At 36.8% G+C, this 1,153,433-nt stretch overlaps 1 protein-coding gene, 3 long non-coding RNA genes and 9 pseudogenes across 69 annotated transcripts, besides 25 other annotated features; 7 read left to right on the forward strand and 6 right to left on the reverse strand.

The window, feature by feature from the left end:
- Positions 31,766 to 32,164, forward strand: MTND2P30 (MT-ND2 pseudogene 30; annotated as a pseudogene).
- Positions 49,183 to 50,014, reverse strand: RPL7P10 (ribosomal protein L7 pseudogene 10; annotated as a pseudogene).
- On the reverse strand, positions 109,392 to 128,835 carry LOC105378813 (uncharacterized). 2 transcript variants are annotated; one of them, XR_947531.2, is made up of 2 exons: positions 128,735 to 128,835; positions 109,392 to 109,936 (listed from the first exon to the last, which is right to left on the reverse strand). It is a non-coding gene; the product is annotated as an uncharacterized LOC105378813 (long non-coding RNA). The 2 variants fall into 2 exon arrangements; XR_001738114.1 differs by having other exon boundaries at positions 128,429 to 128,835.
- RPL10AP4 (ribosomal protein L10a pseudogene 4) lies at positions 159,523 to 160,237 on the forward strand (annotated as a pseudogene).
- Positions 164,197 to 164,765: an enhancer, noted in NCBI's record as "OCT4-NANOG hESC enhancer chr1:81678894-81679462 (GRCh37/hg19 assembly coordinates)". NCBI's record gives its function as "activates a minimal SCP1, AML or CMV promoter by ChIP-STARR-seq in primed H9 embryonic stem cells {active_cell/tissue: H9 hESC(primed)}" and the evidence as "EXISTENCE:reporter gene assay evidence [ECO:0000049][PMID:30033119]".
- Positions 195,430 to 196,335: an enhancer, noted in NCBI's record as "OCT4-NANOG-H3K27ac hESC enhancer chr1:81710127-81711032 (GRCh37/hg19 assembly coordinates)". NCBI's record gives its function as "activates a minimal SCP1, AML or CMV promoter by ChIP-STARR-seq in naive and primed H9 embryonic stem cells {active_cell/tissue: H9 hESC(naive and primed)}" and the evidence as "EXISTENCE:reporter gene assay evidence [ECO:0000049][PMID:30033119]".
- Positions 196,336 to 197,239: an enhancer, noted in NCBI's record as "OCT4-NANOG-H3K27ac-H3K4me1 hESC enhancer chr1:81711033-81711936 (GRCh37/hg19 assembly coordinates)". NCBI's record gives its function as "activates a minimal SCP1, AML or CMV promoter by ChIP-STARR-seq in naive and primed H9 embryonic stem cells {active_cell/tissue: H9 hESC(naive and primed)}" and the evidence as "EXISTENCE:reporter gene assay evidence [ECO:0000049][PMID:30033119]".
- Positions 200,857 to 201,761: an enhancer, noted in NCBI's record as "OCT4-NANOG-H3K27ac hESC enhancer chr1:81715554-81716458 (GRCh37/hg19 assembly coordinates)". NCBI's record gives its function as "activates a minimal SCP1, AML or CMV promoter by ChIP-STARR-seq in naive H9 embryonic stem cells {active_cell/tissue: H9 hESC(naive)}" and the evidence as "EXISTENCE:reporter gene assay evidence [ECO:0000049][PMID:30033119]".
- Positions 201,762 to 202,664: an enhancer, noted in NCBI's record as "OCT4-NANOG-H3K27ac hESC enhancer chr1:81716459-81717361 (GRCh37/hg19 assembly coordinates)". NCBI's record gives its function as "activates a minimal SCP1, AML or CMV promoter by ChIP-STARR-seq in naive and primed H9 embryonic stem cells {active_cell/tissue: H9 hESC(naive and primed)}" and the evidence as "EXISTENCE:reporter gene assay evidence [ECO:0000049][PMID:30033119]".
- RN7SKP247 (RN7SK pseudogene 247) lies at positions 202,777 to 203,084 on the forward strand (annotated as a pseudogene).
- LOC107985018 (uncharacterized) lies at positions 219,195 to 249,758 on the reverse strand. Its single transcript, XR_001738115.2, has 4 exons — positions 249,591 to 249,758; positions 230,062 to 230,259; positions 228,963 to 229,102; positions 219,195 to 219,971 (listed from the first exon to the last, which is right to left on the reverse strand). It is a non-coding gene; the product is annotated as an uncharacterized LOC107985018 (long non-coding RNA).
- Positions 249,759 to 257,119: 7,361 nt separating this feature from the next.
- ADGRL2 (adhesion G protein-coupled receptor L2) lies at positions 257,120 to 944,920 on the forward strand. Of its 64 annotated transcripts, XM_047416152.1 has the most exons (29): positions 257,120 to 257,497; positions 277,705 to 277,763; positions 365,159 to 365,339; positions 396,009 to 396,077; positions 531,864 to 531,968; positions 641,728 to 641,816; positions 650,735 to 650,796; positions 712,799 to 712,840; positions 787,873 to 788,045; positions 858,005 to 858,218; positions 887,716 to 887,825; positions 893,957 to 894,757; positions 901,177 to 901,470; positions 902,006 to 902,109; positions 902,945 to 903,130; positions 903,975 to 904,013; positions 906,865 to 907,048; positions 917,046 to 917,171; positions 917,392 to 917,597; positions 919,014 to 919,187; positions 920,166 to 920,375; positions 921,302 to 921,522; positions 922,840 to 922,906; positions 930,857 to 930,948; positions 932,796 to 932,964; positions 935,571 to 935,699; positions 936,247 to 936,343; positions 938,277 to 938,329; positions 941,379 to 944,920. In XM_047416152.1, exons 9-29 carry the CDS (start codon positions 787,973 to 787,975, stop codon positions 941,388 to 941,390), a joined length of 3,561 nt encoding a protein of 1,186 aa, XP_047272108.1. In that variant the 5' UTR covers positions 257,120 to 257,497; positions 277,705 to 277,763; positions 365,159 to 365,339; positions 396,009 to 396,077; positions 531,864 to 531,968; positions 641,728 to 641,816; positions 650,735 to 650,796; positions 712,799 to 712,840; positions 787,873 to 787,972; the 3' UTR covers positions 941,391 to 944,920. The 64 variants fall into 64 exon arrangements, 63 of the variants coding, with proteins under 63 accessions (XP_047272108.1, XP_047272074.1, XP_047272115.1 ...); XM_047416118.1 differs by lacking the exons at positions 903,975 to 904,013; positions 938,277 to 938,329 and adding an exon at positions 937,889 to 938,017; XM_047416159.1 differs by lacking the exon at positions 903,975 to 904,013.
- Positions 257,297 to 257,889: an enhancer, noted in NCBI's record as "NANOG hESC enhancer chr1:81771994-81772586 (GRCh37/hg19 assembly coordinates)". NCBI's record gives its function as "activates a minimal SCP1, AML or CMV promoter by ChIP-STARR-seq in primed H9 embryonic stem cells {active_cell/tissue: H9 hESC(primed)}" and the evidence as "EXISTENCE:reporter gene assay evidence [ECO:0000049][PMID:30033119]".
- Positions 262,944 to 263,445: an enhancer, noted in NCBI's record as "OCT4-NANOG-H3K27ac hESC enhancer chr1:81777641-81778142 (GRCh37/hg19 assembly coordinates)". NCBI's record gives its function as "activates a minimal SCP1, AML or CMV promoter by ChIP-STARR-seq in naive H9 embryonic stem cells {active_cell/tissue: H9 hESC(naive)}" and the evidence as "EXISTENCE:reporter gene assay evidence [ECO:0000049][PMID:30033119]".
- Positions 263,446 to 263,945: an enhancer, noted in NCBI's record as "OCT4-NANOG-H3K27ac hESC enhancer chr1:81778143-81778642 (GRCh37/hg19 assembly coordinates)". NCBI's record gives its function as "activates a minimal SCP1, AML or CMV promoter by ChIP-STARR-seq in naive H9 embryonic stem cells {active_cell/tissue: H9 hESC(naive)}" and the evidence as "EXISTENCE:reporter gene assay evidence [ECO:0000049][PMID:30033119]".
- Positions 365,472 to 365,766: an enhancer, noted in NCBI's record as "tiled region #14351; K562 Activating non-DNase unmatched - State 13:Ctcf". NCBI's record gives its function as "activates a minimal TATA promoter and a strong SV40 promoter by Sharpr-MPRA in K562 cells {active_cell/tissue: K562}" and the evidence as "EXISTENCE:reporter gene assay evidence [ECO:0000049][PMID:27701403]".
- HNRNPA3P14 (heterogeneous nuclear ribonucleoprotein A3 pseudogene 14) lies at positions 377,405 to 378,596 on the forward strand (annotated as a pseudogene).
- Positions 390,550 to 390,619: an enhancer, noted in NCBI's record as "active region_1240". NCBI's record gives its function as "activates an Ori minimal core promoter by ATAC-STARR-seq in GM12878 lymphoblastoid cells {active_cell/tissue: GM12878}" and the evidence as "EXISTENCE:reporter gene assay evidence [ECO:0000049][PMID:35858748]".
- Positions 409,179 to 409,679: an enhancer, noted in NCBI's record as "H3K27ac hESC enhancer chr1:81923876-81924376 (GRCh37/hg19 assembly coordinates)". NCBI's record gives its function as "activates a minimal SCP1, AML or CMV promoter by ChIP-STARR-seq in primed H9 embryonic stem cells {active_cell/tissue: H9 hESC(primed)}" and the evidence as "EXISTENCE:reporter gene assay evidence [ECO:0000049][PMID:30033119]".
- Positions 420,858 to 421,365: an enhancer, noted in NCBI's record as "H3K27ac-H3K4me1 hESC enhancer chr1:81935555-81936062 (GRCh37/hg19 assembly coordinates)". NCBI's record gives its function as "activates a minimal SCP1, AML or CMV promoter by ChIP-STARR-seq in primed H9 embryonic stem cells {active_cell/tissue: H9 hESC(primed)}" and the evidence as "EXISTENCE:reporter gene assay evidence [ECO:0000049][PMID:30033119]".
- Positions 421,366 to 421,873: an enhancer, noted in NCBI's record as "H3K27ac-H3K4me1 hESC enhancer chr1:81936063-81936570 (GRCh37/hg19 assembly coordinates)". NCBI's record gives its function as "activates a minimal SCP1, AML or CMV promoter by ChIP-STARR-seq in primed H9 embryonic stem cells {active_cell/tissue: H9 hESC(primed)}" and the evidence as "EXISTENCE:reporter gene assay evidence [ECO:0000049][PMID:30033119]".
- Positions 452,573 to 456,729, forward strand: ARID3BP1 (ARID3B pseudogene 1; annotated as a pseudogene).
- Positions 460,652 to 460,946: a silencer, noted in NCBI's record as "tiled region #8606; K562 Repressive non-DNase unmatched - State 24:Quies". NCBI's record gives its function as "represses a minimal TATA promoter and a strong SV40 promoter by Sharpr-MPRA in K562 cells {active_cell/tissue: K562}" and the evidence as "EXISTENCE:reporter gene assay evidence [ECO:0000049][PMID:27701403]".
- Positions 460,652 to 460,946: an enhancer, noted in NCBI's record as "tiled region #8606; HepG2 Activating non-DNase unmatched - State 24:Quies". NCBI's record gives its function as "activates a minimal TATA promoter and a strong SV40 promoter by Sharpr-MPRA in HepG2 cells {active_cell/tissue: HepG2}" and the evidence as "EXISTENCE:reporter gene assay evidence [ECO:0000049][PMID:27701403]".
- LOC101927434 (uncharacterized) lies at positions 464,868 to 508,690 on the reverse strand. The gene is made up of 4 exons (NR_125943.1): positions 508,652 to 508,690; positions 465,823 to 466,183; positions 465,618 to 465,694; positions 464,868 to 465,033 (listed from the first exon to the last, which is right to left on the reverse strand). It is a non-coding gene; the product is annotated as an uncharacterized LOC101927434 (long non-coding RNA).
- Positions 494,701 to 495,308: an enhancer, noted in NCBI's record as "OCT4-NANOG hESC enhancer chr1:82009398-82010005 (GRCh37/hg19 assembly coordinates)". NCBI's record gives its function as "activates a minimal SCP1, AML or CMV promoter by ChIP-STARR-seq in primed H9 embryonic stem cells {active_cell/tissue: H9 hESC(primed)}" and the evidence as "EXISTENCE:reporter gene assay evidence [ECO:0000049][PMID:30033119]".
- Positions 498,322 to 499,101: an enhancer, noted in NCBI's record as "OCT4-NANOG-H3K27ac hESC enhancer chr1:82013019-82013798 (GRCh37/hg19 assembly coordinates)". NCBI's record gives its function as "activates a minimal SCP1, AML or CMV promoter by ChIP-STARR-seq in naive H9 embryonic stem cells {active_cell/tissue: H9 hESC(naive)}" and the evidence as "EXISTENCE:reporter gene assay evidence [ECO:0000049][PMID:30033119]".
- Positions 500,645 to 500,804: a silencer, noted in NCBI's record as "silent region_1007". NCBI's record gives its function as "represses an Ori minimal core promoter by ATAC-STARR-seq in GM12878 lymphoblastoid cells {active_cell/tissue: GM12878}" and the evidence as "EXISTENCE:reporter gene assay evidence [ECO:0000049][PMID:35858748]".
- Positions 505,471 to 508,832, reverse strand: MED28P8 (mediator complex subunit 28 pseudogene 8; annotated as a pseudogene). Its single transcript, NR_189272.1, has one exon. The product of NR_189272.1 is annotated as a mediator complex subunit 28 pseudogene 8 (transcript).
- Positions 547,103 to 547,614, reverse strand: RPS20P7 (ribosomal protein S20 pseudogene 7; annotated as a pseudogene).
- Positions 633,269 to 633,837: an enhancer, noted in NCBI's record as "OCT4-NANOG-H3K4me1 hESC enhancer chr1:82147966-82148534 (GRCh37/hg19 assembly coordinates)". NCBI's record gives its function as "activates a minimal SCP1, AML or CMV promoter by ChIP-STARR-seq in primed H9 embryonic stem cells {active_cell/tissue: H9 hESC(primed)}" and the evidence as "EXISTENCE:reporter gene assay evidence [ECO:0000049][PMID:30033119]".
- ST13P20 (ST13, Hsp70 interacting protein pseudogene 20) lies at positions 672,600 to 674,246 on the forward strand (annotated as a pseudogene).
- Positions 755,046 to 755,688: an enhancer, noted in NCBI's record as "NANOG-H3K27ac hESC enhancer chr1:82269743-82270385 (GRCh37/hg19 assembly coordinates)". NCBI's record gives its function as "activates a minimal SCP1, AML or CMV promoter by ChIP-STARR-seq in primed H9 embryonic stem cells {active_cell/tissue: H9 hESC(primed)}" and the evidence as "EXISTENCE:reporter gene assay evidence [ECO:0000049][PMID:30033119]".
- Positions 799,656 to 800,438: an enhancer, noted in NCBI's record as "OCT4-NANOG hESC enhancer chr1:82314353-82315135 (GRCh37/hg19 assembly coordinates)". NCBI's record gives its function as "activates a minimal SCP1, AML or CMV promoter by ChIP-STARR-seq in naive H9 embryonic stem cells {active_cell/tissue: H9 hESC(naive)}" and the evidence as "EXISTENCE:reporter gene assay evidence [ECO:0000049][PMID:30033119]".
- Positions 1,018,563 to 1,019,126: an enhancer, noted in NCBI's record as "NANOG-H3K27ac hESC enhancer chr1:82533259-82533822 (GRCh37/hg19 assembly coordinates)". NCBI's record gives its function as "activates a minimal SCP1, AML or CMV promoter by ChIP-STARR-seq in naive H9 embryonic stem cells {active_cell/tissue: H9 hESC(naive)}" and the evidence as "EXISTENCE:reporter gene assay evidence [ECO:0000049][PMID:30033119]".
- Positions 1,075,262 to 1,075,431: an enhancer, noted in NCBI's record as "experimental_9174 CRE fragment used in MPRA reporter constructs". NCBI's record gives its function as "activates a minimal promoter by MPRAs in K562 erythroleukemia cells, with activity observed for both the introgressed and non-introgressed 1:82590043 variant alleles {active_cell/tissue: K562}" and the evidence as "EXISTENCE:reporter gene assay evidence [ECO:0000049][PMID:34662402]".
- Positions 1,087,236 to 1,087,750: an enhancer, noted in NCBI's record as "OCT4-NANOG-H3K27ac-H3K4me1 hESC enhancer chr1:82601932-82602446 (GRCh37/hg19 assembly coordinates)". NCBI's record gives its function as "activates a minimal SCP1, AML or CMV promoter by ChIP-STARR-seq in naive and primed H9 embryonic stem cells {active_cell/tissue: H9 hESC(naive and primed)}" and the evidence as "EXISTENCE:reporter gene assay evidence [ECO:0000049][PMID:30033119]".
- Positions 1,087,751 to 1,088,264: an enhancer, noted in NCBI's record as "OCT4-NANOG-H3K27ac-H3K4me1 hESC enhancer chr1:82602447-82602960 (GRCh37/hg19 assembly coordinates)". NCBI's record gives its function as "activates a minimal SCP1, AML or CMV promoter by ChIP-STARR-seq in primed H9 embryonic stem cells {active_cell/tissue: H9 hESC(primed)}" and the evidence as "EXISTENCE:reporter gene assay evidence [ECO:0000049][PMID:30033119]".

Here is a 1,153,433-nt window from a genome sequence, read left to right on the forward strand (position 1 = left end):
TTATTTATATATTTATTATTTAATTATTAATGTAGCCATTCATTATTATTTTTTTTTTTGTATAGGCAAATTAGAGAGTATTCTGACCCAAGGCTAGAAATCTTTTACTGCCCTCCATACTGAGATCTCAAAAGTTAAAAGTCACACTGATCTCCCAGACAATTGAATCAGAAGAATCTTCTGCTTCTTCCAAGGAAAATAAATGACAGAATCTCTAATTCAGGTAACAAATTTGAAAAATCAACAGGATCTCTCTCTCTTTCTCTCTCTCTCTCTGTCTCTCTCGCTCTTTCTCTTGCTTGCTCATTCTATCTCATGATTCTTACTATGTAAGAAAAATTTTATCCATATCTCCCTTGCTATCCCCAAGCTTGGACTTGTTTTGATAATGACCTTAATTTTTTATCCGACATCTATACTTGCATCTACAACTTATGGAATGATCTTCCCAAACATTTGCAGAAAAATGAATTGAGCAGCTACAACTCTCAGACACAGGGAAAACCTATGAAGTGTATGAGACAGAGAGACCTGGCTTCACATTTCAACATCACTAATTTAATTGACCTTAAACAATTTACTTAATTTTTCTGAATTTCAGAGCAAAGATAATTAGATCTAACAATAACATATAGTGTCTATCGAATATTGAATAAACAAACAACATTTATTACTACTTTTTCAATCAACTTCAATTTTAATGGAGCCTATTTTTACTAAAAGTTAATCTTAATGAAAACAATTTTTTTTTTACATTTTAAAATATTTCCCAGAGCATGTTTCTTGAGCCATTAGGCCCATGTGATGCTACTGGAGGAGAAAAGAAAAACAATAGTAAATGACAAAACAAAGTACACTGAACAGTGCCAGAAGAGTCACAATGAGAATTATCATAATAAAGGCTCTGACATGTCCCACATAAATAAAAATGCTTACTATTTTTCTAAAATTTTCTAAAATTACATTGGATAAGCTGAGGGAAATGTGGTTTTAACACTTTTAATACCTAAAGCCTAATAGAAATTGCTTGTAATCAGCAGAACTAAGAAGAGAGACATAAGAAATCTACGAGGAAGAATACTATCACTACAACCAAAAACAAAAAAGAAGTAGCTTTGATTTGCTCTCATGGTAGCAGATGATCACTGTTACTGCCATTCAGCAATATTATTAATAATATCACAGATGACATTGATTAATATATTACTGAAGAAAAACTGAATTGTGGTTGCTGTTATTTAAACTAGGTGATACATTGCAACACATTATGGCCCAATCTTACTATAGAAAATGTCTTGAGAATCAGGCCCTATGGAGTAAACAAGGGAGGGCAAAGATCTCTACCTCCAACAGTGAAACGAAGAAGAAAATTCTAAAGATATTTTTGACTATGTTATCATCATGCTTTAGAGATTAATGGAGAAGAATGCTAGCAGAAATATAGAAAAATAAAATCTCAATTCCATAATAGAAGAGCAAGGCTGGTGAACACTTTCAAGAGTGGTCAGAAGGAGTTGAAAGGTAACATTAAGAAAAAAAAAATAGACCTTGTTTATGATTGTCCTCTGGGGTACAATCAATCAATGTGTCAGTCTTCAACCACTTGAAATTGGCATGACACATGAATGTAGAAAGTTAAACAAAAAGCACTGACTTAGCTTATGCTAGAATAAATTTAATTCCTATCACTTTCCCTGTGATGCCCCCGAAAAAAATGGTGAGACACTGCTTCTCTCTTCATTCACACTTTGGCTTCTTGTTGCCTGATGGGAAGTGGCAAGGTAAAGTAAAATTAGCAATAAGCAGTAATCATTGGAGTGATTGTCCAGAGCTTTTTAACTTTCTAGAGCCATGGCTTTCCATCTGGCAAAAGAGTATTAAATGTTTCTTTTAAGGAATTTGTAAACTCAAATGTACAAAACATATGGCATTATTCCAAGTTTGACATATTTCAATGTTTGACTTAACTAGTCCCACCCACTGATTTGGGCTTTCTTCGGAAATTGCTTACATCTTTGGTCAAACCAATCTGCTAAGACCTAAGACAAAATGTGCTGGATGGATGATTGCCCCCAGTAAATAACATACAATGTAGTTTTTTTGTTTGAAGAAACTGAGCTTTAGAGAGACGAAGTATCATTCCCAACTCAGCGGTCCATCTAGTACATGATGACTTGAAGTCTTCCAATGAAGTAGCTTATGTGCTTTCCATTCTAAGTAGGAGTCAATATTGATAAACACCAATAAGTTAGGTGAAGACCTTTGGACAGCATGTTACAGAAAAGATAGGTTAGTATGTTAGTGTAGACCTGAAGGAAATGAAAATGAAGCTGGGCCTGCAAGAATTATATGCCACAGGAAAGAGAAAAGAAGATATTTATTGAAATTAATAGACCTTTACCATAGGAATGTTTTAAGAGATTATCTTCACAGGATTTGTCTTAAGAAGTGGTAGAAAATCATGTTAAAGAATTAGGAGTATTAATAGTTAGTCCTTGCTATATGTCAAGTGTTATATATGTATTATTTCATTTAATCCTCTCAATAACCCTTGAGGGAAGAATTATATTTTGATCTTACTTGCAAGGAAACAGATTCAGAGAGGCTCAATATCATACCGGGAAAGACTTTCCTGAAACAAATACATAACACTACTATACACTTGAAGCTATTCTAAGCTGTTTGCAAATACCAATTTAAGCTTTGTAGTAGAGTTATGAGGTAAGTACTATTATTTTCAGTTTACAGTGGCATTTCTATCAGGTGGCAAAGTAGGCATCTAGGTGCCTAGCCACTATGCCATGCTGCCCTGTAAGTAGTGGAGCTGGCATTCACATTGGCCTCAGTATGATCCCAGTGCAGGTGCTCCTAAGAACTAAGCATTTTTTCTTCTTCAGCTTCAACAGTCTTTATTGACAATGAAATCTAGTCAAAGAAGAGGAAGGCACCTGACTTTGATGGTGCATGATTGGAAGATGCAGTAGGCAAACAACAAAATATTTTTGTGATGCTACTGGAAACAGAAATTAAATTATCACAAATGGACTCCATCTAGTCCTGCCACTTTGGTCTTCATGCCATAATAGGAGTAAAAATAATAACGAACCATTATTGTATGCTTACAGGGTTTTAGGTAACATAAAAGTATTTTTGTGTTTTTCTTCAATTAATTCACGCAACCTACAATCAGCACAACTCTCACCATTTTCTGGGTGAGGAAACTAAGATAAAGGGAGATTAAGTAACTTGCTCAAGGTCAAGCAGTTATTATCCTCTAGATTTACATTTAAACCCAGGCAGGGTGACTCCAAAACCTGGATCCCTAATCCCTAACTTAGATTACAACCCCCAAGGCTTCAGCTTCTTGTCTGTATGCATTGCAGCCCCGAAAGTGTCTTTTGTTTCCTCTCACCCTAGTACACACAGACTTTCCTTTAATTAGTGTGGTTTTTTTTCTGCAAATGACTCCTCATGATTTTTTTATTCAAAGTACATGAAAACACCTCAACCAGCAGGAACAAATGAAAAGTTTTATATACAATGTGAATGAAACTGTGGACATTTTCTGGCTTAGAATTGAACTTCCAGAAAACAATCGTAAAGAAGGCAATGTTTTGCAATTCAAGTACTAATTAGCACAGCATTATATCTTTTCTGAGTCTTAAAGGAATGTAGAATCATAGTCCTTTTGTATTAGAATGTATTTTTGAAAGTGTTAGCCAGGCCAGTGGTATAAATTGGCTATATGTTTTTTCTAGTATAGTTATTCTGGAGCATTTTTCTAATTTATATGTCCAGATAGTGACCAAACCTAATACTGCTAAAGATCGTAAGAGCAAAGAAAAAGTTATAATTAATCAAGCTTTGTTAAAGGTAAAGTGCAAATTCTCCATTTCTACTCACATATGCCTCTTTTTCTGAGTATGAATGTATGCTGTTTTGAACACTCAATCAATGCAACTTTTATTTTAGGTCTAACAATAGCTCTATATGCTACTTTGCCAGGTTAGCTCAGAGTACATACATAAGGAGAGCATTAGCTTCTCTTGGCTTCCTAAATCAACTATTGCAATGGTCAAGGGAACTGATCACTCTTCCAATAGATGGCTCCCTTGTATGCCCCCCATTGTCTCTAATACATGTTAACTTCTAGAAATTCTATTCCATATGAAGAAGGAAAGTTAGGGAGTTGTTAGGGAAGAGACTGAGAAAAGAAACTGAAGGTTAAGAAGATGATGAGAGCTGATGAATGGAGAGACCAGGTAATCAACTCTGCAATTCAAGAGCACAGAACACTCTGGTAGCAGAGAAAATCACAAGAACATGGAATGAAAATAAGGTTAAATAAAATACGGTTTTTTCCAGAGCAGGAACTGTTTTAAAAGAAAATCCATCGCCTTGGAAGTTTGGGTGGGAAAGTTAAAGATTTATTTTAAAAAATACCTTCTCTATACTCTTGCTTATTTCCACTTTCTTCTGTACATCAGGCTCAACAAACTTTTTACAGACTAAGTTTTTTTCTAATATAAAAATACAATAATCCAGCAACACAACAAGACTGATGAGCTGTCACCAGACAGGAGTCTCTCCTCCTTGCTCCTGGGCTTTAAACCTATTAGACGCCTCCAGTGACCAGTCCTGCCTAGCAATCAGGTTCCATCCTGGTGTGGAATCTGATACCTTAGTATATTAAAAAGTCAATTCCTTCCACTAACATGTCTTCTTAATTGGTAATGTGTCTTATGTGGCATAAATTATCAGTGCTTATCATGAATTCCTAGCCTAGAAAGAAAAATTAACAAGTTTTTCATTTCTTTTCATCAAATTTTATCTTGATAGATTCAGACACTTTGGGTAAAGTAATTTCCATTATCAGATCACTAGAACATTTATTTTTATTAAAAACAAACAAATTGATAGTCCAGGGTTTCATGTATTTCCAGAGCTGAGGTCTTGCGCACGTTCTGAGACTGTGTGCACGACACGGGCTGGGGACCCGGGCAGCTGTTGCATTCTATCAGCAAAGCAATCTCACTGCCTCGGTTTCTGTAACTTGAAAGTATGGCCCTTGTGAGACATTCTGACACCGTGAATTTGAAGTCTTCTTGTACTGTGACTGCCAGAAAGTTTAAAATGTTAAATAATCTCTCCAACTTGCCCTAGAAACTGAAGTTGGCTTATTAAAGATTTTTTTTCCCCCTGTTTGAAAAACTTCTTTGTTTCACTAACGGCAGGTCTCCTGTGTTTTGTAATGTTGTTATTGAACAAGTTTAATGATTTGCTGAGGACCTCATCTAGAGGCATTACCAAGCAACTCGAGATTAGAAACGTATGGTGGTGGAGGCTCTCCTAGAATAAATGAAAATATTTTATTCAGCTACCGAGAAAGGTCTCCAGAGATCAAATTAGAAGCTAGCTGTGAAGGGAGATGTTTAGGCATGCTCTGGAATTATTTATCAGCATTTTCTGCTTGTGTGAGAATAAGCAGACATTAAGTTTAAATTAAACAAAGGGGGAAAGAAAACAAGTTTTTTTCAGTAATTTGTCTGCTAATGATATTTCTGAATTATTCTTAGCTTAATAGTTTAAGTAATTTGCAATGATAATAATTGTTCCTGCTAAAGCTCCAATAGCGTCGATTTTTTTTCTTTTTGCCAAGATTAACCCCCTTTAAAACCTTTAATGGACATGTAATTGCAAATTTATTGTGGGCTTTGTTAATTTTTAAATTTGTTTTCTTCTTGACACTTCTTTTAATTTAATTTTATTTTATTACATTCATCAATAATTTGAGAAACTCTCTTAAAAGTCCATTAAAAATGAATAAATGTTCTTTATGTTGCACTTGTTTGTCTTTATTTATAATGAGGCTAAGCTTGTAGATAGAACAAAGGCCATTTAATTATTACTTTGAACATTAATATGCTTTTCTCATGTACGCATCCAAAATAAGTATGCTTTTAGGGTTTGTTGGAAAGAAGTAAACTGTTAACATGGGGTTGCAGTTGGCCCTTAAATAATTAAATAAAAGACCAGACCACATTCAAAATTAACACACAAATCTGTATTTTAAATAATATCTAGGTGGTGAAGTTGTGCTAAAAGCCATTAAATTTTGTTCTTAAAGGCACATTGCATGTTATCACAAATGATTAGTAATTTAAAACATTTTTGTGTGAAATTCAGCAGGTTAATAAACTAGAAACTAAAACCCTAAGTGGTATAGCTGCTTTTCATATTGAGGAAATGTAAATATATAACTTGACATTTTGTCAGCCAGTAAATCATCTTTCAAGTCACTGTATTAATCATGCACAAAGAAAGGACCAAGATGGCTAAAACTTCCCTTGACACTCACTGTTTCAAAGGTGAAATACTTGATGGAAATAATATTGTTCTTAGAAATTCATGTTGCGTATTTGAATATTCTTGATTCATATTAACTATTTTTAAAAGGACTTGGCTATCTGTTCTCAAATAATTTCCATTAACTTATTCCATTGTGATTTAGAATTAAATTGTACCTTAGATTTTTAAAAGGAGTGAAAATAAAAGGGAAAAGAAAAAAGTGAGATGAGGTGAACTGAGGACTCAATAAAAGCATAATCCTTATAATCCTTTTCTGGCCAGAGGAAAAATAATGCTTTTTAAAAATTGAATAAATTTATGTGTGTGTATATATATATATATATATATATATATATATATATATATATAAAATACATATACATACATAAAAATTTTCAGTTTGTGTGATTTGAGAAGAGGGTTAATTTGCTGTGTTTTTTTCTCTTAATCTGAAATAACACAAATGTGAATGATTTTCAAACACTTTGCAGTGACATTGTCAACCTTCTGCTAATACTCTTTCAGTGCTTGGGAACCAAATAATTACAAGATGAGGCATTTAAAAAGTCAAGAAGGTGATACAATGCTGTGAATTAAAATGAGAAAAAGAACTCAGTTACCTGTATAAAAGAAGAGAACAATTCAAATAGATATTTTAGTAGAAATATAGCAAATGCCTTAATATTAGTTTCTTTAAAAGTATTCTTAGGTATTGTTTACATTTATATCTGCTTGATTTTTTTCCAAATTGCTTAATTTTCTGAAATGCCAGATGTTGATTTTTTCATGTTTTGTCTCGTAGTGACAGAAGTGTCTCAGATTCCCCTCCCCCCAGCAAAATACCTATTTGTGATATATTGGATAACTTTTCCATAACTAAGTAGTTAGTGTGCTATCTCTTTCAAATGTATAAAGTAAAAGTATAGTAAAAGGCAGTTGCTTTTCAGTATTCTCACAGGTAGTGACAACTGCTTTCAAATATTTCTTGTCTATTTCTTCCATAAGCATTGAGTGGCTTTCTCTTTGTCTCTTTCCTTATCATGAGTCCTGCTACTCCAATAAGGATACAGAAATTCCAACAAGAGTACGTTCTCATCATTCATGATATCATTGATGAACCAGTGTGTGTAACCACCATTAACTGCTTTGTGACTGCCTTGTTCTAACCACTTAACTAAGTCTTTTAGTAAATACTCAAGTTCTCCTTCAATGCAAGTAATTGATGTCTTTCTGAGGAATTACTTTTAGATAGCCCACATGGTACACTCAAAAAGAAAATAAAAATGTCAAGCTTGAAACTTGACATCAACAAATCCAAATATTAACATCACATTTGGATATAATAATTAAAACTGATGATCAGATACTAAAAATGAAAAATTTTCTAGAAGAAAGTCCTTTCAATATGACTCAGCCTTTTTAGGAGGAAATTTTAAAGAAAGAAAAGATAACTCCTTTTATACTGTGGTGCAGTATAATTATGTCTAGAGGTGGTTGCATATTATAGTAGATTTTTAAGTTCTACTAGAATAAGAACTTGTGTTATTTACTTCAGTTCTCTCTCACTTAGCCTAGTTCCTAATGCATCATGAGCATTTCAGAAATAAAAAACCTGTAACTCAATTAATATATAGAGAGACATTGCCCTTATTGAAAATATGCATATATTACATATTATATACATTAACATAATTGTATGCATTAACATATATTATATACATTATAAAAGTGTGCATCACTTTGATGTAAAATTGAGAACGTAATTATTTTCACATTATATGATGAAAAGTATGAGTTATAATATTTACTTCCAGGGACATCAAAGATGGACAGTACTGTTGAAGGATGGGCTTGAAAACCCATTGCAGATAAGGTAATTTTCTACATGAAAAACATCCTAATACACATGTCAGTGTGTCTAATACATGAACTGCCAATCCTCTCTTCTTCCCTCTCTGTATTCTCTGTTCCACATCTTCAACCATCTCTTGCCAATACCTTTAATTCCTTTCATCCTGCCTGCCTGGTGAAAGCCCTCCCTGTCCCAGTCCAGCTATTCATTTCATACCTATCTGCACCTGTGATGCTGAGGATTACAGGGGAAAACATAACCACACAATCCAGCTGATTGGCCATTCTGAATTATATTGTCCTCAGACTCTAATAGGCCTTTCTTTCATGTTTTCTTGCTTCAATTTAAATCTTCTCCGCTGTCTTCAAGTATCTGGGCCCATGACTTCTCCCCTTATTTTGTCAGATGAATAGATTCCTACTCCATAGAAATTTTCCCTAAGGAATGTTCTCTACATCTCATTACTAAATAGCCAGATTTCCTTTTTTCTTCCTTCCTATAACAAATGAGGATGTGTCTTCCCTTGAGTTGATGCTAATCTCTCTGTATCTGCTCCAGATACCACCTTTCCTGTCTGCTCAGAAAACTGAATCTTTTCTCCAGTTCTATTGGCTCCTGCTCTTTAGTATTTAAATATACTGAGGAATCTTTCATATTACAAAACATACAGAAAAGAAAACAAATTAAAATCTTTCTCTACCTCAAGTTTCCCCAGCTACAATTTATCTTTTCTCCTGGAAATATCTTCATATAGTTCTCTTTTACAAACTGCTTTCACTTCCTCCCCTTCCATTCACTCCTCCAGATGCTGCAACACTCCCAATGCTTCTGAAAATATCCCCTCACCCTAATCCCCAGTGCACGCTTTGTGCTAAATTTTATGAATACTTGTCAGTCCTCATCGAACTTTATCCTTTGACACCACTTAACAGCCTTGACTACTTTCACCTTAATCAAACAACCTCTTCTCTTTGTCTTCCTGGTACTGTGTTTCAGAGGTTGGCAAATTATAGCCCACAGGCCAAATCTAGTTCATTCCCCATGTTTGTAAATACAGTTTTATTGGGACACAAGCACACATATTCATTTATGCATTGTCTATGGTTGCTTTTGGAGTCTATGACAGAATTGTGTAGTTGGGACAGAGATCATTTGACCCACAAAACCTAAAATATTCACTATCTTGCCTTCTACAGAAAAAGTTTGTCAATCCTTCTTAGATTTTGTGATACCTTTTTTAAAAAAATGTCTCTTTAGCTACTGCAAATCAGTCTCCTTACTAGGACCTTCTCACCGAATCATTTCAATGTTCATGTTTATCCAAGTTACACCCTAACATATTTCCTTTTTTCAACCCATACAGTCTCTCTGAAAGTTTCTTTGGGTATATATGACATCTTCACATACTATAACTCCCCAGTATATTTTTCCAGCCCAGATATCTGTTCTGAGCTTCTGCTAGTGTCCTTTTACTTAGATAGCTCCTCAACTTCTAAAATTCAACAAATCCAAAACTGAACATACCATTTCACCCACTCTACAATTTGCTCTTCCTTTGTTTTCTGTCTCACTGATTGGCCCCACTCAGTTATCTGCACCATCCACCACATTTTTATAGCGACTCCCTCTTGCCTTTCACATGTCATCCACAGAATATGTTTCTAGTTGTCACCATACCCCAGGTCATCATCAATATCTCTAACCTGGATTACTTCAAATGCCAACCAATGTTCTCTTTGTCCAATCTTACCAGTCTCAGCTATGTTCATGACTCAGCCTACACTCTCCTTTTTCTCCACTCCTACCCACATCCCCCTACCCTAAACACAAACACACACACACACACACACACTCACACACACACACTTCAGTTGGCTAATTTGTGATACAGGCTTCCATTTTTCCCCCTCAAAGGTTTTACTGTCCCCACAAGTCCCTCTAGACTAGGTTACTGGTTTTTTTTTCTCAATATTACCCAACTTCCCCATGCTTTCCTTTCTCAGTATTTCCACAATTTATTCCCTTCACTGTAATGAAAGTTCAAAACAGATAGAGATTGTGTTTACCTTCTTCAACAAGATCTACTCAGCAAGTTGCAGAGTATCCGGCTCAAGGTAAACACACAATAATCTAAACCGTATGAATGAATTGCAAAGTTTTGCCAGTTTGAAAAATCATTCATCTTAAAATGCTTTCTGAAATAGCTAATAAATTTTTAAATAATTTGACATCATGAATAGCCTTCATTTTAATTCTTGCCTTTTGTTTTAAAAATACATAAGCCTGTGTGTCATCTGGTTCCACTATTAAAATGGCCAATATTAAACATAAGCAATGCTAATCTGTGTCTCTTACAAAAGACATAACTTTATCGATGGATCCTTTTCTTTTTGTAAGGGCTTCCTTATGGGCTGTAGATGGACAATATGATGCTGTGTCAAAAAAAAAAAAAAGTTAGCAACTGTAAATTTGAAGGCATTAAATCTCCAGTTTCCAAATGTAGCTTGTATATGTGTGTAATCACCATGTTTTCTATATTTAAATATTGTTGCCTTTAATTAATATACATTTGATTAATGAAACATTATTTTATGAATCGTACAAGCATAATCAACCAATTATCTTACAGTACCTAAAGTGATGAGAAATATTTAATTAAAAATAATTTACTTTAAAGTTATTATTTTGTAAGTACTTTAAAAATATTTTTAATCAATCATAATGGCAAACAGAAATGGATTTTTTTCTCCACATAGAAAACCTATATTGTCATATTATGACTTGTCTGCTGAGTGTATTTCTTTAAAGCAGAAAGTATTCTAGGCCATAAAAGCCTTTGCTTTTCACTGAAAAATGCAGGCCATTTCAAGGTACAGAAACATAAGACAAAAACATCTTCATTTTTCCAATTTTTATAGTTTATTCAATGTTCATGTCTAAATTTAAAACCTGAAGAAAGAAGGACATATAATAAAAATTGGGCAGACTCCTAACAGTAACCAAGCAAATAGATCTCCTGTACAGCTTCCTATTGATAATGAATTCTCCATTTACTAAGGGAGACAGAGTGAAGCAATGCTTGGCAAATTATATTCTCTTCTGTGCTGCTGCCAAATGAACTACTTGAACAAGTGTAATTCTGCATCCTACACTTGATGCGAGTCTAATGTCACTATATTTGGAATGAAACATTGCGAAAAGTTGGTAGCATAAATGTTTTTGTTTTTGACAGATCTTAAGTGATTCTCTTCTCCCTCATTTTTTGAAATAATATGCATCAGTTTCTTATAGAAAGTGTTTCTCTTCTCCCTCGTTTTTTTGAAATAATAAGCACTAGTTTCTTATAGGAACAATCTGAGGAGAATTATTTATGATTTCTCTGTCATCTTTGTGAGCAACCAGATTAGAAAGGTATCTACTCACAAAATGCCCATGCCCGGAAACATATTTTGTTATCATTTTCATTCATAAAATACATCTTCAAAAATGTTTTCTATCCTAATGACAAAGAAAAGGAAATAAAAATTCATCGTATTAATCTCTTATTTTGCTAAGCAGAATCCTTTACAGCTTTGAGGCTATCTCTTGGCACAGCCACTGAATCGGGAAGCAGTCACAAATGCTTAGAGGAGTCCAGATTCTGTGGATGTGCCAAGAGATAGTCCCAAAGAAGTGATGTTCACGTATTTATGACCACACGCAAACTCTTGCCTAACTTTTCTTGCACACTGATTTTATCATACAGTCTTCACTTCAGAAAACAGCATCTCTTCTTCATTCCTGTTACAGAAAAAAAATTCTCCTGCTTACTTTTCGGAGCTCCTGTGATCCTACCTAATGTACCCCTTTCTTCAGCCCCATGGACCTCCTCAGTGTCCCAAGAACTCGTTATGCATTTGTGGCAGAGGAGGCCAATGTAAAAGGGAGATATGAAATAAAGTAAATGTGGTACCTAACCATAATAGGAAAAGCATGCATGTAGGAAACAGAGAAAGCTGAGTTTAATCCTAGCCAAACCATTTAGTAGGATTAACTTTTGCTTAAGTAGGCAGCGTAACTTTGGAGATGACAATACTTAGCTGAGGTAGATGATATTTCAAAATAAGTAAACACCCTTCCCAATTCCTTTACTTACAGGATTTACTATAGGATGCTACAGGCACTAAACACTCCCTTTTCCAGATGCCTTTGTAGGGAGAGATGGCTATGCAAACAGAGCTGGCCAATAAACTATAAATAGGCTGGGTGTGGTGGCTCACACCTGTAATCCCAGCACTTTGGTAGGCTGAGGAGGGCAGATCACGAGGCCAAGAGATCGAGACTATCCTGACCAACATGGTGAAACCCCGTCTCTACTAAAAATACAAAAATTAGCTGGGTGTGGTGGTGCATGCCTGTAGTCCCAGCTACTCTGGAGGCTGAGGCAGGAGAATCGCTTGAACCTGGGAGGCGGAGGTTGCAGTGAGCTGAGATTACACCACTGCACTCCAGCCTCCAGCCTGGCGACAGAGTGAGACTTCATCTCAAAAAAAAAAAAAAAAAGAAAAGAAAAAAAGCTATAAATGGAAATCTGCTGGGCAGCCAATGGCAAAGCCTTTGTTTTCTTTATCATAGAGACAGATGTCATCGGCCTTTCCTTTTCTCCCTACTCTTGCTTTGAACATGGATATAATACCAAGAGCAGAAGCAGTCATATTTTGACAGTGAAATCATGAGACAGCATGCTAAGCATGGGGTTAAACAGAGACAACATTTAATATCTTATTGAACTGCTGCAACAGCACTGAACTGCTTACCTCCAGACTTCAAGATACGTGAAAAAATAATCGCTTTTGTTTAATTCCCACAATTTAGAAAGTTACTTGTAGCCAAAGAATTACTACTAACTGACATACTAACACAAATATTCTCCATTGAAGGCATTTAGTGTTTGTCACAGCACTCCTAGACCAAAAGTAATATTTAATACATTCCATTTATTAACTAGTTAATCCAAAACTTAATACATACTTAGATCCTAACAACTTAGTGGCCTGTTGGACATGGCACAACTTCTCAAATCTTAGAATCAAACAGGACACCGCCACCATCATTTCCTGTTCCATATGGATTTTTGTGTGGCATTTTGTTTTTATTATAGTAATTGCAGAAAATCCAGCTTCCCAAAGATATGATGTTATTGTAGCACTCTGATGTCAAAACTGTGAACTACCTTGAGATACAGGTTTGTGCTTTGACATTCCCTGAAGAATATTCCTTCACCTTTTTGATTTTGCCTTGATGCAACATTTGAAAACAACAGCCTTAACTTTCAGAAACACTATGATAATAAAGAGACAATAAATGTAAATAATAAATGCCAGTAGCTGGTATATAACAGATGATCAATAAATTATAGATGTTATTAGAAGTATAGTTTTGTGAATTTTTGAAAACACTTCAAAGAATATCTCCCTATAAACAATTTCTGTCTCTGAAAACATGAAATAAGTGTATTTCCTATTTATTTCCTCTTATTCTTATGTGTCATAAACAATATATAGCATCACATTAGAAGCACCATATTTAATGGATTCCACTGCACACACATACACATATATGTACATTAATGTAAAACTGAAAGCAGGTACTGGGATCAGATGCTCAGTATGGCAAACAAAAATACAATGCTACAAAGACACTGTTACCCCAAGCTAACTTGCCACTTAATTTTAAGGGGCTTTAGATAGAGAAATGTATAAATGTATGGAACATTCCTTGCTTCTAACTCATGGTCGGACTTGCCATTGTGCAATTATTATTTCATTTTTCTTTCTTTTCTTCTTAATCTTCCTCTTAGATTACTCTCCCATTAGAAACACTCTCCTAATAGAATGTTTTAATTCTTACCTACCCTGTAAGGATTTGCCCTGTAAATCTGAGCAAAGATTACTCCCAGTACTGTAAAACTCTAAAGGTCCTATCCACTCTCCATTTAGTGTGAATAGTGTTCCCTTCAATTTGTTTGCCCCACTTCAGTTTGATGAACAATCACTTTCTCAGAAGATGGGTATTTTCTAACATCAGGAACTGGAATACAAGCCCTTGTTTTCCCAAGCTAAATTTTTGGTGCTGTCAGTTGGGCAAGATGTACCAGTCACCCACATACCTCAAGCTTAATGACTCCAGAAAATAGCAGTCTGTCTCACCCAAAAGGGCTTAAAATCACTGAATACTTAATGTGAACTGGTCAATTTCTTTGGAGGCATGAGATGCAGGAAAAAAATAAATCTCTATTTGCTATGGTTTCTGTTTGCATGGAGAACTTTAAGACTTTTTGGATGTAATGGGAAAAAAGTTAGACCATTTCTCAAAACACACTCCAGAACCACTGCTTTGAAGACTGGCTAAAAAGATCACGACAGGCAACAAAGTCATTTGCTTTTGGAAAGTAAAAGCATCAGAAAGTCCAATGGGATACATAGCAATGAGCGAAAGATCGCTCTTGTTTATGAGAAAGTATTGGGTAAGCTATGAAGCCCAAAATAGGGACCAACAATCCAGGGTGATTGTAAACTACAAACATGCTCTTAACCACATAGGAAACATACATAGCCTATGTAGGAAGTACCGTAGAAATCAGAGACACATTCAGGCCCACAAAATGCGATCACCTTTGCAGCATTTTCAAATGTAAATAATAATAGCTCTATATTAACTGATCATCTTCAGTTGTCAATTTCCTCAGACAGGTAAATTAGTTCCCTACCTGAGATTAATAGGTTAAATGGGCGAAGCAAGTAATTTAAGCAGGGTAAAAATAGATGTCATTCAATTCTTCCTTCTTTAATCTTTTAGTTTTTTTCTTTACCCCCATTTACTCTTTCTTTAATATTATTCATTCCCCATAACTTAGGAATAAAAATGCTGAAAATGGGAGTATTAAAATATATCACTTAATTTGTTGTGTGCAGTTTGTAAATCCTACCATTTCAAAAGGAAAATCACACATAACTCTTTGCACAACAAAGTTTCTCAAGGTAATTGTCTCAATGGCTTGAATACTGCAAGGGGTGAGATTTTTATTTTTCAATTTATGATCTTAAATTTTAAAACTACATTATTTGATACTGGGCCAAATAACACATTGACTATGTTTTTTTAAAATTCCTACAATTAGAAGTGTAATTAGTTCATTAAAATTCACACAAAGAAGAGTTAGTGAACACACCAAACCATATCAGTAGCTTAGAAACCCTGGACATCCATATGTTTTAAACTCATCCTATGATTGGACTGACCCTGTGTCTTCTATTTCTTCCTCTGTGAGCTAGCAAAATAACCCCGTTCACTTACCTGCTTTAAAGTGAGGAGTAATGAGACAAAATTTGTAGTCGGATCAAAGTGTACTAAATAAGTACTCTAATTCTCAGGGAAAACATTATGGGTATTTATATCATATACAGTAATGAAAATGGAAATTATTTACTCTGGGGACTATGGCCACATTATCGTTAAATTATTTGCATCTTAATAAATGATTTGCATGCTAATGAGAAGGCATTCTCAGAACAGCCTTTCCAAATGTTTCTCTATAGTTCTACTATCAAGTATGTATGATACCATGTGATACAAAGATATAAAACCTCAAAAGGTCTGTGAAGTAAATTATCCTTTTTTTCCTTTGTAATATGCTTTTGGGGGATTACTGAATGTTTTATTTTAAATTTGCCAGCTTATTGCTAATGAGTTTTTCTTAATTCTATGGGATTTTATCCCCTGTTTATGTATTTATTTATTTTATTGCTTCCAAGATTACACCACAGTCATGTTCCTTAGTGTGAGTCAAAGGTCCTTTCTATTGTTGCTAGAATGGATAAAGATTCAGTCTCCTGACAGACGGTAAAAAAAAAAAAAAAAAATACTCTAAATCAGAATTCTTTTCCCAATCTAATGTTTTGCATTTGACTTTTATCCATATGCAACCAAAAAGGAAAAAAGAAAAGAAAACTCTTCTTTAGATTGCAAATAAGGTTTTGTCTATTTGAGTGAATTTAATTGATCTGCTCTTGTCTCAAGTAACACTCATTATTCTGATCTCCCTAGAGATGATATTCCCAGTGTCTACCTAGATTCGGCTACTGCAGTGAGAGCACACATTTGATCTGAGATTCTGTACATATATATTGCAAATAAAAATAAGTTGATCCTCTCAAGGGTGTTCTTACACTAGCTAAAATATAACTTGAAAGGTTAGTGGGGAAGAGGTTAGTTCCCAAAGGGAAAGGCTGTTTCCCCACATTTGCTTGTTGGAGGATGAATACGCTAATTGGAAAACTGGAAGTTCTGGGGATTTGCAAGTGGAACAGGTGAAAATGTAACTGGTGATAATTAAAGGCTAATTATCTTCAACCCACAATTGGCCACAGGAGGTTCTTCTGAGCCACATAAAAAGAGAGCCTCGGGGTGGGGGGGAAAGACATACAGAAGAACCTACAATTCTTTTATACACCTGTGCTATTAACTATAGCCAGGAATTGAACCTGTGTACACTGATAGCTGATATCTGCCTTCCCCTGCTATCACCTTCCCTCCCAAATCTGACTGAAGGATTTCTACATGTAACTCATATCATCGGCATTAGGATTTGTCCACTTTAAAGTCTTTCTGGTGATTAGAAAGTAGATATTCCTCTGAAATCCCAAAGAAGACAATTTCTGACAGGTGGAGTCATTGTATTAACTGTTGCAGAAAGTTTAGGGATGGAAACTGTTTCTATGGATTTCCTCTTTAACAATGGTTATGTGGCATGAAGGGCAGAAAAACAGGCCCTTTTCACATTTCAGGCTGTATCTGGTTTTATTTGGACCAGGGAGAGATTCCAGGAAACTTTCTCCTAGAGGTTTCATAGTTGCGCTGGGAGGAATAAGAGGACCATAGGCCAAGAGAAATGTATTGGCAGAATCATCATTCAAGGAGCGATGGCCTAGTAAGTATTTTTCTGGGAAAGTGGGGGTACGTGATGTATCTTACACTATAGCTTACACTGCTACTTCCTCATCAGCATCTAAATGTGCCAAGTAGCCTGCCCATCCTCTTTTTTGGAACCTCTCCCTCCATACATATGGCCTCTCAAAGCTAACAAGTTCATGCCTAACTCCACTCCTAATCTAACTGGAGCTGAGTGATCCAGAAATAAGCACTGACACAAGCCAGTGATATCAGGGAAATTCCCTAGGATTTTATACATGAATCTGAGTGACAGAGGTGATCTCTCTCTGGTGACAGGATTTTATGGCATAAAACTGAGAACCTGCCAGCCACTGTGTTTTCCATCATGTGGAGAAAGCTGGTCTACAGTGAAAGAGCATCATGTGGAAAGTAGCAAGGACTGGAGAAGAAAACGCCTTGCTACCTTTTCAGCCCCTAATATTTTTGGTTCCAAATGCAGCTATCCTCCTGTGATTTCGTCATTCAACCCTTCTTTGGATAGTGGGCCAAAAACTTCCCTTTTTAACTGAAATAATTTGTGTTAGGATTTTGACATTTAGAACTGAAAGACTTCCAAATGAAGGAACACATCATGGGATACAATTTTTTAGTGTTGTCATTACCAGTCCTCAGGCCTCTCATCATCAACAGAGAGCACAGCATCCTCCCTTTTGGCTGAGCCCACGTTTAGAGAAAAGGGAACAAACAACAAACAGATTTGGAGAGGTCCAAGAACAATGGGGGCTTATTTCTTGCCACCTGGTCATGTCTGAGATGGCACCAGGACTTACAAAGGAGGCCCCGGGTAGAGTAGACATTCAGAAAACAGTGTGGCCATTCTTTGTGAAATTTAATGAACATACACTCCACTACCCAGCAATCTCATTCCTGAGCATAATATATAAACCACATACACAAGCATGCTAATAGATACATTGCCGTGGTTGCAAAAAATTGGCCAGTCTATTTTTCTGTCACTAGGGAAATGAATGAGTTTAAGTTGGACCATATGAAATTGTGAATTTTTGACCTTTTTTCTACAAAAAGGTCAATTTCATATAGTTCAACCTAATGCAATGTGGTAGATATATACTATGTAGCAGAAACAAAAAAAAAATCAAGATCTTCCTACAGCAACATGGACATATCTTAAAACTTAAGGTAAAAAAAAAAAAAATATATATATATATATATATATATGTTTCATTTAAATAAAGTAAAAACATACACAAAAATATACTGCATATCTTACCAGGATAGATGCATATATAAGGATATGTGTCAAACACAGTTAATGGGACAACTATTAAAAGAAGGAAAAATGGAGTAGGAATCAAGGTAAAAGAGAAAAATCAACTATCCAATAGAGATGCTTTGCATGGCCTGATGATGATAATATGTCATAAGCTTGGGAGCAATAAACCCATTTTTTTGCACCTGAGGGGTAAGAAGAGTGGCACAGCCAGAAAGCCAAAGAGAGAGGAAGAGGAAAGCTTCCTGTACCAGCATGAGTCCTCAACAGAAGGCAGAAACAAGAGGGAATGTATTTAGAAGAGAGGATCTGAAACAATTCCCCAAATTTTCCATAGCTCTAGACAAATGGCCATCATTTGTCGGAATTTTTCCAGGCCTTCTAGAGGTCTAGAAGGAACTACAATTAGCTAAGAGAGAGGGTTGCCACACAAGACAAAGGTCTCTTTGTGGTGACTGAGGGACATTGTTAGTGTATGTGGCATGGACCATATAAGTTAGAGCTATGGTCTACTGGGAATGGAGGTAACTGATGCTGTAGGAAATGAAACTCATAATCAAACACCTGACATCATGATTTATATCTCTGCAGAGTCTTGAAGAGGCCAGTGGGTGCTCATGGTCAAGACTGCATTATTGCCTTTCATGGCCCATCTAAGACATGTGGTTTGCACCTAGACCTACTTAAGTGCAATCTGGGGTTAAGAGATGGATGTCCTTTGAGTAAAAACCAGAAATTACTAAGTAACGCTAATTCAACTGGGTTTACATGATAGAAACTTAAGTGAGTTGAAAATACAGACTCAAGTTATAAATTATGTTTAGTAACAGAAAAACAATGAAAGTTCAATTTGTACTTACATGTTTCTGACTAAAATTTGTATTCTCTCTCTGTCTATATGTGTGTGTGTATATATATATATATATATATATATATATATATATATATATATATATGAACACCACTTACTTGCTGCCTGTAACTCATTTCAACTATTCAAAATTATCTGTCTATAAGTTCATGTTCAATATAGCATGTAATTCTCAGCTTTGAATACCATGTTTTTTACACGGAGAGATATGGGTATGCTAGAAACAGAGTTGGAGGTTTTAGTTTAATAGTCTATTGGTATTTTAAAATAAATAACACATTCGTTAGAAACAATATGTCAAAAAGCTAATTACTATTCTTGGCTCATTCTTCACACAGGCAGATTTTTGTTTTGTTTTGTTTTTGGAGTGTGCTTTGTTGTTGGAGACCAGTAGCTTTGCAATTGTGGGTAATACATTAAAGACGAAAGGAGCCTTCTTTTAATTAACGGCACAGTTCTAACTTGATCTAACCAGAGCAGTATCAGGAAGAGCCAGCAATGTCACCCCTCCTTATATTCGACAGCATTTGTCTACCTCTTACAATATTTTCTCAGGAGAATTCATCCTGGAGGATAGGGATTCTGAGCCAAATGCAGACACTTAAAGCCTTGAACTAAGGAAAAATTCAGAGCCAAGTGGAAAGTTTGGCTCATCAAGTGTAGTATTTGAAAAAGTAGATTTGAATAGAAAAACAAAGTGGTATCCCTAGAGCTACGTTATTGGTTGATAAAATTATATTCAGCAGTAGAATCCATTTCAATCAAAATTCAAAACTACTGAACTCTAGTAAAGAGAACAGATAACTTCAAAGATTTCCTTTTTTTTTTTTTTTTTCGAGATGGAGTTTCACTCTTGTCCCTCAGGCTGGAGTGCAGTGGCTCTATCTCGGCTCACTGCAACCTCTGCCTCCCGAGTTCAAGTGATTCTCCTGCCTCAGTCTCCCTAGTAGCTGGGATTACAGGCATTTGCCACCACTGCCCAGCTAATTTTATATATATATATATATCTTTTTAGTAGGGACGGGGTTTCTCCATGTTGGTCAGGCTGGTCTTGAACTCCTAACCTCAGGTGATCTGCCCACCTCGGCCTCCCAAAGTGTGGGATTACAGGCGTGAGCCACCGTGCCCGGCCAACATCAGAGTTTTTCTAGCCGAAGTTATTTTAGAGGGTAATCAGGAACTGTAGCTTTCAGACTCAAAGGCAGAGGAAGCCCCCAAAGCTTTGTGACACACTAGGACTTTCCCAAGCACACTTTAAGATGACTGAGTAGTGGTAGCTATAAAAATATAATAATAAAAGGAAAACTAATACCAAAAACTAATTTTTATTTACACCTTACTATGTACTAAACCCTAAAATCCTATCACCATCATTCTAGCAGCTAAATCCCCAAGTTACAGCTAAGCAAATTATGGTTGCAGTAGGTTAAATCAGTTGCCAATATTACTAAGCTAATTATTGACAAAGTTGGGATAGAAACACAGGCTGTCTGAGTCTAGAAATCTGAACTATTAATCACTTAACACTATAGACATTTACATTGGTTGACTTCTTGATCAGTGTCAAGATGCTGATAGAAAGGAAAAGAAACTAAGGAAAGCAAAGATTTCTTTGGAAGGGAAGTGGAGGTTAATAGTGCTTTAATTCAGGACACATTACGTATGAAGTAACTGTGGGATTTCCAGATGGACTTGAGTAAGCACTCGGAAACATGAAACTGGTATACAAGAGAAAAGTGGAAGATACAGATTTTAAAGCAACATATAGGAGACAGTTGAAGGCAAGAATGATATACACAAATACAGTACGTAGGGAGAAAAATGTTAATAAAACCTCAGAGAACATTAGCATTTAAAGAATGTTGGCAGGAAGGAGAGTAACTGAAGGAAATCAGGAGAATAATTTTCAGAAATCTAGGAAGAAGAACATGTAAGCACCATAAAGTAAGTGATTTTTTCTTTTTTCTTTTTTTTGTTCATTAATACATCTCAAGGACCAGAAATAATATCTAGTATATAGTAGAGATTCAAAAATAGTTGTATGTATCAAGTACTAAATAGAGGAAATTTGTTTTTGCAGTTGAAATGCTCAGGGTCCACATCTGGATAGGGTCCCTCAAATATCCTTTTTTATTTATTTATTTAGTTTGAGACAGAGTTTCACGCTTGTTGCCCAGGCTGGAGTGCAATGGCGTGATCTCAGCTCACTGCAACCTTCGCCTCACAGATTGAAGCAATTTTCCTGCCTCAGTCTCCCAAGTAGCTGGGATTACAGGCATGTGCCACCACGCTCGACCAATTTTTGTATTTTTAGTAGAGATGGGGTTTCACCATGTTGACAAGGCTGGTCTCAAACTCCTGGCCTAAAGTGATCTGCCGGCCATGACCTCCCAAAGTGCTGGGATTACAGGCATGAGTCACCCTGCCCAGCCTCAAATATCCTTAAAACACTCATTTCCCAAACCTATATTGAACATTATCTATATGCTTAAAAATTTTTAACTGGTTTTAAAAAGAGAGAGAGGGTTAATTATACAATTTTCTTTGATTAAAAAATGCTAAATATTTCTTCATGCTTAAATATTTTCAAACTAGTTTTTTTAATTAGATAGTTATATAACTTCCTATGACCTCAATTTCTTAACTAAAAATTTACTTCCCAGTGAAACCAGTGGTGGAGTTAACTAATTTCTGAAGAAATAAAAGGCTTGAGAGTTGTATTTGTTTTTAGCCTTAGATTTGCCTGTTTTTATACACACCTACATGTGAGAATGTTCTCATAAATTTTTCAGTTGGTCTATAATTTATGAAGCAGTTAATATGAATTTAGGAATTATCTTCCAAAAATGCATCATAATTTGTGTCTAAGTAACAACTGTTTCAAAAAAGAAAGCCACAGTCATCACTTGGTTGTGTTGGCTGACAAACCTGGAGTAATTAATCTTTGTTTTCAGTGAATATTTTATTAAATTAATTTTCAAAAATATGTGCATATTACCATTTTAAGAAAAGCTTTTATGTGTGACAGTCAAATGTAATGAAATGACTCAGGCCCAGACATAAGCTCCTGCCAAGATTTGAAAAATGATATGCTTTATATATATAAATTTTTTAACCCAAAGAAATCCAGGGGACTAGGAATTTACCAAATGAATAGACATAGGCACATGTTTGTTATTATATACCTGAGCATGTATTCACTTTTCAACTGAATTTGCTGATGGCATAAGATACCCAGGCTTTGAAGAGAGACAGACCTAGGTTTGGATCCTATCTTTGCCATTTCCTGACAATACGACATTGAACTAATTATTTCACTTCTCTGAGCTCTTATTCATCCTAAATTAGGGCAACTTAGATACCCATTGCAAGGTGATTGTAAGTTCCAGGATAGTATAAACTAAATCTTTCCTGTCCATTATCATATATCTGACTCCTGGCACAGTAAGAATTTGAAAAATACTTGTCTTGTTAGGTGAATGTGCAGGATAACATTTGCACTGCCTGGCACACAGGGAGTACTCAACAAATGCTACTTCACTTTCCTTTTTCCACCTACACAATTATTTGCATCAGCCCATCTCTCCCCAAATATTTCTGTTATTGGAACAAATGTGCATTCTAAGCTTGGATTGTCAGAATAATCATGTCAATCCTCTCGTGGCTCTTTCCCTTTGGAGGTACCAGATCTGCTACACTGAAAATATTATCATTAGTCACAATTTAATGCACTAACATATGCTACCAAATTCTGTCCCCAACTCCTCCATACTAGCAGGAATTACTTTCTTCATTTTAATTCATTTACATGATATTCATAAATTCAGAGTTTAATTATCATAATAGAGTTGAGTTTTACCAGCATTTTGGTTAAATAAATGACAAGACATGTCAAGCATCCTGCTTTTGGTTGACATGCAAACATATGCCTCCTACACTGTAAATTCTATTGATGGTTCTGGTGTCAACAGCAAGTGGTGTAATGAAATACGCACTTATTGTTATTGAAATTAGGACAACCAACAAGAAAGATTCCAAAGCAAGTTTATTATTTATTGTACATTACAACTATTATAAAATTGAAGCAGTGACATGATTCAATTTAACTTTGCATAGAACCATTGATCTTGATTTTTGCACAAAGAAGTCCTTTTGGGCTAAAGCTCTACACAGAAAATCAATTTGCTTAAAATGCTTCCCTTTTATACATAATAGCTTACTCATCGAGGACTGAAATTCTGCATGTGAATAACACTGCAGTCTCCTTCTTGCCAATCACTGAAGCACTATGTAAATTATAATTGGAATATTATGGCAAAAACCTAGAGGCCACAAGCTTTCCACGAGATAATTGAATGTCAATAATGATCCAGAAAAACATTTAAAGCTGCACCTCAGCATGAGTACAAATGTCCTCAAATTTAACTTTAAAAAAGTGTTTCTGTTCATTGTGCACTGAACATATGTCCAAGTATGGAGAAATACAAGCAAGCAACTACCCCCTGGAAACATTTTGGTCCATGTTCAGGGTAGAGACAAGGTTAGAAGTAAAATTCTAGTTCCAAAGGTGTCACTAACAATTAGATATTTTTATGTGGCTAGTTATTTAACCTCCCTGAATCTGAGGTTTTTTTATTTATGGAAATTACTCCAAAATCTAAAGTGTTTCAACTCCATCAATAATTACATAAACATTTTTTACTTTGAAACTATATTACTTAAATGTTGTTAGAAATGAATAAAATAAAAAAGTGTTGTACTAGAACTTCCAAAACAAGGCAGTAAAACAAGAATTAGGGGGTCTACATAGATAGGATTACCTCAAACTTTTTCGAAATGTATCTTGTTTCATGTGAATTCATAACAATTTTTCTAAATTGAAACAGAAAGTGATATAAGATCTTATATAATATTTCCTTGTGATTTAATAAACAACGTATTAATTAAATAAATGTCAGATTTCCAGAATCTAACAAAGAAGATTTTTTTCTGTATTAGTCTGTGTCTGTCTCATATGAACTTAGGCTATTAACATACATTCATTATTTTCTCTTTTAAGGTTTATATATAAATCTGATAATTAAAGGTAAGGCATTACTGCTATAAAAAAACTTCCTATTGTGATGAAAATATGTTTCCATGATTTTTTTAGTTCATCTGGCATAGACCTAACTTTGCCAAACATGTCGCACAAATTATATTCTAACTCTAAGTAAGACAACTCAGATTCCATGAATAGATATAAAATATGCTTGTTAATACTATGCTGGAGTGTTACAATTTGCCTCTGATCTGCTTCCATTCAATTTTCTTAAAGCTAATTTCAAAATCATTTTCCCATAAAGATTTAATTGGGAGTGTCTCTCCACTACATATCTAATTATTTCCTACTATACCATGAACACGACACACTTCTGGCCTCATATACCCTAAAGGATTTCAATTAATTCCAGTTATTGTGAAACATTAGGAAAGTAATTCCTAGACATTGTGCAATATGCCTAATTTGTATATAACTAAAGAAATGTGATCTAATATAATAATATTTTACTGGAGGCCAAATAAAGGACATAAATGTGTTATTGAAAGGCAAATCTTATATGATTGAAATTTGTTTTTCCTCCAGAAAATTGTCAGAAACAAGGATTATTCCATTTTCTTATGCATAAGGGGGAGCAACTAATCTTTTTAACTCTAGCAAATAATGATGCATTTTAATAAGCCTTTAAAAAATCTGCAATTAGCATAACATCAAAAAGAAATTAGACATTTTTCATTAACTACATGTAATAACTTATTAATGAGAAAGTACATTTTTCTAAACATTTATAATTTTCTAAATAAATAACTTGGTAAACAAATTAATATAGTCTAATAGTTTAGCTCATACTTAACAATATCTGCTGAATTTTCAAAATACAATTGAATCAGTGTGTAGAATATCGACTGAGAATATGGTCTCTAGAGTGACCTGCTTACTTGCTATGAGGATTTGGGTAAAATTTTGATCTCCAAAATCTTAATATCTTCAACTGTAAAGTGCCAATTGAAGTAATACCTTCTTCATCTTCCTTCCTAGATTTCTTATAATGATTAAATAAGATAATGCATGTGATATTGTTTAAAAAGCACTTAGACTTACTCTGTAACACCGAGGTCAACAATGAATAACTCTTATTCCACACTCAGCTATCCTAGAAGCCTTCCTGGTTTGCAGAGAAATTTGTACAAAGTGAGCATAATAGCATTAGCCCTTGACTGGTTCAAGTTAGTCTCTTGTGGGCTTGAAAGGTTTGAGGCAATCCCAAAACTAAATTCATCTCATGGCCATAATACGACTAGGCCCCACACTCTCATTTGCTCTCCATTCCAGTGGACTGGGGTTTTAACCAGATTCCCAGGGCACACCTGGCTCACAAGCTCAACAATGAAATTTCTGCTTAATCATCGTTTCACTGTATCTTGTACCCTTGGGTTCTATCCAGTATTACTTTGTCCCATAAAATTTTATTTTGATGCTTAACATTCCTCTCCAGCAGGAAATTCTTCTCTATAATTAACCCCACTCTCCTGATGCAATTATTTGCTCTCGTCTTTAAAATTGATGTGGATAAACTGGTCAGTATCCTTGGTTATACATAAACACTAACATTAAGGATGCAACAGCAAACTTTCACAGAGTTCAACCTTATGTAATTTGGGCATAGCTAAAAACACAATGGGAGTCTTATTCTACACTTAATAATTTTCCAAACAAAGCCAAAAAAAGATATCCAACAAGTATCTCTAAATTCTCTTCGTTAGAAAGTTTTAACTTGCATACAATTTAAATCTTTGTCTACAATGTAAGCCTATTTTCTCTTGTTTTGTTCTCAATAGATATGGAGAACAGCTACTTATTGTTTTGCCAGTAGTTTTTATCCTTCTGTAAGTTATTCCTCTTTTATCAAAATCCCTTTTATCCTCATCTTCTAAAAGTGCTATTTGCCTCCTTTAAATTTGTCTAGCTTTATAAAAGCTCCAAAAATACGCATGTAAGTCTGGATGCACATTTTTAAATCTAATAAAAACACTGCAAGCAGATAATACCTGTGTTATTTCTCATTGCATATAGCTAGTTGCTATTATACATCAAGAATTATATGTATACATATTCTTGCTTAGTATTATGTTAAACAGTTCATTTTGAGTTTATGATAATAACAAATTCACTTTATTTTTAGGTTCCTCAACTGTTTCCTGAAATCATTTCTATTTTATAACATATTATTAGCTTGATCAATTTTATTCTTATAGCTTAAAAATATTTCCTGGCATGTGATATATATCCTTTAGAATATACTTTTTACTTTAGCAAAGAAAAAAGGATGTCATTTGTTTTTCTTAAGACAAAGTTAAGTCCCCTTGTACCTCCAGTCTCCTCCTGTTTTTCAGAAATAGAAGAATCAGGACTCAGTTCCACCTAATTAGCCTTCCTTCACCCCCGACACCTGTTAACTCTACCCACACCTACCACACACCCCATTTTCCTTCATTTTCTGTAGTTGTCTCCATTTTGCGGAGATTCATCTACACTGTTTCTTTCTACAAGTAAAGAGAAGACAAAGCTGATCAATATCTGTCCCTTGAGTGTGTACTTTCAATTGAGTATTATACTCTTGCTCTCAGTCACTTTGAATTGGAATTCACATAGCCAGTAGCCCAGGTGATAATCAACCAAATCAACAGCAAGGTAGAAAATCAGAAATATTCACTTTTCCTTTCATTTATCCTTTTATGCTAATCTTCCTTAATTCAAAAAGCATCCTCATTCTTTTATCAACCTTCCAAGAAAAGCCTTGAAAATTATTTTCTCTCCCTTACTATGCTTTACCACTAAATCCACTTAGATGCCAAATGCTGTTTTATTGTTGTTGTTATCTATTCTAAATACTTGTATTGTTTTTCTCCTTTCTTTCAATTTCGGCATTTCTAGTGTTCATATAGGCTTTGATCTTCCATCTAAGTAAGCATACAATGAATATTGAAATGTTAATTAATATAAAGCCCTCCCCTGAATATATTAACTTTCCAATGGTTTATTTTTCCACCATTTAATGTACTTATAGTTTTTTAAACAAAATTACTTACCTTGAAATTATGTCCTTCAGCTGAGCTTTTCAAATAATGTCATCAATGCAACTATTATTTTTTCTACCTTTTTTCACTAATGTTTAGTTTTTTGTGCTATATTTCTATATTGAAAGAATATAAAACTTATCAAAGACAAAATTATCAAAAAATTGATTTTCAAAGATCTAGTTGACTTTTATTAGTGATCCATGAACTGAACAGCATCCAATTTATGAAATAGGAAGGAACTCCAATTAGTGGGTGAGTTTTATAAGAAGAAAAAAATGGAGAAAAGCAGGAACAAGGAAAAAAAATAGCAGTTTGATAATTTCGAAGCTACTGTCCTTATTGGAATATAAGTAAAATTTTGTTAGCTTAATAGAATTTGCCTATCATTTCTCTCCTGATTTCTGGGATGTTCAGATCTTGTAAGTAAACAACTACGGTATCAGTTTGGTAATGTGGAAATTTACCATGAGTGACTCTATTTAGATCTCTCTTTCTTTTTTAAAACAAAATTTTCCTTTCTTTTTCATTCTAATGTCTACATTTGCTTTAATCCAGTTCCACAGTTAAATATAGTCTGTGCTCACCACCCATCATTTTTCTATCTACTCACAGTCATTTATTGATTGACAGTGGTTAATACATTGATTGATTCTTTATGATACTGTGGTGAAACAATATTTTCTGAATTCTTATATATTTAATATTGGCATTTTTATAATTTATACACTTGAAGGCAGCTTGACAGGTTAAAAATTCTTGGCTTTACTTTGTTTGCTAGGATGTCTTGAGTATTTTATTCTATTTTTACTCAAATGAGGGTTCCTTTGTAGAAATCTTAGACTAACATAACTTTTTATTCTTAAAAGTGACAACCTGTAATCCCAGCACTTTCGGAGGCCGAGGCGAGTGGATTATGAGGTCAGGAGTTCAAGACCAGCATGGCCAAGATGGTGAAACCCCATCTCTACTAAAAAACAAAAACAAACAAACAAAAAAAAACAAAATTGGCCAGGCATGGTGGCAGGTGCCTGTAATCCCAGCCACTCGGGAGGCTGAGACAGAGAATTGCTCGAACCCAAGAGGCAGAGGTTGCAGTGAGCCGAGATCATGCCACTGCACTCCAGCCTAGGCGACAGAGCAACACTCGTCTCAAAAAAAAAAAAAAAAAAAAAAAAAGTGACAACAAATATTTTCAAATCATGTATCTGATAATAGGTTTATATCCCTATTATATAAAGCACTTCTATAAGCAATAACAGAAACTTGATTTTAAATGAGCAAGAAATTTGAATAAATATTTCTCCAAAAAATACACAAATGGCCAATAAGTACATAAAACAATGTACAACATCACTATCATGAAGGCAATACCAATGAAAACTATAATAAGATACCACTTCAGACCATTTGTGCACCTATGTTCATAGCAGTATTATTACAATAGCCAAAAGGTAGAATCAACCCAAGTGTCTATCAGTGAATGACATACAGCGGAATATTATTCAGTCTTAAAAAGAATATTCTGGGCCGGGCGTGGTGGCTTACGCTTGTAATCCCAGCACTTTGGGAGGCCGATGCGGGCAGATCACGAGGTCAGGAGATCGACACCATCCTGGCTAACACGGTGAAACCCCGTCTCTAGTAAAAATACAAAAAAATTAGCTGGGCATGGTGGCGGGCGCCTGTAGTCCCAGCTACTCGGGAGGCTGAGGCAGGAGAATGGCGTGAACCCGGGAGGCGGAGCTTGCAGTGAGCCGAGATCGCGCCACTGCACTCCAGCCTGGGCGACAGAGCGAGACTCTGTCTCAAAAAAAAAAAAAAAAAAAAAAAGAATATTCTGACACATGCTACAGCATGCATAAACCTTGAAGACATCACTGTAAATGAAATAATCCAGTCACAAAAGGATAATTTCCGTATGATTCCATTTATATGAGATATCTATTTTAGTCAAAGTCATAAAAACAGAAAGTAGACCAATGATCGATCTCCAGGGGCTGGATGGAGGGAGGAATGGGGAGTTTTGGTTTAATGGGTACAGAGTTTCAGTTTGCAGGATAAAAAAAAATCCTGGATATGGATGGTGGTAATGGTTGCACAACAGTGTGAATATACTTAATGCCACTGAATTGAAAAGTTAAAAGTAGTTAAAATGTCAATTTTTATTTAAAATTTTATAAAACATTATTTTTTAAAACTATGCTGATGTTTTAAATTTGCACTTAATATTTTCTAATTAAGTAATACACTTCTAGTAACTGACAATAAAAATATCGACTCTAGAAAAAAAGAGGAAAGGGACTCGACACACCCATTAGAATGCTAAAAATTAAAAAGACTGACCATATACCAAATGATGTCAAGATGTGATTCAGTTGGTACTTTTTCATATCCCCACCATGCTGGTGGGAGGTTAAAATAGCAGCCACTTTGGGAAAGGGGTGACACTATCTTAAAGTTAAACGTGTACATACCCTGTGACCCATCAATTCCATTCCTAAGTCTTCACCTAAGAACAAGAAAGAGATGTACAAGAATACTCATGGAAGCTTTATTCATATTAGCCAAAATCTAAAAGCAATATAATGTCCATCAACAGGGGAACTAATAAACTAATTTGATATCTTTATACAATGGAATGCCACTTAGCAATGCCACAACATGGATAAACCTCCAATATAACATGTTGAGTAAAAAATATCTGCCACAAAATAGTACGTGCTGTATAAATACATTCTATGAAGTGCTATATGGTGATTAAAAATAAAAAACAGTAATTGTTGTGGATGGTATTGACTAGAAAGAGGCTTGAGAAAATTTTAGGTTCTAATATTCTGTGTCTTGATTGGGGTAGTGATTGCATGTGTATGAACTTGTCAAACATTATCAGATGGTACACATAAATTATCTGCATTTTATAGTGTATGAGTTTTACTTCGATTACAAGGTTAGGCACAAAACAAGAGATGATGATCTTTTGCCATGTTTGCTTAAATGACTCTTTTAATTTTAGAAATACAGTTACTATTTTAAAGTATATTTGTATTGAGCCAATATCAAACGTGTTCCTCAGAATGTGATGTGCTCATTTATTATGTAGTTGCAATTAATTTCTAATTTTAGAAAGATTTCATGAATTGCATATTTAAATATGTGATCTATTTCTTTTTGTTGGGTTTCTTCTTCAGAGACTTTGAATATGACTATGCTGTTCTTTCTTCTAACTTAAAAAATTATGTTCTTTTTAAATTCTTTTGAACACACAACTCCGTCAATCAGCCATACACAATTATTCCACTGAGATAGCTTTAAATAAGATCACAATAACTTTAAAATCACCAGATCTAATGGATAATATTTGGTTCTTATCTAAATTGATATGATTTTTACTTCATTTTGGAATTAGTATCTTCCTCTTAGCTTCTTGAATAATGCACACTTTTAGCTGCTGTCTGAACTTTTTGGCTTGTTTATATCTGGATCTTTTCAGGCTGATCATTCTCTAGCCAATGATGAAATACAGAGCAAACTGAAGACTTTTCCTTAGTCCTATTCTTTCCTCATTCCATATCCTCTTCCTAGATGATCTCATCGATACACAACTTTATTTACCACTTATATTCAGACAACTCCAAAATTTATACCGCTAATCCAGACCTCCCCTCTAAATTGTGGACCTCAACTGCATTATTGTAATCTCCATTTGGGAAAAATGAAAGGTAACTGAGAATTCATATTTCCAAAACCAAACCAGAGATGGACTTTCTTCCCCAGTATTTATTATGGCAATGAATGACTCCATCTTCCGTCAAATTAAATAAGCCAAAACCCTAGGAAACATCCTTGATTTTACATAATCCATCCATCATAACAAATCTAGTAAAAAGATTTGTTAGTTTTACCTACACATTTCTCAGGTTTATTTTTTCGTCTTTAAAACCATAGCAACTACATAACCGTAGTAACTATTCTAGTGTACACTCATTGTCTCTAGCCTGAGCTACAACTGCACTATACATATCCATTCTTGTTTATCTACTCTATTTTTATAGAAGTCATAGTCATGTTAACACACACACACACACACACACACACACACACACACATATATTAGACAGAGTCTCACTCTGTCACCCATTCTGTAGTGCAGTGGCACAATCACAGCTCATTGCAGCTCATTGAACTCCTGCGCTCAAGCAATTCTTCCACCTCAGCCTCCTGAGTAGCTGGGCCTACAGGCACATGCCACCACACCCAGCTATTTTTTTTTTAATGTTTTGTAGAGATGAAGTCTTGCTACATTATCCAGGCTTGTCTTGAACTCCTGGCCTCAAGTGATCCTCTTGCCTTGGCCTCCCAAAGTGCTGGGATTACAGGCGGACTTAACCAAACACAACTACGTAAAATCCTAGCATACTCCTCAATCACCCATATAGGCTGAATAATAGCAGTACAAATATATAACTGAAATATCACCATCTTTAACCTAATTATTTATTTTATCCTAACAACTACTGCATTCCTGGCACTCAACCTGGATTCAAGCACCAAAACCCTATTACTATCCCATGCCTGAAACAAATGAACATGACTAACATCCCTAATCTTATCAATTTTATTATCCCTAGGTAGCCTACCCCCATTAACAGTCTTCCTGCCTAAATGAATTATTATCCAAGAATTTCCAAAAAATAATAACCTTATCATTCCAACCGTCATAACTATCATAACTCTACTCAACCTATATTTGAGCCACCACTGCAACCAGCTCATACTTTTGATCATATCACACCTCTACTCAAAAATCTTCAATGAATTTCCACTGACCTTGAAGTAAAATCTGAAATCCTACAGGACACTGCATACCTTGTTTTCAATCTCTGTATGTAACTTTATCTCAGAATTGGATACCTTCATTCTCTGCATTCAAGTGAGATTGTTTTTAGTTCCTTACGTGATTCACCCTACATTTTGCCACAGAGATTTTGAAAGTGGTGTGCTTTTTTTGCACGAAATTCTTCCTCCTTTTTTCATTTAGTTCACTTGATGCTCATTTTTATTTCTCAACATGAATCATTACTTTGCATAGGAGAATTTTCAACCCTACTAATCTGGTCAGAATCTACTGATATGTTATTTTATTGCACCATGAAAGTCTGTGCTAAAATTGCAGTTGTAATTTTATGATTTTTTTTTTACTGTGATCATTATATTAATGCATGGTTTAACCACCAGAGTTTATGTCATTTTTGAGGAGAGTCTACTTCTTAATCCATTCATGATGCTATAACAAAAATATTACAAACTTGGTGACTTATAAATAACAAACATTTATTTTTCATAGTTCTTGAGGCTAAGAATGCCAAGATCAAGGGTCTGGAAGATTTCATGTCTGGTGAGGGACCATTCCTCAAAGAGGGCACTTTCTCACTGCGTCCTCACGTGGTGGAAGCGATAGGGCAGATCACTGAAACCCCTTTTATAAGGACACTGACACCATCTATGAAAGCTTTCTCTGCATGACCTAGTCACCCCACCCGCAAGAGCCCCAACTCCTAATACCATTGCCTTTCGTGTTAGGATCTTAACATATTAATTTTGGTGGAACACAATTATTCAGACCATGGTGTCTATTTGTTGTTGTTTATTATTTGCTCCTCAGCGCCTAGCAGTGTTTGATAAATGTATGTTGAAGGAGGGGAGCAAGATGGTCTGACCTGAATAGCCAGTTCTCAAAAGAAGACATACCAATGGCAAACAGGCTTATGAAAAGGTGCTCAGCATCACTGATCATCAAAGAAAATGCAAGTCAAAAACTACAATGAGATATCATCTTACCCCAGTTAAAATGGCTTTTATCCAAAAGACAGGCAATAATAACAAATGCTGGCAAGGACACAGGGAAATGGGAACCCTTGTAGACTGTTGCTGGGAATGTCAATCGGTACAACCACTATAAAGAACAGTTTGGAGGTTCCCCAGAAGACTAAAAATAGAGCTACCATATGATCTGGAAATTCCATTTCTAGGTATATACTCAAAAGAGAGGAAAGCAATATATCAAAGAGATATCTTCACTTCCATGTTTATTGCAGAACTCTTTCACCATAGCCAATATTTGGAGGCAATGCAAGTGTCTGCCAAGCAATGAATGGATAAAGAAAATGTGGTACATATAGGCATTGGAGTACTATTCAGCCATACAAATGAGATTCTGTCATTTGCATATATGGATATAACTGAAGGTCATTATGTTATGTTAAATAAACCAGGCACAGAAAGACAAACTTCTCATGTTCTCACTTATTGGTGGGAGATAAAAATTAAAGTAATTGAACTCATGGAGATAGAGAGTAGAAGAATGGTTACCAGAGGCTGGGATGGGTAGTGGTGGGGGTGGGTAGGAAGTGAGGAGCACTAAGGGGTACAAAAAATACTTAGAAAGAATGAATAAGGCCTACTATTTGCTAGCACAACAGGATGACTATAGTAAAAAATAATTTCATTGTACATTTTAAAATAACTAAAAGAGTATAATTGGATTGTTTGTAACACAAAAGATAAATGCTTGAGGTGACAGATTTACCCTGATGTGATTATTATGCATAGTATGCCTGTATAAAAATGTCCCATGTAACCCATAAATATATATACCTACTATGTAACCACAAATTAAAATAAATAAATATATGCTGAACAAATAAATAAACAATAGGAGATGATCTAGAAAACTATAAATTGGGACCAAATTGTGAAGGATGTTCAATACAAGTCAACAGAGCTGATAAATAATTAGGTGGGCAATAGAAAATCACTGTCAGTTTCTGGGCAAGGGAAAAGAGTGATGTGAACAATGCATCAGAAAATAAGGTATTAATATTTGCACAGTTGGTGAATTAATATCAGTTAGAAGTTAATTTTTATGGTTCAGATAAAGATAGAAGATATACAGAAAACAGAAGGGCAGTGAGACTAGATAGAGATTTCTTTTCATTGTAGCATTATACGTGTCATAAGACAGAAGGAAGAATCAGTATACTTGAAGACAGGTCAAAAGTTACCCATAGTGAAGCCAGAAAGAAAAAGAATACAAAAAATAAAAAGAACAATATATGAGAATTGTGGTAATATGAAATGATCTAGCATTCATTTAATTTGTTTAACTTTTATGATCATGGGTACATGAGCAGGTTTGCTATAAAGGTAAACTTGTGTCACAAGGGTTTGCTGTACAGATTATTTTGTCACCCAGGTATTAAGCCAAGTACTCAGTTGTTTTCCTGATACTCTCCCTCCTGCCACCCTTCACCCTCAGATAGGTCCCAGTGTCTGTTTTTCCCTTGTGTGTGTCCATGTGTTCCCATCATTTAGCTCCCACTTTTAAGTGAGAACATGCAGTATTAGATTTTCTGTTCCCACGTCAGTTTGTTAAGGCTAATGCAAAGAATGTGAGCTCATTCTTTTTATAGCTGCATAGTATTCCATGGTATATATTTACATTTTCTTTATTCAGTCTACCACTGATGGACATTTTGGTTGATTCCATGTCTGCTATTGTGAACAGTGCTGCAAGGAACATATGCATGCATGTGTCTTATGGTAGAACGATTTATATTCCATTGGGTACATACCCAGTAATGGGATGGCTGAGTAGAAAGGTAATTTTGTTTTTAGCTTTTGAGCAATCACAACACGGCTTTCCATAATGGTTGAACTAATTTACACTCCCACCAACAGTATATAAGCATATCATTTTCTCCACAACCTGTTATAGTCAGCATTTTTTGTTTTTTCTTGACTTTTTAATAACAGTCATTCTGACTGGTGTGAGATGGTATCTCATGGTAGCTTTTATTTGTATTCTGTAATAATCAGTAATGTTGAGCTTCTTTCCATATGCTTGTTGGCCACATGTATGTCTTCTTTTAAAAAGTGTCCTTCATGTCATTTGCCCACTTTTTAATGGGATTGTTTTTTTCTTGTAAATTTTTTTAACTTCCTTTTAGATGCTGGATATTAGACCTTTGTCAGATACATAGTTTGCAAAAAAAAAATTCTCCCATTCTGTAGGTCCTCTATTTATTTGGTTGATAGTTTATTTTGTTGTGCAGAAGCTTTTTAGTTTAACTAGATTCCATTTGTCAATTTTTGCTTTTGTTGCAATTGCTTTTGGCATCTTCATCATGAAATATTTGTCTGTTCCTATGTTCAGAATGGTATTGCCTATGTTGTCTTCCAGGGTTTTTATAGTTTTGGTTTTTACATTTAAGTATTTAGTCCATCTTAAGTTGATTTTCATATATGGTATAAGGAAGGTGCCAAATTTCAATCTTCGGCATATGGCTAGCCAGTTATCTCAGCACCATTTGCAGAATAGGGAGTCCTTTCCTCATTGCTTGTTTCTGTCAGCTTTGTCAAAGCTCAGATGGTTGTAGCTGTGTGGCCTTATTTCTGAACTCTCTACTATGTTCCATTGGTCTATGTGTCTGTTTTTGTAACAGTACAATATTGTTTTGGTTTCTGTAGCCCTGAAGTATAGTTTGAAGTAGGGCAGTGTGATGCCTCCAGCTGTGTTCTTTTGCTTAGGATTGCCTTATTCAGACTCTTTTTTGTTTCTATATGAATTTTAATATAGTTTTTTTTCTAGTTCTGTAAAGAATTTCATTGGTAGTTTGATATTTTCAGAGGAAAGAAAGAAGAAAGCAAAACCCATAGAACCAAACATAAAAGCATTATGTAAGGTGATAGAACAAAGTGACCAAAGTTAATTTATATAGATTAAATGTATACATTAAAATTTAGACGTTTGAGGTGTGTGTGTTTGTGTGTGTGTTGTGTGTGTGTGTGTTTACTCAAGTTATGTCCTACATCCTACATCATAGCAAAACAAAAAATAGAGGGATGGAAAAATTTTCAATGGGTATATTATTCAAAAAAAAAACCAGCCTACACTACAGTGTTAATTTTAGACATAACATACTCTAACAGTGAATGCAATGATGGAAATAAAGTGGATGTTAATATTGAAAACTGCAATAATACATCAGGAAAAAATAATAAGCATGAATTTGAATATTCATAAAGGATATTCAAAAGGATATATAAAACTTAGTGATTTGAAAATGAATATTGACAAATATACGATTATACTTGTAGATTTTAATAAACCTGTATCAAAAACTAATACATCAAGCAGAATGTTAAGCACTAACAAAATATTTGCAAAATTTATGGACGGGCCGTGGCTCAGGCCTGTAATCCCAGCAATCTGGGAGGCCGAGGCGTGTGGATCATTTGAGGTCAAGAGTTCAAGACCAGCCTGGGCAACACGGTGAAACCCTGTCTCTACTGAAAACAAAAATTAGCTGGGTGTGGTTGTGCTTGCCTGTAATCCCAGCTATGTGGGAGGCTGAGGCAGGAGAATCGCTGAAACCCGGGAGGCAGAGGTTGCAGTGAGCTAAGATGATGTCACTGCATACCAGACTGGGTGACAGAGTGTGACTCTGGTTAAAATATATATATGTGTATATATATATGTGTGTATATATATATATATATATATACACACACACATATATATACACATATATGTATACATATATATATTTGCAAAAAGATGGACCAGTTAGCTGTTTACAAAAGAAATCTCAAAAATTGTTAGAATCGATATTACAGTCACCACCTTTTCTGACCACAATAAAATTTCACTTGAAATCAATTAATTAGAAGATCAATAAACCATATGTCTAAAAAGTATAAAATATTTAGACTTAAACAACACAAAATTCACTATATGGTAAAGTTGTAGGATGAAGCTAAGGTGATATAAGAAAACTGGAGCTTTAGTTTGTTATGTCCCACTCCCCAAAAAGATCCTAAAACCAAATAAGCTAAATATTAAACTTCAAAATCCAGAAAAAAAGTGCAATAAAGCAGACTTATGAAAAGGTGATAAAAGAAGGTAATAAAGGTAATGCCAGAAATTAAATAAAATACAAAAAAAATGCTCCATTAACTTAAATGTTGATTCCCAGAAGGATTATAAAATAAATGAGCCTCAGGCAAAACTAATTTTATAAAATAGAAAGAAGGTATAAATATTGCTATCGAAAACATAGAAAGAAACATAACTAGGAACATAGAAGAAAACTGCATATAAATATTTGCTAGAAAATGAAAATAAGAATTGGACAATTTTGTAGAAAATATGAATTTGAAAATTGACAGGTAATAAATAGAAAACTGGTATAAATTAGTAACTATTAAAGATATTATACTAGCAATCCAACATCACTAATCTAACTCCCAACAACGAACACAAAGAGCTTAAATTGCTTTGAAAAAAAGATTTGTCAAATTCTAAGGAGCAAATTTTCTTAACATATAGTAGTGTTCCAAAAGAAAAAATATATTAAAAACATCAACCAATTTCTTTAATGAAATGAAATTAACTTGAAATTAAACTGAAAAATTATATTAAAGTTAGTAATCAATTTTACTTATATAGGTCAAAAATCCCAAATAAAATTTAACACATGAAATAATACATTGAAAAAGAATAATAACAATAACACTGAATTTTAATCAGTAAGTTTTATCTCAGAAATGAAAGAATATTTAAACCTCATAAATGTATTACTGCAATTCATCCTAAAGAATAGAACATACCGGCTGGGAGCGGTGGCTCACGCCTGTAATTCCAGGACTTTGGGCGGCGGAGGCGGGCGGATCACCTGAGGTCAGGAGTTCCAGGCAAGCCTGGCCAACGTGGCGAAACCCCGTCTCTACTAAAAATACAAAAATTAGCCAGGCATAGTGGCACGCACATCTAATCCTAGCTAGTCGGGAGGCTGAGGCAGGAGAATTGCTTGAACCGGGGAGGCAGAGGTTGCAGTGAGCTGAGATCATGCCACTGCACTCCAGCCCGGGCAACAGAGCAAGACTCCCTCTCAAAGAAAAAAAAAGAATAGAACATGCCATTTTGCTAACATTTAAAAAAATTAACTAATTAATGGGGGGAAAATAACTCTTAGAAGCCCAGGAATAAAAGATTAATTTAACAACAAAATCAGACAATACCAAATTTAATAATAAACTCTACATTGGAACAAGAGAAAGATTCCAGATATTAATTATAATGTTTAATACATTTCTGGAATTTTTAGCCAGTGTATTGAGACAAGAAAAATCAATACAAGTTATAAAAATTGGAAGTGATGATATTATTATTTTTATGAACAAAAATAAAAATAAAGTAATTTTCTATATATCAAATCCAACAGAATCTATAGGCATATTTTATGACCAATAAGAGAGTTCCACCCTAGTTTTCAGAAAGAAAATCAATGCAGAAATATTAGAGCATTCCTATTTACCCATATTAACTATGTGAAAATATAGTGGAAAACATGCTATTTAAATAACAGCAAAAGTTTTATAGTACTTCAGTATAAATTTAATGAAAGATGTATAAAACTTTAAAAAAATCATATGTAATATTTCTGAAGGATGCAAAGGAAGATTTGAATAAATAGAAAAGTTTATCATATTTATGACAGGGAAGGCATAATATCAAAGACATGTCAAATTTTACAAAATTAATCTATAAATTTCTTGCAGTTCCAATAGAAATCCACTAAAAATTGATTCTAAAAATCATATATAAAAGCAAAGTGTCAAAATAACAATAAAAGATATGCAATACCAATACAAGAAAGATAATTTTCACTACTTGATATGAAGATTTGTATAAAGTTATAATAATTAAGACAATTTTATATTTGCACGGAGACGGAAAAATGAAAAATGGGACAAAATCAAGAATCAAGAAACAGAGCAAAATATGTATGGGACTTTGGCAGACCACTGAAAATCTTTAGGAAAAATATAGCTGAGCAATTTGTTTACATAAGAAAATATTAAATTATACTTTTCAAAACAGAAGCAAAAACAACTCCAGATAAGTTAAAGTATTAAATGAGAAAAAGAAACATTAAACACATTAAGAGAAATACAGAATATCTTTGTGCCATGAATGCATAGAATTACTTCAACACAAAAACACACAAAATTATAAGACTAATAAAATGAGTAAAATTAGTTTTTGGAAAAGTAAAACAAATAAAAATAGTAGCTTTGACTATGTTTTCTAAAGAAATATTTGGATTCTGTCAAATAAATAGCTTATTACTCAAAATAATTTTTTTAACTCCTAAATACTTGTGAGAAAAAGGCAAATGGCTCATTTGAAAAAAATAGTTGCAAACTGTGAACAGGCAATTCACAGAAACAGAAATGTAATGGTCAATAAACAGGGTGTTAATCCTACTAATTAACAATATGTAAAGTAAAATAATAAATATTATCTTCTATCAAATTGGCAAATATTTTATAATCTGATGATAGGGAGGGTTTATGAAGATGTAAAAAAATGATAACCTTTTGTATTGTTAAACCAACAAAAGGTATTTAGTCCACCAAACATAAACTATGTATATTAAGCAACAACATAAAGTGCAGTCACTTATTTTAACTCCTGTAAACTCTGTGATCAATTATGCGCCTCCATAGATCTTCATTGTGTCCCTTTATCTTTCTTGTCTCTACCAGATCAGGGCCACCCTATGGTCCCTCCTCTTCATGATTCATCTCCCACCATTATATCCAGCCTAAGACAGCCTCCAAAAGCCTATAGAGGATAGCGGTGTTGTCTTCTCCAGGGCCTTTCTTTATTATTATTATTGTTATTATTATTCTTTAAGTATACTTTAAGTTCTGGGGTACATGTGCAGAACATGCAGGTTTGTTACATAGGTACACACGTGCCACGGTGGTTTCCTGCACTCATCAACCCTTCAACTACATTAGGTATTTCTCCTAATGCTATCCCCCCACCACCCCCACAACCCCCGGCAGGCTCTGGTGTGTGATGCTCCCCTCCCTGTGTCCATGTGTTCTCATTGTTCAACTCCCACTTATGAGTAAGAACATGCAGTGTTTCATTTTCTGTTCCTGTGTTAGTTTGCTGAGAATGATGGCTTCCAGCTTCATCCGTGTCCCTGCAAAGGACATGAACTCATCCTTGTTTATGGCTGCATATGTATATGTGCCACATTTTCTTTATCCAGTCTATCATTGATGGACATATGGGTTGGTTCCAAGTCTTTGCTATTGTGAACAGTGCTGCAATAAATATACGTGTGCATGTGTCTTTAGAGTAGAATGATTTATAATCCTTTGGGCATATACCCAGTAATGGGATTGCTGGGTCAAATTATTCCTGCTTGATCCTTGAGGAATTGCCACATTGTCTTCCACAATGGTTAAACTAATTTACACTCCTACCAACAGTGTAAAAGCATTCCTATTTCTCCACATCCTCTCCAGTATCTGTTGCTTCCTGACTTTTTAATGATTGCCATCACTGGTCATTAGATAAATGCAAATCAAAACCACAATGAGATACCATCTCACACCAGTTAGAATGGCAATCCAAGGCCTTTAGTAAAACCTTTGGAGAGGAAATGTTCTCTGGGACATCCTAGGAAAATGTGATTTGGGGTAGATGAAAATAAAATGTTTCCCTCCAAAATTCATATCCCCCAAAGCTTTCAGGCTTTTCCTTCTACAACAAGGGTAGGAAACCATTTTCTGTAAATGGTCAGAGAGTAAATATTTTAGGTTTTGCTGACCACACACAGCCTCTTTCCCATCTAGTCTGTTTTTTCGTTTGTTAATATCCTCTAAACACAGAACAACCATTCTGTTTTATGGCTGTAAAATACACATACAAACAAAACCAAGCTGTGGGCTAAAGATTGACTCATTGGCCATAGTTTGCTGACCCTGCTCTATGGCAGAAGAAGGAAATTCTAGCAACTCAGCCCCAATTTGTGTATTTCTAGGAATTTGCCCATTTCATCTAGGTTATCTAATTTGTTGGGGTACAATTGTTCATAGCATTTTCTTATAATCCTTTTTATTTCTTCAGTGTCTATAGTAATGTTCCCAAATTCATTTATTTTAGTTATTTGTTTCTTCTCTATTTTTCTTCATCAGTCTAGCTAAAGGTTTCTAAATGTCACTGATTCAAAAAGACCAACTTTTGGTTTCATTAATTTATTGCTATTACTTTTCTAGTCTCTATTGTGTTTATCTCCACTCTAAATTTATTGTTCTTTTCTTTCTACTAGCTTTGGGTTTAGTTAGCTCTTTTTCTATTTCCCTGAGGTACAAATTTAGCTTACTGAATTGAGATTTTTCTTCCTATTTTTAATGTTGGCATTTATTGATATAAAATTTTCTCTAAGCACTACCTTTGCTACATTCCATAAGCTTTAATATGTTGTGCTTTTGTTTTCTTTCATCTGTATCTCCTAATTTTCTTTGTATTTTTTCTTTGAGACTTTGATTGTTTGAGTGTCTTGTTTAATTTCTTCATATTAATTTTCCAGTTTCCCTTCTTTTATAAATTTTCAGCTTCATTTCATTGTGATTAGAGAAGATATTCTTTCTGTATGATTTCAATCTTTAAAAAATGTATATGGCTTTATTTTAGACAGATCAACTATATAATATCGAGAATTTTCTAGCAAGCTTTAGTAAACCATAGTCTATGGAATCAGAAACAGAAGAACAAAAATATGGTAATAGAATTTTTCTCTTATTAGAGATTAGCTAAACTGATATCCAGGGAGAATTAGGAAGAATACAGAAATGAAAGGATACTAACAGACTGGGTTATCAGAGGGAGTCAAGAGATCACAGGTCATAAATGCGTAAGATTGAAAGAGAAGAAAAACTGATAAGTAAAGAAATTGGGGTAAAGAAGGGGTAGAATATGGGATGACATAAAAGTGCTAGTATGATTTCAAGTGAGATTAAGTTCCTTCCAGCTCTGAATAGAGTAGCATAGTTAGATCGCTTTGGATTTTAAACCTTTGGATTTGAGGACATTAAAAAAATTCTATAGAAGTCTTCCATTGTCAGTCAAGATGGGATGATTGTAACCAGATTTATCCTATGACCTAAATTTTTAAAAAACTGGACAGAATATATGAAGTGACAGTTTTCAGATATTAGACAGTAGAGAGTGCAGAACAACAATTTCTAAGAGAAAGAACACCATTGAGAAGAGTTCTGTGATTGTCATTAGAAAGAGCATCTAGGTTGCAGCAAAGAGAGGAATAACCCAGGTGTAGCTGGCCATCATCCTGTGTTGAGGAGAGAGAACAAGGAGGCTGAGAGTCCAAAGAAACTGGAGTTGTGAAGCAGGGTACCAGAGAGGAGGTTACTGAATACACAGAGAGAAAAACTCTAGAAATCTGCGGATGCTCCAACTTGAGTCTTCAGCTGACTCAACACATGTATATGAGGACACTACCTATGCTCAGGAGAACTACCCCAAAAGAAGAGAGGAAAAATGTATAGATCTATAGGGGTGTGAACAGTCTGTGTGCTCACTAATCACAGTAGGAAACATACTAATTCACAGGGTGTAGGGTGGCATAGTCAGGAGATTGCCTCAGAAATCTGCCAAAAAACAACAGCCATACATTAAAGTTTACTGTGTTCTAAACATTTTAAACAAAACAAAACAAAACAAAAAGCCTCAAAAGGATCAGTTTCCAAAGTTGGAGGACAGGCAGTATCTGATTTTGAGATCTTTTAAAACTCTACAGTAATCAAGACATTTTAGTATTGGCATAAAACTAGATAAATAAGTCAATAAACAGAAAAGACAGTCCAGAAATAGACCCACACGTATATATGCAATTGATTTTTGACAAAAATGTCAAGGCAATTCAATGGAAAAAGATAATCTTTTCAAGAAATGATGCAGGAAAATTTGAGTTACAAAAAACAAAAAACATTGACCCTGGCCTCCTACCATATACAAAATATTAACTTGGAACAGTCATAGACAGGATGTAAGAGCTGTAACTATAAAACTTCTAGAAGGAAACGTAGGAGCAAATCTTATTGACCTCAGATTTCGCAAAGATTTCCTAAATATATCAAAATACTTACTATAAAAGAAAAAACTTGATAAATAGGACTGTATCAAAATGAAACACTTTTGCCACTCAAAAGACACTGTTAAGATATTGTTATGAAAAGGAATAAAGCCAAAGATAAAAATATTTGCAAAACATCACATATATCCAACATAAGATATGCAGCTAGAATATAAAAGAACACATATTTCAGTTACAAGACAGCACAATGAAAAAATGAGCAAAATTACTGAGCAGCAACTTCACCAAAAACTGTGTAAATGTCAGTGAGCACATGAAAATATGTTCAATACCATTGTCATCAGGGAAGTATAAATTTAAACCACTGTTGGATGTCGCTATGCATACGCCAACATAGCTGAAGTTAAAAGTATGACCATACAAAGTGTTGCAGCTGGAACTCTCATGAACGGCTCATAGAACTGTAAAATGCCACAAACATTTTGAAAAGAGTTAAGCAATTTCTTAAAATATTAAATATACCCAATCCTATAACTCAGGCTATGTATTTACCCAATAAAATGAAAGCATATGTCTATACAAACACTTATATGTGAATATTCATAGTAGTTTCGTTTGTAGTGGACAAAAATTGGAAACAACCAAATGTCCATCAGCAGATAAATGGAAAACAAATTGTCATCTATCCATACAATGAAATAATACTAAGCAATAGAATGAAGTAAACTATTGTTACATGCCACAATATAGATGAATCTCAAAGTTATTATGTGGAGTGAAAAGAAGCAGGCAAAAAAAGAGAGAGAAAAAGAGAATGCATACTGCCTGACTTAATTTTGTAAGGTTCTAGAAAATGCAAATTGATCTATAGTCACAGATCAGTGGTTGCCTTGGGTGATGGGAGGAATGAAGGGGAGAATAGTATTCCAAAGAGACACAAGGAGACTTTTGGGCTTGATGAATGCAATATATTCATTATCTTGATTGTGATAGTTTCACAAATATGTACATGTCAACATTCATCAAATAATACACTTTATATATGTGCATTTTAATGTGCATCAATTGTACTTCAATAAAGATATAATAAAAAGGAAACTGTATTTTGATGATAATCACTAATTTAAGTGCTGTAGTTGTACAGAGTATGACAAGATCTGGACTGGAAAAAAATATATACATTTGTGTCCTATGAAGACTAAAGTCATCCATTAAAGTGGGATTACATCTGAGAGATCATCAGAAAATATTGAAAATAAAAATAAAAGGTCGGGCGCGGTGGCTCACGCCTGTAATCCCAACAATTTGGGAGGCCGACGCAGGCGGATCACAAGGTCTTGGAGATCAAAACCATCCTGGCTAACATGGTGAAATCCCGTCTCTACTAAAAATACAAAAAAATTGGCCGGGTGTGGTGGCGGGCGCCTGTAGTCCCAGCTACGCGAGAGGCTGAGGCAGGAGAATGGCGTGAACCCAGGAGGCGGACCTTGCAGTGAGACGAGATCGCGCCACTGCACTCCGGCCTCGGAGACAGAGTGAGCCTCCATCTCAAAAAAATAAAAAATAAGAAAAAGAAAGAAAGAAAGAAAGAGAGAGAGACGGAGGGAAGGAGGGAGGGAGGGAAGGAGGGAGGGAGGGACGAAGGAAGGAAGAAGGAAGGAAGGAAGGAAGGAAGGAAAGAAGGGAGGAGGGGAGGGAGGAGGGGAGGGATTATTTCATCAAAGGAACGTATGGAAGATGGTTTTTGAAATATATTGGCAAATTTGAAAGAAAGAAGGGGCAATAAAAGGCATACAGATTTCACTAGTTCATTACTTAGGAAATTGACAGAAATCTTTCATTTTTCTTACCTGAAAATGGATTAATAGCTACACTATACCTTTTGTTAAAATTAGTTAACATGAATATTTAACATCTCATTACATTATAATCACGAAAGGCAAACGTTGTCACCATCTAACATGATTGTGCCCTTTATATAAAAATATTTGCTGTATTTGTGATTTTACGCATTTGTTCAGTTGTTTATACAGGTTAACTGTTATAAATACTTACTTTGTTTAGGGTCAGATTTACCAACCAAAATAATCTTAGTAGTAAACAATTTATTTTTGTAATCAACCATGTTTTTGAAGATTTCTTGTCATTCAAAAAAGTGAATTAAAAACAATGTCAGTAATTCCTGCCTGATTAGTTAACCTTAAAAGCAGATTCTTTCAATGAAGTGCTAAGAACCTAGTATCTCATTTTATCAGTTAGACAGTCATTATATCAAGAAACACATTGCTGTCAAAACTATTTTTAGAGCATATTCAAAGATTATCTTTGCCTCAACAATGATGTCCCTCTGACTCTCCTAACATATGTATTCTTTATTATGAAGCAAAGATATAGTCCGTGTGGTTGCATAAATATACAAGTCCCACAAGACAGCTTGCATTAAAATAAAATACAGCTACAAAATACGGTAGGAATTACACCTTAATAAAATAAAATAAAACAAAATACAGGCATATACAAAATAAGATAGGAATTACACCTTAATTAAAAACATACTCAAACTAAAAATAATACAGAAAAGAGCAACTTTAAGACAATGAAGAGAATATAATTAATGCATCATTTAGCAAAAATGTTTCAGGCACTTTACTTGACAATTGGGACAAATCAGCAGGAAAGAAAGGGGACAGATTCCTGCTTTGGAGGAGTTATATTTTAACAGGCTGTAGCTGACCCAAAAAACAATAATTATATTAATAAGCAAAATATAAAATATACTAGAAGTTTATAAGTTCTGTAGGAAAAAAATGGAGCAGGAAAAGGGGAACCACGAAGACAAGGAAGGATATGGAGACTGACATTTTGAATAGGATGGGTAAGGTAAGCCCTTTGAGAAGGTGACATTTGAGTAAAATCTTCAGTGGAGTGAGGGATTTAGCCATACAGATCTTCAGACAGAGTGCAAAGACTCTAAAGCACCTGCAATATTCACTCAGAGAATGGAGGCAGGATGGCTGAAGAAGAGGGAGCCATGAAGAGAATAGTAGGTGGAAAGGTCAGAGAGGTTATGGGCAAGATAAGGTAGACCTTTGTGTGCCATTGGCTTTTTACGCTGCGAGAAATAGAAGCTGTTAATGGTTTTGAAAAAGGCACAATGTGATCTAATTTCCATTTCAAGAGAATAATTCTGGCTGCATTATTGAGAATAGAGAGTAGAGGGACAGAGATAGAAGTAGGAAGACAGGGGACCATTGTATAGTAGTAATACAAGTGAGATTTTATGAGGTTGAGACTAAAGTGAATGTCATGAGAAGTTGGATTCTGAATGTAATGAGGAGTTGAGTGTAAAGGAGTTGTGTGTAGAGTTGAGTATTTTATAATAGAAAGGTTGTGGGGTGTGAGGGAAAGATGGTAGTTAAGGATAAAGCCACAAGTTTTGCCTAAGTTTCTATAGAAGGATGGAGTTGCTATTAATTGAGATATGGAAGACTGGATGGAGCAGGTTTTGATGGACATACATTAGGAAGGCCAGCACATGAAAATTTCCACTCTATAAAGTGGGTACTATATGCCTTGCACAATTCCAATTGATAGGTGCATAAGCGTGAACAAAGTATAGTTCCAGTCCCCCAGGGAGTTAACCGTTAGGTGGGCCAATTAATAAACCAGGCTGGGGATGCTCCAGACCTAAAGGAATTGTGTAGGAGGGGTTTATGCCTAACTTCGAGAACATCATCAAATCTTGGAATACTAAAATGTAGAGAGTAAACTACAGAGTTAAATCTCAAACTAACTAAACCTCTTGACCCAATTGGTAGCATACTGATGAAGCTAATAGAATCATAGCTAATATTAAATAACAAGAAAGTATAACATGAAACTATGTACTAAATATTCCCAAGTGTTTTATATCTTTATTTTATATATTTAAGTATTAGTGCAAGCTAAAACGATCATTTCCCAAAATGTTTAAATAAATGCACCATGCAAAAGAAACGTAAGTAAAATTAATAATTTGAGAAAATATTACATTCTTTTAATGTTGATTGAGCTCAGCAGCCACATCCATGTTTTCTGAGGATGTTAGATTGAATGAAATATTGGTTTGATAACAATTACTGTCTTCTAAAACAAAATATTTTCTTTTGATTATGGAAGAAATTGAATGTTATAAACATTTCAGAATATAAAGAAAAACACAAAGAATAGCAAAATAGTAAAAAAAAATAATAATAATGCCCTTTTTCAGGGTTAAACACTGTTAACTGCTAACATTTTGGTATTTGCCCTAAGACTACATTTAGAAAAATGCATATTTTAAAATAAATGTAAACATACACATTTACATTAACATTTACCAATCTCCCTCAGAAAGGATTTGGAAGAAAAGAAAGATTTATCTGTTTGCAGCATATAATAACAAGTGTTAGTTAAGGCAAAAATAAACATTCTAAAATAAAAGAATGTTATTGTCAAAAACACATTTTAGGGGAGAGCATATCTCTAAAATCAAAAGCTGATAATTCAGTGAAAATAAGATTCACTCTGGTAATTTTTTTTTTCTACAAATTTTGGGCACACCTACATCAAGTGAAATAAAATTCAGTGTTTTATATAGGTCTTATCAGCATTGACTTTTCACATTGCAAGATCTTAAGATGTATCCTTTACATTGATAACAGCCATTTTCATCTAATTAAATTGTCATGATTTTATATATGTATATATGCATATGTGTGTTTATATATTAGGTATATATTCATATATTCACGTGTTGACTACTTTATTCAGTCACTGGTTAATAGTAAGCAAAGGGTGACATAAGAAAATACTTATTACAGTGAACATTATATAAAGCTTAACATGTGCCTAGCACTCTTCTAAGTGCTTCCTTACTGATCAACTAGTATCAACCTCACAACACCTCAATGAGCTAAGTATTATTCAGGTCTGAGCTAAGTACAAAAGTACTAAGTACTATTGTTCCACCACTTTACTGATGAGGAGAAACAAGTAAGAGAGAGGTAGAATACCCTATCTTTGCTTACTCTAAGTAACACTGATGTGAAGTGGCACTGGGTTACCCACCCTGGCTATTGAGCTCAAAATTTGTGCCCTTAACGGCTATACTCTGCAGCTTTATGAACAATCATCCAGTCAATTTCTGCTTTTCTAGATGTATAGCTATTTTAAAAATTATTTTGGATAAATATATACAGTTATGAATAATCACTATTACTTTTAACTTAAAAATTTAGATGTTTAGCCTGAATGTTCTCTGTGAACTTTTTCTCAGGCAATTTATATTTACCAATTGCATTTTACAATTATTCAACCAATTTACATTTCTAACTTTTTTCCTAAGATCACAGAAACTTTTCTTAGATTCAGCACCTCCTGTTATTTTCCAGTATTTTTATATATATATGATTTTTCTCCCCAGGCTTGAAAAAATAGTTTATTTGTAATTCAGCTTTTCTGGTAGCAATTAACAAGTCACTACACTAGCTGGCCTGGTTCTATTGTTTCTTAGGCGACTAAGTATGTGCCTACACTGTACTTGGTATTTAAATAAATCAATGATAAGGATCTTTCCCTGGAAGAATTTATAGTCTAATTGAAAAGTAGACACTCTACCCTTCACAAACAAAACTGCCCTATCAGCGTTTCTTGGCTTTTTATCACCATGAAAATCATAGGAATTTCGCCTGGCCATACACTCCAATGAATAAACACTGTGGGTGATGTACAACTCCTGTTTATTCACTAAAAAACATTGCACTCTCTTTTTTTTCAATTTGAGAGCAGGTACTGTTTATTATATGACCAGCTTAGAAAAATAATCATGGTAGACACCTTAGTTCATTCTTCTAAAAAACCTGTTGATCTGGTCCTGTCTGTTGCCAGCATCTCCACCTTCTACAAAATGGGTGGTCTTTTTCTTCATTCCGCCTCGTGGAGAAGATAATTCAAAGGGCCACAGGAAGTTATTTGCTTCTTTGAAGTGTTTTCCAACAGTATAGATCTCATTAATCATATCCTCCATGCAGATGATGCCATATTTACCAAGAGATGGAGCAATCAAAGCGTTGTCTGTCAAAGCAATTATTTTCTTATTGATTTTGCCATAACCACACTTGTAGATTAGTTCATTTACTGACTTCAGATTTGGGTACCCCCATACAATATATGGATCTACAATCCTCAGCATGTTAATTGAAGCCTTGTTAAGCTTCACAAAAGTTCCACTGAAGATTTGACGAAGGTGAAGAAGCCGCAACACCTTTCGGACCTTTTGGCCACACCATTGATACCCCTGATCCTGATGACAAATACCGATCTGTGTTCTGCAGGTACATAGAAGTTGCCAGCTTTTCTTGCCTTCCTCACCATTCGAATTTCAGTTCTGTACATCTGCCTATATTCCTTGTGATAGTGCTTTGCTTTTTCACAGATAAGCTTCCTCCTTGCCTTTCAAAGCATCTTTTGGACAAACTTCTTTCTTAGGTGCTTGATCTTCAGCTCTGCGAAATTCTTTCGCTTTTTCTTAAGGGTTTCTGGCACAGCAGGAACCTTCTTTTTCTTCTCTTCAACACCTTCTATGGTTCCAGCCAGAAAAGAGGCTTTTTTTTTTCCTTTTTTGACATGGAGTCTCGCTCAGCCTCCCAGGCTGGAGTGCAGTGGCGCCATCTTGGCTCACTGCCACCACCATCTCCCGGATTCAAGTGATTCTCCCGTCTCAACCTCCCAGGTAGCTGGGATTACGGGCACCGGTCATGCCCGGCTAATTTTTGTATTTTAGTAGAGACGGGGTTTCACCATGTTGGCCAGGCTGGTCTTGAACTCCTGACCTTAGGTGATCCACCCGCTTTGGCCTCCCAAAGTGCTAGGATTACAGAGATGAGCCACCCGGCCCGACCTTTTTTTTTTAATAATAAAGTTATCATGTGAGCAAATGGGAGCATTGTCAGTACAGAAATAGATTCAGATCTCCCATAGTTTTTTTTCTTCTTCAAGTGTATCATGTTAAGGTTTCTTGATTTTTGTCATTAGTAACAAATTATTTACAACTATTGACATTTAAATTTAAACTAACATTTTGCATCTTATATAGTTTTTGAGGGCTTGTGTAGTCATGGAAGGATTTATCGAGAAGACGAACCTTGAAGGATGTGTATTATTGACTGAAGAGATACCTTTAAGTTACTATGGCTTACCTTTTACTTAAATTATTCTTCTTGAAATCTGTTGTTTTCTTAAGCAACAACAAAACAAAACAAACTGCATTCAATTTCACTGACAGGATCCATTGAACTGGTTGTGTAGCTCCATAGCCAAAATTGTATTGTATTAAATTTGTGTTTTACAGTTTAATTGGAATGCCTAGAATCAAATTTAGTTCTTCTAATGAGGTCTCATATCTAATTGAACAATATATTGGTCTTTATTTTTGTTACAAAATAATGGAAAAATATATGTCCCCTATTCCACTTCCCGTATCTTATCTATCAGCATCTACAAAGGCTCTCACTCTCTATTGACAAGCAATTACTGGCCACCAAAAAACAATTTTAGGATAGTTTTCATGAAGAAACGCTCATTTTAAAAAGAGGTAAACAGTTAAAACATTTTATCAATTCTAACTATCCTGGTTTTTAACCAAGACATTTATTTACATTACAAAACAAGCATTTGCAAATTACAAATTTCTAGAAAAAAATTATCTTTTCTAATGAAAGAAAATATTTTGAATGATGAAAATAGCAAGTAGAGAAGTGTATCTACAGATTTCGTATCTATACTGTGGTTTTCTTATTTTGCAATGTACGGTCAAAGACAAATTAGAAAACCGACTAGATATGGTCCACAGATTCCTTTTTCTGCAACAACCTAAAATCTGATTATGAAGTCTTTCACTGATAATTACATTTGTGTTTAAGGCAATGTTTCCCTGTTGTTTGATGATATGGTTTGGCTGTGTCCCCACCCAAATCTCATTTTGAATTGTAGTTCCCATAATCCCCTTGAGGTCTGGGAGGGACCCAGTGGGAGGTAATTGAATCGTGGAGGCAGTTACCTGTATGCTGCTATTCTCATAATAGTGAGTAAGTTCTCAGAAGATCTGATGGTTTTATAAGGAGATTTTCCCTCTTTTGCTTGGCACTTCTTGCTGCCACCATGTGAGGAAGAACATGTTTGTTTCCCCTTTCCCCATGATTGTAAATTTTCTGAGGCCTTCCCAGCCATGCTGAACTGTGAGTCAATTAAACCTCCTTCCTTTATAAATTTCCCAGTTTTGGGTACGTCTTTATTAGCAGTGTGAGAATGGACTAATACATTTGGTCCTCATGGCATATTTTTTAATCTAGAATTTTCCATGGACTTCAAAGAATGCTAACCAAGCTAGCAATGTTGCATACAGTACATTCATCACAATGGCTGAACAGTACTGTACTCTGTACTGTCTCATCCAGGGCACCATTCACTAGGTTGAACTTCAGCTCAAAGACCTTGTTTGAATTGTTACTAACTTGTGTGGCCCTTAGGAGGCAATCATCGAAGCTTTATCTTTCTTCCTATGGGGGCTCAATTTATATAACCCTCTCATCTTTTATTCTCAATTGATTGTACCTTTCTTCTCAGCAATTCTTATGACCTGTTTGGCCCAATACCATAATATTCTGATTTTTTCTGCAGCTGTAGAAAAAGTACATTCTAAACATTGATCAATTTGGCAGCATATTTATTAAATATTATAGCCTTTAAAAGGGGTAGCATAGGGAATATGATGTTTCCTTAAACAGTTAGTTTTGTGGACAATTACAGTTCACCCTATAAACATATCCAGTCTAAATTTATTTTGAATGTCCCTCATAGATCTATTTTTTAATATCCTAATTAAGTTTCCATTTTATCCAGTTTACATTTTACCCAGTGTTGAAATGTAAAGACCAGATGACAGATTATTTTGTGGCTAATACTACCATACATTTATAAATTTGTGATACAAAGATCTGAATTCTAATTTAATAGAAAATAAGCCCTTGATCTTGGTGCTATGCTAGGCAAGTTTCCAGTACCAAAATTTATGTAGGCCTGAATAAATGATTTGAGGATAATAAAACACAGTTTCAAATTTTCATGAGAGTCATAGGAAAACAACAAGAACAAAAGATATCTATAATGTTTAATGGTCCTCCTTATATGATGATATCCAAAATCAATATTATCTTTTCATTATTAATGCAGAATATATATCATTGAACTAATGAAATAATGCAATTATTGAGGAATGTTTTATTCCTCCAAGTCTCTGACCTTATGTTTTCATTGGCAGTGAGTAACATAGCAGTTTCAAGTATCTCCACGATTATGAGAAACTATACTACAATTGTTGATTAATGTACTTTAATTCATCTCAATAAATAGTTTTCAAGTATCTCTCACATACAATCTAGGTATGTTAGATTACATAGAATAAAATGCTGGATAAAAACAAGCTTTCCCCTCTAGGATCTAGCACTATTCTGTAGGCTGTAGGCCTAGGTAGTAGTACAAAGTTAGAATGTATCCTGTCTGTATTTATAACTAAATTTCACATGCTTAATCTAAAATTAAACTTCTTCTTATACATCAATCATGATTATGTAAGATAATATAAATTTTGACTGTATCAATGATGATATATGAAGATACAAATCTTTCATGATTTTATGAAGATAATAATCTGCCTGAGAGAAGCAGGGTTGCCTTCATGAAGGTGAAGGCATTTAGGATAGATGTTTAAAAAGGATTTCCCATTATGGAAAAAATATAGCAAGAACAAAAGAAATAGAAGTGGGAAAGTATGGGATCTTACCGTATAAGTAGTTCTATTTTCCTGGAGATGATAGTACATAAACAGAGCAATGAAACAAAAAGAGAGAGTTTAAAGTTATGTGAAATAAATATTGCTTTATTATTGAATTAAAACTTGGAAACAAAATTGGTATTTAATTCCACAGAATATAGACACCTAATTAGGTTTGAAAAGGGAAATAGTAGAATTAGAGTTGGGTTTAGAAACAAAATTAGTCTTGTAATAGTAACTATGCTCTTCTAGAGTGAGGCAGTATAGTCATGGAGGAGAACTGCCAAGGGATTATTTTAATGATCCAGAAGATAAATAATGAAGGCTTGAACTAGCCTTATGTCGGTAGGATTGAAAAGAAAGGAATAGATTTTTATAAATAAAGATAGAATCTACAGACATGTATCTAAATATTATTAAGGCAGGATAGAATGAAGACTTAAAGATAACCCCGAGGCACTTAATCGTATGTAACTGAGAGAATTCTGCTACTATTACAGAACCTAGGAAGTCAGGTGCAGAAACAGGCTGTAGGAACAAGATTGGCCCAGTTGATTTTAAGGGCTGACAAGGTATCCAGGAAGATTGCAGTGGAAACTTTTAGAAATGCAGACGCTAATGCTATGGGGAGAGATAAGTGCAAGCGGTTGGATTCAGGAGTCATCTCCACAAGGGTCTCCTGTTGAGCATCTACGTACTTACTGCCAAGCCTAGATTCAGTATTCTAAAAGAGACTCCCTCTGTCAGAAAAATTTATTACAGAGCGCCCCACTTATTTTCTTAGTGAGGTTTTAGCTATGATTTAAAACAGAAATTCCAAAATCTCTGTTAGTTTGGTGAATATTGCAGTATCTTTGTCTGCAGTCTTAAAATAGGGAAAACACAATCCTTTCCTCAAATCGTTTGAAGCTCAGGAGATTACATGATTCTCAGGAACATGTTTTCAGCCCCTGTGCTCACCCCACTAGCACAAGTAGCATGATTCTGAGTAGGTTGTTTAAGCTCTCTTTTAATTTATAAAATTGAGTAGTAGAGTAATAATCCCTACCTTGCCTACCTCATAAATGTGCATTATTATGAAATAAGACAAGATTAAAGCAATATTCAAATGTAAGGAGTGATTACTGCGTTCTTCCTTCACATCTTCCTTGCATTCCCATATGAAAAATTCAGCCAACTGGATGGTAAGGACATTGTATGTCAGCTTCCAGGCCGTAAATAGGCTATGTCAGAGTTTGGCAAATCAGGAAATAGAAATCAAGTCTAGATATAAGGTATGGTGATGTGTCTGTGGGCATGGGCTATGAGACTTAGTGTAAGGTAACACTCACAATGCACCTCAGTTTACCCTTCCGTAAAATTGACATGGTAAGAGAAACTCTTAGATTAGATTGTTGTTAGTACTAAGTGCTTAGACATGTTAGCAATAAGCTATTATTGTAATAGGTACAAATTCTCAGTCTCAAGCTTGGATTTACAAAAATGTAATGTTTGCTTGCTTTTAAGTATTAATTAAAAAGAAATACAGATAGGATCTTGCTATTTTGCCCAGGCTGGTCTCCAACTCCTGGCCTCGAGTGATCCTCCCAAGTTGGCTTCCCAAGTAGCTGTGATTACAGGCATGAGCCCCTGCACCTGGCCCTAAAAATTAAAGTTAACATAACTCTAAAGTTTCTATTTCAGCTATAGGCAAATGGCTCATCAATTCAATTGTCATTTCTGGTTTTACTGAGTTCAATTCAGGATTTTGACTCAGTTCGTTAAGGTTTTCACTCCCCTTCCTTTTGCATACCCTCATCTCTAGTGCTTAATTATAGTCCTGGCATCAGGTGAGAGGAGTCTGGTCCACATGACGATATCCTCTAACCTTGCTGCTCTCCACTGTTGTCAACATGCTAATCCTGGCATGCATCATCATGCTCTGGCAATTGCTGCTGACATCCATGATCTTTGTGGCCTGTGACCAAGAAGTTCACAGTGTGCTTTTGTTGCACACATCTCTATTAATCAGCTAAGTTATGCTACACTAACAACACCCAACTCATACTTGTTTATAACAACAAATATTTACTTCTTGTTCTTGCTGCATGTTCATTGAAGGTCAAAAGCAGTTCTATTCAACATCAACCTTTTCAAAACCTTTTAAAAAATAATTTCAATATTATCTTAGATACAGGGGTATGTACAGGTTTGTTACATGGGTATATTGCATGAAACTTAGGTATGGGGTACAGATTCTGTCAGCGAGCTAGTGAGCATAGTAGGCAATAGGTCGTTTTTCCACCTACAACTCTCTTCCTTCCTTCCCCATCTAGTAATCTGCCGTATCTATTGTTCCCATCTTTATGCTCATGTGTACTCAATGTTTAGCTCTCACCTATAAGCCAGAACATGCAGTATTTATTTTTCTGTTCCTGCATTATTTCACTTACCATTATGTCCAGTTGCATCCATGTTGCTGCACAGGACAAGATTCAATTCCTTTTATGGCTGTATCGTATTCCATGGTGTGTCTGTACTGTTTGCTTTATCCAGTCAACCACTGATGAGCACCTAGGTTGAGTCCATGTCTTTGCTATTGTGAATAGTGCTGAAATGAACATACGAGTGAGTGCACGTGTCTTTTTGCTAGGATAATTTGTTTTCTTTTGGGTATATACTCAGTAATGTAATTCCTGGGGTGAATGGTAGTTCTATTTTAAGTTCTTTGAGAAATCTCCAAACTGCTTTCTATAGCAGTTGAACTAATTTACATTCCCACCAGCAGTGTATAAGTGTTCCCTTTTCTCCACAGCTCCGCCAGCATCTGCTGTTTTTGACTTTTTAATAGCCATTCTGACTGACGTGAGATGGCATCTTATTGTGGTTCTGATTTGCATTTCTCTAATGATTAGTGATGTTAAGCATTTTCTTATATGCTTGTTGGTGGCATGTATGTCTTCTTTTGAAAAATGTCTATTCATATACTTTGCCCACTTTTAAATGGAGTTGTCTTGTTTTTGCTTGTTAATTTAAGTTCCTTATAAATTTTGGATATTATACCTTTGTCAGTTGCATACTTTGCAAATATCTTCTCTCATTATGTAGGATGTCTGTTTACTCTGTTGATGGTTTCTTTTTCTGTGCAGAAGCTCTTTAGTTTAATTAGGTCGCATTTGTCAATTTTTGTCTTGTTGCAGTTGTTTTTGATGTCTTCATCATAAAATCTTTGCCAGGTCCTATGTACAGAATCGTATTGCCTAGGTTTTCTTCAAGGATTTTTATAGTTTTAGGTTTTACATTTAAGTGTTTAATGCTTCTTTAGTTGTTTTTTGTATATGGTGTAAGGAAGGGTTCCAGTTTCAATCTTCTGCATATGGCCAGGCTGTTATCCAGGTACCATTTATTGAATAGAAAGTCCTTTACCTGTTGCTTGTTTTTGTCAACTTTGTTGAAGATCAGATGGTTGTAGGTGTGCAGCTTTATTTCTGAGCTCTCTATTCTGTTTCATTGGTCTATGTGCCTGTTTTTGTATGAGTACCATGCTGTTTTGGTTAATGTAGCCCTGTAGTGTAGTTTGAAGTCAGGTAGTATGATGCCTCCTGCTTTGTACTTTTTGTTTAAAATCTTTGGCTATTCAGACTCTTTTTTGGTTAAATGTGAATTTTACAATAGTTTTTTTCTAATTCTGTGAAAAATAATGTTGGTAGTTTGAAGGAAATAACACTAAATCTGTAAATTGTTTTGGGCAGTATGGCCATTTTAATGATATTGATTATTCCAGTTCGTGAGAATGAAATGTTTTTCCACTTATTTGTGTCATCTCTGATTTCTTTCAGCAGAGTTTTGTATTTGTTCTTGTAGAGATCTTTCACCTCCTTGATTACCTGTATTATTAGTTATTTCATTTTTGTGGCTATTGTAAATGGAATTGTGTTCTTGATTTGAGTCTCAGCTTCAATGTTATTGATATATAGAAATGCTACCATCTTTTGCATTAATACATTTATTTTAAACCCTGAAACTTTACTAAAGTTATTTACCATTTCTAGAAACATCTTGCCTGAGTCTTTAGGATTTTTTAGATATAGAATCATATAATCAAGAAAGAGAGATAGTTTCACTTCTTCTTTTCCTATTTGGATATCTTTCATATCTTTCTCTTGCCTGATTGCCTGGCTAGGACTTCCAGTACTATATTGAACAGGAGTGGTGAGTGTGGGGCCTCCTTGTTTTATTCCAGTTCTCAATGGGAATGGTTCTAGCTTTTGACCATTCAGTATTATGTTGGCTTTGGGTTTGCCATAGATGGTTTTTATTATTTTGAGATCTGTTCCTTTGAGGTCTAGTCTAGTCTGTTAAGGTATTTATCATGAAGGGATGTTGGATTTTATTGAAAACTTTTTCTGCATCTATTGAGATAATCATATGGGTTTTTTTTTGCCATTCGCCGTTGCTTATGTGGTAAATCGAGTTTGATTTGAATATACTGAATCAGTCTTGCACCCCAGGAATGTGGTGTATTTGCTTTTTATTATTATTATTATTTTTTTTTTTTTTGAGACAGGGTCTCTCTCTGTCACCCAGGCTGGAGTGTCATGGCATGAACATGGCTCACTACAGCCTCAACCTCCTGGGCTCAAATGATCCTCTTATCTAAGCCTCCTGAGTAGCTGGTACTACAGGCACACCCCACCATGGTCAGCTAATTTTTTAAATTTTAGTAGAGACAAGGTCTCACTACATTGCCCAAGCCAGTCTTGAACTCATGGGTTCAAGTGATCCTCCTAGCATTCACCTCCCAAAGTGCTGGGATTGTAGGTGTGAGTCACTGCATCCAGCCTGTATTAACTTTTTAACATGCTGTGGATTCAGTTTGCCAGTATTTTGTTGAGGATTTTTACATCTATGTCGGCTGGGAATATGGGCCTGAAGTTTTCTTCTTTCCCAGTGTCTCTGCCAGATTTTGGTATCAGGCTGGTGCTGGCTTCACAGAATAAGTTAGAGAGGAGCCCATCCTCCTCAATTTTTTGGAATAGTTTCATTAGGGCTTGTACCTGTTCTTCTTTATGTGTCTGGTAAAATTTGGTTGTGAATCTATCTGTTCCAGGCCTTTTTTGACTGGTAGATATTTTATTACTGATTCCATTGCAGGACTTGTTTTTCACCTGTTCAAGTTTTTGCTTTCTTCATGGTTCAATCATGGGAGATTGTGTGTTTCCTAGAATTTATCCATTTCCCCTAGATTTTCTAATATGTGTACATAGAGTTATTCACAATAGTCTCTGTGGATTTTTTTGTATTTCTGTGGGATTGGTTACAATGTCATCTTTGTCATTTCTGATTATACGTATTTGGATCCTTATTTTTCTTTATTAATCTAACTAGCAGTCTCTGAATCATATTTATTCCCTCAAAAAAGCCACTTTTAGTTGATTTTTTGTATGAATTTTTGCATCTTACTTTAATTTCATTTGTCTGTAATTTTAGTTATTTTCTTCTGCTAGCTTGGAGGTTGGTTTGTTCTTTTTTTTTACCCTCACTTCCCCAGATTTTTCTAACTTCTTGATGAAGGTATTTGGAGCTATAAACTTTCCTTTTAATACTACCTTGGCTGTATCCCAAAACGTTGGTAAGTTGTGTCCCTATTTTCATTAATTTCAAATTTTTTTATTTCTGTCTCAATTCCATTGCACACCAGGAGTTATTCAGGAGCAAGTTATTTAATTTTCATCTATAATTTTAAGAGATCTTCTTGATACTGATTTCTGTTTTTAATATACTGTGGTCCAAGAGTGTACTTGGTATGATGTCAACTTTTTTAAGTTTGTGATTCAGCATGTCATTTCATTATGCTTAAGAACCATTGCTGGGGAGCTAGTGGGTTTGTTTGGAGGTTAGGGGACATTCTGGCTTTATTGCCAGTGTTCTTGCATTAATCCTCTCTCATCTGAAAGGGATGGTATTCCTTTAGTGTAACAAAAGTTGACAATAATCAGTTGGCTTCATTTCTGGATGTTTTCAGAGGGTTAAAGTTATGTACATAATCTGGATTTGTGGCTAGTTCTTGTCTGTGGTTCCACGGTAGTGTATATTAGCAGAATATTTTTTGGTGATGTAGTTTGGGCTGCAATCCAGTAAATGATGCTTAAGAGTAATGGCTAGCAGATAGGTTCTTAGCCATGCAGCTCTTTTGTATTTCCTCACATTCACAGGCGTGCTCTGCAGTGTAAGAGAACGAGATGACCACCTCACCAAGTTCATTCCTGGGCTTCAGGTGAGCTCCCTCCAATCACTGCTGGTGTGCCCACATTTCTTTTTTCTTTTTTTCCAAGAAGAAGTCTCACTCTCTCACCCAGGCTGGAGTGCAGTGGTGTGATCTTGGCTCACTGCAACCTCTGCCTCCCAGGTTCAAACAATTCTCCTGCCTCAGCCTCCCGAGTAGCTGGGATTACTGGCGCCCGCCACCACACCTGGCTAATTTTTGTATTTTTTTAGTTGAGACGGGGTTTCACCATGTTAGCCAGACTGGTCTTGAACTCCTGACCTCGTGATCCACCTGCCTCAGCCTCCCAAAGTGCTGGGATTACAGATGTGAGCCACCGTGCCCGGCAGGTGTGCCCACATTTCTTTGGTAGGTGTTCCAGGATATGGGGCTTCCTTGGGAAGAGTCCCCCGCAGGGAAACAAGCCACATCCTTTCCAGACCAGCCCTTCAGAGAGAAGTACGTTCCACTTCCATGCCAGCCCATGAACCCCTGTGTTTCACCCCTCTCAGTGCCCTGAGAGTGCGGGACTCTACCCTGCTTAAGTGCTGAGTACAGATCTTGGCTTGGCATTCCCAAGCTGTGTGCCATAGCCCTGGGGCACAGGGATCAGCCGGCAGCTTGGGGTAGAGCTCCAGCTGCACTGGGGTATCCTAAGTGCTCCCAGGTTTTTGGGAAACTACTCAGGTGGAGCAAAGCACCCAGGCTGGACAGTGGAGGCTGCACTGTGCACCACTCCTACAGGACAGCTAGGCAGGGGCCCTGAAGGGCTGGCAGGCAGAGGGCCTATAGAACAAATATACCCCGCCCCGCAGAGCAGCCAGGCCCACTGTCTCCGAGTCCAGCAGTCAGCTGGGAGCTAGAGCTTCTCAGAAGGAAATGTGGAGCCATGGAGGGTGAGTGCCCATGGCTGCATCCCACCAGAGCTGTCTACACACAAAAGCCCCTGGGCGTGATCCACATTGGAGGAAACCTGTCTCTGCCTACTCTCTGGGTAGAGCCCCCTACTAGCTCAAATGTCCATGGGGAATGTGGAGTCCCCTGTAGCGAGGATCCCAGAAGTACATGGTAAGAGTGAGCTGTGACTCAATCCCTTCATTCACCCCTTCCCCAGGAGCCGTTTGGGGTTGGGAACTAGTCTTAGCATTCAAATACTCCATTCAGTGTTTCCAGCTTCCTCCCTCTTCAGCTCCAGAGTCTGCATTGCCTCTCCATCCACTCTCAGTGTTTTCTCTCCGAATACCTGCTCAAATTATGTTGGTTTACTCAATATTTTTGTCTCCCTCAGTGAGAGCAGCACTTCCTGGCTGCCTCTAGTCAGCCATCTTGTCCCCTTCCCCTCAACATTGATTTTTATTCAAGGTTAGAATCTGAAGGAGAGCCTCCTATCAAGGATTGGCCAACTCATAGTAGAAGAAAAAGAGAGATGATGGAGCCACATAACGGATCTTAAAGTTTCTGCTAGAAAGTGCTTATGTCCCTTTAATTTACATCTCATTGACAGAAGTCACATGAACTTCCAAGTCTAATTTCAATGAGGTGAAATAGTATAATCTTTTCCCAAAGAGGAACAGCAAATATTTTTAATAATGTAATCTACAGCCCCGCAACATACCAGGCTTCTCTGGGTCCCCCAGATCACTCTCTGGCAGCAACATGCACATTTCACATACACCACCTCATCAAGGTATGGTGAGCAGACACAGTAGAGAGTTCCAGATTGGTGGAAAGACATATAGCTTCCTAATGACATATCTCCAAACACATTTCAAGCTCAATTCTTACAGTTCTAAGAGACCTCCCCCTAACATTTGCAAGGCTAAGTCAAGAATAAAATGGAGGCTCACATATTATAAATTTAAATATTTAAAAGTTATAAGACATGCTACCAAATGATTACATAAAATATGCTCTAACTTATGCCCTAACAAATAAGTCTTCATTAAGACTTGAAAGTTTAGTTCCTCATCAGAACATGACAGAGCAGAGAGAGCTTCCCCAGGCCCAGGTCTCAGGCCAACTTTGATGGGTATTATCTTCCCACTGCTATCTTTCTGACACACTCAAAAATGCCTCATGCTCATACATTAGGACATTCTAGCCAGCCTTCTCATGTTTTATCCACATCTCCCACATCTAAGGCTGCACTCACCAGCAATAGCCCATAGTGTGGGAAAAGGCGCACACAGTATTTGGGGACGAGTTCAAAAACACATGGGTTGGAAACTCAGGAGCTGTGGACCCTGTAGCATGGTTTAGAAGGGTACACGTAGGCTGGGTGAGCAGATCTCTTTGGACCCAGGACCCCTCACCAATGGGGAAGGTAACCCAAATAAATGCCAAAATGGAATGGGGGAGGGGGACCCTCAACTATGATCTAAGAGTACTAAGTCAAAATAAACTTTAGAGGATATACACCTAAGTTACATATACATCAAAGTATAATTTCACATGTTTGTGTATGTCAGTAATAGAACCTAGTCATAAAATGATTCTACAGGAGGCCGGGTGTGGTGGCTCAAGCCTACAATCCTAGCACTTTGGGAGGCCAAGGCAGGCGGATAACTTGAAGTCGGGAGTTTCAAACCAGCCTGACCAGCATGGTGAAACCCTGTCTCTACTAAAAATAGAAAAAATTAGCCAGACATGGTGGCACATGCCTGTAATCCCAGATAGTTGGGAGGCTGATGCAGGAGAATTGCTTGAACCCGGGAAGTGGAGGTTGCAGTGAGCCGAGATCACACTGCTGCACTCCAGCCTGGGCGACAGAGCAAGACTGCCTAAAAAAAAAAAAAAAAAAAAAAAAGATTCTACAGGTACAAATTTATAGTTAGATCAGAGGAATAATTTCTGGTGTTCTATCACACAGTAGGATGACTATGGATAACAATATTGTTTTGTATATTTCAGAATAGCTAGAAGGGAGGATTTTGAGTGTTCTCAACATAAAGAATTGATAAATATGAGGTGACAGATATGCTAAATACCCTGGTTTAAATATTACACAATGTATACTTATATCAAAATATACATTGTACCCCATGAACTGTACCCCATAAATATGTGCAGTTATATGTCAATTAAAAACATTTTTAAATAAAAATCATCGTAAAGATACTAAAATATGTTTTAAGGCTATCTTCCTTCTCACTTCTGTTCGACTGCATATACTAACTTCATCCATTATGATTGGTCTCACCTTTGCTTACCTTTGAGCAAAACTGACCCACTCAGGGGGTGCTTTAAGCAACTCCTGTCCATTTTACAGAATATCTATTTCTTTGGGAAAGAATTCCTTGAAATTTTCATATAAATAATTATCTTTAATATTTTTTAAAAAGCTTTATTAACAAAAGTGTGCATTCTTTTAAGACCTCTATATCTACTACTTAAAGTAATGTCTATTTGTCTTTGCAAATAACTCAACACAAATTCTGACTTTTGTCTAAGAATATCCTAACAGATCAGGATGTCCATGTCAGCGTGGTGAGTCACTAGTGATTTTTCTTCCTTCTTTGGCATGATAACCACCCTGTGATCAGGGAGTTGTTTTTTGTACATAACTGTCCAAGCTTGCTTTCTTATTAGCAAGACTCTGCCTATGGCTAATATAAAAATGTTTTTCCCTGGGTGAAATTAAATGAGACTCCATCTGTGGCCTCACTAGTACCCAAACCTCAATTTCTCTTCCGCCAACATCACCTCCATAGAACATGTGCATAAATGAATAAGTACTATATCTGGTGAGGCTGGCAAGTCCTCTTTAGAAAAACAAAGGAATTACTTTACAAATCTGAGTTATGACATGTGAGTTAGAAATTTGCCTGGTATGAGAATATCCAATTTTAAGTTTCTTGTCCCTCACTAGCCAGGCAGTTTTTAAGAAAACTGCCAATTTGCTTTATTTCATATGTACTTAATTTCTTGATTCTCAAACAGGGAAAACGTGAAACAGAAAACCTCACATGTAACCAAGCTGAAACAAGAAAGACAATTACTTTTCCCTAATGAAATGTTCTATTTCCTTACTTTGCTGTTTCATTAATTTCCCAACTTCATTTTATGCTGATCTAGATTTTAGTAGATTTCCCGGAACACAACTTGAGCAAAAGACATTTGAATTAATTCAAAAAAAATTATGTATCTGTGGCGCTTGAGGTATTTTTCATGAGCTGGGTAATGGTAAAAGGCAATATCCACGTTTCTCTGCCACAGAACTTGTCATTTTAGAGCTGAGGTGGTGTGGGCAGATTAAAATAGGCAAAAGAATAAGAATTAAATATAGTTATAATTATGACAAATAAAAAGATAGAATGACTGAGGGGCACATAACTTTTCAGAAGCCCTCTCTGAAGACGTGAGATGTGAGCTAAGAACTTACAAAAAAGATGAAGCAACACATGTGGATATTTGGAGGGAGTCTCAGCCCCCAAAGTCAACATCAAGCACAAATGCTCAAGAAAAGAACAAGTTTGGTGTGTTCCAAGACTGGAAGAAAGTCATTGTGATGGGAGCATAATGAACAAAGGAAGAGTGGTAGGAAATGAGGAGGGTTGATTACCCAGGGGTTGAATTAACTAGGCAAATACAAGGAGAGTTCCATGTTATTTTTAGCAGGAAGTCACCGGTGGAATTTCAGCTGAGAAGCAATGTGATCCAATATATACTTTTAGGAAATGGCTTTGGTTGCTGAGTGTAGAATATATCTTGAGCTAGGTTATGAAGGAATGGGTGATAGGGTAGGAGGGAGTGAAACCAGGGAACCAGTTAAAACACTGATATTTCTGACTTCAAGTCTTCACATATAGAACAATAAAACAGCATCCATACTCTATGTTCACTGACTTTTCTTCTTGGCCTTTGATCTGGGTTCATAGTTTGTGCTCCCCTTATATCATGAAGTCCCTTACATTTGCTGCATTTGCTCAGAGCTCATCCTCTCAACCCTTGTGCAGAAGAATTTGCAGAATTTTCCTCTGATAAAGGCACAGAGCAGTCACCTGGAATTACCAGACTCCTTTGTCCAGAGGGATGACAGTATTCAAAGAAGCTATGCACTGTTTTCCAGAACTTGCTAAATATTATCTATAAGTCAGTAATTTTAGATAATAGGAAGATATAATTTATTTTTACCTCTTTCTGGATTAGTCATTTTAAGTTCTTAAATTGTAATTGATGAGAAAACCAACTTCATGGACATGGAAATTCCTTCAGGCTGTGAAAGAGCAAAAAAGCCAGAAAAAAATCTGATTTTTTAATTGAAATTATTGGATACTGGCAGCTGGGTAGCATTAAGAGGATTAGAAACATGCCTGGTCTTCTATTTAGTTTTCTGTCCTTATCATACATGTCCAGTCCAATTTCTGGAACATTACTTTTGTTGTCAGTTATTAATCTTTCTGAGGTGGAACAGTTTGTGGTTTTGGTTCAGTCAATAACTTCTTTGGTAGTAAAATCCTCTCTAAAATGCAGTGACTCATGTGTGTTTTTTAATTTTATTTCTGGCTGGGTATTGCAAGCTTCCACTTTGGTAAAGCTGTGGTAGGGACCAAATCCATGCTGTTTATGAAAAAAAAAAAAATCTCTCATTTTAGTAGATAGAGGAAGGTGTTTCCCATTGCTGGGAGGTGTTGGGTGATATTTACATTTCTTTTCTTCAAAAATCTCATCATTGTGTTTTCTGTGCTTTCAAGGGATAGGTTTAACAACAGAAACGAGATAGTGGTTTAGACTGAAAAGAATCGTAAGCAGGAAGAATATTACCATGTTTTCTAACAGACACTTTCTCTGCATCAAAGCTTGAGTCTACCAAATTATTGAAAGGAGCATTTGCAACACCAAGCCTCAATAAAGAATAGAGAAAAAAAAAAAAAAAAAACTCAGGGCAATGTTACCAGTGGAGGGCGTCCAAGTTCCTGGCGGCTTGAACAAAGAATTGGAAAAAACACACAAAGAAAGAAAGAATGAAGCAGCAAAAGCAGAGATTTATTGAAAATGAAAGTACACTCCACAAGGTGGGAGCGGGCCTGAGAGTATGGGCTCAAGAGCCTCATTACAGAGTTTTCTGGGGTTTAAATATCCTCTAGAAATTTCCATTGGTTACTTGGTATGCGCCCTATGTAAATGAAGAGGCTGAAGTAAAGTTACAAAGTCATTTACTCGGTTTGCGCCCTCTGTAAATGGAGAGGATATTTGCTATCATAGCTGAAGTGTTTCCATTTGATTTACTTCTAGGAAGTCAACGTGAATTGGCCTTATGTTTCCTGCCTCCAGACCCCATTCTCCTGCCTTAGTATCTTTTTGAAAGATTTTGTAAATTTCGTTAACTACTACAATTAGGTGGACAATACCATTACAAGGAAAATTTTTAAAGTGTGTAAAGATTTGCTTGGATCTCTGTCATAGTCGTCTTCTTCCTTTCTTAAGACAGCTCCCTTATTCTTGAGTCCAGATAGCCAAGCACTCACTTATCTTCTCTAGGAGCTACTATCCTTGCTTTCAATTTAGCCACAGGTAATTTGATATATGTCAGTTTATGTATTAGATGCAAACTATGAATGTTTAATCCTAAGCAGCCAATATCATCTTTGTGCTTACAAGTTTCTTGACCAAATCTTAGGTCTAGAACAATGCAATCTATGGCTTCTATGGCTGAAGATGTAGAATTTAATGCAAACATTGTAATGGGACAATTGTTGACTACACCCCGTATTAATAATATTTTTTCCCATGTTCCAAACTAATTAATGCAGTGAAAAATTCTAGATGCTGACTGTGGACTCTGGATCAATTTGCTTCTATCAATCAGTACCTCTAATTCAGTCCATGTTCAAATGACCTTAAGAAAAGAATATCAGTACCTATATCTTGTCAAATGCAGGGTTTTTTTTGTAATGAACCAGGATAGGCTAGGACTGTTCTGCAGTAACAAATAACCCTAAAATGTTAATGTCATCAAACAAGAAGAGCTTCTTTCTTGTTCAGGCTACATGTCATTGAAAGCAGGCAAGGGGTGTCTTGCTCATTAAACACAATATGGGATTCAGGCTGAATGACGAGCCACTATTTCCAGCAGTGCCACTTCCTGAGTCCATGGAAAAAGAGCTTCAGGGAGCAATTAAAATGTTCTAGCCTAGATGTGACATACTCGGAGCTCATTGGCCAAAAGTAGTCACATGGCCTCAAGGGGCAGGGGGAGGGGGCTATGTAGATTGCATGCCAATTGCAGGAAGTACAATTCTACATATGTCCTAGAGGAGGGAGAAGCAGAAATATTTTGATGAACACCTTATTGATTACCACAGCACTTCACTACTGGCCTGCCTGAAGGCTTTCTGTGGACTGCTTCATTGAGTTCCAAATACCTGATTCCTTTCTAGCAACTTAGCCTAAGGAATCAGTCCTTCCTGGAAGACTATCCTATAAAGGTTGCTGATCCAAGGAAGGAGAAGGTAGCACATCACGTTGGCTTTTTTACCTGAAATTCTGATTAGTTAGGACATATAGGCTGGTATTGGTATCAGTCTCCTTCCTGACACTTGCACAATAGCAACTCCATGAACTGACCTGCCAGCATATATCCTAACGCTGGTAGAGACAGCACTTTGTTGTCCTATGTCTCTGAGATTTCCCACAGGGAAACTGAGTGTTCCTGGTACTTTCCTGGCATCCTGGAACTTCCGCTTCTCTGCGAAATACTTCCACACCAGGAAATAAAACACCATTAATAATCACTCATTTGGAAGGTGAACCAGCTAGAAAACATTTTCTGAGTTGTGCCCTAGTTTTGCTCAAGGGGATTCTATTGATCCATTCCCAGATATTCTGTTAGGTTCCTCAGTTTTCACTTCAAAAAATGTAAACCTTAATCCCAACTTCACTGTCTAGTGGGTAGATATGTATAAATTGCTGCAGTCCAGACATTCACCAGAGATAGAAGCTTGCATTATTTGCTACCTAAAATGATTAGGAACTCAGCTAAGCCTTTTTCTTTCTGCCTTCATTTGTTTTAAAAGCCTTTTGAGGTGTAATTTACATTCTATAAACTACACATATTTAAAATGTACAATTTTATGTGATTTGACTTATATAAACACCAGTGAAATCATCAATACAATCACAGAATGAACACATCCATCATTCTCAAAAGTTTCCTGGTGCCCCTTTTTTTTGTTCCTTTCTCTGGTCCTCATCTTCACCTGTCCCCAGGTAATGCATGATGTGCTTTCTGTCACTATAGATTAATGTTCATTTTCTAGAATTTTATATAAAGAGAATCACAGTGTATGTACTTTCTTGTATGGCTTCTTTCACTCAGCATAACTATTTTGAGGTTTATCCATGTTGTTACACATACCAGGGATCAACTTCTTTTTACTGCTGAATAGTATTCCATTGAATAAATATATCACAATGTGTTTATCCATTTACTTGTTAATAGACATGCATGTTGTTTCCAGTTTTTTAATACTACATATGATTCTGCTATGGACATTTGTATACTGATCTTTGTATGGACATATGCTTTCATTTTCCTGAATAAATACCTACAAGTAAAATGACTAGGTCATTTGGTGGAAGTATATTTTTTAAAACTGCCAAGCTGTTTTCCAAAGTGCCGTATTATACCATATTCTCAAAAGCACTGTGTGAAAGTTCCAGTTTCTATAATTTATCTTCCAACACTTGACATTGACAATCTTTTCCATTTGATAACATTACAATACATGTGTAGTCATATTTCCATCTGGTTGTGATTCGCATTTCTCTAATGACTAATGAGGTCATCTTTTCATATGCTTATTTGCCACTCAGATATCACTTTTGGTCAAGTATCTGTTCAAATCTTTTACCCATTTCCTTTAATTATTTTCTTTTCTTATAGAGACTCTATTTTTTGTTTAAAATATTTAAATTTTGGGACAATGACAAACTTATACAATGCTTTGTAGAAGTATACAAAGACACAGTTGTCCTCACCCATTGAAGAATAGTCAACCTGATGCTGCATCACCTCTTAATACATTAATATGTATTTCCTGCAGAAGAGATTATCACACATAACCACAGCACATCCATCAAATCCAGGAAATTAACATTTGTGCATTATTACCGTCTACTATTCAGAACTTACCCAAGTAAGTTTGGCCAATTATTCCAATAATGTCTTATAAAGCATAAAAATTCAGTTCAGAATCACGTATAGCCAGGTATTATGTAATAGCCATGTATTTTTAGTTTCCTTAAATCTACAACATTTCTTCATTCTTTTTCAGCCTTTTAGGACTTTAAAACTTTTAAAGAAACCAGATCATTCATTTTGTAGAATGTCCTTCAGTTTAGGTTTCAATCCTGGTTGCATGTTTTTGACAAGAATATCACAAAAATAATGGTGAACTTTCATGTTTGTACATTATTTTTTTTTCAAAACACCTTTATTGAGGTATAACTGACAAACAATAAACTGCTCATACTTAAAGTATTCAGTAAGCTTTAACCTATGTATACATTGTTACCAAAATCACGATAATAAACACACCCTTAACTTTCCCAAAATGATCCTGGAGCCCTTTGTTATACCTCTGCTTCAGGCCTTCTCTCCCAACCTCAGACAACAAATGATCTGCTGTCACTGTATATTTGTTTGCATTTTCTATATAAATGAAATTATATAGTATGCACTATTCTTTGTCTGAATTCTTTCACTTGACATACTTATTTTGAGATTCATTCATGTTGTAACGTGTGTCAACATTTATTCCTCTTTATTTATAAGAGAATATTCTATTGCATGGTATAACACAGTTGTTGGCACCTGTTGATGGACATTTGGGTGGTTTCCACATTTTTACTATTAAAATAAAGCTGCTATGAACATTCATGCATAAGATTTTGTGTGGACATATGCTTTTATTTTTCCTGGGAAAATACCTTGGCATGAAATAGATGAATCATATGGTAAGTGTATGTTTTACATTTTAAGAAATTGCCAAATATTTTTCCAAAGTAGTTGTGCCATTTTACACCACCAGCTGGGTGAGAGATCCAGTTTCTCCACTTCTTCACCAGCACTTGGGAGGGTCAGACTTTTAAATTTTAGCCATTCTAAAAGGTGAGCAGTGGATCCCTTCATGGTTCAGTTTGCATTTCCACAATGACTAACAGTGTTGAGAATTTTTCTGTGTTTATTTGTCATCCATATATCATGAGCTGTTAACAAATCACTCAAAATATGCTTGTTAGCAAAATTTTAATGTTATATTCATAATGAAAATCTGTGGTTCTGTATGACAATTCCCTAGGGCTTTTTTTTCTTTAGAGGTCAGGGGAGTTCAAAATGTGTTTTTTTTTTTAATTCCTTATCATCAGTGGTACATGCCTCTGCACTGAATAGTTGAAAACCTAGTGCCCCTTTCTGTTGGAGCTCTTCAAAATTACAATTATTAAAATACAAAAAGACCTAGGTATCTCCCTCAAAGTATTTTTTATGGATGCTATAATTTGTTGCTATTTATTTATTTACTTCAGTATTCAAAGCTTATGATTAAAAGCAGAGTATGGTTATCAGACATACAAAAGTAAAGACATTTCCCACATATTCTGTTGGCTTTCTTTCTCAAATAGCAGTTTTTTTTTTTTTTTTTCAGTCAAGGCTATCTTAATGTCCTCAGAGGCATTGAATTTCATGATGCTACGTGCTAGGAGGTGATTCTGGAAATAAAATATCTAACCAATGTTTTAGGTACTTTGGGATACAAAAATATGAACAAACCTGTTTCCTCTTTCTCTTTTGCACACAGCTAAACTACAATCCCAATTGCCCTTTGTAGTTGGGAATGGTCAGGTGATTAGATTAAGTTTTGGCCAATTGAATAAAAATAGACATAATATGTGCCTCTTCCAGATCTGCTCATAAAAATTCATCCCATGTGATCCTCAGCATTCTTTTACCTTCCAGGATGATCTTGTTAAAAGCATTAAAAATTATAGGTCAGCAAGATGGAACAAGACTGAGCACCTGAATCATCATTTGGAGGCAAACCACACATGGATCGGGAATACCAATTTGGTAGATTATGTGAATAATTTCCATTGCCTTAAACCACTGAAATTTGGGAACTTGTTTGCACAGCAACTAGAGTTATCCTTACTAATGCAGAAGTCACTAAGGTCAGAAAGATACATCAGTAATAAAGTTTCTACATTTTTCTACTGGTACTTCTTTCTCCATTTTCGGACTTCAGGCTTCAAGCCCCTGATGGAATGCTGAAGCCCACTGAGACAACAGTGCTTAGAGTTTAATTGAAAGGCGTAACTACTGTGCAACAGTCCTTTTAATCAAGATGTTAAAAGGAAATTTTATTAAACTGTGATTGAATATATAAAATTAAGATGTAATGCATTTTAAATATATTAGCTCAAATTGTAAAATATTAAATTAAGATTTAATATATTAAATTAAACACAGATTAAACTAAATTGAAAAAAATGCTTTTAAAATCTCAAATACACCAGAGAAATTATTAACCATTTTATTTAAAAGTGAAAATCTAGCAAGTACCAAGTGATAAAAGGGGGAGTTTTCAAGGGAAACTAGTTGCACTGGGGACATAGCAGTTGCTCCCTGAGGTAAATGAGACTATTGAAAGACTAAAGCTGACATTTGATTCTGGATTAAAGAGAATAAAAGCAAAATGTAATGACACGTTGAATTCCACCAGAGCCCATGAGATACCAGTGGCAGTGCCAAACCTGACTTTGAGCACATGGCTCATCTATTTAGAGTTATTCTCTTTTCCCACACCCAACATAAAAACCCCTTGAAAATGATTTTGTTGTTTGTGCTTATATTTTTGTGAGACAAGCTGGCTCTCTGCTGACACCAACCCTTAAGTCTAGCAGGAAACTTTTCACAGGAGGAAAAGAAAATAGAAAGAATGGTATTTAAAACTAAAAAATGACATTATTGCATTTTTCCTGTTTAACCCTGAAGATAAATAAATGCAAATGTACTTTTTTACTAAACTTAATAAGTGCTGGTGCAACCCTTTAAATAGATGTTGCTTCATCCAATTTTTACAATGGTCCTATAAGAAAATTATTATTTTTACACATGAGGAAATTACAAATCAGAGAGGATAAGACATTTTCCAAGAATAAAGCAGCTAGAAAGTGGTGTAACCTCACCCAAGGCTTTATTTTATTCCAAATTCCATGCTCTTTCCTCTTCCCATTAATGCAACACTGTGTGTGTGTGTCTGTGTGTGTGTGTGTGGTGTCTATGCTGGACTATGACAGTGGTATCTACGCTAGGCTACAACAGTGGTCTATATTATGGCTGAATTACATCTGTGAAGGAAGTAAGAAAATTTTCTCAGAGGGACAAGTCATAATCTGTGCATAATCACAGATGATAATAGTAAATAATAATTATAGCAGTTACCATTTATTAAGCACTAAATGGTGTGAGACACAATGATAAATACTTTGCAATACTTCATTCGATTATCTGAACAATTTATAAAATCAGAGAACAGCATGGGGGAAACTGCTCCCATGCTCAAATTACCTCCACCTGGTCCTTCCCTTGACAATTGGGGATTATTATAATTCAAGGTGAGATTTGGGTGGGGAGACAGAGCCAAATCATATTGGCATCTATCTTATAAAAATGGCTTAAAAGTATTTGTTGAATAAATTAGAAAACCAAATAATTATCAAATGTCACATTTGTACTGAACATATATTCGTGCTAAAAAAAAATGCCTAAAAAATAGAAGACATGGTGTCTATTTCAAGTAGCTGACAATCATCCAATTTGGTAGTAATATAGAATAGTATAAAGACATAGAAATAGATTCGAATTTGAAATTCCACCTTTGCCAATACCAGAATTGAGAAAGTCATAATTTTTTTGGTATATGTCTTCACGGCTTCCCAAAGCCAAAAGGTTAGATTATGTAATAAAAAGCTAACTTCCCACTCTTACAATCTGTCACTGCCCTCAAAGCAAGTCAGTTCGTGATAGCACTATGCGGTTTATATGTGTAAATTACTGGCATTTAGCAAGAATTGGTTTAAAGGATTTGCAAATTACAACAGATTCCGCTTCAGGAAACAGGCTTATGAATCTGTTATTTTTGAATGGTTATAAATAGCAGAAAGGTTGATCTAGGCATTTTACTTTTGTGATTTTATTTCATCTTAAACCCTGAGTTTCAATCTTCTCATCTTTATAATGGAGATTCTGTGAAGAAATAAAAAATCTTAACCAGAAATAATCACATAGTAGATGCTAGGCAAATGTAATTTTCCTTTTCCTTTCTGCCTCCAATTGTTTTCTTGTGCCATCTAAAGACATCTAAAAGTAATCTTTGTCCCTCTAATTCATTACATACAGACTGATGTTCAAAACATTTAACAGCTAATAGAGCATCAAAACTGACCAATCAAAACAGGACCCTGCCTTCTTATCAGACATTCAGCTCCAATCAGTCTTCAGGGGCTGGACAGCTGTGTTCATTCACTTACCTCGCTGTGACTGAGCAATGGTATGGTATGGTAGCAAAGCTTTAATATTCCATCCGAAAGTCCAATTTTAAAATTCAGCATTATCCTTGAGCTTCACACTTTTCTCAACACCAACTTTTACCCTACTTATTTTCATTAGAAAATTGAAAAATAAAAAAAGAATATTTTCTCTTCATTGCAATCATGAAGATTCAGCCCAGCAACAAATACTGATCAAGTGCCTATATTGTACAAAGCAGTATACAACTGACTGCTGGTAGAAATGAGAACAACTGGCAAAAACGAATGCTCAGAATCTGTAGCTTGATTCCACTATAGTAAAATAAGAAATTTCAGCATCTATAAATTATGATAGAAATGTAATTTCATGAAATTTTAGGTAGCGGTCAATGGTTCTCAATAATTTATCAGTATAGATTATTTAAGTTTTGGCCAACAGCTCTAAAATCTGAAGTATGATTCAATTAAATTATTTAAATAAAAATGATTTAGCCATAAAATGATCAAAAACAGTCTTAAACATTGTGGGATATAATCTTCTTGATTGACGGTTGTATGTGTGTGACCCCTCAGGTTTTATTGTCGTCCCACCAAATATTGTTACACAAATATTTAGACCAATTTATCGAGGATATTTTTGTCCTGCTCCTCTATTGAATAACGTAAGACAAAAGTGTTGCTAAAGAAGTTAACAAAAGACCATTGCTGATTATGACACAAAGGCATTTCACATTTCTTAAGGAACGGGATAATAAAGGAAATAAGTTGCTAATTGATCATAACTTGGCAGAAAATTGCTAAGAATACAAAAACTACTTAAGAACAGAGAAAAAAACCTTATTAATGAAATGTCACAAAATATCACAGTTCATTAGTCCTAACTTCCTGATGTCTGCTGAGCTAACTATAGAATTTAAAATAATTTCTTTTATGCATATGTATTTTAAAATACCAAAAAATCTTAATCATCAAATTCACTAAATATGAAAATTAATAATTATTGAAAAATCAATTTCACTATATCTTAAAGCTTCTTACTTGAAGATTATAATGTGCAAAATATCTAAATTCAACCAAATTAATTATTATGAAGCAGCTTTAATTTTCATTCTTGGATTTACTGAACTCAAGAAAGTATTTGGCAACCTGTTTATGAGTTATGTATATTGTAATTAAAGCTGTAAATGTATTAATAAGCACATTTATAAAAATTATAATGGTGTGTGTTTAGAATCTTTGATTTTGTTAACCTTAAAGTTGCAAGAAGAGTAAAAACCTCTTGAAAGTACCATAACTTTATAACTTCATTTTATTCTTTATTTCTTTGTAGTACTTAAGTAATGATTTTCTTGGTCGGTGGTAGCAGGATTTTTCTTATTGCACAAGCTTTCATGTAGATGAGACCCTTTTTATTCCTTAAGTGTCTTATTCTTTTTGAACTATTATAATTCTGAGATAGGCATTAAAATTAAATAAAACAATGGAAATTGTGTGTGGAAATATCGACGTTTGGTCTCACCAACACTATTTTCTTATTTTTGCTTAGAAACAAAGGGAGAATAACGTGTTAGATTCACTTACTTTCTATGTCTCTTTCTAAATCCTGGATCTCTAAGTCATCTGAAATGAAATCAAATAACAAATAACATGGTTTGACTCTGTGTCCCCACTCAAATCTCATCTGGAATTGTAATCCCCATGTGTCAGGGGCGCCTGGTGGGAAGTGATTGCATAATAAGGGCGAATTTCTCCCTTGCTGTTCTAGTGATAGTGGGTAAGCTCTCATGAGATCTGATGGTTTAAAAGTGTGCAGCATTTTCCCTGATTTCTCTCTCTCTCCTTCCACCATGCCTTGTTTCCCCTTCATCTTCTGCCATGATTGTAAGTTTCCTGAGGCCTCCCCAGCCAAGCAGAACTGAGTCAATTAAACCTCTTTTCTTTATAAATTACATAGTCTCTGGTAGTTCCTTATGGCAGTGTGAAAACAGATTAACACAACCAATAAATATTCCTCTAACTATAAAATCAAACTAAAATTCTGATCTTATAAATTATTTTGAATTCTACCCCAGCAATATTATTTTCATTTTAACATATGTTAGAGAACTAAAATACGTCATGAATAATATTTCCCTTGAGGATCTTTCTGCATCTACTTTCCATAATTATTTTCTTGCATTCACCTCTGGGGATCACCTTGCTCATAAGGTTTATAATTGTGAGCATCTTACTTATAAATATTATATTTAAAAGATTTAAGCCCTGTCTGTATCCCTTCTTACACCATGCAAATGTGCATGTATTTGAATATGAATATCACAGTTCGCTAGTTGCTCACTTAACTAAAATATTTCTGTTTAAAACAACATAAAATCATATATTCAGAATTTAAGCCTAGAGTTCTATAACCCAATGTACAATTTAAGTAATAGAAATCAAACTTTTCACTTGGCTTTAATAGGAATGCTATTTTCAGTTGATGGCACAGCATTTGCTTAGCAACAACACTAGCTTCCATTTCATTTTAGAAGACTTGATCTAGTTTGAACATTATGCATGTATTTTGGCTGAAAGAAAATTTATCACAGGTGTATGCCTTCAATTTGCAAGAGTGCTTGCAAAAGCAATCTGTCTGAACTGAGACCGCCATATCAGATAGTGAAGATATCATTAAAATGTTTCCTTTGTGTTATGTTCAGACGAAAATCATTCTACCTACTGAGCATAAGAACTGGAATCTTCAGCAAAAGTTAAAGGGGTTTTCAGGAAAAGAGCCTTCTGATATTCAGGTTTGGCTTGTGGGATTAAGAAAGTAACTGAGGCTCAACTAAATAATAAATTACTAATTCAAATGTCAGGCATCAATGGTCTGAAATAAACAGTGTTTACCAAGAAATTCCAAGGGAGAGGCTGACTTCAGTAGATGTTCAATAAAAAGTTTGTTGAATAAATGGGTAAATAAATACTCAAGGTCACAGGAGACAAAGATTTATTTTCACAGGATATTTGTCACTGCCCTCTTTTCACATCCTCACTGTTGGAACTACACAGCACCTATTGATGGATAGGCTTACCAAGGAGGAGAGAAACCACAGGCTCACAAAGCTCCCAGTTACATACAGGCAGAAGTGCTAAAAATGATCAGAGATTTTTATGTACACCTTTGCACTTTCTTCTTTTGTAAAAGCAAAGGGAAGTTGTTCAATGATTGTCAATGGAATTTTGAGATGCAAAAATTAAAATATTGTGAAAGAATACTGTGAAGTATGCAGAATAAACATTGCCAGCTATCGTCTTGCCCCTTCGAAGTTTGACGTTCGCCATTGAAACCAAAAAAAAAAAAAAAAGAAAAGGTGGAGGCATTGTACATAACTTTGAACAACCAGTTTAGAGATAGCTGACACAGAATTAAAATGAAGAATAACTGCATTTTTAAAAAATAACAGGAGTTTTTTTCACAGTTGGGAATTTGGTGTGGAGTTGAATAATGAATAAGATAATATTTCAGAAAGTGAGTTTGCAAGAAGGTGAAAATAAAAAGATTAGGAAATATTTGTAAATATATGTTTGGTGCATGAAATCTGTACAAGAATGACAAGTAGTACTGGTTGAGTCTATTTTTTAAGTCCAAATTGTTATACATTTTAAAAAGCAGGTATTTTAATTATTTTGACCAAAAAAAAAGCCACATAAAAATTGTTACCAAACACTGTGAAGCAACACTGCGCAAGAGTTTGAGACACAAAGAGAAGAGGAATATATCCGTTGAAACTGAAGAAGGAACTGAGATGACAGAAAAATAATTATTCAAATTGGAGTCTGTCCAGGATACCGAAACTAGAACAAGAGCCATGTGGAACTCATCACATAAAGTTTGGAGAAATTGTATACAGAGGCTTTGTATGGAATAACAGAGTCATATACACATGTATAAGTGCTATGGAACGCTAACACACTTGTGTAATTCCATACAAGGAGGAGGAGATTCTGGAGTCTATTTTGACTCAGAAACTAAATGATAGACTATTATAGTCCCAATCACTATTCAGTAACTAAGAGCCATCTGATAGTGATTCCCACTCATAAAACAAAGCCACTAGATATTTTTTGAGAGACTGAATTTTCTTACTGAATATCAAGTCCTGCCCCAAGCTGATCTCTTCTTGAGTAACCAAGTATACCATATAAGGGGAGGGAAAAGAAAAGGAGAACTAAAATAAAATGTTCTCAAAAAAGCAGCGTTTTTTTTCTATTTTGAATTATTAAGTAAAAAGGAGATATGCCAAAAATAAGATTTGTATATGTTTTTCAATATTTCAACTTATTTAGCAATTTTATGATCACAAAAGTTTTGTAATTCATCATCTTCAGTTTCCAGAAGATCCTTTGATGCATATGGTTCATGTTCTAATGGTCTCATTATAATATCCAGTCTATTAAGCCTCTTTAATATAAGATGGAAGGAAAAATGCTGAGGAATTTGGAGGCAGGCATTCTGAGTTTTCATTCCAGCTTTGCCCACCATAGACATGCAATCTAACCTCTTTGACCTTCAGTTTCATCATGAAGAATATTGGAATAATAATATTTAGCCCCATAGGGTTGTTTTAAAAATAAATCAGCTTACGGCAGGTGCTCAATAAGTGCTATATTGTGTATTCAGTTGGCAAATTGTTATTGGCGATGGGAACAAAAAATAGAAATGCATCATGTTCCTGTCCTTGAGTGAAAAAAACAAACAGACTGGCAATTACAACACAATGTGATAAATTCACCAATGCAGCCTTGCCCCTGGTGCTTAAGGGGCTTGGATTCCATATGGAAAAAAAATTCCCAAAACCTCTTCCCACCATTGAATATTCCACTCTTCCACTTTCTTGTCTAAAGTAGTGAAGTGATCACTGTAGCAATGAGACTATGTAAAAGTCAAATGAGCTAAAGGAAATCATAGCTCCTTTGGAGGCATGAGGACATGGAAAATCTCCATTCCCAAGAAGCTGTGAGATCATGTCTGATTTAAATCCCAATCCTAAACAAACCAGGCCTCACACTGGGTTTCATGTGTAGAATTTCATGTCCTATCCCTGTAATGAGGTGATAAGGCCTGTGTCACAGTAAGTCAGTAGCAGGTGATGGCAATTAACAGGATTGCACTAACCTGGAGATGTGCCAAGCTGTCAAAAAAAGGATTAGAAAGTAAATGAAGTGAACAACCACGAACCAGCAAATAGGGCTTAATGGACAGTACAAGTCAGTGAGGCAAAAATGGGCCAATTTGCTCTCATTGATTTTCACTGCCCATTGAGCTGCATTCCTTTTTTGCTTTCTAATGCATTTATCTTGGCCTAGGCACGTTCTCTGGCTGTCATCCTGAGGACAATTCCATTGACCGCAACAAATCCATGAATGACTGGAGGGGACCAAAGTATGACTTGACCTCCAGAGCTCTCTTTCAGGCATCATGATGCAATGTTGTGATGACTTGGAGAGTCAGAGACAGAAATTCCAATGGGGCCTCATATTAGACCAAGAAAATCATATGGTTGAGGAGACTTTTATGAGAGGAATGTAAGTACAAATAACAGAGTTTCATTCAACTTGTGTGTTCTACTTGCTTTATAAATAACTCACAAAGTAATGAAAACACTCTAACCTGTCATTTTCAATGGTTCTAAGTAATCTCCAATGGAAGCGCCAAATGACTTCTGCTATCCAGAATAACTAAATGTTGGTGACAATTTGTTGTTCACTAATTATGATAAGAGGAAAGCCATGCAGCTATTTAAACTCTAAGAATAAAGAAATTTTAAGTGCCAGCTTAGTTGGGATACTGAGAGTATTTCAGTATTTCAGTATCCCCTGTAATAAACCCTTATTCTCCTCTCTTATATTCATATTATTTTCTCATCTCCTCTTGTCTCCTGGCCATTTTGCTCTTTACTTATTTTTCTTTTGCTGTCTCTTCTCTCTCTCTTCTTCCTCCCTACTGGATGCTTTTTTATTTTTAATTCCCTTACTTTAAATGGAAATGTACTCCAAAGGTAAATAAGCTATCCACTACATTGCAAGCCAATCAGGAAAATTTGCATCTGTACACTGGATTATTCAAGAATTATGTTCACAGTAATTTCCCCATACCCTGCCATTTGTGCTTACTCTCAGAATACAGTGGCTTCTGAGATTTTGAAATTTCATCAGTTGCTTATGGAAGAAAACAATCTCTATCCAAGTTGTAGTGAAACTGGCTTACTTGTGAACCTGAATCAAGTTTCATGTCTTTAACAGACAAGACAGAAAACATGTGTCTACCCATAATAAGTGCTTTTCTTGTGTTAAGAATTAGAAGACTGAGCACAGATAACTGTGATTTGTATTTACCTCAGTATGAATTTACCTGCGAAAGAGGTCACATTTGTACCTTCAGCAATTCAGATTCTTTCATTATTACAGAGAGATTTAGTATCCTCCAATGCTGCTTAAGGAAGCTTCTGAGTTTCTCCAGGATGTGCTGAAAGGTCAGACCTTACTTAGCTGGTCAGAGTTAAGGAGATTCCAACCTGACAAGGAATGGCTGCAGGCCTGAAAAAGTCTTTCTTTTTCAAGCTAATTAACAGGTATTTTTTATAAGTCCAGTAAAATAATTTATTTCTGTAGTCACCTTTGTAAATAATGCCTTATTTGGCACTAGGACACACCAAGAAATGATTAGAGATAGCTAATAAATCTACTATTTGGCCATAAATATGGTATACCTTTGTTTTTTGTTTCATTTTGTTTTAAGCATTTAACTAACAGAGTTCGGTGGACAGGGGTATGGAGAGGACGATCTGGGTAAATCTTGAATGTTACAGGTTGATATGATTTGAATTTGTGTCCCTGCTCAAATCTCATGGGTAATTGTAATCCCCAAAGTTGGAGGAGGCACCTGGTGGGAGGGGATTGAATCATGGGGGCAGATTTCCCCCTTGCTGTTCTCGTGATAGTGAGTGCGTTTTCTTGAGATCTGGTTGTTTAAAATTGTGTGGCACCTTCCCTTTCTCGCTCTTCCTCCTGCTTGGGCCATGTAAGACGTGCGTGCTTCCCCTTCGCCTTCCGCCACGACTGAAAGTTTTCTGAGGCCTTCCCAGCCATGCTTCCTGTACAGAGCCTATTAAACCTTTTTTCTTTATAAATTACCCAGTCTCAGGTATTTCTTTGTAGCAGTGCGAGAACAAACGCATACACACATCATATTGCATTTGGATATTAGTTTTCTCCTCACTTATGCTTTGCCTCCCAGTGGACCACTTTTCTCCCTTCCATAAAGTAGCTTTGCATTCCTTAAATGCACACTGGGAATTACATGGCCGACTGCTATGGTGTTTCTCTGGGGCTGCTGTTACTGCACCCAGTAGAAGAGATACTGGGGACATATCAAACTTCACAAAAGTGTTAACTGCAGCTGCTTAAGCAAGAAAAAAAAAGCTGTCTTAATCTAAGTTATGCATTGCATGGCACGTGCATTTGATGTTTCCTTATATGTTTCCAAAGCAGCATGTGCAAGATATCACACTCAAACTGTCACTATCTGAAACACAGAGCAGCACACAGGCAAACGTTCCAATAAGACTATTGCACATATACGCCCCACCTGAGGCACCTGGAAATAACTAAACTTCTGAACATACTGTAGTTTGTAGTTTTCTTTAACAAAATAGAAAGCTTCTGTATTTAAATCAATTTAATTTTAACTGGGATTAATTTATTCTGGTATGTACTTCTAATTATTTTATATTTCCCTTGGATTACTTCCAATATTCTCTGAATGGTTCTTCAATTCTCTGTTTCCTCCCTATCTCTTATTCATTCTATCAGATTTTCTTCCTAAAAACGCACATTTTTTCCATACATCACTCTTCTACTTAAAAACTGTCAGTGGTTTCTCTATGCCAAAAATAAAGCTCAAATGCCTTAGCTTGACATTTAAAGTTCTCTGCCGTCTGGCCTCAACTTGCTTATGGTTGTTGCCTAGTTCCCTGTACCTCTAAACATAAATCCTCTGTTTCAAAGTGATCTAATTACTGGCTACCCCCTCACTCTATTTCCATGGCCCCCAGTAAAAAATTCCATGAGTTTTCTGAATGCTGATGATCATTCTCCGTGCTTGAAATGACCACGACCCACCTTTCCCTTTCTGTCACCCTTTATTCTGTCAACCTTCCAGATTCAATTTGCTGTGGAAGGATTTCTCCACATCTGCATAGCTTCTGGAATTAATGGAGCCCCCCATCCGGGAAGTGTAGTTCTGGAGAGGAAAACAGGTAAAGTCTAGAAACTAGAAAGAAAGACTGTGTTTTTGTTCCAGCACTCTTACATAGCTATAACATGACCTTGAATGAGTCACTTGACCCTCTGATCCTCCATTTCCTCGTTATTAAAATGAGATTAATAACTGCTTTCCATAATAATTTCAAAGTAATATGTCTAAAAAGGTACTTTGAAAATAATAAAGTTTATTTGAATGTAACATATGATAATTTTCTTCTGAACTAGCATTTCCCATGCAATTATAATATGCCAGGACTATTCTGTCTAATTCATAATAATATTATGGTTGTTAACCACATTTTTTCCATACATCACTCCTCTACTTAAAATCTCTCTCTCTACTGGGCTAGAAATACCTTGAAGGCAGAAAACATGAACTCCATTTTTGAATTCTCACTGTCTAGGATGTAGTTACTACTCATACTCTTGTACATATTTTATAGATAATAGAGCAGAAAGGTTAAGTTAATTGTCTGTGCTAAAACAATGGGCAAGAGGAACTGGGATTCAAACCAAGATAAGTGGACACCAGAGCCTGCTTTTATCACACTACGTAATACTGCCTCTTATGCTATCTTGTAATTAATTATTAGAATGTATTTAGTCTTATACACTTCTAGAGGACAATCACCACTACTCATCTTCTTTGTATATTTTATATGACCTCCACTGTCCAGAATGCTTGTCACACAGTTCATTTCCTCATCTCCTTCAGGTGTTTGCTCAAATGACACCTTCTCCATGAGATTTTCCGACACCTACCCATATTTAAAATTTAAAATACATGAAATTATAACCCTTAGCCTTTCCTGCTTACTTTATCCTCTTTATTTTCTCCATACCACTCATCATTTGACAACATCCATGTTTTACATATTTATTTGTTTTTATTGTCTTGTTCTACTAGAATGTAAGCTCCATGAAGTCATCAATTTTTGTCTGTTTCATTTACTACTGTAACCCCACTGCCTAAAACAGTGCCTTTCACATATTATAAACTCAATAAATATCTGATAATACATTAATAATTCAGCTTAGTATGTGATTGATCAAGTGAAGTGATTTGGGAGTTTTCTCAACTAAAGGCTGCTGACCTTTGTATTCAGTTGTGTAGAATAAGAATACACACAGTATCCACAATTGTGACATTCTCTTTAGATGAATCCTTGGACAATGCCAATTGTATTAAGAGGTGCAATAGGCCGGGCGCAGGGGCTCACGCCTGTAATCCCAGCACTTTTGGAGTTCCAGACAGGTGGATCACAAGGTCAAGAGATAGAGACCATCCTGGCCAACATGGTGAAACCTCGACTCTACAAAAAATACAAAAATTAGCTGGGCGTGGTGGTGGGCGCCTGTAGTCCCAGCTACTTGGGAGGCAAAGGCAGGAGAATCGCTTGAAACCGGGAGGCAGAGGTTGCAGTGAGCCCAGATCATGCCACTGCACTCCAGCCTGGCGACAGAGTGAGACTCCGTCTCAAAAAAAAAAAGAAAAGAGGTGCAGTAAATGCACTGTGATTCAGATAGGCATGTTGGAATTGTGCTTTTCTAAAACTGGAAATGTGTTTCTGTTTTTTTTTTTAATTTATAAATTTATGAATGAGTATTTTATAAGAGAAAAGCATCACTATAGGATAAGCTTCTATATTCTATGAAGATTTTGTCCATCATAATATAAATATATCCATGTTGATCACAGGATAAAATGTAAATTCCTAATCATCAGCTATAAGTCATTTTAGGATGTAGTCTCCACCCGCATGTCTACTTTCACCCCTTATCAGTCCCATTTCAGAGGCAAAATAGCACAGCAGCTATACCACAAACTTTGGAGGCAAGCTACCTGAAATTGCATCCCAGGCTTATCATCAACCTTCTTCAAGCCTCATATTCCTCCAGTAAAATTAAGATAGTTACATTCACTAATTCACAGGGCTGTTATGGGGAGAAATGAAATGATCCACACAAAACACTTAGAAAACTTTCTAACACAAAGTAAGTTTGGGGTTATTGCTATTTTTATTAATGTCATTTTACAATCCAGCCACTTGAAGTTCCCCAGCCTTTCTCAAGCATCTATGTCCCTGAACATCAGGCTTTTCTTCAGGTTAGAGAAAATATTTATCCCTAACTTATCCAACTGGCAAATTTCTTCTTACCTTTGAGGTCTCAACTCAAATGCTGCTTTCTATGAGAAGTCTTTCCTGACTTTGCCATTCAGACTCAGGGATTACCCCTCGAAAGTTCAATATCATATTGTGCATAATTTGATTTTGACAGTTAACATCATGCTTTATTGGTGTGTTTGAAATTCTCTCTACTGGACTAGAAATACCTTGAAGGCAGAAAACAATAATTCCATTTTTGAATTCCCAATGCCTAGCATGTAGTTAACACTCAATGAATATGAATTGACTACATAAATTAATGATTTGAGTTGTTTGTATTTTTATATGTATATTTATTTAGAAATACATGTATTTGTACTCTGCCTAGTTTAAGATTAAATTATTACTTAGATTTTGGGCATAAAATGTGAGCAGTATCCATTTTGGGGAAGAAACATTTTTCCCTCATCATGATGTTTTTCTTCTATGTGAAGAAAGCTCTATTTATGCAAATTATTGGCCCCTCCCCCCCCATTTATTCCTCCTCACCTGTGAGTTCTTAATTAGACTGAAGAGTTTGAAATGAAAACTGATCCTCCTAGGCCAAGCCCCTTCTTCTCTCTTTCAAGAATGGACTACCCACAAAGTGTATGGGTTCTTGGTTGCTATGGTCAGATAGTCAGCTTGGCCATGAAAACCCAGTCCTCATGGTATAAATTGTATCTTGTGCAGAAAATTATTCCCAATTTTGAATTTTGATATCAAGAAGCTGGTTTATCTTTAGATATAATTCACATTGGCAACTGAGAGCAATATTCACAATTAGGCAGATATTTTTTCTTCCAATTGCCTTTCCCTTTGGTCTTATTTCTCAAGTGATTTAGAATTCAGGCATGGAACAATGAGGCTCTTTACTGAACCCTTGAAACTATAAACATCTTTCATAATTTAACTCTGTTTGCACTATGACATAAATGAAAATGTATTACTCAACACTCTTATCGTGTCTACAATATTGCATCCATGTATCTCAAGCAATGTTGGTGGGTATAAGGGTATGTACAAGGAAGATTCTCACTGTGATTATGAAAAAAAAATGAAATAAACCTTTTCAATCTACTATGACACCAAAAGTAACATGATCTTTTTTACCAATAAAAAATCACTCCTCTGAAGCTCAAAAAATTTCTAGGAGAAAGGAAGCAGGAAATTCATTCATCTGACTGGTACTGTCTTAGAATCTTCAGATACTCCAGGCAACCTCTTGCTTACAAACTTCATTTTCACAGATCCTAACATGCCACTTATCTAGCATGAATTTCATATCTATGCATGTTTTATGATTCACTTATTTCACTTTCCATTGAAAATAAGCCTCTAATGAATAAAATGGTTTTTTCCACTTTATTAGGTAAAACATTTAATATAATGAAAAACAATTTTAAGTTGAAGTATCATATTAGGTTCTGTTGATTTGTTAATCAAACATGATGATAGGTGACAGAAGTGGTTTGCATTTGCATTTCATAACAGTTTAATACTATAAAATATAAGAATAAGAAACTAAACAAATTACAGTTATATTCAAATGTATTTTCAGGGAGAGTGGGGAAAATAGTTTCTTATCATTATATAAATTACAGTTCTAAGATTTCACTAAAGAACTATCCCAGAGTTTCAACTTTTATTTGGCAGATTTCATTTTCTTATTCATTTTTATATAGATTTTCTATATTTCAGTCACATTTCAGCTTATTTTATCTGGAAAAATATGAGTCAGTCATAAATGGCACATTATTACTCATTTCTTTAGTCATTTCTTTACATTTAACTAAAATATTTTTTGCTAATGTAGGCTATGGTTTCAAATTTTGACAGACATTCATAAATACTTTATATAAAAATTATATTTTTCTTCTTTAAACCTAGAGGAGGTAATATAATTGATGAAATATTTGTAAATGTAGAGCTTATAACATTATCCAAATATATATTGGATAACTTATCTTTAGAAGACATTGTCCTGCATCTGTGAAATTACATGAGCCATAGGCCAAATGCTTAGCTTTCATGAAATTTTCTCAATACCTTCAAAAACTTTATTAATTCATCCAGTTAACTAAGATACTATAGTGGCCCCTTTATATTAATCAGTATTTTGCCCCAGTATAGATTAATGATATCTGTCCATGATATGTATGTATTAGAAAATCTTTCTAATCAAATGTCTTGAACATCTCTGTCCTGTTCACACTCTTTTTTCTATGTATATTTTTATCTATAAAATATATGTAGCAGCTATTTTGTTGTACTAAAAAAAAAGTTCAGTACAAATCTTATTACACCTACCTTTGCATGCTCAATTTAATGATACTAGAAGTACAACAACAAACATGTGGGAGTCTGAAATTGTTTTAATGTTTAAGGGTGTTATATTAGAAAAGATATGATATAAATGGTATAAACTAATCAACACTTATTAAAATGATATTTAATATTTAACTTACACTTTTCCTGCCTTGGGAGACTTGGTAAGAAACCTGGGAATTTTGAAAAATCTGTACATTTATAACTGGATGAAAAGAAGATGTCATTGAAAGAAACAAGATAATCCTCATTCATTGAAAAGTCTCAACAAATATTTAGCCAAGGGCTTATGATGTACTTCATATTGTATTTTAGGAAATTGACCCCAGATAATTCCTGATTCTTTTTCTATTTTGTAGAAGTGTTTGCACTAAGTTACAATGTTTGAGATTCCATCATTTAGAAATTCACCTAAGTTAAGCCAGAGACGTCTGTATCAAGAATCTTTTGACTTCAAGTTAATGAAATCTTTCTCAAACTCTCTGAGATAAATTGGCACTCACTTTCCATTCCCACTTCTTTCTTAGTGCATTTTCTTCTACAGTAATGACTGAAATGCTAAAAACTACATTTCCCAGACTTCCTTCCACCTTAGCGTCTCTATGAGAAAAAGAGATTCTTCCAATTAGTGGTACTGAAAAGCTGCGGAGAAGATGGAAAGGAGAAAAAAAAATCGATGTGTCTATTAACATTTGCCATTTTTGCTGGCCAGCAAGGTCACGAAGAAGAACTTTTCTGCCTCAGCATTCCACTGTGTCACTGCTAGCGATGTGGGTGTTAGGAGGCAGTCGGATTGTGGCAGAATGAACAGCCTGACTCCACTGTGCAGACTCCAGCTTTGATGATGTCAAAAGAAGATTCTGGAGTAAGAAGCTTCCTGATCCGGATTCCTATTCCTGGATTTGTAGTTTTTGCATTGTGTTGCTGAACACAATTCCTCCCTACGCCACACTTTCCTCCTTACGCCACACTTTCTGATGTACCCAAGGTTATAGCTTCCCTGGCAGGACAATTCTGTAGTGTTCTGGAAGTCAATTCTAGAAGCCCAGTCCTCCAGGATTTCCAATCATTTGGTAAATATTTAATTCACTCTTTTAAATTTTCTTCTGTTTAAAATACCTTGTGATTTTTCTTTCATACAATGAACCCTAATATATTGACATAAACTATACCGAGTTATAAAGAGAATTTACTGGCTAACATAATTGAAACACCCTTGTGTAAATGTGACTCCAGACAGAATGAGTCCAGAAACTCATAGACTTCAACAACATAGCCCAATGCAACTCTCTGCTTTGTCATTTATTATCTTGGCTGAATCCTCAAGTATGGTGGAAGATGGCTGTGGCAGCCCGGCTTCTCACATTCCCAGGCTCCAGTCCTGTGGTGAAGACCAGCTGCCCCTCCTCGGCAATCCCAGCAAAAGCTTCAGTGAATCCTATTGGCTCTGATTAGGTAACATGCCCATCTCTGATGTAGTCATTAAGGCCAAAGCAATTTAAAAGTCCCATTTACCAAATTTGCACACTGTATGTTACTCTTAGAATTGAAGCAGTAAGAATGAACTCTATCCAAAACATAATCTAGGAGAACTGGGACTTCTTCAAGGAAATTTAGGTGCCATTACCACAACAAGAAGCACACGATTCAAAGCCAGACAACAAATGTTGCTTATATTTTCCTTAAAATATAAGCACTTCCTGAAGGATTATAATTTTATCATTTACATATTAGTAAAAATTTATTCAATCAGATTACTTACCTTTCCATTTTGATAAAGAATTGTTAAATAGAAAACATTAATTTTAAAATACCAAATTTCTACTATGATGTAGTCTCTAATCTCTGCCGTTATGAATCTTACAAAGCAATAATAAGGCAATTGCATAATTCATTACAAGTAGAAAAAACAAAGCTACCAGAAGACAAGTAGAGATAAAATGCTATCGACACTCAGAAGAAGGATGAATTATTTCAGTTGGGAAAATTGAGAAAAGCTTCATGGAACTCACAGAGATGAGAAGAGGTCAGTACAGGTAAATGATAAACGGGGAGAGCATAAGAATTTATTGAGAAGTTTATTGAAAGCAGTGTAAGAAAGAATTTTCTAAGAACTGTAATAATCTTTTCATAATTACCTTTTTTCTTTTTTTTTGCAAAGTTCATATAATGATAATGCCAGAGGAATAGGCAGAAAAAGATGTCTTCACAATTGTTGGAGAGGATGATTCTACAGCACTTGTGATTGGATATTGTCTGTTTCGTAATTTATTTTTACTTAATCTTTTTTTTTTTTTTTTGAGACCGAGTTTCACTCTTGTTGCCCAGGCTAGAGCACAATGGTGCAATCTCAGCTCACTGCAACCTCCACCTCCCAAGTTCAAGCAATTCTCCTGCCTCAGCCCCCCTAGTAGCTGGGATTACAGGCATGCACCACCACATCAGGCTAATTTTGTATTTTTAGTAGAGACGGAGTTTCACTATGTTGGTCAGGCTGGTCTCGAACTCCTGACCTCAGATGGTCTGCCCGCCTCAGCCTCCCACAGCGCTGGGATTACAGGCATGAGCCACTACGCCTGGCCTTAACCTTGTTTTAAAAAGGATTTGAGATGGCTGACCTAGCAATTAATTGGATATGCGGGCCAGTGAGGGAGAAAAGATAAAGATGACATTCGATAAATATATGTTGAAAAATGAGTTAATTTACTGAGCCTTGGTGACTCGAAGATGGAAATGTCACTACGAGAGTTGAGCAAGTCAGGAAGGAGTTGATTTGTAGAGATAATGGGAATTGACAGCAAATATATTACAGCAGACACTTCTTGTGTTTTTAACTACATGGATTGGTTGTACCAAAAAAAAAAAAGAAGAGGAAGAAGAAGAAGAAAGAAGACAATTTAGTTGCCTTGTGGCAGTCTTTACAAGCTGTGAAAAATGCCCCCCCTGAACTTCAGTTGTGGTCAGAAAGCGTAGTATCGTGAGTCTCTCCCTAAGTAGACAGACAGCAGGTGGAACTGACTTTGCTTGTGATATCATGGGACTCCCAAATACTCCATCTTCTGCAGCAATTGGAAAATTGCAGCAATTGCAGTAATCGGAACTTTACTTAGAGCTACTTGGAGTCAGGGGGCTTACACTGCATTCTATAAAAAGTATCACAGTATCCTTCCTTTTATCTTCTCTCAAAAGGTGCATGAATGGCCACTTTTCATGACTCTGGCCACCCTAATAATATCACTGCAAAGATTATCCAGAGAGGAGAATTGGACTCCCTATTTCAGAAACAGCTGTTTCAAAATAGTCAAAGCAATGAATTCATATGTTGTTTAAGTGCAATAAATATTTCCAATATTCTTGTAGCATATATGGAAGATAGATATCATCTTGACTCTGCAGATTAAAAACAAATGAGGGAAGGAAAAAGATTTGCTCACACTAGCAGACTACTGTAATTAGAGGCATAAACCAGAACTGGATGCTGCCTAAAATCAATGCTTTCAGCTTTCCCCAGCATACTTCGTGACTGTGCCATTCCCATAAGCAGCAATGGAGAAAAGATATACCCTTCCTGCCCTCCTACAAACAAAACACTTGCTCAACTGTAATTCTGTTTCACCAGCTTAATATAGACATTACATATCTAAACTCAAGTCTATAGGATTCAGACAGTTCTGGCTGTACACTTGGATAGGTGACCTAAGCCTTAGTTTTCTCATCTGCAAAATAGAGACAGCAATAATACTTTCTTCATATCATAACTACTGTTTTCAGAGTACATGCTGGGTTAGGTGTTTAGTACAGACTTTCAACCCCGTATGTCCTCTGAAACCAATACTTTTTATTCTTAACAAGTTCCTTTTGCTGATAAAAGACATTTCTTTTCTCCTGAGAGATAAATTTCCACTTATAAATGCATTGTTTGCTTGAAAATAATTAGTATATTTGCAGTGTTCAGTTGTTCATTTTAAAAGGTGTAGAAACAAGAGACTTTTTAGCCCTATGAAACTATTTCAAGAGTAATCTCTTTAATAAAAACAACACTCTGTGTTTTAAATCTTTCATTATTCACTTGTGTATGGTGAACTGAGATGGATACTGCATCCTCCTTGGATCTGAAGACTAAAATGTGCTCAGCTGCAGACCAATTATGATATTCAAGTATTTTCAAGACTGCTGAATGGGATATGTTGAGCTGTGCTTGTGTGATTAGCTTCATTGATTTCTATAGAAAATGCAGTACTTAACTTCAATCATTATAGTAGTTGAGTAGTTCAAGGAAGTTTACACTTCCTTTGAAATTCACAAGGAACATACAGTACAAAGCCAGCCATGTAAGGGTCACAATGACAATTTACCAAAATTAGAGGTCTCAGGATCATCTATAATCTGTCCATTTGAACAGATTAGACCATGTGATTACTCAGATGTGTGTTTTCAGTCTTACCTTACTTACAGATTACACGGTGCAATTACTTGCAAACAACTATCGATTACTTTAAAAATAAATAGGAACCCATTACATGGGAGTCTCCACTCTTTCTTTTGTTCAGAAATATTTTACTGTCTTCTAGTGGAAATAGTGATGTCTTGTGCCTGGAAAATGATCAGGCATTCACTAAAAAATATGGAGGCTTTTATCACAATGAAAACACTTCACGTGGAAAACTGGTGGTTAATGGATCCTCAATAATAACAGACATAAAACTTGGTGGGCTCTTAATCTATCTTTCCACCTATCCAACTAATTATTTCTATGACACCTATGATCAAAGTTACTTAGTTGAGCTGAGAGAGATATTAGAATTTCAACATAATGCATGATGAAGATTTTCTCCTGTCTTTACTCGGCCGGAGCCATATTGGGATGTATTAGGATTAGTGATACAATGTCTATAACGTACCCTGAGCTCCTTGGAAGGGAGTCACTACAGAATTTGAAAGCTTAAAATGTTATGCTTATCTCACCCACACATCGGAGGGAGTCTTTCCTTGGCAGCTTGGGTGATATTTGGCCTATCAGTTGCTGTCAACAATTTATTTGCCATAATGTTCAAGGCCTGGCAGATATTTCTATTATACAGAAGACCAGCAACTTGAGGACTGTTCTGCAGTCTTCCAGAGTCAAAGCAAAGATCTTCATGAAGATAATAAAAGAAGCAAATTACATGATTCTACTTCTACTTCGACTTCTCACGAAGACCCTTATCTAAAGCAGAATCACATGAAAAATAGCCTGCTCATCCTTTCTGCCAAGTCAAAAATCAGAGGTCCATGATCAATAGTGCAGTGAGTAATTAACAGTTCTGATATATTTTGAAGCACTGTTTTCAAACATTTGCACAGAGCAGTGTTGAAAATGTAGTATTCCTTATTCTCAAAACTCTTCTGATAAAATGTGGATTTAGTTTTGTTATAGTGTCAGCAATACCAGAATTCGAAAGTGAAACTCCCAACTACCTCTTCCATTTTTATCTCTTGTGTTATACATTCTCCACTTTGGTTTTTGTAAGATGATACTTATTAAACGTATCCAAGATATTGTCCTAGCTGCCAGTTGTTGTTTCTTTTGCTTTTTGCCCTGTGAACTCACTGAAAGCTTTTTTTCTTTAAGGACCTGCAGATAATTGAGCTATGCGTGCAAGGATGATGGTTAAATGGCAGGTCAAATGTATAGCCTATGAAAGGGTTGGTAGCTTCCAGTGTTCAATATCACCAGGTCGTTGTTACAGAAGTAGTAAAAAATATTCTTCAAATATAATCCTTTCACACCACTCAAATTGAGTCAGGAAACCTTTCTCAGGCTTTTGCAAGGTTTCATCAAGTAAAATAAACATAATATTATATACATAGCCATTGCATAAGGGTTTAGCTGCATGAACTTTGAAGGCAACATTGTTCCAATGTTCCATTTGAGAATAAAAGAACATACTTGATTGAATACTGCAGATGATGTCCATAGGAACACGTTAAGTTATCTCATTCATTCATTGAATCACTCGTGCACTCAATGAACACATACTTGCATTCAACAAATACATTGCATATTCATCTATTCTGGTAACAAGGAAACTTTTGTTCCAACAGGAGATTGAGTTTTTGTGAAAAGTTTAATTTCTTCTTTTGTCCAATTCTTTAGATCTAGACAATCAGAGCTGACATATAAAAAATTGTAATTTTAATAATTTTTATAATTTTGTAAGTATCTGGCAGTCCCAAATCTTATTTCCATCAAAGGATTGCTTTCAATTTGATTTCACTGGTGCTTTTCTTTTCTTTCTTTTAACTTGTCATCATAATGACATATTGGAAGACTATCGTAAGTGGATACCACTAAAAACACACTATTTCACTTTTGAGTTCACCAGTGTTTTTCAGGTCAAAAAATTATTGGTAGTAGTTTTTAGTAATGTATTCATTGAAATAACAGTAGTCCCCAACCTTTTGGCACCAGGGACTGGTTTCATGGAAGACAGTTTTTCCATGGAAGTTGGGGAACCATTCCACCTCAGATCATCAGGCATTAGATTCTCATAAGGAGCATGCAACCCAGATCCCTCACATGTGCAGTTCAAAACAGGGCTTGGGCTCCAATGAGAATTTAATGCCATCGCTGACCTGCCAGGAGGCAGAGCTCAGGTGGCAATGCTCACCTGCCAGCCACTGCTACTGGTCTGTGGCCCAGAGGTTGGAGACTCCTGCATAGGATATTAAACCCTTTTATGGCTAGTGTTCCATTATTGGAACGCTAAGCATGTGGGAGTTGTCTATAGCCTACTGCTCAAGGTTATTGCCAAGGTCTGATGGCAAAAATTCAAAAAATTGCAACTTCAGGCATAAATGGGTTAACTGTACCCAAGGAGGAGTTAGATGCTTTGGTTTAGGGTCTTGTCCAATCTGCTTTAACTGTTATTTGAATGGTAGAAGTGAACGTTTCTCCAAATTATCTTGTGTCAAGCGACGGCCAAATATCAAACGTCAGAGCATCAATATAAACATACTTCACACATTGACTATGAGAGTAATACCTGTTTTGATATGAGATTATATTTCCAAGTCTGTTGACCTGGGCAATTCTCTTGTGTATAATATCAGGCAATCCTCAAGGTCTACCTCAAAGTGTCCCTCTGTTATTTCTGGAATCTGTGAGAAATGGTCATATACATTGTAAAGTTGCCCATTGCACTCTTAAGTCCCTCAGGTGTCACTTGTAAAGCTGCTTTTTAATCATATTCTGTTCTCTTTGGTCATTAATTGTTACTATCCATTTGTCACAGATGAAAATATTTCCATTGTATAAACTCAAGGAGGTTAAAATATTAGCTTTCTGCCCTCAAAAAAAAATTAATTAAAGAAATGTAATCTAGTTTAATAAAAAAAAATGTCAAGAAGGCATTGCAGAATGTTAGAGGAAAGATTGCTCATGAACTTCAGCTTAGCAATTGGTCTGTTGAATCTATTTGAAAGAAAAATGTGAACAGAGAATTGCCCAGGCTAACAGGCCTGAGTGGGGATGGCTACAAATCCTTATTTTTCTCTGACACACACACACACAAAAAATGGAACTTGATGTTCAGAAAGCATTGCCCTTCCATGAAAAAAATAATTAATAAAAATCATTTTATTATATGCAGCATGCTTTAGGGGCTACAATCTAGGTGAAGTTAAAAGTGAACCTTTTTTTGTTTTGTTTTGGTTTTTTTAATTGTAGAGGACACTAAGAAGCAAAGTTTATCCCATTCTTTAGTCAGGAGGTGAGGCAGAACTCTGGAATGTAAGATTGCTCAAAAACATCTGCACTTGCCAACAGTTAACTTATGGGAATAAAACCTTTTCTGTATAAGTGATTAGATTCTCTGAGCTTCAAAGAGAGTTGCGGCATCTTAATTACATGGAATATAACTACTCCAGTTAAAAACAAAATATTCAAGGTGAAAACACAGTAGAATTAAGCAGTATTATTTCAACCTTGAAACTGAAGCTATATCTTATCACTCTATTGCCCCATAATGGAAAACTGAACTTGAGTTAATCAGTATTCCTGATTACAAATAGGAAAATTGTGGGGATTTTTCAGAACCTTCTTTTCATTGTAAAGGAAATGTCATGACCGTGATTTAGATAGAAATATTTTGCAGAGGATAAAAGGTTTTTAAAATTCTGATAAATACAGGCTAACTTCTGAGATTTATAACTTATTGAACTTTTTATGCATAAAACATTTAGATTAATTCATTTAAATAAATGATTGGATTGTTCTCCTGTCACTGCCTCAGATGTACCTACTTGGTCTTTCTTTTCCATAAAGTACATTTAGTGATTAGCTGAGTACATTTAAATGCAATTTGTCTTGAATAAGAAAAATGTGAAGATAAACTAGCTGTAAACAACTAACTAAATAATGCTATAACAATGCAGAGAAGAGACACAAAGCTGAATAGATGAGAGAGTTGCAAGCATTGAATATGGATTGAGACTGTAGTTCACAGTAAGTGTATCTGCCTATCTTACTTGTTTGTTTCATATTTTTAACTAGGCTGGGGAAAAAAACAAGACTACATGAATACTTTATCATTTTACTGTATACTTGCTTCTGTGTCATTCTAGCCAACCCTGTTGCATGATAATGACAACCCAAGCTCGGAGCAATAGAGACACAGAGTTTATTCACCAATTCAGTACACACCAAGTAAAATGGGGTCCATATAACTAAATGCTAGGTTAATTTTATAGCTTGTATGACCCCAGTGTACACCAGAGTTCTTCCATATTACTCAGAGGCAGAAAACATTCATAGTTCAGGGCAGTTGCAGACCACTCTAGGAATCCCACATCCTAGGAATTCCATGTCAAGGCAAATCATCGCTCTGATTTAACTCAAATAAGTAAAACAAGAAATGAAATCTTTGCTCAAAATAATCATGTTTTCCAAAATTTCTTCAAAATAAGAATTTATTAGGTTTGACCCAGAATGGGACCCATTTCCTCTCTGTGTGCTCCGAGCTACCCATTTCACTGAGAGCTCCAGAAACAAAAAAAACAGAGTATGTCCTGACAGTTTGCACTAAAGGCCATAAGAAAGCCCTGTACTCATAGTTACTCCTGTGGGATTTTTCCTCTTATAACCTCTTATAACAGTCATTCATGTCTTCTGGCTGAATATTCAGCATTTATAAATATCAACATATTTCATCATTTTCAATTGAATTAGAGAAAGATTTACACAAACTGAAGAGAAACTACAGCATGAGAATTACAAGAATAGTGCACTATGTAGCAAAGTTCCTGAGAATTAAAAATAGAATTATTGTAAATCTATGTATGTAGAAGACCAAAGAAAACAGGTTTAAACCAACTCATGACCTGCATTAGCCTTTCGTTTTTACCATTTTTCTCCAGTATATTAATTGTTTCCAAAAGTAAAAATAATTTTTACATATTGGAATAGTGTTGGAAAAGCATTAAGATGTTCCATTCTCTTTTTGTTTATAGACAAAATGCGTAAAGTGCTAAAGCGCTGACAAAGGGATTGGATGGGGCTCAATCCTCTGAATTAGATTCTATTCAAAAGCAGTCTTTTCTTTTGGCAGGAGCCCTACTTACTTCCAAAGACAAAAAGGGTCACACTTTTTTTTCTTCTGGAGATTCTTTACTCCTTTCTGACGTTTTATCCTGTTGTCCCTCTCTGTTGCTGCTATTTTTTGAGTTAGTTATGCAGCTTAATTTGATCATGCTTAGCACAGTGAGAGATCAGACTAATCTTCTGTTCTCCTTTTGGATCATTTACTGCAAAATGTTCTAGGTCTTACGAAATTGCAGGATTCCTCTGTCAACTGCACACATAAAACCATCCTCCATATGTCTTTGTCTTTAAACTCTCTTCTAAATATTTGAGAGTGAAAACACATGGACTGGGAGATCAAATGCTCTCTATGAAATATAATTTCATAGCTATCTGTCATAATTAATTCCAAGTCTTGTGACACAATGTTAAATATACTTTGGATAACTCATAAATCACCTAAAGATATACATATACATATATATACACACACATATATACAGAGAAGAATCTCTTCTATTAAAAAAATCTTTTAAGACTAACAATATAATATTTTTTAATGTTCTGTGTTTTCATCTGTTAGATGACTCAATTTGCTTTGAAAATTTGTTCTGCAATTCTATATAATTGACAAGATATATTCATGTAAGTTGTTTATTTCTCAAAAGCCTGGGTAATTGAGTTTGTTGAATTTTTGTTTTTTATTTGTAGTATGTTTGATGCTTGTGGTGTGTGTGTGTCTGTGTGTGTGTTCTGTCTTCCCAGTGAATATGCATCTTAGAATTCTTGAGAGTTATGTCTATTTGATGTATAACATCATTTTTATGCAGTTTATGCCAGTGTAATTCCTCAAAACCATCACTAACTCAACATAGACCAAGATAAACATAACTTCTTAAGCTGAAATGTTTCAAACTTATTCTGGCCAATTTAAGTAGGGTAGAAAGTTCAGTATTACCATATTTTTAAAACACAAATTTCTTTTATTATGGACTAATACCTATATCACAAAAGAAAAATATGGAGAAGAGATAAGAAATAAAAATAGCTAAAATCCTTTGCTCATCACTGTCGGCATTTTTTGATGTCTTTTTTCCCACCACTGCATTTGAAAGTAGCTTTTCTGGATGTCTTTATTTACAACTATTCTGGGCACATAATGGATAGAAGAGTAATAATGCTCATTTTCATAAGGAAACTCAGGCCTCTCAGCATGAGTTTTGGTGCCCATATGTAAGATGGCACATGACACCATGTTACATGTATTTCCTAGTCTTGCTCTGTTAAGTCATCTTTCTATGCCTTTCCAATTTGCCTAAATTAACAAGCAATTCAACTGGCAGACACTTTAGGGCATGATAGTTATGAGAGAAGACTAACAATGAAGGCTTATGTGTCTCATCCTCCCAGGTAAAGATGTGTATTTTAAAGGAGGTCTTCTAGTGTTAGTGTCTTTTCTAATGCCACCTGGAGCTAGGATTCCCTGCAGAATATCTCTGATCACATTAGCAGTGTTTATTGAACTCCCACAGGGTGTAAAACCCTGTGCTAGGATCCGCACTTACGAGAAATATTCATAGTCCCAGATTTTTCCCAGATGGCAATTTAGTAATAAAATATTGTGTGTAGAAGTCAGTAAAAAGACAAAGGTTGGAAGGGGCAGGCTGTAGTATGAAAAGCTGCAGAATCAAAGTCAAACATACTTGCATTTGAATTCAGCTTTATGACATTGCTACTCTGGGACTATAGGAGGGCTACTGAGATTTTCAGAGACTTGGGTTCCCATGTATGAAAAGCAGAAGCAGCAGCATCATTATCATGATGGATAATACTTATCGAATGATTATCATGTTCCAGGCATGCTCTGTAGTACTTTGCATATTTTAACTCAGTTATTCCTTATAACAAACCTGAGAGGCAAGCATTATCTCCCCATTTACAAATGATAAAATTGAGGCATAGAGGATTAAATAGCTTGCCCAAGGTCACATTGCTAGGAGATGAAGGAGCCAGGATTTGATACTGGGCAGTCTGAATCTAATATCTGAATTTTTAACCACTATTCTACACTGCCTAATGAGACTTTTGTAAGAATTAAATAAAATAATAGATATCCTCTATTAGCAATGTGCAAAGCCATAACTTGTAATAGCCTCTGATTCCCAGATGACCTGAGAAGTTTCTCAAAGAGAAAGGTTTACTTGAAAGTACAACTTGACTTGTGACTTAACAGAGGAAAAGGTAATGAAAAGTTGCTCTATTTTTTTTTTTGAGATGCAAAGAACATTTACTTGAACTTTACTGCACTTCTCTGAGTGTGAAATTCTTCCCTCTCAGAAAACCTTAATTCTTTCCCCAAAAAGGTTCATGTTAGCCTCCAAATTTTCTGCTGAGAGTTTCAAAGGTAAAATCAGAAGTAAGGTCATTCCTTAGAAATAGTATAGCTGTCATACCTGGATTTCAACACAGATTTCAGAATACAGAGTTTTCTACAAAATATACAATGACAAAAGTTATTATGCCCTTTTTAAGTTTATATTCATCAGAAATGTTTACTCATTCAATAAATGCATTTTCATTAAGGCAATCAGCATAAGAATCTACTGTATATCAGACACAGTACAAGACCCTGAGATTACAAAGGCAATTTGTTTGCATTGCATCACCATTGGTAGATTCACAGTTCTTACTACTTTGTATCCTCTTCCTTCTTAGTGCAACATTACCCCAGTTCAGTGTGGGGAAACCAAGTCCTACTCCCAACTTAGTGTATGATCTTTGGCAGAATCTGGTATCACCTCCTGGGTTCAATTACATGGAGTCCTGGCCAAAATAGTTTGTTCAACTACTCTTATCCAATCTGATGGAACCTTGAGAGTTTGCTGAGAATTTTGAGACAAAGACATTGGTTCTTCACACTCAGCAGCATCATGTGACTATGAAGTCCTTGGAGCTTCCAGCAGACATATTTCCATCTTGAGGACAGCTAGTCTTAAGGTGAAGCGAACCCCACAGATGCCGGAGTGTTCAGATGGGAAAAAATTACAATAAAAACAGGTTCTTGATGCTATCATTAAATTGCTGTATTAAGCCACCCCTGAAATTTGACTCCTCCAGTTGTTTCAGTTATATGTGAACCAATAAATTCCCTTTATTAGTTAAGCCAATTGAATGTGGATTTTATGTTCTTAGAAGTAACAGACTTGTGATTATTATAAATTCCTAGAGTCAATACAATCTAAAGTTCTATTTTTCACAACCCTGACAATCATAGCCCTGAGATGCACTAGTAAAATGAATTGCCTCTCGTACCAAGTGTACCTGGCATACATTTTGAGCTCCCTGGATCTTACAGGTACTCAGCTACAGAGCCACAAAGGATCAAATAGTTTGTTGATTTGCCAAAGTTTTTAGCTTGTTTTGTTTTGTTTTGTTTGGTGTGATTGCCTAAAAGAAATCCAACAATTGGACAAATATCAGAGCATCTTTATAACTTGTTGCAATTGTTCAAACATAGCCATGAGATGCACTAGCAAAATGAGTTGCCCTTAGTACCAAGTGTATCTGGCATACATTTTGAGCTCCCTGGATCTTACTGGTACTCAGCTACTGAGCCACAAAGGATTAAATCGTTTGTTGATTTGCCAAAGTTTTCAGCTTGTTTTGTTTTGTTTGGTTTGGTTTGGTGTGATTGTCTAAAAGAAATCCAACAATATGACAAATATCAGAGCATCTTTATAACTTGTTGCAACGGTTCAACCAGATTTAGCACTTTTGATAACCAGTGACTGAATAATAAGAAATTCCTGGACTAATGTCTTTGAAAATATCTTTAAAGACATTGCACTAAATCTAATATTGTCAAAATGACCTATAAAACACTGCATAAATTAGGAAGAATGGTAAACATAGAGGTGCAAACAGGTATTATTTATTATTTTTTCCATCTTCTTTAAATTTTCTAATTTGCTCTACCCCACCCAACTAAACATACCGCTCGTCTCCAAATATGCCAGGCACATTCCCACCTCTGAGCTTTTGTGTTGGCTTTTGCTTCTATCTAGTAAAAATTAGGTTGATATTCTCTCAGTTTGTTTCTCTGAAAATCAACATAATTCTCTTCTTTACCTTCCTAAAGTCTTTATTCAAATATCTCTTTTCTATGAAGTTTTCCCTGCCCACTCCACTTAAAATTATAAATACTTCCCTACAAACCAGCAATTTCTACCCCTTTCCTGCCTTGTATTCTCTGTAGCACTTATCACCATTTAACATCCTAGGTGCTATATTTTTTGTTTCCTGACTGTCTCCATCACTAGAATGTACCCTTCATGAGGGCAGGTTTTTGTCTAATTTCTACAAGAGTCCCTGACACTCTTTAGCTAATAAATACATGTTTGCTAAACAGAGGAGTCTGACCTTTTACCAAAGTAAAATTATATTGGTATTCCCAGATGTCACATTCAAGGAAGTCTCTAAGAAGAGAAACAATTAAGGTAGATATAATTACAAATGAGAAAAGATGAAAATATGTAAGGCTGTGAGGGGTTATGATTAAAAAATAAAACACTAAGGAAATACACCTTGATGTTTGGAAAAAAATAACATGCGTTATTTGGTGTGGATAAGAAATCAAGACTTTAGACAGCAGAGTTTAACATTGTGAAGAAGTGTCTGAAAGGTGTAATTCCTTTGTGAATAGAGAATAGTTTAAGGGGAGAGAGCCTGAAAATTTGCATCTGCCTTAAACCTTTCCAATGGTGAGCCAGGAGACTTCAAGGAGAAAAATTGCATACCACCTACTCCGTAGATGGCTCAGAGGAGAAGTGACATTGGATTAGCCCCAGTCTTAAAAATAAAATTACAGGACAAGATTCAAAGGGAAGTTTCCAATTCCTATCTTCAGAAAAGAGTCATGAACCATCAACAAGGGAATAAGACTGTAAGAACTTTGTAAGCATCTGTAACTTTCATCACTTTCCCACGTTTATTATTTTTATCTCTTCAGTATTTTCCCCAAAGGAATTAGCAGTGAAACCCTTAAAACAAAAGAGGTCTGTGCGATTCTGTCAGAGGTAGGTAAATAAAAGGTCAAACTGGCAAGACTTCACAAGCTTCTGCCTTCCTTTCTGGTGGATAATGAAACCCCAAAAGATAGAATGGGCGGCAGTGGCTATCAAAAAGAGAGGAAAACTGAACTGACTGAGTCTTGCCAGCCTACAGTGAGAAAGAAGTGAAGAAGAATCCAGTACAAGACGGGCCCTGTGGCTGGGTTGCAGAAATGCCTTCCAGCTTCCCAAAATTTAGAAATTTACCTCCTCTAAAATATAAAGAGTTCATGTACAAGTGGGTTCAAAAACAGTTTTAAATACATTTGTGGTGCAACTATTTTAAAATGGATGTTTTAATCAAATGAGAGATGCTTGGGATTCCTTTGGAATGTGATGTTATGCAAAGCATTTTTAAAAGCTTCAAAATATATCTAGGTGAGCGTCAGAGGCCAAATCATAGACTGGCTAGATGATTAACCAGTTTGACTTATCATGGCACATATGACCTTCTAAGATTATGTTGAATAACTGCTTTTAAATGAATGTGCCATGGAAATCTAGGCTAGTATATCCCTTGGTAGTAGAAACTGTTTCTAAATAGGGCAAAATATCAAATGCATTTGATAATGAACCAAAATTCTACAGCTTGCCTCTGAAAATGTTCAAAAGGATGTGACACATTAAAACGTCTACAATGTTATCACTACATCTTGCCAAATATACTGAGTGTGTTAATGATGATACATCCCTACATAATACTGATAGAACAATGGTTCTCAATTTGGAGCAACTTTACCTTCTTGGGGATACTTGGCAATGTCTGGAACATTTTGTCTTTCAAGACTGGAGCAGGTGTTACTAGAATCTAGAGAGTAGAGGCCAGGTTGTGCTGCTAAACATCCTACAATTGCACAAAAATGTACAATGTTGTGGGAGTAGTCTCCACAACAAAGAAATATGAAATTCGAAATGTCAATAGTGCTAAGCTGGGTACGGTGGCATGCATCTCTAGTCCCACCACTCTGGAGGCTGAAGTGGGAGGTTCGCTTAAACTCGCTTGAGCCCAGGAGTTTAAGTCCAACCTGGGCAATACAGTGAAGCCCCATCTTTTATATAAAAAAATGTCAATAGTGCAATAGTGCTGCAGTTGAGAAACACTGCTCATAAAACATTAGGCAGTGAACTTGGCAAAAAGAGGTCAAAACAAAACAAAAATCCTACGTATAAATGTTATGTTTCTATTTTAATTTTTATTGTAATTTTTACCATCTAGAGTATTTTTCATAGGATCACACCAGGAAAAGAATGCAGTTGCTGTCAACCTGTGACCTAATATTTAACAATTGTACTGGACTTAAGCATATGATACACCTCAAAAACACCATAACTACATTTTCATTTTTCTCCCCATTAATAGACAAATGATTCCGATTCACTTGATAGCATTCAATTGTGGTCTATCTCTTGGCATTCATATTATGATAACACACTGTAGATGACCAAGAGTCTGTAGGTCAAAACGTTGCTCTCCTGTAAGCTTATCAGCAAAGAATTTTGTCTACTGACTTCTTAGATGAAAAGTATCCCCCTCCCCACTCCAAAAAAAGACAGATAGCAAGAAGTAAAATGAATAAGCAAGGCCTCACTCGGACCTGGTTCTTCGTTTTGGAATAAGTCTTCCATAAAGTGATGAGATGTCCCGTATGGCCAGCCAGACACATTCCTTGAATGATGAGACAGGTCTCCAACAATAGTGAAGTGTTCTATCAATCCCTGAGTGATGTTACCATGTACACATGCAAACATTCCATCCCCAGGAGAGGATTTCTGGTAAAACAATTTGGCCCACTCTCCCAATTTAAACAACTGCAGATACATTCCAATGTGTCATTTTCAGTAAAGACAGGTGGCCTGCTGGTTCTTCATACTGGAACTCTACTCTGTGCTGTGAATGATATGTAAGCTGCAATTTAACCATACATGTGTATAAAGTATTTGTGATGACATAAATCAGAGGCTCTTCAACTGGCTTTACATCAAGCATTCCTATTCCCTGCACATTTCATAGAGTGATAAGGTAGCACCTCTTTTTTTCCCTAGAGTATCAAGTATTGAAATATGAGTCAGCTACTGGCAAGAACGTTATGAACTTCCTCACTAGCAACTGAATTAAGTGGCAGCATTAACACACAGATAAGCTATCCTGTCTTCCATTCCAAGCCTGAATGATTCTTTTAATGTTTGTCATTTAATGTGGCACCACTTGTGCACCCATTGTCATCTTCTTGCAGTAATAATTCTATGCTAGTGGAAAGCTTCTAGAAATCCAAACAGCAGTAGTCAATGTATAGAGGAGTTGTGTAAGAGGCATTCAAAATGTATAGTTCTGTAGTTGTGTGGTATCCTCACTTCTGGATATTAAAAAGCTATTGGTGCAAAGTTCTCTTCAGTGTAGTTTATTTTATTTTATTTTATTTTATTTTATTTTATTTTATTTTATTTATTTTTGGGACAGGCTCTCACTCTGTTGCCCAGGCTGGAGTGCAGTGGTGCACTCTCGACTCACTGCAACCTCTGCCTCCCGGGCTCAAGTGATTCTCCTGCTTCAACCTCCCAAGTACCTGGGACTATAGGCACACACCACTACACCCAGTTAATTCTTGTACATTTTGTACGGATGGGTTTTGCCGTTTTGCCCAGGCTGGTCTTGAACTCCTGGACACAAGGGATCTGCCCACTTTGGCTTCCCAAAGTGCTGGGATTACAAGCGTGAGCCACCATGCCGAGCCAAGGTTAATTTTAAATTAATCTTGCCAGTAGATAAAGATGAAATACTTACTAGTCTATACAACCCAAAAAGAATTAAAATTTTATGGCCTTGACAGTGGCTTGATTATAAAAAGCTTTTTGCTGAAGCAAATATAACAAGATTCCAAGAGAGAGGCTTTGCTTCCAGGACCCATCTCCTGAGATGAACAGTTATTTGCAAGCTTATATGTTTGTGATAGCAGAGGACTGGCATCAAAATAAATGGAATTAAAAAAAATAAATTTTGTTCCAATTTTAAAGAAAATTCCAGTCCCTTCAGATTCTTCCCACCATTATATGTTCACATTTATGCTTGAGCTCTCTGACCTGCATTCTATTAGGCTGGTGCAAATGTAATTGCAGTTTTTGCACTGTTTGAATTTGACGTTTGATATTGGAATACAATTTTAAACAAATGTGGTTACATTATGCATCATTTTAATGGACATTTCTCACTTTATGTTTTTCTGCTAATGACTTATTACTTGCTGTTTATATTATGTTTATTTTAGACCACGGGAATGATGTTAGACAAAAAGCAAACTCCAGCAATTTTCTTATTCAAGTTCAAAATGGGTCGTAAAGCAGTGGAGGCAACTTGCAACATCAACAGCACATATGGGTTAGGAGCTGCTAATGAATGTACAGTGCAGTGCTGGTTCAAGAAGTTTTGCAAAGAAGAAGAGAGCCTTGAAGATAAGGGACATAGCAGCCGGCCATCGGATGCTGACAACGACCAATAGAGAGCATTCATTGAAGCTGATCCTCTTACAACTACACATGAAGTGGCCAAAGACCACTGTACCATCGTTCAGCATTTGAAGCAAATTGGAAAGGTGAAAAAACTCTATAAGTGGGTGCCTCATGAGTTGACCAACCATAAATCAAAATAATCATCGTTTTGAAGTGTTGTTTTCTCTTAAGAAGACACAACAACAATGAACCATTTCTCAATCGGATTGTGACATGGGACAAAAAGTGGATTCTTATACGACAACCAGCAACGACCAGCTCAGTGGCTGGACCAAAAAGAAGCTTCAAAGCACTTTCCAAAGCCAAACTTGCACCAAAATAAAAGGCCACTGGTCTGCTGCCAGTCTGATCCGCTAAAGCTTTCTGACTTCCAGTAAAACCATCACATCTGAGAAGTATGCTCAGCAAATCGATGCGATGCACCTAAAACTGCAACACCTTCAGCCAGCCTTGGTCAACAGACAGGGCCCAATTCTTCTCCAACAAAGCCCAGCTGCATGTCACACAACAAATGCTTCAAAAGTTGAACAAACTGGGCTATGAAGTTTGGCCTCATCTGCCGTATTGACCTGACCTCTCGCCAACAGACTACCACTTCTTCAAGCATTTCGACAACTTTTTGCAGGGAAAATGCTTCCACAACCAGTAGCATGCAAAAAATGCTTTCCAAGAGTTCATCGAATCCAGAAACACAAGAGTTTTATGCTACAGGAATAAACAAACTTATTTCTCATTGGCAAAAATATGTTGATTGTAATAGTTCCTATTTTGATTAATAAAGATGTCCTTGAGCCTAGTTATAATGGTTTAAAATTCACGGTCTAAAACCGCAACTACTTTTGCACTAGCCTAATAACCTTTAGGAAATATCTAGAGGTTCTTACAGGATGTCAGTTCTATATGGACTGCTTTGTATGAACTCTCAATATAAACTTTGGGGATTGTAATAAAGAATCCTACTCAAAACATGTAATTTTCATGAACAGCTTATCAAGAAGTCAATCAGGGAGGGGGATATAAATATGTTTTTCTAAATTATTGCTATGAGCCATGCTGTATTAAATTTTGAAGCTTCAACCCTTAAAAAGGGGAAGATATTCCCCAAATCTCTGGGCACTCTAACAATTATAACTCCATTTGAGCTGATTTAAAACTTTGGTCATATATCTGTTTCACAGATCTCTTCTTCTTCCAACAGAGGCTGAGCTTCTGGGCTTGAGGAGTAAGAGTGGAGATAGACACATTCTTTGTACTTTACATGCCTCTTCCCACCTCCATTTGTGATGCTGGGTTAGGGAAAAGAGACAAGGGAGAGAGGACAAGCATCTTGGTATATAGAAGAGCAGAATGTTGCTATTTCTTTGGCCAGTGTTGACTAGCAATATCTTCTTTGCCATAACTGTCCCTATAACTGACTCTCACAGGTTACAAGTGTGTCTTTTAGGCAGCCTGGTACAGCTTCCTCAGTACTGAACCCTGACTCAGCTTTGAGTTCAAAATTTCAGCTCCAGAATAAAAGCTAGTGGGCTGTCTACACCCAGCATGGGAGGTAGCCTGCCTTAGGTGGAGGAACAGCAAAGCAGCCTTAGCTAGGTTACTGTCTGCGATGCCCTAGACTAAAAGGGAATTCAAGTGCCAGTGCCCTTGCCATGTCAGACAGGGTTTGGTCTGGAATGAGAGAGTACCTAGCACCTTTTCTTTTCAGCTTTGACTCTAACCTAGGTACAAGAGTCAACATTCTCTAAAATTTAAGTAGAAAAATGCAGAAGACACTGCGTAAAGCTGCATCAAGTTGCCTGGGATGCTCCAGTTTACTTTCTGTGAGACCTTGACTAAGTCACTTAACATTTCTGAGCCTAGGTTTCCTCAATTGCAGAATGGGATAATGAGAGTCCCAACTTCAAGATTAGCTTATCTATATGGCTATGTCAGCTATATGAATTTTTAAAATTATCTTTTAAAATGTAGATATCTGTTTACGTGTTAAGACTGAAACATCAGCAACATTTTTTAAAAGAGAAAAGTTTTCTTTATTTCAGAAATGATTTCACATCTAGATATTTTCTACCAAAGCTATTTGTTCCTCTCTGAATGCCTTTCTAGTAGGCTCTTTAAAATACTTCTCCTTTTCTTGGAAAAATTATAGTTTTGAAGATGATGTAAGGACATCAACATTTTCTATATCTGTTAGTCTCAAATTTTACTGTACCTACGTATTACTCATAATTGTATTAAAATAAATTTTGCAAGGCAGAACCCTCAGATATCTGACTTAATAGAACTATGGTGGGGTCCAGGAATGAACATTTTTACCCAACACTCTCTGCTTCCCAAGAAATCTGACATAGGTGATCCACAGACCACACATAGAGAAACATTGTTTTAAGATGAATGTGAAAATCTTTTGCAATGACCAATTCCTGGGACTGTTTGCAGCTATGTGCACTGTAGCTTACAAGGAATGCCTTACACTAGACAAACAGAAAAAACACAAGGACAATTTGTCTAACTTTAAGTTTTGATTTGAGCATTTATTCTATACTTACAGAAATTAAGTTTTATTTTGAAATAACTATAGTATTGTATACTTTTTATGCATGGGTGACTCTATTACCAAAAAAATTGCTTTTTAGAAGCATGGAAGAGGAAACTGACCTTGAAAGAATGCAGCACAGAATTATAACTATATCTATGGGGGAAATGGCAAATCTCTATTTTTGTTGCACAAATAATGAATGTAATAAAAGAAGCAAAGTCTAAAAAAGCAAGTGATTTTTCCTAAGCAATCTCTTTCTTAGAATTTTCATTACATTTTACTTCTTTATATAAAAGAAGATGGCATAGTTAAAATCATGTAATAACAGGTGCTATGATAAGTATTTGCCTGAAAATATTTTAGACCCCTGATTTAAATTTGCAAGTTTCTTCCTCTGTCTCTGGCTACTGTTCTCTTATTCAGAGCATTTTCCTTATTACCAAGAGCTTCTGGAAAAATTTCTTTAGCCTTTTGATGCAAATGATTTATTTTTCTTTTTGCTCCTACCCCACCCTTCACTGTCACCCACAGCATTGTCATTCCCCAACAGGTGCAAAGAATGCAATATCCCTGCTTTCATGCAAGAAATATATACGAATAGTAAGTGGCAATAAACACACCAGTGATCATAATATTGGAATTTTTAAATAAAATGATAGATCTAACCACTTTTTATGCAGCAAAGGAATGATACCACAAATGAGTAGGCACTTTTTTAAAAAAGTAAACATCTCCTGTCTCTAATTCAGGAGAGATCACTTCATCATCTGGACTCCTCTGTAGGGGACAAATGTGTAAGTGAAATTTTGTTGGAGGAATCTTCTTTGCTTATTCGGGTGCCTGCGACAATCCATGATTTTGCAACGAGGCTTGTTCTCATTTAAATTTCTCATTTTAGATCTAAACTAGAAAAATTTTGCTGTCTAGACTCAGTATGAATTCCCATAGTACCTCAAATCTGTATTAGGGGCATTATATAAAAGACAAGTTTGTTCTCATGTCTCTTCATGTACAAAGCATAACTCGGTCCTATAGTGAGCTGATCGCATTCAGACAACCATGTGTGAACCTTATGTTATTCTGCCCTTTTCCAATATTTAAAAACTGATATCTATCTTTTTAGGAGGATAAGTGTTTTCCTAAGTCGAAAAAATTTAGTTCAGGCTTGGCCTGCATTAACTCTATTGAATTCTTCAAATGCATACCAGGTTAATGAAGGCTAAACCACGGTGGGCTAAATTTTTTGATAAATATCGAAGTTTTCTTTGATCCTGATAACCCACAAATGTTCAGCATGAGTGAGTTTTCACGGTCAGCATGCAGTGGTTTTGATATTTAACTTAAGCTCTAGCCCAATATGGTTTATTTTACTTATGTGTATGGTATGCTTAGAACTAAGGAGCAGGAAAAATTAGAAACAGCACAGGGGTACATGACATATAAGGCACTTTTCCCCATTTGGCTAAGAGTCTGCATCATTTACTTGTGGCTTCAAGGGCTCTCTCTTTGTGTGTGAGTTTGTTTGAAGTAAAACAAACAAAAGCTTAGGGAATGCTTCTTTGCTTTATTTGACCAGCCCCTAGCTGCTTTCTTATATGAATTCAGGTCTCCTTTTCCCATCATGACAAAGCCTCTGACCCTGAACAGAGGCTAGGTGTCTTTCCATCACCTGGCAACAGGAGGTCTGAGAAGGATGAAATAACAATTAAGTAACAGCAAGATCAAGAAAAACGGTGCTTTCAAGGATAGACAACAATCTTCATAAAATGCACTGTAGACTCAAAGTTCTTCAATTTTCCATGAGTCAGATAAGTCGTATCTCCAACTTGTAGGATTCAATAAAAGTTAGGATTCAAATGGAAAGAGAGAAGTGTCTATACAAATTACGTGTAACATATATGCAACTTACTTTGTGATTCCATTTAGATGCCCTAAGAAATGAGGATCACGGTTACCTTGTGGGGATAGTGGGTGGAGAGGAGATTGGGAGGTGGGGGGCTTCCAAGGTATTGATCATCTTGTTTTTCTTGATCTTGCTGTTACTTACACAGATGTATTCTCTTTTTGAAATGTGTTTAATCTGTACATTAATGTATTAATGTATGTAGCCCAGGATTCATCAACCAGCCCTAGGGACATTTTGGATTACATGATTCTTTGTTATGGGCATTTTCCTGTGCATTGTAGGATGTTCAGACATATTCCTGACCTCTACCCACTAGTTGTCAGACGTATCTCTCCTCTCTAGTTATAATAATCAAAAATGTCTCCCAAATTGCTAAATGTCTCCAGGAAACAAAATCTCCTGAGAACCTCTAAAGTAACCTACCATTGTTAAAGACTATAAGTCAGATGTCTAGAGGAAATAATTCTTTAAGATAGGATTATTGCATCATAACAATGAGTAATATTACCAGACTTGGAGAAAATTATGTGGGCTGGCATTACTTGAAATTCACACTGTCTTCAAAATCATTAAAGTTTATTATAATTTGGATACACCATATTTCCCACTGCTTAACTTTCATGTGTAGCTTCTATAAATCAAACACTGCCAACTCAGAAATGCTTTTGACAACTAATTGATGGATTAATCTCAGTTTTGAGCAGAATAATTGGCAAGAAAAGGGAACCCATTATAGGGCTACATTATTTATATAAAAAAGGGGGCTCAGAATTACCTGCAAGACAAATATATGAGACTATTCTCAGTCCTAACAACAAAACCTGACTTTACAAATGGCTGTTGAGGCAGACAGGTAAGTAATTGAAAGGAATGGAAGTTGCCAGGTCTCTAGGCATGAATAACTACTAATGTAAGTTCAGATTTTTCACAACTGATAAAATTAGTAGTATCTGAGTTATTACAGAGACAAGACAAACAAGAAACCATAAGATAAAGTACTGTGGATAAAGAGTCAAACAAAAAGATGTTTAAAAAATGAACATTCACATTCTAGGCAAACACTTTAAAAGGCACCAGATACACAAATACCAGCAAATCCTGATAACTCTTTCTAGCAGGACAAAATGCTTTCTGTTTAAAGGGCATCCAACGTGTTTTTGTTTGGCTTTTGTTTTGGTTTTGGTTTTTTTGCTACGTGTATTTTTTCACAATGACTTATGACTTGAAAAGAAAAATAATGCCATGTGATTCAATGTTTTACCAAGAACTGTTTATCAGTGTTTCATTCTGTGCACTCAGAGCATAAACACTTTCTTTTTTCCTGAAGCCAGATTTGGATCACTCACTTGAGCTGGGCCTGGGGGAGAAACATAGCGTGTATGAGGAGCTGATTAATTACCAGAAATCAAATGCCTTGCAGTCCAGAGCTCTGTGTTGAAAGCAAGCACCAGGACTAGAGGAATGGTGAGATCCACATGCAGGCATGGAGAGACAGTAACACCTCGGGGATTAAGTTTCACTGTGGACTGAAACAAAGGATTTAAGAATGATTGTTTATCCTTGACAATGTCACCTGTGCCAATCTTTTTTTAACAAGAGCTTTCAGCATATGACTTTTAAAGTCAAAGAAATCCTGTTAACCTCAATAGTTTGTCATCTTTAAAAAATCATTGCTTTTCCACCCTTTATATACTCCTTGAAACTTAGGCAGTAACTCATAATTAAAGGTTAGAATATGTCTTATTTCAAGCCTTGTACACATAAATAGAATCTTTTGAGGCTATCTCTCTGGAAGGGCTTCTTATTTAAAGTGGTGCATATGTCTACAAGGGAGATATAAACAGAGACAAAATAATATGAAATGTTGGGAACAATATACTGGCAAGCTCAGAAATCTTGAAAGGTATTAATAATCATAGGTGGGCAAGATCAGCTAGTTGACAGACTTTTCATTTCTTCAAAGAGCATATAAATATGGAACTTCTTCCTTCAATTCACACTGGAGGTTGGTTTCTTTTCCATGCCTCATAGCCATAAAATCCCCATTACCATTGCAGATCCATTTGTATCAGTAGACTAAGGTCAAAGGGCCCAGTATTAAATTCCTCCACAGGCAAGTTTGCTTTAAAAAAAAAAAAAAAATTTGTTGGTGGGGGCCATTTTTTCCCCAGAAATTGCTTGTGCAATTTACCCTTTTCCTCCAAGAGGCACCCAGCGATGGGATCCAGAGCTGTGATGCTGTGGCGCTACTTTACTTGAAGGGCTATGTCTCAGAAATGTGTGTTGTACACTTAGAAGCTGTGGCTCCAGCTTTGCCACTTCAAATCACTGAAACACCTTAGCCCTTCTTTAAAACAGGTAGATTTAAAAAAAAAAAATCAAAGCTATTAATTAAAAAGAACACTAGGCCAAACTCTTATTTTTTTTTTTTATTTTTTATTCAGATGGGGTCTCACTCTGTCACCCAGGCTGGAGTGTAGTGGTGCAATCTCAGCTTACTGTAACCTTCCCCTTTTGGGCTCAAGCAATCCTCCTACCTCAGCTTCTTGAGTAGCTGGGATCACAGGTGTGTGCTACCACACCTGGTTAATTTTTGTACCTTTTTTGTAGAGACAGGATTTCATTATGTTGCCCAGACTGGTCTCGAACTCCAGGGCTCAAGGGATCCACCAGCCTCAGCCTCCCAAAGTGCTGGGATTACAGGCATGAGACACCATGCCCCAAGGCCAAACTCTTTATAAACCACCCAAGTTTGTCTATCCCAGAAAACAAATGGATTGTGAGCTCTAATAGTAAAACATAAAGTTAGTCTTTAGTATTGACTTTCTTCTCAGGTTGCCTCAGAAAGCCATGTGGTTTTATATTAGCAGAGAAAGTGAGACGAGAGTTATTGAGGAAAGGGGAACAAGTCAACTCTGTAACTATAAATATTTTAAGATTAACCAATGGCATTTAGTGGAATTCATGTTTAAAACTAGTTACACCAAGAGAAAATCAACACCAATAGGGGAAAATGTGGGATAGAAAAGTTTAAAATGTTTAAAATTTGTGGAATTTATCTACCCTTGTCCAGTGAGCATTTTGTGCTTTGGAATTACCATCTTCTTTTGGCCCAGGAGGCTAGCATCCTCTGGCTTAGCAGGGCATTGGGCAGAGGTGGGCACGTCAGCCCAGAGGTTACAAATGGAATCACTCTTACTTGGCAAGGCACTTACTGAGATTCCAACTGCCCATGAGCAGAGCAAGGTGGCTGAATAGAGGCCTCCACTGATTATCTTCCCCACAGGGACACCAAATTTTAACAAAAAACTACACACAAAAAGCACCATCATAAGAACCAATAATAAGGTGAGCAATCAAACTACCTGGTTTTAACTTCACATCACTGAAAGAGGAACTGAAGAGGGTAAGAAAGACAGTCTTGAATTGCTGACACCACCCCTCCCCATCCCCCAGCAGTGGCCACATGGCACATAGAATCTGTGCACCTGGGGGAAGGAGAGCACAGCGACGGGCACTTGGCATTGAACTCAGTGCTGCCCTGTCACAGCGGAGAAAAAAGCCATACTGGGCTCAGCTAGCACCAACCCACAGAATGAGCATTAGGACCAGCCCTAGGCAGAGGGAAATCACTCATCCCAGATGTTGGAAATTGAGTTTCTCAGCAAGCCTCACCACCATGGGCTAAAGTGTTCTGGAGTCCCAGGTAAACTTGAGAGGCAGTCTAGGACACAAGGACTATAATTCCCAGGAAAGTCCTAGTGCTAGGTTGGACTTAGAGCCAGTAGACGAGGGTGGCACATGACCTAGGAAGACACAAGCCAGGGCAGCTAAAGGAGAGTTTGTACCATTCCTTCCCCAACCCCAGGCAGCATAGCTGACAGCAATTAAAGTGACTCCTTCCTTCTGCTTGAGAAGAGGAGAGCAAAGAGTAAAGATGACTTTGTCTTGCATTTTAGATACCAGCTCAGCCATAACAGGATGGGGCACTGGGAAGAGTCAGGGGCCCTCATTCCAGGCACTAGCTCTTAAACATTTCTAGACGCACCCTGGACAAGAAGGGAACCTGCTGCCTTGAAGGGAAGGATCCAGTCCTAATAGGATCTATTACCTGCTGACTAAAGAGTGCTTGGGCCCCGAATAATCAACCGTGATACCCAGGTAGTATGTCATGGACCTTGGGTAAGATTCCGAGAAGTGCTGGCTTCACTTGATACCCAGCACATGCCCAGGTGTTGTGGCTATGGTGAAAGATTTCTCCTGTTTGAGAAAAGCAGAGGGAAATGTAAAGGGGATTTTGTATTGCACCTAGGTACAGCTCAGCCACGGTTGGGAAGAGCACCTGGGAGGTTGAGGCTGCAGTGTGCTGGGATCGCACCACTGCACTCCAGCCTAGGTGAGAGAGTGAGACCCTGTCTCAAAAATAAATAAATAATAAATAACTAAAATGCTGAAGTAAAACATCCTTTACCCTAAAATAGTATATTCAGTGAAAATATCCTTCAAGCATAAAGGAGAAATAGTTTTTCAGACAAACAAAACCTAAGGCATTTCATCAACACCAGGTATGTCCTACAAAAAATGTCAACGGGACTTTGTCAATTTGAAAGAAAAGGAGATTAATGAGCAATAAAACAATTTTCTGAAAGCACAAAGCTCACTGGTAATAGTAAGTATACAGAAAAACACAGAATATCATATAACACTGTGTGGTATGTAAACTACTCTTATGTTAAGTAGAAAGACTAAATAATGAACCGATCAAAAATAATAACTACAACTTTTCAAGATATAGACTACAATAAGACATAAAAAGAAACAACAAAAACTTAAAAAGCAAAAAGTTAAAGCATAGAGCTTTTTTAGTTTTCTTTTTGCATATTTGTTTGTTTGTGTGATCAGTGTTAAGTTGTCATCAGTTTAAAATAATAGATTATAAGAGAGTATTTACAAGACTCATGACAACCTGAAATTGAATAATAGATACAAAAAAGCGAAAAATTACCTCATATTACCAGGGAAAATTACTCTCACTAAAAGAAAGATAGGAAGGAAGGAAAGAAGAGAAGACTAGAAAACAAATAACAAAATGGAAAAAGTAAGTTCTTACTTATCAGTAATAATCTAATCAGAAGACATAAATTGACTTAATGGATTTAAAAAACAAGACCCAAGATCTGTTGCAGAAACACAGTTCATCTATAAAGACATACATAGAATGAAAACAAAGGGATGGAAAAAGATATTCCATGCCAACAGAAACCTAAAAAGATCAGGAGTAGCTAAATTTATATCAGACAAAATAAATTTCAAGACAAGAACAGTAAGAAGAGAAAAATAGGTTGTTATATAATGACAAAGGGGTCAATTCAGCAAGATGATATAACAATTGTAAACATATGCACCCAACACTGGTGCATATTATTATTTTAATAATATCATTATTAATAATATCTGGAGATTTTATACCCCATTTTAAACATTGGACAGATCTTCCAGGCAGAAAATTAATGATGAAATATTGAATTCAATTAGCACTATAAAATAAATGGACCTAATAGATATTTACAGAAAATTTAATCCAACAGCTGCAGAATGCACATTCTTCTCTTCAGCACATAGATCACTCTCAAGGAGAGATCATATGTTAGGTAGCAAAACAAGTGTTAAAACATTCCAAAAAAAAATTGAGTTAATATCAACCATCTTCTCTTACCACAATGGAATAAAACCAAAAACCAATAACAGGAAGAATTTCAGAAACTATACAAACCATGGAAATTAAAAAACATGCTCCTAGATGACCATTGGGTCAATGAAAAAATTAAAAAGAAAATTGATAAAATTTTTGAAACAAATGATAATGGAAACATAACATACCAAAACCTATGGGATACAGCAAAAGCAGTGCTAAGAGGGAAATTTAGACCTATTACTGCCTATATCAAAAAAGAAGGAAAACTTAAAAGAAATAACCGAATGATGCATCTTAATGAACTAGTGAAGCAAGAGCAAACCAAACTCAAAATTAGTAGAAGAAAAGAAAATAAAGATTAGAGGAGAAATAATTGAAATTGAAGAAAGAAAAAAATACAAAAGATCAATGAAATGAACAGTTAACTTTTGAGAAAAGATAAATTAAATTGAAAAACCACTAGCCAGAATAAGAAAAAAACAGAAGACCCAAATAAATAAAATCAGAAGTGATAATGGAGACATTATAACTGACACTGCAGAAATTCAAAGGATCATTAGTGTTTACTGTCAGCAACTATATGCCAGTAATCTGAAAAATCTAGAGGAAATGGAGAAACTTCTAGACACAAACAACTTACCAAGACTGAAACATGAAGAAATCCAAAACCTAAGCAGACCAGTAATAAGTAATAAGATCAAAGCCATAATAAAACTCTCCCAGTCAAGAAAAGCCTGGGACCTGGTGGCTTTACTGCTGAAATCTACCACACATTTAAAGAACTAATACCAATCCTACTCAGATTATTTCAAACAATGGAAGGGAGAATATACTTCCAAATTCGTTCTATAAGGCCAGTATTACCCTAATACCAGAATCAGACAAAGACATGTCAAAAAAATAAAAATAAATAAATTACATGCCAAAATCTCTGGTGAATATTGATTCAAAAATCCTCAACTAATTACTAGCAAACCAAATTCAACAACATATTAAAAAGATCCTTCATCATAACCAAGTGAGATTTATCCCAGCAATGTAAGGATGTTTCAACATATGCAAATCAATCAGTGTGATACATCATATCGGCAGAATGAAGAATAAAAATCATATGATATTTTCAATTGATGCTGAAAAAATTATTTGATGAAATTCAGCATTCCTTCATGAAACTGGGTATAAAAGGAACATACTTCAACATAATAAAAGTCATATATGACAGACTCACAGGTAGTATTGTACCAAATGGGGGAAAACTGAAAGCCTTTCCTCTTAGCTCTGGAACACTACAAGTACTTCAATATAGTACTAGAAGTTCTAGCTAGAGCAATCGCACAAGAGAAAGAAATAAAGGGCATCCAAATTGAAAAAGAAGAAGACATATTATCCTTGTTTGCACATAATATAATCTTGTATTTGGAAAAACCTGATGGCTTCAACAAAAAACTATTTGAACCAGCAAACAAATTCAGTAAAGTTGCAGGACACAAAGTCAACATACAATAATCAGTAGCATTTCTTATGCCAACAGTCAACAATCTGAAAAAGAAATCAAAATGTAATCCCATTTACAATAGCCACAAGTAAAATTAAATACCTAGGAATTAACTTGACCGAAGCAGTGAAAAATCTCTATAAGGACAACTGTAAAACACTAATGAAAGAAATTGAAGAGGACATAAAACATTGAAAAGATATTCCATGTTCATTCATTGAATGAGTCAATATTGTTAAAATGTTCATACTACCCAGAGCAACCTACAGATTCAGGGCAATCCCTATCAAAACGTCAGGGACATTCTTCACGGAAACAGGGAAAACAATCCTAAAATGTATATGGAACCACAAAAGACACAGACTAGATAAAGCTATCCTGAGCAAAAAAGAACAAAACTGGAGGAATCGCATTACCTGACTTCAAATTATACTACAGCACTATAGTAACCAAAACAGTATGGTACTGGCATAAAAACAGACTCACAGACCAATGGAACAGACAACCCAGAAACAAATGCATACATCTACAGTGAACTTATTTTCAACACAAGTGCCAAGAACATACACTGGGGAAAAGACAGTCTCTTCAATAAATGGTGCTGAGAAAACTGGATATTCATATGCAGAAGAACAAAAGTAGACCCCATCAATTGCCATATACAAAATCAAATCAAAATAGATTAAAGACTTAAACCTAAGACCTCTAACTATGAAACTACTACAAGAAAACATGTGTGAAATCCTCCAGGACATTATTCTGGGCAAAAAAATTTTTTAAGAATACCCCAAGAGCACAAGCAACCAAAGTAAAAATGGACAAATGGAATCACATCAAGTTAGAAAGCTTCTGCACAGCAAAGGAAACAATCAACAAAGTGATGAGACAACCCACAGAGTGGGAGAAAATACTTGCAAATTACCCATCTGACAAGGGATTTGTAATCAGAATATATAAGGAGTTCCTAACAATTATATAGGAAAAAATCTAATAATCCAATTAAAAATAGGCAAAAGATCTGAATAGACATTGCTCAAAAGAATACGTACAAACAGCAAACAGGCATATGAATAAGTGCTCAACATAATTGATCATCAGAGAAATGCAAATCAAAACTACGAGATACCATCTCACCCCAATTAAATGGCTTATATTCAAAAGACAGGCAATAACAAATGCTGGCAAGGAGGTAGAGAAAAGAGAATGCTTCTACACTGTTGGTGGGAATGTAAATTAGTACAACCACTATAGATAACAGTTTGGAGGTTCCTCAAAAAACTAAAAACAGAGGTAGCTTATGATCCAGCAATCCCACTGCCGGTTATATACCCCAGAAAGGAAAGCAGTATAGCAAAGGAATACCTGCACTCCCATGTTTGTTGCCCCACTGTTCACAATAGCCAAGATTTAGAAGCAATCTAAATGTCCATCAACATATGAATAGATAAAGAAAATGTGATATATATATAGATACATATACACACGCACACACACAATGAAGTACTGTTCAGCCATTAAAAAACAATGAATGCTGCAGAGGATGGATACCCTATTTGTCATGTTGTGGTTATTACTCGTTTCCTGCCTGTATCAAAATGTCTCATGTATCCCATAAATATAAGCATCTACCATGTACCTACAAAAATTAAAAAATAAAATATATTTTTAAAATCCCAACTGTCATCTAGATTGGTAATCCTTTTGTTGCTAATCAGAAAATCATCATTCATCTCTCCTAGGCTTAAGCTTCAGGACTAAGAATATATACAAGTATATGAATTAGAGACACAGCAGATAGAAACTAGTTTGACTAGAAAATAGAAAAAAGCAGAAAATAACCAAGAAAATCCCAAGGGCCTGAAAGTTACAGGATTTTTTTTAAAATTCAGCCTTTTACAAAATTAAATAACATTGGTTTTCAGTACTCATCCACCTGCACCTTTTTCTTTCTTCCATTCCTTTTTATTTTTTCTTGTACTATAGTACTGATTTCAGCCTTGTATTAGTTCTTGCCTATCCTATCCTACCCTCCATTCTACAGTGATTTTAATGAGCCTTTCTCCATTTGTTAAGTGAATATAATGATAAAAAAGGCAAACAGTTTTCGTCCTCAAGTAGCTCATGCCTACACTTCCGATGCCCAATTTTCTATCCCTATTCATTAAATCATCCCACTGTTAAATTATAATTATTCTCCCTATTTGCCTTTTCTACATTTTTTTTCTGATTTTTATCTTATAGATACGGAGTATTTATAGAGTTCTATATATTTATCTATGGTTTTGCAACTCACTGGTAAGTTGAAGGGGTTTGTTGAATATTTTACAAGAAAGTACTGTTTGGGGAAACTTAAAAATTTTTCTTCAAAGCTACTCTACTCACTAGACAAATGATTATGGTTTATGGGTGATACCTAACCCTGGGCTTCTTTGAGTTGATAATATTTTGGAGAAGTATAAGGCATATTTTTTTTACAAAAATTACATTTGATTTTAAAGTGCGTTTTGTAAGTTCCTCTCTTTTGGCAGAAAATTTGCCCTCCTAATTATGTTTACCTTAGGCTAATATTAAAATTGGTTTGCATTCCTTGGCATAAAAACTGCCTCAGGGAGAGGGCACAGAAAGAGGGACTTGACCCAGAAACATGCAGACAAGGGAGATATCTGCCCAGGGGTGCAGATTTAACCTAGATAGTACAGCAAGTGGATAAGCCACAAACACGTAACCAAGAACTTGTCTCTAAAAAGTGAACTAGAAATCTTATTAAAACTTTTCATTCTTGCCAATTTTTCCTATTATTTTATTGTTTATACTTTTTCAGATAAAAATAACAAAAACTATTTCTTATTCTCAACTTTTTTATGTTATCATTTTCTCTTTGCTGCTTTAGAAAAAAAAAAATATTAGTTTTTGGTAATTCCAAAGCAGAAATAATTTAGTTTGCTTTATTTTAGTAGGAATTTTAGTTTTATTCTCTTTTTCTCATTTTGCTTGTGTGTTTTGATTCTAGCCTAGATGCATTTATACATATCTTGGATGGCATATTTTCCTCCTCTCATCATCATTAACTCTCTCTAAAAAGTAATAACAATTGTAATTAAACGGCGCTTTATTCCAATGAGCTTCAAATGACTTCTAGCCATTATGTTAGGTGTGGAAATACTATCTCTGTGAAGTAGGTAGGAGGCAAGTGGCAGTATTCTCATTTCACAAAAGGGAAAGTTATCTCATAGCGAGATTAAATAAATTGCTCAAGGTCACATAGAAAGCTATTGAAAAAGGAAATTACTGTACATTCAAGCTACACAGCACATCTTCAGTTGGAAACTATTTCTTGAGTGTAAGCCATGTTGTATCTTATTAGCAATATACTTCATTGTTAATGGAAGTTTGATAAAGACTTCCATGGAACAGGCTTCCAAATATGTGGAAGTCAATAGTTACATAAAAAGATATACAAAGAAAGAAAATGTATTCTTCCTAGAATTTGAAAGATAATAGCAAGGACTTCATTGAGCTCCTATTATGTGTCAGTTGCTACATTCATAGTGAGATATAACTGTAAAGATTCAGACCCTGCCTCAAAGGACTTAAAATTTTTAAAATATAACTGATTTTTAAAGAGATAATTACATTTATGTATAAGAAAAGAAATAAATAAGGCTGTGTGATCATGCACTAAAAGGGTTCAAAATACCATGCTCTTTGAGTTCCCTGGTATATATTTCAGAGCTTTCTGATTTTCCCCTTATTACCCAGATCACATGGTTCACTAGTCATTGAAGTTACCTCTAACCCCTTTTTTGGGTGGCTACTTTTAATCCTCTAAAATATTATATTAAATGAGAACTAAATGGTAAAGACTGTCCAAATTACATATTTTTATTTAAAAAAGATTTTGTAACTCCTATGTAATATAATGGACATTTTTCATGGTAGATGAATAAGCTTTAGAGTTCAGATCTTTTTGACATCCAGTTTATAGATTTCAAGATGTTTCCACTTGACTGTACTTCTGTCAACATCAAGAATATAGGCTGAGTGTCCTCTCAACAATTATATTTTTATTGTCATATTCTAATACATTTATCACTTAACATAAAGTGAGTATCTTCATCAATCTTAGCAATGTTACTTAAGTCTTTTGAAACATTCTTCGTTTCCCTAGTCACCACCCAACCACAGAGTAGCTTTCAGAAATCACTCACCTACCTCTTCATTGGTACTGCAGCTCACCATTTGGAGACACTGTCCCATATACTTTAGGCACAAGAGTGGGAATATTGCATGTGGAAATCATTAAAGATATTTTAGGCTGGGCATGGTGGCTCCTGCCTATAATCCCAACACTTTGGATGATGGTCAAGATGGGAAAATCACTTGAGCCCAGGAGTTTAAGACCAGCCTGGATAACAAAACAAGACCCCATCTCTATAAAAAAAAAAAGTTTTCAAAAATAGCTGGATGTGGTGGTGCATACTTCTATTCCTAGCTACTTGGGAGGCTGAGCTAAGAGGACTGTGCTGAGTCTAGGAGGTTGAGGCTGCAGTAAGCTATGGTTGTGCCATTTCACTCCAGCCTTGGCAACAGAGAGAGACCCTGTCTCAAATATACATAGTTTAGGTGGCTAGAAAATCAGCACATTCCCAGGGCCTAAAAGACATCAAGCGTTTGAATATAAATCAAAATTTTAAAATATCTCTTCACTCTTCCATTGCTTTATAGTCATATGATTAGGAAGTGTACATTGGTTAGTGTGGATTTGTTTAGGGTTTTTTTCTATTTTTAAACAAATTTTATTGTGTACACTTGAGGTGTACAACTTGATACTAAAGGATACATATAAATAGTAAAATTGTTACTATAGTGAGGCAAATGAACATATCCATCTGCCCACATGGTTATCCATTTTATGGTTTCTTGTTGTAAAGTTAAAATCTAGTCTTTTGTAGGAATCTCAATACAGTCATTGCCTATAGTCCTCATATTGTACATTAGCACTATGTTCATTCTATATATCTTCTACTTTGTATCCTCTTGCCCAAACCAGTGTCCTGGAGAGTATCTCTGATGCTGTCTTGTAGTAGTTTCATAGTCTTAGATTTAAGTCTTTAATCCATACCAATTTGATTTTTGTGTATGGTGGGAGATAAGAGCCTACTTTTGTTCTTCTACATACGAATATCCAGTTTTCTCTGCACCACTTATTGAAGAGACTGTCTTTTCCAGAGTGTACGTTCTCAGCACTTGTGTTGCAAATAAATTCACTGTAGATATATGTATTTATTTCTGGGTTGTCTGCTCCATTGGTCCGTGAGTCTGTTTTTATGCCAGTACCATGCTGTTTTAGTTACTATAGTGCTGTCATATAATTTGAAGTCAGGTAATGCGATTCCTCCAATTTTGTTCTTTTTTCTCAGGATAGCTTTGGCTATTCTGGGTCCTTTGTGGATCCATATACATTTTAGCATTGTTTTTCCTGTTTCTGTAAAGAATGTCATTGGCATTTTGATAGGGATAACAATATTAATTTTTTCAGTGAAAGAATGTGGAGTATCTTTCAAATATTTTGTGTCCTCTTCAGTTTCTTTCATTAGTATTTTATAGTTTTCATTATGGAGATCTTTCACTTCTTTGGCTACGTTAATTCCTAAGTATTTAATTTTACTTGCAGCTACTGTAAATGGGATTATTTTCTTTTCTTTTACTTGTGTGTGTGTGTGTGTGTGTGTCTGTGTGTGTGAGACAGGGTCTCACTTTGTCGCCCAGGCTGAAGTGCAGTGGTGTGTTCTCGGCTCACTGCTGCAACCTCTACCTTCCTGGTTCAAGGGATTCTCCTGCCTCAGCCTCCTGAGTAGCTGAGAGTACAGGCCCACACCACCATACTCAGCTAACTTTTGTATTTTTTGGTAGAGATAGGGTTTCACCATGTTGGCCAGACTGGTCTTGAACTCTTGACCTCAAGTGATCCACACTCCTTAGCCTCCCAACATGCTGGGATTCCAGGCATGGGCTACCACGCCTGGCCTGGGAATACTTTTTTAATTTATTTTTTTAGATTGTTCGCTGTTGGCATATAGAAATGCCGCTGATTATTGTATGTTGATTTTGTGTCCTGCAACTTTACTAAATTTGTTTGCCAATTCAAAAAGTTTTTGTTGAAGTCTTCAGGTTTCTCCAAATATAAGACCATATCATGTGCAAACAAGGATAATTTGTCTTCTTCCTTTCCAATTTGGATGACCTTCATTTCTTTCTCTTGTGCAATTGCTCTAGCTAGGACTTTTAGTACTATGTTGAATAACAGTGGTGAAAGCGGGCATCCTTGTTGCATTCCAGAGCTAAGAGGAAAGGCTTTCAGTTTTTTGGCATTTGGTAAAACACTAACTGTGAGTCTGTCATATATGGCTTTTATTATGTTGAAGTATATTTATTCTACACCCAGTTTTTTGAGGGTTTTTATCATGGAGGGATGCTGAATTTTACGAGATGATTTTTCAGCATCAATTGAAATGATCACATGGTTTTTTCCCTTCATTCTGTTGATATGATGTACCATATTGATTTCTTCTTTAACCCATTGGTTGTTCACAGAAGCATGTTACTGAATTTCCACATATTTGTGAATTTTCTCCAACTCTTCCTGTTATTGATTTTGAGTTTCATAACACTGTGGCCTGAATCGATATGATTTCAATCTTCTTAAATTTATTGACTTGTTTTGTGGCCTAACAGTTGGTTTATCCTGGAGAATGTTCCATATGTACTAGAGAAAAATGTGCATTCTGCTGCTTTGGGATGAAAAATTCTGTATATGTCTGTTTAGGTCAATTTGGTCTAAAGTGCAATACAAGTTCTGTATTTTCTTATTAATTTTTCTGTCTGATTGGTCTTTTAATTGTTGAAAGTAGAGTACTTAATTCCCCTTACTATTATTATATTGCTATCTATTTCTCATGTCCACTAATATTTGCTTTATGTATTTAGGTGCTCCCACGTAGGCTACAGATATATTTACAATTGTTATGTACTCTTGATGAATTGACCCCTTTATCATTAAATAAAACTTTTTTTGTCTCTTCTAACAGTTTTTGACTTAAAGTCTGTTTTATCAGATGTAAGTCGAGCTACCCTGATCTCTTTTGGTTACCAAATGCATGGAATATCTTCTTCTATTCAGCCTGTATCCTTAAAGGTAGGCTGGGTCTCTTATAGTCAGTATATAGTTGAACCTTGTTTTTGTATCCATTCTGTCACTCAGTGTCTTTTAGCTGAAAAATTTAATCCAATTATATTTAAGGTTATTATCAATACATAAGGAGGACTTACTGCTGCCATGTTGTTATTTGTTTTCTGGTTGTTTTGATATTCCTTTGTTCCTTTCTTTTTCTCTTGTTTTCTGCCTTTGTGACTTGATAATATTCTGTAGTGCTAAGCTTTGATACCTTGTTTTATTATTTGTATATCTGCTGTAGTTTTTTGTTTTGTTGCTACCATTTGGCTCACGTAAAACATCTTATACTTATAATCAACTACTTGATGCTGATACCAGCTTAACTTCTGTTCCATACAAAAACTCTAGGCTTTTATTCACCCCTCCCCATTTATGTTTTTGATATCACGATTTACATCTTATAGTGTGTATTCCTTAAAAACTTATTATGACTTTCATCATTTTTGACCATTTAACTTACAAGTCTTCCATACTGGAAGTATGTATGATTTAAACACTGCTATTACAATATTGGAGTATGCTAGATATGACTTTGTATTTACCTCTACCAGTGCATTTTGCACTTTCATATTAATTCAGAGTAATAATTCTTATCCTTTCATTTCTGCTCAAAGAACTCCCTTAAGTAGTTCATGTAAGGTAGACCTAGTGGTGATGAATTCCCTCAGCTTTTTGCTTGTCTCAAAAAGACTTTATTTCTTCTTCATTTCCGAAGAACAGTTTTGCTAAGTATATTATTATTGACTAGCAATATTTTTCTTTCAGCACTTTGAATGTATCATCCCATTCTCTCCTGGTTTGCAAGGTTTCTGCTGAGAAATCTGCTAATAGTCTAATAAGAATTCCCTTATATGTGACCTGACATTTCTCTCTTGCTGATTTAAAATTATTTCTCTGACTTTAACTTTTTACGGTTTGATTATAATGTGCCTTGGAGAATTTTTCTTGGGTTGAATCTCTTTGGGGACCTTTAAACTTCATGGATTTTGATGTCCATATATCTTCCAATACATGGGAATTTTTTCAAAAATTATTTCATTATATATGTTTATGTCCCTTTCAGTGTCTTTTCTCCTTTTGGAACTCCAATAATACAAATATTTGTTTGCTTAATGGTGTCTCATAAGCTGCATAGGTTGTCTTTACTCTTTTTCCTTCTTTTTTTTTCCTCCAACTGAGTCATTTAAAAAGACCTGCCTTTGGGCACAGTAGTTCATGCCTGTAATCTCAGCACTTTGGGAGGCCAAAGCAAGCAGATCACTTGAGGCCAGGAGTTCGAGACCAGCCTGGCCTATATGGTGAAACCCCCTCTCTATTAGAAATAGAAAAATTAGCCATGCGTAGTGGTACATGCCTGTAATCCCAGCTACTCGGGTGCTGAGGCAGGAGAATCACTTGAACCTGGGAGGCAGAGGTTGCAGTGAGCCAAGAGTAAGAAACACTACACTCCAGCCTATGCAATAGAGCAAGATTTAAAAACAAACAAACAAACAAAAAAACCCTGTCTTCAAGTTCACTGATTCTTACTTCTGCTTAATCTGGTCAGCTGTTGAAGCTCTCCATTGCATTTTTTTAGCTTATTGATTGACCTATTCAAATGCAAGATTTCTGTCATATTCTTTTTTATATCTATCTGTTCTCCGAATTTCTCATTTAGATTATAAATTATTTTTCTAATTTCATTGAAATGTCTCTCTGTATTCTCCTATATCACACTGAGTTTCCTTAAGATCATTATTTTCAGTTTTCTTCAGACAATTCATAGATTTCTGTTTCTTTGGGATCAATTACTGGAAAATTATTGTGTTCCTTCAGTGGTGTCATGTTTTCTGACTTTTTCATGTTTTTGTGTGTGTCCCTATATTGATTGCGCATCTGGTGGAGCAGGCACAACTTCGAAACTGTACAGAATAGCTTTTGTAGGGGAAGATTTTCACCTGCAGATGTGACTAAAGCTGCTAGCTGAAGAGGGTACGTGGCCTTTGGTTTGGGAATGAGCACAATGGTATAGTCTCCATGCAGCTTTTTTGGTTGTGACCAATGTCAGCAATAACTGCAGGTGCCTCAGTGGTCTAGACTGTATGAGTTTGTGAAAGTAGTGATGGCAGTATAGGTTATTAGGTTTCTGGTGGCAAGGGATTTAGGGACCCTCCTTTTCTTGTCTTCCCAACATTGAGGAGTCTTATCTGAGAGAATCACTCTAGATGTTGGGTCCGACATGTCCCACCAGCAGCTGCAGCAGTTCTGGGATCCAGGGCACAAGTGCTCAGAGCAGTTGTGGAGTCATGGTCCCGGGCTCAGAGTCTTGCAAAACTACTATAGCACCTGGGACTTGAGGTTCATGTTTACTCTTCATGGCATAATTGGATTCATTTATCCCACAAACCTCTGTTGCTCAACAGCTCAGGCCCAGGGAGCAGGGATTTAGCTGTGGCTCTGACTCTGTGGGCCAGGACACTGGCATGGCTCCAAGAAGGGGTGCTCTGAAAGCTCAGGGCCTGGGGAGCATGGCACATGTCTTAGTTCATTTTGTGTTGCTATAACCTAAAACCACAGACAGTACAAAAATTTATTCTCTCACAGTTCTGGAAGCTGGGAAGTTTAAGATCAAGACACTAGCATCTGATGTGGACCTTCTTACTATGTCCTCTCGTGGCAAAAGACAGAAAGGGAAGAAAGGATGAAGCTGAGTCCTCAGGTGTCAGAAGGGCAGAAAAGAGAGAACCCACTCCCACAAGTTCTTTTTATATCTGTATGAATAATCTAATTATAACCTAAACACCTTCCATTAGACCCTGACCTCTAAACACTGTTGTATCAGGATTTAAGTTTCTACCACATGAATTTAGAGGGGATGCATTTAAACCGTAACAGTGCAGCTGCAATGTAGGACCCAGAATCAACAGGGTATAGCATCAGTTCAGGCCCCGGCAGATAAATTATCATGCAACTGTGACTCTGGCCCTGGGATGATGGGGCAGGGCAGTAGCCCAGGATTTGTGAGGCCTGAACAGCAGCAACAAGAACTCAGGAATGGCAAGCTGCATGTGTGGCTTGCACCTTGGGGGACAGGGAGCCACACAGAGATGACTCTACTTCCCAGGAATGTGAAGCACCTCATCAGCTCAGACTCTGTGCAGGGCTGGTCCAGTTCCAGGAAGGTGAGTAACTTTGACTGATCAGCCTGGAGGGCAGAATGGCTCAGCTCAGCCAAGGCTTTCATTCCCTTTGACATCAGGTGCCACATCTGCTCAGCCCCAGAAAGCACGGCTACACAGGTCAGTTGAGGCTCCAATTCCACAGGAGGTAGTGTGCCATGATGACTTGAGCACCAGGAGTGTGACTATTCTGGTGTACCAGGGGTGTGAGGTAATAGAGGATGAGACACCATGTTGGCTGTGATAACAAGGGGATGACTGTTCCCATGTTCCAAGGTCTAGAGTCTCCCAAGGGACAGAGTGCTGGGTCAACTCAAGCACTAGAGGGCATGACTGCTCTGGTGTGCCAGAAGCCTGAAGTCCCTGGGGGGTGTGACACTGTGTTGGTTTCAGCACCCGGGACACAACTGTTCCAATGTTGTCAAGGCTCAGGACCCCAAGGAGGCAGGTTGCCAATTCAGCTTGAACCCCAGGGGGCAGGGCACATCAGCAAGGAATAGGAAGATGGAACGCTTTGCAGTGCTTGGACCCAGAGAGTAGGGCATAGCCTCAGCATGGCTCAGGGATGGCACACTACCAGGGGGGCATGGTGCCATGGTGACAAAGCCTCAGGGGTGCACCCTTAGAGGTGTAAAATCTACTTTACCCCAGAGCAGGACATGCTCTAGCAATGGTTCCAGCTCCAGGACAGCATCTCAGGCCATAGGTTGATGGGGTATAGCGTAAGCTACTTCTCTGGGGATAGCACAATGTGTGGACTCTCGGGAAGTCCTTCAGCTGGGCTCAGAGCCTGTGAGGACTGCAGAAGTCTCCTATAGTGAAGTATAGTGAGGTGAAGATAGCAAGTGTCCACAGTAGTGATGGAGGCTGCTGGGTTCCTCTTATTTATCTTTTCCCATAGGGAGAAATTTCTCCTAGTTCCAAGCTGATCCCAACTGGGGGAAGGGGTGGCAGAGGCAAAGTGGATTTTTCCCCTTTCCTATACAGCCATCCTGGATTTCTGTGCTCGGCAGGCTTTCTGCTACTCCTTTGCTGTTCCCCTGTGCTCTCCTTTAGTTATTTTGGACAAAATGTTGTTCTCTATTTGTTGTTTGGGGATTTGTGTGTGTGTGTGTGACAGGGAAGATAGGTAGGAACTTCCAGCTTTTGTGTTGCTCTAAAATTAAGAACATTTATCTATGTGCATATTCTGATACATAAGTAAAAATTCACACATTTACAAATATGTATAAAGAGGCAGATTTTCAAGCATGGCTTTTCTTTAAAATCCATGTAACGTCTACTTCACCTTTAGTTAATAAATGAATTCATCACCTGCCTCCACTTTTGCATTTTTTTTTTCAGTTTTGTTCTATAAATCTTTTTATCTATTTTTCTTTTGTTACTCCAAAGTTATACAAATATACTACCTTCTAAATAGATCAAAATTATATTTATTATTTTATTATTGTCATTTTGGAAACAAGGAATATAGCAAAGAGATTTGAAAATTTGCTTTAGAATAAATCAAATGTTCTAAGGTAAACTGCAATGTCCGTATTGACTGCATTCATTAGTCAGTATCAATTTTGGACTCTATTTTGTCTATCCAAACCTAAACTTTGATATTTACAAAAGTTAAGGGTCATATTTGTATGCACTCTTTAGTCTTATTTGTGATCAATAATGTCCTTGCTCCTCAGCTATTCAAAAATGAATGTTTCAGGACACTGGGGACAATGTACCTTGAAGTGAGATTTAACTATATGCCATTGTTCACAGTACCTCCACTGACAAGCGGTAACTTACTTCTCTAAGATGAATACAAAAATATTTAGTCGTAGTAACATAGAATAATTATTTCAACTGTTTTCTCTCCTTGGGGGGAAAAATATACCTAAACTATTATAACCAAACAATCTTCCTTCATTGGGCTTATAAAGTAATTAATTTGGCATGCAAATCTTAAAGAGAGAAAATGGAGATTAGAAAAGAATCCATGATTGTATTTACTAATCATACCCATTTTCACTTTTTTTTTTTTTTTTTTTTTTTTTTTTTTTGAGACGGAGTCTCCCTCTGTGGCCCAGGCGGGAGTGCAGTGGCGCAATCTCGGCTCACTGCAAGCTCCGCCTCCCGGGTTCACGCCATTCTCCTGCCTCAGCCTCCCGAGTAGCTGGGACTACAGGCGCCCACCATCACGCCCGGCTAATTTTTTTTGTATTTTTAGTAGAGACGGGGTTTCACCGTGTTAGCCAGGATGGTCTCGATCTCCTGACCTCGTGATCCGCCCGCCTCGGCCTCCCAAAGTGCTGGGATTACAGGCGTAAGCCACCGCGCCCGGCCTCACATTTTTTAATTATTAAATCTCCCTTAAGAATTTGTTCTCCAATGAAGAGAAACATAAATTATCAACAATTCTAAAAACAGGTTTGTTAAATGTCAAAGTATTCTTACCATTTTTTTCTTAGTTGTTGCTCTTGTAGCTAACTGTTCTCTTATTAAGTACACAGATATGCTGGAAACATAATGAAGGCTGACCTTTCAGTTGTAAGTGCGCCTTAAAAAGATCAGTTCTACAGGGCCTGCCATCCATTTTTTGCATGGTTGTTGAAAAGGTGGCAAAAGTCTTATGCAGAACAAACTTCTTTTTAGGCTTTCTTTTTCATATTGCTTCTTGCATGAAATAGCAAGGCAAAGAAGTGCAGACTTACAAATCTCATTCATTGAGTATGAAGTATACAATATATATTATGCTCTTACCATATGCCTTCACTGTTTTACACACTGTGGATACTATTGTGTCTGGAATTGGTGGGTTCTTGCTCTCACTGACTTCAAGAATGAAGCCGCAGACCCTCGCGGTGAGTGTTACAGCTCTTAAGGTGGCGCGTCTGGAGTCTGTCCCTTCTGATGTTCAGATGTGTTCGGAGTTGCTTCCTTCTGGTGGGTTCGTGGTCTCGCTGGCTCAGGAGTGAAGCTGCAGACTTTCGCGGTGAGTGTTACAGCTCTTAAGGCAGCGCGTCTGGACTTGTTCATTCCTCCCCGTGGGCTCGTGGTCTCGCTGGGCTCAGGAGTGAAGCTGCAGATCTTCGCGGTGAGTGTTACAGCTCATAAAAGTAGCATGGACCCAAAGAGTGAGCAGTAGCAAGATTTATTGCTAAGAGCGAAAGAACAAAGCTTCCACAGTGTGGAAGGGGACCCGAGGGGATTGCCAATGCTGGCTCGGGCAGCCTGCTTTTATTCTCTTATCTGGCCCCACCCACATCCTGCTGATTGGTAGAGCCGAGTGGCCTGTTTTTTCAGGGCGCTGATGGGTGCGTTTACAATCCCTGAGCTAGATACAAAGGTTCTCCACGTCCCCATCAGATTAGTTAGATACAGAGTTTCAACACACAGGTTCTCCAAGGCCCCAGCAGAGCAGCTAGATACAGAGTGTCGACTGGTGCATTCACAAACCTTGAGCTAAACACAGGGTGCTGATTGGTGTATTTACAATCCCTGAGCTAGACATAAAGACTCTCCACGTCCCCACCAGACTCAGGTGCCCAGCTGGCTTCACCTAGTGGATCCGGCACCGGGGCTGCAGGTGGAGCTGCCTGCCAGTCCTGCACCGTGCACTCACATTCCTCAGCCCTTGGGTGGTCAATGGGACTGGGCGCCGTGGAGCAGGGGGTGGTGCTCGTCAGGGAGGCTTGGGCCGCACAGGAGCCCATGGAGTGGGTGGGAGGCTCAGGCATGGCGGGCTGCAGGTCCCGAGCCCTGCCCCGCGGGAAGGCAGCTAAGGCCCGGCGAGAAATCGAGCACAGCGCTGGTGGGCCGGCACTGCTGGGGGACCCAGTACACCCTCCGCAGCCACTGGCCCGGGTGCTAAGTCCCTCATTGCCCAGGGCCAGCAGGGCTGGCTGGCTGGCTGCTCTGAGTGCGGGGCCCGCCAAGCCCACGCCCACCCGGAACTCCAGCTGGCCCGCAAGCTCGGCACGCAGCCCCGGTTCCCGCTCGCGCCTCTCCCTCCACACCTCCCTGCAAGCTGAGGGAGTGGGCTCCAGCCTTGGCCAGCCCAGAAAGGGGCTCCCACAGTGCAGTGGGGGGCTGAAGGGCTCCTCAAATGCTGCCAAAGTGGGAGCCCAGGCAGGGGAGGTGCCGAGAGCAAGTGAGGGCTGTGAGGACTGCCAGCACGCTGTCACCTCTCACTATGGGAAATGAGGATTCTTGATATAATAGAGTGTATATTTTGGGGAAAAGCAGAAGTGAGATGGAAAATATAAGGATTTCAGATAAAGGCATACCTCAGAGATAATGTGGGTTTGGTTTCAAACCACTGCAATAAACTGAATATCACAGTAAAGTGAGTAACACAATTGTTTTGGTTTCCCAGTGCATATTGAAGTTGTGTTTACACTACACCATAGTCTATTACATGTGTAGTAATAGCACTTTGCCTATGAGGTAAACATGTACAAAGGTCAGGGTGGAGGCATGACTAACACAAGATGTTAAGAATGATATGAACGTGTCTTTGCTATTTCTGCCTAATGACTCAGTCTGATATAAAACCCTTTCTTCTGGTAAATGGTGGCATAGAGTATGGGATAGTGTGATAGCAAATTTGACCTTTTATTAATCACAAAATAAAAAACCTCTAGCTTAAGTTTGGAGATTTCTCAAAGAACTTAAACAGAACTGTCATTTGATGCAACAAACCCATTACTGCTTATATACCCAAGGGAATATAAATTATTCTGCTGTAGAAACTCATGCACGTGTAAGTTTGTCACAGCCCTTTTCACAATAACCAAATCATGGATTCAACCTAGATGCCCATCAACAGCAAGGACTTAAATGAGGCAAGAGGGTGCTAAACATTGAATACACATGGATACAAACAGGGGAATCATAAACACGAGGACTTACTTGAAGGTGGAAGGTAGGAGGAGAGTGAGGATCAAAAAACTACCTTCAGGTACCATGCTCACAAACTGGGTGATGAAATCATTTGTACACCAAACCCCAGTGACACACAAGTTACCCATGTAACAAACCTGCACATGTACCCCCAGATTCTAAAATAAAAGTTGGAAGAAAAGAAATTAAAATTAAAAATCTCTAGCTTAAAAAATTCTGATTATAATTTTAAAATATAGTGCACCAATTTTATAGCTGATACTTGGCTTTGCATTTGCTATTTTGATTTGAGTTTCTCTGATTATTAGTAAGTATGGACATTTATTTACAGAGTAATTAGCTACTTCTATTTTCTTTTGTGAATTATATGCAAGCATACCTAAGAGATATTGTGGGGTTGGTTCCAGACCACTGCAATATAGCAAATATTGCAATAAAGAAAGTCACATCTTCTTTTGGTTTCTCAGTACATATAAGCTATGTTTAAACTATACTGTAATCTATTAAGTGTGCAATAGCATTGTGTCTAAAAAATGTATATACCTTAATTTAGCACATTTTATTGCTCAAAAATGCTAATAATCACCTGAGCCTTCAGCTCAGCCTTTTGCTGGTAGAAGGTCTTGCCTTGATGTTGATAGCTGTTGATTGATCAGAGTGATGGCTTTTGAAGGCTGAGGTGGCTTTTCAATTTCTTAAAATAAGACAAAAGTGAAGTTTGTCATATGAAGTGACTCTTCCTTTCACAAAAGAGAGTCTCAACATGCAGTGCTGTTTGGTAACATTTTATTCACAGTATAACTTTTTTCAAAATTGGAATAAATCCTCTCAAACTTTGTTGCTGTTTCATCAACTAAGTTTATATAACATTCTAAGTTCTTTATTGTAATTTCTACAATGTTCACAATATCTCCATCAGGAGTAGGTTTTATCTTTAGAAACTACTTCCTTTGCTTATCCATAAGAAGCAACTACTCATCCATTCAAGTTTTATCATGAGATTATAGCAATTCAGTCACCTCTTCAGGCTCCACTTCTAACTCTAGTTCTCTTGCTTGTTACTACCATATCTGCAGTTACTACCTTCACTAAAGTCTTGAACCCCCTCAAAGTCATTTATGAGGGCTAGCCTTAACTTATTCCAAATTCTTGTTAGTGTTGTTTTTTTACTTCCATAAATCACAAATGTTCTCAATGACATCTAGAATGGGAAATCCTTTCCATAATGTTTTTAATTTCTTTTGCCCAAATCCAACAGAGGAATTACCATCTACAACAGCTATAGCCTTACGAAACATATTTCTTAGATAATAAGACTTGAAAGTCAAAATTACTCCTGATCTATGAACTGCAAAATAGATATCATGTTAGCAGACATGAAAATAACATTAATTCCTTGTACATCTAGATCAGAGGTCTTTTATGACTAGGTGCCTTTTCATTGACCAGTAACACTTTGAAAAAAAAAATCTTTTTTCTGATTTGTAGGTCTCAACAGTGGGCTTAAAACATTCAGCAAACCATGCTGTAAACAGATGTGCTGTCATCTAGGCTCTGTTGTTCCATTTATAGAATACAGGAGCACAGGCAGACAGGATTTAGCGTGTTCTTAAGAGCCTTGGGATTTCAGAATGACAAATGATCATTAGCTTCAACTTAAAGTCACCAGTTGAATTAGCCCCTAACAGAGAGCGAGAGTCAACCTGTTCTATGAAGCCTGGCATTGACTTCTCCATGCTACCCATGAAAGAACTAGCTGGCGTCTTCTTCTAATACAATACTGTTTTGTCTACATCGAAGATCCGTTTTTTATTGTAGCCACCTTCATCAATTATCTTTGCTAGATCTTCTACAGAACTTGCTACAGTTCACCTTGGAGAAGTTGAGGGAGACATCAACACTTGCTGCTTTACCTTGCACTTTTATGTTAGAAAGACAGTTTCTTTCCTTAAATCTCGTGAAGCAAACTCTGCTAGTTTTAAACTTTCCATTTGCAGCTTCTTTACCTCTCTCAGCATTCATAGAATTGAAGAGCGTTAAGGCCTTGCTCTAAATTAGACTTTGACTTAAGGGAATTTTTTGACTAGTTTAATCTTCTATCTGCAACACTAAAACTTTCTCCATATCAGCAATAAGGCTGTTTTGTTTTCATTCATGCATTCACTGGAGTAGCACTTTTAATTTTCTCCAAGAGCTTTTTCTTTGCATTCACACCTTGGCTGTTTGGCACTTGAAACCTAACCGTTGGCTTGTCTCAGCTTTCAACATGCCATCATCAGTAAGCTTAACCATTTCTAGTGGTTGATTTAAAGTGAGAGACATAAGGTTATTAACTGGCCTAATTTCAATATTGTGTGTCCAGGAATAGGGAGGCCTGAGGAAAGGAAGAAAAATGCTGGAATCACCATAGCAGATATAATAATAATAATAAAGTTTAAAATATCGTGAGAATTACCAAAACGTGACACAGAGACACAACGTAAGTACATGCTATCGGAAAAATGACGCCAATAGACTTACTCAGCTCAGGGTTGCCGCAAACCTTCAATTCATTAAAAAAAAAAAAAGTTATTTGCAAAGCACAATAAAGTGCAATAAAGTGACTTATGCCTATAGTGACCATTGCTATGAAGAAAATTGATAATAAAAATAGGATAGTGCTAGGCATGGTGGCTCATGCCTATAATCTCAGCACTTTGAGAGGCTGAGCAGGGCAGAATGCTTGAGCCCAGGAGTTTGAGAGCAGCCTGAGCATCGTGGCGAAACCCTGTCTCTACAAAAAAATACAAAATTTAGCTGGGCATGGGTGGCACACACCTGTAGTCCCAGCTGCTCAGGAGGCTGAGGAGGGAGAATCACCTGAGCCTGGGAGGTGGAGGCCTGCAGTGAGCCATGATCAGACCACTGCGCTCCAGCCTGGGTGGTGGAGTAAGACCCTTTCTCAAAACATTTAATAATTAATTAGTTAATTAATAATAATAATACGATGCAGCTTGATTGGGTAGGAGGGGAATCCTACTTTAAAAAGGGAAGGTAACTGAAGATGTAACATTGAGGCTGTCATCTGAATAATGAGAATGAGTTAGCCAGGCAAAGCTCTAGCAAAAGAGTTTTCCAGACCTAGGGAACCAAATGCAAAGGCTCAGAGGTAATAACAAGCTTAACATATGTGAAGAAAAGAGAGATGGGGAGAAAACTGACAAATTGCAAGACATGGAGAAAATGAAGCCAAAGAGTTCGTTGGAAGCCAGATTAGAAGAGCTTGAAAACCTAAATTGGAAGATGGGATTTTATTCAATCCAAAAGTTTTTGTATGGTTTTAAGCCAAAAAAAAAATGCTATGGTAGGGTTTGTATATTTAAAATATCCGTTTGTTGATATGTTAAAGCGGGACCCTAGGGAAATGAAACTAAAAGAGAGATCAAAAAGCTACAGAAATAGTCCAAAAAAGAGATGACAGTAACTTTAAGTTTCGTTGTTAAGAATGAAAATCATGAGAAGTAGCGTGTTCAGGAAGTGCTTGAGATAGAGTCCAAAAAACATGCTGATGTATCGTGTGTTAGGAGAGAGGGAAATAGAGGAATCAAATATAGCTCCTGAGATTAGTATACAAGCAATTTGTTAGATGATAGACCCATTAACTGAAGTAGAAAACAGTGGGGGAGGAGACGTTTAGAAAGATGTGAAAAACAAGAATTCTGCCTGTTGAAATGGGGTTGCCCTCTCCAACTTGAGGATGATGTAGACATAAAACTCTAGCCATGCTTGATCAACTTTAGGGAAAAAAAAATTGCTACCTTTAAAGGAGTACTAAGCACACTATATGCCTAATCACAATTAATTCTCACAACATTGCTATGAGAAAACTGCTGACATCATATTCTTTATACAGATGAGAAAATTAAGATTTAGAGAGGTTACATGCATTGTGAAAAAAAAAAAAAAAAAAAAAACCCAGCAGTGGGCATTGAAAATCTACATCCAAATTTGGCTGACCCCAGAGCCCAAGCTCTGAAATACTATGTGTCAAGAAAAGGACCCCTAGTACAGATAAAGTTTACCAAAATTCCAAGGAAGAAAGCCATTTCCAAGTCTCTGGGGAATGGATCTGGATTCAGGAGGTTTTCGTCATAAGAATAAAAATGGGATCTAGAAAGTCAATCCTATATCAAAGGCGGAGTAGTAACAAATTGTCTTTTGGCTCATTCCAATAGCCATAGCAGACTAAAGAAGATAAATTTCCTTTCCCTGTGAAGACTGTTCCAAGAACAAGAGATAGCACGTAATTTGCCACTTGGCTGTTAAGTGGTTCTGGTTGCGTGGATTGGAAAGATGCTAGTTCCAGGATCATTCAGTCAGTCTGAAGGCAATTTCCTCCTTTATACTAGTCATCACTGATTGGGCAGAACATAAATAAGTTGCCCAAGCAGTTGCTTCCATCAGACCCTCACCAGCTCTAATGCTGGAGAGGATATTGAGAAAGAAATAGTTAAACCAGCTGGGCATGGTGGCTCATGCCTGTAATCCCAACACTTTGGGAGGCCGAGGCGGGCAGATCACCTGAGGTTGAGAGTTCGAGACTAGCCTGACCAACATGAAGAAACCCTGTCTCTACTAAAAATGAAGAATTCCCCAGGCGTGGTGGCGCAAGCCTGTAATCACAGCTACTCGAGAGGCAGGAGATTCGCTTGAACCCGGGAGGCGGAGGTTGAGGGAGAGCTGAGATCGCGCCACTGCACTCCAGCCTGGGCAACAAGAGCGAAACACAGTCTCAAAAAAAGAATGAATAGATAAAAATAAAAAAGAAAAGAAACAGTTAAACCAAGTTATCTTAAGAGTTGTGGTTGAAGGAACACATGTTTAGTATTTTTATATTGAAAATAGCCTTTCCATATTTCTCACCAATTGGTAGATTATTTCCTCTTTGGATAACCTTTAGAAAGAGATTTCCTTCTAAAAGGAGTCTTAAATATATCCCTTAGGCTGGGCGCAGTGGCTCATGCCTGTAATCCCAGCACTTTGGGAGGCCAAGGCGGGTGGATCACCTGAGGTCAGGAGTTTGAGACCAGCCTGACCAGCATGGTAAAACCCTGTCTCTACTAAAAATACAAAAATTAGCTGGGCATGGTGGCACACGCCTATAATCCTGGCTACTCGGGAGTCTGAGGCACGAGAATCACTTGAACCTGTGAGGCAGATGTTGCAATGAGCTGAGATCACGCCACTGCACTCCAGCCTGGGTGACAGAGTGAGACTTTACCTCAAAAAAAAAAAAAAAAAAAAAATCCCTTAAATTATGATAAAGTGGAGACTGGTAATCACTACATGAGGCTAGACAGAGCACTAGATTTGAAAGATAAAAAATCAATTTTAGGACTAATAAATAAGGCCACAAGACATTTCATAATACTTGGAAGAGTAATCTCAGCTACACCATAAAAGTACTTAAGGTCCTATTCCAATTCCTTAAGTGAAGAGACTTAAAAATTTATATCTGGACTACATACTATAATCTATCAATATGGCATAATCAATTAATTACATTGTTTATTAATCTGATACTAATTAGATAATTCATTCGACAGATAATACCTAATAAGACTCAGACACTGTGCTGGGTGTTGGATACAATGCTGAAGAAGATTTTGACCTCTTGAAGTACACAGTTTGATGAAGGAGGCAAATAAACAATGTGTAATTGCAAATACTGATAACTGGGAAGAAGAAAAGAATAAAACTCAGTGGGAGAGAATAATGAGGAAGACTTAGTTTAGATTGGTTAATCTAGGCAGGTTTCTTTGCAAAGGACCCAGTTGGGGAAGAAGGAATGAAATGCAGGCAGTTAGAACAGCTCATGCAAAAATCAAGAACCTGGTGAAATTCAAGGAACTGAAAATCATGGGTGTGGCTGGAGAGAAGTGAAGGTAGAAGGAGATGGATTTGGAGAATAGGAAGCAAGCAGATCATGAAAGGTCTCATTAAAACATGTGGGCATTTTAATTGCTTGTTTCTAAATGCAAGAAAAATCAAGAACGCAGCACAACCTGATAGAGGTTCTTAAAAGACCATGCTGGATCTTATGTCAATAGTGGATTAACAGAGAGCAAGATTAAAGCTAGAGAGACATACTCTTAGGCTATATTTTATATGGGGAATCTTGATGGTGGCTTAGCCTAAGAGGTACAGTTGCAGTAGAGATGGGGAGAAAGGTGTGGATTAGACATTCATTTTGAAGGTAAAATAAACAAAGCTCGGTGATGTATCACAGCTAAAGAGGAAGAAGTGGGTAAAAAAGAGCAATTTCCAATTTTTAGCCCTGAATCCATGGGTAGATAGAATTAATACAAAGAAAACTGACATTGTTTTAATTCTATTATTCAAATTCAGTTATTCTTATTAAAATTTTTATTGTTTTGCCAAATAAAATGGGAAAAATTATTGATTTCATTTTTGGCTGAGAGAATGAAAGGCACTTTCTGCGGTGACCTCAGATAAAGACAGCAGCCAAGCTTTCTGTCTTGGAAGACTTTCCTCTTTGTCTTCCTGGGGAATTAGTAATAGAATTCTTGTCCAATTCCTCAAGCCCAGGCCTGCAGGGTGAGCCTGCTCACAAAAGAATATTCTGGGAGGATGGAGTGCAGAGGCATAGGGGACTGCCCTGAGCTAGGAGAAGTGGAATTGGATTCCTCAGGAGTTAAAGGGGTTCTTTTGACAATAGTGACAGACTCCCATTCACCCAGTTCCAAAAACAAACAGAAACTTACTGCGGGTTCTTAACATCTATCCTTCCATTCATTGAGACAGCAAGTCCTAGAGAGCAGTCTTCAAATTAAAATTTTAGCATAAATTTAAGTAAGTTTATTTCTGATAATAAGGAATAGAAAATATAAGATCCTTAAGAGATAAAAGAAAAGGTAGTGTTTTGTCAAAATAAAAAATAACTCAGGCAGGGCGTGGTGGCTTATGCCTATAATCCAGCACTTTGGGAGGCCGAGGCAGGCAAATCACCTGAGGTCAGGAGTTTTCGAGACCAGACTGACCAGCATGGTAAAACCTTGTCTCCATTAAAAATACAAAATCAGTCGGGCATGATGGTGCATTCCTGTAATCCCAGCTACTCTGGAGGCTGAGGCAGAAGAATCGCTTGAACCCGGGAGGCGGAAGTTGTGGTGGGCCAAGATCGCGCCATTGCACTGAAGCCTGGACAACAAGAGTGAAACTCCATCTCAAAAAAAATAAATAAATAATAACTCATGTTTGATAAAATTAGTTTTAAAAGCCACTGAATCTGAAAAAAAGGCACAAACATTTATTAATAAACTTTTTTGATGTATCTTGATAATTTTGATAGTCCCACAGAAGATTCCAGTTACAGTGAAAATAATTGACTCTAATCTCTGCAGCTTTGGCTGTTACAAATTCAGAACATTCCCAAATGGGCCCTGAGATCCCAGTGCTAACATCAAGCTTAACTCTGAACAGAAATATTTTTAAGGTTGAGAAAAGTAGGAAGTCTTACAGTTTAAAATGCCTTGAATATTCACTAGATGTTTCACTGAAATACCTGAGGTCTTTATATTGCAGGGTAAGGCATAATAGCAAATCACGGTAAGGGACATGGGTTTCTCTTATAAAGTGAAAAAACCACTGTGTATTCAGGTTTCTTCTCTGGATAATCAGTTCTAAAAAAGGATGTGTATGGAAGTTGAGGTTCTGAAAACTGACTCCCTTAAAAATATCTATGCATGCAGATCTCTTAGAAAGTTTATAATTTCCACCAGTTTGAAGACTTTTCCTGAAGACCACACTGTCTCTAGTACACAATCTTCATTATTACATTCCCAAAGATTGAGAATTTGATGAACTTGAGCCTTAGTGGTACTGTATTATTATTGTGCTATCTCTCAAGCTGGTGTCTACCTTTGAAGGTAGACATATTGAGTAATATTGAGTAATTGAGTAATATTGAATAAATATTGAGACATATTGAGTAATAATTTGTGTGAAAATACTTTAAAGTTTTGGTGTGAAAGATAATATGCGTGATACAGTACATGGTGTATGAATACAGTTGAGACAATAAATAAGTTGGATAAATACAACAATGTACATAAATCTAATCTACATAAAGTCCTCCTCAGCATTTTTGCATATAAAAATATACCTGTAAAATATTAACAAAAACAGTTCTCTGCAGTTTCAGTGTTATGCATTTTATGAGTTTTCTCAGGTTTCATGATCCTGTGGACATTTCTGATATAATACTTGCATTTTCAAGTAAGATAAATAGCATTCTTTCTTTCTTTATCTTCCTATCTTTCTTTTTGTGTGTGTGTGTGTAACTTAACAAGGCTATCTTTCTTAGAGCTACCCAATTACCAAAAGAAGAAAGAAAGAAAAAGAAGAAAAAAAAGAAGATATTTTTAGTGTAGTTATTAAGAGAATGCCAAAAAAAATCTGTTTTTTGTTTAACAAGTTTTAGATTCTTCAAGAGCAGAATATATTAGAGACACTAACATGATATGTGTGTATACACATATACATATATATTATACATATATATAATATTTTAGTTTTGCATTTTTTATGCTCTTTTAGAAATGAGAAATTGAGCTTGGGTCCTATGAGGTAGATTATGGTTATTAAAATATGCCCCTAGGCTTAACTTCTCAGTTTTTCTCTCTTGTATTAACCTGGTGTGTGTGAGTGTGTGTGTGTGTAACTGTGAATCCTTACACATGCACTTAGGCTAATTAGAGCAGAGACATTTTTATGCTCTACATTCTGCCAATTTGAAACTAATTCTGAAGCTGTTCCTAAATGCAATATATCTGATCTAAGTGTTCCATACATATACTTATCAACTAGATATAGATACTGAACTCAGATATAAGATACTTAAGTTCAGTAGGTTGTTTTGCATAATGACTTCAAAGAATCTTCCTTCCACCCCTGAGTATCTGACTTGAATTGAAATTCAAATTTAGCTTTATTAGAAAGGTTTTATAGGAAGGTTAATTAAGTTTTGACCCTCTTGAACCCTGATTCTGGGAAGATTCTATAAAATATTACACTTATGAACAGTTGGTCAGCATATCAGCAGCATTTATTGAACATATTTATGAACGGAACACTAAGGGCTATAGATAATTGTGAATAAAATGAAGAATTTAATTCCTTTCCATAAGAAAGTTATTATCTAATGAAAAAAAAGTAGAGTATATATTCAACTAAATGTCTCCCACTTATATAACAATAACCAGAAACCATACACACAAACTCAACATAATAAGAAATCAAGAAAAGTAGAAATTTAAAGGATTAAAAAAAAAGACAAGAGAAAGTGCCCACAGCAGGGCGATAAATGTTCTTCGTGGCTGGGCGCCGTGGCTTACACCTGTAATCCCAGCACTTTGGGAGGCCTAGGCAGGCGGATCACGAGGTCAGGAGTTAGAGACCAGCCTGGCCAACATGGTGAAATCCCGTCTCTACTAAAAATACAAAAATTAGCCGGGATAATGGCAGGCGCCTGTAATCCCAGCTACTCAGGAGGCTGAGGCAGGAGAATCTCTTGAAACCAGAAGGTGGAGGTTGCAGTGAGCCGAGATCATGCCACTGCACTCCATCCTGGGCGAAAGAGTGAAACTCCGTCTCATCAAAGGAAAAAAAAAATGTTGTTCACTCTCTGCTTGGTTAAACCTGGCTTATTGGATCAGTGGAGTTGAAATTGGAAGAAATTAGTCATAGAGCATGAAATGCCTTGGCAGGTCTGTTTTACACTAAGGGTGTTAGAAGACATTTTTCCCAAATCATTTTCCCAAATTAGAAATATAGCTGTTTAAGATTTCTAGGTAAAATGCAGAAATAGTTTTCATAAAGTTCAGAGTACTTCTCAAGTTTTTATGGTAAAAGCTGTTCATGGCGGTATTTAATTATAAGAGCCCAAAACAATTGTTTTCAGAATTATTAGATTTTTAAAAATATTTCCCCAGCAATGACCATTACCACCCACTCTCACTCCTAGACACACAAACTTACCCACATTCTTCAGCCTTATTTATCTAAATTCTTGGAGTTCATTTTAACCATCCACTGTAGTCCGATCATCTAATTTCCATATTCATTGCTCAGTAAGGAGTCTAATCACATTAGATGTTATACAACCCTCTTGAGCATGGAAAAAATAACTTTTTGTGTCATGACGCCTACTTGAACTTGACTTAAAAACACTGTGGGAGACACTCAATAAGCATCCACTTATTTGACTGGTGGAAGGAGAATCTGGAGCTGTATCTGGAGGCAAAATTGCATATTCATCACTTTTCCAAATTTGGATATATAGATGAATTTCTCAGTGTTTAATTGCTCAGTGAAGCCTTCCCCCAAGATTCCTGTGGAGTGTAAATGATAGAAAGAGAATTAAAAGATATCTTACGGCTGTAAGCTTCCCTTATCTGGTCCTTCACTTTAGCCGAAACTCTGTTATACTCAGAAGACCCTCTTACCACTAAGTAGAAATGCTGGGAAATGTGGGTGAGTATGGAGCAGCAAGCCTCTCCTTTGCATAATTTGAGGTATATATAAAAGACATTTCTATGCCAGAATCACCCTCCAATAAAAAAAAAATACTAAAAAACAATGATAAAGTTCTTGTGCATGACCTTTTAATAGGTCTGGAGGTAAACTTAGTAGTTTCTGATTGGTGTTTTAAGAAAATGAAGTCAAATATAATGTTGCACTGCATTATTGATGGTGTCATATTTGATATTAACTAGGTGATTCTTTGTTGCTTTTCTTTTTTTTTTTTGAGACAAAGTCTAGCTTTTGTCCCCCAGGCTGAAGTGCAATGGCCTGATCTCAGCTCACTGCAACCTCCACCTCCCAGGTTCAAGTGATACTCCTGCCTCAGCCTCCCAAGTAGCTGGGATTACAGGCGCCTGCCACCACGCCTGGCTGATTTTTGTATTTTTGGTAGAGATGAGGTTTCATCATGTTGGCCAGGCTGGTCTCAAACTCCTGACCTCAGGTGATCCACCCGCCTCGGCCTCTCAAGCTGCTGGGATTACAGGTGTGAGCCACCATGCCCAGCCTCTTTGTTGCACTTTGAAGGGTAAGTACTCTTTCATGAAACCCTAATTTTGGAAAAACACAGGTACTTATTACCTCACAATGTAAAATATATTTTTACTCTGAGCAGAGACACTTACACTTTAAAAACCTTATTAGAATAAAGTATCATATCTTTGGAATTTTCTTGTGAAAAAAAACATGTTGCCTAAGCTCGAACCAAGAAGAATAATTGTGGAGCACTTCCTAGTGAGAGAATGCCAAGGCGTGGAGATACATCATGGAGGTAGTTCTGTCAGGACACAGCACTGGCGGCCTATGAAGTGATTTTGTCACAATGAGAGGGGTGAAAAGATTGATGAAGATTCTCAGTCTTTTGGCAAAGTACTGCTCAGGGGTGTCCAATCTTTTGGATTCCCTAGGCCACATTAGAGGAAGAAGAATTGTCTTAGGTCACACATAAAGTACACTAACACTAACAATAGCTGAAGAGCAAAAAAAAAAAAAAGGAAAAAAATCAGAAAGTTTACAAATTTGTGTTGGGCCACATTCAAAGCCGCACTGGGCCACCTTCAGAATGTGAGACTCAGGTTGGACAAGCTTGGTCTACATGATAATTTTGCTCTGGGCCAAGCCTGGAATGATGACACAAAGTAGTTGCTCAACAAATCTTTCTTGAACAAATGAATGGCTAAAACCCTGGAAGGTTGTATTTTGCCCAAAATCTCTAGTGTTACTTCAAATCAAACTCAGAACTAAACCTAAGTAAACATTAGAATAAATATAACCTAATCACTTGGATTGTGAGGCAATTTTCCCTAGTGCTCTATATCTCTACATTTTTAGTCTTTACCAGTTCTCAGGTAGGACTAACAATATTGGCCAATAAAAAATAATTTCCAGAAATTGAGTTGGGGAAATAAGACCAAATTATTTGAAATAGCTTTTTTCCTTTTTTTTTTTTTTTTTTTTTGAGATGGAGTCTGGCTCTGTCGCCCAGGCTGGAGTGCAGTGGCGTGATCTCGGCTCACTGCAAGCTCCGCCTCCCAGGTTCATGCCATTCTCCTGCCTCAGCCTCCTGAGTAGCTGGGACTACAGGTGCCCGCCACCACGTCCGGCTAATTTTTTGTATTTTTAGTAGAGACGGGGTTTCACCGTGTTAGCCAGGATGGTGTTGATCTCCTGACCTCGTGATCTGCCCGCCTCAGCCTCCCAATGTGCTGGAATTACAGGTGTGAGCCACTGCACCCGGCCTGAAATAGCTTTTAAAAAATTAGTTAGAAAATATATGTTAATCTAGCAAAATAACATATATAAAAATAAATGAAAATAATGAAACAAAAAAATTTTAGTTGTTTATATTTTTATTGGGTACAGAGTTGGTATATATATTTATGGAGTATATGAGATGTTTGATACAGGCATGCAGTGTGAAATAAGCACATCATGGAAAATTGCTTATAATTTTTAAGAGGATTTGGTCTAGGGTTCCAGATTAGATCATGACTCCAGTGTTACATGTATAATTGATACATTTTTGTGTTTTACATTATAATCCCAAGTTAAAATTTTACTGTTTATAATCAGCATTAGAACATTTAAGAAAACTTAATACTTTACTTGTTCATAAGTTAACTCAATTTGCAAGAATAACCTAAATAGTTAAGGTGTGTTTCTTAGTCAGACACTGAAATATTAATCAAAAGCCAACATTTACCTGGAAATAGATGGGGCTAGCGAAGTGAAAGGAAAAGCCTTTATTCATCAGGCATTGAAATTCTGTACTAATTCCTATAAAGAAATTAAAAAGTGATGCAAAACAAAATGAAAACCTAACTTTAAAATATCTCTACTTTCCCCTCAGCCCAGCAGCCTCCACTTTCTGTTTCAGTTGTGCTTTTTGGATCTTTTTTCTTTCTTTCAGTCAACAGGTACATTAATCAGTGTACAAAATTGCCACAGTTGTGGCTGGAACACAAATATAAATACATAGATTGTGATCTCAAGAAGCCTACGTATTGATTAATTGACCTAGTTGAGGAGAAAAGACATGAAGTACTAATAAAAAATAAAAATAAAAATGCAAGAGAGAATCTGATAAAGTGCAGGCATATGATAAGACAAGCTCTGTAGGAGGTCAGAGGTGGAGGCAGGTTTGGAAGGCACTACACAGCTGGGGCCTTGAAACACTGATAATAATCAGAAGGGTTGAATCATAAGGACAGATAAATTCCAGGCCAGAAAAATAGAGGGAGTAAAAACACTGACGTAGAAATGCATTCAACATATTCAGAGACTAATGAATGTATCTGTATGAAAACTGCAAAGGATTTGTAGAACAGGTATAAAAAAAGGATAGAAAAGTAGGTGAAGGAAGATGCTAGCCATTGCATCTAGCATATTGCACCTTCTCAATCTATTCTACCTATGTCTTTGTTAAAGGGATAGCTCTCGCCGACCTTGTTTGCGGGTGACCCAAACCTGCCCTTCTCCCTTTCTCCACCTCCCTCATCTGATTGGATCAGGAGTGGACACCTCAAAAAACGTGAATGAATCAGATTATCTGCTCCAGAAACTTGGAACAGGAACATTGTGAAACTGAGCCACTTATCTCTGGGAAGCAAAACAGCAAGAACATGGAGCCAAAGTCAGTGCTGTGGCAAACTAAAGGCAGGTGTAAACTGTAGTTATTATGGGAAAGCAGAAGGAAGTGTCCTGCAGAGGAAATCTAAATGAAATGGGAAATGGAGCCAAACATACAGAGAAATACATGGTAGAATGTCTAAACGGGTAGTCTCTGGGACTAAGCCACCAGGAATCAATCCTAGCTCTTCCTTTAACAAGAAAGGTAATATTGAGAAAGTTACTAAACCTCCACGTACAATAGAAGATAAAATACAAACAGTAATTACCTTTGCATTGTTGTGAGAACTAAATGATATAATGTGTAGAAAGCATTTAGAACTATGCCAGGCTCATGGTAAGCAATGTCGCATGTTATTATCATTAAACCATCACTTTCCAGTTCCACCTATATTGCTTACATGGAGTCCTTCTGGTCTTAAAAATTAATTCTCCCCTCCAAAAAAATCTTGTTTGTTTGTTGAGCTAGTTTGATCAGTCCTATTTGCCTTACAACAAAATACTTTCTAACCTGAATGACTTAAAAAATAAACTTGGATCAGACTAGGAAGACCTTGAGTATTAAAGAAGTTTGAATCCAGAATACTGAAATTTTCTTCTTTGATACCTTTTTTCCTCAATCAACCCATTTCCCAGAATTTATCCAAGTACACTGAATCTCCCACTTACCCCAAACTTCCAATTTGGTGAAATATGATAAAATAGAGAAAATTTACTTTTAAAAATTTCATCAATTCCTTGTATTAATACATGTTTGCTCTTGAAAAATGCAGCTTAAATTTGAGAATTTTGGTAAGCTTTTCCTGTAATTTTCAATGTGCTTAAAAATAGAAGAACTTAAACTAGGAACACACTCATCCTTTTCTATGGGATCATTGTCAAACCCCCACTATTCAAGAAACCCAGCATAAATTATCATTTCTAAAAACTGCTAAGAAACTCAAGTTTTCTGAAGTGGTCTGTTCGGAGGTTTGTGCATTTTTCAGTGATCTGTAACAATGTATTTTTCTTCCCACCATCTACTGCAGGTGGGTTCACAGGTGGGACCTGAGGAGCATTTGGGGATTTTACCACGCGATTTTAAATTATTTTATTAAAACAATCAGTTTTCACTAGCTGTAAAAAGATATCCCACTGTAAGTAGATACGTTTGCAGTTATTTTGGAGGGAAAACTTCAAGACTAAATTAGTTTTTGAAACCCATCTTAGATTTTCATGTGAATTATATTCAGGAAAGAAAACAGTGACTTTTACATGACCATCTGTAACAGTTTGTGGGTAGAACCGAAGTCTACAAAGTTGATTGTTTTTGAAGAATGAAAAAATAGTAAGTTACCATATTTCTAGTATTACAGCTTGATCTGAATATGATAATCCTAATTGGAATGTTTTCTCATACGTATTTGAATTGAAGAACAGTTTTTAGCAAGGTACTTTAAATTTATTTCATAATACTAAAACAGAGAATTCTTGTTTCAAAAAAGCAAATGATAAAAATAAAACTGTGTTTACATTCTATTCTCTTTTTCTAAATCTAAGTCAAACTATAAGTTAGTAAATTGATATTTTTAATACAACTTTCTTAACTTTTAATTTTGAAATAAGTTTAGATTCATGGAAAAGCTGCAAAGATAGCAAAATGAAGTCCCCATATACCTTTCACCCAGATTTCTTAATGTTAACATCTTACATAACCATGTAGCATTTTTTGAAACTAAGAATTAACAATGGTACAATACTATTAGCTGAGTTAGACACTTCACCAAGTTTTCCACTCATGTCCTTTTCTGCTCATAGATCCAGTCCAGTATGCTGTATTGTATTTAGCTATCATGTCTCTTTAAATACCTCAAAACAGTGATGGCTTCTTGGTCTTTTGTCATTTTTCATTACCTTGACACTTTTGAAGAGTACAGGTCAAATATTTTGTAGAATTTTACTGTATTGTCTGATGTTTTCTCATGATTAGACTGAGCTTATGAATTTGGAGAACAATGCACCATAACATGATGTACATGATAGCAAAATGACTTCTTTCTGGTAAATATTAACTTTTATCACTTGGTTAAGGTAGTGTCTACCAGGTCTCTCCACGATTTTTCCCTTTCCATTTGCTAATCTTTGGAAGCAAGTCACTAAATTCAGTACATACTCAAGGAATGAGGAAGCAAGCTCCCCCCTCCTGGAGGAAGGAGTATCAAATATCTTGTAATAATTAATAAATATTTGAAGGTAGACATTTTGAGGCTATGCCAATATCCTGTTTTTCTTTAAAGTTCTACCCACTAACTTTGGCATACATCAGTCAATTTGCCTCCTCTAAGTTATTGCCTGCTCTATGGTACTGTAATTGTGATATTCTATTTTCCTAATTTACTGTACATTTATTACTTGGAATTCTTCTGTGCAGAAGATGTATCCTTCTCCACCATATATTTGTTTATTACTCATTTATATCAGTATAAATTTGTGAGTTCCAGCATCATAATCTATTTTAGTCTATTTTATGCTGCTCTAACAAAATACTGTAGACTAAGTAGTTCATAAAAAAAGAGAAATTTATTTTCTCACAGTTCTGGAGGCTGGGAAGTCCAAGATCAAGGCACTGGAAAGTTTGGTTGTCTGGTGAAGGGTACTCTTTGCTTCCAAAAGAGTGCCTTGTTGCTGCATCTTCCAGAGAGGAGAAATGCTGTGTCTTCACATGGAGAAAGATGAAAGGACCAAAGGGCCGAATAATGCATGAAGACTCTTTTATAAAAGTATTGATCTCATTTATGAGGGAGGAGCCTTCATGGCCTAATCACCTTTAAAAGGTCCCCTCTTAATACTATCATATTAGTCATTAAGTTTCAACACCTGAATTTTGAAGGGAATCCATTCAAACCCTAGCATATAATCCAATACTATCATTATTTGTTTATTGCCCACGATGTTGCAGCTTTGGCCATTGGTGTCTCTTTCCGTTTGGCTCGAATGTCCTTTTGACATTACCCTATTCTTTTTTTCTTCTTATGTACTTCCTTACTGCACCAGGCTCATCTTGTATATTCCCTGCCCCATCCCTAGAATCAGTCATTTCTCTAAGAAATTTTATCTCTTTTATTAGAAAATGGTGTTTTGAAACAAAGATTAGGGTGCTAGGTGTGCTTATTGCTACTGGGGTGTCACTGCTTTTAGTACGTCTCAGTGGACAGACCTAGAAAATATATGTGTGAATATTAACCTGTGTCTGAAGTTATTTCTGTATTTACCTGCCTTTATATATTTAAAATAAACATGAGATCAGTGTGATATCTCTAATTCTGACAACATTTCCACATGCAAATTTTAAGTCAGCACAGATTTCATTCTAATATTTGTACACTTAGACTTGAAGGGTTTTTTGTTTGTTTTAACTTTTAATTTTTCATATATATTTCATATATATTTAAAGAGAACAACATGATGTTTTGATATGCATCCTTTGATTCACTAAGAGTTTCAATCGAGTTCATTATTTAAAATATCTTAAATTTTACATTACATTCAGCTTATTTAACATGATTAGCAAATGTTATATGGTACCCAGATAATTACATTAACTATACATTCTTTCCACAAGCATTTACTGAACACTTATTTAGCACCGAGAGAAGCAGCAATAGTAAGACTTACAAGCCCTCTTCCCTCATAGAACTTTTACTTACAGAGTAAATGCATTATGTGCATTATTTTAATTGCCTGTAATTTATTGAGTTTTGTTGTATGCTTTATCATAAATGTACCCTCAAAGTTCTTGCTCTCAGAATAGTTATGTTCTAAGGGGGCAATACAAAGGTATTATAAAAGTTTTGCCTTCATCACATGAACATATAGCATATCCATGTAAAATCCAACTTTTTAGGCTTAGTTTTTTTTTTAATATTTGTTTTTCCAGTTTTATTTTCCACTTTTCTTGTTAAGTCCTCAATAACTAATCAAATAAAGTACTGAAATGTTTATTACGATAAGTATTTGTCATTTATGCCTTTAAAAACTGATCACAACTGTCATGGCAACTTACATGATAATAGGACAAACAGACTTCTCAGCAATCTCAGTTGGAAATGAAGTCATGATACCTATATTTGCTGTATATACTTGGCCCCTTGGCTGCCAAACCCATACCCATCTGTTTAGATGGCAGATTGCCTACTCATATGTTGGCTGCTCTCTTGTACTATGACATGAGTTCCCACCAATGACAGCTAACAAAATACTTCAGGAGGCAGCTCTTCTTACAGGAGGTCCTTTCCCATGCCAGAGTTAGAGAAGCAGTTGGCATCCCGCATCCATTTAAACTTTGTTACACCTGTTGACACTTCCGTGCCAAAAGCAGACAATGCGACAAATGAACAACAGAAAGCACAAAGAATTTAATGAAACTAAAAAATAACCCTTCTTACAAATAGATGCTCAATTTCACTGCTGATTACTTGCACAGTTGACATTTAATTAATGGTAAATAAGGATTGCCTACTAAGTGACCAGAAAACAGTGTGCACTAAGGTATCCCACATCGCTGGGATTTTGGCCTTTATCACTCCATATTGTAAAAGGCAATGAAAGTCAATAATTACACTGAATACCTCTTTTGTCTATCCTTTAAAAAAATGCAGACACATGTCAATCAAAGAAGGTCCTTTTTAAGATAGCTTTCTTTTAAAGGAGAATTAAGGTAATTATTCCAATGATTCAGACTCCCAAAAGCACTGAATTACTTAGATTGTCTCTTTCCTAGAACAGGTGAAAGCTATGGGTGGAAGATGAGGGAGAAACATTGTAATACTGTCCCAGAACTTCATTTTAACAAACATCATGTGACCATTAGAAACATATATATTCCAATAAAATATATGTTCAAATATAATTTAAAATGTTTATTTATGATTATATGCTTTGTCTTATTTTCATTGCTCATCATTTTTTAAATTTGTTGTATATTGTATCATAAGTATACCCCTAAAATATGTCTCTGTAGATAAAATGAATTGTGTTTTCAAAAAGTGCTTTAGTTATAACAGTGCACAATTCTCCTCTTCCTTCCTTGATCCCCAACTCTTCCTTAAACTGACATGAGGCCAGTACATCAATTTTCTATTCAATACCCTGAATATGATTCTGGGAAACAAAAAAAGAATTCATTTGTAATAATAATGATAGGAAAATAATTAAACTAGCAATAATAATGTCTCAAAGGCTGCCAGGAGTGGATGGGGTATCTAGTTCCCTGACATGCCTGCAAGAATCATAATGATCTCTTCCCTGTTTATTTCACAAGTCAAACAGCAACCACAACTAGTATTTATTGAGGACTTATTGTTTATCAGACCCTATACCAATTTCTTTTAATTCATACCTTATTGAATATTCAAAACACCAAGTCAGGAAGCCTTATCTAGATTTCACAGATAAGTAAACTGAAGCACAGAGAGATTACACAGCACACCCCAGTACAGGGATGAGCAAATGGCACAGTGAGGCTTCAAATTCAAGCAGTCTGTCATTTGAGTCCCTAACCTTAACTTATATATAACTCCATCTCTTCTCTCACTACTTTTATTTTATACCTCACATCACACTGTATACTGAATTTTTAAAGGTCTTCCAGCATACCATTACTTGACCCACTGCTTTTGCCTGGACAAATGCCCTCTCCCCATCCCATTCACCTCTCAAGGATAACTTCCACTCAAAGTTCCAAGATGACTATCACGCTCTTTCTTGGTTTGATATCACTGTCCTCCTTGATCCCTCAAATTTAGGTTCACTGTTTCTTCTGAATGTTCCTATTATACACTACTTCTAACAGCATTTTTCATGTTGTATAGAAATTGAGAGAATTAATGTCTTTCTTCTGATCTAGATCCCAAATATTTTGAAAGGGAAGGCTCCATCTGTCTTGTTCACTTTGTACCCATAGCACCTATCAAGGTGAATAGCACCCAATATATTCTCAACAAGCATCTGTTCATTCATTCAGTCATTCAACACATACTGTATAACCTGAAATGTTCTAGGTCCTGGGAATACAACAATGAACATGACAGATAAAATGCTTGTCCCATGACACTTACTTTCTTATTGAGTATTAGGCTAGGTAGTAAATAAATAGAATAAACTACGCTGTAGATGGTGATAAATGTGATGGAGAAAAATGAGACATTGAAGAGGGTTAGAAATTATAGCAGGGCTAAGGACTTTACGTGTGGTGGTTAAGGAAAGCTTCACAGGGAAGGTGACATTGGATAAAAGACTGAAGGGAGTGTAATTATATCTGAGGAAAGAACTGTTCAAAGCAGAAAGAAATTGAAGGCAAACATCCTAAGGCAGAAGCATAAAGTGACTCTTGGATTTAGTGATATGGCGTTCATTAGCAACCTTCACAAGAGCAACTTTGGGGGATTGATAGGAGTACCCTGACTGGAATGGAGACATGAAACAGAGATAACAAGGACTTTATCCATAAAGAGCATCACAGAAAGGGTAGTTGGAGGAGGAAGTGGGTTTGTGAGAAGATTTTTTTTTTAAGATAGTAGGAATAACAGCATGTTTGTATGACGGAGAAATTCTAGTTGAGAGCGAAACCCTGATGATACAGAAAAGACAATAGGATTACCACAGGTATGAACTTGAATAGGTGAAATAAAAGGATAGCTTTAGATAAGAAGACCCCAATTAGCAGTTACTTTATGAAGATATTATAGAAGTGTATTTCTCTTTAATGTAACTGTCCAGATGGAACAGATCAGATCTATGATGTTGGGACCACAGGGTCAGGATCACTGGCTCGCACTGGTTTCTTTTTTAACCACCATTAAGCTTGTTCTGTTCTACTTTGTACAAAATGGCTCCTAACCACATTCTAGCAAGTGGGAAATGAAAAAAATGGGTGGAATGGTGTATATGTGCATGCTTTTTCTCTTCAAGGTCAAGACCCAGAAGTGGCATACATTACATTCCATGATCCTATGGCAAAACTGAAATGCAAGCCCATGTCTAATTCAAAGGCCATTGGAAAATGTAATTCTTATTCTGGCCTATGTGAGTTACTTAAAATTTGTAATTTTTTTTCCCATAGCAGAGGACAGTAGGGATTTGGCAGGTGAGAAATGAGACTAACGATTGTCTCCACTTCATGAAGGAAAAGTGTAGTTTGTGTGCCCAGAGAAAGGAGACTTTTCGATGCCTCAGGAGGGAAAAAATTAATAGGGAAATGATACCAAGTCTATGTTAACCCCCAAACCAATAAATCCCTAATTTTGTCAAAAATATGTTTAGCTCTCTTTCATGTCAAAATGAAATTGGTTAAATTATTTTGATTGTGGGATAACTAAAACATAGGTAAACAGATCCAGGTTGGACCCCAACTCCTGTACTTATTATGTGTGTGACCTTAAACAAGTTACCTTATTGATTTAAGCTTTAGTTTCCTCCTGTAAGAAATAGGGTTAACAATATTACTGGCCTCATCCTGTTGTTAGAAGGACTGAATATAAAGTAGTTGGGGTGGCCATAGTAAGTACACGGAAATCATAGCTATTATTTCCTTAACCTGACAAAAATTTCTTATGCAAAATTGGAATCAGTGGTTTTTATTTTATTTGTTTGACTATCTACATAACAATGAAAATATTGAGTCTATCATGTACTTTCATTCCAAAATTAGAATAAAGATATGTAAGTTATAAAGAAATTCTAAGATGTGACAGTAATAAGAGTTGCCCAATCATTCTTCTACGAAAGCTTTCTGACTTTTCAAGCCCACTTAGTAGCTCCTTCCTGAACCCCTAAATCCATCTTCTTTGAGTTTTTTATACTTTATTAATGCAACAATTATTAATTTCATGGTGATTTTTCTGTTTACCTGTGTTTTCCCTTTAAAGGCAAAGAAATATTCTTGAAAAATATTGACAAAAAAGATAGCTAGATAGGCAGACAGACAGACAGACAGACAGATAAACAGTATAGTCTGTAGCATTGTATAAAATTCAGTTTAAATTCTGGCTCTATTTTACACAGATTCGTGACAAAGTCCCTCTGAGTCTCATTTTATCTGTTTGTAAAATGGGAATGTTGATACCATCTTGTAACTGTGTTGTCATTTAATTAAATAGCAAATAATAATTTCTTTATTAGAATCCTAACATAATGAATTTTTGTTTAACCTATATCTCCTTCCACATGATTATTGTATTACTCACCACTGCATTCCCAATGTACATCCCACTGCACAGTACCTAGAATCCTAGGTATAAATAAATATCTGTGAATGAAGGCATAACGCCACTGATATGGTTTGGCTCTGTGTCCCCACCCAAATCTAATCTCAAATTGTAATCCCCAAAATCCCCATGTATCAAGGGAAGAACCCAGTGGTAGGGGATTGGATCATGAGGGCAGTTTCCGCTATGCTGTTCTCATGATAGTGAGTGAGTTCTCACAAGATGTGATGGTTTTATAAGGGGCTCTTCCCCCTTTGCTCCTCACTCTTCTCTTTCCTGATGCCTTGTGAAGAAGGTGACTGCTTCCCCTTCTGCCATGATTGTGAGTTTCCTGAGTCCTCCTTAGCCATATGGAACCATGAGTCAATTAAACTTCTTTCTTTATAAATTACCCAGTCTTGGGTGATATCTTTAAGCAGTGTGAAAATGGACTAATACAGCCATCGATGACAGTCTGACTTTTTTTTTTTCAAATAGTGTTAAAACAAGACACACAGCCTGAAATCTTTTTACTTTCTATAATTCTGTTATGGGGTAGCATCTGCCATGATGCACACCCTCCACTTCATTATTTTGTGCTGAAAACGGGTGATCCCCTATCTTTGTTTATTTTATGTCAGGGTGACCTAACATATCCTTTACAGGCCATTTGTATTGATGCCACAGGGCTTAAAGGGGTGCTGTGCAAAATTCTTGTATGCCTTCTGCCCATTGTGCTTGAATAACTCAGCAATTATTCTTACTGCACAATAGCCAGCCCAATGTATCTGTTTTAATCCGAATTGTAGGGTGTATTGGTTAAAGAGGAAGCCTGGTCAAGCACCACCTGCTTCATGCTGAGAAGCTTTTACAATGAAGAAGAAAGATTCTGTGATGCTGGTAAAAATAACAGAAACACTGAGTGTTTTTGTCTATGACTCCACCAATAGACCAGCAGCACTGAAGGATGGAAACTACTACTTCTCAGTGCACTATACACTTAACTTTTTATAAATGTTCTATTAAGGAATGAGAAATGAATTATTTTATATTTAGCCTTCATTCCCTTTGCTTAATCAAGATACTACATTCCATTTTGTGAAACAATATCTGATTGGTAGTATTTCTGAAGTGATTTGAGGCATTAATCCAGTGGACTGAGAAGGTTTCAATTTTTCTTGCAAACTACTTTTAAAATGTATCTTCCATTATAAATCCCTATCTCTATTCCTTTTACAGCTCTATTTGAAAATTAACACTAATTTCTTAAATGGTATCATAAAAAGAGCATATTTTACCTCCAAAAGAAAAATAAGATATAAAATGATTTTCAGGGAATCTTTCAGAAAAGTATTACAAAAGTTTTTTTTTTTTTGTTAATTCTCAGCAGTTATAAAATACCGGTACTACATTATGGTTTGGTCTGCTGTAAAAGAAAGGAGGGAACAATAGAAATTGTTTATGATTTATGCTTAGGTTAGGAAAGAAACTATATTTTAAAAGTGTGTGCATTCCACAAATTTCACTCTCCCTAAACCCTTTCCTCCCTTTATGAATCAAGATAAATCTCACTTTTACCCTGAAGGGAAGATTTACATGTCACAAAAAAAGAAACTCGCTGAAAACAAGTGTTCTCTACAGCAACAAAGTAGTCTATATGTCTGAGGGCTTTTAGTTTTTTCAACAACTTTTTTTTTTAAGATGGGAAAATTTACTGTCTTGGTGGAGGTTTTGTAGTTATTTTTTAGTTCATATTTTGTTACACTTTTGTTAGCCTTGAAAATAGTTACCATGGTAATAGTTCCATATATATCTAATCTTAGAGCTGAATTACAGAAAACCTTCCCACAGGGTTGCATACAATGCCATTGATGGGTTTCATCTAGCCTATTATTTAAAGTAGGAATTATTTTAAATAATATCAAATTGTTACATTCAGTTCATGACTTTCTTTTGTAACTCTCAAGTTGGTGAAATCCTTTGGTGTGTAATTTTGGAAGAACTGTGTTTAATTTCAGTTTGTATTTGTAATCACTTTTAACTGCTTTTCCTTTAATGAATGCTATATAAGCTTAGATATAGAAGATAGTTTATTTTCTTTTATAACTAAATGCTCCTAAGGATTTATCAAAAATAATTATTTTAATATAAAATCTGTAGTAGATCATAATATTGGCAACTTCTAAGAACCCTTAGATATAAGAAACTCATTTTTTTCTAAAAGGTACTCATAATATATGAACAAGAGTTATAAATAAATGAAACATGACCCTAGATCCACGGGCTTTAAAGGAACTTTGATAAGCCATCCAATTTAGTCTCCCAACTCCAGTCTTAACAGAAATTAAATCACCCTATATAGCAGTTTTCTAGAGAACATTCTGTAAAGATGACTCCTCTGCCCTCCACAATGCTATACTTCAATGTTTTGCAGCTCTTATTTTTCAGAAGGCCTTCCCAGTATTTAACCACTTTGTATCTGGCTGCATTTTAACTACCCCTCCTCCGGGTCTTTGCCATATTTGCTCACTAACATCTATAAGATACTCCTTAGCTGTGGAAAGAACTCAGAACTCAGGAAGTCTCTAATATGTCTTAAATTAAAATTTTGTTAACAATAGCAACCTGAATATGAAGAAATGTAAAAATAACATGCATTGACAATTTGAGATTACTAAGAACACAAGGATAAGTCTACCTACTGAATACTTATTAAAAAGGTTGGTTTAAAAGACTATTTACAAATGTTGAAAAGCCTTTTGTACACTGTGAAATAAAAGAAAGAGACAATGAAGTTGCAATATTGTAACATAGTGTGATTATAACCAGATCTAAAAACATGTGACTATAGAGGCTTAGAATGAAATACACCCATTAATTACTATGTTATGGTATTAAAATGTGAGTTTTTTATTCCATTTGCCAATTTGGGGCAGTTTCTTATTATTTTATAATTTTTTTAAGGGAAGAAAAATAAAATACATGCATCAAGTCGTACACGAAGCTAAGCCTACACCCATTTTCAATTTTTTCTCTCTTGCTTGCCTTCACCTTGGAGACTGAGGGAGCTCAACACAATTTAGAGCCTTTCCCTCTCAATCTCCAAAGCAGGAAGCAATGACCATGCAATAGAGCTCTGGAAAATGAGACATATGCAGACATCTGCTGGGATATATCTGAGAAAACATGCTTTTCTTCTGAAAAGAAAGACTGATAACTGTTGGTAGTCTTTATCTTCTATTCACCTATCTATTTTTCCAGCCTTGAATGGAAACTTCATTCCTAAACTGGAACTTTTATCTAAGAACCATGAGAGAAAGTCTAATGCTGGCCTTGATATAATTTAGCTACTCAGCCAACACCAGCAATTTTGAGACTTCTGTAATAAAAGTAAAATAAATCTCTATTTGTTTCAACCACTACTGCCCAAGTAATCTGATTATTATAGCCAGAATATTTTCTTTTTTATTCAATAAAGACAATATTATTGTGAGTCTGGTATCTTTATGTCACTATGATAAACCGTTTCACAAATTTAGTCTCATTCCTCAAATTGTTGGATTGTCAAGTAACTTGAAAACTTTTGTTTTTCAATATATTATAGATATGTTATTTGCTATATTTACTATAAAAACTTAAGGAAAAGGAAAGTTTTTCAGCTGAAAAGATTTGTGTTGTAATTAGATGTGAATTAACATGAAGATTTTGATGCTGAACAAATAAATGAATCCCGTCAATGATTATGTTTCCCCTATTATACCACTTTGTTTTACATATTCAGAGAAATAGTCTTGGCAAAATACAATTGTAATTTACAAAGAAAGTCACCAGCAGTTGAGTTTTTCTTGTTTTTGATTAACATTTAATAAGATTCCAAGTCTGAAATCATCAGCAAGTCTGCTTTTTAAAAGAAATTTTAAGTGACTGCATAGCTATTGTAACTGGCATTTTCATGGATACTATTCATCCTGATTCTGTGTGTGTTTTATATATTACTGGCCCATGTTACCAAGTTAGCTAATGCTGACTTCAAGAATAAAATAATTAAGGTATTTTGTGCATTCATAGGTGGATCAAAAGCAGAAAGAACATAAGCCAAGGAAATGTCCTCATCTTTATATAGTCCCTTTGAACTATATTAAAATTTAGGATCACTATTTTTATTTTAACAAGTAAAAGGAGATGCTGTCAGAATGAAGATAAGATTAGGATTCTATACCAAATGAAGTATTTCTGACTCCTAGTTCCTGTTCCATTCTTTATGCCAGAAAAGCAGCAAAGATACCACCCACATTGCTGCCTTACTGTTTTTCTGAAGGTCGTTCAGGCAAAGGACTTCCAGTGGAATTCTCTCTAATATAAATCTATCTATGATCACATTGTTTTTCTTGGTGAAACCAAGGGTTGCGTTTCTTCATTAGAAAATGGTCGCTTTTCCACTTTTGCACGTCACAGAAGCAATATCTTACTCTCCTTTTGCATGTGACACCCATGGAAACACTGAAATCCACAATCTCTGGAAACGTACGGAAGTTAGATCCAAATGCTTCAAAATAAAGAATCTAAGTTAAAAAGTCCATTGGCACAGGATGTATTTCCACTAATAATTTTGAAAACTATATTAATACTCCTCCGATGCTATCTTTTTTCTTCACAAAAGAATCCATTTTTCTTTTCACTTGCCTCTGGTGGGGGGAGTTTACCATTGAAAAGTGATTTCTTAGCCAGGGTGTAATAAGCTTAACACAAAGGAGAAGAAAAGGGAACTATTGGATGGGTTTTGAATTTATGCTTGTGGTTAACACTATGCAGTATTTAAAATAGTTTCATTTAAAATATCATCTTTTAAAAATATTACTTTATAATTATATGTTTATAATCTTATTTTTATTAAAATAAACAAGTTTAGCAACTAAGATCCATTAAAATCACCTTGGACTCAAATATAATTCTCAACATTTCTCACATGTTGAGAAAATAAATTAAAATAAAACTAACCAAAAAAAGTAGCACTGCACAGGCAACTAAAGCAAAAATAAACAAATGGGATTACATCAAACTAAAAAGCTTCTGCACAGCAAAGGAAACAATCACCAGGGTGAAGAGATAACTTACAGAATAGGGAAAAACCAATTTGCAAACCACATATTTGGTAAGAAGTTAATATCCAAAATATATAAGGAACTCAAACAACTCAATAGCAAGAAAACAACTGAATTAAACATGGGGAAAGGACCTAAATGGACATTTCTCAAAATAAGGCATGAAAATGGTCAACAGGTATATGAAAAATGCATAACATCACTAGTCAGCAGGGAAGTGCAAATTAAAACCGCAATGAGATACCTCCTCATACCTGTTAGAATGGCAATTGTCTAAAAGACAAAAGATAAAAAGTTTTGGAGAAGAAGTAGAGAAAAGGGAACCCTTTCACACTATTGACAGGAATGTAAATTGGTACAATCATTAAGGAGAACAGTATGGACATTCCTCAAAAAATTAAAAATATAGCTGGCATATGATCCAGTAATTCCATTTCTGAGTATATATTCAAAAGAAATGAAATCAGTATGTTAGAAGGATACCTGCTCCCCTTATTGCAGCATTATACACAGTAGCCAAGATATGGAAGATATACAAACAAACTAAGTGTCCATCAACAGATGAGTGGATAAAGAAAATGAAGTATACATACACAACAGAATACTATTCAGCTTTAAAAAAGAAGGAAATCCTGTAGGTGAGTTAGCCAACCACAAAAGACAAATACCACATGATCTCTTCACATATGGAATCTAAAAACCTGAATTCATAGAAACAGATACTACAATGGTGGTTACCAAAAGCTGGAAGGTGGGAAATTGGGGAGTTGTTGGTTAAAAGATAAAAAATTTCAATTAGACAGGAGAAATAAGGTCAAGTTATCTATTGTACAATATAGTTATTACAGTAAATAACAATGTATTCTATTTTGAAAATTACTAAGAGAGTAGATTTTAAGTGTTCTCACCACAAAAGATAGTATGTAAGTAATGCATATGTTAATTAGCTGGATTGAACCATTCCACAATGTACACATATTTCAAAGCATCATGTTGTACATGATAAATATATGCAATTTTTATTTGTCAATTTTTTTAAAGCAGCAACATTAAGGAAAGTGAGCAGAAAAGGCCTCATATTTTAATATTACCTATTTAGGAATCAAAATTTTCCTTACAACTGCAATAAATTTCACCAGCAGCATCTTCAAAGATGTTTGTTAAGTAGCTCATATATTATTTGAAACTGTCGTTTTCTTCTTAGTCCTTGCTACAGAAAATTTCCCCAATACAATCTAATCAAGTGAAATAGTTATGCCTTAGTAGGGATAAATAAGCTCACATATGTATGTTTGTGTTTCAGTAGGGATTAATAAACTAAACTGATTCATTCTCTCTGTAAGGTAGAAATTCTTTCTTAGAAACAATTGAGTAAGGAAATATTTGATCAATTTGGCACAGGTAATTCCAGACAAATAAGAAAATAAATAATCTTATATGTTCTTGTGAACAGATAGTGATAGTTCCAAGAAATGAATTAAGTAAATTTTAACAAGCAGTATAATTATTTCTGTTAGATAATCCTTAATCTCATCTACGAAACGGAAAGGAAATAAATGCCTTCCTGTAACAGGAAGAGTGAGAGAGTAAGAGGTATAAAAGATTGAGATGTGTCACTTTTCCGGTTAGCTCAGTGTGAGAAGCCATGAGCAGCAAAGTCTCTTGCGACACCGTGTACGAGGTGATGCAGGAAGTCCTGCAAGGGAACCAGCACAAGGGCCCCAAGTCTGGAGACAGTGGAGTTGCAGATTAGTTTGAGGAACTGTGACTCCCAGAAGGACAAGCACCTCTCGGACACCGTCAGGCTTAAGTCCACTCCCCACCCCAAGTTCTCCGTGTGTGTCCCGGGGTACCAGCAACACTGTGACGAGGCCAAGGTCATGGATATCCCCCACATGGACATCGAGGCGCTGAAAAAACTCAACAAAAATAAGAAACTGGTCAAGAAGCTAGCCAAGAAGTATGATGCATTTTTGGCCTCAGAGCCTCTGATCAAGTGGATCCCACAAATCCTGGGCCCAGGCCTAAATAAGGCAGGAAAGTTCCCTTCCCTGCTCACACACAATGAAAACATGGCGGCCAAAGCGGATGAGGTGAAGTCCACCTTCAAGTTCCAAATGAAGAAGGTGTTATGTCTGGCTGTGGCTGTTGGCCACGTGAAGATGACAGAAGATGAGCTTGTGTAGAACATTCACCTGGCTGTCAAATTCTTGCTGTCATTGCTCAAGAAAAACTGGCAGAATGTCCTGGCCTTATATATCAAGAGCACCATGGGCAAGCCTCAGCACCTATATTAAGGCACATTTGAATAAATTCTACTGCTACCAAAAAAAAAATTGTGATGTCTTTCAGCAGAATAATTTTAGCACCTGTGTCATCTCTGGCATTTTTTCTACATACTAGCCACTGAGATAAATTGGAGAGTAGGGTGTGATAGAAGGAAGAACAACTTAAATATTTCTAAATTTTAATTATTCTGATTTAAAAGATTACAAAGTTGAAATAGGTCAAAATTAAAACTCTGGGGAAGAGTTCCCTTTTTTTTTTTCATGTATGGGAAATGAAACAGCATCAGGTAAAATGGGGTTTACTATGTTTGCAAACTTTATTAGAAATTAGCTGTTTCTAGGGAGCTAAAACATTTCAACCGGTGCCAAGAGAGAAGGAAGGAGCCTTTGTATTTTGAAAGAATAATGAAACTAAAGAGTTGCAGCCAAATTTTGAAGGGGAATCCAAATGCTGTTTGGGGAAAAGATGACTAAATGAATTACCAGTGGCTGTTTGTCACCTCCCAAAGCTCTGTTGCAGAAAGACATTACTGAATAGCTTTTATAATCCTTTTTTCTTATCCTTTTCTTTCAAATCAAGTCAAGCAGAATATAGTTAAAGGCTTAATTTTCACTGAAATGTTCTGTGTGAAATTAGACCTTCTGAATCCAACTTTTCCCAGCCACCTTTTTTTTTTTAAGCAGTAAGTAATCAGTGTTTAATTACTTGACTTTTACATGGTACAACCTTTGAGACCTTGCTGACTTACTGAGGCATCGAGGTGTATTGTTCAGAATGTTCAAAGACCCTGTATGTCTTGTTAGCATTAACAATGGTAAGGTTAGAAATGGAGAAAGTGGACTGTAACATGCTCTTTGGGTACACCATTGCACACATGATAAAAGCCTCAAATTATTTAACTTCTGATGTTACCAGGCACAAGGTAGAAAAGGAAACATAATTCTGTGCTTTTTTTTTTTTTTTACTTACGATTGCAATTTTGTTACTAACTACTGGAGCTTGAGGCCCTCAGAGGAAAGATATGTCTTTGTGACTGTAAAACAGAAAATGAAGGCAAGAGTTGGCAGAAATTTTTATTCTATAAGAACAAACAAATATATAATTCAGAACCATAATATGTGCTTTAGTGATTATTTATAAGCTATATATATGTGAAGTGTATTCCCTCTTTTAAGGTTTTGCGGATGGAGTCCATAAGTGAGAGACTTCACACTAACCCAAATTAAAACTCATACTACTTTAAAATTGTTTTACAGACTCGATCTATGTAAAAATTATCATATTAATAAGGTTTATTTATTAATTTTTAGTCAAATGTCAAGACACCAAATACATTAATATAAGGAAGAGAATTATAGAGTGCTCCGTTTATACCAGTAATACATCAAAGACGTCAGTGTGATACATGGAAAAAATTAATCCAATGACCTTGTGTCCTTTTAAACATACGTCGTTTCTACCCTGCCTACACCAAAAAAAAATTTAAAAGAATTTGAGATTCATTCCTGTTTAGTTTGTTTGCTTGTGCTGCTATGACAAAACACCACAGACTAGGTAATTTATAAATAATGGAAATTTATTTCTGTTTTAGAGACTGGGAAGTCCAAGATCAAGGCACCAGCAGGTTTAGTGTCTGGCAAAGACCTGTTCCTCAAAAATGGCACAGTCTAGGTGTCATGACATGGCAGAAGAGCAGAAAAGAACAGACTCACTTCCTTAAGACCTTTTATAAGAGCCCTAATCCCATCCATGAGGGTTCTTCTCTCATTAATCAATTCTTAAAACCTATTTATGCCTAGTGTTCCATTATTGAAACTCTAAGCATGTGGGAGTTATTTATATCCTACTGCTCAAGGTCATCACTGAGGTCTGATTACAAAAATTCAAAAAATTGCAACCTCAGGCATAAATGGGCTAAAGCCTCCCGCCTCTAAATACTATCACATGGGCAATTAAGTTGCAGCATATGAATTTTGGGGAACACAGTCAGATCACTCCAATTGCCCACAAGCACAAATACATGTATAATAAAAGATCAAATAGAAATTTAAATTAAAAATTCTCAGAAATAATGACTGTCTTGGCACAGGCTTGCAAATATGGAGTTATTGGTCACTTATTTTGATCTTTCATGTTTGATTATTACTTGTGATAAGTTATGATCTCTTTCTGGTGTTTCCTTTTTCAAAAAAATTTTTAGCCTCTAGGGGAACATGGTAGTAGCCCATCCTACCACAGGGACTAACCACATTCATAGTAAGTAGACAGTGTTGCTTCTTTTTTGTTTAAAGATAAACTGCTAATTTCCTTGTTATTCCTCATCTATACCAACAAAGAAAACTAATGTATATTAGATATATTTGGGTGTTGTCATAATTTTATTCCATTTTGCTTTCCTATATTTTCTGATTTTTTGCAATAATTATGTATTTCCTCATCATCAGAAAAAGCAATAAATGTGGTTCAAATAATTGTTAAAACTATTTAAAGAGGAACAATCCAGAGAAACTACATTTGTTTTCGCCTAGAATTAGGTTAATTTATGTGGATTGAGAAACTTTGAAAGAAAAAAGTGCAAATCGACTAAAAATGAGGGTTTGAGCATGCATATTCCTTTTTTAGTGTGCTTTTTATAGCACAACCAGTGATACAATGATAGCCAATACCATAGAGTTGCCATGAGGTTCAAGTGAGATAAAATGAATGCACTAGCACTGAGATTGATGGGATTAAGCATCTGAAAGGAGGAACAGGAGGCAAAGGAAGAGCAGATGGAGGTGAAGACAGAGACAGAGTCAGAGACTGTGAAGGAGACAAAGATGAAGACACAGGCCCAGACCACCCAGACCAACCCTAAACTGTACTGTATCACATATTGCTGCTTTTCTTTCCCCTTGCAGCTGTAAGTTACATATCTGAATGACATGTGCAATTTTGAGTGTTCTTTACTTTTTATATACTACTACTGCTGCTATTTATAGATGTCTTTGCCAATTTAGGCCTTTTTCACAAAGAGAATCTCATGTAATCATTACAGGTGCCATGTGAGATGGACACTTTCTCCATTTTAAAGATGAAGAAGTTGAGATTCACAGAGCTTAACTAATTTGCCAGAATTCACACAAAACTAGAAGAGGTTCAGATAATTTAATCTCCAGTCTCTTTGTTTATATAGGACTTTTAAAATCTTAAGATAATTTCTATTTTTCCTTAAAAATTTCTCTTATTGTTCTCAGGGTTAAAGTAAAAATTTTAAAAACATATATATGAGGAAGTAATATGCACAGCAGCAAAAATCTTCATCTGAAACTCTAGTCTTTTTTTCAGGTTACAGTACAAATGATTGCATAAGTTTAATAGGGGCAATGAATTTCTTTTGTAATGATTTCAACTAAAATGAACAATTTTATTTTAGCTATACTCACTTCAAATATGGAAATTCTGGTCCCACTAAAACCATTCTTTCTATTCTTTTCAAGAAGGATACTCTAGAATTATTTCATTGTTGTTGATTTTGAAATGTAAATAAAATTAGGAAAATAATGAGCAAAGCAATCTACATTTTTATTCAGAATTTGTTAATTTGATTAAATTTATATCAGATATATTCTTTTTTCATGACATTGGAAAAAATATTTCTTCTTTTCTGCATCCTTTTTTTTGTACCCAAAATAAACTTTTTGGCTGCCTAGTTTATCTGCACTTGATGGATAAAAGAAAAAAAAAACGAATTTGCTGTTTAACAAAGGGAATAAAGCACCACTTTGCCAGTAAAACTCTTTAAATTTATTGAACAATTCTTCCACACTTTATAAATTATTTTTGTCTAATTGTAGCTACATTTAAGTTAATTTAAAGCATTTTCTCAATAAAAATATAATGTTTATATTTTTCTATTATTTCCAAATGTTTTGTATCAATTTGATAATTGATTAATCACCAAATTGGAAAATTGTCATTTTCTCTGGCAATTTTCTGAAAAAAAAAGTCAGTTTTTTTTCCTTTTTTAAACAAACAAATGCAACTGGTTTACTTTAGTTTGAAGCTTGACCTAACTTGGAAATAAACAACTGGCCTAATCATGTATACAGTGGAGATATTTAATGAACACCACGTAAAGTTTGCCTTGATGGACTATGACATAGAAAAACCCAGACGTGTTCATGTGTTCATGTAAGAAGTCACTGAGGCAACAGCACTTTACATTAACCATCCGCCTAACACTAGTCGATCCTTACGTCACAATCCAAATTGGTGATAGAGGTTGTGCAATGTGGGAAGTAAATTAAAACGTTCGAAAGCTCTCCTTAGTTTGCATTTCCTTTTTGGCTGCTTCCTGTTGTTTTTGTTTTTCTGCAGGGTCTAAGAATTTCCCCTGGAGATGGGGAGAGAGTGGTTGGGGAAAGCAAGGGAGGGTATATATTTACATTAAGAACAAAAATGAAGACAGATAATCTTTCCTTTCTAAACTACAATAGAGAAATAGATATATATATATCAATGACTTGGAGTGCCCTACCTGAATGACCAGAAACAAAAGTTACCTGTATTTTTGGGCTGACAGGCTGTGATAAACTATAAAGGGTTTCTGTTCAAAGATGATTTAATACTGTTAACAGGGAAAGAAGTCAGCAGGGCATATCCTTTGGAGACTAATATTCTTCATATCTGAAATGCAGTTTTGGTTAAGGTCTCCAAAAGAGACTTTTAGAGATTGGGAACCTACATGTTTTTGCAATGGAATTTGACAAGCGTGGCATTTCTTACATAGCAAGCATCCTAGGTAGCATTCATCAGAGAATCTTAGTTGCTTGTGGTTTTTGCTAAATTATAAGTTATTTGAAATACATAATTGTTTTTAAATTTTAAGTTAATACATATTTTAAAGTATACGTACGTGTGTGTGTGTGTGTGTGTGTGTGTGTGTTGGAGAGAGGGAGGTTGACTTAGAAATTGAACGCTTAGAAAATAGAAAGCAGTAAGACCTTTCTCTTTTTTTCCCAAAGCAGATTTTTAAAGTTAGTTGAAATATTCTAAATCCTCTTACTGTTACCAATAAATTCTGAGTATATGTCACATAAATGAGAGTTTCTTTCTCCTCAGGATAAATTTCCAAAAAAAATTTTTTGATATATACTATTTTGAGTTTCCTAATTTGCTTCTGACTGGATAATTTATAAATTTGAACCCAGAGCTGCTCAATTTTAATAGAAACTATTAACATTTGTCTTAATCTAGAAATAACATTATTAACATTTTACATGTAATATATATAAGTATGTATATATGCAATGCCAATCTTAATTTGTGAAGAATGTCTTTTCCTATGTGTATAGGAAAGGAAAATAATATATTTTTTCAAAGTTTGGAAAACTTTGAAAAATTTGATATTGTGGTGATAAAAAATGAGACTGTGCTCGATCAAAAGATGACTTCCTAAACAAGTTTTATAGCTAAAATAAAAACATTACTTAATTTTGCCCCAATTAGATTTATGTAAAGAAAAAGATCACTTCTCTTGTGAATAGGCAAATGCAATTGTATCAAGGATAATTTAAAATATATTTTTTATCCAAATCTTTTTTAAACTTTTTCTTCTTTTCCAGAGGTGAAATAAATGTTACAAGACATACATGAAATAAAATGTTGTACTGAAATATCTATTAACAGATTACTTAAATTGTCTGCATGCCAGCAAAGAAAGATCTTGTCTTAAAACTTCTTTTGGATAGGAAGAAATTTGATTCAGAAATAACTTAACAGAAAATTACATTTGGCTAATCATGTTCTAACATAAAACAATGCCATTCACATCAGAATTTATTTTGTAATTTTGTAAAATATATTTTGCTTTTCCAGCCAGTTTTGTTTGTTGGTCAAGTTTTCTGCCATAAAGGCATAGAGCATTGTCTTTGGAGGCATCAAATGGTCAATGTCTATGCCTGGAATCTCCTGCGTCTAAACTGAGGAAACTCAGACTCAAACTAACAAGTTCAGTTATTAGTTTGCCGAGGACATAGTAAACGCTATATAAATATTAACTCTTTTTTTTATATTATACTTTAAGTTCCAGGGTACATGCGTACAATGTATGGGTTTGTTACATATGTATACATGTGCCATGTTGGTGTGCTGCACCCATTAACTCGTCATTTATATGAGGTATATCTCCTAATGCTATCCCTCCCCCCTTCCCCCACCCCATGACAGGCCCCAGTGTGTGATAGTTTGCTCAGAATGATGGTTTCGAGCTTTATTCATGTCCCTACAAAGGACATGAACTCATCCTTTTTTTATGGCTGCAGAGTATTCCATGGTGTATATGTGCCACATTTTCTTAATCCAGTCTAGTATTGATGGACATTTGGGTTGGTTCCAAGTCTTTGCTATTGTGCGTAGTGCCGCAATAAACATACGTGTGCATGTGTCTTTATAGCAGCATGATTTATAATCCTATGGGTATATACCCAGTATTAACTCTTTTATCTGGAGGTATTGGTTTTATAAATGGGAAATACTACATCTAAATTCAGTTTGTTTTTGTAAAGTCCTATTATTTCTGCTTCTTAGTTGAAACATGACCCATTAATTTATGTTTGCCTTATTAAATGTATTAATTCTACATATAAAAAAAATTTGTTGATGATTATTTATTATATAAGTATTAATGAATATAAGAAAAGGCTCAAGAGTTAAATGTTTGACTAGTTTTTGTTCCATTCCCCATTCATCTTTCCTGCTAATTTTCTAGTCCCTTTTAACTTTGGAAGGAACTAGTCGATGGCTTTTACCATCTCTCTATCTGTCCATCTATTATTTATCAGTCTATATTCAGGGTGCCTATTGTTGCTGCACTGATATTCTGTCTAGTGCATATTGCAAACTTCAGAGAAACAGGCCCAAAGAGCAAACTAGCAGAAGGCCTTGATTTAGCAGATCGAAAGGGAAAAAATTCTCAGGCATGAGGGGCTTTGTTGTCTAGTGAGATAACAGAACAAAGAAAACACAGATGAGCCACAAAAGTTCTGAGAAATAGGAAAAAAAAATAGGATACCTAAGTAGTATTGTCAAATTTCTGAGTGTAGAAAGAAAATTGATGTCACCTCTACAAACCAAGTAGTTTCCCAAAGAAGTTGCTTCTAATCAAATCTTCACTGCATTCAAAAATGTCTTTCGAAGTAACATTTTGCATTGGTAGAGGCATTTTATACTACATGTTTGTAAAATACTTATTTTGGAAGTCTCACATTTGGGGAATTTCATAAAGATCCTTTCTAACTGAGCATTTTCTATAGGAGGATATAGGTTTATTGGATTAATAAAAGTATTTTAAAGCAAAGTTGTAACCCTCATAAATTAACAAATATTTTACCTACTTATTGATCAAATCATTGACAAAAAATTGTGTGAGTTAATTACAATTATAATGAATAATGAATTCCAGGTAACAGAGGCTTATGAAGCATAAATAACTATACTGACAATCACAGCTAATACATGTGCCATGGGTAAGATTCAAGTGCAGATCTAAGGAGATAAGTAAAGAACAAGTTACAAAATGTGTGTGTGTGTGTGTGTGTGTGTGTGTGCACGCACAAACATGCAGGGTTGCAGGAGAGGGAGGTTGGAGGAAGATCCAAACAGGCAGACATAACCCCAGGTAAAAAGAAGGTGGTGAACTTTTGAACCCTACTGGCATACAGAGCGTACAATATTACCCACCCACCCAATTCTGCAGGTAATACAATCACAGTTTGCAGTGTAAATGTTTAATCCCATTGGTGTGCACTTCAAGTAAGAATTTTATTTCATTGGTATTAGTTCCTTATTTTTTCAGTTGTTTCTAAGTTGTTAGAATATTTGTTATCAACAATATTACTTTGGGCTTCTATGCTTTTAAAGCATAAGGACCAATAGTTTAATTTTGCAATGAAAAACCCCTACTAATATATCAAGAATACAGAGTTGCCTAACATATGTTTTTTAATTATAATGGCATTTTCTGCTTCTATTTCCCAAATGTAAATAAAATGCTTGGTTATTTAATTTAATGTGAATTAAGTAGTTTGTGTCATCCGTTAATGATATAAAATTGAATAAAGTAATTCTTTTTAGAGATAAAAAGTCTCTAAAGATAAATCATTCTTTTTAGAGATAAAATGTTACTTTGTTACACCTTTTACTTCATAGGGCACAACTAAAAGAGAAAAGCAAATCATGCATTGTTCTTCTGATATTCTTTGTTCTCTCTAGGATAATCTGCATGTTCATTGTATTTTATCATTTTTTAAAAATCTTTAATACCAGTCAAACTTGGCAACCTATACCAAAAAGTAAGGTAATCATCTTCAGAGAAATTTTGGGTTAAAGAACATCTACTTTTTCTCCTTGTCTTTGTCAATAATATTAGCAGAGTGGAGGGAAAGAGTGCTGATTTAAAACATGTTAAGTACACTGGTAAAGAGTAACACCCACTAATAATACTAGTGTTTGTTAGTAATAATTATTAATTTTAATAACAATTGCTTCTGACTTTCCAGAATTTGCTGTGGATTATTTCATTTCTCTTCTGTTTACCCTCCCATTTTACAACTGAGAAGACAGGCAGAAAGAAGCCATCCAGCCAAGATAACAAAACTAGTAATTGTCAGAGATACAAGCCTTATACGAGGCCACATGACTTGACATTGCCTTCCTCTGTGGAATGTAATTCTTTGTGATTTAAACCAATAACAATTGCATTTCCTATCAGTGTTCTTTGTTTTCTGCTTAAATAATTTAAAAATCAGAAATAATAATAAACAAAACTATTAAAATTATGAAGTAAATTGAAGGGTTTCCCCGTAATGCGTGGCATTCATTTTTTTGTCACCCAACCTCAGATTTATATATATTTATAGATTTAATTGAGACCACACTGTACAATACAAAGTTGAAAATAGAAACTTAGAGGTGAAACAGTCACACATGAGTTGTGGTACAAGATACTATGCTCTATGTAGCTAAAAAATATTAAAATTTAACACATTAGTATCCCTATATCGAACACATTTTGTGTTACATTTAAGAATATTGAAGAATATTCAGAAAGCACAGTGGAAGATTCTTATAAAATACATTCATGCTTCTGGAGAACTAGGGTAAATTAGTTATGCAACTTACACACCAGTGTGAAGCAATCTGTGACAGCATTTAAGTTATATTTCTGGAAAATGTGTGGCTGCTTTCATACACACACACAGACACAACACACACATACACACAGTATTTAATCCTACATAATACGTATTATTTATATAGAGTACAAGCACACAATCCTTTGTATAAATATATTATCACTATATAGTTAGATTTATAGAATATATTTTAAATATGATAAATGCATATACTATAAAACATATTACATATTTTGTTTAATTGTGAGTTGCTTTGTTTTTTAATTTACATGTGATACATATACATGTCGTAATTCAATGTTGTATATAATAATTGTAATTAAATACATTTTTGTAACTGATCATTTTTTAAATTACAATAAATAATTGTCCCAGTTCAGCATTTTTACTAGGAATATTTGTTATCTCTAAGTATCTGAAAAAGATTTTTAAATATTCTAAAAGCCAATCAAAATACATTTGGGGTTTTCTTCAATCTAGTAGGGAAAGAGAAAGATTTGCTTTATAACATTGCAAATTTAATCCTTGTAGAATGACTTTTGGTAACCCTTTTGTCACTGTGTTAGTTTGCAGAATTAGCTTGAGTTTGTTCAGCTAATTCCTAGCCATTATAAAATGTTCCAGCTCTTTCTGATTTCCATATAACTTCCTAATTTAGTGACCTTCACTGAAGAATTCCAAAGATTGAATTATAGCATAAGCGAAGTTTTTTATTTTGAATTCTACTAAGCACAATACATATTTGTGCCATATTAGAAAATAAATGAAAATTTTAAAAAATTAACAGCTTTTCATTTGGTTATCACCAGTAGCATTTTAAAAGTCTTTATCAAGTATAAACCTTTATTTTTGCATACTTGTACCTAGTACAGTACCTTGCTTGTAGTAAATACATAATAAATATGTATTGAATAATTTATGTGGATATTAATTTTATTGGAACCCAGATACACAGAAAAGTCTGTAGATAGAATGTCATTTTTGCTCCTAATGTAAATCTAAATATGATTTGAAAAAGAAAAGGCAAAATTTTTTAAGTAAATCAAATTACATTTCTTAATAAGCTTCTCCTTTACAAACTTCTAAAATAATTAATAAAGCAATTATGAATAATGTTAAATTTTTCAAGAAGTTCAGACCCTTTGCAGCTAAGTTTAAACCAAATTACTTCCCATGAAAGACATTAAAGAATCATTTCCAAGCTAATCACTATCCATGAAAAATAAAATCATAATTGAGTAATATAGTCCATTAACACAGGAATTTTCCTTTCTTAACTACAAAATGCTATTTACTATTACTTTGTCGTATATAATATTTTGTCAGGAAATGCCAAATGTCAATTCTGCATCTATATAACCTCTCCTTTTATTCCATAATAAAATTAAATATACATTTTGAGTCAATATAATCCTTATAGTCAAATGTCTGCAACCATCAAACATTTGTAACCTGAATGTGTTTACTTACATATGTCCCATTGCTAAATAAGACACTATATTTTTTTATATTCCAAAAGACATGAAAGCCAGAAGCAATTATCTAGGTTTTATGTTAAGCCTTTGGCTTAATCCAGACATTATGTACTATTGGTAAAAATCAAAAAGGGACTGATGTTTTGAGTAGGGGAAAATTAATACACTTAAACGGAATTATTTGTATTACAAACTCTATTTCCCTCTTTTTATTTTTCTTCTTCACTGTGGGCAAACATATTAATCTCTTTTTTTAATTTTTAATTTTTGTGGGTACATAGAAGGTGTATATATTATGTGTTACGTGAGAGACTTTGATACGGGCATGCAATGTACAATAATCACATTAGCATAAATGGGGTATCCATCACCTCAAGCACTTATTCTCTTCATACATGTTAGAATAAATTACAATATTTTACACAAACCAAAACTGTATGTTTAAATTTTGCCCATCTCACATTTTGCAGTTGGGGTCCAGATTCTATCCATAAATTTCTAATAACAAGCCCACAAATTACTATCACAAAAATAGAATCCTAATTAATGCATCAGTTAATAGTCCTTCCTTCATAAAAATGACTGAGTTTGCTTTAATCTCCTTTTCCTGTATTATTTCTCAAAGATAATGATGGCAGCAGTGGCCCCTCTGGAGTGGCCACTGCGAAGACACTCGCTGCAGAAGGAGAGGTGCAGCGAGGGTTACACACTCCATGGGGCCCATGGGAGCCAGGAGCAGGCAGGAGCTCTGCCCCTTTCTGGGAGCAGCTACAGCCACCCAGCCATGGCTCCAGACCCAGGCATCCCTGCACTCTCAGGGGCACGGGAAGCTCATGCCCTTGCAGTATCCAAAGTGCCTGCTCCTGCAGTCTCGCCTCTCCCGACTCCCGGTACCCGCTCCAGTGCAGAGCAAAGTTATGGCTGAGCCTGGGCACTGTTGTGACTCGGCTGGGTGTATGCATGCTTGAGGTGGCACTGACACTCCAGCCCCCTGACTCCCAGGGGCACTCCCTCTGGACTTCAGGTGCTGACAAGTGTGGGAGGGAGGCCAGGGGTGGCTGAGGGTGGCTTGGCGCAGGACTGCAGGCGCCTCTCGGCACCAACAGCCTGGGCTCCGTGGACAGCATGTTGATGGTTGGGGTCAGATAGGTGCCTGGGCAGAAAGGGGCGGGTCCCTGGTAAAACCCCACCTTCAAGTTAGGAAGCCTGGGGGCCAGGCTGCCAGTTCCAGGTGGAGTCCACTGCCCAGAATGAGAACTTATAGTGCTTTTTCCAGGTCTGCCCACGGCCACCCATGGACCAATCAGCATGCACTTCCTCCCTTCTGAGCCCATAAAAAACCCAGACTCAGCCAGACTTACACAGATGTCAGGACTACCAGCTGCCAGGAAGGAAGGAGCTACCCACTTCAGGTGTCCTCAACTCATTGGGACAACCCACCTGCAGAAAGGAGCTATCCACTACGGGTCTCCTCAGGGCTGTTCTGTTGCTTAATGAAGCTCCTCTCCACCTTGTTCTCCCGCCAGTAATCTGCATACCTGATTCTTCCTAGATGTGGGACGAGAACTTGGGAGCCACCAAATGGCAGAACTAAAACAGCTGTAACACAAACAGGTCTGAAACATGACCATGCTTGCCTCATTGCCAGCAATGCGAAAGAGAGAAGAGAGAAGGAGCGAAGAACTGTGGCCCTTCAGAGAGCCCAAACCCAGGAGCTCCCCAAGGCAGGCCTATGACACCCTCTTTGGGGCTCTGCAGTTCCTGGCATTGCCAGGCTTCTGGACACCACCAGGTTCCCAGTGCTCACAGTGGAAACACAGTGCTCACAGTATGCCTGGTCCAGCCACAGCCTCACAGGCAGTCAGCGCCTATGCTGGTGCTGCCACAGCCAGTACACCTGGCTATGCACAGTGGCCAGACCCTGTGCTCACTCAGACACCCCTTGCCACTCCACGCCTCGCTTATCCTTCACAGACGTGGGATCCAGGCCAGTAGCATGAGCCAAGCACAGCCTGATGGGCTGAGTGGGCAGAATGAGCCCAGCAGCCCAAGCAAAACTCAGGCAAAGGTGCCACTGGACACAGGGGATTCTGGCTGGAGAAGGAATACCCTAAGGATCCCGTGACAATAATATTTTATGTTCTTTCTTAGAGTCTCTTAGAAAATATTATCTTGTATTCAGGCACTATTTTACAATGTTTTAAAAGTTCCAATATTTAATACTTCATTGAACTTTTAAAAATGTGTTAGGGCCGGGCGCGGTGGCTCACGCCTGTAATCCCAGCACTTTGGGAGGCCGAGGCGGGTGGATCATGAGGTCAGGAGATCGAGACCATCCTGGCTAACAAGGTGAAACCCCGTCTCTACTAAAAATACAAAAAATTAGCCGGGCGCGGTGGCGGGCGCCTGTAGTCCCAGCTACTCGGGAGGCTGAGGCAGGAGAATGGCGTGAACCCGGGAAGCGGAGCTTGCAGTGAGCCGAGATTGCGCCACTGCAGTCCGCAGTCCGACCTGGGCGACAGAGCGAGACTCCGTCTCAAAAAAAAAAAAAAAAAAAAAAAAAAAAAAAAATGTGTTAAAATAACTCATTTAGCACTTTTCTATGTGGCTATATCCTACATTGTCAAAGTAGACATAATAATAATTTGAACAATGTTATGATTATGCAACTGTATGCTACTTCTTTCAAGAGAAGTAAAATGACAGAAGTTCTCTAACGATATATTTAAAATCACATTATTATTGACATTTGGTGGGTGGTTTATATTTTCAAATGGAAGAGATATCCACTCAATGTAAAGATAGATCATTACTTTTCAGAAGAAAAAGTAAATCAAGGTGATCCTTTTAGAGTCATATTTCTGCAATCATCAGGTATTTATGAACCGAAATGTCTATACTTGTGTCTGTCTCATTTTTGAACAGGATGTTATTCAGATCCCATTACTGAATAGGATTTCTTATTGCAAAAGACGTTAAACATATTAAAAGTTACTAAGTTTTTAAGTTGTCTTTAATTCAGACATTAGATTTCTTCTCTTAGATTTCTTCTCTTAACTGCTTAATAAATTTATAAAGCAATACTTTCTCAAATACTTTGTTACCTTTTAGAAATTGTTAAGGTCATTTTCTAAAGCATTTTGTACTGACAGAACGTAAATATCTTAGAGACAAGAATAGTTTATGCAAATTTACTTCTCTCGGTGTCTGAATATTTTTCACAACTTTTGGCAGTTAAACTATAAAGTGTAATCATAAAGCTAGTGCTTTTAAAGGATGCTCAGAAGGATTGTCATTGTCATTGTGTGGACTAAACATTTTTGTAGATTTGGGGTTTTGGAATGTTAATACAACTTAGAGGAAATAAAATAATCAATACAATGCAGCATTGACTGGTAGAAACAACTACAAATAAAATTTTGAAAAGTTGAAAGACTCTACATATTAAATGTTGGTCGCCTTCCTAAGTAAACATTCCTTTTATCTTGTTCTTTCATGATTGCTTTGCTTAATGTCTAGCATAAACTCAAGCTATGAAGACCATTGAATAGTTGGTTGTCTCTGGCTGTGGTTGTCTCTAAAGGAGACTGCTCCGGAATAGACCCTTCCACTTGGTTTATGTGGCCTTTCACATATCTGGCAAACTGGCTGTTTCAATCAGCATTCATGGCACCTTTACACTCTGATAAATCTTCATGAGATGTGACTTTATAATGTCCTATAATCTCTACTAAATTAAGTGTTAAATGTTGGCTTTAAAAGTATATATTTAGGGCCAGGGACGGTGGCTCACGTCTGTAATCCCAGCACTTTTGGAGGCTTAGGTGGGTGGATTGCTTGAGTTTAGGAGTTCGAGACCATTCTGAGCAACATGGTGAAACACCATCTCTACCAAAAATACAAAAAATTAGACAGGCATGGTGGCATGTACCTGTGGTCCCAGCTACTCAGGAGGCTGAGGTGCAAGGATTGCTTGAGACCAGGAGGTGGAGGTTGCAGTGAGCTGAGATTGTGCCACTGCACTCCAGTTTGGGTGACAGAGTGAGACTCTGTCTCAACAACAACAACAAAAAAAGTATATATTTAGGAAGACCAGATTAAACTATTTCTCTAGCTTTCTCATAAAGTGTCTTTAACTTTTTGTATCATGTTTTCCAAAGTCTCTAAAGTTTTGTTTTGTTTTTGTTTTCAGAAACATCATTCCCAAAGTACTGATTTAACTCCTTGAAAATGCTGTTGTTACTGTAGAAGTACATATATTTTATAACATATGATGTTTTACTAACTTTGGTCTTAGACAAGACAAGGTATTTTCAGAATAAAGTTAAAGCTTAATAACATGATTTGAAACCTTTAGTGATTTAGATTTTGCTTTAGGCTCATTTCTCATGACTTCATCTGGAATTATATTCTGTTCATTGCTTGGAAGGTGTCATGTGCCTCCTAACTTTCAGTGACTGAGAATGCTGTTGTCTCTGCTTGAGACATTAACACCCCTCCCACCCCACTCATATCCTCACACATGCTTTCACTTGGCAAATTCCAACTTAGCCTGAGCTGATAAGGTACTTCTCCACAAAGAGTTCATTGACCTTAAAAAAGCATGGGTTTAGTTCCCACCAAATATATCAAAATAGAACAGTACAATGAGCTCCCATGTAACTGCCAACTAGATATACAGTTATCATTCTGCCATTCTTCATCTCAGTTTCATTACAATACATTTGAATTTACTATATATTGCCTGTATTACCCCTGGACTCTAACTTCAATGTTGTATGGGACCAAGTCAGTCTAAGTCACTATTTACACCTATTGCCTAGCCAACACAGTGCCTGGCACAAGGCGAATTCTTTCAATATTTTATGAGCTTCACATTTTCAATAGGAACAGACTTTAAAATATATTGATGTAATTAGTATTTGAGACTGGAGGTGTCTCAAAAATATATTTTTTATTTTTATTTTTTTGAAATCACTTAATACATACCTAAAATAATTGAAGTTCATGAATCAAGAAAGAAAGCAATATGCTAAGGATGCAACTAATATAGATATTTTGAATGAACACCAATGTTAGCTCTGAGCTTCTTGATAAGCACAGCACAAAGGAGTTCCACGTGGTATATAATTCTAATTATCAGGAAGAAATATTCCAGTTTTTCAAGAAACACAATTTATTTGAAAGAGGGAAAGAGTCCTAAACTATAAATGTGATTTAGCTCACAAACTTGATGCAAAAGGTATTTGAAAGTATCACTAATGATATTTTCAAAAACATATATTATGATTTGTTATTGCCTATCAAAATCAACCATATATATGGAGTATACCCATATATACATGATATGAACATTTTCTGTTTTATAATAAGAATAAAGAACATTCTTTATTCTCTATTATGCTAGATGATAGAGATTTTACTTTTAAATAAATTAATGGACATATATTAATTTAAATACATGGACAATCCCACATGATTTCTAATAGTATTGGACAGTTCCATAAGCCACACGTCTTAGCTTTTGATCTCTCTGATTAACTTGTCTATACAAGTCACTCTAATTACCCAAGACTATAATTGGCATTCAATAAGGTAGCAGAATGCACCTGCCACTCTGACCACTGCCGACCTTCACCATGAATTAGCTAAAAAATCCATGTCAGGCAGCTAATTGAATGAAGCTGTAGACTTGTAAGCCATAATGGTTATGATTAGTGTGTAACATACCACATAACGGTAATGATGTAATCTAGGTCTTGATAGGCTTCAAACCGAAGTCTAAGGAGTCATATTCTAAATGAAGAAGAGAATAAATGACAATAAGAAAACTTTAAATAGACAGACAGAGCGCCCTTGCCTCTGTCTCCAAAAAGAGAAATATTCAATTGGATTTTAAAGGTTGGTGCGGGTTATGTGGCATCCTTGTACTTGATAGCTCGTTAAGGTAGATAGGCCTGTCAGCATTTCTTTCATTTAGGCCTGAGGAGTTATTCTTCATTTGCAGCAGGGAGTGAGGAGTCAGATTGGAACTGCTGACTGCTGCCTTTCTTAGCAGCCGGTGAACTGCACATTTCAATGAGGTACATGCTGAGCATGGCACGCGTATGTGGAGGGGCTTACCAGTTACTTATTTGTTGCATGTTTTCAGAGCCATTACAGTAATGAGATTAGTGATGCACAAGCTGATCATGCTTTCTTTACACATTACACTTTGTATACAAGTGACAAATATGAAGTGAGCAGCCAGAAAATGTCATTTGGTGAGAGAAAGCATGATGTGTTGGTGTTCTGGCTTAAGCACACACTGTGTGCAGGGTGGAAGAGCTTTTGTGGACTAGATGAATCCTGCTGGGCTCTCAGCCCTAGTGCTCACAGATAAAAAAAGAAAGCTTGTCCTGTGTGAAATTTGCTCCTGACTCTGGAGCCTATCCCATGCTTGTTAGGATATATGACATCTTATAAATATCCTCAGCAAGACACGTTACTGAACCTCTAAATGAGAAAAATGAAGCCTTTCATAGCAAATGCATCAGCCCAGTGACCAGCTTACTCATGAGCAGAAATTGAACATGTGTCCAGAAATGCAAAGTGAGGTTTCAGAATGTGCTGTCAGTCCAGGATACTCTAAATGCGGTTGGTGCTTCTGTGATTCAACAGTATCCTGTGGTGTGTAAATGGGTTACACTTCTGGTATTTGTTTCCATAGATTCATATATTTTCTGTGTAAATGATACTCGAAGTTAATGGTGACTAGAAAACTGCTTAATGGAACTCAGGAGCAGATCTGAGAAATGGCATAGGTCTACCAATAGAGCTATTAGAATGGTCGCAGATTTGCATCACAGATGCTACATTAACCTTGCAAGTGCATAAAGCCTGGTGTGTTTATACTGTATCCTGTCAGTAGGTTTGCAAGCTGTCTGCCATAAAACCGAAGTCATGGTATGGGACTATTAGGGGTGTAGCATATGTCTACTATGTGTAATCAGCATGAAGGGTAGATGGAATGTTCTTTTACTTTGGTAGATACAAGTTAGGCTAAGAAATATGTTTTCAGTTTGAGCATAGATATTGATAAACAAGGGAATTCAAGATCTTGCATTAGAGGATTAGGAGTATGCACAATAAGCAAAAACCGGAAAAGAGCATTATGATTAAGGAAAATATTGTGAGATCAATGGTAATCTCATTAAGTCACAATGCCAAAGTTTGTTTCCAATATATGAGTTTGAATTTGTATTAAATGCTTTTGAATTTAATAACTGGAAGCCAATTCAAATTACAGATTTACCCAGTATCTGGAATTTTAAAAGAAAAGAAAAGGTCATGGCCTGAAAATGATTTTTAAATATTTCCTGAAAATAGCTTCCTGGAATTTATAGTTGGTATTGTAATTACTGATTCCAATCCAAGGAATCGAACACATTTTTAAAATAAGAGCCTACTCTATTTCCTTAATTACGGTATTAGAGTGAGGTTTACATGGAAACTTGTGTGTATACAAAATTTCTCCTCTAGCACAGTGTTTTTTTAATTATCTATTACTCATTTGATCAAAAACACTGAGAAATAAGATTTTTCCACTAAAAAAGAAAAAGTCTTACCAGCATTTTACGTTCCAAAATTTTAAAATCAGAATTTACAGGAGTATCCTCAGATATTATTTACACTGATTTTACCTCACTATATTTTTTTCTCTGTTTTGAATTCATATAACACATTCCTATACTCTGGCATATGCATATGCATATATGTACATGTATAAATATACATATATGTGTAATGTCATTAGTCTTTAAGATAAAATTGTGACAGTAAATGCGAACCAAAATTGGATAAGTATTGCAACCTAATATTTCCAAAAACAATCAGCTTTGGCATTATAGCAGATATTTGTCAGTGTTTCCAAACAATTCATAGGAGAGTCAGTTTGGCCATCTTTATTCATAAGACAGTATTCAAAGTTTTAAAATGCTTGCAATATTATAGATAAATGCGAATACTGATCTAGATGCTTAAGCAGAAAATATTATTAACTATTTGTGGCTTTAGATCCTTCCAATCAACTTTTCACCTCATGGGCCACAAATGTAGTTTGAAAACTGCCAAAATATATCTACTATTGCATTTAACACATAAAATTAGCATCCTTTGAAGCTCCAATTATTATAACACACCTAAAGAAGGCTAATATTTAATCCTAAAATTTAATTCCATGATTGACTCCACTTCACCTATAAATTTCAGAAACCTACATATGCATACTGGGATAATATTCACACTAGTTGAGCTGCAATGTATCTTATACAGAATGGTGCAGTAAGAATGAAAGAATTGTCAGCTATCATTCTAATTTGCTTATTTCTTTGCAATTTGTTACATTCTTAACGGGTTTGATGAAGGGGAAAAATGCACATATGAAAACTCACCAAAAAAAAAGTATTCTAAAGATGGGTGAGGATGGGGTAGAAGAGTTAAAAATCCAAAAGAGTTGTTTAATAAAACATGGTATTATAAAGTTTGTGTAAATTTAAATCACCTATGTTAAAACAGAAAGAAACCTAATTCTTTAAAGGTATAGCTACAATCAGTATTAAATCTAATAGGGGTAAGAAAACAATAAATACTAAAAATTTGAAAATGTCCCCATCCAAATACACTTATCTTCTTATACCAACTCTATTTCCCTCATCAGGTTAATTCAAATTTAAGTTCTATCGAGAGAGTAAGAAGTTTTATATTAAAGGTGAAGGGAGAAAAGCAAAACCTTCTTTTTCGTAAAGATTGTTTCAGGAAAACACTTTATTTCTAAAAAATAATGGATAGAAGCTACTGGTATAAATTAATATTTCAAAGGGTAATAAATGCCCACCACATTAGGAATGGTTTAAAAAGTCATACCAGGGCTTTGCGAATATGTTTCCATAACCTGGACATAAATCTGATTTTTAAAATATTTCCCATCATATTTGTTTGAAAGCTTTTTTAAAAGTTGAGTGGATAAAAAAAAGTTTGTCCTTAAGCAAAAGTTTTGTATATTCACAGATGCTTGCATTATTAATTTGATTTTGTTAGCATTTCATGCACAAAGGATGAAACCATCGGCCATTCTTCAGAGCACATTGACATAAAACATTAGGAAACACAAGGAAGTCATAGAAAAGACTCCACTTAAGTTATCACCGTGCACCTAATCAAAAAAACAAGGAACCACAATCACATCATGGAGCCTGGTTGATCACAATCGCATCTGCATGAGAGAGATAGTGGCACTGACGTACTTTAGTGACCAAATGGTTAGATGAGACAAATCTGGCCTATGTCAAATTGCGTTCCATTTCATATTATGCATGACAAAGGCAGCGATGCTAATAAAAGATTTTTCCATGGACAGGCTCAGTGTCTACCACAGCATCACTGCTTTACTGTTATAATCAATTTAAATGCAATTACATTCATAAATTTAATGATCTATTGTTTTTAGAAACATGTCTTCTAAGAGCTTTAAAAAACATAAAAATCATAATTTTAAAGTGGGTAGGTATTAACTTTGAAAAACCATGAAGTTAAATGTTTGCACTTTAAATTTTGAGTAAAGAAACTAGAAATTTTGTGGGAAAGTATTTTAATTCAATATACTTTAAAGTTCTTAAGGATCTTAATAATTTTGGCAATCAATCTGTGTCTACTTGAAACCAAAGAAACTGATTATTCATTGAAGTAACCAGTTAAGCTGATTATCTTCTAGGTAATTAAAAAAATAGTTGTTTCATTTTATTATCCAAAACCAGAGAAATAATATGACTATGCCTACTTGCTGCTGACCATAGGTAAAAATAGAAAAATATATATAGGTAGTTGCCTATATATTGGGAATGCCTAAATTTCTCACAAGAATAGTTAGTTCTTATTTCTAAATAAAATGTCTTTATTAAAAAGATATGCTAAGGATTGGATTTTTCCTTATTTTCTTAACAAATTAAAATCTATTTAAACTACATTAAACAATTTGAAAACAAACATTACAATTTCTATCCTTTTGATGGCAGCTTACTTTTAAAAGGTTTCTTTTTAAAAGAATAGAATGCATTGGATGGGATTTCAGACTCCTTAACTAAGACTTCTTGTTAAGATTATTTTAAACTGTCTTGAATTTAAGCTTTTATGTTTCCTGTATTTTCATTTAATCTCATCTATATTTTATATTTACAATTTTTTCATTGTGAATATATAACCATACTGTAGATAGCAAGTTCAGGGAAAATTATCTGTTAATTGCAATTACAGTGTGTATATTTAACGTTCAATGTGTGATCATAAAAAAATAAGAATCATTCTGATTTTACTGCTACTAATGTATAAATATATTACAATTGTTGTATACGATTAGTCTAAATTGTTGAAGTAAAACACATTCATCTAGGCTGAGCGCAGTGGCTCATGCCTGTAATCTCAGCACTTTGGGAGGCTAAGGTGAGCGGATCACGAGGTCAGGAGATGGAGACCATCCTGGCCAACAAGGTGAAACCCCGTCTCTGCTAAAAATACAAAAATTAGCTGGGTGTGGTGGCGCGCGCCTGTAAGCCCAGCTACTTGGGAGGCTGAGGCAGGTGAATTGCTTGAACCTGGGATGCAGAGGTTGCAGTGAGCTGAGATCACGCCACTGAACTCCAGCCTGGTGACAGAGCTAGTCTCCATCTAAAATATATATATTCATCTAATCTGCTCACCTGTATTTTTGTTTTTTATTATTTGTTGTTGTTAGCCTATGAAGACACTGTATGCTGTTTATTTTTTTAAGTTTTCTGTAAATTTTACTCAGTACTTATCTCAACGGGTCTCTTTATTAAAACTGGCAAAGCTTTTCCTTTTGGTTTTCTGAATGCAGATGTATGTCCACCATTGAATTCACAAATTTAGGAAAATATATATTTCATATATTTATTCAAAGTGTCTAAAACTGAAAAAGTACATGTCATTTATATTATTCCCAGCTCTTTTTGGTTTGAGCCATAGACTGCAAATTAGTTTTTCATAGTAAAACTGTAACATAGACATCTCTTCATGCTTACCTGCTAACTATTCCCTGACTTACATCTTCAGCGTGCCATTGAGGTAAACACGATGATTTATTCTTAAATACTTATGTGGATGGTAACAAAAATGAAATAGGACATTGCTCAAAAAAGAGGGGAGGGAAGAGAAAGAAAAGGAAACTTCCCTACAATGCTGCTAGCCAGGCTTTATCTTTATGACACTAACGATAATCCCCTGTGTAATTAACTGTAGAGTGGTTATGCATGCAGCATGCAGCCCATGACAAGCCTCATAGAAAAATACATCAGTATTAGCCACAGGTGAATTCGTTTAGAAAGATTAATGACTGCACCTGAATTTTAATGTCTGAAAAGGGATGGAACACTGAATCCTTAATTAAAAAGGTGAATGACTGGTATGGTTTGTTTAACATCACAAATTTCAACAGGAGGGTTTTGTATTCAAATGAAGTATGCAAAAGGAAACTTTCCTTAGAAACTGGTGAAGTAGAGGTGAAGAGCAAAAATGTTTTATGTGCTTTACTTTATGTAAATCGATACATGGATCAGTTGCTTTGATATGGATCAAATGTGGTGTAATTATGGCTCTTTTCTGTTTACAGTGAATGTGAAGCAAAGAATTCTTACAGAATATGAGCCAGAATTACCCTCAAACCGAAAGAAAGTCAGAGTAGGGAAGCTGTAAAACCAACAAGTGATCTTATTCTTTCCTTAATGGGAAGCAGTTTCTTCTTCATTATTATTTTACAGAGTTTTTTAATGAACAGAAAGTAACCTTGAAAAACAAGTTGGCAACGCCATTCCCAGAAGAGTTTAACTCCGCTTTGCAAACTCTTTTACTGAGTGTGTTAAAGCTTATCACAGACAGATTTTTCAATGACAATTTTAATCTCCTCTTTTAGGACTTAGATGCAGACAAGGGGAAGGATGACTTGGGCATGCTTCTATCTGGAATAGGAGGAAACAATTGAGATTAATCATCTGCCCTTGGGGTAAGAATAGCAAAAAGCAGATGTCCTAAGCAAGAATGACCTAGAATATTACTTTAGCCACTGTGTTTACAACTTCTACTATTTTTAAATTATTTTTCTATTAATCAGAAACAGTTCATATGTTCTGGATCTTTAACAATACCTCATTTGACAAAAAAAAAAAAAAAAGAAAAGAACATACAAATAAAAAGCTGGCATAATATCATTAATCTATCCAGAGCCTATTGACATATTCAGTGTAAATGTACACCCCAATTACTTTTTTAAAAAACAACAAAAATAACATGTTTTATTGTTATAATGTGGGATTTCAGAAAAATGAAAGCAAGAATGTATCTGGCAGTTTTGTTCTAACCATAGTTTATATACAATTGTCTGCATTTTCTGTTTGGTCTTTGCTTCAAAATGGAAATTCCACTGAAATTTTAGTTTAGAAGAAATCAAAGCACATGAAAATTCCTTTGCCTTTTTATTTTCTAGGTCAGAATGCTGCTCACATCCATGGCAAAGTAGATTTTGATGCTTCTTAGCTTCACACATTGCCTGCTGTACCACCTTTTCTGCCAAGTAAAAGCATGGCTTTTAGTTCTGTCCGCTTTCCAAGGGAACACATTTTTAATGAAATGTCATTTAGAAGTATTTGTTACTTCCTGTAAAAGCTTCTTTCATGGTTTTGTGTGCATGTGTGAAGAAAAAAAAAATTAGCCTCTTAAAATGTTGTAGTTGTAACTGTTCCCAGTACTTAGAACACTAGCGAGGGGGGGAAGGAAACTCTCCAGTTCTCACAGATGTATCAGATGTTTTTAATAATGAATTGAAAAACCGTGTGTTCCATGTACTGTTATTGTCACTGAGCTATATTATTGAGTGAGTCGATTAGTGCCGATTTCCATTAGTTATAATTACCTGTGCTACAGTGCTAGACAAAGTTATTGGCACATGAAGTGTAAACATTTTTCAAAGATTGGATTTAGTTTTAAAGTAAACATTGATATCTTAGCATTAAGCCAATACTGAAATGTAAAGAAATGGTAAAGCTTTGGCAGCTCTCATCTCCTGAATTCAGTTAATCCATTAGAAGTCAATCTGTAGGATACTGTTTGAAGGGGCTTAAGAATTGTTATTGTTAATACCAGTTAAAATAATTTACAAAGGTGTCCATTAAACTAGTCAGCCAGGTGTTGACAGACAAAAATAGGGCTGGCTCTGGATCCGCCCAGAGCTATTCACATTAAATGTCAGTTAATAATGTCTGTTATAATTTTAGTAAATAAATGTCTGAAAGTTCAATATTAAAGCTTTCTCCCAGTTATGTACCTAAATCTTTTACCACACCTATTTAAATCCTCATCGCTAAGTTAAGCATATTCTCAATGGGTTCATAAGCTTTGCTGGAAGAGTACTTGTAATTTTCTGAAACTTTAGGGGGTCATGTTCACTCTTCATCCATTAAATCAGAAAGAATAAGAAAAGTTCAAGCTAAAAAAAAAATTAAAGGATTAAAACCAGGAAATGTTTAAAAGTGCCTCTTAAATATTGTATTGCCATTACTTTAAAACAATCATTCAGAGTGATTGTAAAGGGTAAATTATTTTTTAAAAAAATTTATGCCATTCACTGAAAGACTGTATTTGGATCATATTGTAAAATAGGACTAAAGCTTATATTCACGAGTAGGACTTTGTAATACACACACACACACACACACACACATATATATGTACACACACACATACATATATAATCTCCTAAATTCAGCAGGTCCTGATAACTCCAAAAGGTAGAGTACAACCTCCATGGTACATAGTAAATTCTCGCATCTTTGACATCTTACCTTGTTCATAAACCTGTCATATCCAGTGCCTTGATAGATAGAATTTGAATCACTTTCCTTGCTGAATGAAAGGATAATATGTTTGCATGTGAATTTCCCTCCCTCTCTCTCTCCAAAGTGTAAGGATGATTTTTGACATTGCATCCTCACATATAGACTGATTCTCAACATAGTTTAGAGCTCTTATAATATTTATGATCAGAAAATATACCTATATATTTAGGTTAAATAATTTAAACATATTTATATATGTATATACAATCCATGTAGTTATTTATTTTGTAGAAATGCAATATAAATACAGCAAATTGTCATTTTAACCCTTTCTGAAAAATGAAGAGAATGGTACTAGGAAGACAGTACTAATATTTATTGATTATTTATTACATGCCAGTCACTATAATGGAGGCTTTAAATGTTTTATTTTATTTCAAGGTGAAAATACGCTTTTGATGGAAATTTTGTTATCACTATTTTGCAGATAAGAAGTCTGAGGTTTAGTGACCATTTTGGTTTTAAAGTGCTATGCTGTGCTAAACTCACAATCAAAGAACTTTTTATTATTTGCCATTTCTCTGCCTACTCTATTTAACTATCTCTCATTGGTTAAATTCAAAGCTATTAAGTCTTCACTCTAGAGTTCTAGAATGTTTGTCCTGGATTTAATTTGGAGATTTGTTATGCAACTTGTAGACAAATCTGCGGCAGCAAAGTCATAAATAAGCAATTGTAGAACATCGTAACTGCTTTCTGTACCTGATTGTGATAGAACTGGATGTAATGTTTGCAGCACTTACAAGCCACCCTTTCAGGGCTGCACCTAGAGGATAACAGAAGGTTTTGGCGACATTTATGGAAACAAAACTAGACAGTAAATTAATCAACAAATGTCTATTTTATTTAAGAACACATAAAAAGCATTGCCGTTTGCTTGATTTTGGTTTGGGTTGCTGTAAACAGACAGGACAGGGATTTCACTTTCTGTCAAGACTTCATTCTCTCTCACGCCAAGCTTTTATTTCACTCCATATCTGAAGTCCTCAGAGAATCAGGAAAAGTATAAATGATACTTTTCTTCCTGTGGAAGGATTCATTTTCATCACATAGTCTTCATGTTTGTGAAATAAAGGTACTTTAAAGATTAAAAAATAACAAGCATGCTTTTTTTTTTTTTACATTTAGAAAGCTTAAGATACAAAATTGGAAAATTTAAGTTAGAATATCAGTAGTGGGCATATGAGTGTTTATTGTATAATACTTTCAACTTTTCTACATATTTGAAAATTTTTGCCAAATGCAGCGGTTCATACTTAAAATCTCAGCACTTTGGGAGGCCAAAGTGGGTATCCCAGGAGTTTGAGACTAACCTAGGCAACATAGCAAGAACCTGTCTCTAAAAAACGTTAAAAAAAGAAAAATGAAAAATTAGTCAGGCATGGCGGCATGTACCTATGGTCCCAGCTACTCCAAGCCTGAGGTAAGAAGATCACCTGAGCCCAGGAGGTCCAGGCTATGGTAAGCCATGATCACACCACTGCACTCTAGCCCCTGGGTGACAGATGGAGACACTGTCTTAGAAAAAAGAAAGAAAGAAAGAAAGAGAACATTTTTATAATAAAATGTTGAGGGGAGCTTTAAATACAATGAAGTACAGTCTAGTAATCACACACCAACTACTATTTATTGCTGCCAAGGGTAGGAATTATAGGGAAATTTTACTTTCTCAGATTTATTTATATTTTATGAAAAAGCTTGTGTTATCTGGTAGGAAAAATTACTTCCACTTTCTATATGAAAGAGTATTTGTAGAAAACTTTACCAGTAAAACAGAAAATGGATCACTGAACTGCTTTGAAATTCTGGATCCTTTTGACGAAGAATGAAAAGGAAAATTATGCCCATCATGTTGGTGAGGTTCTTTCTCTCCCTGGGTTGTCCTAGAGCAATGACTTTTTAAATTTCATTAGGATCCAAAAAATAGGAAATGTAAACAACAATCACAGATAGGGTATATTGAAACTCTATTGGCCGGGCCCAGTGGCTCACACCTGTAATCCCAGCACTTTGGGAGGCCAAGGCTGGTGGATCACAAGGTCAGGAGATCGAGACCACCCTGGCTAACACAGTGAAACCCCGTCTCTACTAAAAATACAAAAATTAGCCGGGCCTGGTGGTGGGCGCCTGTAGTCCCAGCTGCTGGGGAGGCTGAGGCAGGAGAATGGCGTGAACCCGGGAGGCGGAGCTTGCAGTGAGCCGAGATGGCGCCACTGCACTCCAGCCTGGGCGACAGAGCGAGACTCCTTCTCAAAAAAAAAAAAAAAAAAAAAAAAGAGAGAAACTCTATTATGTGCAGTACACTGTTGGAAACATAGGAAGAATATATATATATATATATATATATATATATATATACTCATGTAACTTTTCACTATCTTCAATTTACAGGTGACTCAGTCAGACAGACAAAACTAACATAACGAAAGAAGAGACAATTTAAAACCAAACCCTCACTAAACAAAAATTGAGAGAAGGGGACTTGAGTGATCAGACAGAATTAATATATTTAAAGAAAACTGCAGGGAATGGCCTGAGAATTAAGAAATCCTCAAAAACATTTAAACAGTCACAACCAATGTTAATTAAGATCAAGATCGTATTGCGTAAGTGATTTTGAATCCATTTTATAAATATTATATTACATTAGAACTTATTAAGTAATTTTCAAGCTATGACTTTTAATTGCTACCAGGAATTCCATCATATGGGCATATCTTATTTTTTCAATCCTTTCTTGTGGACAGTCATGTTTGATCAGCATTTAACTAGCATTCACATAATGTTGATGAATAATTCTTATATTGAATATTATGATATTTTTATATAGCCAAATAAATCACTCTTTTCTTTAATTGTGGGTTCTTCCTTTGCTTTTATCTTTGAGGTCTGGAATAATGGATGATTTTTAGATCATAGATGAGGATGATAACAGGTGTTCTGATTTAAGGAAAAATCACATATGAAAATCAATTTCTACAAGAGATTAAACTGAACAAATTCTTCATTTTATATAACTGATTTCCCACAATATCTCTAACTACAGATGTGCTGAAGATATAATTCCATTTTTAACAATTTGTTATATACATTTTAGTGGATAAACTTGGGTTGATAGGTACATTGAATTTATTTCACCTTAAATTAGATACATTTTCTAAAGGTAAAATTAATTATCACAGATACTGTAAATATTTGAGTATTTTAAGTGGATTTTATTAATATGCTGCAGAGTATTCTACATCAACATTATGTTTAAAAACTATTTTAAGAATTTCCACACTGGCATCCACAGACCAAATGATTTGTATCCAGCATATCAGAAATTCAGATGATAAGGTTTTATTGAAATATAAATTATTCTTGTAAATAGAGAGATTAAGTATTTCCAGGGTGAAAATGGATTGCTGCCACGCTTTCTCTGGTATTGTAAGTATTCTGTTTCCTTTAAAGATTTAATATTTTTCCAAGTGCAGCTGTATGAAAAAGCTGAAGTGCAGCATTTCCTGAGGAACCATTTGTCACTTACCTACATTTACCGTGTTTACTGTCCTCTGTGTATTGCTAAACTTCACTTTTAATAGGAGAAAATTGGCCTTAAACGGGGAGCAGTATTTTACTGCTGAGCAAGAAACTATTTGTATTCCTCTTTCAAACCCTGCCTTAGAAGCATGTAGAATGCTTCTTGACCAAAGGAGATGGTATGAATATTCATGTGTTTTATGAATCACAGAGTTGAGTCCGTATGGTTTTCCCATTTATCAATTACCGGTTTAGGATTATCCAGCTGAAGAGTTGAACTGATTAACAACGCTCTTTTTGTTTGCTCGGTGTTGAGGTGAAACAGCCCAGTGACAACTGTATTATTTCTTGCCTCTTCAGCTGTCCACACTTGTGCAAGAAGCTTAACATCCTGTCAGGTTTCATCATGTATCCTCTTTATTACCACGTTGTGAGAATTTGTATAGTTGTAAATCAGAATGACTTTTTAAAGTTTAATTTCTCATTGCAGAAAAGACCCCATGGTTACTATGCCTAACAAGCATGGCTAATCATGCCCATCATAAATGATCTCAGGTATGCTTGGCATCTGACTGGAAAATTAAAGTTTTAAAAGTTAATGCTACAAGCAGTTGAGAATAGCAGCTGCAGTGAGAACTCGGCTGTTACAGAGAAGGTGGAATTAATCAGACAAACACAAACTCACCTTGATTGACGAAGCTAGCATATTTAGTTTGGTTTCGTTTTACATTTGTTTTTGTTTTTCTTTCATTTTTCCTCTAACAGCCTATCTGAATTCTTATTTAAAATGTCACTGGGAGATTTCTTCTGGGACTGCTACTACTGATACTAAAATTAAAAAACAAAACAACAACAACAACGAAACCAGCAAACGCAGAATCTTTTTGTGGTTTGAGAACTCTGCTTTGCAGAAACTCAAAATTCTAAACTCTCTTTGAAAAAAGAAAAAAATGTACTAACAGGATTGATCTCTCTCTCTCTCTCTCCCCCTCTCTCTCTAACTTTCTCCCCCACTCCCTCCTTCAGCTCCCCCATTTCCCCTTCCTTCATGTTTACTTTCATTAGTATGCAATGGTACCTTTTAATGGGATAGCGTGGAAATAAGCAAAGCTTGAAAGGGCTTTCTTAAGTATATTTTCACTTTAAATGCTTAAGTGGCAATCTTTTTCCAGTGAACAATGAGCCTGCTGGTCTGCTATTTAGCAGCTTAGATTTAGATCCAAACTTTTCTTTTGCACTGTTACATATTGATTCTCCCTTTATCCCTTTTTCTGTTTCTCTGTGGTTTAGTTTTCTGTCTTTGAGTTCTTCTATTTCAGTTTGTGTGTATATAAACATGCTCATGCTTTGTTCTCTTTTTCAGTGATGGGCAGCCAGCTTCAAAGCCATAGAATGCTACATTTTGAAGAATATTTCAGTTATTGCTACATTTTTCTTTTATTGTGAATACAAAGGGTATCAAGCTGCCCCTACGATTTGCTAAATATCTCAGTGCAGTCTCAATTTGCTGTCATTTAGTTCTTTCTTCACTGAATCCAACTTTTACTATTAACCTATTTGGAAAAGAGCCAGAAAGGAGAGAAAGAGGGACTGCCCTGCACTTCAGTTGTTTAAAACTAACACCTCTGCCCTAGTGTGGAAGAATCTAATTTTCTCTGTGAATCTCAACTACACAAGAGGCAAGTTAGCACCTTTAACACTAAGGAATCGCTCAAACTGCTTTTGCTGACAGTCTGAGTGATTGAATCATTTACCCTACAAAACAAAACTGATAAACAAATCTACATATTTTAAGTGGGTGTAAAAGAAGTCTATAGTTTGGGAAAACAAACTGAACTTTTGGGGGTGGGGAAGTTAATTTGCCATGTAGGATGCTATCACATCAAAACAGACTATGCTTTTAAATTTTTTCTCTCAGATCCAAGCCTATCATTCCATGCAGAGAGCGTGGCTTTGGCTGTCTGAGATTCTGAAAATTCTGTTTGTGAAGCAATGAACAGTGTCAAATTCTTTGTTCAACATTCTGAACAGCAAGTCTCACACTGTAAATTCTGTTTTTCTGGTTTCTAAATCCTGAGTGGTTGCATGCAATATACATGTGGATGGAGATTAGAAAGATTCCGTCTGCATAAGTTCTTACTCTTTGTAAGGCGTGTGCTTTTTTCAGTGAGTGTGACCCAAGTATATCCATGCTCATTTTTTTTTTCTGATGAGTGAGTTAAATTGTTTGATTTACATTTTATCAAATACACTTTCAACATGTACCTTCTCCAAAACTCTAACACTGCATCTCATTCTGCTTTAGATTTGGTATATTCTAGATCACAATATAGCCAAAAAAAGATTATGTATTCATTACCAAAATAAACTGAACAAAAGACAAGAATAGATAAATGAATGTGTAAGAGAGAAAAATAACGCATTTTATCTTTCAATTTTATGTCTTCACTGCTAAGGTTGTTTTCCAATAAGGTGGATCTCTCACTTATTCTATCATCCTCCTTTCTCATACACTTTAGTCTTCAGTTCATTTTCTTTCCATATTCCAGCTCATATGCAAAAATATCGATGGCAAGAATTCTATATAGCTATACTGCCATATTTATAATTCAAAATCTTGTCAATTCTAGTCACTGATTCAGCTGCTTAGGCTGAAAAATAATGTATAATATTCTTAAAATTTTCTGCATGGTGATTGCAACTTTAGAGAAAGCTGCATTCAGCAGACAACCAACAGAAAAAGTTGGCTTAAGATTTTTAAATTCACTAAGTTATAAATGCACAATCATAAACAGGTAAGTCAGGACAAATATAAAATCAACCTGAAGTATGAAACCAAATATCTAAAAATAATATAAATATTTTGTCTCTATTTGTACAAATTATTTACTCAGTCCCTTTTTAAGTAGACTTTATTTTTTAAAGCAATTTTATGTTTACAGCAAAATTGAACAGAAAGTGCAGAAAGTTTCCATATGCCTCACTGTCCACAAACATCAACAGCCTGCACTGAAGTGGCACCTTTGTTACAACATACCTTTTTATTTGTTAGTGAAAAGAGATGACTCTCAAGTGTTGAATCCTTTAACACTATGGGTCAAAAATCCCATTTTTAGCTTAAGTCTCAAGTCTTGCTAGAATGCATTATTTCAAGAGACAAGTCATCTTTCAGTGCTGCTAAATACATAATACTAAATTAGTTACCGAAAACATACTGTGTTCAGTGTATAACACAGAAGGGATGCTAAAAGTAACAACTCAGAGAAGGTGTCAACAGAAGCACTAGTTGATTTGTAGATGTAAATTGGCAAATGCCTCACCAGGGGTAAATGCTGGAGATACAGTACAGCCATCATTGAGACTTCTCCTCCCTCTACTCTTGGCAGTAGTTCCTACTTACAGGTAGACAAAATTCCAGACGTACTCATTTCAACATTCAAGCCCTGCTTCCTCAATCTGCTTCCTAGTGAGACTATTGAAATTGAAGCGCTACAGAGAAAATAGAACTTGTCATTTCAAAAGTCTTATAATGAATTAAACTGTTTTTTAAGCCAAACAAATCCTAATATTCTAGTGCAAGAAAATACAAAGAGACTTAAGAGCAGACTAAATTATCTAAAAGAGATGCTAATTAGGAATAATAAATGCTTGAATAGCCTAGGCTTTTTTGGGCTATCATAAGATTATAAACATGCGATTCTGTAAAGTCAAATGATGGATCTTTCTAGTAGTAATTCCATTATGAATACCAATTCTGAGTATTAAATGCAGCGTGCTGCAGGCGCTTGCTAAGCTCATGAATCAGTAAGATTTCTTTCCTATTTGGCCATCCAGCTCTTGAATAGTAAATACAAAAGCCTTAAAAACCTGGGTTCCACAAGACTTCATTGTATTGGAGACAGATGTATTTCTTTTAATGAATCAGGACTACGAGTATTGATTCTATCAAAGAGTTCTGGGAACATTAACAGAAAAGAGATTTCTTATGACATCATGTCCCTCAACATAATATTTATGTATAATCCATGTGGACCATGTATATTTTATACAATTATTGATGAGAAAAGGGACCCCTTTAAGCCTTTACTCATTAAATGATGTTTCTCCACCATCCTCTTATCTTGCTGCTCTGAGGCTTCTCTAAGTGGTTGCTGGTGGTGATCTACTCTGCCTTTCTCTGCAAGCAACTTCTCTGCTTCAAGAATTCTTCCCAAAGCCAGTTCTTATTGTGATTGCCTCGTTGCTTTTGCCCGTATAGCCCTCGGCATCCTACCCCCACAAACTATTTACAAATAATTGTTCTTTAAGAGTCAGTTAAGCATTCACCATGCTCCTGCTTTGCAGGAAAATTGGCAGTAAAGTAGAAAAGCTGATGCCATCATCAAATATTATAACACACTTCTGAATGGAGTTTTCAATTTCAAGGCCAACAATATATAGCTAAGAATAAGTTGTTACTTTTTGTACTTCTTGAAACTACTTTATCATTGCTCAATATTTATTGAGCACTAGTGTTATTGGAGTCAATTTTATAACAATTTATTTCTATCCATTTTTCTCTTAATCATTTTTTTAATTTTGGATAGGAACATTTACATTTCAACCCTGACACACAAAAATTACTTTATAAATATTTGGTGTGTGGGTGCATGAGGAAAAGGTTTCCTTTCGGCATTTGTGGTTTTCTCTTCACAAATAAAATATTTAATGAAATAAGGGTGGAGCAGCATGACCAAATTCATATGCACAACATATTTGCGTGTTGCTATTCCTTTAAGCATTGAATAATTTTTTTTCTTCCAGTGTTTACAAAACAGTAACAGGTTTTTTTTTTATCTTGGCATAATGTTGTCAAACAATAAAAGAGTGTGGAAAAGAAAAGGGGAGCCTTTTTTCATAGTGGTGATCTGACAGAAGAAGGGATTGGTGGTTTCAATCTGTGTGCTACTCGATTGAAGGCAGACAGTTACTTAGGGAACATTACGTGTGGTTTGAATGGCTAAGAATAGATGTGTTCAAAGCACAGATATCAATGTCTTAAAAGCCACTCCTGGGATAGACAACAGCTTCTTCTTTAAGCCACTTAATTTTTTGTCTGGAAATTAATATTTCATTATTCCTTGGAGCACTTGACATGGTCTTTATGGTTTGAAGATGTGCAGCAACCACCATGCAACCTAATATTAAGTTGTGTCTTCAAAACCCATAGAGAGAAGGTGCTGGAACTAAATGCTTTGGCACATGACTAAAGTAATTAACTATGGTAGACAGATTTAATGCTATAATGGTTTATTTTAACCAAGAGCAAAAGTAGGGAGGGACAGGGCAGGAGAAAGGATGGCTGCAGTCAGAAAGTTAAAAATTAAATAAATAAATGTCAGTGTTGCCTATGTCAGGAACAGCGGCTCCCTGCTACTTTCTGAACTATCATGTTCAAAGATGTTGATTTAGGCTCCTGCTGGTAAACATGCTTTTTTATAACCTCAACTCATCCATATTTCACACAAGAGACTTCATAAAAGAGACAGATTTATAATTTTCTGTCACTGAATTCAAGATTACCAATTATTTCTTTATTGAAATTTTTGCATCCTTTACTAGAACAGGTATTCATAGCTTTATAGACCTTTTCTTTTTTTCTCAGTCACTCAATTTAGATTTATGAAGCCTAAGAGTTTTCTCCTGCAGCAACTCGCAAAAACATTCTACTTCAAATACGCAGTGCCTCAATCAATGTAATTATTTCCAGGAACAAGCCACAAGTTTTAGAATTTATATGCTTTAATAATTCTATATTCTTGGAATGTGTAATGATTATGCATGAATGAAAAATAAGGATTTTTGAGGACAAAATATATGGGAATATTTAAAGTTCACTTTGTAGATTAATTGGACATTCCTATTTAAAATTTTAACTTTTCTCTGTGTACCATTCAAGATTTAAAACTTTCCAAATTATTTCAATAGCATGCTTTCAGAACACTAATTATATTGAAGCATGAAGAAATGGCAGAGAATTTCAACCCAAATATTACGCAGTAGAACTGCAAAAATTAGGATAGGAAAGTCTAGGAAATGTGTGTTATCTTTTGACCCCAAGAGCTTAGGGACAGGGACTTCAAAGGTATAAATGACATGTCATATTATCTATAGGTGCTACACTCTATCATGTTGATGTAGTTTAATTTCTATGGTAGTTCTTATATGGTGGAATTTGTAGCGGTGTTAGAAAAATATGATCAGACAAATTTCCTGTATAATAGTCTGAGAAATGGCTAGAACATAGAGAAAAACGACTTAACATATGACCTGAAGAAGCTGGCGTTTCTTAGAAGGTTAAGAATGATCCTCTTCAGCCTGAAGAGATAAGTAGGGATCCCAAAGGAAGAGAGACACAGGGTTAACCCAAACTTTGACTTTTGAAGATTGCAAAAGAGAGTAATTAGTTCCAAGTAGACACAGCACCTCTCTCAGCAGGGCACATGGGCCAACAAGCAGAGTGGAGGCTGGATGTCATCCCTCCAGCCACCAGGAGCACTGTGCCAGCACCCCCATGTGGAGCCATTTCATGCCACTCCTGCCTAGGTCTCAAGAAGCTCAGTAGGAAGGGCAGGTATAGAAAGTGAGACCCATACTCCTCCTTTTTTCAAACACTACTCCTGTTTCCCTACACACACCTTGACTATGAACTCATCACTCAGAATGGTAATATTCAAAATTTGCTGAATAAATAAATAAAATAGGAACAGGTCACTATAAAAGCTAAAGAGGCACATGTAACTCTCAGAATGGAGGAATATTCAGATTTAATTCTATCTGTCTAGCTAAAGATTGCTTGCATAGTGTCTGTTCATATCCTTCACCTACTTTTTGATGGGGTTGTTCGTTTTTTCTTGTAAATTTAAGTTCCTTGTAGATTCTGGATATTAGCTCTTTGTCAGATGGATAGATTGGAAAAAATTTCTCCCATTCTGTAGGTTGCCTGTTCACTCTGATAATAGTTTCTTTTGCTGTGCAGAAGCTCTTTAGTTTAATTAGATCCCATTTATGTGGCCAACAAACATATGAAAAACAGCTCATCATCACTGGTCATTAGAGAAATGCAAATCAAAACCACAATGAGATACCATCCCATACCAGTTAGAATAGTGATCATTAAAAAGTCAGAAAACAACAGATGCTGGAAGGGATGTGGAGAAATAGGAATGCTTTTACACTATTGGTGGGAGTGTAAATTAGTTCAACCTTTGTGGAAGACAGTATGGCAATTCCTCAAGGATCTACAACCAGGAATACCATTTGACCCAGTAATCCCATTACTGGGTACATACCCAAAGGATTATAAATCACTCTACTATAAAGACACATGCCACGTATGTTTATTGCAGCACTATTCACAATAGCAAAGACTTGGAACCAACCCAAATGCCCATCAATGATAGACTGGATAAAGAAAATGTGGCACATATACACCATGGAATAATATGCAGCCATAAAAAAGGATGAGTTCACGTCCTTTGCAGGGACATGGATGAAGCTGAAAACCATCATTCTCAGAAACTAACACAGGAACAGAAAACCAAACACTGCATGTTCTCACTCATAAGTGGGCATTGAACAATGAGAAAACATGGACACAGGGAGAGGAACGTCACACACTGGGGCCTGCTGGAGGGTAGGAGGCTAGGGGAGGGATAGCATTAGGATAAATACCTAATGTAGATGACGGGTTGATGGATGCACCAACCACCATGGCACATGTATACATATATAACAAACCTGCACATTCTGCACATGAATCCCAGAACTTAGAGTATAATAATAAAAAAAAGATTGTATATACTAAACATAAATGTTTATAGTTTATGTCAATAGCACTTGACACTTTCACTTTCAAGATTTTCATGTTGATCCTCACTACAGCCCAGTATGATAGACCAAGCCAGATATTTTCATACTGTCAGGCCTCTGAGCCCAAGCCAAGCCATCGCATCCCCTGTGACTTGCAGGTATACACCCAGATGGCCTGAAGTAACTGAAGAATCACAAAAGAAGTGAAAAGGCCCTGCCCCACCTTAACTGATGACATTCCACCACAAAAGAAGTGTAAATGGCCGGTCCTTGCCTTAAGTGCTGACATTACCTTGTGAAAGTCCTTTTCCTGGCTCATCCTGGCTCAAAAAGCACCCCCACTGAGCACTTTGTGACCCCCACTCCTGCCCGCCAGAGAACAAACGTCCTTTGACTGTAATTTTCCTTTACCTACCCAAATCCTATAAAGTGGCCCCACCCTTATCTCCCTTCACTGACTCTCTTTTCGGACTCAGCCCGCCTGCACCCAGGTGAAATAAATAGCCATGTTGTTCACACAAAGCCTGTTTGGTGGTCTCTTCACACGGGCGTGCATGAAATTTGGTGCCATGACTTGGCTCCGGGGACCTCCCTTGGGAGATCAATCCCCTGTCCTCCTGTTCTTTGCTCCATGAGAAAGATCCACCTACAACCTCAGGTCCTCAGACCGACCAGCCAAAGAAACATCTCACCAATTTCAAATCTGGTAAGCAGCCTCTTTTTACTCTCTTCAACCTCCCTCATTATCCCTCAACCTCTTTCTCCTTTCAATCTTGGTGCCACACTTCAATCTCTCCCTTCTCTTAATTTCAATTCATTTCATTTTATGGTAGAGACAAAGGAGACACGTTTTATCCATGGACCCAAATCTCCGGTGCCAGTCACGGACTGGGAAGGCAGCCTTCCCTTGGTGTTAATCATTGCAGGGATGCCTCTCTGATTATTCCCCCACATTTCAAGGTGTCAGACCACGCAGGGACTCCTGCCTTGGTCCTTCACCCTTAGCGGCAAGTCCCACTTTTCTGGGGAAGGGGCAAGTACCCCAACCCCTTCTCTCCTTGTCTCTACCCCTTCTCTGCTTTTCTGGGGGAGGGGCAAGTACCCCTCAACCCCTGCTCCTTCACCCTTTGCGGCAAGTCCTGCTTTTCTATGGGGCAAGAACCCCCAATCCCTTATTTCTGCACCTCAACCTCTTATCTCTGCACCCCAATCCCTTATTTCCACACCCCAACCTCGTATCTCTGTGCCCCAATCCCTTATTTCCACGCCCCAAACTCTTATATCTCTGAGCCCCAATCCCTTATTTCTGTGCCGCAACCTCTTATATCTCTGTGCCCCAATCCCTTATTTCTGTGCCCCGACCTCTTATTTCTGTGCCCCATCCCTTATTTCCATGCCCCGACCTCTTATCTCTGTGCCCCAACCCCTTTTACCACTTTTCTGGAAGGTAAGAACCCCCGAACCCCTTCCCTCCATTTCTCTACTCTCTTTTCTCTAGGCTTGCTTCCTTCACTATGGGCAACCTTCCACCCTCCATTCCTCCTTCTACTCCCTTGGCCTGTGTTCTCAAAAACTTAAAACCTCTTCAACTCACACCTGACCTAAAACCTAAATGCCTTATTTTCTACTGCAATGCCGCTTGATTCCAATACAAACTCCACAGTAGTTCCAAATAGCCAGAAAATGGCACTTTGAATTTTTCCATCCTGCAAGATCTAAATAATTCTGGTCGTAAAATAGGCAAACGGTCTGAGGTGCCTGACGTCCAGGCATTCTTTTACACATCAGTCTCCCTTCCTAGTCTCTGTGCCCCGTGCAACTCGTCCCACATCTTCCTTCTTTCCCTCCCACCTGTCCTCTTAGTACCAACCACAAGCGTCGCTGAGTCTTTCTAATCTTCCTTTTCTACAGACCCATCTGACCTCTCCCCTCCTCCCCAGGCTGCTCCTCGCCAGGCCAAGCTATGTCCCAATTCTTCCTCAGCCTCTGCTCCTCCACCCTGTAATCTTTTTATCACCTCCCCTCCTCACACCTGGTCTGGCTTACAGTTTCGTTCCGTGACCAGCCCTCCCCCTCCTGCCCAGCAATTTACTCTTAAAAAGGTGGCTGGAGCTAAAGGCATAGTCAAGGTTAATGCTCCTTTTTCTTTATCCCAAATCAGATAGCGTTTAGGCTCTTTTTCATCAAATATAAAAACCCAGCCCAGTTCATGGCTCGTTCGGCAGCAACCCTGAGACACTTTACAGCCCTAGTCCCTAAAAGGTCAAAAGGCCGTCTTATTCTTAAAATACATTTTATTACCCAATCTGCTCCTGACATTAAATAGAACTCCAAAAATTAAATTCCAGCCCTCAAACCCCACAACAGAATTTAATTAACCTCGCCTTCAAGGTGTACAATAATAGAAAAATGTTGCAATTCCTTGCCTCCACTGTGAGACAAACCCCAGCCACATCTCCAGCACACAAGAACTTCCAAACGCCTGAACCGCAGCGGCCAGGAGTTCCTCCAGAACCTCCTCCCACAGGAGCTTGCTACACATGCCGGAAATCTGGCCACTGGGCCAAGGAATGCCCGCAGCCCAGGATTCCTCCTAAGCCACGTCCCATCTGTGTGGGACCCCACTGAAAATCGGACTGTTCAACTCACCTGGCAGCCATTCCCAGAGCCCCTGGAACTCTGGCCCAAGGCTCTCTGACTGACTCCTTCCCAGATCTTCTCGGCTTAGCGGCTGAAGACTGACACTGCCCGATCGCCTCGGAAGCCCCGTAGACCATCACGGACGCCGAGCTTCGGGTAACTCTCACAGTGGAAGGTAAACCCGTCCCCTTCTTAATCAATACGGAGCCTACCCACTCCACATTACCTTCTTTTCAAGGGCCTGTTTCCCTTGCCTCGATAACTATTGTAGGTATTGACGGCCAGGCTTCTAAACCTCTTAAAACTCCCCAACTCTGGTTCCAACTTACACAATACTCTTTTAAGCACTCCTTTTAGTTACCCCCACCTGCCCAGTTCCCTTATTAGGCTGAGACACTTTAACTAAATTATCTGCTTCCCTGACTGTTCCTGTATTACAGCCACATCTCATTGCCGCCCTTCTCCCCAACCCAAAGCCTCCTTCGCGTCTTCCTCTCCTATCCCCCGACCTTAACCCACAAGTATGGGACATCTCTACTCCTTCCCTGGCAACCGATCACATGCCCATTACCATCCCATTAAAACCTAATCACCCTTACCCCGCTCAGTGCCAATGTCCCATCCCACAGCATGCTTTAAAAGGATTAAAGCCTGTTATCACTCGCCTGCTACAGCATGGGCTTCTAAAACCTATAGACTCTCCTTACAATTCCCCCATTTTACCTGTCCAAAAACCGGACAAGTCTTACAGATTAGTTCAGGATCTGCATCTTATCAACCAAATTGTTTTGCCTATCCACCCCGTGGTGCCAAACCCATATACTCTCCTATCCTCAATACCTGCCTCTGCAACCCATTATTCTGTTCTAGATCTCAAACATGCTTTCTTTCCTATTCGTTTGCACCCTTCATCCCAGCCTCTCTTCGCTTTCACTTGGACTGACCCTGACACCCATCAAGCTCAGCAAATTACCTAGGCTGTACTGCTGCAAAGCTTCACAGACAGCCCCCATTACTTCAATCAAGCCCAAATTTCATCCTCATCTGTTACCTATCTCGGCATAATTCTCATAAAAACACACGTGCTCTCCCTGCCAATCGTGTCCGACTGATCTCTCAAACCCCAGCACCTTCTACAAAACAACAACTCCTTTCCTTCCTAGGCATGGTTAGCACGGTCAGAATTCTTACTGAAGAGCCAGGACCACACCCTGTAGCCTTTCTGTCCAAACAACTTGACCTTACTGTTTTAGCCTAGCCCTCATGTCTGCATGCAGCTGCTGCTGCTGCTTTAATACTTTTAGAGGCCCTCAAAATCACAAACTATGCTCAACTTACTCTCTACAGTTCTCATAACTTCCAAAATCTATTTTCTTCCTCATACCTGACGCATATACTTTCGGCTTCCTGGCTCCTTCAGCTATACTCACTCTTTGTTGAGTCTCCCACAATTACCATTGTTCCTAGCCCAGACTTCAATCCGGCCTCCCACATTATTCCTGATACCACACGTGACCCCCATGACTGTATCTCTCTGATCCACCTGAGATTCACCCCATTTCCCCAAATTTCCTTCTTTCCTGATCCTCACCCTGATCACTCTTGATTTATTGATGGCGGTTCCACCAGGCCTAATCGCCACACACCAGCAAAGGCAGGCTATGCTATAGTACAAGCCACTAGCCCGCCTCTCAGAACCTCTCATTTCCTTTCCATCGTGGAAATCTATCCTCAAAGAAATAACTTCTCAGTGTTCCATCTGCTATTCTATCTGCTATTCTACTACTCCTCAGGGATTATTCAGGCCCCCTCCCTTCCCTACACATCAAGCTTGAGGATTTGCCCCCACCCAGGACTGGCAAATTAGCTTTACTCAGCATGCCCTGAGTCAGATAACTAAAATACCTCTTAGTCTAGGTAGATACTTTCACTGGATAGGTAGAGGCCTTTCCTACAGGGTCTGAGAAGGCCACCGAAGTCATTTCTTCCCTTCTGTCAGACATAATTCCTCAGTTTAGCCTTCCCACCTCAATACAGTCTGATAACAGACGAGCCTTTATTAGTCAAATCAGCCAAGCAGTTTTTCAGGCTCTTAGTATTCAGTGAAACCTTTATAACCCTTACGGTCCTCCGTCTTCAAGAAAAGTAGAATGGACTAAAGGTCTTTTAAAAACATACCTCACCAAGCTCAGCTACCAACTTAAAAAGGACTGGACAATACTTTTACCACTTTCCTTTCTCAGAATTCAGGCCTGTCCTTGGAATGCTACAAGGTACAGCCCATTTACGCTCCTGTGTAGACATTCCTTTTTATTAGGCCCCAGTCTCATTCCAGACACCAGATCAACTTAGATTGTGCCCCCAAAAAACTTGTCATCCCTACTATCTTCTGTCTAGTCATACTCCTATTCACCATTCTCAACTACTCATACATGCCCTGCTCTTGTTTACACTGCCGGTTTACACTGTTTCTCCAAGCCATCACAGCTGATATCTCCTGGTGCTATCCCCAAACTGCCACTCTTAACTCTTGAAATAAATAAATAATCTTTGCTGGCAGGACTATGCTGAATCTCCTTAGGCACTCTCTAATCAGATATCCTGAGTCGTCTCAATTCTTAGACTTTTTATACCTGTTTTTCTCCTTCTGTTATTCCATTTAGTTTCTCAATTCATCCAAAACTGTATCCAGGCCATCACCAATCATTCTATACGACAAATGTTTCTTCTAACATCCCCAGAATATCACCCCTTTCCACAAGACCTCCCTTCAGCTTAATCTCTCCCACTCTAGGTTCCCACGCTGCCCCTAATCCCGCTTGAAGCAGCCCTGAGAAACATCACCCATTCTCTCTCCATACCACCCCTCAAAAATTTTCGCCACCCCAACACTTCAACACTATTTTGTTTTATTTTTCTTATTAATATAAGAAGGCAGGCATGTCAGGCCTCTGAGCCCAAGCCAAGCCATCGCATCCCCTGTGACTTGCAGGTATACGCCCAGATGGCCTGAAGTAACTGAAGAATCACAAAAGAAGTGAAAAGGCCCTGCCCCACCTTAACTGATGACATTCCACCACAAAAGAAGTGTAAATGGCCGGTCCTTGCCTTAAGTGCTGACATTACCTTGTGAAAGTCCTTTTCCTGGCTCATCCTGGCTCAAAAAGCACCCCCACTGAGCACTTTGTGACCTCCACTCCTGCCCGCCAGAGAACAAACGTCCTTTGACTGTAATTTTCCTTTACCTACCCAAATCCTATAAAGTGGCCCCACCCTTATCTCCCTTCACTGAATCTCTTTTTGGACTCAGCCCGCCTGCACCCAGGTGAAATAAACAGCCATGTTGTTCACACAAAGCCTGTTTGGTGGTCTCTTCACACAGACGTGCATGAAAATACAAATTTTAGAAATTAACGAACAATAGTTCAGAGAGGTTAAGTGGCTTGTTTAAAATTACACAGGTAGTTACATAGGACCATAAGCAGAACTCACCTTCTGAGTGCAAAAGGGAGACAGAAAGTACTGTTGAGACTCAAATGAGAGAAATGACATATCTGGGATATGGAGATTGTATTAAATGATTGTTTTTCTTTGAGAAGATTTTTTGGGATGATTATTTCCAACTTTTGCTGAATATTGATGGATAGCAGAACTCATGGAAAATATGGAGAGGTTTTCCATAGCTGGGTGAAATTTTTTTCTGGTTTTCTTTATCTTTCAGGTATTTTCAGAAAATGCAGCAACTCAGATTAATTTTCTCATGTTTTTCAGTTAGTGCTGTTTGTGAGTGTGTGTGTATGTATGTGTGTGAGGGTGTATGAGTCATTTGATATTGGATGCAAGAGTTACGGCAACCCATTCAAGGAGGTCCAGAAGGGTATACAAGGACAATGATTTAAAAATTGATTTTTTGTATGTGAAAATCGAGGATAGGTAAGTATTCATTGAGCACTCTTCAAAAAATCAAAAACCAGAAGTGAAGGTGATCTGGCTGCGACATGTCAACCCATTGATCACCAAGTTTGATTCGGATTGATGTGGCTGGCTAGGCGGGCATCCCTTTCCTCCCTACCACTTCCCATGCATCCCTCCTGAAGCTGCATGTTTGGTCAAAGAGGATGACCTCCCCTGATAGAGGAAGACCATTATTCCTGTCAAGAGTAGCTTTGCTCCCCTGCAAGAACCTGCAAACAGCTCAAAAAAAAAAAAAAAAAAAAAAACCCAAAACCAATAAAAGTCTATAATGTAAAGGACTCCAGGTTAAGTAATTTCATTTCTCTTGTCTTTGTCTAAAATTGTAAAAATTACCTGAAAATCCTAGGTTAGCTGAGGTGGTCATTAAGACTCCATATTTTGTTAAGATGTCATGAAATGCAAATGGTACGCATTTTTGAGATTTTTCAAGTAGTATAAGAATTGTAAACATTCTGTTTTATGAGTGATGTAAGTGTATTATATGTAATGTTGAACAGGTCACATTGCCAATGAGTTGAAATTGTGCAATTCTGAGTTTCTATTTATCGTCAAGAGTATATTGTTTTTATATTTTAAAAATATAAATATAACAAAGTACAGTATCAGAGGCCCTTTATAGTCAGATTTAATGGTGCAAACACTGAGTTGCTACAATGCCAAAAATACAGTATAATATAAAGGTAACAATATAGAAAACCAGAGCAAGAAAGTACATTTTATGTAAAATATTTTGACTCACAGTATCCTAAAGAGGGTAAAAATAAATGCTAGACTGTAACCTTCACCTGCTTGTGTTTATAAACATACCAACAGTAAGATCTGGGATTCACAAAGCCCATCTTCATCCATTTATTTTCCATCAATGTGTCTGTCCTTTAAATGATACATTGAAAAGAAGAGAGTCATACAATCAGTGAAGTTTTCAGGATTGATTTAGATAGAAACAAAATGAAGTAAACTCATATTTTCTAATTGTGAGCCACACCATATTGTATTCTAGTTTCTCTTGATGCATTGATTTGTATCCCTTGTTAGTATGGGATCCATTTCTAAAAAACAGTTTTGCAACTACTTTTAAAGCCCAGAAATCCCACATCTCAATTTGCATCTGTTTTAGTGGCTTAAGAATATGCAGCAATTTTTAAGCACTGTTGAAATGAAGCTCATAAGAATGTAAAATGAACAATGAATGAGAAATCTGGGTAGTAAGAGTTTAAAATGTCAATAGATTAAGCCCTTCTTGGTTTCTAATGCTACATTTTCAGATTTCTTTTTGAGAAGAAATCTCCTTTTACTTTATTTGTTTCCCTTTTTTCATAAGATTGAAGAAATCCTCCCAAGATTTTCCAAGCTCTTTTTGGGGGCTTTCCATAATGACAGCTGCAGGCTGTTGCTTCAGGTGACTGTGAAATCTTCTTCATAGAAGTCAGTTGAAATTATGCTCGTAGTAATCGTATTGAATTTACCCTGAAAATAGAACAAATAAATATGGATAGGATCAATTTTTACATTCAATTAAATATTTGCATTTTATTCAAGTAATTAACATGAGGATGAAAATTATCTTGTGAAGCACATTATACACATTTCTATAGCATGCGTTACTTTACCGGAGTTAAAATATTACCATTATGCCTGATAGCACATGTGGAAGCAAATCCTAGGAATGAAGCATTTATAGTAAACATCCATATGTTTTAGTAAACACAATTGCAGGCTTTCCAGAGTAAGCAAATGTGTGAATTCTTTAAATGATACTAAAGAATTAAAATAGTCCCACTTTTCATATGCCAAAAGGAAAAAAAAAATAACACTATGTCACATACTTTGAGATTGTAACAAAATCATAACGATGAAAATAGTAACAAGCACTTTTTGGGTTTGATACATATATTTCATATGTAACCATGATACTAAGCTTACGATTGAAGCTCTATTTTCCTCTTATTTTATAGAAGGCTTGCCTTAGACAAGTAGGCAATTCAGCAATTTGGGGGCGATAGATGTGGTAGAACTTAAGATGCAGTCTTAAAGACCTGGTCAATTCTAGTAATAGCTAACCCTCACATAGTATGTACCATGTTGAGGCACTGGGCACTTTTCTAAGTACTTTCCATATACTAACTCTTATAATCTACCTCATTTGGTTGATTCCATTATTGTCTTCATTTTACTGATGAGGAAACTGAGACACAGAGTGATAAAATAAGTTGCCAAAGGTCACACGGCTAGTAGAGAGCAGCAGAGATTCAAATGCAGACATTCTAGCTCTGCAGTCTGCTTAATGAGCCTTCATCTTAGATGAAAGTTCCGCAGCTTAAATGGCTCAAAGCTGACCTGACTGATCTAATTAAATGATTCTGATAATTCTGATTCTCAAAGCCTTAACTTGTAAATAGTCAAACAAATTAGATGTCACATGAATCTTTTTGCTTTGCCTCCCTTTCTGCAGTACCTGTAGTACACTGGGATTTCTAGTGGCGCTAACAGTGGTGGCACTGCACCCCTCTCTGATATAGGGACTTCATTGTCCTGAGACCATTTACATTTTCAGAACTTCATGATCACATGACTTTGGAGAAAAATTTTTAGCCTTTATTAAAAAAAGTTTTCTTTGGGTGTAGCTGCCCCCTAGGTAAAGTATATACATTTATGATACCTGTTATGTTGTCTTTTAAAAGAGACATTGTTGTGGGGGAAAAGCGGTATATGAAAACATTACTATAAATAGTAATGCAAATACTTCCATGAAAAAGTCATAGGAATGATCTCTGATTAATCAAATAAAGTGAACTATACAGACTTGACTGCTTCCTAATATCCTCCCAGAGTCCTTCAAGACAGCAGCATTCCCAGGCTACAAATCAGGAGGCTCAGGAATCAGGCAGCAATTCAGGAACATACCAGCAGGGCTCCAGCAATGCCTGTTCCAACCACATGACCAACACAGTTAGGACATGGACTATTTCCTAACCCTCAACCCGATAAGACCCAGGCTCGTGGAGCATCACAAAACCAACCAATTCTGGTATTGTTGCACTTCATTTTACATAAGTGTGGCTACATTTATTCACAGTTGTGTGAAGAGAACCTCCTAGGTTTCTTGCAAGTCTTAGATAAAGTAAGGGGCCAAAAGAAAGAAAATGGCCTTTTTAATATGAATGACCAGGTGTCCTAAAACTTACCAACAGAGCCCAATCCTTTTGTCCCTGGGCTGGGTTTCACCTATAACATTCAACTTATGATTTCAGAAATGCATTTTACAACTAGCCTCACATCTCCTAGCACTGGTTCCTAACATAATTGCTTCTAAGAACCTCAAAATTTATCTTTTTCATTGAAGTTCTGTAATACCTTGAGCACTTTTTAGACTTATTAAAATATGATACTAACTTTAGAAAAAAACTACCCAATTTTTACCACAAAGAGCGATGTTTCACCAACAAATATGTGAGCCCCACATTAGAATAACACTAAGTGACATATTTAATTCTGTATCACTTTACAACTATTGACTCATGCACCAAGCTGAGTTAACATTGTGTGCCCTGTTTAAAACCTTGCCCACATTTTGGGGGATTTCTAGTTAATGAAACCACTGCTTAGAGATAAACATTGGGATTTCCTATCAGCATCCCTTTCTACCCTTATACTGACATTAGTGACCAAGCCGGTTGTCAGGGGTAGGAGGGGAAGAGGGCAAGCACTGTATTTGACAATCCAGGGGAGCAGAGAATAAGGAGAAATAATTGTAGGCAAAAATCATGGTCCAGTTTCCTTTCCAAGAGGACTTAGGAGAGCTGTGGGAGTTAGAGGAAAAACTGGGCTTGGCAATAAGAAGAGTCAAGGCAATCTGGAACCCTCTTTGCCATCTTGGACCTTTTCCCTCATCTCTACCCTCCTGGTCCCATTTTGAAATTCATTGTTATATCGTAAGTGCCTAATAAAAAGTGAAAGTATTGTGGAAATGTTAATAATAATGTCTTTATGTACTAGGACTCAGGGATAAACAATCTCTGTTTCCATTTCTTTGTTTTCTTTCCCTCCTTCTTTGCACTTTCCCAGACTCTCCTTACCTTGCCTGGCATTTTTTCATCTTGGCACTGCATTTCTTCACAGATAGTTGTTCACAATCCTTCCATTCTTAGGGCAAATATGGTTCCCAGATTAGCATCACAATCTCCTGAGTACTTGATGTATGTTTTTTTTTCAGACAAGACTTCTGATCATCAAAAATAATCTTGCTATTGGGTAGTGTATTTGTCCGTTCTCATCCTGCTAATAAAGACATACCTGAGACTGCGTAATTTATAAAGAAAAAAGGTTTAATGGACTCACAGTTTCACATGGCTGGTGAAGCCTCACAGTCATGGCGGAAAGTGAAAGAGGAGCAAAGTCATGTCTAACATGGTGGCAGGCAAAGGAGGGTGTGCAGGGGAACTGCCCTTTATAAAACGGTCAGGTCTTGTGAGATTTATTCACTGTCACAAGAACAGCACAGGAAAACCCACTCCCATGATTCAGTTACCTCACACCTGGTCCCACCCACAACACATGGGGATTATGGGAGCTACATTTCAAGATGAGATTTGGGTGGGGACACAGCCAAACCACATCAGGTAATTTGTATGAAAATAAGCTGGCAGTTATCAGATAATTGCCACATCTGTCAAAATTAATTGTAGTCTCTTTTGCTTAAACAGGGAGAAAATAACCTTTCAAGTCAGTGTGTAACTAGGATATACTTAAAGATTCATTTAGCCTTAACCATTTATATCTCTAGAAGTAAATGGCTTTTACTCCACTTAAAAAGATAAATTCTTAATGCAAAGTTTCATCTTTGGTCATTAGCACAGTCTCTCATATGAAAGAAGTCTCTGTAATTAGTCTTATTGCATATAATGGAAAGACACTCTACAATTCATGTTTTTCTACACCAGATCAATTCTTTATTCTTTACATCCAAAAGTGATACTTTTGATAACAAGGTTCAACCTGTCAGTCTCACTAAAATTATTCTATTAGCATTGACAAGAATGATTTTTTTGGGGGGTGACAAAGTCAGGAAGGCTGGAGTGCAGTGGCACCATCCCAGGTCACTGCAATCCCCTTCTGGACCCAGGCCATTCTCCCACCTCAGCCTCCCCAGGAGCTGGGACTACAGGTGCATGGCACCATGCCTGGCTCATTTTTGTATTTTCTGTAGAGATGAGGTTTGAGCATGTTGCCCAGTCTGTTCTTGTACTCCTGGGCTCAAGAAATCTACCCGCCTCTGTCTCCCGAAGTGCTGGTATTACAGGCATGAGCTGCTGTGTCCAGCCCAACAAGAATGATTTTTAAATCATCTATTATTCCAATCTTTCCACCATAAATACTGGCTAATATTTTTATTATCATCTTCTCATTGATATGTTTGTAAGGTACTTTAAACAGTCCCTGACTTGTCATAAAGTTCATTTATTCCATCACTGCTATCATCATCTGATTCAAGCATCACAATAGACGAATAAATTAGAAAATATTATGATCCCAATTTACAAATGAAAAAATTGAGGCTATGAAGTTAGGTAACTTGTCAATGATTAAACAGCTTGGGGCAGTCAAAACTTAATTGCAAACCTAGTTGACTCTAAATGAAGGAAATGGACGATTCCCCAAATTTTGAATGTCTTTCTATTATGCTGCCTGTACATCTGGTTAATTGCAGAAGAAAAAAAAAAAAATGAAAACTTATCAGTAATGTGCCTCCTGACAATGAGGAAAAATTAGAAGAAATGAATATTTGAATGTATACCAATAGCTTTTCAATTATTTGATCATATTATAGCAAAGACTCCATAATCTACCTATTCTACTTGATCACTTCTTCCAGTGGAAAAGGAATTCAGCAATAATGATAAAGTGTCACTGCTTAAGCAAGTTGAGGAATGAAGGAAGGAAATTATTTAGACATCTGTTTTAGCAATAGGGGGGATGGATAATTCATATTCAAATTTAGTACACTGGGATTCAATGCTTTGGGGATATTACAATCCAGAAATAATATTGGACCAAATATACATGGCTACAAACTGTAAGCTTAGTGATACATCCCATAAGAAAATAAAATGGTAATAATTAAGCTAAACTAAATTTATAATTAACAAGCAAGAATAACAGCAATTAAAATTCCTGGCCAACACAGACGTTTCTGATTCACTAGTAACAAATTGTCCTCCCCTAAAACTGAAGGAATATTGTCAAGCTTTGTCAAATACTTCTAGGTGCGAAACTGAATTAGTCTTCAGTATGCTCTAGCAGCTTGTTAATTTGGGTATATAAATAACAAATGTTAATATCCTAGGTTAATAGTAAAACAAAACAAAACGCTCTTAGTAGTTGGATGTGGTGGAGTGCCCCTGCAGCGCCATTTTCTAGGAAGACTGAGGCAGGGGAGGATCGCTTGAAGCCAGAAGTTCAAAGCTGTAATGCCCTATGATGGGTGCCTGTGAATAGCTACCACGCTCCAGCCTGGGCAACATACAAGACCCCATCTCTGAAGAAAAAAAAAAATGAAATCTTCGTTATAGATAAAGATAAGAATAAGATAAGTCAATGGAATAAAACCCAACTTTTCCTTAAGAATAAAGGGGAACGCCTGTACATTTGAATCAATTTGAGATTCTTCAGGGGATTGCTTAAAGCCCATTAACAGGCCACAGAACAATTTTTGAGAATCACTGCTATAGAAAATATCATGCTCATCTCAAAGGGAATAAAATCTATCTTAAGTATGTTGTTTACAATCAAAATTGTTTTTAATTTCTCAGAACTTGCAGACTTTATGGGGAACTCGAGAAGACAACATCTCTTTCTTACTCTGAGAAAATCTTCCCTGCACTGCAACTTCTTTCTTTCAACTTGGCATTCCTCATTTGGTAAAATGTCATCACCATTTACACAGCTAGTTATGCACCAATCCTCTCTCTCTCTCTTTTAATCCCACATCTCACATCCAATTCAAACACTGTCACCTATACCTACAAAAATACACCTCAAAGTCAGTCACTGGGAAGTTAGTCCACGTCCTTGTCTCCCCTGGGTTTATGCAATGGCTACCTGATTGGGCTTTCTATTTCCTCTTGTGCTTCCCTCCCCTCACTACTCTGCAGCATAATCTTTCCAGAATGAAAATCAGATCATAACACTTTGAATGTCTCAGCTGTCACTGGCTTCCCATGACACAGAAACTCAACATTCTTCACAGCCTGTCCACTAACTGCCTCTCAGCCTCCTCTCCCTCCCGTGCTCTCCTCCCGCCCTCAGGGTAGTCACCTGGCCTTCTTTGCTCTTTTGAGAACACATCAGAAATGTTCCCACCTCAAGGACTTTACACTTGGAATTTTCTTCCCCTGGAATGCTTTCCCCAGGAATATATACATGGCGGCTTGCATCTTTGCTGCATTTACGTCTTGTTCTTATGCCAGTTCCTCAGAGATCTCATCCCTAAACAGCGTATCCAAAATGCACATTCTGTCACTCTGCATTCCTCTACCCTTTGTGTTTTTCTGCCTCACACTTATCACTGTGTAGCACTATATTATAAGTTCAGTTGCTTAAATGTTTATTGGCTGTCTTCACCACTGCAATGTAAGTTCTATGAGACAGGAACTTTTATTTATTTCTGAATCCCCAGTCCCTATCAGAACTCCCAGCATGTAGATCATGTTCATAAATATTTCCTAAGTGAATGCATGTCTACATTTGCATCTACACTTAGGTCGTCATTGGGATCCATTTAGAGGACTGCCTAATGCTACAACGAGGTGGTCAGTTACTGGAGGGTATCTCTGGAATTCTTCTTACTCATTCGAAGTACACTTGATGCTTTCGTAGGCTTCCTAAGACTCAGTGACAGTATTCTGGTTTAGGCAAAAGCAGAAGAATGACAGGGTTGATCTCAATTTCTCCCACTCACAGCTGGCTGAACATTTAACATTCCATATTTAATCTCGTGTTCCTAAAAAAGAGTTATCTTCTCACAGTCTTCCCACCCTAGTCCCACTTTCAGAGAGATCTGAACCTTCAACCAAAGTGCCTGCTATTCATCATTCTACAACTATTGTAACCACACTCCGCCTCCTAATTTTGCACTCCCAGGGAAAAGAAAAAATGTTTAAGAGCTCAAAACTTTAACCAGCCTCTCCCTTTATTTCATACAACAGACTTCCTAGTTAGAAGGATTGCAAACTGGAACCTAATTATATTTTAAATGAACTAAATATATTGCCATAAGTTGAAAATTATTTAGAAGATATATCCTGGCAACGTCATGAAAATCTAATCACAATAAGAACTCTTTTAACTTTTCAAAATAGAAGAAGTTGAATTTTTTAGAAGGCGTAACTCAGTTATAATTTCAGTGAACATAGTGAATAATTAACATCAGACTATGATGTCATAATTGTGGGAAACATGAGGTAGAAAAAAAGAATATTTTGTATTTTTTATATTAGTGATAAAAATAATTATTATTATAATACTATGTGACAGGCAATGTTACAAGCACTTCATATGTAGAAATTGCTGCCTTCAACCCTAATCCAAGCAACATAAAATCTTACCTGGATTATTATAGTACTTCCTACCTGGTCTATCTGTTTCTGCCCTTCACCCCTTACAACCTATTTTCAGTACAACTGCTCAATTATGGTTAAAAAGATAGGATATGTCCTATCACTTTCTTGATCAACACCTTTGGATAGCTTTCCCTCTGTCTTACAATAAACTGCAAAGATCTAACCATGTCCTACCAGGCCCTCCATAAAGAAGCCCCGATGACCTCTCTCATAACACCTCCAACTTGCTCACACTGGTTTCCCTGCTGTTCTTTATACCTTACAGGCAGGCACAGTTCTTCTGCTGGGCCTTTGCACCTGATTTTTTTTTTTTTTTTTTTTTTTTTTTTTTTATACGGAGTCTCACTCTTTCGCCCAGGCTGTAGTGCAATGGCGCAATCTTGACTCACCGCAACCTCCGCCTCCCAGGTTCAAGAGATTCCCCTGCCTCAGCCTCCTCCCAAGTAGCTGGGATTACAGGTGCCCCCCAACACGCCAGGCTAATTTTTGTATTTTTAGTAGAGACGGAGTTTCGCCATGTTAGCCAGGCAGGTCTTGAACTCCCGACCTCAGGTGACCCACCTGCCTCGGCCTCCCAAAGTGCTGGGATTACCTGAGTGAGCCACCGCGCCCGGCCGGCACCTGATATTTCCTCTACCTGCAACACTTCCATCACATGTTTTCATGACTTCTTTCTTTCTTCCTTCAACCTCTCCTCAGATGTTGTCTTCTCAATGAAGCTTCTCTGACTACAAAATTTAAAATCGTAGCCCCCACCCCAACAGTCTGCTTTCCTCCATTTTCTTCCATAATAACACTTATCACCATCTGATAGATTATATATATTTACTCACCTCATTAGAATACAAGCTTCATGGAAGGCATTTTTGACTGTTTTGTTCACTGTTGCAATCCTAGTCCTCAGAACGTTGCCTGGTACATAAAAGCTGGTAAATATTTGTTTATTAAACAAGATACCAATCAAGCAGTGAGATAACATTACATATCTATCAGAATGACTAAAATCAAAAACACTGTCAACACCCAATACTGGTGAGAATGTGGAGCAACAGGAACTCTCATTCACAGCTATGGGAATGCAAACAGTACAGCCACTTTGGAAGACACTTCGGCACTTTCTTACAAAGCTACACATAATCCTACCATATGATCCAGCTATTACACTCCAAGAAATTTGCCCAAATGAGTTGAAAACTTATGTCCACACAAAACCCTGCACATAAATGTTTATAGCAGCTTTATTCATAATTGCTAAAAATTGGATGCAACCAAGATGTCCTTCAATAGGTGAGTGGACAAACAAATTGTAGGATATCTATGCAATGGAATACTATTCAGTGATAAAAAGAAATGAGCTAACAAGCCATGAAAAGACATAGAGGAAACTTAATATATATATATATATATATACACATATATATACACACACACATATATATACACATATACATATATTGCTAACTGAAAAAAAAAAGCCAGTCTGAAAAGGCTAAAAACTATATGATTCCAACTATGTGACGTGCTGAAAAAGATAAAATTATGGAGAGAGTAAAAACATCAGTGCTTGCCAGGAGTTTGCAGGGGAAGAGAAAGGGATGAATAGATGGAGCACAGAGGATTTTAGGCAGTGAAACTATTCTGTGTGATAATATACTAGGGAATACATGACATTGTCCATTTATCAAAACCCATAGAACTGTGCAACACAAAAGATGAACCTTAATATAACCTTAATTGTTGACTTTAGTCAACAATTATGTATCAATATTGGTTTGTCAATTTTAATAAATGTGCCATACTAGATGTTAATAATGAGAGAAATTATGTGTCTGTTTGGGGCAGGTGGGTGTAACATAAAAACTGTACTTTTGAAGCAAATTTTCTGTAATTTACAACTGCTCAAAAAAGTAATCTATTAATTTAAATAAGTAAATATATGTAGCTACTAATTTGGAACTAGCTAAAATATTAGCCTTTTAATCCCATAAAAGAACGTTGATGTAATTTCTATCATTATCTTCATTTTGGAGATGAGGAAACTGACCCATCCATGTTGGGTGACTTTCCTAAGCTCACACAGCTACTACTTGAGAGTTGCAGGTGTGGAACCCAGAATGGATCATCTCCAGAAGCAGCACTCCCAATTATTATGCCATGTTACACACTCTAAAGACATTAAATGTACAAGGGATATAGGTTGATAAAACAAGAGCTTCTGACGGGACACGGTGGCTCGTGCCTGTAATCCCAGCACTTTGGGAAGCCAAGGCAGGCAGATCACCTGAGGTCAGGAGTTCGAGACCTGCCTGGCCAACATGGTGAAACCTCATCTCTACTAAATATACAAAAATTAGCCAGGTATGGTGGCACATGCCTGTAATCCCAGCTACTTGGGAGGCTTAGGCAGGAGAATCGCTTGAACCTAGGGGGCAGAGGTTGCAGTGAGCCGAGATCAGGCCACTGCATGCCAGCCTGGACTGAGCAAGACTCTGTCTCCAAAAAAATAAAATAATAAAATAAAATAAAAATAAGAAGAGAGCTTCTTTTTATGATATATGGTGAGAGAGTGAATGCATCTATATGAGTAGTTGTGCTAAAAAGAAAATTATCATTCAAGAATGAAGTTTGACAGTCCCAGGGTTTGGTTTGTTGTCATTGTTTACTATTTTTGTTGTTCCCTTTGAGAATAACTTAATCGCTCTTGACATACATGGTCTTTTGGTGACAAACAAGAACTTTTAAAAATGCTGCACAGATTTCAATATGGATAGGTACAAAAGCATATCTTTTTTATTTCACTTTTTAGTCTATTTGTAAGGCTAATATATGTCTGCTGTAGAGGGAAGAATTGATTGTCTAATTTCTGTAAAGGATTTCAAAATATACCTGAAGTGCCATTTATGTAAAATTAGAGATATGGCAGGACAAGCCATTGAGTGTGAAACAGAAAATTCCAGTCAACTGATGAGCCCCCCAGGCACAACACAGAGGGCTTTATAATTTTCTTCTTTAAAGTAGTTTCTAGATATTCCATTATCATGACAATCTTTCCAAGTCTAGATCCTCAAAGTGACCTTTTCCCTGCACTACCCAAAATAGAAATTTCAGTTCATCCCTGCCTGCCTGTGGCAGGAATAAAGCAAACCCAATATTCAGCCTCTTCCCAGATTACACAGTCCATAATAGAATATCATCATAACTTCTTTCCAAAGCAGAATATTCATCCAATTAAACTTGAATTTTTTTAAGAATGCTCACAATAAAAAAGATAATTGCATGGTTGTCAAAAATTATGACTAATAAGGTACGGTAGAGCCTCATAAAATAATTCTTATAAAAAGATTAACATTTACCATGTACTACTAAAGAAACATAATTGTAAGAGATTTAAAAATAAATAACTGGAAAAATAATAAACATTCATTGCACATAAAATATACAACCAAAATGAAGTTCAAAATGGTAGAAAAATACATTAACACAATAAATTTGCTTATTCAACATAGGGATATGGCCTACTATACAGAAATTAGTTTCTTTAAATACTTGTTTTAAAAAAAGAGGTGTTTTTCTTTGAACTCTGTTGTGTCATGAGGTTATTCTATAAACAGGTTTCTATTGTAGACCCTCACTAAAAGTCAAAACCTTTAAGGTACAGTCCTCACAAAAAAAAAAAAAAAAAAAAGTCAGGGAAAACCTTTCACACATACACAAATGGAGAAAATTGCTAAAGAAAGGAAAAAAAGTCCGCTTGACAGATAAGCAATAGCTCTGCTTACACAGTAATTTATGGTAATATCAGAAAGCTTTTGATAAATTTCACACATATTGCAGCGTAGGACATTGGAAAAGATAAAAAAAAAAAAACCTCAAAGAGATAGGGGAAATTAAACTATTTATAGAGGGGGAAGTATTTTGTAAAAGAAAATTTGGCAATTGGTTTTGATAGTCATAACAATTTATGTAATTTCTATGTTCTTTGGGGACTTGCTGTCTGAAAAAGTGGCAAGCTAACATTTTCTCCATTACTACAAAAAGTCATTTTTGAGAACAATAAATATGAGAAGGTTTAATATATATATATATATATATATACATATATTTTGTGTGTGTGTGTGTGTGTGTGTGTGTGTGTGTGTTATACGCTACATACATAGTAAGACATCTGGTAATGTTTGTGAGCCAAATAATTTTCTATCATTTGTTTAGTTTAGATCTTTTAAACTCTTATTTTTATTTTATTTGATAGCAAATCAATTTTCCAATAAAATAATTTTGCCTTTGGGGTATTATAATGAAAAAGCAATTTAAAACATATTTCTATAACTACTGAAAAGTACTTTCACACTAGATATGCAGTAACTAAATGAAGAAATATTCACACGAGTTGCACTTCCTTTCTTGTTATCAAAAAAACAATGAGCCTTAATTTACATATTTCTCCATCAACCCCTTAAGCCCTTATTAAGGTCAAAGCTTGAATATAATATATTTGTTATTCTACAGAATTTTATATTTTGAATTTTAAAGTACTATTTAGTGCTCCGATTTCACTTTCTATATTAAAAAAATATAAATGACATCAATGAAGACTTTTTAAATGAATTTCCTTATATTCTTCAGTGACCTTTTTAAATAAACTGTCCCTGCTTTCCTCTGAACTTCAATACATCTTTGGCCTGTCATTGTCATTCTTAATCATTGATGTCTCAATTCAATCTCTGACAACAACCACGATGAAGCTCTTCATTTCAGGAAACTGGAAACATTTTGTCATGCAAAAAGAGCGTATTATGGGAACTCTAGTTACTTGTTTTTAAAGAAGACTGACAGGAAAATTTGGATAAAGAAATGCAAGTCTGTCTCTGCTCTCCCTAACAAATCTCGCTTGAGGCAGAGCTTTAATGAGTAGTTCTGGAAACTTCTTAAACAATATATATATATCTCTGACCTGGATGGTCAACCCTTTCAAGCTGGCCAATGCTTTTCAATAAAGATAATATCAGAATCTGAAGGAACTGGTTTGAGTTTCTAAAGCATTTTGAGGAAATATTTTGTGAGAATGGGAAGCATATTTTAATGCCATTCCCATGTTTCCCTGACAATGAAAGCTGATCTGCAAGGGCGTTGAAAGCATTACAGGCTAATTTCATTGCAATGTCGGGATCTGAGAGGGAGGTGAGGAGAACCAGGAGTTGGGTGGGGGTTCAAGAGCATCGAGGTGAACACGGTTGACCCATTGGAAAATCACTAAGTGCTGGAACCCACTCTAGAAGGTTCATGTTTTGAGCCTTTATGGTGATTGTGCAGCTCTCTTGAAAATTTACACTGTCATTTTATTTATAGCAGATGTCTCTTAAAGCAAACATTTTTACTTCATACTATACAAATATTACGGAAAATTGCAAACATAATGTGGAGTTTTGGTCATGCTGTAGAAATCTACAGTATTTTCTATAATGGATTATGAGCAAGGGGAAAAAAACTGATACTGATCTAAGGCTGAAGGATAAGGGGTAATCAAAACAAGACTTCTGCAGATACTTTTATGAAACTTGTTTTCAAAGAAAAGGCAAAAGTTGAAACTGTGGATTAAACCAACTAAATTAAACTGTCGTGTATTCAAAATACATTCCGCACTTTAGAATAAAATGACCAGAAGCCAGTGTGAGGCAACTCCACTGTCTGAGCTATTCAAACAAAATAGTGTTTATTTGGATTTTCCTAAACAAAACTTGTATTCGATTCTGGTGCACACCCAGTGGGAAAAAAAATCTAAATACATATTTCATTTTTCTACCAGTTCTGAATTGTAGTTCTCTTGTGAATTAATTTTGAGTATAGTGACTTAAATGTACGCTCTGTGGCTGCTCAGCAATTGCTGAACTGCCTGATGGAAAAGTTTTAGCATCTGAAATTTAGCTCTTAATATAAAATAATATAAAACTATAATGTGCAATTAAAGGAGAAAGTAAATTCTGTTTGGAAACAGAATTCAAAAATAGAAAATTATATAAACTTTGGAAATTAAAATCCATATAAGTAAAACCTATATTTCTGAGAATTCGCTGTTTCTTATGCATGATTTATAACAATACACATTTCAAAAAGGAAGTCATTAAAATAATGTGGCCGTTATGTTTTCACATGCCTTTTTGAGAGTTTAACCAGTACAACAGAACAATCTCCCTGGACTCTAAAAACACAAATCCGTGACAAGGACATAAGATTGATGGAATTTGTAATCATATATTTTTACTTATGTAATAAATTTGTAATTTCAAGGGCATTATTCAAAATGACCACACTGCATTATAATGTGTGGATTCCTACGCTGTTTTGCATTAATGTCTGCAGAGAAATTTTACACTCTTAATCTGCCATTGGTGCTTCAGTGGGTTGCTTACCGTTATAATTCTGGTCACAGATGAGGGTTAAAATGTCTCTAACCTTTACAAATGTATTATGTGGCACCACTGACATAGCTTTTATTGCAGATAAAACCTATGACAAATTTTCTGTATGATAAAAGAAGAACATGATTTCATATTAAATTCTGATGATAGAGACATATTTCTCTGCTTGTACTTCTGAAATGTTTTGGGTATAGTAACAATGGACAACACTTCCTCTTCGATTACATCAATAAAATCTCAAAATCCCCTTCGTTTTTATGGGTCCAGAGCTTCAGTAAATATTTCTTAAGCAGAACTAAAAAACAGTGTGAAAAATCTTCAGAATTCAGTTCACTGCTAACCTTGCTGATCAAAACAGACAAAACATTCAGCTGGTTCAACATAATGAGAAGCAGAAAGAGGGAGCCACAAAAGAGCCTGGAAATTGAGTGTTGCCATGAAGGTGTATAAGAGCTCGAGCAAAATTTTCTCAAATATAAGCATCAAGATAACAGTAGGTCCCTCTGACAGTCATTTAAAAGAAAGAATAATGCCTATTATAGTAACTTCAAGGAGTTATAAAAGCACTTGAGTTTTCAGGGAGTCATAGACTTGTGAAATGTTTCTGACATTCCATCAAAAAATTGGTGTTGTGACATCATTATAATACATAATCATACAGTCAAGGAATGATTAGAAGTAAATCCTTAATAGCATTTTTTTAAACAAATTCCACATTGCATTCCAGACATCTTCTTTTTTCCTTCTTCCGTTAGATTGAATGATCAAGAGAAAGGTGGATAGAATTGTCTCCTGATGCGTTTTCTGGACAATTTCTTAACAAATGAGAATTCTATTGGTCTGCATTTTTTTTCATGTTTTGTGATTGTCAAGAACCTTACATAAATCTATGTCTGATGATACAAACTGTCTAATATTGTACTGAACACCTCTTCAAAATTACCTATTCAGGGGAAAGTATCCCTTTAAACTGCCAGGATGCCTCACAGCTATCAAGGGCTGTGTGGACTGTGTTCAAGATTCTAGGGACTTAAAGTATAATAATAATAATAAAAAAGACGCAAAATAAAAATAAAAACTTTTTAACAGAAAAAAAAAAAGATTCTTGGGGATCTGCCGAAGTTGAGTCTTCATTTATTTCTTTCTCTGCATGCCACTAGGGACTTCCCTAGACTATTTGAGGAATAGGCCTTTAATTGCAAGATTACCTGAAACCAGACCCAACAAGCTTGGAGTAGCAAACAGTCAAATTGCAACCCCCTACCAAAAAAAAAAAAAAAGCGACATGTGGCTTTAATTTTATTTCATTTATTTATTCTTTCAATTTATTTTTAAAAATTCTTGCCCATTGCTTCAGCCTTTGGGCCCATGTGCATAATAAAAAACATTGCTGGGAATAAATAATACGTATTAACTGTGTCTATTAGGATTCCCCCCTAAAAAGTTCATCAAAATGACTTATTTTATAGTAAGGAGTCTCAATTGCAAGTCTATTAGTAAAATAATTCTATTAAATTGTATGATATTTCTAACTTCAATTAATTACATTTATATCTAGCTCTATAGTGTAATGACTTATAATATTAATTGTGATTTTAATTTAGAAACAGAACTTGTAAAGTTTGCCTCGAGTTTTAGTGTTTAATGATTTTTCCACATTTAGACTGTGTCTACAAATTGAGACTTTTCCATTTTTCTAGTTAAACAACTGGTCATTTCAAACCTTCGTGTTGATGATTTTTCTCCACTGAATTGACCAATTTAATTTTCTCTAGGGCAATAAAGAAACACAGTATAATAGACAAACTAAAAGTGACTACAAAATAATGTTTCACTTTGGCTATGTACTGTTCACTTTTGGCCATATGACCAGAATTTTATTTTCACAAATATTAGAATCAGAGTTTCCAGTGGCTGAAGCCAGAGAAGTCCAAGAATCTGATTTGAAAATAGAATATTGTCATGCTTGACATTAGTTAATAAAACCAACTAAGATGTCTGTGCTGGATCAGCAATAAGTTGATTCTTTCCCACAATCAACAAGTTTTACATTCGGTCATTGCACCCCAGAAAGCAAACTGGCTGCAAGGTGACCTTGGCCTGGATCTCAGTGCCTCCATAGGCAAGTCTCATACTTCTTTGTAACTCCATTTCCTCATCTGTAAGACAAAGATTGATGATGAAATGAGGTAGTAGATATAAAGTGCTTAGAACAGAATCTTTCTCAAGTAATCAATAAATGTTTGCTATTATTATTATTGTCATTCAACCTAATATTGATATTCAAATTTTTCACTTTTAACATGTTATGCCACTCGCCTGAAATAACCTTCTCTTTCTGTCTCGCCTTTGTAAATTCAATACTTTCTTCATAGTTCAGTTGAACACCAGCCCAAGGTGATTTCTCTTTTCTCTCAACTCATATTGACCTTTTATCCCAAATCACAGTTTAAGACGTGTATATTCTCCAAAGATTTCTTACTTCCACACACACAAAAAAGTACAAGTTTCTGGAAGAAGGGGACAGCTTGCTACATTTCTTGTGCCTAGATTTGGCATCTGATGCATGCTGTATCCACGTCACAATTAACGCACAGAATCCGAAGAGTTAATGAGCCACAGCTTATGACATCCTTTATTTTTCCTGGTCAAGTTAGAGAACCACATTGTTTCAACAGAAACCTACTTTGTTTTTTTGAATTTTTGTTTGTCTTTTTGTTATTTTTTCTTAAACACAACAATTGATGTTCCTTTAATGGTGACTTTATATAATTTGGCCTTTGGATTACAAAATACATTTTTACACACTAAAATTCTTTGGATTGAGTCCAACAAGCTCCAGGATTATATAGTGTTTTCCTCTATACTGCAGCCTTTCCAAAACAGGTTTTATATCTTAATGTCGCATTGCAGAATATACATACAGATTCTTGAAAATGTCAGGCTCCTTCAATTCCCTGAAGCCAAAACAAATATGTCTACTATTATTGGCACAATTAAGAGTTACAATTATTAGGCATGGCGTTTATATACATGCAAATCTTATTGTTAACAATGGGAATTTCAAATATTTAATATTTGTATATGGATTTCATTTGAGCTCATTAAGTAAGTGGCTTGGAAAAAGAGAAGTAGTTGAATTATTACATGTCTAGAAAATGGTATTTAAATTTTTTAATTGCCTCATATTAGTAAAAAAAATCTGCATATTAAAATGATACCTCAAAGAGTCTGATTTCATTGCTTATTTCATTTTGTTACTTTGCTAAAAACATAGCTCTTATCTAGTTATCATTCATTTCTTCTCATCATAAACCAGAGTCCTTTAATTCTTTCACTGTGTCATAAAAGATTCAATAAATTCTGATTTGCATTTCAAATTCAGCTCTTTTTACAGAAGGACATCAGATTCAATGACAATTACATCACTAATCTCTTCAGCACTGACAGTGGGAAGCCAAGCTCAAGCTCCTTCCGACTGAAGTCCTAAAGATGGAAGGTCATGTAATGTTCCTTCTCAGCAAGAGTGAATTTTTATTTTGGTAAAATCTTCATTTTATTTTCATTAACGAATATGTGCTCATTTAACCCATTTGTTGTTTAAGCATTTCATACTATTTGTCTCTTTCTCCTTTCATTAAGAAATGAGCATCTTATTATTTTTGCTAAAAAAAGAGGAAACTTACAGTGTTGATTAAGCACAGTAATCTGTTGTTCTTATTATTGGTGTTATTTTGGAAATATTGAGGAAATTATATTCATATAATTTGGGGAGGTATTTTTCCATTTTGTTGTTGTTTAACCAATTGTAATGACCAAAAATGTAAGCACTCATGTATGTATAAGTATGGGTGTGTATATGTATGTGTGTGTAAATAACATCTACAAATATTTTAACACCTAGTGTCAGAGACAAAGATAAATCTACCTCTTGAATAAATGTATTGTGAATTAATTATTGCTCTTCTAGATTCTATATACAATTTCCTCTATCTTCAAAGACTTGTCACAATTGGAGCCAATAATACTGCACAAATTACACACAGTTGAAGCAATTATATTTTTGGTACTTTATAAATGTTGCTATCTCTGTAAAGGAAGGAACAATATAAAGTAAATAAACATGGAAGTCATTATAACAATTTAGTATAGACTAAATTTAATGAAGTAGTTATCAATATTCTGATATGCACATAACATGGGCAATGAATAGAAACTAAAGAGAATTTTTGAAAAGAATATCAACTTCCAAACTATTTTGCTATGTTATACTGAATTAAAATAATTTTCTTTTATTTGTACAGTATTTTCTGGCTTTTAGTATATCAACTTATTTTAAATCCTAATTATTTTACTTATATCACAATTTTAAGCTGTATGTTATTCAGATAATAGCTACTCACCAATAACTATTTTTAAGTTATTTTTTACGAGTAAGACTTTTTGCATTAAAAGTGAATTTTAGAAAGCATAGGGGTAATGATGGGTGACAAAGTACAAGATCACAAAAACCGAAAGAATACATGTTATTTCTGTATTTTTTAAATTAATAGGTCTGTTTTGACTACACTGAACCTAGTTCAGTCAACCAACTATTACAAGCATATGTCTTTTCAAGTATAAAACAGATACTGAATGAACACTTGTTAAATTAAGGAGAAAAAGAGTCAATAAGTGATTCAACCTGTGGTGACCAAGAAATTCCATAACTATGACAGGATAAGCTGCTCAATTAACCAAATGAATTGTTTGATTCCATCATTATTTTTTAATTCAAACATAATGGAGTTATATAATATAATGGATTTATAATGGAAAATTTTAGAAAACTTAGTATCAAAAATACATTGAAATATAAAATAAAATCTACAACAAAATACGGATATATTTTCAGGTTAATTTAGTGTAATTAATTTCCAGGTTAATTTAGTGCAAAATGCCCAGTCAAGTTAAGGACTTGGAAGTATGTGTGGGCCAAAGCATTCAAATTTATTTAAGGCATATACATGTTGTACTGGGGAGCCTTCAGAATGAAGCCTCCCTAGGTGGAAAGAAGGAAGAAAGAAGTGAAGAAAGGAATTTAAAAATTGATAAAACAAATAAATAAGTATTCATTTGTCAAAAATAATGTGTTGGCTGAGCTTGGTGGCTCACGTCTGTAATCGAAGCACTTTGGGAGGCTGAGGCAGGTGGATCGTTTGAGCTCAGGAGTCCGAGACCAGTCTAGGCAACATGGTGAAACCTCATCTCTACTAAAAACACAAAAATTATCCAGCCATGGTGGCCCATGCCTGTGGACCCAGCTACTCGCGAGGCTGAGGTGGAAGGATCACTTGAACCCAGGAGGCAGAGGTTACAGTGAGCCAAGATGGCACCACTGCACTCCAGCCTGGGTGACCCTGTCTCAAAAAAACAAAAACAAAAGTGTGTTGATACTAATCATGTAATAAATGGTAACTTTTCAAGTATAAGTTAGGTAAATATTTCTTTTTCCTCTCCCCTTTCCTGTCTAAATCCATTACTTTGCACATTTTTGAGAGAATAAAACATGAGTTTTTTAGTTACTATCTTGGTCTATTACTGCATAATAAAATAAATTTTTCTTAATTTGTAAAAACTGAATCATGTGAATTATCCATATAACTTTATATATACAGTATGTGTGCACATATACACACATATTTAAATGTTTGTTAATTCTGGGAAACTATAAAAATGAATTTGTGTGCTAAACTGAAACTAACATTTTTATTTTCTATAATCTGATCATAGAAAAAAGTATCCGTAATGAGCTTACAGTACATAAATTATTGTCTGGGTGTTAATTGCACTCAAAAAGCTACGTCTGCTGAAACCACAATTGCTAAATGGAAAAAAAAGATATATATATTATTATCCAAACAATGCCCATTTATACAGATATTAAGAAACAGTTGTTTGTTATCTTCCAATCAAACATATCTAAATGTTTTGTGTCATAACAACCAAACAACTGAATGATTGACTAAATTCTCTAGCAGGATGTTTGTGCATTATGTAGACATAACCAATGAATTACTGTACTTTTAAAGGCCTGGATAAATTCTCAGAAGTTTTTTATGTGCACAAAGACAATGCAGTTGTATATGACCTTGTTATTACATGTGAAGAACGTTAAGTCTAGGAGAGATGAAACGTTTTCTGATTTTCAGGAGATAAATGCATAAATACATTTTTGTTCAAAATGGTCTCCTTTTTTTCAATATACACAGTCACTGAGAGAGACCAGAAAATGTCTCCTAGTGGAAAAATAGACCAATGGGAGGACATAGTTGGCAAGCAAGAGAGGAGATGGTTGACGGGGCATAAACAGAAAAGATCCCAGAGGCAAAAATTGTATCGGAACAGCTAGTCATGGATGAAGGGGCATATGGGGAGTATACAAACTTGGAGAAGACAAACTTGTGCTGAGACTGACCACTTCTAGTTCCCAAATCTAAAATCCACACAGTCACCTGTCCTGATGCCCTGGAATTTCAATACTCTAGACATAGCTGTTACCATGCTGCTTTAAAAAAGTGCAGCAAGGTAATGCAGAGTGTGAGTTATCATTCACTGAATTAATCAAAAGCTTTTTCCTAAACAACTGCCATTAAGAGTTTAAGAAAACATCATTTCAGATGCACACGTTAGGTGGAGGCTAAAATGAAAAGGTAAGGTTTTGAATAAGATACTGCAGGGTCAAAAAACTATTTTAATACAACCTTAGTTATTCACCCTGTAATTTTTATACATGTGTAGATTTCCACAGAAAAATAAATAACTAGAGAAGAAGAAATGCCTTAGTTGTGTCTTTAAGAGAATTTAAGAAATCAGATTCAGAAATAGATTGTATACACAGACCACCCTGGCAATTCCTGTTTTTTTCAAGGAAGAGTGTTGCCATTATATATGTCACTGTCCACATTGTCAGTTTCACTCTGAAGAAATCTTTTAAAAGCCAGCGTTGCTGCAAATCCTGGCACAACTAACCATTAAGCTTTTTTTCAAAAGTATTGCCATCGATTTGTACTTACCAAAGTCTATTATATATCTCATGGGTAAGGCCTTTAATTGTTTGCAAATAATAAAGAAACACATTGGAAATATGAATGAAATAAAATATGACAAAGTTCTATTACGCTGCCCATAACCCTCAGTAGCTTTCTCTAAAACAATAACAACAACAAAAAAAAACAAAAACAAAAAACAACACTTAAGCTTTTCCCTTATTGTCTTAAAATCATATTTTCGTACTTACACACCTAGAGGAATTAGTAGAGTAGACAACTGAAGGCCTTAAATAACCCAGAGAGCAGAAAATGCATGGGACCATTCTTGAAAACACTAGAAAAAATTCTGAGAGGTGTGGTTTATTATAGTGCTCAATAGTATTAAAATAAATAACTTAGTTGTAAAAATAATAATAATATCGAACATACTGAACTGATTTTAGAATAACAGTTTCAAATGATTTTAGCCAGGGACTTCTCTGACATTCAACTAAATTTGATAGACTTGGATTTTTGTTTCTTTTGCCTTTCATAACCCAAGGCCAATGCTTAAAATAACTCCAGATTCAGGTCCTCTATATCATCCTCATCTGTGTTCCCCAGGATATTCCTTCTAGCCCTTTTTCTGCCTACATTTCTCATCCATCAAAAGAACTATCCATCTCGTTTTTCATTTGCACTACATTCTCACCATGCTATCCTTGAAATCCATTCTATGGGACCATGTTCTATGTGAAAGTGCTATAATTAGATCCTTCTGGGTCATTTGGTAATGAACCCATCTGGATTTCATCCAACATACACTAGTTTTATACCAAATCTGACCTATTATGGCTAGAATTACATTAAGGTTCCATTCTAAGTCCTTTCTTATTAAAATTGTGAGCTGTCATCCTGGGATTTTACGCAACAAACTATGAAAACTAAGCTTATATAAGGATAATTAAGTTAAAGTACACACTTTTAGGTGTGACTTTCTTAAGACTGAGCCAGAGACAAAGACAAATAGCCAGATTTTGGACCTCCTGCTAATTAGAATGGTAGTTCTCAAACTATTTTAACCAATATCCATTTAAACATGGCAAATAACCCTAAAAATCACCTGGACTATTCTCAATTTCCATTGGAAACATTATTTCATAATAGCAATGAAACATTACCTATTGTACAAATAAATTTGGGGGAGGAGGTTAGAGATAAATGATATAGATGATGCTCATATGATTCACAATACACATCTGAGATACACTAATTATAAGATTAGAGGGTGGACCAGGCACGGTGGTATACGCCTGTAATCCCAACACTAGTGAGGCTGAAGCAGAGGGTCGCTTGAGCCCAACTGTTTGAGACCAGCCTAGGCAACATAGTGAGACCTCCATCTCCACAAAAAAAGAAAAACAATTTTTGTTTTGAATTAGCTGAATGTGCTGGCACACACCGGTAATCCCAGCTACCTGGGAGGCTGAGGTGAAAGGATCACTTGAGCCCAGTAAGTTGATTGTGCAGTGATCTATGATTGTGCCACTGCATCCAGCCTGAGTGACAGAGGGAGACACTGTCTTAAAAAAAAAAAAAAAAAAAAGGATTTAAAGACAAAATTAGTGGTAAAATTAAGCACTGGTACCCACTATAGAGTTAACACAAGACAAAATGGATTATGGGGAGACTAAATGAGAAGAAAATTATAAATAAAAGCCAAGGACAGTAACAATTGAAAATCAGCAACAGCATAAGAAAAGTTTCACAACATTCTAGCAGCCTTCCTGAGGAGGGTGGAAGTGCCACTCACGTCTGCAAGCTTCTCAGCATCACCAGGCACCCTGTGGGAGCCAGTGTAAAGAAAGGAAGAAAGAAAATCCTACAAACCTAGGATTAACAAAATTTGCCTTATAAACATTAAATCATTGTAACTCTGAATAAATTACATAGTATTTTACTAGTAACCAGACTTTAATTGTATACGAGGAAAATATCCTGTGGAATGACATGTCATTGCTCCTAAAGAACCAAAGAAAGAATTTAGCACCACTGCAAGAGTTCACAGCCTATCGCTGGGCCAAGGGACAATTTTTCAAACATCTGCTTCAGTACTGAGCTCTTAAAAAATTAGATGTATGTTGGTAGCCTAAAAGTTTGTCAATAATCATACCGCAGGTTATCTGGATAACAACGCATGGACCAAATACTATATATAACTCACTTCTGGCTCACAATACACATCTAGGTTCAGGTTATCACTGGATCAAGCTGTACCCCTTTATTGTCTAAGGCTAATGAGAAGTGTATTTCTTAGATAAATGCAGTGTACCTGCTAAGTAAAGGGTAACCAATATCATTTGAAATCCTGATGAAGATTTCTCTATAGTTTGACTGTAGAAAATTCTGAGAGAATTGTCACAGCAAGTGAGAAAACAGCTCTGGTGTAAAAACTGAAAACAGCCTGATTGTCATTTATGTGGTGAACAGTAATTTGATTTCAACAAAACAACTTCATCTGTCCATCAAATTAATGATCCTAATTTAAATTTTATTAGTTTTGTAGTTTTTGTTGACTTGAACTTGTAAAATGGTTTTTCTTATACATAATTATATAAAGCCAATAAGCACACAGTTTATACCTATTATGTTTAAACGTGTTTAAGTAATACTATAATAAGAATAATTAAGTCAAAGCTTAGGGTCATTAAGAAACTTTGCTCTTAAACGGAACCTATATAATGAGTGCCCTAGTTTGTGGCATTGAGAAGCACCTCTTTGGCCTAGTTAATCCCCAAGAGAACAAAACCATAAATGAACGGGACAGGATGAATCTGAGGAGAAAATGGGTACACAGTGATCGGGAAAGAGATTAGGAGACATTTCTGCAGTCAGCTGAAAAGATTATAATAAGAAACTGCTTACCAAAAAGCTTCCTCCTGCCTTTTGAAGATTTCTAGAATAATACCTCCTGGGAAACCCAGGCAACAGGAACTTTCTGGTTCCTCTAAAGAATTCTGTAATGGCCACAAAATATCTCCCTCAAACTTCCAGAAATTTTGCTAATTTGTTTTGTGTGTGTGTGTGTGTGTGTGTGTGTGTGTGTGTGTGTGTGTGTGTGTTTGACCTCTATACTCTTCTTGACTCAGAACTCTTCTTACCCTTTCCATCATTGCCACTGTTGCCAGAAACAATATGATTCCTCCATTAGGAAATTTGAGGTAATTCTTCCCGTGGTTCTTCAATGTGAACTCTTTCCATTTCAGTGCATTTTACACATTGTTCAATATTCCTACAGGAAAGTTCGGATCATTTTTGTTGCCTACTCTAAAAGCCATGAAGGTTCGACATTGCCTATAAATCAGGTATTCGAGGCAATCATCATGACATTAATGATGTTTTCTTATCTGGCTTCAATCATTCTTCCGAGCATGTTCCCCAATACTTCCTAAACTTCAACAATGTTACTAGATGTTCGTACCTATCACTTTCTGCCTCTGTGACTTTACACAAGCTGTTTTCTTAACAGAAAATATATGTTCCTCCTACTCAGGTGTCATACAACAGGTTTCCTAAGACTCCTAGACTCTGAAGCCTGTACACAGGGTTTAACCAGGGAGTGCTCTCTAGAGTGGAACTAAGAGAGTGTATTAGTCTGCTCAGGCTGCTATAACAAAATATTAAAATCTGGATAGCTTTTATAAACAACAGAAATTTATTTCTCACAGTCCTGGAAACTGAAAAGGTTAAGATCAAGGTGCCAGCAGGCACAGTGTCTGGTGAGGGCCCGTTTCCCGGTTTGTAGATGAAGCCTTCTAGCTGTATCCTCACTTGGTACGAAGGGCAGAGTGGATCTGCCTTCATGATCTAATCACGCCTAAAAGACCCTACCTCCTAATACCCTCACCTTGGGGGTTAGGATTTCAACACATGAATCTGGAGGGGACACAAACTTTCACACCATAAGAGACAGTAAGCCCAAAAGACTAAACAAAACAGGATTGTTTGGGAAGACGTTGAAGTTGCGCTCAGAAAAAATTGCAACAGTGGACTCTACTGATTCTGTTGAGAGTCTGAAGCTCAGAAAACTTTTCAGAGATGCCTCCAATCCAGGTAAAGCAGTCAGACAGGTCTGCGTACCTCTGTATTGACCAGTCATTGGAGGCTGGCTGCCCTGGAAATGGGATATAACTTTTAGCAAGCCATCTTTCTTCAACTGGAGGTAGGAGAGAGATGAAGAAAGCTATGAACAGTCACAAGTAGCTCAAATCAGGCAGGTTCTGAAAGCAGATAATAAAGAAGCTGTTTATTTCAATAGTGTATAACTCTGTGCTGCCAAGGGCATGATAGGCTCCATATGTATGTTGCAAATACTCTTTTTAGGGTTTTACCCACCATAGATACCTGTAATACCATATTGTATAGCCCAAGTGGCAAGGTGCCTTGAATTGTACCCTGGATTATACAAGAACACATTTCTTAAAGGTGGCAGACTTCTGCTCTATGCCAGTCAAGAAATGGGTTGGAGCAATAATTCTTTTCCTTTTTTCTTTTTGAGACGGAGTCTCACTCTTGTTGCCCAGGGTGGAGTGCAATGTCACGATCTTGGCTCACCGCAACCTCTGCCTCCCAGGTTCAAGCGATTCTACTGCCTCAGCCTCCCAAGTAGCTAGGATTACAGGCATGGGTCACCTCACCCGGCTAATTCTGTATTGTTAGTAGAGACGGGGTTTCTCCATGTTGGTCAGGCTGGTCTCAGGTGATCCGCCTGCCTCGGCCTCCCAACGTGCTGGGATTACAGGCATGAGCCACCATGCCCAGCCATAACAATAATTCTTAATGTGGAATATGATGCCTCCAGAACCTGAAGAAGCCTACTAAACATGATATTTACTTCTTAGTTGTAGAAGCATAAGTTGCAATGATTTGTTTACTTTACTTTGGAAGTGATGTTCTGGCATGCACTAGACTCCTAAAAATGTCACTGATTAGTCAGGTCCTTGAATCTTTGAAGATTTTTATCTTCAACCCTTTGAAGTACACATACATACTAAGGCCTTCAGTGTACAGGCTACTTTCTGCTCATCTGGTCTGATTAACAACATCATCAATATAGTAGTCCAATGAGATATATGTGGCATGTATATAAGGTCCAGATACCTTCTGATTATCTTTTGATAGCACAAGATATGGAGCAAGACAATAAATGTACACTCTTTTCTACCTTATAATAACTCACTTTTTTAGAGTCCTCCTTCTTGATGAAGATGGAAAAGCCTGCATGCTTCAACTCAGTGGTAACCATGTGCTTGAAGCCTCATTAATCTTTTAAGCGAAGACAGCATGTTCGGCATTACAGCTTCAACTGGTGCTACTCGTTGGTTGAGTCAGCAGAAGTCGGCTGTAATCATCTAGGCACCGTCTGTGTTTCTATAGGCTGGTGAATTAAACAGGAGATATTATGGGGACCATCTTTCCTGCATCCTTCCAGTATTTAATAATGGTACTAACATCTGTCATTTTTTTTTCTGGATGAAGTATTGTTCTTGATTAACTATCTTGACTGAATTTTGAGGGGAGCACTTTCGAAGGCTGCTGCTCGGCTTTCCCTGAGATAGCTCTTTCTCGTTGGGTGAAGAAACCAATGTAAGGATTTTACCAGATACCAAATATGTCTCTTCTTGGACTGTATACATGTCCACTCTAATGCTCTACCCTTCATATCAAGATCAACTGAAACCCTGTATCCAACAGTCCTCAAAAATGTCTGAGCGATCCCCTTTTCCCAATTTAGAATGGCCCAGAAGTACCTTAGCAGGAAGAATGAGGGTTAACAGTTGGTGTATTTTCTTGCTGTAATGTTGCAAGGTCTTAAGTCTTGGAACTTATTCTTTAGTCAATAATGATTTCAGATATGAAAATAGTCTCAGTTATAGAAATACGAATATTATTTATTTAAGGCCGTCACCCTTGGCCTCCTGTATTTTAAAAAGCTATATAGACAAGCAATACACTTGATGGTTCCCCATTTACCTAGAAATAAGATATTCTATTAATTATCTCCATTGCTCTCAGCAGATCAACATTTCCCTGCATCCTGGTTGTCACTCCAAACTCGCCTTCATCACATCTTACCTTGCTTCCAAAGTGCCTATTATCTTGGGATCCTCCTATTCCAACTGTTGGTAGGGCACAGTTATTTCCCCCTCTTAGTAGGTTTGGCACTTATCTGCCTGATTTCTTGTTGTGATTTAACCTATTTTGTCATCTGGTTATGAGGAGGGAAGGTAGGATTAAATACAGATGTTCTGTATTTAATAGTAAATACAGATGTTCTGTATGTTCTCTGGCAAAACAGAGACCTCTGCATCATCTTTAAGCAGTAGCCTTTAACCAGGAAGGGTAGGCCACTTCTGCAATCGCAGCAAATTCAGAGTATCTAAAGATTTGAGAATTTTAACACATAAACTTAGATGTGCTTAACCCATTTCTCACCTGGACGTGGCAGGCTTGCTAAGATGGAAAATGCAACTTCCTCTGGAGATTTGTTATGCAGATGATTAAGCACTGGGTTGACATCTGCTTTCCAACCATAGAAGACAAAAATCCTTTCTATGTTATCCAGTAGGTCCTCTGGCTTTCACACGTAGCTTGTAATTGGTAATTAATCTCAGCCTTCCATTGACTTTCTCCAGTGTATATAGGTTCCCCCTCAGCAATAGCCATCCAATGACATGACTTTTTTTTTTTGAGACAGGGTCTCACTCTGTCACCTAGGCTGTAATACGATGGTGCAATCTCAGCTCTAATCACCTCCTAAGGTCAAGCGATTCTCCCACCTCAGCCTCCTGAGTAGTTGGGATTACAGGTGGGCACCACCATGTCCAGCTAATTTTTGTATTTTTTTGGTAGAGAGGGGGTTTCAACATGTTGCCCAGGCTGGTCTCAAACTCCTGACCTCAAGTGATCCTCCCACCTTGGCCTCCCCAAGTGCTGGGATTACAGGCATGAGCCACTACACCTGGCACACCGTGACTCTTATAATTACAATTTTCCTCAAACATCTCAAACACCTGAGACACTGCTCCCAGCAGTACATTCCTTCCATCAGCATCCTATTCTAAGTCCAATTCCCCACTGGTGGAAGTTTTATCATTGCCTTGCTATGGCATGTCAAGAGCTAGCCACACTCCAACCACTAACAGTGATGGTTATAGTCAGCTGATTTGTCCAGCTCCAAAATTCTATTTTATGGTCTTCCTCCTAACACCACTCCCAGTACCAACTAGTTCAAGTTGGGCTCTCCCAGTAAACAGATACTGAGATTGAGATTTGTGTGCAGAGGTTTATTGGGCAGTGCTGTTAGGAACAACTCTGAGTAAAGCAAGGGGAGGGAGAAGGATTGGAGGAAATTAAAATGTGATATCATTGTGAGTGTAGCCTTAGCTCATCCCATTGGAACCTCTGAAGCTGAGATGATCCTTCGGAGGTAACCTAAATAAAGACCAAGGGCCAGATCTTTGTATTACCACATTAACTACTCACTGGATGAGGGCTACCTCTGGGGGGTGGCATAAACTTGGAGGTGGCATGTTCCTTTACGTCAAAAAAGCCGTTATGGAGCCCTTAACCATCTTATGCTCATGGGATCTCAGAGAATGAATATCTCAATCATACTCAAAGAGAGTACTTCAAAGGGAGATTTGTGTGGTACAACACAGTATCCACTACACTATCACTTAAAGCCTACATCAAATTCCACCTTTGTACTTCCAAGCTGAAAATATCTTCATTTTCCCTCTGAATTCCCATAAAACTTTGTTATACTTTTCTCATAATACCATCTTCAACTACATTTATAGATAAATCTAATCTTTCCTTTTATATTTAAAATTCCTTGGGTTCAGACTTTGTGTGCAATTTATCTTCAAGTTTCTTACTAAGTCTATTTCTGTACTTTCTCATTGTGTAATCAATAACTGTTTTATCTTACAAATTTCTATTCATCTTCAAATCTCAGCTTACAAATCATTTCTTCAAGAAACCTTCTCTAAACCCCCAGACTCAGGAAGATTATACATGTTCATAACACCTTGTACTTGTCTATCATCACATTAATTACAATTATATTTAATTTGTCACAAAAGTAGTTATTTAATAGGCTTCCACTGCTAGAATAAAAGTTCACGAAGTCAAGATCCAGGTCTCCCCTGTTCACTACTTTACCTACAGAAATTAGCACAATGCCTGGCGCATAATTGGCTGCTAAATAAATAGTTATTGAGCAAAAGAATGGATGAACTAATGAATGAAGAGGAGAGTCTCCTTCAATATGAAAGTAAAGAATAAAAATTAACAGTCACTCAACTAGTGGCCTGAATTTTTTCATGAGCTTGCTTTCCTCCAAAGATCTTTCTGGGATTGCACCAAGGGGCTGCTTTCTTGAGGTGATAAAAGGATCAAAGTATTTCAGGCATTTGGATTGCAGGACAGAGCCTAGTGAGACTCCAAAGGGGTTGGCCTTCTGGAAGACAACATGAGGAACTTGAGATTCTGAGATTTAAGACAGGATACAGAGGTACTTCTATACGAATGATGAATTTGGATAGTAAATATTAGTGTTGAAGCCAAACTCTGTCTTGTTTGCTATCTGACCCCATCCATCACCAATGATCAGAGGACTGCATTTGAGTCATCTCAAGACGTTTATAACTAAGCCACCTCACTGTGCTATTAGAAAACAAGAGAAGTAATTACTGCACAGGGCTTTTCTGTCAAGTTCCTTGAACAGATAACACTGAAGCCAGAAAGGATCACAAGCACTCTCTTTCCTAGCCTCATCATGAATTTTCTGTCAGGATTGGTTCATTTTATACTCGGTTTTATATATGGGTAAACATATTTATTCTATGTGTTCATGCACCAATATTTGTTATTTCATTTTAGTATTTTTTAACTTCTTGTTAAAGAGTTTGTGTTTTGGCATGAGGTTATATAAGTTCAAATCCTGTCCAATTAGCTATCTTCAAAAAACCACTTGGCCTCAGTTTCCCCATCTTTAAAACAAAAGATAACAGAAAAAGCTACCTCAGGGTTATTGTAAAGAACAAATTAAGAAGTCAGTACAAAAGCGCTTTGTATGTGGTAAATCCCCACCTCCATGATTAGCTGTGATAGTGACAGGCCATTCTCAATACAGGACATTGTTAGGTATTTATGCTACGGTGGTGGGCTTCCTTCTGTTGACAGTTTATTTGAGGCAGGTAAAAATACCATCATAACCTAAATGATTACTTTGTTCAACAAACGTGCTTCAGAAGGAAGCACCTAGTATTAGCATGTGCTAGCAAAGGCACTCAATAATTGACTGCTAACTGGTTGATGTTCATGAAAATCAGGCAAAAATTTAGGAGGAATTTTCAGTTGTTATAAAGCTGGGTCATTATCAAATGTTACTTATCATGCCTCATTTTTACACTGTGTATCGAGATTTAGGAAAATAACTGGCTAGCTTTTCTCAAACTACATATTCAGACGTAGTTTTAGTTTTTGTTTTTATTTTTTTTTTTAATTTCTTAATTTTTTTTTTCTGTTTTGTTTTGTTTAGAGACAGGGTCTTGTTAGGTTTTCCAGGCTGGTCTTGAACTCCTGGCCTTAAGTGATCCCCCTAAGGCACAGGAATCACAAGCATGAGACACTGCACCTGGCCTGGTTTGAGTTTTCTCATAGTCATATTATCTATGTTTTCATGTCATTTATTTATGAAGAAATTCTTACGGCCCACAGGTCTGATTAAGTTCCTGCTAAGGGAATCTTCTGAGTAACTTTGCCACTATAGGGAGCCCTTTGGCTTTCTGACAGAAGAACTGAGAGTAACTCACAGGCCAGGCCTTGGCAAAGCTACTTCCTAGCCCAGCTTTTCTAGGTGGTGTTATGAGTCTGGGCATACCACATCTTAACAATCTGTGCCTGCGTCCTCATTTATAAAGTTAGGAATTTCAATTAACATTTATTGAGCACTCACTACAATTAAGGAATTATGCAGGGGAGAGACAGTGATTCCAGATGGATTTTGATGGTAGCACAGATGTAAACACCTATACCAGTGTTCCATTTTCAGAAACTTGGGGATGATCCTTTCCACTCTCAACCCATGTTCTGCAGGTTTCTCCTCCTTGCATTTACTCTCTTGTAATATATGTGTACATGCCTCATCTCTCATCCAAGTAAAAGCTCCTTGGAATGCAGGGACTCCATCATAACCTTATTCTTCTTTTAACCTCCTGTTCTTACCCTTAGCATTTGAGAAAGCAGTTACACATAATAGGTGCTAGATGAAATTTTAAGTACATGAAAATATTAACACCTATTATCAAAGGAGGGATTGGGTAAATGTCATCACAAAATTTTAAAGAATTTACTCTGGATAGTGTTTATTTAGCTTCCAATGTATCCCAGAAGGCAACCTCATAAGGTAACAAAATGTCTCCATTTCGCATATAAAGAACTCAGACTCAGAGTAACCTAATAATTTGTAGAAGACTAGATTCAAACACAAGCCCATCCAATTCCAAATGCTATATTTCTACATAGTCATTTCACCCAAGCTATCACACATGAGAAAGAATGCATCCGAGACAAAAGGATTGGAAAAGATTTCCTAAAAGTGGTGATGTTTGAGATGGATCTTGAGACTGAATAGAACTCTGACAAAGAGAAATGACAGAAACATGTCCTGCAAAGAGAACATTAATAGGAGCCAGAGACTGAGGATCCTGGAACATGATTGGGTTAGTAATCCAGATCAGCTCTAGGTTATGGTATGTGGCTAATAATTAAAAATATTATGATAATAATATGATGCAAAATTATGTATATACTTCTGCTATTTTAAAAATATATGTATCAGGCTGGGTGCAGTGTCTCATGCCTGTAATCCCAACACTTTGGGAGGCCAACGTGGGAGGATCACTTGAGGTCAGGAGTTTGAGACCAGCCTGGCCAACACGGTGAAACCTCACCTCTCCTAAAAATACAAAAATTAGCTGGGTGTGGTGGCACACGCCTGTAATCCCAGCTACTCATGAGGCTGAGGCAGGAGAATAACTTGAACCTGGGAGGTGGAGGTTGCAGTGAACCAAGCTAACATGACTGCATTCCAGCCTGGGTGACAGAGTGACGCTGTCTCAAAAAATAAGTAAATATATATATACACACACACACACATTTATATACATATATATCCACACATATATATAGTGTGTTATATATATGTATATATATGTATGTGTGTGTGTGTGTATATATGTGTCCATATAAGTGTATATATATGTATATATATGTGTATGTGTGTGTGTGTGTGTATGTGTGTGTGTGTGTGTGTGTATATATATATATATACAGGCATGATAGCTCATCCCTGTAATCCCAGTAATTTGGTGGCAGAGACTGGGGATCACTTGAGCCCAGGAGTTCAAGACTAGCCTGTGCAACATAGCGAAAGCTTGTCTCTGCAAAAAATAAAAAATAAGTAAATTAGCTGAGCATGGTGGCACATGTCTGTGGTCACAGCTACTCAGGAGACTGAGATAGGAGGATCGCTTGAGCCCAGGAGGTCAAGGCTGTGGTTAGCTATGAACCCACCACTGCACTACAGCCAGGGCACAGAGTGAGACCCTATCTCAAAAAACAAAGAAGACAAATAAACAAACAAAACATATATATGAATCTCCTCAAAATGCTCCAAGGACTTTCCATTACATTCAGAATAAAACCAAAGACCTTTTCCACATGATCCCCATGACTGCCACTCTGACCTCAGTATCTATCACTCTTTCTGACAGCCACTTAATTACATCCATAGTAGCTTTCTTACTATACTTACTAAACCCACCAGAGCCCCACTTCAGGCCCTCTTTATTGGTGTTTCCTGGGCCAAGAAATTTCTTTTCGTAGATAGTTTCCTGGCTTGATCTCTCAGTACATTCCAGTACTAGTTCAAATGCTGTCTCCTCAAAAAATGACTTGCTTAGTCATCACATCTGAAAGAGCAGCCCCCTTTCCTCTCTCTCTTTTTATCCAGGCTTCTTTTCCTTCTTTTTATTTGTCTCCACCAGGTATTAAATTAACTATCAAGGTTATCAAAAACAAAGAACTTCTGAGAAACTGTCAGAGCCAAGCGTATTCTAAGGAGACACAAAGACTGGATGGAATGTGGTATCCTGGATAGAAAAAGACATTCAGTAAAAAATAATGAAAACTGAATAAACTACAAACTTTAATTCACAGTCATGTATCACAGTAAGATGTTAATAATAGGAAAAACTGGACGTAAGGAAATTCTCTGTACTGTCTTCATAGTTTTTCTGTAAAAATGAAACTAATCTGAAATTTAAAATTTACTTTAAAAAAATATGTATGTGTAGCTGCCTGTGGTGATTCACGCCTGTAATCCCAACTCTTTGGCAGGTTGAGGCAGGAGGATCACTTGAACACAGAAGTTCGAGACCATCCTGGGCAACAAAGTGAAATCCCATTTCTACAAAAAATTAAAATTAAAATTAAAATTAAAAAATAGCCAGGCATGGTGGCATGCGTATGTAGTCCCAGCTACGTGGGAGGCTGAGGCAGGAGGATTGCCTGAGCCTGGGAGGTCGAGGCTGCAGTGAGCCATGACAGCACCACTGCACTCCAGCCTGGGCAACAGAGTGAGACCCTGTCTCAAAAAATAAATAAATAAAATGAAGAATGGATTAAGAATGACAGAAACAGTGGTGGGAAGGCCAATTGGAGGATTAGGACAATGATACAAATTTCTTAAAAGTGAGACCTAAGCCAAGTAGTAGGCAAATAGAAAGACAGGTGCAAGAGATATTTTGATCTAGAAATATATGAGACTGAAAATTGATTTCAAGGCAGTGAGCAAGGAGGTATAAGTAGATTAAACTGAGGTTATGAATCTAGATGACTAGAAGAATGTTAATATCATCAATTAAAATGAGGAATAGTAATTCTTCTCTGAACTTCCTATACAGAGGTCCTCAATTTAGGATCAATCCACTATGACTTTACAATGAGTTTGCTGGGACATAATCCTGTTGTAAGTCAAGAAGCATCTGTATATTCACATATTTCATTTGGTTGTCATAAGTAGCAAATGATAAATAAATATAGAAAATCCTTTGAAAAAGTTAAAAATGCTCAACAAAATGTAAATTATTCTCAAATTTTTATTTATAAAATTTCTGAGTGCAAAGCTAGAACAGGAGGGTACACTATGGTGTCTCAGCGAATGCTTAGCTTTAGGACAGCATTATAAAAGTTTTCATTTTTTCATGTCTCAGGTGCAAAACTTTAATAATAATAAAAAAAAATTTCTTTAGAAAGTATACTGAGACCTCTGCTCTCCACATCAGTCTTGGGGTTATTAAATGATCATTATTACTATTAGTATCTAGCTGACACTAACATGCGTGCAATCTACAGAACAAATGAAAGGTATTATCCTGGAGCAAAGTAATTTTTTATGATCAATAGTCTATCATTAGTATAATGTTTATTTTATGCATTCACAGACTTTTTATCACCTCAATTGTGGTTTATAAATATTAACCTATTGATCTTTGCTGCTCTTCCATCTGCTACAGAAGTTTCTGATAAACATCATCACTTCCTTCTTTTTATAGGTGAAGGACAAGAAATAAAGGAAATCTCTAGTTATTTGATGACTGGACATGGTTGTAGAAAGATTCAGAATCCAAGGTTGTCTAACCACATAAATTCCTCAAGCTTCCCTAGAGGCTAACATTCTAGCCTACCCATAAAATCTGAACTGATATGTTTCCTTTTAAATTAAAATGTAGAATGAATACAATAACACCATATACATAATTTACCCAGCATTGTGACTTGTGACTTACATATGCTTTTTAAATTATCAAATAAAATACTGAAAATTCAGTACTTGGTTTGTTTCACAAAAATCTACTGCCATTTATTTTCTTTTCCGTTTTCTTTTTCAAGTTTTGGCAGCAGAAATTTGTTAAGCAAGAGTTCTTGAATTCTTCCCAAGAAATGTGTCTTTTCTTTCTTTTGGGAGTCCGTTACACCAAATACCAATATGATTTCATTTAGGTAGTGAAGATCAGCTCTTTGGACAACCAAAATAATATACCCATAAAAATTATAAAAGAATACATTTAAAGGAGTCTAAGAAATCCATTACTTTTCTTAAACTTTTTTTTTTACTCAGTTTATATAGGTTTCCTGATGGGAAGCTTTATTGAGTCCATTATATCTTTAATTCATTTTGCTAAAGTAAACTCGATACAAGACTGGGGCCTAGGATGAGCATTAGAGTTACATTTAATGAAAATTTAAAACACAAAAGCACTTCAATTATTCATCTTTCCTGATTTATGTGGAAAAATGGGTGCACATATGTGTGTTCCTTTGATAGGGTTCATATTAATAGTGAGCTTTTAAAAATATGGTCCTTAGTAACTTCAACAAATGTCCTTTTACCAGCTTATCTTGAGCAAAACAGAGACTTCCAAATCAAACTTCTATTTCATCTATTTCTTTCTTTATTACTGAAATGAATAAAGTAATTTTTCATGGAAACGTAAATGCTTATCAAAATTGGAAAGTAACAAGTGCAACAATAAAACCATTTGTTAGAAGCTTCATATGTTATTATATTTTATTATTACGACTGGAGTGATACATTTGTCTTTTCATAGGGAGTTACATGAACTTCTTAAGCTGCAAACCCAGACATAAGTCATGTGTGTGCAAGGCAAAGGAGCAAAAATTATGTCCAGTTAAATCCACAGGCATTTGTTTATGCAAAGAAGCTTTAGAAATGGAAACCAAGAGCCCCCATTTTCCCACTTGCAACACAGAAAAGACTCTCAGTAACAGGTTTGACAAATCCACATTTAGTTCCATATGGTCATTTATCCTCCCTATGTCTTTGAAAGTAAAATACTGTGAAGGCGGCATTTGAGTTTTTGGTGACAAATTACTTTTCTCAGTAGAGTCAAAGGCTGTGGCCATCTGCAATAAAATAGATGAGCCACAGCTGGCTTTCATAATAATCAATCCCGATTGTAGAAGGATCATGGCACTTCTGGATTGATTGTGAGGACCTGCCATGACAAACAATACTGACCAATTCAGTCATGTTGACAACCAGTTATTTCTCATATTTAGATACAGACTCTACCTCATATCATCAGAAGGAAGGAAGGGGAGAGTTGAAAATTATCCGATATATTTGGACAATAGTAGAAAACTCTGAAAATTCAGAAAATCCTTAAACTAGATTTGGAGATCTAAATCACTTACATATGTCAATACTGACTGAGACTACATCTATATTATATCAGTAAAACAGGAAATCTGTTTACTAGGAATTTTTATCATTGCCTCCTCTACCTACACATACATCCTAAAGGAAACTGCCTTTCCACAACTCCTGCTATGTGAACTGTGGACCACTTGATTCCAAATTTCCTCTTACGTTCCCCCAGGTGTAACTCTTTCTGCCAGGGATGGATACCTGATGAAAAGGCAGTCACTCCATGGACATGGTAGTGGCTTAGGACTTGTGGTGTAACCCCCAAAAACATCCTTCTTTGGGAATTTGGAATTGAGCAACTAAATTACTGAGTTAGTTAGCTATAGAGAACTAAGCCTAAAAGTTATATAATTTTCATGGCTGGGTAAGCCATTATAGACCAAACATGAGTGGCATAAAAGAAAAAACAACAATGGCTAACATATGGTGAATACTTACTCAACGTCAAACTATCCACTATGTATTTTAAATGTCATGTCATTAACAGTGTTGGTAGATACTGTTATTATTCAGATAAAATTGATGAAAAAAATCTGAAATTTGGAAAGATAAATTAAATTCCCCCCATCATATAGATGTGAAATGAAGACAGAACTGAAGCTCAATTCTGCTGGACTCCTCTTGACTACTTAGCTATAAAACTGGGAATCTATTGCGGGAATTGGAGGAGAGAGAAAAAGACAGAGAAGCAGATAGAAATAGAGATGACCTTGCCTCATCATGTATGCAGCCCTAAGCACATAGCCTTCTCTCCTTAAAGCTTCTGAGCTACAGTTCCCATAGGTCTAAATATTCAATAATCTCTGTCCTCGGGGTCTCATGAGCTCCCACAGTGTCTCCAGGTTGGTGTAGAGTACACAATACTGTCTGTGGTTAGAGCTATTGAGATAACTAAAGCAAAGGTAATATTTATCTTCATTTCTTCATGCATTTCTTTAAATGTTCTATAATTCACTTTGATTTCAGAGATTTGATGTTAGTATTGCGTTTTTCTGGGTATGGGATATATAAACATCTAGTAACTATGAGTAAATATGAAATTCATTTTTTTCAGCCAATTTCCTAATTTTAAATTTGTAAGGACCATCCAAGAAAAAAACAAAAAATATGTATTTATTTATTATTACTGGCCGTGATATTTGAATATGCGTGTGCTTCTTCCCTCTAGAATCACTTCATATTCTGAGATTAAAATCTGTTTCAAATAATTAAGTCGCTAATGGCTTCAGCCCATTATAATGCCTCAATCTCATAAACAAAACCCTGGATGGCAAAGCTGGCCCTCTGCCCCACTCTTCCAGCAGCTAGGTAAACAATTATTCAAAAAATGAGGTGTTGTGGGATTTATACCGGTATTAGTCCATTTTTGCACTGCTGATAAAGACATACCAGAGACTGGGCAATTTACAAAAGAAAGAGGTTTAATGGACTTACAGTTCAGTTCCACATGGGTGGGGAGGACTCACAATCATGGTGGAAGGTAAAAGGCACGTGTCACGTGGCAGCAAACAAGAGCATTTGTGCAGGGAGACTCCCATTTTTAAAACCATCAGATCTCATGAGACTTATTCACTATCATGAGAACGGCACAAGAAAGACCCGCCCCCATGATTCAATTACCTCCCACCAGGTTCCTCCCATGACACGTGGGAATTGTGAGAGTCACATTCAAGGTGAGGTTTGGGTGGGGACACAGCCAAACCATGTCAATACCCAACATTCTCTTCTAAAAACCCAAATAGAAGTGGAAAAGATGAAGAAGGCCTGGATGATTCAGATAGCCCCACATTTCTGAACAATGCTACTTTCTTATGTAGAAGTGACATTCAAAGGATAATAAAAATTCTATATTATCTTACAGCTTACATTATTTGTGCATTTCAGTGCCCTGATTTTCTTTGTCCTAGGCTTTGTGTAAAGCTGGCAGTTTAACTCCATTGCCAAGTTTGGCAAATTCAAACTTCAACTGTCCACAGTCCTGATTCTCCAGTGGCCCCATCCCTAGGCATGTGGCTCAGTCTGGACAGGGCCTCCATGTTGTTTGGGCATCCATCAGCATTGGTTTGTTCCATGTTCCAAAAGCAGACAGTAAAATCAGTTTTTTCTTTTTCAGAGAGTCAACTACTGCTATGTTTGGCAGTAGTTAACTGTTTAAGCAAAGCTAGGATACTGGAACAGCAATTTAAGATGTATAATGAGGCACAGAAATAGCTCCTTCGCATTTTCCATTACTTTCGTAATGCTTCACCAACATTCTCCCTAAAATTGTTTCTCTTTGTTTTTAAAGGGAGGTGTGAATAAAAGGTTATTTATTGCAAAAATATAAAGGCTTCTTTATTCTCTTTGATATTGTTCACAAATTCTGTGTCATTGCAGACAAATTGTTGAAAAGATATGCAGATAATCTTGTCTGAATTGCCTTAAACTCATTCCACTGTATTTTTCCCTTAGAATAATGCCCTCACTCTAATGGAATTTCAAATATATTAGCAGATATTGCCATTGATATTTCTTCATGTTAAATAACTATTACATCTATGTGTTGCATTTGTATAAATAAAATATATGAACACCATTACAATATATATACATTTATATTTCACAGGATTCTACTCATTTCTATGGGATATTTTTAAGGATTAATGATCTTTTTTGCATTTCTTTGAGTTGTGGGGCTTTTGCCATGCCATAAAAAAGGCCTACCTTTTTAATGTGATGCAAATATAATATATAAATTATGCATTTAATATATGTGCAGTGGATTATTAAGTATGACATTCTCTTTTCTTCTAGAGTTTTGTTCAGTGGCCCAAAGGCTAAGATTAGCAGATGCTAGAACATCTATGAAGGATATTTTAAAATGGTTTAGTGACTATACCTTGAGGGCAGATATAAGTAAGTCAAGAGATTTATAGGGAAAGGATTTCTTTGAAGATTGTTGCAGATGGGCCAAATGAAGGAAGCTCTCAATAGCTATCCAAAACACCTGGCATGTTTCTTCTCGAGATTGAGAACAGGCTTGAGGAAAAGTCTAAAAGGAAGAGGTTGGCTTAGCAGAGCAGGAAGAGTAGTAGTGCCTTCGGAGAGGGATGGCTGCTCTTCCACCGAAGGAGTGGGGGAAATGGATGGGTGTAGGGCAAGAATAAAGACATGTTCTTCTGGGCCAAGTAGACCCACAGAGGAAAGCTGGTCTTGAGTCAATTTAAGGACCTAAAGGGAAATCCAGAGAGAAAGTACCACTGTATGCAGAAGCTAATGAGGCATTTTAGGCATTCAGTCAGAGCTAAGGAATAACCCAGTAGGAAACCCTCAGATGGAGCATTTCTGAAGAATCTACAAAAGTTCTCTGTGAAATAGTTAATACGTGGGCATCTGCCACACCAAGAGGGCACCTCTTTCAGTTTACAGTGGCACCTGAAGAGCCAGGACAGAATGCTGCTGGGGAAGCAAACAAGAGGTAGAATGGTAAGACAGAGAAAGCATGAAGAAGCCAGCCATAACCCTTTCCACATTGCCATTGACTCAGCCGAGTCAGCCCCAAACTGGTGGTTCAGAAGAAGGTTTAAGATAGAGCAGTAAATGAAACTTTGAGAGCATGCTAAATTAGACTTTAAAACCTGGAAAATAATTGTGTTATTTAAAGAGAGTGACCTGGAATATAAGGAGATATATCCAAGAGTTTGTACAGTGGGAGGGAAAAGCAATTCAAAAGAGGCTATTTAAAAGAAAATTGAGGAAAAGAATAAAATTGTGACTTAAAACCCCACAATGTCCATCTTTTTCAGTGTAACATACATTGAAATATCTAATCAGGAAAAAAACCAAGGTACACTGGTAAAATACACACACACAAACACGAACTCATATTTAAGAAAATGTGGCTATGGAAATAATACTGTATATTCACTTCAAATGTTTTCAGAAATATAAAATGTCTGATTGTGATAAATATAATAAAAATAATACAGAGTAACAGAGCTTGAGAGTGATGAAGGCATATTGCTATCAGGGACAGCGTCTATAACAAGGCACCATTTTGGTAGACACTTGGCAAAACTGATGGAATGTATGTTCAGTTTGGAGGAAGATTATTCCAGGCAGAGGATGCAAGAAGCAGAGAAGCCTGAGACCAGGACATGTTGATTGCATTCAAGAAGCAGTGAGGAGGCCAAGGGGCTGGAATGGCTTGAAGCCGAAAAGGGTAGTAAGAGGTATGATCAGAGAAGTGCCAGTCCAAGTAGGGCCTCCAAGGCAATGGAAGAGCCTTACATTCTACTCTGGGAGATACGGGAGGGCACTGAAGGGTTGTAAGCAGAAGAGTAGCATGACCTAAAGTATATGCCTAAAGGCTCACTCTCTCATGTTTTTTATTTGTTTGTTTTGTTGTGTTTTAATTACTGTGTCTATTTTCGGTTCGAGCAGGGCAGGCATGCACTTTGCAGTTGGCCATGGTTCACTATGCTGGCTCCATTGTCTGATACCAGGCCTGCTTCACTCTTGCACTTTGCTTTCTTGGCTTCTGATGGCACTTGAATTTACAAATTTTTATTCCAGGCTCTTACAGTTTCTGTCTCTTGCCACACAACAGGAAAACCCTCTTAAAATATAAGCTCAAGCTGCCACCTTCACATTTCCTTTTTTCTTTTGATGCACAGGTCTTCCTGGACATTGCCTTGTTCACGTTCTGAATTATGAAGCAGTTCTAAAACTTCCAAGTTTTCTGGGGCTTACTATACCTTTCAAAATAGGTTAGACCTAAGAAACTAGATGCTGCAGAGTTCTTGAGCTTGTTGCCAACTAAAGACCACATTGGTTGTGAAGATCTTTTTAATTTCTCCTGAAGAAGAGCCAGGCTGTACTGGAAGAGTACTCATGGCTAGGCCAGATCAACCCTAGAGAATGAGGAGCCCAGCCACAACATGTCATAAAATGTACTCTTTGGCTCCAAAGTGTATTGTTATAGAAATAGAATCAGTTGAAAATTCACTTCCAAGACAGACTTGAAGAGGGAAAGAAATCTCTGAGGAGCAGCCTAAATATGTTTAGAAGTGGAAAGAAAATAGCATCTCTTTGTTCTATTAATAGTGGCATTGTGAGGGTTAAGTTACAAGTGGGAGAAAAGGACATTGGGTTTCTTTTCCTTATAACATCTCCTCCCTTCAGTTGCCCCCTTGAGTACCAAGCATGGCGGGAGAGTTTAAAACTATCACTACCAAACACAAGACCTACTACATACCCCCATTTAACACTGCACAGAAGATCAAGTATGTCATATCTGGGCAGATAATTTACTCTCTTAAGGAATTCCCAGCCCCCAATCAACAGTACTCCAGAATTGAGCTCAGAGACTATAACACTCCCCAAGCACATTTAATTATTATTTGCTCTGTTTAATATGCATTACCAGTTAGATTTATTAAACATGTACTATGTGTCAAGCACTTTGGGCCCTGAGTATTAGGCCTTGAGTATAATGAGATTAATAAGAACTATTTTGTCCTTGATGAATGCACTTTCCAGTAGAGTAGACAAAACTATAAATAGATAAATGGTGTTGTCATCTATTAAGTGTTATTACTGAGGTAAAAACAAAGTGTGAATACACAGGGGACACTATCATGTAGAAGGGAGAGGGTCATATGCAGAACTGAGCATCTTGCTTTTTGTCACTTTACATTTTAACTTGTACTAGAATCCAGAAGAAAATTGTATGTATAACAAATCACATAAGTTTATAAAGGTAAGATGGTAGAAGGGCTTCAATAACAATTTTAAGACCTTGAACTGCATGCTGTAGCAGTGGGAATCCACTGAGTGTGTTTAAGCAGGGAGGGTACTTCATTATAACCACATTTCTTCATTTATATTGCTAGGCCAGGCTGCTCTAAGCACCTGATTCCCATATCCAACCACTTACGTTCCTTACATCTCCCCTTGGAGGTACCATGAGTCTCACAAGCATAACGTGTACAAAATTTCTCATTTCCTTCCAATCTAGTTCTTCGCCTATCCTTTCCCATCTCTGAAAGTTATATCATTTACCCATTGCTAAAGCCAGAAACTTAGAAGTCATTCTTGAGTCTTTCTTTTTCCTCATGGCCCATCACCATGTCCTTTTATTTTTCTACCTTCTACCACTCCTGTTTGTTTCCCTTACTACCCCGCTTTGTACTCCATCTTTCTGATGGTGGTGACCTCCTCGTTGGTTTCCCCACTCTCACTAGTGCCTCGGTCCAGGCCATCCTCCACAATAGCTGAGAGCAATCTAAAAACGGAAACGCGACAAAGTTGTGGCACCCTACACCTGCCCCATCCTGGAGCAATATGCAAACCCCTCTACAGTCTTTATATTCTATTTAGAACAAAGGTCAGAATCTTTACTGTGCCTCTGGATGCTTGAGTGCTCCCACAGTCTTGCCTCTCCAACTACACTTCCTGCCATTTCCTTCCTCCCTCTCTAAGTTCCAACCTCAACCCTCTTTTTGTTCCTAAGTATGCCAAATATTTTCCCATACCAAGGATCACACATGATGTTTCCCCTTCCTGCAATGTTCTCTTCCTCATACCTCATACGGTGACTTTTTCTTACTCTTCTGTTTTCTGCTTAAATCTTAAATCTTCCTTGGCCACTCTCTGTATGCTCTCCAGCCCCCAACTCATTTATATCAGAGTACTCAAGTTGAATTCATCATAAAACATATTGCAGACTATAATTAAATAGATGGTAATGATAGATAGATGATAGATAGATAGATAGATGATAGATAGATAGATACATACGTAGATACATAGATATGCAGACAGATGGCTGTTTTCCATTTTAATGCCTGCATCCCCTATTAGACCATTTCACTGCAACCTCCCTGGTGTTTGTTTTGTCCATTGTATTTTCAAAATCAAAGTGCTCAATACAGTTTTATTGAATGATGTATACTTTTCTCTTTTTGTCACAACATTTCCTTGAAATTATGTAACAAATTTGCATATATTTCCAAGTCATTTTACTTAAAAGTCTAAAATCCTCCTGCCCAGACCACTTTCTACTAGGTGAGAAAAGCGTGGAAGAGACATTTCAACCACTTTTTTTCACTACAAAGCACTAAGAGAACAATACTGCAGGAAATTTTTTAATGCTATAATGTGTTTTTTAATTCTCATTGAATTCCTCATATTCTCATGTATGACCAATTTCCAGATTTACTGAAATTTTTATTTAAATGCTTATCCATTTATTACATTTTGTCATCAAACTGAAGCATATAGTTAAGTCTGCTTTTCTGTAGTATGTGTCTTGAGAAAATAAAAAAAAAAATTCACTTGAACTTTGTTTTAATACATAAACTAGTGTAGGTAACTTTTATTGCAAGTACACATAAACATTTTATGTTATTTCACTCCCAGCTTCTAGCCAAAACATTAAAAAAAAAAAAAAAGGCGGTGGGGGGTGGGGGGTTTCTTGCAATCTTTGCAGAATTCCAAGCCTTAGTCAAAAAAGAAAGTCCCAAGAATCTTTTCAGAAATCCTGTTTGGGCACTATTCCCAGCATAATTTTGCAAACCAAGATGTTTGGGCAGTGCTGGTATGCCAGGGATAAGAAGTTGAGGATTTTTATCTGAATCTAACCCAAACTCCAGCCCTAATTAAAATACCACAACATTGTAAACTCCTTTACTATGTTAGACTTTAGTTGAACTAATTCCACTTCTGGAATACAGCTTCTCATTTATGTTCCTGCTGATTGCTTATAATTTTATTTCAGCTCTCCTCTTGCTTTTCAAAGGATAGAAGTATTGTCCCAGTTTTTGTTGCTATGCAGACATCTCTGAAGTTGCATACTAAAGCCAAATAGCCTGGATATGGTGACAGGAGCTTCTGAAGCTTTCTGTTTTATCCATTTTCCTTTTCTGATGACTGAGCATGGTGCAAAAGATGCCTTATAATGCTTTATTTATATAGTCTCATCTATTTTGGAGAAATAAGTACATATATATGCATATTATCTATCTATCTATCTATCATCTATCTATCTACCTATATACTCATTTTAATTGCCAAATACATTTGATGTTGGGCTTTTAGTCCCCTATACAGAAAGCATGAACTGTAAAGGTTAGTACAAACTCTGTGTGTTTATACTCCACACATATATGTAATGGAGGCTTAGAAGCTATCAATCTCTAAGCATATGCCCTACATTCTTTGAAATCCCATCAAAGAAAATCAGCAAAGGACACAGGTTCTCTGTCCCTCATCCCAAGACCACTTTACATGCGTATCCACCTTTTCATCCTTTTCCCTTCGAACCTTCTAAAAAGCCCCTAAATTTCAAGTTGCATTACCTGTTGCTAGGGCTGCTGCTATTCCCTCATTACTATTTCACTCAGAGTTCTAGAGCCTAGCATGAAGTCAAATGTAAAGTGACAAGTTAAAACCAAGGGGCTTCAAAGTACAAATTGTATATGATCCTCTTGCCATAACAGAATAGTGACATTGTCCTGTAAAATTAGAACATCTGTGCTCTTTTACTCCAGAGAATTAGCAGCATGAGTTCGATTCAGTCGTTAACAGGAATTCTAGAGAGATTTGGAACTGTTTCTCAGAAGAAGTAGAGAAAGTCAACAGTTTCCAGATTCTCCATATAAATAATTTCCTTACATTGTAAACATATTATTTATTAAAATGAACAGTTATTCACTGGGCATCTATCCTAAATACTGCACATAAAGCAGTGAGGAAAAGTCAAAGATATCTCTCTCATGGAGCTCAGATTTTAGTTTGGAAGACACTAAACAAACAAATGAATAAATAGAACATATATGGGGTCAAAGATGATGAGGTTTGTAGAGAGAAGTAAGGCAGAGAAGATGGAGAGGACTGGGCAAAGGATGGAAATTAGTGGGCAATGGATGGAATTTTAATAGGGTGTTCAGGGAGGTCTTCACTACATGAAAGACATTTTTGGGGAAAATTCTGAAAGAGTCAGACAAGTAGAATATCCAAGGGAAGACCATGCTAGGCAGAAGGAACAATAAATACAAAGGCTCTGAGAAGGCAGTATACTTTGTGTGATGGAGGAACAGTAAGATCAGAGAGGCTCACATGCTGAGAGTAGGGAGAGGGCGCCATATGGTACCAGAGAGGTCAGATGTAGGGGCAGGGAGTCCAGGCATGGCCTTGTGAACCAATGTTAGGACTTCAGCGGTTATATTTTACTCTGAAAGAGATAAGAAAGCTTTGGAAGATGTGTTAGTTTCCTGGGGCTGCCATAACAGATTCTTATAAACTAAGTAGCTTAAAACCACAGAAATGTATTCTCCCATAGTTCTTCTGGAGGGCAGAAGTCCAAACTCACAGTGTTAGTAGATCCTTGCTCCCTCCGAGGGCTCTAAGGGAGAATTCCTCCTTACCTCAATTGTCTTCCCATGGCTCCAGGCATTTCTTGGCTTGGGACTATGTCACTCCAATATATTTGCCTCTGTGTTCTGGTGGCCTTCTCCTCAGTGTCACTGCATCCTCTCCTTCTGTATCTTATAAGGACACTTGTCACTGGATTTAGAGCCCATCTGTATAATACAAGATGATCTCATATTAAGATCCTTAATTACATCTTCAAAGATTTTTTTTTTTTTCAAATAAGGTCACATTCACAGATTCCAGGGGTTAGAATATGAACATACCTTCTGGGGTGGTAGGGACAATTCATCTCACTACAGAGGGTTTTCAGCAGAGGAATGACAACATCTAACTTGTGGTTTAGCTGACTTTTTCTAGTTTCTGTGGTGGATGTAGAATACAGGGAAGCAGGAAGTCTTTCCTATCTCAGAGACCATAGGACATAAGGAGCTAATTCAGGTGAGTATGTGTTCTGTATCTGAAGAATAGTAGTGGGGATGGTGAAAAATGGCTGGATCCTAGATATATTTGTAGGTAAAAATGACAGAATTTGCAGAGGATTTTATGTGAGAAGTAAAAGTAGAATCAAGGGCAATTTCAAGGTGTTTGACTTGAATATCTGCAGTTATTTCTGATGTATATGGTAGGAATACCTTCTTTCCTATAAAGCTTTTACATCACTGAGGTCAAGGTCATTAGCTAGCTGCCACTCTGGCTCCATCCATCTCAGGTTGAATGTCATTTCCTTCTGGTAAACTTCCCTGACATCAATAGATTGGATTAACATATCTCTGTGCTCTGTGCCCTGAGTTTATTCCTATCATAGCTCTTTTTGTCATTTGTGTTAGTCTGCTTTTGTCGAAGCCCCCAAAAGTTAGTGACTTAAAACCAAACCAAACCAGAAAATAAAAAAACAAAAAACATGTATTTAGTTCATGATTTTGCAGATTGATGACAGGTTTTGACTGGCCACTAGGCTAGACAAGCTCACGCATCTGCAATTTGCTAGGGGGTCAGCAGGAACTGAATAATTTATGATGCCCTAACCTGAGATTTCTGAGATGACTGGGGTCTTTCACCATATTGTCTCTCATCCTCCACAGGCTGGCCTGGGATTGTTTACGTAGCAGCCAAAGCATTCCAAGGGAGTGAGCAGAGGCTACAAGATCCCTGGAAGACAGGTACAGTTTAACTTCTGTCAACTTCTTTTGGTCAAAGTAAGTCACAAAACCAGTCCAGAATCAAGAGATGAGAAAATAGACTCCACTCATCTATAGAAGTTACCAATTATTGTTGCAGGTTTTGCAATCTAGGATATCATTTAATATAGTTACTTATTCCTTGCTAGCTAATAAACCCCACAAGGAAAGGAAACAAGTCTCTCTGTTCACCACTGTATCCCTAGACAGTAGACATTGAATACATATTTACTAAAGAAATAAATGAATGAAAGAATGACTGAAAGAATTGATTGGAAGAGAAATGAAAATACAGCTCAGTCAGCAAATGCCATGATCTCTTGGTCTTCCTCCATTCTCTTAACATACGCATCAGAATCCTTATACACTTAGTATCTGTAACCTGTATTTGCATGTGGGGCAAACTATTGCTTCGAATCAAAGATCAGAATTAGGATGGGTGCATGCAAGAAATTGTCAAAATAAGCATTATTTTTTAAATTTTTTAAACATTATAAATATTTGGGATAACTTTTTAAGGGTGTTGGATTCTTACTTACTTAACCTGGAACAACAAATTATTGCGGTTTTCCTTGGAATAGTTGTATCTGTATACACAAGTTAATAATATACTTACTTCTTGAGTGATAGCAGGTATTATGTAGACCCATTTTTTTAGGGTTCAGAGTTCAGGTAGATACCTTCTTTTTTTTTTTTTTTTTTTTTTTTTGAGACGGAGTCTCGCTCTGTCGCCCAGGCTGGAGTGCAGTGGCGCGATCTCGGCTCACTGCAAGCTCCGCCTCCCGGGTTCACGCCATTCTCCTGCCTCAGCCTCCCGAGTAGCTGGGACTACAGGCGCCCGCCACTACGCCCGGCTAATTTTTTTGTATTTTTAGTAGAGACGGGGTTTCACCTTGTTAGCCAGGATGGTCTCGATCTCCTGACCTCGTGATCCGCCCGCCTCGGCCTCCCAAAGTGCTGGGATTACAGGCGTGAGCCACCGCGCCCGGCCAAGGTAGATACCTTCTTCGCATAAGTCAGTTGGCTTTCTTGCTTTCTTTAGGAATGTCTTGCAGGCGCCAAAGTTTTTCAAAAGGATTCTTTTCCTCCTTATTGATGTTCATCTTAGAATCTAAAATGCAAAGGATTCTATAATAGTGATATGCCTTTATTGTTAAGCAATGTCATTGTCTGAGAAACAGGTAGTGTTTTACAAATGGAATACAACGGCAAGTTTTTATCCTTTTTGCAATGGAAACATATAAGTACCTTGGTAGTAGAGCTAGGAATTGAATTTAAAATCCCAGTGCCCAATCATTTTCACTAACGACTTCATTCCTAAAGCTTCATCCATTTTTCTCTGTCACTCTTTATATCACAAATAATTCACACTACCTACCAGCAAGATCCTTTTAGATTCTCTTACATCTTTCAAACCCTCCTTAATGTGAACTTCTTTCAGCACTGAGCCTGAATGTCTTCCAGAGCCTTATTGATCTAAGTACATCAACCTGTTGTTTGTGCTGCCTGTCTGTCTGTTGCAGTTAGTCTAATAAGTCTGTTGGGCTATTCAATTCTGTGTTTGGTAGAGTGCTTATGTTTTGTACTCAGTACACCAGAGGTGTGGAAACAAAGCAGTAATCTGAGAACCAATTCAGTGGGAGCAAGTCCTGGAGAACCTTTACCTCTGCAAAGAATATTTTTCCAAAAATAAGAATATCTGGGAAGTAGAAATGGCTGTGGAGCTGTCTAGGAGTCCTATGGATACATGAGAGCCAGACCAGTTCTGTGAACATTGAAGTGAAGGAATGAGAAAAAAGGGTTGGTTCTGCATCACGTAAAAATTGTTAATTGTTAGGAACTTGTGTCTGCTGGGAAACAAACACTGAGAGGGAACAGGGATGTAAGAGTCTTAAGAGTTTGATCAGGGACCCAAACCTCTGAAAATCAAAAGAGGAAAAAGTCGGGGTTGAGCAGGTAAGCCTCAGACCACAGTGAAAATCTGACAGTCTTGACCAACCCAAAGGGAACTAGGAATAAAAGCTGCCCATGAGAGGAATCCTGCACTGGGCGGAAAGAGACAGGCCTAAAGAAACCCACTAAGCTTGGTCATTCTCTAAGAACTACCTGATAAGGTGAATTCTGAAGGTGGAGTCTGTTAGCTAACTTCATTCCTTGCCGCAGAACCACAAGGTTTTTATTGAAGGGAAACTCAAATAGCATACCTCCCTGGCTACTATGGAACATTAAATAGTTTTTAAATCTTTGGGAAAAGAGTGGAATGTTGAATGAAACCACTCTTTCAACCTCCATTGTAGCCAGTGGGGGTGAGGAGGGAGGGCTACAATCGAAAGATAATTTAAAATAATCCTAATATAGTCAGTCATTCTGTTAATCAGCATAATTTTTTAATCATTTGTGGTTTAGGTGCCCTTTCTGGAGGTTTTACTTGTCATTGTGTTTATGGGAAATTGACAGTTATTAATTGTTTTTAAGCTTGAACCAGTCCTTATTAGAATTCAAATGTATTTCCCACTACTGGGTCCAATATCTATGTAATCATTTATCTTATAGTGAATTTTACTGTAAGCGTAATATTTACAAGAAGCAATTTGTCATTCCTGGGTTAAGTATAGAAACTTCAATATTTTCTGGATAAATATGTCAAAAAAACTAAAATTCAAGCAATAGAAGAGAATGGGAAGCTTATAGTGTCTTATATTAGACTTGGGAGGTTTGCTATTTGGTTTGACTCGATTATCATTATTGTTTTATAAATATAATTTTCTAATTATTACCCATCATTAACATTAATGGCATTAATGCTGGTAATCCATCTCCCTAAGGATTTCAAAGTGCGATATTTTTTCTAAGCTAAATGATTTCCAGGACTCCAGCAGCAATTCCCACCTTGATTTGCTGCACCCGAAGTCTCCAAATACAATTAATTTTAATTCATATAAGAATATACCCATTTTGGGTTAGGAAATGGGGTGGCAGATACTCACAAACAATTTTGGAACATTTCCACTCCCTAAATATTTAGATCTCTAATCTAATTGGCACTATATCCCCCTTTTTGTCACGGTAGACAGCACTCCTTGTCATTTAAACTTTTCTCTATGTGTGTGTTCCCAGGTCTGGGGAGCCTGGAAGAACGCATGTGCAAGCAGAAGGCTGAGGCCCAGGAGGTACAAATGACCCATCATGCTTATGCCCAGTGTTTCTCCTTTCTGTGACCTGCTCCCCAGTCGTGCCCTAACATTCCAGTTGGTCTGTCTCCAGTTCCCACTGATCCTCTACTCTATGCTCTGAGCATATGCCACTGATTGCCCCGGCTCGTGGCGCTCTCTCCTGCTGTCCTGCCCTCCGTCCTCGTGTTCATTCACCCCGGCCTTCTCCTCCTGCATCCCTTACTTGCCCAAACAGCTCCTACTCTGTCGTCAAGAGTCACATGAAGCATCATCTAGTCTACAGAGAACTCCTTAATTACCCCCAACTGTGTTTTGCCTTCTTTACTTTCTTTCCTCTGAATGTTTTTTCTTTGTACAGTTGTCCAATATTAGTATCAATCTGTTTACCTACCTGTTTCCATCACTTCCGCTAAAAACTGAAGGCAAGGACGATACATTTTCATATATATACCCTAGGTTCTTGTGACAAAACACTGCGTTTTTATTGAATAAATGAATGAATGAATCCCTCCTCATCATTCTGGTGAACCAGGAGGCCAGCACCTCCACAGTCACTCTCTGAGTTGCTGCTGCAAGGTCCCTCCCACACTAGCAGCACAGGTAGGGCGCCATCCTCATTACCCCCACACAGCGCCACATACGCCAAAGGAGCTTTCTCTCTACCTTAACTGAAATCTGACCTTTCCTTGGCATGCTTATCTTCAACCAGTTACTAGAAAAAAGTATCTCTGATACAATAATTAAAACTACTGTGAATTCATGTGTCACTCTAAGTGTAAATTGTTCACGTGTTAATTTTGCCAGTAGTGAGTGAATTGAAAAAGAGACTGGGAAGCCAGTAAAACATAGAAATGAACCCCTAATGGTGGCATTTCAGGAAATAGGAGAAGACAGATGGGAAGATATTTCTGGACCAGAGTGCTTCTGGGTGCCCTTCACATTGTACCACACAAGCCATTTCCATTCCTGTACAGAAGGTTGGATCTGCTGCTACAACACTCTCTGGCTCTCCTGAGAACAGTATTTCTATTTTTGTCTTTTATAAAAAGGTAAAAGCACCCTTCTTTCTGGTTGTCAGGGAACAGGAAGGAGCCCCCTCTCATACAATGACCAGAAAAAGCCAATAACAAACTCATCTTTTTTCTACATTCAGTAGACACCATAGTAACACTTCCCAGTTTACAGATAGGCAATGAAGTTCAATGGAAACAGATTTTTAATAATTATAATTATACCTTACACTGATTAAGTGTTTACCCAGGTGCTATGCTAATCCTTTTCCTTTATTTCTTACACCAACCATAAAAGTAAGGTTATTTTATTATCCACATTTTATAAGAAAGTTAGCTAACTTGCCCATGGTCAGACAGATAAATGTCTGAGTCACAAAACTGGTGTCCAGAAAGTTATGACTCAGACCCCTAAATATGCCATCTGGAAGGCATCCCTGGTTTCAATAAGGGGCACCTAATTGTGGTTACATGTCAATATACAATCTAGCACTACTGGTACTATTATCACTCTTCTTTATATGACAAGACATTTATATTTACCTTTCCTTTTCTATTCATGAGAGTACAGAATACATCATAATTTCTGCATCCAATTTTTATATTAAATGACTGGTAAAGGAAATATAAACACTTTGCTGTGATTTTCAATATTTTTTCTGCAAAAATTTATGAAACATCTACAATATGTAAAAGACATTTTCAAAATATTTGGGGAGATATTTTAGAGGAAATCGTATGGTCCCTGATTCAAAAGAGTTTACAACCTGAAAAGTAATATTAACACCTCAGTAACATTACAAGTCCAACCTGTGTACAAGCTGTGTCCAAATAGAAAAAAACCTGAGAAGTCACCCAACCACTTAGAGAGCAATCAGACTATTGGATGTCAGAGACATAAAATAACTATTGTCTTCACCCTTTTACTTTCAGGCAATTGTCTCCTAAACACTGTTATAGTCACTAAGTCTGCATACTTTAGAAACTCCAGATCGTCACTAAATCTCATGGAAATGTGTATTGGCATTTTCCTTGAGATTTCTTTTAAAGTATCACTTCTGTCCATCAAGTCAGAGTCCTTATAAGTGTAGTGTGTTTAAATTCTTTATCTTTCCTGACAGTCTATAGAGTCCCAATAGCAGCAAAAATCTAACTGAACTCCCTACTACTCCCTGCAAATATGCTCATATGTTTATGTTGAGAGTTTTAATGCCATTTGTTGAAATATATTTAACCTATATCACTTGGTTCACACCAAGTTAATGCTAGCTCCTACAAGGCTATGATCAATTCAGTCAACTAGTTGGTTTGACTGATTTTTCCTTTGAATTCACCTAATTGCTGGGCTGTTTAAGTATCTGCAGATACCTTTACACAAAAGAAGGCAGGCTTCACATTAGCTTGCTAAAAGAGGGTTATTATTTTCTTCTGAGATCTGCTATGGACTTATTGAGTGGCTGTTGGCAAGAGTAATGATCATATTTGCCCTCTCCTCTTTCTCATTTTTAAAACAAGAATATGAATATAAAACAACCCAGAAAAACTCCAAAGATGCTAAATGAATAAGTTAATAATCATTGTTTATTTAAAGATACAACTGTATTGTACAAAGAGAGGGATTTCTTTTACCCTGAAATGCCAATAAGAAGCCATATGAAAAACAAAAATAACAATTTAAAGAGATTTTTAAAAAGCTCCCATTCAGTAGTACAATTGGGTTCTTTTCAGATAATTAATCATTAAGAAATATTTAAGTACTATTTTCTATTTACATTGCAGTATATATCACTGGCTCTTTGAAAGTTAACAGGGATTAATTTTCTTTCAAAATAAATATTCCACTTAACTAATTGTCTGTGTTCTTTCACTGCTGTCTACGCCATTCAAGCCAAAACACCGATCTCATTCAAAACTCAGAATTTCATCCAAATTTGTGTACCTGGCCACTAATAAAAGATTTTTGGTATGCTGTCTAAAATCCTAATGACAAAATAGGGAGAATCATAAAATGTTCATAAAAATCGGATGGGATCAAACATCAGCTAATCTGAGTATATTTTTCTCTATGATTAACCAGTTCTTAATGACAACATTTCTTATCTTACAACTGTGACATGAAGAGGGAGCTGTAGCTCTTCTGAGACACAGTTCTGCAAGAACCAGCTTATCCACGCTCTCCGATCTCGTGTCTGTTTCTCTTTCTCTCTCCCTCTCTTGCGCTGTCCCTCATTCATGCACTCTTCCATCTTTTTGCCATTGTGCCAGCTCAATTTAAATGTATCTGCTCTGTATCTGTTCAAGTGGAGATAATCCATGCAAATCAGGAGCCGTGGCTCTCAATGCCTGGTTCACAGAGAGGACTCAGCTTGAGGAGGTCACTCGTTCACAGCCGCTCCTCCCATTATATTTTTCCCCTTATTGCAGAACTGCTGTATGTATACAGTGACTGAAAGGACTCAATTTACTGCAACTGCTGCCTGGCTTTACTTACAACTTTTTTTTTTTTATAAAGGAACTTACCTCCATCTGTCTTTTCAAGGTAGGAAGTCTGATTCTTCTAAAGACGTGTGTAATGCCTCCACTGTCTGCTCATTATCAAATGTCACTTGAATGCTTTATATTGTTGCTGGCATTAGGTACAAATACTGTGATTCCAGGTGCCTCACGCTTTTGTTACTTAACCATATAGGTACAATTGTTTAAGTGCTGGGTATTATAATGTTTATTTTCCCTGCAGCAAGCTTCAGTTTTACAATGCCAGAAAGATTAGAGTATCCACTCTCTAATGTAGAAATATAATCCTCTATCAAGTTTTCCCTCTTAGAAAAACATTAATTTCTCAGTATGTTTTAACTTATTATGTATGCTGGCCAATAATAGCCAAGTGTAAAATTCAACCGTAACAAATTTTTTTTTTAACCTGGAGCCCTCCTGCAGCATTTTCTGTGAAAAATAACTAACTGTTGAAATGTTTTTAACAACAGCAACAAAATAATAGATTTTACTTTATTTTGCTGCAAAGCAAAAAGCTGAAGGCCTTATTGCTAACAGGCCTGTCAGATAGATTTATTCTTCACCATTTTAAAATTGTTACTAGGCTATGCAGAAGTATTACAAATAGTTAGGATTCAGTTACTGTCATTATCCATGTGATTATTTATTGTTTTGAGATTGAAATTGTATTACAGAAAAGTTTAATGTAGCAAGGCTTTAAAAAACCTGAATGTTTGTATAACACTGTTTGAGATCAATTTTTGAGAATGATTTCAATAGCCAAATGATTAGGTTTGGATTAAAAATGCATGTAAGAGTCTAGCAGATTTGACAATACACATGGTGATTTATGTAAGCAATTCCTGGGCTTACGTTACTTCATATGTGTCTCCTTGAAGTTACTTATAATATTTTAATCACTCCTTAGTCATATCAATTTTAAAACATACTGAAATGTCATAACATTATAGACTTTAAAATCTCTTTTTGACTAGTACAAATATAATTAGAACATTCCAGTTACAATTTAGATTTCAATAAATGCAATATGTCTTTGAAAGTACTCCTTATTAATATAATTTTGCATTTATTACCTTATTTTTCTAAGAAGGATTTGACATGTGGCTATGACAAGGCTAGTTAATCTCTTATATAAGATAGAATTGAACATAAGCAGTAAACAAAGTTGACAGTCCTGAAAAGAAGAAAAAATTATCCTCTGGTATACTGAATAGTTCTGATGACATAAATCTTACATTTCATCTTCTAGGTAGATACTTGTAGTTAGTGAAGTTCGAAGGAAAAAAAATTTATTATCCACATAAAATATCTCAATGCCAAAAATGTGCAGTTCTTTTTCTTTTTGATAGAGTCTTCTATTGTAAAAAAAAATGCGCCTTGATTTTTGAGTACAGTACAAGGCATGAAGCCCTGTCATTGTTAGCATAAAGAAGACATCTACACAAGTATTACTGTGCAGAGGGCAATCTTTCTGTCTCTGGCATTTGTTAGGTTACTGCACGTAGAATTTAACAGATAAATATGTTCTGCTTCGTGGCATTTTAGTGATCCTACTGGTATGCAAGCTACTCGGCTAGGATAGCAACCGAAAAAAAAAAGGTATATGTTTTATAGCAGTGGGTAATAAAAGACCTTCACAGTGAGAGAAGAGGAATTTGACTTATTTATTACACAGTAATTAGAATTTCTTTAAAATTCTTTGAAATGCCGAGTTGTAAAGTAAACTGAGGCTTTCCAGGAAGGGCTAATTGAATTTATCTATTTGAGCCATGTAGTTGTCCGTGAATATCTTCTTCACAGACACTGTCGCTGGAGAATTCCATTCACACCTTCAGCATTACAGGGAAAGAAAAGGATTTGTCACTAACAGTAAAGGATGACAATTTCATATTTAAAACGAGTTTGAGAACAGCACCCTACACAGGAAAACCTTAACAGATGGAAAGGTGCGTGGGATTGCCTGATTATGTGAACTTGAGACTAGTGTGAAACTAAAGGATGCCCTTTCAGAACAAAGGAACGCCATGTAATACTCTGTCAGCAGTCAAGCTGAGGATAGATATAAAAAGTGGCCAAGGAGATCTTTTGGGGACAGAGAAAATGCAAACAATGAGACATTCTCTTTTCAACCAAATTACCAGGGTTTGACAGGTATAAAGGCACTCCCCATGGAATGTCACACCATCATTTCACAGAGACTTATTTCAAAAGCACATATTTTATAGACTTTCGCATTTGTTTGCAAACCTCTGAGAAAACTCTCCAAAGACCTAACTTGTATGCCTTAAGTTAGGTTTTACAACTATGCATCCAAAATAAAATGGTCACAGCCTTCAACTCCCTTGGGTTTCTTTTGCCTCATCTGTAAACTTGCCATTCCTCTAGTAACTCATTCAAGCAACTGTTCAAGACAAGTTACATTTTACTCCATTTTAGTGTGCCTTGCAGCAGAATCTATAGAACTGGTAAACTTTATGGCTATATATAATACCATGTTGTTATTCCCACCTGGCTCTTTGCTGCTGCTTTTACTGAGTACAGTTAAAAAGATAAATTATCATCTTAAAAGGATGCTATGGAAGGTGTTAATAAGTTTTATCTAACTTCAGGAGTGTTCACTGGGGCTGTAGAAACTTGCGACCCTGCTTAAGGGGAAATGATGTGCGTCATCAGCAGACATTCACTGCCTATATCTTCTGTAAATATTTCAAATTTCAAGAAGGATTCTGTAATACCGTATATATTTCCTAAATCATGGAAGTTATTGCTGCATATGGATTGATTATGATATTGAGTGAAAACCCAATGGATTTTGCTTTATAGGTAATAACTTAAATTTGTACACCACCACTATGGGGTCAGTGAAACCATCATCCCCATTTCAAAGATAAAGAGAGGTACAGAGAGGTTTAAGTAACTTAGCCAAGGCCACACAGTTGGGACAGAACTGGGATGTGAACCCATTTATTCTGTTCCTGGCTTTGAAAACTCACACAATAATGCCTTCCTAATTATCTCTGATGACTAGTAGTAGGGACATTCCACCCCCCACAAATAGCAAAAGTGCTCCGATTTACCCATTTGTCATCTGGATTCAAATATCTGATTCTGATTTTCCAACTCTTTTCAAAGTTCTTCATCTCAATCTGTATTATCATTATCACACAGGTTTTAGAAGTTGTTTCATTTAACGTATGTCAGGAATGGTTACTCTTACAGAACATTTGTCTTTTACCTCAAGGAGTTAAGAACTAAATCAGATCTGTAATTGACTGACTTGTCTACTGACAGCCTTTGAAGAGCCACCACTCCCCACCTTGTTTTTCTGTCTAAAGAGCAAGATTGACATCTCTTTATATGTTTAAAATTTGTCAGTGGTGTAAAGTGCTCAGTAATGATGGAAATTAACCTGAGGCTTTATCTAACTACCTTTCCTAGCAACTCCATTGAAGTTCTGATAACAATTAAAATTTTGATGCAAACAACTGTTCACATCAGAAAAAATACTTTTTTCTGTCTTGTCATACCTTTCTTCAAAATATTCTGGGTAGTAGTGGCTCTTTTCCTTACCTTTCACTGCACTGGATGCATCTGAATGAAAATTTCCCCAGCCAAAATACACCAGCACATTAGAAAAGCAGATAAAGAAAAGAAATGAAGTAGCAATGCATGTTTAAACGGTCTGACGGTGAAACATTGAATATAATTATCTGTTCTTGTGTCAGTAATTGTTATCTCCTTAAGGAGAACTGAGTAAGAACAGGTCTATACAGGGCAGCATTTGTGGCCTTATTTCTGTCTATTTGGGATAGCCTTTGAATTGTCTCCCACTTTCTTTCCTCCCAATGTGAAAAGATGAACTATTACGCATGTAACTCATAGGTATCTGATTCAAAGACTGTGTTTATTTGACCTGTGGATATCAGATATCTAATATAAACAAAAACCCAAACATCATCAACACATAATCAAGTGGCAGAAGTTTGCAGAACATGGGTCAGTAGCAATTGAGCAAGCTACACATTTCTCAAGTAACAAATGAAAAACAATTTTGATTGTATTCTGTGATACCAGCATTCTTTTTAGATCTTTGAAGTATCAGGCAGATGGACTGCCCTGTATATCCACAACCTCTATCTGCTGGCAGGCAGAAAGCCCAAGAACCTATCTTTAAAGTTATTTTAATATATCAGTTTTGCCCAGATTAGCCAAGTTAGATGTCGACCATTGGTATGGGAAAGGTTGGGAATTAATTTAAATTTGAGCTAACCCTGCCATCATCTCTTGCTGAGTGAGTCCCTTAGCCTGTGAGACATTCTTTTCAGATTTGATTTCTCTGTTACTTGGTTGTTCTCTCCTTGAAAGAAAAAAAAAAAAAAAGGGAGGAGTGGTGAGAAGAGAACAGAGGATGGTGATTTTGAGTCTGTGTTGATAGAAACATTCAATGGAGTTAAAACTGACCTACAACCATTTGAAGAACGTGTCCCTCATTACTAAATTCTTTGGCTGTAATACTGAGCTCCCTATCTAAAAAGATGTCAATTTCCTGAAATTAAATATAAAACCAAGGGATTTTTCTCACTGAGGAAGGTGTGCAAAAATATTTAAACAACTTAACTCTGAAATGTATTAGCAATCAGTTTAGACTGGACAGTTAACATATACAAGCTCAAAACTAAAACTTCATTAGATAAGACGTACATTTTGGTAAGCAAAACTTCATTAGATAAGATGTACCAGGATTAGAAAGTCTGTTTGTTACTGTTGTTGTTGTTTTATGATTGTTGTTATACATAGTTCCTTCTATCTTCTCCCGGAAAAATTAATCAAGTGCCCTTTCTGTAATTGAGACCTCTTTTCTGTCTATTCTCAATGCCTGCAGTTTATATCACACAAGTCAGCCTCTAATTACGTTCTTTTTTCATATTTCCCAGGTTGTTTCATGGGTCATATTCTTGTATTCCCAGTAGTTTGTAAACTACTTGAGGGTGAAAATCATATTTAATCTGTGTCCTTCACAGTCCTAGCCTCAGCACTAAGACTAAAGCCTACTCTTGATTAATATTTGAATGGTTGATTGAATTTTGTAAAAATCGAGTTAGCTTATGTTATATATTTTTTAAAATTTGTTTCAGGAGGAAACAAATTTGAGAGGAACATCTATCCATCCAACACATTTCTTAAGACTTAGCTATATTCCAAATACTGAGCCTACGCTCTCTGACAGCATATTAAAATTTACACATGCTTAATTTTAAAAATTGCAACAAGAAAGGAAATTATTCCAATGGATAAAAAATATATACTATGATTTCTCTTTTTGGAAGTTAAAAGGAGAGGCAACTGGTAAAAGAACCAAGGTGAAAAGTTAAGAAAAGAAGGAGACTGAAAGACAAAGAGTAAAATACAGAAATATAGAAGACAGTGGGGGAATGGGGAAGAGATGAGGAGAGGAGGGTTTAGGAGATTTTAAACAATTCAGACTTTGGCATTTTTTAGTAACTTCAGTTTTCAGCTTTTAAACCTCTGTCACTAAATCTTCAGACACTATAAATGAAATGGAAATAATAATTAATCTTAAAGGAAATTATTCTTTGTCCTGAAACTTTGGCTCTCCAGGAATGAATACGTTAAGAGGAGTTAGGGTCCTAAGCAACGATGGAAGCAAAGAGAATGTAAGGTGGCTTTTAAGGCAAACTATGGAATAGTCAATCCAATAAGAAATCTACAGAAAGAGTTTACAACCATAAATCAGGTTCTAAAAGGAATTTTGCAAATCCAGTTTTACCCGGGCGGACGCCATCACCCAACCAATGTGGAGGTAGAGCCTGTCAGAGAAGTGGGTTTCAGGGCAGCTTCCAAGTTACAATGATCGCCAGCCAGCATGCTCCTGGAACAATGAGACGTGGACCTCAGGAGGCAGTGCTGGCAGGAGCAAAACAGAAAAAGGAGTTTGGGGTTCACAAACGTGGATAGAAAGCAGAACTTTCTTTCCCCTTCTGGGTGCCAGGGCCCAGGGGAAAGGTCCCAGTTCCTCCAAATATTCGGGGTAGGTAAAGGAACTAAACATATGGATTTTCTACCCATTGAGGTACTCTAACCACATGCTAGAGGCATTTTGTTTCTCAGCTCTTAGTCATTTCATTTTTTCAGCCTTTAGCCATTGAGATGTTAAGAGTATTTGTGAAATCCTTTTGATTAGCAAGTGAAAAGCCATTGTATACTGGCTTCTGGGGTGTTATCGGATTCAGAGAGGGATGGAGCAGTTTACAGGTGACTGTGGATATGTATTTCTAATTGATGAGAGGGATGTAGGACCTTGGTTTAAAGTTCTGCATTCTTCACTGGAAAACAAAAACCAAAGACATTTAAAAATCATGTAAACTGAATTTACAGAGAAAACATAATGAAACAGAAAGAGTACTAGTTTCAGACAGACAGACCTAAGTTGGAATACAATATACGGAGAGTATTATTGAATCTCTCTGAGCTTCAGCTTCCTTAAATGGAAAAAATACCCATTTCTCAGCTTTATAGTAAAGAAATAAAATAATGTCTGCTACATGCCCAAAACAATACTAAGTTCACTGAAGACATTTGAAGTACCTCTCTATCCTCATTTTGTTTTCTGTTCAAAATCAAATTTATAGTACCCTGGATCCCACTCACAGACATAAGTATTTAAATGTTTCATGACTTCATTTTATTTTGTAGCTAAGAAAAGAAAAGAGATTTATGGGACATCAAAGCGCTGATCCTAACCTGTTACTAACAAAGTGAGGCTTAAAATTCTTAGGTCTTCTCACAGTCAGTGAGCAGACCACAGGTGTAAATTAGCATATCCTTAAAGAAAGATGCTTCCTATGCTGGGGGTCACATTTATAATGTTGATTTAAATTAACATTTTCACCCAATTCTGCTTCTCAGGTCTTGATTTAATATCCTTAAGGCCTGATGCCTATGGACCAGCACGTGTTAATTTCTACGGCTCTTAAAATGGCATGCCTGTCTGCTCTTAGCCACTCGGGTGATAGGTGCTAATTCAGAGCTTGCTGAATTTCCTTCTGAAAGTGGTATCTGTGCAGGCCACTATGAGTTTCCAGTACCAAAGTTCGAAAGGCAGATTGCAAACTTTTGAAAGAGTTGACTATGGATCAGACAAATATAAAATTCATTCTAAGAGGACTCTCCTTCTTAGCTTTTTCTGTGTGAGAGGAGAGCACAGAGCACATGTCAGAAGAAAAGAAGCATCAGGACATGAAAAAATCAAGAGGGTATTTCACAGCTTGTAGGATTTTTCTGATTTCTTTGGAAACTATGTAAATGAATTCCTTAAACACAGACTGCCATTGATTTTTTTCTGGTGTTCATTGATTCCCTCATCATTGCTTCATGTATGTGTTCTCCCAAAACATCTAGTATTGATATTTCTCTCCTTCATACTCTGTCCCCAATCCATTATAAGTATATCATTCAAACCTGTTTAATTTCCTATGAAAGATGATATTAAGTGCACTGTTAGTGTAATTACGTCGATAGTGAAAGATAAACATGTATTAGGCAGTGCAAAATGCTGATTATCTGTCAGGGTAAATCTGTTTATTTCAGATATAGCAATCTGACAACCCCCTGGTGTTAATCATGAAAGTACATGCTTGTGCCAGGTACTGTTTGGTGCGGTTCTGACAGTGAAATGCACTCAATGGCTTACTGCTGTGACGTAATCTTCATCATATATAAACCCATATACATGTGTATCTATGTCATAAAGTGCAGACTGTGGATTATGTGTTTTAAGCATGTGTGATGTACTTATATTTCGGTATTTTTGTGTGTGTATGGAAGACAAAGTATAATTTGAGAAGCAACAATGTCCAGTTTGCATTAACAGCACTGTGTAAAATGGAATGGCTTGAGAAAGGAGAGAGTGGATTATAGGATTAGGCCGCATTTTAGTTTGTACCCAGAGCAGGGTTTGCCCTCAGTAATATCAGCTCAGAACCATTTGTATTAATCCACAGAAAAAAAGAAAGAGCCAGTAGAAAAAAGGAGAATCAGGAGGTAGGTCTGGAACAGGATATTCATCCAATTCTCAACACAAACATGCTTCCTTTATTCTTTAACTTTTTTCCTTGAGATAGTAGTTTCTAAATATATCCTAGAAACACTACTGACTGCCAGATGCTATTGGACATAAAGTTCCTCTTTAATGAGATAAAATAGTGTCAGGAAGTCAACATGTTACACATGCTGTGGCAGAATTTCACCAGGCTTTTGTGCAGCAGAAAATGAATAGAAATGACAATGAATTGAATATTCAGGCACAGTTTGCCAACTCCTCTGAAAAATAATCTTGTCTGACTTTATAACATTGTGATCATTTCCTGAATGCCATAAAATGCTGAGTAAAATAATAAAAATTGATACATATATTGACATTTCAGTTTTCTAAATAGAAGCTGAGAAAATATAAACAGCATTTGGTCTTTGCAACTCTTCCAACCAACCATTTGTATGCTGACTAATTCACTTACACTCAGATACCTCATTCAGCCTTAATATAAATGTCTTCTGAAATAATTTCTCACCAGTAGATTATGCACATCTTTAGTTTGATTCAGAATTTACATGTGTAGTTTGCATAATTTTGCATCAGAGTGTCTGCTTTAAATTACGTAAAGGTCACTGTCATTCATAATCAAAAAAGAAGGTGCATTAAAGGTCACAATTCGATAAAAAAATTGATTAGAGGTAGAGATTTGTTCATGTGATACAATATCATTGGATAAGTGGAAATATGAGTCAACAAATTAACCTCAGTATAAGGGGTGACCTGATTCTTTGCCATAAAAAAAAAATCACATCCAGATTGCTTTTTTCCCAATGTTTAACTTGTTTTACTCTATGTAGCAGTGACAGTTACTTCAGTTAATACCTCTTACCACTGGGGGTCTTTTATAATGTCATTTGGTTTAGAAATGACATAATGACAATTTTATCTCCAAAATAAAATAGTAAATTATAATGAATTAATAATAGACAGATATGGATTAGAAAGTCCCTCAGGGCTTATGGTTACTTCTACCATTTTTCCCCTGAGGTAGCTCCTAGTTCTTCCACTCTTTTTAAAAGATAGAGCTGTCACAGCACATTTCTTCTCTTACGTCACTATTTTCTACCTCTCACAGACACTAAGAGCCCATGCAAACCCTTTGGAATTTTGACATCTACTCAGTATTAGAATAGATAAGTTCAAAATAAATGTAGCTAGTGATCGGCAATTAGTTTTTTTTTTTGATTTGTTGAACTTTTTAAAATATGTCTGTCTGAAAGTAACTTGAATAAATGGAAAGCAATTGAAAATAAACAAATGCTAAGTTGCAGTATATATTTTGTCCATAAGTCAACTTGAATATCTGAAGGAAGATAATTGATACACATTTCACTTGGAAGTTTGGCATAAGTTCTGAGACATTGACATGAATACTTACTGTAACAGAACTCATATTTATTTCCTCATCTTATAATATTTTCCTTCTCATGTGTGCCCTTGACTTAAAGGGAAATCTTCCTTTCTTCCCTTAGCTGTTTGTCTACTCTATTTGTTGTATTGGCATCTTAGCATAGGATCATCTACCAAAAAAACAAAAAAAAAAAAGAAAAAAGAAGAAAGGTAGACAAGGAGACACCACCTTTTTAAAGTACATTGTTTATTTTTCAAAGAAAATCAAACACTTTTAAAGGAACCATAAAGGTTAAATGGTTTAAGCAGATTATAATTAGTTAATTTTGTTAAACCTATACTGGATCAATTTTACATTATTTTAATTACCTTTTGGAATAAATGGTTTGGTGAACAAATTCACTTGATGTTCAGGATCAAACAAAATTACCTTTCCTCTGGGTAGGCTTAAGTTTCACAAAATTATTTGAAAATGACCTCCTTTGCTTTCATCTAAAAATATCTTTGGATTTAGAAAATGATTAAAGTTGGATATATTGTGTTTTAGGCCAATCATATTTTATCATTTTCATAGCTTATTCTTTCTTTAAAGAGGAAAATAATGAAACTTCACTAAACAGATGTTCCCCCTTTAAGGAGACTCTTGGAATTTATACACTAACATGGTATACGCAAGGTTGATTCAACTCCTATTTCTGACAGAAGGCATGTATTATATTCTGGAAAGTTTATAAAATTTTTTGCTGACAAGATATAGAAATGAAAGCTGGATGATCATTAAATATTATAGCCAAATCAGAGACATTCTGATTTATGTCTTTGCTGTGTATGTATGTATGTGTATGTACCTATACTCATGCCTAGAAAGAAGCAATCTCTGAATTGTAAACATCCAGATCCCAGGTAGTTAGAGGATACATTAAAAAGCATATATGACTATCTCTCATCCACCCCGATTTAGGGCATCTAGGGAGCAATGTTGGGAAAGCGCAAATGGAATTTGACCTTTCTTTGTCAATGAAAAGTTAGGAAGTTATCCTAGTGTCCAATGCTATCTGTCTGTCTTTTTCTTTACAACAGTGATTCTCAACTAGGGATGATTTTGCTTCCCTGGTGACATTTGGTAATTTTGAGAGGCATTTTTGATTTGGGTTGGGGGTGGGAGGTACTGGTACTATGGGCATCTAGTGGGGTAGAAGCTACATATGCTGCCAAACATTCTAGAATACATAACACAACCCCCACAACAATGACTAATTCTTCCCAAAATGTCAGTAGTACCAAGGATAAAAACCCTTTCTTGTAGCTCAGAAGGAGGTATTTCTTCACTCTGTCTCAACTCTGTTGTATCTCTCTCCCCAACCCTCAACCCCACATAATCCCATACTGCATCTGGCTCACTGCTTTTCATCCCTCAGAACTCTCCAGGCACTCATCACTTCATTCAGGAAAGTGCCACTGACTGGTCTGATTGCGATGGCATTCCTTGGTGTTACCATCCCACTGTATCCCTCTGAGCTCTGTTGACTGACTTTTCTATATCCCATTCTAGACTATAAATGTTTTGAGAGTTGTATGTTGTATCACTAACATCTGCATAGTTTGTGGAACATAGTAACTCCTCTGTTAAGATTTGTTGTTGAATAAAGTCAAGTTTGTCTCTAGAAACAGTATAGTAAAGAGTGTTAGGGTTTATCTTAAATTATACTTAAAATACTATCTCAGGAATTGAGGGATAAATAAGTAAATCATAGTTGCTGGACTGAAAATATAACTGTTCTTAAAATTTTTTGAAACAATCATTTGTAAGTAGGGGGTCTGTCTGCATATTTATTTATGTCTATATAGCTGAATATGTTTCAAAACATAATTATATGTCTATGAAACATGTTATTTCAAAACATAATTATATGTTTATGAAACATGGCATGATTGTGTGTATATAGATGTGTGTGTGTACATATGCACATAGTTTCAATAGGTATACATTTTAATGATGACATTCCGTGATTGTATCATAAATGCATACACATAACCAAATAAAGCATCTTTATGTTTACATCATTAAATTTTTCAAGCTCTGACTTTATATTTAATATACCAAATATTATATTTGCAATAAAATAGAAAACATACTCTCCACCTTTAAAGAACATAGACATTACACCTTTAATAAAATCACTGTCATTTCTGTTTCATGCTTTCCTGATTTCTGTATTTTATGTTATGAATATGGTCAATAACAGTATCAAATTATAAAAATACACCTGTACAGCTGAATAAGTAAATAGTTTAGTTTATTGATTGATATTAGTCAGTGAAGCCAAGATTACATTTTACATCAATTGTTACACTTCTAAGAGTAATATTTATAACTCTGCATTTTGATAATATTACTCCCCTTTGTTATTCCATAAAAAGGAAGTGAAGTCTAAAGTCAGGCTGTGCCATTTAGAAGCTGTGAGACCTTAAACAAGTTATTTAATTCCCTAAGCCTCATGTTTATCTGTAAAATGGGGGCAATACTGACATCTACTAATAGCAATCTTACATGGTTGTATCATAGACAAATGAAATGATATTTTAAAAGAATTCAGCCTATAGGCACATAAAGTAGTTGAATAAATGGTGACTATTACTAATACACTACTAGTTGCAAAAGTAACCATGATAGTAATAATAGCAGTTATGGGACGGCATGAATCCAGGGTTTCTTTAGTAATCTGGAAAATATACCTAATAATATTTCTATAACTTAAAATTAAATTTATTTTGGAAAAATGTTTTATAAAAAGAGATCCTGTTTTATGTTTTTTTCTTACTGGAGTCATAAAATTCAGCATTGCTGATGCTTAAGAGCAAACTCACCTCTCTTAATGACTCCTTTCTTCAACTACTTTAATCATCTCTGTCTTCTTTTTTCTACTTTCATTTTTTCATTGCATGTAATAGTCATTTTATCCTCCATCCTCCATCAATTCTTTTTTTTTTTTTTTTTTTTTTTTTTTTTTGAGATGGAGTTTCACTCTTGTTGCCCAGGCTGGAGTGCAATGGAGCGATCCCAGCTCACCGCAACCTCCACCTCCCAGGTTCAAGCGATTCTCCTGCCTCAGCCTCCCGAGTAGCTGGGATTACAGGCATGCACCACCACCCCGGCTAATTTTGTATTTTTTTTTTTTAGTAGAGACGGGGTTTCTCCATGTTGGTCAGGCTGGTCTTGAACTCCCGACCTCAAGTGATCCACCTGCCTCGGCCTCCCAAAGTGCTGGGATTACAGGCGTGAGCCACCGCGCCCAGCTTTATCCTCCATCAATTCTATGGTGATGCTCACTTGTTTGTTTGAAAGAATTTTAAAGCAAATTCCAGATTTATACTTCTTTAATATATCCAACAACATTTTTCCTACTATTCCATGTCCTGCTGTGGCACAACAAAGCAACATAATCTTAAATACAAACCGAGATTTTTTTTCAACAGGGTGCATCATAGATAAGAAAGGCTGTGAAATATGCAGATTTCTCATCAAACTAAGAGAATTCCCTACCTTTCTCTCCCAGTGATCCCAATAGGCCAATGGGTCAAACCTGTCTTTGAGAACAGCATTTCTACAAAGCTGCTCAGAGAGGCGGGGCTCAACAAATGTTTTCTGAATGGAACTGGAATTATGAATGTTTCTAGTGAATGGTTCTATAAAGGCTAAAATAATTGTAAGTCAAATTATCATGAGTTTGTATTGCATTCATTAATTTCACTTCTTAGAACAAGGCAATAATCGTAGAGGAAAATAAGACCCATGGACCATATTGTCTTCTAAGCCCTCTAGGTCAGTCATCTGAGCTTTCTGCAGTCATAATCTTTTTGCTGGTGCAGGGTCTTGCCTCGATGTTGGTGGCTGCTGACTTATCAGGATGGTAGTTGCTGAAGGTTGCAGTGGCTGTTGCAATTTCTTAAAATAAGACAACAATGAAGTTTGTTGCATTGATTGACTTTTCCTTTCATGCAAGATTTCTATCACACAATGTTGTGTGATAGCATTTTACCTGTAGAATTTCTTTCAAAATTGGAGTCAATCCTCTCAAACCCTGCTGCTGCTTTATCAAGTAAGCTTACATAATATTCCAAATCCTTTGTTGTCATTTCAACAATGTCCACAGCATCTTCACCAAGAATAGTTTCCATCTCAAGAAACCAATTTCTTTGCTCATCCATAAGAAGTAACTTCTCATCCATTCAAGTTTTGTCATGAGTCTGTAGCAATTCAGTGACATCTTCAGGCTCCAGTTAGTTCAATTTGATAGTTCCACCACATCTAAAGTTACTTTCTCCACTGAAGTCTTGAACCCCTCAAAGTCATCTATGACAGTAGAAGTAAACTTCTTCCAAACTCCTGTTAATGTTGCCATTTTGACTTCTCCTGTGAATCATGAATGTCTTAATGGCATCTAGAATGGTGAATCCTTGCCAAAAGGTTTTCAAATTAATTTGCTCAGACTCCCTCAGAAGAATCTCTATCTATGGCAGCCATAGCCTTATTAAATGTACTTCTTAGATCATAAGACTTGAAGGTCAAAATTCCTCCTTGATTTATAGGCTGAAGAATGGATGTTGTGTTAGCAGACAGAAAAACAACATTCATTTCTTTGTGCATCTTCATCAGAGCTCTCAGCTGACCAGGTACATTGTAATGATAGTAATATTTTGTAAGAAAGCTTCTTTTCTGAGCAGTGGGTCTTCATAATGGGCTTAAAATATTCAGTAAACCATGCTGTAAGCAGACATGCTGTCATCCAGGCTTTGTCATTTCATTTATAGGGCACAGACAGAGTAGATTTAGCATAATTCTCGAGTAGATTTAGCATAATTCTTAAGGGCCCTAATGTTTTCAGAGTGGTAAATGAGCATTGGCTTCAACTTAAAGTCATCAGTTGCTTTAGCCTCTAACAAAGTCATCCTGTTCTCTGAAGCTTTGAAGCCAAGCATCGACTTCTCCTCTCTAGCTAGTTAAGTCCTAGATGGCATCTGTTTCCAATATAAGGCTGTTTTGAATACATTGAATATCTTTTTAGCATAGCCACCTTCATCAACTAACTTAGCCAGATCTTCTGGGTAACTTACTGTAGCTTCTACATCAGCACTTGCTTCACCTTGCAGTTTTATGTTATGGAGATGGCTTCTTTCTATAAACCTCATAAGCCAACCTCTGATAGTTTCAAACTTTTCTTCTGAAGCTTTATAAAATTGAAGAGAGTTAAGGCCTTGCTATGGATTAGGTTTTAGTTTACTTAGGGCAATTTGGAGGCTGTTTTGGTCTTCTATCCCGACGACTAAAACTATATCAGCAATAAACCTATTTTGCTTTCTTACCATTCATGTGCTCACAAGAGTAGCAGTTTTAATTTCCTTCAAAAACATTTCCTTTGCATTCCCAAGTTGGCTAACTGGTGCAAGAGGCCTATGGCTCAACATGTCTGAGCTTTTAACATGCCTTTCTCACTAAGCTTCATCATTTCTAGCTTTTGATTTAAAGTTAGAGGCAACCCTTCCTTTCACGTAGAGGCCATTGTATGGTTATTAATTGGCTTAATTTCAATATTGTTGTGACTTAGAAAATAAGGAGGCCTGGTTGAGGGCAGAGGGAGAGAGACCAGTGGATGAGCAACTGGAGAATACCCTGTCAATAGAGCAGTCGGAACCCACACATTTATCAATTAAATTCACGGTCTTACATGGATGTGGCTCATGGTGTTCCTGAAGAACTATAATAGTCACATCAAAGATCACTGATCACAGATCATTGTCACAGATATAATAAAAATGAAAAAGCGTGAAATATTGTGAGAATTACCAAAATGTGACACAAAGATATGAAGTGATTACATGCTGTTGAAAAAAAAAAATGATGCCAATAGACTTGCTGGACCAAAGTTTGCCACAAACCTTCAGTTTGTAAAAAAACACAGTAGCTGCAAAGCGCAATAAAATGAGGCATGTGTACATTATTTAGACCACCACTCTTACTAACATTTTTAAAAGCAAATGCTAAAATTTAAAAAACAAGTTTATTTAAATACATATTCTTTATATATTTTTTGCCATACTATTTTTTTCAATGTTCTTCCTTAAATGTACAGGACTAATTCATATATATATATATATATATATACACATATATATATACACACACACACGTACATATATATACATATACATACACACATATGTACATGTATATACATATACATATACATATATATATACGCACACACTGTATAAACAAAAATATGTGATTCTTTGACCCTACCTGGGGGGTGAAATACAAATTTCTGCCTTTGGCCCTTGCTTTTTGTACATTGAATGTGATCAAAGTAAATATGGTTAGCCAAATTACACATGAAACAAACCTTAAAAAGATACCATATACGATACTTAGGAATAAAGGTAACAGGACGTGATAAGTGCGTAATGATGTATATCAGTTAAAAACATGAAATATACAATTTTAAATGAGGTTTTCTAGCAAGGAACTTTAGTTAGGGAGAAAAAAGATTTATGGTCTTCAATTAATCATAAGTTTAATATGCACCAGTGGTGATAGGACTGCTAAAAAAGAATACCACCACCTTAGGCTAGATTAATAGACATTGTAAAAAGGACAGTGGAAAGAATGATCTCATTACATTCTCCTATTATTAGATCACATCTGGCATATTATAATTAGTTCTATACATTTAAGGGAAAACATTGAAAAACACGGTATATCAAAAATATGGGGCCAAGCTGAAGAAAGTTTTAAAAACCATGTCATACGGGGAACAGTAAAATAACCAAGTGGTTGACCTAGAAAAAAGAAGACTAAGGGGAGATACCATAAACAATGGATATGGATCACTATGGATATCTTTCTTTTGATGTTTTTTGTTTGTTTGTTGAGACACGGCCTCACTCTGTTGCCCAGGCTGGAGTGCAGTGGGGTGATCTCAGCTCACTGCAACCTCCCACTCTTTGGTTCAAGCAATTTTCCTGCCTCAGCCCCCTGAATAGTTGGGACTACATGTGTGTGCCACCACACCCAGCTAATTTTTGTATTTTTAGTAGAGACGGGGTTTCGCTATGTTGCCCAGGCTGGTCTGAAACTCCTGATCTCAAGTGATCTACCCAACTTGGCCTCCCAAAATGCTGGGATTACAGGTGTGAGCCACCGTGCCCGGCCTATAAACATATATTAATTGCCATTTTGGCAAGCACTGTGCTTATGTATAACATAAACACAGAAAATAGAAAAGAAAATTTTTCTGTTTTTTTTGTTTTATTTGAGGCAAAGTCTTGCTCTGTCACCCAGGCTGGAGTGTGGTGGTATAATCAAGGTTCATCAGCCAAAATCTCCTGGGCTCATGCAACCCTCCCACCTTAGACCCCAGAGTAACTGAGACCATAGGTACGAGCCATTGTACTAGACTAATTCAATTTTTTTTTTTTTTTTTTTTTGTAGAGAATAGGGTCTCACTATGTTACCCAGGCTGGTCTTGAACTCCTGGACTCAAACAATCCTCCTACCTCAGACTCCCAAAATGCTGGGGTTATAGGCATGAGCCACTACACCCAGCCAAGAAATTGGTGTTTTATCATTTTGTAAATGGACTTTATATTCAAGAGGAGAAGATAGACTTTAAATAATCACACAAAGAAACCTTTGATAACAAATAGTGATAAAGAGGAAAAGCTACAATGAAAAAATAAATAAGCTGATCAGATTTAATTGGAATAGAGCATATAGTCAAGGAAGGCTTCTTTGAAGAAGTGATATTTAAATCAAATTAATAAAGATGGATATGGGGAGAGTGGTCATTCCAAGCAATGAGAATAGCATATGCAAACCTCATAATTAAGAGACCCTTAAAGTAGAAAAGAGCTTGGTAAAATTGAGGACAAAGAAGAGGACAGAAAAGAGGAGCATCGCAAAGAATCAAGAGAGAATGTTGTGAGAAGAAAATGAGGCCGGATTGTTGTAGCTCTTTGAAGCTACGTTCAGGCTAGGCTACTATTGAAAGTGCCAGGAGAAGCTCCCGAAGAATTTAAGCAGAGTGAGGCAGGAAGATTCCCTTTTGCAAAGATACCTCTGGTTTTGTCTGGCTAATGTATTGGAAGGAGGCAAGTGGTAGTGTGAGAGCCCTTTAAGAGGCTATTGTAGTGGGAAAGACAGAGATGAAGGTCATTAGGCTTCAAGCGGAGGAGATGGAGACTGAATGAGAAAGAGAGATTAAAAATATTTTTTAGGGCTGGACACAGTAGCTCACACCTGCAATTCCAGCATTTTGGGAGGCCAAGGCAGGGAAATCACTTGAGCCCAGGAGTTCAAGAGCAGCCCAGGCAATATGGCAAAACCCTGTCTCTACAAAAAAAAAAATACAAAAATCAGCTGGGCATGGTGGCATGTGCCTGTAGTCCCAGCTATTCGGAAAGCTGAGGCAGGAGGATGGTTTGAGCCCGAGAAGTCGAGGCTGAAGTGAGCCATGATTGCGCTACTGAACTCTAGCCTGAGTGACAGAATGAGACCCTGTCTCAAAAAAAAAAAAATCTATCTATATAATATTTTTAAAATTATATATTAAAAAGTTATATATAAATTATATATGTTAAAAATTATATATACACACACACACTTTGGAAGTAGTATCAAGAGAATTTGATGATGGATTGGAAAAGAAAGTAATATGTCAAGCAAGACCCACTTTTTCTGGTCTGAGTAACCTCCCTGAGCTAAGGGGGAGGTGAGGAAACTTTTTTTTTGAGGCAGAGTGTTTTCCTGTCACTTAAGTTAGAAAGCAGTGTCTCAATCTCGGCTCACTGCAACCTCTGCCTCCCAGGTTCAAGCGATTCCCCTGCTTCAGTCTCCCAGGTAGCTGGGATTGCAGGCGCCCACCACCACACCCAGCTAATTTTTGTACTTTTAGTAGAGACGGGGTTTTACAGTGTTGGCTAGGCTGGTCTCGAACTCCTGGCCTCAGGTGATCCACCCACCCCGACCTCCCAAAGTGCTGGGATTACAGTCATGAGCCACCAGGCCCAGCCGGAAACTTTAAACCAGAGGTTTAAAAGCCTTGTTTTGGCCATAGTACATTTGAGAAACCAGATAGACTATTTTTATATTATTTGAGTGAATATTTAGTAAATTGTCCACTAGAAGAGACCAGAATTGCTTTGTGTTCTGTAGAAGAGCAGATCCACAGCCACAAATGTCAAGTTTACACAGAGGTGCACTTCAACCCAGTCCACGAAAGAACTGTTTTTAAAAAACTAGACTGTCCAGAAACCTGCCTTAGAAGAGGGTAAGTTTCCCCTCACAGTACCTCTTCTGGCAGAGTCAGAAGTCTACCCGACCTGTATTTAAAAGATGTCTGCACTGTGTGTAACACTGAACTGGAGTCTTTTTCAACACTATTGTGTTGAATTTCAGCTATAAAGTTTTAAGACATTGAGAAAACAAAGAAGATTCTCTCGTAGGTCACTGCAGGTGTTTGGTAAGTCATTTAATTGTTGATTGCTACTGGGCAAGTCCCTCACACCTTTCTACCAGAAGGGCAATTGATTGCATCAAGCAGCTATTGGCTATTTACCAAAACATGCACACTTTCTCTCCCAGGTAAATGAAGGTCAGCCAGCCCCACACCCAAATGAGTCACAGAGGTTAGAAGCCAAGAATTCTCTTCCAATATAACTCTAAACTTGCCTCATGCAAACGTCTTTAATTTGTAATGGTTTGCTTTCATGTTGTGCTTAAACTTAGCTTCAAGCATCCCTCTCAACCCAGCACTCCCAGACAATCAATACCCACAGACGTATAGTCATTTGAGATGATATTCAACTCAGTTGTCATCCCTGCTCAACCCCAAGGCTCACAGTACTGAAGGGCTCTACCCCCAATAACTCCATGGAGGATGAGAAATGGTGATGATTTATTCTAGGCCCAGAGACCCAGAGGATCTCACTAAGCATTCATACCACTTGCCAGCCAGAGCAATGATTATTTTTTTCCCATTGGTAGTGCTTCAATTTTTCCAAAAAAACAATTCTTTAGAAATTTAGGAAGATTCTTTAGTGTGGACTATATAAATATATACAGGTGGAAAGTTTAAGTTTGTCATATCTTGATGTGTGATTACATATGGAGAGTGGGAGAAAGAATCAGCCACACAACTAAGCATCCCATGATAGATACTGTGCTTAATCTGAGCCAGAGATTTGAGGCAAAGCTTCTCAGTCCTCTGGAAATAAAGAAAGCTTTTATTTTCTTTTCCATAGACTTTAGTCTTCAGTAATAATTGTGTGCTTTGTGATTGTAGCTCAGGAATAGTACCTATCACATTAGAGTTCAATTTTAATATATCTAGAGCTCTTTAATAAGACCGTCTGTTAAGACTAGGGCAGTGACTGATTAATAAGTTGGTTCAAGTAGACTTTCATTCAGGTCTCAGTAATAAGTGCTCTGTCTAGTTGATAAATTTCCACACTAAACACAAACGTTGTTATTTGTCATATACTAACTGTTTTAATGGACCATTCTTCATGATCTTTAACAACCATCAATTGATCTCTAGGACTCCAGTGTCACACGGCAATCCAGCTATGTTCAAAGAATCTAAGTTTAAGTGAACTACATACAAAAGAAGAAAAAAACACATTAATTTGCTCTAGGGACAGAAATATATAAAGCACATTAATGAAGATGTGAACAACAAGAAGTGACTCAGGGCTGTTATTTTTCTCCACAGCAGAAATACTGTAATCAATCCAGACAGTTATATCTTCAGTTCCTCAGGTTTTAATAAAGGTAAGTCTAAGAATTCTATTTAGACTTTCAGACCATTACATCCTGAACCGTCAGAAATAATCAGATATGTTTTAAATCAGCTAGGAGATAAACTGATCGATTTCATCCTTGTAAAACATAAACTCTAGAGGTAGCTTAATTTTCACATTCATCATTTGTGATTATTTTTCCAGTTCCTCTTTGCTTTAAAAACTACATCAAACTCGGATTTCCCTGCAGCGGACTGGCAGGCCTAAGCCACTTAATACAAATAAAGCCCAAAATGCTTAGAAATGAAATGAGTTGTTTTTTAAAGAGGTTCAGGACATACACTTATGTCCTAAGAGTACAAAAGGATATGCCTCCTTCTTTATCTGAGAGTCTCCGGTGGCAACATTAGCACATCGATGTTTTATGCATTTCATACATAATGCTCCATGTGATTATCAAATCCAGACTGCAGAGCGGAATTAAGTTTGCTGAGAATGGAATGGGACGGGAGGAAGGACATGTGCTATTGAGAGAAATCATCCCATTCCTTTATCTTCTAGGAGATCTGCGGAAGCCTTTCCTTTGGAAAGTGCTCAAAGACAGATCAAATGTGATAATAAAGGTTCACTATCTGAACAGGTCTGCCCTAGAAATAGTGCTTTGGAAATTCGAGGTGGAAAGAAAGGCAGTCTGTGCCAGAAACTGATTAAATTTCAGTCATCTATCCAAAGCAGTCCCTGGTTGCTTGTAAAATGCTCCATATAATTACAGTAACTATGGGTTTTAAAGGAATTTACACATTAGCCTTTATCATGGGACTTTCTTTGTGGGTGCATTTCTACTTTAAAATCAATATCCCTAAAATAAACTTTAATAAGGTTTATTAATTTTATCTATGTGGACCTTTAAAAAGTCAATATCAAATATCTTTCTTCAGATTCTTCTTGGCATTTGAAGAAGCTTAGATATAATCAAATGTCATGCCCTCTGTATGTTAAATGATCATTGTTCTATGACTTTGCTCTTGTATACAACTTAGCCCTCTTTTAAACTTTGGAAGAGTTGTGAATCAATACTAAATACCGTTTAAAACGTATAGGTCATCCTGATACATGATCTCAGTACCGTGGACAAGGCCCATTAGTTGCTTCTTGAGCTATTATCTTGCTCTGCGTTAGATTTGAATAACCCACAGAAGTCATTTGACAGCCCCCAGCTGACCCTGCACCATGGTGGCTAAAATCACTTCTTTGAAACAACCTGCAGGCCTTTGAAACAACCTCAGGGAACAAAAAACAAAAAGGCTTTTAGAAAGTAGTGTCCCAGAGAAGAACACGACTACACTGCCTTTCATTCAAAGTGCCATAAGGAGCATTGACAGGATACCACAAATTTCAAACCTTTTTCCTTTCAGAAGAGACTGAGTGCCAACATTTCTTTACAGTAAGCTTCAAAAGGGAAGAATTTCTACCAACTACATACTCAGTGGTTTGTTGGTATGTGGCTATAATCTTAATCCAGAGAACAGTAAATTTATAATTTTCATTGGAGGGAAGAATTTTGAGGAAACCATAGTTTAAGATCTTCCTTGACACCAGAAGAGTTCCATCAGTAAATCATACAGGAAACATCGAATTGTGCTACCCACTAAAAATAAAACCTGTTTTAATGTCAGACATTTGTAAAAGTAAAGGTCAAGCCAACCCCCATCCCTAAAATATAAGCCTCAGTACTAGGTTAGAAGCTTATTGATTAGGTCTCTTTTTTCTGTCTCTACCCTACCCCAGTAATAGTATCTTGGAAAACTTATTATAAAGTGAATTCATAATATTGAAACAGAACTTTACTGGGAGTCATACCTTAAAAAGATAATTTTATTAGCTGAGATAAACAGTGCATCTTTCCACTCAGATAAAGAAGACTGTAGAGAACGTTCAGATACTTTAACATAGTTAGCTATGTTAAAGTACCCTGTGGTAAGGATCACCTCAATTCCAGTATCTTTATCCACCTAGTGCAACAAATAAGCTAGCTCTAGCCACCCCACTCTTCCTCCTACACACAGAAAAATGCTATTTGACACACAATTGAATCAAAACATCAAAGGGCACAGAAGCGCTTAATTATCATTTTATAGTCTGCCCTTTAACTGGACTGTTTAAGAGAGATTTTCATTTCCTTTGTTATTAGCCAGTAAAGGATATTTTACATGATCTACAAAAAAAAAAAAATCTATCAACTTATTTAGGATAGAGTTTAGCTGCTTTTAGTGCAAAACCCAATTAACAGTAGTAACTTAATTCAATTAGTGGATTCTTCCCTGATGCAGAAGAAGTCGAGTTTTCACGATTATAAGCCATCCATGTTCCCACTGTCTAACTGCTCTGCCACTCTGCATGCATAGCCTCTATTTTTTGTGAGTGCTTGCAAGATAGCACTAAAGCTCCAGTCATTATGTTCACTTTTCCAAACAATAGGAAGGGCAAGGGAGTAAGGGCCTGTGGAGTCATCATACTGCATTCTTCTCAGAACACCCCACCCCCAACCCCACCAACCAATCCAAAGGCTCATCTTTATGTCTCATTATCCACCCCTATTTTGAAAGGAGGCTGAGAGACAGTTTTGTAGACAGACATATTGCTGTTTCTGACAATATAGGAAAGCTGCTACACAGGAAGAGGAGAAGAATAAATATTAGGTGAACAATTAATAGTCTCTGCTCCACAATCTAAACTTACTCCTTAATATGCTTCTGAGGTGTCTCATTTTGCAGACCTGTGACCTAAAATCTAATGAAAATATTTCTCTAAAAGCTAAACGGGTATTCTGTTAGCTAAGATCTTTTAGCTTCATATGTCTGCCTGAGCAGCATCATACTTTAGAAAAGAAAGCTCTAAATATAAAGTACAATTTTAAAATAATTTGATTATATCAAAACTGCCCAAACCACCAACTGTTTTTTAGATGCCAATTTATTTTTCACTTGTGAAACTTTGAGATGATAGGCATCTAAGGTTTCAGCAACTGTTATTTCCAAAGCTTAAAAGAATCAGAGAGGAAAATTGCTGGTTTCACACTATAAAATGTCCCTATTCTGCCTCAACTGAAACATTATCGTTACCAGTACATTAATATATTGCTCTAGAAATTGCAATCTTTATAGATTAATTTTCTGACAGCTCTGCTGGTATAGATTTACTTCTTTTGCTTTGCACATTTCTGATGATCAGATTTTAATTTGAGTAAAGGTGAAATAGAAAGAAAACTGTTATTTTGATTAAATTGCATTTAAGTAAATGGCAGTATTTTCGGTCATCCAAGAGGCTTTTTCATTTCTAGCTGGTATTTGCCATATGCTAATAAACTAGAACATCACAAGATTAATGTCTATTAAAATATGAGTTTTCCTCACCATGGTTAGCATCTCATCATCATGATGAGGATGACCAAAAGTACCTGAAATATGTTGATGTTTTATAGAAAAATGGGGTCAGAAGATAATCTCAAATACTGACCCAATGAGGATTAATTCAAACAGATTTCTAAAACTGTCACATGTCACTGAATGAAACACATGTGATACACTGCCTGGCCCATGACATCTGCAGGTCATATCTGATTAAAGAAAAGCAAGGTCACACATTTCTATATCAACATGTATGCACACTTCCTTGGGGAATGTTCTACTGCTGGGGAACATACAGAGAACAAAACTTTAATTTCTCTAACTACAATCCAAAAATATCTAATGTATCTTACTTGATCAGAGTCAAAGTATGCTTCAGGGGCTACTTATCTGGAGAATTTGTATGTCCTTGGGTCAGGAATTATTCTTTTAAACTGGAATATCTTTATAATTCAGCCAAACTAATGGATCTTTCCTATTATACCATGGCATTATCATCTAGGTACACAAAAGCTGTTAACACATGGCATACTTAATCACCATTACTACAAGCTGCCAACAGATGCATCAGTCAACAAATCTATTCTAATTGTGTCCTGGAAAGAAGTGTTTCACACCTTTGGAGGTTGACATCTGCACCAGGCAGAAGTGCAAAAAAGTGTTTAAGGTCCACATTTATGGATACCTGATAGGTGCATTTGAGAAAATATGAACGTTGCTCAACGGATGTTTTAAAGAACACAGAACACATGTTAATAACTATGACTGTTAACATTTTAAAGTTTAACAACAGATTAATTTGGCTGATAAGTACATATGTGACTGAATCATAAATTTCACAAGTGCTGGAACCATGTCTTAAACATATTTGCATGCCCCATAGTGCCTGGCACAGTGCCTGGTAAATTGAATGCTCTCAATAAATATTTGATGATAATGAGTATTTTATTTTACATCTACATCAAACCAAAACATCAAGCTGATGGAAAGGGAATTTTTCACTTCTAGATTCCTTTACTCCCTTATACTCATACCGTGTGTAATTGCTTTTTAAACATCAGACAGTATGAAATTTTCTAACTAAAAAGAAATATGCAAGAATGCAAAAGATGATAGAGAGAGAGGTTTCACATTTGCAAGTAAAGAGGATCGTTTTGGAAATACTTCATGTTATTACTTAGGATCTGAAATAATGATTAGATAAGTTTTGACCCTTTGGGGGTATGTTACGTTTACTTTGTATTTTGGGACCATGGCATCCAGGCAGTAGAAATATAGACAATGATATATCAAGTCACAGGCATGATACAGCAATAAATAAGTGCTCATCTTTTGCATGATTACTGTCGTACTGCTTTGGTATTATATTTGTTTTCCTCAAATAATTATTAGCTATATATAAATAATAAACTTTACTCCCTCGCTACTGGAAAATGATGTTTGACATTAAGGAAAGGTCAGGTATTGTGAGTGGGAAACCACAATGTGCATTGCCTTTAAGGATTATTGAATTAAGAGGTACATATATTTGACAAAGTATAGAAATCAAATAGCTACCATGTTAGCAGTGCCATTTTACATGCCATAGATTTATTGATCATTTAATAATATTTTTAACAGTTAAAACTGTGAGTACTTAGTATGCATTATGATGTAAAATGTAATATCACACCCTTGAAGATTATATGAGAGCATTTTAACTAGGGTAAATTAACCAATTATTTGGACATCAGATTGGAATATAACTTAAACAAAGGTGTTTAATTTTAGAAAGCACAAAAAAATTAAGTCACTTATGTCAGTTAAGTTGTATCTGTTGACCTAGGGGACAAGTTAAATCAATATTACAGCTACTTACACACAACAACACAAACTCTTTCCATGGGCCCAAGTTGTATTTTGACGTTTGTATGTGACAAATGGATTCTGCAACTCACAAGGATGCTTATGCTATAGATGTCATGATAGAAGGTTTCCAGATGAAACGAGAAGAAAAAAAACATTTTTTGTCCAACTCTGTGCCTTTCACTGAAGCGTAAATCACAGCATAAGTTTTATATTCAGAAATATCACAGGAGTAATCAAAATAAATATATGTACTCAAGGTTCTAGAATATATACTCACAACTTCATTTTTTTTCTGATAGACAACACAATTTCTGCCCTTAATTCTGGAGTCTCCTATTTTATTATTAGTATATTTGATCAGTAAAAGAAATATTTTAGCAGAGCTTGGTAATCAAAAAACATAAGAACTTTTATAGAATTTTCATAAAATATTTAATATGCCAATCAAGTTGTGTAAGTACCTCATGGGGGCAAATTGATTTATATTAATCAAATTTAGCAGTATCTATGTTCCAAGAGCTTTGGAAACATTAAATTCAAACCTCCTCATGGAAATACAATTTAATCCCAGGTAGATGTTCTTGTTTGCCATTACCTGAATGATTACATGGCCTTTGAAAGTTACACAAGGTTGAAATGTACCCAAAATATTGGACTCCTCTGAGGAAACATGTATAGAAATGTACAACGATAATACTTTTATTCGAAATTGAACCAAATACCCCTAACATATGTGCCTTTCACCTTATTTTCTCCAGTAATACATCAAAGCAAGAAAGTTTTAAAAAGAGAGAGGGATGTAGAACTTCATATGAAATTTGAAAGCATGAGTTCAGTTTTTGTGTTATTGTTTTGTGTTTTAAAAGTATATGTTTTTCTTTACCTTTGTTTTATTTTTTCCCCTTGGACAAAAATGTATCATAATAAGACTGTGATATTTTACACTGAGATGAGTTTAAAGTTTATACACTAGGAAGTTCAGCGACCTGGGAATTAGGAAACTCGTTTCTGAAATAAGCTGTACCACCATCTGGTCGTATAACTTTGGGCAAATCATGAAACCTCTCTAGACCTTGTAGATGTGGTTCACCATGTTGTAAAGTGAGGCTATTGGAATAAATCATTTAAAAGGTGTTTATGTTAAGGCTTTCCTTAGCATCTACCAGAGTGTAACCACTACACAGAGGGACCCAAAGAGAAATACCCGGATCTGGACTTTTTATTGCCGACCTGGGCTTCTATCCTAAATCTGCTCTCCTACTTAGAGAAAGTGGACTGAAAAAAATGTAGAATTACCGGAGACACCTTTTATGGTACCTTATTAGAGTCAAAGCATCCAACCAGAGGACATAGCCCTTTAGCTGCATTTATGCTGGGCACCTCCTTGACTTTTTAATTAATTAATTAATTAATTTATTTATTTATTTATTTTTTGAGACGGAGTCTCACTCTATCGCCCAGGCTGGAGTGCAGTGGCACCATCTTGGCTCACAGCAACCTCTGCCCTCCAAGTTCAAGTGATTCTCCTACCTCAGCCTCCTGAATAGCTGGGATTACAGGCACCTGCCACTGCGCCTGGATAATTTTTTGTATTTTTAGTAGAGACAGGTGTTTCACCATCTTGGCCAGGCTGGTCTTGAACTCTTGACCTTGTGATCCACCCACCTTGGCCTCCCAAAGTGCTGGGATTACAGGCATGAGCCACAGAACCTGGCCTCCTTGACTTTCTTTTTAGCCTTTCAGAGCTGGGGGGTTCCCTAAGCAAAAAAAAAAAAAAAAAATTCCTTACTTCCAAATGTAATGGAAAGTTATAGTGTTCTGTGGGAGTCCACAATTATTACTGTAATGAGATTGCTATGATGCAGTGGTGGTGGCATGGTTGTAGTGGTGATGATATTGACAAGAGTATGGTCCCTAGAAGAATATAAAATGCATTATTGGTAACTTCATTCAATTTACTTTGATAAGAGTTTGCTCTCAATCTCAGCCTGGTACCTTTCAAATCTGCTGGAAACTTGATCTTAGACTTCCTAACCTCCATAACTTTAAGAAATAAAACAAATAATCCAGTTTATGGCATTTTGTTACAGCAGTTCAAATAGACCAACACAGGACTTTTCCTGATAGTTTTAGAATAGCATAATGGTTAATAGCACAAGCTCTGAAACCAGCTAGACTGTGTTTCATCTGGTTCTACCACTTGCCAGCTGTGAGCCTACATAGGTTGCTCATCTTCCCCATATCTTGGTTCCTCTTCTATAAAAACGATACTTACATCTTGGCCATCATGTGAACATAAATTCAATAATGTGTATATTACATTTTTTCAGATAAACAAACTCTCAAAAGGGTTAGATATTATTAACTACCATTATAACCTATGATCCAGTCTTCCTGTCATATTAGTTTCATTTCTTTTAAACATTTTTCCAATTTCAAGATGAAAGGTTAGAAAATGATTTCTGTGTTGCAACTTTCCCAAATATATCAGGATATTACCATTTTAGTGGCTTTAAAAATGCCAATTTTACAGTTATGATTTTCTAGGCATTAAAATTGACGTTACATAAATACATATTTCTTCAAAGGCCTTAATAAAACAGAAAACAAAAAGCAATGAAAATGGTTTGTTAACATTTACACAGGGCTGCCTATGAGTAGTGAGATTTCTGGTAACTTTTACTATATTCTTTCCTTGTGTATGACCTATTAACACTTTTATTTTCTCAGAATTGGCACTTGTAAAAAGTAGTTGCTCACCTCTGCCTGAAGTCATTATCACACATTGATTATCAGTCAGTACCTTAGAGGAATTAGTTGCCAGTCAGGGACACTAAGAATCCTCACAGGATAGATATTTGAAGGACAGCAGAAGCTGAAGAGCAGGGAAAAGTGTTTTCAGGAAAAAAGAAATAAAGGTGTAAAGGTGTCTTTGGTGTTGATTAAATACAGTGGGCTATGTCAAGGGCTTCACATGTTCCTTTGTTGCAGTATATTTTCTATTACCAAAAATGAGCCTTCCTTACCTGAAACTAACCATCACAAATTCCTCCTTTTAATAATGAAGTTAGGTAACTTGCCCAAGGTTGTATCTATGAAAAAGCCAAAATATAAAACCAAATGTGTTTGAATCTTATAATTCTTCCAAGGCCTTATGAATCATCTTATAATAACAAGATAAATATGTGTTTTTTAATATTTGCATATGCTTCTGCAGTTAAAAATACTTTTTGTGAAGTATTTCACCTAATCCCCACACATACACACAAAAATATCCTGTTGAATATCATTACACCATTTTACAGATGAAATTGGAAAGCTCAGAATGTGCAATTAATTTAAAATCATATTGCCAGAGCTGTATCTTAAATCAATAATTTCTGACTCGGTCCAGTGTCTTTCCAATGTACTACACTATTTTCATTCATTAGTTATTTACACATACAAAATATTGAAATGAAGTCTACACAAGCCAAACCCTCACCCCCAAACCAAAACTGTGATTCTTGTTCACAAAAACACATAATTTAGTGTGAGAAATAAAATATGCATTCACAAAAGAACTAACCCTTTTCAGAGTACAGATGAACAAATACAGGATTAAACATAATTTCCATGTATGATTCCAACTGCCCCTCAAACATTCCCCACAACTCCATTTTCCCTAATATCTAAATCAGTCTTGGAAGGAGGAACATAATGTATGCATTTCTTTCACCATCTGTCAGTTTTCACTGATTTGGAGATTCATCCCTTCCTTTAGTTATTCTACACGTATTAAATCCTACTGATAGCCAGACTCCTGTGTACCACGCAGTAGGGCTATATAGTGTTTAAAAAAAAAAAAAACAAAAAACAAAAAACAAACAAAAAAGCACTATCTTTCCTTCATGGAGTTTACCAACCCTTGCAGTGCTTAGTGGAAAATTTCTACTTCAATCAATAGCACCATTAGCTGGAATCTAGATTCCAAAAATTTCCTAACACTTCCTTCTCTTCAGCAATTCCCTGTTTTAAGTGCAAGGCTGCTTTAAGTGTAGCTGTTTGTAAGACAAGGGAGATTATTATCAGACACCCATTGTGATGGCCTTCACTTACCATTCTTCTCATTCCTGATTAACGTTCAGTGGCCTTGTCGGAGATTCTCCTCTACTATGCCAGCCTGCCACTTCCAGATATGTTTCACCTCCCTTCTTTGCCTGCACCACTCTGAACAGGATTTCTGGAAACCTTTTGTGCAAGCTATAATAATGCTTCTTTTTCTAAATATACTGATAAAAGTATGAATGCGACTGATTGTGATACTAATCAAGGATTAGAAAAGGGAATGCTTCCACAGTAGCCCATTTTAACCCTCTATTTCACTCATGTTGATGAGGAATAGTTTTCTAGTTTCAAATATTAGCCAGGTACAGAACCAAGTGAGACTGTAAGTCTTGGTGGAGCCAGTTAACTGTGTCCATTTCCTTGATCTTCCATCTGAGTTAGGACTGTTTCTTAATTGCACTTGTAATATTCTTGTGCTGATTGCCCAGGTCCCTGAGGATCGCCAATGTGAAGTGCACTAGACCTATATATGTATGGCTGTCAGTGCACAAAGTTTCTAGTTGATACCATAATCCAAAGGAGCAGGGAGAGCACTCTGACTCAGCTGGGGTGTCTGGATGGCCTAATCCTCCTCTGGAAAGAGTTCATAAACTTTTTCATGTGTAATTCTGATATGGACAGGAGGCAGGGAAATACTGGGTAGAAGAGGGCAGTCCCCGGTGAGGGCCCCACCCTCGAGCCTGGACAAGTGGCCCAAAGTGAGAACTTTACCTCCCCGTTTTCCCACTCGAATGTTACCTTTTCAAAAACCACCCTGGCCTGCCCTGTCTCCCATCTTGTACCCATGAAAACCCCAGGCTCCACTGGCAGAGGAGCAGCAGAGAAGGAAAGAAGAGAAGAAGGAGCTTGACATCAGCGAGGAGCAGCAGAGAAGGAAAGAAGAGAAGAAGGAGCTTGACATCAGCGAGAAGCAGCCTTGACTTCACAGGGACAGCTTGACAGTGGGACCTCAAAGAAGAGTTCAGCTGGGGATAGTCGATTTCCAGGGGAAGACTAGCTTCCCACTCCATCCCCTTTCCAGCTCTCCATCCCTTCCCACCTTCCAACAGCACTAAAATTCCTGGCATTTATCATCTTCAATTTGCTTGTGCAACCTGATTCTTCCTAGATGCCGAACAAGAGCTTGGGATACAGGGGGCTGTCACACTGAGCTGTTAAACGCGTAAGACATTCACGGATGACAAAGCTAAAAGAGCGCACTGGAACACACACCCTCTGGGGCTCCAGGGGTTGTGGGTATCCCCCTAGATGCTGCTGTGGTGCGGCACAGAGTCCTGCTCCTGCTGGTGCCCCGAAGCGCTCATCCCAGACCCTGCACTCGCTCACCTTCGTGCTCCCTGTCCCATGAAGGATTGAGAGCTGTGGGCTGAGTAAACAAGCCATCCCCTTCATGAAGACCGTGAAAGCATCAGACAAAAATTTCCTGTTTCAATTCTAGCATTATGAGAGCTCTCAGAGAAATCATCATTTGCTTTATGTTAAAGAAGACCAAGTCTTCCCTGTGTTTTCATGGTTGCTAATATATGGTCTTCTTTCAAGTTCATCACCAAGTTAATCTCACTGTCCAGATCTACATTTTTTGAAGACCTCCATTGGTCTACAGGATTTGTAGACAACCAAAAAATTGCTAAAGAGAGTTGCCATTTATCTTACACCCTGGCAGACTCTTTTTTTCAGTAATTCTTAAGCATTGGATTGTATCAACTAACCAGTTCCAGCCCTTTGAGGTTCTGTTAAGTGCACTTTGAATTCTGTGAATTTGCTGAAGCCTTCAGTCAAATAATTTGAAAATAGGGGTACAAATAGGGTCAGAGTCTTTAGGTCAGAAAAATATTACACTCAAATTTCAATTCCCATTTTTTCCAATAACCTTCTCTAAGTAGAACAGTAATATATATATTTGTTTTATACAATTATTTTAGAAATTGTCTAAGCTAAAAGTGGTATTGACTTACTACAATTCAGACTACTCTTGGCCCAACGCAGTGGCTCACACCTGTAATCCCAGCACGTTGGGAGGCCTAGGGTGGCAGATCACCTGAGGTCAGAAGTTCGCGACCAGCCTGGACAACATGGCAAAATCCTGTCTTTACTAAAAATACAAAAATTAGCTGGACTCTGTGGTGCCAGCTTGTAATTCCAGCTACCGGGGAGGCTAAGGCCCAAGAATCTCTTAAACCCGGGAGGCAGAAGTTGCAGTGAGCCAAGATGGCGCCACTGCACTCCAGCCTGGGCGACAGAGCAAGACTGTGACTCAAAAAACAAAACAAAACAAAACACAAAACAAAACAAAAAACTACTCTTAATATACAGGCAGTTAACATTTTCTTGGTATCTAGTCTGGCTCAGGCACTAGGATATTAACTGATACCACAAGGATCAATGATTACATGGTGTCTAACTTTGAGATCACAGTAATAGAAATTAAGTGAGTTAACTAAAAAAGAACAAAGAAAATACGGATCCAAGAAGGTCTTTTACAATGGCAGAAGTTACTTTGTGCTAACTTTATCATAAACTTGGAAATTTAATAACAATTGTTAATAATTGCATAGTATTCACCATGTACCAGATATGTTCTAAGTGATTCTTTATCCCTGGAAAACATTGCTATTCCTCTTCTGCAAATGAGGAAATTGAGACACAGAGAGGTAATGCCACTGGAGTAATTCCAGACAACCCAGAAACTGAACCCGGGCAGCTTGGCTTCAATGTCCAACCTCCTAACAAGTTTATGGTACAGCCTCTCACTAAACTCTGCTCTTGACCACTGGGTCTTCAACTGCCCTCTTCTTTCTCGTGTTTTGAAAGTTTTACACTTTTCTTATTCTCTTATCTCATTACACTATTATTATTGCCTGGAATGCTCTTCTTTCATCTGCCTTGTGGCACTAACTTTTACTCAGCATACAAAACTCAGTTCATGGTTTACTCTCTCTCTTGAATGTTTAGTCTAATTTAGAGGTACCACCTCTAGATTCCCATAGTGTCTTGTGAATATGTATCTGTATAACTAATATTTGTTGAGCATTGATATGTATTAAGAGATAAGGCCTTCCCATGGATTATTTTGTTCCATCTTTGCAACAGGCCTATAGGGAAGGCGCTCCATTTCACTGAAAGAATATTAGGACATCGTCATAATTAAGGAAACAGCTTAAGGTTAGAATTAATTAATTAATAGTAACTGACAATGTCAAGATTCCAACTCAGACAATCTGATTCCCAATGCCTTGCTCTTAAGCATCATACCCATATGTGTGTTGCATACATGTGCACACACACACAAAATTACAATCACAGTACTTGCTTCATTTGCATCTCACCTTTACTGAAAGCACCTTGAGAGTCAGCCATGTCTTATTTTATTTTGTATTCCCAGTTCCTACCACAGTGCCTAGCAAATAAATACAGCATAAAATCTTAACTTCTGTTAATCTTTCTTATTGTACCTTATTGGTCCCTTGGGGTTGTTTTGTTTGTTTGTTTGTTTGTTTTTCCTTTAGTCCTTCACCTGATACTTATTTTATGTTGTTTCCCAGGACTTGAAACCTTAGCCTTTTCAGTCTCTCAAGATTGACTACTATGGCATTAGCTCCCACCTGTTATACACATGATTTCCAAATTCAAAGGACCTGTACTCTCTTGGAATTTATCCTTCTCCATACCTTTGTACATTCTGAACCTTCTACCTGGAATGTCTTTCTTTCCTTTCTCTGACCTAAAAATTCCAAACTTTTCTTCTGGTTTCAGCTCAGCCATGAGTTCTCTTAAGTTCATATGTTCCTTCCTCTGTAGTTCTTACCTACGTTTCTTTGGTAGCATATCTTGTGAATTGCATCATATTACAATTATGTTTACCTGTATCTCTTGACCTTAAGAGATTCTCAAAAAGAGCTGTGCTATATTCATTTTGGTATCCTAGTTTCTGGAAGAGTATATCACAGGAAGTGTGCTCAGAAAATTCTTTAATAAATGAATGAATGAGAAATCTGAAGAATATGTTTTTAATCATACTATATTTGCAAGAGGGTGCTTTTTATTGGGAAGCTATGTGTTAACATTCTGTCATTTTATAATGAAAGTAATTTAAAGATAGCATAAACAAACAGTATGTTATCTCTACTTCAAATATAGATTTAATGTAAGGAGATTAATATTTTATTCTGTCTTTGTATGCCTTTTCAATGTGTAATTAACAATAGCAGGACACATTTAACCTTATCACTAATATCCAAGCTTCTGCTTTTTGAAGAGTCAAAATCCTTTGCCCAACTTGTGCTTGCCCCAGGTCACGAGTCCACATCAGTGCTTCCGGTACAGAAGCAATTTTTTCTCTTTACTAGGGTAGCAGGGTCATCTGATTGGACTTTCCATGGTCCTGGCTGAATAGGAAGGGAATTAAATTGCAGTGTCAAAGGAAATTACTCATTCTAAGAAGCATTCACACATTATCTATGGCCAAAACCATCTCTGACACTCATTTATGATTAAAATTAAAAGTAAGAAAGAAGAGGCAGTTTGGCAGCACTTCTATGAAAATAAAAATGTGAGGACCAAATTAAATCGATGGTGCTGATCTGTGGCACACCAGATAAGAAAGTGGTTTTCTCAGTGGTGTTTTAGAATTTAGAGACATACCCAGTGAGACAGGAGAGGAAATGTATGCTCCAGTGTGAGTTAGTCTATACAGAACTTCCTTCTAGAACAAACCTTATTTAGGTTGATGCCCAATAAATTCAAGTCACTCAGACATTCTCTCATGGAAAGTTGTGAGGGAGCAAAGGTTTTTTTTTTTTTTAAATGGAACCTTAAAGATCTTAAAGGAGAAACTTTCTCTAAAACAAGCCCATTTTCCACATCGTCAATGGGCATGCACTGCTCTTATTTTATTTTTGCCATAGTCCCAATCATATGTTTGAAACCTATCACATGTCTAAGGTAATCGACGGTTACAAAGAATGGTGGAAAACATAATTTCTTGATAACATATCCCTGAAATAACATGGAGTTGAGGTCAAAATGTATCCTTTAAGACATTTCAAAATTATACAGCCTGGCTTTAAAACTGGGCTGAATCCTTTGCCTATAGAGGAAATAAAATTAAAATGTTAGATTTAAAAGGAAACTCAATATTGATTATTAGAAGTAAAAATATATTTTTTTGAAAGGCCATGGAACTATTTTAGTTCCTGGAATAAATATAGCAGCAAAGATAGTTTAAAAGAGAAAGGCCTCTAGATTTATTTAAAGACATGTCATCTCTGTGGCCTCTTCAAAAAGGGCAGACAAAACAAAAATGATTCATCAGTAGGGCTATTTACCTTTCAGAAAACTGTGATTTTTTTTTTTGTTTTTTTATGTAGGCCTATTTTTATACTTTTATTTTATTGCCTGGTACTTAAGCACTTAAGAATGTTTTTCTTCAAACATCAGATTTCTCAACCTAGTAAGCATGTATATTAGCCTTATAAAAGCAAGCTCTTTTCAAATTTGAAGTAACAGTTTACTATTTATTTCATTCTGATTTTTAAGCATTTTAATGGAAGTGATACTTAACGTTACTCTCATGTGACCATACAACCAGATGGTTCTACCTTTCTATAAAAACATGTTTGTAGAGCTCATTGGGAGTTACATATATTTGTGTATCTATGATGTACCTGCCTGCTAAAGCTCATCAACACTAATGAAGAATTAGTACCAATTACTCTAGTAAATGCTAGTAACTGCATTTATTTTAGATCAAAATTTGAACTAAACAAATACAAATTCAAATTCTAGGTTTTTATATTTCCTTTAGGAAGTGTGAATTCCAATGAAAACTATTTATTTCCTGAGAAATAAATAGAAGATGGGTAGTGGTTACTATTTTTCAGACAAATGTATTCAATGCAGACTGTGAAACTGACTGTGTCTGTGAGTGGAACTAGACTTAGTTAGTGACAGTCAGATTTCCAGAACACTGAACCTGTGAAACAAAGATTTTTTTGGATCCTGCTATAGGGCTAGAATTATAATACAACAAGCATAGGTATTTAACAGCAGATAACCATTTTAAGAACAACCAAAATTTCCCACCTGAATATTTCCCCTTGGTAAGATTATTGTCATAAATGCCCAAATGAATCTACTAAAAATATTATTTAAATGTCCATATGTTTTAGATCCTATATTGAGTCCATAGAAATTACAACAAATACTGAGGAATTAGAGTTACAGTGGAATTAATCAAATCAAATTAAATCTCCATTCCAATTGTATCATGTACCTTTGACAATTTTCTGTGCATTTTTTATGATCTTGAAAGAAATCAATTGGTCTTGTCTGAATTTGGCTGTGCCACTAAATGATATCAAGCTATGTCATCACTATGATTCTTGGGTCAGTCTACTATTTTATAACAAATGATAGCTGGAAAAAGATTCCATCTGGCAATTTAGTCATAATTTTAACCAAGTACCAGTGGAATTCAAATTTACTTTGGTCAATCACTCTAATAGGTTTTAAAAAATCAAAGTAATCTAATAAATTTCAATTTTCCATTAAGTAACTTATTTTTCTTAATTTAGTTATTAATACACATATTAAGTATCTTATATTTAATATGTTATTTTATCTTTTAACAGCATGATGAGGTCAATATTATTTCCACACCTTATAGGTGAAAAAATCAAGACTCATAAATTTAGCCAACTTTTCCTCTGACACAGAGCTAATAGGTTGGGGAATTTAGATTTGGGCTCAATTCTTTCTCTTTGCAAAGTTCAGCTCTTTATCCCAACACCAGTGTTTTCCAAACTGCACTCTGTGTTTTTCTAGAAATGTCTGTCAATAGATACTCTGAGAAAAAAGTATGCAAGTAACTTTTTTTCCTAAAATAAATCTTTTTAATGTATACGTAAAGAATATAATAAATTCATGCTTACTATTATTATACAACAATCTTTCTCTTTTTTTCTTTTCTTTTTTTCTTTTTTCTTTTCTTTTTTTTTTTTTTGAGACAGAATCTCACTCTGCTGCCCAGGCTGGAGTGCAGTGGTCCAGTCTCGGTTCACTGCAACCCTCCTCCTCCAGGGTCCAAGCAATTGTCACGCCTTAGCCTCCTGAGTAGCTGGGATTACAGGCACGTGCCACCACGCCAAGCTAATTTTCGTATTTTTAGTAGGGACGGGGTTTTACCATGTTGGCAAGACTGGTCTTGAACTCCTGAACTCAAGCAATCCCCCTACCTCAGCCTCCCAAAGTACTGGGATTATAGGCATGAGCCACTGGGCCTGGCCAACAATCTTTCTTTAACAATAAATTGTTATATTTATAATTGTGTGTACAATAAAAACATGTTTTAAGGGCCAATGAAAGATTAGCACAGAATTCAGAACTATCATTTCCTTGTGTCTGAGCTTAGGCTGCTATAACAAAATACCACATGCTAAGTGGCTTAAACAACTAATCCTTATTTCTGATAGTGGGGTAGGCTGGGAATTCCAAGATCAGTGGGCCAGCATACTCAGTTTTTGGTGAGGTTCCCTTCCAAGGCACATGGCTGTCTTTTCACCATATCCTCACAAGACAGAGAGAGAGAGAAAGAGAGTGTGACAGAGAGAGAGAGAGAAAGAGATTGTGACAGAGAGAGAGAGAGAAAGAGAGCATACACTGGTGCTTCCACTTCTTCTAAGGAAACTAAATCCAATTGCTGGGGCTCCACCTTTAGGACCTCGTCTGAACCTAATTACCTCTCAAAGTCCTCACCTCCTAATACCATACCCCTAATACATTTGGGAGTGGGACTTCAACATATAAATTTTGAGGAGACACAAGCATTCAGTCCATAACAGCTAAGGTGGCAAATAATTATGTGGTAGTTTAAGGGAGTAAAACACAATAAACTGTAAGTTATTGTCAATAATCTGGTTTATGGATTTCGTAGTAGATTGACATGTGGTCATTATATTACAAAGAAAAAAAAATTTTTCTTTTTGAGACAGAGTCTCCCTCTGTTTCCCGGCCAGAGTGCAGTGGCGCAATCTCAGCTCACTGCAACCTCCGCCTCCCAGGTTCAAGCAATTCTCATGCCTGAGCCTCCCAAATAGCTTGGATTACAGGCGCAACGTCACCACGCCCTAATTCGATGTTCTATGATAGCACATTTGTAGCCTGAGATTGGCCATGCTGTGAGTATTTATAAACAGAAATGGCAAATGTTACAAATCAGGTTTAATTTATTGTTTTGTTAATTGTCTGGACTTAAGAAAGTGACACAGAAAATGTTAATACAGCAGATTATAGGCCGGGCACAGAGGCTCACACCTGTAATCTCAGCACTTTGGGAGGACGAAGCATGCGGATCACCTGAGGTCGGGAGTTCGAGACCAGCCTGACCAACATGGAGAAACCCCATCTCTACTAAAAATACAAAATTAGCTGGGCATGCCTGTAATCTCAACTACTCAGGAGGCTGAGGCAGGAGAATCACTTGAACCCGGGAGGCAGAGGTTGCAGTGAGCCGAGATCATGCCATTGCACTCCAGCCTGGGTGACAAGAGCGAAACTCTGTCTCAAAAAAAAAAAAAAAAAAAAAAAAGCAGATTATATTTAAAAGTGTGTTTTGTCCAGAACTGTTACATCAGTAACATAAAAAATCAAGGAAATATTTTTCTCATATTTAAAAACTATTAATTTTCCAATTTGGCAAAGAAGCAGCTCATGCTATTGATCAAGTGAAGTTCCAGCATATGTCTTTGTTTTTTCACTTTTGTGTTATTCATTAAGGTAAACAAAAATATTAACCAGCATTTTCATCAGAACTGTATTCATTCATCAATAATAAATTCATTCATTCATCAACTTTACTCAAAATCTGATTTTGTGACACTGTTGAAAAATTATAAAAACTGGTCATGAATTTTTGAAAGAAATAGTTACATTGAAGTATAGGTGTGTAACATTTATAATAAATAATATTATATTTTTCATTATTGATAGAGTTAATGCTACATGGCATCTGGCTTCTAAGTGATCCAAGAGAGGAAGAACCAGTGGAAACTACATGCTTTTTATGACCCAGCCTTAGAACTCACATAGTATCTTTCTTCATGAAACAAACCCAAATATAGGGCAGCTCTCAAAGAATGGTTAGTTATTAATAGATGCAAGTCACTAAGCCTGGGCCACCTCCAAGCCTAGGCTGCATTCTCTCTCTCTCTCTTCCTGGTGCGCTTATCCAAGGTGATACATTGCCATTGCATCTCAAGAACAGCTACCAGTATTCCACTGATACATACGCATTTTAAAGAAACCCTCTGGCCAAATAACTTTTGATAGCCATGCATTCTGCTACATTGTCTCATCTATTCTTATCACCACAAAATCAATCCCTTCCTCAAAGTAACTGGAAGATTAATCATATTTTTGTTAAAATATAATAAAGAGAAGTGATAAATTATCCATTAATATTAAAATAAAAAATACAGATATAGAATAATTTTCACTTTGTAAATATTAATGCAACAGAATCTGTACAGCACCTAGAAAAAACAGGTGAATTGTTTTAGTCAACTAATCATAACTGTCCTAGATTCAGAATTATTTTGTGAAAGAATGAGAGAAAAAGAGAGAAAGAGAAAGGCAAGAAAGAAGTGGAAAGGAAGAAACTATATGTAAAAACGTAAAAATGCTTAGAATATTTTTCATTCATATTTTAAAATTCACTAGTAACAATATAGATATTCAATTGATATTATGAAGTTTGAAATATTCATTATGTATTATATTCACTTAACTAAGTACCATTTCAAAAGGTTTGAGCTTTTGTTGAATCTATTCTGGATTCTGAATTTTATGAAAAAATAATTTTTTAATATTTCTAGCCTCTATTGTCTCACATTTGATTTTCTATGGCAAGATATAGACAGCAATAGCAATACTTTGCCTTTCCATAACAGTATCCACAGTGAGTTTGTAAAAATACTGTTAACCCAAAGCTAAGTTGCACGCTGATAAATATTAGAAATATTGACAGGTATTTGGGGAGTGGAGGATGAGGTAAAAGGGGAAAGAGGTGGAGACACTCACATGAGAATAAAATACTTTCTATAAAGGCTTGCAAAATATTTGCAAAATGAAAATTATCCATTATGCTTATGTAGAAATAAGTCAGAGTCACATTTTTGCAATTGCTATAATCCTTTGGGCTACTGTGAACACCCACTCCACATCTACAGCATTATAATCTCATAATCAGAAGGAATAATTTGGTAAACCATCTTTATCTCAAGAATATGATCTTTCAGCTCAGTATAGTCCACATCCCAAATTTGATCATGTCAGCATCAGAGGCTACTATTAACTTGTGTCTCCTCAAAATTTATATATTGGAAGCCTAACCCTGCATGTGACTGTACCTGGAGATAGAGACTTTAGTGAGTAATTAACATTAATTAAGGTGATAAAAGTGGAGCCCTAATTCAGTAAGACTGTGACTTTATAAGTAGAGAAAGAGATCTCTCACTTTCTCTCCCCACTCCCTACCCCTCCATATGATGGCACAATGAGAAGATAGCCATCTATAAAGACAAGATGAGAGCTTATACTCAGACAAAGATCAGAAACTGAAGCAACTAGCACCTTGATCTTGGACTTCCCAGCCTCTAGAACTATGAGAAATAAATTTCTATTGTTTGAGCAGAGCAGTCTATGGCATTTTGTTATGGCAGTCTTAAGTGACTAAGATTTTGATACCAAGAAGTGGGGTGCTGTTGTAACAAATACCTAAAAATGTGAAAGTGGCTTTGGAACTTGGTGTTGGGTAGAGGCTAAAAGAGTTTTGAGGTGCATGCAAGAAAAAGCCTAGATTTCCCTGAAGCTACATTAGATATACAGACGTTAACACAATTCTATTGAGGGCTCAAAGGAAATAAGGAGAGCTGAAGAGAAAGTGTTCATCTTCTTATTGAAGATATAGTCACAAATAGAATGTTGGTAGAAATGTGAACACTAAAACCCATTCTGGGTTGGGTGCAGTGGCTCATGCCTGTAATCTCAGCACTTTGGGAGGCTGAGGCGGGTAGATCACCTGAGGTCAGGAGTTTGAGACCAGCCTGTCCAACGTGGCAAAACGCTGTCTCTACTAAAAAACACAAAAAAATAGCCAGGTGTGGTGGTGTGTGTCTGTAATCCCAGCTACTCAGGAGGCTGAGGCAGGAGAATCGCTTGAACCCGGGAAGCAGAGGTTGCAGTGAGCCTAGATCATGCCATTGCACTCCAGCCTGGATGACAGAGAGAGACTGTTTCAAAAAAAAAAAATTTCTGGTGAGGTCTTAGATAGAAATGAGGGACAGTTTATTGGAAACCAGAGAAAAGATGATACTTATAAAATACGAAGGAGCTGGACTGAATTGTTTCCTAGTATTTTGTGGTAGAACTTGCAAGCAATGCAATTGGATATTTAGCTGAGGAGATTTCTAAGCAAAGTATGGAGGATGCAGCATGGGTCCTCCTTATGCTTATAATAAAAAGTGAAGAAGGAATTGTTAATCAAAAAGGAATCAGAACTTGGATATTTAGAAAATTCTTCATATTGCAAAAAATGAGAAAACTTGTTTTAAAGAAAATACTAAGGTTGTGGCTGAACGAACAGTTGATAAAAAGATCATGGATGCATTTCACGGACTTAATCAGGCATCTCTGCAAAAGCCAGGAATACAGATGGGATAGACCAGCAGAGACATTGACAGTTTTAACTAAAAAGGGCAGAGAAAGGACAAATGCAAGAAGGCTATTGGGCTTCTTGGATTCTACAGGCCTTAGACCCTAAAGCTATTCAGCTGGGAATGTGCATTTCCCAGAAAAGGGAAGAATGAAACTGAAGATGAATCAAAAAATCATCAGGCATGTCACTCCCACCACAGGCCCAGAGGGCAAGGCTACTTCCTCCTTTGTTTCAGCCAACCAGGTAGCCACCACAGAGGCCAAGTGAGTAGGGCCACCCCACAGAGCTGAAGAAGCAGAGCTGCACTGCAGAGCCATGGGGTGATGTTGACACCCCATAAGCCTGGACAGCAAAGCATCACATCGAAGAGGATTACCCCCAAGCCTTAACATCTAATGGATCTTAGCTTCTCCTGTAGCTAAGAGTCTCTAAAATGCACCTCCCCAACAGACACACACACATACACACACACTTGTGTACAAACACACATCCCTGATTTAATTCAGATGTTCCTGGTGTTTTAAAACAAGGCAACGACAAACTCGTCCTCTGGTAATCAGAATCTACTTTTTGACAGTAGCCTTTCTCCTTCCCGTCTGCTTCACTTCTCTGACCAAAAAAGGTACAATTTGTATTTTGGTTCCAGAAAGGGAGTGGTGATATGGGGAGGGGGTTGTTGAAAACAATTTTATTAAACGCTTCAGAGGATTTCTCTGAACTTGGCTAAAAGTAAACATGAATTGAGATGAAAATGCTTGAGTTTGAGAGCCAGACCTTAGAAATGTTAAAAAAAGAAAGAAAACAAAACCAAGAATAAATAGCACCACCACCACCAACAACAACAAAGAAAGGTCTAACAATGAATAGGTTTCAAAGACTTCTCTTTCTTGCTGTCATTAAAAAATAAAAACGTTTTAAAATCAGGATGATATAAAATATGAGATGGCTGACCAAGCCTTTCCAGTGTAATACTGGGACACAGTAAACAATTACATTATATAAACCAACCATCTGAGAAGAGATGATAATTAAAGTAATGCATCTGCATGCTTCATTGATTTATGAATTTGTTTAATGATTCCTGTTCAGAGTAGCAAAAGCTATTATGCATTCACTGATTTTAAGAAAAAATATATAACTGCTTGACCTTTTGCTGCACCAATGGAAGTAATCTGCAGTAATACTCCAAGAGATTCAGTCACACTGATTTTTGATTACACTTAAACCATATATATATTTCCTTCATTGAAAAAGTTTTATGATTGTATATTCATAACTATTGATTGTTTTGGATGGAATCATGGAACCCAAGCAAAATTGCCTCCCAAGAGCTAAGATTAGGCTTAAATCAATGCAAGCAAAGCCATTAAACCGTGTTGGGGATATTGGCACCAGGGCAGTCTGCATTCCTCACTCTACAGCACTAAAGAGGTGTCTGCTTGTAACCAGGTGCTGCTGCACAAATGCTAAGTGATAGGTGGCCATTCTTATCAGGGAATTTCTTTGTTTATATGGTGTTCAGTCACAAGCTGATCCTTCTATTCATGTTGTCTTAGGATGTAAACTTTCTTGTTTGTTTTCATTTCGTTTTAACCTGGGAGCCAGTAAACCTTGGCACACAGGCAAATCTGAGAAGGGAAAATGGAAATTTAAGACTAAGTGATCACAGGAATGGCAGGAATGTGGGATGGTATTGGTGCTCTGAATTTAGAACTCTTTAAAGAAGTTTTTTCCTTCTACCCCACCCCCACCTATCTTGCACCAATCTCTTTTAAAAGTCAAAGATAGAGATGATAAAGACCTGTGTTGTGAGCTACACACACACACACACACACACACACACACACATCAGCATTCATTCTTTGGAATCACTAAATCCAAGCATTCTCTCATCAGCACGTCCATGCTTGACTGGAAGCAGATACAGGAAAAATATAGGAACAGCCAATTTGCCATATCAGATCAGACCACATATTTATCTATTTCTGTACTTTGCCTCTGGGAGTGACCAGTTGGTAATGTTTCATTAGGAAGGCGGGAGGGAAAAAAAATCAAACAACAACAAAAAAATACATTCTACAAACCTGCTTTAGACACTCATTCCCCAGTCAAGAAAGCACTTTACAATCTTCTATTCTCATGCTCTTTTATCATTTTTTTTCCCCTGTGCACCTTCCCAACCCATATCAAACTTAAAATAATTACCGCAAATGTCATTTGAGTGTTCCATGAAATATTTTGGCAACCTTACAATTTATTGTTCACCTTTCTTTATTCCTCTTGGCTTGAGATTTACCTGTGTTTAAGAGTTGATTGTGATTTTAGGGATGAATTTTTAGGGAATAAAACAAAAAATACACTATATGATAAATAACTAGCTTTGAGTTCATAAGTGCATAGCTATAACTTTGCCTAATATAACTCTATCATAGGATGCATTGTATTAAATGATACAGTGATTCACTCTACCTGAGAATGTTCAGACAATAATTCATCTGCTTACTGTTGTGAGAAATCTGCTCATAACACTGTAGAGTGAGGTTTATGATTGACACAATGAACATTTGTAAAAGAGTTGTGTTCTGTAAGCTAAGATTAAATTAGATCTTCAAGGATTTTAGTAAAAATTTTCCAAAATCATTTTGGAGGCAATTAGAAAAGAATTGCTAAGATTTGAATCTGAAGAATAATTGGTGAACAAACCAATGTAATGACAACTGATACTGAAGAGAAACCAGATGAAAAGATTTAAAGAGGGAATTCCTTCAGAACTTGGGGACAGATTTCACGGAAATATAAAGAAAGCACGTAGAAACATAGTCTACCAACGTAATGTCTTTCAGTAGCAAAATTTAATGACAATAAAGCAGGGTTGTGATACTTGACAGATTTTATGCCTCACATTATGCAATTTAACATTTTTTGGTTTTTTACATGTAGGCATTTGTTTACGCATGCATTTGGAGAACTTGACTGTGATGGAGCATTAGACAATGTGACTTGCATGTTGACATTATCGCAATAGCATGGGTTTTATATTAGCATATCTTTGATCATGAAAAGAAGAATTTTGCTCATTTTTATTGACTTATGGCTCAAAGAGATGGTTCTAAATAGGCAGTGCTCATATGTTTTTATTGATTTTCATGAATAAATGCAAACTTACAGAAATAAAAAATATGTAAAATCTGGAACATATTTCCCACCCCACCAGATTATGAAGATTTAAAACTTGATCAAAATTTGACCCTAAATTATTTGACAATGTCCCCTTAAGCCTTTTAAGGGTCGCTTAGCATTTCCATTACAAATCTTGACTTTCAGAGGTTTAACGCTTGGCAGTTTAAAGTTGCAGGAGCCTGGAACTTATACAAGTTGTCAGTCCAGATGTTTTTTATTTATTTGTGTGAGGTTGTTCCTTTTTTTTTTTTAACCCTCTCTTTTTTGTTTCACTGAAAGTGTTTTTAAAACTGCTGGTAACTTCTAAAGCATACAAAAATTAAAAGCTTTAAGCTTTTGTTCTGCACCAGAGCCATAAATACTTTCATTTTGAAATATAACGTGTAGAGAATTACACTTACTTCCCACCCCGTGATGAAAATAAGTCAATCCAATTTGATTCTAGAATCTCTTACATGTATTATGACAAGGATGATAAATAAAATAAATTTTAAAGTCAACAAGAAATAGAAATCTGAAGGTACTAAACCAAATTGAAGAAACCCTATTAAATGGACAAGTTATCTGGCAAATGCACAAAGAAAAAAATGATTCCAGATTAATTGTTAAAAAAAAAAAGTCCTTGATGTATTTTACCCAGCACGTCAAACCAGCAAGTATGTGGAAGGAGGTTTGAATCCTAGATGGAAGGTGCTGAATACTCAGAATCAAGTTCAAATTAAATAATGTTTTTAGTGCTTACATTTTCTGTCAAAAAAGCATTCCTGTTAGCGACTGTACTTGCTTTTTAAGAACCTGAATGACTACATAGGTGACAAAGTTATAAACCCCTTCCAAGAGCTGACAAGTGTCTAAGTCAGTTTAAAAAGATTAAGAGCGGCTCCCTTGTTCTAAAATTATACAAAAGTGCCATTTCACTTTTCAAGCAATTTGAAAGCCATTCATTTCAGTGGCAGGTAGCCAAAACACAAAAGCCAGAGAATGGCAGCAGAGATGTCATACCGGCATACACAGATGTTTTCCAAAGGTTTGTACTGCTTCTAACCTCAAAGGCACAGCCTCAATAGGTTGCACAGACAAAGGAGTCACCGCAAAGATCTGCACTAGGTGCACACACGTGTGCTGGGTTCTAGCATGCCCTGACTTACCCACAATGCTTGTGACTCTGTCACTTGACTCTTGAGCCCGGATGCCCAAGTTAAAGAGTTGAGGGTGACAGAACAGAATTTGTATCATCCCAAATACCTGATGGACAAAGTCTCAACATATCAGTGGACATTCTGATGGGCCACACCTGAGTTTTAGTTTCTGAAATCGTCTTGCTGTTTATTTACCTCTGAGGAATCAGTTAGAATGACACAAAACCCAGCAAAATACCCCCACCTGATGTATTTGAAATATAACTTTACACAACCAGCTTAAACTCTAGCTGTGAAAACTTGAATTTAAACAGCCTGAAATTGCATATAGTTTAAGTCTTAGGTCAGGCAGTGTGCTAGTTCTGGGGGTTCTGGAGGATACTAGTTTAGGTAAGCAAGATAATCTTGGAAAATGAAAAATTTTGTTGTACCTCGAAATTCTAGCTTCAATTCTTTAAGACAATGGCGATTAAATAAGGATTAGTGTTATATGGCCTTCCTATCAACTTAAGATATGCCATGTGAGAGAGGAAAGTGGTTTTTAAACCTCCGTTGGTAAATTTTATGTACCTGTTTAGTTCACAGCCATTCTTTTTAGTCATCTAAACACTTTTGATGTAGAAGGGAGACATATACATAAGCAATCAGGTAGAGTTAAAGCAGTAGCAATGGAATCAAAGGGAAAAGAGTGTTTAAGTTTGAGTAGTAGAGTCAGTTAACTCACTGAGTCAATTAACTCTATTGAAGGGGTTAATTAGGTCAGGTCAAGCAGGGATTTGGGAATGGGATAGAAAAACAAAACAATTTTTTTTAAATATTCAAAGAGATGATAGTTTTGGAACATAAATTGAGTGTTGGGGGTGAAAAAGCGTTGGAGGTAATAATATCTAATGTATAATGAATGCTTGCTTACTACATAGTGGGCAATATTCTGCATATATATGTACGTTAATCATCACAAGAACTTGATAAATGGGTGTTATGATTAACCTCACTTTATATCTCAAAATTTGCACCCAGGCAGTCTCTCTTCCAGACCCTTACATGTAGGCACTTCCCATACTGCCTGAGTGTTGTAAATGAGACTGCATTGCCATGAAAGGTATGAGAATCGGATCCTTGCTTGACAGATAAACAGTTCAGATTGGGTCCTTTTATTCCATAAATATTAGGGAGCCTCTGAAGATTTTTGAGCAGGTAAAGGCCACAACCAGATTTGCTTGTTATCTGAATTAAGGATAGAATGATAAGAAACAAGTTTGGGAGGAGAGGAACAAGAGTGTAGGACAGAGTTCTGATGGCTGGGCCTCAGAGCACACCAGAACCTAGAAAAGATGCAGATTCAGGGGCTCCACTACGGCTGCAAATGAGAATTTCAGGGATGATGAGAGCTTTAAAGACCAAAACAAGGAATTTAGAAAAAGGAAAATAGATTGAAAGACAAATTTGTAATGAAGATTTTACAGGATATGATGATTGATTGGATGTAGAAAGGTGAAGAAGAGAAAAAAATCTAGACTGATTCCAAGGTTGGCACATGGAAGCTCATTGAAGAGCAATGTCTTCAAAAACTTAGAAAACTGAAGAGGGAGAAAAGGGTGAGTATGCCACATTTCAAGTGGCCCTGGGATGATAGTGTGAACGTGTCAAGGATGCTATGGCTCTGGATCTCACAAGAGAAGCCTTGACAGGCTAGCTGTTGGCAGTCACCAGCGAGCTAAAGGTAAGTGAAATCATGCGAAAGGGCGACAGCGTCCCAGGTAAAATGTGTAGTATAAGAGAAAGGCTCAGGCATGAATCTTTGAGAAGCGTAGCATTTAATAGGTGACTATAGAATGACTAGAATGACATGTCTGCAGAGTGTCACAGAAACTGAAGGACTGAAAAGGGAGAGTAACAGCACCAAAGAACTCTGATATGAGAATTTGGAAGTAAGAAAGGGTGGCAATAAACAGCATAGACTTTGGAGTCCAGCAGACTTGGAGTCTAATTTAATGGGTAGTTCCTATAAGCCAGGCATTCAACAGTATTATATATGCATCATTTTATTTAATCCTCACAAATAACCCTACAAGAAAACTACAATTACTCATCTCATCTCACTAGTAGGGCAAATAAATCTTAGAGAAGTTTAGGAACTTGCTCAAGGACACTTAACTAGTTAATGATGAAACTAATATTCTGTTTCTTCCCCTACAGCCAGAATTCCTAATCGGATTCTAAGCTTCCTCTGTAAATCCATACTCTGAATGCAAAAATATGTGTATCTTTTTGAACATTGTGTTTTCTTGTACCTAATACACAACCAGAACCAGATTAGTTTTTCAATAAGCATTTATTGAATGAAAGAAAGAACAAGAGTTGAAGGATAACTGTGCATGTTTCTTCTCATCATGTTATCCCCTCCCAAAATGCCTTCCCACTAAACTTATTTGAAAACAGCACATCACTCATCTCTCATCCACATCATAAAGCCTACCCTGACAACCCCATCCAAAGACAGGCCTCGTTTTCCTGTACTCATGCATTCATGTGTGCCGCTTTCATAGAATGTATTCTATCTTGTCTTGTATAATTAATTCCCTTTTTGGATTCTTATATTTTGCTTCACAAGAAGGCAGCAAGCTTGCAAGGACAGAAATATATGCCTGTATTCCTCGCTGTCAACTAGTCCCATGCCTTTTACCAAATAGGTCTTAGTAATTGTTTGCTGATTTATTTAACTAATTAAAATCAGGGAATATAAAATGGCATTTAACCCGTGGCTGCCTCACAAATACAACGTTCTGCCCTTCATCTTTTCCAGACATATTTCAAAGGATGTAAAAAATAGACTTTCAGAAAAGCAACTGTATAGGAAAAAAATACGTGCCAGGCATTCAGTTACTCTCTCTGTAAAGCTCTTTGCTACTTATCATTGCAATAGACAGGCTTTTTCTATGTTTTAATAAATCCCAATGTTCATAGCTTTATGTCTTACGCATTTCAAGTTATATTTGGTTGAAACTTGGCATACTCCAGCCTGGCCAAAATGGTGAAACCCCAACTCTACTAAAAAAACACATTAAAAAAAATTGGCTGGGCTTGGTGGCATGTGCCTGTAGTCCCAGCTACTCGGGAGGCTGAGGCATAAGAATCACTTGAACTTAGGAGATGGAGGCTGCCGTGAGCCGAGATTGCACCACTGCACTCCAGCCTGGGTGACAGAGTGAGACTCAGTCTCAAAAAAAGAGAAAAAGAAAGAAAGAAAGAAACTTGGTATACAATTTTTAGAGTTTCAAGTATTTCCATACAGATACATATACAGATATATATGTGTACATATATTCTATATATTTACTTGTGTCAATCCAAAAAAGTTTCTTAATCTATAGACTTCTTTGGATTAATGGCACAAAAAGTAAGTGACCAAGTATCTGAGGTGCCTAGCTGGATAAAAGTGAAGGTTTATAGTTGTCCATAAAAGAAACACAACGCCTGTTGCCATTTGGAAAAGAAAGCATTACAGCACAAGAAGTGTACTACAGAGGCCAACATGCAGAACCCTGCATGGGAAGACAAGAGACTATTAGAAGCAGGTTCACCCTGGGCCTGCAGCTTCTGAATTCCCACAGGTGTTCTGTAGGCAACAAGAGCCTCTTTTTATGTGTCATTACCAGGAGAATGGTGACCTACTCGCTCCCAGCCAGACCTGACCTTATCTCTGTCTTCGTAACCCCTGGATTAGACTATTGCTCTGCATTTATACAGATAACACTGACAACTGCCTAAGACCCTCATCTTGTGCCAAATTAAGAAAAAAATGTGTTCTTACTCCCATTGTTACATATTTTTTTCCTCCTGGTATTATTTTTTTATCTCAGGGTATGAACAATGTTAGCTTCAGGATCCCCAACCAAATGCTTACCAATTGACATGAAATTACCCTATCGGGTAATGATTTGCCAGTGGGAAGAGATAAGAAAAACCTGAGATGGCCTGGAGGACAATTCTCAAATGTTACTCTCACTCCCACCTCTAATATTTATACAATTTCTCTCCTCAATTAGATTTAAAATGAGCTAAGAGACATGGTGTTTTCTCTAACAGGAATGTTAAAAAATTAAAGATGCTGAAACGCACATAAAATTTCACTGAGGCTTAGGTTATACATTGCAAAATGCTAATTCCTTTCAGAGAAGATTCTCAATTCACATAAAAAAGATGTGGATCAATGGAAACAATATGAGCTTTTCACCAGACATGGAATCAAATTCTGTGTCTTCTGATTACTATATGACCTTGGCCACATTACTAAGTCTGAAACTAACTTTTTTTTTGTAAGGGAGGGAGAACTCAGAAAATTAGAAAGCAAGAAAGATTAAGAAAAAAGAAGTGAGAAGGTCTCATCCTCTTCTTTGTGAAGGAATCTCTGATTATTTTCTCTGCATTATGAAGTGATATGTACTCAAGACTCTTCTGACAGAAACCTTCTAAGCATCTTCTCAGTGGGATGTTTCTGTTTGTCTTCAGGAGAGCATTAAGAAGTTTCTTTTTGGCTGGGTGCAATGGCTCACGCCTGTAATCCCAGCACTTTTGGAGGCCGAGGTGGGTGGATCCCGAGGTCAGGAGATCGACACCATCCTGGCTAACACGGTGAAACCCCGTCTCTACTAAAAATACAAAAAATTAGCCGAGCGTGGTGGTGGGAGCCTGTAGTCCCAGCTACTCGGGAGGCTGAGGCAGGAGAATGGCGTGAACCCGGGAGGCGGAGCTTGCAGTGAGCAGAGATCGCGCCACTGCACTCCAGCCTGGGGGACAAAATGAGACTCCGTCTCAAAAAAAAAAAAAAAAAAAAAGAAGTTGTTTCCTTTTAAAGCTCATTAAGAATCACACATTTCCCTTTATCTAAGGTACTAGGTACTTAAAGCTCATCTGTCCAAGGAATAGCTAGGTAATGGCTGCTAACATCCAAAGGCCTTATGAGAAAGAGCATAAACACAGCAAGACACATCATCCTGGGTCGCTCCTCCTCTTCCTCCTGCTTCTTTGAAGGAGCAAACACTGAAGGAAGAACACTGTGACTCTTTGGACTTTCTCAGGCCTTGCTCACTCTTTGCACCATGATTTATGTTCATAGCCTATGAAAAATTAATATTTTGTGATTAGGCTCCCAGATTCCCTCTCTCTTCAGTGTTTAGATTGTAAATATCCTACACCTGGATATATAACACCAGCCTCCCCCAACCTGTAAGTTTTCATTCTAGGCTCCTTTATATTCAGTTGATTGCTTTGCTAAGCCCTCTATATCCACTAAAGTCATTCATCTTCACTCTTTTACCAGCCATTTCTTTCAAAGTTTTCAGCAGATTTATTAGGATATAACTCAATGTTTTTTACCTCTTTACTTTTTTGTAGTGTGATATCATGGAAAAAAAATTAAACAGTTAAAAAAATCTTAGCACCATTTTGGATAATTTTTCAGAATTTCAGAAATTCCTTATTATTTAATCTTTACAATAATGATATGATATAAATAACATTAACACCACCATTTTACAGGTAGAATAAAGAAAGCTTGGCTGGGGCAGGCAGGCTTGGGGGTAGAAGGTAGGAAGTTAATACATTGCCTAAGGTCCTACAGCCAATAACTAATAAAATCTGTATATAAACCCAGGTCTCCTGGCTCTAATGTGCATGCCATTTTCACTAAGCTGTTGTGCCTCTGAAGTTAGTTAAACTCTTTAAGCTTAAATTTATTCATTTACAAAATGAGGATATTAATCTCTGCATAGCTCAGAATGCTGTTATGGAAATCAAATAAGTGAAAGTGCTTGATAAACATTCAAATGTTATAAGAATATGGGGGTAATAATAAAGTAAATTAGCAAAAGCTGAATAACAATCATTTTCTTATAAGTCATTATACACATTAAACTAAAAGACACTTATTAATATTAGCCTTTTTTATTACAAGAATCAAGCCCCCAGCGTGAAAATTAGACCTCTAATTCCCTTGTCAACATAATTTGTTTTAAAAATCACAAAAGCTAATTTGTGGAAACAAGGTAGATTTTAGACTTTTTAAACTGTGTGACAGAGGGTGAATTTCCAAGGCAATGTGGGAAAAGATGGGTTTTTCATAAGCAGATATGAGAATATTTTTCCCACATCATGTGAATAAGGTGCAGTGAAGGAAAGTGGTGACCTCGGCTCTCTTGGAATGAATGTGTCTTGATGACTAAGTTGAAGATGCCATTGTATGCCCTGTGTACTCAGGGTAAAGTACAAGCATTGAATCCAGATTTTCCAGAAGTTGATAGTGTCCTAGATTTTTGCTGTATTAAATTCAGTCTGAGCCCCTGAATAATCCCAATTCAAAAACAGATATGTGTGCAGTAGAGACCCCAATTTTGTGTTCTTTCATTTCTTCAGAGATATAGAACATATGAAATTTTCTTTCTAGTGTACATTTCATTTATAGTTTGATTAACTTCCACTGGTGCAGTTAAAAATCAACCTGGATAGGACAGCTTTGTTTTTTCATCTTGCACTGTAGAGATTCCAAAATTCTTGTCACTTTGGAAATCATGAAAATATGTGATTTATGTTAAGTACCTACTGTTGTCCTCACCTAGATAAAACAGTAAGTGAAACAGATGAGTTATAATAGGAAAGCAAGATAGTAATTAATCAATTACACAAACTTATAATTAGAAATTTTCATCAGTTCTATACAGAAGAATTACCTGGTGGTAGGAGAGAGATCTACTCCGTAGGATGAAGGAAAGTTCCCTAAAGAAGTGGTTTGAGCTAAAATATGGAAACTGGTCAGAAGTTAATTAGAGGAAGAGGACAGAGGAGCTGGAAGAGAGAAGAGAATCCAGGGAAAGGAAAATAGTGTATTTAAAAGTTCTGCTGTGGAAGGGACTTGGGTTCTGCCAAAGAGGTTTAAAATTTAAAAAAAATTAAAAAAAAGAAAGAAAAGAAAATCTGTGTAGTTGGGAGGTGGTATGGAAGCATGAAACATGCAAATGGAGGCCAGATCATACTTGAGCATAGACATATCCTTGAGTAAGAACAATAAATGAGCAGGCCTTAAAAATGACTGTGTTAGCCTAATACGTATATTTGATTACTTCATTCTGATACGTTTATTGAACATCTGCCATTGTGAAGCATTCTGCTACAGGGTCAACTGGAGACAGAGTGGTGAATAAGACAGACTGCTGTCCATGTAAAGCTTACAGTCTTTAGTTCCAATTCATCTTTGGGTACCTATCGTCTTCAATATACATCGCTATCCCTAGAGGTATATGGGAACAGGAGGCAAAACTACCTTTATTTGAAATCTGTGCCTTAACAACTACATATAAGTAATGCCAACTTGGTACTTACTTGGTATTCAGTATACAGCATTAATATTTAACTCATTTTCTTAGTCAACATGAGTAAGTCATACATAATAGACATTGCTAACATGATTACAATATGATTAAGTTTTTATTTTTACCTTGATCTTGCCCCTAAGCTCCAGTATTAATAGTAACTACACACTTGTCATCTCTACCTAAATAGCTAATAGACATCTCAAATTTAACATTCCCCAAAGCAGAACTTTACATTTACCTACATAAATGCATTACCACCCCCAACCTGTTTCTCTTAGTCTTCCACATTCAGTGAAAGAAACCACCATTCACTTTCTGAAGCCAAAAAAAACCTATGAGCTATCCTAGATTCTTCTCTTTCCCTCATCCTTCCCACATCCAATCCATCAGCAAGTCCTTTTAGGCCTACTTTCAAAATGCCTCCAGAATTTATCTTCACAGCCTGTCTCACCTGCTATAATAGACAATAATCTATTCTCGCACAGCAGCCAGGGTGATCATTTTAAAACAATCGAATTGTGTCAGTCCTTAACTTAAAATGCTCCAATTACTTCCCATTTGAATGGAGACTGGATATTCAACATGGCCTTCAAGACTGTACATGATCTACTCTTTACCCAGTTTTCTCACTTCATTTCATGGTATTGGAAAAGCTTCCATTTTGTGTTATAAGCTTCACTCTGCCTATTTTAATATTCCTTAAACAAATCAAGAACAGCCTTTGAACTGGCTATTTCCTCTGCTTAGAATTCTTTGTCCCTAGATCTTTAATTGACTGTTTTCTTCTGTCATCCAGTTCTCAATTCTAATATTATTTCATCAAAGAGACTTTTCCCAGCCACAAAAATAAAGAATATACCCTATATACTCAAGAAAACACAAACCAAGAGGACCAAAGGCTTTCCAGGAATGGAGGGCAGCACTAACAGGGAATGTGTTTCTGAAAAAAATAATGTGTATGCTCCTGGAACAGAGATTGTATGTTACTGGAACTCACATTATGAATATCTTACTCATCCAAATTGTTCTCTACAATTTTATGCAGGTTCATTTATGCATTGTTTTTAGTATCTTTTTAAAAATGTGCTTACTTTCTGTCTATGCCAAGTAAAATATAAATCCCATGAGAACAGGCATCATAGCCACCTTTTCTCATATCTGTATTTCCAGGACCTAGGAAAGTGATCTGTAAATATTTATTAAAGGAAAGAAGAGAAGGGAAGGAAAGAAGGAAGGAGGGAAAAAAGGAAGAGAGGAAGGAAGAAAAAGAAATTACACAGCTATTTGTCCAAAAACAACAAGTTGGCATCCTTTATCTTTTATATTCTTTCTTAAGCTTGAAATAATGTAAGAAAAAAATATTTTGCATGAAACATTCCAAATACATTTTAATGCATGCTGGGAAGAAGACTTTCTTCTGACCTAGTATCTATGTGGAAAATTTGAATAGTAAATCTGTAGATAACAGAGAAATGAAAATGATAAGAGGAAACTCCCCTCTCCCAGCCCCCATAAGAAGAAAGCCCCTAATCTTGCACTGTTGGGCAATGTTAGTTGCATTATCTTCTTTTCCCTTCAGTCTTATATTTTAAAAGAAGCAGAAAAAAGAAAGAAAACAAACCACAATGAATGTTTATTCTATTGGGCATCATTCGTTAGATGATTCACTGGGCTACATTCTCACAGTATGTATTATTCCCTCTGAGTGGCGATCCATTGATTTCCAAGTCTCTAAGCTGCCATTTTGGAGACTGCTGAGTGCAAATATTATAATGCCATTTGGGATATTCTAATGTGCTTTTTAGAAAAGTAGTCTCTCAGTAATAGTCAAACTTATCTTGATTGGGGTTTGGGCTACATTCTTGCTGAGAAAAGATGGCACTGCTTGCTCTTATGCTTTGTTTTTAGCACTTTAAAATTGACAAATTCTATCAGAGTCTTTGCCCAGAACTTCAATTATTCTAAGCAGGGTGGTCAAAGCCTTGAGGAAGTCCTTAAGTAAGTGCTCCTTAAGGACGGGAACACTGTGCTATAAATCCTGGTATCACAAAGGACACTCAACAAATATTTGTTGAATGAATAGATAAATAAGTGAAAGTATGTTAATTTTGAATTTCTTGCTCAATTGCTTAGAAAAATAAGCAATCTGCTTTGACAATCTGATGCTTCCACTTTAAGCAACAGAGAGTGAAATAGAAACTTTCCTTAAAGTACAAAAGGGATAAACACTTTCTTTTCCCTGAATATTTTATGCAAGAAATGCTTATTCAGTACCTATTATATACAGGGCATTGGAATGAACAAGAGCAATTTTTGATATCTGTCCTAAAAGAAAATCTATTCAGAGACAACCCCATGAAACCTCATAGCTATCTATAGATTTTTTTCCTCCCCCATTCAATAACCCTCTGTTCCAGTAGCATACACTATGGTTTTTTTTTAGAAACAAATTCCTGGTTAGTCTGCCCTCCATTCCCGGAAAGCCCTTGGTCCTCTTGGTTTGTGTTTTCTTAAGTATTTAGAGTATATTGTTCAACTTTAATAGACACTATTCCTATATTAAGGCATCCCAAGGTGCTAAATATTAGATAGCATTTATTTGGCCCTCCATGGGATTGCTTCCTCTAAGACACTTCGGTATGATGTTCTAGGCTTTCATTAAGCATTCCTATACTAAAACACCATAGGAATCTCACCTTGACATTTAATGTAGGAAATTTTTTTGAGGACTTTTTTTTCCCATTATATCCCTCTGCGTCCTCTCTCTCTATGAAGTGCCACATGAGAAGATTTTTCAAAACTAAGAGCTGGTTAAATCCTTGTTTCTCCCAAAGAACTCTTTTCATTATGTTCAAGGTTAATCTTATAACTTTTGCAGCTGTCTTTTGATTTTTTTTTTCTTTGACTATCAGAAAGCTCATAGTTGGAAATGCAAAGAAACTTTAGTCATTACATGGGATTACATTGCCCTTCTATCATTATGCTAATTCCTCCACAAGAAATGAGAAAATAAGGCCCTCCAAATTTATATGTAAAATTTTTAACAACTGAAGTTAATTTCAAAAATATAAGGTATATTTTTTTCACTTTCTGCAGGAAATATAGCAGTGATCAATGAGGACTAAAAATTATCTGTCTGCATAGAATTAATATTCCTTGTATTGGTCCTTATTGTTTTTTAACTGAAAAAAATGCTCATCCTTTGACCACTAAAATGATCACATATAGCTAATGTTTTGTGTCATTTCCTTATATTCTGTTTAAACATAAAACCTTTTCCATGTTATTAAAATCTCTTCTCAAATAATCAAGTACTATTTCATTCAGTGGTTAGCCCATGATTTACTTAACCATTCCTAACATCTTAAACATGCAGGTTGTTTTCTGCTTTTTAATAATTGTAAGCCTCTTGTGTTTTGGGATTATCAGCCTATGGGACATTCTAGCACTTTTTCTGTTGGATTATGACAGATACACATGTATATCATCATATTGTATTCACCATAAATAATTATTTTACTTATCAGAATTTATGTACATATATGTATGTATACACTTACTATCTATGTTGATATACTGGTAGATATTTATTAAGCAAAACGAATATCTTAAATCATTTCAGTATTTGGATGTAATTAGTCACATAAAAAAAGTTACAAAAAGAAGACTTAAAATTTAGTAATGTGTAGTATTCTTGATAGTCATAAAAACTGAGTAGGGAACATTGATTTAATCTTGGAAAAAGAGGCTTTCTGTGATATTTCAGCAATTCCCTAGCTACAGTCAAGTGTACGAAAGGGTAACTTAGTCATTATTCAAATTAGGCTATTAATGAGTCAATCCTATGGTAATTCAGTTGAATAATTTCTTCTCTAGAGGTGTCTATACATAACGAATTTTCCATAAAGTTTGACAATTAAAAAAAGAAACAATGTGTTCTAGTACAGAATTATCCTCCCTCTGTGGGACTACAGGACTATCCACTGGGTAGAATTATCACATAGGAGTAGTCACCAGAGAATTCAAGGTTATATTAGCCCTAGGTCTAAAAAATTGATTAATTTGTCAAATAAATGACAAATGTCCTCCACTATGCTGCTAACCATCAAATAAATGACAAGTGTCCTCCATTGTGCTGCTGACCAATCAATTCATTTAAAATAGCATCTCTGTGTAACAAAACCATCATAAAAGATTGTGTTTTGTTGATTTTTTTTCCTAATAAAGAAAGGGAACTTTCTTAGTTGCCAAGTTAAAAGATTGCAGAAAATATCTGAAAACTGTATAATCTCATTGGGAGACAAATTTCTGCTTCTATACATTGTACTTGGAAAACAACAATATAAAAATGGAAGCCTGTACATACTTATACCATAATATTTTCTGTAGGCCCTTCTGTAAATATCTACTGTATGAATGTGTTCCTTTCTCTACTTTGAAATGAAGAAATTCTTCAAGTGAACCACACTGCAAATGACTTTTTTGTGGGCATTTAATATTGTTGAAATTCTTCTGTATTTCTTTGTGAGGAAGAATAAATTTTTACATTCTGTAATAGTAAAGGATTTAAGTCATTTCCCAACACTTGCATTTGCCCCACTCCCCCTTACCCCCACTCTAAAATTCAATAGAAAGCCAGACTAAAAAAATTGGGAGAGGAATTTTTGAGCAAGACAGAGGAAGGTTGAGCCTTGAAAGTTTTCCATTTTTTTTTTTTATGGCTTTGCCTTGGTCTAGGATCATTTCTTTCATTTAAGTCTGAGTCAAAGCTCACCATTTGTGTTATGACCAATTTCCTGTTCAAAGTACAGTTCTTCATAGGTATTTTCTGCAATTAAAATTTCAACCTATATAATCACTTCATAAGTAAAGACAGAGAAAGAGTGAAAACACTGCTTATTTTTAATATGATAGACCCAGGTATAGAACAATTCAATTGGGTAGGTACGGAAGGTTAACTCTGTTGTCTGAACCCAACCATTCCTGACATGAAATGTAAAAACAGTTCTTTTGAATACTCAAAAGGTTAAAACTGCACACTTTACTATGAAAATTACTGTGAAAAAGAGGGAGGAAGTAAATTAATTAGCGAGAACTGAAAAATTGTAAGCAGTACACTTGTAATCAACCACCAGAATTCTTCACAAGCAGTAGTATCTTTGAGGAGTCAGGAACAATAGGATATTGGTAATTAATTCTTTTTTTTTTTTTCGAGACAGAGTCTTGCTCTGTCGCCCAGGCTGGAGTGCAGTGGCACAATTTCAGCTCACTGCAACCTACACCTCCCAGGTTCAAGCAATTCTCCTGCCTCAGTCTCCTAGCGAATTTTTATATTTTTAGTAGGGATGGGGTTTTACCATGTTGGCCAGGCTGGTCTTGAACTCTTGAGCTCAAATGATCCACACACCTAGGCCTCCCAAAGTGCTGAGATTACAGGCGTGAGCCACTGCCCCCAGCCGGTAATTAATATTTTAAGTCTGTCACTTATTTGAGTCTTGTATTGAGATAACCAACCGTCCCCTGCATTTATTTGCTTTCATTTGCTTCTCCAACCTGCCTGAGAGCTGACGCCCTGAGGCTGGAGTTCAAGTGGGAGTATACTGGTCCAAGACTAACTAGGCTTCCTGTCAGGACATTCCATCAAAGAGGAGTCCAAATCTTAACCAAAAGTCAATTTCTGTCATGTCAGTCCAACAGAGTTAAGCCAAAAGGGAGGCTAGAAGTCAGGAATTGGAAGATGAAATGGTGGTTGAGACAGTAAGTCACACTGAACCAAGGTAGAAACCAAAGCGAACACTATTAGAATAGAAAGGAGACATAAGGTAAAAAGTTGCCAAAGTGTAGGGAAAGTACTGGATAGAACTTATGGAAACCTAATCTTGTATTGCACTTTCATTCACATAAAGTATAATACACATCCCACATTGTCCCTCAAGTCAGATATAAACAGAGGTCTTATATGCCATCCTGCCTCCTTACATCATGGTTATCTCTACTTCTGTTATGCTTATTTCTATCAAGACTTAAAAAAATAAAGTGTGTTTCTTCCTTCTTAAATCAAAATAAGTGAGACGACAGTTTTGTGACATAAAGGGCATCTCTTCACAGCACTGATTTACCTAATAATATTGGTTGGGAAGGATAACGGAGGATCATCATTTAACAACCACCATACCCACAAGCATGATTGGGATGGAAACTATATTTTACTGCCCTGATTCAACATTAGCACTTATTCAACCTTAGTTGAAATCTATTGGGTGTTAATACCATTGACACTGGGTCCTTCATCCTTGAGTGACATCTCTTTTACTGACTAGCTATCTGATTTTCAACACATTAACCAATTTTCCCAAGGCTTAATTTCTTCAATGAAAAATCGGGTAAAGTATCTGAAAGTGTTGTTTTAAAGGCTAGATGTGCCCATTAACATATGTGAATACTATTAGCAGAGGGCGTGACTCCTCATAGGTTTTTAATAATAGTTTATTTCCATTCTTTGCTAGTCCAGTGAATTTCCTTCTCTTCTGCTGAATAAGGGAGACAACATTAGGGATAGTCTGTTGGTTCTTACAGACTGTCATTCTTTTTATACCTTCCTCTTGAAAATATCTATGAAAATCTTTAGAGAGTAGCTCTTTCAGTGATGAATTTCTGTTTCTCTACTAAATTGTTTACTACAGTAATGTTTAAGAGTAAGCTGTGCAAGGAAAAGGAATCTTAGGCACTTCCATCACTTCATGAGCTCTTCACTAAGGAACCCACCAAGATATGACACATTTGGCTCCAGAAAAAAAAAAAAGTAATTCTAATTTAGTGAGATATGTTCTTTTAAAAAGACTTTTTTATTGAAAGAAGCAGGCTCAGTGCACAAATATTTATAGCAACATGCCAGAAACTCTACAAAACCACTGTAGCCAGAGAGTAGTAAAACAAAGAACTGTAAAATTAAACACAGAACTTATTTTATACAAATGGTAGGTTTCTATCTAGTTTTCTAGCTTTACTCTTGCTATCTTTATGCTTTTCACTGACCCAGGATCATATACTCCTTAATATATACCAAGGTGATATTTCCCTGTTAATCTCTTAAACTCTCCTGCCCTTGCTTTAACATAGAAATAACTTGTCTTGGCCAGAATTTCACATGTAAACTGTGAATTTAGCTAATCTTCCTTTGAAATAAAATAGTATGAAATGCCTCCATATTTCAAGTTTAGTCTATGTACCTTCTTAAATTCTCTAATGAATTTTAGTTACTTCTTTTCAGGTCTGTGATTTTTGAAAACCTCCCAGTTGCTGGATTCTATGTGATGAGATTCTCTTCGTTTTCCTGCTTCTTTGATCATTTCTACCTCTCCTCTTCTCCTGTCTCTTTAAGCATTGCTGTATCCCCAGTGGATTATCATGAGTTCTACATTCTCTTTTTATGCTACATACTTTCCTGAGATGATCTTAATCACCCTCTGAATCCTTAACAATTTATGAATTCTAGTACCATTAACTTTCTCTCAAGCTCAAGACCCATATAGTCCACTGGTTACAGAACAGTTCCACCTGGATATTTTACAGTCACACAAATGTAAAATATCCAGCAACTTTCCTGCTAGCCCTGTTCTTCTTCTTGTATATCTTGGTCAGTGTCACCAGTTTCTATGTACTTGGACAAGCCTGTTTCCAGGCAGTAACTCTTGTTTTGTTTTGTTTTATCAGCTTTTATTTTAAGTTCCAGAGTACATATGCAGAATGTGCAGGTTTGTTACATACATAGGTAAAGTGTGCCATGGTGCTGTGCTGCAGGGATCAACCCATCACCCAGGTATTAAGCCCAGCACCCATTAGCTGTTCTTCCTGATGCTCTCCCTTCTCCTGACCCCCAAATAGGCCCAGGTTTGTGTTGTTCCCCACCATGTGTCCATGTGTTCTCATCATTCAGCTCCCACTTATAAATGAGAACATGTGGTGTTTGGTTTTCTGTTCCTGGGTTAGTTTGCCAAGGATAACCATTCCCAGCTCCATCTATGTCCCTGCAAAGAACATGACCTTGTTTCTTTCTTTTTTTTCTTTTTTTGAGACGGAGTTTCGCTCTTATTGCCCAGGCTGGAGCGCAATGGCGTGATCACTGCAACCTCTGCCTCCCGGTTTCAAGCAATTCTCCTGCCTCAGCATCCCAAGTAGCTGGGATTACAGGCATGTGCCACCACACCCAGCTAATTTTGTATTTTTAGTAGAGATGGAGTTTCACCATGTTGGTCAGGCTAGACTCGAACTCCTGACCTCAGGTGATCCGTCCACCTTGGCCTCCCAAAGTGCTGAGATTACAGATGTGAGCCACCAAGCCCAGCCTGATCTCATTCCTTTTTATGGCTGCATAGTATTCCATGGTGTACATGTACCACATTTTCTTTATCCAGTCTATCATTGATGGGCATTTGGATTTGTTCCATGACTTCGCTATTGTGAATGGTGCTATAGTGAACATACACGTGCATGTATCTTTATAATAGAATGATTTCGATTCCTTTGGGTATATACCTACTAACAGGATTGCTGGATAAAATGGTATTTCTGCTTCCAGATCTTTGAGGAATCGCCACACTGTCTTCCACAATGGTTGAATTAATTTGCATTCCCACCAATGCAATTAAAAGTGTTCCTTTTCCTCCACAACCTCACCAGCATCTGATGTTTCTTGACTTTTTAATAATCACCATTCTGACTGGCATGAGATGGTATCTCATTGTGGTTTTGATTTGCATTTCTCTAATGACCAGTGATGTTGATCTTTTTATCATATGTTTGTTGGCTGCATAAATGTCTTCTTTTGAGAAGTGTCTGTTCATGTACCAGGCAGTAACTCTTAACTGGCTTTCCTTTCTCTTTAATCACTTTCCAAGTCTTGTCAACTTGTCTCTTTAACGTCTTTCAAAAGTGTTAGCTATCTCTACCTCCACTGGCCACTTCCTTAGTTAAGGCCTCCATATTTCTCCTTGCCTCATTCATATTTGCCATGTATCTGCTGGAATAATTGATTTAAATGCACATATGGACTTGTCAATCTATTGTTGAGAATCTTTATTCTGTGCCACGTATGAGATAAAGCCAAAACTCCCCAAATGGCATACAAAGCCCAGTACCTTCCAATCCTTAATGATTTCAACATCTACCTTTAATGTCTGTTCTTCACACTTTACACTGCTACAGTACTTAACTGCTCACTGACTGTCCCACTACCTCTATGCTGGCTGACTGTCCCACTACCTCTGTGCCCACACTTCCCCATCACACCATTGTTTTGCATCGCTCCATCCCATTTCCTGAGGCATGAATGTGTTCACTCACATCTCCACATACCCATACACTTGAGCTAGCTCTTATTTGTCATCCTTTTTTTACATAATTCCCTTATAAAATCTCCTCTATAACCATAAAATATCCTGGAAGACAATTTCCTCCTCCTTCTCCAAAAAATCAGAATCTTCTATATATTTCCATTATTATATCTAATATATGTATTATTCAAGAATCCAAAGTGACAAGTGGTTGACCTTCTGAATATTCACTTTTGAATAAAGTGAAAAGGAATAATAAGAGAAAATAAATGTTTGTAGGGATGCATGTGGGTGTGGGAGGGTTGGGAGATTGAAAGATACATTGAGGCAGAGACAGAGACACACACAGGCAGAGAGAGAGATAGTGATACATAGAGAAGACAAGAGAAATGAGGACAGAAAGAGAAAATGCACAAGCATATATTTAGGGATTCATAGCATAGAACCCAGCAGTTGGGAGGTTTTCAAAACTTATAGACTTGAAAAAATACAGTCTATATATACATAGCTTTTTAAACTCCCTGATGAATTTTAGTGACTTCTTTTCAAGTCTATAGTCTATATGTAAATACATATACTTCTTACTTGAGACTAGTAGCCACCTCCCACCATGCAATATTTCCAGAGTTGTTTTTGTTTGAGTTAGGGTTAAAGGAGTTTGCACAAAACATTCAGATGTAGTCTACTTCTGGCAAAATGCATGCCTCTCTATATGGGGTCTATTGTTCTGCTTCTGAAAGCAATCTTGCTTCAGCCGAATGGATGACCTTATTCTGAAGCGACTGGCTCATTTGAAAGGCCATGTATACTTTTTTCATGTGCAAAAGAAAGCTAGACTAAATCAATTTATATTTCCTTATGAACATGAAAAAAAAAATCCCTTTGGTTCAGAAAAGCCACGGCAGAAAAACATGTTACATAAAACAAGGCATCATTGAATTTGAGCATTAATTTGCATGAAGCACTTGTAATCGTACAGGAAGCACTAGACTACATTTGGCATTGGAATTAGGTATTTTTACTTATTTATTTTTTATTTCACTAAGCTTTTTGGAACTGAGGTACTGCAAACTGGATAGCAGCTTGTACTGATTTCCAAAACCAGTGGAACAGCCTTGAGAGTTTCTTCCTTACAGAGTGATGTCATCAGTTAGTAAGTTTCCATAGTGCCCCATACCCTACCAAAGAAGTTCCTCTCTGTGTTAGTTCTACCTCACCTGCCAAGAAATGAAAACACACAGCTTCCTTTATTCTACAGTGAAACAAAGTGGTTTGGACACAATTTGGAGGGGAACTGCCAGAAAAAACAAAAAAAAAGGCTCTAACTTAATAATGTTTCCATACATTTAGGTGCTCTTCTAGAATATATAAGTTTAATTGATTTTTTACCTTTTTTATAGAATACAACTGGTATAGTAGAAACTGAACTTTGGCATTGACCCAGAAATGTAAAGAAAAGATATAAAACTTTATGAAATTCAAAACGATTAAATCATTGTTGGAGATATTTTTTTCCTGTTGGCTTTCACAAAATAGTACACTGTTTGTTGCTAACAGAAAATCATCCTAATTTTATCTAGGGGAATGCTTTTGTCTGTTTTATCTGAGACAAAATTCTAAATAAGGTGATTTATTAAAACCATATTGTATATACCAAAGAAACTGAAATAAGTGCTATTGTTCCTACATGAAAATTATACCCACAACATACTTTTATAGTTAAATATAGGCATCCTAAAAATACTTGTGCATTTCATTCTCAGAAGACCCCCTCCCCTACAAAAAAGTTTTCAGATATTAAGACCTGAAGACAGTTATAACTTATATTGCCATCAAAATGCATAGGACAGAGTACTTCAGAAATTTTGAATGACTCGAGTCCTTTTAGGAACACACTGCAGCACTTAAAATCATCTCATTCCTCATTAAATATGATTTTGCCCCATGTGCTTTTAAAAATCTTCACTTGTATGTAATAAATTTTCATTTTGGAGATACAAAAAGAATTAAGTTACACTAAGAATAATAGAATCATTGATATTAGAGATGAGAAAAACATATTAGGCCTTTCCTTTGAAAACTTGTGAAGGACAGTTTTCAATATCGTGTGTGACTTAGTGAGTTCTCTAGTCTAGCGTTTAATGGGAATTTTCAGTATGCTAATAAAATGCTTTTAAAAATGTATCTATTTAGGCCATGTGTACCCAAGTGAGGCAGACATTACTGAAAAGGGGAATAAGTTCTCATTTTCTGTAGTTCATTAATAGTGGCTTTCAGTGGAAAATGCAGCAGCATCTTTAGGGCCTCCACCATCCACAGAACCATTACATTAGCCAAGGCTACTAGAACCGACCACCTCACCCTTCTTATGCCTGTTTGAACTTTGAACTATAGCCATAGGAATAAAATCTCAGTGTTCTGTGCAAATTAGGGTAGATATTTCCACCAAGTCTATTTTTAAATACCAAGTAAGGTTGAAATAGCATAAGGCAGAGAAACAAATGGGAGCTGGAAAAAGACAACTAAAAGATGGGGAGTAGGATGATAAGGAAAGAAAAGTATCAATAAAAAAGATGAGTTTGTAGAATGACATCTGGGTTTCCAAAACTAATGTTTCCCACTAAAAATCTTACACGTTTCTATTAATATTGACACTTGTAAATACTTGCTTTTTGTGAATATAAAATAAGAAATGTAAAGCATTTGGCATAGCATAGGACAAGTATTCCATAATTAATCATTTATCTTCCTTGTAAATGAAACTTTGCATTACATACAAGAAGTAACCTGAAATATAGTGTAAAGGTGTAGCCTTAAATCTCTGTGATTGTTTTTATCTTAATTGTTTACTGGGAAATACAGAGGCCATTTTTCAGAAAGTATGCCATGTTTTTGAACAAGAAAAATTATGCACTTCATCATGGGTTATTTGATTCACCCATCGATCCATGTAACCATTCATTCATTATTCAATAAATTCCTATTGAACAAATCATGTCGAGTATTATGATAATTGCTGGGAATATTGAAATAAACAGAAAATCTAGCATGCTTAAATTACAATGAAAGTAACAGATGTGTAAATAAACAAAGAAAAAAGGAATAAGTGCTAAAACACAGGTCTGTTGTAGGTACAGTTGACAGGCAGTCATGTGAGAAGGGTCAGTGTAGGAGGCTTAGAACACTGAGATCTCTGTCCCGAGACCAGTAAGCTATGGCATAAAGATCTTAGATATCACATGTCAAAGCGAAACAAACAACCTATCCATTGTTCATGTGAAATAGGAGGTCATTCTCAAGTCTGCAATGTCGGTAGAACCTTACAAATTCTACATCAATCAACTTTTTTAAAATGGGAAACTATTACAGTAGTACTTTAATTAATCATCTGAGAATAAAGATAAAGTCAAACCTTGCTGAGAAAAAAGTGAACAAAAGTCTTCATAAATCATTCAAAGAATATTGGTACATTTAGAGCTCAGGAACCCATGTTACTTCTAAGATATAAAAATGTTAAGCAATGCCAAATAATTGCACATTATGTAAGGAGGGCCGAGATGGCAAACACAAGGGGGAAATATCAGTGCAGTCAAGATTGCTGTTCTCATTTGTACCCTCATGCCCCCATTTGCTAGCACCTGTACAACCTGGAAAGCTTATCTGTTGCTGGATCGATTGATTATAATTCAGCATAAGTAAGTTTCACAGTTTTACCTCATCAGATGTTTTTGGCTTCCTTTGCTTATGGCTCTTGATTAATTAATTAGTTGATTAGTTTATTTTCTCTGTTACTCCATCTCATTCCAAAAACATGTTAAAGTACGAATTTTCTGTTTGTTTAATAATTGACTTTGTCATCTGTTAAAATAATGTACATAACTAGGCAGTTAGAGAGAATTTTCCTTTCTGTAATGAAGCTCTTGAAACCAAACTATACCTGTCTACTTATATGTCTGACCCAGGCACACAGATTGATGATGTACTCCCATATTATTTTGCTTAATCACTCCTCTGTTCCCCAGAAGTGTGTTGGCAACAGCTTAGTATAGAACTGTAATTGTTTCTTTACATAAATGTCTTCTTCCAATGGTTCTCACTTTTTAATGTGCATCATCACATTTATTCAAAGGGAGAGAGCTTGTTAAAACAGAGCTTCCAATAGTCTCTGATTCAGTATGTCTTGGTGCAGCCCCAAAATTTTCCCTTTCAACAAGTGCCATGGTCATGCTAATGCTGCTAATTTGGGGGTCACATGCAGAGGACCTCTGTCTCATCCAATATCTGGTAAATATCTAGTTGGTGGCAATTCAGTCTTACCTCTGTACAGAACCTTTTAGAAAGTGTCCAATAAATGTTGATAACATTGAATAAATGACTGAATCATTGTTCCTGCTTTAGTCCTCTAAGATGGAGATAATTAATAACTCCTGATCCCACTTCTCAAAATGTTAGCCTATGAAAAACCCTAAGCAGGATGAGCCTGGGGGCAAAACCATACTTACAGCTGAAAACCTGGACTGGAAATGTCAAACATTTCCATCTTCAATTTTCCCAATGAGTTCCACATATATTCTTTGGAAGATTCAAAAAGGCTTAATAACAGGATGGATTATGAAAACTGAGAATGAGAAGGAACAATTACAAAACTCCTGTGAGTTTATCAAGAACAAACAGAGCCTGACTGGCAGCAGTTTTCCCTTAGTGATGCTACTTACAGGGTTCATCAGGGAAATATAACTAGCATAAAGTATCTAGGACCACAAAACAGCCTCACTTCTCTTGTAAAACATGGAAAAAAATAAGTTCAATGTCTAGAAAATTACATACATTAATAAGGATGAATGAATGAATATACAGAAGTCAGCCTGAAAAACATCTCTAGTGGTGTGGCATAAGTGTGACACTTCATTACTTAACCTTAAATGTTTGTTTTCAACAAGAGTTTGAATGATGACACGGAGGGTGGGCCACCAAAATTGCAGATGATTCAAAACCGGGAAAAAAGCAAGTGATTTAGGAGACATAATCTGAATCTGGCAGTATCTGGACAACATGAAGCAATGAACTGAAGCAAAGATTACATTCAATAAATGTGATCATGTAAAAATGTAGTAGGTCCAAAAATTAATCACATCACATAAATCTTAGATTCAAGGATACCGTGGATAAGAAAGGCAGATAAGCAGCAATAGATTTAACAGAAGTCAACAATATGTTGTGGCCACCTTTAAATACACATACACACACACACACACAAACACCCTTATGAATACATGTAAGAATATATGAACATGTAAGCTTAGCTATACATATACGTGGAGACATGTGATACATATGTATTCCATCCATTTACCCAGTTATTGACTCAAAACCATTAAAGCACACAACAAAGCCCCAACGTGACACAATAAGTGGAGTAAAAATATTAAATCCCATAAAATACAAGCTGCCAACCAGGCATGGTGGCTCACGCCTATAAATCCCAGCACTTTGGGAGGCCGAGGCGGGTGGATCACCTGAGGTCAGGAGTTCGAGACCAGCCTGGCCAACATGGCAAAACCCCATCTCTACTAAAAGTACAAAAATTAGCCGGACGTGGTGGCGGGCACCTGTAATCCCAGCTACTCAGGAGGCTGAGGTGAGAGAATCACTTGAACCTGGGAGATGGAGGTTGCAGTGAGCTGAGATCGTGCCACTGCACTCCAGCCTAAGCAACAGAGTGAGACTCCATCTCAAAAAAGAAAAAAAAAACAAGTTGCCTTGCTAGGAGACTAGTGAAATGAGTAGGGCAAGTCCGCCTAGCTAATCCACTGGCAATTCTGGCGGTCCTGGGCAATTCAAGTGTGTGCACTTCCTGACTGTGGTAGCACTTGTCTGCTCTGGCATGCATATCCACTCTTTTGTCCATTGCCGCTCACATATCCCTCGGAACAATTTAGGATCCTGGGATTTACTGAGACTTCCAGCACAGTAACAGCTATTTCAAGCATCTTCTAATTAGCTGGTACTCATTTCATTGGCCCTATCCAGGAAGATGATGCAAGACAGTACTGAAGACACAGAGATCCATCCTTTGCCTCCTGACTTCCTGAGTCCAGGATGGCCCTCCTTTGTCCAGATGGCTCTCATTTGAGACCACGGCTGGGTGAGATACCATGCCCAGCACCAGTCTTGCTGGTCTGCTTTAGGGCTTCCATGAGAGGCAGTTATCATGGAGTGTTGTTCCAGACAACATGCTAGTTTTCTGGCCCACAGAAATAGCAACACATCATCCCTGTCTTCAGACAAATAAAAAGATGTGAGCACCTGTGAGCAAACTTAGCTTAATACCTGTCTTAATAAGTGTATACAAAGAGCAATGGCAGCAACATAGACCACTTAAGTCTGGCTCAAGGAGTCAAGAAAACTTCATAGAGGAGGTATCAGTATAGCCCAAAATTAAAGGATAAGTAGCTGTTTGCTAGAAAATTTTGCCATTCAAAAGCCAGAAGATGAAGTGGAGCGGTAAAGCAGGACCAAATTATGAAGGGCCGTGAAGTTCATTGAAAGGTATTTAAGATAGCAAACAGCAGCAAGATGGATCATTTACAATAATATACAGGTATAAATAAGAAGAGGGATTTTATCAATTAAGAAGCTATGAATGAACTAACTGTAGCAAGAAATATCAAGTGAACACTTGTGTTTGCAACACATTTATAAAAATGTAAGTACCATATTACTGCTTACAAACATTGGAAATATTACCATCTTTAGATGCTTCTAGCATTCTACTATTGGTTCTAGGATTAGGGAATTCTGAAGTGAAATACTGCAAGAATATCAGTACTTGGAATCATCTTATATTATTTACCAGTATCTTATTTTGGATGACTCCTTGACTATGTCCAAAAGTATCCCCTTAGTAAATGGAATTTCTGGACCCCCCTCCATGGGACCTTGCACTAGATTCAAGCTATAATATAGCAGTGGCCTCAGGGATAAATTCAGCTATGGTTCATCGCTTGGATTTAATGATTTTTTTTTTTCAAAATGCTTCATTCTATTTTTAAAAGCAAGAATACATCCTTTGACATTCTGTTAATTAGAACAAAGTACCCATATTCGGTCTTATACTTACTAACTTTAATAAAATTAATGAATTCAATTTTTAAAACACAAATCCAGCATCATTACGAAGATAGCAATATATACCAGCATCTACCCTTAGGTGGACTGACCCCTGCCACTCCTGGCATGGGCGCTGTTGGCTCTTCCCCTTACTGGGCTGAGTAATACAGATATACTTAGCCTTTCTTCACAAGTCAGTTATCAAACTTTGAAAAAAATCTTATTTGTTCAATTCAAAACTGTAAAATCCAAAGCTGGACATACTAGTTATTGCTAACCTGTTCCAGAGAACCATTAGGCATTTTCCCAGCTGCCTGTGGGGTCGCTTTTACTTTTCACACTTTTCCAGAGCTGAGAAGGGAACAGCAGAGTGCTGCCAACCAAAGAAACATTGCCTAGTGGCCTGGTATTTTGGGAACTTTTCCAGCCTGCTTTGTGGAGGCAGCCCAAATGCCATAATGTTTCCAAAATGCCTAACTGGGTTGACTAAACCCAAAGTAATTCCACACAATGGTGATATAACCTGGTTAATACAATGAGTCTCGCCATGTCCTTTTTTTCCTCCTTCCTTCTCTCCTTCTTTTCTTCCTTCCTTTCTTCCTCCCTCCCTTCCTCCCTTCCTTCCCTCCTTCCTTCCTTCTTTCCTTGCTTCTTTCCTCCCATCCCTCTCTCCCTTTCTCTTCTTCTTTATTCACTCTCTCCCTCCCATATCGCTTGTCAATTATCCACCCCTCAATATTTTGTGATTTGGCATGAGGTCCACTTAACTCATGCATGACAGAAGAAGATGTACACCCCAGGGGCTGATCAGCCTCTTCATTGAGACACAACCAGATTGAATATGGGCCAAGACTTTTGGAAGCTAGTGTGTTCAGGCAGGGTTTGCCAACACTAACAGCAGAGTGCATGGGTCAAGAAGATAAATTCATGACTTTTTGTATTTATCCAAAACAACCAGGCTTGATGCAGTTGTTCACACCTATAATCCCAGCACTTTGAGAAACCGAGTAGGGAGGATCACTTGAGTCCAGGAGTTTTGAGCCCAGACTGAGCCAAAAAGCGAGACACCATCTCTCCAAAAAAAATTTTTTTTTAATTAGCTGGGCATGGTGGCACGCACCTGTATAGTCCTAAGCTACTCAGGAGACTGAGCTGGGAGGATCGCTTAGGCCCAGGAGTTTGAGGCCACTGCACTCCAGCCTATGTGACAGAGAAAGACTGCCTGAAAAAGGTAAAATAAAACAAACAACCAAACTAAAGCAAAGAAACAAATAGCATTTCTAGTAAAAAAACATCAATCATCAGCAAGTATATGAAATAAAGATAACCATAATATTGTGAGATTACTCTGAAAGTTGAATATTCCAAAAAATGCAAGTAAAGTATTCAATATATTGTCCGGCATTTAATCAATTCTCGGTAAATGGTACTATCATGATCATTATTACCCTCCTCATCCTTTAGTTATTATCAGTATCAAAATTAGCAAAATCTTAACTTTGGACCTGTGTTGGTAAAAATCATATCCAGTTAGTGGCTGGTTGCTGTTTGGTACATACTCAAACTAAGAAGGCAGGAAAGGTGTTATCCCAGCAGCAACGTAGAGTTAAAAACCCTCAGATTCATGGAGGCTTATACTACCTCTGAGATTCCTGCAGGGGTCATGATACGCACGTCACCAGCCCACATCCAGGTTGATTGTTAGGTTTCCTCTTTGTGTGACATGTTGTGATTGGATGATTTGTGAGAATGTATTTAATTGCTGGAGAATTATTCTTCACTTAAAAATGTTTTTAAAGTGTTACACCCTTTTAAAAACTTCAAAAAAAGAAAGTGTATTACCCATCCTACCTCCTTAACACCACATCTCTCATGATTTTGTACCTAATTTTGAATTTTATGCTCTTTTTAAAATCATAATAATAATGTGCATATTGAATACCACGGGTGGTACCGGGCACGGTGGCTCACACCTGTAATCCCAACACTTTGGGAGGCTGAGGTGGGCAGATCACGAGGTCAAGAGATCGAGATCATCCTGGACAACATGGTGAAACACTCTCTCTACTAAAAATACAAAAATTAGCTGGGCGTGGTGGTGCACACCTGTAGCCCCAGCTACTCAGGAGGCTGAGGCAGGGGAATCGCTTGAACCCAGGAGGCAGAGGTTGCAGCGAGCCGAGATCGTGCCACTGCACTCCATCTTGGCAATAGAGAGAGACTCTGTCTCAAAAAAAAAAAAAAGAATGCCACAATGGTTCACAATACCTACATGTATTGCAGTGATAAAGAGCAGGTTTTGTCATCAAGGTGTCCAAGTTCACCAGGCGTGGTAGCTCGTGCCTGTAATCCCAGATACTCGGGAGTCTGAGGCAAGAGGATGGCTTGAGCCCAGGAGTTCGAGACCAGCCTAGGCAACATAACTAGACCGTATCTCTACAAAAAATTAAAATATAAAAAATAATTAGCTGGGCGTGGCTTTGTGTGCCTGTAGTCCCAGCTACTTGGAGGCTGAGATGGGAGCATCACCTGAACCCAGGAGTTCCAGACTGCAGTGAGTTGTGATTGTACCACTGCACTGCACTCCAGCCTGGACACCAGAATGAGACCTTGTATCTTAAAAAAAAAAAAAAAAAAAAGCCCCGGTTCAAACTGTAGTTCTGTTGTCTACTAGCAATGTAACCTCCCCATGACTTAATCTCTCTTTATGTAAAAATGAGGATAATAACAACAACAATAACAACATATACCTCATTGGGAAAACTAAATTAAAGAATCCATGTAAAGTGCTTCCTGAAATGCCCAGGACATAGTACTCCATAGATATTATAACATTTTAATGGTTGAGAGTAGTCCCTAATCTTTTAACCCTCTTTAACCATAGTTAACATCCAATAATGCAATATTATAAATGACGCTATAGATAGCATACTTTCAGGTTTACAATACCCTTCCTTTCAAGAGATGTTATTACTATTTTTTAAAAATTTTCTGCTGAAGTGATCATTGAAAGATGATATTTGATTGCCATATTTGTTAATACCTCTCAGCTGTTTATTAGCATTCTTACTTCAACTTAACTAAAGGAAATCTATCATGTTTGCCAGATTTCTTCTTTATCTAGGCTCCTCATTCTCTACCTCCTTCCCCACCACCAAGCCACCTGTGCACAGGGCGACTTCATGGGAGAGAACCACAGAACACAGCAGCTGTATATTGAAATGGGAAATGTTCCCTCGTCTCCTCAAAGGGCGGGTGATAGGGGTGTGGCTCGCTTCTTCAGTGCTCCGCTGCTCAAACCTCTAGGGGAGCATACAGACGGGCAGGCTGTGGGGCTCCGACCCCATGGCAGCGTCTGAGGGTGAATGTTTACAGCTCCTGAGGCCCCAGTGGGCCTATGTTACAGGGTGCTCTTTTAATTTAGCCGTCTGTATGCAGCTTGTGTTAGTCGGCTCAGTGAGACCCCCTTCCTTATCACAAGGAGAGAGAGATTTCTGTATCCCGGGGTTTCTTGCCTTGGTTACAGGAAGAATGGGATCACACATGGGCTTAAGGAATGAGTGCAAGGTTTTATTGAGTAGAAGTAGCTTTCAGCAGATAGGGGAGCCAAAAGGGAGATGGTTTTCCCCTGGAGTCAGACTGCTCGGAGGCCAGGGCTCTCCTCCAACTGCCCCAGCCAAACTCCACTTCCTCCCGGGCGATGGCCTGCCTGCATGCTGGCGTCTGTCCGTGTGCTCTTGTCAGTGTGCTCCCCTCAACATCCTCTCCATGTTCTCTACAAGTCCAGCCTCTTGTCTTCTTCCGCTAATGTGTTCCTTTGTTGTCCAGCAGCTTCTGTCTGTGCCTTGCTAGGATCTCGAGTTTCTATAGGCCTAGGATGGGGGCATGGTGGACCAGAGTGCTCTTGGAAAGGAAAATACAACATTTGGGCACAAAGGCAGAAGTGCCTGTCCTCACCTAGGTCCGTGGGGGTAGAGCCCTAGCCAGGGACCACGCCCTCCTCTACTCAACACTTCCCTTCCCCTCTTCTGTATCATTTAAACGGACGTGTCCTTCCCTTCCCAGCACTCCCTTATCAGTAAAACCTGGCCTTCTCTGGTGAATTCATCTCTCGCTTTCCCTAACACGCAAAAAATTCTAAGACTCAAACGGCTTCTTTTCCCCTCCTTCTTTCAGAAGCCTGAGCTACAAACTCTAACTTTTTTTCTCCAGTCTAAATTTAATTTGCATTTCTTTGACTGCTAATGAAGTGGACGTTTTCCCATATGTTTGTTTACTAGTTGTATTTCCTCTTTTGTGAATTTTCAGTTCATGTCCTGTGCCTATCACTTTTAATGTGTGTGGGCTTTTTAAAATCACGGAGTTCTTAACACCTTATTAAACGTAGAATGGGATATTCTTTTTGAAATAAGCATATTTTATGTTTATAAAGCCAAATTTATTCGCATTTTTATGATTACTTTTTAATCTTTTGCAAATTTATATTTGTCTTCTAAACAAAGATCTAGCTATTTACTTCTTTTTTGTTGTTGTTTAACAATGGTTTGATTTGTTAAAATTTTATTTTAACATTAATCCATCTGGAACTTATTTTGGAATATAATATGAGGTGAGGGAATACATGGATTTTTTCCAAATTGCTAACCATTTATCCAATACCATTTTTGACTAAGCCTTCTCCTCTCTATTTTCCTGACTTACAATGACTTTAACATACATGGAATTTTTACAAATAATAACATCTATTGCTAAGCTATTTATTATTTTCCATTCAGCTGTCTGTTTTTATTCCAAAACCGCAGATTTATGTATTATAACCTTATAATGTATTTGGTGGTGGTGGTGGTAGTGGTTTCAAATTTACTTTGATAATCTTAACTGTTTATTCTTTTTAAATGAATGGTAGGAAAAAAAAATTGAAATTTCTCCCAAACTCTTATTTTATTTCAATTACATGAAACACAGAAATACATGTGGAAACTACATGAAATATATAAATAAATAAGGTTCCATCATCTCATTTACAATTATGTTTTGTTCTCAAACATCTTATGTTATAGACCTCAATAAAATTTTAAATTTTCTTTATATATGTGACTTGGATAGATTGGAACTATATTTGTAATTTTTCTTTATATATGATTTAGAATTTGTTTTTCAGATTATTCCTTGCTTACCTTTTGTTGGTACTTTGGAATCTCTTCTTTTAATTGTATTTCTAGCTTTATATTAAATATAATTATATTGTCAGTCAAATTCATGATATTTTACTTTACAAAACTCTTCAGGGATAACTTTTCCCAAAATTTATACCCTATATTTGGTTTCATGTTACATTGGTTGATCAGAAATCCCTAAATAATAGTAAAAATTAGTGAAGATAGTAGGGATCTTAATCTTATTCCTCATTTTCATCATTAAATAATGGCTGTTGGTTTAAACTAGAAACTCTTTCCCCTTGTTTAAGAAATAGCCTATAAATTAGCTAGGCATGGTGGCACACCTGTAGTCCCAGTTACTCAAGGGACAGAGGCGGGAAGGATCACTAGAGCCCAGGAGTTTGAGGATGCAGTCATCTGTGATCCACTGCACTCCAGCCTTGGGGGCAGAGCAAGATTTTGTCTCAAAGGAAAAAAAAATAGCAAAATAGCCTTCTTTTTCTTTCAGTATTTTCATGAAGAGTGTCTGCAGAAATTTTGTCTCCTACTCAGTAACTTTTGACATAAACATGTTATTTATGTTCTTCTAATACATTGATTCGCCATTTTTGATGAATAGATTTTATAATATTGCATCATGTTTTCTCTCCTTAAATTAAACCTTATGTGGTTGTGGTAAATTATTTTTCATAAGACTCTGAGGATGGACTTATAATCCAAGAATTTAAACATAATAATTGTTGTATCAAACATTTCCCTAAAGTCCTGTTCCATAACCCCACTCACCTTCTTTTATCCTATATAAAAACAATTAAGCTTGCCTGGCCTGATTTTTGCTGAAGGAGGTCATGCCCTTCGTTGTTTGTGATTCCTTTGTCTAACAGTGGTTTAGTTTTCTCCCTGAATATTTGTTCCAATGTTTCACTAATTATCGACATGAAAGAATCTTGTAGATATTCTTTCCAAGTGTTGGACTAACTGAACCCTTCTGTGCTTCGAGGTTCCAAAGAATTTTAAGCATAGCGTGGCATACATTATATAATCATAATTATATAGTATTTTTCCAGGGGAGTTAGTCTGTTGTTCACTAACAGTTAGCAATACCTCAGCCCTCACACCAAATCACATCAACATTCATCGCCATAATGCAGGTTTTGTTCTCTTCTGCCTGATTAAAATTTAAAAATCACCCAGATTGAACATATGAGATTTTTCAGTATTCCATTATTATTGAGACTACTATTGCTATTTGAGTTTAAAATAATAACAATCTGAATGTCCATTAAGTAAGGACTAACACACAATAGGGGTAGCTGCTGTGAGCTAACTACTTGTTAGGCATATTGTGTGCCTGGTGACCCAGACATGCCAGAGATAAAAATGAACTATTTTCAATTGCACGCCATTGTGTAGGTTATTTGCTTTTTTAAAAGCAACTTTAACATTTAATTTATGAATAAGAGAAAGTTATGAAGCATGGAGGGGTGGGGGAAGCAGAGGCAAATAAAGAACATTAACTAAGAAATGAGTTTGATCAAAGACGAAACTGCATTTAAAGACCCTGGTTCCACCGCCTGAGCTGAAAGTCAGCCAAAAATAAATAGTGACAGATGAAGAGAAACTTTGATTGATACAATTGGTCTTATCTTCAGATCTCAGAATTACTAGGAGTAATAGAAAATATGGAAGATTTTTATTAAGTGTGTAGAGAGACACTCCATCTTGCAAGTCTGATAGTTAAAAAAGTTGAGTGTTTCCATGAGGATTTCAACTAACATTCGGGAATGTTTCTATTTATCAAAGAAAACTTCCAAGATGCTTCCTGCAAGATCTCCCTAATTGTTTTACTTGTATGCCTAGCATTTACAATTGTCCATGCGTTCATTCAGACTTGTATGTGTTAAGCACATACAAGTCAGGCACTGCCTTAGTGTTTGGGGATATCCCAGGGTAGACAAGTTAGCAAGTTTGCACTATTGTTCTCATACACACATCGTGTGCTCTTTCCATACGCTGCTCCAGTGGTCTTTGTTGAGCCGCATTACAGGAAAGCCTAGATAAAGGAAAAGAACTTTTTCCTCTAACGTTATTCTAAATGGAAAACTCAACTCTTTTCATATTTCTTTTAAACTGATTTTTCCTGTGTATAAAAGTGATAGACCTGAGCTGGTTCCACTGAAACATCTCACTTAAAATATACAAAATTTGCTTTAAATTAGCACTCACATTGATAGATTGAACAGGTAAAAACGGCTTTCATGTTGTAAGTATTCCATAAAGTGGGAGGGAGGAACGGAATGAGGAATAGATAGAGAGAGAAAGAGAATGGTTATTTGAGCCACCACGGGTGATTATATATTCCTCTTTACTTAAACAACAACAAAAACTTCTCTAGAAAAGAGTTTGTCAAAAAAGCTCAACTTCTCTGATAATTTTTTAAAATGCAAATTAAGACAAGTATGCAATAGATACACTCTGCAAAATTTTAAAGGCCTTTATATTACTCAGTCTTGACCAAGTCTTAGGAAAACAAGATCTCTCCTAAACTACTAGTTTAAAAAAAAAAAAAAAGAAGGCCGGGTGCACGGTGGCTCACACCTGTAATCCCAGCACTTTGGGAGGCCAAGGTGGGCAGATCACAAGGTCAGGAGATTGAGACCATCCTGGCTAACACGGTGAACTCCCATCTCTACTAAAAATACAAAAAAAAAAAAAAAAAAGAGAGCCGGGCGTGGTACTTGGGAGGCTGAGGCAGGAGAATCACTCAAACCCAGGAGGCGGAGGTTGCAGTGAGCCGAGATCACACCACTGCACTCCAGCCTGGGCAACAGAGCAAGACTCTGTCTCAAAAAAAAAAAAAAGAAAAGAAAAGAAAAAAAAGAAAAAAGGAAGAAATTTGGTACATATTTGGAGACAAATTTAACAAGGTCTATCCAAACTAGAAAAGGCACAAACTCCACTCCATTTTCATTTTTAGGAATGCTTTTCTGTAGATGTGCAAAGATATATGTCAAACTGCACATTGTGGCTTTATCATAGAAAACAATTGGAAACCATCTAAATACCTGTCCATTAGGAACTTGTTAGAGAAACTATAGCATACTCATATAATGGCATGTTATGCAGCCCTTAAAAATGAGAGAAGTCTATATGTCCTCTACATGAGGAAGTATGTTTTTAGGTAATTAAAAAGTAGGTTGCTGAAGTATAGTAAATCTCATTTACATAGAAAAAAGGTGTGCATTTGTGGGTGTGTGTGCACGCATGTTTGTGACTAGAAAATTGCTAGAAAGATATGGAGGAAAAAAATCTTAAAACTCATTACCTGGTTGGGGAGTGTGATAGAAAGGAGTGGGTATGTGAAGGTAGGAAAAAATATTTCTACTTTTCTCTTTGTGCTTTTACCTATCATTTAATTTGTCACCATTTTAAATTTATCTTTAAAAAATGAATCATTTTTCTTTGAATTGCGTAAAATAACAGGTTTATAACAGATGTAAAATCAGAATGTACTATTTCAGCCACTATCACGATAATTTTATACATCATGTGTTTTTAAGGAAGTTTTACTGGTATATGACCTGAAACATTTGAATACCTTCTGATCATTTAGAAGATTTAGAACACTCTAAGTAACAACGTATCCACAATTACTAATATATGCTTGAAAATGTGACTGAGAAAGGCCATTTCATTATGTAGCTGGTAATAGATTAGGGTACAAGGAACAGCCAAGTTATCAATTTTATCCACTCACTTTAAGTACAGAAGGTTTTAAAAATAATTTTCAGACAAATTACCTTCTCTATTGATTGTTAATGCTTATGAAACAACGACTTTATCTTCCTCCTATTCAATTTGAACACCATTACCTAATTGCCACCATAACCTTCACAGTTGTCCAACCAGATATCAAGTTGTAGTGAGTTCTACATACGTTGCCTGTACTCAGGTAGTCTTTGATAAATATATAAAAAGGGGACATAGTATTCCATTCCTTTGTTCTTCTGCACACCTGGAGAGAATACTTAAATTTTATCAATACTATTTCCACATTGTCTTTTATTATACAGTCACATAAAAGTGATGATCCTATAAATTTATTTAAAACCCACTATTATTCTTTAGCAAGATACAGCTTTCGGGGCTTGGTGAGTACTGAAAAATCATAAAGCCATGTGAATATAAGCCTAGCATGAAAATACAGTTTGTGAGCTGGCTGTATTTTCCAAAGTTGTAATATATTCCAAAGGCTGCATAAAATGAGGGCTAGAAAGATGTTCATATTACTGCATTTGTGAAATGTGAAAATTTGTGAAAATTTGATCTATCACAATTTCTGGTTACTGTCAAGTAAATGAAATCAAAGGAGAAAGGCAGATCATGTGACATATTAATGGGAAAGAATAAACCTGAGGGTAACTTAGGTAAAGCACATAGAAATATTTCCTAATACACAGGGCTAGTAAACATTGTTTTGGGGAGAGTGGCAAAAAAAAAAAATCCTAGATAATATTTAATGAAACTGGAATCCCTGCCCTGGAATAAAAGAAAGCTATAGTGATCATTTAGGAGAAAAAATTTTAAAATGAATGAACAATGCATTGATAATGAACTATGTGCTATATTTCATTAAGAGCTAACATAAAAACTAAAGACGCTCTGCAATATTCATACCAAGAAGAATCCTTGGAAGAAAAACTAAGGAAACAATTCTAGCTTTCAAATCTAGAGTTGCTGCTAAGTAAACATAAAGATTTACTCAAGAAGATCCCTGAAATAATTCCTAAAGAAAATGAAAGGTCTTTAGAAACCAGGAAAATAAGTGTTAACTTGAAGTCTGAGACCACATAGCTCGATATGTCTCTATAATTGTCTAATGTCCTTTAGGAACTTGTGGCTAATTAAAAAAAAATGGCTTCAGCGCAATCCTCATTTGTTTTCTGTTTAAATAGCGCAATCTATTAGGTTTCAATGTCTCTAACTTGAAAGAATTTTATTTCTTTTTCCTGAAAAAAGTTCTATTCTTTACCATAAAAAATGACAAGTACAAGGTCAAATTCAAAGGTAATCTAATGACATGTCTGACTGTTCCTCTATCTAAATGAAATAAAACAGACACAGTCTCTTTTATAAAGGACCTAATAGAATAAACCTAGTAAGCAGGAAACCATTTAGAGTAGTTGATTTGGCCTTGGTTTTAAAGGTGACCAGCATTCCTTGGTGTGTGGTAAGGTAACAATTGAATTGGTTTTATTCGCTAGCCTCCATAATGCTTTCTCTTGCAGTGTTTTTTGTATTATGCACCAATACATCCTTCTTCTTCCTCCCCTATTTATTAGTCACATGGTAACAGATGTGCATCCAATACCAGATGAATATACTGTTACTCACAGTGATTTTCTCTGCAACAATCTAGAAGCACGCATTGCCTTTGTCCTGGGACCTCGTATTTTTGGTGGCCAGGCCTTACAAAAGAATATATTACCAAGCTAGAAAACATTAAAAGAAATAGTGTGACATGTACTGTATGTACTAACTTTAAAAGGTCCTTTACTAATCTGATGCAAACAATTGGTGCTAAATACATGTTCATTGAATTAATGGTCATTATAAAATATAGCTCTTGCTGCCATTCTCATGAATAGAATATACTTTCAAATTGCACCCTATTAAATCTTACATCAACTCTGCTATTCTTTTTTTTTCCCAGCTGAAATGTATTAACATATGCTGTACCATCACACAGGAGAAGCCTCAGTTCAAAAGTATTTCTCTCTCCTCATCTCTACCTGTTTTCAATGCCATCCTCTTCTACCCTTTGTCTATCAGTATCCACTTTACATTGTATGAGGAAAACTGAGACCAGGCTTTTGCTTGGCAATATGTCACAAATATTAGACAATCATGGCCTTTTAAAAGAAAATTTTAGTATAGTTCTGACTTTTATGAGAGTTGGTCCTCATTTTGGAATTAACGTTAGCTAGTATTGCTTTCTATTTGAGATCCTGCAGAAGTTACCTACTCTACAGAAGACGGTAGTGTTGGCAAAGCCAGTCAGGGAATGTTATGTTACGTGAAAACACTTGGACTTGTAAAACAAAATACCAATATTAATTGTCATCATTATTGCTTTTTTGGACTCTGCACCAAACCTTGCAGGATATTTCATTTACCAGTATTTTTCTAAAATAATTCCAGATCACAGAGAAGCAGATTATACCAGCAAAGTACTTCTGTCATAAACTTTTAGAAAATTAGGAAAGTTTTTTTAAGTTTCATATATAAATGCTGAATTGCCCAAATAATCATTTTATTTTCTATATAATAACCAAAAAGGCAGGTTGTATTTATGATTTGTTTTCTATAGAAGGCACTGTTCACATGCTTTAAATACTTATTTCTTTCCATAACTGTATGAGGTAAGTACTGTTATTGTCCTCTTTTATAGAAGAAACTGAAGGTCACTTGGCCTATGTCATGTAACTAAACAAGGGAGTTTACCCTCGAAGCCTTCAATTTTAACTGCTATATATCCGAAGTTATTCATCAACCAATTGTTAGATGATAGGCACTGTGGTTTCGGCTGTCTGCAGTTTCATAATGATGTAGGTAGTATGGCTTTCTCTCTATTAATTCTGCCTGGGAATACGGGTGGCCTCTGGAGTTTATGGATTACTTTCTTAAACTGAAAAAAATTCTCAGTCCTTTTCTCTTCCAGTAATACCTCTGTCTAATCCTCTCTCAACTCTCCTATGGGACTCTAACACATACTAGAATTCTTCATTCTATGCTCTGTATTTTTACCTTTTCCTCCCTTCTTTCCATCTTTTTAGTTCTCAATGCTTTTTCTAAATGATTTCTCTGGCCTACCATCATCAATATTTTATGTCCTGTTAAATCTGTTCATTTTCTGAAGTTTTCTAAAAACGTGTGAGGTGGTATTTTTTCAAATGTTCTGTCACTTTTTATAGCTTCTGTTTCTTGCAGCTATTTTCAAACTTGTCTTTTAATTCTTTAATTATAGCAATAATAGTTTCAGTCCCCCTGACTGATAATTCCAATATCCAAAAACTGTAGACCTGTCCCTTCTGACTGATGATTCTCCTGGTTTTCACACATAGTGCTTTGTGTGTGTTTTATTCAGGAGGATTCCTTGAGGCCTAGCATGGAAGTGCCTTCCTCCAGAGAGAATATATGTTGATTTCTGCCAGATTCCTAGAGGCACTAATTGTTTGGAATATTTTCAAATCAAGTTCATAGATTAGAGATCCCTGGGCCACCAAAACAATGCATAGTGAAGGCTGCAAATCAGTAAAAATACCAGCCACAACTTTCATTTTTTCTTTTTCTCTCTTGCTCTTCAATGTGCCAGATTACTATGGTCTGAATGTTTTATCTTCTCACTCCTCATCCCACCTCAAAATAAATGTGTTGAAATTCTAACTTCAAGGTGATGAATTTGGTGGTGGAGACTTGGGAGGTGATGAGTGAATGTCCTTGTAAAAGAGGCCCAAAGGAGGGCATTTGCCCTTTCAACATGAGAGGGCACAGATAGGAGTAAACGTGTATGAGGAAGTGGGCCCTCACATCGGATCTGCGGGTACCTTGATCTTGAACTTCCCAGACCTATCCCTGTGAGAAATAACTTTCTATTGTTTATAAGGCACTATTTTTTGATATTTTTCAATGCATCCCAAATAAACCAAGCGATACTCAATGCAATCCTCTGTAAGCAGAGGATAGAAGAGTAGAGATATGCTTATTACTGATTCCCTCATCTTTTGAGGATTGGGGCTTTTTGGGGCCCCAGCTCAACGTAGGTAGATAGTCTTTTGCAGTCCCTTGTTTGAAGACCCCCAAAGAGTCTGCCAAAACCATAGCTAGAATCTGACAGAAATCAAAAATACCCCTGTGGCAAAGGCAACTTAAGCACTACATTCTCAACTTGCTTCTCTGGATCCCCACCTTTTCATTGATTTTGTCCTGTAGACTTTACTATATTGTCATCCCTTAGATGTGCTTAAGAAAACGTTTTTAATACAGTATTTTTAGTTGTTTTCAGCATGAAAATCTCTCTGAATAATATAACCTTTACTGAACTACTCAACATTCAACAATGTAACTAACCATTATTAAAAAGAGAGGTCCTGTAAACAATGGAGACAATGTCTCTTTCCCAATAGAGATTACATTCCAGTCAGAGTCATATCCAAAACAAGTAAATAAAAAGACAAAATAATTTTGAGTTATAATAAGAACTATGAAGAAATTCTAGAAAATGAGCTGAAAGAGATATTAATGAAGGGATGCATAGAAGGGAGATATTGAAAAACAGCTTAGTATTTTTCCTAAATTTCAAAGAAGTTTAAAAAGTTAACAATAGCATAGAAAGAAATTTAAGGTTATAGAGAAATTAAAGTTAAATTAAATGACAGGTGGCAAATGACATAGGCAACGAATGATTTCGGGTATTATTGAAAGAGGCCTGGATTGGGAATGGAGTTTCAAGAATGCGTCCCATGTATCATTTACCTGCTGAATGGTCTTGGGAAAGTCATCTAACCTATTCAATATAATTCAACCACTAATACCACTAAGTAACTGCACATTTGTTGTTTATCTAAAATACAAAATACTTTGTTAGGCATTGGGTGGGAGTGGTCAGAGAGATGAGCAAAGCATGGTTCTTGCATTTCTTGCAATGTGGACCTACTATAAGGCTAAAAAGAAACTACATCGTAGAAACATAGATTTAATTTAAAAAACAAAAAAAGAAAGAGAGAAAGAAGCTATATATACAAAATTCCATGTCTGCTAATCTGACTTTTAATACCAAGTCTGTAGCTTGTTTAAGCTTGAATAAATCTCCTAACCAAAAGATCTGATAATACAGGTTGAGGTAATGGTCTTAAATGTTCTATGGATTCTTCTTCCTCACCTTTCTACCACTCACCTCACTGTAGGCTGGTGAGTGGTAGACCACTCACTAGAAGTGAGGAAAACAAGGAAGAAGAGAAGTTCTGAAACTTCATTCTTAAGGCAACCAGAAGAGTCCTGCTTTTATCCATTCTAATATTGAGTTTTCTTATAATATTAATATTTTATGAGCATGCGCAAAGAATGGTGCATGTAGCAAACGTTTGAAACCCACTGATTGGTTAGTTGGTTTTGTTGAAAAACGTAAAAGAGTTATGAAAACTGTGTAAGACTGATGTTCATTCTACTGACTGAAGAAACTTGGGAGAGCTGCAGAATAACTGCAAATGGTCTGCACAAAAAGGCACGAACCAAATATTAGCCATTGGTATAACATATTGGTATTAAGGTGAAGATATGGATAGAGAAAGAGATGTAATACATGTATAGATATGCAATTTCAATTTTTAAGATACAAATGATTCATGCTTATGACAGGAAAGCTCAAATAGCATGATAGATAATAATGTGAACAGTAAATGCCCTCCCTCCTATCATTTGTTTCAATTTATTGCATATTCTTCCAGAATTTTTCCATACCTATCCTAATAGATTTATGTAGTTTTTCATACAGAAAGGGAATTATACTGTACATTCCATATGGCAATTTGATCTTCTCTCTTAATATACCTTGGACATGTTTCTGTATCAGTACATATTGATCTACCATCTTCTTTTTTGGTACTGCAAAGTATTTCATTATATGAATGCAACAAAATTTATTTAACCAATCCACTGTGGATGGACATTCATTATGTTTTCATAACCTGTTTTCAATTGCTTTTCTATTGCAAAGATGCTGCCACACACACCCATTACATTAGCAGCTTTGAGTATATGTGGGAACTGCTTTTGCAGCTGCTGCGTCATGTATTTTCTCAATCAAAAGATAATTCAAATACAAACACTCATGGAAACTTTTGACACTTAAAGAAGATCCTCACACTAAAACCGTTTGGTAACTACTGAGTTAGAAATTCATTTTAAGCTTTAGTTTAGCATATGCTGTTTGAAGTGTAACAGGCAATCAAGTTTGTTAACAAATGAGATAAATAAATGCCCTTATCTGAAACTCACCAAAATTGATTCATTGATGCAGCAAACTCATTTTTTGAGCACTTATCCAGTGCTCCGGACTGTTGATATAGGAGTGACATGTGGTTTGTGCTTGTGGCACTTGTGCTACAGAAGGCCTAGAGACTGCCGTGCTAACATCAATTGCAACACCACTGCAGCAAGTGCTGGCATAGAAGAGCTGCTCTGCGATTTTACTATTGTAATGTAAACACTGAAAATATGAACTAGAGCTGCTGCTCTCTCTACCAATGTATGCAGTGCTTCTCTAGGCATTTGCAGGAACTGTTTTCTGTAGGGAAAACAAAGAGAATTTGGCAAATAAAATTCAGTTTGTATGTATTTTCCAATCATTTCCTATCTGTGGCTCACATATTTTTTTCTCTAAAATAAAGGAAGGATTTATCTTTCTATTTGTACCTCTCTAGCAAGTCCTCTGCTCCTTTATTTATCTTTAGGTGCCCTTTGAACACGGCAGAGGTTTATCCTTGCAAATGTCTGTCTATGGTAATTTCAGACTAACAACTGACAATTTAGCCACTTACACTTCACTCTCCAAACCTGTGCCTCACTAAATGCTACTTAGTGTCTTTTCTCTGGTCAAGAGACACCATTCTGGCTTTTTTTTCTGGAAATAAGAAATGGAGGCTATCTAGGCACAAGTATGTCACTCTGGTCAATGGAGTTTTGAAATGCAATACATCTAATATAATAAAAATATTAAGTACTACCATTTATTAAATCCTTACCATTATAAGTACTTTACCTACTATGTGCTTTATGTGTATCATCATATTTAATTTCCATAACAAGCATTATCTCCAGTTTACTTATGAGGAGCATGAAGCATGGGAGAACGTAAGTCACAAAATCATACGACTTGCAACGAATGAGCTCGATTTAAGTCCAGGTCTGTCTAATTCTATTGTCCATACTGTCAACCATTATACTGTACTGCCTCCACAGGTAAAGGGTGTTTTGAAATATGGATAATATTGCTATCTCTACACCATGTGTAAAAAAGCACCAAATATATGCCTCTCACACTTCCTCCTACCCCATCCCCACAAAAAAAAAAACAAAGAAGCAACATTTTCTGAGCTTAAAAAGAAACCTCCTGCCTGGATGCCATGAATAGAAATAAAGTTTATTTCGGGAGGAAGGTTTTGAATATATTTGAAATATTTAAGTTTTATACCTGCCTTCCGGTGTAACTTTGCCGCCTTAGGGTCTTTATGGATACTAAGTCTCATCTATTTTTACCAATTTCTGCAAAATTATGCTGGAGGAACATGCTAATGCTAACAAAGGAGCCAGCTTGACAGAGCCCCAAGGAAGAAAAAAAAATTATCTATATTAGAGTAGTATTAGTCTAATCCTACATCCTAAAATGCCATACTTGGATTAACCACTCTCCATTAGATAAGCAGAAAATAAATTAGCAATGGAAGACTTGGCCCAACCTCTCTGCTGGAAGCATATTATTAAGAGACCATGCCCAATAGTATTAGGGAGATATGTGTTTGACTATGATCTTGAAATCCAATGGGAAATAGAGTGCCAACTGGCAAAGTTTCTTTTTATTAGTTCAGCCTCTCTTTCTTATGTAATGCAGGGTGGGTAAAACTATATATGTTTTATAAAGTCACTCATCTAGTATAGACTGTATCTATCACTGAGTTACAAAATCTCCTGCAAAATCTTGCTCTAATATAATCCATCTCAACTTATTGATTCACAATGTTTTTCTGAAAAATAATAATTGTAACTTTTTGTGCCCCATCCAACCAAACCATACTTCCATAAAATTCCTTTCCTCTTTCACTGTTTGTACACACTCTTTTGATTGTTTGATAACATCTGCACATGAGAGTGTAAATTTCAACATTGTTGATGTTTCCAAATGGTTATAAGTTCCAGCTGTTTGTTCTTTTCTCTCCAATGGAGATCTAACATTACAAAGGAAAAGAGGAAAAAAGAAAATATAACTAGTTCCCTACTCTCTCATTAGAGAGGAGATAAATTGGATGGTAAAAATTCTATTAGCAATTATATTTTTTAGAAATCAGAAATTCTCAGCAAGCGATATTTAAACATCCCCAGTTGCCTCTATCACTTTGGGGAAGGGATGAGATTGGTGAATAGAGCCTGGTTATGTAGAAGATTCAGATAACACACAAAACTCCATGCCCCAGGGAAAAAAAAAAAAAAAGCATTGTACATATGTAGAATGTCATGAGAGGCATTCAAGAACATTTATAAAGTAAAACACCAATTACTTCATACATGAGGCCCTCTACAGCTAACAGTTCCTGCTCTTATTGTTCTCTCAATAAATCCTGTGCCAGCTTAACTTTCTGGTAAGAAAATAAGATTCTACAAACTTCCTCTCCCTTTTTAATTACTTAAGCATTGTTGTCTTGTTTTAATTTAGCAGCAGGGAAGGAATGCCAATGAGAGGCATATGTGAATCAAGAGGTAGGAGGATGCTACCATGTAAGACCCCTATACGATCACCTAGCCAAAGTTTAATACTAAGAAAGGTTGTGCCAAATAAATGCATGAGGATAATAAACAAGGAATCTACACCATATAATAAATAAACCTTAAACAACCAAATAATAGTTGAACATCTACTATGTTAATACTATTGCCTTGCTTTTTTTTTTTTTTTGCTTTTTTTTGCTTTTTTCTCCCAGAATGAGAGTAATTCATTGTTTTTCTGAATATGAAAGTATTAACATACTCATTATAGAATTTACTGATATTTGAAGGTAACAAGAAAAAAGATATCATCCATGATCCTAACACCTTTCAGGGAAAATATAAAACATTTTCACTTCTTTCTAGACTTTTACTGCATACATCAATATATAGATGTCTATTTTCTATTTTAAAATGGAATTACAATATGTAGTTGCCTGTTTTTAAAAAAAATGCAAGTTTGAGTAGCTCTACACTTTCTCCTATCAAAAATAATGGGTGCCATAGATTTCTTGTTAAGGATTTATCATTTATTATATATGTGTTATTATTTATTATAGATTCTGACTAATTGACAAATCTCTTATCCACTCTTCTATTTGAAAATATACAGTAAATTGTTATTTATAGTCACTATATGGTACTATAGAACACTAGAACTCATTCTTCCTATTTAGCTGTAATTTTGCCTCCATTAAACAAACTTTGTCTATCCCCCCTCCTCCTGTACCCTTCCCAGCCTCTGGTAACCACTATTCTATCTTTACTTCCGTGAGATCAACTCTTTTGGCTTCTTCATCTGGGTGAGAACATATGGTATCTATCTTTTTGTGACTGGCTTATTTGATTTAATGTGATGTCCTCCAAGCTTATATATGTTGCCACAAATGACAGGATTTTATTCTGTTGTATGGTTGAATATTATTCCGTTGTGTATATATACCACATTTTCTTTATCCATTTATCTGCCATTGGGCACTTTGGTTGATTCCATATCTTGACTATTGTGAATAGTGCTGCCACAAACATGGGAGTGCAGGTAACTCACCAATATACTGATTTCCTTTGTTTGGATATATACTCAGTAGTTGGAGTGCCAGATCATATGGTATCTCTAGTTGAATTTTTTTCAGGAAACTTCATGCTATTTTCCATAATGGCTACACCATATAAGAGTTCTCCTTTCTCTACATTCTTTCCATTCTTACCAGCATTTGTTATATTTTGTCTCTCTTTTTTATTTATTTATTTATTTATTTATTTATTTATTTATTTAGACGAGTCTTGCTCTGTCACCCTGGCCAGAGTGCAGTGTCACGATCTCAGCTCACTGCAACATCCACCTCCCAGGTTCAAGCAATTCTCATGCTTTAGCCTCCCGAGTAGCTGGGACTACACGTGTGTGCCACCATGCCCAGCCACCAAGCCCAGCTAATTTTATATTTTTTGTAGCGACGGGTATTCACCATGTTGGCCAGGCTGGTTTTGAACTCCTGGCCTCAAGTGATCCACCCGCTTTGGCCTTTCAAAGTGCTAGGATTACAGGTGTGATATTTTTTGTCTCTTTGATAATAGCCATTCTATCTGGGGTGAGATGATATCTCATTGTGGTTTTGATTTGCATCTCCCTTAGGATTAGTGATGTTGAGCATTTTTTCATATACTTCTTGGCCACTTGTATGTCTTTTTTTGAGAGAGATGCTTATTCAACTCATTTACCTATTTTCAAATGAGATTATTTGGGGGTTTGTCAGGTTTTTGCTATTTAGTTGTTCGAGATCCTTGCATATTCTGGTTAGTAATAGTTTGTCAGATGAATACTTTGTAAATATTTTCTCCCATTCTGCTAGTTGTCTCTTCACTTGGTGGATTGTTTCCTTTCTTTGCTGGGCAGTAGCATTTCAGTTTGATATATAACCCCGTTTGTCTATTCTTGCTGTGTTTTTGAGGTCTTTTCCATAAAATCTTTGTCCAGGCCAATGTCCTGAAGTGGTTTCCCTTATGTTTTCCTCTAGTAGTTTTATAGTTTCAGTGTTTACATTTAAATATTTAACCCATTTTGAGTCAGCTTTTGTATACAGTGAAGGATGGGGGTCTAGTTTCATTCTTCTGCATATGAATATCCAGTTTCCCAGAACTATTTATTGAAGAGACTGACTTTTGTCTAATAAATGTTCTTAGCAACTTTGTCAAAAATCAGTTAGCCGTAAATATGTGAATTTATTTCTAGGTTCTCTAGCTTGTTCTATTCGTCTGTGTGTCTGTTTTTATGCTAGTACCATGTTATTTAGCTTTGCAGTATATTTTGAAGTCAGATAGTGTGATGGTTCTGGCAATCCTTTCTGCTCAGGATTGCTTTGGTTATTCACAGTCTCTTGAGGTTCCATATTAATTTTAGGATTTTTTTCCTATGCAATGTCATTGCATTGCATTGAATCTATAGATCACTTTTGGTTGTATGGTCATTTTTACAATGTTAATTCTAATCCATGAGCATGGGAAGTCTTTCCATTTTTGCGTCCTCTACAATTTCTTTCATCAATGTTTTTAGTTCTCCTTGTAGAGATCTTTTACCTCTTTGGTTAAATGTATTCCCAGGTAATGATTTTGTAGCTATTGGATATGAGATTGCTTTCTTGATTTCTTTTTTCACTAGTTCATTGTTGGTGTATACAAATGCTATTGATTTTTGCATGTTAATTTTGTATCTTGCAACTTTACTAAATTTGGTTATTGGTTCTAACAGCTTTTTGTTAAGAGCTTTTAGGGTTTTCTGTATATATGACCATGTTCCCGCAAACAAGGAAAGTTTTACTTAGTCTTTTCCTCTTTGGTTGCTCTTGTTTCCTTTCTTTTGCCTGATTCCTGTGGCTAGGACTTTCAGTACTATATTGAGCAAGAGTGGTGAGAGTGGGCATCCTTGTCATGTTCAAATTCTTAGAGAAAAAGCTTTCAGCTTTTCTCAGTTCAGATGTTAACTGTGGGTTTATCATATATGGTCTTTATCGTGTTGAGGTACATTCCTTCTATAACTAGTCTGTGAGGGGTTTTATAACGAAGGGATACTGAATTTTATCAAATGCTTTTTCTTCATCTATTAAGATTATTTATCCTGTTTATGTGATTTATCATGTTTATTGATTTGTGTATGTTGAATCATCCTTGCATCCCTGGGATAAATTCCACATGATCATGTTGAATAGCTTTTTCATGTGCTGCTGAATTTGGGTTGCTAGTATTTTGTTGAGGATTTTTGCATATATGTCTATCAGGGATGTTGGCCTCTAATGTTCTCTGATTGTTGTGTTCTTGTCTGATTTTGATATCGTAGTAATGTTAGCCTCATACAGTGATTTTGAAAGAATTCTTTCCTCTTCAGTTTTCTGAAAAGGTTTAAGAACAATTGGTATTCATTCTCCTTTAAATCTTTGGTATAATTCAGCAGTGAAGCCATCAGGTCCTGTACTTTTATTTTTATTACTGATTCCATCTTGTTATTTGTGATTAATTTGGTCAGGTTTTCTATTTATTTTTGGTTTAATCTTGGTAGGTTGTATGTGTCCGGGAATTTATCCATTTCCACTAGGTTCTCCAACATGTTGGCACAGAGCTATTCATAATGGTTTCTAATGATTCTTTGTATTTCTGTGGTATTAGTTATAATGTCTCCTTTTTTTTTTTTTTTTTTTTTTTTTGAGATGGAGTCTTGCTCTGTTGCACAGGCTGGAGTGCAGCTGTGCAATCTCTGCTCACTGCAACTCCGCCTCCCGGGTTCACGCCATTCTCCTGCCTCAGCCTCCCAAGTAGCTGAGACTAGAGGCGCCCGCCACCACGCCAGACTAATTTCTTGCATTTTTAGTAGAGACGGGGTTTCACTGTGTTAGCCAGGATGGTCTCGATCTCCTGACCTCGTGATCCACCCACCTCGGCCTCCCAAAGTGCTGGGATTATAGGCATGAGCCACTGCGCCCAGCCCTTATAATGTCTCCTTTTTTGTTTCTGATTTTATTTATTTGGGTCTTTTCTTTTTTAGATAATTGTTATTATTTGAATTCTTTTAAATTTGTTGAGACATTTGCAGCCTAACATGTGGTCTATGCTGAAGAATGTTTGATGTGCTGATAAAAGGAATGTGTATTCTGCAGCTGTTGGATAAAAAGTTCTGTAAATGTCTGGTATTAGGTACATTTGGTGTAAAATGCAGTTTAAATCCAAGGTTTCTTGGTTGATTTTTTCGTCTAGATAATCTGTCCAGTGCTGAAAGTGGGATGTTGAAGTCCCCGACTATTATTGTACTCTAATCTGTCTCTCCCTTTAAGCTAATAACATTTGTTTTATATATCTGGTGCTTGGCTTCGGGGTGCATATATTTTTGTAATTGTTATATCCTCTTGCTGAATGGATCCCTTTATATAATGACCTTCTTTGTCTCTTTTTACAGTTTTTTACCTAAAATCTATTTTATCTGATATAAGTATAGCTACTTCTGCTTACTTTTGGTTTCCATTTGCATGGAATATCTTTTTCCATCCCTTCATTTTCAGTCTATTTGTGTCTTTACAGAGTGACATAAGTTTTTTTGCATATAGCTGAGTCATGTTTTTTTTTACATTCTGTCACTGTATAACTTTTAAGTAAGGAATGTAATTTGTTTACATTTAAGATTGTTATTGATAGGTGAGGACTTACTCCTGTCATTTTGTTGTTTCCTGGTTGTTTTTATACCTTTCATTTATTTTTCTTTTCTCCCATTTAAATCATTGCAGTTTGGTGGTTTTCTGTAATGAAAGTATTTGATTCTTTTCTCTTTTTTTCTCTATCGATCTGCTCTACCAGTGAATTTTATACTTTTGCATGTTTTTGTGGTGTGATTATCATCTTTTTCCTCCCATATGTAGGACTGTCTTAAGCATTTCTTGCAAGGCTGGTCTGGTGGTGATGAATTCCCTCAGTTTTTGCTTGTCTGGGAAATACTTTATTTATCCCTCTTTCTGAAGGGTAGCTTTACTGAGTTTACTTCTTTGTTAGCAGTTGGTTTTTCTTTCCTTTTCTTCTTCTTTCAACACTTTGAATATATCACCCAATTCTCTCCTGGTCTATAAGACTTCTGCTGAGAAGTCTGCTGACAGTCTAATGGAGATTTTCTTACAGATGACTTGACACTTTTTTCTTACTGTTTTTAAAAATTCTCTCCTTGTCTTTTACTTTTGACAACTTGACTATAATATGCCTTATAGAGAATCTTTGGGGTTGAATCTATTTGAGGAACTTTGAGCTTCCTGAATCTGAATGTCCATATCTGTATTAGTCTGTTTTCACACTACTATCAGGAACTATCTGAGACTGACTAATTTATGAAAAAAAGAGGTTTAATTGACTCACAGTTCCTGAAGCTTAACAGGAAGCATGACTGGGAGGCCTCAGGAAACTTACAATCATGGTGGAAGGTGAAGGGGAAGCAAGCACATCTTACCATGGCAAAGCAAAAGAGAGAGAGAGTGATGGAGGAAGTGACACACACTTTTAAACTATCAGATCTCATGAGAACTTACTCAGGATCATGAGGACAACAAGGGGGAAATCCACCCCTGTGATCCAATCACCTCCCACCAGGCTCTGCCTCCAATTCAACATGAGATTTAGGTGGAGACACAAATCCAAACCATATCAATATCTCTGTTGAGATTTGGGGATTTTTCAGCTATAATTTTATTATATAGGTTTTCTATGCCTTTTTCCATCTTTCTTCCTTCTAGAAGTCCATAATACTAATAAATAGTTGTTCACTTAGTGGTATCGCATAAGTCTTGTGGGCTTTCTTCACTACTATTCTTTCTTATTTCCTTTTTTTTTCTGATTGAGTAATTTCAAATGACCCATCTTCAAGTTCAAAGATTCATTCTTCTGCTTAACCAAGTCAGCTGCTGAAAATCTCTATTATATTTTTTATTTCATTCACTGAATTCTTCAGCTGCACAATTTCTGTTTGGTTCTTTTAATATCTATCTCCTTGCTACATTTCTTGTTCATACTATGAATTGTTTTCTTGATTTTGTTAAATTGTCTATCTGTATTTTCTTATATCTTCTTGAGTTGCCTTAAGATTATTATCCTTAATTCCTTTTCCAGCAATTCATAGTTTCCTTTTCATTGGATCTGTAACTAGACAGTTATTATATATTTTTGGTGGTATTGTATTTCCTTGCTTTTTCATGTTTCCTGTAGCCCTGTGTTGATGTTGATGTCTGTGCATCTGGTGGAGCAATAACTTCTTCCACACTTTCTACAGCAGCTTTTGTAGAGAATGACTTTCACTTGCAGTTAGGTTTTAGGTTGCTGGTTGGGAAAGGTGTAGTGACTGTTTTTCCAGGTAGACAGAACGGTGTTCTTAAGCTATATTCAACATTAACAATAACTATGCATGCTTCAGTGGTCTAGGCTATAGAAGTCTGTGGCAGTGGTGCTGGTAGCATAGGTGATTAAGTTTCTCAGTGGTAAGGGCTTTGGGGGGGTCCTTCTGTTCCCATTTCCCCCCAGTGGAAAGTCTTATCTTAGGGTATGCCAATTGTCTGGTCTGACATGACCTACAAGCAGCTGCAGCAGTGCTGGGTTCCAGGTGCAGGCACTAGGAACATCTTTGGGGCCCGTGTCAAGACTCAGAGTCTGTGAACCTATGGTAGCACCTGGACTTTGGGATTCAAGTTTGCTCTCTGTGGCAGAGATGAATGTAGGTTGCCCACAGAGCCAGGATCTGTGACTCTAAGGCACTGCCTAGAAGCTCAGTCCCTGGAAGCTGGATTGTAACTGTGATTTTACCCCGGGAGACTGGGAACAGTACTGGGCCAACTCTAGGGAAGAAAGTGTGCTCTGGAGGTTTGGGCCTGGGGAGTAGGGTATGGCTGCAGTTGAGGAACCTGAGAACCTGAGCCAATAAGTCTCAGTGGCAGTGTGGGTCACAGGGGATGAAGTGCTACATAATGGTGATTCTAGAGCCTGAAATAGTGAAGCTCAGCTGTATCCTAGACTCTGTTAGTCCAGGTGCAGCAGCAGCAAGTACCCCAGAATGGCTGGACACAGCTGTCTTTTGGGCCCTGGGAGACAGGGAGCACCACAGCAATGACTCCACTCCCTAGAAAGAAGGGTATCTCAGCAGTTCAGACTCTGGGAAGCGGGTCCAGCTCCAGGGAAGTAGAGTACTAGAGTTATTTGGCCTTTAGGGTGTGATGTCTTAGCTCAGCCAGGGCTCTGTTTCCCAGGGATGTGAGGTACTGCATCAGCTCAGCCCTAGGATGCATAGCTGTTCAGTTCGGCCAAGAAAGGCAACATTTTCTCAGGGAACAATGTGCCTTCTTCAACTCAGGCCCAGGAGCGTCGCTGTTCTGAACAGCTCAGGTACTATTTCCTTAGGAGGCAGGATGCGACTTCAGCTTAGGTACTAGGATTTGTGGCCACTCTGGGCAGCCAAGGCATAGCTTCCTCGTGTCAGGGCAGTGTTTCAGCTTTGGCACCAGGAAGGTGGTGGCCAACATACTTGCTCTGGGTGGCCATAGTATTGTTTCTCCAGGAGGCAGTACCACTTCAGCTCAGGCACAGAGGGATGAGACTGTTCTGGGATGCCTGGTGCTGCTTCATACCCAGGCAGCAAACTCAGCTGCCTGGAGTTCACACAGGCAGGGGACCCCAGTGTTGAAGACTACAGTTGTCCAAGGTGCTGCTTGGGGCAACCGGGATCCTCTTGCTTACCTGTTCCCTGTAGGGAGAAGTTCCTCCTGGTTCCCAGCTGCGGGAAGATGTGGTGGAGGCCAGGTACTTCCTTCTGTTCTCTATGTGGCCATGCTGAGTTTCTGTGCTCTCCAGGGTCTCTGTAGCTTCTTTCATGTATGCCAGCACTGTCCTTTAGTTATTGTATTAAAATATAGTTTATTTGTTGTTTTGGCTGTCTTTGTTGTGGAGATGAGTGCTAGGAGCTTCTAGTTGACCATCTTGCTCTGTCCTCCTCATTTGGCATGTTTATGAGAGTGCTTGATTTCCAAGAAATTTTTTTCAGCCAGTGAACCTCAGGAAATGTCTTAGTTGTCCCTGAAGTCACTAAGCAGCATCTTTTCCAGATGCCTGTTCGAACTCACTGTGCATTAGGGGGTTATCTGTTACGAGGACTAAAACCCACATAAGTGTGTCCCATTTTTAACTTTTAACTTCAAAATCAAATAAGCCCAAATGTATATATTCTGTTTATATACCTAGAAACATCCTCTCCTTAAAGATAATAACTTGTTCAGCCATAGAGAAGAAAATAATGAGAATAAAGATTTCCCTCTAAAGGATTAAAATTAGTAATTGTTTGTTTGTTTGTTTGTTTGTTTTGCAATTCCAAGAGATGTAAACTAAATGGACATAAATTGGTAAGGAAAGATTTAGCAGATGGCATACTTCCTTTTAAAACAGGTAGCAAATTAGTCTGTCTTCCTTCTTTCTCAAATACCACTAAAATCTAGCCTCTTTACTTGACTAAATGAGAAGATCACTATCTCCCTATACTGTGGGGTCCTGATAGGATCCTTGCTGTTTTTCTTAGCCTAGTGCTCTTACAGACAAACAGACAGCACCATGGCTGGGAAATTGAGGTCAGGAGGGAATATGCCACTCTGCCTGCCAGGCTCCCTAGTATGTTATTTCACCTGCTGGGTACAGAAACTTCTCTCCAGAGTTCAACAGAGAAAGTGCTTCCGTGATTAATCACATACAAGTTCCTGCACCCAGGGTCACTGGGTGATGATTCTTTGATGCACACCAAGAGAATCCACCATATAAAGGTGATGCTACTGCTGCCATCAACCCTCTCGGTATACATTATTCTAACCTATAGGTTCTAACCATAGCCAGCTTGTTTTAATAAGATTTCAGAAAGAGAATCAACTCAAAACTGCTACAACTACTGTGAAAAACAAAACAAAACAAAAATTCCTCCTGAACTTCCTACCCTCCTCTGAAACAAAATAACTCAGGTTTCTCTTAAGTTGACCTTGTTTTTCCTATTGTCTTCCATTTTCTTAGTATTATATTTTGTCCTATTTTCTATTTGAAAAGACCTTGAAACTGCACTGTCCACAGAGCATTCTTGTTCTCACAGCTTCCAACATGCCATGCATGTGCACCAGTCTTTATTCAAGCTCCCACCATCACCCCCAAAGAGCCCCTCAGAAGCCAGAGAGTTTTGTTGATTAATAAGGCAAACATCGACTGTGCAGCTATCTCATTTCATGCTGAACACCATGCTAGGTGCCAGAGATAAAAGAATAAGCAAACTACATATAATTCTTACATTCATGGAGCTTTCAGTATAGTGGAGAAGACACTCACTTTGCAAACAACCTTTTATTAAAATATGTAATAAAAACTGTGACAAGTGTAGAACGGAAAGGTTCACTCAGTTGAGAGAAGGCCTAACCAACAGGTCTTTATCTACTCAGACAAATCTTGGAAGATGTCCTTGATGAGATGACCTTGGTAACAACAATTAATCCCAGAATAGTAACAATAAAAAGAAAAAGGGAGCTATTGGAATGTACGTAACACTTTTCCTTGTTTTTTTTTTGTTGTTGTTTGTTTGTTTGTTTGTTTGTTTTGTTTTTTGTTTTTGAGACAGAGTCTCCCTCTGTTGCCCAGACTGGAGTGCAGCGGCATGATCTCAGCTCGCTGCAACCTCCTCCTCTCGGGCTCAAGAGATTCTCATACCTCAACCTCCAAAGCAGCTGGGCCTACAGGTGAGTACCACCCACTCCCAGCTAAGTTTTGTATTTTTATTAGAGATGGGGTTTCACAATGTTGGCCAGGCTGGTCTCGAACTCCTGACCTCAGGTGATCTGCCCTCCTTGGCCTCCCAAAGTGCTGGGATTACAGCCATGAGTCACCGTGCCTGGCCATAACACTTTTTCTTTAATGAGTGTACCTCTAGGATGGCATATCAAAAGTGGTGTTATAATCAAATAATTCAATAAGTAGGTAATCTTGGAAAAATGGGTTTAAAATTTAGAGATGCCAAAATGCACATTTACATACATTCTGCAGTGTATATGTTTCTATATTTGTACATTTATCTACCACTCTTCCTAGGATGACAGAGAGAGATGGTAGTCAGTAAAGCCAATGTCTTTGATTTTTTTTTTTTTTTTGAGACAGAATCACACTCTATTGTCCAGGCTGGAGTACAGTGGCACAATCTCAGCTCACTGCAAACTCTGCCTCCCAGGTTCAAGTGATTCTCCTGCCTCAGCCTCCCAAGTAGCTGGGACTACAGGTGCGCACCACCACACCCAGCTAATTTTTGTATTTTTAGTAGAGACAGGGTTTTGCCATGGTGGCCAGGTTGGTCTCGATCTCTTGACCTCGTAATCCGTCCACCTCGGCCTCCCAAAGTGCTGGGATTACAGGCGTGAGCCACCTCACCCGGGCGTCTTTGATTTTTATCAGAAGATCTGATTACAGTTTCTTACTTGGTAGTTAAATATTAGTTCACTCTACAGCATGGTGAAGCTGTAACACCGGAATCAGATATACAGCATACCAACCCCCTTGCCGCCATCTACTAGCTGTATGATCTTAGGCAAGGTAATCAACTTTGAAGCCCCGGTTATCTTTACTTTAAAAGGAAAATAATGGTTTGTATCGTAGAAAGTTCCTGTGAAAATTAAATGAGAATATTTTACAGTAAGCCTTTGTATAGCGTTTAGTATGTCCCAGATACTGTTCCAAGAACTTCCAAATATTTAATCAATTTATCTTCATAATAAATCTATGAAGGTTTTTTAATGAGCTTTTAATCACATTTTATATATGAGGACATGGAGGCATAAGGATGCTATTGGGCCAAGGCAAACAATTAGTAAGAGGCAAAGCTCAGCTTCAAACCCAGAACTTAAGCTCTCAGCCACTTCACTCAGAAACTTTGAATAAGTATAAAGCAATGAATAAAATGCTTGATAGGTTGTAAGCATTTTAAAATCTTAATTACTTTCAATATAGTTAACTTTTTAATCCATATTCAGGTGAATAGTCATTTCAAATTTCCTCAGACTAATACATTTCTCCAGGTGGAGATTTAGATCTCTTCTTCCTTTTCCTTCATTTCTTACTCTTCCTCTTCCATCAAAATCATCATTTCTGTCTCTCATGTGCATTCTTATAAATTCCACCTAAAAGATATGTAGCATCTCCTTATCTTTAATTACAATAGAAGAGTACACAAATCAAGATGATTATTAATATTTATAGATTTGTATAATATCTTAATTGACTATAAATATGGCTTTTAGCAAAAATTCTAAAAGCTATGTTGACATTCTAGAATAATTTTTCAGTTATTCCTCAAGAGTGTTGAGGTTCTAATACATAAATTCATCTTTCATTGTCTTCTCCACTTGGAAGTTATTATGTTGACTTATGGAACAGAGTACATATACTGCCCTGAATTTTATGACGGTGCTGTAATAGGCCTTTTTAGGTATATGCAAGTGTAGCATGAGGAATGCCCACTCTGAGGAGCAGCATGCTTTCTTTCACTTTCTCAGGGAAAGTCAATTTTACTGAGATACTATCCCTTATTCAACATCACACACAAAAAATGGGAAGAATGAAGTCTTTTTTGGCACTGGCAATGATTCCGTATTAATTTAGAATTGGATGTACTGCCACATATTCAGAGAACTGAATACCCCCAATGTGATATTGGAAAATACTATTTCAGGCCAGGTGTGGTGGCTCGTGCCTGTAATCCCAATACTTTGGGAGACAAAGGTGGGAGGATTGCGTGAGCCCAGGAGTTCAAGACCAGATCCGGTCTCCATGAATAATTTTAAAAATTAGCCATGGGGGTGTTGCCCACCTGCAGTCTCAGCTACTATGGAGGCTGAGGTGGGAGGATCACCTGAGCCTGGGAGGCAGAGGCTGCAGTGAGTTGTGATTATACCACCGCACTCCAGCCTGAATGACAAAAAAAAAAAAAAGGAAATAAAAAGAAAAATACTATTTCATATATTGAACAAAATATCTCACATTTTCAAAATAATAATAGGGATTATTTTCATAAGGCCTCTTATTTTCCAACAAGTTTAAAATCAGTTGAACAGTCTCCACACCTCCCCCAAAAAAGTCATTATGCAATCATAAATATGACATGTAAAGGAATTGTTTTTATACATAATGCCTATATATTCTTTAAAAGGAATATTTCATTTCCTTTTAAAATCCAATAAAGTGTTATCTCCTCATAAAAAGTTATATAATTTTAGTCCTCTTGAAAAAGATTATAATTAATCTGAGGTTTCAGGCACATACTTAATCTATTAGTAGAAAGATTTCCCATCTTTACTGTAATTATCTTGAAAAAGTTTGAGAAGAGACTTTGAAAAATCTTTAAGCATACATTAAAGTATTTTGAATATTGCTCTCTTTACTGAGATCAGAACAAGAGGAGGTACACTCTTAGCTGCAGTATGAAAGATTTAGGCTAAAAAGAGAAATGGCCTCCAGTAAAGTTTTTACATCATGAAATTTTTTTTTATCAGTGCAAATCACAGACCCTCTGTGTTAAGGGCTTCACAATAGAATTTTCACCTTTCAAATACAATTTAGGTTTAACACTGCTTTGAGATAAGGCGTGAACTGAGTGACATCTTAGTTTCGTTTGATCCTTCACCTTGAAGGACAGACTACACGGGACCATAATGGCACAAATCTTGAGTGAAGAAGTGAAACCAATTTTGCTAAAACATCTGAAATATACTCTTCCTAAATAGTAACATCTGGTGGTACAGAACGTCCCAAGGAGTCTTTGTTCCCAGGAGATTTCTCAACCCAGTTTTTTGCCACCCAAGAGGCTTAGGTAATACAGCTAGGGTCAGAGAAACGCAGCCATCCATCCAGCCTCTGGGCTGTTCTTTAAATAAAATTGCTTCCCTAACTCTCTTCACTCTCAAGTTTTGAATACAATGCAGTTTCAACCATTGCTATTGATATTTTTCTGTTAATTAAAAACAACAAATGACATTGTTGTCTGAGAGGAGTTATCCTCTCAGTAGTAGATGCCACGAGAGCCTGGAAGTCACAGACTTTGGGGAAAGCACAACTCTGCTCCCCAATCAGCAACATCTGCGATATGAAAAGGGGACTCTGGAGGTTAAAACCAATTTGAGCTTGTCAGTCTCTAGGCAAATGCTGCAGAATCCTCAGGAACAGCTTGTGACGAGGGAGTGTTGAATGGAAATAAGCTCAATCAGCCTTCTGGTTTGGATCATTGAGAATACTGGTGTTTTAATTTTTTTATTTATTTGTTATTGTTCTGTTTCATTTTGTTTTGAGTTACATTTGGGTTGAGCTCCTTATTCCTCGTCTGGTGTCTCTGGAAGAAATGTGTATTTCTGTGAGATATATTTCCTCCCGTCTCCAGAAATCTTCATGGAAGAGAAGTTCATTGCTACCATCTGTACTTGGTTTAGAAGAGCTTTGATTAATAAGGACCACCCTATTGTTCATTTGTTTGACATGTGGAGATATTTGTAATCTGTTTCTGGCGAGAGAGATTTCAGCAAGGATCTGGTTTGACTTTCAAACCCCCATTGCCAATGAAAACCAGCCTCCTGGATCCGGAGGTCAGTGGGGGAACAAGCAAAGGTGTTTTATTCTCCCTTCACCCCCTCCCGCAAACACCAACACCTGTTACAAGTGAGGTTAAAAAGATCCTGTTGGAACTCTGAGACAGAGACCCAATTCCATCCTGAAAGAGGCTCTGATGTATGGTGTATAATGAAAGCTGGAGACTGCCCACTGTTACACATCATTATCATTCAGATCATGAAAGAAAATGAAATGGTTCAAGCAGATAACAGCTGTTTTTATTCTGCTTTTCAAGGATTCTCTTAAACAATGATTCTCTTAAACCTGATCTCATGGCTTTTATTTAAGGGTGAACACCCAATTGTAAACATAGGAGAGATGCATTCTCATGATGTCAGTAATAAAAGCATGTATAAAGCAGCATGTGTATTCTGGAAAGCTAACTAACCATTAAAGCCAAGAAACATAATCTGGCACAAATCTGATTATGTGTCCAAGAGGACTTGATGGTATGCACATAAGAAAATGTAATGAAATAGGGGAAGGAGAAAAGAAGGGAGAGGGAGGAGCCAGAGGGTTGAAGGGGGGCTGTTTCATGTTTGTGACATGTTAGCAAAATCAGAAAAAGGTAGAGTTGCCAAGATCATCTGAGAAAGGGGTTAGCACAGCAAGCAGAAATGTAAGCAATTTTGTTTGTTTGTTTCACTATCTGTTGTATTACAGGCTCACCTCATTGCATTTTTATCTGTTAGTTATAGACAATGAGGTTGTTACACAAGACACACACAGGAAAAAGGAAGAGGCCCTGTCTTTCTTTAATCAGGAGTTCAGATCTCATTTGTTACGATGTACATCTATTGTGTTTGTAATTGCTGTGATCATTATCATAAGCATTAGGGATAGCTTGCTTGAGGAATTCAGGACCACACATTGCTCATCAATGTGATGGAGTAAACCTTATACAAGCTAATCTAATAGATATTTGTTGTAATTTTTCATTTTGTGAAATTACAGCAAAAACATAAGCAATCTCTCCTAGATGCACTGTAACACAGAATGCTCATTTTTTTTAAATTTCTTCCTATTTCTTCTCATAGTAGGTAGCATCCTTTATTAAATGGGTCATTGTATTAATTAAAGTAAATATAAACCATTCCTCACTGTACTTGATAAAAGTTTTTGTGTCTGAGGAAAATACTTGTGTGTATATGCATATAAAGTTTACACCTAACATTAGCGTACAAACCACATTAATTAAGATGAGTTCAACAAGCAGTTTAAAACTGGGAATCTGCTGTTCGCGTGCCTAGACTTGTACTTAGAAAAAATAGAAGGCATAAAAATGTCAGCTCCATAGATTTGCTGCTGAAAGACCCTTGTTCACTCGTGCATAAAATATAACTGCCCCCAAGGGTGTGCACGTTTACAAACGCAAATTAATCTTTACCTGCCCAATGCACAAACTATAATGGATTTCAGAACTGAACAATGTAAACTAAATATGAGATCATTTTTGATATCTCTGCTAAAGAAAACCATAATGCATGGTTTGGGATCCTAAATTATAGCTGGATTTTCTGCTCTTAAGCGTTCATTAGTTTACATGGGAGGGGCCAAAGAAATAAAGCAGCAACAGTTTGTACCAATGTATGACTTTCTATTTCTTTGGATCAAATAGGAAGAGATGTGTGGACTTAAACTGTTTTCAAATGTTCTCTCCAGTTCTGTTAGAAGCAATGTTCAGACTCAACTGCCAAAATTTTTCTTCAGTGTGAAAAATGCTGATTCCATAGGCTTGTGTTAAAATATAGCACACACACACCTAATAATCTAATGTCTTATCTATTGTTAGGTATGACTGTGTTAGCTTTCCATGTTGTGAATTATCTGGATTACAAACCCCTGTTCTTTTTCTTTCCTTCTCAGTATCTGTGTAGTGATAATTTTCCTGCTCACTGGTGCATCCGCTACTAAAATATAAGCAAAAATAAAAGGAGAATATAAAGGAGACACCTCCTACCTCTGGAAGGAACACAAAAAACACACATTTGTACCAGTTAGCAGCCCTAAATATCTGTTGAATAAATGGTTTTAAACAGTTCACTGAAATACATATTTTGAATCTGCAAATATGTCCTGGAACACAGAAGCTGTGTGGGTTAGGCAGCTACAGTATAGCTCTAAAATTCAGAGGATACCTTCTATTTTTGGCACAGAAGATAGTCACATGGCTATGAAACATGAATTTGGATGCCAAATGAATAACAAGCTTGGAGGCTGAGCTCCCAGTGACTTCAAACATCTGTGAAGTGAAAATATTCCTGTACCAAGGTGTGCTACTGTATTGAAAACAATTACTGTTACTGATCATTTTCTTGCTTTAAATAAAGTACATCTCTTCTCATGGGAGCAGGTGTAAGGGTGACTTTGTGAATCTCCATTAGTCAAATCACAAATGGACACCCTCCCCTATTCTTGTAAATCCATGCAAACAAAATTACAACTTTTTAACATCTCAAAAGAAGAAGTGTGCAATTTGTTAGCAAGAAAGGATAAATTTCACCTTCCCACTTCTGCAGGATTCATAGTAATCCAAAATCAAGAGAGCACAGACACTTTGAAAATCTGCCCTTTTAGCCCCTGCCTTTGGTATATTAATGACTACAAGATGTTGGATGCATATTTGAGCAGTAAGAAGAACCTGCTTCCCAAAGGGAAAAAGAAACTGGGAACAGACCCAGAGAAACAATAAGTTAGTGGACAGGTCTAAGAAACTCTGAATATCAGCACGTTCCAAAGCTTAGTAACAAAGCTTAGACTGTCACGTGATCTTTACATGAAAGTCAGCCCAAACCCTTTCTATTATTATGACATCTAGAGCATGACTTATTTTTCATAAACAGATATTTTTCTTACATTGGGATTTATTATACGATGCTTCAATTAGCATTCTGCCATTCTTTTTTGTCATAGTCATACAATGATTTGCTATCTACCTTTAAAAAGTAAAGAGTTAACAGAGAAGGGAAATTTGTATTAGGTCCTGCATTGAATTTAGGTTCTTCTTTAAAGGATGCAGTAGAACAAAAATGTCCTTCTTTCAAAATGCTTATTTTGGATTTGAAGAGCATTCTCACCCAGGTACCATTCTTTCCTTCTTTTACTTTTCTTCCAATTGTCTTACCTTTCCTCCACACATCCGTGATGCAGATTAGCACTGGCCTCCAAGCCCCAGGCATCAAAGGAATTAGGTCAGACCAGAAGAAATCAGGTTGCAGGCAAGAAAAGAATTTTAATAACATAGAAGCTATGCCAGCCTGGAGCTCCTGTACTCCTTCAGGCAGACTGACAAGCCCTGGCCTTAGCTGTAACAGTATTAGGTAATTGATATGTGGGAGAAAAGCAGAGATGTTTGAGAGAACAAAGATTTGTATAGTATTAGCACATGATATGTTGAATTTATTTAAAGCCAATCTGTACATAGAGCTCTGATGGGTTCGGTGCTCAGCCCTAAAACAATTGCAATTAAAAATAATTCCAGGAAAAGAGAAAAGCTCTAGTGCAATATCTGTTTGCTATAAATTATGAGTTTTTAAAAGTCACTTTGTATGTGTATTCCATCTGAGATTAGTGGTCTTTTAAAGCGTATATTAAGTGTACACAGAAAATTAATTTTATGTTAGCATGTTTAATGCTTACTCACTCAAACAGCATATTATCTTCCTGTATTTTAAGGACAAAAAATAGAAAGAGATTGTATCGGAAAATGTCTATACTTAGTTCCTTCTCCAGATGACCATTTTAGTTGCCACTATTACTGGCTCCAAAATGATTGGAGGAGTAATTCAAATTCAACCTATCACATTATCCAAGGGCATTCTATGAATAGCTGCAACCCAGAGCAAGTTCTGGCAAAGATGCAAAGGCAGCGTATGAAAGTCAGCAATAACATTCAGGAGTGTTTTCCAGAGTTGGCGAATGCAGATGAGAATATTTATATGTCATCTCTCAAACTATAGAAAGTATTTTGGGAAAGATATTTTTCACAAGCCTTAGATTAGCCATTATAACAATTTAAAGGAGGTTTTTTCTTTATTGGATGATGAAACAAACCTTTGGGTGATGCCAGTCACATTCACACATCATCCCATTTAATCCTTCCAGCAGCCCCATGAGGGAGATATTGGTGTCGTTAGCATCTGCATTTGTGATGAGAAACTGAGGCACAGGCATTAAGCAACTTGCTAATGACCTCAAAGTTAGAAGGTAGCAAAGACAGAATTTGAACTCAGGAATCTGAGTGAATTTCTAGAGGTTTTCCTCACTACTGGAAATAGTTTTAAAGTTTTAAGAAAGGGCCAGGAGCGGTGGCTCACGCCTGTAATCCCAGCACTTTGGGAGGCTGAGGTGGGCGGATCACAAGGTCAGGAGATCGAGACCACGGTGAAACCCCATCTCTACTAGAAATACAAACAATTAGCTGGGCACAGTGGCGGGCGCCTGTAGTCCCAGCTACTCGGGAAGCTGAGGCAGGAGAATGGCGTGAACCCGGGAGGAGGAGCTTGCAGTGAGCTGAGATCGCGCCACTGCACTCCAGCCTGGGCAACAAAGCGAGACTCCGTCTTAAAAAAAAAAAAAAAAAAGTTTTAAGAAAGGTGAATCCTCTTTGGTTTGGTTTCTGAATGTAGTAAGTCTCAGATTCTGATAGCTCTTAGACATCTCTTCAAAAAGGATCATCAGTAAGATCATTTTAACCAAGGGAAAAATACTATCCTACTTAATATGTATTGAGAAATTATTTCTACCAAATATACATAAGTTTTTCATGCATAAATTCACATAATACTCACTATAAGATATACAGTTACTATCCCCGGTTGAAGAAAGGGAAACTGATGCAGAGAAAAGTTGAGTAATTTCCCTTAGGTTAACAGGTAGACAGAATAAGAGCCAGGATTCAAGCCCAGGAAATCTGGTTCCAAAGGCAGTGCATGTAACCACCAAGCTTTATTGCCTCCACAAGTCATTATTAATTGAATCATTATATCATGTTATGTTTTAAGGAGTGGAGTTTTGTTAAATGATTTTGTGAATATAAATGAATACCAATAATTAAGGACACACTGCATATACCATGCTTTTTGTCTAGAATTATCTTTCCTCTTCACCATCTTCTCTTACAGTTCAACTTTAATGTTAGCTTCCCCAGATCCACCTCTCTAACTTAGAAGCCTTTCTATCTTCATAGTGTAGTGCTATCATGTCATGTATCACATAGTGTAGTAATGATATATTTAACTTTCTCTCCACTTGGACTCTAAGCTCGCTGGGGGAAGAGACTCCATCTTCTATGTCTTTCTATCACTAGTAATATTACTTGTTATGTAGCAGCCACCTAAAACACGTTGGATTTACAAGAGGATGAAAGAAGAAAATAATTGATAAATACTTGGTTGCAATAGATGGATAATTGGGTGAAGGATGTATAGATTTATTGATGGATGAATACATGGATGGATGGAAATATAAAAGAATAAGTGACATACACATAGGAAACATATGAGTCAGTCCAATGTGTGTGCCAGTTTTAAATAGACAGAGCTTCCTGGGTGTATTTCTAAAAAGAGGAACTTTGAAAAAAAATTCAGTCATTTTTCTACCTTATCTTTAATTACTATTCTTTTTTCTATTGTTTTATTTTAATGGCCATTAATGATGACTCAGTCAGCTGGTGATAAATTTGTTCTTGGATGTTTTCTCTACTTTTTTGTTATGCATATATCAAAGTTTTTGGCTTGATTTCACTCCTCTTAAGTAAAGGGGACTTTTATTCCTCTAATTACCTTCGAATTACCAGGAATGCACTGCATTCCTGACTCCCTGGATGTAGCCCTCCACCCACCTCAGCCGTTTGCCTATCAGGCGCTACTTGAAGGTTTGGCTTCTAGAACCCCTGCTAGATTTAGCAATGAAAGCAGCATAAATTCCTAAGCCTACCGTCAAGTGTGAATCCTCTACTTCAGAACAGATATATCATCCTGGCCCCAAAAAGAAACAGACCAAATAATATTTCCAATATTGTAATAAATTCATCCACTCCAAGTATTGTGTTGTATTTACTCACCAGGCAGAGCAGGAAAAAAAATGTTTTTGTCATTAATAACCAAAGTATCGTAAGAAAACATTAATTTCACTTAAAAAAAAAAGACATGGAAACTGTAGGCTACCATTACGGATGCCCTTATGATATAGCTTATAAATACAATATTCTATTAAGAATGTAATTGCTAGAGACATTGCTCCATGAAAGATGTGAGGTTGTTTACAAGAAAAAAATGTCATGTCCTCGTTCGAGAGTTGTTTTGGATGACTACTTATCAGGGTTTAAAAATATAAAGGCAAATAAAGATTGGTCTTTCTACTTGAGGTCAGTAGTTCACTGATTTTTGTCAAGAAAAAGAGTTTATTAGATTTCCTTTTACACTATCAGACAGCTTCTCATTTTTTATGTGATAGACTATGTAATTGTTTTTCACAGTGGTATGTTATCTATCTCTGTATATACACACATACACATACACATATATATTTACCCTCTGACACTGCATTTACTGTGGAAGTGTACCAAAAATCTATTTAAGATGCAAACATCAAAGAGGAAGGGGAAAAGGAGTCCTATTGCCACTCTGTGTAGATATCTGTGAAAGTCGCCTAAAGACCAATTGATCAAATACAAAAATCATCACAACTGCTAAAGGCTGCCAACATAATCATTTAAAGCAATGCAAAAGTAGATGCTGAAAAACGTGGGTTACCAAAGCATTCTTTACCTCTGGCTCCCCACTCTGTGCTGTATCATATTCTTGCAAGTCTCATTGGGATGCTTGGTAAACACACTTCACCTTTCTTTCTTCAGTTTCAGGGTAGAAAGGGTCCCTTTAACTCCTGAAGACAGTAAATCACAGTCTGTGTGGTGGTTCTCAGAAGACACTTAAAGGACTGAACTGGATGCTCTACATAGCACCCTTGCCAAAAGGGTTCGGAAATGACTTCCAGCTTCCCACAGTAATAAAATGGCACTGTTTGGCATCTTCGAGGTAATAAAAGTGAATTTTTTCCATTCTAGTAAATGAGAAGAGAGGCCTGGTTGTTTTAAAAACTGATTTAAATTCGTGTGTTTTCCTCACATTATAGAGCGTGATATGAGCACACTTAGGTGAACTTCAGACCATCTCAGAACATTACTATCAGCAGCTCTCTGGGGCAGAACAGGATGTGCTGGTGGGTGGTGCAAGGGAGGCTGGAAGGATGGCCAGGTGCCCTGGACACTGCCGCCGTGATACGATAGGTGGCGCTCTCCCCTCTGAGTCCATGTGAACGATCTCCGAACGTGCTCTTTGGAGGATATTACTTTGCTTGAAGGAAATGTCTTGGACGTTCATCAGTGTTTCTGGCACTGTTTAACAGCTGCTGAGTCTCATAGCAGACTCTGGCTGTATTTTGGTGATGGGAAAAGCTTTAGAAAACAGATTTCCTGTCTTTAAGGAGGAGGCTTATGTTAGGCATTATTGTCATTTGTATACAAGACTTTTTATAATTCGATTTCACTCTCCTCCCAGTTGCAAAGGAAAATCTTTTGTCATTCCTGTTTGACTCATAGGGTCTAGGAAGAAGTTTGATCATCTTCCGTTTCCCATCTGGTTATTCATAAGACACCTGCATCTCTGTGATTTCTCCTAGACTACACAATGCTACCAACTGACAACAGACGTTGTGTAAAGAAAGGCCACCTTTCAGAAAAGGAACCTGAACATTAAAAGCTTGTCAACCAAACACAAGGGATATAGCTTTTATTCCTTATTTCAACTGCACCAGAAGTGGAAATTATAACTCTTTTAAGCAGAAAAGACAAGATTGACACTTTTTACATAGAATCCAACCCACATTTGTCTTTGTTTATATGTTGCAATTAAAAGGCTATTATAAACAAATTAGTAGTATCACGGAAGAATTTTGAATGACTTGCTGATGTCAACTACTGCCAAATACCCTTATCTACTCACCACATTCTTAATTAAGAAACACCAGTGTGTGTGTGTCTTTGTTAAAATTACTCAATAGTGGCCTCAGTAGTTACAGACTAGTCCATTAATTTATTAAAGAAGTTCAAAAGATTATTACAAAAGAAGCAGGATGTAGACACACCCAGTTTAATAATAGTGGGGAAGAGAGGGGTCCCTAAAAAAAGATACGATAAGAGGAAAGGGAGATACCACTGCAGTTCATAATGATGGTTGGTAAAGAGTTGAGTACATGCTTTTAAGTTTGGACAGCTCGGTTCAACAAAGTAAGAATTAGCTGTAAATGCTAATGTCTTTGGCTTACAAATACTCCCTGCGAGTATGACCCAAATCAGAGCATCTGACTTCAGTGGGTGACCATCTGCGATAAAAAGGAGAATGTTTCCTTCTGGGCTAGTCCTGAAATACTAATAGAGGCAGCATTCCTGCACATACTAGGAAATCAATAAACACCTGCTGAATGGATGAATACATGAATAAACATTTGAAGAACAGTATCTCCTTTTCCTTTTTTTTTTTTTTTGAGACGGAGTCTTGCTCTGTCGCCCAGGCTGGAGTACAGTGGTGCGATCTCAGCTCACTGCAAGCTCGGCCTCCCGGGTTCATGCCATTCTCCTGCCTCAGCCTCCCGAGTAGCTGGGACTACAGGCGCCCGCCACCATGCCAGGCTAATTTTTTGTATTTTTAGTAGAGACCTTTAGTAACAGGGTTTCACCATGTTAGCCAGGATGGTCTCGATCTTGTGACCTCACGATCCGCCCACCTCGGCCTCCCAAAGTGCTGGGATTACAGGCGTGAGCCACTGTGCCTGGCCGGTCTCCTTTTCCTTATTGCTAAAACAGAAGTAATGTTACTTTCAGCAAATTTGTAAGGGTGAAAACAGTTACATTCTTGATCTTTAAAGTGCAATATATTTATCCCCCATATTTCTTTTTTTAAATATAGAAACTGTACTGTATATACCCTGAACAACCTTCTTGCAAAAAAAAAAAGAAAAGAAAAGAAAAGAAAAAACACAAAATTTAATGGCCAGCACATTCATCTCTACCTCTTACATTAACAGAGACTTGCTAAAGAGTTTTTATGGTTATACTTCAGCTTGTTCCCTGCGTGCTACCTCCTCTGTAACTTGACTTTAAATTATCTGTTTATCTTCTCATATTCCAAATATTATTGAATACATGTAGTAGATTAAATAATCAGTTTCCTTTGAATATCTTTAGCTGTGATTTCCTATTTTAACGTTCACATTTTGCATCCAAATGGTATTTGTCTTCATATAATTGATAAAATTCCATTTATTCATTCATCTAACATATATATTGGTTGAATGTCTATCATGTATAAGATAACCTACTAAATGTAGAAATTCACCAGAAAATACTCAACTTCTCTTCATTCCACAAATTCAGAGTTCCCTAATACTACGGGTTTACTTTAATTTGGTCAGTGGTGCCAAGTAGTCATATAGGTGAAATAGTTCCTTTAGAAGAGTGGTACTGAAAGTTGTCCATTCTTAAGAAGCATCTTTGATTATGTATGTAGTAAAACAGGTTCTGAAATTAATTATCTTAGAATTGGGCTCAGTAGACCTGGCATAGATCCCAAGAATTTACAGCATTTCTAACAAGTTTCCCAGGTAATTCTCAGGCACGTAGTTCTCAGAACGTGCTTAAGAATTACTGCCTTAAAATTTAAAGAAAATTTTATTTTCATGCCATGCTATATTCTATGTACAAAAAGCATCTTCCTTTACTTTATTATTTTTCTATAAAATACAATTTAAATTTTCCCGAATTACATTTTATAATTACAACAAAATCTGTTGCGACCCATGCAGACTACTATACAATTCTTTATCCCTTTAAATGGAGTAGAAATAAATGAAGAATGCTAAACATGATTTCTTTAAAAACTCACATTTTAATCATAAGAAAAATACTTTAATTGCTATTATGTGACTCCTAATTGGTAAATCATTATAATGATAATTTATAATTTTGGTTCATTAACTTTACAAAATATTATTCAAAAGTTCCTGCAAGGTGCTTTTTCTTTAATACTTTATTTTATAATTTTTCCTTCAAAATATTTTATTAGATCACAATGAGTTTTTCATGATTTTAGAGAATAGTAAGATAAGTGATGTTTTCCTTCTTATATTAGTAATACTTTACTTCTACCTTTTTGGAATGGATTATTTCTCTGTACAAGTCCTTTCAGCAATATGGCACCATGTCATAGGTGGTGAACACAGTGACATTATTTAAGGTCAGGGTACAGAGAAAATATATTACTAGGCTCTACTTGTTGTATTAGGGTCCACCTTTCTTTCACAGAAACATTGGCTTGTTATTTCATAATTTCAGTTCGAAACTTGGTTTTCTTGCTTCTAAGGTTGGTAGGTCATTTCTTTAACAAGATTTGATATATTTCTAATCTTTTCTAATTTGAATATTATCATAGTGTGATCTGGTGATTTTTAAAAAATATGTCAGTAGTGCCCAAGCTGCATTAGGAGATTTCAGCTGATATTAAATTAACCCCAACCACCACCTCCAGTCAAATGTGGCACCCATGCATGACAATATCACACCCACTTTTACTATATTTCTTCTTTTTTTAAAAAAATGTATTTTAAGGGGCTCACTTGAAAATAACTCATAATGACAGGCAATTGTGAAATGTTCAGTTTCATTGAGTGCTCTAACCACATTCACCTGAATAACCCAGCTCTCTAAAGGCTGAAATCTATTCTAGCTAATTTGAATACATAGTGTCCAATGGTAACTACCAATGTATGCTAGGTCTCATCAAAATGGAATGAACCAGAATATCTGCACACTCAAAACAAACAAACAAAAAGGAATAGATGTTTATTTTTAAAGTTTTAAAAGGCTAAAAAAATCGCAACACTATTTTAAAATATACACACTTCCACATGATAATATGCCCTTGAGCCTGGAAATCATTATAATAAAATTTTGTGGCAAAAACCCTCCACTTTTCTGTGGTGGCATTTCTGCCATGTTTCCAATTAGAACTCCTATAAATTTTGAAATTGAACAAACAGGAAAATAGAAATCTCACCTATCTGTATTCAGACCTAAAAAATGAATTTAAATAAGATTCCAGGCCGAGTGTGGTGGCTCACGCCTGTAATCCCAGCACTTTGGGAGGCCGAGGCAGGCAGATCACGAGGTCAGGAAATCAAAACCATCCTGGCTAACACGGTGAAACCCCGTCTCTACTAAAAATACAAAAAAAAAATACCCAGGCGTGGTGGCAGGCGCCTGCAGTCCCAGCTACTCGGGAGGCTGAGGCAGGAGAATGGCATGAACCCAGGAGGCAGTACTTGCAGTGAGCTGAAATCGGGCCTCTGCACTCCAGCCTGGACGACAGAGTGAGACTCCATCTCAAAAACAAAAACAAACAAATAAGATTCCAAATCAAACTTTCTAACTTGCTGAGGTTGATACATTAATATCTGATTTCCAATATGTAGCGATTTAACTAACCAAATCCATGTTAAAATAGAATCTATACTTTGATCATTCCTTTTAAAATGAAATCATGATTATTTTGACACAATTCTCTATACTGAGGTATCCATTTCCTCACTGGAGTTCAGAGAGATGCTACAAAGTTGAAAGGGTTTTTCCACAAATGATGAGGAGGCTAAGAATCCAGGAATGCAATGCACTAGACTGGTTGCAGACCAAGCAGCAGAACTAAAGCTCAAAAGTAGGTGAAGGAACTTTCTATCAATAACTGGCAAAAATAAAGTGTAAAGTGGAGCATATTTGTACTTCTGGACTGTTTCTTTATTCAGCAACCTTATACAGAAAGTCTTCTTTATCTTTTTTTATTATTATTTATTTATTTAGAGACGGAGTCTTGCTCTGTCACCCAGTCTGGAGTGCAGTGGCCTGATTTCAGCTCACTACCACCACCGCCTTCTGGGTTCAAGCAATTCTCCTGCCTCAGCCTCCCTAGTAGCTGGGATTACAGGTGTCCACCACCACACCTGGCTATTTTTTGTGTTTTCTTTTAGTGGAAACAGGGTTTCACCATGTTGCCCAGGCTGGTCTCGAACTCCTGACCTCAAGTAATCTGCCTGCCTTGGCTTCCCAAAGTACTGGCATTACAGGCATGAGCCATTGCACCTGGCCATTCTTTATCTTTTTAAATGTCATAGTTGCCTAATTATAAATATTATGCAAATAACTACTTATTTGCCAAATGACAAATCCAAAATACCAAGCATCATCAAACTTTGGAAAATGCATAAATATCTCTAGGACAGTATTTTCAAATGATGCATAGAGGTAAATACGCATGCTTTTGTACTATGGACAATGCTTCAGAAAATGGATCTTTAAATCAGAAAATTCCTTGAGGAGAAGTCTGACCCTGGCTTTGAGAATCACAAATGCTGTAGTGCAGGATAGGAGACCCACATAGTGGTTTTAGTCCATCTAATCCCATCAGACTGAACACCTCTAAGTATGTTTCTCCCAGTGAAAACGTCTGGTCTAACTGCCTTCTCTGTCTTTTAGGAATATATTATTAGAAAAGAAAAACATTTTTGGCCTACTGTAATTAGTCAAAGGATTAGATATAATTATAACTAGGCAACAGTTGTTGTCCAGCAAGCTTGTAATTGTAATGAAAGTTGATAATCTTTCTTTTCCTTGCAAATCCTAATTTACAGATGTTAGAAATTTAATCAAAAAAAGGAAAATCAGAAAAAAATAGAGGCAACCTAACCTGTAATCTACTTTTCAATCCCTCATCAGTAATGCCAAAGTGAAAATAGATTATTGAACTAGGAAAGGATTTTGATAAGCAAAATTGCCTTTAAAGCATTCTATTTGATAACATTAATATCACAATTCTCATCAGCATATTGGATACTATCCTCCCTCCAAAGGACTTCAATCTCATTTGATGTCTGTCTTTTACACTTTAGTTTTCTGAAAGGCTTGTTTTTGTTTTAAGTAGTTCATCTATTCATCCATCTATCTAAATATCTTCTAAAACTAGAGCAAAAAAGCCTTTACAAATACCTTACCAGAAAGCTCCCACAATAATGAAAGCAAATAGAAATTATAAGAAAATAAGTTTATCTTTCATGTTTGAAACCAGGAACACTTCTTCCCTTTGAATTGATTTCAGCTCAGCATGATTTTTCATACGTTTTCTGAGTTTTCTCAGGATTCTTTTGATAATGAGTAAAGAGCATTGTTTTGTCCTTCAAAGTTGCAGAGTGATGTTAACACAAGGAGTTTTGTTTTGAAAATCTTTATCTGGCATAATTATACATTCTGCCCAGTACTCTATTGATGGGAAGTAAACTGTTTCTCTCCTTCAGTTGTCGTGCTTAGGGTCTAAAGGCCAGATGGGTCCAGTAGCTGAAGCTACAAAAGAAGCTCTCCTAGGTCGTCGGTGGGAAGTTCAATATTATTCCCTCCCTAATAGCAGCTGCTTCTGTTTGAACTCAGGGTTATGAAAGATGAACTACATTAAATGGTAAATCATTAAATATCAGCTGAGTAAAAGCACTGTGGTGTATTTCCCTGCTTAAATCACCAGCATCTGTCTTCTCACATGCAAAGAGTTGCTCTTAACCATCATGCAGTGAAACCCTGACAGAAGGGCCAAGACTGAAACCACACAAAAAACCTCAAATAGCATCTTTTGGGTTTTCAGTTGGCAAGTAAATGATCATCAGCAAATATTCCACAGTGGAACTAAAGCTCAACATTGCATTTAACAGAGCCATAAAATATTTAGGAATGCACAATCCCTTTAGAGCCTCATTTTTTTCTCCTATTACGTGTTTATTTAGAAGAAGAAGAAAAACAACTGTTTAAATTATGTCCACCTAATACCTTAGGTTTATTGCAAAGCCTACAATTTGCTGGGTTTGTTTTACTATTGATCCTCATCTTACTTATGGAGGATGTGAACATCATAACTAGAGATAAAGCTCATACTGATTCAAAACTAAAATTGTACAATAATGGATGCCTAAGGTAGTGTTTCAAGACTGCTACAAAAATTAGACCCTTTCATCGACTTGCATTAGGCAGCAGAATAATCTCAAGTGGCAATGATAGCTATAAAATCCCTCTCCCTACATGGCTTAGATTTATAGTAGAATACTCATAACTGCAAGCAGTTACCATGAGACAATGGTCTTTCTTTACCTTTATACTGCATGTGCTTTCAAGGTGCTTTGCTCCTCTGTGGATCTGTCTTGCCCACGTGAGTATTTGAGCTATCATGACAGTGTCATATTAGATGCCACTATCATGGCAAGATACTGAAGGTAACCACACAACATCTCAACTAAATATTCTTTTTTTTTTTGCCTCCCCAGAATATATAGCCTTGTGATAAAAAAGCAAATGGAAATCTAGAATTCACTTTTAGGTTTCCAATTAGTTGCCTCTTTTTGGCATACAACAGACTGCATTCAAAATTTGGGAAGAAAACAGGGTTTAATTGCATAGATTATGTTCTACCAATCATTTTTATGGCATGCTTATTTTGAAAATGTATCCTGTCATGTCATTCCCACACTCATCTCAGCTGGGAACATACTACCTCTATATACCATTGAAAGAGGATATATAAAATTTTCTTAATAGTATTACTTACAGACTTATTTTATTCAACACTTGAATTTTCTTTTAATTTATATTAAATGAAATCATAAAATTGTTTTACATTAATCATCAAACAAATGAAAATTTCAGGAAAAACTGGTTTACTAACATCCTACTTATTAGAAACATACCTGAATCCTTCCAAAAAATATCCACATATTTACATCTCTCAAACTTCTTTTTTTTTTAACATAAATTATATTATTTTAAGAGGTATAAAGATGCATTTTATCATACAAACAATTTTTTTTTTGAGACGGAGTCTCGTTCTGTTGCCTAGGCTGGAGTGCAATGGTACGATCTCAGCTCACTGCAATCTCCACCTCCTGAATTCAAGCGATTCTCCTGCCTTAGCCTCCCAAGGAGCTGGGATTACAGGCACATGCCACCATGCCTGGCCAATTTTTGTATTTTCAGTGGAGACGGGGTTTCACCATGTTGGGCAGGCTGGTCTCGAACTCCTGACCTCAAGTGATCCACCCGCCTCGGCCTCCCAAAGTGCTGGGATCACAGGCGTGGGCCACCACGCCCAGCCAAATGTATTTTTTCATTGCTTTATTAATTAGTGCCTATATACAGTATAACATTACAGAAAACTATATGCACAAAGTCATACTATTGTTTAGGGAAGAAATAATTATACTCTTTTAAGAAATTATAAGAGTCTGGAAGACCATCTTATTGTTTGACTTTGGGCAAATTATCAGCTGTACCACCATTTTCTCATCAATATACTGAAAATAATAATACCTGTCTTACATATGTGTGAGAATCAAATCAAATCAAATAATACATACAAAGTACTTATCATAATGCCTGGAATATATTAAAGCTTTTAGAATAAGCAAAATGTTTGCTTTTGTCCCAAAACATACACAATGTATTTCAAATCTATGCTGTGTTGTGTTTCGTGTTTCCTACAGCCTCCACACTGTTCCCTGCCCCTTTATGCATTTACTAAAAAGGCTCCTTTTGCAGCTACTCATTCCATGTGTTTTATCCACTGGAAATCTTTCAGAGACCAACCATTGAGACCAACTTGCAAATATATTAACAGAAAACATATATAGCATGTGGTTACCTCTTTGGGGACATGACAAACAGAAAATGTCAGTGTGTCATGTTTTAGAAGAAATATAAATCTTCATGAACTGCAGGACGCAGTTTTGCTAACACGAGAAAGGAAAGATAACAATTTTGACAAAATTAAACTTAACCCTATGGGATATGGTTATCCCCATGTTACCTGCTTTTAGGATTATATAGGACTGTACTCATATTCAGGTCAAACTAAAGATAGCCAAATATCATTTAGGGGCATTAGAGGGTGAATGGAGCTGGCAGGCAGGCATGCCCAGGACACTTTCTAGAACACAGATGCAGGACCTATACCTACTATTCAATGCTGTCTTGTCATTGTATTAAAATACACACATCGCGACGGCCCAGAATGTTCACTGGTTAAGTGAGGCCCTAAAACTTGAAAGGATCTGTGTAACTGAGAGGAAGAAAAACAAGTCAGTCATGGGGACTCTATAACTCAGATTCTGAATACTGAATAATAATCTAGCATAATTATTTTACAATATTGTTCAGCCCATTTTTCGACATCGTTGTCAATCTGTTTACTCTTATTTTCTTATTTCCCTAATAATGTTATACACATATATGTACTGTATAAATAATGAAGATAGAAGCTTCAGTGTTTCATGTTAAAATGTTAACTGAGATGTAAAAAGGAACCACGTAATTAATCCTTGCACCACTAAGATGAATTTCATCACAGACAACATCATTCAACAACCCATGTCATTACTGAAGCAAAGGTTAAATTGCTCTTTTTAAAAAATATAAAGCCAAGCTTTAAAGAGATTTACAAAAAAATGAAAGAACTGACCAATCTTGCTCACTCTCATCCTGAAGAAAAAGTGTTCAATCTACCAATGTATCAGGCTTTCTATATAGTTGGTTGTTCTTATCTATAATAGTTAAGAAGCTACAAATGACAATATATTTTAGCATTATATCGCACACTTCATTTCATAAGGACACTTCAATTTCTCTTCATTTCTGGAGTAAGATTAATTTTGTCACTGAACATTCCAGGCCCAAGTTGCTTGAAAGGAGTCAGTGACACACCAACGTTTATGGAAATCCTGAGCTCCAATGTCAGAGAGCATCCCAGAAAGGATGATGCATCACTCTGCAACTGCCATCTGTTGAGTGTTTTCCCGACAGCTGTATCTGTTGACCATCACCAGTGCAGATAATCACAGGAGGCACGAAGGAAGTGCACAGCCGTCAGACACAGAGGAAAATTCCATGTTCGTCTGTAAAACAACATTGCTTTTAATTGCACCATAATGATTTTCTAACAGACACAATGGTATGTGGTGTAGTCTTAGAGCTGATTTAAAGCACACACTAAACCACAGTGCAGCTGAAAAGCCAATTGAGACTTCTTAGTGCCAGGAAGGTTTTTGTCTTGCGTGAATACTTAAGAGCATTTTGCCAGCTACTCTGTCCACAATCCACTTTTACCAAAAATAACTGCCTCTATCATTGTGGGCAGTTTTTAAAAGAAAATGAACATTTTTATTTCAAATATCAATGAGGTTAAGCCTTGGCTTTATTTTTAATCTTCATGATAGACAATCCTAAGATAAGACCACTTCATCAGGTGGGTGATGGTCCAAAGTCACACTCTCCTGACTTTTTTTAAACCACTTAATGTTTTTATTCTTACCCTCCAGTGTAAAAGTCTGCCCAGTTACCTTCCAACTTTACCTCTTTCAAAACATTTTCTGACATAGCAGTTGCAAGGGTATTGAGATGGTGGAATTGGCTTGTCAGACATTGAAAGCCTTGGTTTCTTCGTGGGAGCAATTAATAACACTAGTAGCTACTATTATTTGAAGACCCGCTATGGAGCAGTCCTCTTCTCAGTACTTTATAAGCTTCACCTTAAAAGATTCCAGTCAAAATGTCACCTTGTGTGAAAGTCTAATACTCTGTTTCTGGGAATTCAGCTGTCAGAATATGATGGATTCATCAGCAGAGGCTTTCTAAATCCCCTAGCTCCATTCCATTCTGGAGCATAAAAGAATGAGAGAGAGACATAGAGAGAATAAAAGAAAGAAATTTCAAAAGATCTATACTTTCATCCTTTTCATTTATTTTAATCATTATTATTATTATAGTCAGTATATGTTGACCCTATCACATATATACACACAACACAATCACGTACCCATGCATGTGTACACACACAGGCACTTATATACTCTAAACTCTCATTTTCTTCATTTACTACCAGTTCTCACTTATTTGTGTACCGTCTTGTAGCTAACTGTTACTACTACTCTGAAGTGTGGCAGCAAGAGCAGATATTAGAACCAATTAAAAAAAAAATCTGTGTTAAACGTGCATTAGGTACACTTGGGCTTATACTCTACTTTTCAGGGGAAAAAATATGTACCAAAATGAACCCCACATGCCTATGCCTGGCTCATGGCAAGTTTCATGGCTGACACTCCTATAACAAAAGACACAAATGTTTTTCTCCTACTAGTCTGAATTCAGAAAGCAAGGGACAAGGAAAAAAATTTACCATCCATTCTCCACCAGGCACTACAGGCAGAGATCTGGGAGAACTGACCTTGGTTAAAAAATATAAATCCTTACTTTTTTGCCGGCTTTTGTCAATTGCTTCAAGATCTCACCTGTGGGCTCTAGAGCAGGTAGGGGGGTCTGAGTCACCCCATGGTGAGTACCAGAAACTATAGGGGAGAAAAAGTAATACATGGCTGACAACCATATAACAAAAGACAGCTTAACAAAAGAAAATACAAATTTATTTATTTATTTATTTATTTAAGGCAGAAACTTGCCCTGTTGCCCAGGCTGGACTGCACAGATGCAATCATAGCTCACTACAGCCTTGAACTCCTGGGCTCAGGTTGTTCTCCCACCTCAGCCTCCCAAGTAGCTGGGACTACAGGCATGCACCACCACACCCAGCCAACAAATTTATTTGACCAAAGTTTCATGTGGTAGAAAGCCTTCAGAAATGAAGACTCAAAGACCCAAGGAAAACAGCGTATTTTTATGGACAAGTTTGATGAAGAATAGGCAGTCATGTAGAATTATGGTTGGACAATAGGGTGGTTTGACCTAATGATAAACTGGGCAGAACTTAGCAAAGGGGGTTTGCTTAGATTCTTCTTGGCCTCCAGGTATAGGGCAAGACACCTGTCATATGAGGGTCTTGTGGCCTATTTACAGGGGAGGTGGGTCAGACAACTTCCCTATAACCATGTTTCAGGGGAGAAAGGGCAGAGAAAGTTAGAGAGGTCCTTCTTGCTTCTATGGTTTTCTCAATTTCCTTCAGGTTAAAATACTCAGTAGATAGTGAACTCGAGTCGGAAGAGGTGAGTCCGGTCTCAAAATGGAGGTAAAACTGATGCCCAGTGGCCCCAAGCCCAATTCCAGCTGTGACCGTCACCGCCGGGAGCAGAGGATCATGATCCAAAGGAACCAGAGTAGTTGGGAAAACTGTTTATTGGTGTTCTGAGCTTTGAAACGACAGATGATAGTTTAAGAGAACATTTGGAAAAATGGGCACACTCACAGATTGTATGGTAATGAGACACCCCCAAAGAAAACGTTCCAGGGGGTTTGGTTTTGTGACTTACTCTTGTGTTGAAGAGGTGGATGCAACAACATGTGCTCAACCACACAGGTTGGTGGGTGTCTATTGGAACCAAAGATAACTCTTTCTAGAGAGGAGTCGATAAAGCCTGATGCCCATCTACCAGTGAAGAAAAATTTCCTTGGTGGTATTAAAGAAGATACAGAAGAATATAATTTGAGACTACTTTGAAAAGTATGGCAAGACTGAAACCATGGAAGTTATGGAAGACAGACAGAGTGAAAAAAAGGAAGGATTTGCTTTTGCAACTTTTGATGATCACGATACAGTTGATAACATTGTTATTCAGAAATACCACAGTTGATAACATTGTTATTCAGAAATACCACACTATTAATGGGCATAATTGTGAAGTGAAAAGGCCCTTTCTAAACAAGAGATGCAGTCTGCTGGATCACAGAGAGATTGTGGAGGTGGATCCGGCAATTTTATGGGTTGCGGAGGAAACTTTCGAGGTGGTGGAGGTAATTTTGGCCATGGTGGCAACTTTGGTGGAAGAGGAGGCTATGCTGGTGGAGGTGGTGGCAGCGGAAATAGTTATGAAGGAGGTGATGGTGGATATAATGGACTTAGAGGCGATGGTGGCAACTATGACAGTCGTCCTGGTTATAGTAGTAGAGGGGGCTATGGTGGTGGCGGACCAGGATATGGAAACCAAGGTGGTAGATATGGTGGTGGTGGTGGAGGATATGATGGTTGCAATGGAGGAAATTTGGTGGTGGTAACTGTGGTGGTGGTGGGAACTATAATGATTTTGGAAATTATAGTGGACAACAGCAATCAAATTACGAACCCATGTAAGGGGGCAGTTTTGGTGGAAGAAGCTCATCCCTATGATGGTGGTTATGGATCTGGTGATGGACATGGTGGATATAGGAGCAGAAGGTTTTGAAAACAGCAGAAAAGGGCTGCAGCTCTTAGCAGGAGAGAGAGAGAAATTGTTAGGAAAGCTGGAGGTTACTTTGAGACAGTCATCCCAAATGCATTAAAGGAACTTTAAAAATCTGCCAGAGGGAACAATGATCCATAGTCAGAAAAGTTACTGCAGCTTAAACAGGAAACCTTCTTGTTCAGGACTGCCATAGCCATAGTTTGCAAAAAGTTCAGCTATTGATTAATGCGATGTAGTGTCAATTACATGTATACTCCTGAGGTCTTTTATCTGTGGTAGCTTTTTCTTCTTCTTTTTCTTTTCATTTCATCAGGTATATTGCCCTGTAAATTGCGGTGGTGGTAACAGGAATAAAAAATTAAGGAATTTTTAACTTTTCAATATTTGTGTAGTTCAGTTTTTCTACATTTTAGTACAGAAACTAACAAAATGCAGTTTTGAAGGTGTTTCCTTGTGAGTTAACAAGATCATTGTTAATTACTATTTTGTATGAATTTTGCTAAAGTTAACTGTAAAGAAACATTTGCTGACTTGCAATGTAAGGGGAATCTATTCTCCCCATTTCCAAACCATGACATGAATGGGTGCTGACGTGTGGACAGAATAGATATTTGTGTGTTTGCAATGTGTGTTTTAGATAAATAGGATTGGGTATTTAAATTAGCATTTGTGAATTTAATAGCATTAAGATTACCTTCAAATTAAAAAAAATATCTCAAAATTAAAAAAAAAAAGAAAACCTCAGTATGCCAAGAGGCTATATTTTAGGATATCATGTTGCAGGTGCAAAAGGAACTTTCCTTCCACTCCCTGAAGGTTCAAGAATTTGAGCCTATAAGACAAACTGACAGATTAACAGGAGAAGAGGTGTACACATTTATTAACATGCAAACGCATGGGAGTCATAGCAAGTATGAAACTCAAACAAGGGTCAGATGGTTGAAGCTTAAAGGCCCCCATTCATAAGAGAGAGGGAAGTGGGGGATGCAGGCAATTTTAGAGGAAGAGTAAAGGATTTTTAGGGGAGGTGAATGGACCTGAGGAACAGATGATGGCCTGAGGCAAAGTTTGTCTGGACTCTGGGAGAGTGGTGTCAACTCTAGTCTTTTCTGCAAGTTTTTCTGCTCTGTTTGATGAGATTATAAGGAGGTGGCCCGAGACAACTACATTTCTTCTGGAGAAACTTCGCTTGGTCAAATGAGAGAACTTCACATAAAGCACCTCTCTGTGCTTCAGGATAGGGAAAGGGGAGAGAGAGGGACAGTGGGAGAAGGTCAGAGAGACCTTGTTTCTGAGGCTGCTTCTTTATTTCAAGGTACTCAGCATATCAAAATACCATATTTTAAGGTGTTGTTTTCTGAGCCACCACGATGTTCTGAGCCCCGATGCCTAGAAGTAGTGCTTTTTCAGGAAGAAGTCTGAACCACCTATTCACATTCCCATATAGCATAAGAAATTTGAAATTCTCACTTTTGAAACCTACTATCTATATTTGTGAACTACCCATGAGGCATTTCAAAAGCAGCTTTTTTTTTTTTTACAATGACCCACTCTTGTTAGTAGTAAGATTTGTTTGTGAACTTGACTTCCTAGTTTTCCCACTTCCTGGTTAATAATTATGAGAGGTAACAGTTCATTGTGCAGTTACCTAGAGGCTACTGTTACCTTTTTTTTTAACTTAAATATCCAAGATACTTGTACTCTAAGAGCAGGTGAACATTCTCATACACGATTCATGCAGTGTAAAAGAGCCACAGGCTAAAAAGCAATGCCTAATCTCTAATTAGCTAATTTGAGCGAGGGAGGAGGAGGGTCTATATTCCTGAACAGCCTGCCTATGTTTTAAGAATATTTCGTATTCCTAAATCAAGCAGGCACGATTCAGCCCACTAGCCATTGGTTGCCTGTCCTAAGAAACATGAGTCTCCTGATATTTCAAATTGGTTGCAGTAAAGAATGCTCAAACCAAATGCCTGCTTCCTTCGGTTCTGCCCTGAAGGAATGCTGCTAGCAGCTCTTCAATCTCTTTCTTAAAACAATGGTTTCCATATACCAAACAGTGCAGGCTCTGTGGACATTTTCTCTTGTCCACAATAAAAGAAGAAAAATAAGCAGTCTGAAATGATACACATATATAAATGGAACAAATCTGTAGTGAGAGCCTTCCATATGCCAGGCAACGTTTCGGGTAATGGAGGAAAGGAGGTGAAGAAAAGATGGGAAGCCCATGACCTCATGAGCTTTATATTGTTGTTTTTTGTTTTTGTTTTTTGTTTTGTTGTTGTTGTTGTTGTTTTTGAGATGGTGTTTTGCTCTAGTTGCCCAGGCTGGAGGGCAATGGCGCGATCTTGGCTCACCGCAACCTCCGCCTCCTGGGTTCAAGCGATTCTCCTGTCTCAGCCTCCCGAGTAGCTGGGATTACAGGCATGCACCGCCACGCCTGGCTTATTTTGTATTTTCAGTAGAGACGGGGTTTTTCCATGTTGGTCAGGCTGGTTTCGAACTCCCGACCTCAGGTGATCCGCCAGCCTGGGCCTCCCAAAGTGCTGGGATTACAGGCGTGAGCCACTGCACCCAGCCATGAGCTTTATATTGTAATGGGGGAAATAGGCAAAAGCAAAGAAATGATAGATGGCAATGTAGTAGCAAGTGCTTGATGAAAAATAAAGCAAGGTTAAAGAATGGAGAGAAATGGAGGTGCAGAAGGGGAAGGTTTGTCCACATGGGGTCTGTAAAGAGGGGATTTCAACAGGGCTAGAGAAGCCCTGCCTCTTCTGGTTAGATTTGAGTGGAGAGCTCTGTCAATGCCCCAGGGGATCTGTTTCCAGTTAGAGGATGGGATTGACCTGGTGCTAAGGCAATAAGGTGAAAAGGGGCTTGGTGTGTTTCAGGAACCTGCTATTTCTGAAGGCCTTTGTGGCATGCTGGTGTAAAAGTTGCCAGGTCTTCATTTTTGAAAAGGCTGTCTTGTATTCTGAGATGATGTCTTTCCCCTCTCCCCCAGCCCCCCACTGATGTTAACATGTCCTTTCTTTTAAGAAATGATGTAAGATTTCAAGTTAGTTGTTGTTGTTGTTGTTTTTAATAGCCTAACTTGGCAATATAAAATGTTGGCAGCAGTATGCTGTTCTCTCCTTTTTTTCCCAAACTGATTCATGAAATACAAACTCTGTTAAGCTCTGGCTTAAGACGTGCAGAAAGTGCCAATCCTCCCTCTGTGTCCATGGAAAACTCCATCTTAATGCACTCCCAAGTATTTATTTGATTTGTTTACTAATTTTGGTACTTACTTATTTTCCAAGTTTGTCTTGAAAGAAAAAGAAGCACTGTGCTCCCCAAATTCACATTCTATATGTTTGGCTTATTTTATTTTACTTTAACATAAAAAAGGAGTAGTAAAATTTATCCCTGATTCTTTAATAAAACAGCATGTCAGCAGAACAGGTACAGGAAATGGGGCCCTCCAAAGTTCTTTTATAGTCTGACATCAGAATTAAACTGGGATGTTGAGAACATCTGGGGCTCTCTCTGTTCTCTGTCTCCTCCTAAGATTTCCAAGGGATATCCGTGTTTGCTTTGTGTTTGTGTTTTGGAGGTAGGGTGGGGAGTTGGGAGCTGCTTTTTATTTTTTTCTTTAAGAGAAAAGGAGAAAACCAGATATTTTCAAGGGAATTGACTACTAGTGGCCAGTATAACAAAGAAACCCCACTAAGCCTAACCACAACCTGACAGAATGAAAAGTGATTCCGGAGCTGCCACTCACCACAAATCCCCATGAACCATGCCAGGAAACAAGCTGAAAGAAGTAGAGAGGCTGCCGCTGAAGGGCCACAAACGTGGCCCCTAGAGAATCTTCTGGTCCCATTCAAATTCAAAGTGGTAGCGTGGAGGAGGGGTGGAAACTGAAGACAGAGAATTAGCAGCCCTGTGATCACTTTCAGGGTTATGATGGAACTGATTTAAAATGCAAAACCACATTCCGCTGTAAACACAGAGACAAACTGGAAGCAGAGGAAATAGAATTTTATTTGGTGATTTTCAATTTTAGGATTGAAATGGGGATGGGAAGAACTATGCTATTTATTTTTCCAGCACTCAAATTGCCTGTTCTTTTTTGTAGGATAAGTGAATGTGGACTGATAGATTACTTCTTTGGGCTTCAATGCTAATAAGGCATACTTCCCACAGAATCTGACAGAAAGGATGAATACCTTGCCCTGCTAATGGTTAATTTGTAGTGGCATGTGTATTTCTTGAATGTTCATGAAGTTTTCTAATTCATCACCACACAATTGGGCTTTTTACCTCTCTTTAAACAGAATGAAATGCCGGGAGGGAGAGAGGTTCGGGGGTGTTGTATTATCCCTCAGCCCCTGTATTTACCACCCAAAAGTTATTGCTAATTTTTGTCTACCTCAGAAACAAAATTGTTCTTCAACAAATAATTTAGTACTGACCACACTTTAAAATGTTTATTGCTGTTGAATCTGTCACAGATTGCATCAAGCCACAGAGATGCTAATCTATCTCATGTATTTGAAATTCCTCTGGGAAACATATATTTGGGCTTACTGCTGAGTGAACATGACTGTTAGGATTATGGAGACCATACGCAGTGAAGAAAGGCAGCATCGCTTTTCTGACTGGAAAGTAAACAATAGGGCGATTGTCAGCTTACACATAGGGCCAACAGCCCTACTGCTGAAGAGTTGGATGTAAAATCCTTGATCAGCAAGCTGTCTTGATGTTTTCTTCTTGGAGTTGGATGTTGTCAAGGATTCAGATGAGCCACCCCAGTGCGTATGCAGGAAACAAAACAGGATATTCTTGTTTAAGGACTGTTTTCTGTAATTATGTTGATTTTTTTATGCAACACTTGAACTTTTAAAAACTCAAGGATGCATAAGAAGTACTCCAGAGGAGAATAAATGATTGGGATTTTGTCATAAGTGAAATGTTATTATGAGTTCTTAACAAAATTAACTTGTTTTTGTTTGTGATTGGGTCTATGAATTAAGTATACTGAGACCATGCCTGTTTCATCTTCCTGCCCCCCTCCTCGGCGCCGCTCCCCTCCCCAGCCCATTTTCAGACAGGAGGTCAAGCTGTCGTTGGAACATCATATTTCCTGCTTGGAAAAGGCACTGGATTGTATAATCATCTGACAGGAAAGTTTCAAGAGTACCAGGAGCTTCCCTTGGAAGGCTTGGGGCGGCATGGGGAATGTGCAGCATCTATAAACGTCTTTCCTTTGTACAATCATGGGCCGTTCTATGGTTGTGTATACAGAGTTTCAATGTGGAAAGAGCTAAACTGAACTGTAAATACCCTGAGGAAAAAGTGTCTGTGGAAATATGTACCTTGGGCTTGCCTGGTACCCTGTAGTTATGTGTCCTTCCTTGCTAAGGAAGGAACATCTGGCTGAACAACTTACTGTTTAATGCTATCAGGCTACAGACATCCGGTCACTCCTTTCCCATCCCAATATAAATTATCTGCCTTAGACAAGGGATGTAACATATTTGTATGCCAAGAAATTTGATTTTGTTACAATTATTTGCTCTTAATTTAAGAGAATTACTTTGTACTCTTTTTCTTTTATTTAATCAAAATGTCATGTGATTTCCTATTTTACTTGAATAATTCTCATAATTTTACAACACAATGAAAGGATTATAGATTAGTGCAGGTCAATCTCCTCCATGTCCTCCTTATTTTTCTTAAGATTCCAATCCACAAAAGGTCATAGACAACATAATACTTCAGGTCCAAGGACACCTCAAGGTCCCTTTGAGAAAGCGATTATATTCCAAGAGAAGTGTGCCCTGAGTTTTAACCACTGTGATTCAATGAAGAACATAAAATGTGAACTAGTCAGCAACTGCCAAGTTTAGTCAGGAGCACCCTGTGAAAGCTGATCTTACTCTAGGGTTAGGCTGTTTTGGGGAGAGTTTAAAATGGTGCTTGCAGGACAGCCTGTCTGGGTTGAATTCAGATTCTACCCTTCGGCAAGGAAATTATTTAACCCTTCTTTCCCTTGGTTTTCTCATTTGTAAAAGGAAAATTATAATTGTTCCAATTATTCTTTGCTGCATAATAAAGCACCCTGAAATTTAATGGCTTGAAAGAAGTATGTCTTATTATCTCTCACTTTTCCGTGGATTGACTGGACTCTGTTGGGTTGTCCTCACTCAGGGTTCATAATTCCGGAGCAGTCAGATAGCAGCAGGAACTGAAGTCATGTAAAGGCTTCAGGGGACTGGCCCCACAATATGATTCATTCACATGCTGGTTGTAGGCTAGAAGCTGTGTTGGGACTCTGTTGACACCTGGCCTCTCCATGTTGCCTGAGCTTTCCCACAGCATGGAAGCCTTAGTCTGACTTTTTAGTGGAAGCTCAGGGTTCCAAAAGAACAAGGCAATGTTGCCAGTTCATTTAAAGGCTAAGCCAGGACCTAGTATGCTATCTCTTCTGCCCCACTCTATGCATCAAGCAAGTCAATAAGTCCAGCTCAGATTCAAAGGGAGAGGAATTAGACTCCACATCTCAATCTCAATTAGAGGAGTAGTAAATAATTTGATACCATCCCTGATCTACCACAAATACAGTATTAACCACATAGAGTTTTGTGAGAATTAAGCAAATTAATCTTTGTAATGTACTCAGACCAATGTGTCACACATGTAATGTATTTTCAATGAAAGTTACTTATTATTTTCTGGGTACTTATTCTATTTTATGTTTCTTCACTGCATTTATCACCATCCAACTTTGCTTGTTTTTTATATTTGTCTCTCGGTATGTGTTTATTGTCTCTCTCTCCTACCCAAATGTAAACTTCATTACCATAGGAACTGCTCTTCTAGGGCCTAGAAGAGTGTCTGGTGCTTGATGAGGGTACCATAAATATGTGTTGAATTAATGAGTGAACTAGTGAATAAGTGAATGAACCCAGTGAATACAAAACTGTAGGAAATAAACATCTTGGATGTTTGGTTGTAGAAATTGGGAGTGAGGGAGGATTACAAACAGGGAGGTTGACATTATGATTTATTTAAATATATTAAAAATTAGAATGAGTATCATCTCTCATATGAAGCAGTTTTAACTGCAGCTGTCTGGGGAAGCACAAAATATATTACCAGGCCTACCTTGCAACCAAAATTGGGAAGCTGCAGGTGGTCATTCACAGGCCTTCAAATCTGACAAGACTGGGCTTAAGTCACTGCTCCGCTGTTTGCTTGCTGTGTGACATGAAAAGTTTTTTAACTTCTCTGAGTTGTAAAATCTGTGAAATCAGGCAACAAGGCACACTGCAAGGGACTCCTGTGAGAATTAAATACAGCTGACAAAGGGTTTCAACAAAAGTACTGGACACAATTAATAAAAATGTACCAGTCCCTGAAAGTATTAATAATAGGTAAACTTTATTGACATGAATTTTATTTTACTTATACTCTATATTAAGTTAGACAGCTTTACAGTTTCTGTTTTTCAAAAACTCCACTTATGTTTCCAAACACATTAAAAAATATTAAAATAAAATTACATTTACTTTTTAATAACTCAACATTCAATCTGTGAGTATAATGACCCATAAACTGACCTTTCTGCTTCACCAGCAACTGACAAAAGAACTGGAACTGAATATTCACTAAGTTTTAACAACCATGTTAAAAATAAATGTTTACATTTATCAAGAGAAACTGTGACATCAGAGGAAATAAACATCATGTCCAAAGAACAACTTCCCAGAATTCAAGGGGAATTCCCCCACCTCCAATCTCTCTGTGAGGATGTCCAAATGTAAATTACTTAATCAACCAGATGCTGATTGTCGAGAGTTCAATGAATTCAAAACACTTGGAACTTTGAGAAATTTTAAAAGGGAAACCACTTTTTGTTCTTTAGAGTGCTTAGTATTTTTAAATAAACTTATAGGCCAAGATGAACTAATAAATATAACAATCCATTTCTTCAAAACATCGGGACTATATATATTTAATTCAAGATGGTTAATTTGTAGGTAGACACACATATTTATATAAATTCATAGTGGATACATTGAACAGAAATTTTGTCTGTTTCCTTGCTTTGCAAAAACTGTTGAATAATATTTCTTACACTGAAACATTTCTCTGGAACCTGGGAAAGATGGAAGCTAGAAAAAAGAATGATGAATAAAAAATCATACATCTTCAGACAGGGTGCGGTGGCTCATGCCTGTAATCCCAGCACTTTGGGAGTCTGAGGCAGGTGGATCACCTGAGGTCGGGAGTTTGAGACCAGCCTGACCAACATGGAGAAACCCCATCTCTACTAAAAATACAAAATTAGCCGGGCGTGGTGGTGGATGCTGTAATCCCAGCTACTCGGGAGGCTGAGGCAGGAGAATCACTTGAATCTGGGAGGCAGATGTTGCGGTGAGCCGAGATCACGCCATTGCACTTTAACCTGGGCAATAAGAGCGAAACTCCATCTCAAAAAAATAAAAAAGAATCATACATCTTCAAAAGGAAAGTATTCAGCACTGAAGTTGCATATTGCTGTCAGGTAGACAGTATAACATATATTCAATTCTCCAATCAGCAAAACACCAAAGAAGCACAGGGCAGACACGGCTCGGTCCTCCAAAGTGAAGGAGAACGTACTTGCCGACGACATCACGGTAGAGCATGGTAAAATTTGTTCTAGAGGGGACTTACAAATATAGGACTCACTGACGGGTTTGATACCAGATAGGTGGCAACACTCAAATAACATCTATCTAACATACCTGACAAAAGGTGGTTAGTAAATATTAGTTTTCTTTCCTTCTTTCATTTGAACTATTTTTTTTCCTCGCTTTTTTGTCCATGACCATAATGTCTGGGCTCTGTGACTAAGCGTATAGCCATGAGTGCTGGGATCACTTTATGGCTCTTTGTTCCCAAGTAAACAAGCCTAGTCTGGTTATGTATTAATCAATAGAAGGTGATAGCCTGCATAAAGAACCAATATGGGGAAAGCAGAGGCCCAGATGAAATCAATATAAAATAAATTTATCTGAGCCTTTCCATCCTTCCACTTCTAGTTCCTTTATGATCCATGATCCATTTTAGGAAGATCAGTATGCCAGGGACTGGTCTGCTCAGTGAACCTCACTTATGTGAAAAGGAGAAACTCTTGTTGTCACCTATCAGGACCTGATTGGATCCAATTATATAGGGCTTCATCTCTTAATCAGATACCGTATTGGCATTCATGCCATAGCTATTTTTCCTATACAGAAGTGCTGACAAAAGTGATTTGGAGTTTTCCTTTCTTCTTTCCACACCTTACCCCTTTCAGAGAATGTCTATAATTCCACTCCTTACGATAGTAAATCCAGATGGCAAGAATTCTCAACAAAATGTGTTCATAAACATTTACCTTTTTCTTTCATATTTGTAGTAATGATAACTAATCCCTACAGTCTGGATTATAATTTGTTCAATTTATCCAACCAAGGCAAAAGTCTTTTAGGGGAATTTCACTATCCAGTCTATTATTTAACCTCATGAACAAAATCGCTGTTGCTGCCTCACTTAAAAAGATTCATCATGAAGGTTAAGAACAGATGAGACGGGTGTCTGCAGTCTCCTGGAATCACAAATGTACAAACAAGAGAACTAATTTTTCTCTACTGTTTTTACAAAAAAAAGGAAAGCTTTTTTTTACACTAGGCAAACAGCAACTGGTTTAGTCTCATAAATTTACATGTCCTAAGTAGTGTCAGTCTTCAGGCAGATTAGATTAACAGGCCTTGTGTTATCATCCCAGGAAAAAAAAGAAAAACAGATCCAAAGTCATCTGGTTAATTGGAGGAGGTGGGGAGATGAAGTTGCTTCCATTAAGTTCTTTTGGAGCAGTTGCAAGATCCACAAAATCTGTTTTTAGCTCAGTCATTCATCCTGTTGGATGTGTGATGTGTTTTCAATTTAATGATAATTGCCCTTCCCATTTCTTTGATAATTGCCCTCTCTATTATCATTTATGGAGATTCAAATTATAAATCAAGACAAGACAGCCAGAAAAATATTATGATTGTCCCTTCTGAGGCCACAGTAAAACTCAAGTAACACTGCCAAAGTCTGAGAGCTTAAGCTGTTTTCATTTGCATGTTTCTGAACATTCTATTTTAGGGTCCAGTGGTTTTCCTAAAGAGGAGGTTGCATGACAATAATAGAACTGAATGATAATGTGTACAGAGAATATAAATTTAGCTTTGATTCGAGTTATAAACTTGTATTTGAAATCAGAAACTTGCAGTCGTGACTGTCTGAAAGCAAAGGTGAGGAGTCAGCCACAAATGCCTACTATTAGTCACCTATGTCCCCACAGAGGCCATTGCATAGCGTTGCCTCCCAGGAGTTACCCTCTCTCTTTATTTTCAGCCTGTTTGGGGAAAAAAAAAAAAAAGCTGTATCCATTCCTTCTCACCGAATATGCCCCGTGATCAACACATTGAAATGTGTAGAAAGACATGAGTGAGCTTTGATGTAAGATTCCTGGAACCATCTCCCAAAACAAAACAGTATAATAAAAATGTACCCACCAAAAATGGCTCTTTGAGATGGTAACAATGGAGTTCTGGCTCCAGCTTATACCTGCTCAGGAGATCCCATTATTAACTTTTCAGGAATTTGGCAAGCTGTTTGTTCCCCCAGAGAACCATTATTAATAAATAAATTGCATAAATTTAGAATTAAATAATTAAACTTAAAACAAAGGTAATAAATACACACATTCATCACTTCCTAATTATTCTAGCACATTGTATTATTTTCCGTGTTGCTGAGGGTGTTTTTATCTATTATATCAACATGTTTGAAATACCACATAATGGTACAATATAGACTATCTCTTCCCGAGTCTGCATTCTGTGACTTCATATTAGCACCCAATATGGTGAATATCAGTAAATAATACTAAATATAGTATTTAAACCACCATATCAGAAAATGCTACAAGTCAGTGCTTTTTTTCCCAGAGAGCTGATCGGTAAACATTTTGCAGCCCAGCCCTGGACGGTAACATGGTTTTGTGAAGAAAGGAGTTTGCAGCAGGGATGACCTGGGTTTCCTTTTGGCTCAATTAGTAGCTGTATGAACTTGGGCAGTTTAAACTCTCTGAGGCTTAATTTGTCATTTTCCTGCTTAATACACTTCAATATATTTCTATTACTCAGGATGAAGTCCAAAATCCTTAGGGTGTTTTTTCCCTTATCATTGCCCCAGATTTCTTTAAACTCCTTGAATCCCCCAAGTTCCAGCTGCCTAAGGGCCCTCAAATCTGGAGTGCTCTTCTTTTTCCTCTTTGTCCTGCTAACTTCTACCCATTATTTAGGTCTCTGTTTAAATGTCACTTTCTCAAGGTAGACTTTGCGATAGAAACTCCCTTTACCTGCCGTAAAACTCCCAGAGAACCTTTTGTACTTGTCAAAGTGTAAAAAAATTATATTGCACATAGTTGTTTGCTTAATATCAAAACCCCCTCTTTCATCCATGTTTCTCATGTGTTGTTATCACTGCCAAATTTAACTCTGTGCCCATGGACAACCGCTTTGCAAGCCTAACCACTAACTTTCATCTGTAGGGTTTCTATCTTATTAAGAGCAAACTCTCATTTTCAAAGTCACTCATTCTACCCAAGAGGTATTACAGCATGGTTGGTAAGTATGCGAACTCTGAGGCAGAGCACTGTAGGTTTGAATCCTGACTCCACCACTTCTGAGCTGTGTGACCTTAGCAACCTTTCTGTCTCTCTTATTCCTAATTTAGGAAGTAGAGTTAATAACGAAACCTACTGATGCAGGATTTTCTCAGCCCCTTCACTGGACTCGCGGCAGGGTTACTCCCTCTATTAGGCATGCCAGGGTCAATCCCTTGCAGGAGGGAGCACGTGAGCAAGTGAGTGCAGGATCTGTCTGGCCACTCTGGGTGTCGACACAGATGCAAACTCTGTGCGGGGCCCATGGCCAGGCCAGGTGTGTCGCCTTGAGGGGAATGCAGCAGCACCCATGTGAGGGTGCCCACAACTCCGAAGCCCCAGAGGAGGTTTTACAGTGCTCCTTTAGTTGTGCCATTCACAGACGGTGGTGTGTTAGCAGCTCAGTTGGTCCCTTGCCCCATTGTGTGAGGTGGCTGCCCTCCGCCACTGATGGCAAAGGGCTGGTGTGACAGCCTTTCTTGCTACCTGCACTCAGTGGGTCCCGAGCTATTGTCCAGTGTCCAAGAAGAATGAGGTCACATAAACAGTTGAAGGATGGGGAAGGCAGAGAATTTTGTTGAGAAATGAAAATGGCTCTAAAAGGCTGTCTGTTCCCCAAAGTCAGGCTGTCTCCTCCTCTACCAACTGAGTCTGTGGTCTTTAAAGGCACAGGGTGGGGAGTGCATGCTGATTGGGTTTGCCAGTATGCAAAAAAGGCTAAAGCAAAGACACCACTCAAAGGTGCGTACGACAATGTAGAAAACCAATTAGGAAAGGGTAGGTATATGTAAAATAGGTGAAGGGTGAGGATCAATCAGAGGAAAGCACACCAAACAGGAAGACAAGTTCTTAACACAGTCTGATGATTTAACTTGTAGCTTGGCTTTCAGGCTTTAAACTGTCTTCAGCTTGAAGGTGGGGTTTCACCGGGTACCCACCCCTAGCTGCCTAAGCATTTGGCTGCTTCCTGTAGCTATCACTACTTCACGTTGTGAAAATTACATAAATTAGCCGCTGTGAAGTGCTCTGTGAAGGATGATTGTGTAGGAATCAGTACTTAAAGGTTGGACATTATTCCTACTCACCTTAACTCTGGTTGCGCTTTCTCCTAATTATGCCATTTCTCAGAATTCCCACCCATATGGAGACTCTCAGGCTTCCTTACCTTTGGTAAATTTAGACAATCCCGCAGATTTTAACTACCCCATCCATTGGAAGGATGCCAAAATTTCTAGTTCTAGTTTCTCCACTAATTTATAATCCTACAGTTCCAGCTACTTACTGCCATCTCCAAGAGACTTCTTGACACATCAAACACAATGCACCACACCTAAATTCATTACCCCATCAAACTAGTTCTTTCTTTTGACATCCGTATTTCTGTTAATAGCAACCCAATTTCTTCTGTGAGGCTCCAAGTTTCTAATTTATCTATGTCTCTTCCTTTTCCCTTACTGCACGTCTCAGCAATTGCCAATTCCTATTGATTGTCTCTGAAATACCTCTTGCATCTTTTTCTTCCTTCTAATTCCCACTGCTACTGCCTAGCCTAGGTTCTCATTAATCTCTTTCTTGTCTGGACTGTAACAACAGCCTACTATCTTCCTCACAGCTTTAGACTAAGCTTAAACATAACAAGAAGCATTCTTCTAGAGTTAGACATTCATAACACATGTTTCTCTCTCTCCCTCTCTCAATCCCTGTTTTGTGTGATGTTTTATTTGTGTCTTCCCTCCATGACATCAGAGACTTTTACCCACTAGTTCACCTCTGTAGCCTCAGCACCTAATAGTACTACTTAGTACTAGTTACTAGTAAATTTAGTACTATTATTAAATATTAGTATAGTATGAACATGGCATATTATTAATATGGCATATTGCTACTGAAAATAGTACTGTTAAATTTTAAATATTGATAAAATTATTTGTTAGGTTAATTATTGAATAAATCCATTTTCAGCCCTTGTTTTGATCTATAGTGCATACACTTCATCTACCTAAATTGGATTTCTGGTTAATTTACTCCCTGTTCAAACATCATCAGTGTTCCTAATCAATTACCTAATGTCTAATATCCCCATCCCAGAATACAAGGCCTCAATTAAGAGTACAAACTTACTTCTATGAAACCTCTAGCCCAAACTGAATATTCAATTTTTGTTTGTTTGTTTGTTTTTGGGTTTTTTTGTTTGTTTTTGAGACGGAGTCTCACATTGTCACCCAGGCTGGAGTGCAATGTTGCAATCTTGGCTCACTGCAACCTCTGCCTCCCAGGTTCAGGTTCAAGTGATTCTCCTGCCTCAGCCCTCAGCCTCCCGAGTTGCTGGGATTACAGGCATGTGCCACCATGCCCAGCTAATTTTCTTGTATTTTTAGTAGAGACGGGGTTTCACTATGTTGGCCAGGCTGGTCTCAAACTCCTGACCTCATGATCCGCCCGCCTTGGCTTCCCAAAGTGCTGGGATTATAGGTGTAAGCCACCACTCCCAACCTAGAATATTCCATTTTTTTTGAGACAGGGTCTCACTGTGCTGCCCAGGCTGGCGTGTGGTGGTGCGATCATAGCTCACTGCAGGACCTCCTGGCCTCAAGTGATCTTCTCACCTCAGCCTCCAGTAGCTGAGACTACAGATGCACACTACCATGCCTGGTTAATTTTTACAATTTTTATAGAGGCAGAGTCTCACTATGTTCCCCAGGCTAGTCTCTGACTCCTGGGCTCAAGCAATCCTCCCTCCTCAACTTCCCAAAGTGCTGGAATTATTCAATATGGGATTCATTGAAACTTACATTATGTATCTAAGCTCTCTAGAAAATATTGAAAATTCCTTGAATGCTTCATTTTCAAATATAAAGTCCTTTTAAAAAAGAAGTCTGGCTGTCAGTTGGAAAGCTATTACCACAACTTCAAAAATCAACCATTACTCAATTACCTTTGTTTCCTTAAAACGGACACAGTTAGATAGCCAATGTTAATTCTTCCTACAAAGATGAGCTTTTTTATTACAAATGAAAATATCCCTCTTTCACCAAATTACACAATAAAATGTTCACCATTTACTTGAAACATTAAAATTACATCTATTACCTAATCATGAAATAAAGAAATTGGCAAGAAAACAACTGAAGGGCTACTTTATTTTTTGAGCATTTTCAACCATAGCCTAAGATTTTATCCCTATCTGTAAATGTACTTAATTAACCAAGAGCGGTGTGAAGACTAAATAAGTCTATGTAGGAAATTTTCCTTTGTTACCTGTCATAGAACCTTTACAGTTATGTTGGACCCTCACAGTAAAACATGGTACTCGGGAGCAAAATTCAGTATCAGTCAGATTTGCTTTGGACTGCATCCAAGGACTGTCATTTTGATGCTGATTTGCCAAGAACAAGGACCTATCCATGAGCCCTCAGGAGAGTAGCACAGGAAGGTCCCATTGTAGAAGAAAATAGGTCCATTTCCCATCTACCATTTTAAGGCCAGGTTTCACAGCCTCACTCACAAATCTGCTGGATAGCAAAGGCTATCCCTTGCATTCACAAGGTAGTTTTTCACCCTGTTTCAATTCATGTCAAACTTACAGTACGCTGACAAACTAAAAATTATTGGTCTCCAAAAACCTACTCTGTTGCTCTCACAATAGTAATTTAAACATGTAACCAAGTGTAAGAAATGCATATTCTTTACAAAATCTTTAAATTCAAGAAACAACTAATAACTAATCTATACTCTAAAATGTATAAATGATTAGCCCATCTGGGAATTCTGCTGTTTAAAAGTTTACTGGATGGTGGTCAGGCATGGTGGCTCACATCTGTAATCCCAGCACTTTGGGAGGCCAATGTGGGTGGATCACCTGAAGTCAAGAGTTCGAGATCAGCCTGGCCAACATGATGAAACCCCATCTCTACTAAAAATACAAAAAATTAGCAAGTCATGATGGCAGGCACCTATAATCCCAGCTAATTAGGAGGCTGAGGCAGGAGAATCACTTGAACCCAGGAGGCAGAGGTTGCAACCCAGGAGGCAGAGGTGAGCCAAGATCACACCATTACAATCCAGCCTGAGTGACAAGAGTGAAACTCCATCTCAAAAAAAAAAAAAAAGTTCACTGAGTGATATTTCTCATAGGTAGTCATATCTTGATTAACCTTATTCCTATTTTAAGTCAGAGACAGTGTCTGATTTTCTATTGCTGGTTTGAGACCCACTTGATAGAAATCCAGCCACCTACACACTACTTAGTTAGGAATACATTTTAAGCATTCAGAACCTATATACAATATTTTGAATTTTGGAAAGTAAAATGAGCAGGAGCGTAGTAATTAGTCAACATGCCACAAGTTGGCTTCACCATCTCACTGCTTTGAGAAATTGTAACTGCTGCATCTCACCATTCCTACCTTAAGTTAGTATTTTATTGCTTGCAAAATATTTTTTATTAGAATAGAAATGCTCAAAGCAGATAGAAAGATACTCCTTGTTAGGCAAATATTGCTTGACTAGTAATAATCAATAAATAATGAATATTTATACCACAAAAATAAATGAGATAAATTAATATACTTATTTTGTTAGAAGAAAAAATGAGTATTTATCTGCTACAAAGGTGGGATGATCTGAAGTACTCTTATCAGACATCTATCCGATGCCCCGGTAAGTAGTGTCAGAGGACAAGAAAAGGTCCGGAGACCCACTTGTAGCCAGAGTTTGCAGAAGCTGAGAGAAGTAGGCAATAGCTGCTGCAGGAAAGATTCTATTGCCAATGTATAATAATCCCTTTTTACCAATGGCAGGCATTTACTTTGCCTTAGGAAATATGTAACATTTACCTTTGAACCTTTTAATCACTGGCAACTGATACTAATGCAAGACAGGTAAACCTTTCCTTATACTTTGGGAAAGAGCAATTGACTACTGAAAAAGAGTCAGTGGTTCACAAAGACCAGTAAAGCAAACAAAAAGTATATTTAATATATGGCCACTTCAGATCTAAGGGATATAATCACCTAACAGGAGAGTAAATCCCCTGAGCCATTTTATGTTTTTACATGTAAAATGTTTCTTCAGTTTGAGTTGATATTAACTCTATAAACTACTCATATTTTGGTATATTCATTTATTCTGCCTGTAAAGACTCGCTTTCTGATTTGCCCTCACATCTGTGCTTGCTGGAGGAACAGATGCTCAGTTCCTAACGGTCAAAGTTTGGCCTTTTCCCTCCTATCACTAAACCAGAAAGAAACAGGGTTCCGAAGAATGGTGGCAGCTTTCCAATGGTTGGCCTGCACGTTTACATTTAAAGTAAGCAGGTGGCATCAATGGGCTGTCTAATGACTAACAAGATAAGAGTGCAATTGATCTTTTTATTAACCCATCTCCCCAGGTGGGTGGCAGCCTGCTCCTCCCCTCTGGGTTCAGTCACGTTGTTCAGTTCCAGGAATCGTTTTAGATCTTTTTGCTTTTTTGTCTGAGCTGATACTTAAAACACAGGGACACAAGCACTAATATCCATCTCATCTAAATTCTATTCTCTCTGTATCTCCAAATTGGTAAATGCCTTCATCATTTGAATCTAATAAAAAAATTAATGCACATGCTAATGCATTTTCAATTTCATTGATAATCTTTTCATGCTGAATTTGAACTGTGGATTTGTTTGTCTCCCTTCTAGGTTACAGACCACTTACTCTAAACTTCACAAATGGTTCTGAAGAGTATGGAGCCTACGTAGATTCATAAGGTAAATGATTAATTTCAAAATAAGATACAATAGCTTCAATTATGATATGAATTCAAGCACTGCCTAAATGTATTTGCTTTATCTATTGGTGGTTTTCTAAGTTCTGATATTGGATGATCTTTTATTAAATGTAGAAGATAAAATCATGATCCTGGGTGGAGATGAGGGAAGAAGAAACTACATGTATGGGTTACCTCTCTCCATGAGTCAGGTTATTCGTTGTATGTTGCTTAAGACTGGCTGTCTACCTATCTAGATTTCTTACAAAATTATGCTTGTGATCTTAGGCATTTTTCTGCCTTGGAGTATTCTTGGACATCACAAATCACATAGGCAAATAGAGATCAGTTAAAGTTGCTATTTTTGCAAATGAAGCCAGAAATTATTCGGATGCATTCCTTTGTAGAAGTAGGATGAGGTACAAAATATCCTGTGGTGGTGTTAGATGAGGAAGTGTGGGCTGAAGGGACTTAGAGAGGACGGCCTCATATTTCTGTTTCTCTGAATCATGATCATCATTTGCTTTCCTGGTTATTACTAAGTAATTATACATTCCTAGAAGCTATGAATTCTATATTAAAGCGGACTTACATAGGATCTTTAATTCCACCTATAGCAAAATGATTAAAAGCCTAGCCTTCAGAGCCCACCTAAATTCAAAGTGTGATTCTGTCATTTACCAGCTATGTGGCTGTGGGCTCCACATTCTTATTTGCAAAATGGGAGAAATTGTCATACCTACTTTCAAGAGTTGTGGCATAGCATAAACAAATTAGTAGGTGTAAAATGCTTAAAATATTGCCTGGCACCTAGTAAGCACTAAATTTACTGATTTCACAAAGCTCTATTTTTTGATGTCCTCACTTTACGGATTGTTTCACTAAATCTCTATTTTTCAACCTCCTCACCTTACTTGCTTCAGGTTCTCAATTCTTCCATAGTCCACAAACTTGGAGGCTATAGCAATTATTAAGGGAACCAAACTCTGAGTTCTGTTTTAGCAGCCTCTCTCCTATACTTTCATGTAAATGCCAGGAAAGAAAATAATTGGCATCCCATTGCCCTTTGAATGAGTTCCTGGCTCGCTCTAGGTGGTGTGACGTGTAAAGTGACCTGAAAGTGGGGTGCCTGCCAGCCCGGCGCACAGCACAGCGTAGTTGGAGAATCAATTACAAGGCTTGTCACCATTTCAGAAACATGCAAACATCAATTGGCATAGAGTTTCAGGAAGCAGAATAAAAAGGAACCTACAAAACAAAAAGCCTTTCAGGGGAATGGAGGCACAGTTCTTCCAGATCACAAACGGATGATTATGATCACCATTAGCACTTAATGAGCCTATATAGGGCCAATGACTTCATCCGCCCAGAAGATTTGCCAATAGTCCATGTTGCCACTCACGTTCATCCTTCTCTTCTAAGAAGCATAACCATGGTGTTAAGTCATGGGATTTCCCTCTCCTCCACTAGCAAAAACATATTTCTCAATTCTACCATCCCCTAATTTTCTTTCAGGAGTAAGGTAACAAATTAGAGAAAAGAAAATAACACCCAGGGATGGCTTACACAGTCCCGGAACACCTGGGTTCCATTCAAAATTGGTCATTAACTACTCTCTGACCTAGTTTTCTCATCTTCAAAATGTAATCAGTTACTATCCTATTTACACTTACATAGTAATATATCACTCTTCTATTTCCAAAGGTAATATTAAAGATGAAAATATGTGAAATTGATATTTTGACATAAGTGGAGATATCATTTGTTATATTTAATTTAGGTATTTATTACAAATGTTATAATTTATTGTAGCCATATTTTTCTTTTAATAACTAAAATGTGGAAAATGGCATGTTAAAGTTTAAATGGGCTATCTGCTGAGCTACTTAAAAAACTATTAATTAAAATGAGATATAGGACCTAAACAGAAGTTTGATCTTTTTAGAACTAACCATACTATTATAATTTTTATATTAGTCAACATAAATTTTACTATTAAAATCATTTAAAGGGGCAAACGTTGGCAAAGTAGAAGTGATATTGTGAAGCGCATATATTAATAATAGGTTATTTATTGAAGGAAAAAAGTCATTATAATAGATACCATTCCCAGATGATACTTACGTGAATTTTTTTCTTTTTCCTGACTTAAAGATATAATTCAGTAAACATAGTAGATCTTAAAAGTGTATAATATATTGACAGCAAGGCAAGTAACAGTTACTGTGGAAGGGATAATATTAGATATTAAGAGAGTGCTTTAGGGTAATACTTCAGAAATTCAGGATTGTTTTATGTGAAAATATTTCAGCATGATTTTTCTGGCATCTTTGTGATATAAATAAACTTTATTTGCTCTGATAGTGTAAGAAGCAAAAATGGGTAATGTCTACTACCTATAACCAGCATTTCAGGAAAGTGTCGCTGTTAAAAATACATGGCAGGGATTGCATTTTGGGGCTCTAGTCCCAAATCTGCATGTGAACTTTCTGAGTCATCTTGAGTAATTAGCATCTCTCTAAAATTTTTGATATACAACTTGAAGAAATGGATGAAGGGACCTCAAAGAAAAAGGCTGATTTTTAGAAAAAAACTTCCAAGCAACAAAAATGGTTAGCAGATTTTAACATGCACAAATTCACATTCTGCTATTTATCTTTCCTTACATGTATGCGTATGCCTCTCATATGGTTTGTATCTGTGTCCCCACCCAAATCTCATGTTCAATTGTAATCCCCAATGTTGGAGTGGGCCTAGTGGGAAGTGATCTGATCATGGGGGTAGATCCTCCATGAACGGTTTAGCACCATCTTTTTGGTGCTGTTCTCCTGATAACAGTTCTCAGGAGATCTGGTTGTTTAAAAGTCTGTAGCACCTCCCCTGTCTCTTCCTCCTGCTCCGGCCATGTAAGTTGGCTTGCTTTCCCTTCACATTCTGCCATGATTGTAAGTTTCCTGAGGCCTCCCAAGAAGATCCTGCCATGCTTCCTGTACAGCCTGCGGAACCATGAGCCAATTAAACCTCTTTTCTTTTTCTTTTTCTTTCTTTCTTTTTTTTTTTTTTTTTTTTTTTTTGAGACAGAGTCTCGCTCTGTGGCCCAGGCTGGCATACAGTGGCTTAATCTCGGCACACTGCAATCTCTGCCTCCCAGGTTCAAGCGATTTCTCCTGTCTCAGCCTCCAGAGTAACTGGGATTACAGGTATACGCCACCACACCCAACTAATTTTTGTATTTTTAGTAGAGACGGGGTTTCACCATTTTGGCCAGGCTGATCTTGAACTCCTGACCTCAGGTGATCCACCTACCTCGGCCTCCCAAAGTGCTGTGATTACAGGCATGAGCCACCACACCTGGCCAAACCTCTTTTCTTTATAAATTACCCTGTCTCAGATATTTCTTTATAGCAATGTGAGAATGAAATAATACAGCCTCTACACCCCCTGATCTCATCATTTCAAGAATCATGGCCAGGTGTGGTGGCCTACCCCTATAACCTAGCACTTTGGGCTATCAAAGCAGGAGGATCACTTGACCCCAGGAGTTAGAGACAGGAGTTAGAGACATGCCTGGGCAACATGGAAAAACTCTGTCTCTATTAAAAAAACAAAAACAGACAAACAAAAAAACAATGAAAGGGTTATTTTAAATTGGACCCTCCTCATATTCCACAAAAATTTTTAAATCACAAAAAAAGGCTAAGCTAAGTTTAACTTTTAGTCTTACCCACTAGATATTTGGAGACTATTTTTCTTACCATTTAACTAATTTTACTAGGGGGATGGTCTATATTACACCCAAAACTTTTCCACAACAAAGAAATATAAAAAGAAGATAAAGTGTGACCCCTATACTTTACAGTTTATTTATAGAAGTAAAATTAACATATACAAAAATAGATATTAGTACCAGAAAAAGTATACATATATGTTCATTTCAGTATAATAAATTATGAATTTTATAGGAATTCTGATGGAATAAGTGGCATCAAAGATGTGGTTTGAATAATGAATACTTTGGATACATAGTGCTTTTGGGGGCTAAATAACCAGTGATACTATGGATTTATATTATCCAGGGTCTGTGTAATACTTTGGATACATAGTGCTTTTGGGGGCTAAATAACCAGTGATACTATGGATTTATATTATCCAGGGTCTGTGTAATACTTTGGATACATAGTGCTTTTGGGGGCTAAATAACCAGTGATACTATGGAATTATATTATCCAGGGTCTGTGTAATAGGCTGTTTGATCACTAAAAGTAAGACACAGGGATAATTGAAGGGGTCGGGTAATTCATTATGAAGGCAGGTGAATCCTAAGAAGTCTTTCACTCTTGCACATTCAGTGAAAGTGCCAATAGGCATCCCACCAAAATCCCCGGTGTAGCCAGAGTCTGAAGCTTTCTTCTTATATAGCAACAGTGAGAATTCCAGTATGAGTGGAAAAAATTCATTCACTTCAGAGAGAACTACAATTACAACAGTTGAATTATGGCCTTTATTTGTTTTACTTTATTTATTTATTATTGAGACAGGGTCTCACTCTGTCACCCAGGCTGGAGTGCGGTGGTGCAATCACAGGTCACTGCAGCCTTGACCTTCCAGGGTCATATGATCCTTCCACCTTAGCCTCCCGAGTAGCTGGGACTACAGGCATGTACCACCATTTTTGTATTTTGTGTAGAGACAAGGTTTCACCATGTTGCCCAGGCTGGTCTCAAACTCCTGGGCTCAAGCCATCCTCCCATTTCAGCCTCCCAAGGTGTTGGGATTACAGGCATGAGACACTGTGCTTGGCTCAGTTATGGCTTTTAAGACCCAAATGTTGGTCTTGTGTGCAAAGCTCAATGAGTAACCCCATTTCTCTGAATAGAAAACCAGAGTCTCTGAGGCTTATCAAGCACGAGCATTCCACCACCGATGAGTCAGTTTCCCTAGCTCTCCCTGTTAATCCATCAAGTTGCTTTCTTTTGGTTTCTAACCATGCTCAAAGTGAACCAGTTGAGAAAGCTGGTGCCAGTGACTTTAACAGAGAGAGGGTGGAGAGTATAGATGAGTCCATACCTGGCTCTAAGAATAAACCATTTGCCATCTGAGGAAGAAATGAGATCATTCTCTTATTAATAATCCAAAATTTGACTCAGAAGGAAAACCAAAATTTGACATTGGTCTTGAAACGTTGAGTTTCATTGTGTTGAAAACCCACGAGTATGCCAATGACAATAATCATAATACCATTAGGTACTGAGAGTTTATTGTGTACCTGCCATCCTGTTATATGCTTTAATTTATTATATCTCATTCAATTCTCACAAAGTTCATATTAGAAGAAAGTATTGGCCCCAGTCTAAAGATAAAGAAATAGACAGAGAAATTTACTTTGATGAAATTAACAAGAAGCAAGTGGCAGAGCCAGGATTTGAACCCACATCTCTCTGAGACCGAAGGCTGTGCTCTTTCCATTATGTACACTACCTTTCTCACAGTGCTGCCTCACTGTCTAGTGATGCTTTTGTTATATGCTCAGGTACCAGGAAGATGACTGAGTTGACAGTTTTATTGCATGTATGTACATTAACATCAACCAATACTTATTATTTAGTCCCATGAAGTCAGTGAATGTTTTGCAAGCAGATGGGCTACAGATTCAGAAAAATCAATGAATATTTGAGCAAGCAAGTGAATTATGAAAAGCAAAAGCATTATATGTGCTTTTTCTGGAAAGTAAAGGGAAAGCTATAGTGTTAATAAAACAGACCCCATGCTAATGACTTAGAGTCCCCCCAAAGTAAAAATCAATCTGACTGTAAGTTAGGTTGATTTTGTTCATTCCATAAACTTATTTCTCAATGGAGCTTCTTAATTTTGACATTCAAAATACAGAATCTTGTTCATGGCTCTTTACTTTCAAATTTAAGGCCAGTTTACTTCCTAATCTCTTCTCATTTATTATTCATTTTCATATAAGTCTCACCTTGTTTTCACATACTTCATGTTCTTACACACTCGCTAACAGATAGCCCTCACTGTCTGGAAGATCTTCCATTGATCATACCTTTTTTCTTGTTTCTCAAATCTTTATTGTACTCAGCTTCTAGGATCTGAAGTTCTGATTTTGCTCAAAGCCTTCCCAATTAATTAGATATAAAATACTACCGTCCTTCTATGGAAATCCTCTTTCCTCTAGAGTCAAAGTCATTACCAATGGTGAAATGTATTCATTTTGTATATAGCAGTAATTTCAACAGTTAGATTGCATTTTTCATTGATCTCTTTTTGTCTGGTTATAGTAGAAATGCTATTGTAGAAAATTTGTAAATATCAAAACATATGAAGAAGCAAATGAAAGCCATTGTTTATACCAGAGAAGAGCATTGCTAACATTTTTTTGTATTTCTTTCTAGCCCTTTTCTATTTTCACCACATGTGGTTGTGTTTTAACTTAAACTCTCCCTGCCTTAATACATTTTTATCCTGCTTTCTTTTCTCTAAAATTGGACCATCTAATATTTGGTTTCACTCAGTTCCTTAGATTTATAAGAGCCAAGTAATCAGTAGGAGATTTTGCCATTAAGAGTCCCGGTCAAGCATTGACTCATAGAAGCCTAGAAGCATTCATATTTCTGGGCTTGTTTACAAATATAAATCCTATGCAGTCTTATACACAACTCTTGAATAATTCTTCTCTTTGCTTCCATCATGCGTTAATTTTTTGTTAATTAAAACCACTCTATTTTATCTCATAAAAGTTAGAAAAATATATGAATATTACATTATAAAGACACGGCATTATAAAATAATACACCTGTCTTTCAGATTTCTAAATTAAATTATAAATCTAAAAAACTATTTTGTATCCATATAATGTAGTGTACAACTTCTGTGCGTTCTCTCTTCTCTCCATGGGTTCACATTAGTGTATGGAAGATTGTTTTCTTGTTCAACTTTCCCTTTCAAGGCATCTAGCCCTTGCCTCCCCACCTCCACCCCAGCTTATTTTAACAAGACTGTCGTTTTTTTATCCTGTGAACATACATTGTGTGAAAACCTAACTTTCTCCTTGTGACTTATCTGTCCAATTACAGGATGCAAGTTTTTATCATTTAGCTCATTGGGAAAGACTTTACTCTTAAATAATTACTATGCATCTCATTTCTTCCACCTATTAAAAATAATGTTTGATTATTCCGCCCAGGTTTAGACATTTATCTGGTCTGGATTTGTTTACTAATCAAACTTTTAAAGACACCAATTTTTCCCCACAAAAGCAATTAAAATGTGACTCTCATGGGAGAAACAGCCTTACACGATTTTACTGAACACCTTTATCTCAATGCCCCTGATACAAAGTGTATCCTCAGCATCCAGCCCATGGCTTGTCATCATTAGCTATTTGTAAATGAATAAATAATATCATTCAACATATGAAAACCCATCCCCAAGCAAGCAGGACTACTGACTTGTAAGGGCTAAAAACTTTCATAGCTTCAGTAAGAGGCAAAAATCTTTCATTCTACAAAAATATGTTTCTTTAAATGCCACTTTTGAATCTCCTGCCTGTGAGAATAGCATTTCCTGCACCTTATATATTTTTCACACCACCTAAAAGAGATATCAGAGACTATCCAAGTTGAATCCTAATTCTAGAACTATTGGAAAACCGCTGAGTATATTCATGCATCAGTCGAGTAGGTTTTGCAGATGAAGATATGAAACCTAAAGTATGAGCACCATTGAGAAGGAGCATGAGACCTGAACAGGGAAGAGAGTGTTGAAGTTCCCCAGGCAATGGGAACTCAAGAGGACAATCATGAGGTGTCAGGACAATCAAGACACGGCAATATTTTAAAATGCAGACATTCTACATCAAGGCAGATATTGCCAGCAAGAGGTCTGTGTTTTATTGAAGTCTAAACTAATTCCCCTTGTTTTATGCTCCTGAATGGTTCATTTGCTTTGGGAGCCTCAGGGGTAAAAGGGAAGGGAAACAAATTAAGTAAAACTGCGAAGACTTGTTAAAACTACACAAGGTGTGTCTAGCTCTCTTATTGTTATGTGATACATTGGGGGAAAAAATCTGTGGGAATTCCACTCTGACTAACTGCATAACAACTCACAGCTGATTAAGTCAACCTTTGAAACATGCAATGTAAATACAGAGAAAACCAAACTTAATATGCAATAGCATAAACTAATCATTGTTTCATTTTCTGGAAATTGCGTTGGCACCAGGGTGAGAAGTAGATGAAAAAACGCCGAGAAAAACAAAGACATCTCTCGGTAAATCAGTAAGTTTACAGATTAATGAAGAGCCAGACATTGCTGTTAAGGACTTAATATGCAGTGATTATGAGCCTGACCTTCCATAACAGCAGCCACTTAAGAGTTCTAGTGGTGGGGAGACTCACATATGTACCTAGAGAGAGAAGAAAAGAGAAACATTTATGACTTTTGCACCACCCAACATACACAAAAACACACCCTCTCTTAATCTCTGTCTATAAAACTTTATTTACATAGTTGTAAACTGGGAAATCTCAAGCATAAAACTCTGTCTGTATTAAATATACAATGGTTTAGTGGACTGGTGACTTTAGCAGGCTTGCCGATTTTTGCTTTTCCTGGCAGCAAATGATAAAAAGTCTTAGGGAATCCATATCTCTAAAGCCAAAAAGCAGCTCCCAGTCATTTGTGGCATCATTAGCAATGTTGTGATGTCCCTTAAGGACAAAACACATAAATGTTCTCATGTCACTTACAATTGTGTCAAGGAGAAAACCAAAATGAGCTTGCAAAGACATGCACCAGCTCAGTTTTGGAAGGAAAAAAAATCTTCCTTTGAAGGAAACGAAATCAATCCTCAGTTCAAATTAAATTTGGACTATTCTGTGAAGCTCCAATACACAGCTCCAATAACAATCAGTACTTATGGACTTAAGGTGCCGGCAAATAATGTTTCGTTTAAAAGAAATTGAATGAGGATTACTGACAGAGAAAGTTTTGATGCTATTTTGTCATTAGTTAAAGTTAAACCAGGGCATTATTGGCTCAGTCTTGAACATCTCAATCCTCACTCTTTTTTTTTTTTCTTTTTCTTCTTCCTTTTTTAATGCACTAGAAGCATTTGTCTGATTAGGCTTGTGACTTAATCTTATTAAAACCTTGTCATGCAAATGTAGCGTGAAGATTTCTGTCTCATGCAAAATGTAACTTAAATTCTATTGGCATGAAATACTTTGTTATGCACAAACCTTCTGTTTGGTTTGCTGACATTCTTCTCAGTCTGCTCTCATGGTGATTCATTATCTTGTGATATAGATTTCCAAGTATCATCTTTGTATTGATTTTTATATCTTTAATAACCACTCCACAGAAGATGGCTCCACTGGTGTCATTGATCGCATCAAAAATTCAAGGCTTACAGAAATACTAGAGGGCTAATTGGTAGCAGAACATTTCAGACTTAGCCTTAATGCAGTCTTAATCTTCTGCATTAAACCTACCTGAAGGTTTCCTCTTGGAATCAGCCAGGAAAAATTTAGCACTTCGTTGAAAAACACCTGGTGGGAGCAATGCAAGAACATGGCAGTCAATCGACTACGAACTTGAAAATGTCACATAACATTTAGATATCAAGAGCGATCCTTTCATCATCCGGGCCTCCATAACTGGAATGCTCCTTCCTTTTCTTTTCTATGGCCTCTGGCTCCACCAAGCCAGATTTGCTTAAACGTTTTAGAACAGGCCGTCAAAGATAAGTTCCCATAATTTTAAAGCCTGTGCCGTTCTGTGGTTTGATCAATAGGTGAGATTCCTTTGCAGAAAGTCAGAGTGAACATCCTGTTTGTGGAAATGACAAAACGACAAATTCAAGACCATAGGTGTAAGGCCAGCAAGCCCAAAGATCCGTTAGATGACCAGGTTTCTCATCCTCTAACTTGCTTCCCTCTTGCTCCTCATTCTCAGAGCATACAGACATGGTTTAGGCAACTAGAAACCTAACCAAGAGAGAAGCAAGTACTTTCTGTAATGCTCAAGAGGAACTTGATCATAAAGTTGAAACTTTGACTCGTTTTATTCTTTCCCGGGTTATTTTGTGAACTTACTCTGTCAGTCAGTGTATCAAAGCACAAATTGGTATAACCTGGTACCTTCCCTAGAGTACCTTATTCTCAGAAGCCTGTGGGCAGAACGTGGAAAGGAAACTAGGACGTCTTAGAAAGATAAAGAGGAGGCAGGATGCACAAGGATGTAGGCTTTGGAACTGGCCAGACCTGAATTCTATTCCACCTCCAACATTGTGCTGTGTGGCACTTGGCAGATCACTGCCTCCCTAAAAAAATGTCAACCGTGAAAATTTTCCTTCTCATAAGAATAAAACGTACCAATGCACAGAAATCCCGGTACTGAGCTTGTTATCTGTGCTCCATTGAAAAACACCTAGTGTTTTTCAGCACAGAGGTGTGTTACATATTAGAAGACCATAAAGGAAGAAGCCATGTGTTCTGCTTATTTGTTTTTTATTTTCTCCCTGTAGGAGTTGAAGAAGTCATTTTTGAAAGGTGGAAAAAGGGGAAGTCATACAAGAAAATTTGTATATGTTCTGTTTCTTAGCAGGATTCGAAACAAAGAACTACACATATATGCTGTTCAGCATTATTGTAGATACAGCATCAAGCGCTCAGAGGAATTTGAAACGTGAAAGACATTGGAGTTAGAGTGGTGATTTTAGAAAGACTGGAAATAGGAAAGGATGAATCAAGGATGAGGTCATAGTGAAATATTATAAACGATGTGGTGAATTTTTGATATTTAGATTCTTGAATCTTGAGTGAATCCTTGATCACCAGATATTGGATGAATTCTTAAATCACCAGAAATTATAGTTGTAAGTTTCAAACTTTCTGATTTTAAAAACTTATTTTTAAAATAAGTTTAATAACCTCATAAAAGCCTAATACATTTGGAAGGGTCTTAGTAATTAATTTTAAGTATCAATGCACTCTTACAATTTATTGCTGAGATTGTCTTCAAAGTGTTACATAACAACACAAGTGTGGGTCTCAGTTTACTTAGGATATGATATTTAAGGAAATGGCAAATGCTTGTATTATACACTTGTTTTTCTTTCTTCCTTTCTCTTTTTTTAAGAGATGGGGTCTCTGTTGCTCAGGCTGGAGTGCAGTGACATTATCATAGCTCATTGTAGCCCCAACCTCCTGGGCTCAAGTGATGCTCCATCTCAGCCTTCTGAGTAGCTGGGACTATAAGTGTGTGCCACCATATCCAGCTAATTTTTTTAATTTTTATTATTATTATTATTTTTTGTAGAGACAGGGTCTCGCTTTGTTGCCCAGGCTAGTATCAAAGCCCTGGCCTCAAGCTGTCCTCCTGCCTTGGCCTCCCAAAGTGCTAGGGTTACAGGCATAAGCCGTCACTCCTGATCCCACTTTTTATTCAAGTCATTATTTATGTTGTATAATTATGTGTATCATAGAACTTAGTCATGTATTTGGCCCCATAAATCCCCATCTGCTTGTGAAATTTTCATTTATACTTTCATCACATCCTCCTTTCCTAAACAAGCTACAGTTTTCAGCCTATGAGAGGAAAACATTTTCAGGCAGTTTTATTACAGGTGGTTTGACCATCATTGTGTAACTGCCTTTTGAACTGCCCTCCCACAAAATAGTTCTTGATTTTGCTGCAGTTTATATAAGAACTTGTTATCCCACCTGTCTGCTCCTCCTTTTGTCTTCTGTTTTCCTCCTCTTTGCTCTCTTCCTCTCTTTTTCTTTTCTAACTTCATTCCTTCCTAAGCTTCTACTTTATTTTCATGATTCTTCTCCCTTCCTCTCTTCTTCTCTTCCTTGTCATGTTGTTACCTGAACTGAAGCCCAATGCACAGAGTTGTAAGTTTAATTCAAATTTTATTTATCCTTAAGATATTTACATAATACCTGAAGGCATCCCCCAATATGGTGCTAAATTCATTTTCCATCCTTTACAAGAAAGATGTAAAATATGAAAGGAAACAAAAATTCTGCCTAATTCAGTGAAGATAGTTTTCCAAGTGCTGACAAATTTCTTTTTTTCCTAAACCTTTCCCTTTCTTTCCCCTACAATATAACAAAAAGGTCTCTTGACCACAGAAACCTTTGCTCAGTAGTAAGTTAATATGGTACATGAACATTTTCTGTTTCCTATTTTTAAAAACTTCAATATACTACAAAAAGAAAATGTGGACCTCCACTCTTAATGAACTAGGAAAATTAATTTATTTATTAATTTATTTTTTGAATGCTGGGAAAATTTAGACACTCGATACTAATCAGCTTATTGTTTCTGAAAATTTTTCTTTTCTTTTTTAGTAGTGTTATCTATTCTTTACCATTCTCAGAGAATTAAGTTTTTGCTTATTAAAGCAATACTATTAAACAGTATTTGATTATTGACTAATAACCAAAGAATTGAAATATAGTAAAATGTCACTAGCAAAAAAACTTTTTTTCTTTTACTTTTTGTTAAATTCCTCTTTAATAGTTGTTAAAACTACAAAAGTGGGAATTGACAAGATTTCCAGCCAAATGAATTTTTTTTAAATTTTGGATTTGTATATAAAATGATCCAGAAGTGAAATATGAAAGTTATGATATTTTCAGGATTTCTTCTTCTGGTCATCTCCATACCTTTTACACTCTCCAAATGGAGGCCTCACATCATTTCATAATAGGAGCCATAGCAGGAGCTTTAGAATCATTATTGATGTCATTCTGGAGAGCAAATTACATGTGTGCTTCAATTTGCCACTATGGAATTTACATAACCTCAGATTTTGAATTGAATGACCAGTGGACAAAATTGGCATCCTAACTTCCAATCAGATATTAACTGCCATGTTTTCAGCTACTATGATGCTTTCACTTGTATTGAATTCTCACAAAGGCTCAATATGAAAAATATTATCATTTTTGTTTTACAGATGCTAAAATTGAGAATCAGGGAAATTAAGCAATGTTGCCCAAATTGACAAACTCAGTAGTTATACCACATAGACTGTTCTGTTTGGCAAATAGACCTGAAAAATAGCAATTTGCCAATGGTTGGTAAATATTGTTTGTGATGTTTTGTTTATTGTGGTAAGAATACTTACCATGAGATCTACCCTCTTAACAGATTTTCAAGTGTACAATAACATGTTGTTACCTATAGGCATAATGTTGTGTGGCATAGCTTTAGAATTTATTCATCTTGCATCACTGAAACTCTATATGTTGATGAGCAACTGTTGTGGCTTTTGAAGTTTGGTGAGTGAGAGGGAATGGCGCCCGGCACGTTCTTTTCTGCTGCAGCCAGAGGAAGGGTTAGTGTTACAGGGTTCCTATGGTGCCACTTTCCCAGTGGGAAATCTCTGCAGCCACATGACCTCTGCCCAGGGCCTCACTCAGTCCTCTGGACTCACACCATCCGCTTCAGCCCAGCAGGCTACACTCAGCTTGCACTACTGGCCCAGATCCCGTGCCTGCCATGGCTCCATCCTCAGCCCATGGCTGAACAGGGCATGCCACAAAGTGGCTTCCATGTTGGGCACCAGTGTTTAGATGAGGTGGATGTGGTGGCGCCTGAAAACTAGGAGATGCCAGAAACCAGGAGTCCCAAGGAGTGTTACAGCTTTTGCTCGGGGAGTCCTGAGGTCTGAGCCCCCAGGAAATGTTACAGCTCTCTCTCATTCCTCCTGACTGCAGCTCAGTGAACAGGGACGTGTTACAGTTCATTCGTTCCCACTGCCCACAGCTCAGCAAGTTCCGGATTCTTGTCCCGCCACCAGAAGGAATAAGGTATACGGACACTGGAGAGTGAGTGGGGCAGAGAATAATTTTATCGAGTGACAGAAGGAAAGCTCTCAGTGGAGAGGGGATCTGAGAGTGGGTAACCCTCTGTGTGAGAGGGGACCCAAAAGCAGATAGCCATCTGTGTGGCTGAGTCCAGGGTTTTTAAGGGCTCAGAATATGGGAGTGTGTGCTGATTGGTCTATGGGTGGTCTTGGAAAAAGCACCACTCAATTGGTTTAAAGGCAACAAGGAAGTTCTCACTCTGGTTGTGGACTCTATCCAGAACTGGCAGCTCAGTCTTCAGGCTTTGAACTGTCATTGGCTTGAAGGTCAGGTTTCACCAGGGACCCATCCCTGTCTGCCTAGGAATCTGTCTGTCTCCTGTTGCTATTACAACTCTCCAATTCCTCCTTCCTCCAAACCCTGCCAACCACCATTCTACCCTGCATCTGTGAGTTTTACTATACCTCAAGTAGAATCAAGTAGGATCATGAAGTATTTGTCCTTCTGTAATTGGCTTATTTCACATAACATAATGTTCTCAAGGTTCATCCATGTCACATATTGCAGAGTTTCCTTCTTTATTTATTTAAGGTGCAATAATATTTCATTGTATGTGCATACCACATTTTCTTTATCCATTCATCTGCCTATGGGCATTCAGATTGTTTCCACACCTTGGTTATTGTAAATAATGTGGCAACAAACATGAGAGTCTTAATAATCTCTTTAAGATTCTGATTTTATTTCCTTTACATACATACATGTGTATATATATATACACACACACACATATACACACACATACACACACATATATACACACACATATATATATCCTGCTTAGTGTGTGTATGTGTGTGTGTATATATATATATGTATGTGTTTGTATATATATATATATATATACACACACACACATACACACACTAAGTAGCAGGATTGCTGGATCATGTGGTGGCTCTATTTTTAATTTGGAGTGTTTTAAAGACCCTCCGTACTGTTTTCTATAGCAGCTGCACAATTTTGCATTCCTACCAGCAGTTTGCAAGGGTTTCAATTTCTCCAGAGCCTCACCAACACTTTGTCTTTTGTTATTTTTGTAATAAGCAGCCTAAGAGGTGCAAGGTGATATCTCATTGTGGTTTTGATTTGTATTTCCCTGCTGATTAGTGATGTTGAATATCTTCATATACCTGTTGCCCATTTGTATTTCTTAGGTTGCTTTTTCACTCTGTTGATTATTTTCTTTCCCATGCAGATGCTTTTTAGTTTGATGTCCTCCCATTTGCCTATTTTTATTTTTGTCATGTAAATTTTTATATTAATGATTTATATTAATTATATAACACTATATATATAGTGTTTGAAGTGATTGGGTTGATATCTCCAGAATATTATTTTGTGTCTATTATATATCATACCACATAACTAAAGTAGATATTTGTTTCATTTTATTTTTAAAAAAAGAAAAAATTTACAACAGCTGCTTTACCTCAGCCAACTTAAGAAAAACTTATGAATTGATTCATTTTTCAAAGTTAAAAAAATTGCATAATTTTACCTTAAAGGGATGGTTATCCCTAAAACCTGTCTTTGACAGGTTATATTATAATCTCTTAAAACTTTCTTTAAAATTTCTGATTCCCTAGGCCTGAGTTCAGACATAAAGTATCAGAATCTCGGGCAGCATGGCTTGCAGAATTTGTGTATATTTACTGTTTCCCCATTGACTGGATGTGCTCCTTGGAGTTTGAAGAGCCACCCCTTTTACTTTATTAACAAAGAATAAAATGGTCAGAAACAAGACTAGAAATTTCGATCTCCTGGGTCCTACCAAATTGCCTCTGAATACTGTTCCTAACTAGGCAAAAGGCATGGAAGGACACAGACTATAGGAAACATTGCAGTGGACTGTCTTCCTTGCAAAATTGCTGGAGTTTTCCCTCTTTCAGGATCATCTATCTTGCATGTCTCTGTCAAGTGTACATTTTATATTTGTTTAAAGGAAACAGCAGTACTTATGCAGATGTATGACGGCATATGGTCAGGATTTAGATGAGTGAATACTTGCACCTGGAAATCAAATATTAGTACAGGCAGACCCCTCTGCTTGCCCAGGGCAGCATCCACTGAACAGGGTAAGGGAAAGAGCTGCCAGATCAAACATAATCCAGATGTCTTTTCCATCTCTTCCTCTTCCCCATACAACCTTCCATTGTTTTCTCTGTCCTTTGGCGATATTTCTAAGTTTTTAAAGGAGAAATGAAGCCCAGAAAATAGAACTAAATGTTTTTAAAGCAGAACAATCATACTACCCACTGAGCAGTAAAAGCTTTCTTTTTTTCTTTTCTTTTCTTTTTTTTTTCCTTTGGTTTTGGCCTTTTAAGAGGTTTTATTTTCATTATCTTTTTCAAGAACATATCAGATGTTTGTAGTAATCCTTGGTCAAGGATTTAGAAGAGTGTCCTTTTTAGCTTAATTTTCCTATTGACTAGGCAATTTTTGAGAAAGTGCTATCTCAGATATCATAGAGTGTCAGTAATGCCCAGTTACCTTCAATGATTCTAACTTTTACATAGTGTTAACTGTCCATTTATTGCATTTTAATCTCAAACTGAGCTTGTTGCTTGGGGTAGGTAGTTCACTAGCAAAGGATCTTGTTTTATCTTTTCGAAACACTTTTCCCCCCTTAGGCATGTCATGCAAGCTCTTTGTACTTTAATATCTATACATACTTCAGAGAGATAAAAAGAGGATACAATGTTGTAAATATGTTGATACTTTCTGATCACTCTGAAGCAGTAATTCATCATTCAAAATCTCCTATATAAAGATAGCTCTGTAAAACAGGCCAAAAAGCAGAGTGGGGTGTGGGAAGGCAGGGAAAACTGTCCAGGAATAAAGGCATGAAATGAAACAAATTTAAAACCTGCCAGTAGGCAAGAATTCTTCTAAACAGAAAAGAATGGCTGATAGTCTTCCAAAGAAGGAAGAAAAGAAGAAAGGGGGGGGGGGGTGGTGGAGAAAGAGAGAGACAAAGGAAGGGAAAGAGGGAGAGAGTGACATGTGAAGCCAGCTGGGCTTCTGGGTCGGGTGGGGACTTGGAGAACTTTTCTGTCTAGCTAGAGGATTGTAAATACAACAATCAGTGCTCTGTGTCCAGCTAGAGGATTGTAAACACACCAATCAGCATTCTGTAAAAATGGACCAATCAGCACTCTGTAAAATGGACCAATCACACTCTGTAAGATGGACCAATCACCACTCTGTAAAATGGACCAATCAGCACTCTGTAAAATGAACCAATCAGCAGGACATGGGCCGTGCCAAATAAGAGAATAAGAGCTGGCCACCCCAGCATGCAGCAGCAACCTGCTCTGCTGCCCTTCTATGTTGTGGAAGGTTAGTTCTTTTGCTGTTTATCATAAATCTTGCTGCTACTCAGTCTTTGGGTCTGTGCCACATTTAAGAGCTGTAACACTCACCGTGAGGGTCTGTGGCTTCATTCTTGAAGTCAGCGAGACCAAGAACCCACCAGAAGGAACAAATTCTGGACACATCAGGGAGGGAGGGAGGGAGACAAGCAGACTTGATAAGAAATGGCAGATTCTGGTGATTAATTTTTTTCCTACATGACCTACAAACAATGCGTGTGATGTAAAGTTACCAGGTAGTGTGGTCCGATTTTTACTCAGTTATTGTTACTTGGCCCTTGTTCTCATTAACATCTTGCTCCTCAGATTTTCCAAGTATTTTATTAAGTGTTTGATATATGACTTTTTAAGACTTTTTGATCATTCAAGACCTAAGAAAGCTATCCATATTCTTTAAATTGGGTCATTATATTTATTTTGTAGAAAATCATTTATCAGAAAAAGGGTAAAAAAATTAGGACAGAAAAATAAGTTGGCTAGGCAGTGGCTCATGCCTATAATCCCAGCACTTTGGGAGGCCGAGGCGGGTGGATTGCTTGAGCCCAGGAGTTTGAGACCACCCTGGGCAACTTGGCAAAACCCAATTTCTACAAAAAATACAAAAATTAGCCCTGAGGGGTGGTGCACACCTGTAGTCTCAGGTACTCAGAAGGCTGAGGCAGGAAGATTGCCTGAGCCTAGGAGGTTGAGGTTGCAGTGAGCTGTGATTGCACCACTGCATTCCGGCCTGGGCAATAGAGTGAGACCATGTCTCAAAAAAAAAAAAAAAAAAAAGAAAAAGAAAAGAAAAAACAAGTTGTGTAAACTTTGTAGGAAGTACAAATGGTCATGGTCTTCAAATGTGTATGTAGCAGGGGAGAGTTGGTGTCAGACAGATGTGGGTTGGATTCCTTCCTCCTTTGCTAGATGCACCTGTGGTCTTTCTGAGACTCAAATTCTTCCTCAGTGAAATAGACATAAATTTTTTGACATTTAAACCAAGCAGAAGAGTGTAGACCCTCTTCTAGACTGAATGTTTGGTACTCAGTCAGCTCTTGGTAAATATAAATCCTCCTTGCTAAAATTATTTTCTTCAAAATACTTCTGGTATTTGTTTTAGATGACAGTTCCCCAAATTGAGAACTTTTGTTACAAAACTGCTCCAGAGACATCTTTGAAAACCCAAGGCTGCAACTGCTGTCGGATTTCAGAATGAAAAGGAGGTTTTCCTCTGGCCTCTTTCACTCCTCAGTGGACTTTAAAGATGTTGGGAACAATTTGGTCTTGTTTTATGTGTCGTGGATTCTCTTTTTGTGAGATAGTTACCTAAATTAGTAAAACATGTAGACAGCAAATGAACCAGACTCGCAATAACCCCCTGAGCAATTGGCCCTCAACTACTTACTTCACAAGGTCGTGTTCAAGGCTGGGTCAGGAGATTGATGTGTATAAAGACAGTTTAAATTCTTTGCAGAAAAGTGTCCTTGGTGTCATTGTTTATTGCCAGTAAGAATGAAAATATCACCACCACTCTCATTAAAAGAAAATTGTATTAAAGCCTACTTTAAACTTGTTTCTTAGGTTCGTCCTGATAATACGGAAGGAAAAAAGTTTCCTTCCTACTTCCTCTCTTCCTTTTTTTTTTAAACACAAGCAAACAAAAACAAACCCTTCTAGTGCTCCTATATCCAAAGGAAATGAATTGCATACATACACATCATCATGTTAGTAGTATGCCCCAGCAGGAAATCTTGAAATGATTGATACTTAAAGTGTTATCGTCTCAAGTGGAAACTCCCGTCAAATACAAATGCACAACAGTTGCATTTTTTTCCTTCTCTTTCTTTTCTGCAAACATGTAATACAGCCCCAAAGAAATCATGCTGGCCAGCTTCCTTTCTCTCTATTTAGTGCCTTCCTTTTCCTCTCCCTATCTCTCCTCATTACCCAGCCGCAATTTGTACACGCACTCCATCCCCCCAACCCCCACCCATCTCTAGTATGTGAAAATAGAAAAGCATCTGAGTATCTGGGCAGCCTATCAGTTTGCTTAGGTTCATTTTAGCTAATCCAGACATCCCACACAGCAGGGGAAAAACTGCTGTATCTAGTGAAACAAGAGCATGAATAATTAAAACTCTGTTATTAATGAACTTCCAGTCGTTATGTAAATGAAACTGATTTCAAGTCTAATTTGTCAGCCTGAATTCTTTCTCTGTTCTTCCTTTGTCTAGGACAAGAACTCATCATAATGGACTTGATAATAAAACACTGGTAGACATGCTGTGTGCAGTGCCCATCTGAGTTAGGGCTTTTACCGTGGTTAATTGATACAGTTACTCCAGAACAAGTCTATAAGGCATTTTGTATAGCTCTAAGTTTTAAAAGCCGCTCTTTTTCCTTTTGACAGGACTGCCTATTCTTTGCACATACCTCATTATCATTTACCTTTACATGAGGGGTGGCATATAATTACTGCCTAGTAAATAGTTTCTTTTGCAATATCCGTGATATTCAAAGACAGCAGAGTTCAAAAAGGTCCAGGGGAAGAGAAGGCTGTAGTCTTCAGAGAATGACAAATAGCCACCAGGGAGAAAAAAAAAAAAAAGAAGAAGAAAAGAAAAAGGAATACTTGACAAAGTGTAGGACCACTAAGAACCAGTCGCCCACTGTTCTACCATCAAGTGTCACTCATGCTGTTGGTGGCATTGTCCAAGTGATACTGTGTTGTCGGTGGTCACATATTTCAGCTACGTTGTTTAGATCTACTGTATTGTTTGTGAAATCATTCACTGTTAAAATGACAACTTCAAATATCACAATTTGATTTCCTATAGTTACAAATATTTTACACAACATAAAAGCAATAATTCTTTCAATAGAAAGCTATTCAGCAGTGTCAACTCATTGACAATTATACTAAGTTCTGATCTTTTTACATTTGGATTTTGAGAATGCTTGTGTATTATTTTTAGGGAATTATATAAATTAGATATCAGAAATTAATTACTATTTTGAATATGTGGCACATGATTTTTTCACTATAAGATAATATATAAATAAGTAAAAGAAACTAATTTGTATTTTGGATCTGTTTGCTACATTAAATATTTAATTTCGTTCCATGTTTAGAAGGGGAAAAATGATCTCCATTCAGAAAGATTTTGTTTTTAAGCTGCAAGTGTTAAGAATATCATTCTTGCTAATCTAGTAGATTTTTCATTATTGAGATCATAGTACAAAGTAATATTAAAAATGAAAAATTTTTCTAGATCCCGCAAATGTTGGTACACTAACTCCTAGTTTTACGTCCCTATGATGGTATTTATAGTGCCTTTGTGTCACTGAACTTAGAGAAATGTTGTCTCACTGTTGAGCTCTGCTATCTTTTGTTATTTTGCACCATTGCTTTGTTTATAGTACTAAAGAATAAATGGTATACTAATCACTTTTGTCCAAACAAAGAAAAATGAAAATCTCAGCATCTGCCTGAAAGATGATCATTAGTCCTGCAGAGAGCCATCGTTTTAGCTTGTGGTACACAAATCTTTGGTCACCTGAAATGTGCCAGACACTGGGCTAAGCAAGGAAAATGAAAATTTTAAAACAGAGCAATTATTTCAAAAAAGTGAGGAAAGACCAAGTAACCAATATTTACAATATAATATGAAAGGTACTATAAATGAGAAAGATACAGTGTACCACATGTGTACATGTGTAATGTGTCAGAGAAGTATTGTAAAGTAATCTGCAAGAAGCCAGAAGATAGAATGCTTCAGAGAAGACCATTATGGCTGCTTTGTCTAATGGCAAAATATTACATGGCCTAAGCCCACTGTCAGTGTTGTCAGGTGCAAGGGTCTGGTTTTAATTTGATTCCTTTTCTCCCAGATGCATTACGTGGCAATTCCTGCCTCAATTTCCCAGCCAGCAAAAGGTATACAGTTATTAAAAAACATGTCTGATTTTCATGATATCAAAGTGTAGGCTGAAGGTACAGGTTAAATAAATTCGGTTTCGTGCAGTTTTACAGGATTTTGACTAGGCCGTGGCATTACAGCAGGGACAGTGCAATTTGAGGTCTCATAATGCCCAGCTTGACCCTGCTCCAGTGACTGCCCTGCACATATCCATCAGGTCTGCATTGAAGAGATTTCATCTCTATTGTGCCTATGCCAGATCTTGCTATAACCACTTCTCAGTCTCACATTTTGATTAAACCTGGAGTTTGTCTAACTCAAACTAAACCTAGCAACTACCTACATTAAAAGACAAAAGCAACCCAGTGATAAGTACAAGACATGTAATGACATATAACATCTCTCTCTCTCACGCGCGCGCACACACACACACATACACACTATGTCTTTTTGTTTTCAATTGATAATATGGCTCATGGGGCTAGCAAGTCTGTTCATTTAATTCCTAGCCAACTCCAGAAGTCATAAAAATGCATAATTTGAAATTAAAGTCAATTAAACCACATTGTTTCTTTGGAAAGTTAAAAGGAAAATACACATAAGTAATAGAAATCAATTATTGTATATTCCCAGGCCTGTTCTTATAAACTGAAGAGGTAATCAATCACTCTGGAGATTTCTACAAGGTAATTACTGTTTATTCTTTAATGATAGTGCCGTCTTCCTTTCTTCCTTCACACCAGCCCTTTGCAGCTGCCACCTCTAAGAAAGCAAATAAGCTACAGTTAAAAAAAAAAAAAGAAAAAAAACGACTGGAAGAAAGTTGGTGTCCTCATAATGTGGACAATAAGACTGCTGAACCTCATCCCCTTCTGTGACCTGAGGCTACGATACTTTATGGCCCTTGCTGTATATACACATCATAACTGCTTTTCAGTAATAAATGCAGCCGTGGCTTTGAGAAAGGGCACTGCTGCATAGGGAGAATTAATGAGAAATATCTTCCTTGTGGATGTTTAGTCATTTACAGGAATTAGGTACAAAAATAAGAAGCAGCTAAAAAAGAACATGGACCAATTAAGAATTTAAAACAACTAGCATCCAACTAAATCTCGTCCCCCTCTTTAAAAAAGACAGGGAGGAAAACAAAGAGTAAAAATAAATGCTACTGCTATTATCGAAAGCCAAAAGCACTAACCAAGAGATTTTACAGCGCTCCAGTCAGAGCCTAGCTAATGAATATAAGTTACCTTAGCCGGTTTTAGCTGACTTTGAAATTAAAGTCTCAAACCCTTGCATGCAGGGAGAGCTGGACTTGAGCAAAATGGACTTAATAAACTCCATTGTGCGGTTAGATCCCTAGTGAGATTTCCTGCCCATCCATGACCAATCAGTATTATTTTTTCAGTGACTGGTACTTTTGTGAGCAAGATTGGGGTTTCTGGGAGTGATTAGCACTTTTCACCCTTGATTGACAGGTTCAAACAGAAATGAGACAATAGGAGGAGTCATTAGGAATTCAAATGTAAGGTTGGTGTTTGCAGGCTTTGGGATTGATTTTAATAGAAAGGAACAATATATGTAAGAAAAGGAATTAATGTTAAAAATGTTATGAAGTATAAATTAATCTTTTCAAATTAAAAAAAAATCAGAATTGAAATTAGTCAAAAATAATATGGATAGGAACAGAAAAATTTAAATGTTTTTTCTAAATACTTTGTAGACAATGGATATATTCAGTTCCTTTCCTTAGCTATTTAAGACTTGAAGATTTAAAATTTTAGGGAAATTCTCAGTATTGAAAGTTTAGATTTGGTTTTCTCGAAGATTGAAAATCCTATAGAAACAAATAAGTATTGTTTTTCTAGGGAAAAGAAAATATGATGAAGTTCTCCATTATATCTAGGGAAGATACCAGAGGGAAATAATTATGGAGAGTGATTCTAGCATTGACCAGTAATTGATAATTGGCCACAAATAATTAGGGTAGTATCTTCACTGGTATAAATTATGCTAATAGCTCAGCCTTGTCCCTAGGTGCTGATACTGGTTTCTTATAAGTAATTTGGTTTTAAATTCACATTATAAATTTAGCATACTATACTTGAAACTTTAATCCTGTTTGGCCTCAAAGCAAAGGCAGATAATTCAGAATTAAACAAGCCTAATCAAAGACAGAAAATAAAATGGACCCCAACATTTGTCAGAATTTTTAAATAAAAGTTGATTTCTTATGGAAAAGAAGTTTTCTGTGACAACAATGAATACAAACCATGTTTTTTAAAAGCAAAGCTAAAGAAGGGCAAAACGTATTATTTGAAGTCACCTCGGAAATTTGAATGGAAGCATTTCTGATAACCTCGTAAGTTGTTAATGTTTAAAGGATGATAGCATAAATTCAATACCCTGTGCACGAAATAATCACTGCATCAGATTTTTATGCATATCCTGTGTGTAGCTCAGCATTCAAGCTGGATTTTTGAATATGTTGTGACTAATTTATGCCAACTTTTCATCAACCTAGCATTTTTCATTTTTCAATTGACATACAAAGTTCTGTAATCTGTGTGCTCAGTATGTTAATATACTGAGATGGTAAGAGAAAATCCAGTGCATCACAATCACAAAAGTAAACTGTGAGGGAGCCTCAGTGGAAGGAAAGGATGAAGAAAATAGTACAACCCAGTGAGGGGTTAGTGTTAGGTTTGATGTGGATTATTAATAAACCGCACTTCCCACATCACGAGATGACTTCTGTCCTTTTTTGACCAATCCACCTAGCACCTGTACTTCAATTTCCCTCCAAAAATTTAAAGCATGCTCTGTCAGTGGTTCTCACACTTTCCTGCAATTGGAATCACCTGAGAATCTTTCAGAAATTCTAAGACTTGGCTTCTGCCCCACACATTCTGATTTCTTAGTGTTTATCAGCAGTCCAGGAGGTTTTGATATCCAGCAAAATTTGAGAACCATTTCTGTAAATGCTTTCTGCCTCTGTTTTTTCTAATTTGGTCTGAAAAGGCACCAGTGTCCTCTCCTATACATGGTTTTTTAAAAATGCTTCTCCATCTTGCGGTTGATTTCAGGGACACGGCTCCTTGATCTGCTGTCTTTTCTGAGAAGCGTCACATCAACATACCCAGTGCTTCTGTTAAAGTCGCTTACAGACTCACATCCACTCTCAACTTCTTTCTTATTTTCCCTTTTATACTCTTTCATCCCCTAAATTACTACAGATCAACTGTTATCCCTCTGAGTTTTCAGCTCTTATTCAATTTCCTATCTTTAGCTATCTTTGGTATCTTATCCCCCAGTTTAAGCATGAAAAAGTTTCCTTTTCAGCATTACCTATTTCTTTCCCTTTTATCTAAAAAAACCACAGGCGGGCTCTATTCCTTTCTTCAATCTTCATCCAAGAGCTAAGTTAAGACCCTTAGTGATTTTTTATCTCATTATAGTGGACTTCTGTTTCAGACTCTAGTTTTCTATCTGTCTTCTCCCAATAGGCTCATCACTTTCCTGACAAAATGCTACTGTCAGACTTCTTGTCATTTCCCTTGCTCATTATGAACACCTCGTCAGTGTGCTTCTTAAACACATCCTATGCAATTCAGCTCTTTATTCTCTTTTCATAGGCTCCTTCTGTTCCAAGCTGTCCCTAGAATTATGGGTCTGGATAGGAGTCAGCCTGTGGACTGATAGCCATGCTTAATAAATGTTTCTGCACCAAAGAGCTTCTGCAGAGGGCGATTCTGCAACATGGATGACCAAGAGTCTCTCTAGAGTTCCTGGAATTGCTTTAGGCCTTAGAAACACGTGTTCCTTAAGTCATGTTCTTCTGCCTTTCAACAACCTATTTTATTCTAACGCACACATCTGGTACTGCATCAGAATCATCCAAAGAGCCAGGAAGGAAGACCTAGGACTGATAGTTATATACATCTATAACTGTTCTGTTTTTCTTTTGTTCAAGTTATGCAAATTATGTACTTATTTGAACAATTATAAAAAGAGTGGCTGCTGCCCTTTGGCCTTCCACATCAAGGGCCTGTTTCCTGCATCAACTGAGCTTTGTAAAATCCATCATTATCCCTGCTTCTATCCCCCGGTGCTCCTGCTCACCATTTCCCTTCCCAACAGATTCTACCCCCAACTGCTCCCTGTACCCAGCTGTTCCTCTTCCCTTTCTTGTTCGCATGCCCTTTTTCAAGTTCCACATTTTCATTTGCTAGGTCACCACCTTGAATTTTCTCAACTTCCTCTTGTAAATTTACTTCTTGCCATGGCACTTTTCTATGACAGCTTTTCAAATAAATCTTCTTTCGGAGGCAAAGAAACACACACAAAAACATTTTTTAAAGTCAAAGAAACATATACCAGTGAGAGAACCCTATCTTCTTTGTGGGTGGGTTGTATTTCTGAACTATTGAACACACATACATGTCACATGATGATGGATGTCAAGTCCTGGATGTAGAAACAAGTTCAAATTAACGTGCAGCAGGAATAATTGCTCAAAGATCAAAAAGCAAATTTCAGTTGTCACATAGTGAGCTTAAAATGTCACAAAGCAAGTTGAAAGGAAGAATACAATTATTTTTAATTTATTAATTTCAAATAAAGTCATTAATGCACAAAGGTAGAAAGAAGCTTGGTTTCCCTGAGTTTGGACTTCAGGTTTGGTCAGATCAGTTTCAAATCCTGACTGCAGTTTTGCTAGCTGTGTAACCCTCACAAATAATTTAACCTCTCATAGTCTGTTTCCTCACTGGTAACAGCAAGGTGTAAATAATATTTTATTTCAAGGATATTTTTGAGGTCTAAATAAGGTAAGATCTGTTAAGCACATTGCAGGATTGGGAGGTAGGTAGAACTCTGTAAATGGTGGTTGACATTATTATTTGCATGCCTTAGTAAATCTACCACCAAATATCTGGGTATATTTTATACATTTCTTGGGCAGCTCTGATATTATTCTTTCTTCAGACCACCACAAATCCATCCCTGGCATTTAACATATCAATACAAAGATATTTATATTTTCTTGTCAATACCTTAGCATTATTTAGTATTATGTATACTTTGCCCATTTTTCATTCAGGAGATGTTTTAAATGGAAAACATATTAAGCTACCCCACATGCTTTCAATATAGTATATCTGTTATCAGCCTCTGTAGCCACTAGATGTCAATACAATGTTTATCTGGAAGGTTTAATAAGGACTCATTAGTATCCTATTTAATGATTAAATAACGTACTCCCTTTGCAAGGCATTTTAATATTGAAGGGTTTCTGAGAATTTTATGATAATATTTATGGAATTTACTCCACTAACAGCTGAAATGCTTCACCTCATCCAGGCGTAAACAGTTGTTGAATAGAAACAGTTTTAAGCCTGAATCGAATTAAAATTGTGAAGAAAAATGTATATAGGCCGAATATAATTGCCCTGATTGACTTTCTGCAGGTACTTAACTTGTGGAAACAGCAACGAGGTCTTTATTATTCAAAACTGGATAAGACCTAAATTTTATATTTCATTTTAAAGATAGTATCTTACCTTCTCATAGTTATGACAGTAATTCAGAGAGAAGAAATAACCTAGGATGTTTCTAAAATCATTTTCTTCAGTATATTGGCTATTTAATTAGTGATTTGATTAAATATAATTTAAAATGTTACCAAAAATCAGCTTTAGGAAGTTTGGGTTTTTACTCTTCAATCTCTAACCCTCAAATTACAGTAAATAACTTTTTCCTGAACATACCAATTCACTTCATTATTTTTTGAAGCACCATACCAGTACAGAGAAATGTAATTTAAATCTTTCCTTTGAAATTAGGGAGTCATAACTTACTTGAAAAATAGGCAGAAATTGACCTCAAAAACAAACAAATAAAAATAAACAAAAAATATTGTCTTTATCTGGGGATGTTACTTTACTAGATGATTTTTTTCCCCCAGTTCCAGCTTTATGTGTTTGTTCTCTAGATATTTATCATTGAACCTATCTGTTTATTTCAGCCAAATAAAGAATAAAAGAACTTGGAAAATCCACTAGCCTAAAAGAAATCTTGCATTTAGGCCGTGCACCATGGCTCACACCTGTAATCCTAGCACTTTGCGAGGCCGAGGGCCGAGGCAGGCGGATTGCCTGAGCTGAGGAGTTGGAGACCAGCCTGGGCAACAGTGAAACCCTGTCTCTACTAAAATACAAAAAATTAGCCGGGGGTGGTGGCACACGCCTGTAATCCCAGCTACTCAGGAGTCTGAGGCAAGAGAATCTCTTGAACCAGGGAGGTGGGGGGAGGTTGCAGTAAGCCAAGATCACACCACTTGCATTCCAGCCTGGGCGACAGAGCAAGACTCTGAAAAAAAAGGAAAGGAAAGGAAAGGGAAAGGGAAAGGAATCTTGCATTTAATCTCTAGTCTGTATATCTCTTGTTACATGCTCTAGTAAAATCCTATATTTCCAAACCCTTCCCTAAATGAAATGGCACCATAATGAAATTTTAGGATGAGAAATAAAATTTTAAGACAGCTTTAAGAAGATTCTTTTTCTCTTTGCTTGCCTTTCCACATACATACTGCAAGTTGGTAACATTTTACATAAGATGATAATTTAACATAGTGAATGTTTTAGGAAGGAAGGGAATAAAAGGAGGGAAGGAGGAAGGAAACTGAGAGCAAAAGTGTCTGTCTGAGAACCCGTTCATTTCTTTCTCAACCACTTTATGGAAATTTTCTCCACAATTAGGACCCCAGTGCCTGTTATGTGAACTCAATGGATCAATGTAAGCAAATTAGAGATAGAGGGAGGGAGGAGAGAGGGAAAGAGAGAGAGCAGAAGGAGGATGAGGAGGAGGAGGTGATGATGGAGAGTGGGTGGGAGGGACAGAGGGGATGGTGTGATCGGCAAGAAAGGTTTGTGAAGGCTCAGTATGTTAAATTGACTTTTGCGATTGTCTCACAGTTTTGGCAGAGGTCGTGAGTAAGAATAAAAAGTAACTGTTATCCCACTTTCAAGGGAAAATTTATCCCTGCACTGTTCTGTATGGTAGGCCTTTGGCACAAGAGTCTATTGAGCACTTGAGATGTGGCTAGTGGAACTGAGATGTTCCAGAACTTATATACACACTGGATTTCAATAATGTAGTGTGAAAAAAATGTGAAATATCTGATTAATACTTGTTGCATGTTGAAATAATAAAATTGTAGATTAATCCAGTTAAACGTATTATTAAAATTAATTTCACCTGTTTCTTTGGACATTTTTAATGTGGCTACCAGAAAATTCAAAATAATATATGTGGCTTGCATTATATTTCTACTGAACTGCACCATTCAGAAGGGCTTTGCTAATAAATAGCAAAATGGTGCTTTAACCCTTAACCTATCACCCGTCTCCAGGTTAATATTGTGAGACTAGCTGGAGAGTCAAGAATGCTTTGTGAAAGAAAACTATAGGCCTATCAAGGGTAGCGCTGCAGCATCTTATTTCCACTGGGCAAGGGATGTGAGGTTTTTTTTTTTCCCACTTCAAGATAAACTTCAAAAGAGAACCATTTGTTTAGATGTAGATACAGAGCTGAAGAGGAGACTGACACCTCATACAACATGGATGTCCACATGGTTGCAAACACTCTTGGGAGGCTCTTTTCCTTGGTATGTGGAGTTGAGTGTCCACAGAGCTCTTAGAATCACTTGGCCTAGGCCTGTTGCAGTTGGAAAGACTCAGAAGCAGAAGTTAATGAGGAGAAGAAGAGGGAGAACAAGGAGATAGAAGGCAGAGAGCTCTTTCCCTCTCCCTATCACAGGTCTCCCAGTGTAGGCAAGCTTGAGCTGGAAAAGAGAAAGGAGCTTCGAATTGGATATGAAATGAACGTTTGAGTTTGGATAGAATGGGATTTTGTAATAGCTGAAATTGACACTGTTAATACATGAAAAATACTAGAAAACCTATGGAATATGCCTGAGTTTAGCGGCAGAAAAGAATCATTATGTTTATTGTCTGTCTCCCCCATTAGAATTTAAGCTCCAAGAAGATAGGATTGTTGTATATCTTTTGTGTTGTTTTGTTTCCACTTCATACTCTAATGAGCCTTAAATAGTACTTGGCCCATAGTGGGTGTACAATAAATATTGGTTAAATGGATGAATAGATGAATCTGACATGATATGATTGAAGCAGTAGTTGGATGGGGAAAGATGCTTCCTGGTATGCCTACAGAGTCTAGCATGTTCAATAACCTGGACACTTGTGTTCAGAAAAGCAAGGTCCATGTCATTCAGTGAGCATGAAGTAGCTGGTACATAAGGGGAGGGATTGCTGGTCAGTTCAGCAAATGCAGTCCATTTTAGAAATTATAGAGTAGAGTCAAATCACTACATGATGCTATACTATCAAGAACTCTTTTACATTTTCCTTGCCAATAGACTCATATTAAGGCTTGTGATGCTTAAAATATTTCCAGTGCTTTAGAGTTATTGAACATTTTTCAGTCAGTAAGATCCTTATGAAATTTCTTCCATCATTCATGGCCAATTACCTTTGTTTTTTCAATTACTGGTCATTTTGTTTGAGATTGAGTTTTGAGTATGATGAATACTTTTCATCATTATTTTATGTAGATTCAAGTAACAGTGAGAAAGATCATAACTCTGGCAAAGATTTATGCTGCCACCAGTATAGTTCCTAACCTTTTCTAAGAAAACATTTTGATAGGTGGTATGTGACAACTGCGCTAGGAACCCAGGGCCTAAAAGCAGTCAGAGTCATCACAATTCGTTCCTTAGGCCCCCCAAGTCTTTAGCCTTCTATTTCCTTGGTTTCCTAGAGCTCATTGACATCAATTGTTGCACCTCAAAATCAACAATAAGGATAAAACACAATGCTAAACATCTAGTTTTGTTTTTTTAAAGAAAACTTGTATCTAAACACTTTCTGAAAATGACACTCATGGGCATAAGTCATTACTGCCTTTCAAAATATAGGATGGTGGTGATTATTTTATCTGAGTATGTGAACTTAGCTAAAAAGATGCATGCATAATCAGCTACTCCCCTGAGTACCATCTCAGTTTTTATTACTATTGTTTACGTCTTGACAACTCTTCCTCTTTCTCTGCTGTCTGACATCTTTGCTCAAAGGTATCTACTAGCCTTTAGGTGACATAGGTGAGCTCTTTCTCAAAAGATTTTTAAAGCATTTATGCAGATTTTAGAATAATTTGTGAAAAAGAATTAGGAATACCTATTTTACTATGTTACAATTTGACCAATGTTAGCCTAAGATGTGCCGTCATTTGATGGATGAGGGAAAAAGAATGCTAAAACCTTTAATAATTTTGTAAATGGGTTCATCTTTCCTAAAGAGAAAAGCAAAGATCTCTCATACTAAAAGGATTATTTGGGGGGAGGAGATGGACAGAGAAGTACAAAAGACAAGAAAAACTGTAAGTGATAAAGACTGGGACAAGTAGATGACAGAAAAGACACAAAGAGTAGGGATATCAAATTGCTGACAACTCAAGTGTCAACTTGGGTTAATAGTGCCCTTCCTGGAGGAGGATGTTCAGAAAAATTGTGAGGCTATTACAATCTGTGTAGGAAAGCTGTCATGAGTAGTTAGTTATCTCTGCCACGGGGGCAAGTAGCAGGAATAGGGCATAAGTGCCTTGTATTTCCATTTCTATGCCAGAAGGGAAAGTTCTCTGCTACAAGAAAACCAGTGAGTGTTCAGAGGAAGCAGTGCTTCCATAGGTGTCAGGGAATCCCAGCTACGTCAACATTGAGGAACCTACGTCTGAATTTATATTTTCCACTGAAGAGAAAAGCCTTCACACTAGACACTTAAATATATGGGTAGGAAAAAAAGAAAGAAAGAGAAAGAGCATAAGTGACAGAGAGAGAAAGAAAAAGAAAAAAAGGAAAGAAAGGGAAAGCAAAAAAGAATGAAACAAGGAAGGAAGAAAGTACAATCTTTTGATTAGATCACATCCTTTAGGTCTCCACTATTATACCTTAAAATACTGAGAGAACTTGACAATATGATTGGTGAGGTAGTCTAAGTAAAGCTGCAAAAATATCTAAGTAAAGCAGCAAAAATTGTGAGGAGTAGGAAATGTATCAGAAACTGGGTATGAGCCAAATATTATCCTAGTGCTCAAGAAGAAGAGAAAAAGATGGATTATATTTACCAAAGAAACAATGTCCCTTCTCCTTTCCAAAGTGAACACCTCCTCCACCTGTGCTTTTTCACCTCAAGCCCAGATCCTTCTTCTCTTCTCTTTCTACACAAATTTATTGAAACGTTGTGCCTGCTTACCTTCCATTTTCCTTCTCCCATTTTCCTGTCAATTCTTTTCAATGGATTCCATAGAAATCTCGCAAAGTTGCTATTTAAAGGATTCCTAAGTGTCCAATTTCTAGTACATCATTAAACATGTCCCATTACACCTTCTTTCAGATAACATTGTGCAGTTTAACCTGTGATATCCTGTGTTTTTTCTGCAGTCATTCTACCTTTTTCTCATTCTGGCTTCTCCTTCATTGACTATAGATATCCTCTCAGATTCTGTCCTCAGATTCGCCATTCCAAATGCTTATCTTAGAAATTTTATCAACATCCATCGATTAAACTGTATTTTTAAATCACCCACATTTACCTGCCTAGTCCAGGTACCCTAAATATTACTGGTTTTGCATTTCAGCTGCCCTGTGGAAATATCCATGGATGTCCCACACATAGCTCATTTCAACTTGCCCAAATAAAACTTATCCTCTCTGTTCACAGAACTACTTTTCGTTCTGTTCCTCAGATTGGTTGACCATTGCCACTAACCCACCCTGGAACCAATACTATGTACCCACCATGCACTGTGCTATGGTTTACATGTGTCATATCACATAATAGGCACACCAGCCCTCCAAGATGGATTATTATACCCATTTTACAGATGAGGAAATGGAGACAATAAGAGGTTAAGTAACTTGCCCAAAAGGCCAATAGGCTGTCATATCGTAAAGCCAGAATTACTCCTAACACCTGACTATCCTGACAGCCAATAATATTTTCATGCCAACCTGAAGAAAACATGTATAAATAAATAAGGAAATGTGGATTCATTCTGTTTCTACAGAAAACAGGGCTGGAGCAGTGAAGAGAAATTACATGAATATAGATTTCTGTCATTTTATCAAATAACTTCTTAAGAGACACAGCAAAGAAACAAGTTTCCTGGCAAAGTGACGGCTTCCAACACAGGACAGTTGCAAAAGGATCTTTTGGATAATGAGAAAATGTAGACTACACAGACTCCTAAAGTTCACAATATGCCCTGGCACTCCTGCAGTTTGTAGGATAGCTCTTCAGTAGTTAGTTTATTAATCCTGTAAAGAACAAAACAGATGCATGCAGCCATTTAGTAAATATACTGCATGTTAGAGAATCAATATATTTTTGTATTAAACAGTCTAAAGTCATGAAAACTTTGGTAACGAAAAGCTAGAATTTTAAATAAGAAGAAAGTGTTTTTTATTTTAGTGATTCAGCTGCTTCAGGTCGTGTTGTGTTCTCTGTTTTGAAAAGCAGCTACCACAGCTGCTGCAAACATTTTTGAATGATCCATCACTACGATGTCATTCTGGCTGCAGCGTCATCTTGTGTGGCTCAGGAAGGAAGAGGGGAGAAAAGTGTGAACGGAACAAATGGCACACTGTGTTCCAAAACTGAAGAGAGCATTTTTTGTATATTTGAGAGTAATTTTTTTGCATTGTTTATTTTTGGGGGTTTTCTTTAAACATACACTTTAATGTATTGTCTTTAAAAAAAAATACTGCTTTCAGAAAGAGTCTGTGCTCAACAGTTTGCATCCTGCGATAATTATTCCTTGGGGGAGTCGGTAAATAGGAGCAAGGGGCAGGAGGAGTCATTATCTCCAACTAAAACTACAGTGGGAACATCGGAGAGGTGAGGTATCAGATAAGAGATGCAGGAATCCATGCTCGGTTCCTGTGGCCGTACAGGCTGGGCGATATGCCCAGGGCTCTAGATGATTCTGCAGAGGCCACTGGCAGGTGCCTACAATGAGACTCTGTTCATCCACTTTAATTAGCACCTCATCACTTTCAGTTTGGTGTCACCCAGCTGGCTACAGCTAGACGACACCTCCAGCTTGAACTGGGCTCCATTCCATTTTCTTGGAGCTTATCGAGACATGTGGTGCTTGCTTTAAGTGCAGCTGGTGCTGGCACTTTCATTGTAAATTTAAATCTCTGTTTGGAAAAAGGTGATAAGAACAGTTTGTTTCAAGTCGCTGGTGTTTAAGCCTTAAGCAATTCCCAGCAAATACATTCAAGGCTCCTTCTGGTTTGATCGGCTACAATTTGTAGTCGTCTTATTAATAGTGGCAGTGTTCAGATTCTTCTTAATGCTATTCACATTAAGGAAGTCGCTACACTGCCTCACGATTTCTCTGTGGTTCAGAGTTTGTGCTGATTGCTTTTAGCATTTTTGGTGATGCTTGTTGATCAGTGTAAGTTATGAGAAAAATACTGGCATCTGCATGCATTTATTTGAGTTTTTTTTTTCTTGTTTCAATGGAACAAAAAATGAGATGCTTACTAGATGCATTCTGTTTCATTGCAGTTATTTCTCAATAACTCAGGGTGCTAATATCCAAGACTGCACAGTGAGCTACAAGTGAAAGCTTAATGATCTTCTGTTTTTCCATACAGTTATTGCACCATCAGTATTTAACTCATTTCTTTATAAAACATCTTATTATATATTGTGTTTGAAAGTATTGTGTAAAAATAATGTCTGTTAATGTATTTTGTAACCAATTTGTATATCTCTTGGTTTTTGTCCCCAAGATTGGCAAACTTGATTAAAATATTTTTTTCTTTTTTAAAAAATTTCTTCTTATAGGCTGGGTGTGGTGGCTCATGCCTGTAATCCCAGCACTTTGGGAGGCCGAGATGGGTGGATCACCTCAGGTCAGGAATTTGAGACCAGCTTGGCTAACATGGCAAAACCCTGTCTCTACTAAAAATACAAAAAAAAAAAAAAATTAGCTGGGTGTGGTGGCGGGCACCTGTAATCCCAGCTGCTCGGGAGGCTGAGGCAGGAGAATCACTTGAACCCAGGATGCAGAGGTTACAGTGAGCCAAGATCGCGCCATTGCACTCCAGAGTACAACAGAGTGAGACTCCGTCTGAAAAATAAAAAAAAAGAAATTTCTTCTTAAACGCCTTTAGATACTCTGTAGGCATCAGATACCCACATTTTGGAGATAAGGAATGAAAAACTGAAATTAAAATTACTTCCTTTTTATATAGTATTCTCAGCAACCTTACGAGAGACAGGGAAAACAACCTCAAATGGATGACTACAGTACTAAAAAGAATGTTGATTATTGCATCCTTCTAATTCCTTTCTCTTTCTCTCTTTCTGGAACTAACAAATAACCCCAGTGGAGGAAACATTTCCCATGTGATTTTACATCTGAGCGAATTTAACCAGGAAAGTCTTGTTTCTAAAGCTTAAATTTTGTGGAATTATTTCCTTATTGATAGTTTATGGGGTTTCCTAATTTAGATGTCTTCATTTGTTCTCTTAACTCAAAATCACACTTTTATTAGTAACATTTTAAGTCAAAATGATACCTTAAGTTGCAACCGAAGTTTTATGGACATTATCTAATATAGTTTTCATGAAAATTCTGATTTTTTGTAGGTAAGGAAACTTAATTTCAGACAAATTAAGTCATGGGCTGGTGTCACATAGCTGATGATAGAAGAGGGAGGTCTCAAGCCTAGTCTCTGTTATACAGCACAAGGCTGGAAACCAGCTAAAGATTCTTCAACCAGAATCTTCCTCCTAAGAAACAAGAAACAAGGGCAACTAGGAGGCTTTAGGCATTCGTTTCCAGCATTATTACCATTTTCCTTGGCCTGGTGGATGAACTTTTCAGAGACTGGTTTTATCATTTATAATAGACAAAATCATACTGAACTCATATGACTATTACTACAGCTAGATAAGGTAAAAAGTCAAGTATTTAGCACAGTAAATAATAGTTACCTTCATTTCTTCTTTATACCAAAAATATAGATGCCTAGTCTAGCATTACCAGATGAAACTGAAATATTCTTAGTTGGTCAGTTAAGAACTATATGATGTTTATTTTGACAGTTCGTCCTGAAGCAGAGTAATATTTCACATTATAAGTTTTAATTTCAGAACATATAGCATAAGCCCACCCTTTCTTTCTCTGTATAAGAAAGATGGAAAATATTTTTTAAATTATACAAGATATAGCTGACCATATTAGGGAAAGGAAGTATACATTTTAAAAATTTACTGATTTATAGTCATAATAGACAAATATTTATTTTCATATGAGCTAGCATTCACTTATATAACGACTAAGTGGTTTTTGAAAACTCATTGTATCCTAACAATGAGTTATCTGATGTCTAGTTTTCATTAAACCTGTTTTCCAGATAAGGAAACTGAAGTGCAAAAAGGCAAGGTCATCTAGTACAGGAATTTACCCCACTCAGCACCCACATTCAACCATATATGCTGTGTTAAAATAATTTAAATATTACTTGTTGTGACAATTTTATCAACTTAAATCTTACAGTTATGAAGAAATTCTCCTGAACGTCTGTATCCTTTAAGGGTTAGATCATAAGTATATTTCAGCATTTATGTCATTTATTTGTTAAAATTAGTCGTTATCAATAAAACTACTCATTGGAGTTGAAAATAAATACAAATTAAAGAAATTTAATTTGAACATTGGATAACAATAAAAATTGTTGTTCAGTGTTTTTCCATGATTTCCATCAGTGTCTAGTAACAATCCTTTTAAACATAATAAAAATAACCATAGATACTAGAAATTGTTTGTGAAAGTAATGGAGGAGCTAATTGAGATTTCTAAACTAAGAAGCCCCATAAACTATCAATAAGGAGATAATTCCGCAAAATTTAACTTTAGAAACAAGGCTTTCCCGGTCAAATTCACTCAGATGTAAAATCACATGGGGAATGTTTCCCCCACTTGGGTTATGCATTGATTCCAGAAAGACAGAAAGAAATTAGAAGGATGCAATAATCAACATTCTGTTTAGGACTGTAGTCATCCATCTGAGGTTGTTTCTCCTGTCCCTTGTAAGATTGCAGGGATGAGATGTGGCCCTCGGCGCAGAAGCTCCCAGGCAGGTGGGCAACTGCCTGGGGCAGGACCAGCTTCAGCTGTGAGCCTTGCTCTCCCTGATTTGGGGGAAGACCAAAAGTCGTGTTTCGTTAATCTGGGTAACCTCATTTTCATCTCATTTAACTAGTCTAAGTTAATTGAACTACCTGCTGAGATCTCTGGCACATAGCTAAATAAGGTGAAATGAGGTTACAATGTTCCCTAACCCACTTTTGGCCCCATTTACTGTATAGGCTGGTTTTCAAAGAGGGTCAGAAAACACTTTGAAAATGGCAGATTACATCCTACTGCTTTGTAGCTACACCTATGTCAATTCCTTGTCATCCTGCTCCTTAACTTCACCTCTCCTTAAATATGTAGCCCTTCCCTGTTTCTTTGCCTCCATCTCACACAGATCCACTTCTCATTTTTTCAAGTCAGTTACCAACATAACATATCCTTAGACCCTTCCCACCCATATCTATGTACTCTATTGACGTTTCTGACACATTGTGTCCACAACTGCTCTCTATGGCTCTTTGTCTCCCAACAGATCTCACTAAACTCTCTTTTAGTCTGAACAGACTATGTGTACCCAAGGTTAAAAGTTGCCTTGAAAAATAAAAATTCAACCCACCAACTGCTTAGACTCTTTTAAAACACCAGTTTGAGAATTTAGCACTGCTATGATTGCATTCATTAATTATTTGGGCTTTAGCAGAAACTGATATTAGTTATTTCTGACATAGAGAACAAAATATAGTTTGCGGCCAAACAAACAGAAAGTTTGAATAAAGCACCGTATGTTTCTGCATTGTTTTCTCTTGCAAAAGTCCTAATGGAGGATTCATTTCAGTGATTCATTGTGTCCTTAAAAATGTAATTTTTCTTTTGCCATCCAAGTAATACGTGTTTATTATAGAACAACTTAAAAAAAATTATCTTTGCTCTTGTCCTAAACCCACACATATAATTTATTATTTTAAAATAAGGCGAATAGCTATTGATACTTAAATACTTAATTTTGCCTGTGCAAATCTGAGTTTAAAGCCAAAATGCCTGAATTAGTGATGTATACTAATTGCCATAAATATCTTGTAAGAACTCACTGAGTATTTTACTTTTAACCTGCGTTTCCATCGCTATCAGTGTTTCATTCTAGATAGTAGTAATTATAAAACCATTAAATGTATTGCAGCATAAAAACATCTTTATGTTTGTAAACACAGGAGATATTAGATAGGGTTCCATTTGTAAATGTAAGATAATTTCTTCCTATAGGTTATCATTCTGTCTTATACCTTCACTAAAACAGTATCTATCCTTACATTTTACATTATATATATGTTTTATATATTGAATTATACATATATTTTATACATTATATTTATATTAGCTATATCCTTATATTTTACAGTGAGCACACAGAAACATCCTGTACACCACACTAATTTTATTTAGAATGTTCACTTTCTCTTCCATGACTACTCTTACTCTCTCTAATCTATTTATGTATGAATATACTCAAGTTTATGGAGCTATTTTTTTATTTAATTTGTTCCTAAACATGCTATAGAAAGTTGACAACTGCGTGATATTAAGAAAGAATAGTCACCCTCAGAACCCAGACTCACCAATAGAAGAACTCTTCATTAGCTGTTTTATGAAACTGAAACCCAAACCTAATCTGAATGTTGTAGGATTGTTTCTCAAACTGTATCTGTTTTATAGCTTCTCATGGACACTTTTTTAAAGTTCCAGTTTTAGAGCGACAAGTGCCTTTTATATGAGTCTTACTTAAGCCATTTAAAACAAAAACCACGGCTGTTATAGCCTAAGAAGATAAGAGAGATGAACTAGTCAAGGTGAAGAAAATGAAGCAATCAAGATGAATGCTCAAGCACCTTCGTGCATTTAGCAACATAGAAGTATATTGACAAATAATGGAATATTCCTGTTCCTGGATTAAATAAGAAAAAGAGAGCAGAACAAGGTATAGATGAGCTAATTCTTATCTGATAAATAGCTACTTCTATTTCAAGTAATTCATTATTTTAATAATAACACTACATAAAACCCAAAACTGCATAGGAATATATATTTCCCCCAGAAGCAATTAAAAATGATTCAACAATGTACAAACAGAATCAAGAATCCGGGCATGGCGAAAGTCTTCACAATTCCAAATACTGCTAGTTATAGCATGATTAGATTATAAAAATGGGAGAGATGTTAACCAGGTTATTCCTTACATTGGATGTGACTCTGTGTTTGAGCTTAAACAAGGTGTTTTCAAGCATGTTTCCTTTCATAAAACTTTTAATAGACATGTGGAAATGGAAGACATATGTTTAACAATTATAACATAAGCTCACTCGAAAGTCTCCTGAATAAGACTGAACATTCCCTAAATCATGGTGTCTGACTTTCAAAAGACTAAATCAAATCTTCAAATGAAAACAATTGTGATGCAGTTAATTAAAACAACTTTGTGGCTATGTTTGATCATTTTTAAAGGGTGTGCATTTCTAAATGGCATAGGTTTTCATGTTTTAAACTGTGTAAGTCTTCATTATAAAGAGACCAGCTCCCATCACCAGATGTACATATACCTTCTGGGGGCTACTTATACACACAAAATGTGAGTGAATAAATCCCTTTTGGTCTTGCTTTTATAAATCAAAATTTAAGAATGAAATTCAAACATTAATTGATCAAAATCCCACAATGAATAAAAAACAAATATGTCTCTATTTCCTTATTAATTCTAATTGTTTAAAGAGTACATTCTTAAATCTGAATCTCCTTTCTAGTTCCAACAACTAGTCGGACTACAGAGGAACAAAGCAGCTTGCCCATGTCAACAGATCATTTTATTTGGGCTCCAGGTTTCTGAATGAACCTCAACACAGACCCTTGTAGACATCTGAACTCCATAAATCCACAGGTGTTTAAGTAGCCCTGAAGGCTGGGTCAGATAGCAGACTTGTTCCACTATGACTTTACAAGGATTTCGTACTGTGTAAACAACACTTGGAAGGATTTCTCTTTACTGCTGAGTAAAACCAGTAGCAGAAAGGGCCACTTTTAGTTTCCTTCCCTAAACTATGATGTGGTTCAATTTTATTATTTCAGTTATGAGCTGTGTATATTAGGTTATCTTGTACACAGTGTAGGCAGCATTTTAGTCCTTTGTTCATGAACAGGACAACTTGGCACAAAGCAAGGTCTCTTAAATGGAAAAAAAATCATCGTCTTAGAAGGGCATTCTATTACAATGATTTTCTGTCTTTCCTTGTACTGTACTAAGAAAATGTTGAAATATCTAAATATCATTTATTTGTTCCATTGATACTGGAGGATTTACATACCTCAGGTACCCTTCCCATAAAAAAAATTTGCATGAAGTTAGTATAAGCAAATGAGAGATTCTACCCATAAGGTGTTTACAAAATCCAGTTTTGTTTTCATTTTGCTTCTTTTGCTTTGTTTTGGTAATTGAGTCAGAAACCAGATTCAAAGGGCAAATTCAGAGGAAAAACTAAAAGTTTCATCCAATGATAAATATACAGTATGCTTTGAATGCTATGACAAACTGCAATATTCAAATGTCTCAAAGTAGAACATTAGTTCAGCTTAGACTTGGAAATTAGGTCTAAAGAAGAAAAGCAAGGAATTGAAAAGAAAAAATATGTGTTTGAAAAGCACAAAAAAAAAAAAAAAGTTTACCTGTCTGAGTGGTGTGTAGTAATCAGAAACAGGGAAAAGAAATAAAAATCATTAGGGAATTTTCAAGATCAGAAAAATTCAGAGGGAAAAATGTAGGGGTCTATAAGAGAAGATCCCCTGCAAATGAATAATTAACTCCAATAAAAAGCCTAGAGTCTCCATGTTGCCCCTGTTTTAAGATTTTGAGTGATTTTTTGAACATGTTTATGATAAAAGTTTTCTGTCACATATTATAATTGTATACTTTGAAGTGTATCTGATATTAAAGCAGAATAAAAATATGAACAGCAAAATATTTCTTTGTATATATAAATGGTATTTCATATATGAATGGTATTTCTGTGCCTTGGTTTAATATACAATACTTTATTTCTTAAAAGATGTTTCTAGAATGCCTCAAGAACAATGAACCTAAGTCTCCGTAGTGAAATAATCAGTGCCTAGACAGTATTGCTGTAGGGTGCACACAGGTACCAAAGAGCCTTGTGACCTTTCTGCATTAGGAAGGTTGCTAAGAAACACTGACCCTGCTTATAAGATAAGTAAACAAACATTTAGAAAAGAGAGAGCCAGATCCACTCAAGTAAACATTGATTAGCAGTGCAGTCTGATTCACTTATCAATGAATCATGTATAAATGATGAATCAAGTGAAGGACTGAGGATCAAAGACCATCAGCACAGAAAACTAAAGACTCGGACTTAACCTCCACAAGATCAGACATCTACTGAGCTAACACCTCTGCCCTACATATAGCACTCTCCTCATGCTTTGTGTGCACTTACAACTTCAAAAGTTTTTTTTATTACCTTCTATGGACAAGCCACTGTGCTAATATTCTTGTAAAATCATGCTTAAATATTTCTTTTGAATATCCACAAAAGGAAGGGATTGTAATTTGTAAGAGGAGTTTGGTTTTCAAAACAAGCAAGAATTATTTGCCGCTTGGTTTAGCAAATCAGATGAGTAAATATGCCAGACAATGCATGTGTGGTCAAAACCCCTATGTGCACATTTTTCTCTCTGGTCTTTGCTGTATTTCATAGACATCTTCTGTTTACAAGACCGATATTCCCACTCGACTATAAGCTCCTCAAGGTCAGGAACCAAGCTATTTTCATCTTTCTATTTTGACTCCTAGCACATTGCCCACTGCTTGGAAAGAGTCACTGTTTTTGTGTGATTCCTAAATTGTCTCTGAAGGCAATCCAAAAGAGAATAGCAAAGCATTGACATCTTTGTACTAACTACTTTGGGAAAAAAATATACACATACTGAGATTTTAAAAGCTAAATCTAAATACTTACAGGCCAATGCAGAATATCTACTACATGTTGATAAAACTTGAAAAAAAACAACTGTATAGTACTATTAGGTAGATGGGAATTATTTAAAATGAGTATTAAATTATACATCATTATTTCTGTTTTACTCCCAGAGTGAAACTGTGGATTCTGAATTTGTCCCTTGCCTTCAAAGTTAGAAAAATCTTCCACCATGACCTTTGTTCATTTGAACAGCACATGAAAATGTATTTCTCATGCTTTGGACATATAAGTTAGAAAACCTACCTCAAGTTTGACAGGTTTCCAAATGATTATTTTCATTTTTAATTCTAATTTGTGATTGATTCATCAGGTAAAAAAATAAACAAAGTGCATACCTTTTTGAAAGTATCTAAGACTTTACAAATGTAGCAGGAAGTGATGAGACTACCAGACGGAAGTAATGAGCAGGCTACTTGTATGAATTTAAAACAAAGAAATATAAAAGTGGGCTGGGCATGGTGGCTCACACCTATAATCCCAGAACTTTGAGAGGCTGAGGCAGGAGGATCACTTGAGCCAGGAATTGGAGACCAGCCTGGGCAACATAGGGAGACCTCATCTCTACAAAAAAAAAAAAAAAAAAGAAAGTAAATCAGCCAGGTGTGGTGGTGCTCACCTGTGGTCCCACCTCCTTTGGAGGCTGAGATGGGAGGATTGCTTAAGCCCAGGAGGTAGAGGCTGTAGGATCAGACCACTGCACTTCAGCCATCATGACAGAGTGAGACTCTGTTTCAAAAAAACGAAAGGAAAAGAAAAAGAAATGTATAAGTGGCCAAATCACACCTGAAATTTGACATAATTAATATAAATATAAACCCATTTAAAGATATATTGAAGGCCAGGTGTGGTGGCTCATGCCTCTAATCCCAGCACTTTGGGAGGCTGAGGCAGGCAGATCACCTGAGGTTAGGAGTTCAAGACCAGCCTGGCCAACATGGTGAAACCACGTCTCTACTAAAAATACAAAAATTAGTTGGGTGTGATGGTGGGCGCATATAATCCCAGCTACTCAGGAGGCTGAGGTAAGAGAATCGCTTGAACCCAGGAAGCGGAGGTTGCAGGGAGCTGAGATGGCGCCACTGAACTCCAGGCTGGGAGACAGAGCAAGACTCCATCTCAAAAAAAAAGGGGGAGATATTGAAAAATATGGAAAATGGGGAATATTACTGAAGTACAAAGAAGCTAAAATTGTATATTCAATAATGCTGTCAACTTATATATAACCATGTTAAGGTTATACTCCATGGAGTTTGTATCTGAATACTCACTTGAAAAATGGACTGGCTGAGGAGGAGATGTACAAATATATACAAGTATGTCAGTCTACTGTAATTTTTCTCATAAATATTTAGAAACTGATGGTTTCTTAGATACACATAGTAATATATTCAATTTAGTGATATATTTAGTAAAAAATATGCGCAAGGCACCCCGTCCTCCAAATATCACAGGTCTGTGCTCTCATCACGACTACTTCTAGTCACAAAGTGCAGACGAAATGGCTATTGTTACTGCATGCTACCCCTGCCCCCCGCCCGACTCTGGCTGAAGTGACTTCTAGAGAATTTAAAGAATGAGCACCATTTTTCCCCTTTATTTTTATTTTTTCCTCTTTTGAGGAAATTAAAGGCTAGGACTTTCAAAAACAACTGAATATATGAGGAAAATTTGAAAGTGACTATGTATGTCCAGGGAAAAAAGCAGGTTCAGAAAAGTCCTGAAAAGACCTTAAATTTACACCTCAGGTGGATCCTTGGCACAGAGAGTGCCTACAACAATACAAAAATCACAAAATCAATAAATAAAAACGTTAACAAAAAACAGCAAACTCTGGGGAAAGGGAAGAATCTGGTTTCCAGAGTTACCACATTATTAGATTAAAATGTCCAGAGACCGGGCACAGTAGCACAAGCCTGTGATTGTAGCACTTTGAGAGACCGAGGCATGCAAATAGCTTGAGCTCAGGAGTTTTGAAACCAGCCTGTGCAACATGGCAAAACCTGTCTCTACAAAAAAAAAAAAAAATACAAAAATTAACTGGATATGGTGGCACACACCTGTAGTCCAGCTACCTGGGAGGCTGAGGTGAGAAGATAGCTTGAGCATGGGAGGTCGGGGCTGCAGTAAGAAAGATCATGCTGCTGCACTCCAGCCTAGGTGACAGAATGAGACCCTGTCTCAAAAAGGAGGAAAGTAAGTCCAGTTTTCGATTAAAAAAACCATGAGTCGTACAAAGAAGCAGAAAAGAATTGTCCCTCAAAGCAAATAAATCAATAAAATGATCCCTTAAAAAGACCTGATGTCTACTAGATAAAGACTTTAAAATAGCACCTTAAAGATATTCAAAAAACTGAATTAAGATAAAGAGAAAGTCAATAAAATGATGTGTGAACAAAATGGAAATATCAATTAAGAGATGGAAAATCTGGCTGGGTGCAGTGGCTCACACCTGTAATCCCAGCACTGTGGGAAGTTGAGGTGGGTTGAGATCACCTGAGGTCAGCAGTTTGAGACTAGCCTGGCCAACATGGTGAAACCCTGTCTCTACTAAAAATACAAAAATTAGCTGGGCACGTGGTGTGCTCCTGTAATCCCAGCTACTCTGGAGGCTGAGGCAGGAGAATCACTTGAACCTGGGAGGTGGAGGTTGCAGTGAGCTGAGATTGCAACACTGCACTCCAGCGTGGGTGACAGAGGGAGACTCTGTCTCAAAAAAAAAATTAATAATAAAATAAAATAGATGGAAAATCTAAAAAGAAACTAAAAAAATCAAGAGCTGAAAAATACAATAATTTAAATGAAAAATTCACTAGAGGAATTCAGAGGCACATTTGAGCAGACAGAAGAATCAGCAAACTTGAAGACAGGACAATGGAAATTATTGAGTCTGAGGAACAGAAAGAAATAAGATTAAAACAAAATATACAGCCTAAGGGACCTGTGGGACACCATTAAACAGACCAACATACACACTGTGGAAGTCCCAGAAGTAGAGGAGAGACAGGAAAAAGAAGAAAGAATATTTGAAGAAATAATAGCTGAAAACATCACAAATATGATGAAAGACATGAATTTGTACATCCAAGAAGCTCAAACTCCAAGTAAGATGAGCTCAACAAGACCCACATGAAGACACATAATAATTAAACTTTTGATTGAAAGACAGAGAATCTTGTAAGCTGCAAGACAGAAGTGGCTCATCGCATACAAGGGATCCATAATAAGTTTATCAGATGATTTCTCATTAGAAATTGTAGAGGCCCAACAGCAGTGGGCCAATATATTCAAAGTGTTAAAAGCAAAAAGGCATCAATCAAGAAGTCTATGTTCAGCAAAACTGCCATTCAAAAATTAAAAAGAAATTAAAGGATGGTTAGATAAACAAAAGCTAAGAAAGTTCATTATCCCTGGAACTGCCTGGCAAGAAATACTTAAGAGAGTCTTCCAGGGTGAAATGAGAGACTATATAGTAACTGAAAGCCATATGAAGAAATATCTCAATAAAGGTAAATATGTGGTCAATTATAAAAGCTAATATTATAGTAACAACCATTTGTAAATCTACTTTTTGTTTTCTACATGATTTGAGCGACTTAACATATTCTTTTTTTTTTTTTTTTTCGAGACAGAGTTTCGCTCTTGTTGCCCAGGCTAGAGTGCAATGGCACGATCTTGGCTCACTGCAACCTCCACCTCCTTGGTTCAGGCAATTCTCCTGCCTCAGCCTCCCAAGTAGCTGGAATTACAGGTGTGCGCCATGATGTCTGGCTACTTTTTGTATTTTTAGTAGAGATGGGGCTTCAACATGTTAGTCAGGCTGGTCTCGAGCTCCTGACCTCAGGTGATCCACCGGCCCTGGCCTCCCAAAGTGCTGGGATTACAGGCATGAGCCACCATGCCTGGCAACTTAACATATTCCTAAAAATTATTAGAAAAAGGAAGCAGCCTAATAGAAAAATGGGCAAAAGACTAAATAGGCAAGTTATTAAATAGTGTACCCAAATAGTGACAAGCTTATGACAGTATTCTCAACCTCATTAGCCAGCAAGAAACTGCACATTAAAACTACAGTGGGATACTACTAACACCCACAAAATAGTTTTTTAAAGAAATGTTTTAATAACAATACCAATGATGTACAGGGATGTGGAGCAACTGCAACTCACACACAGCTGGTGAGAGCATACAACACAGTCATTTTGGAAGGCGTCTTGGCAGTATTTTCCAAAGTGGAAGGTACTTGAAATTTTAGTCCTAAGCATATCCTTTACATAAATGCATACATATGCACATTAAAAGGCATGCACAAGAATGTACATAGCAACTTTATTCATCATAACCCCAAATGCAAGCAACACAATGCCCACCAACAATAGAATGGATAAATAAAACAGTGAAGTATTCTAAAGTAAGGCACTATTGACCTTGTGGGCCAGATAACTCTTTGTTATGAGAATCTGACCTGTACTTTGTAAGATATTTAGTAGCACCCACTAGATGCCAATAGCATTTCCCTAGTTGTGATAAAATGTTTCCAGTAACCATTAAATGTCGCCTTGGGGGATTAAATCCCACCCCCTTGAGAATAACTTCTCTAAAACAATAAAAATAAACTTCTGCTACATGAAACGTAGTGGACAAATATATAATGTTATGTGAAAACAGCTAAACACAAAAGAGTACCTGCTATAGGATTTCATTTAAATAAAGCTCTAAAACAAGCTAAATTATGTGATATCTGTTGGAATTTTTATTACATTTGGGAGAACAGTAACTAGCAGGAGGCATATGGAAGATAGTCTAGTCTAGGTGAGATTCTCTATACATCCCAATCTGGGTAATGCTCACATGGGTGTGTTCTTTGTGAAAATTCATCAAGCTATACTTTTATGATTTTGCTATATATACTCTGCTTCAAAAAAAAAGACTACTCAAGATTATATATTTGTAAGCCTAGAGATGAAGAGACACATAATTCTAGAATATGAAGCAAATGTTAGAAAGAGTTACTTTAAAAACACAAACAGAAGGGATTCCAACATCTCAAATTGGAAGAGAGAAAAACTGAGCTTTGTTAGAACCAAAGATGACAGAAAGAGAAGTGACAACACTGAGTAAAAAGAAAGAAAGGAAATCTTATTTCCACAGGGAATAGAAAAGGTGCTAAAAGAAAACATTTTAACCCAGGACTAGAAAGTAAAACAATTTCTACGGTGGTGGGTGCTGCTAATTATCCACTTGTTATTTTTTTCTGTCATTCTTTCTCAATCAAGAGAACCCCAGATTTATTCTATGCAATACTGTGCTCGCGAAATGTTGCATTATTCAGCTCTCCTTGTAAACAGGGTTGTCCAAAGTGATGTGGCCATGAAAGCTGGTATTGCTGCAGTCACCATATGACATGAGATGACTGAAGATGGAAACCAGTGCCAAAATGTAGTTAAGCACAAAGAATGAAACTGAGTCTCTGATGACCATAGAGGCCCTCATCTTCACCCTGGACTGCCTGTTTCTGGCATTTTACATGAAAGGAAGAAAACCACTCTTTTAATTTTGTTTAAAAAGGAGTATGTGCAATAATTTATAACTTTGTTTCTTTCTAGTAGGAAATAAAGACTGCCCATCTCCAGTAATGTTTCTGTCATCCTTTTTTCAGTCTAACATTTTTATTTTCTTTGACCTAATATGTAGAAAACGCTCATGACTTTGCATATGTGGTTTGAATTAATGAAAAAGAAGAAGAAAAGCAAAGGGTAAATCTTGAACACACAAAAGAGAAGGTGATTTTATGTAAATATCTTTGTAAAATAACCAATGAAGTGAAAAACACTTCAAATTCTGCTTACTTTTTAAATATCAATATTCAAATAGTTTTGTTTCAAAAATTCAAAATTCAGTTAAACACACAGAACTTTATTCTGATAATGACAGTCTATTGACTGAGATCACATGGGAATGAGAAATGTAATAAAAAAGAAATGCTTAGATTATTGCTAGAAAAAAGTATGCATAAATTAGAAATACTTGGACCTAGACATACTACAGTACTATGTGTTTCTAATTGTTGAAAATCATCACTGTGCAATATTTAAACTTAAACTAAGAATGCTTCATTTCTAAAGTTGGAAAAACTAATTTCAAGTGAATAAAATCATCTTCAAAATTGGATATAATATTCAATATTCTAAGTTCAGAAAGAAGTTTTAAACAGCAAGGCATTTAATATTGCCATCCAGATACTATTCTGATCTGCTGATGTGGAGTTTACTACTGACGTCAATCAGAAATTTGCTTAAGTAGGGACTGATGAATAGAGTATACTTCCTTTCTGGATTTCTTCTTCTATCCAGAAACATAACAGGAAGGTCATTTGTTTTAGAATAGAAGAGTATGTGAGTGGTATAAAATGACCTTGAATTATGATCTCTTCTGACATCTAATGTGTAATATGTATTTTTAAAATCTAGGAGCAAATACATAAAACTATAGGTAAGTGATAGACAAAACCTGAAAGAAGAAAACTCCTTTTTAAAAAACAATGTAACTCAGTCCAAGTACCAGTGAAAAATATTTGTATCTAAATGTGATATAGTTCTAAGAAGCAGAGTCATTCAGCCTCCAACAGGTTTGTGAAATGTATTTCAGGAGAAAAGAAATTATCAAACAAATGTACCCCACTCCCGCCCCACAGTAAAACTAAATGCAATAGCATGATAGCTCAGCAGATGCAATGTGAGGTTGCCCTGCATGTCAGCATGACAAGACAGTGTATAACTCTAGCTAAAAGCCAAACTTGTAGGGAAAGCATATTTGCTGTCCATCAAACATAGGCCCATGGTTGCAATAAATACTTATCTTTATCTATCACTGGCTACCTGCCTATCTTTAATTTCAGGCCCTTGAAATTTTATTTCATTAACTATTAAGATACGCTTGTGCTCTCCTATTTTTAGGCCTATTTCTCAAAAGTGTTCTATTTGTATAATACATCAAAAAAGAAGACAGTGGCTGTATGTTTCTTCCCGTTGTTGGGATATTTGGAAGGAAGGGAGTGGAGGTTATTTTGGGCAAGAGTTTGTCTCTGGTCAGCTGAAACACATCAGTGAAGTAATTTCTATTTAAGTCTTGGCTTTGTCACTCAGCCTGTAATAAGCCAGAACTGTCAAACAGAAATCAGAACACAAATCAGTAATGGTTGCCAGAAAAAATGGACAGAAGAAAAAAATTCGATTTACAAGGCAGGAGGGAGTGGTCAGTGGTTACTTGCAGCACAAGCCAACAGTTTCCTCAGAAGTTTGGATCAGTAGACGCTATACACTTATTCAAAAATCCTGTTGCTTACTTGGGGAGAGGGCTTATTAATTATTTAAAACGTGGGGACAGCTGTATTGTTCTCAGTCTGATTCTCAATGTGAAGAAAATAAGAGGCAATGTGGGTGAGTAGGACAAGATAGAGGCACTTTCTGAAACAATTTTAATATGAATTGCTCACTTCACTTTGAAATCAGCTGAATGCTAGAATGTCAACAGTCACAAACTTATGTCTCCTTCATGTTTTGACAATGTTCAGTGATCTAATAGCACCAAGTTTTGCAAACTCTCTTGCCTAAATGCCAATTCTGCATATTAAGTTAGCTCTGTCTCAGTAGGGGTGTCAGAATCTTGCTGATTTTCACTCACTGAAGTGTAAGGCTTGCTTCAATCAATCAGCAACATTCTCAGCAATTTATCCATTCCATGTAAACTGAAACAAGATAATGTGTCCCATTTTTAAAATCTGGTCTATACTCGTCATTTTAAAAAGTATAATCTGGAGGCTCAGTCCCTTATCCTTCTTCTGAAGATGAACAGTTTATCTTGGAATGGCTTTTCCCTGGACAAGATCAAATGCCCATGCTAAAGCAACTTTCCCATCATCTGCAATCTGCTTCATGGGATAAATAATACAGTCACAAAATTTTACTGATGAAGAAAATCTTAAAGATCACCTGTGACATTCATTTCATGTCACCACTGAGAAAACAGAACTCTGAGAAATAAAGTAACTTCCTCAAGAACACAGCACTTTGGTGCCAAAGTGTGGCCTGATACCCAGAAGTCTTGATTACCAACCAGTCCATCATTCTTGTTGGCACCCCTACAAATGTAACTGGAAAACATGGACATCAACACTTCTCTTTTACAAATTCTCTCTCTTTACAATTTTACTTGATTTTACTTTTTCTTCATCTTGGAATCTTTTGTTTTAATACATCAGTTCCCCTTTTTGGAAATGTCTGTGCTAAAGGCCATTAATAAAGAAGTATTCAGAGCTGACACATCCCAAATAATGAAGCTGCTAACCTACATTACCATATTATACTTAATAAAATTAATTCGCCCATGTAAACCTTGAGTAGGCAAATTTGCACTTAGAACACACAGAGAACCATATTTGTGACACAGATAGATAACTATTAACTCCTTTTAAGCTTTCAAATGCCTTAGGATTTCAGAGTAAAGAATCAGAAAACTGCAGCTCTAATTCAAATGAATCAGGGTAGAGCAGATGGTTGAAGAAGGAACACAAGCAAGAAGGAAATCTCCTGTTCTCCCTTTCTGATTACTTTGCCCACAGAGGAATAACGATTCAGAGAAAATCAGTAATCATGGCGGATGTCATTAGCATATTCCCAATAAGGGAGCTTACGTAAAAATTCCCAGAGAAAATGAATGACTACTTGCAGATCAATTTGCAAAAGGCGCTCATCTCCAGCTGCCTCCCTTCTCCCAAAATGTGAATGATTTAAGACTTAAAAATTGAAGTTTGTAAAAGTTATGGGCAAATGCTAAAGGTTGTTTAAGTTAATAATGATGATTATTACAAGTAAAATAGAGCAGGTATATTTTCAAGTTTGTCAGTAATTAGTAGTACCTAATGTTTCACATTTCTAATTAAATTCCATTTGTGCTGCAACAAAATCCAAAGACTTATTAAAATATTGAATAACCCTCTCCCTCTCATCTCTTCATAATGGCTGATTAAGCAAACTGCAATGAAGCACCTTCATTGTTTTATTGTGAATCCATGTGGTAAAGTGTGTTTTTCTCTCTCTTAATTGATGAGCAGAAATCATTGAAACAGCACATCAACTCCATAGAAAAACTTGCACAAACAATTTTAAAAGGGGAAAAATTTCAACTCAGGTAACTAGGAATTTAGCATGCTTTTGTTGAGAAAATATTTCAGAAGTTGTGCTTTTAACTAAATGCGGTGCAAGAAAATGACAGATGCTTGCTTAAAGTTATACAGAAAACACCTGATAAGTTTGTCATTGGTAACCATTTCTCATTGTTCTCCTGTACAGTTTCTAGATTTCTAGTTATTGAGAGGGTACAAACATCCATTGCTCTTTGTCAAGTTGAATATTTAACCCTCAAACACAAGACAGAAGAATTCCCTTTCATAGGAGGAATAGCAGTTACCAAATATGCAAACACCTTTATCAATAATAAATCTCCCTCATAAATTAACCATGAGACACAATATTGGCAGGTCTTCATATTAAATAGAGAAGAGCTAGGTAATGCCATCATTGATTAGACCAGTAGGAAGCAGATGGTTAAATAACACAATAGGAAATGTCACAATCGTTTTAATTTTATTATTGAAACCCAAACTTTCAGTGGCGGTAGACAGATTGCCTTCATTTTTCATCCATAAAACAAGCATCTTGAACATTTTATCAAAAAGAACTTTTTCTTACACTGGCATTGCAACCAATAAAACCTTTTATGCATGGCAAGTTGGCAGAAACTATTAATAAAATGTCTGTCAACTGCAAGTCGCTCTTTTTTTCTTTAGCAAAAAAGGGGGAGAAATCATTAATTACAGTTTCTGTCACACACAAAAGACACTATGACTGTTCTGATGTCTTAACAGCCTGAATTCACCTAGTGACCACCTCTTCTGTGGATTTGAAAAGAGATGGGTCGTCATCCATCTAAACAAAAAGCTGCAGAGCTCTCCTAACACATTGCCTGTGTCTGCCTGGGCAACAAATGTGGTATTTTAGGTTGACTCTGAAAGAAGATTATGAATATGGATAGAATGCAAATACTTCATCTATCTTAATCAGAATACAGGAATTCAAGCTGTTGAGGAAAAAAAAAAAAAGACCTTAGAATTCCCATACAAGGAAAGAAATTTTATAGTGCTTATTGAATTTAGAAGACAGAGATTAGAAATGAGCTTAATGAATCTGTTCATCAGGAGGCAAGCAACAGACTTAGCAACAAGTGTAGATCAATTACCCTGATGACAAATAAATATAATGAACTTTCAAAGTGGGAAACAACTGTTTAACACAATTTAAGAGGAAAACAATATATTTTTTTTCCTTTTCTGGGTTGGCTTTGTCCTCCCCTTTCTACCTGATTATTTTTTTTCTTCTACTAACCACTTAAAAACCCTTTTCATTTCCCTGAAATGATCTTTCCTCACACAAGCTCCACATAATGGAAAAGAAAGAACACAACTACATAATTTCTGTAACCAAATATAAAGAGAACAAAAGGGCCAGGAATGACTTATATAGGTTCCTCCTGAATGTGCAGCAAGATTTTTTGCCATAACACTGTGTAGAAAACTGCCAGTTTTCTTTATTATTTCTATTTATCTGCTCCAAATGTGTCAACAAAAAGGTCTAGGTAGCTGGGTTCACCTGTCTTGGTTCCCCATTTCCTTTCACTTTTAATAAATGCATTTGCTCCAGGCGCTAGCGTATTGAAATGCAAGAGGTTTCTTTGTTTGTATATTTAAGAAACTTTTCAATTTAGTGGACTTCTTAATATGAAGACTAATAATTACAACACATCCATGTTGCTATGGTTTTTTTTTTAACAATATGGACTATAATTATTTTATGAGGTTCATTCAAGGATGTCTTTACACAGGGTGGGATATATGAGGAGATGAAATAAGTCTAATCTTATAGAACAAAAATGCTTTATAATAATCTATAAATCTAAGAAGAATAGTTATAGATTCTTAACCTAAAGTTTATTACAATTTTATGTTGTGATATATCTAGATTCAAATCCTAGGACTACCTGTTATGAGCTGTGTGACTTTAAGCAAGTTGTTTAACCTTTCTCTACCTCAATTTACTCATCTGCAGAAAGAGGAAACTACTAATAGATACTTCATATAAGAAATGAAATGATGCGAAGTATGTGAAGTACCTAGAACACTACTTGGACAGAGGAAGTGTTACATAGTTGTTAGCCATTATTAACTGGTCTATTTTTGTTTGATCTAAAGCCAAAAGTGAAAAGATGTGAACTGTTTAAAAATTCAAAGGCTAAAGCATACAATAGATCACTACTCATTCTTGACTGCTGACAGAATAGGTATGGCAAAAATTTGCAGTGGCTCATGCCTGTAATCCCGGCACTTTGGGAGGCCGAGGCGGGCAGATCACGAGGTCAGGAGATCAAGATCATCCTGGCTAACATGGTGAAACCTCGTCTCTACTAAAATAATAATAATAATAATAAATGAATGTAGGAACCCTCATTATGAATGAGCTACTGTGAAGGACTATTCCATTGGTAGATGGATGGTAAAGAAGACAGTAATGTTGGTAATTATGAAGTATGTGTTGTTTTCTCTCAGAACAAATGTCTGCAAAAATCTAGCAAGTATCGTGAAATTATCTTGTTATAAAGTTGGAATTCAAGGTAAGAAGTGAACATGCTCTTTCTTACCATATCTAATATATGCATGTGTACACATTATTTATATATACATATATATGCAATCTTTATAATCTTTGTTTGAGAAAACCCTTTTGAGTAGAATTTTTTATTACCGCTGGTTAAAAATGTCATATCACAAGAATCTGGCAAGCATTCAGAACCATTTAATCTTTCATCAAGGCTTAATCAGAAGAGGTTTATATCTCTTTTGTGCATTGTCAAGTGCCCACCACAATTTGTCTCCCCCATACTGGACCGACAGATTGAGTGAATAAGCAAAGAGCCGGAACATCTGAGTATAATTGCAGTGTCAGCACTGTTAACTGTATTTATGAGAAGAGAGTTAACACTATGACATTAATAATTTCATCAGATTACACATGTTTGCTTGACAAACAAGCAAGCTATTCTCTTTAAATTATCTGTGACTAGTGCTGTTTTCAGCTGGAGAACAGCCATGAATTCCAGTTTAAAAAGAAAAATAAACTCACCAAAACACCATTCAACTTACATTGTTATGTTTGGGGAAAGAAAAAAAAAATAAGTCTTTAAATATTTGCGTTGAGCCAGACTTTATAAATCCTGGTTTCCTGTCAATAAGAAAGAAAAAAAATGGTTAGGAACATACAATAAAAAGGAAGGGCCAGGAAGCATAATAATTGTGTCTCACTGTACTGTAGTTCAAAAATAGCTTCAGGCAGAGACACGAAGTCTTTTAGCTTGCCTTGACTTTTTAAACCACTAGATGCTCACCTGCAGTGGTTTCTGTGATTTGTGGCAGCTTACCAAAGGCACAGGATAATAAAGACAGTTTGTTACCCTCTAATTTTGGAGGGGCATAACACATGAAGCTTGTACAGCAATCTCTTACCTACATATTTCACTCCATAAGGGGAAACAATAAGAGAGAACATGACATGTATTCGAGAAGTAAATTACAATGTTATACTCTTTGGTCCAATAAACCATTGTGGGCTGTCATGCTCCTGACTACTGAAGTGTTCTTTTATGCTACAGCTTAATCAGCTGGGTCTAGGCTCTGCTTTTGCAGGCCAGTGCCTTAGGCAGCATAAATGCTGTGATTCACACATGTGATCACAGAAGCCTATATGGTAAGGACCACACAATCTGCCATGTAAGTTATTGGCCTGAGTGATGGATCTCCTTGCAGTTAATTTAGAAGATAGAATGGGACTTGAACCCGGTTGTTAAAATTATCACAAAACATTGAACCACCTGTTTGTCTTATTTAATAGGAGCATCTTGCTGGTGTTGGTTCTAACAAAGGTAACGTTTCATCATTTGAGCCTAGAATCTATGCCCTTGTGAGAACCCCACAGGCAGGAAGCATCTGTATTTATGAAGCTTACATGAGACAGCATGATGTGAACCTGAATGCAAAAAGTTAAAAGAGTTATATTGATTCCACTACTAGCAAGCCCCAAAACAAAAGCTTACCACTGCTATAAATACATGCAGAATTGGGTGTCAAAAGAAAGTATTTGGCTTACCTGTTTTAGTAATTCAGATAGTCGTTTTATATTCACTTTCATTATTCTTATGACAGTAGGTATTGTTAATATAACAAAACCAAGAGAATGATAGTGATACATTTTATATTTATATGTACATATGTGTATACACATAATCTCCATTTATAAATATATATAATATAACTATGCTTTCTTGAAAAAAATTAATAGATCTGTTTAGAAAGAATGAATGATATATCCTTAGGCTGAAAAAGAAAAAGATTCTTAACTCAGTGTCAGTCACTTAGGAATCATATTGCCAGAGTTTTGTATGGAATGCAAAGGATAAAGTATTTATGAAACAAAAAGATAAAACACATCTCCTCGCTAAGATGGCTATTATTAAAACCAAAATCAAGTGTTAACAAGGATGTGAAGAAATGGGAACACTTGCCTGCTGTTAGTGGGGATGTAAAATGGGAGCAGCTACTGTGGAAATAGTATGGTGGTCCTGCAAAATTAGACAAAGGACTACCGTATGATCTAGCAATTCCCGTTCTCAGCATATACCCAGAAACATGGAAAGCAGGGATCTAAATAGATGTTTGTACCACAGTGTTAATAGTGGCATTATTCATAATAGTCAAAAGGTGGAAGTAACCCAAATGTTCATCTACAGATGAATGGATAAACAAAATGTGGTATATACATACAAAGGAATGTCATTCCTCTTCAAAAGGAATAAAATTCTGACCCATGCTACAATGTGGATGAGCTTTGAAGATATGCAAAGTGAAATAAGCCAGAAATCAAAGGACAAATACTGCAGGATCTCACTTATATAAGAGGTACCTGGAATAGTCAAATTCATAAAGAAGAAAAATATAAAAGAGGTTACCAGGGACTGAGCACCAGGGCAAGTGGGGACTTATTGTTTAATGGATACAGAGTTTCAGTTGGTATGATGAAACAGTTGTGAAAATGGATACTAGTGATGGTGTGCAACAATGTACTTACTGTAGAATGTACTTAAGTAAATGTACTTATTGTCACTGAACTGTGTACTTAAAAGTGCTTAAAATGGTAAATTTTATATATATTTTCCCAAAATAAAAAAGATAAACCAAATTTCTTGAAAAAATAGAGCCCCTTCTCCAAAGAAACTCTTTGATATCCAAAACTAATAGTCTGAGTCTATCAAAAGAGAGCTAATATAAATGTAGAAACTTCAATTCGAGTCAGATCTCCAAATTGTGGGTCTCGAATTGGATGGTAATATGTTCAAGCCAAGTCAAAAATTCCTGTATTCTGGATTCATACCCTTTGCCTATCCTAAAGACTAGAAAGTACTCATTAGTACCATAGAGCTAACTCGCAGGGGCAAAATTACTGCTGCCACAATGTTAATTGTTTAAGGATAGATTTGATACCTTTAATAGAGAAATGCAAGTATAAAAGTACTTGGATTTATAAAACTTACTCTGTTCACCTTTATACACAACATAGCATTTTAGCCTTCAAACTATGCACACATTTTTATGGGTTTTACCAAGGACATCTGAAGATTTGTCTGGAAGTACCTCCCAACAACTGATCGGTGTACTATTCTGCAATATTTCTGCTATGTGATTTTACTAGCTCTCTGGGTCATCTCCTATGTGTGTTGAGAGTTCAATGCAAGTTATTTCTGCTTAGAGCTGCTGTGACTTGAAATTCCATTTTAGTGAGAGCTCACATTCTGTCCTGAAAATGTGTCGTATGCCTTATAAAGTTTATATCTTGGTTCACTCATCGAGGCACAGAGCATGTTTCCACATTAACATCATTTATAAAAATAGGAGGCTGAGGCCCCGGCTGTGGCCCCCGGCTGCGGAGGAGTCCGAGACGCAGCTGCCGCGCCTGGGCCTGAGCGGCCGCCTCCTCCGCCACCCGAAAACCCGGAGTGCCCCGCACAGGTTTAGACCCAGTGTGCCTGGTGGGCTGTGCCCAGGTTCAGAGTCATGCCACTCTGTGGGTGAAGCTTGAGGCAAAAATGGAGCCACTTCAGCAGCAGCAGCAGCAGCAGCAGCAGCAACAGCAGCAGCAACAGAAGCAGCCACACCTGGCTCCTCTGCAGATGGATGCCAGAGAGAAGCAGGGCCAGCAGATGAGAGAAGCCCAGTTCTTGTATGCCCAAAAGCTGGTCACGCAGCCGACTCTCTTTTCCGCCACAGCTGGGAGACCTTCTGGCAGCACTCCCTTAGGTCCCTTAGCCAGAGTTCCACCCACCGCAGCAGTGGCCCAAGTGTTTGAACGGGGCAACATGAACTCAGAGCCTGAGGAAGAGGACGGAGGTTTGGAAGATGAGGACGGGGATGATGAAGTTGCAGAGGTGGCTGAGAAAGAAACCCAGGCTGCTTCAAAATATTTTCATGTGCAGAAAGTAGCTCGCCAAGATCCCAGAGTGGCACCCATGTCCAATCTACTTCCAGCACCAGGGCTCCCACCACATGGACAACAAGCTAAAGAAGACCATACCAAAGATGCTTCCAAGGCCTCATCTTCTGTCTCCACAGCAGGACAGCTGAACTGGAATCTGGATGAGCAGCTCAAGCAGAATGGTGGTTTGGCCTGGAGTGATGATGCAGATGGAGGCCGGGGAAGAGAGATCTCTCGAGATTTTGCCAAGCTGTATGAACTGGACGGTGATCCTGAAAGGAAAGAGTTCCTGGATGACCTCTTCGTCTTTATGCAGAAGAGGCGGACCCCCATCAACCGAATCCCCATCATGGCCAAACAGATCCTGGACCTGTACATGCTGTATAAGCTGGTGACCGAGAAGGGGGGCCTGGTGGAGATCATCAACAAGAAGATCTGGAGGGAGATCACCAAAGGCCTAAACCTGCCCACATCCATCACCAGCGCTGCCTTCACCCTCAGCTCAGGACGCAGTACATGAAGTATCTGTATGCCTATGAGTGTGAGAAGAAAGCCTTGAGTTCCCCAGCCGAGCTCCAGGCAGCAATTGATGGCAACCGCAGGGAGAGCCGGCGGCCCAGCTACAGCTCCTCCCTCTTTGGCTACTCACCTGCTGCGGCTACTGCTGCTGCCGCTGCCGAGGCCCCTGCCCTCCTCTCCCCACCCAAGATCCGCTTTCCCATCCTTGGGCTTGGCTCCAGCAGTGGCACCAATACCAGTAGCCCTCGAATATCCCCAGCAACCACTCTCAGGAAAGGTGATGGAGCCCCAGTGACAACAGTGGCTGTGCCAAATCGTCTGGCTGTGCCCGTGACCTTGGCAAGCCAGCAGGCTGGTACTCGGACCGCCGCACTGGAGCAGCTGCGGGAGCGGCTGGAGTCAGGGGAGCCTGCTGAGAAGAAGGCGTCGAGGCTGTCTGAGGAGGAGCAGCGCCTGGTGCAGCAGGCCTTCCAGCGCAACTTTTTCAGCATGGCACGGCAGCTCCCCATGAAGATCAGGATCAACGGCAGGGAAGACAGAGCAGAGGCCTCGGCTGCAGCACTGAACCTGACCACGAGTAGCATTGGGAGCGTTAACATGTCTGTGGACATCGATGGCACCACCTACGCAGGTGTGCTGTTTGCCCAGAAGCCTGTGGTCCACCTCATCACGGGGTCTGCTCCCCAGAGCCTCGGCAGCAGCGCCAGCAGCAGCAGCAGCTCTCACTGTTCACCAAGTCCTACCTCATCCCGGGGCACCCCCAGCGCAGAGCCCTCCACCAGCTGGTCCCTCTGATGGGCAGGACCCAGCTTTCCACTTGCCACTCTCCAGTCGAGAGTGAAGGAAGTTGATGCACAGAATTTACCTCATCTCACGGAGCCCACGTCGACGAGCACCATTTGGCCAGACATTGAGAGTTTGGACGTGTCCGTCTGTCCAGGCTCCATTCAGGTCCTGCTGTACTCCGGGGGCAGGGAGAGGCTAGAGGGGCAGGACAGACAGCGTTGTCCAATCAGGGATTGTCCTGGAGAACTGGGTGGGGGTCTGTGGGTGTCCAGCTTCCTCCAGGGTTCCCCAGCCACCTCCCAGCTCGGGGCACAGTGTATCGACAATCTGTCAGCCGACACAGGGCTGGAGGCCCTCCATTTCCCTCCCCTTTTAATTTATTTCCCTGCCCCTGCCTTCTGCCATGACCCCAGGGCCACTAGTCTCTTCCCCTGTTTTTAAGTCCCATGTGGGGCTGCCAGGAGCCAAGAGCATGCCTTCATGCCCTTCTCTGCTGAGCATGGTTGGTGCCCTTCCAGCCCACTTTGCCTACTGTTAGGTTCCTGGGGTACGGGTCCCTCAAACACAAGTCTTGAATCAGTCCTCAGGGCCCCAGATCCCCCTTCTAATGGTCTGAAGGAAGAGGCTGTGAGGGCAGTTCAGGGCCAGGGCCCACAGGGCATCTGCTGATGGGAAGGCAGAGCCTCGGGGCTGCCCAGCCCTGGCACCTGCTTCACACGGACCATTCTCTGGCCGCCCCCCCAAACCTCATGCTCCCCGCTTGCCCTTATTGTCCTGCTTTCCCAAAAACAGCCCACTCATCCTTTCCCCAGCCCTCTTCAGCCCTCCCCAGTCCTCCCCAGCCTTCTTCAGCCTTCTTCAGCCTTCTTCAGCCCTCTTCTATTTCTTATGGGGCCATCTTGGCCTCACCATCCCCACACGTGCCGATGTCAGGTTCATTGAAATACCTCAGATTTGTAATTGTTGATGTTTGAGTCTTCAGGAAGTATTTGCATCTCTGAAATCTTTTTTATATGTGTTTTGCTGACTTTTTTTTTTATTTTAAAATTTTTATTGTTGTACACCAAAGAAATGAAAACAGATCACCCCCAAAGCCAAGCAAGTGATTGGGTACCCCGGCCCCTCTGGCCCTTCCCTCAAGCCCAGTGAGGAGGTGGGTGGAGGCATGCAGGGGAGACGACTCAGGGATCACGGGGGCGGGGAGGTGGAGTGGAGAGGCCCGCTCTCACACTGGGTCGGGCCCTGAAACCGTACCAGTTCTGAAGAGCGTTTTCTGCCACACCCCCACCCCCAGCTGACCAGGGAGGCAGAGGACACCTCCCCATCACTCAGCATTCCCAGCTCAGGGCACAGGCAGGCTGGGGTCCTCGCTGGCCTTGCCAGAGGTTGAGCCGCCCCAGGGTATGAGGAGATGAATAACTCCACAGCTCCTCCTGGACCCTGCGCGGGAGCAGGCGGCTCCTGTGCTGTAAAGAAAATTGATTCGCTTGCGGCTCACCTCAGTCGAGGAAGCCCTGGAATGTTCAGCAGAACACCACCACTGTGACATGGGGCTGTGGCAGTGGGAGACACCGCATGTGGCGTGGGTGTGTGTGGCGGCGTGGCTCGCACTCAGTCCTGTGTAGGAGAGGAAAGGGAATCAAAAGCTTGAGCACAAACAGATACCTCAGCCCGGTAAGCTGCAGCTCTGCTCAACTGCGTCTTCTCTCAGCCCTCCACACACGCTCACCCCCACTCCCACACACACACACACACACACACACACACACCATCTCCCGAGGGCTGACCTCCTCTGGCCTCAGCCTGCAGGGTGTGGGCAGAGAAGGGCATCTGGGACGTGGTGCCAGTGAGGAGCCCAGTTGGCTGGCACTGGGCCCATTTGAAGGTGTCTCAGACATTTGGCCAGTATGTCTTTCTCAGGGGTTTGGTCACAAAGGATGGACTCTTCCCACCCAGAGGATGCAGGGAAAGCACACTGTGTCTTTCCGGTCATTGGATCCTCTCCCTTTCCCCAGGCAGCTCGCCTGGCCACACCGTTGGAGTGAACCCTCACTGCCCTCAAGGACAACAGCAGGGTGTCACCCAGAGCCGGATGAGGGATGCCAGCAGGTGCCCCCACGAGTGGGGCCTTGGCCCAAGCAGAGCTTCCCCTGAAGGTGCCATCAGCCAGGGCAGCTCTGTCCCCTCCTGCTCTCCATCTTATATGTATTCTAACCAGGAAAAATGTGATAGCACATGGGTAGCCTAGGCAGTGAATAAATACCTCAGATGTCCTCCTGCAAAAAAAAAAAAAAAAAAAAAAATAGGAGGCTGAAACCTAGAACTGAGAAAAATCTGAGTTTTTATTAAAAAAAAGCACGTTTTTACTTTCTGATATCCACCTCAGCTTTTGTTCTTTAAAATGGGATCAATGTCATTACACAATTTTCATTAAAATCATGTAAAAAGCACCACGCTGTGCAAAAGATGGGCCCAAATACTCTGCAAAGATCATTGCACGTAAATCAGATCCTTTCCCTCTACCTGTAGGAGTTTCTGTTCCTGTTCTTGAAGAGACAGACTGGTGAGCATGCAAAATTACAGGAAATGCAGAGAACAAAATGGGCAGAGCAACCAAAACTGTGGTGTTTGCATCAAATACAGGTCAAGAGTAAACTTATTTTCCTATGAAATTCAAGAACATGTTGAAACTGGAAAGAGCGGGACAGGCTGGTAGCACCTTTTAAAGACCAAGAGAGGCCGCCTCATTAAATATTAAGAACTTGGAGGAAAGAGGTGGATTTACACTGATAAAAGGTTCATTTAAAATTCCATGAGGTCAATAAATTACCACTTAAGATGCCATTTCCCAAAATGTGTCCTGAAGAATGCTTGTTTTAAATGAGGGTGGAGGGGTAGAGGGAAAAAATCCTGTGGTCCAATTGATTTATGCACTGTATCTCAGATGGAGTTTGACAAGAAATGTTGGCCAGGCGCGGTGTATCAAACCTGTAATCCCAGCACTTTGGGAGGCTGAGGTGGGAAGGATCACTTGAGACCAGGAGTTTGAGACCAGCCTGGATGACATAAGGAGACCCCATCTCTACAAATAATTAAAAAATTAGCCAGGTGTGTCAGTGCACACCTGTGGTCTCAGCTACTCAGGAGGCTGAGGCAAGAGGATCACCTAAGGCCAGGAGGTTGAGGCTGCAGTGAGATGTGATGGCACCACTGCACTCCAGCCTGGGTGACTGAGTGAGACCCAGTCTCAAAAGAACAAAACAAAACAAAACAAAACAAAACAAAACAAAACAAAAAACCAGACAATAAATTGTTGAGTTACCAAAGGCCCTGTTAACGCCTGCAACAAAAAAGATTGCTGAATCTTGCTTAGTCCAGTCTTTTCCAAACTTGTTTGACCTTCAACCCCTTTCCTCTTCCTCTGCACATTCATCTACATAACAAATGTACAGAGGGCCTCCTCCAGGCCAGTCACTGTTCTAGGTCCTGGGGATTCAGCAGTGAAGAAAACAAAACTCTCCCTTGGCAGACTGTGTAATTAGGAGGAGACAGAAAATAAACCAATAGATAAATCAAACCAGAAAATAAATCATTTATATAATATATCAGAAAGAGTGCAATGGAGGAATTTTTTTTTTTAATAGCAAGGGGGAAAGGTTGCTGTTTTAGAGAGTGTGATCAGGGAAGCTTCTCTGATAGGATGCTACTTGAGGAACAGGTGAGATATGCTGAGTTGATCAATTGCTGGAGGACCAATGGAAGCCCCAGGGAGTATGAGAGCAATCACCACCTAGAGAGTGAGCCCCTCAGCACTTTCTCCTGCACAGAAGGAGACTTAATATTGATAGAAAGTTCTACAAGGCGGCACTAGCATTAAGCAGTTCTAATAAGAGATTGATTTTACCAGTGCAGATAGGGAAATTGCTCATCCTCTAAAAGCAAATTAACTCTTTGGAGCCCCTAGGGTGTTGTTCATTTACTGATTTATTTACAAATTGTTTGCTCCTTGGCCTCTGATTAGTGACATTTTGCATGGTGACCACGTGTTTTGGAATTGCGTTACTCTCAAGTCCTCCATTTCACATTATATGGTGGCCATTTATCTCACTCCTCGAGAGGGAAGCAGAGCAAGGGAGCGGCTGGTCATACCTCATTTGTCATAAGCGGAAAAGGATTCATCAAGCTGCTGAGCCGCGTTGAGGGGAACGATGATAGGGACTGGCATGTTTGCTGCCTGATTCAATTCTTGATTTCATTGACAGGGGCTCCATTGATGATTGTTGTGATTGAGATATCAAAGATAGAATAATTCAGAAAAGGTAGAAAGTTTATGCTACCTTATGCTACCTAAGGACATATCCCATTTTCCATTCTCCTGGTAGAAATATTTTCTGCCTTTAGAGCCAGCTACATTGTCTGTTGGGTTCTGTGCAAAATGAAAACATGAGATTACCTTATTTAAAGACAGGAAAAAATAGTGTTAAAGGTTCTAAAATAGAAAACATTTCTTTTTTCTTTCCTTTCCAATCTCCTTCTCTTGACTTTATTTTGCCTTTTATTTGCTATTTAACATTATTCTAAGAAAACATTTAATTTATTAGCATGAATTCTATCACTCGGCTTTATATTGTGCAATGCCAATTTCAAATGCAAATATGAGCATTTAAGGCACATGGAATCACTGAAATAACACAATTCATATTATGTAGCTTGTGTATGCATATGTATTTTATTCTTACCAGAACAGTGAAAATGCTACACAAAACTTAATTGTTTTTGTCTGACTTCTCGATGCATGCATGTTCTACCTTCACTTTCTATCTTACTGATTAGTAAGGAAGACCTTAAAGGGAATAGAGTTGTGTGTTGCCTTATATTTTAGTTACCTTCTATGTTATCATCATCACCCCTACCTCAGTCACAGACATAACACGCTGACGTTGTACTCACTTTGAGACTCACTGACCTGCCAGTCATTATGGGTTCGCCAGTGTGCTCATGAGGCATTACAAACGTTATATGTGAATGAGGAGACAAGGAACAATAGACACATATATTGCATGTGTCTCCTCTGCTCCCTTGCATGCCCTATTGTCCCATTAGACTTCACTAACAAACACAAGTTGAAAGAGAAAATGATTAAGGATTTCAAGGTAGTGACAGCACTGCATGAAAGCAAGTGCCAGGCCCTACCTACATGAAGCCCTATGCATAGGGTATGCACCCATGAGGCCAGCCCTGCCATCTTTTTACAGAATACATAATAGGGAACATAGGAATCACACACGAGGGTACCGCCATCTCATAAGGAATGTTCTCAACATTGTTCCTTCATTAATTTTCTAGATGTGCCCCTGACATAACCTTTAGAGGGTGAAATATTTGCCAAGAATATATATTATTAGTTGGAAAATAGCTTCAGGACTTGGTTAGAACAACTAACCTCAGAAAGTCCCCAGCCCATGTGACCTTCTTTTCTAGGTTCAGATCAAAGAACTGTTGATCTACTAATGGAATGGTTCATCTGTCTTTTAATGTATGCAGTATCATAGCTCATCTTTCCCTCTTCTTATGCTAAAATCATATTTTGATTAAAGTTGCTCTTCATCCTTCCTTTCAACCACTGCCACATTCCTTGTGCATCAATTCCCTGCTTTTCAGAATGCTTAAAATCTAGAGTAATGGAGTATGGTACTTCCACTGCTAAAATGAATTGGAGATCAATGCACAGAAACTCACAAAGCCAACAAGCCTGCTAGTAATTCTGATACCCTGTTAACTGCATCTTAGTGTCTGGTGGCCTTTGCTTCTCCTGGAGACAATGTAGCCCTCATTCTGCTCAAGACATACTGTCTTCCATTCGTGGAAAATCACTTAGAATCACTTCGGAAAAAATACCTAAGTGATATGGTAAAAAAAAAAAAGCTGCTTCCTGGCACATTCCTTTTACCACTCTATCTGCTACCAGACCTTCTATTGACCTTCTGCCCTATTCAAATCCACATTTTGTAACTGATGTGGAACACGCAGCATTTTGACACACCGTTCTTGACACACCGTTCGTACGAATTTACTGTAAACCTTGTGCCTGCCTGCATTGTGGTAGAAATCATATTACCAGATTCCTAACAAGAAGGCTTATGATGTTAGAAACTGTTAAAAACATGAATGAGAAAAGGCCCCTTCAAACAGAGCCTGAGGAGCTAGCTCAAGTAACAAAGCCCTGTTTTCCATCTTTTATGTAAAGCAAATGGATTAACAACAACTGGCATGAAGCTGAACTGACACCCTGACTCACTGTGCCAGGCAAGCGCTCTATTGAATTGTTTGCACCAGCCATTTCTTGTGTGCAAACAGGAGGAACTTGTTCAGGCAGCAGCCACTCTGAATGGTATGTGAGGATTTAGTGAAATACATGCTCAGGACAGCTTTCTTAATCCTTGCGAGTCTGCCCAACAGAGGGAATTCCAGGGTGACGGACGAAGGAAGCGTCCAAGTCTTTCACTAAACACAGTCAAGTCCAAAAAAAGAAAGTTGAAGTGACTTTGTTATATGTTTAGTTTATGCTCATCCAACAAATACCGCTGTTAGGAAAAAAAGTTTAATGAATGATGGTAATAAACAGGCTGGTACTACCCACTGATTAAAGTGTCATGATGCCTCTTTCGAAATCAAAGGAGTTATCTTGCTAATGAACTAAATTAGACTGAACTAACATTCATGTTAATAATTATTACTTACAGAGCTAGCTGTGTTAGGAGTGATAATGATAATGTGAAAACTGAATATAATAATAATATTTATCAGGTGCATATCCTCTAGTTTAAAGCAAATTTGACAGGAACATGCAGGTACCTCAGTGGCCCAATTTTGAGAAATAGAGGGAATTTTTTCATCGTAAGGATGGTAGATTAGGTCCTAGGTGAGTAATGAAAAGAAGGCTGAAAAACAAAATTCCTTATTAGAACCAGAAGTGTTAACCTGACAAACACATTCATTCAAACTCTTTAGCACGTGAAATATATATATGAAATACATATGGTACTCATTTTCCCTTAAAATGAGCCATGATTGAAAAAAGAAACAATTTTACATTCTCAAGGTTGGAAATAGAGAAGATATGCATTGGCGATAATATTGATTTAAAAAAAAATCTGCTGAAAGGCTATTATTAGACATAGATTATAGTTACAGTGAAAACTGGGAGCTGCTTTTAATCCCCTAGGGGGCAGAAAGTTATGTAGGGTCCTTTTTGTCATTTTCAAGGTGTAGAAAGAATGAAAAAGACTGCGGTGTATTTCATTATTAGTACACATGAACAGTTTGAACTCTCCATTATTGGGCTGTCTTTTTTCATAGTTGGTAACTTTTTCAGGCTCCTTCTACGAAACTATTTGACAAGGAAAAAAATAGCCTTCTTGGTTTGATATGTGAGTATATACAAGTTCGCACAGGTTTTCACAAGAAAGTAAATGAAGAGCATGGCCTGCAAGCTTAATCATATTAACTCTGAATATAATCAAAGCTTCAAAGTTTAACTCTATCTTAGCACTGAATGTGAATGGAAAACAAAGACTATAATATGAAGACATTTCTTAGTCTTGGAGGAAATTTTTTATTAAATATAAATTACTACCTCTCAAAGTAAAATTTACATTATATCTATAACAATATGAAATATCTTATTTAGCTACAACCAGATACTATTATTTGACTGTTTAGAACACAGAACAAAATCCTTCTAAAACCGGTACCTTGGAGGATGTTGTCTTTCTTTGAATTAAAGCCACAACTAACAAGCCAGGCACAGTGGCAAGCACCTGTAGTCCCAGCTACTTGGAAGGTTGTGGCAATAGAATCCCTTGAGCCCAGGAGCTCCAAGCCCAGTCCAGGTAACACAGCAAGACCTTGTCTCAGAAAAAAAAAAAAAAAAAAGCGCGCACACACACACACACACACACACACATAGACACATACAAGAAAACACCAACACCAAAGGCCAAATACTTCTCAACATACCAACGATTAGCAAGATTAATGATTACTTCTTTAACATATCAGTTCTCTCAAACTATTACTGTTAATAATTATAGGTAACTTGCACCTTTATTTTCTTTGTGTAGGGGGAAAGAAGTGGCCAAAGTATTTTATTTTAAATTAGTAATCTCACTTTTTTCATCAGAGTTTGTTTGATATGATTCTACTTTCCACATGTTTCTTATTCGCTGTTTTGTCTTTTAAGGCAGGGAAAGTGAGTCAAAAGCAAATCATGTTTCATGTGAATATTGGACTTTGACACTATTTGGACCAAATTATAGAGAAAACAATGTTCCGGAATTTTTTTTTTTCTTTAAACACTTATGAAGTGTCAAGATAGGCCTTAGTGAATCAACCAAGCACATTTTTCAAATTGTTTCAGTAAAGGGTGAGAAGTTGTAAAAACACCTTTTAAAATCTCAACGTTTTATAATAGCTTATTGCAATAATGGAATAATTTATTCCATTATTCCAAAGGGTAATGCTGTCTCTTTATCTGTTTGTCCATAATGTATGTCTGTGCAAACTTAGGATGGCTTTTACCTCATCGTGCTAAAAGAGCAAATGAGGAGATTTTAAACACGTCTACATTTTAATATGTGAGCCTGTAGGCTGCTATGCACAGTCTTCTACAGTTTATAGTGAGATGTTTCACATCAATTAAAAAAAAAGATGAGAGAATGGGTTACTTGAAGAGTTTGTTTCCTTATAATCAACTCTAAAGAGACTAAGGTCATGCAACAGATTTCTTTTTCTTTCTTTCTTACAGGGAGACTATGTGATGCAAATTGCTTTATTGGTGAAGGGAATTAAAATTATAAAAAGCTGGGCTTAAAGAAGTGCAAAATCAGAGCTGTGTCGGAGCAGGGACAATATAATTGTGGTATGGATTCCCATATGGGACTAAATTATCTAGATTTTAGTAACGTCAGCAGTTCTGTGTAGTTGCTGGAATGCGGCCAATGTGCCATATTTGCTTCATTTTTAAGATGGTTCTGATTCTACACAATGTTAAATATGCAGAAAGCTACAATTGTTCGGGTATCTTGGTGGCACTTCTCAGATACATCTCTTTGCATGTCAGAAATCTTATTTGACTATTAAACAGGAAGTGACACCAATGTGACTTTATTTTTCTAAGCAAAATGCCATTTATTATCATTTCTATCTAGGCTATAAAATCTTCCCAGTAGGGGGAAAAAATACCCTTTTCTGTGAGTACATATCAAGGTTGTCTTCCTTTACAGTGTACCATTCAGTAATACTGTTTTGTAGCAACTCAATAAAGCTGATAGTTTTTCTGGGTAATTACCCACAGCCCCCCTGCAGGACAAATTAGCATTCATGACCTGAATAATGCTTACTAGAAAGAGTTCAATGGAATTTACTTAATCAGAATCATTGCTTTCTCTTGGCTAATTTTTTTTTTTACCTAGTCCCCAACGCTTGCTAATAGCAAATATCTTTCAAGCCAATGTTTGGTATCTGATAGAGAAAAATGCATGAATCTTTAAATGTTCTAATGTATTTGTGAGTCTTGAAAAAATAAATGTATATTTTTTATATTGAGTGTGTGAAAAATTAAGATATCCATCTTCTTTAAAATTTCTAATTAAACTTACATGCTTATTTCTCTTTTTAATGCTTACTGGTTTCAGAAAGACAGAGAGAGATTTTTCATTTTCTAATTATCCCTCAATTGTTTCTCAATTTGCTGAGGACAAAGCTAGAGGATTGGTTGTGATTTTTGATAGATGCTTGGTAATCACTCTGTATCCTTAGGCATCAAAAATTAGGAGAACTTTGAATAGACAATGGGTGTTGTTTTTGACAATTTGATTGATTCTTACTTTGTTCTTGATGACTTATTTAATAATTTTATGATTTGAACCAAAATATATGAAATGTAGATACTAAGATATTAGAATAAAGGAGGAGAGAAAGTAATATTCACTGAGCTTCTACTACTTACAAAACACTCTGTGAAGTAAACAGTATATTTTATTAATTCTTGAAATGGCTCAGTGAGGGAAGGACTAGTATCTTCATGTTTATAAAAGAGGGAAATGTGTTTCAGAAGATACTTACTCCAGGTTATACAGCCAGTAATGAAACAGAACCGAGACACAATCCCCAGACTGCCTGAATCAAAAGCTTACACTTTTTTGGTTTTGTGTTTATGTGCAAAGATTTTAGGTTTTTAGGAAGGCAAGAAGAGGAAGTTCTAAACCAATTGGTTCTAAACCAATTCCCTTGACTGAATCTTTAATTTGGAAAAGACTCCTAACCTGGAAGAGGAAATGTTTCTAAAATACAGCTGCATATCAATGTCTTTGAAGGACAGCTCTATAGACAACAACCAAGATCAGAGAACCACAGCAATGGGGCCATCCTCTAAAGTTTATTTTAGCTTATTTATCCCCCCTTCCTGTCATCTTCTGTGAATCTTCACAACCCAGTGGAGTAAACGGCAGGTGTGAACTGTTGAGACACAGGCTCCCACAATGGAGCATTACTGAGGGTTGGGAAGTAATCCAGTCAAATCAAGCTGAAAGACAAAAGTGTGAGATAAGATCCAAAAATAACAAAGTAAAAGCAGAAAGGTCCTTTGGGGTTTCTATGCACTTAACTCAGTGGAGACATGGAATTTCTGTAGGTTGGGGAGATTTGTCTGGAGGCTTAGTTTGTATAGCAATCTCAGTTTTTACCTAGGTGGTATGGTTGTTTTGGATTGCATATTATGTTTGTTTAGAGTATATATTTATTGGAGGTGCCTTGGGGGAAGGCTCTCAGAGATTATGTGGGGTAGTTACAGCCGCAGAAAGAAACCTCTAGGCTCTTCCACTGATTAGATTGCATAGTTCGAATGAATTAAAACAGTCCAGTGCAACTGAAAAGGAGGATTCACTCATTCAGGCCCTTGTGCCTTGCAGTGCTGAACTGAATTTGGTACTTAATTAAGTTTCCAGGGGTGCAAAATGGCTATCCCATTTCTAAATCTAAATAAATCAAAATGTTTTTTCAACTTTGGGGGTTTCAGAAAACCCACAACACATTTTTTGCGCAGATTTTCCTTCCAAACACTAGAATATTGCGAGGAAAATTCAATCCATATGTTTCAGACTCACGTACAGTTGTATCAAAATCTTGTGTTGCAATTGACATTTGATGTTCATGAAGTTTTCTGAATGCTTCTTATTTGCCTTTAACTCAAGAACATAAAGTTGATTTGTCAAGCTTATAAGTACCAAAAACCCCAAAATATTACATTTGAGTTGAAGACAACAAATTTAAAATTCTGCATCGGGCATTAAATTTAATAAAGCTTTTGTCTTACCATCTCTGCAGTGTTGTGTACTTGCAGATAGGCATATGCCTGATGACATGGAGTACAAAGACACAGTATACTTTTGATATTGACATGGTGAGGAGAAAGTGAAATGATAGAAAAACAAGGACACATATTTTCTCTTCTGGTATTCCTCCGTGATTTAAATATTAACAGCATATTGTTTATAATTTAATGCAAAAAATATGTGCACTGACAGCCTATATCTAATTTCTTCTTCCATCCTTCAACAATCTCCGTTTAGATTCTGGTTGGTACTTGGCAGCTCTTCCTTTCCTGCCAGTGTTCAGGCAATGATGTATCTTCTGGTCAGTGGGTCCCTCCACATCACCACAAAGACAAGAGAATACTGGGAGGAGGAAAGGCAAGAGGAAAAATAAATCATTTAAACTGAAGCATCAGTGTCTTTGGGATGGTTATATAAAAGAATCTGTATTTGTTGCTATTAACGCTATTTTAGAGGTTTCTAAAATGATTATGTCCCTTTGTTCAAGGCTAATAATGTGGTTCTGCCTTTGCTTAGAACATGATAATGGTGCCTTCCAATCAGAATCAGCTCAGAGAGGAGAATCATTTTCCTAAGAGCCAGGAACCTCAGAAAAAAAAAAAAAAAAGTCTTCTGTTAGCACAAAATAAATAACAGTGTTCTGACATTTATTTATGACAGTGTCTGTATAGACAGTATAGTAGTTGGTCATTCACTTTGCTATGTGACTTGTATATGTGGGCTCTTTTATAGTTTTCATTATTCTTGTTTTCAGTGTTTCTTCCCTTAGAACAAAAATGATGTATGTTTATTGTGGAAAATAAGAAAATATTCGTAACTAAAAGAAGAAAATATTTCCGAAGCCTCACTTTCTAAAGATAACTGCTATTTACATTTATCATATGTCCCTTCATTGTATTTTATACATAAACATTCATGCACTGTATTTTTTATAAATATAAGATTATACAGCACATACTGTCAGTGGCAATATAGAGCAATAGAAGATTATGCTATATGTTTTTAAATCTTCTTTTCTTCTTTTATGATATGCTATATTTTAGATGGCTGTATATAGTTCATTGTTTGAGTGAAATATTAAATCAAGTATTCAAATATAATTATTCAAATGACTTCATGGTATTCCATTGTCAGAATGAACTATTTATCATCAAAATATTCAAATATAATTATTCAAATTTAATAATTCAAAATTTTAATTTTCAGGCTGTCCTAATACACTGGTTACATAAACAATACTTGAAAATAAGATCTTTCCTTCAAATCTTTGCCAGTGTGAATAATTTTTTCCTTAGAATAAATGCCCATAAGTGAAATAGCTAGTCGATGTTTTAAGGCTTTTGAAATATGTTTACAAAAATAGCATGCATTTTACTTTTTTTATTTTTTCAAAATGACAATAGATGTATGCCTCTGCTTCTATGACCTTTACTTGATCCTTGTCAGGGCAATTGCGAGAGGTCCAGAAGGTTGGGAATGTAGAATACGGTGGGTGGCCAAGAAAGACAATTATGCTGAAAAGTACAAAGTGACTCAAATGCACGTCTTGTTCCAAGATTCTTTGTTATTTAGATTCCTGCATTTTCTTCCTGCATCTTACTCAACACCCCCATCACTCCTGCAAAGTATTACCTGACTTTTAGAGTCTATAGTAAGAGCCCCACATGTTTTCCATGAATAAGGCTAGTTTTATAGTGAGCTCTGATCATCTGACAAAATAATATTTAATTGTAAGAAATGTTTTCAATAATCATGAAAATTCTTGTAAGTCTAACATGGGCCAACTTCTATTCGGGAACGTAATCATGTGTGAAGTCCCTGTGGAGTAAATTGGAATAATGTGAGTAACTAGGAAATGCAATCATTCTATCCCTAGTTAGGAGATGGATGAGACAGGAAAGCTAAGTGGAAAAGTGTATAGACCCTGTGGGAAAAGGTCTGAGTTTACACCCAACCCCTCCATTCACTAACTTTATGACTTCAAGCAAATGACTGGAGCTGCCAAAGTTTCATGTCCCCCTCTGTTGGGTGCTTATATGTTCTACATGCCATCTCGGTGGCGCAGACACACTAACTTGCATACAGTGGGTGGTTAATAAATAGTAAATACTTTAGCTTTTTTTAGACAGAGAAGATGCAAGTTACTCACTGAAGGCTATTTTAAATGCCTTTAGCCCATTTCAGCCAGAGGTCATATTGATTAAGAATCATATTCTGCTACAAGTAACAACAAAAAAAGAGTAGCTTAAACTAATAATTCTTATTTTTTTCACCTACATAATTCCACACCCAGAGGTGAACCTTGTTAGTGGTTATTGGTTGAAGAATGTCAAAACCGGCCGGGCACGGTGGCTCACGCCTGTAATCCCAGCACTTTGGGAGGCCGAGGTGGGCAGATTACAAGGTCCAGAGTTCAAGACCAGCCTGACCAACATGGTGAAACCCCATCTCTACTAAAAATACAAAAATTAGCTGGGCATGGTGGTGCACGCCTGTAGTCTCAGCTACTTCTTGGTAGGCTGAGGTGCTTGAACCTGGGAGGTGGAGGTTGCAGTGAGCGGAGATCATGCCATTGCACTCCAGCCTGGGCGACAGAGCGAGACTCCCTCTCAAAAAAAAAAAAAAAAAAAAAAAAAGGATGTCAAAACCACGATCCTTCGGATTAATGTATCGTTTCCTCTCAGCTACCAACATATGGCTGCTGCCACTGCTTTTGTCCACTGCTTTAGCCCCATGTCCCCATTTCAGGAAAGGAGAAAGAGGAAGTAATAGGAGGGAGAGGAAGCACCCAGGTGAGACATCCAGAGCAGACTGTGAATATCTCATTGGTGACTGCCACCCCTCACTGCAAGGAAGAGATGAAGAGCTGGGCACTTGCTTTTCTAAAGAAAACCAGAGTTACATTCCGTCTGCCAAAGATGACTTTTTCCTTTCTCTGACCATACCTCTTTCTTTTGTTTGCTTCCTGTTCGAGACAGAGTAGGCTCAGCTAGCATAGTTAGAGGGGCGTTACAAATCCCACCCAATAATTCTCACCCACCAGTTTCTGAGAATGCCTAAAATTTCAGCATCAGTGAATTAAGCTACCACCCACTATATGTTAAAATGCGTATATCTCTGGGAGGAAAGTTAGCACCTTGCTTCATTTCCATACTTAACACCTTAGATAACCAATAAATGCATTGATTAAATTCCCTTAAAGAGAAAATTAATTGAGACTAGGTTTTTAGCGAGGAAGGATGGAGAGTTCAGTTCTGCGTGACAGGCGCTAGCCAGGCAGGCAGGAGTAGGAACGCGTGAAAGGAAATAAAGAGCAGGAAGGGCAGCGTGAAGCTGCAGACAGGCAGTAGAGGCTGTTAGCAAATATTAGATAAGCACCTCAGAAACAAACACCACCTTTCACAGTGTGTCCTGGGAGTAGATCTGATTGCTCCTTTCTCTTTAGTCCTCATCGTGTCTGATCACATGCAAAACTCTATATTAATACACATCGAACACTCCAAACCACAAAATAGATAACTAGCCCAACCTGTGCCTGATATTCTGTTAAACCTCACTTCAAGCTTCACATTTTGTGAAGCCCAATGTGGTTACACTCAGGAGCCACTATCCAGAGAAATGGGAATTGTTGGCTATGCAGGCTACTTCTCAGGTGAGAGTCTTCTGACTTGATGTTAAGATAGCGGAAAGAGATGTTCATCCTCAACATTTGATAAGACAGACAGTGTAGCATTATTGTTCAGCTCATGATTTCTAGAGACAAACTGTGGCTTCAAATCCACAGTGACTATGGGAGAGGTATTTAACTTCTCTGTGCCTCAGTTTCTTCATCTGTAAAGTGACCATAATAATGGCATTTAGGCTTGGCGTTGTGGAGGAGGTTGCAGTGAGCTGAGATCGTGCGACTGCACTCCAGCCTAAGTAACAGAGTGAGACCTTGTCTCAAAAAAAAAAAAAAAGGTATTTATCTCTTTAGTTTGTTGTGAAGATTAAATGAGATATATAACAAGAGCTGAGAACTGTGCCTGGAACACAGAAGTGTTTGCTTTATTAAGTTTAAAGCATTACTTTTTTCTGTCTCAGATCTTTTCCATAGATACTGATAATCATATCTTATATGTCTATAGCTTTTTACGATTTCCAAAGCATTTCCCTATGTATTTACTCATTTCAGGCAGGTGGGTCATTTTTATTAGGCCCATTTTACAGATGGGTGAATGGAGTCACAGAGATTATGCGTATGTCCAAGGTCACATGGATATTAACAAGGCAGAGACCTAAACCCAGCTATTTGAAGACAAATTCAATGCACTTTCTGTTATGCCACATTGACATATTTGGAAGCAAAAGTTTTGACATCATGGCAAAATGAACATGTCTCAGAGTTGATTCTGTTTATGTGTATTCCTGATTCCCAAAAGCTGAGTCTACCTATAGGTATTATCCAGTATACTTGCCTGGGTAGGTGTAAGAAGTATTTGACTTCCTGACTCATATGTAATTTCTGTACTATTCCAGAAGGATCACAATTTATTCCATTACTATTGAATGACCCAGTAATTATACTTCTAGGAATATACCCAAGAAAAGAATCTTTAGCAGTGAAAGAAAAAAAAATAGTTGTATAACAAAAGATACTAATTTAAAGTTATATATAATAGCCAAAGAAGCAACAAATAATCTAAATATACTTGGCATAGGATCAGTTAAGTAAACTCTCACACATCAACTTAATGAAATAATGATGATGATAATAACTATTGTATATTGAGCATCCAGTATGTGCAATGCATTTTACTATCTCCTTTCAAATGGCATCTCTTTTGATTTCCTAAGAGTTAGGCATTACTGTCACCCCATTACACAGATAATGCCCCAAAGCCAAGGTTGTGTGCCCAAAGTGACAGATACGGCTAATGACTCATCCTTCAACCTTTCTTGCTTCTTTATTGCCAAGGAGCCCTGATTTTGCTTGAGAAAAAAGTACCCAGCCCCAGAAGATAAATCAAGAATAGTCCAAGCTGATAAGAGCACTTCCAATCTCCTTGCAAGTACTAAGTCTAGGGATGGGCATGTGGTATAATTCTTGTCAATAAGATTTAAGAATAAATTTTCTTGGGCTTCTTGAAAATCACTTCCTCAAGTCTTTTTTAATTTTCTTTTTTCCTGCTCCCTTTTTTCTTGCCTTTGAACATTTTTATGAGAGTAGATGATGCTGGAGGCTGAAGCAGCCATTTTGGGATCATGAAGGGATTAGAAGCAAATGATGAGAATGACAAAGTAAACAAGAAAAGTAATCTAGGCCCCCAGTGGCTGCAATTAGCCAACAAGCTACCCTGGTATTGCCTGCTGCCTTTTGGGTTTTCTTTGTTTTTTGTTTGTTTTGTTTTTTAATAGAAGCAATACACATCCTTTTGAGATAAATCACTACTCATCTACTGTTTAGTACTAAAACCAATTATATTAGGTAGGATTTGATAAAGCTGTGAGTGACATAAAAACACCATCCCCGCCCCTCTGCCACACACACACACATACACACACATACTAACTTGAACTTAAACACCTTTTAAAGTCTCTGATATGGTTTGGCTCTGTGTCCCCACCCAAATCTCACCTTGAATTGTAATCCCCATAATCCCTACATGTAAAGGGAAGGACCTGAAGGGAGATGATTGGATCATGGGGGTGGTTTCTCCCATGCTGTTCTCATGATAGTGAGTGAGTTCTCATGAGATCTGATGGTTTTATAAGTGTTTGACAGTTCCTCCTTCAGACTCTCTTGCCTGCCTCCACGTTAGAAGTACCTGCTTCCCCTTCTGCCATGATTGTAAGTTCCCTGAGGCCTCCCCAACCATGCAGAACTGTGAGTCAATTAAACCTCTTTCCTTTACAAATTACCAGTCTTGGGTAGTTCTTCAGCAAGGTGAAAACTGACTAATACAGTCTCTCTCATAAAAAGTCTATGACAGGCAGTCTGGCACAAATATGGCATTCCACGAAGTCCTGAGAGACCCAGGCTTTTCTGGCTTTTCATTCCCCGATCCCAGGATTGTGCCCACCACAGGGACCAATACGGCTACTTGATTTCCAGCATTCTAGCCAACAGAAAGGAGGAAGGAGCAAAGAAGAACATGTGCCCTAACTTTTAAAATAAGCCAGAAAGTTTCACACACCATTTTATTCACATCACATTGGATAGAACTGCTAGCTGCAGGAAAAGCAAGGAAACGTCATCTTTATTCTGGAAGGTCATGTACTCAGCTAAAAATCAGTGATTCAATCAGTGGGGAAAAAAGTAAAGAACATGCAGAGGGAAACACATGGCAGCTGATGAATCCATATCTGTCTGACTTTAAAGCTATGCACTTACTGCTATATTCCACTGTCTCTTGTGGCTAATTATACTATATAGTGATGTGGAAAATGTTATATTATTTTCCATCCTTTAAAACTATTCACAATTAAAATATAAAAAGAAAAATGCTTTTAATATGTTAAACAGGATAAAATTATATAATATATACAGGTAAAATTATGATTTCAAAAGAGTCAAAGGAGTGGTTGTATTTGAATTTAGGAACATGAAGGTATCACAGATTTCTTCCTACTTTTCTCTATTCTTAAGGCTTCTTTAATAAGGAAGTAATCATTTTGTAATAAAAATATCTTATACTTACCTATATATCATATTAAAATCATATAAACTACTTAGTCACTGAAGCTTTTTATATATAGCCATGAAGCAGAGTCTGTAAGTGGTGGATTTTATGTAGAAGAAAAATGATAAATAGCATGTCATTTGATGCTTCATAATTTTTGGTTTTTCACTTTCTGGGTCACAGATTTCTCAAAGAGTTTTCATTCTTTCCACACTTTAGTTAGGTGATTGAGGAAGGTGTCAGGCTACTGAGACATGGGAAAAGATGATGTGGAGGAATTAAATTCTTCTTTTCTTTTGGTTGAGTATACAAAATACAGAGTATGATTTCATAGTCCTTCTCCTGTGTGTATTAACCTCTGTCTGCTATGGGCAGTATTGAGAAGATATTGAGAAGATATCGTCATTGGCATTCAAATGAGATACATACTTGTATAATAAATGTACTTTTTGTTTTTTTTTTTTTTTGAGAAAGAGACTTGTTCTGTCACCCAGGCTGGAGTGCAGTGGTGCAATCTCGGCTCACTGCAGCCTCTGCCTCCTGGGTTCCGGCGATTCTCCTTCCTCAGCCTCTTGGGTAGCTGGGATTACAGGCGCACACCACTGTACCCAGCTAATTTTTGTATTTGTAGTAGAGATGGGTTTTCGCCATGTTGGCCAGGCTGGTCTCGAGCTCCTGACCTCAGGTGATCTGCCCACCTCAGCCTCCCAAAGTGCTGGGATTACAGGTGTGAGCCACTGTGCCGGGCCATAAATATACTTTCATATATACTGATTTAATAAAATCAGTGCTAGGAATTGATGGAGTGGTTAGAATCAAGAAATTTGAAAAAAAGGGAAAAAAGAATTGCTGGTTGGTAGTGATTAAGTGATTAAGGAATATATTGAGGGTGCTAGGATTACTACATTACTAGAGGAACATTATAAATATAACATGTCAGTTCAAGAGCTCTTCTTCTCCATTTGGTGAGTGCACATGCACAGTTGGCTTATGTGGCATCTAGAGGGCCAGCAGCACATATCAAGGAGGTGTAGATCCCAGGATTGTCCTGTAGTATAGGTGATGCATAGCTTAAGAAGTTATGTTCTATATGTGGTTTAAGCTATACTTTTTCTGTCTTTAATATGTACTTGCTTGCTGATTTTTTAAGAGGAAAAGGGACAAAAACAACATTGAAAATTATTTAAACCAGTGAAGTTAAGTGTAATTCTAATACAACAGATAAAAATCCGTATTTTATCTCTTAAATTATTAGGATGATAAAGCTAATTTTTGCGTGCTTGATTGTTTTGTATTCATTATCCAGTCCAATAAATTGAGTATACAAATTTTACTCTTACTCAACAAGAAACCTATGGCTCATTTTTAGTAATTTATTTACATTCAAAGGTTCAGTAGGAATTTCATATCTGAATATGCTCTAGAGAAGATATCTTTTTTATTTAGTTTCCAAACTATGTAATTCAAGAACTGTAAAGTGGTTGAGGCTACAATTAAAGATATGGCTTCTCAATGGCAACACAGAAAAAAAGTTACCTGGAAAAAAAATTAACAAAAATATGAGCAAACACTATATGACGGAAGTTCAAAAACTACTGAAGAACAAAAAACACTTGCATAGATAGAGACCCATACAATGTTCTTGGATGAGAAGATATATCATAAAGATGTCAATTATCCTTAACTTTACCTGTAGCTATTATGTCATACTAATATAAAACGTTAATCAAAGTATTTCCAGAACAAGATAAGCTGATACCAAATTTTTTATATGAAAAAATAAACAATCAAATAGAGCCAGGAAGTCTTAAAAAGAAAAACACTAAAAGGGAACTAGATCTTCCAGTTATTAAAACATCCTATAAAGCTTCAATAATTAAAGTATTATAATATTGGCATGCATACACACACACAGAGAGAGAGAGAAGGAAGGAGAGAGATAGAACAATAATTTGAATCTATAACTCATCTATACCATAAGTCAATATTTTTTAAAATAACCCAATAAAACATGGGTAAAGGAAATGTACAGCTATCTCATAGAAAAGAAAATACATTTAAATAAAACAAAAAATGGTTGATCTCACTCATAATCTGAAAAATACAAATCGAAATCACCCAAACTTTTTTCATGTATCAGATTGGCAAAGATCCAAAAGTTGGATAACACCCTATGTTGGTGAAGGTTTGGAGAAACTAAATCTCTTCCACTTCCATAGAAATAAATTTGGCAATAGCAGAAAAAATAAATAAATTTTAAAAATCGGGCCTGGTACGGTGGCTTGTGCCTGTAATCCCAGCACTTTGGGAGGCCGAAGTGGGCGGATCACAAGGTCAGGAGTTCAAAACCAGCCCAGCGAAGATAGTGAAACCTCGTCTCTACTAAAAATACAAAAGAAAGTAGCTGGGTGTGGTGACAGGAGCTCATAATCCCAGCTACTCAGGAGGCTGAGGCAGGTGAACTGCTTGAACCCGGGAGGTGAAGGTTGCAGTGAGCCAAGATTGCGATATTGCACTCCAGCTGGGTGACGGTGCAAGATTTCATCTCAAAAATAAAAAAATGGGCCAGGCGCAGTGGCTCACGCCTGTAATCCCAGCACTTTGGGAGGCCGAGGCGGTTGGATCACGAGGTCAGGAGATCGAGACCATCCTGGCTAACACAGTGAAACCCCATCTCTACTAAAAAAAAAAATACAAAAAATTAGCCGGATGTGGTGACGGGCGCCTGTAGTCCCAGCTACTCGGGAGGCTGAGGCAGGAGAATGGCGTAAACCTGGGAGGTGGAGCTTGCAGTGAGCCGAGATCGAGCCACTGCACTCTAGCCTGGGCAACAGAGCGAGACTCCGTCTCAAAAAATAAATAAATAAAAATCATACAAACATACAAATCTTCTGAAACTGAAATTATGCTTCTAGGAATTAATTTGAGAATCTATTTAGGATTATACACATACATGTGAAAAACTACATATATATAGGATGCCATTACAGTGTGTGTGTGTATAAAAGCAAAAGATAGGAAAGAACCTAAATAGGAAGACATCAATAGAAGACAGTTTAAACACGTAATGGAACAACCATATAATGTAATAATTTATCCAAATATGAAAGAAAAAAAACTTCATGTATAAATACTAAACATTTTTTAATTTATATTAACAACAACAACCAAAAAAACAAGATGCAAAACAGTATGTATAGCATGCTACATTTATGTTTTTAAAATGGAGTTTGGGGAGAACATCTTGACTCAGGCCTGTAATCCTAGCTACTGGAGAGGGTCAGGGGGCTGAGGCAGGAGGATCTCTTGAGTCCAGGAGTTAGAGGCTACAGGGAGCTATGATCGTGCCACTGCATTCTAGCCTGGGCGACAGTGAGAACTTGTCTCTTAAAAAAAAATAAAAATAGGATGGAATATATACATTTGTATAGAATATCTTTGTAAAAGTACCCAAGAAAGTAACAAAGTTGTTTATCTCCAGGGAAGAACATTGGGTGGTTAGGGGACAGAGGTAAAAAGAGAGACTTCTCATACTTTTTATATCTTTTGAATTAGAACCTTTTGAGGTCATCACTATTCAAAAAATAAACTAAAATATAACAAATTTTAAACACCTTAGCTTGTAACTCACAGTCATACCCCATAAGTGTGGCTCTTTCAGGCACATATTTTCTAACTGAAGGGAGAGTGGCTCACCTCTCTTCAAACCAGTAAGCTTGAAATCTAAATACAAATTAGAGAGTACCCGGAAGGAGCCTAACATTCCACACGTGTAGTAAAAATGTCAACATGGACATTCCAAAGTGCACTTTTTTTTTTTTGGAGACAGTCTTCCTCTGTCCCCGAGGCTGGAGTGCAGTGGTGCGATCCCGGCTCACTGCAACCTCCGCCTCCTGGGTTCAAGCGATTCTCATGCCTCAGCCTCCCGAACAGCTGGGATTGCAGGCGTGTGCCACCAAGCCCAGATAATTTGTGTATTTCTAGTAGAGACGGGGTTTCACCACATTGACCAGGCTGGTCTTGAACTCCTGACCTCAAGTGATCTGCCCCTTTCAGCCTCTCAAAGAGCTGGGATTACAGGCATGAGCCACCATACCCTGCCTATAAAGTGTACTTTCTGACATAGTGTATAAAATGTCTTCCTAACTCCATTTTCAGTGGTATCGTGTTGTTAGCTTGAAATCTACTTTAGTGAGAGTATTTATCCCAAGGAAATAGGAAACGCTACACATCAGGGCTTTATTATATTGGTGGGGGGCAAAGGTGGAGCCAGTAGTAAGACCAGCACACCACTGGCTTAAATGTTCTACCTTTTGCCATGATTTTCTTTACAACTTTCAAATTACTTGACATTACTTTTCTAAAACATGGATTGATATTTATTTGACAGTGAAGCTGATGAAAGATGCACAATAAGGAAAGATAAGCATAATGTGAGTTGAACGCTAATAACTAAAAGTGTATCCTCATCTTGGTGCACAACCCATGACACCCACTGAGAAGACCAAGATCAGATCATGGAGCTGCCACTCACTGTGTCTTCCCAGTTTAATTGGACAAAGAATTTTCTCTGTTTCCTTTTATAGACAATTACATAAAAGCTAAAGAAGTAAAATTAAGCAGATTTGCAAGCTTATTTTGTCTCCTTGTATCATATAGTGCATTTCATTTAATATTTGCCTGTTTTATTAATAATTGAAAGCCACTTTGCAACATACAGGCATGCAGAATAACTTTTGAACCTATGGGAATTAATGTCTAGTGAGAATGGTCTAGGAATAATAAAAGTTATGATATAAAAACCCTGATCAGCTATTTTGCAGTTTAACTATTCCCTGTAGATATTTTCCTCACATTATTACCCTCCTTTCACTTGAAATTCATATATCAAATTCATGTCAATATTATAGCTTGATAGGTAGCAAACTACTTAAAAAGATATGTATATATTTTTAGATACAATTAAGTTAACCTTTTAAAAATATAAAGAAAGAAAAAGCAGAATGTCATTACACATCTTCAAAAAGAAATTACTTTGAATGTAGAGAAGAGATATGTAATGTTTAACATCATTCTGTGTTAAACTTTTAAAAGTCCCGATTAGGATTCTCTCCTATTGAGATTTTTCTCTGGGAGGGAGATTTTGTTTTTTTAGGAATGTTTGTATTTTTTCTGCTTTAAAAACAGTTTCTACTTATGTAAATATGCCTACCTTGCTATTACCTGTGTCAGTAATGCCCAGAGGAAAGTCTATTTCGAATATACACATTCTCCATATTTGGAAACTGTAAATTAAATCAGATATTTTTGTCTGTTTGTTATTACAATTCTAGGGTAAGTTCGCCCAAGGGCAGAGCTAACACAAGCGCACCTCCTTATACTGCTATGATGCCCTGATTTACCCTATTTGAGGGAATAGTATTGACCGTTTGGAGCCACCTCTGGCTACAGTATTTCTCTGGCTATCAGGTTAATGGATCTGTTTGGGTGGTATTAAAATCAAAATGATCTTTAAATTGCATCTGGCTGCAAAATTTGCAAAAGCAAAATATAAAATCTATACATGAAAATCAGAATGTTTTCATTCAATAAAGTCGAATTCAGCATTTAATCTGTTAGGTACTATTAGGATCACCAATAAAATACCAACCTGGTTCTGCTCTTTAGGAACCACAAAAACAATGCAGATCATTTCCTCACTTGAGTTTGTCACATAGACTTCCTCAACCAGTTTCCCTCATCACAAAGTGTTGTCAGTCGCAGCTGTAGTCTGAGTTTAACCCCCCAAAATTCATATGTTGAAACTTACTCCCCAATGAGATAATATTAAGAGGGGGAGTCTCAGGGAGGAGTTTAGGTCGCCTCCTACACCAGCCCTCATGAATGGGATTAGTGTCCTTATAAAAGCGGTCGAAGTCGAGCACGGTGGCTCAGGCCTGTAATCTCAGCACTTTGGGAGACCAAGGCAGGTGGATCACCCAAGTTCAGGAGTTCGAGACCAGCCTGGCCAACATGGAGAAACCCTGTCTCTACTAAAAATACAAAAATTAGCTGGGCGTGGTGGCAGTCGCCTGTAATCCCAGCTACTCAGGAGGCTGAGACGGGAGAATCACTTGAACCCGGGAGGCGGAGGTTGCAGTGAGCCAAGATCGCGCCACTGCACTCCAACCTAGGGGATAGAGCAAAACTCTGCCTCAAAAAAAAAAAGTGATCGGAGGGAGCTGCCTTGTCCTTTCCACCATTTGAGGACAAAGTAAGAAGATAACTTCTGGCCAGGCAAGGTGGCTCACGCCTGTAATCCCAGCATTTTGGGAGGCTGAGGCGGGTGGATCACGAGGTCAGGAGATCGAGACCATCCTGGCTAACACGGTGAAACCCCGTCTCTACTAAAAATACCAACAATTAGCCGGGTGCGGTTGCATGCACCTGTGGTCCCAGCTACTCGGGGGGCTGAGGCAGGAGAATGACGTGAACCCGGGAGGCGGAGCTTGCAGTGAGCCGAGATCGCGTCACTGCACTCCAGTCTGGGCCACAGAGCGAGACTCCGTCTCAAAAGAAAAAGAAAAGGAAAAAGATATCTTCTTGCAAGTACAGAGTGAACCCTTACCAGACAACAAATTCGCTGACAGCATCTTGATCTTCAACCTCCCGACCTCCAGAACTGTGAGAAATACATTTCTATTATTTATAAATTAACCAGTTTTAGATATTTTGTTAGAGCAGCCTGGATGAACTAAGAGAGTTGGAGAAAAGAAGCAAGATACAACTGGTGCCAAAATGAGTGATCCCATGAGTGCTATAGGAATTAGATAGAAGGTAGCTGAGGTTCTTTAGAATAGAAACTGACCCGGCCCGGCGCGGTGGCTCACGCCTGTAATCCCAGCACTTTGGGAGGCCGAGGCGAGTGGATTCAGGAGGTCAGGAGATCGAGACCATCCTGGCTAACACGGTGAAACCCCGTCTCTACCAAAAATACAAAAAATTAGCCGGGCGCTGTGGCAGGCGCCTGTAGTCTCAGCTACTCGGGAGGCTGAGGCCGGAGAATGGCATGAACCAGGGTGGCGGAGCTTGCAGTGAGCCAAGATAGTGCCACTGCAGTCCGGCCTGGGCAAAAAAGTGAGACTCCATCTCAAAAAAAAAAAAAAAAAAAAAAAAAAAAAGAAAAAGAAACTGGCCCTTATTCATATTGGTAGTCTGAACACCTGGAATATTTCCTGGCATATAATAAAGACTCAATAAACATCTATTGATTGCAGGATTAAAGTAAATAAGTGGTTCATTGTTGGCTGATGCAGAGGGAAAACCTTATGGATAAAATAGAATTTTAACTCTATCTTGAAGGATGGGCAGGATTTGTATTAATGAGGAGAATAGGAAAGGATACTATAAGTGAGGAAGATAGCAGATGCTAAACTCCAGAGAAGTAAGAAGGGTGTTTTAAGAGGGCGATGAATAAGATTTCCAGGCCAGTGCTAAGAGCACATGGAGCCAAAAGTAAAACCTAAATGTTGCTAGAAAAGGTGAAAAAAGATTTACGAAGAGCCTTAAAAACTAAGCTGAGGAGTGTGGAGTTTATTAGGTAAGTAAATGAGCAGTGGAGGAAAGACATGATGAAAAATGCTGTTTGAGGGAGCTAACCTGGCCGTGGTGGGAGGATAGAATCCCAGGAGGGAAGTAGGAGCTGTGACCCCACAAGGGGAGGTGCATGCAGCAAAGCAGCTGTTGCTATAGTGCAGAGGTGAAGGACAGTGGAAAGAAGGGAGGAACTGATTTGGGAGAAACTGGAAAGTAAGAATCCAGAGCATTTGGTGACTTTTAATATGAAGCATGAGAGGCAGGGGCCAGGAGAATAGGATAAAGTTGGTGCTAGTAACGGACTGCAGAAAGAATAAGCAGCATGTTTCAGTTGCGCCCTGTGGCATTCTTCTGGGAATAATTGTGTTATCTGTTGCCATGAATTGTCCAATATATATTGGGTGCAATTAGGTACTTATTGAATGCTTATCTTTTGTCCAACTATGCCAGGAGCTATGGGAAATATAGAAAAAGTAAGTCAATAACATGAACATCTTCAAAATGCTGGCATTATTTTTTATTGTTGTATTGTTATTTTAAAAACATTTTTGAACCACTGTTGGTTGAATCTATAGATGCGGACCCCATGGATGGGGAAGGCTGACTGTACTATAATTTCTCCTCAGTTTACTTACACAAACAGTGACTCTGACAGTGGCAAATTAACTTGCCCAGCATAACAAAGCCAGTAAATAGTAGACTCAGAAATAAAATCCCAGCAGTCTAAAGCCCAAAGTCTGCAGTTTCACCATCACACCATACAGGATTTACTGTATGGAAGTAGTTAATAAGGTTAAATGACACTAAATATTATTGAGGAACAAAACCTGTGGTATCATGAAATTTGTTTTAGGGCAGGAGGAAGAGATGAGGCTCACAAGAGAAACTGTATACGCAATAACATGCCCAAGGTCACTGACAAAAAGGCATAAATCTGGGCTAGATGATGGCTACAGGGTTGAATGCCAGGAACAGTGTTGTCACTCAATATGCACTGGGATCAATCAATTAAATACTTATAGATCACTGATCATACATCTAGTAGTGACAGGCCTAGCACCTGGTAGTGACAGGCCTAGAAGTTGAGGATGAATGTACCCTCTTCTCACATTTTCCAGGCTTCAGCTTTATCTTCATACCAGTACAGGCCCAGGATACAGTTCATTCAGGCATGCACCATATTTCAGATCAACTCAAGCTGCCCCTTCCTCAAGGTGGCACAAATTCAAAAGTATTCCTGTGATTTTATTATTATTATTATTTGTATTTTTTTTGAGACAGGGTCTGGCTCTTTCACCCAGGCTGGAGTGCAGAGGCAGTAGCTCAGCTCACTGCAACCTCCACCTCCCTGGGCTCAAGCAGTCCTCCCACCTCAGCTACCTGAGTAGCTGGGACCACAGGTATGCACCACCACACCAGCTAATTGTTTTGTATTTTTTGTAGAGATGGGGTTTCACCATGTTGCCCAGGCTGGTCTCCAACTCCTGAGTTCAAGTGGTCCGACTGCCTCAGCCTCCCAAAGTACTGAGATTACAGGCGTGAGCCACCATGCCTGGCCTTGATCTTCATCATACTCAGCTTCATCATGTTCAGCCTTATTACTCTGGGACAAAGCCTCTAGAAGCTCTAAGTGACACGAGCAGTGTAGTATTTTTAGTACATAGGATGAGCTGGAGAAGAAATAGAACAGAGTTTAGAAAGTTAAATACCTGGGCTGGGCCTGGTGGCTCATGCCTGTAATTCCAGCACTTTGGGAGGCCAAGGCAGGCAGATCACGAGGTCGGGAGTTCGAGACCAACCTGGCCAATATGGTGAAACTCCATCTCTACTAAAAACACAAAAATTTAGCCAGGCATGGTGGCGCACACCTGTAGTCCTAGCTACTTGGGAGGCTGAGGCAGAAGGATCACTTGAACCTGGGAGGCAGAGGTTGCAATGAGCTGAGATCGCACCACTGCACTACAGCCTGGGTAACAGAGCAAGACTCTGTTTCAAAAAAAAAAAAAAAGAAAGAAAGGTAAATGCCTAGCACTCTATATGATGCATGCCTGGTATGCAATAAATAGTTGTTAAAAGAAGAAAGAAACTTTAAAGAAGATATTCTGATAATCCACATTTGAGGAGAGAAGGACTCTTGCTGGTAGAAAAGGAGAATTAAGAATGAATCAAAAGAGCTTTCACAGGAAAAATCAACATAATAGATTGCATGTATGGTAATGGAAAAAGAAAAGTCATAGACTACACCAACTTTTGAACCTATATACTGTGTTTGAGAAATTATATAACTGATAGAGATTCTGAGAATTAGAAGTTTCATTAGGGTAGGAATTCTCTCTCTTATTATCTATGGTAATCTAGAAACTAGCCACATGCTTAGTTCATAGTAGACAGGCAATTAATAATTAGGGTGCTGAATAAATAATGTATTCATCTTAAGAAGAAAACCAAACTCTCATAATCCTCAAGCTGTGAGTCTCAACTCAGAGCAGTGACATTTACTGCTGGGAACCCACGTCTTAATGAGCCACTCTTACAGGAGGAACTTTGTTATATCCTTTAATAAGTTAGATCGGGGGAAAAAAACAGAGACAGGGAGATGTTTGAGGACCACTGTACTAGCACAAATGCCTAGTGGCATTCTTGATTTCAGGTTAGGGCTAGGATCGTGTCTAGAATGAAGGGCCTATATTAGTTATTGGCTGGATTCCTGAAACCAACTCCAAGATGAATTTATCAGGAAGGTCAGTGGACCCCTCACTTGCATAAGCCCCTAAATTTCTTAAATTTTTATATACTTTAGACACCGTAAAACCTGGACCTACCACTAAACCACTGGTCATATACTTAGGTCTAACTGGCATAAAAAATGATTTGAATTTCCCTCTTGCCTTTTCATCATCCCAAATAACTGAAGTCTGCATCCTAAGCTTGGAATTAAAACTAAATTCGAATTTTAGTCATGCCTTTACAAGCTCCATGGCTTTAATATACTATTTAATTTCTCTGAGTTCAGTTTTCTCATCTGCAAAATGGGAATATGAATAACTACCCTTCAGCGTTAGTATAAGCTTAAATGTGCATAGGAGTTCAATAAATTCAGCTCCATTATTATTAGTACTTAGCACAACGATAATTCTACTCATTTTTCATGTTCAAAATATTATACATAATTGTCATTTTGTTATAAACCCTCAGAGCCCCAATAAATAAGGTTACCCTAATGTTTCCTCTACTTTACTTTTCCAGTTATCCTGCTAGGAGGAATCCTGGAAATAATGATTTGCAAGAGTTATGTACCAGATTCAGAACATACATTTTCTTTTTTTTAACTTCTATTCTCTCAGTATCTGCTGAGTATGAATATAAACGTAAGCACTAAGCTTTTATGAATAATATCTGAGCTGCAGAGATTACTGTTTCACCAGGTTATTCCAAGCAATTTTTCAGGCTGAACAAAAACCAAATTTATCATATAATTTAGTGGTCATTTTTTTATCATCTGGAAACCAAAAAAAAAAAAAAAGCCATGAACACCAATGAATAGGCCTGCCTGGTGGCTCATGTCTGTAATCCCAGCACTTTGAGAGGCCGAGGCAAGAGGATCACTTGAGCCCAGGAGTTTGAGACCAGCCTGAGCAACATAGTGAGACCTCACCACTACAAAAAATAAATGTAAAAAATTAGCCAGGTGTGGTGACACATGCCTGTGGTCCCAGCCACTCGGGAGGCAAAGGTGGGAGGATCACTTGAGCCCAGGAGATCAAGGAAGGCCACAGTGAATCGTGACTGAACCACTGAACTGTAGTCTGGGCCACAGAGTGAGACCCTGTCTCAAAAAAAACAACAAAAAATTCTATCTATCTATCTATCTATCTATCTATCATCTATCTATCTATCTATCTATCCCAATGAATAAATGAACATACTTCTGTACTGTAACAATTACTAACTAAAGAGTGGTTAGAATTTTATTATTTGCCTAATCATATTTTAAATAAAAATGGGTGGCCAGGTGTGGTGGCTCACACCTGTAATCCCAGAACTTTGGGAGGCCGAGGGGGGTGGATCACCTGAGGTCAGGAGTTCAAGACCAGCCTGGCCAATATGGTGAAGCCCCGTCTCTACTACAAATACAAAAATTAATCAGCTGTGGTGATGCACGCCTGTAATCCCAGCTACTCGGGAGGCTGAGGCAAGAGACTCACTTGAACCCATGAGGCGGAGGTTGCGGTGAGCCAAGATTGTGCCATTGCACTCCAGCCTGGGCAACAGAGTGAGGCTTCATCTCAAAAAAACAAATAAATAAAAATGGACTCTAACATAGTTTTTACTGAGGGGAGGGCTCTCACATTCTTTTGCTCTTAAGTATGTTCCTCTGAATTTGTCTTCCACTTTACCTACTCACATCATTCTGGCATAGGAAGAAAGAAATTAGGCCAAATCTTCCCCAAATATTTAAAGTCTGCAGGCTTCTTTTCCTTGCAGTTATACTTAAGGGTCCTTTAATTTTAAAGAAAATAAAATACCGAGAGCTACTCTGAATTCCAGAAGCATTTAGATTAATTTTATCTGAACAATCTTAATATCAGCTACATGCATTGAAAGCATAGTCTTACAAATGTGTGTAAACTATAATTTATTCTATTACAGAGCTTAGTGTTCATTATTCTGGAAATAACTCCATATCCAGCTCCCTCCTCCCACCCACACCCTCACACTAGGAGTCCAAGGGGCACCAGCAGTGAATCACTGTTTTAGGTACTTGAGAATCTGTGGTCAGGTTGTCTTTGCCCATTTGTGTGAGTCTTGACGCCTTCCTAGCCTAAAAGAAAATAGAACATAAAGAAGGAAAGCACCTGGGCTACGTTTAGATCATGGGGTCTCCAGACAAAGCCTCACTATGAACATATGAGGACAATCTCCTTTTCTAGACTATCGTCAACCCAAATTTGAATTCTGGTTGTGCTGTTTATTAAAATGTGGGTGTCATCTAACCAAAATGGGCTTCATAATCTTCTTTATCTGCTAATTACAAGTTATTTTATTTTATTTCATTTTATTTTATTTACTATTTATTTTTTATTTTTTTGAAACCGAGTCTTGCTCTGTTGCTCAGGCTGGAGTGCAGTGGTATGACCTTGGCTTACTGCAACCTCCGCCTCCCAGGTTGAAGTGATTCTCCTGCTTCAGCCTCCCAAATACCTGGGATTACAGGCACGAGGCACCTTGCCTGGCTAATTTTTGTATTTTCGGTAGAGACGGGGTTTCACCATGTTGGCCAGACTGGCCTCAAACTTCTGACCTCTGGTGATCCACCAGCCTTGGCCTCCCAAAGTGCTGGGGTTACAGGCGTTAGCCACCGCACCAGGCCTGATTACAAGTTATTTTAGAAGAAAATACATTTTATCTACAGCATCCTCTACCAGATCAAAGCACTCTCACACATGTTATCTGATATGAGCTACACAATAACTTTGAGCCAAGACAAGACAAAGAAAACTGTTCCCATTTTTCAGAGAAAGAAATTGAGTCTGTGATCACATGGCTTTTTCAATTTAGATTTAATTAGTATTTGAGACAGATGCCTAGCAAGGTTTTCTGATTCTTGAACTAGTTAGTTTCTGACTACCTCCCGCTGGTCCTTCCATGTCTATAAATCTATGATTCTAATAATCATGGCCCATCTGAGAGACACCTTGCATGGCTTATGTCTGAGACTATTTGGTGGCTGGTAAGAACAGAATAATGCCACTATTCTTCAAGTTTTTTCAAAGGTTACAGAATCAAATGCAAGTTATTTTTAACATTCTTTGTGAATTCAAATACTAGGTGAATATTGTGATTTTTATTTCGATGACAAGAACATCCATTTAAGTACCTTCCCTCTTTCTTCCCCTACCTCCCCAACCTCTCTTTTTAACCCACAATCAGGGCCTGCTGGTTCTAAGCTTTTTGGCATCTCTGGATGAGTCTTATGTGATTTAAAATAGCTGCTACTGAGCTGTTGTTTAGTACTTTAGTCCAAGTCGGCTTTAAGTGTGTACAACGTAGAAAGAGTTCTTTTCTGAGGACTGACTCTAAGCTTCAAGAAATGTTGAAGGGTTTTGTTTTCCCAGAGCTGTCAAGTTTTTTGAGAGAACTGAAAAGATGCAACAAAGGAAGATGTGAGAGTGATTTTTAAAAATTTTAAATATCTCTTTGGTTCTCCAATCTTTTTCAAATTAAAGTTATATTGCTAACCATTCCATAGCTAAATGCCTCTACCTTTGGATTGTTGCGCTGTGGTGATTATGACCCTTATCTCATGTGTGTGTGTATGTGTGTGTGAATGTGTGTGTAAGTGTGTGAGTGTGCCGACATTCCTTTCTTTCAGACTTCTCTCTGAATGGTAAAGGTTTATCAGAGACTAAAAACTTATCTTTTCAAAATTGAATTTGTAGTAAAAGTGGTTTGATGTAGAAGGGAGGAGGGGAAGTAGAAACAAAAGTAACATTGGAAGAATAATAAGAGGAAAGCAGCAGACAGCAGACCCAGACTGTACAGTACACCATGTTTATGTGATTTACTTGGGGTTATATGTTTTTAAAAGCAACATATAAACGCATAGCAGGATTTTGGCAGATGAAATTATGTTGCATTTACTTTAAGACACTCAATGATGATAAACAGTTATTTAGTACAAGTAGTATGCCCGATGGTGCAAAGAACATTGAATTAGATATGGCTCCTGCAAAGTAGGTTTGAAATCTAAATACAAATTAGAGGCAGGATATAAAATGCCCAGGAAAAAAACCTAACATTTAAACATGTAAAAATGTCATCATGGACATTCTAAATGTACTTCCAGACATAATTTGTAAAATTTCCTAACTGCACATACAAACAGTGTAAATAAAGTCATATTTACACAGATTCAATCATGCAGATGTAAGCACATGAATCTCAGATATGCCATTTAAAAGTGATACATTGAGCTGCAAAATATAGGCATCCACCTGAAAATTGCTATCTTTACTGTTCATCTCCCTTACATTTTTACTTATATTCAACTTCTTTATAAATTACAAGTTTGAATAAACATCCAAACATTTGTTGTTTCTGAATAATATGTGCAGTATATATTTGAGTAAAATTTTCTCTAAATGATTTTTAAATTTTGTATTTGGCCCCTGTAGTCTCTCTTCACTTACTTTAATAAAATATTTTACTGGTTTTTTTTAAGTTGACAAAATGGAAAATTGAAGAGCCGTTGAAGAAAAACAAACAAAATTCTCCATGTGAACAATCGTTGCACATTGATGTCTTGAAACAAGAAAGATTTCTCCTATTTATTTACCAGAGATGAGTACAGATAATTTCATTGTACATCGATTTTCTCTAAGGAGGGAGGAAATGTGGTCAGCTAAAACAAAGCACTGAAATGGGGAATCAGCTGCCACAACTTCTATTCTCATCTCTATCTTCAGAATTTGCTTTGACTCTCAGAAACTCACTCGGTTTCCATGATCTGATCTAGGGTTTTTTGTTTGTTTGTGTCTTTGTTTCTTTGTCGTCGTTGTTTTCCTTTGGTGGTTATTTTGTTTTGTTTTGTTTTGTTTTTAACAAACATGATCAGACTTATAGTTAGAATTCTTGAACTGTTTTGTTAAGATATTTAAATTGGTCTGTTCTATAAATAATATATTGATAAAATGGTAACCAATACAATCATACATCATTCAGGAATATAATCATGTGAAATTCATGTAGCTAAGTGTTTAGTGAGTGCCTACTGCGTGAAGGGCACTGAGCTAGGCACTGCATAAGCGTATTTGGTCTTTAAATCACAACATACTTATGTAACTGTCATTATATGCAAATATAAGGTTCTCAGTAGGCAATACTGTGTGAAGTAAGAATAAAATTATCCAAGAGAATATTGCTATGAACTTTAAATACAAAGACCTCCTTTATTTTTGATAAATACTTGTTAAATACACAAAACATTTCAAACCTCTTGATCTGTTTTTATTGTTTTTGAATTACATATACGGAATATGTCCACTGTATACATTTTAAAAGTTGGCATGAATATGTATATTTACATATGCATATAACTAGAAAAAAGCATCATCCTATACCAGAAACACATACATCTGTGCCTTTTAAAGTTATAAGTTAAAACTTACAGTATGACTATTTCTTTTTTTTGTTTGTTTTGTTTTGTTTTTGAGATGGAATTTCGCTCTTGTTGCCCAGGCTGGAGTGCAATGGAGTGATCTTGGCTCACCACAACCTCTGCCTCCCAGGTTCAAGCAATTCTCCTGCCTCAGCCTCTGGAGTAGCTGGGATTACAGGCATGCACCACCATGCCCTGCTAATTTTGTATTTTTTTTAGTAGAGGCGGGGTTTCTCCACGTTGGTCAGGCTGGTCTGGGACTCCCAACCTCACGTGATCCTCCTTCCTCGGCCTCCCAAAGTGCTGGAATTACAGATGTGAGCCACCACGCCTGCCCAGCATGACTATTTCTAATGAAAAGCATTTTATCTTTACTAAAAGTACTGCTATTTTTCCAATTCCCAAGTTTCTTATGCTAGGCCTGTCTTCTTTTTCTTTTTTTTCTTTCTTTTTCTCTCTTTTTTTTTTTAGATGGAGTTTCACTCTTGTCACCCAGTCTGGAGTCCAGTGTCACCATCTCGGCTCACTGCAACCTCCACCTCCCAGGTTCAAGTGATTCTCCTGCCTCAGCCTCCCAAGTACCTGGGATTACAGGTGTTCACCACCACGCCCAGCTAATTTTTGTATTTTTAGTAGAGACAGGATTTCACCATGTTGGCCAAGCTGGTCTCAAACTCCTGACCCCAGGTGATCCATCTGCCTTGGTCTTCCAAAGTGCTGGGATTACAGGTATGAGCCACCATGCCCGGCCGTGTCTCCTTGATTACAGGAAAAGATAGGAAAAACATAAATAAAATGTCCTTTCAAATTGTCGATTTCATAATCATGCTTTTTATAAATTTATCTTTGAAAATGTTTTGGGCTTGGGTATTTAACAAGAAGTTCTGGGGCTTTTACTAGGTTTTATTTATATTTTGCTCTTCCCAACTATATTAGATAGGAATTTTGTTGGGTTATCATGACATAGAAACCCTGAAACACAGTGGCTCAAACAAGGTGCAGGTTAGTTCCCACTCACGTAATAGTTTGGATAGGCAGGGTTATTGGTATGCAGCAGCTGTGCCATCTTAGAGACACAGCCTCCCTCTGTGTAATAGCTCTGCCATCTTCAACTGTGGCTTTCATCTCTTGATCCACCATGGCTGCTCTGGCTCCAGTCATCATCTTTGTCATTAGCCAGCAGGGGGAAAAAAGGAAAGGAAATGCATGCTTCTTTCTTTTGAGGACATACTCTGAAATTTACACATGTAATTTCTGAAATTATTCATGGTAGTTGTTCAGGCACAACCACACTAGAAGACAAAATAGAGTAGTGAGATTCTTGCATCTATACATGGAATCTCTGGATACAATAACCACAAATACAGCCTCATACAAGGGTGTTATGTCGATGACTCATTATAGGCAGGATTATTGTAGATGACCTTCTGAAATGATGACAATTCAGTAAAATTTGGAATAAGACTACATAAAGGGCTGGGCACAGTGGCTCACACCTATAAGCCCAGCACTTTGGGAGGCCAAGGCGGGCAGATTGCTTGAGCTCAGGAGTTCAAGACCAGCCTTGGCAACATGACAAAAACCTGCCTCTACCAAAAATACAAAAAAAATTAGCCAGGCATGGTGGTGTTTTCCTGTGGTCCCAGCTACTTGGGAGGTTGAGGTTGGGGGATGGCTTGAGCCTGGAAGGCGGAAGTTGTACTGAGGTGAGATCGCACCATTGGGCTCCAGCCTGGGTGATAGAGTGAGACCCTGTCTCAAAAAAAAAAAAAAAAAAAAAGACAACATAAAATCTTCCCTTAATATACTTTTCTGGAAAAATCAGTGCAAAATAAAAATCTTTGTGTTGGATGTGAAACAGAATTAGGTGTGCATATTTATAAATTATCCAGGTTTTTATCAAGAAATGTCCAGCAGTTTGAAAGTCATGATAGATATAGATAAATTATTTTTGTGTCAGACTGTGTCCTAAACTTTGTAACACAATTACCACCTCTAGTCCTGTCCACTAAATTCCCTCCTTCAATTATTATGACAACCAAAAACAGCTACAAAAATTTATAAAATGATGCCACCACCACCCCTCCCCACCAGGACTGTAAAACGCATATTGACAGCTCTAGAGCTACAAGGCATGTTAGCATCTGGTCTCACTTCTAACATACCGCAGATAACAATATCATCAAACATTTCACAACGTTCACACGTGGGTCTCAGATTTTCAGCCACTAATATCTATATCACTGCCCCCGATCGCCTGATGCTGCACATTCTAGTCTTTTCTTAGGACAGCATTTCACTTTTAGGTACCAAATCATATGGCATGTTATGAGTTTAGGCTGCTATAATAAAGGAACCCAAAACTGAACAGACATTTCCTTCTCCTATAGAAGTTCTCCCAGCATTCTAAGACTAAGAAGGCAGACTGACAACGTAAGGACTCTTACCACTACTCTCTTTTTGCTCCGTCATTCTCAATTTCTACGATTTCCATTTCAGAGATCCAACATGACTGTTCTAGCTCTAGCCATCACATCTGTATTCCAGCAATGAAAAGGGAAAAGATTAAAAAAAAAAAAAGGCATTTTTCTTTCCTTAAAAGGCAAATCCCAAAAGCAGACAGACAATTTCTCTTACATCCCTTACTCTAGAACTTAGTGTTTTTATTTTTGAGATTCTAAAACTAAAGATGACTGGTGACTCTAAGAATCTAGAGAATCTAGTAGGTATTTTTCTCCCAAACAGGTGGCATAGTGAAATGAACCCCAAACTAGAAATTCTAATTCTGGTTGTACTGCTAACTAGCTTGGAGATCTCAGGCAGGTCATTTAACTTCTACGATTGTTTCTCCATCTGTAAAATGAGTAAAGGGGAGGTGAATAGGTTATTTCTAATTTTCCAATTCCAGAGTATAATAGCCAGGACATCATTATGACTAGACTAAATCTTAAAACTTTTTTCCTAAAAATTTTGCAATCTGTTCATTGTAGGTGATTGATTTTTCAGAACTCATTCCAATTTTATAAAGTAAGTTAGGAACATGGAATTTAATGGAAAAAAAATTTACTTTAGATTTTTGTCATAATGCTTTTAAACAAATATGTATTGAACACTTACCACAAGCCAGACACTGACTTAGACACTACAGATAAAATGCAGAGCAAGATTGGCACAGTGCCTCCCCTCATGGAAAATACAGACAAACAGAAAATAATGGAAATGCATAGCAAGTGCTTGAAGGAAATGTACAAATGTCTAAACAAGACACTAACAGAAGTGACCAGCTTTAGATAGGGTGATCACAAAGGCCAGAGGCCTTAGAATCAAAGGAGCTGCTTGTGCACATTGTGGGACTAGAAAGAGCATTCCAGGCAAAGAGGGATTGCCTGTATAAAGGCCCTAGGAACCTGAGAAAAAAAAATAAAAAATAAACACGGGCCAGATCATACAGGTACTGACAGGCCCTGGTAAGAAATTCAAAGGTATTAAGATTTATTCTCAGGAAAGGGGGAAGGCAATGAAGGGTTTCAAAAAGGTAATTATGTGAATTAGCTCTCAGTCTAACATCACTTTTGCTTTTGTTGGAAGGAAATAAAAGAGAAAGCAGAGAGACCAATAATCCAGGGAGAAATGGTGGCAGTTGAGACAAAGGGGTGGTAATAAGAGAAAGAAAAAAAAAATACCTGTATAAAGTGCAATTTTAAAGCTTAATTTTATACCTAATGGTATATACAATCAATCAATGAACAATCACATTCTGAGGTCCTACCGTATGTCCAGATGGAAGTGTAAAGGTGAATGATATATTGCCCCTGCCCTCTAGGAACTTATAATTTATTTGTGGGGGAACAGCTAACAAGTAGGAAACCATATCAATAATCTTACAAGAACTTCTCTGATACCTTATAAAAAGTGATTTATTTCTCTTATGTCTTTGAATTAACAGAGGAATGTTTAGAAATCTTAAAATATTATGTCTGTGTTGTATCCTGCTATTGCTTATTATATTTACAGACTGATTTTCCTGTGCAAGAACCAGGATGCAACCAATGTCCAAATGGACATTTCTTTCTTTTCCATGTATTATATTTTTTCTTACTTAGGCAAGCTCTTGGATGTGGAGTAGGTACCAGATTGTGCTGGTGGTAGGATTAAAAGAACACTGCACTTACACTTTACCAGTGTATGATAAGATCTCACTCACGCCTGCCTACAGAGACCCTGAACTCTCACCTTTTCACACACCCACATTGGCAAACACCTCAGCCTAAGAGACAAACTCACAGATGGCAAACATAGGGTGTTTGCTTTCTAGAAATTATAAGAAACTGATTAAATTTCAAATAAGAAAGAAAGATCAAATGTAGCAAATGATCTCATTTAAAATAATCAGTGCACTGTATTAGAAATATCTTTTCCGGCTGGGCACGGTTGCTCACGCCTGTAATCCCAGCACTTTGGGAGGCTGAGGTGGGCAGATCACCTGAGGTCAGGAGTTGGAGAACAGCCTGACCAACATGGAGAAACCCCGTCTCTACTAAAAAAAAAAAAAAAACAAAATTAGCCAGGCGTGGTGGCGCATGCCTGTAAGCCCAGCTACTCGGGAGGCTGAGGCAGGAGAATCGCTTGAACCCGGGAGGTGGAGTTTGCGGTGAGCCGAGATCACTCCATTGTACTCCAGCCTGGGCAACAAGAGCAAAACTCCATCTCGAAAAAGTAAAGAAAAGAAATCTCTTTTCCAAACAATATCTTGGAATAAACTAAAAGTAACTTGCCTCAGACTTAAAGGTCCTCGATGAAAAGGGCTATAGTTTTGCTACTTAAATTACTCTTTCAGGTAAATTTTCAAATATTATTGGCATTGGAGAACTTCATGTGAAAACCTCATGCCCATGGCCTAGGGTTCTCGCCCCGTACCACAGGTTTGAACACCATCAGACTTGCACATTCACAACAGTAACCCCAGTTCTTGTGGATGGTAACGTGTATATCTCTCCAAGTCTGTCGAGAGCAGCAGGAATGAGGAAAGTAAAAGGATGCCAGAGGCCTAACACTCGTGGCCATTACCATTCCCAGAGTGCCTTTTGCAGGAGTAGGGAATGGTAATTCTGATATCCTGGACACATTTTTAACTGAGTAATAACACTTTGCCTACTTAAATGCCCCCTGTAGTTTCAATTAACTGGGCATGCTTCTGAACATTCTTTTGCTGTTAGGCGAGGCGTGGTTACAGCCAATGTGCATTACTTCAGCAGTGAATAAAAGTGCTTTCTCATCTAGCACCCACCTTTCAAACCTGTGCAAGGGTAAGGATATAATTTAAACATTTAGGCTCTAATTTGCAAGACATTTTCAGAATAGTAAGGTCAATAACATTTGTATAACATTTCCACTGTGGGAAGAGGGCATAAAATCTAAGAATACAGTGGCTATTATTTTGATTATCAATTCAATAAGTAGAATCATGGCATTATTGCTATTGAATGCCTAGTTAATAACCAGATAAGAGTACTTCAGAGCTCAATAGGAATATAAAGGATATTTATAATGCAACAATGGATTATTCAGATTTTACAATAGTTATTTCTCAGCAAATAATGTTGCTTATAAAAATCATAGTCCCCTATCTCAACATTTCTTCCACTATTCTATGGGAAACTGGTGTCTTTGGAAATCTTAACAGATGTCTGCCAACAACAGTTTATGTTAGCTAACAAGTTTAGAATATACTGGGTCAAATTTAAACACTTTTTATCTTGCTTTTTTTTTTTTTTGGTTTTGCTGTTTTTGCAAAGCCTTAATAATATGCTAACATTTATTTTGAACTTCAAGATAAGTTATCTAGCATGTAGGACTGTATTTCCACAATTAATGTGACTATAGGACCCTGGAACATATATGCTATGGTCTGAATGTTTGTGTCTCCCCCAAAATTCATATGTTAGACTCCTAATTCCCAACATGGTGGTATTAGGAAATGGGGCCTTTGCTAGGTGATTCAAGTGTGAGGGCAGAGCCCTCACGAATGGAATTTGTGAGGGCTAATTCCCTCACTAAAGTCCCAAGGGAGTTGTTCACCCCTTCCATCATGTGAGGACACAAGGAGAAGGCATTATCTATGAAGAAGCAGGCCCTTGCCAGACACCAGATCTGCTGGCACTTTGATCTTTGACTTCCCAGCCTCTAAAACTGAGAGAAATACATTTCTGCTGTTTATAAGCCACCCATTTACAGTATGTTGTTAAAGCGGTATGAATGGACTAAGACAATATATTAACATATTTTTTCTATTTAAAATACATATTTATTTCTGGTTACTTCTTATCCCTTCTGCTGCTGCTACCCCAACTGGAATTAACATCGCCTTTCACTGGGTTACTACGATAGCCTTCCTAATTCAATTCATCTTCCTGCTTCTAGCCCTGTCCCTTGACAGTCTATTTTCAAGAGGCAGTCAACAACACCCCTTAAAAATCTGCAAAGAACCCTACGATAGTTTCCCATTTCTTTCAGAACAAAAGCCAAAGTCCTCACCATGTCCTGAGAAGCCACAGGTTATCTCACCTCTCCCTCTTCTCGAGTTTTTCTAAACTCATCTCCTTTTGCCTGCTCAGCTTCAACTTCATACGTCTGTTGAAAGTTTCTCAATACACCAGGAATGCTTCCATTAAAGCCTATTTACACCGGGTGTTCTGTCTGCTTGGCAGAGCCTTCTCTAGATAGCCGCAGGGTACATTCCCTCACTTCCTTCCAGTCATTTGCTCAAGTGATGCCTTCTCAGTGGGACCCGCTCTCACCAACCCACCTGTTTCAGATGCTAACCTCTACCCGAACCCATCTGGCAACCCTGATTCCCTTTATCCCACTTTTCCCTGGATCCACTGCATTTATCATCTATGACCATGCTACAAAAATAAGTAATTTATTATGTTTATTTCTGACTCCAACTAGAAAGTAAAGTGCAGGGAGGTACAGATTTTATTTTATTCTGTAAAATAATTTGCTCTAATTTCTAGAACAGTGTCTAGCATGTATTGGGTTGTCAATAAATATTTATTGAATAAAGAAAAAGAAAAGAATATTCTCCATATATATTTCTAAAATCAAAATGTGTCATAAAAATGAAATGTTTCTTTTTTCCCTGTTATAATATTTCTGGTGTTTGTTATAGTTACTTATGTCTTCGAATCTAGGAAATATAAATCAGGGGATACTTGGATTTTTCCAAACTCGCTGCCATCAGAGTTAATTTAATATCTGGTAAAAAGAAGAAGCCTAATGTCATCTGTGACTTCTCTTTTTCTAATTTTATCACTCCTTTCTCTGTACCTGAAATTAATTTTTTGCCAAGTTGCCTAGTCCTGCCAACTGTATTTCAATAATAATGTCCTAATTAATTTCCTTCCCTCCTTCCCTGCTAGGAAGGGCACACATAGAGAGACAACTGCCAGTAATCCTACAGGGGAGGCCGGAACTCTATCATAGGTGGCCTTCAAGGCAATTAAACTTTTCATGGTAAACAATAGTGAGCCACTACATTTTTTTAAGCAAGATCAGAATTTTTAGAAAGGTAACTCTGACAGTGATGTATCAAATGACCTGAAGGTCAGCAGAACTCTCATTTCTAATTCTGCACGAACTCTTGATTTCCCGCTATGTGATGATCTTTCCATCAGTTTCTCATCTACTTTCTCTTTGGCCACCTACTCACATCTGAAACCTGCTCCTTCTCCAAGAGCCTGGGTATACGACAAAGACCCAGGTCACGAGACATCCCTGGTTCCATCACCTTTGAGATCTTTCTGGTCTTCTTACACACTCTGACCATAAGAGAACAAAGGGAGAAAGGAGAGAAAAAGAAGGGCTCGACATTTATTTCTTATAATCTCTAAATAATCTCATATAATGTGAGTTAGTCCCACCTTACAAGTAAGGGGATCGAGGTTCAAAACACTAAAATATTTTACCCAACATCATATAAGTAGTGGGATTCAAACTTATAGCTGCCCAGAAGAATAAAAACAGTAAGACTGACTGAACTTTTTTTTTTTTTTTTGAGACTGATTCTCACTCTTTCGCCCAGGCTGGAGTGCAGCGATGTGATCTTGGCTGTCTGCAACCTCCGCCTCCCAGGTTCAAGTGATTCTCCTGCCTCCCCAGTAGCTGAGATTACAGGCATGCACCACCATGCCAGGCTAATTTTTGTATTTTTAGTAGAGACAGGGTTTCACCACGTTGGCCAGGCTGGTCTTGAACTCCTGACCTCAAGTGATCTGCCCGCCTCGCCTCCCAAAGTGCTGGGGTTACAGGCTTGAGCTATCGAGCCTGGCCTGACTGACTTCTAATGAGCATCTAAGTTCCAGATACTGAAACATCTCTTTTACATAAATTATTTAAATTCCAATAGGCTTATGGGGAGCTTCAGTTGTTATCCCCATTATATAGAACAGGAGACCAAGATTAGGAAGATTAAGTAATTTTCCAAAGTTCACATGGCTAGTAAATGATGATTCTAAGACTAGAGCTCAGTTTTATCTAACTGGGGTGAGAGGTCCTAACCCCCACACTATCAATAAACTCCAGTGCTTCCCCATGGGTCATCTTGCCTCCTGCGGTATGGAAAACAAGAGCCATGGGGCACACACTGGCCTGGCCCTGACCATCACTACATGATGGTCTGTCAGCCTTGGGTGTCAGTGAGCCCGTGCTCTCTCTGCTGTCGGCAGGCCTGGATCAGCTGTTTATCCTGCCACTGGGTGCGGGGGGAAGGGAATAGCTCTGGACGGATCAGTGCTCTTAAAAATATTTTTTTTTTCTGTACTGTTTCCTGCTTTAACAATTTATATCCCGTCCACCACTACCACCATCACCACCTGCCCCTAGAATTGTGGGGAAGAAAGAAAACTCTAAAGCTTAAGATGCAAGAATTCTAGTTGAATTTCAATTGTGACTATCAAAGCAGAAAAGTCCTCTGTAAATATTAAAATTTTACCATATCTTTCTGCCCAGCACTATGGGTTACACGTGAACTTGGCAGCATTTTATTTGGGAACGCAAAGTCCGGCTTACTCCTTTTTTCTTTTTTGAATACTCATTTAGCATTGGCTCAATACTTGAGGTTCTTGGGTAAAGGTTTCTCAATTAGATAGTTAATTTGGATCTAAAGAGTTATTAGTCAAAATACCCTGTGATATGAAGACTGGTGTGAATAAAGACAGAAACATTTCATTCCCACAGATATAGCATAATAATAATGATAAATTAGGAACATCACAGACGTGTTCACACCATGCCCAGATGTGCCAAGAAATGGCGCTTATTTCTTTTTAATTGATTGGATCTTCTTCATAATTCCACATCCACTGGGCAGTCTAGAAAAGTTATTTCTGTTACATTGTTGATTCAATCTTATTAGGCAATTCAACCCATCTCTTTATGTAACTTAGTTTGTGCTTCAACAAGTAAGAGAAATACTTGTCAGATTTCCGGCCTCTCCACCTGGATTTACATGGATTATGTGAAATGAGTGAGGTACACATAATCTTAGGGGAGGTGGAGTCCTGGAGTTGAAGAGGTGTCCTCTAAGTCCTCCCGGCCTGGTCTTCTCCCAGAGGTGGTCATCTCAGGAGGGACTTGTCCATCCCCAAGGCATTCTGAAGCCTCCATTGCAAGAAACTGCCTTTAGTGATATTCATTCATGTTTTGTTCACTCAATTCTTACAGTGTTTCAGGGCCCCAATAGCCATCTCCCCTTGTTGATCAAGCCCCCATCTCCACTTTTGCTGAAAATAATGATTCCCAACTGGATCTTTATCTACCGTGAATGGCTTCATTTTCTTTAGACCACCTGCTTTGGCAAAGTTGCCAGGCAAGACCTTCACCTACTTTCAGCCAGATGCCCCTGGTTCGTTTCACAGGACACTCAGAAAAGCTACCATACCATGCAAGAGCTGAGGGAGACTCTGAGGGGTTAAACTCAGATCTTTCTATACAAAACCACAGTAAACCACTGAATTTAATTTTATGTAAAACCCCCAGTAGTTAAGCAGAAGGAACCTGTAAAGCGATAGCTTCTCATCCTCTTGAAGGAGCAGAAGGCCCTTTCCCCTCACCATTCCCCTCAAATTCTCTAGAACATCTCTATACCCTTCCCTCACTCAACCCCCACCACCAGGAATTGGTGAAAACTGGAGAAGCTGGAGCAATGTTCTCCTATTTCTCTGTCTTCTACCAAGAATCCAGTGGGAACTGAGGAGCCAGGCATTTCCCGACTTCTTCCTCACTTTCATTTAAGACTCGCTAGTATTGTTGTTATTTCATTTAAGACTCTCGAGTATTATTTGTCTGGCGGCTTCTCAATAGTTAAAGAAGAAATAAAGGAATTTAGAAAATCTTTTTCTTTCTTACAATCCAAATTTCATGACTATTGTCTTGGCAAAGAAGTCAAAGGAGCCAGCTTTTGAGATTCAAAACTGATCAATGGCTTCTTTGTTCTAATCTTGGGAATTCCCAGCTTCTCCCTCCCAGGGGCTATGTGCTTGGGAGGTAGAAGTTTGCAACAAGGGAACTTGATTTAAGGGATAAGTGTCAGTGCTTTAATTTACTATCTCAAACGATTTCAAATAATTCTCATTATAACTCCCACCAAAATAACAATATTAGCTTCTTACTATGTCAGATACTGTGCATCAATGTTATTTTATGTTTTACTTAATTCTTACAACAACCCTGTTATGAAAGTCTTATTACACACATTTTCAGCGTAGAAAATCAAGTCTCAGAATGATTCACACAGCTGGGAAGGAGTTCTTTCTCTTACCCACTGCAGTCTAAAATAGTGTTTCTCAGTTTGACTACAGCCCACACAAGAAATATAATTTATGTCCCAATCCAACTACACACGTAACTGAAGAAAGAGTTTCACATAACAATACTTAACTTGCACTCAATTTCTTATGTTCTGTGCAATTCTCTTCCTTTCTTTTTTTACTCTTTTTAATGCTAATCACAATCAACTAAATTGATTTCATGACCTACTAAAGGGTCATAATTGACAGCTGAAAAATGCTGCTCCAGCATCTGCTGCATCAATATTACAGAATTCTAGTAGAAATTACATCAAACTCTTCAGCCATTTGGAAATCAGGCTAAGGTAATTTTTCATATGCAAGTTATAATTGTGAGCGCTTCAGTATGAAAAACTTGAAGCAAGTAGAATAGTGAGTTAAATGTCAATTAAATACTGTTAAGTAGCTTTAAAATTACTTAGCAAGAGGAAATCCAAAAGCTGAACAAATATAGATTTGTGGTTGACTTGCCATTTTTAAGTAGTTTCACAAAGTCCTCTTTGGGTTATCCTCTCAGAACTTGTATCTAGGTATTTTCACTCTCAATTTTGATCTACAGGACATAATTGTATTCCAAGGTTTTTATTTTTCCCCAAGGATTCAGGTTAAAATGTAGCATTGTTTTCATCCAAATTGTATTCCAAATCTCTAAATAATCTCAAAGAAGAAAAACTTTCGTGAGTCCCAAATTCTTGAATGATTAAGGATTTGAGTCAGTGGACATTCTGCACTTGGAGTGAGCAAGATAAACTCCAGGCTGATGATGTCAACTAATTTGGGAATGAGTGAGTGACATTTCAAAAAACAGAAGGTTGAGAAGGTGTTCAAGAATTTCCAGGTCTTGAAGGCTAGAAAAAGCCAACAGATTTCTGCCTTGCAGTCCAAAGCTCATTACAAGGTTGTATGTTGGAGTGCTTTGCTTTAGGCAACTTTCAAGTAAATCAAGAAATGAGCCCTCTCCCATGTTTGCTGCACTTTCTAGTTCTCACTAAATTTTACTTTTGACCTCTGAGACATTTGCAACGGCACCAGGATGTGGTTACAAATTGGATTAGTATTACCAAGCAGATCCTTTTGACATGCTGGAAGACCTAATCCATCAGTTACCTACTGAAGCCAAATGGATGACGTTTGTAACTCCTTGGGGTAGGTTTTGAGATACACAACAGGAGGACAAAACAGAAACTTTTGAAAATATGGAAAAGAAACTATTCAAAACAAAGGAAAGGAAGAATGCTCGAATAAATGCTGGGAGACCTAGATTCTGGCTCTGCAACCACAAAATAGTTTTGGAAGCCTTACAAAGTTACTTGACCTTTTTCAGTTTCAGATTTCTCACCTGCAGATGTCTTCTGTAGCTTATCACCTGCAAATGGTCTCCTAGTAACTACTGACATGCCAAATAGTTGGGATCAATTCTCTCCCTCAAATTGCACACAAGATTGAAGTCACCATATTCTTCAATACTCTCATTAGATAAATACATTTCAGAGAATACTATAAATAAGCAATCCTCCTGGAATCTGGCACCATTGAGAAGAACCTAGCCACCAGTGGTTTTAGGAGAGAGCTAAGGGAGAAAGCATAACATGTAAACAAGATCACGGGATGAGAAATTCACACAACCTGTAGAGGGCACTAAGGTACTTTTTAGAGAAAGAATCAGACTAATGGGCATGAGAGGTACCTGTTACCCCAAGTGAGAAGCAAATGGGAAGAAAGGATGAGTGAGAGAGGTATCTTCATTCAACTTTCCTCACATGGTTCTGTTAATCCCTGCCTTCTATCCCAAGTAGACAGTAATCACAGTAATCAGTGATTACAAAAGATAACCTGCTAAGATAGAAAAGGGAAAAAATTACAAAAAGAAAAGCTTCTTTGTAAGGATTTGATAAATGAGCCCTTGATACCTAATAACTTCAGGATTTGCCATTGGTCTGAATTAGGAAATCCAAGGAGAAAATGTTTGAAACTCCTGCCATATTGATTATTGGCAGAGCAGAGGTAAATTAAGGGGAAAATCCAAGGAGTATCATAGGGTAGGATAGCACAGATGGAAGATGCCAGTCAATGCCTTATATTGCAAGATTGTTTCTCAGGAAGGAATGAATAGGATTCAAAATGATGCCCAGAAATGCCCTTACTTTTGTATAATTCTTAACAATTTGCAAAGCCTTTTGTAAAGCTAGAATCTCATTTGATCCTCATGACAGCCATTTTATAGCTGAAGGTGTAGAGAGGTGATGTGGCTTTCCCAAAGTAACACAGTAAATTTCAAAGCTAGGTCTTTAATAGAAATTAATTTCCAGTGATTTTTAACAGAACATCGGGCTGTTCTACCAACCCAGAGTGCTTTCGGGGACTTATTCACAGTGGAAAAATTCTGTTACAAGCCCAAGAGGTGTCAGTTTATGTTGGAAAGTAAAAATCAAATGGCAGATATTCACAAAGCAAAATAAAGACAATTTCTCATCACAGGCTTTGTAGCTCTAAGAAGCTAACAGGAGTTTTCACAACACAAATGGCTAATGTTAGCAGCACGCCGAGTTGGCAGTCCTGTCGTCTGCCTGATCAACAATATGCCATGCTGTTCGAGATTTATCCTGTTACAATTCCTCTGGGTAAAGGTATCATTTCCAAAGTATCCCTATCAGAAAGTAAATAGAATTTGTAATAAAAGCCAATAGAAGAGGTGGGAGCATATATGCTTTCCGTTCTACCCTCTTTACAGAAAAAAAAAAAAAAATTCATTACTGCCTATATTCAGATGATTAGTGTCCCAAGCCAAAGCTCCAGGAAGGGAATCTAGAGTCAAAACAGGAAGAACAAGTTTGGGTGTGAACTCCACAGGGAAGCCTCAGGCTGAGACATGATGATGTCATGGGCTTCAGGAGGGGCTTTGAAGTCAGACCCAAGGTTGAAACCCAGCTCTGCCTCTTAGAAGATGTACTGAGACTCATTGAGCTTCATTTTCTATGCAATGAGGATGAAATTCTGATCCTGCAAGTTGATGTAAGGATCAGAAATAATACATGTAAGTGTGTGTCACATAATAAATCCTCAATAGGTGGAAACTAGAATTTTTGGGTCCCAGATGCTTGATAGGAAATGGGGCACACAGTAATGTTGAAAGCCCTAAGGACAGGTTTTTCCTCTTTTCAAGTCTGCTAAAGACTAGCCCTGACACCAGGTCTTGAGGAAGATCTGTGTATCCAACAGGCCAAGGACTCTTTCAGAAGACAGCTTTTGTCGAGTGTCACCTTGAGTCCCCAAGTGTAAGGATTTATTATACTTTGATTTGTACAAGTCCTCCAAGATCAAAGATGGATTCTGAATGTTAGCTGTCAAGTGAACAAATGATTGTGGAAATATAAAAGCAAAGCAATGCATGTTGCCTTAGGAATAGCTCATTTGCAAAATCTAATATGCTATTACATTGACATATTTCCTCATTTCATCTATTAAATCTTCCATTTTAGTAAAACTAGTTTGTTACAACCAAATGCTGTGATTATGTGCACTTATGTATACATCATAAGTGTATAGTCTGCCTATAATGTCTAAAGAATGCTGGGTCTGAGTTGAAAAAAATAGGAAATTAAGATCTAGGTGTGAATGAACAGCCTCTGCATTTCAAATATCTTTGAGTATGACTACCTCCTTTAAAATACTTCTGAAACATATAGCTTTTTAAAATTTTAGTTCTTCTAGCACATCAATCAATCAATCAAACTGTAAGTTGTTCTTTTAAGAATGTCCATTTGGAAAACTTATGGAAAATAGATCCCATGAATTGAAATACTCCCCGGATTAACTGAAATGTATTAGTGGGAACTGCTTGTGAGATATTACAATGGAGGTAAGGAATCACTTTCCTGTTCCCTGAGTTTTTGTTCTCATCTTCCATCTAGGACTTGGCCTATTTTATTTGAATCTGCCTTTATTTGGCCTGGGAAAAAATGTTTATGTAAAAATTGAACCCTCTCTGGCTCTTGCAGCAGCTTGTTTGTGGTATAGATGAGTGTGCAGGTTCAAATTCCTCTGTTCACTGTTGACTAAGACCTTGAAGAGTTCTTCAGGCTCCACTAGGCCCGAGAAGAGTCTATTGAGAGTCTCAGCCTTTTTCTTCCTGCCAAGTTACTTTTTTATTAGGTAGATAAACTCCTGAATTGTTGAGAAGCAGCTGTTTGAAGAAGGATTTGGCTGATTCTCATGAGGTTTCTGGGTGCATGAGAGATATATTTTCATCTGGGATCCATTGGTCCCGAGCACAGTTAGACCTGGATGACCTCTCTTTCTTGCTCTATAAAGGTTTCTGGAATGTGGTGGAAATGCAGCACTGCTTTTCAGGGAAAGCTGCAGCCACTCAATCAATTTCCTTTTCCTTTCTGTCTCCCATCTAAATGTGGATCTCTCTCCATAAATGTTAGTCTTTAAAATTAGGATTTCAGGTAATTTGATGTTTACTAGATGAATGCTAACCACGTAGAGTATATGAAACTTTACTTAGAAAAAAAAAAAAAAAAAAACAGAAAAGAAAGAAAAAGAACCCCCCAAAAAACCATGAGTTCTGACTAAGACTAAGCCTGGTCAGATACATGAAAGGGTTTAAGCTGTTAATTTTCACATATTGCTCAAGTAAGCAAAACTAAAAGCATTTAATTTCTCTAATAATCTCAGACATGGTTTTCTTATAATGTACTACACAATCTGTATTGATTACTCTGTCGGTGAGATACACATTTAATAAACATGTATTCCAAAGTGAAGCATAAAATCAAAGTTTAAATTACTATTCTTGAAAGCCACTTTTTCCCCCAGTGTGTCAAAACAAAATAATTGGGAGACAACAAAGACTTACATTTCAATTGTTTCTTGAGAAACTAATTGATAATAGGTATTAAGATGAACAGGGCATTTACAGACAGCAGAAGAATAAATTCCATACTTTTTCAAAATATGTTAGTGTAGAGATGACTTCCACCCAATCATTTGGGAACAGAAAAGAGCTTAGCTGGAAGTTGTAAAGGAAGAATAAATTTTTAGTGTTTCTGAAAAACACATAAAAATTTTCAGTATTATTTAAAAAGTATTGAATTGATAAAAAATTAAATATCAAATCTTGATCCACTATGCCATTTATATCTGCATATAATAAAGATTAGATTATAAGCTTTTAGCATTATTTTTGCAAAGGGCATTATTTACATATAAGAGCAAATTTCTTTGCCAAATTTAAGCACCCGGTTTTTGAACTTTTAGTATCTCCCAAAGCAGTATTTGCAGCTATGCAAAAATTTTTCACATCTTTAATGCTCTTCAGAAGAGGTCTATAGAAGGCAAATTGTAAATGTGTAAAGTGGTAAATAGAAGGGGTGATTCAAAGGAAAAGCAAATTGACATTTGTAGTATTAGAGGGTACTGTTGTTTTTGATTTGTTATATGCCTTAATCTGGCATGCTATTTCACCCTTCATGACACACATCAATACCTTCTTTATGTCTGGCTATTACCACTCATTTAAAAATCTATTTTACATGATTCTTTCAGCCAAAAAAAGACCATAATGACACAGAATACAGCATGTGCTTCATAAATTCTGTAAGAATCAATACTTTGGCTGGGAATCTGTCAGTCTTTCAAAGTTATGCATCATTAAACTTTACTGTTATTACAGTGGACTCTTCCTCAAAGTTCAGTAACTTGCTCATAATGGAGAAACGCTTTTAAAGCCAGGAAAGCCAGAGAGAGGCAAAAGCTACTAGCAGTGGGATATATACCTGCAGATGATGCTTCATTTGCAAAATGCAAATAGAACCAACACTGTTTTGCTTATGTATGGGCAGGTAGTTTATAAGCTTCAGGTTCCATTTATCTAAAGGCCCTGTAGATGATATCCACACAAGTTTGGAGAATATGGGAAATATTCTTCTACTGACCAGATTCCTCCTGCCTTCTAATAATAACCTCTGATAATTCCAGCAGTCAGGTTAAAAAACAGATGACAGCTGGATTCTTCACCCATTTTACACTATTTTCTGGATTAACTTGTAATGAGAACATGAGAGGTATTTGTTGTTTGTCATAATGATTGGTTCCAGGAGACACTTACTTTTCAGCCACACCTGTAGGGATTCCAGCTGTAATCATGGCACCTGTGAATGGCCTCGTCAGCATCAAAACCAAATATTGGCAGAGTGCCACTTGTGAGTTGTCTCCTGGTTTCACCCCAGTCTCATCAGTCAAGATCTCACTATTCTTCTAACCATATGAAATACATGAGGTTCCCAGAACTGACTGAGCTCTTGCTGCTGGGTTCAAGGCCTTGGCTTCCGTAGTTCCTTTCACCTGTCCTGCTATTTCCCCTCTTAGCTATTACTTTCTCTTTTTTTTTTTGGCAAAAAAAAATTTTTGAATGTAATAAAGAAATGGCAATAACTGGTACATACATCAATTCAAAATATTTTCACTAAGCACCAAATAGAATAGTTCCCAATCTTTTCACTAATAACCGCTTTGCAAGAATGCCTAAAACTTAATCAGTTTATTTAGGCTTTTAGTCAAGAAATATAAAGCTGCCAATCAGAGTTTCTAATGACCATGAGACAACCAGGTTAACAGCCTTGAGGTCATATTATATGAGCTTTTAAAAGCTTTGTTTAACCTATACATTGTAACTCAGGGGATTTGTTGGTGTCAGGCTGGTAATCACAGGTCCATGTTCCAGATACCATATACACACACAACAAAAAGAGAAAGACTATATGATCCCTGTATATTTAAGGGGAATAATGTCTGATTCTTACAGGTGTACAATTAGTGAGGGGCAGAGAGACAGGTGCAAAGCACTAGCCTTCAAGGGAGAACCAAGCAAGGGCAGTAGAAGAGATAAAAGTCCTGTGCCCTTGGGGTGCAGCAAAATGGGTGCTGGGAGGCTCCAGGGAACAGACACATGAGTGGATGTCAGTACATGTGGGAAGGGGCCTTCAAGGCTGAAGAAAACAAAATGAGCCAAGGCACAGAGCCACAGGAGTACTGCCAGTCAGAAGATAGTGAAGCATTTGTCCTGGGTAAAGGGATGTGATCTAATAAGATCTAGTAAGAGACTGTATAAAACTCAGAAAACCTCACCCAGTGAGAGCCAAATAATGCTGGTCTCTATTTCTTTTCTTTTTTTTTTTTTTTTTTTGAGATGGAGTTTTATTCTTATTGCCCAGGCTGGAGTACAAATGGCATGATCCTGGCTCACTGCAACCTCTGTCTCCTGGGTTCAAGCGATTCTCCTGCCTCAGCCTCCCAAGTAGCTGGGATTACAGGCACCCGCCACCATATCTGGCTAATTTTTATATTTTTAGTAGAGATGGTGTTTCACCATATTGGCCAGTCTGGTCTCAAACTCTTGGTCTCAAGTGATTCACCTGCTTTGGCCTCCCAAAGTGCTGGGATTACAGGCATGAACCACTGTGCCCAGCCCTGATAGTCTCTACTTCTTATTAGCAATTCGACAGAGAATTTGAGGCGACCTGAAAAACTAACAAGAAAGCAAAATATCCCCCAAAGGCAGAGGTGTCACATGCTCTTTGTGGAGGTTAAGTAGTCAATGATCACTCTGCAGCCCCTCCTCACCCTCACTGCGACACCCCAGTCTCTTGGAATCAAATCCACTGGCAATAACCTTCCTTAACGGAAAATGTTTTCCCTCCCAAAATGTAAAACAAAAATAATACAAGCAAGCAAAACTCAAAACAGAAAGGGATGATCAGAGCAAGCTTTAGCCCCTTGTAGCTCACTTATGCCCCCATTGTCATGCTACTGAAAACAGTGTCTGCCCCCATTAAACTGATTCATTACTGCAGAATGAATGGCAAAATTTAGCGTATCACTGCTCCTACTACATTCCTGAAAAAAAAAAAGTAAACACCACACAAAATATAAACTTACCCCCAAAAGAAGTCAGCATCAACCTAAGGATCCTACTGTAATATTACTACACTAACCCAAGACATTTTAATCCTCTTCTGACTTATTTACCAAAAAATACTCATTTTGAGAGCTCTGGAAGCATTACAAATATTGTATTAGATTTTTCTTCCTGAGGTAGTTTGAAGTCTTGAAACAAGAGCGAATTTACATATTTTTCTACACACCACTGAGGGGTAATTATCATAAAAGGCCTACAACCAAAATCCTCATCCCCCGATTCTCAGGCTGTCACAATTTTTTTTTTTTTTTTTTTTTTTTGAGACAGAGTCTCACTCTGTCACCCAGGCTGAAGTGCAGTGGTGTGATCTTGGCTCGCTGCAACCTCCACCTCCTGGGTTCAAAGTGCTGGGATCCCTCCCAAAGTGCTGGGATTACAGGCGTGAGCCACAGAGCCCAGCCTATAATTTTTCCTTCACATCAAACAATGGAAAACACACATAAAAAGATGAAAAGTCATACAAAAATTAAAAAACAAGCAAAACCACCATTAAAGAAACTGTGTTGTCACACTAACAGTCTAAACTTTGCTAAAGACCAAAAAAAAAAAAATTTTTTTTTACTTGGTTTATCCAAGCTACAGACATTTTATAAAGTACTCAAGAAATTAATAGCTTATAAAAATAGTGGAACATTTTTCAATGACATCATGAAACTAAAATCAACTCATTCTCTGGCAAAGAGTTCTTCCAAAATGTCAAGTCTACAAGAAGGGATGTAGGCCAGGCGCGGTGGTTCACACCTGTAATCCCAGCACTTTGGGAGGCCGAGGCGGGTGGATCACGAGGTCAGGAGTTTGAGACCAGCCTGACCGACATGGTGAAACCCCATCTCTACTAAAAATACACAAAAAATTAGCCAGGCGTGGTGTCGTATGCCTGTAATCCCAGCTACTCGAGAGACTGAGGCAGAGAATTGCTTGAACCGGGGAGGCGGACTCCGTCTCAAAAAAAAAAAAAAGAAAGAAAGAAGAAGAAGAAGAGATGTGTGGCAAACTTCACGAAGCAGCCCACTCTCAGGCTGACCACCTTTGCCTGTTGTTCAGGTTGGCTTCAGAGGTGCAGGGATGTTGGCAGACGCCTCCTCAAGGTAGGCCAAGGAGTCCCGAGGGATACCGATGCTGGCCGGCTTTTCAAGCTGAACGTTGATGTCCTCCAGCACCTGGTGCCAGCGGCTCAGCTTTATCAAGTGCTTCTGGACTTCTTTCCACTGTAACTCATTCCTTAGTTTTGAGACATCCTCTTTGATAACCTGCTCTGGTTTCTGGACAAATAACTGCAATATTTTTTGTAAGAAAAAGCATTCTGGTGACAGAGCAAGACAGACAGAAAGAGAGAGAGAGAAAGAGAGAGAGAAAAAGAAAGAAAGAAAGAGAGAAAGAAAGAAAGAAAGAAGAAAGAAAGAAAGAAGAAAGAAAGAAAGAAAGAAAGAAAGAAAGAAAGAAAGAAAGAGAAGAAAGAAAGAAAGCAAGAAAAAGAAAGAAAGAGCATTCTGTCTTTCTTTCAATATCCAGAAACTTCTGGCTACACTGAGCAATAACAGTTTGAATGTCTTCCTAATCAGTGCAGTTGACATAGTCCTGACTCACCGGAGAAGTTAAGCATGCATCGCAGGATAACTCCAATTACTCCGCCGAAGTACTGTTAGAAGGTCTCAGAGCACGTGGAGCTGTCTGAAGAAGCGAAGTCTGGCCCCGGAGGGCCAGTAGGGGCCCCTGTAGCTGCCCAGAGAACATACCCCCTAGCGGAGCTGCTGTGGCTGGAATGGCGTGGAAGGAGCCCACTCTTAGCTGTTACTTTCTGTATAATCTCTGAATATTTGTCACATTCTCTGGGAAGTCCTCCCTGATCACCTTACATTGAGGAGGGCGCACCTCTGTTCTGGCGAGCACCTTGTTTTGCCCTACATAATATTTATACGGTAATGAAATCGCCTGTTGAATGTCTGGCTTCTCTATAACAGTGAGAGTTTCAGCAGGGACTGCATCTATTTCCCATTGTACCCCATCACACAATTCAGTGCCTGGCACACAGTAGGTGCTCAAAAAAATCATCAATGAATAAATGAACGATGTCTTCCATGTGCAAAGTAGAAGTAAATACTAGAAATCTCAAAGAGGCATAAAATTTAGCTCCTATTCTGGAAGCGTTTACAATAAGGTGGGAAAAACAGTATGGACATAGGTTTTTTATAAAGAAGGAGAAAAGGAACTAAGAACAAATATAAGAACATTAATAACAAAAATTATTTTCATTAGCTGCAAGAAAGTAATAGTTTATTTGTGATAATACTAAAAAAAAATTTCTCACATGAATCAGTAAGAAATAAACAGTCATTTGAATGTCAGAATCATATCAAATTACAACACCTTTCATAGTATGTTCTCCCTTATCTGTGGCTGAAATGTCTCACCCACTGGTTTGTTGACAATGCCTTCAAGGCCATATTGCTACATGGGAGAATTTGAGTGCAGACATTCCTTCATATTCATTCTTCATGCAACCTTTCAGCTCCAGATATTTGCAAATTTTGCCTCAGCTATTGAAATTTGTTATGGAAATAACAATGAAAAAAAAAACCTTGATTCCCACTTCTTAAATGAGTGTTTATACAATAAAGTGTTTATAATAGTACCTGGTACCTGGTTAACTTTCAATACATGTTTGTTATTCTCATTTCATACCCCTTGATATCTTTAAATTCCCCTTTCTAAGGCACTGAATCTAAACCTGAAAGCAAGTACAGATGGAAAAGAAGAGCGATATAATGAACCTTGCACCAGGTTCTTGGACTGGTGTCATGCATGCATTTAAAATTACAGTTCAGAGTGCAGGCATTTGAACTGGCTCACAAACAATAAAGAATTGTGCCTGGTCTGGGTCAGGTATAAACAAGCTGGAATCTGGCATAGGTAGGATGTTTACTAGTTTGGTGTTCTGGTTGTGTGCTTTCTCTTATTCCTATAATCTTCACCTCTGATTTTTTCTGTCATTCTGTAAGGAGACTTAGATTTGGTCATCTTCCCACCATATGCTAAGTCTAGCATGGTGGGCTTTGGAGTCAGAAATTCCTGAGTTTGGACCTGACCTCACCATTAGCCTCTCTGAACTTCCTTTTCTTTATTTGTAAAGATGGAATTAATAACCAGTCCTGCTTTCTTTAAAATATCTTAAGGATAAGTACTAATTAATATAAAATTAATGGTATAGGTATACTCTAATCTTGGTGAGAGAAACAAGCTCCTCTAAGTAGGTAACTGATTAGTGTCAATTGTGATGGATATAAATACGATGAAGAATTGGTATCATGTACAGTTCAATAGGGCTCTAACACATCACAGTACGTGGTCTGTGCCCAATAAGCTATGCTCCATGTTTTTTTTTTTTTAATGTTCCTACCACACGGTTTTGCAGTTGTTCAGAATTCAATATGTATTTTTGAATCAAATAGAATTTATAAGAATAAAATATAAGCCCTAAATAATGGCAGGAATATTCTCCTATAACTTTAGTGTCTTATTATTATTCAAATACTAATTTTCAACATTGCTGAGTTATCTAAGTTTATGTAGAAAGGTTTTGGAAGAGTCTGTCAAGAAAACTCAAAAAAGTATTGTAGAAAAGTAATTTTCTGACCCAGTGCAGGTGTTATGTTTTTCATCTCTAGGGAGTAATGTTTGATTATATTTTATTTGGTTCATCCAGGGGCATTATGCCAGGAGCATCTTCAGATTGTGTAGTACCTCACACGGCCACCACATCTAAGGGGCATTATGTACATCATAAACATCTTTAATAGTTTAATATTAAACATCTTTAATAAACATCTTTAATACTCTACCTTTGGACTTAAAAAATTGTGTATTTATTATGACAGTTTTTCAGCAATAGCAGCTAAATGTCTTCTTCTTAAAAGATCAAAATATTATGATAATTTACTGACAGAAGAATTGTAAAAGGCCTCAAAGAAGAGATACCTTTTTTTAATCCAGACAAAGATACCATAGAGGCTTGCAGCTGCCCTGTCTTCACAATGCCTAACAGTGATGAGAGACAGTAGGATGTTAATAAATGCTTGATGAGATAACAGTGAATAAACAAAACATTTCAAAGAGTATGGGTATTGTGAAGGATTATGACAATAAAAGACAGTATTACAAACAGCCAAGAACACAGACACTGGAGTCCAAAATACCTGATTTCAAGTGTTGGTTCTGTGGCTCACTGTCTGTATGTCTTGAATGAGTTACTTATCCTTTCTCTGCTTCATTCTCCTCATTTGTAAAATAGGAAAACTATAGCCTCCATTTCACAGGGTGGCTGTGAGGACTAAATGAGTTAATATACATCGAATCCTTAGTGCTGTATCCTGTTCAATAGCGGCCTAGAGCATCGTATTCCACAGTCAGCGTCCAATAGGCAACAGCCTCTATTTTTAAAATAGAGACTAAACACACAATTTTGCACATATGTGTTGGGAATTCAACACATCTTTTTCTGTTGAATAGAACTGATGAGAATAAGAAAATTGTGGAAATACACTCTTAAAACTTTAGAATCTTATTATTGTTCAAATCAAGATGTGTTAGATAAGTGCCTCATCAGTGAGGATGATCGTGGTGAAGAAGGAAGAGAAAGAAATGGAGGAGGAGGGGGAGCGGGCCGCAGAAGAGGCAAAGACAAAACACTGGTCATTCGGGAATCAGTAAAAGTTAATCCTCACAATGGTCTGCAAGTCCCTAAATGGTCTATCTGCACCACGGCCCGGTCCTCCAGACACATTCTTCTCTGACCTGTCCCCCTTCACTCCCCTTTTGCTTCCTCCATTCCAGTCATTTTTGCCTTCTTGCTGTTCCTTGAATGCACCAGACACAATCCCGCCTTAGAGATTTCAGTGAAGCTATTCTTTCTGCCTCAAATATTTTTCCTCCAGATGTTTATTGGGATGATTTCCTCACCTCTTTTGAGTTTTTGCTCAAAGGTCATGTTCTCAGCTTAAGACCTACCATTACCTCCTCTCTAACACCATTACCCTTCCTCCACAGCACACACTCTCAACATCCTTACGCTGCTCTACTCTTTCTTTTCTACTTGGCTCATTTCACCTTCTAACACATATATTCATTATGCTTATTATTTATTGTCTCTCTCCGTTTATCTGAGCTGCCCTCCCCCACTAGAATTTAAGCTCAAGATAGTGGGATTTTAGTGATTTTGTTCACCGATATAACTCCCAGACCTGGAACAGTGCATGACCTATAATAGGTGCTAAATACATATTACTGTAAGATTTCTCTTTTTTATATATTATTTTCTCTCGCTATAATTTTTTTCTTTCAATTTTTTGTTTTGTTTTGTTTTGTTCTGTTTTTTTTTGTTGTTGTTGTTTTTGTTTTTTTTTTTTCAGAGGGAGTCTTGCTCAGCCACCCAGGCTGGAGTGCAGTGGTGCGATCTTGTCTCACTGCAACCACAATCTCCCGGGTTCAAGCGATTCTCCCATCTCAGCCTCCAGAATACTTGAGATTACAGGCACCCGCCATCATGCCCGGCTAATTTTTGTATTTTAGTAGAGACAGGGTTTCACCATGTTGGCCAGGCTGGTCTTGAACTCCTGACCTCAGGTGATCCACCCGCCTCGGCCTCCCAAAGTGCTAGGATTATAGGTGTGAGCCACCACTCCTGGCCTTTTCTTTCAGTTTTAATCATTTTGCACTGATATCACTTTGATTATAGGATTTTCATGAAACAATTACTGCTCTATGTCCTGGCCCAGATCTAAAATGAGCAAAGAACAAACATACAAAGCTTAGAAGAGCAAGATTCTGCTTTGTTTCATTGTTATTCTCAGCCAAATCTTCATGCCTTTTGGGGCAACTGACAAAAAACAAAAGTTAGCATCATTTATATAAAAACACTCCTGACTCAAATCTTTCTTTAAAAAGCTAAAATACTTTAAAACTCTAATTTTTAAGGTAAAAGACAAGGGCATAAATGGCTTCTCAAGTAACCCAATCAACATTTACAATCATCAATACATAGTTCTGGTTGCAAGGAGAAGGACAATTTTATAAATAATAAATAGAAGATAGGGATTATATGAGTAGGGAGGGGAAACTAAATTGTGCAAAAAGAGGCCCTCAAGGAAGAAAGTGGATAGTTAAAATATAGATTGGTTAAAATTGTTTGAGGCTCTTCCGTAGCTGAGAAAGGTGATTTGATTAAAAACACCAGTAATTTTGTTCCATATGTAAACTGACAAGTATGTCTATAAATCCACACCACCCACCCATATTTTCATTTAAAGGAAAACTAGGAAACAATTACACCCAGATTGTGTATGTTTAATGTACTAAATTACTATCAAATGAAGATTGAGACATTAACTTTTTCTCTAATGCAAACTTTTTTATGTGTCAATTTAAAATGTTCTTATAAATGTAAGTAAATTTTATTTGTTTCTACTTAGCCTAAAATAAGAAATTGTATAGCCTCAGCTGGAAAATATCAATTACACAGTCTTTGTTTCTTTGCAACTACTTCCCAGTAGATTTTTCTATTATTTAAAATTTTAGCAAATTTAATTTTTATTTTTTATAAACTGTAAGATTCTTGCAGTTTTTTTAAAAAAATTGATACCAACATTCAGTAACTATTAGGAAATATTTTTTGTATTTACTACCTGTCTAGTATTTAGAGAATTGCTTTCCCTATTTTGGATTAATCATTGTTTAATTTCTAAATCCAAGGGATTAATATATAAAACCTTAAATATTAAAGAAAAATTAATTATGTTCATTATTATTTCTATAATATTTCATACAAACCCATAATCTTAACAAGCATTTCATTCATTTATTCATTCGCCCATTCAACAATATGTCTGTATTTCTTTATTACCAAAGCTTAACTTTTTTGACTTTGATTTGTGAAAGCTTATTGCTAGGTGGATGCCATATTGTGCCTGGTGCTGTAATACACTGTATTTAACTGTCAATATCTATAAACATTTCTCAATATGACCTGTGAATGTTAGACTGTTTACAGCATTTCCTGCAATTATCTCTTCAGAAATGTGACAGAGGAAATGGGCTCGTGTCACCCATAGGATTTGAGAAACGTCTAGTGAAAATCATTGTAACTTGGCTTCAATTTGTAAGGCATTACACATCAGTTATTACCATGCACTTAGATTATTTTTGTGTCTTGTAAAATATTTTAGGGTGGTTTTTATTGCTCTTCCTTGACAACCTTCTGGTGTCTGTGTCACTATTATTTCCATTTTTAACGGAGTTCTTTGATTACTTAAGGGATAGGCCAACATTTGGGGTTAATTACCAACCTCCTTTGTTAGAAAGCATTACCTAAAAGAGGAAGAAAGAGAGGAGACAAAGAAAACTGAAGTTCAAAGAATGGGGAATAAACAATGGACTTGTTTTATTTGTCTTATTAATATGGCCTGTATGATGTAGATGGCATTATTTTATATGTACTTTGGTGAGTTACAAGGTAGACAGAAATATAACAGAATTTTACAGCTAAAAACTCACTCTTTTTTTGTTTTTCAGTGAGGAAAGATCTAAAAGGAAAATAAAGTTCAAGTCTCCTAACTCTCATGCAAACATTTCTTCTATTTCTCATATTAAATCTCCATCCTGCCTACAAGAAGCATAACATCTCAAAACAGGAACATCATATATAAATATAAGTACTGAATTTCCTCTTCCTGTACAAACATGTATGTGCATGAGCAAAAATTTCAATCACACCCAAAGACACATAGTTGTCATAGTTAACACTTTCTAAGTGCCTACTAGGTACTAAATGTTTTGTTTTGTCTTCATCAACTCATTAATAAAACACACACACAACTCTATAAGGTAGTTTAGTGTAGGTAGATTCTTTTACAGATGAGGAAATAGAGAACTGAAGAGATTAAATAATTTCCTCCTTATCTTAGAGGTAGTAAATGGCAAATCCACACACAGCCCAGATGTTTCTAACCCCAAAACAATGATCCCAGCCACTATGTGTATATTCATAGTCACTGATGTCAAATCCTTTTTCAAAATTAAGTGTGGATGGTGGGAAGTGCGTTGTGTACATAGAGGGTAGATGAAAGGAACTCTGTTAAAGTCAATGTACTAGTGACACATAGCTGTGTAACAAATTACCCCCAGAACTTAACAGCTTAAGGGAACAAACATATTATCTGTGGGTTAGGATTGGGCACAGCTGAATTGGGTTCTCTAAGTCAGGCCTCTCATGAGGCTGCTATCCAGGTGACCACGAGGGTTGTAGTTATCGCAAGGTTAGACCGGAGGAGGATCCACTCCCAAGCTTATTCACATAGATGTTGACAAGATTCAGTTCCTCGTGGGTTGTTGGACTAACGGTCTCATTTTCTCATTATCTATTGGCCGGAGCCTCCCTCAGTGCCTTGCCACATGCACCTCTCCTTAGGGCAAACCAGAGAATGGCATTAGATTCCATCAAGATGAGCAAGGAAGAGAGCAAGTGAGGGTGGACAAGACAGAAGCCAGAGTCTTTTTATAGTCTTATCTCAGAAGTGACATCTCATCTCTTGCCATATTCTGTTCATTAGAAAAATGCAAGTTACTAGGTCCAGCCCATGCTGAAGGGGAGGGAATTATACATGCATACCAAGAGGAGGGGATTCACTGGGAGCCACCTGAGAAGCTGCCCACCACAGTCAAGAAAGTGTTCTCAGAGGATATTGAGGACTATGTTCAGTTGACTCTAGTCTATATGTCTGGCTGCAGAAAATTTCCTGAATGAATGTCTTATGGTAGCCTCCATCCTAATTCAGGCAGAGCCTAACATTAGCCAGAATGAACATGCCAACCTCCAGCACTGCCTGAGAGAAGCTGTAATTCTGATAAGGAGTCATCTAGCACAAAATTAATTTCTTTCAGAATTAAATTTTCATTTCAAATATCAAAAAAGTCAGTGGATATAAATAACTATTTTTATATAATATAGTGGCAAGAAGGTGGGTTCTGAAATCTTCTGACCGCATTTACAGATACATCTCAAAGACAACAGCTGTTTGAACACAGGCAACTGAGGCTCTTAACCTATTAGAGCTTCAGTTTCCTGACTGTGATTCAGGGACATAGTGCTACTATGAAGTTTAAATAAGATGACGTATGTGACAGGATTTTGTTAACTAGAAAGTGCAACATACAAATACAAACTTTGCACTCTCCTTAGCTACAGAACAGGATAGAATGTTAAGAACAGCACTTAGCATGCTATTTCACTATCTTATTAGAGCAATAAATATCTTTGGAATATGGATGATGAATGAACTGTGTTGTTAACAGTATTCAAAGCGCTATGAGTATCCACATTTGTTGTTGATCTACTAAAGAGAAAAAAAGGATTCCCAGGCAGTTTTGTTTCAAAGAGGCACTTGTGTTTTTGAACTGCTTGCCTTGACCATGCTGCAGAGGTTTTGAGGCAATGCGCAAGCTTTCTGCCGCATTGAAAACTTCTGGCAGCATGTGCTTCCCTCAGCCATTTTCCTTCATTTCATGCTGCCCCTAGTTAAAATGTTCCTGTTGTGTGTGTGTCTTTGACTTGAGAGAAAACATTTTCTCATATCATGTAAGAACTACATGGAGTGTAGGCCCCTGATGGACCAGAAAAGCACATTAGCCTTTCTTCTTTAGTGGCCCAGATTGAAATCTCATCTGATGTTTTCCCATTAGAAATGAGATGGTGAGATATTTTCTGGGAAGTGATTTAGGTACACTAAAACAATCTATAAGGATCTATTGATTAGAAGTAGATGACTCAAACTTGATTTGTGTGCACTGAAGTACCTTGGAAGGTGATGCGATTGACAGGCTATGTGGAATAGATTTGGGACTGGAATAGTTAAGATACTGCAGCTTTGCAGAGGGGTACAGAAGCAGAGGAGTAATTTGTGGAGAACTATAAATGGAGGAAGAAAATATAGAATTTAGACTACAGAAAGCACATATTCTATTTTTAGTAATATATCTATAAATTCAAACAAACAAAACAAGGAGTTTTCATACAGAGAGTTATAAGAAGAAGGAAATTCCAGGGTGTTCTATAAACTTTGAAAATATATTCAAACATGTATTGGTTCCTGCAAACATGTATTGGTTGCCATTAGGTTGTTCCTGATTAGTTTTTGTCCACCACATAGTTTTAAAATAATTTAACAGCAGATAATAATGGTATTACCCCTCTAACTAGAATCAAACAAATAAACAAAACCTGAATCCAAATGGCCTGTTCATAATCTTATAGTAGTCCATCATAGTTGAGACCGGAAAATAATAAAGTGATGATTTATACTTGAATAATGTGGTTAAAATGTAAATTAACGTAATAAGTCAAACTCTAGCCAACTCTGAAAATGCAGGAGTCTATTGAAAATTTTGCATTCATTATATTCTGACTTCCTCCCCACTTTACATGGAACTCTGTTCCACAAATTTACTTGGAACTGAAATCATCATATAGGCAATATTTAAGATAATATGATATTAGGTATCTCCCAGGTACATTTTGCCTGGGACAAATCTTCCCTCTGCTCCAGGCAAATATGAATATGCCTTACAGGAAAGCCTAAGAAAGAGAGAACAGGAAAAGGGTGACTTCTTTGAGCCTAGCTGGTGACTCTATTAAGCTAAATGTTATCCTTAAAATATTTTACTTATTTTATATAAATAGGAAAGTATTATCTGATAGCATTTTATTTATTCTGAAAATATTTCTCGATATTTCAGTTTGAAGAAATTTCATAATTAATCATGGTGTTAAGGCAATAAAGACATTCAATTATATTAAAAATCATAAATTTGAAACAAATAAATTTAAATTTCATCTGAGCAGCTCAACTTTTCACAAACCAGCTAAATAAATTTCGTAGTATCTGTATATGCAAATTACTTCAAGGGGCAGAAATTCTCTAGTATGCTTAACTTACAGCATTTAAAAATAACATAAAGATTCATCTTTTTAGACTTTATTAACAATGTGGGGATCAGAGGGGCATGAGCTAACAGCTAAGATAATTGCTGTGGAATCAGCTGTTCTTTTTGAAGATCTAGTCATAAATTATCTAGTCCTGCACTGTTCAACATAGTAGTCACTATCAACATATGCCTATTTAAATGAATTAAAATAAGCAAAATTTAAAATTCAATACTTCAGTCACACTAGCCACATTTCAAGTGTTCAATAGTCACATACAGCTGGTGGCTACAGCATTGGACAACACAGGTATAAAACATTTCCGTCATCACAGAAAGTTATATTGTACAGCACTGAATTCTCCCTCCCATTTGTGTGTCCCTATGTCTGATCTATATCATGAATACAATAAGGAAAATATGTAGGGCACTCGGTACTTATCCGGAATGCTGAAAATAAGATAGAACTTATCTTCCTCTTCAAAAGTTAATGAACACAAAACACTTCGTGTCCCAAGATGTTCTTATTAAGCCATGAAAGTTACAAGAAAATTAGGGGTGGAAATATTGAGAATTATATATTAGGTTCAATGAAGCACTAAAATATACTTGTCAAGTCCCCATTTGTCCGCTGTGTTTGGAATGAAGTAAGTGGAAAAGAGCATAAAAATGTTAAAATGCTTTTTACACAAAACAAACAATATTATGAAAGGAAATTCTTAATGTGTGTAAAGATTAAAATATTGTTGAAACAAACTAGCTGATAGAGTAGGATGGGCTTCACTCTATTGGGAAAAAGATATTTTTCCCTCTATGATTCCAATAGTTTATTCCTGCAAGACTTAAACTGAATGTGTTTAAATGTTCAAGGTCATAAATAGCAAGATAAGTCATAGTATTTCTTTGTATCTGAAAACTTACATGTATTGCATTACTGTAATACTTTTTTTTAAGTCTGCTTGCCCAGTTTTTTCTAATTTTTTCTGTTGGTTGTACGTTGAAATACAATGGCTTCGAAAAAAAAATCTAGAATTCTGAAACCTCAAAATTAACCATTAATATGATGGCTAAAATAGAAGGCAGATTTTCTCTTTAAAAAAATTATATAGTGGTGTTTTCCACTGTTAAAAAAGGAAAACTGAAGGAATGGCTTTTCTTCCATGCAATGTATTTCTAGAAAGAGGGATCATTGTCTCTGAACTTTCTTGACCTTAGCCTGTTCTCTTTTGCTAAAGTCATTAAAATGATTAGAACCTCAAGGAGGGTTACAGTGTTATATTCTTTTTCTCTTTTTAAGTTACTCTGAGCTGAATCAACCAGGTTTAAACCTTGCACACATCCTATTAATCCCATCTAGCTTTTCTGTCTGCCTGGATGAGTTTCTTCAACAGATTCTCTGAATATGCGTTAAAAAACATAAATCACTGGATTAAACTTGTAGAGAATGATGAAAGCTAAATTCGTGTATATACATGTGGCAGGACAAATGTACCCTTTTATTATTTAACCTGAATGAAAGCAATAAATTTGAAACAGGTTTAACTGATGATATTGGTAATCCACAACAGATTTTGTAAGTGTTTTTGAATGAACGTTGGTTTTGTTCAATAATCCCTTGGATTAAAGAAGGGTTAGATAACTCAAACAATCTGCAAAGAATCATATTATTTTGCTATTTATCTTTTATTTTTACCAAAAAAATGATAAGTATGGTTTAGGCTTTAGCAAATTAAACCAAAAACTGAATTATTCAATTCATTTTTTAAAATTTGTGGCTAGGATTACCCAAGAACATTTTTACCTATGTTCTTGGATAGCAGCCTGTTCTCCATCCTCTACTGTTAATACATAGTGTTATGTAGCAATAATACAGATCTTATTTTTAGGTAGACTGACAATAGCTTCTCAATTACTTGCTTTGCTGATCTATCGCATCCCCTTTAGGTCTTCCAAATTTTATAAACTTTAAAATGTAGAATAAAAATTCTTTAAATTTCCTCTGTATAGCCACTTATTTCCCTACCTCAACCCCTGCCCACATTCAAATAAAAGGTTTGAAAGAATTATTAGGTGGGTACTGGTATTCAGTTCTAATAATAATTAAAAGTGAATAATTGTTTGTTTATTTAGCAATTACTAGATGGTAGAAAGTCTCTTCATCCATTATCTCATTGAATTCCTCACAAAAACACTGTGAGACAGAGAGAATTTTTTCCCCATTTTTCCACGAGACAATTAAGTTACATGATAAATTAATATACCCAAGGTCACACATCTAGCAAGTGGTAGATCCGGGGTTCAAACACACCCACATCCATACTAGTTATCTATTGCAGCATAACAAATTATTCTAAAAAGTAATGGCTTAAAACAGTAAACTTTTATTACCATAGATTCTGAGTCAGGAATTAAGGGATGGCTTAGTTTGTTGGTTCTGGCTCAAGGTCTCTTAGGAGATTGTCGTCAAGATGTCAGCATGTAGGCCAGGTGCAATGGCTCACTCCTATGATCTTAGCACTTTAGGAGACTGAGGCAAGAGGACCACTTGAGGCCAGGAGTTCGAGACCAGCCTAGTCAACCTAATGAGACTCAGTCTCTACATAAAAGAAGAAAAACTTAGCCAGGCATGGTGGTGCACATCTGTAGTCCCAACTACTGGGGAGGCAGAGGTGAGAGGATTGCTTAAGTCTGTGAGTTCAAGGTTGCAGTGAGCTATGATCATGCCACTGCACTCCAGCCCTGATGACAGAGCCAGACCTTGTCTCTAAAAACAAATTTAATTTAAAATTAAAAATTAAACCAAAAAAGATGTCAGTAGAAATGTCAGCCATCTAAAGGTTTGACTGGGGCTTGAAGGTATGCTTCTAAGATGCCTCACTCACATGGGTATTGGCAGGGTGCCTAAGTTTCTCCCTAGCTGTTGGCAGAAAGCTCAGTTTCTTGCTCCATGGACCCTTCCAAAGAGCTGCTTGAGTGTCCTCTCAACGCATCTTAACCAATTCTTTCAAAGCAAAACAGAAGTCACAACATCATAGTCCCTCAGAAGTCACTCCAAAATTTCTGCAATATCCTATTGGTTACACAAATCAGCCCTACACTACAGCCTACACAAATCAGGGTGACACTACACAAGGAAGTGATTATCAAGGAACAGGGATCACTTGGACCATCTTGGAACCTGGCTATGTTCCCAGCACAAAATATATTATTAGAAAAGTTAGACAGTCTTGGTTTTTTTGTCTGTACTTACTGAATGAAGAAACTGCACTGAAAAGCTATATCCAACTGTAATTGCTACTCATTCATATTTTTAACATGGAGGATATTACATTCGTTTGTTTGTTTGTTTGTTTGTTTTTGACATGGAGTCTCACTCTGTCACCCAGGCTGGAGTGGTGCAGTGGCATGATCTCTGATCACTGCAACCGCTGCCTCCCAGGTTCAAGCAATTCTTGTGCCTCAGCCTCCCAAGTAGCTGGGGCTACAGGCGTGTGCCACCACACCAGGCTAATTTTTGTATTTTTAGTAGAGACGGGGTTTCGCTATGTTGGCCAGGTTGGTCTCGAACTCCTGACCTCGGGTGATCTTCCTGCTTCGGCCTCCCAAAGTACTGAGATTACAGACGTGAGCCACTGTGCCTGGCCTGGATATTACTTTTATTGGATAAAATTCCTAGAATAATACTTACCTCATATTCAAATATAGAAACAAAATCATATCCAAAGAGAGATCTTTAATTTTTTTCAGTTATCAATCATTCTGCTCTCACTCAAATTACCATTTTGCTCTAGTACAGATTACCACTGTGTAGGCAAGACATTCACAGATTACTTCTGTAAAGGTCCAGATAGTAAATATTTCAGCTGCACACCAGAGAATCCCTGTTGCAACTACCTAACTCTGCTGTTGGAATATCAAAGCAGTCATAAACAATATTAAGTGAATAGGCATGACTGTATTCCAATAAAACTTTATTTAAAAAAATATATAGTAGGCCAGACTGGGTGCAGCAGCCCACGTCTGTAATCCCAGCACTTTGGGAGGCTGAGGCGGGCAGATCACCTGAGGTCAGGAGTTGGAGACCCGCCTGGCCAAAGTGGTGAAACCCTGTCTCTACTATAAATACAAAAATTAGCTGGGCATGATGGCAGGCACCTATAATCCCAGCTAATCAGGAGGCTGAGGCATGAGAATTGCTTGAATCAGATAGGCAGAGGTTGCAGTGAGCCAAGATCATGCCACTGCATGTAGCCTGGGTGACAGAGCGAGACTCTGGCAAAAAAACAAATACAAATATATATATACATATATATATATAATATATATTTGTATATATGTATATATATGTGTATGTATATATATGTATATATGTATATATATGTGTGTGTGTGTATATATATACACACACATATATATATATGGTAGGCCAGATTCAGTAGTTGGGTGGACTTTTGAACAACTATCTTGATTTCACGTAACTAAAATGACTTTAAATTTTATGTGACAGAATGATGTTAAGTTGTTTGTCCGGCCCATAAAATATTGTACAATTTTAGGAAAGCTGACAGCACCATCAAGATAGAAAAGATGAGCCTCTGTAAAAACAGAGCGTAATAGATAAGACAAAAATTTTACACATCAAATCATCACTCTAAAAATATTAAGTCATTCTAGAAAATAAACAGAATTAAGGGTGGATAAAATTTTGATAATTCTTAATTCTGTCTGTATTATGAATACTTCATATTTTTAGCTGACTTGAATTCTCTAGACCTTATATATTGTGTCCAACACAGAATAGGCACTCGACACATATTTGTTGAATGAATTTCCACATGCTCCGCACCCCCCAGCCTTTGCTACCTTTTCTTGTCTCATCAACAAGCTTTTCAGGCCAACTTGAAGTTCACTGTCAGTTTTGCTTTTAAGAAGTCATCCAACAAAAAGTAAATAGCAGGTAAGAAATAGTTATTGAAAGATAATTGAAGATATAAAGACTTAAAAACAAATTGAAAAATTATAGAATAGAATGAACATTGACTTCAAATAGACTGGCTAACAGGAGCAATGAAGCATCAGACAATAGAGTAATTGGTGAGGAATTTATTGGCCTCTGACAAAGCTATTAAAGATAAGTTCCATTTAGTCATTCTCACTTTTACTGCAGTTGTTTTTACTTTGAGGCCAAGCATTATATTTTTAACCCACATTTTAATGTGGTTATATCTATAGCTTAAAACCTCTTATTATATCTACTACAGTGTTCATTCACTCATCCAAACAAACGTTTATTCATTTATTTCTTGAGCACCTACAATGTGCCAAGCACTAGGTAAGTTCTCAAAGATACAATGGAAAACAAAACATGGATCCTGCCCTTAAGGTGCTTGGAGGCTGATGGGGGATACAGAAAAGTAAACAGGCATGGTAAAAATGCACAGTGTCATAAGGTACAAAGCTCATATCCAAGTATATTAACTTCACATTAAACAGAAGTATTAAACTTTCATATTACAGGTCCCAAAGACAATACCTACTGTGCATTTCAGCTATTTCCACTTTTCAAAACAGAAGTAAAAACAACAAAATCATAAACACCATTACTGGAATATACTGCTTTATAACTGTATTACAGAAAATGCAAATTACTAAAGTGGTTTAAGGAGAAAAAAGTTTCCTGGCCAAATTATTTTGCAAAATGCTGGGTTCAACAAAATTAAACAGATTTCTTTTTTCACTGTAGAACTTTTCAGCACTTATAATATGGTAATAAGCATTGTGACTCACTCAGAGGGCAAATATGATTTGCAGTGTTTTGAAATGTATTTGATAAGGGTATGCTTTTTAAAGAAAGTGTCACTTAATATCTAGTAGGGCGTGAATGTTTATGGGAACGTAGTTTGACAAATACTACCAAATATAGTTTGAGAAATATTACCAATAACAATTTCACAGGTTTTAATCAAATCATATTCATTATAATCTAGGAGGGCTAACTCTTTAAGTGAAATATTAAATAAATCCTTTTGTTATGCAAGAGAGTATTTTTGCAAAACTCTCTAATTTAATATCTTTCAAATTCAGAATTTAGTTGATTTGTTCTTTTTTAAAGAAGCATTTCCCTGGGATCCTATTAAAGGCTATCAGGTTTTGCTAATCCTTGGCTAATTATGTGACAGAATTCAGGAGAGTCCAGATAGGAAGCAGAGGAGTCTGTGATCTCAGCTTGCAGAGGACAGCCAAAAGACGAGTAGATGAAGCAAACTGATGTCCCCAGGTTAGGCACCTTCTTTTCTTCCCCCTTCCTTAACCTTTTTCCTCTCCTTGTTTCTTTATAACTTATTTTCCCTTTCCCACTCTGTTTCTTTGCTTCCTCTCCCTTTTACTTAACTCCTTCTCAATGACATAGGTCTGTCTATGATCACCAAAGATTTAAATTTAACCCTACTAATAGCCATCCCAGCAATACTATTGCAATAGTATTTTATAATTCATGTGTGGGAATGAAAATAGTGAAGTAGGCAGCTCATTCATAGCAATGGAAGGGATAAAGAAGCTGTCCCCTGTTGGCACAGACTGACCTCTGATTTCCCAGTTTCCTCTCTACTGGCTCTACTGGTACTGGCTCTATCCCGTACAAAGTGGTTTTGAAAGATAAGATCACGCCATGTTAGTGCATGTGTGTGGAGGAGAACTTTTGAGATAGGATTTGACTTGTGCAGTATTTGCCTCCACATCAGGCACCTCATATTTGAATCCTTATATTTGAGTTTCTCTTATTATAAGGTGATCTACCAAGTCTTATTTTATATGATTAAATACTGGTTGGAGAAGACACATAGTCTCAAAGACTCAGACAACAATAGTTTTTCAATTGTTAGAGAAGTCTCTAATTGAATTGGTAAAAATAGGAGACAAAGAAAGTTAATACAGACAGTAGCTATTCCTGGGGCGTCTGCTTCATAATTGCAAGTGTTAGAAAATGTTGTAAACATGCCTTTATTCAGATTAGTTGGAAAAGCATTATAGTAAGTTATTACAAAGTGGATATCAAACAGACACCTAAAAATGAATTTTTTTTTAAGTTGCAAGTACTTGCAAAATAAGCCTAAGGGAATTCCTATAGGCTTAAGCAGGAAAACTATCTAACATGCAGTGAATACTTATAGAAGTGGGTGGTGGGGGAGGGGGAGGGGGAGGATGAAAATGAAAGTGGTTTAAGCTGCAGAAGGAGGAAAAATCAGAGATTGGTGACTGACCAAAGGAAGCACCTGCTTTCCGGAAATTAAAATCATGTGTTAGGCAGCTCTGACTTAATTGCCAAATGGGGTGAAGCCCAGCCTCTAGTGTAAAAGGGTCCCAGATTATAATTGGGCATCATGGATTAAAATTCAATACCTGAAAATTTCCTCAGAAATGAATGGGCAACTGGGACAGACTGCAGAGCCCAGTACAATATGCTTCCCGCAGCTGACACTGGCTGGTCACTTTATTTGGCACCAAATAAAGTTCCCAAGTGGTCTTTAAGGGCATTCAGCTGCTGAGTGCTTATTTCATTCATCTCTTATTGTGCTGCCAGTAGCAGATCCAAAGAAGTAGCATGAATCAGCTCTGTGGATAAAATTTTCTCAGGCTGCGTGGTGGAGATGCAACTGGACTCATTTCACTGCTTTAGTGGGACCTTCACTAGCAGCAGTACCTTGAATAGTAACAGCTTTCACACAATGTCATTCAACAGGAAATTTGAGGGAAAGCAGGACAAACTTGAACATTAGGAAACTTCCAAAATAAATGCCATTTAGCGAAGAAAACAAAAATCTTAATGAGAAACATTATATACTTTTGTCATTACCAGATACCTTAGAATATTGTGAAATAAAGCTCGTAGCTCCCCTCTGTGTGTACTTCCAGCTGCAAAGTAGAGGCTAGCGCCTAAATTTCCTACATTAAACATAAAACTATGGCATTATACTTACCTCTCTTTAGTTGCTTCTGTTTAAAGTAGCTAGAGGATTAAAAGTCAATCCATACAATACCTTTAGTTTTATATGGACTAATTTCAAAACACATACTCAATGGCAAAGTGTGTTTTCTTATTTCTGTCAATTCTAGTAAAATTTTCTGATTATAAAATAATGTTTCGTGTCTTCCCCCATGCCGGTTTAAAAACTGCAGGAGCTATAGTAATTCTGCTGAGGTCACGAACTTGTCTGATGAAGTACAGATGAATGTAAAATATTCTTCTAAGCTTAATAGGTCTTATTAATGTGTAGTTCCAGTACACATTTTTTAATTTAAATTCACGGAAAGGTTAAAAAGCAGTAGTTTTTACTATTGTTTTGCCTTTGGTTTAGGACAAATTATGCACATACCCACAAGAGAAACAGTCTGCTAATCATTTCGTATAAATCACTGTTAGCGGCAGTATCTAATAGTGCTACTATCACTGAATGATCAAGAGTCTTACATTTCCATTAGAATTAGGAGCAAGGGCTAATTATTTTTAGTTAAAGTTGAATTTAAACGGGAAGCATATTTTGGCATTTAGTCTGGAAACCCAGGACTGTTATAAAATGCCTGCTTGTAAATTCAGAGAATAGAAAAATACATACAGATTTTTTTTGTTTCTTGGTTTTTGGAGAAGTTGGTATAGTTACAGTGAGATCATTAATGTAAATATAGGAATATAATATAATTAATATAAGATGTTCTGTTCTTGTGTTTATGGCCAAATTCTGCAGTATAAAATGAATTAATTTACCCAAATAAATACGCATAGTATCTGGATGCTTCTCTAAATTGAATTTCTTTTAACTTTTTAGTAAGGAAAATTCCAAATTTATACTACACAGAATAGCATAATAAAACCCCATGTACCCACTACTTCACATCACTGATTAGCAACACATTATCCATTTTGTTTCATCTTTATCTCAACCCCTTTCCCTTCAGAATTCTCTTCTTCAACAGATGAAATAGTATGGGATTTAAAAATTGATGGAACTTATTTTATAAAATCTCTATCTCAGGATTAAGCATTTTATTTAAGAGGTTTTTGCTTTTCAGTTTACCCAGGAAAAGACAGGTGCACCCTACACACAACATGAAGTGGTGGATGAGGTGGGTATTTAGTAAACTCACACCTCAAACACCAAAAATTCAATGATCTGGGTTTTTGTTTTCTATCAGTTTTCTAGGTAATTAAAATGTTGCTCTTTTTCACCAGTGGAATTTTGAGTCTTCCACTTCTACCACTCCTCTAAACCTCTCAGCTTTTCTGCTTTCTTTTCTTCTTTCTCTCTTTATTTATTTTTGCTTCCCTCTAAATCATAAATAATAATAGTTCCTACATCATAGCTTTTTAGATTTTAATGACAGCCTCCAAGGACAGGTGCCAGTTAAATGAAACATATAATTAAAACTTGTGCTATTCTAAAATTGGGTTACTTGGCAATACTCAAATCAGAGGCTACCCCCATTCAGAAGACATGCATGTAGTATTTATCTGGGTTACCGGGTGTGCAGCAGATTCAATCAAGGCCAGTCTTTGCTAGGTGCCAAAAATGTGGTGGAATGTTTAGTTCGGCGCACCCACATTTCAGGTTTCTCTCCATGGCACCAGAGTAAGTGTTCTGCAGCTTGCAACATTGGCAACCAGTGTTCTTCTTCTTAACTAAAAATTTCAGTAAAGCAATATGTTTACCAAGCAATTAATTTAGGCATTTGCGCATATATATGTATGTATATGTGTATGAATTATCATACTTGTTGCATAAGTTTTATGAGTTTTTTATAAAGTTTATGATAAGTTTTTCTTTAACTTCCAGTACTTTCTCACTAAAAAATAGAAAGACATGATCTCAGTCTCAGTCCTAGTCTGGGACATAGACATCATGTTGTTGGATCCCATGTTTGTCCTTTCAAGCATGGTTATCATTTTTCTATAAGCAATCTCTTGAAGTAGCTTTGCTTTCAGAAGCTCCTGAGAATCCTTCCACGTTTACTCAAGAGCAAGCTTTCTGATTCTATTACTGTCCCTATTAATTCTACTCTGGTAACTCTTCAACCTTTCATTGATTTTCCTCTCTTTGGACTTGTCATTTGTGCCCTGCACCACAATGCTGACTGGGGGACAGGCACTATCTCTGCTGAGTTGGAAACGTCATGATGTTTTCATCGGTAGCATGCGACTCTTGATATCCTGTGTGAATTTAGGCTGGGCTCTAGTTCTCTTGGCCACACTCACCATTGAGATGCAGTCCCTGCTTTCATCCCCTTCTACTCTTGTACTCCTTGAGTCCTTCTACCTTACATCTTAATTCTGTATGTTTCACGTGGTTTTCCCACAAAGGTCTTCTCTGTGTGTGCATTGTCTCTCAGACAATATGACATTGCTGGTGAGTTTTCTCTAATGTCTCGCTAGTCTCCTTGGTGATACACTGACAGGCAGACATATCAACCAGACTCAGCTCTGTTTTGTAGCTGTGCCTTGGAGTCACAGTGATGCCTCTGGCTTGTCCTAACTCTTAAGCCTTCGCCTCTGCAAACCAGCAGTCAGACAGGACACTTTCCTTTCCCAAACCAAATGTCACTCACAGGATTATTGTTAGGAAATTAGCCCCTTCTCTATGCTCATGTACCAGTTTCCCATTTCAAATATTTCCCATAGTTTCAAAGCACTAGGCAAAAAATTCAAGTTGATACTGTTTAACCAGGCACACCTTTATTTTCAAATTATTTAAATATTCAATCTTTCCTGCCTCACTGTGTGTGTGGGTTTCACTCTAACAAATGTGCTATACAAAAATTTGGATGTATGTTTAATTTGATTTTCTTCTGAATAAATCTGAATTTTTTAAAAATCAGTAAGAAAAGGTGCAAACCATTAGGAAAGCATTTAAAGTAGATTAATTGCTTATCAAGTTTTCATTCTCTCTTCAAACCATATTGAACCACTTGTTTTACATGAATTCCAAAGGCTGGCACTAGCTTTCATTTCAAGAAATAAATGACACAGGGTATTATATTTTAAGCACCATTAAAACCTTGAAATTGCACAGTGACTTAGAAAACAACAAGTTAGTTAGTTTGGATAGCTTTGTAATAGTTATACAATGGGGAAATTCATTGTTAAACGACCCTCCCACTCTTATCTCACAGGTAATGCTTGTCAGAAAGAGGAAGGAAAAATGAGACTGGTATCCAGGTACACAGGTATAGGAAGATCAGAGAGAACGTACCAAATATTCACAGGGAATCTGTTATTCATTGATCCATGACTAGTGATTGGAAACTATTTTTGCCTGGACAGACAAATCTAGCTCATCGCTGTCATCCTAATTCCTAGCTTCTATAATCCACTACTAAAGTTGTTCTTATCTATATTTTAATGTGTTTGAACAGAGGGTGGTTGTAATACTGTTAATGAAACAATTTTAATATAAATGATTTAGGAATTATATTAAGTGGCATTTGAATCTGATGCTTCCACCACCTAATTTATCTCCTTTTTAACCTTTTCTTTTACACCTTCATTAGAATATCTATTAAGGTAATGAAATCTAGCTACCAGATTAAAAAGCAGAATACTCCAAGTTCTAAAATAATAAGAATGATAGTATTTAAAAAAATTTTTTTGAGCAAAATTTCAAACCAGTGAAAACAACAAACAACAAACCCCATCTGTTTTTATGATGCAACTCAAACAGCACCTGAGTCTATAAACAGGCAATAATTGGTTAGCTAACCAAAGTGATACAGTTCATTATTTTTCTATTGCACATTTATGTAGTTCCCCCCGAAGCACAAGCATAATTTGGTTTTTTTAAAAAATATGATTTACATATGGCACTTGAAGAGAGATGTTTTAGAAAATCATATAAAATATTCCTCCTTGTAAAAGCAATGTCCTCTCCTTCTTGTTAATGCCAAGGATGCTTTTCCCCAAACACTCATTCCCTGCTCAGAACAGTGTAGCCACTAATGAGGAAAACACAGCTAGTACCTCAGTTGAATGTTTTCCTTTGTTTACCTATGGGGAGTTCATTCTGCAATGGGAAGAATCTCTTACTATCAATGAGTCTGAAAGTGCTCAAATTCCACCAAGGGGAAAGTTACAAAGCTTTGTGTATCCATGGTTTAAGCTAAAGCAATGCAAAAGGAACTCTATCAACTCAAAGAGCATCAACCATGCTGCTTCCATTGTCTCCATGTATATAATACATTCCATCTTATTTACATGGGTTCTATTTCCAGTTACAAGATCACTGTTTGGCAATACGAGGGGATGTGTATCTAAAATGACAAACTGATCCTGGCACTTGCTACTTATTACAGGTATGTTATGTGTTTTCAGCCTATCGGGGATTTCTAGAGTAGTTCCAGTTACTGGCAATCAGACCTTGAAAACTACTCCATGCCCAATAATAATGAAGATCTTCAAATGGATTTTTTAAAGACAGCATTAATTCAGAATATAAATTAAGAGAATATATTTGATGGTGAAAAAGTGCAAACCTACCGACACATTTTGGTTTCATGTATAAAATATAAACAGCATATGAATTCTCCCTTGTGTCTTCAGAGGCATCTGCAGCTTTTTTTCCTTCTGAAGGGTGTTCAGAATATGCTATTTTAAGCATCATAACCCATAAATAAAATACAGTGCTTGCCAAAATTATTTTTTTACCTATATATAGGGCCTTTAGACACTGTTCTGAACTCTGATTTTCTCCTGAGATGCAATTTAAGATCTTTAAAAAAAAGTATTTAAAAGACTTCCTATGAGATATGCACAGCTTTTTTTTTTACATTTGTGTTTCTATATGGCCAAATTGCTCTGTTGTTATAAATACTGTACGTAAAATTACCAGATTACCTGGCATTCCATTTTTACAGGGGATACTGCATCGTTAAGCATGGAAAGAATATAATAAAACTATTCAAACTGCTTAAAATATTTTGTAACCATAAATTATTATCCAAAAATATTTTTCAAGTAGATAAAAAGAGTTGTCAATTCTACATAGTGAATGCCTCATAAGGGGCTCGTTTGTGGTTGAAAACTGAATAAAAGCGGTAAATTAAGACCAGACTTAACCATAGAGAAGCCGTAATCCACTGCAGATTTCCTTGGTGAATGAAGTATTGTGATGTGGATTTATCCTCCTTGCTTGTACAGTTAACCATTCACATCTGTGACCAAAGTGCTGTCTGTGCTCACAGACAAGGTAGGTTCACTAACCCCAAGGAGGTATGCCCATGCTGATTTACATTGTATTGATAAGTACAAAATAAACACAACTGTGTCTCGGGGGCTGCCTGTGAAAGGGCAGATAGTATATTGATGCTGAACTGGTGTTAAGAGAAAACAGGGGTATTGAAAAGTGAGTGGGCACTTGAGAAACTGCCAGTGATGCTGGGTGCCCAGTTTTTGAACAGGCGTGATGCTAGAGGGGGCCTTGATGAAGCCAAGGGGGATGTGGGTATGAAAGGTCAGGAGTGCTGAGAGCTGACTGAAATATGGTCTATGTTAAAGGAGTATCACTCACTATAAATATTCAATGTCAAGAATTTAAATGGCTTACAGACATAGAAGCCCTTGATGATTATGTTATCCAGCATTGTTGATTTCCTTCTGTTGTTTGTCAGCAGCCACCACAATGAATGAATAAGACTCTGGAAGTCTTGACAATGAGTCGGTTTACTTTTAAGTCTGTGCATTTTTCTTTGTGATTACATGCCAGTATAATACCTAATTTGCCTTTTTCGAAATTAAACTAAAGGGAGCCAAGTATGTCATATATCTGTTATTATTTTCCTTTTCTTTTAGAGCCCAATGTTTCCAAAGGACATTAATTTTGATTTCTCCAATGAAGGCTTGTGGCTGTCCTTATGCTTTACAAAACATTACCAAATCAGAGCCGAAAAGAAAACTGTGAGTGAACATTCCTTCCAAACAATTGTTTTTCATTATTTAAGAAAAATTTTCTCAGATTTTTCTGTAATTCATTCCAATATGCTCCTTTTGTAAAAGATGTGGGAAAAAGAGAACACACAAGTGAAAAATGCCTTTTTATTCTGTAGAGGGTTGATACTTAAATATTTTATGAGTCACTCCAACACCTTTCTAAAACAGTATTTTACAAATAAGGTCAGCTTTGCAAGAAAAAAAGTTTATTCTTGAACATAAGCAGGTATTTGTACATTAATGTTATAGTAAAATGTATGTAAAGTAAAAACTACTAGCTTGTTATGGTGTTTTCATCCTTCAAATCAAAAACTTTTCCTTGGAATTTTTCAAGATTGGAATATCAGTTTCTTTAAGCGGGAAAATATTTAAGCTAATGAAATCTTTATCAGATTCAGCAGCTCCACTAAAGAGTAAACTAGGTTATCTACTCAAGAAAAGGTCATTGGGACTTAAAGTAATGTGGATATCTTTACTAATGTAAAAAGATCCCAGAAAGCATTAGCTCGTCTAAATATGTGTTAGATTTGATTTGATTCCTAAAGAATAACGTTTATAATTGCCATCTCCACTTAATTAAGGATAACCACGACTTGATTATACTCATTTCATCTTTACAAATGTGTGTGTTTCTGAGGAAAGCACAATCTTAAAATCTCTAATATTACATGATATATATTTCATCAATACTTCTGGAGTTTCAAAGCATTTCCTTCTGGTTAGTGGAAAGGGGTACTGTGCTAGTTGCATGTAGGTTTAAACCAAATTGCCTACAAATATTGCATAAGTGCCTGAACTTTCAAGACAAAGCTTTTCCAATCAAATACGGTATTTAACCTCCCACCACCACACACATGCGCGCACACACACACACACACACACACACACACACACACACCCCTGCCTCAGAAGTTAAGGGGAAACAGGACAGGCATGGTGGCTCACACCTATAACCCTAGAACTTTGGGAGGCCAAGGTGGGCAGATCACCTGAGGTCAGGGGTTTGAGACCAGCCTGGCCAACATGGTGAAACCCTGTCTCTACTAAAAATACAAAATTAGCCAGGCGTGGTGGCGCATACCTGTAACCCCAGCTCCTGGGTAGGCTAAGACAGGAGAATCATTTGAACCCAGGAGGTGGAGCTTGCGGTGAGCCAAGATCACGCCACTACACTCCAGGCTGGGAGACAGAGTGAGACTCTGTCTCAAAAAAAATTTTTTTTTTAGTTAAAAATATGTTAAGGGGAGAAAACTTCAGTAGAAACTTGTCATTAGCAGTAAATTATTCTTTGGTGTTTTTGGAGTTAATATTTTCTAAAATGGTTGCCGATTGATCAAAATAACTATTTTTATACTTTTGCATGGCTTCTGTGTATTGCAATAATTTAATAATAAGTAAAAAGACTCCCCCTTAAAAGAAAAAGTGCTCGTTAGTGATTGTAATTCCATGTTGTGTGGCATGTTCCTTACATGTTTTGAAAAGGTTATGGATTCACTCACTGTAGCATCAAAAGTATAAAGGTGAGAGGTGAGATTCTTTGTTGCAAGTGCTGAGAAATAATCATTTAAAGGTCAATTGCACTCAAAAAAAAAAAGAACATCTGTTTAATAAGTAACTCATTTTGGGATATGCTGCAATTTTAAAGGTTACAGAATAGACCAATTTGCCAATGATGTCAGCAAGTACTATTAAAGTCATTGGTCCTATAAAAACAATCCTTCGTAAAATTCAGATTGCATGCCTTCTCACATACCCCACCACACATCAAAAAAGTGCCTAAACTATTTATAGTGTGCTTTCAAAGACACATTGCCTCGTGCACTTTACCTTAAGTACTCAGCTCCTCTTAAAAGCAACAGTGGAGTGTTAGATGGGAAAATACCTTGGCAACCACACAGCCACCCCCAACACACAACACACAACCCACTCTCTCCCACATCTGATTCATCCTATTTTGCTTCATTCTTTCAGTTTTATTAATGTATAAGAACACTCCCATGTGTCATGGGTTAGAGGATTTCTCACTGGATATTCTGTTATACCGTACACCAACAACTATCTTACTAGAAACTCCTATACAAAAGAAAAAACTATTGATTCAGCCATGTAAAGGACAAACTATAAACTTATATCCTTTCCTATTCCAAGACCAACTTCCTTCCCCTACTATTCTCTAAAAAAACCAAAGAGAATTTGGTTTGGCAATAAATTGGAATATTAACTTGATATGTAGAAGTAACAATATTTCTACTAAAACTCTTTTAGTACCTGAAAGGTTATTTTGTTCAAGATCTGAATAAAGGTGGTAGTTCATTTAATATAACTTTTATACTATTAAAAAATTTTTGCCTTTAGGGAACTGATGTACAATGAATAAAAGTTGTTTGTTGTTTTTTTTTCTTTGTGAAGCAATATTTTAAACTGGCTATAATTTTCCCTAGAAGGTTCACTCTTTGAGATGAGTATATGAATAAAATAACTTGAAGAAAAACCTCTATAGAAAGCAATCCCTTCCAGACACTTGACTGCTTAAGATTTACGTTTACTTATTTTACTCTTCACGTTGGTTGCAAAGCTCCTCCCCATTGAAGATATTTTGTTGGTGGTAAATAGTGAGTTCTCAGATTTTTATGATTTGATTTTTTACATATGTTGTGTCAGAATTTTAATTACAGTTTGAAAACAATACGTTTTCAAGCACACTTCTAAGGTTTGCTATTTAGATTAAAGGAACTAGAAAGCTTATAACTCTTACCCTATTGTAAAGTAAGAATTACCTCTGTCTATAAGACATTTGCAATTAGAAGAAATTATGATACTCTTATTTCAAGCAACTTAGCTAAGAATCAAGTTATTCTCTTAACTTGACTTGCTTTTCATTTGAAAGAGGGCAAAATCTATTTCCTGGGTAATTTTGCAGAGCAAAGATATTAATACGTTGGGGTTTAATTGTATCCTGTGTTTAAATACACTGTGGGTGAAACCCCAGACCTCTGCTTAATTGCTATGAGAAAATAGCCTGATTTCTCTGAGATTAGGCACACGCTTATGTATACTTTGACCTAAGAGTGCCTCCTTCAGAATTAATCTTCTAAGGTAGAGGGATTTGCTTTTATATGTGCAGCAGGGCCATTCGTGACAAACAGGGCCTAATAAACTAACTTCACCCCCTAGACCTCCCTTTTGCTGTCAACGTTTTTCTTCATCTATTCACTTCACACATCTCTTGTCCAGTGGCTTATTAGCAAATAACCCTCACTGGGCAGGGGGAGTAATTTTAATGGTATTTTTAAATTAGAGGACTTGGAACTTAAATGGGATACTTCAAAAATAAAACTATCTTTAAAACTTTCATTTTTACTAATGAAACATAAAGTACTCTAAAATAACTCCATTTAAGTAAATACCATAGCCCTTTGAAAAGACAAACAATTCGTATTTACTTAAAATTTGGTCTGCAGCTGTATTTTGTTGGATTTGTCTAATGTATGAAAGCACTTTTTCTTTCCCATCAGCTACATCCGAATTGTTTTTGTAAGATGTAACAGAATGTTCTGGTTTTAAAATATTTATATTAATCAAAGTTAGGGCTGTTTATATTTTTTGGCAATCGCGCTTTTCTTTAAAAGTGATGCACTCCTATTTAACTAAACAAAAGTGTTGAAATGGCCTGTCATATAAACTTCAACATAGCACAGTTGGCAATACAAATTCTGGAGACGGAAATAAAAGGGACGTAGTTTCTAGCTTCAGGTTAAACATGGATTAATAAAAAGAGCAACAGTGATAACTTCTAAGATTTTCCCGAGGAAATGTCATTCATTGCTGCTTATAAACTCTAGAGTTACCTGGTGGAAAGGTTTGTGTTCAAGTTTCTTGCTCTATTTTCTTGGGGCATTAGGAAGTAAATCCTAAGCGCTGGCTGAAAAATAATGACAAGCCACTAAAGCTGGAGGCTTAACACAACAATCAATTAATTTTAAAATTCCTTTATATTTTATATATGTCCAAACTCTTTTAGTAATGATAAAAATACTTACATGTTACTTACCTGCAATCAACTGTATTTGTGGGCAGAAATAGCTAAAAGGAAAGAGCTGTTTTTAGAAGTCAAGTCTCCCACTATTGTTATTGCTACAAGCTTTTGTTGGTGAATCTTAAACTGTATGATCTATCTAGACTCACATAAGGAAAGCGGAGTTTTTATTAAAGACATTTTAAACTTCAAGCCAACCTTAGTTAAATTCATATATAGTTATATGTAATTATTTCGTAGTATGGACACTCCCAAATATTCTGGAAGTTTAATAAGACATGGCTTTAGGTAGATTGGTCTATTTGGGTTTTTTGTTCTTGTTGTCATATTCATTCTGTAGTTCAAACTGCATTGATTCACTTCTGTGGAAAATAATCCTAAACAGGAAGGGTGGGGACAGAAGACTTAGTCCCTAATATGGAAATTATAAGTGTTTGTTCTTTCAGAGTATGGTAAGGACATATCAAACAAACAGGAAGTATTATTATGCATTGCAGGCAAAGGGGTTAAAGGTCTCCTGTTCGAACTTTTGGCCCTTCTAGAATCCCTGATCCTTCATTATTTTGTTTAACTTGATGTAAGTCTTGACCAGTAGCTGACTCTGAGAAAACATTTCCTGACATAATTTCCAGAGGTGATGTGGGATTATTGTGCTTGCCTTCTCATTTTGGGTTGAGGATGAAAAGTCCAACAGTGGTTCCTGGTTAATACTTCAAGCACGGTCTTTTAATTAACAGGTCAGTTTAATTCATTCCTTTGGCCTTTAGCATTACAACTTCATTTTCACACTTTGGTTAAAATAATAAATGCACACAACACACACACACACACATTCACATACACACAAACACATTTAAGGAAGCAAAAATGTGCTATAGCAGAACAAAAAATAAGTGGACTCTTTTTAATTATCTCATTCATAATATAAAGTGGTAGAGGATGAGCAAAAAGGTCAGGATATAATAAATATAAAATTTACATCTCCAAACTAATTTACCTTTTTTTAATACCAGCTAAAGCCAATGAAAATAAACATGTATTCTATTATGTTACACCATTACAGATTATTATTAATGTCTTGTTTCCAATTTTAGGCAATTTTGGTATAATCCAAATCTATATATTAGCCAGGGTAGAGGGTTTTGCTTAAGGTAGTTGACATCATATAGTCCAAAGCACAGGAAGAAGTAAAACATATCTGTAATCTTCACCCATTTCCAAACAGAAGGGGATAATCGGGCCAATTCTTCTATTGTGCGCCCTCCTTCTTCATGCAGAGATTCCTTTGAAGTCAGAGGGAGATGAAGGAGCTGAGGCTGAGAATGTGGCTGGAGGAAAAAAAAAATGAATATTATTAGGCCAGAGTCTCATAACCATGATTTATGCCACATTAACCATTGTGTTTGCTATAATGCAGGGCCTTTTTATTATCGTTTTTACCTTCTAGTTTAATCAAGGATCACTAATACAACTTTTAATAATATACTGGGTTTGAAAAAATATGTTTATTTGAACTCCCTTAGGTGAGATTCACAACCCAGCCCCTCAAAAATGTAAAGAAATAATTTTATTTAGAAAAAGCTAAAAATGTAAAAAGCATCACTTTCGGCTTGTATGTAAGTCTAGATGAGGCAGAAAAACTGACCAATTAAATTGGCATTCAGAGTGAGTACAGCACAGAGAGGAAGTTATGAAGGAGGTGGGGATTTATTTACTTGTCAAGCAATTTTCTCTCACTTTCTCCTTACTTCCTACCACCTTCAAAGAGGGAGAAAATGTTAGCTTGCATTTATGTCACCAAGCTAAAAGTTTATTTCTTAACCCTCCTTTGTTACAAATCACAGGGAGCATGAATGTATTTGAGTGCATAGAGGGAAAGTTATATAATTCAAGCAGTGATGGACTGACGCTGTGGAGTGTCATTAGACTTAGGTGAACAGACAGCTGTCCAGAGACTCTTCAGTTTCAAAATCGCCAACAAGAGGAAAATGACTGAAGACAGGAGCAAGGAGAGAACCAATCAACTTGTCAGACTGCGAAGCTATCTAAGAACAAGACAAGTTCTTCCTTCAATTAATATACATTATTTAAGAACAATGCTAAGCCATATGAGAGATAGTAGAGGTACAAAGACAAATCACATGATTCTTAGAACATTCAAAGTTGTGTGGAAGTGAAAAACATGTTAATAAACAATAACAAAGAATATGACAAGCATCATAATACAAGTGTGTACTTAGTGCTATGAGAAGACAAAGAAGGGAGTTATTAATACCTCTTTGAGTTTGGAAAGAGGTATTGGATTGGTGAATAATAATTTCACAAAAAAGTTAATAAATTAAGCTGCATCTTAAAGTATAAGTAGGTATTCATCAAGCAGAAAAGGAAGAAGTGGCCATTCCAGGCAGAAGAAATAATGTAGATTGAAACCAAAGCATGTCTTATTCAGGGAAGAAGAAGTTGTTGACTATGACTATAGCATATGGTATACAGGCTGTGTGGTAGGAGGAAGAGTCTATCATAATTCAGCTCCAAATTGCAGCCCAATAAACAAAGCCTTGCATGTTATGCTAAAGAGTGGGGACTCCATCCAGGAAGCAGTGGAAAGTCACCAAAATGTTTAAGCAGGGGAGTAACATGATAAGAATCGTGCTTTAAAAAATAGCTGGCATCAGTATAGAGGAAGGCTTGGAGAATGACAAGAATAGAATCGTTTTTATGAGTTATAGAGAGATTGAGAATTGAAAATGTGAGCCTTTGCTGTGAAAATAAATTAAGGAGGGATTTTAGGTTTAGGAGGTATAATTAAAAACAAAACAAAACTGGCAACCTCAATACATACAACCTTTCATGTGCATACTATCGGGTTTGGGTCAGAGTGATATGGGTAGAAAAAACATGTTTCCAGTATAGTTAATAGTAGAAGATGGGTGCTTAAGTCAGAATCCCTAGAAGCAGGGACCAAGAGTAAAGTTGTTCTGAAAATGATTTACAAAGGGAGTGCTCTTGGGTGGAGGGAAACAAGAGGAGCAGAATAGGCAGAAGCAGGGAAGAAGGTAGCTAAGAAGGATGAAAACTGGCCTTAGCTGAGCCTGCTCCTTTGGGGAGCTCTAGAGCACATATTGTACCACAGAGTTAGCTCCTCTTATCCCCAGGGAGGATAATTCTCAGGTAAGTTAGCTTGGTTCGGCTGAGGGCTAATCTTTGGGAAGGAGAGAGCTATGAGCTGTTAGCAGCCAAAAACACTTACAGCCGCTGGGGAACAAGAAGGATGCCAATAGCAGCCACTGCAGGCCACCCCTTGCACTCCTCAGAACCACTTGCTTCTGACATTTAGTTTACTCCATTCAGGCACAACAACTTCAGGATTCTGGTTAGTCACATGTCCTGGGCTCCTGTATAAGATAAAGATGAGTAAATCAAACTGTAGCTTCCACTGCTGCAGTGTGTCCCAAGCCCGTAACATAATCATCATCTACCCCTTCATCACTCTTCCAGATGTTCCTCCTTATGGGTGACTACTTCTGCAGGTCTAGATGGATTGTCTGAAGGCATAAACCACATTCTCATAACTTAGGAGTCTAAGCACCTGATTACCAGGCCCTAATCTGGTTATGGTTGCTGTACTTGCCTGTTACAGTTAAACAAGGCATGGGAATACCAAGATGCGGCTCAACAGATCACTTGAGTGACAAACACATTGCTCCCTGTCTCTAACATGTAGCAGCATTTCTGACTCCTCCTGATAATCAGGTCATTTATCCTGCCAATACAGTAACTTTTTGTGCCCGCTAGTCTATTGGCATAAGGAGCTCAAAGTAATCTGGCAATATCCATAGCTTTAAGTTTACTGAGACTTTTCCTAGATCCCCTAGGTGGAAGTTTCCCTCCTGTGGGACTTAGGACCTCTAGACTCAAAACCTGAAGTTGCAGGAATGGGTCCCTGAGAGTGATGGTTGAGTGGAGTTCTTATTTTTACTCTTTGATTCCTGTGCTCATGTATTCTAATCATTGAGGACAGAGAACCATATAGTATCTGTTGCTTTAAAGTGCACACTATACTCCAAAAGATAATACTTATCCCCATAGGATGCCATCTCTAAGCTGGTGCTGTAACTGGGCTAGCATGTGGTAGGACCAATGAACTCCACGAGCATGTGCCCATTGCCATACCTCCTTTTCTATAAAGTGAGTTCCTTGGTCCAATTAACATGATTTTATCCATATGGTCCACAAAGATGATGCCCTGTAGAATGTCTATACAGTCCCAATCCCTACAGACTATATTTGGACCAAGCTGGAGAACTCACATAACCCTGGGACAAGATCATGACTCTTGTTATTAATCAATATGAATGCAAGCTGCTTCTGATCCCCCCTCCCTAATGGGTATTAAAAATAACACATTTGCCAGAACAATAACCACATATCTTGTATCTGGTTAACTTGCCCTAGTAAATATATCACATGCAGCATAACAGCTGTGATTGAAACTACAACTTTGTTCAGTTGGCAGTACTCTGCTCAGAACTCCATGATCCATCTAATTTGTGTATGGTCTAGATTGCTCAGCTATGTGCAGATAGAGGACCTTCACCTATGTATCCTTTAAATCTTTGAGACTATCTATTATGAAAGTAGTATTTATTTATTTATTGCACTAATCTGTGCAATTTTCCTCAGGATGTGGTAACTGGTTTTGATTTACTAACTTGACCATAGAGGATAGTTTTAAAGACTTCCACTTTGATAGTACAATAGTTGATCAAGAAAACAATGGGAGAATTCATCAACCTCTAACTGGCTCATGCCAATTATACATTCAAGGACTAGAAAAATGATCATTAAATGAGTGTGTAAACCCAGTAGAACCACTGTGAAATAAGTCTAGATCAGAACTCCATTTATTTCCTGACACTTACATGACCATACTCTAACAAGCGGCCCATGGTGGTGCTGTCAGCAGCAACTCATATCTTATATCTACCAATCCTAAAAAGATCTGAGGATTCCCTTTGTTCCAGTGTGCAGTTTTCTGAGTAAATACTCTTGGTCCTTTTGGGGAAGAACTGAAGAGTCACACACTTACTATAATGTTGCAGTTCCTGTCTCATGGAGACCCAGCATCTCCGTCAGTCAATAGTTTCTGGGTAAGAGAACTCACTCAGGTATGAAGACAAGGCAAGAAATTATGACTTTCCATTGAGACATCCGATCTCAGCCTTTCGCTCCTTATTTTCTATCTCTTTTGATTATGTGTATGAACCAATACCCTTGTTGGTGACTCATCTATCTTGCCCTTTCACATAGTAACCATTTCCATGGATAGCTTAGGACAGTTCCCACGCCCACCCACACAGCAGCCATTTCAACCCAGTTTCCCATTGTGGTGACTGCACTCACTTTGCTTCTGACAATTAAGCGCTTCCCTGTGGCCCCTGTTAATCAGGAATCCTACCATCCCCCTTGCTACAATGGACCCCAGTCTTTTAATCACATGTCCTTCTATCCCTGGTTTAAGAAGGACTGTGCTTCTCCACAATGTTGGAATCTCTCTGATCAGCAAATTCTTCATCATGTTAATAAACAGCATGTCCTCCAAGCTCTCCTAAGGAACATAGATATGGATATTTCAATCTTCCATAATAAACCCATTTTTGCATGCTCAGTTTTTTTATTAGTTTATTTCTTTCTCCACAATCTATTACTATAGTGCCAGGATCTCTACTTCATTTCATGTGACCCATTACTTTTTCCAAGCTACCGAGAGCTATCCCAGTCTTACATTAGACCTATCATGTAAGACTTTGCTAGGTATTAAATCCTGTGTTACAACAGAACAACCCCATATGAGAAAACTGTCCATTACATAGCTTTATATTCTGCCAAGACCCTCAGGATCCACTCCCAGGCATACTCTTTGAGCATACATGCAGTCAAGTCCTAGATATCACGTGGAGTGTGTAACTCATTTCCTTCCTTAGCAGGCCATCAATTCCCTAGCTGGGTCATGCTGAAATGTGGCCCAAATTATCAGTCTGACTTCCATGAGGGAAAGTACAGGCAGATCTGAGGATTGTCTTATAAGGCATCTGCCTCATTTGAAACCTTGGCATAGTCTTCATGAAAGAAGCTTTCTCTTCCAACAAGAGAAAAGGGGGCTTACTAGCCATTTCTGTGAGCCACACATGTTCAGGGGACAATGTAGTTGTAAGGTGCTCATCTACTCAGATATCCCTATCCCAAACTTCAGGGTACTACTCCTTTTTTTCAGAGTCCTAAATTTTGCACAGGAAGCTTGCTTAGGCTGAGAATTTAGCCTCCTTTAAAGTTCTTCCACTTCTGCAAATGAGCCATGAGCCTGATCTCCAAACCTGTCTGCTTTCTAGCTACAAGAGAAGAATGTCTCTTTAAATGATGCTAATGAGGTTTTCTGACTATCACATTTTGCTTTAAATGCCAAATAATAGAACTGAGTCTGTGTATTAAGCAGACTCTAAGATGGCTCCCAGTAAGCCTTGCCTTGTAGTGTTCATGACATTGTGTAATCCACTCCCTTAAATATGGGCTGGCTTTGTGACTTATGTTTAACCAGCAGAATATGACAAAAGTGACGGTACATCACTTCCATTATTAAGCTACATAAGATTGTCACTTCCTTCTTGCTACCAGAATCCCTCTCTTGCTGGCTTTGATCAATTAATCTGCCCTATTGGAGTGCCCCATGTGGCAAGAACCTGAGGATGGCCTTCAGCGAATAGTTGACAAGGAGCTGAATCCTGTCAACAATCACGTAAGCTTGAAAGTGGATACTTCCCCAGTTGAGCCTTCTGGTGACACCCTAGCCTTAGATGGTACCCAGATAGCAGCCTTGTAAAATACTCTAAAGCAGAGGACTTAACTAAGACATCCCTGGACTCCTGACCCATAAGAACATGGAGATAATAAGTGTGTGTTGTTTTAAGCTGCCTAACTTGTAATAATCTGTGACAAAGCAATAGATATCTAATACAGCCTGTTATTTTATCTCTTTAATGCATCAGTGATATTTAGCAACAATTAGCCATATCTTTAGAGTTCCAATTTCCCCATACCTCTCAAAGCCAGAGACATTGCATCAGCTACTACATCCTCTTCTACCTATATCTCAACCCAGTTGAGATCATGGGTGAAAATTTTAACCAGAGGTAGGCAAATGTTTTCTGGAAAGAACCAGATGGTAAATGTTTTAGGCTTTGAGATCATATGGTCTCTGTCTCAAATACTCAATTCTGTCTAAAAATTGTTAAATGAATGTGTTCCGATAAAATGTTATTTACAAAAAGAAGTGAGTTGGGTTTGGCCTACAGCCATAGTTTGCTGACCCCTGATCTTATCTTAACAATTTCCCTGCTATATGATGCCAGGGACTAACAATAATGCATCTGCCACCAGTGATAAGAGCCTTATTGCCATCCACCTCCCGAATCTCAGCTTAGTCTCAGCTTCTTAGGACCCTTCTAGTGTCATTCAACTTGACTTGGGATCTCTAAAAGCAGAAACTAAGAGAAGGATTCTTATAAAACTAATTTATTGAGGGAGTGCTTTCGGAGAAGGGGAAGGAAGGAGAGGGCAAAGGAAGAAAGCTAAGCAAGAAGTATGTTCAGCTGAAAACTGTGAGAGCTTGGTCCTACAGGAAGCTCTGGAGCACCAGAGGTCAATTCGCCCTTATAGTATGTGTGTAGGTGTGGGGAAGGAGGTGTAGGGGTGGGGAAGTGGGTGCAGGCAGGGAAGGAAGAGCTTTCATATTCCTTATATCAGTAAAGTATTGGCTGTTGGCTGCCTGGGCGGGGGAATGGCCCAAGTAAAGCAATTTCCCTTCTCAGGGAAGGGAAGTAGCTGGGTATGGGTACTTTCCTATTCCTTCTTTGGGACAACCCATTTATCCCAATTACACTTCTGTTTATGACCTAGAAGCATTTTCATTAATTTCTAAGGAATAGAAATAGGATGGTCAAAATACAAAGTATATTAATAATGCCAAAAAGGATGCAAAATAATTCCTGTTCATTATGGTTTTGTATTTGATAGGTGTTATCACTTTTCTTAGCCCATTTGTCAAAACCAGAACTAACATAGTCAAAGTGAACAGAATGGAATGACAGTTTGGGGAGCAATTACAAGAAATATGTGCAGTAGCAGGATAAAACACAAATAGCTCAAAGTTCTCCTATCACCTGGCGCTCACTATTAAATAGTGTAATAACAATCACCCTAGAGACGAGCTGCTTCAGTTTCTATCCCATGCTCTCCCTTACTGGAGCTGTAAACTTGGGTAAAATATTTAAATTTCTGTGCCTCCTCAGTTTCCTAATCTGTAAATTGGGGTTAATGCTAGTATCTACCTCATGAGATCACTGTGGGAAAAAATGAACTAATATGTGAAGTGTTTACAATAGTATTTAGTGCATAGTGTACACTGAGTGTTGGCTTGATTATTGCTGATGTTCCATTATTTGTGATCACTCACTTATCTACTATCTTATTTAAATGTAGCTTTTTCAGCGTACCTTAATTTGGGTTTTGGGCTCTATTACCTCTTATTCCTATGCTTTGAAATATTTGAAAATATAGTTAGAATAGTCTACCGTCAGCAAAAATTCACGTCTCTTTCCTAGACCCCAAGGAAAATTCTGCAAAAAGCCATATTCTTGAGTTCCTTCTGTAGACAAACAGTTAAAAGTGTACCTATGCTTCTAAGCAAAAACCATTAAAAAAGAGTATCTCTATCCACATCTGAGATGATTATCCTTTAGTAATGAATCTAAAGAGGCTCCAATTTTTTGTAAGGTAAAATGATGCCTAAATTTTGCGAAGTTTGTTGGCATGGCTGACCACAAGCAAGAAGCTTCGGAGACTTCAAAAATAGAGGCTTCTATATATTTCTGCACATAGATAGACAACTATGTATGTATGTAGAAACACATAAAGAATATTGTTTATTATATGTTTATATACACTGGCTCAGGAGAGTATAAGCTTCCAATTTTTAGATTTATAAATATACTTTTGAATCTATAATAATGCAGAGTACAAGATTTTGTATGTTGGAGACAGATGAAATATATCTGATCCCCATCATCTGCCTGGCACTTCTACTTCTCTTCATCTTTATAAATCACTGCTCAATAAACAAGCAAATAGGAATCAAGCAACCATGGAGATTTGGAAGAAAGATCACAATTATTTGACGAGTGAAACATCTGGAAAGGGATCATGGCCTCATTATCTTTCAAAAATAGTTAATGAAACTCTTCTTTTAGTTCACTGAAGAATTCAAAGTGGAAATGCTTCATCAAACATTAACTAAGAAAATGCATGCCAATGCTTTGGATAAGTCAAGTTGTCATTCTGCTCCATAAATATTTATCCTGCAGATGGTTTTTGAAACTACCAGTTTCCTTATTATAAGGAAAAGTTAAGTTAGTATATTTATTTTAGATTATATTACAGAACTTTTCAACAGTTGGGATTTTTAAAAACATTTATTCCATTCCTTTTCCTATTTAAAATCAGTGGCTTGAATTGAACAAATCACAACGTAGTTAGAATTCTCACACTTATCAGGTGAAAGATTGGTCTCACCTATTACGTGTCTTCTTGACAATGTAAAAATCCATTTAAAAAATTAGAAATCTTTTGAAATCCTACCTTTCAGAAGAAAATATTTAAAACTTGGTAAGCCATTGGACAGCAAACAGCTTTTGAAAAACAATTACATTGAAAAAGTAAATCATTTTCAGTCCAAATGTGATTGTGCCTTTCTGGTTTTAAAATGTATTATTTTATAAGAATATAATAGAATAAGTCACAACTAGTGTAAAGTGAAGCAGCAAACACATTTAATATAAACACACTGCATTGTGTCTATTTGATTCAATCACCAAACACTTATTGAGCACTGACTAGATGTCAGGAACTGACAGGTGCTAAGAAGGCAAAAATGAAATGGTGGTTACTGCCTTCAGGGAACTCCTAGTCTAATGGAGGTGACAGACACCTCTACAGCTATCTATAATAATAGAGTGTGACATGTGCTATGCTAGCAGCACCAGCTAAGTATTATAGGAGTGAAGGGGCAGGGGATGGGAAGTAACCTCCTGAATCCAGTTTAAAATTGAGAAGTGCAATACTTTTTATGAACCAAGGATCCCAAAGAAAGTCAGTCAATATATAAATGAAGATAAACAAAAGCCTTTGAGGGAACAAATTTAGAGGACAATTCTTAACTGTACCTTCCCAGTAAACATGGGAGTAATAACATTTAGAGAATTGAAAGATTGTGAACAATGTGCCTATTTTTACATCTCAAGGGTATTTTTGCAGGACATAAGTTGTGACTGTAATGACAGACTTCTGTGCAGTGGCATTCCTATAACTGCTATGAATGTACTCAACTTCATTAAAATCATTAACAATTACCAAAGATCGTTATTTCAACATGGCAGTCAACCACATGCTAAAACTAAATTTGCACCTAAGTATATTCAGTACTGGGGCAAATGTGGTCAAAATTGATTAACATTTAAGAAAATTACAATGTCACAAAAACTGAGGTGCCAAGTTCTTCATTCCGTTAATAAAACTTACTTAGTTTGGCAAGATATAAATAATTACATGAGCCTGCGATATGAATGTATTGCCTTAGCATTTGCTTAGCTCTTTGGGCTATTAAATAATAGTTCTATATCTGAGTGTCTTAGTCCATTTGGGCTGCTATAACAGAATGCTATGGACTAGGTGGCTTATAAGCAACAGAAATTTATATCTAACAGTTCTGGAAGCTGAGAAGTCCAAGAGCAAGGCGCCAGCAGATTCAGCATCTGTTGAGGGCTGCTTCCTGGTTCATAGGCAGCTGTCTTCTCCTTGTCCTCACAGGGCGGAAGGGGTGAGGGAGCTCTCTGCGGCCTCTTTTATAAGAGCACTGTTCCCATTCATGAGGCCTCTACCCTCATGACCTAGTCACCTACTGAAAGTCTCACCTTCTAATGCCATCACAGTGGGAACTAGGATCTTTTTTTTTTTTTTAACAACTGGTAATCAATTTATTAAAATAGTTGACTTAAGCATCCGCAATGGTGACTTCCACTTTAACTCCTGGCTCAATACTGAAGTCATCTGCTTAACAATCTCAAAAGGACTGTGCAAGTCAATGAGTCGCTTGTGGATTCTCATCCCGAAATGATCCCATGTCTTAGAACCTTCACCACAAGGATTTTTTCTTGTAGTGATTCTCAAACTCTTGGTAGGCATTCGAACTTGTCCTTTCACTTCGAGATTCTTTTCCTTTCCTCCTCTGATCAAGTCAGCTCACACCTTCTCCAGAGATTTTACATTGCAGCTCGTTAGAGTGATTCGAATTCAGTGAATTGTCACCTCCGGCTCCAAGGGTGTTTTTCCTGTATCCTTAAAAGCCATGGCTGCTGCGCGGCTCCCTGACCGACTTGTTCCTTGGCAAGAGCGAACAGCGGTGAGTCAGGAGAAGGAGCGGGCGGATCAGAGCTCCGCACCACCTACGACAGTGTCTTCCCCAAAGAGGGAAACTAGGATCTTAATTTATGAATTTTTATTTCCAGAATCCCTAGATTTTACTTTTTTTTTTTGGACAGTTTTCTGAGTGAGGTGATTAAAATGTATCAAGCAACAGAAACTTTTGGCACAACGAATTTTTTTTCCTGAAAAATTCCCCACACATTTGCTTTTGAGAGGTAACACACAGGATTAAGTAGTCTCTAGCTTTCTGCCTTAATATTTGTCTTGGCTTTTGGGTGATGAGTGGACACGGCTATGTACAACTGCTGCTTCTTGAACTCTTCCGTCTGCCTGTCCCCCATCTGTCTGTCTTTGGTTAGTAAGACGGTTTTGCCTTATCTTTTTGAATATTTGAATAACATGATTAAATTTTTAAAAATTCTACCAAATAAGTATTTAAGCACAGTCCCTGCCCTGTGAATTTATAAGATAATGAAAAGGCACCTTCCAAACAAAGAAAAGATGGAAAGATATTCTTCCTGAGAAAAGTATGTAACAATAGGGAAAAGCCAGTCGTCTCTTCTCTAATCCTTTGCCTTTGACATCTGTCATTTGGGGGAGAGGATTATGTGGGTGTTGGGTGGTGTTACAGTAGCAGTTAAAAAGTTCTCTTCATCCTGTGATACTGATTCTCTACCCTTTGTCAGTGACTTCCTATCTTACATATTACTTTCAGATATTTTCTCTTTTTAGCTTACCACCAATGAATTATATTTGCTACAAATATAATTCTTTCTACAAAAGCAGAAAGTGCATATGAAAAAATAAAGAAAAAAATTATATTTGCTAATATTTTACATGTTTGAATTAAAGTTTAAAAAACACAATAGCAACAGCAGTAATGATAAAAACGTGAATTTATTTAGTGTTTCACAATTTTCAAAGCATGTGTACGTATATTATCTCATTTGATCCTCATAATAACCATATGGATAGGTAGAACAGGCATTATTGTTTTCATTTTACACATGAGAAAATTAAATACCTTAACTGAGTTACCCCAGAAATGTAAGACAAAGATTCAAATGCAAATCCCATTGTTCCTCAACTTACAATGGGGTTACATCCGGATAAACCCATCTTAAGCTGAAAATATTATAAGTCAGAAATGCATTTCATACCCCCAATAAACCCATCAAAAGGTTGTAAAATCTTAAGTCAAACCACTGTAAGTCAGTGATTGTTTGTATTTTACTTGAGCTGATCCCCAGAAACATTGATAGGGAGTGTGGAATGAGTCAGAAGGGAAGAAAACCAATAGAAGATGTGTTTTCAAGGTGGTTTCCAATTTGGCAGTTCAGTCGTGCTGGGGAGCTATGAAAGCGGGTACACAATGCTGCCCAGTGTTAGCTCAATTAAGGGGTAAAGAAGCTGGAATATTTATCTACCAACTCTCCACCTATCTTTGGTTGAAGTCTGCCTCCAGAGGTAACAACTGTAGTGTACTTCTGGTTTGCATTTTTTGGTAAACTGAGCATATTCTCAGAGCCAGAAAAAAGTCCTCACTCCCAGAGTCACAGATGTTCAGAGTAAGCAGCTTTCAAGGTGCAGAGGTGAATGATGGGTGGGGTAGAATGGTCTTGGTTAGCCAAACTCAACAAGGTTAAGCAATTTATCCAACCAGAGTTACACAGCTAATATTGGCAAGACCATGAAGGGACTTAGGCTTTTGGCTGTTTGGGTAGATTCCTGGATAGAGTAAAATAGATGTCATTTCTTGTTCTCAAAGTGTAGGTTAGGAAAGAGAGTAGGTAAGAGAGAATATATTAAGCGTGAAAAAAATATTCTTTCTAAAGTTCTTACAATAATTGAGATTTGTTCACCCTGTACATATAATAAAATTATTCAAAACCTGAAGATTTTATAGAATGCAAAGAAATATCAATATATGGACCTTTACATAGCAAACATGCTAATACTCTGCCAGTATACATTGCCAAGGTTTTCTGTCCATTTGGTGGTATTTTGCTAAGGACACTGGAACAAATTTTTGTATTTACAAGTGCCATAACACGTTTAAAGGACATGTATATTGCAGAAAATTATGACACACAAGTGGTCAGGGAAACATTATGTGGAAAAGTCCCAGCTGATGTGTATGTTATCGCTAAACAGCCTCTTCACATCAGTGGCACTCACGCCTCAGTTTCACAGTCGTGAAATATTTGCATACAGATGTGAAGGTATTCTTGTGGCTTCCTCAATAAACCAGAATGGGGCTTTATGCACCCCTGAGTTTTCAATTAATGTTGTTGACAGAATGAATGGCTATTTATGCCATGAGCCTTTTATGTTCATTCATGGTACACAATACCTAAGTCTTAAAGATCTCATCTAAATGCCTCCCCTCTTGGGAGGGTGCTTATGGATTCCATTGTATATATAGGGTAGCATAAGGTTCAATGATTCTATCTAATCAGCAGAGTGGACCTTACATTTTAGCAAAGGCCACTGAAGCCTTTGTTCTGCAACAGGCCATTATGCTACAACTTCTTACAATAAGTTGAATGTCTGTTTGTCCAAAGATCTTAGGCATCCAATGCCTGAACTTCACTTTCCCAAGTATGCCTTTCTGTCCTCACCACACCCCAACACTCATATTTTTGGGAAAAGGATACCTACACAGGAAAATCATTTTTCTATGTGTAGTGAGCCTTAGTACACTCATCCATTTGACTGTGGTGAATAAGGGCCTGGAACATGGTTGGAGCCCAATAAATGTTTGCTGAATTTAATCCAACAAGAAAGAAACAGCACTACCAGCCCTGGCTCCTGTGTACTCTAAGATATCAGTAACATGGTACAGTTCCTGGAGGTAGAAGGTAAAAGTGAGTGCCACCTTTACCCCACCTATTCAACAGTCTCCTCAAGCAAAAGGAGTGTGTAGATGTTGTCTGAGAAAGATTTTCATGGTAGATGAATGAAATTCCAACTTTCTTCTTGGGTGAAAAATAATTCCAGTGATAATGGAATTAGAATTTCATTGGGTTTAATAATTATTAGTTAAAATCAACATAATAATTCATCTTTCCATACAGTTTAATTTTTTTTAAAAAATTCATCATCATCTATTGTTAACTGCACATTGGTCCTATGAAGCAGCTAAGTATTGCTCTCTCCATTTTTCAGATGAGAAAACCGAGGCTCATTAAGCTTAAGTGATGTCCATTTAGGTGACATCAGAGACAGGGATACAAATGCAGGCTTATCAGATGTAATCTAAAATAACACATTTTAAAAGTTCCAACTATGTTTCCCAAGTTTTGAGACTCCATATGAAAAATACAGGCATGTTTGTTTACTTCTGCAAAGCAAATTAAATGTGTAGCCCATGCATTATTGATGTCTATTATTTTCGTTCCTAAGAAGTATGTGTATCAAATTGCCTTTACAAGAGAAACTGTATTAAAACAACTTGTATTTACATGCCTTTTTAGTTTACACTTGAGCGTTTATTTTTCTGCTAACTTTAAGACAGTAATATGTGATGCTATTTTCAAAATCAGACATGCTGGTGACTCTTCCAGAGCATAGATCAGTGTTTGTACTTAAGATGTCCAGCCTGGAATAGGACTGTACCATTAAAGGCACATGTGCAAGTAAGTAAAGACTGCCAGACCAAATGGATGGCAAAGCCTTGAATTGTAAACTAACCCCGGAGGAACTTTTAGAATTGTTAGAACATTTGCCCATTATTTCTAGAAGAATCTCAGTGGCTCTAATCCATCTCAAACTTCTTCTCAATATAGCTCATTTCCTCTTGAAATTTTTCTTCTCTTCTATGGCCAGCATAGACAAGAAGGGGCAGACAGGCCTAGAGTAGACCCCAGGCCTCTTAGACCTAACTTAGGGCAAACGCAGAGAGATGCCCCAGGCAAATATGCACAGGGCTCTCAAGAACACCAGCAGCAGGGCAAATTGCTGCCTGATTTGCAGTTCTGCACTCTATCAGAATTTTATATCTGGAAGATAATAATTTAGAGACTAATACAACATGCTCATTGAATAGATTAGGAAATGTGTTTCTCAGAATTTGAATGACTTGCCCTAGTTCAGTGGTAGAATGAGAGATAAAACATGCCACTCAGAGTGGAATAAAATATATTTGTTTGTTTAAAAACATGACATTAATCAAGACAGACTAGTGGTGTAGCTGGAGGACCACACTTTAGATCACAAGATTTCTAAGTAAACTTTGATTTACTTAAAAACCTGGAGATAGAATATCAGTTTGGCTACCTTGCCTAAATAATGAAGTTAATATTTATTTCTGGAAAGGCTTGGATCTATCATCTAAAGTCTTAAATCATATTCATTCAGTGCCATGTTTAAGCAGTACAGTAATGAAAAGGAACAGTCAGTCTGAAAGAGAGAGCTGCTGATCGACACTCAAGTAATGAGTGTGCTTCCATCCAGTGCACAGGTGATCATTGGTGAGAGGAGGGCATGACTAGCAACTGCGTTTTCCTTGGCGCAGTGCAGAGCTGAGCAGGATGATTTATAAACCTCAACACATTGAAGACCAAAAAAAATAAATCATTAAGTAGCATGCCTCATGATTCAACTTGCTTTTCTTTCCCCCAACATGGGTAATAAATTGTGTGGGCTTTAATAATTTATAGGAGATGTTGTTATAATGTGAGAATATTAACTTTGGTGAGTCTTTTAATTTGTTTGTGATGTCAATAGTGTGCTGAAGTGTTTCTTCTACAGGACAGCAACACCACTAATGCACAATTGTATGCTGACTCTTCAGTCAGAGGCTCCTGGGGACCAGAAGAGACAGTTCACTTTAGCACTGATCTTATCAATTTGGTGTATGTCCCTGAGGAATTACATGCCACAGAGAGAATTAAAAGGAACAGTTTGAAAGCATTTAGAATCATATTAGCACATTCACATACAACCCCTCTTCCCCATGTCCTTGTGGAAAGATAGCCTGACTCAAGCAATTTTATTTCTGCCCAGGATTATGCCTCAGAAAAAGAGAGAGAGAGAAGAAGAAATCTTAACTAACAAAAAACAGCACAAGGAAAGCCCCCAAAATATTCCAGATTCATCTGAGAATGTGGCCAATTTCTTCCCAGTTAATAACGTCCTCCACAGATTTTCCCTCAGATGTTTTCTCGTCATTTCACAAATGTGACAGTAGTGACCCTCTCACATTTCAGACATAATTCCTCTCTGCCCCACCTATGTTTTCAATCAGGAAGGAAAGGGTTTTTAACAGTTTAGTGAACATCAGAGCCAGAAAAGTATATATAGGGAGAAGAAAGAGGCAGAATGAAAGAAAAAGGAAGGCAGAACAGTTCAAGAGATGATGTTATGGGAAAAGAGAGCTTCTGCAATAGGGCTGAGTGTGGAAGAGCCTGAGAGCATCAGCCAGGCACCATTCCGAATTTTAATTCCAATCTACAAGCTGCAAACACAAATGAAGACCTGCCCCTTCCTGAGTTTCAAGCAAACCTCTCTCCATATATAGATTCTGCTACTTAAACAAAAAAAAATTAAAACACATGAAGCAGTTAATTGGAGATATTAAAATGAAGTGACCAGTGGCCAGGCACAGTGGCTCACACCTACAATCCCAGCACTTTGGGAGGCTGAGGTGGGTGGATCGCTTGAGGTCAGGAGTTTGAGACCAGCCTGGCCCACATGATGAAACCCTGTCTCTATTAAAAATACAACTATTGGTGGGGTGCAGAGGCTCACGCCTGTAATCCCAGCCCTTTGGGAGGCTGAGGCAGGTAGATCACGAGGTCAGGAGTTCAAGACCCACCTGACCAAGATGGTGAAACCCCGTCTCCACTAAAAATACAAAAAATAGCCCGGCGTGGTGGTGGGTGCCTGGAATTCCAGCTACTTGGGAGGCTGAGGCAGAGAATTGCTTGAACCCGGGAAGCAGAGGTTGCAGTGAGCCGAGATAGAGCCACTGCACTCCATCCTGGGCAACAGAGCAAGACTCAGTCTCAAAAAAACAAAAAATACAAAAATTAGGCTGGACATGGTGGCTCATGCCTGTAATCCCAGCACTTTGGTAGGCCAAGGTGGGCGGATCACATGAGGTCAGGAGTTCAAGACCAGCCTGGCCAACATGGCAAAACCCTATCCCTACTAAGAATACAAAACTAGCCAGACGAGATGGCATGCACCTGTAATCCCAGCTACTCGGGGGGCTGAGGCTTGAGAATTGCTTGAACCCAGGAGACAGAGGTTGCAGTGAGCCGAGATCACACCACTGCACTCCAGCCTGGGCAACAGAGCGAGACTCTGTCTCAAAAAAAAAAAAAAAAAAGTGTCCAATACATGCAGAAACTAGCAGCACGAGAGACTGCAGTAACCACTGGTGGTAAGGTGAGGAAGGCTGGTGTTAATACCTTAGCACGTGATGGTAGAAGGTCAATGACTGAGTGGAAAAAGCAACAGAGTCAAAGACTAGATCACTCTCTCTTTTCTCTCTCTTTTTTTCTCCCTCTCTCCCTCACACATCTCATGTGTTCAATGGCTAGTCCTAATTCTTTGAATTTTCATTAAAACATTTTTTCTTTGGCCTAAAATATGTAGTTCCTGTCTCCAAATCTAACCTGAAATTCAGCTTTTCTCTCATAACCCAAACCCGAGAAATCTCAGTGGGCCATTTGTTCTTTAACCTCAGTACTTTATTGTACTTTCCTTATAGGTTCTAGTTCAAGATTTGGGTCTTTCTAAAGAAGTGTATATGTGTATGCATGTGTGTGTGTGTTTGAATGCATGTGTGTGTGATGATACATGCACTACAACACATAATTACTTATCTTCCAGAAAATATAGATGCATAGCTATGTAGTAAATCTCTTTCATGACTAAATCAATCTGTATAAATCAGGTATGTATGTCAATGCCCAGGCTGACCTACAGGATGCCAGAAGGTTCTGACATACTAAGACAAATTTTAAAACTGCAAACTTTTACATTTTTTCTTATATTTCACAGTGTCATCCATTCAACTCCCATCATTCTGCATAATGCTCACATGGTAACTTGTGCTATCAGCAAGACTAGGAATACAGCTCAGGAAGAAAGGACAATTGTGGAAACTATTTTCTAATTACCAACATGTGACTATTTGCACATCATCTTTTATGCCCAAAAAAAAGGAAGGAAAAGAAGCAAAGGCTCTGCCATTAAAGGCGAGTCCTGTTCGTTGTCTTTTCTTAAATTGTATGGCTTATTTATTAGGGTCTAAATAAAGTTAGTAACTTACCTAGGGGTATGGTTCTTGAACTTTGTTTAACAAATGAATCAAATGAATGTGTTTTAACTAGTCAATCTTTTCACTAGATCATAAGAGCCCAATATCTTTTTCTTTTTTTTTTTTTTTTGAGCCAGAGTCTTGCTCTGTCCTTTAGGCTGGAATGCAGTGGCATGATCTCACCTCACTGCAACCTCTGCCTCCCAGGTTCAAGCAATTATCCTGCCTCAGACTCCTGAATAGCTGGGATTACAGGCGCATGCCACCACACCCGGTTAATTTTTTTTAATTTTGGTAGAGACGAGGTTTCACCATGTTGGCCAGGCTGGTTTCGAACGCCTGACCTCAAGTGATCTGCCCACTTTGGCCTCCCAAAGTGCTGGGATTACAGGCGTGAGCCGCTGTGCCTGGCCTATAAGAACCCAACATCTTAAACAGAATATAGATGAGCTACTTTGGTTGAAGTAGTGAGAGGAGGCCTGGAGCTCCTCATCCTCGTTTCCCCATGCGGGGCATTGTGTGGACTCCTGCAGTCCAGTGAGCTACAGCTTGAAAACCTCCCAGGTTAGAGTATAGCACAAAGGGAAGTGCAAGTTGCCTTCACAAGATTCAAGTAAATATAAGACCAAATCAAATTATCAGAGAAACAGACACAAGTGCCAACTGCAAGCTACTGTCTTACATTGTTGAGATTTTATAAGTGCTAAGGACTGAGATGCTTTCAAACCTTACAAGTGAAAGATTTCCTGGGATACAAGACTTTCAGTGCTAAAATCAAGACAGTCATGGGCAAATCAAGAGAGCTGGCCACCCTACCAAGGGTATCCTTTTTGAGAGTCCAGGTACCATGTCAAATCTTGTCTTGCAGTGCTCAGAGAGTAGCAGCAGCATCTTCTCATCAAGAACACAGCACATTAGGATTCACCTGAGCCATGTGTGTTTGGCACTGGAGAGCTCTAGGTTCTCAGAGAGGGGAAAGAGAGGATAGATAATGAAAAAGTACCCCTGTTCTAAACCACAACACAGAGAGCAGGTATACAAATGCACACCCACACACTTTGAGAAAGATATTATGTTTATTCATTTTTACCACCATTGGTTTTTCTTTAGATGTCAAAGCACTTACACATAATCTCTTTTCAGCTTCCGAGACTGGAAACTTTACAGATGAAATAATAGCTCAGGTCTTTTCTCTCAAATTCACTGTCCAGAGTACTACCAACCACATAACCTGAGGATATGATTTAGGGTCACAGATGAGGGCAGCATAGGAGCAGCAATTCCCTCAGATGCTATAACACCTGCCATCCAAGGTCAACATAAAGAGCCCTTCCCCCAGTCTGCAAATTCCTTTGAATCAGCCCTGCCCCTGGAGATTCAGCCCTGCTTAATTACAAGGCTGAATTCTAAATGTGCTTGGTGTTTGTCAAGTCAAGAGAGAGAAAACTACTCTGTTTGTGATTTATGTGTGGCCAATGACAAACTGTATTATTCAAGAGAGAAGAGCAGATGGCCCCCAAACAAGACAGTTATGGCCCACAATTATAATAGTTATAGTACCCAGTGGATCTCCAGGATACCAAGAGAGCAAGAAATCTAACAGTCATACGAAAGACACTTAAAGGAAAAGGAATTTAAACTAAGCCCCCACATAATAATATAAGTTGAGACCCTTCTTCATCACATTGAAAAGGTTTATTTCTTCATGGTAGAAGATAGCATGAGTGTGTACCTCAAGTAGACCACTGTCCCAGGCAGGACTTGGAATTTCTCTGATGATGCCATCAGCTACTTCCATGAGCATCCACTTTGTGAGCTAGGACCTTGCAGTGATTTAGTTTATCTTGGGAGAAACTTAACACATCAAAGGCTGATTTACATCAGTCATTTTTGTCCCTTATTTCCATTGCCAACAGTCTAGTTCTATTGTCTGTGAATTAGATTTTGCAGTCTTGAAAATAGCCATGCAAATTACCAAAATGTTTTCCATTTGAGACCTTATACATATTTGAATTAAATCAACTCTAAGCTGTTAAATGGAATTAAATGAAACAGGCTGAATTTGATGACTAAAATTTTAAAACTTCTGCAAGAAGCTTTCCTTATCCCAACCTCTTTATTAATGGCCAATTGTAAATGACTTTTGCAAATGGAAACACCATTTGTCACTTTTTTTAACAAGTACTACACTGTACTGTCTTAACTCCCCCCATTCAATTTAAGCATCAAGATTTATAGCTTGTCGTGAGCTCCTCTATCTTTCTGTTCCTTCTTTGTACCTCTCCAAATGCTCAAGCAGCTTTTTTTAGAATGAAGTGATGATAATTTGTAGTGAACTCATACTAGCATTCTGAGACTTGACTTTCAAAAATCTGTATTCTTCCCTATTCCCTTGATTCTACTTGAAAGACTTACTTGCTACACAGCAACAAACTACACCCAAAATTCTAAACTCTTTCATTTCATTTGATCTTTCTGTAATGCATAGCCAAATTTTGGTCATTAGCAAATTGCTTCAGTATTTCTTTGTATAGTGGTGAATTTTATCAAAGATTACAGACACCTGAAACAACTTTTAAATAGGCCAATGCACAAAGTAGACTACCAACAAATGACCCTACACAGATACACAGGTTCATGCACATGCACACACACACACACACACACACTCACACTACACTTTAGTTTATATCAACCAAGTATTTGCTTGTTTTTGCTTGGTTAAACTATTTATACCAGATACCGAAGAATTTGGCTGTGAACTCCATTTCTTCCCTTTCTGCCTGTGTCTTTATTTTTCTTTCCTTTTTTTCTCTTTTTCATCCCTGTCTCTCACACACATACACCCAAATATAGCAAAAGCACATGCAGATAAATTTCTCAAGAGGATCAACGTGTGTGTGTGTGTGTGTGTGTGTGTGTGCGCACGCGTGTGTGTGTGTTTATGGCCTAGGCCTTTCATTTATTTGTTTATTCATTTGTGGCTTTCATATAAGTACTTGACCTCTGCAATCATGTGACCATAAAAGCACAAAGTCAACTGTAGTACATTTTGATGAATCAAGCATTTTAGACAATGAAATGCCTCTCGATTATTTAATGTTGACTCTAAAACCAAAAGCAACACTTTCATGAAGTGAATCATTTCTATGAACTTTCAGAACTCAAGATCTCTTCATCAACTTTATTTCTTAACTCTTTATTTTATAATTTTTGTAATTCTTAAGCTAAGCTTTTCTTTGAATCCTGGTTATAATACCCTGGACTCAATCCCAAGAGTATATCTTTCTATGAGTTACTATGACTGTTAGTATACATATGGCATAGAATTAATGATTATGCTGATGTAAGTTTCCCTAAACGCAACATTGGGTATCAAACACACTCGAAGTTAAACCAAAACTATATTAACCAACTAACTTATTAAGTACCTATTTCCTGCCAGCAAATGCATTAGGCTCTGGGGACTTACCGGTGAATGAAATACATGTAGTCTCTGCCATCATGGAATTTTTAATCTAGTGGTAAAAGAGCAATTAAATACACAGCCAAGTGTGATAAAGAAAGTTACAATAGAAATATCCAACCAGGCTTTTCTAACCTAGACAAGGCCAGTGATTCAGGAAAGGCTTGTCAAATTAAGTGTTATCTAAACTGCACGTGGAAGGATGAATGGCAATTAGTGAGGCCAAGATGACACCAAAAAGTTCCAAGTTGAAAGGACAAAACATGAAATTCAGGAGGTAAGAAAGAACACCTTTCCTTTGTTTATTTTTAACTTTTGCCTCATGTATTCGTATATCCCTTGTACTGTTGAAACATTTAGCTATGTAACTATATGCATTTTGGAATATTTATATTTTAGAAATCTCTCCCAAAATATAATTGCCTAACTTCCTGACATGACTTGACATTTAGTTAATTAAAGATAATAACAGAAAGAAAATAGGACCTCCCTTTGGTACTTACTGAGTTTAGAAAATTTAACTACTTCTGATGTTTTATTTGCAGTATTCTGGAAAGGTGATGGAGACAAAATCCATTAAATGTAGCTTTCTTTCCTCTCTCTGAGTCCCTAGAGTTTATTCTCAAGGGCATTCTCAAGGCCATAAACTCATGAACCTTACTAAAGCGAAACACCTTCATAATATTTCTCTGAGGGCCAAGGAAAGGAAGCATTGTGCATGTGTGAGCATTAGGCTGATCTTTAAAAGGATGTAGTAAGTGGGTTTCACTGTACTGGCAACTCTCGTGGGTTCCTTTTTTCTGCTACACTGAGTGGCACGTTCATATCTGATTTTCAGTGCATTTGCTCCTAGTTATCTCTCAGTGTTTCTGCTTCAGGAAGGTTCACTGTTCAGTCCATCTTCCTTTCTCTGGGTGAAGGGTGGGTCAGAGGGTAGAATCAGCCTGAGAGCTGTTGCCCTGACTGCCTCAGAACCCAGCTGCAGATGCTCTCCATGCATGAGGCATCCGGGAAGGGAAGGTGAGACTCTCGCTCCAGAACCAGCTTCACAGCATAATGAAAGCACAGGTATTTTCTTTGCTAGTTTCATGTCCATATCTGTTATACTTTGCTAAAGTCTTTAGATCTCATTAATAAACATCACAGGGAAAAAGAGCACTATACTCAAATAAGTTTGGGAAATATTGGATGAAACAAAATTAACTAGGCTTGTGTGTGTGTTCTTTAGAAATGCCTCTCAGAGTCTTTAATATGCTCATGCTGATTGTGGATATTTAAGAGAAAGAGGTTTAAGTATCCCTTACTCATCTCATTTAGCCCCTATGTTTTTCTTCATAGCATCTCTCAGGGCCAGTGTTCCAAAAAACATACTTGGAAAAGCCCAACTCTGCTACTCTTCTCCATTGCCTGTTTGAGACTAAGAATTCTTTCATTAGCTGACTTTCCTTCTATGCACCCATTCCTCATTCTTCTCCCCAATATTACTTGCCCATTTCTCTGTTCTATTCCTTCACCCTTCCTTCTCTTCCTCCTTTTATTCTCTTTTTGGAAATTTAAAATTACTATTGAGCACCTGGAAAGGTGGCTTCGAGATCTCAGGCTCTGGTCAAGACTCTGAGAAGAGATCACCAAAGCCCTCTGCTCTCTTGAGAGGTTTACATTGAGAAAGAGGAGGCGGGATGGAGAGGAGAACTAAATAAGTAAGCAAATACATGTACAAGTGATTTTTTTTTTTTTTTGAGGCAGAGTTCTCGCTCTGTCACCCAGGTTAGAGTGCAGTGGTGCAATCATGGCTCACTACAACCTCTGCCTCCTGGGTTCAAGTGATTCTCGTGCCTTAGCCACCCAAGTAGCTAGAGTTACAGCTGCGTGCCACCACACCTGGCTAATTTTTGTATTTTAAGTAGAGACTGGGTTTCACCATGTTGCCCAGGCTGGTCTCGAACTCCTGGCTTCAAGTGATCCACCCATCTTGGCCTCTCAAAGTGTCAGGATTACAGATGTGATCCACCACACCTGGCTCATATACAAGTGTGTTTTATCTACTAATTCTTGTAAATTAAACCTAAGCCCACTTGATACAAGTAACTCTTGGGTTCTTTTTGGTAGATAATAGTTATAATCATCCCATGCTTTGAGATGGAAGAAAGTGAGCTCCTCTCCCACAACCTTGTTTTTGATAAAAACAAGACTCACAACAAATTCTGCCACACATAAGAACTTTATTAAATAAAACATACTAGCTCACAAGCATGAGAGAGTTGATAAAACCCGTTCTGTGTCTTGATGGAGCACCACCTCTCTGTCCTTTTAGGTGTTCCCTCCACAATCTTGCATGAATGGTTCACTCAAGACTGATGTGACAATATTCCAGAAGAAGTATTCTGCCACCCTCACTGTCAACATCAAGCAATCCAGAGTCTTTTAAACCAATGTCTGCATATGGAAGATTCATAGATCAAGCTTTGTGTTCCAGTCCTAAGAATAAGGAGTTTTCTCTCAATATCTTGTTCATGTCTGGTTGGGAGATATAACCAAAATATTTTTGACACTTCCACCTTGAATTTTTCTAGCAGTCATATGCTAATTAACAAAGTGCTAATTTCACCAATAAAAATCCACTTCTGACATTCGCTATGCTAATTAGTGCAATATCTTTATCAGAGACAAAGATAGCTGAAGTGCTTGCTTGTAGTAGCCTCCTCTGGAGTGTGGCCTTTCACTGTCAGCTAACAGCCTCCCACCTGCCTCTTGGGGAGTGAATTCCTGATTAGAATGCTAGTTGCACCAGGGGTGCAATGTCAACTAACCATCCTTAGAGCATAAGATCTATTCTGATACATTTTATGTAAATTACAGTGTGGCCTCTCTAAGTCCTATAAAGGAAACAAAACAGGTTAGTGGCTTGGAGGTTTTTTTTTTTTTTTTTTTGAAGGTCTCTAGGAGAAGGACAGTGGGACAGCGATACCTAAAGATATTCAAGCTAATATCTGAGTTTAGAGAGCAGCTAGACTTAAGAATATTTTGGTGAATTGCATTCCAGACAGAGGTAAAAGGAAGTGCAGAGGTTCAAATGCAAAAGTGAGCTTGATGTGTTCAAGGAATCGGCACAAGTCCAGTGTGACTAGTGCAGTGAGACACCATCAGAAGGAGGGCAGATGGGATCAGGAATATGAGGAGAAACTTGATCACTGAAGGCCATGTTAAGAAACTTGGATTTTATTCCAAATGTAATGGGAATTTATTGCAGAGTTTTTAGTAAGGGAGCAACATCAAATTTATATTTTAAAAGAGGTCTCTGCTGAGTGAGGAGAACAGATTGCAGGTGGGTAAGAGAGGAATCTGTGAGACCACTTAGGAAGCTTTTGTGGTCCATAAAAGAGATTATGGTGGTCTAATTTAAAGTGGTATTAGTGAAGGTGGAAATAAATGAACAAAACTGAGGATATCTTTGGACATAGAGCCAATAGAACTTAGAGATGAAAAGAAATTAGGAGGCAGAATGAAGGTAAAGAAAACAAAAGCTTAGTTTTGAGTTTCCGCAGCTAGATTGCTTGTGGTACCATCTACTAAGATGCAGAGGATTGAGGGAAATACATACTTTTGGTGATAGGGTGTGAATAGGGTATTAATATCATAGAAAGAGATCATCAACATGTATATTAGGAACTACTTGTAAGGTCACAAATTCTAAGCCAGTTTCTTCCACTAAGGCTAATAAATTTTTTCAGAGTTTGTAGAAATTTCTAGAGGTACAGTAAAGCCTTCAGTAGCATCATGCTATCCATGCCTTTCAGCAGTTCTGCAATTGATAATCCTATCCTTCTTAAGACTCTAAAAGCTTTGTGAAAATGAAATGTGGTTCTTCATATAAAGACCGGAAGCCCTACTAGAACAGTCACAGGCCACATGACAATTATTGAGAGAAGGGATATATCACAGCCTTCAGACACGGAAGATATGGGATCAAATTCTGTCTCTGCTCCTGATTCACACTATGACTTTGGACAAGTCTGGAAGTCTCAGTTCTCTCATTTGTAAAAGGGAAATAATCTACAAAGTGAACATTGAATAATGTGTGTGAAACTTTTTAAACTGGGTAAAACTGCTATAATCTTTGTTACTACTTTTATTACTATAAAAAAACTCCCAACAACACAAGCCTTATTTCTGAATGTAGTAAATATGAAACCCACTCACTGAGACTACTATGTGTAAGGCCCTTATTTTACAGACTTTTCTATGTATAATTACCAATTTTAACAAAAATATCTTCTCCTGAGTCTTCAAGAAGTGAGCCTGGATAATAAATCACATTATCTCTTAGCTAACAATGATTCAATCTGAAATCACTCAATCTTTACAAAAATTCACTGCACCAAAACCACCTGGGGGGCTTTAATAAAACACTGTTTCCTAGGCCTTACCCTAGACCTGCTGATATGGTTTGGCTCTATGTCCCCACCCAAATCTCATCTCAAATTGTAATCCCCACGTGTTGAGGAAGGGACCTGATGGGAGGTGTGTGGGTCCTGGGAGAGTTTCCCCTATGCTGTTCTCGTGCTGGTGAGGGAGTTCTCACGAGATCTGGTGGTTTGATAAGTGTCTGCAGTTTCCCCCATGCTCTCTCTCTCTTGTCTGCTGCCATATAAGATGTGCCTTTCTTCCCCTTCGCCTCCTGCCATGATTGTAAGTTTCCTGAGACCTCCCCAGCCATACCAAATTATGAGTCAATTAAACCTCCTTTCTTTATAAATTACCCAGTCTCAAGTAGTATCTTTATAGCAGTATGAAAATGGAGGAATACACCTGCAGAACCAGAGTCCTTGTGAATAGGACCCAGGAATCAATATTTATCAAATACTCCCCTGGTGATGGTGATGCAGCTGGCCCACACTCTGACACCTGAGTAGCTAGTTTGTAGGTGAGAAAATGGAAATGCAAAGAAGTGACTGACCCAGTAGCACAACTAGATTGAAAGCTTTCTTTCCAATCTGGATCAACATGCCTTCCATTGAATCTCCTGGGCACCATCAGGGCCTGGATCTTGCTAATCCTCCTAAAAAAGAAAACCTTGATAGGTAACAATAGCAAAAGCCAAGATAAGAGGTGCCGACAAAAGTATGAAGTACCAAAAATAACATCTACTACAAAAATAAACAATATTCTATGAGAATAAACTTTAAAGAGAATGGCTCAGTCAAAGTGGGTCAACAGGATTATGCAAATTTGGCAGAGCATACATTATGCACATAGTACTTGGTCTCTCCCATGTGTTTGAGGTGGAATTTGTTGGCAATTGTTTGTTGTGGAACCCTATGGATATAGTATGCCTATTTTCTGTCAGATGAGAATGCAAAATAATATATCAAAAAGAGAAGGACAAAAAAACAATGACGACAAACAAACAAACCCCTGATAGCTCAATTAAGAAATAGGCTAAAGACATTCCTCCAAAGAAGACATACAAATGGTCAACAGGTATATGAAAAAATGCTGAACGATGCTACTCATCAGACAAATGCACATCAAAATCACAATGAGCTATCACTTCACATCTGTCAGGATGACTGTTAACAAAAACACATAATTAGCACTCATTAAATGTTAATTATCTTTGTTGTTATTATTAAGATTTGTGTACCATGAAGGGTACTATAAATGCTAGATGATCATGACATGGTCCCTGTCCTCAAAGAGACTGCATAAATAGGGAAGAGACAAGGAAACAAATTAGTATAATAGTATAATTTTAAAAGTATGGACTCTGGAAGCAGTTTGAATCCCGGTTCTGCCTCTTAGCAGCTGTTCAATCCTGGGCTAGTTACTTAACCTAACATGAAATTACGTTACCTATAGAACTGAGATCATTTTACTTGTCTCCTATGGTTGTTGTGATGATTACAAAGATAATGCATGTAAAACACATAGCACAGAGTCTGGAACATAATTAAGTGCTCAATAAATACAGCCATTATCATTGTCAACTTGTTGTGTTAGAAGTGGCCAGTGGGTATGATGGCAATGCCAAGCAAGGCACAAAAACAAACTCAGGAGTGGGATGTTTCTGTGCATGAAAGCCTGGGAAGGAGGTGAGGCCGTAACTGAATCTTGAAGGTCATATAGAGATAACCCAGAAGAGAGAAAGAAATGGTGCTCTGAGCGTGCTGTTAGTAATAAGGTGGAATGCAATCAGGGAGCTGCAAATAATTCAGCCTGCAAGCAATGAAGAGTGCAGGGCAGACAGACTTCTGAAAAACTGGGAAGATGGACAAGAATAGTGAAGAAAATTCTCCTACTGCGGGACTAAGAAGCTTGGGTCAGATCCTATAGGAAGCCAGAGATCTTTAAAAGACTTCAGAGAAATAGAATGATCAGATTGTGTTTTCAAATGATGGGGATAAACAGGGTGATCCAATGGTATAAAAATAGCTAGGAGTGGGGAGGGGTTAGCACTTATAAATGTGAGCAATGCCTATGAACATTTTCTGAGCTAAATGACTTTTAAAACAATTTCCATTGCTGATTTAAGATACTTTGCACAGATGTGAGAGCGCATTTTTTTCCTGATGGAATCTCATTTCTGTTCTAAATTCTTTATATCCTTTTGTTTGCCCTCATTTGTGTTTACACCACCTGTCAATTTAGTATAATCTGTGATTTTAATGTGTTTTCCCCCTCTTCCAGATCATTATTAAATGCGCTAAATAAAACCAGACCCATCACTGCCTCTGGCACTTCCCTCCCTGAACACTTCCACTTAGTTCAATACGGCAATTGTTATTGGCATAATACCTCTAAACTCCTTGAAATTTCCTTCCTACTTCTAGTTCATATCTGTGAACAAGATAAACAGACAAAGAAATGCTTCCTCTTTGGGCAAGACCTGGACCCTCTAGTTTGGGCCTGTGAGCCTTAACCCTCTCCATATAATCCCCTACGAGGGTACATATATGAAGTCCAAAAAAGATGTTACTCGATGAGACACATGTAAATCAATGGGTTTTCACTCTCTGTTCTTGCTCACTGTGCTCTTCAATACAAATGTCCTAATGGATAAACCTAATCAATCTCTCCATTCCATGGTATAGTAACTGGGGACTGTGTATATTGAGGAGAGAGGCTTCTGCAATCAGGCTGCATGGCATTAAAATCTCTTCTTTATTGCATAGAAAGTAGGTCTCTCCCCAGTGGTCCAAAGATTTTTTTTCATGTAAATCTGGAAATGCATTAAGTCACAGACATTTTCTCAAGCTTGCCAATCACCCCAGCTTCTCCATCTCTCAGCTCCATCTGCAGTTCTACCCCTAGATTCCAGTTCTGCAGGAAGTCAGAGCCAGGGCTCATGGGCGTATTGGAATGACATGTCTAACAAAAAGGAAGAGGTTGTCACCACTGCAGGAGCAACTCTAAAAACAGATATCAGGCCAGGCTCAGTAGCTCACGCTTGTAATCCGAGCACTTTGGGAAGCGGAGGCAGATGTTCAAGACCAGCCTGGGCAACATGGCAGAAACCCATCTCTACAAATTAAAAAAAAAAAAAAAAATTAGCCAGGCATGGGGCATGTACCTGTAGTCCCAGCTATTCAGGAGGCTGAAGCGGGAGGATTACTTGAGCCCAGGAGGCAGAGTTTGCAGTGAGCAGAGATCACACCATTGCACTCCAGCCTGAGCGACAGAGTGAGACCATGTATCAAAAATAAAATAAAGTAAAATAAAATAAAAACAGATATCAGTAAACCAAAAAGCAGTGAATATAAACAAAATTTTGCAGACCATTCATATTGAAAGGTGAAGCCGGCTGGGCTTCTGGGTCAGGTGGGGACTTGGAGAACTTTTGTGTCTAGCTAAAGGATTGTAAATGCACCAATCAGTACTCTGTATCTAGCTAAAGGACTGTAAACACACCAATCAGCACTCTGTAAAACGGACCAATCAGCACTCTGTAAACGGACCAATCAGCAGGATGTGGGTGGGGCCAAATCAGGGAATCAAAGCAGGCCACCCGAGCCAGCAGCGGCAACCCACTTGGGTCCCCTTCTATGCTGTGGAAGCTTTGTTCTTTCGCTCTTCGCAATAAATCTTGCTGCTGCTCACTCTTTGGGTCTATGCGCCACCTTTAAGAGCTGTAACACTCACCGCGAAGGTCTGCAACTTCACTCCTGAAGTCAGTGAGACCATGAACCCACCAGAAGGAAGAAACTCCAGACACATCTGAACCACAGAAGGAACAAACTCCGGACACACCATCTTTAAGAACTGTAACACTCACCGCGAGGGTCTGCGGCTTCAATCTTGAAGTCAGCGAGACCAAGAACCCACCAATTCCGGACACACTATCTTGGTTTCTAGATTTTGCTTTTCCATTCATCCCTTCAAGGAGCATTATTTGAGGTCCCATCTAAGTGATAGACACTGCTCTGGAGACCACAGAAAATCAAAAAATCAATAATGAAAAATGAAGAATAGTTGGTCTCTATCTTCAGGAAGCTAAAACCTAGTTGGGATGAATGGTTAGGAAGAAGCGATCCAGTGCTTACAGTTTTTTATACTTTAATATTTTCCACATATCCAAAATGGCATCTCAGAGGGTGATTCTATTATAGACACACTTTCACCTGATTAAATTGGGAGTTTTGAAGCAGACAGCTTCAGACTGCAGGTATCAATCATTTCACCATATCCATGCTTTATGCCACTGCGCACTCAAGCCTCACCCTTCCCCACCCCCACCCAACATCAAGGCCTGAAACGGAGTCAGCCTCATTCGCTGGCACCACCATCACCTGCAGAGCCATCCCTACTAGTATTTGGAGCTGCAGCATCTCAACCAGTGAGGGAACTACAAAATCACCCACAATGTGCAAAAAAGCCATACCGTGACAATTCTCACATGCTTCCTGACAGAAACTTTTGAAACAGAATTTTGATGGTGTTCAGAAAGGAGGAACAAGGCACAATCCCTACCTCTCTCCCCATCAACAGGTACCACACGCAGGACCCACAGGAGCTGCCTAGGTTGCCCTAAACAAGAGGCAGGTCTAACCATCTGAGTTCATCCACCATATTTGGAATTGTGCAAAATCTGTTACTGGTCACTGGTTGCCTATTGGGGCTCGATTTCTTCTCTCAGGTACTGAGCCTTCACATTCAACTCAGTGAGTGTAGAATCTTTTTCAGAAAAATTGTACTTTTCTGATTGTCCATTCGTTAAGGCCAATTTGCCTCAAGTACTCTATTTTACTAATTCCAAGTGTTCAGCACTATGAGTCCTCTCACTTTCCATCTGAGGCTACCTACTCATTAGTATCCACTTCTAGTTTTTTGGGTTTTTTTTTTTTCTTTTCTTTTCTTTTCTTTTCTTTTTTTTTTTTTTTGAGACAGGGTCTCGCTCTGTTGCCCTGGCTGGAGTGCAGTGGCACAATCTCGGCTCACTGTAACCTTTGCCTCCTGGACTCAAGTGATCCTCCAACCTCAGCCTAGCAAGTAGCTGGGACCACAGGCACCTGCCACTGCGTCTGGCTGATTTTTGTATTTTTTGTAGAGGCAAGGGTTTCGTCATTTTGCCCAGGCTGGTCGCAAAAGCCAGGGCTCAAGCAATCTGCCCACCTTGGCCTCCCAAAGTGCTGGGATTACAGGTGTGAGCCACTGCGCCCAGCCGAGTTCTAGTTTTTATAGAGGTAAGGCATTCACTTCCATGGGCAAGTTCATTGAACATCAGTCTATATGATGATACATAGTCTATATCAGAGGTCCCCAATCCCCAAGCCACGTACTGGTGCTGGTCTGGCCTGAGGCCTATTAGGAACCTGGTTGCATGGCAGGAGGTGAACTTCTATGAGCCGGCATTGCTGCCTGAGCTCCACCTCCTGTCAGATCAGTGGAACATTAGATTCTCATAGGCGCACGAACCCTATTGTGAACTGTGCATGCCTCGGATCTAGGTTGCACTCGTTATGAGAATCTAATGCCTGATGATCTGAGGTGGAACAATTTCATCGCAAAACTATCCTCCCCACCCTTCCTACCTCCACCCATCCATGGAAAAAATGTCTTCCATGAAGCCAGTCCCTGGTGCCAAAAAGATTGGGGACTGCTAGTCTAGACGACTCTTGGAAAAATAGCAGGCAACACCACTCACATACATCCTCCACTTAGGTTATCTGTTGCAATCTCCCCAATTGCCAGCAGAGCTGCTTTCTTTCGCAACTTTTGGTAATAGTCTTAGTTTTTCATTTCCTGTTTTGCTTTTGAGTACTTGCTTTCCACCTGGGATGTGAACAGCCATGGATTTACAATTATATCATTGATACGGGACACACTACTTGCACACAGAATCTTTTCCTTTTCGGGAACAGAGTTGGCTTCTTAATTGTACCAGGAAGACAGCGGAGCTTGGATGCTATGTCAGTGTTTCTTTAAATGGCGTTTTTCCATTGCAAGCGCCATTCCTGTAGCATAATCTAAAATATTCCCCGTGGAATTACCTCAGCAAACAGACATGCTTCAGTAAGTAGCCCTTTGCTGGGGTCATTGGAACTAAAATGAACAACAACAAAAATTCCACCCACTCTTATTTCTGATGGTGACCTAATGCTAACCTTGAAATGTGGAAGGAGCAACACCCCAGGGCATAACCTTAGATGGCTATAGACCTTCCACTTGGTTATAGCCCTCTTTTGTTTTCAATTGCTGAATTTTTACAGCTACATAACAAAAAACTTTATTGTTAAAGGTTATGTTGGGTTTTTTTTTTCCTTCCAATTATAAGGAGTTTGTCTTTGTCTTTGCAGCCTCGGGAAGCCAGGGAAAGTAAAACATCATTAAATCGGTATATTAAGTGATTTAATTTTAATCATAGGTAATTTGTATTATGGCACTTGACATAGACATTTAGCTATATCAAATCCTCCAGAAACAAAGCTAAATAGTAAAGTTTTAGTAGAGAAATCAGTTATTGGTCACCATGTAATGGTTTTGTGGGTGTATTGCACCTGAATCCCTTGCTGTAGCTCATGATACACTGTTCCCTATCCACTCAGAGGCTTCTGTCTAAACAAGATTGACTATTACAGGGAAAGAACAGAAAGTTTCCCATGTAATGTCACCAAATTTTTTACATTCTGAGAATCCTTCCCCAGGCACTAGCACAGTTTTAAAGGCAGAAAGGGGACCATATTTTTATGACAGTTTTTTTTCCTTGGTCTGAGGTTGGAGCATAAGAACAAAATAGCTCTTTTTGTTCATTGTACCAAGAAATTCCCTCCTGGATCTATCAAGTGTGACTGTTCACATAGCAAATAGCTTGGACATATCCAGACATAAACACCATATGAATAAAACATGTTGCAATTGTTGGATATAGTTATGTGTTTTACAAAGACAAGGTGTTCTGTTCTACACTATCTGCAGAAGTTCACAGTAATCATTCTAAACTGTGACACTTTATCTTATTAACTGAATAAAAATACTTTTAATTATCTCAGTTAACTCTGTTTATTATGACAGTATATGCATCAGTAATCTGGAGAAGGTTTTTTTTTTTCTTTTTTCACTGTTACTGTAACATAATGGCATGTCTAGGTTGAGTTCTGAATTGGGTTTTAAAAAAGGCTGAACATTTGGTTTCCACATTTCCACTCAGAGATTATCTCTTTTCTTTTCTGTTAACTCTAAAATGGAATCCTTTAAAATGAAGACTGTTTGGAAGGATCATTAATTAGTCAAATCTTGATGTTTTACTGATAATCCAGAGTTCCACAGAATAAGCAATTTGGTCTAATCTCAATTGCTGTACCATGTCTAAAGAGAATATAATCCTTAGAATAAAATTAATTCAGACCACACAGTGATGTACCAGCTGAGATCAGCACCTTGATATACATGCAGAGACTGAGAAAGGAGCTGGAACGTATCACTGTTTATGGGTGGAACACCAAAGTCCAGCACAGTTGTGGCTTTTTTTTTTTTTTAAGGTGTCTGCCTTCAAACCACCTGCCGTGCCTTTAGTACCTCATTGCCCTGGGCACTGACCCAGTGGAGATTTCCCTATTCACCAACAACCTACAGCAATTTGCACTTATTGACACCATAGCAACTAATTGGTCTTCACGACCTGCAAACTTTCAGGAAGGTCAATTTAAGCCACCTTTCCTGTGTCAGGGATCAATGTAAAATTCCACAAATCAGATGCACTTCTGCTCCCTAACCCCACTGGAAAATTGTCTGAAGTTTTCTTAGTTGCCTCAATGAGGCCTCAGACTTACCCAGTCTGGGGTTTAAAGAGTAATATAATACCATTTTGTGATCCTCATGAGAGGATGAAATAACATACAGTGATATGTCTTCTAAAAAGATTATTAATTTGTATTATTTCTATAAATTAAGTCTGGTGCTAAAAGAGGGGTGTGTGTATGTGTGTGTGTGTGTGTGTGTGTGTGTGATGTTTTGTTTTGCATTTAATCCTCATAATACCAGGTTAGACCAGGGAAGCACTGTATGAAGTAATTAAGGAAACAGACTCTGGAGTCAGACTGTCTAGGTTCAAATCCCTGATCCTTGTTTACCAGGTGTGTGACCTTGAGCAAGTTACCTAGCTTCTCTGTGCCTCAGTTTCCATTTCTTTAAAAAAAAAGAGGATAGTAAGTAACGGGTTGTTTTGGTGATTTAGTAAATGAATACATACAAAGAACTTGGAACTTTACCTAGTACTTGATAATAAACACTAGCTGTTACCACTATTATCCTTATACTATGGTTTAAGGCTCAGAGGGCTGAGATCTGAAAGACGAGGGCCGGGTTCTGAGACTAGAAATGTTTTGCACCATAGAAGTAACTCCCAACAAGTTGTATAAACACTATTGGTGGAACAAGATATAGTTGTAGGCAATACATAGGCAATACTGGTACATGGGTACAGTAGGTACATCTCACATTTTTCAATTTCACATGCAAATACAAAAAAAAGTAGAATGTACATAATACATAATTCATTTTTGCATGTGAAATTTAAAAATGTAAGATGTACAACTAGCATATGAAGTACATGGTTTTATGGATTCTATTATTTAGGTTTAGGTCAAGTAAAAAAGTAAATTTAAAGAAAAATATTGTGTAAATGAAAGCACATGTAATACACAAATATGGCAAAATATTAATTAGTGTGTACATGAATATCTAAAATTCAGGAACACTCCACCATAACATATTATCTCCAAGTATAGTCTCATCTAAAACATAGTTTTCTGAATCCAGGTACCACAATGAAAACTCTACCTGTTCTCTGACTCTATTTTTTTAGTTTAACCAATTAAGGAAACTAAGTTATATAACTGTGATATACCCAACAATCTGCTTTAGAATAATAGGAGAGAAGAATTCTGCCCTTGAAAAAGGAACAGTTTAGTTGAGGAGAAAAATCCAAAACATATGAAAGAGAACTCAAAAACATACTAACCTGTGTGGTAATATAGATAAGAAGATTTTCAAATGTATAAGTTCAGGGTAGGAAGAAATTAGTATTCACTGGAATCGTCAGACAAGGCCTCCGATGAACACGGAAGCAGAGCAGGGCCAAATGTGAATAGAAAAGGCAAAGCCTTCCGAGTGTTAGGAAGTACCGAGCAGCTCATCAGAATCAACTTTGAAATAACGGAAATGCCAAGGTTGTACTCCAGACTTTTCCATCAGAATCTCAACAGGAGTGCGGCAGGAGTGTTGTGTCTTTTTCCCCCATATCATGGTGCTTTTGCTATATATGTGGCTGTGTCCTTTTGTAGGTTTTTCTGACTTCTGGAAGCTGAAGTGCTTTCCTCTCTTTGGCCATCTAGATGAGCAGCCCCTCTCTGAAAAGGTCTGGGGAGGGAGTGGACTAGTTTTGGGGATAAAGTCTGTCTTCCTTGCTTTTTCAGTTTCTTGGAGACTACTCAGTGTATTTTGATTTGTGAGGTAGGCAGATTCCGAGATGGCTCCCATGGTCTCCATGCCCCAGTGTTACGACCTCTCTCTGCCCTTGAGCATATGCAGGACCCTGACTTGCTTCTAAGCAGCAAAACACAGAAAAAGTTTTAGGTTGTCATTCCCACCTAAGATTCCATCTTAGAAGACTGGAAAGAGAGATTTTCCTGCTGTCCTGGAAGCCATGTTGTGAACTCCCTGCAAAGAGAGGAGTGCCAAGGAATACAAGTGGTGCCTAAGGCCTCAGGGCATCCTTTAATTCACAACTAGTAAGAAACCAGAGCTCTCAGTTACACAGCTGGAAAGAAATGAATTTTCCAACAACATAAATGAGCTTGGAAGTGGATTCTTTCTTCTTTAGTTGAGTCTCCAGATGAGACTGCAGCCCAGCTGACACCCAGATACAGCCTGTTAGACCCTAAGAAGAGGACTTGTCTAAACTATGCCTGGATTCTTCATCGGCAGACCTGTGAGATGACAGATGCCTCTATATTTTAATCCTCTAAGTCTGAGGTAATTTGTTATGCAGCAATAGAAAATTAATAATCTGACTTTAGCCTGAACAAATGGAGGGGCAAAGTCATGCTGCTATCTGGATCAAAGACACAGCTTGACTCCCTCACTTCCTCCTCTGCTCCTGGTTGTAGTTTATCATATATTTACAATTTTTCCCTTGGTGACTTGCAATAATGAGTGGTTCCACCGTAGGTTGAAAGCCTCTCCGTCTTCAGTTATCATTTGAAGTCCTATCCAATTCCAAACATAGCAAATGCATCTTAAAAAGTAGAGGAATAAAACTGTGGATAGATAGGATAGAAGCTAGGACTTTTTTAATGATAACTTTTTTTCTCATCATTACAGAACTAATATGTGTTCACTGTAGGAAGTAAATCATAATGGAGATGACTCATCCAAATCAACAGCACAAGAAATGTGCACTAATATTGTCCATTATTCCGCTGGTCTTATGTATATATATGTGTCCAAAATATGGCACCGTGGGTCCTTTAAAACCTACGTTTTTTTTGGCCGGGCACGGTAGCTCATGCCTGTAATCCCAGCACTTTGGGAGGCCGAGGCTGGCGGATCACAAGGTCAAGAGATAGAGACCATCCTGGCCAACGTGGTGAAACCCTGTCTCTACTAAAAATACAAAAATTAGCTGGGCGTGGTGGCACACGCCTGTAGTCCCAGCTACTCAGGAGCCTGAGGCAGGAGAATCGCTTGAACCTGGGAGGCGGAAGTTTCAGTGAGCCAAGATCGTGCCACTGCACTCCAGCCTGGGCAACAGAGTGAGACCCCGTCTCAAAACAAAAAAACCTATGTTTTTGGGGGACCAGGCACAGTGGCTCATGCCTGTAATCCTAGCACTTTGGGAGACAAAGGCAAGAAGATCACTTGAGGCTGGGAGTTTGAGGTTACAGTGAGCTATAATTGTGCCACCGTACTCCAACCTGGGCAACAGGGCGAGACCCTGTCTCTTAAAAACAACAACAAAACCTATATTTTTAAATTAGCAACATATCCTGCATGTTTTTCCAGTTATTTAGTGACCTTAAACATCATTGTTAATTTTGTTACTATTCTGACATGATATTTCATTTTACATATATGATTTAATTCATTTAATGAATCTGGAAAGGGACAGAATTTGAAGCAACTGTAAAAATGTCCAACATATTGGGCATTTGGGAAATTTTATTAAGTGGTCATCAATGTTACTCTGAGCCACATCAGAATTTTCAATTTTAATGAATATCACCTAGTGATCTTAATGCAGATTCTGATTCCAAATAAGACTCAGGTCTGGGGTGGAGCAACAATTCTTTATTGCTCTAAGCTTATAGCTGTTACTGATGCTCTTGGTACTTGGACATACTTTGAGTAGGAAGAGACTATATAAGGGAGACACTAGAATCAACAGCCATAACTTGGAACTGAAAGTTTGGACCAGGGGAGATGCAGTAACAATGAAAGTTACAAGACATTGACAGATATTTCAAAGAACAAACAAGAGAACTTCAAGACAAATTAAATATGGAGCATAAGTGTGATAGAAGATTTAAAAATTGTCTCTGTTTCCTAAATTAGAAGACTTCAAGATTAGTGGTGCTATACACAGAAATGTAGTCAATTTTAAAAGACTGGGATGAGGTTGATTTTAGCCATGTTGATTTTAATATAAGAATAGGTTATTGTTGTGGGTTGAGTTGTGTCCCTGAGAAAGATATGTTGAAGTCCTAACCCCAGGTACCTGTAAATGTGGTTATATTTGGAAATAGGGTATTTGCAGATGTAATGAAGTTAAAAGGAGATCGTACTAGGTCAGTATGGGCCCTAAATCCAATGACTGATATCTTCCTTTTTTTTTTTTTTTTTTTGAGACAGAGTCTTGCTCTGTCACCCAGGTTGGAGTGCAGTGGCGTGATCTCGGCTCACTGCAACCTCTGCCTCCCAGGTTCAAGCGATTCTCCTGCCCCAGCCTCCTGAGTAGCTGGGATTACAGGCGTGCGCCACCACAGCTGGCTAATTTTTGTATTTTTAGTAGAGACGGAGTTTCACCATGTTGGTCAGGCTGGTCTCGAACTCCTGACTTCATGATTGGCCCTCCTCAGCTTCCCAAAATGCTGGGATTACAGGTGTGAGCCATCACACCCAGCTGATATCTTTCTAAGGTGGGGACTGATATCTTCCTAAGATTTGGAGACACAAAGACACACACAGGGAAGGAGGCCACGTGAGGATGGAGGCAAAGATTGGAGCAATGCAGCAGTAAGCCCAGGAGTAGCGAAGACCATCCAAAACAACCAGAAGCTAAGAAGAGGCAGGGAAGAACAGTCTCCCAGAGACCTCAAAGGGACACCGATACCTGGATTTCAGACTTCTGTTATCCAGAACTGTGAGAGAATACATTTCTGTTGTTTTAAGCTGCCCAGTTTGTGGTATTTATTATGGAAGCGCTATGAAACTTAGGTTGGTGCAAAAGTAATTGCAGTTCTTGCCATTAAAAGTAATACAGTTATCTGGCCGGGTGCGGTGGCTCACGCCTGTAATCCCAGCACATTGGGAGGCCGAGGCAGGCAGATCACTTGAGGCCAGGAGTTCAAGACCAGCCTGGCCAACAAGGTGAAACCCCATCCCTACTAAAAATACAAAAATTAGCCAGGCGTGGTGGCCCGCGCCTGTAATCCCAGCTACCCTCGGAGGCTGAGGCATGAGAATCACTTGAACCCAGGAGGCAGAGGTTGCAGTGAACCAAGATTGTGCCACTGCCCCACCCCCCCCAAAAATAAAAAAGTAATACAGTTATCTAATTGCTGACGTTGTGAAAACAAATAGAAGTATGAGATTGGAGAACATACTGGTCAGAGATAGAGATGTCAATTTTAGAAACTTTACAATAAAAACTGTAGTTCAAGTTTAAATAGTTCAAGCCATAAAGAAAATAGGCATATATGGAGAAGAATTAACTGTATAACCTTGAAATCCCCTCCCAGTTAAGGAAACTGACTGTGAAGTATGGCAACCCCCCAAACTCATTTAATGTCTCTTAGCCCCACTCTCCAATTCCGTATAAAAGAAGAGGCTGAATGAGACAAGCATTGAGTTGCTGTGCAGCTCTATTATTTTACATCCATCATTAAGCTTATACTTTGTCTAGACACTGGGAAGCTAAGAAGCAGTAAGAGCAAAGTACAGAGTCTCTTTGGTGATCATGACAATAGGAATACCTTGTGCTGTGTCTTTCTGGGAGAGTTCAAAACACTTTTATCTATAATATACAATTAATCCCAACACCTTCACTCTGAAACAGAACAAGCATTATCATCATTAAAGGATAAAGAAACCAAGACTCGGGAGAGTGAAATGAAAAAGCTCCTTCAGTGTAATATATTTCCTGAATGAGACAGAATGCTTATCAGGAGAAAACCTAATGAAAATACTAAGAACATAGAAATACCGCAAGAGACACATCACCTTCTCTCCCTCTCCCTCCTTCCCTTTTTCCCTCTTCCATATCTTCCTCCCTCCCTCCCTCTCTCCTCTAAATTTCCTTGCCCTTATTTGTAAAAATAGATTTTTCATTACAAAATATTTAACACGTGACAAAGAGAAATAAGGGGTATGTTGGGTGACCAGGAAAATAGGTATTTTTCTTCCTTATATGTTTTTTCTTCCTCGAGTTAATGGATAAAGAAAAGTTGTGTTAGATACTCTATCATTTCTGTAAAGCTGTCAGTTTTCTCCAGTCTTTGAGGACTGGAGCAGTTATCAGTGGTGTTTTACTTACGGTAAGAAACTGCAAGGCTGCCAAATTCATGTCGTGAGAGTTGAGCCTCATTTTATTCTCTAGGAAAAACCAATTCTTAAGCTGTCTTACCCCTTTAGAAGAGACATTTCCAATATGCTTCAACAAAGTATTAAAATTTTGCCTTTTCTTTACATTACAGTTGCATTCTTTGTGGTGCTCTTACCTAGAAAGTTGAAAAACAAAACCGCCAACATCAAATAGTCTACATTAAAACAGAAGCTCCACCAGCAACCCAAACTTCTTATTGGCAGTAAGCATCTTTAGAACAAACCACACTTAAAAATAATGGTATACTTGGCACAAGTTGAATTGTGGACTATATAGAGTTAAAAGTTCCTTATTTTAAAAAGCTGTCAGAGAGGAATTTTCATTCTTTCATTTGCCTTTGAAGAGTGAGTAGCCTGCAGCAATCTCAGCTATATTTTTCCTCCGCGACACAATAACAATCCCAAGTGACACACCTACCGAATGATTACAAATTGTGTTAGGCTGCAGGAATCTGAGACCCAAAACACAGGGGCTTCAACACTCTGTCACAAAGCCCGATCAGGAACTGGTTGCTTTCCAGCTGGATTTTCTAGCAGTACTTCCCTAGAACTACTCCACCCTTTTCCACACCTTGCCTGGGAAATATCAAAGACCAAAAAACAACACCTAAGACAAAGATCGTAGTGTAGCTACCAATCAGTGAACATGAACTTTTGCTTTAATGAACTCTATCCCTTTTTATTTTTTTTGAGACAGTGTCTCACTCCTGTCACCCAGGCTAGAGTGCAGAGGTGCGATCTCAGCTCACTGCAGCCTCAACCTCCCGGGCTCAAGCAGTCCTCCCACCTCAGCCCCCTAAGTAGCTGGGATTACAGGCGCAAGCCACCACACCCAGCTAATTTTTGTATTTTTCTGGAGACGAAGTTTCACCATTCGGTAATCTGCCCCCCTCGGCTTCCCAAAGTGCTGGGATTACAGGCGTGAGCACCGCGCCTGGCCTGAATGCTGTACTTTCACATAAGCTATAAAACAGGACAAGTGGTATCCTCATGTAAAACATGTAAAAACACACGCGGGCAGTTTAGCTGAAAACATTATTCACTGTAACAGAGTCAACTGGCCAGGGCGGTGGATGTGGGAGACACTCTGAGGCCTCTGGACTAGATGATCTGTGAAGGAATGTTCTACTTCAGTCCTTTGACCAATGCCTCAGAGCAGGCATTTTATAAATATTTGCTGATGTGTGTATAAAAGCATTTGTACCTATACTTTACCAGTGGGAGGAGAATATTGGCAGTTAGAGTTTCATGACGTCTTATACATTCGTGAACACCAGAATGGTAAGGGGTGTGGGTGGAGGGTAGGTGGGGACAGCTGAGTTAAAAATAAGGAGAGGGGCTAGACATGCTCTTTTTGCTTCAGTACTTTATTCACTATAGTTATGCCAAGCCAGGTACACATCCCACTTCAAAGGGTTTTTGTAGTACCCCTAGTAATTTTCAGTAAATGTTAGCTATTATTATTATTATTACTATTATTATTGTTATTCTAGAAATGGATAATGGATTCAGAAGTCATGAAAACCAAAACCATATTTCCATAACAAATGCGTGTATAAAGGCCCATGAACATTTTCTTTAAAAGCCACATACTTAAATGTATATATTCGATTTATCCAACTAACTTGCTGCCCTTCATGCCTGTGTCTTTTCCCATAATCTGAACTGCAGACACTTTGTAAAAGGTTCCCTGCCCCAGAATAGTTGTGCAGCGTCAACTCTTGGGTAAATCTAAGAGGGACAGGCCTTTAATTGAGCTGACTTTCCAAGTCATTGAGCTGGACACTGAGGTAGGTTGAGCCATATTTGCTGCTATGAATAATAATACTAATAATAGCTATCATTTACTGAGAGTTTACTATGTGCCAAGTACTCCATTAAGCCCTTTATTTTCATTATTTTATGTAATCTTACAACAATCCTACTAAAATGTACTATTATTACCTCTATTTTCGCTATGAAGAAGCTGAGGCTCAGAAAGATTAAATATAATAATTTTTGTATGATCATTCTGGAACTGTATCATTTTCTGAGTGGAAGCAGACTGAGAAGTGTGGGCAAATTGAAAACAGTAAGACAGAGAGCTTGAACTGGATCAGAATTATAATTCCAGGCATATCTCAGCTAAAATAGTCAAAGCAGGGGACTTTGAGAGATCCTCTGAAGCTCTAGAATGCCACAAGCTCCCAAATTTGAATATTCCTGGCCTCAGCTCAGCACAAGATGCCACAGCCTGGCCATGGCCCACTGCTGTGCTTAGATCCTGAGCAGCCAGGAGCCATCCTTGACTAGTTGATTCAAGAATCACCATCAGCGGTTTGTATCTTCTTGGCTTCCTGAAGAGCCAGGCTTATAGTCTAACAATCATATTCATTACAGCCAATCACAGCATTTTTTGGAGCTGCTCTTTCAATGTCACCTTCAGGTCCTGCATCACATTGAAAAAATATATACATATTAATCTTTCAAGGTTGAATTAGACTCTTGGACCCACTCAAAGTCATTGAGATCTAAGCTTGATGAGAAAGGTGGAGAGCCAGCTAGGTAAATAATATTGAAACTAAATAACATCAGTCACAAAATGTAAGTAAGAAAATGTATTCTGAGGGCAACTTGAAAAGTGGAGAATTGAAGATGTTCAGAGTGAGGACATCATTACTGGGCTCTACGTGTGCCCTCTCGGAGCTATCATTTGGGTGTGTAAGTCCCAGTAAGTGTGTTAAGCAATCACAGTGGATACTTAGTAATATTTTCTTATGGTCCTGTGGCATCTCTCACCAGCTAACTAAATGTCCAGCCTTGATAACTCTTGATTGGTATAAATCAACATTTACTAAGTGTCTGTTGAGTGACAATGAGCCAGTCACTCAATACGTTAACATATTTTTTTTCTCACAACAGCCCTGTGAGGAACTTGAGATTATAATCCCATTTACCAGATCAGGAAACTGAAACCATGAGCAAGCCCTAAACTACCTATTTCCTCAGCAAATTAGTTTTTAAGTGAAAGTGATGCTGAAGAGAATGCTTTCTTTACACCATCACAGTTGCTTCAGTCTTGGCTTTTCCAACCTCTCTCCAAGCAGAATATTTAGGGAAAACAGAACTTTCTCACTTCTAAATCAATCAAATGGCATGCATATGTTATAACCTCTTCTCAAATCAGAGAATGAATTTTTTAGGCAAAAAAATCTAAAGTTGTTTTACTTTACAAATATTTATGAACTGTATTAGATTTCTTTACTTCTCTAAGAAATGACAAGAAATAATGTGATTTATTTTAGATAGGCTTTAAGATTATTTAAAAGCTCTTACATTTAGAGGATAGTACCTGAATCACAGATTGTATATTATTCCTAAGTCTCATTAGAGTTTTCTAGGAGAAAGTCATCCTTATACCTACCAGCTAGTAGAGTATCTGCCAATAGAATTTATAGTGCAAGAGTGACCATTAACTCCTATATCTTTAAAGCACATTTCTCTTAGAGACCTTGACAGTTTAGACATAGGGCAAAAGCTTCATTTATTGACTTTTACTTGAAGAAGATGAAAAGGGTATTTTGAAAAGAAATAGTAATAAAAATAAAGGTTGAATCCTAACAGCCTTCAAAGAGGAAGATGATAATACCATGCATATGGCAGTTAAATATATTTTTCCTTAGTATTAAATATTATATCATATTGAATGCCTGAAGGTATTAACAAAAACATCCCTATACCTTATAAAATCAGATGTGACACTATCTAAGGCAGTATTTTCAAACTAATGGTTACAACTCTGAAGCACATTGTTAAATCTATTTAGTGGGTCATGAGCAGCATTTTTTACAAAAAAAAATGAATAGAACAGATTATTTTTGAAAATAAAAGATTAGAATAAAATAGAATGTATCAGCATGCATAACACATGGTAAAGTTTTATATTATGAATGTTAATTCCATATGCACTACTGTTTCCTTATCAAATAGAATAGTGCTTGGATCATAACAGGCAACAGAGGAATATTTGTTGTTAAATGAATGAATGAATGTATATGTGTGTGTGTGTGTGTGTGTGTGTGTGTGTATGTAGATATATGTATACATATGTATGTGCATGCATGTATGTGTTTGTGTGTGTATATATATGTATATATATAGTAGAGATTGGGTTTTGCTATGTTGCTCAGGCTGGTCTTGAACTCCTGGCCTCAAGTGATCCTCCTACCTCAGCTTGCCAACGTGCTGGGATTGCAAGTGTGAGCCACCATGTCCAGCCTAATTTTTTATTAATCCTTTATACTAAATCATAATGTAAAATGTACTTCTTACTGTAGGACAGGCTAAAAACTTTGGAAAACTGTGTGTGTGCGTACATATCCATATGTATATATGAATATATATATATAGGCATATATATAGACACATACATGTATACACATACACATAGACATATATAATACATAATAATTGCACATACATATATCTAGTGTTTTAGGACAAATTTCCTAGAAGCAGAGCTGAGATAGGCATTTTAGTGACATATTGAGAGAGTGCTGGCAGGGGACACCTGTAAGGCAGGGACATTAGCTGAATAAGACAGTGGAGAGAAAGCAAGGCAAAGCTGTGGTTTCAAGAGTCTAGCCTCCCAGCCTTCTCCAGGAAAGGCAGCTCCCATCAGCCAAGAGCAATCCCCATCCAGAGGAGTGGGCAGTGACAAGGCTGACTCCTCTCAGCTAATAACTTTTTATTCATTTAATCATCGAATACTTTTTGAGCGCCTACTCCATGCCCAGAACTGAGGGAAGCCCTAGAGTCTGAACCAATCTCATAGAGATTATAGTTTACTAGATCAAAGTCCAACTGCAATTTTTTAAAAAAGGTGAAATACATATGATAGAAGCCTTTGTAATAGGAAAAGTGGTTATTTCCATCATAAATCGAATTCCTCATATGACCTTCGAGTTTCTTTTATGCCTCAGTTTTCCTAGAATTTTAAACTTTCCACAATGAAACCAGCACATGCATTTAAAATGAGGTGATATGCATGTGGAGTTATATATTGGGCTTGATTAGCAGCCTAAAGGAATTTTTAAATATACCAATATTTTTCAAAAATATGTAAAATAGGCTACAAGTTTAAAGTTTGCAATCATAAAAATAATTATATGAAGTGGCAAAAACCCTGTCAACTATGCTATTGATATGGAAATAAAAAGTTACATTTCTGAAGAAGAGAATTTAGCAGAATCTTAACAAAGCCAACCAAGCAAAACAATTTCTAATCTACTGCTGGATTCTACATAGTCTCCTAATTTTAAATGATGTTTTAAATATTTGGGTGATTAAAATACGAAGCTACAAAACCTGATTTTATGAGACTTGTGGAAATACATTAATACTAAAGAACAGTGAAAAAAATCTAACTTATTCTCATTCTTGCACTATCCTCATATTGTTTTTTTCAAGAGTGCATCAAAAATTTCTACCTTTCCAATATGAGTCCAAAATGTAGATTTAATCATGTCACTCACTGGCCCCACCACCCTCACTACCTCCAGCTTATTTACAGTTTGGAACCAACCGACCTTCTTTTCTTTTTTCTTTTCTTTTGTTTTTTTTTGAGACAGAGTCTTGCTGTGTTGCCCAGGCTGGAGTGCAGTGGCCCTATCAGGGCTCATTGCAACCTCTGCCTCCCCTGTTCAGGCAATTCTCCTGCCTTAGCTTCCCGAGTAGCTGGAATTACAGGTGTGCACAACCACACCCGGTTAAGTTTGGTATTTTTAGTAGAGTCAGGATTTCACCATGTTGGCCAGGCTGGTCTGGAACTCCTGACCTCAAGTAATCCGCCTCCCAAAGTGCTGGGATTACAGGCATGAACCACTATGCCCAGCCAGGAGACCACACTTTGAACAGCAAAGTCTAGTACCTTGATTCTCAAACTTGACTGCATTTGGAATTACGCACCGATATCTAGGTCCCATCACCAGATACTCTGACTTTTCTGGTATGAGGTGCAATGGATCATGGAGAGTTTTAAAACTCCGCAGTTGGTTCTAATGTATAACAAAGTTTAAGAAACATTGGTTTAATATATACCCCAGGTCTGATAATTAGGTCCTTGATTGTTCTACTTTGTGTGAGATCTAGTCTCAAAAGTCTACATAACATGATTATCGCCATTCTCACTTCCCCCTGCCTGGACCCCCACCAAATCACACACTGGAGCATTTCCTTGAATGGCTGGTAAAGATCTGCTAAATTTGGAACGTTTTCCTTGATGCTGATTACAGTTCCTGCTTGCCTGGATCTTTAAATCTGGGCTCTGACATTGTTGGCTCTGAGATTTCCTATCATGGCATTTTTCTCCTGCCCATCAAATATTTATTATATAGCATTCTATAGCCACATAAGAAATATTTGATAGCATACATTTAAAAAGAATCATTCATTTATTTATTCAATTAAATCCTTTACCAAGTACCTATTATGTGTCAGGCAATGTAATAGAATCTGGGGATATGGCATTAAACAAAACAGACAAAGTAAAGCCCCTAGCCTATTGATACCTATATGCTAATGAGAGAGACGACTACAAAGCAAACACATATTTAGACTGAGCTTAAGTAGTGGTAAAAGTTATGAACAAAAATAAAATAAAAGGATAAAGAGCGACAGAGTCAGACATTTCACATGGGATGGCCTTAGTAGGACCTCCTGTGCAGGAACTATTGGAGCAAGACCAAAATGAGGGTAGGGAGAAAGCACACACATCTGGAAGGAAGAAAATTTCAAACAGAGGGAAGAAGGGCAAAGGCTCTGAGTGTGCAGCTTGGAGTGTTTAGGGTAGAGTAAGAAAGTCATAGGCCCGGCACGGTGGCTTATGCCTGTAATCCCAGCACTTTGGGAGGCCGAGGCGGGCAGATCATGAGGTCAGGAGATCGAGACCATCCTGGCTAACATGGTGAAACCCCGTCTCTACTGAAAACTACAAAAAATTAGCCGGATGTGGTGGCAGGCGCCTGTAGTCCCAACTACTCGGGAGGCTGAGGCAGGAGAATAGCGTGAACCCGGGAGGCGGAGCTCGCAGTGAGCCGAGATCGTGCCACTGCACTCCAGCCTGGGCAACAGAGACTCCGTCTCAAAAAAAAAAAAAAAGTCATTGTGGGCAGAGTTGAGGGAGCAAAGGGGCTATGTTAGGAGGTGAAAAGGTGGGCAGGGGCCGGATTAGGGACAGCCAGATCAGACATAGTAAGGTCTTTTATTCTAAGTGGGATGGAAGTCATTGGAGGGATTTGAGCAAGGGATTTAAAAAGGATTGACTTGGCTATAATAGATTTTTTTATATACCAAAGTCTATTTGACAATGTTTGTCTAGCCTTTTCAATTGCTAACCTGATTGTGAATGTTTTAGGATATACTACAGAGGAGGTTTATCAGACCAGATGGTTCTCCACTCCTTTCATTTGTTTGATGGTTAGATAACTGTTCTTCAACTCTTTAGTCCCAATATACAGAGAGAAACCGTGAGCTTTTATATGGGCTGCATCTTTGTAAAATTCTACCTTGGCTTTTAAAATATAGATATGAGTGAATGGATAAGGTAATCTCTCCTTTAAAAGGAGTGCTCAAATATCTCACACATCCCATCTGGATGCCTAACAGGTATCTCAAACATAATGTAGTCAAAAGAGAACATGCTGGGCGGGCGCAGTGGCTCATGCTTGTAATCCCAGCACTTTGGGAGGCTGAGGCTGGCAGATCACTTGAGTTCAGGAGTTCAACACCAGCTGGGCCAACATGGTGAAACCCTGTCTCCACTAAAAATAAAAAAATCAGCCAGGCATGGTGGCACACACCTGTAATCCCAGCTAATTGGGAGGCTGAGGCAGGAGAATCACTTGAACTGGGGAAGGGGAGGTTGAAGTGAGCCTAGATCACATCACTGCACTCCAGCCTGGGTAACAGAGCAAGACTCTGTCTCAAAAAAAAAAAAAAAAAAAAAAAAAGAGAACCACCGATTTTCTCTACCAAATCTACTTCTCTTGATTTCAGTAAATAGCACCACCATCTAACCAGTTGTTCAGGTCAAAACTGAGTTGCCATCTTAGATTCCTCTCTCATCCTCATCTAATCCATCGTTAAGTCTTGTTGTTTCCACCTCCAAAATGTTTCATCAATTAACCACTTTCACCCGCACTACTGCTACAACATTTATCTCTACCACCATTTGCAAGGCTAAGGGTAAGGTCAACCAGACACCCAAATCATGATGAAGGCGGTAGTAACATAAATGACTCTGGACTTCAAAGGAGTGTTCTGGGCTAGAGATATCATTTGAAAGACTTGCGGGTGCCAGTAGTATTTAAAGCCATAAGACTGTATGAGATAACCTAGGGAGTATATAAAAATGAGAAAATGTTCCAGGCCCAAGCCCTGGAGCACTCCAAGAAAGAAGACTGTGTAAGAGTCCCAGAGAGATAGTAGAAGAATCAAAAGAAAGTGGTATTCAGGAAGCCAAGGCAAGAGAATGTTTCAAAAGGAAGAAGTGATCAGTTGTGCCAAATACTTCTTATAGATTAAGATGAGGACTAATATTAACCACCGAACCCAATTAATCTCTTGCCCAGACTACTACAAAAGCTTCCTAATCTATCTTGCTCACTCTCATTAGGCCTCTTTATGGACTGTGTTCCACAAAAAATCCACAGTGATCTTTCCGAAGCTTAATCATATCAGAGAACTTCTCCACTTAAACCCTTCAATGGCTACCCATTGCAAGTGGACTTTAAAAAGGCAAAGTTACACATCATCTGGCTTCTGCTTGCCTCTCTGAATTTATCTCCCTCCATGTTCCCCCCACTATGCTCCAATTATGTTAGCTTTAAGTTAGCTATCTTGTTTTTTTTTTTTTGGTTTTTTTGTTTGTTTGTTTGTTTTTGAGATGGAGTCTCGCTCTGTCACCCAGGCTGGAATGCAGTGGTGCGATCTTGGCTCACTGCCACTTCTGCCTCCTGGGTTCCAGTCCCAGCCTCCCGAGTAGCTGGGATTATAGGCACACGCCATCACGTTTGGCTAATTTTGTATTTTTAGTAGAGACGGGGTTTCACCATGTTGGCAGGCTGGCCTCCAACTTCTTACCTCAGGTGATCCACCCACCTCGGCCTCCCAAAGTGCTGGGATTACAAGCATGAGCCGTCGCGCCTGGCCTATGTTAGCTTTCAGTTAGATTCTGTAGAAGATACACACTGTTGATGGCCTATCCTTATCCTGCCTGCAGTTGAAGAGTTTTCAGCATTCTGACAGTTTCTCATCTTTAGCACTGTGTCTCTTTTTGTGTTTGCCTGAGGGCTTTCTTCAGGGGTTTGCTTGACCTCCACAGGTGCAACCTAGAAGTGCTGGGGCTTAACACCCAAGAATTATACTCAACCAGTGAGATAGGGGAGAAGGCAGATACATAGCCTATCCTCTTGGTCTCTGGTAGGATGATCCGGAGTTAAGTTCCAAGTGGTTTATCAAAGGAGCCCCAGAGCCCCAGGGGAAATGAGCCTCCGTCATCCACAGCAGTAACTTACTTATAACATACCCTTTATTGGCTTTCCTCTCTCCGTGTTCGCCTTCTCCATTTCCCCTCTGGTGCTTCCTGGGGTGACTTCCCAAATAAACTACCTGCACTCAGTCTTTATCTCAGGGTCTATTATAAGAAATTCGAAGGAAGACGCATGCCCAGCCTCTTCTCAGCCTCTAGCTTTTGCAGGTGCTCTGCCTTCGACTTAGAAAGCACTTCTCTCAAACCTTTGCATGTCATCTTATCAGTGGATGTCTTAGTCCCTTTGGGCTTCTAGAACAAAATGCCAGAAACTAGTAAGCTTATAAACAAGAGAAATTTGTTTCTCACAGTTCTGAAGGCTGGGAAGTCAAGGGTCAACGTGCAGACAGACTTGGTGTCTCGTGAAGAGCTATTTCCTGGTTCACAGATGGCACCTTCTAGCTATGTGCTCACAAAACAGAAGGGGTAAGAGCTCTCTCTTGAGCTCCTTTTATAAGGGCCCCAATCCCATTAATGAGGGCTCTTGTGACCTAATCACCTCCCAAAAGGCCCCACCTCCTAAGATATCACATTGGGGCATAAGATTTCAATGTGTGGATTTGTGGGGGGCACATTCACACCACAGCAGTGGGCTTCAACCTGAATGTTTCATCATTAAAGAGCTCCCTGTCCCTTTGGTTCAAGTAGCTTCCATCAGTCACTCTATCCCTGTTGCAACTTCTTTATAGCATCAGTCAGTGCTAAAAGTTATCTGATTTATCATTCCATGAGTTTATCAGCTGCCTCACTTCTTCCGTCCTCACACTCAGCACATATCCCAGACACAGTCATGAGACACAACATTGTAAGAATTCCTTAAAGGCACAGACTGTCTCTCAGCTTCCTTGCTCAGCCCCTAAAACAGTATCCAGACTAGAGGACCCAGTCAACATTTGTAGACTGGCTGACCTAAGGCCTTGCTTCTCATAGTGGGGTACATGTACTCCTCCCCTGGCTGCTCGGTGTTACATCAGAGAGTCTGTATTTACATATCCAAGAAGCACAAAATATAACATATCTTCTAGAAACATAAATTTGATCAGAAACAAAGTGTATATATATGTGCATATTTGTGTATGGGTGTAGGAATATGTATGTGTGTGTATGTATGTAGGAAATATTTAAATCATTTACTTTTTAATAATTAAATTTTTATTTTTAAATTTAAACAAACATATCTTATGGAGTAACATGGGAGATTCTCATGGGCTTTTATGATAAAATAAGTGTTCACTGTCCCTTGCTTTAGGGGTACTTTGATGGGAAAGTCTAAAAGCCTTCCTCGGAGGGACCCATACTCTAATTGGAAAAGGGAGGAAACTCTAATGGGAATGGATGGCTACACAAACTGTCCCTATTTTTTTCTAAATTTTTACCATGTTCTCGGGAGCTTTAAAGCCATTACCCATACGTCCCCATTTTCTGGCCCAGTTTTCCCCAAACTGAGCTCGCCAGAACCATTAATTTATGTTCTCTAGAGATTAATGAAAATCTGTACTCAAATAAGACTGGAAACAGTAGACTAAACCTCCTTAGAGCCTTTAGTAAATGCTAATGTGCATTTTCATATACCAAAGAAAAATACTGTGTAATATACTCTTCTTCAAAATTTATTTGACCCTGTAATCCTTTTTAGAGTTTGTTGTTGGTGTTCAAACAGAGTCTCCCTCTGTCGCCCAGATGGGAGTGCAGTGGCGCGATCTTAGCTCACTGCAAGCTGTGCTTCCCTGGTTCAAGCAATTCTCCTGCCTCAACCTCCCGAGTAGCTGGGATTATAGGCACATGCCACCACATCTGGCTAATTTTTGAATTTTTAGTAGATTTGGGGTTTCACCATGTTGGCCAGTTTGATTGGTTGGTCTCGAACTCCTGACCTCAAGTGATCCACCCGCCTCAGCCTCCCAAAGTGCTGGGATTACAGGCATGAACCACTGCACCGGGCTTGTTGTTTTTCAAGTTGGGAAGCACTGCACTGACCCAAAAGGAATAGGATGGTATTCCAACCCTAAGCACATTTCCAGGTCAGATATCCTGCAAAGTGCTTTTCATAGGAGCTTGTATACCTGTGAGGTAAAGGAATAGTTATTCCTTTAATCTTCACAAAAGCCTTCCAGGTAGGAATTATAATCTTCAATTTCTGAAGAGAATATTGAGAAGTGAAATAATTTGACCCAGCTTCCACGGCTAGTAGGTAGTAGAAAGAGGATTCGAAACCATGTTGACCTGGTTCCAAGGGCCCTTTCTTCCACTTAGCACAGCTGAAAAACAACTGAAATGTTCAGAAGGAGCTTCTGCTGAAGCTACTAAAGAAAAGGATTTCTAGATTTCTAGATGTTCTTCTCAAAAATAACGAATGTATCAAAGGGGGTGGGGAATAAATATTTAATATTTTAAATGATTGCTCATTTCAACTGATCTTTTGAACTTATTGTTTGTAAAATATTGTTTTATATTCTTAGAAATAATTATTTTTAGACAATTGCGTGGAATTTTGAAGAAACAGACATTTCTGTTTGAATGCACTGTATATAATCAGTCCACACATGTTTCAATACATGGAAAACTGAAAATTTTTTCTGTGGCAAGATTTAAGAGATTAATCATACACATTTCTGAAGTAATTATGAACATATTAACTTAAAATTCAGCGTACCATACACCTAGTGAATGTCCAGTTTGTGGGCCTAAGAAAGCATACTTTAAAAGGTATGCTTTTTTTTTTTTGTCTAACTAACAAGTACACATTGACTAGGTAAACTCTTTGTTGAATTTGAATTGGGACTTAAATATAGAGTCATTCACCATGTAACTGTGGTTTGGTCAATGACAGACTTCATATACCGTGTTGGTCCCATTAGATGATAATGGGGCTGGAATTACTTCCAACTTCCTCTCAGAGACCACGCAAGCAAGAAGAGAGTGGAATAAAATCTGTAAAGTAGTGAGAGAAAAAAAAAACTCACCAACTTTGAATTCTGTACCCTGCAAAATTATCCTTCAAAAGTGAAAGAGAAATAGACTTTCTTTGGCAAACAATAATAGAAGGAAATTGTTACCATTAGACCTGCCTTGCAAGGAATGTTCTTTAGAGAAAAGGAAAATGAGAAAGGTCAGAAACTCAGATCTACATAAAGAAAGGAAAAGCATTAGGGAAGCAATAAGTGAAAGTAAAATAAAAACTTTCATTTTTCTTATTCTTAATTGATCTAACAGATAACAGTTTGTTCAAAACAATAATAGCAACAACATATTTGATTGTGTATATGCATGTATATGGCTATTTATACTTGTATAAGTGCGATAAATAACAGCTATAATAAAAGCAATGAGAGGGAGAAATTAGAATTATTTTAGTATTAAAAGGAACTCATACTACCCTAGAAATGACATAATGTTATTTGAAAGTGGACTTGGATTAGTTGTAAATATGTATACTGCAAACTCTAGGGCAGCCACTGGAAAAAAACTTTAAAAACAAGTATAACTGATATGCTGATAAAGGAGAGAAAATGGAATCATAAAAATTATTCAATTAAAACCACAAAAGGCAGAAAAAGAGTGGAAGACAAAAACAGGGGCACAGAACAAGGGCAGCAAGTAGAAAACTAACCTGAGCACATAGCGAAACTCCATCTCTACAAAAAAATACAAAAATTAGCCTGGCATGATGGTGTGTACCTATAGTCCCAGCTACCTGGGGAGCTGAGGTGAGAGGATCGCTTGAGCCCAGGAGTTCAAGGCAGCAGTGAGCCGTGATCACCCACTGCGCTTCAACTTGGGTGGCAGTGAGACCCTGTCTCAAAAAGAAAAGAAAAGCAGCAAGACCCAAGACCCAATTCTATGTCTCTGTAAGAAAGTTACTTCTTTTATTGTTGTTGTTGTTGTTTGAGACGGAGTCTCACTGTATTGCCCAGGCTGGAGTGCAGTGGTGCCATCTCAGCTCACTTCAACCTCCGCCTCCCAGGTTCAAGCCATTCTCCTGCCTCAGGCTCTTGAATAGCTGGGATTTACAGGCACCCACCACTATGCCTGGCTAACTTTTGTATTTTTAGTAGAGACGGTGTTTCACCATGTTGGCCAGGCTGGTCTCGAACTCCTGACCTCAGGTGACCAATCCACTTCAGCCTCCCAAAGTGCTGGGGTTTCAGGCATGAGCCACTGGGCCCCACCAGAAAGTTCCTTTAAATATAAAGACATATAGATTAAAAGTAAATGGATGTAGGCTGGACACAGTGGCTCATGCCCATAATCCTAACACTTTGGGAGGTCAAGGTGGGAGAACTGCTTGAGGCCAGGGTTTCAAGATCAGTATGGCCAATGTAGTGAGACTCCATCTCTACAAAAAAAAAAAAAAAAAAAAAAAAAGATGAAGGTATATGACACTAACATTAATCAAAAGAAAGCAGTAGTAACTATATTAATCTCAGACAGAGCAGACTTCAGACCAAAGAGAGTTATTAGAAATAGAGGACATTATGTAATGATAAAGGGGTCTATTTTTTCCAAGAAGACATAACAATCCTTAACATATATGCACCTAACAACAGAATGTAAAAATATATGAGACAAACTCTTTCACTTCACAGCATAATGCTGTGATAACTATTTCACAATCGGTAGTTTCTGCAGATTATTTATACTCACTTTAATTTAACCCAGGATGCTAGATTACCTACTAACTAAATAAGGAGGAATCTGTGCAATTGATGGCACTTCTTCTTACACGTAAATAAAATACATTGAGTATTATAGAGCAGATGACATGGTTAAAATGAGTAGACTCCTCGTCTGGTCATTTGATTTTAGTTGATTCGGTTCATGGGGACTCTGGCTAAGGAACATATTTCAAACTCTTGGTATTATCCTCCTGATAATCATAGTAGTAGTCTCTCTGGTACCCTGTATCCTCTCAAAGTTTTAAACATTTCCATACAGCCATCTGCCAAACGTCAAATGGTATCTCTCCAGCTGGAAAAACAGAAACTCAAAGAAAACACATGATAATGAGGAGGCCACCATTGCCTATAAATGGCAAAATGATGGTAATTGAGAGTAGTCCTGATGCCCTAAATTTTGGTCATGCTCTCACTGAGGTGAGAGAAACCTAGATGAGCATGACCAAAAGGAGAAATTGTCAAATAAAAAATTATAGGGCCGGGCGCGGTGGCTCACACCTGTAATCCCGGCACTTTGAGAGGCCGAGGAAGGTGGATCATGAGGTCAGAAGATCGAGACCATCCTGGCCAACATGGTGAAACCTCCCCCTACTAAAATTCAAAAAATTAGCTGGGCGTGGTGGCGGGTGCCTGTAGTCCCAGCTACTTGGGAGGCTGAGGCAGGGGAATCACTTGAACCCGGGAGGCGGAGGTTGCAGTGAGCCAAGATGGCACCACTGCACTCCAGCCTAGCGACAGAGCCAGACTCCATCTCAAAAATAAATAAATAAATAAATAAATAAATAAATAAATAAATTACAGAAGCCATTGTTTCAGACTAAGCTCCTATACTAGACCCCAACAGACCAGGCTAAAAATCAAAATGAAGTCACTCATGCTAAAGTTCCACATTACCAGACCTAAACTGCTATCCAACCTTCCAAAAATCAGGAACTAGAGAGCACAGCCGATTTCCCAGATAGGCCAGTTTAAATCTCCAATTGACATGAAAATAAAGTTTCCTCTGCTTTAGTCCTTACAAAAAAACAGTAGCCTAAAAGGAAGTAACCTGATGTTAACTAATTAGTTATTTTTCTATTGTTCTGTCTTCCTGTTCCTGCCCTATGAGAAACAACTTTGAAAGGATTAATATATTCTTTGTTCTTTGCTTCTGCTTTCTTTAGCCCTTCTCTATCTATAAAGCCAAGCTTTTCTTCTCAGCTCATTGGAACACTAATTCTATTTATGGAATGAAGTGTTGCCTGATTCTAGAACCACAAAGTCAATTGAGATCTTTTTAAAAATATATATAAGGCAAATATCGACAGAACTGCAAGGAGAAATAGATAGTCCACTATTATAGTTGAAGACTTTAACACCCCTGTATATGAAATGGACACATCCAGTAGGCAGAAAATCAGTAGGGGTTTTCAGGATGATACTGTACAGTGCCATCAATCAACTAAATATAATCAACATCCATAAGCTACTTTATCCATCAATACCACTATACACATTCTTCTCAAACTCACATTGGAATATTCACCAACAGAGACCACATTCTGGGTCATAAAACAGACCTTAACAAATTATGAGAATAAAGATCATACAGTATATGTCTGATCTTAGACCAAAAGGGAATTAAACTGAAAATCGACAACAGAAAAATAGCTGGAAAATCCCCCAAAAAACTTAGAGACTGAACAAGCACATTTCTACATAGCACATGGGTCAAAGAAGACATGTCAAGAGAAATTTAAAAATACTTGAAACTAAATGAAAATGAAGACAAAGTTTTGAAAATTTGTGGGATGCAGAGAAAGTAGTGCTCAGAGGGAAATTTATAGCATTGTGTGCATATATTAGGAAAAAGGAAATATCTAAAATAAATCACCTAAGCTTCTACCTTAGGAAACCAGAAAATGAAGAGCAAATGAAATCCAAAGTAGGCAGAAGAAATGAAATAATAAGCATTAGAGCAGAAATTAATCAATAAATTAAAAATAGAAAATTAGTATGAAAATCAACAAACCAAAATCTGGTTTTCTAAAAATACCAATGAAATTGATAAGCCTGTAATTGGACTAACTAGGGAAATAAAGAGAGAAGACACAAATATGATAAATAAAAGAAAGTACATCACTACAAATCCCATAGACATTAAAAGGATGATAAAAGAATACTATGCAGCCTGGCCAACATGGCAAAACCCTCTCTCTACTAAACATACAAAAAAAAAAAAATTAGCCAGGTGTGGTGGTGGGCACCGGTAGTACCAGTTACTTGGAAGGCTGAGGCAGGAGAATGGCATGAACCCAGGAGGCGGAGCTTGCAGTGAGCTGAATTTGTACCACTGCACTCCAGCCTGGGCGACAGAGCGAGACTCTGTCTCCAAAAAAAAAAAAAAAAAAAAAATTAGCCAGGCATTGTGGTGCATGCCTGTAGTCCTAGCTGCTTGGGAGAATGAGGCAGGAAAATCACTTGAACCCAGGAGGCAGAGGTTGCAGTGAGCTGAGATCATGCCACTGCACTCCAGCCTGAGTGACAGAGCAAGACTCTGTCTCAAAAAAGAAAAGAAAAAAAAAAAAAGACCAATTCCTTCAAAGACACAACCTGCCAAAACTCATACAAAAAGAAATAGAAATTTGAATAGTCCTATATCTATTAAAGAAATTGAATCAATAATTAATAACCTTCCAAAACTGAAAGCACCAGGCTCAGATGAATTCACTGGTGAGTTTTACCAAATATTTAAGGAAAGATATTATAAGAAAAAGAAATTACAGACAAATCTCTCACATGAACCAAGATGCAAAAATCTTCAACAAAATATTGGCACACCAAATCCAAAATGTACAAAGAGAATTCATACCAAATCAAGTTAGGATTTATTCCAGGTATGCAAAACCGATTAAACATTCAAAAATCAATTAATATAATAATCACATGACATGAACGGGTTAAGAAGAAAAATCCCATGATCGTGTCAATAGATGCATTAAAAAATCTGATAAAATTCACCACCAATTTGTTGTAAAAATTCTCAGTAAACCAGATATAGATAGGAACTTCTTTAATTTGATGAAAAATACGAAAAAGAAATCCTACAGCTAACATCTTACTTAGTGGTGAGAAACTCAAAGCTTTCTCACCAAGATCAGGAATAAGGCAAGGGTATCCCCTGTCATCACTGCTTTTCAATATCATACTGAAAGTCATAGCAAATGCACTAAGACAAGAAAAGGAAATAAAAAGTATACAGATTGGGAAGGAAGAAATAAAGCTGTCTTTTTCATTGATGACATGGTAGTCTATGTAGAAAATCCAAAAGAACTGACACACACAAAAAGACTTCCCGGGACTAATAAGTGATTATAGCAGGGTTGTGGGATACAAGGTTAACACACAAAAGTCAATCACTTCTCAATATACCAGCAATGAACAAGTGGAATTTGTTTTTGTTTGTTTGTTTTTTGAGACAGGGTCTCGCTCTGTTGCTCAGGCTGGAGTGCAGTGGTACAGTCATGGCTCACTGCAGCCTTGAACTCCTGGGCTCAAGCAATTCTTCTGCCTCAGTCTCCTGAGTAGCCAGGACTACAAGTATGTGCCACCATACCTAGCTAATTTTTATTTTTTAGAGATGGGGTCTCACTATGTTGCCCAGGCTGGTCTTAAGCCCCCAGACTCAAGCAATCCTCCTGCCATGGCTTCCCAAAGCTGTGGGATTATAAGCGTAAGCCACCATCCCCAGCCACAAGTGGAATTTGAAATGAAGAACTCAATAGCATTTGTGTTAACACTCCCCAAAATTAAATACATAGGTGTAAATGTAACAGAATATGTACAAGATCTATATGAGGACAACTACAAAACCCTGATGAATGAAATCAAAGACTAACTAAATAAATGGAGAGAGATTCCATATTCATGGATAAGAAGACTCAATATTGCCAAGATGTCAGTTCTTCCCAACTAAATCTATAGATTTAAAGCAATCTCAATTTGTCAAAATAATTCTGGCAAATTATTTTGTGGATATCAACAAACTGATTCTAAAGTAACCAACATAATATTGAAGGAAGAGAACAAAGTTGAAGGACTGATTCTACCCAACCTCAAGACATACCATAAATTTACATTAATCAAGACACTGTGGTATTTGTGGAAGAAGAGACAAATAGATCAAAGAAACAGAATAGAGCCCAGAAATAGACCCACAGAAATATAGTCAACTGATCTTTCCAAGAGGAACAAAGGCAATATATTGGAAGAAAGTCTTCTCAACAAATGGCGCTGAACAACTGACATCTACATGTAAAAAATAAATGTAAACCCAGAGCATACACCCTTTACAAAAATTAACTCAAAATGGATCATCAATCTAAATGTAAACCACAAAAGTATAAAACTCCTAGAAGATAACGTAGGAGGAAATTTGATGGCATTGGGTTTGGAAACAGCTTTTTAGAAGGAAAAACAAAGGCATAATCTATGAAAGAAAAAAATTGATAAAGTGGACTTCATTAAGATTTAAAATTTCTGCTTTGCAAAAGACACTGGCTAGAGAATGAAAAGAGAAGTCACAGACTGGGAGAAAATATTTGTGAAAGATGTATCAGATAAAGAACTGTTACCTAAAATATACAAAGAACTCCTAAAATTCAACAATAAGAACACAAACCCGATTTAAAAATGGGCCAAAGACCTTAACAGGCACCTCCCCAAAGAAGATATACAGATGGCAAATAAGCATATGAAAGATGTTCCATGTCATATGTCATTATTATACATTCATTCAAACCCATAGAAGGTACAAAATCAAGAGTGAACCCTAATGTAAACTATGGACTCCCGGTGATGATGTATCAAGGTAGGTTCATCAGTTGTAACAAATGTACCACACTGGTTCAGGATGCTAACAATGGAGAAAGTTACACATGTGGGAGTATAGGAAGGTATATGTAAAATCTCTGTGCCTTCTATTCAATTCTGCTGTGAACCTAAACCTGCTCTAAAAAAATAAAATTTATTTAAAAACAAAAATCACTTAGACCCCTTGTAGCTCTCACATTCATATATTGTTGATAGGTTCACTGCCATATAGTTTTACCATATATGATGTAGTCCATTGATTGGTATTTAGTTGTGTCTTATTTATTTTTTTCAGAACATATTTGATTTTCAGAAGCCTTAGCAATTAAGTATTAATAGTTGTACTGTGCATTTTCTCTCTTATGAAATACATGAGTACAGGCTGGGCATGGTGGTTCATGCCTACAATCCCAGCACTTTGAGAGGCCAAGGCAGGACTATTGCTTGAGGCCAGGAGTTCAAGACCAGCCTGGGCAACATAGCAAACTATGTCTCTACAAAGAATAAAATAGAAGTTATCCAGCCATGGTGGTGCGTGCCTGTAGTCCTAGCTACTTGAGAAGTGGAAGCAGGAGGATCAGTTGAGGCCAGGAGTTGGAGGTTACAGAGAGTTATGATGGCACCACTGCATTCCATTCCAGCCTGGGTGACAGAGTGAGATCCTGTCTCAAAAAAAAAAAAAAAAAAAAAAATTAAATTAAATGCACGAGTACATTACAATAAAAAATTCCAGCATTGCTTTCTAAATTATTCCTCAATTACTACCTTCAATCCCAGAGGTAGAGGCCATCATCATTATCCAGTTTGACTGTGCCTTCCAGAATTTTTCCATGCATGTCCATGCATATATGAACATATATAAGTATATATATATCCTAGGGGTTAAAGGAGAGAAGCATCTTTTTTTAACTTCACAATAGTTATTAGCTATCTTTCCATGACAATGTATATTGATTGTCCTTATTCTCTACAATTGCTACCTAGTGTGTCATGATATGAATGTACCTTATCTTGTGAGTCGTTCTTCACTTGCTGGACATTTAGGTGGTTTCTTTTCCATATTTCCCCCCTCTAATAAATACTGATGCATTGCACATCTTAGCGTGTATCTCTTTGGTCATATGTATGACTCTCCTTTCATAAGGTATTGAGATGAAATTTAATTTTAATATACTGCCAAGTCATCCTCCGAATTACAGTACCAATTCACTCTTCCCATCAGCAAAGCTTGAGAGATTTCCACACTCTAGCCAATACTTGATGTTATCAAAAAACTTAAGTCACTCTAAGGGATAAAAATGTTAATTCTCATTCATATTTTTACTGATTCTTGTATGTACTAGATCTTCTCACTCATCGCAGTGTCCTTCCCGACTCCCATATGGCCTCATGACCTTTGTGGGGTTGTTTGTTTTCAGTGCTCTTCCCTACAGCTAAGTGTTTGCTCAGAAAAAAATCTGATATCACTTGTCTTAATGCAAATTTAAGTCAAGTGGTTACTATTCCTACAGATATTGACATTTCAAACCTCATCTCTAATTGCAGAATAAGAGAGTGTACCAGCAATTTAAATAATCATATAAGAGAAAAATTATTTCTTGGACTAGGAGGTTTTCTCAACTCCAGATATCACACTATTGAGTAAAGGCCCTGGTCACGATCCACTAGGAATGACTTCATGGGTGGAAAATCATAACATTCTGGTTAGAAAACATTTGTTTATGCTAATTGCTTCTCAAATAATCTCAATATCAAAGGATTCTTCAAGTAGCAAATGCACTAAGCTCTGTTCTGAAAGGCAATGTGGTATGGCTGTGGAGGGAAAATGAGATACTAGAGTTCTGCAACAAAATTCATTCATATTAATTAACAGGAGCCATAGTGAGGCACGGTTGTACATTTATGGGTCAGAAATATTTTCCTCCCAGTTTATGTGTGGAATCAGACATCTCAACCAGTCAGTAGGTCCTTTTTTGGAATAATAGAGGTCTTCCTATTTTTTCATCAGCAAATATATTGCCTCTGAGGAAGGTCTTTGAGACCAGGATTCATTTTGAAGAAATGTCTGACATAGGCCCTGCCATGCCAGCCTCTCTTGGCCTCAATTTTCTTATTACTTAAATGAAGCTAAAATGCCTTCACCAGCATTACAGGATGATATGAGATTAAAATGTTATGCCTTACGTGAATGTACTTTTATCAACTCTTAAGTGGAGGCTGTAATTATTAAGTAAGTCAACAAACAAAACAACATTTTGAGCACGTATGTGCCTGATACTTATATTTATAGTCACAAAGATCTTGTAAGAATAAATATTGTTGTTCCCAAGAGAAAGTATCAGCTCAAAGAAATTGAGATTCATGCTCAATGTAAATTTGGCAGTAGCAAAAAAAATTCAAACAAAATCTATCTGAATCTAAAATCTAGGTTCTTTTCAGCACATAATCTGCCTTCATCCTTTGACAGCATATCACACATAGTAGGTACTTAATCATTGTATCTCAAATGAATGCAGAAGGGAAAGTTTACCTTGTGTTTGAATGCAGAATTTTGAATGTGATGAGACTTCACCTTATTTAAAGAAGCAGGTTATCTAAGCCATAATTATCAACACAGATTGAGCATCCCTAATCTGAAAATTTGAAATCTGAAATGCTCCAAAATCTGGAACTTTTTGAGCCCCAACATATCCCACAAGTGGATAACTCTACACCTGACCTCATGTGCCATGTCACGGTCAAAACGTAGTGGCACAGCAGTTTATTCAGTGTCCCCAGAGGAAAAATAAAATTACCTTCGGGTAATTTTACATACCTACAGGCTATGTGTATAAGGTGTATATGATACATAAATGAATTTCATGTTTAGACTTTGGTCCCATCCTCAAGGTATCCCAAAAATCTAAAACATTTCTGGTCCCAAGCATTTCAGATAAGGGGTATTCAAGCTCTATTAGTCATAATGCATAATAATTTAAGGTGCACTCTCAACAAGACAACATCTATTGGTGGGTAATGTACCAGAATTTTGACTTACAAAATGGATGGTAGAACTGACTAAACAGGAAGTTGCTATTCCATGCAGTTTCCCCAGGCTGGTGCCAGTACACATTCTGGGAAGATGCGATAACAGCACATTTTACATCTTTATGTGTTGAAACCAATAAATCTTAGCCCTCCAGAAGCACGGCCCTGCTTTGGGGTAAAATTGCAGCCACTGATCTATAATTCAGCTCTGACTTAACTTTCTGCCTTTTTTCTTTTCAGGCAACCTCCACCTATTTAGATGTGGGTCACTAGGTGACAAAATGCAAAGAAAACCAAATGTGGGAGATGATAGGAGCAGCTGATAAACAAGTATTTTGGGATTTCTCCTTTTAAATAGAGTCTGAAAGAGAGAGATTTTATAATAAATGCTGGTTTATATCTGAGAGCCAGCAATGAGATCAGAACCAAGAGGCTATGGCTGTTAACTTAGAGCTGAACTAAGAACCGCCTTTCTATCAGCAGTGACTGTTTCATGCCAACACAGAGGATTAGAACCACAGGACAATGAATCTGACTCCCTCAATTTATAGATTGGAAATTGAAGTCCTGACAGGGGACACAGCTGGGATTCAAACTCACAACTCTAGGCTCAGAGGTCTCTGCTCCGGTGTGCTGCCTTCTGCTACCCACCTCCTTTTCAGCAGCAGCTCTTCACCACTGAGTGCATTGACATGTTGGAGCCTAAATATAAATCCTCTCTGTTTACTGCAGCAAAACAAGGAAAAGACATATCTTTCTTCTCCCAGAACATCGGGCACAAGATCATGCCCAGATGCCATGGTTAATTACAGTTAAAATGTAATGCCACGAGAACGGATTGCACTAGACGGGAGAGGGGATTGAAGAGTTCATGGGTTCCAAGGAGAATAAAATTTCTGATCCTGCTTGAAGGATGGGTTAGCTTTGCACAGCTCTTAGCATATATGTTACATAGTGACATTTCTGTAAAGCCTCAGATTTCATTCTAACCAACCCATTTGGTAGTAGTGGGGAAGAGGCTTCCTAGCCTGAAATAATTGAGAAAAGACATTTAAAGGTATAATTTAAATATGAATGAAAGAAGGTTTCAGGGAGCATATCAGCTCTGCACTCCCAGGGACTTTAACTCAGCTTACTGTACAGGACAAGTGTCTACCTTCAGAGTCCTTTGGACACTTGGAACCGGAGAATGCTGTGCAGTATCACAGGGTTTGCCCAGACCAAGTATTCCAGCTCAGGCATTAAAACCATGCCAGGGTGGTGAAGGCAAGCCAGGAGATCATTTTTATTGACACCAGGCAGTTAACATTCTCAAACTAAATACCCAAAGAAAGGAAGTTCATTTTGGAACTCTCCCACATTTTCCAGACTTCTTCCCTCTTCTGGAATACCCTACCTCTCCTCACCCAAGTTTCCAGAGCCCTAAGGCCTCTACCATCCCAGTCAAAGGTATTCCGCCTTTCACCTAATCCCACCTCTTCTAGACCTACCCTATCCAAAAGTGTACCAAAAACCTTTTCTCGCTGCTTTCCCTGCAGGAGATCTTAAGTGAGATTATCTGATTCAAAGAATTTGCAACAGGGTGAAATCACTGAGAACCTCTATCAACTTGTTTTTCCTATCCCCAAGGACTTACATTTTAAAAGGTCTGTTATCTTATCCCAAGGGAAATCTTTTAATGTGGAAAAGTTATTTTTGAGCTGAGGCCCTAGGCTTCTTGGGCACTATCTACTCCCAACACCAGTCCTGACTAGGGTGCACTAAATGGTTGATTTCCATCTCCATTTCTATTCTCCTGGAATATCTTGTTTCTTTTACTCCACCTCAACTGGATTGTCTTCTCATTTTTAAAAGAGGTCTACAAGAAAGCTAACAGTTAACCCTTTCTGGGTCTGGACTTTGTGCTAAATACAAGTATTATTTACTCCTTTCCCACAACCCCTGAGGGAGCTTTACCATGGTTCCCATTTTAGAGAAAACAGGCTTGGAGGGGTTAAGTAATTTGCCCAAGGTCATGATGAGGAGCACAGCTGTGAGTTAAACGCATTCTCAGCCACTGCATCTGATGGAAAAGCACTGACTCCCGTCAGAAGGCTCACAACTAAGTTGTACTCTGCCACTAAGGAATGATGATCACTAACTGTCTTAATCTTTCTAAAACTCCTTCCTTAACCAGGAAATAGGGAGAAAACAGTAGTATCATGCTGGGCTAAGGTGAGAATTAAATGTAAAATCAATTTATACAATTATACCAAGTTTGTGGGGTTATTTGTGGGTGATAAAAGTATGGCACCTATTCTTAAAAAAAAAAAAAAAAATCACATCCCTGAAGGGAATTTTATTTCAGTGTATATGTGACTTCTACAAAAGATGGACTTGTAATAGACGATAGTAAACTGGGACCCTTTCTGTCTTGTTCTTCACTCAGGCTCTCAACAAATTCTGTTAAATAAATGAATGATTGACTTTTGCTTGGAAAACAGAGAAGGAACATGGCAGGTGAAGGAAGAAGGCTTTGTTAATTGAAAAATTGTGGGCCGGGCCCCCTGGCTCACACCTGTAATCCCAGCACTTTGGGAAGCCGAGGCAGGAGGATCACAAGGTCAAGAGATCGAGACCATCCTGGCCAACATGGTAAAAAAAACCCCATCTCTACTAAAAAAATACAAAAATTAGCTGGGCATGGTGGCACACGCCCATAATTCCAGCTACTCGGGAGGCTGAGGCAGGAGAATTGCTTGAACCCAGGAGGTGGAGGTTGCAGTGAGCTGAGATCGTGCCACTGCACTCTAGCCTGGCAACAGAGTGAGACTCCATCTCAAAAAAAAAAAAAAAAAAAGAAAAAGAAAAGAAAAGAAAAATTGTCACTGATATGAGTTTTAAATGTGACGATCAAGCCCTATGGAGCTAAGTAGTAGCAAGATGTATTCAGACATCACGCTAAAATGAATGATATCTTGTATTAGATTTTAATAGGTCAACAAAATTTTTAAGATTTTTTACTTAAAGACCTATTTAGCACCCTTTAGGCTTGCTAGTGCTACCTTAATCCTACTTGAACTTTTGTACCCCATCTTCCAGACATTTGCAAGTCTTTTTAAAATTGGCCTTGTGGAGAGTATATTTGTTTAGTCCAGTTTCTTTCCCTGCCCCCACCTCCATTTTCTATTTGCAGTTTTTGCCCTCCCTCTTGTACCTGGCATGTTTCCCAAGAAGTGCTTCAGTTGCAAAGAAGGAAAATACTGACAGTGCATAATTTAAATGAGAGAGATGTGCCATGCCACATTTTCATTAAAATTACAGAAAAATCCAAGCTGTGTGGAGTTTAAGGGAGATCAGAATAGAGTCCAAAGTGCTATCATTACATTTTGTAGTGTTTTTTTAGCTCAATAAAGCAGCTGTCCTATATTTGCAAAATAGCTTGGAAATTGTTGGTCGTAGAAAAGGAAAGATGCACACTGGGTTTTTTCTTTCTTCATTTCAGTTTACATTTTCTACTAGTTACAAGAATTAGAAAAAAAAATCAAAATGTATGATTCCTATCATCTCTAATAGCATTTAAGTATCAAACCAAGAATATGTTGAAAAGAGTTTCTAAAAGTAGGTTGGGGCAGAGTCTTGCTAACAAACCAAGAAATTCTTACTCACAGATCAAATACTACGCTGGTTGATAAGTGTAATAAAACAATGGCACTTGCTTATAATGGTCTTTCAGTAAGCAAAATTTTCTGCAAACGTACACAAAACAACCAAATTAAAATGTTATTCTTGAAAAAATGACCTGTAACAAATGTGGAGAATAAAGAATGCCAAAACAATGCTATTTTTCTCAGTAATTGTAGGGTTTCACCACTCTTAAACTCAATCATCCTTTAGACCTAGAGGAGGTTCATTATACTTTGGCATCAATTCATTATATTTTGGTATAAGTTAGAATAACAGAATGCTCCTGTCAACCAGGAGATTTTGTTTGTTTGTTTGTTTGTGTTTGTTTTTAGAGACAGGATCTTGCTCATCACTCAGGCCTACGTGCAAGTGGTGCAATCATAGTTCATTGTAACCTCCAACTCCTGGGTTCAAGCAATCCTTTTGCATAGCTAGGAATAGAGGCACACGCCACTGCACCCAACTAATTTTTTTTTTATTTTTTGTAGAGACAGGGGTCTCACTATGTTGTCCTGGCCTCAATTGAACCTCACACCTCGGCCTCCCAAAGTGTGAGGATTACAGGCGTGAGGCACCACACCACAGCCCAGCTGAGATTTTCATCTCAGTAGTTAATAACTTTTCTCCACATGGCTAATGCCCATTTTGTTATACTACCTTAGAATCTAGACCCCAGAATCAAGTATATCAAACATTAAAAATGATCTTTGCTATTTGAGAATCCAATAAAAAAACAGCAAGAATATTTAGCAATTTCAGAGAAAACTAACTTAAAAGCTACCTTGTTTCAATTGTTCTCCAAATAAACTACATTTCTGTGGTTTCCCAGCTGAAAATATTTAATTCTATATCTCTGAACACAACATCCTTATAAATGTTAAGTCCATTTTCAGCTTTGTCAGTAAGGGGGATTTTTACTTTAACATAGACCTAGAACTTTCATTCCACCAAATCACCCTATGTGTTTGTTTCTATTTTTTCACTTTTAATGATATATTTAATTATATAAATAACACCTGAACAATTAATGTAAAAAGAATAAACAATACAGAAGAATACTGAATAGAAATAAAAATCCACTTGTGCCTTCATTTCATATATAACTAATGTCATCAGATATTTGTTGGTGCTTCCAGACCTTTTATTTTTTAGTTTAAAAATATACAAACCATATGTTAGTGTTTTTATTTGGTTCCTCAAATAAGGTCATAGTAACAACTTTCTTTTCTTTTTAAAAATGTCAACTTTTTATTGTTAATGTAGCACAAATTCAGAAACTATATGAAACAAATATGCAACTTAATGAATTTATGATAGTATACTATTGACATCACAGGGCACCCTACAAGCTTCCGGATGCCCTCTTCCAATCAAAGCCCTCTCCCTCTCCCCAGAGTGAGGGGGTGATTTATTACTTAATGGACATCCTTGAATAATATGGCTTAGTTTTGCCAGTTTTGAATGTTTTAAGTCTCTTTAAATCATATTCTCCTTCCAGCTCTTTCTCATTTTTTTATCATTGCAATTTGTTAATTAAAGTGAATCATTTGATCATTTGTCCTGAACAGATCCCACAGTCTAGATTTTATTAACTGCATTCCCCTGGTGTTATCTAACATATTCCTGTGGTCTCTGTAACTCCTTTAAATTGGTAGTTAATCTAGATGCTTATTCAGATACAATGTCAAGTATATGTATATACATATATATTCAAAATACTTTATAAGTAGTAGGGTATTTTTCATCAAGATGTTGTCTCTTGCAACTTATTTTTTTACCTAATATATCTTGAAGAGTCCTCCTCCATTACTCAGTACATGTAAGTTTATCTTAGTTCTGTATTCCATAGAATGATGTACCATAATTTCTGTATCTTTCCCTTTCTGATAAACCTTTAGGGTTTTTTTTTTTTTCACTTTTATCAACAATGTTACCTTGAACATTCTTACATAGAGACCTTTGTGCATACAAGCAAGAGTTTTGCAGGACAATGACATCTTCAGTCCTTTTCCTCCTGTGTACACCATCAAGAGATCCTGAAAAGGGGAGAATTTCACTCATGGAAGAAACAATAGATCATTTTCTTCAGTGAAATGTGTTTAGGCTGCTTCCCAACACTGGAAAGGGACCTAAGATACAGCAGCAATATCCACAATGGGGTACATACCTACCAGAGGGTAATCAAAAACATCCATTGGGGCATAGGGAAAAAAATATAATTTCTATTTCTATTCATTCTTTTATATGTGTATCTTTTTTAATGTACAGAAGCGTGTGAAAAGAATTTGTAAATATATGTGTGCATGCTTGAAATATTTAATCAATAGGGATGTTCTGAGAAAAAAAGTTTAGATATGGTTGCTATATACATATTTGTTATGTAGAGCTCAGATCCTGAAAAGATGATTGCCTACTGAATATCTCCACCTAAATGACTCGTCATCATCTCAAACTCTACCTGTAAAAAAAATACAATCTGCAATTTTCCCCCTCAGAGTTCAGCTTCTTTCTTTCTTTCTTTCTTCCTTTTTTAATTGAGACAGAGTCTCATTCTGTTGCCCAGGCTGGGGTACAGTGGAAAGTGGTGTGATCTGGGCTCACTGCAACCTCCATCCCCCAGGTTCAAGCAATTCTCCTGCCTCAGCCTCCCAAGTAGCTGGGACTACAGGGGCGTGCCACCACACCCAGCTAATTTTTGTATTTTTAGTAGAGATGGGATTTCACCACGTTGGCCAGGCTGGTCTCGAACTTCTGACCTTAGGTAATCCACCGAACTTGGCCTCCCAACGTGTTAGAATTACAGGCGTGAGCCACCACACCCAGCCTCCGCTTCTTTCTTGATGCCTTTGTTTCCATTAATGACATCAGCAGTGTTCTCTCAGTCACCCAGCCTCGAAACCTTGAGTCATCTTTTGTTTGTTCCACCTTCCATGTCAGTCTTTACAAGAGCTTTTACTTCTGTGCTTCAGCCTTTCCATTACCACCTCCCTTATTCAAGCCCATTTAATGACTGTTGCGGTGAAGGTCTAATTGGTCTCCACTCATTCACTCCCTTTTTAAGCCCATACCTCCTAAAAGACAAATCTTTCTCAATTAAGCTTCTTATCACACCACAAATTTGTTGCAATCCTACATATAATTGTGAGCTGCCAACTAAAAAATGTCAAAACTGCTCCTAGGTATTCAAGAGCCTTCATGCTTTGGCTTCAAACTCTTCCTCTGCTTCATCGTCCCTCTGCCTTTTTTATGCTAATATTTATTCAATTGAGTCCTTCCTCTGTACCTAACACTAGGCTAGGCATATTGCAGGTGTTAGCTCATTTAACTCTCACTGTAGTCTAAATCTATGAAGTAGATGGCTGAATTTCATTATAATGGATTTCTGAAACCAGAATGCCTGGATTTCAATCCCTGTCTTACCAGTGCTATGACAAGTGATTTGTTGGACAGGTCTGTCCGTTAATCTCTCTTGCCTCAGCCTCCTCACCTGCAAAATTGCTCAATAAATGTTACTCTGCTCATTCTGGTTTTGCTTTGTTTTGTTTTGTTTGAGATGGAGTCTCTGTCACCCAGGCTGGAGTGCAGTGGCGTGATCTCACCTCACTGCAACCTCCACCTCCCAGGTTCAAGCCTCGCCCCCCTGCGATGGGGGTCCTAAGAGCCAGGGGGGCAAGAGGGGCTGGCTCTCTGGCCTCAACCTTCCAAGTGGCCAGGACTACGGGCGCATGCCACCACTCTCGGCTAATTGTTTTTCTATTTTTAGTAGAGACGGGTTTTCACTGTGTTAGCCAGGATGATCTCGATCTCCTGACTTCGTGATCCGCCCGCCTCGGCCTCCCAAAGTGCTGAGATTACAGGCGTGAGCCACCGTGCCCGGCCTCATTCTGTATTTTTAATATTACTACTAACACCCCCATTTTCCAGAAAAAGACACTGAAGCTCATAAAGGTTAAGTCAATTGCCCCTGTTCACACAACTAATGAGTGTGGGAATGGGAATTCAAACCCACATATGTCAGACTCCAAAGCCCACATTCTCAAAACAGTCTTTTACTGGCTCCAGTTTCCAGTTCCATCTCTCCTACTTTCTACACGCGTCCTCAAAGTTCCAGTTAAGTCAAGTTACTGACCATTCTCCAAGGTACTTCAGATTCATTTCTTTTCTTTCTTTTTTGCTTTTACCTATTTTACCTTTCTTCCTGAAATATTTCCACTTAACATGCATTTCATTTCTCTCTTTCCTCCTCAGTGGTGATCTCAGCCTCTTGAAATTCTACCCATTCCTATGAGAGGCTGTCTTCTTTGTGATACCATCCTTGATCTTCTTTTTCTCTCTTCCATGAAACCATCAGCTGTGATCTCCCTCCGCCCAAATGGACATATATCGTATGGCTCTTATGTGTGTGTGTGATTTTACTGCAGATATTTGTGCCATCTACAGTAGAAACCAGGAGGACATTATATTTGAAAGTCCCCCGGAGATCATCTTGCCTAATGACTGTTTTCAGAGCCCCAGGGTTCAAAGGTTCAGGACTGCCAGAGGCATTTGGGAAAGGCTGAATGGGTGAATCTCTCCTTCTCATATGTACCCATACTCCTTCAAACAGAGTATACCCTTTTTACCTCTTTTGTATATTGGAGTAAATGTCTAAACACATTCCCATGATATACTATTGTCTTCTATCTCCCACTAGATCTCTAACACTTTGTGGGAGGAGAGAGTCTTATGGAGAGGATGTCTCCTGCAATAACTACCTTATGGACTTCACAGAGTAGCTGCTTATTCCAGGCAGGTCCTTGTGCTCAGCACTTTAACATACCCTGTCTCAAATATCTAACCTCTCAACAGTCCTGTGTAGTAGGCATCCTCTCCATGTGAAAGATGCCAAATGGAGACCTACCTCACTGAAGTTAAGAAGTCTGCCCAAGTTCATATAGGTCATGAGTGATAGAAGTAGAATTCAAACCTAGATGTGACTGGCTCAGATTCTGAAGTATAGATAGACCAAGATTCACATTTTTGCCCACCACTAACTAGCTCTGTGATCTGGGAAGTTATTTAATCTTCCTGAATCTTGCCTTTATAAGGATCACAGTCGCACTTCTAAACACTGTCCCTAGGATTAGACACGATGTGCCAGATGTCTTTCAGTCAAAGTTGGCTAAGGTAATTTTCACTCTGCTATCTACATTTTCCCAAAAAAACTCTAGGTATCTTAACCTGTGAATTTTCTTCAGCAACAGGTACTAAAAAGCAGCATCCTGAGATATTCTGTCACTTACCATATATGATTTTAAAAATAATCAGGGCCAGGCATGGTGGCTTATGCCAGTAATACAAACACTTTGGGAGGCTGAGACGGGTGGATTGCTTGAGCCCAGGAGTTTGAAAACAGCCTGGGCAACATGGCAAAACCCTGTCTCTACAAAAAATACAAAAATTAGATGGGTGTGGTGGCACACACCTGTGGTTCCAGCTACTCAGGAGGCTGAGGTGGGAGGATCACCTGAGCCTGGGAGGTCGAGGTTACCATGAGCCATGATTGTGCCACTCCATGCCAGCCTAGGTGATGGAGTGAGACCCTGTCTCAAAAAAAAAAAAAAAAAAAATTCAGAAAGCCATGCAACTTATATCAGGGAAAGATGACAATTCAAGGCTCCAATATGAGCCAGTAATAGAACAAGTTTGATTTCATAGCATGGTGCTATGGTCTAAATATTTGTGTCCTTCCAAAACTCATACATTGAAACCTCATCCCTAATGTGATCATATTAAAAGGTGGGGCTTTGGAGAGTCAATTAAGTCATAAAAGGGGAGACCTCATGAATGGGATTTGTGCCCTTATAAAAGAGGTCTGAGGGAGTTTGTTTGCTTATCCCTTTGGCTTTGTGTGGACAAATAGATAGTGCCATCTATGAAGCAGAAAGTGAGCCCTCACCAGACACCAAATCTGATGGCAATTTGATCTTGGACTTCGCAGCCTCCAGAACAGTGAGAAATGAATTTCTGTTGTTTATAAATTACCCAGTCTAAGATATTTTGTTATAGCAGCCCAAACAAACTAAGACACATGGCATATATTAATGAAGGAATTCTTTCATGGTTAAAATATCCTAAGAGAAGTAACACTTCTGCTCCCTTCCCACTCCCTAGGCCCACAAATCTCACTTCTCCTGCCAGGAGAAACAGAGTCAATTACAAGAGGGGTGTGTGTGTGCATGTATGTGTAGTTTTTAGAAGTATTACTATGGAAAATACCCCATTAATAATCTGCATGCATTCTTAAGAAACCCTGATGTCATTTTTCTATTTGTGTACCTTTCTTTGGTAAGTAGGCAAAGCTGTTTTGTGAGTATGACCAGAAACTACAGGATACATCCAAAAATCAAATTTATTTTTAAAAATGACATAAAGCCTATTATAACTATTACATCTTTTGTAATCCTATTACCACATATTATTTTTCAATCATAGAACCTTTTTGTTCTTATTTTACTGTTGTAAGGAGACGTAAATTACTTATAAAGCATAAAAATAAAAAGGATGGCAAGTCAAAAGGCTTATGTGCACCTGGAGGAATATTGTTGACTGGTTCACTGCCATATAGTTTTACTATATATTATGTAGTCCATTCATTGGTATCTAGTCATGTCTTATTATTTGTATACATAAACATTATCTTTTTTGCGGGGAGGGATGGAGTCTCACTCTGTCGCCCAAGCTGGAGTGCAGTGGTGCAGTCTTGGCTCACTGCAACCTCTGCCTCCCAGGTTCAAGTGATTCCCCTGCCTCAGCCTCCTGAGTAGCTGGGATTATAGGCACGTGCCACCGCGCTCAGCTAATTTTGTATTTTTAGTAGAGACTGGGTTTCACCATGTTGCCCAGGCTGGTCTTGAACTCCTGACCTCAGGTGATCCACCTGCCTCGGCCTCCCAAAGTGTTGGGATTACAGGTGTGAGCCACTGCACATGGCCACATTGTCTCTTTTTAAAAAATGGTTTTATTTTTATAGACTTAGGGGGAATAAGTGTACTTTTGTTACACAGATATGTTACACAGTGATGAAATCTGGGCTTTAGGCATACCCATCACCCAAATAGTGTACATTGTGCCCAATTGGTAATTTCTTATCCGTCATTCCCCTCCCACCTTCCCACACTTCTGAGTCTCCAATATCTATTTTTCCATTCTCTGTGTCCATGTGTACACGTTATTTAACTCCCTCTTATAAGTGAGAACATGCAGTATTTGACTTTCTATTTCTGAGTTATATCGTCTATTTTTAATTCCTACTGTTAATATGCAACTAGCTCTATTGAATGCCTGCTAGTTCCTTTTTTTTTCTTTTGAGATGAAATCTTGCTCTTGTTGCCCAGGCTGGAGTGCGATGGCACAATCTCAGCTCATTGCAACCTCTGCCTCCCGGGTTGATGTGATTCTCCTGCCTCAGCCTCCTGAGTAGCTGGGATTACAGGCGCCTGACAACATGCCTGGCTAATTTTTGTATTTTTAGTAGAGATGGGGTTTCATCATGTTGACAAAGCTGGTCTCGAATTCCTGACCTCAGGTGATCCACCCACCTTGGCCTCCCAAAGTGCTGGGTTTACAGGCGTGAGCCACCACACCCAGCAATTTTTTTTTTTTTTTTTTTTTTTTTTTGAGACAGAGTCTCGCTCTGTCATCCAGGCTGGAGTGCAATGGCACAATTTCAGCTCACTGCAACCTCCCCCTCCTGGGTTCACGTGATTCTCCTGTCTCAGCTTCCCAAGTAAGTGGGATTACAGGTATGCACCATCACGGCCGGCTGATTTTTTGTATTTTTAGTAGAGACAGGTTTCACTATGTTGGCCAAGCTGGTCTTGAAATCCTGACCTCAAGTGATCCACCTGCCTTGGACTTCCAGAGTGCTGGGATTACAGGTGTGAGCCACCATGCCCAACCCTAGTTACATTTTTGAGGAAGCAGTAATGGATATTTGTTGCACCTGTCCCCCAAAGTGCATGCCAATGGGAATGAAAGGATAAACGTAGAGGGGAACCACTCTGCAAGAAAGTTTAGTATAAGGCTTCTTTCCTGTCTGAGTTTCCCCTCCTGTTCTTATCTGAAAACCCAGTCAAAATAACTGGTTGCTTCTATCAGCCTTCCCAGAGAACGCATTCATTTAAAAAATGGATTGACCGCAGGATGTGTAACATTGATGACACTAGAACATTGTCATATTGTGCAAAGACACTTAATAAGTATCATTTCATGATTGGTTAATGACTCGTAGATGGCTGTTAACACGTCACCATTACCATCTTTATCACATTTTATTTTAGTGCATCCAACTGGTTTACCACATTCTCATCAAATGCCCTGTAACTGAATTTAACATAGTTGAATGTATTATCAAAAATATTTCTAAATTATTCTCTTTTTTGGCATTAAGTAGTGAGCTGTGATTCAATGTTTATTGAAAAAACAGAGCTTCATAGATAATGAAATGTTGTTTGTGTGTGCAAAAGCACATTTTGCAAAGAAAACCATTATTTCAATACACAAATATTTTCAGAATCTATCGCCCCCCAAATGCCAAATTTGATCACTATTTCATATTGATTTTTGCCCTTTTGACAATCTATCACCAATACCACATGGCCATGTTTTCTTCCCTTCAAGCAGAGGTTTCAGTAATGAACTGGGTGTATTCTAAGAATTAGGCTTTAAACTTTCCTTTTCTAAATATGCCCATTTAAAGCTGTGGAAAATAGACCCAGAGGTCTAAGGGGATAGATGACAAAAGTACACTTCTTAAGTTTACAGTGGTTTGATGGGTTCAATTTGTTTTAGCACTCTAAAAAGTAATAATATGCTGTCTTTTGTATATTAGATCTGCCATCAGTTGCTTGTTTTCCAAACTGTTAATAGGTTGTACTGAGTAATCTGCACTCCCTTTGTGACCCAAGACAACTCACTGAGGTTGGAGGTACAATCTGTGACTCTGAGGCAGTTTTTCTCTGTATAAAGCTAATAAAACCAGCAACCTTACCCTTATTAGTGCTGTCCTGTCACCAACTGACCTAACACCTCCAAAAGTAAATAGAAGATTTGCACAGAGCCACATCCACATTCAATCTCCAAACCAGTTCTCCCTGTGACACAGTAGAAAGGCATCCTATGGTGAAAATTTATAGAACTTTTAGTAGTTCTTAAAAGCTTCCTTTTCTAGGTTTTAGTGGTTTTCCTTTTTCAAAGGGGACCTTTGAAAAAGATCAAACAAAAAATTTAAAAGAAAACAGAACCTGGCAGAGACCAAATTAGAGATTGTTAATATTCACATAGTGATGTCTTATTCTATTTTCTCTAAATTTGTGATCAACATTAATGAATTTGATCAAAAATATGTTTTGAGTACCTACTTTAGGTCAAACACTGTGCAATTATATGACAGATAAAGCATACTTGGGTCTTGCAAGGCATACAATCTAATAGGGAACATAGAAAACATGTAACTGTTAGAGGAGAGTTCAGGGTGAAGTGGATTTTGGGAAGGATTTCTGAAATCGTTAGCAAATCATCAAGGGCTGAAAGTTGCCCAGTCAGAAAGACTTTCCTTTCCTTTTATTAACAAATTTTTCTTTGCATTATTTTAACTACTATGTTTAATTCTATGCTAAGACTTTTTACACCAGCTCCTCTTTTACTTTCTTTATTGCTATAAAGGTTTAGGAAAGAAAATGTTCAAATTTAAATATCTTAGGTGTTTAAAGTATTTCCATAAGCATTTTTTTTATTAATCTTTATTGTGCCCCTAGGAAATTAACAAGTGATACTATCACCTTTGTAACAATGAGAAAATGAAGGCAGAATGAAGTTAAGTCCAATTTGTTAGTAACATTACAGCCAAAGCAATATTCCAGATTCCTTGATTCAAACCTTAAGCATCTTACTTTTTAATCATTACACGTTTTTGGTTGCTCAGGACATTGTATTAGTGTAACAATTTTAGATTATCAAAGCTTATAGAAAAATAAAGGTGAAGAATTCTTAACTATTCCATGGAAAAAGCATCTAAATATGTCATTTAAACTATAGAAGATACAGTGGAACAAGTTGTTTTGAATCAACGACATGCTTTCTAGGGCTAGGTAATCAACTGTGTGGTCAAAACTTTTTTAAAAAATGACCTTACACAGTCTACAACAATTAACTTCACTCATCTGTCTTAACTCATTTAAAACTGTCTAGATATGGCTAATTATTCACAGGTTGATTATACATCTCAGTTTGCCGTGGATGGTTCCAGTTTACACCAGTTGTCTAGTCTAACTAATGATAGCACTTCCTTTCACTTGAAAAGCACCAAGTTTTGACAATAAATCATAGGGTCACCATATGATTATGGTATTCACCATATTCTGGGTGAATGTATTGAAAACAACAGGATGGTGCCTCCCTAATGCTGCACCCCCATCCCCACTGGATATCCTCTAACAGTCTGTATACCATTTTGAATGCCTACCAGGGAAGTATTACTTAATTATGATAGAGTACAGGAGAGAAAAGTGCCCAAGAATAAAGTCAACTTAAGAGTTTTTTTTTTAATTTATAATTTTTGTGGGTACATAGTAGAAGTATATATTTATAGGGTACATGAGATATGTTTTGATGTAGATGTGCAGTGTGAAATAGCACATGATGGAGAATGGGGTATCCATCCCCTCAAGCATTTATCCTTCGAGTTACAAACAATCCAGTTATACTCTTTAAGTTATTTTAAAGTGTACAATTAAGTTATTATTGACTATAATCACCCTACTGTGCTATCAAATAGTAGGTCTCATTCATTCTTTTTTTTTTTTTTTTTTCTTGAGACAGAGTCTCACTCTGTCACCTAGGCTGGAGTGCAGTGGTGCCATCTCAGCTCACTGCAACCTCTGCCTCCTGGGTTCAAGCAATTCTCATGCCTTAGCCTCCCTAGTAGCTGGGATTACAGGTGCATGCCACCATGTCCAGCTAATTTTTGTATTTTTAGTGGAGACGGGGTTTCACCATGTTGGGCAGGCTGGTCTCAAACTCCTGACCTCTGCCTTGGCCTCCCAAAGTGCTGGGATTACAGGCGTGAGCCATGACGCCCAGCTTCGTTCATTCTTTCTTTTTTTTTCTTTTTGAGACAGAGTCTCGCTCTGTCGCCCAGGCTAGAGTGCAGTGGCCCGATTTCGGCTCACTGCAACCTCCACCTCCCAGGTTCAAGCGATTCTCCTACCTCAGCCTCCTGAGTAGGTGGGATTACAGGTGCCCACCACAGTGCCCGGCTAATTTTTTTGTATTTTTAGTAGAGACGGGGTTTCACCATCTTGGCCAGGCTGGTCTTGAACTCCTGATCTCCTGATCCACTCACCTTGGCCTCCCAAAGTGCAGGGATTACAGGCGTGAGCCACCATGCCCAGCCTCATTCATTCTTTTTAACTACTTTTTTTGTGCCCATTAACCATCCCCACCTTCCGCACTGCTTAAAGGTTTTTCAAGTAATGGTGGTGTTGAGGTTCAGAAAGCCACGCACCAGAGACTGCCACTTTGAAACGCTAAAAGGCCTTACAAACTGCCTTAGAATCAAGGTACTTAAACCTTATCTTGTTCCCCGACCCCTCCCTCCCACCCCCACCATTCCCCCTAACACTCCTCCCACCACTGTAAGGAGCACAGGGAGGGACTCTGGAATTTCCTTATCTGACCAAGAAAGCTTCTTTCCAAGAGAAATGCAATTGTCTTTAACCCTCTCATCAAATAACCAGTAAAGATCAACTAACAAGCAGAGAGGAGACTAGGAGTCTTCACCGCACCCAAATAGATTTTCCTTTTCTTTTTCTGAGGGTAGCACCAGGAGATTACCTGGGGGACTTTGTCTGCATAAGACAACCTTTGTTCTTAGGCAGCTCCATCCCTCACCTCCCACCTCCCGGATCCATACACCTCTCGCCTACGAATAGAGTAGTTAAGCTTCTATCAGCTGGCCCTTCTTTGAGTTCATATTTTGTATGACTCTCGGGAATGCTTGTGCTAGTTTTAATAAATTTTGGATGCCTTTTCTCCTGTTAGTCTTCCTGAGGTTAGTTGATTTTCAGTGAACCTTCAGAGTGCAAAGAGGAAGTTTTCCTTGCCCCTTACAGTGGCAAAATTACTTCCATGTCACTTGGTAAGTGTGTGCTGGTCCAGTTCTTCTTAACCTATCATTGTAATTTGGTCATTTTGTTAGGTTAGGCCTGATTGATTACAAGAGGGAATGAGCAGGTGGTGACCATTGTGGCCATTTGGTCTTGCTATTAAATCTCCCATTTGCAGGGTCCAGGCATTTGCTGGTCATGCTAATCGTTAAAGTCATGTTTAGCAGCATGATAATGGAAGAGAATATGACCTTTAAGAATTGGCTACTTGTTCTCACAGTACTTCTTGTATATGATTTATAGACTTTTTCAAGTATGGTAAATAGATATGGTGGATAAAGGCTGTTTAGTATGGTTTATATTTTTGAGGGGGAAGGATATCCGTTTTTGCTTGACGTTTATCATGTGTTTACAAAGCTAGAAAGATCATTGGTATACTGTATATTCTGCTGCCCTCTGGTATTACTAGAGGTTATAAAATATCTCAGCTGTCAATTGCTTTTTTGTTTTTGTTTTTTACTTTCTATATACTATTTCTTTTTAAATTTTTATTTCTAAATTATCCAGATCCGGAAAATCTTTGTATCCTCCGTGCCCAACACAAAGCTTTATAACTAGTTCTCAAAGAAATATTGGTCAAATAAACAGATGAAAAGATAAGTATTTTCTGTATCTTTACATACATCTCAGACATCTAGAATATAGTAAGGTAAACAACATCCTAGATTTATAATAAGAATATTTTTCCACCTTCTCATAATTCAAGGGGATGTTAAGATCTGCATGCATGTGTACACCCCCTCAGAAAAGCAATTTTTAAAAGCCCAAGTAGAGAAACCCATAATTCTACTTTAGTTTCACCATAATAGTGTTGATGTGCTTCCTTCTGAAACAATCAGTGACATTTCCTTAAAAAACACAGCATGAAGTGATTAGAATATGCATTCCATGAATGGTACTAAACCTTTTTGTGAATCAAATTCTTTCAGTTCTCAAGAGTTTCCCTCCCAGGCACAGATTCAAGAAATTTCTGTGATTGCCTTGCTTACCAGATAGTGATTCAGAAAGAACACACGCTGAAGTTTCCAAAATCTGAAAAGCTATCTGAGGGCAAAGATAATTGAGACAATTTAAGAAACTATTTTTATTTTAGTCTACAAATGATATAGCATTGCAATATTATTTTCTTCTTTCTGTCCCTCTATAGTCCTAGGATATATCTGAAAATACTGCGTCTTTGCTTAAATTAATCTTATTTGGATATTATATATATCTGGGTAGAATTTTAGACTGAAACTGACTTAATACGTGTGTGTTTTGGTCATATTCATTTATTTTATATATATTTATTGAGTTACTATGCTGTGCCAGGTACTGAACTTGAGGCTAAGAATACGATAAACAATGAATCTGACATTGTCCCTCCCCAAGTGGATCTCATAGTCAGAGAAGGGAGAAATGTAAAGAAATAATTAAAATAAATACTAGGTGGGTCAGACATTAAGAAAGTTCTGATCAAGGCACAGTGATGGCAGAGAGAAGAAAGTGACTCATAATGAACTCTGCATGGCATTTTCAAAAAAATCTTCAAAGACAGATGGATAAACTGATTATTTAGAATTAGTAGAGTTTGCCAAGTAAGCATGTTTATGAAGACCATTTGAGGTAGAGAACATGCAAAGATACATTATACAAACAGCGTAAGTACCTGGAAATCACAGAGGAAGTGTCCTGATATCAGTTGCATTTTCCTTTAAAAATTGATATCTTATGTGGTTTCTATGTATATAAACATCTGTTCCTTTTTGGCCATTCTCTCTTAATAAACTAATACCTAAACTGAGATACATTTCATTTCTTTATTAAGCAATATAGGCAATAAATTCTCATGAAGGTATTACTAATCCCAACTCCAATTTTAAATGTCATTTATCATACAATTATATGTTGTCACTGGAATGAATAGTCAGAGTTGACATTGGGTCTCCTACCTCCATGGCTCTATATCTGGGAAATGGAGGTTAATATTCCTGTTGAGAAGCATGTTAGGTAAATGTTATATTATCTCTATATGAGAACCTCTAGATGTTATAATTCATAAATCTCTGAGAGAGAGACTATATCTAGAAGCCTCCAATATTAACAGCAATGTAGGTAACCCTCTACATGGAGATGTTCAAGGTACCTTCCATTTCTAGGATACTATGACTGTAACAAATTCCTTTATGAACCTTCAGAGAATGATGTTTATGTCAATAACCAGTCTCAATTATCAGAGTATCTCTGATACTCTGGGTGGTTCCATGTAATTCTCCACATGCTGCATAATAACTGCTGATCTGAGAGAAAAGTGTTCTCGTGAATGAGCTCAGCTGTTAGGTCATGTGTCTTCTTCCAATCAGAAAATAAAGTTTCTTCCCTAAAGCTGAATAGCTGGACTAAGGCAAAGTTGTGGAAAATCCTTCCTAAACAATCAAACAAATAGATAAGCAAGCACAATCCAGTAAAGCTCCTAGCCTGCCAAAATGTCATGTGTCCTTTTAAATCAATTTTTAAATAGACTCTCAAGGAAAGGAAATGCTACTGCATGTCACAACATCTGTTTAAGTGCATTTATTTCCAACAGAAGCAATAGAACAACTCCGTGTGGCCCATAGATGACTGAAAGAGACCAAATTGCTCAAAAGATGCAGTACCATAAACAGACATTTATAAAGGTTCGTCAACTCCAATGAAGTGGTTTCTGTGGACTCTGCACTTTTCCATGCCCCTCTGTATTTCCTCACTCCTGTTGAAAATAAATAAATACAAGGAGGATGCTGCTAAAATGATGGAACCTTAATGTAACCTTTTCAGCCAGAGATAAAAACGTATTGATTGGTAACTGCTGAAGGACATCATTAAACTCTCAGTGTTTGATTTCATTTCTTCTCCTCTTATTAATTTATTTATTTATTATTGGGTTGCCCGCAGGCATCTCTGTACTGACTGACCCTGCTAGTTCAACTATTAAAGAATTTCTCTCTCTAAGGGGGCCTGATGTAAAAATGATAATCTGTTTGGCGGCTCCTATGATGGCCCATGAATAAAACATATAACAACCAGGTTAGAGTTGAAATAGTTCACTATTTGTTACCAGATAGAATGTTTAGAAGCTCCTGGAAAGCCTCACCATGGTTAATCTCAGAAGTCTGGAATCTCATTCCCGGCTCAAACTAACCCACAAGGGCTGTGACTAACCATTGGCCTTATGGTCAACCATCTTACAATAACTTATTAAACAGAAGCTAATGCTAGGGATTGGATTTGAACAATTATCCTCTAAGTATGGCAGAAAGTAAGTCTCTGCTTTTAGAAGGTATACATCATATCCTTGAAAACAAAAGAAAATGTTCAGTAGGTGAGATCTGGAAAGTGGAAGAGTTAGAAAGTGGCCACATCTATTATATTTAATAGTGCACACACTGAACTCAAAATGCAAAACTACCTACTTGGTTCTTTATAATACTACAAAGAAGCAATGGGATATTTTTGCCTCTGATTACCTGTTGAGACCAAGACGAATTCATGACTCTAACAAAAGAACGGGGGTGCTAAATAATCCCTACACTGGCAAATCACAGAAGCAAAACCTGTCCCTGGTTAGGTGGATGTTGTTGGGGATAAAATCAGACAGGAGTTATTTAATGTGACCCTTCCCACACAACAAGAGAACAATTGTTATAATTCACGTTTGTTTTCAAAAGCACAGTCATTAAAAAACTGCTTATAACACTTTTTTCCTGAAAATCTCTCCCTTTGTACATTGGCTTTGTCTATTAATCCTCTAATTATGTTCGTGAATATATTTAATTTTTGATCTTCTATAGAAGGAGGCATAAAATGAACATTTTGTATAAAGACAGTTTTATAGTGCTACATAACAGCTATTGACTAAAGAACTTAGCTGGGAATGTCTTTCGTCTGTCAACAATTCCTCCTTATCACCTCTGACATACTTTGTACTTTTTATCTTGTTGTCATTATTCTTTATTTCAGTGAAAAAATTAGATATAATTCTGGATACTAACACCATTTGAAAAATTAAAATATGTTTTTGCATTTCTAGTATAAAGTAGGCATAAAAAATTAAAAGAAATAAAGTAAGCAAGATTTTGAGGGTGTATCTAAGTATTTTTTTTAAATTCAGCATTCTCTAAAGAGCATTGTCAAAATATAGAGGTATAATTAATGTAAAATTATAAGTTAATGTCCAAGACATCTACTTTTAAAATATTATAAGTAATAAAATTTACATCTACTGCGTATTTATAAGATCTATGTGATTTATGCACCTCTGTTGTAAGATTTAGGTAACTTGATTTAAATATAATGTCTAACTCTCTCAGTGAATCATTATTGAAAAGAGTGTTGAATTTTTAAACTTTTTGAAATCATTATGAAATCTCTTTTCTAAAAATTATCTTTAAAAATCAAAGCTAAATGCTTCTAATAATATTTAGTGAGAAACTGTAGTAGCACCTAATTTATTAGCTTCACCATGGAATGAAGTATTTCATATAAGCAAGTTTTCCGACCAGGCTCAGAGGTTCATGCCTGTAATCCCAGCACTTTGGGGGGCGAAGTGGGGCGGATCACACACGAGGTCAGGAGTTCGAGACCGGCCTGACCAACATGGTGAAATCTCATCTCTACTAAAAACACAAAAATTAGTCGGACATGGTGGAGCACACCTGTAATCCCAGCTACTCAGGAGGCTGAGGCAGAAGAATCGCATGAACCTGGGAGGCGGAAGTTGCAGTGAGCTGGGATCGCACCATTGCAGCCTGGCGACAGAGTAACACTGTCAAAAAAAAAAAAAAGCAAGTTTTCCTGGTTATTATAGCTTGCCCCCTTGTGTATGTTATGAAAATCAAATGTAATAAAGTATACAAAAGTGTTTTAGATGGAATATAATTTCACTTGCTTGGATTTTGTTTTTGCTGGGGTTTTTTTGTTTTGTTTTTGCTTTTTTTGAGACGGAGTCTCACTCTGTCACCCAGGCTGGAGTGCAGTGGTGTGATCTTGGCTCACTGCAACCTCTGCCTCTGAGTTCAAGAGATTCTCCTACCTCAGCCTCCTGAGTAGCTGGGATTACAGGCATGTGCCACCAGGCCCGGCTAATTTTTTTTTTTTGTATTTTTGGTAGAGACTGGGTTTCACCATGTTGGCCAGGCTGTTCTTGAACTCCTGACCACTAGTGATCTGCCCACCTCGGCCTCCCAAAGTGCTGGGATTACAGGCGTGAGCCACTGCGCCTGGCCCACCTGCTTGTTTTAACTAAGATTAATGATGATCAACACTAACTGTAGGATTCCCAAGTTTGTTACAAAGATACCTTCCTCAATATCTTGCTCCTAATATTAGCACCACATTATTACATTCTTTTAGTTTTTATCTGTGGTGTTCTGTCTTCTTGCTCTAAGACTGTCCATCAATCTGGACTGTTTTATCTCTACCTTATTCTCCTCCCTGCCTTCTCTTTCTAGTTTCAGGTGGATTTGTTTATCTATTTTCCCAAATTCCAACAGACACAAGTTGGAATTTGGGACAATAGGTAAACAAATACACCTAAATTACATCTGTAGTATAAATAGATCTGGGTGAGTATCTAGTAAGTTCCTGTAAATTGAGGCGGATGTGCTTTTATTATAAGACTTTTAGCCGCCACTGAGGCACACAACTATAGTCCCAGATACTGAGGAGACTGAGGCGGGAAGATCATTTAGAGCCCAGGAGCTCAATGCTGTAGTGTGCTATGACTGCACAGCACACTGCACTCCAGCCTGGGCAATGTAGCAAGACTCCATCTCTAAAAACAAAGACTATGGGAGTATATATTTAGGCTACTAAATGTGCATTCATTGAACAAGTATTTATTATTTACTGTGTTTCAGTCACATAATTAGACAGATATGGTCCTTGTCCTCATGAAGCTTATAATCTACCTGAAGAGACAAACATATAAAAGACATGTTAACTATTTAATGAGATTAGATGGGTGCTATGAAGAAAAAATGCAGGATGCTCTAAGAGCATTTAAAAGAGGACACCTGGCTGGGTGTGGTGGTGCACACCTGTAATCCCAGCACTTTGGGAGGCCAAGGCGGGCGGATCATGAGGTCAGGAGATCGAGACCATCCTGGCTAACACGGTGAAACCCTGTCTCTACTAAAAATACAAAAAAATTAGCCAGGCATGGTGGCTGGTGCCCGTAGTCCCAGCTACTCAGGAGGCTGAGGCAGGAGAATGGCATGAACCCGGGAGGCGGAGCTTGCAGTGAGTCGAGATCAAGCCACTGCACTCCAGCCTGGGTGACAGAGTGAGACTACGTCTCAAAAAAAAAAAAAAAAAAAGAGGACACCTAAACTAATCTAGGAAGGCTTCCCATTTAAACTGAGACCTGGGGGAAGGATAGAATTAGGCAGGTCAGAAAAAGGACACAGTGTGTAAGGAAAGTGTGTGGTGTTCAGAGACTTTTTGTTTATTTCCAGAATCTTTCAAGTAGTTGAGATGGCTAATTTTGAAAATCTTTTAATAAATGGGTCACTTACTATATACTTTCTTTCAAAAAATTTACAAAATTCTTTGATGACTGATTGTAGTTCAGCTTATTTTCACGTGATTCTCCTTCCAGAGCTTGGAGAGACTCTTCTCTAAATTCTCAATGCATTTGCTATTTCGTTATGGAGTGTGACTCTTCTGTAACCAGGCCACTTATGCTGACTTACCTTGAGGACAAATTTCCAATTCTAGACTGTATTCTGCTCTCAATCTGATTGTAGAACTCCCACTGATGGCAGTAGGAGCTGTGCTTGTATATGTAGGAAAGTACACTGCCCTCTGTGTCATTGACGGACTCCTCTGGCACGAAGCCTAGAAGTCTGAGTGTAGATGTGAGTCTCTAAGGAAACAGAGCTCCCAGCAGTGCCACGCTGGCAGTAGTGTGAATGGAGGAAGAGAAAATAGGTGAAAAGGAAGGACACGGCATCTGGACCAGCACCCTCTAACCCACCAATCAGAGGCAGTAAGGAGAGGGAGAAGGAATTACAAAAAAATTTTTTTCCAAACATTCGAAAAGACTCTGTTTCACAAAATCATCAGTGTAGCCACATATTTCTTTATTTTGAGACAGGGTCTCGCTCTGTTGCCCAGGCTGGGTGCAATGGCACGATCTTGGGTCACTGCAGCCTTAACCTCCCAGGCTCAAGAGATCCTCTCACCTCAGCCTGTAGTTAGGACTACAGGTACACGCCACCATGTCCAGCTAATTTTTGTATTTTTTGTGGAGACCAGGTTTTGCCACGTTGCCCAGGCTGGTCTCAAACTCCTGAGCTAAAGTGATCCAGCCACCTCAGCTTTCCAAAGTGCTGGGACTACAGGCTTGAGCCGTCACACCTGGCCTCACAGATTGATTTTTAATAAGCCATATCTGTCAACATTTGCAAGGCCTGGGCAAGAGTGCAAACGGAGGCCCCAGTTCAGGACCAGCCCTAATCTCTTTCCACTCTCTGCAAAATTCTGTAGGAGAAGGGGCCTCCCAAGTATGTGCCTAACCTTCATCTCTCCCCTGTTCCTCACCCCAGACAGTCACACTGGTCAGGAGAACTGAGCCAGAGAAGAGGCCCACGCTGGCCCTAGAAGTGGGCTCCAGGCCATTTGGACAGGAAATTTTTGGAAGTGCTTGTTCTTAACCACTCACTAAACTGTACTGCCTTAGATAATGAGGAGATTCATAAAGATTTTAAATTAAGATCCATCGGTTTTAAGGATGAGAGAGCTATGCATCTTCTAAAGCTTGTTTTTAAATCAGTGTTTCTCAAACTTAATGTGCACAGAAATCATCCAGGGATCTTGTTAAAATGCAGACTCAGTCTGCAGGTCTGGGATGGGCCTTGAGATTCTGAAATTCCTTTTTTTTTTTTTAAACAGAGTTTTGCCCCGTCGCCCAGACTGGAGTGCAGTGGTGCAATCTCAGCTCACAGCAACCTCCACCTCCTGGGTTCAAGTGATTCTCCTGCCTCAGCCTCCTGAGTAGCTGGGATTACAGGCGCCCGCTACCACACCCGGCTAATTTTTGTATTTTTAGTAGAGACTGGGTTTCACTGTGTTGGCCAGGCTGATCTCAAACTCCTGACCTCAGGTGATCCACCCACCTTGGCCTCCCAAAGTGCTGGGATTACAGGTGTGAGCCACCACGCCCAGCCCTGAGATTCTGAAATTCTAATGAGCTCTCAGGTGATGCTGGTCTGTAGACCACACTTTGAATAGCAAAGCCTATGTGAATATTACTGGTGTCAGTTGTGTATATGGATATGTTTGTGTGTGTACACACTGTTACTTTGGAAAGGGAATTTTAATAGTGTGTGTAAAAAGAAAAATCATGTCAGCATTAGTTAAAAAGACATAGCTTTTAGAGCTATCATTATTTAAGATTTTTGTCTCAGATGATGTCCCAGACAACAGCCTTTCATACTGATTCCTCCTTCATATTAATCCATTATCAGTGGTGTCACAATGTCTTATCTTAGAATTGGGCTTTCAAGTGTTGCTTTAGCAGCCTTCTGTAGCCTTCTAAAACTCTGCAGATTTCTAAGATACCTATTAGAGCCAATGGAAGACTAAATGTCTCCCGGTGTAGAAAGAGTTTTTGATTAGATTTAAAAAGCTGTCATTTCTGAAATTTCCCTCCCTAAATCATTTTCAGCTTTCAACAAGCTCTTTCATGTTGCTTTCTTGGATGGATGCTGCTTCCTGGTAACTTTCTAACTATTCAAGTTAACAGTGTCCTGTGGTATGGAACTGATACATATTTAGGAACATCTTTACAAGCTAAAAAAGCACTTGGCATAGAGAAATGTTACTCTGGTATCTGCTCTGCCATAATAACTATTTTTTCTTGTATTGAGAGAAATTCAGCTACATGAGGAAGGACAATGATGCCACAGGTTGAACTGCTAAAAGCAGTTTTGAAAGCTGTCATAAAGGTTATCACTTTTCATTTAACCTAGATGAAATGTCATCCAAAGTAAGCATGTTTTCAAAAGCAACTTGGACTTGTGGGAAATGACAATTAAAAAATGTTGACATTGAACCGTGATTTCATAATGGAAAATTGACTAGTGTTTTAAGGATATATATATATTTCTAGATTGCCCTATTCTATGTTAAAAAAATAAAATGTGAAATATTATACTGAGTATTGAACTGAACTTCCCCTTGATAATTTATGGATTATAACTGAAACAGCAGTTTTCTTATTAGTCATGATCAAAGTGATTTGGAAATGTTTGAAAACATGTGAAAGTTGATTACACATTTTATTGCTGGCACCACATTGACTGGCCACCCATATGATGGAGCAATTGTGACTGTGTACTAGTTCCAACTAGCCTCAGGGAAAGTGTACACTGGATTGAAACCTTTAGGAAGCATTGCTTGCCTCATTTGATCAAGTGACTTTTATAATTTTCCAGCTTTTGTCTTACTTATTTCACACAATGAGAAAGAAAAATATCTTATTTCTGGCATTTAAAGAAAGAATATCCATCATTTAAAAATTCATTTCAAGCCACACATACCTACCTTTTCATGAAATGTATCTGTTTTGTTTTTCAATGAGACAACAGACATACTTAAGCAGAGTAATTCTATTTGATCTTAAAGTAACCAATATACCCTCATTCATACCTACCTTTTAAAATCCTACCCTTTTTTCAAGGCCCAACAAAATTCCTTCTTTTCAGGAACTCTGTATTTCTCTAGTCAGAATTATTGTCTCACTTTTCTATGGTCTAACAATAGAATTTGTGCATATTTGCTAATATGGTTTGTGTATATTTGTAGAGTTATCCTATATATGCTACTAGAAGGTGAGCCCTGAGGAACAGAAACTGTGCCTTCTATTTTTTTTTTTTTTTTTTTTTTGAGACGGAGTCTCACTCTGTCGCCCAGACTGGAGTGCAGTGGCGCGATCTCGGCTCACTGCAAGCTCTGCCTCCCGGGTTCACACCATTCTCCTGCCTCAGCCTCCCAAGGAGCTGGGACTACAGGCGCCCACCACCACGCCCAGCTAATTTTTTTGTATTTTTTTAGTAGAGACAGGGTTTCACCGTGTTAGCCAGGATGGTCTCGATCTCCTGACCTCGTGATCTGCCCGCCTCGGCCTCCCAAAGTTCTGGGATTACAGGCGTGAGCCACTGCACCCAGCCTCTTCTAGTTTTTTAAAAATTTTCCCATAGCAGTCTAACCAGTATGTTCTAATAATGGAGGTTATAATGTTTGAATCAAATCATTATAATGTCAGTAACTATGAATGAATGCTTGTGGGATGATCCACTTGTTCATTAAGATCACCAAATCATCATATTGACCTTTTCAGAAATGACCCATGTAAATAATTTTTATAAATTATCTGAGTCCTGGCAACATTTCAAAATTTAACACTTGAATGCAATTTGGATAAAATAAAATCACATTTTAAAATATGTTATATCTAATGAATCTGTCTTTAATATAAAATTTTAAGAATTTTAATAGTGTTTTTCTTGTAAAGTTTCATGTAAAGTTTACCTTTTTTGCCTTGAAACATAAACAAAACTTGGGTTCACAGACCAGTTCTAGGACTTAGTAGTTGAATGACCTTGAGAAAGATTCTTAAAATCTTTTAGACCCAATTCTCTAATCTGAAACTATGGAAGTAATACCATGGCCTGCCTTATTGGTCCTCCTAGGAGAACTCTAATGCACGTAGAACACTTACCACTGTGCCAGGCATAGCACGCATGTTGAAATTGCCAGTGCATGGTGCTGTGGGAAGATCTCTTTCCTGACAGCCCAAACTTGCAGTCCATCAGCTAGTCAGGCATGTGCACCGGTGCGCCCCCATGTCTTTTAACCATTTGTTGCTGTTTTTATTTGCGCCCAAGCAAAAGGGGACACCAAATTGTTGCAATTAGGAGAGAAAGTAAGAACCCTCAAAGTTTGAGAGAAAATCAAAGCAAAGACTTAGTCACTAAATCTTCCATAAGGAGGAGGAGAATGAGCAGCTGAAGTTTGATGGATTCAATTCTGAATGCAGTTTCTTAAAAGGAATTTTTGTGGTAAGAGACAATGGAAAGATACCAAGTTACAATACAAACCCAAGGGTAGGCCTCATGGAAATCAAAGAAATTGGCACTACAGGCACATTGTAGAATAAGGGAATATTTGAAAAGAGAGGGCTATGTATTTACCATTTTGCTTGATCTACATATCAAAAGCATCTTCCACTGTATATAGAAGATCCTTGCAGGAAACTGTTTCATATGAAAAATAAAAACTAAAATAAAATAAAAAAAGAAAGAAGAAAGTGCTGGAGGCCATATCATTTTCTCTTTTTCATCCTTTTCCCTTTCACAGATTTCAGGCCAGGTGCAAGTATCTCATGCAAACGAATACCTTCCCAAATCAGTACAAAGGCAAAAGAAGATCCTGGGAAATAAAGGATCCACCACACTGAAACGAAATAACATAACTGAGAAGTAGAGATAATTGAGGAAAATTAGGTGGTCTCAACACAAAAGAGCATAACTTTTTTTGTTTCCATCTAATAGCCTGTTACATAATAAAAGCCTATGGTGCTGTTAGGAAAGAAGAGACTTCTGCTCAGTTAACTTTAGAAATATTTTAATTTGACAATATAGCTTCCTAAGTATTTTGAATCAGTAATACTGAAAAATTGAAAGTCAAATCTCCAATGAGCTGAAACCTAGGTGATTTACTATTTGAAAACTTATGTTATTCTACTCATGTATGAGGCCTTAATTCTAATGGACTCCACTGTGGCAAAGATTTTTTTCTTAACAAAGAGGTGTCACTGTTTTTTAAATTATAAATAAGTTAACAGAAGTTTAAGCTTATTTTCTGGGTTTTTGTTATTGTTTTTAGCAGCAAAGAAATTTGTCCAGGCATTGGAAAAATAAACTGTTTTTTTTTTTTTTTCTTATTTTATTTGAGACAGAGTCTCACTCTGTCACCCAGGCTGGAGTGCAGTGGTGTGATCTTGGCTCACTGCAACCTCTGCCTCCCCAGCTCAAGGGATTCTCCTGCCTCAGCCTCCCGAGTAGCTGGGATTACAGGCGTGTGCCATCACACCCAGCTGATTTTTCTATTTTTAGTAGAGACAGGGTTTCACCATGTTAGCCAGGATAGTCTTGATCTCCTGACCTCATGATCCACCTGCCTTGGACTCTCAAAGTGCTGGGATTACAGGCATGAGCCACTGTGCCCGGCAAATAAACAGTTTTAAGAAAATGATTTCACGCAAAATGAAGGTTTTAAATTGGTCCTAACACCTACTGATCAAATTTATGGTTTGTTTTGATTCAAAAACCCATAACAAGGTTTTTTGTCTTGTTTTTTGTTTTTGTTTTGAGACGGAGTTTTGCTCTTCTTGCCCAGGCTAGAGTGCAATGGCACGATCTCAGCTCACTACAATCTCTGCCTCCCAGGTTCAAGCAATTCTCCTGTCTCAGCCTTCTGAGTAGCTGGGATTACTGGCACCCGCCACCATGCCACCATGCCTGGCTAATTTTTGGTATTTTTAGTAGAGATGAGGTTTCACCATATTGGCCAGGCTGGTCTTGAACTCCTGACCTCATGATCTGCCCGCCTCGGCCTCCCAAAGTGCTGGGCTTACAGGTGAGAGCCACCGCGCCCGGCCTGTTTTGTTTTGTTTTGAAACAGGATCTCACTCTGCTGCCCAGGTTGAAGTGCAGTGTTGTACAATCACAGTCCAACCTCCCGGGTTCAAGTGATCCTACCACCTCAGCCTCCCGAATAGCTAGGACTACAGGAACACAGCACCACACCCAGCAAATTTTTAAAAAATTTTTTGTAGAGATAATATTTCACTATGTTGACTAGGCTGTTTTTGAACTTCTGGACTCAAGTGATTCCTCTACCTTGGCCTCCCAAAGTGCTGGTATTACAGGCGTGAGCCACCATCCTGGGCCCTGATTAACAAGGTTTTAAGGGGGAAATTGCATGCATGTTACCTGGAGACTGTGGAAATGTGTACAGAACTCACTGGATTTATTTTATTTTATTTTATTTTTTTTGAGACGAGTCTTGCTCTGTCGCCCAGGCTGGAGTGCAGTGGCGCGTTCTCAGCTCACTGCAAACTCCACCTCCCAGGTTCACGTCATTCTCCTGCCTCAGCCTCCCAAGTAGCTGGGACTACAGCCGCCCGCCACCACACCTGGCTAATTTTTTTTGTATTTTTTAGTAGAGACAGGGTTTTATTGTGTTAGCCAGGATGTTCTCGATCTCCTGACCTCGTGATCTGCCCGCAGTGCTGAGATTACAGGCGTGAGCCACTGTGCCTGGCCAACTCATTGGATTATTCTTTTTTTTTTTTTTTCAGAGTTTCGCTCTTGTTGCCCAGGCTGGAGTGCAATGGCACGATCTCGGCTCATCGCAACTCTGCCTCCCGGTTTCAGGCAATTCTCCTGCCTCGGCCTCCCAAGTAGCTGGGATTACCAGCATGCACCACCACGCCTGGCTAATTTTGTATTTTTAGTAGAGAGGGGGTTTCGCCACATTGTCCAGGCGGGTTTCAAACCCCTGACCTCAGGTGATCTGCCTGCCTCGGCCTCCCAAAGTGCTGGGATTATAGGCATGAGCCACCACACCTGGCCCAACTCATTGGATTTTTAAACGGAAGATTCAGGTTCAAATCCCAACTCCTTGTGATCTAGTTGAGAGACTGGACTACTGTCTTAACTTTCCTGAGCTTCATATAGCCGGAATAAAACCACCTATTGTTTATGTCACATTGCTATGGTAAGATTCGAATAAACTAGCATAAAGGAATAACTCAGTATAGCTCCTGAAATATTTGGGATGGGGTGCAACAAAATGATAGTAATATTTTCCCTTAGAAGCATCACCATCTAGAAAACTGTTCAAGTTGACCTCTGTCTCCCACGTGTCCTATTAGTTATCAAGGCCTGTCATTTCTATCTCCTAAATATCTCTCAATTATATTTTCTTCTTTTCATCTTCCTTTGTACTGTCTAAATTAAGCCCCTCGTTACCTCAGGCCTCGACTAAAATAATGACCGTGTAATTCACCCTTACCCGAAGACTCAACTACTGCCAACCCATTCTTTATGTTGAATTATCTTTCTAGAGGATAAATGCAATCACATTATCCTTCTGTTTAAAACTTTCGATGCCTTCCTGATGACCATAAAACAGAATTTAATCTCCCTAAAGTGACACGCAAGGGACTTCATCACTAAGGAGTTTAACATCATCTTCTACCATTTCTCATCATATACCCTATGTAACAAATACATTATATACTATTATTTTCTCTGAACTTCTATCTTTGCACTTGCTGTTCCCTTTTCCTTTGATGTATTTCCCACCCTCTGACTGTGAACAACTATTCATCTTTAAGACACAGCTGAAATGTCACCTCCCATATGTAGCCTTCTCAGAGCACATAGGAAGAATTTATCATTCCTGCAGGACTTATAATTATATCCATTATACCACACCATATTTCTTTAGTAACTTGTTTACATGTCTGTCTCTACTCTGATCTCTGAGCTCCAGTGTATAGCATAGAGCCAAACATGTGGCAGTATTTGATAAATACTTACTGAATTAACAATTGAGAACAACAAAAAAATCGATGGTGTTATAATGGGTTAGCTCATGAATTAATAAGTCCCAAATTTGAAAGTGGCCTTTTATTTTTATAGTGTAGTTGTAGCCTCTGTCTACGCAGGCAAGCAAAAGAAACAGAATTTGGATAATTATTTAGGGATGTCTACAAAACAAAACAACAACCTTTCTGAATCACTTATGTTGATATTACAAGCAACTGTATCTTTGGCCTAAATTTTGAAGTTTAATTTACTCTACTTGTTTAGACATAGCATGAACACAGAGGTATTTTTGTTATTCCTGGAAAATACACATTTCAGATTGTCCATTCTTCCCTTTCCATGCTAGCACAAAGGAAAGCCAGGAATGTATATAACAGCAAAGTGGCCTTTATGTATGACTTTGCCACTACCTCTCAGAGTTCGCATTAAGCATGCTCTGTATCTTGTCTCCCCTTCTATTAAACAGTACAGGCCTTTCTCTTCAGGATGCTGTGAATTTAATGAGAAGGTTCCGAGGTGGTCCCATTTTTTTCTTTTGTCGGGAAAATAAGAGAAAAAAGCCAAACATCCTGGTGTGCAAAGGTTAGAGGCAGGCCTTGGTAATTAACTGCAGTTAGTGCCTAGCATAGTGCTGACAGTGAATAAATGTTCCTTGTTGGTGATGAAATACTAAATATCAGAACCGGTGTTTCTGGTTCTGCACTGTCATAAAGCTGCTATTATTCAGCATTTATTAGGTAGCCACAGAATATGAGGCATAAACATGACAAGGAGAAAACACACAGTCCCTCCTCTAAATTACAAAAGACAGATGCACAGGAAAGTAGGTGGACCTCGAAATTGTTTCCAAATGGCTCTTTGTAGGAGGATTCAGAGAGTAGGAAAACTAACAGGGAGGCAGGCTGGGTGGACAGGATTGAGTGTAAGAAAAATGGGAGGTGTAAGAGGAGTCAGTGTTTCCATAAGGGGAATAGGGTAGGAGGTCAGGCCAATTTCCAGAATCTTAAGAGTCAACATGAGAGATCCACTGGTGGTAATGAAGAACCCAAAGGAATAAAGAGGGAAGAGTGTTTATCTTTTGCCTCTCTATATCTTCTTGGCTAATGAGGACAGGTCTTCCAGCTTCTCTGGATGGTAGTAAGAAAAAAAAAAAACAGGATTCTTTTAAAGTAAGACACTCCCATACTAAATTAATAGTTCTTCCATTTACTAGCCTCGGTTTCCCTATCTTTAAAATGGAGCAATAATACCTCAAAGTGTTGAGCTGAGAATTAAAAGCCAGGAAGCCTATACCTGGTCCACACCAGTGCTTTGCACATAGTTTTAGGAAGCAAATCCAGGAGGCCCTGGAACCTTAGCCTAGTGTCTCAACCTTTGCTATACTAGGTTTCTTGCTTTTCTTGCTTTCTCCTTTTTCTATTTATCAAAGGAGTAATATTTTCTAGAAAGAGAAGATAGAGTTTAAACAAGAAATATTTGTTAATAAATATGTAGACTGGAAGTACCTCATGCTAAAGATCTGTTTACTTCTGAATTTGGGGCCAATGGGATTTTAATTTAGTTAGTAATTTGTTTTAGCAGTCACTAAGCAGAGACCAAAAAAAATCACAGTGGGAACCTCGTAAAATGGTTCTTGGGACCCTCAAGAGCATTTCTTTCAGTCTTTTCATCAACTGAGCTGGTCTATATTGTAAGTCTTATTTATAAGGAGGCTTTCAGGCAATTTCACACTGCTTTTCTCTGATGCAGCCCCAAAAAACATGTAAACCCAAGGGATTAGTAGCGACTTAAAGGGAAAATAGTGTAAAGTTACACCATGAACCGAGGCAGCACAGCTGCCTTGATGCACTGTTCCCTTGGGCTCCTACAGTGAATGAAACTTATCTAAGTGGCCCAGTCCACTCCCACACTGCCAGATCGGCAGCCCTTTGTTACAATGTGCACAAGAATTGCTCAATCTCAGGGGGCAGCTGAGTCTGTAATGACTTGCATTGTAGAAACACAGAGGAGTTCACTATCTAGGAATGAAAACTTAAATCTCTTCTTATATTTCTTTGTTGACAGTTGCAAAGCAGGTCTGGGTAGTAAACAAACTGTTTATTCCAGCAATGTTCATTTCATAGGCGGTTCAGATACATTTATTGAGTAGGGCAGCAGCCGAAAATGGAAATGAAACCGGAATGTCGGCTTAGGGCTATGTAGAAATCTTGAAAAAGACTGAATATTCCCCAAATGCAACCATCATGAGGCTGGCATGCTTACACTGATGATCTCATCAGACCGATAATTAATAATCGTGAATTAGGCTAATGAAATCAGATGGGGTAATGAAAGGCAGCCTTCTTCTACTTGTTAGCATTGCTGTTTTCTCCATTATTTAATCTCTAACAGAAATTGACTTTGCCGCTCGAGATCCAATTCAGCCTATTTGACTTTCAGAAAAAAAATTTTTTTTAAATTGTATCAGAGCCTTAAAGAAGGGGCAAGTATGAAAATATTAAGAATCTATACAATGACACCTGCAATGTTGGGAACATAGATCAACTCAGAACAACTGCATGCATTTCCTGCTCCTTGATAAAACTAAAGAAATTACAAGTAAAGGAAGTGATGAAAAGGAATTTTTTTCAAGGCTGGGATTTTTAAAAGGCAGAGATCCTCCATCCCCCAATGGCAGCTTCTTGAATTTTTTGACACACATAGTTTACTAAATAATTAAACTATAATACATCTTCCCTCCAAGGATAAGCACTATAGTAAGACCTAGGAAAGTAATGAGGATCAAGAATGAGCCCTTTGGCCTATAGAACAGAGCTGTGAAGACTTGACCTGGAAATGAAGCAGAGAGACTGCTTGCTCTGGTAAGAATTCACCAGCTGCCTCTATATCTTAAATCTGTAAGAGAAAGGTGGATGTGAGTCTGATGTAATTTGGTTCCTATTTGAGTCTTTACCAAAGAAAGCTTGAGAACCTGCAGAAGGGATGGAGGGCAAAGGAAGCATGTGCTTCTCATTCTTCTTGCCAGTAAGCAGCATGTGGATAAGGGGAGCCTCCATGTGAACTGGAACTGTTTGGGACCCATTCCAGTGACTTCACATGTTCTCCTGTCTTCTGTTTGAAAGCCAGTGCCAAAGAAGAGACAGGAAGAATGCATGTGTGAGTAAAGGGTTAAACTCAGCAATATGTGTGGATAAAGTCCCGGTGTATTTCCTATCGGATGTATCAGATCTATTTTGAGGTTACTTATCAGTTGGTTATTGTGCTAATAATTGACATTAAAATTAATACTACAGTTTGGGAACTAGGCAAAGAGCTAACAAGTTTGCTTTTACACAGAGCTTTCCAAAAGCAATCTGTGTAACTTGTTTCTGGAATGCAGCTGTGTAAGTTTTCATTAACATCTTGCAGGTGGAGCCTAATTTTAGTTCAGCCTTGAGAAGGGGGAATTGTTTTCCTCACCATATGCATAGCACCGCAACAGCAGCAAAGCAGGTGGGGCTTTGCCAAGCACTTGTTTACTTTCTTGTTTTTTTATAAAATGGATGATTCATATCGTTAATCATGCAGTTTCTATTTGATTTTAACACGTCTTTAACAGAATAGTCTGGAGTACATTTGACCTACAGTTACTTGAATGTGAAACAAAAGCAATGAAATGGAAAATGATAAGAAAATGAGCAATGAATCCTAAATATAGTGGGGAGAAGCCAGTGAATGAAGTAAAATTTAGAAATACATCTGTTTGGCTACAAAAGCATTTTAAAAAGCAACCTTCCAGATTTTGGTTTGGCAATTTGAAGTTGGCTCAGTTAGAAAGTTCCATATATATACATATATATGTGTGTGTGTGTGTGTGTGTGTGTGTGTATTTTTCTTTTTCTTTGCCATTGCAAGAAGGAAAGTATTACAGGAAGGAAGCTGTTGCTGGAAAGAGAGGAGATGAGGGGTCAGAAAAGACAACTGAGATGCATACACATTGTTTTCTCATGCAAGTTCTTCCCTGGCCTTTGAATCTCAGGGAATGGCTGGTAATCGGCTTAAATTTTAGGACTGAGGAAAAAAATATTGTTAAGAATCAGAGAGTGATTAATGACAGTAATTTCTTTTTTCATTTGTTTAGGAACTATCTTAAGATTGACGTTAAGCTTCAAAGGCACAAACTCCATACCTCTACTATGTTTCATATGCTTCACTGCAGTGAACCTACTGTGTGTGTCTCTTTGGATGTGAGGCTAGTGTGGTCTGGCCATAACGTGGCTGCATGTCATCTGGCTTAAACAAGCGCCTTTGAATTCTTCTACCCTGTGGTGTGTGCATGAAAATTCCATTACCTCCACAGAGAGGGGGCAGCTCCATGTGCATATTTGTTTCTTTCAATTCAGTCTCTTGGAATGGATGGAATGTGTGATAACGCTATATAGGAGTCTATTGTTCTGAACCTTAAAATAAACCTTTTCTTAAAAGCCCTCTTCTGGACCTTGAAGGTCACCATTCAAGGGCTTTGCCTTTATGGAAGTTCTTAACCTGGTATACAGGTTTGTCCATGAAAGTGCTTTAGAATGTTCGTGAAAAAGGGTTGTTTTGGGCCGGGCGCAGTGGCTCACGCCTGTAATCCCAGCACTTTGGGAGGCCGAGGCGGGTGGATCACCTGAGGTCAGGTGCTCGAGACCAGCCTGGCCAAAATGGTGAAACCCCTGTCTCTACTAAAAATACAAAGATTAGCTGGGCATGGTGGCAGGCACCTGTAATCCCAGCTACTCAGGAGGCTGAGGTAGGAGAATCGTCTGAACCAGGGTGAAGGAGGTTGCACTAAGCTGAGATAGTGCCACTGCACTGCAGCCTGGGTGACAGAATGAGACTCTATCTCAAAAATAAAAAGTAAATAAAGAAAAGAAAATGGGTTTTGTTTTCTGAATAGACATGAATGTGCATATTTCTCAGAAAAGAGTCCATAGCTGTCTTTGGATTTCTAGAAGTATTTTTAAACCCCAAAATATTAAGCACCATTGCCTTATACAGAATGTTTTCAAATACTATTTTTTTTCCATAAGTTATTGGGGTACAGGTGATATTTGGTTTCATGAGTAAGTTCTTTAGTGGTGATTTGTGAGATTTTGGTGCATCCATCAACCGAGCAGTATACACTGCACCATATTTGTAGTCTTTTATCCCTTGCCTCCCTCCCACTCTTCCCCCCAAATCTCCAAAGTCCATCATCATTGTTATGCCTTTGCGTCCTCATAGCTTAGCTCCCACACATCAGTGAGAACATACGATGTTTGATTTTCCATTCCTGAGTTACTTCACTTAGGATAATAGTCTCCAATCTCATCCAGGTCACTGCAAATACTGTTAATTAATTCCTTTTATGGCTGCGTAGTATTCCATTATGTGTGTGTGTGTGTGTATGTATGTACGTATGTATATATATATATCACAGTTTCTTTATCCATTCATTGACCGATGGGCATTGGGGTTGGTTCCACGTTTTGCAATTGTGAATTGTGCTGCTATAAACACGCTTGTGCAAGTGTCTTTTTTGAATAATGAGTTCTTTTTTTTTTCTTTTGAGATGGAGTCTCGCTCTGTCACCCAGGCTGGAGTGCAGTGGCGCAATCTCGGCTCGCTGCAACCTCCGCCTCCCAAGTTCAAGCGATTCTCCTGCCTCAGCCTCCTGAGTAGCTTGGATTACAGGCGCACGCCACCATGCCCGGCTCATTTTTTTATTTTTAGTAGAGATGAGGTTTCACCATGTTGGTCAGGCTGGTCTCGAACTCCTGACCTCGTGATCCGCCTGCCTCAGCCTCCCGAAGTGCTGGGATTACAGGCGTGAGCCACTGCGCCCGGCCAAATAATGACTTCTTTTCCTCTGGGTAGATACCCAGTAGTGGGATTGCTGAATCAAATGGTAGTTCTACTTTCAGTTCTTTAAGGAATCTCCACTCTGTTTTCCACAGTGGCTGTACTAGTTTACATTCCCACCAGCAGTGTAGAAGTGTTCCCTGATCACCGTATCCACATCAACATCTACTGTTTTTTAATTTTTTTATTATGGCCATTCTTGTGGGAGTAAGGTGGTATCACATTGTGGTTTTGATTTGCATTTCCCTGATTATTAGTGATGTTGAGCGTTTTTTCTATGTTTGTTCACCGTTTGTATATCTTCTTTTGAGAATTGTCTATTCATGTCCTTAGCCTGCTTTTTGATGGGATGGTTTGTTTTTCTCTTACTGACTTGTTTGAGTTCATTGTAGATTCTGGATATTAGTCATTTGTCAGACATATAGATCGTGAAGATTTTCTCCCACTCTGTGGGTTGTCTGTTTACTCTGTCAACTGTTCCTTTTGCCATGCAAAAGCTCTTTCGTTGAATTAGGTCCCAGCTATTTAGCTTTCTTTATTGCATTTGCTTTTGAGTTCTTGGTCATTAAATCCTTGCCTAAGCTAATGTCTAGAAGGGTTTTCCCAATGTTACCTTCTAGAATTTTTATAGTTTCAGGTCTTAGGTTTAAGTCTTCAATCCATCTTGAGTTGATATTTGTATAAGGTAAGAGATGAGGATCCAGTTTCATTCTCCTACATGTGGCTAGCCAATTATAATCCCAGCACCATTTGTTGAAAAGGGTGTCCTTTCTCCCATTTTATGTTTTTGTTTGCTTTGTTGAAGATCAGTTGGCTGTAAGTATTTGGGTTTATTTCTGAGTTTCTATTTTGTTCCATTGGTCTATGTGCCTATTTTTATACCTGTACCATGCTGTTTGGGTAACTATGGCCTTATAGGATAGTTTGAAATCAGGTTGTGTGATGCCTCCTGATTTGTTCTTTTTGCTTAGTCTTGCTTTGGCTATGCGAGCTCTTTTTTGGTTCCATATGAATTTTAGAATTGTTTTTTCTAATTCTGTGAAGAATGATGGTGGTATTCTCATGGGGATTGCATTGAATTTGTAGATTGCTTTTGGCAGTATGGTCATTTTCACAATATTGATTCTACCAATCTATGAGCATAGGATGTGTTTCCATTAGTTTGTGTCATCTATGATTTCTTTCAGCGGTGTTTTATAGATTTTCTTGTAGAGGTCTTTCGACTCCTTTGTTAGGTATATTGCTAAGTATTTTTTTTTTTTACAGCTATTTTAAAAGAGGTTGAGTTCTTGATTTGATTCTCCACTTGGTTGCTGCTGGTGTATAGAAAAGCTACTGAATTGTGTGCATTAATCTTGTATCTGGAGACTTTGCTGAATTCTTTAATCAGTTCTAGGAGCTTTCTGGAGGAGTCTTTAGGGTTTTCAAGGTGAAGGACCATATTTTCAGCAAACAATGACAGTCTGACTTCCTCTTTACTGATTTGGATGCCCTTTATTTCTTTCTCTTGTCTGATTGCTCTGGCTAGGACTTCCAGTCCGATGTTGAAGAGGAGTGGTCAGAGTGGGCATCTCTGTCTTGTTCCCATTCTCAGAGGGAATGCTTTCAACTTTTCCCCATTCAGTATTATGTTGGCTGTGGGTTTGACACAGATTGCTTTTATTACATTAAGGTATGTCCCTTGTATGCCGATTTTGCTGAGAGTTTTAATCATAAAGGGATGCTGGATTTTGTTGAATGCTTTTTCTGCATCTATTGTGATGATCATGTGATTTTTTGTTTTTAATTATGTTTATGTGGCATATCACATTTATTGACTTGTATATGTTAAACCATCTGTGCATCCCTGGTGTGAAACCCACTTGATCATGGTGGATTATCTTTTTGATATGTTGTTGGATTTGGTTAGCTAGTATTTTGTTAAGGATTTTAGCAACTATGTTCATCAAGGATATTGGTCTGTAGTTTTCTTTTTTGGTTGTGTCCTTTCCTGGTTTTGGTATTAGGGTTATGCTGGCTTCATAGAATGAGTTAGGGAGGGTTCCTTCTTTCTCTATCTTGTGGAATAATGCCAAAAGGATTAATACCAATTATTCTTTGAATGTCTGGTAGAATTCTGCTGTGAATCTTTCTGATCCTGGACTTTTTGTGTTAGTAATTTTTTAATCACCATTTCAATCTTGCTGCTTGTTATTGGTCTGTTTGGGATATCTAATTCTTCTTGATTTAAGCTAGGAGGGTTGTATTTTTCCAGGAATTTACCCATCTCTTCTAGATTTTCTAGTTTATGTGTGTAAAGGTGTTCATAGTAGCCTTGAATGATCTTTTGTATTTTGGTGGTGTCAGTTGTAATATCTCCTGTTTCATTTCTCAGTGAAGTTATTTGGATTTTCTCTCTTCTTAGTTAATCTTGCTAATGGTGTATCAATTTTATTTATCTTTTCAAAGAATCAGCTTTTTGTTTCATTTAACTTTGGTATTTTTTGTTTGTTTGTTTCAGTTTCATTTAATTCTGCTCTGATCTCGGTTATTTCCTTTCTTATGCTGGCTTTGGGTTTGGTTTGTTCTTATTTCTCTAGTCCCTTGAGGTGTGACCTTAGATTGTCTGTTTGTGCTCTTTCAGACTTCTTGATATAGGCATTCAGAGCTATGAACTTTCCTCTTAGCACTGCCTTAGCTGTATCCCAGAGGTTTTGATAAGTTGTATCATAATTGTCATTCAGTTTGAATAATTTTTAAATTTCCATCTTGATCGTTTTTGACCCAAGATCATTCAGGAGCAGGTTATTTAATTTCCATGCATTTGTGTGGTTTCGAAGGTCCCTTATGGAGTTGATTTCCAGTTTTATTGCACTGTAGTCTAAAAGAATGCTTGATATAATTTCAATTTTCTTAAATTTATTGAGGCTCATTTTATGGCCTATCATATGGTCTATCTTGGAGAAAGTTCCATGTGCTGTTGAATAGAATGTGTGTGTATTCTGTTGTTGTTGGATGAAATGTTCTGTATATATCTGTTAAGTCCATTTGTTCCAAGGTATAGTTTAAATCCATTGTTTGTTGACTTTCTGTCTTGATGAACTGCTGTCTTGATGACCTGTCTAGTGCTGTACTGAAGTCCCCCACTATTATTGTGTTGCTTTCTATCTCATTTCTTACATCTGTTAGTAATTGTTTTATAAATTTGGGAGCACTAGTATTAGGTGCATATATGTTTAGGATTGTGATATTTTCCTGTTGGACAAGGCCTTTTAGCATTATATAATGTCTCTCTTTGTCTCTTTTAACTGCTGTTGCTTTAAAGTTTGTTTTGTCTGATACAAGAATAGCTACCCCTGCTCACTTTTGGTGTCCATGTGCATGAAATGCCTTTTTCTACTCCTTTACTTTAAGTTTATGTAAGTCCTTAAGTGTTAGGTGAGTCTCCTGAAGGCATCAGATGGTTGGTGATTAATTATCCATTCTGCAATTCTGGATCTTTCAAGTGGAGCATTTAGGCCATTTACATTCAATGTTAGTATTGAAATGTGAGGTATTGTTACATTCATTGTGCTCTTTGTTGCCTGTGTACTTTGTTTTTTTGTTTGTTTGTTTTTTGCTTTTGCTTTTTAGCTTATATTCTTGTTTTACAGGTCCTGGGTGACTTATGCTTTAAAGAGGAAACACAAGAAAATGTGTTTCCAGGATTCCTTTCAAGGTTTAGAGCTCCTTTTAGCAGTTCTTGCAGTGGTGGCTTGGTAATGGCGAATTCTCTCAGCATTTGTTTATCTGAAAACAACTATATTTCCTTCTTATATGATGCTTAGTTTTGCTGGATACAAAATTTTTGGCTGACATTTGTTTTGTTTGAGGAGGCTGAAGATAGGGCCCCCAATCCCTTCTAGCTTGTAGGGTTTCTGCTGAGATATCTGCTGTTAATCTGATAGGTTTTCCTTTATAGGTTACCTGATGCTTCTGTCTCACAGCTCTTAAGATTCTTTCCTTTGTCTTAACTTTGGATAACCTGATGACAATGTGCCTAGGTGAAGATCTTTTCACAATGAATTTCCCAGGTGTTCTTTATGCTTCTTATATTTGGATGACTAGGTCTCTAGCTAGGCCAGGGCAGTTTTCCTCGATTATTCCCCCAAATATGTTTTCCAAGCTTTTCGAATTCTCTTCTTCCTCAGGAAAACCAATTATTCTTAGGTTTGGTCATTTAACATAATCCCAGACTTCTTGGAGGCTTTGTTCATATTTTCTTATTCTTTTTTCTTTGTCTTTGTTGGGTTGGGTTAATTCAAAGACCTTGTCTTCGAACTCCAAATTTCTTTCTTCTACTTGTTCAATTCTATTGCTTGTACTTTCCAGAGCATTTCATATTTCTAAAAGTGTCCATAGTTTCCTGAATATTTTATTGTTTTTTCTTTAAGCTATTTATTTCCTTGAATATTCCTCTCTTCACTTATTGTGTCATTGTTTGGATTTCCTTGCATTGGGCTTTGCCTTTCTCTGGTCCCTCCCTGATTAGCTTAATTACTAACCTCCTGAATTCTTTTTCAAGTAAATCAGGGATTTCTTCTTGGTTTGGATCCATTGCTGGTGAACTAGTTTGATTTTTGGGGGGTGTTGAAGGCCTTGTTTTGTCATATTACCAGGATTAGTATTCTGGTTCCTTCTTATTTGGGGCGGCTCTATCAGAGGGAAGGTCTAAGGCTGAAGGCTGTTGTTCAGATTCTTTTTCCCATGGGGTGTTCCCTTGATGTAGTACTCTCCCTCTTTTCCTATGGATGTGGCTTGCTGTGAGCCAAACTGCAGTGACTGTTGTCTCTCTTCTGGGTCTAGCCACCCAGCAAGTCTACCCAGCTCCACGCTGGTACTGGGGATTGTCTGCACAGAGTCCTGTGATGTGAACCATCTATGGGTCTCTCAGCTGTGGAGAACAGGTGTCCACCAGTGCCTGTTCTGGTGGACGTGGTGAAGGGTGAAATCTCAAATACTATTTTAATGTAACAAAGACACAGTAGTTTATTTGGCTAATGATTATAAATAAAATGTAGCATTTGTCAGCTTTCCTCTTATAGTGAGTCTGCCTGACTTAGGAAAGTTTACACTTTAAGTTGGCCGAGATTCTTTCCCTAGGATATCGTAAATCTTTCCCTATCTCTGACCTATAGCCATGCTAAAAGAACACCCAAAAGAATGTTAGATTTTCTAAAGATTTGTTCCTTTATTCGACATAGATCTGTTAAGCACCTGTTATATTTGAGGTACTTTTGGATTTCAGAAATATATGACTCAGTCTCTCTCCTTAAGAAGGACCCAAGCCTGTGGCAGAGACATTCAGCCAAGAAAAGAACTCAACTAAATGGTCTATTTGTAAAAACAAAAAAACATTTTGTGGGGCCTCAGATTTTTCACATCATATTTCACACTCTCATTCTGAGATGTAAATGAAAAGATTTTTAAAAATGACTGTGACCCTTTGGCAAGATGACAAGAACCACACCACACCCAAACCTGTTTGTTCTGCTGTCTTCGTCCACCCACTGGCAGATGTGGCTGCAGGGGGCTGTGTGGGTGACAGAATGCAGCGATGGAACTTTAGAATTGGCTCCTGTGAGTGGAATCGGGGGAAGGGTCATCAAAAGGCAGGAAGGAGCCAGTGCGTTTGAGACTGAGGCTAAGTAAGCATTTTTGACTGATTTGCTGTTACAGATTCCCTAAAGCCTCATCAGATTGTGATTTTGCAACTCTCTTGAGCACAGTCCTAGTTTTCACAACGCCCTCTCATTTTCACTGACCAGACCCAGTCTTTGGATGAGATCTCTCTCTCCCAATCTGGAACTCAGACTCTGTTACTATTTCTTCCATTCCCCAACATCTGAGGTGCTTCTCACTCAATCCCAAATTTTCCTTTGACCCCAACTTACTTACTCACAGGAGTAGGAGGACAAAGAGAAAGGGAAATAATTTGATGAGAAGCAGGGATTGACTACTTCCAATTATTTTTCACTGTAACCCATACTATCAACAGCAGATGACATCGATTTGATCTTCCCAGTACTATTTGTTCTTAGCCATATTCAGAATGTAAAATTTAGGGCCAGGCATAGTGGCTCACACCTGTAATCCCAGCACTTCAGGAGGCCAAGGTGGGCACATCACTTGAGGTCAGGAGTTTGAGACCAACCTGGCCAACATGGCGAAACCCCATCTCTACTAAAAATACAAAAATTAGCCAGGCATGGTGGTGCATGCCTGTAGTCCCAGCTACTAGTGAGGCTGAGGCTGCTGGAGGATCACTTGAACCCCGGAGGTGGAGATTGCGGTGAGCCAAGATCTCACCACTGCACTCCAGCCTGGGTGACAGAATAAGACTCTGTCTCAAGAAAAGAAGACTGTAAAATTTAGTATCCAACTTCTATTCATCATTTAATCCGGGACTATCTTGGAGAGGATGAAATGAGGTTGAAGCCCTATTTCCAAAATGTAAAAGAGTTGTTTTGGCTATCTAAACAAAGGGCTCAGTGTTTTAATATTCCTAGTTAAAAATCACAGGATTGGCCACCTGCCTTACTTTTTTTCTGGGTTATTCATTTCTTTGTAAATTTTTCCTACTCTCTTTTCTAGGCAAACCTACACTTTTCCTGCTGAGATTCCTAAAGTTATAGAGTAAAATGTCACCAAAAGGAAGCATGTGATTCATTTCACTCTTGCTGGTAGGTACATTCAGAATACGACTTCAAGAGGTTTATTTCCCGTTTGTAATCTAAACCTTATTGGGCTGCCTGCAGTGGAAGCCTCAGCTACAGCTGCAGAAATAAAGTCTTTACAGAAGCACTTAAAGAAGACCTGGTTGTTCTGGTACTGCTTCTGAAGAAGTTCCAATCAGCAGCAGGGGAAAATTTATGAGATTCGTATGAGATTTTTGGTTTCTTAAAAGAGTACACATTCCACAGAGGATCTGAATACATTGCACGAAAATCGTACAGTCCTGTCAACCAGCACAAGCACATGTGCAGAAAACTTGAGAGGTCACTGTTTGGCAGGACCACAGTAAAATCATCTGAGACAAATGAGATAAATCCTGTTTAAAGGCTTAAAGTGAAAGAAAGAGATTCTGCAACTTCATCTGGGGAGTCCTGATAATATCTAATTGTTATCTTTAGTTCTGGGACTCATCTTTAGTAGTCATTGGTATCAGTTCTGCTTGTTTTCTTTTTTTTTTTAAGCCTATAAATTGGTTAAAGATAAAGCATTAACCAAAACCTCTGTAAGTACATGAGAATCTCTACTTTGTAGAAAAGAAATAATAATAATTTAAGAATTCAGAGTATTTTGATTGCATATACCAATATACTTGGGTAATACCAACTATTAGTTTTCTTTTTAGGACTTTTTTTTTTGAGACGGAGTTTCGCTCTTGTTGCCCAGGCTGGAGTGCAATGGCACGATCTCGGCTCACTGCAACCTCCACTTCCTGGGTTCAAGTGATTCTCCTGCCTCAGCCTCTCGAGTAGCTGGGATTACAGGCGTGTGCCACTACACTTAGCTAATTTTGTATTTTTTAATAGAGATGGGGTTTCTCCATGTTGGTCAGGCTGGTCTTGAGCTCCCAACCTCAGGTGATCCGCCCACCTCAGCCTCCCAAAGTTCTGGGATTACAGGTGTGAGCCACCATGCCCAGCCCTCTTTTTAGGACTTTTGATTATCAAGAGTTGTGTAGGCTGAGGCAAAATGGCATATATATATATATGGGTGTGTGTGTGTGTATATATATATATATGTATGTGTATATAGATATATGTGTGTATATATATATACACATACAGATATCTATATACACACACACAAAGCCATTTTCATATATAGTATATATGATATATACACATACACTTTCATATACAGTATATATGATATATATATATTCACACACATGCACAAATAAGCCATTTTCATATAGTATACAGAAAGCAATTTTTCCTCAGTATATATATGTGCATAAAATCAAATTAGGCCGGGTGTGGTGGCTCACGCCTGTAATCCTAGCACTTTGGGAGGCCAAGGCGGGCAGATCACCTGAGGTCAGGGGTTCGAGACCAGCCTGGCCAACATGGCGAAACCCCATCTCTACTAAAAATACAAAAATTAGCTGCACTCCAGCCTGGGCAACAGAGTGAGAGACTCTGTCTCAAAAAATAAATAAATAAATAAATCAAATCAAATAATGTGTTTTTAAAGTGTTTATACCCATCCTACTGCCAAGAGAAGATCCAATTACTCAAGTTGATTGAATTATGTGGGATAACAGAGATGCCAACCCATCTTGACCCCGCAGTGTTAAGCCAATTCCTTTGATATTAGGCCATTGTATGCTAAGCTCTTTTTTGAATTACTGTTAGAATAAAGTAAAAAGAAAGACCAGGAAGAGCAAGCAAGACACAAGTAGGCTTGTGCAAAAAATGAGAATTGGTGACATTAATAACAATAAAAATTATACATAAATTGCTATAGCACATCGTAATTCTCTAAGTGTTTATCTAAAGATGATTTGATCTTTTTAATAATCTTTTGAGGAAGATTGAACAAGTCATTTTATAGAATAGAAAGTTAAATCAGGTGTTGTAGAGCAGTAATAGGCATTTTTTGCCAGTATAATATTTAATAAAACATTCAATTAGATGTCAATAGTTTAAAATTTGGAGATTTCACATAAAAACTCAGATATCTGACTTATCTAGAAAGTTGAAAGTTCTGGTACCACTGGATGACACTGGGCCAATATTCCCCTGACAACACAGTAGCACTTCCTATTGTCTTATACCCACACTCCTCATTCATTAATCTTTACTAGCTTGGTCATTTTAGGCATTTGATTTTTGAACCCCTGGTGTAAAAGGATTTTCATACTGCCATGCCCTGAGTTCATGACAGAGGTAGGCCTAGAGTGCAGGTCTGTGGCTTGTATTCTTTTACCATAAAATGTTTACATTGAACTGATGTATGGCTAACACATCCTTCTTTCCTCTCCTCCAAGAGCCTTCTGCTCCCCTGAACTTCTCACAATTGCCCAAGAGCTCACGCATTCCCATGTCCCCATACGCTTGATGCTGTTCCTTGTGCTTTTCATCCAGTCTACCTGCCACTCTCCCGTCTCCCGACTAAACCTGAGTCCTAGTGCTCCACTTAAAGTTCCCCTGCTCTCTGCAGCTGTCTCAGAGCCAATCTGCAACCTCCCTCCTCTCCCTCAACCATCATTTATTCAGACTCATCATTTGTTCAATAAATGTCAAATAAGAGAATGAAGAAGGGATACAATAGTTTTAGGCTAATGCATTCGTCTGCACTGGATTGACTTTTTTCCCAAGGTCTATGTTGGGTGACACATTATGACTTCCCTGTCTGTTTAAACTATGGGTCAGATTACTTCATAATAAAGATTTTGGAGAGAATGGCATCGAGCCACATTTATCCCAGGGAATGTGGACAAAGTTTGGGCAACTTCTTTTTTGAGGTAGTTCAGCATGACACTGTGGATTCAGCATTTTAAACTCATTTATTTGTCAAAAATGTTCCTTGCTTGGAACATGAGTTTCTTTACCACTTTGGTTTGGTAAACAGGGAAAACATTAATTCAAAGTCCAGAGAAGACAATACTCTGTTTTACCCCAGCAGGAGACAAATCAGTGGCTGGCAGGGGAAATTATATATAGAAAAATGACACAGAAAAGATATGGACTGGCCCGAGTTATTGATTCATCCCACAAACATTTTTTGATATTTACTGTGTTCCAGACACTGAGCTAGGCCCTGGAGGTAAGCAGATATGTAAATACATAGGTGCAATGGATATTATGGGCATCTGTACATTATATGAGGGATACAGAGGAGACAGCAATTAATTCTGCCCAATGAAATCAACAAAAGATACCTAAGTAATTTGACCAGTTAGCTGAGTCCTAAGGGACATAAGCATATTTTGTACTCACTTTGAAGATGACATTAAACACTTTAGCATTAAAAATAAATTTGGAAAATGGATCTCTCCTTCCTAAGGGTATAGATCATATGAAAAACACTTGAGAATATATTATGTGCATTTAAAAAAAGCACCTAGAAGATGCAAAATAAAGGAGTAGGAATATACAGTCTCCAGATTCTACCTGAATTCAATCTTGGTTCAATTATTTGCTAGCAGTGTGATCTTGGAAAAGTTACTTAACTTCTTTGTGCCTCAGTTTTCTTCTCTGTTAAAATAGATAATGAAACTACCGATGTGGTTAGTTATAGATGAGATAATATATATAAAATGTTTAGCACACTATCTGGTACATAGTAATAAAAAAATTAGTGATTAGCATTACTATAACATAATCTAGTATAAGCCCGTACACTGTTTTTCTTTGAAACAGCCAGCATCAAAATAAGATCATATAATTCAAAGCACTTATTAATAAAAACTTAATTAAAACAAAAGAAGAAATCTCAAACCTAATATGCCTTGCATCATTTATGTGTCAGCTTTGCATTTTATTCTCACTCATCTTAGATAATGAAATGAGACCAGGTCCCATAATTGCCCTTCTGTAACTAACTGTTCAGTTTCTTGAATTTTTCAGTGAGGTTCGTCTTCCCATTGTAATGAATTACTGTAATGCTACTGTGCTGTGGCTTCCAGTACTGCATATTACCAGTGAGAACCATTCTCAGCAATAAATTAACTTTCAAACCTTGATGAACATTGTGAATCCTACATTTTCTTAAATTGTGAATCTTAAATAAGCACACACATACATATGTACATATATGCATCCCTTTTAGTAGTATGTGTTATACTCTCCATTTGAATTGATTATTTTTATTGATACATATATTTATTTGACTAAGAACATTTTAGGAATATTGAAAATAATATCAACATTCTTCTGGAAAAGTCTCAAAAATCTTTTATTTCCTATTAATTCTTTGGTTATTCCTATAAAATTCAGATGAAACTGATTATTCAGTCTCTTCTAGATAGGGTAAAATAAACTTTCTGAAAATCTCTCACAAGTGGGGACTCGACAGTCTCTTGATAACATACCGTCCTTTAATTCTGTGCTTACCTACCAAAAATAATCTTAGGCTTTTCTATGTAATAAAAAGATATACAAATATATTAAAAATTATTTTTAATAAATCATAAATATATTCATTTTAATAAATAATAATACTTTATCATTTTCTAATACCCACTTACACTGGAATAGTAAAAATTACCAAGTAGACACTATTTTCTTTTCTAAAGATACTTTTCATTTTACTAAATTGGGATCATTGACTATATTTCCATCTGGAAGGAAAGGACCTTGCCTTATATTGCTATTTCTGTGTCACCCCTTGGATTAGCACACGGCTGAGGCAGCTATGTTTTGAGAATTGAGTATGAGGCTGGGTATGGTGGCTCATGCCTATAATCCCAGCACTTTGGGAGACCAAGGTGGGTGGATCACTTGAGGTCAGGTGTTAAGAGACCAGCCTGGCCAATATGGTGAAACCCCATCTCTACTAAAAGTGCAAAAATTAGCTGGATGTGATGGTGTGTGCCAGTAATCCCAGCTACTCGGGAGGCTGAGGCAGGAGAATCGCTTGAAGCTGGGAGGCGGAGGTTGCAGTGAGCCGAGAGATTATGCCACTACACTCCAGCCTGGGCAACAGAGTGAGACTCTGTTTCAAAAAAAAAAAAAAAGAATTAAGTGTGAGCTCCTTGAAATTCCTCCCTGGCTGTATTCCTCTGTTGTGTTCTGGGCTTTCTGCCAGGTTCTTGGGCAGTATCTCACTTCCATTCTTCCCATTTCCAAGTCTTCTTTTGCAGACTGACAAATTGTTTGTAATTTATTATAGAGAAATGTAGCTCTCTCGCCATCCAGTGCTGCTTACCAGACCACACCCAGAAGGACCTAGACTTTCTCAACTTGAGTGTCTCCTCTAGATTTATCTAGTTGTTTTCCTCAACAAAAGAACTATTCATAAGTGATATATGTGTTGCTCCTCCCAAGAAGGCAAAAATAGTCATCTTTTTTCATTTTTACAAAACAGCATAGCAGAATTTTTTTTCCCTCTCGGCTATGTAGATTTTTTTTTCAACAAATATGTTTAGAGTGTGTTGTCCGTGTAAAGCTTTTTACAGAACAAGTCATTCTTTCCTTCTAGTAACTCCCATCGCAAGAAGTGAACCCCAAGAAGGTGAAGCAGATAGCTACATAAATAAATTCTAGTGTTTTTCAGGAAAGAAAGAACTTCGGATGTGCTTGTGGAAACTCTGACAATTATGTTTGAGATATCATGGAGAATGGGGCAGAGGCAAGAATAGAGAGGAGTTGGCCAGGCGCGGTGGCTCACGCCTGTAATCCCAGCACTTTGGGAGGCTGAGGCGGGCGGATCACAAGGTCAGGAGATAGAGATCATCCTGGCTAACACGGTGAAACCCCGTCGCTACTAAAAATACAAAAAATTAGCCGGGTGTGGTGGCGGGCGCCTGTAGTCCCAGCTACTCGGGAGGCTGAGGCAGGAGAATGGCGTGAACCCGGGAGGCGGAGCTTGCAGTGAGCCAAGATCACACCACTGCACTCCAGCCTGGGCGACAGAGCGAGACTCCATCTCAAAAACAAAAACAAAAAACAAAACAAAAAATAGAGAGGAGTTGATGTTAACTCGATTTTACCAGAAAGGAAAGATTCTGAGAACTGCAGAACTTCAGAACAAACCAATGAGTTTGATATCAGTCTCTAGCAAACTGTAGACAATCATTAAAATAAAAGTGAGCCTGTTGAAAAATGGCACTGACTACTAAGAATCAGCATGGGGTCGCTAAGAAGAAAGCAGCCACAAGCAAACTAATTTATGTTTTCTCTTCAAAAGAGAATATAACTGGATTTTTGCAAGTATTTTAATCAAAATACTCATATGTTCCTAGAAGATAAGTTAGAGATACTTTAGAATATGGTTAGGAAGTTTCCAAAATGGCAGAATTATCTCTTTAAAAGTGATTAAGAATGAACTTTGGAGTCAGACAGCCTTAGGGGTTCAAATTGAAGCCCTGGACCTTATCAACCATGAAAATTTTTGAAAGTTGCATAAGCTTCCTGAACCATAATTCCCTAAACTGTAATAAGGATTAAAATTATCTATGTCATAAGGACACTGTGTTTCTTGTGACATAATTTACATAAAGTGCTCTTTACTCCTTATTAAATAAGTGCTCAATAAAAATGATAGGAGTTGTTTTATTCTCATTATCTAGGGTTGATTGATTGTTGCCAATCTGAAGAGAGGTCTCTGAGACATGCACTAGCACTTTTTTTGCCAGTGATTTGAAGGAAAGCATGGAAGGCATAATAATGATATTGTCAGGCTCCTTGCCAGGCTGTGTGCTTTTTCAGGAAAGGGACCTGTCATCTTGCCCTTGGTATGATCATTGACTGACCCATAGTAGCCGCTCAGATGTCTTTTAAAGAATGACACAAAATGAAATGTGGTAACCAAGACATTGGATAGCAAAATCAGGAATCCAAATATCCCAAATAATTAGAACAATGAGCCAGTACCAGAGATAAGCTCTAGAATGGATGGAAAAAGTTGTAAGAGGTTTGATTAAACAGAATTTGGTATGAAAAAGATTTAGATGTTTTTAGATGTTTTAGTTTTGTAAAAGTTCAAGCACTAAGAATAATAATGATGCCAGCCCCTCCTCAGAGTGCATTTCCTGCCTCCACAGAATTCTAAATTATTAGAAATAGAGTGCAGAACAAGGCAGGCATCAGTACCCATGTATTTTGCATAATTAGACCACATTTCAAATAGTGCATTCAGTTCTGACTGCCACATTTAGGAAAGGCATGGACAAACTGGAATCTCTCCAATATGGTGATAGGCATTAAAAGCCATATCATGTTATAATGATTAAAAGGAATGTTCAGTCTGAAGAAAGAGGAGACGTAGAGAAAAATGATAGCCATTTTTCAAATAGTTGAATAACTTTCATGTGGAATAAGGATTAAATTTATCCTCAGAAGCTTTAGAAAAAGCTCATACCAAAGAATAGAAAATTCAGGAAGGTATTGGTCAAAAATAAGGAAGATCTCATTTAAAATGAAACTAGATTGTCTTAGAGGTAGTAATGTATTATCTTCAACTTATTTAATTTTAATTTACTTGGCCAATGATTACTGCTCACATGTATGTGCATACCATGTATACATCCTATATATGAAAGAAGCCTTCAAGAGTTTGTAGGTTAGTTGATTTATATAATTTATAATTTCCATATATGTAGTTATAAATGTACCTCTAAACATGTACTGAGCAAATATTTATTGAACTCATTACATGTCAATCTTGTGCCAGATGTGATGGGCAAGTTGAAGCAAAGGCAATATTTTGTAAGAAATTTTTGCTTGGGTAAGATATTGGATGAAACTTTGATATTTGAGACCAAATCAATCTAAAAATAGCACAGTTTGCTTGATTTAAATGTCAGTAAGGAATCAAGGGGTCTGAGAAAATTAAAATCCCACCTCTAGAGTACAGTACATTGACAAAATGGGTTGAAATTACAAGTCAAATGCATGACCTTTCCATCTATTTAGCCCTATATTTTTTATACTTTGTTTTGATCATGTTATACTTGCATGACAAATAATACATATAATTTTGGCATGTTTCTAAAATCTGGTCTTGCTTCTTCAATGCCTGAATTCCATTTACATACATGACTATAAAGAGATATGTAGCCAACCAACTTTTTTTTAATACCACAATCAACAATAAAATAAATTAACTGTCTACTGCTCCTTAGGGAGCAAAAATGATTTCCTTTCCTTAATAAGTTTACAGAAAGCTTCTCCTATTATCCTTTTCTCTTTAGAAGAAGTAAAAGGATCATAACTAACACATGTATTTGGTTTGCTATTAGAAAATTTAAAAGCAAAATGTACAACATACAACATACACAGCGATATTCATTTTGATTGTTTGAGGAACTCTAATTTTATTTTCCTCTGCCTTTTGTTTTGCAAACAGTTGCTTTAGAAAAGGTGAAAATACAGTCATTCTCGATGTTTAAATAAAGCTATATTTTTAAGACAGGAACATAAAAAGAGCCCATTTTTGCTAAATGGTTAGATTTAATTAGAAGAGGGTGATTCTAAAAAGGAAACAAACAGAAAGCTGTAGAACAGCCCAGTCCTGCTCACTGCAGCCCAATCCTGATTCAGCAAATAGGTATTTGCCAGTAGCAATGAGCATTGTGTACTACAATGACGGTGCTGCTTAACTCGATACTGTTCCCACACCTCAGTTAGTCGGGCCCAGTGCGTGGGTAAATCATGAAGTCACTGGGTACTTGAGCAAAATATTGGAAGCAATGGAGGTTATGAGGGTTTAGAGACAGGTGGAACTGGCTACCTGATCACAGCCACACCCAACTTTTAAAATGTACCTGGCAACAAAATTCATGCCAATATGACACCTGTCTGCTTAGGAAATTCCTGACGAAACACAGAAGGGCAGGCTTGGGATCTTAATAGTGTTGTGACTGTGATTTCCCCAGGAGCCTCTCTGGAAAAGGCTCAATACTCTTTTCTCACTTGTTTGCCAGTTGGAATTTGAAGAGAGCTTGATAACTGTGTTCTATGTGGATCCAGCATTACAACTGATAAGGTAAGGGCAATTATATCTCTTTGTTTGATCATTAAAGTCAGAGTATAAAGAAATCCCCTACTACTCCATCTTCCCTTTCAAATGTAGATTACTAGGGCAATCTTGCCAGTGTATTTCAGGATCTTGAACTTGAGGGATAGAATTGTCTGGTGCCTGCTCTAAAAAGAGATAGCCAGCCCCTGCAATAGCTGTCGGTACAGTTTCTGGCTAATGAAATGCAGAGAAATGAGGAAGATGGTGAGCTGTGCTTGTGTGGTAACGGGTGATTTCAGAGGAAAATGTCAAAGCAGCTCATCTCCCGAGGCCCTACATGATGATGTTTTAGTAGCCACCTTTATTCAAGATTTAAATTTATGAAAAGAGAATCATAACGATATCTTAATTGCTCTGAAGATGTCTTTTCAAAAGAATTGTCACAGGAAGATTTCCTTCAGAGGAACGGAGAAACCAAAGGAGATGGCTTTATTGTGGAAGAGTTGAGGAAAGCCTTCTGTCCTAGAAGTTAACATTTACGGATCTCTCTGGCAAATAATAGTCTCCGTTTCAAGTCCATTATGTTTGATAAGGATTCAAAAAGTCTTAATCGAATCTAGCAGTCATTGCTGCTTGTTTCTTTCCTAATCTCCCTGATTTTGAATTATAAGATCTTTGTCTCTTAAAATAAAACATCATTTGTTAAAGCCTTTTCAAAATTAAGACCAAAACCGTCACAACTAATTGTTTCTTGGCATCAAATAAACAAATTTTTAAAGTTTGATGAATTGTTTGTAAGCTCTAATCAAGTGCGTGGTGTCATAAAAGAGGGGAGGGAACCCACTGAAACAATATATGTAATTTGTTTGCATTAGTATTTGAGATAATTACAAAGCAAGTGTTCAAAAGCTGTTCTGTATACTCCAGAAGGGGGAAAGATAGGAGAGGAAAAGCATAAGAACACCCAGCCATTGTCAGCTGCTCTCTAAAATATTGCCGGATTCACAATTGTCGAACATTAGCACTACTAAGAATGCTGGGGACAGAGTGTCATGTTGAATGTAGAGTGATGACTTCATAGGAAGGCAAAGCTGAAGATATGACCAGTTTGCAGTCACAGAAAAATCAGCTTTAATTAATTTGAGTGCCAGCTCTGTGTATAATTACACAGCATGAGAGTTTGCATGCAAATGCAGAAATGCTGATTGTTCAAATACTTGCACTTGCTCATTAATACGTTGGGACTAAGCAGGGCTGGCAAGCAGACAGGGTACGGCACACACGGTGCCTGCAGGCTAATTTGTATTATACTGTAGTTAGCAAACAGATTTCAGATGTTTCTCCTTTCTTTAAATAATAAGCACAAAAATATGTATGTCATTTTCATCGGTGGCATACCTTGTTTTCTTTTTGATTAAAATAAAATGTTTTTGGTTTCTGAAAAAGTGTTGAGGGTACATTAAACATTACTAGAACACTGATTTATAACCATTGATGCCAGGTCTGGGATATTTCTATTTGACATTTCATGTAATTGTCCAAACTGATCATATTTCATAATTAGTGAAACTATATTCAAACAATATAAGTTTATGATTAAATCCCATGGAGGAACAAAGGGAGAGACACAGTTGTATTGCCTACTTTTCTGTCGAATCTAGTATCTTGTAGTCAGCATTGGCTGGGTCCAGAAGCTTCAGTAGAACTGATTTCTTTGTGAAAGTACCTAATCCTAAAATGTCCTGCGGTGAGATTTTCCATTCTGACCACTGAATCTTTTCAGAGATCAGCTTCAACCAAATTCCCAACTATCTGGACAACACCCTAGGGGAAAGAGTCTGCCTAAATCACTACACCAGGAACATCTGATAATTTATTAAGGAATTTGCCCAAGTTCCCCAAATCTGGTACTACTATCAATGCTGTCTGTTTTCTTGCCAACATTTCAATGCTTTTCAGTTCTACAAATATTTATGGAGCACCCATTTCTGTTAGACACTGCAAAGCAGAGGATGTACTATAGTAAGCCAGATAGATACAGTCTCTGCATTGGCTATCTCTTTTCTCCCAGGAATTGTCTCAGGAAGGAACCTACGTCAGTTCCCTGGGACATAGATGTTTTTAGCAGTCATTACCTTGGGGGAAAGCCCACATTACAGAAACTTGAATCTATGGCCTTCCATAAATACAGTTTTCATGGTCCTTCTGGGACTCTCTGATATTCTTTCAACCCTATTCTTGTGTAAGATGAAGGAAGCTACCTCTGTCTTGAGGGTTGAATGGAAATTTAATGGATATGTGAAAGAGTCTATTAGGCAAGCCCAAAAGTTTTATAAGAATATATTGAAGAGGAAGGCTGTCATACCTTTCCCTGAAAGCCTATATCTGTAAGAATAGTCATTTCTCAAGGAAAAAGGGTGAACACAACATGTAGGTGGATATGGGGCACTTTACACCATTGGGTCTGACCACAAGTAGGCAGGCATCTACCTACGTGTTTTCAATATGACCAGCTGAGAAACACCAGCTAGACAGCATCACCCCTTCTTTCTAAAAACTCTGCCAATGTACATGTACAAAGATGGAAGGTGACAATAAAAACACTCATACATACCACCTAAGCTTCCACTTCACTTTCAGAGTAGTCATAACCTTCTCATGCTACATATCACAAGTATGCAAGAAGGAAGAAGAAAATCCAGGATGGTGAAAGAACTCCAGGGTATCTTCATGATGTACAACACAGTAATTTCGGAACAGTGGTTTTCAGAGAACAACTATGAATTGCAAGTACCCTGAGCTCAAACAACTTTTCCTTATGGCTCTGTCATGGTCAGACACACATGATTAGGAAACAAAACAAAAACAAAAACAAAAACAAATTTCCAAAATATGTATGAATTAAGAAAACACCATCTTGCTGGGACCAAAATATTAAAAAATATTTGTTATATGGATTACTGGTATCTTTACCAAGGAGAGTTAAAAAACATCTTAAGGGCTTTTGCCTATAAGAAATGAATTCTAATGGGGTTATGGTAATATATGAAAGGAACCATATTCACAGATGATGCAAGTAATTTCATGAAGCTACTAAGGGATAGGAGAGAAAGATAATACATTTGTAAAGAAGAAAGTAGAGAATTTATTCTGCAACTAGAAAGTTTTCAGGAAACCTGAGAACACTCTAGCTACAGAGATGAAGAAAGCATGTAACCCAGTGTAGAAGCACAACACACTGGGGTAGTTCAGGATGGTCAATCGCGCTGATTAATACAGCGTGAGAACCATAGAAGGAATGAAAGCAGCTAGTGAGTCAGCAATGATTAGGTCAACAAAAACTGTTTCCTCAGATTTGTGGGCTGAAATATGTATTCCACAGAAGACATATTTCAAGGGCATGAGAAGAATGAAGGGGAGAATAATTGAAGATAGCAAATGTGAGGAATCTGTACCCAGAAAGTGAAGCGGGAGAAGTAAGCAAGAAAAGTTTTAGGCAAGTGGAGATTTGAGCATGTTTGCAGAAGGGAAGAAATTAGTGGAGCAGGGGCAATTGGAGTTGTTAGGGGAAATGTGTGATTAATGGAACAGGAGTTGGGGAGAATCCAGGTAGTTATGCTAGCTAGAGAGTTTTTGTTTTCTGTTGTTGTTGTTGTTGTTGTCTTATTCCAAGAGAGAAGGACAGGAAAAGAGGATGGTGTCAGGAAATCTGAGGTGGAGGCGAGGAAAGTTATGAGAGTATGTGCCAGATGCCTTTGGTCCAGTGTGGACATTGGTGAGATCATCTCCTGGGAGAGTAAGTATAGGAAAGGGTGGAAATGACACAGAGATAAAAACAACTTTATTCTCGTACCGAAGAAAAGGAAGAGCAAAATAATGTAAAACAATTTACAATGAAAATGGGTAAAAAAATGTAAGGAGAATGAAGAAATGGAAACTGGTTATTATAAAGTTTCACTTAAACATTAACTTGTGCCAAGGTTAAATGAGTAATGAGTCTGGACTTAGGATTACCTAACAGTCTCTAAGTTTACATTTTCCAATATCAGCCCACCAAAAGTAATGGGTTCTTTTGTTTGTTTGTTTTATTTTTAGTTTAGTGCTCTTGTATTCTACACTAAGGAAGGAAGTGTGGGGCAGATATCTGCATATGAAGTAAAGGAGGCCAATAAGCCACAAAAGAGCTTAGTCTTTAAGGAAAAACCCATCATCTCTCTGGAGCTACCCCTTCCCCCTGCTCATCTTTGGCCTTGCTGGTAACAGTAAATGTATTTATTTAACTACATGACACAAGCCTGTATGGGGATGCTTAGGCCTCCCTTCATCATCATACTTCCCCTCTTACACAACCCAGATTTCTGTTGGCTCATACCACCTGGGTGAAACACCAAATTCAGGGCAGCCATCTCCTAAAAACCAGTTAAATCTAATACCTGTGCATTACTTGGCAAAAAGAGAAGGCCCTAAAAGTCTGACTGTCTGCTTAATGCGTCTGGAATTACCATTAGCATTTAGGATAGGTGCATTCTTAGGCTTAGCTGGCTAGTCCGGTTTTCCTGCCTCAAGACAGAGCATAGCACATCAGTCACTAAGTGGCTGCCAGTGGACACAGGGCATCCCCTGGGAGCGGCGGGCCTGGATATGGTCTAACAGGGGCGCTGAGCATTGAGATTCCTGGAGAGATTAGTGGTAGTGGTATGTGGATGTCTGGGCCTTCAAGGACCAGATAGTAATCAGTAGGAAAAGGAACAACACAAAAATGGTCCCAGAATACTTCCAGCCTGCCATTTGCTGCTGCTTCCAATTTCCTTCTTCTTTGGTCCTCTTTCTCTGCTTTCCTCTTCCCCACCTTTCCCAGATCCCAAGTCTAAGGGTCTTGTTGACCAGGTAAAACAGTTTGTAACATGTGGCAAATAGAGAATGTTGAAGATTTTTAAACAAAGGAATGAAACTCACCTTAATTCAAAACCAAAGATATCTTGAGGAGCTACTTTATGTCAGGCACTGGAGTGTATGTAGGGGATTTGAAGATAAACATATCAGGCCTTTTACTTAAGGAATTCATCATCTAATGGAAAGACAAAACTGTTAAACTCAAATACTGGATGACATAGGGGTACTGAAGAGAGGAAACGAGGATGATGGCAGAAAAAGACACTTCTGCAGAAAAAGAAAAATACTGGCAAAGCAAATGTCTGAAGCAAATGCATGTAGATATGGGAATGCACATAAACATGAACAAAACAGTGTTGTTGTTTTCTTTTAATTTTATTTATTTATTTATTTATTGAGACAGAGTCCCGCTCTGTCGCCCAGGCTGGAATGCAGTGGTGCAATCTCGGCTCACTGCAACCTCCACCTCTCGGGTTCAAGCAGTTCTCTGCCTCATCCTCCCAAGTAGCTGGGATTACAGGCATCCGCCACCATGCCCCACTAATTTTTGTATTTTTAGTATTGGCCAGGCTGGTCTTGAACTCCTGACCTTGTGATCTACCTGCCTTGGCCTCCTAAGGTGCTGGGATTATAGGCATGAGCCACCACGCCCAGCCCTGTGTATTATTTTTCTGGCAGCAATGTATAATGTTGTTTGGATGCAGAAAAGCCTACAGGTGTGCATCACCATGCCAGGCTAATTTTTGTGTTTTTAGTGGAGACGGGGTTTCACCATGTTGGCCAGACTGGTCTCGAACCCCTGACCTCAGGTGATCTGCCCATCTCTGCCTCCCAAAGTGCTGGGATTACAGGCGTGAGCCATGCGCCCGGCTGGGAGCAGCTCTTAAACGGCAAAATTCCTGTAGCCAGGTCAGCCTGTGAAAGAACAGCAGGAAGCCAGCCTATAGAAAAGAGGTGAAGGGCTGGGCGCAGTGGCTCACACCTATAATCCCAGCACTTTGGGAGGCTGCAATGGGAGGATCGCTTGAGGCCAGGAGTTTGAGACTGGCCTAGGCAACAGCAAGATTCCACCGCTATAAAAAATTTAAAAGGTTAGATAAACATGGTGGTAGTCTCAGATATTCAGGAGGCTGAAGCAGGAGGATCGCTTGAGCCCAGGAGTTCGAGATTGCAGTGAACTGTGATCATGTGAGCTATATGCACTCCAGCCTAAGAGACAGAGCAAGACCTTATCTTTAAAAACAAAAATTTTGGGGCCAGGCGCGGTGGCTCATGCCTGTAATCCCAGCACTTTGGGAGGCCAAGGCGGGCGGATCACGAGGTCAGGAGATCGAGACCATCCTGGCCAACATAGTCTCTACTAAAAATACAAAAATTAGCTGGGCGTGGTCATGCACGCCTGTAGTCCCAGCTACTTGGGAGGCTGAGGCAGGAGAATCACTTGAACCAGGGAGGTAGAGATTGCAGTGAGTGGGGATCACGTCACTGCACTCCAGCCTGGTGACAGAACAAGACTCCGTTTCAAAAAATAATAATAAAAATAAAAACAAAAAAATAAAAAAATTTTTTTAAAAAGGGATGGAAAAGAGGATATAAATGGTCAAGAAACCTTAGAGGAGAAATTGACAGGGTTTTGCATATTATTGCAGAGAGACAGGAAAGCTGTCATACTTGACTTTAAGGTTTCAAACCTTGGTGATGACATTTTTGAAAAAATAGGAAACATAGGAGGGGATGTAAATGTGAGAGGGAAGATATCGAATCCAATTTGGACGTAATGAGTGTTTTAGGTGCCAGAGCTTGTCTTTCCAGAGAAGAGCAGTGTGCAGGTGGAAACCTGTATTTAGCACTGAGAAGACGCAGGGCTAACAGCAGAGCTGTGGGCATCCTCTGCAGACAAGACCCAAAGGATAGGTGAGATTGTCAACGAAAAGAGAGAACAGGTGAGAAAAGGGCTAAGGAACAAACTTTTAGATCACATACACATAGAATGCAAAGAGGAAAGAGACAGAAGTTGCAGTCACACAGTTAAAAAGAAAACTGAGAATGTCCCAAGAAAGGAAGAAAGGGTGGAGAGTTTCTGGAAGCAAGGCCTGATCAGGCATCAAGGAGGAGACACAGACAAGGAAGATGGAATATGAGAACATTAGCTGTCACAATGACTTAGTCATGGATGACTTTCAGGAGAGAAATTTCATGAAGAGATTTCTCTTCATAGGAAGAGAAGTCATAAGCTGGGTGATAAGGACTTACCAAATGGCTCTAATGTATTTTAATATTGAAACAAAAGCAAAGCATTAAGCTTTCTAGGGGTTTAGCCCTAAATTGGAGGAACAGAAGATAAGAAATAGGGACTACCTCAAAGGGTGAGGAAAGTAGTACAAATTTAACTTGGTCTGCCGCGCTATTTTACCCAACCAGAGGCCTGTTGTAATCCTGGTTTCTCTCAAGCTGTTACTTCCCATCCTCAAGTGAAGGTGGGTGGCGGTTAATGGGGAAAAACTTGATGACTAAGGTTAATTATCAGAAAGAAAAATTACAGTGTACAATTATCAGGGGGAAAAAAAGGATGACTAAGGCCATAAATCACAATCAGGCTCTTCCTACAATTCATGCTTAGGAATTAAAGGAATTTTCCCCTAAGAATGTCATCTCCACTCCACCCACTGTTCATGGCCTATTTTATCTCTTTGAATACAGTCTATCCTCATAGGAGAATGTGAAAATTTCTTGTTTTGTGTGGCCTGCCCATAGGAAAAGGCCTTGATGATAATCCTTTCACGTAAAAGTGTGTTCCTTGGCTTCTGGTGACTTTTAAAAGCTATAGAATTCTCACAAAAGCTTTGCTATCCATGTAGCAAATTCAGTGGTCAGTCTCCCTACCTTATTAGGCTTAGTTTAAAAGCCATGATAATCTGGACAATCCTAAATGAAGGTATATCTTTCCTCGGCTTTTGCTTGAATGTATGTTATTGTTGTTGTTGTTGTTGTTGTTGCATCCACATGTTGGATGCTCAGTGCTCGGTTCTACCCAAACCAATCTGATAACAAATACCACCATATTACCTGTGAGTAGAATATTATTTTTGCCCTATTCGAATACTTTTTTATTAGCCACCCACAGCTCCTCTTCAACTACATGCAGATACCCCTTTAAGAGTGCAGCTGAGGTGTGATATCTAGCTTGCTGGAAGAGAATATAATTATGTTTTTACCTAATAGGTAATCTCTGTGTTATCCAAGAGTTCTGTATGGGGAATATGAATTATCCATGTACCACATTAACAAAGCATTCAATTGCACTTAGCTTGTGTTCTTCTTTTCAAATATAAGTAGCTATTTTAAATGCCTACGCTTGTTCTCTCTTTCTTTTTAGTTGTAAGAATATCTCTGCCACTTACCTAATTTTTGCAAACTTTTTATTTTTGTGCATATATTTGTGTACATATACACAAACACATGCACACATACACACACATTCTAAAGCACTCAAGGAGGCACCTTCATAAACTTGCCTTGCACGGTTGTTGGTTTATCCGTCAAAGAAATCATTACCAAGAGAATGCCGTGCTTCACATGCTTACTAAATTTTTTAAAAATGCTTTTCATTATATTTATGCAAACATAACTTGGCTAGCTCATAATTTACCAAATTTAAGCATTTGTCAGGGTTATTTCCAATCACTCAGAAAAATGTGCCTTTGTGTATTTTGATTATTTAAAGCAATATTGTTTCCATTATGCATATCTGTTGCCAGAACAGCATGACTGTCTTGACTGAATGAGGAAGTGGGAATGCTCTTAATTTTCCTACACGCATCTGCAGAAGTACTTTTGATTGTTTAGCCAATGCACATATAATGATGTAGGCATAAATGTTTCTGCACACATTTTCCTTGGCACTTCAGAAGAGAAGGGTAATGCAAAGGGTAATTACATATACTATTGTTTGCATTAAAATTTACATATATATATATATATACACACACACATATATATATCCTAAATTGTAAGCTGAGGAAATGTTTAATATTTTGAAGCATAAAAATTAGGATGGACTCCTTCTATAGAAATCTCTGTTATGTGATCACATTTTATTTATATACTTCAGCTAAACAATTTCCTTTATTTTTTGCTTTGGGCTTGTATAAGCTTTCTACCAAACTCTAAAGTTCTTAGGGATCAAATAGTGCTACTCAAACTTGCTTACCTTGCCTTGAAACACATCAACTTACTTGCTCGTTAGATGGGTCCATTATTTTCCAAGGAGACAGGAAAGGAAAACAGACAAGGTATTAGAGACCACACTTCTGAATATGGTCTCACCATATAACTATAGAATCAAACATTTTCTTCCTAGGTTACTATAGTTCATCGAATCTAAGATGCTGTCAATGGTAAGATGTACCCTTATTTTATATTCTAAAAAGAAAAACTAAAACTCTGCCAATGAAACGATGATATACTACTGATTGAACAAGTTATCCTTATTTCAGAGAAGTCATTAGGGTGGTATAAAAGTAATTGTGGTATTTGCCATTAAAGTACTGCAAAAGCCGAAATTACTTTTGCACCAACCTAATGGGAGACAAGATCCATTTTACAATGGATAAAATAGGCTTTATGGAATAATTAGAGAGCTTTAGCTCTTGGGTATAGTATGTTAACTACATCAGCCAACTGAATGGTGCTCCTTTCCTGCAAGAGACTATCTCCTCTATTCAGTGAGACTAAAAAAATGTACCATGGATTCCAAATTGCTTCTGCTGTTTCCCATGTACAGAGTTATCAAGAAGATATTTTCTCTTTTAAAAGAGATGACTTTGGCTTGAAGGAAGCAGAATAGTAGTATAAAAAGTAAACACAAAAAACAAAACAAAAAAAACCTTAGTGTTTGGAGTTTATTTTTTTTTTAATTTAAACTTTATTCTTGTTTCTGTGAGTCCTTAGGCTATGGGTTGACCTAGCTGACACTTGATTTCCCTACTCACTGTTTCCTCAGTTCCCAGTTTTTCTGCCCATCCATCTCTCTTCTCCACACTATTAAGAGGCATTTGAAATTTTGAGGTGGGTACTAAGTATGCCTTAAAATATCATTATAAAACAATATTAAAAAATGGTCAACCAAGCTTTAAAAAAATTTTCGAAACATGTTAAAAACTATCCTATTCCAAACAAATTCTTGTAAAATGTATACATTAATAATGAAAGAAGTAAAGTCAATTGTTTGGCTATCAGAGAAGGGACTTATAGAGAAATAACTGTTTCCCCGTCCCCCTCACCAACTCAACTTGATTTAATTAGTTGATTAATCATGGCTGAACAACTAATCACCTGTGGTGTGTCTCCTTATCTGTTTTGGAAATAGGCGTTACAAGGCAAGAAACAAAGCTAGGGGGAAATATTAAATTGCAATTTAATTTATTTATCACATATTGCATATCAAGATATTTTCTAACGTGTCAGATTCTTCTGGCATTATAGGCAATATTCACTTACTCATCACTCATCCATCTGTTAAATAAACCCATATGAAGCACCTCACGAGTCTCAGGTACTCTGGACAGAAAGATGAACAGTGCTGCCTTTCTATAGCAGTGTTTCTCAAACTTTTTGAGCTAATAACCCATTTCTACTCTCAAAAATTATTGAGGATTCTAAGAACTCTTGTGAGGCATGGTGGCTCATGCCTATAATCACAGCACTTTGGGAGGCGGGCAGATCACTTGAGGCCAGGAGTTCGAGACCAGCCTGGCCAACATGGTGAAACCTCATCTGTACTAAAAATACAAAAAATCAGCTAGGTATGGTGGCACACACCTGTAGTCCCAGCTACTCGGGAGGCTGAGGCATGAAAATCACTTGAATCTGGCAAGTGGAGGTTGTAGTGAGCTGAGATCACACCACTGCACTCCAGCCTGGGTGACAGAGAGAGACTCTGCTCAAAAAATTAAAAAAAAAAAAAAAAAAGAACTTTTATTTTTTGTGAGTTACATCTCTCAGTATTTACCACGTTAGAAATTAAAATGAGAAATTTAAAAATATTTGTTAATTCAAAATTTATGAAGAAAATCAGCCTTGCACAGATACTAGATGCAAAAAAAGGAAGAATATTTTACTAGCCTTCTCAGATAAATGTGCTATTCTTCTTTGATATTGAATAAAACTTTGACAAATAGTTTATTAAAGGTTAGTTGCAAGGTGGAATCTGAAACCATATCAATGAACATTTAAAAATCTGCTGCATTAAAATACATTGGTTAATCTTACATTTTGGATAGATCTTTAACCAATATACTACATGCATGATTTTGTAACATCATGCATTGGTCATTTGGAAAGTATTGTTTCACTGAGTTATGTAGATTTCCCATATGTCAGCATATTTCATGAAACATTTTAAAAGGAATCACCACTGTTAATATCACCACCAAGCTTATCAGAAAAGTCTTTACATATTACGAAGCTGTCAAGTTCACAGTGACAGATACAAATTGTTCTTCAGGTTACAATTCTTGTCCGCATGTTTGAATTTTATCATTGGCAATAAGTACTGTTGATTGTTTTCCTTGAAGTGATTTGGCTTGCTTTCATTCATTGTTTAAAAAATATCTGCACAGCACCTAAATCTGAATAACCATCGTTTGTCTGTCAGTTGCTTTTTAAAGTAAAAATGGTATTTCATGAAGAGAGCAGCTATGTCAGGTTACAACTCAAACATTTATCTCATAAGTGCTTTTCCTCAAGACGGTCAGACTTCGGTAGTCTGTGAAAGTGCTTTTTGCATGCATCCATTTTGTCATATAGAATATTAAAGATGTATATTCAGAGATTTAGATTTCTTAAAATTAGCAATGATTGTTTTTAAAAAGACATACTTAAAATTGGTATTTTTTTGTTTGTTGTTTGTTTTGTGTTGTTTTTGTTTTTGTTTTATTGCAAGTGTGAGGTGGTTAAGAATATGACTATAGTGCTACATATGGTTTGGTGCCACAGTTTTAATTTATGCTAAGATGTTAGCAGTTTTATACACCAGTGCTTTCTATCATCATTGCAAATGTCAACAGAGTGAAAAAGGCAAATAATGTCTTAATATGATTTTGAAAATAGATTTCACTTTACAAATCCCCCTGAAAGGGTCCAGGGACCCCAGAGGATCTGCTGACTTCACTTTGGGAACCTACTCTAGAGATTCAAAGGTTAAGGGAGAAGATAGATTAATGAACATGAATTTTCAGTGGTTTGTAATAAGTACAATGATAGAGGAAAGCAAAAAAATATTTTCAGAGCACTCTAAAGGAGAATATATCTGAGTGTGATCCTGAAGGACACCCAAGTGTCCGCCAAGTAGAGAAGGAAGTCTTTGGCTAATCGAATCCTGTGCCTGGGACTATGATTTCTGTTTTCATTTTACCAATGCTTTGTAAAGTGTAAAGACATCTCAACCATATGGTTTCTATATGGCAACTGGATTAAAAAAATATATGCCCAGTCAAGTAAGGCCATTAATAGACAATTACCACTAAAGGTTGAGTTACTATGGGAATTTGGAAGGAAGGACCTGGATGGTTGCATGAGATTCCATGTTGTATTGCATAGACATTTGTATGTGGTAAGCCAGATGTCATCTTTCAAGTACTTTTGGGCTCTGAGTCCCAATAGAAATAAATTCAAATCGGTCTTCATCGATGTGACCTGACATGATGTCATTGAACTATTTTAACTAACACTGAAAAAAGGTGAAATTATTGACATGGATTGAATTCCTAACATATGACTTGGTGACCTTACAGATATGATTACATTTAATTATCAAACAATTTAATGGGTATCATAATATCCCCATATTTAAGACCGAGACACTGAGGATCAGAGACATTAAGTAATATGCCAAAGGTTACAAAAGCACACAGTGTGCAGAACTGGCTTCTAAGCCAGCTGTGTCTAACTGGGAAATCCCTGTTCTTTCTCCAACTGGGATATATATAACTAGGAACAGGCAGAGTTATATTAGGTGTAAGATAAGCCTCAGAAAACACACTGCCTATCATGCTGGAGCACCAATTTACCTGGATCGCGGATTTTTTTTTTTTTTTTTTTTTTTTTGAGACAGAGTTTAGCTCTGCTGCCCAGGCTGGAGTGCAGTGGCATGATCTCAGCTCACTGCAGCCTCCACCTCCCGGGTTCAAGTGATTCTCCTGCCTCAGCCTCCTGTGTAGCTGGACTGCAGGCATGCACCACCACGCCCAGCTAATTTTTTGTAAATAGGGACAGCATTTCACCATGTTGGCCAGGCTGGTCTCAAACTCCTGACCTCAGGTGATCCGCCCATCTTGGCCTCCCAAAGTGCTGGGATTACAGGTGTGAGCCACCATGCCCGGCTTGAGAGTGGATTCTTATAATATTTTTTAAATTAAAAAACCCCGATATATAATGAAATGGAATGAAAATCATTTGAAGATGGAGACTTCCAAGGCATTCCATCTTGAGAGGGAAGGACCTAGGATCTTCCTGGAGCATCCAAGAGTCAGAGTTCATAGTCCTCTGCATTGAGGGAACTTTTGAGATACACTCTGAGACGTGCATTTTTATGTCAGACAAACCAGTGTGTTTTGCCCAGTAACTAGACCAAATGCTGTTCAGTTAGTATGCCAAGCAGTCTAAAATTGCTCCTAATTCCTGATTGTTGTGGGTATAATACACATTTCTAAGCATGTTTCACAGATGTGACATCAGCATGTACCAGAAGAGGTAAGGTTAGAAGGGAAGAAACGATTAACTCTAATATTTACCAACAGCCACTAATGGCCAATGATAGTGATGATGATGAGAATGAGTGTGATGAAAATGATATTTTTTGAGTATCGACCATGTGCTGAGCACTCTGCATAAATTCATCATCTTAAGTAAACTGCACAGCAATCTTGTAAGTTGATCTTATTGTCCCCATTTGTGTATGTACCCAGACATAATACTATGCATTTGTGTTATCTCAACAAGTCTGTGAGCTATTATTATCCATATGCTGCTGATGAAAAATTGGTCTCAGAGTGGATAAGTAATCGCCCAAGTTTATACAGTAAGTAAATGATGGAAATATGCAAAGACCCTGAGGGGCTTGTCTCAAAAGCCCTAGATCATTCCATGCCATGCTGCCTTGATATTAGGTAGAGATACTGTATTAATCTGTTCTCACACTGCTAATAAAGACATACCGGAGACTGGGGAATTTATAAAGAAAAAAAGGTTTAATGGTCTCACAGTTCCACATGGCTGGGGAGGCCTCACAATCATGGCAGAAGGTGAAGGAGGAGAAAAAGCGTTTCTTACATGGCAGCAGGCAAGAGGGTGTGTGCAGGGGAACTGCCCTTTATAAAACCATCAGATCTCATGAGACTTATTCACTATCACGAGAACAGCATGTTATAAGCCTCCTCTGATGATTCCATTACCTCCCACCAGGTCCCTCCCATGACATGTGGGGATTATGGGAGCTACAATTCAAGATGAGATTTGGGTGGAAACACAGCCAAACCATATCAGATACCTATATAAGTTATCATTTAAATTTGGATACTTTTGAAAGTAAAAGTGGATACTATTAATAATTGTGCCAGAGCAAGAGATATAAATTAAGATTGCCTCAGAAAATAAGGAATAAATTGTTACCTCACTATTAGGCAAAGATAGAGGCTGAGTGGTATCAAACTTCTTAAAAATACATGCATCAAGGTATTTCTTTATTTTAAAATACTGACTAATCATTTCACCTCAAGCAATCTTTTATAGTATGGGGCAGGGCAGGGAGAAGGCATATATGTATGCTTAATACTCAAGAAATAATTTTTACCTAGCAATTTATAGAGTAAAAAACATGCATCATTTTTGATACATTTTTATACACAATATAATAGAAGTCAGGCACAAAACTCTAAAGGGGATAAAGAAGATTTAGAAAACCCTGATTCAGTATTAGAAATTAATGAATGTGGTACTTACTATGTGCTGAAATATTATAACTTACTGATCAAGGGGAGAGAATTTTGAGAAGTGTGCTACATACTTGAATAGCTCCTATTTCAGAAATAATCCTGTAACAATAACTTGAGACAGTTTTATATAATTGTGGCAGGTAGTCACTCCACATTGATTCAAGTACAGGTTTGGGCATGTTTTGTTTTTTTTTTTCCTTTTCTTTTGTAGTTGCTTCTACTCAATGTATCATAGGTGTAAGTCCTTAATTTCTTTCCAGTAAAAGAAGAATAGCTTATAATTTCTTTTGTTTCTTTTTCTTTGATGCAAGAGTTCTCTCCTCCCAGTTTTTAACCTGCTTTGTTCAGACATTTTTTCTGCTCTAATTTTTTCTTTTTTACTCCTCAGTAGATTTACATAAAGTTAAGTGACTTAAGCTGTTTGTGACATTATTTTTGGATTTTACTGCTTCTTGCTTTGGCTGCTCCTGATCATATCCAGATTTATTTTCTAGAGGAAGCTAATTTAGTAAATTTTTTTTTTTTTTTTGGTAAAATAAGTACTATAAGCTTTCAACCAAACAGGCCACTCAAATGTACAGAAGAAAAAGCCACATTTATTCACAAACAGATGGGTTTTTCTTTTTTCCTTTTTTTAATTCTAAAGAGACATATATATATATATTCTTGAGTAAAACAATATGTACTAGCTTTGAACAAACATTTTATGCAGACATTAGGTCTAAACAGGAGAAAAAGCACCAGCTCAAATAGTATAATTTACCACTGTGAGATTTTTCTGTTAGTGTGTATGTGCATCTTGTAAATTCTTGTGCTTAAAGTTGCCTTTCAACCTTTTAAAATCATCCTTATGAATCTTTTCAGTTGGCTGGACATAAGAAAAGGAGGCTTTTCTCATGAATGAATATGAGAGTTATTATGTTAAGCGTGGAGTAAGAGTGTGCTGAGCACTTAATGCGACATGACGTGCCTGGTACTCCCCACAAGCTTACCTTCAAAAGGATGAAACAGAGACAAATATAGCTCTGCATACATGTCAAATGGCCAAGTGCTGAGGGGGAAATATCTCTTATCCCCCTGCTTTTTTTCCATTGTCTCTTCATGAGACCAAGGTCACAGAACCTAATGAGGAACAGAAGTCAAAAGAAGTAGAGTTCTTAGGTCTCCTGTACAGTACCTGGATTATAATTAATAGCTGAGGTTTTGAGGCCAACCAGATCAAGAAAGGTAAGATGTTCTGTTCCCACAGGCATTTTTGAGCTTGGCAATGCTAAAGTTAGGGATGGTTTGCCTCTTCAAAGCCCCACAGCATCGTAATTGCTCAAGGTACTGAAATATATGATACCATTTCATATGAAAATGGGGCAAGGGCAGAGAGAAGAAAGACTCAAGTGATAGAGAAGAAAGAAAGGCATTTTACTATTATATTTTTATACTAATGACCTTCACTTGGTCTCTAACACAGTCCGTCAAATCTTAAAAGTTTATTTCTAGCCTTAAAGAAAGTAGCTTGAACAGTTCATATTTCTGGATATGGCAGGCAGTGTGGTAAAGGAAAAAGCAAAGTCCCTGCAGGCAGAGAGATGTGTGCTTGATCAGTTCTGCTATAGACTTTGCATGACCTTAAGCAGCTTCCTTAGATTACTCGAGCTCTATTTTGTTATCTGTAAAATGGTTACAATAATACTTACTCCCCGGTGTTATTCTGAGTACTAAATGAGTTCTTATACCCAAAGCATCTAGTACAGGGCCTGCACGAGTTTGTGTTCTTTCATTGAGTATTGCTGTTGTCATTAAAAATATAATTTTATTCTCAGAAATTACATTTTATTACTGCCATAACCTTATAGACCAACAACAAACTGAGTAATCTCTACCTTCTCTTCCCTGTGTGGCTGGCACTTTTGGAGAAAAATCTCTTAAAAGGAAATTAAAGCAGTGCAACCATCTGTGATTTGTCAGGGTCATATAAAAGAGCTATACACCACCACCACCATCAACAACAAAATCAGTATCTAAGAACTAGATTAATCCAGGTTTGAAACCACCAAAAGGAGCATAAAAGGGTAAAGCAAAAATCAATATATATTCTGAAAAGTATGGACAGAAGGTAAATTACAGTTTGTGTGTGTGTGTTTTGTGGTAATAAGGAAGATTAAAGTAATATTTAAAGTGGTTAAGAAATCTGGACATGGGCTCAAATGCAACTCCACTGTATTCCATTTGATCTTCAAAGAAATAAAGTGCTGTTTAGTTTTTGATCTTCAGTCTTCTCATCCAAAAATGGGAATAATAACAGACTTATTTCATAAGATTGTCATGAGGCTTATATGGGATACTGCATGTTAAACAATCACTAAAATCCTGCATTAAGGATGAAATCTTGTTATTAGCATACATGAGCCTTTTGCCTCTATTTAGCATCGGTTGGTCATGTTGTCTCCATTTTCTCTTCTGGCTGTTTCTCTAAATTATCAGGACTTCCCAAAGCAAAGGCTTGGGAATGTCTGCTTCTGGAACATTTGAATGCACTTGAGAGCTCCCTGAGAATGAAGCATTCTAGAGTGTAAAAGTCATGAACCAGTTATATATGATTCTCCGGGTAAGTCCACAGGAACCCAGCCTGGGCTTCTCTCCTTTGGAAAGAGGCACAGCATGGCTCCCAAAAGGCCAACTACAAGTCAAAGGCTATGCATCATCATGCTTTGACTTTTCACCATCAAAATTCATCTATCAGTGAGACACAGATCATATGACTAATCTTGTTTGATTTGGCAATGAAGTGAAATGTCAATAGGCTTCCTATTTTGAGTGAAATTATTAAATATACCAAAGGGAATATTACATGTGTGTTAGTCATCCCAGAATAAAGATGAGCATACATCCCTGAAAACTTCAACTCCATTAATGGGATAATGGATCACCAGAATATTTTATATTTCAAATACATACTTTGTTCACATTCTTGCTTCACTTGGAGAATTGTGTCACTGTTGCCTAAGTCTTGGGTTTCCTTTACTCCATGCCTGGATTCTCCATTGACACTAATGGGAATTTCACCTTCCAGCACAAGACAATATATGGAACTAAAATGACAATAGCAGAAGGAAAATAATACATTTTGTACATTGTGCTACAGAATATTTTCTTGACTGTTTCTGTTATAGTCATTGACTATTGCTAAGAAAGATCCATTTGGAAACCCAAAAACATATTGTCTCTAGAGGCTAGTCTTTTGAAAACATACTTTTACCCTTACATGTCATCACAAATTACATAAAATAATAATTATAGATCAATCTACATAGTTTTAATTTTGTGGTTGGTTAATTATAAAAGCACACCTCTCTGGCACTGCCATTAGTCTATAAGGTATGTGTGTCTCACTCTGTGGCAAGGCTCGAGTGCAGTGGTGCCATCTCGGCTCACTCCAACCTCCGCCTCTCGGGTTCAAGTGATTCTCCTGCCTCAGCCTCCTGAGTAGCTGGGACCACAGGCACGCGCCACCATGCCCAGCTAATTTTTGTATTTTTAGTAGAGACAGGGTTTCACCATGTTGGCCAGGATGGTCTCGATCTCTTGACCTCATGATCTGCCTGCCTCGGCCTCCCAAAGTACTGGGATTACAGGCGTGAGCCACCGCATTTTGGGAGAAAAGATTGTCCATATTTTCTTAAGGAAACATAATGCAAAATCTGCCAGTTACTGAAATTAAAAGTATGATGATCTGTTTGTAGTTCATGTTCACACATTAGCAATAACCTGTAGAGCTATGAGTTGTTAGAATGTAGCATTAAAAAAAAAAAATCCTCTGTGAAAGAAGAACAGATACAAAGCCCATTTATATGAGTGACCACATGTCAAAAATGTAGTAAAGTGGTTTGCAGACTGTCCTGTTCATTATTTTGCTGACTTGGAAACCTTAAAGTGTTTTGTATCCTTTTCATTATCTACAAAAGTATAAATTGTAATGGAATTTACATAAAAATCCTGCTGGAGAGTGGAGACTTTACTGCATAGTCAGCTTCGCCTTCTAATCCAATCTTCCCCAAAGCAGTTGGTATGACAGTTGCCAAACTCAAACAGCAGGATCTCTTTTGTAAAGAAAAGTGTGAATTTGAGCTATAAAATGAACAGAATATTTTTCTATTACTCTGGATGTTTCCTCTTGCTGAGTTTACATGAGAAGTCTAGCAGGAGGTGTTATTAAACAGCCTCAGAAATTAGCCCCAAAACAATTATCTTGGTTTAGCTATGGAAAAAGACACCAGAGGCTTAATGAAAAGAGCATTTGAATTTTTGTGATTGAATATCTGTTGGACACCTCTGTAGTTATTAACCCTTATGGACAGGATTTCAGATTTTTTATTATTTTTAATTGAATTGGTTTTGGAAAACTGCAGATTAAAAACACTTTTCTCCCCTGGGTTAGTCAGAGATCCCAGAGCAAACTGTGTAATAATGGGTTCTTTAAAAGTTTGGTTTAAACCTTGCCTCATGGCAAGGAATATACCCTTTTTCAACATAAATTAGAGTTCTCATATTACAATAGATTTATAGAACTACTACGTAAGAAAGAATATCTCTAGTCATATAGGCCACCATCCGTTCCTCACAATCATTATCTGCCAATACCCATGGCTTTCTTTGTGTTTAGTAGTAAATTTGCTATGAATTAAAGCTTCCTACAGACTCCTTAAGACAATATTCCTAAAGTTACTATATTTTTCAGTTTTTTATCTTCGTCTACACATAGCCAGAACATCAGGTTTCTCAATCCTGCTTCTTTCTCTGTGTTCCTTTACAATCCCAAGTAATTTCTCTGTCATCATAGTATTTGCTATTTTTAAATATTTGTTGGCTGTTATCATGTCAAATCTTAAGTTACTTAGCCAGTTGCTTTAATCTTTTCTCCCAAGCCCCCTTCCCAACCTCACCTCCCCAGTCACTTCATCATTTTTTTTTCTTTTCTCTTTACTCTCTCCAGTCTTCCACATATTTCTGGAATTGAGTTTATCCAAACTGAATGCACTTTTCCAGGTGCATCATATATCATCCCTTAGGTCTGGGATATGATGGTTCTTTGTATACAGCCCAATGCTAGTGGAATTTGTCTTTTTTTGTGATCACTGTCAGCATGTTGACTCAGAGCGTTTTTTGAACATCTCCTGCTGATTCCTGAGGGGGCCTTTCTGCAAGTGGGCTATCCTCTACCTGGTAGTCTATTTTTAAAATGTGATATGGGAGAAAACATGATTTTGTGGACTGTGTTAGAAAACATGTCCAGGTACCACATTCCACCCCCTGCCATTTTTAGAAACAAATCTATTTTATTGGCATTTTTATTTTTGTTTTACTATATTTTATTATGAAAATGTAATGGTAGCATATGCAGACAAATTGCTGCTGAGGTTGCCAGAGTGAAAATGGAGATTCTTCTAGTCGTATTACAGACATTTTAAAAAAAGTAGTTGAAAAGGTCAGCACTGAAATTAAAAGCATTCCTTTTTTTCTTTTCTTTTTTTTTTTTTTTTGAGACGTAATCTTGCTCTGTCACCCTGGCTAGAGTGCAGTGGCATGATCTTAGCTTACTACAACCTCTGCCTCCCAGGTTCAAGTGATTCTCCAGCCTCCCGAGTAGCTGGATTACAGGCCACTACGCCTGGCTAATTTTTGTATTTTTAGTAGTGACGGGGTTTCACCATGTTGCTCAGGCTGGTCTCAAACTCCTGAGCTCAAAGTGATCCGCCTGCCTCGGCCTCCCAAAGTGCTGAGATTAACAGGCATGAGTCACTGCGCCCGGCCAAAGCATTCTTTATTTAATGTTAACAAGTGAGGTCTGTATATTTTCTTCACCTGTTCGTTTTTTTAAACTGTTTCTTCTGACCATCAAACTAGTTCACAGGAGGTACAAAACTGAGGGTGAGAAGCAAGAGAAAAGAGATATAAAATTAAATATGAAACTACAAAATTTTAGTAACACAAATTTCAGTTATACAAATTTTTTCTATATCATCATAAGGAAGTACTACTCAATATAAAAAGGCTATTGCAGCTATTAGATGGAAGTAGGCTACACCAAAATCAACCACAAGTCACTTTAAGCAGTGTAAGAAAATATTATATAACACCTATATATCAATAAAGCAAAACTGGATAACTTGTGAGTCTGATGAATTGGGGAAAAATCCTCACTTATATATTAACATATATTTATGTTTATATATTATACTATATATGTTTTATATATTAACATAAATAAATAAATATTCATGGGTTCTAAGGGGCTATCAATTATGTAAACCTACTCCCACTAATTTAATAACAGCTTTTCAGAAAATAAACTATATAAAATTTAAACAATTTCCTTTTTTTTTTTTTTTTTAATAGAGCCGGGGTCTTGCTATGTTGCCTGGACTGGTCTCGATCTCCTAGACACAAGCGATCCTCCTGCGTCAGCCTCCCAAAGTGCTGGGATTACGGGTGTGAGCCACCGCACCCCGCCAGATTTAAACAATTTCTTTTTGCTAAATGGTAACGGCATACATTTATCTGTATAATTGCATGTCACTCTCATCTCTGAATTATAATCAAAATTTAACTCAAAACCTCTTTTAATATACTTGGAGTCACTTTTGAGGCTTTATGATGGTATCAAAGAGATAACCACACTGCTTTTAGTTCATTCACTTTCAATTATGTATCTCAGTTAATACTACTTTAGTTATATATCCAAACAACCGACCCAAATTGATCTTGAACACCAAAGAAATTTATTGGCTTTTGTAAGTTAAAAATCTGCAGGTAGGCCGGGCATAGTGGCTCACGCTTGTAATCACAGCAATTTGGGAGGCTGAGATGGAACGATCTCTTGAGCCCAGGAGTTCAGGACCAGCCTAGGCAACATGGCAAACCCCAGTTTCTACCAAAAAAATACAAAAATTGCTTCTGTGCGGTCACGCCAAGCCAGCGCCTGGGCCTGGAACCGGGCTGCAGCTCTTCAGCTTCGCCCACTGCTTCCTGACCATGGACCCCCCGCAAAGTGAACGAGCAGGCCCTTGTGAAAATGTGTAAGCAGGATCCGAGCATTCTGCACACCGAGGAAATGTGCTTCCTGAGGGAGTGGGTGGGAGCAGGCGGTAAAGTACCACCTGCTACTCAGAAAGCTAAATCTGAAGAAAATACCAAGGGGAAAAAAAAAACCTGATAGTAAGAAGGTGGAGGAAAACTTAAAGGCAGACAAACCATCAAGTGAGGAAAGTGATCTAGAAGTTGATAATGAATGGGTGATTGAACCAGACACTGATGCCCTTTAAGAAATAGGAGATGAAAATGCAGAGATAGGACCAGGCGCGGTGACTCACGCCTGTTATCGCAGCACTTTGGGAGGCCGAGGCGGGCGGATCACGAGGTCAGGAGATCGAGACCATCCTGGCTAACATGGTGAAACCCCGTCTCTACTAAAAAATATAAAAAATTAGCCGGGAGCGGTGGCAGGCGCCTGTAGTCCCAGCTGCTCGGGAGGCTGAGGCAGGAGAATGGCATGAACCCGGGAGGCGGAGCTTGCAGTGAGCGGAGATCGCGCCACTGCACTCCAGCCTGGGCGACAGAGCGAGACTCCGTCTAAAAAAAAAAGAAAATGCAGAGATAACAGAGGAGATGAGATCAGGCATATGATAAGAAAGTGGTTGCTATTGAAGCCCTAAATGATGGTGAACTGCAGAAAGCCATTGACTTATTCACAAATGCCATTAAGCTGAATTTGCGCTTGGCCGTTTTGTATGCCAAGAGGGCCAGCGTTTTCGTCAAATTACAGAAGCCAAATGCTGCCATCCAAGACTGTGACAGAGCCATGAAATAAATCCTGATTCAGCTCAGCCTTACAAATGGCGAGGGAAAGCACACAGACGCCTAGGCCACTGGGAAGATGTAGCCCATGATCTTGCCCTTGCCTGTAAATTGGATTACGATGAAGATGCTAGTACAATGCTGAAAGAAGTTCAACCTAGGGCACAGGAAATTGCAGAAGAAAGTATGAGCGAAACGTGAAGAGCGAGAGATCAAAGAATAGAAAGAGTTAAGAAGGCTCAAGAAGAGCATGAGAGAGCCCGGAGGGAGGAAGAAGCCAGACCACAGTCAGAAGCTCACTATGGCTCTTTTCCAGGTGGCTTTCCTGGGGGAAATGCCTGGTAATTTTCCCAGAGGAATATCTGGAATGGCCAGAATGCCTGGACTCAATGAAATTCTTAGTGATCTAGAGGTTCTTGCAGACATGCAGGATCCAGAAGTTATGGTGGCCTTCCAGGATGTGGCTCAGAACCCAGCAAATTTGTCAAAATACCACAGCAACCCAAAGGTTATGAATCTTATCAGTAAATTGTCAGCCAATTGGGAGTCAAGCACAGTGCCCTTCTGATAAATAAAGCCCTTGCTGAAGGAAAAGCAACCTAGATTACCTTATGGATGTCGCAATAATACAAACCAGTGTACCTCTGACCTTCTCATCAAGAGAGCTGGGGTGCTTTGAAGATAATCCCTACCCTTCTCCCCCAAATGCAGCTGAAGCATTTTACAGTGGTTTGCCATTAGGGTATTCATTCAGATAATGTTTTCCTACTAGGAATTAATCCCTACCTCTCTCCCCCAAATGCAACTGAAGCATTTTATGGTGGTTTGCCATTAGGGTACTCGTTCAGATAATGTTTTCCTACTAGGAATTACAAACTTTAAACACTTTTTAAACCTTAAAAATATTTAAAACAAATTTAAAGGGTCTGTTAATTCTTATATTTTTCTTTACTAATCATTTTGGATTTTTTTCCTTTGAATTATTGGGCAGGGAAGATACTTATGTATGGAAGATTATTGCTCTAATTTGAGTGAAATAAAAGTTTATTAGTGCGAGGCAAACTAAACTCATTTGAGGATAAACATTGTATTGGATATGTGGTTCCTGAAGCATTTTGGCTTGTCTTTTTAAATGCTTTATCCTTTTCTTTAAATATTTATTTCAATAAAACTAACTGGGACCACCAGTATTTCAGTAGGACCTGGGTAGAGACTGGAAGTACTTGGCAGGGCAGTGGCAATCTTGCTGTGTTTTATATAACATGCATCTTTGGGCAGGTTTGCCCTTAAATCTCACCCTGTGGTGAAGGGATTTTTTTTTGTAATGCTGCAGTAGAATTGGAGTACTTAGTTCTGTTCTTGTCCAGTATATCTAATAAATGTTTCATATTATTTCCACATAGGGGAAATGAGGGAGTACTTTTCTTTTTATATTTCTATGCTTAAAATTCTCTTTCCTAGTCAAAAAATGCGCAACTCCGTGTCTGCTTTCTGCTTGTTAAATTTTTCTGCCTTACTTTTCTTGGGCTAAAGACAGGCTTTTTCCACCAGCATCATCACTGTTATTATCATTAATGGCATAATTATACAAGCATATTTAATGCTGTGTTTAATTTAATATGTAATACATAGAGTAATGGTAGGGTAATACCCACAACAACTGTAGTTTCTTACTTGGCCGTGAGAATGCTTACTTATGTGTTAGACTTCCACTCTGGCAACATCTTGTCATATCAAAAGACACTGGAAAGAGGGATTCCCTTTGTTGTTTGGTCTTCTACTTAGAAAATACCTATTGGAATTAGAGTTTATCTTGTAGTATTCATATTTGTATTTTGAAAATAATAAGGTTTGAATTAAATTGATATGCACAGAGGGGAACCAATTTTTTTGATCCAATGTGAATTATAAATGAGATAATCCAGTTGTTCATTGTGGAGTTGTTGAGACTATGAAAGACCCATTGTCTTTGTATTCAGCTCTTCCTTAAATAGTGTAATCCTACCCCCACCTCCGCTTGCTTTCTTTCCCTCCCCTCCAATGATAAAGAAAATGATAAATTTTCTGTTGTGCATTCAATTCTTATTTTAAATAAGACTATGTATAGACATCGTACCTGACATTGCTATGTTTCTAACAATGTTTCAATTTAAAGTGCTAGTGCTTAAAAACATTTTCATGGGATAAGACCTTGCATACTTTGCTTATTTGAAGAATCAGTGGTAGGTGCAGTGAAGTAAATTCTATGGAGTACATTTCTAAAACAGCACATTTCTGGAATAATAAATAAGTTTATTCAGGTTCTAACCCTTTGCTGTACACAAGCAGACAGAAATGCATCTGTTCTGTAAATGAGAAAAAGCTATTATGCTGATGGAGCATGCTTTTAAAATCCTTTAAAAACACCACAGCCGGGCACGGTGGCTCACGCCTGTAATCCCAGCACTTCGGGAGGCCGAGGCAGGTGGATCACAAGGTCAGGAGTTTGAGACCAGCCTGGCCAACATAGTGAAACCCTGTCTCTACTAAAAATACAAAAAATTAGCTGGGCATGGTGGCGGGTGCCTGTAATCTCAGCTACTTGGGAGGCTGAGGCAGAAGAATTGCTTGAACCCGGGAGGTGGAGGTTGCAGTGAGCCGAGACTGTGCCACTGCACTCTAGTCTGGGCGAAAGGTGAGACCCCGTCTCAAAAAAAAAAAAAAAAAAGAACAAAAAACACTCACCACATAAACTTGCATTTGACGCCAGGCACGGTGGCTCTTACTTGTAATCCCAGCACTTTGGGAGGCCGAAGCGGGCAGATCACAAGGTCAGGAATTTGAGACCAGTCTGGCCAACATAGTGAAACCCTGTCTTTACTAAAAATACAAAAAATTAGCTGGGCGTGGTAGCAGGCGCCTGTAATCCCAGCTACTTGGGAGGGTGAGGCAGGAGAGTTATTTGAACTCGGGAGGTGAAGGTTGCAGTGAGCTGAGATCATGCCATTTCACTCCAGCCTGGGTGACACTGTGAGACTCTGTCTCAAAATAAATAAATAAATAAATAAATAAATAAACTTGCATTTGAGCTTGTGTGTTATGTTAACATATGTTCTCCTTTCTCAAAATTGCCAACGTGTACTTGGTTTAACTCAGGAACAGTTTCTTCTGGATTCCTTATCTGATTTATTTAACTGAATTATATTCTAATATTGCAAATATCACCATAAGTGGGTAATAGTAAAATTCCTCTTCTGAAAATGTGTACTGTGCTTTTAGATTTTTAAATTCCACAATGTAAAATACATTCTTAATTTTCAACCCCCTCCAAAAAACACAAAAATTAGCTGGACATGGTGCACGCCGGTAGTCCCCGCTAGTTGCGGGGCTGAGGTGGGAGAATTGCTTGAACCTGGGAGGCGGAGGTTGCAGTGAGCCGAGATGGCTCCACTGCACTCCAGCCTGGGCGACAGAGCCAGACCATGTCTAAAACAAAACAAAACAAAACAAAACAAAAACCCAAAAACCAAAACAATCCGCAGGTGGTCTTTAGGCACTGTTGATTCATGATCTCAGAAAGCATCTCAATGACCTGTTTTCTCTCTGTTTGTAGGTATTTTCTCTTCTGTACAGTGTCCACTCTCAGCAGGATTGTCCCTTGGGGAAACTGCAGCAGCTCCATCTCCTTGCCCCTCTTTTATTCCAATAGTCATGAGAACTTCTCTCTCACAACCCTTACAGAAATCCTCAGCCTGGCTCTTACCTACCTGAATTGGGTCATACATCCTTCCCTGGACTCATCCCTGCGGCCAGTCACATGGGATTAATACTGGGTTACTGAAACCCTTAGTGTGGTCAAAGAAAACTTTGTGTGATGATGGAAACGTTCTATAATCTACTATGTCCCATACAGTAACAACTAGTCATGTGTGGCTATTGATTACTCAAAATGTGCTTAAGGCAACTGAGGAACTAAAATTTAGACTTTCTTTTAAGTATGTTAAATTTAAACTAAATAGCCATGACTGTATTGGACAGCACTAGAGTTGAGAGTGCGGGTCAAACCTACTTATATTACATGGATTGAGGAGTCGTTCCCCAAAGAAAAGGTTTTGGGAGAAGGAGGTCCTATTTTACCAGAATTGGGAAATATAGATGCCAAGGGGTAAAAGTAGCACATGTTCACTATACGTACTCTAAAACTTCAACTTTTTATTAACACTTTTTTGACTGATAGTTTCATTTCACGTTATATAGCTCACATCATGTTACCTACAGTTTTTCTAATGCTTTGTTTTTCCTTAATTAGAATGCATACAGTAGGAACTTTGGACAGATAACTGTTCAGGCCTGAATAAGAATCCATCCTAAGCTATCATTAGGGATTCACTGCTTTTAATTGAATTCTCTTTTATGTACACTGTGTCTTTCAGAGGATATTTTAAATGACATATATGGAACCAAGTTTACATTAAATTTCATGTGGCATTTTTAATACAGATAACTGAATGACAAAGTAGTAATCAGTTTATAGATATTGCTGATGTCAAACATGTACAGTAACAATTGCACTACAATGTTCTCCTTTAACTGAAGTATGCAAATTTTCTCTTTGATGCTGACTTATTCATTGATTCAACCAAGTTTCCAAGACAGGCAGGGTTCTTGCCCTCATTGAGCTTCTAATTCTCAATTTTGTGAAAATATGAGACACCATCCATGTTAGACTTGAAACAAAATAGACCAAATTAATACTGGTTTATTGCAGAAAATTTAGAAATATTAAGACATAATTAGTGGAAAATAAAAATTATCTATAATCCCGTCACACAGAAACAACTACCATTAATGTTTTAGTACATATTTATTTAAAAAGTATATGTATATTAGTACTTATATTTATTTGTATAAGGATGAGAACCTGCTATAGATAATCCTTTAAAACTTAATTTTTTTTTGAGATGGAGTCTTGCTCCGTCACCAGGCTGGAGTGCAGTGGCATGATCTCAGCTCACCCTAACCTCTGACTCCCTGGTTCAAGCAATTCTCCTGCCTCAGCCTCCCAAGTAGCTGGGATTACAGGCACGCGCCACCATACCCAGCTAATTTTTGTATTTTTAGTAGAGACAGGGTTTCACCAGGTTGGCCAGGATGGTCTTGATCTCCTGACCTCATGATCCGTCCGCCTCAGCCTTCCAAAGTACTGGGATTGCAGGCATGAGCCACCACGCCTGGCTGAAAACTCAATTTTTACATAATCATATGGTCTTTAAAAACATCGTGTTTAATGGCTGCACAGTATTCCATTGTGTGAATAAAATATATATATATATATACATCTAAAAAGTAAAACTCTTAGGTAAAAAGGTTATGGACTTTTTTTAACATTTTAAAGATTTAGGAAATTACAAGTTCCATGTAGGCAAAGGTTTTTGTCTGTTTTGTTTACTGCTAAATACCAGTGTGTAGGACAATGTTTAACACCTAGAGTATATTTAATAAATATTTGTTCAATGAGCAAGTGACTATTGGTATATTTCTCATCATAATTCAAACAGCCAAGTATGAGATGACCCATTTCCCTAAATTCTCATCAACTTTGGGATTTATATTTTTTTCTTTTCAGTTTTGTAGACAGAAGATGGTATCTCATTATGGCTTTTGTTCTAACTTATTTACTTTTTCCAGAAGTACAAATTGTGTCCAATCATGCTTACTTAGGCAAAAACAAGTTCTACAGGGTGAGAAACTTGTAGCCTGATTTTGGCTGAATATCTCAAAATCTTAAAATTTTGACTAAGCAAAATCCAGCAGGATTATGTGTTTGGGAATCATATTTCGGTCCACTAAGAAATCACATGACTAGAGAAGCCACTAAGCCTACTTTACCTCATAACATATTAACATGTAAAAAGCCTTTAAATGCAGGTATTTGTGTTTTACTAAATCACCAAATAGAGAAACCTAGATAACTGTGATGACCCTGCCTAATATTTAGCTCTCTCTATTCTCTGCAGAACTTTTTTTCTTCATGCCCTAAATGTAACTCATAGTCTAATACATAAGCACAATCGAAGTTTATTATAAAAACTATAGAGAAAATGCAAATAAACCAACATTGGGAGATCCAATCAAATCTCATGTGGAACTGTAACTAGGACCTAGAACACAAACATCTCATGGGGCTGTCTCCTCTCGCCGAGCATCTGCTTTTATTCTCTTGCTCTTGCCCCCACTCAATCTCTCTGTCTCTCTTTTACTCCTCTCTCTCTGCTGTAGTGCCTGTCCATGCTGAAACATGGTTCTGCACTGGCTTTAGATCCCTTTCCTATTCAAGCACTTAACTAACTGTGCTCCAGTTCCGAATAAGAGAATTAGATCCACTTCTCTTGGGGAGGTAACTGTCCTTCTTCTCCAGCCCAATCTGCTATGACCCTAGGGAAGGATCCCCTACTTCAAATATGGGAGCAAAGATGCCCTATTGATATGGGAGTAGTTAAAGAAGAGGGGTTAGATCTGATAAACATCCCAAAAGGCATATGTCACAATGTGCCTGCACTTGTTAGATGCTAGGATACAAATATAGGAAGAATTATTATATAATATTTATTATATTATTATATAATAATTTATTAATCTAACTTGAGTATACAATTTAAATAATCTTCCAGCCATCATTTAAAAGTCTTTTATGATAATCAGCAGTTTCTAAAAATCTAGTTTTAATTCTATTGCTAAGCTTCGCTGTATTTATTTTTCAACTTAAGTGTTTTGCCATTTGTCCCTGTCAGAGATCTTTGATTCCACAAAAACAATTTTCTAAAGTTTATTTTTTGTTCTACTAAGTATGGGTTCTTATTTCTAGTTATTTTTAACTGAGCTGCTGTATCTTGCAATTTTAGTACTTTCTTGCAGTACTGTTTTTCTCAAAATTACCTGACTTTGCAAAATTAAATAAATGAAAAGAACTACCTCTTGCAATGCCACATTTCAAGCATTTTTGAGATAACCCAACTGTGCTGTCTATACTAAGCAAAATGATTCATTGAAACTAGTGATTTAATGATGTACATATTTTTTCCATCTTTTTCATTTTCTTTGCATTTCATAATTTTATATTTTCCCCCTTCAATTCCATTGCAATTCAAGTCTATTATGGAATGAATTAAATCATTTTCTATTTCTCATTTAACTGATTTCTGACAGTTAATCTTTCCAGTTGTAACTAGGGTGATTTTTGAGGAAAAAGAAAATAAATTACATTTAAGTTACACGTATGAACAATAAACTATTTAAATCAAGCCATCTCCATCATTAATATCATTCTGGCCATATACTCTGGGTCTTGCAATATATGACACATGGCTAAATTTACGGGATTGGTCATCTTGCAGTTTCATTACTTCTCCTATTCAGATATATCCTCAAATTGTGGCAATATGCATGACATGACAGCCTTCCTTAATGACTGATAGAGATAGTTTCACCATGGTTCAGACCACTGTGATGAGCATCAATCACTAAGACAGACAAAGATGTCAAAGCTGCTAAGATGCTCTTTAATCCAGTGATCCTAGGAAGGCACAACTGTCAGCACAGATCTAAGCAATTGTCTAGCTCGGTGGTCCCTAACTTCTTTCAGTTAGAAAACCTGTGTTATACCAGAAAACATCCTTGAAGAATTCCACTTTTATTAAACACATATACAATGGCCAACACCAGGCACATTGTAACAAATACCATTTTAGATGTTTTACATATTGCCTTAACCCTTTTTACCCCTTTTCTCTGAAAATTGCTCCCATTCCTATAGAGGTGGCCACTTGTCCTATATTTGAGGTTAGAAATCTTTGGAAATAAAATTTAAATTTACTAATTATAATAACACATTTATTCAAAGAAATAAGTGTAAAGCATGCTATTTATTCAGTCAACAGATAGTGCTTAGTGCAGGGCCGGGCACAGTGGCTTATGCCTGTAATCTCTAGGGAGGCCGAGGTGAGTGGATCACTTGAGGTCAGGAGTTCGCGACCAGCCTAGCCAACATGGTGAAACCCCATCTCTACTAAAATTACAAAACTTAGCCGGGTGTGGTGGTACATGCTTATAATCCCAGCTACTTAGGAGGCTGAGGCACGAGAATTGCTTGAACCTGGGAGGCAGAAGCTGCAGTGAACCGAGATTGTGCCACTGCACTCCAGCCTGGGCGGCAGAGTGAGACTCCATCTCAAAAAGAAAAAAAAAAAATAGTCCTCAGTGCTTCAAACAAGTAGAGAACCACTGATCCAGAAAATATACTTGTTATAAAATTCACTCTTACCTTAATAATTCAGATAATTGAAGAAGTTTTTTGTTGTTTCATTCTTTACTTAACATTATTGATCAACCTGATTATCTACTTTAGCTAATATACACAGACAAAACCTGTAATTTTATAGGATGCCATGTCTAAGGTATCACAATTACCCTCCCATGATTCAGATATGGTAAAATTATGAATATATTTCTCTGAGGTGCAGTAAAATAGTTTATTTATTACTTCCTCAACATCTCACTCACAGGTGGTTACATTTTGAAAGATTATTAACTAGGCTGTGTAGGCAAGCACAATAATTTGACGTCAGGAAGCCATTGTCTGAGCTAGCCTCCCTCCTGCTAGGGTCTAAGGATATTATTTACAGAAATGAACCAGTGTATTATGTTTAATACATTCTTAGAACATTTGTGCATATACTATGTTAGGTTTTCCTATTTTAAGTGTTTCTATGTTACTTGAGTTCATTAAAATTTTTTTCCCACCTACTTTTTTTCCCCTTAATTCCATTAGGCTTTTTAAATTCCTACACTGGCTTTCTAATCTATCAATTTTGTACTTACCTATACCAAATGAGAACTCTCACCTTCTTCAAAATCTGATTCAAAACTGATTTCCTTCAAGAACTTTTCAGAATAAATGCCATGACTTTGCACTTCCTCTAGAGACTCCCTAAGATTTCAAATGTTCTATCATCTTTTTTTTTTGCAGCATATATATCATGCTTATTATATATTCAGTTTGAACTGCTTTATGCTTTGCAAATTTTCTTTTTTGGTAATTGCAGTTACTTCCGTATTTCACAGATGTGTGTATGTGCTTGCTGCTCTCTACGTCTTGATAATGCTTTGCTTCAGCCTGATGCAACATGGCCTGTTTGTTTTTTTAAATTTTGCCAGACAGTGTTCAGTACCATTTATCACTGTTGACTAAGCAACTAACAAATTCTTCCCAAAGAAGAGTGGCAGTGCACTTTGCGGTTTGTTAATTCATTAATTTACCCATTAAAGATTATTGATTGATCAACTCCTGTGCTCCTGGCACTGTGCTAAGCACTTGAGATACATCAGAAAAAGAGAGAGACTCAGCTATAGGGTTGATAATCTGGACCAAGACAATCTGTTCAAGGCACTTGACCCATTATGCTATCCAAACATTGTTCCAATGCTCTCGCTATCCACAGAGACTAGAGTATCACTAGTCCCTGTCCCTTTTTCTTTTCTCTGTAACCTACTTATTGCTGTTAACACAGTCAAGGGACAGGTAGATAACTGTGAGAAATCCATATATTTTCAAAGGGAAGTGAGTAGTGATCACATATTCATTATCTTGACCTTGGAGCAGGTCAGAGTAGACACAGAAGAAAGGAATGTTACCTGCTGCCAACTATTGTTAAGAGAGTACAATGTGAGATCCACCCCTAGTGCACTAGTTGATGTATTGCTGTAAAATCTCTAGGTATTCCAGCTGTAAGAAATACATCAGCTACATATCTCAACAATAAATATATTTGAAATTATACTTGTCAGAGAAAAGCTTGAGAGAACTACATATGCTTTTTAAACTCTATTGTTCTTCCTTTATGTCTTAGAGTTTACCAATATCATTATTAATATTTACTGTTAATTGCTTATGTATATTATTTAATGCCAGCACAGCCTTACAGAGGTACTGTTTTAAATGACAAAGATAATGATTACTGAAATGGTGATTAAACATACACTATAAGCCTAGCACCTTCATAAAAATCTCAGAGCTCTTTACAAAAGCAATAAAACAACAAACTGAAATAGCAGCTGTGAAAATCATAAACTAGTTTAAGAAGATAACACTTAGGAGTTTAAGGGTTTTTTGAAGCCCATAAATAAAAAGATGCAAAGTTTCATGCTCATGAAAACTAGCTTTTAGAATTTGCCAGTGGAGGATAGTAGACTAAGTGACCTAACATTTGTCTTCAAATCACAATGGCTATGTTGAAATGGATGGAATACCATATATATGTCTTAAGACTTTTATTTGATTTTCCTAGGCAGAATTGTCAATTGACCAATTTTTTTACATTTAACTTTAAAAAAAAGAAAGACCATAACAAAACAAGCTTATGATAAGGGTTTTTATTTTGAAGAAATTTCAAATACTCTTAATCTAAATCCTCTATGCCTTCTATGTTTTACGATATCCATAATATTCACTATGATGATCTGAGATACTGTAGAATTGCATTTATCAAGCTACTTGACTATATTCACTATAATTTACTTACTTCAGCAAGACAATCAAACAAAAGTTTGCTGCAAAAGGTGATACTGGCTGATGCATGAGGTAGTATCTGAGCTCCCTTGACATTGTAAGGTCACTGCAACCAAGGGTTCATTACCACATTGTGAAGAGTCAGCTTCAATGTATAAGCTGCTGTCCAGAGAAACCTAAAGAAACTAAAGAAAGCAGACCAATCATTAATTGTATGTGTCGTATTAGTTTGCTAGGGCTACCATAACAAAATACTATAGACTGGGTGGCTTAAGCCACAGAAATCTCTCACGGTTCTGGAGGCTAGAAGTCTGAGACCAAGGTGCTGGCAAGGTTGGTTTCTTCTGAGCCCTTTCTTCTTGGCTTGCAGATGGCTGCCTTCTCACTGTTCTCACCTGGTCTTTCCTCCATGTGCAAGTACCTCAGGTGTCTCCCAGTGTGTCCTAATTCCTCTGTTTATAAGGGTACCAGTCAGGTTAGATTAGGGCCCACCCTCACGGCCTCATTTTAACTATTACCTCTTTAAAGGCACTGTTTCCAAATACAGTCACATTCTGAGGTACTGGAAGTTAAGGTATTAACATATGAATGTGGGGGACGGGGCACAATTTAGCCCATAACATATGTTGCAGTGAGTGGAAGAGCATCCTTCTACCCCCTGCTAATAGCTCTGTGCACTTGGAACTTCAGAATGTGACCTTATTTGGAATAAAGGAGCTAAATGATTTGAACACAGGGATACAAAGAAGGTAACTGCAGACACTGGGGCTGACTTGAAGGTAGAGGGTGGGAGCAGGGGGAGGATCAGGAAAAATAACTAATAGGTACAAGGCTTAATACCTGGGTGATGAAATAATTTATACAACAAACCTCCATGACACAAGCTTACCTATATAACAAAGCTGCACATGTATCCCTGAACTTAAACGTTAAAAAAGGCTGGGCGCAGTGGCTCACACCTGTAATCCCAGCACTTTGGGAGGCCGAAGTGGATGAATCACCTGAGGTCGGGAGTTCGAGACCAGACTAACCAACATGGAGAAACCCTGTCTCTACTAAAAATACAAAATTAGCCAGGCATGGTGGTGCATGCCTGTAATCCCAGCTACTCGGAAGGCTGAGGCAGGAGAATCGCTTAAACCCGGGGAGGTGGAGGTTGCAATGAGCCGAGATCACACCATTGCACTCCAGCCTGGGCAACAAGAGCAAAACTCCATCTCAAAGAAAAAAAAAAGTTAAAAAACATTTCTTTAAATAAAATTTTTAATTTTATAATGAAAGAAAAGAAAGAAAACATGGAGGGGAAGGTGATAGGAAGATGGAGGCAGAGATTGGAGTGATGCGTCTACAAGTCAAGGGAAACCAAGGATTGCTAACAGCTGTACAAACTTAGGAGAGAGACATGGAACAGATTTTCCATCGAAGCCTCCTGAAGAAACAAAACTTACAACTTGATTTTGGATTTCTTGCCTCCATGACTGTGAGAGAATAAATTTCTGTTGTTTTAAGCCACCCAGTTTGTAGTCACTTGTTAAAGTAGCCACAGGAAACGAATACAGTTATTGGTACTGGAAAATAATAAACACACCTACCACATACCAATGACCTCCATGCACAAGGCATTATTTTGGTATATGTTGTCTCTTAAGTCCTCTAATCAATGAAGAAACTGAGGCTTAAAGAGGTGTAAGTTGGCCAGGCCATGGTGGCTCACACCTGTAATCCCAGCACTTTGGGAGGCCGAAGTGGATGAATCACCTGAGGTCGGGAGTTCAAGACCAGACTAACCAACATGGAGAAACCCTGTCTCTACTAAAAATACAAAATTAGCCAGGCATGGTGGTGCATGCCTGTAATCCCAGCTACTCGGAAGGCTGAGGCAGGAGAATCGCTTAAACCCGGGGAGGTGGAGGTTGCAATGAGCCGAGATCACACCATTGCACTCCAGCCTGGGCAACAAGAGCAAAACTCCATCTCAAAGAAAAAAAAAAGTTAAAAAACATTTCTTTAAATAAAATTTTTAATTTTATAGTGAAAGAAAAGAAAGAAAACATGGAGGGGAAGGTGATAGGAAGATGGAGGCAGAGATTGGAGTGATGCGTCTACAAGTCAAGGGAAACCAAGGATTGCTAACAGCTGTACAAACTTAGGAGAGAGACATGGAACAGATTTTCCATCGAAGCCTCCTGAAGAAACAAAACTTACAACTTGATTTTGGATTTCTTGCCTCCATGACTGTGAGAGAATAAATTTCTGTTGTTTTAAGCCACCCAGTTTGTAGTCACTTGTTAAAGTAGCCACAGGAAACGAATACAGTTATTGGTACTGGAAAATAATAAACACACCTACCACATACCAATGACCTCCATGCACAAGGCATTATTTTGGTATATGTTGTCTCTTAAGTCCTCTAATCAATGAAGAAACTGAGGCTTAAAGAGGTGTAAGTTGGCCAGGCATGGTGGCTCATGCCTGTAATCCCAGCACTTTGGGAGGCTGAGGCAGGCAGATCACTTGAGGTGAGGAGCTCAAGAACAGCCTAGCCAACATGGTGAAACCCCATCTTTACTAAAAATACAAAAATTAGCCCAGCATGATGGTGGATGCCTGTAATCCCAGCTACCTGGGAGGCTGAGGCAGGAGAATTGCTTGAACCCAGGAGGTAGAGGTTTCAATGAGCCGAGATCATGCCACTGTACCCCAGCCTGGGTGACAGAGTGAGACTCCATCTCAAAAAAAAAAAGGTGTAAGTAAACTTCTCTGGTAGCCACAAATAATAAATGTCAAGCTAAGAGTCAAACTGACGGCTGGGCGCGGTGGCTTACGCCTGTAATCCCAGCACTTTGGGAGGCCGAGGTGGGCAGATCATGAGGTCAGGAGATCGAGACCATCCTGACTAACATGGTGAAACCCCGTCTTACTAAAAATACTAAAAATTAGCCAGGCATGGTGGCAGGCGCCTGTAATCCCAGCTACTAGGGAGGCTGAGGCAGGAGAATGGCATGAATCCAAGAGGCAGAGGTTGCAGTGAACCGAGATCACGCCACTGCAGTCTAGCCTGGGCCACAGAGCAAGACCCCGTCTCAAAAAAAAAAAAAAAAAAAGGAGTCAAACTGACAATCAGTTTGACTCTATGTTATGGTCATTCTATGATGCTGTACTGAACTGGCAGACAATAGTATCTTGAGGTTATAATGAATTAATGATTTTGTGCTTAAATGGTTCATTTCATTGAACTTAGACAGTGACTCTTGGAGGCAGTTATAGAGAAGCACAAGAAGTAAGTAGAAGAGGTATCTCCCCTTGATATTGTAGGGAATCCCTGCACCAGCATCATCCCGTATCTTTCTCTTCTAACCATCCTATACCTAATGGGGTTCCTCTTATTTATTTCCTGGATAATTTATTTATTGGGTTATTGGATTATTTATTTATTGGGTTATTCGATTATTCAGCAGAGCTAAACCCAGTATCATCTGTAGTTTGATGTTGGACAGGAGTGTACTCTTCCTTGACATGGACATAAGAGGCCAATTTCAGTTTTTAACCTTGATTTTCCCTTAGATCCAGATCTCTATGCCTTATAACCAAAATATGATTCCTGGCTTGCTTCTTTAATGTTTTTGACTCTGAAAATCCTGAGCAGAGCCTAAGTGTTCACTGTGGATAAGTAGATGAGGAATGAGGACAGAGATGCCACCTGGAATTTTACATGAGTATTCTTATCCCATCTATTTATAAGGTTTGCCTTTTCTCCTTTTATAGCCCTACAGAGACTCCCTCACTCTTTTTTTTGAGACTGAGTCTCACTCTGTTGTCCAGGCTGGAGTGCAGTGCCACAGTCTCAGCTCACTGCAACCTCTGTCTCCCGGGTTCACGCCATTCTCCTGCCACAGCCTCTGGAGTAGCTGGGACTACGGGTGCTCGCCACCATGCCCGGCTAATTTTTTGTATTTTTAGTAGAGGTGGGGTTTCACCATGTTAGCCAGCATGGTCTCGATCTCCTGACCTCATGATCCACCTGCCTCGGCCTCCCAAAGTGCAGGGATTACAGGCATGAGCCACCATGCCCGGCCAACTCCCTCAATCTTAACCTCTTACCAGGCTCCAACTAGTAATCTTTGTCATTGTATTAGTCCATTCTCACATGCTATAAAGAACTACCTGAGACTGGGTTATTTATGAAGAAAAGAGGTTTAATTGACTCACAGTTCTGCAGGGAGCATGGCTAGGAGGCCTCAGGAAACTTACAATCATGGCAGAAGGGTGAAGAGGAAGCAGGCGTGTCTTCACATGGTGGCAGGAGAAAGAGAGAGAGAGTTAAGGGGGAAGTGCCACACACTTTTAAACAACCAGATCTTGTGAGAACTAATTCACCATCATAAGAATAACAAGGGGAAATCTGCCCCCATGATCCAGTCACCTCCCACCAGGTCCCTCCCCCAACACTGGGGATTACAATTCAACATGAGACTCGGGTGGGGACAGAGAGCCAACCATATCTAGTCATGTTCATGGAGCTCAGTTTTCCTAACTTATAAGTCTGAACCATAAAAGAGGGAATATTCTTATGGCTTAGATTATTTTCGTGTATTTATATATTTTAAGGTCAGGGTATATGTTTATTTTCTATCACCTCAAGAGCCTACAGAATTGTCAGTATCATCTGAATGTGCAAATAAAAGTTGATTAAATAACCAACAGAATGGTAGCTCTGGAACTTCTGGAGTCATCCTGGCAAGTAGAACCTTTCAGGTCTTGCCTTTAAAATTAAAACAACGCATGTCTCTTTTTAATTTATAGTTGCTAAAAACAAAAGGTGTCCAGATTCTACAAGACAGCCAAGATACACTTACCCCATAAAATACTTTTGCTGAATTATCCAACTATCCTTTGATTCTCTGGATATAACTAGACTTGTGAACAGACTGAAACCCAAATTAGAATTCAAAATTTGATAGAGTGTGGTAGGACAGACCACAGTGGCCTCAGACCTAAATTTAAATAAATAATGAAGTTATAAAATAAACACACTCTATGTATCCTGCATTACAAAAAATGTATCAATATTGTCTGATTATGTCTTCATGGTGCCATACAATTTGGCAGGATCCGGATCCGGATGTAGGTCAAGATTGAGTCTTGTGCTAAGTGATAAGCAATACACCAACCAATGTCTCCCTTTCTTGGGGTCCTAATTCTCATGACTGGAAGAACGGCAGATTCTCTGAGTGAGACTTCATCCTTTTATAATGGTTTCTAGTGTTACACTCAGCAACTATTGAAGAAGCTCTCCAGTCTCATTCTGATTGCTCCAGTGCAGGGACAGCTCAACAACAAGGAAGGTCATTGAAGCAGCAGAGGGAAAAATGAAACGTTTCCACAAATTTCTAGAGGTAGCCCAACCAGTTTAGGAAACTAATACTAAGACTGGGACATAGTGACAGCAAACATTACTGTCATGATATCATAGTGTTTATTGTCAGGACCTTACAGAAAAAGCAGACAGCCTGGGCACAAAGGGGCTGACATGGCAGTTCAGGTGAGATGAAGAAGAGACCCCTCTACATGCAGTGGGGTATCCTTTTTTCTGTTATGCATTGGCCAGTTTGGCCTCTCCCTATTCCATACAGTGAAACTGAAATGTGGTGTGATCTTCCTACCCCCGTTTTCCAGATGCAGTCTGGCATTCTAGCACCTGTGTTGCTGACCTCATTTTCCTCATGCTTTCTTGGCCTCACCTCAGCCTCTGAACTGTGATCTTTACCTGAGGCCCTTGGCCTGGTGACCTAAGTGATCATTTCTCTGGATTCTACCTTCACAACAATTAACCTGGTTATAAGGTTCCAGCCAGCAGGACTTGAGCTACTTCTGCTGTCATTCATCCCACTGGGTGCTTCTCTATGCCTGCTACCCCAGGGACCAGTGGCCTAGTGCCCTCCTGATAATGCTGGGTGCTTTTGCTTTTAGAAAGAACTTCACAAAAACCTTTTGTGCTGGTAACTGTAGACAAGGCACTCTATTCAGTATGAACCAAACAGTAAAGCAAGCCTGGCAGGCAGAAAACAAAACAAAACAAAACCACAACTTTAGACAAGAGTTGAATTAATTAAGTCAGTTATCCTAGGACAACTTTAGTTGCTAAGATGCAGTCTCTGGAGTCAAACTGCAGGGTTCTGCCTCGGCTCCATAACTTGCTCTGTGACCTTATGCAAATTATTTAACTGATGCCTCAGTTTCCTCATCTGTGAAAAGAGAATAGATATGTTGGAATGCTAAAAATGAGATTATACATGTATGCATCTACAACAGTACCAGCATATAGTAATTGCCCAATAAATTATTCATGGTTTGACAGAACCCTTGGGCCCATTTCCTCTACCTTAGAAACAACACCATCAGCTTACTCGAGAAAATGCCCTGGCCTGGAGCAGGCAGAGAGAGCCAAGGTGAGCTCTTATTAACTGTTTATGTTAAGACATTATATAAGCTACTCTATTTTCTACCCCAGCCTTATCCTATGGTAGGCAAAGAAAACTAGCCTAACCTGGTAACAATGACTTAAATATTAAATAATTAAAATAAAGCAGATAAATTGAGCAAGAGATACCTGCCTCAGCAGAGGCCTTACGAAAATCAAAGTTAGACTCAGTCTACCCAGCATGCTAAGCAAATCTCCACAATGCTACAGTGTTTCTGAACAGGGGCATTCTTAGCTTTATTGATAAGATAACACCCTTTCTTTATCCAGGCTGTTCCAGGCATTAGGGGTGCCTTAGCATGCCTAGGTCCTTCCCACTAAATGCCAATAGCATTCTTCAGTTATTCTGATAATACCAGATGCCTGACACAACACATACATGCACAAACACATAAATATACAAATGTACATGCATTTCTGAAGTCCCTTTAGAGAAGTGATACCAATCCAGATTGGAAACCACCACTGTGGCAATATAATCACATGGATTGTTCAGGAAATAGGCCTTCTGGAAGAAAATAAATATTATGATGTCAAAGGAAGATGAGGGTTGGCTGAACTCACTTGTTAGCCCACATCTGGGAAAGTAATATCTAACAAATTAATACTAGGGTGAAGTCACTTTTAAGAAAAGATGGCAGATTGTGCATGCGTTTTCATTCCAAATTATTTTACAAAATGCTGGTTATTCTGTTTTTATTCATTAAACAAGGGTTTATTAAATGCCTACCGAGTACATACCACTACTATATGCATATCCACTTTAAAAGGTTTATTTGAACCAGGACAGAGCACAGTAAGTTTCTGGCATCCTTGAATATAATTTCTAGTTTATTTAGTAGCCATGTCTGAAATGACATCTTATGTTTGAGTTCCAAGTAATGACCATTAACAAATATAGCTTAAAACCATTTTTTTACTTTTTGTTATTTTTGTGAAGCTAAGTTTAACTTGGCAACATTTTTGTGAAAGCTTCAATGCTTTTTGGCCTGAACAATTGCACTAAATAATCCTAACAAGGTTGAGGCAAGAACGTGGTTATTCAGACACAGAAATAAAATCCAGACATACACGGGTACATGTCTCAAAGGTTTTGAGCTCCCATAGTGCTTACTGTTTGTGCTATATAGACTTGCCACTCAGAGCTCCAGCCAACATTTAGTATATGCAAGTTAAACCATTTGGTGGGCTTTCTCCTCTACATTATCTCCACAAATGGAATATCCACAGCCTTGGCTGCTATGAATAGAAATAGGAAGCTTTTGAGAGAAGAAATTTATGCAATATAGCAAAAGAGATGAAAGAGATTCAGACCTCAAAGAAAGTATTAGAGAAGGAGGGTCAGAGACTGTAAGTTGAGTGTGGAAAAGCAGAGTGATGGATTATAGAGCAGAATGGGGAAAGACATGGTTAAAGGATTCTATTACCATAGGAAGGAAGGAAATTATTTTTTCTCACAGAGAAAAGAAATATTATAAACCAGAGTGTTATGTTTTCAGTATACTGAATGGTCTTATGTCCGTTTTGTGTATTATAGGCCAGAGGCTAATCATAGGTGAAGATGAGACAAGGGAATTCTAAAAAAAAAAAAGACAGATTATAGAATAAGAGTAAAGAAAATTGGAGTAAAATGAAGTTGAAGAGTGAGGCCAAAATAGATATAGGAAATGGAAAAACAAAACAAAACAAAACATGGTAAAGAAAGGTATAAGAAAAAGAAAAGAACTTAAAAAATAATTTTATGATTTCCTATGAATTTAGAGTCATCTTATTTTTAGAAAACCTACTGGGCAGTATATTTTACATTTTTAGTGCTAACCACTGAGATACTAAAACATAGTTCACGCAGATCTAGTCTTTACATTTCAACATTCACATCTTGAGATCAACTTTAACATAGTAATGATCATACTAGAACATCATAATTGGATATATTCAATTAAATTTCGTAGAGTATTACCTTTACTTCTTATAAGGCTTGGGATCTCTTGCACTTAAAATTTAAAGGTACATGTGAATTTTACACAAATCTATCTACTTTTCCTCTAAAAGCAAATGCAGTAATAGCCCCTGACAGAATTCCCTTTGGAAGATATATTTTTCTTAGTAAGAGAAATCAACCAAAGACAACTTTTAAATATTTCTAACCAAGAGGACTGCAATATTCAATCAAGTTAATGTTATCAGTGTGGTGATTATTTGAATATCTTTGATGTCAGAGCCATGCCTCAGAATTTCAAAATTCACTTGACTTTGAAATCAAAGTATACATGCTTTTTTCCTACTGTAATATAAAATATATATTAAAATTTTATCAAAAAATTGAACACACAAAAGGAAACTGCAAACTTTGCCAAGGATTTTGATACAAATTTAATTTGTTTTCAAATATCTTATTATCTATGTAATATATAAAACATAAGCTAACTGTGAATGTGGTGTATATTTTACTATTTGTATGACAAAAGACTGAAGTTTTCCTGCCCTAGGTTTACATTAGCATGTGCATTTTTAAAAGGCAGTAGTATGTATTATAGTGGGGAAAATATCAGTCCAGGATTTGGAAATCCTGTTTTAGCTTCAATCCTGGCTTTGTCTACTAGCCATATGATTTCTTTAAATTTTTTTCTCTTTTAAACTGGGAATAGTATGTTTCCTACCTAGTTCGTTGGGCATAAAAGGATGCTTTAAATCAAATCTATAAAAACATATGAAATATAATTTGTTTAAGTGTAGTTTCCTTAGGAATCATAAACAACTTCACTCATTAAAGGTTTGTTATCTAATGTATGGCTATCCCTCTTTTCTTCATATTGCTAAACTCTTGTACTGTTCTTCCATTAGTGGAAAAAAGAGAAAAGGAAAAAGAAGAAAACATTTCAATTTTCAAATCCATCCCTTTACTATCATACTTTAGACTACTCTGATTAAAGATTTTGAGAGTGATGACATTGAATTCAACATTTAAAATCAAGTGTGTTATGTCTAATTTGTATATTTTGCCTTCAAAAGATGCAAATTCCTTCTTTTGGCATCATGTGAAGAGTTAAGAATGCAACGAAAGAACTGAAACAAAAACTTATTCCATAAATCAACACTCCAGAAAAGAGACATTTTTCCTGTTGTGATTGTTATTATCATTCCAGCCCCTAGCGTACTAAGAGATTAGGAAAGTTTATGATATGAATGAATGCATAACTGAATGAATGTCTCTATGTTTGCAAGAAAAATATTCTATTATTTTTGTATTTAATTATTAATATTTGCCACAGAGTCAGTCTTACCACAAATTTTTCTCTGTCTCCAAGCCATTGCTTTTCCCAGAATTTCTAAATTGTGAGTTGTTGCTGTTTTATCAAATATAGAATAGTCATCACTTAAATTGTTGGGCAAGTTCAGTACTAACACTTATCTCTTCCACTTAATCTAGAGGTGAGATTTGCAGAAGCATCTTAAAGACAAGAGGGACAGGGCTTAGAGAATTTTTTTTTTAAGGCACCGTTCTTGCAAAAGAGTGATGTAAGAGGTAAGGAAGCTAAGAGACAAAACTGAACAAATGAGTTTAGGGAGAAAGCTAGCCTTTTACAGAGTAAAAGGAAACAGAAAGTTTGAAGTACTTTCCTCCAGCCTAATGAGGGTTTTTGAAATTAAGGGTTCTTAGAGCAAACCTGGAATTAGAACAAGTTAAAGAAGTAAAGAATGTAGGGAATGAATGGAGAGGGCTTGTTTGTCTAGAGTTGGTGCTTTAATAGAAAACGGCAGGTCAGCAGCAATGGCTGCAGCTGACAAATTGGCATGTATAAAAATAGGGACATTCTTATGGGGGCAGGAAAGCAGAGTGCTAATAACAGAAGGTTTTTTTTTTTTTTTTGCACTTGTATTAATCCAAAGAAGTTATTTAAAATTATAGTTCACATTTTTTTTCTCCATTTCTCAGAATTGTTTAAAGAGAGGAAAGAGAGGAAAAGGAAAGGGATAATTTATAGGATGTACCTTAGGAATTATTATTAGAAGAATAAAAAAGACTACTACTGGCAAACCTAAGTGCATTAGAAATGAAGTAATTAAAGGTTCTATAAGAAAATGAGCAAATTAGAGCTAGCAGTCATCTATTAACCTACTGTGACTTATAACTCACATTTTACTTTTTTCTCCCAGTGCAAAGCTCCCTTATTACCGTGTATGATGTTCACATGCAATTTTCTATTGTCGTAACCACATATATGTGGTGATGAGTGGATCTTAATTTGTTCTTCTATGTGCCTCTAGTTCACCAGCTTTAATTGTAGGGCACAGTTTTTCTGTGCTTTGAAAAGTGCCCAGCATTGCTAACCTGTGTCAGCATTTGATGTCTATTTTTGTAATATAGCAGTTATCATAAGTGATAAAGATAAGCAATGAAATGCATGCCAACATTGAAGGAAAGGACAAGGATAGATGTAGCTGATGATCAAATGTATTTACTGTGGGAAAACTAAGATTGGATATAAATGGTGGGAAGTGGGAAGCTAAAGATATACCTAGGGAGCAAAGTAGGAGAATAAGATACTTGCAAAGAGTGTGATGAATCAATTTTTAAGGAAATGAACTTAAATTCCTGATAGATGTTTAAGTATTCTATGAGCAGACAAAAACACTTGTGTTTCTAAATCTTAAATTAAGACATGCTCACAATTTCATGAGAAATCACTATCCATTAAAATATTGAGCATGTTTGGCAGTATTCTAAACACTACTTACATTATCCCATTTAAAGTACTTGTAAACTATATGGAGTAGGAACTAATATAATCCCCATTTTACAAATGAAAAACCGATGAATACAGATATAAAACAACTTGCTCAAAGTCACACAGATAGTTGAGTGACAGAAGTTTCTTTCAAACACAGTTTGTGTCTGATTTTGAACACAAATTAGCTCCTGATTCAGGCACTAGTAACCACTACGCCCTCTGTGTTCTGGAGAACCATAAGGATAAAATGTTACTGTTGAAGGTGGAATTTTTATAAAGAAACTAGCAATAGTATTTAAGTACTTCTTTGGAAAGGCAGCACATGATGAGAAGCTGAGAAAGATCTTAGTGTTCTCTACTCCAGGGCTGAAGATTGTCTCTCCTGGACTTAGTGTACCAAATACTGCTCAAAATTACTGTATCAAAATGCCTCTTATTACAAGGGACAGGATGACACACTCATGAAAATAGAGTGGAAGAACAAAACAGACAACTGGATGTCCGTATTTAGGTTCCTCTTTCTTTTGCTGTGTATATTTTCTAAATTGCCTCTATTTCCAGCTCAAATAAGCTCATATGAAATTATGTTTGAAGAATATGTTTCGTGTACTACTTGAGAGATGACAATGTTTCATTGTTTAAAATATTATTCCCAATAGCCCTTGCAACTCATTTGTTCCAAGCACAGAAGGAAATAATTTGATAACAAACCAAAGTACTCCAGTGCCTCATCATTGAGGACTGAGTTGACAACAGAAAAACAAGGGATGGGGGACTGCAAGTCACCCAGTCATTTCAGAGGGGGAATCATCTCAGAAGATGACAAATATGAGAGACTTCTGTCTTGATAACTAGTGGCATCCTTCCCTGGTAATCCTTGGCTGTTGGGCAATAAAAGACCCAATGTGGAGTTAGGAAGAAAAGACTTAATAATAACAAAAATAGTTTAACTTTTTTATAGCACAATGAAATTTACAAAGTGCATCTGCAAATATTCTCTCTCTTGATCTTTCTCTCTGAGAAGCACACAGCTGTGCATTCTTGGAAAAGTCACATATGCTTTCTTGAGCATCAACTTCCTCAATTGTAAGATAGGAAAAACAATTATTCTTCTTAGGCAAGTTACTCAGTTTCCTCAATTATAAAATGGGAGAAATAGTGGGTATTAGGTTGAAACAGAGTTTTGCCGATAGTCAACAGAAATGGCAATTTCATATGATTCAATCTAATACCTATCCTATAGAGTTGTAAGGATTAAATGGATCAATGTACGAAAACAGAGCCCAGCTGTTAGTACACTCAGTGTTATTCATGTAAATACAATCTCATTTCATTCACAGTAACACTGTGACAGATAATAGGGTTCTACCTTGAATATAAATTTATGTGAAAAGCATAAATATTATTTATGGATTTATAAGGGGGGAAATGTAGCTTTACAACAAATACCCTGCAATATAATGCTTTGTTATGTGGTTTCTAGGCTGCTCATTGAATATTTTATTAGCGAGCTTGTAAATTCTTTGGGTTGTTTCTCCCTCCCATCCAAATTTGCCATCCAGGGGGTAGTTGGCTAGTTTTGTAGGTGAGGTCTCAGTAAATACTCTTGTGATTTTGTCTATCTTATAAAATGACTCGAGGCCAAAAGAATGAGTATTGCTAGGCTTGTCAATTCAAAGAGGGCTTTAAAAGCATGTCAATATGTCAAGAGAAATTTTTTAATGGATTCAGATACTGCTTGATCAAAAAGAAATAAATAAAATATAACATAATGCATGGAGATAAATAACAGGAACCTTCAGAGATATTTGTTTGTACATTCTATTTATTTTGTGGAAAGTTTTCATTTTGATTTTTATTTCTAATATAATTTGTAAATTCCTCATTAGACATCGTGCCTTTGAAAATATGTGTGTATTATATACTAAATTGGTATATATTAAAAGAAAAATGTATTAAACTTCAAGTTATAAGATGCCAAATATTATGGAGGCAATTTTAGTAAAATAAAAATGTATATTTTTAAAAATTTTTTGAGACAGGGTCTTGCTCTGTCGCCCAGGCTTGAGGGCAGTGGTGTGATCACAACTCACTGCAGCCTCAACCTCTCCAGGCTCAGGCAATCCTCCCACCTCAGCCTCCTGAGTAGCTGGGACTACAGATGCCCACAACCACACCTGACTAATTTTTCTATTTTTTGTAGAGATGGGGTTTTACCATGTTGCCCAGGCTGGTCTTGAAATCCTGGGCTCAAGGGATCCATCTGCCTTGGCCTCCCAAAGTACTAGGATTACTGGGTGTGAGCCACCACGCCCAGCTGTAACAAATATATTTAAAGCTGTTTAATCTATATTTTATAAAAAGCCTCTGAGAATGAATTAGAAAAATGATATGTTTATAGTATATATTATTTTATCCTGTGAATAAATGTTACATAAAATCATATTATCATAATTACTAAAACAATATTATTGGATTCTTTTTAAAATAATTTAAATAACACAACCATTATTTTGGCCATTATTCTCTCTGAGAATTAGTATACTAATTCAAATTATATATATACATGTATATACACACGTGCACACGTATACACGTATATACACACGTGCACACGTATACACGTATATACACACGTGCACACGTATATACGTATATACACACGTATACACATGTATGTATATACGTATATACACACGTATACACACGTGTGTATATACGTATATACGTGTATACACACGTATGTATACACGTGTATATACGTATATATATGTATATACGTATATACACATGTGTATATATGTATATATGTGTATATACGTAATATATACATATATGTGTATATATGTGTATATATGTATATATGTATACATATATACGTATATATGTATGTGTGTATATATACATATATGTATGTGTGTATGCATGTATATATATGTATGTGTGTATATATGTATATATACATATATATGTATATGTGTGTATATATGTATATGTGTATATATACATGTGCATACATGTGTATATATATATATATTTTTTTTTTTGAGATGGAGTCTTGCTCTGTCGCCCAGGCTGGAGTGCAATGGTGTGATCTCAGCTCACTGCAACCTCTGCCTCCCAGGTTCAAGGGATTCTCCTGTCTCAGCCTCCCAAGTAGCTGGGATTACAGGCGCATGCCGCCATGCTCAGCTAATTGTTTGTATTTTTAGTAGAGACGGGGTTTCATCATGTTCCCCAGGCTGGTCTCAAACTCCTGACCTCAGGTGACCCACCAGCCTCGGCCTCCCAAAGTGCTAGGATTACAGGTGTGAGCCACCATGCCCGGCCTCAAATTATATTTTAAACATTATTTATTTGAAAATGATAATATAGGATGTATTCAACATAGTCCTTTATTTGACTGAAAAATAATTTTTCCTTTAATGTTTGTGTGTGTGTGTGTGTGTGTGTGTGTGTGTGTGTAAGAGACAGAGAGAGAGAAGGAGTGAGAAAGAGACAAAGTATGTGTAGAAACACATAAGACTGGTAGATTTCTTTTTATTGGATTTTTTCATTTAATTCTGGGAATCTTATTTATAAATGCTGACTTTAGACAAAAGCTGAGATTATCCTCATTTTACCAAAAAGAAGACTAGGTGTAAGAAAGTAGGAGTAGCTTGCCCAAAATTATATAACAAGAACTAGGAAGACTTTAAGCCAGGTTTTAAAATTCCTTGTTTGGTGCTCTTTCTTTTACAGATGGATGCTACTAACTTCTGCTTACAAATCTATCCTAGAATTTAACTGCTTTCACATTCTTACTTTTCTATTCTTTTAACTAATAGTATCAATTCTTTATATTATAATGGTATCATTGGAACAGGTAGACATCTATTAAGCTAAGGACTAAAATGGTCAATTTTTGTTTGAAAATAATAGAAGAGACCGGGTGCGGTGGCTCACGCCTGTAATCCCAGCATTTTAGGAGGCCAAGATGGACAGATCACGAGGTCAAGAGATCGAGACCATCCTGGCCAACATGGGGAAATCCCGTCTCTACTAAAAATACAAAAATTAGCTGGGCACGCGCCTATAATCCCAGCTACTCGGGAGGCTGAGGAAGGAGAATCGCTTGAACCCTGGTGGCAGAGGTTGCAGTGAGCTGAGATCGCGCCACCGCACTCCAGCCTGGCAATAGAGGGAGATTCCGTCTCAAAAAAAAAAAAAAAAAAAAAAAAGAAAGAAAGAAAAAAGAAAACAGTAGAAGAGTTTTGACCATATCTGCAATTTAAATTATTTAAATAGAGTCACTATTTGAGGGAGTTAGTGAAACATATTTATCTGAAAAGTGGTTAATGAATGATAAATTTTTTTGTCTATCTCAGTCTCTTATTTCTCATTCATTCCTTTTTTTTTGTTTTTTGGTTTTTTTGAGATGAAGTCTCACTCTGTCACCCAGGCTGGGGTGCAGTGGCATGATCTCGGCTCAGTGCAACCTCCACCTCCCGGGTTCAAACGATTTTCCTGCCTTAGCCTCCCAAGTAACTGGGATTACAGGTGTGTGCCACCACGCCTGGCTAATTTTTGTCTTTTTAGTAGAGATGGGGTTTCACCATGTTGGCCAGGCTGATCTTGAACTCCTGACCTCAGGTGCTCCACCCGCCTTGGCCTCCCAAAGTGCTGAGCTTATAGGGGTGAGCCACTGTGCCCGGCCTCATTCTTATTCTAGGACATTTGAATTCTTCCAGCATACTGTTTGAAGTAGAACAGCTACAATGAAAATATTTTTTAAAATAAAAATAGATTTTAAAATTATGAAGATAATGTAATGCACATGGAAAATCCAATAAATATAAAACATTTTCTTTTTTACCTTAAAAATTCCACTCAAACTGTTACCTCAACTCTTTCTTTCCCTTCTACCTTCCCCAATTTACCATTTTGATTGCTATCTTTCCAGACCTTACAAAATGATTTAGACAGTTAAGAGTTTGCTACATATTTGGCCCAAACATATGAAAGAAAAAAAGCAAACAAATATGAGAAGAATATATTTCTCATCATAAGAGACTCTTACCAAATAAATGGTAAACTGATGACATGAAAAAACTAAACCAACCATTGAAGACAGCACATCTACCATTACTTCTCCTTGTTCATGTTCTGTTCTCTCATTTTTCTTCATTTTCCTTCCCAGTACCATTAATAACCTGGCATACCACATATTGCTATTGCTTGTTGATTGTCTTTTTTCCTGTTACTAGATGGTAAGCTCCATCAGGACAGGAACTTTGAGAGATTTTTATTTTCTTGAACAGTGCCTGGAATATATTGATGTATTATAAATGTTTGTTAAATGAATACATAAACTAGACATTGGATGCTTTCAGAATATAATTTTATGGTTAATTGAATAAAACTATGCTTGTTGAAAAGATTTCTAAAATGTCTGTAGTTAGCACAGCAATATTTCAATAGTGAGTTTCATAGTCTTTTTTAGGTTCATAATTTTGAATGTCATTTCTCATTATATAAGGTAATATATAAGTATGGGAATTAGAGTAAAATTCATACTGACTTCATGACTGGCCCTGTTTTGAATAAATCTTCAGTCTGAATGTAGTTGCTTATAATTGGCCAATTTCCCTGAGAAACAAGCCAGTAAGTAAAATATATTGATTAATTGAGAACTGCAGTTAATTGGGTTTTTACTAAAATTTATTATACTGGCACAGAGTAGGCACTCAATAAATATTTGTCAAATATGTGAAGTCTAGTTAGAATTTTTTTAGTTTCTCAAATAAAAAGAAAAATTTTCAATTAAACATGTGATATGCAATAGCATTAGAATCTACATAGCAGACAAGCTTTTTCAAAAGTATCTCAATTTGTTCTCATGCTCTTCTTTTTCTATCTTTCTGTTCACCTAACCTATGAAGCTGGGACAAGTAAGGTGGAAATCTCTAGGTGATGTGTGAACAGAGAGCCTCAGTAGCCTAAACAGTGTCAGAGCTCAAATAGGCTGAGCAGAGCATCTGAATGGGAAGGGTCAGATGCCTAACAGCAATAGGATATTGGTTACAGGTAGGATGGTTGATCAAAAAGTAAACATATTAAAAATAACAGGAGACAGATGTTTCATTGTCAGACAAGTTGTTACAAATATTAAGAGAGAGAAAGTATGGCTGGGCCAGGTGGCTCACGCCTGTAATCCCAGCACTTTGGGAGGCCGATGGGGCTGGATCACAAGGTCAGGATTTCAAGACCAGCCTAGCCAAGATGGTGAAACCCCATCTCTACTAAAAATACAAAAAATTAGCCAGGCATGAGGGCAGGTGCCTGTAGTCCCAGCTACTTGGGAGGCTGAGGCAGAGAATTGCTTGAACTCAGGAGGTGGAGGTGGCAGTGAGTCAAGATGGTGCCACTGCACTCTAGCCTGGGCAACAGAGCAAGACTCCATTTCAAAAACAAAAAAAACAAAAAACAAAAAACAGACAGAGAAACTACATTGGACCCTGTGGTGCTGGTTTGGAAATGGAGGAAGCAGTGTTTCATAGATATAGATATATATGGAAATAAATATCAATGTAATATGTGGATGGATAGATAAATGGATTTTTATGTGCATATATCTCCTTGGTTCTGGATCCTGAGAACAATGACAGCCCCAAAACAATGGGCACACCTACATCCCAGATCTTGGTTTCTCAATAACATTCTCATCTAAAAGAAATTAAGACTCCTTAGAGAAATAGCTGATTCCAGGGCTGGGGCATGAAAAATACAAAACGAGCCTGGAATATATTACTGTGCTGAAATACGGAAGTATTAAAACAATGCCAGGGACATGTCAAAGAAAGATGTCAGACAGAAGAGGATCATACTGACCATATCTGGGACAATTTGAAAATCAAAGTGAATAATAACAGTAACAGCAGATTATAATCTATTGGGTAAAATGAATATCCATGAGTCCACTCTGACATATATAAATAAATAAATAGAAAGTTACTCTACTTCCCTGCAATATACTTATGAAAAGGAGGAAAAGAGCAATTATACAGTCATCACCTTAATCATGAGATCAGTATTCACATCATGAGTAATGTGCCACCTGATAGGTTGCTATGAAATGAACATAGCATCACTTTTGTGATTTTTCCGCCAAAGAGAGGAAACCTGAATCTGATAATGAGAAAACAAAAGAGAAACCTAAACAAGGAGCATCTTACAAAACAAACTAACTCACAATCTTCAAAACTGTCAAATTCATGAAAGCCATGGTAAAACTAAGGAAATCTTTCAGATCGAAAGACTGAAAATGCATAATAATTAAATTTAATGCTTGATTGTGGACTGGATCATTTTGTTATAAATGACATTATTAAGATAAGTGGCAAAATTTGAAGGGGATCTGAGGATTATAGTGATGTATCAGTATTAACTTTCTGATTTCAGTGGTTGTATTTCAGTTATAAAGGAAAATATCCTTGTTTGTTGAAAAAAATATGTTGAAGTATTTGGGAATAATAAGTATCATATCATGTTGACACATTACTCTCAAATAATTCTGAAAAAATGTTATTTGTCATTACAACAATTTTGTGATTTAAGATTGTTTCAAAATAAGAAAATAATAAAATTTTATTCAAATTCAACATCTTCCATGATATGTTGTCATAATCCCGGAATAGGTTTCAGGTTAGTTTAGAGAAAAGTCTTTTACATGTTATAAAGTTTTATAATACAGTTTGCTATGGTCTGAATGTTTATGTTCTCCCCCAAATTCATATGTTACAGTCTTCATCTTAGATGTGATGGTTAAGAGGTGAGGCCTTTGGGAGGTGATTAGGTCATAAGGGTGGAGCCTTAATGAAAGGGCTTAGTGGCCTTATAAAGAGAGAGATCCCACGCCCCTTCCACCATGTGGCATTAAAGTGAGAAGGAAGCTATCTCTGTGAGGAAGTCCAAGCGGAAGGGCCCTTGCCAGACATTGAATGTGCAGGCAATTGATCTTGGACTTCCCTGCCTCCAGAACTTTGAAAAATACATTTCTCTTGTTTATAAGTCACCCATTTGATGACATTTTGTTATAGCAGCCCAAATAGATTAAGACACATTTGGAGGTGTAGAAAGCAGAGGGCTCTCGCCATCTCCACTCTTTAAAACTACAGCATTATAATAATGAAAGAAAAAGGCGCTATACTTTTGTTTCATTTCCAATGAAAACAATTATGATCTCTTAGACATTTGGTACTGATAGTTATAGTAATGGTTTTCTGTTTCTTTCCTCCTTTTTTTGAAACAAGAGTCTCACAGAGTGCAGTGGCATGATCACGGCTCACTGCAGCCTCAACATTCCTGGTCTCAGGTGATCCTGCCACCTTAGCCTCCTGAGTAGCTGGTACTACAGGTCCTGGCCACCACACCTGGCTAATTTTTGTAGACACAGGGTTTTGCCATGTTGCTGGGATACAGCCATTCGCCACTGTGCCCAGTTGGTTTTCTGTTTTCTTTTGTCTTAAAGGCCTTTTAATATACTTCCTTTAGTATGAAGAAGCCAAATAGCTACAGTAGGTATTAAAATAGCAACAAATATTATTCAAACCAAAAATGATACTTCCCCAGAGAAAGAAAATTTAGTAGAAATAATATGTGGACAGGTAAAATTTTTATATTACTTACATTGCTATAATACAACTATTTTAAAAGAGCACAGCAAATAATAGATTACATTGTTTCCTAGTTGTGTAAACTTGTAGTGAATTCCAACAAGAACAGGCTATGCAGGCCATACATGAGGAAAGTGCTAGAATGGTACTGAAGACATCGCTGTATCTATTCATGTTATCAATATCTAGGTGTGTGTATTTGTCCAATTTCATGCTGCTGATAAAGACATACCTGAGACTGGGCAATTTACAAAAGAAAGAGGTTTAATTGGACTCACAGTTCCACGTGGCTGGGGAGGCCTCACAATCATGGCAGAAGGCAAGAAGGAGCAAGTCACATCTTAATGTGGATGGTGGCAGGCAAGAGAGAGCTTGTGCAGAGAAACTCCCGTTTTTAAAACCAACAGATCTTGAGAGACCCATTCACTATCATGAGAATAGCACGGGAAATACCCGCCCCCATGATTCAGTCATCTCCCACCGGGTCCCTCCCACAACACGTGGGAATTATGGAAGCTACAAGATGAGATTTGGGTGGAGACACAGAGCCAAACCATATCAGTATGTAACAAACATAGGTAAAATGAGAGCATCAAGTAAATTTATGGAGTAGGGTTGAATATACTATTAAAGATTTATTTGCCCAAAAGTATACTGATATGTTTGAGAAAATAGAATAATTTTCTTTAAAGCAAAATACAAAAGTACATAATTTCAGAAATTATGATATTAGAATATCCAGTTTGTCAATTCGGAATTTAAATATTAAAAATTTAGATTAGAATGTAAGCTCATGAAGTGGAATAAACAAATATTCTATTTGGTTTTGATCTGTTTTTTAGTTGATCAGTCAAGTAATAATTTGCATCATATCAAACACTTCAAATATCTGGAAAGTTGTCATTATTACTCCTAATACCAGAAAGGAATCCCAGAAGCTGAATGTCTTTCCCTAAAGGCAAATGTTTAAAGGAGACCATCTTTTGAATATATGATGGTGCATGTTTTGGGGGAATATTCTTTAGTCTATTGTGAGAATGAGTTGTGGTCTAAGGAATTTGGAGTGTCACTGGAGAGAAGACAAGGGGAGTGGGGTCCTTCATAGAAAATATTTTATCCCATGACTACACATCTGCCAGCCAGCAGGTACTTCCTCCTGATCTGTCATGGTGGTGTGCTGATAGAAACTAAAAAATGCCAATAAGGCTTCTTGGACTTAATAGACTCCTTCCCTCCCTTCCTCCCTCCCTCCTTTGGATTTCATAGATTCCCTCCCTCCCTCCCTCCCTTCCTTCCTCTCTCTCTTTCTTTCTTTCTTTCAATAACACAGTGTAGTAGGTTCAAAATCCAACTTTCTTGCTTTGTAGCTTTGGAAACATAGACATACTAATTTCTTTGTGCCTCTTTTTTTAATATATAAAATGGGGATAATAATAACACCCAAATTATAATGAGCACTAAATGAGACAACGCGTGAGCCACCATGCCCGGCTTTTTTATTTTCTCCTCCTCCTTCTCCTCCTCCTCCTCCTCCTCCCCCTTCTCCCCTCCCCTCCCCTTTCCTTCCTTCTTTCCTTCCTCTTTCTTTCTTCCCTCCCTCTTTCTCTTTCTTTCTTTCCTTCTTTCTTTCTCTCTTTCTTTCTTTCCTCCTTTCTCTTTCTTTCTTTTCTTTTCTTTCTCCCTTTCTTTTCTTTCTCTCTTCTTTCTTCTTTTCCTTTCCTTTCCTTCCTTCCTCCCTCCCTTCCTCCTTTCCTCCCTTCCTCCCTCCCTTCCTTCCTTCCTCTCTCTCTCTTTCTTTTTTTCTTTCTTTCAATAACACAGTGTAGTAGGTTCAACATGCAACTTTCTTGCTTTGTAGCTTTGGAAACTTAGACATACTACTTTCTTTGTGCCTCTTTTTCTTCATATATAAAATGGAGGTAATAATAACACCCAAATTATTATGAGCATTTAATGAGACAACGCATGTTAATTGCTTAAATTTGTACCTGAGAGATAGGAAACACTAATTGCTAGCCATTGTTATAATTATTGGAGATAAGGAACAAAGGTGAAAATATCAAGCAAAAATATAAGCTACACTAAGAAATTTGTGACTTCTTAGAACACATTGTGATGATTCTCTGAATAAATATATTTACTGGTACATACCCAACACAATATTAGAATATTAGGGCACATAAGTTCTCTTTTAAAATAGATTTAAAGATATATATATGTGTTTATATATATATATATATTTAAAGATATATATAGATTTAAAGATATATATATATAAATGCATATATGAAGATATATACATATATCTTCATACATGGGGGTGATAATTGTAGTATTTGTCACAGCAATAGAATGAAGACTTCATTATAAAAATTATTTAGCAATTTGCCTGGCACTACTAATAAGCACTCAAAGCACTAGTTTGCTACTATTGCTAATTATCATTATCATTATTATATATGTGAGAGATACATATAAGGGCATAATTATAATTTTATACTATGATAAGAACAGAAGAGTTAACATTTCAAGTCTTTTAAAGAATGAATACAGTTTTTCCAGATGGAGAAGAGGGAAAGAGCATTCATGGATTCCCCATGTGTTTTACCTAAACTTGACTTGTTTTCAAAAAGTCACTGAGACCACAATTATTTTACTGAGAAACTGCTTTTGAATTGACCATGTCCACACAAACTAATCAATCAACAGATAATTGAGCACCAAATCTATGAAATATGCAGAGAAAGTGTAGACAGGCTCCCAGCTGGTTTTGCTATTCTACATTCTCTCTTCTTTAGCATACTTTTCATGAGCTTGACACAGTAATCTCCCTAAAGTGCAGTTTTCATCATGCTGTAACTGCTAGAGGACATAGAGTGGTTTTTGAATGCCTGCTGTATTAAGCCCAAACGACTCTATCTAGCTTCAAGGATCCTCAACAGTCTTGCAATTCACAGTATGGCATCAGCACCAACATCACCAGGGAAGTTGTTAGAAATAAATAATCTCACACCTCAATCCGCACCTATTAAATTAGGTTCCTCATTTTAACAAGGTCCCCAGGTATGCACATTCGAGTTTAAGAAACATTTCTTTAAAATATCCTTTAATCTAAACCAAACAAAATCACTAATCCATATACAACCCAGTCTTATCAAGAAGAATTAAATCTTTTCATTAATTTCTCTGCATCCAAAGCAATCCCTTTGCTCATGCTCTTAACTCCACTGGAAATTTCTTATTTCCTTCACATCTACTTTCTAACTCTCATCCATTCTTGAAGACCAGTGAAAAGTCTCATATCTTCCATAAAACTAAGACCATTTCAAAGTACACTAACCTTCTTGAATATTTCTTGCACTTAGGACAACACCAATTCTATTCTTCTTTTATCATTCATTCATTCATTCATTCATTATTCACTGAATATGCATTTTCTTAATGCTTATGATTATTTACCTGACATTGTTGCATTGGCCACAATAAAACAAGAATGCAAGACTTTCCCTACTCTGTCAATTCCCAATGAGGGATATCATGGTTCAGTAGAGATGTCTTAAGTTTCATAGACAAGAGGTATAAGTGGGTAGATGTGAGGGTGCAGGACCATATTGCATAAAGCCACATAATTTGTGCTTTTTTGTTAAAACTACTTAATGGAAAAATACTGTTAAAATATATTAAAACCTTTTGTAGTTTGAAACAGATGAATATTTTAACTGTTACGGACATGACAAAGAGATGTTGTATTTTGTTTCATGTTAATTTTCCCTCCTATAGGTAATTGTGATTTTTTTATAGGCCAGCAATATGTCTTTCTCCATTCATTCAACAAATAACAGAATTTTAAAATAGCTCCTATTTGTCCTTTTCTGACTTCTTAAATTTTAGACATGATAGGCACTAAATAAATACTTGTTGATTGAAGACACTCTTTGATCTAAAGTTGGGGACTAGGTTTACACACGTGGAACAACCATTTCAGAAATGCAGCCACCCTTTCCTCCTACTGTTATTCATGACATAAGGAAACGTTCATGAAGTCATAGTGACACTTTGGTTTACTAGGAGTGTCTTTTGGATCAAAAAGTTCCTCCAGGGTGCCATGGAAGTTTCTGTTTCTCTGTAGCTAATGTTTGCTATCACCAGAGACTGTGTTGGAGTACAGCCAACCAAATGGAATTGGCTAGTAAAAGCTTTTGTGGGTGAGCATTTGGAAACAAGCTTCATGACCATTTGCTAGCAAAACCTCAGCAGGAGGAATTTTAACCAACCTAAGTTAATGTAAAAGTTTGATTTGAAAGGGTCTGGAGGGGCAGGGGAAATAAAATACTTAATGAAGTATGTAACATCCCATATTCTTTAATAGTAAAAATAAAAGTGTTAAAGCAAACTAAATATGGCCTGAGAGGGACCCTGTACTTCTATATTTGAATCCTTGTGGATGAATTGTAACCTAGATTAATAGTCAGACAAAATTGAAAACCTAACTTAGGAGTATGAGCCTGTAACAATAACTGAGTCTTGGCCAATCACAGTGGCCAAATTTCAGCCACTCATAGACTGCTAAGTGTTCAAACTGTGTTCAAATAAGGTAAACACCAATCTGTAACCAATCCAGCTGTTTCTGTACCTCACTGCCAATTTCTGTACATCACTTCCCTTTTTTGTCTATAAATCTTCTTCCATCACGTGGCTACACTGGAGTCTCTGTGAATCTGCTGTGAATCTAGGGGCTGCCCGAATCACGAATTGTTCATTGCTCAATTAAACTACTTTAAAGTTAATTTGGCTGAAGTTTTTATTTTATCAAAAGTTAGCTTTTCTTGTTGCAAAACTACTCACCAGCTCTTTAGGTAGAAACAGATGCTTAGGCAGATAGCCAGTCTTTGAAAGGGCGCAAGCTCCAAGCGGCGGCACTGGAGTACAGTAAGATTAGATACTGTGCAAGACCGTCAGTGAGCCCCTTGGTTCCTTCAGTGTGATTCAGGAGTGGAGTCACACAAGGAAACTTCAAAACCAAACTAAGTAAAAACACGATTTCCAAGGAACATAAACTAGAACTTTACAAGATCTAATGTTACATGAAAAATGCACATTACTTTGATTCAAGAATCAGCAATTACTTTATATTTATAACCTTCAAATTGGTTACAACGTTCCTTTATCTTATTCAGCATTCTTGCTGAAGATGAGCTTTCCCACATGAAGTGCAATTTTGTCTTCAACTTTTAATTCCTCTGGATACAGAAGAAAAGCTCTGGGCCCTTAATTGAGCAATTATTATTTCTTAAGTGAACATAGAGTTTGAGGATGGTGCCAAAATCTTCCTTTCATCCAGAGAACAAGTCTAACATAAGCAGCAGCATAAGTGTTGTCTGGCGGCACCCCAGTTTTAGGTACAAGAGCCAAGTCAAGACTGAAAGGGGAACTCATTCCTCACCTCTACTCACTCCCTGGCATCTCCTGAGGTTCTTGAATGAATGCCAATTAGGGCCGATTTATATGTCTCCTTGGAGGTTTTAGATAACTTCACTAAGACCTGTTTGTTTTTCTCATTTAGTCTGTTTCTCCAGAGTAGGATTTGCCAACTTGCTGCTGAATATGCTGTTTGCAGTTCATTGCTAGGTTTCCATACTAACATAAAGCATTGGTATTTGAAAAATTCATTAAGAAGTAGCTCACCTTAATTCCTAGATCTAAATCTGTGGCGTGGTTCTATCACCTTTTCTACAATGTTGTCTCAGAATTTAAGAACGGAAAATAAAGAGTTCATATGCTAACATTTCATGGAATATGCCTACACAAAGGAATTGCTGCTTCATGGCTTATGCCATTGTTTAAGCTATTCTAATTGTTTTCAAGTTTTAAATACAGAGCTGGAATCCAATTCTCAGGAACTCCTACCATTTGTCTTAGTTTTCTAAGACATTTACTGTCTCCATTACATAAAGAGACCTTCAAATATTTGAAGATAGGTTCCATGCTTCCTTTATATGTATATATATTTTTAATTAAACTTCTCTTATTCCTTCCGCTACTCCTAAGGTTACAGGGCTTCCAAACTGTATCATTAATGAGAAGTTAGCTTTTCAATAACCACATTTTGAATACAGTCTGCTAATACTGACCTCAATTATAGTTAAAAATATATAAGACCTGCACTTTAAATATAATCTTTTCCAGGTTTGATTAGATTTTGATTGCTGTAATTAGCCATCTGTAATACATAAGACATAATCTAGAATTTGCTCTTTACACATCAGAGTGATAAATCCAGCTATAGAAAGCATCTTTTTGGTTGCCTCTTAATGAAAATATTACTAGACACTACTAAGTGGTGATTGAAAAAACATGCTGAAATATTACTGTCAGCTACTGGAGTAAAACTTCTCACCAGAGAACTATCACAACTTCAGGATAAAAATGATTGCTATCTAAATACAAATTTTAGCAGCCATTAAAACTGTTAGAAAGAGCTTAGATCACTTTGCTTCTTAGAGTTTAAAAAATTTTTACTATACAGTATCAAATTAAAATTTAGTTACTACTTGCAAAATTCAAAACATTTATGAAAGTATAATTAACTAACATTTTAAATCAGAATTCAGGACAGTTTGAATGTTCCTTATATGTCCACAAAAGTTTTTTCTAGTCTTTTACCAAATACTAAAGTGATGATTTGTCCAACAATGTAGATGTTTAATATTCACCAAAGTGTCATCAACAACTTAATGCATCATGCTTTTCCTTCTCATTAAAACTGCTGTATTACTGAAGCTTGACCAAATTTCCTTCATGCTTGGACATCTGTTTAAGTATAATATTCTACACTTTTCCTCCTCTATCAGATTTTGCTTTATCTTTATTTTCCTTCCTTCTCTGACCTGTATTCAAGAAATAGAAAATGGCTCTTTGATGTGCCAGTTCCAAGTATGTTCAGATAAAAGGTAAATAATTCAATAGACTTGTTGATGAGAATTGACATTTGAACACTGGAGGTTGTTTCCTTTACTCATGCACTCTCTTAGTGAGGATAGGGGACCCAAGGTAGGGACTGGCTGGAGTGAGTTTCAAATTGGTGAAAAACTTCTAAAAAAAGAAATGGTAGAGAAAAGAGCAAAAAAAATTCTTTTTTAAATCAATGAAGTAGGAAAGTCCAAACATATATTCTTATCAAGTCTCATACTTGGCCAATAGTTATAAGCCTCTCTGAAAACATTTATATGTGTGGGTGGAGGCAAGTTGCCCATTAAATTGTTAGAGGTGTTATCAGATTCATCAGGACTTGGTTGTAAATTTGACTACACAGTTTGGCTCATAGAGAAATGAAAAGGAAATATCTGATTAAAGTGTGCATAGCTGCTGAGGCAACTGAATGTTGCCATAGCAATTGAGATGAAATGTGCAAGAAGTGAGATAATTAAATCTAACCCCTTTAGTAGTTTTGATAGTCAACGCACTGCCAATAGAAAAAGTTATCTACAGTATTAAGATAAAACACATTCCTCATGGAATGTCTCCTTACTGTATTTTGTTTCTTTTCTAAATACATTGCTTTTGGTGTCTAATTTGAATGTTCTCTTTTAATAATCAAATATAGTTTTGACCTTGGTCTGCCTAAACTTTCTGCTGGTTTATTATATCATGGGGATAGACATCTATAAAAAATATCAATGTTTTCCCCTTTAGTTCTTAAAAAAAGTATACTAAAGCCAAAGCTGCCACATTTGAGCTTAGAATTCAATAATATCTAGAACGTGCTGCCCTCTTCAGGAGCTGGTGCTTAAAAATACTTTTTTTTTTTTTTAGCAGATTGATGAGTTATAATATCAAAATTGTATTGATAATCTTTAGAAATAAATTCCATGTAAAATAAAGTATTTCTGTGTTTAAATTTTTTTTACATTAAGAGCTTGCATTAAAAATCAATACATATAACATTTTGAAAGGAATTATTATTATTTACAATTAAATACAAACTAATAATTTCCTTAAACTATTGTCATAGGGAGAATTCCTGAATCATTACAAAATTTGACTTCCATATTTAGTATTCAAATTTTTAAGAGAAAAATTGTCTAAAAAAGAAGGTATTTTCTATGTGAAAATCTAAGTAGGACATCCTTCAAATCCCAGTTTTATTCTTCAACAACAAAAACAACAAAAACCAACTTTTTAATTTGGGAACATTAGGATTTATAGTTTGAAATTTTAGCTAGTTTTCATTTACAGAAACAATATCTTTCTTGGGAATAATGATTCCAAAGATATCTTAACACATCATAATGTTTATTCAAAATTACTTCACTAGAAAAAATTTCTAAAGGTCTGAAATATCACTATTGAGAAAATTCAAGCAAATCTCCTTCATATATATCTATTAAAATTTCCTTAGCCATTATATAGTTTTAACAGAGAGATATGATCTCAGCGTATTTTTCTCCAAATTAGGTTTATTATACTTTAAAAAACTGATCAATATTAATAGCATTAATTATCAGGATGTGAGAAAACCATATTTTCCCTTAAAGAGTTTTAGGTAAACCTGTCTCATCTCTCTCAATAAAAACTTCAAATGAGCTAAAGGGCTGAGTGAAAAAAAAATTTATTGACAATGTTCTCCTAATTCTACAATATTTCTTTTGTGGAAAACAAAATAGTTTATTCCTGTATTTGAAAGTACTTATCAAAACAAGTGCTTAATCTTATGGTAGCTCTGTTCATAGTCATATAATATATGTTCAAGAATTCTTAGAACACTGATTTGTGTTTTCTGCTTAGATTTACTTTATTTTTGTTTTGCTGCTGGTGTATTACATTTGGCAGTTAGGATCCCTGTGGATGGAGGTATAATAAATAATAATATTTTCTTTACTTTCCAGGGTATTTATGGCACAATGAAAAATTTCATCTTTCCCAGAATGGTAAGTAAGGAGTTCTTTCTGTATTTGATAGTACTGAACACGAACAAGAAAAGGTGAATTATTATAATAAAATTGGAGTATCATCTACTAAATGTATTGAGTCATCTGATAATTATAATGTAGTTTATACTTTTGCAAATAAATGGATGCTGTATTCAAATTCTATAATTATTCCAAAATGTTCACCAAATATACTACAGGATTTTTACAGGAAATACAAGGTTTTGCTTTCTCTGTTGGATTGCAGTTGAACATAGTATATCCAACATTTTGTTTTCTGGGGTAATTTATTTTAAAATACACAGATATAGAAATAAATGTGGTTTATATTCCACGAGCAGAAAAAGAAAGCATTATCTGTGATACAAATTGAGAGTTGGTAAGAGTCCTTTGGAATTGTTACTGTTACATAAAAACTGATTGTAATTTATGTTTGACCGGGGCTTTGCAGCATCTGTGAATTTTAAAATATTTATTTTCTAAAAGTATATATCATAACTTCTAGGCAAGCTAGCCACTATATGATTTTGGTTAAACATATAGTTTCATTGTCTTTATATTTTTATGACTTAAACAGGAAATATTTAGTTTTAGTCTTTATCATAACCTCTTTACAATTCAAATACTAAAAATTAATCTTATTATATGGGAAAGGTCAGTGTAAAATGATATTTCCTAGGAAGTTATTACTGTCTCCTATGATGCTCTTTTATTTTTCCAGTGGTTTAAGAGTATTCCCTATAAAAAGAAGGAATTTCTCATTGTAGAAAAAAAAGTCACTTTGACATCAAAGTGTTAGGTTAAGTGAAAAAGCAGGGTACAGAACTACATACATTACATGTTGTGTGCATGTGCGCTTATATAGACAGAGGAGAGAGACTTGGCAGTATATCTTGGGCTTAGAAAAAAGACACAAAAGGCCAGGCGCGGTGGCTCATGCCTGTAATCCCAGCACTTTGAGAGGCCGAGGCAGGCAGATCACGAGGTCAGGAGATCAAGACCATCCTGGCTAACACGGTGAAACCCCGTCTCTACTAAAAATACAAAAAATTAGCTAGGTGTGGTGGTGAGCCCCTGTAGTCCCAGCTGCTCAGGAGGCTGAGGCAGGAGAATGGCGTGAACCCAGGAGGTGGAGCTTGCAGTGGGCCGAGTGCCACTGCACTCCAGTCTGGGTGACAGAGCCAGACTCCGTCTAAAAAAAAAAAAAAAAAAAAAGGAAAAAAGACACAAAAGGTACACAAAAGAATGGGAATATAAGTAGTTTGTCTTAATTCTTCATTTTTTGCATTTCCTATAATAAATAGATATTGTTTTTATAACCAGAACAAAAACATTATTTGAATAATAAGCTATTCAAAAGAGCATATTTATTATTAGATAAATACGTACATATAAAATTGGGAAATACTTCTTTGTGCCAACTGGATAACCAATTAAAAAAAAAATCTTCAGCTGGGCATGGTAGCACACGCCTGTAATCCCAACACTTTGAGAGGCTGAGGCAGGAGAATCACCTAAGGTCAGGAGTTTGTAACCAGCCTGGTCAACATGGTGAAACCCCATCTCTACTAAAAATATAAAAATTAGCTAGCTGGGTATGGTGGTGAGTCCCTATAATCCCAGCTACTTGGGAGGCTGAGGCAAGACAATCGTTTGAACCCAGGAGGCGGAGGTTGCAGTGAGCCAAGACTGCACCATTGCACTCCGGTCTCGGTGACAGAGCAAGATTCAGTCTCAAAAAAAAAAAAAGGGCCAGGTGTGGTGGCTCACGCCTGTAATCCCAGCACTTTGGGAGGCTGAGGTGAGCAGATCACAAGTTCAGGAGTTCGAGACCAGCCTGGCCAATATGGTGAAACCCTTTCTCTACTAAAAATATAAAAAATAGGGGCTAGGCGCAGTGGCTTACGCCTGTGGGAGACGGAGGCGGGCGGATTACCTGAGGTCAGGAGTTCGAGATCAGCCTGGCTAACATGGTGAAACCCCGTCTCTACTAAATATACAAAATTAGCTGGGCGTGGTGGTGCACGCCTGTAATCCCAGCTACTCCAGAGGCTGAGGCAGGGGGATCGCTTGAACCCAGGAGGCGGATGTTGCAGTGAGCCAGGATCGTGCCACTGCACTCCAACCTGGGCGACAGTGAGACTCTGTATCAAAAAAACAACAACAAAACAAAACACAAAGAAACAAAAATTAGCCAGGCTTGGTGGCACACGCCTGTAGTCCCAGCTACTTAGGAGGCTGAGGCAGAAGAATCACGTGAACCCAAGAGGTGGAGATTGCAGTGAGCTGAGATTGCACCACTGCACTCCAGCTTGGGTGACAGAGCGAGACTCTGTCAAAAAAAAAAAAAAAAAAAGTAGATAACTAGGCAAATATAAAGAAATTTTATCAAAAAATTGCTTTTAACCTAAAATAATGTTAATAAATCGTTTATTATTAATAATAAATGGCACTATTAGAATATTTTTGATATTAAAAATTCTGCTCAAGAGCAATTTATTATAGGGCAGAACTTAGCATAAATGTATAAATTTTAGTTATATCTTACTGTCTTGACACTTTAGCTCTCTAGAACTAAGCCAAAAATTTTAGAAGAAATTTAGGAAAAAAGTCTCTAGCATGCATCTAATACTGTTCACATAAATGCTTCCCAAGTTTTTCTTTCCATCATATTAGTTCTCAGTTTACATAAAATTATAACAGAATTGTTTCTCTAATTATGTAGCTATAAACTAGAAGGATTACTATAAAACCTAGGAGAGACTAGGAGGAATGCATTGAGGAGTTAAAGAGTATTTTCAGCTATTCACCAACAGTAAGAATTGAGGGACCAAGATTAGCTGTATGATTTTCAGTAAGATACATCATATACATAGGTTTAAAATTCCTGAGTGGTTAAAGTAGAGGGTTATACTATAAGATTTTTAAAATAAAATTTTAAATTTCTTTCTAGACCAAGAATTTTACAATAAAATTACATATCCTTAAATTGAATATACATAGCATAAAATAACATTGAGAGACTTGGAGTCATTAGAATGAAAAAGACTGTAATGATTAAAGGGGTAAATTTCATTCATTTGTAAAATTCACATAAGTGAAAGTCTCATCCATATTTCGTTGAAAGTCTTTTCCAAATTGTATTGTGTAAATAAGGGATTATATATTGTGTATTTTGATAATATTCCTTCTATATTACTATTTTTAAATGTACCAAAAAATTTAACCTTAATTTTTTCACTTTACTCTGAATGAGATAACATTGTAAATGACCTATAAGATAAAATCTAGTATCAATCTTTCCTAAAGAGCGGGGAGCCAAATTCACACAGATTTGTATATGGAAATTTATATTTCTAATAGGTTTAGACTGCCAAATTACTAATTTGTTATACTGGGAAATCAAATGTTTAAATATATAATTTCCTTTTTTGCATGTACTCGGTAAACTCTTTAGTCCAACATATCATGACATTTTAGAAGAAAAATGAACAAAATTAACCTCTTGTCTATAACCAAAATCAGGGGCAATGTAACAAATTATTGAATAAATAAAATACTGCTCATTCAAACTATTTCTTTCTGATTTGTAAGTGTGCTAATTTAACCAAACAGACAAAGTTCTGAATACTATGTAAACTAAATTGAAATGCAAATATATATTTTATTGATATGTATTATTAAAGCTGAACTTCAAAACAGAATAAATCTTCAGCATTCCAATTTTTTCTAAGATATTGATGAGAAAATAAAATAAATATTTTAATGTAGTTAATCTGCCCTTCAACAAAATATATCCTCTCATTTCCAATTCTGGTTGTACTTAATGAATAAAGGTTGAATGCATATTTATGTTAATAGTCATGATATATACACGTCAATGAACAACAGTAAAACATACTTTATTTCTGAAAATGTTAATAATGATTTATTACCTTATTTCATTAAGGACAAAAGCTCCACATTATAGTCAGCTATAGCCAATAGTCATTTTGTCATTAATCTTAAAATTTCACAAGTTTCCAATTTATCAAGTGTCAATTTTTAGGTCAGACAATAATAATATAAAAGAATTGTTAATTGGCCAACAGGTTGATTACTTTTAAGATGTGAAAAAAGCAAAGATAAAAACAGTCCTCTCCTTTTCCTTCAATTAAAATTGCATGCAATTATTCTTGTAGATTATAGTTCTCTTTTGGGATTTCCGGTTTCATACAACTTTTTGGTTCATTTCACAGGAATAATATTCATTTTAATCAGCAAAAAAACAATTGATGAGCTTTTTTACAAGAGGGAGTTCACTCTGAGTGCTGATTACTGCCACTACATTATCCTGTTTTTATTTATTTATTTAATTTTTAATGGTCTTGCTTTTAAAGCAGTTAGTTGAATATGTTATCTGTTAGTAGCCATTGCCTTTGAAGACAGAATATCTTTCTTGATGAGTGGTTAGCCCATTTTGTTTTATTCTCCCAACTTTCCTAAACAATATCGTAAGTTGGCTTCTGAAATGATTTATTGCCATTTTATATCTTCAAATATACAAATCAAAATATTTTAAAAGTAAATAGATATTTTTGATGTGTTATTGAATTGTATTACATAGTTTAGAAGGTTAAACTACTTCCTTTACAATTCTAAAAAATATTTAGTAGCTAAAAAAATAAAATTTCTAATACATATGTAAGAAATACAGGGCTGGGCATGGTTGCTCATGCCTGTAATCCCAGCACTTTGGGAGGCCGAAGCGGGCAGATCACCTGAGGTCGGAAGTTCAAGACCAGCCTGACCAACATAAAGAAACCCTGTTTCTACTAAAAATACAAAATCAGCCGGGCATGGTGGCACATGCCTGTAATCCCAGCTACTCAGGAGGCTGAGGCACGAGAATCACTTGAACCCAGGAGGCGGAGATTGTGGTGAGCGGAGATTGCACCATTGCACTCCAGCCTGGGCAACAAGAGCAAAACTCCGTCTCAAAAAAAAAAAAAAAGGAAAAAAAAAAAAAAAGAAAAAGAAATGCAGATCGTGAATACCCATGTACCACCAACCAGTTTAAGAAAAACACATTATAATGCCCTTTCAAGCTTTCAGTGTACCCTTCTACGGTTCTTTAACCCTTCTTTAATCCGAGCTAAACATTATCCTGAATTTTCTCTATCCCTTGCTTTTCTTTATAATTTTACCTCATATATTTCATCCTGAAATATATAATTGTTGTTTATGTTTTGCAACAATATGTAAATAGAAAGTTGTATTTATCTATGACTCTTCTACTCAACATTAAGATCTTGAGTTTCAACACTTTGAAGCACATGGCTATAATTCATTAGTTTACACTTGTATAGTATTCTATTGTAAGATTTATTAGTCTTCCTTTAACATTAATGCATATTTGGGTTGCCTTCAGTTTTTTGTTTTTTTGTTTTTATTATTATTATTACACACAGTGCTTCTATGACCAGTCTTGCAAATTTATAAGTAGATATGTGCAAAAATTTATACAGGGCAGTGGTTCTTAACCTGGGATGATTTTGCTCCCTAGAGAATACTTGGCAATATCTGCAAACATTTTTACTTGTCGTAACTAGAAAGTGCTACTAAATGTCCCCAGTTAATGATAAACATCCTATAAGGCACAGGATAGCCCCACAAACAAAGAATTATCTGGCCTAAAATGTTAATAGGATGAGGTTAAAAGATCAGTCTCTAGATGCCTACTTAAAAATGAAATTGCGGCTGGACATGGTGGCTCACACTTGTAATCTTAGCACTTTGGGAGGTCGAGGCAGGAGGATCACTTAAATCCAGGAGTTCGAGATCAGCCTGGGCAACATGGTGAAACCCCATCTCTATGAAAAATACAAAAATATGCCAGGCATGGTGGCAAGTGCCTGTAGTCCCAGCTACCCGGGAGGCTGAGGTGAGAGGGACAATGGAGGCTGCAGTGAGCTGTGATCATACCACTTAACTTTAGCCTGGAGGAAGTGAGATCCTGTCTCAAAAAAAAAAAAAAGAAAAAAAAAAAAGAAATTGCTGGGTCATGGAGTATGAAAAATTTCAAATTTATTAGATAATTCACAACTATTGTACACAGTAACAATGTTACACTCCTACTAGGAGTATAAAGATAAATATTATGATTTCTCTATATCCTAGCTAGCACTTAATATTGTAAGATACTTAAATGTATTTATTTTTATTATTTTTAGAGACAAGACCTCACTTTGTTGCCCAGGCTGGAGTGCAGTGGTGCCATCTTGGCTCACTACAAACTTGAACTCCTGGGCTCAAGTGATCCTCCTACCTCAGCTTCCTGAGTAACTACGACTACAGACTCGTACCACCACAACCAGTTAATTCTTAAAATTTTTTGTGTAGACAGGGGTCTCACTATGTTGCCAGGGCTGGTCTTGAACTCCTGGCCTCAAGCGGTACTCCCAGCTATCATCTGCTGAGGTTATAGGTGTGAGCTACTGCACCTAGCTAGCCAGAGTTTTTATAAATTTGTCAATGTGAAATAAATACTCCTCAAAGTTTTAATTTTCAATATTTGATTACCAATGAGATTGAGCACCTTTTCTCATTTTGCTGACAATCAGCATTTCCTGTTCTATGAAGTACCTCTTTTTTTTTTTTTGAGAGAAGGTTCACTGTATTGCCCAGGCTGGAGTGCAGTGGTACAATCACAGCTCACTTCAGCCTCAATTTCCAGGGCTCAAGCAATCCTCTGGCCTCAGCCTCCCAACTGGCTGGGATTACAGGTGCATACCACATGCCCAGCTAATTTTTAAATTTTTTATGTAGACAGGGTCTCACTATGTTGTTCAGGCTGGTCTCAAACTCCCTAGCTCAAGCAATCCTCCTGCCTTAGCCTCTCAAAGTGCTGGTATTACAGGTGTGAGCCATAGCACCCAGCCTTCTTTTTAACCAATTTTAAAAATTAGGCCAGGCGATGTAGCTCATGCCTGTAATCCCAGCATTTTGGGAGGTCGAGGCAGGCAGATCACTTGAGGTCAGGAGTTTGAGACTAGCCTGGCCAACACGGTGAAACCCCGTCTCTACTAAAAAAAAATACAAAAATTAGCCGGGCGCACTGGTGTGCACCTGTAATCCCAACTACTTGGGAGGCTGAAGCAGGAGAATTACTTGAACCCAGGAGGCGGAGGTTGCTGAGTAGAGATCGCGGCACTGCACTGCAGTCTGGGCGACAGAGTGAGACTCCATCTCAAAAAAAAAATTGAATTATCTTCTACTAACTGATTTGTAGATAATATCTGTACTAATCTACTGTTTTTTATTTTTGTAACAAATGTCTCTTTCTAATTTGTGCATTGTTTTTTCATTTCTTTAAGGTGCCCTTTTATGAACAGAGTTCTTAATCTTAAAGCAGCTAAACTTCATAAACTTTTCTTTTTTGCTTGTATCCTGCATTTCCCACTCAAGAAAGCATTCCCTTATCTGTGTTTTAGCATTTTGCATTTCTACATTTAAGTATTTAACCTATTTGACGTTGGTTTTTGTGTATGCTGTGAGTAGTAATACATTTTAAAAACAAGAAACTATAGTGTTAGTGTCATGTGTTGAATAGTTTATATTTCCCTACTAATCTTCAAAGCTAGACTTTTTATGAATCAAGTTTCCAAATATATAACCTAATTTGTGGCTCCTTGTTTTATTCTACTGGTCAATTTGTCTATCCCTTTACCAATATTATACTGCCTAAATTATTATAATTATATAATAATTTAAAATATCTAATAAGTTCTCTCTTGCTCTTCTTCAGCAATACCTTGGCTATCATGGCCTTTTTCTCTTCTATACAAATCTTGGAAGAAGCTTGTCACTGCTTCTTTCTACACTCACAAAACTTGATTGAAATTTGTTAGTATGTACAGATCAATCTGAAGGGAAATTACATCTTTCTTACCACTTTTAGTGTTTCAATACAAGCATATGGTCAACTCTTCCATTTATTTAGATTTTCAGTAATGTTTTTATTTTCCTTTTCTTTTTTTTTTCTTTTTTTGAGATGGAGTCTTGCTCTGTCATCCAGGCTGGAGTGCAATGGCACGATCTTAGCTCACTGCAACCTCCACCCCTCAGGTTCAAGTGATTCTCCTGCCTCAGCCTCCCAAGTAGCTGGGATTACAGGCAGCAAGCTAATTTTTCATATTTTTAGTAGAGGCGGGGTTTCACACCATGTTGGCCAGGCTGGTCTTGAACTCCTGACCTCAGGTGGTCCACCTGCCTCAGCCTCCCAAAGTGCTGGGATTACAGGCATGAGCCACTGCACCCAGCTTTTTTTTTTTTTTTTTTTTTTTTTTTGAGACCGAGTCTCACTCTATAGCCCAGGCTGGAGTACAGTGGCAGAATTTCTGCTCACTGCAACCTCTGCCTCCCGGGTTTAAGCGATTCTCCTGCCTCAGCCTCCCAAGTAGCTGGGAGTACAGGCACCTGCCACCCTACCTGGCTAATTTTTGTATTTTTCATAGAGATGGGGCTTCAGCATATTGGCCAGGATGGTCTTGAACTCCTAGCCCTGTAATTCGCCCGCCTTGGCCTCTCAAAGTGCTGGGATTACAGGCGTGAGCCACCACGCCTGGCTGCCTTTTTTCAATGTTTTTCTTTTCCTTTTAAGACAGAGTTTTGCTCTTGTTGCCCAGGCTGGAGTCCAATGGCGCGATCTTGGCTCACTGCAACCTCCACCTCCTGGGTTCAAGCCATTCTCCTGCCTCAGGCTCCCGAGTAGCTGGGATTACAGGCATGCACCATCACGCCCAGCTAATTTTGTATTTTTGGTAGAGATGGGGTTTCTCCATGTTGGTCAGGCTGGTCTCAAACTCCTGACCTCAGGTGATCCACCCGCCTCGGCCTCCCAAAAGTGCTGGGATTACAGGCGTGAGCCACAGCGCCCGGCCAATAATGTTTTTCAAAAAGGATTTATTCCCCCATAAATTTGTTAGATTTACTCTTAAATACCTTTTTTACAAAATATTTTTAAATTATATATGTGTAGTTATTTATTTTTAAAAAGAATTTGTTTCCATACATAGAAGTACAATTAATTTTTATATTTTTATTTCTATTTGGGAAACCTAAACTTTCTTATTAATTCTCAAAACTTACGTGTATTTTCTCTTGGATTTCCTGTATTAACAATTTATTTCATTCTAGCCTTTATACTTTCATTTTTTTCTTACATACTCTAGTAACTAGACCTCTAGTCCAGTATTGTATAGAGATGATGATTATGGAAAACTTTGTGTTTTCCTGATTTTTAAAAGAAAGTAGTTTGAACAGTTCACCATTAAGTTGTTGGTTTTTTGTAGATCTCCTTTATCAAGTTAAGGGATTCTTCTTTTATTTGTAGTTTGCTTTGAGTTTTTATCTTTAATAAATATTGAATTTTATCAAATGTTTTCCCTACATTGATTTAGAGGATAATATAATTTTTCTCACAAAGAATTGCTGAGCATCCTCTTTCACCTTAAAGACATTTACTGAATGGGGTGAATCTGAATTTCAGTTTTCATGTCCCTGCTAGCATAGGGGGAAAGTCACAAAGCCCAGGGCTTAGTGCTGGCATGCAAAATAGATATATCCTTATCATTAACCTTATCTACAAATAAATGCATCGCATAGAGGAGTGCAAGGAAAATTGCAAGTCTTACTTCAATGTATAACTAAAGAGGAAAAAAAATCTCTCTTGAAAATTCATGATCATAAACCAACCTTACTGTGTTTTCAGCAAGAATTCACACACTCTTAATGGTCTAAAGAGTCCAAGATAAGAATCTAGTTACACTGGTCCTCATTTGTGCCTTTTGAATCAAAAGAAAATCCCCCTATGAGAGTGCAACCTTATCCTATCCCTCTAAGAATTCTCACAGATAAAATTCCAGGAGTATACGCCCACAGTTAGAAATCACAAACACACTGGAAAAAAAAGGGAGGGTAAGTGAGCAAGAATTAGATGAAAAAAGATTAAATGCAGAATCAGACTCATAAAAGACTTCAAACTTTGGAATTCTTTCATCCTTTTTTTGCCCTTTTGCTTTTTTATTCTCAATCTCTTTTGCATGTAAAACTATATTTTAAAACATTTTATCCTTGGCTGGGTGCGGTGGCTTATGCCTGTAATCCCAGCACTTTGGGAGGGGGAGACAGGCAGATCACCTGTGGTCAGGAGTTTGAGACCAGCTTGGCCAGCATGGCGAAACCCCGTCTCTACTAAAAATACAAACATTAGCTGGGCATAGTGGCGGGCACCTGTAATCCCAGCTACTTGAGAGGCTGAGGCAGGAGAATCGCTTGAACCCGGGAAGCGGAAGTTGCAGTGAGCCGAGATCGTGCCACTGCACTCCAGCCTGGGCTACAGAGCCAGACTCTATCTCAAAAAAAAAAAAAAAAAAATTATCCTTTAGTGTTTAATTTCATTGTTAATAACATGTAAGCACTTCTTTGTGATAAAGTTAGAAATTAATAATACAGAAAAGTTTAACCTGTAAACTAAACCTAGTTACTGACATGGATTCTAATTATGACATTTATGTACCAAGCTATACAAGCTTTGGTGAAAAAAAAATGTACAGGCTGGGCACCACGGCTCACACCTGTAATCCCAGCACTGTGGGAGGCCGAGGCGGGTAGATCACCTGAGGTCAGGAGTTCGAGACCAGCCTGGCCAACATGGTGAAACCTTGTCTCTCCTAAAAATACAAAAATTAGCTGGATGTGGTGGCAGGCACCTGTAATCCCAGCTACTCGAGAGGCTGAGGCAGGAGAATCACTTGAACCCGGGAGGCAGAGGTTGCAGTGAGCCGAGACTGCGCTACTGCATTCTAGCCCAGGAGACAGAGCGAGACTCCATCCCAAAAAAAGAGTAGAAATAAGAATGAGTCCTTTTTTGTTTAGCTTAAACAAACAAGTAAATATTGTATTAAAGATAGTAAAACATATGTTTATAGCTATTACATAGCTATAAACTTTAATATTTTTGTTTTCAAACTTTAATATTTTTATAGACAGAAACCATTTAGCACAATACTAAAAATGATACATATTATAAATTATTAGAATATGTTTTATTTGTGTAGCACATTTTTGCCCAAATCTCCAGGACTTTCAACTTTATATTTCTGTTTTGAAATTTTTTTAGAAAGGAGTTGTGTTCTCACTTGATCCCAAGCCCCTGATGGTGCTTATAGTGGGCAGTGGGCCAAAGCTGAGCTAATTGTAGTCTGTCCCTATAATTTTTTAAACTGGAATTGTGGAACAGACTTTTAGGCAAAGGGAGAATATATCAATTGATGTATCCCAAGCAAGGCTGATTCTGAGCCTTAATTCCAGTTATTAAACTTCCTAGGGATCCATGAACCAGTAAATTGCCTGTGCTGAAACTTATTTGAGTTGAGTTTCTGTAACTTGCAGCCAAAATGGTCCTGATAACTACACTTACATAAAGAAAATTAAATTCTGAGATGGTTTCCTACATGCTGATAATCATAGAAGACAATGAATTAATAATACCTTTAATACCTTTTCCACCAAATAGAAGGGAATTGGGAAGAGTTTCTGGGTGAGTTAATTTGAAGCCTTGCCTTGACTAGAGTGTACCACCTTCCTCTGTTTTATTCCAGAGGCAAGTCGAAGGAAAAAGGATTGCCCACAGTTACTTCTTATGGTAAGGTTAGGACCACCAGTATTTTGACAATTAAGGTTCTGTATCTAGAGGGATTCCATTAGGAAGCCCTTCCTGGATATAATATTATTTTCCAATTACTTTCTTCTTGAGCGTTCACATGACCTCAAAAGCAATGAAAGGGACTGACATTTAGGGGTAGAACATAATAATTATTGAGCATTTTACTCTATGTTAGGTACCTGGTTGGTCGATTTAAATTTATTTTCTAGTTAAGTGGTATGGGCTGAATTGTGTCGTCTCAAATTCATGTGTTGCTGTCCTAACACCTAGTACCTCAGAGTGTGACTGTATTTGGAGACAAGGTCTTTAAAGAGTACACTAAGATTGAATGAGGTCATCGGGGTGGCCCCAATGCCATATGACTGGTGGCCTTATAGGAAGGGAAGATTAGGACACGGACACACACAAAGGAACAACATGTGAACACATGGGAGATGATCGCCATCTACAAGCCAAGGAGAGAGGCCTCAGAAGAAACAATCCTGCTGACACCTTACTCTTGGACTTCTAGCTTCCAAAACTGGGGGAAAATTAGTTTCTGTTGTTTAAGTCGCCCTGTCTGTGGTATTTGTTATGGCAGCCCTAGCAAATGACTACATTAAGTTATATGTATTCACCTTACTCAGTACTAGTCAGTCATGAAGGGCTGGCCAATCTAACCCTAAAATACATTTCAAATGTCTGCTCTCCTCTCTCTTCCTTCCATTACTATCTTAGTTTAGGCTTTATTTGTTTTACTTGAAATATTCCAATAACCTTCAGTTTCTCTTCATTCTAATAAAACCATTCATACTCATGATGGCAAACACATTAGATTGTGAGGTTGCTGAGAGCAACATGTGCTTTGCACTGTCTACTTAATCCAGATGGAGTCCATGGTTCCCAAACTTGACTGTGCATCAGAATTTTGGGTGGCATTTTTTAAGTTACAGATTTTCAGGCTCCTGACCATGTCTATTGAATCAGAATCTGTAGGCATGTGGGCTAAAATATTGGTATTTTTAATATGTTCACAAGTTGATCTTATGAGCAGTATACATCGTTGCTTATTTTTGCCCATCTTTTTATTAATAATCATGTGACAGTGTCTTCCACCATTGTTAGCTCAGTGTTTAGTACTATGTCATTCATTATCACAGTAGTTTTTGGAATAATAAATTTAATTACACTTTTTTGAAGTAAAACAGTGATTCTTTTACATTGATTACATATTTCAATAATTTTCTTGTTGAAGTTATGTTTATATATAACATATATATATGTTATGTTATATGTTATATCCCATCTTGTCAGAAGCTATAAAAATGTCACAAGTATACTTTTATATGTATAATAGTAACAAAAGATGACACCTACCCAATTTGTTTACTATAAAACTGATAAGTAGGTTTCAGCACTAGGATGTCCCCTTCAATATGTCCCTAATTAAGTGAATAAAATTTGGAAAAAGCTGGCAGAAACATTTATTTCTCTTGTAGTTGTTTTGTGGCCTAACACTATTCATATCGATATAAATTGTGTGGTAAGACCACAAGTAAAAGACAACATACAGTTCACCTTGGAAAAGGAGGAGGTAATGTCTGAAATTTTATCTGGTCCCCCATATTATAAGCTCAATTTATGCTTATCATTTAATAAAAATTGAAAACTTAATACTCTGAAAAAAAAACACACTGCTTTTCTTACTTTAAATATAAAATGTCTCCAATGCTGAAGCAGCGGGTCTTTGTGTCTACTCATAGAGAGGAAAGCATGATCCTAGAAAAGGGTAACAAATAATGGCATTCGGTCCTCCCAGATAAACTCTGCTGTAGTCTGTGCTGTACTTGAAATCAAAGGCAGATCTTCTGACTATACTTAGACAACAAAAAGAAAAGTTGCTGAATATATCTGCCAAAGTGATTATTTCAATACATATTTGTTTTGAACCTATTATACCAAACATTATATAATCTGGGGAGATCAAAAGAGACATGATTCTTGCATTTGTGGAGCATTCAGCTTGGGTAATAGAGGTCCTGGTTTAAAAAAAAAAAAAAAAGTGTGATGTTTACAGGAGCCTAAAATGGAGGCAAAGAGACAGAGTGTGTGAGAAGAAGTCATGCCCAAATGACACTTCCTGGAGGGACCAGTTACTCTGTGCTCAGATGTCAACAGCCAGGAGCACTCTGGGACTTGAGCAAGCAAATAAGCATGACATTTCAGTTCAGTCTTTACTGTCCATGCATACCTTGTAAAAAGGTTGGTACAGAAACTAAATATTATCCTTGGGCTACTTCTCCTTTTCTAAATGTATACATTCATGTATTCATTCAACAAGTATTATATTAAAAGTTTTTCTAAAATAAGGCCTTTTTAGCTGATTGAAAGGCCTCAGTATGAAGTGATATACGAACTAACTACCTAGTCCTTGGGTTACTTTTTTCTGGTACCTATTTTAAACATTCTGGATCTTTCAGATTATAATCTTGACCACAAGTAATGATTTACTATCAGTGCTTCCAAATTTGGGTTAGCATCATCAGGAATGGGAAGCTCACTACTTCTTCTATCATGATATTACCTCTGAAAAATTCTGACTATAAGTGGTTGTGTTTTTAAATGGAACTGTGCCTCAGAGTACCTTAAAGCATTTTTTTTTTTTTTTGAGATGGAGTCTCACTCTGTCGCCTAGGCTGGAGTGCAGTGGCACAATCTCTGCTCACTGCAACCTCTGCCTCTCGAGTTCAAGCAATTCTCCTGCCTCTGCCTCCCAAGTAGCTGGGACTACAGGCACGCACCACCACACCCAGCTAATTTTTGTATTTTCAGTAGAGATGGGGTTTCACCATGTTGGCCAGGATGGTCTCAATCTCTTGACCTCGTGATCTGCCCGCCTCGGCCTCCCAAAGTGCTGGGATTATAGGCATGAGCCACCACGCCTGGCCAGTAAGATTTTTATAAAATTAAAATAGGCATAGTAAAGAGGATTTGGGAAATTGAAGAAACAGATAAAGAAAACATTGCCATATTCCCAGTACCCAAGTACAACCACTCTTAACATTGTAATAAATATTTCTAGTGTTTTTACTATGTGTTGCTTTGATTCTTTGTTAGTTTATATAATTTGGTCATCACATGTAAACATGCACATACATATACATACACAATACAACTTAGATCCCTGCTGGTGGGAGAAATCTTCTATAGAGGATAAGTTAACAGGAACTGGAGAAAGATTGACCTGGGCTCCAATTCAAGCATTATCACTTGCTGGTTTTTATTGCCTTAGACATATTTCTTATGTCTCTCAGACTCATTTTTCTTATCTATAACATTAAAATAACCTAGAACCTACTTCTTAGGCTTATTGCTAGCAGTAATTAACGTAATTAACACTGTCGCTAGCACAGTGTCTAGTAAATAATAAATTCTTAATGATGATTAAATTATTATGCATACTACTCTGATATAATCATCAAATATAAAAATTTTCAGGCTAAAAATTCCCAATTCTTTCAGCTTTCTCTCACATGAAATAGTTTTAAGTCCTCTTACCATTCAGGCTGCTGACTCCTAGGAGTTCTATATTCTTCCCATCTATATCTTCTGTAAAATAATACTTCCAGAACTGAGCATGGTAATCTAAACAATTTGAAATAGAGTTAGATTATATTCTCCATTATTCTATACACATCCTAAATTTATTAATGCAGCCTAAATCACTTCTTCTTTTGTTTGTTGTTTGCTTTTGTAATTGTATTATACCACTAATTCACTGCCAAGTAAAGTTCCTCATTTTTTCCCCCAGGAGTACTGTTGCTAAGTCACATATCCCTTAAACTAAATTTAGGCAGTTAGTGTTTTGGTCCCAAGGCAAGACCCTACAATTATTCCAACCAAAAGATGTATTTTTAGAGTTTGTTCATCTTTTTGTTGTTAAAACATTTGGCTGGGCATGGTGGCTCACACCTGTAATCCCAGCACTTTGGGAGGCAGAGGCAGGTGAATTGCCTGACTCCAGGAGTTTGAGACCAGCCTGGGCAACATGGTGAAAACCCATCTCTACAAAAAATTAGCCCGGTGTCATGGCACATGCCTGTAGTCCCAGCTACCCAGGAGGCTGAGGTGAGAGGATCACCTGAGCTCAGGAGGCATAGGCTGCACTGACCTGTGATCATGCCATTGCACTCCAGCCTGGGTGACAAGTGAGACTCTGTTTCAACAAAATTTTAAAATGGATATTTGGACCTTGATTTTATCATCTAATGTATTTTCTCACCTTCCCTAGCTCATGTAACCTATGACCTATTTTTAATAGGCATGCCTTCTCATAGCTTTATCTCAGTCACTGATATGTTCACATTAGACAAGGCCAAAGACAAAGGTCTGTGGTATACCCCTTGAAAAGCCTTCCTCCAGACTGACACAGATTCATTAACATTGCCATTGGGTACAATCATCAATCAGTTATGAACACACATAAAAATACTATGCCTAGGTCAGGCGCGGTGGCTCACGCCTGTAATCCCAGCACTTTGGGAGGCTGGGTCGGGCGTATTACGAGGTCAAGAGATGGAGACCATTTTGGCTAACACCGTGAAACCCTGTCTCTACTAAAAATACAAAAAAAATTAGCCAAGCATGGTGGCGGGCACTTGTAGTCCCAGCTCCTCGGGGAGGCTGAGCAGGAGAATGGCGTGAACTCGGGAGGCGGAGCTTGCAGTGAGCGGAGATCACGCCACTGCACTCCAGCCTGGGCGACAGAGCGAGACTCCGTCTCAAAAAAAAAAAAAAAAAATTACTATCCCTAAACCTGTATTTCTCCATCTTGTTCACAAGGACATAAATAAAGTCCTTATTAAATGCTTTGCTAGAATCTAGAGATCTGTATATCTATTGTTCTGATATACTAGCTTTACTCTGACAGAAAAGAACATCTAAGAGTAGGCTGAACAGCTTACTCTTTTGGAATTTAGACTTTTTCCTAATAACCACCTTAAAAAATGTTGATGACATCGTCTTTTATAATAAATATTATATAAGCTATTCCGCACCGCTCACTGCCACCAAGCAACATCCATTTCATGGATCGAAAGTTTGCAGACTGACATTTTTTGAACATACGGCATTCCTCTCCAATGTCTCCCTCCTCCCCATTTTTCAAAGGTAATCATTTGAATATTTCATAATCTCATTTAGAAGTTCTCCTTGTAATAATTCATAGCGGTCAAGAGACGTTTTGGCAGCTATACCAGTCAAGTTTCCCCAGTAGGGCATACAGGTGAAGTTTTCATACTTTGTACCTAAGTTCTTGCTGCAAATCTTAGCTCTACACGTTTGTAGTTGTATGATCTTGGGCAACTTATTCAACCAAATAGTAACATATGTTTTATAGGGCTGCTATGATGATTAAGTGAACAAGTGCATATAAATACTTAGTATATACTTTATATCCTTATTTATCCTCAGTAAATGCTATCTACATTATAATCCCTTTATTTTGTCTTTCAATTTTTAGTTAATGTCCAATGGTCTTGACTTCATTTGTCACATATTTATTGAGTAGTACTTGGTACATACAAGGCCCTAGAGATAAAGTAGTGAACAAATCAAAGTACCTGCATTCATGGAGCTTACATTCCACTACAGGAAAAAAAACAAAAACGAAGACACTGAAGTATGTAAAATAATGGCAATCAGTGATGGGAAGAATGAAATGTCTAAGGGGTTCGAGAAGTCTGAGAGAACTCTTAGAAAGGGTGGTCAGGGTCCTCTCTGAAGTGGTGACATATGACCAGAGATATGACTGAACCAACAGGAAGAAACATAAAAGAATAAAGATGCTTTGCTTTCTCTTTTTCATGAATGAATTTTATGTCTTCAACTTAAAAAAAATGAGTCCATTCCTTTATTGATCGCCCTCCTCATTTCATACTAAGGAAAAGCATTTTCGGTTCTCTTTAGCATATTTCACAAGCCATAGCTCATTCTGTGCTTTAGTCTTGCTAAATTTTTATAGGTCTATTCTACCTTCATATATTTATGCTTGATTATGTTTCCCCTTTTACTATCTTTTGCATATGCTGTTTTAAATTCAGAGCCTGTCAGTAAGTCCCTGTGCAGCACACTGGTTTCTTTAGTTTCCTCCCCATTTTCTTGCTCATTAGAATCATTTGTGTTTGCATAGGCAGAACACAGCTTAAATCAAACTCTAAGAGCATATGGTTGCTTTTCCCCAAGGTTCCAATCATTTCCATTTTACCTACCGGTTTCTGTCAGAATGGGTCCTGAGCAGGAGTTCCCCTTAATGCTTACTCTGCCTTCTGGGAAATGAAATTATCAGCAAGGCCGGTCAAGAAATTGTCACTATTTTGCTTTCTGAGGTATGAAAGTTTCTGCAGATACTTGGAGACTTAAATCCCTAACACTAAGATATGTTGCAGCTCTGCCAACACATCTGAGGTCTGCACTAGAAAAGCATCGTATCTTTCCTTCTGACCAGAAAGTCTGTAGTGCAGTCACATAGCGCTATCACTTCTGTGTTTCTCATTTTATGTTCGTCTAGATTTTTATCCAGTGTTCCTCCATCTACAGGTTCTTGGATTTACATGTACATTCATAACTTCTAACCAGCAAGGACTATATACCTGCCTTCCAATCAGCTTGATTGAATTATAATTAAAATAAATTGGATTAAAAATTAATTGTTTATATGACCAAATTCTATGCCCAGAAAACCAGAACATTCCCCTTCAGTTTAATATTAACAAGCAGCATGAAATAGTAGAAAGCTTTGGGATGGAAGGTGGATTCTATTCCTGACCAAGCCATGTACTAGCTGGGAGACTTCCTACAAGCTGCAGATTCATCATGTATCAGAACTGAAGGACCCTTAATGGTGAAAAATCTGGACCCTCTACTCATCTACTGATGAGCAAATTGTGGCCTAAAAGGTTAAATGACTTGCTTAAAGTGTCACAGCTAGTTGGCAATAGTATCATGACTGCAAGATAGGGTTCTTTTCCTTAGGTCAGTAAGTTTCATCCCAATATGTTATCTTCCGTTAATAGCGCAAAGATTTACTTCTATGAAATGGAATAATAATATCTGCCCTTTCTACCTTATAGGGTTGTTGTGAGATAATACGTATATAATAATAATGGTTATGTAAGGTGGTATTGTAATGATTTTAATGATTTAATCTGTAGGTTTCCTGGACTTTTTCCTTCTCATTTAAGTGATATGCATTTGAAATATTAATCTGTGTTGAAATGTGCTTACTTTGTTGTAGGTTTACAATGAATTGCAGGCTATGTCCCCCCACAGAATAAAGAGCTTTTGGCATCCCTAAGACCAGGGTGGTAATCCTTGTTCTGTTATTCAAGGGATGCATGACAATACATCCTCTTAACCTTTCTGATTTTAGTTTTCTCATTTGTTAAAGGGTTAAATATTTCTATCTCTTACAGTTGTGAGCATTGATACAGAAAAGCTAAATATCAGTGGCTGTTTTTGTTTTACTTATTTATTTATTTTCTCTTTTCCTCCTCCCTCTGTCTATGAGCTGCTTGATGCCAGACACTATTTATATTTATTTATCTTTGTATTCCTAGAGTCTGGCACTCAATAGCTACACAGTATGTTTGTTGAAGGAATTATTTACCAAGGTGAATAACATGGAGTGGGTCTGAGGGTGGCAGCATTTTGTAGGTCAATGTTTTCCCATCTCTACTCTTAAGACTACAACATTGAGCTTTGTGGAGGTGCTGCAGGACCTGCCGTAGTGACAAGGGTGTAGCTGAAGTTTAATTCTGCCCCCTATCTTGCTTTAATCAGTGCAGATATACTTGTTCCTCATTAATATGTAGAACTGTTTTTAGAGGAAAAGGTTTTTCAGCTAAAAAAAAAGGTTGAAATGAGATCTGTAGCTAAACAGAATCTAGGCTTTAAAAGGAGTTTCAAAAATGCAGCTTTAAATACTTCTTTTACTGTTACGCACCTTAAGCCAACCAACATCTCTACATCAGAATTTCCTTGTTATCACAGGACTGATAGCATTTCAGGTTGGTTACAGATGGGAGGAAGATATCACATACACACCTGCGATTTCCCAGTGTATTTAGCCAAGGATATAGAACTTGGATCCAGGTGACCATGGGTATCAGAAGCAGGTGCATGCAGATAAAGCATATCTTGGCTTGATTTTTCTTTTCCTCTGGTTCCTCTGGGTCACACAATTGCCAGGGACACTACTGCCAGCATTGAAAGACACAATTTTAAAAACTCAAACTTGTTACTCTGGAAGCATTTATATTTCACGGCCTAGGCACTTCCATGCAAGGAAATGTTTGCACATATAGGCTCTCCCACTTGTAGAACCAAATTGGCACAAAGAAGAAAACCTCCTGCAGGCAGGATGGGGAAGAGCAGACAAAGTCAGAGCCATGGGTCCCTAAATAGTGTCTCTGCTTCCAGCTCCCAGTGTTCCCGTATTTTTGCAGGTTTGTTTTGAAGATTAAAGCAGGGTAACACTAAAATATTTAATAATGTGTAAATGGTTGGGCTTGGGCACCAATAGATCAGAACAGATGCTGGTCATAAACTACCAGCAAGCCCTGCCAGTGCCTACCAGCCAAATGCCAGCCTTAAAATAAAGTAACATTAAAATGTCCTCACAGTATCTGATACATAAATGGTGCTTGATTAATGTTCATCCCCTACCCTGTTTCCTTCTTCTTATTGAATTAAATCCAGTAAAACCAAAAAATGGCAAACTCAAGAGCACACATCTTCAAATAACCTAAGAAGTCAATCGTATTATTTTATCAGTATAATATATTAATGAGGGGGTAATTTCTAATGCCAGAATTCATTTTTTGGTCTACAGTAAAATGGATATACTTTAAAAAATTAATTATAAACTATTTCCTGCATTAGAACCTAGCTGTTAACTAGTAATAGATGTTAGTTACACCCAGTGAGCCTATTCTCTGTCTCTTCAAAGTTTACCATTTTTCCTGCAAGAAAGGGTTAATTCTCTCAGGTGCTTTGAAGCCGTGTTTCTCTGGAGTTGATAGTGGAAAGGGAGACCACTCTATCACAACCACTTGAGTCTTTATCTCCACTTCCCCAAGACATTCCAGAGATTTTGATATCCTCCTTCCTGTTAAGAATCTTTGCCAGAATGAGCATTGGAAGTCGGTGTAGGGTTTCTTAGGTAAGTTAGCTTTTTATAAAAAGTTCAGCTAGCCTTTGGAGAGTTTTACTGGTTGGGAAAGCAGAGCTTAGAAGGAAGGACATCTTTGTAGCCAAAGTGAAACAGGACTGTATCTACCTGAGTATCAAAGAAGACAGGGCACAGGGAAGGATCAGAGTAGGGAAGGGATGGAAGGACAAGTAATTGGCCGGCTTTATCATTTAGTGAGTTCTCTCTGGCCTCATCATCAGGTGATGCTTTTGCCATGCGTTGGAAATCTGTAATAGCTCTTCTCTTTGTGTGGCTCTTAGAAAGCTTAAAGGCAAATTAAGGGCTTATGTCCAGCATGCATATAGGCATACTTTGCCTGTATTCACCTTTCTTGCTATTTATTTATTTATTTTGAGACAGAGTCTGGCTCTGTCGCCCAGGCTGGAGTGCAGTGGTGCGATCTCAGCGCATTGCAACCTCCACCTCCCCGGTTCAGGCAATTCTCCTGTCTCAGCCTTTTGAGTAGCTGGGACTACAGGTGCACACCGCCATGCTGGCTAATTTTTTTTTTTTTGTATTTTAGTAGAGACGGGGTTTCACCGTGTTGCCCATGCTGGTCTCGAACTCCTGAATTTAGGTAATCCACCCATCTCGGCCTCTCTAACTGCTAGGATTACAGGCGTGAGCCACTATGCCTGGCCTCTTTATTTGCTTTTTAATTTTCAATTTTTTTATTTTTTCTTTGCCTCTATCTTCTTCTTATTTTTATCTCTTGTTGTTTGTAAATCTCCTTAAATCCCTTTTAAAATATGAAAGAAAATAAATAAGTAAATAATTAACTCTATAAACATAACTAAGAGTGAGCAGATCCTTCAAAATGATCATTTAAAACATTAGAAATACAAACAATAATACTAGCATATGTACGATGATAGGACTTTTACGTAGTCAATATAAAGCTATATATTTCAAAATGAGCTTACAAAATTCTTTGCTATAATACAACACAGGAAGTAAGATAGAATATTCAAAATTGTTTCATATGAGCTTATACAAGTTTAGGTATTTATATAACAGCATTATAAAAGTTGTCAACTGTTTCAGGCTATTATACTGTTTTATGCTATTAAAGATACTAAAATAATAGCAAATATTGGAAGAGTTGTTATGTGCCAGGTACTATCTGTATTAATTCATATAACCCTCACAACAACATTATAAGACACAGGTAATGATCATTCCCATTTTATAAATTAGAAAAAAGCAGTTAATTTAAAGTTGAGCTTCCATAACATGCTTAAAAATGCACAGCTTGAAAATGATGAAGCTGAGATCTGAACTTGGGTGGTCTCAATGAAATTCTAAGCTTTTAAGTTATGTTGCTTTTCTAAAAATAAAAAAAAGCATCTTAATATTAACATTAACTAGAGTTAAGTGACCTTACACTTTATTTTATGAGGACTTTTCAGATCTTTTCAACAGATCTTTTTCAAGGTAATGGAGAAGAAAACATTAATCTTTAATATAGCTTTTACTTAAAAAAGTAGTATCTGTGACTTCTTTGAAAGCATGTGTCAAGTGTTCAGTAGTGGTGTTTCAAAAACTTTTACAGAGCAAAGTAATCTCAAATGGTATTTACCATATTCTTGACTGTAGAATTTTAAATAAGAAGTGAATATAAAAGATTACAGCTATGAATAGTACTGATTGTAGCCTTGGCTAGGTGCAGTGGCTCATGCCTGTAATCCCAGCACTTTGGGAGGCCAAGGTAGATGGATCACTTGAGGCCAGGAGTTTGAGACCAATCTGGCCAACATGGTGAAACCCTATCTTTACTAAAAATGCAAAAATTAGCAGGGCATGGTGGTGTGTGCCTGTAATCCCAGCTATTCCGGAGGCTGAGGCACGAGAATCACTTGAACCTGGGAGGTGCAGGTTTTAGTGAGCTGAGATCATGCCATTGCACTCCAGCCTGGGCGACAGAGTGAGACCCCGTCTCAAAAAAAAAAAAAAAAAAATTGCAGCTTCATGGGATGCTTACTAAGCATCAAGAAAAAAATTCCGCTTTTCAATGTATGTGTTTTGTTAAGGGTCCAAAAATAGTAAAAATGTTTCATTTTTTGGTATGGACACAGATTAAGTTAATTGGTGTTAATTATCCAATTTTATGAATTAACTATATCTTTTATCTTTCAATTTGGCAGAAGTAAAAAGGGAGAGAAGACAAAATTTTTGTAAGCTAAATACTATGAATATGAGAAGCTTAGTTTTACTTTTTTCATTGAGAAGTGACTTGCTTAGTGGGGGAAAAAAAAGAGAAAATTTCTATTACGAAGGGGATCCAATCATATTTGCCAACATTAGTTTCCAGGTTGTACAGGGAATTATTTGTGATGATTTTCATTTAAATGGAGTCTATTCCATCAGTTGACAGATATTTGTTTTACTAAAGTTTTAATAGTAAAGTTGCATAGATAATTATTTAATAAAGTGGTAGGCAGGAGTTTGTGTGCCCTAAGACAAAATTAAGAAAATTACAGTTGATTCAAAGACGTATAAAACTGTTAGAAAAAGGAGAGGAGTATTTCAATGAGACTACTACAATGTGCACAGAGGGTCTTTTCAGAAATTATATATTACTTAGGATTTTAAGCTAATAATAAAGAATATTATGCAAATGATAAAATTTATAGAAAGCTTTAAAACTAGCATGTTTAGGCCAGGTGTGATGACCCACACCTGTAGTCCCAGCACTTTGCGAGGCTGAAGTGGGAGGATTGCTCAAACCCAAGAGTTCCAGACCAGCCTGGGCAGCATAGGGAGACCCTGTCTGTACAAAAAAATTAAAAATCAGCTGGGCATGATGGTGCGCACCTGTAGTCCTAGCTACTCAGGCAGCGAAGGCAGGAGGATTGCTTGAGCCCAGGAATTCCAGAGGGCCTTGAGCTATGATCATGCTACTGTATTCTAGCCTGAGCGACAAAGTGAGACCCCGTGTCTAAAAAAACGACAACAAAAAATCCTTCCAAAACCGAACTAGCATGTTTAATATCAATGATTCTCATCTTGTGGAGATGAGAATTTAAAATGAGTTATAAGCTGCATGTAGTGGCTCACACCTGTAATTCCAGTGATTTGGAGGCCGAGGCAGGAGGATCACTTGAGCCCAGGAGTTTGCAACCAGCCTGGACAAAATAGAGAGACTCTGTCTCTACAGAAAAAAAAAAATTGGTGGGTGTGCTGGTGCATCCCTGTAGTCCCAGCTACTTGGAGGCTAAGGTAGGGGGACTGCTTGAGCCTGGGAGGTGGAGGCTGCAGTGAGCCATGATAGCCCCATTGCACTCCAGCCTGAGAGACTGAGGGAGACTTCATCTCCAAAAAATAAAATAAAATTAAATAAAGAGTTATATTCCATAGGAAAATGTGTTGGCCTATAATCATGCTAAAAATTTGTATATGAAGATAGAAAATACAAAAGAAAATTAGGAATAATGATAATATACTAATAACACTCACCAATAAGAAATATAGCATAAAATTTGGCATAATAAAAAGTATTCTTAATTTAGCCAGGTACAATGGCTCACGCCAATAATCCTAGCACTTTGGGAGGCTGACACGGGTGGATCACTTGAGGCCGGGAATTTGAGACCACCCTGGACAACATGGTAAAACCTTGTCTCTACTAAAAACACAAAAAATAGCTGAGTTGTGGTGCACACCTATAATCCCAGCTAGTCATGAGGCTGAGGCATGAAAATCACTTGAACCTGAGAGGCAGAGGTTGCAGTGAGCCAAGATCGTGCCACTGCACTCCAGCCTGGGTGACAGAGTGAGACTATGTCTCAATAAATGTAAATAAATAAATAAAAATAAAATTTAGAAATTCTTAAACTCTGGAAGTCATTCCAATTTGAAGCAAATATTCTTCTTTGAAAAGTATAATCTTAAGGAAGAATTTTTTAAACATATCTGGGGCCATCAACTACTTCTGGTAACTTTTAGTGAAGGCTTAGCTTGTTTGCCTTAAAACATTTTGTGTTTGGCGGTTTCTGCTATATTGTGTTTTTATTTAACTACATCTATTAAACTGTATATTAATTCAGAAAAGATTGTTTACTTCCATTTGTTTGATTGAAAAAGTCTGTGATATGGTTTGGCTCTGTGTCCCTACCCAAATCTCATCTTGAATTGTACTCCCATAATTCCCACGTGTTGTGGGAGGGACCCGGTAGGAGATAATCTGAATCATGGGGATGGGGGTGGTTTCCCCTATACTGTTCTCGTGGTAGTGAATAAGTCTCATGAGATCTGATGGTTTTACCAGGGGTTTCTGCTTTTGAATCTTCCTCATTTTTTCTTGCCACCACCATGTAAGAAGTGCCTTTCACCTCCCGCCATGATTCTGAAGCCTCCCCCGCCATGTGGAACTGTAAGTCCAATTAAACCTCTTTTCCTTCCCAGTCTCAGGTATTTCTTTATCAACAGTGAAAACAGACTAATGCAGTCTGATTTATTTCATGTGTCATTTCTTGGTGAAGTATAGTTATGGGATATTAGGTAATATGAAAATAATCAAAATCATTATTTGTTTCTGTCAAGGCACCTTTCATGTAGGGAAACTAACTGAACAAGTCACATAAAAATGGCTGGGTGTGGTGGCTCATGCCTGTAATCCCAGCACTTTAGGAGGAGGAGGGTGGATCACCTGAGGTCAGGAGTTTCAGACCAGCCTGGACAGCATGGTGAAACCCTATCTCTACCGAAAATACAAAAATTAGCCGGGTGTGGTGGCACACGCTTGTAATCCCAGCTACTCGGGAAGCTGAGGCAGGAGAATTGCTTGAACCTGGGAGGCGGAGGTTGCAGTGAGCTGGGGTCGCACCACTGCACTTCAGCCTGGGTGACAGAGCAAGACACTTGTCTCAAAAAAAAAAGAAAAGTTTAAGATAAAACATCAATAGAAGAGTGGTGGGAAGTGGTGACAGGTGGGGAGAAAAAAGAAAACTGGTGAAAGTGAATATAGAGAATAGACTAAGTCAATCAGTACAAATAAAGGGGCAATATAATTTCAATATGACCTATGAAGTAAGAACACAAATGAGGTAATACATATACAACCCTTTGAACAAAGTAAAGCACTATTACTACTATTCAATATATTTCTTCATATGTATATTGACAGTATAATTCACACTTTTTTCAACATAAAAATTATTGAGCACCAGAGCTCAAACATTAAAATGTTTATAGGGGCCAGGAAGAAAAATAATGGGTGAAAGATACAGTCCTCTTGATCTATCTTCTATTTTCCAGTTTATAGAAATGTGGGTGATGATACATTTCAATTTCCTTTAATGCCACCATTAAAATAGAACATAAAACATTACACAAATGGAGTGATTCATGGCACAAGATACTTTGCCTTGGTTTTGAGGAGGTAATAAGAAATGACAGAGAATACAGGGAGTAAGAAAGGGTGATAGTTTGGATTTTTGTCCCCTCCAAATCTCATGTTGAAATGTAGTCCCCAGCATTAGAGGTGGAGCCTGGTGGGAGGTGTTTGGGTCATGGGGGAGGATCCCTCATATATGGCTTGGGGTCCTCCCCACAGTAGTGTGTTCATGCAAGATCTGGTTGTTGAAAAGAGTCAGGGACCTCTCCCTTCTCTCTCTTGCTCCCTCTCTCTCCATGTGACAAGTCTGCTCCCCCTTTGCCTTCACCATAATTGTAAGCTTCCTGAGGCCCTCAGCAGAAACAGATGCCAGCATCAAGCTTCCTGTACAATCTGAAGAAACATGAGCCAAATAAACTTCTTTTCCCTATGAATTACCTAGTCTTGGGTATTCCTTTATAGGAATGCAAAACAGACTAACACAGAAGGCACGTTTAGTTTAGAAGGTAAAGCCTCTCCTCCTGGATGTTGCTATGAGCTAATATACACCAAATGCTGCCAGATCTTTCCATTTTTTCTTCAGAAGTTGGAAATCCATATTTTTTTTTTTGAGATGGAGTCTTACTCTGTCACCCAGGCTGGAGTGCAGTGGCACGATATGGGCTCACTGCAACCTCTGCCTTTCAGGTTCAAGTGATTCTCCTGCTTCAGCCTCCCGAGTAGCTGGGATTACAGGCATGTGCCACCAAGCCCAGCTAATTTTCTTGTATTTTTAGTAGAGACGAGGTTTCACTGTGTTAACCAGGATGGTCTCGATCTCCTGACCTCGTGATCCACCCGCCTTGGCCTCCCAAAGTGCTGGGATTACAGGGGTGAGCCACTGCGCCTGGTCTGGAAATCCATAATTTTATGGAAATCTCCTAATTTTTAAGAGTTGACAGATGATAGATTAAAAAATGAAACAAAACCAAGGACAGTGCGACCCAGTGTGTATGGTGCAAACAAACTACATTTGTGGGCTAGATTTTATACAGGCCACAGCAGTTTGAGACCTCTATTTTATGCTTTGCTAAGAGCTGGGCATATAAAGTTTAGAGAGATTCTAAGGAGCTTACAGTCACATGGGGAAGAGAACAAGTAAACCAACAAATACAGTGATGTGTAATAAGTTCTATGATAATCAATGTTTGTTTTGATGATCCTTCAACACTGAAAAATTCCATATCATCTAAGAAAGATAAAATGATGTTTAGTATAATTTTCTTAGACAGCAAAATACTGTACTAATACATTTTGAAAACTTTTTTTAAAAGCAGGAATGTTGCTGGGAGCAGTAGCTCATGCCTGTAATCCCAGCACTTTGGGAGGCCGAGGTGGGCAGATCACGAGGTCAGGAGATTGAGACCATCCTGGCCAACATGGTGAAACCCCATCTCTATTAAATACACAAAAATTAGCTGTGTGTGGTGGTGGGCGCCTGTAATCCCAACTACTTTGGATGCTGAGGCAGGAGAACTGCTTGAACCTGAAAGGTGGAGGTTGCAGTGAGCGCCTGGTGACAGAGCGAGTCTCCGTCTCAAAAAAAAAAAAAAAAAAAAGAAATGTAAAACAGGAATGTAAACAAAAAGAAACAGCATTTCAGGTGTCAGCAAAAAATCCAAACATCTCCTTTTTTGGACATTTCTATTAGTTTACTCTTTAAGATAATATTAATAAAAAAATTTCTGGTGATCTGGCAGGGAAAAATTGGTTAAAAAGGCTTTTTGGTTGTTGGAGGTAGTGTTCCAGGCTTTGACAACTTAGTGAGTCATAAGTGAGCTACGATAGAAACATGGTACTTTTTAGCATAATGTATAATTTGTCGAAGATGTTTTTCCTTTGAATAAAACCAAAATACCAGGGTGCAAAACATAACCCTTGAAAAGTTGAATGTAAGTCCTGTTGATTCCAATTTCTGAGGTTCCCTGGACACATCTTTAACTCATCTAAGTTGTTGGGACAGGAAAGGTATAAGGGAGAAGAGTGTTCTAGGGAAAATGTGCTTGACAGCCAACATTTCAGTTTTTCTGAATTCAATAATTCACATGCGTTACTTTCCTGCTTTCCTTGAGATATTTCCCACCTATCTAATGCACGCACACACACACACATGAACACACACAAAAACACACACTCAACAGGATGATTAGTAGTACTAGAAACTCCTTTGACAATTTGTCTACATTTTTGTTTCTTTTTACTTAAATAACACACACACACAAACATTGTTATTCTGGAAAATACTCAAATTTTCATTGTAATTACTAATTTATGCAGGCACTAAAATTTGTTTACATATGGCCTACAAAAATATTTCAATTAATTGACAAAACAAATTTATTGTTATGTAAATTTGTGTGTTTATATGTGGTGAGTACATTTATATAAGATTTCTAGGTTATTCAACTTGCAATATCTATATCAGCAAAAGCAGTGCTGCAGAATATGGACAATATACTGAACTAAATATTACAATGGTATTCATCATTATAGGAATCTAACTCTCATTTATTCCAGAAATACTTTCCATCAGCCAACTACAGCTAGACACTGAAAAGGTCACTGTTCTTCAAAAAGCTTCTGAGAATAAGTGAAATGTTTCAAAATTACTTCAGTATGATTGGTGCATACCATTCTGAATAGTATAATACTTCCTATGCCATACAAAGTTGGGAGCCATTTCTAGATACACAAATGTGAGCAGGCAGCCTAGGCACATGGTGAAACCCTGTCTCTGCCAAAAATACAAAAACTAACCCAGCCTGGTGGCACAGGCCTGTGGTCCCAGCTTCTTTGTGGAGGATGGGGTGGGAGGATCATTTGAGCCCAGGGAGGTGGAGGTTATGGTGAGCTGAGATGGCAACACTGCATTCCAGCCTGGGTGATGCAGCAAGACCCTATCTCAAAAAAAAAAAAAAAAAAAAAAAAAAGAATGTGAGCAGGGAGGGCAGTGCTTCCTAAGAGGAAGTTCTAAGTTCTAGAAAGGAGTTTGAGGGGTCTTTTTTCTTTTTAATTAAAATTTAAAATTTAAGGCATCTTTTAAAAATAGGAACTTTTAAAAGACCATTATCTCCCCAAGAGTCATGAGCTATTTTGGTAGACCAGAGACTTTACAAAATTGTATTAGATTGCTGAGAGCTTCTCATACCTGCCTCCCAAGGTTTGAGTATTGTGGGTAATTGGTACAAAATGGCACAGTGTTATAGCTGGGTCTGTGGATGGTTGGATAAAAGTGAGAGGACTGAAGAAGTTGGAGGCTCAAAGTTTACTGCATGCCACAAAAACACATTGAGATACCATTATGTGTGAAATTATGTCCTCTCTAGTAAATTAATGCCAAAGGAAATCTGTTGATAGGAGGGGTAACAAAATTGAAATAAAATCTGAATGAATCCACTCAAACCTAATATAATGGGTCAGTGGAACAGTGGCACACAGGAAAAAAAACGGGATGGAATTTCCAAAAAAAGAAAAAAAAGGAGATGAGCAGGTTAAAAAAAAATAGATACATATTACCTATTATGTTCTGTGTAGGATATACTTCAGTGAAAGCTAATTTTCCTGCAGGTTTAAAAATAAAATTGATAACTTGTCATAAATTTATTCTATAACCTCACCAAAGTTGGAAAATTATTCCTTGTTTTCATTATTTTTCTGAGTAAAAGTGCATTTTCAGAGAAAAAGGAACAAGAATAAAATGTATTTGAGAGAAAATTTTGTGAAGTAATAGTCTGTGAAGAAATAGTATATAGTTAAAATTTCAGAATGCCATGCGTATTAAGCATAGTCTATAAATCCTTATGTCCTAATTAGTTTTGTGTATTAACTTATAAATAGTTTTGTATATTCTTGTTTCCTTTCCGTGCGTATTTCTCCTTTGTTTCCACAGATGATTTATTTCTCTGGGGAGGGAGTATGTTTACCATTCTCCAGCAGCACCTAGAGCACTGAATTGAGGAAAGCAGGTTCCTATGACTGCTGAATAACTGCCTTTATTATCCTTACATTTTGAAAAATATGTCAGCCTACAATTTCAGTAAAAACGCAAAATTAAAAATGAATATAGAAAATCATGTGCAACTTTCCCCTGACATTAAATTATCCTGTTGTGCCAAATGTAGCACAAATGGCCTTCTAACAGGGGTCCTATGCAAACAGTGGGTGATCACGGAACACATCAGCAGCAACACCAAGTCACACTGGTGATGTCAAGGACAATGTATTCTGAATTCCATTTTGTATTTCTTATGTGATATTGTGCCAGAACACAAATATATAGATGCAGACATATACATATACATGTGCATATATATATTTTTTACAGAATTTAAATAATTCATTCAAATAAATTATTTAAATGATTTAAAAATTCCTTTGTCAAACAGATTAATGGAACCTTGTTATTCAAAAGATAAATCATTTTATATGAAGTGGCAAAGACTTCAAGGGCTAATAAAGGTTTTATGAGAGATAAACTTTTAATGAATTAATACTTTCTCATGTGCTTATTTTCTATATACATAAACATATACACATATGCTTATGATGATATTTATATCAACATTTCCTGTCTGATTTTTAAGGAAACAGTATTTACAATATTTAACATAAAGTGTTTGTAGAGATTTTATTTTTAGCAGCTGAAGTATAATTCACCAAAGGAGAAAGTTTAAATAATGGTGCTGTAAATGTTATTATTTGTGTAATAAGATAAAACAGACCATTTTTAAAATTTGTAATTTATATGAATCTAGTAATCATTAGTCCTGAACAATTTTACTCAGGTCATTCTCTAGGCTTAAAATTTATTCTGCACTCAAGTCTTTTTGCTACATAGGTCTTAATCAGAAGATGTTTTGCTCTAGAAAATGATGGTGAACTAGTATTTATATAACAAGACCTTACGACCCTGGGAAAAATTTTAAGGATTTTTATAAGGCTCAGTACACATTCTTCAGCGAAATTTTGGCATAGTTTCAATTTTAGACTCCACTGAAATTCAATTGGTTTATTTTATAATTAAAAACAAGAAAATCATAGTAACAAAAATATATAATGTATAGCACTCTTGTTTATAATAGAAACATCCAAGAAACATGCTCTAACTTTTCTCATTACCCCAAAGGGAATTGCATCTTTAATCACACATAGCACAACTGCTTTCTAATTTTGTTTAAAGTATTTCAGTACTTACAAAAACCAGATCAGGTTATTGTAAATCTAGAGCAAATTAGAATCATTGGCCTCTGCTTAGCTCTATGCAAGAGTTCTATGTAAATCATAAATTTAATGGCATATTAAGACACACATCTGTTTCAGTTTTGTAGAAGTTAATAATCTAACTTCAGAGTATTTAAACACTTCTTTCACTAACTGAAAAATTCAGGCAAAGACAGACTTCCCTCAGTATATAAGGTACAATATTTTACTTCCAAATTTTGATAAGCTGTAAATATTCTTAAGGAAAGACAGTTTTCTAAATATTCAATCTAGTATCTATTTTTGACCTTACATGATTTCCTCCTGTACGGAAATAGTCAATATAAGCAAATAGGCGAGCATTATCATCTCAAATCTACACCTGCATAAAATATTTTGATTTATACATATATCAAGTTTAAAATCGTTTTGCAACAGGGCATTGGAGAGAAAGTAAATATTGAATAATTATATGAAAATGTCAAAATTCATTCTTTTAAATATTTTTCAGATTCTTTATTTGATTACCCACAAATTTATTTTTAAATGATAAATGATAGTCTTCTTGGGATTCAGATTATTTGAAAATAATTCACATTCTTGGGTTCCTCAAACATTTACATTTCATAGCCAGCATTTTTACTCTGCTTTTCTCTAATTTTATTTTAACAAACTATAAAAATTGTTTTTATGTTATATCCATTACCTCTTACCTTGACACGTCTCCTCATATATAGCAGTAACCCAGTATTATAATGAATTATTGTGTTTCAGTTGTCATTAGATAATAAATAAGAAATTAGCTTTTCTTGCTGTGGATTCTACATTGTTTGAACAATTAAAAATATATAGTTTGAATTGGGCTACTAATTAGGGTAGTAAGGATATTGTACTAATTAAGTTGCCGTCATTTTCGGGACAACTAAAGTTGCCCCCATAATGAAGGGGGCACTCTTAATGCACTAATAATCCTCGTTAGTTATATTGTAGATAGGTGATTTTGGTAACCAGGACAAATGACTAAGAGTGTGGATGGTCCAGTGAAACACATTTCCATCACTAAAATAAAACCATTCGAAGAATATATTATCCAGGTGATGGTTTAGCAACTTCTTTTTAATGTACAATAACTGGACAGGTTATTTATGTGTTTGTATTTCTAACCTAAAACAAATTTTTCCCCAAATTTTTCATTAAATATTACTTAACAAAACCTTATCATTACTGAATCCTTTCAGTGCTCCTTTGAGATATGAATGACATTTTAATATGATTCTAAATTTGGATGCTAATTTGAAAGAAAACTGATTCTTTTCTATCACAAAAGCATATGCCTATTACATCATTGTTTGGTCTAGGATCTAAGTGATTGATTTCATACTGACCTTAAGAATGCATTGTAAAGAGTTTCAATAAGTTGAAACCTGAATGATACTATTCTTTTATTAAGAAACTATGTTGATGGGAATTAGGTTTATAACACATTATTTTACATTGCAAACTGCTGTTCTACTTTCCAGATGCTCAGACATATTTATTTTTATTAAAATGTGCATGACAAATAAAGGCCTTTAAAAAATAAAGCAGCAAAGTGGAGTAAAAGATCATAGTTATATTGATTAGAGAATAAAATCATGAAAAACATTAGTAAGAGTTAATTTATAGATCAGAAGGATCAACCAAAGTCAAAGTCAAACATCTCATGTTATACAATGTTATGCTATAAAAGATTTTCAGAAATGAAACAGGTCCAGGAGCGATGGTCCGTGGCTGTAATCTCAGAACTTTGGGAGGACTGCTTGAACTGAGGCGTTCAAGACCAGCCTGGGCAACATAGGGAGACCCCGTCTCTAGAAAAAATAAAAAAAATTAGCCAGGTGTGGTGACACTCATTTGTGGTCACAGCTACTTGGGAGACTGAGGTGGGAAGATTGCTTGAGCCCAGAAGGTCAATGCTGCAGTGAGCCATGATTGTGCTACTACACTCCAGCCCAAGCTGGAGTGAGACACTGTCTCAAAATAAATATATAAATAAAATAAAAATACATAAATAAGTTTTTTTGTGTTTAAAAAATACTAAGGGATCATAGAGTATAATTACTTTATGCTGTATAATTATGAAAACTTTAATGTATGAAAACATTATAAGTGTTATACACACTTGAAACAATATGGAAACATTATAAGTGTTATATAATTGTATATTTGACTCACTTTCTAAAATGCAGAGAGGTTGTATGTGAGTTTGCTTCCTGACTCTTAAAAGCCTTTGCAAGTTTTGCCATACTACAGTGAACTATGACATGAATAATCAAAGTCATATTCGAGAGGCACTAAAAATTCAATTTGGACTATTCTGTGACATTGCTACTTGGTTATCTTTAAGGATTTAGATTTGATAGAGTTACTTCTACTGTTAACCATCTCTTTGCTTTTGTTCTGCACCTAAGCAATACATGATACTTTATCAAGAACTGCCCATTCAAAGAGTTGTAATTTTAGATTATTCTTAGTTTACCTTCAACAATTTTAAAGAAAGTTTAAATAAATTTAATTCATCGTTGACAGTGGTGGAGGTTTGTGTGCACTAAAAGGGGATCAGGAGGTATTTTATTTTTGTTTTGTTTTGTTTTGTTTTTTGAGACGGAGTCTCACTCTGTTGCCCAGTGCCCTGGCTGGAGTGCAGTGGCACTATCTCGGCTCACTGCAACCTCTGACCCCCAGGTTCAAGCAATTCTCCTGCCTCAGCCTCCCGAGTAGATGGGATTATAGGCGCCTGCCACCGTGCCCAGCTAATTTTTGTATTTTTGGTAGAGACGGGGTTTCACTATCTTGGCCAGGATGGTCTTGAACTCCTGACCTTGGGATCCACCTGCCTTAGCCTCCCAAAGTGCTGGGATTACAGGCGTGAGCCACCACACACTGCAGGAGGTGTTTTTTTAAACCACGTACTGTTAATGAGAAAACAAGGTTATGAGTATTTATGATGGACAAAATTACTAGAAGTTATAGACAGCTTTGTATAAAATTAGTGTTCTTTTGCTTACACTTTGTGATCTGACAGAAGCATTGATAAAAGACCTATAAGACCCAACTATATAAAATTCTCAAGATGCAGAGATTAATGAGAGTTATAGGAACAATCTATGGGAAAGAAAAACTTTGAGTTGTTTAAGACTCAGTGGAACAATAATTATGAAGAATATCGTTTTAAATTTGCTTACTTTTGAGTATCATAATGGTAACGACATAAAAATTTCCTAAATCTTTATATACAATTATGCATATATTAATTAACACGTGTGGTGCACAGAAAAAGTCATGTTACCAGTTGAACTAGTGGATGCTTTTTTTAAAAAGTATTAATTACCAAATGACAGCTATTAATAATTCGTGATTATATACTTCTAAATTATACCATTAAACACAATATGCCTTAATTATATTTACATTATACTTTAAACTGTCATTACTTTTGGAGACTGCATCTCTACATTTTGGATAGGGTTTGGCCTTCTTGGACAAAATTTGCTAAGCCTATAGAGCAGGGAGAATAGCTAAAACCTTACTGGCTTTGCCAAATGCTTTCATATGTTTTTGCTCTTACGGAAAATGAGTTTTGATTTCTTTTCAGCCTACATGCATGGCAAGGCAAAAATTGAAAACAAAGCTAGCAACTTTCAACAAGTTCTAGTTAAGTTTGGCATTCATATATTGCTCTGATCTGCTCTAGAGCTTTAATGTAGTTTATTTTCTAGAGTAGGAAAAACTAGTTTCAGCACCAAGCATCATCAACAAGTAATGATGAAGAAAATGGAACTGAGTTAGGTTTAGGATATAATCTAGCTAATTTTATTTCTATTTCTGAATTAGAAATGAGAGTCATTCCACGTGTTTTTTGTTTCTTTTGAAACAATTTTGAAACAATTTTCTTTTGAAAACAAATTTTGTTTCTTTTGAAACAAAATTAGAGTTTCACAAACTCTAATCACAGGCAAAAATACACTCCCCATAATAGATACAACCGTCCCTCCTTAATAGTTTTCTATAACTGTGTTGCTCAAACTTAATGGCAGTTTTTGGCCTACTCTCAAGCCTCAATACCTCTTCCCTTCAACCCCTGACCCTTTTAGAAGTGTCTTAGCTATAGCCATTGGCCAGAGTAGGGCAGTGAAAGTGATACTGTGTTCTATTGGCTTACACTAATCACAATATTCTGCACCTATGTCCATTTTCATACTATTTCAGATTCTTTGTTACTCAAACTGCTGTTATTCTTATGTATATTTTAACAAGTGCCTGATCACTTCCCTATAAACAAAGATACTTAGATGATAAATCTCAGTTTAAAAATTAGCATAACGTCTGTACCAGAAATATATGAACCCACTGAATAAAATAATCTTCAGTTTCTTAAGGTTACTAAAATTAAAAACATGAGTTTCTACAGTTGGAAAAAACATGTATGGTTAAAATGTTTGAAGCCCATCAATCTCTCTAACCACATAAGCTAATGAGTTCCTTCTGTTTTCTTTGAATGAAATCACCATGAGTGGTTATATGTTGATTTAACATAAAACAAATGGAAATGGGTGTTTCCTTTGTCCTTTGTAGAATTTATTTTAAAAAACAATTAGCAACTATTATGAATAAGTCAATGATTTTGCCATTACTTAAATAACAATATAGATTGAGTAATTAAATTGATTGGATTGCAGGGAATGCGTAACATACTCCAACTCTCCTTAACTTGCACACATCTGTAGATATTATTAAGCTTCTCATTTCATTTTTTTCTACCATAACACCTGTATTGTTATAAATTATGTTATGAATTGTCAGAGAGTGCCAGGTAAATTATGTTTTTTGAATGTAGATATACTCTATGGTGTGTGCCTTTTAAGTGTTCCTTTGTAATGGCAGGTTTGTGGCTAACAGCTTAATCTTGAATCTAGCAATATAATTAAACACTATTTCAATTCTTCTTTGTGGATATACAAAGAAGGTTGAAGTATTACCTCTAAAGAATAAAGAAATAATTAAAAATCTTTAATATTTAAAACATTGTCTTACACAAGCAGTATTCTTAAATGTAATTTTAAAACATAGCAAGTCTATTATATTTTTAGGAGAAAAGTGTGGAACTCTTTGAACTCTATAGAATACACATCCTATTGAAATAAGATTTGAAACTTCTATGGGGCATTTTTCTAGTTTGTATAATTTTAATTCACTTTTGATAAATTCTTCCCCCTTCCAAGCATCCTCCTTTTTTGTGATATTGTCTCTTTAAGAATACAGTGAAGAGTGATTCACTTATGTCCTGAGCATCAAAGAATGTCAAATATATCATGCAGATAGATAATGGGTTTTTCCAGAGATTATTTCTGAGAGAGTTAAATAAATAAGTAAATGAGCCAACATATGGCCAGCTTAATTCAGGCAAAAATGTCTATTGATTACTTACTAAGCTCACTAAATAAAAACTTCAGCCTAAGTTTTGCTTCCCAAAAGAAAATAGGATTAGACTGATGCATGCACTCATTGGGGCTTTTGTGAATGGTGCCCAGATGAGTGAAAACCTTCAAAGATGAACAAAGAAGGGCTAAAATATTTTGGTAAATGCAAGTTACTATCAGTTTGACTTATTCTCTTTTGCAATCCTGAATGAAATAATTTTATATTCCTAAGAAGATCATAAAATTACCTCTGAGGTCTGAGAATTAGATAATTCTGCCTTCTTTTCAACGACTTGAAGTAGCCTGATTTAATTTTGCTAGGTAGATCTGTTGTATGTATGTATTTTGACATATGTAAAAACTTAGGTACGTTATAAGGTTTTGCACCAGCTCTGCATAAGTGTACTTTATCCAGACTAGTTTATATCCTGCGTGGTTAATATTTGAATTATGTTATGTAAGAAATTCCAGATGTAAGTGTGTATGTAGTTTAAAGCACCAATGCTCTAAGTTGCTCCTTTTATCTTTTGAAATAGTGAGAATATTAAAACATCAATACATCAGGTAGAAGAAATTAGATTATCAAAGGTTCTTTTTTAATCTGAGAATTACAATGAAACCACCAAAAGAACATGTTCTAGTTATTTGGACACACGTACATTTAACCTATGATTTCCTACAAGTCAAGAACAAACTTGACCAGTAGTTGGATTGGATTTACTTTAGTACTACACCTATCTGGCTTTCTGACAAAATACTGATAGGTATTTAGGATCTTCATGTATTTTGAACAATCTGCTGTTGACATATTAATAACATTGTTTGGAATGATTCCTGAAGTATGATGCTTGCAACATTCCTGCAGCACCAAAAAGTACCTATTGTTTCTGAAAGCAAAGCAGCTTAAGTTTTATCCTACTTTCTAGGTTTTAAATATTGGAGAATCATTTTTTTCTTGAAAAAAAGGTAAATATGCTTATTTAATTGATGGCTGCATTCATTAGTAGAATCAGTGGTTTACAAATACATCTGAAAACATAGCTGCTTCCAGCTCAGAAATTTTGCAATAAAAAAAAAATCCATGTTTGAATTTTGTGGCATGCACAGGACACTTAACTGGCTTTTAAACGTTTTTCCAGCGTGATTCGCCCTGTCCTGCTCTGTTCCTTTCAGCTTAGGTCCATCGTAGGCTCTGCCTGGCTGTTTGCTGACATTGCCAACCGAGAGGGGCAAGGAAGTGTGTTCAGAGGACAAGAGCAAAGGCAGTTTCAATGTAAGGAAATGAGGGAAACAGACCTAACAGCTCTGTGACTATACTTGAGAGTAAAGAGCCTTGTAGTCTCCTTTCCTTCCTTTGCTTATCCTGGTGAGTTTAATCAAAAACAAACAAAACGCTCTTGTGAAATATAGTCAATAAAGTCAAAGTTTAGCTGGCTCTACGTAACTACAAAGAAAAAAATCATCGCAATTTAAAAAAATGTAACTTTCATTAACGAGCGCGCCGGAAATCTCAGGTATCAAAGACGCATTAACCCTGGAGCGTCCCCCGCGCGCCGCAGCCGGACGGAGGCAGCCGCGGCGAACAGACGTTCTTTCTCCTCCATGCAGTTACACAAAAGGAGGGCTACGGAAACTAAAAGTTTCGGGGCCTCTGGCTCGGTGCGTGGAGAAAAGAGAAAACCTGGAGACGGGGTGGGTGAAAGACGCATCCCGGGCGCCTCTCCGAAGTCCAGGCCGGGAGCAAGCTCCTGGGCCTAGAGGGGAGGGGGCCCCGAGCCGCTGGTCATCCCCCTGCGCTCAGCCTCGGAGCGCCGCGCTTCGCGGCGCTCTCCCAAATACTCTTCACCCACTCCAGAAATAAAATAAATGTTTTTAAAGTGCATGTGTGTGGACAGGATGGAGAGCGCGCGCCGGCGGAGCGCGCGGAGGACCCAGCGCGCAGTGAGTGGAGTTTGGGGGTGGGCTAGGGGTTAGCGGTTGAATGGGTGTGTTAATGGGGGGAGCTGGAGGCAGAGCTCGGGGACCTGGGGGTAGGGGGAGCGCGAACCGACTGGGAGGGGAGAGAAGGGGAGGGGCGCGAGCTGGCGCAGGCCGCCTCCGGGGCGCGTTCCACGGCCGTGCGCGCGCGTCCCTCGCCGCCACCGCCGCCCGGACAGCCCTGCGGCCGCCCCGCCGGCGGAGCCGGGGCCGGCCTGGTCCTCGGGCGGCTGCTTGGCCACCGCCACCGCCGTCCGAAGGGCTCGAGCCCGTAAGTATCCCCTTTCGCTCCTCCTCCCCGCCGCTTGGGCGCACAGCCGCAGCAGCTGCTCAAATGGAGTGGAAAACGGCCATTGGGCGACAATGAGTTATAGATTATCTGCTCCACGTTTTGTACTTAGCTGCCTGTAATCTTCTTTTGAGTTTGCCCGAGCCCCTTGCTGGAAAACTCAGGAGGGAGAGATTTGTCCTTTGACGCTGTACACGCTAGTATGTTTATATGATTAGCCCAACTGGCGGGGAGGGCGGATTTGGGGGAAGGAGGAGGAGGAGGCTGGAGGTGACTCCAGTTCAGACCTCGCGGAGAGTCTGTGTCAGGACTTCGCATTCCCCCGTCTCTCTCTCTCTCCCTCTCGCTCCCTCTCACTCTCTCTCCGCTCACACACACGCAGAGGTGCTGGGGCGAAATCGGGAGCTTACCAGAGAATTCCTTGGGATTGTTGGGGGGCATCTCCCCTCCGCTGCTGTGTGTGGCGTGGCTCTTCCCGGCTACTCCTTGCTTCCCCGAGCCCGAGTCTGCGCCGCCAGCCTTCCTTGGGGCAGCGGCCACCGCTCAGCCCCGGCCGGGAGATCCGAAATGTGAGGAGGGGTCGCCGCCGCCTCCCGCCCCAGGCCGCAGGGTCGGCGCGAGGGATGCTATTCCGGCCGGGCGCTCGGGGGGCTGAGGGGCTTCGCCTGACAAACTGAGTTGGCCTCGCGCCCCCGGCGCCCTCCCGCCCGTCGCTTCGAAGGGACTCCCAAGTCTGCGCACCTCTGTCAGGCTTTTGCTTCCACCACCCCTTTCGCTCTGATTCCCGATTTTTTTTTCCTAAGGGAGCGTGCGGTCTGGGGGTGTGTGCGTGTGTGTGAAAGACCTCTCTCGAAGAGCGGCGTGTGGGAAACTGCGGGAAAATGTTGACTTAACCCCAGGAGCCGCCCGGCGCTGGCTGCTCGGCTGGAGGCGGCGGCGGCCGAGCAGGAGGACGCGCCGAGCTGCGGCGCCGTGTCCGGCCGGGGAGCTGCGGCGCTGCCTCCCGCGCGGACTCGGCGGCCGAGGACCCGCTCGCGGCCGGCCTCGGCCCTCTCCGGCCGGGGTAGCCGCTGCCCTCCGCGCCTGTCCCCGCGCGGCCCCCACGCCAGACGGCCCTCCCTCGGGGCGCGCTCGCAGACGGAGGTAAGAGCCGCAGGAGCGAACAATGTGCCTCTGTGCCCAGCTTCGGAGACCTGTTTGCTTTGCGCCTCCAGTCCGGGGGTGGATGCTGGAGGCGCAGGGAGCCGCGGGTTAATGGGGCTCGGCTGTTGCTGTTCGGCTGGCCCAGGGGGAGACCCGCGCTCGCTCGGGCTGCTCGCTCCCTCCCCCCAATCTCCTCTTGGAAATCGATCCGCAGAACTCTCAGTCCGGTCCAGCCGGCTTCTCCTTTTCTCGTGGAGCCATTGTAACGCTCTCCAGGCATCAGTCTAGTTGCCGGGGGCGCTGGCAAGGGGGTTAGGATGAGGCTCCCGTAGCCATGCATTTTTTAATTTCATAAAAGCTTGGGGTCGCAAGGTTCCGCCCGTCCTTTCACTGGGGGCCTGGGGAGGAGGAGTGTGAAGCGCGTCCTCGGCGGAGCTTATTTGCTCCGGGCGCTGGGGCCCGGGGCCACCCCAGCGTCCCGCCCGCTTTGCCCTCCGGTCCCGCACTGTAAGTGGAGCGGGGAGGCTGAGCGGCTGGAGCGAGTTCGGGGGAAGTGGACGGTGGGGGAGGGCTTGGACGAGTTTTTGAGGGTTGCTGTTCCTTCTCGTCAGTGGTTAGGTGGTGTGGGGAGGCGAGGATGACAGTAAAGCGCAGCCAGATGTGGTCGGGCCGCCGCCGGGACTGGCTACGATTGGGAGCGGCGGGGCTGCTGCTGCCAGGGCGGCCTCGTGGGTCGGGAGGGTGCAGGGGCCGGGGACCCGGCGGGCCACGGGGAGGGCAGAGAGCCTCCCGGAGCCGCAGTGAGAGGGCAGCAGCGGGCCGCGTTGGGCCTGCGGGAGAAGTTACGGAGTGTATGCTGCTGGAGTGGCTGTGGGGCAGGGAGCCTCGGGAGCTTGGTTTGTGGGATGGGGGTGCCACTGGGGAGTGGCGACGAGAGAAAGGCGTGGGAGGAGCGCGAGGGAAGGGGAGACCCCCGCGCTGCCCGAGCGTGGGCTCCTTGATTGGCTGGGGCGACCCTCAGGCAGAGGGGGCGAGGGCGAGCCAAACCATGGAAGCGCCCCAGCAGTGTGGAGGTGCGCCTGCGAGACTTCTGCGCTTGGGACCCGTAAAGTTTGTTCCTTTCGCCAGACTGCGGGGTGGGGGTGAGGGGAGAATACTGGAAGCTTTACTTAATGCTAAAGTGTCGCTGAGTGGAGGCTTTTTTTCCCCCCCTCCAATCCTCTGTTCACTCTGTGCTCTCAAAGAATAGTTGGGAGGGACAAGTCCTGCGGTATCTATCATAGCCTTTCTCTTTTTAGGGACTCCTCCTCCTCATCTTTTCTCCCTCTCCCCGCCCTCCATTCCGTTCTTCCCGATACAAACTGTTGTCTCAGATTCCGACCGAGGGAATGTTTTCCTCCTGTTTCTTGAAAGGTGTCAGGCTGCTTAGCAGCTTCTCCCAAGCAGCCTGGGAGCGTCTGAGCTGCAGCTACCAACCATATGGTTCCCGTTACAAAGGCCAGGTTCTAAGGCACTCTCTTCCCCACCCCGCCCTCAATTCTTTGATTTTATTCTGCATTCTTTCAGTACGTGCACTTCTCTTCCCCTTTCCAGAGGCATAGATTTAACGGACGTAGTTGATTCATTCATTTCTCTGTCACTATTTATGTGTGGAACGGGTCCCACCGAGTTTGCTCTTTGCTCAACGAAGTTGCACAATGAAGAAAGTCACATCCTTTGGTAAATAATTACCTGTTAGGTTGTCTCTTGCTAAGTCAGGTTTGATCTTGGGCAAACCTTAGAAAATAGGCACTAAAGAGGCAATATGCATCCAGAGCAGAAAAATAGAATAGTTTTGGTACTCATCTGTGGCAACATTCCAACTTGTGATGGGACTGTTTTGACCTAACTAAGGGTACTTTGTAACTTTAAATTTTGTATCTTCGTAATACTTGAGAAACCCTTTAAAAGAAAATTTACTTCTGTCCAGGTGTGTTATGGAACGTTTTGTTGTCTCTCCCTCCACCCTTCCATAAATTTATGCATAATAGAAAGAATACTACAGAACAAATGTTCTGTTGTTTAGTTTCTTCAGACATTCCGATTCTCTCCTTTTGTTGTTTGCCTCTAAAAGAGGTGCCATTTCACATCATTCTGCACAAATTGTTTGAATTAATGCAAGTGTGAATTCTTACCGTTTGAAGGGGACTATTAGCATATCAAAGGTTTCTTAGCTTTAGCTCAATTGAGAAAACTTCAGCCTGTCTTCCTTTTGCTTCCAAGCGGAGGCCCAAAGGGCAATGAGAATTGTAAAGGGTAAAAATAGGGAGGTGGATTCAGGCTGTGTTTCTGAACTTTTACTGTTTTGTAGTTATGTGGGCCAAAAACATTGTCTATTGCTGTGGAGCCCTTGCAAATGGCAAGACAATTATTTTCTATTGATAAATGGTTTGTTCCTAGAAAAAGAGTGACCTTTTGTTTTATGATAGTCACTGTTGCCTGTCTTTTGGGGTCCCTTCAGTGTAAGAGAGAGTGAGAAAGCCTTTCCTTCTAACTTAATGCTTTTTTAGGAACTACACTTTGTTTTATTAGTAAAATGAAAAGGCCACTTAATTAGTTTTTAATTAGTCTCTAAAACAATAGAAATTTTGTGATTAAAAGACTCATTTGTACACGTAGGTAACTGTTTTTTATGTGCTAAATAAATAGGGAAAAAGTCAGCGGAGGATGCTGAAAATTAAAACCTCAAATGAACTTGACACAACTTCTGTTGCAAAAAGAAGCTTGGAAAAGTTTTTTTTAAGTGAAGATTCAAATTTTTGTGAATTCTATTTAAATAGATAATTCTGTTTAAATATTGTTTTGTTTCAAAATTTTTGTATCTTGTCAAACAGTAAACTCTAGTATTCAGTTGGTTTATTTTAAAAAATATAGTTTATTTGTTCTTGCTTTTTTATGTTTACAGAGAGAACATATCTTTGAATTTCTTTTAACAATTCAATATCCATGAATGAAAAAAAGAACAAGTGCTTGGGTCATTTGGGTTAGTTATCAAGTGCAGATGGGTCAAGGGGGAACTTTTATCTTCAATTTCTTGGGAAGAATTAGTTTTATTTATTTGACTTAAGAATTTACAAAACTTAATTCTAAGATGGAAATGAATTTCAGGGGAGACTTTTTTGGAGATGTAAGCTCATATTTTTTATAGTTTTACCTTAGATGTTTGGTTGCTTTTGAATATGAATTGATAACCTTTCATTTACTAATGTTCAAACTCCTTGCTTTTATTTTATTAATGAAAATGAATTCCAATATAACAATTTCAGAGGGGAAAAACTATCATTAATTGCCTAACATTTTTAGCTTAAGTGTAATCGGATGATCCTTTTTTTTTGGATTACAATTAGGGTTTTTTTTTCTGTGCCATTGAGATTGTATATCATTATATCCTTACCCTGAAATTATTTTATGGTAGTTTATTTATCTGATCCCTTCACTTGTCTAGGAAGTACTTTAGTGGTTAAAAAAAAAAAAAAAGGCCACATTGATGTAATTGCTATTATTGCACTTAAGTTGCTGTTAACTAGTCTGCTTTGAATGCAGAGTGTTATAAAGAAAACAACATTATCCTTTACAGCTATTAGTGATAATCTAAAAATTGTCTTGAAAACATTGCTCTTCACTTTATGTGAGGGTGATCTTGAATTCAGTAAATCTCTAAAGGTGCAAAATGTAGTGAAAAGAAGATTTTTCAACATTTAGATGACAAAATTGGACTACTTAGGGAAAAATTAATGTGTTGTAGAAGAACTTCAGCTGCCATTTTCAATCACTGGGTTACTATGTGTTGGCAACAGAAAACGAATTTAGAAATGGAGATAGCTCTGGGAGCAGGTAGTTGGGGAAATCAGAATATTGAATCATGTGGGGTAGAACAAACCAATTACTTCAAGTTTTGACTTGAGAATTTCCAATAAGTATAATTTTTTCCAGGCTTTTGACTGTCTGCTTTATTAATGGACTAACATCAAAGCAGGCAACAAAACTTCCAAATGTTATAAAAACTAATGTAAATATACAGATCTCACATGCAGTAATACAAGTCTAAATTTAAGACAAACAGTTGGGGTTTTTACTGCTGCAATTTTCACAATCAGCAGAAACATTAACACCAGGCTTCTGGGTGTTTCCTTTTTTGAAATGAGCTAGAAGAGAGCTTTAAAACTAAGGTTTACTTAGGGTTAATCTTTATTTGATCATTATTGAAGCTTTCTGTGTTTCATTAAATTTAAAATAGCGTTTTAGTATCTTAATATAAGAATATGTGAATTGAGATTGAGATGTCATGAAGGTCAAGAGGTAACTAGAAATCTACAAACCATAGTAATAAAATGTTATTGCTTTATTTTCTATCAAAATATTTATTTGACCTCACTTTTGTGAATATTCAAATAACACTCAGTTTATTGACAGTTGTAGGTGGAATTCTAAGATGTAGGTTAAACATACTTGTACCTACCTAAAAGAAATCTGTTTTCATTTTAACAATCCATACCGCTTGCCCAATGCTGATATTTAAGAACATAGATTAAGGGTTACTTAGATTAAGAATGAAAGATAGCTTTGGAAATGGAGGAATTTAGTTTCACATAAGGTGCTATTTTTACAAAAGTTTCTTCAAAGACTGTAGCACTTTTGCCTCTTACTGTTTCACCATATCTGATTTTGAGTCTTGAAGGGAGAGATGCGCATTTGATGTCTGTCTGCTTTTCTGCAGAAAAGATTTATGTAAAAAATAAGTGCAATTATTTTTAAGGTAATATATTTTGCAAATAAAATGCATCGTTACAAAAAAATGGTTCTTCAAGATTATTTGCAAAAATGCCTAGCTAAAAACTTTTCAAATTGATAGATTTCGATAAAGCATTAAAAATAGCAAGTTTAGCTACTAAGAGCTGAAAAGGAGTTGAAGTTCTGTGAATGTTTTGGTCATATCAGTTCCTATGGATTAAATATGAGTTAATGTAACCTAAATGGATAACTTTTGTTGCTATTTTTAACAAAGATTAGAATATTTATATTTCCAAGATAGATTAAAATCATAGGCTAGTTTACTTCTGTCTTACATAAGACTAATTATTCTATAGCCCCACCCAAATATTCATCTCTTCAAATAATTCTTGATTGAAGGTTGAAAGGTTGAAAAGTATTTAATCACTCAGATTATTGTAATTAGGCTTGATGCTGTCACAAAAATAAATTGAGACTATTCTCTAAAATCTTTTTGCTGCCTAAGATGCTCTCAAAGATTGGCCAGGTAGTGATTATATTTTTTAATGCTTTAAGAAAAAGCTTAAGGAAATAGTTTCTTTAACACAGAGATGAACAGTTAATTATTGGAATTAGGGAATTATAATCCTTGACTTAGTGTGGTAATTTCTAAAGGAGTAACAAGGGTCTGTCAACCCTAAATTTTACTCAGGACTTTAATTTGGTATTTTGAGTGTAGTATATAGGTTTTGTTAAGCATGTTAAGTATAGAAATTTTCTTAATGTTTTGATTGTTTTGATGTAAGTATTTTTGTGTGTGTGTGTGAGTCACGGTGTCATGAGAAAAGGGAGATCCTAATCAAAAATATTTAACATTTTTTTCCTGAGATCATATATCTGCTGCACTAAGTAGGCAATAATTTGTAGATATTTTTTGATATATTCTTATCCAACAGTTTTTTAAAAGCTTATTTTATTATTATTATTTTTTTACAAAAAACCTCCTATATTTGACAAATAAACATTATCTAAAGGAAAAAAAAAGTAGATGGAATAAAGGAACCAAGCGCTTAACATCTGCAAGTAAAGTGCAGCTTATAGCAAAATACTATTGATTGGTTTGGAAGTAGAAAGCAAGTTTAAATACAATTTGTTTAATTACAACGAAAATGCAGTTTTATGAAGTAATATAGTTTGTCTTCACAGATAATTTTATGCATTGTCTGGTAGTAAGTAAAATCCCATCACACTTATATAAGTTTGTTCAATTACCAGAATGACTAAAAGAAAAAAAATCAATTTAGGTTGAAAAACAACAGAAATTAGATTACCTTGGTTTGTAGGAACTCGCCAGCAGTGTCTACATTGCTTAATAATATCAAAAGTTACCATGTTCACAGTGTAAGGATATTGGCGCCAGTTTTGATATGCATACATTTGTTTTCTTGGTGACTTTTGTTAGATGCAGAGTTTTTTCTTTCTGCTTTTCATTTTTGTTTTGTTTTTATGAAAGCTATTGCATGACATACGAGAAACTACTTCCACTGGCATATTCTCATTTATTTTAGAGGTTTGTTTTTAAGTAGTTGCTTTTCCATATTCCTTGGATTTATTATCAGTTGATATTTTAGATTAGTGAAATATCAGGTGTAATCTTAAGAATCAAAAGAAACCTACTCCATTATAAGATATAAATAGGTTATTATCAGCGACCAAAATACATTTTGGCAATTCTTACTACTGATTCTAGAATTACATTGAATTCTAAATCCCAAATTCCTGTGGCAATAAAGTAGCATGGGATTCATCGTAGCAGATAGCTGGGCACCTGTTTTATTACCACCTTGATTAATTCTGGCACCCAGATTTACGGAAGTGCAGGAACAAGCACAACCGCTACTCAAAGCCACCGGCTGTTTTTAGGTCATGAAGTCAACTTCCTGGAATTTCTAGGGAAAATAGTTGAAAGGGGAGGACAAATGTCACTTTAAATAGAGATGTTTAAATCAGATTTCTGCCTGAGGGTAAAGTTTAGGTCTGTTTTAGCCCAGATGTAATGTCTCCCTCTACAGAGCACAGCATTAATCACGACCTGACAAGAAAACGTATGCTGAGCAAAACGTGGCCCCTGTTGGTTTTGTCATTGATTTTTCCAATCTGTGAGGAGTACATTATAATCATTAAAATTCAGACACAGGGATTACACCTTAATCTTTGAATTTCAGTGTTGAAATTAGTTATCTTAAAAGAAGCCTATTTAAGGCTAAAAAGTCTTTGGAGGACTTTTTTTGCGGTAGATTTAGTACTTTAATAAAAACAGAAATATATTGTTAAAAATTGGGTAGGTTAGGCAGATGTTAACTTCCTGAAATATGTGACCAAGTCTTAATTCTGTTTTAAAATGCATTAAGTAACATTTATATATATTTTTAAATCTGATAAAAAAAGAGATGGAGATAAAAATGAACTATTAGTTCTTGGCTATGAGAGATGGGAGAAGTTGAAAAGATGGTTAACTTTAGACTTAGCATCAATTCAAGCACATGTTAATTTGTTAGAACAAAACCAGATACAATCCTGTCTTTTTTTCTGAATGAATAAGAAAAATCTTCAGCCATCATACTAGCGAAGAAGGATGCACCATGAGGTTCCTAATAAAAATGGGCTTAATTTTGCTATTTTCAATTGTTAGGTAGTACTTGTTAACCCCTTTCTTGGTCACACATATGTACATACATAAACACACATTTTATAGTCTGTTTCTCTGTATATATCAATACTTGTTGTTTATTGTTGGCTAAAAATTAGGAAGTTCAAAATGTAAAATATGTATGATTAAGATATCTCTTTTAAAACTGATTTTGAAAATGGTATGACATAAATATCTGTTTTGCTGTCAAATATATCTATATCTCCTGCCTGTGGACTGAGAAATGCTTGTACTATCCACACTTTGCCTCCTTTTATAGGTATTTTTACATCAGTCCACACCTCAAGCTAGTTATTACTCTGGATTTAGATGACAGCATAATCTAACCTCAATTACTGTCAAAAATGGCACTTGACTGCTGGGGGTGGGTTAGGTGACCTTGTTTTGACTAATGCTTTCTCTTGAAGATGATAGTAAATAGTGTCTATTTATAGAGCGAACAAAAGAGAATTCTGTTTTCTTCATAAAGTAAGTTCTAATTCTAATCATTTATTCTTAACATTGTAAGTACTATGACAGCAGTTCTCCATATAATGGGCAAACCATTACAAGATTTTAGATAAAATTTTTAGTTGATACAATATTTCTGTTTTATGCAGACTACGTTTACTTAATCAGTTTTCAGCTTCAATTTACATAACAAATAATCATGTTTAAAATGAGTTTCCCTGTGTCTTTACTTTGAAGCAAAGTATTTCTATGTGGAATTATTACTCCTTTATTAAACTGGTTACCATCCATACGGAAATTTTCTCTGCATTAAAAGCCTACCATTTTATAGTGTTTGCTACTGTGGTTATTGATTAGAAATTACAGAACACATTTCTTATGTACCATTTTCTCCACTCATCTTTGTGTTCTTAATGTCAGGATGCTTATGGCGTATTTTAGTTCTTACAATTCCTGACTTTCCTATGGTTAAAATCTAAGACATTTTGGGAAACATTAATTTTGATAATATTCTATGCTTATGTATTTTTGTCCTAGTAATTGTACATTTTTTTTTAGTTTGATGAAGGCTTAATGTATTAAATGACAGAAGATATACTGAAGATTCGTGTACTGAAAATAATACATCTCTCCAATATTAAAGAGATGAGCATAATTCTAAAACACGTCACTTTGCCTCATATGCGTCGACAAATAAAAATTACACTAAAATTATAATGTCCTAGACATGTTCACTTTTACTAAGGACATATAACTTTTTTGCGCTTTTCAGAGTTCTCTCTGTCACAAAGAAGACAATGTTTGAATATTAGGTGCTTCCTCTTGATAGCTCAATAGATGAATAAATAGGAATGTTCTCCCACTTTGCTTTTTCTACTACAAGTGCTATGATACCCATAGCCTGCACGGAAATGACTTTTCATATTGTTACGGGTTTTAAACTAGATCTACAGCCTGAATATCTAAAAATGTACATGAAACAAAATTTGATTACTTTTTCTTAAGCAGAAAACCCCACAAAAAACACTGCTGATTTGCTGTTGCTGTTCCTCTTACCTCATTTGTTTCATTGGGAAAAGATATAACTGATACCTCAGTATGATATTTCTGTATGTTTTAGCATATCTTATAATTTTCCTTTGTTCAATAAGAACCTTAGTTTTAAAAAGTCACTTCTTATAAGCCTGTCAGTTCATTTCTAGGTAAGTCAAACTGGCTTTGCCTCAGATTTCCAGTCAGTATTTACATGTTATCAAGGTGATATGTTTATGTTGGAACCGAGACATTTTAAGGGAGAGAGGGGCATCAGCGTTCTGCAGCAACACGTTTTTTATAACACGTTGCCCCCGAGACTTAGAAACTGTTCTTAACTTTCTGTTTTTTGCTCCCTTGGCAGAGATACATCACATCATATCTCTGTATACTTGTGGAAAGGAATATGGCAGAAGAGCACATTGTGTAAACAAATCTAAAACAAATTCTGAAAACATATTACAGAAGGGTAAAGAGCATTTTGCAACCCAGATCAGTTTTTTTTTAATTGAAATGAAAATAGATTTTTCATAAATACTCTCCAGGTGTAAATTTTAGAATTATTCAGAATAAGAAGAAAATACAGTTAGCACTGCATTCATTTAAAATTGATCTTTTATCTTTGATTTTAAATTGATCCTAAGATGCTACCTTTGTTTACTTTGTGTTCAGAAAATGAATCAGATAAATGAGCCGGGCAGCTTTTTTTTTTTGGAGTGGTCTATCATTTCAGGCTGGTGCTGTGTAAGCAAGGTAATGTTTTCTTTTTCCTTGAAATACACTGTCTGAGTATGTCTTGGGTGACTTTGTGAAAAGTTTGTGTATCCTGTCTGCTCAAGTTGCCATCTTAACCAGGATGGAGGGCAAGAATAATCATGTTGAACCACAGATTTTCAAGAGCAATTATTTTAATCAGGTAATTGGTAAGGAAGAGAGAAAAATGCTGGATAGTAGAGTAGTATTTCTATAAAATGGTGACTTGCATTTTTACTAAGGTAACTGCCCACGTTTCAAATATTTTTGCTAAACCTTGTTATTACCTGCAGAGGGAGCTTTTATATGCGATGAAATAATCAAAGCAGTATAAATTGACATTTCCCTTTGAAAGTTATGTTTTATTAAAATATTTTTTATTTTTGTTTGAAAAAATTGTTCTAAAGAAAGTAAGGCATTTTGAGATGAGCCAAATTATAGTGCAACTTAATGTACTAAAGGCCTTGTGTTTATCATTTCCTTTATTCATAGATTACAAATGTGCCTTATCATTTCCTTTATTCACAGATTACAAATGTGCCTTATTATATTTTTGATTAAAAATAACTTAAAATATAATAAAGATACCAGATCCATTTTGAGATTATAATTTTTTATTTATGATTGTCTAAAGCTCAGGGAGAATGACTGCAGAACTGTCTTGTTTAAATGCATAGTAGTTGTTACAAGAGAGATCCCAGCTTTTTAGGTAATTTTCCAGATATGTAACATATTATTAAATGACCACTAAACATATCAAAGTGTATTACATTCCTCTACATTTAATTAATAGACCAGATTAGATGAGTTGCATATGTGCTTTTCTAAACAGAAAAACGATCGCTTTGGCTTAATGACTTTTACTTGCAATAATGGACATGAGTTCAATGACATTAAAACACGGGAACTACTAATAAGGACCTACTATTACATGATTTAGAAAACTGCTGACTAACTTGGGAAAAAAATGAATGCAGGCAGAATAGACAGTACTTGATTGAAACCTGAATTCTGTTTATGACTCTGTGCCAGCTGAATTTCTAAGGAATTGTAAGCCAGATACTTAGGGAAGTACTTGAGAGTTTTTCATTCGGGTGTTTAGGTAAGCAGGATGATAAGCTTTTAGAGGCATTTGGATATTTTTTAGTGAGTAGAATTTTTCATATTTCCTGCATACACTTATTTGTGCCAGGAAATTTAATGATAGGATATTATATTACATTTTATTAAAAAATCAATTCCAGTCTTTTCATTTTTCCATTTTGGTATAGTAACATTATTTTAGAATTTGCTTGTTGGTTGGTAAAAAATAGAAAGGTTATTATCCATTATGTATCTTTGGAAAGAGATGTAATAGTTCATTTCTCTTATTTTATCAAGTAATAATATGACAAAAATATTTATTTTGCATTTTAAAAAGCTTCGTTTCTTAATGAAATTCCTTGTTTCAGATTTATTATTTTAGTAGCTAATCTTTACTAATGTGAAAAGTCACATTGTTACTGTGACAAAGAATAATCCTCTAAGTAAGGAAACTTGTTTAATAAAGAGATTTGTGGTACTGGTATGGGCTTTTTTATAAGTAGTATTCTCTCAGCGTGGCCCCGTATTATCTTAACAAGTGTGTGCCACATTTATACAGAGCATTTTTATAATGGGGTAAGAATATTAGCAACAGCAATTATATTTCAATAGGATTAAGATGGTATGTTTTACAAAAGTATACAAATGCTTCTTTTCCATACAATTATTGGTAGATACTCTTTACTGCCAAATTTATGTCATTGTCTTAAATAATATAAAAAGATATTTCTTATCGTAGCTGGTTTTTAATATAATAGGCACTGCAAAATGGGATCTGATGTTATAGTTCATTACCTTTTTTCCCCCTAATACTAAAACCTCCTTCACAGTGAGGTAAGGGTTACTGGAGATTTCATTCCAGGAAAATGGTTATGTGAGGCACAGTAACTGTCATAGAGTGCATAACTTCTGTGAGGTTACTGGAAAGGCACAGCTAGGGTAAGTTCTACCTGTTTTGTCTTAAATTTGAAGGTAGACTACTGAGCGATTTTTAAAATACTGAAATCTGAATCCATTGAAAAGAAATTGTACTGAAAAGTTAATCAAATTAATTGTTCTCATAAAAGTATTATTGGTATTTTATTAGGGATGTTTATGACAAGGAAATAGATTGGTAACTGGTTTTCGGTTTAAAGTAACCATGATCTTGGTAAATTATCAAAGAAAATTTTATCACATATTCTTGAATTAATAATAAAAAAATACGAATTTATGATAAAACATTCTCTGCTCCTTTGTATATACATTATTTAAGCATAGATGTGTATATATTAATTGTTCTTGCATCTGTGTGAGCAGACTGGTTTTTAAAATAATAAGCTATTATGAATAGTATATATTATGAAGAATAGTCCTTCAAGTGAGAGTATTATGTATTAAGAGGGTAGATTTGAAATAATATTTTAAATATAAATTTTATAAGAATGGGAGTCAAATATTTGAACATGTTAAACATTTTAAGTGGAAGTTACCAAAGAATATGATAAACCCTAAATAAGATTAGAAAATTTATATATGTGTATGAAGAGTCTAGAATGCAAAATTATAAACCTGCATGTTTTAATAACTGTATTGGAAAAAAATATTTTAAATTGCTCTTGTTATTCCCAGGATTTAGAAATTAATATTTTTATTTTAGGAACAAAAATAAACAATATTAGTGTCATTTTGCCTGTTGTATGTTTCAAAGCCATTTCTTTTGCCTATTTAATAAAGATTTTCTCAAATTGAAATCTTAACAAAGGTATAAAAAATACTTTTTATTATCTACACTGAATGTAGTAGATTTTGTGGTGTTCAGGTAATGTTGTTAATTCAAAGCTGTGCTAAAGAGAAATGTTAAAATCTTAGAATATCAAGTTTGTTATTTTAAAATGAGAATAAATCATAAAATTTTATACATTTTCTTCAAAAATTTAAACACAGTAGCATTACCTTTATTTAAAAATAAACACAACATCTAAGGAAATCCCTAAAATTCAGAACAAAAACACTCATGCTTTCTACTCATGGGTAACTTTGTCTCTAATATTTGTGTGTTATACATTTTAATAGGAATATGATTGCTAAAACTATTTTTTTTGAGATACATGTTTAAGAAGGGAAAAAACCCATTTGTTAAAATTACTTAATCACTGAGTTTTTATGTCATGGTTTAGAAAATTTATTAATTTTTAGTGCTCTTTAAATCAGATTGTTGGTTTAAAAGATACTGTTATTTTGACCAAATATAAGTCAAAGCGGAAAGGTAGTTGTTAATACTCGTGTCAGAGGCCTTAACTAAAAAGTTAGCTATGTTCAAGGAAAAGACTTAGTCCAACATTTTACTATTTGACAGAGCATCATGCTGTGTTATCTCTTAGTAGTAGTTAGTGGCCCACAGTAGCTTTGGCTAATGCAAAAATACCTGTACTTTTGAAAGTATTTGAATTTCACCTCGAGAAAATCTTTGTTTCATCTCGTTGCTCTGTAGGATTCAGATAACAGCTACAACACAGTAAGGTATTCAAGAATACATTCCAAAAGCACTTTTCTATCATTGTATTCTCTGTAAGAATTAGGGTTGATTCTCATCAGAGTCTTTATTAGTATTATTACTGCTTAAAATATTTTATAGAATTATGGTGACAGTTTGTACAAATAGGGTGACATAGAATTATAATGAACTTGATAGTCAAACATAACCTTTACCTACTTTAATACTGTAGTTACTCCCTCATACCTCATGTGTTTTATTTTTTACTAATTTTCTTATATTGTGTTACTAATAAGAAGTACCTAAGTCCTCTGACATTTCAGCTTGGAAACCTGTCATTGGTTTCTTAAAATTAGAATAGATTTAAAACAATGATTATTTAGGTTAATATTACATGATTAAAACATCCGATAACGAAGCATAAGTATCTTAGAATTCACATTTTCTGGAGTTGCATTTCTTAAAAACATTTGGGATTGATTTTTAATAAGTTTAAGAGTATTTCTAAAAAAAAATTAGGGAGTAAGAATGAGCTCTTAGAACAATACTAAATTGAATAGCTTGTAGTGCAAGCATCACTTAAGTATTTTTAGAATATTGAAAATCTTGTAGATTACATACACTAATGGCCTCATTCTCCTTATTGCTTGTTAATTCTGTGAAAATCAAGAGGAGCATATCAAGGTTGCAGTTAATTCACCATAATATTAGCTTTTAATTGAAAATAAACGAAAATATAGCTTTGATTTGTTAGCTTATTTTATTCAAGTCAGTTTTTCCTATTTATAAAGAATAAATCACCATAAACTCTTATGTATGTATAAAATTGATGTTATCAGATGTTTATACAATTGATGATATTACTAGACATTTTTGCACTATTCTTAAGAATACTTTTTATTTTGTATATTGCTTTAATACTTTTAATATTTCCTCTTATAGAATGTTTTCTTCAGATGTTTTAATAGTTTGATATTACTCATTTCTGAATGGATGGTTGAGGGCCTTTTTCTTTTTTAAAAAACATTTTTCACTACTTGCCATGCAAACTATTTGATCTCCTAAAGAGAACCAGGATATAAATTTAGTAATTAGTATCAATGTATAGGTTTTTTTATTTAATGTGGAATTATTATATGGTGATGTTCTTTGGAGTGTTTTCATGTGACTTAATGTGTATTTAAGCCCTCCATAGTTAAAAAGATGTTTACAGTACTTTCATGTTTGGCATTATTCAACTCTTTCCAAAGATTCTTTTAATATTTTGTCTGATTATCATTTATTTTAACCTACAAATGCTCTTTTTATGCTTGCCTACTTTTATTCAACCTACAAAATAAAACTTTATTACATGTACTTTACCAAGTCCTTAATAAGCTTCAGTATTCAGTATTGCCAAGCACTTATTAAAGCTTCAACATTTTCTTCCTTTATTTTGTTAATGGTATCTCATGAATGTTGAATTCTTAGTTTTTTGGGGCTTTTTTTTTTTCAAGTATATTTAGGGGGTACAAGCACAGCCTTTTTACATGCATGTACTTTATAGTAGTGTACCCATCATCCACATAATAAATGAACGTTATACCCTCTAAGTAATTTTCACCCCTCACACTTCTCCCACGCTCCTACCTTTTGTAGTCTCCAGTGTCTGTTTTTCTATTCTGTATGTCTAAGTATTTTTCATCATTGTAGCATACAATCAAAAATTGGTAAAATTTAAGTGTCAAATTCCTAGTTAAAATTTTTTGAAATGATGGCATACAAACAGCTTTAAAGGTAGGCCTTCCGTCCCATTTTTTTTTTTTGGTAAGATTTATGAATAGATTGAAAAATATAAAAATTCGGTGGAAATCAGAAGCTAAGTCTTATCTTTAGTAGTCAGCTTCCTTTCTATGAATTTGAGTTTTATTGAGTCTTCTTCATCACAAGAGATCATGAATTTGGTAATAAATCTAGAAAAGTGCAGCTTTTTGTTAGTATATGTAAATAATACACATTTTTTTAAAAAATTGAAGATCGTTCTCAATTCTTAGTATAAAAATCAGAAATTTGTCTGGGTCTTTAAAAATATAGTACAAATATCTAATAATGTATTTGGTTGTTTAGCTGAAAGGCAGATGTTTCAGTCTTTGGAATTCAAGACTATATTAATCTAATACTCCTTAAACCAACATTTTATTTATAGGGTGTAATAAAAATCATAAAGTTAAATTTGAATGAGTAAAATCTTGATTTTTTGGCGGCCTTGTCCCCATTCTGTGTTGTGCATTCCCAAGGCCACAAGATACTGCCAAGCCAGAATGATTCAATTTTTACCGTTATCTACCTCTCACTCCTAGTTTATTACTTTATTGAGACGCACAGCACTAGAGAATTCTTGCTATGTGAATGATTTCTTTTGGCCAAGTGCGGTGTCTCATGCTTATAATCCCAGCGCCATAGAGGATGAAGTGGTAGGATAACTTGAGGCCAGGAGTTCGAGATCGGCCTGGGTAACATAGCAAGACCCGTTTCTACCAGAAATTAAAAAAATAAATAAATAAATAGCCAGCGGGGTGGTGCGTGCCTGTAGCCCCAGCCACTCAGGAGAAGTGGGAGGATTGCTTGAGCCCATGAGTACGAGGCTGCATTGAGCTACAATCTTGCTACTACACTCCAACCTGGGCAACAGACCTCTCAGAAAAAAAAATTCCTCTTGAGAGTCTTACTAAAATAAAAATCACAATCATATTAAACTTTCAAAAATCAGGTATTTCATATGTGGGTACAATCTCTTGAAGTATGTTATGCTTTTGTAGTTCAGAGCAGCTATTTCCTTTTTTTACAGATAAGGTCTTGGATTTACTTTAATAATTCACAGCATTTATAATGTCTTGGATTTTACATTCAAGATGTAATTTTTGGTTTCCTACATTGCCACAGAGGTTATTGTGGCAGCACATGTGGTTTTAAAAATTTGACAGAACTTCTGGTACTGAGTTTGCCAAAATTACCAGACCAAAAAATACGCATTTGCTTGCATTGGTCTTAAAGGCTGTATTTTGAAATGTTGATTGTATTTTATTCTTTCCAAGAACGATCCTACTTATAAGCATATTACATCTACCTTGCCATTACTTCTGGGCTTAATTCTATTAATTTTGTTTAGATCAACAGCCATTTATTAAGGCCATGCCAGGAAAACTGTACTGTTATGTAAGGACTGTGCTCACTAGGTTCACTAGGTTGTGAAATATTTGCACAAATAATTCTTATAAAAGTCATACTACGATATCATGCCAAAATGAAGTGCAGAGAAAAGGTTGTAAAAATATAGGGTAGGTTAGAGTAAATTCAAAATGAGTGGTATGGAAAAAGAGACCCCATTTATTTAGAACTGAAGGCAGAGGAGGATTGTAGGCTATATAGTCTTTTCTGAGGAGGAGAAAAGTTCAGAGGTAAAGGCACAGGAAAGGTAAAAATATAGTGCCTTAGGGGGAATGTGAAGTGTACAGAAAGTAGGAGATGAAACGGGTGTGTTAGTTTGGGACATGATTATGAACAGCCTGCTCTTTTAAGATTCTCTTGTAGGCCACAAAATGTTGTTGATATTTTCAATTGAGAACATGTTATACTTATTTGATAGCATTCAAGGTGGTGTATCCAATGAACTAGAGTGGGGAACTAATGAAAGAAATAGGAACCTAATTAGAAGGGGTGGACGACAGTCCTTGGTGAGAGGCAATGGCAGTAGACAGATATGAGAAGTTTTGTAATGGTGGGTTAGAATTTGGCATTTGATTGAATGCGAGGTAAAGGAGGAGCAAAGAATCAAAGCCCAGAACCAAGGTTCCAGCCAAGTCTTTTATGTATTCCATTAGCCTGCTTTAGTGGAAGGGAGAAGGAATGAGCCCATTTTCTGATGATACTTTGAGATGCATGTGTTAAAAGTCCAAAGTACCAGCTGCTGAGAAGGTTGATGCTTTGTTGGTATGTATATTTTTAAATGTGGTATTTGTAAAAAAAATATATTTTTTCTTCCTTTTAAATGTTTTTAAATGTTTTCGAGTGTATACCTGCATATGTTTTTACACTGCATATGTTTAAGTGATACTAATTTTTTTTAAATACTCACATAAAGTGAAAATTTTTATTATGCGATATTCAGGCTACATGATCTAGGTTTTTATTTGTATTTTAGATGAGATTTCTAGTAGGTAATCAAGACTGTATAAAAGCTATCGTAATCTGGTTAGAAATCTTTATTTTGCTAAAGAATACTTTTGTCATTATTAGACCTGTTGAGATACTCTTCATTGTTCAGGGCCATTTTAGTAACATTCTTAACAGCTCTTTAAACAAGTAATTTGATATTCTTTGGTTTCCTTAGATACCAGCCTGCCCCTTTTCAGAAAGCTTAGGGATATCTGTGCCCTCGAAGATTTAAAAAATTTCATTGCAATTTATCTTCACTGCAGCTTTCTCTTTTGTTACCATGAACTTCTAATATTATATATTTATTTTATTGGTACGTGGGGAAATTTCCCTGCTTCACCTGTTCTTTAAAAGAGTAACAATCATTTCCTCAATAGCTTTTCAGCTCTTCATACCCAGCAATAGTTCTTAGGTTTTATAGCTGATACTTTGTATCATGTTAATTATGGGTGACAACCCTGAACAACAACCCAAAGCATCTATCAGCACCTATCCATCAGTGATTAACTCAGAGTAGGCTCTCAATGTATTTTTTGAATAAATGCTTATCATCGATTATAATGAAGATCACAAATTGTGCTGGAACCTAACCAGTTATAGATTCCTTGCATGGATATAAGAATGATAAGAGTTACAATTAAAGTGTTATAACACTGAGTTGTGTGTCCTAATCCGAAAGTATTCTTGCTTCCATATAGTAGAGAAAATTTTTTGTGATGCAGTTACAGTGCTTAATAAAGCTTCATACATGGAAACTCTCAGTAAATGCTTATTGTTGTCATTATTGGTGTAAATTAAATCTGAATATTAGTTCACATATTTAAGTGGCCCTTTTGGTATCCGTTTTCACTCTTCAGATTTTTTTTCTCTCATTTTTTGGGGGGAAGACTCTTCTTTTTTTCAATGCTGCTCAAGATTTTCTATTTTTTAAATTAGAGAATTTTCTATTATTGTTGCTACCTTCCTTAGATGATAAATCAGTAGCAAGCTGACTGGTTTTTATCAAAATTGATGTTCTGATATTGAGAACAGGAAGTGTTGATGTTGACCTGTCTGTCTGAAAAAAAAAAACAAAAAACCCCACAATATTCTGCTTACACTTTCACTGGGCAATTATGTAAAAAAGATCAGTAGTTTTTCCTTGTTTTACTTTTATAATCTGATGCCTGGTGAAATAACCACACAGAAAACATGCAAGTAGGAATCTTTTGTAGTTCTCCATGGCCTATAATCCCTGCCCCCAAATCATGCCAAGCATTAGGATCCGCCCATGTATTAACAGCTTTAAGAGGAAGTCAGTAGAGGATCCTTGTCAGAATTGTCCTGGTGTGTGATGGCTTGCTGCTTTTTTATGAAAGGATCAGTCATGCCGAAGACATAGCTATGCATAAGGTAATCAGCATGAAATAAAGGGAAGTTAATTAAATATGGTTGTCAATACTGTAGTTGTGAATTTTATTTAACTAGTTAAGGAAACTAAAAATATGACATCCTTAAAAAGACATTTTTAATGTTTATAAGATAAAATACGTAAAGAAAGTTTTGACAATCTTAACAAGTCCATTGTCAAACTATTACCAGGCTGTGTAACCATCTAGTTACTTAGCAACCTAAGTGAAGCAATAGCATTTAATATTTTGTATAAATTTTCAGCAAAGGCGGCCCAAATTTTTAGCATTAGAGACATTTTCTGATATGCAGGGAGCTCTTCCTCCACAGTTCCTTTCTTTAGTGGGTCATTACATACCACAGGTGGATTATGTTTATCTTTTAATGGTGAAATGATAGTTTTTCTTTGGTGGAGGAGCTGGTTATCTGTCTTCCAAAATGTCTTCTGGTGACTTGTATTAAGATCTTATTAAAATATCATTGTGTTCTTGCATTCACAGCAGAAGACTACTGTAAATTGCATTATATGAAACTGAATAATATCTATGGTTTAATTTAAAGTAGAAATAAAATCTAAATTCATACATTCGAGCTGTAGGGTTTCAAGATTTTAATTTGGTGAAATGCCGGAACAATTTCTTATATTTAATTTGAGGAGTATTACATGAGAAGTGCATCTTATCAAATTAGGAAAGAAACATATACTATTTACACAGTCTAATTATTAAAGCATGTTAAATTTCACAGTTAATATTCAGATATCTTTCTGTAAATGAGTTGCTGAGATTTATTGTCAATGTTGTTTGATTTGTAAAGTCCATTAAGTTGCAAATGCTGATTTGAGGAATGGTGGCAAGTTAGGATTTCAAAGTAGCCATGTTTTTTTCAGTAGGCTCTGTAAATCATTAATACTAAAAAGAAATAACCTGCAATGCTGTGTGCATTATAGGTAATATCAGAAACTTTTTTTTTTTTTTTGCAAAGCATAGCTGAAGTTTAATTCCCAGTGTGGAATGTATTAGTTTTTCGTATAGAGGTGAGATAGCCCACAATTGGCTGTTGAACTGGAGTGCCGTTGTCTGTCTTATAATTTTGGAGGAGAAAAAAAAATATGATTTTAATTTTTACATTCTTTGTTTTGAAAGATGATAAAAGTGTTTTCTACACATGTTTCCCGCTATCAGAAAAAAATCACTGTTAAGAGGATATTGCTGATGGAAACAATGTTTTCTCAAGTTCAGAATATTGCTAGGGAAATATGTAGATGTGGAAGGCTACCTTGTTAAGAAGTTGTGCAAGAAAAAAATCTTTAATTTTTATATTTTGATTTATAATTTAATTTTTATATTTTAATATTAAAATTCTAATATTTTTAGTGTACTTTGAAAATGTCCAATTTGTACATTTATATAATCCCTGGGTTTTATTTTTATTTTTAAAATTTTATTTATTTTTACTTCTTTTTAATATGAGGTCTTGCTCGGTCATCTAGGCTATAGTGCAGTGGTACAGTCATAGCTCACTGCAGCCTCAGACTTCTAGGCTCTAGCTATCCTCCCGCCTCTGCCTCTTGAGTATCTAGGGCTATAGGCCTGCGCCACCACACTTTGTAACACAGTTTTTATTTAATAGCAAAATTAGCAAGTATATTTAATATAGTTTCATATAATTTCACATTTTGAGATAAGTTTGAAATTATTATAAATTGTTTTTGTAGATACTATTAAATTCCTAAACTTCATGGAGGAATTATTCTACTGGATTTGGGCCTGAGTTGCAGATTTTGTTTCTGCAGTAATTATGGGCCTTTCTATTTCTTCATTTTTATAATGAGGAGACTCTGGTTTTAAAAACTCTTTCTTGAGGGGTTTAATGATGAAAATGATAAGGTATTGTATGTCAAACAATGATAAATTAAAACTTCCAGAAGAAGTAGTCATTTTTGTTTTCTGCCTTATAGATTGACACTCTTTAATATTTAAGTGTTTAATTAAAAAATAGTCTGGCATAGAAAAAAATCTTGAAAATCTCTATTTAGGAGGTCTCCGAGTTAGTTCCCAGTTTTTTTTTTTTAATTTAACTTTCTTACACCAACAAGCAAAGATGAAAGTTTCCAGTTTTAAAAAATTCTGTTTCACACGAGTTTCTGAATTCCATCCACTTTGCTTTATTCTTTCCACTATTCATGTTAGTTTCCGTAATTCAGTTCATTTATTCATGCCTGCCTCCCTTCCTCTCTCCTTCCCGTTTTTTCTCTCCTTCCTTCCTTCCTTCTTCCCTCCCTCCTTCCCTCCTTCCTTCCCTCCCCCCTCCCTCTTTCCTTCCCTCCCCCTCTTCCTGTCTCCCTCCTTCCCCCTACCTCTGTCCCTCTCTCCCTCCTATGTTTCTTATTGTCAAAAACATTTATTATGTGCTAGCTCTTTGTCAGGCACTATGCATGGGTTATACTCACTGGTAAGGTAGCACTGAAGTGATAGACATGAAAGCCATCTTTCATCATAACTGTGTTCAGTTAGCTCACCATCTTTTGAAAATGTTACATTGTGATAGGGATGAGCACTCTGTACTATGGACAAAAATGACACTGTACCCCTGATGTGTGGTGGAGGTTTAGGGAACCAGTCAGTTAGACAGTCAAGTGATGGACCCAACTGAGTCTTGGAAAAGGAACAGTAGTTAGCCAAGGGACAAGTGGCAGAGGAGATTCCAGGCAGAAGGAACAGTATAACTATACCAAGAAAGGTATAGAAGTGAGAGTAAGCTTCTATGACCCAAGAACATAAGAGCAAATTAAATAATATTTAAAAAAGAAAACCACGAAGTTAAAAAAGGATGGTCTTCCTCAAGTGTAGATATATTTGCTAAAAAATAAATATTTCAAAAATTTAAATATTTTCCAGAAAGTTTGTTAATATATTTGATGTGTTTTTTTAATTACCAGGATATTATACTAGTCATCAGAATCACAAAGTGATAAGCGAAAGTCATGGTCCATAAGGAGCACTTACTCTCTTAATTACATTACATAAATTCGTGACATTACTTGTGCATTTGTGTCATTTCTGTATCTTCTGAATCATTGTATTACTTGCAGTTTAAGCCTCAGTGCCTTGAACAAAGTATGTACCCAAAAAATTTTTTAGGCTTGGTTTGAAAAGATTTATCTTGAAGAAAGATAAACATAGAAAATTTCAATAAAAGACATTTTATTTATTCATTTATTTATAGACAAGGTCTTTCTCTTTGTTGTCCAGGCTGGAGTACAGTGGCCTGATCATAGCTCACTGTAGCGTGGAACTCCTGGGCTCAAGCGATCCTTCCATCTCAGCCTCCCAAGAAGCTGGAACTACAGGCACATGCCACCATGCCCAGCTATTTTTTTTAATTTTTTGTAGAGATGGAGTCTCTTAATTTGCCTAGACTGAACTTGAACTCCTGGGCTCAAGCCATCCTCCTGCCTTGGCTCCCCAAATTGCTGGGATTTACAGGCATGAGCCACTGCACCTGGCTGCAAAAGACATTTTAAAACTAGTTTAAAAGCTTAATTGAAGAGGACTCAAGATAACCCAATAGCAACTACTGTACAAATGACAACAGATAATGGCAGTAAGAATCTGGAGAGGGAGAGGTTATTTTTCAGTTTGAGGCAGTAAGGTTGGCTTTATGGCACAGGTGGTTTTTAAACTATCAAGTTTATTCTGAAGTTTATTAGGTGGAGGGGAAAGATGTTTTCTATGTGAATAAAAAATCTTGAGTAAAAGTCAGTTTCAGAGGTATATTCAGAAATATTGAGCAAGTAAGTTTGACAGAAACAGTGCTGAATTAAGTATTTTTGAAGTTTGATCTGTTTGGGCGCCGTTTCCAGTTTTGCTTTTTAATTCTCCTCTCTCTCTCTCTCTCTCTCTCTCTCTCTCTCTGTCTTTCAGATTTTCAATTACCATTCCCCTTTCATTCCAGCCCCAGTTGCAACTTTCTTGTTGTTAAAATACATACAATAGGGCTGGGCGCAGTGGCTCAAGCCTGTAACACCAGCAGTTTGGGAGGCCAAGGCGGGAGGATAACTTGAGGTCAGGAGTTCTAGACAAGCCTGGACAACTTAGAGTCCTGTTTCTATGAAATACTAAAAATCAAAAATAAAGAAATAAAAATTTTTTTTTGTTGTAGTGGGTATGTCTGTGGTCCCCACTCTCAGGAGGCTGATGTGGGAGGATTGCTTGAGTCAAGAGTTTAAGGCTGCATTGAGCTATGGTCGTGCCATTGCACTCTTAGCTGAGCAGCAGAGCAAGACGCTCTCTTTTTTTTGAGATGGAGTCTTGCTCTGTTGCCAGGCTGGAGTGCAGTGGCGCAATCTCATCTCACTGCAACCTCCACCTCCCAGGTTCAAGTGATTCCCCTGCCTCAGCCTCCCAAGTGGCTAAGATTGCAGGCATACGCCACCATGCCTAATTTTTTGTATTTTAGTAGAGACGGGATTTCACCATCTTGGCCAAGATGGTCTCGATCTCTCCTTACCTTGTGATCTGCCCATCTTGGCCTCCCAAAGTGCTGGGATTACAGGCATGAGTCACCGCACCTGGCCAGACCCTGTCTCCAAAAAAAAAAAAAAAAAAAAGACATACTAGATTTGTTGTGCTAAGTTAGAGTGAAATAATAATACATGTACTTTTGGAGACATTTTAGAAACATTTCTGAGATCAACCTTTGTCAAGTCAGAACCCCAACTGTGTTCTTCCATGTAAAATTATTTTTAGAGTTTGTTCCAGTTTTATACACATTTATGGTTTAGGGTGAAATTAGGAAGATTACTAGAGGCTGGCAAGATGGATGGAAGGTGATAAATCAGCTTTGAGATTTTTGCAGATGTTCAGAAAGAAAGATGTTAGGACAGAGGGATTGAAAGCAATGGGAAGAGGATTAAGGTATTTCAGGGTAAGAATCAATAGAACAGTGAATGTGTACCTCTTTAAAATGAAGTACCTTTTGTATTGACAGAGCTATATTTTACCCAAACTTAAGATGAATAATGCTCCAGAGGATTTTTGGTTTCAAAACTATTGGAGACTAGGCTAATTTCATTTGTTTGTGTGTGTATCCATGCATACATGCACATATATATTTAGTAAGCTTGGTTTAAAGAAAATCTGTTACTTCATAGTAGATGTGATTTTCTTTTACCATTTCACACTAATGCATTTCTTTGTTATTATAAGTTAGCAATTGAAGGTTATATGTATAATTCATGCTAAATTAGTATATTGGTCTAGAAGGTTTTTCAGGAGACTAATAATGGAGTAGAGGCTTCTTTAATACATATGACTATATAAAACATTATTAATATTAACAGATGTTGCACTTTAATCCCCTAGAATGACTGGTACCAGCAGGAGATTTATTAAGCCTGAATTGTGTGAAATTGTGTGTGCATAAGCTGCAACTTAGACTGTAAAAATGCTACTGAAAACTGTTAAAAAGATTTAGCTATAATTTGGCAGAGAAGTATTAACTGTGCTAAAAGAAGTATGTGTGTATGGTTGGCCCTTCGCCTTAACCTTTTTATCATTTATCTTCTTGTATTAATGTCACTGAATTATTAATTCATGAGCCAGGATGGGAAGGGTGAAGGCACCATTTAAATGTGTGGCAAATTTATCCTTATCGCCAGAGACATGAAAAAAGTCATTTTGTGTTATCTGTAAAATGGAAAGGACATTTTAAAATTTCATTTACAGTAATCCACTTCACTTCCAGTCAAACACCTAGATTATTACTACCATAATATAATGTTATTAAAAATTTGTAACCTTCTCCACTCTTTTGTCTTATATATATAATGTTGATAGAAAAATTTAGCCTTGATTTATTTCAGTGTGATACTTGTTAATTGTAGGTTAAAAATGTTACTTTTACGAATGATATGTTATAGTTTGACTTAAATTTTAAGGAACAGTAGACTTATGAAAAATAAAAAATATTTACTGTAATAATAACAATCAGGATATTTTCATTGAGGGGAGTCCGCATATAGGGAATTGGAAAGCTCTAAATATATGTTTCAAAGAAATGTTTGCATTTATTGTGACTTCATAATTATTTGGAATAAGATTGGTGATGTTGGCCTTGTGGAACTTTTAGCATTATACAAGAAACTTAGCAAATTAGAATTTAGCATTTACTTGTTGAATGTAATGTGGATCTGGGATATATCCAGTATTTCATATGGATAAGTAGCTATGGTGACAGGAATTTCAAGAGTTTGAAGCCACTTTTACCAGCAGCTCTTCGAAACCATCATGCTAATGGAAGAATACCTCAGGGGTCTTGTCCAAACCTCATCACTTTTCATTCTCCCGTTATTTACTATTTTGATTGGTTTTATATACTCTCATGCCAAACAAAGTAGTAAGATAAGTTACTGTGGTAATGTCCTTTGTTTTCTTTTCTAGAATTTCTCCCCGAACACTCTAAGGTATACATATGGCTCTGTTATACACACACTGAAAACACGAATTGTTTTTTTTGAGATAGAATCTCTCTTCGTCACCTGGGCTGGATTGCAGTGGTGCGATCTTGGCGCACTACACCCTCAGCCTCCCCACTTCAAGCATTTCTCTTGCCTCAGCCTCCAGGGTAGCTGGGATTACAGGTGGTGCCACCACGCCTGGCTAATTTTTGCATTTTTAGTAGAGATGGGATTTCACCAAGTTGTCCAGGCTGGTCTCGAACTCCTGACCTCAGCCAATCCACCGGCCTCGGACTCCCAAAGTGCTAGGATTACAGGTGTGAGCCACTGCACCTGGCCTGAAACTCTAATTTGTTTTGATCAGTAAATAATGCTACTTTGTTTTTCTTATTCTAGTATGGTTAATTTACCTTTACATTAACATTTAAATTAATTTCTTAAAATAATAGACTAAAGTTGATTTGATTATTTTGGCAGACATGAATAGTTATTAGTTCATTATGTGACTGAACTGCATCCAGTTATCTTGGTCTTAGGATTGTTCATCTATAAACAGGGGTTGGGCAAACTATGGCTAGCCATCAGTTTTGTAAGTAAAGTTGTATTGGCACACAGCCAATGTCATTTCGGTATGCATTGCCTGTGGCACCTTTCACACTACAGTGGCAGACATACATAGTTATGGCACAGACCATATCACTCTTAAAGCCTAAAATATTTTCTGTCTGGTCCTCCATAGAAAGAGTTACCTAACTTCTGATCTGACTGTCTCAATCTGCATAAAATGTTGGTTCTAATCCTTACAAATGTAGTGGAATATAATTGATAATTTTAAGCTCAAGAGATTGGAAAATTCAGTAGTTTTTATCATCATTGGAAATGTTTTTTTTTAAGCAGATTTTTGCTTTTCTTTATATGTGGAGTAGCAATAATAAGTGATATTTTTCCTGAAAGTTTTCTGAATTGAAACATTTTAAAAACCATTAAAATGTTGCAAAAATACATTAGTCTGTTACCACATGAAGGACTCTTGGCAAGTAATTCAAGCTTCTAGTCATTTTTCTCTGCTTTTTATAACCTATGTTTCTTTTTTATTAAATGTCACTGCTTTATTACTACTTTAATGTTATTTGAAATTTTAATAGGTTATAAAATTATATTTTAAAGTTGAAAAAGCTCTTTTCTAAAAACCACATACCTCTCCTACTCCATGTTTGAGTAGTTAAGAAGCACTAAAACATAAATTTTAATTTAATGGAAGACCTTTTGGTTTTTAATTTTTTCATACCTAACAGCCACTCAAAATGACACAGTCTGTTACTGTTTCTTAATAGGTGTGTCCATGAATATTTTTCTTACCGTCTCATCTAAATCTCCTCATATTTTTTTTTTTCATTTTTTTTGGGACGAAGTCTTGCTCTTGTTGCCTGGGCTAGAGTGCAGTGGCGCTATCTTGGCTCACTGCAACCTCCTCCTCCTGGGTTTAAGCAATTCTCCTGCCTCAGCCTCCCGAGTAGCTGGGATTACAGGCGCCTGCCACCATGCCTGGCTAATTTTTGTGTTTTTAGTAGAGACGGGGTTTCACCGCATTGGCCAAGCTGGTCTCGAACTCCTGACCTCAGGCAATCCACCTGCCTTGGCCTCCCAAAGTGCTGAGATTACAGGTGTGATACATCTCCTAATATTCTTAGAGGAATCAGCTACACCAAACACAGAGTTTCAGGCTGACATGGGAAGCCAAAGAATCTATTCTGTTCATTCACTTAGACTCTAGCTTTATCTTTAGTACTATTAATTAAGTTAATTATTTAGAAATAATTGGTATATTCCTTTTCTGTACAACTCAAGAAAATCCTTTTGTTTTGAGTTTTACTTGTAGACACAGATATAAATGGTATGGAACATTTGGCATAATCGGGACTAACCCCAGCTAAGGCATAGAAACTTGTTCTTTCTTAAAGAAGTCCCTGATGTTGTTTTGAATTTTCGTTATCTGTAGTTTTCCCAGGAAGGCAGAGTGTGAAATATGTGAGCTAAATGCTTCAGGTTATTATAATATTCCTGTCAATATAATAATCTATAAGTAGATTTCAAAAACAAAGATTTTCTGAAACAGTTGCTTCTTTTTAAGATATGAATTAGAATAATTGCCGAGACATATTTTGATAGAAGAGACAAGTCCTTAGTTAAACATATTGCAGAAGCCCCCAGATGGCTTCCTTAACATTACTTAAGGTAGAATCAGGACCATAAATTTATCATTGGGAAAATTGGAAAATGATTGAATCATAGATTTATAATCTCTTCCTACCCTTATATAGTTGCTGAACTTGAGACCTAGATGCTTGCTACTGCAGTCCTTGTAGGGGCAGGTTGAGCCACGATTCTATAGTGTGCACTTGATCTGGATCTTGACCTCTTCATTAAGATGACTGATTGATCTAGGTACACGTCTCAAGGAAACACAGATCCAGAAACTGCTGTTAGTTACTTCTCTTAGCTTCTCATCACATTTACTACCATTAAGTTTTGGGAGGTTTAGTAATTATTATTTAATGCTTATTTTGGATCTTGGTCATTTTCTTGCATATTTAATTCTCATAAGATTATTAATTTCTTGAAGGTGGCAGCTATATCTTAATCTGTTTTATAATGCCTTTAGAACCTAACACAGGACCAGTTAATACAGAAGGTAAAAAAAATTAATGAATAACACTCGTTTTAGCACTGGATATCCATTAAAAATGTGTAGGAAGTACTCACTGGATATTCATTGACTTGACTGGACATACATGAAAGTATAGTGCTAATGTGATCTACTTTATGTTAAAGGCAAGAAATGTAAGTTTAGATAACACTATATTGACATAGTTTGCAAATGAATTGTATCATTTAATTACAAAGGCAATGTGCTATAGCACTTCACAAAACTTCAGCTTCTTACTGTGTATTCTTTATAGTTAATTTTTCACATATATCTATATTTTATTTTATTTTTTTGAGATGGAGTCTCGCTCTGTCTCCTGGGCTGGAGTGCAGTGGCCTCATCTCTGCTCACTGCAACCTCCACCTTCCGGGTTCAAGCGATTCTCCTGCCTCAGCCTCCTGAGTAGCTGGGATTACAAGTGCCCGCCACCACGCCTGGCAAATTTTTGTATTTTAGTAGAGACGGGGTTTCGCCACATTGGCCAGGCTGGTCTCGAACTCCTGACCTCAGGTGATCCACCCGCCTCTGCCTCCCAAAGTGCTGGGATTACAGGCGTGAGCCACCGCGCCTGGCCAATTTTTCATATTTATTTTTAAGATCATTTGATGTATTTTACTCAGATTACCTCATTACCTCTAAGAAACCTCTGATGGTGATATTGATGATCTAATATATGACAGATCCTGGGTCATTATTATTTCATTTAGTGGTTGTATATATAGACCAAGAGGGAATTTGAATATTGATTCGGGGAATGGCCAGTAACGGTGATTTATGAACAAAGGATCCAGTGCAGTGAGCCAAACATAAGATTGCATCTTATGAGTGAGCCACGTTGAGTTTTTTCTGTTATACTTACCCGAATGATGATTAGTCCATAATCTTGTAGATGTTAATATTAAAACCTTTGTTCCATGACTATTAAAGATACATTGCTAGTTATATTGGAGGAAATATTTATGTATTTATTCTTTGGACTTACTATGAACAACTTCTCTAGTAGTTTGGTTGATAAAATTTATCAGTGTAATTAGTTATATAATTTAGGCACTTTAGTAATATAAATGAGTAAATTAGGATAGCTCAACTGGAAATAGTAAAAATTAAGTTAATATTTAGCTGTTATTACCTAAGGGATGTTTAGCTCATGTAAACATTTTAAAAATCAACTCGCTATTCTTTTGGTGTTTCCTCACTTTTGTATCTCAAGATGATTTTGTTCTGTATTCATTTTTTTATTCTAAAGGAAAAGATAGTAAAATAAGGTTATCTGGTCTACATAATTAGTAACAGTAGTGATTTTAGAACATGGGCTTATTTCTCAGCCCTTCTGCTTGCTTACTTTCCTTGAGTAGGTTAAGTTTTCTGCTTTTAAGATAAAATGGATATATTTCTTAAGGTTGTTGGGAAAATTGCATGGAAGAGTAAGCACACTGTTATCTACCTAGTTTAGCTGTAATTTTTTTGGGAGCCTAACTGTGTGCAAGGCAGTTACAGGTTTTTACTAGGACGAGTTATTTTTAAAGTACAGTGTAATCTCCCTGTGGATGAGAAATTTTGTTTCTTTTTTTCCTCAGTACACAACATATGTAATAGGTGCTCAGTAAATATTTGTTGAAGGAATAATTTGGTGAATAGTGGAAAGAATGGCTTTGTAGATAGCCTTGATTGGGATCTAAGCTCTGCTGCTTATTAGCTGAGTAATTTCAGTTGAGTTATTTTACCTCTCGGAGCCTCAGATTTCTGACCTTTATAATACTGATCTTGCTTTTTTGGTAAGGATTAGTGATATGTATCTTACAGTATTTCAGACAACACAGAAGTTAGCTTTTTCCCAATTTGAGGTAAATAAAAAGTTATTTTTAAATGGCAGTCCTCTCCAATTTTAAGACATTGTATTTCCTCCGAACTTTCTTTTCTTCTTTTTGATATGGAGTCTCACTGTGTCACCCAGGCTGGAGTGCAGCGGCACGATCTCGGCTCACTGCAACCTCCACCTCTCGGGTTCAAGCAATTCTCCTTCCTTAGCCTCCTGTGTAGCTGGGATTACAGGCATGCACCACCATGTCCAGCTAATTTTTTGTGTATTTTTAGTAGAGACGGGGTTTCACCATGTTGGTCAGGCTGGTCTCGAACTCCTGACCTCGTGATCCACCTGCCTTGGCCTCCCAAAGTTCTGGGATTACAGGAGTGAGCCACCTTGCCCGGCCTGAACTTTCTAATAGTCTAGAGTCCTCAGGCAGTTTTTTTGAATTGAATTACAAGTACCATGACTAGAAATATTTCCTGAGTGTCTACTATGTCTGCGAAACGAAGAAATTTTAGTAAAGGGTAAGACCAGTGATGAATATTAAGGGGACTTCTGTATAAATAGTTTAATTAATGTCCTCTAGACTTGATAGCAGTGCCTGCAGAAAGAAAATGAAGAAAGAGGGTGGTGACTAGTGGCTGGCCACGTGGTTTTAAAATCTCTGTGAGCATTGCCAGCCCCAGCCCTATCCATGTGAAGAAAAGAAAATAAACTCAAACCTCAAAGAATGCTGAATGTCTGAAGCTTCTAAGAAAGCCTTTCTGATTAGGGATAGCAAGGGTTTGCTTAGCTGACTTACTGAAGGAAAACTCCCAGGGGTAATGATGTGTTCTCTGATGTTAAGAAGGGGAAATCTAGTCTGTAAAGATTACACATAAAATATTTCTGAAAAGTGAATAACCTGATTGAGGTTCAGCTAAAGTGAAATAAAACTATAATTTATTTTTTCATTTTCTGAGCCTTTGCACAGAAAATGAAAAGGCAGAATTGGGTTAGTGTCATCCTTTTTTGTGTTTGTTTGTTTTGGTAAAATACAGAAAAGCGGCTCTTGTTAGTAAATTCTGTCTCATAATGATTATAATTTTATGATGCAAATAAGATCTGAGACTGATTTTGTAAAGCTAACTTCAGTTTTCATTTAGAGTTGACATGTATTTAGTACATAGAATTTAGGCTTACCTAAAACATTAATGTTTCATTTTACACAGCATTAGTGCATAATAACAAGGATGGGTGACTTTGGTAGTTCTCATGCTTAGCTGGCTCTTTTCTTTTCCTGTTCTCTTCATGTTATAACTGTTTTGGGCTTAATAGCCAGTGTTTGCAGTAGTTCACTGTCCATGAGTAGAAACCAAAAATAAAGCTTTAGATAGAACTCCTTATGGTGGCTTTGCTCCTGGTGGAATATCAACATTAGTTAACCAGTTTTAGAAAATTGTAGTTTAATTTTCTTTTGCCCTTATTAATTTGAAATGTGTTATACTCTCTTTCAGTGATGCTTATTAATAAACATTTTATTTTTTCTACATTTGTTAAATAAGCCTCATCACATAATAAGGCTAGGTGTGATTTCCTGGTAATGTAATGTAAATATGTGACTTAAAATTAGTTAGCGGTGTTGTCCTTTTAAGTAATTTTGCGGACAGTTTTAGGCGCGGGATATTTAATGCAGCTAATAAATGGAAGCAGGTTACTGTCTGAAAGACTGCAGCTGACTGTACATTGCACGTAGTGTATAAAACGTTGAGGGCTGTTGGGATATACACAGCTGAAGCATATTCCTGGAAGTTACTGCTCAGCTTTGGAAGGTTTGATAGTAATGATGCATTAACGGACTTTTTACATGACAGGGTAATAGGATACTTAGATCAAAAAAAATGACAGAGGTTTGGTAGACAATGGTTTGTGGTTTATAGGAACAAGATTAGGATGAAATTGTTTGAATCTTATTTGAAGGATAAGGAAAAAGCAGAGGTGGGAGTAGGTTGTACGTTAGAAGTGGTTTGGATTTTTGAAAGTCATAGTCATTTATAGTTTAAGTAGAAATCTGTTGTATCTTGTTTTACTAAGAAATGAACTATTACGTAGCAAGCATTACCAGGAGCTTCACCATGCACTACACCTCTACCCTCCCAGTTCCTCCCCCACTTCATCCTAAGCTCTTTGATGTTCTTGGAAAAAGGTTTTCTAAAAATCAAAAGAAAGTTATTAATGTGGGAATCATTTGAAGTAATCTTTTCTGTTTGTTGAAAGGAAATTTAATAGACCTTTTCTGGTTTTGTTATTTGTTTTTGTTTTGCTTTGTGAAATGCTGTTATTGAGCTTTTTGCAGTTACAGAATTTGAAGGACAAATGTTAGCTGTTATCTATGCCAGTGGTTTGGCTCCAATATGATTTAGAAGGAATGCCTTCTTGGGATTAGTGTCATGATATTTGATTATTTATTCGTTCTATTCTTAGCTGATTGTGGTTTGTTAGGTATTTCAACTTTCATTAACATTTGTTTAATGGAAGGTTGTTTAAAACTTGGGTCACAGCAGTAAAATCTTTTGATTTAGTTTCCAAATTGCACTTAAAGCTTGAGGTTTTGGAAATAATTTTATTTGATGTAAAAGCGATTGGGCACAGGTTGTAGAATGATAAAAATAAATTTGACTTTTTTTTTTACTTATTCATTACACAGGCAGATTGACTTAAGCTTTATTTTTGTAAAAGAAGCCATGATTTTATACATTCTAGAACCTGTTTCCATTTGTCAGAAACAACCACTTACATGGTCTCATAATTGAATGATATGTATTTTTAAAATTGTGTTTCACATTCTCAAACCTTCAGAATACACTGAATTTTTAGTATATAAAAATTTTCATAAGATATTCTTTCCTGGCCAAAGACCACAATAGAGGTCTTGATTGTGTGGTTTCCTCCTCCTTTTTCCCTTCACGAACAGAGGTTTTCCTATCTTGGCAGCTGTTTCCTACAAAGCAGTCATCAGTCCCTGATTTCTTCCTTCCTCCTCCTTCCCACAAACAAGGGCTCTTTGAATAGTGGATGACTGAAGACAGACTGATCTTGGATCACTTTAAGAAAGTGGAAACGTGTGCAAGAGTTGAGCATGTGGGCAAGCTGCCTGTAGGCACTAGCTCATTCAAATCAAACAATGAAAACTTGGACAGTAAAAATTCTTTGCTTGGAATCTAGAGTGGTCCAAAGGCTGACTTAATTTTACTTGCAGCACTTCATCCACGCGTTTACATTATTCTGATTGCTTGATCAGATCATCGAACAGACTGTAAGAATATAAGAAATTGTTCATTGATGGCCTTTTAAATGTGACAAGCCATGAGATTATCTGACTTTTTAAAATGCTTTATGTAGAATAACTTTCAGGTTTAAGGCAGGCACATTGCTACAGCAGTTGTAAACTGCAGGTTCACTTTTGGTTTTGGTTACCTTTGAATAGTCTATGGGAGCTCAGAGTGAAAAATGTACAGAGCCAGCCAGCTAGTTTTGCAGGGATGCGTGCCATGTGTCTCCATCAGATTAATTTTGGATACATCATTCTTTTTGAGGAAGTTTGCATTTTCCTTTGTTTCTTTGGACAGATAAGCATCTGAGGTGTTCTTAAATGGCATAATACTGATGTTGGTGATGCCTCCCTCTCCCCTGTGTCTTCAGTGCTTTCAGAGAGAGAGCTAAAACTTGGGCCAATTCTGGGTCATAGAGGGATCCTTAGGGAAGCATTTACATCTCTGAAACTGTGGGCCTGAATGATTTCAGATTAATTTCTTACATTATTTTTGTTGTGTTCTTAATAAAGCAAGATAGTACCTTTATAGGTAATAAGTGTTTCAAACCATTTAACATCTGCCTGCTTTTCCAATCAGGTTACATTATAATGAACTGATAGTAGAATGTAGTGTACTGCTAATAGCATCCCGTGTGATAAGCTACATGAAGCATGTAGTAAATGCACAGTAGGTCAGATAATGTGCAAGAACTCAAAAGTTATCAGGAAAATTTTGTTTTCTAAATTTTCTTTATGGTTTAGTGACAGCATCGAAATGATGTAATGAGTTTGTTTTACTGAGTTATGTATGCAACCTCAGAAAGGGAGGGAAGAGTTCCCTCCCTGCTGCACTTTGTAAAACTCTTTAGTTGCAGCAGGTTAAGGATAACTGGAGAAAACTTGGTGTAAGAGTATTATGTAGAATAAAATAATAGGAAACGAACATGAAGAAACTGTAAGATGTTCCTTTAACAGAAAAGTTTGTGATTTCCTTTCCCTCAGAGGCTAAATGAGGAGGCTGGATATATTTGGGAAATGCCTTCATTTTATGTGCATTATAAGGCTAATGTTTGCTGTGATTCCTCACACGACCTCAGAAAGAAGTAAAACACTTGGACAGAACCCAGCAAATGACCTGGTCTCATGTGATCCTAGAAGCCGAGAAATACTAAGTCATACTCCTGAAGTTTTTGTACACTCTGCAGTTTGGAGAACTGGATCCATAGGGGCTATGAATACCTAGCAGTCAGGGAAATAAGTTTGATTTGGTGATTAGGAATGTGGCATTTTCAGAATCCCTTTGTATATGGCATTATTTTGCCATGTACAAATTTTGGCAATTTGACTGTCAAAAAGGCAGTCAACCTTTTTGGGCTTTTGACTGTTTTCAGAATGTAAGATTCAGATATCCAGTGTATAGGAGCAGCTTCCATAGTGGACATAGAATCAAAATATGTTTTATATTCAGGAGAGAGAGAGAGGAACGGAGAGAGAGAATTGTTTTGTTATGTAGAAAGACCATAGAGTAAGTGATGGATTTGTTTGTTTTTCAGATATGAAGATCAATGATGCAGACTGATGGTTTTGATGAAGCTGGGCATTTATAACTAGATTCATTAAGGAATACAAAGAAAATACTTAAAGGGATCAATAATGGTGTCTTCTGGTTGCAGAATGCGAAGTCTGTGGTTTATCATTGTAATCAGCTTCTTACCAAATACAGAAGGTAAGATCCAGTTTACATTTTGTTTTTTAAATCCAGGAGAACTTGAACTATACAATCTTCTTAATATGGAAGTGCCTAGAATATTTGTTTATTATTTTAAAAATAGGTGTTAAAATTATTTCCTGAATATTGAATTGTTTATTAGGTGGTTGAGTTCTTTTGATAACACAGATATGATATAGAAAGTGCTAGATATGTGAATTTATATTTTACGTGCATTTATGAAATATAACCATTCTAAATAATCCCGAGGGAACTAAATGAAAGCTCTGTTTTGGTATACATTTTACATTTATTCACTACATTTATTTTAGTAAAGTGGAAAGTATTTTGTGGAAATTTTCATCTTTAGTTACATTTGCTTAAGTGTGTGCATAATTCTAAAACTCCTAAGTTAAAATATGTAGTCTTTTATGAAAACTTACATTTTAATAATAGTTCATCTTTTTATGTTGTTTATATCTTTAGCTGTATATGTGTGTGTATATGTATATTCTTTGTAATGTTAAATTTGCAGAAATATAACTATTTCTTTGTACTTAAAAATAGATGTGGAATTTTTCTTAAGCACTATTGCATTAAACATTTTTAAAATCTAGGAATAGTAATGAGTGTATTTTTCAAGACAGACCTGATTTTTAAAGAAATAAATATACTTTTGAAGCCTAATGAAATAATTGGAACCATCATTTATTAACTATATAGATTTCTGGAATCCATTGTTTTCTTAGTCTTAAATATTATTTCCACATGAAAACAACACACATGCAGGTGTTTTTTAGAGCAGGCTAGAAGTTAATATGGAGCTAAGATGTATAAATTTTATAGCTAGTTGATAGTGGCAGTTATTGGCACGAAAATGTATTAATCTTGTAAAGTTTGTGAAGGGTATAAAATCTCTGAGAAATGCATATAAATTATAATGGATTTTAAAAAATTCCAATTCTTGAAAAAATGTTTAAGAATTAAAAAATTGATTTTATATGTACTTTTAAGTGATCTCACTTATACCGATTATTAAAATGATAGGTGGAGAAGGGGCATACTGTCAACTAATAGAAGTGTATTATTCCGTTGTCTGTGTAATAAGCTTCAAAATGTTAACGTTTTAATTTTGCTGAAAGAATTTTACTTGAATTGCTTGTTCCAAAGTTATATTTTATCATGTTCTCCTTGTCCCTCCAGTCCCCTACGTTCAGTATATTGATATGATGTAATATAATTTAAATAAATAACAAATTTAGAAATACTTAAAATAAGAGTTTCTGTATTCAGAAAGTAAATAGTGTTCACTTGGATTTAAGTCACACTTGGCAGTTACAATCTTTGGGTTAATATTTTATTTTCAGATGACATTGCTCTTTGCTTTAGAATTGAAGATGCATCATATCTAACATCATATGTAATCTGTGTGAATGAATAATACTATCATAAACAGTGAACAGGAATTGTGTTTAATAATATAAATTTCTGGCTTGGATTGTTGTGAAAATCTTGTGTGTAGTCTGATGATTTTACATCTCGTTTTTGGGGAAGAAAACCTAACTGAATTCCTGCTGTTAGGTTTGAATGTTTTTATACATTTAAAAAAGATTCCAGGTGTGGACCAATGGCTCATTAGTCCACATAATGAAAAAATTTCTAATCAAGTTAGAGATCACTTTGCTTGCACAGTAGCTTAACTCAGTGGGGGGCTAGCAAACAGAGAGTTTTTTCATGAGATACTGCAGCTTTATTTTCAGTGTCATCTATCAGGTCAGGATTCATATCTGCTGTTAGGAGAAATTTCATTTTTGGCTCATCAGGCCAGGGGGTATTGCTTCTGAAGCACTTCCCTCCTACGGGTAAAAAGAACCTGGGACGAACCCATACTGCTAACTGCTAATTGTAAGAGTATACATAGTTAATACACACTGTTAGAACATTGATCTAGTATTGCATGGGTTTGTCTTAGAAAGTCTTACATGACATCATAGTCCTTTATTGCCAGAAAGCAGATAATGCTCTGTGAACATCTATAGAGAAAGCCAATCAACATTAGGTAAGAAGGCATAGGAAGGCAGATATGAATTTAACCTTCAGCTATTGAGTTTCTTTTGGGCCCTTACATGATTGTAACCTTTTAACATCTTACACAGTTTAGTTCTTTTTATACTTCTTTTTATACCAGTTTCTAGGTTCTTGCAGGTAAACTCAGATAAGTTTTCCTGAGTGATTTCTTCCCTTTTTCCTCATTTATTGAGTGATTAAATTGAGCTGCATGCTTAGGGTTCAAAAATACACAAGGAAAAATAATGCATAAGGCACGGTTCTTTTTTTGTTTATTTTATTTTTTATTTTCCCGTAAGTTATTTGGGCACAGGTGGTATTTGATTACATAAGTTCTTTAGTGGTGATTTTTGAGATTCTGGTGCACCCATCACCCGAGCAGTATACACTGCACCATATATGTTGTCTTTTATCCCTTGTCCCACTCCTACTGTTCCCCCCAAGTCCCCAGAATCCATTGTGTTATTCTTATGCCTTTGTGTCCTCATAGCTTAGCTCCTACATATCAGTGAGAACATGGGATGTTTGGTTTTCTCTTCCTGAGTTACTTCACTTAGAATAATAGTCTCCAGTCTCATCCAGGTCACTGCAAATGCTGTTAATTCATTCCTTTTTATGGCTGAGTAGTATTCCATCATATATATATATGTATTTTTTTCATCATATATATATATTTTCCATCATATATATATATATTTTCCATCATATATATATGTTTTCCATCATATATATATGTTTTCCATCATATATATATATATTTTCCATCATATATATATATTTTCCATCATATATATATATATTTTCCATCATATATATATGATGGAATATATATATATAATATATATATAAATACACACAACACACACATCACAGTTCCTTTATCCACTCGTTGATTGATGGGCATTTGGGTTGGTTCCACGATTTTGCAGTTGTGCTGCTGTAACCATGCATGAAGGCATGATTCTTACTCTTGAGAAGCTCATGGTCTTGTGCAGGGATTGAAACCTTAAATACTTGTTGGTGCCTTGAGAACATTCGACTTGAGGTCAGACAAGAAAGTGCTTGTCAGAGGACCTGTGATTACCATTCCAGTATTTAGCTTGGTTTTTCCAGTCTTCTGACTTTCAGTAGAAATCAAACATTAGGATTTTTAAGTAATGGCAACTAATTAAGATTTTGTTTAAAAAACAAGCGTGTATACCATAGAATAGCCATGGGTTATGCCTTTCCTTTTAGATCTTTTTTTTTCCTCCTGTTACAGTTGTATTTTACCTTGGTACATGATTTTAAAGGCTTCACATAATTTTGGATTTGCTTTACATCGGTACATAATGAGACATACATTTCCAAATTCATAAGGACTTACTCTGTGTTCAGGCAAACATTATAAATGTCATATTTTGTGTACACATACAGGGGCAAATCACTAAGCATTTTTAAAGTTTGAACATGGCAAAAGCTAATTATACAAAGGTTTAATTGTTATATCTATCTATCTCTATTTTGAATCAAGTCTTACCCATTAAAATTTACCTGTTTGTGTAAGAATCAAGTCTTACCCATTAAAGTTTACCTGTTTCTGTAAAATAGGATTAATATTTTACATATTCTCTAAGCCTTTCCTACAACGTATTTTGGGGAAAATTATATTTAGAATTTCCAAATAAAAATGATTTTATACAGACCAAACTTGCAAAATATTTTGTAAATATTTCTTATAATTGATTTTATTTCTAGAGAACTAATCTCAGATTCTTGAAAAGTCAGTTTTATCGAGAGACTGGTATGCTTTGATTCTTTTGGCCAGTTTTTATAAGCATAGTACCCACTGTGGAATCATGTATCAGTAAGTAGAAAGTAAATTGAATTTTTGTGTCCTAGAGAATTAAATTATGCTGTATAATGGAGCCTTGGCAAGCATAAGTTAGACACATGAAGGCTTGCTCAAGTGACAAGTTACAAATAATAGTACTTCTTCAGCAAATTCAGTAATGCAGATTTCAGGTTGAATCCTTTATGCAGTGAATATGTAATTAGATTTTATTAGTCAAAATTTTACTTAATTACCTCAAATTATATTGTTGCTTATCCTTATTTCAAAGAAAAATGTTCTGCCAGGTATAAATATGAGACATGCCAGAAACAGCTTTATGTATTTATTTTATATAAATCAAGAAAATATAACAGTTGTAGAAATAGTTTCTTGCCAGTTTTTACTGTACTTTTAAGTTCCCTAAGTACATTTTATAATGACTTGAGTTAATGTTCTCTCTCTAAAAAGTGTGTGTCTGTAGGGTCTTTTCAGTATTTGGGTAGAAGAAAAAAAGGCAGATTTAGGGGTTAAATATGAAATAGTGAAAACTGTTTCTGGCATATAGATATTTCCTTCAGAATGGTCTGAATTTGGTGGAATGATTAGTAACTTTATTCTCCAAGGTTAAATTTAAGAAAGATTAATGTAATTCAGACTACTGTGTTCATTCCTCCTTTTTTCTTTCATTCTTTGATTTACACACGCATATAACAAAATCTGTACATATATACACATATTTGTGTATATATGTGCACGCGCATACACGTGCACACACACACAACATGCAGTATGCTAGTTTCATAAGGGCAGGGATGTTTTGTTGTTGTTCACTGATGTCTTCAAGTGCCTGAACAATGCCTGGCTTATACTAAGCACTCAATCCATAGCTGTCACATAAATAGAATAAATCTTTGAAGAGGTTCATAGTCTGTATAATGAGGGAAAAGACAATGAGCAGTTGTAATAAGAGTGTGATAAGTGCCATAATAATGATATTCACAGAGGCATTGGGATGAGCGATAGTTGGATGGTTGCATGTGTGTTAGGAAATTCTTGTAGTTGGAAGTGATGATACGGCAGAATCACCTGGAAGATCTGCGGTGGGGCCCAAGCATTAGTTAACATTGCTGACAAATTGCAGGGTGATGCTGATGGTGTTGCTCAGCATCACACTATAAGAGCCACTGCGTATTCTATGTGCTTAGGGGTGGTTGTGGTGAGGGTAGGGGTGCATGGGTGTAGACATGGTACAACTTTTTCAAAAGTATTTTTGGAAAAAATGATGAGATGATTGATCATGATTCAGAAGTTAGTATCCAGTTGTTTCTTGGGAGTTAGTATCTGTTTCTTTGCAGATTGTTCTTTATTCCCCTGATTAGGCTTCTTGGGAATAATTTTAGTCTTCAGAAAAGGATTTTTTTTTTCTTTTAGCGCTTTTTTTTTTTTTTTTTTTTTTAAGATGGAGTCTCACTCTGTCTCCCAGGCCGGAATACAATGGGATGATCTCCGCTCACTGAAACCTCCACCTCCCGGGTTCAAGGGATTCTCCTGCCTCAGCCTCCCAAGTAGCTGGGATTACAGGCACCTGCCACCATGCCTGTCTAACTTTTTTATTTTTAGTAGAGACGGGGTTTCACCATATTGGCCAGGCTGGTCTCTGACTCTTGACCTTGTGATCCACCCACCTTGGCCTCCCAAAGGACTGGGATTATATGCATGAGACACCACACCCAGCCTTTTTTGCTCTTTTCAAGAGTATACTCAGAAAAAAATTTTGAAAAATTTACACCAAATTGGAAAAAAACGTATTTTTCCTCTTAGGGATAAATGCTCTGTTTAGTAGAGCTCTTAAAACTCTTGTTTCAATTTGTCTCTTTCACTCTAATACCCTGGTTCTTTTCTTGTTGAGAATAACTACATGGCCAATGCTGTGATAACACTGAATTGACTTACTGTGGGGATTTCAGATTTCCCAATCTAACAAAATTAACTACTTTTGTTCATTTCAGTATATTTGATTAGTTGAAGTCTAGGAGGTAAATTTTTAGCAAGGTACTTGGGGATTTGGCTGTAAACCTAATGGGAGTCACAACTCCCATTAAATTAATAGGAATTGTGTATTTGTGCCTGCTGCATAGCAAATGTAACTTTATTTTCTAAATTCACAAATTATGTAAATTAACACCCAGCTAAAGCAATGAATTTTTTAAAAATTACTATTATTATTTTTTGAGATGGTGTCTTGCTGTGTTGCTCAGGCTGGAGTGCAGTGGTGTGGTCTCAGCTCACTGCAACCTCGGCCTCCTGGGTTCAAACAATTCTCCTGCCTCAGCCTCCCAAGTAACTGGGACTACAGGCACCCACCACCACGCCTGGCTAATTTTTGTATTTTTAGTAGACACGGGGTTTCACCATATTGGTCAGGCTGGTCTCAAACTCCTGACCTTGTGATCTACTTGCCTTGGCCTCCCAAAGTGCTGGGATTACAGGCATGAACCACTGTGCCCGGCCAAAAAAATGATTTTATTTAAGAAAATACTTAACTGTATTGCTCTTAGGACACTTTAGATATTCTTTATTTTGTTTCATGAGAATATTGTAATTTGATTGCAGCAGCTTTCTTCTCCATAGGTAGCGATAATTCGGTTTTAAAAATATAAATCTTAATGCCTTTACAAATTGTATGATGTTGTTATCTTCTCTTGCAAAAATCAAATTATTATAATATTACTATCAGCATTCAAGATGAAGGTAAATATGTTACAAATGTGACTCAAAGTTGCCGAAAATAAAATTAAGCTTAATCGGATACACTGGCATCTTTTCAAAAGTAAATTTGAATTATACTTTGGTCATCTTATATACCAATATTTAGTGTCAGAATATGCCATGTTTCATAAATGAAGATAAAGTTCAAGTGCTTGATTGTCGATTTTTTTTTCTTCCCACTTTTCCTCATGCTTTCTTCTTGATTCCATCCTCTTTTGCCTCTTTTTCATTTGTGGAAAAACTTTGTTTATCCACAGTCTTCGTTGATTCACCAGTAGGTCTGTTGTTGGCGGAAAAAGTATTGCAAACGTGTATGTCATTCACAACAGTCACCCAGCAGACCTCAAAAACATTATATTGCGTGGCTGTTTAATTTCGGTAAACCTCCATTTTCTGACAGAAAAGACCATATCAAATATTTAGTAAATAAATTTGTTTTTAAATAATAATTTGCTAAAAGTAAAAAGGTTATTAGCTCATGCATACTAGAGTAAATTTTAGAAATACCGATTTTACATGCATATTAGGCATTTACACAGTTATTTTTATAGTTTGAAAGAACCAATAGTGTATTACAGGGAGTTTAATTAAAAGCACAGGAGGCATTTAAAGCACCTTAATTTTGTGGAACTGTGATTCTGTTAATTTCTCATTACTCATTAATTTCAGCATTGAAGCTCTTCATTTTTTGAATTAATACACTTTAATTTTTTAATATACGATAGCTTGTGATATTAGAGAATAAGATAAGTGATTGAACACATCTGAAGACCACATCAGAAGACTATTGTAGAACATGCTGTGTCTCAAAAAACTGATTTATCTGCCATATTACTAAGGGAGTGTCTTACTAAAACTTGATACCCCATGGTACTCTATTTTCTTTTCCCCTCCTCTGCAAGACAAAGAATGACATATGACAGCCATGCAAGCTACACATATTAGACATCAATTTGGATTAGTGAGTATCTCATGGCATCTTTCAACCCTATTCCTGAACTCCTTTTGTCAACTTGACAGAAGTGATTCCAGGAGAATACCTAGTCCCAGCCTCGGGATCTCCTGGCTAAAATGTAAAGCTGAGAAGGGAATACGTATCAGCACTTCAGGAAGCAGAAACAACATTTATAATCTCTTCTTATCAGCATGGGACTCTCCTGAGTTTGACTTTTATGTCTGCCATAATTCTTGCTTTGAGGGCTTATTTTTCTTAAAAGTGTTTTTTTTCTTCTGATTTTGAATGTATATATCTTCATGAGAAAAGAGAAAATTAAAAAAATTAAGATAAAACTTTTAGAAGGTTCATAATTCTGTGACTTTCTTATGCGGCAGCACATTTCTTTTCTGTTTTTCCACCTATACACATACTTCATATGGATAAAGCCAAATTATGTATAAATACAAAATTAGGTTATTCATCTACATATACTCTTATATTCATATTTTCACTTTTAATTATCAGAAACAGTATTACTATGCCATTACATATTTAGATAATGAATGCTAACAGATGCATAGTAATTTATTTAATTATACAAATTTAATACAAATTATTTAATCCTCCTTTTCTACTTGCCAGCCATTTGTACTTAATTTCTTTCAAGTATAAGTAAAATACATATCTATATAATTATTTTTCCTTCACAACTGGTTATTTCCCGAGGATAGAATTCTATAATTCTGATAATTGTACTGGAGATATAGACATCTTTCAAATTGGCTTTTTTGAAGAGTTAAACCTATGTGCACACATTGATGACCAGTATATAAATCCATGCACTTTACCAGCAATGATCTGAAATTTTAAAAAGATTTAACACTTTGATTTGTAAAAAAGGGTATCTGATTATAAATTAAATTTGTAATTTGGGGGATACTTCTGGGGACAAAAACATTTTTTGTAGATTTATTTATTGGTTAGTTGTCATTTTGATATGAACTTTTTGTACACTGCTTTTGCCAGCTTTTCTGTTTGTATTGCTAATACTTTTCTTATTTTTTTTTTTACAATTTATTGATAATCCCCTTTTTTCATTTTTATTATAAAAACCTATTTTTGCCTTTTAGTTTAATTTACACTGTTTAAAATTTTTAATGAAAACTTCAAATAGAAGAGAGAAATTCGTAGTATAACACTAATCGCAGGTTTAACAATTGTCAAGATATTGTTACATTTGCATTATTGCACTCTTTCTTCTTCTTTCCTTTTTGTTATATAGCTATTTTCTTTTGTGAGACCTTCCATTATTTTATGCTTAAAAATGTATATCTTGATCTCAGTTAAATATTTATTCATTACATTTCCCTGTAGCTCTTAAATATTTTTATTTAAATTTTGAATCCGTCAGGAATTAACGTTTTTATAAGGGGAAATCTAAGGTCTTTGATCACTTAATTTAAAATCAAGTGAACTAACATTAAACCAACCAGTAAGAATTAAATTTTAACCAACACAGTAGTTGAAGTTTGGAACATAGCCAAATTAAAAATGGATGATGGATGATAGTTGAAAAAACAAAAAAGAAAAAGAATAGAAGTAAACACTGTTTATATCTACATAGATTGAATTGTGAATGAAAGTGTGACTGTTCTGAATCCAGTAATATATCAGTGTTCTTCTCTCCTTAAATGATTTTTGTATCCCATGTATTTAATAAAGTTTATTTTTAAGAGTTTTTATGTTGTTAAACAGCCGAGAGAAGCAAAAGCATGACTGTAGAGATAGATTAAAATGTCCCACCATGAAGATGAAGTTCTACATTTTAGGAATTTTGGAGTTTCAAGAAACATAAAGAATTTCCTGGAAAAAAAAGAAGGGATTCGTATGAAGCCTGGTTAAGTTTTGCACAGGGATTTAATCTAAAAAAAGGATCCAAGTAAAATTCTTATTTTGTTGCATATTTACAGGGTGCGTCTTACTATTCCTGTACCCATCTCTTTGTATCTAATTGTTGTGTGTTTGTGTGTATGTATTAATCATTAATTAGTTCTCTTTTCCCTTACTGATTCTTCTTTTTCTCTTTGTAGTACTAAAATCTAAGCCAGGTGTTAGATATGCCTATATGAAGTTCAAGCTTTGGTTAGAGACAATATAGTAGGTTAATACAAGTCAGAGACTTCCTTATTTTAGTTACACATTACAATAGAAAGCCTGTTGGATTTTAAGAGGCTACTTTTATATGGTAGAATGCTGTGATGAGGCGATGTTGACAGGCTTTTTAAAAAGTTGGTAAGTAAAGTGAAGGAGACAGGTGCTGTAGGTTGAGTTTATTTCCTTGTTTAAGGAAAGTGTTTTGTTGTTTTTTTTTTTTTACAGTTTTCTTGTTTGGTTGCTTTTGGTAGATATGTTGAATACCTGAACATTTCTCCAGTTGGAAGGAAGGGAAATGGAACCCATTGCACTGGTAGGAAGGCTCATTCAGGGAAGTAAAGAATGTGTATTAGGATCCAGAGAGAGGAAAGATTCAGGAAGAGATGTGTACAGCCGCAGAAGAAAGATGATGGAGGTCATGCTGGGCTTTAAACATCTTATTTATCTAGAATAGTGCCCCTCAAAAGTTAATGTGCATATAAATCACTCAGGGATCTTGTTAAAATGTAGATTCTTGCTTCAGTAATCTGGGATGGACCTTCTGAGTCTGCATTTCTAATAAGCTCCCAGGTGATGCTAAGGTTGCTGGTCTGTAAGATAATGTCTGTATTAGGGAGTTTTGGTTATTAAAATGTTTGGTCTAGAAAATGAGAGTTTACATGACAGTGACTTCCGCTGTTAAAAATCGAGGTTTGTTTTAAACCCAAACAACCATAGTTGAAATATAGAAATAACATCACTTTCAGTTGTATAACTCATTTTATTAAAAAAGGAACTAAGCTACCTTGAAACTTTACTGAACATTTTTATATTTTGTGGCACTTCTAATCCTATTTTATATGCCTTCTATTGACCTTTTATGTGGTGAGTTGCTTTGAAAAATCCCTGAGTAACAATGCAGCCTGACCCTTTCTCCCTAATATTTCCCTCTATTCCCTATTGATCTGTCATACTTTCATTCTATCATACACAGAAACAGTGTTTTTAACAGCATTTTAATACAAATGTTTTATTATTTAAAGTAACACTATAAAGTCATGTAATGCAAAGTGTATGTTTGTCTTATTTAGAAAAAGTTTATTTTTATTATACTAATTTTTCAAAGTCAACATATTTAATCAACTAATAATTGTTGTTTTTGCCTAAGTATTAATTCCTTGGCTTATCAGCACCATAAGAGTATAGGATGGAAGTACTTGATTGTTAACTGGTCATTAAAAATGGCTAAATATGTTTTATCTGCCTTAGGTTATCTAGTGATTTTTCCACTTTTTAGTATTGTATAGAATCAAAGATTTTCTTCTTCTTAGTGGACACAATCTCCTTTTCCCTTTTCTTTCAGAGGCAAAGATATAGGGTACTGATATGATTTGTTTTAATTTTACGATAATACCAATTATAAAGTAAATTTATTTCTTAATGAATTTTATTAGACTCTTCAGGCTCTTAAACCACTCAAAAGTAAGTTAGTAGCAAATTTTAAAAATAGAGACTCCTATATAGGTACCTGAGAGGTCGAAGTATTTTTATTTTGATTTTTTTGGTGGAATTAAAGAATTTTGGACTTTGAATCACAGCTTGGATATTAGTAGTGTAGAATTTTTCATTTTACAGATGAAGAAACTAAGGCCTGCAGATTGTTCCTTTGTCAAGCTCTACTTAACTGCCAGTCCAGTTTTCTTGCTGTAGAACTTTATATTTAGCTTCAGATCATTAGTATATTTTCCTATCTCAGCAGGCTGTTACTCAAGAATATTTAAAGTATACTTTATATTGCTTAACATTGCATTACTTAATGGTAATTATCAAACGAGCTAATTATGTCAGTTTTCTTAATGTTTATTACCATTTTAGATGAAAAACTATGTTAAGATTTGTTTTTTAGTGAAAATTATGTAGAGTACAGGAGGACCAATCATGCTAACACTTCAACTTTCAAATAATCTTCCAAAGTTTACAGCCATAAGCATATATTTTTTAAAAAGCACAATTTATCTTTGAAGTTACCAGCTATTGCTGAGAACCATTAACTGTCAGAACACCGAAAACCTGTAACAATTATAACAAGAATTGTAACTCTTACTATGTTTAGTTATCAGTCCACACAGATTATCAGTCATCATTAAAACAGTTAAAAGGCATGCTCCTCCTGAGCCCCTCCTTCAGGTATGTGTTTTGGACATTATCTTTTCCCTTTTGTTTGCTTACAACAGGAAGCTCGTTTAATCCTTTGCTTTGTTTTAGAGGTAAGCAAATAGCAACCATCCCTGTTAGCTTTCAAAAGCTCTTACTTTTGTTGCATTAATGGCACTCACTGTAGATTGTGTGATCTTGCTTTATTTACCAGAAAGCTTGCCTTTGAGAGCTGTCACTCCATTCTTTCAACAATGTTGTTAATTGACTGATAGCACTGATTGAGTGGAAAACCTTCAGTGACAAAAGACTGGATATAGGTGTGAGTCCATTTGAAAGGCTGGTGAATCTTTGCTTCTTAATCCCATTTCTATTTGCACTGAAATACTAAATACAGCCTAGAAGAACAAAGCATATTTAAAAGCATTCAGAAATGTTAAGCAACAATAAAACCCCGTAACCATTTAAATGACAGCAGCTGACTATTTGAATTAACTTTGTGTTTGGCTTAATTTGGGGCCCTAATTATTCCTAACTTACGTGAGTAGATTTCAATTATAGTATCCTGCAGGGATTTGTAGCTAAGGCAACTAAAAGAATCATTTTACATAAAGTACTTTTGTTCAACTGATTAGACAAGTTAAAACGTAATGATGTAAAATTGAAACCCTTCTGGCAAGGTCCAAACAAATGGTTCTAGTAATTTTGTCCAAAAAAGATTAATCTAAGTTTGATTTTAAATACTATTTTGGTCTTTTAGGACGATTGACTTTCCTGTAATACTGATAAGTATATAAAAATGCCTTAAGATTGCATGTTTTGGTAAAGGAGTAAGACTTTAAAGGTGAGGACAAATTTGTCACAGTGGATGGACACCTTCCTAAGTAATGTTTATTTGCTTTATAATCTTCGATACACAGTTTGACAGCTTTAAATGCATAGATTTAGAAGATAAATACATACAAATAACGTGAATGACTAGTACCTATTTAATTCTGTATTTTGGAATACATTTCAGTTGAACACAGATCAGAGGCTCATTTATGGATTTGAAATGCTATATACCAAGAAGGGACACAACATGGTTGACATTGTGCTATAGTCAGTGGACAGACTGTTTGACTCGTCCTGCCGAAATACTCCTCCCCACTACAAACAGCCACATTAATTTTAAACACCTTTACCAGAATGAAAGCTACTTTAAACTTAATTACTGGTGCTGGAGCACAATATTAAAAAAAGCATTAGCCAGCATCCATAGATCATTTTGAGGCTTAACCATAGCATTTCACTGGAGTCTTACAGCTGTCTAATATCAGTCTATTGTAGTGAGTGAAGTTAAGAGGCAGCAACTCTGTTCTATGTCTTGTCTTAGCACTGCTTTAAGTTCTCTTCGTTGTCTTCTTTCTCCCCCTCCTCCTCTTTTACCCCTTCTTTCAGTTTTTGAATATCTACAACATGTGAGTCATTGTCTTTTCACACTTGATATTTTCATTATTTCCTTTAAGCTAGTCAATTCTATGACCTGTTTTTCACTAAGTGAAACAAAATCTAAAAGGCATGGTGTGAAGTTCACAGACCTCACCTTTTTGACTTCAAAGTGAGGTTTTCCTCCCATAGCACAAATGAAGCTATATAACTGCTTCTTGAAAACAATGTCAATAAATTCATTCTTTGACCTATTCAGTTCCTTTTTGTTCTTTAGTATACTTTTTGAAAGCTAGTAACCTTTAGGAGGCTTTTTCTAATCTAAACAGGAATCCTCTGAATTTATATAGCAACACAGTACAATACAGTAAGCCACAAGTAGTTATTGAACACTGGAAATGTGACTAATGTGACTGAGAAAATACATTTTTATTGGTCAGAGCAATTTTATAGGTACTTCTTTCCTGTAAGGCTTTGTTGTTGTTGCTGTTGTTACCTCTTTACACCTCCTTTATATGTTTCAGCTAATTCATTGAAGTTAAGCACAATGTTTTATTTATTTCTGTATTTTTCATAGTGCTTAGGCATTCAAAACTATTTTAAATGATTGAGAAGCACATTCAAAGAGACTTAGTACCAAAGCTACATTTTAAATATATACTTAATTTATAGGGCAGGGATTTCACTAATGATCACCCAAAAACCAATATGGTTAGTTTATGAATATCGAAAACAAAGGAGTGTCCATGCATGCATAGTGTATATCTTGCAGGAATTCAGCCCTTAGGATTAACAGCTAAGTATACTTTAAGCATATTTTAATAATTATAGCAAGCCCTAGTTATTTACTGCAGCCTCAATTCTTATTAGGAGATTTTGATAGTTGTTTAAATTATTTGGATGGTAATAACCTACACTGAAGTCAGCTAACGTTGGCTTCTCTTCCCTAAATATGGAACTTCCTTCTTAAAATCCATTGATGAACCCAGCTAATATTGCCATTTGCTTTTTATGGTTTGAGAATATGTTTTAGAGTATAAGTAATTATGAAGGTATCAGTTAAAAATGATGAGTAATGAATATCTCTAGTCATTTCGAAAATTCTTGTGATCTTGTCTTGTGAATTCTTTAGTAACTAGAAAATCCTCTGTGATTTTAGCTTAAATATAAGGAGGACATTTTATCTTCATAATGGGTAATGATGTATTTTATTATAATGATATTTTATATAGATTTATACATCACACCTGAAAATATATTACTTTTTTGGTTCTTAATGACTTTTGGCTCTTTTTCTTAATTACTTTACTGTTAATATTAAAATGTTTATAGCTTGTAATTTATAAAAATTCGTAGCTTTTTTGGGGAAATTGTCATAAAATGCCACTTAAATTTGTGTGTGTGTGTGTGTGTGTGTGTGTGTATGTGTATGTATTCTGGCTGTCAGAATTTCTTATTTTCCACGTACGTTTGCAAATGAATTTCTGATTTACCATTCTGTCTCTGGGTCTAATTTAGAAAAAGAAGTAGTAAATTCTATGTTTAGTAGAAATTGAGGTAAATGCAGAGTACAACTATAGGATTTTTTTTATATATTAATTTTGAAGAGGAAAGCATCTGACTTAGAATGGCGAATTAAAAAATTATTATATTCTGTACAATGATGAACTATTCTAGCTTCAAGTACTTGGTAACTAAAATGTTTGCTCAGTAAACGTAAGAATTTTTCATTGACATATTCAGCATGGATTTGAGGTTTCAGAAGTGCTAGTTTCTAATCCTAACATCTAATGGTTCATTACCACCTCGTTTTAAAACAATAGTGATATCTCTCAAATGAAAGCATTATTTTGTCAGACTTTATTCCTGCATGGTTTACATTTGTTTTAGAAAGTCAGTCCACTTTAAAAATGAAAGTTTGGTACCAGTGAAAGTAGCTGAAAAGAATGTATTGCTGTTTGATAAGTCAAATAGAAGAGGAGTGTTAGAACAGATGAAAAACCTTCCAGGTAACCGCCTGGTAAGAGAAAGATGGAAAGATATAGCTTCTTTTCGGAAGAGATACTTATGAATCTAATCTGAGATGTATGTGGGAAAAAAATTTTTAAAAAGCTGTATTCTGTAAGCATAGTTGCTATGTTTGTCATTTAATAATGAAGAGAATAAGAAAATTCTCCCCGATACAACATTGACTTAATTGTCCTTTTATAATACTTCTTCAAAGTATGATCATTATGAAATGAAAATGTGAAAACACTTGGAGGAAATGAACCTCCATGGATTTGAGTAAAAATTTATTTTCCTTTTTATTTAGCATTTGCAAGTGTATATCTGATGTGCCATGCTGCCTCTAGCTGTGTGTCTCGCTGGCTTATTTCTGTTCTCATCCTCTCTGTCAACTTAGAAAAAAAATTAGTAAATTCTGTGTTTATTAGAAATACATACTTTCATGGTTTTGACAGCTGAGAAGTACTGTACTATGTAAATAAAGATATACCAACATAATGAACTTTTTAGCTTTATTAAATTATTTTTTAACTGTGCTTAAGAAAAATCTTATTGGTATTTAATCTGTATGAAGATCTGATACTTTAAATTTAACCTGTAAAAATCAACATTTTTTTGGTATAGTAGAAAAACGAACTGAACTGTCAGGTCATTCCAAGAGCGAAGAGGCAGAGGCAGCTGGTCCAGAGGAGAGGCTCTAGTTGGTGCATAAAAAATATATGTCAGCATTTTGACACTGCATTCTTTTGGGGTATCTGTTATCACTGAATAGGAAACTGTTTCAAATTGACAGGCAGACAGAATGTTGTGCTGAATGTGTAAATTGGAATTATCACATCTAGCAGTTCCCTTCACCAGGTGCTGGGTTGGAACTTGGTTCTCCACTAATCGAGAGAGTGCCAGGAATAGTTTTATTTGCTAATTATCCTTCACCTCTTCCAATCTAGTTTTTTTAGTAAACAGCTTGCCTGGGTGTTTTTAGGAATACCTAGCAGGACAATGTACGACTGCAGGTGCTTATGTGGCAAGAGGATGCCATACAGAACACTGAAAACACCTATATCCATCTGTGTGAAAAAGATGATTGCTTTCAAGGGTTTTACCCCCTAATGTCCTGAGAATGCTGCTTGTCAGTAGTTTGTTGGCCCAGAGATCCTGGTGACGGCAAAAAAGTGGAGGTTGGTGTTTTTAAGAAAACTGGAACATTTTATTAGGTTTTATCTTTGAATCTCTTTAAAAACTTTATGATTTGCAACCTATGTGAATAAGCAGTGAAATTTTCAAAGACTGTAAAAAATGAAAGCAAATAAAGTATTAATAAAGAAATATTAAAGATGATTTTTTTGTTTCTTCGAGCTTTGTGGTCTTACTGGAAAGATTTACTATAACATGATATAAGGTTAAGGTTTTTATTTTTCTGTCATTTTTTTCTAAGAAATTGTTTCATAATATACTATGATGTTTGAGAACAAAATTGAGAATTTTATGCTTTATAAATTTGTATCACAAGATGTTACTAAATACTGCTCAAATTAAAGCAGTATTTGAGCAGTATGCTCAAATTGAAGCATTTATAACTGTTACCTTTCTTGAAATTTAATAAGTTGGATCACAGAATTATCCTTTAATTCTGTTAATCATGTTTTCTTTTTTTGTCATAAATATATTTTTAAAAGAGTTTATGGCCTGCCTTTTGCCTATTCTATGGGCAGTGAATTTTCTTAATAAATTTTCCAATGTAGGTTGCATTTTCTGTTTCTGTTTTCTAATCATCTTTGCATTATGGCAAGATAAATGCCAAGTGCTCAAAATGAAGATTTTATGAAAATGTTTTATAGTTTTCCTTGGACTCTGAAAGTTGTCATGGCATTTCTACAGCCATTCACATTACAGGGATACTGCCGAACCACTGGATTTATCCTGTCAGCTTTGATTTAGGATTAGGCAGTGTAGTCATTTGTATTGACTTGGTCTCTGTTTTCTTTCACTGACATACCCTGTAGTGAAATTACATTTGTACGAGTATTTCATGGGAAAGACAGAAAGTATAATATACTCAAAGGCAGCAACTTTTGGTGTAACGTCCAGTGGTTCAAATTCTGACTCTCATCAGCTATGTGAACCTGTACAAGTTATTTAACTTGGGTTTTCTTGCTTATTATAAAATTGGGAAAATGCCTCTATTTTAGAACTGTTGATGCTTAGAAATGAAATGTTTAAACATTTATTAATCAGTGATTGTTGAACATTTGCCATGTGCTCAGACTATGCAGTGTGCTAGGTATGGGTATTATCTTAAAGGAACTTAACAATAATGGTGGTACCTTATGACACCTAAAGGGGAATCCAGAGAGAGCTGCATAGGTGGCATACTCAGCTGAAACTCAAACAGCAGAGATATCTGAATGAGCAAGAGGTGACCAGCTGAGAAAAGTTCTTCTGAGCTCCAGGAGAGTGTGCAAAAATATTGCCACTAAGAAATGGGGTGAATTGCAAATAGGTCAATGTGTGCCGAAGGTGAGGGGTGACAAAAGATAGCTCTGGATGAAGTTGGAGCCAGATGACTCATGTGGAAGAGTTAGAATTTGATCATGTAGGTGAGAGATAATCATTGAAAAATTTCAAAGGTGATTATATATTTTTATTCTGGAAGTATTTCTTTAGGCTGGATGGGGTTGACTATTGAAAGCGTTGAGAATATTGAACAAGTTCCTGTGGGACCAGGGAATTAACATAAACAAGTGAAGTAGACAGGATATAAAGAAATGATACAAAACTGGAAAGTGCATGCTTGTCTAAAGTAGGCAGAAGCCAGGCACAGTGGCTCGTGCCTGTAATCCCAGCACTTTGGGAGACTGAGGTGGGAGGATCACTTGAGGCCAGGAGTTAAAGATCAGCCTGGGTAACATAGATAAGACCTTGTGTCTACAGAAAATTTAAAAAATTAGCCAGGCATAGTGACATGCACCCATGGTCCCAGCTACTTAGGAGGCTAAGGTGGGAGGATCACTTGAGCCTAGTAGTTCAAGGTTGCAGTGAGCCATGATAGTGCCATTGCACTTCAGCCTGGGCCACAGAGCGAGGCCCTGTCTCAAAAAAACCAAAAAAACAAAACTAAACAAAATCAAGTCGGCAGGTGCTATTCAGCTTCAGGTGATTATTTTATCAGTATTTTGATACTTTTTCTTCCTCTTCTTTTTCTTTTTCTTTTTTTTACTTTTTAATATTTTTTCCTTGCAAGCAGGAAGTTATGATACATTTTCAATGCGAATATGTTGTCAATTGAGCTGATATTTTTCCCCAAGAAAAGTCGGACATTGGATTTGAATGTTACATCCCCATATTTTGAAATGTTGGCAGCTAATTCAAACAGACACTGAGGGGGCAAATGAAATATACCTGTGAGCTGAATTCATCCTGTGGTCTGCCCATTTGTGCCCTTTTTCTTAAAAAATAAGATTGTTGGAGTAATCCAAGCAAGAAAGAATGAGAGACTAGAAAAAATATTGAATGAGAGTAGATAAAAGGAATGAATTGATGAAATTTCCGAAGTCATATTCACAGTAGAAGTGAGGCAATTTGGCAGATCGCTGATGAGGGAAAGGGTGATTTATATAGTTTGTTCGTGGTAAGGGACAGAAGCTGATGTTTGGGAATAAAGTAAACTGGACTTTCTTGCAGGCATCCAGGGGAGGTCATATTGCCCAGCTGGTCCTTGTGGAGTTTGGAAGGTGGTGTGGAAACTGGTCATATATAGCACAGATGCATAATCTGAAGCAGCAGGTGCTTCTGGGACTCTGGTTACTTGCTTAGTTGTTTGGCTCATGGATTCCCTTTGTATCTACCTGCTTCTGCCTAATAGCAACTAGCTGTTCTTTCCCTCAACTCTTTTTATTTTTTCCCCCTTGCAGTTTTGTTTTAGGATATCTGGGGTACTTCACCCAGTCTTGTGCCACCCTGTCAGCTGCAGCTCTTTCTCTAGCTCTGGAATTGCTTCATGTTTCCCAGTTCAAATTCTTGAGAACAAGAGAAACGTATGGGCTTCTTCTTTTTGTATGAAGCCACAGCCTACATTGGTCTGAGGATCATGGACTGATTGCCCTTGAGTCAAAGAACCATGTCTTTTTCGATCAGCTGTTTTTGATTGCTGGTAGGGTCTCAACTGTCAGGCTGGCTTTGCCCCTTTAGCAGTGCCTATCAGCAGATCATTTGAGTTAGAATAAACTGAGCACCAGCAGAAATGGTGATTTATTAAATATATCTAGGCCTGGTGAGTGATGAATGTCAGGAGTCAAGGTGGATCAAGAATTCACCAAGATAAGAAATACAAGATAAATGGATTTGATGGCTAATTTGTGAGCTTAGTTTAATGAAGTTACTGCCATTAACAATATAATTAATACTAGTAATATGCCAAAACTTAGCCATGCTTATTTGTAGGGCATACTTAATTACAGAATTAAAAAAAAAATTAGGGCCTTAATATTCCATGATTTATAACAAGCATTTAATGTGAGGCTTGCTTTGATCATTAAATAATAAACATGTTTAATCATTAAATAATAAACATGAGTAAAGTTTGGGAAACTTTTGTTATAGATACATAGAAATAACTAGATTTTAATGTCTCTCTCATTTTGTACTTTTAATTTAAATCTAAAAACAATGACTGCACTTGTCAGTCCTTTACTGGATATTAATCACTGTAGTAGGTGCTTTTTATTCATTGTCCTGGATAATGTTTCCAACAGCTCTGTGAGGTTTATGTTGTTTTGTTACATTTTAGCCAAGGAAACTTATGCACAGTTAGGTGACTTAGGCAGGGTTAAATGAATAATGAAGTGATGAGATTGATTCATTCCCAGGTATGCCTGACACAGAATTCATGATGCTTTCAATTTGCATAATAATGGAAATCCATTTTTATTTTTAGATTTGGGATATTTCTAGATGTATATACTGTGGTATTTGTGGTTTAATCATGCATAATTTTAGCAACGCATATATATGTAAAAAGGAAATGACTTTAAAGGTTTATAAATGTATAAGCACTGTTCACACTTGAGCTAGGTCTACTGCAGACAGCCAATTGAGAAAGTGGAAGATGTTCCATTCAACATATGCTTTTGTCTTTGATGCCGGACATCTTACTTAACTCTCTATTATAATTGCGTTGACTAGATATTTTGGCATTGCGTAGTCACCTCAGTAGAAAAGCCTTTATCAGCCCACAGACGGTTCTTTTTGGTGGCAACTTTCACATATCAGCTTCTTCTCTCAAATCAGCATCCATTGACAGCTTCTGAATAGAAAGGATTTTGTTCTTGATCTATAGAGATGCAATTGAAAGATTATATTGTGATTTGAATATAACACTTCTTATTTTAAATTTCTCGGTTCTTGATACAAGACAATATTAAATAAATTATTGGATACATGAAGACATTTTTAAAAATCCATTTTTTGGCATTTTTGGAGAGAATATCATTGCCTTAATGATATTATTAATATAATCATCTTGGAATTTTTATCTTATTTATACAGCAATTAATCTTCTTTATCCTTACTACTATCAACCAAATCTTTCCTTTTTGTTAAATTGATATTTTTAGAATGGCCCTTGAAAATGTATGGGAATGTATTTTATCTCAAACGTGAAATTAAGATTTATGGTTAGTTGCGATTAGGGAAATAGGAAAAGTTAAAAATGACTACATTTGGACCAGTGGAGATAAGACTAGGAATCATAGAGGATAAGAGTTAAATATTATATAATCTCTAACACTCTGAGGTATAAGCAGTTAGTTCTGGCCACTAAAACTCAGTATTATTCTTTTGGGGATAATAGCAGTGTTGGTTTAGATTAAGGCTTCATACATAAAATTTGAAATTCTGTAAAAGGTACATCAAAATAAGGAAAGCCAGATCCAATAACACATAGGACACAGAATTAATAACTGAGCCTATAGTACTACTATTCCTTGATTTGATTTATTCATGAAGTCATTTGTTATTTCATTCAGCAAATGCTATGTTTTTGCAGTTTTTACTAAATGCAACTTTTTTGGTAGTTGGTGGTGCAAAGAACTGAAACTAAGGACAATGAATATCATTTTACCGTTCCTGTAAAATTCCTCTTAGGGCAAGAACAAAGGTGGTATAAAAATGTTTAGAACCAAGACTTAAGAGAATGTATTTCTTTCCTATTTTTGCTGTCTTCCTAAACATGACACATCCTTACCTCTTTAGATGTTCAGCTTCCACCGACTGCACAGGGTCAGTATTTGACTTGGTGTTATTTCTTAAAGTATCAGAATTGGGGTTGAGTACTTCCGTCAGGGACTGTGAAAATTTAGCACACTCTAAAAAATGATAGCAAGTATAAAGGTCCTGAAAAAAAATCATTTGCAAAATGTAAACATAAAAGACACCAAAATGTAGACATATTTACCATTTTTTCCCGGATGTAATATAAAGTGCGCCATTTGTAACTTAGAGTGCTTATTTCCTATTGGCTGTGGTTTATTTTCAGTCTACTATGGAGTTTTTATGTTATGGCATGTTAACATGCCATTTTATAGTCGTATGGCAGCTATTATTATTTATTTTTACTACATATTGGACAGTGTTGACTGAGTAAATGTAATTTTGATATATACCTCTATGAAATTAATTGTTTAGAATTTATTTAAGTAATTATGTTTGAACATTCAAATTATTTGATAACTAGAGAGATTAAGAAGATGCTACTATTAAAGATTGAAAATAATGGACAGTTTAAGATGGTAAAGGAAAATTTTGTCACTGAGTTTTTACCTTTTAATAATTTGAGCATCAGATTATTTTAAAACATTTGCCAATTCAGTTCTAACATGATTTTGTATACATGTATTTATTTGTATGAAAAGAAATAGTGTTGTTTAAATCGTGTCAATTCAGTGCTATTTTCTCTCTTATTGTGTAGTATTCTTTGAGTGTTGAATATTTGAATATTGTAGTTTGTTTTGTTCTTCTATATTAGAAATTCTCATGTAAGTAAAATGACCATAGAATAAAACCTTTTTTTTTTTTTTTTTTGAGACAGGGTCTTGCTCTGTGGCCCAGGCTGGTGTGCAGTGGCATGATTTCTGCCTACTGCAACCTCCACCTTCTGGGCTCAAGCAGTCCTCCCACCTCAGCCTCCTGAATAGCTGGGACTACATGTGTGCACCACCACGCTCGGCTAATTTTTGTATTTTTTTGTAGACACAGGGTCTTGCCATGTTTCCCAGGCTAGGCTCAAAATCCTGAGCTCAAGCAATCCACCCACCTTGGCCTCCCAAAGTGCTGGGATTACAGGCATGTGTCACCGTGCTTGGCCCTGAAATAAAATTTTTAATGTTATTTAATTAATAATCATTTCATGTCATTTAGACTTTAATTTTTTGTGAGGCTTTTTAAAATAAAAGTATTTTTAAGGACTTTATTAAATCCTAAGCAAATTCAGACATCATAGAAAATTGGAAAGAACATTAAAAATTATTAGAAATCCTTACTTCCAGAAACTAACATTTTCTTGGAATGTTTCACTGTTTTTTTTTTCCCCCATAAAAAACGGGCCAGGCGTGGTAGCTCACACCTGGAATTCCAGCATTTTGGAGGCCGAGGCGGGCGAATCACAAGGTCAGGAGTTCCAGACCAGCTTGGCCAACATAGTGAAACCCCGTCTGTACTAAAAATACAAAAAATTAGCTGGGCGTAATGGCAGGTGCTTGTAATCCCAGCTACTCAGGAGGCTGAGGCAGGAGAATCACTTGAACCTGGGAGGCAGAGGTTGCAGTGAGCCGAGATCATGCCTCTGTACTCCAGCCTGGCGACAGAGTGAGACTTCGTCTCAAAACAAAACAAAACAAAACAAAAAAACACTTGACTGGTATTCTATATTTTAAAGACTAAATAACAGGTAATTCCTTTGAATTATTTTTTAAAAAGACCTTTTATTTTTATTTTATTTATTAACTTCCTATTTTTGTAGAGACAGGGTTTCTCTATGTTGCCCAAGCTTGTTTTGAATTCCTGGCCTCTGGTGATCCTCCTGCCTTGACCTCCCAAAGTGCTGGGATTCTAAGTGTGAGCCACTGCACCTGGCCTCAGGTCTTTTTAAGTGTACATTAAAGTTTTAAATATGCACTATCACTAGCAAATTTTATAATCATATAATGTATGAGTTCAGTCACTTAGATCTCTGTTCATTGGAAAAATACCCCATGGTAACATGACACAAAAGGTACTTTGGGGAAGCGTAATTTCTAGGAATTCAAGATTTGGGATTTTGGATTCTCTGAGTCTACCTTTGGGTCTAATTAGTTACTTTCTCTGGTTCAAGCTCCCTTATCTTAAAAATTAAGAAATTATTTTAGAAGGGGGCCAATATTTATGCTGACTTTCAGCCGTGAAATAAAGTTAGTCTACTATAGGAGAATATTTGCTTCTAACTTCAAAATTTTCCTTGCCTTTAGTTTTCTTTTTATTCTTTATTGTTTTCATTTTATCTTATGAAACTACTTTCAGCATGTGATAGGTGATTGTTCTTAAGTATGCAGTTGTCCAATTGCATAACTTTGGCCTATTTTGATAATTTTTGTTACATGTCCTTATTAATTTAGGATATGTACATATTTCACTGACTTTTTTTTTTTTTTTTTTTGAGGTGGAGTTTTGCTCTTGTCGCCCAGGCTGGAGTGCAATGGCACAATCTCGGCTCACTGCAACCTCCACCTACCGGGTGGGTTCAAGCGATTCTCCTGCCTCAGCCTCCCAAGTAGCTGGGAATACAGGTGCCAGCCACCACGCTTGGCTAATTTCTGTATTTTTAGTAAAGACGGGGTTTCACCACATTGGCCAGGCTGGTTTCGAACTCCTGACCTCAGATGATCCACCCACCTTGGCTTCCCAAAGTGCTGGGATTACAGGCATGAGCCACTGCACCCAGCCTCACTGATATTTTAATTGGATGATAAAGTAGCAAAGTATTTTTATCATAGCTAGTTTTGCAAAGGTTTTAATGATTTCATAATATTAAGTTAATTTAAGAAATTCATCTAGCACTTTATAAGAGATGTCAGAATATCATGGCAGGTTCCATATGTTCCATATGTTTGACTAAAGGTGTTACCGTGCAGTGTTATACTAAGAGAAATTTATATTTTATTGATTATGTCGGTATCAATTATAAACTATCTTTTAACATTTAATGCTGTTCTTTATCAATAAACACATGGGCCATGCACAGTGGCTCATGCCTGTTTTCCCAGCCCTTCAGGAGGCTGAGGCAGGTGGATCACTTGAGGTCAAGAGTTTGAGACCAGCCTGGCCAACATGGTGAAACCCTGTTTTTACTAAAAATACAAAAACTAGCCAGTTGTGGTGGCGCTTGCCTGTTATCCCAGACTCGGGAGGCTGAGGCAGGAGAATTGAACCTGGGAGGTGGTGGCTGCAGTGAACTGAGATTGCACCACCACACTCCAGCCAGGGCAACAGAGCAAGACTCCATCTCAAAAGAAGAAAAAAAAAAAGAAACACATGAATTTGCTTGGTTTAGTCCTTAAACATTTTTCATTATGTGTTATTTTGTTGTAGAAAAATTTATAATTGTTTTTTGTTAATTACATCCGTCTTTTTTGTCATCGTAGAATGCGGCCGAAGATACTTTATAATAAAAGAAATATTACGTTTACGCTGGAATTTTGTTTTGCTTGCTGAAGTTAAAACAAGCAAAATTTGTAACTTAAGGTAATAGAAAATTAATATGGTAAAATGTCAGATTATAATGTGGACACTTAATATGTTAGTTATTAAGGAATTTAAAAAAGAGACTAAGATGGATGAGACAGAAAAAACTTCCTAAATTTCAAAAATAGATAATTTTAAAGAATAGATTAGACATATTGTTTTTACGTTATGGGTAAATTTCCCAGAAAAAGAAATTAAAAAAAGCACAACTGATTCATAATGAGCCAACCCCTTTTAGGGCATAGCTCTTGCTACCCTTTTAATTTGTGGCCTATAAATTTTAGCCCCTATCAACTCTGACAGTTACTAGGTAAGTACTCTTTTCATTTAGCCAATAGCTCTGTATTGATATCTAATATTAAGATAACAAATAGATCTTGATTCAAAGCTAGTCTTACATAGCCTTGTTATATCTTAATAAGAGCAGGTACCATGACTTTGTCACTATATATGAATGAATGAATGAATGACAGAAAAAATGAATTTCCCAGCAGATGACTATGTTAATAGAACATGAGTAAGCCATTTTTTTGTTGCTGGATTTGTATTTTATAAACTTTAGGGAAAGAAGAATAATATTTAGTTTTTTTGTAGTACTTTTACTCTTTTACCAAGCAAGTTTACTTACCACTTTCGCCTCTACCAGTGTCTCCCATGCACTGAAACACATCTGATACAGAGGAGATAATAACTGTTGGAGGAGTGAATAAGTGAATGATTCCTACCCCATTCACACTATTGTAAACAAGAAAAGCTTTTTCAAAACCAAAATGTGTTTTGAAAAAACAAATTCCCCATAAAACCAAATACATAAGCATAATACTGGTTTCTAAGTACTAAGTCAAGAAAAACGAACAAACACTGAAGGCTGAGAATCTGATTTTTGGCATCATGTTTATACTTTTTCAAGGGAATATTCTGTATAGACTTTTTAAAGACAAGGGTTTTTAAAAATTTTATGGGGGAGTCTAACAGTACAGTGAAGTTAGATGATTTGTTTGTGATTAATAGCCGGTGCTAGCTGGTGTCAGACATGAATTAGAAACCTGGTTGTTTGGTTCCCATGCTGCTGATCTTTGCAGGATTGGTTGCCTTCTCACTTTGGGCCCTGTCATATATGAATTGAGGGTGGGCAACAGACAGCTCAGGTTCTTCTTCATTACTGTCTTGCAAGCTTTTGAGGCACCCAAACCACAGCCATTGTTGGAACTTGGTTGCTTGGTTGTGGCATTTCTCTGTTGCCTCCTAAATACTGCATAATATTGCCCAAGGAATGTCAGGCTTTATGATGGTCCCAGAAAGGATCCTTTTTCAGAAACAGAAAAAAACTCTCTAAAATTATAGTTGGCAATCTCTTTGCTCCATTATCCTACACCCCTAACTTGAGGACTCTTTGCCCTAAATAGCAGTGGCTCCCTCCTGTGATTATTCTTAAGTTGCTGAGAGTGGGTTGTAGTGAGCTGATGAAAAGATGGCAGATGATGGGAAACCTTAGGATCTTGCTGCTATTTAAATTTGATTTAGTATAAAGTGAGATTTAAGTGTTTTATGGCTAATTAAGGGGTGAACTCAAGAAACCAGGTATCATATATTGAGTGCAAGCTACAGAATAAAAGAGCATGTTTTCTCACAAAGATACGTAGTTGATTTGTACATATTTAGCTGCAGAAAGAGATTAAAGTCAATACATCTGACCCAAACTTACTGAATTATGTGTCACCAGTTTTACAACACCCTAGATAGACTCTTGTAATTCCTTAGTACCAAGAGTTGAATTAATCTGAAGAGCAGTAGATACTTTCTTTTTCAGCAATTTTAAGTGTTTATTGGAACAACATTAAAAATAATTACAATTTTCTGATATTAAGTGGTAATCTATTGTGGAGGAAGAGCTAAAAATCCTAGAATTTAATTTTTCTTCACGGACACTAAAATTATGAAAACCACGTTAAAATTTTAGCATTTCAGGTATTTTAATTTTATACTTTATTATGGATATATTTAGCATAGATATGGGCCAACAATCTTATGGCAACAGTCATAACTGTTCTAGTAAGTTTCAATATATTTCATGGCTTAATTCTGTATATCCATCTATTATAAGAGACTCAGTGTGAGCCTCAGAATTGTCAAGCAAGAAGTTTTTTTTAAATGGGGAATTAAGTGCCAAGTCATGTGTCTGAAGTCAGCATATATATCAGTTGGCAAATACGTATATATTTAGTGAGGACCTATTTCTGATTTAGAAAAAAATTGATTGTAATTTCTACAACATTGAAACAGTGTCTAGAAGAATCCTTTCCCCACCCCCAAATAGCTGTTACTGACATGTCCAGAATATTGCACCTAAGAATGAATTGACCTATGACATATTAAGGATAAATTTTTTAAAAAATTAAGTGAATATTGCATTGTTTCTATTTAATTTGATAGCCTCATTTGTATCTGTTATATGAAAGTTTTAATCACCATAAATATATTTACAATGAAGTTGGAAAATGGAATTTCCCCACCTCCTTGGATTTGATTTTTCTGTTTTACTTTATTTCTAAAAGTTACGAAGCTGGGCATGGTGGCTCACACCTGTAATCCCAGCACTTTGGGAGGCTGAGGTGGGCGGATAACCGGAGATCAGAAGTTTGAGAAAAGCCTGGCCAACATGGCGAAACCCCATTTCTACTAAAAAACAAACAAAACAAAACAAACAAAAAACAAAAATTAGCTGGGTGTTGTGGTGGGTGCCTGTAATCCCAGCTACTTGGGAGGCTGAGGCAGGAGAATCCCTTGCGCCTGTGATGCAGAGGTTGCAGTGAGCCAAGATCGCACCACTACACTCTAGCTTGGGCAATAGAACAAGGCTGTATCTCAAAAGAAAAACCACCCCCAAAAAACAAAAAAAACCTTACGGCTTCCAGTATACCACTTTGTAGGTAGCAGATTGTCTGTGTATTTTGATGTCTCTGCCCTTTTTCTCTATTTACTATTTAAACAAACAGGCTTTACTCTTACAGAGACAAAGTTAGCAAAAGTACCCCATTGTTTTTCAGGTTTCTTCTACATTCCCAAAGCTGTAACCTTATTTTGTTTTTCTAAAATTTAATGTAGTTCTAACTGTTGACAAAGCTAGTTGTGACACTGGCCAACATTTTCTTTATTGAGAGTTGATGAATGACAGCCATGTCTGAAATCTCCAGTCAGACTCCTCCTGATATAAAGATAAATGTGAAATATTAGAACTGGAAGTATTTTAGCAGCTTTCACTACATCGAAGCTATTTTTTGTCACTTTTATTTGGGGATATGGAATGTTCACATAAATTCTATTTTAAAGATGTTTAAGTTTTTTAAAAATATCCTCTTCACTTACCACCATAGATGAGGAGCCTACCTATTCTAGAAAGAAAAATTGTCTCTAATTCTTAATTTATTATGTTTTCTCATGTGAGATTAGTAGTTTCATTACTAGTTTTGAGCCGATGGTACATTTCTCCTGAGAGATACCCAGGGAGTGAAGTGGACTTTGTTAGTAACCTTTGCTACTTGCCCTGCAGACAAGGAGAACTTAGGGAGACAATTCATCACCCTAAAGGGAAGCAGAGGAGAGGGCTGACATCACAATTGTCTATGAAATCTTGATCATTTTAAGCAGCATTGAAAATTTTGTTGGAAATGGTTTTATTAAAAATGTTCTGCATAATTGTGACATTTAAAGAGAAAACAGTTTGTATCTTCTAAGTTAAGAAAGGTAAAAGTGACAGCAGTTTTGAAGAAGAAGGAATTGAGCATTTTCTGTGTGATGAAAACTTTTTGTGCCAACAGTCATAAAATAGGGATCTTATTTTCTCCATTAAATAGATTAGAAAAAGGGAGCTAAAAATGTTTTGGTAACTTACTGCCAAGATCACATAACTGTTAAGTTAGAGCTGAGATTAAAATCGAACCTTCCTTTCTCAAGTCCATGGTTTACACTGTTAAGCCTTGATGCTCGTAGCAGAATAGGAAAGAAATAACATTTCATGCTCTTTTCTTCTTTCTAAAACATGTTACATTTTTTCTTGCCTCTGGCACTCATTCCTAGGCTTGTCATATCACTGACTTTTTCGCATCCTTTAGGCCTTGGTTCTAATTAATGTCAACCCCAGAGAGGCTTTTCATAGCCATTATATGGAAAGCACCTCCCAATTACATCATCCTATTTATTTTCTCCTTAACAGTCTTAGTACCTGTAAATACTTTATTTTTATGTCTCTCCCACTATAAACTCTATGTATAAAGGACAGGGACCTGTCATTTTCCTTTTTGTTCAAAGTTTTGTTTCATAGAATAGTACTTGGCATATATTAGTATAGTAGGCAGCTATTGGTTCAATGGATGAATACAACTTTTTATATATTCTGGCATCCTTTTAAGTAATAGAGACAAGTACTATTTCCTCAAAGAATGTTTAAAATAAATAATTAAAAATTTACCTTCAGTTTTAAATTTGAATTGTTACTGTGGCAGGCAAAAGTTATTTTAAAGAAATAAGTTATATATAAATTTCTCTGAAAATTATTGAAAATTCTTATTGAAATGGTGTTTTACTGAGATGACATTTGTAATTTTGTATCTTGCAAAATGCAAGATAATCTTTCATTATTCATATAGGATTCATTTCTGCAAGCATAGCTTAATGATTCAGTTATTAACTTCATTGTATATCTTACCCCAAAGAAACTAATCTCTGATATTTGGGATGTATGGGGTTTTTTTGGGGTGTGTGCATAAAATAGATACTCTCTGGATCTTGTCCATAACATGCATAGGAATCTTAGGTGACTTTTAACAAACATTAAGCAAGGGTGAGCTCAAAGCACAGAATTTAAAGTGGCAAGTAAGTGCTTCATTACTGGAATATAAGTTATCTGTGATTACAAATAAACTGTACAGAGTTATAAAAATTGCATTATGTTTCTAGACACAAGAATTTGAGATCTATGTTATTTAAAATAGTGGTTACTTTTAAAACTGGGTAGTATAAAAAATCCTTACTAATGTTCTTAGTCATCTTACTTGCTTTTGGGTAATAAATTACTTTTATGATTAGTGTTTGATTACTAAAATCTTAATGTTTTGAAATGTCTACTTTCCTAAAACTACAGCCAAAAAAGCCTGTATATAAAGTGCTTTGCTATACTGTTGAACAAGGTAGCATTGTTATTGAACCCCATGGGAAAAAAGGAGTGCTGTTTTGGGTGTCTATAAAAACGAACCAAACTTCTTCCCTGGAGTATTCTGACTGCTGTTGCTATGTGCTCATGGGCCTATGCCATGTGGCTCTTTTCAGATTTGTATCAGCAAGTCAGAAGTTAGGAGGCAGCTCTACTGATCCATGAGAGAAAAAACAATATTGAAGCTGATGAATGAGTTTTATATTTCTGTACTTGAAAATATTTAGTTAAATTACTGTGCAAAATAATGTCTGATTATCTGTAGGTTAATTCTTATCTACAAACATCAGATTTTTAAAAAGAAGATTGTGAACTACTTTTGTTTACATGGAATTGCTAATACTAATTACCTAAATGAAATAAATTTATAAAGGAAAACCAAATACTTCATTGCAAAGTCAAGAATAAGTAATATTCAAAAAAATTTTAATTCATAAGATATTCTGTAGTTGAGTGAATAATCAGGAGTTAACTTATCCATTTGTGAAGAACTTAGATTTTATTTCGTTTTCTGTTCTATTTTAGATTATTATCTCTTTATATCGTATGGTAACTCTACCTTACAGTGTTAGTTGTTCTTAAAAATTTGGAGCTTATAGACTCTTTGGAGAATCTGACAAAAGCTGGGCAACCCTCCCAGATAAATATGTAGGCCAATATGGGCACAAATAATTATGCCATTGTAATCCACTTAATAAAAAAGCTCCACTTTGGGCAAGGCTGTGTGTGTGTGGTGTGTGTGTGTGTGTGTGTGTGTGTGTGTGTGTGATAAAAATTATTTTCCTTTTACATTGAAGAGGTTTTATTGTTAAAATCCGTGCCACTGCTATGTGCTAGGCATTGCAGTAGGCAGTGCTAATACTGTTGAAACAAAACTACTCAAAGTTCTTGCCTCCATGGAACTTACACTTGGTTAAGATGTTGCGGAGACATGCATTGACTAAATTACAAATAGGGTATGTTCTACAAAGGTGGTTGCTTTGTGTGGTGGCTACTTTCATTTTTGTCCTCCTGTTTTTCCATTTATTCCCCATAGCTTAGCAAAGTGAACTTTGTGAAATATAAATTGGATCACTTTTCCTATCAAAAACTCTCAGTGGCCTCAGTAGGCACACAACTCTAAGCAGTTTGGCCCTGGATCCTCTCTCCAGCTTGCCATGGAGCTACCCTTCGGTAAGCTCTCCTGGGTTCAGCCATACTGATCTTATTTTAGTTCCTTTAAACGTTTCAGTGTCTTTATACATCTATAGTTTCTTTGCCTAGGATCGTTGTCTCCTCCTCTTCTTATGATAACTTCTTTTTTAGAACGACATGTAATTTTTCCTATCTCAGAGAAGCTACCTGCCCAATTAAAACACCCTTCTCCCCTACAACATTCATACCTACAAAACTCTGTTAACTTTGCTTCTTCTTTAGCACTTATTACAAACATGAACCTGTTTATCTATTTTACATCTTTTTTGGGGGGAAAGGTCCCTGTTATTTGCACTAGAATGTTGGCTCTATCTGGGCAGGAATACTGTTTTTGTTTTACTCAGCCACTCACAGGTAGGATACTGTCCGTATTTAGTAACCAAAGATGCATTGGAATGTGTAATGTGGATATTCATACTGCATATAAAGTATATGCAGGGGATTTGAAAGGATGTTGTGAGAGCAGTAGAATAAATGATCAATATGTGGATTATCTTGCTACAGTAGAGATGGTGTAAAGAAAATAGTTTAGAGATGAAACATTGAAATCAGTCAGACTTGGAGATGGGAGAAGTGATGTCAAGGATTGCTTACTCTTCGGTTTCTGGTTTGTGCAACCTGGATGAATGTTGGTGTTGTTGACTGAGATAGAAGAGGACCAAATTATTGTTAAGATATACTTATAAATCACTTGGGTCCTTTTCGAGGTCTTTTTTTTCTTTCCTTTTCACCTTCGAAGTTTCTTTTTAGTTATTTTCAAAGACTGTCGAGAATATAAAAATTTAGACCTATTACCTGATCAAAGTTCTGATTTTAAAAAACACGCTTAAAAAAAGAGACTGGAAGGCCCTTGCTACGTTACTTTAAACTACAGTATAAAGATACACAGATCAGTTTATTTTCTTAATGGAGGCTGTAATCTTGCTGTTCCTTTCTTCAGGAAATCCACTTAATATTGGCCACCTGTTAGTATTAGATCACCATGTATAATGACTTCCAGCCATTGTAAACATAACTAAGTAGACACATAAAAACATCATGATAGGAAAGTACTAATATATGTGTATAGTTTGAATACTTTAGTCTCTTCACAGTTTATAAATAATTACAGTTTCTCACTGTTCTGAAAATGAAAGGTGAATGTCAGTCACATTGATCATCAAAACTGTTGATTAAATGTATGTAAAAAAAAAATATAATTTGTGACTCAGAATTGAGTAATATACATTATATGTTCAGATGCATACTTTATTTAGGTAGACGTGTTAAGTTTTTTTTAATTAAAATTTTTTAGATTTAAGTTGAGTCTTCAATGCGGCCAAGTGTAATTTTGAATTCCTTTGTATTCACTTAAGTATTCAGATCTCTTTATGAGAATTTGTTAGCTATTTGATCTACATTGTAAAATATGTTTAATGGCTGTGCATCTTAAACAGTAGTGCTATATATCATGTCAAAATTTAAAAAGTAGGAAATGCACATTTTCCTTACAAAACAACAATAACAAAATAACACTTAAAGACTTAGCTTGTTACTGCCAATTATTCGGGTTAAGTTTGTACATATTAGCGTATGTATCTGCAGATAAAACTTACACATTTTCATGAGAGTTTTTACAAAAGGAGAATAAAGTGTCATTATTTTATTATAATTTTTTGATAATCTAACTTTTGTTGAAATAGATGATTTGCAAACAAAACACCTTTTATTTACTCCTAATTACATAAATTGAAATACCTGATTCTCTAAATTTTATTTCCCACATCTACAGTCCCGACACCCAGAACGACCAGTGATCCTCCTCCGTTCATACATTTAAATGTTCTAAAATCAAAACTAAATATTCCTGTTTATTCTTTCTTGGAGCATTTTGATACATGGGAAAAAAATATGAAACTTAATAAGGTCACACTTGAAATTGCAAGGATCAATTTTAAAATAAAACCAAGGTAGATATGGAAACTTTTAGTCAGTTTCACATTAAAACTTCACATTTTGAGTAATACCCATAGTGATAATCTAATTCTGACATAGTTGAAAATGATGGGCCTAGGAAGTTATTTTCAAAATACAGGAATATACACTACATTCTAAGTTGTCAGAGCTTAAAATGAAATTATTTTTTGCAGACAAAAAGTATTATGAAACTACCAAGCTTTTGTTTTTTGTTGGCACTAATAGTGTTGAAATAAAATGAATTTTACCTGTATTTTATTCATTTATGTGTTAGCATAGTTAAAACAACCAAAAACATATTTATTTTTCATGGTTCTCTATTTTTCTGTTCATGAAAATTTTAGTGTTTATAGTGGTTGGTATTATTTGTATAAAACTACTTTTTGAAAACTTTGTACTCTTTACCTAAAGCATTTGTAGATGTTAATCTTTCCTTTTTTTTTTTGAAGATTTTTTTTTTCTTTTTTTATTATTATACTTTAAGTTCTAGGGTACATGTGCACAATGTGCAGGTTTGTTACATATGTATACATGTGCCATGTTGGTGTGCTGCACCCATTACCTCGTCATTTACATTAGGTATGTCTCCTAATGCTATCCCTCCCCCCTCCCCCCACCCCCAACAGGCCCTGTTGTGTGATGTTCCCCATCCTGTGTCCAAGTGTTCTCACTGTTCAGTTCCCATCTATGAGTGAGAACATGCGGTGTTTGGTTTTCTGTCCTTGTGACAGTTTGCTGAGAATGATGGTTTCCAGCTTCGTCCATGTCCCTACAAAGGACATGAACTCATCCTTTTTTATGGCTGCATAGTATTCCATGGTGTATATGTGCCACATTTTCTTAATCCAGTCTATCATTGATGGACATTTGGGTTGGCTCCAAGTCTTTGCTGTAGTGAATAGTGCTGCAATAAACATATGTATGCATGTGTCTTTATAGCAGCATGATTTATAATCCTTTGGGTGTATACCCAGTAATGGGATAGCGGGGTCAAATGGTATTTCTAGTTCTAGATCCTTGAGGAATCGCCACACTGTCTTCCACAATGGTTGAACTAGTTTACAGTCCCACCAGCAGTGTAAAAGTGATCCTATTTCTCCACATCCTCTCCAGCACCTGTTGTTTCCTGACTTTATAATGATCGCCATTCTAAGTGGTATGAGATGATATCTCATTGTGGTTTTGATTTGCATTTCTCTGATGACCGATGATGATGAGCATTTTTTCATGTGTCTGTTGGCTGCATAAATGTCTTCTTTTGAGAAGTGTCTGTTCATATCCTTTGCCCACTTTTTGATGGGGTTGTTTGATTTTTTCTTGTAAATTTAAGTTCTTTGTAGATTCTGGATATTAGTCCTTTGTCAGATGGGTAGATTGCAAAAATTTTCTCCCATTCTGTAGGTTGCCTGTTCACTCTGATGGTAGTTTCTTTTGCAGTGCAGAAGCTCTTTAGTTTAATTAGATCCCATTTGTCAATTTTGGCTTTTTTTGCTATTGCTTTTGGTGTTTTAGACATGAAGTCCTTGCCCATGCCTATGTCCTGAATGGTAATGCCTAGGTTTTCTTCTAGGGTTTTTATGGTTTTAGGTCTGACATTTAAGTCTTTAATCCATCTTGAATTAATTTTTGTATAAGGTGTAAGGAAAGGGATCCAGTTTCAGCTTTCTACATATGGCTAGCCAGTTTTCCCAGCACCATTTATTAAATAGGGAATCTTTTCTCCATTTCTTGTTTTTGTCAGGTTTGTCAAAGATCAGATGGTTGTAGATGTGTGGTATTATTTCTGAGGGCTCTGTTCTGTTCCATTGGTCTATATCTGTTTTGGTACCAGTACCATGCTGTTTTGGTAACTGTAGCCTTGTAGTGTGGTTTGAAGTCAGGTAGCGTGATGCCTCCAGCTTTGTTCTTTTGGCTTAGGATTGAAGACACTGTTTTTATTGTCTAGTCAAATGGTAAACATAAGTGACTACATTATTGCTGGAAGATGAAAAATAAAACTATACTTTACAGTTCACATATTTCAACAGGTGATACCTCATTTCTCATTGATTTTAGGTATTGTCACTAGACAAATTAGTCTCTCTGATAACCAGAGAGAGATTAATCAAGTGTTGGTGCTTACTGGACTTTTGTGTTTCAGTTTGGCTGTTGTAATACTCACATGTCAGACTAAGTAGAAGGAGGCATATGCCCTTGGAAATTATTTTAATTATTTTAGATCATTTTTTCTAAAAAGTCATTGCCAAGAGAGGACACTTAGCTATACATATCTACATGGATATTTTTCTGGATTTTTAAGGACTAATACATAAACAATATAATCATGATTTTCCTATTGTGATGGTGTTAATGCCTGTTAGTGTTCATCAGTATAAAGGAAAGCTAAAAAGTTTGTTGTGTGCAAAAATAAGTAAAGTTAAATATGAATATCAGAAGCACTTACAATTTCTTACTGGCTTATTTTTTTCAGCTATATCAGCTTAAATAATGCTTAACTCTCTGAAGAACATGGATTAAAATGAGCAAATTTATAGTATGAAATCAGTATATAGAATGTAGTTTAAAATGAAAATGAAGTTAAAGCTCACATTTGTTTTTAATTCAGGCTCTTGACATGTAAAGGCATTTTAAGCCACCTACCTATTTCCAAGATGGTATAGACCACCTGCTGTTAACATGCTTTAAGGAAAATGGAGAGATGTAAAAGAGTTTTGGTGATTTCTCTGCTTTGAGTATAAATGAAACTGAAAATCTTCTGTCCTGTACTCTTAATAGTGAACTATTAGAGTGTTTAAATCTTTGTGTGAAAGTGAAGACTGTCATAAAGGATTATCATTAGCCTCTTTTTATTTTTTTGCTATGTGAGTACTTGTTAGCACTGGATAATCTGAATATAGTTTAGTTACAATACTTATTTCTGTATGTCTCTAAATTTGGTATTTTGTAAATGTGCTTTGACAGTAAAGAGGTAATTCTGATTGAAATGTAAAAAAACCATTTTACTTGAACATTATAAATGATAGATCAGAGTGTATGGGTAAGAATTACAGAAAATGGAGTAGCCTTTACAAGGTATATAGCATCAACCCAGCTAAGGTAATCAGAACAGTTTTAGAATTAGAATTCCTTCCACATGAGACAAGAACTGGTAAAATTTGCTGATCATGTTAGATAGCAGGAGGCTGGAAATTATTTGAAAACTTGGATAGTATATTCTATGAATATTATCATAATCTTTGAATAGAGAATGAGGTCAATTAAGGTGTAATCACTTGATTCTTAGTCCCACCCTGCATATGGAAATATCTAATTCTTACCAACAAACACATCCAAAGTGCCAAAGTTGCTGAAAATAATTTGATTTATTTTAGTTAAGCATTAATAAAGTATTGAAATTTACTATTGACTCATATTCCTTCTGATGGTTGAAAGATGAAAAATGTACAAAGGTCTCTAATTATATATGTAGGTAAAAAAGATGGAGTGTGATAAATATTTGTCAGTAAGTATTTAACTCCAGATTTCTATGTAATGTTTAGGGAGTTTTATCCTAAAAATGTGTAAAGAGTTTCTTAGATCTTTTCCCACTCATAAACTTTCAAAATCACAAAATCATGATTTGTTTTGGTTGGGTAGCTACTCCAACATTCTTTCTTCACATTCTTCCGTGGCATTGAAAACTTGCCATTTCAGTCTTCATGGCTCCCTTTGGAAACAACTTAATTATGTGAAATTGTCATGTAGCTTTAAGCCCTTCTGAAGATCATAGGTCAAGCTGAAAATTAAAGGGGACCCTTGCTTTATAGTGTCAGTTGTACCTTTTGGAACCTTGGCAGAATATTGATTAAACATTTTACCAATAAGTTTCAGATTGATTTACATATTGTGTAAAATTTATCAAAAGTAACAGTCAACATCTGATGGAATTATGAAGTTGATGGGATTATGAAGGTAACTAGAGGTACCTGCCTCTTTTCCTCTTAATGAAATTAGTCATAAATTAAATTGTTACTGAAACTTAAAACCAAGATAAAGCTGAAAGTGTATCCTTGAGTTTTTCTGAAATGTTTCTCCACTTGCTTTCTTCCTGATCTGAGTTTTCTTTCTTTCTGTCTGTCTTGTCTTGTCTTGTTTGTCTTGTCTTGTCTTGTCTTGTCTTGTCCTGTCCTGTCCTGTCCTGTCCTGTCCTGTCCTGTCATGTCTTGCCTCTTCGCTTCTCTTCTCTTCTCTTTTTCTTTTTTTTTCTGAGATGGAGTCTTGCTCTGTACCCCAGGCTAGAGTACAGTGGCACCATCTCAGCTTACTGCAACCTCTGCCTCCTGGGTTCAAGTGATTCTCCTGCTTCAGCCTCTCTAGTAGCTGTGATTATAGGCACACACCACTGTGCCCGGCTAATTTTTGCATTTTTATTAGAGATTGGGGTCTCACCACATTGGCCAGGCTGGTCTCAAACTTCTGGTCTTAGGTGATCCACCCACCTCAGCCTCCCAATGTGCTGGGATTACTGGTATGAGCCATCGAACCTGACCTTCTTTTTTAAGTTTTAATTTGCTTGTGCTGCCAGAGGAAAAATGGCTGGATTGCCTGTGTTTTAAACTCTTAACTTCTATAGGCTGCACACTCTTTCTCCCCAAAATCCCTGCAGCAAGTGACCTTGTCAAACAAAAGTGTGGAATAATGGGAGGCAGCCCAGTGATGGTGGGTCGTTTATAAGTAGCTGTTTGCTACTGTCAGAACAAAGGCAAATCAGAGTTGCATTAAAGGGATATGACAGAGTGAACAACTGCTGGCCCACTTCCCTAATAATACTTGTCTTCTAGTGTTGGATTGAAAACTGAGTGGCTGGAGTAGTTATTCGTATGGGTTTGGGATGAAAAATATATAGGAAAATAAAGATCTATTTCTGTCATTTAACAAAATACAGAATTTAGGAAGCAAAATTTGATTAAAGCAGCTTTATAATGCTTTTGAGTGACAGAAACATTATGAGTATGTTATGTTCTATTACATTGTTAATAGCATTGTTCATTGTTATATAGGATTTTTAACTGTGATATATTTGAATCTGTTTAATATTGCACCATATTGTGACCAGATTCTTGATGTACTTGTGTAAATTTGGAACAACAATTAAATCTTACTCTTTAAAATACTAGTTAAGTGTAGCACTCTTCTTACATGTCCATAATGGAAAAACACTTGCCTTTTATTTGTAGCTTGATATGTAGTCTGTCCTTTTGTTATTGTTTTTGGAGGGGGCTTAGGGTTTATGTGTGACTTAGGTGCTGCTGTGAAATGGAGAGCATCACCTATATCTGGCATTTGCATTTTTGTAATATTGTTTTCAAAATGTTCCAGAGAGGTACATTTTCTTCCACCCCGTCTCTCTAATGCACAGTTAACAGTATGTCCTTCACTTGAACTTTCTCCCTTGTAAATCAATTATGCATTTGCTATAGTAGTTCAGCTTTTTAAAGTGCATAAGGAGAATACTGTATAAAAAGTGCTTGTAAAACAAGTCTTTTTCTAAGAGTCTAGACCTTGAGAATTATGTTTTTGTTTTTCAATAAATGGTTAAGGTATTGTAAAAAGTTGGACATTTTACCAGAGTTACCATATTTGAGCTAATTTTTAGAATATTTTTTAAAGAGTTAAGTTATAGTGCTTTCCACGCAAGACTTTATATGAAATAAATACATTAAGAATGTAGAGTTTTTGATGCCTTGTCAAAAGTGGAATTAAGGTTGGTTTTATTATATGCTTTGAATGTGTTTCTGAAATATTTTTTGAAGCGGATACTTGTAAGTTAAATACCTTTTATCATTTATTTTTATCATAATTTTATATATACTCTGTCAGGGAATAATATTTAAGAATCCCAACATTTGTTTTTATGGTATATCTTTACATTGTAATCTGTAGTATTTTAATTTCCTATAAACCTCTTAATAATACTAGACAATATGTGACCTTTTACACTCATTCATATGTGCTATAAAATTACTTTTTCCTTTGATTCTATTAAATCCTTTCAGACCACTAGAGAAATCCCTGATTTGTACTTAACAGAGGTTTTCATGTATTAACAAGTAGAGTTACCTGGCTATCAATAAGTACTTGTTTAACTAGAGTGACTAAGTTAAAGACTTGTAGAAGTTAGGACTTTCTGAAGCTAATAATCCAACACCCTAATTTGTGACTCGAGGGATCAGATGCACAGTAGTTCAAGACTTGATGTTTTTGTTCAGGGTAAGGTAGTAATTTAGTGACAGAATCCAGATAACTCAAATCCTCAGACTAGAGAAAAATTATTAAGATTTCTTGACATTTATTGTTATTCCCTACCTTTAGCTTTTACACAGCTAAATCTACTTGTGGAAGTTCAGCTTCAAAAAGTTTTAGCCATAGTTTCAAAGCTGTTGACTGTGGTTGAGGTTTATTAACAACCTTGGTTTTCTAATGTAGTGGAATTCAAAGTAGATCAAATTCCTTCCCTGAGCCAGGATTCTCTGAGTGCTCTTCTTAACCACTCCTGCCCAACCGCTCATTCTACAATATTGAGCCTTAACTCCTGTTCCTGTCTCCTGGCCATCCTTTTTAATAGTTTTGTATTAAATTGTCCATGATCAACAACATTTTGTTTTAATAGATATTCTCACTTCAAGGTGGCATAAAATAGTATATATTTCTCAGGATTGACTTTCCCAATTAAGAGTATTTGCCTTCATCTCTGTGCATTAAAATTTATTGCTGCAATTGACATGACTAAGGTGGCATAACAGTGCTGTGAGCATAATCTAGAGCTAGTCTGAATAAGTCTGAATCATAGCTCTTCTGTTCATGACCTTGGGCCACTTACCCTTTCTGTGCTTTGTTTTACATATCTTTAAAATGAGGATTAAAATATTACTATTAGGATTAAAGTAATTATAATATTATTCATAAAGTACTGAGAATCTTGCCTGATATATATAGTAAGATGCTACATCAGTGTTAAATCATAGAAGGAGCCAGTAAATTGTTTCAGTATTTTAATGTGTGTACTTGAGGTTCTGGAGATATTCCAAGAACAACACACATTCCTAGTTTGACCTGAATGAACCAGGAATATTTAAATACATAGCATTTATTTTTAGAGCCACATTTTACTGAAACTAAACCTAGGAACAATACGTGGCTTTTTTTGGGGAGGGGGGAGGTTGTTGTTTGCTTTAAGAACCTTGCTTTGTTAAAAAAAAAGCCTAACTTGCCTTTTTGGGAAGGCAAGTTAGACGTAGACCTTAAAAGAAATCTAGCTACTGCCATTTATAGGTGGTTATATGGATACCTTACCTTTAGAAGTTATTGAGTGTGACTTATCTGCTTAATAGCGATTAAATCCGTTTAAAATGTTTACCAGGTGTTAATCATAAGTCAAGGTTGACATAGCCAGTTAAATCTTATTTGAAAGAAAGAAAAATCTCTGTAAATCATGTTTACAGATTTTTTAAAAACTGGCTGGCAATGTTTATTATAAAAATCCATAATTTTCCATTTGTTTGCTATATTAGAATACTATGCAGTTGTAATGAATAAACATTTATAGTTTCTGCTCCTAAAAATTGGACTACAGTTTCGTGAGTTTAGTCTCATCTGGTAAGCTTTCCAAGAGATTCAGGGAAGCCATAGCTTTCCAAGTATGCAAATCTCTTACATTCAAAGCACTTCCCTCAGGCACAAGAAGACTATTTCAGTGGCATGCTTTGCTCTTTTCCCTTAACATATCTAACATGAGGAACATAGATAGGGGACAGCCTATCTATGTTTGAATAGATGTTGAAGAAATTATATGAGAAGAATTGATAGAAAGTTTTATTTTTAATTGTTTGCTTTGTAATATATTTATTTGGTGACTGTAAAAAGTAGATTTCAGAAGATTTATTTATACTATCAATGCATGTTTTAAAATTATTCGTTTGAGTTGTAAATAATTAATGAAAAAGGCATTTTATGTGGCACTGAATCAACCTGTTAGTTTCAGTTGTTCACCCTGGATTTCTTTCATTTAATCGTCTTCTTCTTACTGCAAAGGAGGACATTTATTCATTACTTTGCCCAAATAATACTAACACACTAGCAGATGGTCACTTTCCAACTGGTTTGTCTTCAGAAAAGAAATTAAAATATTATAGTGCCAGAGAGAGATGTTGTAATGTGTCCCTTTCAAATTAACAGGTCATTCTTTTCAACTATTTTGTAACTGTAAAATAGCTCAATGTCACATAAAAGGCTAAAAGCTAGAGTAAATGGTGTCATGGGAAACATGAAATAAACACAGTGTAATGGTTTATAGTCTTGTCTTGAACACACTAAGAATATTTCTTTTCTAAAAAGACACAAATTATATGCTACGGTAGTATTTTGGTTTTACTGGATTCTAGTTTAATTAGTTCATATCAAAAGTTAGCACTTGTTTTAAAACGTGTATACATTCTGAAAGAAGATACTTCCCCCAAAACATTTAAAAATACCTTGAATATATTCTTAAACAAATATGTTAGCCTAGCAAACAATGAAATGAAAACCAAATATGAAAATAATGTATCTTCTTCCTTTACCCCTTCAATGAATGATCTGTAACTCTGATAAAAAGATTAGTTTAGAGATTATTGAATTATTTTAATACTAGGACCAGACTGAAAGTAACATTGTGCATTTAGAAATGCAACATATAAATGAGTAGAATTGGAGCCCCACATGATTGGGAAATAAGCTGGAGAAACTGAAGTATGCTTAAAACACAGAGTAATTAGCGAGCAAGCTCAGGAAAAAAAAAATCTCAGAATACTTAGAAGTAGTGTTTGAGGAACTAGAATCATCACAGTTTAAATTATTTGTTTTGACCTTTCTCTGCCACTGAATTGCTGTGTATCTTTGGGCAGTCACTTAGATCATTTCCTTGACTAGAACAGTAGCAAGTTGGCTTAGACAACTCTTAAGCCCTTTTTTTAAAGTGTTATAGCTATTTGGTTGGTGATGAATTACTTAACCCAGAATTTAAAAAAAAAAAAAACAACTTAAAATGCATTTGCCTAAGTGAGCCAGGTAGATTTATAATGAGAAAGAAAGAAGTTTTTATAATATTATTTATTCTTCTTCTGAAAAAAATCAAGTGATAATAGAAACCCAAATACAAAATAACTGAATTCGATTTGCATTCCTCCTAATTACTAGCACTGTGAACAAAAACAGGTCGTTTAAATATGTTGTATGGGCTTGGTGCAGTGGCTCACACCTGTAATCCTAGCACTTTGGGAGGCCGAGGCGGGCTGATCACTTGAGGCCAGGAGTCCTGAGGCCAGGAGTTTGAGACCAGCCTGGCCAATGTGGTGAAACCCTGTCTCTATTAAAATTACAAAAATTAGCCGGGCTTGTTGGCACGCACCTGTAATCCCTGCTACTCAGGTGGCTGAGGCATGAGAATCACTTGAATCCTGGAGGTGGAGGTTGCAGTGAGCCAAGATCTTGTCACTGTGCTCCAATCTAGGCGATAGAGTGAGACATTGTATCTAAATAAATAAATAAATAAGTTGTATTTTGGATCCTCAATAAATAAGTTGTATTTTGGATCCTCATCCGAACAATGGAAATTATAATTTTTCTGGTTATCTCACTGTGTCTAAAGCGATGTCCTACTGTGTTGCCTTTTTCAAAGAGTGATCATTTGACTATTCCTATAAGAGCCCTTATTGGAATGCTTTCTAGCATATTATTTGCCTCAGATACTCCATCTGTGTGGGGAGTTCTTTCTCAAATAGTTGGACACTTTCTGTCTTTTTAAGGGTAAAATATATGAGACAGCCTTTTCTAATTTGTACAGAGATGAAAAATTAAGTCAGCCTTAAGTTCTTTCTTAACTGAGAGTTTTTCTTAGAAAGTAATTTTAAGATATTGATGCAGGTTATTTTCCTCCTTAGCTTAACAAGGTTCAGGTTCTTGTCTCAGTACCAGGAAGAAGTAGGCATGCGGACACTTGAAGAGTGAGTGGTGTAGATTTTATTAAGCGAAAGGAAAGCTCTCAGCAAAGAGAGGGGTCCTGAAACCAGGTTGCCGGGTTCTCCCTTTACAGTTGAATTCGAGGGCTTCTATATCTGCTTGATGGGGCTGGGTTTTCTATTTGTATAAGGCATGAATTTCTTCTCCCTCCCACCGCCCCCCGCCCCATTCCGTCCAGTGCACACGCGGGCCCTTAGTCTGAGCCATTCCACATTGATTTATTTCCCTTACTGTGCATGTGTTAAGGGACAGAATTTTTCACCACGGGCATGTTTAGGCAAGCCCCCTGTGCACAATGACATTGGTGGGTTGGATGTTGTCCTGGGACCCTTCCCTATCTGCCTAGGCATTTGGCTGTCTCCTGCCTCTATCAATATCTTTTTGTCCTTCCCTCTCAAATCCCTACTTTAACCAGCGAAGTGGAATATTTGTCTTAAACATTGTGGTGTTATTACTCATCCCACCCCATTTCTTCCTATATTTGTTTGAAATGCCAGTATACTCATATTGCATAATATAGGATAAACAGGTTTATATGTGGAAGTGTGAAATTATATATTGTTATGAATGGTAGGGGAATTGGTAGATCTGGGACTCAAAATGATTGCTAGAACTTTATATATATATATTTTTGGTAAGGCATTAATTCACTGAGTACTTCAAATATTTTATTTTATTTTTGAGACGGAGTCTTGCTCTGTCACCCAGGCTGGAGTGCAGTGGCGCGATCTTGGCTCACTGCAAGCTCCACCTCCCGGGCTCACGCCATTCTCCTGCCTCAGCCTCCCGAGTAGCTGAGACTACAGGAGCCCGCCGCCACGCCCGGCTAATTTTTTGTAGTTTTTAGTAGAAACGGGGTTTCACCATGTTAGCCAGGATGGTCTCGATCTCCTGACCTCGTGATCCACCAGCCTCGGCATCCCAAAGTGCTGGGATTACAGGCGTGAGCCACCAAGCCTGGTCGTACTTCAAATATTAGTCCCATGTTCATGTTTGAAATTGTTTAATCAAAAGTTGTTACAAATAGTACTGAAAAAGGAAAGAAACCTGCCCTTGTGATTGTTCTTGCTCATGGTTATCCTCTCTGTTCTGTCTGTTCATCCTGCCAGGGTAAGCTGAGATCTCCCTTCCTCCATAATGTATTTTACAGCTCCAGTTCTCATTAGTCTTTACTCTGAGTTCCTACACCGCTTACAGTATGCACCACATAATTGAGTATTTACTTATATATCCTTCCGTGTATGGATTGGTGATGTTTCATCTGTTTCTTTGCTTCCCCTGTAGACCTCAGACTATACAAGGTGAAGACAATATTTTGTTTAATCTTTCCCTAAATGTTCCTAAGAATGTGTTAGAGCACCTAAGTGGTGCTCAGTGAATACTAGATTGATTTGTTTTTTTCCTTTTCTCCATTTCCTTTCACTGAGTGTGAAAATTGCTAGAAATCACACACCATCCCCCCTTTTTTTCCTGAGTCTATCTTTTTAATGGGCCTCTCTTCTTTCCTGGTATGCCAAGATAGATGTACTACAAAAGTCTGTATATAGAATTTGTACAATTTGTTTCTTGATTTTAAGTATATGAAGAAAAACGTGGACATAGAGAAATGATGATTCATAATATGTTCTAATTAGAAATGTGAAAGTTGGTTAAACATTAAAAAATCAGCTTGGTGTTACAGATGTGTTTTTTTTCCCTTTCTTAATTGTTTGAAGTTTGCAGAATTTACTGTTTTCTACCGTAACTAAGAGATATGCTTTCTGGCAGACCTATTGAAGAATTTGGTTTATGCCAAATATACTACTAATAATTTAAATGTCCCACATAGTTAGGATCTTTTGGTATTCATCAGAGTAAAAATTAATTTTATCTTAAAAACTAGAGTAAAAAACCTTTTTTTAAACAGTAAAAAATCTGCTTTCTGCAAACTGTGTCCAGATAACCAGAGCTGTTTAGCTGGATAATGAAACAGTAAATGTGAAAGCAATTTGAAGAACATACACATTAACATTATGGTTAGAAGAGTGAGGGATGGAATGCCTTTTGTATCCATGACATATTTCAAACAGAAAAATATGCAATCTGTTTTCATAGTTCATAAGATGCTCCACAATCCCCTCTCAACCAGTTCTGGTAGATAATTAAGACCTAACACATTTATTGTATGTAATGAATAATTTCTCTAATGCATCTAGAATTCAACAGAATTGGGAAATAGCCCTCAAATAATTTTATGTGGGGCTTTATTTTCTTGTGGAACCCTAGTTGAGAAAGGCTATGCAATCTCTTTTAACCTCTATTTGAACAGAATCTTATTTTGTCACGTATATGTTTGAAGACCTTAACCCTTCTAGATTATTTTTACTTGACCCAATTACTTAGTGGTTAAGAATGTATTGCCTATACAATACAGTCCAAATCTGGTTGGCCCTATTTGTTTTCTAAAGTTTTAAATGTAGCTATGTTTTATTGACAGCATTTTTGCTACTTAATTATGTCTTTTCTTGACAGCTCAAACTATCTCTGTTTACTCTTATTTAGAATGCAGCTGGCAACAGCAGTTGGTTTGTGAAACCCAGGCATATAATTAACTTCCCCAGTTAAGGTATGGTTTGTTTCATTGGAAGAGAAAGAATTTTGGGGGTATGTTTCTTTAGTCTGAGAAGTAATGCAGTTTATTTTCAGTATGGTATATTTTATGTGACAGAACATAAGCAGAGAATTTTTTAAAAAATTATAACATTCTAACATTACTTGAGCACTAAAGTGCTACAAAAAATACTTTGTTATTATTTGAACCACGAAAATCAGATATTAGCATTCAGCGTAAATGTCAAATTAACACAGGCCAGTAGGAACATTTGTGATCATGTTCTTCTCACATCTACTTGCATGGATAATGAAGCTTTGACTATTGCTTTGATGTAGATTTTTGGAGGAAATCCTCCTCCTATTTCCAAGACACTTTGTAGTTACTAATTCTAAGAGAGTATAAGCGAATCCATTTATTTAAAATAAAATAAAAATGGGGGGAAAGATATTTAAGCAATAAATTTCATACCATGAGATTTTTTATATCCTGGTTACTTTAAAACCCAGTAAGCTGCCCTGGGTTCTCTCCTGATACTGCACAGAACTTTTGTTTTACATCCTCGTCTTCCTATTATTAGTTCAACTATATTGTTTTTCTCTTTCCAGCACTCTATCTGGATTTTTGTAATTATTACTGTCTTCCTATTACTAGTTCAACTATATTGTTTTTCTCTTTCTAGCACTCTATCTGGATTTTTGTAATTATTACTGTCTTCCTTTATCAGTTTTAAAAGTTAAGATATGTGGTATTTTTGAGATCAGAATTGTAGCCATTATATTGATGTGCTGCAGATATTAAGAGAAAAAGTCCTTAGTTGCCAGCTTTTTGTATACTCAAGTGTTATGGATTCTTAAGAATAAATGTTTCTTTGTTTTCATATGAAATTGTCTTTTTTTTTTTTTTAGGATACATGTCTTACTTTGTCACCCAGTCTAGAGTGCAGTGGTTTGGTTCCCTTCAGCCTTGATCTCCTGGGCTCAAGTGATCCTCCCCCCTCAGCCCCCAGAATAGCCGGGACTTTAGGCATGTGCGACAACTCCCAACTAACTTTTGTACTTTTTGTAGAGACGGGGTTTTGCCACATTACCCAGGCTGGTCTTGAACTCCTGAGCTCAAGCTTTGTAATCCCAAAGTACTGGAATTACAGGCACGAGCCACCGCGCCCATCCCAAACTGCCTTCCTTTTTGCCCAGCCCATGAGAACAACCTGTGCTAGTGAATGATTTTTAAAGAATCTTGCTACTTTTTTCTGCCTGGGATTATGTGTTGACTGAATATAGTTTCCTAAGAGATACTGTTGATTTTTTTAAACTAAACGTCTACCAGACTTTCTGCTCTGTTGTTCCAAAATTGGACAATTTCCTGCCTGGTATTTTATTTTTAAGTTGAAAATGGGAAAATTGCTAATGATGTTGAAAGCAAAAATGGTATTGAATGCTTTCTGACTAAACATATATTGAACAAAGCAAAACACTATGTATCTGCTCTTTCATATAACATTCGGAAACTCTTGTGACATAATCAGGGCTATTTTCTGTATAAGATGGGGAGGTAGGCTTATAAATATGCTACGTAAGTGACCAGCTCTAGAGGAACCTGATACGAATGTGACCCCATACTGAGTTTAAGTAAATAAAACAGAAATAATGAATATATAGAATCATGACCCTTCCTGCTGATGAAGAAAATCATTTTGATTTTTGATATAGAGTGATAGAATGAAAACTATATTGGTAATATTGCTTATATTATATAGTAGTTGAAGTGAGTAGAGATAAATTCATAATTGAGTGATCTGTAAAAGAGTGTTCCAGAATAACATATGGCAAAATGAACTGAAGGAGGACTTTTGAAAACAAATAGAATTATGTTGGAAAACAAGTGTCTTTAATGGATTAGTTAAGGAAGTAAAAATAATTAATATAAAGCAAGGGAAACAGTGTATGGAGTTAGAGACATAAAATTGCCAATTTATTTATTGATTTTGTTTTATAATAGTTATTATTTGAAAAACGACCAATACGAATAAATAGAAGTAAGGAGGGGAAAGTGAAGGAAAACTGTTTTTAGCTGGTATCATCTATTTGGCAATGTCTTTACTGTTATGCTTATAATACTTGATTTATAAATGTTAACTGTAACATATTCATGTAAATATTTGTGTTTATTTTATATATGACTCTTTTAACCTGATGTTTCATCTCTATTTTCAGAGGAATTTAAAAAAAATGTTTAACTTTAGACATTAGCGATTACTGGTTCAGAAACAAGTCTTCTAATGATAAATTAATTCATTAGTAAAAACTTCCCATAAACACAGCTGCTAAGGCCTGCCAAATTGGCACCTTGGTTCCACGTCTTATCCAGGGCTTGACAAGAATATACTACTGCTTACTTAGTTAATTACTGCTCACAGATAGAAAAGGAAAGGCCTTTAATTCAGCATTTGTATCGTCGCATGGCCCTGTTCAGTCAAGCTGAGTGCATGTTACATGATTGCCTGAGAGGAACAGAAAAGCTAGTTTCTCAGTCTCTAACCAGAATGCATGATAAGGCTTGGTGTCAAAAAGGGCAAGATGGGGATCACAGCAATTATGGCAGAGGCAAAGTAGTTACTTTGACAACCAGATTGAGGATTCATTGCGATTTATTATTTACTACTTGAAAATCTCACTCTGATTTAATTAAGGGTTGAGATTTCCATGAAGTCTGTCTTTTCTAAATTTGAGCACCCTGTTACTGTTGTTTATGTGTGCACTGAAATAATCTCAAACTGATGTTACTCCAAAACTGTGACGAATTAGGCTTAACATGTAGTTTTTTGAAAATTTAGACAGGTCAGATAACAGTTAACTGAAATTAACTGGATCTTATATTGGGCGATGGTAATCAATGCTTACTAGTAACTTAGTAACATTGACTCCCTGGGTATCTTCAAAGCAGCCTGGTTGTAATAAGTGAATTTTATCTTTTTTGTTGAAAGCAGCTTTAAATAATTTATACCTGATTTGTATTTCAGTGTATCATTTTAGATATACACGTTATTTCTTTGCAGTTACTTAATGGTACACTTTTTTGGGTGGGGAGACAAAGTCTTGCTTTTGTCACCAGGCTGGAGTGCAGTGGTGCGATCTCAGCTCACTGCAATCTCTGCCTCCCAGGTTCAAGCGATTCCCCTGCCTCAGCCTCCCAAGTACCTGGGACTACAGGCATGCACCACCACACCCGGCTAATTTTTTGTGTTTTAGTAGAGACAGGGTTTCACCATGTTGGCCAGGAAAGTTTCGATCTCCTGACCTCGTGATCTGCCCGTCTCGGCTTCCCAAAGTGCTGGGATTACAGGCATGAGCCACCATGCCCAGCTGGTACACCTTTTATATTGCCCAAATTATAGTCTATAAAATGTGATTGTAATCAGATAATTCTTGGCCAGAAAACGAAAGTTCACCTTCTTAGAGTGAGTTAACCATTAGGTAATTTTGTATTTTATGTTTTTTTCTTCCCAAGTATTCCTGAAATGCTTTTTACCTTTGCAGATGTAACTCAGTTGACTACTTATTCAGCATTAATTAATAATAAAATATGATAGGCTTTTCAACCTATGATTTTTATTTAAACAAAACCTTTCAAATAAAAATAATTTTAAACCTGTATTTGATTTCTATTTAAAATGGAGTGTTTTCATATACTCTTTTAAATTAAAATAGTGTCTGCTTAGCTCGTTTACATTCTTTCTGTCAGAATGTCTGCCTCAGGATTCTATATATAATTAATGTAAGAAAAACAAGAGGGTAATCCCTTGGTAGAAAACTGGTAATGGATTAAAAGACCATAGCTCTGAAATTCCAGTAATGTGACACATTTTCTCTGAAAGATGCACTTAGGCCCGATATCTAGAGATATTAAAAAGTGCCCCCTATTTTAATTAGCTAAAGATAGACATTCCTAATATATTTTGTTGTATGTTTAATATGGAATATTATAAGTAAATTCATACACTGATACTAAATACGATTTGAGAAGAATTACTGCTTTGGTGAGAAGAGAGCTTTGAGTGTCACTTGAAGCTTCAAATTTCTTACTGAACCAATTGATAAAATGTACAAAATGTGTATTGAGAATGTGCAGAACAGCCACCCAGGTAGTTTGATCAGTGTCTTTCTACATAGTGCCTAACATGAACTAGTTTAAGAAACTTGAGGAATCCACATAACTATCCTTGGTTCCAATTTTTTAATTAAAAAGTTTAGACTAGAGCAGTGCTTTTCAAATTGTGATTTCCAACCCATTATCAGTTTGTAAGCACAGTATTTAGTGGGTTACAATCATCACTTATGAAAGAGAGCAAATATCAGAGCACAGTTTATATAATGAGTATTATTTCATGAAATTTGCATTAATTATATGTTCATATCTTAAGGGTACATTGTTTTGATATAACATGTCATACTTAAGGAATGCAGTAAAAATATATAAAAGGAAACACCGGGCTGCATGATCCTAAAAATCTCTCCCAGTTCCAACATTCCCGAGTGAAATTTTAAACATGTAGCTCTTCCTTAAGTAGCATTATATCATTATGTTATTTCAATAGAATTTGTCACATGCAGATGCATTTTGGGAGAAAAAGAGGAGAAAGGTGCAAGACTTGATATTCTGAGAGACTAATACCTATATAAATTGTAATTATTCCTAATTGCTATGTGTGATAATTTAGGCCTGCACAAAATTGCTGAGAGCATATCAAACAAATGATTAGTTCTCATTGTCAGGCCCAGAAAATACCTCGTGACTAATATTAGAGTACATCCTTTAAAGATGAGTATGATTTCATTCATTTGGGATAGAGAATTCAGGGAAAGAGTCTGGATACTTTGGCTGTGGCTAGACAGTCAAGCGGCCTTCTATGCCATACTTAGGCATTTGGAATTTATCTTAAAAGACCAGGGAAAGCTGTCAAACCCATTCAGCCTGCTAGGATTAGCTCTCCTTTTAGAACGATGAAAGTAGTAATGTGATTGTTGAACTCAAGTAGAGAAAAATTCAAGGTATGGAGACAATAAGTTACAAGAATTTCAGAAGGTCAGCTATAAACGTAGAAACTCCTCTTTTGATAAAGAGTGAAATACAACTCTTTATCAAAAGCTTGACAGTGCTCATACAACATACGAATTGAGTTTCACTTTAGTATTTTGGAAATACTGGAACAGCTTTCAGTACCTTTGCAAAATGCCCAAGTAAATGTATGTGAAATGTTGAAAGACTTAAATGAGTCCGGCATATAGGAAAACCTTGTTTTATTGAGCTTTGTAGATATTGCATTGTTTTTTTATTTTATTTATTTATTTTTTTGAGATGGAGTCTTGCTCTGTAACCCAGGCTGGAGCGCAGTGGTGCAATCTCGCTCACTGCAAGCTCTGCCTCCTGGGTTCACGCCATTCTCCCGCCTCAGCCTCCCGAGTAGCTAGGACTACAGGCGCCCGCCACCGCGCCCGGCTAATTTTGTTTTTGTATTTTTAGTAGAGACGGGGTTTCACCTTGGCACCTTAGTAGACCCAGGATGTTCTCGATCTCCTGACCTCGTGATCTGCCCCCCTTGGCCTCCCAAAGTGCTGGGATTACAAGTGTGAACCACTGCGCCCGGCCTGCTTTTTTTATAAATTGAAGGTTTATGGAAACCTTGTTTCCCACAAGTCTTATCAGCACCATTTTTCCAGCAGTATGTGCTCACTTCATGTGTCTGTGTCACATTTTGTTAATTCCCACAATATTTCAAGTTTTTCTATTATATCTGTTATGGTGATCTGTAATCAGTGATCTTTGATATTATTATAACTATTTGATGTGTATTATTGTAATTGGAGTGCCATGAATCATGCCCATTCCAGACGATGAACTTAAGGAATATTAGGTTTTCTGACTGCTCCACCAACTGGCCCTTCCCTGTCTCTCCCCCTCTCATCAGGCCTCCCTATTCCCTGAGACACAAAAATTTTGAAATTAACCAATTAATAATCCTACAACGGCCTATATATGTTCAAGTGAAATGAAAAGTTGCACATTTCTTCATATTAAATCAAAAGATAGAAATGATTAAGCTTAGTGAGGAAGGCATATCAAAAGCTTAGACAGAACGAAATCTCGGCCTCTTGTGCCAGTTAGCCAAGTCGTGAATGCAAGGAAAAAGTTCTTGAAGTAAATTAAAAGTGCTACTTCAGTGAACACATAGATGATAAGAAAGTGAAACAGCTTTTGTTGCTTATATGGAGAAAGTTTTAGTGGTCTGGAGAGAAGATCAAACCAGTCTCAAGATTCTCTTAAGCCAAAGCATAATCCAGAGCAAGGCCCCAACTGTCTTCAATTCTATGAACGCTGAGAGGTGAGGAAGATGTGGAGGAAAGTTTACAGTTACCAGAGGTTAGCTCATGGGGCTGAAGGAAAGAAGCCATTGTTCCCATAACATAGAAGTGGGAGGTAAAGCAGCAAGTGTTGATATAGAAGCTGCAGCAAGTTATGCAGAAGATCTAGCTAAGATCATTGATGGAGGTGGCTACACTAAACAACAGATTTTAAATATAGACAAAACAGCCTTCTGTTGGAAGAAGATGCCCTCTAGACTCTTCATAGCTGAAGAGAAGTCAGTGTCTGGCTTCAGAGTTTCAAAGGACAGACTGTCTTGTTAGGGGCTAATGCAGCTGGTGACTTTAAGTTGAAGCTAATATTCATTTACCATTTCAAAAATCCTTGGGCCATTAGGAATTATGTTAAGTCTGAGGAATACAGATGTACCCACCCTTCTCTTTGCCTTTTTATCAAGACTCAGTGTACAAGGATTGTATGTGTGGGTCACCTCGGTCTCCTCTGCTTTAATGCTCCTCATCTCTGGCAATAAATTACTTCTCTTTGAAAAACTTAACATTTATTAATGTGAATTTTGGGATCTTATGCACATAATTTATACGAGCACTAACTTGTCATCCTGTCTCTGAATTGAATCTTTTGATAGTTTCCTGATATAGTTTATGCTGTGTCTTCTGTTAGAGGAGGCTTTAAAAGGAGGGAGCTCTTGATCCCTATAGGAGAAGCAGAGCAGATAGAAGGGCATTCCAAGTGGGGAGAATACTGTGAAGAACGCTACAAAGACAGGAATTCACATACCAGATTTTATATAGTGAATATTTAAGACTCAATTCCATAGTGTAAACAGATTAACTTTGTTATTTAAATAAATTATATGGAAAAAATTAATTTTGGAATTTTCTACTATAGCAGCTTGGTGCCACAGGTACCATTTGTTTCTTTTATAGAAAATTTATTTTTGGAAAAACAGTTCATCCATCTACCTTTCAGCATGTCAAGGTTAACTCAACAGCCAAGTGCCAGCCGTGGGAGATACTGGGAAGAAACTTGGACTAAGTTGGGGGTCGGGGAGAATTTGGAACAAACAGCAAGAAGGTAATTAAGAGTTGGGAGAGGTGGGGATTAGGAAAAATGTATGCAATATATAGGAATATTTTGCTTGAGCAAAATATCTCTTATTGAATCAATGTGTTGGGGCACACATCACGCAGGGGAAATGTATCTTAGCTGTGATAAGGGAACTGTGGTGTAGGGTGCAGAGATACACGGCAGTCTTTGAAAAAACTGGCCCATCTCCATGTTCACCTAGGTCTACAGTCTGGTAGCTCTGAACCAGTAAGATTATAGAAATCTTGATATCTTCTCTTTGGTTCTCAGGGTGAGAAATTGTATATTTTTAGATTGTTCCCACAAAGGGGACAGAATTTCTGTTATTCTCCTGGGCCGAGTGCCTTTTTGTTCATCTACTCACCTTAACCCAAGTCCCGTTTCTTGGTACCTCAGGGTTGGCAGCCATCTTCATTAGCTCTCTTATTACTGAACCTAGTTGGTTTAGATGAACTGGTCACTGTTAGTCCAAAAAGGGTTTCCAGTTCTTGTTTTTGTTTTTTATTTCCCCCCATGCATGTATATAGAAGTATAATTTTAGTCTTTTACATACTTTTCTGGGAACCCATTCCCAAATCACTAAATATTATTATAGTATTATTTCTAATATTTATTTTTACTGTATTTATATTATTTAACGTTATATTGTTTTTTATTCTATTACATTGTTTTATGATGTTTTGCATCATATTCCATTTTGTCAATATAGTTTTAAAATACTTCTTTACTTTGGACCTTCAGTTTGTCTCAACATTTTTATTCATAAATTTTATCTAAATCTTAGTCAAGTTTTTTGGTTATTGTTAGAGTATGTTGTTCTTGCAAATGGGATTTGGTAAAGCTCTTCTCAGAAAGACTGTACCGCCTCATAATTTCAGAAATATATGATGCTGTCTGTTTTAAAACAGCCATACAAACAAATCCTTGGTAATTTGATAGGAGAAAATGTCACCATATTTTAAATTTTTGATGCCTTTTTGTCCTTGCCAATTAAATTGAGCATTACATGTTTATTTCCTACTTAAATTTATTTCATTTTCCCTTTCCATTTCTTACCTACTTTGAAATTGATACTCTTTATTTGTAAGCACTTTTATGTAGAGTATTTAACCTTGAGTTACTCGTTTAGACAGCTGATCTTTTTTTGCTCCACTACACGGCTTTTCAATATAGAATGCTTCAGTTTGAGGTAGATCGATTTATCTGTCTTTTGGTGGTTTTTATTTCATGAATCCGAATTTATTGCTATTTTGAGATCAGATTTACCCATATTTTCTTGTTAGTATTATTGTTATTCTAACACTGAAATTATTAACGCATTTATGTTTGGAGGTCTTTTGTAACTAGAACTTAGTCCTTTGCAGAACATAATAAGTGTGGCTAATAAGTGTGTGTGTGTGTGTGTGTGTGTATGTGTGTGTGGTTTTATTTCAGAGTTGCTTTATTTTAATTTATGATGAATTTCAGTTTCTATTAGAGTAGTGCTTTTAGGTTGAGATACATTTTTTTATCCATCAATCTTTGTACCAACACTGTGAATTAATTTAATATCATGACTGCTTTTCAAATGAAGAGATTGGGGACTGATATTTGAAGTGATTTATCCAATGTCACAGAGCTCTTTAAGGGATAGAACAAGGATTCCAAGCCAAGTCAGTTAACTCCTTGTCCGGAATTACTTTTCACTGTAAAATAGTTACCCATTTTAGAATTAAACACTTCAGATTTAAGTAGTTTGATCTCAATAATATCTGTACAGATTAAATTAATATCTTAGGGGGAAGTAATACTTAAGAGGAGCATTTAAAAAATGTAGTTATTGACCTAATTATTTCCCCACCCACCACACTCCCTGTAGGATTTTCATAAGCAGAGAATTATATTCTAAGATTGTGTTCTTATTTCATTAGCACTGTGATAAGCCATAAGAATTGTGTTTTACTATCTTTAATCTGTTCTACTCCATATCAAAACATTCATTGACAAGAGGAGATTGTAGTCTATTCACTGATTTTGTCCAAACCAGTTGGAATAGTGGTCAGCAACTGTCTTCCATAAATGGCTAGATGGTAAATTTTTTAGACTTTGTAGGCCAAATTTAAGGGTGTTGTATAGATATTTATATAATGAGAGAAATGAATATCCAACACATTTATTGACAATTTTCAGATCTTATTACTTGACACTGACAATTTCATACATTTTTATGTGTCATGAAATATTGTTCTTTTGATTTTGTTTGAACATTAAAAAATGTAAATGGACCATGGGAACACTAGTAGTCCAACCCTTATTTAGAAGGGACTGTTGTGGGTATCTGGTAGATCAGATTTGAATTCCATTTGTAAAACATTTGAGTATTTACTTTATAATAATATTAAATATAAATTAACATCACAGTTTTCTGAGGAAACTGAAGTTCATTTGTAAAGAAACTTCTTCAAGTTTTGCCAAGTCAGTAAATGGCAGAACTAGAATTCAAAACCTTATCTATTTTTCAGTGCCTGGGTTCTTTCATGTGTTCATTGTTACATCTTCTGTGCCAGGCATGGAGATAGGCACAGTGCATACTGGCATGAATTAGATGAGTTCCTGCTTCTACATAGTCCTTAGTCATGATGCTGCACAGATTTGGGAAATGTAATTTTCTAAAACCTGCCTGTCATTATAAATCAGATTCATCTACACTTACTCTCATTTTCTGATAAAAAGTATTTGCTTGTTTTTGTGACTTATCAATCCTGTCTTGTATTTTTCTTTTTTTCTTGAATAGTACAGGAACTTTTTTATCTGGTAACATTCAGCTTCTTAAGGATGAAATTAAAACTATTTGAGGTTGTAAGGGGAATAAACATTTAAAGTACCAAGGAAGGGGCTATTAGAGTAGTGCACCAGGGCATGGCAACAATGGCTCTCAAGCAGGATTCCTATGAGCCTTTTTTCCTGCAACTCCTTGTAATTTGTCAGAATCTGTGTATCCAGAAGTTGGAACTGCTCTGTTTCCTCTGCATTGTTGGTACCTGTAGGGAACAAGTATGAAAGACTACAATGGGCTGTAGTGTGTAGGGGCAGAGCTTATACCATTGGTTCTGCTACCGTGCTGTTCCTTAGTTCCCTTGATGTTCAGCTTGCAGTTAAATACAAGAAAGGATATAATTTTAACTCTGCAGAAAAGTAGTATTACTTCTTTTTTAAGGTAACATTTTGTAACTTTACAATGTTAAAATAAACTCCCTGCTTTCCCCTTTCCCCAAATGTTGTGTTGACAAGATTGGAAAATAGTTTGTGTTCTTTAATAAAAACCTTATCATTTCATTAAAAATTGAACAAACCTCAATAGCAAACACAAAAATGGTAACACTGAAACCAACCACGAAATCAAAGTCATTACATTGTCATTTAAGGAATGACTTTATAACCTTCATACGAATTTTGGGAATTGGTTTCTGTCCAACTCATAGTATCACAGTTAATAGACTACTTCTGTAAGTCAGCTCTTTGCTTCAGGAAGAGCTTTTACAACTGGATGGACTTTCTGTAGTTTCTGGAAGTGGTAGAGTTGTCTCCAACTTGTATTGTTAGTTTCTTTTGGTTATTCCAGCATTGTCTAAAGGAGGAATTCAAATGTGTTAAGGACACAGATACATAATGAATGAAGCAATAAATTAGTGCTATTTTCTGTTTGGTGGTGTTTTTTTTAAATTATTTTCAGTTTGCATCTATTGTGTTTTGAGGTAGAGTTCACAGAGTGGGTTCCTTGCTGCATTTTGTTTTATTTATTCTTCTATTTTGCAATTTTTAATTGGTCCAAGAGCATTCATTGAGAAAAGTAATAGCACAATAGTCACAGCATTCACTAGAGTATTTTTGTTTCTTTTGTGTGTATCATATTACCCACTTGATTAGTTGTTCCCACAAGCTCTGTATATCTTTTGGAAATCTATCTTTATATCTGTGAGATAAAAATAATCTTCAGTTATTAAAAAAGAGTCATCTGTGTTAGTAGTGACAATGTATATTTTAGAAATTTCATGTATGTAGCATCATTGAGAATCAAATATGAAACATTGTTTAAAGGAAAAAGAGTAGAAATTAAAAAAAAACTTTGATTGTATAAGTTATTTTTTGAGATGAGAAATTATTTCAATATGTTTTTTTTTTCTCTAGAAACCTGTTGGAAAATGCCTTGTTACTCCAGCAGAAAAGCATGTCTATTATTACCAATAGAATTAGTGTGTTCAGAAAAAGAAAAGGCTTAATTTACAGCCTTTTGAAGTTTTAGGGAAAATTCCTTTTTTAAAGCATGCAGGAGGAAAGACATGACATCACAGCCTTAAGTGGGTAAAAGGTTACATGGCTGATACTTTTTAAGTGATTGAATTATTAGCATGGGTAATAATTTGTGGAAGGTGAAGAGGTGCCACTAGTTTCAGTGTGTTAATCTTCCCCACTTAAAGTGAGAAATAAATACCTCATAAGAATATATATGGGGATATAGTGTCTTTCCTTTCTAAGACACTTGCTTGAGTCAGCAGTGGTTGCGTGTGGTCACCTTTGGATTAGTCTTCGGATTCAGAGAAATGAGTGGGTGGTTTCAGTGCAGTTTCAATGTTGTTAACCCAAATAAGTTCTAGAGTTGGTATTAATTGGCCCCCTTATAGAAACCTTTGAGGAGGAAGCTGTTGTTACACAGGTAACTTTATACCTTTAGAGTTTATTGTTGCCTAGTAAAAATTAATATGGAAATATAATAAAAATTGGTAGGGAACTCTTTCATTCATCTACATTGTGGTCACTCATGTGATTCAATTTAAATGTATCTTTTTTTTTTTTTTTTTTTTTTGAGATGGAGTTTCACTCTTGTTGCCCAGGCTGGAGTGCAGTGGTGCAGTCTCGGCTCACTACAACCTCCGCCACCTGGGTTCAAGCGTTTCTCCTGCCTCAGCCTCCTGAGTAACTGGGATTATAGGTGCCCACAGCTAGCTAATTTTTTTGTATTTTTAGTAGAGACGGGGTTTCACCATGTTGGCCAGGCTGGTCTCAAACTCCTGACCTCAGGTGATCCACCTGCCTCGGCCTCCCAAAGTGCTGGGATTACAGGCGTGAGCCACCGCCCCAGACCTGAAAGTACCTTTTTAAAAAGGAAATTTTGGTTAAGAGTTTTTTTTGTGTTAGTGCTTTAAAAAAATTGCTTATATTTAAATACAACAACGTATTAACTAAAAAGACTTAAAATCCAAATTTTTACTCTGTTTGATCTGGGAAACCTGCCTGGGAAATACTTAAAATGAAGTCTCCACCCTAATGAGTTTTAGCATCAGTGACAAAAAAGGAGTGGAAACCTTTACCTAGCAATGTTGGAGTGACTCACTGGATATGGGAACAAATAGCTCATTTCTGCATTTTTGCTTCTTATTTAATTATTTTTAAGAATAAATACATACTCAGGCTGGATGGAGGTGGGAGTGAATTAATGAAATTTCTAATAACAAAAGGATAGTAAAAATTATAAGAGATTACATTAAATAACATAGAGTTGGAAATAAATTATACCTGCGGAGATGATGAAATTGTCGTTTACTTATTCTGTAATTGTTTGCTAGTTTCTTTGTTGACAGTGAATACATTATACAGAGTTACTTAAGAATTTTAATTTGCTAGGACAATGCGAATGACTTCAGATATTAAATTTTTGTTAGAAACTTATTGATGTTAAACTGGTTTTAACTAGTTATAAAAAAAAATAATAATTGTAAAGAGTATTTCCTGTTTCCCTGTGAGGGTGGGAGGGGGACGGAGACTCTGGAATGATTTTGAACTCTAGCAGGTCGTCAGTCATTTAAGAGCATATTTTCATAGTTGAGTCCCACTGATTAGGGGACTCTGATGAAAATGTCATCTTTGTCCTGTTTGTATTCTTTATCTCTTGATATCTGGATTTTTGAAAAAACATTTTCTGATGATGTTCATGTCTTAAATTTATAAACTCAAAACTTTAATATATATATAAAAGTTAAAACTGTGGTCTTTTTGTTTCTTTTCCTCTTAAAACAACTTTTATGTTCTTGAGTATGTTTAACATCTTCTGGTACATAAGAATTATAGTAATAAATAAAGCATAAAGTAAAATAAAGTAAAAATAAAATGCCTACTGTGTCCCTGAATAACTAATATTCAGTTTTTGTTGAAAAGCTCAGAGTCCAGTAAGGAGGTAATATAAGTACAAAGACCCTTAGAATGTGTTACCTGCTCTGATAGAGGAGCTCATAATTGTTCATTCATTCATATATCCATTTATTTAACATCTTTATTTTGTCACTCCATAAAGAACACCGTAAATTGGTCCTTTCCTACGTTTTGGCATTATAGTAGTGAACCAGATAAATGACACTTGTCCTGAAGGAGGTCTCATCCCCCATGTTTGTTACTCAGGAACAGGGATTATTGTATTTTTGTTCCTAGTATCCCAAGTGTCTAGAAGAGTGCTAGGCACATAGTAGTTACTCAGTAGATGTTAATTGGAGGAAACAAAACAAATGACCCAAACCTAAGCTCAGGTTCTCCTTTCCCTGTTTTCAAGACCTGGTGTCTTGAACTGGGTTTTGAAGAGTAATTGTTGCCTAACAGAAAAATGAGTGGAACATCCTGTGCGGAGGAGATAGTTTAAACAGAGGCACTGAATAATTGGGTAATATTGAAGCTCAGTGTGAAAGTCACTTTTTTTTTTTAAGTAAATCGGAATTAAAGTATTCTGCCTTTGTGAACTTAGAAGTTGTAACTATATACTGAGACTAATAGCATCTCTTTGTGGCATATATTATTTTTAATAGATGTGCTTATCAGGAATTTTTTTAAGTTAAGTATTAAACATAATATTTTATAACTGAAATATGTTTTCATGGTACTTGTGAATTATTAATTAGTGGTAGATAATTTAGAAGTTTTTAGGTAGGAGAAATTAATTTCTTTCTAGTAAGGAATTTAACCCCACAGTGTTTTTGACTCATAATGTGTACTTTCTTTTTAAAATGTCAAAAGGCTTTTCAGAAGTAGTAGTATTTGAAACTATCAGCTAATGGTTTTCTAAAAGTATATTTTTACCTTAGAGCATCTAGAGTGTCCAGAATTTTGTGACTCTTAGCAAGTCCCCAAGTTGAAAATTTTTACCTTGTAGCTTGCATAATTGGATTTAAATATGTATTTTCATTATGCATGTATTTGTTAGAAAATATTGGTGTATTTCTTAGTGTAACACTATTTTGTATTTAAGTTGATTTTACTTAAGATTTCAAATAAACTGTTAACATTCTTCTTAGAAAAAATTTTTTTGAAGTACTTCATTATTTAAAATATTTCCAAAATAATCAACAGCTTATTTAGCTGGGCATGGTGGCATGAGCCTGCAGTCCTAACTACTCTGGGGTGAGGAAGAGGCTGATTTCGAGCCCATATGCTTGAGCCTAGAAGCTTGGGGCTGCAGTGAACTATGATTGTACCACTGCACTCCAGCTGGACAACAGAGTGAGACTCTCTCCCTAAAGCAGACAAACAAAAAAACAGCTTCTAAACCAAAATGACACATAAAACTAAGGCATATCACTTATTTGGACTGAGTTGATGATTGTGTAGTTATATGATCTTAAATTGTTGGAACACTTTCTTTTGCAACAGTTTCATATTTCTGTAAGCATTTGTTGGGTATTTCATGCTCACCCCACTTATATACAAATTACAACATTTTCTAGGCCAGTGTGCTTATTCTGGAAAATGACATTGCATTCTTTTATTTTCTGAATTATTTGCATAAGAACAATTTCAAAGGTGACAGTAGTAGGTCTTTTTTACTTTCCACGTGTCGTAGTTTAGGTTTGTAACATAATACAGACAGGTGAAAGGAATTACGTATAAGTAAGCACAAAAAAGTAGATGTTTTAGGGTTTGATTGATAAAGGCATTTCTAAAGTGGATCTAATTAAGTAATTAAAACAAAAGGATCTTCTACAAATTTACACGAAATAGGTTTTTAACATTCTGCCTTGTGGTATAAAAAAGCCTTATTACGCATCCTTGATTTTAAAAATTGTGCTTAGTTGGCTCCATGAATATGCAGAGATGAGTGAAAAAGTTGGACTATCAGTGACAACTTATCTTTTAGGTTTACTTTTAACACTATTTTCATCTAAGTTAAGATGAAATTGAAATAAGCTTTCTGGATGCTTCTAAATTTCACTTCAGCCTGGTTGAAATCATGTCCCCTCCTCCTTAAGTATTTTTCTCATTTCCATTTTAGGAAGAAATTTTGCTAACATATATAAACAGGAGTAATAAAGAGATTTCATATGCCAGCACTGGTAATAGACTATGGCTTGAGTTAATGTTTCAGCACGGCGTAGAGTCACAGCCTCACTCTCATAGAGGTCCCTGATAATCAAAAAGCATGGTGCTTCCTGGGACCCTCAAACAGCATGAGCAGTAGCAAACATGACAGTATTTAGTTCAAAGTAATTAAGAAAAACAGTACAAGAAAAGTTGAATTCTTTATAGTACAGCGTAGTAAGAACACTTTTATGGGAATGTGTGATTTTACAGAAATGTTTTAAGGAACAGAGTTAATGGAGACTTTGTTAGAAAAGCAAATGTTCCTCAACAAGCACTTAAAGTTTATCACAACAAAATGTACTGTTTGTTGTCAGAGCAGCATATTTTCTTGCAGAAATGCTTATAAGTGATGCCAAATTTAATGATAGAATTTCAATTCTGGTCTTACAAATTCCCATCCGGTAGCAGTGCATCTGTTTATTAGGAATTACCCCTGAATGTGAATGATTTCAGTCTTAAGTTGCTGCACCTGTTGCCGGGAGGTATTTATTCCGATCAGTAGCCTAAAGCAGAGAGAGTTATATCTTGACATTTTATAGCTTGGGGGGAAAAACTGTCTTTTCAAAATCATTTGTTCAGAGAGGAGAAAATGGAGCAAAACAGTTCATTTTACTCTAAGCACCGCTATTTGGTGGTATTCACATTTGCACAGCACAAAGCTGCAATATTGATTTTTTGCTCACAGAGCCTCCCACCAGTTCTCTCTTCAATTGTCAGGGTTGCAAGATGGATTAGATTACATTTTGCTGGTTGGGATGCTTATTTTTTTGTTGTTGTTGAAATAGAAATAGACTGAAAATACGGCTTGGAATGAATATCACAGTAATAGTGTGGTTAAAAGGCTTTAATTTGAGGATTTCTTTATGTTGATTATGTTCACCAAGCCATTTCCCTGACCATCAGACACAGTTTCCTTTCCTGTTCCTTTTCTTCCCCAAGACTAGTAGCAGCCAGCATACCATAACGATGTTCTTTACAACTCTGTCCCCAAACCTGCTGCTGATGGCCATCATCGTTTGGAGAGGCATTAAAGTAACATTTAAGAACATGAACCCAGGAGCTGAATTACTGGGTTTGAAATCTTAATTTCATTTTTATTGGATATAACTGTAGAAAACTTAATCTTTCTCTGCCTCAACTTCCTCCTCTGTAAAATGTTGATAATAATGTTACCTATCTTGTATGGTTGTTTTGAGGATTCATAATCAGGAAATATTTATACAGTCCTTAGAGGGACTTCTGAGGGTGGCAAATTCCCTCTAAAACAAGTGTAAAATTAGAATTGTCAACAACAACCATTTTGGGAGCTGGAAAGTAACCAAACAACAAACGGGGAAACATTATTTATGAAAATCTACTAGAACTTCTAGCAGATGTTTAAAGCCTTCTAGCATCGGGCTGCTCCTTATCCCCCGCAATCCCTCCATCTCTTACTCCTTAACTATGTCATTGTGGAAGTTTCATCAGGGCAAGATTGGCCTTCAAAACCAGTGGCTTTACTGCCATGAAGAGCTGACATGATTTGGAGTAGAGAGTGGAAACTCATGCCCAGCAGTGTTGTCAATGAAAGTAAACACTGTAGGGAAAAAAAAAAATGGGGAAAACCTGTAGCTCTGCTATCCTTTGGTTGTAGTTCCAGTTGGGATGACTGGAAACCATTCTGAAACTTAACAGGGAAATCTTGGAAATGAAGAAACCATAAACTTTCTGTGCATTCTTAACTAACTGGGAAGCTAAACACATGTACAGAGGAGACATGAGAGGACTTGGCAGCAAGTAAATAACTGAGTCTGACTTGTAAACTACTTGAACTTTTAATACTCTTTCTAACATACAATCACATCAGCAAAGAGTGGAGACTTAATAATGGGCCTATGGTTTTTGTGCAAAGTCTCTGCCCAGTCATTGGCTGACCACTAAGCCATGCAGACAGAGGTGATATCTAGGAGCCGAGGCTAAAAAATAAAAATAAGAATTCAAGCGAATTAAAATAAAACAGTGAGCAAAGGTATAAGCAGCCACACACTGTGAGGGCAGAGATTCTGCATATTAAATACAGCTGAGGTATTAAAAAGAAACCACGACAGCAGCAGCAATTCTCAGGGGAAAGAAATCTGAAACCGGAGTTGCTAATGGTGTATTATTTAAAATGTATAGTTTTCAACAACAAAACATTTATAAGATACATAAAGAAACAGAAAAGTTGATCCATAAAATAGAAATTGCCTCAGATGTGGACCCAGTGTTAGATTTAGCATATAAGGATTTTAAACCAGCTATTACAAATACGTTCAAAAATCAAAGTAAAACTATCTTGGAGAATTAAGAGGAAATATGATGACAATGACAACAAATACGTAGTCAGAGAAAAAAAAACTATTTTTCAAAGGCCTTAGAGACATTCTTTGCACATCTTAGTTATTATACCAGTGTGCTATAAGTAAATTAATATTTTGTTGTACAAATTACAGATAGTGTAGCTTCATCTGACCCAGAGATTGTGATTCAGTAGGTCTGGGATAGAGCTTCAAGATTTGTCTTTATAAAAAGTTTACTAGGTGATTCTGATGTAACCATATTTGGGAATCAATTATGTAGACTTGGCAAAGGATTAAAACATATATATATATATTTTTTTTTTTGATGATTTCTTCCCGTGAGTCAGTATTCTAGATCATTAATGTGATACAAATAAAGGAATAAATAAATGTTTTCAGGAATGGGTTTTTATGTCTTTTATAAGATTTATTTAGTGAAAATGTTGGGTTTTAAAAGTTGATACTAATTGCAATAATTTTATTAAAGGCTTTTCAAAGTTCCTTTAAAGTAGCATTGTTGGTGGAAGAGGTTGAGCTATATCCCTTGAAGTTTTCAGGAAAATAGTGTAAAATGGTCAAAGAAGGCACAACAATTTATATTTTTCTTAAAAATGTGTGTAAACTTTTTATTTTCCATCAGTTGTTTTGCCAAGATTAAGGACATGCCCGTGCCACAGCCTCAGGAGCTCCTGACAACATGTGCCCAAGGCGGTTGGGCTACAGCTTGGTTTTATACATTTTAGGGAGACATAAGTCAGAAATCAGTACATGAGTGATGTTCATTGGTTCAGTTTGGAAAGGTAAGACAACCCAAAGGGTAGAGTTAGGATTCCAGGTAATAGGTAGATTCAAAGATTTCCCGATTGGCAACTGGTTGAAGGGGTTTGTCTATTAATAAAGACCCGAATCAATAGAAGAAAGTGTCTGGGTTAAGATAGGGGTTGTGAGGACCAGGGTTCTTATTATGCAGATGAAGCCTCTAGGTAGCAGGTATTAAGAGAGAATAGATTGGAAATATTTCTTACCATATTTAAAGAGGCAGTTCTGGCCAAACGTGGTGGCTCACACCTGTAATCCCAGCATTTTAGGAGGCCAAAGTGGGCAGATCACCTGAGGTCAGGAGTTTGAGACCAGCCTGGCCAACATGGCGAAACCTCATCTCTACTAAAAATACAAAAATTAGCCGGTCATGGTGGTGCGCACCTGTGGTCCCATCTACTGGGGAGGCTGAAGTGGAAGAATCACTTGAACCTGGTGGGTGGAGGTTGCAGTGAGCCAAAATTGCACCACTGCACTCCTGCACTCCAGCCTGGGTGACAGAGCAAGACTCCATCTCAGAAAACAAAGGGTGGGGGGCAGTTCTGTCAGTCTTAAGGTCTCTGTTTTAATGTTAAGGATAGTCAGACTGTGTCAGAATTCCAATGAAAGGAAAGTACAATGAGGCATGTCTGACCACCCATTCCCATCATGGCCACAACTAGAGAACTTTTCCATAATTGATTCATGTTTATTTTCTCTTTTCCACTAAGTCATTGATTAAAATAGTTAACCTAGGAAGATGTTTTCCTGTGATTTGTGTGAACTCTGCTTAGTTTGTCACATGGACTTTTGAAAATTATTTTGACAGTACCTCACAATCTATATGGATGTGCACAGCACATCCATGTTAACAATGTTGTTATATTTATATTTTAAGAAAACAGAGCAAGTTGTTTATTAATTATCGATCACTTGAAATGTTGGAATAGCATGTGTACTTGATTAAAAGGAGCTTGCCTGTTTAGACTTACAGATTGAGGAAATTTTATAAGACTTTGAAATGGCTTTAATTCTTCAGAAAAGGTTTTAATTAAAACCCAGAGAAGTAAAATGACTTTGCCCAAAGTCACAAGACTGACCCATATACTCATACTTCAGTGTTCAGTGCTCTTTCCATGTGTACCTACAGTATAGCATTTGCTGTCTTTATATTTATGGTACACATGTTTACATTTCTACAAATATGATTTTCACTACTATTCATGTAGTTTTGTGAACCTTTACAATAATTATTTCTTGTCAGTTTTACTAATATATTCTTTGGTGATTTTCAGATTGTATGAAGACTTATAAAATAAATCTTGTTATTTTATCAGCAAAATGGCTTGAGTAGTCAGAGTTGATCAGAGAAGGGTTCTGGAGTCTAAGCTCCCTGCATGGGTTAGAATCTAACGTGTGGTAAGATTGAGACCCTAAATTTACTACTATTTGATGCCTTAGTTTCATACTCTGTAAAATTGGTACTATAACAGCAACTATTCCATTGTTTATTTTTTATGTTGTTGAACATAAAACAAAGTGATCCATATAAAGCATTTAAGCCAGTGCCAGCACATAGTAATTGCTTTGCAAGTAATACTTATTTCTCTCTTCATATTTGTTTTTTAAAGAATATATATATATTCATTATATATATATATACATTATATATACACATTATATATATACACATTATATATACACATTATATATATACACATTATATATATATACACATTTTATATACACACACACACACACACACACACACACACACACATATTTGGTTGGAAATACAGACTTTAGATAAGAGAAATGTATAAATATGTAACCCATCTGTCTTATGACAATTCCAGTGATACATATATAATAATAAATTGACAATTTAAATATTTTTTTGGTGGGGGAGATGGCATATAATTTTCATTGATAAGTAGTTTGCCTTGTTTTTAATGTTCACCATTTGTTTTCACTACCAAAGGAAATAGACATTACAAAGGAAAGCACATTGCAATTTATGTTGTGTTAATCACTAGTTTAATTCAACAATTTGGTTCCACATTTATAAGAATTATGTATCATGTGCTATTGTAGGCATTGAGATTATAACTAAGAGCCTTACTACAGTCTAGCAGGGTAGATATATATATATACTAAAAGTGAATATGCACTGTATCACATGTTAATAAGCACATTAGTAAAGATTAATATATCTGCATATATAAAGTTTAATCAAAACAGGTAAGAGAAAGAATTTAGAAAAGAACATTAATGATTTAAATCAAAATACATTGTAGGATTAAATAAAGTGGTATTTGCTATTAAGAACTCTTAGTGCAATTTCTGTTGCTATAGGAAAATACTCAGACTGGGTAATTTATAAAGAAAAGAGTTTTATTTAGCTTATGGTTCTGGGGTTCTGGGGTCGAAGGTGGGCAGCCACATCTGGTGAGGGCCTCATGCTGCTTCCTAGAATGGTTGAAAAGTGGAAGGACAAGGGAATGCAAAAAACTAATTAATTCCTTTGAGAACTAACCCAGTCTTAAAACAAAAACTTTGGGGCTGGGCACAGTGGCTCATGCCTGTAACCACAGCACTTTGGGAAGCGGAGGTGGGCGGATCACGAGGTCAAGGGTTCGAGACCAGCCTGGCCAACATGGTGAAACCTTGTCTCTACTAAGAATACAAAATTAGTCTGGCGTGATGGCACATGCCTGTAATCCTAGCTACTCAGGAGGCTGAGGCAGGAGAATTGCTTGAACCGGCGAGGCAGAGGTTGCAGTGAGCCAAGACTCTGTCTCGGGGTGGGGGCAGGGGGAAAGAAAGAGTTATAAAGACCCAGTCACCTGTTAAAGGCACGACCTCCCAGTATGGCCACACTGAGGACTAAGCCTCTACTTGAGTTTGATGGGAACAAGCCATATTCGAACGATAGCAAGTACCATGATCTCTTTTCTCCAGTAGATTCTGTATTGGCAATCTACTAAATTATTAAAGTGCACTGATCTTTCTTTTCTTTTTCCTTACTATACTTTTTTTTTTTTTTGAGATGGGAGTTTGGCTCTTTTTGCCCAAGCTAGAGTGCAGTGGTGCCATCTTGGCTCACTGCAACCCCCGCCTCCCAGGTTCAAATGATTCTCCTGCCCCAGCCTCCCTAGTAACTGGGATTACAGGCATGCGCCACCACACCCGGCTAGTTTTGTATTTTTAGTAGAGATGGGGTTTCACCATGTTAGCCAGGCTGGTCCTGAATCCCCTGACGTCAGGTGATCCACCCGCCTCAGCCTCCCAAAGTGCTGGGATTACAAGCGTGAACCACAGCGCTAGACCTTACTGTACTTTTCTGGATGACTGTGACCAAAGCTTTAAGACTGCCATCCCTGAATTATCAAAACGGTAACACACTCAACTATGCCAATTCCCAAATAGGTTTCAAAAGCAGAGGAAAATTCACTTAGAATGATAACTCTAATCCTGCAAACTAACAACAACAACAGTTAAAGGGCTTGGGTTTTAAAAACCACAGTGCTTCATAATCAGTTCTATGTTTTGACAAAATAGTAAGAATTGCGAGTGTGGCTCCAAGCCAGTCTTTTAATAATGTGTTCCAATATTCCTAGCATTTTCTAATAATAGATTTATTCTGTTTTATTATAGAATTGTAATTGCAAATTGCCTCTGTATTTAAAATAGGTTGCATTTCAAAATTTTATTTGATGTCGTTTGTTTGAATTTTCACATAGCTTTTGCCACAGAAATGTGTCAGCTTCTGAAGCCATAAAAATATTTTCTATTAAAATAAATATGGTACTACTAGTTTAAGCTGAATTATTTGTATAGATATTTCAGTACAAGGTCAGGAGATGGAGAAAAAAGCAGAGTGTGTGTGTGTGTGTGTGTGTGTGTGTGTGTGTGTGTGTACATATAAAAGTTTATGAACTTGTTGGGGAAGAAATATATTTTGGAAGTTTGGCCTGTGTACCATTTGTCCTGACATTTACCCAGCTCTGTTTCTGTATCCCTTCTGCATTAGTAGTGCACCTCTCCACATGCTACAGTACTCTCCATATACTATAAACCTTGTTAGTGAAAACCTACCAAGTTTGGGGTTTGCCACAATCTCCTGAAGATTTCTGAGTTCCAGGTTAGGTATTCTTTTCTTCCCTCTTCAGTCCAGTTACACCTTTAGTTTTCTCTGAAGAACTGAGAGTTCAGCCAGGTTTGAAAATTGCTGCTTTTTAAAATCATACCAGTATGTCACCCAGTACTGCTTTGGAAGAATATACTTACATCTCAGAAAAGATCATGTTCAGGTCTTTGAATTTGTTGAGTTGGATGGGAGCAGTGCTAGCTCCTTTGAATGTCCATCTGCTGATTCCTTTCAGTGTCAGTTTTAAATAAAGGGTATTTAAATGGAAATAAGTTATTGTGCCATAAGCATCTTATTGTCATAAATATCTTAGTTATTGTGGGGAAAAAACTGCTAAGATGAAGGTATTTTTTAAGATAATGCAATAGCAATTAATATGTATACATTAAATAAGAAAGTAAGGCCAGTGGGTGTAGCAGAGCCTTCATTCCATTGCACAAATGAAAATTCTTTCTTGATTAGTAGTTATATTTTCTGTTTGTAAAACTTGTCACCGTTTATAAAATCCATGATTAAATTTGTCATTATTATTTGGATTTACTAAAAAAGCCATTTAGTTTCTGATTATACAGAAAGTAATTTGTTAGGGTATTTTGTAAAGATGAAGAGTCCAAATAAAGATGAATAAAAAATAATTTTCTGACATATTGTAGAGAACCAAAAAATTATTTAATAAATGCCTGAATTTTATGACATCTCTTGACGATAGACATGAATCATATTACTTGAAAATGCTTTACTAAAATAATTTATCTTATAAATGAGTTACAGTTTAATTTTCTTTCTTTTTTATTTTAAGGTTTCAGCAGAGCAGCTTTACCATTTGGGCTGGTGAGGCGAGAATTATCCTGTGAAGGTTATTCTATAGATCTGCGATGCCCGGGCAGTGATGTCATCATGATTGAGAGCGCTAACTATGGTCGGACGGATGACAAGATTTGTGATGCTGACCCATTTCAGATGGAGAATACAGACTGCTACCTCCCCGATGCCTTCAAAATTATGACTCAAAGGTAAATATTCATGTGTTAATGTCCCATTTGAGCTATTGTATCCAAATTAGAAAAATTATTACAGTTATTCCAAAGCGAATGGATATAGACCACATCCCAGCCTATTTATTAAACTGAGTTGGGTTTTTACCTACTAATGTTGATATCTACACTTTATATTTTCATCAACATTCAAATATGTAAATCATTCTAATATAGCTTGACATGTATCAGAATATGTAATACGTATCTTTTTGTGTTATATAAACATGAAATAAAAAGCAAGAATAATTGAAATGTAATCTTAGTTTTTAAGGCTTCGAAAATTTGAAATACTTTTTGTAACATCAAGAATGTTGAAGTGCCTGGGTCTTTGGCATTAGTTGCTACTTAACTTTTTTTTTTTAAATTAATAAACTTTGTTTTTTAGAGCAGTTTTAGGTTCTTATTAAAATCAAGTAGAAAGTACAGAGATTTCTCATATGATCCATATCCACACACAGAGTGTTTCTCAACTGAAGATACTTTGCCCCACAGCAGTACATTTGTTAACAGTCCATGAACCCACATTGACACATAATTATCACCCAAAGTCCATAGTTTACAATAGGATTGGCTTTTGGCGTTGTACATTTTATGAGTTTTGACAAATGTATTCACCATTGTAGTATCATACAGAATACCTTCATGTGCCACATAATGACTACTTTTTGGTTAGTGATGAACTGCGTGTACCATGGTGGTTCCATAGATGCTAATGGATCTGAACTGTTGCCTAGTGACCTCTTAGCCATCATCAAGTCGTAGTGTGACGCATTATCTTTTCTATTTTAAATGTGTTTAGATGTACAGACACTTAACATTGTATTATAATTGCCTGTGGAATTCAGTACAATAATATGCTATTCAGGTTGTCGCCTAGGAGCAATAGACTGTACCTTATAGTCTAAGTGTGTAGTAGGCTATACTATCTCAGTTTGTTTAAATACTCTCATTGCTGTTCCTGTAATGATAAAATAGGCTGACAATGCATATCCCAGAAAGTATCCCTTTGTTAATGATGCATAACTAGTTTCACTGCCCTAAAAATCCTCTGTCCTTGGCCTGTTCATCCCTCTTATCCTCCTAACTACTGGTAGCCACAGATATTTTCCAGATTGGCTTATTTCACTTAGTAATATGCTTTTACATTTCCTCCATATCTTTTGTTGGCTTGATAGTTCATTTCTTTTTAGAATGGAATAATATTCATTGTCTGGATAGACACAGTTGATCCATGCACCTACAGAAGGACATATAGGTAGTTTTTAGGTTTTGTCAATTATGGATAGAGCTACTGTAAACATCAGTGTGCAGTTTCTTGTGTGAGTATAAGTTTTCAGTTTATTTGGGCAAATAAAGTACAATTGCTGGATTGTATAGTATGAGTATGTTTAGCTCAAAGTGGCTATACCACTTTCCATTTCTACCAGCAATGAATAGAAGTTCTTATTTCTCCACACTCTTGCCAGCATTCAGTGTTGCCAGTGTTTGAAATCCATTCTATTAAGTGTGTATTGCTGTCTTATTGATGTTGTAATTTGTAATTCCCTAATGACATGAAATGTTTAACATTTTTGATATACTTATTGTATACTTAACTGTCATCTGTACATCTTTTTTTTCTTTCTTTTTTTTTTTTTTAAGACAGAGTCTCACTCTGTTGCCCAGGCTGGAGTACAGCGGCGTGATCTCTGCTCACTGCAGTCTTTGTCTCCTGGGTTCAAGCAATTCTCATGCCTCAACCTCCTGAGTAGCTGGGATTACAGGTGCAAGCCACCAAGCCCGGCTAATTTTTTGTATTTTTAGTAGAGACAGGGTTTTACCATGTTGGCCAGGCTGGTCTCAAACTCCCAACCTCAGGAAATCCACCTGCCTCAGCCTCTCAAAGTGCTAGGATTACAGATGTGAGTTGCCATGCATGGCCTTGTATATCTTTTTTGTATCTGTTTAATCTTAGCCCATTTTTAAAATTGAGGGGTTTTTTTTTAGTATTTAGTTTTAAGAGTTCTTTGTATATTTTGGGATAACAGTCCTTCATCATATATCTCTTTCTCAAATATTTTCTCCCAGTTTTTGGCTTGTTTTTTCATTCCTTCCAGTTAAGAGTTATCATTTATATAGTTAAGACTTAAAACATAGAAACAGGCAAACAGAATTAAATAACAAGTTCAACTTAAGAAAGCATAAAACTAAGTATAGAATTCCTTGTATCCTTCAACGAATTATAGGTAAAATATCTTTTTACCAGATTAAACACTTTCTGGCTTTTCTTCCTAGCAGATTTGGCTTTACTCAGTAGGTTAGAGAAGTCATAGAGAAGGCTGTCAATATGACAGATGTGTTAAGCCAAGATGCAAAGTATGTTTTTGAATATTAAGTGAGAATTTCTGCCATCTTCAAATAGTATACAGATAGTTAAGGTAAACATATTCTGATTAGGTTCTATTCTTTCTAGTTCAAACCATTGCTTGTTTTTTTTTTTACCTTATATGTTGCCCAAGATGGTTATAAGGAAGAGACCAGTTGCCTTTTCTTTAAAATTTAGATGTAAGGAAAATTTTGCCCACGTTCAAATTCAGTATCATTCAAATTCAAGACAGTATAAAATTTGACATAATTGTTTGATTGTTGGAGGTACTGTAGTTTGTATTAAGGTGTTAAAGATGGTTATAAATTGGTGTTTAGCCACTTTGAAAATAGTACAATTGCCAGGTGCAGTGGCTCACGTCTGTAATCCCAGCACTTTGCGAGGCCGAGGCAGGTGGATCACCTGAGTTCAGGAGTTCAAGACCAGCCTGGCCAACATGGTGAAACCCTGTCTCTACTAAAAATATAAAGATTAGCCAGGCGTGGTGGCAGGCACCTGTAATCCCAGCTACTTGGGAGGCTGAGGCAGAAGAATCTGTTGAACCCAAGAGACGGAGGTTGCAGTGGCCAAGATCACGCCACTGAACTCCAACCTGGGCAACGGAGTGAGACTCTGCCTAAAAAACAATAATAATAATAATAATAATAATAATAATACTACAATTGAGAAAGGTAGAGATGAATATAAAGTATACGTATGTCCTAATATGATAGACTACCTCAATTCCTGAGTTGAAAGGTAAACTCATAATTTCTACTTTATTGAATTTGAGCAGTTTTTTTTCTTCACTGAGCCCCAGTTTATTATAGAAAGTAGATAATACATCATTGGTTAATTTTGTGTTTTAAAAATGGTGTGTTTGAGAATGTGTTATAAACTTTAAAGCTATATAAATGATACCTCTTAACTGGACTGTTGCCTTCCCACATATAAGTATAATACAGAAAACTGCTGAGAATGGATATCATTTTTTCTGTATTAGATACGAGACACCTAACTCTTGGCACCTTTTTTTTTTTGTTTTAATTGTGGTACTCCGGGCATCTTTATTAGAATTTTCCTATATGTAAGATAGTATAAATAATTATTGCTTATATAGAATAACTTGTCCTTTTTTAAAAAAAAAACTTAAAAATCCCAAAACCCTAATAGTTTAGCAGATTTTCCCCTTTATATTTCTCAAAAAATGTGATATTCAGTCATGTAGTGATGGGAGACATGTTTATTTCTTTAATGTAGAAAGTTTGTCTTTGAAAAGTTCACATTAAAACATTAGAATTTTTCCATTAAATTTGAAAGCCCCCCTTCCTTTTTTTTTTTACATGTGATGATAGAGATGGGCATAGAAATTTCAGTACCATTAAAATATGTTTTCATTGTATTTTGCTCCTCTTGTGTTTTTCACTCCCTTTCTTCCATGTTATCTCTTCAGCAGTTGAGAATCAAGTAAATAAATACACTTGTAATTCAGGCTGTGGACATGGTAAAAATATTGTATTCACTCTCCATTTTCTATTTCCTGTTCATTTAAAAGTGTGAAACTAAAGGCTCTAGTAGTAACTGATTATAGTATACTGTCTTAAGTATTCTGAGAGGCTCATCCTAAAAAGTGAGAAATGAAATGCTTTCTTAAAATGATATTTGTTTTAATATTTTATAGAACAGTCACCATTTAGTACTCTTTAAAGATAATTGTTGGGGGGGGCAACTTAAAAATATATAAAAGTTATAACACTTTGAATTCATTAACAAACCAAAAAAACAAATCCTACTATTACTTTGAAGTACTTGATTAACAAATTAATGAGAATTTTGCTACCAGTATTGTCTCTTTGCAGCAGTTGGGTACAAACTAGTAGGTGTCTTAAAGTGATACACTGGATTATACCTGAAGATCGTCCTGCCAAATTTTAACTGTTTTTTCACTCTAAAAACCTGCTCATTGTTATCAAGGTAGTTTTGCTGCTTCGGATGATGCTTTATAACATGACCTCAAGTTTTTAGCACTTTGGCCTAGAGATCTAAAAGTAATTATGTAAATATTTACTGGTTTATTTTTCAATATTAAATGTGAGTTTCACATGCATAGTTAGGTCTTTTGCAAAGCAATTCGTAGACATGTGAGTGTACCTTTGTAAATACAAAGAAGTATGAAACGTAATACATACCGTGTGAGGAAGACGGTGAAAATATGTGCTTCAGTTAGTCCCTATTGTAGTAAGGTGTATTTTGTATAAAATAGGCCCCCTGCCTCCCATTTTTTTTTTTTTTTTTTGCGGGGGGATGGATTGAAATTGCCCAGGGAAAGTAAGGTTATGGCCTAGATTTATGGAACTAGCCTGGCTCCTTCAAAGCTTTTAACCAAAAAAATTTTACTTAAGCACAGTTAAAGGTAGCACCTGACTAGAACCTCATAGCCTACTTACATTATGATGTTTCTTTTATTTTTTTTTATTTTTTATTTTTTTTTGAGATAGGGTCTCACTCCCTTGCCCACGCTGGAGTGCAGTGGCATGATCTCTGCTCACTGGAGCCTCTGCCTCCTGGGTTCAAGCAATTCCCCAGCCTCAGCCTCCCAAGTAGCTGGGATTATAGGCGCGCACCACTGTGCCCGGCTAATTTTTGTATTTTCAGTAGAGATGGTGTTTCACCATATTGTCCAGGATGGTCTCGAACTCTTGGCCTCAAGTGATCTGCCCGCCTCAGCCTCCCAAAGTGTTTGTATTACAGGCGGGAGCCACTGCACCCAGCCTATGTTTCTTATTAAGTAAAATTCATTATATTTTTGGTTGTTATACTATCCATTCAAATTCCTTGAAGTTTATTTCAGAACTGGGTGGCATGTAAATAAATAGTGCAGCAAGCCATTGTTTATACAGGTTTGGCACTTAAAGAGTAGTCAACAAAGAATGTAAAGGAGAAACAAATGTAAACATAAAGTTGAATAGTTGCCAGTGAATAAATGATATCACCCACAGAGATTATGTAATTTGAGTACGCAAAACCTGCTAGACAACATCTGCATTTGAGGAGCAGAGGTAAAATTGCCATAAAAAAAAACGGAACAGACGTGGGAGAATTAATGTTTTAGAAGCCAGTAGCAAAGTACAAAAGAGATACTTGAATTTTCTTGATGATGATGAAGATTTTTATTCTATTTTGACAGCTCAAATAAAAGAACATGTTAGGATTTTCGAGATAGGAGAGTTTCAAGATAGAAATCAAGAAATAGCAATTAGCCTTGCCTTGCATAGACCAGCAGGAATTAGGTAGTACTCTGGTCACATGGAGCCAGATGATGAATAAATATAAGACCTGAATTTATAAAGTAGGGATAAACTTCTAGGATTTTTATTCTATGAGAAAGAGAAAAAAATCTAGCTTTAGAACTTTAGGTATAGTTTAATTAACTTAAGCTCTATAAGCAACAAAGCTGATTTCAAAGCTCAGTGTTTTCTGAAAGGTTGGGATAATGGAAGTAAGCTCTAAATGTAGGCACCAGAATAATCTATTCCCTTTCTATACCCCATTCGGTAACTTTTCTGTTCTTGAATTTCCCTTTTCTAAACTTATCAATATCCTAACCTATTATCTCTAAGTATAATAATTACACTTTATTTTACTTTTTAAACTTGAGAGCATATGGAGTGGTGAGAACTTCTTGTGTGCCAGAGGCTTTGAAGGAATGTGTTGTTGTATATGTATGTGCATTACTTTGTTCTGTGGTTCTTTACATTACAGTGGATGCAGAGTGAGACTGGAAAATTGAGTGCATACTTCCACATTCAGTTAGAAGTAAGACTACATGGAAAGGACCATGTATGCCTTAGTCTGGAATAAGCAGAATGATCTTACCCTCTACCATGACACCTCCCATTCTTGCCACGAGGCAAGCCATATAAATAGGGACTCTGTAGGGGATGGGAGAGTTTATAGGCCATGGCTTCTATTTTAAGGGAGTTATTGAGATTGTTAGAGCTACGGAGGAGCTTGAGGCTCATCATATTCTAATTCCCTTTAATTACACTTGGGGAATTGATGTCATTATAATTGGTACACTTAGTTCACATAGCTACATGTATATTCTCACTTTTAAAAAAATCTCCTTGAGAAGGAGTGGCAATTTGATATTCTTTTTACTTCGCAAGCCTTTAGAACAAGGTTGGATTATTTTCCACAGGGGCTGAAACCTCAAATCGCCTGTACCTAGAACCTCATTCATTTAATATCTTACTGGCATGAAAATGTATTCATAAATAACTTTGAAGTTCAGTTTTGCTATCTAGACTTTTAACATGTCTATTATTTTCAAATATACTAATAGATACTAATTTTATATAAAATATTTAAACAAGGGAGATACTTAATGCACACATACACACACACACACACACACACCCCTTTACTATGGGAAGTGGTGAATATTGGAAGCCTCTCAGAATTTAATCAAGAAAATTCATTACAATGCACTCACAGTTCTGCCAGTGTACTCTGGCAGACTTCATGATTATAGATTTCGGCTTGTGTATACTCTCGTTGACGTACAGTCCTCTCAACTTTTTACATTGATCATCCATTCTTCATAAAGAAGCTTTGTATCCAAGTCAGAGCTATATGAAAGATATTTTTATTTAATTAATATTTGTTTTCTGATTTTTCCTATAGGTTACAATAAACTGTAAACTCATCTTTCTAAAATCTTCATATTTCTTCCTCATTAATGGCATTTTTCAAAGGGAAAAATTAGTGCAGTATGTCTTATGGTGTTTCATAATATTTTGGGGTTGGTATATTTTATTCCTGAATTATTATGAATGCTTACTAGTCAGGGTTACTCTTGCTTAGCATATTCATTCAGTATACTTACTCATTCTCTTAGGATCTAAGCCTGCCATGTCTCAGAAACTGCATTCTTACCCTTATGTTATTTATCCCAGGTGCTTTTATCTACTTGACATGTCAGGTTTATCCACCACTTGTCCATTAGGGTAAAATACATACGGGGGAAATGAAATAACTTGGCCGCTCCTAACCCATCATGTCTATGCAATCTACTTAGGTTATTTTCTATTAGTTGATGGATTTCTACTAATTCTCTCACTCGTGGCCTAGTTGTTTCAAGACAACTAACTGGTATTACAAGCACATCTCTGTGGCCAGTCTACTAATATAGATTCTTGAATTTTAGTACAGTAATAAATAACCATTAAAGCTCTTATTGGTATACCTAATTGGACACATACTTTGCATGTCACTTACTGATGGACATTAAAGCAAAGCACTCATAGGAAGGGGAGACTGTTGGCAGTAATAAACATGAAACTTATTAAACATTCACATTTAGTGTGCAAGAAAGACTAATAAATTTTGAAATGGTTTAGAAGATAAATTATCTAAATATCTTTTATGACCCTGCTTATCAAATGTAGAAAAGAGAGAAATAATGTCACATCAAAAATTCTGCCCTATAGGATCCTTGGTTTCTCCTTTTTTTTGACAGGGTCTTACAGCTGGAGTGCAGTCTCTGCTCACTGCAGCCCCAGCTTCCCAGGCTCAAGTGATCCTCCCACCTCAGTCTCCCGAGTAGCTGGTACTACAGGTGCATGCCACCACACCCAGCTAATTTTTGAAAAGTTTTTTTACAGACAGGGTTTCTGCCGTGTTGCCCTGGCTGGTCTCAAAACTCCTGGACCCAAGAGATCCGCCTGCCTCAGCCTCCCAAATGCTAGGATTACAGGTGTGAGCCACCAGGCCTGGCTCTGTTTTTCATTTTAAAATGAAAATCAGTAAAACAGTTCTACTAGATGTTGAAGACTGAGAATACAGGTGTGAATTGGCTCATTTTCACTGGTACTTCTCATTAATTTAGGGGGTTTTTACCTTTTGTATTATGTCCATTGATTGGTTGAGGAAACCAGAGTATTTTCCATAAGGACATTACATTAGTGGTCTTAAGTATTCCCTAAGGCTTATTCAGTGAAATTCAGAAGCTTGAAAGATACTTTAAAAGTTTGAATTTTATTTTATTTTTGAACAGATATAGGCTGGATAAGGGTAAGGGAAATTAGTTTTTGAAAGCAAAGCCATATCTCATTTCAACTTTGGTGATTTTGCTTCAGTTTTTATTTTTAGTTTTGAAACCAAAGCGGAGAGATGAAGAAATAAGATCAAAATCAATAGACGTGAACGTGAACATTTCATTTGACCTCTGCATTTCAATATGATCATAATGATCTTTTTATAGTGCTTTTCATATCCTTAGGGATTATTATGTATTCCACCTTTCTCATTTGAAAGGAGAGTATTATGGATGGGATGACAATGGTATTTCTGTGGTGTCTATATCATCACATACCTTGTAGTTTTTCACTCACCTAGAACATTCCTTCCTGTACACTAAAACATCGGTTTCTATTTACAAAGTATGACATTTAAACAAGTTAATTGACAGAACTGTGTTTGACTGGTATCTCTAAAATGTACTAAACAATCAAGTGTTAAATGTATTTACTTACTGTCTAAGGAAAATTATTGTGGGTAATTAGGTTCATGGTGGCATTTTACTAATACACATTTATCTAAACGACCACGAGATCAGCTTTCATAAGACTATTTTCAGATACCCATTCAAGGACTTTGTTGTTCCTAAGTATGATTTCTTTTCAGTATGGATCTGCTTGTTGATGTCATACTAATAATATAAAAATTTTGCTTACAAGCATCCTTTTTAAAAAGTTATACTTTGAACAGATAAGAATAGATGTTCAGTTACAGTTGTAAAAAATAGAAATGAAATTTTATTGTAAGGTTTCACATCAAGGCAAAGTCAACTATTTTTGCTTGTAATTTGGCATTTTCTTCTGTTTTTTTTCTTTTTTTGACACCAAAATTCATAGACAAATGCTACTGAAATGTAATATAATGCATGTTTTCTACCAGTTAAAAAAAGAACAAGTTGTGAAGTGTAATGTCACTTAAGAATTTGGAATTGTTTTTAGTATGCTGTAAAATTTCCTATGGCATTTTTATTAGGAAAATAATACATGTGTTTATTAAAGCTTTGGAATAATGTCACTGAAATATGCTGTTTATTAATACTTTTAATTTAATATTTAATAAATAATAGCAAACATAATTGGGGCAAAATTGAGACTTTTCCATTCTAATTATTCTTGTACATTTTAAGGAGATATCTAAATAAATAAAATGCCTAGCTGTATTTAATAGAGAAAACATCTTACTAAATTGGTTTACCCCAAATCCATATTTTGTTTTTGTACTAGGTTAGGAACACGATAGCATGATGAGTCAGTATACTGTATTGACTAATTTTATTGAATGAAGAGAAAGAGAGAAAAAAAAAATACATATATATGTCTTTTTTTTTCTTTTTGTGGGGAACATGGTCTCACTATGTTGCCCAGGCAGATCTTGAACTCCTGAGCTCAAGCTATCCTTCTTCTACCTCCTTCAGTGCTGGAATTACAAGCATGAGCAACCACTCCTGGCGAGATAATTTGATATTAAATTATTTAAAGATCTTAAACTGTCATTTATTATGGCCCTATTAATTTTCCATATATCCTATACTGAAATTGCATACCAAAACTATGATAGTAACAGCAGCAACAGCAACAACAAAAAACACCAGTACCTACTTTGTACATTATCTGAGGAGAATAATTGTGGGTAATTAGGCTTCTGATGGCATTTTACTAATACATATTTTTGTGCCTTGCATATTTTAAAGATCCATTCTTTTTTCTTTGCTATGTATTTTCTTTAAGTATATTATAGCAATGTAGTTAGATTTTTTTTAGTGCTGTTTATTACTCCACTATTAGTTTTAGAGGTAATACATCTCTTGTGGATGTTAGAAGGAAAAATCTCATTATGAAAAAAATAGAAGTAAATGATTTTGTAGTCTTTAACACATTTAAATGTTGTATAAATAAATCAGATATATTGTGAAACTAACACGTCACGGTTCTCTCAAAATTTGTTAACATGTCATATGTGAAGACCAAGAAAGACATAGTTTTAGAACTCACCTATCTACATTACTCATGGCTTTAAGAAAGTGTCTGAAATGAGAGTTGCTCTATTTAATTTGGCTTGAGATGATTCCAGTGGTCTTTCTGTTTGTTTTTTCAGACCGCAGATCTGTTATTGTTATTGAACTCACCTGTAATTTGTGGAAATCTTACTCTGTCTCTAAAGATAGATTCATGGTAAACCCATGAAGGTAATGAATCTTAAAACATCACAGCCCTTCACTTGCGTGGGTCTCTTCTAAGGCATTTGAACAAGTTCATGGGGTCAAATACATACAGTAAAAATTGGCAGAAATACAATATTTAAACACAATCTCTAAAGGCTCTGATTTCATTCTCTGACTTTTCTGATATACTTCCCCTCATTTATGGTGGCTTAGGAATAGCCAAGCGCATTTAGAGATGCAGTTAGATGGAAGTTCAGTTGGTGTTAAATTCAATCTAGGTTTAGTGGAGTTATTTTTACGTGGTTTGTAGACACTTGTATACAGTTTTGTTACTGCTAACTATTCTGGTGAAGAAATGGCCTCTAGAAATACTTCTGTTACTCATTATACTTCCTTCCTGATCGTGACATAAATGTGCAAAGCCAGATGTCATATTGCAATTTAAATATGTCCTATGACACCTGAGATATGTGGGTAGTGGAAGAGAGATAATGTTTGTAGTGTATGGAGCCAGAAGCTAGTCTATGGAAAAATCCTTTCATTCATTACATATATATATATAACATTAAGGGACATTTGGTTTTCATAGATAGCTAATCCAAAGAGAAGTTTTCTCTTACATATTCTTGGTGGAGTATGTAGAGTACACAGAGCACATGACAAGGGTAGTACTTAAAATTACCAATGTACCATACTTTCCCCCTCTTGATGAGTAAAATATGAAATAGAATTTATCAGAATGCCAGTGTTTGTAAGGCACAGGCTGGAGCAGTGTAGCAAGCACGAGCTCTTGTGGCAGTGTGGGTGCATGTTTTATGCATCACAACTATCAGTAGTAAAAAACAAATTTGGATCAGCTGTTCACAGGAAAAGCAACATTATAGAAAGTAAACTGAAATTTTTACATGAAGAGACACTCATAGACTATGTCGCTAAAAATATTGAAGTATTAGAAAGGAATATCAGGCAATTAATTAAAATGCTTTAGTTTTCTGGATTTTGTTGGTTGTGGTTCTTGTTGGCTTTTACAAATTTATTTCTTGTGATTTCTTTTTCTAAATAACCATTCACTTTGGTATCTAATTTTCTATATGTAATTTTTCTATTTTGTTTTTTATAGAAGGACCCTTAAATTTTACAAGTTTTAGACCCCACAAAACTTGAATTCACGCCTACCTTTTTTATTTATCAGGTGATAGTTTCAAGAAGTTGGCATAGCATTCCCCTGGACATTCACAGGTTGATATGTACATTTTAGGATATTTCATTGTATCTTTAGATATCTTCTTTGTATTTCAGAGATTTAGGATTTGGGAGAAGAGAGACTGAAAGATTAAAAATTAAACAAATTCATTTTTTAAAGGACATTATTTAAGTTTATAAACTAAAACATTTATTTATTTAGTAAAAGCTTTGAGCTAGAATAACCCATTTTCGCAGTTTATGTTAAATAAATGCTTGGCTTAAAGCCCTCCTATTATAATATGGACAAAACTAAATGGAGGAATAAACAGATTTTAAATAAATTTCACTAATATACTTTGCTTTTATACTCTCCTCCCCCTTCTTCTCCTCCTAATTTTTGGAAGTTTCCCTCACCCTCAACTCCCATTACAGACTTTATATGAAGAAAACTATTATTTAAGTTACTTTTCCTTAGTAATGGTGTTTCTGTTAGATTTATAATAAAAAACATCCTTTAGTAAATGAAAGCTTTTTTTTTTTAAGTTTTACTCTTGGTACTTAGAAAAATCACACAGGAATAGAATGTATGCTGATTTTTTAATGATATTTTATAATTCTGTAATTTTTTTCATACATTTGATTATCTTATGACATCCTAAAGTGTTCTTATCATTAATTAATAGAATTCTATGTAAACTTGAAAGAATGTTTGTAAGTAACTTTTGAAATCAAATTGTGAAATATGTGAATGAGACTGTACCTTTGAAAATGTACAAAAGCAGGTATGTTAGATAGATAAATAGTGGTCATAACAAATATATTATCTAATAAGTTGGTTCAAGGCACTTTTATATATCTTGCCATTTATTTCAACCCTTGATGAGTAGACCTTTATTAAGCTGTGATGATTACTGAATATGAAATGTAACCAAGATTATTTTTTATTCAAATATAATTTAAATATTCATCAAAGAGAAGTTATGCTTGAGACTGACAGAGACTATTAACATCAAAAAATATAATTAACTGCATTGGGTATCATGAAGCAGAGTTAGCCAAATAGCCGAGAGGTCTAATTGCTCTAGAGTTTGAGAAGCAATGGTTTTATTTTATGCTGTAGCTGTGGAATTAATAGTAATGCGGTTTCCTATGTGGGCCAATTAAAAGCTGCCTGTTAAGGTTCACTGCTCTATAGGAAACCCATTGAATATCGCTTAGTAAACAGGATTGACATGTCAATGTGTACAAGAAGATAAAATAGAATAAAAACTGTGAAAATGAGAAGTAGTATTAAAAGAACTGTCCTTGAAAACAACTCATAAAACTCTTTACCATTAGTGTTATGGTTGGTGTTGTAGTGTGCCTCCCACGTTCGCCTTTCAGGATCAGGCACTGTTTCTCCCAGCTGTCAAGAGAGTTGCCTGCTGATGGGCTCACAGCTGAGTCACTCCACAGGAACTGCCACGGGCTGAAGGGATCTTAAACTCTTCTCCCCAGAGGCAGCCCCCAGTGAATCCCAATGAATGCCAGAGTACAAAGGATTGGCTTCTTCATCTTTGCTTCATTTCAGGGACATCTCTGAAGGTCTCTGCCAACTCCAGAGCTCCCGCCCTGAGGAATTTGCTGGGCTTTTGTTGCGACTGCACTGGAGTTCGCCTTCTCACTCTCCCCAACCCTGCATCTGTCATGGCTTCAATGATAGTTCTAAGAGCACTCCCAATAAGCCTCTGAGAGATCTCTGCCTCAAATCTGTGCTTCCCTTGTTATCCAACCAAAGAAAAGTGCTAATACATTATAGGAATCTAGTAATTAAGTATAAAAACTAAAGGTTTTAAAGGAAAAAAAAAACAAAAAAAAAGCCCAATTCAGGTCTAAAAATGGCTTTTTGCACTCAAAACGTTTATCTTTGTCTTGTCATCCTTTTTCTTTAATAAAAGTAATATTTTGACCTTTGTGGCTCTATTAAGCTTTTTAACTGAATACAAAAAGAAAGTGCTTCTGATTGAATCCAAAAGGTTTTGCCTTGCCTTGGCTATAGAGGTTTAGAAGTGGGCAGACATTCTAATGGCATTTTGACATTAATGAGGTTGCTGAAATGGAAAAGTTTAAGGGTCAAAGATAAGAGCAGCGACAAGTTATTCTAGTGTTTCTTTTACTTAATAATGTCATATCAAATATGCTTAAGAAGTTGACCATGATTCCTTATGTAGAATATGTAATGTTTTATGAGTATACTACTTTAAGTATTATAATACTTTTTGCAAATAAAAAAATTCTAAGACTTACTATAAAACATGCCACCTCAGTCTATTAATATGTTTAGTTGCAACTTCTGCAAAACGTGTAAAAAATTTTAAAATTGCTTAATAGATTTTATTGTGTACAATATGATAATGTGTATAGTGTGTCTTTAAACTGCAGTGATAAGGCTGTTTTCCTAGTCATTCATTATTTAATGTGCTTACTCTGTTTATATCTGTGGCATAAGAGTGCACGTTAGCTTTCAGAAGAGCACAACATTTGCTGCTTCACAGCACACGGCCCTCCACTCCCAAGCCTGCACATGGTGTTAGTGATAGTTAAAGCACTTGAGTCTAACATTTTATAGATTTTGATGAACCGAGCCTTTCAGACAAGTTACTGATATGAAGCTAATTCAGGCTAGAAGTATAATATGAGGATAGACACTTTCTGCTTTCATTGTCACTTTTAAAAGCTTCTACAAACTGCTTGTGTAAACTATAAATCAGATACATTTTAGTTTGGTTTATATCATATGGTTATGGAACCATGCTTGGCTTCTGAAAATGATATCTTGTCTTTCATTGATTGATTTGCTGCCAAATGATTAGTGGGTTCTGAGATATAGAAGCAAATGTGCCAAACACTCTAACAGTATTTATTAACAACTGGTAAGAATATATTAGTATATTTGTTAGAGTACAGTCTGATGTTTATGGAGTTAATATATTTTAGAATAAGGTAGAGCGTTATGCAGTGCATATGATTCAGAGACTCTTAAAACAGTGACTAACCCCTCAAAGGCTCTGTAGTCTGGTGAAGAAGAGGAGATAATGTACAGAAATAACTGTGATACCAAATCTCCCTTATAGTGTAACAAACTTTCAAAAGCTGGTGGAGAAGGGAAAGTGGTAAGTTATGGCCTGAGAGGGGAAAAAATACTGTATGCTCGGGATACTGAGGAGGTCTGTTCAGGGAGGTATTCAGCTTCTGTCCCCTTTCTTTCACACTCTGTAACATGGAGCATGTTCGCCAGTTTCTTTTTCCTTTCGGGCATTGTGAGTGAATTCCCTCCTTTCACTTAAGCTAAGGAGGAAAGGATCTTTCAAAGATTGTGTTTATATATATCTCAAAAATTATGAAAATAGTCGTACAGAATATCATATTTAAAAAACTATTTTTAACTCTGTAATGTCAGCATGGAAAATAGCACTAGGATTTGAGTCCTTAATATTAACTCCGAAACAGTAAGGAGTTCAATCTTTTTATAGTAGAGAAGAGTAAGGTACAGTTTGATATTCACTTGTTAATTTTTATCTGTATAGATATTATTCAGATGTGGCATATTTATGGTATTACTATGTTTCCAAAATTACAGGTATTTCTACACTTTAGGATATAACAGCACGTAATGTCTTCTACCACTTTTTTTTAAAACCAGCATCACAGATGAATAAAAAGTTATCTGGCTGGGCTCAGTGGCTCATGCCCATAGTCCCAGAACTTTGGGAGGCGGAGGCGGGAGGAATGCTTGAGGCCAGGAGTTTGAGACCAGCTGGACCAAAATAGTGAGACCCCATCTCTATAATAAATAAAATATAAAATTACATTTCCCCTCCCTGCCTTTCTTCTTTTCCTCCTTCTTCCTATTTACCTGTGATCAATTGATCTATCTATGTATCTGTCTGTCTATCTTTTTAAAGATAATTTCTTGCTTTTGTGACTGAGATGCAGCAAAAGGACACTTCCCTTGATCTGTGCTTTTTAGAAAGAGCTCATTGGGTAATAGGCTGTAGACTGAATATTTACGAGTTGGTGTTCAGTTATCAAGAGAATGCCATCAGCAATGCCTTGTTGCTTTCTTATCAGCTACTTCCTGCTGTCAGCTTGGCACTTATTTCAATAGAAAAGGATTTGCATCAAATGTAATGCCTTATTATATACAGCTAACGTGGGGTTTTTAATTGTACAAACACATGAGACTCCTGCAGTGGTAGTCAATTTGATAAAAGGATTAGATTATGAATGTTTTGTCATGATTAAAGATTAGTTCAGATTTATCAGAAGTAAGCCAGTGAAATTTGTCATATATTTATCAGTCAGGTGAGACTCCATTAATCTGAGAGTGTATGAACCACAAGTAGCCATCTCTTTATAAAAGTCTGCTGAATTTGGTTATTTATATTCAGGTGACAGGTGCTAAGGATTGTTTTTGGCCTTCCCTACTTGCTCTACTGCTCAGAGTATCCCAAGAGTCTATGTCTCTAGCTTTTGGTCACTATTTTTTTTTTAATCTCATCTTATAGAATAGTTTGGTAAACATCTACACAAAATTTCTGTAGTTTTTATTAAAGAAATGACAACTAGTGTATACCTGAAGACATTTTGAATTGTTCCTTTGATTAAAAAACCTTCAGTAAAATACGGAAGATTGAGAATTCCAACTTAGAAGGTATTTAAATTGAGTACTTCTTGCCATAAACAAGACTAGGCATTGAGATAGATTGAAAAGAAGCCTGACATACAACAGAAAGGTGAAACTACAGTCCCAGACACAACTAAAATTACTGTGTGAGGCCTGATACAACAGTACCCACTGCTCTTGGAGTGTTTGGGAAATAATATAAACAAGGACATAAGAAGTTTACCGTGTAATTCTAGACATGGAAAATAATTAGTGAGTTTAGCAGCAACTAAAGTGCAAAATATAGGAGATGCCATAAAGCAGAATGTGATTAACTTCCAAATTAATAATATAGAGCTGCTGCTCTAGGAAAAGACTACTTCCGATTCAGGTAGTCAGGGAATATAATCCTGTTTGGCCAGCATCATTTGTATTGGCTTTCTGTATACCACCTGTGTGGCTGATTCTTCCCGCATATGTGTGTGCCTCCCTCAAGTATATAACAGGGAGATCCTGTTTTTAGGATTGCATGGAGGGCACCACTGGGAGTTGGAAAATAGCAGTTCCTCAGACTAGAAGCATAGTATCCTAAGCTCTGATAATTTTCTACCTCAGGGACTTAACGGTCCTTCAAATGGATCTTCTTATTAAGGAAGAGATAGTTCAAGAACTGTACATAGTCATTTATGTGAGAACTCAGTTCAGAGGTATTTGCTAGTGTGCTAGCTGTTTTAAATTACATAGATATCAAGATTCTCAAAGTCTACATAGAAAAGGTTGCCTCTGTTAGGATGATTTTTGTAGAGACGAGTACTGAGCCATGCTTATGGAGTAGATAATATCGTAGAGAGATGTTTAGGAGAGAGATCTTTCAGATGCAGTGATTCCTCTAGCCTGTGGTGTTAGTAAGTCAATCAGATTCTCTGGGCCTTAGTATATTGCACCTATATTAATGAAGAATTATATTAGATCGGTGATTTTTAAACTGGATTTCTTGGAGAAAACCCTCAGGTTGAGGGGTGATTGAGGTATATGGGAGGAGAGATCAAGTGGATTTTTCAGGGGTTTGGAGCCGAATTTCGCTACTATAATTCCAGACCTGTCTCAACTTCTATTTCTAATCCATTCTATTAAGCAGGATTTTTTTGTTCATTTTTTAAGTAAAATTTTTCATGTCAAAGAGATTGTGTTGCCAGAATCTGATACTGATTTGGTACTACTGTATTTGATGATGATACATAATTTATGCTCATATTTGTTATTAAGCACATACTTGCTAACAACATTTTTAAATTAAGGGAGAAGGATCCTCTGTTAGAACAGAATACTTGTATGAAAATTCCTGAGGGGAGTTGGGATATAATTTGACCATGAGGGTATACTCTCTATAAGTAGATGATAAAGTGAATTCCTTCTATGTGGGAAAGAAGGACATAAGGAAACACAGATCAAATTTGAAATTCAATAGTTAATAGAAAAAGATTCATGGCTTTCTGAATAATTATGTAGCACTTTGTTTTTAGAATAACAGTTTTCACTTTGTTGAACCTTTGGAGAAACATGAACTATGTATTTCCCTTGCCCTCCAACATTAACTTATTAATTCAGTTCATATATTCAGATATTGCTTGCTCATTCTTTTTTATTCCCTTCTACACAAAATATCCTATGAGTTTGTTTATAAATGACATCAAATATTTTACTGCCAAAATATTTTAGAAGTTGCAAGAGGAAGAAAAATTACTTTAAAATTAAAGTAATAATTAGAAATGTTTATTTGACTGAAAATTAAGTTTAGTGAAGAAATACAGTATGTGAACATGAAAGTTGGGAAAGATCCATAATTCGTTTTGTGTAATGAATAGCAGTGTTTTCTTCCCTCTTGATTAAAAAAAAAAAAAAAGTAAGCACTTACAGAACATAGAGTCATTTTAATAAAAAATGGGAAATGTTTCTGAGTCAGTTAAATACTTTGACAAAGATGCGTTTTTTAAAGCCACACTTCCAAAGTCTTGTTATTTTATTTCTATACTTTCAGTTTGATTTGTATAGGAAGTTCTGTCGGCATTTGTTGCCATGCTGTAATCAAAATGAGGTCTGTAAAAGTGGAAATTATATTAGTTATCAATTCAAATAGAAAATCGTTTGTTGTATATTCAGAGATTTATAATACTGACTAAATGACATTTCATCAAACATCTCAGGAGTCAGAAAAAAAATCTTTATGGCATAATTTTCTTCTTTTCAAAATGATATCTAAACCAAGGGCGTAATCTTTAAGGTGAATTTAAAATAGCCGCAACACAAATCTAGTTTACTCAATTCTGCCCTCTAAAACTCCTTTTAGTTGCAGGTTCTTTTGCATTATTTCAAACTCTAATCCTCTGAGCGGGTAATTAACAGACCAGAAAAGCCATTTGTGGAAAAGAAGAGCCATAAGGGTGAAAATATTTCTTCACTGAATGATCTTTAAGAAGTAAATAATTACAAACGGAAAGGATTTGGGATGACCAATCTAAAACTGAGGATAATTAGAAGGAATAGAGTATGAAAATCGAAATGCTTGGCATGTACAACAATTCTCATATCACAACAAGACTAATTAAATATTTAGAAACCAAAATCCCCTCACAATTCGAAGAAAAATAACCCACGACAAAAGGGTCTGTAACTTTGCAGATAATTGGCAAGGGTTATAGGAAGGAAAAACATCACAGATTGGCTCCAAGGCTCTGCAAGGTCATGTCTTATTACGCTGTGTCTTTTATATAGTCTGGTAACAAGTTTCTTGCTAATTTAATCTAACTAGGGCATCCCATAGCGATTTCCCATTTCCCTTGTTAAAAATGTGATAGTTTCTGCAAGTGCAAACTGCAGTAGGTTAACGTTTTTATAAATAATTGCTCTTAAGTGATACAGGTTGTAATATTTTTTGAATTATTAAAAGTGAAGGCTTTGAAAATTTAGACACAGAAGCATTATTTTTTTAAGTATTACAAAATTTTATGGTTTTTATTCCCATTTAAATTTTTTTGTTTCATTAAGTAGTTAGACCTGATGACCCTGTGAATGAAACAGTCTCAGTGGCATGCTTTGTAAATAAATACTTCTTATTTTGCTAATAAAAGCAAGCACATTTATGTTGAATGTGCATTTCTGCAAACAACAGATTTTGTACTGGATTAATAAGGCTCTGAGTGAGTCAAGCCTAATTTGCATTAAACTGACCCCAAGGTCCGGTAAAAACTGCAAGGAATTTCAAAGGTTTCTAAAACATAGAAAGTTGTTTTTAGAAAATCAGCATTGCCATTTCAAAATGCTTATTTTAGTAATTAATGTGGTATTTTTAAGGAAATTTTTGGAGTTTCTAAGTTGTAAATGAACTAAATATTAAAGTATGCATACTTTGTGTTTATAAATTCTGGCATAATATTTTACTCAAATGCAAAGGTTATGGGAAGATGTTATTCTGTTTTCATTGACTGAAAAAAAGCACGACAACCTCCTAGAATTGATTTTCCATAGGATTTTACTGTCAAGCTTTTGTTGACTTGCCACCAGTTACTTGATTTTTACTTGGGGAGTGAGGACTTTCTGTTTCTCTTATACACTATACTCCTTTTCAGTCAAATGGATTTATGTTTACACATTGAAAGTACAGAAAAACATTTTGCATTTTTGCTTATGATTATCATTTTAATAATAAATGCAATTTTAAAATAATTTTTATGCAATTTCAAGGATTTAATCACAGGTGCAATTTTAAAAAATCAGGATTATATTTAAAACTTTAAAAAAGTAGAAAATTGAATGTAATAAAAATTATATTGTTTATTTTTCCCAAATTATGTATCTCTGTGTACCAGTATTCATGCATATTATGCTAGAGATTCTGAAACTAACTTTATTACAGTAATGATTTCAAAATAAATAACACAGTGTTCTATAATGCAAATTGTATAATATCCTAACATACCTATAGGATTAAATTCTATATGATGGTTAGAAATCTAGACTACACAAATTATTAAATAAATAATGAGCAATAGCTATGTGACAAATGGGAACATTGTTACAGAACACCTCTTTTTTGCCACATGAATTACACACCGTTTAGCTTCCTAATGTTATGTTTACCTAGCAATTAGTTAAGCTCACAAATCATCATTAATAAATATTTAAAGAAAGCAAGACCCACTTTCCCTAGCTGTATAGAATAGAAATTTAGATGATAAAATAGCATTTCATTATAAAATAAAAAAAACTTTTTGAAAAGATTTGATTTAACATTCAACTCCATTTTTCTCTTGCATTTGTGAGGATGATTGTAACCTTGTATCTTGAAGCATAATTCTTTGTATTCCCTCTCCATTCACTTGATTATTTTGCCTGAGCAAATCTATTTGCATTGGTGCCTACCTATTTATGTTCTAAAGTTATATGCTGTGTGTATAAAATTTTGTTCTAAATTTGGACTAAAAAAGACAGTGGCTAGAGTACTAAGTCAGTTGGAATTTGCTAGTGTATATGGAGAAGTGATTAGTAGCTAAATACTTATCCCGCCTTCCTTTTAAATAGGTAATCTATTTCATAAGGGTTTGTTATTGGCATTGATGATACAAGACTATATCCAAATTGACAGGGTTCTCTGAGAATCAGGTACGGCTGATTGAGGCATAATTGGATGTCTGGTGTTTATTTTCTATTAACCATGTTTATTTATGAGCAGAAATAGCCAGATAATCATTAATCATTATTTAATTTTTTCAAAAACACCAGATTCTTATGTGCTAGGCATATAATCACCTCCAATAAGAATTTGTAAGTTGGCAGCTTCTTTTTTCTTTTATTATTTTCTCTTAAACTCCCACTTTCTAGTAGTTTCTAAATTTTTAAAACTTGTGTACCTGAACAGAATGTAATTTACTTATTAACATATAATTTATTTTTACTTAGTTATTGAGGCTCAAGAATGCATGTAATTCCTATTCTATTAATTAAAGAACAGATTCATATTGCAATAGTTCGTCTGTAGATATTCTGTTTGTTTAGCATATACAATTCACCTAAGGATGTGGTTTAAGCTCTTCCAGGAAATCCTGTGTATGTTTTGTTTATACTTGGCACTATGAAAAGGAGTGTCATTACATGATACCTTGGTACCTTGGAAGCATTGATTTCACCTCCAAAAAGTGAGCACTTTTAACTGAGACAGACAGAAAGTAACTCAGGAAAAAAAAAAAGTCTTACCATTGCTAGTATTTTGTAATTGAAGTTTAATGAATAAATAGCCACTAAAATATTTAAATTGATGAAGCAATCTTCATCGAAGATGCAGACTCAATAAAGGATTGAACTAATTCTTTAATTAGTAATTGTATAATTTCAAATTTAAGCAAACTTTAATTTTTTAGTTTCTGTCATGATATACTGAGCTTTTCTGTTGAATGCTGGAATATTTGTTCAAGGCGGTAGATTTTGCATTTTTAATCTTCCTTAGAACTGTGGTGAATAATGGCCCCTGGCAGGAGATAATGAAATTTTCTTAATTTATATTTTCAAGAAGAAGCTTCAATTGAAAATGGCATCCTGTGGCCTGGAGACATAGCTCTAGTGCAAGTTTCAGGGGAGCTGCAATAATAATGCAGTGCCATCGGTGACGGGGAACGATGGGACAGTGAAGAAGTAATTTAAGGAAGAAAAGAAAATGCACCAAAGCTTTATTGTAGCATATCTAATGATCTGCTGAAGATTCCCAATGGTTTTTGGAGCATGACTGGAGAAACTAATGTTATCTTGCCAAAACAGAAGCCCCTGCTTAATCAGCAGAACAAGACTATTGATTAAAACACCTCTCACAATAGATTACACATGGAATCTCGTCTCCATACTTTGCACTTGGTAAAGTGTAATAATGAGCATAAGATAATCAAAAGAAGAGTAAAAGCAATTTGTTGGGCATTGTACAATTCAAGATTAGAGTTGGAATGGAAACAAATTTGCATGAATAGTTGAGCCTGTTTTTAAAGCTGTACACAGTAAAGAGTACGCACAGTGCAGGGACTACTGTGGAAGAGTAAAAGATGTTCTGCTTCTTTAAGATTTGCAAATCTGTTCATCTTACATAGGGGACATTGTTATTATTGGTATTTTTGGTGGCGGTGGTGGTAATTTATATTTCTTGATGTTTGTTATCCAGGTATTGTGCAGAGAGTTGCCTGCACTATCCCATTTAACCTTAACAAACTTCTAAAGAAGATACTACGTTTTACAGATGATAATGCTAAGGTTGAAAGGTTTAATACATTGCTTATGGACTCACAATTAAGTAAGCAGCTGACCTGGAACTTACACACCAATTTTTTTCTGATTCTACAGCTTCTGCTTTTAAACACTAATCTTCCCAATTATCAAATGATTTTGCTTTTGAACAGAGATAAACAGTATGCTATATTATTTTTCGATACAATTTATTCTGAGAGTATAAGTAATGTGTGCATTGTGCTCTCTTTCACATAGAGTTTTAAAAGATTAAGGAAAGGGAACATATTAATAGTTTGTTTTCATTAATATTTCATTAGTAATGAGGCACTATGTCTCAAAAATAAAAAGATAATCTTTCTTGAAAATACTGCTGTTAATCTGTGCATGATATTTTTAAGTAATTTCCATATACTAGTATGTAAATTAATGATAATACACTTTTATAAAATGCCTTTTTATGCTTTACACATTTTTTTGAGAACATTTATCTTAATTTCAAAAAATACTGTGGATGCCTTAAAAGTTAATATTGAGACCTGAGAACATTGATTACATCTGGAAGATAAAATATACTGTTTGTAATACTTTCACCTTCTTGCCATTTGCAAATTGGGATGGTTAAGTGATGCATTAGCTATTTCTTAAAATCTTTTTTGAAATATATGTTGTGCACAAGCCTGGGCAATATCACCAACTTTAAATACTTACTCTAATTTTTGTAATCAGCAAATATATTGGTAGGAAGTAAATTAATAAACTATTAATCTTCAAAATTATTTGTTACACTTCAGCTTTTACAGATGCATATTTGGCTTCATTCCAGAATTGAACCATTGAAACCCTCACCCCCACACCTGTAGGGTAGAAAGACTACAGGGATGAGTTTTTAAACCATGAGTAAAATTCAGTGTTTTGGGCCAGACACGGTGGCTCATGCCTGTAATCCCTGCACTTTGGGAGGCCAAGGCGGGTGGATCACCTGAGGTCAGGAGTTTGAAACCAGCCTGCCCAACATGATGAGACCTCGTCTCTACTGGAAAAAAAATAAAAATAAAAAAATAAAAATTAGCCAGGCGGCGTGGCACATTCCTGTAGTCCCAGCTACTCAGGAGGCTGAGGCAGGAGAATTGCTTGACCCCGGGAGGCCAAGGTTGCAGTGAGCCAAGATCGTGCCACTGCACTCTAGCCTGGGCAACAGAGCGAGGCTTTGTCTCAAAAAAACCAAAAAACAAATAAACAAAATTCAGTGTTTTGTCCCATTTAAACTAGTTTATGACCTATAAAGCAAGACTTTTGGATTTTCTTTGTTGTGGTTGATGGATTTTATTAATGTTTTACGAATTTTAATGTCAGAAATAATACTTTTATTCCGGTATTTGAACTTAATATTAAAAGGTTTTATTATTGGGTTTATTTTAGTTATATTTGGAATTCTCAGGTTGAGTGTTGTACTCTATATACTTTAGAATAGTAAGAAAGGTCTTTAAAATTGTAGTCAGAAAGTTGCAACCAGAAATTATATATAGGTGATACTTCGTGCGTTTTTAACCCAGTGATGTGAAATAATGATTAAATCTTTGTCTTTGTATGCCAAATTTGAAAATTTTGGAAATGTGACTAGAAAAATACTAAAAATGATTATATGTTTAGAATTTGGGACTGAGTGCTTATGTAGTTTTATGTTTATTTTCTACTTAGTATTTAATCATGAATTATACCCTGGAAATGGTTTTTGTTCCTTGTTTTTGTTTTTGAGACAGGGTTTCATTATGTTCCCTGGCCTGTGCTTCAGTGGTGCCATCCTCCCACCTCAGTCTCCCCCAAGTAGCTGGAACTACAGGCACATACCACCACACCTGGCTAATTTTTTTAAACTTTTTGTAGAGATGGGGTTTTGCCATGTTACCCAAGCTGGTCTTGAACTCCTGGGCTCAAGAGATCCTCCTCCCTTTGCTTCTGCCTCCCAAAATGCTGGGATTATAAGCGTGAGCAATAGCGCCTGACCCCGAAATTGTTTAGACATTATTCGCAAGGCCTACTTATGCCTCTGAGTTCTCTCTAAAAACAGAAAGAAAGCAATTTCTGTATTTATTGCCTTCCTAGAGTTGAGCCACTTTATTAACATTTATTTGAATAAGTAAGTCAAAGATTGAATATAGGAAAATTGGCAGTGATTACAATGGGTCATATTTTTCTGTTATTTTTAATGACATACTTCTGTAGAACATAGTATATTTTTACATATTCTCAAAAGTTTTATTTCCAATTTTAGTGTTTCGTTAGCACATTTTTAGCAAAACATTATACTTCTTATCTGTTAAAAAATTGGTTCATATGTGATGTATACATGTACTCAGATAATATACTTATTTCAATTCTCCATGTTAAGAATTGATGAATAACTAGACAGCTTGCTCAAAATTAGAGCAACTAAAACTCTTGATTTCTACACTTAGAATTAGCAAGAAGACATATTAACATTGTAAACTGTATTATGTACCTCTTACATAAGTTGTACTCATCACTTGTTTTCTGTTTCACTTGTTTTACTAAGTTTTATAGAGCAAAATCATGTTTTGCCATTCATATTTATTCTTTAGTAAAGTATCTAAACCTATCTCGTTTTAACCCTGTGGCTCTCACACAAGTTGCACTGATCAGAGTCACCTGCAACACTTGTTAAATCTGAGATGGCTGGGTTTCCACTTCCAGAGTTTCTGAACCTGCCAATTTTTGGTGCAGCTTAATAATTTGTATTTCTTTTCTTTCTTTTTTTTTGACGGAGTTTCACTCTTGTTGCCCAGGCTGGAGTGCAATGGTGCAATCTCAGCTCACTGCAACCTCTGCCTCGCAGGTTCAAGCGATTCTCCTGCCTCTGCCTCCCGAGTAGCTGGGATTGCAGGCATGCGCCACCATGCATGCCTGCGTGGCTAATTTTTGTATTTTTAGTAGAGACGGGGTTTCTCCATGTTGGTCAGGCTGGTCTCCAAATCCCGACCTCAGGTGATCCACCCACCTCGGCCTCCCAAAGTGCTGGGATTACAGGTGTGAGCCACCGTGCCTGGCCAATAATTTGTATTTCTAACAAGTTTTCAGCTGATAGTGGTGCTGTTGGTATGAGGACCACATTTTGGAAACTACTGCTTTCACTATCTTAAGTCATCTGTTCATCTTTATAAATATAAAATGAAATAAGACCAGTTATTTGAAAGTTGAAGTGTTCAAAATATATTCTAGTATCTGCTTCTTTATGATGAACCGTAATTGTAGTTCCTTCAAATTGTAGTAAAATGTCTACTCATTAAAACCCTATTTTTTCTCTTTTGCCTTGTTCTCATTCATACCGATTTTTTATGCTTAATGTGTAAGAAAATTGTAGGTTATTAACGTAATAAACCCACATGGTATTACCAAAATATACTGATAGTTTGATTGTTAAAACAATGATACCTTTATTGGTAAAGAAATCTTCTTCTGTAGAGGAAGGGAGAGAAAGTCATGCCAGGAACTGTGCCCAGTACTGAAAATACAAACGACTAAACACTTTTTCTTTCTTGGCTTAACTCTACCTTTTCGCTTTCATTAGTATGAGAACTTGAAGCTGAGCCCTTGGCGGGAATTTACTTTGCTTCTGTGGATAAGTAATTGCTTTCTTTCTGGATCTTTTTAAATGATAGCAATTTACACTTTTATAATCTTATCAACAGCATATTGTTAAGGAATTTTCAGATTTTTCTTAGTATTAATAGCTCACGTTGGGTGTTTCCCAATGTCTTTCTTGTCTCCTCACTCTCTATTTGGAAACTTAATGCTGCTTGCACCCTTTATAAAGGAATATAAATGTCTGTATTTCTATTTCTGTAATTTGGGCCTCTAAAAGCTTAGATTCATTTCCATGAATCAAGATACTGGCATGCAAAGTTCTAATTTTCTTGTACTTTTTACAGTTGGATTTCTCTCCTTTCTGACCCTTAACTGTTTTAGCTCTAAATTTGCCATTTTTCTCAAGATTAATTTCTTGCACTTCTGATATCTCTGTGTATATAAACATATGAAATTTTCAAATTTAAAATGAATATTTTTTATATTTTGGGAGGCCCTGAATTCTAGAATTTTTTATAATTTTATTGCAGGAGCTTCATTAAATCAGTTTTGCTTAAGATTATAGTTGTAGAATTAATACGTTTTGCTGTCTTAAAGTGGATGCTTTGTGTAATGTGATTATTTAAATCAATAAAAATTATGTGGTTGGTATAAGTAATCATAATTGCTTTGACATTAATTTGAACCTGTAATTGGTCAGAGGACTACTGCAAAGTTGTTCAGAAAGAGTAAATATGGACAGTTATTTTTTATTATGGTGTTGGTCCTCTTTCAAACAAAATGTAATGGAAACCAGAATGCTTATATACTTCCTGCAGAACATACCATGACATTGAGAAACATACAGTAAAAGATCTCTAAGCCTGTACTAGTTATATTCATTCATCCAATTACTTCTGGTGGAAAAAATCTGGGCAATTTTCAATGTATTCTTTATTTTTGAAAAATTATATATATATATAAATGGCCAAATCCTTTGAGTTACTTTCTCCTTCACCTTAATAGCAAAGTCTTTCATGTTCATGTTCTTGGTCCATTTCAACTTTGAGTACAATTCCCTCTCTCTCCCACCAGTTGCTAGTTTGTTGATATGAGAGGAGCCTTTTGTGAGAAGGGAAGGTTGATAAACTAAATGAAGAGTTTACTCACACTAGAAATTGTTATTTGGAGGAGTTTTTGTAATCATATTTAAATACCATTCAAAACCTAACAGTTTGGTTGAGTAGTTATAAAATGTATACTGTGGGAGTATCTGAAAGGGATATCTAACACACAGTTGTTTATCTTTCTTCATTTCTGAGAGGTGTAAGGGTGTGATAAAAGGAAGATCACTGTAGGTATGAATAAATACAAAGAAGGAAATGAAAGGACTTTTGTTTTTAATGGGACCAAGTTAGTGATTTGAGGATTTCTGGCAGATCAAGAAACTAAAAAATCAGTGAACTGTCTTGTTGCTGCAAAAGTTTAAAAAAGAAGAAAAATGAAACATCAGAATTATATTTATTAGTTGGGAACATTAGTTATTGACCTATTGAGAAACTGTAAACCTACCTCTTGTCTTGAATTTTAGGATGTGAAATAGGTTCTGTGATTCATGTTAAAATAATTCGTTTACACTAAGTGGTGAACCACTGGTAAATTTCTTCAGATGAGTGAACCAAATTAAGAGAAATACAGAATAATGACAGGAAAACATATGTTACAGAAGATTGTGACACTATACCATTTACATTATTTACGTTCTTGAAAATTACAGTATATGGTATATTTCTAAAAAAACACTGCTATACTCTATTATAATCATGATAAAAGTTACTTATACTTTATTTAGGTCTTGTTTGAAGTTCATTGTAGTATACTTTGAATTATAAAATTTACCTATTTAATCCTGTAGTTTTCAGGCTTTGCTGCTCTTCAAAGAGAAAGTCTAGTTTTGAGTTGAAATGGCACCAAAGTATACGACTGTTCCTACCCATCTTTAACATGATTCACCTTCTACTGCCCTTTAGTTAGTGGTGCTAGAAACTGGGATGCTTTTCAAAATTCTTTATAGTGCTATTTTATACTTCAGTATTTTATGTACTATCGAATATGTGGTATTCCAACTGTTACATAAATGTTATAATGTTCTTGTTCTGCTTGATTTGCCTTCTTAATGTATGTGCTATCAGAAAATACAATAAAAACCCTGAAAACATTCCATTCATTAGGTTATAATCAAATCAAATTATAAAAGAAATAGTTCTTGCCTTTACAAAAGTTATGAAAAGACCTTTTGGACAAATTCATAGAATGTACATATCATTTTATCTGGAATTCTAACCTATTTCTAATATTCTTGGTGAATTACTGACATTGCAAAAACAAGAAAATAATTCCTTATAACAATAATTAGAACATTCTAGGCATCATGTTAGTACAACATTCTTTTTAATGTTATATTTTAGGGAGTACTGGTGTTGAACCGAGGTACATAGTCATCTCATTAATTATATAGGCACATTGATCTATGAATAGAAAGAGTAACAATAATGCTTAGACATTACATATGTGCCAAAGCATTTTTCTAAATCCTTTAAATGCACTTTATCATTTATGTGGACCATAGCATATAAGGTGAGCTCTACTAGCTTAGTTTCTGGTATTCCAGAAAGTATGTACAATGAAGAAATTCACACCCAACTGGATTTAGAGGATAAAATTAAAATCCTGGCTCCTTGTTTTGTGTTGTCAAAAACTTCCTGCTGAGAAATTCAGGTTTTGACTCTTACGTTTCTGTTTAGTTATAGGACCATTTTTAAAAATTGTAATCTTAATTCTTAATATCCTAGTAAGATATATCCAAATATCTTAATATCCTAGTAAGATATTTGTTGTTGATCTTGTTGTCGTTCAGTTCATGTTGAATATATCAAAAATTAAAATGTATAACAATGATAGGAAACTGTTGGCCATTATTTTTTTACTTCTAGTTAAAATTTAGTGTGACCCATGATACCACTGTATTACAACATAAAGAAAACAAAACTCTTATAAAATATTTAATAATGTAGAGTAACTTAACATCACTTGAATTTTTGTTTTATGTTTCTGGTTGCTTAAAGAAAATGAGAAAAACTTCTATGTTATATTTAAGTGAAAATAATCAAATAAATTATGTTACACAAGTTTGATACATTTTGTTTTTCAGGTGCAACAATCGAACACAGTGTATAGTAGTTACTGGGTCAGATGTGTTTCCTGATCCATGTCCTGGAACATACAAATACCTTGAAGTCCAATATGAATGTGTCCCTTACAGTAAGTATGCAGTTTATATTTTTTTACACTTTGCCCAGCATTACTTGTTGATGCTGAAAGACTACACATGTGAAAGAAGCATATGTTTATGGCCTACAAAACCATTATGTATGCAGAGCACTAACAGACTTGGGCCTCCAATTAACTTCATGAAGTGTGGAAGGAAGCCATAGTGTGATGCTGGCCAAGTGTCTGTCTGTGTTCTTAAGTGTTTGGCTTTTAAGGCTAGTGTTTTTCCAGAAAACAAACTTGAATTAGCTATTCAATACGGCTGATAGAAATCTGTACTTTTGCCCAATACCAGTTGCTGACAAATTGGTTTGGCTCACAGTTTTCTAAAGAAGGAATTGACTTCAGTTTTAATCGTGAGCTACTTGAATGGCTACCTGCTGTTGTAGTAAGTTTAGTGCTGGGTAAAAGCTACCATTGCAGTAACTGAGGCAAGTGCTTTACTTTTTGTTCTATTGTCTTTAAGGGAGCATTTCTTTATGGGATTCAGTGATGAAACCTTAATGCTAAATAAAATAGATATAATATAACCTTGCACATGGTTCTGTTTTTAATTTTGCAGCATCATTTTTAAGATCCTACAGATGGATATTTAAAATTCAATTGAAAAGTTTATAGGTAGGCTTCGGCCAGTAGTCAAATTTTGTATAGTTTTCCTTCTAATCTCAGAATTCGTACTTCAAAATTGTATTCTATACTTTCAGTTTTAAAAATCTTAGCATTTTAGACAACTTAAAAGTTTGAATATTACCTGATTTTCACAAGCTAGTTTGATAGTATTGTTGTCTTCTTTGCTTTTTAAATTATAGAAAAGATAGAGATGTCATTTAGTCATGTTAGTTCATGGGCGTTTGAATTATATGTTTTTTATCAGCAATTTTGCTGATTTGAGACAGTTTTTGTACACTTTCCTCCTTTAAAAAAAAAGGATTTGCCAAATAATGAAACTGCTCTTTCCAGAACCTCAAAAGCTAGGTCATTAGTTCTGACAGATTTATATGTTCAAACTATCAATATTTCTAAAACCAAAGGGCCAAATTCTGATAGATCTGCTGTGTCCGATATGGTAGTAATACATTCTGACACATGCTGTGAAGGCACTCTCCATCTTTTCTCTGACACAGTTTTGACAAATTGGCTTTTTGTGTTATCAGTTAAAGGCCAAACACAGATTATCTTTTCATCCCTGCTCTGTGTTCATGTGTTACTGTGAAATGGATGCTTTTTATGTTTTCAGTATTTTCTGTACCATTTGTAGGATTGGAAGCCTACTGAGTACACTGATCTTTATATCATTTCTCCTGTGTAGTGTTGGTGGCTTACGTAATCATTCTCCTGTGCCACTAGAGGAACATTGTATTCTTTTGACCTAACCAAAATTTTGTTCCATAAAGTCACTTTCACTTGAATTTAGCATGGTTTCTGTCTTCAAATTAGAGAAGAAATACAGCATCCATTCCCAAACAGTGGAATCAGTCAGAGCTGCCAAGAATTATCTTTCTGGAGCCAGTTCCTGTAACCTAGTCTATAGACCAAGAACAGTGTTAAGCAAATATTATTTTCAGACTCATAAGCTATTTCTTGTGCTGTTTAAGAAAGGAAAATGTGGATATCTTCTGGAACATCTAACTTGCAAAATTTTACTTTTTCAGTTCCCCAGAAGTATTGTACGTTGTGCACTAAACTTGCAAATAGCTATACTCAGAGAAGTATTTGTTCCTTTTAGTTTTTGTCTTTTAATTTAAAAAAATCAGTAATTAATTTGCTGTTACCTTTCTAGACATTTGCACGAGGCAGAAATAAGTCTATGGGTTTTTTTTAATCACTCTTTGCTAAAGAATAAAAGTAATTATAATTCCTATATACTCTACAGTAGTGACACTCTATAAATTGCACGGTTTCAACTAATATTAAAATACAATGCAAAGAGCCTTCTTAGATTATTCTAATCCTATGTAGGACAGTGTCTTATCTCTTTTTCCCATTTTCCTCACCTTTTGTTTCTTTCTACCTCTGTCCATTGTATTCATTCCTTATACTTTCTTTTAGTTTAAGCCTTTAGCTTTCACTTTCTCCTTGATTTAGTAGTGTTTTTATGTTTTGTAACATTTGCATACCTCTTTTACACGTTACTTAGTTGATAAAATTGTCACCATCAGATAACATTTATTATGTGTTTTTTACCACTTGGCTTTATACCAATTTCTATCCCCAGTAAATCCTCCAGGATCTTATATATTCCAATTAAGTCCTATTATAAAGCAATTTAAGAAGGTTTTCAAGACTTCTGAAAATTTTAAAAGAAATTTGCTCAACAGAGAACATTAGAAATGCTGTTACTTTGTTTACTTTAGTATGTTTATAAACAGGCGCATGCATTATATGTGATGCTTGTACTTTCCCAGTTAATATCCATGTCAAAAGTGTACATATACAGGGTATCCATTGTCATTGCCAGACTGTTAGGAATTGCATATATTTATATTTGAAAGAAGTCATAAAGATCTTGGAGGATAAAGCAGAGTAATCAGATTGGAATTTTGCATCCTGCAAGCAGGATTTGGTTTTGATTTTTGTACCTTATATTTCAAAGTATCATTGTAAAACTACTATAATATTAGCCACAAATTTTATTTAGTATGAAAAATAGCCATTATTGATTAAATCATTATTAATGAATAAACATGTTTATTCAATGAAATAGTGTGTCACTTCACATACAGAGTATGTAGGCTGTGTAGTTAGTTTGGGTTAATTTCTTGTCTTGCATATCCATGTAGTCCTCCACTGATGTTCGTGGGTCATATACTTGTATGTTTGGTCTAAAGAAAAGTAAATGTATTGTTAATTCATACGGCTCTTAAGACAAGTTGTAGTATATATTTGGCATGTGATAGAGAATACTGATTATATTAATTTTATTGTATTTTTGTACTCTTCTACTGATAGAATTTTGGCTGGTTTCACAGATGTCTGTCCTTTTGATTTTCATAAATATAATAACGTAGGGACTTTTTTGTTGTAAAGAGCAATGTTTTCCTTATGTGATTCATTAATCATCAAAGGTTTATAATATTTTAAATCTTTACTTTTGAGTGTTACTTACTTTTCAACAGAATTATAAAATATATACAATATATAATTTATACTTATTTTCCTTCAATATGTGATATCAATTAAATCTCAAGTAAATAAAGACTTTGATATTCTATTCCCTAACTACATTGTAATTTTAGTTTATCAAATAACAAAATTCAGCCATTTTCAATGAATGGAAAGCAAAATACACTTTCTACATCTTCTATTGAACTTGTTTTAAGTTCTTTTTTAAATAAACATTTTAAAATGTATTATTTCCATCCTTTACATTTAATTTATTTCAGTAAAATTATCCTTTCCTTAGGGGAAAAAAGCATACAGCTGTATATAAATTGTAGTTTGAGTAGTCACAACGCTAATGATTTCTCTTATCCTGATTTTCTCACTACGCCCTTCCGTTATTGATTCTAAGCAGGTATAATATTGCTCTTCGCTGAGGAGTAATTTTAGGACTAGTGGTTTATACAAAAGTATTGTTTTCAAGACAGTAATGTTGAATTTCTTGTTTTTCAGATGTAGTCAGAATAACACATTATAGAGCAAGTATGTTTCCTGAAAGTGGTTACATAGACCAAGTTGATTGGGGAAAGTTGTAGCTTAATGTGGAAAGTTGTATGCCATTCCTATGGCAAAAATGTTCGTGTGATGTTTTTTCCCATAAGTGTTTCAGAAGGCCAACATTTAATCTTGATGAATTATTGTAACTTTTAAAAATTAATCAAACTAAGATCTTAATAAAATGTGCACTACTCTGTCTGAGTACATTTTGGAAATGCAGTATTAGCAACCCTGATGCATTTTAACAACAGAAAAGGGAGAAACAGACATCAGTCTTGTCATTTTATGAAATTTAGGCAACATACTTCAAGCCTATATACAATGTAAAGTAGTATTTTATGGTTTGTAAGTATTAGAATACGGTTTACCAACAAGGATCTTACATAGCCCCCTTCCTAACTTCATAATCTGTTTCTTGAAACTGTAGGAGTTGTTTTTTTTTTTTTCCTCATGTAACTCTACTAATCAGGTTTGTTTTATGAAAGCATTTACTTTTTATAAGGTCTGTGGAGTCAAGGTATTTGCTCTGAATGCTCGGTATGATTGTTGTTGCATGCTAGCTTGCTTTCTATGTAAATTGATGATGGTAGAATTGTCATAATAATCTAACCATAATTCTTTCTTCCTTTTTCTCCTTGCCTACTGTGCTTGCTTTTCCCTTGTATGTATTTTGCTTACTTTTTTTATAGACTTAGTATTACAAGTTTGAGATATATAATATAGAAAATTTAATAAGAATTTTATAATAAAATGTATATGTAAACCTAACTAAGTAAATATACTAATTCTTAGTGGGGGAGAAAGGTACTACCTTACCCTACTCTTCAAAATCACTACTGGTGATGGGGGGATATTGATATATTCCTAAAGAGGAGGCTTTTTTAATGGTTAAAATTAATTTATCTAGGAATAGAAAATAATAGAAAAACAATTGAAACATACTGGGATGCATAATTATATATTTCTTCTTAGTAAATATCTATGAAAAACATGTAACCACATCAGAATTAAATTTGATCTAAACTCCAAAATTAAGTTGTGATTTTTATAAATGTATTTTTCTATTGTTATGCTTATCTAAAGTTAGTTTAATAATTGAGTTCACATAAGATAAATGGGGATGATATACCTATGCATGCATTTATGTCTATAGCATACATATAGGAAGTAAAACTTGGTAAGAATGCTGAGTGACTTTGGAAAGGCAAGAGTATGTATACCATGCATTAGTGAAGAGTTTCATTATTTATTCAGGTACACTAAGTGAAGCAACATGCCAACATATTTGTATTGCCTCCTTAATCTCCTAAAATGATTGATCCATGTTCTTTTATGTAACTTTAGAATCTTTCTCCTGCTAGGTTTTCCTGTTGTGTGTTTCTCTTTATCCAAAGTAGTACAGCTCTTAATTCTTCCTATATTTAGCATCTGTTACGAATTCAGTCTTAGACTAATAGTCAATTTATTTTAATCTTTTTTCTTTTTTCCTTGCACCTTTTTTATTTTTCTTCCTGATGCTTAAAATAGAAGTGGAGCAAAAAGGTAAATAACATACAGTCTGAACCCCAGCTCCCTGTTATGTGCCTTATGGATGTTAACCTCCTCCCTCCCCTCTCCCCACAACACTCCTGTATTAAAATAATCAGCAGGATCTCATAAATGCCACCTCATAAGGAAGTCAACTGTTTACAATGAAATTGTATGACTGCTAAACCTGGTGATGGGGTAAAAATTCTGAAGTCGGCGAGGGGGATCTGCCCTTTCTCTGTTTCTTTTTTACCCTTTATCTCTTTTTCTGACACCCTTGGATATTTTCTTATAATTAAAGTGTCATCTTGCCTGGCTTCCAGAACCCTCTCCATAGCATGCCATGGTTACAGGGTCTCCTGATTGTTTCATCACTGCTTTTCTTGCATTTACTTTTCTGTGCTCCTAATTGCATTTTCCAAATACTTATGTTCCTCAAATTGAAGCACCTTTGTTTTCAGTCTAACTTATGTAAAAGTTCTAAATAAGTCTTCACATTCGGTTTTCTGTTTTATTTGCCTTATTTCATGGTTTTGCTTTTAGGGGCTCATAGGTGAAGTAGGGGGTTGAAAGGTATAATGTTTGTAATAAAATGAAATATATACTGTTGTGCAAAAGCTCAAACTTTTAAAACATGGGTTAACAGATTATAAGATGAAAACATAGCAAAAATTTAAATTGTCAGACCACTTATAAATGATCTTAAACTTAGGCTTTTGTTAGTGAAAATAAACATAAACTTCAGTTACTTTGTACCCTGATACACTGATTATGCTAACTTTAGAAAAGAAGGGTAGTATTTGTATGAAGTATACATTTTGGTAAAATTGAATGCTAATAATATGAATTTTTCCCTTTTGATTTGTGATCACTGAAACTTGTTTGCCTGTGTAATTTTTTAACTTGGCTTAATTTTTGTCTTTCTCTGTAACTGTTAGTTTTTGTGTGTCCTGGGACCTTGAAAGCAATTGTGGACTCACCATGTATATATGAAGCTGAACAAAAGGCGGGTGCTTGGTGCAAGGACCCTCTTCAGGCTGCAGATAAAATTTATTTCATGCCCTGGACTCCCTATCGTACCGATACTTTAATAGAATATGCTTCTTTAGAAGATTTCCAAAATAGTCGCCAAACAACAACATATAAACTTCCAAATCGAGTAGATGGTACTGGATTTGTGGTGTATGATGGTGCTGTCTTCTTTAACAAAGAAAGAACGAGGAATATTGTGAAATTTGACTTGAGGACTAGAATTAAGAGTGGCGAGGCCATAATTAACTATGCCAACTACCATGATACCTCACCATACAGATGGGGAGGAAAGACTGATATCGACCTAGCAGTTGATGAAAATGGTTTATGGGTCATTTACGCCACTGAACAGAACAATGGAATGATAGTTATTAGCCAGCTGAATCCATACACTCTTCGATTTGAAGCAACGTGGGAGACTGTATACGACAAACGTGCCGCATCAAATGCTTTTATGATATGCGGAGTCCTCTATGTGGTTAGGTCAGTTTATCAAGACAATGAAAGTGAAACAGGCAAGAACTCAATTGATTACATTTATAATACCCGATTAAACCGAGGAGAATATGTAGATGTTCCCTTCCCCAACCAGTATCAGTATATTGCTGCAGTGGATTACAATCCAAGAGATAACCAACTTTACGTGTGGAACAATAACTTCATTTTACGATATTCTCTGGAGTTTGGTCCACCTGATCCTGCCCAAGGTAAGCGTGTTTACTTGCTAATGCTTATGTCATTTTGTGAAAAGCATTTTTCTTTTTAAAGACTTCTTAATTTTTTTTTCCTATTTTCTTCCCCTTTTCATAGTTAAAGGACAAAGGACAATGTTGTGGTACATTTTAGCCTTATTATGGTTCGTTTTCTTTTTCTCAATTTCTTCATTTTAATGTTGGCTTCAAGAAATTGTGGCATTATTAGTCAGCTTAAACTTTTTTCATTGCTAAAAATATAATACTAACCAGAAACCTGTTAGCAGTGTTTTTTTGTTTGGTTGTTTTCCCCTACTTGACTGCTGAATTGATTACAATCTATGTTCAGACCTTTTAACTTCTTGGCGCCAGTGGTTAAAGGAAACGTGTGTTAGGAAGTCCCAGGAGAATGGCTAGGCTTGATGTACAATGCCAGATATATGCGTTCTAAAGTTTTGGTGTCTGTTCTCTCAGTAGGAGAGGGAGCCATCCAATATTTTTCTAGATTATCATGTAAAATTACATGTTTTTATTTTCTGATAAATTAGTGACAGTTTGAAGTCAATATTTCTGTGACTTTAACGATCACATGAACCAAACTTTAAATGATCCCAAGTGATGACTTGTGATGACAGATATGCAAGCATTGTGTGATTTGTATTCTCTTTATGGAGGATCATTACTTTAGAAAGTAATGCTAAATTTTTGGAAATATACTTTGGTTTATTAAGTGAGTTCAGTTTTGTGGGAAATAATTTTTGATGATAAACGAATACTTCATTAAAACAAGATTATCTCATACTCATGATGAAAGAATAATTTGTTAATGTATTATTATAGAGCTTGCACTGTTTATAAGTCTTCTATTTGAACAGTGTTTGTTTAAGATCTGAATATCCTAATTTACTGAGTTAATCTTGAAATTATTGCATTATTTCAAAATTTTAGGAACTAGAAAGTTCTTTGGAGTGATTAAATTAATATCCTCAATAGGGTGGGGCAGAGACTAATATATTTTTTCTTCTCTTAAAGCAATGCAAGTACACACACTTAAATATGTTCATAACAAACACATACCCATACATATTTTAAGATATGCTGTTAATCAGTTTTAAATATTGTCATACGGTCAGGACCTCAAAAGCAGAAGTCACAGCTCTTTGTCATGGAATTTCTAATTTGAGTCATTGTAGAATACCAAAATACATGAGTTTTGTTCATATAATAACAATAATGATCCACTGACTTAGTGTACATCCCCTTTTTCCCTAAATCAGGTTATGTTTGTATTTTTTGGCTTATAGTTGTAGCAGTAATGTTCATTGTTAAATTTATAACAATGAAATCTTCTTTTAGGGCATATAATTTTATTGATAGTATCTTAGAATCATTTATTTAAAAATGTATACATATGTTTGCTCATGAGGCAGCAGTTTGGTTTGTTTCATCTATTTCAATTGTTTTTCCAAAAGCTGCTACTACAATAGTGCTTCTTTATCCTATAGGTTTGTCAAAAGGCAAACTTAAGGCATTGACAGACTTGTATTGGCATTGGCTAAAATTGTATTGATCCTTATGTTAACCTTTTTGTAGCCTGTATTAGTCTCACAGTTGTTAGATTTGTCTTGGGTAGCAGTAAATTTTTTGTCATCCTCAGAAAAAAAAGAAAGAAAAAAAATGTTTTACAAATTGCAAATTCATAATCAGGCAACAACCTGAAGAATTGTGAATAAAGTTGAGTATAATTCAGTTCAACAAATAAAAACATTACCCATCTACTTGCCACAAAGTACTTCAGCAAATACAAAGATGGTTAGTAATGTCATCCTCCACATGTGTCATATATTCTAGCAAATAATTTGATCCATTTCAGATGAAAAGTCTTTGATAGTTTAGATGCTTTTGGAAAGAGCAGTTAACAGCCTTGAAAATGAGAAGCTTCGGCAGATGTAGCAACTGTATGTTCCTACAACTATGGTTTGTCATCCAAAATAGCCATTCTTTATAAATAGTCCCAGAACATGAAAATTCATATTGACCCCTTATTCAGCCCTTAGTGATGAAAAGTATTATCTGACCTAAATTTCTCTCACTGCTGTTTGACCCATATTCATTCTCTCTCTCTCTCTCTCTCTTTGTAATTTATATTATGCATTTAGAGACTCCCTTCTCTCTGATCCAAGATGTGTGCTACCTATATGCATGTAGGTGGGGTCTTGCAGAACTATTCTGGCCCACAAATTTAGGTCAAACCAATAAGCCACTGTCAGCTTTCCAGAAACAAGATCCAAGAAACTGATAGAACAGAGCAATCAGAGAAATGAGGTCTTTTGCCTGTCATAAAGTAGTGATTGATTTATTTTGCTGAAATTCGTAGTTCAGGTCATCTGTGCTGGATTTGCTATCACATATATGGCCAAGGCATAAATTGTGCTATAAAATTATCCATTCGTTTTTTTTCATTATCTATGTCATTTTTCATTGTGGACTGTTTAATAATATATTAGCCTCAATACTTTTTCCCATTTATAAATCCAAGCCTTTTCATTCCTAAAAGCACACGCATATTATTTTTGTGCCTTAATCTTTTTTTTTTTTTTTTTGGTGAGTTTTGAGCTCTGTGTGATCCCTGCATAGTTCATTTGCTCCACTCCCCTAAACGAGGTCTGTTTTTCCTGTTTCACCTTCTCCCTCTCTGGAATGGCCTTAGGAAAAACACTTTCCAGTCCTGTTTTAACTCTTTTCCATTTCTTAATCTGGATTGCTTTATATTTACTTAATCTGTCTGCACATGTGATATCCCAAATATTATAAAGAAAATGATGTGTTTTTACTTGGCTTTTGGCAGTTCCTCAACATTTGGGTTAGACTAATTAATGATGTGATACACTTCTGTAATACCAGGAAAAAATTTTTATAAAGAGAGCCATTTTGTTTATATATAGCATAGAATTCATACTTCCGGAAATACCTTTTCACTGATAAAGAATGCTGTATAAAAGATGATCAGTGTTTTTAGACAGTGAACAGGGGCAAGTTGAATAGGTGCTCGTTTTTGCTTTACCAAGCTACAGAAACTCTAGAGTTCATTTCGTGAACAGTGGGTGAGGGTGAATTCTTGGACCTCAGTGAGGAGAATATTACCCTTAGCATAAATGTCTGTTGTCTTCAAACCCTTTCATGGAGGAAAACCCTGGTAATCAATAGAAGTTCTTAGTACATAACCAGAGTAAACTGAACCATTCTGTATGTGTTAGTTAAAATCTTCATGGGTACTTATTAAGCATGTTTATTAGCATCATTTCTTAGGTATTTTGTTTCTACTCAAATGATAAATGGTAGGTAGAATCCTAAGTCAGTGCATGAGTGCATGATACGGCATCCGGATAAATAGAGCTCTATAAAAAAGGGTTTGGATTAGAGTCATAATTCTATTGTGAGTTGTGTTTTCTATTATTATTTATAGGATATTCTTGAGTTTTGAACCTTTTGCCATGTTTCATTATGGAACTTCTCATTGTTTGTTATTCTAGTCTTATGCTTTCTTTCCAAATTGTTATTCTTTTAGAGATTTACACAGAACACCATGTCAGTTAAATGTTCCCAGATAACTGCAAGGTTACTTGTTGGATACCGTATTTTTCTAGAGTCTATGAAAATCTGTAACTAGGCAAGTAAGATCATAGCATTTAAGAGTATGGGAAAGTGACCTTAAACAAATTACTTATCTTCATCGTTCAGTTTCCTTATCTGTAAAAGGAAGATAATTATAGTACCTACTTCATGGAGTTGTGGTAAGGATTAAATAAGATGATCTGATTATCCATGAATGGTGATTGGCATAGCACCTAGCACATAAATGCTAAATCAACGTACACTTTTATCATTACCAGATGCCCTATTTGGGCCATTTCCACCTGTGGAAATAAATAATAATTTTTAGAAATATATCTGCATTTCTAGCCTTCACATGAGGAAAAAAAGTTGCTTTTCTTCTGGTATTGCTAAACTTAAACCTTCCAAAATTCCAGAAATTCTATGTGTACCTCTAAAAGATTTAGTTTTGTCACTTAAGCTTTATGATCATGTTTATTTTCATGATATCCCAATATTTCACTGATTTATTTTTGAAGAATAAGTTGATTCCCTTTAATCTATTTTGGTGATCAAAAGGTAAAAAGTGGCTGGGCACAGTCGCTCATGCCTGTAATCCCAGCACTTTGGGATGTCAGGGAGGGCGGATCACGAGGTCAGGAGATCGAGACCATCCTGGCCAATATGGTGAAACCCCGTCTCTGCTAAAAATACAAAAATTAGCAGGGTGTGGTGGTGGGTGCCTGTAGACCCAGCTACTCGGGAAGCTGAAGCAGGAGAATGGCTTGAACGCAGGAGGCGGAGGTTGCAGTGAGCCGAGACCACACCACTGCACTCCAGCCTGGTGACAGAGCAAGACTCCATCTCAAAAAAAAAAACAAAAACAAAAAGGTGAAAAGGTATAAAAATAAATTATCAAAAAAAAAAACAATGGAAACATGGCTGTAGAATGTTGCATGAAATTTTGCACATTTAATTGAGGTCCTTTTAATGTCTACCTTGACTCGGTTATTATGAATCTCAACTAATGCTTAGCTAACAAATCACTAATTGTAGTATTAATACATATTTCAGTGATTAAATATGTGCTAGTTAGTACAGTGTCAAGGGATATATCAGGTAGTGTAGCGCTCAAGCATTTTGCTCTGCCCCCTTCTTTTTTCTGTTCTGATTCCCGACTCCCCTTTAAGACTTGATTCAGCAGCAGTCATTTGACACTTCTGCAAAAGATTGTGATGCTTTTGACAAATGTTAATTGAGAAAGCACTGAAAGCCTGGCTGCATTGTAATCAAAAGAAAATTACAGAGGTTTAACAAGATGTCAAGCAAGTGCTTTAAAGAAAAGATAGACAGGTTTGAATAGGTTTCTGCAGCAGCTGGCTAGGCATGATGTTTGACTGATGTACATAGGCATCTCTCATATGGTCAATAAATTATGCCCTGGAAATAAAACACATGCTTTAGAAGTTTCTCTTGAGGTAGAGGGGGGGAAAGGAATAAAACGTGTATAGTGTACTTACTGGTAACAAGAAGTATGTAACTACTAAAGAACTAGAAACATGTCACACTACTTTTTCGTAGTTTACTGTCAGTAGTGTCAGAATTAATAAAGAAAGATTGATGGACCAGAGAGCTTAAAATAGTAAACATATCAGTGATAATATGAACTTGTTTTCTAATAAATTCTAATATTCTAGCTTATTATCTCATGTGTAGATAAAGTGTAAAATAAGTTGATTTTATTAAGATGATTTGAAAACATAGCTATTTTTCATTTGCTCTACTACAACAATTTAAATTGAAGGCATCATATATGTAAGGTTTTAAGAGCCAATAATCTGTAAATGTTGATACAACTTTCGTGTGATTTCCTCCAACAGTTTTTAAGTGGTAGTATTAAATTTTTACTGACAGATTTTTGTTGTTGTTTAAATTAATTCAGTGGTAATTAATGGAAGAAACATTGAGCTCCACTATTTCTTAAACCTAGTGGATTTAACAGTTTAGTAACATTGGAAGGCAAAAATAACCTTTGAAAATAATGAAAACATTTTTGCTTTTAAATGTGTAACGATAGTTCTTTTAAATTCTCTGTTAAGGGTGACTAAGATATGAAGGGTTGGTTTGAATTAGGCATGATTTGATCTGATGCTTTATCTTGGTAAGAGATTCCACCTCTGACTGGAACTAGCTGCTTCTTCATACCTACCTTTTTCAAGGTAACGATGCCGAAGCCTGAGATGTTTCCTTAATAAAACAGCGCAAGCATGCCAAGCTTATCTTCTGTTTGGATCTAATCAGGCATGCTGATCATGCTCAGGCAAGAACGGCTGCTGGGTGGAAAGATGTCACAGTATTTATTTTCTTGCAATATGTAAAGTGGGTGACTTTAAATTTTTTTATCATCCTAATTACATATAATCATCACAGTTTTGTTAATGCTTTGAATTTGATTGCTTATAGAATGTGAGTTTATACAATAGAATTTTTCTAAATTAAACTGTCCCACATTTCCTGTTAAACAGTATGTGATGAAATTATACTTAAACTGTACTATCACATATTTCATTGAGAAATAAACTTAAGAGTCATACAGCAAACACTATAGTAAAGCCTAAACTACCTACTTTCTCTTAGCCATCAGTATAAATAAATTGGAACAGATGAAAAGATGTATTCTTACGAGCGATATTGTCAGTAATTCTCATTTCCTTGGTTTGTGGGCAGACAGATGGGTAGGGTTTTGTGTGTGTGTGTGCATGCACACATTCCATGTGTGCATGACTGTATGTGAGTGCAAGTGTGTGTTTGAGATTAATATACTCATCTTTTTTCCATAGTGCCTACCACAGCTGTGACAATAACTTCTTCAGCTGAGCTGTTCAAAACCATAATATCAACCACAAGCACTACTTCACAGAAAGGCCCCATGAGCACAACTGTAGCTGGATCACAGGAAGGAAGCAAAGGGACAAAACCACCTCCAGCAGTTTCTACAACCAAAATTCCACCTATAACAAATATTTTTCCCCTGCCAGAGAGATTCTGTGAAGCATTAGACTCCAAGGGGATAAAGTGGCCTCAGACACAAAGGGGAATGATGGTTGAACGACCATGCCCTAAGGGAACAAGAGGTATTTTCTATAAACTACCATGCATACATTTTTCAATTTAGTAAGTAGGTTCTGTATTACAGTGAAGTGATTTTATTCAAAGAAAGCGATGTTTACAGTAGCTAACTTTATTTTTGTACTTTGGTAATATAACATCTATGGACAAAGTTTTTTAAACTGTAAAAGTCATTTAAGATCAGGCACTATAAATTACCTCTCCCTTTCAGAGACCTAGGTCAAGCCTGAGATTTTTGCCCCAAGACTCTAGTGAGTCTTCCTTACAGCTGCCTTTCTCATTATAAGCATCACTTTGGATGAATCCCAAGAAAATTAAGGGTTTTTGTTTGTTTGCTATAAATATATGATATTTCTATGCTGACTTCATATTTACCATTTATAATCTGCATTATACCCTACTTTTTGTCACTTATTGTCAAATACTTGCATTAGAGTTTATTCAAAATTTAACACGCAGAGCAGGATCATCATAGCTGATTCCCGAATGCATGCAGAAAAATGGTTTCAATTTCACTGTTGTTTTCTACATCTGTTGTAGGAACTGCCTCATATCTCTGCATGATTTCCACTGGAACATGGAACCCTAAGGGCCCCGATCTTAGCAACTGTACCTCACACTGGGTGAATCAGCTGGCTCAGAAGGTTGGTTGGAACCTTTTAATATGACACATTGGTGATTTAGGGCATTAACTTCTAACATAAATAATTTAGCTTTGTGTGTTAAAACCAGCTTTATTGCTCTTTGTTCAGTATAAAAGTAAAAAAAAATTACGCATAGTTTTGTCTGTAAACTGTTTATTGAAAGTTACATATGTTTGGGGGTATCCTGTTCTCTATGTTAAGCTTTTTAGTGAGTAATGCTTGTTAATTTCATTCATATTTAGTTCTGTTTCTTTTGATGTTCATAAGACAAAATGCATTCGCCGATTAAATAAAATATCATTAAGTTTACAACTGAATCCACAGAATGCAAGCAGATGTTTATATCACACATGATTATGGTAGAATGAGTAAACTACTTTAAAAGGCATTAGTAACTTTAATATTGCAGTGTAATGCAATGCCATTTTTTCTCCTCCTTCATCTACCTTTATGACGAATAAACATCAGATAATAACCCTCAGTATCATGCTGATTACATACTGACTTAAATTCTGGATCATTGGAATAAATAAGACTTTAAAATAACAATTTTAAATGGTAGCAGTGAAATGAGAGAACTGGCTGAAATTTTTGAGAAAGGATTTTTTTTCCTTTTTATTTCTTTTAAATGCCTGGTTCAGAATTGTGTGTGTGTGTGTGTTGATAATCTAAGAGCCTTGAAACTTCTAAGACGAAGGGAAAGTCATCAGTCTCAATTAGTTGGAGAATTTAACATTCGCAAATTTTTTTCACCACAATAAAGATACTCAAGGAGAACTAGAAGCTGTAAACAGAAAAAAAAATTTAAATGAGATAATACAAATTGTTTTTTCAGATCAGAAGCGGAGAAAATGCTGCTAGTCTTGCCAATGAACTGGCTAAACATACCAAAGGGCCAGTGTTTGCTGGGGATGTAAGTTCTTCAGTGAGATTGATGGAGCAGTTGGTGGACATCCTTGATGCACAGCTGCAGGAACTGAAACCTAGTGAAAAAGATTCAGCTGGACGGAGTTATAACAAGGTAGAGAGAACTCTTCTGTTATTTTGAATTAGACACTTGGTATGGCAGCTCTTTCTTGTCTTATAGCAGTTGAGAGCCAAATCTTTGGCCCCGGGACATATACTTAGAAGCAAAATTTCTAATTTGGTTCATTTTTCCAAGGAAGAATTACAGTTGAGAAAAGAGCAATGTGCCCTGCCCTCCCAAAAGAGTGTAAATGATGTTAATTACCTGAGAGAGATCTTAGTTGGTGGCAAACTTTATCTATCTGATTGTGGTCAATACTGTAAGTTTATAATGCATTATCTGCACTTGGAGAGATTATATGTTATACAGTTGATATACTTTATATGCTAATACATGGAACTCTTATAGTTGCAGCAAAATTTTGACACATATAGGAATATTAGCCACTGACATATTTCTTTCAATGGCAGCTTTTGGAAGAAGGACAAGTTGCCGTCTCCAGGAATATATTGTTATCAGTGCCATTAATTTTTCCTATTATGACAAAAGTTGGATTGCTACTTTTCATCACACTATAAGTGTTTATATTAGGTTCATAGGAACCCAAAATCTGTGCCTAATGTGGTTCTACCTGGTTAAAAAATTGACTTTTTTTTTTACTGCAGTATATATTTTGTCTCTTTTTGTCAACATATTTTAGATTAGTATACTTCATAAAATAGAATAAAAAACTGTAAATAAGCAGTTTTGGTAGTCAGTGCAGACTCAGACTCCAGAGGACTACTGCATATAAACTTCGAGCTCTGGAACACCAGCTTAATTTTTGAGGATTTCTTCTTTCCTCATTTTCAGCAGATAAAAATCTAACCTCTGATTTTTCTTTTCTTTTACTTAAAAGCTCCAAAAACGAGAGAAGACATGCAGGGCTTACCTTAAGGTATCTCTCCTGTGCTGTCACCCTGCTTTCTCCCTTCTTCAGCTACCTGCCACGCTTTATCATCTTGCTGCATGATCCAATGTATTTCAGTCTTTGATAATTATATAATGTGCCCCATATCAGCTGTACAAATGTTGGCTTTTCACAGGTATATTACTCTCAGAATAAGCAAATAATTTACTTTTAATGATTTCTGCTGTTTTTCCATTCATCCAAAAGTACACGAATTTTAATGAAATATCCTCTTAATTGGAAAGTAATTATGTAGTCTCTTTGTTTCCTGTTGTCATCTCTGTGGATTAAAAAACAACTTGAGTAAAACAGCTATGATATATTCTCGGCAGTTTATCATATCAAAGACTGTATAGTCATAATATATGTGCATGAAAAAGTCACTGCTTTCTTATCTTTGTGGTATACTCTTAAATAAAATAGGCTTTATTCTGAAATTTTTAGGAGTCATTTCTAGAATCAGGTTGATATGGGGATGGGTTACTAAAAATGAAATATGAATATAATTTGACTGTGATATCTGTATATGTTACATACTGTTTTTTATCAAGCTAATAGGAACAGAAAGCCACTGTTGAGCTCAGAATCCCTGTCCACTCCAGCCGGGTTTTCTCCCTGGTATATCCAAGTAATAGGAAACATGCTGAGGCTGCCATAGTGGTTCTGTGTGATAGATCAAAATAATAATACCAAATTGCATTTTGTTTTGTTCTCTGAATTTTAGGAGTTCCTTTTGGGGAGATATTACTTTCTAACCTTACTTTTCAGGGGACCATAACCATGGTAAATCAAACCTTGAAGAACGAATCCATATATTGTGACAAGAAAACAAAAGAACTTTTGTAGTTTCTTAGACTAGAGAGTATTAAAAAGGCATGACTTCACTAATTTTGGTTGGCAAGGTCTAGGAAAAAATGACGTCTCACTAGTTAGTATTGGACATTGTTGAACTTGAGAACTTTACAAGAAAAGGTAGTAGGAAAGTCTGTTTTTAGGTAATAATGGTCTGAAAGTCCCCTTTTAGCCTGTTTAATAGGGGCAGAGAAATAACTGCTGAAATCTATAGAATTTTTTTAAACTTCAATGTTCAGTTCACCTTTAAGGTATTAGTTAATGTATGAAATGTAATAATTGGTATGTTGCCCAGGACATACATCGCAGTTGGAAAAGAATAGCTTTTTTTTTTTCCTTTGGCAGAAAGAGACTACTTCAGGAATATGACTAGGCTAATGATCATTTTGATCCCACTAGACGAGTACAAATAGTAATAAATAAGGAGTGTTTCAAATTAATAAAAGCATGCCATTAGCAAGTTATGTGTATATGGAGTAAATTTCAGCATGACCTTAATTTCTGACCAGTGTCATTTTCAGTATGTCTCAAATGAGCTTCTCTGTTCAGATAAGACTAATAAAACTCTTTAAATTACAAATCAGAAGCTGACTTACACTATGCAAATGAAGCAAGTTCCCACTTTGTGACAGAGGATTCATTTGTAACTTAGATTAGAGAGAGGCTCCAGTCTGTATTTCTTGGTGACTAATGAATCTGGCCTCTGCAGACCAATTTCTGTTCCACTCTAGTTAATGGCTGCCGCAGTATCAGTGTGAGCATTTCGACTATTCTGTCTCCCATTAGAGGGAGAAAAAAAGCCTTTAACGCCACTTGGAAGTATCTTCCACCTGCCAGGAAGGTCGTGGTGTCTCACACGGCAGACAGAACGAGGATATTAAGATGGATTAAGCTAATTAATCTTACTCTGACAGTAGCTTCAAACAACTTTCCCCCCTGTTCATATAGTACCTCACGCTAGCAATTTTTATTGTTGTTCTTTTTGTACAGTGTGTGTTCTTTCTCTTCAGTAATTACCAATAGATCAGAACTATGTGTTTATGGGCATAATGACACATTATGACTGGGTGAATGGAATAGAGTAAATAAACTTAGTGATTTCACCTTTCCAAAGCATAGTCAGTGCGTAGCTACAGAGTGTAGGAGTATAAGATCCTGCCTTCAGTTGATTAACTGAGTTATATTTTATTTAATGTTATTTTGTGTAGCAATAAATTAAGCCTACATATGTGCATATTTACAACTTGGGTGTTTATGAAGACTTGATTCTACTTTCCTGTTTTCTCTAACTTATCAGTAGAGGCTTTAATTTTTATTCCTTTCTTTATCCCTTTAAAAGCAGATCATTGTTGATGAATTAAAGTATATGCTCAAGTGTTTTTTAGCTGGACAGAGAATTGGAAGAGTGAAAATGTTCACAGATAAATTATGAACTTTAATGCCACCTTGTTTTTTTTTTATTTCAAATGATTATAAGTAGACAGTGTCTATAAGGAATAATTTTGGTTACTATTTTAGTTGAGATTTCAAAAAATAATATAGTTTAATTTTCAAGCATACATATTAATCTATTCCAAAGACATCAGTATTTTTGGTTTAGAATATTCAAGTTTTGAGATCATAAATAGGATGACTTTAGTAGTTTTGACTCTACCTGTAAGAGTAATGTCTCAGATTAAGAGCTGACACAGGTGGTTGTCAACTATCAACAATTGAGGTGTGATTAAATAAATAGAAACAATCCACCTTCTACACTTACTGTTTGTAATCAAATAGCAGTCTGTTAATCTTCAGTCAGTCCTGTTTTAAAATGGTCCAGTTATATTTTAAAATGGACCAGATATATGTTGTCTAGGTGTTCTTCCATCTTGAAGTAAGAGTAAATCATCATGACAGATAAATATTACAATTGTCACTCATCAGCTACTGAAAATCACTTTGGTTCTAAAAGCGGTCAAAACTAATGATAGTTTTCTAATGGATACAGGCAATTGTTGACACAGTGGACAACCTTCTGAGACCCGAAGCTTTGGAATCATGGAAACATATGAATTCTTCTGAACAAGCACATACTGCAACAATGTTACTCGATACATTGGAAGAAGGAGCTTTTGTCCTAGCTGACAATCTTTTAGAACCAACAAGGGTCTCAATGCCCACAGAAAATATTGGTAAGTGAATCTACTGTCAAGTTTAATTTTGATTTAGGATATTCATATGTAAGAGGATGATGTTTCCATTCTGTATCTGTTATTTCCCAGTGCTGTACTTCTTTTTTTGTCAAATTATTTTTGTCTGTTACCAAGAGAAATTATTGACCACACTTACTAAAATTCATGCAAAAGCCAAACTCTATCCTGTGTTTTACAAGTTGGTTTTATGTGTGTGTGTTTTTCCAGTTGAAAAATCATTAACAAAAAAGTGTAAGAGTGCCTAAATACCAGAATGTAGATTTTTTAAGTAATGAAAGTACTTGCTATGAAACTGTGGCAAATGCTTAATCGTTTTATATAATATGTTCCTAATGAATTTAAATTATTTTATGGAATGCATTCTCAGTCAGATATTTTAGCACACAGAACTTGAGTCAGATGTTTGTATTAAACATAACTGCCTTCAGGTGAAAATGTGGTCAGTGAATTACATCTCCCACAATGCAGAACATCCGTGCTTCATAGATTGCAGAATAGCTACAGATAGTGTTGAAGCATAATTTAGAATTCAAATGCTACCACTGAGAGGTAGGAATTCACTTGTGAAAAATATTTGAAAGAAATACAGTAAAATTTTATTAATTTAGGTTTGAACAATTTAGAATTGTTAATTATTCAGTGAGGTTGAATTCAGATGAAGTTAACAGTATACCTTAGTTAGTGAAGTAAAAAGCTTCCCAAGCATACATGTAGAAGAACTCAAAAGGGACACAGACTACTCTTCCACCAGAAGCAGTGCTAACTTCATTAGGGCAGCAGATACTGAATGAAGACTTACTATCTGGAATGCCATATCTTAATGCCTAATTATGCCTTATTGTGCCTGCGTAAGTCATGAGACTTTATATAAAAAATGCAGATCAAAGGGGTATATGGAAGAAATGGACATAAATCAAATTAGCACCTATATTTGAATTCATAATCTTAAATTTATTTTATATAAGTGAATTTTTAAAAAGAAATGAAATATTTTAAAAATAATTTGTTTTTATTTACTTTGAGGTTTGGGAATGAAAAATCAGTAATTACCGAAGTGGCATATTATGACCTCAATTTGTTTTCTAAATATTCTGAAAATTATTAAAAAAAAAAAACCACTAAAATTCCCTTCTTATGCCTCTTCAATTGTGCAAGAAAATTTCATGGGCTGGGTTCACATCTATGCTCCCATCAGCCTTACATATATAGAACACACTGTAATTATAGATCCAAGATATTTTTATCCCAGTTTGAGATATATTCTGAACAATTAAATGTCCAGGAATACATTTTTTCTAGTACCTATGTTTTTCAGAGTTCTAAAGGATTATTTTTCGCTGGGCACAGTGGCTCATGCCTATAATCCCAGCACTTTGGGAGGCCGAGGCAGGCACATTGCTTGAGCTCTGGAGTTCGAGGCCAGCCTGGGCAACATGGTGAAACCCAATCTTTACAAAAAATACGCCAAGAAAAAAAAATAGCTGGACATGGTGGCGCATGCCTGTAGTCCCAGCTACTGGGGAGGCTGAGGCGGGAGGATCACCTGAGCCCAGGGAGGGAGAGGTTGCAGTGAGCTGAGATCATGCCACTGCACTCCACCCTGGATGATAGAGTGAGACCCCATCTCAAAAAAATAAATAAAATTTAATTAAATGAAACTAAAGGATTATTTTTAATGTTGATCTTTTTTCATTTTTAATTAAAAAACACTATGGAGAGACTGGCATCTCTAAAATAATGCTTGGTATTTACTAGTCTAAATGCTGATTACCCAAGAATTATCAATATGAAAGTCATTTTACGGCCGGGCATGGTGGCTCATGCCTGCAATCACAGCACTTTGGGAGGCCGAGGCAGGCGGATGAGGTCAGGAGTTCAGGACTATCCTGGCCAACATGGTGAAAACTCGTCTCTACTAAAAAATACAAAAAAAAATGGGAGGCCGAGGTGGATGGATCACCTGAGGTCAGGAGTTCCCAGCCTGCCCAACATAGCCAAACCCAGTCTCTACTAAATGTACAAAAAATTAGCCAGGCGTGGTGGGGGGTGCCTGTAATCCCAGCTACTCAAGAGGCTGAGGCAGGAGAATCCCTCGAACCTGGGAGGCAGAGCTTGCAGTGAGCCGTGATCACGCCATTGCACTCCAGCCTGGGCGACAAGAGCAAGACTTTGTCTCAAAAAAAAAAGGTCATTTTACATATTGTAATAATAGTTGTGTCTTTTTTATTTCCAAGGTATAAACAATTTTGGGGGTGGGGGGAAGGGCCCTGATTTACTGTGAGGGAAACGTTCACCTTTTTCCTAGGACTTGTCTTGTTCTCTTTTCAGACATGAGGACTAAAATAGCCTATTATTTCTCTATGTTCCCACTCCCTTGAGGACATGGCTATAATGTCTTAGGTTATTAAAACAATTTGATTTTCCTCCTTAGTGATTTCTTCTTAAATTCTTGGTTTAACTTCATAGCATGATTTACCCTTAATAATACATGACTCCATAAAATGATATAATTTTATCTATTATAATTATATCTAATTGTGACATTTAAAAACTTGGAGGTATAATTTAAAATATGCAATAAGAGCACCTGTTTTAAGTGTATAGTTTGATGGAGTATGGCAGTTGTACACTCTTATGATCATCAGCATGGTGATATTTCTGTGTCCTCAGATGGGCCCTTCATGCTCCTTTGCAGTCATTCTCCTCTGACCCTAGCCCTAAAAACATCAGAAACCACTGATGTGCTTTTCGTCCATGTAGATTAGTTTTGCTTTTTCTAGATCTTCAGTTGAATGGAATCATATAGTATGTAGTACTCCTTTTGATCTTGCTGCTTTTATGCAGAGGAATATTTTTTGAAATTTATCCATATACATGGGAGTGTCCATAATTTAATCCTTTTTATTGCTGAGTATTATCCATTGTGAAGACATACCACAATTTGTATATCTACTCACTTAGACATATTGAATTTTTTTCCACTTTTTGGCTGCCATTTTTGGCTGCCATTTTTCCAAGTGGTTGTACCATATTAAACTTGAACTGTAGCATATGAGAGTTCCAGTTGCTCCACATCCTCACCAATATTTAGGATTGGCAGTCATTTTATTTTTAGTGGTTCTTGGAGGCATCTCATTGTGGATTTATCTTGCATTTCTGTGATTGCTAAGTAACATTTTGCTGATAACCTCCTTTCATGTGTTTATTGTCCATTCAAATATACTTTTATGAAGTGTTTGTTCATATCTTTTGCCTATTTTTAATTGGGTTGTTTGTCTCATTAAATGAATTCTAAAGATTCTTTTTATATTATTGTTGTAAGTCTTTTTGTCAGAAATATGCATTCTGAGTATTTTTCCTCCAGTATGTGACTTTATTTTCTTTATATCTTGGGAAGAGCAGAAGTTTTTAATTTTGATTTTAAAAATTCACCTTACTGAGCTTTAGCAGCATCTGGCTAATCCTGTTCCACTTAACTCCTCTCACTCTTGTAATATTTTAAAGCAAATTGTAAAATCCTATCATGATTACTGTAAGAAACTTTATATGGATATATCCCATACTCTTTAAAAAACCACAATACCATTATCACACTTTAAAAAAATAACAAAACGTTTCAAAAGATAACAAAGTGTGTTCACATTTTCATAAATTTATTAATACTTTGTTGAAACCAGGATACAAGTCCAAGTAATAAATCTGATAGATATGTCAGTTGAGTTTTGTTTTTTTTTTTGAGATGGAGTTCCACTCTTGTTGCCCAGGCTGGAGTGCAATGGCGCGATCTTGGCTCATTGCAGCCTCCGCCTCCTGGGTTCAAGTGATTCTCCTGCTTCAGCCTCCCGAGTAACTGGGATTACATGTGCTCACCACCATGCCTGGCTAATTTTGTATTTTTAGTTAAGACGGGATTTCACCATGTTGGTCAGGCTGGTCTCACACTCCTGACCTAAGGTGATCCACCCACCTTGGCCTCCCAAAGCGCTGGGATTACAGGCATGAACCACCATTCCTGGCCAAGTATTTTTTCATTAAAAGTTATTTCTCTTTGCATACTAAAAAAAATATTTTTTAAACATTTTTTGTTTTTCTTGAGGAAGTCAGGTGGGTAATTTGTCTTGTAGACTTTGTTACATTCTTGGTTTGGCTTATTTCATCCACAGTGCATCATTTAACTCTGCCTGGTATGCTGATGGTTAGATTTAGAGGCATGATCATGCTAGGTTTAACTTTCTGTTTCTTTAATTTAACAAGAACTTTCTGTTGCATCTTATCAACAAGCACATAATCTTTGGTTTTATTTCCTTGTGATTTTCAGATCGGTTCCATGGTTTAGATGTTATCAGCCTGATCCATCCATTGTAAAATTCCCTTTTATTTATTGTCTTTTTTTTTTCTTTTTTCTTTTTTTGAGCCAGAATCTTCCTCTGTTGCCCAGGCTGGAGTGCAGTGGCATGATCTCGGCTCACTGCAACCTTCGCTTCCTGGGTTCAAGTGATTCTCCTACCTCGGCCTCCCGAGTAGCTGGGATTATAGGTGCCTGCCATGATGCCCTGCTAATTTTTGTATTTTTAGTAGAGACAGAGTTTCACTATGATGGCCAGGCTGGTCTTGAATTCCTGATCAGGTGATCCACCTACCTTAGCCTCCCAAAGTGCTGGGATTAAAGGTGTGAGCCACCGCCCCTGGCCTTATTTATTGTTTTAATGAGCTGAGTGGCCAGCATGATTTTTATCATCACTTTAGACTTAGACTGTGGTAACAAAAACCCCAAAGTCACAGCTGCTTACAACAACAAAGGTTTACTACTCCTTCCTGCTGCATAATTGTTGAGGCTGGACTTCAGCTCTGCTTCCTGTCATCTTCAGTTCTGCTCCGTGTTGTTTTTATTCTGGGACCTAGGCTGATGCCAGCTCCTTCCCATAAAGGTGCAAGTCTCCTGGCAGAGGTCATAGTTCTTCCTCTTTCCTCTCATTACAGCCACTACTTGCTGAGGAATTTGCAAAATAGTAAGATAAATATATTAAAATTCTGTTTACAGTATTGGCTGAGTGAGGCTCTGAATGGCTCTCCAGTGAACCAAGTGTATTCATGTTCAGAAAATCTATTGAATAAGGCATATATTATTTCAAGCATACAGAAAGTAGAGGATAGCATAACATCTGTGTACCACTTACTCAGCTGAGCCACATATTGGTATTTTACCATATTTGCTTCAGATTTTTTTGGAAAAAGAAAATCATAGATAATGTCGAAGTTCCCAGGATTGCCTCCTTCCTGATTCATATCATGAATGAGGTAGCTGTCATCTTTATTACTTAGCATTAATAAGCTTAAAAAATTTTGCTTTGTAAGTATGTACAGTGAATACTTTTCAGGTTTTTAACATTAATTTCACACTGTAAATGTAATTGTATAATTTTCTTTCTTTTTTTTTTTTTTTGAGACGGAGTTTTGCTCTTGTCGTCCAGGCTAGAGTGCAATGGCATGATCTCGGCTCACTGCAACCTTCACCTCCTGGGTTCAAGAGATTCACCTGCCTCAGCCTCCTGAGTAGCTGAGACTACAGGCATGCATCACTACGCCCAGCTAATTTTTTTGTATTTTTAGTAGAGAGGGGGTTTCACCATTTTGGCCAGGCAAGTCTCGAACTCCTGACCTCAGGTGATCCGCCTGCCTCAGCCTCCCAAAGTGCTGGGATTACAGGCATGAGCCACTGCACATGGCCATAATTGTATAATTTACCCTTAGCATTTTATTTTTTATATTTACATATGCTGATATGTGTATCTGTAGTTCATTTGATCTGTTTCTAAGAATGTACCAGAATTAACTGCTGATAGACATTTTAGTGGCTTCTGCTTTTTTCCTGACAGAAGGAAAACTGTAATGAAAGTTTCTGTATGCCTTCTTGCTCCAATGTGTGCCTTTCTAGACATACATGCGCACATACCTGTGTGTGCCTACACACACATACTCCCTAGAAATAGAATTTTTGAGTGGTAGAGCATACCCACCTTCAGCTTTACTAAATACTGCCAAATTGCTCTCTACCTTCTTTTACCAATTTAATTTTTCACCAGTAATACCATTACTAGTTTTGCAGACACTTTATTATTGACATAACTGTTGTCAATCTAATGAGTTTGAATTGGTTACGTTATTGTTTTAATTTACAATTTCCGTGATTGCTTCATGTTGATTTTTTTAACAGATTTATTACCTATGTTAGTTTTCTCTCCTATGAATTTATTGTTTACAACTTTCTCCTGTTTGATTTTTTCTTTATACTTCTATGTATACTGGACACTAATCCTGTAAAGATTATATAGTTTACAGATACTTATTCTGTCTGGGCTTTCTCTTTTTATCTTTTTAAAAGGAATCTGTTGTTTTACATAATGAGTCAGATATATCAGTTTATTCTTTTTAGGGTTGGTACTCTTGGTATCTTGTTTAAGAAATATTTTCCTTTTGGCTTTCTACTTAGGAAAATTTTCTCTACATTGAGTTTATAAGGATCTTATACTTCCCTTGTAAATGATAAACCTCTGCCTTTTACAGTTATGTCTTGAATCTACCTGAAATTTATTTTTAATTATGATATCATATGAGAGAGGCAGCTGATTTGATTTTTCCCCATATGAATAACCAGTTCCTTGTTTACGTTTAGTGCGTAATCCATTTCTCCCCCTAATGATTTGTAATGATATCTTACATGTTAGCCATGTCTATTATTTGCTGCTTTGGTTTTTTCAGTAATGTTAATATCTGTTGAGTCTTTCAGCCTTGCTCCTTAAGGAACTGCTTTGGCTGCTTTTTGGCATGTCTCTTCTATATAAATTTTTAAATCAATGGATCCAGTTCCAGACACAAAAATCTTGTTGGAATTTTTATTAGAATTGGACTGAATTTGTAGATTGATTTTGAAAGAGGTGCCAGGGTGAACTGTTGCATTCTCCCAAATAACAGCATTATGTAATTCTTCATTTTTTTCTTAGGTCTTCTTATAAAGTTATATATTTTTCTTATTTTTAGTGTCTTGCACTTTTTAAAAATCAGATTTGTTCCTAGACAACTTATACTTCTTTTTTTTATTATAAATAATATCACTTTTAAAATTACATATTTTAATTGTTTGTTGTGTGGTGTATAGAAACACGATTGATGTTGCTCATAGCAGCCTTGCTAAATTCTTAGTATTTCTGATAGTTTATCGTTAACGTCCCTCGTTATTACTATGTAGTTAATTGTGTTTACTGTGAATAATACTTGTTTTTTCCTTTATACCTTTTATTTGCTTTTCTTGAATTACTGCATTAAGCTAGGTCTTCTAGTACAATGCTAAATAAAACCTGTGACAGAGATCATTTTGACTTTAAATGGAATGCTTCTAGAGTTTTTCACTATTGTTTGCTATATATGTTTTGGATACATAAAGGTTTAGCCTTTATCTGATAAGAAAACTTCTATCTGGTCAAAGAATTTTTCTTTAATTCACATTTTTTGTAAAGATTTTTTTTTACATTAAGTGGATGTTGAAATTTGTTTCTGTGAATACTTTTTAAATTTCTCTATTTGATGAATTATATGAATACATTTTCTAATGTATTAATTTCTATATGCTTTTTTAACTTAATTTACTAAAAATTTAATTTGTCCAGGATATTATAAAATGTGTGTATATTTTATTAAAGATTTTTTGCATCATTTTAATGACTGAAAGTATCCTATATTTTTTTGTGAAATGAGTTAGGGATATATCTTTTTCTGTTTTCTGAAACAGAAAATAGAAATCTTATTTAAAATTCAGTATGTATTTATCAGTTGAGTTTTTTAATGGTCATAAACTATTAGGGTTTTTAATTTCTTTTAGTCAGTTTTATTTTTCTAGGAAAGTTTCTATTGTCTTTTAAAAATTTATTGATATAAATTTATCTATTTGTTGGTACAAAGTTCATTATTGCATTTTCTTATGGAAATATCTTAAGTAGCTTGAAATATCTACTGAGAGCTGTAGTCATGATCTTACTACTTTTAATAATTTAAAGTTTTTCTTTACTGTGAACATTATTTTTTAAACTCTAATAAGTAAATTTCTGTTTAATGAAATTAAAGTTTGATAAGTAAATATTTGTTTAATGCAATTAACTCTTTGTACATGTATATCTATGTTTGGGATGATTCATGAAAACTCAGAGGATATTCTTCTTTCATCCTGTCTTGTTTTAAGATATGAAAGCTTCTTTCAATGTGAGGAAGAATCAGTTACTTTAATTAAACTTCTTTCCCTCTTTCCTCCCTGCCGCCCACACAGAGTCTGAGAACAGTTCATCCATCTACCCAGCAGCTTAATCTTTCCAAACAAGTATCAGTAAAATAAGTGTATCAACCAGTTTCTGCAGCTGATAGAATTTTAGCAGTTACATGATGCTCATTATAAATTTGTATTTCAGGGTTTGACATGTGGTTTAATTGCTTATAAAAATGTATGAATGTTATTATATTTACACCTAAATATAGATGTATTTTACAAAACAGAGTTGCAGAAGATTAAAAAAATTAGTATCCAAGAATTACTGTACAATGGTATGAGATGATTTTTGTAAAAATAAAAAGGGGATTGTAGGTGAATAGCTGATAGATGATACAGACATTAGAGACATTAAAGAGAGTGACATTCAGAAAAAAAGTGTGGACTGTATTTTTTGAACTTTTTTAAGAATACAGATTATTTTTAAAATTTCAATATCAGAAATTAATGAATTTTTCATATAATTCCTTAGATTTCATCAATAAAATGTTAATATTGTAATTATTAATATAAGATAGTTAACTCCTGTAAAGGCAATGTACTTTTCCATTCCTTTTAAAATCTAAATGAATGTTAATGTAAAATAATTACAATCTGTATTGTGATTCCCAGCAGACAGTAAACATTTATATTGTTAGTGGTTACTATTAAGTATATTTTTGAAATGAAGTTAGCATTGGCATGTTGATCAGGTAGATGTTCTCAGTGTTTTGTATTGACGTGTTTTCCTTAAGTGTTTGTCAATTTCGATACTTGGTTTGAATTTTTGAAATTTGGTTTAGATTGCAGTGGTTGTCACACTTCTGCTGTAAAGGTCCAGATAGTATATATTTTAGGCTTTGCAAGCCATGGTGGTCTCTCTCGCAAATATTTAACTGGCATTGTAGCACTGAAGAAGCCATAGGCAATATACAAATGAATAAGCATGATTGTGTTCCAATAAAACTTTATTTACAAAAACAAATGGCATGCCAGGCTTGGCCTGCAGGTTCTATTTTGCCCAATTTGAATATGTAAAGACTGATGGTTACTAGTGAGAATTAATGGGAAGTTTTAACATAATGACATTTTCATCATAAATATATTCTTGGCTGGGCTCACTATTTTTAGAAATTAGAAAAAAAAAGTATTACTGCAAACTTGACCTGTGTAATTTTTCATATTAAAGTGGATCATAGATAGAAAGAGTTGTATAGATGCCATAAAGTCATTCAAATTTGTACTTCATATTAGTTTTACCACTGCCAAGTAATGGTCATTGAAAAGTTACTTAATATAAAGAGCCAAAAAATATCAGTTTGAAATATTTTTGTTTAGCTTCATGATTTAAATATAAAACCTTGAAAGTTATGTACTATTAATTCATACACTGTTCATACTTACAGGCTAACAGATTGGTATTAGTTCATGACAAAAGAGATAAAAATATGAAGAAGGTGTTAGAATGACAATACAAAATTTTTTTGAGAAGTGAATATTTAAGACTTAAATCATTTGGAGTAATTTGGTTTTTAGTCCATGATTTTTGTTGAAACCTAACAGTAAAATTTTTTAAGTAGGCAAAAAGAAAACAGTAGTTTCCATACAGTTATCATTTGCCTCCTTAGTTAACTCTTAAAGAATCCTTTTTTCCCCACCTCCTTTATCTTTTCCCTCATCCAGTCCTGGAAGTTGCCGTACTCAGTACAGAAGGACAGATCCAAGACTTTAAATTTCCTCTGGGCATCAAAGGAGCAGGCAGCTCAATCCAACTGTCCGCAAATACCGTCAAACAGAACAGCAGGAATGGTAAGGTGGAAGTCTTTTAAAAATTGACAGTTTTTGTTGTTGTTCAAAAACCTATTAATTCTAAAATGTATTTGAGTCCTTATATAACAAAAAAACGGCTTACCATTTAAAAGCAGATATAAAACAGTGCCTTAGGACTTCATCATTTTATTCTTATTTTATCTTAGTTTATTAACAAGCATGTTTTTTGTACATCATGTGACTATTTTTACCTTCCTAGGGCTTGCAAAGTTGGTGTTCATCATTTACCGGAGCCTGGGACAGTTCCTTAGTACAGAAAATGCAACCATTAAACTGGGTGCTGATTTTATTGGTCGTAATAGCACCATTGCAGTGAACTCTCACGTCATTTCAGTTTCAATCAATAAAGAGTCCAGCCGAGTATACCTGACTGATCCTGTGCTTTTTACCCTGCCACACATTGATGTAAGTTAATGTATGCTAATGAAGTAATGGAAGGTTATAAAAGCAGAAAGAAAGGAAAGCAAAACTGAGGTGCTGGGGATGGGGAGAGAACTGGGGAGATGGGAGGGAGGAAAGACAAGACCTTTCCATTTGAATTTTAAATGTTGGACTAGGTCAGAGACACAAGTTTATTTAAGTCTGTGAACATAAAATTAAATGAGCTTGGTTCAGTGATTATTAGAACTTAAGTGTATTCTTAATGAAAGCTAATTCAGTAATCAACAGGAAAATGTAAATGACTCTAATTTGTTTTCAAATGAAAATTAACCCTTACCTTACTTAGCAGCAGGATAGCTGAGTATTAACTCTTAGGACTCTGCCTTTCTGTGTGGCAAAATTTTTTTCATTAGTTTACTGATCACGTTTGACACAGCTGTTACCAAGTATTGTGTTTAAAAAAACAGTTGAGGAGATGTGATTCCTCTGCTGTGCCTTAAAATGCAAGTTGATACTTACGTAACTACACTGTATTGGAAGATTGTCTACAGAATGTTTGGCTGTTGTGATAAGTAGAGTGAATAAATGCCCACAGATAAAAAAGTGGATCTCCAAATAGGCAAAGAAAAATAAATTTGTGTGGTTATGGTACTCATATCTGCTTCAGTTGATTGACTCTTTTTTTTTTTTTTTTGAGACAGAGTCTCGCTCTGTTGCCCAGTCTAGAGTGCGGTGGCGCGATCTCGGCTCACTGCCAGCTCCACCTCCCGGGTTCACGCCATTCTCCTGCCTCAGCCTCCCGAGTAGCTGGGACTACAGGCGTCCTCCACCACGCCTGGCTAATTTTTTGTATTTTTAGTAGAGACGGGGTTTCACTGTGTTAGCCAGGATGGTCTCGATCTTCTGACCTTGTGATCCGCCCGCCTCAGCCTCCCAAAGTGCTGGGATTACAGGCGTGAGCCACCGCGCCCGGCCTATTTGATTGACTCTTAAGAGCTTGTAGGTACTAACAATATGATTTACATTGCTGCTAGTGTATCTCTTAGAACTAACCAAAAATGGGCCCAAAATAGAACATGGATTTTTAAAACATTTGGTCCGTATAGAATTTTCTCAGAACAAATTTATGGCTCTAATTTTATCAGAAAGGAAAAAAGATTCTAATGTACCATCAATTGTAAAATCATAAAATGGAAATTGTAATTGTGTAAAATGGGTCTTGGTAATTTAAAGTACACTTTAGAGTCTTTCGGACTATAAAGCCCCTTTTAAGCTAGATATCTGCCTTGTATAACATAGTCCACAATTTTGCTGATGAAAAACTTTATAGTCTGAAACATGCAAAGTTTAATCTAAATTACCTTTTATACATATTAAACAATTGCTGTTGCCATCTTAGAATATAAAATCCTAATTTTATCTTGTCATTTTATTTCCCAGCCTGACAATTATTTCAATGCAAACTGCTCCTTCTGGAACTACTCAGAGAGAACTATGATGGGATATTGGTCTACCCAGGGCTGCAAGCTGGTTGACACTAATAAAACTCGAACAACGTGTGCATGCAGCCACCTAACCAATTTTGCAATTCTCATGGCCCACAGGGAAATTGCAGTAAGTATTTGCACTTCTAATTAGTAGCAGAGAAAAACCTCAGAGATTCAAAACAGCTTGTATAATAGTCCCATTCTTTGGGTGCTTACCGTAACTAAAAAGCAAACAAAGTAATGTTGATTTCTAATTGTTTCTACACTGTCCATAAATTTTAAGAAGTCTTGGCACTGTTATTGTTACTTCTCAAAATCATATGCTATGACTTTATAGACTTGTAAGTTTTCCTCCTTGGGGCAGGTGCTTGGTAGAGACAACAGAAGATTTAAATAATGAGCAGCAATAGGTCATACAAAAGAGACAGAAGGCTCTCGAGTTTAACATGCCCTTCCCATCTTGAATGTTCGAATCTAATTTTACAACTTTCCCTTTAAGTTTCCTAACCACTTTGCACATTGTGCAAAGCTGCATCTTTTGAAAAGTCAAAATGGCTTCTGGAATATGTCTCAGTATTCTTTCTTGTGATTAAGACAATGACAGCCAGAAGACAGAAATATTTTAAGAAGTGTAGCATTTCCGTCTCAGATCCGTAGTATGTGTCAACTCTCAATATGTAAGCATACAAAACCCCAAGGAGAAAATAAAAACTTAAAACTTGGCTTATGTGTTAGCTTGGAAAAATCATTAAAATGTCAGTTGTTTTTAATCATGAATAAGTATTCTTTATTCTGTCATGTAAATAGTTTCCATGTGTTTATGTAGTTAATTCAGTCATACTTTGAAATCATTAGGCTCCTTTATTGTTTTCTAGGTAAAATCTTCCTCTCTCATAGATCATTTTTTAAGTATAAAAGACAATAATATTGAACGCTATTATGTGATCAAAATTTATTTTTGGTATTGAGCCTTTTTTGAACACATATGAATAGTATTCTTCAAAGAGTTCAGTAGTAAAAGATGAGCTGTACATGTGAAAGCTGTCTTTCTTCTAGTTGATGTAATGCAGGAATACTAATGTTCCTCATATCTTTTTATTTTCAGTATAAAGATGGCGTTCATGAATTACTTCTTACAGTCATCACCTGGGTGGGAATTGTCATTTCCCTTGTTTGCCTGGCTATCTGCATCTTCACCTTCTGCTTTTTCCGTGGCCTACAGAGTGACCGAAATACTATTCACAAGAACCTTTGTATCAACCTTTTCATTGCTGAATTTATTTTCCTAATAGGCATTGATAAGACAAAATATGCGGTAAGCACCAGTTGAGTTCATTGACCTTAGATCTCTGAAAATTATTTTAGTAGGTGTGAGGTGACATATGATACTGATATTAATGTTTGACCTTGTAACTTGATAGAATTGATACGGCAATATTGAAAGACAATTTGTAGTAAATTAAAAGACTGTCCAATTATTAAGTAATATTATGAACTAATTCATTTTATATATTAAGATACAGTCGAATTTTTCTGTGTTTTTATTAAGACATAATTTTAATAGAAGAATGCTGAGGATACAGTAATATAAAGATCCTATTTTAAAAATTCTTATTTTGTTTACATAGTCATTCTGACCAGTGATCCTTTCTTTGTATTCATAGCAATTGATTCATCATCATGAGGTCTTAATATCAGAAACAGAACTTAGTTAGTTAATGCTTCACCCTATATTCATCTGCCCTTGGATAATTTTAAGAATGTTCCAGATATGACAGGAACTGGGTAATTAGAGCTAGGATTTTGTCATTAAAGCAAAATTTTAAAATTCCATTATAGAAAAAAATAGAAATAATATATTTGCAAACAACACTTTTAAAGACTTGTGAAGCAAATCATCTACAAGTGGAATATTTAGATTTCATAACAGATAATTCACAAATTATGAAGTTTTCTTATTTGATATTTAATTTCACTAAAAAATGTTATAGTAATGTTCTTCCTTGATGAAACCTAGCACACTTGGCATTATACTCTGTGAACATGATAATCTTCAGATTTGTCAGGGTTTTTAGCTTGTTTCCAGTTACGAAAAAAATATTTTCAGGAAGCATTAGTTTACTCTGAATAATGTATTTTTGAAATAATAGTGATTTCTCTTAGTGAGTATTTTATAATTTTGGAGTGGGCTATTTTTATTCATGAGTTTTCTTTTGTGTTTTTTGTTCTTTTCCCCCGTAGATTGCATGCCCAATATTTGCAGGACTTCTACACTTTTTCTTTTTGGCAGCTTTTGCTTGGATGTGCCTAGAAGGTGTGCAGCTCTACCTAATGTTAGTTGAAGTTTTTGAAAGTGAATATTCAAGGAAAAAATATTACTATGTTGCTGGTTACTTGTTTCCTGCCACAGTGGTTGGAGTTTCAGCTGCTATTGACTATAAGAGCTATGGAACAGAAAAAGCGTAAGTAATTGCAAGCGACCTGAGTGTTTTTCAAGTGAATAATTTTTTAAAGCCTGTTAGCTGTCAGTGAGGGTCCCTGACAGATTAAAATAGCATCTGAAAGCTTTATTGGTAAGAGAATGGGCATACCGTGCACAAATTACAATCAAGTCTTTTGCAATTTTCTGGGTTCAGAGGATTTGTACTCTGGCAAGGCAGATTCCAAATTATGGACTTTCTTTTTAACACAAAAGATTGACCTGAAACAAATTGAAAAAGTAAATAACTTTTTGGCCTTAGAAAGATATTAAGTAAAAATTCTTCTGAACTTAAAGCTTCTGACAGGTTTAACTACTCAGTGTTAAGCTAATGCTTCATTAGCTCTCTTTGTGCAGCTGACCCTCTATAGCTAACTCTCATTCTGAATTGTGACAGTAGCACATTCCATCCCATATGTTTTACTTTGATAATATTGTATCAGGCAGTTTGAAAGGATTAAAATAAGTCACTGTCTTTCGTTCATAAAAGTATAGATATTTACAGAAAGTGACAGAAGGTAGACATAGTCATGTTTCTAAGGATTTTATTTGCTAGAGGCATGAATTTGCCTTCCAATTCTGTTTATTTTTTTCCTTTGATAAAATTAGTTATATAAAGATTCTTTGGACTAAAGAAAGCTTTTTGACTGTACAGATGATGAAAGACAAAAGAAATTCAGTGGGGATTCCATGTTATATGAAAAATGAACCACTAAGTAAAATCTGTCTTAATAAGTTTATGCATCATTTACTCTAATACTGTGTGAGTTCTGTGCTTTGATATCCTTTTCTAGCATTTATCCATTCCTAGTGGAGGTATTATATTTCTGCTACACTGTTTTGCAACAAACATAACATCTGAACAGTTTTTGGGGGTTCTGTTAGGTTCCATAGGGTTAAGCACTTCAGCTCAGACAGATCTGAAAGGCAAATTTTGAAAATTATATGTAGGACTTTAAAATGATGAGACAATTTGCAATATTGAGTTTCAAGTCTGTCTTAGGGAAGTCAGAAGTCTTAAGGATTCAGTGGTGGAGTGGTGTTTATTGTCTTCCCCATACAAGCACGATTTTGTATGCTTTTATCAAATATAAAACCAGCAGTTTGAAGTAAATAAATTATTTTCCTTTGTTAAGTCAAAGCCAACTCAGAATTATTAGAGGTCTTGCACATGATAAATGAATCTTCAAAGGCAAATGTAAAGATAGTTTTGTCTGTTAGGTTTTTAAAATCCTATTTTCCTTGTGATGTTGAGGTTCCATAGAAACTACTAATGCATATTCTTCTCTTTTCATAATAGTTGCTGGCTTCATGTTGATAACTACTTTATATGGAGCTTCATTGGACCTGTTACCTTCATTATTCTGGTAAGCAGGTTCTGTTTTCCCTTGCTTTTTAGCTTGCTGCTTTAGCAGTGCTATTCAAACAAGGATAATTTGTTTTATTGTTTGTTTATCTATCTATACAAAGATTTATAAATATGCCTGTCTCACAGGATAATAGTATATTTTAAATATTTTTTATAAACTTGCTAATTAATATTTCTGAAAATCTTTACTCTAAAAAGTACTTTTTCTCATTTCTAATTTAATAAGCTGACATATCACATCATAATCTAAAAAACATGCTTACATATAGGCCATGTTATAAATTAAATGAATATGTCAGAAAAGTGAAAGAATATTACCTTAATTTTTATTATCTTAGTTTCCACATAGTAATTTAATGAATTACTATGTAATTCTAATGAATTAATTTTAAGTGAATTTTAAATGAATATCCACATCCTCAATGCTTTTTAGTATATAAAAAGTTGTTTAAGCTTGCATTAACGAATGACTATTAAATCAACTTAAAATTTATTAGAAATAAAATTACTTCTATAAGACTGAAGATACCAAATGAATATACTAGTTTAAGAAATGCTATTTTTAAATGAATTTGATGCAAGTCAAGGATAACGACATTAAGATATTTTTAAACATCTTATATTACCCTTAGTCACATTTGAGATATAGTTGAAATAAAGGAGTGTAGCTACAGTATCTAGACTTTGGTATTTAAAACTTTCACTCAGGCCTGGACATGGTGGCTCACACCTATAATCCCAGTATTTTGGGAGGCTGAGGCAGGAGGATCACTTGAGGCAAGGAGTTAGAGGCTAGCCTGGACTTCATAGCAAGACCTCCCCTCTACAATAATATTTTTAAATTAGTTCGGTGTTGAGGCACATTCCTGTAGTCCCAGATACTCAGGAGGCAGAGGCAGAAGGATCTCTTGTGCCCAGGAGCACAAGGCTGCGGTGAGCTATGATTGCACCACTGCACCCCAGCCTGGGCAACAGAGCGAGACCCTGTCTTAAAAAAAAAAAAAAAACTTGCTCAGTTGTAGCACTATGGTGAGAAATGGTGTTATTAACTCTGAAAAGGAAACATAAATACTTCCTATTTTAAGAAGTTTTTCTTACTTTTTTTTCAAAAACGTAACACAAATGAGCTCGTTTGGATCTTTTCATGGTTAAGCAGTGTTTCATGAAATTGAGAAAAACTTCTAGTACTTGAAGGAAACTTAAAACCACTTCAAGTGTATATTTGTTTGTCATTAAAATTAATTATTTTACACAATTACTTATACAAAGTGAAATGAAAATTTGAGATGAATGCCTGTATGAATTAAACCAGTAAAACATTCTCAAGTATTCCTGGGAAAACTGATTTCTCATCAGAATTATTAAATCTGATGATTGCCCAAGTTTTTGTTCTTGGTGTTCATATGTTAACACAGCCTAAGCCTGTCTAGAGTTCAATGGCTGACATGAAGAGGCATGATCCTTGAAGACATAACCTTCCATTTTCCTCTAAGACCTTCGTCAAACACATAAGTTGCAAAAATGTAAAGACTGCTTTAGGGATATTTGGCCAATGAGGCTATCATGTGTTTACTCCTTTTATACTGTAGTTTTATTTATTTGATATCTGTGAAGATAAGTACTGACTTTAGATCATTAAAAAACATTTCAATTAGCAAAAGAAGTTAATTTTCAACATACTCAGCTTTTAGTAAGAAAAAAGGGTAAAGGACATTTTATTATGTTGTTCATTTATAGTAGAGCACACTATTACTTTATAAGTCTTGTCATTATTGTCCTCTACCAAATCCTTCAGGTTGAGATGTGAATGGCTTTTTCAACAGCATTCTCAAACACAAACCCCAGTAGGTAGCAATCCCAGTACAGATCTTGTTGGAATTCTCCTGCGATTGCTTTGCTTTCTAATTTTCCCAACAGAGAGAAATTAAGAGTGGTATAGGAGTACAAAACAGCGTCTTGCAAAAGAATATCTAACTTAAATTGAGATATGATATGATGATACAGTGTGTGTGGGGAAAAAATATATATATATATCTTCCCTCTGGTGATGATAAGACATGTAAACTCAATTCAGGCACAAATCTTAATAATATAGATTGTATTGTATACTATCCTTTTAAGGAATATTCCCATAACAACAATTACCTATTGCTATTCCTAGGAAAGTATAGCTTTGCATTTTCAGTTTTTCTGAATTGAAACTGTTTCACTTAGTTGTATTAAATAGGTGTACATTCTAAATAATAATCTATGAAGAAAAATAATATGCTAAGGAAGATAAAACTTCCTACTTCTGCATTTCTATAGGATGTCTTGCCTACAGGCACTAGAGTTATTATATCTATGAGAAAAGTGCTGGTAAGTAATGAGCAGTGGGAAACCATTAGTATGCCTGAAATGGTTTAATGAAAGCTTGGATCATGACACGTCAGGAGCTGTTCTTATCATTTGGACAGCTCCATCTGCATCGTTAATAATTAATTCAGTTCAGTAAGAGTTCAGCTCACACACTCATTTAGAAGTCTTCTTCAGAGAACACCTCTCTGGCTGCTAGTCCCAGGGAGAAATAGGTTTCTGCTTGGCTAACAGCAAAGATCTGGAGATACAAGTATAGCTTTAGAGTTGCATTTGCCAGGTAGCAAAAGCTCCAGGGAGGACAAAAAGGGTCAGAACGTGCACAGTTCAGCTAGGTTACTTCAGAGTGATGTTTCTGTTCTTCTGTCTTATCATATCCATGTCAGCACTGCAAGCTGTGGAATGAATTTTAAGCTGCTAAGCTCAGACGGATGTGATTCAATTGAGCAGGTTGATGACCATAAAACAAACTGTGCACTCCTATAATCTGTGGTACCTTTTTCTTTCTTAAAATTTCTTTGTATTTTTATGTTCATCAATATGGGTGATGTTTAGCTGTGTCATATCATTAAGCAGTTTGAATTTTATCAGCAAATTATATTGGTGGGTTATTATAAATAATAATTTATGAAATTATTGTTTGGGGATAGGTAAAAGAATGATCTTTGTCAGTGGGAGAGAAAAAAAAATGTCCCAGTTTGATGACTTACTCTTTTTGGCTGAATAAGGATTTTTTTTTTCTTGATTTGTTCTCACTCAACAGACTTATCTTAAAAGATAGCCATCTATTTACCTGTACACACACACCTGCACACAGACACACACACGCCCAGAGCTAAGCTAAAATCTGATTCTTGAATGAGTTGTTTCATCCCCAGAATTAATTATTAGCATGGACATTTAGCCTGGTGGGTTGTCATATGTATGTACCACAATCCTAATAGCCTATACTTACTAGTAGTGGCTTCTGTGTGGATAATTGAGTAACTGCATGTACTTACCAAGTTTAGACAAATGTTTGTGTGCGCAGCTGTAACTCCACCTTTTTCCTTTCTCACTGATGCATGCAGCCTTTCAACCTATGCCAAAATATTATGTTTAAACTTCGTAGTATTTACACTGAAAAGAAAAAACAAAGAGCAAGAGGGTCAAAGAGTGGCTGCATTGGAATTCAAGGGAGAAGAGCAGCAATTGGATGGTAGAGACATTGTTCTCTCCCTGCCTCTTTGCCTGCCTTCCATTGAGAAATAGGGGAAATACCATGTTGGATGGTTGTGATTTATTTTGTAAATGCGTATCAAAGGCAGAAAAATAAATTGGGCAAAAGTAAAAGTAAGGAGGAGAAAGAAATCACTTATTATAATTGGTGGGGGCGGGGGAGAAGGGGAAAGCACAGAAGTATATGGATGGAAAGAGCCATTTATGTCATGAGAAAAATGCAAAGAAGAAAGGAACTCAGACTTGCAGCCAGTAGTTTATTTGAAACCTACCTTTTTTGTCTTAAAATGACTACAGATTTTTATCAAAGATGTGTTTATTTGCCCCTCTGCCTCTTGTTCTCATTTCCACGGTTGTATTTTAAGAAAACAAGAAAGAAGTAAGAAAGGGGAAAAAATTTTTGGAATATTTTCCCCTGCAAAATTATAATTATCAGAATGTATTGCCTCCTGAAAAAGATTGCAGCAACAATATTTATTCTATCAAACTAAAATTTAGCATTACATTTTTTTAACATTGGAGAAAATAAGATAACTGTAAAACCACATTTTTAAAAATGTATCTGTGCTTCAGTATATGTTCTATTTAATTCCAGAAGATATTTTATTGTCATATATGTTGGTGGTAACATAAATTGTTGAGCATCAAAGTGATATAAAAATTTTTGTATTTCTCTAATAAGACTAGTAAATAATATGTATTGGTGAAATTTTTTTCTTTAGTTGGGAAAAAGAAAAATCTTATTCAGTATTATTTTGCCATCTTACGATTTATGTCATATGCTTTATTTCATAATTAATTAGTCTTGAAATGATGATATTTTGTCCTCTTCCACATACCATTGCCTCATTATTTGTATGCTTTCAAGTCATGTTTCAGAGGCTAAGTTAGTGTTGGGTTTAACTATAAATTTCTTTACATCTAGATATTAGTGCATTAGCTAAAAGTTTTATTTTCAGTTTCTTCAAGTTGGAGAATTCAGACACTTGTAATTTGAGCGCAAAGATCCCTCAAAGTTATGATTATTTTTCCAATACTTTTAGTTGTCTTTAAAGGAACTCACTTTCAAATCTTTTAAAACATTCCATTTTAAGTATGTTAGAAACAGCTTTAAAAAATTTTGTTCTTACATTTGCACTTGGATTTATGAGCTTATGTGATATTTAGCAATGTAAAAGTATAAATGACATAAACAGGTTTAGAAAAAATACAACTAACTGTTGTTAAGCATGTGACTTGACTAGTGGGAGTAGAAGCGTGGCCAATTGCTGATTGTGGGATGCTAGTGTTTTACAAAGGAAATGGAGAATTAGTTAATTCTGGCAAATCCGTCAGGCAGAAGTCATTTGATGAGCATACCTATTATGTAAATAACATAAATAGGATTTCTTTGAGGCAGTATTTTATATGTTAATTTATTTATCTTCAATTCATTCATCTCTGAGTGATTTTTAAGTTGGATTACTTTTTATAGAAATGGAAACTTTTAAATATAGACTTAGTATATCTTTGTTAGGAGACTTCTAATCTTTTCACCCAGAATAAATTGGTTAATTTTATATGGGAAGTCTGTGGGCTGTAGAGCCCAGACCACAGTATATTGAATCCCAGCCCTGAAATATAGTATCTAAGTAATCTTTGGAAGGACACATCTCAATTATTTGTAAAACGGGTATACAAGTGCTGCCTGCTACCACTGTATATAGGATTGTAGCTGTATTTTTCCTCTGTAATTTTCTTTATTTTCTGAACTTGTATTGTGAATGTATTGTATGTGTAACTAGAAAGATACATTAAACACATGTAATGTCAAAAACCTCAGTTAAGTGAGGGGAGCAAAAGAGGAGAAATGCATTGAACAGTCTGTTTTTAAAGGATTAATTGAGATAAGTTTTCTATGGCATATTCACCTTGGTTAGTATTAACTAGGAAGAATGACTTTATCATACTTAAGTCTTGATTGTATTTTTATATTGGTAGATTTCATTTTAGTATGTCACTTTTATTGGAAAGTTGTCCCTGATTTTTGCCATTGAAAAATATTTCTTCTGAGTTCACTTCTAAGATTTTATCATTTTCTACTCCTCTTCTTTTTGCAATATAATACTTTATATGTTCACATTTTTCCACATTCACATTTTTTAGTTTCCTTATAAATTTTATACATTGTAGTGGATAATGAATAACTTCTTTCTTTCCAGAATGTTTTAGTACTACTAATATTTTGTTCCCAAGGGAATAATTAATATGCTTAGAAAATTATGAACACCAAATTATGGTCCTGTACACTTCAGGAAATTGTTTAAGAAGAGCAAGGAAAAAAAACCCTTATGTTCAGAAGTTTGGGATAAAAGAAAGTAAATTGTTCTTATCAGGCCATTCAAAAACAAAGAGTCAGAAACAAAGGGAGAACAATTTAAAGGATTTTAATTGTGAATCTGCAAAGCAGCCATCTTACCTATTATAGTCAGTTTATTTGTTTACTTGGGTTTTTATTTCTCTGTTTATTTTTAGGATGTTTATAGAGTTCTTGTTTTTAACCATTCTTGAATTTTACTAGTTAAAGCTAGTGTTGCATAAAATTAAAAAAAAAACACACTCTTAATTTTTGCCTTTAAAAAATAATTAGAGGTACACTTTACCATGATTCTTTAAAAGCCTAATCAGATATGTACTATACTACCAAAGGACCTCTAATTTCTCAAAGGCAGAAATTGTGTCTTACCTCATCCACAATACAATAAGCACATCCTTGTACGGAACAAGGTCAATAAATATTTGTTGAATGAAATGTATCATATTGTAACATCTCCGAAAATTCAAGCATTTATTTATATTATGACCAACTAGAATGTTATGGAAAATAAAGCCAGATAATGTTTCTACAATTGTATTTACTTTTTCTCTAGATGTATTTTAAGACATTATTAAATTTTTTTTAAACAAAGCACTGTTTTTGTCCTTAAGTAATTAACATCAAAGGACAGAATGTTACCTGCCAACACTTGTAAAATTTTGCCCATTGACCTCATTTATCCCTTAAGAGGGAATTCTCCATCTAAGAGAAATCATAGGGCACAGTGGACAAAATGACTGGATAGATACACAGCCTACATTAAAGCTTTCCTTAGCTCTGCTCCTAAACTCATCATTAGGAAGGACTTGGAAATTTTTATTTATTGCCCTATATCACTTTTCCTAATTATAAAGTCAGAAGTAGTGAAAGATGAATAAAATAGTGTTACCATTTGATCATGTGATATTGTGACTCAGTAAAAATGATCATGTTACTGTAACACTGTTATGCTGATTATCTGCAACAAGGAATTAAATTCATCCTTACCTATAATAGGTGAAATGGGTCTTTTTCTGAATATACTATTTCTGGTATTCTCTTAAGTAACGTACAGCTCACAAAATGACTTTTTTTTCCTTTTAAAAAGTAATCTAAAAATAAAATGGCAAAAAAAAATTCAGGAACAATGTAGCTTAGTTCTATTTTTGGAGCATAAAAATGGAACTGCCTCCTCTTCTTCCAACATTCTGCCAGGTGTCTGTAGAAACAAATGCAAATTACCAACCTTTGTCTCTCAGTCAAAACACAGCTCCTTTTCCTCTGAGCAAGCTCATGTTGACCTCTTGGAATCCACTCACTTTCCTTCTTGTCAGATTCCATCTTCCTCATTTTGCTTTTGTTTGCACCTAGATTCTTTGCATAGCTGAATGTTTAGAAAGACTCAAAACAGCATTTTGTCAGAATGTATCTACTTCCTTACAATACAGAGACATAGAAAAAAAAGACTGATGATGGCTTTTAACAGTTAAATGGCAAAACATACCTATATAAACTTTATCTTACTTTATATAACAAACGTTTATCATGTTACTTCATTTGATCCCCACAATTGCCTTATGAATAGATTGGACAGATGTTATTATCCTCATTTAATCAGTCAAAATCAAGAGCTAGACTCACAGCCAAGACTTATGGTTTCAAACCCAGCAATTTTGTAGATTACATGATGTACATTATGTAAATGCTCCTTCTAAGGAATTCACTTTAGTGTTTCCATCAGATGGTTTTTAGGCCCTGAAGTACATCTAGCTAAAGAAACTAATTTAGGTTTTCTAATTTATTTAATCATTACCACATAATACTGACTTAATGAGGTTGCAATTTGATGTCAAATGATCTATTAAAGAATTGATCATACATAGCCAGAGTATTTTTTATGTAGACTCAACTTGATCATTGCATACATAAAAAAAATTATATCAGTATCTTCCATATAAACATGGATCGATACATTTGCAAGAACTATTCATTTTTCAGCTCTTTGTTCATTGTGGTCTAATTCTTTATTTGTTACAACAGCTAAATATTATCTTCTTGGTGATCACATTGTGCAAAATGGTGAAGCATTCAAACACTTTGAAACCAGATTCTAGCAGGTTGGAAAACATTAAGTAAGTATTTTGTATTTTAATTTTAATACTTGACAAACTAAGTAAAAGATACTCTCCACAGGGAACACAGGGATTTCTACCTTCTATCAACTGTAGAAATTATTCAGAATGAAGTTTTACTGCCCTCAAGTTGAATCTCAGTGTTACTATATCACTGATACTGGTCAAAAATTAGATAATAATTGCTGTCTTGATCTAGAGCCAATAAATTGTTTCAGTGGCTTTGTGGAAATTCCATATCACTGTAGCAATTTCATTTGAATTTAAAATGCAGTTCAAAATGATTTTCGTATTTGCATGGCTGATATGATTATATTAAGTTTGTTTTGTTAAATGACTTTTTGCTTTAAGGATTCTGAGCAGTTTCCACTCCTAATCCTGTTTTCCTAAGAGAATTTACTCTATTACTATTGTTAACTTGAAGATTATCTGTTGTTTTCATGCTAAACAAATATTTACTTTTTCTTAATGTTGAATAAAAGCTGCAATATTCTGTCAATGGAGAAAATGCTATCTAATTAACAACAAATGATAGCTGTTGTTCATTAAATCATCTTATGGAAACATTTTCAGAGTTACCTTTAAAATATGTGAGCCTTGTAATTTAGAATTTGAGAAGGTATTATTCAAGTTGGTTATAATGTGATTGTAAAAAATACTATTTTTAATGTCAAAAATGGCAGATCTATAGTAAGGGTAAATTTTTTTTTAATTAGATGTTTTAGATAGGTTAGTGCCAGCTTCATTGCATGTTGCATGGTAAGAGAGAGAGCTAATCTTTAGCATCTCTCTCTTTTCTTCCTTTTCCTCTTTCTGTCTTCTCATCTACACCAGTAATTACCGTGTTTGTGATGGCTACTATAATACGGACTTACCTGGGTAAGGTAGAACCCTACATTAACAAATTTATGGCATGATTTGTATTTTTTACAAATTCGTCAGTATCATGAATTGCCCTTAATTTTTATAATTATTTTGAAATATCTAATTTGCTATAGTATTTTTAAACTATAATATGCCTTTATTTTTTAATTGCTTGCCTCTGCATTTTGACTTTCTTAATTTTGACTAATTTATAAAATATATAAATGCTTTCTTATTACTTTCTATTTTAATTCTGTCTAATAATTTTGTTTCTCTTTTCTGCTTATAATGCTTTCTAGCTATGAAGATAATAAGCCATTTATCAAGTAAGATCATTAGTTAGACATGGAATGCACTGACTTTAAATCCTTCTCATTCCGTCCTATTTTCTACAGTTCTTTTCTTCTTAAGCTGTTCATGACGAAATCTCTCCAAAATTATTTTATTTTGAAGTTGTTCTCATGTTTTTGTCTCATTTCAGCTAGGCTTCTTCATGCTTTAGTTATAAAACCTTAGGTTCACCTAAGACTAGTTTATTAGAATCTGAAGTTTAGGTGTTAAGTGATTATCTGCCATTTAACCTTTCTGTATGTGTCACATTATTTAGTGTCATGTGAGTACACCATAGGAATAAAAATACAGGAGTAAATTAATTAAGCACTCCTTAATTTCTTTTATCAAAATGCACATAAAAGACAAAGTCATAGGGGATATGTTACACGTTGTATTTTAATATAGTTTTGATACTTTGTTTATTCTGGAATAAGAAAAGGTCATACCTGCTGTTGCTGTTTTCACTGGAGGCTGCAGTACTAAATGCTATTGTTCTTTCTTAATCAGAGAAAGGTTAAAACCAAAATGCTGTTGAATATGAATGTGAACATAGAGAAAGTCAACTGCTACTACTGATATGTTAACATTTAAGCGTGATGTGTGTTTTTTGCTCATTGAACCTGTTAAAAAAGTTCACTTTATTTTTCCAGGTCTTGGGTGCTTGGCGCTTTCGCTCTTCTGTGTCTTCTTGGCCTCACCTGGTCCTTTGGGTTGCTTTTTATTAATGAGGAGACTATTGTGATGGCATATCTCTTCACTATATTTAATGCTTTCCAGGGAGTGTTCATTTTCATCTTTCACTGTGCTCTCCAAAAGAAAGTAAGTAATTGAAAACACCTAGGGGCTCAGGTTACTCATTCTTTGATTTGAATATAATAGATATAATAAAGAATATTTTAAGTCACATCTGGCATATTGTTAAAGAGCATTATATTTTTAATTATAAGTTAATTTTCATACCTGTCTGAAAATTTAGGTTTCACCTATAAAATAATACCAGTCATCTTTTGTATCTCAGTTTGGGAATGTTATAAACTAGATACTTAGGTTAAGATTTCTTCCTTGCTCGTAGGGTCTATAAAATGCTAGGTACAAAGGATATACAAGGTAAAAGAAAAGGTTAAATAAAACTCATTCTTTGCTCACTAAAGGCATTACAGTGATTCACAGTGAAATGGAGTATAAGGATAAATGATGTTAATTTTTAAAGCACCAGACATACAAAAAATTAATGTTACCTTTTGAGTAATTTTGAAGGATCTAAAAATCAATAATTAGTACCTTACATCTTACTTACTGTTTTTTCCTGATTTTATGTTAAGTGGAGTCAGATGAAACTTACAGATGAAAAGCTTTAATCTGTAGCAAGAAGATGTAAACCTAAGGGAATTGCTTAGGTGCTATTTAAGTATAAAATTTCCATACCTTTCACTGGGTATCATCCTTTCTCTGCCTACATATCTAATGTAGTCGTTTTATTCTGTTATTACTAGTTGGTCACTAAATTGAACAGAGAAATAGAATTGTGGAAGTGAAAGCTATTATGTTTTCAGTCCTGACAAGACGATAGTGTTGTTACTTCCATCAGTTTTGAATAAGCTATAATTTTGAGATAATGACAGTGGAATGTGCAATACTGACAGATAATGTATATTCACAGCAATATAGGCATTAGGCAAAACCAACACTGGAAGGTATTATTTGGATAAAATACCATTTTGATTGCCATTGTCTTGGTTATACAGCATTTCATAGCAGTTAACACCCATTAAATGTGTTGAAATCTTTTGTGAGGTATGATGTGTTATTTAATAACAATGAACTTTAACTTCTAAACATTGTACAGGGGTAACATTAGTAATTACTTTGGCTTTTATATATTTCCTACATAAGTGAGCATTTTATTATTGTATGTTCATAATTTTTGTGCTGTTGTGCCAAACATCTTTGACACAAATCATAGACATAGCAGAAAAGGAGTGAGGTAGTCATTATTTCCTCATATAGTTATGTGTATTAAATGGAACAGGAGAGTCTCTTATGCTTTTTAGATTTAACAATTACATTTTAAATGCATCATGTTATACTTCAAAAGAAGTATAACTTAGTCTTGGATACATCCAGTTGGGTGCGCCAGGATGAGTTGTTAAGAATATGATATAAAATGGTTAAGTTAAAATCATGGTTTTAACTGCTTGAATGAGCATACTTAGGCCAAGAAAATGCTTTGAAGACTCAACCACATTGTTATTTGTTCTAATAGGTATAACTAAATAAAGCTAAAAAGATGAAAATGTAAGTGCGCTTAGATTTAAAAGGCCATCTACTGATTTTTAATTTTCTAATTTTGCAAGGAATAAGTGTCAAAGTCATGGTCTTTACAGGCAGTTACTGCACACAGACTTCTGAGTTGAGGGAAAGCCTTTGAGTGTTTTTGTAACCTATTAGAAAAAATATTTTCTTATGCAGTTTCTTCTTGTCTGTCTTGTAATTTCACAGTCTGGCTCTAACCCACAAGAAAACATGTATATGCCAGTATAGCTGCAACAGTCCAGCAGCACCCTCTCCCTCTTAATTCTGTACCACTGCTTTAGATGGGGCCCTATTATTTAGCAGTTGTTCGGACTTCACTTTTTAAAGTTTAGTTGAAACTTTTTTTAGACCTAACAACTTTTTTTTTGCATTCATATATTCAAGCTTCAGGGGAAAAGGGAAATTACATGGGTAACTCATTAATGTGAATGAAAATTGCATAAATAGTTCCCTTGTGTGCTAATGAAGTGAATAGACATCTTAGACTCTCTACACTAAATGTTAAAGCTAGACACATCAGAAAATGAAGAAAACATTCCTTCCTAATTAGAGGCAAATGTATCAAAGTACTTGTTTTCTTTATTCTTGTGCCAAAGTAGTCTTGTCATTATACAGAGGTTACCCGCAGAACTATGCAATCCAGCAAAAGAGGTTTCTGTATTGACCTACCTAAGAGGACATGAAGCATATAAAACTCAAATGACTGAATTACAGAGCGGTTAAATGTAATTAAGCAAGGAAAATACTAAATTTTTTGTCCTGTTTTCTTAGCATAAAAAATTGGAGTTACTAAATATATGAGAATAAAACTATAAATATATTGCTATTATTTAATAACTAACATTTATATAATAACAGGATATAGAGTATGTCTACATGTTATATCACATTTTAAAGACTCTACTAGCCAGTCTAGTGGACAGAGATACTTTTCTGATTACTATTTCAGTAATTTTAATTGAACTTGATTTTGCAAGTTCAATTTATTTTCTCCACGGATAAGTTTTAGTGGAACTTTAATTCTTTTCGGTTGTCTTCACTGTTCATTTAATTAGAGAGAGAGAAGCAAGTGTGTTATATTAATCCCTTGGTCTTGTGATTATTCAATGCAGGTACGAAAAGAATATGGCAAGTGCTTCAGACACTCATACTGCTGTGGAGGCCTCCCAACTGAGAGTCCCCACAGTTCAGTGAAGGCATCAACCACCAGAACCAGTGCTCGCTATTCCTCTGGCACACAGGTAACAAAGAGTTTGACAGCATCTTTAATTAACCTTATTTATAGAAAACCTACTGAGACATGTTCTGTTCAGATGCACTAATTGTCTTCTCATTATAATGATCTAGATAGCAAATACTTGCTTTTTTAGTATTTTGGTTTCAATGTCTTCTTAAACATTTCTTCAGTGTTTCTTTATATGTGAACGTCCTTTTTTGTGGAGAGTTATTTAAGAAGTGTGTCATAATCGTCTTATAGCCTAAGGCCATATAGCACAATGCTCATAGCAGGCACTCAATAAACATATATTGAATAATCAGTGATCTCCACTCTTTAAAGAAAGACAATAAAGTAACATGTTTTTAAGAGTGGAGGATTAAATGCCCCTTAGTTGCTTAGTAAATAAACAATAGATATTGTTAGTTTTAGACCAGAAAAAACACACATTCTTTAAAAGGCCACCAGATAATCCTACATAGGTTGTTTAGGGTAAATCCTTGTATGTCTTTAATAAGGTAAGTTTGGGGAAACTAACAAAACATATTTGTCTTGCTGTTTTGTATTAATAGAGTCGTATAAGAAGAATGTGGAATGATACTGTGAGAAAACAATCAGAATCTTCTTTTATCTCAGGTGACATCAATAGCACTTCAACACTTAATCAAGGTCAGTTATCAGGAAAATTTGAGTTACTACCATTTATTAAAGTACATATAAGTTCCTTTTATTCAATAATGTAATGTAAGAAATATAATTTTAAACTGCATTAACAGGATGCGGCTCGAAGGTAATTATTGAAAATATACCTTGCCACAGATTAAAAATATTATCCTAGGGAGTACAGATTTATCCTTTCTGACCAAGACATTTATGAAGGTTTTCTTCATAAAACATTAATAAAATTAGAATAGTTACTATTCACATGAAACAGTACCATGGAAATTATGAACTTTTTTAACCTTTCTTTCAAAAAGTAAAAAATAAATGCTAAAAACATGTGTAGTAAATCTTCATAAACAAAAATACATGAAAGTTTATAAAGTAATTATTTCTATATTGTTTGATGTGTCTACAGTGGCATCTTTAAATTTATCAGATAAATCAGTATAGTTCTTAAAATATGCTAGGAAATGAAGTAATTTAGAAAAGAGTATATGCACACACATGTATTCTTGAATAAAAGCTTAATACATTCCAATTTAGTATGAAAAATTATATGGTATTGTATATATCCTTGGAAAGGTAATTTATTACACTATTTTCAGTTTGATATGTACTGATTTGTAATACAAGTTAGAATTTATTACAATGAAATATAATGACATTTTAAACTGTTGACATTGTTCTAGTGAGATTCTCATTTAAAATGGAAAAAGGTGTATGTGTGGTAGCAATACTAACCTGAATTTTAAGATATTTTTATCCAAATTACATTAGCTATGCAAAACATAATCAGTAAGTATTTAAAAGTTTGTAATTTGTCAGTTAGAATGAAAGACGTGCATTTCTTCTGTTGCTTTGGTATTTTACTTCATTCTGTTGGCGATCAAAAAGTAAATGCATTATTCAATGATTCATTTTTGAAACCTGGCAAATAACATTACATAATGAAAATTCTTGTTATATAGAATTTGTGAATGATCTAATAATTCATTTTATAGTCTTTTTTTTCTCAGCATGTGTGCTTTTGCATTTACTAAGAGAAGCTTTTTGCAATGTGTCATACTTTCTACCTGTCTGTGAAAGTTGTTTTCCTCCTGCTCAGTTGGTATTAACACAGATGTTTTCATGAGGGATAATCCCACACCTGTAAATTCTGAAAGTTTGAGATTCCCTCTTCTGGGCCTCAGTGGTTACGTTTTTAATATTAAGCAGTAACATCTTGAAACATAATGTTGATCTCTATGCATTTAATTGCCATTTTTGTTTAACAGTGCTTTTGTATAAATTAGTAAATGTCATCCTCAGCAGGTGTTTACTTGGGGGATTTAGAAAGCACCTGTGAATTACTGAAATTTAACTTCCCTCTCCCTTCTCTCCTGCAAATTAGTAGTTCAAATACAGTCAGAACATTTCAACAGATTTTCCATTGCCAACTTGTCCACTACCCTTGATGAATATAAAAAAAATAGTTGACTACAACTGTAACACTAAAATAAGAAACTGATGTACTTTTCTCTGTTTTTTTGTTGTTTTTTTTTTTTACTTTAGGAATGACTGGCAATTACCTACTAACAAACCCTCTTCTTCGACCCCACGGCACTAACAACCCCTATAACACATTGCTCGCTGAAACAGTTGTATGTAATGCCCCTTCAGCTCCTGTATTTAACTCACCAGGTGTGCTTTACTTACAAATAAAACTACCTTTCTTTGCTGCTAAACAGAGCTATGATCTTTGCCCTGTTTCTAAAATATTCAAGTTGTCATATATTTATTGTTACATTCTTAATTTCTCAGTTAAAAAAAATTACGGTATTGTCTATGCCAGGCTTCTAAAACTGCACTATATTATAGTAAAAGCTCAGTCATGATAGTATTTACAATAATGATCCATGTTTTTAACACAGGTGGCATAAATCTTAATATATTATTACAGGACTGACATCACATGGTCTGAGAGCCCATCTTCAAGATTTATATCATTTAGAGGTATCCTATCTATATAATATACTGTTCAGTTAATTCTAAAGCTTGCTGACAAAATTTGCTTCTGGAATGAATTAGCTAATGAAGATAATTTGGATGCCTAGCTATAGAAAACCACATTCAGCCTATCAATATATCCAAACTATAGTATAGTGCAGCTTTATGGTAGTTTTCTTTTTTCTTAAGAAAAATTTCAGAATAAAGTTAATATTAGTTAGCTTATACCTATAGTTTTTAATTGGGGGAGGGGGAAAGATTGTCACTAACCCATCCATATATTACTATGTTGTTTAATAGCTTATTTTAAATAAAAGTATATATATATTTAATATTAACAGAATTTTCAAGATTTTGGTAAAGTTTTCACATAATTACTGCTAGCATATAATCTTTATTTGTGATGAATATTTGCCACTAAATTAAACACAGAACTTGGTTTCCATTTTTTTCTTAAAATTATTTTTTAATGTAACTGCAGCTTCTCTTTTCATTCTCTTGTTTTTTTTCACTTTCCTTATGCTTTCCTCTAGCAACCTACAGAGAGACAAGTATGGGAGTAAAACTTAACTTTGCCTATCAAATGTAAATTTTTTCAGCATGATTTTTAACGGGCACAATTAAAACATAACTAGCAGTCATGAAGTAGACTCAGCGGGCAAGTGGTTCACAATTTGCAACTAAAATATTAACAAATTCAAACAGTACATCCATCTGTACTGCCTTTTGTCAGTAATGGAGGTCTGTAGCAAATGCTGTCCATACTTAAGTATACGCAATGCTGAAATAATTTGCTCTATAAAGCCTGAAGTACTGTCAACCAAAATGCTTAATAATTGACTTATCATTTCTGCATTCCCACAGTAATCTTGCTACAGGCTGTGGAAAATCTTCAAGTGAATTACCTGAACTTGGGCAGAAAAAGATAACCTCTTCAAAACCAGTCAAAGATGGCTTAAATCTGCAGTATATCATAGAAAAGACCTTTTGGATTATATCCAGTGTATAGTGTTGTATTTACCAAGCAATGATAAAACAAAAGAAAATCTTTGAAAACAGTGAACCTCTACAGAGGAAACAAATGCTAGCAAGTGAGCCATGTGTCACTCATACCTTTAAGTGCGAAATGGTTTTTTTTTTAATAATCTTATAAAGATTATAGCACATAACATGAATTTATGAAGCTAGAGAATTGTGTCTACCAAGTTAAAGGAAGCCTTACAAATAACTATCACAATTTCATTTTGTTGCACATGGAACATGATACAAATTTGTCAGTTTTTCAGATGTAGAAGTTGGGACAGTCTTTAAGACAATACAAATCACTAACAAATATAATCTCTCATTTTCTCATTTTTTTGCTAATGATAATTTGCCCAACAATGATCACATATTTATTGGTCATGAAGTTTGTGTCAGGTGATACAGATATTTTTTTTTTCTGAAGGAAACTGCATTTTCTAGGATATCTGCAGCTTTAAGAGTGGAGTGAGCACTAAAACGGGAAATTTCGTATTTTTTTCCAAGAATTAAATTTTTTCCTAAACTCCTCCAAGCCTTGCATACAATGCAGCAGCCTCACAGTGGTCAGCTTCATTTCAATAACATCATTTCATTCTTTTTTTTTACAGACCTATCTGTAGACTGTGATTTTTTTTTTTCTCTAGGATTTTGAGAATGAATAACCTAACTTTCCATGGTGCAGACCATTTAATTTTCTCTTGACTTTTTTTTTCATTTGCTTGAGAAGCACTGTGATGTCTTAGTTTACATGTTTATGTGTCTGTAGAAAATACAACTCTGATTCAAATAGAGCATGTTACCATGTTTTATTTCCCCCTCCTAAACCTCTTTTCCTATCTTCAGCAGACTTATCCAGTCTTTCATTCCTTTAGAGATAAAAATATATTAGCCAAGGCTGCCACCCTTCTCCCATTCCATAGTTAATATTTATTCTTGGTTTAATTTCTGTGACCCATACTTAAGAAATCTCTAACATTTCTGCGTTTGACCTCCATGGCCATGGTGTCTGTGGGCCTATCTTGTACAGTGGACTCTGCTGGTTCATTCGGTGCTGTCACTGTGACTGATGCAGACTGCAGGGCTGCAGGCAAACTTTGACCACTAGAAGCCTGGGGCCATTGCTATTAGAGAGATTATTAGTACCAAATACTCAAAATAATAAATATTAAATGAAAAATAAAAGGCTGCTATTGCTGGTAATCTAATTTGTTGAACCCTTGCTCTGACTAAGTTGCTGAGAAGCTTAGAAATTCTTCATCATGTTACAATAAATCATTTTACTTTCTTTTATATATCAGCTACTCTTAGGCCAGATAGCCTGAGCAGACAGACATGATGTGAGTTGTCCAAAGTGAGTCATTCCACCTGCTGTCTATCGTGATGTTGGATGGTGCTTGTGGGCCCCTGGTCCAGTCAGTATGAGAGATGGCTGTCTTTGTTTAACATGACTTCTTTGTATCTGTCCATGTTTTCATTCTTTTTTTTACTTCATCTCCAGAAAAAGGAAATGTTAGAATGTTGTTTAAAAAGTTGCTTGCCAGTTATGTGGGTTTATGTTGTACATTTGCCTTTCAGTTTTGTATTGTGACTTACTCCTTTTTAATTTAGTGTTGTTTAGGACAAATTCTGTTAATTTTATTTTTATAAACCATAGTCTTGTACTTTAAAATGTAAATGTCACTAATGAATTGCTTTGCATTAACTATGCAAGGGCATGGAGTGAAGTCTTCTTTGTGTCAGAGATTTGACCAAAATCAATTAATCAGTACTGTCTCCTGAAATTGATAAAGTATTACTCTGTATGCCATTTTCTCTCCCTGGAAAACAGTATTATTTTTAACACTTTTTCCTGTTATCTAAGGGGTTGCAACTATTTACAGTTGGGAATGCAGGAAAGCCTGGCACTTTTCAAGTGTTAGCTTTCAAATACAACTTTGTCCTGAACGACATTAAAAAGTTTTGTACAAAAGAAATAGAGTTTCTGTGGAAAGGAACAGAGACAGTAATGATAACTCCCCCTCTTCTGTTTCAGGACATTCACTGAACAATGCCAGGGATACAAGTGCCATGGATACTCTACCGCTAAATGGTAATTTTAACAACAGCTACTCGCTGCACAAGGGTGACTATAATGACAGCGTGCAAGTTGTGGACTGTGGACTAAGTCTGAATGATACTGCTTTTGAGAAAATGATCATTTCAGAATTAGTGCACAACAACTTACGGGGCAGCAGCAAGACTCACAACCTCGAGCTCACGCTACCAGTCAAACCTGTGATTGGAGGTAGCAGCAGTGAAGATGATGCTATTGTGGCAGATGCTTCATCTTTAATGCACAGCGACAACCCAGGGCTGGAGCTCCATCACAAAGAACTCGAGGCACCACTTATTCCTCAGCGGACTCACTCCCTTCTGTACCAACCCCAGAAGAAAGTGAAGTCCGAGGGAACTGACAGCTATGTCTCCCAACTGACAGCAGAGGCTGAAGATCACCTACAGTCCCCCAACAGAGACTCTCTTTATACAAGCATGCCCAATCTTAGAGACTCTCCCTATCCGGAGAGCAGCCCTGACATGGAAGAAGACCTCTCTCCCTCCAGGAGGAGTGAGAATGAGGACATTTACTATAAAAGCATGCCAAATCTTGGAGCTGGCCATCAGCTTCAGATGTGCTACCAGATCAGCAGGGGCAATAGTGATGGTTATATAATCCCCATTAACAAAGAAGGGTGTATTCCAGAAGGAGATGTTAGAGAAGGACAAATGCAGCTGGTTACAAGTCTTTAATCATACAGCTAAGGAATTCCAAGGGCCACATGCGAGTATTAATAAATAAAGACACCATTGGCCTGACGCAGCTCCCTCAAACTCTGCTTGAAGAGATGACTCTTGACCTGTGGTTCTCTGGTGTAAAAAAGATGACTGAACCTTGCAGTTCTGTGAATTTTTATAAAACATACAAAAACTTTGTATATACACAGAGTATACTAAAGTGAATTATTTGTTACAAAGAAAAGAGATGCCAGCCAGGTATTTTAAGATTCTGCTGCTGTTTAGAGAAATTGTGAAACAAGCAAAACAAAACTTTCCAGCCATTTTACTGCAGCAGTCTGTGAACTAAATTTGTAAATATGGCTGCACCATTTTTGTAGGCCTGCATTGTATTATATACAAGACGTAGGCTTTAAAATCCTGTGGGACAAATTTACTGTACCTTACTATTCCTGACAAGACTTGGAAAAGCAGGAGAGATATTCTGCATCAGTTTGCAGTTCACTGCAAATCTTTTACATTAAGGCAAAGATTGAAAACATGCTTAACCACTAGCAATCAAGCCACAGGCCTTATTTCATATGTTTCCTCAACTGTACAATGAACTATTCTCATGAAAAATGGCTAAAGAAATTATATTTTGTTCTATTGCTAGGGTAAAATAAATACATTTGTGTCCAACTGAAATATAATTGTCATTAAAATAATTTTAAAGAGTGAAGAAAATATTGTGAAAAGCTCTTGGTTGCACATGTTATGAAATGTTTTTTCTTACACTTTGTCATGGTAAGTTCTACTCATTTTCACTTCTTTTCCACTGTATACAGTGTTCTGCTTTGACAAAGTTGGTCTTTATTACTTACATTTAAATTTCTTATTGCCAAAAGAACGTGTTTTATGGGGAGAAACAAACTCTTTGAAGCCAGTTATGTCATGCCTTGCACAAAAGTGATGAAATCTAGAAAAGATTGTGTGTCACCCCTGTTTATTCTTGAACAGAGGGCAAAGAGGGCACTGGGCACTTCTCACAAACTTTCTAGTGAACAAAAGGTGCCTATTCTTTTTTAAAAAAATAAAATAAAACATAAATATTACTCTTCCATATTCCTTCTGCCTATATTTAGTAATTAATTTATTTTATGATAAAGTTCTAATGAAATGTAAATTGTTTCAGCAAAATTCTGCTTTTTTTTCATCCCTTTGTGTAAACCTGTTAATAATGAGCCCATCACTAATATCCAGTGTAAAGTTTAACACGGTTTGACAGTAAATAAATGTGAATTTTTTCAAGTAGTTAACATGTGAACTTTTATGTATGATACATAATTGGCTTTAACATGTTGGTCCATTCCCACCTTGGTTTAAGTAACGTCATACCAAAGTCCATGGATATATGAAAGGATACAATTAAGTTGCCTGTTTGTTCTTTATGCTGAAAGGAATATATGTCTTCCAATTGCCCACTACATATGCACAAAATCTGCTGGATAAGTTTTAAGAGGGATATATTCTGAAAGCATTTTTGTTTGTTGCATTGTACCAGGACTAAAAAAAGAAGGATTGGAAGTTCTGCCATCAAATTTGGGTATCATAAAAAGTTTTTAACTGATTTTTCAGCAGTATTGGGAAGTTTCTTAAACATACTTTAAGGATTATAAATATCCCTATAGACAGCTGTGAATACCAATATACATTACCCTGGAAAAGTTTTACTCCAAGTTCAAAAATCATATAATTGAATATCAAGAAATAGATGTTTTCTGTTTGTATCATAAGCATTTATAGAAAATTATTCTAAAGCTTAATGGTTTGCTATAATTCTCAAATACTACCACTAGCTTATAAATCACTTTTATGTGGACACACACATGCCTATTGAATTTAAAAAGGAATGAGATTTAAAAATTAAGTGCATATATATAATATACATATATATATATATATATATATATATATATTTTTTTTTTTTTTTTTTTTTTTTTTTTTTTTGGGACAGAGTGTCCCTCTGTCACCCAGGCTGGAGTGCAGTAGTGTGATCTCGGCTCACTGCAACCTCCGCCTCCCAGGTTCTCAAACAGATTTAACAATCCTCTGAGAATGGTACTCATTTATTTGGCTAAAATTCTTCAGGGATTTATAAACTACTTGCTAAAGGAGGGCATTAGATAATCAAGTATTTTTAATTTTCCATCTTGTTATACTTTTTATTTTAAATGCCTAAAACCATACAGTATTGTGTGATGTGTAATTCCTAGTATACAAGCTACCTAGAGTCAGGCTGGTTCAGTAATAAATTTTTTTAAAGGCAACACTGATTATTCAGTTAGTCCTATTTCTTTCTCTTGAGGCAGTTCTCAAAACTCTAAAGACATGAACACTGCATCGTACCTAAATGGCTACTGTTCTCTAACGTCTTTATCCTATGGATTCAATTTGGAAGCCATCATTGATCTTTGGCATCAAAAGAAAAGTCATTTTTAAAGCATTTCTTTTCAAAAATATATAAATATTGCCTTAAATTCCATCTAGGATTCCCTTAGTACAAGGTAGTTTCTTAGGTTTGTAATTACTAAACTACTGACTGTTTTAATGCAGATGCGTTATTGTATTTATTAACCCAGTTTCTTTGGGTCTGCCTAGACTTCACCTGAATGTACAGTTTTCACATTCTTGATTGTTTCTCTTTGTGATAGTCACAACTGTGAACTTATAAAGTCACATTTTTAAAGTTCTTCCTAGAGACATTCACTCTGTCTTTATTAAAAATAATAATAATAATAATAAACGTTATCTTGTTGGCCAGACTGGTCTCCAACTCCTGGTCTCAAGCAGTCCTCCCAGTTGGGCCCCTCAAAGTGTTGGGATTAGAGGTGTGAGTCACTGCGCCCAGCATTAGTCTATTCATAATAAGGATGTTTGTGTACATTTGTTTTATATGTGACTTGTTACAGGTTAGTCCAGATTGACCTCTTGTTTTTTAAAAAAGGCCGTTCTATTTGCAAAACACACACACACACAAGACCCACTTATAGTTTATCCATTTATATATTTTTGTCTTAGAGGTGTTTATATTCATTTATGTGGAAGAGAATCCATACAAATCTATAAATCACTTAAATATGTCCTCGATTTCCACTCATCCACATTTGAGGGCAGTGACATATAATATTTTAACCAGTAAAACATTATTTGACAGAAAATCACTGTCTTCTCCCCAAAAAGAAGAGAAGCATCATGCACAAATTTATTGCTAAATTTCAAAAAAAAATTAACATGCACTTGTTTTATGGATGTATTTACTATGCTTTATGTATTTATTTCAATGAGAAAAGAGAAAATGTATCTTTCCTTCAATTCAACATTGAACCTCAAGCTTAAAACTGACCTTTTAATGTCCTCTTGTGGGACAGGGAGTTTTGTAAACAATTTTAACTCAGTAAGTTACAACCTTCTAAGTAGAAAAACTTGGAGAAATTCACACTAGTTGAATTTTTGAAATGAAAATAGCTCTTTGTATTTTCTCCATACTGATATCTTTAAAGGCAGTCCTTCCTGCAGTATTTTACAAATAAAGCTTAGTACCTAGAGTTTACACAATCCTGTGTTCCAGCTAATTCTCTTTCCCCGAAATTATTTCATTAAATCTCAAATGTCAGTATGGAAAGTTACTGGCGTGTTGAATGTAGATGAGAATTACTTCTCAGCATAATAAAATTAGTTTTGTGTTTTTTTTTTTTTTGGTGAAAATGCCATATCGTATGCTTCCTGCTAGTGAGCACCAAGTTGATTGGGAGTAGTCCTTAAACAGCATGTATAGGGAGACTGGAAGCATTATAAAGAATGAGTGAATGGTAATGGGTTTGGAGATTAATTCGTGACAGCCTTAATTATTATTTGAATGGTTTGGAATTAGAACTTTCGGTTATGTCAGTTTTATTCTTTCTGCAAATGATTGTAGAAATGTATTGTGTTAGTTAAATGCACCAAGCAGAAATTTTTGAATGTTTAAGAAGGATATTGGACCCGGCGCAGTGGCTCACGCCTGTAATCCCAGCACTATGGGAAGCTGAGGCGGGCGGATCATCTGAGTTGGGGAGTTTGAGACCAGCATGGCTAACGTGGTGAAACCCCGTCTCTACTAAAATACAAAACTAGCTGGGCGTGGTGGCATGCACATGTAATCCCAGCACTATGGGAAGCTGAGGCGGGCGGATCATCTGAGTGCGGGAGTTTGAGACCAGCATGGCTAACATGGTGAAACCCCGTCTCTACTAAAATACAAAACTAGCTGGGCGTGGTGGCATGCACCTGTAATCCCAGCTGCTCAGGAGGCTGAGGCAGGAGAATTGATTGAACCTGGGAGGCAGAGGTTGCAATGAGCGGGGATCACGCCACTGCACTCCAGCCTAGGTGACAGAGTGAGACTCCATCTCCTAACAGTAAAAAAAAAGGAAAGATACCACATTTTTAACCAAAATGTACTTTATACATATTACTGATGCCTTATACAACGTATGGGACCAATGGGAACTCCTGGAAGTTATCCAAGTTCATTTCAAGGCACTATGGCCACTGAGTTTTCAAGGCCAGCATAACATATCTCTGTCAGAGGGCATTAATAAGCTGTAAGTGCACCGTGTAATTAGGCTAATTAAATGTACTACAAGCATTTTTCAAATATTAGCAATAGACCACTCCTCAGCTCTTAATAAGTCTTCTCTGGAGTCTTCCTTTTCCTGATGGCATTACTTTTACTGAGTGTTCAGTTTCTCAGAAGCCTTCAGAAGCTAGTTTGATTTTTAAATCCTGTTGTTTTTACTAGTGAAAATGTTCTGAATTAAAACATTGTGAAATGCTGTTAGGTATACTGGCATTTAACATTATGGATCACAATGAAATAAGAAACAACAAAAACAGGTAACAATACAGTTGAGCTCACCAAAACCTTACCTGCTGTGGGGAAAGAATACTGCCCCATGAATCTTTCACACGTTTCTCTATTATACACTTATCAAAGCTGTAAGACCAAAATCTCTTAGAAATCTTTAAAAGGCACAGTTAAGCAAGCCAATGTTGTGTGGGCATAAGAGACTAGTGATGAATGATCAATTGATGAATAGTTTTCTAAATGTGTTTTTCGCAAGCATTTTTAAATCACATGTTAGACGTAAGCTTTTTTAAAAGCATTGTGGAAATCACAGCAACATGGCTTTCTTGTTTGATTTTATTAGGCAAAAACGATGGATGGTTTGATATTCTCTTAGAAAGGCTGACAGCTACTATATAGAACCACTCAGGAACAATAATGATAGGTATCAACGATACTGATTAGATGAAAAATTCATTTATGTTTTTCTGCTGAATATCAATCTTAATAAATAGATGGCTTTTAAACCAAAACGTAGTACTAGCATACAGTAAATTCTTTTACCACTGTAATAAAGGAGCTACAAAACAAGGATTGCTGTCTAGTTTTTTAAAGATACCTCGGACTAAATGATTTTGTCCCATTAACTAATTTTGCACAGTACCACAGAAATAAAAGTGCTAGCACCTAAACCTTTTGGCCGATGCTTAAATATATGCCAGGCTCTGTACTAAATGTTGTTGCTTTATTGCGCTTAATCCTCAGTTCTTTGAGTAGGGTATTAATTATCTATTTTTTGCAAAGAAGAAAAATAGTTTGCTCAAGGTCTCACAGCTGGTAAGTGGCAGAACCTTCACTAGAATGATTTATCTTTGACTGCATAGTTTGAGCATTTAACCAACATGTGTCACCTCTAGTTTTACTTGGAGTTCCAAGAATGTTCTTTATAGATCATGGACTCTGTCTCTGCTGCCAGTCATAAAGGTTTTTTTGTTGCTTTTGAGTCTATAGAGAAAAATGGAAATGAAGTAAGGAAGTCAACTTAAATAAGTCAAAGTGTTTCAGAAGAAGAAACCCCTCGTAAAAGATAATCTATTTACCTCTAAAAGGTAAATCTTAGCAGAAGTGGGCGCAGTAGATTGAGTGGCAGTCATATGTAAAGTTAATTGTTTATTGGTTACTAATGTGTCCCCCTTTGGAGATAACTTACATGGTTATCAGGAGGGAGTTTGTAGTGGGGGAAAAAAAATCAAAAGATTCTGATTTAGGACATCCAAATTCTAATCCTCAGCTGAAAAGAATGCTGGTTTACCCAGTCAGCAGTGGGACCAGTACCCTCAAACAATGAGGATTTTTATTTCCCTGTACAACTAAGCTATAACAACAGCAAAATTTTTAAAAAGCCATTTGAAAAATGAAAATTTTAGTTTCCTTACTTTTTTTTTTTTTGGGCGGGGGGAGACAGTCTCACTCTATCGCCCAGGCTAGAATGCAGTGGCATGGTCTTGGCTCACTGCAACCTCCGCCTCCTGGGTTCAAGAGATTCTCCTGCCTCAGCCTCCTAAGTAGCTGGGATTACAGGCGCCCACCACCGCTCCGGCTAATTTTTGTGTTTTTAGTAGAGACAGTGTTTCACCATGTTGGCCAGGCTGGTCTCAAACTCCCTGCCTCAAGCAATCCACTCGCCTCGGCCTCCCAAAGTGCTGGGATTACAGGCATGAGCCACTGAGCCCGGCCAGTTTCCTTACATTCTTTTAAAAGTTAATATTGTTTTAATTGTAAATGATTTGTGTGTGTGTGTGTGTTTAGGGCTTTTAAATTTCATAATTTAACTCTGTCTTTCACATTTGGCCAGAGATCTAATCTGAAAAGTGAAAAGTTTGAACTAAAATAGCATTACTGTTTTGTTTTGTTCCAAAATATGTTCTGCAGGGCCTTGGAGTTAAAGAGGGAAGCTCAGAAAGACAAGCTGGTTAGTGGTTCCCTGTGTTAGGGGGTTGGAAATGTAGTCCACTAAGGCAGGCATTATGCTGACCTTTATGATTTATTGCATTAATTCTCACAATGTACAAAGGTACATATTATTACACAGAAGGAAACTAAGTACCTACGTTCTTCAACTTAGCCAACTACAGAGTGGTGGGATGGGAATTCGAATTTAGCTTCATGCTTGATCCCAAACACTTAAACGCTGTTCAATTCTGGCTCTGGAGACAGTCAGGCCCACCTAGAGACCCCAGGAGTTCCACAGCAGTTATTAGCACCAAAAAGCCATGCACACCGACTGCTCCAGAGATAGCTGGTCTGGACATCACAGAGGTAAAAAAGAGCCCCTAAGGAATTTGAGTCTGTGTACTCTGGGCTCCTGCCCAAGACACACACTGTCTCTTTTGGCTACTCCACGTGAGGACTGTCTGAATCGCCCTGTTGGTGCCATTCACTTCTGTCCCCAGCCCCTGCCTACCTTCCTGCATTCTTTACTTTCTCTTTCTTCTTCAAGCTTTTTGTTTTTCTAGTAATTTTCTCCTGATTTGTAAATGTTTATTTGATTTTAAAAACTAGTTCTTAATCACATCTACTTTTATATATCATCTTTTTATGAATTTAGCCTTTTTTCTTACTGGTGTGTGTGTGTATATATATATATATATATATACACCTATATATATATACACACACCTATATATATATACACGCATATATATATACACCTATATATATACATATATATACACACCTCTATATATATATACCTCTATATATATACACCTCTATATATATACCTCTATATACCTCTATATATATACCTCTATATATACCTCTATATATACACCTCTATATACACCTATATATACACCTCTATATACACCTATATATACAGCTCTATATACACCTATATATACCTATATATATACACCTATATACACCTATATATAACTATATATACACCTATATATACCTATATATACACCTATATATAACTATATATACACCTATATATACCTATGTATACACCTATATATACCTATATATATACACTATATATGTATATATTAGTCTGTGAGTTTCTTCTTTCATTGTCTTCTGACCTCAGATGCTTTTTAAAAAATCTCATACAATGTTATTTTTTAGTATTAACCTTTAATTTTTATTGGAATACAAGTTTATTTATATTTAAATTTCTTCTTAATTCTACTTTTTAATTTCCTTCTTTTATTTTTGCCTTTATATTCTTTAAAAAATAAAAAGATCCCTCTGTGTTTTATTTTCTATTTTTCTTTGAATGTTCTTTTTCAATAGTCAGTCTGAGGTATGGCCATAAAGATGGTAGCATTGAAAAAGAGTCTCCCGCATTTCAGTCCTGCATGTAGTGCAAGTGTCATGCAAGCCAGGAGCCCACCTGAAGCTTTAGAAGCTACGTAGAAGAAATCCAGAGAGAAGAGCAGGGTGGAGAATAGGACACACACAGAGAGGTGATTTCAAGTCTAGTCTAGTCCTGTGTCATTCACAGTGACATTTTTATTATTTTTCTCTAATCCTTTTCTGTTATCTTGCCCACATCTAACTCAGCAGTAAATTTTTAGCATTTTATCCCTATTAGGTCTTTTGAAAAGACTTGTCTTAACAATGCTTTCCTTTCCACAGTTATGTAATCAGTTTACATAATATTTAATGAAACTTTATAACTAAAATAGCAGGCCAGGCATGGTGGCTCATGCCTGTAATCCTAACACTTTGGGAGGCAGAGACAGGAGGATTGCTTGAGCCCAGGATTTCAAGACCAGCCTGGGTATAGCATGACCCTGCCCATAGATAGATAGATGCATAGATACATAGATAAAATTAGCTGGGCATGGTGGCTCACACCTATGGGCCCAGCTACTTGGGAAGCTGAGGCAAGAGAATAACTTTAGCCCAGGAGGTCAAGGCTGCAGTGAGCCGTGGTCACCCCACTGCACTCTAGCCTGGGCAACAGAGTGAGAGCCTGTCTTAACAACAACAATTACAAAAGCAGGCACAACTTATTAAAGTTGGTCCCACATCATGGCAAACTAAAGCGGGGATTTATTCTGTCCCTATCCTCGGAGTCAGGCTAGAACAATATAGATGTCTCAAGAGGTGGACGACTTTCTGTGTTCATTGTCATCTTACTAGTGTGGCCGTTGAAGGAACTCTGGCTTCCAGTTCCAGGAACTCCAATTAAATGGTCTAGGACATTGGACATATATCAACTGCTTTGAGCTTCAGTTATAACAAATCTAAAACAAAACCAATTGCAAACCTTGGATGTGTCCGTTAACTAAAGACGATGTTAATACCTTAAAAGCTCTCCAAACTGATCCCCAGGTTACTAACCAATCTTTTAGAATAGCCTAAGCTTGCTAATCTCTTTTAAATGCACTGACAGCCCTTAGTAGGCTGAGCCCAGCCCACAGGCTGCTCACCAGTTTGCTCTCTTCTCTCACCATCTAAGTTATATGTCTGCAAGGAGTCAGTTGTATTATTTTTATTTTCACCAAACCCATTTATGGTTGTACTGGCTATTCTCATTAAATAATTTAAACAAATATTATATACTGATTAAATGAGTATAGGGGAAACAAAAAAATAAGCATGAAACACTAGAAATTTGCTGCTAAAGTCAGTCATGGAAAAAACCACTGAAAAGGTTTAGACAAAATAATAATAAAATTCTAGAAAGAATCTGCACTTAGATCACTCCATAAATATGTGAAGATTTTGGGGTCCTTTTAAAGAAAGAGAAACTAAACATTGTAAGTGTTGCATTCCGGATAGGGTATATGCAAGAAAAACAGTTTCAGACTCTAATCAACAAACCCATGCTTAAAGAAAAACCTTTGACCTTGCATAAACTGACTTATTTGATTAACCCAGCAATGTCCTATTCACACTGAATAAGAGGTCTTTTGCTGACGGAGAAATCGATTTAATAAAATAAATACACCTTCAGTTAATTATTCAATACAATAATTATAGTATCTAATGTATTTATCGCATATTTAAACATAAAAGTGAAGGTAAAGCAGCAAATCCTTGAATATTTATATCCATCTCATATATTTTTCCCAATGTTAGTGTTCATTTTATATGATAAGATACTCTTGTAATTAATGTAATGAAGTACTGGTATTATGTTTATGGAAACTTTGGATTCACATAGACAGGTTTAAGCCTTTGCTCTCTCTTGGGCAGAGTACTTAACCTCTCTCAAATTGTTTCCTCCTCCGTAAAATTGGAATCAGGCTACCTTGCCAAGGGTTGCTGTGAGGATTAGAAGTAATATATGTAAAGTGCCTTACTGCAGTGGCTGGCACGTGATAGGCTCTCAATTGATAGTAGCTTTTTTTTCTTTAGGAAGATATTGTAACATAAACATCCTGTGACTTTAAGTTTTAGAAAAATAATCAGTCATCAGGACTTCAACTGGATTGTCATTATCTTCCTGAAGCCATGTGGCTAGGATATATCAGTTACACTTCTATGAACAATGCACCTATGGCCACCAGGCCCGGGCCGATCAGGGATGGGCTTCCTACTGTGACTGCGGACTCCTCAGCTTTATGCAGTGATCCAGGTTAAAGAGACCAAGCGGGAGCAGGCCTCTGAGTCTCCTTCTGGAATATTAATTCAGCTAATTTAACAAATATATTTATCTTATGCAGGGAAGTGTGGCACTCAGTTTTTCCACTTCCCTATTTTCTCTTTTCCTTCCTTTTGCCTTCTCTTTCTTTCCTACAAAGCCATAGACAAGTTTCTTGCTGTACTTATTTGATTGTTTGTTTCACCTTTCTTTCATCTAATAAATATTGATTGAGTATCCACTATGTGTTTCATGTATAAAAATGTGGAACACAGTAATGAAGGATGTCCCTGTCCTTGAATTAATAATGGTAATGACTAACATATATTGATCACTTATTCTGCTAAGCTCTGTCTCTAAACCCTTCATGAACATTATCTCGTTTTTAAAAACCCCAATTCTTTTAACAATCTCACAACATAAATACTATGATTATCTGCCTTTTATAGGGGAGGAAACTGAGGCTTAGCAAAGTATGTAGCTTTTTGAAGATTAAAAATCTAGTCCATGGGGCACCTGAGAGCTTATATTCCTGAGGACCTTATTATGATATGACTGACATGGCTTGAAACAGAAACAGATATTTTAAAAAGATAATTACAGCCCAATAAAGTAAAGTCTTCCCTATTATGAGAGCACAAAGGAGAGGCCGGGTGCAGTGGCTCACGCCTGTAATCCCAGCACTTTAGGAGGCCGAGGTGGGTGGATCACAAGGTCAGGAGATCGAGACCATCCTGACCAAACATGGTGAAACCGTGTCTCTACTAGAAATATAAAAATTAGCTGGGCGTGGTGGCACGTGCCTGTAGTCCCAGCTACTTGGGAGGCTGAGGCAGGAGAATCGCTTGAACCCTGGAGGCGGAGGTTGCAGTGTGCTGAGATCGCACCCCTGCCCTCCAACCTGGCAAGACAGCAAGACTCTGTCTCAAAAAAAAAAGAGAATGACTGCCACTGAAAGGAGCACTAAGAAAGGCTTTATTGAGGAGACAGTGTTGGAGCTGGGTTTTGAAGGATAAGTAGGGGTTTTCTAGGCAAATAAAATAGAAAAAAATTATAGTATTCTAAAAGACCATAAATTATGTGAAAAGCAAACAGGTGTGGCAAAGCATTAGCTAATCTGAAGGAGAAGTACAGTGTGGTTTGAACAATATAGTGTGTCTGATGGAATGTGGTAGACCAAAAAAGTCTGAGAGATAGATTGAGGCCAAATTGAGAGAGGCCTTGAACATCCCTTGAGTTCTGGAACTGATGTCTGCCATTTTATACCCACTGGCAGAACGAGGGAAGGGAAATAGGTATTAACGTTTAGTGAGTTCTCTTAAATGCCAGGTACTATACTTCGTGTCTTATTTATATTATTAATAATATTTCATTTAATATAATGAAATAGTTCTCACAGCCATACAAGGAAGTAGGCTCCAATCATCATCATCATTATTATTACTCAGAATATGCGAATTATAAAGGTAACATTCACTGGATTTTCACAAAATGAACATACCAGTGTAACTCGCAGCCAGATTGGAAAACAGAATACGGAACCACAGAAGCTACCTTGGGTCCTCTTCTAGTCATTACACCTCCAAGAATAACACTACCTGACTACTGGCCCTGTAGTTTACCGTTGCCTATTTTTGAACTATAGAAGTAGATATTGCACTTATAAGATTCAAAATATTATATTGGATAATATTTTATGTATAGTGTATTTTCTTCAGTGTAATGCTTGTGAAATTCATTCATGCAGGCATATGCAGTTGGAGTTCACTCCTTTTCCTTGTGGTATAATATTCCATTGATGACTATGTCATACACTATTTATCCAGCTTTGAAGACCTTATTATTATCTCCCTTTCAAAAATGACAAAACCAAAACTTGGATAGGTTAAAAAACTAGTTTTAAATCACAGAACTAGAGAGTGGCTGAACTAAGACTGGTCTAATATCATATTATTCTAAAGGCTAAACAGCAATATAAGATGTGGTTTGAATCACTTAATCTCTAGTCAACAATAATTTATTTAGTGCTTGCTCAATAAATCACACAATAATTATTGTGTTCCAAGAACCTTTCTAGCTTCCAAGAGCATAATAAGAAACAAAGCATATTCTCTGCCCTGTTGAGAAACATTCAGACATACAAAAAGATAACTTAAGTTCCCAATAAGTGCTATGAGGAAGATACTCATAAACATGCATGGAATACTGACTTTTTAGAGGGTCCCATTCTGTTCTGAGTACTTTACCTGTATTACTTCATGCAGTTCTCAAAACGAACCCATGTGGTACATACAGCAGCTGTTCCTGTGATCCTTATTTTACAAAAGAAGGGCTGAAGCGTGGAGACTTGAAGTACCCAGTCTTATGTCCCACGGATAGGAAAGAGAGGAGCCAGGTTCCAATCAGGGCAGTGAGGCTGCGGGCCCTGCGCACATGACCACACCTTTATGAAGGGTAAAATAATTTGTGAAGGGTAAAGGGGTATAGAATGAGAGGCAGATTGTTAGGAAAGGCCTCCACGAGGGGGAATGTTTGAGCTGGAGACCCAAATAGTAAAGAGGAGGTATCTATTCAAAGATCTGGAGAGAGAAGGACCCAAACGTAAGAAGCAGCAAGTAGAAAGATAAAAACACCCTGAGTCAGATATGAGCTTGGCATATTTAAGGATCAGAAGGAGGATAGTGGAGGGAAATGAGGCCTTGGCCAAGTACAGGTTGGGAGCTCTAGAGACATGGGTTTTGGAATACCACCTTTAGCCTACACCAAATGCCATTTCTCTTTCTACATTGTTGTTTTCTAATCAACTGCATTGGTTTCTTATGTGGAATGGGTATAATGATGCACATAAAGGCTTAGAACACTGACAAAGGAAGTCGTACATATTCAAAATTTGGTTTGTTCCTGCTCTTGCTCTTCTCCAATGTCACTCCTACCCTGATGATGGTGGTGAAACCAGGAACAGAATAGGAGGAGGCCAGTGGGTTGTGTAAGAATGTGTTTAACTTATATTTTCTCAGAGTTGCCCATCTGCTATTTTTCACTACTGATCACACATTGCCAGCTGGGGTTTGGAATTGTCATGAAGGGCATCTCAGGTCAGAATCCTTTTCACATTCATGTGTCAGATGTGACAAGGAGTCAGAGTAAAAAAAAATAGAGGACAGGAAGAACAGGAGGCTCAATGAAACTTTACCAGGACACCTCTGAAGTCTGGAACTGTGTTTCCAGGAAAGCCAGAAATCTGTTGGGGTTCCTTTCAGATGAAAAAAAAAAAACTGTTCCTGTTTGGGAGTAGTTATTATTTGTGAGGCAGGATGCTCTACACTGTCTCAAGGTGAGAAAATGTTATGTGCTCCTCGTAGTTATGAGCCTGTTCTAATTATATGCCTCCTTGATTATTGTTCTGCAGATTGATTAGAACCATATTCAAGACATTTGTAGATCATGGTTCCTGGACACTTCTATATGTTAGCAAATCAAGTATGATTTATCCCCGGAATTACTGGTTAGGGATGGCTTCTTTTTTTCAATGCATGTTCTCCTTAGCTTATAATTTTAATTAGCGCTTGCTCCCAGTTCACACTGAGAATGGGGATGATTGTCACTTCAGCACTGATGCATAGCCTTCGCTTGTAATGCAACTTTGACTTTTGCATTCAGATTCGTTAATCAATGCTGGATGGAAGATAAGGGAGACTGCTGAATTAAAGTTGCAGTGCAATAGGAAATTCAATAGCCTTCAATTTAGGAGGTGAATTTGAATTAGATTTCTGCTAGACAAAGCTGGATTTAACAATCCAGGGATCCTTATCCGCCGCACTCAATTCTCGGTAAAGATCATCCTTCTCTCACATCCCGACCCAATGGCAAGGGACTAGACCTATATGCTGGAGAGGGTCCAGCACACCTGGGGAGACCCTGCTGTCACTCTTCTCTGTTGCTTGCAGCTTCTTGAAAAAGTGAATTGCAGCTATCATCGTTGTGCTATTGTTGCAGCGTTTTCTGATTAGACTGCCTCAGCATCTTTCTTCCTGCCACACAGAGACATCAGATTTTCTCCCTTTTCTTCTTTTACATTGAGGGAGATAAACAGTGGCTTCCTTGGAAGTTCCCTATCTTTTGGCTGTGGCAAATGTCTGTGTATGAGGAAAATACAATGACTTCCTGAAAATGTAAAATAATTGTGAGAAAAACCTGCTTTGAATTTCTGATTACCCTCCTTTTACCCAAGATAAGATTGTATTGTTTCTTGAAAGATCTAGTATCTTGAACAAGATAATTATATTCCTTCTAATACTCAAGTAGAATTTCCCCTCTGTGAAATACAAGAGAGGTACCTATTTCAGAAAGATTTAAGTTCAAATTTAATCACGTTGTCTCTGAACTTCGAGTGAAATTTCATTATCATCATCTTGACTCACATTGACTAATATACAAACAGAGCCAACAAGAGTGGAAAAGTAAGAATATACGGGAAAGAAAATAAAGAGCTGAGGGGACTTTGACAGAAGTTTGGAATTTTCAAGAATGCAATCTGTTCCAGCAAGTTCAAGCTTTTTTTTTTTTTCCTAAAAATGCAATTGGTATTAAAATACAATAATGCTTGGCAGTGCAAATATGAATATTTAACAGTAACAAGTTGATGCAGTTTAAATGTTCCTGGGTCCAGGCTTAACAGAATATTGTAAGGAAGATTTACTTTCATGAAGTGAAAGTAAGTGTTTTAAATGAAGTCAAATACTCTTGAGGTCTTTTATCACCCACTAAAGCTTAGAGAGGCCGTTTTATCCTAGAGTTGAGTTTGATTATCAGAAACCAGCATAAACTTTGCCCTAAATAAACAGTTCAGGTAAGGAAAGGATTTTTCCTTAGTAAAATTAATGTTTTGATACTATTGTATTATGGTTCTAGAGAGAAACAGAACCAGTACAATGTGTGTGTGTGTGTGTGTGTGTGCGTGTGTGTGTGTGTGTGTGTGTACACACAGAGAGAGATTTATTTTATGGAATTGGCTTACAAGATGATGGAGGCTCGGCCAGGTGGGGTGGCTCACACCTGTAATCCCAGCATTTTGGGAGGCTGAGGAGAGTGGATCACCTGAGGTCAGGAGTTCAAGATCAGCCTGGCCAACATGGTGAAACCCCATCTCTACTGAAAATACAAAAATTAGCCAGGCGTGGTGGTGTGCACGTGTAATCCCAGCTATTCTGGAGGCTAAGGCAGGAGAATGGCTTGAACCCAGGGGGCGGAGGTTGCAGTGAGCCCAGATCGTGCCACTGCACTCCATCCAGCCTGGGCGACAGAAGAAGACTCTATATCCAAAAACAAACAAACAAACAGAAAAAACCAGGGAGACTGGCAAGTCCAAAATCTGCAGGGTGGGCAGCAGACTGGAGACACAGGGGGAACTGAAGCTGCAGTTTAAGTCTGAAGGCCATCAGGCTGAAGAAATTTTTCTTGCTCCGGAGAGTCTTTTGTTCTGTTCAGGCTTTCAACTGATTGGATCCGGCACACCACATCATAGAGGGCAATCTATTTCATTATTTTTCAAAGTCCGCTAATTTAAATGCCCATCTCACCCAAAACACTGTCATAGAAACATCCAGAATAATGTTTCAGTACTTACCTGGGCACTGCAGTCCAGCCAAGTTGACATAAAATTAATCATCGTAGTTGTTGATGACAAGTTTTGTTTCTACATTCAGTCGGAGACATTTTCAAAGGATTATTCCATTGGCTTCTAGGTTTTGCTTTATTTGTTAAACATTTTAAATTTTAGGACTCTTTATATCAGAATCAATAATAATTGCTGTGTAATGGACTGGGATTTTAGGAGTAAAAAAATGTTAAAATATGGATAATTAGGGCTATGTGGATAGGGAGAGCTACTCATAATAAAAAGAGTCCAGCTGCAGAGGTCTCTCTGCTCTTCCCATTCTTCATCACCTGCATCTGACAATTTGCCAAGCATCAGTTTAATTCTCTTTCCATGAAAGAAGATAAAACTGTTGTTTATTCTTTGCAAAGGCACACTGATAAGTCCTTAAACACATTATTTCAATTCACACATCTTAAAATCGACCGCATCTTTTCCGTTTCTGTTACCACTGCCTTGGTGTGAGTTCCATCATATCAGTTCCTATAGAATGTCCTGCTCCCCCTCCACTCTCCAATACAGACACTGTATTAACACCACATTTATTTTTTCCAAGACTTTGCTCCCCTCTTTCCACTCCCTTCCTTCCCAGTGACAGCAAAATAAAATCTTCATTCTTGATCCTTGGCATTCAAATCTCTCCATGGCCTGACCCCATCCCACCTGACCAAACTATTCACAAGCACTTTCTTTTTTCTTTTCTCTTTTCTTCTTTCTTTCTTTCCTTTCTTTCCCTTCTTTCCCTCTTTCTTTCTTTCTCTTTCTTTCTTTCTTTCCTTTCTTTCTTTCCCTTTCTTTCTTTCTCTTTCTTTCTTTCCTTCCTTTTTTCTTTCCCTCTTTTTCTTTCTTTTCTTTTTCTTTCTTTCTTTCTTTCTTTCTTTCTCTTTCTCTCTCTCTTTCTTTCTCTTTCTTTCTTTCTTTCTTTCATCTCTCTCTCTCTCTCTCTTTCTTTCTTTCATCTTTCTTTCTGTCTTTCTTTTTTTTGACAGAGTCTCGCTCTGTAGCCCAGAGCGAGATCATGTGCAGTGGCATGATCTTGGCTCACTGCAACCTTAGCCTCCTGGGTTCAAGCGATTCTCCCGCCTCAGACTCCTGAGTAGCTGGAATTACAGGCGCCTATCACCATGCCCAGCTTATTTCTGCACTTTTAGTAGATACGGGGTTTCACCATGTTGGCCAGGCTGCTCGCGAACTCCTGACCTCAGGCGATCCGCCCACCTCCACCTCCCAAAGTGCTGGGCTCTGTTCACATGCATTTTCCACTACTGTCCACCACTAGGTTTCCAGTCCAGCCGGGCTGTTCAGTGTCTCATTCCAAGCCTTGCTCTTGCATGTTTCCATCTATCTAAATCCCACCCGCCATCCTTTCTCTGAAGATTCTCTAATTTCCAGACACCAGGATCTACAATTTGATGGACTCTTTAAGCAACTGTTATGTTTCAGCCATTTTATCCCAGTGTAAATGAAAATTAAATATTTTTATACCTGTATTTCTTGTTTGTAATTTTAAACTCCAATAGAATATAATTCTCATTAGGGAATGTAACGTGACTGCCTTTTCTCCCCGGTATCCGTAGTTTCTAGCAGTGTTCTTGACACACACTAAGCACACATTAAATGTCCCTATATATTAAATATATGAATGAATGAACATCTGTTTCTGGCAGTGAAGGGCTAGATATCATATATAAAACTCCCACTGAATACACTTAAAAATGCTAAACACGGCCGGGCGCGGTGGCTCACGCCTGTAATCCCAGCACTTTGGGAGGCCGAGGCGGGCGGATCACGAGGTCAGGAGATCGAGACCATCCTGGCTAACACGGTGAAACCCCGTCTCTACTAAAAATACAAAAAATTAGCCGGGCGTGGTGGCGGGCGCCTGTAGTCCCAGCTACTCGGGAGGCTGAGGCAGGAGAATGGCGTGAACCCGGGAGGCGGAGCTTGCAGTGAGCCGAGATCGCGCCACTGCACTCCAGCCTGGGCGACAAAGCGAGACTCCGTCTCAAAAAAAAAAAAAAAAAAAAAAAATGCTAAACACATATTTTAAGGTGCATTGATGAGCTGGCAAGAAAGTAAAGTAAATAACTAAGAGAAAGATGGAGCCTATAGAAGATAAACTAAGTGAAACACTGAAACCAAATCTTACCTCTTCCCTCAGGGCATTTACTGAACCTGGAAAATGTGATCTTTGGTTTTCATGGTGTACTGAGGCACAGGAATTAGAAGACAATTTCCAGGGACCTCTCCTGAGAATTAATAACTTCAAGTTGGTTTACATGTGGCTTTTTACCTCAGATTCATACTGGGAATATCTCAAGTTTTTAAATGTTTTTAAAAGGGCCTGCTTACATGAAAGAATAGTAAGAAGTTGTCACTTTCTAAATATGTAGATGCTGAAACCACTCAAAATATGAAGGACTCATCATCTAATATTCAGGACTTTTTAAAAAAATGCATCCCGAGCAATAAACCCATCCTCATTTTTATTTCTCTTTCTAAATTCATCCAGTAAAGAAATAACAGAACGTTTAAATGACAAGAGTACATTGCATTTGCAATCTGGGAAATACATTATCCATAAGTATGCATTTTTGTGGCCACAGGGTCAGAAAGAACCATGGTATCAATGTGTCCTGGAAACTGCTGCTTTTCATGAACCCCATCAAACTAAAACAACAGAGATCCTGTTATTACCTGGTCTTGCTTCAGTCTAGGAGAGCTGTTTCCTAATAATATGTATTAGTTCTTGGAATCTGGGCTCACGCCTGTAATCCCAACACTTTGGGAGGCTGAGGAGGGCAGATCACTTGAGGTCAGGAGTTCGAGACCAGCCTGGCCAACATTGTGAAACTCCATCTCTACAAAAAAATAGAAAAATTTGCTGGCATGGTGTCAGACGCCTGTAGTCCCAGCTACTTGGGAAGCTGGGGCAGGATAATTGCTTGAATCAGGGAGGTAAACATTGCAGTGAGCCGAGATCACACCACTGCACTCAGGCCTGGGTGACAGAGTGAGACTCCGTCTCAAAAAAAAAAAAAAAAAAAAAAGAAAGAAAGAAAATATCAGCCTTCTTTCTATTAAAAATGTATTTGTTTCAGTTTGGAAGATGAAAAAAGTTCTGGAGATGAATGGTGGTGAAGGTTGCACAAAAATGTGAATCCACATTGAATGGTTTAATGCCATTGAAATTAATACTAAATTTTATGTCATGTATATTTTACCACAATTTTTTTCTTTCCAACTTTTATTTTAGGTTCGGGGGTATATGTGCAGGTTTGGTACTTGGGGAAATTTTGTGTCATGGGGGTTTGGTGTACAGATTGTTTTGTCACTCAGATAATAAGCATAGTACCCAATAGGTAGTTTTTGATCCTCATCCTCCTCCAAGCCTCCACCCTCAAGTAGGCCCCGGTGTCTATTGTTCCTTTCTTTGTGCCCAGGCGTACCCAATGTTTAGCTCCCACTTATAAATGAGAACATGTGGTATTTGGTTTTCTGTTCCTGTGTTAGTTTGCTTAGAAAAATGGCCTCCAGTTCCATCCATGTTGCTGCAAAGTACATGATTTTGTTCTTTTTTTATGGCTGCATGGTATTCCATGGTGTATATATACCACATTTTCATTATTCAATCCACTTCTGATGGTGTTGATGGGCATCTAGGTTGATTTCATGTCTTTGTTATAGTGAATAGTGCTGCAACGCGCATAAACGTGCCTGTGTCTTTATAGTGGAACAATTTAAATTTCTTTGGATATATGCTCAGCAATGGGATTTTTGGGTCAAATGATAGTTCTATTTTAAGTCTTTTGAGAAATCTCCACACTGTTTTCCACAGTGGCTGAACTAATTTAGATTCCTATCAGTAGTGTATAAGCATTTCTTTTTCTGCACAACCTCGCCAGCATCTGTTATTTTTGACTTCTTTATAGTAGCCATTCTGAATGCTGTGAGATGGTAACTCATCGTGGTTTTAATTTGCATTTCTCTAATGATTAGTGATGTTGAGCATTTTTTCATATGCTTGTTGGCTATGTGATGTCTTCTTTGAGAATTTTCTATTCATGTCTTTTGTCCCTTTTTTTAATGGGGTTGTTTGGTTTTTTTGCTTGTTAACTTGTTAAGTTCTTTATGGATTCAGAATATTAGACCTTTATCAGATACATAGTTTGCAAATATTTTCTCCCGTCTGTAGGCTGTCTGTTTATTCTGTTGACAGTTTCTTTTGCTGTGTAGAAGCTCATTACTTTAATTAAGTCCCATTTGTCAATTTTTGTTTTTGTTGCAATTGTTTTTGGAGTCTTCATCACGAAATCTTTGCCATGGCCAATGTCCAGAATGGTATTTCCTAGATTTTCATCTAGGGTTTTTATAGTTTTAGGTTGTATATTTAAGTCTTTAATTTATCTTGAATTGGTTTTTGTATACGGTGAAAGAAAGGGGTCCACTTTCAATCTTCTGCATTATGGTTAGCCAGTTATCCCAACACCATTTAGTATAGTTTGAAGTCAGGTAGTGTGATACCTCCAGCTTTGTTCTTTTTGCTTAGGATTGCTTTGGCTATTCAGGCCCTTTTTTTTGTTCCAGATGAATTTCAGAATATTTTTTTCTAATTCTGTGAAAAATTTCATCTTTAAGACAATTTTTAAAAAGTTATCTAGACTACTTTCCTGTTTATTATAAAATATCAGTTATCAATTAAACATATATTGAACCTGTTTACAACTGGTATAAAATAGACCCAGAGACCGATTGAAAATACTTTTTCCTAAATAAGACCCTTGGTCTTCAAGAAGTGTCAGTGTATAAAAAGTAATATCATACAAATGTAGGAAATATGTTAATTTTTGGGAGAAAAATAGAGTCTCAGCTGAAGTGACATGCAAAAAGCAATTAGGCAAGTAAAAAAATTATGACCATTAAATATTCAAATGTGAAAGTTAAACACTTTAAAGTTAAGAAATATAAAGAAGTTATCTATATTTATAGAAAGATCTTATGTTTATGGGAGCAATGAAGGAAGGCGTGATATAAATGATTAGATCACATGAAGTCATAAAATCGTACCTAGAAATAATGAAAAAGTATGAAACAAGCAATGTCCAATAAATGCATTAAAATATATTCAAGTTTACTGGTATCAAAGAGATGTAAACTATTACCAGGGAGAACTGGTGAGTTAGTAAAACAGGCAATTCCACATCATGGCAAAATGTCTAACTGAAGCAGCCTCGTTAGTATTTGAACCAAACTTATCAATAGTGAAACCAGGGTATTCTGTACTGTTTTGACCTTCACTAATTATTTATGTGGCAAATTTATGGACAAGTTCATGAAAAGATACAGATATAATTAGATTATTAAGACCTACACAGCAAACTCAAAAAACTGGTATTTATTTAATCTAAGAAAATGATGTGTTTAAAACTGTAAAAGCAGAATTATTATTATATCAAAGGGGTACTAATTGGTTTCATTTCTATAGAAGAAAAAACAGGAAGTAGATCTTATATGATAATTTATATTACAGTCAAAGGTGTTTTGGATATTCTCAAACACCAATTTTTTAGTAAGTTAGAATGATAGTTTGAAAATCTTTTTGGATGATTTAAAAACAAAACAGAAGAGATTTTCTATTTCAGATGAATCTGTTTTAGGTTAGAAGCTCCACTGAAAATCTTCCTCAAGGACTCCTTTAGAGTTGTGATTCCAAATCGAGACTTTATACAACGCAGCTTTTAAAAAGCATGTTTTAAATAGATCTCACCGCTGGATAAAACCAGCTTTCATGCTCTTGGCTAAAATACTCTTCTAATGTTATGGGGCTCACTTACACATGGTAGTTGATTCATTGCAAGATCAAGTGAGTGGAGCAAGTTATTTGCTCCACCAAAAGAACTCTCTTTGGGATCTGGGAAAAGTAGGTATTCTCTCAGGGTTTATGTGAAGCAGATTAAATGAGTTAACAGTATGAAAAGGCATAACCCAGAACCTCATATTAGGAGGTACCTCAGCAAGAAGACTTGGCATACTAGCAGAAAATATCAAGAATTAGAATATATATATATATATATGTGTGTGTGTGTGTGTATGTATACATATATATTCAATATATATGAATATATCAATATATTCAAAAATGGGCTTACATTAGTGCCACAAATAATAATAACAACAATAATAATACAGATAATGTTTACTGTGTGCCTGACATTTACACAGGCTTCAATAACCCTGTGAAGGAGGTACCATAACTATCTCTTTCTGAAAAGAAGAAAGTAAGGCACAGCATGGTTAAGAGAAGTGTGGAGATATGAAGTGACTAGGGGGGAATCTGGTTGGAAAACAGCCTCAGGACAGATTGTGGGAGATTTAGGATATTGTGATAAAAGTGTGTATTTTAATCTAGGTAGCCTTTGTGAGTTTTTGAGATGAGGAATCACCAATTACAGATGTGCCAGCATTGTACACAGTTCTTATGCCAATGGTGAATAGGGGCTGGGGGTGAGAATTTAGTATTGAGGTATTGGAATGGTTCAGATATTAACAAGGAGAGAAGAGTGGGATGAGAAGGAGGCCTTAGTTTGGTAGATTATGGAGGAAGGATTTACAGGGCTTGATTGCTAAGTATATGTCCACAAGAGGGAGAGAGAAGTTGAGGACATTTTCTCTTCATAAATTTAATTTTAAAAAGTAGGATTTCATTTCCTGACTGGTATCCACACACAGTTGATTATAATTTGTGAAATGTGTTGATTATTCTGGTAGTTAACTTTCATACATTTTTAATTTGTTTTTGGGATTTTAAATATCCTGCCAAACCCCCAGGTCTCTCAATATATAAAAAATAAAGCCAAGCACAGTTTTGAATATGTGACTAAATAACAAAGAGATTCAAATCAATTTGGGTAGTTAATGAAATAGATTAGCTCAATAAATATTTCTTGAGTCAAGCAGGTAAGGGACCACTTCTCCCAGATCATTACAGTCAATTATTTTAAAGTTGAGAAATTCTTGGCAACTTTTTTTGAATCTAATCAAAAGTTCAAATGACAAAACCACTAGTCACAGGATTTTGATGCTTGTAATTTCCAAGAAAGTAGAAGAACAGGAGAAATTTGAGAATCAGTACTTCCAAATCTACATACGAGGAAATGGCACCATACACATTGGTGATGCGAGCAAATTAATAAGAACCTATCCTCTCGAGTGCACGTTCTTCCAGTCATTCTAGTTATTCTTGGCATCCTGATCTCACAATCCATTCTTCCCTCTCCTCCCATACTAATCTCACCACTCAAGTCAATTTTATGCCCTTCATTCAGTTCCTGCTCTCCTTCATTCTGGAGACACCTTAATTTTCTGCTAATTACAGACCTTTATGCCTTTCTTTCCCTGTGTCTAGAGTGTTTCCCCCACCTGGATTTGCCAAATGCTTTCCCTTATAGCCTTTAAAGATCTCTTTTATTTTTCCTTCCTCCCTGTAGCCCATCATGACTAAATTTGTGTGATATTGAATCTCTCCTTTATTCTAACAGGCTATTTGCTCACTCCACAAAAACCACAGCTGCTGAACTCAAAACATAATGTAATACTTACTTAGAGTAGGCTTGCTTTTGCTCTAATATCACTCAGGTTGGATAATTCTATTTTGACCACGTTAATATTGTGTGGTCTGAAAGGTAGGCATGTAGACAATGGAAACTGATTCTATTTGACTCACTTAGAAAAGCGTAAGCATAACACAATGTGACTCGCTGCACTGTTAATGAGTTCTTCAGTGGGTACCATTTTGTTACACTGATACTAGGAATCAGACTAAGGTGTTGTGTAGAATGTCCATCTTCTGGCTGCATATGTATTTGTGTTTTATGGTGCAAGGTTTGAACCATGGTCATAAAGGGAAATCTGAGGTCAGCGATTGCAGCAAGAAAAAGGAAAAAGAAGATGAAAATCACATATGTCTTACAAAACTCCACCTAGTAAGTCTGTCCTCTCGTCCCACTGGGACTGTGGCCATTCTCCCCTGGTTGATGCTGCTGTCATTATTTCTCCTCATGTGCTCTCTCCTCTGCTTCATTAGCTAATCATAGCGCAGGAGCCGTTCTACCAGCATGCACTGTTTCTTCTAACTCTGCAAGTAAAGCTGACACTCACTGCTTAATCACTTTTATCTCAACAGGTAAGGATAATAAAACAGTGGGGGAAATGACAAAATTTAGTGCACCGTTTTCTATTAAGAGCCATGGACTAACTTTTTGTATGACATTCAATCACTTACTGTAGCACAGCATGAAACTCAGGCAGGTGCGACCTCAGCAACCTCAGTTCTGACATAGGAATAAGCGGTATCCTCTGGTTCAAAACCTGGGCTTACTGTGCCTGCAGTACTGACTGCGAGATGGCAGCAGAGGATCGAATAAAAAACCCTGGGCCATCTCTTGCAGGACCTCAATTTTTCCCAGTGCATTTGAGGCGAAAATGATGAAATGGAGATCTGGAAGGGACACTTATTGATGCCATTGACTCCAATGTCTTATTTATAGATTAAGCAACCAAGGCCTATAGGATTGAAATGGCTTTCCCAAAGCACACAGTTGTGTTGGCAATTAAGTTATTCTGACTCGTGTGGTAGATTTTTAAGTTAAGTAGCATCAGTGAACTCTGATAACATTTCAGAATTTGTTTTTATTATATTCCTGTGGACACATTTTTTAAACATAAAACATTAGCAAGCAGTAACCTCCTCATATGTGTAAATTAGATTATAGTAGACTTCACCAGTGTTTTTCAATATAAAGTTAACCTTTTTCTAAGACCACTGAACACTATTCTCCCCAGCCTTTTTGCAGTTGGGTGAAGCTCTGTGACTTAAAATGTGTTCCTTCAGAGGTGAGGCAGTGAACATGACATCTGCATGATTTTTTCTAGCTCTTTCTCTATCCCTTCATTGTCTAGGGTGGAGGTAATGGACCAAGATACCTGAGCCACAGGATTGAAGCAGCTTGGATCACTTAGTAATCCCATGGATGACTGGTTGCTCTGGAGAATTGGCTAAAGGAGAAAAAAGAACTATTATATTTGAAGTAACTGAGTTTTTAGTATAGTTTGTTACTGTCACATGAACATAGCCCATCTGACTAATGGAAAGATACTGGTATTTTTCTGCATTTTCTATGATTCTCACTCTTGGATATCATTTTGTGCAGACATGATGTATTATTATTTATGTCACATAAATAGTGTTCTGACAGAGATTTCCCTTCATACGTGATTTCTGATCTTTCGTGGCACCCTACTGAATAGATCCTTGGCTGGGATTCTGTGATTCCCCATCAGGCTTGCTTCCCTGTGTTCATGGCTTCCTCTTAGCATGGGTTTTCTGGAAGACAAAACCTGAAGCAAAAGCATAAGTGCTAATACTTTATGGGAGTTTTGTGATCGGCTGACTGCTCAGTTTCTCAGAATATCTTCCGAGAAGCTGAATGAAGCTCCTGTGACTCCAAACAGTATGGAAAGTGGAGCAGGAGAAAGAAAAATACATTAAATACAGATTTTTACATTAAATATACATTCTATAGAGATCAATTTTTTCGTAAGATTTTTTTTGCTTATGTCATATATGGTTATTCAGAAAATAGGCAGAAATAAGCCAAAAAAGAAAAGAAATTGATATAAATCTGCCTGGGTATGGCAGCATCTTAGGTCTCAGTGACAACAGAGAAGCCCCAGAGCATGAGTTGAGTTGATGTTACCCTGCTGTGCTGAGACCCAGCTCCGTGGTGGGAGGAGCAGAATCTAGCCATTGCTGTAGTCACTCCAGCTAGACAGCGTGGCAAATGAGCAGAACTTGGGTAATGCAGAAACCAAACTGGTGAGTTTTATAATTAAAAAAAAAAAAAAGACAATAATTCTATAGCACATTTAAGGATTAAAAGATATAATGTTTCTAAAGTGCTTATCATAGGGCCTTGTACAAACTAATAATTGGAAGCCAAAAATTAATCAGGTGATAATATAGCTTGTTAAATGTACACAGGATTTTGCACTTTCACTATCCATGTTCTTTTATTAGATCCCTGAGCAGTAGGAAGGGCAGCTCTCAGTCCTATTTTACTGGTAAGAAAATAGAGGCATCAGAGGCACGAAATTACCTTCCCAGGCCACTCAGACCTGGGTGGTCAAACGGGAAGGTCCAGAAAGAGAGGCTGGGTTTCCCATTACCAATAGGTTCCGTTCTTTTTCTATTACACTACTTTAATGTTTAAGTCACCATAACATTTTCCAGTTATTTAATTGAGAAACAAAAGAGCTAGATAAGCAAAAAATGAAAAACAAAAACAAACAAAACAACTCCTCCCAAACTCCAAAGACCAAAGACAAAAATAAAAAACCCAACAACAAAATAAAACAAAAAAACAGAACCAACATGACTGCTATGCCAACATTTCCTATTTTACTCAAAACCTAGACTTTTGGTAGCCATAAGGCACCAGGAGCTGAACTCTCCTAAAAAGAAAGAATTCATTGATTCCTCTTATAGCTTGAAGAACAGTTGAACTATCAATTCGTATCTGATATATAAGGTTGATGTGTCTGAATAGATTAATAAAATAAATATTGTGGAAAAGTAAAATTCAGATTTACTCTCCAGTCAGTTTTTCATGAAAAAGATTAAACAGAAATCAGTAACTACTTTTTTTGAGCAACTAAACAAATGAAAATCTTGGGATCTGACAAAAAGATTTGATAAGAATTCTGGTACTATGGATATTTCTATAGAGATCAATTTTTTCATAAATTTTTTTTGCTTATGTCATATGCGGTTATACAGAAAATAGGCAGAAATAAGCCAAAAAAGAAAAGAAATTGATATAAATCTCAATAGCTAGAATTAAACACCTCTAAATCAATTTTGTCTCCTCCCCACCTTCCTTCTTTTCTCTTTGTTCTCTTCCCCCTTCCTCCCCTTCATTCCGCCCTCTAGCTCTTCCTCTTTCCCCCTTTTCTCTTCCCCAAATGAAAATCTGTTTTTAACTGGCTTTTTATACTCAACATTATAGATAAGATAATATTTTGAATTTAGGCAAAAATTGCATTTTTATAAATTTCTACTGCTTTCGGAATTTTGGCTAGTAATTCTCAGAACATTTCTAAATAGAAGATTACGACTTACCAGTTGTACAACCTACATTTAGGGCTTGTTTTGCCCAAGGTCACATAATCTGATATCCTAAGAACATGGTTGAGTTGGCTCATACAGTGGGAATCATCAGCTCAGATGACAGCACCTCATCTGCACTGCTCAGGGAGTGACACAGAAGTACTGGCTGGCTGTAGTCTCATACCATTAGGAATTACCCCAGGGATTTGTATTCTTTGAAGATTAAATGTTCATTTGTCCAATCACAGTATTGTAAAGTTGCAGGTATGTTGTCTTCCAAATTTCAGAGGTATTGAGACTACTCCTAAAATCTATTGAACATGCTCATAAAAAAAAATCACAACCTCAGAAGATTTTGTCAGCAGAAACCATCAACCCTGAAGAAAAGAAATGATTTAAGAAAAATCCCCTGATTTAAAAAGTGACCCCTAGAATAAGTTTGGAGTAATACATTATCTACTTTGTTTTTATAACTGTGCCATTCTGTCCACGATCTGTGTGGACAAGCAGCATCAAGAGAGCAGCTCTTTCATTGCAAAGGTGCAGAGGTGTAATTTATGACTCCTTTGCAGACACACTGCGGACCTGGACATCATTTCACTTTCAGCTACTAGCATGCAGGAAAAGCAAATGAAAAGTATTAATGTGATACATCATGCCTTTGGAAATTGGGAAAATAATTAAATTCCTTGCTGATTCCCATTAACACAGTTTGCCATTTGCTATAACAATCCAGCCCCGACACACACCTTGGAGTGATTACAAAAGACACAGTGAAGAACCCCAAAACTTGAGGCAAAAATTTCCTAAGGTGTGACCTGGGTGTGCTATGAGTAGCCCAGCAATATTTTTGATGGCTCGCACCAAAGACCACTTAATGGTTGCAAACTGCAAATATGAATTGCATTTGAATTTTGTCTAATCAATTCAATATATCAATCAGCCATATTGTTAAAAAAAGAAATTTGGTTGAACAATTTTGTCAATTCCGTCAAAATGATCAAACCAGTTATAAATATAACCATGATCAGGGGCTTGTTTCTTCAGGCTCTTGTGCAGTTTCTGTTGGGGAAAGCCAATTCAAGAAGCATTTATCAAGTGCCTACTATGTGTCAAGGCACACAGTAGCACTACTTGTAGTAGAAGTGTGTATATAACACATTATCTTTCCTCAAGGAACTTTCAATTAATATTTAACAGAGTTATTACAAAATAGTTGTGAAGAATACATTTCAAGATAAGTCCCAGACAAGTAGGAATGTTGGAGGAATTTGGAAGCAGGTGAGAACAGGTTTTGTGAAGTGGTCAGAAACACCTTATCAAAAGAGCAAACGCTGGGTAGTAATTGGGTTGGTCCTTAAATTACAACTACAATTCAGAGGGAAAAAGAAATGGCAATGGAGAATGGAGGCAGAGCAAATGGTCCAGTGAAAAAACAAGAGAGAGCAAGGCATTTATTAGTTGCCTCAATTAACTTATCAAATATTTATCGAGTGATCTATATGTGCCTTCCATTCTGCCAGGTGCTGGAGTGATGAGGTCAACAGGACAGACATCATTTCTTGTGGAGATGTTAGGTAACCATGAGGAAGTCATGCTGGCTGCCAAGGAGAATGAGATGAAGTTGGACAAATAAAAGGAAAGTCAAGAGAACTCATATAATATATCTCATGTTATATTTCATCTTTTCACCCACAGCCAGGTAATGAACACCTGTGTGGTTTATAAAAGCAAGTCAATGTTAACACTGGGAGCAGACCTACCTCACCAGGATACGGCAATGAGCTTACGTGGAACATATGACTTAGGGTGGGACATATGGCACTGTGATCTTGTGTGAATTGGTTCTCTGAAGAGCAGGCAAGCCTGGTGCAGTGGCTTACGCCTGTAATCCCAACACTTTGGGAGGCCGAGGCGGGCAGATCACTTGAGGTCAGGAGTTTGAGACTAGCCTGGCCAACATGGTGAGACCCCGCCTTTACTAAAAATACAAAAAATTAGCCTGGCATGGTGGTGCACACCTGTAATCCCAGCTACTTAGGAAGTTGAGGCAGGAGAATTGCTTGAACCAGGGAGGCAGAGGTTTCAGTGAGCCAAGATCGCACCACTGCATTCCAGCCTGGACAACAAAGCAAGACTCTGTCTCAAAAACAAACAAACAAACAAAAAAAAAACAAAACCAGATAGGTCCCACTCAAGGGCTGTAATGGTGGTGAAACTGAAGGGAAAGGGATTATTTGAACTACTATGCACAAAGCACTGTGATAAATGTTTCACTCTCACAGCAATCTAATTATTAATATTATTGCAACAATATTGTTATTTCCATTAGATGGACAAAGAGACCAAATCTTAGATTCAGTTGCTTCTCCAAGAGCATACAACTAGTTAAATGGAGAAGCCAAACTTGTAACTCAAATACAATTTCTCTGCTCTTTTAACTACTGATATGGTTTGGCTCTGTCCCCATCCAAATCTCATCTCAAATTATAATCTGAATTGTAATCCCCATGTGTCGAGGGAGGGACCAGGTGGGAGATGATTGATTCATGGGGGTGGTTCTCCCATGCTGTTCTTGTGATAGTGAGTGAGTTCTCACAAGATTTGGTTGTTTAATAAGTGTCTGGCACTTCCTTCTTCACTTTCCTTCTTGCCTGCTGCCATGTAAGATGTGCCTTGCTTCCCCTTTGCCTCCTCTCATGATTCCAAGTTTCCTGAGGCTTCCCCAGCCATGTAGAACTGTGAGTCAGTTAAACCTCCCTTCTTTAAAAATTACCCAGTCTGGGGGTCAGGCGCTGGGGCTCACACCTGTAATCTTAGGACTTTAGGAGGCTGAGGCAGGCAGACCACCTGAGGTCAGGAGTTCAAGACCAGCCTGGCCATCATGGTGAAACCCTGTCTCTACTAAAAATACAAAAATTTAGCCTGGTGTTGGTGATGCCTGCCTGTAATCCTAGCTACTCGGGAGGCTGAGGCAGGAGAATAGCTTGAACCTGGAGGCGGAGGGGTTGCAGTAAGCCGAGACTGGACCACTGCATTCCAGCCTGGGCAATGGAACAAGACTCTGTCTCAAAAATAAATAAGTAAATAGATAAATAAATAAATAGGATAAATAATAAAAAATAAAAAATTACCCAACCTCAGGTAGTATATTTATAACAGTGTGAAAATGGACTAATACACCTACCCATGATTGCTATACTTCTACATTGCTATTGAGAAAAATAAGGGTGTTAGGATCAGAAGCCATTTTAAGAAGAAATATAATGAATTTAGCAATGAAATTTAGAATTCTATTCTCCATTCTCAGATATAAACTTGCAGTGTAAGAGATCTGGGTTAATAATAATAGGGATGTAAGAAGAAATAAAAAGAAAAATTAAAGAAAGACAACCCTAAGGGTAGTAATAATTAAATTTTAACAAGAAAGGCCTATGTAGACAGAAACCAATTACATTAAACAAAATATACTTGTATCTTTTGAAAGGATTTCAGAAGTATGAATTTGGCTTTGAACAAAACCGTAGTGGGTGGCTACTGTTTTTTGAGTCTTCTTCCATTGGTAGAAGCCATATGTAGTGGGCATAGTAGTGGTCCCCCAAAGATGTCCATGTCCTAATCCCCCGAATCTGTGTCTATGTTAATTTACACAACAAAGGAGACTTTGCAGATGGGGCTAAGGTAGAGATCTTGAGATGGGGAGCTTATCCTGGATTATTTGGGTAGACCCAATGCAATCACAAGGATCCTTATAAAAAGGCAGCAGAAGGGTCAAAGTCAGAGGTGGCAATGTGTCAATAGGAACAGAGGGAGTGAAGGGGGTAAGATGAACTAAGGAATGTGGGTAAACTCTAAAAGCTAAAAAAGACAAGGCACCCTATTCTTCCCTAGAGCCTTCAGAAGAAACACAGCACCTATCAACCCATTTTAGACCTCTAAGCTCTAAGACCTTAAGATAATATATTTATATTGTTTTTAGCCATTAAGTTTGTGGTGATTTGTGACAGTGGGAATAGGAAACTAATTCACTGTAAGAAATACTTGGCAATAAGCAGTGAATTTGGGGCTGCAATGACTTCTGACATCAATACCTGGAGCTGGGCTACACTTCACAGATTAAGGGCACAGTCCTCCATGAGGCTAACCTCACTTCACCCACAAGCTAGGATTCCACAGACCACCCTCACTTCTTTCCAAATGGCTACAAAGTCAGGGGTTCCCACGAATCCTCCAGACTCAATAATTCACTAAAGTAATCTACAGAACTCAGGAAAGTGCTATACTTGTGATTCCAGTTTTATTAGGGCAGAGGGATACATACCAGCACCAGCCAAAAGGAGAGATGCATGCATCACTGCAGGTGAGGTCTAGGAGAGTCCCAGACTGGAAGCTTCTGTTGTCCTGTCTCTGAGGAGTAAGGATACATTAACCTCCTATATAGGCATACTGAAACTCAGTTTATATCAGCAAGATTAATTCTTCAGCTGGGAGCTCACTGATCTGCCAGCCTTAGCTCTGATTGGCTAAGCGCTCAGAAGGAAATAGATGAAGAATAAAATTGTTGGTAGCCATGGCATGGGCAGATAGGGACTGCCTTTACCAGTTCTCCATCTTACGGATCTGTTCTCAATCTTGTCCTGAGATATAAAATAAAATGCAGTAAAATCTTGCAGTGGTAAGTTACATAAGTGAAAAGGGTTGAAACTCTCCCTTTTATTTTGCCTGCTTTAAGTGCATGAAGAAAATCTTAAATTGGAGCAAATATGGTAGGTTTTTTCCCAACGAGGGTTTGTTATTTGAAAAGGTGATACTTAACACATTGTCCCAGAACGATGGAGGCCTTCTGATTTCTGAAGACCCAGTGTGACACTGGGTCTTCCTCAACAAAACTATAACATATGGAAGTTAAAGGTCACTCTTTCCAGAGCTTTATCATCCCAGTCACATGGTCACTGTGAATGGGACTTTGAAATGCCACCAATAACTCAGAGTGTTCTAGTCCCCTTCCCCTGCAGTAACAGTACAGAAGAGCCATTTAATGGTGGGCAGTATGTGAAGAGAAAGCTTCAGAAAGTGACTTTAACAGATTGAATGATGCCCTACCCCAAAAAGATATGTCTGTGTTCTAATCCCAGGAGCCTGTGAATGTGACCTTATTTGGGAAAAGGATCTTTGCAGATGTTATTAAGATAAGGATCTTGAGATGAGATCATCCTGGATTATCCCAGTGGGCTCTAAATCCAATGACAAGTGTCGTTATAAGAGACACAGGAGAGATGCACAGAGAAGAGCAGGCCACATGAAGACGGAGGCCGAGACTGGAGTGATGCAGCCACAGACCAAGGAATGCTTCCAGCCATCAGAAGCTGGAAGGGGCAAGGAAGGATATCCCCTTAGAGCCTTCGAGGTGAGCATGACCTTGCTAACATCCTGATTTCAGACTTCTGTCCTCCAGAAATGCGACAGAATGACTTTCTATTCTTTTAAGCCACTGTTTGTACTAACTTGTTATGGCCGCCCTACAAACTAATATGGTGACCATGTAAATACATAAAAGTGGTTTTGAAATTTTTCCCCTTCGTTATAAAACATGTTAATTAATTCACTTTCATGGATTTCTGCTGGCAGTTACTCTTTCAGTTCTAACAACTAACTATTCAGATTACAGTCATTACCACAAAGAGCAAAATGTGCTATCAAAAATGAAAAGTTACAATAATAAGACAAGAAGAATAAATCTATTGTTTAGTTAGTACTCCACAGATGTTATCTTTATAATATATTTAAAGAGCCACACGAAAATCTTGAGCTGATTTGAATTTACTTTGTAAATACACATATCTTTTAAATGCAAAACGAAGGAACAGAATTATTGGTATACCAGTCAATAATCAACCTTGAAACTAAAAGTAATATTTAAAGTTTGTTAAAAATAAAGCTTTAAAATTCACAATTAATATCAACCATAAATATGTGAACCAAAATAAGTACAAATTTCACAATTATCCAATAAGCTCAAAGTAAAACATTAACCTGAATAATTAATGCTGCCAGGAATATGTGGGTTATTTTGGTAGCCCAAATTACTCAAATTTATTATCTACTTGAGCTATGCTTCTTTTCTGACTTCCTCTAATTTTCTGTTGATTACTTATTTTTTCCATTTTAACATAAGCAGTAATTTCCTTCCATCTTCCAAATCTTTGTTAAATATCATGGATAAGAGTTTACCAGCTACTCTCTAGGGCAGCGTGAGAACAGTGCCATGCTCTGAGTTATCTTGTCAATTTCAGGTCCTTCCATGCTATGCAGCTGGCATGAAACTACTAAGTCTATATGTACAAGAGAGGTAGATCAAGTCAGTGAATAATCTTTATTTTCACATAGTGTACTTTTTTTTAGGAAACAACAATTTATATCATATTTTAAAATTTGCATTAAAACCTAGGTTTCATTTTTTTGATAATGTGTGTACCTCGGTGTAGAGGTTTATGATGGTTAATTTTAGGTGTCAACTTGACTGGATTAAAGGATACCTAGAGAGCTGCTAAAACATCATTTCTGGGTGTATCTGTGTATTGGTTCATTTTCACACTGCTATGAAGAAATACCAGAGATGAGGTAATTTATAAAAGGAAAGAGGTTTAATTAACTCACAGTTTCGCATGGCTTGGGAGGCCTCAGGAAACTTACAATCATAGAGGAAGGTACCTCTTCACAGGGCAGCAGGAGAGAGAAGAGCAAGCAAAAGCAGGGAAAACTGCCTTATAATACCACCATATCATGAGAACTCACTCACTATCACAAGAACAGCATGGGGGAACCGCCCCCATGGTTTAATCACCTTCCTCCAGGTCTCTCTGTAGACATGTGAGTTGGTGCACTGAGTGGGCAAGATCTGCCCTCAATGGGGGCGAGCACCATCAAACTGGCTGGGGGCCCAGGTAGAACAAAAAGGCAGAAGAAAAGTGAATTTGCTTTCTCTCTGTCTCCTGGAACTGGGACATTCTTCTTCTTCTGCCCTTGGACATCGTAACTCCAGGACTTTGGCCTTCAGACTCTAAGACTTATACCAGCATTCACCCTGATTCTCAGGCCTTTGGTCTTGGACTAAGAATCATGTTATTGGCTTCCCTGGTTCTAAGGCCTTCAGACTTGAACTGAGCCATGCTACTGGCATCCCAGGGTCTCCAGCTTACAGACAGCCTGCTGTTGTGGGACTTCTCAGCCTCCTTAATCTGTGAGCCGATTCTCCTAATAAATCCCCTCTCATGTCTCTCTCTATCTAAATATCCTATTGGTTCTGTCTCTCTGGACAACTGTTAGTTGTCCAATGGCTCAAATGGTGGATTTAGGAACAGGGACACTTCGGCGGTTTTGCCATTGATAATCCATGGTGCTTTGGTTAAAACCTTTCTGTATGGTGAAATGACAGTAGTAGTAACTGACTTCTGGTGCCCAGGATTTTGTTTTAAGGCTCTAAGAATAGAAAAAATGTGATAGCACTGTTAAATAATAGAGATTATTGTCATTTGACAGCTAATCTTTGAAACCAAAATGCAACGTACTTACCTTCAGAACACTCTCCATCCAGTGTATTTATTTCATCCTCAAGTGTGATGTCTTTCATATTTAATAAGTCAATTGTGATTCTTTTAAAAACTCATCATAAGAACCTGGTTGAACTTTCATTTAAGCTATTTTTGACAGCAGTGAGTGACCAAAACTCCAATAGGGAAAATGAGGCCTTTGATTACAAGTTTTTCATGCAAAATCTATGCTATTCCTGATTCTCGGGTCCCTTTAATATTCACTCTCAAGTTAGACTCAGTTGATTTTTTCAGAGAGAATTTTGGCTTCCAGGCAAGAGAGTCTGGGTCTCCTCATTGTCCTAGCCACCCTCTGATACATGAGCCAGATACAACCCAACTGTTCCTGCAGATACCTTTTATAATCACAATTTTAGGAAGGGAGATGAAACCCTGGTGGATTTACAACGTGATTTTTATATCTTCTCCATGGGGTATCATCTTCCTATTCTTCTGCCTCTGAACAGTGGTCAGTTCACCAAGGCTCAACTCCATTCTTTTGTAGCTTTTGCTTGTAGAATTAGGCACTAATACTTCCAGATGTTCCAGATGTTCTAATGCTTCCTTGGTAAATCACTTATCAGCCTGGATTTGATTATTCATTCTTATTCCTGCCTCTCTCTTTACTCTTTGAGGACAGGGCTTGAGTCCTTTGTGTATGTTTCCCTGACAATGACTCCAGGGAAAGATAGGCCCAGAAATGAAGTCTGAATGAATGAATGAATGAATGGATTACTTTTGTTTTTATAGAAGCAATGTATTAGGATACATTTTTGACTTAGATCTTGTTCCAATTCATTTAATGATTGGTTAAATGAAAACAGATTTCTGATATTTTTAAATTAAAGTATAACTATGAAGGTAATTTTTATTTAAAAAAAATCAATGAAGTACAATGCCCCAAAGTAACGATTTTGATTTTCTGATATTTTAGATTATAGCTTCAAAAATAGCTAATGCAACGTCTTATTTTCTTCAGCCAGGCAGGAAAGTAATTTTGGTTCCTGATGAGTTTAAAAACAACACAAACTATAATACCTTAGGCTCCCAATCAAACAAGATAAGCTTTCATTCCCAAAGTGAACAATTCTTTAGAGGCTAAAAGTTTCAGGAGTCCTCAGGGTGGGTACAGAGAGTGATAACCCTTTTAAATATGTCAGCCCCTTTCTAACTAACATGAAAACTGGTCAGGTCTCCTCTCTGCCCCAGTACCTCTGCCATTCCTCATGTTGGCCACCACTGTTCTGGGACCTGGAAGATCTCCTTCCTCCCCTTCTCCATCTGTCAGATACGGGGCCCCCATTGTCATCTATATATCTTCTCCCATTATTCACTCTACTATGCCCTTTCTGGCCCCTGCATCCTGGTGCTGGTGCAGTGGAGCAAAGCTTTCAGCCCTTAGGAATGCACCTTCCTACATCACCTCTCCTGGACCTAAGGTGGTATCTGCAGATGGCTCAGGATGAATCCATGAGTTGAGCCAAATGGGGGTCAGGGTTGTAAAGGAGCAGCCAGTTTTCTCTCTGAAATACAAAGCTCCAAGCCACGGAAGGCAGGAGTGTCCAAAGAACTATTGAAATTTCTCAACCAGTGAGCATAATTTCCTAAAATTCTGCTGAGCTTATTGGAAAAGTGTATAAACCTGCCTTAAACCATTTGGAACATGCCATTCCCATCTCCTAATAGGTTTTTAACTCAATTTTCACATTAGAATGTATAATATTCTATAGGAAAAAGGTAGCCTTGCCAATATAATTTCAAGGTGACTGCATCTTTTATGTAACATATGTCTAATGCCCTGGGTATAATAACTACCACTGTGTAACATCCCCTAAATTTCCATGGGTAATTAATTGATAACTGCTCTGTGGGTGTTATATAAACCCTTTATTAAAACACATAATTCAATAAAGAGGATCTAAATCCGAATCACAGTGAAGGACAGCATTTGCACTGCTCTCATTCTGTGTGCAGCTAAATTGAGGCTGCCAGGTTGAGACCATTGCCCTCTTCAAGGATGGGGTGGTCAGTCTCAGGGAAAAGAAGGAAACTGAACATCAGTTAATTTAGGTAACCATTTCAAATTAAGCTGTAAAAAGCACAGCTATCTGGGAGGGCTGTCCTCTGGCTGGGGTTAGCCTCTGTGGTTGGCACTTGGAACTTTCTGTAATGAAAGACAAATTAGCACACTGCACATACAAACAAGAGAATCAATGAAACTGAAAAAAAAAAAAAGCTGTCACACAAACATAAAGATTAAACAGGAGATAAAGAATGATGTCGTCAAATATTGGAAATAGTCCTCACTAGGCAAAGGCTCTATTGTATTGTTTTGCTAAAGCGGACCATAATTTTGATGTTTCATAAAAATTTAAGTGGAGATTTTCTTTCTGTGGCAGATATAAATCTCCTGGAGGAAAGATTTTATATGTAATTCCAATTTTGTGGTGCTAAGACAACAAGGAACAGGTGAAGATTTTACTGCAGGTAATTTTGTAAATTACTAAAGACAAAACCTCCCACAGCCATGCCGTAAACACGCTCTCTATCAAAAGCTAAAATAGCAAATCAGCAACGCCTGTTTTAGGTATTGTAAGATACAGTTCTCAAATCCTAAACTGGAAATAAAGCTACCTATAAATATTTACTGGTGAGATGACTCTGTGATAATAAATAGCTATTTCAAACAAATGCAGAACATATCAAAATACTGAAATATACCCGTGACTGAATATGTAAAATAAGTGGATCTATGCAGCGCATAGCAATGTGCGTGCTAAGGCTTTGCTGAAAACTGCATCTTTGGGATTTTAAATTATTTAAGGGGCATAAAATAGTTCATTACAAATCTGGTTTTAAGAAAGTACAGAATTAGTAGTATAATTGGGTCCATTCATCAAGTTTAGGAGGCAAGTCAAAAAAAATTTTTTTAATGGCATGTGTACAACTCAAAGAAGTTCTTTACCATGTGCGGGAAACAATAGCTGCACTTGTCATCTTGCTAAATTTCACCTTTCCAAAGAAAGCAAAAGAAAATTGGCATGAAGAAATATTGCTTGAAAGAAATGAAAATGCTCTGTAATTGATTGGTTGATCAACATCCTTTATCTTTTGATACAAAAATTCATTGTAGTAGATTGTTTATTTCCCTCAATTTATTAGAGAGCAATAAAAGGAAATGATGTTGGAAGCTTATTTTATGGCTGGAAATAGTTTAATTCTTAGAGTGTATGTCCTACTTTGGTTAAGAACCTCTTGGCACCTTTCTATCAAATGAACCCATTATGACAAGGATGATTTTTACACATCTTATAGGATTGAGGCAGAATTCTGGAGAAATCAGGCATAAACTGAGACAAAGAAAAAGAGAGAAGGGAAAGTAGAGTAACAGAGAAGACAGCCAAAGAGGCAGAGAAGGACAAAGGGAGAGCAGGCTGAGAGAGGCCACGGAGGAGGCAGAGATGGGGACGGACAGACAGGGAAGGCAAAAATCTTCCTGGTGAGCTATGGAGGGACTATTGTTGCTTTCAAGGTTAACTTAACAATCCTTGCCAAGGTAGCATGAATTTAATATGATCGGTGGCCTGCTTCCCGTTTTTGGTTATCATATGATTATAAATACATTTTATGGGCAATTTGTTATGTCAGTCTTTTACTCACCATTCTTCATCTTTGGCTTCATTCGCACAGCAGAAAATTTAAAAAAATTGAAAAGTGAAAAAGATGCTCATTCTGCAGCCCCCTGCCACCCAGCCCCAGAATCAAGCATATTGCTCAGTGGTTTCCCTTAAAACCCAGGGGCTGCAGCTCATTAATGTGGAATCTTATCGAATCCCTGGCTTGCTTGGTCAGGCCCCTGGGAGTCTCATCAGAGGCTGGCAGTCATGGTGCTTGAAGAGAGTGCTGCAGCTGCTTCTGGGAAAGATCCCATGGAGCCTGGTGCCAGCTTGAGTCAATCTGTTGGTGGTTCCATCCAATCTAGGGTTACATTCAAAGCATGCTAATCAGCATACTTCACCCTCATTCTTTCTTTCCATCACCTGCCAACACACAGGTTAAGTCAGAAGACCAGGAGGAAGTCCCACAGGCTGCCTCAGACAATCTGTGTGGAGCTGGATCTAGAGCATGTCACAGAGTAGCTAGTGTTGCACTGAAATGGAATTACTCTTTGCCCCACTTTAGAAGTGGGTTCAAGCCTAGAAATAGAAATGCTACACTATATGCCATCTTTCTGGGTATTTCTTGATTCCATTAATGTGTTCATGAATTCCAAGGGGCTCTCCCAAAGCTAACTCAACTCTTGCTAAAATCGCAGGGTACACTGGTGCTAAGACCAGGGACACAGACTGTGTAAGTAGAATAAGTAGATCTAATTTCACTATGAGGAGGTCAGTCTGCTCCATGCTTCCCATAAAGACAATGCTTTTTAACAGATTTTATTGGAGGAGTGATTTTATGTCCTTTTTCTCATACAGATTTTGCTGTTTTGTAAATATTTTACTTTTTCATGTGGGAAAGGCATTTGAGAATTTTCTAATGTTTCCATTTGAAAAAAAAAAAAATGACTTTTGGCTACAACTTAATGCAACCTGTGACTTATCTCCCAACTCCCTATACCCCTCCTTGAATCTTGTATTCCTAAATTTAAAATTTCAGGCTAAACTGCCTTTGTTTGTACTGCTGTATCTGCAAAGCCTCACCTCTCAGCCTGCCTGGCCATGCCTACTCATCTTTGAAGACATAGATTCAGCTTCACCTTCTCCTAATATTTGTTCTGACTAGCCCTCTTTCTCTCCTCATTGCCTGGGAGCATAGAGACTTCTATCTCCTATAGACTCTCATCCCAGGATAGGGCTCTTGACTCCCTAAGGCACCGAATATACCTTAGAAGTATTTTCATTCCTAGTACAGGATCAGGAACACAGCACTTATTCAATAAAATTAACGAATGAATGAGCAAATGAAACCAGTGGAAAGAGTTTGGACTTAGACTCAATCAGATCTGTGTGTGAAATCTAACTTGATCACTTATTAACCATGTGGCTTTGGGTAATTTACTTAGTGTTTCTTAGTTTCATTATAGACATTTGTGAAATGGGACTAATAATAACATCTTCTTCCCAGAGTTTTTGTAAAGCTTAAATACAATAAATATATCAAGTACATAATAAGCATTAAATTAAGTATAGTTCTCCTTCCCCTGTGAATACGTAAGTGTGTGAATTTATATCTGCATGATAAAGGCTGAAATAACCAAGGCCAGTAGAAGCATGTATAATTTGGCCTTTTCAGGAAATCTTCCCTGCTCCCCGTCTTTCTACCCACCATGAGGATTCTTTCTCAGGATGGTTTGCAATATTTGTCTAGTTTAATGTACTCTTGGAGATTTAGCGAGTTATCTACAAGGCTTGAATCAATTCTGATTGGTTTTCCCATTTCCAAAAATGGCGAGTTAAGAACTAATGTATTTAACCATCTTCAGTCATTTACTTCAGACAGTTAATTAGTTTTTAATTTTACAAATGTCATGATCAATTTTCTTATCACTTCCACAACTTATTCTGTCATGTGTGGCTTCTGGAATGTTTATTATTGGACTGACACTATTTAGAATGCAATAATAATATTATTGTTAGTAATAATAATAATATGAAAAAGTAATCGCTAATACACAAAATGAAGCTAGAGAGAAAGTGTTTTAAAAGAAACAATAAAAAGCAAATCTGAATTTATAATGTTTCATTCAACAACTAAAACATCCAAATATCTAAGAGATTTAATGGCTCATCTTATGGCTGCTGAGAAAAAAGAAATAACCTATTCATATGAGGCCCTGAATACAGAATAGTAAAGACATAAGGCATTGTAATATTTCAAGCATCTTTAGTTTGCGTTCTGGAAGGCAGAAATGGGGCTTTACATTGTTCGTCTAACATGGGAAATATTGGAAAATGAGAGTCTGAATGAGAATAATTAATAATAAATTCTTGCAATTACAAAGCATGTTTCATCCCAACATCCTTAGGAGTTTAATGCTCCTTAGGCACTGTTTAATGCTCCTCTCATGCAATTGACTTACAACATACTGACATGGGGAATCAAAGGCAAAATAGCACTTAACATTGAAAGATTGAGCCACTGCAGCAAGACCAAACACAAAGCTCATTCTAGTAAACTGCTTTTTTTCTTTAAAAAAATATCGGGTTTTTTTTTAGAAGCTAATAAAGCCAGCCAAAGCTGTTAGCCTCATCCCACAGTCATTGCTCTGTAGCTTGGACTAGCCCTTCTTGTTGCCATGATAGGTCAAATTAATTCTTCATTTTTATGCACAGTCATGACCCTTCTCTTTGCTGGCCCATTGGGACATATATTAATCATCTTTTAGTAGCCCATTAAGTGTAGTCGTATCCTGTGGCAACTAGGTCTCTATTAATTTCAAAGTCTTTAGCTTTATGCAGCATATCCAATAATGCATTTTTCCATCTGTTCATGTAAAGAGCAAGATTGGAGATAATGGTCAAAACAGTGCTTTGTAAATTTTCATTAGATCACACATTTTTGGGGGGTGGAGGACAATCCTCTAAATTATATGAATTAACTCTATGGACTATATAATAGGATCATTCTCACAAGTAAATACATAGTTGTTAGTCCAATATCTGTGTACTGATACAAAGATGAATAAATATGCATACATTACATTCCTGTTTGGACCTCGATAGACCTGTTTCTAATAAATAACAGTCTTGCTGCATCTAGACAGGTCCCCTTTTCTGAAACCTGATGCCTGGAAGGAATAATGCTTAATATTCACAAATGGGATATGTTATATATTAAATTTGGGCATGGTAGCAAGAACTTGATTCTAAAAACTGGCATTTATTGAGCAGAATCATGCCTGGCATGTTATCTCTGGTAATTGTCACAATGAAAAGTAGGTATTCTTTTTCAAATTTTGAAATAAGAAAACTGAACTTCAGAATGGCAAATGATCTAACTGACTGAATTATGTGCCCAAGGTTATTCAGTTAATAAATTAAGACAAGCTGAAATTTTACTTTGTGGTCAAGAAATTTCTTAAAAGTGATATAATAGAAAAGAAAATTTAAACTGTATCTCATATATTAAAATACTTTAGGCTAGAGTTTGCTATTCAACAATTAGTCTGCTATCTCCAGGGTGGCAGGGGTTGTGTCCATTTTATTTATCACTATCCACCATGCCTATGCAGTTTCTGTCACAGAGCAGGTGAATAAATATACGTAGAATAAATGAGTGAGTGAAAACCATCCTTTATGGACATGCCTGTCACCTTAAAAATGACCACACATATAGATGTATCCTAGGCTGAGCTATGCCTTGATTTATCCTCTAGGGAGAAGTAAAGTTCATTTATTATGTTAGAAATATCAGAGCAAATCAATCTTCATAAATTATATGAAATATTGCTGCTCTTTTTGAGAATGCTCAACATGTTTCTGATGAATTGGACACTTGTACAATTTTGATTTCATGAATTCAGCAGATATTGCTTTGTTGCTATGCTGGACGGTAGATACATAAAAATGAATAAGATAGTGACTCTATCCTCAGTAACTGGCATAACATAATGGCAAACAATGGGATCAGAAAGAAAAAACCTTAGAAACCTGTGACCTTGGGCATATTACTTAGCTTATTTGAACTTGGTTTTCTCATTTCTTTTATTGACTGTTTACTTTCGGTGTGTTTTAGGAGTGTCTCTTATAAATAGCATATTGCTGGATTTAAAAAAATCCAGTATGATAATATTTATCTTTTACCTGAAGAGCTTAGGCAATTTATTTTGATATATTTGAACTGTTCCTACTTTCTTATTTTATGCCTTCTATTTGTCCCTCTTTTTCTGTTACTTTTTTCCTATGCCTTTTTTCACCTTATTTTATATTGGATGAGTTTCCAGTAGCCTCCACTGCCCCACCAATCTTTCTCCTCTGCTATGTTTAAATGTATCTCCTCTTGAGTTTTTAATAATATTCATTCTGACTGACGTGAGATGGTATCTCATTGTGGTTTTGATTTGCGTTTCTCTAAAGATCAGTAATATTGAGGTTTTTTTCATATGCTTCTTGGTTGCATGTATGTCTTCTTTTGAAAAGTGTCTGCTTACGTACTTTGCCCACTTTTCAATGGGGTTGTTTCAATGTTATTCCTATCAAACTACCAATGACATTCTTCACAGAACTAGAAAAAAACTATTTTAAAATTTGTATCAAACCAAAAAAGAACTTGAATAGCCAAGGCAATCCTAAGCAAAGAGAACAAAAATGGAGACATCATGTTACCTGACTTCAAACTATACTACAGGACTACAGTAGCCAAAACAGCATGGTGCTGATACAAAAACAGGCACAGAGACCAATGGAACAGAATAGAGAGCCCAGAAATAAGGCTGCACATCTCTGACCATCTCCTCTTCAATAAAGCTGACAAAAACAGGCAATGGGGAAAAGACTCCCTATTCAATAAATGGTGCTGAGATAAGTGGCTAGCCATATGCAGAAGACTGAAGCTTGATCTCTACCTTATACCATATACAAAAATTGACTCAAGATGGATTAAAGACTTAAATGTAAAACCCAAAAGTATAAAAACCCTGGAAGGCAGCCTAGGCAAGACCATCCTGGACATAGGAACAGGCAAGCGTTTCATGACAAAGACACCAAAAGCAAAAATTGACAAATGGGATCTAATTAAACCTAAGAGCTTCTACACAGCAAACGAAACCGTTAACCGAGTAAACAGACAACCTACAGAATGGGAGAAAATATTTGCAAACTATGCAACAGACAAAGGTCTAATGTCCAGCATCTACAAGGAACTTAAACAAATAAACATACAAGAGAAAATGTTGTTGAGAGTGGATTTGTTATAAAAGTGAGTGTGGCTCCCTTTTGTTCTCTCACCCACTCTTAACACTCCGTCTCATGTTTTCTCTCTCTCTCTCTCTTGCCATGTGATACCTTCTCCCACAAGCTGACTCAGCAAGAATGCCCTGAACAGATGCAGCCCCTTTACCTTGAACTTCCCAGCCTCCAAAACTATACGAAATAAATCTTTATTCTTTATAAATTGCCGTTTCAAGTATTCTGCTATAGGAATGCAAAAAGAACTAAGACACCCTCTCTACCCTTCTTTGGAAGGTATGTGCTTTATACCTATTTCTTCAGTGGTTTCACAATTATTTTAACTTGCAGACTTAACTAAGTCTAAACTTATTCATATTTTACTCATTGTTCCATGCAATAAAAGATTTTAGAAGTCTTTAACTAATTAACTTCCTTAACTGTAATGGTTAAATTTATGTTAATTTTTGAGTGGGTGCCCATTTTAAACATTGTTTCTGGGTGTGTCTGTGAGGGTGATTCTGGATGAGATTAGCATTGGAATCAGTGGACTCAGTAAATTTGATTGCCCACTGCCCTCCCCAATGTTGAGTGGGTATCATGCAATTTGTTGAGGGCATCAATAGAGCAAAATGTGGAGGAAGGAGGAATTCTCTCCTTTTTTTCTTGCTTCACCACTTGAGCTGGAACATCTCATCTCATCTTCTACCCATGGACTGTGCTTTATACTATCGGGTCCTCTGGTTCTCAGGCCTTTGAACTGAGATTGAATTATAGCAGGTTTTAAGATAACATTGTTTTGTTCAACATCATTTCATTATAACATTGATAAGGAAAAAAAAAACAATTCCATGCTGGGGCCACTGTCTGAATTTACATGCTCTCCCAATATCTAGGTGGGTTTTCCCTGGGTACTCTGGTTTCCCTCCATATTCCAAAGATGTGCATTCTAGGTTAATTGGCATGTCTAATTTGTCCCAGTAGGAGTGAGTGTGGGTGTGTATGAGTGTGCCCTGCCATGGAATGGCATCCTGTCCAGGGTTGGTTCTGCACTCTGAGTTGCTGGGATAGATTCTGGCTACCCACAATCCTGAACAGGAATAACTGAGTAAATAATTATCCTAGCTATTTTTTACTTATCTTTTTAAAGTGTATGTATAGTTTACATTTATTTCAATGTTTTATATTAGAGGTGTATTGGTCTTTCTTTAGAAGTTTGGTGATGTTTTTTGTGACCAGAATCATGCCATGAGAACTTAAATTTTATTTACATCAATTAGCTTATGGTAAAATTGGCTGTGTTGTAAGTCATTTCACTTAAAGTTGCAGCTTCCAAGACTGTCAATGGTGTTAAGTGAGAACTTACTGTACACCACTGGCTTTTCTGAGTTTCTAGCTTGCAGATGGCAGATCATGGGACTTCACAGCCTCCATAATTGTGAGAGCCAATTCCTCATTTTGTACAGATCTCCTATTTGTTCTGTTTCTCTGAAGATCTCATATACACCAACCTACATGCCTTTGTTTTGAAATACTTTAGATCTAGCTTATTTCTTAATGTCTTTACCTTCAGCAAATTAGTTATCATGATTGTTTTATATAGTATTGTATTAGCCTGGGCTCCCCAGAAAGCAGAGCCTGAGACAAAGGTTTATGAGCCAGTAATGTGGTTTATTTGAAAGTTTGTTAACTGAGGAATGGTGAAGTGAAATAGTGAAGAAAGGAGGGCCAGTGTAAAGGAGGATTGCTGAGTTAACCACCAATGGTGTGATTGGGTGTGCAGTTTTTTAGGACCATAGGATAAATCTTATCAAGTGAGTCCCACATTTTTTTCTTTCTCCAAGTGGGAGGTGCTACTGGCATGTAGTAAGTAGAAGCCAAGGATGCTGCTAAACACCTTACATTAAACAAGACAGCCCCCCACAAAAAAGAAAGTTCAATTTTTTTTTTTTTTTTGAGACAGAGTCTCGGACTATCACCCAGGCCGAGTGTAGTGGCAAAATCTTGGCTCACTGCAACCTGCACCTCCCAAGCTCAATTGATTCTCCTGCCTCAGCATCTCGGGTAACTGGGATTACAGGTTCCCACCACCATGCCCGGCTAATTTTTGTGTTTTTAGTAGAGATGGGATTTCACCATGTTGGCCAGGCTGGTCTCGAACTACTGACCTCAAGTGATCCACCTGCCTCGGCCTCCCAAAGTGCTGGGATTATAGGCGTGAGCCACCATGCCCGGCCTAAAAATCTTTTTAAAAAACGTAGTCTAAAATCAATTCTGAAGTTTTTTTACCCCAAAAGTTAGTGCTGAGATTGATAAACATAGTTTACACAAAAACAATTAATAGTATCCCCCAACTGAACCATCTGAAATACTCATCAACAGGTGACTAAATTGTGAGGTGTTCATGAATAACAATAAGCAATAAGAAGAAGCCAGCTACTAAAATAGGCAACAATATGAATGAATTTAAAAAATACCTTGCAGTGAAAAGTGAAATACATAAAAGACCACATCTGTTTGATTCCATTTATTTGAATGTTTAGGAAAGACAAAGCAGACAGCAGATCAGTGGTTGCGGGAAACTGAAGACAGAGGGTGGTGATTGGCTGCAAAGAGGCACGAGGTAACTTTTTGGAATGATGGAGATGCTTTGCATCTTGATTGTGGCGGTAGATACACTGCAGCATACTATGTCAAAAATTTTTTGAAATGTACCCTCAAAACGTATGCATCTTATTGTATATTAACTTTTCCTCAGTAAGTTGATTTAAAAGAAGAAAAGAGTCTCAGACTGAAGTGTTATTCACTGGCTCCCAGTTCCTGAGAGCAAAAAATTTTGGTTATCCCTTGGGACATTGATTACTTTCTAGTCTTGGGTTGAATAAGTGTGAGAATCCCCATGGCAGCAGGTGAGAGGTGCAGTGCTGTCAGGCTGCAGCTATGTGAAGTTGATTGAAATCTTTATACAATTGGTTTGTGCAGCTGTAGCTGGAATCAAAGATGTGGCAAAGGGAAGTTGAAGAGGTACACAGAAATGTCCAGTTTGGAGGTCAACATTCATGGATGTGTTTATATGTTTACAATACTTACATATTTACCATTAAAATGTTAATGTTTCTTCTTGGTTCTTGGATTATTTCCTTCTAAAATTTCCAAAATTGATGAAGCAACACAATTAACCAGATATAGGAAGCTTAAAAAATCCCAAGCAGGAAATTATAAGAATATTACACCTAGGCAATTCCTTTGCAGAAAATCCTTGGCAGTTTCCCTTAGTGAAGATCTTTTTTTGTAGTAAAAACCTCAGTTTTTGTTTATCTGAGAATGTCTATTTCTCCCCTACTCTGTTCTTGAGAGATTGCTTTCATATTTCAACATAAGTAAAACTCTATGCTGAAAGTTGTTTTCTCTCAAAACATTAAAGATACTATTTTACTATCTGTGACTTCTATTGGTGATATGTGATTTCAGCCTTCAATGTAACTGCCTTGGTTCTTTGTAGATGAGCTGTCATTTTTATCTGGCTGCATTTATGTTCTTTTTAATTTTGTATATTACCATTTCATTTTGATTTGTCTAGGTATGATATTCTTATAATTTTCTCTTTGAGATTTGTTGGCTTCCTGCATCTGATAATTATTATTGCTTCATCAGTTTTGGAAATTTCTCAGCCATTATGTCTTTGAATATTGTTGCTTTCCCATTCCTCCTTTTAATTCTATCTGGAACTTTGATTAGATTGTCTCATTTTTATTTCTGTCAATCTGTATTTATATTTTGTTTCTTTGTGCCTCTCAAGTGCATTCTTGATAATTTTTAAAATTTTATTTTCTGGTGCACTAATTCTTTCTTCAGTGGTATCTATTCTACTGTTTAATCCATCTATTGATTCCTTTACCTTAAATACTTATTTTTTTATTTATAGGAGTTCTATTTTGATTCTCTTTCACATGTGCTTGATCTTTGTAATCTGACATTCACTGCTAATATTTTCATGCTTTTTTATTGAAACAGATCAAAGTTATTCATTTTTATATTCTGTGTGTGACTATTAATTTCTGAAGTTCTAGCGGGTGTAGCTTATTTCTGTTGCTTCTCCCGATTCTCATTCATAGTCTCTTCTCTTTAGGTATGTTTTGTGATTTTTTTTTCATTGTGCATGGCCCATTTTTCATATGTCTTGTAGATTCTGTGCTATTCTCCAAGTATTAGGCTGCTTTTAATTTCTTTAGAGAAAATTTATATTTGTTTCTGGCAGTTACCTGTTGACATTATCCACTTTAGAACTTTATTCTAAATTAAATTATCCACTTCTGTATTTTATAATGATATATGTAACACACATTTAGATCACCAACCTCTCTGAGGGCTAGTTGCATTTATAGACTGTCAGGAGATATTTTTTATTTTAGCCATTCAGAACCAAGATTATTGCATGAAGGCTCTTTGCTGATCATTACCGCATAGCATATTCTGTTTTGAACTTAATCTTACATCAAGGGTAGAGACCTTTGATATTCCATTGAATGCAAGTATCTTCTACTAGATCCTTTACCTTGGATCACCTTGGATTTTATCTCCTAACTGCCGCTTGTACTGCATCTGTCAAAGATGAATCCCAAGATTTCCAAGGCTTGGCAGAAACTCTCAGGACAAAAGCCAAATTTGGAATCTACTTTACTCCAAGGTTCTGTGACTTTGCTTTTAGTTCTATGAATTCCTTAATATTGTGCCTACTCAATAATACATTTAAAATTATTTTGCATTTTATCTGGCATCTTGAGTGTCTCAATAGAAAAATTTAGATATCAGGAATATAGTCTTCATAACATTAGAAACAGTTCCTGACTCTCACTTTTTCCCTAAACTTATCTTTTAATCATTTTAATCATTTAAACTTAATTTGAGCACCCTCATTCTTCTCTTTCTGATTCCTTTTCTTCTCCAGGTTGTTATTTCCTTCATCTCTGATTCTATTTCCTGGCTCTTACTATGTTTTCCCTTCCCTGATAAAATAAAAATTGGAGAGAACACAATATCAACCATTTACAGTTCTTGGTGATAGATTGATTTATTACATTCTAATGTAGTTTTAATCTTTCAGTCACTTACCTTTTATCTTTTCCTGCCTTATGAAAAGAGGACTTTCTCTCCTTTTGTTTGCTGACATTTGAAATTCTTCTAATAGGGGACAAATTGCTTTTGGGCATAAATACTACTGAAACTCATTTTCCACGAGTCTATGCTGATGACAAATGTAATTTAATAGTCTAGTTATAATAATAGCCCCCTTCTATTGAACACCTGGTATTTGCCAGGCACCATGTTAAGTGCTTTATGTATATGAGCTGAAATTGTCACAACCACCTGGTAAGGTGAATATTATTGCCTTTATTCTATCAATGAGGAAAACTGAGGCTCCAGTTGGTAAGGTCATTTATCCAAGTTTACACAGTGAGTAAGTGAGATTCTTCTCTGGTTCCCAATCCTGTCTTTTCTTTCCACTGTCTTACACTGTTTTTTTTGACTAGCTTAACTTACAAAAACTGGCTCATGATCTCTCCCCTTGGATCACTGTTAAGTTTTATGTGGAAAAAATAAGAAGGTTTAGATCTAGTTGTATTTCTGTGAGACTTATTTCCAGTTTCCAGGTAGAGGCTGGAGGTTTCGAGATAGGACCATTGGGTCATATGTTTTTGCTTCCTGTATGCATTTCTTCTAACACCAGAAGCCTAGCTGATAAATTCTCTGTTTCAGACTTTCCCAAACCCAAATTTTACCCCTGCTTTAGCCATAAGACTCTCTGAATTATAATTTTAATTTTGGAAGCATTTGATATTATTTCAGTTAGTGTCAATGCTATGATTGGTTCCTTTACTAACGTTCTAGAATATATCCCTAATGCCTCATATATTTCAAGCTCTAGTAATAAAGTGTCTGACAATAAAGTATGCTGTTTGAGCATGGCATCTTTATTAATAGAGGTATGACTCTACTTCCCTCACAAAATCCTTTTTGGATGAAAGCTAAGGCAGATCAGCCTTAGCTAAAATTTGCATATTCTCCAGAGTGGTTCTGGAGCACTGCTTTTAAACTCAGTCATTGCCTTATGCTCTCTTTTCATTTCAGATAAATGAGAATCATACCTTGCTTCCAATCTCCCTAGATGAGGAGGGTGTTAAGTGGGTAGATAGGGAAGCCAATTAAATGCTTTGAATTCCTAAGACAAACTATTATAAGTCAAGCTATCATAATTATAAAGGAGTTTATTGCATTTGTAAAAAACAAATTTAAGTAGAGTAGCAATTGAGTTTGCCATGCAGAGCTTATAAAAATACAGTGTTAAACTGTTTGTATGTTAACATCTGTAGAGTGTAAAACACTGTAAGGTTGTAGCTTTCATGTTTTAAATGTGTAAAATAATGTCTTCTAAGTTGCTTATCTGATTAGCTATTTTCTGTGTTCTAATGAATAGTTCCTTGTGAGGGAGACTTATAGAAAAGTCAAAGGTGAGAAAGCCTGGAATTGGGCAACAGAAGAGCATTCTCTGGGTGACCATCCCCATGCCCCATTGTATACTTAGCAATCACATGCAGGAGTACTGGTATAAATCTCAGGCCAAGCAAAGATTTGCCAAAATGGCAAATTTGGTTCTACAGTGTTGTGGTTGTTCAAGATGTATGTTATTTATTAATTTGGGAAGAATTAATAATATGTTTATTCCATGCTCAGAGCTAGGGGTTCAAAGGTGATTAAGTAAAAATTGTTACCTGGAGAGAGATATGACACCAAATCACAATAGAGTGAGGGTAAGCTCATCACACAACAGTGGACACACCAGACTCATGAGAGGGAGGAAGGGAAAAATTCTATCCAGGGATATTAGGGAAGGTGAATTAGGGAAGGTGAACATTACTAGGAGTAAAAAATTACTGTAATACTAAAGTAAAATACACTGTTCCTTGGATGTTGTATAGTTTGGTGCTGCACTTAGCAATAAGCCCACATTTAAATTCCCTTAGCTTCAATTTGGGGAAAATAAAGCAAGGAAAACCAACTGCAACCAAAAACTGTAAAAGTTCAAACCCAACGCGTGTGTGTGTGTCTGTGTGTGTGTATGTGTGTAGGGAAGAGAAAAATTCCACTTTCTGTCCCCGCTCCTTCCTCCTCCAGCCCCCAAACCTCTCAAATCGGAGCTCAGTCTCCATAAAGAAGCTGAAACGTGACATTTTCTCTAAACAGACTCAGTAGCTAAACTATAAAATGAAGCTTCTTTATTGGCATAATTTCTCTGTTGTGTTTCCACAAGGCAGATCTTCTCATTATGATGGCATCCACCCACATCCAGGGGAAAAGGGAGCCCATGACTGTTCGCACACCTTTCTGATGGCTCTCTCTTCCTTTCCATTCCCTTGCTCAGTTATGCTTAGTTGTGGCGCTTTGAAGCCTTTCCCCACAACCAGACTTCATCAATTCAGTGGATCAGATGAGCTTTTCTCTCTTCAGGTGTCTGGCAGGAAGTGTATTAAGCTGGACTTTATGAGCAGTCTTTAAAAATGGCTTCTTTGGTGTGAGGATATTTCAAAGAGGAACCGAAATTGCTAATTTTAGCTCATTCCCAAGGGAACTTGTTTGCATGGCCCAGGGTGACAGCTTTAGATGTGTCTTTTAAAGCAGAAGGCAATGGTGCCATTTGCAGTCTGAGCACCTGGGCTCTGCCCCACTTGTCTTGTAACCTGCAGTGGGTTATTGCTCTCCCTTAGATAAAATTGACATAGCATCTTTTATTTCTGGCTGGAGTAGACCTGGTACAAGAAAGAACATTCCAGGATGTAAATAAACGTCCACTTATCTGATATTTATTTTCAGAGGGATCCTTGAGACAGTTCATTGCTTGTCTCTAGAGTCCCGGTGTCTTCTTTCAGCAAGGGCTGGGTGTTTGGATGAACTTTAAAGCTTCCTGATTTTTGATGTGGTGCTGAAACAGAAGCTTTGATGCTTTAAGCTGCTGACTGCAGAGGAATCTCAGGGTTTAAAGCTTATCAGCAGATGCACAGAACCCACAATATCCAGAAACATTTCCCTCCATAGTAGAAACACTGGGAATTGCATGGGTTCCATGATAGCAAAGGACAGGCTCAATTTGTTACACAGAGACCTCAAGAGCTGCTCCCTGACTCCCTAACCTGCCCCAGCACCCAGCATTTCCCTGCTCCTGCTCTCAGGTTTCCACCATACGGAACCCCAACCAGCCATGGGGAAGCATTTTATTTCTAGGCATCCTGTCCTTTGATTTTCTTTAGTCGGGATGCTCTTTTTTTTTTTCTTTGTCCTGGTGTGTTAGTTTCCTATGGCTGCTGCCACAAAATATAACAAGCTAGGTGGCTTATAACAACAGAAATATACTATTTTATAGTTCTGAGGGCTAGAAGTCCAAGATCAAAGTGTCTGCTCTCTCCAAAACCTGTAGGAAAATCCTTCCTTGTGTCTTCTTAGCTTTTGGAGGTTTGTGGGCAATCTTTGGCATTCTTTGGTTTGTAAATGGATCACTCCAATCCTCTGTCTTCACATGGTATTCTCCCTGTTTTCATATTGTCTTCCCTCTATGTGTGTCTGTCTCTGTGTCCAAACTTGCCCTTTTTACAAGGACACCAGCCCATTGGATAAGGGTCCACTCTAATGACCTTATTTCGACTTGATTTTCTCCATAAACACCTTAAAATAAGGCCAAATTCTGAGATACTGGGGGCTAAGACTCCAATATATCTTTTGTAGGAGGACGTTAAACTCTTAACACCTGGCTAGTATCTTCTGAGGACTCAGCTTCTAAGCAGTCTTTGTGTTCCCCACAATGAGATTAAATACCATTTCTGTGAATTTCTTTAGCACTTGGTACTTACCTTTTAATGAGACTTTATATATTATATTGTCTCCTTAATTGATTGTCTTCCACAATCAATGGTAAACTTTTGAAGCCAAAGACTGGGCTTTGCCTCCCTAAAAGTTACCACAGTGCCTAGCACTTAGGGAGTACTCACTGAACCAGCAAGATAGGAAGTGAGGCAAAAAATTTCCACACATCTGATTTGCAAAAGGTTTAGCATTTTCAGTGATATTCAATAGGAAACAAGAAAACAGTCTGTCAATTTACTAAATAGATGATTCGATCTGAAAATGACAAAATGGCTATACTTTGCCTCAATAAGGAGAATTTACAATGAGTCAAAATCATATTTGAGAAGTGAGGAGGGTGTTTTTAGCCTTTTCACAGCCTCTTTTAGAGAAGATGAATTGGACAGGGCTCTGGGACAAGTGTCTCTGTAATAATGGGGTGTGTGAGAATTGAGTGCTGTTGAGGTGATTAGAGCATGGGGTGGCTGGTTCGAACAGCTGGCTTCTATTCCTGACTCACCCTGGATTCACTGTGACCTCTGGCAAATCACTTACCTTCTGAGGCTCTTTTAAGTGAGCTTTAAAATAAGGATGGCAATTGCGATCATGTAAACATATGGAATGTGATGAGGACTAATTTTAAGATAAGCGTTTAAAGAGATTTTCATGAAAGCTATTATTTACTTTAAGTGTTGTGAACATTACAAACTGGCAAACAGGCCATGTTAGCTAAAACAAAGAAAGATAAACTAATTCAAATTAGTAGACTCAACCTCATTAAGTTTGGATACAAATATCTTTTTTCTCTGGTAAATAAAGCCAGATGTATAGAAAGCAAACTGCTTTGTAAAAATAAATCATGATTCATTTCAACTTTTTTTTCCTTGATCCATTTTGTTTCTTTCTATAGAGAGTTAACTGGGAAGTTGATCTTTGGAGAGAGGTTGGATATGAACCAAAATAGCAGAAGGAGAGAGTGTAAGGGAAGTAGAGTTGACTTCACCAGTCCTTGGAGGGTTTTGAAAGAGAAAATAGAACTAGAGCCTACACTCTATTATCTACATGAATTGCAGAGGAAAGTAGCAGAGCAGCTCCAGAATGTCCATTTGTGGGGCTTAATGGTGGTGGTATTGTTGGAATGGGTGCTGGTGGCAAAGATGCTTGAAGTTACACCTGCAGAGCAATTTATTTTAAATTATAAAATTAAAGTTAGATATTTCAAAGGATGGTGGGACAGAACTGATTGAGTTACAGCCTAAAACCTCCAGTTTCGCTCTTACACACCCTTAGCTGCCACTGGGTACTAGGGACAATGAAAGCAAATCTGTGAAGCAGAAAGGGACAACTATAGATGCAGACACATCCCAGCTGAGAATGATGCCCCCTCCTTTATTTTAGAGCATTAATTCTGAAGGAAATACATAACACACTTGGATTCCTGAAACAGGTTTCTGATTTCCTCTGAAACCACAAGACTAGTCAATTGATCCATACATCCAGATGTAGATGTTGACCAACTATTGTTTTCTCTACAGTGTGTTAAGTGGTGATGTGGGGCTACTCAGAAAAGGGAAGGGTGGGAAAGTACATGACATTGTCCCTGCAGCCAAACTGTTTATGGTTTGGCTAGTGAGGCCAGCTGTGCTGGAAAGAAACAATTGGATGATAATACAAGAAATGTATATTCTATGATACAAAATGCTGTGGCTGGCTATGAAAGTAGAGACATTTAGGGATAGAAGTATTTAGTATTTAAGGCTATTATGGAAAATATGAGACTTCAGCTGGACCTTGAGAGAGATTTAAGTTAGCAGAGAGGAGGAATAAGCCAGAAATGGCAAATATGTATATCTGCACACTGTCTCTTCCTTTGACCGTGGCAGACGTTATTAATCAATCACTCTGGAACAGATTTGTCTTTCCTCAGAGAACTACCCACGTCCTGCTTTCTGGGATTTATTTAAGTCACTGGCTTATTTCCCTATTTAACTACAGACTCCTCTAGTGTTCAGGTAAGCCTTGTTTACTTCTGTACCTACTGAGTTTGGCACATAGAAGAGGTTCACTGTGGCAGCCACAGAGGTGCACTGCTGGATCTTGCTTCAAGAAAGAACTTCTCATTCAGCTGCAAGGAATGCAGTGAGCTGAGAGTCTCTTTGGGGGATCTGCTGCTGCAGTCTTTGAGCCAAGGTCATGCTCTTCCAGGCAGCCCCCAGCCAATGACTGAGCACGGTGGGGGAAACTAGGGTGTGGCCATTTGCACCATATGCGGGACACCTCTAAAGGGCAGTCTAATCTGGGGCTCCCCATTGGGTTGGATGAGTATTTGCCAGATGCGCATTACAGTCTGAGACTCTCCCTGCCCAGTCCTGCCTCCTCTTCCTTTTTCACAAGTGTGACCTCCCAGTTAACCTCTCATATTCCTAGCTGGGTTTCCATGTCTGCCTCCAGGTCACATTCCTAGCTGGGTTTCCATGTCTGCTTCCAGGTCACATTCCTAGCTGGGTTTCCATGTCTGCTTCCAGGTCACATTCCTAGCTGGGTTTCCATGTCTGCTTCCAGGTCACATTCCTAGCTGGGTTTCCATGTCTGCTTCCAGGTCACATTCCTAGCTGGGTTTCCATGTCTGCTTCCAGGTCACATTCCTAGCTGGGTTTCCATGTCTGCTTCCAGGAGGACTTGGCATTGACTTAGCAAAAGTTTATGGGATTGAATGGAGTTAGTGATAAGTTTTCGTCGGGTCATTCATTCCATGATGTCTACTTCCAGGTTGTGACTTCATTCTTTTATTCTACAAGCATCCTGAGCACTGACAAAGTTTTGGGCTCTGAGATAGATGTTGGAAAGTCAAAGATGAATAAGGCTGATCCTCAACTTCCACAAGATACACTCACAGACATAGATGTAGAAAATGAGACTCGAGAGACGAGCAACTCGTTCAAGGCTTTCTTAAGTGGCTAACATGTTTAGAATCCAAAAAAGGGTTTCGGTTCCAAAGTATGAATCCTTTCCACACTGATTTTCTGCTCTGTAACATTTGCAGTAGAACCCGTGTAGTTAAACACACTAGCGTTCACATGACTTGGTCCTGGTTTCGTATTCTTATAGTTCAGTGTTAGTGGTCTTTGGAACACTAACCACTCAAGTGTCCTTCATGGAATGAGCATGCTAAATATATTAAGAGAGGTTTCTTGGCTGGGGTTTGGGGGAGTCTTTTATATGCTAAGGAACATTGTGCATTTGCAAGAACAGGTCGAGTAGACCGTATTATCCGAAGTTACATGGTGTAAGAATTATTTCACAGAATATCTTTGAGGAATGCTCTTCTACCCAGTTAAATTAAATGATAGAATATTATTTACTACAACATCCATTCAAATTTTTCTATCTGCTAGTCCCTGGAATCCTGTGAAGGAAGCACTCTTATTAACCCTATTTTTCCGATGAGGAATCTGAGGCACAGAGGTTGGATAATTTATCCCAAGCTACACAGATGGGAAGTGGTACCATGCCCTGTCTCATTCGCCTGCACTCCCCCACCTCCCATCGTCTTTTATGTGCTGAAACCTTTGAGCCTGCCCCTTAATTCACTAAGGGTGTATTCTCGGTGCATGTGAAAGAATGAAAATTGCCTGGCTCATCCACAGGGACCATGGATTCTGTGCAGTTCAGTGAGATGTATGCACAAAAACCTGAAAAGAGGCCAGGCGCGCTGGCTCACGCCTGTAATCCCAGCACTTTGGCAGGCCGAGGAGGGCGGATCACGAGGTCAGGAGATCCAGACCATCCTGGCTAACACAGTGAAACCCCGTCTGTACTAAATAATAATAATAATAATAATAATAATAATAATAATACAAAAAATTAGCCAGGCATGGTGGTGGGCACCTGTAGTCCCAGCTACTGGGGAGGCTGAGGCAGGAGAATGGCCTGAACCTGGGAGGCGGAGCTTGCAGTGAGCCGAGATCGCGCCACTGCACTCCAGCCTGGGCAAGACTCTGTCTCAGAAAAAAAAAAAAAAAAAAAAAAAAAAGCCTGAAAAGAAGACTGGTTTGAATGGTGTTTGGTGGAGGGATAAGTTGGCCCAGCATTAATGCTTCCCTCTGGCAATCTGGCAAAGAGGGCTTCTCTCTTTAGAGGGCATACCTGGGGCTAACTCTTCCCTTTCACAGTGCCCCTTCATCTCCCTTTTTATACTCTCTTCTGTCTTCAAAAGCCTCAGGACCTGTCCCCCACACCCCAAAACGTACCATCAGATGGAAGCAGACAGAATATAAGAGCAAGGGCTTTACAATCAGACACCTGGATTTAGATCTTCCCCTTATCACTTGCCAATTGTTCAAGTTGCTTAATCTTTCTAAGCCTCAGTTTTCACTTGAGTAACATGGGGCCATAAAAAAGGTCAACATTATAAGGTTATGGTAATGATTCAAGAAAATAATATATGTAATGCACTTAGTACATAGTGCACACTTAATAAATGGTGTTGGCTGTGAAGGCTTCTCTCTCTAGCTGTTTCTGAAATTAGATAGTGACTTCTTAAACTGAATATCCTTCCAAATGCAAGGAGAGAAAAATCTAATTTCAGGCACTGTGCAAGTAATAGGAAAAGGAGAAAATATATTGCAAAAGGGATGGTGGCCTATAGACCCTCCCCCAAACATAGCCTCTAAAGCCAGGACTGCCGCAGATCACTCTCACCTGTAAAAGAGACTGTGTCTTTAGTTTATCTGTGATGACTTCAGGCTCCGCAGTACCAGGTAATCCTCATTCTTAGTGGGTTTGTTGGCCATTGGCCTGTGTTTTCTACTGTCCCCTCAATACCTAGCTGATAATTTGAGTCTTTGAAGAGGCAGACAATGAGAGTTTTAGTTGGCTCTAATGTCTATTCTGTGGCTTTATTTGCCTCTTTCCCAGAGATTGAGCATTTGTGTCTACGGGCATAAGATCGATTACCACATTGTGCCGTGGAAATGAAAGGGAAACATTCTTTCTTTCCTCTCTGGCTCTGCCTGGCATTGAGTGCCCTCCTTTGCTTAGCAAATGGCCTAATCCGAGCGGTTGCATGGCCTGAACGCGTGGACACAGCAACCGTAATTGCACACTTATCTCAGACAAAAAAATAAATGAAGTTGCCATCTAATTTATTCAGGTGGCTCTTAAAATGTGGCATTTCATGTAATGATTTGATTTCTAGGAACTAAAAAGTAACTATGCATGCTTTGTTAGGAAAATTACTTCAGCACAAAATGAGGCTGCTTTTTTTTATTTTCCCCAGCCACAGTAACTAATAGCTTCAGATATAAGATAAAAATAAGGTATTTTGTAATTAATATTTTAATTTACTAAGAAGGGAGCTAAATGGTGACTAGACTTCTCTTCCCCTTGATAATAATGAACCCAGGCAATTTCAAATGAAGAAGAGCAGCCAAGAGTTTAATACCTTTGATTAAGAACGTGTTTCCACAGTGGCTATTATGTTCCTATTTAAAAGAGCAAAACAAAACTCAGGCTTATTTTATTTTGGAACTGCAGGGGGTCTTATGGCATCAAAAGAGGACAAGAAAATGTTTAGAGGTAATTAAAAGCAATTTGCCTCATCAGGCCTTTTTTTCTCCTCCTTTTTTCTCTACTCCTCTTTCTCTCCACAGTACTTGCTAATTGCCACTTCAGTGACCTGAGAATTTTTTTTTTTTTTCCTGATGTAACTTGCCTATTTGGCTGTTGCTCACACTTATAATTGACTGCATAAATCAATGAATCTCCATTAGTTCATTTTAAAAACAGAACATTTATAAGACTCCCTGTCTTTAAGGAGAGCTAAAGGCAAGAAACTAACAAGCCTGAGTACTAACCGTATACCAGGTGCTTTACACATGCTGATGTATTTCATCTCCGAAAGAATGCCATGAAGTCCCTATAATAGAACTGGGAACAGGTGCAGTTTGCTTGGGGTCCCACTGCGTAGGGTGAGATTAGAACTCCAAACTTTGTTTTCCCTTTATTACCTCTTTTCCTTAAGTCTTCTCTGTCTCTTTATTCATTTTTTTAAAGTTTCCATTTATAATTTTCATTCGTTCCTTTTATTTGAATGCCCCTGGCATGCATTTAAGCTGATAATATTTAGGTTGCAAAAAGCGGACTTGGAGACTCTCAGAAAAGGCACTGTGAAAAGTCATTCACAGCAGCTTCCCCAGGGACTGAGAAAACTCAGTCACCTCTAGGAAATTTTTAGCTAAAGTTTTAAAATAATAGAACTTGGGGTAGGAACTTAGCACCTGAAATGGAAGGTGTTTTAATTCGACATCATGTTTTCAACCCTGGAAATTGATAATAAATGGCATCACACTCTCCGATAAAGTGACCTCCTGGGAAAAGGAGTTGTCTAGAAACTTTTGACCTCAAGGTTTACACAGGTTTTCTTTAAACTCAGGTCAATTGAACAGCATGGACTAAAGTGTCGCATGCTGAGTAAGTGTAGGAAAGTGATGCTGAATTAAATAAAAGATTAAATTGTGTATTTTGATAGAGAAACCCGCAATGACCATACGTTTGGAATAGGGTGGTTTTCCTGCTGGCTTGCAAGAGGGGTGGCACAGGAGATAATGGGGACAAAGAACAATAGTTGCACATTAATTCTTCTGCTAGATAGAATATAGAAAAATAAGGGAAAACATCTCAATCTGATCAAATATACGAACCTTAGAGAAGTAAGAAGTAGCTTTATTCTCCCTTTTGGGTTTGCTTTCTACTAAACTCCTTACTAATCCCAAAATCGCAACACATACACACTCCCAACCAATGTGTGCCCAGAGTTTGGGTTTTCAACTTTTGTTTTTATAGCTTTGAGTTTTAACTTCATTTTACGTGCAGAAAGAGCCAAATATTTGCATGTAAAGCACATTTGGTCCAACTTCTAATTTCAAGAGAATTTAAAACAATATTAGAGATAAAGAAAGATTTTGGAGAGTAAAAGAGATGAGGATTAGCGGAACATCCCGAGAACGTCCTGACAGTCAGCTTAACCTGCCCCTCAGCTTCTAAGGATGAGGAGGAAGGACGTAACTTTTAGCCTGAACATTCTCAAAAAGGGAGAAAGCTGAGTAAACTAGTTTTTAGTTCTATTTCTCCACCACCCTTTGTTCTGTGTCCTGGGAGATGTTTGCAATCCCTAGAAATCTGTCATTTTATATCCTAGGAACTCTACTTAGATTTTGACTACTGATCAAAATTGATCCATCCTATTTGGAGAAAACATTCAAGAACTTGGAATTAGTCAGAGTTGAAAATGAGCCTGTGGATTGAGAAGGTAAATACTTTTGAATGATAAACTGCAAGTGAAATACAAAATTCTAAGTTTGGGTTAATTTTGAGATCACAAGCATCCTACATATGACATGGTTTTGGATAAAAGTATTTTTATGCCGAGAGGTGGATGCAGTCCTGTGGACTGAATATTTTCTGTTTCTTCAGCCTGATCTCCTGTGATTCTCCTCCTCACTCACTTGGATCCAACCACATGGGCCATCTTCCTGCTTCTCTAACCTGCTAGGCTCCTTCAGACCCAGCCCTGGCACCCATGGTGCCTTCAGTCTACAACACTTCTCCTGGATCTCTACAGCTTCCTTTTGGGGCTAATTACTGCTCATTTGTCAGACTACTAATTGTTTCTTGTTTTGTTCTCATACCACCTTGTATGTTTCTTTATAGGACATATAACCATAATTGAAAATTATTTGTGTCATTCCTTCTTTAATATCAGCCTCTTTCAGTAGATTATAAGAATCATGAGGGTAGAGGTTGTAATTTATCTTGTTTACCATTATTTGGTAGTTGTAAGCTGTAGCCAGTCCTTGATAAATCGTTATATGAATGAGTGTATTACTAGTACTGAGGCTTCAAAAATAGGAGAAATATTTAACTGCCTGAGGCAACTGAAGTGAAAGTCACATCTTCATATTGAGGATGAAATAGCTGCAGGATTCTAAGTGCTAAAAACAAAGGAAAATGGACGTTGAATACACATTGAGTAGTGAGGAGTGCTGGAGAGATAGAAAATAAGCAACATTGACTATCTGATATTTAGGTAGAGAACAAAGATTGAGGTTTACCTGGGATCATTGCATACAGGTAACAGAAGGGGATTGTAGATAGAATCAGTTTAATGGTACCTTATAGAAAGTCCCTAGTATCAAACACGCTATCCGTGGTAAGACAAGTCTGTCAGTAATTTCCTGACCTTCCGACAAAGGCTGGGAGCTATGGACTCAGTGTTGTCTACTCACATGCACAGAATGCAATATTTCTCATCCTTTGGGTTTCTGGGATACCTGACGTTTACACCCTTCTCTGGGAAGGTTGCTCTGAGTGATGTGCCTTTCCTCTGTAACCCCATAGTGGCCTCTATAATTATCATTACATATATTTACCTATTTGTTTCCTCTGCTAGACTGCAGGCTTCTTAATGGTAGTGATTTTTTCAATTGCCTATAAATTCCCATGACTAATTTAATTCCTAGCATGACACACCTGATCGCCAAACTTATTTGAACTCATTTTAATTAAATACTTGTTTCATTTTTCAAAGTAAATAAATTGGTTGGAAAATGGTTGAGTTCATGTAAGGGGTGCCTAGCAGAGTAGATTATACAGTTAAAACTTAATATGTTTTGTTGTTTAACCAATCTCAGTCATAGATACTTTGGTAGATTGATTACAAAAATCACCCAGTTGTTCAGATCTCCCTGTATTTACGTCCCCCACAAGGTATCTTTGCAGGATCTCCCATCAAGAGATGGAGTCTCTCTACCCAATCCTTAAGTCTTGGCTGGACTTAGAATTTACTTTAGTCACAAGAATGTGACAGAAATGGTGGTGTGCCAGTTGCAAATCTAGATCTTTAAAATTCTAGTTACACTGTGAGCAAGTCTAGACAGCCATAGCCATTCTAGCTGAGCTGAGGTCATCCTAGACCAACCAGTTCCCAGCTGACCTGATAGCTGACCACAGATGTGTTGATTGAGCCCAGCTGGGACCAGAACTACCCAGTTACACTCAGCCCAATTTGCTGACCTGCAGAATTGTGAGCTGAACGATTGACTGTTTTTTTGAGTCATTACACTTTGTAATGTAATGTAGCAAAAGTTAATTGTTTCTAATATGCTATTTTTAATTTGCTTAGTTAAAATAGCTGACAGTATATTTTGCCAAAAATAAAGGTGATGAGATCTGACCCAAGCATAGTACATCCCTTGGAGAGTCCTATATGGAATTACCTTGGAAGTAGAGGACTTGAGACATGAGAAAATTTGAATATTTCCTTGAGCGACAAAGGAAAACATCTTTCTTAGAAAATAAACAATAGGCCGGGTGTGGTGGCTCACGCCCTTAATCCCAGCACTTTGCTAAACTGAGGTAGGCAGATCACTTGAACTCAGGAGTTCGAGACCAGCCCGGACAACATGGTGAAACCTTGTCTCTACTAAAAAATACAAAAATTAGCTGGGCGTGGTGGCACATGCCTGTAATCCCAGCTACTCGGGAGGCCAAGGTATGAAAATTGCTTGAACCCAGGAGGTGGAAGTTGTAGTGAGCTGAGATCTCACGACTGCACTCCAGCCTGGGCAACAGAGCGAGGCTGTTTCAAAATAAAATAAGATAAAATAAAAATAATAATAATAAAATAAAAATAAAGAGTGGCTAATAAATAAGCAGACTGTATGAGGCATCTCAAGAAGAGTGCAAGCTTCCTCAAAATTGGAGGTGATTTCTGAGGGCCAATCAAACATAAAGGTGAGATGACTTGATATCTTGGTACACAAGATAAGCTTCTGTTTTTCTGGTTTTTTTTTTGTTGTTGTTTGTTTTTTTGACAGAGTCTCGCCCTGTCACCCAGGCTGGAGTGCAATGGCGTGATCTCAGCTCACTGCAAGCTCTGCCTCCCGGGTTCACGCCATTCTCCTGCCTCAGCTTCCCAAGCAGCTGGGAATACAGGCGCCCACCACCATACCTGGCTAATTTTTTGTACTTTTTAGTAGAGACGGGGTTTCACCGTGTTAGCCAGGATGGTCTCGATCTCCTGACCTTGTGATGTGCCAGCCTTGGCCTCCCAAAGTGCTGGGATTACAGGCATAAGCCACCGCGCCCGGCCAAGATAAGCTTCTTATACAATGGTTGGTAAGAGTCTGCATGAGTTACTGACAATTACAATCTATCAGTATTTGAGAAGAATAAACATCATAAACAAATAATTATAAGCCATGAAATAAAAATCAAAAGTAATTTCAAGAAAAGAGAATTAAGGAGCAAGATCTGTAAGGATGAAGAATGTAAATAGCCCTTCTGCTGCAAAGTGTGGAGATCTGAATTTGCTTTCTACCATCACTACTTTTTGGTTTGAAGAAAGTTACTGAGCCTTAGGTTCTTCAGGTGGAAATTGGGTTACTATAACTCTGTTTTACTGAGAAAATCATTTAAGATAATGGGCAGGAAAGCTAGAGAGCTGACACAATGACTCTTAATATCTAAGTTTGACATTAGAATACGAGTGGTGAGAGAGGGCATCTTGTTTTCTGCTGGTTTTCAAAATAAATGTTTCCAGCTTTTGCCTATTCAATATGATATTGTCTGTGGGCTTGTCATAAATAGCTCTTATTATTTTGAGATATGTTCCATCAATACCTAGTTTATTGAGAGTTTTTAACATGAAGGGATGTTGAACCCAAAGGCCTTTTCTGCATCTATTGAAATAATCTTGTGGTTTTTGTCCTTGGTTCTGTTTATGTGATGGATTAAGTTTATTGATTTGTGTATGTTGAACCAGCCTTGAATACCAGGGATGAAGCCAACTTGATCGTGGTGGATAAGCTTTTTGATGTGCTGTTGGATTTGGTTTGCCAGTATTTTACTGAGGATTTTCACATCGATGTTCATCAGGGATACTGGCCTGAAGTTTTCTTTTTTTGTTGTGTCTCTGCCACGTTTTGGTATCAGGATGATGCTGGCCTCATAGAAGGAGTTAGGGAGGAGTCCCTCCATTTCAATTGTTTGGAATAGTTTCAGAAGGAATGGTATCAGCTCCTCTTTGTACCTCTGGTATAATTCGGCTATGAATCCGTCTGGTCCTGGACTTTTTTTGGTTGGTAGGCTATTTATTAATGCCACAATTTCAGAACTTGTTATTGGTCTATTCAGGGGTTCGACTTCTTCCTGGTTTCGTCTTGGGAGGCTGTATGTGTCCAGGAATTTATCAATTTTTTCTAGATTTTCTAATTTATTTGCGTTGAGGTGTTTATAGTATTCTCTGATGGTAGTTTGTATTTCTGTGGGGTCAGTGATTTATCATTTTTTAATTGTGTCTATTTGATTCTTCTATCTTTTCTTCTTTATTAGTCTAGCTAGCAGTCTATCTATTTTGTTAATTTTTTCAAAAAAACACCTCCTGGATTTGTTTATTTTTTTGAAGGGTTTTTTGTGTCTCTGTCTCCTTTAGTTCTGCTCTGATCTTAGTTATTTCTTGTCTTCTGCTAGCTTTTGAATTTGTTTGCTCTTGCTTTTCTAGTTCTTTTAATTTTGATATTAGGGTGTCGATTTGAGATCTTTCTAGTTTCTGATGTGGGCGTTTAGTGCTATAAATTTCCTTGTTAATACTGCTTTAGCTGTGTCCCAAAGATTCTAGCAGGTTGTCTCTTTGTTCTCACTGGTTTCAAAGAGCTTCTTGATTTCTGCCTTAATTTCATTATTTACCCAGGAGTCATTCAGGAGAAGGTTGTTCAATTTCCATGTAGTTGCGCAATTTTGGTGAGCTTCTTAATCCTGAGTTCTAATTTGATTGCACTGTGGCCTGAGAGACTGTTTGTTATGATTTCAGTTCTTCTGCATTTGCTGAGGAGTGTTTTACTTCCAAATATGTGGTAGATTTTAGAAAACGTGCCACGTGGCACTGAGAAGAATGTATATTCTGTTGATTTGGTGTGGAGAGTTCTGGAGATGTCTATTAGGTCCATTTGATCCAGAGCTGAGTTCAAGTCCTGAATATCCTTGTTAATTTTCTGTATCATTGATCTAATTTGACAGCATGGTGTTAAAGTCTCCCACTATTATTGTGTGGTAGTCTAAGTCTCTTCGTAGGTCTCTAAGGACTTGCTTTATGAATCTGGGCGTTTCTGTATTGGGTGCATATATATTTAGGATAGTTAGCTCTTCTTGTTGCACTGATCTCTTTACCATTATGTAATGCTCTTCTTTGTCTTTTTTGATCTTTGTCGGTTTAAAGACTGTTTTGTCAGAGATTAGGATTGCAACCCCTGCTTTTTTTTTTTTTTTTTTTTTTGCTTTCCATTTGCTTGGTATGTATTCCTCCATACCTTTATTTTGAGCCCATGTGTATCTTTGCATGTGAGATGGGTCTCCTGAATACAGCACATCAATGGGTCTTGACTCTCCAATTTGCCAGTCTGTGTCTTTTAATTGGGGCATTTAGCCCATTTACATTTAAGGTTAATATTGTTATGTGTGAATTTGATCCTGTCATTATGATGCTATCTGGTTATTTTGCACACTAGTTGATGCAGTTTCTTCATAGTATCATTGGTCTTTACATTTTGGTGTGTTTCCGCAGTGGCTGGTACTGGTTTTTCCTTTCCATATTTAGTGCTTCCTTCAGGAGCTTTTGTAAGGCAGGCCTGGTGGTGACAAAATCCCTGAGCATTTGCTTGTCTGGAAAGGGTTTTATTTCTCCTTCACTTATGAAACTTAGTTTGGCTGGACATGAAATTCTGTTTTGAAAATTCCTTTCTTTAAGAATGTTGAATATTGGCCCCTACCCTCTTCTGGCTTGTACAGCTTCTGCTGAAACAATGACTAGGTAATTTTCAATGATCAGCTCCCTGACAGTCATATAGAATATATATATTTTTTCATCCATGGTTTCTGTCATTTATGTCAGCCTTTCCCCTGCCATTGTCCTTCTCCTCACTTTCCTCCAGAACAACCTTGCTTATTGCAGACAGTGGTAAAGCTTTTTTTTTTTTGCTGAGGTTGGGATGTTCAATAACCCTATGAATCAGGGTGATGATACAGCTTCACCTGTTTGTGAAAGTTTCTTCTTTTATATCCCCCTGATACACTCCAGGCCACTGAATGGCAAAGGTGTGTTAGAGAACAGATGTGCCCGGTGCTATTTTGTTACCTTATCTTTGGGATTAAGATTTTTTTTCAAGGAGGGACCAAAAAGACATGATAATATTTTGAAACTTTCTTTTCTGTATTTTAAATTTCCATTAGTTCATTCTGCACCACAGTTCCCACCCATTGAGTCATGACATTCTTTTCTTGAGGGGCAGCCAAGAACAAAGGAGACCATGTTCAGTTTTTGAATTCCGAAACCTGCTCTTGAAGCTAATTTCGAAGGCAGTGGTAGTGAAAAGCCAAGGCATTCACTTGCAATACCTAGGCTTGTTGAAAGAGAAATCGGAAGCATTCCTTTAAATATTAACTATTCCCTTAAAATATTAAGAGGCTAGAGGACCGAGGTAAGAAAGATTTACTATAAACCACAGAACAGAGACTATGTAGAGTATGACATAAAGGTAATTTCTCATACCTGGAAAGAAGAAAACTGAAGGGGAGGATCCCGGGGACAGAGTGACAGGCAAGCAAGATGACTGAGCCCAGAATTGGGACAAGTTCCTGGGCCTGGTCTGTATAGAGACCTCAGATGGTTCTGGAAATCACTGATGAGAAGGGGCTGGGTTAGCACACCTTGCCTGGAACTCTAGATGGAGATTATCGCCTCAAAAGGGGCATCCTTGGTAGAGCAGTGATTGTGTTGCTATTTTGTTTAAGATGACCGTGCCTGAGAAAGCCTCCTTCTGCCACCCCTGAGTCTCATTTGGATCCAGGGAGGAGACCCAGGAAGGTTCCCAAAACTGTCCCTGAGATGGTGTTTGAGAATTAGAAATCAGCATGGCTGTCAGGAGGCTGCCACAGCTTTTAACAGGAAATCAAGGATTGGTTAGCCCAAAGCAGGAATGATACGTAGGACATGGCTAAATCTCAAAATGTCAGCTGTGCATGTTAGTGCTGTGGTGAAAGCCTGGTGGAGCATTGGGAGGGAAGTTTGAGCTAGTTGAGAGCCATCACCTCCATGGTTATACTAAGAGATCAGACCGCAGATCAGCATCTCACCCTTTAAAGCAGTGATGGAAGGCAGTCAGTGCTCAGATAGGGCAAGTGACAGATGTCCTTTTTCTAATGACAGGACATTCATGAGCCCCCAAGAGTTAGGAGAATGATGTTGGGGAAAATCCTGAATATGACAACCCAAAGAGATTAAGTTTTAGAAAGAGGAGCGTAAGTTAACTTTAATAGCAATATCTACTTTTTGCTTCTGCCATCAATGGAAGTGAGGGCTCATGAGTATAATAGTCTAGATCTGTATCTTACTGTAGGGGTTTTGACCCCACGATATCACTATTCAGAGATGTATGTGGAACATATAATACCAATTTGGCCCCCCGATATGGGTTAACCTCTTTTTTCTATGAGCCTCATTTAAAATCACTCCCTGTGTTGTATTATGTATGCATGTGTTTGTCTCCTACACTTGATGGTAAACCATATGGTCCCTTGATGGTAGGGACCATATCTCATTCCTTTTTAAATCCCCAGCTGTTGGCACAGGGTCCAGTACACAATTATTTCTCAAGAAATGCCTGTTGAATGAATCCATGATGGCAAACAAATTGCGTAAATTGTGAACATTTTTATAAAAAACTATGTGTGGCATTCTAGAAAATCTGATGATTCTTGAATTGATCGTTTTGTCTGTGCTGTGGAGACATCCCTTTAGTTGATAGTTGTGGAATGCCTACAGTGTAAATCACCCCAAACACCTTTCACATATAAATCATTGAAGACTCCCAAGAATCTTATGATGTTGGTCTTGTTGCCCTTGTTTTACAGATGAAGAGACTGAAACCTGAAGAAGATAAGAAACTGATTCAAGATTTCAAAGTTATTCAGTGGGCAAGCCAGGCATTGAATGTGGCTCTAGCCTGTGTTTCCAGCTGCTATGCTCTATGTGACTCTAAATGTGCATAACAGTGTCCTCTTATGAAAGTGGTCAGAATAGTTGTGTTAGGGAACAGCTACATGATAGTATTTTCATGTAGAATGTATATTATCTCATAGATGTGTATACTCAAAGCAATGTTTAGGGAGGCTATAAAGTGTTTCAGCAAATGACAAGAATCTTCCCCAGCAATAGGGGAAAAATGACATCTATAATGTTTCTTTGAAATATTAAGAAATACTAACAGGAATTTGTCAATGTTGACTTATTATTTCTTTCAGGTGTGGGAAGTCTTAGTGAAGTCAGACAGGGGATGGAGCTTCCTCTATCATTCCTTTTGGGAGCTTCTTCATGTCAGTGGCTTGGAAAGTGGCCCTGGGCTCCTACACCCATCATGATTCTGGAAAGAGCTCCAGCTTTCTGTTCATTGGATAGGGACTTTTGGAAGGGAAAGAAGGATTAAGGTCCTATGAAGGTGGAACTGCAGCACTGGCCTGCCTGTCCCTGACCTAGTCCCTTTCGGGTATGCATGCATAAATGGAGGCTGGTACCCCCATGGGGATAATCAATGGGACCCTGTGACTTTTTCGCTCTTTAGCAGAGTGCAGAGTGCAGAGTGGAGTGACAATCTCTCTTGGGATAAATCCAGGTCCAGAGTGTCATTTTGAAGTACTGCTCTGACATTGTGTGTCTTGAGTCTGACTGGGAAAGTGAATGATTAGCAGAGACCTGGGAACCCCTGTAATATGAAACTACAGCAGGAACTACAAGGACCTTCAGCATATATTTTTATATAACTCTGGAAAACAAAGCTAACTCTTTTGACTTACCCCAAAACAAAGTAGAAAATGTTATGTAATATTTGGGGGTTATTTTAGCATGGCTTTAGCAGGTGTTCTGTCAGTAGGCACCAGTGTAACTGTAACTGATTTTTATGCATTTGAATTGGTCTATGCTTGTGCCATGTTGGCTGTTTTTCATGTTGCATATCACCTTCTGGGCTTAGGAGAGGAAAGAATATTGCCAAAATAGAACTAATTCTACAAATATATTGAGATACAGTCTTTGTTTCGCTTAATTTTTTTTTCATAGTTTTTCTAGGGTAATAAACATCAAAGCTGGCATAGTCAATGATCTCTTTCCAGAGATATGACCAGACAAGCTTCCTTTCACTGGGCTCTTGGGGGCAGTACATTTCCAGGAGGGGAGAGGAACATTAAACCACGTGTCAAGTCATTCTGCAGGAATGGAAATGTTGGTTTCTCTGGCTGTAATAATTCAGGAATTAAATGTTGGACGTGTGGCCACAGGAAGGCTGAGATTTCTTTCATAAATCATGCAGTCTTGTTTACATTGCTCCTCCTGCATTCATCTCCCTTGGAAGGCCATACAACTTGTCCAGCATGCCATTGTGTGGAATTGTGTCAGTGAGTTTGTGGGCCTCCAGATAAATCGTATCATGTAAAGAATACCTTTATAAGCCAATCCCCCACCTGGCCACAGTCCTCACAAAAAAGAATGTGCTTCGTTATATGTGATTGGAAGCTTCCAAATTGGTCTTGGCTATTTTCTATTACTTAGATGCCTCTAACTTTTCCTTAGCTACTGTGGGAACATTGCCTTTCCTAGGCTCGCCATCATTCTAGTGCCCTGAAACTTTATCAGAGGGAATACTCTCTAATCATTTTCAACTGTGCAAAGGCTTGGGACTTGACTTCTTATCACCTGTAATCCTCAGTACCATGACCGCCTTTTATTTTCCTGCCTACTTGTCACATCTTCATTGTTGGAACATAATATCTGTGGCTCACAGAATCCCACAGCTAACCAAGTGATGGATGTCCTGTCAATGATTAATCCACATTTCTATGTAGTTTTGAGTCTATTGCTTTTCTATTGATTTGTGCTAAGGGTTGAGCAACTTACTAAATGGCTGCTAAGGTTTGATTCTTCACTGCGAAAGTTTTCCTGAGTGTTTGGCTCTACATTCTCTTAAACCTGATGGTGGTCAGATGGGCTATTATTCCAGGGAAAACTCAGCAAAGCAAAGCAAAACAAAACAGAAAACACTGCATAAACTAAGAAGAATATACAATTTAGTTAAACATTTGTCATTACTAAAGAGGGCTGCATTGATATCTCCCTCTGTTGTTCTCTCTCTCTTTAGGATCTCAGATATAGAGTCTTTAGTTAATTATACTCTTTGGTTCCCAGAAGTCAGATTAGCATCTGTCCAGTGCAAAGACACTCTGTTATTTATTTGTTTCAAATTTATTCCCTTTTATCTTTATCCCACCCATTCTCCTCAGAGCTGAGGTAGATAGATGGAAAGAGTTCCAAAATCTTAGATTTGGGAATCTTATCTGTGTTCTGGGACATGAGGAAGAGGATTGTTCACTCAGGATAGTGTGAACGGCCCTCAGCAAATTATTGAGTCATTCAGATATTTTATTAAGTTGTCAACATTAGTTCTATTACCATAGGCAAGTGTTTTGATGTGCATCTTTTTGTTTCATATTGTTTTTTGTTTTGTAGATTTTTATTATGTAAATGATATTAAATGTGTATCTCATTCTTTTCCTTATTTTTTTTAGGGTCCAGCCATGTAGCTATGGACATGCCTCATTTGCTGTATTTAATTACCACATGATGCTCTGTGATGTGCCTCCAGTACATTTTGCTCATCCACTTCCAGTGATTGACTCCCTTCCCCAACCACAGCTAATGCTGCAATAACTGCCCTAGCTCAATATGTTTACCAGTTCACTGATGGGGTTTTCCTTTCATTTGTCTTATAATTATGAAAAACAGAATTTATGAGATAAATTTAGTTTTTGTTTCAATTCTTTCCTTTTTTTTTCTTTTTTGAGACGGAGTCTCGCTATTTCACTCAGGCTGGAGTGCAGTGGTGCAATCTCAGTTCACTGCAACCTCTGCCTCCCGGGTTCAAGTGATTCTCCTGCCTCAGCCTCCCGAGTTGCTGGGATTACAGGCATCCGCCACCACGCCCGGCTAATTTTTGTATTTTTAGTAGAGACGGGGTTTCACCATGTGGGCCAGGCTGCTCTCGAACTCGTGATCTCCGGTGATCCACCCGCCTTGGCCTCCCAAAGTGCTGGGATTACCGGTGTGAGCCAGTGCGCCTGGTCTCAATTCCTTTTTACTCCTTTAAAAAAAATCCTATAGCATTTTACACATCTCCATTGTAGAAAGGCTATTTATAGATTCATCATGCTCTTTGCTCATAATTGATCTGTTTTCTCTTTTTCTAAAGTTACAATGATCATAGTTTTCTGTTGTGCTCACTAGGTGACATACATGTTTCAGATCATAACTCAGTTTGCATTTTTGTCATGGCAACAATACAGTTTTTTATAATAATTATAAGTATAAATTAAGAAAATCCAGTACTACAACAAACAGTCAGTGAAAATCTGTAGAAGGTTGTATGTATCATTAAAAAAAATTTATGAGTAACAGAGTAAGACGTGGCTACAAGGCATGTTTTTCACATATTTTTCTTTGTTTTAAAGAACTGGTGTGCTAGCTATGCCATTGGTGACTAACCTTATGGGTCAATGTTTTACTAGTCTCTAGAATACTAAGCCAACACTAAACTGAAAATAACAAATATAGCTCCATTTACTTAAAAAAAAATTCTTCACAATGCTACCTTTCAGAGAAATCTGTAAAACTGTGAGACTCTGCTACAACCAAAGCTATCTTTTGAGATAAGCTGACGGGGGTGAGTTATACAGTGCAGGGTGTCATATGACCTTCAGCAACTCTTACAGTGCCAGATTGTATTGGGACTATGTAAGCGACCAACACAACCATATATAGACTGAACAGTGATCTATGAAGGGGTCCCACATGACGTGGCCCCAAAGAGGTGCTACAATTGGAGAGACACTCAGAATAGGGAGAAACAGCAGATAAAAAGAGAAATAAAGTAGCTAAAGCAGGAAATGATAGGTTGATTTAATTTCTGTGGTATCCTAAAAGAGACTCCAATTTTCTTTAGACCTATTTGAATATTGAGACAGTTATCTGTGTATGATTCTGTTTCTAGACTATATATATATTAAAAAAATCAACACAACCCAAATAAAAACATACAAGAAGCCTCAAGCCAAAGTTGAAAGTGAAAATAAGGACAAAATGGAATGCAATTTTTAGTAATTTATATTGTAAGTATAAGTAAAGAGGTTACTCCACCAAGGAAAGTTCATGGAGCTCTGAGTGACTACAGAGTGAATGAATATTAAACTCATTGCATCCATGTGTTAGAAATGGAAGGAATGATTCACAACTTATTTTTCCAGTAGAATCGCTATTGAACTCTGCACTTGGGACACCACAATATGCTAATGGAAGGTAAAGATATTTCCCAAGGCAAAAAAGCTAAAAAGTGGCAGAAGTGGTTGTCACAGGAAGCACTCACCAAATATTCATGTACTCCACTATATTTACAAACTTCCTTGTTAGGTTAGTTATATGATGACTTCTGGCCAATAACCTGTGTATGAATGTGACGTGTCATCTCCAGATATAATGCTTATGATCAGTGTGTGTTCTTTTCACTTTCTTCTTGCCTGAGGTCTTGAAGACCCCAGAAGCCATGAGTTGAGATGATGGAGCTACAAAATAGAACCTGGAAGAATCCATACTTAGCTGCTGGGAAGTGAGCTGCACTGGAGAGTATCCAGACTTGCAGAGGGTTTGGTGAGTGGGCAATACACTTTTATGTATAGAATGACTAAGATGCTTGCAGCTATTTGTTACTGCCAGAGTCATACTAGGTGATATTTGAATTCTGACCAATCTATTTTACTAGAAATATTTCCCTCTTCTCACCATACCATATTGGTTTAAAGAAGATGGAAGGCTCTAAGATAGATGGAGGAGTCTTAGCTTTGTCTTCTCAAAAAATGGAAAAAATGAACCCTAGACTATAGAAGTGTTAGAAAGTGAGACAACTCTTAAAATGTAAGTTTTATGTTTATTCAAGTTTGCTAAGGTCAACAGAGGAGAAGATGATTGGCATTGAAAAGATAATGTGTTACTCACAGTTTTCCAGAGAAGGAGGCATGCCTCACCACACAGGGCCACACAAAAGCATCAGGGTTGGTTAGATGGAAGAGGGAGTGAGGAAAAAATGTGGGCAAAAGTCTTTATGGTTGTTTCTGTGGGAAGGAATGAACAAGACAGGGTAAGCAAGCTTATGATTGGCTAGTTTGAATAATTTCAGTGGGCTCTGAGGTGTGAGAACTTCTCTAGTTGTCTGGTACCTGGTCATGGGGTGATTAGGACAATGGGATCCTGGCTAGCTTGAGAGAGAGCCTGAGAAAGGAGGTAAGTGGCGCATGGGTTCTGGATTGGTTGATTTGCATATAAAAGGCACAGGATAGGCACAGGATCTCCAGGAATTGGCTAGCCCTGGGAAGGGCAGTTTCTCCAGGGTGGGCAAGGGCCCAGATATCAAAGTATCAGGTTCAAAAGACATGCTTAATACAACATATAGAAAAAGTACCTAAGTGAGGGTCTGGCCCAGAGTAGAGGCTGAGATTAATTTAAAAATAAGTTGGAAGGGAGCGAGTCAGAAACCTAGGAGAACAGTTAGGAAGAATTGACAGGGTGCACTATTAATCTATTCTCTATAGTGCAAAGAGATTCCTCTAAAATGTGTTTCTGATGATGTCACTTCTCTTTTTAAAAACTCTAAATTAATGCATGCTTTTCTCCCTGTTTGGGTCATTCTAGCTTCCACATTAATCATAACAAAAACCCTACTCATTTTGCAGGTCTCAGCAGATGACATTTCCTCTGGCAGAACTCCCCCAGTGCTGCCCACCCATCCTCATCCAGTGACCCCTTCCCCCATTAGGTCTGCATTAAGGGACATGCACACCTGTATTAGCCAGGAAGCAACATAAAGAGAGAGAGATTTAGAGAGCTCCCTTATCTAACATGGACTAATTCCCATAATATGAGCTGTCTCTGTTCCTATAGTTCTCCTTTGTAGCATTGCCAAGTTTTTTTGGTAATGACTTATTCAGTGTTTGTTCTTATCTTCAACTATTGGCTACAAAACGTTCTATCTTGTTGATTGCATTAATCCTAGCACCAAGACATATGGTCCATGCTCAGTGCATGTTTGTGGAATGATTGACAGGCAAGACTTGAATCTGTCTTATTCTTCCTAATGCAGGTGCCTTTAAAACAGTGCTTGGCCCATTACAGATGCTCAGCAAAAATTATTTAAACAAAAGCAAATATAGCTCCTCATAAAAATCCATAAGTTATAGCAAATAGATACCAAGGAGATGAAGACTTACTTGCCCAAGGTGCTCTGCAAGAAGGAGGCAGAAATTGAATTCTTCTGACTCCAATGCTTGTTTTCCGTTTGCACAATGCCCAGTCTTAACAAGCAGGCTGATTTAACAACAGTGGTATAGTTTAGTGATTATCAAAGTTTAGTGTGCATATGAGACACCTGGGAGTCTTGATCAAATGCAGATGATGAGTCAGTGGGGCTGGAGTGGGGCCTGAGAGTCTGCATTTCTAACAAGCTCACGAGTGATGCCCAGGCTGCTGGTACAGCAATCATACTTTGAGTAGCAAAGATGATGATGGCCCACAGGTTAATTTTCCTTTTGTATATACCTATAGCTTCAAAACAGAAACAAGAATAACATTAACCAGTATAAAGGCTTCTTCTTACAAAGGAAGGAATAGTCAAGCAAAATTGGTTATCTAAATGGATCAAATTTCACAGATAATTGTTCAGCTCTATTCTTCCTTCTGGGAGGAGAGGGTCTATAACTCTGAAACCAGGTCCCTACTTTTGTTTTAAGAAGTTGAAAACAACACAACTTCTGGTAAAATAAACTCTACATTTTGTAATGATTTCATATGTAATGGTTCAGTTACATTGTCTTAGTATGGGTTCTCTGGGAAATAGACTTTGAGATAGAGATGTGCCTGTAGCAGGTTTGCTGGGGAATGAAGGAAGCAAGATGGATCCAGGGAGAACTAGACCTGCAGTGCAACTGCCGCGGAGCTTTGGCTGACCCTACGGGGAACTCTGAAACAGAAACGGCTCTCAGAGTTGTCCCAAATCAAGGCAAGCACACTGTGTCATTATACCCTTACACTGACCAGTGATTGGGTGCAGACTGACACCTCCAGGAGGAGAATAACTTGGATGGGCCACTTTGACCAATGGCGGTTCACAGAGAATGGCCTGGGCTGTGAGCCAGTCAGCAGCCCTTATTCCCAGAAGCTGGGGAAATAAGAAACTCAGTATTGGCAGGTCATCTGAATGGGCTCCACAGCATCTACCACACATTGTTCCTAGCACTTAGACAATTCTAAAAATATCTTCTGCACTATCTCTGAGTTTTGTAAACATCAGCTCTGTAGCTTCTCTGGAGAAACAGGCTTTTAGATGCTGGAAGGCATTAGAAAGTAATGGGGGCAGGGAGAATGAATTAGAAAGGACAGCAGTTTTCTACTACCTAGACCTGTGAGTGATCGTACCCAGGGCCTTCTGAAATAATTACAAATGCAAAGATTTCATTCAACGCACAACATGTCCATTGGATCCATCCACTTATCTGCTCTTTATATTTTTCTAGCTGTATCTTTCTCAGTTTCTCTGTCATAAAATGTGAGATTTCAAACAGATGATCTATAAAATCCCAAGCAGTTTTAATAAAATTCTGATGATATAACTCTTTCTCCTTCTAAATCCCTGCCCTTATCAAATAGCTCAGAGAACAGAAACTTGGCTTAACCCAAATATGTTTTTTGCCCACAAACATCTATTCCAAGAATCAAGAAATACCTAACAGGGACAAAGAAAAAGAAGAACTGGAATTAATATAGATCTTTTTATATAATAAATCTCTTAAAAATTAAAAAATTAAGTGAAAGAATAATTTTATAGAAAATCTGGAATATAGAGAAAAGAATAAAAGCACAACTATCTTAACAAATATGTAATATTCAATTGTATTTCTATTTTCTACTTTTTATATATAATTATAATCACATAGTTATACAAGTTTGCATCCTATTCTTTTCATTTAACATTGAATATCCAAAGCATTCCCACATGTATTGAATGACCTTTGTAATATTTCAATATTTTTATACTATGTCACACAGAGAATAAATTGGAATTTACTTAATACTTCTAATTTAGAAGATTTCTATAATTTTTTTTGTTTGTTTAACAAACAGAGATTTGTCCTTAACTTTTTTCTAAAATTTGGATCGTGTTTTAGGGTAGAATCTCAGAAATGGAAGATAAAGCAGGTTTCAAGGTCAAGGGAAAGCAATTGAGATGATCACAGAAACAGGAAGGACAAAGCCTGGAAAGATATTGTTTTATCAACAAGACCGCCTTGTTCTCTACATCTATTTGAGGATGACATTTATTAATGACAAAGACTATGACCTGATTCTTTTAGAAGGTCCAAGATTGGCAGTAAACATCATAAAAAAATTAAAAGAGGAAAAAAAAGGAAGAAAAGGAGGAGGGAAGAAAAGAGTACAAAAGAATGACTAAACCTGAATTATTTTTATACATTTGTAGGTCTGACAAATTGATCTTCTATTTTCCTCTGTAAATGGCACTTACCTAATTGGGGAGAACACAATCAAGCAATATTGCTTTACACTCTATTTTTTGTGTGTATGTGTGAGCAACATGGCTGTTTATTTCACCTGGGTGCAGGCGGGCTGAGTCCGAAAAGAGTCAGCGAAGGGAGATAGGGGTGAGGCCGTTTTATAGGATTTGGGAAGGTAATGGAAAATTACAGTCAAAGGGGGTTGTTCTCTGGTGGGCAGGGGTGGGGGTCACAAGGTGCTCAGTGGGGGAGCTTCTGAGCCAGGAGAAGGGAATTCACAGGGTTAATCACTCAGTTAAGGTGGGGCAGGAACAAATCACAATGGTGGAATGTCATCAGTTAAGGCGGGGCAGGGCCTTTTCACTTCTTTTGTGATTCTTCAGTTACTTCAGGCCATCTGGGCGTATACGTGCAAGTCACAGGGGATGTGATGGCTTGCCTTGGGCTCAGAGGCCTGACATTCCTGTCTTCTTATATTAATAAGAAAAATAAAACAAAATAGTGTTGAAGTATTGGGGCGGCGAAAATTTTTGGGGGTGGTATGGAGAGAGAATGGGCGATGTTTCTCAGGGCTGCTTCAAGCGGGATTAGGGGTGGCGTGGGAACTTAGAGTGGGAGAGATTAAGCTGAAGGAAGATCTTGTGGAAAGGGGTGATATTGTGGGGTTGTTAGAAGAAACATTTGTCGTATAGAATGATTGGTGATGGCCTGGATACGGTTTTGTATGAACTGAAAAACTAAATGGAATAAGAGAAGGAGAAAACCAGGTATAAAAGGTCTAAGAATTGGGAGGACCTAGGACATCTGATTAGAGAGTGCCTAAGGAGATTCAGCATAGTCCTGCCAGCCAAGATTATTTATTTACTTTAAGAGCTTAGAGTGGCAGTTTGGGGATAGCACCAAGAGACATCAGCTGTGATGGCTTGGAGAAACAGTGTAAACCGGCAGTGTAAACAAGAGCAGGGCATGTGTGAGTAGATGAGAACGGTGAATAGGAGTATGACTAGACAGAAGATAGTAGGGATGACAAGTTTTCTTGGGGGCACAGTCTAAGTTGGTCTGGTGTCTGGAATGAGACTGGGGCCTAATAAAAAGGAGTGTCTATACAGTAGCTCAAATGGGCTGTACCCTGTAGCATTCCGAGGACAGGCCTGAATTCCGAGAAGGGAAAGTGGTAAAAGTATTGTCCAGTCCTTTTTAAGTTGGTAGCTGAGCTTGGTGAGGTATGTTTTTAAAAGACCTTTAGTCCATTCTACTTTTCTTGAAGACGGAGGACCCTAAGGGATATAAAGGTTTCACTGAATACTAAGAGCCTGAAAAATTGCTTGGCTGATTTGACTAATAAAGGCTGGTCTGTTATCAGCCTGTATAGAGGTGGGAAGGCTAAACTGAGGAATTATGTCTGACAGAAGGGAAGAAATGACTGTGGTGGCCTTCTCAGACCCTGTAGGAAAGGCCTTTACTTATTCAGTGAAAGTGCCTATCTAGACTAAGAGGTATTTTAGTTTCCTGACTCGGGACATGTTGAGTAAAGCTAATTTGCCAGTCCTAGGTTGGGGCAAATCCTCGAGCTTGATGTGTAGGGAAGGGAGGGGGCCTGAATAATCCCAGAGGAGTAGTAGAATAGCAGATGGAACACTGAGAAGTTATTTCCTGGAGGATAGATTTCCACAATGGAAAGGAAATGAGAGGTTCTGAGAGGCGGGCTAGTGGCTTGTACTATAGCATAGCCTGCCTTTGCTGGTGTATGGCAATTAGGCCAGTGGAACTGCCATCAATAAATCAAGCGTGATCAGGGTGAGGAACAGGAAAGAAGGAAATATGGGGAAATGGGGTGAATGTCAGGTGGATCAGAGAGATACAGTCATGGGGGTCAGGTGTGGTATCAGGAATAATGTGGGAGGCCAGATTGAAGTCCGGGCCAGGAACAATGGTAACTGTGGGACTTAAAGAGTGAGTACAGCTGAAGGAGCCGGGGAGCAGAAAGTATATGCGTCAGGTATGAGGAAGAAAATAGATTTTGGAAGTTATGAGAAATGTAGAGAGTGAGTTGAGCATAGTTTGTGATTTTTAGGGCCTCTAACAGTATTAAAGCAGCGGCAGCCGCTGTACACAGACATGAGGGCTAGGCTAAAACAGTAAGGTCAAGTTGTTTGGACAGAAAGGCTACAGGGTGTGGTCCTGGCTCTTCTGTAAGAATTCTGACCACGCTAACCATGCCTAGGAAGGAAAGGAGTTGTTGTTTTGTAGAAGGTGCTGGGGTTTGAGAGATCAGTCGGACACGATTGGCAGGGAGAGCACGTGTGTTTTTATGAGACTTATGCCGAGATAGGTAACAGATGAGGAAGAATTTGGGCTTGATTGAAGTAATAGGGGCTGTCTGTGAAGCTTTGCAGCCGTACAGCCTAGGTAATTTGCTGAGCTTAATGGGTGTCAGGGTCAGTCCAAGTGAAAGCGAAGAGAGGCTGGGATTAAGGGTGCAAAGGAATAGTAAAGAAAGCACGTTTGAGATCTAGAACAGAATAATGGGTTATAGAGGCAGGTATTGAGGATAGGAGAGTGTATGGGTTTGGCACCACAGGGTGGATAGGCAAAACAATTTGGTTGATAAGGCACAGATCCTGAACTAACTTGTAAGGCTTGTCTGGTTTTAGGACAGGTAAAATAGGGGAATTGTAAGGAGAGTTTATAGGCTTAAAAAGGCCATGCTATAGCAGGCGAGTGATAACAGGCTTTAATGTTTTTAAAGCGTGCTGCGGGATGGGATATTGAGTGGGGTAAGGGTGATTAGGTTTTAATGAGATGGTAAGGGGTGCATGATTGGTCACCAAGGAGGGAGTAGAGGTATCTTATACTTGTGGGTTAAGGTAGGGGGGATACAAGAGGAGGACGCAAAGGAGGCTTTGGATTGGGAAGAAGGGCGGCAATGAGATATAGCTGTAGTCCAGGAATAGTCAGGGAAGCAGATAATTTAGTTAAAGTGTCTCGGCCTAATAAGGGAACTGGGCAGGTGGGGATAACTAAAAGGAGTGCTTAGAAGAGTATTGTCTAAGTTGGCACCAGAGTTGGGGAGTTTTAAGAGGTTTAGAAGCCTGGCCGTCAATACCCACAACAGTTATGGAGGCAAGGGAAACAGGACCTTGAAAAGAAGGTAATGTGGAGTGGGTAGGCTCCTTATTGATTAAGAAGGGGACGGGCTTACCTTCCACTGTGAGAGTTACCGGAAGCTCGGCATCCGTGATGGTCTACGGGGCTTCCGAGGCGATCGGGCAGCATCAGTCTTTAGCCGCTAAGCCGAGAAGATCTGGGAAGGAGTCAGTCAGAGAGCCTTGGGCCAGAGTTCCAGGGGCTCTGGGAATGGCTGCCAGGTGAGTTGAACAGTCCGATTTTCAGTGGGGTCCCACACAGATGGGACGTGGCTTAGGAGGAATCCTGGGCTGCGGGCATTCCTTGGCCCAGTAGCCAGATTTCCGGCATGTGTAGCAAGCTCCTGTGGGAGGAGGTTCTGGAGGAACTCCTGGCCGCTGCGGTTCAGGCGTTTGGAAGTTCTTGTGTGCTGGAGATGTGGCTGGGGTTTGTCTCACAGTGGAGGCAAGGAATTGCAATTTTTTCTGTTATTGTACACCTTGAAGGTGAGGTTAATTAAATCCTGTTGTGGGGTTTGAGGGCCAGATTCCAATTTTTGGAGTTTAATGTCGGGAGCAGATTGGGTAATAAAATGTATATTGAGAATAAGACGGCCTTTTGACCTTTTAGGGTCTAGGGCTGTAAAGCATCTCAGGATTGCTGCCAAACGAGCCATGAACTGGGCTGGATTTTTATATTTGATGAAAAAGCCTAAATGCTATCTGATTTGGGATAAAGAAAAAGGAGCATTAACCTTGACTATGCCTTTGGCTTTTTAAGAGTAAATTGCTGGGACAGGTTGGGGAGGGCTAGTCATGGAACAAAACTGCAAGCCGGACCAGGTGTGAGGAGGGGAGGTGAAAAAGAGATTATAGGGTGGAGGAGCAGAGGCTGAGGAAGAACTGGGACCTAGCTCGGCCTGGCGAGGAGCAGCCTGGGGAGGAAGGGAGAGGTCAGATGGGTCTGTAGAAAAGGAAGATTAGAAAGACTCAGCGATGCTTGGGGTTGGTACTGAGGGGACAGGCGGGAGGGAAAGAAGGAAGATTTGGGACGAGTTGCACTGGGCACAGAGACTAGGAAGGGACTGATGTGTAAAAGAATGCCTGGATGTCAGACACCTCAGACCCTTTGCCTATTTTACGACAAGAATTATTTAGATCTTGCAGGATGGAAAAATTCAAAGTGCCATTTTCTGGCTATTTGGAACTACTGTCGAGTTTGTATTGGGGTCAAGCGGCATTGCAGAAGAAAATAAGGCATTTAGGTTTTAGGTCAGGTGTGAGTTGAAGAGGTTTTAAGTTCTTAAGAATATAGGCTAAGGGAGAAGAAGGAGGAATGGAAGGTGGAAGCTTGCCCATAGTGAAGGAGGCAAGCCCAGACAAAAGAGTAGAGACACGGAGAAGGGGTTGGGGGTTCTTGCCCTCCAGAAAAGCAGAGAAGGGGTTGGGGCATGGAAATAAGGGATTGGGGCACAGAGATAAGAAGTTGGGGTGTGGAAATAAGCGATTGGGGGGTTCTTGCCCCCTAGGAAAGCGGGACTTGCCGCTAAGGGTGAAGGAGAAGGGGTTGAGGGGTACTTGCCCCTGCCCCAGGAAAGCAGAGAAGGGGTAGAGACAAGGAGAGAAGGGGTTGAGGTACTTGCCCCTTCCCCAGAAAAGCGGGACTTGCCGCTAAGGGTGAAGGACCAAGGCAGGCGTCCCTGCGTGGTCTGACACCCTTGAAACGTGGGTGTATAATCAGAGAGGCGTCCCTGCAATGATTAAACACGAAGGGAAGGCTGCCTTCCCAGTCCGTGACCGGCGCCGGAGTTTTGGGTCCACGGATAAAACGTGTCTCCTTTGTCTCTCCCAGAAAATGAAAGAAATTGAAATTAAGAGAAGGGAGAGATTGAAGAGTGGAAAGGATAAAGTGGTTGAGGGACAGTGAGAGAGGTTGGAGAAGAGAGTAAGAAGAGGCCACTTACCTGATTTAAAATTGGTGAGATGTTACTTGGGCTGGTCGGTCTGAGGACCTGAGGTCATAGGTGGATCTTTCTCATGGAGCAAAGAACAGGAGTACAGGGGATTGATCTCATAAGGGAGGTCCTCCGATCCGAGTCACGGCACCAAATTTCATGTGCGTCCCTGTGAAGAGACCACCAAACAGGCTTTGTGTGAGCAACATGGCTGTTTATTTCACCTGGGTGCAGGCGGGCTGAGTCTGAAAAGAGAGTCAGCCTACACTCTATTTTTGCAAAAGTCTTTGTGTGATGAACAAAAAGGTTGATTATGGAAGTCATTTTACACCGTAGGCAGAATGTTATTATTCTAATATGTGGTTTGGAGCTGGGGTGTGAAATTCTCCTTTACTGGAGATAGAAGAGAATGGAATGTTATTTCTCATTTGGGAACACAATTTTGGAAGAATGACCAACTTTTTAAAACAAAACCTCTTCCACTACTAAAAATCTTAAAAAATTAAAGAAAAAGAGCCAATTCTTTGATTTCCTTTTGTATTTTTCTTTTATCAAAACTTCCTCATGTTCTACTAAACTTTCTTTTTTTCAGGATGTCTATGTCTCTATTTCCCAGTTCCCCAGTTTCGTTCCCTCTTTTGCTTCTATTTGGCAAGGGTGACCAGTTAACCTTTGAAGAACAGCCTGGGAAAATTTCCAAGGTGCTTAGCCATAGACAATTTCATAGATTCCCTCTGCCTAACTGAAAGAAATAACAGGTTAAATCTGGAGCCACTGGGTAATGTCTAATTGCTTTTTGGCATAGCTCAACCAAGGCATAAGCACTCCTAGCTGGGTTTGGGCTTGATATTCATAGATGAACTATTTTTCTTTGTATATATTTTTAATGCAGATCAATGCAAATCAGTCCAGAGAAGTAAAATCGTTTCAGAAAAAATTATATATGTAGTGGACAATCATGGCTGCTCGTAATCATTCAACCATTGATTCTGTCACATCATTGGTTTTAGAGGGACAGTAGGCTTAGGTGGGCTAAGAAAAGCAGGGAATGATTGTGAGTTTTTCAGCAGCTGCAGATAACTTTCTTTGTGTAGAGCACTTAATCTCTTAGAGTTTCAGTTTACAGCTCTGTAAAAATTAGTAGAGCGCAGCAATACTAACTGACCTCTGAAGTGATTTGGTGAAATACTATTAAAATTTTGGAAAGTAAATATCAAATGCTAGACAAACATTTAAGAATAACCCTTTTCTCTTTAATGGTTTCAAGTCCTGAGCTTTTCTCTACTTCCTGAATGATCTTTTTCCTTCTCTGCATCATCCTTTGTATATAATGTACAGTGCCTCAGCAAGGCTAGCTGAATGTTTGTGTTGTAGATAAATGCTCCTTTTCAATGCTCTGAGCCTGCATCCTATAACATGCCTGTGAATGATCTAATTCACTGGTACACAACTCTCAGGAGTATATGTTTTCAACAGAGTGAGTAGTACAGGCACAACTACCTACAGACCTTACTCCCTGTATGAATAAACATAGAAAAAATACTTGATTCTGGTAATAGCACATTTTAAGTCATTTGGATTCTAGAAAATGCTTATTTCTGAAGCTTTACTTATTCATCCAACAATTATATATAAATTTAATGTTTGTATTCCTTCCTTTTTAGTTTTGGGAATTAATAGAGTATTAAAGAAGGGAAGTAAGTTCTATATTCTTAGTTGGAAGACTTGTATATAAGTAAACAAATTATACAATAATGTCAAAAAATCCATAAATGCTTTATAGATAGCAAAATAGGGTTGCATGAGACCCCATGAAAAGGATAGCTACTTAGATTGAGTGGCCAAGGAAGGCTTTCTGAGTGGTGGCAGTTGCTTAAGAGCTGAATGATAAAAAAATATAAACCATCAGATGAAACATTTCCATCTGCTGCCACCACCATGTCTCTCCACCTCGGGAACTCTGTCCTCTTCCTTGTTGCTATTGATGATCTCTCCCTGTGTGTCTCCCTCCCTTGTCAACTGGATTCTAGCTTCTTGTCCCCACTCAAGGGAATCACACAATTATTTCCTTGCTTTTCTGCAAAAACAAATATTCACTTTCTAATAGTCCATTCTTATTGAGACCTAAGCATAATTGTAATTTTTCTTCTATCTTGAAAAATATTCTGACTCTACATCCCTTTCCTATTACAATCTCAATTATCCACTTTTTTAAATTGAACATTCCTTGAAAATTTTCCTTTTTGTCTCTATAGTCTGTTTGGGAGCCACTCCAATTATGCTTTAACCCTCAGCACTCATTGAAGCAGCTCTTATCAAGGTCACTGATAACCACAATGTTGATAAGGATGGTGCTCATTTATCTAAACCTGACCTATCAGTAGCAGTTAACAGAGTGGATCACCCTCCTTGAAACACCTGCTTCAACCTAAACTAAGGACACCATGCTGTGGAGATTCGTGCCCACCTCACTGCCTGCTCCTTCTCCTGTCCTTGGATCCCTTGCTCTCATTTTCTCCACATGTTGGAGTTACCTGTGGCTCAGCTCGCACCCTTACTCTTCTCCATTTATATTCACCACTTAGGTAATTTCATGGATTTAAATTCCATCTCTATATTGGTGGCTTCCTAACCTATCTCCCCAGCCTGAAGGCCTAGGCTCTTTTATCCAAATGGTTGCCTGATACGTCCAAAGGCAAGTCTAAGAGTATCTCAACTTAGCATATCCCAAAAAATCCCTGCAGCCTTAGAAAATAATTTGTCCCTTTGATGAAAAAGGGAAACGTGAGAGATAAAATGGTTTTATGAGAGAAACTGAAGCATTCAGTTTTGGACCACTGTTCCCAGGGTCACCGGCATGCTGGGCAAAATTTCAAGAAACTATTAGGGCCAGAGTCAAAGACTTAGAGAAATGCTTCTTATTTTCACAGCATCACAGCTGTTAGAGATATGATTTTTGTTCTTCTCTTGGCCATCTACCAGTGTGAACTTCGGAATCTAGAAAAGAACAAAATTTTTTTTGGATGTGTATGTGAGTATGTGTGTGTGTTTATATTACATTTTTGAAACAACTTCTATCATTTTGGGTGGGCAATATATGATGAATAGGTCTACCCAGCCTACTTATACTATAGCAAACTTTCAATCATTTAAGAAACATTAAATTACTTAAGAAGAATTAATTGAGCTCCAAATAACCACCAACATTGTGATATATATTGAAAATATAAAATACTATGATGTATTATCTGATATTAAAAGCTACAGTCTCTGAGAAGACTTATAAAGTAAATAGTGTTATAAATGGAATGTATAGTAGTAGGTGTTTACCAAATGTGATTTGAAATGAATAAGTTTTAGCTCTAAATACTAACAATATACCAGGAGGCTATAGTCTTATATTGCTTGAAGGATGTGAAATTTGCTATTGTAAGTCAGTTTAACTAAAACATCTCCTAAAATAATTCAACAGAGACAAAAACTGTCTGATATGCCAAATTTAGATATTCTCTTGGTTCATTATAAAAATTAAATTGCTTTTTATTGGTTAGGTTGATGTTGAATATGATATTCAATTTGAAAATGTCAGGGGAAAACTCAGAAAATAAAACTTGTAGGGTATATATCCCATATAATTCTAATTAGAGAGTTGTTTTGTATTCTATTTATATTTAATACAAAACAAAACAAAGAACATTAACAGTTTTCTGCATGAAAAGATTTAAGGTAAATAAAGAAATGAGAACCTTATACATAGGTGAGCTTACTTCTTTTAATTATAATTTTTAAAGGAAAAAGCCAATTAGAGTGCATCGAGCTTGGAGAAACTAAAACATTTGGATACCACATTTGTGTGTTTTTTTAAACGCTTCAAGCTCCCCAAGTTTATGAGCCCAGGACAAACACAATTAAAGTCATTGGAAAAAAACATGGAGCTATTTTGGGATGAACTTTTAATAAGTCAAAGTTTTATACATTAGGGAACAGCTTATAGAGATGTGTGGTTTTAAGAGTATGAAAATAGGGAATGAGGAAAAGTGAGGCTAGAAAAGTTTGTGACCACTGACCAACATATGTGTTACTGCCCCCATCCTTGACACAGGGTTCATGGTTTACGTTTACAAAGACTAAGCCACTTAGCTAAGTGGAGAATCACCTGCTAAATCATGGTGAATTCTTCACTGGTTTTCTGGTAGACTGTTCATTGTGTTTGCTTTCTGGGGTCAACATGCCTTCATTTTCTCACTTTCTGCTACTTGTGGGTTTGCAAACAATACCAAATTCTTCTAGCAATCCTTTCCAGAAATGGTTTCTGTAGCTCTGAGCCAGTAAAGAAGACTCAACTTTCTCTTGTGATAAATGTCTTCCTTGTTTCTCCTTAGAGACTTCCCATCTCTGGTGCTCTGCTGACAGCCCTCTTGACATCTGCTTCAAGCCACTGCTTCCTATCTCAGGAGGGAAGCTGGGAATTTTGATTTGTAAAAGGGTGCTCTTCATTGAAGCTAGGGTTTTTTCACAGCTTTTATATACAACCTTATCTGTCTCTGGAAATGTGATCTGCATGATAGATGTGAACATATGAGTTGAATAATCTGTTCTTTCTTCTCTTTGGATCATCAGTTTTCCCCATGTTGACTGGGAAACTTGCAGATATCTGTAGAGCTGGCATTTTCAGTGGAAAGGAAGAACTGAGTCCCAGGTTGTAACTGGCTGGAAGCCTGTAGTGGGCCCAACATTATGATTGATGTTGGAAATGCATCATATAAGAGAAAAACATTCTCCTCTAAGGGTTATGCTTTTATTGAATTGCCATTTGCTTCCCGCTGTCCTTATCCTAACTCTGTCTAAAGCTCCATTTCTGAAATAGTGTCCTTCCTCTCATTTGTCTCAGAGAGCCATAGTCAAACATCATGAAAAAGCACTGGGAACTAAAGATGCCTTTAAACTGAGAGGGCTACTCAGCAGGGATCCAGGATTTCAAATCTCTGCCAGGAAGTGGCTTCAGACGCTTGAAGCCTGAAGATGGAAAATCCTAACCCTTGGTTTTGCTTCAGGTTCCAGCAAGTAGGAACAGAGTTCCCATAAAATGAAGCTAAGGTCACTGGCAGAGTGCAATGGGTTAAACTGACATGACCGGAATTGGACAGTGAGCACTGCTGGCCCCATCTCGGAAACGAGGTAATTAGCAAGTCCTGTTCCAAGTCTCTCCTTTGTCCTTGTGACTTTATGCACTTAATTGTAAATTATCTTTCCTCCTCTCAGTTTCCACTGTGTGTGTGTGTGTGTGTGTGTGTGTGTGTGTGTGTCGGTGAAGCGATTCAAGGAGAAGTGCTGGGACTGAGCTCCCACTGTAAAAACAAAAAAAGCAGTGCTCAGTGCCTGTGAGGGCCCGCTCATGCCGGGCACTGGAGCTGGTGACATTATGGAGCTTGTTAACTCCAAATCTTCTTCGTTTTACATTTTTTTGTGATACATTTTGCAAAAACCCACCCCGGGGAGAGAAGGGCCAGTTGCCTCTTTATTACACTGTGGAAGAGGCACATTAGCGTTCCAGTCTATATATTATGAAATTAAGTGGATACCCTTGGGGTTAATTCCTTGTTGTAATTGTAATGAAAAGAAACAATTTCTAACCCTCCATTTAAGATCTATAGCTATTAAAATCCACTAGTCTTAGTGACTCCTGGGGCCAGTGGAGTGCTTCAGTGTGTATGAAAAGGGCACTCCTACAGTGTCCAATATCAGTAATTTACAAAAATAACCACCTCCAAGTGGGAAAACTAACAAACGAGTTTTCCATTTAGCTCCTCCCTGCTGTTTACCCATGGTGTGTTATATTCATCAGCTGTGTGAATTTGTGTGCGTATTAAAACTTCAGGCCTGGGTTTTAGGATTTTGGTTGGGTAAGAGGAGGGGAAGGGTACAATGTGATGCTCTTCAGGAAGAAGTTTAGAGTGAATCATCCTAAAGGACAAAGTTGAAAGAACTGAGAAAGAGGACCAAGTTAGAGAAAACTAGCATGTTGCCTGCTCCTCTGGCAAATCCAGAGCCTTTTCTGCTTGTCTTAGAGTGGTTTTCACATGTGCTTTCAATTGCAAATAAATCTATATTTTGCTCTCTAATATTTAGCCTACTATAATTCAGTATATTGTTAGTGGCAAAAAATGTACATTCAGTATATGACATCTGATTTAATTTCTTTATTACAGCTATTAAGGCCATTAAAATACCAAATTTACTAGTGTATTATCATCTGACATGGTGTAAATCACTGGTAGGTACATGCACAGTGGATGATGACAATAATTTAAAATAAAAGAAAGGGACGTTTCAGTTTATAATAGAGTTAGTGTGTGAAAAAGACTTTGTGAGGCTTCTAAGATTTCTGGTGGGAGTTCTTTTTAATAAATGTATTTGTTTAGTTGTGGCTGATACGATCATAGCTCTTTTATTTCTCTCCTTTCACTCATCATAATATGAACTGCTTTAGAAGAAAGAAAACGCAGTTGCATGCTTGACAGAAAAAGAGCAAACTAAGAAATAATTGTTGTATTTTTAAAAAATTCCATTCTATTGCCTCAGGAAATGTGATAAAAGGTTCTATTTAGAGGTTTTTTTTTTAAATAATGCATCATATTATATGTCACAACTTATTGGGCAAAAGTTTTATTTTGGGTGAATAGTTCCTGTTAATTCATGCAGCATAGCTCCTGGTGACTTTCTGTATATGTGTGTGTCTCAGAATGCTCGTGAAAAGTCATTAATCCTTTGCTGTTCTTTTGCCATTTGCAAATTTTGGCATTCCCAGATTTGACTCCTATGTAATCATTTCAGAATGCCAGCAGAGGGCTGGTAATGGCCCATCATGTTTAGGTCACTGGCTTGTGTTGAACCAGGCAGGTGGTCTAAGTGAAATTAGCAGGCTTGTCTCAAGTCAGTTCCCACTTTCCTCCAGTCCACTCAAACAAACCATTTTGCCAGTCTCATTTCTGAGCTTCTCTCTCATCCTTAATTGGCCACTTCAGAGAGGAGAAGATTTTTGAGACACTTCAACATGAATATGGCAGTAGAAGGAAAAACTGCTTTGTGTTGAACTCTACCTGGGACTATCGAACTCCTAATGATTTTTTAATTTTGAAATTTTAACTTTTGAAACAATGTTAGACTTACAGAAAATTTGCACAAACTGTGCAGGCAGTTTGTGTGCCCTTCATCCAGCTTCCCCCTAATATTAACAAGTTACATAAACATGATACAATTATCAAAACCAGAAAGTTAAAATTGCTATAATACTAGTAAATGAATCATGGTATATTCAAATTTCTTTAAATTCAAGATTATTCAAATCTTAGCAGTTTTTTCCTTAATTTTTTTTCTGTCCCAGGGTCCAATCCAGGAATCCACATTGCATTTAGTTGATTTTTCTTCTTATTCTCCTCTAATCTGTGACAGTTCCTCAGCCTTTCCACTCTCAGTCTCTCAAACTTGGCTTGCTGATATTTTTTAATCATTGGATTAAGGTTATGCATCTTAAGCAGAAATACCACAGATGTGATGTGTCCTTCTTGAATGCTGAGTATGCTGTACATGATGTAGGTAAGTCTTATTATTAGCAATGTTGACCATGATGGCTTGCTTAAGGTAGTGTCTGCTGCGTTTCTCCACCATAAAGCTACTACTTTCCTGATACAGTGGTTTTCACATTCAAAATTATAAGACCATTCCAAGGAGGTATCTGTTTGTGTGTATATTTCAAGAAGGAAAAAGGAAGAGCTGCCCTTCTCTTTAAGTCTTGCATTTACAAAAGTCTAAACTTATTTATTTATTTAAGCAATCTTCATTTTTCTATCTAGCTAGTATTGAAGGTGCTTGTCTTAGTTCAGGCTGCTATAACAAAGCATAAATTGGGTTGCTTATAAACAACAGTAATTTAGTTCTCACAGTTCTGGAGACTGGAAGTCCAAGAGCAGGGTGCCAGCATAGTCAAGTTCTCATGAGGTCCATTTTCTGGATACAGACTGCCAACTTTTCACTGTGTCTCACATAGCGGGAAGAACGCGAGAGAGCTCACTGGGTTCCTTTTATAAGGGCACTAGTTCCATTCCTGAGCGCTCCACCGTTATGATCCAATTTCTCACAAAGGCCCACCTCTTCATACCATCACATGGAGGGTTAGAATTTCAAAATGTGAATGTTGGTTAATCCGTTGCAATGCTCAAATAGTTGAAGTAAAATTATCCTTAGTTTTGTGGTCCTACAACCATAATTATAATGTTGGCACATGAGAACAATGTAAGTGCTTGGAGGCAAGAAACCTCTAAACCTGGGCCAATGGAAGCTATTGACATTAATTGCTGGGCCAAGCAAATGAATGAAATTTGGAATACAATTTGAGCTGTATTCCTGAAATCGCTTTTTAATTTTACTAACATGATGGGCTGAATGTTTGTCCTCCTGTATTAGTTAATGTTCTCCAGAGAAACAGAATAATACACACACACACACACACACACACACACACACTCCAAACATATATATGTATATATATGTGTATATACATATATACATATACATCCACATAGACATCTTTCTCTCTCGCTCTCTCTCTCTCGACTGAATTATACTATAGGCTTTCTCAGGCCTTGCAATTCAGACTGAATTATACTATGGGCTTTCCAGCTTGCAGACAACCAATGGAACCACTTGGCCTCTGTAACCAGTCATGTGAGCTAATTCCCATAATCTACCTCTCTCAGGAATTAGCTCACATGACTGATTACAGAGGCCAAGTGGTTCCATTGGTTGTCTGCAAGCTGGAAAGCCCATAGTATAATTCAGTCTCAGTTGCAAGGCCTGAGAACCAGGGCAGACAATGTTGTCAGTCCCGGTCTGTGTCTGAAAGCCTGAGACCTGGGGTGGGAGGGTGCTGGTGTAAGTCCTAGAGTCTGAAGGCTCAATAACCAGGATCTTCAATGTCCAAGAACAGGAGACAGTGGATATCTCAGCTCAAGAAGAGAGAGAATTTTCCTTTTTTCTATCTCAATAGATTGGATGATGCCCTCTCGCACTGGTGAGGGCAGATCTTCTTTACTTAGTCTACAGAGTCAAATGCTAATCTCTTCTGGATACCTCCTCACAGGCATAGCCAGAAATATACCAGCACCCTCTCACTCTCTTTTTGCCATGTGAGAATACCATGAGAAGTCAGCCTTTTACAACACAGAAGAGAGTTCTCACATTGGTACCCTGATTTCAGACTTGCAGCCTCCCTAACTTCCAGTCTCCAGGGAGAAATATATTTCTGTTATTTATAAGCCACCCAGTCTATGGTACTTTGTTATAGCATACTAAACTAAGGCAACTACTTTGTGTAATTTATAAAATATGTTTCTGTCTGTACCACTGTACTGTGATCCCCAGGAGGTTGGGAATTGTGTGTCATCTCTCTTTGAACCTGCAATATGTGGCAGAATACCTGCCATACTAGGTGACTAATATGTGTTTATTAAGTAAAAGAATACATGCTCAGTAGGGAGAAGGTAGAAATTAAAGGGACCAGCATTTAGCCAAAGAAACTCATGACTAGACTAAGACAGTCACAGGGATCTATAATCATGATATGTGTCACCATGGAGTGTATCTTGTATTTTGTACACTTGTGGGAAAAGACTATGTGCACCCTGTTTACTGTTTTATTCGTAGTTCCTAAGACAGTTACATGGAACATTTTAGGCAACTAATGGATGTTGGCTGTATTAGTTTTCTATTGGTGCCATACAAATTACCACAAATTTAGTGGTTTAAAACAATATTTCTTATCCTACAGTGATGTGGGTCAGAAGTTTGACACAGAGATCTCATTGAGCTAAAGTTAAGATATTGGCAGAGCTGTATTCCTTTATGCAGGCTCATTGAGGTTATGGGCAGAATTCAGTCCCTCGTGACTCTAGGATTGAGGTTCTTATTTCCTTTCTGGCTGTCAGTTGAGGGCTGTATCCAGTTTCTGAAGGCTTCATCCCCGCCTTGGCTCATACCTCCTTCCTCCATCTTCAAAACTAGCAGTGGCGTGTTGAATAGGATTCTCTCTTCCCTCTTCTTTTGTTGTTACATCTCTCTGACCCTTCTACCTTTCTTTTCCACTTTTAGGGTCCATGTGATTCCATTTGACTCACCAAGACAATCCAGGATTATCTTTATATTTTAAGGTCTGTGTGGTAAGCAGAATAATTATTCCTCAAAGATGTCCATATCTTAATGCCTGGAATCTGTGAATATGTTAAATTATATGGCAAAGGACAATTAGGGTAGAAGAAGAAATTAGGTTGTTAGTTTGCTGTCTTTAAAATGGTAAGAGCAGCCTGGATTATCCAGGTGGGTCCAATTTAATCACACGGGTCTTAAATGTGGAAGAGGCAGTCAGAAGAGTCAGTGTCAGGGTAATGGGCTGTGAGACGCTCCGCCAGCCACTGTCAGTTTTGAAGAGGAAGGGAAGCCAAGAGCTAAAGACTGCAGTTAGCCTCTACAATCGGAAGAAAGCAAAAAAATGGATTCTACCCTAGAAAATGGATTCTACCCTATAGCAGCTAGGAAGGAATTCAGCCCTGCTAACCCCCAGGAGACCCATTTTGGACTTCCAACCTTCAGAACTACAAGATAATAAGCCTGTGTTGTTTTAAGACACGAAGACTGTGGTGATTTGCTATACCAGCATAGAAACCAATGCAGTCCATAACCTTTTTTCCATCTGCAAGTTTCTTTTTACCATGGAACATAGCATAGCAGACATCTTTGGTGGGACAGTGGGGTGTGTCATTATTTGGCTTACCACAGTAGAAGAGGGACTAAATGAGATTAACATTGTTAGTAGAAGAAGAGTAATAGAAACAACACAGGTGGCAGTGATCTCTTTCTACAGTATTTTGAAAGCTACATGCTACATTCTTGTGCTTGTGCTTTACATATTATAGATTAGGTTGATTTCATTCTGTTTTTCAGATGTGGTAAACGAAGAATCAGAGGGCTTAAGTAATTTGCATAGTTGATAAATGGCAGTTAGAATTTTATTCTTTGATTTTCAAACCTATTTCCTTCACCACCATCCCCAACCCTTTAAAAAATTTTGATCTAATACTTGTGGCAAAAAAAAAAAAAACAAACCAAAAAAAAAAAAAACCAACAAATTGAATGGTAAAAATTTCCTCTGGCCCAATTCCCTTTCTGCTTTTCTATTAAACACTAGCCTTTGAAGTCTTGGAATGGCAAATCAGAACTAAAAGGTAAAAACAGCCAAGAATAGATTAAATAGACCATAAATTGAGAAAGTAAAGATACATTGAGACACTTATTAATATTTTAAAATGAGAAAATAAATATGTGAGCAGTAGAATCACCGAATTTTCCTTCTTGGGGCTGTAAAGTTTTCGACGGTTATGTTTACCTCTTCAAATTACACAGGTGGCCTTAGAACCTGTTTGGATTTGGAACTGAATTAGTAAAAGAGGCTAATTATGAAATGAGTATTACTGCAATTGATTATCACTGGGCCAAGGATAGAAAAAAATCCTGAGAGATCATAAATTCAGAGAAATTATGACCACATTAAGAACCTGCTCAAGTTGTTATAGAAACTCTTAGAAATGCTCTCCAGTGAGGTTACAACCACAGGATCACAGAATTGTTACAACTGAAGTTACATTTATTAGGTTGGGCAAAGATTTTCTTGCTTTTGGACTAGTCATGAAATCATGACTTCCCTCAGACTTTCCTGTTTCTGCTGGGCTATGTATTTGTTACTGTGGTGCTGTTGACATCCTCAGGGCCAGCAATCAGTGAAATCCATCCAACCACTGAACAAAGATCCTTCTGAGAGCAGCTAACAGATTATGTGTCAGATCATTCCTGCCTCTGATATTCTGCCAGATCTACTGTATAGAAAACTGTAAATATCTGAAGGCTGCCTTTCATTTGTGATCCCCTTATTCAGGGTGTAATATGTCTGTTGTGTACTTCCACTATTGGACATTGTCTCAGCTTCCAAATATTAGGGCTAAAAAGTTCTTCGATTTTTCCAACTGCTTCTTGTTCCTCAGTGCTCCTTTACAAAAAAATCATTAGATCTTCTTAAATGAAACTTTTGATAAATGTACTTTTGTACTGAAGTTAAACCACTAACATATATTTTAGATTAATCCTCTCACCTCCCACACCCACTTTTCAGGTATAGATGTCTGATATAGAAGTATATTATTGCTTATGGGGTTTGAAAGCTTGATTGAGCCCATTTCAGGATTTCTTTATCCTGATTAAAGAGTCCAGAAGAATGGTAAGTCATATTCAGAGTTTGCGACTAGTGATAATGTTGAACTGTATTGGGAATAACACGTGTTAATCCAAACAGAATTACAGTTGACGCTTGAACAACATGGGGGTTAGGGATGCTCACCCCTGTGCAGTCATATAATTTTTGTTCACATATAATTTTTGAATCCCCCAAAACTTAACTACTAAGAGCTACTACTGACTGGAAGCCTTACCAGTAACATAAATAGTCAATTAACACATATTTTATCTGTTACATGTATTATATACTATCCTCTTACAATATAGTAAGCTAGAGAAAAGAGAACATTGTTATTAAAATCATAAGGAAGAGAAAGTATATTTACCATTTATTAAGTGGGAGTGGATCATTATAAAGGTCTTCATCCTTGTCATCTTCATGTTGAGTAGACTGAGTAGGAGGAGAGAGAGGGGAAATTGGTCTTGTTCTTTCATGGGTGGCAGAGGAAGAAGAGGTGGAGAAGGTGGAGGGGGAGGCAAGGGAGACAGGCACATTATGTGTAAGTTTAATTTTAAAAAATCACGTATAAGAGGACCTGTGCAGTTCTAACCCATATTATTCAAGGGTCAACTATACGCTTTCCGGTAATTCTTGAGTGGTTTAATTCTTGATGGCCATCAACTTTTCTCAGAAATGGTACTGTCTAAGTAACTCTGTGGATTTATAGACATTTAAAAAGAATAAGAAGCTCAGAAATGAATATTATTGGCTAAGTACAGATTGAGAAATGTAGGACTTATTCCAATTTTTGTTATAATCTCTGCAGGAGTTTATAAACTAGGACATATCTTCTGGACTTGTCTCTGAACACAGCTTGTTTGACCTTTAAACTGGCCACTACATTCAATAAAACCAAGTGTCTGATGGTTGTTTTTCTAGATTGATTGGCCAACTTAGTGAAATAAGATTTTGTCCACTCTACATGCAGACACTGCCCACAAAACCTATGAGATGGGGAGAGCCATACCCTTTTTTGAAGCAAAGCCATCTGTATTAGTGTTCTTCAAAGAAACAAAACCAATAGGAGATATATACAAAGATATTTAAGGTAAGAATTGGGTCATGTGATTACAGAAGTTGACAAATCTCAAAGTCTGCAGGATAAGTCAGCAAGCTGGAGAGCCAGGGGAGCCAATGGTTTAGCTCCAGTCTTAACCTGAAGGCCAGAGAACCAGGAGAGCTGATGGTGTAGCTGTAGTCTGGTGAATGGCTCAGGTGTAGTTGCAGTCTGGTGAAGACTCAGGAAGAGCTAATGTTTTTGTTTGAGCCCAGAGGCAAGAAAAAAAGCCAGTGTCCCAGTTTAAAGGCAATTAGGCAGGAAGAATTCTCTGTTAATTGGGGGAACTTCAGCCTTTTTGTTTTATTCAGGCTTTCAAGTGATTGGATGAGGCCCACCCACGTTACGGATGGCAATCTGCTTTACCCAGTCTACTAATATAAAGGTTAATTTCATCCAAAACCACTGTCACAGAAACACCCAGGATAGTGTTTGATCAACTATCTGGGCATCCAGTGGCTCAGTCAAGTAGACACATAAAATTAGTCATCAGTTTTCAAAAGTGTAGAGTATTTTAAAGTGCTTTAAAAAACATCACATTTTACCAACTCTAAACTCAACCCCAGTAATCTGTCTGGGGTACTCTTATTATTACTATTTTTAAACATAAGAAAGTATATGTGACAGGGTTCAGATCATACCAATAGTCGAAGAGACAATGAAGGTCAAGATATTTGCTTCCTTGATCTACATGAATCTCAAAGAATAACACAAGTATTGATCTGTGTTATGAAAATTTCAGAGAAGAGGTGTGGAAATCTATAGCCTGTGATATTTTCTCATTGATAATTCCTTCTCAGGGTGGCCCTGTGCTCTTGATATGCCATGTTTGTGCCATAGCTCTCTCTGCTCCATGGAAGTCTTCTCGTGCCAGCCTGTGATGGCTGCCCTCAGCATATTTTCTGCAGTCGTGACCTCTCCTTGTGACTCTATCAGCTCATGTGGCTGCTGCTTTGTCATTCTGTTGGCATCTGAGGAGAGGACACCACAGATCCTGTCCCTAAATGCTTCAGAAATGATGATTAGAGGGAGAACTGTCAGTGAGTCATTGTGGAAAATGATTTTTCTGTAAGTAAGAAGGAGAAGTGTGTTGTTGAAGATTATAAACCCCACCATAGCATCAAAAACCTGACTATTTAAAGTATACATGGCAGTTTTCAAAAGAAGAGATGAGCTCAGTGGGATTCTTGGTTGTTATGCATTCAATCTTAAATGGATTTGGGGGGAGAAAAAACACCATTTGGTTATTTTAAAGAGTTTAAGGTGCTAAGAAAAATAAATGTTATTTATAAATACTCAAACTTTTGAATATTCTGCCTACATTTTCTACATTTTACTTCTATTACTTTTGTTGATCAGCTTATCTTCTCCCTTAGAATACTTTCTCAGTGATTTTTTTAAAGTCTTAAAAACCATATTGCCACACTCCTACCACCAAAACACAATTAACTTATTTTTATAATCCTATCTAAAATGTATTTTTATTATGTATAATTCTATGTAGCTGTAATTAAAAACTCATATCATTTTAAGATATCAATTGTTAATACTTGGCTCCATTGAAAGGAAGTTTTTCTTCTTCTTCCTTTGGAAAAGGTTTCTATTCCATCTCTAATCTATCCAATGTCAGCCATGAGTATATGGTAAAACTGATAGGTGTGATAAGCAAAGAGTTTCTCAGTTTATTCCATGATTTCAAGTAAATATAATGTGATGCATCTGTTGTTATAGAGGCAATCAAAATGCTTTGTCAGATCCATTCAATGATGAAGCTTGTTGAGATGAGCCCCTAGGGTGATATAGTCTTATAAAGTATTACATATTTGAATATATATATATATATATATATACTTTAAAATACAAGAGTATATTTTAAACTACACATATAACATATATAATAAATATATATATATAATGTAGGTAAAATATATTATATAATATATAATATATGTATTTAAAAATATACTCTTGTGGAAAATAAGTTAGATGCCATGGTAACTTTTGATTCAGTCTTTAGGAGGAGCTATTTTAATTAAAAATAAAGTCTTTCAGAATAGTCTTTTAGTAAGTAATATGGCAAACTCTGTTATCTATTTCTAGGACAGTGCAGTTTGCATGACAATTATTGAACTCCCCAGGCCCAGTGATGTTTGTGTGCTTAGTGAATGCCTCTAACTTGACAAATATATTTTAAATAAAACAAATTTTGATTTTGGAACTTGGTGCCAGAAGACATCATTGAAGGTGGAAACATATGGCTATGACTGGAGTCTGGTTCAGGGCCCTGAAGTTTTAAAATCCTAATGCTTCCTGCAGAAATGGAGCTCTGAGAAGGGAAATGAAAGAATTATCCTTTCTTGATACCCCAGAGTACTGCACTATCAAGTGCATTATGGTGGTTTTATACATTCTCAAGAGGGTCATTAGTTTATTTCTCTACAACAATTTTTATGTTTTTTAATGTACATCAGTGTGGAAGGAATATCTAACTAAATTATTTATAAGGACCATAAAAGATTGCTTTTCCTCTTAAAATTGTGTTATGAAAATGAGTCTTCACATAGCTTTATTGCTGATGTGTTTTCAAGATTTTTTCTTTTTGTGAAAAATATATTTTCTTTTAAAAGTATTAGCCATTTTACTTGTCTTTTCTCATTAATGAAAAGAAAGCCATTGTTAAAGGTCAATTGAGAAGAGAGCAAACTCCCAAATTATCTCCAGACATGATGAATTTAACCCTAAAGCTACCTACAAAATCCAGTATCAACTACAACAGAAAGGGTTTTCCTATTCACAACTGAAGACGACTTTCTGTAGCTATAATCTAAGATAATTATTAAAAAAGTTTTAAAATTCTAAATTGGCAGTAAACCAATCGTAAAAGACCTCTCACTATTCCCTTTCTAGCTCTGCCTAAAATGCTTATTTTAGTCCCCTAAAATAAGCACATTGTATCCCCTAAGGAATTTATGCTGTGATTTTTTGTGACTTACTGTGCTACCCATTGATAACACATACAGATATGTATCTGCTAGGAGCGCCAAGTTATACTGTAGTAACAAACAATCTTTAATTCTCATTGGTTAAATACATCAAAGTTTATTTCTCTCCCAATGCAGGGCAGCATAGAGCTCTGCTCATTGTAGTTACTCAGAGACCCAGACTAGGAAGGTTCGATCTCAACCATGTGGCAGGAAGAAGGAAATGTGGTGAATTTGGCATTAGCTATTAAATCTTGCAGCTGAAAGGGATGCATTTTACTTCCCCTCACATTTCACTGGACGGAGCAAGTAATAAGGTTATGCCTAAATTTGAAAGGGTCAGGAAAATGAGAAATATGGTGAATGGTCTTAATGACTGTGATAACATATTATCTATATATGCATGTGTGTGTATAAGCATGAATCTGTGATGGAAAGCAAGCTGGCTTAGGTAAGATAGAGCTAGGATTATGATGGAAGGAAACTGCCGACAAATTCCATGGGTTGTAGAGATTAAATATTTTAAAATAATTTTTGATTTACAGAAAAATATGAGGATATTACAGAGTTCCTGTATACTCTACATTTAATTTCCTATTATTACATTTATATTAGTATAGCAACTAATAATCAAATACTGAAATGCTATTTTTAACTAAAGTCTATACTTTATTCAGATTTCCTTAGTTTTTACCTAATGTTCTTTTTCTGTTCCAGGATCCCATATTGCACTTAGTAGCTATGTCTCCTTAGGCCCCTCTTGACTGTGACAGCTTCTCACCATTTGCTTGTTTTTGATGACCTTCACAGTTTTAAGGAACACTGGTCAGGCTTTTATGGAATGTCCTTCAAATGGATTTTGTCTGATGTTTTCTCAAGCCTAGACTGGAGTTATGGGTTTTGGGAAAGGTGATCACAGAGGTAAAGTGCCATTTTCATCATATAGCATCAAGGAAAATAATATCAACATGATTTATCACTATTGTTATTGACCTCGATGACCTGGTTGAGGTAGTGTTTCTCGTTTCTACACTGCAATCTTTCTCTTCTTTCTATTTTTTCATATTGTACCTTTGAAAAGAGTCACAATGAGCAGCCCACCCTTATGGAGTGGAGAGTCATGCTCTATTTCCTTGATGAGTGTGTATCTATATTATCTATATAAATTATTCAGAATTCTTCTGCATGAAAGATTTGTCTTCTTCTATGTATTTGTTTATTTCTTATTTATTTGACATTTATTTATAGTAATATAGACTCATGTATATTTATTTTATGCTTTGGGTTATAATCCAATGCTACTTAATTTTTGTTTTCTCAAATAGTTCCACCTTTGGCCACTGGGAGCTCCTGTGTCTCCATAAGATACCCCATCAGCATTTATTTATTTTATTTATTTAACATTTTCTTACTTTCTGCTACAGTTGTAGAGATTATGCCTCTAAAAGTTGAGTTCATGGTCCGAATGAGCCATCTGTTAAAATAATTTCAATAATTTCATATATGTTCCTTTTCACTTTGTTGCCTGGTCTTTGCTAAGAAATATAGGAAGGTGTCAAAACGCCTGTCAGATAAATGGATCCATTAAAACTGGCACTGACTTGAAGTGCAATGAACAACAAAATTCCTTTTTCTACAAGAGATTACAAAGTCCAAAAGGGAAAAAATTGCTAAGGGCTAGGTTGGCTAAATCAGTTGTTTCTGCCCTAGAGAGACTATCTTCTTTCTAGCTGTAGTAGCTGTAGGAATAACAACCCAATGGGCTCCTTCATTGTCTAGCATAGTTGCAGGAAAAGGGAATCTAACCTGCATTAAGATATTGAGTGTCCTGATGACATTTTCTTTTTAAAATACAGCATCTATTTAAAATTTAGCTTCTGTGTAAGGTACAACAGTTGTGTAATTAAGTAGCTTATTTATTATAGTGGTAATCATTTATATTTTTGCTCTGGAAGGCTAAGGTTTAAACAAAAATCATTCCACCATTCTTGCCCTATGGTACTAGCAGACTGTAATCTCTGACTCTTTCTCTTGCTTTTTCTGTTACAAAGGAAGCAATTGCTAAAGCTGTTCATAAATGAAAGGCTTTTTATTAAGCATTCACTTAAATTGTGATTTGGTTTTGTTGCCATAGCATGGACTGTCACTATCAGCTCGGGCCATAAAGACTTTGGATAACTGGTAGACAGTAATCATCACCAATCTGGGCTACATGTTTTAATTGTCAGTTCAGGCCTAGAGAACTCCAACTTGCTTCACATCTGCCAGCAGATATCCTTAGGCATGGGAATATCACTGCTATTGGAATATATCAGTTTTTTTTTTGTTGAAAAATATTAGAAGTATACCAAAGGGACATGAGGTAAAGTGACTTTTATTTTAACTGGGATAAAGGACATTGGATAGAAACATGATGAATGGTCAAAAACAGTTGGATTCCTTGTTTACAGGCAAAGTAGTTCAGAACTACTTCACACTGGAGAGTACTCTTGGAATTGGGTGAGAAGGGACATGGGCCAAGAATAGACTCTCAGGCCTGCAAGTGAACATTTCTAGAGAGATTTATTCTTCCGTGTGTGCTGTAGAAAAGTGAAGGGAATGTGGCAGAACATGCGATATCAGTTGGTTTCTTCCATAGCTGAATCCCACATCATTAAGGGCCGGCCTTGAAAATGAAACAGCACTTTAAATTGGTTGCTAAGTTGTGCTTGTAACTAGCAGAGAGAACAAAGGTTTTGGGCAAACGTGTTCTTGGCGGCCTATGCTACCTTGTAAGAGGGTTGATGTTTTCTACATTGTATAAAAATTATCTGTGACCGCCTGTGCCATATGCCATTCCCAATCCCCTCAGCACTAGGAACACTTTAGCCGCTACAAAAGACCTCTTTACTACCACTGGAATTCAAAAGACTTGAAAGGCCTCCAGGAGGCACTGTAGAGAGAGAATTTGCAGTTAGAATTAAATACCTTTTAGTTGAGGAGAACCAGTTTCACACTAGTCTCTGAACTTGGAAATCTTAGCATTTTTTCCCCTGGGAGATGGGGTGTTGAAATCAGATTGCTGAAGCTGTGTCACATGAATGAGAGCTTAAAAAAAGATTAAAGAAGTTTAAGGCAAAGTTCAGATATATCTTTACTATCTTCCCCAGCACATTGACACAAAGGATTAAATACAGTTTAGCAGAAAAGTGGAAAAATGATTTTAATAGAATATGGTCAGAATTTGGAATCTCAAGGATTGTTATCTATATTTCTAGAAGTAGAATATTCTCCATAAAATTGAGAAGTCATTGAAGTTATATTCTTCTGTAATGACATTCAGAAAAATCCCTATTTATTTTGACCTGAGAGAAGGAGCTGGAAAAAAAAAATGTCTCCTAGTAACCAATAGTTTATTTCACTTTCTTCCTGACTCACGATCATACCTGATTTATTGTTACATCTGCCAGTGGCTGAGGATGTTAAAGATCCCAAACTATGCTTGAAGTCTCTTTACAATCAACACAAACTTTATATAAAATAAGTATTTCTCACTGATGTTAGTACAACTGGGATGGAAAAAAAAAACTACTGGAAGGGAAAACGCTTAATACCTTATATATGTACAATCAAGGATTTAAATGAGTTTGCTTTCTTGGCACTTACTTTTCGAAATTAAATTAAGACTGAGATAACACTTTAAGACATTGTACTTTGATAGTACTTGGTAGAGGGAAAAAAGGTCCCACAAGTGCCTAACTTGAAGAGCCCCACGAGATTCTGAGAACTATACTTTTTGAATACTTCAACATACTAGTGTCTTTTCGGTACTCAATTAGCATAATTTGACACAATTATAGGTATAAACATTTTATAGGCACTTGGTAGCAAGAGTGTTAAAAAAGGGTTGATCTCCATTCGCTTCTATTGGCAACATTCACCTAGTTCTAGAATGACACTTGAATGAGCACTGAAATATGCTCCATACTGTTAATAAAATTCAAAGCATATATCATCTTGACACCATATCACAAGTTTGACACTGCGGTTCCTCTCTGAGGAATTTTGAGTCATGGAGACATCCCCTTGCTACATCCCCATCTCAACTAGATGATAATTTGATTCAGACTATTTCAATACATGCCAATATGTATATCTTCCCTGCAAAATGGAGTCATACCCACAGAGAAAAAAAGATAGAACTAACAGGTCAACATCATTTTTGTGAAGCGGTACCTCAGTGGTTTAAAAAAAATACTTAAGTATGACTTTTACCAATTCTCATTTTTATCATGCTTCATCAACAGGTCCTTTAAGAATATGAAATTGAATGAAAAAAAGAAATTGTGACTTTTAACTGTCTTGATGAGGTTCAATTTTTAATGAAGTGCTTTTCAAAATTTCAGTAATAAAGGAGGTGGTTTAAACAGCTGTAAACCATTTCCAAATCCCACAGCATGGAAATTTATGGATATCAACAACTTCATACAAGTGTTTTTGGTTTGATTTGTTTTCTAAATAACTAGACCTTATTGTGTGTGTACTATCTAAAATATTTGAAAAGAAAAAAATAAGAAATGTAGGAGAAAGAAACTCAAACATTAGAAGAAAAGGATAGAAATGGTGAGATATGACATTTCTTCCGTTATATTTTCCCTCATTGTTAATCATTATTTTCAGCTTTCTCAGAATTAAGATGATATCCATTTGGTTTGGTGCTATTTTTACCAGTTCTGATTAAAATTTATGCCCAATAAAAATAATCTGATTCATCTTAATACTATTGAAAATGGAAAATAAGCCCCATCTCAGTTAACAGTAATTTTTTGGGGGTCAATCTAATTAACCACACTAGTCATTTTCATTTTTCAATGCTAGTTTCTGATTAGAAATTGATTTTTAGAGATGTGTTTTCTTAAATCTCCTATGTACAATCATTTTGCCAGGTCTAAGGTTTTTTTTTCTTGATTTTAAATATGTATCAATCAATCTGATACTTATAATAATAGTATTATGATAGAGATTTTTAAAATGTAATACCTCTAAAAGTAAGAAGGGTGAATTAATGTGAATAATATTCACTTATATCTGAAAACTTATATACAATTTTTGCCATATTTTGACATGTTATTTCAGTTGATATTCACAATAACCCTTATAAGTAGGGAAAACAAGTCTCAGAGTAAATTGAAATATTCTTTAATAATTAGGAACTAAATACTCTTGTAATTCTGACCACATTATTGAATTGTATCACACATTTATGTATATCTTCTAAGGTTGGCACAATTATTCTCCCCATTTTGTGGAGGAAAAACCTGAGGCTTCTAGTAGTTGGGTAATTTGATTAAGATCATGAGTTGGTGAGTGTCAGAGTTTGAATTTGAACTCAATTCTCTTTGCTTCCAGAGTTCAAGGTTTCAACCTTTAACCTGTGTTGTTTGAAAGCAGTTCATCCCACTCTCATTTTTTAGATAAACTAAGTTTCAGAGGAGCTAAGCGTTTGGGAGCAAATTTCCCAGTCATTTAAAAGTAAAACGAAGGGCCTGGGCTTGGTGTTAGCAATCCTATAGTACTGAATTTCTGTGGCTACATTGTTCTCTCAGTTGTGCAGTTCTATATATGGATCACTGCATAGGTGAAGTAGTTACTTAACTCAAATGCATTTGATAATTAATGGCAACTAAAGGTGATTTCTTACCTGTGTTTCATGAATGAGATGTTTCAGAGCTGACGCTAGTATGGATTTATTCTCTAGCTCAGATGGGATTTAAGCTTGCAGTGATCACTAAGTTGTATGGATCAAATCATACTTTCTAAATGCCATTCCCCCTTGATGTGCTATCCCTTTACCTACACTGATCAATGGGCTTCTGGTTATAAAGATAGGATTGGAAGTGGTTTCTTTGATTTCCCTTGATGATTTCAAAGGCATGAAAGGATACCGCCCCTTTTGTGGGCCCCCGGGCTAAGGGTGAGGGGATGGTGCACATTGAGATAGCCAGCCAAGGCCAATCCTGACCTTTCTTTGCTGTTCCTTGAATAAGATTTTGAAACAGAAAGAGACAAAGAGGGAAGGACACACTGTAGAACAATATAGCTTTTAACATTTATGTCGCGCTTTAGGAAGATCACAGGGGAGCTAAAGCTGAGGGAGGAATGGTGACAGTGATCCTTTCAGAGTGAAAGGTGGCAAAAGTGGAGAATACAGAAGGGAAGACTGCAAGATGGGATGAGATGCCAACAAGATTATATAGTTCAGTGAGGTCCTCCAAATGATTTTTTCCCCATCTCCATGTTTTCTTGTTTGTTTTCCTGGAAGAAAGTACATGACAGCACAGAACTAGCTTTGGGGCATTAGTTGCTCCACAATGAGCCCATTCTCAAAGGATAATTTTTGCAACTAAAAAGTTTATATCAATGACTTTAAAACAGATGGTGGGCCAGAATGACTGACTTAGAGTGCTAGTGATTTTTATTGAATGATTGATTGGAGTCCTTTTTGGAATTCTATTAAGTGCATTGAATTTTTCCCGACGAAAATGAAGACATGCCTGTACCCCATTTTTTAAACATATAATGTTTGACTTACAGGATCCTTGAACTCCTGGTTAAAGAATGCTTAGTTCAGGCAGTCACACCAGACTTCATAAGGAGAGCAGAGAGAGTGTGAGAAGATGGGTAAGTTTGAGATAGGGAGAAAGATTAAACATGAGACATGAACAAAGTACTCAATGCGATTGATGAAATAGAATGGATGATTGAGCTAAGAGAGTTTTTCCTCCAGCTTTCAGCCTCTCTCTCTCTTCATTGTTCCACTACTTAAAGATTCAGTCGCCTTGGTAAAGATTTGTGCCCTTCGTCACCCACTTTCTTTTCCTTGCCTTATTCACCTCTGAAGATTGAAACTCTGCTAGGAACTAGCAGTCAGACTGGAAATGCCTCCAAGCCTAATAGCTATGTATGTCAGCCGCAGCAATAAAATGGTTACAGCAACCCTATGTTTCTGGGAAATGTGTACTCAGCTTTAACTCAACAGCCCATCTTTTAGGCCAGTGCTTCTGGAGCTGCAATGCATATTTGTCTCCCCTGGGGATATTGGTAAAATGAAGACTCTGGTTCTGGAGGTCTAGGGTGAGCTGGGGTCTGCGTTGCTAACAAGTTCCCAGGTGATGCTGCTGCTGCTGTTCCATGGGCCACGCTATGAACAACAAGGTTATGGTTTTCCTAGGAAGCTAGCACAACTGTCTTCATAACTGTGGGTTAATTTTTTTATGTATGTCAAATATTCTGTTTACTTTCCCCCAAAATGCTAATTTCTAAATGTGATACCATAAAAGAAGATTTTGAAGCAAACAAGGAAGTTGAAGATCATCTTTTAAAAATCTGAATTTTTCAGAGTATTGAAAAATCAGCTCTTTGATCTAATTCAATTGAGGCTGACAACATATCCTGGGGCACTGGCTGGGGAGTAAGAGTAATATAGATACCTGTCTCTCTCCACATGAATCTCAACCAGAAATACCTAGAGGAAGCTTACTCTACTTCCATAACAATATATAATTTATACACATACACACACATTACACACATGCAATTGTATGTAAAGGCTAAGTAAATTTTACAACAAGATGGAAACTCTTTTCTCATACACATTTCAAGAAGTAAAGTAAAAACTTGCTGTGTTTCATTGGTTTTATACACTTACTGCTTCATATTTTAACATCCCTGAGTTAGGATGTGACTAAATTCGATAGAGTTTTGCAATTGCTGTTGATCAGATGGCAGCAGTAAGAAAGGTGTCATTGCGTGTACATGTGTGTACAATTGTTATTCTTGGTGGCATGACCGGACAATGGCAGCCTCTTCACATTTCAGCCAAAACCATCGGGACTATCTGAAGAAGAAATACGAGTACAGAATGGGTGTCAGTAGCTTAAAAGAAAATCATGGGGACAATTTTAAGGAATGCTGCATCACCAATGCTCTTGATGGCAGAGAGGTTAACATTAGTGTAATGTGTTCTCTGTGGCTCTGAGATGAAACATAGCACAGGAAGGTTGGATTCTACACATGCAGAAGTGTTTAAAGTATTAGTTCATATATATTTTGCTTATATTTTCCTTTTAACTTGTGAATAATAGTAATGATAAAAATCCATGTGTAAATGAGACTGAAAGAACTCTTTTACTAAGTATGAAATAAAAATATTAAGTAGCAAGAAAACATCACTAGGAAATCAAAACATAATGCTGGTGCATCTTACAATTAGTGGCAGCTTAATTTGATGAAATACTTCATTTTCAAATTTGCATGTTGGGGAAATAAAGTTATATCATACAACTGCAGATAATAGAATCAAAAGCAAATCCAAGAAATTACCTTCACTTAGTGTGTGTCTAAATCAACCACGACACATCAGGCCCAAGGAAACAATGGAGAATAGTGAGTGTTGCTATAAATTAGAAAATCCAGGTAGTAGATTTGTTTTTGATACTGAGCATATGTGTGACCTTGTGTGAGTCATTTTAACTCTGTGAGTCTCAGTTTTCTAACTTACAAAGTTTGTCTTAGATAATCTCCAACACACCTTCAAGCTCTTGGTTTATGTACACTAAAAAAATGTAATAAATAAAAGGTTACTCTTACCCACTATCTATTGTTTTATTCCCTTTACTATATTGAAATTTTTCCTGATGAGGAACTGATTTTACTTACATTTTAGCTTGTATTGAGCCAGGGTTCATTTAGCTAAAATCTATTTAGCTCCTAGTCGGATATGGAGAGCAACTGGTCAGTCTCTTCCTAGCAATTCTGTAGATTCTTGGAAATCTGTAATGTATAGATTTCAAGGCTTTCTCTTTTCTAGAGAAAATAAACCTATTTTTCGAATACGTCCAAAAATAAGAAGCTTGCAATCCTGTAACAACTTCTATTATATAAACTCACCATTTGGTTTTTTGACTGTCCAACAACCCTTCCTCTTTCCAAACAGTGCCCTGATTTCTTTTGACGAATAACTTATCTAACTCTGTGTAGTCTTACTGGGGCTATAAATCAAGGTTTCTGCATGCCCTTAGCCCCAAATGGACAGGTTTCTCAGACAAAAGTAATCACATTTTGTTATTTTAGGGAACTCAGAATCCAGAGCCAAGTGTTACAAGAATGAAAAAGACAATTGAGTTTACTCACTCCTGTGAAATGTCCTGAAGGTGGTCAAGGTGGTCCTGTGGCCTCGACGTCCATAGCTTGTCTGGTCCTTCGTTTGATGCTGATTTGCCTCCAAGCCTGGCTTTCAGCCTCAGTTCCATTTTGAGCTCCCCAAACTTGCCCTGTTGAATTCTCTTTTTCATTTAAGTTAACCAGAAATTCATTTCTGATGCTTACAATCAAGGAAGCCTAACGAGTACAGGGACAGAATTTGCGTGGGGAGTTCCAGGACTCCAATATTAAACTGAATTCACCACTCCCATCAGCGTCTTGATGCACGAACTGTGGAGAGGGTGGAGGGAATCGTTCAGAATTCCAGCATCTCATGGCATACCACCTGAAAACAGTTCAAATGTCTCCACTGGTGTCAAATAGATATAATATAAAACTAAAAAGTCTCCACATACTGTCTTTGCTTTTACTTTGGATTCCCCAAAGCCTTTTAGTCAGTGTGATGGAGTTTGGTTTTGATTCAAATTACATCTCCAAATAGAATTTTGAAATGCAGTTTTTCTATCTATCCTCTGTCCATAATTAAAAGTAATTGAGTCCCTTCCTTGACTGATCACCAAATGTAGTGTACAAAAAATATCCAAGAAAGAAAACCACTAAAAGTCTGCTTTATTCTATTTGAACGTCTCTTCACACAAGGAAAGAATATAAACTGGGTATTTCTTTTGTGCTACCATCGTTCTATTCATTGTTGTAACATTTTGCTAATTTTCCACAAGCCAAACTGCCGTTTCTTTGGAAACCCATTACCTTGCTGATACCATGCCAGATTTTAGAAACTATTCACTATTGAAATGAAAAGAAATATGATGGCAAAAAAAAAAAAAAAACACTTAGAGAAAGCAACTCCTGGCTCCCCAAGTTACCCCTCTTGGAAACACATGCTCTGAAGGATCTCAGAGGCCTTTTCATGTTGTCCTCACCTCCTCCCCTGCCACTTCCAAATGGCTCTCACTTGGCTTTCTCTTTTGCCACTTCCAGTTCACAAGAAACATTCCTGTATGTATTTAGGATAGCAGTTCAAAGTTTGAGCCCTAGAATCACATTTCTTGTGTATAAATACTAGATTCATTATTAATGTGATCTTGGGCAAATTAATCAATGTCTCAAAAGTTAAATTTTTCTGCCTGTAAAATAGAGTCAACCAGAGTACATCGCCTTCTGATTACTAAGAGGCTTGTTTGAGGTAACTGATGTAACACACTTAGCATGCCATCTGGCACTGTATTAGACCCTTGATATCAGTTATTTGTTTTGGCTATTTTTTTTAAGTTACATAATAGACAAATGCAAATACATAATGGAGGTAGAGTTTTGAATGAATCACATGGTGGACTGCAGAGGACAGGATGTGAAGCATCAAGGTTAGTGGATTTCTTTTGCAGTAGATCTGACATGATGTTTATGTGGTCAGATATCGTAGGTGGAAAGTAATGATGCAAAAGAAGGGACAAATTAAATAAAGGGCTAACGGAAAAGGCTTGCTGATGATCAGATGAGAGTATCAAAAGGAAGAGTCATTCCTGTATGGTTGAAGGTGAGGAAGTCAGGAAGGAGATAAGATGCAGGGATAACAGGCAGGCATATTATTTTGTGTAGGAGAGGCATTCACATAGAAATGTCCAGCCAAGAGGTGGAAAGCTTGGGAAGTGCTGAGCTGAAGTCTGTAGTAAGTCTTTTGTATGAGTAAACAGAGCATGCCACCTTTTTCTGTTCCGTGAGATACATCAGAACATTGCGGAGAAGCAGTGGCTTTTGAAAAAACACACAGCCTTATTAAACCTCAGTTTCCCAATCTATAAACCTGATATTGAAAGATCTTTCTGGGCTACTTATCAAATGGAATGGAAATGTAAAGTATAAATGTAAGGATTAGCTGTGTTGAAGTGAGAGTTAAAACAGAAAATTGTATAGGATACTATTCTTTACCAGTTTCTCTATAAAATTTTCATTTTTGTTCTGGATGTTAGAAATATTTAAGATATTATTGGAAAATGCAGACAGCATGTCCAAAAGGCAAGAAAATATATCTCCTTCCTCACTCTACTCCACAGAGCTGCCAGATTGGATGCAGGGCACACAGATATAACTAAAGTAATTGGCAAACAATAAATGCATAGTCTAACAGCCTAAGGGTTTTATATGACAAACATAATATAGAAAATAAGATTAACTTCAAAGGAAAAACACACAAAGGGATTTTTTGTCTCTATCAGAAATAAAAACTGTAAGAGTGAAAATACATAGCACAAAACCTTTGTAATTTGTGTGTTTGTGTGTAAACTATTCTCAATGAAATACAAATATGATGATTAAGCATGTCAGGTTGGATTGTGAGCACAGAGTCTAATTGTGCTCACCTAATCATCCATTATATACACAATTTACCAATTTGTACGCTCAACTAGAAAGGCTCCAATATCTTCTAAGTGTCACTTAAATATCCATCATTTATAAGTTCAGAGTTGTTAATAATAAAAAGGTTCACTTCTCTAGTAGACATACCACTTTACCTTGCTTATATTTTAATGCAACAAAGTGTTTATAGGTTATTTCTTTCAAACCTCTTTTTAACTTTTTAATTTTTTTAATTAAACATTTTTAATTTCAAACCTCTTTATGCTTTTAATTATATACAGCTAAGTTTGCTACTTTTTTTGGCCTACTATAAAGAAAATTCATTTTATTTTATTTTAGCTGATAATGAGTGTGCTGATTCATATTAAATCATTGTATCCATTCTTGTTTCACAGGCTGTAGAGTTTGGTGTAGCCTTTGAACTCAATTATACTTTAATAGTGTATTTTACCTTTTGATATCTTAATTTATAGAATTGCATCTTTCTATTGTGGGGCATTTGAAACTTTGAGAAATAGTTTTATGTTAAAGATTGGATTTGAAAATTTATATTCTTTCCCCAATTTTCCATATCAAGTATTTATTTTGGTATCTGATCTTTTCTTTGTCTCTAAGGTCATCTGGTGCTGGGTGCATGGCTCTTGGCAGAAAATTTTGGTTGAAGAGATGTGTGCTAGAATGGTCTTGCAGTTAATTGTACTGACAAATAGAAAATATCTGGAAAGAGACATAAGTTATATTGTTGTCTTTAGAATTTTATACAAGAAGAGCTTTCTTTTCCTTTTGCTGCACCCACCTGAAGTATTTCTTTGGGTTTTTTTGTACCTACCCCCACGTAGATGTTTGTCTGTTTGTTTTTGAGATGGAGTCTCGCTCTGTCACCCAGCCTGGAGTGCAGTGGTGTGATCTCAGCTCACTGCAACCTCCGCCTCCCGGTTCAAGCAAGCAATTCTCCTGCTTCAGCCTCCTGAGTAGCTGAGATTGTAGGTGTGCACCACCACGTCCAGCTAATTTTTGTATTTTTAGTAGAGACGGGGTTTCACCATGCTGGCCAGGCTGCTCTTGAACTCCTGACCTCAGGTGATCTGCCCGCCTGAGCCTCCCAAAGTGCTGGGATTACAGGCATGAGCCCCTGCACCCAGCCCAGATGTTGACAGCAGGGTGGTTAAGAGTTGGGCCCTGAACTCAGGACTTTGGGTTCAAGTACCAGGTTTGCTAATCACTAGCTAGGGGACATTGAGCATATTTTCTAATCTGTGTAAGCTTCAAATTTTTTGCTAAAGTATATTTTAAAATAACAATCCTTTAATGGGTTGCTAATGTTTGTCTTATAATTGATATGATGCACTTAAAAATAGTAAACAAATGTTTGTTACTATTATAATTTTTAGAGTTTCCATTTCTCCAACTTCATCATAGTGAATTATCTTTTTGATATGTTGTTGGATTTGGCTAGCAAGTATTTTGTTAAGGATTTTAGTATCTATGTTCATCAGGGATATTGGTCTGTTGTTTTCTTTTTTGGTTATGTCCTTTCCTGGTTTTTGTATTAGGGTGATGCTGGCTTCATAGAATGAATTAAGGAGGGTTCCCTTTCTCTATCTTGTGAAATACTATCAATAGGATTGGTACCAATCCTTCTTTGAATGTCTGGTATAATTCTGCTGTGAATCTGTCTGATCCTGGACTTATTTTGTTGGTAATTTTAAAACTATCATTTCAATCTCACTGCTTTTTATTGGTCTGTTTAGGGTATGTAATTCTTCCTGATTTAAGCTAGGAGGGTTGTATTTTTCTAGGAATGTATCTATCTTTTCCAGGTTTTCAAGTTTATGTGCATAAAGTTGTTCGTAGTAGCCTTGAATGATCTTTCGTATTTCTGTGGTGTCAGTTGTAACATTTCCCATTTTGTTTCTTATTGAGGTTATTTGGATTTTCTCTCTTCTTTTCTTGGTTAATCTTGTTAATGGTCTATCAATTCTATTTATCTTTTCAAAGAACCAGCTTTTTGTTTCATTTATCCTTTGAATTTTTTTATTGTTTCAATTTTATTTAGTTCTGTTCTGATCTTGGTTATTTCTGTTCTTCTGCTGGGTTTGGGTTTGTTTTGTTCTTGTTTCTCTAGTTCCTTGAGGTGTGACCTTAGAATGTCAGTTTGTGCTCTTTTGGTCATTTTAATGTAGGTGTTTAGGGCTGTGAACTTTCCTCTTAGCACTGCCTTTGCTGTATCCCGGAGGTTTTGATAGATTGTATCACCATTGTTGTTCAGTCTGAAGAATTTTTTAATTTCCATCTTGATTTTGTTTTTGGCCCAATGATCATTTAGGAGCAGGTTATTTAATTTCCATGTTTTTGCATGGTTTTGAGGTCCTTTTTGGAGTTGATTTCCAGTTTTATTCCATTGGGGTCAGAGAGAGTGCTTGATATAATTTTGATTTTCTTAAATTTATAGAGTCTCATTTTGTGGCCTATCATATGGTCTATCTTGGAGAAGCATCCATGCACTGTTGAATAGAACATGTATTCTTCAGTTATTAGATGGAATGTTCTTTATATATCTGTTAAGTCCATTTATTCCAAGGTGTAGTTTAAATCCATTGTTTCTTTGTTGACTTTCTGTCTTGATGACCTGTCTAGTGCTGTCAGTGGAGTATTGGAGTCCCCCACTATTATTGTATTGCTGTGTATCTCATTTCATAGCAGAAATTGTTCTATAAATTTGGGAGCTCCAGTGTTAGGTGTATATATGTTTAAGACTGTGATATTTTCCTGTTGGACAAGGCCTTTTACCATTATATAATGTCCTCTTTGTCTTTTCTAACTGCTGTTTCTTTAAAGTTTGTTTTGTTTGATATAAGAATAGCTACCCAAGCTTACTTTTGGTGTCCATTTGCATGAAATACCTTTTCCCACCCATTTACTTTAAGTTTATGTGAGTCCTAATGAGTTAGGTGAGTCTCTTGAAGGCAGCAGATAGTTGGTCAATTTTTATTCATTCTGCTGTTCTGTATCTTTTAAGTGAAGCATTTAGGCCATTTACATTGAATGTTAGTATTGAGATGTGAAGTACCACTCCATTCGTTGTGCTATTTGTTGCCTGCATACTTTGGGGTTTTTTGTTTGTTTGTTTGTTTTTGATTTTTAAATTGTATTTTGGTTTTATAGGTTCTGTGAGCTTTATGCTTTAAAGAGGTTCTGTTTTGATGTGTCCAGCATTTGTTTCAAGATTTAGAGCTCCTTTTAACAGTTCTTGTACTGGTGGCTTGGTAGTGGCAAATTCTTACAGCATTTGTTTGTCTGAAAAGGACTGTATCTTTCCTTCATATATGATGCCTAGTTTTTCTGGATACAAAATTCTTGGCTGATAATTGTTTTGTTTGAGGAGGCTGAAGATAGGGCCCCAATCCCTTCTAACTTATACGGTTTCTGCTGAGAAATCTGCTGTTAATCTGACAGGTTTTTCTTTATAGGTTACCTGGTGCTTTTGTCTCACAGCTCTTAAAATCATTTTCTTTGTCTTAACTTTAGATAACCTGATGACAATATGCCTAGGTGATAATCTTTTTATTTTTATTGTACTTTAAGTTTTAGGGTACATGTGCACATTGTGCAGGTTAGTGACATATGTATACATGTGCCATGCAGGTGCGCTGCACCCACTAACTCGTCATCTAGCATTAGGTATATCTCCCAATGCTATCCCTCCCCCCTCCCCCCACCCCACAACAGTCCCCAGACTGTGATATTCCCCTTCCTGTGTCCATGTGATCTCATTGTTCAAATCCCACCTATGAGTGAGAATATGCGGTGTTTGGTTTTTTGTTCTTGCGATAGTTTACTGAGAATGATGATTTCCAATTTCATCCATGTCCCTACAAAGGACATGAAATCATCATTTTTTATGGCTGCATAGTATTCCATGGTGTATATGTGCCACATTTTCTTAATCCAGTCTATCATTGTTGGACATTTGGGTTGGTTCCAAGTGTTTGCTATCGTGAATAATGCCGCAATAAACATACGTGTGCATGTGTCTTTATAGCAGCATGATTTATAGTCCTTTGGGTATATACCCAGTAATGGGATGGCTGGGTCAAATGGTATTTCTAGTTCTAGATCCCTGAGGAATCGCCACACTGACTTCCACAATGGTTGAACTAGTTTACAGTCCCACCAACAGTGTAAAAGTGTTCCTATTTCTCCACATCCTCTCCAGCACCTGTTGTTTCCTGACTTTTTAATGATTGCCATTCTAACTGGTGTGAGATAGTATCTCATTGTGGTTTTGATTTGCATTTCTCTGATGGCCAGTGATGATGAGCATTTTTTCATGTGTTTTTTGGCTGCATAAATGTCTTCTCCTAGGTGATAATCTTTTTGCAACGAATTTCCCAGGTTTTCTTTGTGCTTCTTGTATTTGGATGTCTAGGTCTCTAGCAAGGCCAGAAAGTTTTCCTTGATTATTCCCCCAAATATATTTTCCAAACTTCTAGATTTCTCTTCTTCCTCAGGAACACCAATTATTCTTAGGTTTGGTCATTTAACAGAATCACAGACTTCTTGGCGGCTTTGTTCATATTTTCTTATTCTTTTTTCTTTGTCTTTGTTGGATTGGGTTAATTTGAAGATCTCGTCTTCAAGCTCTGAATTCCTTTCTTCTACTTGTTCAATTCTATTGCTGAGATTTTCTGGAGCATTTTGCATTTCTATAAGTGTATCCAATGTTTCCTGAAGTTTTGATTGTTTTTTTCTTTAAGCTATCTATTTCCTTGAATATTTCTCCCTTCACTTCCTGTATTGTTTTTTGGATTTCCTTGCATTGGGCTTTGCCTTTCTCTGGTGCCTCCCTGATTAGCTTGATAACTAAACTTCTGAATTCTTTTTCAGGTAAATCAGGGATTTCTTCTTGGTTTGGAGAGTTCTTTTTCATAGTTCTTATTAAAAAGTCTCCTGAACATTAAAAAACTCCTAGAAATATATGTGTTTTGAAAATACTAACGCACAAAAAAAGAAAGGCAACTAACATATACTCCTGGGGAGTTGAAGTACCAGACTACTGGCCCATTTTCATAAGAATATTTATCAGGTGCTGTATTCCAGAGTAACAGAAGCAATAGTCTATATATAGATACATAAGAGAGATTTGTCATGGAAATTGGTTCCCACCACTATGGAAATCAAGAAGTCCTCCCATCTGCCATCCACAAGCTGGAGGACCAGGAAAGCTGATGGTGTAATTCAGTCCAAGTTCAAAGACTTGAGAACCAGGAGCTCTGATGTCCAAGGACATGAAAAGATGGATATCTCAGCTCAAGAAGACAGAGAATTTACCCTGCCTCTGCCTTTTTGTTCTATTCAGGCCCTCAACAGATTGGGTAATGCCTGACCACATGGTGAGGGCTGATCTTTACTCAGTTTACTGATTCAAATGCTCATCTCTTCTGGAAACACCCTCATGAACACACCCAGAAATAGTGTTTTAGCAGCTATCTAGCCAAGTTGATACATAAAATTAACCATGATAGCTACTTTTCATGAAATATGGATTTTAAATCTTAAATAATCTGTAATGTCAGCATTGTTGTTATTTTTCCCATTTTATTAATGAGAATATTAAGACTCACTGAGGTCAAATATCTTTCCCAAAATCAAAGATCTAAAACTTGTACATTATGGAATTCATCCCTTGTACAAAGTCTGGGTTTTTGTATTTATGAAGTTGCTTTTTTAGTTGAATTAAAAAGAGTACAGCCTTTTTACAAATTAAAAAGGAAAAAAAAAACCCACCAAGAATAACTATGCACTCGCAGTTTCTGACAACACTAGTTTAAATATATTTATTGATTCAGAATATTGAGAAATGCAAGTCAAATGAGGTATATGTGAAAATAATCCTTCATCAATTTTGAGAATATATTCTTATAAAGAGGAAAAAGCCACCTTTTCCAAAATTTAATTGCTTCCTTTAAGTCATACTGGATTTTTATTCTTTAGCTTTCTCTATTCACTTGCCAAAATGTTATTAGATTGGTTATCATTCAAACAAATAAATAAGCTTATGTCTTTCTATTAACTTGCCAACATGTAAAAAGGCTAGGAGATTGATTTGCTCCAGGAATTAATTTAAAGGAAATTTTTCTAGATCTAGTGTAACTTTTATTTTTTTAGTCTCTCTGTCAAGCCAATCACCTCAGTTTTGTTTTCCTGACCTTGAAATTCCCCCTGCCCCAGTCAGCTTTGGTGACATGAACTAGATATAGTTCTACTAGGTATTTGTTTTAGCAAAAATATTCTTGATGTAAAGGCAAAGCAGAAGATATAATCACAAAAAATTGCTCAACTATCGTTGGACTTTGCTTTCTATAGCATTTAGAAAAACAGAACAAACACAGAAAAGTCAAAAGTAAAGTCTCACAGTGTAAGTGTGATTGTTCAAAAAGCAATAGTAAATATATACATTTCAGAGGTATATATGGACAAAGAGAGAGAGAAAGATAGAGAAAAGATAGAGAAAAGGTGGGGAGGGAAGAAGGAAGAGACAGAGAGAATGAGAGAGAGAGAGAAAGAGATATGGGTCAAGAAGAAAATGAAGAACTATGTCCTAGAAGCTGAATGTTATTTCTTTATTTGTAGAAGTGCCCACTACCTTTATTTCTAATTTATGTGCTGGGACACTATAGCATAAAACTTTGCATGTGCTTGCAAATAGACTACTTCAGCAACATAATGTCACATAGGTATCTCATTTCATTTGTGAGTATAAAAAAATTGATTCATTGCAGCAGTACCACAGATGTTAGAAGACTGCACAAAAAAATGGCTTCTTTCTGGCCGAGCGTGGTGGCTCACGCCTGTAATCCCACCACTTTGGGAGGCCAAGGCGGGTGGATCACGAGGTCAGGAGATCGAGACCATCCTGGCTAACACAGGTGAAACCACATCTCTACTAAAAATACAAAAAATTAGCCGGGCGTGGTGGCGGGTGCCTGTAGTCCCAGCTGTTCGGGAGGCTGAGGCAGGAGAATGGCGTGAACCTGGAAAGCGGAGCTTGCAGTGAGCCGAGATTGCACCACTGCACTCCAGCCTGGGCAATAGAGCGAGACTCCGTCTGAAACCAAAAAAAAAAAAAAAAAAAAAAAAAAAGCTTCTTTCAAAATGTGAAAACATTAACCCCACCAATTTACTCATTACTCTTAACAAGATCAAATCATGGCAATATCCAACTCAGCAGGCATTTGTTTATTATTGTGATTTAAAATGTCTGGCATTGCAGAAAAAATAAGTGACTTGTGAAAAGTGTAATAATAATAACAATTCACTGGGAACTTACTATGTGCTGGAATTTTACAAACACTGTCCTTAAATACAAGAATTCCACAATGAAGGAGTTATTTTAGTTAGAGAATTTAAGCCATTTTTCAACGTCTTTATAATGAGTAAGTTCCTAAGGGAGGATATGAGGTTCTTTTGTTTGGCTTAACAGACTTTGCTTCTGTGCCCCCTACATTGAGCTGCTGCACCTAAAATAAAATAGTATCAATATAAAATCATATACATATCTAATCTTGTGTATATAAAATAAAATCTGTATGTTTAAACCGTATCCAGATCTGTATCTATACATACACTTTCTCATACCCCTACCTATACCTATTCATATACTATCTCTTTCTCTCTGTCTATATCTTTATCTGTGAATTAATTATATTTTAACATATAAAATAATTTTAAAATGAAGGCATAATATGAACAAGTAAAGTACACTCTGAACTGAGTAGAAGGTGAAACTGGTCAAGAAGGAAAACGATTAAGAGTGCATTCGTTTAAACTTTATGCAGAGGTACTTATGAGTGCCTGTAAACTGTCAGATTATTTAAGAGTTTAGAAATAAGCAAAATGGGACAGAATTTACCAGATGTGTAACAGGCCGGTCTGACAACACAGAATATAATTCGGACAAATTTAGTAATCTAATGTACAACATGAGGACTAAAGTTAATAAAATTGTATGAGGAACTGTACAATAGACTTTAGCTGCTCTTGTCACAAACAAGTAACTATGTAAAATGATAGGCACGTGAATCTGCTTCACTATAATAACCATTTTACTATCTCTATATATCCTATAACATCATGTTGTAAACCTAAATATGCACAATAAAGTTAATCTTTTAAAAAAGAGCTCAGTAAGGTTAGGTTAGGAATTTCTCACTATTCTGCATTATGTGCAGGGTAGAGAGATGGAGATCCTAGTATTTTTAAATGAGTTCACATGTACTAATTCAACAGAATTATACTGGGGTGGGGGAGTCTTGAGAGTAGTCAAAAATGAGATTGCTGAGCAATTTTCAGTGGTTTTATCATTAAGAAATTCTGGAGAATGGGAATTGGCAAACTGGAGATAAGCAAGTATCATTTTGAGTTTTGAAAAAAGGAAGAAATATTTTGCAAAGTAGAGACTGACAAGCTTTATTTACCTCTTGCAAGACTAGAATGAACTAGAGGAGTGTGGTTTCACACCTGTATAAGAGGAAATGCTGGTCGTTAGGTCCCAGAATAGACTCACTGAGATCAAAGCGTAAGAGAATAATGCATTTCATTTTTGAATGGCATTGAGTTTCTGGTAAAACAGACCAATGAGGTGACATTTCATTCACTGAGTTGCCTGATTATTTTACATCTGCCCTGTCTGCAGATCTGCAATATCTATCCCACCGCATTCCTAACTCTTTCTTGATGACCATATATATATATTTTTTTCACTGAGAAAATAAAAGCTATCAGAGGGCACTTTTGTGTGTTTCCACCACCTGAACATGTCTGCCTTTCCTCCTGTCCTGGAGGTGAACTGTCCTGCTGCAGTGTAAGGCCAGCCCCTGTCCTGTGCTCCCATGCCCTTTAGTTTATTCAAAGCCATCACACCAGTGAGTATCACGTCTTTCTCCTATGATAAAAACTTCTTTTCTGTTGGATCATATCCATCAACACACAGATATGTTATAGTATTTTCCACCTTTAAAAACAGATAAAACCCCAAAACAAACAAATGAAACCAAAACTTAACAAATAAAACCTTCCTTTATTTTTCAATCTACTTCCAATGATTACTTTGTTTCTCTGATTCCCTTTTGTTGAACACTCCTTGAGTTACTTGTATTTTCTGACTCTCATTCCCCTCTTTATGTTTTTCCTTAAACCCACTTGTTTCAAGTTTCATTAGCTTCAGTCCAATGAAACTGCTCTTGAAAGAGGTTTTGACCTAATTCACCTGGGGTGGGCCCTGGGCCTTGTTATTTTTTATAAGCTGTCCAACTGATTATAAAGTGTGACCAAGCTGAGAACTGCCCTAAACCTTCCAAGTAAGGATGAAGTCCCTCAGTGTGCTTACTCCCTCAAAGAGCTGGATGCACACCTCTGAGACCTTACCTAGACATCTAGTTACCTAGATCATCATGTACCAAAAAAGACTGATTCATGAATTTTCTGAAACATAGCTATTGCATAAGACCAGGTACATATTTATTTTCTTTTGTTGGTGCTTGAGTGCATTTATCAACTAATAATCAGAAAGAATATGGGACATAAGAAAATCATTATAACAACTTTATTTTGTCTTGTGTGAAGCATCTTCTCCCAAGCAATTTAAAATAGTTTACATCTTTGTAGGACAATTCTCGAAATGTTGTATTCTTGAATTGAAATATATGCCCAGGCTGCTAAAAATTCATAGGTGATCTTAAGCTGTGGTTTCTTTTGCTTGTGTGCACAAAAACCTTTGAGGAGTTAAGTGTTATGTGTTGAAAATGTTAATAGTAGGTGAATTTTCTATCCATCAATCTCTGGGTTTGTCATCTACTTCTACAGTGCTTATCACCCTATCATCTATTTGCTACATATTTTCTCAAGATATGCAGTTTATACTTTTCTCCATACTTATGGCACATAATGATTTTTGATGTTTATTTGTTCCTATTTCTCTTTTGAGGGAGAGTAAGATAATATCAGTGCACAGTAATGGAAAGAATGAGAGAAAGAGTTGACTTTTCAACATTCCATAAAAACTTTGAAGATCAAATCAGCAGTTGAATAATCTGAGCACTACTGGCAATCACAGGAGTGAGAAGAGATCAGAAGTGATACGAAACTGAGCTTTCAGTCCTAAGTTGGCCAGTAATCAGCCATATGACCTTGAATGAACCTCTAACTGTTCCAGGCCTCAATTCCTTCAACTCTAAAGGAGTCTAACTTTTGTTGCTCCAAAATGTTTGGGATTGTATAACGCTTTTTATAGTGATACCTGTGAAAACTGTAATCTATCCTTGAATAAGGATTTTATTCTTTAATAAAAAATGAGAATAATGAACGTCATAATAGCTGTGAATAAACCCTGTTTTAGTGAGTGCTAAAATAAATTAATTTGGTAATTTTTCTTTATGAAAATTGCCAGAGAAATTAGATCTGTCTTTGAGCACAAACATGAGAGTCAAAAGAACAGTAAATGCAATTTCAGTTTCATTCATCTCCTTTCAGAGACTGGAGACAAACTTGGACCTCTTCCAAAAGACCAAAGTAAACACAGAGGAAATTTTGGAAGATTGAATCAGAGCCAGAATAAACTAGGATTTCTAATGTTTAGGACGAATATTGCAAAGGGATCAGAAAATGGTTCAAGGAGAAACATTTAGATCTGAAAACCAGGCCAAGTTGCTTTAATTAATAATTTTCAGAATTAGGAAATTAAGTTGTATCAATATCAATCTGTGTGAGTGACTACTAAGGATATACAGAAAGGACATTCTGACTAATAAACTTTTTCCCCCTATAGCATCGTTGCCTATTTCAACTAAATGAATAAAAAATTCAAATTAACTCCATGTAACTGCTTAGTATATGAATGTAAAGATTGAATTTAAAACAACTTTATCATTGTTTTGGTTTTGTCTTTGAGTATAAGTGAAATAGAAACAATTGTACTTTTAATAGAATTTCAGAAAAGATCATAAGTTGTAGCAAAGGCACTCAAAGCATTTAAAAAGAAATAATGACCAATGAGGTCAACATACCATTAAAATAGGTCTTACTGTCTGGTGTTTCATTGGCCCAACAGTAAAAAAGAAAAAAGGATCAGTGATATTCTCCATGCTATAGTGGAGTTCTGAAAGAGCCAGCCTTCACTCTTAGAAAAGTGAGTCTTATTATTCAGGTTAGCTTTATTACTTGTTTCTGGACAGATTTACTTAGAGTCATTTCACATTCCCAACAATGAGTCTTCTACCTTGTAAAGTCTGATCAATTGACTAATGATACAATATTATGTAAAGAATGAGTGAGTTGTTACAAATTTTAGGGAACTGCAGATGGATGGAATACTGCACTTGGATATCTCACCTGATACTAATGTGATTAATAAAAATTATTTTTTCTCTTGATTTTAAGAAAAATGATAGAAACTCTTGGATGAATAAGATCCTAAACAGCAATAGAAAACACCTCTGATTTTAATGCTTTAGAATGTTTGGGGGATTCTGTAGGGACTCTAGCACCAATGAATAGCACAATGTGATTTGAATTCTGGAGTTACTGATAAGGAACAGAACTGCTTTCAAATCTGTCTACTATTCATCTAGAGCGACACTAATCAGATAACTGAAGGGGTGAAAATTTATAAGATATTAGAGCTGTCATCTAAAAAAGTTATTTAATATAAGGTTTTAGCTAGATATTTATTTATAATTATTTATAGTAACTGTGGTAAGATATTTCACAAAAGAGTTACCCTTTAGTGGAATGTGTTCTATTTTACAGAAGTAAATATAAACCCCATTCATTTATTCAATAAATATTTACTGAGTGCCTACGATGGCATGGTGCTTTGCTAGGTGATGAGAATTTTTCTTCCTTTTCTATTCTCACTTTTGCTAAGTATAAAACTTATACTTTACTTTTCATTACTCTCCATTAAATGCTTTTGATTTTATGTTAGGATAAAAATGGAACACATGAGGAGATTTTTTCAAGACACATTTTAACTTTTTTAACTTGTACTTTGAACAATGTATTGGATCATCAGTTTTGTTTGGGGTTCCCTAGAATTCCGGCAGACTCACCTGGTCCACTGTCTTCATAGGCAGCATTGCTCATGGGGACACGGAAGTGTCAGGGTTCTGCAAGCATCACTTGGAAGTGACTTTCCTCTTCCATAGTAACATTAGAACTCATATCATGTACTAAGTAACGATAGTCATTAGCAACTGAAAAACAAAATGGGGAGGACAGAAAGTATTTGGAGCAAAGCAATTGTTCACGAATTTGTTTGCCTCATATAGTTGTACCTGTACAATTGTGAGTGCTGACATTTTGGAATCACATAACTAGAAACTTGGCCCTAAGAAAAATACAAAACTCCATGGCTGGATAGGGCCATGGCAAATCCACTCCAATATTTGATCTCTTTTAGTAGGTGAAAATATACAGTTAAAGGTGCTTCAAACCACAAGGCATTGAAATTTATAGTAACACATATCTGTGTTTGAACTCCGGTTTTACCACTTGGCAGTTGTGGGACCTTGGACAAGTTACTTAACCTCTGTAAACCAAGAAAATAGTGGTAAAAGGGGTAGGATAATCTCAACTTCATAAAATTATTGAGGATTAAATGGAATGCTGATTAACAAAGTGTTTATCATGGGCTTCATCTGTGGCCTTAAAATGTATTGATCGAATTCCATCTTCATAGGTATGTATTCATGAATATGACTACCAAATATTTATTTAGCACCTTTATATACTAGAGTCTTTGTCATGTGTTGGAGGTATAAAGTTGAGCACCTTCTGGTGGGAGGGAGAAGAGATAATCAATAGTTATGAAAGAATGTACATATACAGGAGTTATACTGAGCTTCACTCACTGCATGCATATTTCATGTAGTGGGAAGTTTCCTTTATGGGAAGGAAAGTATTTTCTGTTATTAAAAAAAAATACTTCTTGGGGCTAGGCATGGTGGCTCACACCTCTAATCCCAGCACTTTGGGAGGCTGAGGCAGGTGGATCACCTGAGGTCAGGAGCTCAAGACCAGTCTGACCAAGATGGTGAAACCTTGTCTCTACTAAAAATACAAAAATTAGCTGGGTGTGGTGGCAGGCACCTGTAATCCCAGCTACTCAGGGGGCTCAGGCAGGAGAATTGCTTGAACCCTGGAGGCAGAGGCTGCAGTGAGCTGAGATCACATCATTGCACTCCAGCCTGAGTGACAGAGCAAGACTTCGTCTCAAAAAAAAAAAAAAAAAAGAAACCCAAAAAACTTCTTCTGGTAAAGCCATGGAAATCTTTGTTTTACATTATAATATCTACAAAGATGATAGCAGAGAGATTAAAAACAGAGCTCTGAAATTAGACTGCCTGGGGTTCAGTTTTGGCTGAATGTGATTAATAAGAATTATTTTTTTCTCTTGATTTTAAGAAAAATCACTAGCTATGTAACCTCAGACTATCTACCTTTCTCTGTCTCTGTTTCCTCAATTGAGAAAAGGGGATAATATATTACCTGTGATATAGTTGGATATTTGTCCCTGCCCAAATCCCATGTTGAAATGTAATCCCCATTGTTGGAGATGGGGCCTGGTGGGAGGTCATTAGGTCATGAGGGCCGATCCCTCATTCATGGCTTGGTGCTGTCCTCATGATGGTGAGCAGGGACTCATGAGATCTAGTCATTTAGAAATGTGTGGTCCATACCTCTGCCATGTGAGATGCCTTCTCCCCCTTTGCCTTCTGCCATGTCTAGTAGCCTTGTGAAGCCTCACTAGAAGCCAAGGAGATGCTGGTGCCATGCTTCCTGTACAGCCTGTAGACTGTGAGCCAATGAAACCTCTTTTCTTTATAAATTATCCAGTGTCAGGAATTTCTTAATGACAGTGCAATAATGGCCTAACACAACCTGTTACTTGAGATTGTTGTCAGGTCTAAATATTAAAATAAACATAAAATTCTTAGAGCAGTTTCTAGCACGTAATGAACATTCAGCAGGTGTTGATTGTTACATGCATTATACATTACAAACTGTATATAAAGACTGTGTGTGTGTGTGTGTGTGTGTGTCTGTGTGCATGCACGTGCGTGCATGTGTTAGGGCTTAGAACTACAAAGTGCTATATCAGGCAAAATAATATTAGCATTCTGTATTCCATTCATTTGTCTTTACCCGTTTTAATAATATAGCCGATAACTATGTTCAGTAATATTACGTTTAGTCGTAGGAATAATAGTGTCAGGTATAAATGGCACAATTAAAAACACTACAGAAGCTAAGTTGCTCAGAAAGTTGCAATGCAAATGTTCCTTTCTAAGAGCCTTGCAAATGCAGAGTGAGAATAAAATGAGGATATCTTATTTTATTCCCTGTTGGGAATTTATTCACATCAAATATACTATATAATTCTGCACGTGGACAACTTCTGCTGAGACTCCCTGCCTCATCATCCAAGCCTTTCAGAGAAGAAAATTGATGGACATTGATTTCATTTTAAAGGAGTCAATACATTATAATGTAAAAGTAGAAGTGTGTCACGTGATTCTCAGAGATATTTTGGAATATATCTGGTTTAAGAGAGCTAATATTAACAGACACTTGGGTTAAGATGAAAAATCATTGTCAAATGATATTTCTATTACATCCAAAACTGTTTTATAATGACATTCATTCAACTTATTTCAGGACTATGATATTAATTCGTTCATTCATTTATTGAAAAATTGTGTGTTAAGCACTCGTGATACATTAAGCACTGTACTAGGCACTGGAATACAAAGACTGATTATCTTTCACTAACCTCAGGGGCTTACGGTCTAATAGGGGAGAAAGGGAAATAAAGTAACTTTTAAGAAACAGACACTATGTTAGATTCATACAGAGAGATTTAGAGGACAGAAAGGAGGTTTTTAATTAAGACCAGGGTGAGTGTCACCAAGGGCTTCCAAGAGTTGAATCTTGAAGCACTGGCTGAGTAGGTGTGGGTGCATATGTTCGGCACCCTGGTATGGGGTGAGTACTGAGGGAAGGCACACTTTATCTAGAAAAAGAGAATGGCTTGTGTGCAGGGACAAAGGTATTAACAGCAAGTGTTCCTTGTGGATGGAGCACAGGGATCAATGAATTTACAGAAAACTAGGAGTTGCCTGGGAGGGGACACTGGAATATGGGATCTTGGGTTAGGAGTAGGGATGAGAATGTCCCTTGCCCCTGGAGCACAGTGTTCAGAACACAGAGGGTGATTAGGGAGCCCATACTTTGGAGAAAACAAGAAATGAAATGGACACAGGAAGCGGAACATCACACACCGGGGTCTGTCGTGGGGTGGGGGCAGGGGGGAGGGATAGCATTAGGAGACATACCTAATGTAAATGATGAGTTAATGGGTGCAGCACACCAACATGTCACATGTATACCTATGTAACAAATCTGCACGTTGTGCACATGTACCCTAGAACTTAAGGTATAATAATAATTAAAAATGAGTGAGCATGTAGCAGTTGCTGACATTTGGATATTCTCGTTTCTCTTTGACTGCAGCTCTCTGTGCCCTGTTGCAATAAAAAATTCAGTTAATACTGTAAAAAAAAAAAAAAAAGAGAAAAGCTAACAGATCAGATGTCTGAGGAGGCAGCCAGGTAGCATTCAGATCACAGGCAGGGACTAAGAAGAAATCAGGGACCTGTGATGAGAACAGAGGCTCAAAGCTGCAACCAAGCGACGGGGTGTGATATGGAGCTTGGAGGAAATTCCTGAGCAGCCGGAACATCGCTGCAGCAGATTTTTATAGGGCACTTGCAGCCTCCTGAATGGGCAGAAAGAGAGCTGTTAAGGGCACTGATCTGGCTCAGGCAGAGGGCCTTGAACTACACTGACGAGTTTGAACTGTATCCCGAAAGCTTTGGGGAGTCATTGCAGGGTTTTAAGCAGGGCAATGGTGTGATGAGATTTGCGTTTTAAAAAGATCTTGTTGACTGTTGTGTACAAATGGATTGGAAGTTTGTTACTCTGAAGGCACAGAGATCAGGTAGGAGGGTTTCTGCAGATGAAAGAGGATGGGAAGCTGATCTAAGGTGCTGCACTGGAAATGGAGTGGGGAGAAGATGTTTGGGAAGATGTGGAAAGTGGAACAAAGACTCATGAAGAGTAAGAGAAGAGGAGAAATAGCAGAGCCTATGTGTCGTCTAATTTGTCTGAATGAGGGACCTAGTGCCTAGTATAGATAGATGTCTGCCATTGCCTCCCAGGGGAGGTGCAGGGGAGGAGAAAAGCTGATTTCAAAGGTAGAGGTGTTGAATTTGAGGGTCCTGCTGAAAAGCTAGGTGGGGACGATCTGAAATCTGTTGCATAGAGGTCTAAAACTTAAAAAAAAAAATCTGAGGGATAAAGATCTGGAATTCATTATTGTTTAGATGGTAATTGAAACTGATGGATTTGGATGGTGTGTGTAGAGTGAAAAGGGTGGAGCCTTGGTAAACACTGACATTTAGAAGAGAATGGAGGAAAAGGATTCATGACATTGACATATTATGGCCAGAAAGGGAGAAGGGAAGTGACAGTCAGGAGTGATAGGGAAACCACATGAGAAAATAATCTCAGGACAAAGGAAGAGCTGCAGAAGAGCCAAGCATGATAACGAAACTATACACCCGTGCAGGACAAAATAACAATTGTGCAAAGTTTGCCAGACACTTTACATATGGTAGCTCCTCTGATCCTCATGACAACTCCATGGGTTGGATGCTGTTGTTATGCTTGTGTTCCAGATGAGGCTATGGAGGCACAGGAAAGTTAAGTGACCTGTCTCCCATTATAAAATGAATCTTCAAACCAACAAAATCTGACTCCTGAATTCAGACACATTACAACCACCTCTGCCAATGCTGAAGTACGCAAAAAACAAAATATAAGGCTACATTGCAGTGAGCTGAGGAAGGACAGAGGAAGTAGGAAGTAGAAGAAGTGAGTGAATACCTCTCTTAAAAATTTTCATAAGGAAACTAGAAAGGCCCTCATTAGAGGGGAAGCAAAGGTAGGGTGGAGGAGAGATTTTTTTTTAAAGATTGGAAAGACCTGAGATATTTATGCATTGAGTTAATAGAGGGGATAAAGATGTGGATAAATGATAACATGAATCCTTAGAGACAACAGAAGGGGTTAGGATCAAGAATATTGGCACAGACATTAATTTTGAACAAATTTGTATTGAACACAAACTATGTAGTTGGCCCTGTGTAGGTACTGGGGATACAAGGTGTGTAATATATGGCAGTTAACCTCAAAGATCTCAGAGCTGAGCTGGAGGTAGACATTTATAGCATTATATCATATCCTGTTAAGAAAGGGGGTTTGATGGACTGACTTTGAGGGGATGGCAGCAAGACGTTTGGGAGTAAAGCTCATCTCCCACCACCTTAGTCAAGGTTTTGGCTCCAGTTACATTGGTCTCCTTTCAATTTCTGATCATGCCAAAGGCCTTCTAGTCACTTACCTATCCCTTCTCATCCTCAAGCTTCTGTTGTAATGTTACCTCTGCAAAGAGGCCTTCCCTGATCACCTTGTCTAAAGTTATGTTTCCTCATGCTTTATTCTCTCTCCCATCACTCATTGACTTCCTTCAGGACTGTTTTCACAATCTATAATTGTCTTCCTTATTTACCCATTTGTTTATCGTGTATCTGCTCCAGGTGTAAGCTCCATGACAGTAGGGACCATCTAGTGTGTAGATGACACGTGGCTCATTGGTGATTGTCAATACGCTTTTGAGTAAATGAGTGAATACCATAATAGTGTTTGGACGGTCTTTAAAAGTAGCCATTGGCTATGTAAGAGAGATGGAGAGATGATTTTAGGTAAGTGGGAAAGTATGTACAATGTTACAGAAGCATGAGCCAGGATGGAATAGTTAAGAAGCAGTCAGTAGCTTGGCATGTTCATACCATACCATAAAATAACTGAGTGCCAGCGGTAGTGAGGGTAGAGGGGGAAGGGAGAGGTGTTGGCAAAAGAACAGTACATTAGGGCCATATAAGGAAAGGTCTTATATGCTAAGTCAGTGATTCTGCTGACAATGGACAGTCCATTGAGAAACCAAATATTATGGAAATTAGATCTTGAAAATAAATTCTGTATGAATTCAGCTATTAACATTTATGCCTGAATTTTGAATAATTAGAATATATTCCCTTTAGTTTGTCCTCAAAATCTTCCATTGAGTTCTGTCTTGATGTAATTATGATCATACAACACAAACTAGTGACCTAAATCCTTCAACAAAATTTGATTTCTGTGAAAAATCAAGAATTCCTGTTAGTGTGTATTATATGTTTTCTTGTGATCACTGCCTAGTAATTCAGTAGCCAGAGAATAAAGGGCTTCATCATTATATGAAGACATCAATATTCATTAAAACATTTGGGCTGGTCTTTGTAGGTATGGTAATGAAAGTCTGCAAACTTGTTTAGCCAAAGATCAAACAACGTAATTAAATGTTAGTCAGTAATAATAATAACTTCACAAAATGGGAAATGGTAGAAATACAGCACAAAAAGCAAGCAAGCAACATTTCCTGAGAAACCTGTCTTTGTTTTTTTAATTAATTACTAGATTAGGGAAATGACATTTACTGAAGAAAATAACAGATCATTTAATGGAATTGCCAAAGGTCTTTCGAACCTCCAGAGAATTGGAGAAATGAGCTAAATGATCAGAACTAATGTTTGGAGCCAGTACTGTAATACTTGCTAATATTTTTGCTAATTTGATAAGTTATATAAGCTTCTAACCAATATATTGAGAGCAAAGAGAAGACTGTGGTGGGGACAAATACATTTTACAGCACTGTTTGCTGCTTTAGATACCTGAGGTTATTACCATGATGAAAACATTGCCTTGTGGGAACTTTGGTAGGATAGATATCACTAGCCATATGTAAGTAGACAATTTAATTTACCCCATAAATTCTGTCACTTTTTTGGAATAATGTATCACTTTATAAAAATATAATTTAACAATTTACATAATTACTAACTAATCAAAATAAATCAAGAGCACAAGTAGTATCTTTTTAACTTTCTAGCACATTGAATCAATATATTTACTTTAATTCTGTTTTTGAGGTGTATATTCAGCTTAATTCTTTGCACTTGCTTGGAAATGTATAGCTGTTTAAAATCTGTATTCTTGTCCTGGGTCATTTACAAAACCATAGGCATCTACTTGTGCTGAGCTGAATGTGGCAGATACCTTAGCACTTGAGGTGTCTTTACTCTGCATGGTTGAGAAAACTAGATCATCACTACCTGCATACGCCTTCTCGTGTCAGAGTGAAGCTCAAGGAAACTCCTCGCGGTCATTGATCCCTGAAGAACACTTGAAGACAAACCCTATTGGATAAAGGTGGTGGATTTTTAGCTTTTCTTCTTCCACTTCAGGGCTCAGCAAATGATGGCCCCTGGAATAAATCTGATCGGCTGTGTTTTTGTAAATAAAATTTTATTGGCTCACAGCCATACCCTTAAATTTATGGGTGTATTCAATTATGGCTATTTTCATGCTGCAAAGATAGCATTGAATAGTTGCTACATTGCAAAACCTAAAGTATTTTCTATCTAGTCTTTACAGAAAAAATTTGCCTATCCCTTCTCTAGTACAAGATTTTCCTAAATATTTCCATATGACAATAGTTAAAGGGGATTTTAATGGGTGGGACTAATCAAAGGTCGAATAGTTAGGGAAACTGTTTAAGCAAATTTAATTTTTTCCTTACTGCTGGAATTCTCAGAGTGATTAATATATGAATGTATATTTTGACCCTTTTAGAAGGAAATATTGTATTAGTATTTCCCCAAATTACTTGACTATCATCACTTTTATTTGTGGGCTAGGTATGAGATTAGTGATCTTTGAAACACACTTTCAAAAATGCTAAAATACTAAAATACATGTTTTCTTCATGACTTTCTATTTATAAATTCTGCTTTACTGCCTAAGAGGACTGTCAATTCCCTATTTTCTCCATAGTGTAGATATTGCAAGAGTTATTTAACTTAATATCATGTGTACCTTGCTCCTTCTATTTCAATAAGATCCCAGTAAGGATTATTTTGATGTCTGACCTCATTTCGAAAGGGATTTTTTTTTCATTCTTTTGAACAATTTTAAACTTAACTTGAAAAAAAGTGTATATTAAGCAGTTATGTAACTGCATGATTTTTTCCTTCACACCACTGCACTCAGAAAATATTTGGAAGCAAGCTATATAAATTAGCTGGTTTGGAAAATTAAATGTATACCTAGCATCTTCTTCACAGTGGACAGTCTGAATTAATAACTCATCCTTCCTTATATGGAAGTAATTATTTACAAAAGAAGAAATGCACATGGGGAATATAACTGTGTGGTTCTTTCCCCCTTAAGTGCAAGCGTTAACTTATATCAATAAAAAGTAGTGATTGAAGACTGTGTGATGTGTTTCAGTTAAGCCAATAAAAATTTGTGGCTTCTGTTTGTTTTTGTTTTCTTCTGTCATGTTACACATGTCCTCAAAGCAGAGGATATAAAGGTTGAGCATCCCTAATTCAAAAATCCAAAATCTAAAATATTCCAAAATCCAAAACTTTTTGAGTACTGATATAATGTGACACGTGAAAAACTTTATACGTGACCTCATGTGACAGCTTGCAGTCAAAATGAAGCTGTGATATATATTTTCTGCACACACCCAGATTCCCCCACACGAACACACCTACAAAGAATAATAAAATGGCACATGTGTAGGCTGGATGTGCCAAGGACAGGTTCTCCATGATGCCCCGCATAGGGCCAAGACCTGTGTGCATTACTGGCTGTGTTTTTCTACTTCCCTGCTCTGTAGTGTAAAAATATTGTTGAAAATGTCAGAAAGGCCTACAGATACTCCTACGGGTAACAGTGATGAGAAAGAGAGGGAGCATTCCTTACTTTTAATGGCAAAAACTGCAATTACTTTTGCACCAACCTAATATGTTCATCTGTAGCCACAGAAAGTCAAGCTGTTGGTGAAACTGGGTAGTGGTGTAAGTGTGAAACATCTCACAGAAGAGTGTGGTGTTGGAATGACCACCATATGTGACTTGAGGACTTAGAGGGGTTGTGTCCTTGTGTCTTAATAGTAGTAATCTGCATGATCTTCTGCGATCCAGTGTAAAACAATTATGAAACTCCATCATTTAAAATGAGATCAAGATTGTAAAATACAGGGTAATCACATACATTTTTCTATGTGCTAATTCTAGGTCTGTTTCTACCTTTGAGCCACTAGTCTACAAATGTATAATTTAATTTGCTCAGCTTTACCATACCATTAGAATATTTTGATTGAAAGCTAAGTTTTCAATTTATACCAAATTAAATAAAACTATGTTGAAAATCATAGTTTTACTTAATTTTGATTTATAGTGTACGTTGTAGTTGATGGACACTATCAATTTATTTGCATAGTTATTTATTAATATCTATTTCATAAACTGGACTATAATTTCCATGAGGGCAGAGACTATATATTTGTATAGTGTGCTTGGTACACATTAGAATCTCACTAATATTTGTTGAATGATGAATTTCAATAACCTTTTATAAGACTTTTAAAGGATCTAAATAACGTATATATTTAAAATTTATCCTGTACAGGTAAATGTAGCTGTATATATTGCTTTGGTTTTGTAATCATTCTAAATCAGTTGACAATCTATGGCCTGCAGGCAAAAGCTGCCCCATTGCCTGTTTCTGTAAGGCATGGGAGTTAAAAAAATGGGTTTGTTGTTTTTAAATATTGGAAAAAAATTAAAAGAAGAGTCATAGTTCATGATATGTGAAAATTGTAGGACATTCAGATTTCAGTGTTGATAAATAGTTTTATTAGAATACGACCATATTCATTCATTTCTATATAATCTATGGCTGAGTTTGTCCTAAATGGCAGAGTGGCATAGTTACAACAAAGACTGTATGACCCACAGAGCCTAAAATATTGACTATCTGTCCCTTCATAGGAAGTTTGCAGACGCCTGTTCTAAATAAATAAAAAAGACACTATGCAGTTCGAGCTTTTGAAAAAATCAAGATGAATGACTACATACATATTTTAGTCTTCTATTTAACTATAAATTATATTTATATAATTTAGCATCAATCATGACTCTAAAGTTATAAGCTATACAATTTTTAAAACAATATCCCTACAAATGAACCAGTATTAAATATATACATTGCTAAATGTCAAATTAGCTCTTATTTCAAAGCTCTGTGTTTCCAGTTGTTTTCATTTATATACCCTTAAAAATGACTCATATATCTGTGTAGCTATGAGTTTGTATTTTTTTTTTTTGAGAGCAATGGACTTAAAACCTAAATTCTAAATTCAGACTTCTTAGTAGTGTATTCGACTAATTTCAGAAATACTATTTTGTTTGTTCTGTTATATACATTTTCTGTCCTCTCTTTCTCAGCTCTGAAGCTTTAGGTCACTAGCTGCAACAATTTGAAAAAGAAAAAAATCTCTGGAAAATGATGATGATGATAATAATAACCCTTTATATTTTATAGTTTATTATATTCTTCTAAGTTTTTCAAAAGCTTTCATATACATCGTGGAAACCAGCTAAACTTATTTTAAAGCCTTACATGTTTCACTCTTGAAATTAGTATGAGTGCAACTATAATAGAGGTGAAGACATTAATATCCTTACCTTTTTCTAGTCTATTAATTCCCATGCTGATGTCAGAAACTGTTGACATAAATATATAAATAAAAGATGAAAGGTTTTTCCTTAATTTTAGTAGTTGAAAGCAACACTATAGGTAATTGGAATCAGATTTTTAAAAACTTTTGTAAAGAAATTTATCAAATAACATAGGGCGACTTTTTCACTTTTGTTTGGAGTAAATAGGCACATATAAACTATGGTTAAATTAGGCATTTCTGGTAGTTCCAGCTGTACACAATTCTCATTTACTGAGTATTTTTGATAAACACTCCCATAATTTTTTCTCTTCCTAATAGGAACTGTGTTAAATTGGGTATAGGATAAATTTCTATAAAAAAAGAGAATACAAACTAGTGGTTTAAAATGATAGAACTGCTTGTTTCTCTTACAGTAATCCATAGTTAAGTGATCCAACGCTGATAAGGAGATATTGTCATCCTCAACACATAGCTGTTTTCTCTGGGTCCACAGTGGCTGCTCCAGGTGTTACCATCTTCCAGCCAGAAAGAATAAAGGCCTGGGAGCACACACATTATTTTTTAGAGAGAAGGCCTCACCTTGGCATACGTATTGCTTCTGGTCTCATCCTATTATTTAGAATGCAGGCCCATGGCCATACTAAATCTAGGGTATGTAGGCTAAAGCAGAGAGGACGTGTGCAAAGCTTAACTCAGTCCTACTGTCAAAAAAAGAGACAGTAGATATTGATAGATAACTAATAATCTTTATTGTATACATGGTGCTGTCAGTTTTATCTGTCAATGTCTACCTATCTTGATCAATCAATATAAATAGACATAAATATAGACACTTCTCCCTTTTACTAACAGAAAATTTGATTAGATATAAATTTGCTCAGATTGACTTGATTTTCTGATACCAATATCTCTACAATATTGCGCACAAACTGCTGAATATATCTGAACACTTTCCATAGCCATTATGTGACCATTTCTTGACTTCAAACCATTTCTTCTGAAACTGATTTGAATACAGAGCATCCTAAACTACAAAGGATCCATAACTTTACGCCAGCTTTCTGGGCCCTCGGATGTACAAGAGGAAACCTATAGTTTTCAGTTCACTAGGTAAAAAAAAGTAGAATTAGAAATTCTCAAAGCCAAAAAGATTTAAAAAGTGACAGATAATTAAAAAACCCTTACTAATAATATATTGTAAGTGTGGTGTAACAGAAGTCAACACAGCTAATTTGATTATTATGAACAACTTAGCTTGAAATTGAGTTGATAGAGGGATGAGGTTCAATAAAGGGTTAGTGACTGTTAATTCTATGAGGTTTAGTTTCAAATGTTATTTAAAAACTAGCTTGCAAATATTTAGAAAACCTAGGATACTGTACGCCCAATTAACACACATTTTAGGTGGCATTTCAATAAATTTCAAGGATAAACTCAGTAAAACTCATTAATTTCTAAATTTTAAATGATTTGCACCAGCTATGCCTCTTTCTTGGATGAGTAGTTCCTCTAGTAAGTACCCTAATATTAGACTGTCTCTTGAATTTTTAAACGGACTTATTAAAAGAAACGGCTTGAGTGAGAAAAATCATACAATTACAAAGCCATCCTTTCCACTTACTATTAAGCTAACAATGTAAGCTCAATATTTAATGTTATTAACAATGCCCAAAGTCAAAGGTTTGTGATTAAATGAAGGATACAAAAGGACTGCCATATTTAAAACATTTAATTTTTTTAGAAGAATGCAAATCAAAGACCAGAATTAAAGCCCAAGAGAAAATTTTATTTAAGCATATTTGAATTTCTATTGAGTTCCATTTAACCCTGAGGTTTTTTTCTCCCCTTCTGATAAACTTTTGCCCTCTAGCCTGCTGTGAAAAGAACAATGAAGCAGCCACCAATGCTCCCTAAACTCTCTGTAAGTGACTCTTCCTGAGTCATTATCCTTCAGCTTCCATAAGTAGCATGAAAAATCTCCTTTCTACCTCTCCCACTAGGAATCCGGTGCAAAGCATTGCATTTGATGTCTTGTAGAGCGGAAATCAAGAAACACAGGGCCCATCTGTGTCCATCTTGCATGTTGAATGAAAAACATTACCACCATTATAAATTAATGAGAATCTTTTATCTGGCCAGGGCTCTTTCCCCACACAATGTGAGTAACGTGGCAAAGATCTGAGACTTCCATAAAATGGCTGCCCTGAGTCTGGCCTCTTCTAGTGTGAAAGAAGAATGGGAACCTGGAAAATTTTCACTGACTGACTTAGGCCGTGAATCTGCTGCTGGGCTGCAGGAACCTTTGTACTTTAAGTTTTCAGCTTTTCATCAAAAGAAGAAGAAAGGCAAAAAGGGAGAAAAGATTCAAAGCAGCAATTTAAATTTCAGAAGTGAAGAAATTCTGAAAACTATTAATACTGGTTTTCTATCTCTCCCTCTTCTTTTTTGTCAAGTAACCAAACTCTCATTTTCATATGTAGTTTCTCTGCTTCTTTGTCAATTCATTAGCCTGTGAATCCACAGTAGATTTCATCTAGGAATCGGACTTCAAAATCCCAGGAACCTGAGCGATTCTATAAGGTGATAACGCCATTATCCAAATGCTGCATACTGCCTTCTGATAAGCCTGCTGTCTCCTTAGGAAATCCCAAGGCTTTGCTAGTCACTATTGTTTTAGGTTCCTGGAACAGTATTTATTAGCATGTGGAGTCATTCATTACTCGATCAGAATCAGGAGGGTAGGATTCCAAAATAAAAACTGCAGGGGGTATACATACACACACACACCCACACACCCACACCCACACACCCACACACACACATTCCTGCTTTAACCTGCTTACTAGCCAAGGTTCATGCCTTATAGGTGAAATACCTGAATATTTTCTGTGAATGATACTTCCCCACTTAGTCTTATGTCTTCCACTCACCTGCTTGCCTTCTTTTAACTAGCCAAATGGCCACTCCTGACTTTTTCTCTTGTTACTCTCTTTACCTGCTCTGGATAAATCTTTTTCTCCCATTGCAATCAGTTCTTACAATGACTTCCTAATTAACACATAGTAAGTCTCCTCTATAAAAATACGTATTTACTAATTATACACAGGCGCTTTGTCTTATAAGTCTTCAAGGTGGTGAAGGGTTTCTGTTATCTGTCACGTAGAAGACAATAAACTTAATGACAATTGCCACATCACCTGTGGTGTTGCTGTGTCCATCATAAAGAGTTATTTATTCACATTTATGCTATACATTTCTGTGGATAAACTCATGTTTTTCTTTCTGGAAAGAAAAGCACCCATCCTCTCTGGTCTTTCTCTTCCCATTTGCTCTATTTTTCTACTTTCCATCTTCTTCTTTCTCTGATTTCTAATTGAGATAGAAAAGATTAAAAAGCTCTTTGAATAAATCCAGTAATTTATACAGGCATTCCTGCAGGCATTTTCGTCCCTTCAGCAGCGGGTTATGCTAAACATTGATTTACACAAAAGCAACTGTAACTGCATCTGTTACTGTTTTGCATCATAATTTTGGCTCAGAAATTACAGCTTCCATAAAAGTCAATTATTAAATGGCAGAACTCGAAACGATGTTGCTGAATTAGTGATTGTGGTACAGATTGACTTAGTCTTCCAATACCAATACTTCTACCACATAGAGATGCACAGACACCAATGAATATCCCTAACTGTTCTTTATATAAGCTCAATGAAGCAATATCATAAGCAAATATAACCTAACTGGCATTTGGCATAATGTTTTTGTGATCTGTAACTTCCTTGTTGCAGAAGTTTGGTCTCAGCATCATTTTTCTGTGTTGTCTTTTTTAACTTTTGAGGGGTGGATAACCCAAAATTAAATGGCAATGCCCAAGGACAGAAAAACCAAAATGAAAGAGAAAGGAGATTTCTATGTAGCAAATTCTGTAAGTGTGAAAAATGTATCAAATATCTAACTAGATATTCCTGTTGCCCACGCAACAGCCAAGCTCCTTGCACAAAGCCAAGCTCCTTGCACAAAGACAGAGTTTTTGGTTACAAATGTTAGCCTGCTCAGGAATGTCTAGTTAAGGTTGTTAAGCCTAGAAACGAATATCTTGTGAAACTTAAAACACATTGTTTTTCTGGTTGAAAAATCAAACTGAGACTGAATAGTAGTGATTTATCTCATTCTTTAACTGCTAACATGAAACATTGCATTTGAATTTTAAACTTGCTTATAGGAGCTTCTGCATGTTTTTAGCATAGGGAATGGATAGTTTGTATCAAAATAAATAACATTAACACTTGAAAGACAAATAACCAATAAAAATTTTAAACAATTATTAAAATCACAATATTGCATTATTTTAATTAAATAAAAAGTGGTAGATAAAGCAATAATGTGATAACAGAATATTGGTAAAAGTATCGTTTGTAAGTTTCTGGTTTGTGTGAAAATTTAAAAACCCATAAATTTATAATTCATCGTATCGTGGACTCACTTCCAAGTCACTTTTAATTAATGCAAAAGCTACATAAACTAAACAATTCAGAATAGGAATGTAGAATTTTGTTGCAAAATTAAATGTCTCTGTTGTAGGCTAATAAGTTTGCCATCCAATTAGATTAAAAATGAATACTGCATATATAGTACGTATTTATAGACTAATTTCCAAGCAAGAATTTTTAGATAAATTACATAAACATAATTAAAACATACATTGCCCAGAGTATACCTAAGAAAACTAAAATCTATTAAAGTTTTTGAAGTTTTGAAGTCCACTGTATCCCTGGAGAGGAAACTTCATGGTTGAAAATCTTTTAATAAAGTGATAAAAAGGAAATATGTATTCATAATATCTACTTGATATCAGAAACTTTCCAAAAAGAATTTTATTAAACCAAATGGGTAATGAGAGGATCTTTGATAATCATGTGTGTCCTGACTCTTAAAGCAGTCAACGAAAACACATATGAATACAGATGACTGAGATTTAGTCTATTTTAATTGCCATTATTTTCACTTGGTAGAAGGTTAATGTATAATAATCGCATTACCGGGAAATACTGAGAAGTTGGGGACAAACACCTGAAAATTTCCCACTGAATAAACTTCATTTTCTAAGCCAAATATATGAATAAAATGAATTTGGTTGCCCTGGAAGTTTCAGTTAACAAATATTGTTTTCAGAGTCTCAGAAAATGTCTTTTAATTTCCCCTTAACAGATTTTTCTGAAGATACGCAAAAAATTGTAAATACCTAAATTTAAGAAAATATGCATACAGTTAGAAACGTTTGTTGTCTTTATTGAGGGTGATAGATACACACACAAGTGGCATTTTCTTCTCATGGACAAGTGAATGGTGGGGTTGAGTTTTGGAGAGAGAGCTGTTACACTCCACAAATAATTACAGAAGCACAGTGACTAATGATGCTTCTCCCAGATGCACTTTAATTATTTGCTTTGTACCAAGAACCTTGTCCTTGTTTGGAATACAGAGTCACACTTCTATCGACACATGGTCACAGCCAGTATTTCATGAAATCATTGAATGAAAATCACTCTTCAGAAAGTGAAGTTATATTTTATCGCCCTTACTTAATAATATGAAATACCCTTGTAATTAGATACTTTATATTGGTGTAACTTGCATGACATCCTTTTATTTTCAAAAGTTATATTATTTATTTGTGTTAGGTTTCTAAAATGTAAAACATGGAAAGAAATTTTTTCCCCTTTATGATATTCAGCAAAAACATGAGGTTTGGAATCAGATAATCTGAGTTAGTGACTCACAGCTGTCACCCTCCTTATGTGATATTAGACAATCTACGTAGCCTCTAGTCCTGGGGTTTTTTGTCTTTCAAATGAACACATAGGTCTTCTTCACAACACATCTTCACAACCTCATAGGACTGTTGTGAAGAATCAGTGAGGATAAACATGGTAGAATCTTGCAAACTATTAGGTTGGTTCAAAAGTAATTGTTTTTTGCCGTTAAAAGTAATAGGGGCTTCTAAAAGGGGCTGTTTGAAAGTGAACTATTTTAAGTGTCTTGGTTATGGACGTGTGAAAGATTCCCAGCATTTATGGGGAAACATGTTGACTTCTGAGATAAAGATGTGTTGAGAAGGGAGTAGGTGGCTGTGCCAGTTCTGTAACTGGAAATGTGGACTGTGAGCCATGACTTCTGCCTGAGGGGATGACAAATGTGAAAGTAGTAACAGGCAGGAAAAAGGCAAAATATAGTGAGGAGATTTTTTTATGTTGATAGAATATAATTGTCTTGGGAATTATATGTATCTTCCTTCTATATTGTACTCTTATAGAACAGGTACTTATAAAAATGGGCTAAGTTGTGAAGATCTTCTTCTGGATCATCACAACTTAAAAGGGACAGAGGAAAGTTGGAGAGATTTTTAAGGAGGGCCATCAATATAATTACATGATTTGAGTATAGGACCTGTGGGGGAAATGTTCTAGGATTATTCAGTATGCTAAGGACAAGGTTAAATGTAAAAATGTGGGAATGTGTAATACACTAAGGATAAAAGAACATCTGTTTTCTGTGTCTAAGAAAAATCCAAAAGGAACTGGGCTTAAGCTATAAGATAACAAATTTAAATTAGAAACATGAAATAATTTCCTGACAGTGAAGGTTGCTGGGCATACAAAGACTTGCTGGAATCTCCTTTGCACATCTTTGAAAAAGTGTTTTCATTTAAATGGAATGGTGTAGGCTTTGACCTTCCTGAATGTAAGACAATGGGTCAAATAACTTTTAAATAACATTTCTAATTCCCTTGATTGTGAAGCGCTGTGACTCTGGCAAAATAGAGAACTGCGGCAGAAATTGTACAAAATAAAAGGCTTAACTATTTGCATGGAGAAAGAGAATATACATTTGATCCTAGTTATCCTACATGGTATTATTGTACAAAAACTAAGTGATTGCTTGGAACATTCTAGAATATGGAACATATTTCAAAAAAGATTATATAGAAGTCTCCTTGGAAATTCTCTTTTTTGAGAAATTCTCTACTTCTGAACTCTCTCAACCCTGGATTGAGTGTAATAGGATATGCAAAGTGTGGGAAAGACTGTTAGCTTTTCATTAGATACTTCTTATTTTTCCTGTGCTAGATTATCTTTTCCAACCTCCTTTGTTCTGATGTATAGCTCTATGTTTGAGTTGCAGCCAGAGGAACATGAAAGTGGTAGATGTGATGTGTACCATTTCTGGACCAATGCTTTTCAGAAGAACGTATGCCCATTTTCACAGACCATGACTAGGTACTAGGGGATGGCTGAGCCACAGTTGGAAGGAATCTGAGTCCCTGAGTTACTACATGGAGGGTCACCTGCCAATTAGGAACATCTGCCTTAGTTGTTTATGTGAAAAAGAAGCTTTTGTTTTATTTGAATTATTCTGCATTTTTTAGATTTATTTCTTTTGCAGCCTTCTCCAAGACATTGAGTAGCCAAGTCCATATTCTTCTGTTTATTTCTTCTCAGATCTTAGTCAAATACTTTTCTACTTATTTAGATTTCTCTTCTATTAAATGGTGAGAACTATGAATTCACTTTTTTTGGGCCGTATTGGAATGATGGATCATATTGCACCTTGAAAGGTAGTTTTATTTTATTTTTTTTATTTTATTATTATTATTATTATTATACTTTTAAGTTTTAGGGTACATGTGCACATTGTGCAGGTTAGTTACATATGTATACATGTGACATGCTGGTGCGCTGCACCCACTAACTCGTCATCTAGCATTAGGTATATCTCCCAATGCTATCCCTCCCCCTTCCCGCCACCCCACAACAGTCCCCAGAGTGTGATATTCCCCTTCCTGTGTCCATGTGATCTCATTGTTCAATTCCCACCTATGAGTGAGAATATGCGGTGTTTGGTTTTTTGTTCTTGTGATAGTTTACTGAGAATGATGATTTCCAATTTCATCCATGTCCCTACAAAGGACATGAAATCATCATTTTTTATGGCTGCATAGTATTCCATGGTGTATATGTGCCACATTTTCTTAATCCAGTCTATCATTGTTGGACATTTGGGTTGGTTCCAAGTCTTTGCTATCGTGAATAGTGCCGCAATAAACATACGTGTGCATGTGTCTTTATAGCAGCATGATTTATAGTCCTTTGGGTATATACCCAGTAATGGAATGGCTGGGTCAAATGGTATTTCCAGTTCTAGATCCCTGAGGAATCACCACACTGACTTCCACAATGGTTGAACTAGTTTACAGTCCCACCAACAGTGTAAAAGTGTTCCTATTTCTCCACATCCTCTCCAGCACCTGTTGTTTCCTGACTTTTTAATGATTGCCATTCTAACTGGTGTGAGATGGTATCTCAATGTGGTTTTGATTTGCATTTCTCTGATGGCCAGTGATGATGAGCATTTTTTCATGTGTTTTTTGGCTGCATAAATGTCTTCTTTTGAGAAGTGTCTGTTCATGTCCTTTGCCCACTTTTTGATGGGGTTGTTTGTTTTTTTCTTGTAAATTTGTTTGAGTTCATTGTAGATTCTGGATATTAGCCCTTTGTCAGATGAGTAGGTTGTGAAAATTTTCTCCCATTTTGTAGGTTGCCTGTTCACTCTGATGGTAGTTTCTTTTGCTGTACAGAAGCTCTTTAGTTTAATTAGATCCCATTTGTCAATTTTGTCTTTTGTTGCCATTGCTTTTGGTGTTTTAGACATGAAGTCCTTGCCCATGCCTATGTCCTGAATGGTAATGCCTAGGTTTTCTTCTAGGGTTTTTATGGTTTTAGGTCTAACATTTAAGTCTTTAATCCATCTTGAATTGATTTTTGTATAAGGTGTAAGGAAGGGATCCAGTTTCAGCTTTCTACATATGGCTAACCAGTTTTCCCAGCACCATTTATTAAATAGGGAATCCTTTCCCCATTGCTTGTTTTTCTCAGGTTTGTCAAAGATCAGATAGTTGTAGATATGCAGTGTTATTTCTGAGGGCTCTGTTCTGTTCCATTGATCTATATCTCTGTTTTGGTACCAGTACCATGCTGTTTTGGTTACTGTAGCCTTGTAGTATAGTTTGAAGTCAGGTAGTGTGATGCCTCCAGCTTTGTTCTTTTGGCTTAGGATTGACTTGGCGATGCGGGCTCTTTTTTGGTTCCATATGAACTTTAAAGTAGTTTTTTCCAATTCTGTGAAGAAAGTCATTGGTAGCTTGTTGGGGATGGCATTGAATCTGTAAATTAGCTTGGGCAGTATGGCCATTTTCACGATATTGATTCTTCCTACCCATGAGCATGGAATGTTCTTCCATTTGTTTGTATCCTCTTTTATTTCCTTGAGCAGTGGTTTGTAGTTCTCCTTGAAGAGGTCCTTCACATCCCCTGTAAGTTGGATTCCTAGGTATTTTATTCTCTTTGAAGCAATTGTGAATGGGAGTTCACTCATGATTTGGCTCTCTGTTTGTCTGTTGTTGGTGTATAAGAATGCTTGTGATTTTTGTACATTGATTTTGTATCCTGAGACTTTGCTGAAGGTGCTTATCAGCTTAAGGAGATTTTGGGCTGAGACAATGGGGTTTTCTAGATATACAACCATGTCATCTGCAAACAGGGACAATTTGACTTCCTCTTTTCCTAATTGAATACCCTTTATTTCCTTCTCCTGCCTAATTGCCCTGGCCAGAACTTCCAACACTATGTTGAATAGGAGTGGTGAGAGAGGGCATCCCTGTCTTGTGCCAGTTTTCAAAGGGAATGCTTCCAGTTTTTGCCCATTCAGTATGATATTGGCTGTGGGTTTGTCATAGATAGCTCTTATTATTTTGAAATACGTCCCATCAATACGTAATTTATTGAGAGTTTTTAGCATGAAGGGTTGTTGAATTTTGTCAAAGTCTTTTTCTGCATCTATTGAGATAATCATGTGGTTTTTGTCTTTGGCTCTGTTTATAAGCTGGATTACATTTATTGATTTGCGTATATTGAACCAGCCTTGCATCCCAGGGATGAAGCCCACTTGATCATGGTGGGTAAGCTTTTTGATGTGCTGCTGGATTCGGTTTGCCAGTATTTTATTGAGGATTTTTGCATCAATGTTCATCAAGGATATTGGTCTAAAATTCTCTTTTTTGGTTGTGTCTCTGCCCGGCTTTGGTATCAGAATGATGCTGGCCTCATAAAATGAGTTAGGGAGGATTCCCTCTTTTTCTATTGATTGGAATAGTTTCAGAAGGAATGGTACCAGTTCCTCCTTGTAGAGGAGCCTGGTAGAATTCGGCTGTGAATCCATCTGGTCCTGGACTCTTTTTGGTTGGTAAGCTATTGATTATTGCCACAATTTCAGATCCTGTTATTGGTCTATTCAGAGATTCAACTTCTTCCTGGTTTAGTCTTGGGAGGGTGTATGTGTTGAGGAATTTATCCATTTCTTCTAGATTTTCTAGTTTATTTGCGTAGAGGCGTTTGTAGTATTCTCTGATGGTAGTTTGTATTTCTGTGGGATCGGTGGTGATATCCCCTTTATCATTTTTTATTGTGTCTATTTGATTCTTCTCTCTTTTTTTCTTTATTAGTCTTGCTAGCGGTCTATCAATTTTGTTGATCCTTTCAAAAAACCAGCTCCTGGATTCATTAATTTTCTGGAGGGTTTTTTGTGTCTCTATTTCCTTCAGTTCTGCTCTGATTTTAGTTATTTCTTGCCTTCTGCTAGCTTTTGAATGTGTTTTCTCTTGCTTTTCTAGATCTTTTAATTGTGATGTTAGGGTGTCAATTTTGGATCTTTCCTGCTTTCTCTTGTGGACATTTAGTGCTATAAATTTCCCTCTACACACTGCTTTGAATGCGTCCCAGAGATTCTGGTATGTTGTGTCTTTGTTCTCGTTGGTTTCAAAGAACATCTTTATTTCTGCCTTCATTTCGTTATGCACCCAGTAGTCATTCAGGAGCATGTTGTTCAGTTTCCATGTAGTTGAGTGGTTTTGAGTGAGATTCTTAATCCTGAGTTCTAGTTTGATTGCACTGTGGTCTGAGAGATAGTTTGTTATAATTTCTGTTATTTTACATTTGCTGAGGAGAGCTTTACTTCCAAGTATGTGGTCAATTTTGGAATAGGTATGGTGTGGTGCTGAAAAAAATGTATATTCTGTTGATTTGGGGTGGAGAGTTCTGTAGATGTCTATTAGGTCCGCTTGGTGCAGAGCTGAGTTCAATTCCTGGGTATCCTTGTTGACTTTCTGTCTCCTTGATCTGTCTAATGTTGACAGTGGGGTGTTAAAGTCTCCCATTATTAATGTGTGGGAGTCTAAGTCTCTTTGTAGGTCACTCAGGACTTGCTTTATGAATCTGGGTGCTCCTGTATTGGGTGCATATATATTTAGGATAGTTAGCTCTTCTTGTTGAATTGATCCCTTTACCATTATGTAATGGCCTTCTTTGTCTCTTTTGATCTTTGTTGGTTTAAAGTCTGTTTTATCCGAGACTAGGATTGCAACCTCTGCCTTTTTTTGTTTTCCATTTGCTTGGTAGATCTTCCTCTATCCTTTTATTTTGAGCCTATGTGTGTCTCTGCACGTGAGATGGGTTTCCTGAATACAGCACACTGATGGGTCTTGACTCTTTATCCAATTTGCCAGTCTGTGTCTTTTAATTGGAGCATTTAGTCCATTTACATTTAAAGTTAATATTGTTATGTGTGAATTTGATCCTGTCATTATGATGTTAGCTGGTTATTTTGCTCGTTAGTTGATGCAGTTTCTTCCTAGTCTCGATGGTCTTTACATTTTGGCATGATTTTGCAGCGGCTGGTACCGGTTGTTCCTTTCCATATTTTGTGCTTCCTTCAGGAGCTCTTTTAGGGCAGGCCTGGTGGTGACAAAATCTCTCAGCATTTGCTTGTCTGTAAAGTATTTTATTTCTCCTTCACTTATGAAGCTTAGTTTGGCTGGATATGAAATTCTGGGTTGAAAATTATTTTCTTTAAGAATGTTGAATATTGGCCCCCCCCCCTCTTCTGGCTTGTAGGGTTTCTGCCGAGAGATCCACTGTTAGTCTGATGGGCTTCCCTTTGAGGGTAACCCGACCTTTCTCTCTGGCTGCCCTTAACATTTTTTCCTTCATTTCAACTTTGGTGAATCTGACAATTATGTGTCTTGGAGTTGCTCTTCTCGAGGAGTATCTTTGTGGCGTTCTCTGTATTTCCTGAATCTGAATGTTGGCTTGCCTTGCTAGATTGGGGAAGTTCTCCTGGACAACATTCTGCAGCATGCTTTCCAAGTTGGTTCCATTCTCCCCTTCACTTTCAGGTACACCAATCAGATGTAGATTTGGTCTTTTCACATAGTCCCATATTTCTTGGAGGCTTTGCTCATTTCTTTTTATTCTTTTTTCTCTAAATTTCCCTTCTCGCTTCATTTCATTCATTTCATCTTCCATTGCTGATACCCTTTCTTCCAGTTGATCGCATCGGCTCCTGAGGCTTCTGCATTCTTCACATAGTTCTCGAGCCTTGGTTTTCAGTTCCATCAGCTCCTTTAAGCACTTCTCTGTATTGGTTATTCTAGTTATACATTCTTCTAAATTTTTTTCAAAGTTTTCAACTTCTTTGCCTTTGGTTTGAATGTCCTCCCGTAGCTCAAGAGTAATTTGATCGTCTGAAGCCTTCTTCTCTCAGCTCGTCAAAGTCATTCTCCATCCAGCTTTGTTCCGTCGCTGGTGAGGAACTGCGTTCCTTTGGAGGAGGAGAGGCGCTCTGGTTTTTAGTTTCCAGTTTTTCTGTTCAGTTTTTTCCCCATCTTTGTGGTTTTGTCTACTTTTGGTCTTTGATGATGGTGATGTACAGATGGGTTTTTGGTGTGGATGTCCTTTCTGTTTGTTAGTTTTCCTTCTAACAGACAGGACCCTCAGCTGCAGGTCTGTTGGAATACCCTGCCGTGTGAGGTGTCAGTGTGCCCCTGCTGGGGGGTGCCTCCCAGTTAGGCGGCTCGGGGGTCAGGGGTCAGGGACCCACTTGAGGAGGCAGTCTGCCCGTTCTCAGATCTCCAGCTGCGTGCTGGGAGAACCACTGCTCTCTTCAAAGCTGTCAGACAGGGATGTTTAAGTCTGCAGAAGTTACTGCTGTCTTTTTGTTTGTCTGTGCCCTGCCCCCAGAGGTGGAGCCTACAGAGGCAGGCAGGCCTCCTTGAGCTGTGGTGGGCTCCACCCAGTTCGAGCTTCCAGGCTGCTTTGTTTACCTAATCAAGCCTGGGCAATGGCGGGCGCCCCTCCCCCAGCCTCGTTGCCTCCTTGCAGTTTGATCTCAGACTGCTGTGCTAGCAATCAGCGAGACTCCGGGGGCGTAGGAACCTCCGAGCCAGGTGCGGGGTATAATCTCGTGGTGCGCCGTTTTTTAAGCCCGTCGGAAAAGCGCAGTATTCGGGTGGGAGTGACCCGATTTTCCAGGTGCTGTCCGTCACCCCTTTCTTTGACTCGGAAAGGGAAGTCCCTGACCCCTTGCGCTTCCCAAGTGAGGCAATGCCTCGCCCTGCTTCGGCTCGCGCACGGTGCGCGCACCCACTGACCTGGGCCCACTGTCTGGCACTCCCTAGTGAGATGGACCCGGTACCTCAGATGGAAATGCAGAAATCACCCGTCTTCTGCGTCGCTCCGAAAGGTAGTTTTATTATTTAACCTAAAGAGTGAAAATATTTTTCTAGTGGTTGAATAATCATATCAGAATGTACTTGTTACAATATAAAGATTTACAACCCACCCATTTTTACTCTATCTCAAAAAAAGAAAAAAAATCTTTAAAATATAGGAAGATGGCCAAAGATTTACTACATATTTCCAACAATATTTGTTAAAAACGTGGTGTCTTTTTTACTGAGAGGATTTTCTTCAGTATGATTAATGAATCACATATCAGAAAGCTGGATTTAAATTCCACCTTAGTTTGGGCAGCTATAACAAAATACCTTAGCCCAGGTAATTTATAAACAACAGACATTTGTTGTTTCTCATAATTCGAGAGGCTGGCAAGTTCACGAGTAAAGCGTCAGCAGATTTGGTGTCTGCTGATAGCCTGCTCTCTGCTTCAAAGATGGCGTCTTGTTGTCTTCACATGGTACAAGACCCAAACAAGTTCCCCTAGACCACTTATAAGGGCACTAATTCCATTCCTGTAGGTGGGGCCCTCACTACCTAATCACCTTCCAAAGTTCTACCTCTTAATATTACTACATTGAGGATTAAGTTTCAACATACAAATTTTGGGGGAACACAAAGGTTCAGACTACGGCATATCTGTAAACAAGAATTTTTACATTTTATTCTTTTCTGCCAGGAGCCAGTACAGCTAATACTTTTACAAAGAAAATTCTATGTGCATAATATTTTTTACTATGTTTCTCTGAAATAGAAATATAAACTAAAAGATGTATAATGAACTTTCTAATTATTTTTCCTGTTTATGGACATTGGAAGTCACAAATATGTAGAAATATTTGTATGCTAATTAGTGAAATAGATTACTCAGAATGTATCTTCCGTGTCCTATTCTGGAGGATTTTGAAGACTGGTATAGAAATTTAATAAATGTTAGTCTACATCTAGTTTCACAAGGTATGAAAACTTGTCTTAATATTACAGGACATAATAAACAATCTCTTACTCTCCTCTGGCCCCTAGCTCTATTTGAAACCAAATCATTCATTCATTTAGAGGTAATATTGTGTGTTATTAGGAGCTTGGGCTCTGGAGCTAGAATACCTGAGTTTACATCTGGCTCTGCTATTTACTGACTATGGGACCTAAGGCATTTCAGTTTCTCTCTTTTCTCAGTCCTTTCAGCTTTCAAACTGAGGCCTATTATAATAGTATCTACATTACATAGTTTTGTGTAGAGCACAGTTTAGGGCCTGGTACACAGTAAAGAGCCAATAAATCATACCTATTTGATATATTTTTATTGATAATCTGCTATAATAAAAACTATAATACATTAAATTCACTATATGTCAGACTATGTAGTCAACATCAAGTTATCTCATTAAATTCTAACAACTCCTCTGTGAAGTAGGTATTATTATGTTATTGGCACAGATGAAGTAAAAAACTCTGAGAGATTAAGTGACTTGCCCAAAGTCACAGAGTTAGCAAATGGTAAAGCCAGGATTTAAAACCATGTCCACTAAATTTCGAAGAATTGTGTGTTGGCTGACAGAGGTAGGTGCAAAGATAAAAATGATAAATTAATTAAAGATTAAAGATAAAAATAATATATTTCTTCTTCTAGAGAAGAAATCAGTTTAGTCAAGGTATAGATATTAAAAAGTATATTCTTGCTAAGTGTTAAAATGATGGTATATAAAATAATAAAATGATAGGCTGTGGGAAGAAACCTGGTGTGTTTTTCCATTGCAATTATTATAAAGCACTGTATTTTCCTGACATTGATTGGTTGGAAATTGTTGCTCATGAGATGATTGTTGAGGCTTAATTATTGACTAGTCTCCTTTGTGCTCTTTGATACCACTTCACACACTTCACACACACACCGCTCCCCTACCCCTGCCAGTTATCTCATGGGCAGGTGTCTTGGGTGCAGAAGATCAATACAGGCATCTTTGGGTAGAACTGAGCAAGGGCATCACTGCTATTTGAAAAGCCACTTAATGTGGACATGTAGGTCAACAGTGGAATACTCAGTTGCACATAGCCTTGTCCATTATGACCCAAATTTGATGTATCTTTGGTGGGACTCTACATTGCGACTTAACTAGATTCTAGATAAAGGTGACATTTGGAGTTCTCTATTTACACACTTTTGTTTATGCACAATCTATAACTTCCCATCACTTAATTTGATTTCTTTCCTGCAGTTGAGCTAAAATAATTCAGTCATTTATTCAGGTAATTTATTTGGAGAGATGAGAGGAGGTAGTGACATTAGACAATCATAGAATTATAAAATTAGAAGAGACTTTGGGAATTGTCTAATCCAGTGTCCTCAGTATACTAGTGAGGAAACTGAAATTTAGAGAGCCAATGGCTTGATCTGGGCCACTGTCGGCTGTGTGCAGACTTTCCTCTTGTGCACCAGAGCTGGGCCTGGTTCTGACTCCAACCAGGCTCTGTGCTTGGTCTGTTACCACTGGAAAAATTAGATACTAATGAGAGAAACTGCTTTAAGGGAAGAGAAGGAAGACACTAAAGAGAAGCTGTAATGAAGTTTCAGAATGTCAAAGCTAAGAGGAATCTTAGAGATTACCTTTTCTACCTGTCTCATTTATAGAGGATGAAATTCAGTGCCAGACATGTTGAGTGGCTTTTGAGGCCATACGGAACTGGGGCTAGAATTTGGTTCTTTATTACAAATAATTCCTTCATTATACGAGAGCCACAGTAGGTAAATTTACTGAGAATATATTTTATGACAGGCATTGTGCTAATGCATGTATTATGTTATATAATATATGTTATCTTATATAGCATTTAAAGGCTGGCTCTACTTTACAGCTGAGTAAACTGAGGCCCAGAGAATTCAAGTAACTTTCTTAACATCACATAACGAACATAACAACAGAACCAGGATTCCAGTGTGGGCCATATCAAGAACTTGAAGTGTCTGAAATTTCCATCTTCTTGAAAGCTAACAAGTCAGCCTGCTATAGTTTCATGCATGCTGGCAGAATACCCGAGACTCTTGCGTCAGAGACACAAGACTTTATTATTACTCATATTAATAATAGTGGTCATAGTGTCAGCAGTTTCCTGAGCCCCAGTTCTTATAGAACTGTGGGAAGAGGGCTGGGGGTCACCTGCACATGCAGTGAGGTGTGCTTCATGAGAGGAACCCTGAGTTCAAGAGACACAGATCTTTATAGTGGGCAGTAAGTATGGGGGCTTTTTGTTCCGGAGGGAGACACTGTATCTTCCGTAGCTGTTTGCTATTTAAACTTTCTTGAAAAGACAGTTTGGAACAAAAGCAGTCAGTGCCACTGCTTGCAAGACATGCAGAAACATGAAAGACTCATGGAGAATTGCCTCCCAACATACTTTGACTGTAAAACTCATATTATCAACCACTAACGCACTGGCTCAGTAGCGGTGCAGCTGGCAGGAAGACGTGATGTTGTAATGGTTTGCTGTTGAAATGGAAGCATTTCAATAATACAGATTTCTGCCATTGAAATGCCCATTGGTAGTCAGCCCATTGCATCCTGAGAGAGGTGCATATAAAGCCACAGATGTATAATTGGGGCTGATTTTCTAAAACATTTCCTGTCTTTAGGCATTTTTCTCCCTTATGTAAAAGCTTACTTGAAGGAAGGAAGAAGTAGAGGAGAGAAGAGACTCAAAGTGCCGTTTGAAGAGAACAGGGTCTCCAGGCTTTATACAGTCATTGACTGCCAGTCTTCACAGGTTGATGCTGGTGTTGCACAGGTCTGTTCACAATACAAAAGGAGGGTAGCTGCTAAGGTGGAAGGAGCAGGGCCTTTGATGTTTGGTCTCCTGAATTTGAATACATTCTGCTTCTTTACTGCTGTCCTTGCATAAATTTCACCGCCATCTCTGGAGGTTTCATTAGTTCTAAGGTGAGAGTGACTCTTGGCAACTCGTAGTACATGCCCTGACAAATAATAAGCCCTGACAAATAGTTATTATGACTAAAAGTAGTAGAAATCTGCCACACATAAAAGTAATACTGGAAGACACTTTAATACACAACACCCCATAAGAAATATCACTTTGAGCTAAAAGACAATGCAAGGAGGAATTTTAAATTGACAAAGTGAATTTTTATTATTTAAAAATGTAGAAGTAATCTGTTAATGCCACTGCCTTTAAATCCCAGAATGAAACTCAACTGGCTTCATTTATGCATTCCAAAAAAAGGGAACCCTTTTGTTAAGCCTCACTTAGTCCATCTTAAAGCACCTTTCAGTCAAAGAACAGCTTCTCATTAAGGGAAAAATGGTTATTAACATCCTCATTTTGCTTCCTCTCGTGAATTATTTGCATTCAGAAATGTGCATGGCATTAGTTTCAGGGTAAAGGCAAATATGACAGCGGGATTTCGCACCAAGCTCTTTTTTATTATTAGCTCTTTTTATGTACTCCATTTATTATTCCCTCATCATTTTTCACATTGTATTAAAATGTTAGATTTCTTAAAATAATAATATTTCTTTCATTCGGTAATTGTCTCAGCCCTGTCTACAACAGTCTACATCATAGAGTGCCCATGTATAATTTGGAATGGCTTGTAATGACTGTTCATTTTTGCTTAGGGGAGGCCCAGGAATTAGCTATCATGTAACTGAATCCCCTCTCTCCCACCGAGAAAGTGATTAGTACAGGTGAGGTTCATGAGCTCACAAAAGAGGGCAGTGGTGTGAGGAAGGCTTCTGCTGTGAGAGCTGCCAGTATATTTACAGTCTGGGGCTAGAAGAGAAATTAAGATTTTTTTTCTTCCCTCAGCTTTGAACAGTGTCCATCTTCAATGCTTTTTAAAGACAATGGCCTCATACCATATTTTTCTCTTGATGTTGTGAAGTTGTTGTGTGAGAAATGTTTGTTTGCTGCATCCAACGTTCTCCTTACAAGGAGTGAAGGAATTGGGAATCTAAGGATTCTTATTCAGAGGGTAGTGGGCACAGCCTGGCTGAAGTGGAATCAGGGAATCAGGGACATAATTCCCACGAGGGTCTGCCTTGACAAACTGGTTATAATTACTTTGTTTTTCTCTGGTCATAAAAAAAAAGGTAATAGATCTGACTAATAAAACCAAGCTAATAAAATCATTTGATCATTTTGATTCACTGCACTTCACTATACCAAGCTTCCCTGTTGACTCACAAATTGTTGCTGTCTAGTCTTTTTACATTTTTTTTTTTTTTGGATGTCACTTAATGTCTTTTGTTCTCTCCCCTTGTTACTATCCATCATTTCTCTTCTTCCCTTCAGGGAGCAAGGGAATGATCAATGACCAAGGCTCAAAGCAAGCTATCCAGCAGATCATATAATCATGTCTATATGGTGTATTATGCAACATGTAGATACTTCGATGAGGCTTTTACAGTGGGATCTGCTTCTTAGTGCATTATGAACTATAGGATGTAGCAACTAGCTTTCATACCTTTGTTGTGTGCTATGTAAATTTTTCCTTTCTAGAGTATGAGATGGGAGACAACTGACTTCACCATGACCTGGAAGATAGGAGCAGGAGCAAGCTTCTGACTCAGGGTTCAGTGGGTACCGGTCTGGGCTTAGACACACTCTTTCATATATCTTATGCTGTCTATGTTGCCTCAATTTTATTAAAAGTCAGGTAGTGAGTAGTGGGTCAGCATAGATCAACTTTGTTTTGTGGGTGGGAAAAGAGGGATAAAGAATTTCTCACAACTTCCAATGGGCTGCTGAGTAACACACACCATTTAGCCTAAAGCAGATAGCACTAATTGTGAGCAGTTACTATATGCCTGACACTTGCTAAGTGCCATACACACATTTCACTACATTTTTACAACAGTGCTGTGAGGTAGTTCCTATGTTACCAGCTTTTATAGAAAAAGGAAGTTTAACGTCAAAGAAAGTAATTAGAACTTCTCAACATAGAATGCCTAAAATATTATATCCTGTTGCCCACTGAGGAAAGTGGATGAGGATGTCTGGCATTAGGGGCAACTGACCAAAGGTCCCAATCAAGCCAATCTCTGGGCAAACCTGTAACCCACAGCACAGCCATGTGCATTATGATGGTGGTTTCAAGCTACCATTGTTGATGATTTTTCCTTCTTTTTTTTTTTTGGAAGGCTATTTATATTACTGCTTTCTGGAATCATCAGTTCATATACTTGTCCTGTTTTCATCCTTTGAAAAAAAAATTGTCTTTTCCTTATTGATTTGCAAAACTGACTTAGATATGGAGAGGTGGGCAAGTCTCGGGCGCTGGACTCAAACTTCCTGGGTTAATGTACTGGCACTGTTCATGCACTGCTCATGGTAATGTTCTGTCACTTGCTAACTGTGGCAACTGTCAAGTTACTTAACCACCTTTGCCTCAGTGAAATGACAATTATAACAGAACCCACCCCTTGTGGTTCTTATGAAACAGTACCCATGAGCTATTGAGAACACTGCCTGTTACACAGGAAGCACTCATAAATGTTAATCATTATGTCATGGATACTAGCACTTTGTTACATACACTGCAAATATTTTTCCAATATGTCTCCTTCTTGTCAACTTTGTGAGGTTTTTGATATATATTTAACTTTTGATGATAAATGACTTTAAAACAAACTCACAAAAGTTAAAAGTAAATAACTTGTTTAAGGGGAAAGAGGATGCTAGAGGCTGGGAAGGGTAGGAGGAAGGAAAGGATAGGTCTAGATTTCAAAATTACAGCTAGATAGGAGGGAGAGGGTTTATTGTTCAATAGCACTATAGGATGACTGTAGTAAACAATCATATATTATATAGTTTCAAATAGCTAGAAGGAGGACATTGAATGTTCCTAACACAAAGAAATGATTAATGCTTGAGATGATGAATATGCTAATTACACTGATATAATCACTGATGTGGTTTGGCCGTGTGCCCACCCAAATCTCATCTTGAATTGTAGTTCTCATAATCCCCATGTGTTGTGGGAGGGACCTGGTGGGAGGTAATTTAATCGTGGACGTGGTTATCCTTATGCTGGTCTCGTGATAGTGCGTAAATTCTCATGAATCTGATGGTTTTATAAGGGGCTTTTCCCCCTTTTGCTTGGCATTTCTCCTTGCTGCCGCCATGTGAAGAAGGACATGTTTGCTTCCCCTTCTGCCATGATTGTAAGTTTCCTGAGGCCTCCCTAGCTATGTTGAACTGTGAGTTAATTAAACCTCTTTCCTTTATAAATTACCCAGTCTCAGATATGTCTTTATAGGCAGCATGAGAATGGACTAATATGATCACTATACATTGTATGTATGTATGTACTTATGCTCCCCATAAGTATGTACAATTATGTGTCAATTAGAAATCAAAAATTTTTTAAAAAGTTTGTTTAAAAGAGGTACGCATAGTTAATAGCAGTGATAAAATACATATGTAGAAGAAGACACCCACAACTATTCTGATAACACTTTATTTTATTCTTTTATCTATTTATCCCAATGATTTCCTACAATAGAAGAAAGCAAATAATCTATGTTATATTTACTAGTTAATTTCTTCAGGCTTTTCCCCCTACCCTTGTTCATCTTTTGGCAGTCTGAAATGGAGAAAGCATTTTCATCATCTCTAAGGAACTGCAGGGCTCGGGGATGCTTGAGTTTGATGCCCTTCCTGTACAGCACCGCACTATCACTGTAATGCACTCAGAGTCATCATTCAAAACCTTGGCCAATTGAATTAGGAACTCTGGAGCATAGGGGTTACAGCAACGATTTAATTGCCATCCAGGCAGCCACCCAGGGGGACTGGACTACTAGGTTGAGAGATGGTGCCACCATTGAAGGATGGTCCCTATATCAGTGTTATGTGTATTACGTGAATGACAGGCTAATACAATTCCTCGTCCACAGAGAGCTGGTAAGAAAAATGCACTCCAAATGGAACCAGTAAGAATCGTTGTAAGTCAGAAGATAAATTGCCATGACTTTTTTTAACCTAAAGTAATGGTCTCTTTCTGATTTTTATATTTTTTTCTTGGAAGGATAACCACCCATTAAAAAATATAAGCTTGACAGAGTCTTGCTGTTCTTTTATAAACCATATTAGATATGATAATTTTCCTACTTGGTTTATCTACTGTACGACCAGCTATAACTTTATCAAAGGAAAAGTCGAAAGGTACAGATTTTTTTAAAAAAGAAGAAATCAACAATGAAAAGCATAAATATCTCACATACTTCAGATCTCTGAAAGTAGTGATCATGTTGGCTTGAATCTTGGTAAAATAGGTTATTGTTTAGAGAACCCAGCGAACTTAGAAAGGTTCATATCACACCAGTGTTCAGCAAGGTACACATGATTTGTATTATTATTATACATGTCAATAAAGAAAACTATATGTGCCAAAATTTTACATGACAATAAAGAAAATTACAACACTGGTACAATTTTTAAACATGTTCAGAATAACCAAATGTGTTCTATCAACAAACACAGTTAATCAGCGTTTGGATGTTCTCAATTCTTTAGGTGATTCCAGCATCCGTTGATCAAACTCCAGGCCAAAAACTCCTTCAAGCCATGGGTCTGCCAGAAAGGAACTGGCAAAGGTTTCCCCACTTTGCTACAGCCTGGCTGGGGACCAGTGTGAAAATCTATATAGATGAACATACAAATAAATCTACCATCCATATTAAAAAGAGGGATCTATCATCAGCTTAATTTTGGTCCCTAGGTGATGCCTGTCTTAAACTTGTTATGATAATGTGGCTGGCGTTGAGGAGAATATTTGGCTAATGGTGCATTAAAATATAGTCACTCATATATTAAGAAGTTAAGGGAATATTATAATTATTGAGATAACTCAATAAGCATCTGTCTGGATTGGTACTAATGTGTGCTAGTGTGTGCACATGTAAGTTAAATATAAACAGATCCTTCATCCTCTAAAAGCTTTATAAGAGTGGCATATGCATGAACAGACTGACATACACAAATGCCAACACCAACCAAAGCAGTAAATTGAACCAAATATTTGCATGATGTACAATTGCTTGTACAATGCTTGAAAGATGAAATTTGAAACATGAAATTTGTCTATCAGAATATTTGCTCTTGAGAGAGAAATTATCTCATTAATTCCAGTTACTCATGGAAATTTTTTAATAAGATAGTCCTCCATAAAATATGTCTCTATATTTTAAGGGGCATCTGGATGATAGATGCTCAGTAAATTTTTGCAGAGGGAAGGAAAGAAAGATAAGTTACGTTTGGAAAGAAAGTCTCAGGTTTGTGTGGCGAGAAGATTTAGAACCTACAAAACGTAGACAATTTGATTGAGGGTTCTTGGAAAATATCTTTGTTAAACAAAACAGACAAAAAACAGGCAAATAAGTAGAACCTTAGAGAGAGGAGAGATGAAATGGAAATTTAATTATAGTTTAATGCTTCTCAGATTTTTATAACATTTTCCTGCTTATGTTTGGCAAACATAATAATGATTGATTAATTGTATCAGATGAAACGATAACAATAGAGCCGCTTGTCCTGTTTTTAAAGTTTTTTTGTTTGTTTGTTTGTTTGTTTCCCAACTTCTATTCCCACTTGTTGGGAAAGGTGGAACTCTTTTGCTCAGGATGGTATAAGACTGATGTGGAGACCTTTGGCTCTCTCTGTCTGATGTCATGACTATGGAAAAAACTATTGAAAAGGTTTTTCTGATACGAAGTGAGAACCATTAATTTTCTCTCATTAGATTTTGATGTGTAAGACCTTAGTTTCAAACCAGTGGGCTTCTGCACTGCCAGGTGGGGGTAGTGTGTGTTTCAGTAGGGCTGTGTTCAAAAGAAAGTGTGGCCAATCATAATGCCAGGGTTGTCTTGATTATGATGTTGAGATATTCAACCTGGCCAGACAATAAGGCCTACAGTGACAGCCCTACATTGTTTGGGCAGGGACCCTTCCAACCCTCCAGAAGCGGCATAGTCAGAAAAGAAGTGGAGAAAACCACCATAACTACTTTGAAGAAAAAAAGAAGGAAATCACAAAAGAAGCCCATGACCGGGGAATCTGATTACAAAGAAATGAATAAAAACCAAAATTCCCATTTCTCAAAGTGGGCATTTGAAAATCATACATTTTATGATCTGAGTTTTCCCTTTCTGCCAGCTAGTGGGTTTGGTTTTCAGTATTCTGAAAGGAACTGAAGTGTAGTAAGTGGCAAGCCATTCCCCACCCACAGAAGCATGCAACCTGCTCTAATAAAGATAGCAGGGTCTTTGGAATCAGGTCCAAGTTTAAATTCTAGCTTTGTTCTTTACCTGTTATGTGATTTTCGACAAGTTAGTTAACCTTTTGGAGTCTCACTGTCCTTTCCTGTAAAATGGAGATAATGGGATCTATTCAACAGGATTATTGCAAGGATTTGATGCTATAAAGTCACCTAGCATTACTGCCTGTGAAATGTTAGTTTTCCTGCTAATGAAGAAAGTGGGGAGTAAAGAGAACCTATTTCTGAGAGAGAACCCATTAAAAAGTTTCCATGCATTTTTGTAGTTTCAGTAATGTAGTGATGCTCAGTAATAAACCAAATCTGAAAATTTAGCCAAAGGATAGAATTATGATGTTGTACAAATATTTATCTAAAAGAATGTTACTTGTAGGTTTGTTCATAATGGAGAAAATTAGAAATCATCTACATGTTCAACATGGGATTGCTTAAACAGATTATAGCAAGTGTACTTGATATAATACTAAGCAGCCATTAAAAAAGTCTTGGAGCTGGATATGTAAAGTTATGGAAAATGTTTACAGTGTTGCACTGAAAAAAAAAAAAAAACTGCCAAATCGAGTTACTAGAGGATTCTGGTTTTAAAATAGAAAATTATGTAAGTATTATTAAAGCACATATTAAAACTTTGTCTCCTTGGGGTAATATTGTGGGTGATTTAGTTTATGTCTTTGGTTAATTTTGGTATTTCATGATTTTCAACAGTAGTCAGAATTAATTTTGTAATGGAAATGTACTTTAAAAATTATTCTTAGGATTACATTTTAATAGAACAATTGGTTGGTGACACAGTTTTCACAATCACAGGGTCAAAAGATAAAAAATAGTGGAATAAATATTAGATGAATTATTTTTCTGCATCTGTCTCAATAACACAGGTGAATCTGTATGGTTGATGATGCTTATCAATGTCTGGTTTATTTCTGATTTTTAGATACTTTAATGTTATTTCTATATTAATATTTTGTCTTTATATTATAGATTATGAGGGTGTGATATTTTATATTATATATATAAATTATTTATTTATTTTTATTTTTAGAGACAGGCTCTCACTCTATTGACCAGGCTAGAGAGCAATGGTGAAATCACAGGTCACTGCAGTCTTGAACTCTGGGCTCAAGAGAGCTTCCCACCTCAGCTTCCCCAGAAGCTAGGACTATAGATGCTTGCCACCACACCCAGCTAATTTTTAATTTTTTTGTAAAGACAGGGTCTCACTGTGTTGCCCAGGCTGGTCTCAAACTCCTGGCTTCAAGTGATCCTCCTGCCTTGGCCCCCAAAGTGCTGGGATTATTGGTGTGAGCCACTGCATTCGGGCTTTTATGTTTTAAAATATGATATAATATGATACCTTCAACAACCAGAAGCATTTTAGTTTATATTATAATTAGCTCCTTTAAAATGATCAAGATAAAAAGTTTAGGTAGAGCACTTGGTTTTCATCTGGTCGTTTTTATAGAGAGACGTTTTGGTTTTTGACTGAGCATGTTAAGACAATAGATATTGCTTTTAATTAGAAAACTAAATAAATGTTGAAATTTAATTCACTGAAAAATAATAGTGGTTTAAAAAATGCACTACTCTATGCATTCGTTTATTTATTATTTCACCAATTATGCCTTTCTTCTATTCAAATATAGTTGGAGTTTGAAATAAAAATGTGTAATATGGCATTTACAATATGGTTCTAAATATAATAAAATAATCTAGGAACAACAACGTTCCTACTGTTCTTCAGTCTCATTTTAGACTACACAAATCACAAATCTAAAAAAAAAAGAACTAGCTATGCATTTGCTTAAAATAGATTCCATAGATAGTTTATAATAGGCCTTTGTTGTAAGGAAAATAATCCAATCGTTCCATTAGGATAGTTAATAATTTTGGAGAATTTAGGGAATCAAATTTTATTTTAATGAAAGTTATAAGATCTCTGTTTAATTTGAATCTGGAGTTAGCTGATATATAGTATTTTTTTTTTTTTTTTTGGTATCACGAGGTTAATATGGCAGATACTTTGCCAAGACAAGTTGTCTTCACAAGCTTTTGCATCAACTATTTTTAGTTATTTATTTTCTAGGCAATCTCATGATTTATTTCTGCAAAATCACTTTTATTAATTATGAAGTAGATCTGATTTGTCCACTTGGGAGAGTAAAAATATATGAACCTTTTGAAATTCAGTACATTGATGTATGCCTTAAGAGTAAAGACAGTTAGGCTGGGCGCGGTGGCTCACGCCTGTAAACCCAGCACTTTGGGAGGCTGAGGCAGGTGCATCACCTGAGGTTGGGAGTTTGAGACCAGCCTGACCAATATGGAGAAACCCCATCTCTTCTAAAAATACAAAATTAGCCGGGTGTGATGGCACCTGCCTGTAATCCCGCCTGTAATCCCAGCTAGCTGGGAGGCTGAGGCAGGAGAATCGCTTGAACTTGGGAGGTGGAGGTTGTGGTGAGCCGAGATTGTGCCATTGCACTCCAGCCTGGGCAATAAGAGCGAAACTCTGTCTCAAAAAAAAAAAAAAAAAAAAAAAAAAAGTAAAGACGATTAGGGATTAAGAATGCACAGAATGTGAACGTAGCTTCCTATTGTCTTACCACATCATCCTTTGATAAAGGATACAAAAACAGAATTCCTGGGTGACGTAACTCTAAGACTGCAATTGACTTCAGTGGTCATAAATGTCTTGTGCTGATATCAGGTTTTAGTGAACTATTAAATATATTTTAAAATTTATTAAGTTCCTGCTTTATATCCACATAATATTGTATCATGTAATCCATTATATCATATAATGTGATCTCATACTATTAGATACTTACATATTTTCTATTAAGCATTTTTAATGACTGCATAATATTTCTGTGTTTGAATAAAGTATGATTTACTTAACCATTTATTATGTTTAATATTAAGGTTTTGTTGAACATTTTATTGACAAATATGATACTCTGATGAACACATTTAACCTCAGTCTTTGTCTATGTCTGATGATTGCTATGTCAGATTTTTAAATATGTATATAAATGTGTTTAAATACATTGTCAGGATCTAAATTGATTTCTTGCAATGAGGCATGACTAACATGAGTGCCATTGAGTGCCAGCCATATGTTAGCACTGTTCTAGGGGCAGGACATCATTTATACTGATGCCACTGAAATGGCTCTTGTCAAGGTCACTGTGAACCTATAAGTTGCAAAATCAAATGGTCAATTTTCATCTTTTTTTTTGATGGATTCATTAATGGCATTTGACACAATTACTTAACTATGAGGTTGGTGCAAAAGTAATTGCAGTTTTTGCTTGCAGTTTTTGGTATTACTTTTAATGCAAACACCGCAATTACCTTTGCACCAACCTAATAATTAAAGACATATTGTTTTCTTCATATCTGAGATACTGTTCTTTCTTGGTTCACCTTTCACTTAATTGACTGCTCTTTCTTTGCTTATCTTCATTTTCCTGACCTGCACATCTTAGAGTGACCCAAGCTCACCTCTCAAATTTCTCTTCTTTGTGGTAGTCACAACCTAGATGGTCTCTTGTCTACCCATAGCTTTACATTCCATCTGTTCCCTGATAAGAGCCAAATTTATTTATCAATCCCTGACTTTTCCCTAAACTCTGAAGTAAGAAGCACAACCATCAACATGGCCTTGCCCCTTAATATCTAATAGCCATTTCAAACTTAACATGTCCAGAACTGAACTATTGATTTTGTGCTCTCCTACTAGCAAAACAAACAAATAAATAAACCGGACTCTGAAGTTGTTCCCTTCCTCCTTCAATAAATGGCAACTCCAGTCACATAATTTCTCTGTTCAAAACCTTGGGGCCACCGTATCTTTTATTCAACAAATAATAAATGAGTGGCCCCAGGCTCTATGTAGGTGCTGGGGATCCATCGGGGGACATATACATACATACATAATCGTAATGGAGTTTACATTCTAGTGAACTTGATTTTTGTCTCTTTGTCTCCATCATTCCATCAGCAAATTCTGTTGATTCAGAATTCATAATATTCAAGTTTCATAATATATGTGAATCCGGCCACTTTCCATAATCTCTGCCGTTTTCCATCCAGTCAAGACATCATCTTTTTCTTGGACTGTTGCATTAGTCTTCTAACTGGTCTTCTTTGCTCCTGTCTTTGCTCTAGTAAAGTTTTTTTCAATACAACACTCAGAGTGATCCTTTTAAAACTGATGACAGATTATGTCACTCTTCAATTTAAAATCCTTCCCTGTAATAAAGAAAGAACAAAAGAAAGGAAGGAAGGAAGGAAGAAAGAAAGAAAGAAAGAAAGAAAGAAAGAAAGAAAGAAAGAAAGGAAGGAAGGAAGAAAGGAAGGAAGGAAGAAAGGAAGAAAGGAAGAAAGGAAGAAAGAAAGAAACATCCTTCCCAGTTAAAAATGAAACACAAAGTCCTTGCCATGAACTTCTAGACCTACAGTAGGAACTCAAGAGATATGAGGGTTGAAGGGCTGGATAAGAGAGTGAAAGGATGTAATTTACAGACCTATGTAGAGACCACCTGAAAAATAACAATTTCAAAGCCCAAATCAGGCTTATTATTATGGTTGTCTATGGTGGAGGTGGTGGATTGTACTAACAGAGCTCTGAATATTTGATTGAAAAATAGTCAATCAAGTTTTTGATATGAAGACCAATCTGGTTAGACATGGCCATGACTGCTCCAGGAAGAGGAAAGAATCCTAAACTCAATCTTTTCAATAGGAAGGAGATTGAGTTGACATAAAGGCTTTACTCTTAGCCTTTTACTATTCTCTTTTATGTGGCATTAAAGAGCTATAAATTCAGATACTCAAGTTATGATTCAATCTATCCATATAAAATTCTTGATTTATTTGAATCATATGTATCTATTGCCCAGTGGTTATGCATATCAGTCACTCTGCACCCACCTCATCTGTTATCGTTAACAGAAACTGGTTGACCAAGCTTGGCAAGGTACCCAGACTTTAATCCATAAGTGGAAACAAGGAAAAAAAATCAATTCTTTTTGGTTAACATGTGTGAAATTAAAACACTTCTAGTTTAAACACTGCCTGGGCTAAAAGAACTAAGTTTGCCTATCATTTAAAAAATAGAAACATTTGTTACAACTTTCCTGTTAATGTGTTGGTCAGTAGCAAATTTCACTTAGTGGAATGCAATATTAATTTTAGTAGCTAGCTCAGTGGCTTGCCTTACAAAGGGGCTATTTGCTGCTTTCTTTCTTTTAAAAAATGGGAGCAATTATTTGTGCTTATGAGAGCGATGGGAGCAACCACACACTAAAAATAGAAATTATGAAATTAGCCACAGGCAAATTACAGAGCAGGGACAAGTTCACGAACGTTTCCTCTGACTGGCCTGCTGCTGACCTCCCTCTTGAAGTGGACAGGCTATTTACTTGAATGGATGACATATTGGGGAACCTCCTTTACTAACCTGGTTCCGTGTCTCTCTAGCTCAAAATGCCAATTGAGGGCTTAGTTTGATGCTGCATTTTGGTTCCAGAGACAAATCTGTTAGAGCCATAGCTGAGAGTAGAAAATACATTATGTCAGAGCCACCTGTTAAATTTGAGCCATAACCTTTGGACTGGGTGACAGTTTTGTGGTTTTTAATTCTACTTTCATGTCTTTGAACTTTAAGCTGCTTCTGTGAAAAGTCACCCTTAATTGATATATTTAATGCAAGAAAATGTTTTGAATCAAAGTGTTCTTTGTTATTACTACCCAAAATACATATATCCATCCCCCAAACATAGTCAATTAAAAAAATCTGATTCATCTTTGGAGAAGAGAAAGAGAAAGAGAAAAAAAAAATATGTCAGTGGGGAAAGGCTCTAAACAAAATCACATTTAGTGATCAGATTCTCTGTTTTCTAGGCTGCTGTTGCCAAGACATCTGTGATTATTATCCTTTTTGTATCAGGTTGAATACACAGAAGCAAACAGAGCTTGTACTTAGCAAAATGAAATATAAGAATCGTTTGGGTGTAGGTGTAAAGGAAGTGATAGAGTTCAGAGGAACAGATGTTCTAAGAGTTATTAAAACTTTGCAAAATGAAATTTCATATCCTATCTCTAATTACTGCATTGCTCTTCTTGGAATCTGATGAGTCAAACCTGTTAAAATTCTTGAAGAGAGTGAAGGGAAATGGCATGGAAAGGCCAAAGCAACTTTCAGCCACTGACAACTTTCAACCTAAGACATGTTGACTCTCTCCAGCTAATCATCCACAAGGCCACAGCACTGCCCACATAAATGCCAGAAAAGAGCACTTTTAGCTGCATGTTTTGCATTTTTTAAGTATGTTATTAGAATTTCTCTCAAAACCCCCTGCTATATCACTGTGCTCAAAATAACTGCTCTTTGATTTGCTCAACTTTGTGTTTGCAATACTCTAAAACTCAGATTCCATTTTGTTTTGCAATGCCAAGTTATCTAAGCATGCATTTCTTTCCATACAAAATTAGGCTTTCTGCACTCACAGATTGGAAGCTAAAGGCTTCATATTTATTATCTTTAAGGTGCTGTGTTAATGAAAGAATTTTAATCATTGACATTGCTCTGTGAATTATGTATTACAAAAACCCCTGCTGGTGAGTTAGACAAAATTAACCTACTGTAAGGGGCATTAAAAAAAAATCACAGCTAATTAGTAAGCCAACAGGAACAAAGAGAATGTAAAACAAAGATGTTGAGAACAAGACATTGAGGTAGGAACTGCTGTCTTCTTTTCAGATGTGGCTCCTTCTTTCATGTGGGCTACATTTGTAATACTGCCTGCCATTGCTGGAATCTTCCTCCAATCTGATATGTTCCATTAGACTTGAGCATTTTTATGTTTTGTAATTAGTTTTCTAAGCTATAGTCTCTTCACTCTTTCAAACTGTGGAAATCCAAAGGCTCATAATAGAAAATGGAAGATATTTTTAAATGCTTTAAAATTATTTCCCAAGCGATATATATTAGAGACGTAAGGCAATTCACAAGGATTATAATGGGAAATGATTTCTATCGCTTTTTTTTTTCCCTTGAATCACTCTGTATGCTTATCATATATCCTGTATCCATTCCTGTATTTTAAAGGAGCAAAACTTTGTCCAGGCTCCCTTCCTGATGGAGTTCCATGTGGAGCGGACAAAGGCAGGCATGGGTTTAAATCACAGGCCACTTGCCTCCTTAGCATTTCCTCCAGCCGACATCCAAGGGCTATGCATCACTCTGCTGGTGCAGGGGCTGGGAGGAGACAATTGACCCTGAGAGGCTGCCAGAGAGGTGCTCATGCTGGTCCCCATTTGTTTATAATTGCTCTTTCTAAGTTATAGGTGGAGATAAAGCAACCAAAATGGGACAAGCAGAGGCAAGAGACGACAATAATGTCTCTCTCAATTTTTCCCTGCTCAACAGAGGCCCCAAGCATTAAAAAGGATAAGACAGTTCTTTGACCTTTTGTTTTCTTCTGCATGATTTCCTTTATTTTATTTTTTTTCATGTTAAATATTCTCCCTTACCTAACAATAACCAAGACTATTGTGTTTCTGATGAGAACCTGATTTGTTGGTTTTTAGAGAAAGACTCATTAATCTTTCCTCTTTCATCCTGCTAGCTTACTGTCAGAGTAACCTCCAACTCTTGGGTGATTTAAAATAAAAGCAAACTGAGTAATTTTTTACAAGTCTTGCCTTTTTTAGGCAAAAGAAAATGGTCAAAGAATCCATAGCAAGGAAAGGATTCATATTTTAGAAGGGACTTAAATCTCAGAAGGATACAGAAAGGCAGCAATAGGATGTGAGCACTTCATGTGGGAATTTGGGCCCCCGTCGCATTCAACTTTGAGTAGCAGGCATCTCTTTCATGTCATTCTTCACTGCTTTTGCTGGGCTTAGAGACCTTAAAGAATGTTCCATGTTTCAATTCAGATGAGTTTCTTTTTTATTACAAGATCAGTGAAAACAGGTTGGAATCCTGTAAAAAGTTTGAATGTTCTTGAGTCTAAGAGTTCTCTTCCCTTGCTTTCTACTTTCCTCACCATGATAAGAAGAGAAAGGCCCAGGAACCTACCTTTCTCTCCTACAGCCTCTCCACCACCATCTCTTGGAACCATTATGCTCCTGTTCCTATTAACGTCAGTCAACACAGGAGCCCCCAGGTCCCAGGTCTCCTTTTTTACCCTGTTTCTACCACACTCTAGTCCCCACAGAGCTTATCCATACCTTTCCTTCAAACACCTGACATCCTTCCAATGGGACTTCTGTTCCATTATAAGTAAAATATCCTGTATTCTTGACTTTATCTTTAAATATTCCCTGCATTGTTGCATTAGAATCGGAATCTAGTGCTCGTCTGGGACTTACATCCTGATATCCCTCTCGGGTGGTAATTTCTGTGGCCTCCCCACAGCTTCTGCCCACCAGCTGGAGGTGGAGTGGCTGCTCTGGCTTCTCTTGCCGCTTCCAGAGCAGTCTCTTTCCCCCACTCTAAGAAAACCCAAGCTTCATCTCAGTCTGTCAGCTGGCCCCATTGTTGCTGACATCTACTGATGTCTGGATGGTTTTCCTTCTTTGTTTGAGGACTTTTGCTCCTGGTTCATGGCCACTCTGTTCAGGATTACCTCTGACTTCATGACTTCATTCGTGGTAATTTCAATATGGCAGAGTTGATCTAACACCTGGCCCCTCAGTTCCTTGACCTTCTCTCTGCTAAGAATCCTTATGTTCCCCTTACTTTTGTCCCTTCTTTCTGAGATCACATGCTTAGAACTACATCCAATCATTATCAATCACAGCATCTCCCCAGAATCTGAATTTCCTGCCGCATGTTCTCTGAACACTGCTTCCTCTCCTAGATAGAGTTCCAGGCCTTTCTCTCTCTCTCTTTCTCTGTCTCTCTTTTCCCATCCTAAATGATCTTTAGGTACCACTGTGACATCTAATCTATTGGGAGGATTACTTTACACTTTCCTCACCAACCCAATGTTCTTGACAACCAAATATTATAATTATGCCTTGCAGACACCCTAACCCCACCCCACTCTTGCTCTGTGGTATTCACTTGAGAAAACCAAAATCTTGATTGTATCCAACTCTTTGCCTTCTTTACGCCTGAAACTAGACAGATGTATATGATTAGAAACAAACACAAAATCACATAGTATGATTTCATTTCATGCTCATAACCAAGAACAGAAAAGTAGGCTTTGCCTGCTGCTGAGTAGTAGTAGTATATGTTTTTAGTGCATTCACTCCCCTACTTTCCTGGGCAGTTTACAAATTCTCCTCTTCTGTTTAATCTCATGCATAATGTATTATAAAATATTAGACTCTTGGACAGTTTATTAATATACTATACTCTTTAAAGGTTTCCTGAGAGCTCCACCACCTTATAGCTGTGTGATCTTGGACAAGTTGTTTAACTTCTCTGTACTGCAACTTGCTCATCTATAAGATGAATATATTATACTTATATCATTGGATTTTTATAAGGGTTAATTGAAATAATATCTATAAAGTCCTGAGGATACCACTCGATACATAGTTGGGACCCAATATATATTAAATTATTACTACATTTACTTTTTTGAATCAGGAATTCCATTTTCCTGCTTCTATAAACTCCTACTCATCTTCAAAGCCCAGGAAATAAATTTTCCCTTCTAATGAATTTGTCCTGCCATGTATCTTACTATAGCATCCTGTGCAGGTCTATTGCAGAAGTCATTACATTGCATTGTAATTGTTTCTTATACATCTGGCTCCTCAGCTGTAGTATCTTGTCCTTGATAACCCTCCATATGTCTTGTTTAAAGTTGCCTCTTGGGTGGATCGCTTGAACCCAGGAGTTTGAGACCAGCCTGGGCAACATGGTGAAACCCTGTCTTTACAAAAAAATACAAAAGTTAAAATGGCATGGTGGTGCATGCCTGTAATCCCAGCTACCCAGGAGGCTGAGAGGTGAGAGGATGTCCTGAGCCTGAGAAGTTGAGGCTGCAATGAGCCATGATTATGCTACTGCACTCAAGCCTGGGCAACAGAGTGAGACCTTGTCTTAAAAAAAAAAGAAGAAAAAAGGCAAGGTGTGGTGGCTCATTCCTATAATCTCAGAATTTTGGGAGGCCAAGGTGGGTGGATCACTTGAGGTCTGGAGACCAAGGCCAGCCCGACCAACATGGTGAAATCCCGTCTTTACTAAATATACATATATATATATATGTGTGTGTGTGTGTGTGTGTGTTTGTGTATATATATATGTGTGTGTATATATATAAATTAGCCAGGCATGGTGGCGCATGCCTGTAGTCCCAGCTACTCAGGAGGTTGAGGCAGGAAAATCATTTTAACCCGGGAGACAGAGGTTGCAGTAAGCCAAGATGTGGCCACTGCACTCCAGCCTGGGCAACAGTGCGAGACTCCGTCTCAAGAAGAATAAATAAATAAAAAATAAATAAAAATAAAGTTGCCTCTGAATCATTTAGCTTAGTGACTGACAAAAAAATATGCTAGTGGTGTGAATAAAATAGTTAATAAGTTAGTATTTTTGGTAAAATGTGATACCTCTCATGTTTAGAAAAATTGCCAAAAATTATTCTCAAATAACAAATTACTTTTGTTAAGAATTACTTGAAAACAAAGACAATGGTAGAATTTGAATACTGCTTAATGTCCATACATATAAAAATTACATCTAATTAGTCCAGATAGTTTAATGGATATTATCAGTTGTATATGTAGCCCATTATCAGGGCTGACGCTAGACCTAGGATCTTAAACACCACCCCAGATATGGTTTGGCTCTGTGTCCCCACCCAAATCTTATGTTGAATTGTAATCCCCATGTGTCAGGGGAGGGACCTGGTGGGAGGTGATTGGATCATGAGGACAGGATTTCCCCATGCTATTCTTATAGTAGTAAGTGAGTTCTCACGAGATCTGATCATTTAAAAGTGTGGCACTTTCCCTCACTCTCTCTGTCTCTCTCCTGCTTTGCCATGGTAAGACATGCTTGCTTCTTCTTCCACCACAATTGTAAGTTTCCTGAGGCCTCCCCAGACTGTGGAACTGTGAGTCAATTAAACCTCTTTTCTTTATAAATTACCCAGTCTCAGGTAGTTCTTTATAGCAGTGTGAGAATGAACTACTACAACCTCACTTTCCATCACAAGGCCCTGTCAGACTAGCCCAGTCTTAGGTCTGTGTGCGTTGAGATGCCTTTCAGAGTTCATGGTTTATTCTGCCATGGATTTGACAGAAAAATGTATGAATTGCTTCCCCACATAAGCTCAACTTCAGACTTCAGTGTGAAAGGCTTCCATCTATCTGCCCCTTGGGGGGTTCTATGGTACTCTTTCCTTGAAAAACTCACTTTCACAGTTGCCCAGGATCATAAGATGCTGGAAAATTAAAGATTTGATTTGAGACTGGCTGGGAAAAGGACTATCTTGCTGCTATTGTTTTTGATGCATTTGTCCTACAAATTTTTATCTTTACCTCTTCAAGAAGATTACTTAACAGAAAACATATAAGCAGATATTATTGTATGGATTTTACTGGTGAAATGTGAAAAATGAGGAGTAGGTTGCTTATCCTCGTGTAAAAGTGAGCCATCCTCAGGTCTGGGAATCGTTCTACAGCCTTAACACACTTTCCCTTGCTGTTTGAGTTTCCATTACTGGGGCTTGACTCATATAAGAAAGAGCTACTATTTCAAGTTTATGTTTGGACATATCACTTTTCTAAGAGAAGGTGGGAGAACAATGAACAAACTGTCTGTGGATGTTGTCGCTACTTATGAACAGTTTTGCTGAGGGCATTACAAGGTGCGAAGAACTGTCAGCTGAAAAAAGATCTATTGGTTCTCTGGCTTTCTAGCATCTGGGAAAGAACCGAGAGGCCAGTTGAAACCTCATACGATCCAAAATTATGTTGGATTATTCATGGTTAGCTCATTCCCCCTCCTTTTTTGAGTGGAGAACTCCTACAGGGGCCTTTCCCCACTCTCTCTCTACATTCAGCCTAATGGGTCATCTAAAACTCTCTTAGGGCACTTCCTCAAGAATTACACAAAGAAATATTATGCATGTAAAAATGCTAGAAGGGAACCATACAAATATCTGCATTCATTTTGTAACTTAAATATCCAGAGAAAGCCTCTTTATAGATTTGAGTCTTCAGGTAAGGCTGATTGTTGTCCTTACGGTTGATTAGTTAATCTGTTATAAAATAGTAAAAACAGGCAAAGTACAAGGAATTATTTAACAAGGCAGTCCTTTGGTACTTGTAGACTACTATCTTCTTCCTTGGAACTGCAGTATCTGTGCAATGAACTACAGGATAACAAAAGATCCTTAACAACAGAAATCCAGGGCTGTGAAGCACAGACCTCAGGCCAGTTGTCTTTCTACTAATAATGAGAATAATATTATTAGTAGCCATCATTAACTACCAACTGATTTCTAAGTGCCAGCTGCTGTGCTAAACAATTAAATACACATATTTATCTTGTTTTATACTTCTAAGAACCCTGTGAGCTTGTTCTATTATTACCACTTTACAGAAGTGGCAATTAAAACTCACAGAGGTGGCCAGGTACGTTGGCTCACGCCTGTAATCCCAGCCCTTTGGGAGGCTGAGGCAGGCGGATCCCGAGGTCAGGAGTTTGAGACCAGCCTGGCTAACATGGTGAAACTTCGTCTCTACTAAAGTTACAAAAAATTAGCCGAGCATGGTGGCGAGCGCCTGTAATCCCAGCTACTCGGGAGGCTGAGGCAGGAGAACCGCATGAATCCGGGAGGAGGAGGTTGCAGTGAGCTGAGATTGCACCACTGCACTCCAGCCTGGGCGACAGGGTGAGACTCTGTCTCAAAAAAACAAACAAAAACAACCACAAAAAAAAAAAAAACCCAAAAAACAAACTTCACCGAGGCTCTTGCCGTGGGCTGGCAAGGATCACTTGCTAAACTCACTCAGAAAGTAAGGAAGTGGGATGACTCAAAAGCCTGTGTTTACTTCATCCTCTTTTATTCCTACTTCTCAAATCTGCAGATTACAAATCTTTCCCCAAAGCTACACGTTAGATGTGCTTCACAGCCAAGAAATAGACTTGGAAAGCCCAAATAACAGGTACAGTCATGATTACGTCAGTTTTAAAGTCAGCAAACATTTGAACTGAACAAGTAAGTATGGATTGCATTCTAATCCCAAGCTCAGTAATATGTTAAACTCTAGATGAGAATAAGTGCTTGCAGTTGAAGAAGCTTGAGCTTCTCAGTCCTCTGCCGAAGAGCAAAGAATTCAGCCCCCTTACCATCTCCCACCACCCACAAGCATGTTTTCTGTCACCAAAGTCCTAAGCATTCATTTGGGTAGGGAGATTATGTGCTCCAGTTTGCCCTGGGTAGTAGTGGGTTATACCCATTGTTCTAGTGTATTCTTAATAAGCACCCACTAGCACTCTCAAAAGTGTCCTGGTTTGGACATTAACTGGTAATGAACTTTCCCCATGCATTATCTTGTCCCTGGAAAACCGTTTGGGAAGGAGCATGAGAAAAATAAGAGAGAAACTAAAAAAGTTTCTTCAACACATGGAGTCACTGGACAGTCTACACTCTGAATCCTCTTCCACCCCCTTGATATGTTATCCTGGGGGTTGGCTTTTTTAGCTGGTAAGTGTGTGGGCCACAGGAAATTGTGTACTTTTTGGCTTTCAAGCTCTGTTGGGGAGAGATATTTCTTAAGGTGAGGTCTTTTGATTACATGAATTTCAAGGCACAGTTTCTGATGAACCACTCAGGCCTCAAAATCAATGCCAAACCCCTTTCTGAATTGAAACTTTGGTAGCATCTGTGCTCTTAGAAACAAGCAAGCAACTAGACATTCCACCACTTCTGCACAGCAGCTGACACCACAGCTGGGAGCACGCATCCTGCCTTGGCCTCCTGTGCTGGGCACTGGTGTCAGATGGAAACAGTTGTGGGGCTTTCTAGGCACCTTCCTCCTTCCCTTCCCCAGTTTTAAAACCCTGAGAGAGTCTGAAGGGAATGAACAACTTATTTGTCAATTTTAATGAGCACGGGATTTTCATATATAAAAATGACCGAATGAATTAAAATTTAATTTAGTTTGTGAAATTCAAAAATAGCTGTGGTGCTACCGGAATGCCACCTTTACTGGAGGCTTTAGGTTGAAATATCAGGATTCTGTTTGCAGTCTGGGTGAATGTTTTGAACTGTAACTAAGTCACCTCTGTGACTGTCTTAATGTGTTTTCATAAAGCCTGGCAAAATTATATAAATAAAACATCTTCAGATTTTCATCTTTGCTCAGCTGTGTTGCAAAGGGGTCATTGGCCCCCACTGCAAGCGCTATGGAAAAACACAGCTTAGCTGACAAATTAGTGGTATTTGGTGCTAATATTACTAATTCACCATTTGGAAGCGTTGCTCACTGGGAAAAAATAACATGTTCTATAAGACACAGGAGAAACTAGGGAGATAGTTAATGGGTGTTGGCTCCTCTGCACATCTCACTCACAATCCTCTTCAAACGGCTGCTGACTTCCTGCCAATAGACATGGAAGTAATTGTCAACAAGATTTATTGTTACTTTCACATTTACACAGTGAGAGAGGAGAGGTTGAAAGAGTTCTGTGAAGTTCAGTACCGACTTCTACTGAACCATAGCAACGCACCCTGATTATCGCTAATGTGTGCTACAGAAAGGATTTTGCATCATTTGAGGCTTTAAAGTCATTCTTCTTGTCAGGAGCAAATTCCCCCACCGTCCTCAGTAATTTTTCCTAAGATCAATGAGCTGAGTGTCGGTTTGTTTTTTTCCACAGCGAAACGGTTGTTTTGCACGTGGTGAAGCAGAATTCTTCAGTGACAGAACTAGGAGTCGGATTTAGAGTGTGACCAACTAATCCCAGCCTGTGGAACTAACAGAAAACCTAACTTCAGAAAGAGAAGGCAGCTATTACAGAGTTTTCAAAGGGAAAGGTTTTGCTTGCTAATTTAGAAAACATCAGTGAAGGAATGTACTTGGTTAGAGAATATTCAAGAGCTTCTATAGTAATAGATTTTTTTCCATTTCAGTTCTATTGTTGGGATACCTGGTTTGTACAGATTTATGAAAGATTTTTTTTCTCTCTTCAAATGGCACCTAGATCTGCAGGAGTAAAATTAAGATGATGAGGTTGCAATCTTCTGCTATTTAGATACATTTTTCTAACAGTGAGGAACTGGTACGAGTGTCAAGAAATATTTTAGCAGACTGTAGGCTTCTCAAACCATGCATACAATTAAACCCACACACACCACTAAGGCACACAGAAGATTATCTCTTCCTTGAATTTCAGGACGGCATTTCCAGGCACAAGAAGCACCTGTTGGTGGCATTTCTCCCTGTAATGAAGGCCATCTGGATAGGAGACAAAAGTAGGGCGTGAGGACTCTGGTAAGTGGAGAGAGAGCCCCTGGTACTGACTGAAGCAGCAACTGCTCTGAGAACTCTTAACAACTGTGGGGAAACAAATACATTGGACAAGGAGTCATTTATCTAAGCAGTATTTACACAGGCAGCAGGAATCTGAAAAGGAATGGATTTAGATTATGAAATCTTTTTTGTTCCCTATGCAAAAAATAGGCATGATTCAGGAAATCTGAAACCTTGTGACATTCTTCCTTGTCACTTGAACATTTACCATGGTGATGGTTTTCATACCATCGAGCGCTTATCCCTTGATTATTTTTTAGCAAGGGAGGAGAATAGATAAAAAGAACCTATAATTTTAAATGCCACCTTTCAAAATTTAGCTACAAGTGGGGCAGTAGCTGTGTTGACGAATAATGCTAGTCATGGTGGATGTCAGAGCAGAACATAGCACTTGCTGTACTGAAATGACGAAGTGGCCCATTCAGCTTTGTATTTTGCATCTTAGAGTGGCACAAAGCATTTCCTGGAAGGCCATGGTGGCTTTGCATGGTATGAACCTTCAAGCAACATGGATATAAACCTCTTTGAGGATTAGTCATCAGAAATTCATGAGCGCTTTTGTCTTTTTTATACATGTTTTGCTTTCAGACCTCAGTACTTTTACTAGAAGATAATCATTAATTTATTTAACAAATATTTACTAAGTATCTACTCTGTGCCAAGTACATTGCTCTAGGCACTGAGGATCCAGCAGGGAGGAGAACCACACAGAACAGGAGATAAATATCTGCTCTCTCCTTAGGTTCATATTCCAAAGAAAAGATCATCATCGCAAAAATATTAAAATGAATGGCAATAAGTGAGCCATGGGGAAAGTAAAACAAGAAAGGAAGTATTTGGGGTGTGTGGAGAGGAGGATTTCAGTCTCAAATTGGGTGGCCAGAGACAGCCTTATCAAAGGTGGCATTTGACGGCTGGGCGTGGTGGCTCACAACTGTAATCCCAGTACTTTAGGAGGCTAAGGGTGGCGGATCGCTTGAGGTCAGGAGTTTGAGACCAATCTGGCCAACATGGCGAAACCTCGTCTCTACCAAAAAAAAAAAAAAAAAAAAAAAAAAGAAATAGCTGAGCATAGTGGTGCGTGCCTGTAGTCCCAGCTACTTGGGAGGCTGAGACAGGAGAATCACTTGAACCCAGGAGGCGGAGGTTGCAGTGAGCAAAGATTGCGCCACCGCACTCCAGCCTGGGCGACAGAGTGAGACTCCGTCTCAATAAATAAATAAATAAATAAATAAATAAATAAATAAATAAATAAATAAAATAAAATAAAAACAAAGGTGGCATTTGAGTAAAGCCCAAAGGAAAGTGAGGAGTAAGCCATGTAGGAGAAGAAGGTTCCAGGTTGAGTGAAGAGGGGGTGCAAAGGCCTGGGCTGGCCTGGTACTTCAAGGAACAGCAAGGAGGCTGCTGTGCTGCGGAGATGGTGGGAGAGTGACAGTAGATTATAGCAGAGATAACTGGAGGCCTGATTGTGTAGCATCTTGCTGGCCATTTTAAGGACTTTAGTTTTTCCTCTCAGAGTAGGATGGGAAATCACTGGAAGGCTTTAAGAAAAGAAATGACTTGTTTGAAACAATTTGCTGGCTGTGTTGGGAAAACTTCATAGGCAGGCAAGACTGGAAGTAGAACAGCCAATTCATGTATGACATTGCCTTTGGACTTTTAGCTGTACCATTGGCTCTCCTGGGTCTCCAATTGCCAGCCCACTGCAAGGGCAGATTTTGGACTCCCTAGCTTCTATAATTGTACAAACCAATTCCTTATATGAAATCTCATATTTTTATATCAATAAAGTAGGTGTGTTTCTATCTATCTATCTATCTATCTATCTATCTATCTATCTATCTATCATCTATCTATCTGCTGCTACTGAAATAATGCAGGCAAGAGAGAATACTGGTTCAGATTCAAATGTTAGCAGTGGAGGTGGTGAAAAGTGGTAGGATTATGAGAATATTTTAAAGGGAATGGGCCAAGGAGATTTGTTGATTTATTGGATATGGAGTATGTATAGTGAATTGTCCTTAAATAATCCTTTTGCAGCTTCTAGGACTAGACACACAAACTTTTGCATTTGTTAGAGAAGCCCCAGTTCACCTCACCTACAGTTTTCTTGGTTTTTAAAACTTTGATCATATTTTTCACCAAGACTTTGCTAGACAGAAGACTGAATACTATTCTCATACAGTAACCTTCTGCCTGCTCTCCTCTTGACCTCCTCCAAGTTCATTAGGGTGACCTAATTTAGGTGAGTGCAGTGCTCCACATAAGTTATACTGTGTCTTGATGTGCAAATCAATATGACATTTATCCAGAAAAATGTATTACTATTCCACCCTCCTTATTCCATGTTCCCTCTTCCCTGTAATGTCATGAACAAGGTATCTAAATATAATATTGATGAGTCAATCCCAGTACTGAATGCACTTTATTTACTTACCTGGATAATGTGACTACTTCTGGTCAGCAGGATTCTTTCAATAATTCTGGTAATGGTAATTTTAAATAATATTTAACAAGTCTTATTTGTAGCAAGGGACTATTTTGAGCACATTATACTTATTTTCTCATTTAATCTTCACAGCCATTCTCTGAAGTAGGCACTAATAAGGAACTGAGTTTTAGAGAAACTACCTGTCTTCCTTAAGGTCATATAACTAGTAAGTTTCAGCTGGGACCTACAACTAATTATTTGGCATCGTTGTTGTATACATTTTACGTGTCAACTTGGAGGCTTGTTTTCATGAGATTAACGTTTAAATCAGTGAACTCTGAGTAAGTACATTACCCTCCATAATGTAGGTGAGCCTCATCTAATCAGTTGAAGGCCTGAATAGAACAAAAGACAGGCCTCTTGAAACAAGAAAGAATTCTTCAGCACATTGCCTTTGGGCTTTTATCTGTACCATTGACTCTCCTGGGTCTCCACTTGCCAGCCCACTGCAAGTGCAGATTTTGGACTCCCTAGCTTCTATAATTGTACAAACCAATTCCTTACACTAAATTTTATATTTTTATATTAATAAAGTAGGTATCTATCTATCCATCTATCTATCTATCTATCTTCTATCTAAATGCACACGTACTCAAACATCCTATTGGTTCTGTTGTATGGAGACCCCTGACTAATACATTTGGAGTTTAAAAAAAAAATCTTATTGAAGAAGACTTATCTTCTGAAGTGCAGTCATCATTAGAAATTCAGTTTAAGGCTCTTTAAGACTAAAGGCATTTAATCGGTTACATCCTGAGATATAGAATTTCTGCTCACATAAGAACAATATCTGCCTCCTCTCCATCACTATTGTTTCTATGCTAATTTGGGTTCCAAATGACCAAGCTGTGACACTAGTGTTACACCATTTCAATCCTACCTAATAATAACCACCCTGCATATCTCTACTGCATGAATTAAAAGCAACTCTTTCATTGTATCTTTCTGCTTAATGACCTATAATGGGTATGTTTTTTATTAAGTTGATAGAACACCTTATAATAGTCTTTTTTTTGAGGAATAATGAAAGCACGGTTAATTCATCGTTCTGAAAGTGTTGCTTGGTGCTCCAACTTAGAAAACTCAAGGAACGATTTCTAATTGCTATTGGATATAAAACTAAAAAAAATCTTTTTACAAAGTTTTTAGATGAGAAAACACTAAAACAAAACTAAACCTTACTTCCTGGAAACAAATGAACCTTTCCTCAGCATCTAGGTGAAGTTTCCAGGATATTGTTGCATCCTGCCAACCATTTCTTTAAAAAAAAGTTGCTAGTCTAGATTTTCAAGGCAGATTCCTTTCGGAGGTGCCAATACTGGGTATTCTCAATAGAGATCAGCAGTGTGTATTGGAATAAAAATATTGGTAGAGAAACTAGGAGAAAACGGTAAGATTCTGTATTGTTTTAAAAAGATTACATTATAATTACTATTTTCTTTGTATAATTACAGAAGGATAAAAAAGACATTTTTCTTAATTCCAGGTTCAGTTCATTTAAAAAAGGTCAGTGAAATCAGTTAAACCTATGAGTAAATTAAACAACATTTACCAAATATATAATGAGTAAATGTAATTTACTAAAACAAAGTAAAACAAATATCATAGTCTTGAGGTTGATAATATATAACCTTTCAGCTTAAGAAGTCAGAATTTCATAAGAAAATTGTCATATAAATGCACTAATTTGAATTTAATTTCATAATGGCAAGACATAGATTAAGTATAAAACTGATTAAAAAAAAGGACTTTGAACCCAAACTAGCTATTAATTATGGCCTTATGGTCTTGAGGTCTCAGACTGGCATGCATTTATTCTACAGTCTTCCTTTTCTTTCTTATGTGTTTATTTTAAGACAGGGTCTCATTCTGTTACCTGGGCTTGAGTGCGATAGTGCAATCATAGCTCGCTGCAGCCTTGAACTATTGGGCTGAAGCAATCCTTCCACCTTTTATATCAGGCAGAGTAAGATGCAGAGGAGAAAGCAAGGAGTATGTAAACAAATGACTTGGGTTTATTTCTTTGCTTTGTAATTTCTCCTTAACTTACTACATGTTTAACCTTTGTCCACTTAACCTGCCTGAGCCTTTTTTTTCATATGTAAGGGCTGCTGGGATAATTAAATAAGATAATTTATGTTGTGATAAAGTAGCAGGCAAAATGCAAAGATTCAAGAATGATTTGGTCTGCAAAATTGTGGGCATTACTATAAAGCAAGCATCAGCAAACCACAGTCTGGGGGCCAAATTTGGCCCACTACCTGTTTGCAAATAAAGTTTTATTGACACACAGCCACACCCTTTAACTTATTTATTGTCTAAGGCCGTTGTCACACTGTAAAGGCAGAGTTGACTAGTTGTGGCAGAGGCAGCCGGCAAAGCCTAAAATATTTACTATTAATATCAGACAGTTTACAGAAAGAGTTTGCTGATCCCTGCTAAAACCAGTATAAAGATCACCATTAAGTAGATAGTTGACATTCTCTTAACAAATCATTTGAAGATTCCATGGAGTTGGAAGCAAAAGATTGATATTTGAGAAAAATTCTGGTCCTGTGTCTATAAAACCTGCAGGGAGGTAAAGATAAAACAACAATCAGTAACAAACTAAGAACCCTTGCCACCCAATTCTATGGCAGACTACAACACCTATGTTGCTAGAGGCAAGGGAACTTGGAGCCCACTAAGTTCAGAACTTGGGGTTCAATTTGGCATCTCTAAAGTTCAAGTGGTTTAAAATGCAACAGTGTGGTTTCTTCCATAGTGATACATATTTGTCTTTTTGCCTGAACTGCATGGTGAGTATTAATTGAAGTGGTTTTCTGCAAAAATTTGTTCCTCAGGGAGGAAGAGAATACTTTCACAATCATTTCACTATGCTGAGATAAAAAAAAAAAAATTAGCAGAGGAGCATAAAAGTCCATGACCCATTTCATTAGATTTAATCTGTTCTTTTTCTGTACCTCGGACAAAAAGATCGTTCTCCTTTTTCCCCTTAATCTACCATAGCTACAGTACAGAATAGCAGTGAAGTGCACGGACTTTGCAGCTGATGCTCTTGGTTTCAAATCCTGCCTCTGTCACATACCAGCTGTGTGACCTTGGGAAATCACTTAACCTCTCTCACCCTCAGTTCCCTTATTCATTAAGCAGGAATAATAATTGTACCTTCCTTGTATGGTTTGTTGAAAGGATTACATCAGTTGATACATGTAAAGTGCTTTTAACAGCATTTGGCACATAGAAAGCACCAAAATGCAATTTGCTGTTATTATTATCATCATCACTACTATATTGCTTTCTTCAGAAGACATTTATTCCAGTGCTCAAGACATTTTGAGTCGTGTTTTAGGTAAGATATTGCTTATACTTTTAGTAAGAAAAAAATACACTTCTGTCAATGGATATCGTTATTTCTCATTCAACTAAATGCATATCTATATAGCAGATTATTTGCCTAATACTATACTAGATTGTTGGCATTAAAAAGTGACATCATCCCTGCTCTCAGATAATTTACAGTCTAGAAGAAGAGGTAAAAATATACACATATGAAACAATTAGAAATGCGGTTGCATCATCCTCATTATCTCATCACTCAACTTCTATTTATTGATCACTTATTCTTGCCAGAGTCTATATTTTCTGTTTTACATACATTACCTTAGTGAATCTTTACACATTAATCTTGCAATAAAATATTCTTATTCATGTTTAACACATGAAACACATGAAGAAATGGCAGCTCAGAGAAGTTATATGACTTGCCCAAAGTCATATGTACAATAATACTGTGTCCCTGTAGCCACTAAAAAAATATGATTTCAAAAATTCTTTGTCTCTTTGCATAAGCTTATTCAAAGGTATATAGTCAGATTCAAAACAAGTGATGTGTGTTACATGCCTTAAAAGTTAAAAGTTAGAATGTGAAAAGTTAGAAAAAATTGTGGGGTAGACTTTGTGAAGTTTTCAATGACGATTTTTGGTGGTTATTTTAATTCAGAACTACTGCTTTTTGTGTTCAAAGATTTACTCTTGAAGATCAGACATACATGCATCTATTATATTAATTTTTTCACATTAAAAAATTAAAGTGGCATTTATTTATGGGTTACAAAGTTATGTTATGATTTATGAGTACAATGCAGAATAATTAAGTCAACAAGTTAACATATCCATCACCTCAAATACTTATTTTTTCTGGTAAGGACACTTGAAATGTACTCTCTTAGTGATTTTATCCTATTTTATGTTTTTTGAGACAGAGTCTCATTCCCTTCACCCAGGCTGGAGTTATCATGGCTCATTGAAGCCTTGACTTCCTGGCCTCAGGTGATCCTCCCACTTCAGCCTCCTGAGCTGCTAGGACTATAGGCATATGCCACCATGCCTGACTAACTTTTTTTTGTATTTTTTGTAGAGATAAGGTTTTGCTGTATTGTCTAGGCTGGTCTCTAACTCCTGGGCTCAAGTGATCTGCCTGCCTTGGCCTCCCAGTGTTGGGATTATAGGCTTGAGCCTCCATGCCCAGCCTCTCAGTAATTTTAAAATGTACAATACACTATTACCAACTACATTCGCTATGCTATGTGATAGATCTTAAAAAAAAATCCCAACTTACTCGTCTTGTTTAACTGAGCCTTGGTACTCTTTAACTATCATCTACCCAGTCCCTCCACCCCCAGACTTTGGTAACCATCATCTAATCTCTGCTTCTTTGAATTCAGTTTTTTAGATTCCACATATAAGTGAGAACATGTGGTATTTGTCTTTCTGTGCCTGGTTTATTTTACTTAGCATAATGTTCTCCAATTTCACCTGGGTTCTCACAAATGACAAAATTTCTTCATTCTTTAAGGCTGACTAGTATTCCATTGTGTGTATATACTACATTTTCTTCATCCATTCAATCCATTCATCTGTTGATGAACACTTAAATTGATTCTATAACTTTGCTATTTGAACAGTGATGCAATGAACATGGGAGTACAGATATCTCTTCAATATACTGATTTTAAATCTTTTGGGTAAATATCCAGAAGTGAGTTTACTGGATCATATGGTAATTCTATTTGTAGTTTTTTGAGGAACCTCTGTACAGATTTCCATAGTGGCTGTACTAATTTACATTTTCAACAACAGTGTATAAGGGTTCCTTTTCTCTGCATAGACATACATTTAAATACATGCCAGAAAGCCTGTAAATGTCACTATGCCATTCTATGTGGGTATATTTTGCTTTATACAATAAACATATTTTTTTTTTTGAGATGGAGTTTCGCTCTTGTCATTCAGACTGGAGTACAATGGCACAATCTCAGCTCACTACAACCTCCGCCTCCCGGGTTCAAGCAATTCTCCTGCCTCAACCTCTTGAGTAGCTGGGATTACAGGCATAGGCCACCATGCCCGGCTAATTTTTGTATTTTTAGTAGAGACGGGGTTTCACCATATTGGCCAGGCTAGTCTCGAACTCCGGACCTCAGGTGATCCACCCACCTCAACCTCCGAAAGTACTGGGATTACAGGCGTAAGCCACCATGCCCAGCCCACAATAGATGTATTTTTAAAATAAATTGAAACATCATATCTTGGCATGTTGTGGGTACTTATTAAATACTAGCTAAAAATTAATGAATATATTTACGTTGAATTTACACTGTATTTTCAGAGTTGCCTTATTTTTATTTCTGACAGATATTTAATTAGTTGTGTTCTTGCCACTCTACCTTGAATTATGTCTATTCCAACAGACTGTATAGCAAGTAGTGTTAAGTGAATACACACTTAAATGTCTGAGAACCCACTAGTCAAAGAACTCCAAAGTACACCCTTTTGAAAAATATTATTTTAATGTAAAAAACCAAACCAAAAAAACCCCTTGATTTATCTAATCTCTAGCTTCAGTGTTTTTAGTGTATTGTCTTTTCTTAAAATACATTTTATAGAATGTTAGAGATAAAATTCAGCAAACTTGCTATTAAAATGGGGAAAAATAAAAAGGCATATTTGTATGTGTGCTTAGGGGCATAATTTTCTCGGCTGTAAAAGATGTGTGTGGAGAGAAGATGTGGGATTTTAAGAGATCTACAGTCATTTTTGTAATTCTATTGAGAATTTTACATAAAATGGAGGCAAATATTGTCAATTGTTCCTTTAGTCCAATATTTTTCTAGGTGAGCTTTGAGACCTACCTGCATGGGTATCACCTAGGACATCTATTAAAATGCAGCTTCCTGGGCCTCATTACAGACATATCAAATAAAAATGTCTGATGTTAGGCCCCAGAACATGTATTTTGAGCAAAGATGTCAGGATATTTTTACACACATTAAGATAAGAACCACTTTTTCAGTCTTAAAGAAGCCCGAAAAATATTATCTAGGCTCCTTAAGTTTTTGAAAACTGACATTTAAGTTACATATTTACTAATATGAAATCTACAGAACACAAAAATATATATCCAGAACATCACAAGTCCTTCCCAATTAAAAATTTTACACTTTAAAAATAGAATATAGGCTATCAATTGAACAATGAATAACCTAATTGAGATGGTGGTATAATAGTTAACATTTATCTCTGAAATTAAAAATATTATCAAGTTGCAATTTGTGCCTCTTTACCAAGGCTGGCGTGAGGTTAGCGGGAGGAATGAGATGTTTAATTTAACAAGTGATAAGATTTGTAGTTTTAACTCCTATAAAAGCTGCTATGTTTTTCTAGAAGTTCATAGTCTTTAAATCAAACATATTTGAATTCTGCCCAATATTTTCATGATTACTATACAATATTTAAAAAATTAAAAATGATTGTGATGCTACCATTAAGACCGTAGGTCAGAGTCAGAATGTACTATTCTTTCCTATAAATCCTAACTTTGGTGGCTCAATTTTTTTCCACTAATACTTAGAATAATTTTTGGCAACCCCCCAAAATCAGGAGAAAATGATGATGTCATGTTTATGATGTAAATGTCTGTAGGTATTGAGTACTTATGTTGCATCAATCTTTTTGCTTTACATGTTGCTATTTATGCATATTTCTCAGAGAAACCTCAAAATCAGCTTCAAGTTGGTATTATTACGAAGATTTTGCAGATGAAGTTATTGGACTGGATTGCTATCTAGATAGGTTAAATAACTCATCTGTGTCACACAGATGGTTAGTGATAGGGCTGGGGAGTGAGCTCAGGAACATCTGAGTTCATAGTCTGGGAGCTTAAAGAGTACCTTGCCATATCTGACAACCCGGTCATAATTTGGTAACATGAGTAGTGGCATGAGATATTAATGAAGCAAAGTAAAATATCTATCTCCCTGTGTGCTTAATCCCTTTGTCTGCTATTTTTTTTTTTTTTTTTTTTTTTTGCCTTCTTAATGATACGGACAGGAGGCAGGGAAATACAGAGTAGAAGAGGGCAGTTTTCTGGCAAAAGCCCCACCCTCCAGCCTGGAAACTGCGGCCCCAAATGAGAACAGTTATCCCTGTTTTCCTGCCCAAATGTTGCCTTTTTGGCCTGCCCCGCCCCCTGTCCTGTGCCAATATAAATCCCAGATCTCAGTTGGCAAAGAGATAAGCAGCTGAACATGGAGAGGAGAGGAGGCAACTGAGCATCGGAGACTATGGATAGATGCAGCTTAACTTCAGACGGCACAACTTCGGGGATGAGCCTAGCTGCACACAGCTGGGCTTCAGGGAAAGACCATCTTCTTCCTGCTCCATCCCCCTTCCAACTCCCCTTTTGCCGAGAGCCACTTCCACTGCTTAATGAAATCCTTCACGTTCATCACCTTTCAAACCATTCATGTGACCTGATTCTTCCCAGATACTGGACAAGAATTTGGGATGCACTGAGTGTGAGAACCCAAAAAGGCTGTCACACTGGGTCTTCACTAAACTGTTTAACACTTAAGTCATCTGTGGATGGCAAAGCTAAAAGAGCACTAATTGCAACACACTATATGCTGGAGCTGAAGCCCCAAAGCGCTCTTCATGGCTCTGGCACCTGCTTGCCTGCATCCTCCCTCCCATGAGGGGTTGAGCCCAGTGGGCTTCAGTGAGTGAAGTTCATCCTTGATGGCACTGAAGTGGCTGGCTAAACCCAGAGCTGGTGCACTCCAGTTCCCATGAAAGGGTCAAGGCAACTATTCCATCTCATTAGCCTCTAGGATTATTAGTCTCATTGGCCAACCTGAGAATTTGTCATGTTTGACTTGCATATTTGATGTCTAACATGCCTGGGGTTTGCAGACATGCAATGATGGATGTGTTAGGCTGTTCTTGCACTGATGTGAAGAAATAACTGAGTCTGGGTAATCTATAAAGAAAAGAAGTTTAATTGGCTCATGGTTCTTCAGGCTTTACGGGAAGAATGGTGCTGGCATCTGCTTGGTCTAGGGAGGCCTCAGGAAGCTTACAGTCATGGCAGAAGGTGAAGCGGGAGCAGACATGTCACATCGTGTGACCAGATCTCATGTGAACTCAAAGAAAGAGCACTTATGAGCAGTGGGCTGGCCCAAGCCATTCATGAGGGATAGACCCTCATCATCCAAACACTTCCTACCAGGTCTACAAAAGACCTCAAATAGCCAGAGAAATCATGAGCAAAAGTAACAAAGCTGGAGGCATCACACTAGTTTGGCTTCAAAATATGCTATGAAGTGATCGTAATCAAAAAGCATGGTAGTGGCATAAAAACAGACACATAGACCAAGGAAGCAGAATGAGGAGACCAGAAATAAGTCCATGAATTTGCAGCCATTTGATTTTTGACAAAGATGTCAAGAACACACAATGAGGAAAGAACAGTCTCTTTAATAAATGGTGTTGGGACAACTGGATATCCACACACAGAAGAAGGAAACTAGACTCCTATTTCTCACCATATAAGAAAATAAACTCAAAATAGATTAAAGACTTAAATATAAGATCCAACTGTAAAACTACCAGAAGAAAACATGAGGAAAAATCTCTGCGATCTTGGCCTGGGCAGTGGATTTTTAGGTACAGGCAACAAAGCACAGGCAACAAATGCAAAAATAGACAAATGAATTACATCAAACTAAAAAGCTCTACACAATTGAGGAAATAATCAACAGAGTCAAGAGACAACTTACTGAGTGGGAGAATATATTTGCAGACCACATATCTGATGAGAGGTTAATATCCGAAGCATATAAGGAGCTCAAATAACTCAACAGTTAAAAAAACAAACTGCTTAAAAAAATGGGCAGAGGATCTGAACAGATACTTATCAAAAGAAGACATATAAATATGGCCAAGTATATATAAAAAGGGTCAGCATCAATAATTATCAGAAAAATACAAATTAAAACCACAATGAATTACCACCTCACACCTATTGGAATGGCTAATTATCAAAAAGACAAAAGATAAGATGTGTCATAGGGGATGTGGAGAAAAGGGAATCCTTGCATACGGTTGTTGGTAATGTAAATTAGTACAGCCATTATGGAAGACAGTATGGAGATTTCTCAAAAAATTAAAAATAGAACTACCATATGATCCAACAATCCCCCTACTTGATATGTATCCAAAGGAGATAAAATCAGTATGTCAAAGAAATATCTGCACTCTCATGTACATTGCAGCATTATTCACAATAGCCATGGTGTGGAATCAACTTACATGTCCATCAACAGATGCATGGATAAATAAAATGTGGTATATATACATAGTGATAGACTAAAATTTAAAAAGGGAAGTCATCAGATTTCAAAGGCAGGAAAATTCAGTACAGAAGAATTGTGAAGTGAAAGCCCAGATCAATAGGAACCCTAGAGAGAAATGAGTCCAGACTGGAGCAGGTCAGAGCACAGAATTTCATTTTAAGCTTTTGGTTGATGGAAGTCAAGCTATGATATAAAAGAAGTTTCCACTACCTATGCAAATGGAGAGCTCTTAGGGCTGAGAGTGTGAACCTTGAGCGAGAACCTTGAACCTTCAAGCAAGCAGGAATGGGACTGGATTTAGAACAAACCTAGATTCCTCAAGGACACAGTACTTTATAGGAAGAGGGATGGGAAAATAGCAAGAAGATGGAAATGTTAGCAAGGCTGAGTACAATATCTAAAGCAGAGGGAACTTGTTTGGAATTCTAGAAAGAGATACAGTCATAATATAGAGCAATAGAAGAGTCAGAATTTTGTTTGTTTAGGCAAAGATAGGACTTACTACCCCATAATTTCATTCAAGTAGAGGCTAGAGTAGAACAGGCCATAATTTTCCATGCTTCTCTTTAGGAGATGCTGAAGGTAGTGCTGGGTGGTGAATTGATCTAGATGGCTCAGCATCTAAATGAATGGAAGTGCTGTACTTCAGGGAAACTTCTCAGGCAGAGTCTTCAACAGGATTTGAAGCCAGACCTCAAAAGATCTGTCAAGATTTAGTCATCAAGGGAATGTACTGAGTCCCCAGAGCAAATGGCTGAGCTCTCTGGGAGCAAATATGGCACTCATCTTTAGAGAGAACAGACTCGAGTCTGAGAGAATTGTATGTGTGTGTGTGTGTGTGTGTGTGTGATGTATGTGTGCATAGCTTTGAGATCACAAATATTTATTAGTGAATGAGAAGGAGCACAGAAGAAATGCTAAAGAGAAGGACTTAGAAAGGTGTACTTGGGACAAAAGAAAATAGGTGACTTTGATAGGGCACCATGTCCAGTTTATGATATTTTATAATATTACTATAAAGGACATATTATGATGTTGCATTTTTACAACATTTGGCGTAAAGAACAATATTATTGCTTGAAATTTGATCCAGAAATGGAATAAAATTAAACTAGGACTGGCCAAGATTCGACTCTTCAGAAGATAATTTCCCATTCCTGTTGCATATAGGCTAATTAGTTCAGAATATGTTTCTACTTGCATGTGGATTAGTGGTTGGTGAAAAATAACATAAATTATTTTTCACAGGATTTAAGGAAGACTACAATAAAAGATGAAAGAAAACATTTTGTTCCAGGTCTGAAACATAGGCCATAAAAAGTTGGGATATAAGCCAGAAAAATATTGGTCTGATTATCAAAAAATAGGATTTTTCTGAAAGGTTGAAGACCAAGAAGCAGTATTAGAACTGTTGAGTGAAGCACAAATTTTAACAATGAAGGGTGGGAAATAATAGAATTTCAGCTAATAACTTATAGCCTGGGCTAAGATCCAAACTACATGTGCCAGAATATGGAAAGAAAATTCTATATAATTACAGAATTTTTCTCTCAGTGGAGACTAAAGAGCCCTCAGGATTTTATGAGACATCTACTTCAGTGAAATTTTTGGGGGGAACTAAGGAACTTTCAATTCAAACCCCATTGAGATTTGTTCATCAGTAGTTGTTAAGCTTCCAATATATTTTGACAATTGGACATAATAATAATTATTGTATTGTATGCACTTGTAGCGGCCTCAACTAGGATATAAAGAAAGTGAGGAAGAGAAGAAATCATTTTGTGTATTTTATTAACTCATTCATTATATGAGGTGACATTGGTTATATCAAGATTGTATAATAGTCTATTCTAAAGCATGGATTTTTTTTTTCATGAAACAGCATGAGTGTATCATGCCAAAGTAATATGAATGTGAAAGAATATCCATCATAGAATAATAAAGAAAGGATAAAATCATTTTGCAAAATGAGACACAGAATGCATTCACTCAAGTAGTTGCCAGTGGTTGTCTGATAAAAGAACTAATACCGTACATACAGTCAGGTTGTAGACATTTGTATTGATGGTAAAAATGGCACTTCAGCCTTGCAGGTGGTATGCTGCAGGCACTACAAAGTGTATGGAGAAGTTGACTTTTAAATATATTAGTTCTGCCTGTGGTCTGGATTCTGTCCCACCTTCTTCACTGTGCCATTTTGATCATCCCTAATTTTATCTTTTTGGGCCATAATGAGCCATAGTTTCTGCATCTGTGAAATAAGGGGGTCAGAAAAAATCTACCCCTAGTTTTAAAATATTATCATATTTTGATAATAAAATATGATTTGAACTAAAGGTGAGGCATAGTTAATTAACTGCAGCTCTGAAGATTGACTACTTCTGCTGATCAGTTTCAAGAGGTCAATTTCTACCTAACAGGAAGCATTATGGAAAATGCTTACAATGATTGTGTGATTGTGTAAAAGATGTTTGAGAAGGAAAAAGTGACTCATGGTGTCTCTGACTGCTGGCTATGTGGAGCTAATGGGGAGTATTTGAATCAATTGGCTAACCTTGGCAGTGCTATACTGTGAGGAGGTCATTTAGAAAGCTGTTCCCGGATTAAAGAAGAAAGAAGGAAGGAATCTATGATAAAGAAAGCTGCATAAGGGAAAAGAAAGCAGAGTGCAAAGTTGTGCATGTGTGTGCACATATGTTCATATGCAGGCAGCCATGTTTCTGTGCACATATGTGCATTCCATGTTCTCATTTGAAAGATAAAGAGATTTAACCAATCTATGGTTCCTTGCTTTCTCAATATTTCTTAGCTGAAGTTTCACATGAATATTCAAAATTGAAAAAAGTTTGACACTTCTTTCTGGTGAAACAGAAATGAAGATAAAAGTTTCCTGTTATGTTCAGATTATTGTAAGACTAAAATCCTGGCTTTTAGGAATACAGTTTTAAATTTGTCAGCCATTTAAAAAGTTATATTTCTGCATTCTTTGTACTACATTAGACAAGTAAAATATAAACTTACAATAATAATACAGGAAAATATCTTTAAAAAATTAGAACCTGTAGCAATGGACCAAATCAGTTAGAAATTTAAGTTCTGGGCAATGAATTGGTCAGAGATACATTGAACTTGAGGTTATGTGAGTAACTTTGAAGGAAGAGATATAGCGTTTAAGGGTTAATAACATAGATTTTAGAATCAGACAGATATAGTTTGAAATCTCTCCCAGCCCAACTGTTTGACCTTGGGCTATTAAAGTTTTTAAGCCATAATTTTCTGATATGGAAAAAGAAGATTATATTTCCTATCTCCTGGTGTTGTGAAAATTGAGAAAGATTATGTATAGAATGCATTTAGCACAATGCCTGGATCAGAGTGTGCGATACATGGTCATTATAAGCATTTTAAAAACTTACTCTCACATAGTAGGTGCTTAAGAAGAAGAAGCATTTGTTTTATTAATATTTTCTATAGTCATGGGTTCAGGAAACAAAAAATGTCATGTTTATTACTGGTATGACTAACTACAACTGCATAAAAACTATTAGTCCCTTTAAAAATCCACCAATGAACACATCATTATGCTTTGCTCTGTAGACTCCTCTGGGAGTAAAGATACATTGTACTTAATGAAGCTGCTAAGAGTTATGGGAAAGGGAAGTTCAGTAAGTCACTAGTGGTAAGGCTTTGACAAGGAGCAGGCCTGGGTGGAAGGTGGATGACTTCAGAGGTAGGACAAATAGAGATTTCAGAATATGGAAACATCACTGATCACAAAGCACTAGCTCAAGATGTTTCCCCTTCCTTCCCTCCCTCCCTGCCTCCCTCCCTCCCTTCCTTCTTTGCTTCCTTTCTTCCTTCCTTCTCTTTTCCTCCCCTCTCCTCTCTGCCTTTCCCTTCTCTCCCATCCCTTTTCCTTTGCATTCCTTTTACTCCTGTACTCAAGAATTGATTTCATTTAGGAAATGACAAACCAGACTGAGTATGTTTTATGTTAGGCTAGGCATTTTTGAGATATATGTGCACTTTCACCTGCTTTCTGTGAAACTTCAGGTTTCTCTGAGATGCTTCTAGAGAGATTCACATGTAATTTAAAAATATTTTATATTTATTTTAGAAGCTGCAACCCAAACCAAAGAAAAGCAGAAGCAAAAACAAACCCCCAAGACCCAACAACAACAACAACAAGCACTGATACGCGATAGTCGCCAATTTTCAGCACTTTAGAGACGATTAAGCACCCATGTGCACTGGGTTTAACTGGCTTTCATGCAGATTTCAGTCTGTGGCTCTTTTTATTTATGCATATATGTGACCTTTCTACAATGTGTAATTGATTAGGAAGAAGGAGGTTTTGCTCTGGTCTTTCTTTGAATTCAAGCCTGCACAGGTCTACTCATGTAAAATTATACAAGTGAGTTCACTAGTTCAGCACATATGTACTGTGCTCAGCTAAATGCCAGGCAAAGCTCAGGCACATCTGCTCAGCTCATGCTCTTATCATGGCTTATTAAACAATTGTGCAATAAGGAGTGAACTCTACACATTGTATCTTGACCATATTGTACTAAAGATAGTGTCAGATTTTAATTGCCTAAATTAAATATACTCATAAGTGTAATTGTTAAAATTGAGGTGAAATAATTGCTATTCAAACCAGAATCTGATGGCTAATTAAAAACAGGAAGTTTCAAAAGAAAATAAAATTTCATGGTAGATATCATAAAAATGATCAGGATCAGATGACACAAGCCAAGTTATATGGTGCTCTCTACGCAAAGTCCTCATTCTGTTTGTGAAATTAAAATTTGCAAAATTCTTTTTTTCTCTGAATCCTGACAAGTTCTGAGGTTCTGAAATAAAATCTTGACCTTGAATATACATCTCTCAGCATCTGTTAGTACAAGTTGAACCACTCAATGTTCTCGAAAACGTATACTTAAAAATGTAAATGTAAATGTCAATAGTGCCATTTGAAGCTATCATGTTGTAAGTAAGGAAACAGCACAAGATATCAAGAAAATACTCATTCAACCCCATGTTATTGATTTTGCAACAGTCATGGTAGATGAGCAAGCAATGAACATGCACTTATTGCCATTATTTTAAAATTCTATGTGAAAAGAACATTAAGAAGCTGCTCATGAAGAATTGTGTATTTTAAAAAGTGAAGCTTTTGCAATTGAACAGTTGCAAGTTGTAAATACTGTGCATTACACCAATTTGTTGGTTTTTATAAGAATGGGCCATATAAGTAAGTATATAGAATATATACTACCGGGTCAAACCATTTAAGCACATACAAAAGGAAAAATGCTTAAACTTTATGCTAATTTTTTAAAAATGCCATCAAATAAGTTGTCAAGAATGTATGGGTGTTGAAATTAGGATTGAGAAAGTAATGACTGGAAAAACTATAAGAGCTGCGATTCATGTAAGAGCGTTTGCCAAAATGAGTTTAAATAATTGTGGTATGTTCTGTAGACAACTACTCCCTATTAAGAAGATTAATGAGCATCTTTCAAAACAGTGTTTGGGTTTGTGACAGGAATTGCCAATTCTTTAAGTTATACTTTTTAGAATGCAGAATTTTTAGCATTATTTGTGGCTATATAGATGATGAATTCCAATATTCACTTTTCAATTGAGGACAGTTGGTTCTGCCAAGGCGAATTCGTGACACAAATCTTTCAAATGCAATAAGATTTGAAGATGAAGGCTGAAAATGAAGATAAGATTAAAGACGAAGAAATCTTTTCTTGTTTCCTCCTGGTAGTACCACCATTAACAAAACCTCTCTTAAAACATGGTTGTACTTGCTTTCATCTCTTGCTGACATTTTTAATAACCTGAAGGGACTCAATATGACAATGTGTTAGCCTGCCATGTTAATCTCATTTACAGCTGCACATAAAGTTTTAGCAAAAAAACCAAAACAAACTTTGGATTCAATATGCGAAATAAAATAAATATGATTCTTATGAAACTCTGAGTGAAAAAAAAAATATATATATATAACAGAGATGAGTATTGAGATAATAAGATATCTTAATGATATTAAATATTTCAAGATATGCATATCTTATATATAGGCATATATATTTATATATATTAATAAAGATTTAGATTTATTGAGAAAACTGTTCATCAAATATAATTCTGAGATACTGATAGTTATTCAAATTGCAAATAAATTTTGTGTTACTCTTCTTCCAAGTTTCTGGATGTGTTTAAATGAAGACTTCTGAGATTGCAAAGTGAAATGTTAAAAAACTTAACCAGTCATCTGTGTAAATCAGGATTTTCTCTATCCTATACAAACGAAACAAATGCAGAAATAAATTGAATATTTATGTTGAAATCAGATTACAACCATCAGTTATAGCACCTGGTTTCAAAGTTTCATTTACAGTCTAATAATTTTATTTTATTTATTGACTTTTTGAGTAAATGTTATGAATTTAAAATTGTAGATGCTTACTGAAACATACACTTGTTTATTTTTTAGTTTTAATTTTAATTTATTCATTTATTTTTGAGACAAGGCCTTGCTCCTTTGCCTGGGCTGGAGTGCAGTGGCACAATCAGTGCCCACTGTAGCCTCAACCTCCCAGGCTCAAGAGATCCTCCTGCCTCAGCCTTCCGAGTAGCTAGGACTACAGGTGTGCACCACCATGCTCAGCTAATTAAAAAAAAAACAACAACTTTTTTTTTTTTTTTTTTGTGGACATGGGGTCTCATGATGTTCCCCAGGTAGGTCTTGAACTCCTGAGCTCAACAGATCCTCCTATCTTGGCCTCTCGAAGTATTAGGGTTACAGGTGTGAGCCACTGTACCCAGCCATGTATATTTTTTATATTAGAGCATCTGCTCGAGATTTTATTTCATTTCTTTTTTTTCCTTTCACTTTTATAATTATGCTATCTTTCATTGGTATTCATTGAACATTTCTTATGTACAAACAATGTTCTAGGTTCTAGGGATTTAAGGATGAACAAACCAGACAAGGCCCCTGATTATATGAAGCCTGTATTCCTTTAGTAACAAAATAAAATTGTTAAATTTTAAAAATGATATAGTTTTGTTTTTACAACATGGTGGTTCTATCCTGAATCTGCAAATCCTTCTTCTCCTGGAGATTCTTGGCAATGGAGCAGACCTTCTGGAGAAACTTGGAATGAGCAATGAGCAGACTTTAGAATTAAGGCAGAGAGCGCATGGAATATATTTGGTTCAGAGTCAGTTGTTCAGAACCTAAGCTTGAAAGTTGGGATTTATTGTGTGGGGACAGAAGAAAAAGTGCAAAAACAAAAAGAAACAACAACAGTAAAAAAGCCCACAGCACATGTAATAGCTATAGTGCATAGTAGTGTAAAAGTTCTAAACGTAAAAATCAACCAACAAATATTTATTAACCACCAGCATCTTCCAAGGGACTCCATGAGAAATAAGTAAGAAATATTGGATATTGTCTTAATCCTTAAGAAGTTTGACAACTAACTCTGAAACGAAATTAGCCTATTAACCAGACACAAACAGATGGAAACAATCTGTAAAGTGCCATTTAGAATCTATAGATAGATTTAAAGTGAGACAAGGTAAAGCAAGGAATTAAGCTTTGTGTTTTTTTGTCCTATTTTTGGAGCAAAAATTCAAGAAAAGAGTGCCAGATAAGTATCAACATACTATGAAGGAGTCCAGGAACACGGCTAAGGAGGGATGTAGTCAGAGATTACTGTACAACATAGAATATGATAGGGCCATAAAATAATGAAAGTGTGTGTGTTTGTGTGTGTGTGTGTGTGTGTGTGTGTGTGTGTACCAGCAAAACTTCTCTGGTCATACAAGTAAAGATTACAAAACTCTAGGATAGGGATTAGCAAATTTTTCTTGTAGGAGTCATATAGTAAATATTTTAAGCCAAGCTTGTTTAACCCACGGCCCACAGGTTGCATGAAGCCCAGGACGGCTTTGAATGCAGCCCAACATAAATTCATAAACTTTCTTAAAACGTGAGTTTTTTGTATTTTTTTTTAGCTCATTAGCTATCATTAGAGTATGTTATGTGTGGCCCAAGACAAATCTTCTTCTTCCAATGTGGCCCAGGGAAGCCAAAAAATTGGACACCCCTGTTTTAGGCTTTGTGGACCATGTGGATTCTGTTGCAACTACTCAATTCTGCCTTTGAAGCACAAAGGCAGCCACAGACCGTATGTACATAAATGGCTGTAGCTATGTTTCAATATAATTTTATTTACAAAATCAAGTAGCAGGCTAGATTTGGCTCACAAACGATGAATTGCCAACTGATGTTCTAGGAGATGCCTCAGATGTGGATATTTCCAACACATTGCAGGACATCTGTGCGAGTGTACAGGGTTGCCATGAGAGCTGGTAGAGCACTAGAAGACAGGGATTAAGACAGAGAGACCATTGTTTTGGGGGGAATGGTGATTGAAAAGGATAATGGCTGGGTCCAACATGCAATCCCCACAACACCAGAGTATGTTTCAGGCAATAGTACCCAAAAGACCAGAGCGAGCAGCTAGTCACTGCAAAAGGTCCCGAGGATACCAGTGAGGTCCCCTTCAGGTACTGAGCTTTGAAATCATGTAAGCTTGGTCACCTCTGTGTTGTCCATACCTGCTGCTATGACAAAATACCATGAAAATGGCTAATTTGTAAAAAAATAGAAATGTATTGCTTAGTTTTGGAGGGTGGGAGTTCAAAATCAAGGTGGCAGCAGATCTGGTGTTTGGTGAGGGCCCAGTCTGAGTTTCCAAGATGGCACTTTGAACGCTGTCCCCTCACATGGTGGAAGACAGAAAGGCAAAAGGAGTAACACTGTGAAGTTTCTTTTATAAGGGCATTAATCCCATTCATGAGGGTGGAGCCCTTATGACTTAATCACCTCCTAAAGGCCCCACCTCTTAGTACTAACACATTGACAATTAATTATTAATAGATATGTTTTAGGGGACACATGCAGACCATAGCAGCTTTCTTGGTCACTGTACACCCAGGCATCATCCTGCAGAGAAGCAGAGGAAGAGGAGGTTATCTAAAAAACTCAGCATTTACTAAACAGACCTTTAAGCTACCCAGATGGTAACAGATTGCATTAGATTTAGCTGTCTACCCCTTGCTACCCAGGAGGGAGAGGGTAATGGAGAGAGGTTGGTAGCTTAAGGGAAAGTTGATGTAAGTAATAGAAAAATAAATAATCCATTCTCTTTGCATGTCTGTGTGTAGTATGAGTGAAGTGTTATCTTACTAGTGGTATCTTAGTGTTAGAAAGCTCTATTCCTTTTGATACACACGGCCACGTTGATTCTTACCCTACTCTCACTCCCAACCCATATTTTAATACTCCTGGAGGAAGGGCATGAAAGAGGAAAGAGAATCAGAAATATCTTTTACTCATTTCTACCAGGTAAAAATACCTTGATGAGGTACTAAATACTAAAAACTTTCTAAAGTTTTTGTAAAACTAAAAACAGAAAGTTTTTAGTGTTACAGATAGTTTCTTTTTCATATTTCAAATACAAAATTCTAATGTGTAACACAATTAAAAAAACACACATGCATCCTTTGACTCTGATTTTGATACTTATCTCTAGGAGATACTTAGCTCTTCCTCCCCTACCAACTATTCCCTTACCTGTTCATTTGCTCACCCCTACCTCAGCTAGTTAAGAATCACTGATTCATCCATAAACTATTCAATTAAGGGCCAGTGATACTGCATAGTAAAAATAAAAGACCTTTTCTAGAAAACATACTTCTATTTTAGATAGATCATTGTTTTTGGACATAGTTTAATCCCTGTTATGGGTTGAATTATTTGTCCCCCAAAATGTTGAAGTCCTAATCTGAGTCGCCCTGTAATTCCTAGATAGCCCTTGCCAAACATCTTATTGAACATACTGAACTAATTCTACATATTTCTACCCACCTCTGGATAAAAGTTCATCTTGAATGGCAGTCATACACAAGTGTATATAAATCACGATTGAAAAGTATCATCAAATGGCTTCTGCTGTTTTTCAGGGCAAGACCCTGGTCATGGATCTGGCTTTCCTCTGCTGACCCCAAAACCTTGGACACATGCCTCAAGGCAATGAAGGGAGCTCCCAACCCTGATATTTTCCACTTCTATTAAATTCTTAGCATTTCTTTCCTGAAGCCATAAGATAAAGGTTGTGTCTTCAGAGCAAAAGAGAAATTCAGAGTGGGTAATTATCCTGTTAATTTTAAGGGTATAATTTTAGGCTCTGAGTTGGATAGTTTTTATTGGAATGATCCAGTTTGGCCGGGTAGAGAAAGCCAAAGAAAACACAAGTGTGACAGACTTTCATTTGGTTCCAAATCTGTGGCTTCTGCCCTTTCAGAGAGTTGTTTGAGCTTTGAGGATGAATTCCCTCTGTTGCCAGGTATTCCATTAGTGTACAGGATATTTTTGTGCTATTCTTTAGCACGCATGCATGGTATTGTGTAAGCTGTACCACAGGGAACAAGGCATGATTAAAAACATTTGTGGCTCATCGTTAAATATAGAAATCATTATAATTGGATTAATTTAGGAAATACACAGTGATGCCTGAGTTTCCCCTTGAGAGCCAAATGTACATTAAGAGCTAAAATGTTCAAAAAGTACAGAGTTGACTTTCTCTCATATAAAAAATATGGATTCATAATTCAGACTCCCTTAATCCCAGGCTGCGCTAAAGAAAGCATAACAGCTATATGCCATGTTGGGTGATAATTTTACTTGAGTCAAATCCATCTTCTCTCAAACCTGTGAATATGGATTTCTGCAGGCAAATCTAGCACTGAAAATTTGGTCCTAGAGGTACAACTGGACTTTTGAAAATGCCACTGGAAGCAGTTACATCAATCCTAGTAGAAGAAAGGGGAGTAGCTGATGCAGGAAATATAAGTGATGGAATAATCATACAACAAAATACTTTCAACATATCTTTTGTATTGTAATGTTACCCATGACATGCCTATCAGTAATATTGTCAGAGGCTGTAATTGAAAAGATATATTAATTATTATCAGTCACCTCCAGCACTCTTGCAGCTGGTGGATTGATGCCTTCATAAAATGATGACATAGATGTTGACTGGTGTGCAGGAGGCTGCAGAGATAAAATTTTTTGCAGTAGGTTAAGATACTTTGGATGGGTTGGATTTCATTTCAGCACCATTTTTAAATTGCTGGACAGAAAAACTGCTGGGGATGAAATGTCCAGCTTCCTCTCTCTCCCCCTACCCCCATTTCAATCTGCTTTGGGAAAAGAAAAATGAAGAATACATTTGCTGAGAATCCTGGGGTCCTGGGCAGGAGAACTGGTGTGGGTTTTGGCTCTTCAACTGGGTTCCCTTGTCAGTGTGGCTTTCTCTCGGCCTCCTGCCCATTCCCGCGTTCTGCACGGCAGAACAAAACAAGTTGTGATCAATTAAGGCAGCTCTGAGCCTGCCCCTTGTTTTCACCATCACTTCCCTTACAAGCTGCAATTTTGTAGAGACAGGGAGTGGGTTGTTAAAAGAAAGTAATAGATTCCCAACAAGTTGGAAAAGGCTTTTTAATATACAGCTTTTGTTTGTAATTGCAATTGGGGAAATATGTACAGAATAAAACTTGGCTATTTTCAACTTCATTCTTTTCCCAATAATTTGAGATAGTCCCCAGAATTACAAAAACCTCTCTTGTAGCCCCTGTCTTAGGTAAGAGTCTATTTGGCACAGGTAGGAGGCAGAATAATTCTTTTAAATCAGCAGCAACAGTGTGACATCAATGTTACTCTGAACATCTCGCTAGATTATTTGAAATGGTTCTAGCTGGATGAGTGGGAAAGTGGAAAAGTGCTAAGAGGAGGAATCTGCACCAAGGAATGGAGGCAACATTTGGAAAAAGTTTGTAATTTTTCTTTAGAAGATTCTATTTAGGTGTATGTGGATTTTCCTGGAACCACATTTATGTCATTCTGATTACTCCCGACAATTTTCAATCATTGAAAACTCAGATAAGTGTTCACTTTTCTTATATGAAACAAGGCTGGAAGTAAAAAAAAAAAAAAGCCAACTAAGTTGGCTCAGGACTAGCTCTTGATGGGGATCTGATCTTGGTCAAATGTTGTCTAATTTCCTATTCATGGCATTTTTTGGTGTTGTCAAAATTTCTAGCTTAGGTTGTTCAGAATATTATATCATCAAAATTTGATCTCCATTATTTCAAGCCTTTGGTAGTTATCTATGAGAACTACACTTTAAAAATTACAGATTTATTTATCTGAGGACATTGTTTTCATACTGAAGTCTTACGTGCACACGTTGGAAATTCACAGCCATCTCAGTTATCATTTGTGTGTCTCGTTATCTGTGCCTAAAGGTACTATTATTCTTCTTGCACATCTTTCTTTTTTCTTTGTCTTTCTCATTTTACCCACGCTCACACACAAGCACATATGGAGACATGGAACACAGGGAGAATGTTCCCTGTGTTTACATGGAACACAATTGGAATGTTATGCTGATTTTTGCCTATAAATTTGAAAATGTTTTCTTCCTTGCCCACCTAGCTGCAAAATGTTTTGGTGCTAAAATTTATTATTAACACCAGAAAAAAGACAGTGAGATTTTCCCAAGTATTTCATACTGGGAAATTTTTTTGGTAAAATTGTTAAATTTCCTAGTGAGATCTGTTCAGTGTCATTAAAAATATTAATCCACTACAATCTTTCCTGTCTTCCAAAGGAATTTAAAAAGTAATTCTGTTCTTTAAAACCTCAGAACATTGAATGTTATAACTCCTATTTAAATCTTCCCTGTAAGACTCAAGGAACTGAAAAATTAAGTTGCCTAAGCTATTTTTAAAAATCTCACCTCCCTATGTGAATACTTCTTTTTTTCCATAATACTCTTGCCTTTTATGGACTAATTTCTGGCAATATACAATTTTCCTTTAGTGTATGTAAAATACCATTTGAAGAATTTGGAGCAGTCAGACTTAGCTGATTATAAGAATTCCTACATACATCACCCTCAGCACAGGGCTTTAGACTGCCACTGATTTTCCATCTTCAAATTACATTATGGCAATTCAGAGGGGCCAAGAGGGAGTATAGCATAATGGTTAACAAAATGGATTTTGAGGTTTGAAAGACTGATTTAGAAATGCTGGTCAATTCATTTTAGGCAAATTACTTAATGTCTCTCTTCCTTCATTATGTCATCTATAAAAATGAAGATAATGATAGTATCAATCTCATTGCCATGAGGATTGAGATATTATAAGGAAAGTATATCAGACATAATAAATACTCATTAAATGTAAGATATTAATAAGATGTTGGTTTATCACTAAAAAGGTGCCAGAGATTCTGTCCAAAAATAGCAGGGTTTTGTTGTTGTTGTTGTTGGACATGTTATTTTACTTTACTTTCCAAGTTTAGTCTTTATTTTTGACATAGGTGTTTTCTACTTGAAATGTGGAAATCACAATTTATCACAGCATGTGCACAAAGCTAATGGGTTTAAAAGGGACCTGAGAGGTCTCTAAGGGAATGTACATAGGCATGTTGCATGTATGGTTTGTGTGTGTGTGTGTGTGTGTGTGTGTGTGTGTGTGTGTGTGTGGCGGTCTTGCTCTGCTGCCCAGGCTGGTGTGCAGTGGTGTGATCTCGGCTCACTGCAACCTCCACCTCTCGGGTTCAAGTGATTCTCCTGCCTCAGCCTTTCCAGTAGTTGGGATTACAGGTGCACATCACCAAGCCTGGCTAATTTTTGTAATTTTAGTAGAAACGGGGTTTCACCATGTTGACCAGGCTGGTCTCAAACTCCTGACCTCTAGTGATCCGCCTGCCTCGGCCTCCCAAAATGCTGGGATTATAGGTGTGAGCCACTGTGCCCGGCCGTTTTTGTTTTTTTATTTGCAGATTTTGAATTCAAATCCTACAATTAACAACTTTTGAGCCCGTTTTGGCTCATGAGTCTGCAATAGGCTGTCAATGGAAGGGAGTTCTAGGGAAGTGGAAGGCACACTGGGATTAGATTCAAATTTTAACTAGTTACCCTAAATAAGGGTTTTTTTGGAATGAGTAATTTAACCTCTTGTACTTCAGTTATTATACATATAGATTGGGTAATAATACAGTACTCCATGGTGTTGTTAGAATTAAGTGAGACAGTACATGTAAAATTGGTCAAAACCATATTTGCTATCATTAAGAACTTAATATTAGTTAAAGCTAAGAAAAAAAAGATGTGCTTAGTTTTGTATACATACTTTGCAACTCTCCTTTTTTGGCACTCAGACTTACTGGTATCATTGTGGATATGGACTTGCTTTGGATAAAGGATATACATATTTGAAGTTTCTACTCAGGTAGTTCTTATGTTAAGATTCTCTGCAGCTCTTTCTGCCATTGTCAGCCTGCAGATCTGTCTGGAAGATGTGGAGAATTTTAACCAGTAGGAATTGCTCTGTCATGCTGGATAGATTAAAGCACAATTAATTTAGTTTAACAAATTTTATCAAATCTATAGTGTCTTTGATTATACAAAGATTTTTAAAAGACATCCAGATTTCAGAAAATGTACATTATAGACTTGAAGAAATATGGTAAATATCAATCTTCAAGTGTTCAATCTCTTAGGGGGCTGAATATGCTTTGTGATTCAAGTTCCCTCTTCCCTCCTCATCACCAGCCTAATGGGCTGATTGGCATTTACAAGGATGAGAAGGCTTAGGGAACAAGCTTTGACAAATATATTTGGATGCCTTCCTTGGCAGAGCCAAAAAATTCGCAACTTTTCAAAGACAGCTAGTCTAATGCTACATTAGAATAATTTTATTTTTTAAAAGACAGTGTAATAATCTCTTTTATTAAGTATAACTGAACGTAGCTATTTTATTGTGTTGGAGAATAGAATATAACTTATAATAATTGATGTTATACATTTGACAAAAATAAACATGTTTATGTAGAAAATATTTGTGATTATGATGAGCTATTTGTATAGTTATTTGGAGTGTTATATTACTGTTAAAATCTATTCTTTATTGTAATTTTAGAAAACAACATAATGATTTAACATATCTGTTATCTCACAGCCAATCTCAAAAACTATGGGAGTACATGTATTTTTAATACATGGATCATATGGATGAAAAATGCATAGTTTATAGGAAATCTGGGTCTTCGGATGAAAAATGCATAGTTTATAGGAAATCTGGGTCTTTGATTTCACCATTGCTTATTGGTTTCAGATCCACAGTTCTTAGTTTGTGGAGTTCCTTTTCATTCTTGGTGGAAATCTGAGCTGTGAATGATTTTGCCCTCAAAATTCTCCATTTAATCCCATGTAATTTGCTGCCTATATCTATAACTTTAAGGTGGCCAATGGACCTGACATATTGGCTTCACTCTGGAAAACAAATACATACAGAATTTAAAATTTTTTTGTGGAATTATAAACTAATTTATTAAAAATGATTATAAGGGATAATATATAACAATATCATCCCTATAATATAGGGATATCATATAATGAAATTATTCTTATTATATAGGGATATTATATATCAGAAACATATATAATATTATACCTCAAAAATTTAACACCTACTTTTAGAAAAATAAAATATTAACAGCACTCTGATTAGATGCATCCTGTAAGATGGGTATTAAGGTGTGATATAGTAAGCCTAGTCTAGGCTTCAAGTCAGAGAGACCTAATAAAAAATCCTAGTTCTGCTGTGAATTAGCTATGATCTTAGCCAAGTCACTTGACCTTTCTGAGTTTCAGTTTTCTTATGCATAAAAAACTAGTAAATACCTTTCTTATGTGTTGAGAACTTGGTTGAGTTATGTGAAAACAGTTAACTCCATGTCTCAGATATACTAAGCAGTCAAAATTGTTTTTGCTTCATTCTTTCTGAAAATCAGTATTGTGCATTGATTATTGTGTAAAAGAATGTATTAATACATGCAATGCATATAATATGATTCTGTAATCAAGAACACCAAACAGCAATCCTATGTACATATGGGCGAGGGGCTTCAGTGCCTCTCTCTGTGTTCCATGTCTCCATTGGCAGGACCGAAGAGGACATCCAGGTGTCTGCCCATTTCTCAACTTTTCATTGCTCCTGCCTCACCACCACTATGGGAGACCCACAGACCAATCTATGTTATACTTTTTATTTCTGTTTGTGTTTATCTCCATAAAAAGCCCCAGAAACCCATGCCATTCTTCATCGGCTGCACTCTAATTCCCTTACATCAGTTCAGAATATCCTGACATAGGACCCTCTGGAAATCATGGGCAATTGTTTACAAAATCCTCTGTATGGTCAGCACCTTCTCTGAACAATTGTCTCACCTTCTTGCTCTAACTGGAAACCTGGCTCTGAACACTGCTACCTCTGCAGCCCTCTCCACTGGGTGCTGTTTCCACTCTACTTAGCTATCTGCGTTAGAAGTATGGTAGGGGTCCACCTTGTTCCTTGTTACTGTTTCAACTTCATTTTCTCACCTTTCTCCATAAATTGTCTTAGCTTTGAATCTCCAGTCATCTACCTTTTACCACCATCCTCCTTGTTGTAATCACCTACTAATCTCTGGGTCACTCCTCTTCCTTACTTGAAGGGCTCATTGCATCTCAACCTAATACTGTTATAACTCTTGGTGATTTTAGTATTCTCATAGGTGATCCTTCCTATATGACAGCCTCTCAGTTCCTTGACCTCTGCCACCAGTGATAATGTTTCCTATTGGACTGCCGCCACTCACTCACTCCCAGGGTCACACCTTAAACCTTCTCATTACCAGAACTTTCTCCATTACCACAGTTGTATGCATCCTATACAATGACCAGCACCTCTTATTTTTGTTTTTCACCTTGATTTCAATGATATTTAAGTCCTGCTGGAAACTATGTTCATGGATTCTCCTGTTTTCATTGTCCTTTGCACATATCATGTTTTCACTTCTCTCCTCAGACAGCTAAGATTTTACGTTTAGTTAATAACATCATCTCCTACCATTCATTTTCAGTGTTCTCATTTAATTATGAAAGAGTTGGTCTGGTAGAATTGCGGAGATGTCTCACATCCACCTTTGAAAAAGTTATCCAGCACTGAGGAGTATAGTTAGCTGACAGCCTCCAGCTTTTAACACCTTTGAGTCTGCTGTTAAATCCTTGGAGTTGTCCCAGCTGATGACTAAGCAAGACCCTGGCACTGAAATGTAGCCAATGCCAGCCAATGGCTACATCTCCAATGGGCTTCCTGATCCAGGGGTGGCATTTGTCAGTCAGCATTACCGTCTGCTGGCTTCCTCCCCTTTCATTTTGGAGGCATACCTCTCCAATAAGTCTTTGATACTCCACATTCCAACTCAATAGCTGGCACAGCTGGCAAAAGTACAACCTTGTCTATTTCATACCTACGTCTGTGCATTGCTGTCTGGTCTCACTTTAAATTTATCAAGTAGATTAAGTGGGCCCTTTGTGCTGCCAGACAATCATACTAAATTGTTTTCAGTCCATTTACTACCTGACTTTCATAGAACATTATTTTATATCTTTTAGTTTTTCCCTCATTATCTATATGATGATAACTCTCAAATTTGTATCTCTAGGCCAGATCTCATGCCTAAACTTGACTCTTTCATCTAATGGTCCTCCCACCATCCTTATTGGAATGTTTAACGAGTACCTTCAATGAGCCCCAAATGAGCTGATTTCCTCCACCGTCCTGCTCCAAACCTGCTGCTCTTCTAGTATTCCCAAACTCAGTTAATAGCAACTTCATTATTCCAATTGATTAAGCCAAAAACATTGTCATCATTCTTGAAGCTTTACTTTTTCTTATAATTCACATTTGAGCTATTGGCAAATTCTGTAGCTTTAACTTTAAAATATATCCTGAATCTAACCACTTATCACTGTATCTTTTGCTATCACCGTATGCTGCTACATCTTCTCTTGCCTGGATTGCTGCAAGTGTCTTTTAACTGGTCTCCCCACTCAGTCCTTGTCCCCACCGTCTACTGTTAGCACAGAAGCCATAGTGCCACTGTAGAAGTATAAAAACCAAGTTCAATGGTGACATTCTTGCACTCAAATCTCTTCAGTGGCTCCCACTCATAATAAAAATGTATACAAGCCAAAGTCCTCAAAATTGTAAGAGTTTGACATGACAGGAGCACCTGTTACCTGTCTGGCCACTTTCCTTTTGCTTTCTTTACTCTTGCACAAAGTCTTTTTGCTGTTCCTTGAACACCCTAGGAATTTTTTCACTTCATAGTCTTTGCTTCTGCCTGGAATTCTCTTCCTCCAGATATTTATAAGTCTCACTCTTGAACTATCTTCAGATTGTTCCTAAAATGCATAACCTTGCTCTCCACCCTATTTCAAATTAATTGCCCACTCCTGCAATATTCCATATTCCCTTTTCCTGCCTAATTTTACTACATAGGACTTATCAGCACCCTGCACACCCTCTATTTTACTTATGTATTTTATTTCTTGTCTTCCTCACTAGACTATAAGCTCAGTAAGAAAAGGAAGTTTTTCTTGTTTTCTTTACTTCTCATTTCCAGTTGACAGCACAAAGATGACATATAGTAGGTACTCAAAAACATTTGCAGAGTGTTAAGGAATAATGAATTATATGTTCATTATAGGTTTTGCACATCTTGTTCATGGTTCTAGGGACTAGAAAAGAAATGGATATCTAGTTTATGCCCTTGGCCTTTTTGTTACCTAGTTGAACAATTTTTACTGCCTGTGCATATACAAATGAATTAATCTTTTAGTATAGCCTCTGCTAACATAGGTTGGAAAGTCATCAGTGTGTTAGAAATGCAGACATTTGTCGACTTCTAATACCACAAAGTGGCACTTGTTCTTTGGTGTCATGCCTTTTAGAGCTCAGTAATGTTTAATTCAAACTTTAATTTATATGTTTTTTCATGATGGTTTAATAGCTTCATGAGGGTAATTCTCATTTTCAACACAATAACATAACAGTCTGGTTGAAATAAAAACTGTGTTACTTAATCTAGACCAAGGGATATTGCAGGCATCCAGATTCTTGAGTATTTGAGTTAATTAAAATGATTTTCTGTAGTAGCAACTCTGATTAAAGCAGAAGGTCTAAATAATTAGCTTTTGGCATGGAAGTTTAAACAGAAAACAATTCATGAAAATCCTTATTGCCCGATTACCATTTATATAATTATGACTTCTCAACCTTTATCTCTAGCCCAGATCTCTATCAATGCCTGACTCAGATTCATATACTCCTCTAACTACTTCATACTTTCATCCAGTTGTCCCTTGGCATCTCAAACACATAACCCATGTGTCAATGAATGATACCTTCATCTACATAGAAGCCCAAGGCAGAAACTGGGCATCATCATAGAGTGATCTCTACGTGTATAGTACTATAATGCCCAGAGTACAAAGTTGATTAAGGTACAGATCGTGCCCTTGAGTACGTTCTATCTAATAGGGTAAATTGACACAAAATTTTAATTTCACTTTCTTGTGGTCAGTGGTAAGAATGATATAGAAAAAAAAAGTCCTTTTAGATTAAAGGACTGTTGAAAAATTCCCTGTACTGAGAATTGAAGGGTGAATCCTGAAGTTGAAAAGCAGAAAGACTATTTCAAGCAAAGAGAACAATCAAAGCAAAGACACAGATGAATTACAAAGTTTAAGAATTGAAGTGTGGTATGAACATTTGTTTAACAATAATGTATAACACAATAATGTAATGTATAAAGACATTAAATGGAATATGAAGTTGGATGGGTAGATATGGACAAGGTCACATTGAGCCCTGCATACCATGCTAAGAAGCTGTGGGCAGTAGGAAACTACTGACACATTTTTCGTAGAAGAACTGATGGTCACACTTGATTTTAGATCTCCCACTTTAGATTTTGTGGGGAGGATGGAGCAGAAAGTAGGAGAGCATGGAGGGAGACAAATTAGAAAGTTATTGCTTTTGTCCAGGAACACAAGAGGGACTGACCTAGAGGAGTGACAAGAATAGGAAGCAGGTGATAGACACAAGAAATAAAGAGAGATAAAAATCTAAGTATCAGGTGGAGTTAGAAAGAGAGAGTTTTTGTTTGCTTGTTTGTTTGTCTTGAGATATGGTCTTTCTCTGTCACCCAGGCTGGAGTGCAGTGGTGTGATCATGGCTCACTGCAGCCTCGACCTCCTGGGCTCAGTTGATCGTCCCACCTCAACTTCTGACTAATTGGGACTACAGTTGTGTACCATCATGCCTGGCTAATTTTAATTTTTTTTTTAGAAATGGGTCTCACTATGTTGCCCACTCTAGTCTTGAACTCCTAGACTTTAGCAATCCTCCAGCCTCGGCCCCCCCAAAGCTCTGGGATACAGATTTCTTTGGCGATTGAAGAGATTTTTATGCTAATATCTACAGGGAGGGTGAGCACTTATATGAGTTAAGATAAGACTTGTTTAGGATGTGCTGATTTAAAAATGACCAGGAGACAGGTGACGTCATATCTATAGCAGTCAGTTGCATATGCAAATCTGAAATTTAGAGGTAAAATCAAGGACTTAGCAATGGGACTCATCAGTGTATGGGTGATTTTCAAAGTCACTGGAGTGGATTGCCCAAAGAGAAAGTATAAAGAAAGAGACAGTTATCAAGAATAGAACCCTGAAGAAAGAATCAGGATCTGAATAAAATAGAAGCCCATGAAGGATATAAAGAAGAAACTTTCAGGTATGGAGAACCAAGAGAGGGAATAGAATATTTGATTACTCATTGAGACACCATTAGAGATAAATCCCATGAATAAGATCACTGAGAAGTGGGCTGAAATGTGTCTACTGAATCTGTGATTAGAATTTATGGATAACATGGGCAAGAGTAGTTTTAGTTGTGAGTGTAGAAATGGAAGCTAGATTATAATGGATTGATTATATGAAATAGTGTAGAAAAATGAATACAGACTACTCATTTAAGAGTCTTGGTTGATAAGAAATCATAGAAAACTGCGTATTGTTTTGAGGATTTCCAATTTATGAGCATCTTATAAATGAAGAAACTAATGCTTAGGAAAGTCAAGTAATTTGCATAAGGTCACCTGCTAGTAAATGTTGTACTCAAAGTCGTAGTTTTTGACCCCTAAACCTGTTTTTGCTTTAAGCCAAATAGGCAATGTAATATTAACGGCAAAAGTAACCAAATGATCATTAGTATCCTCATCCTAATATTCTATCCTTTTCCCATAGTATCACCTTTCCTTGCAGCTGCAGTTGGACCTTGTTTCAGCAAGATAATTATGGAAACAAAAATGAGGATGGATTGAAGAGTAGGGGTATTGTAAGCAGTGGAAAGGAGGCAAGGGAGAGAGAGAGTTGTTAAAGATGACTTCAGGGTTTGTAGCTTGGTTGATTGAATTAATGATGATGCCATTAAAAGAAAAAGGCAGCCTCAGAAAAGAAACTACATATTGAGAAAGGAAGGAGAAAGAGGTGGAATGGTCAACATTGTGGTAATGAATCCTTATAGCTCCTTCGCATCTGCCAATCCTGATATTCTTAACGTATACACAATACCTCTGAGAATTCTGTAACACATGACCAATTTTTCATTAGTAAAAAGAATTCCTATATTCAGTGTTGCATCAACTAAAATATAAATGAAAAACTAAATTTTACCAGAAACTGCCTAATTCAGAGCCAACCTAGCTGATTATTGGTATCACTTAGCTAAGATTTTAAGTGGTAGATTGTTCTGAAGATATTGTAAATGAAGTGGGTTTTTTTGTGGTTTACATTTTTTGAAAGATAAATTTGTGGAAAGTAATGGATGGCTTGGATGAAACCACTGGGGAAAGTAGTATGGTCTAGTTTTTCAGGCCAAAAGCCTTGTTGTTTTTTCTAGAAAGAGAAACTTTATATTTTAGTCCTCATGGCCTCTTTACAGTCCAACTATGATATGAAATGCCTTACCTGGAATTAGCCTACATAGCAGTTGGAAATTTGCAGAAAATAATTAAAGAAGAATTGATAAATGAAACCAGGTAGGTTGAATTCACCATTCCATCAATATATTAGGGAGTTAACTTTTGAGTTTATACCTATTTCTTTCGATTCCTGAACCTTAAAAATAGTTATCTATTCAAATCCTTTGGCCTACATGACTGAGGAAAGGGAATCAAGAGAATATACACTACCATTAAATGAAAATATTTGATAAACCTAATTTTCATTATTAACTTTAGTTATGGAAATGGCATTTGAATAGATGGCTCAAACATTTTAGAAATGAGTTTGAATAAGTACTAATGTCTTCCTTATGTTTGTTAAATGTTTGTATATCCTGATGGCAACATCTGTATTCATGGCCTTTATTTCTACTACCCTGAAAGATTAAGGTGAGAGCAGCGGCAGAGATCATTTGTAAGGCAAAAGCCTGGATTATAAAAATTTCAACTATGCATTGTTCTCCTGATATTCTTCCCTAAAAATTGCCAGGATAGCTACCAGTAAAGAGAGGGTCAGTATTAATTATAGCAGGTTTAGCTTTCCTGCATATTGCATGAGACACAAAGATAATAATAGTCTCCTACGTTTGTACTTTTGTGTTATGTTAATGATCGTCAGTAAGGCAATGTGCCAGGAAGACTATACAGTCTTCTACTTCTGCCAGAGGTATCTGCGTTTTAATCCAAAATATCTATGTTTAAATTTCATCTCCCAAAAGAGATTGCATTGAGTCCACTCTGTCTTTTGAAACACTTCATTTTGCCAGTGAGTGGATTTTCATGCTGTGGTGCAGTCAGATGCACTCTAGCTCTACAGCAAGTGTTCCTCAAAGAGATGCTTCTGTACTTTGCTTCCTCCCTGGATATAGCTTTGGCAATGGTCCAGTGAGACTGAGAAAATACTCTCAAATTAGGCATGGGCTGGTGATAATTGTTAATTATTGAATGCTGCTGGGTGAGGAAAAATTCATGCAAAGGCAAATAGATGGTATGTGAAAGTAGCAACCACACTGTCACGGTATTCAACCCATCAGTCTTTATAAATAAAAGGCGAATTCAATTAGGCTAAGTAGATGGTTATTTAACAATAGTCAATAAAATATTTCTTCACCGTATAGTAAATAAGGCTTATATTTAACCACAGCTTAGTATATTCTAATGTTAATACCAGGGCAGTTTGTTTTCATAGCTTGATCTAAACAGCACTTTATGTTGACACTTCTATTGCGTATTTAATGAACTCATATCAAATATGCATGGCAAATAAATACTATGTTCCTGGTAAACGTTTATTCTTTCCCCACTCTCTTGATCTTCTCAAGAGAAGTAACACACTTTTCACAATATATTTCTTCTCTCAGAAAAATGGATTTCACAACATTGTAACTAAATCTTATTTCAATATTTTTGCAAGACAGGAAAGAGAATTCTAGATCATTGTAAGTACAGACTGCTGCTATTTTAAAATGCAGCTCTGAAGTCTACCTCAGTTTGCCTCTGAGCAGCCAGTCTATTAAGAAGTATCCTTCTGACAGAAAGGATTAAGTCTTCCTGAAAGTCCTTAATCTGCTGCCCATACGGAAAAGCACTGTGGCAATGCATATGATGCCGCCAATAAGAATCAGAGCTGCCAGTGATGGCTGCTCTTAGCCCTCTATGTGTAAAAACGTACAGAAAATGGAGCCACAGTGTGGCTCCACGTTTGGGCATAGGAGCATGGTATCATTAATTTCTCCCAACAACAAAGTAAGGAATAATATTCAAGTAATCAGGGTTGTTGGGTGTGCCTTCACTGTCCATGAGGTTGATACAAAGTAGTAGTACAAGTGACTTAAGTTTCAGAGATTGGAAGGGGTCATATAATTGGCAGGTCCCTAAACCTCCTGCCTAAGCCATTAGTTAAAACACAAGTAAAAGCTGAGTAGTGGAGAGGAGATGAATCTGTCAATATATTGCCTCTTGATTTCTGGCAAAGGCATATTTAGATTGTGATACTGCCATGAGCATCACTTTCATGGAGGGAGCAGAGGGTGGCAATCTGCTCCGCAGGTTTTTAGAACTGGCATGTGGTTCAGCAAAACAGAGAGCAAGACAGTGATTTCTTCCTTTTCTTGCAGATAAATATGAAGAGAGAAACTGCTATGCAGGGTTTGCCTTCCCCAGAGAAGGAATGTGTGATCTATAAGGGTTTTCCTGGTAATTAAAAGTTGTAAAGGATATGAATCCTTTTATTTATACTGGGTAACTTTGAGACCAGAAATAACAAATGTTTGATTCTTTAGCTCAATGGACTTTGAAATAAATGCTTATTTTTGTTCATCTCCAGCTTTGGGTATTTTTTGAAATTCAGCTTTAAAGCTAGCCTTCCTTGTAATTCACTATGGGATGTCTTTATACACCACTGACAGTAATACAACTCATTTTGGGTGATTAACTTAACCCCCAGTATTGCAAGTGTCATGCTGCATTAGCATATCTTTCAAGGAATAGTTGCAGTGTGAGAAAATTGCCTGTAGGATTATTTGCAACTAGGAACCTGTGAAATGTAAAATAAAATTGAAGACTATAAAGTAAAACATCAAAGCCACCTAAAATATTAATAGCCAGCACTCTAAAAAGTAATTTAGAAGATTGCATGAGGTAGTGAAAATTACTAATTTAAAAACAGAGTTTAAAAAAGGCAGGAGTTTTAGAACAACAGACAATAGAAATTCATTTTATTTATACTATAAAAGGAGTTCAAGAGATATGGAGGCCCTAATAGTTGAGAGGGTCCAAAGTTCAATATTTGGCCATTCTGAACTAAGAAAAAAAAGGAGAGCAAAACTGACATTTCCCCTACTTGAAAATCGAAGGGAAAATATAAGTTACCCTTAGGAAAATATTGTGGTGGATCCAAAGAGCATTTTCAATTCTCCCTGGAAATTTTGTTTCATTGAGACATTTGTTTTTTAACTTGCTCTGTGGTATTCATCTGTGGCTCAGAGGTCATTTGATTGGCTAATTCTTAGGCATTTTTCATGTTCAAAGCCAGTTCTTGACTATTCTCATTCTCGGTTGGCTTTTGTTTTGATAGTAAAAGTATCAAATGACATGGTGAATGTATCTCCTTTTCTTAGAGGATAGAATTGGTTTTTAAGGTATAATACATGTATTTTGGAGTTAAGCACACCTGGGTTCAGGTCTTGTGCCTGCTACTTCCCATCTGTGTGACCTTGGGCAAATTGTTTAACAACTTAAGCCCTAGTTTTCTCACTGTAAACAGGTCATAATATCTACCTCAATGTATTATCCAAGATTCCATGAGATAATGCCCATAAAAGTTTCAACATATTGCTTGGCGAATAGCAACACTCAATATATTTTAGTTATTTTATGTTTCATCATTCAAGCTGATAGTTTCAGAGATGGACAACATGGCCCAACAAGATAGCATGGAGCTGTGTGCATGACATAGCAGATGAGGCGGGGGGCTTTTATGGTCCCTTTCACACTAGGAAAAGGGTTCTCTGCTTAGATTGGTAAAGGTAGAAAGGGGGCTGTGGCAGAGAAGAGATGGGAACTGGGAGAAGGGGAGGAGAACTGCATTTCTTGCCTCTAGGGAGTGGTGGCTTAGTGCTTCTGCTGGTGCCTAAGTGTTGGGATGCCTACCTAATGGAGAAAAACTAAGTTAAAACCGGGCATTTAAGGAAAAACATGTTTCCAAATATTTCAAGATCTCCAGTGAAGTGCAAACTGTACCCAGGGTTAGAAGAGTGAGGTTAAAGCAAGATTGGAGCAAGTAACATGCATATTAAAGAAAAAGATAATAAAAACAATAAAAAGAAGGAAGGAAAGGCAGAAAAAAGAAAGGAATCACACACACTAGAGAGGTTAAAAAAGAAACAAAAGAAATAACAACTTAGAATAAGGATGTTGAAGAAAATAATGACAATGATGACACTATTTTATTAAAACTGACTGTGTGTCAGCCTTTATCCTAGGCATTTTAGTTATGGTATTTATTTCTAACTCTTGAGTTGAACAAAGATCTTATTATTTCCTGTTATTTCCATTTTACAAGCAGATAACTAGTTTTAGAAAAGTTATGTTGTTTGTCCAAGATATATAGTATTTAGGAAGTCAGGAGTTCAGAAAATATGAGCAAAATGTTTTTTAAACCATTAGCATCAAATGAGATCATGTTACATGACTTAAAGAAACCAGACTATGATAAAGGAAAAAACACTGTGAAAGCCACTGTGAAAGTTGGACTTAAACCATATAAAAGCTATGAAATTATAATGGTTATTATATATGTAGTATATTATGGCAGTTTACTGTTGTTGTAAAACATTATGTATTTATCACTTTATTCATGTCATGTATAGCATGTGTGTATGCACAATGAAAACATGTCTTTGTCTTAATTATTATGCATAAAGTCAGTATATTTTAATATTAACCAAGCATTATTAGAAGTATATCACTTAAAATATGCTGAGGAATTAAAAAGACAGATAACACAATGCCTTCCTTTATACTTAGGTGTCGACATCTAGTCCTTAGCAGGTTGTATTCTGTGTTCAGCATTTTGCTAGGACTTTGTGTAAATAAAAAAAGAAAATGTGATCCATGTTGTCACTGAGCTCATAGTTTAGCTAGGGATCATGAGATACATGAAACTATATAATATAAAATTATTATGAAAGCAAATAATTATAACAAATGATATTGCTCAATCTGTGCTATAAGAATTCAGAAACAAGTACATTGTGGCTGGAGTATTTGGGAAGAACACTAATAAATGCTGGTAATTAATTTGTAAGAGGTTATATAAAAACAATAAGAGTACTAAAAGAAGACACTGGCAAAATCCTTTATATTTCTAGAATTAGGAAGGGTTTAACCATAATTAAAAATTTAGAAGTCAAAAAAATGAAACATTTTACTATACAAAAATAAATATCTACTGAGTAAAAATGCTTTAAGCAAGGCTATAATTCAATAAGCAAATAAATGCTCAGTTCAACCAATATATGAGACAAATGGGTCACTCTTTTAACTACATAGAGAGCTCACAGAAAATTTTAAGAGTGGTACGCATAATCCTCTCTCAAAATGGAGCCAGGATATGAATTGACAGTTCACTAAAAAGGACCTATAAATTGTTCTTAAGCATATGAATATTTACTTAATCTCACTCATAATAAGAAAAATGCAAATTCAAACTACATTGATATAGCATTTTTTAATCATTTAAGCCAGGAATTGACCCCCAAATAAACTACATGGACTAGTCAGGAAGACAAGTTCCCCAAAAGAATTTTGGTTTTATGTCATACAAAAAGCAGAAATAAATTCTGGGTTCCAAGTGATAAAAAAAAAATTAACTACCTAGTATAAGTGCTAAAACTATACTATGTCCATTTTATCTTGATATGAGTGTTTCTAATGAAGTGGTTATATATTCAGGAAATGTTCAAAATAGTTTGTGTACTCGAATATGTTTTAAGACTTTTACTTTCTATCA

This window comes from Homo sapiens, chromosome 1 (genome assembly GCF_000001405.40).
Source record: "Homo sapiens chromosome 1, GRCh38.p14 Primary Assembly".
Taxonomy (NCBI): Eukaryota; Metazoa; Chordata; class Mammalia; order Primates; family Hominidae; genus Homo; species Homo sapiens.

What these genes read in the sequence shown, in the direction of transcription:
- ADGRL2 (NM_001366005.2), top strand. Translation starts at nt 787,973, where the DNA reads ATGGTGTCTTCTGGTTGCAGAATGCGAAGTCTGTGGTTTATCATTGTA. An exon ending in CTGTTACCTTCATTATTCTG is followed by an intron (nt 922,907 to 930,856) that starts GTAAGCAGGTTC and finishes TTGTTACAACAG; the next exon opens with CTAAATATTATCTTCTTGGT. An exon ending in GCTATTCCTCTGGCACACAG is followed by an intron (nt 935,700 to 936,246) that starts GTAACAAAGAGT and finishes TTGTATTAATAG; the next exon opens with AGTCGTATAAGAAGAATGTG.